The sequence below is a fragment of the Podarcis vaucheri genome (genome assembly GCF_965113315.1).
Source record: "Podarcis vaucheri genome assembly, chromosome: 1".
Taxonomy (NCBI): Eukaryota; Metazoa; Chordata; class Lepidosauria; order Squamata; family Lacertidae; genus Podarcis; species Podarcis vaucheri.
In genome coordinates, this window is record NC_138759.1 from 87,991,767 (window position 1) to 89,134,121 (window position 1,142,355).

At 45.1% G+C, this 1,142,355-nt stretch overlaps 38 protein-coding genes, 6 long non-coding RNA genes and 3 pseudogenes across 114 annotated transcripts in view; 19 read left to right on the forward strand and 28 right to left on the reverse strand.

Moving 5' to 3' along the window:
• Positions 1-1,752: 1,752 nt before the first annotated feature.
• PRKAG3 (protein kinase AMP-activated non-catalytic subunit gamma 3) lies at positions 1,753-25,121 on the forward strand. 8 transcript variants are annotated; one of them, XM_082201697.1, is made up of 13 exons: positions 1,753-1,827; positions 5,982-6,021; positions 7,025-7,677; positions 9,508-9,589; positions 9,902-9,960; positions 10,198-10,243; positions 11,576-11,630; positions 12,025-12,151; positions 12,737-12,902; positions 13,571-13,608; positions 14,211-14,357; positions 15,545-15,638; positions 24,318-25,121. In XM_082201697.1, exons 1-13 carry the CDS (start codon positions 1,768-1,770, stop codon positions 24,338-24,340), a joined length of 1,590 nt encoding a protein of 529 aa, XP_082057823.1. In that variant the 5' UTR covers positions 1,753-1,767; the 3' UTR covers positions 24,341-25,121. The 8 variants fall into 8 exon arrangements, 6 of the variants coding, with proteins under 6 accessions (XP_082057823.1, XP_082057820.1, XP_082057821.1 ...); XR_014214177.1 differs by lacking the exon at positions 1,753-1,827 and adding an exon at positions 2,449-2,571 and having other exon boundaries at positions 15,545-15,726; positions 24,318-24,445; XM_082201694.1 differs by lacking the exon at positions 1,753-1,827 and adding an exon at positions 2,449-2,571.
• Positions 25,122-25,163: 42 nt separating this feature from the next.
• Positions 25,164-43,798, reverse strand: LOC309520132 (rac GTPase-activating protein 1-like). 9 transcript variants are annotated; one of them, XM_082201593.1, is made up of 17 exons: positions 43,444-43,798; positions 42,079-42,164; positions 40,458-40,660; positions 39,001-39,137; positions 37,577-37,649; positions 34,915-34,956; positions 34,491-34,571; positions 34,022-34,139; positions 32,940-33,115; positions 32,100-32,255; positions 31,744-31,839; positions 30,710-30,911; positions 30,505-30,610; positions 29,618-29,750; positions 28,664-28,775; positions 28,407-28,521; positions 25,164-27,765 (listed from the first exon to the last, which is right to left on the reverse strand). In XM_082201593.1, the coding sequence occupies exons 1-17, from the start codon at positions 43,542-43,544 to the stop codon at positions 27,711-27,713; spliced, it is 1,992 nt and encodes a 663-aa protein (XP_082057719.1). In that variant the 5' UTR covers positions 43,545-43,798; the 3' UTR covers positions 25,164-27,710. The 9 variants fall into 9 exon arrangements, with proteins under 9 accessions (XP_082057719.1, XP_082057718.1, XP_082057726.1 ...); XM_082201592.1 differs by having other exon boundaries at positions 37,577-37,652; XM_082201600.1 differs by having other exon boundaries at positions 37,577-37,652; positions 42,079-42,161; positions 43,418-43,520.
• Positions 43,799-44,862: 1,064 nt separating this feature from the next.
• Positions 44,863-56,727, reverse strand: CYP27A1 (cytochrome P450 family 27 subfamily A member 1). The gene is made up of 9 exons (XM_082236150.1): positions 56,471-56,727; positions 51,131-51,321; positions 49,429-49,628; positions 47,772-47,969; positions 47,305-47,465; positions 46,734-46,900; positions 46,470-46,551; positions 45,920-46,123; positions 44,863-45,719 (listed from the first exon to the last, which is right to left on the reverse strand). The coding sequence occupies exons 1-9, from the start codon at positions 56,705-56,707 to the stop codon at positions 45,594-45,596; spliced, it is 1,566 nt and encodes a 521-aa protein (XP_082092276.1). The 5' UTR covers positions 56,708-56,727; the 3' UTR covers positions 44,863-45,593.
• Positions 56,728-74,349: 17,622 nt separating this feature from the next.
• WNT6 (Wnt family member 6) lies at positions 74,350-119,745 on the forward strand (the record flags this gene model as incomplete). 4 transcript variants are annotated; one of them, XM_082201797.1, is made up of 4 exons in its annotated part: positions 74,350-75,166; positions 111,857-112,077; positions 116,074-116,375; positions 118,753-119,745. In XM_082201797.1, the coding sequence occupies 3 exons, from the start codon at positions 111,879-111,881 to the stop codon at positions 119,212-119,214; spliced, it is 963 nt and encodes a 320-aa protein (XP_082057923.1). In that variant the 3' UTR covers positions 119,215-119,745. The 4 variants fall into 4 exon arrangements, with proteins under 4 accessions (XP_082057923.1, XP_082057922.1, XP_082057921.1 ...); XM_082201796.1 differs by having other exon boundaries at positions 111,862-112,077; XM_082201795.1 differs by lacking the exon at positions 74,350-75,166 and adding an exon at positions 77,949-78,499.
• LOC309520389 lies at positions 104,023-115,286 on the reverse strand. The gene is made up of 3 exons (XR_014214248.1): positions 115,088-115,286; positions 112,921-113,023; positions 104,023-106,004 (listed from the first exon to the last, which is right to left on the reverse strand). It is a non-coding gene; the product is annotated as an uncharacterized lncRNA (long non-coding RNA).
• A 16,320-nt stretch (positions 119,746-136,065) lies between the features above and the next one.
• Positions 136,066-184,680, forward strand: WNT10A (Wnt family member 10A). Its single transcript, XM_082201869.1, has 4 exons — positions 136,066-137,172; positions 156,364-156,626; positions 170,426-170,802; positions 183,341-184,680. Exons 1-4 carry the CDS (start codon positions 137,111-137,113, stop codon positions 183,806-183,808), a joined length of 1,170 nt encoding a protein of 389 aa, XP_082057995.1. The 5' UTR covers positions 136,066-137,110; the 3' UTR covers positions 183,809-184,680.
• On the reverse strand, positions 170,823-193,570 carry LOC309520399. Of its 2 annotated transcripts, none has more exons than XR_014214250.1 (3): positions 193,469-193,570; positions 173,692-173,747; positions 170,823-170,900 (listed from the first exon to the last, which is right to left on the reverse strand). It is a non-coding gene; the product is annotated as an uncharacterized lncRNA (long non-coding RNA). The 2 variants fall into 2 exon arrangements; XR_014214251.1 differs by lacking the exon at positions 193,469-193,570 and adding an exon at positions 176,941-177,274.
• A 449-nt stretch (positions 193,571-194,019) lies between these two features.
• Positions 194,020-236,513, forward strand: CDK5R2 (cyclin dependent kinase 5 regulatory subunit 2). Of its 6 annotated transcripts, XM_082201885.1 has the most exons (5): positions 216,100-216,229; positions 220,457-220,531; positions 222,825-222,997; positions 230,645-230,795; positions 233,965-236,513. In XM_082201885.1, exon 5 carries the CDS (start codon positions 234,332-234,334, stop codon positions 235,268-235,270), a length of 939 nt encoding a protein of 312 aa, XP_082058011.1. In that variant the 5' UTR covers positions 216,100-216,229; positions 220,457-220,531; positions 222,825-222,997; positions 230,645-230,795; positions 233,965-234,331; the 3' UTR covers positions 235,271-236,513. The 6 variants fall into 6 exon arrangements, with proteins under 6 accessions (XP_082058012.1, XP_082058013.1, XP_082058008.1 ...); XM_082201886.1 differs by lacking the exons at positions 216,100-216,229; positions 220,457-220,531 and adding an exon at positions 194,020-194,545; XM_082201884.1 differs by lacking the exon at positions 220,457-220,531 and having other exon boundaries at positions 216,140-216,229.
• Positions 213,760-215,993, reverse strand: LOC309520217 (A-kinase anchor protein 4 pseudogene; annotated as a pseudogene). The gene has a single exon. The product of its transcript is annotated as an A-kinase anchor protein 4 pseudogene (transcript).
• A 9,811-nt stretch (positions 236,514-246,324) lies between the features above and the next one.
• LOC309520372 lies at positions 246,325-276,848 on the forward strand. Of its 3 annotated transcripts, XR_014214240.1 has the most exons (4): positions 246,358-246,393; positions 272,823-272,909; positions 274,866-274,957; positions 276,643-276,848. It is a non-coding gene; the product is annotated as an uncharacterized lncRNA (long non-coding RNA). The 3 variants fall into 3 exon arrangements; XR_014214239.1 differs by lacking the exon at positions 272,823-272,909 and having other exon boundaries at positions 246,325-246,393; XR_014214241.1 differs by lacking the exons at positions 246,358-246,393; positions 272,823-272,909 and adding an exon at positions 266,600-266,626.
• Positions 267,335-280,086, reverse strand: FEV (FEV transcription factor, ETS family member). Its single transcript, XM_082202014.1, has 3 exons — positions 278,911-280,086; positions 278,299-278,373; positions 267,335-269,990 (listed from the first exon to the last, which is right to left on the reverse strand). Exons 1-3 carry the CDS (start codon positions 278,957-278,959, stop codon positions 269,488-269,490), a joined length of 627 nt encoding a protein of 208 aa, XP_082058140.1. The 5' UTR covers positions 278,960-280,086; the 3' UTR covers positions 267,335-269,487.
• An 18,581-nt stretch (positions 280,087-298,667) lies between these two features.
• On the reverse strand, positions 298,668-312,695 carry CRYBA2 (crystallin beta A2). 5 transcript variants are annotated; one of them, XM_082231440.1, is made up of 7 exons: positions 312,614-312,695; positions 310,117-310,227; positions 307,057-307,251; positions 303,749-303,920; positions 303,291-303,432; positions 299,336-299,478; positions 298,668-298,942 (listed from the first exon to the last, which is right to left on the reverse strand). In XM_082231440.1, the coding sequence occupies exons 4-7, from the start codon at positions 303,904-303,906 to the stop codon at positions 298,795-298,797; spliced, it is 591 nt and encodes a 196-aa protein (XP_082087566.1). In that variant the 5' UTR covers positions 303,907-303,920; positions 307,057-307,251; positions 310,117-310,227; positions 312,614-312,695; the 3' UTR covers positions 298,668-298,794. The 5 variants fall into 5 exon arrangements, with proteins under 5 accessions (XP_082087566.1, XP_082087570.1, XP_082087569.1 ...); XM_082231444.1 differs by lacking the exons at positions 307,057-307,251; positions 310,117-310,227; positions 312,614-312,695 and adding an exon at positions 305,807-305,850; XM_082231443.1 differs by lacking the exons at positions 307,057-307,251; positions 310,117-310,227; positions 312,614-312,695 and adding an exon at positions 305,807-305,820 and having other exon boundaries at positions 303,749-303,917.
• A 14,383-nt stretch (positions 312,696-327,078) lies between these two features.
• On the forward strand, positions 327,079-342,824 carry LOC309520379. 3 transcript variants are annotated; one of them, XR_014214242.1, is made up of 7 exons: positions 327,079-327,480; positions 331,181-331,295; positions 332,629-332,772; positions 334,913-334,967; positions 336,105-336,171; positions 339,622-339,684; positions 342,686-342,824. It is a non-coding gene; the product is annotated as an uncharacterized lncRNA (long non-coding RNA). The 3 variants fall into 3 exon arrangements; XR_014214243.1 differs by lacking the exon at positions 342,686-342,824 and adding an exon at positions 341,129-341,614; XR_014214244.1 differs by lacking the exons at positions 327,079-327,480; positions 331,181-331,295 and adding an exon at positions 331,342-331,423.
• On the reverse strand, positions 336,607-381,021 carry CFAP65 (cilia and flagella associated protein 65). Of its 4 annotated transcripts, none has more exons than XM_082201500.1 (33): positions 381,003-381,021; positions 379,944-380,026; positions 379,341-379,522; positions 378,309-378,411; positions 376,799-376,965; positions 376,006-376,202; positions 375,112-375,257; positions 371,945-372,167; positions 371,117-371,382; positions 369,317-369,517; positions 368,714-369,076; positions 367,901-368,038; positions 366,251-366,496; positions 363,978-364,202; positions 363,519-363,677; positions 360,008-360,173; positions 359,782-359,910; positions 358,570-358,786; positions 358,204-358,332; positions 357,249-357,425; positions 356,722-356,788; positions 355,252-355,362; positions 352,895-353,086; positions 351,338-351,496; positions 349,488-349,631; positions 349,180-349,296; positions 348,114-348,251; positions 344,581-344,643; positions 342,745-342,959; positions 341,621-341,779; positions 339,972-340,262; positions 338,761-338,898; positions 336,607-337,738 (listed from the first exon to the last, which is right to left on the reverse strand). In XM_082201500.1, exons 2-33 carry the CDS (start codon positions 380,016-380,018, stop codon positions 337,612-337,614), a joined length of 5,430 nt encoding a protein of 1,809 aa, XP_082057626.1. In that variant the 5' UTR covers positions 380,019-380,026; positions 381,003-381,021; the 3' UTR covers positions 336,607-337,611. The 4 variants fall into 4 exon arrangements, with proteins under 4 accessions (XP_082057626.1, XP_082057624.1, XP_082057625.1 ...); XM_082201498.1 differs by lacking the exon at positions 381,003-381,021 and adding an exon at positions 380,675-380,980; XM_082201499.1 differs by lacking the exon at positions 381,003-381,021 and adding an exon at positions 380,675-380,980 and having other exon boundaries at positions 379,944-380,119.
• Positions 381,022-385,495: 4,474 nt separating this feature from the next.
• Positions 385,496-403,950, reverse strand: LOC309520308 (uncharacterized protein). Its single transcript, XM_082201978.1, has 3 exons — positions 403,354-403,950; positions 389,991-390,151; positions 385,496-389,222 (listed from the first exon to the last, which is right to left on the reverse strand). The coding sequence occupies exons 1-3, from the start codon at positions 403,790-403,792 to the stop codon at positions 388,908-388,910; spliced, it is 915 nt and encodes a 304-aa protein (XP_082058104.1). The 5' UTR covers positions 403,793-403,950; the 3' UTR covers positions 385,496-388,907.
• Positions 403,951-423,464: 19,514 nt separating this feature from the next.
• On the reverse strand, positions 423,465-425,129 carry TEX12 (testis expressed 12). Its single transcript, XM_082202018.1, has 4 exons — positions 425,064-425,129; positions 424,744-424,855; positions 424,599-424,650; positions 423,465-424,062 (listed from the first exon to the last, which is right to left on the reverse strand). The coding sequence occupies exons 1-4, from the start codon at positions 425,121-425,123 to the stop codon at positions 423,897-423,899; spliced, it is 390 nt and encodes a 129-aa protein (XP_082058144.1). The 5' UTR covers positions 425,124-425,129; the 3' UTR covers positions 423,465-423,896.
• Positions 425,130-425,941: 812 nt separating this feature from the next.
• Positions 425,942-545,773, forward strand: LOC309520384. 3 transcript variants are annotated; one of them, XR_014214245.1, is made up of 3 exons: positions 425,942-426,202; positions 427,350-427,769; positions 544,585-545,773. It is a non-coding gene; the product is annotated as an uncharacterized lncRNA (long non-coding RNA). The 3 variants fall into 3 exon arrangements; XR_014214246.1 differs by lacking the exon at positions 544,585-545,773 and adding an exon at positions 528,663-529,223; XR_014214247.1 differs by lacking the exon at positions 544,585-545,773 and adding an exon at positions 505,749-506,520.
• Positions 433,488-460,638, reverse strand: IHH (Indian hedgehog signaling molecule). Of its 2 annotated transcripts, none has more exons than XM_082201848.1 (3): positions 459,429-460,638; positions 445,538-445,799; positions 433,488-437,356 (listed from the first exon to the last, which is right to left on the reverse strand). In XM_082201848.1, exons 1-3 carry the CDS (start codon positions 459,732-459,734, stop codon positions 436,707-436,709), a joined length of 1,218 nt encoding a protein of 405 aa, XP_082057974.1. In that variant the 5' UTR covers positions 459,735-460,638; the 3' UTR covers positions 433,488-436,706. The 2 variants fall into 2 exon arrangements, with proteins under 2 accessions (XP_082057974.1, XP_082057975.1); XM_082201849.1 differs by lacking the exon at positions 459,429-460,638 and adding an exon at positions 447,087-447,855.
• Positions 469,934-591,423, reverse strand: NHEJ1 (non-homologous end joining factor 1). 3 transcript variants are annotated; one of them, XM_082201941.1, is made up of 9 exons: positions 591,012-591,423; positions 588,917-589,013; positions 588,246-588,435; positions 586,908-587,117; positions 584,134-584,272; positions 581,341-581,399; positions 476,351-476,468; positions 473,163-473,287; positions 469,934-471,222 (listed from the first exon to the last, which is right to left on the reverse strand). In XM_082201941.1, the coding sequence occupies exons 3-9, from the start codon at positions 588,432-588,434 to the stop codon at positions 471,142-471,144; spliced, it is 921 nt and encodes a 306-aa protein (XP_082058067.1). In that variant the 5' UTR covers position 588,435; positions 588,917-589,013; positions 591,012-591,423; the 3' UTR covers positions 469,934-471,141. The 3 variants fall into 3 exon arrangements, with proteins under 3 accessions (XP_082058067.1, XP_082058068.1, XP_082058069.1); XM_082201942.1 differs by lacking the exon at positions 591,012-591,423 and adding an exon at positions 590,359-590,767; XM_082201943.1 differs by lacking the exon at positions 588,917-589,013.
• Positions 591,424-592,871: 1,448 nt separating this feature from the next.
• Positions 592,872-605,733, reverse strand: SLC23A3 (solute carrier family 23 member 3). Of its 2 annotated transcripts, XM_082201653.1 has the most exons (13): positions 604,846-605,733; positions 604,002-604,474; positions 603,345-603,508; positions 603,034-603,128; positions 601,991-602,064; positions 600,908-601,089; positions 599,702-599,825; positions 599,331-599,478; positions 598,989-599,242; positions 597,567-597,672; positions 596,409-596,582; positions 595,586-595,681; positions 592,872-594,704 (listed from the first exon to the last, which is right to left on the reverse strand). In XM_082201653.1, the coding sequence occupies exons 2-13, from the start codon at positions 604,098-604,100 to the stop codon at positions 594,379-594,381; spliced, it is 1,842 nt and encodes a 613-aa protein (XP_082057779.1). In that variant the 5' UTR covers positions 604,101-604,474; positions 604,846-605,733; the 3' UTR covers positions 592,872-594,378. The 2 variants fall into 2 exon arrangements, with proteins under 2 accessions (XP_082057779.1, XP_082057780.1); XM_082201654.1 differs by lacking the exons at positions 603,345-603,508; positions 604,846-605,733 and having other exon boundaries at positions 604,002-604,076.
• Positions 605,734-605,772: 39 nt separating this feature from the next.
• Positions 605,773-617,008, reverse strand: CNPPD1 (cyclin Pas1/PHO80 domain containing 1). Its single transcript, XM_082201836.1, has 8 exons — positions 616,767-617,008; positions 614,125-614,227; positions 611,930-612,011; positions 610,939-611,059; positions 609,966-610,094; positions 609,194-609,255; positions 608,131-608,248; positions 605,773-607,292 (listed from the first exon to the last, which is right to left on the reverse strand). The coding sequence occupies exons 1-8, from the start codon at positions 616,833-616,835 to the stop codon at positions 606,687-606,689; spliced, it is 1,290 nt and encodes a 429-aa protein (XP_082057962.1). The 5' UTR covers positions 616,836-617,008; the 3' UTR covers positions 605,773-606,686.
• Positions 617,009-619,688: 2,680 nt separating this feature from the next.
• RETREG2 (reticulophagy regulator family member 2) lies at positions 619,689-640,565 on the forward strand. The gene is made up of 9 exons (XM_082201678.1): positions 619,689-620,083; positions 625,281-625,387; positions 629,348-629,378; positions 630,264-630,399; positions 631,719-631,803; positions 632,067-632,204; positions 632,727-632,821; positions 633,898-634,033; positions 637,541-640,565. Exons 1-9 carry the CDS (start codon positions 619,830-619,832, stop codon positions 638,218-638,220), a joined length of 1,662 nt encoding a protein of 553 aa, XP_082057804.1. The 5' UTR covers positions 619,689-619,829; the 3' UTR covers positions 638,221-640,565.
• A 1,695-nt stretch (positions 640,566-642,260) lies between these two features.
• STK36 (serine/threonine kinase 36) lies at positions 642,261-661,962 on the reverse strand. 2 transcript variants are annotated; one of them, XM_082201539.1, is made up of 27 exons: positions 661,759-661,962; positions 660,838-660,952; positions 660,466-660,606; positions 659,845-659,922; positions 658,725-658,855; positions 658,389-658,638; positions 657,458-657,551; positions 657,174-657,343; positions 656,882-657,078; positions 655,868-655,982; positions 655,617-655,760; positions 654,934-655,113; positions 654,019-654,116; positions 653,572-653,677; positions 652,925-653,066; positions 652,132-652,259; positions 651,548-651,652; positions 651,279-651,374; positions 650,715-650,809; positions 649,885-649,948; positions 649,308-649,418; positions 649,096-649,170; positions 647,696-647,867; positions 647,305-647,452; positions 645,734-645,893; positions 644,502-645,245; positions 642,261-643,137 (listed from the first exon to the last, which is right to left on the reverse strand). In XM_082201539.1, exons 2-27 carry the CDS (start codon positions 660,919-660,921, stop codon positions 642,991-642,993), a joined length of 3,975 nt encoding a protein of 1,324 aa, XP_082057665.1. In that variant the 5' UTR covers positions 660,922-660,952; positions 661,759-661,962; the 3' UTR covers positions 642,261-642,990. The 2 variants fall into 2 exon arrangements, with proteins under 2 accessions (XP_082057665.1, XP_082057664.1); XM_082201538.1 differs by having other exon boundaries at positions 661,705-661,962.
• Positions 661,963-662,059: 97 nt separating this feature from the next.
• On the forward strand, positions 662,060-670,439 carry RNF25 (ring finger protein 25). 2 transcript variants are annotated; one of them, XM_082201770.1, is made up of 10 exons: positions 662,060-662,168; positions 663,601-663,675; positions 664,100-664,202; positions 664,296-664,363; positions 665,126-665,195; positions 665,297-665,368; positions 665,785-665,925; positions 666,839-666,928; positions 667,616-667,750; positions 668,089-670,439. In XM_082201770.1, exons 1-10 carry the CDS (start codon positions 662,119-662,121, stop codon positions 668,827-668,829), a joined length of 1,545 nt encoding a protein of 514 aa, XP_082057896.1. In that variant the 5' UTR covers positions 662,060-662,118; the 3' UTR covers positions 668,830-670,439. The 2 variants fall into 2 exon arrangements, with proteins under 2 accessions (XP_082057896.1, XP_082057897.1); XM_082201771.1 differs by lacking the exon at positions 662,060-662,168 and adding an exon at positions 662,598-662,726.
• Positions 670,440-675,630: 5,191 nt separating this feature from the next.
• Positions 675,631-678,847, forward strand: LOC309532265 (olfactomedin-4-like; annotated as a pseudogene). Its single transcript, XR_014224544.1, has 2 exons — positions 675,631-676,446; positions 677,620-678,847. The product of XR_014224544.1 is annotated as an olfactomedin-4-like (transcript).
• Positions 678,848-679,027: 180 nt separating this feature from the next.
• On the reverse strand, positions 679,028-688,039 carry BCS1L (BCS1 homolog, ubiquinol-cytochrome c reductase complex chaperone). 2 transcript variants are annotated; one of them, XM_082222445.1, is made up of 8 exons: positions 687,951-688,039; positions 685,384-685,760; positions 685,097-685,236; positions 684,282-684,476; positions 683,115-683,178; positions 682,739-682,908; positions 681,393-681,510; positions 679,028-679,460 (listed from the first exon to the last, which is right to left on the reverse strand). In XM_082222445.1, the coding sequence occupies exons 2-8, from the start codon at positions 685,701-685,703 to the stop codon at positions 679,208-679,210; spliced, it is 1,260 nt and encodes a 419-aa protein (XP_082078571.1). In that variant the 5' UTR covers positions 685,704-685,760; positions 687,951-688,039; the 3' UTR covers positions 679,028-679,207. The 2 variants fall into 2 exon arrangements, with proteins under 2 accessions (XP_082078571.1, XP_082078570.1); XM_082222444.1 differs by lacking the exon at positions 687,951-688,039 and having other exon boundaries at positions 685,384-686,100.
• Positions 688,040-688,226: 187 nt separating this feature from the next.
• ZNF142 (zinc finger protein 142) lies at positions 688,227-703,277 on the forward strand. 7 transcript variants are annotated; one of them, XM_082222353.1, is made up of 10 exons: positions 688,227-688,436; positions 689,113-689,200; positions 690,911-691,221; positions 692,721-693,434; positions 693,989-694,243; positions 694,795-695,607; positions 697,182-697,359; positions 697,483-700,714; positions 701,467-701,572; positions 702,538-703,277. In XM_082222353.1, exons 3-10 carry the CDS (start codon positions 690,960-690,962, stop codon positions 703,023-703,025), a joined length of 6,048 nt encoding a protein of 2,015 aa, XP_082078479.1. In that variant the 5' UTR covers positions 688,227-688,436; positions 689,113-689,200; positions 690,911-690,959; the 3' UTR covers positions 703,026-703,277. The 7 variants fall into 7 exon arrangements, with proteins under 7 accessions (XP_082078479.1, XP_082078478.1, XP_082078484.1 ...); XM_082222352.1 differs by having other exon boundaries at positions 689,113-689,196; XM_082222357.1 differs by lacking the exon at positions 688,227-688,436 and adding an exon at positions 688,470-688,527.
• A 1,729-nt stretch (positions 703,278-705,006) lies between these two features.
• Positions 705,007-739,543, reverse strand: PLCD4 (phospholipase C delta 4). The gene is made up of 16 exons (XM_082222430.1): positions 739,364-739,543; positions 726,056-726,114; positions 724,704-724,862; positions 722,071-722,301; positions 721,013-721,140; positions 719,944-720,175; positions 719,379-719,580; positions 717,278-717,422; positions 716,691-716,843; positions 715,961-716,128; positions 714,887-715,043; positions 714,266-714,382; positions 712,731-712,909; positions 711,792-711,927; positions 710,450-710,599; positions 705,007-708,832 (listed from the first exon to the last, which is right to left on the reverse strand). The coding sequence occupies exons 2-16, from the start codon at positions 726,078-726,080 to the stop codon at positions 708,729-708,731; spliced, it is 2,286 nt and encodes a 761-aa protein (XP_082078556.1). The 5' UTR covers positions 726,081-726,114; positions 739,364-739,543; the 3' UTR covers positions 705,007-708,728.
• Positions 739,544-746,535: 6,992 nt separating this feature from the next.
• On the reverse strand, positions 746,536-757,180 carry CNOT9 (CCR4-NOT transcription complex subunit 9). 6 transcript variants are annotated; one of them, XM_082237815.1, is made up of 8 exons: positions 757,007-757,180; positions 753,070-753,249; positions 752,560-752,675; positions 752,018-752,127; positions 750,457-750,566; positions 749,598-749,696; positions 749,006-749,097; positions 746,536-748,189 (listed from the first exon to the last, which is right to left on the reverse strand). In XM_082237815.1, exons 1-8 carry the CDS (start codon positions 757,028-757,030, stop codon positions 748,021-748,023), a joined length of 900 nt encoding a protein of 299 aa, XP_082093941.1. In that variant the 5' UTR covers positions 757,031-757,180; the 3' UTR covers positions 746,536-748,020. The 6 variants fall into 6 exon arrangements, with proteins under 6 accessions (XP_082093941.1, XP_082093940.1, XP_082093942.1 ...); XM_082237814.1 differs by having other exon boundaries at positions 746,536-748,195; XM_082237816.1 differs by lacking the exon at positions 757,007-757,180 and adding an exon at positions 756,734-756,854 and having other exon boundaries at positions 746,536-748,195.
• A 195-nt stretch (positions 757,181-757,375) lies between these two features.
• On the forward strand, positions 757,376-790,591 carry USP37 (ubiquitin specific peptidase 37). 3 transcript variants are annotated; one of them, XM_082237792.1, is made up of 24 exons: positions 757,376-757,736; positions 761,022-761,231; positions 762,522-762,690; positions 762,857-762,954; positions 764,263-764,444; positions 764,716-764,787; positions 766,898-766,995; positions 768,007-768,091; positions 770,010-770,171; positions 771,530-771,661; positions 772,219-772,342; positions 773,780-773,985; positions 774,755-774,872; positions 776,443-776,522; positions 776,985-777,149; positions 777,660-777,725; positions 778,784-778,928; positions 779,704-779,959; positions 781,374-781,540; positions 782,523-782,586; positions 783,922-784,037; positions 785,264-785,333; positions 785,778-785,916; positions 786,696-790,591. In XM_082237792.1, exons 2-24 carry the CDS (start codon positions 761,076-761,078, stop codon positions 786,781-786,783), a joined length of 2,958 nt encoding a protein of 985 aa, XP_082093918.1. In that variant the 5' UTR covers positions 757,376-757,736; positions 761,022-761,075; the 3' UTR covers positions 786,784-790,591. The 3 variants fall into 3 exon arrangements, with proteins under 3 accessions (XP_082093918.1, XP_082093920.1, XP_082093919.1); XM_082237794.1 differs by having other exon boundaries at positions 782,526-782,586; XM_082237793.1 differs by having other exon boundaries at positions 761,059-761,231.
• A 1,604-nt stretch (positions 790,592-792,195) lies between these two features.
• Positions 792,196-822,872, reverse strand: VIL1 (villin 1). 2 transcript variants are annotated; one of them, XM_082237795.1, is made up of 21 exons: positions 822,780-822,872; positions 816,464-816,613; positions 812,455-812,560; positions 811,146-811,220; positions 808,861-809,057; positions 806,315-806,423; positions 805,484-805,594; positions 804,587-804,789; positions 803,612-803,690; positions 803,158-803,256; positions 801,728-801,881; positions 800,279-800,379; positions 798,991-799,128; positions 798,491-798,649; positions 797,148-797,327; positions 796,824-796,969; positions 795,629-795,773; positions 794,593-794,781; positions 794,084-794,152; positions 793,115-793,252; positions 792,196-792,379 (listed from the first exon to the last, which is right to left on the reverse strand). In XM_082237795.1, exons 2-21 carry the CDS (start codon positions 816,595-816,597, stop codon positions 792,266-792,268), a joined length of 2,646 nt encoding a protein of 881 aa, XP_082093921.1. In that variant the 5' UTR covers positions 816,598-816,613; positions 822,780-822,872; the 3' UTR covers positions 792,196-792,265. The 2 variants fall into 2 exon arrangements, with proteins under 2 accessions (XP_082093921.1, XP_082093922.1); XM_082237796.1 differs by lacking the exon at positions 822,780-822,872 and having other exon boundaries at positions 812,455-812,565; positions 816,464-816,561.
• Positions 822,873-826,757: 3,885 nt separating this feature from the next.
• On the reverse strand, positions 826,758-854,109 carry CTDSP1 (CTD small phosphatase 1). The gene is made up of 7 exons (XM_082202403.1): positions 853,907-854,109; positions 839,052-839,200; positions 836,685-836,786; positions 835,479-835,535; positions 833,936-834,028; positions 833,145-833,330; positions 826,758-832,257 (listed from the first exon to the last, which is right to left on the reverse strand). The coding sequence occupies exons 1-7, from the start codon at positions 853,971-853,973 to the stop codon at positions 832,129-832,131; spliced, it is 783 nt and encodes a 260-aa protein (XP_082058529.1). The 5' UTR covers positions 853,974-854,109; the 3' UTR covers positions 826,758-832,128.
• A 10,602-nt stretch (positions 854,110-864,711) lies between these two features.
• On the reverse strand, positions 864,712-884,401 carry SLC11A1 (solute carrier family 11 member 1). The gene is made up of 15 exons (XM_082238465.1): positions 884,254-884,401; positions 881,945-882,066; positions 879,277-879,399; positions 878,730-878,849; positions 878,071-878,177; positions 876,791-876,861; positions 876,515-876,582; positions 875,023-875,178; positions 872,932-873,090; positions 871,538-871,636; positions 870,888-871,007; positions 868,477-868,626; positions 867,738-867,811; positions 865,875-866,028; positions 864,712-865,151 (listed from the first exon to the last, which is right to left on the reverse strand). The coding sequence occupies exons 1-15, from the start codon at positions 884,339-884,341 to the stop codon at positions 865,092-865,094; spliced, it is 1,671 nt and encodes a 556-aa protein (XP_082094591.1). The 5' UTR covers positions 884,342-884,401; the 3' UTR covers positions 864,712-865,091.
• A 13,559-nt stretch (positions 884,402-897,960) lies between these two features.
• Positions 897,961-908,595, reverse strand: CATIP (ciliogenesis associated TTC17 interacting protein). Of its 2 annotated transcripts, none has more exons than XM_082229144.1 (10): positions 908,449-908,595; positions 906,596-906,772; positions 905,148-905,348; positions 903,319-903,374; positions 902,489-902,575; positions 900,616-900,786; positions 900,200-900,324; positions 899,531-899,607; positions 898,390-898,478; positions 897,961-898,210 (listed from the first exon to the last, which is right to left on the reverse strand). In XM_082229144.1, exons 2-10 carry the CDS (start codon positions 906,690-906,692, stop codon positions 897,998-898,000), a joined length of 1,116 nt encoding a protein of 371 aa, XP_082085270.1. In that variant the 5' UTR covers positions 906,693-906,772; positions 908,449-908,595; the 3' UTR covers positions 897,961-897,997. The 2 variants fall into 2 exon arrangements, with proteins under 2 accessions (XP_082085270.1, XP_082085271.1); XM_082229145.1 differs by lacking the exon at positions 908,449-908,595 and adding an exon at positions 908,242-908,442.
• A 3,008-nt stretch (positions 908,596-911,603) lies between these two features.
• Positions 911,604-919,765, reverse strand: LOC309535801. The gene is made up of 3 exons (XR_014221404.1): positions 919,311-919,765; positions 914,205-914,300; positions 911,604-911,644 (listed from the first exon to the last, which is right to left on the reverse strand). It is a non-coding gene; the product is annotated as an uncharacterized lncRNA (long non-coding RNA).
• On the forward strand, positions 914,457-948,912 carry LOC309535786 (putative hydrolase PNKD). 4 transcript variants are annotated; one of them, XM_082229168.1, is made up of 10 exons: positions 914,457-914,475; positions 915,095-915,187; positions 935,012-935,127; positions 936,512-936,624; positions 940,507-940,565; positions 940,877-940,969; positions 942,061-942,224; positions 942,709-942,795; positions 942,993-943,108; positions 944,980-948,912. In XM_082229168.1, exons 2-10 carry the CDS (start codon positions 915,147-915,149, stop codon positions 945,151-945,153), a joined length of 963 nt encoding a protein of 320 aa, XP_082085294.1. In that variant the 5' UTR covers positions 914,457-914,475; positions 915,095-915,146; the 3' UTR covers positions 945,154-948,912. The 4 variants fall into 4 exon arrangements, with proteins under 4 accessions (XP_082085294.1, XP_082085292.1, XP_082085295.1 ...); XM_082229166.1 differs by lacking the exon at positions 914,457-914,475 and having other exon boundaries at positions 914,965-915,187; XM_082229169.1 differs by lacking the exons at positions 914,457-914,475; positions 915,095-915,187 and adding an exon at positions 915,552-915,607.
• A 9,981-nt stretch (positions 948,913-958,893) lies between these two features.
• LOC309541137 (protein lifeguard 3-like) lies at positions 958,894-994,034 on the forward strand. Its single transcript, XM_082238599.1, has 12 exons — positions 958,894-959,037; positions 983,524-983,764; positions 985,044-985,138; positions 986,015-986,079; positions 987,105-987,158; positions 988,494-988,544; positions 988,918-988,957; positions 990,529-990,566; positions 991,270-991,357; positions 992,123-992,218; positions 992,755-992,808; positions 993,416-994,034. The coding sequence occupies exons 2-12, from the start codon at positions 983,545-983,547 to the stop codon at positions 993,560-993,562; spliced, it is 948 nt and encodes a 315-aa protein (XP_082094725.1). The 5' UTR covers positions 958,894-959,037; positions 983,524-983,544; the 3' UTR covers positions 993,563-994,034.
• A 1,840-nt stretch (positions 994,035-995,874) lies between these two features.
• On the forward strand, positions 995,875-1,009,764 carry LOC309541205 (protein lifeguard 3-like). The gene is made up of 12 exons (XM_082238748.1): positions 995,875-996,031; positions 1,000,285-1,000,364; positions 1,000,824-1,000,918; positions 1,001,134-1,001,198; positions 1,001,829-1,001,882; positions 1,002,409-1,002,459; positions 1,003,214-1,003,253; positions 1,003,983-1,004,020; positions 1,005,212-1,005,299; positions 1,006,448-1,006,543; positions 1,007,024-1,007,077; positions 1,008,945-1,009,764. The coding sequence occupies exons 2-12, from the start codon at positions 1,000,313-1,000,315 to the stop codon at positions 1,009,086-1,009,088; spliced, it is 777 nt and encodes a 258-aa protein (XP_082094874.1). The 5' UTR covers positions 995,875-996,031; positions 1,000,285-1,000,312; the 3' UTR covers positions 1,009,089-1,009,764.
• A 966-nt stretch (positions 1,009,765-1,010,730) lies between these two features.
• Positions 1,010,731-1,013,585, reverse strand: LOC309541227 (uncharacterized protein). Its single transcript, XM_082238819.1, has 3 exons — positions 1,013,437-1,013,585; positions 1,011,723-1,011,924; positions 1,010,731-1,011,494 (listed from the first exon to the last, which is right to left on the reverse strand). Exons 1-3 carry the CDS (start codon positions 1,013,465-1,013,467, stop codon positions 1,011,311-1,011,313), a joined length of 417 nt encoding a protein of 138 aa, XP_082094945.1. The 5' UTR covers positions 1,013,468-1,013,585; the 3' UTR covers positions 1,010,731-1,011,310.
• Positions 1,013,586-1,013,781: 196 nt separating this feature from the next.
• On the forward strand, positions 1,013,782-1,026,611 carry AAMP (angio associated migratory cell protein). The gene is made up of 11 exons (XM_082238538.1): positions 1,013,782-1,013,962; positions 1,015,579-1,015,704; positions 1,016,413-1,016,532; positions 1,017,415-1,017,554; positions 1,018,364-1,018,508; positions 1,019,433-1,019,516; positions 1,020,504-1,020,619; positions 1,022,758-1,022,852; positions 1,024,030-1,024,120; positions 1,025,031-1,025,185; positions 1,025,793-1,026,611. The coding sequence occupies exons 1-11, from the start codon at positions 1,013,833-1,013,835 to the stop codon at positions 1,025,866-1,025,868; spliced, it is 1,278 nt and encodes a 425-aa protein (XP_082094664.1). The 5' UTR covers positions 1,013,782-1,013,832; the 3' UTR covers positions 1,025,869-1,026,611.
• An 8,462-nt stretch (positions 1,026,612-1,035,073) lies between these two features.
• GPBAR1 (G protein-coupled bile acid receptor 1) lies at positions 1,035,074-1,043,113 on the reverse strand. Its single transcript, XM_082238590.1, has 2 exons — positions 1,042,909-1,043,113; positions 1,035,074-1,036,304 (listed from the first exon to the last, which is right to left on the reverse strand). The coding sequence occupies exon 2, from the start codon at positions 1,036,295-1,036,297 to the stop codon at positions 1,035,263-1,035,265; it is 1,035 nt and encodes a 344-aa protein (XP_082094716.1). The 5' UTR covers positions 1,036,298-1,036,304; positions 1,042,909-1,043,113; the 3' UTR covers positions 1,035,074-1,035,262.
• Positions 1,043,114-1,045,645: 2,532 nt separating this feature from the next.
• On the reverse strand, positions 1,045,646-1,056,991 carry LOC309541074 (keratin, type II cytoskeletal 8-like). 2 transcript variants are annotated; one of them, XM_082238484.1, is made up of 9 exons: positions 1,056,543-1,056,991; positions 1,051,810-1,052,018; positions 1,051,527-1,051,587; positions 1,050,136-1,050,231; positions 1,049,740-1,049,904; positions 1,049,461-1,049,586; positions 1,047,766-1,047,986; positions 1,046,967-1,047,016; positions 1,045,646-1,045,911 (listed from the first exon to the last, which is right to left on the reverse strand). In XM_082238484.1, exons 1-9 carry the CDS (start codon positions 1,056,834-1,056,836, stop codon positions 1,045,904-1,045,906), a joined length of 1,230 nt encoding a protein of 409 aa, XP_082094610.1. In that variant the 5' UTR covers positions 1,056,837-1,056,991; the 3' UTR covers positions 1,045,646-1,045,903. The 2 variants fall into 2 exon arrangements, with proteins under 2 accessions (XP_082094610.1, XP_082094609.1); XM_082238483.1 differs by having other exon boundaries at positions 1,045,646-1,045,882; positions 1,056,543-1,056,988.
• A 243-nt stretch (positions 1,056,992-1,057,234) lies between these two features.
• Positions 1,057,235-1,067,102, forward strand: LOC309541117 (keratin, type I cytoskeletal 18-A-like). Its single transcript, XM_082238551.1, has 8 exons — positions 1,057,235-1,057,824; positions 1,059,759-1,059,841; positions 1,061,113-1,061,269; positions 1,062,686-1,062,850; positions 1,063,618-1,063,743; positions 1,065,046-1,065,266; positions 1,066,334-1,066,362; positions 1,066,928-1,067,102. Exons 1-8 carry the CDS (start codon positions 1,057,441-1,057,443, stop codon positions 1,067,023-1,067,025), a joined length of 1,263 nt encoding a protein of 420 aa, XP_082094677.1. The 5' UTR covers positions 1,057,235-1,057,440; the 3' UTR covers positions 1,067,026-1,067,102.
• Positions 1,067,103-1,067,884: 782 nt separating this feature from the next.
• ARPC2 (actin related protein 2/3 complex subunit 2) lies at positions 1,067,885-1,094,972 on the reverse strand. The gene is made up of 10 exons (XM_082238670.1): positions 1,094,739-1,094,972; positions 1,084,175-1,084,209; positions 1,083,128-1,083,240; positions 1,078,934-1,078,979; positions 1,077,865-1,078,051; positions 1,076,789-1,076,882; positions 1,074,481-1,074,607; positions 1,071,903-1,072,003; positions 1,071,602-1,071,702; positions 1,067,885-1,068,344 (listed from the first exon to the last, which is right to left on the reverse strand). The coding sequence occupies exons 1-10, from the start codon at positions 1,094,810-1,094,812 to the stop codon at positions 1,068,320-1,068,322; spliced, it is 903 nt and encodes a 300-aa protein (XP_082094796.1). The 5' UTR covers positions 1,094,813-1,094,972; the 3' UTR covers positions 1,067,885-1,068,319.
• A 137-nt stretch (positions 1,094,973-1,095,109) lies between these two features.
• Positions 1,095,110-1,116,380, forward strand: LOC309541100 (C-X-C chemokine receptor type 1-like). Of its 3 annotated transcripts, none has more exons than XM_082238509.1 (3): positions 1,095,110-1,095,390; positions 1,103,212-1,103,316; positions 1,115,009-1,116,380. In XM_082238509.1, exon 3 carries the CDS (start codon positions 1,115,030-1,115,032, stop codon positions 1,116,119-1,116,121), a length of 1,092 nt encoding a protein of 363 aa, XP_082094635.1. In that variant the 5' UTR covers positions 1,095,110-1,095,390; positions 1,103,212-1,103,316; positions 1,115,009-1,115,029; the 3' UTR covers positions 1,116,122-1,116,380. The 3 variants fall into 3 exon arrangements, with proteins under 3 accessions (XP_082094635.1, XP_082094633.1, XP_082094634.1); XM_082238507.1 differs by lacking the exon at positions 1,095,110-1,095,390 and adding an exon at positions 1,097,676-1,098,463 and having other exon boundaries at positions 1,103,265-1,103,316; XM_082238508.1 differs by lacking the exon at positions 1,095,110-1,095,390 and adding an exon at positions 1,097,676-1,098,463 and having other exon boundaries at positions 1,103,270-1,103,316.
• A 4,444-nt stretch (positions 1,116,381-1,120,824) lies between these two features.
• Positions 1,120,825-1,127,778, forward strand: LOC309528683 (C-X-C chemokine receptor type 1 pseudogene; annotated as a pseudogene). Its single transcript, XR_014224555.1, has 2 exons — positions 1,120,825-1,120,890; positions 1,125,379-1,127,778. The product of XR_014224555.1 is annotated as a C-X-C chemokine receptor type 1 pseudogene (transcript).
• A 4,951-nt stretch (positions 1,127,779-1,132,729) lies between these two features.
• Positions 1,132,730-1,142,355, reverse strand: part of RUFY4 (RUN and FYVE domain containing 4) — a 24,882-nt gene continuing 15,256 nt past the window's right edge. For all 3 annotated transcript variants that reach the window (XM_082238198.1, XM_082238199.1, XM_082238200.1), the window contains exons 7-12: positions 1,141,922-1,141,985; positions 1,139,299-1,141,305; positions 1,138,268-1,138,374; positions 1,137,643-1,137,789; positions 1,137,029-1,137,154; positions 1,132,730-1,133,765 (exon numbers count right to left, since the gene is read on the reverse strand). In XM_082238198.1, the coding sequence (XP_082094324.1) occupies positions 1,133,663-1,133,765; positions 1,137,029-1,137,154; positions 1,137,643-1,137,789; positions 1,138,268-1,138,374; positions 1,139,299-1,141,305; positions 1,141,922-1,141,985 (2,554 nt within the window). In that variant the 3' untranslated portion in view covers positions 1,132,730-1,133,662. The remainder of the gene's footprint in view (positions 1,133,766-1,137,028; positions 1,137,155-1,137,642; positions 1,137,790-1,138,267; positions 1,138,375-1,139,298; positions 1,141,306-1,141,921; positions 1,141,986-1,142,355) is intronic.

Consider the following 1,142,355-nt stretch of genomic DNA (forward strand, 5'->3'; position numbering starts at 1 on the left):
ATGTATATTATCCGGCTTTTCTTCCTTGAATCCAAAGGGGCAAACTGCAAACAAAAGTAGGCAAAATGATTGGGAACAACAAGAACTGCCAAATTCAAAACAAAACACCAGTAGTTTTTTTAAAAAATAATATTTATTAGTTTTCTAACAAATTAAACACAACACTACAAAACACCAAAAAAGAAAAAACATACAATGCAATACAAAAAAGAAACAAACAAAACAAAACAAAAACCATTTAAAACACAATCCAATTACAACATCTTATCTTTCTTTCCTTTATTTCCTCGACCTCCTCACACCTCCCTTTTTGTATTCCACTTCTGTTAATTGTTTCAGCAATTCCTTTCCATCTTCCTCTGTTTTCTATCCTATAATTGTATTAACACATTCTAACCATATTTTTCCCTTTAAAGCTCTATTAATCTATTTATACTTAATTCCTTGTAGCATTTCTACTAAAGCCATATAACTTCATTCCAACATTTTTCTAACATTCATTAATTTTACAGTATTTCTGTAAATAGTCTTTAAACTTTTTCCAGTCTTCTTCCACCGACTCTTCCCCCTGGTCTCGGATTCTGCCAGTCATTTCCGCCAATTCCATGTAGTCCATCAACTTCATCTGCCATTCTTCCCTGGCGGGTAAATCTTGTGTCTTCCAGTATTTCGCGATGAGTATTCTTGCTGCTGTTGTTGCATACATAAAAAAAGTTCTATCCTTCTTTATCACCAATTGGCCGACTATGCCCAGGAGAAAGGCCTCTGGTTTCTTAAGGAATGTATATTTAAATACCTTTTTCATTTCATTATATATCATCTCCCAGAATGTCTTAATCCTTGGGCACGTCCACCAAAGGTGAAAGAATGTACCTTCAGTCTCATTACATTTCCAACATTTATTATCGGGCAAATGATAGATTTTTTCAAGCTTAACTGGTGTCATGTACCACCTGTAAATCATTTTCATTAAATTTTCTCTTAGGGCATTACATGCCGTAAATTTCATACCTGTGGTCCATAACCGTTCCCAGTCAGCCATCATTATGTTATGTCCAACATCTTGTGCCCATTTAATCATAGCTGATTTCACCGTTTCATCCTGAGTGTTCCATTTCAACAGCAAGTTATACATTCTTGACAAATTCTTGGTTTTTGGATCTAACAATTCTGTTTCCAATTTTGATTTTTCCACCTGGAAACCAACTTTTTTGTCCAATTTGTATGCCTCCATTATTTGATAATAATGGAGCCAATCTCGCACTTTGTTTTTCAATTTTTCAAAGCTCTGCAATTTTATTCTCTCTCCATCTTGTTCCAGAATTTCCCAATATTTCGGCCATTTGGCCTCTATATTGAGTTTTTTCTGTGCCTTCGCTTCCATTGGTGACAACCATCTTGGGGTTTTCCCCCCTAACAAATCCTTATATCTTATCCAAACATTAAACAATGCTTTTCTAACAATATGATTTTTAAATGCTTTATGTACTTTTACCTTATCGTACCACAAATATGCATGCCAACCAAATACATTGTTAAAACCTTCTAAATCCAACACTTCAGTATTTTCAAAACACCAGTAGTTTTACAGAGGGTTGGGAAATCCTGGAAAGCCACTGTCAAATACTGAGCTACATGAACCAATGGTCTGACTTGGTGTAAGGCAGCTTCCTATGTTCTTATCAGAGTGCAGGAGGGGAAACCTGGGCCGTGAGTTTGAGCCCCACGTTGGGCAAAAGATTCCTGCATTGCAGGGGGTTGGGCTGGATGACCCTCGAGCGCCCTTCCAACTCTACGATTCAAGTCAGAAATTGTTCTCCCACTCAAGTAAGTTTAAATTGTTTTAAAGGGGGACTAGATAAATTCATGGAGGATAGATATGTGTATTGTACTAATGCTTCTGAAAGCCAATTGCTAGGGGCCACACAGGAGGAAAGTGCTATTGGCACTCCTCTAGTGCTTGTACCTTTCCTAGAGAGGCTTGAGGCTGGCTACTGTAAACAGGAACAACACAGGATGCTTGACTAGATGGACTCTTGGCCTAATCCAGCCAGGCTCTAGTTATTCTATCTATCTTCTATCTATCTATCTTCATGCTGCTCTATAAACTAATAAGCTGTTTCATGCTGCCTTTATTGGGCAACCAAGCTGTATGCTAGTCCACATACAAGTTGTAAGGACTTTTAATTGCGGAGATTGTGTATGGTCCATTTTAGTGCTTCCAATCCCTGCAGCTAATCCTAGGGAAGGTCAATTTGCAGCCCATGGGTCACATCTGGCTTCTAGCCAAACAGTCTTATCTCTACTGGTCTTGCTAAATTTTAATCAAGGTATGATAAACATTGCGCGCACAGAAAAAATGTGTTTTAAATGAATGCGATGATGTCACATTTCACTGTTCTCTCCCTTCCTTTCCCAGGCTTCCTATGTTATGTCTTGCTTTACGTGCTGTGGGGGTAGCCAATGTGGTGCCTTCCAAATGTTCTGGACTTACAAACCCCATCATTCCTGACTACTGGCACTATTTACTGGTGGCTGTCCCTTGCAGCAGATAATGCTGACCTTATTATGGTAGAGCCTGACAGCTTGTGAAGTGGTAGGATGGTGCAGTCAAGATACACACACTCATCCCAGACCTGCAGTATAGGAAACAGAGTTACTCCCAATAATTCAAAATGGACAATACTGATCAATGAAACTCAGCCTGTGCTGTTGCCAGTGTGCAGGTATCAGATCTGTATATATATATTACATTATTGGCTTCCTGTGTTTATCTGAGGACAGCTCTGAGCAAAAGAATACCCCATTTTATTTAGGAAGCTTCCTCACTCACTGACAATTAATTACAGCATCCATCTAGTATTGGCGGAACTATAATCTGCAGTCCTGTGCTTTTAACAACTGAAAGGCAATAATGGAACAAGTCAACACATGGTCTAGAATTATCTTGTAATGGAGTTATTTTGTAACTCTAGACTAGCATTTTCTACGATTCCAACTGAAGTTGTAATTGTGTGCACACTTTCACATTTTCTCCTGCCATTTCAGGTAACATACCTATCAAACACTACTGAATCACAGGCTGCTTTGCTCCACAGAGATTCATGAGGGTTGCAAAGCAACTACAGTACACTGCTTCAGATAAACGAGTTGGCTAGGTGAACATCCAGGAACAAGTGGCCTATTTTAAAAGTGTTATCATGGCCCAAACCCTTTTGGAAATACACGAGCTCCTTTTCGCCAGATGCTTTTGTAAAGGCAAACTTTACTAGCATTTTTAAAAAGAACACTAGAAATATTATGTTGCTGCTGGAACATAGGAAGGGGATGAGTTTGTGGGTAAAAGGATATGAGGGACTGGTGGGGAAAAGGCTGGAGGATTCATCCATTAAAATTACAATTTTTATCTTATATCCTGGATACCACAATAGGGGTTTTTTTGGTTTTTTTAATGCAACAGATGGAAGTTGCATTGCTTTCCAATCAGCACTCCTTGCGGGTGGGAGTGACTTCACCAGTTGAATGTCTGCCTACCTCTCAGCTTTTAAAGGCACAGAGGCCTTCTGAAAGAAAGAAGCCCGCTGCAAGCGGGAACAGTCTTTGCCGTGAGGAGCCAGATTATAGTGTCCCCATTGCACCAGGGACTGTACCTCTAGAACAGCTCCTCTTGGCCTCGGCCGATCACCCCATTGCTTCTTCCTCCCAGGAGGGGCTGCCCCCCCCATAGCCTCCACCATCTCCTCTCCTCGCCCCACCTCCCACCCCGCGAGACCGTGTCCCACCGCGCACAGGCTTCTGTGCCCCGACTTCCTCCCTTCGCACATTCCGCGATTTATTTACAGCCGGAGCCGAGTCGCGCTCTCTCCCCCCACCCCCCGCCCTCCAGGGCAAACAGGAGGCTTCGCCCGAAGCTTCCCGAGCGAGAGGCCGCGGAGCCCGCTTTCCTCGCCGCATCCCTCGCCCCAGCACCCCTCGGCATGCCCTGCTCCTCCTCCACCGTCTCGGGAGGCGGCCGCGCGCTGCCCTGAGTCCCCCGGGAGGCGGCGGGAAGGCCCTTCTTCGCCCAGCGCGGCAGGCGGTGGCCCCTCCTGGCGCCGCGCGCACCCGGCTGTTGCTGCCAGGCCCGCCGCCTTCCTGACACGGACTGGCTCCCCGGCCAGGCGCCCGAAAATAGCAGCTGCCTCGGCATGGAGCGGGCGGCGGCGGCGGCGGCACTGGCCTCGGAGCAGGTAAGCCCGGCGGAGAGACCTCCCCGAGGAAAGGGCTTCGCGGCGGGTGCCTTTCTGCTGGCCAGGCCGGCCCGGGGAGCACGGACGGAGGGCACTTCCTGGCGCAACAACGCCGCCACCACTTCCTGCTTTCGGTTGCCGGGGGAGTGGGGCTAGCGGGGCTTACCTGAGCCCCGGAACCTGCTCCCCAAGCTCATTGGACACCCTGGAGTGTCAAGAACGGAGCTTTCGAGCACGTGCAGAGCGCTGCCTGCCCCTCTGCGTTTTCTCTCCCACACCTTCGGGTGCGATTCCTAGGCGTGCTTGGCCCGTAACAATTTCGCCTTTAGAAATTGAACTCGGTGCTCCGACTCGTCTGCTGCCGATTTAAATAAATCTTATGCATTAATGCGATCCGCGCAAGTGTTCGGGTGAACAAAAACAAAAGCTCTGAAGACAAAGGGAGAAAAGCACGCGCGTTTTGTTTTTAGAGAATGCAAGCACGTGTCGTCATAACTGGCTCCCTCTATATCAGAAAACATGCATTTCGTGTGGCGTTGCTATTTGTTTAAAAATCTGCTGAACTGAGGGCACCTTTTTAATCAACGCATTTAATTGATCAATCGATCAAGCAAATAATGCAGCCATAAACGAGGTGAGAGAAAGTTGGCAGCTGAATCCCATTCCTATATGGCTCTTTTGCTGTCTTGCAAGTGCCTTTTTTAATATTATTAAAACTTTCCTCCAAAACCAGGTCTTTGGTCCTTAATTTATCTGCGGCCTTTTAGAAGTGGGTGGAATGTTCTTAATGTATTTCTCTTCCCCCTTGGTTTTAATGTATCTGTGTGGGGTTTATTGTCTAGTTTGTTTATTTAGCTGTAAGTTGCTTTGGGTTGCCCTGGGCAAGATAAAGCAACTGGCACATTAAATTAAATAAATAAATAAATAAATTACTGGTTATATTTGTCAGCTGGCATGTTTCTGCTTTCTGTCAGTTGCGGTAGGAAAATTGTGGGCAACCAAATCTCTGCCTGGAGTTTGTTCCATGTCTCAGCATGTGTCTGTGTCTGATTGCACTCTGCTCTTGCGCATGTTTCCTCTTGTGTCTGAGTACGCATGCATTGTAGTTGAGTATGTTGTCTGTCATGCACAGTCTCTGACCGGGTGCAGCCTGAATCAGCTTTATTGGATCATCTGTGTCTACCCCTTCCACATTAACAATAGACCCTTTACTGCAGTGTCCTTACAGATGCTAGCTTTGGGTACTAACTGGAGAAGCCATAGGTATGATTGTTGGGGATTGTTAGAGCTAGAGGTCTCCTCTCCCACCATGTCACTGTTTCTTAATTCCCTTGTGGTATTAGCTGGTTAAGCCATCCTCTTTCCCATGATGTAAAAAGAAGGACATACCCAAGATTTAAACATCTGCTTTCCCACAACAAGCTTATCATTCCCTGCAAGCAACTCTGTCTGCAACTTGAAAAGCTGTAGCAATAGGAAGGAAATAAACAGCAGCCATGTGTGGATGAAGGAAATGGCCCCTGCCTGCAGAAAATATGTGAAGCACTAAGTTTTTTGATCCCTCCAGCATTCGGTTTGAACTAGATTTGTAGCACTTTGGGGATTGAGGGCCTAGGGTGGAGTCTGAGGTTCCCCGTCCACTGCAGAATTGTAGCTCTCGCTCTTCAGATCCTAAAAGCTGAACTATTTTCACATTGAATGTGGACCACAGAGGCCACTTTTTAACTCTCTCCGTTTTTCCTTAACTCCCAGGCAGCACCACTGAGCAATGGCCTCCAGCCTCAGGAAGCAGGTGGGTAGTGCACTGGTTTTGCCTGCCAGTGGTGGAGTGACCGCTTTCAAGTACAGACTTCACTGCCTGCCAGCCAGACTGACTCATGACATGTGTGGCAGGGAACAGTTTGGGGTGTTAATTGCCTGCTTTGAGTGTCTTCTAAACTTGCTAATCCATAACAGCATGGTTGTGTGTACTAACTTTGGGACATTATACATCACTTTTTGAGCCATGCTGCCAGCCATCCGAACCACTGCCTCCCTTATCATTCTGGTCTTGGAAAATCTCAGTTGTACCCAGATTTCACTTTTTGCTTTCCTGTTTGAGAATGGCTCCAGTTCTGCTAGTACCTGTGAAACCCATCCTAATGTCATCTTACAAAATTGAATTATGTGAGGCCTGATTTCAAAATCTGGGCTTATACTTAGATTCCTTGGATAAGCCCAGCATTGTCCATCCTCCATTTTCTATCTGTCAGATGGGAATAATGGTGACTTACCTCACAGGGTTGTTGTGAGGGCACGCAATAAAGATAATGAAGCTATTCAACTGCCACAGAAATGTGTGAATAAATACAGTATACAACCCCCTCCTGACCGGTTATGCTTTTTCAGAGCAAGTAGTTAGCCCCTTTTACACTTTCCCCTCTACTGTAAAATTTGCAGAAGAGAGTTTGGGCTCTGACTGAAATCAACGAATGCTTTCACCTTAGGCTGAAGTGTGTGGGTTGCTGCCTGTCAAGGGATGTAAACAATCAACTAACTGGATGTGCTCTGTGGGGCAGGGTGGGGCAGGGTTGGTCAGTGACTGCAGCAGCTTTGGGCTGGTTCTCTGTGCAAGTCACGGGTTGTTCAGCTCAGCATGCGTGTTCCTGCAGTTTATGTGAAAACATACCATTTCTTTAGGCTTAGTGAGAAGGAGGGAAGGTTGTGTCAGTCAAAAGGGCCAAGATTACTTAAATGTTTCACCTACCAAGAAGTTTTTGGTGTCTGGATTTGCAATGCCTCCCCTTACCCACTAGGCCCCAACCTGTCTCTGGATGTTAAGGAATCAGCATTGGAAGCCAAGGTTGTAGGGCAAGAAGCCAAGGACCTGGCTGCAGATGGCAAAGGTACAGAGTTGAGCATGATGAATGTGATGTCAGATGGCAGGACCATGGACGGGGATCCCAGAGCTGTTGGGCTGGATGCCAAGACTGCAAATCGGGATGGCAAAGTAACAGCTGGGGATGCCGTTGCTACAGAATCGGATATTAAGGCTGCAGATTCAGAGGCCAGAGAACTGGATACAGCTGGCAACTACGGTGGACCACAGGCCACAGTGACAGATAGGAGACAAACAGGTCCAGGGGGCAAGGAGGACGTGATGCCAAGAGGCAGGTGCAAGAGCTGGAACGCCAGTGCCCCCACCCTGAATGTTAAAGATGCCGGTCAGCAAAGCAAAGGCACAATTGTGGATGGCAAAGCAACATCAGAAGTCACCAAGCCAGAAGAGAGCAACAAAGATGATGACGGTGACATCATTTCTCTCGACTGTGAAATTCTTGGGTTTGGTCCTGATACTGATTTGCTGGGACCAGATGCTGAGACTTACATGCATTTCATGCGGCGCCACCACTGTTATGATGCCATTCCCACCAGCTCCAAACTGGTAGTGTTTGACACAACCTTGCAGGTAAGGGGGGAAGTGGGAGCTGTTGTGGGTCAAGGAAGGGGATAGAAAACTGGTCATTTTAATAATGGGATAATGGAAGCTCACTTCTTTACTAATCGGGGTGGGGAACCTGTGGCAATCCAGATACTGTTGGGACTGATATGAGTTGGAGTCCCGATCCCTGTTACAAATCCTGAAACATTCAGCAAAGACAGGACAGTAGCCCAATAGACTCAAGTCAACAGCTCTGCTCCCTCTCAATGTTCCTAGTAAAATTGTTATCAGCACTCAAGAAAAGCTAGTTCTCAAAATAGAATACAGGTGGAATGGTGCAGATGGGAGTGTGCAAAAGGCTTGAATGTGAGTGGCACAGATAACTGAGTGTTGGGAATAATTGGAAGCAGCATAGTTCCAACCTGATGGTATCCCTTTTCTTTCCTTATGTAAGTGAATGCTTGCTTTTCACTTCTATGGGGAAAGTAAACAATTATACTTGAGGAACGCTTCTGGTTTTTTTCAAATTTACAATGTTTCTGAACTGTTCATCATACGATTCCAGATTGGTATACAGAAGGATGAATAACTCTGTTCACACAAGAAAAAACATAAAGGGGCAGAATTCATTTAACTAGTCCTGTTAGTGGAAGCCAACATGAGGACTTATACTAGTGCAACATGTCCTCCCACATGTTATCTGAAATTGGCTCAGGGGAAGCTGAAAAGCTGATGGACCAGTTGCCATAGAGTCACATTGAATTCCTCCCAAGGAGTAGGGAAGGCAGAATAAAATATCTTGCATGCCAGCGCAGACAGGAGTAACTTCAAACAGCGCTGGCACCCCTGACATTGTGACCTCCCCTGACAGGGATTCTACACTGAAGTTTGTGGGGGGTTTCCCTACCCTTTTAGTACATGTCTGCTCTCCCCCCCCCCCATATAACTACACTCAGCAGTTTTAAACTTCCTAATCTGTCAGGTACTTGACTTTCTGCTATGGCAGGCAGTTTGTGTGTGGTGGGGAGCTGTGGAAATTAATAGAGCACAAAGCTATCAATGGTTACTAGCTGCAATGACTGTGTTCTCCCTCCATTTTAGGAGGCAGTAGGCCTCTGAATACCAGCTATTTTGGAATACAAGTGGAGAGAGTGCTGTTGGTCTTGAATATGCATCTGAATGGCTACTGTGAGAACAGGATTCTGGACTAGGGGGGCCTTTGGACTCTTCTTACGACACTGGCAGAGCTGGATATAGGAACTCAAATCTGCTTGCAAGGATTATTTAAACAAATAGATGCTCACTTTCAGGATGAAGCAATTCTACCTGTTTCATCAGGTTATTCCTGCTGCTGCAAGTTTACCTTTCCTCATATTTGTTGTAGTTCATCACATTCCTAGAGCTGTGATTTAGGAGGAGGTAGAATCGTGGGAAGAGAGCAAACTAGGAAGAAAGTCCAAGCCGCATCATTTGGTAAAAAATAGGCCTAAGGTTGTTGCCCCCTAAAATTGAACCACAATGTTTAATAATATCTAGTCTAGCAGAAGAATATAATTGCTACATAGATTGGAGTCCAAGGGGGTGCAGTGTGGGCGATTACTTCTGGATTTTCCCCAGCCCATCCTTCTTGGCTGGATGCAGCTGTTTCCTCACCCTGTAGATCTGGCCTGACCAATGTGGTGCCTTCCAGATGTTGTACTACAATTCCCATCAGCCTCAGACTAATAGTAAGGATGATGGGGGCTGAAGCCCAACAGGACCTGAAGGGCACCACACTGCTACTCCTAACTGCAGATAGGAATATTGAATAGCAACTGCCAGTCTGGCCCACCTATTCTTTTTTCCTCCTGTCCCCAGATAAAGAAGGCCTTCTTAGCCATGGTGGCCAATGGGGTGCGAGCAGCCCCTCTCTGGGACAACAAGCAGCAGTGTTTTGTGGGTAAGTGATGCTGCGTTCAGGAGGGCAACACAGGACAGCAGGTTTTGGGCAATAGGAAGTGTGAACTGGGATTTCATAGGACTACTGCTGGCCATTCAACTGTACCAGGGATGGTCAAGAAGGCAAGGTTGGGTGTGTGCAGGAATTCTGCAGGTGCCTCTTATTAAGGAAAGGCTCAACCATCTGCTGTCCTGAGAACTGGGGCCTGCACAAGGTAGCCCTTCATGCCTGTTGCTTCAGCTCCTCCAGACCTACACCTGTGTGTATCCACTCTCTTCCTTTTCCTCTTTCCCCCCCTCTCTCTTACTGCAGGTATGTTGACTATCACTGACTTCATTAACATCCTACATCGCTACTACCGATCACCTCTGGTGAGTTTTCCAGGACTGCTCAATTGCCTTTGCAAGATCTGGAGCAAACCAGCTTCCAGCATTTCCCTCCCAATATGTACAAGGATGGAGGGGATGGACAGGGGCAGAAGGGTGACAGCAAAGCAAGAGGACCTGTGACTTCAAAGTACACGTGTGGGCTGCTTGGAACTCTCACTATCTTATCCTTTTGTGGGTGACATCACCCTGCTCACGAGTATCATTTTGTGCTGTTTTTAGGTTCAGATATATGAGATCGAGGAACACAAAATTGAAACGTGGAGAGGTGAGGAGGGCACCACTAGGGGGAGTAGCGTATGCATGGATGCTATTGAACATCTTTAAAATTGATTGTCAGTAGTGGAAGGTGAATTGCACTCTGTGTGTGTTCACGTGTTTACGTCTGTCTCCCTGCTTCTAGCCTTGATTTAAACAGTTCCTCTCTTAACTTGGTATCCCTTCCTACTTGATAGTCTTGCCTCTAGACAAGGCGCGGCCAGCATTTAGTTCAACAACATCTAAAGGACAACAGCTCCCATAATTCCCTCCCATTGGCCATGCTGGCTAGGGCTGATGGGTGTTGGGGTCCATTGGCCACCCCAGCCCCTAGGCAAAGGGTTTAGGTTACAGTACTCTAGGGATCAGAAACCAGTGACTTCTGGTTTTGATGGACTCCATCAGTCCTTGCCAGGATGACCAATAACAATCTGGAGGGTCACAGGTTCACCCTCCTTGCACTACAGGCTATTTTGCTGCATTCTGATGAAATTCCATGTACTGTAGCCCATTGCTGTGAGCTCATTGGATCCTGTCCCATTTCTGTCCCTGATGTTTCTACTTACTCTCTCCCTTTGAGCTTGATGCACAAAACCACCCAGAAGAGGGATAGCTAATGTGGTACCTTCCAGATGTTGATCCAACTCTTTTCATCCTTAGCCAGCATGGCCCAATGGTCAAGGATGATGGCAAGTGAAATCCAACATGTGGAGAGCACCATGTGGGCTGCCCCTGACTCACAGGGAAGGTGCAAGGCTTAGGGAGGATCCTCCATCTACTCACTGCTTGCATGTTCAGTGGTGGAGCACATGCTCTGCTTGCAAATGATCTGAGATTCAATCCCTGGCATCTCCTGTTTGGGTAGGGAAATGCCCCCTAGCTAAAACCCTGGAGGGTGGCTGCCAATCAGGACGCAGGCAGTGCTAGGCTAAATGGACCATTGGTCTGATTCAGTACAACAGCTATAGTACCCTTTCTCTCTTCATAGTGGGGAAACCCATCCAGATGGGCAGGGTATAAATAATAAAAAGTATTATACATTGAATCACTGTCCCAATTTTTTAGATGCTTTCAATGCACATAACATGGGAAGAAAGTTGATGTTATGGTAAATCATCTTCAACTTGGCAGCAATTAACCATATGGTATAGTGACCTCAAGCTGTTATATGCCAAAATCTAAGAAACTCATCATTCTTCTAAATAGATTGGAAACCCAACTGACTTCTTTTGCCAGATTCCCCCCCCCCCGAAGTAGCTTCATCCTTAACGTGTAGTAGTTCTCCCATCTTACCTAGGGCAACGGTTCCATATACTATTCAGGTGCTTTCCTTTCTCCCCAGAGGTGTATTTGCAAGGTTTCTTCAAACCCTTGGTGTGCATCTCCCCAAATGATAGGTAAGTCATTTCTGATGCTTGCTTACTCCTCTCACAGATCCCTCCTCTTTGGCAGGAAAGGTGGGAAATAATTTTAATGAATACATAATAATAGTGTGGCTAGCTTTGATGGAAAGAGTCTTGTACTCTTAACAACTGCATGGCAGTTGGTATAAAAGAGTGAAGTTTTACTCATCAGTTCCTTGCCAGAAAACATTTCACTTGTTGATTTCTGCCTGTCGAACAGCTGAATGCACCGAGCCTTTGACCATAATAGGGGTGGGGGAACCCTCACTGTCTCACAACGCCTACTCCATTTAGAGCAGAGTGGAAGTGGTAAATGGGTACAGTCCCTGGGTACAGGGAGCCAATCTCCAGGCATGTCATGTTGCCCTTTTGTTTCTCCCTTTCCTAGCCTATTTGATGCTGTTTATTCCTTGATTAAGCACAAGATCCATCGGCTGCCTGTGATCGAGCCCATCTCAGGGAACGTCCTACACATTCTGACCCACAAACGTATCCTCAAGTTCCTGCATATCTTCGTGAGTGTCTGGTGATCCCAAATTCCTCTTGGCATAGATGATGGCAAGGCAGATTATTTTTGGTCTCAGTGGGGCCTATGTTGGCCCCGTGCCCGATGCTCTCTTTTATCATTTATTTATTGGTACAGAGCCAACAGGGTACGTGGTGCCTTGCAGAGCTGCATAGGGAAAAACAGACTGGCCATTTCCCTCAAGATGCTCACGATCTAAAATAGACAATTGAGAAAACAGTAGAAGTTGGGAGAGAAGGGCGAAAGATGAACATGAGCTAATGCAGCTAGGTGTATTTACAGCTTGATTACAGCTGGAATGGAGGAGTAAGAGGTTAGGCTCCACTAGGGATGTAAAAAGGTATCATTTTCTTTTTTTTGCCCCATATTCATTGTCTGCAGCTCTATTTCTATTCTGCTGCAGTTCAGCTTCTGCAAAAAAATGTTATCCAGTTCACTGTTCACTGTGGCCAAATTCAATAATGCAATTAATTACATTATTGTGTAAATACACATCATTCATTTCCATTGTGGGGCAGGGGGAGCATCACCAATAATGCACTGAAAAAAATAACCTCCTCTTCTCTCACTACAGGGAGCCATGCTTCCAAAGCCACGATTCCTGCAGAAAACCATCCTGGAACTGGGCATCGGCACTTTCCGTGACGTTGCCATGGTCCTGGAGTCAGCCCCTGTCTACACAGCCTTGGAGATTTTTGTGGACCGCAGGGTCTCAGCATTGCCTGTTGTTAATGAAAAAGGTACTTGCTGCGGGGAGCTCCTCTGCTTTGCTCACTGCTATGTTTGCCGTTTCAGCCGAGCCTTACCTCTCTCTCATATGTTATCAGCTTTCTAATTCATCCTCTACTTTTTTCTTGGGCCCTGAAACCACAAACCCTATGTGACATTTATCAAACAATCCGAGCCATCGCGTGATGTAGCTTTTGCCAAGCTGCACCGTTTTGGGGTTCCATATTTGAATCCCACCCACCCTGCTTGAGCCAATGAACCATAGTGCTATATGTAACATCTCAGAGATAGTGTTAAATCACCATCACCCAGATTTTGTCACTTTTGTAAATTCCACCCGCTGTCATAAAATCAGGAACCCTCTTTTTATGTATTAACTCATAAACTTCAAGATGTGATAAAAGCCTGGAAAAGTGCTGTTCACATATATGACAATATGAATGAATAATGCTCTGTGTCTAGCTCTATTCAAGACTTTATTGTGAGTAGATTTTTTCTTTTATCGGGTATTTCTTAATTATTTTTCTGATTAATACATATGGAATACTTGCTTAGTTGGAACGTATTTAATATATCAATAGTTTTTAAAAATGGATGATAGTTACATTATGAGGTGGGTGAATGGGAAGGTTTTCTTTACTGAGTCCCTTATAATGCTTCCCTCACTTTCTCTTTACAGGGAGGGTAGTTGGCCTCTACTCTCGCTTTGATGTGATTGTAAGTACAGCACAATCATATTTTTGCAGGTGTGAAGTTGGTTGGCGGGAGAATGGATTTTTTTAATAGCCAAAGCTAAGAAAATGGAATGTTTCCCTGTCTTGTCTCTAGGGGATGCAGTACCTGTTTAAAATTTTAAGATGGGAAGATCACTTGGTAGTGTGTGTGTGTGTGTGTGTGTGTGTGTGTGTGTGTGTGTGGTTTGGTATCCCTCGCAAATGTTTCCTGAACTCCATCTATCTAAAGGGATTGAGGTGGTGATACTAATTTTCACCACTATTTTTCAGCTCTAGACAGAGAAGTCAGCAACAGTTTCCCTCTTAAACATAGGGTGAAAAGCAAAGGAGAACATTGTCTCCAATGCTGTGATTCTAAATTGATGGCGGATTAGGGTCCATTTATCAAAGGGGCTGTCACAATGTGCATTAAACCAGTGTGTAGCAACTGAGCCTTGTTTCAGCAAGAGTTATCTGGATATTAAAGCCAGAGTTCTCCCACCTTTGCAAAGTGGGATTGGGGTGGCTTTATTCTCTGCTAATGCCAAGCCCCTGCCTGGATGATCTGTCATGGTGGCTTCAAACCATTTCCTTGTCTCTGCTTAGCACTTGGCTGCCCAGAAGTCCTACAACAACCTGGATATTACTGTGGGGGAAGCACTGAAGCAGCGCTCAGTCTGCCTGGAAGGGGTGCTCACCTGCCATCCTTACGAAACGATGGAAGACATTATTGATCGCATCGCCAAGGAGCAGGTATGCCAGAGTGGAGCAGGAAGAATGTGCAGCTTTAGGTAACAGTTACTCTGTGGCAAGACCTTGACCTCTCCAGGTCCATAAAATCTGACTTCAGGAGTTAAATGTTCAGCCTGAACCTCTTCTTTCTCTACTTTCTGCTTACTCAAGTCATGCCCAGTGACACTTTCTAATCCAGTCAGCCTCTAATCCTGTCGCCTGATTGACTTTGATCTATTGACATAGGTGTTCCAGTAGTAACCATCTCTGGCTTGTTCTTCCCCATGACACTCATGGAAAAGACAAGTCCACACTAGTGGCTTACAGGCCCTAGGAAAAGGATGGGAAATATTGTGGAATACTGTATTCCAACCGTTTAAGCAAAAAACAAAAACACCCAAAATAATTCTCATGAGACATCTCCAGGGTAGAAGCTATTCCCAATGAATCACTTAAAAAGGGGGTCCACCGGGAAAGCAGAGAGCCCGCATAGAAGAGGTAGATTGCTCAGGTGGGTGGTCCCCAAGGTAAGTGAAACCATCTTCAGATGCTGATGAGAACTGGACACCTAAAGGCTGCTTCACATGTTTGCTGCCATACAGCAGGAAGCCATGGCAAGTCCTGGCTCCCTGCTGCACATACAGGCCTCATGCATATGGCAGGAAACATCTATCTGTTGTGTGTAATGATTTACTGAACCAATGGGGAACCTGTGGCCCTTCACAAAGCGTTGGGACCCCTATTCCCATCAGCCCCAGCCAGCATGGTCAATGGCCAGGGATGAAGGGAAATGTAGTTCAGCAAAAACACCTAGAGAGTCACAGATTCCCCATTCTAGAAGCAAACAGATGTTTTCATATGCAAACACACATACCTTAAAAAATTATAATGTGGGAAGCAGACCTAGACTTATTTTCTGTACAGCACAGTTGCTCCTCTGCAACTAAAGACTAATAGGCGGTGCAACAGCACTCAGCTTTAACTTTCCTGCCTGTCACTCTTAATTGTAACTTTTCCCAGAATGCCCTGTCCCTCGGCTATCGTGCTGTAGTAGGATGGTGATGATGTTAATAATAATAGCATTATGCCACCAAAGGGTTTGCCTCAGGTGGGAGGGGTAACTCTTGCCCTGTGGGTGTCAAGCACTCATCTCGGCTCATCCCGTTACTCTTCTTTTCATGATGGTGTGTGGCTCACTCATCTGGCAGGTCCATCGTCTGGTTCTGGTGGATGAGAAGAAAACCCCGCGGGGGATTGTGTCCCTCTCTGACATTCTCCAAGCCCTGGTTCTCACGCCTGCAGGTATCGATGCCCTAAACTCTTAAGCCGCCTGACGCTCCATCCTTCCTCCATTTGTACCCTCCATTTCCTCCGCTTCTCTCCAGCTCAGGTAGGCCCCATGCCTTGGCCTCTCTAGCCTCTGCCCTGCTGCTCGTTTTTGCCTTGCTGCTGGGTCTCTCTTGTCCGTCCGGCCAAGCCAGGTCTGTATTTCTGTCTGTCTAGAACCAAACACCCAGCCTGGATGGGAGGCCAATGCTATGGATTGTAAACACAGCATAGCTTTGTAGGAGGAACCTCTTCATGAGGGTGGCAATACAAGAATGGGCCTTTTCTGCAGTGACTCCCTGAGAAGGCTCACCTGGCACCTTCATTGCATATATCCAGGCACCAGGTGAAAATGTTTCTGTTTAACCAGGCCTTTTGCTGATTAACATTCTGTCCTTTTTAATGTGTTTGTGGGAGGGGGGTTATGGGTTTGTTTTTATTATGTATTTTCCATTTGTTTTTATGTTGTGAACTGCCCTGTGATCTTCAAATGAAGGGTGGTATACAAATTTAATACGTTATTAATTATTATTATTATTAGGGGGGCTGCTCAGACACACACAGGCAGGGTTCCAGCTTCTGGCAAGAGAGAGGCCTCCTGATACATCAAAGCTGCGCTTAAACCTTTAAAATCAGCAGCTTCTCATTCCACCTCTAATCCATTCGGATTTTCTCCTTACTCTTTTTCACATCCCTTGGTGCTGGCACGGCACACCAATTGTTGGAAGTATTTTGTTGCATGGGAAGAGCTGGTTAAAGAACTGGGCGGCATCAGAGGAATCCTCTGCATCCAGAAAACTAAGCAGCTGTGTAGTGGGAAAGCTGGTGTATGTCTCACATATATGTAAATTTCTTTTGGCAAGAGTGTTAGTAGATGTGCTGCATGTTAGATTCATTTCCAATTGCAATGATAAAACCCTGCTTTTCCACAGCATTTCCCTAACACAGATTTTATAACAGGGAAATGGTGTTTTTTCAGTAACAACCAGTTCACTGGGTAACATGAGCTGGGGGTTATGTTACTTCCCATGCCCTATAGTCACCCCAGCTGATTTCTTTACCTGTTGTGGTTGCTAAAGGCACAGAGGCAGTTACAGCTTGGGGGCAGGTAGAGTGTCAGGTCAGCTGGCAAGCCTAGCCTTTAAAGGTTGAAGTGGAAAAAGATGATGTTCAGTAGATAAAGCACACACAGCCACAGTTCCCCACCCCCAAATTCCCCCCTTTATCTGAAAGCTCACCTGTATTTTTCATAATCTCTCATTTCTTCTCCCCATCTCCTTTCACATTTAACTTGTATCCTGCTTTCCCCTGTGAGAAACAGCCTGCTTCTTTAATCCCTTCTCTTTGTTCCCTTTACGTTCACTTCTTCTCTTACTTCCATTCTTTTTATTCCCAGTTAATTTTATTTAAATTAATATTTAATCTCTCCAATTTAAAGGGCTCAGCAATCTCCCTTGCAACAAGGCTACCCTTACCATTGTGGGGAGTGGGGACAGTATAGTAGTTTACTATTGCTGGGTCCAGCTTCTGCTACTTTTATTACATTATCTACAAGTTTTGGGGGGTGTCGTCAGCTTTCTCTCACTCATCCACCTGCATAGGAGCATTTCAGTGATGGATGAGCACAGCAGCTAGAAAAAGGAGCTAAGGAACCTTCTCCTCCCATCTTGATCTAAGCTATAGAGGGTGGGTGGGTAGGGTAGATCAGTCTCTTGCCTTCCCTCACTGGTGCACAACCTAGACTACCCATTAGTTGTTATAGCAACCTGTCAGGGAACTGACATCGGAGGAAAGGGAAGTGGTAGGGCTCCCAGAGACTGGGAGAGAGTCAACAGCCAAAGCAGGGACCAGCAGGGGGAGCGCGGGGTCTCTGGAGGAGGATCTCAGTAATGCTGAGAGAGACGCAGCAGCCCAGGCAGGAAGCAGAAGGGGAGAGAAAGGGGTGAGAGACACTTCGAGCGAAAATAGCGGGGAGGTGTCAGAAGCAACTGCAGGGAGACCTATGCTTCGCCGGAAGCTGTCACGTCGTGAGTCCAGGAGACGCGTTTCCGTTAAGGAACTTCTTTGCTGGAAGCGCTTCCGCAGACAGCCACTGTCGGACTCTACAAGTGACTAGAGCAGACATGTCTGAGGAGCTCTGTCACACACAGAGGTTTGTGGGGTCGCACAAACTCTGAAGGGGCACTATTTTAAGCACAAGCAGCTAATCATCCCCTGACAGCAGTCCGACAGTCTCTGTACGCTGCCTGTGCAGGAGAAGGCATCATGAGCGACCCAGCAGGAGCCGGAGCCGCAGGGGGTGGAGCTGGTCCAAGCTTGGAAGACAGATACCGAGCATTGGAGGTCCAACTTGCGCTGCAGACGGCGAGGCTCGAGGAGAGGAGGGCTCAAGATGCAGACAAGAAGGGGAGAACCACTCAGTTCCCCAGAAAGGTACCAGGATTAGTGCAGAAGTTTGGGGGGGACCCCAAGGATTACCATGCCTTTAGGACTGAAATGCAATATGCCCTGAATGTGCAGTTTGATGAGTTCCCTGATGAGGAATCCCGAGTTGCTTTCGTAATTGGGCATCTTGAGAAGGGGGCGCGAGATTGGGTTCGACCCCTGATGGCAACGCACAACGATATCCTGAAGGACACTATGAAATTCTTTCGTGCAATGGATATCATGTTCTCCAGCGATATTGAGGAGGGGGTAGTGCGCAGACAGCTAATGGCTTGCAAGCAGGGAAGCAGATCTGTCCGTGAGTACTGGACTGAATTTACCATGCTGATTCACAGATTGGGGTGGGATTTATCGGCAGCACCCATTCAGATGCTATTTGAAGAAGGTCTTTCTTCAGCTGTGAAAGACGAGCTGGCCAGGAGCCCCAGGGCGGTGTCTATGGATCAGCTGACCAAATCTGCGCTGACCATTGGAGCGCGCCAGGAGGCAAGAGCCTTGGAGAGGCGGGAAGGGAGAGGGGAACGTTGGAAGGAGTTACGCATTCCAGACATTCCTGAGCCAGCTTTCCCGCCGGCAGAGCCGATGGAAATCGGAACAGCCCGCGCGCGCGCAGTTTCAAAGCCCAGTGAGGGGGCGAAGAAGGAGGGAAAGGGACCCCGGAAATGCTATCTCTGCCAACAGCCAGGCCACTTTGCCAGAGTCTGCCCCCAGAGGAAGGAATGGCAAGGGATGGTGGGAACTGTTGAGGGGGAAGAGCAGGGAGAAACGGAGCAGGTAAAAGCCAACGCCTGGTTGCCAGCAGGGCACTGCAGCCAGGCCAAAGAGCAGTGAAAGTGCCCCTTCCCCAAGTGCCAGTGCCAGAAGCTCCTCGACCTGCTCTAGTGATTGAAGTGTCGCTAGAGTTGCAAAATGGACACCCCCTAAAAATAAAGGCGCTGTTGGACTCAGGCAGCTCCTGCAATTTCATGAGCAAGGAGTTTGCTGCTGAACACCAGATACAGACTATCCCCTTAAGCAACCCCCTGCAGGTGACCACGATCGATGGCAGAGAACTGTTGGGAGGAGGCGTCAGCTTGCAGACCATCCCAATGATAATGAGGGTGGCAAGGCACACAGAACTGATAGCGTTTAATGTGGCCACCTTGGGAGGCGCTCCCATTATTTTGGGAATGAGCTGGCTAGCCCTACATGATCCGCTGGTGGGCTGGCATCAAAGAGTGGTTTCCTTCGGTTCCGCACATTGCTTAGAACACTGCAGGGGGGAAAAGGGGTCAGCAGGGGCCCAAGCCACCCTAGCAGGGACGGAAGTGATGGAGAAGGGGAAGGTGCCATCACAGTATGCTGATCTCAGTGACGTGTTCAGCGAGAAGGAGGCTGACCAACTACCCCCGCATAGGCCCTTTGATTGCCAGATCAATTTACTCCCTGGAGCACAGCTTCCTGTAGGCAGGTTGTATGCCATGTCAGACAGGGAGATGCAGGAGTTGCGAGCGTTCATTGACAAGAACCTGAAGAGAGGCTTCATCCGAGAGTCCAAGGCAGCGGGGGGTAGCCCAGTGTTTTTTGTGGATAAAAAGAACACGGACAAGCCGAGACTGGTATGTGACTTTCGGGCCCTAAATGCAGTGACAGAGCCGGTGGCTTTTCCTATGCCCAGGATTGATGATATTTTGACCAGGGTGCGAAAAGGAAAGATTTTTACAAAGCTGGACCTAAGGGGGGCGTACAACCTGATACGTATAAGGAAAGGGGATGAATGGAAGACCACCATGTTCACCCCTTTGGGGGCATTTGAATATCTCGTTATGCCTTTTGGATTACAAGCAGGCTCCGCGTGTTTTCAAGCCTTTATGAACCATGTACTGGGGCCTTTGCTCTACAAGAATTGCGTGGCCTTCTTAGATGACGTGTTGGTGTATTCGGAGAATGAGGAGCAACATGTGAGAGACGTCAGAGAAGTGTTGAGCAGGCTGCAAGCCAACAGACTGTGGGTGAAACTGGAGAAGTGTCAGTTTCATACCAAGGAGGTGGAATTCCTGGGGTACCGCTTGTCAGACAAGGGGTTGGCCATGGACCCCGGCAAGGTTCAAGCGGTGCTGGAATGGAAAACCCCCAAGACTAAGAAGGATGTGCAGAGGTTCCTAGGGTTTGGAAACTTTTATCGTAAGTTCATCCGAAACTTCGCTCACCTGACGGCGCCCATCACGGACTGTCTCAGCAGCAAAAAGAAGTTTGTTTGGACGGGGGAGGCGGAGCGAGCGTTTGAGGAACTGAAAAAGGCCTTCGCCTCTGACGAACAACTTCTACATGTGGATTTACAAAAAAAGCTGAGGGTCGAAACAGACGCTTCTGACAGAGCCATAGGGGCGGTGCTTCTTCTGCAGCCGGGGAAGGAGGGGTCCGAGTGGCGACCGTGTGCCTTCTTTTCGCGAAAGCTGAACAAATCTGAGAGAAACTACACGGTGTACGACCGGGAACTTCTTGCGATTTATGAGGCCTTCCGGAGATGGAGGCACCTACTAATTGGTGCACAACAGAAGGTGCAAGTGCGCACGGACCATAAGAATCTAGAGTATTGGAGAACTGCGCGAGTGCTCAACCAACGGCAGTTGAGATGGGCCCAGGAGTTCTCCAAATTTAACTTTGAGATTTGTTACGTACCAGGCCAGGAGAACGTTAGGGCGGACGCTCTCTCACGCAAACCTGAATATTTGGAGGGAGAGGGTGCACCCGAAGAGACCCATGTCATTCCCGAGGATCGCTGGGTGTGTGGGGCGGCATTGGTGGGGCTAAGGGAACTGATAGAGGGAACGGTGCAGGATGAATATGCCCAGGACAAACTCAGGGGTCTCAGGAGGGAGGGAGACAAACCCGGGGGTTTTGAGGAGAGAAACGGGGCGTTGTACTACAAGGGAGCGTTATACGTACCTGAAGGAGAATTGAGGGAAAAGGTACTCAAGCAACTGCACGATAGCCCCACAGCAGGGCATTTTGGGCAACACAAAACCATGTGGCTGGTTACCAGGGAATTCTGGTGGCCCAAGGTCAGGGAAGATGTGCGGGAGTATGTGAGAGGGTGTGACCGATGTCAACGAGCCAAGGGGGAGAGGCGGGCACCGGCAGGTTTATTAGAACCACTACCCACGCCGGAAAGACCATGGGAGGCAGTGGCAATAGATTTTATGACTGATCTGCCCAGGTCCAAAGGGAAGACAGCCATTATGGTTGTGGTAGACCTGTTAACCAAGATGGCCCACTTTATAGCCTGCTCACATGCGGTCACAGCAGAAGAAACCGCTAAATTGTTTGTGGAAAATGTGTTTAGATTGCATGGTGCCCCCTTGAGGGTGGTTTCGGACCGAGGGAAACAATTTACTTCCAGGTTCTGGAGGAAGCTCATGAGCTTATTGCATGTAGAGGTGAATTTTTCCACTGCCCGCCATCCAGAAACCAACGGGCAGGCGGAAAGAGCTAATGGTGTCCTCCAGCAATATTTGAGGTGTTATGTGAATGACAGAGAGAATGATTGGGTGGAGAAGCTGGCGTTGGCAGAATTTGCCTATAACAATGCGGAGAACGTGTCCACGGGAATGAGCCCTTTTTTGGCCAATCACGGGTGTCATCCCCGAGCCTTCCCAGGGGGGGAGGGGGAGAACTGGAGCGTTCCAGCCGCAGAACAGTTCGTTGAAGAAATGGAAGCGATCCATCGCCAGCTCCAACTTAATTTAAACAGGGCGAAGGAGGAATATAAGAGGCAGGCAGACAAAACCAGAAGGGAAGGAGAAAGCATTAGGGTGGGGGACCAGGTGTGGTTGTCCACCCAAGGGTTACCATTTAAAGGAGGTTGTAAGAAGTTAAGACCCAAAAGGCTGGGCCCATTTGAAGTCACGCAACAGGTCAACCCAGTGGCTTTCAGACTCCGGTTACCTAACCACATGAAGTTACACCCAGTGTTCCACAGATCATTGCTGTCACCGTATATAGGGGACAGAGAGGGGAGGGTCAATAGGGGACCAGCTATGGAGGAAAAAGAACACAGCTACCATGTAGCGGAGATTCTCGATTCCAGGTGGAGGGGAGAGCAAGTAGAGTATTTGGTAATGTGGGAAGGGGAGCCGGAGTCGGAAAACACCTGGGTCAGGGCAGAGGATGTAGATGACGAGGTTTTGATTGAAACTTTTCATCAGAGATTCCCTCGGAAACCCCAGCCAGTGGCGAGGTTCCGGAGGGAATACTTCGCCACCACCGACGAAGAAGAAGAGTTGGAGGGGTTCGCTGATTCCGAGGTGGAGGAGGATTCAGCGAGTCGGAACGAAGACCGATGGAGGGAAATGTTCGAGACGTCGGAAGATGAAGAGGATTCTTTTAGGGGTTTCAGCTCCTCACCGCCCAGAGGAGAGAGTAGGGGCGGGGGAGAGGGGGGCCCTGGAGGGGAGGTGGATGTCAGGGAACTGACATCGGAGGAAAGGGAAGTGGTAGGGCTCCCAGAGACTGGGAGAGAGTCAACAGCCAAAGCAGGGACCAGCAGGGGGAGCGCGGGGTCTCTGGAGGAGGATCTCAGTAATGCTGAGAGAGACGCAGCAGCCCAGGCAGGAAGCAGAAGGGGAGAGAAAGGGGTGAGAGACACTTCGAGCGAAAATAGCGGGGAGGTGTCAGAAGCAACTGCAGGGAGACCTATGCTTCGCCGGAAGCTGTCACGTCGTGAGTCCAGGAGACGCGTTTCCGTTAAGGAACTTCTTTGCTGGAAGCGCTTCCGCAGACAGCCACTGTCGGACTCTACAAGTGACTAGAGCAGACATGTCTGAGGAGCTCTGTCACACACAGAGGTTTGTGGGGTCGCACAAACTCTGAAGGGGCACTATTTTAAGCACAAGCAGCTAATCATCCCCTGACAGCAACCACATTATTATTTCCTCTTGCGTTTACCACTCAGTTCCCCCAAAAAGCACACAATTCCGGCTGATGTGGCTCCCAGGAGAGGCTCTGGCCGCAGGTACACAAGCTGCCACCACCTATGGCTTTTTGTTGCCTTGTTCCACTGGGCTTGAGTCTGATTGATCTCCCTTGTTCTTGCCTGATGCCATGGGCTCCCTGGTTCACTGTGTTGCCACCTTCCCGCAACTAGCTGTGTGTACGGCTGCATCTGTGCTCCTACATGTTTGTACGCAAGCTGGGGCGGATTTGTCTGTGGTCTGTGTAGGGTAGCATCTCTTTGGTCAGCGCCTGGAGCCAGCATGCCACAGAGGGGGTGGCTTACCTGTGCAGTCCTCATGATGTTGTTGGACTCCCCAAGTCAGATCAGCCCTCAGCCAGCATGGGGAACAGTATGGGATGATGGGAAGTGTAGTAGGACATCTAGGAGGGCCACACATTTCCTGGGCCTGATATAAGGAAATGCAAGTTGCCTCAAGTATAATTCACTGCAGAATAAATCAGAGCTGCTTAGCCAAAATCCTAAGCCATTTTTTTGCTGCAGAACCCCCCGCTCCCAGTACAATGCTTGAAAGGCAGCTAAGAAACTGCAAATAAGTTCGATCTGTACCTAACCTCTGGCTGAGTTACTTTTAGGATTGCCACTCAACCAACTGGTTTTGAGTCCTGATTATCTAGTTTATGATAGAGCACAAGAAATTTAATAAGCTTGGGCATGTGACACCAGTGGCTAAAACACTAAAGCTCAGAGCAGCTTCCCTCGGGTTCTCAGGCAGTCTTCCCCTGTATATGGCTTTCAGGCCCAAACTTGCTCAGCTTGAGCAATGCAACTGCTTTTAAGCAGAACACCCCTCTCTGATAATTGCAACCACGGGACTACCTAAGAACCATAAGGGCTGGGCTGGAGAAGAGAGACCACCAGCTAACCTGACAAAAAGCAGCATGAAAAGAGGAGGTGCATTTCAGGCACCAACTAGCCTCTGATCATCAAAAGCCTCTAACTGTAAGCAAGAGGTTTTGAACTTTTAGAAACTTTACTGATCACCCCATTTGGGAAGATTTCTTTTTAGTGAGGAGGCCTCTGCATCCAATGAGGCTTCTGCACGTTCTCTAGGCCAGGAGTTTGTTATAGGAGGCACAGCCTGGCCTGTGTCTATGACTGCAGTGATTCTTCCCAGCAGGCCAGCTTGGGAGACAGGACTTATCCTCTGGGATATGTAGCATAGGGCAGGATCCTTCTCCCACTATGGTATTAACTTTCTTCATTCCTTTCTACAGGCATCGACCGGTATTCAATCTGATGCCATTAGAGGCCACACTTGCTGCCCAGCACTTTGGGTTACCTCCAGGGCATCTATGACACATGAGGGTAAGGTGGGGCTTTCCAGCCCATGAAAGAGAGAGAGATTTCTTCCTAACAGGCAACATTGGTGCTTTGGCTGCGCGTTCATCCTCCCTCCTCCCTTCCATGATGCAGAAAGAGGTGAGAGAAGCGATAAGAAAGGAGGATCTGAACTGCAGAACTGTAAATAGATTTTTCAACCGCTGAAATCTGCTAGAGTGTTATAGAAGCAGCCATGCTACAGATGGAGAGACAGCTGGCCCTGGTTGAACACTTGCACCTGTTGCTTGTCTCCTTTTTCTACCCCCTGCTGACTGTAGGACATGTTATCATGCACAAAAATCCATCCTGTTTCAAGGCCTCTAGCAGATGCTTTTGACTGAACTGAGGTGACTGCTACTGCTCCAGACATACGGACACTCAAGAAGGCCCATGACACTCACAAGAGGAAGGTAGACTACGATCGCAGTGGTTTGGCTCCATGACTTCAACAGGGATTAAGGATTTCCGCATTAGACCCTGCTGCTTTGGAGAAAAGGCAGCTTGTTTCCAACACAGGACTAAACACTTAGCAGGCTATTGCATTATTTTTATTGTTGTGATTTTTCATTGTACCTGAACCAGCAACAAGGTGTGAGGCTGACGTGACCTAAGCTGAGGAAAAACAATTTAATAGGGAATGGGGAGCTCTGAAATTCATGGAAATGCTTTCAAATGTATTTTATACAATTACAGAACACTATGGGTTAATAATAATAATAATAATAATAATAATAATAATAATAATAATAATTAACACTATGGGTTCACTTTCTGTCAACTTTAGAAAAAACCTAGCTCAGTCCACCATTTTCCTATAGTGGGCAACAAGCAACTTGCAATCTTTCCTCTTCAGCCTACAGTAAAAACCAAGGCTTTTGACTACAGTGGTACCTCTGGTTACGTACTTAATTCGTTCCAAAGGTCCATTCTTAACCTGAAACTGTTCTTAACCTGAAGCACCACTTTAGCTAATGGGGCCTCCTGCTGCTGCCACGCCGCCGGAGCCCGATTTCTGTTCTCATCCTGAAGCAAAGTTCTTAACCCAAGGTACTATTTCTGGGTTAGTGGAGTCTGTAACCTGAAGCGTCTGTAACCCGAGGTGCCACTGTATTGAGTTCCCCTAACAGCAACAGAAGGATTTGCTAGGAGGTAGGTAGCATTTTCCCAGCAGGCTTAGTGGGGAGGGTCTCACTACAGGAAAGCATGCAGTTTCTCTTGTTGTTGTGTTCATCTTCTTTGAAATAAACTTTCATATCAAGACACAGACTATATGCAAACAAGCATGACTACCTTTGTTTGTATGTATGCATAAGGTACTTGGATATTCCAGGGAAGTGTAAAGTTCCTGGGGATAGTTACACCTTTTCTTTCAACACCCATCTCGTATCCCACTCTGAGACAGGTAGAGCTATTTTATCCACTGGAGGCCACATGTTCAGTGGCCACTTGGTGATGCTATTACATTTCACAGGAGGAGCAATGCATCTCCAGGATAGTGGGCAGCCAATAGGGGGCTCTGCAGATGTTTTGGATTGAAACTGTCATCAGCTCCACCCAGCATGGCCGGTGATTGTAATTGTGGTCCAAAACATTTGAAGGGCACCAGATTTGCTGCTTGCTGCTCCAGGAAGAGAAAAAGAAACTAGCAAGGACACATTTAAAGGTAGGAGAAAGGAAGAGGGTGGACTTATTTGAATGATAAATAGCAAGACTGTCACATGCTGATATTATAGTTTTTATTATGATAGATTGATAACAGAGTGTCTTTATTATTAGGCTATTAGGATCTTCTTGTTCAAGTCTTTTCAAATATATTTATGAAAGAAAAATCAACAATGGAATTTTAATGGGGACCCGGAAATTCAAAACACCCTTTGAGAACATCCTCATCCACACCAAATTCCCTGCTGTTGACCATGCCTTTAAGGCCCTCAGCACTGGAGGGACCTCACTGAGCATTTAGAACCACAGTTCCCAGCCATTGGAGTAAGGTTGACTCACACATTGGAAAAGAAGTTCATGCCACAGCTCCTTCCACTCAGCATACTGGGATTCAGTTAGGAGTTCACAAAGGAAATAATTTGTTAAGAGCCATTGAATCTTTCAGGTGGCAAGAACCCAAAATTCCCTCAGCAAAATACATAAGTTTAGAGCACTGCTGAAACGAGCAGAGAAAGAGAAGGGATTGGGCAGGAGTGAGTCTCAAGAGAGAGAAGGGAAGCGATAGACTGTGTGAGAGACAAAACTGAAACAAAACCAAGTCATTGCTCTGGACAGTCTTTCATCTCCCATCCTTCTTTGATACTATTTACTCCAGAAGGATACGTGGACATTTTAGCATCAGGAGACTCTTACAACGTTTTCATAACTGATTGATACAGGTTAATGCAAAAGTACAGAGCTAAGAAGTCTTGCTTCCTTAAGTTCAGCATCAAGTAAGTTCCATCGGTGATTAAGGCACACCCGTTAACAGTAAATGGCCTCACTCAGGGCTGACATGTGGCCAAGCTGGGTCAGAGGTACTACTTCTAGGATGATTCTGGGCAGAAGGGATTGATTGGGTGGTGCGCCAGCACAGCTGACACCCCCACAAACCCCAAATGGAGTAGGCACAGGAGTTACAGAAACTGTGAAGGGGGGGGGGGAATAGTAATACCAACCTCATGTGCCAGTAAATACCACCACTTCCTGTTTAGCCATTCCAGTTTTTGAGGAAGCTGCCCTCTGTAAACATGTAAGTGCTCTAACGAGGGCCAGGGACAGCATCAAGAGCAAAAATCAGTGATTGAGGTGATGAGGATTCTAGTGCTCGAGAAACCTCCCACTGTGCCATGTTTGGTTTTTGATCAGAATGATACCACTAATGAACTGCTCCAGGAAATGACTTTCCCCATCCACCACATGACAACAACTCTGCCATTCAAGTATAACCAGTAATGGACATGGGGGGAAAGGCACAAAAGGTATGCACACAAGGTAAGCTGAACCCAGTTTTCACTGCCCCGGAGTCCATCATAACAGAGGGAGCAGATGGCTCAAGAACATGCCTGGAGTTTTCAGCAAACCAGAAGTCCACAAAGCAAGACCCAACAGTATGAAAGGGGAGGGGCAAGATCTCCTCGGTTCCTGATCATGGAGGTTGGAGAAACGATTGTCAGCCACCATTAAGAGATAAGGCACATAGCATCTCCCTATGAAATGTGAGGACACAGGCCTGGAATCTGGAGGTGGCAAGGAAGAGGGTTGCTGGGAGGAAGCCAACGCAACGCTGGTGCATCAGAGTTGCTTCATGATACTGGAAGTGGGAAGAATTTGCCCGTCTTCTTGGTGCGGGAGGCATTCCTGGCAGAAGACAAAACAGGAGAGGGAGACCCCAGAGTGGACATCTATGGCAGCCCCCTTGGCAGTAGCCCCTCTGGCCAGGTGAAAGGAAGGTCAGAGAACCTCCACAACATGTAGGAGCCTCCACACCTCAGGGGCATGGGCACATGGGCAGCTGTGGCAACAAGAGTTTGATAACCCTTCCCAAACAAACCCAGTCCTTATCCAAGGATGGTAAGCAGCACTCAATAGCAGCAGGGCTGGGGAATCTTCTTCAGCCAGAAGAAAGCCTTCCCTCACAGGCAACCTTCCTGGTGTGGCAAACTAGTGGTGAGCAGGGCCGGAAGCAAAAGTGGTCAGAGCAGCCGGTGTGACTTATCATTGACTATCTTTGGACTATGTTCCAGCCATACGAAAACCAGAGGTTCTCTCTCACACACCCAAACAGACACTCGCTACTTCTCCATCCCGGCAAGCAAGAGCACCATCATAGTTTAACAGCACATTCCAGTTAGGCAAAAGCAGGGAGTGGAGCAGGATCTGTGAGGGGAAAGTCCTGGGAGACCCGACAAGGAGGCCTTGATGGCTGCATTCAGCTCACAGGTCCGCCTCCCCTGCAACCCCACAAAATGCACCCCAGGCAGCTGTGCCAGCTCACTTACGAGGGTGGGAAGGTGGTCCCAATGCAGTCCCATAGCTTATTAGGGAGACAGCCACCTCCTGGGCTCATCTGGATGGTGCTGATTTCAGGGGGAGTCGGAGGAAAGAAGACCTGGTCTGTGGGTGGAAGGTTAGAGGGAAGTATTAGGTCCAGCTCCCCACCACCACCACCAACCTGTCCTTCGGAGGATCACCAAAACTGAGTAAGGATGGGGCTCCTATATTTCTTCCTCCCCAAGCCACCCACACTTCAGTTCACCTTGCTCATTCATGACGCTGGGCTTTTGCACCAAAGGCACCAGGTTTTCCTGCTCTTCTCCCACAAAATGTCTCCAGAATGAAAGAGGCAGTGCTAAGAGATTGTCAACCACCTGCGGGGGAATGGAATCATGTTAGCTTTATCCGGCGCCTAATCGTGGAAATTCTTCCCTATCTGCCCCACCCGGCCTTCATTAGCTGGTTCTTGCTTATGTTCCACAGAGGTGTCTATCTGCCCATTGTTTTCACATGGATTCAGTTGTCATCATAAATTTATTGACAATGTGGTAGAGATGAGAGCTTGCAAAAACGCAAGCTTGGAGGAACAGTGAAAGCTGACACTCTCACAAGCCAATATTTGAAACAAAGCATTCAGAATAATTCTCTGAACTCTACTACTTGAGATGCAAGAGCATTGATTAAGCAGCAGTCAACGTTGCTCCATTTGTTACCTTGACTTTTGAATTTCTCACTGCAGCTTTTATGCTCTTATGAAATTTTATGGAGTAAGAAAGCCATGGCATATAGCAAGGGCTCACTTGCCGAATTTTGCAGTGGGCTAAAATTAGTGTTTCTGGGAATCTCAGCTCCCCCCCCCCCACCTTTTAATATAAAAAAGCAAGTTTCTAGCCCGTAAGACAAAAATATAATATTAACAATCTGTTTAAAATGCTTGGCAAAGTCTCAGAAGTAAGCAGGATTTCCCACAGTCAGGACTTTGTCACAATTAGTAGAAGCATTCCTCTTCCAAGCTCAGGGTACCTCCCCACATTCCACTGAGTTCACAAGAGCTACCCTGGTGCAACAAAAATAATCAATCCTCAGTTCCACACTGCATCAGGATTTTGCTTGATGTACAGTCTGAGCATTGTGCAGTCTTTCCTGCAGTCCCACAGAGGGTCAGAAAAAAATTAAATACTGCACACAAGTAACAAATACAGGTTGCATCTGTTACCAGGCATTGACGTGGTGTGTCTTCCATGATGATGCGTGGGGAAGGGCTAGGATTACTGTGCCCAACTAGAGTTGGTCCAAAGATACGTGCTAGGTTGTGCCGGTCCATTCGACACTCAGGGCTCTGCATGACCCTAAGGACAGAGAAATGGATCCATGGAGTCAAAGGCCAAAGCAGAATCCTTCTAACCCAAAGGTACAAAGCCCAGCTATATCCATAACATGGATGGTGGGCATCACAACAGGGTCAGAAACCATGGTTCATGCAGGCCACACAATGGGTGAAGCAACCAAGCCCACAAGACAAGACAAATTGCAGGGGACAGAATTAGACAAAACCCCTCATTAGCAGAAAATGTATTCCTGACACCCCTTGATGCAACAGATATCCATTATTATGTTTGTTTCTTTTAAGTGAGAAGTGCATTATCTGATGTAGCAAGTAAGTGTCCCAAAACAGGTTTCTGAACAGTTACTGTGGATCCAATCAATGAACAGAAAAGAGTGCTGCTCAAATCTATTGTGCAAGACAGGAAAATACCCATAGTAGCAAGTGGTGCAGCCAGCACTTTCAACAAGGATTGATGATGGAACAGTTGTCAGATACTTATCTGCTTGCCCTTGTACAGAGTAAGAAAATTAAGAAAAGGAAGACCTTTATGGAATGAAATGCAAAGGCCTCTGCCTTTACAAATGGGGAAGCAAATTCACAACACTCCTAACATGCAGAAACAGTATTATGTTGTTTCAAAGGAAAATACATGGCTTGAACATGCAGTGTCACCTTTGGCCAAGGCAGAAATCTCCACCAAGTTGAGGGAAAGTTTTGCACATTTTAGAATTCCAGGTATCCCCCTTCAAGCCTAAAATCTGCCCTCACCAGCTTACCTATGGAGATGCAGCACCAGAAAAGCCAGAGTGTCCCTATTGGCCAGAGGCAACTTCATCACAACATGGCAGAGTGCAGTCTGGCGAGCAGCTTCATCTGGAATTTCTGGGTGGGAAGAAAATAGTGCTATGAGGTTGGGGGGGGTGGTTCATTACTACCACTCCAGAAAAGGCACTTTCCACCTACTGCCTTGTCCAAACTCACCTGAAGCACGCAGGAAGGCAGGGTGCAGGGCAAAGGTCACTAGAGGTTCCTTCAGGCTCCTCAGAAAGTCCTTGAGAACCCCACAGATCACATTGACATCAGCCACCTGGTCCAGTGAGGGAAGCGCTCCTCGGGCACAAAGCAGCTTGCGCTTCCATTCTCGAATGAGGTGCTCTGAACCTGGCACTCTGTATAGCCCAGCCTGCAGATCACGAGGAGCAAAAGACAAGAGGAACAGATGCACACACAAAAGCTTGTAACGGCCACTAAGGTTCAGTCCCAGGCGGCACTTCAGGCCTGGAATCATTACCACTAGTCAGAAGCATCTGCCGGCACCATTTTGTGGCCTTGCCTCTTTCTGCTTTTTAAAGATGTCACGGCCATTTTGTGTAATGCTGCACCCTCATGGATACTTTAGGACTTGAAATGTGAAAGACAGGGCCTTGGATTGGGCCTGTAAGTATATAATTAACTCCTGTGGCTGGATAAAAACAGGCACTGGGTATGCAAACCCATCTCCCACCACCAGTAAGGAGGGTAGCCAAAGCAAAGAGTTCCGGGCCTAGGGAGAGGGTCAGAGCAGGCAACACCAGCACAGGATATCCAATGAGAAAGCTCAGAGCATGCAGAATGCAAAGAACGAGGGGACAGATAAGGAGAACAGCAGCAGCAGCAGAGATCAGAAGTAAGATTATGAAGAGCCTAAAGAGGCTGAGAGGAATTTGGGGGAGAAAAAGTAGCCAGTGAACAGAAATAGACAAATATTAAAAATGCATTAGAAAACCAAACAACCAGCCAAGATGAAAAAGGAAAAGAAGATCAGAAGTCAGGAGAAGCAAGTGAACTAAATGCAACACCTGTATCCCAACAGCTAGCATAGGGGAAGTAGGGCAAAAAGAAAAATATCACAGAAGTTGTGCAGTGACAGAATTAGATGTGGAAATCCAGGTTAATGGCAGTTAAGAGTAAACCATCAGCAGCTCAACCAGCCTTTCAGAGCCCCACTGCTGGGCCCCCCCCATAAATGCACTTACCTCCTTCAGGCCACGCCTTTCCACTTGATTCACACACTGGATGACTAGTGGGGGCACCAGAGGTGGGGTGGAGGGTGCAAAATCTGCCAGAATGCCCTGAGAAGACATGGGGAACCTTAGAAGAGGCAACTGGTAATCGGGGGGTATACTGTCTGACAGTGGAGGAAGAACACAGGCATTGTGGCTAGTAGCCATTGATCATGGCTAGTAGCCATCAATGTGGATTAGGGGGAAACAGCTCAGCCATACCTGCCGCACATGTCACCCCAGCCACCCGAATTGCTCTTGCCCCCGGCAAAGCCGGCAGCACTGAAATAAAAGCCCCACGAGCCCCCATCCCAGGGAAGCGTCCTCACCTCTCTCGCTCTGGGGGAGGCAGTCGGCCTGCACACAGAGGGGCTGCGTTCTTTGCACTCAGGATGCACTACAAGCTGGCAGGGCCGACATTTCAGGGCCATCTTCCCAAAGCGCAGGCGGGATTTGCAAACCGCACACGACTCCAGGCTGATCATCTTGTAGCCAGGGAAGAGAGAAGAGCATTAGATGAGCACAGCAGAGATCAAGAGGAAAAAGACCACAGGCTTCCCATAGCTTGCTCCTTTGTACAATATCCCTCTAGCTTGAATTTGTCCAATGGAGCTCTTGGATTTATTTATTGCATTTATACACTGCCTTTCTGCCAAAGCGGTTGACAGTTTTAAAACATCAAATAAATGATACAAAAGGTATAGTTGGCCCAGGGGTAGGTGGGGAGGGGAGAGTCCAATTGGCACAGGCTCTGGTGCTGCCCCTGCCTGCCCCCACCCCAATCTCTTCTTCATGGAGCTTTTTTTGTAGGTATATTCCACACCATATTACTGGCATGATCCTTAGTTCCTTAGTGGTGGGTTTGTACTGGAGCACCCACAGATTGTTCCACTTTATCAGCTATCTTGAGATGCTTTCAAAATGTTACTGCATGATTGCCACCAGGGCGAGCACTCTTGGGCAAGACAGAAGCAGAACTCTTGTAGTATGCAGTGTTGCAAGATTTTAACAGGAAGTTATGAGACTTGCACAAAATTGGAAACAAATGAAGACAGTTGGCTTAGGAGAACCCAGTCAACCTATCATTAAGAGCACTTGAAAGCATCCCAGCCGATAAGCACTCCAGCTGAGGGCGTTGCTGAGAGGCAGCCCTGTTCTTCTTTTCTCACCGTTTTGGAAGTAAAGTGGTGCTCTTGGAGGGGTGATGTTCCCTGTGTGCGAGAAGGAGAAAAGGGGTCCTGAACACCCCTCAAGTCAGTCCTAATCTTCGTGCCAATGGTGTCACTCTCAGCCTGGCTATTACTTCTGCCTGACCCCTCACTGCTGCCCCAGAAGGAAGTGGCGTCTGTGGAGAGAAGACCACACATCAGAGACACATTTAAAGGCATGGACACTTTCATCCAGCGTTCAAGCGGGCACCTCCCAGAAGTCATTGTTGGATCTTAGCACTGGTCTGCCTACTTCCATATGCAGGTTCCCATTTGGAGTATGACGCCCTGGGGGTGCAGAAGCCCACAATCAAGAACTCAGTGTGACTGCTCTGTGTGGACGGAGTTGGCCAGGAACTTGGGCTAAGGTGGGGCAGACAACTTGCTCAATCCCCTCCAGTGGTCCTGGGCTTGGGAGCATGGTGGCGGTCAACTGTCCAGAGGACAGACAGGTGGGAGAATGGACTCAAAAGTTTGCAAACCAGACCCCATCTTTAAAGGAGGGGGAGACAAGCCAAATATCTCCCTGCTCCTCATAAAGCCATTCTTGCTATTCTAGCTCCTATGAATCCAAACCTACACATCTGAGATCACGATTAAACCATTTGGACACACTCAGGGTCTGACTGCCAGTCTCTTGCACATAACATGGCTTGTGGTTTTGTAGTTCTACCCCTCCTCCTCCTCCTCCTCTAAACCAGCACCGCCTCCAAATCTGTTTGGACTGCACACCCTTTCTTCAAAGGAAAGGCATAAGTACCCTGAGCATGTATTGAGTAGATTCCCCATCCCCACTTACAACTAAGGAAAATGGGATGGCGATGCGGAGCCCAGGCAGAACAGGATCTTTTGTCCTTCACTGTCCCCAACTCCCTTTACAGCATTCTGGGAACAGCCTATTTTCCATTTTGGAAACGGAAAAGCTTATTGCAGCATATTCTCTAGTTCTACTGCTAAACCTTCTGTCAACACTCATTACCTAACCATGTCTGCCCACCTTCAGAACAGGCCAGGCCACACCCAAAAAAGGAGGGAAGAGGCACCTGAGCGTGTGGACAGGCAACGGCTCTGCTGGGATCGGCGACGGGGCACCACAGCAATAGGAGGCAAAACGTGGGCAGTGGCTCCGGATCTCAGAGTCGCCACAGACATCTTATTGGCCTGGTAAGATTGGAAGGGAGGGGCAGAGAATGATGAATGGCAGTCTTGATCAAACCCCTTTAAATGAAGGATGCAGGATTATTCTCTCTCACACACACATCCACACATTCAAAGGAATCTTAACCCTAAGAGCTTGCAGAACATAAGGGAAACCCCGTTTTACTTGAAGCTTCATTGCCCTGTTTGATCATGCCACGTATAACACATACCCTGCTGTGCAATCTACCACATTGCAATATCTTTTTATCAGAGCCATTTATTATCAGAGCTGATTTTGCAATGGTGTCAAAGGTTGCAGGCTGGGTCTTCCCTCGCACAGAGATACGCACAAGGGCATCGCCAGGTACTTACACTCTGAGGCGGAGGTGCCACAGATGTTTGTGCAGATTTGGTTGTTGCCACTGGCTGAATCAGGGGCACGAGGGAGGAGCACTGGAGGAGAGAAACAGGTGTGAGAGCAACAGGAAGACAGATCCACGTAATTCCGGGTGAGGGAAGCTCAGCACAAATTGCTTGCCATTTTCCACCCTACAGACTATCAACAAGACAGAGCAAAGTAAATGGTGGGATACAGACAAAGACGTTTTCAAATATTTGAATGTGTAATTAGAATCGCATATGGGTAAGGAAGATTTATCTCCTCCTGTCCAGTTGTGGTCTCTGATGAAACAGATGTTTGAGGCAGGCACACAGAACTAATATAGAATGGGTGCTTCAGTTCTGGAATATGTGGCAGCTGAAGGACAGGATGCTTCCCAGCCCCACCTTCACTTACCCCTTTGTCTCTGCCTTTGAGGGATTTTATCACTTCCAAATCCTAGAAGAAAACAGAAAAGGAAAGCCTGAGAAAGGATGTAGACATATTTGTAGCTCATGGGCTACTTAAAATGAAGGCCCACCCTGAGCTTGAGCACATCTTGCTACTTCTTCCCATCTCAAGGTTTGAACTGTGTGTATACATACATACATACATACATACATACATACATATGCATCATTTTAAAAGCTTCTGCAGATAGCCACCTGTATCAGATTTATCTACATCCCAGAAGCCTCTTCAGCATTCACAGTATGCACACGTTTCAATGGCTATAAGAATCTGTCTACTTGCATTCATCAACAACACACATGTATCTTACTAAGGTTCCATATTCTTGTTTTCTGCAAGAAGCTACCCTAAACCCTGGCATTCTGGCTATAGTCAAGTAGAATGCTGGTGTGCTTTTAGTTTGTTGCTGGTTTTATTTTATTTTTAAAAAAGTTGTAATTGTTTTTACTTTATTCTTTATGTAAAGTATTTTGAGTGTTGTTTTTTTACCATCAAGTAGTATACAAATTTTATTAAATAAATAAAATAAGTAGAGAGTTGCCTGCAATCTGCATTAGGAGGTGTGCCTGCCTCCATCATAATTAACTTTCCAGAGGAATTTGTAAACATCCCTGTTTATCCAGGCATTTGGGGGATGAGGAATAGTTCCTGGCAACCCCACGACCATTGGATGGAAGAATGTTTTGAACTGTAATTGCTTTTAGAATGTTTTGAACTGAAGTTGTGTTCATATGTTTTTAACCGTTTTAGAATGTTTTTGCCTAATTTTAAAGTTGTGTATCTGTTTGTTGACCTGGGGAGGAAGAGCGAGGTATTAATGCAATAATAAATACGCAAATAAATTACAACTAAATTACATCTGTCATGGTATGTGGTCTCCAAACAATCTGTGCTCTCATTAGAACAAGGTGCCCATTTCTCACCCCAAAACAGCAAATAAATGTTTGAACCTATGAAGGGTGTTGACAACTTGCTTTACACAAGTACGCACCAGTTAGGTCAAAGGCTGGTTTAGTCCTGCTCCTCCTCACATAGTTTAGTCTTTTTAAAAACGGCAAAGCTATTTTGCTTTCCCTTGTTGTTGCTAGAATAGTTGCAAGACTACTCTGGAAATCTGGGGAGAAGGGGGAGGGTATGATGGTGCTGCAATCCACACACTTCGCAATAGGCGCTCACCACAGCTGGCTTTCCCTAGTTCAAACCAAATTCTACTAAAATGTTGCATAACTGGTTCTCTCCCCGTAGAACAGAAATTTTTACTGTTTTGGGCATACAAGTGCCACAAGGGTGCTTTCAAACTGTTGCTCTTAATATGTCACATGCATCTTCTCCCTTTGGTGACCAAGCATAATTCCCCCTGAAAGAGTACCGTGTATAACATGCTCCCGTGTATAAGACACCCCCTATTTTGGGGGACTCAAAATTAAGAAAATGGGGGGAGATTGCCAAGAGTTGTTAAGCTCTTTTTTTCAGGGAACTGCTGAGAATTGCACATACACTAACAATCTCATGCATTGCCGGGGCTACCCAATTGCCACTGCGGCAGCCAATTGCCAAAAAAACTCGCCACAACCACCAATCAGCCGCCCTATTGTCACTGAGAAACTCCGACTCGTGGCAGCAGCCAATCGCACGTACCCCCTCAGCACTACCCATGTATAAGATGAGCCAAGATTTTTAACATGATTTTTTAAGTAAAAACACCCCTTGTCTAATACACGGAAAAATATGGTACAGTGGTACCCCGCAAGACGAACGCCTCGCAAGACAGAAAACCCGCTAGACGAAAGGGTTTTCCGTTTTGGAGGTGCTTCGCAAAACGAATTTCCCTATGGGCTTGCTTCGCAAGACGAAAGCCCATAGGGAAATCTCCGGGACAGCGGGGAAGCGCAGCGCGTCTTCCCCACTGTCCTCGGACCTCCTCCCGCCTCCAGCCTTTGGAGCATCCTTCCGAAGGCTGGCGGCGGGAGGAGGTCTTTCTGCCCCACCGCCAGCCTTTGGAAGGCTGTCCTGAAGACTTGCGGTGGGAGGAGGGTTTTCCTTCCCACCGCCAACATTCAGAATGCTGTTCTGAATGCTGGCGGTGGGGAGGAAAAACCCTCCTCCCACCGCAAGCCCCGGGAACAGAGGAGAAGCGCTGCGCCCCTTCCCCTCTGTTCCCGTACCTGTCCTGAAGGCTTGCGGTGGGGAGAAAAGCCCTTCTCCGCACCGCCAGCCGGGCAAGCGGTTTCCATAGGAACGCATTAATTGATTTTCAATGCATTCCTATGGGAAACCGTGCTTCGCAAGACGAAAAACTCGCAAGAAGAAAAAACTTGCGGAACGAATTAATTTCGTCTTGCGAGGCACCACTGTACTTTGTTTCAAACCAACCCCTTTCCACGTATATTGCCTCTGTTCATATTGATGTGTATCTCTGAAAACATACACCAACATGCAGGGCCTGTTGCAGTAGTACGTGTGGCACCATCAATTTCAAGTGTGAAGTCTTGGCTTCTGCTCTTGTAGAGCGCAGAGATCTCAGACAACGTAACCACAAGAGTCTGACTGTGCCCTGGAGCTTTCAGTTCTGACCTGGCAAGCCTGGGAGGAAGGGATGCTTACTTACCACTTCGTCATCCGAGTGATCAAAGCTGATGTCAGATATGATTGAGGTGCCAAGTCCTTCCACTGCAGACGGCCTACTGAGAAGAGTAACACAGGGGCTGTATCACAAATAACAGCCTCATATCATGCCTGTCTCTCCCACTCTTGCTGTATAACTCAGTTCTTCTAATCCAGTATCTTCTCCAAACACCCATCATTAAAAAAAATATTTAAATGTGGGGATACCATTGTGGGAAAGCTACATTTTCTTTTCATTCAGTCCCTTTCTTTGCAAGGACCCCATGATGAAGGTGAGACAGGGGTGGCCAAAGAAACATTACTGCTATTTAATCAAGTTTATTGTTCATTGCTATTTAATCAAGTTTATTGTAAGTTTATCATTATAGCCCAAAGCCATGACAAGTTGTAATTACACTTGCTGTGTTGTTCTGGCATTGTGGGTTTGCATATGAACTAGTCGCCTATCATGATTGTTATTTTCGGTATGCATGTCAAGGGGCCCCTTCAGACTTGTAGAATTGGCACTTGGTGTTTTTTATAATACAGTGGTACCTCGGGTTACATACGCTTCAGGTTACACACTCCGCTAACCCAGACATAGTACCTCAGGTTAAGAACTTTGCTTCAGGATGAGGACAGAAATCGTGCTCCGGCGGCGCAGCGGCAGCAGGAGGCCCCATTAGCTAAAGTGGTGCTTCAGGTTAAGAACAGTTTCAGGTTAAGTACGGACCTCTGGAATGAATTAAGTACGTAACCCGAGGTACCACTGTACTTCTCAATCATAGGAGCCAACTCCTAGGGGCCAAAGGGTCTTTGCACCCCCAATAAAATAGCTCATGGGCATTGCCATGCAAATAGTGTGTATGCACTGTGTCATGTGATGAATCATGCAGGGTGGGGCCTACTTGGGCCCCCCAATATTTTATTCAAGTTGGCACCCCTGTTCTCAATGTGGATATTCACACCAGTATTTAATTTGAAAGCCTTTTGCCCCAAATCGCATGTGTATGTGTGTGTGTGTGTGTGTGTGTGTGTGAGAGAGAGAGAGAGAGAGAGAGAGAGAGAAAGAGTGAGAAGATGGAATGATTGTGCTTATGGTAACAACTAACTGCACATCTGAATCACCAGAAACTTTCTGCAAATAGTAATAATTTGACTCTACCCATTATTGGAACCAGTAAAGCTAAACAGCAGGAATTAGTCAACTAAGCTGAGAGATAAAACTGATCTGCTGTGTATTTGGGCTGTATGATGCATATACAACTGTTTGATTGAATTTCATTTATTGTATGCTTTGTGGAATGTGTGAAAGCAGAGATTTACATATGTCCATTTTTAAAAACAAAAATATCCAGACAGGGATTGATTTGCTTGCCTGAGAGAAGCTGCAATATCATCTGTCTTAAGTACTCCCTTGCCACTCACCACTTGCCAGGCAGCAGGGTGCTGTGGCTGAAACGTGGCCTTTCTAAAGCCGCCAGGGCTGAGCGCTGGTCCTCATTGAAAGGACTGATTTGTGAATCAGCCATCAGGTAGTCATAGATAAGCTGCAGCTTGCGCTCCTGAGAGGGATGAAAAGGGGTGAGGGGTGAGTAGAACAATGGAGACCCTGTTGGAATGAAGAATGTAGCAGTCTTCAAGTGCAGCCGCTTTGCAGCTGTAACCATGTTCAGACTGGTACATCCCTCCTTAGGGTGGGGAGCACCTAGTTCTCCCAAGCCAACCTAATGCAAGTGAACTGTTTTTGCCTGGGATGCATGTCCAGGACTGCAATTGACTATGCACTAAATACATCCAAGTTCTGTGCTCCCAAAGTCCAAAATTCTGCAGTCTTAATTTCAAGAGAACAGTGAATTTCCACTAGCTTGCTGCATAGCTCAGTGTCTAAGCTACTGAGTCACATCAGCTCCTGGCAGCTTTTATGAGACCTGAAACAGCACAGCTGTAGTTGTTATGGTGCAGCAGTCTCTTGTCCATCTATCGTGCCACACACTAGCTTCTATTCAGGTTGTGCTTAAAACTTCCTTCTTGCTCCAGCCATATCTCTTTAGTTCCCAAGTTCTGTGGCAGCACCTCCCCACTCCAGGTTTAGATATTATTCTTCCCAGCATGCATCACTCTGACACAACACAAACCATTCACCTACTAGGGTTTATTGCCCTAAGAACATAAGAAGACGGGCATCATTATTTGGCTGGAATCTTATTTGCTCTTGTTTTCTGCTGTTGTTTTTCTGCATATGAATTTTACTTTTGACTGTTACCCACCCTGGAAGTGCTTTTTGGCAATGAAGAGTGGGATACAGGTGCTTCAAGTTAAATAGTCTTGTTGATCAGATCAAAGGTCCTGTATCCTGTTTCTCAGAGGGTGCCTCTGGAAAGCCTAGGCCTCTGGATGGGATAGCCCTCTCTTGCTATTGTTCCCCCACCAACTGGTATTCAGAAGCCTGCTACCTCAGATCCTGGAAGAAGTACAGAGCAACCATGACAGGCAGCAATTGATAGCCTTATACATGATGAATTTATCTTTAAAAGCCATATAAACTGGTGGCTGTCGCTACACCTTAATTAGGAGCTTGTGAAGAACTACATAGGGAAGTGCTATAGCTCAGCGGTAAAGCATCTGCTTTGTATGCAGATAGGTCCAATCCTTGGCATCTCCAGGTAGGACTGTCATTGCCTCCTGGCCCCTGGAAAGTTGACACTTCCAGTCAATGTAGACAAATACCAAGCTAGATGGACCAAAACCCTGAACTCAGTACAAGGCAGCTTCCTTATGGTCTGTCCTGAATCAGATTCATTTAATGGCCTCAGATTCTAACATGAGAAGGGGAGAAAAACTCCCCCCCCATCTACTTTTCTCCACCATGCCCCTCCAAGAACCTGCTTTTCCAGCTCAGCTTCTGCCCGATGCCTTTTCTTCATCTCCACCTCCACTTGGTTGCGGGCGTGTTTCAACTTCACTTCCAGGACCGAACATTCGTACTCCGACTGGCGCAGCTTCTCCCTTGTTCCCTGCAAGTCGCAATCCAGGCGGCAGCATCGCTGGCGCATCCCCTCGAGACATTTGGCAATCTGGAGGCAGTCTAGAGAGCGCAGAAACAAGCATTGTGACGTCCACAAAGGTTCTCCATGAGGCAACAGCAATGAAAAGAGAACTGTGTGGAGTGGACTCTTTCTAAGTAAATGAGTCTATTTTTATTTTTTTCAAAAAAAAATACTTTCCCAAATTTATAAAAAGAAATAACATTACAAAACACAGGACAAAAGAAAACACATTACAATAAAAATGAAACACATAAAAACAATTATTTCTTCCAAGATCCAATTTACCTTACATTGTTAGCTGACTTCCTTGAATCCCCCCAACTGAATTTCATTGTATCACCTTGTAACAGTTCTCCAAAGTCATATTTCTATTTAACTCCTTCCATTTACTATCCTCTTCTCTTTTATTTTATTAGTATTCTAATCCTTAATGTTTTACAACACATTCTTATAATAAATAAATAAATAAATAAATAAAGTATACCCAGCCACTCTGGGCGGCTTCCAAAAAAATATTAAAATACTATAATACATCAAACATCAAAATACATCAGCAAAGGGCCACATTCCCTCATAGGTACCCTTCTGAGGGCTGCATGTTAGTGGTGGGCAAGGTCAGAGGCATAAGAAGATAGAGGAACAGGTGTGGTCACCAGCCTTTGTACGGGAGAAGTCAGAGGCAAATAAGGGACATGGTCAGAGTTCAAGGGCATATGCCAGGCAGGCAAAAGCACTTGAATGTGGTGATAGTTAGTTCAGCCCAGGAATAGTCTTGAGGGCAAGACAGAGGGACCTGGAGGGCTGCATTTTGCCTCTGGGCCTGAGATTGTCCACCCCCTCTAGCAGGATATAAAGAAAGACAACCCTGGAACCTGTTTCCATGCACGGCTAAGTGCCAGGATGGACACACAAACTATTTTTGTAACACAAAACCGACAACACCAAGAAATGCTCACAAACACAAAACAAAGCCAGGCCACAAATCAAAGGAAGTGGGAGCTGTTGTCATGGCAATGTGAGCCCAAGAATGAGCAGCAGGGGGGTGCTTTTATTCAGTTCAGTAACAACATAATTACAAGCAATCTAAATATATCAGCAAGCTTAGTACTGTAATGCCATTAACATCCAAATAATGAACAGCTACATACTTGTCAGCCAAGCCCAGTCTCTCTGCAGTGACTGGGCAGAACAACAAAAGGGTGTTCTGTTAACACTTACTTCTTAACTGGGCAATGGGTGAGAATGCAGTTTGAAAGTTTTCTGCACTTCAGATAAAATTTGTATTTTACAATGGAACATCATATCCAAAATCACTGAAGATTCATGGAAGCGGGGGGGGGGGTGTCAGGCTGCAGCCCCCAAGGCACTGTGTGCATTGCTTAATGCACATCAAGCACCATTAGCAATATGTTCAGATTTGTCAAAGGCAAAGGAAGGAGAACCTTGGCCAACCCACCTAGTTCGATGCTGCTGTTGAACTCTATGAGGCTCAAGAGCTGGTCCATGTGGCGCATCAGCTGCGGGTACAGGCGATTCATCCTGCTAAAGATACAAGGGTCGAGAGGGAAGCAAAGGCACTCTGGGATTCAAAGACCAGTTAAGGGAGTGGAGAACAGGCAACGCTCAAGTACGTGTAGGCCCCAGCCCCGTAGGGGCCCAACACCTTTAGTGTATGCGAAACACTAACAAAGAAATAGCTTCTCCTGAGCATGTACAGAGAGAGTCTTTGCTATGTCACTTCCACCCAGTGGCGTAGCGTGGGGGGTGCAGGGGGGGGCCGACCGCACCGGGCGCAACATCTGGGGGTTAGGGTTAGGGGGCACAAATCCACGGGTTAGGGGGCGCAAATGCATGGGTTAGGGGCACAAATTACTTGCCTTGCCCCGGGTGCTGACAACCCACGCTACGCCACTGCTTCCACCCAACCCCTGCACTTTTAGAGCAGCTTCCAGAAATGAGGCCCGATATGCCTTGAAGAGGAGGCCTAGGAACCACTTTACATTTTCTTTTTCTAAGAAAACATCCTCAGCAAAGGCGCGGGGGCGGGGCGGGGAAGGAGGACGTCTTATATCCCACTTACATGTTACTAGGGTATAGAGACTCCAGTCAGGCGAATATGGAAACGCGTTGACTGCTCACCGAACAAATTAAGAGCATCAATGAATCAGCACCTGAGGTAACAAGCCATATTACTGCAGCCACCCACACAAAGCATCCTCCGCCATCTAAGAACCGCTGGGTGAGCCGCGGCGTGTTTTAAGCAACCCGCCTACTTAGAAAGCGCCACCCATCGCCGGGATTAAAGCCGGGAGCCAATTCGGCCTCTTTTTAAGGAGGGACGGGGATCTCGGCAACAAACCCCCCTCGCTCTCAGTCGAGGGAAAGCCTTTCTTTTCTGCTCAGCTACCAGCGGCCCCTCCAAAGTTGTTGCGCCTTCTCAGCCCCCTCTGGCTGCGGGTGGCTAGGCCTCGTCCTTAGCAAAGATGTGGGTACCCTGGCTCTTTAACAGGTGAGGGGGTTCCCCCCCCCGCCCAGACCTGATTGGCAAAGCATCCCAATCCCATCGCTCCAAAGGCAGTCGCGTAGGAGAGTTTCTCCAGGTGGAGATTTCTGTGCCATTTTAAGCAGAGGGAGCGCGTCTCCAGGGGGCTGAAAGAGCACGTGCGGAACCCCATCTCCTCCGGTACCTCCCCCCCCCCGGCTTGGAGCAGTTGGGCCACGAAGCTTCCGCGACCTTCCTGAAGTCGGGGGAGGCTCCATTCCGGAGCAGGTGGGCGCCACCTTTTCGCCTATACCTTTAAGCCCAAGATGCTCGCATTACCAACGGCGTTCCTCCTCGCGAGGGGCCGCTGTCCATCCATCTGCACTTTCGGCATCTGCTCCCTGCAGGCAATACCCGTCCGCCCCCAACCACGTGCACATTCCCCGGCCACTCAAGACATCACGCCGTGCTTCTGAGGAAGGGGCCTGCAGCCCCTGAAACTTTGGCTTTACTTATTTTAAGGTGGTGCTAGTCTCCTTGATTTCATTTTCCCATCTCCAGCGTACCTGGGCATTTTGTTCAGGGGTGTGATTGGGTCAGGGGTCCTGGAATCACTACCCACTCCGATTCTGCAGGGGGGGGCTGCCACTTTCTGGGATTTCTGGTTTGTTGGACTTCCTTCGATGTTCAGAGGCGCAGCACCTTCAGCACATCCTTCCCTGTCCTTCCTTTAGCATTCCTATCCAGCGATAACTGGGTCCCTCTGGTACTCTCTCCATTCCACTAGGCTTCCATCATGCCCACTATAGCTATGCTTGCCTTTAAACCCCAGCACTCCAGTTTGCCCATCTTGGCTCTTGACTATTCTAGCAAGGTAAGTCGCTGCCTCTTAACCTAACCTCACATGGTTGTGGGGATTAAATAAGGATGGGGAGAAGTAGGTACATCATATATTGAGCTCCTTGGAGAAAAAAGGTACGAGATGATTATGGTGGTGATGATGATGATGATGATGATGACGACAAGGACAACGACGATATAAACATGGTTTCTCTCTCCCAAAGGTCTCAGCCACCTGCACTTTCATGACCTAGTTCTATTCCACCCCTATTTGGGCAATACCAAACAGTTTCACTCCCATCCTTTAAGGATGATTTATTCTGGACCGGATGCCGCTCAGCGCCTGCCAGCTCTCCTCCAGCCACCTTTTCAGCTGAAGAGCTATCCTAATAAGGGTAGGCCAAGTCCAAAGGAGGAAAGTGCTGTGAGTGGCAAACACTGGGTTGGGGGAGCAGGGTGCTTCATCCAGACTAGCAGTGCTCAGCTAGCAATGCCACACTCTCGAAAGCAGAAAGTGAGAGGCCTGGCAGCCATCTGGGTCTGAGAACATTGTCATGGGTGCAGCTGCCTGCCCCCCTAAATCAATAGAAATACTTAAATGAGGTTCTGCCCCCCTAACATGAAGCCTGCCCGCCCCCAACATGAATCCTGGCTATGCCCATGAACATTGTGTACAGGGTTTAAACCCAGATCCCACTACCAATAATAGGGGCCATTCCAGGATTATGTGAAATACTTAACTATTACATTTTGATATGGTAGGAATTCGTTTGAAAATTAAGTGGGATTAAGTTTAAAAAACAAATAAGAAATATATTGTGGCACATGGGTGGAAAACCTTTTTCAGACCAAAGACTGCTGAGTGCGTGCACAAACACACCAGGAACGATAACTCCATCAAAAAAAGAAGATTGCATGTTGTAGGGTAGAAGCAAGGATTTTAATAGCCACCACCAAGCTGTGACAATTTCATTCTTAAACACCTGAGTATTGGGAACGCAGGGAAGAGAAAAGTTGATGCAATCAGTCAGCCAGTTCTGAGGGACACTGGCTAACAGTAACTACTCCTACCCCACCCTCCACTCCTCAGATCCACCACAAGAATCAATCAGGCACAGAATGCGGTGCAAAGCTTTGCAAGGATTCACAGGAGAAGATTGCAGAGCAATCTGATACCAGTAAATTGTATCAGAGGTGATTTGGGTACAGGGAGATCCACCAGATGATCAGCCAAGGCACAAACAAGGTTGATGTTAAGTGCTTAGTCTTCACAGTCTATCCAGACGAAGTTTCAGGAGTGGTGATCAAGGTTTGCTTAAAGCATGGGCAACCCAGTGTTTTGGTTTGTGGGCTACATTCAGAGTTGGCCAACCCTTTGTGGGCCACGTTCTAGCAGCCATCAGAGCCAAAATGGCCACCAAACACAGACTCACTCCACATGTATACAAACTCAGTACACAGCACACACTCTCACTCTCACTCGCATACACACAGAAGAGAAACGAGACCTCCGGGGCTTGGTGGAGAGCTTTGAACCTCTCCTCTTCAGCCCAGCATTGCAACGGGGAGGAAGGTGGGGCAGATGGACCACTGCATATAGTCTTGGAGGGCTTGATCCAGTCCGTGGGCTTGTGACCCCCCCCACTGCCTTAAAGCTTTGTCCGTCTGTCAAGAAGCTCCAGGTCAATGGGTCTGTCAGGAACAAGCACAATCCGAGAGAGGGGCTTCACCTCTGTACACCGTGGACCTGGTCTGATTAAGAATATCCGGATAAGCTGGAAAGAGAAAAGCTTGACTTATTTGGGGGCAAAGCTTCATTCCCACCCACCAAACACAAGTAATCAAATATGCCTACAGCTGTGATGACCTCTTGGGCCACAGCATTGCCCTGTTTCTGGTTTGTTTATTATACTGTATTCATTTTCTGCCCTTCTTCCCAAAGGACACCCCCTCTGCCCCCACAGAAGTAACTCACCCTGGCAAGAGCCAAATGCATCTCGAGCTCAGCGATGCGGCGCCCCAGACAGGCACGCACCCCATAGCCAAAGGGGATGGAGCTGAAGGGGTGGGGAGGCAAGTCCCTCTGATCTCGCAGCCAGCGACGTGGCAGGAAGCGCTCTGGTTCCGGGAAGCTGGACTCATCATGCGAGAGAGCGTAATGGGCCAAAACAAAGAGGGTCTGGAGGGGCCAGTGGGAAGCACAGAGAGTTAGCAAATGACAAAGACTTTGCTCTCCGACAGTCGATTCCCCATAGCAACATAAGGGCTGGTGGCAAAGTAATATTCTTGCCATGCAGTTTACCATTTCCCATCAGGGCAGCTTAACCAATGCTAACCCATTCTGACATATGTACATACAGCCTTCACCTAGTTCAAGCCTTGCATTCCCCCACTGTTGTTTTTCCCTATCATGAACTGCCTATATGTCAAGATTCAGTGACAGCCCCATCCCTTTTATTCCATATCCACTTCTGGCCACTAACAAATGCCTCAAGTTGCAACATCAGGAATACATTACTACTCACATCCCTTGGAAATTTGTATCCTCCAACAACAACATCGTCTTCTGCGATGATTCGGGCATTGGCGGGGACCACAGGGTAAAGCCTATAAGGACATTAGTGGAGGGAGGGCTGTCACTGTGCATCAGAACAAAGGAAGGCTCTTCAGAAGCTACAGAAGCATAAATGGGAAATGGGTGGAACCACTCTGGGCAAGATGAAGCCCCGGGAGCCACAAAGTCCAGGCCTGTGATCTTGCTCCTTGGAACAATGAGAAAGGCCCCTTACCTAAGAGTCTCCTTGATCACTGCCTTAAGCAGTGGCATCCTGGCGAGGTCCTTGGCCTCAGGGATCTGATCTTCGGGTACCACACTGATCAACTCCTGGTATAAGGCTTCCTGGACCTCCATGTCTCTGGCCAGGTGATACATGGCCCATGAAAGGGTATTTGATGTCTGAAAGGGCAAAGCAAAGTGGTGAAGATGCTACATCCAGGCAGCAAAGGCAGGAGAAAATCTTGGAATGATATATGTGACCATCCCAAAGAATCAGACAGTGACTAGCCTGTGGCAGTCAAATCTCTTCCAAAAGCTTATCATGAAGGAACACAGCAGTTTGCTATATTTTTACATTTCCCATAATTTTTTTTAAAAAAATGTGTATTGAGGGATGCAGGGCAAGGAGACATCATGGCCCTCCACCCCCACCCAAGAGCCACCTAACACCAACTGCTCTGTGGGTTGGCTCCTGATGGTTTGTTTTATTTATGTAGTGTGATATTGCTTGTAAGCTGCATTTTTTGTCATTACATTTTGGGGTGGGCACTCAAGTAAGGAAGGCTAAGAAGTCAATGTCCTACCGTGTCTACGCCAGCCAGGAGTAGCTCAGCTATGCTGCCATATATCTCTTCATGGCTAATCCGCCCACTGGACAGTAGGTAAGTTAGGTAGCCTGAGACAACCTCACCCTTCTCCAGAGACTTCTCAACCTCCAGCATCTTCTGATCAATCAGCTTTTTCCCTGGAGTAATTAAATAGCATCGGTTACCATGGGAACACATGTCTGGCCTGATCATTCCTGCATCCTCCACACAGGCTCGGTATCTACCACTCACCTTTGGCCTACTGTTACCATGGGGACACAATTATGGGACTGTTCATGACAGCATTTACCACGTGGGCCGGATATCTACCACTCACCTTTGACTTCTTGGCCTACTGGCACAGGCACTTGAGGAAGCTTAGATTACGAATCTTCCCACTCTCAAGAGAGAAAGTGAGGGATGATTGACCGGTAATTCCAGAGTTGTCCCCACTCTTGACATACCAAAGGCAAAGATTGTGTCCCAGCCCTGCAGATAGCGGTTCCAGAAAGGCAGCACATCCCGGGTCCACTTGGGCAGGATAGTAGCAAAGATGGAGTTCTTCAGCATGTACCCAATTGCATGGATAAAGTTCTGTGTTTCAGCAGGGATCTGCTTTTCCAAACAGCCAATGCGGGTCTCAAATAGGATGTAGGAGATGCCTGGAAGCAGAAAGCACAGGTGGGAAGACTTGAGGAAACGGCCCTGATATCCCATCACATTAGAAAGAATATCTCCAAAGGGTTTGCTTGTACTTGGAACAATATATTAATTGTGGACTGTCAGACCGAAAGTATTGGAATGAGCTTGGCTGCTGGGAGAGGAGGGTATATGATGGCTGCCATGTTTAGCTGGGCAATTATTTTTTTTGCCTATCTCTCCAGGGATGGCAGTGTCTATCCAGCTACAAGATGTGTACTTTTAAAAGACTGGACTTTTCAGGATAAGCTGTTACACATTAACACCAAGAACATGGATCCCCATTGTGGCAGACACAGAAACTTCTAACTATCCCTTCCTTTGCCATTTTTCATCTGACTATACTCCCCACAGAGTTGGTCTGCTTTCTGGAGTGGGGAACTTGTGGCTCTCCAGATGTTGCTGAACTACAACTCCCATCATTCCTGATCGTTGGCCATGCTGGCTGGGGCTGATAGGAGTTGGAGTCCAACACCTTCTGAAGGGCCATAGATTTCCCCAGTGCTAGATCAAACAAGGTATACACTTCCTGATTATTATTTTTTAAAGAAAAACATTTTGAATTGTTCAGAATTTTAGGAAAAAGTTGTTCTCTCCTGATTACCCCCTTACTCTTAAATGCAGAGGGGGAAAGTATTGCTTTAAAAGAGAGAGAGAATGTTTCTATGAAAAAATAACATCTGGGGTAATTAAACAGAAAATGGAAAACCTTCTTAAGCTGAATCCTGTAATCAGTTGCTGGTGCTTAGCTCCACTCAAGTCAACTAGTCAATGAATAATAACAACAACAACAATAATTTTATTATTTATACCCTATCTGGCTGGTTTCCCCAGCCACTCTGGGCGGCTTACAGCACATAAACAATTGTAAAACATTAGACTTTAAAAATTTCTCACTATAGGGTTGCCTTCCAATGTCTTCTAAAAGTCAGATCGTTGTTTAGCCACTACCTAGAAGGCGCTCTGCCTGGTTCCCTGTAACCTCACTTCTTGCAGTGAGGGAACTACTGGAAGGCCCTCGGAGCTGGACCTCAGTGTCCAGGCTGAACGATGGGGTGAAGATGCTCCTTCGGGTATACTGAATGGAGGCTTTTTAGGGCTTTAAAGGTCAGCACCAACACTTTGAATTGTGCTCGGAAACGTACTGGGAGCCAATGTAGGTCTTTCAGGACCGGTGTTATATGGTCTTGGCGGCCACTCCCAGTCACTTGTCTAGCTGCCGCAATGAAATGAAACAATGCATGTAATGTCAGGTTCAGTGGGGCCCATAATCAAAAGATTTCCTTCACATGCATGGGGTCACACCTAGACCTACCTGACACCTGAACAGCTCCTCTTCCACCTACCCATTAGCTGTACGATGAGAATAACAGAATAATCACTGAAAGGAAATAGTTTACAGCATCATAACTGTCCACACACCTTCCAAGGCAAAGCGGTACAATACACTGGCCATATCTTGCACCACCATCCCTGAGGGACTCTTTTTTCTCTCATTCTCCAGAAACACCATCAGGTCTGACACCACCTCATTGATAGCACCCGCATACAAAACAGCCTCTGTAGGTTTGAGCATCCTCTTGTTCAGCACCTGCCGCAGGCGGTGCCACCGCTCTCCATCCCTGAGGAGAGAGACAGTTGGATCCATGTAAGAAAGAAGAAGAAGAAGAGTTTGGATTTGATATCCCGCTTTATCACTACCCTAAGGAGTCTCAAAGCGGCTAACAATCTCCCACAACCCACAACAAATATCCCTTGGAATATTTCTCAGTTTGCCAGTATTGGCTCATGGTTTTGCTCTGGAATCACTCCTCATTGACAGGAAACTTCTGACCCTCCAAATGTTGTGGGGCTCCCATCAGCTCCAGTCAGTATAGTCAATGGCTAGGGATAATGGGAGTTGCAGTCCAACCCTCTCTGAAGGGCTACAGGTTCCCCATCCTGCCACAGGGCATGTTTAGGCAGCCCTGACTGCAGGGAATAGGAGGGTTTTGGAAACCCTTTCATCACTTAAGAAATCCTTTAGCCTACAATGGGTAGCCTGTTCGTTTGGCTGACAGAGAGAGGCAGAGAACAGCAGACAGCTGCAAAGTCTTTTAAAAAACCCAACTTCAAACAATTTTATATACTGTATGGGTTCTGTAAATTTGCAATGAAAGTCAACTGTGGAAGGTCTTGATTGGTTGGTACCCATCAAGCCACTAATACTTTCCTTTTCCAATCTCAGTAGTTGTTTTGCAACATAAGACAAATGTTTGTTTGGCTTTATTTATTAAAATATGAAAGGGGCAGAAGCAAAGAACCCCATGCAAGTGCAAACTACAAGATGCTGCGGTGTGGAGAGTTCCTGTTCAGGGTTGCAGCAAGCCAGCCATGCCTTTTTCTAGGATAATCCTTTCCATTCCCCCTCCTACTGCAGTTTTCTTTCCCCAACAGTCAGTTGGCTTTCCATGTCCACTCTGCGTGCTCATTCTCACTGAGCTCTTTTGGGGTGCTCCCCTAAAGAATCTTCATTATACTTTGGCAAACCTTGTGATTTCCCCTAAGTCTGCTGGCACCTCCTCCTCCTATTTGTGTGGTACCATCTTGGCTGCAAAGGGGTTGGCATTTGGAGAATTGACTTTGCTATTAATACGGATGCTTCCAAAGGAAGGCATTTTCTTGCAATATCATATCTGATTTTCCTTTGTGCACAACTGACGCATGAGTCTTCACACATTCCCTGCTTCTCATTCATGATATTCATTGCTATGCCACACCTTGCCATCCACACCAATGCGAGGAGCTGGAGATAAGGTATCTGGAATGTGCTTTTCTGTTCCATTCCAGATGTAAGTGTGCCCTGAAAGCACTGTGCCTTTCCCATAATTGCCAGAAGAAATTATACAAAGTATCCAAGCATGCAAATTCATTGAATCAAATTGCAGAATTTAGCTGCTTTTTTCCACTCTTTAAAAAAATTAAAAGTCTACATTATACACAGCCTTGGAAATATCAAACCATCATAGAAAGATAAAATGCATGCTATGCAAAGACTATGCCTCCCCTTGCTTTTGTAAATACTGCCCTTGATATGCCCACACAGTAGCTACAGGATATGGGATGGAACGCTTCACACACTCACTCAGTGAAGGGGCCATAGGGCAAGTGCCGTACGTCCCGGTGCTCCTTCCAGAGGGCCATGTCACTTCGGATGGGATACTTCCCTTCCTGACGCAACAGCTGCTCGAGGACTTCAGGACTGCCAATATTAATGTTAACATAAGGGCCAAACCAAGATTGCCAAATGGGGCCATACTTCTTCCTGGAAATGACCTGGAAGAGACACACACAGTCAGTGGGATTAGCCCTGGCACCAGCCCATTCTGAATAATCATAAATGTTTGCATGACTGCCCTTATTGCTGAGGGCAATAATTAAGTCCACATGCTGGTTAGGAAAATGCCATATACACCTAGAAGCATCACACCACTTCATTCTCAGCAAGGACATGCTGCCATTTTTATTTGTTTTGCTTAGTTTAGAGCTTGCATTCCTCAGTTCAGCTCTGGGTCCCTTCCTCCTTCAGTTCCTTCCTCCTGCAGTGCCCAGCTGTGATAACACTTCCCATAGTTCCATCTCGCCCCTGGATTTTGGATACAGTGGTACCTCGCAAGACGAATGCCTCGCAAGACGAAAAACGCGCAAGACGAAAGAGTTTTCCATTTTTTTAGTCGTTCCACAAGATGAATTTCCCTATGGGCTTGCTTCGCAACACAAAACGTCTTGCGAGTTCTTGTGAGTTTGTTTCTTTTTTCTTAAAGCCGCTAAGCCGTTAATAGCCGCTAAGCCGCTAATAGCCGTGCTTCGCAAAACGAAGAGACTCGCGGAACGGATTAATTTCGTCTTGCAAGGCACCACTGTACTATGATTATATAACAGATAGATTACACTAAAAGATGCAGGAATGAAATTTAGAATTGGAACCCCATGGAGGGAAGGAAGGAGGTCTCAAGGTTTGAAATAACCTTTTTCTAAATGTGTGAAAATGTTATGTTTATAGTTATTTATTTATTTATTTATTTATTTGTTTATGTAAAAAAACTAAGTGTTTCAATCCCTTCTTTATTTGGCATTTCTGCAAGTTGCCAGCTCTGCAGCCTTCTAACTACCCTATTTTCTAGCTTGCTTTATATCCAATATTTTCACTCCAGCTCCCAACCTTTTAGTCAGGACAAGAGGAGATATTTGGGGCTGGATTCAACTAAATATCTGCGCTAGTGGGATCCAGCATTTACATCCCACCTCTTTCTCCAAGGAGCTCAGGGGAGTCTACATGGTTCTCCACATTTAATCCCCATAACACCCTTGTGAGGTAAGTTAGGCTGAGAGGCAGTGACTGGCTTAAGGTGAGCTTCATGGTTGAGAGGGGATTTGAACTCTTGTCTCCCAGGTCCTAGTCTGACAATCAAACCACAGTACCACACTGGCTCACTGTGGGAGCATGGAGTTCTATTTATTTTTGGAAGCAGCTGTAAACTGGGCCCCGGGCAAAGGTTGGTTAGGAAATACAGCACCACCACTCTGGCTTTGATGCTTTGCTTCTGCCATCTCATATCTACAGTAAATACCAGGTGATGGTGTTGAACTCCTTACACAATAGTTTCTTTCAACCAGTGTAATCAATAAATCTTTATTGACTCTTTCATCTTGTTCTCCTCAGGCTATTATAGGGCATTCTTCCTAGATAAGAGATGGCCCCTTTTAGAGTGGGCTAAAACTAATACAGTGGTACCTCGGTTTAAGGACAGCCCTGTTTACGAACTATTCGGTTCACAAAACAAGAAGTAGTGTCCCAGTTTGCAAACTTTACCTCGGTCTAAGAACGGAATCTGACCGGTGGAAGGGCACCAGCGGTGGGAGGCCTCATTAGGGAAAATGCGCCTCGGTTTAAGAATGGTTTCGGTTTAAGAACGGATTTCTGGAACTGATTAAGTTCATAAACCGAGGTACCACTGTACCTGCTCCTGATTACACTATTTTTTTGGGGTGGCCCCTTCTCTAACAATCAATGCGATGTAGGGACAGCATGCTGTAGTGGCTAGAGTGACAAACGGCTGGCAAGACCTAGGTTCAAATCTCCACTCGTCCATAAATGTGGCTGGGTGAACTAATGGAGCAATCCTAACCAGGCTCTGAAGAATGATGGGCTAGACACTCACTGCAGCAGCAGTAACAGCAGCAGAAAAGAAGGGGGACCAGGCAAATAGGGTCCAGATCAGTTCCTCCACTAGCCAGCACTGGCTGTGAGCACAGCTTTATGTTCAGCGGACACCAAGCTGACACAGCTCCCCCCCCCCCAAGCTCCTTTAGCATCTCATCCATTTGGAGGTTTGTGCTGGCAGAAAGACACAAGCATTTCCCTACCTGGCTGCCTCCACTCAGTCCCATCTCCCAAAAGGCTGGCATAAATGGAGTTTGTACTGAACCTTAAATCTCAGTCTAACCTACTTTACAGCATTGTTTTCAGGATATAACAGCAATTACCGTAATTTTCGCTCTATAACACGCACCAGACCATAACACGCACGTAGTTTTTAGAGGAGGAAAACAAGAAAAAAAATTCTAAACAAAATAGTGGATATATGATTTTTGTGGTTCATGCTGTGGCCACAGACATGTGATCTGACAGTGAGTTTGGAGTAGTCCAATGCAAAAATCCTGAGGATCCATGTGGATCCATGCTTTGTAACCACGGAGGAGGGAAGGAAGGGGAACCACGGATCCTCTGCTCACGACTGCAGCAGATCCCCCCCGCCACCCGCAGGCATTCGCTCCATAACACGCACAGACATTTCCCCTTACTTCCTAGGAGGAAAAAAGTGAGTGTTATGGTGCAAAAAATACGGTATGTTTGCTGCTCTGAGCTACTTGTAGGGCAGGCATGATATACTAAATACAGGCTTTCCCATTGCAAGATGTTTACCTCAAAGCAGAGAACCTAATAGGAACCTCTAAGGATAGAGTCTGGTACTTTTTCCACAGTCTTATGTTCTGTTTCTTGGGGATGTGAGGGGGTGATGAGTCCTGGAGACTGGTTTTTACATAGATAGATAAACTCTAAGGAGAACATAATAATTTTTCCTCTCTCTTTGTCCCTCCCTCCCTCCCTCCCTCCCTCCCTCCCTCCCTCCCTCTCTCTCTCTCTGTCTCTCCTTAATTGAGGCTGCAGTCCTATGCATACAGGAATAAGGCCCACTGAACTCAGGGGAACTTCCTTCCAAAGCAAAGTCCATGCACAGAATTGGTTCGGTAGTCAACTCTTGGTTACAGGACCTCACACCAAACACACATCAATGGTTAGAAATAACCACCATTTGAGTTCTCTGGCCCTAGTTTTCACCTCAGAACAATTCACAAGCAGTGACACATAAGAAGCTATGTTCTCGCTGTACCAATTTCTCATGTTAGGGAACTGGCAACTTTCCCAAGAAGAAACAGTTTGTAAAAAAGAAAACGAAAAAAAAAACCTTTGTTCCTTGCATCACAGCAGTTCTAGTGTTAGCTGAGTTCACAGAGCCTTCAGGAAAACCAAACGTTTGCAAAACTTGTAAACATGCCTATAGGCCTCTTACTAATGGCCACATGTTAGAGTTTTCTTGATTATTTTATAAACCTTGAAAACAGCCACTGAGAACTGACTCTTGCTATCTAGTTTTGTCATATCTGCCAGCTGATTTGCTCCCTATCCCCTTGTGATCTCTTGGCACCTTTCGTTATTGTATTTGTACAGGGCTGTTACCTGCCCTAGGACTTTGTGGTGAGGAAATCTAATAAATCTGCTGCTGCTGGGTTATGAAACTCTTACTCCACCCTCCCTACTACTATAGTTTGTATGGAATCAAGCCTGTTAAACTGCTGAGCTAAAGTAGTCATCCTGACTGTGACTGGGATCAACATCTGGAGGACCACAGGCTAGGTATCTGAAAGTGAGGGAGACTATTTCCCCTTCTCTAAACTTTCTGTCTTGGTATACTTTGGACTGAGCTACTGTTTTGCTGAACCCTTGAACCCCAAATGTCACTGGAATGTGGCCAATATTAATTCCCAAGAATGGGTTCAATCACAGCCCTTGAGTAGCCAACACTTTTCCCCCTGCAGTGGAAGCCCTGCCTTTAGGTCCTCCTTTATTATTTGAAGCCATGTAGTAGATCAAACTCCTTCCATGCCTAGCTATCTGATCACCTTTCCAGTTCTTGGATTATTGGTGTTAATTCCTCTAACATCCTTTCAGAACAGGGATTCAGAAGTTGTTGGGACTCCTGCTCCCATCAGCCCTAGCCAGCGTGGCCAATGGCCAGGGATGGTGGAAGTTGTAGTTCAACAACATCTGGGGCCATAGGTTCTCCATTCATTTTAAAGCATAGGCACCAGAATGAGACAACAGCTCAGTTATAGATCACAGTGCCTGTGACCTTATGAAGCAACATGCAGATCATGACCCCACACACAGCTATTTTGCACATGCCTCCAAGGATCACTTTGGTTTTACTTGCTAGTACGGGCTCATAGTCCATTCAGTCCTCTGAACCTTAAAAGTCTTCCTTGTCTTCCAGTCAGCTGTTGTTATCTGAAGCATCAATGGGGGTTATGACGCATTACTTGTGTTAGCAGTGAAGGATCAGACATACAGGTTCAAAAAGGCTGGGAGGCAGGACCATAACGCAGGCACAACTTTTTATCTCAGAGAAGCCCATCAGATTAATGGCAGATAGGGAAAGACACTTAGGCTGAAGTCCTAGCTCCTCTCACTTGGGAGTAAGGACAATTTCGCTCACTGGGGATTCTGTGTAATAATAATAATAATAATAATTTATTATTACGGTCAAAGACCAGTTCACTTCTGAGTAGACATATCAGAGTGCGCATTCAGGCCACATGTTGTGCTGCCAGCAATGCTTTAAAAAGCAATTAAAAACTCTGTAGTGAATGCTCTTCCAGAGTCTCCTCTTCAGCTGTACACTACTTCACTAACTTCCAGATGTGGTATATCAGCTTTCTTGTTCTTGGAGGGCCCAGGCTTCTGTCCCAAAGTGGCTGTGAGTCCCCTAACCATCCTAAATGCCCAGGGCAGGGACACTGTTAGGGCGCATCTCTGGACCCCCTAAGCACCAGGTGTTTTATGACGAGCACAGGACCACCTGCCAATCTTCTCCTTGAAAACAACACATAGATAGCTTCCCTTATAGGGCAACTGGGCAACAGTGCTGGCAGGACGTCAGCCTTAAGTCTCAACTTCCCAGAGGAATAGATTCATATAAATTCTACCTGGCAACGTCCCTGGCTCCGGATTGGCTCAGCTGGCATGAATATACCTGGGAGCCTTTGCGACGCCAGGTGAGATCACCAGGTGAGATCCCTTGGGATATGCTCCCTCTTGCCCGTCCCCACTGCCCGGGGTGCCCCACCGTCGACCATCTCCCACCTGCAGGCGGTGCGTGTGGAGCAAATAGCCCCTCACGAAGAGCCAGTAGATGGATCCCAGGATCCCCGGCCCGGGCAACTCTTCCGGCCGCTTCAGCCGCTCCTCATGCCGGGAGACCGAAGCTGCCTCCGCGGCGCTGGATGCGCTTCTGCAAGCTAGATCGGGGCACAGAGACCCTGGCTGAGACCCCAGGCAGCGCCGCAGCAGCCTCCCGGAGAAGCCTCCCAACTTCGCCATGGCTCCTGCGGACTGAAAGTCAGGCGGGAGAGGAGAGGGAGAGGGAGGGAGAGGAGGAGGGGCCAGCTGGGCGGGACTGACCTAAAGAAGGCGAAGAAGAAGAGGAGGAGGAGGAGCCGGGAGCTGCTTGCGTATTTCAGGAAAAGCTTTTGGGGGAAAGGTAACTGCATACTCTCTTTTCAAAATTTAAAAACCTTCGTACCCAATTGAGCCCTTCTGCGCTGGAGACGATAAGCGATTGTGCTTTGCAGCAGATGGTTACGGAACAAAGCAGAAGCGAAGTAACCACTTCACATCCTGAGCGGTGCCCAGGATTTGGTGTCGAGTTGCTTGCTTGGGAGCAGTGCTTATCGCGAGGGGGGTGGGCGCCGCCGCCTCCAGGCGTCCTTTTTATTGCACGCCGCCAATGATCTTTTGCATGCACAAAACTGGAGTGAAGGTTATTATTGAATTTATTTATATCCCGTATTTTTTCCTGACAGGGACTCAAGGCGGCTCACAGCTAAACACTTGGGGCGGAGCAATGGTTTAAAAACAAACATAAATAGAATATGCCGTGTTCGGCCTTTATTTTTTATCCTGCTACTCTGCAGACTTAATAATAAGCAACGGGAATTAAGTTCCCTTATCAGATATTTTGGCTCAAGGACATCCTTAGAGGGCCAACCTTTGTTCTGAGGTGTCCCTTGAACTTGAGCAACTTGCCCAGCCTATAATAATAAAAGTTTCCACCTTTGTTCCAGGAGGGCGCCTGTAATTTAAACGTACGCACAACAGGCAGAAATACAACAGATGGAGTATCTCCATCATCACATCTCTCACTGCAGATTGTCATCCTCCCACCTCCACTCCCAATCATGCGTCTGTTAAATATGTTAACAAATGTGACTGTTGGGAACCCTTGTAAGTGAACCTGTTCCCCACTTATCAACACAACTCCTAGAGAGGAGGGGAATCTTTTGCTAGAGATATACCAGGTACTTGCCCAGAAATAATGTGCCTGAATGATGTGTGTATGTAACCCGAGAACATAGATCTAAACCAAACTAAAGCAACACTTTCTTTTATTGCAAGTGCTCTGTTCAACTTAATGGAACAGTCTCTACTGGGTACCTAGACCTGTGGCCCTCCAGCTGTTGCTGGGCTGTAGCTATATCATCATCCCTGACCACTGGCCATACTGGGAGTCCAAAAATATCTGGTGAGCTGCAGGTTAGCTACCCCTGCCAAAAAGGACTCTAAACACGCTCACCCCACTTCTCCAAGTAGGTGCAGGGGTGCAGCCAGGATAGTTTTGCGTTCTCTTTGGAAGGAGGCCTATTGTAAGACTTTCTTTTATTTGCAAACATGCAGGCTGAGCATAGAATCAATGAGTTGGGGTGTACATGCAATTTCTTCCTTCTTCTGATTTCATCATAGCTTATTTGTATACCATTTCCCCATGGAAAGCAGCATTCTGCTCACATGATCAGAAAAGTTTACGAAATAAAACATATTATTCCATGGCAGTTCACTATAAGTTACACGTTGTAAGAAGACTGATGTACAAATAACAGACTGATCAACATAGCTCATATGTGTATACACTAAGATTAAACCATCTCCTAATAATCCACAATAGGACACAACAAAAGAAGCAGAAGAACATCATTCAAGCAGCAGTACAAAAAACATACCTTGAGTCCAGCAACCACCTCTGAACAAGGCCCCACCCTGATGATCTCTAGCAGAAACAACCTTTGTAGCTGGTTAGCTGGTGCTCCCCTAGGCTTGATGTAAATGAGCCAAGCAGAGAAGCAGGGACCACACTTTGTATTACTCTAAGTTTATTTCATGTTTGTTTGTTTGTTTGTTTGTTTCACTTTACTCAATTTACTGATGAAGTTGAGCCTGAAACAAGTCCAGGCACTGCAGACCTCTCTATGTGTGGGAGACAGTTAATAAAGGTTGCTAAAGATGTGCAAGTCTGTCAATCAGTGGGAAAGTCTGCCAAGTTTCTTTCCAGTTACAGATAGGTAGCCGTGTTGGTCTGCCATAGTCAAAATAAAAAAATTCCTTCCTGTAGCACCTTAAAGACCAACTAAGTTAGTTCTTGGTATGAGCTTTCGTGTGCATGCACACTTCTTCAGATCTTGTTCTGAAGAAGTGTGCATGCACACGAAAGCTCATACCAAGAACTAACTTAGTTGGTCTTTAAGGTGCTACAGGAAGGAATTTTTTTAAGTTTCTTTCCTTCATTCAAAGGTGCTACACCTCCAACAACTGCACAACAGGCAAAGCACAGTATTGCCTGTTTGTACATCTCCATGCTGAGGTCAGCCATACCTACTGTTTTGTGCTTTTGTCTTTTATGCTGGTCCTCCATATAACACTCCATGTACAGTATTTTATGCATCACAGCCCTTTGCTTAGCGATTGGCTGGTGCCCCTTGTTGTCAAACATGGTGATGGTTCTATTGGCAGGAGTGGCATCATCACAGCAGATTAATTGCTGTAGATCATAGAATCATAGAATCATAGAATCATAGAGTTGGAAGAGACCACAAGGGCCATCGAGTCCAACCCCCTGCCAAGCAGGAAACACCATCAGAGCACTCCTGACATATGGTTGTCAAGCCTCTGCTTAAAGACCTCCAAAGTAGGAGACTCCACCACACTCCTTGGCAGCAAATTCCACTGTCGAACAGCTCTTACTGTCAGGAAGTTCTTCCTAATGTTTAGGTGGAATCTTCTTTCTTGTAGTTTGGATCCATTGCTCCGTGTCCGCTTCTCCGGAGCAGCAGAAAACAACCTTTCTCCCTCCTCTATGTGACATCCTTTTATATATTTGAACATGGCTATCATATCACCCCTTAACCTCCTCTTCTCCAGGCTAAACATGCCCAGCTCCCTTAGCCGTTCCTCATAAGGCATCGTTTCCAGGCCTTTGACCATTTTGGTTGCCCTCCTCTGGACACGTTCCAGTTTGTCAGTGTCCTTCTTGAATTGTGGTGCCCAGAACTGGACACAGTACTCCAGGTGTGGTCTGACCAGAGCAGAATACAGTGGCACTATTACTTCCCTTGATCTAGATGCTATACTCCTATTGATGCAGCCCAGAATTGCATTGGCTTTTTTAGCTGCCGCGTCACACTGTTGGCTCATGTCAAGTTTGTGGTCAACCAAGACTCCTAGATCCTTTTCACATGTACTGCTCTCAAGCCAGGTGTCACCCATCTTGTATTTGTGCCTCTCATTTGTTTTGCCCAAGTGCAATACTTTACATTTCTCCCTGTTAAAATTCATCTTGTTTATTTTTGCCCAGTTCTCTAATCTGTCAAGGTCGTTTTGAAGTGTGATCCTGTCCTCTGGGGTGTTAGCCACCCCTCCCAGTTTGGTGTCATCTGCAAATTTGATCAGGATGCCCTTGAGTCCATCATCCAAGTCGTTGATAAAGATGTTGAATAAGACCGGGCCCAAGACAGAACCCTGTGGCACCCCACTAGTCACTCTTTTCCAGGATGAAGAGGAACCATTGATGAGCACCCTTTGGGTTCGGTCAGTCAGCCAGTTACAAATCCACTGAGTGGTAGCATAGTCAAGACCGCATTTTACCAGCTTCTTTACAAGAATATCATGGGGCACCTTGTCAAATGCCTTGCTGAAATCAAGGTAGGCTACATCCACTGCGTTCCCTTCATCTACCAGGCTTGTAATTCTGTCAAAAAACGAGATCAGGTTAGTCTGACATGACTTATTTTTCAGAAATCCATGCTGACTATTGGTGATCACAGCATTCCTTTCTAGGTGCTCACAGACTGTTTGCTTAATGATCTGCTCCAGAATTTTCCCTGCTATTGATGTCAGACTGACTGGGCGGTAATTATTTGGGTCCTCTCTTTTCCCCTTTTTGAAAATAGGAACAACATTTGCCCTCCTCCAGTCTGCCGGGACTTCGCCTGTTCTCCAGGAATTCTCAAAGATGACTGCCAGTGGTTCTGAGATCACATCTGCCAGTTCTTTTAACACTCTTGGATGCAGTTCATCTGGCCCTGGAGACTTGAATACATCTAATCTAGCCAAATATTCTTGTACTATCTCCTTAGTTATTCTGGGCTGTGTTTCCTTTGCTGAATCATTTGCTTCAAATTCTTCAGGTCGGGCATTGTCTTCTTTATCGGAGAAGACTGAGGCAAAGAAGGCATTGAGGAGTTCAGCCCTTTCTGTGTCCCCTGTTTGCATTTCACCATCTTCTCCTCTGAGTGACCCCACTGTTTCTTTGTTCTTCCTTTTGCTACGAACATACCCATAAAAGCCTTTTTTGTTGCTTTTAACCTCTCTAGCAAGCCTGAGTTCATTCTGTGCTTTAGCTTTTCTGACTTTGTGTCTACACGTGCTGGCTATTTGTTTGAATTCCTCTTTGGTGGTTTCCCCCCTTTTCCATTTTTTGTACACATCCTTTTTTAATCTTAATTCAGTTAAAAGTTCTTTAGATAGCCACCCTGGTTTCTTTAGGCACCTTCCATGTTTTCGTCTCATTGGTATTGCCTGACGTTGTGCTTTTACTATCTCCGTCTTAACAAACTCCCAGCCATCATGAACTCCCTTTCCTTTTAGTATTGCTGTCCATGGGATCTCACCCAGCACTTCCCTAAGTTTTATGAAGTCGGCTTTCTTAAAGTCAAGAAATTGAGTCCTAGTATGCTTGGCTGCTACTGTCCGCTGTATAGTAAACTTCAGAAGAGCATGATCACTCGCGCCTAATGATCCTTCCACATCTACCCCACTAACCAGGTCATCAACATTGGTTAGGACCAGGTCTAAAATGGCTGTTCCTCTTGTTGCTTCTCCCACTTTCTGGACAATGAAGTTGTCTGCAAGGCCAGTGAGGAATCTGTTTGACCTTATGCTCTTGGCTGAGTTTGACGTCCAACAAATATCCGGGTAATTGAAGTCCCCCATTACTACTATCTCCCTTCCTTTTGCATGCTTGGCCATCTGTTCCAGGAAGGCATCATCTATGTCCTCCGTTTGGCTTGGGGATCTATAGTAAACTCCCACAATGAGGTCTCTGTTATTCTTCTCTCCCTTAATTTTGACCCAAATGCTCTCACTTTGGCTTTGAGGTTCTAAATCTTGGATCTCTTCACAGGTATACACACCCCTGACATATAACGCCACTCCTCCTCCTTTCTTGTCTGGTCTGTTTCTCTGAAATAGATTGTATCCCTCCATTATTACATTCCAATCGTGGGACTTATCCCACCAGGTTTCAGTGATGCCTATTATGTCATATTTAGTTTGCTGTACCAAGAGCTCAAGCTCATCTTGTTTATTTCCCATGCTTTGCGCATTAGTGTACAGACATTGAAGTCCATTAATCATTCCCCCGTGTCTCTTATTTAAGGATTTTTTCCTCCCTCCACTAGGTCCGCGTGCTGTTTGCTCCATTTGGTCTATGACATTTGGATGATCATCTTCATTAATTGATAGACTCCTACCTTCAGGAGCACTGTCTCCCTCCCCCACATTAGTCAGTTTAAAGCCCTCCTGATGAGGTTTCTGAGATTTTTGGCAAAAACATTTCTCCCAACCGTTGTGAGGTGCAGCCCATCACTTGCCAGAAGTCCATCTTCAAGAAACTGCAGTCCGTGATCTAAGAATCCAAACCGTTCCTGTTTACACCATTTGCGAAGCCAGCTGTTCACTTCCACTATTTTCCCCTCTCTCCCTGGGCCACGTCGTTCAACTGGGAGGACAGACGAGATGACAATTTGTGCATTTAGTTGCTTCAATTTCCTGCCGAGAGCCTCGTAGTCTCTTTTGATCTTCTGGAGGCTATTGCTTGCAGTGTCATTGGTTCCCACATGAACCAAGAGGAAGGGGTATTCGTCAGTGGGTTTTATGATTCCTTGCAGTCGTTCAGTTACATCTTGGATCTTAGCCCCGGGGAGACAGCACACTTCCCGAGACATCTTGTCAGGCCCACAGATCACTGCTTCTGTTCCCCTCAGTAGGGAATCCCCTATCACCACTACACGCCTCCTCTTGGGTTTGGTCGGGGTTCTTCCGTGAGCTGTCCGTTCCAAGGTCGGACAGTGATATATAAATATTTTTTATAAATATAGTGATATATAAATATTTTTTATAAATAAATAAATAAGAGAACCCTGGTTTCCAGAGACCCACCTTCATCCCAAACATGCATTTCAGGATCAACTTTTCCTTTTTAAATTTTACATATATGTGGGGTGGTAGTGCTGCTGCATTCAAGAAGCTGTCCAGCGGTGGATCCCTAATCCACCAGCTGAAGGGCCCCAGAGTAGGGCTAGCAACAATTTCTCTTTCTTAAGTATCAGAGGCCAGCATCTGTAGTACTGGAAACAGTATGCCTCTGAATACCAGCTGCCTCTGAGAACCACAAGTGGGAAGTGATCCAGCAGGGTTCTTATGTTATGAACAGCCACCAGAGGGAGGTGGAGAACCACACATTTTATACTGTTGCACACAACACACACACACACACACACACACACACACACACACAGAAACACAAACACCTCTCACTGCTTAATTGTCAACTCCTGGTTTCCTTTCAGGTTCTCTTTGTGAAACAGAGTACTGCCTTTCAGAGAGAGAGAGCAAATGAACTAACACCCCATGACTATGGGAGCCTGCAGCGGCTATTCATTGCACTTGTGGCTGTTCAGCAGCACATACTGGTGATTTCCTGCCATAAATATGTCAGATGACTGTCCTCAAGCTTCCCTCTGTCTCCATGTTGCTTGGGTGGGCATGATGACAAACCGGTGCTTTGAATTCCATCATCAGCTATGGTTTGGTGGTTGCTGCTGTGTGGGTTGCTGCTGCTTGTTTTTGTCTCATTCCTCGTTGATGCTGAGGTTCAAAAGAAGGAAAGGGTTAAAACCTTGCAGAGCACACCCCCAGTTTGCAAGACATACAGGCCGAGGTCAATATCCGTGAGAGTGCAGCCCAGTCCTTCTCATCAGGAAGATCCTGGCAGTGACAAGGCCCAGTCCCCAAAGAGTTGCGTGTCTCCCTTTCAAGTGGGCTGGGCTGATTAGGGCTTGAAGTGCCTACAAGACAGTATCAAAGAGAAGCGTTTTCCAAGAAGCCTCGGGACAGTGCGCCTAATAATCACAGACCAAGTGGACCTGGCCCTTGACCCCGTGCTCTGCAGCCAAATCCCAGTCGAGATCTGTCCTATCCGGTGGAGAGTTGCAAAGGGGGGCCTCCCCAGCTGTAAGAAAGCACACACACCGTGCATCCTACAGACTTTCTAGCTCATTCTTTAAAAAACCCTCTTGGGTGGGGGTGGGGAGTGAATTTGCAGAGCCAAGGAGGCAGCAGCGTCCCTGCCCCTGTTGCATATGGCTGCTTGCTTCAGCCCTAAGCAAACCTGATTTTTATCTCTGTCTCCAGTCGGAGTTGGCCGCCTTCCCTTGCTAGATGCCTCCTACGCAGGCGAGGCTCATAACTGTAAAACACAGTCAGGGACAAGGAAGCTGGGGTGGTTGGTTTGCAAAGCCTTGCTGATGCCTGAAGGAATTGCAGGGCTCCCACAAAGCATCCCATTGAGGCTGAGGGAGAAGGTGGCTGGAGCTACCCTCTGCTGACCTATCCTGAAGGGTGGAGAGAGAGAGAGAGAGAGCAACAGGGACTCAGCTGCATCTCCTGACCTGTTGCTGTGCTCTGCCCACTGGACCACACTGCTGCCACTTGACTCTGTAGATTTTGCCAATGTTTCAAGTTGTTTGAGGAAGGAAGACCGTAGGAGAAGACCTGGAGATCCTCGGAACCTCAAAACATTCCCGTGTGAAATGCAGAAATGTATTCTCATGAACCTAACCTATGTCTGGAAATGTATGCAAGCAAAACTTGGGGAAAACATGTCCAGCTCAAAGACTGGTGCGATTTGTGTGTAGTTTTGTGAGACTATTCCCCAAGCCTGTTGTGCACACCATCATTTTCATGATATGCCTACAGAAATGCTCATCCACGGTTAATCTAGCAGTGTGGGCCTTTCTGATTATTTAAGAAATTAACCTGTTATCTGAGTAATGCACTACTCAGCTATAGATCTTTCCCTATGCCAGAGTTTTCTCAAACATTGTGAGACCATGCTTCCTTTGGAACTTATTAGATTTTCTGTAACCACCACCACTGGTGCCCTGCTTTCACTGAGTATACTTGGTTGCTTCTTCCATTGCCTTAACTTATATTTTTCCCCATCTCTGCTGGTTCCTACACTCTGCCTCTCTTTTCCTGCTTCATTCGCTTAATCAACTCCTGCACACACACTCTCACACACAACAGTTGCCACATTCCATCTTGCCTGAGGCTGGCAAGTGGGCTGCCCAGATTTAAGGAATCAGAAACCTCATGCCACCCTTTCAACAATCCTAGTTGGGTCTGTGCCCTATGCTTTGGTAGGACCTAAGCTGTGATTGGTTGCTCTCTCCTTACTGTAAGGATAAGTACGGTAACCTTTTCTACCCCCCTCTCTCTACCATCTCCTTTTCTCTGGCTGCATGCACACTATACACTGAAAACACATTAGTCTTCCCAAAGAATCCTGAGAACTGTAGTCTCAGAAAGGTGGTAGGAAGTATAGCTCTGTGAGGGGTAAGCAACAGCTCCCAGAATTCTTGGGGGGAGGCCATGTGCTTTAAATGTCTGGTGTGTACACAGCCTCTCCTTCGCTCTCTGCCTGCCACTTTCTTTCCTTCACTTTGGCACCTCTTTTTTCTCCCCCCCCCTACCCACCATTTGGGTGGAGAAGGAAAAGATCACTTTTGCCAGGTCTGACTTGATCCATGCAGGCAGCGTTTGAGATTCGGCTGAGGGGCAGATGAAGCCCCTGAGCACTTCTGTGGCTCCCAGCAAATGGCATTCAGAGGCATACTGCCTCCAACAGTGGGTAGTAACCATTTTGTAATCCGTAAAGGAATTTAAATCCTATCAGTGAACTGGTTAGAACCCTGATTAAGCATGGTAAATTTTCAGTTGGTTGAGAACCTTATGCAAGATTCCTCTAACCCACAAGCCCCCTATCAAGCACAAGGAGCTGGGGTTGTTGCAAGGAAGGTGTGTATGCTAGGGTTGCCATAAGTCTGGCACTCTGTCCTGGATCTTAGACAAGTCAATCAAAAAATCAGGTAAAAAAGGAGCTCTAAGAAAAGCTCAACAACTTTCGGAATGCCTTGGCTTTTCCTTTTTGAAATGTGGCAACCCTAGCCTATGCTACAGGCCTCTTGTCTGATGCAAGAGCCCCTCAAGTACACGCCACCAGGAGCCTACAGTCATCTGTGGACAGGCTTTGGCTCAGCAGCCAGCCAGCCAGCCCCCCTCCCCTGCTGGCAGCTCATCTGCCTGTCTGGGCCGGCAGGACATGAAAGGGCCTCCTGCTTCGATAAGCTCCCAGCTGCAGAGGCCCGGAGGTGGCTGCGTCCAGAGACTGCGCAGCCCACAGCGCTGCAGTCAGCAGACCAGCAACCCCTGAAAAGGGAGATTGTGGGGAGCCTGACAGTCCGGAAAGGTTGCGCCATTTCACCCTGGGCTTGAGAACTGTGCCTCCGCCTGAGTCTGGTTCAGACTGCCCCTTGAAGCAGAGCAGGGAGCTGGTTTGAATGGGTGCCTCCAGTGTGGAAATGCTATGGACCCACAGGACAGGTGGCTATTTTAAGCAGGTTCAGAGTGGCCCATCGATGACCAATGACCCTGCCCTTTAAAACAGGTTAGGAACTGAGAACAAGGGGAGCAACTCCTTCCCCCATGCCAGCTTGGGCTTAGTTTCTCTGTAATCTTGCAAAAAGGGACCTTCTCTCAGCCCAAGGGCCACATACCCTTCTGGGTGGTCTTCCAGGAGCCACGTTAGTGGACAGAGCAACAAATGCGAAAGTTATCTTTACATAGTAGAGTACTAGTTTCTATGCACACTCACACTCACGCTCCCTCCCTCCCTCTCCCCCATCTAGACAAGCCAGATGCATCATGAGCGTTCAAGGCCACATTCCAGCCAGGTAACAACACTCAAGAAGGGTGCAAAGCAGTGCTGGTAATGGGTGTGGCTTGGAGAAAGGGGTGTGGCCTAGGGGGGGTCCCAAGGGCCAGACATGGATGCCTGGGGGAGGCACATTTGGCCCCTGTTACTAAGATTCCCCTTCCTGGCAGTAATCAAGTAACATCTGATAACTGTTTTTGACAGTTTTTAATGAATAGCAGTATATAAGTATTTTTTAAAAATAAATAACAATAATCATAGGAAAATAACATATGTTGAACTGCAGAATCTCAGCAGTGACAGATCTATGCGGGGCAATGTGAATGATGATCCAGCAGGATATACCGTATTTACTCAAGTCTAATGTGCCATCAAATCTAACGCACACTTCACATTTTCAGAACCTTGAAACCAAAGAAAGTATTTCTTGGCGAATGTAAATGTGCCATTGAGTCTAATGTGCACCTTAATTTTCGTAATTTGGCCAAAAAAGGTGAGCATTAGATTTGAGAAAATATGGTATTATCTGGCCTTGCAGTGCAAATATTCCACCATCGCAAATATTCCACCATCACAGAAATGCCCCATTTTACTCATCTAGATATTACGCGACAGCCCTTTACAACATGTCACAGTATCTGTGTGTCATTCAGCTTTTACCAGCTGCTAAAACTGTGACACTATCATAGCGGCTAAGAGTCATGAATCAGGAGGCCCCTTGAATAAAATCTTGTCTCTGCCGGGAACTCATTTAGTAGCCACAGGCAAACGGCTCTCTCTTAAGCCTCAGCCTTGCTTAATCTGCAAAATGGGGATAATAATGCTGCCCAATTTTACAGGTTTCCTTTAAGGATTATAATAAGATTATGTACGCGGAGTGCTTTGAACACTCCAAAATGCACTGTACTCTTAGTATTATTGGTATTATTAATGCCTGCTGGCTCATTCTGATCTTAGTCCCATGGGGCACAAAGACGCAAGAAGAAATTGCTCCTTCGCCACAGGAATGGTGCTTTAAGTAATGATGAGAGTACAAGTCCATTATTAGGGAGAAAAAGATAAATGGAGGAATTTGTGCCAGTTATAACACTGTGTAGGCTACACTTTCATTCATGCTAAGACTTGAGCGTGAATCTATTCTGAGCATCAGGGCCAACCCAATATATTTTGATGCACAAGGGGGGGGGGTCCAAATGGTGCTCCCAGTTGTAATTAAGAAACAAAATAAGTGAATTGCTTATTTGTTGCCCTTTTATGATGGCAAAATTCTGCTATCTGAAGCAGTTATTTTGCCCTCCTTTCATGAGATCAACTGACAGCTTGCAGTGACTTACCAGCTCCTGTCACTCAAGGTGGGTGGCAATTGGGTATGGAATGGAAGTGTAATTGCTCCTTCAACCTCAGTGCTGTAGTTAGGAACATACAAAGCTGCCTTATACTAAGTCTGACCCATTGTCCCATCTAGTGCAGTATAGCCTACGCCAGCCTTCTTCAACCCTGGGTCTCCATCTGATCATCTCCAGATCCCTGATCACTGAGTAAGCTGGTTGGGGATGATGGGAGCTGCAGTCCAACAACATCTGGAGATCCAAAGGTTGAATAACCCTGTCCTTCATTCCATCTTATCTTCCAAGCAGAGTGCAAAGATGTTGGTCGTCTTGTGCCTTTCAAAATCAAGGCAGAGAATTATGGTTGTGACCATACTCAGCACATATACAAGGCTTCTCGCCTTTCTTGATGTATTCTGATTTGGTGATGGGAAATCTGTGCTGAGCTACAGCTCCCATCATCTCTGCTCGCTGGGGCCAATGGAACTTTGAGCCCAGCAACATCTGGAAGTTCCCCCTATATAAAATAGGCCCACAGCAGCAGAGGATCTGTGCAAAAAATTGCCTCATCTGAAAACCTTCCAGGGCTCTACTGGCATCACCCTGCAGAAGGGCTTTGGAGGAGGCAGTATATGTGTGTGCTACTGTTTTGCGACCTTGCTTTCCCAGTAGAAAAAGCAAAGATGGAGAACCCATGGCTCTGTAGATGTTCCTGAACTCCAGTTCCCATCAGCTCAAGCTAGCATGACCAATGTTTATGTATCATGGGATTTGTAATCCAACAACAACTGGAGGGTCAAAAAGACCTCTTGGAAGAGGAAAAACTGAAGAAACTCTCTTACAGCAGGGACAAGGAACCTGTGGGTTCACAGATGGTGCTGGACTAGAACTCCCTGCATTCCTGCCCGCTGAAAATGCTGCTTGGGACTGATGGGAGCTGCAGTCCTACACATCTGGAGGGCTACAGACTCTTCGTTTTTTGTCTTACTGCCTTTCCCCATCCAATAACATTCAGCCAACGCTGACCACTGTGGACAGGGTGCAAATAGGAATTACAACACTTGAGGGATTCACCGATTCTGCCAATATGGCGAGTCTAGTATTGATGGAGTTAAAAGAGAGACCTGGGCTGAAGTGTGAACACAGCCTCTTACTGCCAATTGACTTTTAATTAATCCCTAGCTATTCGGTTGCAGGGAAAGGGTAGAATGGCGAGCCAGCGCTGCACACACATGCCCTAAAAACTCGGGAGTTAGGCAGGGCGATGGGAGTCCAGGCCTCGAACCAGCCAATCCCTCGCCCTGCTGGACGTGTGCGGCTGGAGTGGGCGACTCCTGGCAAACCCCGCCGACCCCGGCGGGCCCACCAGCGGCCTCCGCGCGGAGCCGCCACCTTCTCTGCCGGGCCTTTTGTTATTCCAATCAGATCATCCCCTCCGCCCGCCGCGAGGTCGCGACCCCGTGCTGATGACATCACAGCGTGCTGCTATGGAGACGGCCGGGGATGTCACAAACATGCCTCGATGACCTCACGGCGGGACGCCGGGCCCACCGGCCTTCCATCAGCGCCGGCCTGGGCGATGGGAAAGTATGCGGCCGCGGAGCGGGCGGCTGTTTGACTTGGAGACAGGCGAGCGTTCCCCGCAGCGTGGCCGGCCCTTCCCGCCCCTCCCTGGGTCGGCGGAGCGGCCGGGGAGGAGGGCGGTCCTCTGTCAACAGCGGAGCCTCGGCGAAGAAGCCAAGAGCTTCTCGGCCTCCAGGCGGGGGCCGAGGCGCAGCCGCGAAGACCGGCGCCTCGCGGGGAGAGAGGCGGCGCTGCAACGAGGGAGCGCGCCGGAGGGGCGGCAGGTGGCACAGCCCTCCGGACTACGCCGCCGCCGCCGCCCCTCAAGCTGATCTTGCAAGCTGGCAGGCTGGCTGCTAGGGGTCGCTGTGCTCCAGCAAGCGGAGCCAGGCGAAGGTTCCAGGCAGGGAGGCCTTCCCCGGCTGTCTATTATTTAAGAAAGAAATTGGGGCGAGGGGGTTATCCCCAGTCTAGGCATGAGGAACAACGGGATCGACTTTTTTTAAAAAAAGTTGCCCACATTGATCCAGTGGATTGCACTGAAAAGCAACCGGGATTAGGCAGCTCAAATTGACAGAATAGGCGCAGCTTGCAAACTTAACATATAGAATAAGAGAACATACATTTAGAGAAGATTGGAAAACGTTTATTGAATATATGGGAAATAACTGTACAGCTGAAAACGCTGGCAGCATTAAGATAAATTCAACAGTGTAAATAAGTTTTGATGGATGTAATAATGGAATACTGAATGGTATAGTTTTTGTAAAATATGCAGGGATTTATGATATCCAAAATGAACAATGGAAAGAGAAGAAGGGAAGTCGTTGATATCTCAAGGATGCAACAATGAGTACTTCAAATTGTAAAACAGAAAATTTAATTAAAATTATATTTATAAAAAGAAAAGCAACCGGGATTCAAATGACTCACCAGGAGTTGTAATCGGATGTAAAACATGGGAGTAGAGTACAGTTCTTGTTGTTGCTCATCATCCCTGCTTAATTTCTAAAAGAAGTCAGGGGTCAAGGTTGTCTGGAAATAGCAACTGGAGAGCAGTCTAAAGGGTTAAAATTGCAGTAAGCTATACTGGAGGGAGTGGATATGCTCAGTTCATAAAAGTGTGTGAGAGAGGAGACATGTAAATATTTCAAAGTTGCTTTGGTCAGGACAAGGGAGAGTTCGCTTCTCTCAAAAAGGAATTGTCTACATATTATGAACACCTGTTAGCAAAGATGGATTTAGAAGGCCTCTTATTTAGATACTCTTCACACTTTTAGTAAATGCACATATGTGAGGGATCATGTAGAATCAAAACGATGCTTCATACCTTTAGGGAGAAAGGACAGGAGAAAGAAAGGTGATTGGACTTTAGTGCAGCTTTAATCCTATGTTGTGACTTAGGCAAGCACGTGCACCAAAAACATTTCACATACTGGAACATTTGTCTCTGATGTCATAATGCCATCCCCATCACAAAGAAGGGAGCGTGCACAGGTACAGAAGGTTCTATGGCAGCAGGGAGGGATATGTTTGATTGACATCTGATGTAGAGCTTGGGGGGGGAGTTAAAGTTGGAGTACATCACCATAATTATACCATCACATGAATGCCTGGATCGCCATTGGCGATTGGGCCACATCCGGCCCCCAGGCCTTAGTTTGCCTACCCACGTGGTAGACCAAAAAACCCATACAGAATTTGCCCCCATAAAACATGCTGGGTTTGAGCTTAAAGATGAAGGTAAAGGGACCCCTGGCCATTAGGTCCAGTCGCGGACGACTCTGGGGTTGCAGCGCTCATCTCGCTTTATTGGCCGAGGGAGCCAGCATACAGCTTCCGGGTCATGTGGCCAGCATGACTAAGCCGCTTCTGGTGAACCAGAGCAGCGCACGGAAAAACCGTTTACCTTCCCGCCAGAATGGTACCTATTTATCTACTTGCACTTTGATGTGCTTTCAAACTGCTAGGTTGGCAGGAGCAGGGACCGAGCAACTGGAGCTCACCCCGTCGTGAGGATTCAAACCACCGACCTTCTGATCGGCAAGCCCTAGGCTCTGTGGTTTAACCCACAGCTTTAAAAGCAGATTAGATAAATCCATGGAGAATCCCTCTATCAGTGGCCATTACTCATGATAAGTTAATAGAAACTCCACGTTCAGAGACAGTGTATAACTGAATACCAGTTGTGAGGAACAAGCAATGGAGAATATGCTGCCTTCCCTGAAATGCCATTGTGGGAAAGAGGATGCTGGACTTGATGGACACAGTGTGGTGCAGTTAGCCTCTTTTTTTGTCCCTTTAAAGCAGAGGTGGGGAACCTGTGGCTCTCGAGTCCAGATGTTGGATTCAATCTCCTATCAGCCCCAGCTAGCATTGCCAGTGGTCAGAGATGATAGAAGTAGCAGTTCAATAAAATCAGGACCAAAGATTATTCATAGCTTCTTTACAGGCAACCATTCCTGATTCCAACCAATATCAAGGGGATTTTGCTGTCATCCATTTCCTGCACTAAGCCAGGATTTTCCCCCAAGGCTGTTTCAGAAATAAAAAAAAAACTTTATTCTGATGGCAGAGTTGAAATACCTGCAGGGCAGTGGTTTGTTCCTAGCAAGAAGTGCTGTGCTGGAGCCTGCCTGGAACCCCTGCTTCCTAATCTCAGGAGTGTGTGTCTTTGTAGAGAGAATGATAGTCTTCCGATATTCTGTTGACACTCATGAATTTATTGTGACTTATGTTACAAACAATCGGGTTGAGAAACCCAGGTTTCTGTCTCAAATTGAGTCTGGCTTGTACTGTTTTGGATTCAGCTCCCATCACCCTCAGGCCAATTGTTAGGGATGATGGGAATGAAGTCCAGCAGTACCTGGATGATCACAGGTTCCTCATGCTAGCACATGCAGAAGAAAATGTATTTTGGGAGGCAGTCTACCTTTTTGCACTTTTGTGTCCGTCTTATTTCTTGGTGTCCGAAACAGAGACAACCCAAGACCTTTTACTGCCTCAGGTGCTGTAGCAAACACCCCTATCCATGTCAAGGTGCATAAAGTACCCCAGGTCAGCCAAGTTGTTTTGGTACCTTAGAAAATCCCAGAAGCATTTTTCTGAGGAATTAAAAATTCAGTAATAACAATACATAAAATGACAAACAAATCTGTGGTTCTTTCATGACACTCAAAAAAAGCTGGCTAGCCTGGCTGAGGCAACCACCTCTGTTTGTCTAATGGTGGAGCTGCCCCTCCCAATGTAATTAGAAGGCCCCCCCCCCATCTTATTCATTGCAATGTATGATTGTTTGAGCTCATGGTGCTACCAGGAAAGTCATATGTGATCCCACTTTCAATAATGTTTGCACCTTCAAAAGGTTTGGAGTGGCCACACCACCATTTCCCATCAGTGTGTATCCACTAACCTCCTTCTGAAATTTCCCAGCTTTTTATACCACAAATGTCGGGGCCGGGGATTGTTCTGCTTCTCTTGCACTACACAGCTTCTCCAGACAGCATTAATGAGGCAGCACTGGGGAAGCATCGTGGAACAGGAATAAATCCACCGACTATGGCACATTGGTACCGCTCGCAATAAAACACCAATCTGGCCGGGGTCCATAGCCTGTTAAAATGTCTGAGCCGCGCTGCACTGCCTAGGCCACGCCTTCCGCCCTACAAGCCCCGCCCCGTAGCCGGGGAGGTGACAAGTCGATCTGGAGTTGAAAGTTCTGGTATTCCAAGAGAGTTTGTTTTCCTGGGCTAAGCCTTGTTGAGTCCCCGGCTCACATCCAGCTCTTCTTGGATGGCCTTGGGCAAGTCACCAGCTCTCAGAGAGTTCTCTCTTATGTGCAAAAAATTGAACACGTGTGTGTTGAGGGGGGCTGAGGAGGACGAGAATCCTAGAATTGTAGAGTTGGAAGGGACCCCAAGGGACATCTAGTCCAACCCCCTACAATGCAAGAATCTTTTGCCCAACGTGGAGCTCAACCCATGGACCTGAGATTAAGAGATTGATCGAGTTGCCAATTTAAATAAAGCATGGGGGGGGGAGTAAGCCCCGCCCCGCACAATGGATCATATACGCACACTATTTGAATGGCAATGCCCATCAACTTGTGGTGGGGCAGCCCCCTCAAATATTTTATTGGGGGAGGGCGAAGACTCCTCGACTCCTAGGAGTTGGCTCCTATGCCACTGATTGAACTATCCAGCTATGCCTCCGACCACATCATCATGCAATAATAGCGCTCGAATCCTTCCAACCCAACAATAAAAAGAATGATAATGAATGGCATTTCTGACCGCGGGTGGTGGCTCTCGAGGCGATGCTGGTGGGATCCGGACACTCCGCACCGAGGGGTGGGTGTCAGTAGCGCTCTCGCTCTGTGTGCGTGTGTGTGTATGTGTCCCGGGCTGCAAGGCAAAGGGCTCTTGCACGGGCCCGCCAGCCGGCCTGTCTGCCTTCGCCCCCGCCCCGCGGTCCTCCCACCCCAACGCAGCCGCGATGATGAATGGAGATTTGCCGTCGGACGCACCTGCTGCTGCGTCAAACAGAGTTTCGCTTTCTTCCCGCTTTGAACTCCCCGGGACAAGGGGCATCAAAGGGATTTTTGGGCGGTTAGGAAATCAGATAAAGGGGCTTCACCTGCCCCGCTGGCCCCTTGGCTAAAACGGGAGGGGGGCGTGGCGCAGGCAGCAGCGCGGGAGGAGGGCGCGGGGAAGAGTTCTTGTCGGGGTTGGGCCTAGGCGGCTCGAAGCGCCTGCTCTCCTTCCTTGCCCTTTCTGAGGCCTGCCCTCATAGACAAATCCAGCCTTCCTGCCCCCGTTGTACTAACACCAAGGAGTCCAGGCTCGCTCCGCCCCGTCCACAGGATCGTTTATCATCGGGGGTTCGTTTTGAGGGGTCCCCCGTCCTCCCCCCGTTTGTAGCAATGGGGCACCGATGCCCATGAGGGCTTCTGTGGCTTAAGAAAGAGGCGCGAAAAGGAAAGGGGAAGAAGGAAGAAGGGAAAGAATGATAGCCAAAGTGTGTCTTCTTGCCTCCTCCCAATTTGATCTGGTTTTTGTTTTAATGCAGCCAGGTTTGGGGACCTGGAGGAGGAATGCTGCTGAGGAAATAATATCCAGCGTGGAAGAAATTCTGAAAGTGTTTATTTATAGAAAGAGCTGGAGCTCTTTAAAAAGAAAAGGGAAAACAAAAGCAAAGCAATCATCCTTCAATCATAAAATTTTGTCACCAAGAAGGGTTTCATTTCATATGACTCATGCATAGTTTCCCTCTCCCTTGCTTTTTATGCCAAGGCGGGAAAACTTCAAAGGAAACAAATGTAGATGAGTTGATTGACAAATACCCGTACATTGCAAACTGGGGCTTGAGCCTGAGAGACAGGAGTTCAGTTTGCCAGCTCCTCCATCAAGGAAGATGAATGTCTGGAGGCTCCCTTTATATCCCTCTGTAAAATGGGCACAGTGATGATCTGTGTTGCAGGCAGTGCTTGTGAACAGTGATCTCCAATCATCTTGAGATCTTGCTGCAAAGTCCTGCAGTCTGAGTTCTGCATGTTTACTCAGAGAGGTAAGTGCCACTGTTCAGTAAGATTTGTTCACATGTAAAAGTATAGGACCACAGCCTCACAATGCAATCCTATGCATTTACTCAGAAGTAAGTCCCTCAGTGTTCACACTCTGAGATAAGCATGCAGAGGATGTCAGTCTACTCTTCACAGTTGTGTGGCTGCATACATTTAAAGCTCACAACTTCCCCCACAGAATCCTGGAAACTCTATAGTTTACCCCCTCACAGAACTACAACTCCCAGCACACTGTACAAACTACAATTCCCATGATTCTTTGGGGGAAGTTACATGCAGGAGTAAATTTCCTATTTAGTATCATGCACCCAGCAACAGGAATTTATCTACTTCTCTTTATGCTTTTTGTTTGTAAAGAACTTCTGTTGTAGGCAGCACTGCCTCCTCAAGATACTGTACTCTTGTGAGCTGCAGAAGGTCTTTTGATATGTTTTGAATAATAAAAATGCTTTCAGAAACAGAGTACTCCAAATCCTAACACTGTTCTTGGGAAAGAAAAAGTATTTTTATTATTGTTCTAAGTGTTCAAAGCACATTGGAATTTGTTTTTGTGGATTTGGTTTTTTATGTGAACATTTTCATCTTATGATAGGGGTTGGCATGGGGATTGTTAGATATTGTAACATGATTGTGATGTTGGTTTTGCTAGTTGTCTTGAGTTTCTTTTGAAAATTGGGTAGCATATAAGTTTTTTAACAACAGGAATAAGTAAAACACTTCATGCAACACGGTTCAACAATTTTTAGAGTAGTGGACAGGCTGGGCAGGTATTATCACCCACATAGTACAGATCAAAGGGTGAAGCTGGCCCATGCCTACCAAGTGAGCAAGAGGCCTAGAAGAGCTATGGGGGCGGGAGGTAATTTGGCTCATAGCTGGTGCTCTTGACTGCTGTGGTACACTAGCTCACCTGCACTTCCTTATAACACAAAGCACAAGAGATTCTGGGAGGATCTACAGCAGGGGCACCAAGTTTTTTGGGCCAGTGGATACATCTGGAATTTTGAAAAAGTGCATGGGGACCAGTCACAACATGGCTGCCTCGGGGTTGTGGCATAACACAAATTGGCTGCCATGTGGTGTTTGTAGCAGAGGCCAAGCTAGTTTAAACAGAGACTGAGCAGAGAGAGCATAAGTCTCTCACGCATGGATATTTACTGAGACCTTTCACAGGTGCAATAAGAGGCCATGACAGGCACATTGACACACGTGGGCAACTTCTGATGTCCATGCACACCTGTGGTCATGGACTGGGTGGATGCAGAGGAATGATGGAAGGAACCAGCTGGAGAACCACCTAGGGAAAAAGGCTCAGAGCCTGGGGATTGGTGGTGGGATGACGATGAGTGGTTAGAGTGAGAAGACTGGGAAGAAGAGGTGTCGGAAGCTGAAGGGGTAACAGGGCTTAGTGAGCTGGGAGAGTCTGTGGCAGAGGGAAGTCCAGAATTAGAGGCAGAAGCTGAAGTGGGAGGAGGGAGACCAAGGGGCAGAGATGAGTCAGGCTGGTGAAGAGTCATGGGTGTCGCTCCCTCCTGCTGCAACCAACTCCCCTCTCTCTCACACACACCCTGTCTCCCAAAACCAGAAGAAGGCTGAAACAGTTGGAGCAGTGACCAGCTGCATGCAGGTGCCGTTTCCAATTGCTTGGGAAAAGCCCTAGAGAGGAGGGGACTTTCAGTCTCAGCAACTGATTCATGGGGCAAGACCTACCGGGTATGAGCTGCTGTGCTCATTAGGCCTGACACTCAGCCAAGTCTGTGAAGATCGTGTTTTTGCTAATAAAGAGTTAACTCCAACTTTGAACGGTGTGATTTACTGCCAATTCGCTCTGTGACACCTGCATAGTCTGGGCATTTCTTTTTGGTATCAGGTCTAGATATGGTCTAGCCTGTTAGAAATGTTAGACTGCCGGGCTGAGAGCAACATCTCCATGCGTTTAAAGATACAGAGGCCAGCCTGGCTGACCATGACAGATGCTATACAGAGATGGTGAAGTGCAGCTTTGGCAGCCTGGGGAAGAAAGGTAGAATAGGCCTGACTGGGCAAGGTTGTGTCAAACTTGGATCCCAGCATGCTGAATATGTCAAACTGATTGCAGGCTTTTGTGGGTTGCAAAACCTGTGAGTAGGGATTGTGCCACTTCTTTTAGGTTCTGTGCGGAGCAAACTCTGTTGTTAAACAATCCTGATATTACATAGAAGAAAATACTGCTTTCACAGGGTGGAGATGTCAAGACTATCTCCAAAGCTCGTTTTAGCCCCCGAACAGTTCTTTGTCTCTCTCATGTGTATGTATTTATTGAAGGGTGTGTGTTGATGAGTATGTGATGGGCATTCTGCACATGCTCAGAGGCTCATGCTAGTACTTGAGTGAAATGTCTGGGTTGAATCCAGAGCTTAAGCTGAATGAGTGGAATATAAAGTGAAACAGTGTTGTTGTTGTTGTTGTTGTTGTTGTTGATAGAATACATATGACAAAGAAGAATAAAAACCGAGCCCTTGCTTCCAAAATGAGAGGAAAGGAAGCCTTTGGGGGCCTAACTAGAGAGAGCAGCTGGGCGCTTGCCCCCCCCCCCCGCCACTGGCACTACAATGGCCTAGGGTTTTATTTTTAGCATTCAGACGAAAGCAACCCCAGAAGGAGCCCCGACGGGGTACATTCAGCCGCTTTGCTAGCAGAACCCCAGGAGGCAGCTTTAAAACCCTGACCGGAATCTGGGATCTCGGTGAGGGCACTGCGGCGAGCAGTTTGTGCCAGGCTAAGTAAATGGCCTTAGCAGGACTGGTGGGTAAGCGAACCCTGCCTTTTCTCAGGGTCGGCTCCTTTGGAGCGCTTCCCTTCCGCCTCCCCCTGCCTCCCCGGCCCGGTCCCTCTGTCCGGGCTGCCGGAGGGAGATGGCAATCGGTGCGCTCGGAATGCGCCGCTTGGCACTCACTCAGCCCCCTCCCCCTCCGCCCTCTCCCTCTCTCTGTCTTTCGCCGTCCCCTCCCCGCGCTCCGCTTTGCCTGTCAGGGGGAAGCAGCCTCGTCCGTCTGTCCCTCCCTCCCAGCCTGGCTCTCCTCCTCCGCCCGGGACGGGGCTGAGGAGCAGCCGCTCGCCGGAGCCCGCTCGCCCTGTGCGCTCTCGCTCCGGGTCTCGCTGCGCCTCCGAGGGCGCACGGTGCGCCGCGCTGGAGAAGGGACCGGCGCTGGAACTGCCGGCCGCCTTCCAGCTCCGCGTTGCTGCCTGCCCCCACCCAGGATGCTGCCCCCGTCCCGGACCCAGCTGGGGCTTTTCTTCATCCTGCTCTGCCCGGCCAACATCATCGGGCTGTGGTGGTGAGTAGCTGAGTCGCAGCGCCCCGAGGGCGAGTCCCGGGGAGGAAGGGGCTCTCCAAAGGGGAAGGAGAAGAACGAGGAGAAGATGGAACATGGGCCAAGGGGAGGGCTGTTTGCTCTGCGCGCTGCACTCGCGCAGGGAGAGAGCCCCAGAGGAGTGCCGTCGGGGCAGCAGTCAGCCCCACGAACCGTTTTCTAGACTGGAGAGGCTCGGAGGGCTGCGGGGGCAGTTCTGGGGAGCTGGGATGTCCGAAGAGGAGAGGTGTTTACGAATCCCGTGGGGAACGCGATCTTTGGCCAGAACTGGCTCAAATTTGGGCTGCTTATAGAGAGGTCATGTTGGATGTGAGAATCCGCGACGGGGCAGGCAGTATCTTAGCTCCATAGATGCACAGGGTCTTAAGGAGCAGAATCCACCACCACTCCTCAAGTTCCACAGGATCCCATGGAATCAGTAGTACTCTGGGCTTCAGAAACTTTATAGTGTGAGGAGGACAGAGAGACCCCCCTCAAGAACCCAATTGAATTGCAGTTATATGCACTCTGAATTGCAGTCATATGTATTCCCAGAGACCCCAAAGAACCCATAGACCCTCAGAGAGCGCCTCCCCTCCCAAAAGATTTCTCTGCCTTAGCTTGAGATCTTAGAACATTGACGGATCTCCACAGAGCTGTCTCGTTCCCACCCACCTCTTCACTTTTCCGAATCTCTCTCCCTTCGAGTCCCACCGAAAAGCCCTCCAGCTTGAGGACGCCCCTTCTTTCTGCAGCCCGACCCGCCTCTGCTCTCCCCGCCCCGTCCAAGTCCCCAGGGATCTTCAGGTAAACGCGAGTCGCTCCTGTTGGGATGGGGCAGCAGACGCCCGGCGAGCGCTGAGTTGTCCTCGGGCTACATTCCTCGAGAAGGCAAGCAGGGAAGGAGCGCGGCGGGGTGGGTGCCTGGCTGGATGTCGAAGGCGAGGAGACCGACCCCTTGTCGAAAAGCCTCCGGATCCTTATGGAGAGGCGGGCGGGGGGCACCTTGCCCTGCCCTCCCCCACCAGTAAGTCAACTTTAATTAAAAAGACAGGGAGCAAGGAAAACGCAAGGTGACTCGGAGAACGCCCACCCCCGGTTCTGCCCCCCCTTGTTGTGTGGGGCCTTCATCAAAGTGTGCGGGGGAGGTAAGCCAGGGAGACAGAGGGAAGGGGGAAGCGAAGGGGGGTTCATTACACGAACGAGCCCGGAGCTGGGACCCAGCCTCGGAAAAGCCCAGGTATCTGTCGAAACATGACCTATTTAAATCTATTAAGAATTTCACCCAACCTGTCCTGATCCCTTTTTAAGTGCTTTCCAGGCTCGCTTCCTTCCATGCAATCCGGGACATAATTCATTAGCTAAGGTGATTCATCTCGACGTTGTCACACTTGCCTGACCTCCAAAATCAAGCCCTGAAAGGATAACCCTTTCCCTGCCTCCCTCTCACACCTCTTTTCCTGAGGGAACTTGTTTCCTTCCTTCACTGCCTGGTTGTCTCAGCCAGCTCCTTCCTGGAGCCTTCAGAAGTTGGAGGAGGTTTGACCCATGAGATATGGACCCTTAACAAGTTTGGAAGGCTTTTAGAGTAAAAGGGTGGGATATGCTTGGCATGCAGAAGTTCCCAGGTTCAGTCCCAACAATTGCTCCATCATAAGCATCTCCTCCAGAGGAACCCAGGGCCATTTATCTAGCTGAAAGTCCAAGCCAGTTGTCACCTTTTACTGAGCTTTTACTGGTGTGAATGATAGGGGAACTGGGTCTCTTTAATCACAAGAGGGAAGGGTGCTTTTGCACTCAGGTCCTGCTTGCAGATTTCCCACACAGGCATCTGGTTGGCCACTGTGAGACCAGGATGCTGGATTGGACATGCCATTGGCCTGATCTAGCATAGCTCTTCTTGTGTACAGGGGCTACAACTACCGTCTCCTGACCTCTCCAGGCATGTGTCTTTGCTGGTCCTGAAGAAGTAGACTTGCCACACATAGGGTTGGTTCTCCTATATGGGGTAAGGGTGGTAGCTCTATGCTGGAGCTTCTGCTTTGCCTGTAGACTGCCCCAGGTTCAATCTCAAACATCTCCAAGTAGGGGAGGGCATCTCCCATCTGAAATCTTGAGAGCTACTGTCAGTCCATGTAGACAACACTGAGCTAAATGGACCAACAGTATGATTTGGTATAAGGTAGCATCCTATGTTCCTGTTAATGTATGCATGTATCCAAAGCTTAGAGGCTGGTCACCGAAAATGTGAAATGACCATTGAAAAGCACTGGGTTTGAGGTGATACCAAACCATATGAAAGTTCTGCTCATCAGCAGTTAATTTTGGACGACCTATTCACGTGTGCAAATCACTTGATGTTGCAGCCATCGACAGATGACCATGTGTGTGGTGACCCAGTCAATGGTGGCACCTTTTTTGCTGTGTATGCGTGTGAGTTCTCACCAAAAAAAAAAAAAAAAGGAGCTTCAGCAGATATGCACAGACTTATACTAATTGCATTCCACTGAAAAATATCTAGGCAAGTATGGTGAACCTAAAATGAGCAAAAAGGTCCTTGCACGTACGTTCATATACATAAAATCAGACTTTTGTGCAGTCATAGTCAAAGAGAAGTCAAAGCAGAGGGACAACATAACCCTCTCAATCAGAGAGTTTTCCTGGTCTTCAGACCTTGGCAGCCAGCATGAAAGCAGAAATACCAAGTGATCCTTCACCCATAGGACCTAGGGTCAAAGTCCTCATTCACTGATTTGATCCCCAGTTCTGCCAGTTCATGCCCCAGTTTTTCTCTTCCAGATGTGCACCTTGCTTGAGTTTGCTGCAGCAAAAGAGCTTGGTTTTAAAATTACAGCAACAGATGGCTTTTCTGCATAGAGAATCAACAGTTTGGTGTCCCCTTTAGGTGGGAGATGCACCTTTCCCTTAGCACTGGGACTACTGAGCAAGGGTAGGGTTTATTTGCTTGCCCTTTGAATCCCTGGTTCCCCCATAGTGAGTGCTTCACTCCCTCTCTCTGTTTGCTTCTGCCTTTCTTCATCCCAGGCTAAGTTTAGGAGCAAACTCCTTTATTTAGGGTGCTTGCCTTTGCATCCTTTACTGGTCTTCAACTGGTGGGTTGGAACTCAAAATCAGATCATGGCCTGATCTAAGGTGGGTCACAACAGCCGCAGTTCTACAAACAAAAAAATAAGTAAATGAGTCCCCAAATGCATGTTTGAGTTAAGGGTGGGTACTAGGTCTGAAAAGATTAAAGATTATCCTTTAGAGCAGTGGGGCCTCACAACTCCAATCACCACTGACCATTAGCTATGGTTGTTGGGGATGATGGGTTTTTTAGTCCAACAACTCCTAGAGACCAAAGGTGGAAGACTATTGTTCTAGCGTCTAAGGGCTTCTTCTTCCTGCAGTGTTGATCTTGCAAGGAAGCCATTCACATCCACACAGTAGCTGCTCCAGACAGTGGGCTGGAGTGTGCCCACTCAACACCTCCTAGGGCTGGCTCAATATGTTTGGGCACCTGCATTAGAAAAGACAAATGACACCATCCTTCCCCTTTAAATAACATGGGGAACAATCCACAGGAGACCTTATCCTGTTCAAGCCCCATTGAAATGAATAGGAGCTGCACCAAAGTGCATCTTGTGCAGCTCTTAGTCATTTCAGTTGGGCCTACACAGGAATCCTAGTGGATAGTGCCTCCTTATCAAGGCTAGTGTAAGGAGCTGGCATTGTTGGACACCTACTGAGCCAATACACTAAGAAAGGACTGACTTTCACAGGACTGGTACAATACATTATACTGCCTGAGATGGGTGGACAGACCTTGCTGCCATCTCCTTCCATCACATCCTCCTCCTCCAGCAGCAACCCTGGAAAGCTCAATGCTGCTTTCCAAGGAATGGGCCTTTCTTCAGAGTGAGGCACTGTGGGAGAGCTTGCCCCAGAGAGTGAAGGCATCGCTGCCACGCTGGTGTGACAGTAGCAAGTATCATTTAAAGCCACTTGAAGAGTGCTTGCCACTGTCATGTCAAGGCAGCATTAGGACAGGTGTTCTCCAGAAGGAGCTCTGAGGACTAGAGTGGGAAGGGAGCAAGGGACATGGGCACAAAGGGCCTCTTGCCAAGACCCTCTAAAATAACAACAACTGGAGCTGGTCTGCCATATTTCTTTGTCTCCCACATGAGCTCCTCTTAAGGACACTCCAAATCAACTACTACTGCTTTGCCTCATAGCTCAGCCAATTCCCAAGACGTGCCACCAGACACCCCCAGCAGCATCCTAGGACAGCATGGGAAACAAGCAAGCAACATGGTAGAAGGCCCGGTCTTCTTGCCTGGTGCCTGCTGCTAGTACACACCAAAGAGCTTGCCCTGCCTCTTTGAGCTGTCTCTGCACAGTGGCCATCTCGTGAGAAGGCCTTTGTTGCACTCGGGGGAGGCCTGGACCGTTGTTTTCTTGACTTAGGCAGGATCACAACACCAAAGGTTTGAGAACCCCTGCTGTGGAGATTTGTGAATTGATATTAAATTTAATACACACCAGGAGGATCACACTGGGATTTCTCTTTTGGCACCAGTAGCATCAGGAGGAGTTGCAGCAGGAAAGGAGCTGGGAGTATTGCATGAATACTCAGTGCATGTCAAAACTAGGCACAATTGCTAACTGCCTGGAGCTACTCTTTCTCCCACTGAGTGACAAGCGTGGCGTTCTGCTGCAGACCATTTCTAGACATTTTTGTTCCATCCTTGCCATGTCCCCCCTTTCCTCTCTCATACCAAAATGTTTGCTATTTTAACACATACATTTACACTCCTAAGTGGTTTCTTTTGCTCATTTCCCCCCAGAATTCTGACAGTGATGGAGCTAGGCCTGGGGTTGTAGTTGTTGTTGTTGGTTGCAGGAACATTTTGGCAGCTGAGGACAGGGGAGAGTGGAATGGACAGCTACAAGCAAGGATGCAAAAGACCCAGAGCTGGAACTTGACCAGGATGCTCAGGATTAAAGCAGTTGGGATCTTGGATGGCAAAAGAGAGCTGGAGACTCATCTGGAAGGAGAAACTGTGACTGTCTTGTGTGTATTGGCAGAGATCGAGCTGGAAGCTTAAGGGGATAATGCAGAGGAGGGCAGAGGTTCAGCATGGGTTGGCTTCTACTTGGCTTTTGTTTAAAATTAATTTTAAAAAATAACCCAGCTGCAAAACAGTGAAGAAAACAAGCCTGGATGCAAAAACACATTGCACAAAGAGTCTGTCCAGGCTATGCTTGTCGACTTCAGTTCTTGATCAGGAAAGCTAAATCGATCCAAGAGAACAGATTGGTCTTAGCACTTTAGCTTTGGCTTATTGGTGTTGGTGTGCTCCTGTTGCAAGGAAGAGGGGAGCAGCAGTTAGTGCTGGGAGTGTACTGACAGCGCTGTGTCTGTGTGTGTTCTGCTGCTGCACAATGCAAACAAAGGCAGCTGCATGCTGAATTCAGTTCAGCACCCCAAGACCCCCCAAGATGTGTGAAAGAAACACCAGCTTTCTAGTTAAGAATGTGATGAAAGGTTTTTAACAGGGGTAACGTGTAGGTAACATGGGGTGAACGCTCAAAAGAATTGGTCCAGAGATGAGGTCCAGTGTTCGCCCATCTAGAACAGGTGTGTTGAACCTTTGGTCAGTTAGATGTTGCTAAACAACCATTCCCATCATCCCTGGCTGTTGGCAGTGATTGTTAGGGCTGATGGGAGTTGTAGTTCAGCAGCAGCAGAAGAAGAGTTTGGATTTGATATCCTGCCTTTCACTCCCTTTAAGGAGTCTCAAAGCGGCTAACATTCTCCTTTCCCTTCCTCCCCCACAACAAACACTCTGTGAGGTGAGTGGAGCTGAGAGACTTCACAGAAGTGTGACTGGCCCAAGGTCACCCAGCAGCTGCATGTGGAGGAGCGGAGACGCGAACCCGGTTCCCCAGATTACGAGACTACCGCTCTTAACCACTACACCACACTGGCTCAGCACTGGCTCAGCAACATCTGAAGGGCCAAATGTCCCTTACACCCTTACTAAATATTTGCCCTTGCTATGATTAGTGGAAGAAATTGCTCTAAAGAATCAAATACCTGAGTAGGGGACGGGCCATAGCTCAGTGGCAGAGCATCTGCTTTGCTTGCAGAGTGTTGCAGGTTCAGTAAGTGCCATCTCCAAGTAGGACGGGAAGAGATCCCTGTCTGAAACCCTGCTGCCAGTGAGCATAGACTAACTCAGTATGAGGCAGCTTCCTCTGTTGTTTAATTTGCATATTTTATCCAGGCCTCAGAACTAAGCTTTTCTTAGTGAATAATTAAAGTTACATTGCAACACAGGTTTATTATTATTATTATTATTATTATTAGTGCTATTTTTCTAGAAAAATAGGTGCCGAAACTCACCATGAACACCTCCCTTGTTCACATAGATTGGCAAAAAGCCCTAATTATTATTATTAACAGCCTAAATGGCTCACAACCTTGGTGTTATGCTATGCAAGCTTATCACTTTGGTGAAGTAAAGCATACTGTGATGCCTGCAACAGATAGAGTACCTGTGGCTGTGTAGCAGAGAGCAGGTGAGCTGTAGAGTGGGTCCCCACGCTTAGTGAGAAGTATGTGTGGGCAGCAGTCACTCACTGGGACCTATGGAAACTTGCCCTCTTGAGGAACTGCTTAAACTAGGGATGGAGAAGCTGTGGTCCTCCAAATGTTCTTGGAACTCCAGCTCCCATCAACTGCAGGTAGCATGGCCAATAGTCAAGGATGATGGGAGTTGTGGTTCCAGCAACATCTGGCGGGGACACAGATTTCCTATCCCTAGTTCACACTGTAAGGTACTCCTGGGACCACAACCCCAGAGATTGTTTCTGCCTCTGATTTATTTCCATTTTCCAGAGGTGACTCAGATGCAGAACTGCGTAAAACAAAAACTGCAGTCCCTGGCAAGACCATAGGCACTTAATCAGAAATAACCCAATACGTTTCTGTATCTGCAGCAGAAAATCCAAATAACATACTCTCTCCTAATTAAAAAAAATATCCAGAAAAATAATAATTCAGTGGTAGCCATTTTGGGCTTTGCACTGACACCTACCTCCTAATGTGGATATGACTACTTCCCCCATAGGGCTGGGCCTGTCAATGTAGCTTCTGGTAAAAGTGGCCCTGTGGGGTATGTAACCATGTAAAATAATGCTGTTTGTTTATAGATTAAATTTGCACCCCACCAGTTTGACATGAAAAAGCACTAATGATGAAATGAGGGAAATATACAGCAAATAATAATAATAATAATAATAATAATAATAATAATAATAATAATGGTTGTACTCCTTAAAAAAAACAAGCCAAACTAGCAGTACTGTAGCTGTTATCATACTATGAAGTCAAAGCAGCCATAACATCTCTCAACAAAAAGAAACAGTAAGAGAGCTGGATACATTTTAAAAATTAAAATATGCTCGCTGAAATAAAATGGTCTTCACTTGTTTCCTGAAGATCACAGGTGAGCAGCTCTGCTAAGCTTCTCCAAGGAGGGACTTCCACAGTAGTGGTGCAAGTGTCAAAATGGACTGCATCTTGTGCCAGGCAACCTAACTTTGAACAGTCCTAGCATTCAAATCAGAATCTTACCTGATAACCTTAATACACTAAGCTGAACACTCCACTGTCAGAAGCAGCAACACTTCCGAATACCAGTTGCTGGAAACTGCAAGAAGGGAGAGTGTTGATGTGCTCAGGGCTTCCTTGTGGGCTCCCCACCTGCATCTGGTTGGCCACTGTGAGATGAGCCATTGGTCTGATCCAGAAGACTCTGGATTCTTAACATACTGAACTAGACCGTTAGTCCATCTAGTTCAGCTGACTCTCTGGTGTGCTGTCCTTTGGGTTGTGGGGTGTGAGACACAAAACAAATGTATTAGGGATATATTTAATTTAGCTCTATCAGATTTTAGTGGAGAAAAGTGTATGAATCTTCACACTCTCCGCCAGACTCTCTGCTGGTGTAAAGAAATGGAAAGGTGCTCAGTTCCTCAGGATCTGGCTTTTCCTGGAGTAATCTAATCACTCGTAAAAAGCTTGGCCACGGTTCCTGTGGACTCTGGGCACAATATATGATTGATCTCATCCAGTGGTTTTGACATTATCATGCTCCTTGGGGGACAAGAAAACCCTAATTGCGTCATCTCAGATCTGACAAGATGTACTTATTCCCACCACAGACAACTTGGCAAAGGAAACCGACCCCTTGATCTGAGTAATAATGGATCGTATAGCTGCAGAGATTAACGCCTTGGACAGTCAGCACTGGGGCTTGTGGGAATGCAGACTGAGATTTAATAGCCGCAGGATTGTCCCAGGAGGCTGCTCTCTGGATCCCGAAAGGGGCCCACAGTCTCTGAAGTCCTTCTTCTTTACAGGGACATGATTTGAATAGAGAAAGGAAGCATCTATACAGAATTTAGCAGTAGCCAGCAGGGGGCAGCAAAAGAGGCAATGGGTGGCAAAGAGTATCATTCCAGGTTCTGAAGCAGGCCAGCTGTGTAGGATGTGTTAAGCCACGCCTTCTTCTGTTATGTCCCTCCCCTTGAAGCCTCATTGGACAGTGCTGGGTCTTCTTTGGGAACAGAAGGACTCTCACATAACTGCTTGTCTAAAGGGATTTTGTTTACTGAGGAGAACATTATTACCTCCCTTTCTTAAAAATGGTAGTTTCGAGTATGTAGCAATGAGCAATAGGTTTATGCTGCAGGAGGGGAGATGGATTTAGTCTAACTGTAGGCGTAGGAGCAGTGGAAGCTTCCTTATACAAGGCCTAGTATTGCCTACCTGGGGTAAAGGTGGTAGCTCCTGCAAACTGGAGATGCTTAGAATTGAACCTAGGATATTCTACATACATATGGTCCTTCCCAATCCTAAGTAGGTAAACTCCAGAACCTGTTCTCCTTGCAAGTAAACACAGCCACTGATTGCAATTACAATTAAGTCCCATATATAATGTTTATATCAAGCAAAAGCTTAAGCATTTCAAAGACCCTTTAGACAACAGCAACCCATTTTACAGGTGGGAATACTGACACAGAGATTACTTGTTCAAGTCAGCCATTGATTCTGTAGCAGAGTACCTGAGTCTGTAGCACAACCAACTTGAAAAGCTATCTTGGGACAGCCATCTTGGGAGAGAGAATTTACTCTCTCTCTCACCACCTACACCCACAAAATGCAAGGCAGAAGAAAGGGAACTGTCAGGAAATTCACAATTGCTGGCTGAGGATGATCCAGACTGCTCAATCACCGTTAAGAACAACCCTGTTAGATCAAACGAAATACCTGTTTACTCCAGCAGACATGAGGCCCAAAACCTCCCATTGTTGTCCCCAATGACTGGAATTGGAGAGAGTACCATTGTAAACAGCCACTTATAGAGATTCTCATTTTAGGCATTCTTGCTTGTGCCCAAAATGCCACTTAATGTAGCATATTTTTTTTTAAAAAACAGTTCAGAATTGCTCCCCCCCCCAATAAAACAGGTAAACATAAAGGACCCCTGGATGATTAAGTCCTGTCAAAGGCACCTATAGGGTGTGACACTCATTTCCCTTCAGGCCAAGGGATCCAGCGTTTGTCCACAGACAGCTTTCCAGGTCCTGTGGCCAGCATGACTAAACCGCTTCTGGTGCAACGGAACACCCTGCTGGAAGCCAGAGCACATGGAAACGCCTTTTACCTTCCTGCTGCAGCGGTACATACTTATCTACTTGCACTGGTGTGCTTTCCAACTGCTAGGTTGGCAGAAGCTGGGACAGCGGGAGCTCACCCCTTTGCGCCTGTTAGATCAGGCCAATGGCCCACCAAGTCTAGTGCCCTGCTTTCATAGTGGCCAGCCAGATGCCTTTGAGAAGTCTGCAAGCTGGACATGAATGCAGCTGCACTCTGCCCACCTGTGATTCCCAGCAACTGGCATTCAGGAGCATTACTGCCTCTGACTGTGAAGACAGAGCAGGGCCATTGTGGCTGGCAGCTAGTTATAGCCTTGTCTATCTTTTAGCCATCCCAGTCAGTGGCCATCACTGTGTTCTGCAGAAGTGAGTCCCATAATTTAACGCCGCTGCCACATATGGGTAGTATTATACTCACTGATGCGTATGCTGAGAACACATCTATATTATAATGTTCAGTGGTAGGGGCGAGGAAACCTGCAGCCCTCCAGATGTTGCTGGACTACAACTCCAATCATCCCTGACTATTGGCCATGCTGGCTGGGGCTGATGGGAGTTGTAGTCCAACCATCTGGAGGGCCACAGCTTGCACAGCCTTGCTCTATGGATTTTGGTGGTAGTGTATCCTTACTGCATCAATATAGCAGTCAGTATTATTATCTCCAGGTTGTAGATGGGTAGATTTACAGAGAGAGATCTACCTAAGGATGTCAAGGGAAGACACAGGAAAGGCAAATTTCAAACCAGAGATTCACAACTCATGGGCAGATGCAACACAAGAAGCAAATTTATCTGGTCTGTGGCAGATAAAGGCATGGCACACATTTTGCCCACTGCTTCCATGGAAAGAAAAGAAAATTGTGTTCAGTTTTTGTGTGTGAGACAGCTATTTGAAGCTGCGTTTTAATGTTACACCTATTTGAGGGCTTCATATGCAATGCCTCGGCCATGCCCAGATATGTGTTGCATGCTCCATAGCTGTGAGGCCCTTATTGCTAGATGTGCTGAGTCAATTGTAAAGCCCGACCTACCACCCAGGAAGGGCTCAGGCTATGTGTGTCAAAATATACTTCTGGCCTCCAGAACACTGTCTGGAGTGTAGCATGGCCCTTGAGAATAGAGAAGCTGGCCATCCCTGGCATAGTGCAACAGTCTGCAATGTCAGCAAAATAAGGCCCCGTGATCCCCTAGCAGGAACTACAGTGGTACCTTGGGTTACATATGCTTCAGGTTACATACGCTTCAGGTTACAGACTCTGCTAACCCAGAAATAGTGCTTCAGGTTAAGAACTTTGCTTCAGGATGAGAACAGAAATTGTGCTCCGGCAGCGTGGCGGCAGCAGGAGGCCCCATTAGCTAAAGTGGTGCTTCAAGTTAAGAACAGTTTCAGGTTAAGTACAGACCTTCGGAACAAATTAAGTACTTAACCCGAGGTACCACTATATAGTAAACTGTCAGGAAAAAGATGAGCACTTTTCTCATCCCACCAGAGCTGGCCCTGCCATTAGGCAAAGCAAGCTGGCTGCATCAGGCAGTAATGTCAGGCAGTGGGGAGCAGTGGCAAAATGTTGGAGCAGTGTAGGTCTGGAAGCCTGCCCTGTGTCCTCTAAAGCAGCCTGCTGCCCCGGGAGGATGCTGCCCCATCTCCAAGTGTTGAAATAAAACTCTTGCCAATTTGTGTTTCTGGAGTGGGGTGGTGGTACAATCTTGTCCTTTGCTTTAGGCAGTGATACGTCTTGACCCAGTTCTGGATCCTATCTGGTGTGTGACTCTATTAGCTTAAGAAACTGAGGGATCATCCCTACTGTTTAGGGTGGACAGTGGGCTTCCTGCACACCCATTAATTTTCCATTGCTGTGGGCACATGTCGTCCTGATTATCCCCTCACCCATTGCCTCTCTACATGAGCTCCTTGTTGTTGGAACCTGGTGTGTGGATGAAGCAGTTAAGAAGGAACTTTCTAATGTTCTTAACAATTATGAAGGTGCAAATGAGCAAAACCACCCCTGAGGCTTCTTTCCAAAACAATTCTGGATTCTTCTTAAAAAGAAAAACCTCTCTGTATTTATTTCAGGACTTGTAAACTATTCCTACTGCCACCCTGTCCTTGTACAAGGATTGCTTCTCTGTTAGCTTCAGGAAGACAAAAATTTTACAAGCCTTTGCATAAAAAGAAGATAAAATCAGACCTCCTAGAACAAGCTAAAATATAAAGTCTTTTGTCAACCCAACTTTACACTAAATACTTAAACAGAATCTTGGAGTTGCTAGCTCACTTTGTGGCATTTCAGGACCGTGTTTCCAAAGGCCTAAACTTGCTGAGACAGAAGATGAGAGAAAGAGTGTGCAGGCCACATGATTAGGCAGAGTGAGGCAGCCGCCTTGAGTTGTAGAAACACTATACTTTTAATACATATTTCTGCCACATCCTTTGCTTCAAATAAGAAGAAGAAGAAGAAGAAGAGTTTGGATTTGATATCCCGCCTTTCACTCCCCTTCAGGAGTCTCAAAGCGGCTAACATTCTCCTTTCCCTTCCTCCCCCACAACAAACACTCTGTGAGGTGAGTGGGGCTGAGAGACTTCACAGAAGTGTGACTAGCCCAAGGTCACCCAGCAGCTGCATGTGGAGGAGCGGAGACGCGAACCCGGTTTCCCAGATTACGTGACTACCGCTCTTAACCACTACACCACACTGGCTCTCACTGTAGTTTAATCTCCCCAGAGTGACAATTCCCAGCAACCCTTAAGAAGCTACAGTGCCTGGGATTCTTTGAGGGAAAGAATGTGACTTAAAGGTATAGCATGGACATAGCTTCTGATGCTGGGGTGTGGGGACAGTGACTGCACTTCCCCCTGTGCATTATTCTCTGTTGGAAAACAAAGCTGGGTGAGCTGTGCAACAAGTGATTTCCTGAGGCAGCCTCCTGCCCTCAGGTGTGGTTTAAGATGCCATCCCATTGTCAGTGCTGAAGTAAGTTCAGTGGACATGGTGCCATCTTGTGCTTCACCACAAGTAGCAAAATGTCTTGGGACTGCGCATGCACAGACAGAGGTGTGTATTTGTGTGAGAGCTTATCTTTGTGATGGGCTTTGGAGCAGGGATTTCAAGGTAAAAGGGAGAGCTGGGCTATTTGAATCACAGCATATGAGCATATCACTGGCTTGCATATCTATGTATCTATTGCACCTACCCAGTTGACCTACTGATTATTGATCAGCAACAAATGTGGAGCCACATGGATACCTATTACACAGGTGGAGAAGGCAGGATGGGGTATGACGGAGGGTAGTTTGGCTTGTTGCATCATGGTAATGTAATAAGATAAAGCAGATGACAGCACCAGATTCGGGAGTGGGAATCATGGAGGCATGACCATCTCTTCTAAAGGCTACCCTCGTCTCCCACAGACAGAGAGCCTAGCTTCATACCTTAGGGGGAAACCCAGAGATGCTAATGTGGCAATCCTGTCTTCACTTACAGGAATACCACTGAACTCTGTGAGGCTTACTTCTTGGTATGCCTCATGTTGCTCCTTGACCTTAGATTCTCATCTTACTCAAATATATTTCTGTGGGACATTTTGTTAAGAAAGGGACCTGGCAGAACTTGCAGTCAAACATTTTGTCATGGAGAAGGAGCCATTTCAGACATTGATGCTAGAACAAGTATCAATTGCTACTTTACAAAGTTTAAGGTCTCAGAATTCTCAGAAATGCCCCAAGGTTCTCCCTTAAATTTAAGATGGTGGAGCTGTAAGGAATGCCATCAAATGAATTTGTACCAAGATGCTGAAAACTCAGAGCTCATCTTAGACTAATACATCTCTGTGTATGATCTGCCCCCCAACTTTAGATGCTGGACCGTGGGATTGAGGTTTTATCAGTGTAGCATTTGGGCTGGTTAATTACTCAGTTGCAAAGGCAGAGATGAGTCAAGCACATGAGTGACGTCCAGGAAATTCTTTAACCCAAAGCAGTGGAGTCAAGACTCTCTGCCCTGGGGGTGCTGGAGTCCAGTTGTGTGGTTATAATAATTCCTTTAGCCCCAAATCCCTTTGTCACTTTGCCTGTTCCACCTATGGGCTTTGCTGTGGAGCCATAGACTGCCCACTTCTAAGAGAATCACAAATGCTTTTGTGGCTCTGTGTGTATTTATTTACCATCTTTCCACTGCAAAGCTGTGGGAGGAGGAAAACCTGTGGCTAAGGCCGGGATGCTGGTGAAAGATCTGGGTTTGGTTCCCAGATCTGTCAGCGACTCTCTGGGGGATCTTGAGTAACATGCTTCCTGTTTGTCTGCATTTGTCTGGCCATCTTTCTCATAATAAATGCCCATCTTTCTTTCTGTTACACACAAATCGTGAAAATGCTTATACATGTGTTGCAAACACTGTTTTTCATAAGGAGCATTCACATATATTTGTGACCAAGATTTTAATTTATAATATTTTAGGCAGAAATAACCACTCCTGGCAGGTGCATGTACTGGGTCAAACACACTGCCAATTCAAAAAGAAGTGGGACTGCCTTGGAGACTCACCTGTACCAGTAGGACCAATGTCAAATAGATCCTTAGTTTTGCAGAGAGAGGATTGCTAACAGAATAACCTGAGTCTGATACACTCCTTGTATTAATGGCCCCTCTGGGGTGATGCTGGTACCCCCCACAACAGGTTTGCCTGTATCTACCGTCTGTAATCTTGTATATTGATCTTCCCATAGAAGTATTAGAAGTTCTTTCACCAATTGGCACATCAGAACAATGGTTCTTTATGCTTCACATATTTATCTTTTATACTGGATATATGGCCCCTTCACAGTGTGGGTGTGTACACACACCCATTCATTCTGCATCTAGTGCACTCCCACTAATGGTCTGGGAAGCAGTGTATAGATGATGTTAGCCACAATCCATATATATCCTGTTGCTTCTTATAAAATACCGCATTTTGATGCATTCCATCCCACCACACAACCAGCTTTCATCCAAAACAAGCAAAAGAATGACTTATCTCTCTGTCTTTGAAGATAAATATGTGAAGTGCAGTGACGATTGAGTGACCTGCACAGTTTGCTACCAGGGTTGCAAAAAATGTCTACCAGCCAGTCTCCTCTGGCAGCTGCCTTAGCTTCTACGTCGGGTGCAGAGGAAGGATGGAGGACTGTCACTTCTGCAACAGCCCATTCACTCACCTGCATGGAATTCCATGCACTCAGCTGCATGCGATTCATCATTGCCTATGGCTACCAGGCAAGGGCTTAAATACAAGGGAAGGGCTGTGGTTCAGTGGCAGGGCTCCTGTTTTGCATGCAGGAAGTCCCATGCTCAATCCCTGACAGCTCCAGGTGATTCTAGGAAAGCCTCCCTTTCTGAAACCCTGGAGAGCTGCTGCCAGTCAGTGTAGACAATACTGATCTAGACAGAGCAATGGTGTGACTCACTAAGGCAGACATCAGCCAGGGCATGATGATGCTGAACAGGAAAGGATTCCCCACTGGGGACAGAGGAGTTTCTTGGTCAATAATGTTCAGGAAGTGTCTCAATGGGTATGATACTGTGCAAGTGTCAGGTGGGTGGCTGCTCTTTTCTTGTTTTATGGCAAGCTTTGGTGCTTCTCATTTAACAGCTTTCCTTTTCACTGCCTCTCCATGACAGGAAAAGGTTATGCTGTTGAACTTCTGCCTGTATCTCACAAATTTTGGGTGTGTGAGCTTAAGACATAAAGGTGGAGTATAAACTGTAACAACTCCATTTTTATTTTAGATGTTGGATATCATCAGCATTCATTCATTATGTTTATCAAGTATTGTGGGTGAAGTGTTAAAATTGAGCAACCTGCCTCTTAGGAATCTTTTTATGATATTAATTTTTCAAGAAAGTAATCTTTATGCAAAAATATTGTCATTTCATATTCAGCAAGTGTCTATCCAGTAGTGTTGGCTACTGAAGCCCAATATGTCATTTTCTTTGTTTCTGTGATTTGCAAGCCAAGTTTTTGCGTGCTTTAGTCAGATGTTAGAGAGCTCAGGGCTCCTGCATCTTTAATAGTCCTGTGGAAGACAGGACAACGGTTGCTTTTATTAAAGGTGCACGAGTCCTGTCCTCCTTTGCACCTGGCCAACCCAGCATACTCCCATTATTAATTTTAATGACTCAGAATGAAGTTGGAATGGACCACATCACACAAATGCAAACACACTCTTGCCTCCCATCTGTGCTTGAAACTCACAAAGCAAAGCAAACACAAAAACAGAGGCTTTGGCACCTTAATTGTGTTTGCTGCAGCAGACCTAACCCTCTGGGAAGTGTATCAAATGACTTAAACAAATTGTGACATTGTAATGGCTATTTTAGGCACCTCTAATAACAGTTGCACTATAAATGTTACCACTAATGGCAAAGTATTCATCCCCAAGTTACATATTAATGACTGAGAACTATGCAATTATTCAAAGTCAGTCAGAGTTCATTGAGATTGAAAGATAAGATCAGATCTGCCTGAGTTCAGTTCATGGTTCTGACATTTTTTGTTACTTCAAGACTAGCTTGAATAGCCTTACCATTGGATGCCAAGGACTAGCTTGGGTTTGAATAGTGTTTACAGGATCAGGACTAGCACCAGGAAAGTAAGCCTTGGCAGGATCCAGTCTGGAGAAGGAGCAAGGCTGGACCATATCCAGGAAAGGCAGGATAGACAGGCAAACTATTTGTGATAGGCAGCAGTCACACTGATAGAGAAATCCCTCCCAAGGGAGATTCATCAGGTCCAATCTGTTGACAGTTTTAGGCAACTAGTAAAAATTCTTTCTAATAAGCCTTTCATGATGTTGGAACTTCTTGCATTTTTATTTATTTATTGCTCGGAGATTTTTTGTTTTGTAACTGTTTGGCCATTTTATTTTATTATGACCAATGAGTTGCACTATTGTGGAAATCAGTCAAAACCATTGGCCAGTAGAGTTGGCATCATTTCCCCTCATATGAATTGTCTCTGCCTTTAACAGCTGCATAATCAGCAGAAATTCAACATGCACCTTTCTTTTTGGTGCCACTGGGAATGCAGTGATGCAAGAAATTCCTTGTTGAATGCAGCTGTTAGATAGGCTCTGGAGCCTGTTGTTGTTGAATAAATTTATATACCCTTCATCTGAAGATCCCAGGGCCTATGTGTGCACAGCAATCTTAATAGTTCTCTAAGGTGTCAAAAGTGCTGAGGACCAACCCACAGTAGATAGTATTGAATGCTAGTATAGAGAAAAGTCATGAAAGCTAGCTAGCTAGCTAGCTAGCTAGCTAAAGAAATACATACATACATACATACATACATACATACCAAAGGATGTTAATAATATCATGTTCATTCCTAGCTTTCTGCAGCCTGAGGTCTAGGGACACCATATGTTTATGTACCTTGACCATCTCAGAGCTTGCCTGAGGTCAAGTCATATAGGATGACTTCCTGTGTGGGCGTTCCTTTCTGTGTGGGAAAACCACAGGTATACTATCAGGAGTGTGTGATAGCTCATGTGTGAAACACCTCACAGCAAAATAAATATCACTAGTGAAAAGTGCTATTTTTCTAGGGGGGGAAGTGCTGGAACACACCATGAACATCTCCCTTGTTCTCTTAGAATGGCATTGTAGCCACCCAAGATGTGCCAGAACTGAGTTGCAGTGAGTTCCAGCTAAAAAAAAAGCCCTGCTAGTGAGGATGAGAAAGATATGAGCATCTCCCAGAGCATGGGCATAGCCAAGTGGTATGGCGGAAAGCAGGGAGAGCAATAATAGACAGAGACAGACCCAATGATAGGCTGAACCAACTCATTCTGGTTTTGTCCCCATTCTCTCTGCTGTATTTTACAAGGAAGGGATGCGGGTGGCGCTGTGGTCTAAACCACTGAGCCTCTTAGGCTTGCCGATCGGAAGGTTGGTGGTTCGAATCCCCGTTGCTCTGTCCCAGCTCCTGCCAACCTAGCAGTTCAAAAGCATGCCAATGCAAGTAAATAAATAGGTACTGCTGTGGCGGGAAGGTAAACAGCGTTTCCATGCGCTCTGGTTTCCGTCACGGTGTTCCGTTGCACCAGAAGTGGTTTAGTCATGCTTGCCACATGACCCGGAAAGCTGTCTGTGGACAAACGCGGGCTCCTTTGGCCTGAAAGCAAGATGAGTGCCGCAACCCCATAGTCGCCTTTGACTGGACTTAACTGTCCAGGGGTCCCATACCCTTACTTTTTACTTATTTTACAAGGGCAACACTGAGACTTGGGAGGAGGAGGGTGACAGGCAGTGCCACTCCCTGGACTGATTTTAAGAAAGCGCCCACCAATCTGCAGGAGGGCAGATTGAGGTTAGTGAGGCGGTGCCTCATTTGCCCTCAGGGACTAGCTCCCAGTGTACCCATTTGGCAATGGCTAATAGCTATAAGCAGCCCGAGCCTCCAAGTTTCTGGGGCAGCATTGCTCTCAATACCAGCTGCTTGGCAGCAACAACAGGAAAGGGCTTTTGCCTTCCTGTCCTGCTTGTGTGCAGAGGCAGAATTAGGGAAGTAAAACCAGTTTGATTGCACTGGGCACAGAGCCTTGGGGGCACCTCTGGGGTGCCACAATTATGATGTAGAATGGAAGGTGAGAGGCAGCCCCCCCCAATATTGGTGTCGCACAGGGAGCCACTGAAATTTGAGACCTCGAGGCCTACCACTGTTGTGTGCTCCTTTTATGTTCTTATAAGATGGGGTGGCTAAGCTTTTTTGGCCTGAGGGTGGCATTCACCCTTGGCCAACCCTCTTGATGCTGAATGCCAGTGGTGTGTGGGCACAGTCATCCACATTCTCGCATGCACACACACCCTGCTAAGATCAGTGGCACTGGAAAGGGTAAGAAAATTTGCTTGGGGGCGGGTGGGCAAATCAGGCCCCCAATTTGGAGGTTAGCCACCCCTGTTTCAAGGAATGTCAGATTGCTGCCAAGATTCTCAGCCTCCTCTTCTATGACTTGACAAAAGACATGGGCATATAAGTTCTTGCAATGGTTCAGTTTTCATTGCTGGAATTACTTGCAGCTGTCTCAAAGTGTAAGCAATAACATGAGCAGAGACCCTTAATTAAGAGCTATTGATATTTCTATCTTTCATTGATTTGTCCCATCTTGTGTTTGTTATTCTATTAGTCATCAGTGTCATGTCCACAAGCTAGAGAGTTCCACAATTCAGATACACACTGCAGGAAATAAAAATTAAATGTGGGACATCAGGGAGCTTCCCCATCCCAATTGTATAATTTATGTGGAAGTGGGTAATTCAGTGATTTCTCTTTCTGTTTCTCAAGAGAGAAAGAGCCCCGTCACACAACACGTCAAAAATACCCTTTGGTTGCTTCTTTTCCAAGTTAAAGGGCAGTTGTTTTTACTTCAGAGGTTGCACACCAAAAAGTTTTGTGTGTTTTCACTGCCCAACTCACAATTGCATTTGGTTTCCCCCCCTTCCTTAATTGTATGCAGTGTAAAGTGTACACACACACACTTTATTAAGGTAGCACTCAAGGGAACAAATACCACAGTGAAGTTTGCAACATGTAACCTTAGCTCTGCCTCTTTGATGGTGTTCCCAGTTCTTAATTACATAATCCCATCCAATGAAAATATATCACACTCTCAGAACATGCAAGCATGAAGCCCTCCTGGTGATTTGTCAGTGCCCAGGAATCCCTCATCTTTCTGGGGTGGAACTATTATTTCTTCCTAGTGCCAAGCAGGGATCTCTGGGCATAATGTTTATAATAATAACAGCACATTGTGAAAAAAACAAAACTCAAAAGCTGCATGCATTTTTTAGTATGTCATGTTTTTCTTCCTCTACCCATTGCCCCCCCCTTTTAGTCTCCCTGTAGTTTTTTTTGCATTTTGCACAGAAACCCATTTGCATGCAAAGCCTGGACCACTCAGCTCTTGAGAGGAATGTTTGGTGAAGTGAGGCACCAAAGTGAGGCAGCAGATTCTTTTCTCAGTTCCTGCACACTGACAGCTGAGTAATTCACCCTACTAGGCCAGCTTCAGGTTTATACTGAGGTGGGAGAGGAGCTGCTACTGCTGGGTTGATATCCTGGGTGAAAGCAAGCAAGCATCCTGCCAGGGACCTTTTCCACGGACTGCAGAGTAGTCTGACACAGCCTAGGAGAGAACTCCCCAGCTACAGGGGCCCGGATACTGGGGATTTCATTCACATATGTTGTTTTTTAAATGTAGATTTTTGGATCTGCAGAAGGATGGGCAGGCTTGCTTGGAAGTTTATCCTGCTGAGTTCACTGGTATTAACTTCTGTGTAATTGTGAATAGGATTGTAGTTCTAGAGAAGGCAGTGATGACTGTTCCCCATTGGAACAGGTAAGGTGCAAGGCATGGAGGCCAACAGTAGGTGGAGTCAGAGCCAATGATTGGTGGAGACAGAAGCAATGACAAGCATAGCTTTTTCTACTGACCTGCATCTGACTCTAGCCCTGACACAGAGCCAACTACATAATTCCTGTTCTGTCCCCATCCTCCTCCATTCCAGGTTCTACTAAGGCAACCCTGAGACTTAGGAGGAGGAAACTGACAGGCAGTGCCCCCACACCCCTGGACCGTTTGTAAGAAAGAAGTCAGGCTGGTGGGGTGGCTGAGAACAGGCACATGTTGGTGGGGCCATGCCTTTGTAGAAATTTATTTTGACACTAGGAGAGGATATACTGTTATATCTTTCTTTGCTCACATTAGTGATATCAGCAGAGTACCATTCTTTGCAGCTTAAACTTGGAAGCTAAGACAAGGTTGATTTAACCTTCTAGAAACAATAATCCAGGATGCTTTAAAGCAGATTGGATATTCCTGGCATCACCCTTTTCCTCTTAAAGACAACAATCACATGGTTTGTGAAGAAATAAAAGCAGTATTTACTTATACAATCTAGGCCGTGAAGCAACAATTACAGTGGCAAAATGAAGGCAGGTTTATAACTATTATCTAAGTTACAAAAGGGGACGCGGGTGGTGCTGTGGGTTAAACCACAGAGCCTAGGACTTGCTGATCAGAAGGTCAGCGGTTCGAATCTCTGCGACAGGTTCAGTCACAGACGACTCTGGGGTTGCGGCGCTCATCTCGCTTTATTGGCTGAGGGAGCCAGCGTACAGCTTCCGGGTCATGTGGCCAGCATGACTAAGCCACTTCTGGCGATCCTGAGCAGCGCACGGAAATGCTGTTTACCTTTCTGCCAGAATGGTACCTATTTATCTACTTGCACTTTGACGTGCTTTCGAACTGCTAGGTTGGCAGGAGCAGGGACAGAGCAACGGGAGCTCACCCCGTTGCGGGGATTCGAACCCCTGACCTTCTGATTGGCAAGCCCTAGGCTCTGTGGTTTAACCCACAGCACCACCCGCGTCCCTTAATGATGTGATAGATTCCCTCAAAATGCTCCTTTGAAAACCAACCCTGAAACAGCATGTATTTTATCAGAGAAGTAACTGAGAGTGTTGCTACCTACTTTAAAAGACTTGGGGCAAAAGCCCAAAGAATTTTTCACATAATATGCATAGATGTAAATTCAGTTTGACTCAGAAGGGGGGAAATCCTGTGGCTGTTATTGTCAAGGGGTGTCAACAATACCTATTTATTTTTGGACACAGTGCACTGTATGTGGATTGAGACGTCTACTGCACTCACGATCTGTTGTTAAGAACTGCTGCCTATGTACATATTAAAATGATAATTCTTGTCCAACATCTAACATAACTTCTCTCTTCCTCCTCCCCCCCCACTCCACACGTGACATGTCTCCTTCTTCCCCACCCCATTCAGCTATTGCATGTGCCTCTGGGCAAAATAGGATGGTGAGTGTCTGGGGCTCACCAGCACTGTGTTTTACAGCATACCCAGCCTCCCTTTAAGCAAAGAGATTTTTTAAAATCAAGTTTTTAAAAGAATGAGAAGGTGTTGAAGGTCTGGCAAAAAAAGACCGGTAGCTCAGACGTCCGCCCCCCCCCCACGCCTTAACAACACCTGTGGAAATAATGTAAAGACACCATACATTTAAAGAGCAGCTCCAATAATTATAGGAACTTTAGTGTACCCATCAAAAAGCTGCAATACCCAGCACCTCTAACAAACTAGTTCCCAGGAATCTTTGGCTGTGTGTGTGGCTTAAATATATTGTGTGTATGCAGCCCAAGCCAGCACTGTCTCATGAAAGTCATGTAACATCATCCGGTTCACTCAGAAACAAGTCCCGCTGTGTTCAATAAAACTTAATTCACCCCTAAGTGTGTTTTTGGATTACAGTTTTACAGCACAATCCTAACCATATAAATTCATGGCCTATTTAATTGAGTTGAGTTTATTCCCAGGCAAATAATCCTGGGTAGTAATCATGGGGGACTTCAACTTCCCCGATATCTGTTGGAACTCAGACTCCACCAAGAGTGTAAGGTCTGACAAATTCCTCCATTGCATCACTGACAATTTCATTCCCCAGAAGGTGGAAGAACCAACAAGGGGATCATCTATCTTTGACCTGGTCCTCACCAACAGGGAGGAACTGATTGATGAAGTGGAAGTGCTTGGAAACTTGGAAGGAAATGATCATGTTCTCCTGGGTTTCAGGATACAGAGGCAAGGGAAAACTGATTATAATCGGACACACACTCTGGACTTCAAGAAGGCCAATTTCTAAAAGCTGAAGAAGCTACTGGGTGTGATTCCATGGTCAGAAATACTCAATGAGAAGGGAGTCCAAGAAGGATGGGAGTTTCTCCTTTTAGAAAGCCCAAATGCAGACAATACCAACAAAAAAGAAAAGTGGGAGGCATCTCAGGAGACCGGTGTGGCTGCATAAGGAGCTTACAGATGAGCTGAGAGTTAAGAAGGGCATGTATAAGAAATGGAAGAAAGGGGAAATTACAAAGGAGGCATATACATGAGTAGCCAACAGTTGCAGATGGAAAGTCAGGCTGGCTAAAGCTCAGAATGAGCTCAGGCTTGCAAGAAAGGTTAAAAATAATAAAGAATGTTTATTTGGCTATGTCTGAAGTAAGAGGAAGTGCAAGGAAGTGTTGGGTCCTCTGTGTGGGGAACAGAGAGAAATGCTATTGGGTGACAGAGAAAAGGTGGAACTACTCAACACCTACTTTGCCTCTGTCTTCACTCAAAAGTAAAGTGATGTCCAACCTGGTGATAACAGAATAAATGATGTAAGGAGGGAGCTGCAGCCCAATATATGAAAAGAGGTAGTAAGGGAACACCTAGCTACTTTGAATGAATTCAAATCTCCAGGGCCTGATGAACTGCAACCAAGGGTACTAAAGGAGCTTGTGGGTGTAATTTCAGAGCCTTTGTCTATTATTTTTGAGAATTATTGGAGAACAGGTGAGGTCTCTGCAGACTAGAGGCAGGCAAATGTTTTCCTCTTCTTCAAAAAGGGAAAAAAGGAAGATCAGGCAACTACCAACCTGTGAGCTTGACATTGATACCAGGGAAGGTCCTAGAACAGATAATTCAACAGTCGATCTGTGAGCATTTAGAAAAGGATGCTGTGATTACTAAGACCCAGCATGAGTTTCTCAAAAATAAGTCATGCCAGACCAATCTGATTTCTTTTTTTGATGGAATTACAAACTTGGTGGATCAGGGAAATGCTTGGAACATAGTGTATTTTGATTTCAGTAAGGCTTTTGACAAAGTCCCCCATGATATTCTCACGAGGAAGCTGGTAAAATGTGGGTTGAAAGAGATAACTCTTAGGTGGATTTGTAGCTGGGTTGACTGACCAAACCCAAAGAGTACTCATTAATGGTTCTTTGTCATCCTGGAAAAAAAGTGACAAATGGGGTTCCTGGGCTCATTGTTGTTCAACATCTTTATAAATGGCTTGATTGAAGGAATTGAGGGGATATTCATCAAATTTGCAGATGACTCCAAACTGGGAGGGGTAGTTAATTCCGCTTCTAGTCACCCACCAGGACTAGATGGACTTTTGGTCTTATCCTATTTATTTACAGCATTAAACTTATCTATTCTGCCCTTCCTCCAGAAAGAGTCCAGGGTCAGTAATAAACGATAGCTGAAAACAGTTTAAAAACAACCTTCTAAAAAGATTTAACCGCACTGGTGTCCTTATTATCCCCACAAGGTAGTTGCGGGAATTAGAGAGAGCGGCAGGCCCACAACCACCCAGTCGGGTTGGGAGCTGAGCAAGGATTCGAACTCCAGTTTCCCTGATCCAAGGACTGAAACCCTCCCCAGGAACGCTCACCACTGCGCAGCAATGGCTTACCGAGCAATTTCCGGGACTAAGTGCCAGTGACCCCTGGCTCAAACGGAGCCCTTGTTTACAAAGCATCACAGGAGTCCCTTATTACAGACGCCGCGGCATTAAAAACAACACAATCAACACCTTTCATTTCAGATGCAGAGTTTGACTTTTCTGCGGGGCGCCCCGTCGGTGAGCATGCAGATGCGCGCGTGCGTGTTTTCTATACTTGTGCCCTGAAAAGTCTCCGGAGGGGGGAACCTTCGATGGGGGGGGGGCTTAGGTCCGCCACCCTGATCCGCACCAGCCCCCCCCCCCGCCGCTTGCTCGCCTCCCCAGCACCTCGGCCCCAGAGAGGCCCCACTCCGCTCTCGGGGGCCGCTTTCTGGGCGCAGGCGGGGCCGAGGGCGCGGTAATTGCAGACCCAGGCGAGGTTTGCGCCGGGGACAAGCTCAGGCAGGGCCCCGCGGGAGCTGTCGGCTTCCCCCACCAAAGCAGTAGCAGTTTGGCAGCATTTTTCTACCCTCGCCGCCTTCCCGGGGGTGGGGGACGGACGAGAGCTGACAGCTTCCTGTTGTCTTCTATTTTTCCACCCCCGCGCCATAGGTTAATAAAAAAAAAGAGAGCTGCGGTGGGGCGCCCGCATTTTTCTCTCTGCCCGTGCCCTCGGTGCGCCGTGCGTCCTGGTCAGCGCTCAACGAGCGCAGCCGAGCTGGGCCGGGAGGCGGGCCTTTGGCGCTCTCCAAGGAGGACCACCGGGGGTGGGAGGGAGAGGAGGGCCGCTGGCTGGGCGCTTCCCCGTCGGATCTCGCCGGGGTGAACCACAGTTCAGCGTTTGATCCTCCGCCCCGGGGCTTGATCGTTATGTTTAAAAGGAGGACAAATTGTCCCTGCTTAATGATACCCTTGCCCAGGCCAAAACTCCGGTGTGGCGCGCAGCGGAGCGACCCCCCATCCCACCCCACCTCGCGCCACTCCACCCCCGACGCAGTAAAATCTCAGCTGGAGATCGCCCGGGCTCTTTACGCCCAGGTCCAGAACCTGCTTTCTATGGCAGCAGCGGCCAGCTGGGAAATATGGGGTGGATCTGGTGATGAAAGACTCTGGCCTCGAGGGACTGGGACCCTGCTCAGACTCTCGGCTTAGTCATAAAGTTCAGTGGGTGACCTTGAGCCAGCTGCAGCCCCTCAGTCTATCTCACCTGGCAGGGTTGTTGTGATGATAAAATGCAGGGGTGGTAGAACAACCCATGCCTGGACTGGGGATCCTTTTCAAGATGGAAGGATGCACTCCACACTGGTCAACTTTTTATTCAAGGGAGGGCACATGTGGGTGGTGGGTGAGGCCACAGGTGAAAGTGGATGGAGCAACCAACGTGAACTTTATTTAGCAGACCAAGAAAAGGCAGGATGTAATAAATTAAAGCTGCTTTGAGCAGCCACCAAGCAATTTTCCTCCGCAACTGAATATAACTGCGACCAGGTAGGTCCCTCCATATCTGATGGGCTCATTGAGGTCCTTTGTCAAGTACCCTTTTCTGGGCACCCCTACCTTCAAAAGTTAGGCAGATGGCTGCAGGGGAAAGGGCCATCTCTGCAGTGATGCCCTGATTATGGAAGCACCCTCTCAGACTTGTATGCCTGGTTCAGCCTTTGTTACCTTTCAGACACCAGGCCATCCTTTCCCACCAAGCTTATTACAACAGCTTGGGCTGTTTTAGAGTTTGTTGTCTTTTTATATGCTTTTAAGGGGTGCTTTCTGGCTAGTTCTCCTGGAGCTTGTTGTATATTGTTTTGGATTCTAGTTGTGAGCTGCCTTGAAGATTAGAAATATTGGGAAGGAGGGATATATATGCTTGTGTGTATCCATGAAGGAGAGACTTTCAGGCATACATAAACCCCAGCACCTCATGCTGCAACTCGCAGTATGTGTGTGTTGCTGGAGGAATAGAGGGAGTTTTGATAATCCCCCCATGTCACCTCAGCCCTCCTAGTTGTTACCATAGTTGCTCTCATGATTCTAGAGCCTATGCAATTCCCTTTAGCTTGACTTGCATTACAGTGGTACCTCGGGTTAAGTACTTAATTCGTTCCAGAGGTCTGTTCATAACCTGAAACTATACTTAACCTGAAGCACCACTTTAGCTAATGAGGCCTCCTTCTGCTGCTGCACCGCCGGAGCACGATTTCTGTTCTCATCCTCAAGCAAAGTTCTTAACCTGAGCTACTATTTCTGGGTTAGCGAAGTCTGTAACCTGAAGCGTAGGTAACCCGAGGTACCACTGTACTTGATCCTAAAGGTAAGAGATAACCTAGCGAATTGATAATATAAAACTTGTTTTCGCTTTCACACACACATTGCACACACATCAGAGGTCTGGCCTTACATGTTTTATACTTTTTGTACTGGCGAACAACACTCGACCCCCAAAATGGACACAAACTGAATATCACAAAAGGTAGATTTATTATCCCTACAGACTTAAGTTTTCTTTTGTACATGACAATCAGAATGAGTTAGTATAAGCCGCTTTTAGCCCTAATTCTATTTCTGTGGTGACTGAGTATTATCTGTTCAGATACTGTGGTATTTTCCCATGCAGTTCCATTGTGATATATGTATCTCTGTTTCCTTTGCTTTGACTTACATCTGTATGGTGCCCCTTGTTACCACAGCAGCATAGGAGCTGCTTGTTTGTGGTATCGCCCCACACTTTTGCCTTAATATTTAAAGGCCTAGTGTCTTCTGCAAAAGGCCAGCTGCATAGGTTCTTCCCACCCTATTGTCACTTGGCTAAGAACAGAGGGAGCAATGGACCCCCATACTGCTGTGCCTGTAAAAGTTACAGTAGCAGCATGGACTTAACCCCCCAAAACTGCTCCCATGATGCAGCTGTAACATGCCTAGCTCTACAATTCTATGATCAGGGGTGCCAGCTTGAATAAAATATGGGGGGGGGGGAGAGGTAATATCCGCCCTGCACAATCAATCGCAAGATGCGGCACAGTATCTGAATGGCAATGCCCATCACCTTGGGGGGTAGCCCCCTCAAATATTTTATTGTGGTTGAAGGAACCTCAGTCCCTAGGAATTGACTCCTATATGTCTATGATTCTATATAAGGGGCACCTGTAGCCCACATTTTAAAAAATGGCTGTTTTCTCCTCTGTTTTACTGAGTGCAGACCAATGAGATGTATTTGAAAAGAGCCCTGCTGTCCCTATACATTTGACTAAGATCTCAAAGGATTGCATTTCTAGCCCTTGTGGCTGGAGAGAAACATTTTGAGAATGGTCGGGTAGCTTTGTCCAATGCTGCCTTAAATGTATAGACTGGACAATGCATTCAGTGCACAAGAAGTGGAGCTTCAATGTCCTGAGCAGGTGACTGCCTCTCTCCATGGTGCTTATTCAGCTTCAACCCTTCTCCATCTTTCAGTGCCCATTGACTACTCTTATTCATGGCTGCATGTGACTGCTGCTCCAAAATCTGTAAAAATGCAATAGTTTATAATCAATTAATGATGTGCATTAGTTATCGTGAGACTAGCATTTGGGTTTCTTTGGTACCTTATCAAGCTCCTCATCCCCTCTTTTCTTTGCACAGAAGTTACACATCCTGTACTTGTGACGTTGTGTCAGCTATGGCATATATCTAGCAAATATCTAGTTTGTCTCATGGTTCAACAAAGCGCCAGCTCAAGGGCCTGCTGTCAGTTTGCCCCTAGTTTTGTTGCAATCTGAAAAATATAGTCTCAACAGAGCTGTATGGTGTGATTCTTCAGAATGTGTAGATTGGCTCATACTTAGCCAGAGCCCGCAAAATTACAAAACTGATTTATGGAGGCATTTTTAACATGTACCAATAAATGGCAAATGGACTGTTTACTCTTCTTGATCTGTTGAACTCAGGACACATCATGATGTTTCCCATGGCAAGGAAAACGTATAATGCATCATCTCTATGGCTATAGCTGTGTGTGTGAACAACACTTTGGGGACATTGTCAAAACCAGATGATGCAGATTACCCACTCTAATCTGAATGTGGGATTACATAATGCTGAGCACACATTCCAAATGGGAAACAGCTCAGAGTTGACTTTGCACAGCTCTGCAACCCAACGTACATACTCCTGAATAAAGAGGAAAGTACAACTTGGAAGCTGTCAGTGATTCTGTGGAAATGGCCAAAGAGTAGAGATGGTGATGAGGTAGAAATGCAGGGGGTGGCAAAGCAGACAGGATGTGTGGTAGAGCTGGGGGACGCCCAGGTTGGCATGCAGTATTTGCACCAGAAGGCTCTTCCTGGTTTCTGCTTCTTTGCTGTGCTTATGAGAACAGTGCCCATTTGCAGTCCTTCCATTTCCTTAGCCTTACTAAAGTACAGTGGTACATCAGGTTAAGTCCGTGGTCCGTTCTTAACCTGAAACTGTTCTTAACCTGAAGCACCACTTTAGCTAATGGGGCCTCCTGCTGCCGCTGGATCATGATTTCTGTTCTCATCCTGAAGCAAAGTTCTTAACCTGAGGTACTATTTCTGGGTTAGCGGAGTCTGTAACCTGAAGCGTATGTAACCCGAAGTACCACTGTATGATGACCCTTCTGCATTTCCAATCAGCACTCACTGGTACTCAGGATTCCACTAAGTGCAAGATAGGTCTTATATATGTCTGGTATATGGTATGAGGTTAGGCCTCTGGATACCTGCTGCTAAGGAGCAAGATCAAGGCAGGGCTGTTGCTGTTTTGGGTTTCACAGAGGGTTTCACAGAGGCATCAGGTTGGCCGCTGTGGGAAACAGAACACTGAATTAGATGGACCTTTGGTCTGATCCAGCAAGGCTCTCCCTTTGTTATGAAGAGGTTGCATGTTTTTGTACCACACCCCATTCTAGAGCTATTGCCAGTGTGATGCAGAGCAGAAGCAGCTCATGACGGGATCATAATGGATGACTATGAAGACAGGACAAATAGAAAGTGCAGCGCTGCCTGTGTGGTCTCATTCACAAGCACAGTCATTGCCTTCAAAGTTCATGGGTGGTGCACATGGATTCCTTAAACCCTGTGCTTTATAACTTCCTCTCTGGACATGTACCCAGGTCACTGAGTTGGGTTGAACCATTGCTGGAAATCCCCTGGCTGCCTCAGCTTCTCTAGTGACTCATTTTCTTCATTTTGATTCCTCCAGAACTTGCTGAGAATGGCAGAAGATGAGCCAGGCAGTAAGGAGCCTTTTTGTGCCCTCTTATCCAAGAAGATAGGCAGAGATCCAAGTGGGGAAATCCCCTGTAAGATCTGTTAGCTCCACTATTTGGGACTCTGAACAGGCTGACAGCCTTCTGAATTTTAAGTGTTGCGGTGCTGAGGTTTCCCCTGAAATAAGCTGCTATTTTATATACCACCATCAGGTATCACACACTGTTAAGCCGCCTGCCACTAGACAAAAAATGAAACACTGGGCACAGCAGATTAATGTTATTATTTGCCTTCGTGGTATCAATCCATGCCTTCCTAGCCCATAGCCCTATCTTAGATACCCAAAATGCATTGCATTGCATGTTGCAGACTGAAAAAGTTGAACGTGTCTTTGATGGGTAGTAAATGTGAAGGAGGAAAATGTTCAGGAGTTGATGCACAAGGAAGCATGTGGGCTACACCAAGTGCCTGAGCACAGGGAGCCTCACCAAACCCCCTCTCTGGCCTTTGAAATTTAGCAGAAACATGGCATATTTTCAAGTTCTTCTTCATGACCATGAAAGCAGAAAAATTGTTCTTTTTAGAAATGAACATTGAGATTACAGTATCTGGATGTTCCATGTGACTGCATCTGACATGAAACAGGTTTGTAAGTTTCTCCCAGGAGAATTGAAGCCCCTTGGATTCTAGGGTGAGGAGATTCCTGGGACTAGCCTCCCCAAAAAGTTGACAACAGACACATTCTTAAGTGTGATGAGTAAAACCCCTGCACTGAGAATCATCTGGTAAACCAAGGAGGAAAGCTGGCATAAACCCAGAGCTTGTTTACTGGCCTTTATAATTTTTCAAGGCCAGTCAGCTGTTTCCTCGCAAGAAAGATGTTTCCCCTGTTTCTCTGGATTGTGCTGTTCCCTACCCCAGAACAAGCAACATTTCTAGAATTCATTAAGTTGTATCCAACTTAAGTAATACACAGGGTGGACCTATTGAGAACAGTTATTATTTATGCATAAATTAAGTCAATTGATTTCAATTGGTCTGCTCTTGGGTATGACTTGGTAAAATACAACCTACTGTGTTTTATGGACTTGTTTAGCACTATGGACCATTCTGCATAGAATAAAGTGATAGTGAGATGACCTGTTCTTAGACTATACCATGTCAGACCATGTAGATAAGAGTATTTATTTTTAATTTTAAAAACCCACTCTGTCTATAGAAAACAAGCATGGCTGAAGAAGAGATTTAGTGTAACCCTTTCCTTAAGGTTACTACATTCAGGGAATTAAAAGAAAATATGGGGAAGTATTCAAAGATATATATGACCCACCCACCCCTCTTACTTGTAGTCTGAAGTACAGCCCAGAATTCTACAACCCCAGGTCTCCCATTCTATTCTGTGTAGAATAGTTCCCAGTGTGTAGAACAGCTTCCCAGTGACAAGTGAAGATCACGCTGCCCTTGCCTAAGGGGGAAAACAAGTCTCAAGTTATGTCAGAGTAATTCACTAAAAGTCCACCTAAAAGTCAACTGGTGGTGATTTTTTTTTTGGGGGGGGATGGGGAGTCATGTGAAACAGCTGTCAGATTGAGAAAGTGGCAGCTAGGAAAATATATAGCAACAACAACACCTTTATTGTCATTGTACAACTTGTGTAAAATGAAATTAAACAAGCCTCCCCCCCAAAAAAAACACTCGATCTCTTTTCGAACAACACACCACCTCGCAAGTCAATTTCACTGTTATTTTCCGTTCAACAGCCTAACAGTCCACGGATAGAAGCTATTTTTTAGCCTATTGGCACGGCTGGTTAAATATACTTATATATCTCCTGCCTGAGGGTAGAAGATTAAAGAGGTGATAGCTAGGGTGTGAGTCATCCCTGAGAATTTTTTTTGCTCTCCTAAGGCAACGATCCCTTGCAATGTCATCTAGCGGACTCAAGGGACAGCCCATGATATCATGTGCTGTATTCACCACCCTCTGTAGAGACTTTCTGTCCGTGGCTGTCAGGCCAGCATACCACACTGTGATGCAATATGAAAGGACACTTTCTATTGTGGACCAGTAAAAGGAGTTAATCAATTGTTGTTTAACATTATTCTTTCGCAAGACCCTGAGGAAATGGAGTCTCTGTTGGGCCTTTCTGACCACCTGAGTTATGTTGATTTTCCAAGTGAGGTCCTCACTAAGGTAAACTCCCAGGAATTTAAAGGAGGAGACACTCTCCACACAGCCCCCCTCGATATACACTGGGGCAGGTTCCCCTCTCTTCCTCCGGAAGTCCAACACCATCTCCTTTGTCTTACTAATATTTAGGTGCAAGTTATTCTCTAAGCACCATGTAGATACTTTTTGAACCTCCCCCCTGTACGCTGTTTCATCTCCGCCTGCAATTAGGCCCATTATGGTAGTATCACCTGCAAACTTAATAATTACTGTGAATGGATCAGATTATATGCAGTCATATGGGTACAATGAGTACAGGTAGGGACTTAGCACACATCCCTGTGGGGTGCCAGTGCTAAGCTTCAGGGAGGTAGATGTAACAGTACCAATCCTCACCGTTTGTGTGGACGCCGGTTCTGTATATACCAGAAGTAATTTCATTGGCTAAGCACAATGCAGAGTTGGAGAGTCCTTTGGTGTAAGCCAGCATAGCAATTCCTATGTATTTAAGATGAGGACAAACCACAGGCAATGAGTGCTTTTGCCCTGTTAGTGAGTATTCCCCAATGAGTGCTTTTTGCCCTGTTAGTGAGTATTCCCAGGGCATCTGGTTTGCTATTGTTACAGACAGCAAATGTGCTTTTTAGTCTGACCTAGCACAGCAGATGTTTTTGTTGTAGTAGTTAGGTATTTTATAACTTTTGTAATCCATTCTTCACCTAAAGGGCCCAGAGCAGAGAATACATATTAAAACAATACAAATATATATATAATTCAAAGTACAGTAAAGTCGCCAAGTAGGAGCAGAAACAATATGCACTTAGGATGCTCCTCAGAGAATGAGGTTTACGCTTATTCCTGGGACTTTAGCTAGGATTTACATCAGTAATCCATATTCCTTGAAAATACATACTGTCAAACTTTGAATACAATAAAGTGTTTTTTTAATTACTTATAAGAGCATTTGTATTGTAAAATACTCAACCCCAATGCTTTTTAAAGTTGGCTTTGCATCCTTTTAGAAGACTGAATTCTATTCTGCCTCCTTTTTCTCATTAGATCAGTGTAAGTTATTTGAGTGTTACCTACTCTAAAACCTCAAGGCATTACTATGAACAAAATAGGAAATAAAGCCCATAAATATGATGGACTTAAAAAGGAACATCAATAACCCAACCCAAAGCTATGTAGGGGGAGCCTCCCTGTCCAAAACAACAACCCCAATAAAGAACAATTGTCAGCTGGAAGATGTGGACTCAAAACCCCTAATAACTGTGCCACTATTAAAACTAATAAAATTGCAACAAATTTACTAAAAATCAGAGGGGAAATTAAAAAAAGTCTTCTTGTTTCTAGACTGGTTTTGCATAGACATCTGGGTTCAGTGGATAATTTTATCATTTTGGGGCTTTCCCAGATGGTTGCTATTTGCAGGTGAGATTCAATCACCTGCTGGCAAATTAAGGTTGCACAATTAAAGCTGATTGGAAGGTCTTACGCAACAAACCTGCTTCCGCAAAAGACAGACTTTTTGAGAGAAGGAAAGTGATAGAAAAATGCACTGGGACATGGGCGTAGCCAAGGGGTGTAGCCCGTCCCCCCAAATCCTCAAAAAGTATTGAAAAGCATTGAAAATACTCAATTAACTGAGGTTCTGCTCCCCCCACCCAGCAGAAGCCTGACCCCGAAACAAAAGCCAATTTCCCAACAAAAAGCTCAGCTGGCTACGCCCATGCACTGGGAGGTGTGGAATAACACTTGCCTTGATGCTACATTGTCTAGCTTCCCTGCATAAGATCAGAATGAATGCTCATTTAATAGCCAACATCATCTAAACTCCCTGCAAACAAATCAGGATTAATGCTCAATGAAAATGTCCCCTGGAAAACACCCAATATCTTTGATGCCTATCCTAGGCCTAACCATTTCTATGTAGCTAGAGTGTTTTTCCTTTTCTTTTCCCTCCAACCTCTCCAGGGCAGTGGGCAGCCCATTGGTCATGGATCCCAACAGCATCTGCCGGAAGACCAAGCGGCTGGCTGGGAAGCAGGCTGAGCTGTGCCAGACGGAGCCTGAGATCATGCAGGAGGTGGCCAAGGGGGCCAGGCTGGGCGTGCGGGAGTGCCAGTACCAATTCCGCTTTCGTCGCTGGAACTGCACCAGCCACAGCAAATATTTCGGCAAGATCCTACAGCAGGGTGAGCTGTTGTTTGGGGATGCAATTTCTCCCTTTGGGATTTTCCCAGAGAGTAGAAGGCAGGTCTAGCTCTACCACTGGGCAAAGCGATGCAGAATCAGCAGAAATGCTTTTCTGTCTGGCCACATCCAAACCTTCCATCTAAGGCAATATCCTACTAAGCAGTCATGGCTTCCCCAAAAGAATCCTGGGAAGTGCAGTTTATTAAAAGTGCTGACCACACAAAGCTGCGGTTCCCAGAGCCCTTAACAAACTGCAGTTCTCATAATTCTCTATGATAATTAAAGTGGAATAGGAGACCTGGTGTGTGTGTGACCTTTTGTCTATGCCTGAATGCTGAAGTGTATCCATGAAGAGAAGCATCCCCCCCTCCCCCGCTGTGATATGCTGAAAAGTGCTGAGGCCTCCAGACAGCAACCATATTTTTCAGTCAGCCTGCAAAAACTTCACACATCACCAGCTCCAACTTTGTGTGTACACAGAAAATATGTCAAGGTTGTGAAGTAGTCTGCATTCTGTTGCCACATGCATTTCATAATTTGCATGAAACGTACATGTCTCTGCAGCTGTTGCATGTGATGATACACACAAGGGTTTCAAATCATTTCCAGCACTGAAGTGCTTTCCATGTTGGAAAATATTGGGAAGAAACCTTTATATGCTACAAGCCCTACAACTATTTTCATTTATATCATTTATAAGGGAAGATGGGTTATCCATTTTTCTGAAGGGCTGCAACATGGTTGATTAATTGATTGAAACCTTTTTGATCAATTAAAAATGTTCCTCCAGGCAGCAGATATTTAAAAACAAATTGTAATTATTTTAATTGCTAGGTACTTACAAAAACCACAGTAGCAGGCTCTTCTCAGAAGCAGCTCCCCATTTCTCATCCAAAGGAAGAAATGGCTCTTTTAAGATGCCTGTTGTGACATGTGCATAGATCACTGAAAGGCAAAGGAAATATGCATTTTATGTATAGCTACCGATTTATTCATATGCAAATGCACACAAATTTAAGTGATTGATTTACTAAGATTTCTTTAATCTGGGGACAGTTCTCAAAATGAAACTGGGTGCTGCCTTTCATTGCTTTGCGCATGAAATCAAGGCCAATCATGGAAAAAACAACACTTTCCCTTTCGAAATATTTTCTGCACTGTGGCTGGAAGCAATAGCCAGTGTGGTACGGGAATTAGATGTTGGACTGGGACCTTTCTGGGAGCAGAAGGATCTGATACATTTTCCTAGGTGGGGGGGGTTGCTTTGTGTCTCCCCCTCCTCTCGCTCCCACAGAAGGCACAGGACAACACCGCATTAGAGTATGTGAGGCAAGGGAATTGCTGGGTCCTCAGGGCGGCACAGGTTATTGCTACAGGCCGAAGGTTTACTGCTATGACATGTCTCACTGTCCTTGTAATGAAGCAATTATGGGTGCTCCCAGACAATACAGCAGCTTTTAATAAAGCCCAAGAATGTATCCGTGTCTGGGAGTGATTTACTGCCCCCCCATTCCGCCCCCCCTCCCATTAGACTGTGCTCCTACATGTCCTTATAGCTTCCTCCAGGCTTCCCAGCAACCTGACAGAATAGGGGCCTGGGCAATAAATAACACACGCCCCAGGAAGCCCCCTTGCCACAATACTGGATGGTGTCTTTTTTCCAACCCTGCCCCAAATGTAAGAGGACAGGCAGGTCAAAAGGACAGGGCAGGATCCTGGTGCACTGCCCTAGGGCCAGCAACAGGCACACTATGGGCACGACTAATGTTGTCAGGCTCATAAAAAGGGTTCGTAAAAATAAGAGCCACCTTTTTGAGGAAAATTTCATGTGACGTTTTGAACACCAACTTGGGAGGTCATTGTTATAAATTTCTATCTACTGGAATACAAAACAAGTGGCTCTACACATCCCACTCCCAATACCTGCAAAAGTTTCAGGGTGGACATACTGCTCATATCCCATAACTTCCTACTGAAATCCTATAACTTTAAACCACAAAGTTACTCATGCTGTTGTTTTTCTTGATTTTGTTGTGCCCTTTCAGATGGCAATAATACAGTAATACTGGGGAAGCATTGCAATGCAACTAACAAAGCAGAATGGTACAGGGATGGCCCAATATAAACCCACCACCAATGCACTATTATTGTATTAATAACATGTTGCAAAACGCATCCCCCCCAAAACCCCACCACCCTCACCAGTCTATAGGGGCTTGTACACAGTGGCTAACATTTCTATTGAGAGCACATGCAGACGATGACAATATTTCCCTTAGATATTTGATCTTCAGAGCCCTTTCCAGCCAGAGCAGAAGCCCATCAGGCTTCTAACCTAACTTCCAAAGTACGAAAGTAAAGGAATGGAAGGCTCTTTCCCTTGTCGGTCATTTCACTCCCTAATTAGCGAGCTGCGGCATTGTGTTTCCACCCGCGCTTCTCCCTTGGACATTTATATGTCTTAAGGCGACGAGTCCCTTAGACTAAGCAAGTGAACCTTGGTGGCGGCGGAGCATGGATAGAAACGGGATCGGGGGTGGTGTTGCTTGTGCAACGCAGGAAGGTATGCGCGAAGATGCTGCGGGCAAAATGCATGGGAGCTTGTTGCTGCCGAGCCGGGTAGCCGGCCGGCCACGTAAAGGAATGCCCTCCTGCAACGCAGAGAGAGGAAGCCCACCCGTTTTCATCCCGTCCTCCCTCCGTGTCCTTCGCTCCTGGTATCTCAGCCCGGCGGGCGGCTCCGGGTTTGTAACAAGCCGGGCGACTACTGGCAAAGTGAGAGGAGGAGGGCGGGCGGGCGGACGGGAGAGACTGAGCCCCCGGCGGGTGCGGCGCCTGGTGCCGGAGCAAGCAAAAGGAGAATCCCCCTTTGGCTGTGGCAGGTCCCGGCATGGCGAGGGATGCCTGGAACTCGTGTCCCGCGGCGGAGGGGCGACTGGCGCCCCGCTGTCAATAAGAATCCTGGTTATTGGGGTGGAGGAGGAGGAGGAGAGCGGGGGGCATTCCAACCTGGCCTTGCCCTCCTGGTTGCCGGGCTCGGGCAGCAAAGCAATTCCTTATTGGAGTAGATTGATTTTTCCACCCGCCGCGTTTTCCGACGGGCTGCTGAGCAAGAAGAGCTCAACCGGGGCCGTGCAATTCTCGCCCGTAGCTGCCGCGCATTTTTCGCTGAGATTTGCGCGGGATAATCTCCCGCTGGACTGTGCCGGGTGAGGCAACTATGACCGCCTCCCGCTCTGCCGCCCTTTGCATGGCACCCCAAGCTGCTGCCTCACTCGGGTTAAAAGCAAACGAACAAAAACAGCCCGTGGTCGCCACTCGAGCAGCAGCCTCTTGTCCAGTCAGCCAGCCCTCGTGTCACTTCGGCGGGGAAAGCTGCAGTACTTCCTTCCTGTATAGTCCAGTCCCACGCAGCCGTAGGCAGACATTTAAAGCACATCGCTCCAAAGAATCCTGGGGACTGTAGTTTACCTTTTACGGAGCTACAGTTCCTAAAACCCTTAATAAATTACAATTTCCAGTATTTTTTGGGGGGTGGGGAAGTGCGTTCACTAGTTTTAAAATGTCACCAGCGGGCCTACTGATTACATAAGGCTGCAACGTTAGACTTATACAGATAGCTGGAGTTTGAAATTAATATTGGAGGCCGAGATAGGCCTCTTTGGGTGATAGCTGACTGGAGGCAGGGCCAAGAGGTTCTTAAGCCTGGCAACTTAGTTCTACTAAGGAGCAGAGTTTACTTCCTCTCACCCTACTTTTAAAATGTGTTTAACAACGGGGAGGCAGAAACTGAACAGGTGCACCCACCCCCCTGGAACTGCAGTGGGGGGAATCTTCACTGGTTGGATTTCTGCTTGTTACGGTTTTTTAAAAGGCCGTGCTTTTTGCCAGACTTACCCCTGGCAGGCCCATGAACTAGTGGCTTGTTTGTTTGTTTAAACCTGACTCCATTTCTTTCTTCTTCCCCTGCTCTGTCCTCTCACTCTCTTACACAGATATCCGGGAGACAGCCTTTGTCTATGCCATCACAGCGGCCGGCGTGAGCCATGCCGTCACCCAGGCCTGCAGCATGGGCGAGTTGCTGCCATGCGGTTGTGAGGCGACTCGGAGCCGGTCCCCTCCTCTGCCCCCCGCCATCACAGGGTCAGAGGGCTCTGCTTGGGAGTGGGGCGGCTGCGGGGATGACGTTGACTTTGGCTATGAGAAATCCCGCCAGTTCATGGACGCTAAGCGCAAGCGTGGCAAGAGCGACATTCGAACTCTCATTGACCTGCACAACAACGAAGCAGGGCGCCTGGTAAGGGCAGCCTCCCCTCACTACTTGGGTATCTGGAATCCTCTCTCCACAGGCAACCCTGCCTTCTTCCTTGGTGGGTGGAGAGAACTGTGACTGCCCCATTACTTGCCAGAACGTGGCCTGCTTAGGCTTAACTTGGCTGCCCGTCACATCCTCACTTCCACTCCAGTGACGCAGCCTTGCCTTGTGTCCAGACCTATTTCTATGGTCAAGGTCATCACCCCAACTGCTCTCACACAGCTTGAGCCCTCATCCGGTTCTAGGGCTAAGGATTGCTGTCATGCATGTGCATTTGGCCATGCTCTGTTCCATGCAGTAATGGGGCAGAGTATCCTGTGGCTACAGCAGCATGCTGTAGTCCCTTTTGCTTGCAGACACTGTCACTACTGCTGCCATGTTATCTGCTAATACTGTACAAGCACATCTATATGTGCACATAGGGGCTTTAGGACCAACAAGTAGAGAAAATCAGTGTAGGTTTTTCTGTTGGGCATATTTTCTTGGGGTAATCTGTTGGTGAGTGAGGGGAAAGCCAGCAGTGGCCCAGAGCCAAAAGTGGAAGGGTCCACCTCTTTTCTCCCCATTCTTTCTGACACCCCTCCCCCCCTCTCTCTCTCACACACCCTCAATTTCCTCTTCCTCTCTTCCTCTGCCCCCCTTCCCCACTGCCCTGCAGGCTGCCAGAAATTGGGTAGATTGCTCATTCCAGAGGGCTGAATTCAGCGCTTGCAGAGGGATTAAAAAAATTGGCCAAAGGCCACATAAAATTAGATCAAGGCCTGGAGCCGGTGGCAATATAGGGCACAAGTGCCACTGCCAGGTATTTGGCCATCCCTGCCTCACTGGGCCTCATTTCCATGGTACAGCAAGCCAGAGTTCCTGCCCCAACACTATGCCAAATATTAATTCATTGAAATATGTGTAGAACAATTTGGACACTTTTTACTATTGGGAGTTGGAGGAACACTTCCCTGCCAGAGAATCTGTACACAGCTATACCATAAAATCCCACACATCAGAGTAACAACTGGTTAACAAAAGTATTTATACCCACCTCAAATTCATATCTAAAAATCATCCTTTAGCTGATCAGGCCTGCTTTAAGCTGTTGTCCCTTAACTTTAGTTGGCCATCATTTTTAACGGTGCAAAAATGCTACTAGAGTTGGATGAAGTGTTTATTCCCAACTCTCCATCCCAAGCATGCACTCTCTCTCTTACCCACCCACATCAAACTCTTTGTATTTTCCCTCCCTTTCTGCAAGCTTGCTTCTAACTTCATGATTCAACCCTGTATGCCCTATAACCAAAGCATGTTCCCTTGATAGGCTAGACACCTCTTTCAACCTGCCTTCATTGCCTGCCACCTGATTTTCCCTCTGTAATCTTTAGGTATCCTCTTCCTCCTCCTGCCTCTGCCTGTCTTTTCCATCCCCTCAATCAGTCCTGGGGCTCATCCTGGATTACCACCAAAAACATACTGGTTGGCAGAACAAGAAGATTTCATGATCCCCATCAGAACCATCAATTTATCAATGGATAATAATACAAAAGGCCAGAGGGGACAGTTAGACAGTTTATGAACAGGTATGCAAAGCAGACAGATCTATGCACTTACATGCATAGAGAGCTCATGTGATGTAGTACTGAAATGTGGGAGGTGCATGAGCCTGGATCAAATCCAGTAGCAACAAGCTCTGTAGGGGTAGATTTACGCAACTGGCAATTTCAACTCACCACCCTCAATATGAGGATAATAACACTGGCCTACACTGCAGGGTTGTCTTAGAATTCTTGATATAGCATATGTAAAGTGTTCCAAACGTTCCAGGACTGTATCACATAAATGCTAAATATTACTGTTGTATTACATGCTCTCACATGTAGAAGAGGGTAACCCAGTCAGAGTCTTTTGGTCCATATTCAGAATATGGGAAGGAGGTGGGGACAGGGAACCTAGTTCTCCTGAGATATTATCTCCTTCATAATCTGGCTTCTAAAGCATGGTGCTGTTGACATCACCTCCCTCCTCTTTTGTGAATGTAAGGCACTGATAGGCAATGTCATTCTCAGGGTCTGAGGGCCAGAACACCGTAATCTGACTGTGGATGACATGCATTTTCATTTTCTCTTTTAGGCTCAAAATGAGCTATCTTCCACCCCACCTTCTCTTGTAGTTGAAAGCAGCCTTTGCAAACCTAGTGCCCTCCAGTTGTCTTGGGCTACAGCTCCCATCAGCCCCAGGCAGCATAGGCTGATGGGAGTTGTAGTTCAGCTCTGTGGTGAGCTGATGTTGATTTTGCCACTTTCACCATTGCAGTGTGTTCTTGGAGGTATGAATTGTTTTCTCCAATGGCTGTTTCTTTTCCTCTTTCCAGGCAGTGAAGAACCACATGCGGACAGAGTGCAAGTGTCATGGACTTTCGGGTTCCTGTGCATTACGCACCTGCTGGAAGAAGATGCCCCCTTTCCGGGAGGTGGGAGACCGCCTCCTTGAACGCTTTAATGGGGCCTTTAAAGTGATGGGTGGCAACGATGGCAAGACACTCATCCCTGTGGGACGGAATATCAAGCCCCCGGACCGGCAGGACCTCATCTACTCTGCCGACTCACCTGACTTCTGCGTGGCTAACCGCAAGACGGGTTCGCTGGGCACGCGTGGACGAGTGTGCAACAGTACCGCCATGGACATGAGTGGCTGCGATCTGCTATGTTGTGGGCGCGGCCACCACGACGAAACACTTCTCTTGGAAGAGAACTGCCTTTGCCGCTTCCATTGGTGCTGTGTGGTGCAGTGCCGGAAGTGCACGGTACGCAAGGAGCACAGCTTATGCATTTGAGTGGGTACAGAAAGGACACGGCAGGGATGGCCCAGAGCATGAGGGCAAGGATGATGCCCAACTTGCCACAGAATCCAAAGACAGGGAGCATAATCAAGCCTGCTATGGGTTTGAGGGAACATGGATCATTCTGGACTGCCTTGGATCCCCAGAGCATGGAAATGGATTGTTTCTGAAACTTTGGTTCCCTGCAGTTTCCAACACTTGTTGGTTATAACCTCCTCTGTGGCAGGCCCTGCGCCGCCATTACTCATTGACTGGACATACACTCCTGAAGATGGGAGACTGGTGTCACCTGACATTCTCCCATCTTCATCCTCAGCATCTTGGTCCTATGTGGGTCTCTGACTATAGGCCATGCACAGTTTCCCTGGAGGGAAGTGTCGTGCCTCATTTATTAATGGATCTTTCCTGTGTTTGAGAGAACAGCAGAGGTTTCCTTGAGCTTGACTGCTCACTCCTGTGGCTTCCTTGCCCCCCTTCAGCTGGGGCTGCTGTTTCTCTCTGCATTAATAAAGCTATTTAAACTAACAGTGTCTTAATCCATTGTTGCAAAAGGAAGTGTTCACAAGCGCACTTAATAAGGATGAGTAATTTAACTAGAAGTTTAAACTATTTTCTTGTTCATCCCATAGGCATCTGGTTGCTCCACTGTAAGAATAGGATGTTGTGCTGGTTGGGCCTTTGGTCTGAACTAGCAACAGGGTTTTATTATGTTCTTATCTAATCAGAGCATTTAGAGTGGTATGAAGGTGACTTTGCCTAACATTAATGCATTGCTGTTAAGTGACCTTGGGAGCTTTTCCAAGAGTGTTGAGAGATTATGTCTCTTGCAGGTCAAGAGCTCCTGTGGAGTTAGAGATGCTGGGGTTGAATGGTGATGTATTTGATGTCGAGACTGCTCAGTTAGGATTTGGACTGATTTGGTATGAAAGGCATGTCCTATATGTTTTGTAGCTTTGCAACATTGTTCCTTATTTACACTGTCAAAGTCACTTGTGGAAAACCTCTAGCACTTCACTTGTGCAGACGAACAAGTGAGGCTCCCAGCAGGTAAGTGACATGTGCAGGTAGGTCACACACATTCATCAAGGAGTCTTCATACACAAGAATTCATCAGCCTTTTTTAGGTGTGTCAATTTGGGGGAGGTCTAATAATAATAATAATAATAATAATAATAATAATAATAATTATTATTATTATTATTTCATCAATTCTCTCTCTTTTCCCCCTCCTAAGCTGCCTCATTAGAATAAATTAATGCCAGAACCCTCATTCTCTTTCATGCATGGAGACACGAAACACAGAATTCTTCCCTAATTAACTTACATGATGGCAGTTTGAAGAACCTTTTTCCCACCAGAGGGCGCCAAGGGCTTAATGTAGCATTGCATGTTGCTGAGAAAGCAGCATTCTGTTAGACAGCATTGCTATTGTGAACTTCCAGGTGTGTGTGTCCTAGCAGAGTGGGTCAACATAGTCCAAGAGGGTGCATGGTCTGTTTGCTTTCTCCTGATGCAGCTCCTACTCCCATCTTAAGGATGAAGCCTCTTTGGACTGATTAGCTGTGCATCAGATTTATGCTGATGGGTCTACCAGGTGCAAAGATTCTACTAATGAGGAAAGGTGTAGAATCAACCAAAAACTGGAAGCAATAGTATTTGGCCTGGTTTTGATGAGATCAGAAGTGGGATTTGGGGGAGTATTAAGGACCTGTCAGCATGAGGAATTGTTTCTTGTTAAACTTCCCTTGCAGTTTTGTAATCACTGCCTTTGAGTCGTCTTTCTATGCCTTTTTCTTGATTGCGATCTCCTCTGATGTTGCACTGACCCTAGTAGTCATGCAGATTAATCATGCACCTGCATCTGTTACTGGCTTACACACTATGATCTCATGAGAGGTGTGACAGCCTTGGCCTTGGGAACCTTAGTGCTGGAGGGGAGCAGAGATAAAACTTGGAAGACCTAAGATTCTGAGCGCCAGCATCTATACAATTTATGTCAGTGGAACACAGGCTTCCAAGCAGCATTTTATCAGTGCATATTGATTGCTCAGCAGCCTCAGATGAAAAAAGATATACCAAATCTATATTTATGCCAATTAAAACTGAAAAAAGTTCCCCCACCAAAGAAAGAAGCCTAGTATTGTATGGCTTCTGGTCAGGTGGGAAGCTGTGGACATGCAATCACACATGAGGCCATACATGCTGCTTGTTTGCATATAGGCAAACATGCATGCGGGCACATACACACAGACCTCTACTTGCCCTCTGTTGGTTCATTGCTTCCCCCTGTGCTGCAGCTGAGATGTGTAGAGCGGGTAGCTCAGTGTACCATGACGGGGATAGGAACATCTGATTCTTCCAAAGTGAAGCCATGTGTCAGCCTCACCACAACACAGGCAGATAATGAGAGGTTTCTCCCAGCATGGTGGGAGCAGCAAAAGGGGTTCCTCTGGGCTTTCTTGCCCCAGGCGTTACTAGAGGGTTCATTGCAGGTCACAATGGAACTTCCCTGCTATCATCATCATCATCTGGCTTGAATTGTGGTTTTCAAACTGCTCCCTGACACTGGGCAGGAAGGTGCACACAGAAGCAGCAGTCAGCTGGGTTTAGGGTGGGGTTTTCTTTTTGTAGGATCTTCCCCCCACCTAGAAGTATTCAGTCTGACCTTTTCCAGTTGCTGGGAATTGCAAGGGAGGAGCATGTTTTTGCACTCAGGCCCTGCTTGTAGGCAACTGGTTGGCCATGGTGAGAAATGGATGGTGAATTAGATGGCCCTTTGGCTTTATCCAGCAGGGCTTTTTTTGTTTTGTTTTGTTATTACCGCTCTAAGTCTCTCCCAGACTCTCATGCCTGTAGTTCCAAGAGCAAGGGTCTCCTTGCTGTGCTGTGTGTATAGCTGAATTTCCCTTTTCCTACAATGGGTTTCAGTTATCACATATGACCTTACTTACAAATATGATAAAAACCATATAAGATGCAAGTAACGCAGCAACAGACTCAAATACAATGCTGTCTTGCCTTGCCATTCAGACACAAATTCTGCCTTCATCTATCACTCCACCAACCACGTTGCCCCCTTAAATGGGTCTTTTCAGCTTCCTGTATCATAGGACCAGACCTGCTTGTAGCTTGCCTCAGTTTCCTGCCCCCCATTCCACCCCCTCCCCTCCCCAGCTTCAGTTCAGTTCCTGGTGCTATTTAATTTCAAGTCTCTCCTCCCACATGACTTCCCTCCAAGAATCCTGGGAAATGTAGTTTCTTAGAGGTGCTGGGAGTTGTAGCTTTGTGAGGTGCAAACCACAGTTCCCAGGACCCTTTGCGGGGAAGTAATATACTTTAAATCAGTGTTTCCCAAACGTTTTTGGGCAACGGCACACCTGTTTACCAGAAAAAAATCTCGCGGCACACCACCATTAAAGCCCCGCCCCGTGACGTCAGCGCGCAGCGTCACGCCGGGAGGGACGCACAAAAGTGAACGTTTTTTCCCTTCCCCTTGCCGGGGTGGGAGGAGGCAGCAGAGCGAGGGACTGAGGGACGGCGGCAGCTGAGGCGGCGGCGGCTGTTGTGGTGGTGGCGGCGATAGCGGGCGGAGGAGGAGCCGTCGCCGGGAGTTGCTGCTGCTGCTGTTGCTGCTGCTGCCCGGACATGCCGGCCTCCTCCTCCTCCGCTGTCTCGCGCTCCTCCCTTTTGCGCGCGCTGCCCCGCCGCTCGGCACCACCACCGCGGAGCCGCCCCCGGCTCGACGCGGATCCTCGCCGCCGCCGCCTCTCGCCGCCCGACTCGCCCGCCTCCCTCCCACGGCACACCAGCCGGTGTCTCACGGCACACTAGTGTGCCGCGGAACACCGGTTGGGAAACACTGCTTTAAATGTATGGTGTGTACTGCAAAATCCCCACCTGAAATTAAAGTCCCGCAGCTTCTTTGTTGCAGAGTTCTTAGGGTTTTTAGGCACATCACCAATTTCAGAAGACGGGGAAATGTAATTATTGCAGATTGTTTCTCAATACGTTCTACTGAGAGTAGACCCATTGAAAATAATGTGCATAAGTTCATTATGTCAGGGTCTACTCTGAGTATGGCTAATGTTGGATACAAACCAGCATTCAGAAGACAGAGAAATACAGAATTACATCAAACATGACCCTGTACGGTTGCGGCTTCGTGTTTTGTCCCGCCTTAAGTTCAAGTTTATATGATTTTTTAACCATAGGTCATTACAAACCTAATTGCACAGTATAAAACTGTATTAAAACAATATAAATGGTGAAAATACTGAAATAGTAAACCAAATAATCAAATTAGGATAATGACAAGTGTCACCATGACGGATCCCAGTGTTAATTTTAGTTTCTGCACTGCCACAGCAAATAAAGAAACTGGGCGGGTGACAGACGTGTTTCTTTTGATCTCTCAGTAAAGGACAATTTTTGTTCAGCTCATTCCCAAGGCTATAAACTGGGACACCGGAACAAAAAATTTGGTGTTCTGGAATGTACGAATGAAACACCTCCATGAAAAATATCCTCCACACAAACATTGGTTAACTGAAAGCTTGCCGTAACATCCCTCCAATGTCTGAAAATCTTGGAGCCATAATAAAGGCTATAATAATAAAGAAAGAGCAGTGCTGGATTTAGGGTGGTGCAGGCAGTTCCCCTGCACAGGGCACAAAGCTGAGGGGGGGCAAAATGGATAAGATCAATAATTGAGAAGATCCATTTGGGAGCGTCAAATTTTTGCCTCACACAGGGCACCATATTATGAAATATTACCAAAGGCCGTCGCTGAAGAAAGGTATCACAATATTGGATCCTTTTGTATATGGAAAAATAATAATGATTCATCTTCATGCCCTGATGAATGCTGTAATTGTTAATTCTTCTTTTTAACCAAAATTTAGTATGCCTTTCCTCTGTTTCTACTTAAGGAAGTAAATCTAGGCCATCCTGCTGATCTAAGCTTACACACTGCTGCACTCAGTTCACATTAACTTTTTTTCCTAGCTAGAAAGAATGTGGGTTCTTCATAAGGCAGGGCTTAAGCCAATGTAGAATGAGGGTTTCATTAGCAGATCTTAAAGCCTATTACTGTTCGCAGTTGAGCTACTGGAATGCCTTGAGGCAGAGCAAGGTATGAGCGCCAAAAATTTTTTTGAAGGCTTTCAAGGGAACTAATGCTTTCACGTCCCCACACCTAGAGTTGACAGAGCTATGGCATCATCTTTCTTATGAATATATTCAGTGCCTGAATTACTAAGTTTCCACCTGTTCCACAGGTAAAGTTCCACATTGCTTAAGAAGTTTTGAAAGTTTTAAATTTAACCATGTGCTGGGGTAGCCAGGAGCATTTTCCAGGGAAAGTATATCCAGAAATGTAAAGGTTTTGACCTGTTCAATTACATGCCCATCCATAGTCTGTCTGTACCTGGGGCAGGGGTTGTGGTTGTATTTTACGAAACACTACAACTTTTGCTTTGGAATAAATTATTAGTAATTCCTTGCAGAAACTTTGAACATCTCTCATTAGCCTTCTCAAGTTTATCTATGTATGTGAAACCAAAACCATATTGTCAACATGCATTAAAATAATCAACTATGTTCTAAAATGGAGACTAGGAAATATTTCACCTCCTTCCTGTTCACTTATTATTACATAAACCCTAAACAAAAATGAGAACTGGCTAACAGTCTTGGTATACATCTCTTTCAGTAGGTATTTTATCAGAATTGAATTTCCTTCTATTTCTACTGAAATAGCCAAACTGGAACAGGTTGCCAGGAACAACCACAGTGAGTGACAACAGAAGAATCACCAACAGCTTAAGTGCTTCCTCTCTCCCCACCTGTAGAACATTGAAAAAGTACCACCAGAATCAGCAACGTCAGCTGTACTAAACATGGAAACAGCATAATGCATGTGAGTAACTTGTGAGCAATACATGTTCATGAGAGAGAGCAATATTGCTCCAAGCAACATCACAGCCAGACACTCAACACCGTAAGGCCACAAGTGAGCGAAATAGTGAGGCCAGGTTCATGCCTTCATTCAGCAACATACGAAGACAGAACCACATGTCCCTACAATGATCATATTTAGTTAGGCAGTGATGCAGAATGGGAGGCACATCCAACATTGTAGTGCCACAAAAAGCTGCCAAGTTACTTAGGCACACCAGTCCTCTGTGAATTAGCTACTTTAAGGGAAGAGATTGTAATGGAGTCTGGGGGTGGAGAGAAAGACCTGCTGCTCGAGTGACTGTGAAATCATCTCTTTGGCTCTAGTAAAACAGCAGCAGGAAGGGGATACCTTCACTTGGAACCAATTATGTCATTAAGGTTTGGAGACAGATCAAAGCACTTCCCTTCATATTTGACTGGAAATTGATGTGTGTATTTAGGATCCCCACAAGCACCTGCACTTCTCAAAGCAGCTGTTGTGGTCTCCCACTGGCAGGGGAAGTTGTGGGCCTAACCAGGTAGTGTGGTCCTCAGGTGGGAGTTGGTACTAAGCAGGGAGGTGACTGACACTGAAGACTGCGGAGAGACTTTAAGTGGTTTCTACAACAAGTATGGGTGATGGAGAAGGAGGAGAGAATGCCAAAAAGCAAATTTAGTTTGAAGAATCACAATTTTGTTTTAGTGGAAATTCCCTGAAATGTGATTTTTTTTAAAGGCTATTAATAGAAGAATAAATATACTCTGTTTATTAATTTTGTTCAAGGTCAAACCAGTTTTTAATTAATAACGTATGGTCCTTGTGAATAAACTAGCAATTAAAAACCCCCCTCTGCTTCAGGTGTTCAGTTTGGGGGTATCAAAATGCTTGTCTGCATAGGCATGTGTCTGTGTGTACCAAAAATGTGACCAACACATGTTCTGCAACCCCCTCAGCTCCAAACAACAACAACACACATTTCACTTCGAAAGGTGTCTTTCATCCAGAGATTTTCTACTGGAAACGATAGGCCCCCAGTGTGCCACACATAATCTGAGGAAGAAACTCAGATGAATGTCCGAGTTACCTGTTGCGGCTTATGTAGCTACAAACACATTATGGCTCAAATAATATTCAAATGGTGTCTCATAAAGTTCAATCTCTGAAGTGAAACAATTCTGGGCCTAGCCAGGGCAGGGGCATTGCATTCCATTTCACTGCCTGAGGTATGACAGGAACGTGACACGCCACTGCAGCCTCCCTGACCCGGGTTGCGAAGGGACAGCGAGTTCTGGCAAGATCTCGTGAAATCTCTCCAAAATCTCTTGAGATCTCATGTGAGATCTCACAAAGTCTTAAAAATCTCTCGTAAGATTTCAGAAGCCAGTGCTGCTGTCAGCAGAGGCAGCAGGGCGGGCAAGGTTATCCAAAGCAACTGCCTCACCCTGCCTCACAGATTAGACAGCCCTGCTCCATTGGGAGAACTGTCCTTGTTCCTACTCTCTGCTTCCTCTTGACCAAATTCCTGATCCACAAGAGGACCTGGGCTCTTTTTCCTTTCTCAGGACTCTCTGGAGGAGGGGGAATGCGTTTTAAATGTATGGTGAGTCTGCAGCCACCACCTCCTATCTCCTCCCACCTACCTCCAGCCTGAATTCCTGTCACAGTGAAAGAAGCTTCCTACAGGCCAGACTGAGAGGGATTGAAGAGGGTGAGGCCTAATTTTCAGCTTTCATTGCTCCCAAGGAGACAAAGACTAGTACTTTATCTGGGACATGGCAGATTGGCACTTAAAGGGGTGTTGTTCTCAATGGAATGAACTCAAGACTTTCCTCTTAATTCCACTGTTGATTGTTTATCCTGCCCAACCCCATCTCTATGGAAGGAGATCAGATTAGAAAGTCTCTGGTGAGTCTGGAAGAAAATCCAGCACTTTCTGTGATTCAGCTGCCAGTGCTGTTGAGTAAGGCCCCTTTATTGCTAAGGTTTTATCAGGGATCTCGAGACCCTTGAAAGGCATTAAGGGCCTAATATGCAAATCTCTGTTGCCCTAAACCTTTGCCTTGTAACTAGTAGGCTGATATTGAAAGGTGACTTCTCCTGGGTCACCTTGATCACCACTTCACTGAAACTGTGTATATAAATCGAAGATGGGGAACTTGTGGCCATCCAGTTATTACTGGACTCCCAGCTTCCATCAGCATAGCCAGTATAGGCCCATGGGATTATGGGAGTTGTAGTCCAGAACACCTGGAGGGCAACCAGTTTCCTATTGCTGATATAAATGTTGCTTTACCTTCTGATGGAAAGGCCAAGCCTCCTCAAAACTGTCAACAATAAGGAGTTTAAAATCTTTCATTAGTCTCTGGCGTTTAGTTGATGAATTACATTTTAGGGCAATTATATATTGCAAAAGAGCTGTGGCTTAGTGGTTCAGTCCCTGGCATCTCCAGGTTGGGCTGGGAAAGATTCTTGTCTGAAACCCTGGAGAGCTTCTGCCAGTCAGCCATAAAATAATAATAATAATAATAATAATAATAATAATAATAATAATAATAATAATAATAATAATAATAATTTTCAGATTGAATGTTATGCAGTGGGCTTCCTGAGGTATGCTGGTTTGGAGCAACAGGTGGAAGAGATGAAGTAATGCTTCTATGTTTGCTGCCTCCTGGGCTCCTTTGTAGAGCCTGCTTTTGTTGGCTTACAACAAGAGAACTAAAAAGGGGGTTGAGATTCTGCTAGTTAAACCAAGTAGGCACTGCAGATGCTTTTCATCTAGCATAGTCATTGGGCCTTGTCATATTAGAAATAGAAGGATGTCAAAGTTTTACCAGAGGGGCTGGATATTTGAAGATATTTTAGTCTTTATTAGGTATAGCAAGAGCGAGCTTGAAATTTAGGGGGAGGGCTGTGGCTCAGTGGTACAGAATCTGCTTTGCTCCAAAGTCATGCTTGCTTAAGACGAGATGTCTTAAGCGAGATGTTTTGTGTATGCAAGGGCTTTGCTGTCAGCATGAGAGGCTTCCGTCAACATAGTGATGTTTCTTGGTGTCTGTATAGTATGTTCTGTTTCCACAGATTGATAGAATCATGTATCCGGAAGAGTTCCTATGGGTCATACCCAGCAAATTCCTTAAATTTAAATGACACCCAGCAGCCAATCACCCATTTTCTCTTGAAAACCTCCAGATAGAGATTCTATAATTTCCTTGGAGACAAATATTCAGTGGTTATTTCTCTGAGGGTCCCACGTAGAGAGATTAAGCTGCTTCCTGAAGGAAGCCAATCCATCAACACAGGGTTGACGGATTGTTTTAAAAATCCACTAGGCAGAATTGCAGGCTTGTGGTTATTCTCTAAAACGAGGGCATCCTTGGCAGATTAGCATCTGCCTGCATAAGGGTCAAACGTAGAGTTATAAGGTTATAGCCCAGTCATAGCCCCAAGTAATAACAGTTCCCATCTCGACTACAGAAAAACATGGATCTTTGCCTAGGTGGAAAAATGCAGAGCCAGCTACTGTCATGGTGCACCACATTTAAACACCCAGCACAGGCCATTTATACAAAGGCTGTGATTATAGAGAGGAAAGGGATTATTTGAACACCTGTAAATAGCAGAGGAAAACCCCACTGCCGTTCCGGATGATTCTAGATAAACCCCACAATCCCATATCCACTGTGGTCCAAAGCGCTTAAGGATCCTCCATTCCAGAGAACTCCCCAACCTTGTGGAATTTATCATGCTTGGGTCATGAGATTCCCAATGAAGAAAAATCCCACCCAGAAAATAAAAGCCTCTTAGCCTAACTAGGGTTGCTAGAAATTTCCCAGACATACACGGAATACTGTATCTGGAAGCAGTGTCCTGGCAGAAATTGGCTAAATTTTGCTGATCTTCCTAAAAAATGGCCAAATTATTTGTGATTTTGCAAAAAAGGTAAAGAACTTTTCTGTCCAGATGTTCACTTTTTGAAATACAGTATGGCAACCCTAAGCCTAACCTACCTCATAGGGGCATTATGGGTATTCTGTGAAGAGCTACATAGCCACCTTGAGTTCCTTGGAGGAAAAGGTGGGCTATAAATGAAATAAACAAATGCTCTGATTCGGACCAAGGCAACTTCCTACATTTGTCATAATAAATAACAAGATGAAAAAAAGTTTTTTAAATAATTTGTTATTAATTTTTAATAATTCCAGTTATTATTCAATCAATTCCTACATTTGATTCTTCCTGATGTTTTCATAACAGGATGCCCAGAGCCTCAACACATTCTTCATCAGAGTTAGAGGTATAAAAGGAACTGAGCAAAGCAGAGCACTGGCTTCCTACTTGAAGCGCCAACCTTTTGTAACGCAGCCCAATCTTTGCCTTTTTCTTTCACCCTTTCTTATGCAAGAGCCTCACAGTTGCTGGCTCGTGTTCAGGTTGTGGTTAAAAGAAACTCAGTGCTGCTGCCTCGCCAGGTTTCTCTCCTTTTGTAGTTAAGTACCTGATTTGTCTTTGCAAAAGTTTATCTTAATGTGCTAATCCTTAAAAAGTTTTATCGAAATCATTCCGAGTTTCAACTGAATCCTCCCAATGTTCTCACTGCTGCATAGCTCTATAACAATTTCCAGAGGGGGTAGCCGGGTTGCTGTGTAGTCCAACAGAAACAACAAAGAGTCTTGTGGCACCTTAAAAACAAACACATTCCTTATGGTAAAAAAGCATTTTGTGGACTACAGTTAGCACTGACTTAATTTCTGAAACTATGTTAGGTAATTTGATGGAAAGCGTCAAACGTACTAGAGCCAGGTAGGCAGATATTTGCAGAATGCTCACGAGTCAGTGAACTGTACAAGCTAGCAGTTTCAGCTGAGGACTGCACTGCCAGGCCCTTTGGCAAGACCAGGGCTGGCCCTACCATTAGGCAAAATGAGATGAATGCCTTAGGTGGCAGATGATGGGGGTAGTAGGGGAAGCACATTGGCTGTTTCTCTCTCCCCTCCCCCCGGCACTCTTTTGGAAGACAGAATTACATTTGTTGTACAGCCTATCCTGTCCACCCCGGAACCAGCCTGCTGCCTCAGGATGCTATTCCATCATCAGAGTGGAAGGCAAATTCAATTTTCACTCTAGCAGGGGCGTTCCCAGAAGTTGGTGAAGTTGGTCCAAGAGGGTGCAAAAATTGTGAAGAAAGACAGAGAGAGACAGTGATTGTCAGGGGCACAAGGATATGGGGCAGGGATACAGCTCCTTGCCAAGGGTACAAGAGAGCCTAGGTACACCTCTGCACTCCGGTCAGCTTCTGTACCTGGAATAGGCAGGAGGCACCATCTTGTCTTTCGTCTCAGATAGAAAAATGTCTTGGGCTGGCCCTGATCAAGACATTTTCCCATCTGGGATATGAACAGATCTGATGTATCTTTCACACTCTAGATTACTGGCATAGTGTGTGTGAAACATTTTGGACGCTCTAAATTTCTATATTAATGCATTAAGCTTTCCCTATTATTATCATGTTATTATTTACAGAATTCATAGCAGAATTCACATTAACAATTTCCCAAGTCTGCCTTTTGCTCCATCTATGTGTGCATCCATTGAGCAGCAGAGCCATCTAGTCACAGCGGGAGTAAGACGGGGATGGGGGGATATATGTTCACTGGATGCACATCTGTCCAACACCCAAACCTTTATGTGGATTCGGCCCATGAGGTCTCAAAGTGAGCAATGCCAGTGCCAAAACCCTTGAATTCTCAGGTGAAACCACAAGTATCAAAAGCTGTTTATTATGAAACAGAAGACTACAGAGGTGCATGCTAGCATTCAGAAAAATAAACAGAAAAATATGTATTCACTTTTACCATGGTTGGTAGTTACGGGTTGTTGTTGTTTTTTTTAAAAAAATGTCATTATTTATTTGAACTTTAACTGATCGATCCACCAGGCAAATGATTTATTCCAGTTTTAAACCCCTGCCCTTCCTTCAAGGAACTCAGGGTGGCAGCGTGTGGTTCACACCCCACACCCCTGCCACACTTTATCCTCACAACTACAAGCCTGTAAAGTAGATTAGACTAAGAGATAACTCCAGTGCAGGAGTGAAAACTTGGGCAATGTAAACATGTAAGGGGAAATACTGGCAGAAGCTGCTGTTGAGCTGCCCCCCCCCCCCGGACAGCAGTGTCACTGCCCCTTACCTGGATGGTGGGGGGAGGTGCAGGGTAGGTGGGGCGCTGTGGTTGGGGCTGCACAAGAAGTCAATCCTCACTGTGTCCTGCCCCAAGTGGCAGCCACCTGCTGTTGGGGAGGTGGCTTTGCAGCCCCTTCATGGCAGCTTATTCTGTGTACTTGGCCTGGCTCTCTCTAATATTTTATTGGGGGAGGGGCAAAGGTACCTCGACCCCTAGGAGTTGGCTCCTATGCTTCCTCAGTCACCATTACCAAGTTGGAAGGCAAATGAAATGATGGTGAGGGGAGTGAAGCCAGCACCCTTGCCTCTGCTGCTCCTCTTCACATGGTCACATTCACCCTACTTGTAAAGTCCACATCTGCAGATGTGGTTTGCAGCTGATTTCTCCATAGGCATTAAGTGGCAGCTTCTCTTTTCTCTCAATTGGCAGCTTGAGGGCTCACAGACTTTGGCCCAATATATAGCAAGACAAGGCAATCTCTGGCAGGGGTGGGGAATCTCAGAGCTCTCCATCTGGCCCTTGGAACTCTCTCCAGGCCATACTCTCAGTGCCCCCTCCCCGTATTTTTACCCAGCTGGAATGTGTCCTTGGAGATGTGGGGGGAAGAAGTGTTCTGCTCTCCATTCCCTCCTGTTCTAAAAATAATATATATATATATAAAAATAAGGATGACATGCGATTAAGCAGTTGTTAAATGTCCCCCCCTACCTTTTTGTGCCACGTCTCTCCATCTCTGTAAAGCTCTCCCCAGGACAGTATGTGTGGCTCTGACACCTTTTCAGCTCCAGGCTAAGGACTTTTGAATGCACCCAAGTATTTGAATGTTCATAGTTGTTCCTTGCTTGCTTTTTAGATGTTTTTAGCTGCTTGCTGTTTTGTGGTGATTGCTTCTGATAATTTCATGGTGGGAAATATTTACTTGGGGGATGTTCAGTGTGGTCACTTTTCATGTGCGTCTTTAATATTTACTTGTTTGCTATGCAATTCACCTTGAGACCTTTGGATGTAAGATGAATCGTGAATAAAGTAATAATAATAAGAAATTGGGTAAATAATGCTTTCCAGTTTGCTTGGCTGGAGAATAGAGAGGGTGTGTGTGTGAGAGGGTGTAGAAAAGTACAGTAGTCCACTGTACAAAGGTAAACTTTACATTTGTTGCCCCGCCTACTTTTGCCTCTTGCCCCACCCATCTCTGCCATGTGGTTGCCCAGAAGGTTGCCCAGAAGAGAATGTGGCCCTCAAGCTGAAATAGGCTCCCTATCCCTGGACTAAAGGGAAGTTTAAAGCTAACACTATCTATCTGCATTCTGATTAATGACTGCAAACTTCAACAAGCCTTTCAGGCCAACAATCTCATTTCTTAATGCTTAAGAATGGCAGCAGACATGCAGATATTTCTCAAACCCTCAACAGGGATTTGAAGCACATTAAAGGTGCTTGAGTGTCATAAATGTAGGTACAAATAATGCTAATAAGAATACATTTTGTAAACAAACCCATCCATTCCCCCCCAGGCTATTTCATTACCATGATGGGAACTGATAATTTTTAAAGGTTTCAGAAAGCTCTGGTTATCCTACAGCTCCTACCGAATAGTCAAGGCCTCATAAGGAACACCATCTAGAGCCCAGACTCCTATATGAGGCAGGAGCAGCCATTGACCAGCAAGCCCGTCCTCCACTCTGTCCATCTACCCAGAACAGACAAGTCCTAGCTATCTAATGATTAAAGAGCAGGGCTGTGTAACTGAACGACATATGGGGCAATTTGTCTATTAATTAAAATATTCCTAAACTGCCCTATATCTGTTGATATTAGAGCAGGATACAGCAATAAGGTAACTAATGAACCCATAGGCGCCGACTCCATGGGGCTTGAGGGGGCCCGAGCCCCCTCAAAAATTCGTTTGGGGGGGCTCAGCCCCCCCAATAATCTCAGGCGGCGGTGGGCGCGTCCGCGGCTTTTATAGGGCGCCCGGCGCGCACCAGCTCGATAACGGGCACCGGCGCGGCGGGGGGCGCCGGACCGGGGGAGGGGGGCGGCCGGCCTGTCTCCTTGGCAACCCCATTGAGCAGCGCCGGCTCCCCCGGGAGGGCCATCCCCCCGCGCCGATCGCCAACACCGCCGACGCTGTGGCTGCCCGAGCCTGAGCCCGAGCCGAAGCCCGAGCCTGAGCCGAAGCCCGAACCCGAGCCCGTCAGTCAGGAAGGAGAAATGGGGAGGGAGACGAGGGAGGAAAATTGCGCGCAGGGTGAAGAAAGGAGAAGGGCGAACGAGACGAGCTTCCAACCCAAAAAAGGGCTGGAAGACTGGGAGGATGAAGGATCGGGAAAGAAAGCGACGCCTTCCCCGCCCGCGACGTCGCCCGCTTGTCATTGGCAGCGCAGCGGGCGCCCAGAGGGGCTGGGCACCGGCGCAGGGCCCCTCCACAGCCGCGGAGGACAGCTGCGCGGCTAGCAAGGTGCGCCGCGTAGAGCGCGGCCCTTGTGTGGCCCGGTGGCCAGGCAAGCTCGGGCGGGGACCCCCATGCGAATCTAAGACGGGAGAAGAGGGCAGAGCAAAGGGGGTCCCTTCCCCAACCTCCGGCTCTGAGACTTCCCTGCGCCCCAGAAAAGCGAAAGGATTTTCTCTTCTTCTTTTTTTATAAATATTTTATTAAGTTTTCAAATACAAAGTTAGAAACATACACTGAAGAAAAAAGTAAAAGAACAAGAAAAAGAAAAAAAAGAAAAAGAAGAAAAGAAAACCAACCATTCAACACATTTTTTATATAACTAACTGGACTTCCTCGCATCTCCCTTACCCTGCATTCTTTATAATAAAGATATCAGCAAATTATTACCTTGTTTCGTACCTTATTTTGTACTTTTCAAATACTATACCTCTAAATTTAACATACTTTTCATCAGTTACTTATATCTTAAGTTAAACATAGTATTACCTTAGATTTTGACCTTTTCTTACTTAAAATATAATTTCCTGTTTCCCAAATCTAATTGCTGAAGCTATAGTTTCCGAATCGTGTAAATTTTTAACATTCATACAACTTATATTGTTTTTGTAAATAGTCCTTAAATTTTTTCCAGTCCTCTTCCGTTGTTTCTTCTCCCAAATCTCGGATTCTGCCAGTCATTTCAGCCAGTTCCATGTAGTCCATCAATTGCGTCTGCCACTCTTCCAGTGTGGGCAAATCTTGTGTCTTTCAATATTTTGCGATAAGTATTCTTGCTGCTGTAGTTGCATACATAAAGAAAGTTCTATCCTTCTTTAACACTTTCTGGCCAACAATGCCCAAGAGGAAGGCCTCTGGTTTCTTGGGAAAGGTATACTTAAATACCTTTTTTAACTCATTATAGATCATTTCCCAGAAGGCCTTCACTTTTGGAAAAGTCCACCAGAGGTGAAAGAATGTCCCTTCAGCCTCCTTACATTTCCAACATTTATTATCAGACAGGTGATATATTTTTGCAAGCTTGACTGGGGTCATGTACCACCTATAAATCATTTTCATAATATTTTCCTTCAAGGCATTACATGCCGTGAATTTCATTCCGGTGGTCCATAACCTTTCCCAGTCCTCAAACATGATGTTATACCCAATATCCTGAGCCCATTTTATCATGGCTGATTTGACTGTCTCATCCTGAGTGATTTTCTCTTCAACCTGCCCTCCATCCTCTTGCAGAAAACTCTTTGCCTGCCCTGCCCATATCTCGTTTTTGCTTTTTAATTCCACACACGCACCCTTCGGACTTCGTGGCAATCGGGCACGCGGGTGCGTTTCCTAAGAGAGTGAGGACCCCCGCCTCCTCCCCACCTGCTCCCTCGCCAGCCAGCCAGCCGCGCGCCCTAGCCGGAGAGCCCCGGCCGTCCCCGTCGCGCAATCGGCTGGATCTCCCTTCAGCAGGCCGTGCTCACAACTCGGCCCAGGGACCCCCAGCAGCGGATCTCCGGCTCAGCTGAAGAATCCGGCAACAAGCCCCCTCCTCCCCAATCGCTCCGCCGAAATACGCTCCAAAACCCCCCAGATAGGCCGCCGGCCGCCAAGTCTAGTGGCGCCCTGAGCGAGGGTCTCTCCCCAACACCGCCACCTCGAACTGCGTTCTCCCGGCTACCCGAGCGAACCAGCGGCAGGACCCCGGTATGGGCCCCCCCAATATTTTTTATAAGTCGGCGCCCCTGAATGAACCCTGTACCTGTATGTGTGAATATGGAAAAGCTAAGGCTGTATATACATGTGTACCTAGAAGGATCCATGGACCCCGTTTGCAAGATTCTTTGTTTACACGGGGACGCATAGGAACAGGTTGTACGTAACTGGCCAGATGATGGTGATGTGTATGCGAGCCTTGAGCTATCGGATTGCAGAGCTGTGCGTGCATTTGTGTGGTCATTTGCAACCGTGTCAGTAGGTGCTGCAGTTGTGTTTCGGCCACACACAGTGATGCAGCTGCATGCCCGGGCTGGAAAGTCCGGTGGATAGTTAGCAAAAAATATACATGGAGTGAGTCTGCAGCTTATAAATAATCTATGCAAATAGTGTTTGTGACTCCTGGGTGTTGCGCCTGTTTTGCGCGAACGTGTAGTGCGCCCATTTCTCCTGATACGCACCCTGCTGTGTGCATGGCGATGCGCGCCTGTGCGCGTGTTCTCAGCGTTGGGCTGTGCACGTGTGGGCGTGCATGCAGCGTTGGAGCCGTTACTTCTGCAAAGGAGGTGGGCGCGCAAGTGTGGCCGGGGTTGCACGGGATGGCTGTGCGCGTCTCTGCAGATGCGTGCGTGTGTGTGCGAGGGTGCATGTCTCAGGGTGTGCGGTTGGCACACGCTTCCCAGCCCGTCCTTTTCCCGCCTGCCCGCCCGAGGGCTCCTGCACGGGCGTGTCGGGACTCGGGCTTGGGGCGCTGGCTCGGCGGTTGCTCGCTGCGCGTGGAGAGCTCTTTGCTGCTTTCCCGTCCCGTCCAGGCCGAGAAGAATCCGCCTCCGCCGTGGTCGCCGGTCGCGGCGCGCTACCTCGTGCGCCCTCCGCCCCGCGGCTCGGTCGCCAGCTGCCCCGGCAGGAGCAGCCGCGATGAGTGGAGGGGCGGGCTGCGGGGGCCGCACGTGCCTGCCGGGCCCGGCCTGACCCCACCCTTGCCCCCTCCCTTCCCCTCGGAGAAAGATTACCCTGCCCTGATAGAGCCGCTGCAGCCCCTGCTTGCAACTTCAGCAAGACGGGTGGGGGGTTCAAAAGTTGCAAAGGAAAGAGGGTGTGTACATAAGACAGGGAGGCAGAGAGAGAGAGAGAGAGAGATCTTTGCCAGCCTCCTTCTTTTTCTTCCCAGCGCTCTCGGATGGGGGGTGGAGGAGGAGGAGGACCTGCCCGCATGGAGCTCCGAGGACAACCGTGGAGCCCGTTGCTACCTTCACCGACGACGACTAACCCTCGACGCCTCTTCGAAAACCAGCTGCCCTGCTGAAGGAACGAGAAGGGTGGGGAAGAGAGAGAGAGAGAGAGAGAGGGCAGGCCCGAGGTGCTCGCTGCAGTTTGGGCTTGCAAATCTTTGCAACGAGCTGTCGAAAAAACAAAAACACCTCCCTCTCCAATCCAAGGCGATCAATGAGGTCCTAAAAGAGCAGGGGAAAGTGACAGGAGTAGAGAGAAAGAGCGCAAATCGACAGCAGCAGCAGCAGCAAGCAGCGAAGAGACAACCTACCCCCATCCCCACCCTACTAGCCCTTAAACAAGAAGAACCAGCTGGTAGACAGACGAAAACTTCCAGCAGCCAGGATGGGACAAACTCTGCTTCTTTGGCTCTGCCCCCTGCTTCTCCTCAGTCTCTGGGGCCAAAGGTAAGACCGTCTCCTTTTGGTTTTCTCGGGCTTCCCCGCTTTCCAAACCCTCTCCACTCGTTGGCGAGGCCTTTACCACGCAGCCCGCAATTGACAGCCTTCCCCCGCTCCAATGCCCCCAGCATACGCACCATGCTAAGAGGAGATTAATTACATATCCCCTCCTAATGCAGCCCCTCGAAACCCCCAAGGGCTTGGAGGAGATGTCACTTGGGAGCCGTTTCTATAATTACAACTCTCCCAGGAATGCAGTGTCGAAGCAGATTTGTCTCTTTTACGAGTGGTTCTAGTCATCAGGATTATTTCACGCCTCCTCTCTCCCCCACCCCCCAGCACCTTATAATCCGGGCTGTCATCTCCCTCTACAGACATATTCTCTCACCCCATCCGTAATGGTGAAATTCTTGCCAATGGGCATTTGCTTTGACATGAAAACATTTTGGGGGAGAGCCTCCATTCCTCTGTCACTTTTTGAGTTCTGGGTTAGGGGTCTGTGCCTCTTCTCCTGGAAGTGGTGCTAGAGAAACTGAGGGATCGGGCTCCTGGATGTCTGCTCTCATTTACCAGTCACAATTCCCGCTTTGGAGCCGGGAATTTAAGAGTCCCAATGCCATGCATAGAGCAAAATCCATTGGTTTTATCCTCTGGGTAGGATTGACACTATCTACGACTAGAACAAAACACCAGTTTGCTTGAGGCAATGGGTAGCTCTTTTCAGTCTCGCTGAATTCATTCATTTGAGACTCTCAGAAATTTGGCAATCTTTTCTCTGAGAGGGCCTTACTCATTTTCCAGCACAGGATCCTTCTGGTGTGCAGGAGCAGGTGAAAATCTCATTGTTTCTCAAAAGTCAGTTGTACTACACTTAGCTAAGCTTTAATAAAGAGTGTTGCATAGGATATAAACCCAGTAATCTGTCCTGCTCTGTGTTATCATAGGTTGTGTTCTATTACGATGGTAAGTCTATTAGGGACCTCACTTTTTTCTCTTCTTTCTTGATTGGGTAACCTGTTAGGGTGCATTGGATCCTTCTGTAGTCCCAAGATTTCAGCTGAATGGCTTTTGGTTTCATTGCAGCTACCCAATTTAGCATGGGGGAGTGCTGCAGAACCAACCAACCCCCCCCCCCAATTATCTGACTGGAGTTTAAGCACATGGTTTGAGTTCTAAGTTTGGGCGTGAGAAATTTTGTTCAAATCCCCGGCTTAGTCATGAAGATCGCTGGGTGGCTTTGAGTTTCTATCCCATCTCGCTGTCCCTTTTACCTTCTGTATAGGTTTATATTGATGATCAACTGGGATTGCCCGTGTTGAGATTTTTGGGAATGGGAAAATGCGTATGTGGGACTAGAAAGTGAATAAATAATTACCCACAAGGAGCAGCATTAGTACTGAAAATGTGTTAACCCAAAATAGGTTTAACAGTGAAGTTGTCAGCAGAAAATGAACATCCATTCATAGAAGAAGAGGAAACTTGGAGGATATAATCACCTATACCTATAGCAATGGGAAGGAAGCAGTGTTCAAAGCATGTGAGATGGGTGATCATTACCTTTCCAGTTTAGGGAGAGAATTTGGGGTCTAGTGGAGAAACTGGATTCCTGTGTTCACTTCTGAAGTCCTGGCTGTTGTATCATTCTGTGGGATTAGCAGCCACATTGTTCCTTTTTGTGAATCATTTAAACAGGAGAAAAAATGTTTACGTACTTTGTGTTTTTCAAAGACCCCGTGGGGTTGGAAGCATTTTCTCATATATACACATGCCTATATAAAAGGGTGGGGGGAGGTGATGATTTCATTAATTAATCAATCAATCAATCAGCATCATGTTTGGAAAAGGCTTGGGGATGCTTGGATGAAAGGCATGCGCCAAGGCATGCAGAAGGCTGCTCTCATTAGGGAGAAATGCCGTGCTGTTCTGAGCTGCCTTGTTATGAAAGACACACAATGTCTTAATCGTTTTCTTCGAAGGGCAGGTCCCTTCCTTGAGGGCTAGAGCCTGATCTGTGCCAAAGAGCAGAAACGCCTCCCCTCTGAGTTTGGGGCCTGGTTGTTTTGGGGCTCAGAGTGAGCCTTGCATTTGGCACAGACTCTGACACCAGCTCTTCCTGGGAGCCCTTGGGTCAGTCCCTTCCCTCTTGGTAAATAATATGCAAGGTAACTGTCTCTCTCAGGCTCCTGTACATGGGTGCAAGGAAGGAGTCATCTCTTGGAATGGGTTTTGGGGGAAGTGAGCGCTTCCTAACACCCTGAGCCACACATCCCTCTGCACATGAGCGATCTTGCAAATTCTGCTGTCAGCTGAGAGTCAGGCAGTGGATACTAGATTTCTGGTTGTGATGTCAGATTTCAAAAGGAAATACTACTCCTTATCAAGAGTTTGTGGTTAGAAGGGCCACAGACACAAAGTAGAAACAGAGCATGTTTTAACACTGCAGCGGACTGGCCTCATAACTATCAGACTGTCATACCCAGTTAAAGCTGGTGGGGACATCTAGGATACAGTCACTTCCCTCCTGGCAGTGTGAATTGGTAAGAATAAGTGCATTGCTCATTTTTGTTTAGCCTTAGTCCTGCTCTCTCTTAGATGTCAGATTACCATGCTACATTTGGGTGGGGAGGCACATAGGAGGTACAACCAGTGAAATAAGGGAATAATGAATGGATTATAGTAGCCTTTTCCAGTCTTGTGTTTGGGACCACAACTCCCATAATTCCATGTTGGCGGGGGCTTATGGATCCAATAATGACAGGAGGACAAACTTACTTTTCCTATGCGCTTTCCGGGCACTGCCTGCTCTTTAAATCTCTGTGTCCAAGCACATTTTTTTTGCTCTTGAGCTTTCCCCATGGAAACCTGCTCTTTACAGCTGAATTGGAGCAAATGGCAGTCCACGGAAAACACAAATTGACGTTTGTTGTGCATTGGTTTTAAGGAGCGGGTTTTTGCAGGGAAAGAAGAGCTCTTGGATATGGATCGCTAAAGTTTGGGCCTGTGCCTGGAAAGCATAGGGCAAAAGGTAAGTGTGGATAAGCCCCAGGTTGAAGGGAGGCCTGCTCTGAGAGCACATCCAGTCTGGGTGCTTGAAAATAGTCAAATGCACCTGATTCAGATTAAAATGTGGATACTTTTTAAAAATTGTTACTTGCTGTCATTTGCCTTGGGAGCAGGGTGAATTGTCCAGTCTTTGCCCGCTTTTCCTTTTTCCTGATAGGGTTTTTCTGCTGTGCCAGCAGAGGCGGTGAAAAGCAGAAATGCCTCAGAACTTTTGCTTGCGATGTCAGCGCTGTGCTGGGAATTCACCTGCTGCATTTCTGCCTTTTGCCACACAGGTGTTGAAGGTAGAAAATAATTTGGCATCTCTGCCAGCCGTTACAGTCTGCAGCCCAGAGGCAATGATCAAGGCTTGGGAGCCTACATGTTGCTAGAGCTTGTGAGGGAGGTGGTGGTGGGGAAGACCTTCTCCTAAACACCTCGAGGCTCTAGTCTACTGTCTTGGATGAGTACAGGTGGTCAAATCACATGTTCTCAAACAAACTTCTGATTTTGTTTTGTGGTGATGCTGGAACATTTCCCATTTATTTTGAATTGTGGGGAAGCTACGACACCTGTTTGAACTTTAGGTCACCTCAAGAAGTGGAAGACTCAGGCTTGTCTGTGCATAATTGGCCTGGAAAAGAGGAGACTGAGAAGAGATAGGATAGCCATCTTCCAGTTCTTCTTGTTTTAGCTGAGATGCCTGCATTGATGGGGGTTGGACTAGATGACCCTAGGGACCCCTTCCAACTCCCCGATTCTATGATTCTGTACCTTTAAAGCACATTGGAAACACATTTTCCACCCTTTAGGATTTTGGGCACTGTAGTTTATCTCTCCAGTAATCCTTAAGAAACTACAGTGCCCAAATTTCCTTGTGGGAGGAAATGTCATTTGAATGTACTTGAAGCACGTAATGTGCACTCAGCCTCCTGTTTCTTAAGGTTACCTCAGTTCAAACAGGTATTACGGCTCCCTCTTTCCTTCCCCCATTTCGGGATAAATGGGAAATGTTCCTCATTTCATCATTGTGTGCTACTATCTGCCTCCTGATTGAATCTCCCCCCATCACAAAACATTTGTGTTGAGAGTCTGGGGAAAGGTTAATAATTATATATACTTCCTTCCCCCTCCCGTCTCCATTTTGCTTTGTTTTGTTTGTAATAGTTATTTTTGGGTTGGTTTTTTTCTCTCCACCCCCTACTGCCACCCCTCCAAAAAATATAATTTATTACCGTTGGAACTTGTATTAATTAAAGCAGTAGCAACCACAGCCTGTGACCTGCGGGCCTTTCACTGTGAAATCGTGTTTCAACTCATTTAGTGCTATAGAGTGAGAGGGTGGGGGGAGCACAGGTCAATCAGATTCAAAGAGCAGACATGGTAAACTGCCCTTCTCAACACTTCCATCTTTCCTCTCCCCAAACTCTGTGGGTCTTTTTGCAGGGATCCACCCCACCCCCCATAAAAGTCCTTGTGCTTTTTGGGCCAGACAAGAACATGTGCACGTGGTGTGTATGTGTTGTAATGTCTATTTGGGGAGGGAGAATGAAGAAAGGGGGATTAAGGAAGTCTTGCTTCTGCGGGGGTGGGGATGATCTCCGCAGGGGCGTAAGAGCGATGTCAGTGTATATGTCGGTTATTTGGATGGCAGGATGTGAGGGGGAGGAAAGGACACCGGTTTGGGTGAGACTTGGATAGCACAAGAAACTTGCCTGCCAAATGGGATAAGTGAAAAAGCCTATAGTCAGTTCCTAAGACTGACAGACACTTGCTTCTCAACACTAAAACAGTGGAAGGATGCTTAAGGCTAGGGTAAGTGGGGAATGATAGTGGCAGTGGCGGATCTTGGGGTCTCAAAGTTCAGCAGCACCCCATGTGATACTAAAATTCAGCACCCCTCAACCTCTTGCCCTTCATTCTAAATCATAGTTAAGATGCCCCCTGGGGCCCGGAGGCTCTGTCCCCAGTGCGATTGAACCAGTCATGCTCCCCTCTATCTGACAGTGGGTTGGGCTCTCAGAATCCAACCCAACCATCCCTTGGCCATCATGAGCCACCCCAAGTGAGTGGAATAGGTTCTGTTCAATGAAGTGCTTGACACTCTCCACCAGGATGTAGCTGCAAAGGGAGAGAGAAGGCCTGTTGCATTGAATTTGCCAATGTCCCAGGTGAAGGTCTGGAAAAATGCATTTCAGATCTATTATAAGAAACACTTAGAGGAGAACTGAGGCACAGTGGCATGTAAGGCAAACCACTGGGTGGGGGCGGGGGGTGGCGAGAGAGAGAGAATTGGTTATGTACATGCAAGGATGAATGTCTACAGAGTGTGTTTCTGCTTAGTATCTGCTTATGCAATTGTATGGATAGAACAGACAATGTGATGGACTTGTTGTCAACATCCCTCTGTCTTGAGAGACAATGGATTGTGTCTCCAGGGGGGTGAAGCCAGGGGGCAAGCAGCAGTGAAGTGACCTTCCTGGGCCACAAGCCTAGGCAGTGTGTAGGGAGGTCCTGGGCTGCCCAGACAACAAGACCCGCTCACTGCTGTGGCCCAAACGAAAGCAGAGCAGTATGTTTGGCACCAGCTTAGCTGCAGGAGTTGCCGGTAAGGAGGCATACTGTATGTATATGTGTGTGTATTTTATGTGGGTGAGGGGTGTGTGTGTGTGTGCACGCAAGCAAGCAAGCAAGCAAGCAAGCAAGCAAGCAAGCAGTGTTGGACTGTGGTGTGGGTGTATGGTGAGTGAGGAGCTTGAGTTCACGATTCTAACAGGTCTTCGCAAATGCACCTACTTTCTGATCTTGTGTTTGCTCTTACAGTGTTCTGCGGTTCCCACATTACAGATGTGTTAAAGGGCCAGAGGGTCCAGTGATGCCCAAGAGCCAGTGTGGTGTAGTGGTTAGAGTGTCTTACTAGGATATGAGAGACCAGGGTTCAGATCCCTACTTGTCCATGAAGCTCACTGGGTGACCTTGGGCCAGTCACTGCTGCTCAGCCTTCACAGGGTTGTTGTGGGGATTAAATGAGAAAGGGAAGAACCTTGTACAACAACTAGAGCTCCATGGAAAAAAGGTGGGATATAAATGCATGAAATAAGTAATATACAGAGACTTGAACTTGGGACCCATGGACCGAAGTATAAATTTCTGTCCACTAGACCAAATGGATGAGCTTTTTATTACTTTGGGGTGAGGAAATATGGAGTGGAACATTCCCTGAGTAATATTCTCTGTGGGATGCTACATGCAGCCAGGAGTAGGAGCTGGAAGAGGCATAAACTGCCCCAATATATTTACAAAACTAGTGACTGTTCTTAAGCGTGGTCAGATGTAAATAAGGTCCATGGATTTCAGGGATCTTTCATAGAATCTTAGAATTCTAGAGTTAGAAGGGACCACAAGGATCATCTGGTCTAACCCCCTCCAATGCAGGAATCTTTGCATAGATACATATAAGATTGTAGTCATAGTGTGGATTGGTTTCCATGGGACAACTAGTAATCATCCCAGGTTTTTCACAGTTCCCATGGCAGGAGGGTAAGCCTACATGGATGAAGTACAGATTCCAACCTGTGTTAATGATTGTCTCAGTACAGAAGCAGAGATGTTAGCTTTTCCCAATTAGTTAAACAAGGGTGTGATCCTGTGTACATGGCGTCTGATGCCTGGTAATCAGATTTCAACACTATCTGGATGTGTTGGGGTGACATATTGCAGATTTGCTACTGCATTTCCTTTTTATAAGACAGGAGGGTGGAGCTTATTTCGTGTGTGGTCCCGGGTAAAGTATGAAGTCAACCATTTGCCTTTTCTTGGCAGCTTAGCCTCAGGTCTCCTTAAGTCACAGTACACTGGTTTGATATATGTTGATTCTTGACTGTTGCAATAAATGAGACCTGACTATGTCTAAAGAAAAACGTCATCGGGCTGCTGTTAAAAATCTTGAGCAGGTCAAAAGGTATCTGCTTTTCTATTTGGTGCCTCCTGTTCTGTGAGAGCGACACACCTATGATACCTGGTAGACCAACACCATGGGGGATTCTTCACCTGCATATCCTTAACAGTGCTTACAAATCAAGGAAGAGGTGGGGAAGGGTTGAAAGAATGTTAAGTTGTTTAGCACCACCGTAGGTGTTGGAGTCATATAAAAAAAGAGCAATCCTGTACTTCAGCTTTTCTGGCTGCTAAGACATAGGATTTGGCAGAACTCCTGCCGTGTTGACAAAACAGGAGATATATTGACAGAGTATTGCAAATCTGCTCTGCCAGTGAGACTGTGCTGGTGGAAGTACTGAAACGGAGTTGTGGGCAGGATGGGATTGGCACAGGAGAGGAGCAAGCTTGCACTGTTTCCTCAAGACCATGATCACACCCCTATTGATGGTGGAACTTTACATCCCACAGACCTGGAGTAAGAAATCTCCCTCCTATTAACTAATGGGAGGGGTTTTTGGTTTCTGTTTTTTAAGCTGCCCGGATACTCATGGCCACCCCATCATGTTGTCACAGTGGAGCATAAGATATGGATATATGCCACAGCCAGTACAGGCACCTCATCTTGGGACTTCAGACACCAACTTCCAGCACATGGGTGTAGCCAGGTGGGGTGCAGCTGTCTCTCTAAATCAAGTAAATAAATACAAATACTGAACTAACTGACCAATTACATCAGAGATAATTTGATACCCCCCCACCTAACATAATGCCCGCCCCCCTAAAATAAAGCCTGGCTACGCCCGTGACCCAGCAGTGACTTCTGCACCTGGGTAGGCCGGGAGACAGCAGTCCACACAGGTAAACACAGGGAAAGGGGATCAGGTTCTTTAACAGATAACTACTGCAACTGCCTCTCATAGATCTGAGCTCTATTGGTGTTCCTCCCCAACAGTGAGGGGTGATGTTTCCCCCATACAGGGAAGATGCCCACCCCCATATGCGGATAAGCCCACTGTTGGCAAAGGCTATACACTCTACGCAACCAATGCCACTGCTGTTTCCAGGGATGCTGAGAGCATGACAGCTTTTCTTATGCTGTTCCACAATTTTCTGCGTTTGTGTGTTTCCCTGGCCTCGGCAAGCCTAGGACGGAGGATATTCTGCTCTCAAAGTAGCAGCAGCATATCTCCCGCTCCCGTGTACCTGGTGCATACAATTGCTCTGTAAGCATCTTCACAGGAGGAAAGCATGGATTCATTAAAGGTAAAGGTACCCCTGCCTGTACGGGCCAGTCTTGTCAGACTCTAGGGTTGTGCGCTCATCTCACTCTAGAGGCCGGGAGCCGGCACCGTCCGCAGACACTTCCGGTCACGTGGCCAGCGTGACATCGCTGCTCTGGCGAGCCTGCACCAGAGCAACACACGGAAACGCCGTTTACCTTCCCGCTATAAAGCGGTACCTATTTATCTACCTGCACTTTAAGGGTGCTTTCGAACTGCTAGGTGGGCAGGAGCTGGGACCGAAAGACGGGAGCTCACCCCGCCGCGGGGATTCGAACCACCGACCATACGATTGGCAAGTCCTAGGCACTGTGGTTTTACCCACAGCGCCACCCACGTCCCGGAAATAAAGGAATGGCAGCTGGTTGGAAGTGGGGTACTCTCCATCATGCAGAGAACACACCTGTGCAGTGAATGGGAAACTAAGGTGGTGTACACATTATTGGCATAAAACTCAGCTAGGCCATTCCTTTTCCTCAGTTCATAATGAAGCTGGCATGATGGGAAGATGCATCTAAAGGCAACATTTTCATAAGAAACAAAAGGATAGATAAAGGATAGATGGTGGATTGTAACTAATGTCATTTGTGTACTGCTTCCCAAATCAGCAGAATAATCCAGAATAAACAGAAGTGTGGTCTACAGCTCAAAGGCTTATCCACACTTGCCTTTCCTCTGCTCTTTCCAGGCACATTAAAGCTCCATGTTCAAGCTCCTCTTCCCTCCCCGCCCCCCAAGGTTTTCCCACAGAAACCCACTCTTTAGAGCTCAGTTGAAGCAATCGTCAATCCACGGAAAACCTGAATTGACAATTGCTCCAGTCCAGCTTTCAAGAGTGGGTTTTCATGTGGGAAGCTTGGGAATGGGGGAACACACACTTGGATAGTATGGCGTGTTAAAGCACAGACCTGTGCCTGGAAAGAGCAGGGCAAAAGGTAAGTGTGGATAAACATGAGTTGTGACTTGCAAAGGTTTCCATAGCTAAACCTGAGAATGTTATGGTTACTGACAAGGCTGAGAATTATTTTAGATGGTGACTCTGCCAGGTTTGAGGGGCTGCTGGGCAAGATGCCCTTAGGGGGCAGGATGTCCCACTGATGATGCTTTGTTAGCCCCTCCCACCATTATCACAACCCCCCACCCCTACCCCGCCGCCATCCCTGTCTGTCTTGTCTGACTCTTCTTTCCCTTCTGCCTTGGTCACTCATTCTACAAGTGTTGGTGGCAGAAAGGCTGATACTAACTAGCCCATTTACTAAAGCAGGCATGGGTAATCACTGGCCTCTAGGCCAAATGGGACCACCAGAGGTCCTAATTTGGCCTGCAAGGGGCGTTTTTATCCATACAGTCACTCAGCAGACCCAGACCTGCTTAGCTTCAGCAAGGTGGTGGGTTCATGTATCTTCTGACCATACCCTGGGACAAAGCAAGTGGAGGGCTCTGCTCTCTCTCCTTCTACTTGCCATCGCTTGGATGCTCAGAGAAGGCAGGTGAGCAGGCTGCCCCAATGAGAGGAGGAGGACTAGGAGGTTCTAGAGAGTGGACAAGTATATGGGCTTCAGCAGATGTCCATTGAAACCTACTACTCCTGACACCAGCCCTGAGTTGAGTTCAGATGGGCCCAGGTGACTTTTGTATGCAGAGAGCTGCCAGGTAAGCACTAAGGTGTTATGGTGATGGGAGAAACCTGAGCTGCCAATTGTCTGACTGCCAATAGAGTTTTCTGAAGGCGTGGGGAACCTTTTGAGGTCAGGTATTGGTACAGCTGCCAGATTCAGCAGAACAGGTGTGGGGAACCTTTGGCCCTCAGACTACATCTCCCATCATCCTTGGCCATTGACCTTGCTGGCTGGGGCTGCTGGGAGTTGTAGTTCAGCAACATCTGGAGGTCCACAGGTTCCCGATACCTGGAGTTTAAGGAAGAGTCACGTTGTGCAGAGAGAAGATATACAGCATGATGTACAAAGAGCCCCACAAGGTGGAAACCTCCCTCTTACACAACTATTAAATGCACAGCAGCCCAGTCCTCTGCAGAAGCTGGTAGCTTTGTCCTCAGCACCAAGAGAATGGTGGCAGGGTGTGGAAAAATGCTCCACAGGAATCTGGGATCGTCACTCATCCTTACGCAACACATGCTCACCATCTTGCTATGCTTTTGCTGCTACACGGTTAGAAAAGTGACACAGAATCTCCCAGGCAGCTGCCACCTGCATTATGCAGATTGTGGGTGGCTGGGAATTTTGATCATATGTATGAGCTTGTGCTAGCCTTGTCTCGGCTGAACAGAAATGGTGTAGTCCTGCTCTAAAACAGATGATTTGTAGACAAATATGAGTGATGGCCATGATCTGAGCAAGAGGAAATTCTCCGGCTGGGAGAACAGGCCAGTTTCTATTGCCGATGTGAAACCCATGACCCAGCTGGTGTAGAGAACTCAGTACCTCACTCCTCCACCTTTGATCAAGCACTGTCATTAGTGAGTTATAAGCACCTTTTGCATCTCCCCTCAAATTGAGTCATTAGAGGCTCGAGTCGGGAGTCCCTGTTTTTTAAAACCGCCAAAGGGAGCACTTTGCCGTGTAATTAAAGCCTTCTTGTCTATTAACCTGCGTCTCTCTCGCTCCCTCTGTTCACCTGGACTGGTAACTCGCTAGGCTGCTCACAGATCGAGGTGGTTGTGGGAGGGCTGGGAATATTGAGACACAGGAGCATGGGCTGGTTCTCTCCCCCTTTGACAAATCGTAAACAAGGATCTGAATCAAACTGCAAAGCTGATTGCTGTGTTGACAAGAAAAAAGCAAAGAGTTATTTATAGGAAACAATATCCTGGCACTGTGTATGTCACAGTAAATGTACAGTACAGTTCTTAACTTATAAAGTCCTGGACAACTTAGGACCAGGTGATCTGAAAAAATGCCTTTCCCCATACTGAGCTGCCCATTTACCGAGATCTTGGGAGGGTCCCCTGTTAGTTATGCTGCAGCCTACAGAAGCTCATCTCTCAGCAACTTGGAGGAGGGCCTTCTCCATGGTGGCCCCCAGTCTGTGAAATGAACTCCCCACCAAGATATGGCAGGCACCTGCTGTGGTGAGCTTCTGCCAGCTGTTAAAAACCTATCTGTGTACTTAAGTTTTCTCTCATCTCTATAAACAGTTGAACAGTTCATGGCTACTGTATTCAATATGTGTTATTTTTATAGGATTGTTTCTATTGCATACGGAATGGTTTTTTGAATTATTGATTTATTATATTTGTTTGTCACTTTTCTCACAGAGGGACCCAAAGCAACTTACATAAAAACCAGATAAGGACATCCAATGGGATGGGGGATCTAAAAACACAACTAAATGAATTTGCATGGAATTATTTTATTGTACACCATCTTGATGTTATTTTAATGGAAGGCAATATAGAAATATTTTAAAGAAATAAATGCAGTCCAAAATACAGAGATCATGGACAATTATGAGGGAACACCTTCCAGTTCATAGAATCACAGAATTGGAAGGGACCACGAGGGTCATCTAGTCCAGCCCCCTTCAATGCAGGAATCTTTTGCCCAGTAGACTTCCGGTTCGGCGCCAGCGCTAATGGCTGCTCTCTCTCCGAGCTCCGGAGAGAGGACGGCTCTGCGAGTTCGGGTCTGACCCGCTTCGGCAAGCGGGGGACCCCTAAAATCACAGGAACGGATCCTGTGAACACGGAGATTCGGTGGGCACCCGAAGCGCCCCCTCTTTACCGCAGAAAGAGCCTTTTTAAAGGCTCCGGAACGACAACGGGGGAGCGCGGTGCTGAGAGTCGCTACCCAGCCCGCAGAGTGAAGCCGCGTCGCCATTAGTGGAGAGCGCCGATTCCCTTCCTGAATAATCTGGACAAAAAAGACCCGTGAGTAAGACTGAACCTCTATTCGAATTAAAACTACCTGAAATTAGGCTGAAAACGGGAAAGGCAAAAATTAAGGAAGTCTGCCTTCCCCCGACTGCATGATAATCAAAGCAACGAAAGTTACTAAGCTGCATCCGCAAGGGAAAATCGTTTTTAAATGCTTGAACCCGACATTTGGACTTTGACTATCCCCTCCAGCTTGCAGGGCAGAGGGGAGGAAAAAGTGACTTTATAAGCTGCATGACTAATTTAAAGGAAAAGGAAACTTTCTGCAGCCTCCAACCTGGTACGAACTGCTCATAAAACAAAGGAACACTGAACTGACTTCAGATTCCTGTGAAAGTAACAAAGTGGAAGCTTTATTGTTCATTTGTTACAAAGTTTTGGGACTTTGTGGATACATTATATCAGGGAAGGCTGGGACTCTATTTACTGGGAAAGTGTTGCATTATACTTATAGAAGCCTCCTGATAAATTTGCTTTTTAACACTCTTTATTTCGGTTTGCGGACATTCTGATTTGCTCCCTCTAGAGGGTAAACTAAAAGTTGCTACGCTTTGGGACAGTGGAATTTTCTTAGGAGAAGGCTCTTGTGGGAAACGACCTTGGGATATGAGTGGCCCAGCAGACGAGATAAGCACGAGAGCCAAGACAAGGCAATATCAACAACAGCTGCAGCAACACAAGAAAAGAGGCTCGATCTCAGGAATAACTTCTACAGTGACAACAGGACAAGAAAGAGGTACAGCAGTCTCCATGGATGCAGTATCGCAAGCCCTTCTTAAGATAAATCAATCCCTGGAGAATTTAACAAAGCAAACGGCAGAGAACACTAAGAAATTGACAGAGAACTCACAGAAATTGACAGACTTGACAGCAAGACTTGATTTGAATACAGAATCTATAAATAAGCTTACGCAAGAGAACTCTGCCACACGTCAAATTGCGGAGGAAGCCAGAACTATTGCTGGAGAGACTCAGGAAAAATTAGAACCGACTGCCAGGAAGGTCTATGACCACGATGCAACTCTGGCACTGTGGGAACTACAAAGAAAAGAAAGGAATCTGAAATTACGATCAATTCCAGAGGACGAAGGAGACAATCTTACGGACTTTTTAACGAAGGAGTTTGCTGATGCTTGGGAAAACTTAGAGGAAGACGAAATCAAAATCACAACGGCATTCAGACTGGGCAGAAGACAGAATAGAAAGGTACCGAGAGACTGCTTGATCACCTTGAGATCGAAGGAGGAAAGAGACAAAATATTAAGACTGCATTTTGAAAAGGCCTTACAAATTGGGAATTCACCGATACAGATCTTTAAAGATATCCCTAAACATATTCTGGACTTGAGAGCTTCTTATAAGGACCTGGTTTACCTGCTCAAGAAGAACAACATTCGTTTTAGGTGGGAATTTCCACAGGGACTGTCCTTTGACTATAGGGGGAAGAAGGTGAAAATAAAGACGACACAGGATAAAGACAGCTTCCTGCATAAAAATCAAGAAGATCTACAGAAAGGAACTGTAGACCCAATTGCTGAGCAAAGGAGTGTAATAGATATCTTGAACCTCTCATTTGGACAGAACCTTCCACCACCAACAGAGGAGGAAGAACAATTGGGAGCAGTTGGAGGAATACCAGAAAAATAACAAGATGGCCCTGCAATTCCTTAGCTGGAATTGTAATGGGATGAACATGCCTTTGAAGAGACGACAAGTATTCCACATTTTGTACAGAGAACAACTGGACGTGATTTGTTTACAGGAAACTCACATAACCAGAGCCCACAGGAGACTGCTTATGAATAAAAAATTGGGACAAGAATTTATCTCGTCGGACAAAGTGAAAAAAAGAGGAGTTGTGATTTATGTAAAAGAGAAGTGGGCCCCAAAAATGATTTTTAAAGATGAAGAAGGAAGATATTTAGCGGTGGAGATTCAAGCACAAGGAGAAAAATTTTTGATAATTGGGATTTATGCACCAAATGAAGGTAAAGCAGAATTCTTCAAAAAACTTCATGAAACCCTGATGGACTATTTGGAATATAACATGATAATCATGGGAGATATGAATGGTGTAGTTTCTACAAACATGGACAAGACACAAAGATTGATACTCACTAAAGAAGGGAGACTCCCGAAGACTTTTTTCGAAATGACTGAAAATATGGACTTAATAGACATTTGGAGAATAAGGAACCCTCTTGAAAGAGAGGGAACCTTTTTCTCCCAAGCAAAGATGACCTGGACCAGAATCGACCAAATTTGGATTACTAGTGGAATGGCTCCGAAGATTAAGAAGGTAGAAATCTGCCCAAAAACGTGCTCCGACCATAACGCCGTGAAGATGGAAATGAAACTTACAACAACTGGTCAGTTTAGATGGAGAATGAATGACACCCTGTTTCGAGATAGAGAGTTCCACTTGAAGGCCCAAAAAACCTTAAAGGACTATTTTGAAATCAATCTAAGGGGCGATGTGGAAAGAAGAGTGATCTGGGACGCAAGTAAAGCTGTGATGCGAGGGTTTTTGATTCAACAAAACTCAATAAAGAAGAGAAAGCAGAAGGAGAAAAGAGAAAATTTTTTGGAAAAGATAAAAGAAGGAGAGAAAAAATTAAGGTCAAAACCAAAGTCCCAGGAGATTTTGAGGGAGATTAAATTGTATCAAACACAATATATGGAATTGATGAACCAAGAGATAGAGTGGAAAATAAAGCAAATGAGACAAAAGACATTTGAGTCGGCAGACAAATGTGGCAAACTCTTGGCATGGCAACTCAAGAAAAGACAGAAATTAAATACAGTTTCAAGTTTGGAAGTGGATGGAAGGACCATATCTAAACCAAATGAGATAAGAAACTGTTTTGTGAGCTATTTCAAAAAACTTTATTCCCAAGGATTACAAAATGAAGAAGACATAGATAAATTCCTTAATAAACATGGTTTACAAAAAATCTCTCCTCAAAGTAAGGTGGATCTAAACCAGAGAATATCAGAACAAGAGATAGAGGGTGCCATTCAGGACATGCAATTGGGCAAATCTCCAGGGCCAGATGGACTGACTTCCAGATATTACAAATCGTTAAAAGAATGGTTGATACAACCGTTAAAGGATGTCTGTAATGAGATCTTAGAGGGAAAAAAGGCACCTGAATCGTGGAAAGAAGCATATATTTCACTCATACCAAAGACAGAGACTGAAAAGACTCAATTGAAGAACTACCGCCCAATCTCGTTACTCAATGTGGATTATAAAATTTTTGCAGACATTTTAGCAAAAAGATTCAAAAGAGTATTGATGGAAAAGATTCATAGAGACCAAGCAGGCTTTCTCCCAAAGAGACACCTCTCAGACAATGTTAGGAATATAATAGACATTTTGGAAAAGTTAGAGGTGAACATAAATACTAAAGCAGTTTTGATATTTGTGGATGCGGAGAAAGCCTTTGACAACATTTCTTGGAGTTTTATGAAAAAGAACCTTCATGGGATGGGGGTAGGACAAGGTTTTGAGAATGGTATGGGTGCAATATATTCCGAACAAAAAGCTAAGTTGATTGTAAACAATGTAATAACTGAGGAACTTAAGATAGAAAAAGGAACACGACAGGGGTGCCCAATTTCCCCATTGCTTTTTATTTCGGTCCTGGAGGTGTTGCTGAACATGATTAGAGAGGACCAGCAAGTTAAAGGTGTACAGGTCGGAGCAAAACATTATAAGTTAAGGGCTTTCGCAGATGACTTAGTTCTGACTTTACAAGAGCCATACGCTAGCACGAAAAAGGTGTTGGAGATAATTCAACAATTTGGCCAGGTAGCTGGATTTAAATTGAATAAACAAAAAACTAAAGTCTTAGGGAAAAACCTGACAGATATGGAGAAGAATAAGTTTCAAGAAGAGACGGGTTTGATGGTGGTTAAGAAGGTGAAATACCTAGGGGTTAATTTAACATCTAAAAATTTGAATTTATATAAGGACAATTATGAAAAATGTTGGTTAGAAATTAAAAAAGACTTAGAAATATGGTCAAATTTGAGATTATCAATGTTAGGCCGAATTGCAGTAATTAAGATGAATGTATTGCCTAGAATGTTATTTTTGTTTCAAACTTTGCAGATTATTGACAAGATGGACTGTTTCAAGAGGTGGCAGAAAGATATTGCGAAATTTGTCTGGCAGGGCAAAAAGCCCAGAATAAAATATAAAATATTAACAGATGCAAGAGAAAGAGGGGGATTTGCCCTGCCGGACTTAAAATTGTACTATGAGGCAGCAGCATTCTGCTGGCTGAAAGAGTGGATGCTCCTCGAGAATACAGATATCTTGGACTTAGAAGGTTTCAATAACGCATTCGGTTGGCATGCATATTTATGGTATGACAAAATCAAAGTGCATAGTGCCTTTAAAAATCACATTGTAAGGAAAGCGTTGTTCAATGTTTGGATGAGATATAAAGACCTGTTGGAAAACAAAACCCCTAGATGGTTGTCACCCTTAGAGGCGAAGGCCCATAAGAAAGTTAATATGGAGGTCGGATGGCCAAAGTATTGTGAGATTTTAGAACAGGATGGAGAGAAACTGAAATTAAAGAGCCATGAAAAACTAAAACCCAAAGTACAAGATTGGCTCCACTATTATCAAATAACGGAGGTTTTTAAACAAGACAGGAAAATTGGCTTCCAGGTGGAAAAATCAAAACTCGAGACAGAACTGCTAGAACCCAATACTAAGAATTTGTCAAAAATGTATAACTTGCTGTTGAAATGGAACACACAAGATGAAATAGTTAAATCAGCTATGATTAAGTGGGCACAGGACATTGGTCATAATATTATGTCTGCTGACTGGGAAAGGTTGTGGAACACCGGAATTAAATTTACGGCATGTAGTGCCTTAAAGGAAAATGTGATGAAAATGGTATACAGGTGGTACATGACCCCAGTTAAGCTAGCAAAAATTTACCATTTGCCTGACAATAAATGCTGGAAATGTAAGGAAACTGAAGGTACTTTTTATCATCTTTGGTGGACATGCCCGAAGATTAAGGTCTTCTGGGAGATGATATATAATGAAATGAAAAAGGTATTTAAATATACCTTTCTTAAGAAACCAGAGGCCTTTCTCTTGGGCATTGTCGGCCAATTGGTGCAAAAAAAGGATAGAACTTTCTTTATGTATGCAACAACAGCAGCAAGAATACTGATCGCAAAGTATTGGAAGACACAAGATCTACCCACCGTGGAAGAATGGCAGATGAAAGTGATTGACTATATGACATTGGCGGAAATGACGAGCAGAATTCGAGACCAGGGAAAGGAGACTGCGGAAGAAGATTGGAAGAAATTCAAGATTTATCTTAAGGACTACTATAAACTTGATGAAGTTTAGAATGTCGAGACTCTATAGAGAGAAAGGGTTGCAGTAATATAAGATTAGAATTAGAAAGGACTATGACGAATTAGAGTTGGAAAAAACATTTATAAGTTGCTATAAAATTTGGACATGAGGATGCAGAAAGGGGAGGTATGGGGAAGTCCGAGGAAAGAAGTTTATGAAATGACATTATGAAATTATACTTGTTTGTTTGTTTGTTTTCTTTTTTGTGTTTGTCTGTTATAAAAACTTTTGTAAAACTAATAAAAAATATTATAAAAAAAAAGGAATCTTTTGCCCAGTATGGGGTGCAAAGCCACAGTGCTGAGATTAAAAGCCTCATGCTTTACTGACTGAGCTATCTGAAACATCTGTAGCTATTAAACATCCAAGTCACCAAATTGGAAGAACATAAATGAAAGTTCTGCCTGATACAGACATCTAATAAGATTCCCTTCTGTGCAATATGGAAATGCCCCTGAGACACTCACCTGGTGCCAAATTTGCTTTCAGTCTGCTCCCAGGCACAAACATTTTTATTTGTCTCGACTTTTAATAAGAAATAGTAGCTTGTTGTATAATATTTATAACTCTTTTGTTTAATATTTATGCTGCCTTTTTTTTACTCATCACATATTGTGTGAATATGACAAATTATGGGCAAATTAAGCCTGAAAATTCTGATGTAGACCTTAGCATTTGGACAATAACCTAATGGATAATTGCCAACAACATTCAACACAAGTGGTTTGGGAATCTGGTCTTTAGATAAATTCAGCTTTCTTGCTTTCTTTTTTAAAAAAGAGGTAAATACATAGTTATCTAGCCTTCATGATAACAAAACTTCAAAACTGGGGGGCTGTGCAAGGCTTCCAGTGGTGATGGTGGACTTGTTCAATTTGCTTATGGAAGTTAAGAAGTAAAGACTTTAAATTATGTGTTTTAACTCTCTTTGTAGCCCTTTCTATATTAACCCAGGGTACTTGTCTGTAATTCAGCATAGTGCTAAGTGGGGTATGCTTCCGGAGAATGAGGTCTACTCACATAATGGCACTTTCCCACCATTTGCTAATTTAGGGCATTGGGAGTGGGGTGAGGGGGGGGTCCCCATTGCAGGAACAGGCCTCATTACACACATGCAACAACTTAGATGAATCGTGCCCTTTGTCTCAAAAAGGTAGAAACTTATATGGATTACTTTCTTCCGTTCATTTTGTAAGGATTCCTTTCTAAAAACTCAGGGTAAAAGAATATTCATAAGGGGCAAGGAAGAGTCTGTTTATAGAATGCAAATACAAAACAAGGTAGTTCAGTAGGGTATTTTCCATAAAGAATGCACTATACACTGGAAACTTCATAACCAACATGGAAGCAGTTTGGCTAGTGAAATACAAATTGAACATACTTATGTAGCTTCAACCTGGGATGTTCTAGCTCTAAGAACAATCACGATTTGGAAGCAGCTTTCAAGGGAGATTGCAAAGTTTGCCTTGCTAAAAGGTTTCCTTTTTTCCTCTGCAGTTTGCAGTATCAGCTCCAGAGATAGTTGCAGCAGTGGGTGTTGCCCATCCTGGATGTTGACATTCGCTTTCTAAGAAAAAATGTTAGCTTTTAAGGTCACTTTGGTGTACGTGGTGATGGCACCACTGACTTGTCTGTTTTCTTCCCAGCTCCTTATCCAATGAGATTCTGGGCCTGAAGTTGCCATTGGAACCTGTGCTTAATGCGAACACGGTGTGCCTGACCTTGCCTGGTCTGACACGGCGACAACTGGAGGTGTGCGTGCGGAATCCGGACGTGACGGCTTCTGCCATTCAAGGCATCCAGATCGCCATCCACGAGTGCCAACACCAGTTCCGCGATCAGCGCTGGAATTGCTCGAGCCTGGAGACCAAGAACAAGATCCCCTATGAAAGCATCATCTTCAGCAGAGGTTAGAGTTCTCTTCCTGCCATTGGCTCTGTGAAAGCAGGCAAAAATGATCACATCCTTGTGGGCGCTTGGCTGGCTAAAAATCTGAGAGCAATGAAAGAAATGATGGAATGGGGATTTGTTGAATCTGGTACCATGTTCCTGGGTTTTAAGGCAAGCTCATGAATACCTGTGATACAGAGGTTTCCACATGTGCTTTATTGTGAAATGGAAATCTGATAGTTTGATCACATTGAAAAAGAATCTTAGATTTGGACAGAGGTGGGCTGACATCTGTTTGTTTGTTTGACTACAATTTAGTGGCTGGATTTACAATTCAGGGGTGTGTTCTTGGGAACTGTCTGTTTACATTAAACTGAATTGGTCTTGTGGATGTTCTTCTGTTTCTGAACCTGCCTTGCTGGATTTCATCAAGGTTCAGCATTCTTTGCAAGAATCCCAGCTGCTAGAAGGCACTTGAATAAACCAAAATCCTGTTATCCCACAGCAAGCTTCAATGTGCTTGTGACAGTTTTGAGGAGCAGTGGCCCTGCCTAACTCTAGCTGATCGGTAGAGCTAGATGGAGGGGGATGAGATGCATCATAGAAGCCTAGAGGTGTTCAGCACTATCACTCTTTCTTTAGCCTCAAGACATACCAAACCCATTCTTAGCTACAAAGCAATATGAAAGCTTTGTTCAGAATATTGCTTAGCAGAGGACAAAGGTAAGAAGACCTTAGGAATTTCAGATTGTTATCAAATGGAAAGCCCTAAGGAAATATTTTGCTACTAACCGAATGAAACAATTTCCACACACAGGCTTTCACAAGTGGGTGGAACTCACTGCTGCATAATATTATGCATAGTATGAGAATTCAAGATTAAAAGGAGTGCAGAAGGACTATTTGCTTTGCATGGACACTGTTGACACTAATCACCCAAAGGAGGGAGACTTTGTTTGCTGTGTGCTCGCCGTGTCTTGATTCAAAATGGTGCTTGGCATCCAAACATTGGCATAAACCCCACCTCAGGAAGCCTCATCCCGAGTTTGGCAACGTTGTCTTGAGATGCGACCAAAACTATGTCACATGGAAGTCATGTTTAGGTCCACCATTTGATTCAAAATGGCAACCAGCATCCAAACATCAACAGTGAGCTCTAACTCCACCTCTGAAACACTTGTTCCAACTTGTTTGGTGGCAATATCTCAAGAGGTGTCCAATGCATAGAAAACAAACAGACAAACCACTTTCCAAAATATATAGTACAGGGATGTCCAACCAGTAGATCGCTAGCTACCAGTAGATCCCCAGAGGATCCTGGCAGATCGTAGGATACTGGGATTAGATCACAGTCTCTTGGGAGTTGGACATGCCTGATATAGTAGATTGGTTCTGAACTGTCATGGCTTCCCCCAAGGAATCCTGGCAATGTTACATTTCTGCAGGTTCTGATACTTGTCTCTTAGGGGTCCCTATCCCTGAATACCCCCCCCCCAATTCCCCGCTTTCTCTCAAGAGAAAGAACGACTGTCAGCTGAAGACTGTAACCCTATACACATTTATCTGGGCTCAAGGCCTGTTGGGCTTACTTCATAGTAAATTTGCTATAGGCTTGTGCTGTAAATTCTCTAATCCATTGTGACTGTGCAGGCCCTGCCCCAGTCTGTTGTAAAAGCTAGGCAGCATCCTCTATTCTGCTTTACCCTCCGTTGTCCAGTACCATTGTCCTCCAGAAAGCTTATGAAGCCATTCCTCCTAATGATCAGGACCATACAAAGCTACTAAGTTTTTGCCCTTTCCTGTTGCTTTTGCCTGAATCGTGGAACAAGAATTTGACTCCTCAATCGAAATAGAGCCTGTTTGAGGGGAATTCCATAACGTTCCCTGGACCTTGACAAGGATGTGCGTGTGCAGAGTGATGGCAAGGGGCAGATACACGAGTCCCTTGTCACCTGCATTAATGCTGCTTGTAAGGGTGAGGGTGAATTGTGTCTCGCTGCGTCTCACCTGGGAATTTCTGTTGCTTACGAGGATGGTTCTTGGTAACCTAAAGTGACAGATCCCTTGAATCTTTCATGCCTCTTCCCACATCCGCTGCCATCAGCCCAGCCATGCGTGCTCCTCACTTTAAATAATTTGTAGATCACTCCATTCCTCCCCATACCAGTCCCTGATCTTTTACGCCTCATCATCTCTTCCAACCAAGTGAGAGAGAAAAAGAGAGGGAGGGAGAGAGAAAGCCCCATCAGTCTCTCAAGGCTGAAGAACTGGCTGCAGAAAGCTTGTCTCCTTCCAACCCTGGCTCAGCTAGGTGGATTGAACTGAATGGATGCTCAAGTTCTGGTAACAAGACCCTCTAAAGACTTGGTAGAAGGTAGATGTGAAGCAGTTTTGTAGTGTGGGAACAAAGATGCTTGATATAAATGCTTGTGTCTTGCCAGATCCAATAGAATAAGGGTGCATCTTGATTATTATTTCTCCCTGGTAAACTGTTGCAGAAAAATCACAATAGAAGCTGATACACTGCATACTGCACATCATGGAAATATAGATTTTTTTTGCCATTCTTAATGCATTGCTTCCTGGATCCCCCAACTTCTATTTATGCCAAGCATTTCCTTAATTCAACCTGTCATTATGCATACTACTTCTGGACAGAAGTCTCTCTCTCTCTCTTTCTCCTTCCTTCCTTCCTTCCTTCCTTCCTTCCTCCCTTCCTTCGATAACCCCCAAAGGGGGTGGGGGTGCTCAATGAAGCATCTGCAGGGCTGGTCCACCCATGAGGCAAGGTGAAGCGACTGCCTCAGGTGGCAGAATCCACTGAGGCAGCAGATCCCAATGTTAGTCTTTCTTTCCCCCTTTGTTCCTGATGTAGATCCTCCCCTACCTCTTTTTCCCTGTTGGGAAGGGAAACACCATTTTGGGGTCTGCCTCAGGTGCCAAAATGTATTGGGCCAACCCTGAGCCTCTAAGTATGATCTGTGGAGGAGAAATGGTGGACAGAGCAAGGGTTAAGCATTCCCTCTTCCTACCATTTCTCCATTCTAAATTCCACTTCCCTTAGCCTGCCTTCTTTTTCTTTCTTTCTTCTTTTAAATGGTACACATTTGCATGTAGCATATAGCTAACCTTTTACATTCCAATGTTTGGGGGGCAAGGAATAAAGTATAGTTGCATTCTGACCTCAGATGCTATTGTCAGCAAGAGGACCATGTGGTCCCAATGAAATGCGGCCAGATTCTTCCAGCCTGGAGAGTCACAGCTTGGAAAGTTTTGGCAGCTCTAGGGTCTGTAATGTTAAGAAAGGTCCCCTCCAGACAGCAGCAGTGCACTCATATTGGGGAAGCATTTCAAAACAACTAATAAAGCCAAATGGTGTGTGAACAAACCAGTATGAATCTACCAACGAAGTTAAGGTTGAAGAATCATTGCTTTGACACTGGTGATCTTTGCTTCTTTCAGTACACTGACATTAGTTTACCTGTCTTCCCAAGTGATGTGTACAATTTTTGGGAGATACTGTTGATGGAATACTTCAAGGAGTTGGAGATGGTATTTATAAGTGGTCCATGTTTTGCAAGTGTACAGTAAAGTTGGTGTTACAATGGCTTTCTAAACAAGCATTTTGGTTTCCCTGTGAATGTCCTGATCCTCAAACACTCTGCACTTCAATTGGAGAACAACCTTTACCAAAGGTGTCATGGACTTTGAAGAAACACGAACGCAGGGTGAAAAGGAGAAACGAGCTAAGAGGAAGGCACTTTTGGCAAACCCACACCGTGATCAACTCTCACATGAAACCTATGTCCCCACGGTGGAAGGACGTGTGGATCCAGAATTGGCCTCCACAGTCATGGACTCACTGTTAAGACTGTTTTCATGAAAGACAATCTTACTCAGCTACGAGTGATCTCCAAAGAGAAAGAAAGAGATGAATCTACCACTAATGTACTGTTATTGTGCCAATGGTATGTTGCAGAAAACCACCAGTCTAGAGGGTCCCTCAAGTTCTACGTCTTTTGGTGCACATCACTTGGCATGTTCTGTAGCATGATGTTGAAGATCATTAGCTGGACATGAGTTTGACACAAGCTTAGTCGGGATAGTGAAAGAATGGATTCCCTCGTATGTGGGAGGAGAGGACAGGAAGATCAGTCAAAATATTCTGCTCTCTTTCTCCCTATCTACTTTAGATTTGTCAGTTATTCAACTGTATAATGTTTGTTTTTAGGAAGCCCATGAAGAGATGAATAATCCTCCTATTGCTTTCTTCCTTTTCCCCAGCCTGGGGGAGCTTATGATTAATTCTCCTCCTCTTAACATTTCTACCTTTTCTCATAAGAAACTAACAATTTCCAGCTCCCAGCTATACTTCTATCTGATTAAGGTACTTAAAACATTACTGCTATTAAATCCTGTCCAGAGAATCTGTTTAATAGTTCCTTGATTCCTTGGGCTCTTGCCAGTGCCAGTTTAAATGTTACATTACTCTCTACAGAACAGGATCCCAGCCAACCAAGGCCTTCTCTGCAACATCCTAAATCTTCCCAAAGTGCCCACCAGCTGCCTGCAAATGGGATTAGGGTCCCTCAAAATTCTCTGAAAATCAGGACATGGTGGCTGTTACCACACGACTTAGGAGCAGTGGCTATCTTTCTAAGCCCAGTGTAGCTGTGGAAGCTGGTGATAAAGCCAGTGCACTGACAATCACAATGCTTTCTGGGAGGCACAAGGATAGGACAGGGTAGAATGGAAGAGTTTGTGACATGCAATGTGTGCTTATGAGACCTTTCCTGTGTGGTATGGAAGCAAGTGTAAAAGGATGCGCAAGTGAGTCACACTTACTCACAAATGTATCTTCACACAAGACAATGGAACCATAGAATATGCACAACCCACTTGTATATATCTTGTTAGCACCTCATTTTCACATGCAAACCCACCTTTGTGTCAGGAGGGGGGTGTCATTTGTCTGTGTCCATCTTTGTTAAAACTGTCAGGTCAAAAAGAGAGCCATTAGGCTGAGCTGAGGGGCTCCCAAAATATGTTTCAGCACAGGGCTTGTCCTTGATTCTCATTGTTAGGCTATTCCCCCCCCCCGAGCTCTTTTGCAGTCTTATAATGCTAAAACTTCTGCCTAGCCATGGATCCAGAATTCACTGGTTCTCAGCCTCAATGCCTTATCTGTAAAATGGGTTGATTATGACCTACATATATCTCAAGTTTGTTATGATGCAAAAGAAATTGACCATTGGCAGTGTTTAAGCATATACAGTGGTACCTCAGGTTACAGATGCTTCAGGTTACAGACACTTCGGTTACAGACTCCACTAACCTATAAATAGTACCTCGGGTTAAGAACTTTGCTTCAGGATGAGAACAGAAATCGTGTGGTGGCGGCGCAGCTGCAGCGGGAGACCCCATTAACTAAAGTGGTACCTCAGGTTAAGAACAGACCTCCAGAACGAATTAAGTTCTTAACCCAAGGTACCACTGTATAGTTAACAGTGGGTGGGATTCACCTAAGCATAATGGGACTCTCCCCTCCCCCTGCATGCCCCCAATGCCCCTGAAATTGGCTTGGAGAAAGGGCATGCTGAGGGAGGAGAGGGGAACGCTTTTGCAGATGGAAAAATTGGAAGAGCGACATTGAATTCCACCTAGGAAGTCCTGCAAAGAGGAGGCTGTCTCTTACCTCCCTAGCACAGCCCTCTGCAGCTAGAGCGATCAAGGTCTCAGGGGCTGCTTTGGAAGATGGAGGGAGGCAAGTTAAGATCCGCAGCAGAGAGCTCAAGGTCTGGCGTGTTGCCAGTCCCTGGCGGGTTCACCTGCAGTTTAATTAGGGAACGAGGGAGATGGGGCAGAGGAGAGGGAAAGGGAGGCATGTTTCAACTGGCTGGCTGCATAGCCTTTGGAGGAGTTGGGAAGGGGGAAGCAGTAGGCAGCAGCACTTGGGACATGGCAGACTCTCCCTGCACCCTGGGCAGGAAATCATCCAAGTTTTGACATTGCCGGAGGAACCATGGAACTAACTGAGGAGCCCTCTGTTACTAGGGCACACTGCAGTCAGTTCAGATGCTGTGTATACCAAGAGGAACTCCATTGGAGAGACGTTTTAGCAATTAGTTGTAGAGGAACAGAAAATCAGATTTACCTTTGTGTGCTCAAAACTTTATCATATAGCAACATCTCATTATTTTGCAGGATTTATGCAGCTATGGGTGTGTAGTTTTTCCTCTGCATTTTTGTAGCTCTGTGGGAACTTCCAGCAGTATTATATTCTCTTGTAATTGTCGTACATTGTGTCAACAAGATGTTCACAGTATGAATTTCCTTACCTACATATTTAGCAGACAAAAGACACTTGCAAAAACAGCCTCTCCTAGCAGGCTGTTCATGTTGGTGACGCTCCTTTACAGCCCATTCCAAAGTGAGGATCTGTTGGAAACGGGATGGTGGCAGATGGCCTGCTGTATTCTATGAAAGAGACATGTGCAGTGTGGTCTAAATTCTGCTGTGCTGGCAGATGACAGTGCTATGCCTATGCAGTTATGCCATTTTGCACTTGCAATACAAAATGCAGGTGTAAGGAGCAAACATTGGGCCAAATAGGCATGAGAAGATATGTGAAGCTAAGCCCTGGTTCTGAGCTCCCTCAAAAGTTGGTTCCACCATGTTGTAATGACACTTATGCTCTATATGCCCACCCTGTGAAAATGTACTGGAGGATAGGATTGTGATTCATTTGGGAGCAAATCATGCACAGGAGTATACATGTAAAGGAATTCAACTTGTATATTAAGCTGCATGGCATGTATGTGATGTTGTAGCATGGGGCTACATCAGTCTGCCCCCATGTCTAGAAGGTTGCAGTTACCCAAGTGAGAACTTGGTGGAGATTTTCCACAGGCATTTGGTTGAGCACTGGGAGTACAGGATGCTTGACTAGATGCGCCATTGGCCTGATCCAGCAGGTGCTTCTTGTGTTCTTAAGGGGAGCACTTTTGCACAAACAGCCAAGGCAACGACAAATATGAAAAGAGCAAATGATGACACTTGTCCTCCCTCAGAACGTTACAGGTCCTCCTGCTGCAGAGATGAACTGTGACACCCTGGCTGCATTTGGGGCTGCAGGAACAGAGCAAGGTAAGCAAGACAAGACCTTGGTCAGGAAAGTGGCACCTATGCTTCAGAGTATGACTCCTGAATATCCTATATACCCCTCTCCCTTGAGCAGCCCAAGAAGTCCTGAACACTCAAAAGCACCCAGGAGCACAAAGTCTCCCTTTGCAATGTGGCTTAAAGTGTACTGGCTTAACAGCCTGCTCTTGCTCTGAAAGGTTGTGGCTGTGTCTCCCACACAGGGCAATAATGCACTCTGCAGGCCAGGGAGTTTTTGCAGACCACAACCCTCTTCTCTCTGTAGATCAGTTCCTGCAATGTCCTGAGAAAGGCTATAGGGAACACACCCACATTTAGTGAACACTGACCCCTCCACTCCACCCAAACACTAATGACACTTTTTTTTTTTGTAGGAGCCGACTTGGGGATACACGAAGCAGAACAAACTTTAGCCAGAGACAGAGCTCCACGGCAGCTTCCTGCACAGGATAGATGACTATTGTCTCAGGGATTGCATTATATTTCCCGAGAGGTGACATCGGGGGAACTGCTGATAGGAGAGTGGGGAGTGGGACTGGATGGCTGGCAACTTTAATGTGCCAGCTGCCCATGGACACCCAGTCACAGGAATTGCTTCTTGGCAGCTGTTGCTCCTTCTTAGATACTATCTCCACCTCTGTGGAGATGGTCCTTCTACACTCCCAGAGGCAAAGATGTTTCTGCAACCAATGCCCAGCATGCTGTGTAGACCACAAGCAAGGCCTATATCAGCAGTGACCTGCGGGGAAGTGGCTGTTCCAATGTGGGGTTTCCACCTTTTTTTCACCCCCGGACTTCCTGTCTCTTGGAAGTGGGCTGCAGACAGGATTGTAGCAGGTGCCAGACGTACCCAGTGTGGAGGTTTAGTGGTGGGGGAAGCTGCCCTCTGCTGCTGGGCTGCCTGCCAGCCATCTAGTCCTCAAGAGGCATGGAGGTCATGCGCAAATAAAAAAAACTGTGCTTATGAGATGTTGTCAGAACTCCCTCCGCAGTTGATGCTGCTCAATAAAAGCGATGACTGTTTCAACTGCCTGTCTCTGTTTCCTGTTGGTCAGCTGATAGGTAAGCTGCACTTCTCAGCAATTCTGTATTTCAGACATCTTCAGGATTGGACATGCAGCAGGGGGAGACAGTATGTCCTGTGCTGCAGCTCCACCTGAACATTTTGTCTCCTCTTCCCATCTAAACTTATTGTTGCCAACAGGTTGCCCAAAGATGGACTTTAGTGGCTTGTAGTCACTACGTTTCCATTTTGGAAGTATGAGGGACAAACTCACCCGCTTCTGTTTCCCATTGTTTTACTCTTTCCCACTGAATTTACAGCCTGTTCAAGGTACTGTCTCTTTACCATGCGTTGCCGCTGATGTGTTCATTCTTCCCTGTCTCTTTGTCCCCTGTTCCATTCCCTTCCAAAATGCTTGTTTCTTTCACACTGAAACCAACAGAAATGCTTTGTGTACATCATATGTGCAACCTTTAGGACCACTGTGGGACTTGATCTCTCGTTGTAGAGGACCTGTTCATGCAGGCTTCTTGCCCACTGAGCTATGATGTAGGGTAGCTGTTGTGAAAGGAATAACACTCCTTCCTTTTAATTCTGGCCTTGACTATTGTCCTGTCCAAAAGTGTTGTTTTTAGGGTTGTTTGCTGACTATAGCTAGAACTGTAGCCCTGAAACTAATCACACCCTCTCCTGGTGGTCACCTCAAAACTACTGTGATCTGATCACAATTCTCCCAGTTTATAATTTTGTTCGTGAGATAACTTTTATAGGGTTTGTTTAGTAACAAATAATCATTGCAATAATCATTGCGTATCAATGTTCAGTAGTAATAATAGCAGAATGTGTCACACGTAAAACACCAACAATCCTGTATGCATTGCAATAAGTATTCCCGAAGAAGCTAATAAAGATCACTACCCTTCAGTTAACTTCCTCAGTTTCGACATAGGTGGTTTTCACCTTGCCTTTGCTGAGAGAATGCAAAACCTCCCCCCTTCCACATTTACTTTGATATTCCCTTTTGTTTTTTGTTCAAACCACTCCATGGCCTCTTTGATCATCGTTTGTGCAATACTGTCTGTGGCAGCCTTTGAACAACATGCTGAGCACCTATCATCCCACAACTACAGCACTTGCTCTCTGCGTTTCCTTTCCTTGGATGGGATGAAAATCCTGATTTAATAGTTAAATAAATAACAATGTTGTGTTTGGGCTTCTGGGACTGAGAGGTCCTAGCCTACTGTTGATAGTAAATATTTATTTCCTCCTCCCAGAGCTCTTGGGAAAGACTTGCATATGGTTCAGAGAAAGTTTCCCATCCAGGCAGCTTACAGGACCAGACCTGCATAGCTTCAGTAGAGAACTGTGTCACATGCCTAGTTCAGATAATTCAATCAAAAGGAAAGGAAAATAATTCACAGCTTAAGGATGGTGGAATAGGCAGGACAGTGAATGCTGAAATTAGAAAGTTTGGACATAAACTGAAGCCCAGAAATTTAGGAAGCTGTAGCTGGGAACAGAGATAGAGAAACCCGAGAGAGGGAAGGAGGGAGCATGATGGTGGGAGCTAATTAATTGAGTGGTTTGGATGCAGTATGAGGGCTGCTTCCAGACAGGTTTTTCTTGTATATTTATTCTGCTATGTTCCATCAATACCAGTGAGCATTTCATAGCTGCCATAATGGGGGAAAGGAAGGTCAAATTTGCTGAGTGGCCACTTAGAAAACAAGTTGTAAGCCATGATTTAAAATAAAACCATTTTATTGAATGCTAGCAGTTTATTCATTTAAGCATGATTGCTCTTTGCTTTTTGTGAAATGTCAAAAAAAATAAATGTTTGTTATGGATTGTTTTGAAGTTTCTAAGAAAGAACGCAGGTTGATAAAATGGTGGTGACCAGAAAGGGTTCTTGCCCTCTGTTTTCTAAATTAGAGTTCTAGTGCTATAGCACTCTTTCATTGGCCACTGGGTTGTTTCTTCTTTGGTGTCCTGTTCAGGTCATGAAGACGAGTCCATGGGGGCGGGGGGGGGGAGGTTGCAAAGCAGCACCAAGGAGAGCTCCTAGTGAGCAACATGTTCCAACAGTGTCTGAGACAGTAATGAATCCTTTCATGCCTTGGCAGTTGGGGAACCCCATGCTGGGTTCCACCTCAGCCTTGAAAAGTGGGTCGCCTTAAAGGGTCAGCTCTTGGCCTAGAGGCTTGCATTTTGCTGCCCCTATGGGAGGTCATGCCAGACTTGCTGCCTGTGTTTCCCCACAAACTCTGTGTATAGTATGAGGCCCCTGGGAGGTAAGTATGCCGGTCCTAGGCAGAGATGCAGGCTCTGGTCCAAGCTTAGGAGTTCCCAGTTAAGGGATCTCTGTCTTCTTGGTTCCAGAATCTCTGGAATCTTAAGCTAGGATATCCCTGGTTCAGTGGTGGTGCTTGGTCCCAGCGCTGCCTTGGTAACACTATTGGTTCCTCAGCCTTTGAGGCTGTCATGATACCACACTAGCAATCACAGTTTCCCACCTGGGAGAAAAGCTGGGAGCAGAGGCTGCAGACAGAAAAATCCCCTTTGACGCATTAAACCTGGGGCCCTTAATGTAGTGTCTGTGGGTGCCACAGTACCCTCAGACACCTCTCTTGGAACCTGCCACAGCTTTCTGCTCTTCTTGTTTTTTAATTGAGTGGTTTTTTAATATTTACTTTGGGAGATTTGGTGAGAGGGTGCATGGTTGCTGTTTGTTGGCTAGGTGTTGCCTGTTTTGGTGGGGTATAGGTGTTTTGTCTGTGGGTTTTTGGTGGGTTGTGTGTGTTTCTAAGCATTGCCAGTTTCTGTTCTGTGAAGTGGGTATTTTGTGTTGCCCATTTTGATTTCTTAGATTTACAAATGCATCTCCAACTTCCCAAAATGTTGGGGAGCCTGCATTAAACAAACAGGTGTCATTGGGGCCTATGGAATCCTCTTGGCTGGTTCCACTGGGTCTTGCTAAAAAACTGGGGTGTTTATAGGATTGCTACCTCTCCTGGCAGATGAGTTGTCATTGCTCACTTGCATATATGAATAGAGCTAAATGTGTGCAAATTAAAATTCCAAGGCTTCTCATTAATGCCTGTCTAAGCCAAAACAACATACCGCATAGTTAGGAAACTGGTTAGCCTGATTTACTAGGCCAGATAGCAATCAGCTTATTGGCTGCTTCTATTGTCCTAAATAAAAGCCACCAACTCCTCATAAACAGACTTAATCACAAATCTTATCTGTCTGATGTGTACTTGCATACTTCATAAAACACACATACTTAATCCTTCGTGCATAGGATATTTTGTCACGGGGTGTGTGTGTGTTCATGTGTGTTACTGCTTGTAATATGAAACCGTCCCTGGCAGCAGACTTTTGAACAGAGTTTGTCTTCTCTCATTGATAAACTCAGTTCTGGAAATTCCCCTCTGCACAGTGAAACAATGCTGGGCTATGGGGATTGCAGCCTGCAGCTTGTGCTGTGGGAGCTTGCGTGACTCCAGCGCATCTCAGAGAGTATAAACAAAGCCAAAGCCAGAAACGTGCTCTAATTATAGCTGGCAAGCTTTGCAATGGTGAGAGACTCTATGGTGCCTAAGAGTTCCCATCCTCACCTCCCCATTCAAATTGCTCGTAACTGGAGGGTTTGAATGGATCTCCAAGGTCAGCTAGTACAACTCCTGGCCCCAAAGTTTGGCCTCTGGCAGCAGCCTGAGATCCTAGCAATAGTATGACACCAAAGCACAGGAGACTAAAGGACAACTACCTTAACACTGCACCCCTGTGCACTCTTTTAGCTTAGGAGTGAGGTCCATTGTGTACAGGGGAAATAATTTCTAATAAGTAAGGTAATAAGTAAGCATAGGCCTAGTCTGCCTGTTTATTTAATATATATTCTACCTTTTCCCCAAGTTGTTATAAAATATGAAGTGGTCAAAAACAATAGTTAAAAATACAACAAAACACATTTAGAACCAGCTTTAAAATATGGATTGCCCAGATAGCAGTCCAGTGGTCAACGTACTCTGCACCTAGTTTTCATAGGTTGGTTTAAACAGGAAGCTCTTTGCCTTGTCCATTGCCGCAGTGGGCCTTAGTAGGATCTTCTCACCCTGGCATGGTGGTCTCTAGGGCTTTCCAGACTCAAAGCCCAGAATGTTGGGTGGAATTCCATTCTGGAAAATGTAAGGCAGCAACTACCATGGCTGCCAAAGAGGTCTTAGCTGCAAGGTCTTGCCTTTTGCCCCCTTGAATCCTGGCAGAGGAGAGGAAAGCAGTAACTGCTCCTGTCTATCTGGGTCAGGTGGTCAGTGAAGGACCTCTTGTAGCAGAGGGAAGAGGATTGTGTTGTGGAGACTGAGGCTCAGTACACCCCAGAGCATTAACGCCCATGGGGTAGTCATAACTCAGGACTATTGACCAGTAACCTCAGCATAGTAGGAATTGTGCATCGTTCAGCAGAGACTGAAGCGGGTGACAAGAGCAAGAAATTGCTACAGATTTGGACAGTGAAAGTGTGGAGATCTGACTCACCTGTACCCCCATGTTCAGATAAGCGTGTCAGGAGGAATAAGGCAAGATCCTGTTTTCCTTGTATCTCCTTCTCCCATGCTGCCTAGTACAGACTCTGTCTATAAAGTCACCAGTCTGGTCCCTGGCAGAACAAATTTTAATAGCTCACTTGATCACACAAGTGAAGTGGGCTTGGGGGTTGGGGGAATAAATTTATTCCAGCTTGCAAACTCATTCTTCCTTAATCATCTGGAGGTGAACTCTACTCACCTATTTCACAAGTGTGGCCTAATGTGATGTGAAGCAAGAGTTGTGGTACGGGAGCCAAAGAACACTCCTCTCCCAATGTGCACATATAGAGGTCTAAGAGCTAATCACCCATGGAGGCGACAGGGACTGTTTGACAAGATAGCATTCACAGGCCTTAGGCCATCAGACAAGGGGATGAACAATCAGGCAGTGCTTAAGCTTTGAAGCTGAGCAGCTGTCTGAAATAAAAGGACACCAGTCCCTTATCTGTCGTCCTGAGGGGCTGGGATCAGAACTGCCGCCTCATCTTTATCAATGAACATAGTTTGTTGTTTTCCTATGGGCCAAAAGACAGTGTGATATGGAAGATCTATGATCAGGTCTCCAAATGCCTTTTTCTTGGTTAAAAGCAGCTGCTGGGGAGGGGGGCTGGATAAAGGGTAGGGCTGTGGCGCTGAAGAGGGGCTGGTTAACCCTTCACCTATCTCCAAAATCTCTTGCCTGAAACCTCTGTTACTTGAGGGGATAGGATTGCCAAAGGTGTAAAGTGCTGTGATTTTTGCTGTGACTTGAAAAGGCCATGCCTGTTGGAATGCCTGCTATGTGTGTCTGACAGCAGGGGGCCACAACAAGGACTGGGGAATCTATCACATTCCAGGTGTTGTTAGACTCCAACTCCCATCAACCCCAGCCAGTGTGGGATGAAGGGAGATGTAGCCAAGCAAAATCTGAAGGGCCATCCCTTTCAGGTTTCGCCATCCCTGGAATAAGCTCATGGGCAAGCCATTAAGCCTACACACAACTGTACTGTGCAAGTGCAATGGAGGATCTCATGTGGGTGGTGAGCATTGCAATGGCGACTAAGTGAAATGTGCTCTTTCTTGCAGGTTTCCGGGAAAGTGCTTTTGCCTATGCCATTGCAGCCGCAGGGGTGGTACATGCTGTCTCCAATGCATGCTCCCTAGGCAAGCTGCAGGCATGTGGCTGTGACCAGAAGCGCCGTGGAGATGAGGAAGCTTTCCGCCTCAAGCTGCACCGTCTCCAGCTGGAGGCCATGAACCGAGGCAAGGGGATGATGCATGGAGTGCACTTGGAACACATGCCAGCTGAGGCCCCAGGCCTGCAAGACTCCTGGGAGTGGGGGGGCTGCAGCCCTGATGTGGACTATGGGGAAAAATTTTCCAAGGACTTCTTAGATTCCCGGGAGACCTACCGAGACATCCACTCTCGCATGAGACTGCACAACAACCGTGTTGGCCGGCAGGTGAGCTGAAAGCGCAGCGATGGGTTGGGTGGGGAGTTGGAGTCAAGGCTTGGAAAAAGGTTTCCGGGAGGGAGTCAATAACCCAGACAGTTCCTGATCTATAGAAATAAAAGAGGCTGATCATTCCAGCTCAGACCCTCATCTACCTGGTTGGTTCAAGATGGTTTGTGCAGGGCTGGCGTAACTGAGAAATGCTGTCTGCATTTAATGTGATGGCAACTTCTAATTCAATCAGATGCAGACTTGAGTCAGGGCTTATCCACACTTACCTTTTGCCCTGCTCTTTCCAGGCACAAGCCTGTGCTTAAAAGCTCTGTGTCTGAGCATTTGTTTCCTTTTTCTTTTTTTGCCCTGGAGCTTTCCCCTCACCCATAGTTTAGCATTCAATCGGAACAAACATCAGTTTGAGTTTTGGGCATATTGCTGTTTGCTCTGATTGAGCTTTAAAGAGCAGGTTTTCATGGGGAAAGCTCCAGAAGGGTGGGGAGAAAGGGCGCTTGGACATGAAGATTTAAAGCGTGAACCATGCCTGGAAAGAGCGGAGGAAAGGTAAGTGTGGATAAGCCCTCCCATAGTGTACTGTGCTTGCATTCTGCCAGGGCTTGATCCCTGCCTGGAGCAATCTGAGAACCAAGAGCATCAATTGTGGTTTGTTTACCAGCAGAAATGATAGCATGGTAGGGCCATCCTCATCTCTGTTTCCCTGATGCATAGCTTCTCATACTTGCATTTTAGATGAAGCAGAAGTGTGGAACGTGCAAGAAAATTATGGTAATTCAAGAGATTTATTGTTCTGTTTAACTACTTAATCCATAAGAAAAGGCCCCGTTGCTCTGCATACTCAAGTCTGATTCCAAGCTCACTGGAAAGCAAATAGAACACCCATGATTAGAAGCAGTTTACTTCTAGTCACTGAATGCTTAGAGCAAACAGGGCATGGACTGTATTCATCTATTTGTTGACTATTTATCCCACCATGACTAGAATGACTATTATGTTATCCTTTGCTTATGAGACTGACATGGCATTTGGCTGGACACGATGTGCATGAGAATGCTAAAAGAGATGGACCATCTGTTTTCTTACACTGCTCGGTGGATTTCTGCTTTCCATAAGAAGTGAGCATAGATCTGGCTGCAGAATTGCAGCAGCAACCTGCCCAACATAGGGATGGTTTTCATACCTTGATACCCTCATAAGTGGCACAAGGGAGCAAATGCTTAAAGTAAATAGAGAAGACCATGTTTTCACTTTTGCCAGAAAAGCTTGATTCAGTCAAGCACATCATTCTGCTGATTTAGGTTTGAATGCTAAAATACTGAACAGTTGGAGTGGGTGGCCACCCATGATCTGAGCTAGGTTCAAGCCTCTTTATTCCCCCACAACTAATAGTTCTACAGGAAAATCCAGTGAGAGTTACTATTACTAATTCATTACCTGCAACTAGAAAGTGGTTTTATAATAACAAAAGATGGATGAAGAAGTTAATTGCTAAGGGAAGAAAATGGCAATGAACATTTTCAGTGGAAGTAAGCCTAGCAAAAATTGTGCAGTCATCTCTAAGTTGTACAGCTGGGGAGGGCCAACCTTTTTCTATTGATGGACACATTTGAGGGTCACATTCCCGTGGGAGTAATCTGTCAGACAACAGTAGAGTCAGAAGTGGGTGCAGTTACTCCCTTTCTGTCTTTTTGCCACCCACTCCTCCCCCCCCCTTGTCCTTTTCCACCTGTTTTCCCCATTTGCCACTCACACGAAGTTGGGCCAAGAGTTGCAGATTCCTCACCAGCATTGTATAGGTACACCTATCTGATCTGATGCACCCATTTCTAATAACATGCAAACAGAAAAAAGAGGGATGTCTGCATGGACTTGCCCACTCCCTTGAAGAGAATGGGGAAGCCCCTTAGAGGCAGGGTGCTTCCAGGTGATAGGTTTATTGAGCATTCATTCTGATTTGTTTTCAGGGAGGTTAGATGACATTGCATCAAAGCAAGTGTTATCCCACACTTTCTTTGATGCAGTGTCACCTCACCTCCCACACTTTCCAGTGCATTATCCCATCACTTCCCTTATTTCCAAAAGTCTTATCTTTTGGCAGGTGGGTTTGTTAGTTGACTTTCCAATCAACTATAATTGCACAACCTGAATTTGATGGTATATGAATCCTACCTGAATCTCACCTGAAAATGGCAACAGTCTGGAAGTGTTAGGCAAGCATTTGGATGGATTAATTTATGCAGCAAGATGATTGATCGGAGGAGCTATTAAGGCAGGCATGTCCAAAGTCCATTTCAGGGGCCTAATCCGACCCCTGTGGCAGTTTATTTCCTGGGGTAAAATCCTAAAAAAAGTCAACAACCTTGGTCGGCCCTTTGGTCGGCCCTCACGGCCCTTCACTTCATCAAATCTGGCCCTCTTTGAAAAAAGTTTGGACACCACTGTACTTAAGGCTACTATCATTTGTCTATCATAGACAAAGTTCTTCAGCAAAAATAGCTTTTGGCTGCACTTGATACCTGTGAACAGAGCTGTGTGTAATCTGTGACCACTCTGTGCAAGTGTAGAAGTAAGCATTGGAGACACCTTAATTTCATTTTAACTTCAGTTGTTTAGGTCAAAATTCAAAACCAGTACTTTGAATTGTTCCTGGAAAGCAGCAGGAAGCCAGTGCAGGTGTTCAAGCACTAGTATAATGTGTTCCATATTTTAGAGAGAACAATTACTTAACAATGCATTTTTTTGTAATTTAAGAGAAATAGTGTTCTAATTATAGCTTAGTGCACCAGACATCCTCAAGGGTAGTATATGCAAGTAAAAACTGAGCAGTGCTTAACATTGCAAATTAAATAATATAGATGCATGACTGCAGACAAAAAAGCTTGTTACCTTAAAATGACTTCTGCCAGCACATCCACTTCCTCTATTACCTCTCAGTCTGCATCCTAAAAAGAAATGTTCCTAAAAATTGCATTGTTGAACTCAGAAGACAATCTGCAGTAATTTAGGATTGTTGTGCATCATAACAGCCTTCAGCCTTTTGCTCATCAGTTTATTTTATGATATATGTTTAAAGTACCAATTACGTGAAGTGGCCACAATGTATGTATGGTAAATTGAACTCTATTTTGGATTCACCATCCCTAACTATAAAGTCAGCCGCAGTGAACATCAGTACTTGAGATACATCACATTAGGATAGAAGGAAGCCCATGAACTGTGTCATGTTACTTATAAGGAATCTCAAAATAAGGTATACAAGAGAGATGTCCAGTCGTATAGGGCCAACTTCTATTTATATGAGTTCATCAATTACAAGTACTGAAGGCTGGCACATCCAGATCCTGAAAGGGCTCCAGTGCCTTACAAGAATTTTCTAGAAGAGGTCATGGGTGGCTTTTCTGCCTCTGCATGACTTTGATGTGAAAAGCCATACATGGTGAAGCTTGGCCTTCTGTGTAAATTGTAAAAGGTGCAGGAGTCCTCTCACACAACCAGCAGGTATGCAGTGAGCTGGGGAGTTGGTCCAATAGGACTGTTTTAAGAATCCATTGGAAAAGCAAGTGACTGTCCCACTGATATATACCACTGAGAACTAACTCACGTATGTGTTAAGCAAGACCACTTCATGCCAGCACTGCCAAGGGCTGCTGCAACAAACAGCAGTACAAGCCTTTGAGAGGCAGAGACATGAGAGGACATCAGAGGAAGCAGGGAAGGAAGGAAAGAGGGACAGAGGCAGGCACCCCAACCATCATTCAAGGCACCCCAAGGTGCCACAACACACTGGTTGAAAATCACTGGCCTGAAATGTTTTCCTTTCTCTCTATCATTCCTTTGAGATGGAAAGGTAAAATCTGCAGTTCAAATGCCCTTGCTGTGTTGATATAGGAGAAATCTAATCCAGGTTAATGACTGCTAATACAGGTTAAGCCTTCCTCATGTAAACAAGCCTGCCCTAACTCTGACCTTTTGGCTCCTTGACAAGGGGGAAGGAACCCTGCACTCTGTGCCTAATCCATCAGAGTCAGACCACTCTGCCACTGCTTTGTATCTGTGCATTTAGGAGAACCATTGTTCCACCAAGGTTGGTACAAGAATCAGTGCTTTTGAAATCCAGGGAAATCGAGGTTATGTATGGGATACTTGGATGGAACAATATGCCCAGGCTGATAATGGAATCTCCTTTTAAAAAATATATATAAATCAAAAATCTGTGGGGGGATACGTGATGTATAATATATTATGACGTATAAGATATTATGCTTCAGTGAGGAAAGGAGCTGGATCCCCAAGAGTCAATAAATCTGACTGCTAATGGCAGCCAGAAATTTAATTCTAGTGACCAGCGTTCCGCCAAAGGGTTACCCATTTTTCAAAACACTGGAAGCAAAACAAGGAGGCAGAAAGTGTCTCTATAAAAAAGATGTTAGAGTGAGTCCCATGTTAGGATCTAGTATCAGTGTTAGGAGCTGGTGTTGGGTTTTCTTAATATTGATGTGGTCAGTGGTGCTACACAGGTGTGTGTGTTTGTAATTATAACCTGCATGGCAGAACATCTGTGAGCTTTTCACAGTTTAGCACACCTGAGGTATCTTAACAATTTAACTTAATTAGCAGGGGGGAGTTTACCTACTGCACCGAATGCAGCGATGTGATAGGGTAATTGTTTACTTGAAAACTGTATTTAAGTTGATCAAGTGGTGTAGTGTGTACTGTTATAGAATACTGTTGAGTACTGGTGAGGAGTGGTGTTGAGAAGAGGTGTTTTGCAGCTGTTTGATTATTATTTAAAAATAAAGTAAGCAAAGATATTGTGGGCAAGTTTTTATTCCATTGCCCCAGTAACTGCGTAAACTTGGTTGGCAAAGAAGGTACAACAGCTGGGAAGGAGGGATTGCTACAGTGTTAGAAACTGAGATATGAAAGCTAGAAGCTAAATGGCACCTTAAACCTAGGTTATGGGCACAACAACAGAATGTCTAGGCGCCCTTTTTTATAACAAGAATAACAAAGCTGAAAATGAATGAACTGCAACTAAAATACTATGTTCATTTTTCACATGGTCTAGTCCTTCCCCTGCCCACCCCCCTAATATTCTTAAGAGGGTCTCTTCTCCAGTCTTCACACAATAGCTGGAAGTGGGGAGGCAGAAAAAGGTCTTCCTTTCCTTCCACTCTGCAGTTTTAATCTGAAATCTTAGGCACAGTACTGCGCCCAGAGCTCAGAAACTGCTTACCCTAATGAAATTCTCTGTTGCAAAATGTGCCTAGAACAATGGGAGTTTGAACACTGGCTACAAATGCACCTTGCCCATTGATCTTCGCTTTGTGAAGCTCTTTTGACCAGTGGCAATTAAAAAGAATGCACTTATTTTACTCCTGTGGAGCAGAAAGGCTCACCTTGTTGCTAGAACCAGTGTTTGACTGCTATATCCAGCCAAAATGTGTGGCTTTCTTTCATCTCTTAGGACTAACCTGAAACTGCTTTGAAGCAGGAGAATGATGGTGTGTGTGTTTGTGTGTACATGATATCAATGTGTTTGATAGGCGTGCAATGAAAAGACTATCAGGAGACAGCAGAGTAAGATCCAGGCAGCACAGGAGCCACAAAAGGCCCTGTCAAAGAGGCATATATCCAAGAATGGTGGTTGGGCCTGGCAATGACACATGGCAGCTGCACAGTTTGCATTACATTGACACCCAGGTACCCCAGCTGGGTTACGGGACTGCGCTGCCCACAGTGTCCCAATGTAGTATTTCTACAGTGTATTGAAATGGTGTATCAGACTTAGCCAGTGGGCACTGATCACAGCACTTTGCTGCCTACCTTATGCTATCATTGGGTTACCCTCACTGGAGTTTACTGGCATAGGACGTGCTCCACAAGAGAGCATTCTTCAGAAAAGACCTTTCAAACCTGTAACCTGGCCCTCAAGGTGATAGAAAGGGCTTGTTCTTATGTGGGTTTTAGAGGGGAGACCTGGGAGGGAGGAATGGGACATATCTCAGTTGCAAGTTAATTTAATAAAGTGGCAATTCTACTTAATATGAACAAACTAGGCATATTTTGAGGAGCCCTAATAGGATTTTTTAGAACTGGCCCATGATGGTGGGATACTTGTCCCCAATTTCTTACCATGTTAAGCATCTTTTTCTTTAAAAAAGCATTTTGATTCCCTCTGCCCTTCTCCCTCTTGAGACCAGTTTTCCACCGGATGCTTTCTTTGTGACCTAAAGGGTAGAATAATGGAAGTGAAGAAACTAAACCTTGGCTCCTACCAGCACTATTCAAGGAGACCCACATTCTGGCTTCTCCTACGAAGCCTTTCCTGGAACGTGCTGGTGGGTGTTCCACCCACTTGCAGAAACTGTCCCTTGCTGACATAATTGCATTAGATCGTTTGCCAGAGAAAAGACTCTTCGTGGTTTGTTTCTTTAAAAAGAAAAAAAGAAAAAACCCCACTACAGCTGCAATCCTATATATACACTTACTTGGAAGTAAGTTTCATTGAACTTGGTGGGATTTTCATCCAAGTAAACATGCAATAGGATTGTACTGTGCAGCTGTTCTTTGAGATTAGGTGTCCTTTGAACAGTTGTACTTTCAAGCTCAGCGTAATGGGCTGGAGAGTGAGTGGAGGTGGGGGAGAGGAAGACATGCCCCTGTCAGGTTGCTGTGAATGACCTTTTGTTATCCCCTCTGCATGGTATAGACAGAGCTCTGATTTAGGAAAGATGGCTCTGGAGGGCTTCTCTGAGGGGGAGCAACATTGTCCTCCCACAGGTTCCTTCGGGAAGCCCCTGCCTTGGGCAGGATGGGAACTTTGTTCCCCAGCACCCTTCCCCAGTAGGGGAAGCACACAGGAAATGGTTTCCAAACCACTAGGTGGGTTGCAAGGGGGATAATGGCTCCAGCCTATTAGTGCTCTGTAATTTGGTGCTAATTTCCTTTATTACAGTGTTCCTGCATAGCAGGGGGTGGTGCTTGCTGCTTTCGGCATGTGTGGGGTGTGTGTGGCTGATCTTGCCATCAAATCTGTGCAAGCAGCGGGGCTAGCACTTGGTGGGGAGATGGCATTGGCTAGCTCTGCAGGCTGATATCGTGTGCCTGCCCTGGCCCCTTTTGTCTCCCTAAGAGGCATGGAGGAGTTTGCTTGGCAAGGCAGTCCGTGCTGCAGCTGTGCTTGGTTAAGGGATGGATCTGTGGCAACTGGCATTGCTGTGGCATTAGGAAAACTCTGAGCTACCAAGGTGAGAGCTGCACCCATGAAGGACCTAACTTGCTTTGCTGGATCAGACCAGAAGTCCCATCTGGTCCAGTCCTCTTGTCACCAGCCAGGTCACCCTGGCAAGCTTCTAAAAAGGCTCTAGCCTCTCCCTATTCCTTGCTTCCAGCACCCATTAATCAGGGTTATACTGCCCTAGAATATGGAGCATCTTATTTTTTAAAGCACTTCTGTCTCAGGTTGCTAGAAGTGAAGGTGACCTGCTGCACAGACCCACACCTACCCCCTTCAGGCTTAAAGCCATGTGCTATTATGTCGTGCTGCACTCAATGCTGTTTCTGGATATTTGAACCAGTCCACAGTAAGCAAGAAATAAACCAGGCAAATGCCTGGCTATCTGGCCAAAGAGTAGGAGACAATGGGTGTGGGCTCTGTGCTAAACTTGTGTGAACAGAAGTCAAGATAGCGCAATCCAATATGCTGAAAGTTGTGTCCAATGGAAACAGGACTTTTGGTACACAATTATATACAGTGGTACCTCTGGTTAAGAACTTAATTCATTCCGGAGGTCTGTTCTTAACCTGAAGCACCACTTTAGCTAATGGGGCCTCCTGCTGCCTCTGCACCACCAGAGCATGATTTCTGTTCTCATCCTGAAGCAAAGTTCTTAACCTGAGGTACTATTTCTGGGTTAGTGGACTCTGTAACCTGAAGTGTCTGTAACCTGAAGCGTTTGTAATAACTCAAGGTACTACTGTGCAGAATAAACAAAGTCCCATTTTCTCCCTCTACACATGCACTTGCCTGACAATTACTATAGCATGCATGCAGGAGCAGGTGGCATGCATGGAGCCCGTCTGCACACTTAGTGACTTGCCATAAAAAGTGTACTATGGGTTGCCAGGAGCCTGATAACACTTGTTTTTGCCCCTACCTGGGACTTCAGGAGCAAGATGATTGTCAAAACACCTGGTAGGTGTACCTCACTGGTACACTGAGTTTGGCTTGGTGGGTAGCAAACTGTTTCATTCACACACACACACACACACACACACACACACGACATTGGCAGTTTTCCTGATAATGTTCTTAATTCGCTTATGGTAGAATCTACTATGTATTGGAATACCTCCCAGGTGCGCTGATATTAATAGTTTCCTGCTTGCAAACAGAGCAGAAAAGACTGCCGTAAGTCCAAGCCAGTAGCAAGAACAGTATATAAAGAGCTTTACAGCATTTGTTCTATTTTTCCCAGCGAGGTATATCATGCTGAGAAATGGTGTGTTGCCAATTGCCCCTCAAATAGGTTAAATAGATAGGCACAGACTTGCAGCTGGGCTTCCCAAGGCCCCCTTCTTGTCCACTCTTGCCTGTTGTTCCAAGAACAGACACAAGATAGAACAGTTATTGTTGTTTCCTGACGTTGTGCTTTGAATAGCCATTTGAGGCAGACAGAAATTCATAAGGTGGAGCTGTGTTCTTGCATGCCATCAAGCAGCAGTGAAAGGCAAAGAATCTATGTGGGTCCATTTGTAGGATCTGCCCCAGAGACTATAGATATGGTGTAGGGTGGCCAGATTCCAAAGAGGGCAGGGCTTTTGCCCCTTTAATAGTGGTGTCTGGGCTAAGTGGCATCAATTTACTCTGTCAGTCCCAGCTCTCTCCTGCCTTCGCCCACCCATTAGGAAGACGGGATTTCCCAGGCTGGAGGCAGTCACCTCTTCCCTGGTTGGAACATGCCTGCCTGACGGTCGGGGAGGTACAAGCATACTCCACCACTGCTCCAGGCCTCAGTACACATAACAGGCAGGGGGCCATAATCCTGTACCCTCCAGATCTTAGAGGGAGGGAGCAGCATGTGATGGGCGAGCTGCATTCAAGCAGCAAGTAGGCTTCTCTGCCTAGCAACCTACCCAAACTTGGATAAAGAACATTCCCTCTCTCCACAGCACCTCCCACCACCTTTGTGCTTGGGCTTTTCCTTGGGTAGAAGCAACCTCACACAAGGGCACTTCCGCCCAGGAAGCCAGCAAAAGGACATCCTTCACGAGTCTTTTCACCCACGCATCTTGAGCCAGGATGAATCCAGCGTTAAGCTATCCCAGGCTGAGGCTTGTTCCACTTATTTAAAATGATCTTATGCAGGGAATCACACCTTGGGTGCTTCTTTCCAAGCTGCCCATCTTTATTCCTAGAGGAACTCATGAGTGTTAGCTTAGCCCCCTGCCCTTTACACCAAAGCCACTGCTGACCCTCCCTCCCAGTTGCTTTCTTTTCAGGCATTCTCCTCCCAATATACTTGGACCAGTGATGGGGTACCTCTGACCTGCCACATGTTGCTGAACTACAACTCCCGTCAGCCCAGCATGTGTGATCCATAGCCAAGGGTGATGGGAGTTGTAGTTCGGCAGCAGCTGGAGGGCCAAAGGTACCCCACACCTGACCTAGGCCTTCCAAGCATACATGCAAGGTCAAACAGAGAGTTAACTTAACCTTCAGGGCCTCATTACATGCCAATCAAGTGGAAGCTTCTGTTGTACAATATATCTAATTCTCTATTAGCCCCAAGGTCTTCTGCATCCCAGTGCCAAACCAGTTATCTTAGCTGGATCCAAACATAATATGAGATAGATGCTACGGCCGGACCCTCTAGCTCAGGGGCAGGGAATCTCTGGCCCTTCAGATGTTACTGAACTCCTGACAGCCCCAGTCACCATGGCCAATGGTCAAGGATGATGGATGTTGCAATTCAGCAGCAGCTGGAGAACCAGTTTCCTCCATCCCTTCTCTATTTGGTGATTCCACTCCCACCCCCATCCCCGGTGAATCTCAGCTTCGGGACGTTTTTTTCTAGTACCGAGAACACATTTGAACATTCAGTATAGGTACCAGGCAGGTGGGCAAAAGCATGCTCCCTCAGGATTCTGGAGATGGTTGGCCTTACAATGAGTAGGCGGCTCTTCCCTGTACTGGAGAGAGATCCTTTATGCTGGTTATCCTGATGAGTTTGCAGCAGTCTGTCTTTCTCCCTGTTTTAGCTTTAAACCTCTTGTGAGTATATTCAGATATTTCAATGTTCTCCTCTTCTGTATCAATCCTTTCTTCTTTCTCTCTGCATTGCTGCTTAGACCCTTCTATCTACAGTTTCCAGCCCTTTAATCAGTCCTAAACTTGCACTCTCTGTTCCCTGCATGGATCCCATTTCTCGCCCTTCCACCTGGCAAACAACTCATTTTCTCTGTTTTTACTCTGAAGAGTCTTGATTGACCCTGCTCCTTCCCCTTTTTCTTTTTCTTTCCTCCCTAATGTGTCTCGTTTTGATCTTCAGATGATAAACTTGGGCAGGGCCCACTTTAATAACAATAATCATTTCAGTCCAGAGTCCCAGATGGAGCTTCAGATCAAGTAAAACTCAGAATAAACACAGTTGCAATAGTTAGAGCTTGGGAAACCAAATCAGAATGTTGAAAGTTACATTTCTTCTCGCAGAACCAGAAATTTGGAATCCAAAACAAAACTCAAATGTCTCTTCTGTGGCCTTTGTCTATGCAGTTGCTCAATACTTGGAAGTAGTATACACACACACACCTTTCCATTTGAGAGGGAGGGGTGATTACACATTGTGCTGTGCATATTTGCAGCTTCAATTTTTTAAAATTGCATTTTAGCTTTAGTTTTTTCTTGCAGAAATCAGGAAAGGCAGCTTTTACATTTCTTGCCTTTATTGTTACAGAAAGGAACCTTAGTGCCCTGTGTACTTCGCAGCAAGACTCCAAAATAAAGTGTGTTGGGGAGGGGGAGATAAGTACCTTTTTAAAAAGCCAGCTTTTTTTTCTTTCTTTTTAAATGAAAAGGTCCTGTGATATGAATGTTGTCTAAATCTGAGTTACTGATGCATAATTTTAGAGCATCAGCTTCATCTTTCATTCTCACTCTGCAAACAGCCCTACCCTCTTGCAGCCGTGTAATCCCTGACCGCACGTCGCTGCATGTAACCAGGTACAACAGCTGCACCCATACAGGGTTGAACAAACTATCCTCATCCCACCTCTTAATGAACACCATAGCAACTGGGAACAGTTTGGATCTATTTATATGGAATCCTGGGAAGGGCAAATGCCTCTCACACCTACATCCCACATGCGGAAGGACCTCTCCTCCCTCCGTTATAGGCGACAATGATTAATCACATTATTGAAATTCAGATGTACCAGGCTGAGTTCAAGCTGTTAGAGCCCTTAACAACTTGGGACTAATTTTCCTAAGCCTTTCCCTCTATGTGCCTACTGGATCACTTTGATCTGTGTTACTTGCACTTTTTACAAGTGCCGTAGAATGTTAATTCTGCACTTAGGTGTGGCGGCTGTGTCAGTGTGACTCTGGAACTCTCTGCCTGCTAAAGTTGAACCAGTGCAAACATTAATTCGGGTTTTCCACAAATTGATGTTTGCTCCAATTGGGCTTTAAAGAGCAGGTTTTCACAAGGAAAGTTCCAGAAGGGACAGGGGAAAGGGCACTTGGACATGGAGCTTTAAATCACAGTGTGCCTGGAAAGAGCAAAGGAAGGGGAAGTGCGGATGAACGCTTTGATACCTGTCTGGGAAAAAAAATGTTTTGGCAAGCCCATCCAGACACATGATTTAGGGCTAATCCATACTTCCTCTTGTTCTGCTGTTTTCCCCTAGGGAAAACCACTCTTTAGTGCTCAGTTGGAGCAAATGGAAATTTGGGTTTCCCCCAGATTGCCATTTGTTCCATTCTATTGCTAAAGAGCGGGTTTTTCCTTGGAAAGGAGTGGATCAAGTGGAAAACTGATGGGATCTGTGCTTTCTTAGGGACGGCACAAGCGGAAGTGTGGACGAGCCTGCAGTTACATTTGTGTTAAACAGTTATTGATACTAACACTGTTTGTAATGATGCTTTTGTTTATATTTGTTTTTAGTATGCGTGTTAGCCATGTTTTATATACAATTTTAGTCCTGTTCTTTCAACCTGGAAAGTTGGGCTGCTGCTGTATTCAAGATTTGTGCTATCCAGCTTTGTGAAAGTAGCAGTTTGAGCTCTGGTGGCTCTCCTTGGCCCAGCAAGATGAAGCAAGCTATTGGAGAACCCTTTGTGTGGCCACTTGTTTCAACTGGGCAAAACTGCATAGAGAGCCCTTTGTCCCAGCAGCATACACTGGTTCCAAGGGATGGCAAAGCCAAGCTGCCCATTGGGAACAAGGTGTGCTAGAGGGGAATACAAAACTGCAGTGCAAGGCAAAGCTTTAGCTGAATTCTGCTAACCACTGTCTGCTTGTGCCCCTGGCAGGTGGTGATGGAGAACATGCGGAGGAAATGCAAGTGCCACGGCACCTCGGGGAGCTGCCAACTGAAGACGTGCTGGCAGGTGACCCCTGAGTTCCGCCTGGTGGGCTCCCTGCTCAAGGAGCGCTTCTATGGGGCCATGCTGATCCGGCCCCACAACAGGAACACAGGGCAGATGGAGCTGAGCCACGCCCGCCAGAGGCGCCGGGCCGGCATCAGCGACCTGATCTACTTTGAGAAGTCACCTGACTTCTGCGAGCGGGAGCCGGCACTGGACTCCATGGGGACGCAAGGGCGCTTATGCAACAAGACCAGCCCAGGCATGGACAGCTGCGAGAGCCTGTGCTGCGGGCGGGGACACAACATCCTGCGGCAGACACGCAGCGAGCGATGCAACTGCAAGTTCCATTGGTGTTGCTTCGTGGCCTGCGAGGAGTGCCGGCTCACAGAGTGGGTCAGCGTCTGCAAATGAAGACCGTGGCCCCTGCTGGACGCTCCAGAGACTCTGCGGTTTCTACTGGGCACAGTGGAGCCCTGCAAAAAGCAGGAGGCACGGCTTGGGCAGCCTGGCACGTTTGTGTTTCACATCATCTCCCTGGCACTTCCTCTCCTCCTTTCTGACTTGTGCATGAGCACTCAAGGGGTTCGGTTGTACATGGGCGTTAGTCGCGAGCCTGGCACCTCTGAAGCACAAAGAGCTGCACGCCAGTGGGCTTAGCTGGAATCCCTGACATTAACTCCAGCTGCTTCTGGCCACCGGCATCTCCAGCTGTGGTTCGAAGGCCCAGGAGACACCTACGTAGGTTTCTTCTGCAGAACCTCACTCAGTCCTCCCCCCGTGATGTATCTTACAAATCCCGCACTGGGATCATTCAGGTGGCAGGCAGCCCTTACAGAACAAAATACCTGTTTTTTCTTTTTTAAAATCCTGGGTTGAAATCATAGAATTGTAGAGTTGGAAAGGGACCGCAAGGGTCATCTAGTCTAACACCCTGAAATGCAGGAATCTTTCACCCAACATGGGGCTCAAAACCACGACACTGAGATTAAGAGCTTTGTGCTCTACCGACTGAGCTATACCAGCTGCCACATTTCACGTTGGACCAATTCAAGACCTGTTTTGGTTGCCGTTAGTATCTTTGTTATTCAGGAGAGAGAAAGAGAGAGAAATTAAAAATGCTGAGTTTGTTTAAAATAAATGTTTCTAGCAAGAGATTGAAGGGTGGGGGCACAGAGACCTCTGACTCCAGTGTCCCATACAGGCACTGTAGGCATGTAGTATGATGGTAACTGTGGTTGGTAAATTATTTTATTATTGTGAGAATAAAAGTGAATCAGAGATGGTGTGTGTCTGAGGGTGTAATGATGGAGACATGAGATTTGTTGTTGGGTGAAGCCTAGGGATGTCTACTTGCTTTGCATGGCATCTCACAATAACTCACATGCGAGTGCTTTGGTTTATGCCAAATCTGCAAAATGGAACTGCGGGGAAAAGAGCACATGGGGGCCCCCTGGAAAGAAACATGCCAGTCTCTCCACCCAAAGCTCAGCAGTTGAGCTCCATGACACTCATCCTGATGGGTGATCCATCAGGCAGCCTTCACACTGGGAATGTTGTATTTATGGTCTCAACATGCATGGGCTGCTGAGATTATTTGTGTGGGGCGTTTGCCACGGTACTTGCAAATTCTGAGGACTGCTGCTGCAGCCAGAAAATGTTTGCTGGATCAAGGCTGCAGTGGTGTCTCTAATCCTGTCCAAAAATCTGCTGTACTTAGGAAAGGGGAACAGGGGTGGCACTGGGGAGGACCTCAACATTTCCTAATTTGGAAAAGCACAAAAGGAGCAGAATGATCATTAAGTAAGGGAAAGGCTTCCCACACGCCAATAGGGCAGTAGCAAGGCCCTGGAAAGAGTCCCAAGTTACATTGTTCCATGACAGAAATGACTTGAGACTGGGTGCTCTTGCTTGCTGGCTACGAATGCCCAACGACCCTTTTAGGTGGGCAGCCTGGGGTCCCAACGTATGAGCAGAATGTGCAAAGAATTCAGGGCCTGTGCTTGTGTGGTGGTGATTCTGGTGAGAAGCAAGCTGTTGCATCCTAAACAGCCCTTGTTGCCCGCTTTGCCCTGCATGGGCTGGGTAACGATGAGTCACCCTATTGGTATCTGGTGCTGTCTGATAAATCCCCACCCTGCCTATAATGTTGGCCCTGAGGCTCTGCAAAAGGAACACCAGACGGGAAGGGAAGGGAAGAGTGGGCAGGGTGCACCAGTCTAGCCAGGGGCACGGTGCACAGGCCTCGCCAGGGAGGAGCTCCCTGCAACCTTGTTTCATAAGGCTCCAAAGCGCTACAGGTTGGTTGGTGGTGGGTGGTATCTTGGTTTCACATTCTGGAGCTGTCAGCTTTTATTTATTTATTTAATTTGCACTCAGCCAAAGGTTGTGGGAGGAACCTCAGCACCTGGAAGGCCTTTCTATCTATGGAGGGGGCACACGAGATTCTCTAGGGCCTCTAGATGGATGAATTGGGGAGGGGAGAAAAGTCTACCACAATGCTCACTACAATATTGGCACCTCTGGAAGCTTACCTTGCCAACCCCTCCTTCTGTAAGCTCTCAGTGTGCTCAAGGTGTGCTCAAGCTGCAAGGGGAACTCGGGAGCAGAGTGCCTGTTAAATTTTGTTTGTTTTACTTATCAGATTTTCCACCGAAACGGTAAATCCTAATCTAATAGCAAGAAAATATGGGGTGGCACTTTGATGAGGCTGCCGTCATGTTGATGTGGATGCTGCACAGAGGCCACAATAAAGTGTTGTGTGGAAGTATCCAGAGCTGCTGTCAAGAAAAAAGATGTCAGCCTCAGGAATAGTTTTGCCTTCATCTGGGTCTTATTGCTGTTCTGTCCAGAAGAAACATATGTGCATGTACATGTACACACAGAGACATCTGCATAGGCTGGCCGTCTTTGTTTTCCATGCCTCTACAAAGTCTTAAGTAGTGTAGCTCATCCTTTAGCCCTGTGAGCTTGCTTGTCTTGGCCTGGTGCCTCAAGTTCCTTCAACTCTCTGCTTATGGGTCTGCATAGTGGTGGTGGCTGGTCTCCGTGAACATTGGTAAGGAGGAAGGCCAACCATAGGTGGAGCCAGAGCCAATGACGGGCAGAGCCAAGTTATTCTAGTCTCTCTGGTTGAGTTCCACATAGGAAAGACTAAGGAAGAGGAAGTTGGCAGGCAGTGCCACCCCCTGGACGGGGTGGAAGTTAGAAGGCAGGCAGGTGGGAGCTGGCTGATGGCAGACTGAGGCTGGTAGGGCAGTGCCTCATTCATCCTCATGGGCCGGCCTCCACTGGGTATGGATTAATCTGTTCTGCTAATCTGTTCCATATGAGTGCAGAGAATTCCCTTTTCAGTCTTGAAACAACTGTTGATGGAGGACTCTTGCTGACTATACTGACCACTGGTGCTGTGTCACAGTTAAGTTGTGAGTTTGATATGAAAGCTTACATCTGATCTGCTAGAGAGAGTCCAGAATATTCTGTTCAGGAGCAACTTTAGAAACATTTTGTGTCCTGTGCAGATTATGAAGATGACTTCCCCCACCACTTGCTACTGCCTCTAGTTCTCCTGGGTCCTCCTCACACTTCTGGCTAGATCCTGTGCCATTGCTGGCATTCTAATTCCTCTCTCTTCTTTTCTCCCTTACATGCACTCTAACTCAATCTTTTCTCCCTTGGCCCTGCCAAATGGCTACCCCTACTAGTCTCTCAATGTGCCTTTTAAACTGATCCTTGGCCCCTGGGTCTCAATGTGTGGTTGCTGCTCCCACACCTGATCCATGAGATGTAAGTCTCATCAGTTCCCGGCACTGCTGAGACTGCATCCTGATAGCACGAGCCCATTCGTGTTTCCTTCTCATTTGTATCTGCATCAGAGGCAAAATCTGTCTGATCCTCTCAGTCCTGAAGCAGACCTTCCAAGTGTCCCTATTTTCCAGAGAAAGTCTGGGATTTACAGAAACCGTCACGGTTTCTGATTTGACCCTGGAATGTCCCACGTTTCCTTAGGAGGTCCCTATTTTCATCGGAGAAATGTTGGAGAGTATGCTGAAGCAAACATGCGGTTTGCCTTCTTCAGAAGGGCTGATCTAGCCCAGTTGGCTGGAGCTGCCTCATGGTAAGGTCTAAGCCAGTGTTTCCCAACCGGTGTTCCGCGGCACACTAGTGTGCCGTGAGACACCGGCTGGTGTGCCGTGGGAGGGAGGCGGGCGAGAGGCGGCGGCGGCGAGGATCCGCGTCGAGCCGGGGGCGGCTCCGCGGTGGTGGTGCCGAGCGGCGGGGCAGCGCGCGCAAAAGGGAGGAGCGCGAGACAGCGGAGGAGGAGGAGGCCGGCATGTCCGGGCAGCAGCAGCAACAGCAGCAGCAGCAACTCCCGGCGACGGCTCCTCCTCCGCCCGCTATCGCCGCCACCACCACAACAGCCGCCGCCGCCTCAGCTGCCGCCGTCCCTCAGTCCCTCGCTCTGCTGCCTCCTCCCACCCCGGCAAGGGGAAGGGAAAAAACGTTCACTTTTGTGCGTCCCTCCCGGCGTGACGCTGCGCGCTGACGTCACGGGGCGGGGCTTTAATGGTGGTGTGCCGCGAGATTTTTTTCCGGTAAACAGGTGTGCCGTTGCCCAAAAACGTTTGGGAAACACTGGTCTAAGCTCAGTGCCCTCACACACTTCATCCTGCCTGCCCCAGTCCTTAAATGTTCTGGCCTCTTCCTAAACCCATGTGGGATCCCTCTGTTCCCATCAGCATTCTCCACAACCACTTTGCAGGCTGGGGAAAGGAGGAGTGAGTGAGTGAGTGAGTATGTGTGTGTGTGTGTGTGTGTGTGCGCGTGCATGCTGCTGGGGAAAGCAGGGGGGAGAATTATCTTCACACATCAATCACACCTCAGCCCTTTGAACTCAGCATCCGTTGGCAAGCTCAAAGCAAGGGGGTTTGGCTGGGAGCCTGTGATCTCGCTTGGCCACCGCTGATGATAATGCACGTTCCCAAACAGCCCTGCCCCTAGCTCAAGCTACTAATCCCGCAGCTCTCACCCCCTGCAACAGCTGCACAGTGCTCACCTGTCCAGCAAGGAACATACACCAGAGGGTGCTTGATATAGCTTGTAAGGAAGGACAGCAGCAGGCATTCTACTAATCCCTCCCGCCAACACATGCACAGACATACATCACGAGAAGAGCCTTGCTGGATCAGACCAAAGGCTCATCTGATGAAACATCAGAACCCCAACTTAAATCAAAATACAGGTAAATGCCGCAAAATGGATCAAATCTCCCATCTGATCTCACCATATTCCACAAAACACTGGGTGAACTGCCTGCCTTTTTTTTTCTTTTGAACAATTTAATTTTAAAGACTGGAACATGACACATATCTTACATAAGGGCCAGTAAACTAAGTTCTTGCATCTTAGCTTGTCATACAAGCTCTCTAGCTGGTAGAGGTAGAGCCAGTGACAGGCAGAGCCACCCGCTGTAACTGTGACAGCGGGCAGGTGGGAGCTGGCTGTGGGTAGACTGCAATGGCCCTTTTGCCCCAGTGGACCAATCTCCATGCAGTCTTTGATGTGTCTGAGGCTGTTAGTCAGAAAAGTCATCAGTAAGATTGCTGGGCTGTAAACAGGAGAGGTTTAACAGTACAGCGGGGAGGCCTGTGCCTTCTCCTTTCTCTTCCTCCTCTGTGTGCCAAAGCCAGCAGCATTCTAGTTTTGTCAGTGGGAAGAAGGTGAGGGACAGAACCCAGGAAGGTAAAAGTGGCACCTCCAGGATGCAATCTGGCAACCTTACAGCAAAACCATTAACAAAGCTTCTTTCTGATCACGTTTAAAAAGAGCTCTGCATTCCAATGAAGCCATTTCCCATTTGATGCTGTTTACCAATAAGCCCAGGTTTGAACAAACACCCACCTAGGGAAGCGAGTGGCCACATGCCGTGGGAGCAGAACAGACAGCAAGCAAAATCCAAACGTCTCTGCTTCTTTGGGAAGGGCACATGAGAGGTTTTAGCACAGTGTTAGGCTACGTTACATTAAGCACACTGGAGTAACTGCATGACATAGAAGGGTCTTGCATGCGATGCTGTGGTCTCCCTGACATCACCTTTGCTAGGATGTGGCAGGAGGCACAACTTAGTTGGACTGGTAACAGTGGGGAGACACCAGGCATGCATCTGGTTGCATCTGACAGCACCAAACTGGTGGCACACACACATGCACACGAGTTAACGCTATCTTTGTTACAGTGGGTGAAAGGAAATCTCTTGCATATGGGCAGACCAAGTTCTAGTTGATAATGCAAGAGCCCGGGGTGAATTTTGATGGGTGCAGGTCTGGTGCTGCAGTCTAGTGCTGCAGCAGTGGGACAAGCCACACTTTGCTGAAACTCCTTTCTACTACAGGATCCACAAAGGAGAATGGCCTTTTTGTGGAATCTTTCAGCCTAGATAAACACTTCAACCTCTTGCTGAAAGGGAATGCTTTGTGGCAAGAGAACTGTTGCCCAGCAGGAAGAGAGAAAAGTACTCTGTACATGCTCACATGTTCAGATGCACTTTTGTTAACTATGCATTCATGCGTTCAAGACCTTGTCCCTGCTACTGAAAATGGGTTCTAGTGTTGAGCCCTGGTAGAAATTCAGTCCTTACTTACTTACTTACTTACTTGCATTACATGTATATCTCACCTTTCCTCCAAGGAGCTCATGCTGGTTTTCATGATTAATTTCCTCCCTTCTCTTTTAAGCTCGCAACAACCCTACATGGTTGGTTAGGTTGAGAGATGATGACTGACCCAGTGTGTGTCATGGCTGCCTGTGGATTTGAATATGGATGTCCCTAGAGCTAGTATGGCATTCTAACTCGGGTTGCCACATGTGCCCACAGAGGCACCACATGTGCCCTCCTTTCCTGGTGCCCACAGGCTCCTCTCCCCTTGCTGGAATTAGACATCAGAGAAGCATTCTGATGTAGCCAATAGAATAGATTGCAATGTGTATGTGGTGCCCACAATAATTTTTCCAATTTGCAAATGTGCCCACAGGCCCCAAAAGGCTGGTGATCCCTGCTCTAACCACTATACCCAGGCTTTGCCAAGCCCTGGGTCCAGGGATGTAAGAAGGTGGGCAGTTTGTGTTCCAACTTGTATTTCTTACAATCAATGATGCAGTTTAGTTTCTGCCAAATACAAAGTCTGCAAATTTAATGTAAGTTATATAACTTACCTATTTATGTAATTTATGTAATTCATTTCAATATAAACGAAGCATCAAAACAGTGTAAAAATGTCATTCATTACACATCATATGTGGACCTAAAAACAACAGTGATGTGAAGAAAGATCAATCAGATTCACTTTAGTGACTTCCATTTCTGAGCACAGACAAACACACTAACTGCAGCAATTTCCACTTCATTTTCCATTTTTGTTGGACTTCTTTGACAGCCCGACCTTGTCAGAAAAAAGATGGCAAACCTATTCCATAAACACCAGGTTAAGACCAACCTGAGAAGAACAGAGAGCTGGTGGCGAGGCTGTCCCGCACTGGAGCCAGCGTGGTGTAGTGGTTAAGAGCGGTGGTCTTGCAATCTGGGGAACCGGGTTCGCGTCTTCGCTCCTCCACATGCAGCTGCTGGGTGACCTTGGGCTAGTCACACTTCTCTGAAGTCTCTCAGCCTCACTCACCTCACAGAGTGTTTGTTGTGGGGGAGGAAGGGAAAGGAGAATGTTAGCCGCTTTGAGATTCCTTAGGGTAGTGATATCAAATCCAAACTACTACTACTACTACTACTACTACTACCCTTCTTCTTCTTCTTCTTCTTCTTCTTCTTCTTCTTCTTCTTCTTCTTCTTCTTCTTCTTCTTCTTCTCTGCTTAAAGACCCAAAAAACTAGACAATGGGTGAGCCTGTTAACCATCTGAAATGTCATTATATATGGGCTCTTGCCTGTCACAAGCCTCACTGGGGAATCTTGGCACATTAACTGATGCATGCACGTTCTTGTGGACTTCCAAGTTGCAAAGCAGAAGTTACAGGCTAATAATCTTATGAGGGGGTGTCTGGGTGCTACAGAAATTGCAAGTATAATCAATTTGTCCGTTCTTTTCCCCAGACATTTTTATGAGTTTTAAAACTTAGCCCAAACTCTGGTTGGCCTAATTTTTCTGAACTCCAAATTCCTTTCAGTTTCTGGAAAGTTCTAGCACTGATCAGCAAATATTTTTATATCACACTGGGATTTTCCCTTGCTGGAGATCACTGCATCTCCTGGAGGAAGGTAGTGAGCAATTGTAAGAGCTCTCCCTCCCTCCCTCACTCTGAGTAAGGCTTTTGGTATTTATTCCCTGCTCAGAACACCCATCAGAGGAGAGGTATTCCCCCAGGGGCACTGGCGATGCACAGGGAACGCCCAGCTGCAGACATATTCCATTCTTGTTGAAAAGGAATCTGAAACAAGGTGGGGGAGCAATCACAGCAGCACCCCAACCAACTCTGCTCCTGGTGTCGGAGGTGACAGGCAAAGCTAGCGCTAAGGAAGAAGGTCCCCCAGTTCTTTCAGAAGGCCAGTGACACCCTTTCTCTTCTATTGCTCAGGTGAAGAAAAAAATGTTTCCAAAAGAAGGGCTATAAATCAGTAGCTCAAAGAAAGACCTTCCATTATTGTTTCACAAGGCCCAATATATTTTGCTGTCTGAGTTATAGCAGCAAATAGCACCACAGCCCCAAGTCAAGGTGCATAGTAGCTCTGGGATAATTGTGTTATTTTGGCACTTAAGGCAGAAAATCCCAGAAACGTCTCTCCCTGGCAATAGAAGTACAATACTGTAACAATAAATGAAAACCTAGGAATGCACTGCTCTTTCAATGACATTCAAAATCATGAGGCTGCCTTGCTCTGCCTAATGTTTAAGAGCTGACCCTGCACAAAGTTTTGATGTTCTGGGTCCTTGGATTGCCCAGCCCCAACTTCTGGTTCCCCACTTCTACTTCCTAATATCTTCATTCAAAGTATATAACTATTATCCAGCCTCACCTTCTATTTCTTACCCTGCTAACCTGATCTCAGTCTTTGACTCCACTTTCCCTTTTGAAGACCCGAAAGCTGCAAAGTGCAAGGTAAAGTTGGCGTGCCTGTCATACCAAAAGTGGACAGGGTAGAGGGAAAGTGGGTGGGAAGGGTCTTTCTCTCACATAATTCATGGAATGGCTTTGTACTTGGAGAACAGCTGGGCGTGAATAAAAATCCATGCCTGTGATTCTCCCCAGAGCCCCCTAAAATCCCACCCTATATGGGGATTTTTAAAATTGCTCGGCATGGAGAGTAGACCAGCTGTGCTTTGTATCATAGCAAGGTCCTTAATTTAGCTGTTTACGGCATACTCAGCATAATGATTAAATCTGCTCTTGGTAACAAAGGAGGTTCTAACATGGCTGGAGAGCTACTCTGGAAAACAAAAAATATAAAGGGGACAGTGAGAAATCTTGGAAGAAGAAGCTGAAAGTGAGAGGAACATCCCAAACAGAATTCCACATCTTTGCAGGGTGCACATTTTACTCATAATTTTCATCACATTACCCTAGGGTTTTTTTTAATGCAAAGGTGTCCAAATGATGATTTGCGATTTATGATTGCAAGTGAAATCGATTTAGTTCTGTTTATTTATTGCATTTATATTCCAACTTTTCCTCCAGAGAGCTCAGGGTGGTTGTGTACATGGTTCCTTCCTCCTCATTTTCTCCTCACAACAAGCCTGTGAGGGTAGGTTAGACTGAGAGACAGTTCCTGGCCCAAGGTGGAAATGCCTTTTCCTTTAGGTTGTTCTTATAACTTTCTCCTGAGAGTCATTCATATGGCAAATGAATGCTTTAACCGCACTTAACCTCCAAAATCAGATACCCCCCACCTCACCCCCCTCTCTTTTACAGTGGAAAGCAGTCTTCAACATGCTTATTGCTACTAATAATTTTGCTTAAATCTGGTTATTTTTGAACAAGGCACTATTACTCATTTTTAATTACAAAAATCTGATTTCAATTAAAATTAGACTTAAAATAAAAATGCATTTGTCTCTACTCGGCTCCTTACCCAGCTCCTTGCCTGTATAACCTAGGAGTAATGATTTCTGAAGAAGGAATCATGAGATTGCCTGTGCTGAGCAGGAGATATCTATATGGGTGGATTCATGCCCAGTGCCATGAACTCCCTCAGCTGTGCAATCAGGCTGAAGTTCTGGTGCTGCAAAGCAGCTCCCGCAGCTGGTTTGAATCAGGCCTTGCCTATCCAAGTTCGGCCTAGAAGTCTTTGGGCCTGACTGGGCAGCAAAGCCACTGTGTCTGTAGTTGCCATGGAAACTAGGGCAGAGGAGGGGCAGCAGTGTGTGTCAAAAGCTGCCTGCTCTGGCTGATCAGCTTGGAGGAGATCAATGGGCTGGGTGGGGCCTCACCCTCTAATCCACCCTCTCATGTGGGTGCCTGCAGCTGCCTGCGGTCGGCCTCATCCCCAGCTCTTGGGTGCTGGGGCTTTCCAGCTGCAGCTTAATTACAGCCCAAGGGATGGAGAGTATGCAGAGGCAAGGTGGGGTGTTTGGTCGGGGTGGTCCACAGTGGCTGGGTTTGGGGCTTCTTGGCTCTCGTGGCCCAGAGATCCTTACAGTTTTGCCTGCCTGCCTGGAACAAGGTGGGATGCCGCCCAGGCCCATCCATGCAGCCTAAGAGGTGCCAAGATATTGGCGCTCACTGAACAAGAGCCAAAGAGCCAGCTTGGGAAGAATCAAGGCAAAACTCCTAGGCCGGACTAGAAGTTTGTATGAACTCTGCAGATGATGAACACCATCTCCCAGAATCATGCAAGGGGGATCATTGGCAGGCAAGTTAACAAGGAAAGCATTCGCTGATGGAGTGCTTGAGCTGAGGGCCAGACTGTTGTTGGTGTCCGTCTTTGGAGAAAATAGAGGAGTACGCCTTTGGCAGTGAAGTCAATCTGTTGGAAGCCTGCTGTGGCTGTACAGACCAAGATAGGAGAGACAAATACCTCACAGCTCCTGGTTGGGAAGAAAGGCAGCATAGACATCAAATGAATAATATCAGTAACAATAATAATGGCATGTGGAAGTCTGCGGGCCACATGGGACATACGCCTGCATGGCACAGATGGATGGAGCAGGTAAGACCAGTTGAACCAATGAGACCTACACAAAAGTAAATGTATATGCATCTTTATCTTGAAAGGCCCACTAAACTGGGCTATGCATGTCTTTATTATTTATTTATTTATTTATTGAACTTTTATACCACCCTTCATCCAAAGATCTCAGGGGAGTTCACAGCATAAAAATACACCATAAAACCACAAAGTACATAATAATAGCAAAAACAAAGCAAACCAATAACCCCTTCCCCAAAACATATTTAAAAGGTTAATCTAACAGGGTCTAGAGACAGATGATTCCATCTCTGATGGCATTATTTTCATAGGCTTTGCATAAGATTATAGTAAGCTGCTTTTTACCAGAGTTTTTGGTGTACCTATCCAGCTCAGTCTTTTCTATACTGGTGGGCAGCAGCACTACAGGATATCAGATAAGAGTCTTGCCCACCTTTAGCAAGAGATGTCAGGGAATAAACCTGGGACCTTCCCAGGCCCAGACCAAACATTCTGCTGCCTGAGGTGGAGCAGCAAGTTGCACACCTCCTCCCAAATCAAAGTGCATAGTACCCAAGCCTGATCATACATCTTTTTCACATCTGAGATAACAAATTCTACAAATGACTGGGAGTAAAAATGAAACAAAAATACTTTGGGTGTATGGGGTAAACCAGCAATCTGCTGCCCTTTCATGACACCTAACATCAGTAAGCTAGTGGTCTGCTATCACGACATTTACATGTGGATCCAAAATCGCAGCTGCAGCGTAGGGCTGCAATGTCAGGTCAGTTATTACTTAATAAGACAAATCAGCTTTAAACATTTACCCACAGACTTTCAAAACGTAGTTGAACAGCAGATCTAAATTCTTTTTAAATGACTTATAAAAACAAAGACTTAAAACAAAAATCGAGGTGGCAAGCTTCATCTTGAAAAAGACAAATTCCAAATTCTATATGAGAGAGAAGGCTTATCAACACTTCCTCTTGTCCCGCTGCTTTCCCCCAAGGAATACTGCTCTTTAGCGCTCACTTGGAGCAAACAGCAATTTGGATGAAAGGCAGTATAGAAATTTAATAAACAACAACAACAGTATTCCAATGTACAGGATGAGATAACTTTTCCACCTGCACAGAGCAACTTTCCTCCTCTCCTCAAGGGAGAAAGTGTGGTGCTTTGCATTGCATGCTGGGTTTGGATTCAAAACTCACCTGAGCTGCAGACTTAGTGGATGGGGGTTGCGGGGGGGGGGAGTTGGATGAGGCTTCAATTACCCTTTTGTAAAGCGGGCCTAGTAATTGCCTCCTTCTCCTTGTATGATAGGGATAATAATATAGTACTTCAAAGTGTGTGCAAATGCCAAGTACATGATTAATAGGAATAATAAAGTGCAAACAGGGCAGTTTGCTCTGAGCATGTGAGTGTTTGTGCTGCCCCCCAAACAACAGGCTCTTCCAGGTAGCCTTGGACCAAGCCTTGCATTGGGCTTGGAAGAGCCCAGCCCATTTCAGTTCCCCTGTACTGCAGGGCTGGCAGAAAACAGGTTGGAACCGGCCAGGGAGGAATCCTCTTTGATGGTGGATGTCCTGCTGCTCTGAGCTTCTGAGAGCTCAGCCCAATTCTGTGCTGGGTGAGGGGATGGGGGGCCCAGTGGGCCAGGCTCTGAAAACACACAGAAAGCTGGAAAAGATGGACCCTGTGACTTCCTTCTCGTTGAAGCATTCAGCATCTTGGATGCTTCTTGCCTTTTCCAGGATATGTCTCTCCTGCTTTGCTCCTGCCCAACTGAAATAGTATTTGTAATTCCTCATTCTGAAACCTGACTGGAGGTCAATGCAAGTTGAGATGTCTTGAGGATGTTATGAGCCATAGGCTGGGAGAGGCAACCTTGATTCCTGGCAAGTTCTATTTTTACTTGTGGACTGCCAGTATAACATAGTGGATGAGAGTGTAGGCCTTGAGCTGGACAATCGATGGTTCAACTATTGTCTCAGCCAGAGACTCACTAGGTCACCTTGTTGTTTAGTCCAGTGTTTCCCAACCTTTTTTGGGCAACGGCACACCTGTTTAATGAAAAAAATCTCGCGGCACACCACCATTACAGCCCCGTGACGTCAGCACGCAGCGTCACGCCGGGAGGGACGCACGAAAGTGAAAGTTTTTTCCCTCCCCCTTGCCGGGGAACCTCCAAGCTTTGGGGGTGGGAGGAGGCAGCAGAGCGAGGGACTGAGGGACGGCGGCAACTGAGGCGGCGGCTGTTGTGGTGGTGGCGGCGATAGCGGGTGGAGGAGGGGGCAGCGGCGGGGCTTGAGGAGCCGTCGCCGGGAGTTGCTGCTGTTGTTGCTGCTGCTGCTGCCCGGACATGCCGGCCTCCTCCTCCTCCGCTGTCTCGCGCTCCTCCCTTTTGCACGCGCTGCCCTGCCGCTCGGCACCACCACCGCGGAGCCGCCCCCGGCTTGACGCGGATCCTCGCCGCCGCCGCCTCTCACCGCCCGACTCGCCCGCCTCCCTCCCACGGCACACCAGCCAACGTCTCATGGCACAGTAGTGTGCCGCGGAACACGGGTTGGGAAACACTGGTTTAGTCGTTTAGTTGTGTCCGACTCTTCATGACCCCATGGACCAGAGCATGCCAGGCACTCCTGTCTTCCACTGTCTCCCGCAGTTTGGTCAAACTCATGTTGGTAGCTTCGAGAACACTATCCAACCATCTCGTCCTCTGTCACCTTAAGCAAGCCATTCTTTTCTTGGCCCTCATCTGCTGAATGGAACACTAATACTAACACTAAGCCTTTCAAGGTTGTTGACCTTTCAGGATTGTTGACTAGGCCCCTCCAACTCTATGATTCTCACTGCTTAAGCCAGGTGTGGGGAACCTGTGACCCACCAGATGTTGAGCACCATTGGCCATAGTGGCTCGGGCTGATGGGAGATGGAGCACCACACGTTCTCCACCCCTGACGTAACTGAAAACTACTGCATCAAGACCATGCTGCACTGTAGCAACCTGAAAGCTACTTCCACTGTTGGAGACAGTATGCTTCTGATTGCCAATTACTGGAACCCACAGGAGGGAAGAGTGCTGTTGTGCTCGAATCCTGCTTGTGTGCTTCCTGCAGGCATCTAACTGGCACTGTAAGAACAAGATGATGGACTAAATGGGCCACTGCCTTATCCTGCTGGATCTTCTTATGTTCTTAGCTTGGGGTTTATGGCCCCAGTCAGAATTTTTCTTTTTCTTTTTAAAGGACCAGCTCAATTCATTGGGTGATAAGAATATTGACTTATTTTATTCAATTACTAAAACGTGAGAGCATTTCCATACTGGTTGTTAGTGCCATTCAGTGCTGATTTGAGGTGCCTATAAAGCAGATCCGACCTGCCCTGGTTGTGTTTTATGTATGTATTTATTTGTATTTATAGCCAGCCAGTCCCAGGGCAGGTTAACAACAACTGTATATCAGGAGATGTAAAACATCTGACCTGCATCTGAAAGGCGTTGTCTGTGGTATGGGCACATTCTTAATGCATTGAACATTTTACTGGGTTGAATATTTCTCCACGACAAAATAGGTGTTTAACCTTTAAAAAGGGGAGGGGGAGAGAATAAAGCAATTTATTGTTGGTACAATAAAAATCCAGCCCCTAACATTATTTACTGTTGTTGTTGTTATCATCAGCATCTTCATCAGTATCATTATTAATTAATTAACTAACCCCCTTTTACATTCATCGCAAGGTGATTTATATGTCCACAGTGAGGAACACCAGATTGCTCCAAAAACAAATAAGTGCTGTATTGAGTAGATTTGGTGTGCTGAAGTTGTCAGTGGTCTCTCTGTGCGAGTCTCTGCCTAGGCATGATTTGGATGCATGATTTGGGTTGACTATGGCAGGACAGATAAACCCAATTAGAAACCCAGTTACTGAGAAGGGATCAGGACTTGAAAAACTGGTTTTCTGATGCAGAGAAGAGTAACAGAGCTCAGAGACTCAACAGGCTTTGGATGCTGTCAACATATTATCTGACCTTGATTCTGTGTCTTGAATTCCAGCTTGATCAGAGGACATAGAAAAGGGTAACCTAAATGCCACCACCACCACTTCCATCTGCATATCAAGTTGCTGTTAAACAAAATTGGAACAGGTTGTTTTCATCCTTGCTTTGGTCAACTGGTAACATTATGAGCAACAGCTGGAAAGCTCCCCATTGTTATTTACTGGGGTGAGTGTCCCCTTGTGGTCCCTTCCAACTCTAGAAGTTCTATGATTCTATAATTTGTTTGCAGCAAGGTTAGACAATGTTGCATCAAGCAAATGTTATCCCACACTTTCCAGTGTGTTTCCCCATTGCTTTCCTTACTGCAAAAAGTCCAGTCTTTGTGGGAGGTGGGTTTGTTTCACAAGACCTCCAGAACGGACCACTGGGCCTTCTAGCCTGGCACTGCCTCCTTTACTGGCAGCGCGACTCTCCAGGGGTCCAGACAGGAGTCTCTTCCAGCCCTATGTGGAGATGACAGGGACTGAACCTGAAACCACTGAGCTGCAGTCATTGGGTTGTGTAGGCAGGATTGAGAAGAAGTGTACCATGGTTACCCTATTCTGTAGCTCGCTCGTAGCAGAACCCCTGCCAGTAGAGGCTGGTGTGGCTCGACCACTGATCTGCCCCAGGTTGGTTGGCTCTTACCTTGCTTTGGGAGCTGAGGTGAGCTGCGGTTTGATGATCCAGCACATTCCCAGCTGCCGCTTGGGCGAGGCCAGATGCCCAAGAACGATGCCATGTCTAGCCAGGCTGCAAACAACCAAACTCCGGCAGGCCATAACTCTGTAATTACTGCAACATAGACAGTGGGGCTGGGGTGAGGGGGAGAACAATTCAAACCTGCATATATAAACACTGCTGTGCTATCTTCTCCCTGGCATCACCCTCGGGCTCAAAGAAAGCTCTAATTTTAGGGCTTAAGAGTGGGGGTGGTTGTTATTGAAAGGGCTGTGGCCAAACAGAGCTTTCATCTCGGCTGGCTGAGGAAGAGCACACGGGGTTTCAGGATGGGTGACTGGCTGCTGGGAGCCCTTCCCTCAGATGCAAGGACAGCTCCGGATCTGGGGGTGACGAAGCCTTGTCCTTTGAAGCCTGCATTTCCCTGGCACTCCACCCCGTACCATCCTATCATTGCACTGCTGATCAGACATTTCCATTGGGTGGGGGTGGGGGTGGGGTTACACAAGAGAATCTGACCCAACTGCTAACTCTGGAAAAGGACCTCAAAGGTCTCAGCAACAGAAAATCATGGCTTCCTGGAAACTCCAAGTGGTTGTTAGATTATCTTCCCTGGCAGGATTCTGACCCCTAACAGATGCTCATTGGTGTCCTACGAAAAGCTTCTGTAGGAGATGGTTCCAGAGCTTCCTGGGCTAAGGAGATGAGTTTGCCGGAGGACCCCTTCTTGCTTCAGCTTCAACCAATTCCTTCTTCTCCCTGTTTTTGGTTGACCTTTGGAAATATTTAATCTCCCTCTTCTTTTGCACAGCTTCATAGAATCATAGAATTGTAGAGTGGAAAGGTACCCAAAGGGCCTTGAAGCAAACCACCTGCAATGCAGGAATCACAGCTTGAAACCTGGTATTTTGTGGTTTCCTTGAAACTTTGTGTCCATCAAGTCTTGCTTTCTCTGTTGATCTTTTCTAAAAATGTTGGGTGTGAGGCAGATACTTGAGTTTGGGGTTGTTGTTTTTTTGTATCGCTGTATGAAATGTCTATCAACAAGGCAGATACTGGGTACATGGAGGGAAGAGAAACAGGCTTAGATGTGGCAATTGGATCTAAACAAATCTGCTCTAATATTTGTGGGTTCTTGATGTCTGCTTGCTAATCCCCCTGAAATTCTTTACAAATTGGGAACCCTGTGGGTGTGGTTGTTAATAATTGTGAGCCATATCCGTGGACTGTTGTAACATAGTCTTCCCTGATTTCCAATGCTTTGTGTAACATCTGCTAGGGACCTTTCTCAACAGCAAGGCATAAGAACATAAGAAGAACCAACCAGATACCTCTGGAAAGTCCTCAGTCTGGACCTGAGCACAGCAGCACACTTCCCACTTGTGCTTTCCAGCAACTAGTGTTTCAGATTCATACTGGTTATGATACGGGATACACAGACATCATGACTAATAGCCATCGAGTGCCATATCCTCCATGAATATTTCTAATTCCCTTTTAAGATGCTGACTGTTACCGTGTCTTGATAAAGTGAATTCCATAGGTTTATGTGCTGAATCTCTCACCATCCAGATTCATTGGATGGCTTCAGGTTCAAGTATTATGAGGGCAAAAAATGTCTCTGTCCACTTTGCCTATATTGTGCATAATTTCATAACCTCAACCAAGGGCGGGAAACTTTTTTCAGCCCAAATGCCACATTCTATCATGGTCAGCCTTCTGGGGGACCACTTACCTGGGGTTGGTTAAGCCAGAGGCAAAAGAAAAAAAGAAGAAGAAAAAAATGGACGACACAACATATGTGACTCTTGCCTTTATACATTCAATCAGCAGGGTACATTCAGTCCATGCAAAATCCAGAGGTTTATACACACACATTTTTCCATTCAAGCAAGCAAGAGGCGTTATTGCAATTGAAGGACGTATTCCAGTCAGGCAAAAGAGGAGGAGGTGGAGCAGGGCCAGGAAGTGGCATGGGAAGACTCTCAAGGGCCAGTTAGAAAGGGCTGGAGGGCCACTTTGGCTCCTGGACCTGGGCTTCCTGTTCCTTGATCCTTCCTCCCTTGCCTGCCTATTTCCTAAATTTAAAAGCCCCAATTTTGGAGGATTTCCTCACAGAGGAATCACTTCAGTCCCTGATCATTTTGGTTGTTCCTTTCTGGTGGATCTTGACCAAAATTCATATCTTAGATACTTTTATATAGCACCTTTTCCTCCAAGGATCTCAAAAGGGTGTACATGATATTACCCCCCCCCCATTTATTCCTAACCACAACCCTGTCAGGTAGACAGTGACTGGCCCAAGGTCACCCAGTGAGGTTCATGGCTAAGTAGGGATTTGAACTCTGATCTCCCGGGTCCTAGTCTAACACTCCAACCACTACACCACACTGACTCCCCACTGTGCTAGTTTCAGAGTTCTCTGTAGCTCTTCATCAGGCTAGATGGTAAAACTGAGCAACAGGAGCACAGGCAGGAGAAATAAAGAAGAAATAATGGCTGGTGCTGAAGCCAGGAAAGTCTGTCTCTGGTCACAGTCTTAAGCTGAACGCAGGAGAAGGCAGCAAGCATTCAAGTGAACCTCTGCGAAGGAATGGAACAGCAACCCCAAGTGTACTTAAATGGAAGCTGGTCCCACTGAAAATAATGGTGCTTACTTCCAAGTAGGTAAGCAGAATTAGGCTCATGCCATTGGAAGCAGGAGACTTTTCAGCGCAGTATCCACATGGATGGGAGACTAGCAATGGTGCCATTATGTCAAAAAGTCTTCAGCAAAACTCAATAGCCTGGTGTTTTCACAAATGAAGGGATGAGGTCATAGAAGGCCAACTCTCCATTTGGAAAAGTGGGGAGAAGTTCTTCCCTTATCTCATTCTTGCGCTTCCTCCCAACCCCCTGTGCTGGTCAAACTTTTCTCCCAGGTGCTGTTTTGCACCCTCCATCAGGCCTGTGGCATCTTGTATGTTTTTTCTCATGTGCATAGCAATTATTCTTTTCTTTTTTCGACTCAGCTAGTAATTAAACAATTTTTTTTAAAAAAAAAACAGTATGGGCATTCAAGTGTAATGAATTGGCCCTAGCAACCACTAGAGGGAGACATTGGGCAAAGATCTGGACTACAAGCAAGATGCATAGCTTTATTTTGTGTTTTCCAGGCATGCCAAGCAGCAAGCTTTAGGGACATAGGTCAACCTCTTTCTTCATCTCACTTAGTATTGACTGCTGCTCTGACTAGCAGTGATTCTACAGGGTTTCAGAAGTTTCACATCACTATCTACCTCATTCTTTTTAATCTGAGGACCTTCTGCATGACCTCTGCCACTAAACTATGGTCCTTTCCCAAGTTCCTCCATACACTCCAAATATTCATAAAAGAGAAGATAACAGGTACACTTAGTAATAGGAGAAAGCACATATTTTCATTAAATATATTGCCAAAGAAGATGGGTCCTAAAGCATTAGTAAGGTCCTGTTCTAAAAGAAAAGTACTGTGTTCAGAGTTCTCAGTCTGTGCACTAATACTCTGCAGAGCTAAAAAGTACCTACAGAAGTTGCATCTGGATATACCTAGACTGCAAGCCTGTTGTTATAGGATTGGGATTGAGCTGGATGCCCCCTCAGGGTTCCTGCCAGCCCAGCAATATTATAGCTACAAAATCTGAGTCTACACAAGGGGTGGGTGGGTGGGTGGGTGAGAGAGAGGGGCGGGGGAAAGTGCACCACACAGAGGCCTGACATGTTCTCTGTGCAAAATCCAAAGCCATGCTGTTGGAACCTGTCCCCTTAGAAACCTAATGGGGGAGCAGAACCTGTTGATGTGTTAATGCCATGGACCCTTCCATCTTATGCTCAGTCTGTATATATGTGTAAATAAATCTTATAAATCACACAGGCGCCACAAGTCTCCAGGGACCATCATTTCATTCCAGTCTCCAGAGGCCATTCAAACCCAGGGGGTGTCCTGCTGCTGCTGAGACCCTTGAAACCTCTCACTTTGTAGGTTTTGTACCACTTTAACAACCATGGCTCCCTCCCCCCAATAATTTTGGGGATGCAATTTGATTCAGTGCTGATAATTTTCTCTCCCTGAACTCTGTCCCATAGCTCCCCAGACCTGCATTTCTAAAGGTTCTCTGGCAAAAGCCCAGTGAATGACTATTAGATCAGTCTGAGGCGGTTGTGTAAATATGTCCTAACATTCTGCCCAAACCAAAGTCTTATAGTGCTTTTAGAAGACGCCCAGGTCTGGGCAAACCTCAGGAGCCAAGGAATTCTAAAACTGGGCAGAAACCACCAAGAATGTCACTCTGTGTGTCCTTGTTTGCCTAATATGTTACACAAATGCTGTCCTTAACTGCTTTAAGATAGGAGTGGGCAACCATTTTTCTGCTAAAGGTCTCATTCACATGCATGATGAGAGCTGATATTTCTGAGGGATCTGATCAACACTGTTCCACACCAATCATCCATTCAGCCCACGCACAAAAGGGATGCCATTTTGAGATCTTTCAGAAGTGTGGGTTGTGGATCAAAAGAGCTCTGTTCTCTGCCCAAGTGCGGAGGGGATTTCCTTTAAAAGAATGGATCTGGCCAGATCTGTGCTTTCAAAGTGCTTAGCTCTGCCTGCCTGGGTGGAGATGTCTTTTAGTTTGTATGTATGTATGTGCGTACATACGTACGTACGTGTGTAATGCAATGTATGTATTTTCTTACATTTATATCCCACCTTTCTTCCATGATGAAACCTAAGGCTGTGTACCTGTTGGTTCCAAGCACTGACCACACCACACCCAAACCCTGCTTAGATTCAGCAAGGTGGCAGCCTCCTATAAGTGCATCCGGCTTGATATTTTGAAAGCACACATCTTACTCTCAGCTTTGCAGCCCAATGGCCACATTATGTATTTCACACTTTTTAAATAAGAAAAGGGGGGCACTTAAACTGGGTACTTTTATACTGAAGGGGAAAAGCAGCTGTGTGACCCCAGTCTGGAATCTGCTTCCAGTGTGACTTATGACCAAATTTTTGCTCTGATGACTAGTTACCTTGTTTGCAACCAGCAATGTGCATTTGATTATAGCAAGCAAGAAATGAGTACAGAGTCACAATCTAGATCAGGAACATGTTCTGAATAGGGACTAAATGGCTTCTTCACCTCCACCACCAACGCCTCCTCCTTCTCCTCCTCTAAATAAGTGACCAGCTTAAGCTTGCTTTTTGAAATAACCAAACTTGTAATTTGGCTGTAAAAATATTTTAGAATTTCGTCAGCTATGCCTAGAAGACAACAGGAGGTCGGACAGTGCAGATGCTGAAAGAATGGTGTAATGTGCTTCTAGCAATCAGGCCCTCCTCAAAGGTGGGCTGCTGGATCCTATCTCAGCAAGTGTTTCTCAGCAGTCCCCCAGGGCATCCCCACACAGAGTGTATTGCAGTCGACTAGCTTCAAGGTTATGAACTGCATTATGATGGGCTCCAGAGACCAAATTTGAAAGCAAAGACTGTAGCCTTCTCTTAAAGCATTTCCATCAGTCCAAAGGGTGGAGAACCTGTAGTCCTCTGGAAGTTGTAGAGATACAGCTTCCACCATCTCTCACTATTGGCTGTGCTGGCTGGCTGAGGATTGGAGGGGAGCTGGGACGATTTCCCCATTCCTGTATCAGACCAATTCCCCGTAACTCTGAAATGGATCGTGACAATTTTTCAAGAGTTCTCCTCTGGCAAATAGATTTGAGTCTGGATTCCATTTGTGTGTATGTTTTGGGGATGAGTGTTGTGGGGTAGAGAGAGGGCGGGTAGAGACGGCAAGATTGAGCAGAAAGAAACAGCCTTGGCCTGTAGATTCCCTTGTAATCAAAAGCAGGTGACTCTGCCAAGGGAGAAATGCCCTTTTTTCTCCTGCCATTTTGTGGCTGCCTAAGTACAGGCTTCGTCACTTGCACAGCCCGGCTTGAGTTGGGTGCTTTTGCCAGCACCGCGTGTGCCTTGCACAGCTGGTTTAAACAGCAGCAGCTGTGTGAAGCGGTGACATGTGGCACCCTCCCCGACATGACCCCAAACCACACTCCCACACACTGGGGAGAGAAGGAGAGGGAGGCAGGCACAGAACGAGGAGGGGTGTACAGGAGCATTTCCCCAGCAGACCAAGGCAGCTCTCCCTGGGGGAGGGAGGGATCCACAAACAGAACAAAACAAAAAAACCCTGATGAGGCTAAAAAGGGGGGGGGGATAAAGGGGTTGTTGGATGCCTCTTCTTGATCTAACCGATGTGGCCTCATTGTCCCCAGATCCTCTCCCACAAGTTTGGAAGGATTTCAGTGTTTGTGAGCCTTGCTGTGTGACTGGGTCACACTTTGTTTGCTGATTTCCATCCTGTCCAAGTTGCCTCTTAGTCTGTGCATTCACAGAGATTATACTACCTCTGACCATTTATTGAGCATTCATCTTGATCTGTTTGTGAGGGGAGGTTATATGACATCGAGAATCGTCCTGGTTGAGTGTTTCTACATTTCCCTTTTTGTTTCCGTGTTGACAAGCCCCCTGTCCATCATTCGTTCATGTCGCACTTTCTTAACCACAAAAGGCCTGTTTCTTTTAAAAAGTAGATTTGTTGCACTAAGGGGGCAAAGCTAAATTCCCTGCTACGTGCTTGAATCACCACCAAACATTGACAGTCTGGAGGCACTGAAAGGTAGGTCTGTTACCTATCACTTACAGAACAAAGGGCACACCCTCCCCTTGCTTCTGGTATCTTGGGGTACATAGAGGAAAAGGTAGGAAACAGAGAAGTTGGGGCAGGAGAGTTCTAGGGAAAGCTTTTTAAAGAAAGATATAGGCAGAGTATGAATTTAAGAGCAGCCAGGAAATCTTGACATGATTGTAGGAGCGGGCAAATTCTCCCAGAACCCAGAAGGATTCCCTGAGGCGTTGGGTGGTGATGGAACCAGAGGACCCCTTATCTTGTCCCTAGCCTTTAAAAGAACAACAAAACAGTCTTCCTCTGTGGCAGGCAATGATTAACTACATATTTGCATATATTGAGATGTAGTGACCACTGCTGGTGAGAAATTGCTGCTATTTCTCCTGTACCCTTCAGTATTTTTCCATACCAAAACCATTTTTGTTTGTTGGTCTTTAGTTGTACAACGCTGGTGGTGCTGTTAACTCTTGTTGGCAGTCTGTACATGATCCAGGCACTGACTCTAGAAGTGGTTTCTGTATATGATGCATTGGGTGGGGGACCTTTCTTAGCTTGAGGGCCACATTCGCTGGTGGGCAACAGTCTGGGGGCCACATGCTGGAGGGTTGGCATGGCCAGAGGCAAAAATGGGCAGAGCAATGGTTCTTACCTTTGTACAGGAGATGACATTCTGGCCAGGCAAAAGTCGGAGGTTTCTATACATCTCTCTCCCAGGCCTCCACATGCATCTCTCTATTATTAATATTGTTGTTGTTGTTGCTGCTGTTGTTGTTATGTTGCTTACTACCAAAACTTCTCTCAGTGACTTACTTGAAAAAAATAAAAGCATAGAATACCAAATTAAAATGCACAAAAATATTTGAAAAACATTACTAATAATATAAAAAGGGCACATCCCACAGCACCCAACTATTACCTATCCATTCTCTATTCAGGCAAGCCAGACGCATTGTCACAGTTCAAGGAAAGCTTCAGCCAGAAGGGAGCAGAGTAGCAGCAGTGAAGGATGTGTGATCACTGAATGGCCCTTAGCTAGCTGACCAGCTAGCCATGGAGCTGCCTATATACCCAAAGTAGTGGGGCTGCGATCCAATCTATGATCTTGAACGGTCATCTGCAAAGCTTCCTTCCTGTCCACATCTAACATGGATGTAACTAAGATGGGGAAGTGGGGTAGGAAATCCAAAAGGCAGCTAGCAAGTCTGTGCAGAAGAACTCTAAAAAGACCAGTCCCAGGCTTCCATGCGCACATCTGGCCAACAGGTGCTGGGAGCAGGCTGGAGTGTGAGTGCCCTCTGGTGGACTGAGCATGTAAGTACAGAGACGTATACACTGACCGACGGGACTACATTTGGGGCTTTGATAAAACACAACACCAGTGCAGATGGGATGCTGCTCCATGGGAAGGTGGGAATCACCTCCCTGCATACAGAGAGCAAGCATGTCAGGAGGCCTAGATGTCACAAGAGTTTTCTATGTGTAGGGTTTGGGGGCTTTATGAGGCAGAGGGATGGAGCATCCCAACATGCTGATCTTGAGACGGGACTACATTTGGGGCTTTGATAAAACACAACACCAGTGCAGATGGGATGCTGCTCCATGGGAAGGTGGGAATCACCTCCCTGCATACAGAGAGCAAGCATGTCAGGAGGCCTAGATGTCACAAGAGTTTTCTATGTGTAGGGTTTGGGGGCTTTATGAGGCAGAGGGATGGAGCATCCCAACATGCTGATCTTGAGATGGTATGAGCCATGCTGGATTATACCAGAGGCCTCCTGTTTCTCAGAGTGGCCACCCTGATGCCCATAGGAAGCTCACAAGCAGGACCAGCACACAATAGCTCTCTCCCTACTTGTGTTTCTCAGAAATGCTGCCTCTGATCATGTAGGCAGTTATACAGCCATCACTGCTAGCAGCCACCCATAGCCTTATCTCCCATGAATTTGTACACTCCCATGTTCAAGCCATCTAGGTTGGTGGATATCACCACATTCTTGCAGCACAGTCCAGGGAAGCTGTACAACTTACAGCAGTTCTGCTAAATGCAAAAACCGAGCAACGGACTCCAGCCTTCCCTGGCTCTCAGCAGGAAACTTGTATAACTACACTGCCTGCCTCCCGATTCATTTCCACTTGTCCTCAGGACAATGTCACCACAAGCCCCTTTGTGATGGCAGCCATAAAAGCAGAGTTCCATCCCTGCTGTTCAAACAATGCTCATTTCTATTATTTAAAGTCTGTCTCATCCACAATATCCAAGGCAGTTTCCAAGAACAGAATAGATCCAGTCTTTTAGGAAGCTATCATTTAAAAAACTGAAGTTAAAAAATAAAATAAAAAAGATATTCCAGCAGGATTTGGGGTTCCTGCTGGGTCTGCCTATGTGAACTTGGATATTTTGAGCTTGTAAATGAGACATTTGCATTCTGATAGTTATCCTGAGCTGTGTACAGCCTAGGATGATTCTGGGACACTTAGAACTGGGTCATGCCACTTACTTACTTTTGCCTCAAGGAATGTTAAATTGACTGGTTTTAGTTGCCTTTCCTTACATTGTACAATATGAGTCAACACAAAAAACACACCCAGTGTAAAGGTAGCATCCTAAATTTCTGGAGCTCATCCTCTCTCATTTTGGAGAGATGAGGTGATGGTGGTTTGTGGGTAACAGAGAAAGTGGGTTTTCCCCAGCCACTTTGATCTAATGGAAAAAACTATTTCTTTCTTACCTGATTTGGCCACAAACCTGAAGCCTGAGATACAGGGATGGAAAAAGACACAAGGATCATCTAGTCCAACCTCTGTATTTGTATGTAACAGTGATATAATGAGAGCAGTGTGGCACCATATAGCCACAGCATGGCTCACAAATATGTGTCACATTTGCTGACCAAAGGGCTGTCAAGGAGAAGCTAGAGACCCCAAAAGTCAAGAAGGAAATTTCTTCCGGCTATGATGAACTACTGACATTGTTTTGCTGGGGCCTGGACTTGCTATTGCTCTGGAACCTTACAGCATGCCTCCCTTTTGCTTGTGGCTCACAGTGAGGAATCTGTTGAGGCAGATAGTCCTATCTTCAGGCACAGAGGAGGGACTCCTTTGGTTCCAACCCCACAATTCCATGAGCAGAAGGATTATTTGTGGAGCAGGCTGGGAGATCAGGAGCTAGAATGAGACCAGAAAGGTCATGCCCGATAGTGACATTGTTTTGGACGGAAGTCATTGTCCATATTAACTTGGTAATGGGGAAACCCCTAAAATCCTCAGATGCTCACACCATACTGAGTTATATTCCAACACTGTGGGCCTTGACAGAGGGGTTACGTAATTGGATTTTGTGTGCCCTGTTGGTGGCCAAAAGCTGGAAGGAGTGTACGTCTCCCCTGATTGCTCTGTGGTTGGGAGACAGAGCCACTCTTGCACCATATGAAAAAGCTATCTTCAGCTAGCATCACTAAGAGAATAAACACTCAGACATCTGGGATGTGTACTTGTTTGCATGAAGTACATGCCCAGCAGGCTCTGTTGGGACCTATCCCATCTCAACCAAACCAAATCAAACCCCCTTTCCCTTTTTAATTTTGTTCTGATTGTATTTATTTAACTGTATGGCACTGCACTAAAGGGTAAAGGTAAAGGTACTCCTGCCCGTCAGGGCCAGTCGTGACCGACTCTAGGGTTGCGCGCTCATCTCGCTCAAGAGGCCGGGAGCCGGCGCTGTCCGAAGACACTTCCGGGTCACATGGCCAGTGTGACAAAGCTGCATCTAGCAAGCCAGCACCAGCGCCGCACACGGAAACGCCGTTACCTTCCCGCTAGAAAGCGGTCCCTATTTATCTCCTTGCACTTAGGGGTGCTTTCGAACTGCTAGGTGGGCAGGAGCTGGGACCGAACGACGGGAGCTTACCCCGCCATGGGGATTCGAACCGCTGACCTTTCGATCAGCAAGTCCTAGGCTCTGTGGTTTAACCCACAGCCCCACCCGTGTCCCATGGCACTGCACTACAAATTGCTATTATCTGGTGCTGGTGTTCCACATTGGCAAAAATGTGGGGTACAATAAAATAATGTTATTGGATACCTGGCATGGGGATGGTCTAATCCACAAAAGGCAGGGGGAAGAGGTACATTAATTAAACCAAATTTCTAGAGGGGCATAGAGGCTTCTCTCTGTGTGTTTTTTCAAACAGAGCAGGAGTGGCCCACAGGCCCCTGTCTGACCCTTGGAACTCTCCCCAAGCCAAGCCCCCATCTGCCCAGACCACACCCCTCACCAGCTCTGCTTTGCACCCCAAGTATTTTTACCTGTCTGGAATACGTCCTTGAACTCTGATAATGCCTCTTGCTTGCCTAGATGGCAGATACAGAGGTGTGTGTAGATACTAACCTACCATACACAGCATTCTCCTGATCCACCCAACTTGTGTCAACAAAAGAAAGATGACCTAACTTGTTTTTGAGAAACCCATGCTGGTTCTTTGTAATCACAGCATCCTTTTCTATGTGCCCACAGACTGGCTGCTTAATTATCTGTTCTACAACCGTTCCTGGTATCAGTGTCAAGCTGACCGGTCTGCAGTTGCCCAGGTCTTCCTGACTCCCCACCCCACCCCGCTTTGAAGATGGCAACAATGTTTGCCCACCTCCAGTCTGCAGAGGCCTCACCTGTTCTCCAATCATTCTTAAATATTATAGACAGAGGCTCTGACATTATGATGATAGCTCAAACGTTCAGGTATCTTATTTTTTATACAGTATTTTGAACCCTACTATTCAGAGTTCATGACCTACACCAATCTGGTACTCACTGCTGATTACAGTATAGCAGATCAGAAACAAGGAAGAGACTGGCGTGGGCAAAATCCATAGTGCCTGCTCAGACTGCAGCACACGCACGGCGGTATCCCTTCAAAACTGCCACGCAGGCATAAGCCCTACTTAGGTCCTTACATTTTGGTGTATTTGTGACCTTCCATGCACTTGTGTGCATGGGTTAAGCTGTATGTGTGCATGCATGTATACACTCAAGATGTGCAGCTTGGTGTGATGATCCCTAGTTTTTGTGCAAACACACTCTGCAGAGGCACCTCCCTGGCCTCTTTTGGAAACAGAATACCAGGCTAACTGGGTTGTGGACAGCCAGGAGTGTCCTGTGTCCTTCTGCGTGCTGGCAAGCTAGGTGTTTGTATATCTGTAGGGCTCATGCACCTGCATGCACCTCTTTGTGTTTTGCTGTGTGCATTTACATGTCTGGGTTTTTGTTTTGTTTTGTTTTCGGCGTGTCACTCATGTCTCCAGGCCCAGCTCACTCCGCAGGAATCTCTAGCCGCCGGGCCCTGTTCTAGATGAATACACTTGAAAGCATTTTTTCTCTCTTAGCTACTAAATTTCCCTTTGAGAAGAAAGGAGTTGGCTCACTTCATCTTCATTAGTGTCGGGGAGCATTGGGGGGGGCTGCTTTTGCTACAGTGCCACCCCTTCCAGCCTCTCACTTAGTCCCTCCCTCCTGCCCTGAGTCACTGGCCCTTTGGATATGGGCTTCCAGCCAGGAGGAGGCTGCTTCCTTCCCTGCACTGACCAGTCTCTCATCCAGGTTCATTGCTCTTAGTTCACCCTTTCATACTCATTGTAATTATTGTTATTATTATTATTATTAGTAGTAGTAGTAGTACACCACCCTTCAGCCGAAGATCTCAGGGCTATTCACAACAGAAAAATACAAAATGAGAATACAAAACATAATAAAAACAAAAACTCCATTCCACAAACAATTTAAAAATCCAGAGAATGTTAATCAGCTGAATGCCTGGTTGAAATGTTTCCGCCTGGTGCCTAAAGATATATAATGAAGGCACCAAGCTGTTTTGATACTTTGCTGTAGAACTTCCAAAAGTTTATTTGTTGGTAACTTTGGAAGTGTTACCATTGACTTTGTTACACCTCAATGCTTATAGTTTGTCATACATTTTGTGGATGCAGATGCCATGGTTCATGAGATAGGTGCTCTAGGAAGATAGTCAGTTGCTGTTTAGGAAAACGGTTTCCGCACACTGACTTATGCCAACCTGTTTTGTTTACATATATTTTCCCCCCATTCCAAATTGTGCTGTGTCATATAAGTGGAAATTGACATAAGTGATGACTTTTCTTCTGACCACTACAGGGACTGTATAAATATGTGTATTCATCAACGCAGAATCCTCAATTGAGATTGAAACATTAAAATCTTCTCCAGCCCCCCAAAGCAAGAGGATGACACAAAAAGGAAGTCTCTGTCAAATCTCCAGTGCTCCCCAGAAGTCTTGGAGAACAGGATACATCACGTGCTGATGCAGTGAATTCTGGGAGTTTGTTTCCTAATTAAATTAGGGGAAAATAAATCACTAGTGCTTTGAAAGACAAAATATTAAGAGAATCAATCAGCCCAGTTAGTCCCTTCTGTTTGTCTACAAAGGAATCCTTGGAACTCTTTAATGAGTAGGAGGCAGTGTTTATGATGTATATGAGTAGCACAGGGAATGTGATACACTGATTTATAGATGGTGTGTGCATCTCAGGGCCAAAATAAGTGCAGTGTGAGGATACAGGTGCCTGCATTGCATTTGCATTTCCCCCCACTGTGAAACTAAATGTGAAGCAGATATGGGAGGGGCAGTTTAGATCTGGGAAAGGGCAGGAGCATTAAACTCCCCAGCACTGCTGCTCCAAACAAAATCAGAGCCCACCCCATAAAATTAGAGCCCCTTCCCCCATTTACTTTAGGCGACAGCTTTAAAGTTCAAAAGAAAAAACTTAAAGAGATAGGAGTATTTCCCATTTCCCTGTAGTTCCCTCCCCCCCGCACAGAGCTACAATTCCATGCACCCGTAACAAACTACAGTCCCCAGGATTCTTGGGGGTGTGTGTGTCATGGGCTTTAAATGTGCATTGAATGTGTTTCACATGTACAGTGTGGATCTGCCCTTGACTTTCAAGTGATCGCTTTAGGCTTTGACACTGAATGACATTTGATTATAATTCACACACATCCATGTACTTGGCACTTTCTTAGGTCTTTGTGCACCAGAATTCTTGCTGCAATGAGCTCATTGGCATTCTAGGGGGCACACTTTTTTATGCCAGTGGCTGCTATGCTCTTCACACGTGAAACTCTGTAGGAGCTGCTTCTGCAGGGGCTCCTACATCTACTCCCCCCCCCCCGCAGCTGTGGTGTGTGTGTCCCGGCACAGATCTCAGACATGTCTGTGGTTCATCAAAATTCCAGCCACAAAGGAGAGACCATGAAGGAAAGAGCATCATCTGGCTAAATGGATGTTAGTGTTAGAAGTGAGGGAGGGCAGAAGGGGCCCTAACTGATCTCCCATATGTTCAGAGCTCCTCTCATGCAAACTTTACCAACCCTGGTGCCCTCTGTTTTGAACCACAACTTCCATTAGCCCCAGCCAGCAACTATTGGGAGTTGTAGTCCAAAACATCTGGAAGGCACCAAGTTTTGCAAGGGCTGCTGCCATGTTTAAGGGTAGCATTTCAAACTCTAATGCAAAACAAAACATTGACCTGATTGGGTTTCTGGTAGATTTAATCCAAATGCGCTTTTGATAAGCTGAGAAGGGCTAGCTGAAAACAGGGGCCTTCCTAAGATGTGCAGGATCGAGAAGAGGATGGTGGTGTACTTTCTAACCCTGTCCCACCTACCAGAAGAAGTCCTGTTAGTCACTATTGTTTCTTTGGGTAACACCTGGTAACTAGCTGTTACCGGTCTACTTTTGTTAAGCTTGGGTGAGGGAATTAATAACAGGGCCTCTCTCCTCTTCTGACTTTTTAATGTTTGCTTTTAATCGATGATCTTGCCCAGCTACCGTTTTATCAACCAGTTTGAATTCATGCCACTGCTGCTTGCAGTGGGGCTGTGATGATGGTATCTAATTAGCTAATACCAGAGCAAATGCCTTTAGTTATGAAAAGAGAGATCATCTTCATCACAGATTCCATCAGTTGGTCGATAAATGTGCTTGAATCCATCTTGCTCCATATTGTCATATGCATTTGATGTTTCTATGTTGGTTCTGGTTTGGGAAGCTCCGTCCCCACCAAGGCCTCTGCTCCTATCCCCTGTTTTTGTCCCCGCAGTTCTCATCTAGATTTAAGCCAGCCTCGTCCAAAATCTTCTGGACCATGGACATTAGGAGGTGTCCTTTATCTTTCAGGCTGTCCGAATGGCAGGGGTCTGCTTTTCTGTCGCATGACCTGTGTGAGAATTTTGGGCCACAGCTCCCCTCCGCCCTATCATAGTCACGGGGAATGTAGCCATATGAGGAGGTGTTGCATTCACGAGGTCTACAGTCTTTGTTCTTTTCCAGCAGGTGCTGCTGTATCTGCTGCAATGCTGTTACCAGAAGCTCTCTGGCATACAGATCCAGGGATTGCTTGTCCGGCACCTTGCTTCCTGCTGGGAAATGTTTCCTTGGGCATGGGCCACCTGCTCTTTCCTTTCCATAGTCACAAGACTCCCTTTTCATGGACGCAAACTGCATGCCCTGACTGCAATGGCCCCGGGCCCCCCCTGCTTTATAGGTTGCAAAGGTGAAGTTTTGAGCTCTGTACTGCTTATCATCTCCCAAGATGAGTTTAAACAAGCGCTTCACCATGACTTCCAAAACCTCCGCGGTCTTCTGGGTTCCAGCCTTGTAAAGGTTCCTCTTCAGTCCACAAACAAAATCAGAGTCTGTCATGAGTGCCCCTGTGATGTTGTGCAGGTTTTTCATGGAGGAGTCTATTAAGTCTGATACGATTTCCTTGGTGTGCTTCATAAGTACCTCTTTCAAAACGGCACATGCTGGCGGAGGGTGCCTACCTTTCTGGACTCTCATGGTCTTCAGGAAAGACAGCATCATGTCTGAAGCAACCTGATTTGCATACACCATCATCCCTTTGCTTATGGAAGTCATGTCGTCTGCTTTCCTTTCTTTGTCCATATACATGGCTTCATGTTGCTTGAAGTCATTGTGGTTTGCCATGTCACCTGAAAATGGGTCGTCCCTCTTGGTTTCTGGAGGTGTCTTGCATCGTTCCATATTCTCAGCGATATTCACCTTGTTCCTGTTGCTGTGGGGGCTAATGATATGGCGGGTGCATTTCCCTGAGCTTTCCCATTTCTCCTTGATCTCCTTGCGTGTCATTTCAACAACTAAGTTGCAGAGCTTATTGGCGTAATAGGCAATGTCATCTGAGTTCCCTCCCTCACTACCGGCACTGGAAGAAGTGTTGTTGTTGTTCCTGGATGCCAAGTCAAGTACCTTAGTATTGCGAGGCTTTCTTAAGGATGTCAGCGCATGCTGGAATCCAACTGCATATTTCTGGAGGTCATTGTTGAGCCAGCTGACAACATTGTCATCATCAATGGATCCTTGCTTGAAAAGGCAAACTGCTCCCTCAGTATTAAAGCAGCTGTTTTGCTCATTGTCCTTGATTATGATGACCTCCCTCTCTTCCATATTCGCCAAGTCCAGCTCATTGTCAGGGTCAGAGATGTTCTTGGATCGACCAGTAGCTCCATCTCTCTCCTTTGAGTTCAGGTTGGCGACGTCGACAAAGCAAATCACTTTACGTTCCTGGTCTTTATGTGTAGCAGGGCTGTAGAGGTTTATCTTGCACACACCAGCCTGGCTGCTGAGCCAGTCTACTTCCTGTGCCATCTTTGTTAGTTACAAGTAGAAATGGATCAAGAGCTGTGCAGTGTTCTTCTTCCAGCTGAGCAGCTTGGATGACCCGGCCAGACTTGGGATGTTGGCTCCTCTTAATCTTCCATGCTCTTCCTACCTCCAGGTGGTCTTCTCACTTATGTGGACACATAACAGCAGTGGTGACTTCACAAAGCATCAATGTTTTCCCACCAACCAGCAAAGAGTTGCCAAATGCTTTAGCAAGGGTGTGTCTTTCCACCACTACTGTAACCAGGGCTGTAGAGAGTCTTTCTTTTCAGATGAGCTGCTTTGGTGACCCTGCTAGACTCAAGATGTTACCTCTCTTACCTTTCCATGCTCTTCTGCCAGCAAGGGACATTTTCACTTGTGTGGACATGTAGCAACAATGACATCACAAAGCATCCAACCCACCCACCAACTAACTAACCAACCAACCAACCAACCAACCAGGGAGGTTCCTTTGTTTTAGCTTTGTAATTTTCTTAAACTATCATCTAGATGAGGATTAAGGCAATCCCTTTGAGCAGTCATTTTGATGACCAAGAGAATAAGTGAAAGCATGTGGATCTCTGAGCAGGTAAGAAAGAGACCCACTAGGAGGCAGACCCAGTTTGTGTGTTTCATTCTGTTTGAACTTCTGATGGATCCACATTTCAGGTTAACCTGGTACTTGCTAATGCTATTTTTCAGAAAGTATGTTTGCCTCTTTCTTTTTGTGGGGAGGTTTCCTACATCTGGAATTCAAATGGAACACTTACATTGGCTAGACAGTTCATTCCACTTTCTGTCCTGCATTAATAGCCCTCAGGGGTGACACAATCCAGACTGAAATGTGTTCGTAGAATCAGCTAGGAAAACTTTCACATCCAGGTCTGATGTAAACTTATCTAGAAGTAAGCAGCACTTCATTAAGGACAGCACTGAACTAAAGTTACTCATCACTTTTTGCAATCATTTTTGGCATTGCTGGAAAATGCTTTCTTTTTTGACACTATGCAAAAATGTTTGCTTTTTGGTTAAAATTGCTATCATTTTCCAATACTGATGCCAGCATATACAGCCGAATCCAATTGGTTGCTTTTACTCCCATGATTTTATTTACTGGTGTCGAAGAACATCATAATGTCAGATGTAATACTAAATAAGCATTTACATATATAGTGCTTTGATAAGTGTTCAAAGTGCTGGGATTACATTTTCTTTTAATCTTTACAACCTATCCCTGTAAGGTAGTAGTATTATTTCTGTGTTGCAGAGGGGGGCAGAGGCTGAAGGGGAAATTCTTGCTCAAGGCCACCAAATGAGCTCCATGGCAGAAGTGAGAGACAGACCAGTGTAGTGTTCTGATGCTGTTCTGCTCATTACATGATCTCTGATTGGTTTGGATCACCCACAGGAAAATTTTTGTTCCAGCAAAATTGTTAGCTTCAGTTGCCAGAAGCAATCACACCAATGTGATATGTCTGGCAGCCATCCCATGGTAAGCCAAATGACACTACCTCCACCCCCGGATTGAGCCCATTTGCATTATATTTTGTCTCATCATTCTCCCAGCCCCTTTTGGGCAGCCCCTTCCCTAGTGCATTGGGAATGGAGCAATTAGATTGTCACTGTATTCCAAGGATGTTGCATTTGCTCATGGATGATTTCTGCTGGGTTTGCTGCTCTCCACTCTTGAACAGACACAGATTTCACCCCTCCCATATCCAAGAATCTGCTGATGTTCTCTGCTGATTCTCCAGAGAGGAGGGGGCGGTTTTCTTGTTGGAGTGAATCCGGTGCGCACAACTCTAAGCTGCGGTCCACAGCACTTTGACCTGTTCCTGTGCAGAAGGTGGTCTCTGGAAGTGCTACCCCAGCTCGCCTGGCCCAGTCGGGGCTGAAGTGGATGAGTCCAGTTCGTGGCACTGGGCAGGCCAACTGTGAACTAGATTGGGCAAAAAGCTTAGTCCACATCCCAGGTTATCTGTGCAAGTGGTCGCTTTCATGCCATATGCTGGCATGCTCTAATCTTTCAAGCATGGGCTTTAACAAAAAGGAACCAGCCAGCTTCCAAAAGGAGAAGGGAATAAAGAAGCCAGAGAAGAACAAGCCTGCCTCCTGGTGGCAGATTCTGGGGTGGTACCCAGCAGCAACATTAAAATGAGCTCTGAGGCTCCATCAGCTTTCACCAAACTGGTCCCTCCAGATGTTTCGGACTACGATGGCCATATGTCACAGCCAAGCACTAGGCTGGCAAAGGCTGTTCCACTGTTCTTCACTCCAGGGACTGAATTTCCTATTCCTCTGGGATTAGATTCTCCTTTGTTTTGACCGGCTGATGAGATTTTATTAAAATACTCTCTGGCCTTTGGCAATATCCAGGTAAGCATTACTGGCTTACAGCACCATCTCGTACCTGTCTCAGAAGCTCAGTGGGGCTTAACTCCCAGATACACAGGTTAGGCTTGCATCCTTAAAATGTAGCATAGAAGAGGAATGCTGCCATTCCTCAGGAGAATTGGAAGGGATGCTGTGGGACCAAAGTTCAAGTCCCTACTTGGCCATGAAGCTCACTGGGGGCCCTTGGGTCAGACACAGCCTCTGAGCTTAACAAACTCGTGGGGTTATTTTGAGGATAAAATGGAGAGGGGGAGAATGATACATATCATATTAAGCTCCTTGGAAGACAGGCGGGATATAAATATAATAGGTAGATAAATGGGCATAGCCAGGATTTATGTTGTGGGGGGAGGGCAGAACTGAGCTGTCTGCAATATGATTGGTCAGTTAACTGAAAAATACTTAACTATTTTTATTTATTTACTTGATTGGGGGAGCAGCTGCCTTCCTGCCCCCTGGCTACGCCCATGGGTAGATAGTTGGGTAGATAGATAGGTAGGTAGATTTGAGATAGGTAAGTGGAGAGAGATTTAAGGAGCTTCTTTCCCTGCCTCCTGCCCACCAATATTATGTGTGTATGGCCCAGCTGTCTCTCTGCATATGCTTCAGGGTGCTCTGGTATATATTTGATATGCAATGTTGTAGCACTGCAAACAGATTCTGGGTATCTGTTTAAATTCTCAGGCTGGGATGGGTGGTGGTGCAAAATTGCTGCTGCCTTGGCTCTTTGTGTCAGGCCAGTGGGTCTGGTCTCGGGGCGGGTGTCACATTCCTCTGGCAGCCACAGACAGAAACTGGGGTGGGGGAGGTGACTTAGTCCGGCTCCCCCTCTGTGTGACAGAGCAACATTCTGTCTGGTCCCAGCCCCCACTTAAGCTGCAGGTGTGTGGGTGACGGGCGGGCAGCTCTCCCACTGATAGGCAAGGAGGCTTTGATGCCAGGGGCTGGGGGAGGAGGCAGCCCATGGACCCGAGTTCCTTTCCCATGGGCCTACGGCAGCTTTCCACATGCACCCTCCATCTCTTCCCATGACATAGTTTGCATTTCTCTCTCTATCTTATCTTGCTCTCGTTCTCCCTCCCTCCCTCTCTCTGTTCACTCCTCTGTTCCCAGCTGCGCCCCGGTTGTTTTATGGTTCTCAGCCCTGGGCCTCCACTAGTTCTCCACCTGTGCCCCCACCAACCATCTCGCTGAAGGAGGAGATGGCAGGTCTCCTTGATAACAGACAGGCAAAACAAAGACCTTCTGTGCCATGATGAGTAAGGGAAGAGCAAGGGGGGTGCGGTGAATGTCTTGTATACAAAGAGACCTGATCAGTAGATTTGAGAGTGTGCATATGATGTGGGATTACTAAAATATTGTACCTGTCATTTCTGGAGCTGACATACACTGGGCTGGCTGGAACGCTTGGTGTGTGTGTGTGTGTGTGTGTGTGTGTGTGTGTGTGTGTGTTGAGGGGCCTGCTTTGTACACACAGGTTAAAGTGTTCCTCAGCATTAACTACTTCATGGTGATAGTGAATCATCAGTTGTCTTCTCTGCTCCTGTTGTTGCACTGTGCTGCTCTGCTCTTCCTCTAAGACAGCTAGAAATGGCTGCTGTTGGAAGTGCAACACCGGACTCAGGATAACTCACAGCCCGATATTACCATCCAAACAAAGGTATTTCCTGGCCAAATCCCAGAACTTTCTTCCCAGCAATCAGTTCCATTCAGTGAAAAGTAGTACTGAACTAGAACTAACTGGCCTTTGAAGGCAGTTCCAAAACGGAGGCGATAAAACTCTCTCCACCCACTCCCCTTCCTCCTTCTCCACAGTGTTTAATATTCCTTGCAATGACAGATTCCTCTTTTTATTCCCCTCCATGTTCTGGCCAATAATCTCTGAACAAGTGGCAATTATTTCCTGCCCAGCTGTCTGAAGGTAGCAGCCTTGCTGTCGATGCCAGCAGTAAAATGCCCTCTAAACCAGAAGTGGAGAAGCTCTGGGTCTCCAGGAGGTATTGGAGTACAACTCCCACTATCCCTGACTATTGGCTGTGCTGGCTAGGGCTGATGGGAGTTGAAGTCCAACAACATATCGAGCACACTATTTCCCATACCTGCTGTGGACTCTAACTGGGAAATGCTGACACCAGCAGCTCCTGTAGCATATTAGAAGGGGCTGGTTCTGTCTAGCCCTTTCCAAGGACTCTTGATTCTCCCTGGTGCATGTATGTAGAAAAACCGGGGAAGAGGCTGGGGTCGAAAATCAACACTCACCCAAAGACTTCCCAGCTGGACCCAAGCACAGCCATGGATCCCCAAAACACCCCTCCCCCATTTATGCCCTGTAGCCATTTTCTCCCAGAGCTCTTTAATGATTCCCTGTCCCACAATATGAACAGCAAGTCAGACTTTCACAGAGCCCTTTCCCCATCATTAGGCACCTCAGCTGATTATTCCTGTGAATGAGTCAAGAAGGGGGGAAATGGGTGTAAACACCTGAAGGGCCTAAAAGGTACCGTAGGTGCTGCCTAAGCTGGTCTTTCTGTTTTTGTTCACACATGCAGTTACTGTTATTTTTTCCTGCCTTGCTCCGTTGGATCCAAGAACACCCCAGGGCCCATAATTTTATCACTGCTATGCCGTGTGCTGGCATAGATTGGATGTTCCCTGATCTCAGAAGGAGCAGCAGAATTGGGGCAATTCATGGTCCCCTTCATATAACAAGCACAAGGAAAACTTGGTAGCTTTTCTCCATTCTAGAAGGGAAGAGATACATGGACAACCAGAGACGAGCATACAATAACAGAACATACAAAAAGCGTTGTGGATTGGTTGTAGATTTAGTATCCCCCTCTGGTGGCAAGAATCAGAACTGTGGAGCTTGGCTTGGCTCTTATCCAAAAACTTCCGTTTCCCAAATTAGATACACACACACACACCTACTTTTTCACTTTTAGAGTGCAAAAATAACAGCCATTCACCTTCATAAGATGCCAGTTCCTATGTCTGTGGGTGAGTCTTGGTGAGTTAGTTCTTCATGGACAGGTAATTCTGTTGCAGCTCTGCAAGATCAGCTGAACCTGATGCAGAGATGCAGCAAAGCTATTCAGTTCCAAAGCTGAGGTGACCGGAAGGAGGTGAGTCCAAAGAGAGGGGGGGGGGGAGAGTGGGAGCGTTTCATGGTTCAATGTATGTATTACTAACTAGATACCAGGAGTTCTTCCATGGCATGCTAATGTGTCTTGGTGCAGTCCTTGGGAATTAGTCCTCTAAATGGATGGATGGAAAGATTGCTGGTCATGGGCATGTTCATGGGAGCAGAAGATAGGCAGACACATGCTCACCCCGCTTCCCTTGGCAGTGAAAAATTCATGGTTATTACTTATGTATTACATTTTAACCCTACCCTTCCTCTGAGCAGTTCAGGAGACCATACATGGCTCCCCACCCCTATTTGGTCCTCACAACATCCCTGCGAGGTAGGTTAATATGTGAATGGCTGAAGGCCCATGGCTGAGTGAGGATTTGAACCCAGTCCTAGTCTGACATTCTAACCACTACATGGCACACATGTGAGTGCTTCTGGATTTAGTTTCCTTTGGTTGAGAGGGCACTGGAGACTTAAGGAGCTTTGTAATGTTTGCTTCATTTGTAGAGTATACATACATAGAGGAAGACAAGCTCCCAAGTCTCATGCAGAGAAGTAACAAAGCCTGATGTTCTACCCTTGTCTCTCTTCACACCCTCCCTCTGTCTCCTTTTTGTCCTTTAAACTCTGCCAATGGTTTTACTTCTCAGCTCGGTACATATTGTCGCAGGCCCCATCCCTGTAGGGTGAAAGATGCCCATTCAGGAAACATGCATCCACAGTAACTAAAGAATACTAACATACTTTTGCCAAAAAGGCTTGGCTTTTAGCCGGATGCCATTTTAAGCAAACCCCATCCACTTTAACTAGGTCTTCACAAATATACCCATATATCCATGCTACAGCAAGTGTTTAGGTTTATTTTAATACATTAACATTAAGATATTTCTATGGTTATTACAAATTTTAAAAAATTGAATACAGTGGTACCTCAGGTTAAGTACTTAATTCGTTCTGGAGGTCCGTACTTAACCTGAAACTGTTCTTAACCTGAAGCACCACTTTAGCTAATGGGGCCTCCTGCTGCTGCCAGGCCTCCAGAACTTCTGTTCTCATCCTGAAGCAAAGTTCTTAACCTGAGGTACTATTTCTGGGTTAGCGGAGTCTGTAACCTGAAGCGTATGTAACCTGAGGTACCACTGTAATATTAACTAGTACTATTTAATGATTAAGTTTGGTTGGCTTCCATGTCTATTCAAGAATTCTGTATATCCCTGAATATTCTGTATATCTTCTTCATCATCATACTCATACCCCACCCATCTGGCTGGATTGCAGGGGGTTGGACTAGATGACCCTTGGGGTCCCTTTCAACACTATGAGTCTGTAATACCTTCAGCAGGGGTAGACAACATGGTGTCCTTCAGACATTGTGAACTACAACTCCCATTAGCCCCAGCCAGCATAGCCAATGAGACATGTAGTCCAAAGCATCTCTGGAGGACACTGCATTTGCTATCCCTGATCTTCCAGGTAGTCAACGTTTCCACATTACGGTGCCATTTGTTTGCCCTGCAGAAGAACAGAGTAGTTGCTGAGGGATCTGACTACTTATCGAGTTCTTTTAAATTGCCCCCAAGAGATGCAGAAAAGGTTGCTATGAGATAAACTACCTAGGCAATAACTACAGAAGGCTGCTTCTGTGTTAGCTTTTCAGTGTGAATAATGGTGAGGATGCAGCGCCACCTGTTGAACATATTGGATTTTACAAGTACTGGTATATACCGGTAGTTAGCCTGAAGACGAGGGAGCCCAGATGAATCAGGAGCTTTGCAAACACACTCAGCGTGACAGGAGTAGACAAATAGCCCAGGAACCTATGACTGCAAGGTGAGACCTTACTACTACCATTAGGCAGAACTGAGGCAGGTGCTGAGGGGCAGGGAGCAGTTGGGGGGGGGGGTTCATGGACAGAGCTGTATGTATGTGCCATGCAAACTACTCCTCAAGCAAGCTGGCTGTCCTCATGTGAAGAAGAAGAAGAAGAGTTTGGATTTGATATCCCGCCTTTCACTCCCTTTAAGGAGTCTCAAAGCGGCTAACATTCTCCCTTCCCTTCCTCCCCCACAACAAACACTCTGTGAGGTGAGTGGGGCTGAGAGACTTCAGAGAAGTGTGACTGGCCCAAGGTCACCCAGCAGCTGCATGTGGAGGAGCAGAGACGCGAACCCGGTTCCCCAGATTAGGAGTCTACCGCTCTTAACCACTACACCACACTGGCTCTAGAGTGCAGCAGAGGGCGCCACTCTATTGGGGAAGGGCCTTAGCTCTGTGGTAGAGAATGCAGAAAGACTCAGGCTCAGTCCCTGGCACTTCCTCAAGAGTAATCCTCACTGCCACATACCGACAGTTGGCAGACTTAGAGGCTATGACAGGTAAAACCACAGACAAAACTATTTTGGATTAACTAATCCAGAGTGAAAACTGCCCTGCTTCATTTTTCACCATGCTTACCTCTAATTAGAATTTCCTTCCTGGGAAATGTAATAAGCGAATAGAAAGAGAACCTATCCAATTGACGCTGACACAAAACCCCACACATACACTATGTAAAAGAATATCAGTTTCACCACAAGCCCCCTCCTCTCCCTCACTCTCTTCTTCCCCGACCTTCTACTGTACACAACACTAAGTTATCATATCAAATGTAACTGATCTGTAGAAAAGATTTTACAACCTGAAAAAACGAGAGAATGCATGTACTTTCGTAAACCAAGAAAGTATTTCAATAGAAATTATAAAAAAAGAATTTCCTTCCTAGGCAGCTTTAATCAGAAATAAGCCCTGATGGGTTAGGTGTGCAAGGTGAGGCTGATGGGTTAGGTGTGCAAATCTCCTACCAATTTCAGTGCTCTGTGCCACAGACCATACTGTTCCAGAGGATCTCCAAATCCTCCGGAAATGCTTTTAGGGAGTACAGTGGGGATGCATTAAGTAAGAGGGGTTCACAAAGATCAGGTGCCCTGCCTTGTGCTAAAGAGAAACACTTCCAAAGGGCCACCATTCTATTCCATTAGGTGACCTTGGGCCAGTCACTGCCTCTCAGCCTAACCTGCTTTACACGGTTGTTGTGGTGATAAAATGAGGAGCAGGGATAACCCTGAGCTCCTTGAGGAAAAGGTGGGCTATAACACCACCCAAAACAGACAGGTCATCCATGCCTAATCCAAAATTATACAGTGCGCAACAACTTTGATAGTGCTTGCTATAGTAACAGAAGACACATGAAAATGTTCTAGAGTAAAATTAATAACTCACTCTTAATCGCATGATGTAACTAGATCTTTATCACACAAAGCAATTAAGAGTGAGATAAAAAAGGGAAAGCAAAATGGGTAAGATTACTTATCAGATATGCATTTATCTTAATGGTTTGTCAATCAGAAAACATACATTTGTTGGTTAAGGATATGGAGTCGAAGCACATCAGTCAGAAAACTAAATAGCTAATTAAAAGCAGGAAAGAAAACATGGACCCTACGATATCTTCACCTTAAGTATTAGCTGAAGATAAAGCAATGGGTAGTGGGTGAGGTCTTTAGTTCCTTAGTCAGTCATACAATCTTGTCAAACAGATTGATGATTAATTTGTGTAGTCCACATGACAGTACCCTCAAAAAACACAAATTTTAATGCTTTCCCCTGTAAATTTGGGCTTACTCAGTACAGGGATAATTCAATAAACGGGGGGAAATCAAGCTTCAAACCACTCCACCAGGGGTAGCAGACAGTTTATTTCTGTGCTTTTGTGTGGGTGGATCAGTTGTTGCTCTTCTATTCCCCTTACATGACCAATACTTCCTCAATGCTTTCATTTCTTTTTTGGCAGAGCTCATGTAACTATTTTTGGTGTGCTCTTGAGTGAAGGTCCCCCTCCCCCGTTTGATCGCTCAGATTTGAAAAAAAATAGAAAACTGCAAGCAATTTTACAATGGCCTTTTCCACACTTTTTGTATGGGATTTGTTTATTTAAAATGTGTGCAAGCAGCTAGCTGCATGCATGCCCTGTTGGCACTTAACTGGCATAACAGAACCAACATAACAGAAGGCTGGGGCAAACACAAAAGGGAACTCCTACTGTTATGAACGGGAAAGACCAAAGTTGTGCCTCATATATAAATTCAAGTACGTGCAGGTTTGGATTACTCCGGTTGAATTCTAATTGAGAAAGCAAGGATTAACAACTAAATAATGCTCAAATATGGATAAGCCCTGATGGAAACACAGGAACTAATGCTGGTACATTTAGCATAATTGGTGCTTTGAGTAGGCAAGGAGAAAACTGGGAGTGCAGGATAATAAGCAGAGCAGCGTCAGATACTGTGAAGAGTAATAGTCTGGGAGTTGATGTCTTTAGGTGTGCTGACACCATCATTCTTTCTCCATCCATAGAGCAGTACTGTGACATAAGAGAAGCCCTACTGAATCACGCCAGTGGTCCATCTTCTCCAGTACTCTGTGTTCACAGTGCCTATGAAAAGCTCGCAAGAAAACTTGTGTGCAACAGCACTCTCCTCACTTGTGATGCCCAGCCACTGGCATTCAGGGGCATACTGCCTACAAGAGTGAAAGCTGGTAGCCATCGATAGCACAGGTAGTGTGGTAAGGCACTTAAATTTTGCAAGGGGGCTAACATGCTGCAGGTGTTTTAACAGTCAGGGATGATAGGAATTGAAGGATATTACGGTAATAATTTCATGGGGAAAGTGCCTAAAGCCATAAAGCCTCATGGACACTAGAGGGCTCCAAAGAGAAAGTAGCAGTTACCGGTAGTTCAAGCCACTGAAATATTGACAGGGAAGAAAATTAAGCTTTGAAAGTGGACAAATGCTTGAATACAGGAAATGAGGTGTGTTTGGGGGGAGTTTTGAAACCCTCAAGCCTCACATCCTGAGTTCCCCCAGTCTTAACCAAATCAGCATCCCACAAGCTTCTAAGAGCAATACCTATGAAGGCTACAATAAGGTTTGTAATTTTGGAGAGTATATGGATGGATGAAGCAGATTTCCTCTTTCCCCATGCCCCCTCAAAGAGGACTATGCAGTCATTTGGCAAACTCACTTGCTTCAATCAATCAATCAATCAATCAAACAAATTTACCTGTTAAAAATAAGCTTTCCGAGACATATTGCCTCTGTCAATCTAGATAGAATATAATCATTGTGACTAGTAACTATGCAACTTGACATAGGGGTGGCAGGAGTTAAGCTGATCTTTATCTCATGGACCACTTTGCTCCTGTGGGTGTCTGCAAGTGGCCTCACATGTGAGGCCGAAGCAAGGGATGTGCAAGTGAGCCACACTCCCCGTTTCACCCTTCTGGCGCCTGGTGCAAAGGGATAACTTTCACATTTACATATGTACACATGGAGGGAGATATATATCCACAACAAGAGCACATGGATTCTCCCTTCACAAAGTCTCCCTTTGCATGAGACACTGAAAGCAGAGAAAGAAGGTGCATTATTCATTCCAACAGCCTCTGGCTTCCATGTGAGGTGCAAAGAGACTCAGACTTTTTGGTCCTGACAATGTGGAAGGTATTCCCTTAGCTGGAGAAACAAACACCCTTGAAAGCTAATTGTTGGTCACTAGGCAAAGGCTGGCGTGCTCTGGTCCATGGGGTCACGAAGAGTCGGACACGACTAAACGACTAAACAACAACAACAAGGCAAAGGCTGGGAGACACGGCCTCTGTGCCAACACACTGTCCCCTCCTGTGCATACTGTATGTTGGCGCTGCAGGCAAGAATTCAATCATCCTTCTCTTGCATCTGAAAGTCTTGCTCCTCCGCTTCATGCTGGTTGCCACCCAGAGGTACAGCTTGGTTGCCTTCCCATTCCCCATGCTCCCTTTTCTTCGAGCTGCCCTTCATAACATACACATCAGTGGCTTCTAGGGCTGAGCACACCAGGGGAAGCACAGAAATAGCTTATCTCTAGGGCTCTGCAGTGCATTTTGCAGATGCTTCTCTCGCTCTGTCTCTGATACACATGCACGTACACACGCGCGCACACACACACACCTCTACAATTCCAAGCAGGAACACTGAGGAGGAAAAAAGCTCCAGGGCAGGCTTTTGTGAAGCCCCTGGCTTCACTTGGCTTGATCCTCCATACCCACAGGCCTTCCTCACTGGTCCACCCCTCACTGCCCTGTCTTTCTTGTGTAAATTGCAAGCCATGGGGTGACACCAACACTTCTGTGTTTTGTAGCACAGCATACAGCACTCAGCTAAAGCTTCAGAAATGCTAAGCAGCAGCGGTAGTGGAGTGCTTATCCAAACCATATCCACTGGCAGAATTCTTCAAATGTCAACTATGAGCTTTATCCTGGTTTACCACTCCCCCATCTGCCATAGAAGAGCATAAAAGATGGAAGTAAAATCTCCAAAGCAGGGAAGTTGTAAGTAAGCTAAGCACAGAAACTAGGCTAGTGACCAGAAGTGAGTCGCCAGTAGCACACGCTGTAAAATCTGGAGAGGATGAGGTGCAACAGTCCTGAAGTGGAAGAATGGACTGTTTCTCTTCAGACTGCAGGAGAGAGAATGTCTGTCTGTCTATCTCTCTGTCTCTCTGTCTGTCTGCAATCTCTGTCTGTAGAATGGGCTGGGCTCATTCTTTGTGCTCTACCACTGACTAAAACAAGGATGGGGAACCTGTGTTGGTGGGTTCCAGGGATTGTACCAAGTGTAGCAGCACTCTGCGAACATTCCATCAGCAAAAGGTTTTCTGTTTGCAATGGAATGTTCTCACCTCCTTCCCCCACCACCCAAATATGCTCTGGGGGTTTCCCCAGCCCTTTGCAGCAGATTTGGGTAGGGTGTGGGGCATTCACAGGGAGAAGAGAGGGAGGCACTGACAGAACACATTAGTTGACTAACCACCCTGTTATAGGAATTTTAAGGTCTTATATATAAAAAATAAATGTTCATAACTGTACAAGGCAAACACATACATAAATATATAAACCACATGTCTGGATACAGTACAGCAAAACAGTCTAAAGCCATTTTGACTCAGTCACCTCAAATATTTCTCTGCAAGGAGGAAGGAAATGGAAAAGCCTCCCCACTGTCTCTTTGTTCACAAATCCTGTCTTAAGGGTGTGTCTGTGTATGAATAGGGTGAGCCTGTGACCTGGATTCAGGACCTGGATTCAGGAATTATGTAGTCATCATCACAAAATATTGGTCAAATGGTATCCTGGCAGACAGGAGAAAAACAACACACTCAGATTTCTGCTGTAGACCACCCCTTCTGTGATGTATGTATGATGTATTGGGGGGGGGGTCTTGAGCTACAGGGGAGGCAATTTCAATTTTTTTTATTTTTAAAAAGTTTTTTTATTTATACAACAAGAAAAACAAACAAACAAAAAACACAAATACCGAATTACACACAAATTACAAAAATAACCATAGACACTTAATATTCTTGGCAAACAATAAAACATCTATTGGTCTTAACACTAAAGACCCAACCTCCCGTCTATTCCATACTTCAAATTCATATTACTTATTGCCAATACACTTTTTTTCATAATTAAACTTATTCTCATTAAATCTGATTTCTTATATCTACCTTGTAACTATTACTGAAGTTCCTCGAATGCTGCAACAGAATTTAAACTACTATATTTATTTTTCATATATTTTTTAAAAACCTCCCATTTAGAAACAAATTCCTGTTTTATTTTTCATTTTTCCTGATAAACCATCTAATTCAGTATATTCTGTCAGCTTTTGGATCCAATCTTGAATAGAGGGGATTTCATTACTCTTCCATTTTGCTGCGATCAAAACTCTTGCTGCCGCCGTCGCATATAAAAAGATACCCTTCCTCTTTTGTGGAATATCCAAATCTGTTATTCCCAGGAGGTAGGCCTCTGGTTTTTTATTGAAAGAGATCTTTAGCATTTTTTGCAGTTCTGCATGTATACTCTCCCAGAATACCTGTATTTTCCTACATATCCACCACATATGGAAGAATATGTCTCAAGAGGTGCAATTTTTCATGTCACAAAGTAGCAGCAGCATGACTGTCTGAGAAAAAAAGCAGCACCTGTTGAATGCAGCTTTTAAAGGCACAAGAGGCCCTGCCAAGAAATGATAGTGCAATCTTATCCCTGATAAAGTGAAGTGTAAATCAAGAAAGCAAACACCATAATAAATCTAGTAAGTCTTTAGGGAGCTGCACTTTTGTGTGTCTGCTGTGTGCCAGGGGCTGACATAAACTCAGTTAGAACAAAAAAACCCAAACATTTGGTTTGATGAAGCCCGCTCAAAAAACACGAATAGTCTTTAACTTGTGTGGTTTAGAAACCTAACTGGTGATCGTTTCCTTGATTCAAATTGTTGTGCATGATCTTGTATTTGGAATGCAATTAGAAGTCTTTTCTCATTTACTTAGCAGTAAATCCTGCTGATTTCAATGGAGCTTCAAAGTAAGTAGAAACAGAATTACAGTGTGATGGAAAACACCTGTGAAAGCATGAAAAACACTAGAACAGGAGAAATTGTGTCTGGATTAATTGGGGAGGGAGAGAGTTGTCAGCATGCTTATACATGAATTATTCTGGTGCTTCTGGAGAAGGGAGAAAAGAACTCCCAGTCCCAGTAGTGGCAGTGAGCTGGATAAGTTTCCTGAAGCAAGAGCCTCTAGGCATAGGCCTTGTTAAAAGAGCAGATCTAGATGTCAGGGTGAAGGTCTGCCTGTCTTCTCCCTAATTTGTAGGAATCTCATGTGTTTGTGTAGTAAACTACCATGTGAATAAAATTTGAAATAGTACAGTTCAGACAAAGGCTTACCACCACTGCTCTTTGTGAGAAGTGGGATGAAGGTGGGGTGATGGAATGGCTCTACAATGTGAAGTGTTGTCTGAGGCACTTGACTGTGAATTGAGTAATATCTGTAGCAAATGCGCTTTTCCTTTTCTTGTGTCAGGGGGCCTTCTCTGGGTCACTCAGTGAGGCCACAACCCCTCCTCATCCAAGGCTCTCCTACAAATTCCTTTCCTCTTTTTGTTGCTAACTTTATCATAAGATCTGAGCTGTTCCATCTTGTTTTTCTCAGCCAACAAAACATGCTAACATATTCTTTTAACCAGTTTAAACCGGTTCAAGACTTAGTACATTTAGTATTCACCTAAAGTGCTTTACTTCAGTACCGTCTCTGGTTTATGAAGAATGAGTTAGAATATTTGTATACTCTCCTATACCCCAGTAATTCACTTATTCTAATGTTGATCCCAAGGATACATGGTGTAAAGTAGGTACAATTATATTATTTATTATCAAGCTGGTGTAGGAGTGTGCTCTTTTTTAAACTCTCACAGCACTTTTAATCAGATGGGTTTCATTTATCTGGTTAAGAGTTTTGAGAAGCTCAACGGTGCCTATGCACTCACACCAACCTATGTAGGTCCAATGAAGAGTAAAATAACATATCCTTTGCATTTCATTTTTCCCATGATAGGTCCTTTTGTACAGTATTGCATAGGTGCCATGATCTCGGGAGTCTCCCTGAATCTGAAGGTGATAAGACAGACCACCGTGAAACATCTCAGCCTGTGAAATGGGAATGATTACCATCTACTTCCTTCTTACCATGTTCTCCAGCAAAAGAGGTAAAGAAACTGCTGTACTCATGTATACAGCATAGATGGATAGAGTGATAATTCTGTTACTTGGATTGATGAATCCCAGACTTGTATGTTTTTTCTCAGAAATTGGTTGTTGAGCAAATATTAACAAATATCCTTGGGGTATGCAGTGGAACAGACATCAAAGGTACAATATGAGTGTGAACACTATAGACCTTAGCCTCAGTTAAAGCCACTGAGAAGGTAAAGCATAGGATAAACACACAAGGCAGGCCAAAACATGTTGTAAGGTCATCAGCAAACACCCTTTTGCTGTTGTGCAAAGGCCTGGCGCTGTGCAAGTATCTACCACAGTCATTACAGCTGCTTCGCTGCAGGGTGAGCAAGACACATCCGAGTGTGTTCCTGCCACAGCCATTGCTGGGCAATCTTGACTGGAGATCAGCATGGGACTTTGAGCTTGTTGGCCTTGCCGGACCTCCCAGCAGCTTTTGGTACTCTTGACCCCTAAATCTTTGTGCAATCTTTTGGTGGATTGGAAAGTTCAGGGATTGATTTCCACTGCAGTTCTACTCCTTCCTATCTGGATTTGGATGTAGCCCTCCAGGCTTTTCTGTCTGGCCCCCAGGACTTTTCACAAGCCACACCCATTCCCCAGGCTACACAGATCAACAGCCCTCCCCTGTGACCTTCTCAAGCATTTTTGCCTGGCTGAAATGCATCTTTGAACTGCGATAGCACCTCTGGCTTATCTGGTGTGTGTGTGGTGGTGGTGGTTATTATTATTATTATTATTATTATTATTAGTAGTAGTAGTAGTAGTAGTAGTATACTGTCCTATATCTGTAGGTCTCAGGGCGGTTACAACATAAAACCACAATTTTATATGTGTGTACAGTGGTACCTTGGTTTTCAAATGCCTTGGTACTCAAACAACATGGAACCCAAACACTGCAAATCTGGAAGTAAGTGTTCCGGTTTGCGAACATTTTTCGGAAGCCAAACATGCTCCATTTTGAGTGTTACACTTCCAATTTGAGTGCCACACTTCCATTTTGAGTGTTATGCTTCCGATTTGAGTGCCACACTTCTGTTTTGAGTGTTACACCGAGGTCTGTCTGTTTTTGCTATTTACTTTGTGTGTTTGTTTTTGCAGCTTTTTTGTGTGACTGTGTGGAACCCAGTTCAGCTACGGATTGATTGATTGTGTGACTGCAGTACATTATTTATTGCTTTCATTTTATGGATCAATGGTCTTGTTAGACAGTAAAATTCATGTTAAATTGCTGTTTTAGGGGTTGTTTTTAAAAGTCTGGAACGGATTAATCCATTTTGGATTACTCTCTATGGGATAGCGCACCTTGGTTTTGGAATGCTTTGGTTTTGGAACAGACTTCCGGAATGGATTAAGTTTGAGAACCAAGGTACCGCTGTATGAGGAAACTTCTGCCTTTTACACCTGTTGCTCCTCCCACTTTTGTTCTGGCCATGCCCACCACTGAAATGCTGACCTTTGAAGGTTGTCCATTAGCTAATGTGACCCTTGGACTGAAAAAGGATATCTCACCCCTGATTTAAAGAGTGGCATCTGCTTAACCCCCTTGGATTTTTATTATAAAGAGTCCTGCAAGGGTCTATATGATTGACATGCATAGATAGTCCAACATTTGGGAAGTGCCATCAATGGCATACAGCTTTTCTTTCTCAGCCAATTCAGATGCAACATTGGTTCTTCTGAATTCCTGTTGAGAGGCAGACTTGGGGTTCATTGAAATTGAACCCGCACACCATTGCTGTGGTTGGGCAGCTTTGGCGACCTTGGGGAGGTCAGAATATTGCCTCTGGACACGATAACATTCCTCTTGTGTTAGATTTCACAGTTTTGCTGTCTTCCTGAACCCAGCCCTGCTCTTTGAGGCTGCCAATATTCATGCATTGTCTACTGTATAGTGTTCTGTGTGGGCCTCACCTTGGAGACAGTTTGGAAGCTTCAGTAAGTGCAGACTGCAGGTGCCAGTCAGATAATGATAGGGATGGAATCAATCATGATAGAGGCTGGGTGGAAAGTTTGTATGATACCCATTTTGGCTAATCTGTACTGACTTCTGGTCTCAGTGCAAGGTACTAGGCCTTGTATTCTTTAGGACAGGTGTGGAGAACCCTGGTCATTGGGTATGCTTACTGGGGCTGATAGGAGCTGTATTTAAGCAACACATGGAGGGCCAAAGATTCCCCATACCTGTTTTAGGAAATGTCTTCTAAGCCAGGGTAGTCAACCATTGTCTCATGAAGGCCTTATTATTATTTATTTAATTTAAATTACTATTCTGCCCTTCATCTGAAGGTCGCAGGGTGGTTCACAACATAAAAATGCAAAATGAGAACACAAAATACATAATAAAAACAAGAACAAACATTTTCACCTGGCACCTAAAGGTATGTAATGAAGGCACCAGGCAAGGCTCCCTGGGGAGAGCATTCCACAAGCGGGGAGCCACTGCAGGAAAGGCCCATTACTGGACCTCTCATGGGTAATCTCCAGGGGTAATCTGTTAGGGGCCGCATGCTGACTGTGGGCCAAGCTGAAGCCAATCATGGGTGTGTGGGTGACATCACACCTTCTCTTTTTGCCTCCCACTCTGTCTTCCTTGCTGCCCAGCTGGCTGCTGGCCAAGGGGCAACTTGCTGTTGCCAGAGGCCTGAACTGATCACTTGCATAAAGCTTTTGAAATCGGGGACACATGGGGGCCCTCTGGCCGCAAGTTGCCAACCTCAGACCTAAGAGATACAAAGCATCAACTCGAAGCAGTTAGTGGAGGAGTGAGGAAAAGAGACAGACTAATAGTTCTTCTCCTAATAGGGAGACACCAGGATTTATATCCGCCTGTAAAACACACTCCTGGCAGTAAACCTACTTGCTGATCAAACTTGCATAGGAACAAGTAGGTGTTCAGGGACAAGGTACTCTGCACATGCTCAGCTGGCTCAGATTAAGCTCTGGCCCGGGAGGAACTGTGGGGGAAACAAGCTCTCTCTTTTGTTGTTGTTGTTTGGAAGCCCCCCCTTCCCAATATTATTTCTCTTGAATATTGGGATCCGGGAAGTGCAGCTGTTCTTACCATCATCACAAGGATCTCTCTCTCTCTCTCTCTCTCTCTCTCTCTCTCTCTCTCTCTCTCTCTCTCATCCTCAGCGGGAAAGGAAGGCACCTGGGGGTCGATGCCTCGCGGCGATTGGCTAAGGGGCGGGGGAGCCGCGGCACGGGATTGGCTGCTCGGGGAGAGGCCGGGCGGGGCGCGGCGGGGCTAGTGCGGCAGCCAGTGCGGAGAGGGGAGCTGCTGAGCACCGGTTGACCCGAGTCCTCGTCCGTCCTGGCGCGCTTCACTGCGGCTCCTCGAGGTTTCTCCGCAAGCTCCGACTCAGGGCGCCGGCGCAACTGCTGCGTCCCGCCCCAGCCCATGGCCGGTGCGCCGGGCGCGCCTGGGCAGCAGCTGTAAGCGCTCGGGCGGCGGAGCAAAGGCGCCAAGCAGCCGCTCACAGCAGCAGCAGCAGCAGCCAAGATGGGGACGGTGCTGTCGCTGTCGCCCAGCGCGCCGGGGAAGGGCGGCGGCGTCCTGGCCGAGAAGGCGGCCCCGGGCCGGGCGCATGGCAAGGGCGAGAGCCGCCTGAAGAGGCCGGGCGTGCTGATCTCGGCGCTCACCTGGAAGCGCCTGGTGGCCGCCTCGGCCAAGAAGAAGAAGAACGCCAAGAAGGTGACGCCCAAGCCGGGCTCCGCGGGCGCGCCCGACCCCTTGGTGCAGCAGCGCAACCGCGAGAACGCGCGCAAGTCCCAGCCCGACGGCACCAAGCAGGGGCCCTTGGCCGTGCCGGTGCCCACCGTGCCCGCCTCCGCCCAGGAGGGCGGCAAGCAGCCACCGCCACCACCACCCCCGCCGCTGCCCGGCAACCGCGCCGCCGCCCCCGGCTCCCCGCGGCGGGTGATCGTGCAGGCTTCGACGGGCGAGCTGCTCCGCTGCCTGGGGGACTTCGTGTGCCGCCGCTGCTACCGCCTCAAGGAGCTGAGTCCCGGCGAGGTCATCGGCTGGTTCCGCAGCGTGGACCGCTCGCTGCTGCTGCAGGGCTGGCAGGACCAGGGCTTCATCACGCCGGCCAACCTGGTCTTCGTGTACCTGCTGTGCCGCGAGGCGCTGCAGGGCGACCAGGTGGGCAGCCAGGCCGAGCTGCAGGCCTCCTTTCTCACCTGCCTCTACCTGGCCTACTCCTACATGGGCAACGAGATCTCCTACCCGCTCAAGCCCTTTCTGGTGGAGGGCGACAAGGAGCGCTTTTGGGACCGCTGCCTCGCGATCATCCAGGGCCTGAGCGCCAAGATGCTGCAGATCAACGCCGACCCGCACTTCTTCACGCAGGTCTTCCAGGACCTCAAGAACGAGAGCGAGGGTGCGCCGACAAAGGACTCCGGCTCCAACAAACACTGGACTATAAGCCTGGACCGCTAGGAGAGGCCCGACCACCCCCCCACCCGACCCCCGCCATCTCCTCCCTCCACCTTTCCGGACGCACTGCTCCTCGTTCTCTCTCTCTTCTCCCCTCCCAAGCTCTTCTCAGCCAGGATTTCACAGGGGCAGGAAAACTCTGGGGAGTTTTGGGATTGGGGAGTTGCTAGGGACATATCCTTTCCCCACCCCATCGTACAGGGTGGAGTGCTGCTCTCCACGAGCCAGTCAGGCTTTTGGGGGGTGGGTGGGTGGGTGAGGACTTGCTGGAGTCCAGTCTTTTCACCCTCCATCTTGTGGGCCACACCCAAAATTACATCAGCCCCTTCCCACAACTGCAGCACCTGAATATTGGGGGATGGGGATGGTGTCTGACCCATGATGTACTGTTGCCTTCTGGCCAGGAGCAGAACTTGCCCCTTCTCTATTACCTTGTCCCAGCCGGGTGCACTTCAGGGTCTGTGGGTGCATCCCGGGAGGGAGGGGCTGTTCTTCCCCTCCTCCTCCTCCTTCCAAATGGGGAGAATTCCTAGACTAATGGGTCAACCTTAGGCATTACGTATTGACAAAGTTCTGCCTTTTGCAGGAAAAAGTAGCTGCTGTGACCTCACCTGTGGAAGCCCCACCAGTGTATCCATGGTTTTGGATCTCTTTGCTGCTACTGTGAATCACAGTACAGCCCAGAGCATTCCGTCTTGTATTTTACTTTTACTTTTCCAGTGAAGCAATTCCTGCATGTTTTTTGCCCTTTCCTGCTGTTTGATGGCTCTGCCATAGTGGTTGTTCTACAAAGTAGATGATGGTTATATACTACTGCTGTCCACCTCTGCAAAGTCAAATGCCTTTCATCATTTCTTTCCCTCCTTCATCGCAGTGGTGGGGATGGGGATGGGGGAGAGTGAGGTGTGTGTATCTGCTTCCAACACTGAAAGGAAGTGCTGGGGAAGCTGTGCTGCTATCCTTCAATGGCCCTTATTTGACCCATTCTCTCCCTGCCTCCTCCTTTCCCCCACCTAGTTCCCTCCCATCTGAAGCAGAGGCTAGGAGCTGTCCAGGGTGCTAGCCTCTTAGACCGACATACATTTGCACATTCTCGAAGCTGAAAACAAGCTGTCTCATGGTGTTTGAATGTAACAGAACAATGTTTGACTTACAGGATGTCTGTGCCAATGTTGCTCAAATGTACAATAACATATTGTTTTATATTGTATATTTAAAAGAGATAAAAATAATGAGTCGAAGCGGAGCTTTGGAATCCTTTGATCATTCAGAACCGCAGATGTATGGGAAGAGGAATGCAGAATGCATTGGGACTGGCAAAGAAGGGAGGAGGGAAGAAAAGGATGGCAATTTGTGTTGGGGGGGTTACGGTCAGCATCAATGGTGCATTAGCCCTTGGCTGATGATTTCCTAAATGGCTGTGTTGGCAGGAGATCCCAGACTTGCTAATGGGAATTGATATCGAACTGCAGTTCATCTTATTCCGGAGCCCTTTTAGATGAGGACACACGCTGTTTTCTTGAGATCTGGCCGGGCAAATATTAGTCAAGAACTAATTTTAAAATGAAACATGCATAGTCTCCAATTAAAATGTCTGCAAATGTACAGAAAGACAAAGAAGGAAATTGCTTGCCATTAGTCTTGTTTGCTTAAGTATGCAGAATTTAAAAATAAATAATCTATGGCTGATATCTTCTAAACAGACAAGATCAGAGTAGGAATTGATTGGATGCCTAACATTCTTTTGAGAGAGAGAGAGAGAGAGAGAGAGAGAGCTCTTAAAAGCAATCCTGAATGTCCCCTGCTGACCAAACAAGACAGCCTGGCTGTCATGTATCAAAGTGCAGCTAACAAAAAAAGCTGCATATATTAAGAGCACATTGTTGGCTTATTGTGTGCTTCTTCCAGACAGGAAGTCTGTTTTCAGACTGACAGTCCTAATGCTCAGTCCTCTGAAGAATGCTGATGGGCCACAACCTATGCTGTGCTTTGCAATCCCTTAATTACATTAGGATAGGAGACGTGTATTGTCTTGGATGCAGTCTTGTTCCTTCCATCTCCTCACCACCACTATTTAGTATTTTTAAAAACCATTTTCTTCCCTGCTTGCATTTATACAGCCATGATGATGCTGTTTGTAGCTTCTCCATCTTAATACAGATTGTATTTTTAATTTCATAATGGATTTTTTAAATTGAGCTGTCCAAGGTACTGAATTCTGTGGGCTATTTCTGTTGCCTCAATCTGCCCCTCACCCACCCTGGATTGTTTTTGGGTTTTTTAAAGACTTGGGTTGAGGGTGTTTAAAAGAACTAACAATGCCACTTCAGTTATTAAGACACCCTTGCAGTTGTCCAAAACATGTTGATAAACAGAAACTTGGAGAGGGAATTTTTTTGTTAGAAGGTAGTTTGGTCATGTGACTAAATAAAACTGGAGATTCTTATTGCAATGATCAAGTCAGTGGCAGCTTTAAGTAGTAACTGCCATACAGCTCCCTTGTGTAATTTGGCCTGTGCCTTAACCTTACTAGTGAAATGGGCTAGGAATTGAGATAATGATTTTGAATTTGAAATAGAACAGATTAAATTGATTTTTATTCCAGAATTCCAACATGCAACTAGTTAAGCTGAGCCAATCAATTTTCTATGATATTGGACTGTGTGTGTGATGAATTCACAATGGAGGGCTGCAGTATTACCACCTTCTCTGACAGGAGAGCTATGACTAGTCCATGTTAAAGCTTCATTCCTTTATTTTATTTTGTTGTGTCGAGTCAACTAGACCTTCATAACTATGGAACATTAATTCAGATTTAGAAGGTGGTTTTCTACTGAGTGATACAATATCTGACATCTGAGTTTTGCTTTTCTGGCACAGAATAATTCAAACATTTATTGGATATATTATGGCAGTCATGTGCCAAAAGCATTTTTTGACTGTCTGCAGCAGCTGTGGGGAACTTTTTGCCCACCATGTGTTGCTGAACCACAACTCCCATCAACCTTGGCCATTGACATTATTGCATTCACATTGTGAAATGGTGGTGGCTTTTTTTTTGTTACTTTTTATTTATTCATCTTATTTTATTTTTTATTTTCCCTTTTTTGTTAAATGGGCAAATAAAAAATTAATTAAAAAAACTGGCTGATGGGAGTTGTAGTTCATCTGGAGTGTCAAAGGTTTCCGACCACACCTGGTCTACTGTATGAGAGAGGTAACCAATCTGGTGCCTTCCAACTTTTGTAGAATCTCAGCCTGAGCCAGCATAATCAAGGATGGTTTTCGTGATTATGCAGAATTAACACTTACTATGATAATAATGCACTTCATAATTGACTCCAATTTTCTGTATGTTAGAATTGGCTCTGTCAGGCTGGGTTTCAAACACTACAGATTGAATTGTAAGGTATGCCTGCTTCATTATTCCTTCTTTTTTAAAAAAACTGTTAAGATAAAGGAGCCAGGTCCAGCATAATGCTGAGAGGGCCAGAGTTCAGACCTTGTGCATTAGCAAATTGACTCCACCACTAACTGCACCTATAGCTTCCACAATTTTACAGGCCTTTATGCTACTCATACATGGTTTTCTATTATTCTGACTATGAGAGCTAGCATGTACTAGTGCAGCCTTCCCCAGCCTGGTGCCCTCCAGATGTTTTTGACAATAACTCCTTTCAGCATCAGCTGCGCAGGCAGGGGCTGATGAGAGTTGTAGTCAAAAACATCTGGAGGGCACCAGGCTGGGGAAGGCTCCATTAGTACTGCTGACGGCTGGCTTCATGAGTTGATCTAGAATTTCAGTGGAGACTTAAGTTTTGTCTGAAGCACACCTATGTTTCTATAATTTGAATATTATGTCTTGACAATTTAAAAACATTGCTTCTGAGAGCATGGAGAAAAGTGATTTAATAGCCTTCCATCTGCTTACATTATCTCTTGACCTTTTGACAAGTGTGATGGGAGGGGGGATTCCCCTTCAGCCTCAAATGCCCCAGACAGCTTTAAATCAGTGAAGAAGCACATAAAAGCTTATAGCTGAGGACAACCAACTAAATATTAGTTGATTATCCATCTTAATTGGTTTAAATTTGGATACATTTGCAAATAAGAACAGCAGTTCTGAAAGAGGGCAGCCTGGTTTTGTGTTTTATTATTTGTTTTCATAGACAATTGCCTCCTGTGTACGCAAAAACAGGGGGTCCTTATCAAACGGCATCTGGTGTCTTTTGCTTTGCTGTTGTTGTTGTCTAAAGTATGCATCCTGATAGGGACACTCCTTAAGTCAACAGACTTTCTGTAGACAGATAGGCATCTAACAGTTTAAGGCTGCAGGCTGCAATCCTGTACTTTGAAGCTAGGTGCTACATATGTAGGCATACATAAGACTCCACTCAGATCATGTGTTTGGTTTAATTGCTGTCCAATGTGGGGTGGGGTAGATGGGCAAGTATTTCTATCCCCCCCCCAGCCAACCAACCAACCAAATGGCAGGTGCCATTTTTAAAAAATAGATTTTTTTAATAGTGTAGCTGGAGAAAATTTAAAATTTCATCACATTCTTAAAATAGCAAGGACTATTTGGGGCACCCTCAATACTGACATGTCACTCATGATACTGAGATAACTATACACATTCTTACTCATGATCTCTGATTCTAATTTTGTAAGCAAATGTCTTCTTCTTTCAGAAAAGTCAGTGCTTACAGTTCATGATGTTTATAATTATCTTTCCCATGAAAGCTGTGTTCTGAGAACTGAATCCACCTCTGAAACTTTATATGTTGCTCCATGTATATTATCTGCTTGCTATAGCTCATTGTGCATGTATGTCAGGGAAGACTTCAGTTGAAGAGATCCACACAAACCAACGTTTGCTTCCATCTTGGGCAGACCCTGTCCCGCTGGATGGGATCTCTTAGAATAGTGTGTGGACTACTCATAGGCTCTGCCCCCAAAGCACATACAACTCAGCACTATGCAAAGTTTTGTAATGTTCATTCTATTTCCCTCCAATATATATGCTTGCTTTCCAGTGGCTGGTGTCTATAACAGTAAATACCACAACAGGGAAGAAAATGAGAGCCACAATTCATATAGTACTTATGGCCCAGAGACTGCCCCTCCAGGAGGGCTTCGCCATGCTAGACTCCCAAGTATTACTGCTTACATCAGTAGGGTGGAGAGAAGGTCTGAGAGACCTTTTTTCAATCATTTATATTAGTTGCTATCTAGAATGGCAAAACTCTTGGGGATGGGCAGAAGTCTTTGCACCCTAAGTAATAGGGTTATTACTATGGATATGTGAAAGACCTTTTACCAAGTCAGGCCTCTGGTCCACTATTGTTTATTCTGACTTGCATAGGGTCTCCAGCAACATAGTACCCAGATGTGTGGCCTGCATTGTAGTTTATGAGAAAAATTGTGGGTAGGCAGCAAGCAGATGGCTTAGGGCAGGCATCCCCAACCTTTGGCTCTCCAAATGTTTTGGACTACAATTCCCATCATCCCTGACCATTGGTTCTGTTAGCTAGGAATCATGGGAGTTGTAGGCCAAAACATCTGGAGGACTGCAGGTTGGGGATGCCTGGTTTAGGGCAAGCTTTTCCAGACTTGGGTATTCAGCTGTTTTTGGACTACAATTCCCATCATTCCTGACCACTGGTCTTCCTTGCTAGGGATGATGGGAGTTGTAGTCCAACAACAGCTGGAGACCCAAGTTTGGAAAACCCCAGTTTAGGGACTAGAAAACTTACTTTAGAGTGAGGAGCAACCTGTGATGCTGCCTGAAAATGTTTGCTGTGAACCAGAAAATAGTGGGTCACTGATGTTCCACAATGCAGGACAAGGAGGACTTTTGGCACGGTCAATAGCAGTGTGGGAGAAATTGTGTGATGTGAACTTGTGTAATTCATAGTACAGTGGTACCTCGGGTTACATACGCTTCAGGTTAGATAAGATAAGAATCTTTATTTGCGTCAGCCATCGGCCATAGCAATAAAACAACAATACAACACACAGAGAATAAAACTAAAAAGTCAATTATATAAAATACATTTTAGGAGACGACAAAATAATAGTAGCAAAACATAACGATAATAATAGTAAAATCCTAGGAGAGGAATCTGGGCGACGACGCTAATGTCACTCAGGTAGCAGCTCTCAATCTCATTGCTCTCTTGACAAATTTGGCAACCTTCTCTGTTGTCGAGCCGTTCTGGTCGGCCAGGAGTGAGAACAGCTTGGCTTCGCAAGAGTGGCCCGGGATGGCAGACAGGAGCGGCGCGATGGTCTCGTCCCTGAGATCTTTATATAGGGAGCAAGACAAGAGGACGTGTGACACAGTCTCCACGCAGCCAGCTCCACAGGGGCAGAGCCGGTTCTCGAATGAAGTTTCTTGATATCTACCCTCAAGAATAGCCGAGGGTAACATATTTAATCTGGCCAGTGTGAAGGCCCGTCTGAGTTTTGGAATGGTTAAGGTGGACAAATAAGGTGCCCGAAAATCAAAGTGGGAGGGGGGCAGATAAGCGTACCAAGCACTAAATTTCTTAATATAGGCCAGATTATTTTGCTGCTCAATATCCTTCATGCGCTGATCAATAATAGTTTTTGCCTTGGGGAGACCCATTTTCAGGAGATGCTGTGCTTGGAGGCCACATATAAGTAGTTTTTGATACATTACTTTGGACCACCGACTTCTATGTGCATCTCGTGCTACTAGACGTAGTAGTCCAGATGGGTTTAAATTTAAGCGAAGCCAATAGTTAAATGTGCTTAGCCAGGTTCGGGTTTTGACGGAGAGGAGGCCAGTCTCCAGCCGTAGGGCTGCATTTGGTGCGCATGGTGGAACGGCTAGAATCTGTCTTAAGAATTTAGACTGGACCGTTTCAAGTGTGCGGCAATGATTTCCCGTCCAGATTTCGGCCCCGTAGAGTAATTGCGCCAAGGGTTTTGCTTGAAAGACCTCCAGAGCTGCTGGGATATGTCTGCCCCCTTTCGTAAAGTAAAAGCGAGACAGTATTTTGGCGCTTTGAGATGCTTTTTCCCTAGCATATTTATGATGGGCCTCCCAGGCCCCTGTTGACTGGAAAACCACTCCTAGGTATTTGAAAATTTTACAGGTTACATACGCTTCAGGTTACAGACTCCGCCAACCTAGAAGTATTACCTCGGGTTAAGAACTTTGCTTCAGGATGAGAACAGAAATTGTGCTCTGGCAGCGCGGCGGCAGCAGGAGGCCCCATTACCTAAAGTGGTGCTTCCGGTTAAGAACAATTTCAGGTTAAGAGCAGACCTCCAGAATGAATTAAGTACTTAACCCGAGGTACCACTGTATCATTCAACTCTGATGAAATTCCACCATCCCTTTGGAGCCTTTCAGAGCCAAGCGAATCAAGGTGGGGTCCATTGTTTTGGAGTATTGTTTTGTTTTTAAGCATTCATGGCAGAGAGGCAAGAAAATATCTGAAACTACCGTAGTTAGACTTCCCTGTGCATCAGATAAATTGAATAGGAAAAGAAACTCAGGAACTGAAGGAATAGGCTGGGAATGGGGCGCAGGGAGGGAGGTTTGTTGTCCTGAGCTGTTGACTGCATTGGGTAGTGGCAGCCGAGCTTTGGCTGAAGCATCTTGGACCTGGACCAGTTCTACCTTGAGCATTGCACTTCCTGCTGCTGCCCAGCTATTACTTCATAGCCCATGAATGCGTAAATAAGCAAATGCTCAGACGCCGATGCATCCACTGCTGACCCTGGACTTTTAAGGCATGGAGAATCTTAAATAGTGGAATTCGGGAAACTGCAGGAAAACATTTCTTGCTTTTTATAGTATAATGCAGAATTGGAGGGCACCACAAGGATCATCTAGTCCAACTCCCTGCAATGCAGGGATTATTTATCCAATTTACCTGCTCTAGGTTGAAGGAGGATTCTACTGCTTACAGCAGGCTGGGAAAGAATAATAGAATTGCAGAAAGGGTGGTGAAAGAATTGGGCAGGAGTCACAGCAGCTGCCTCAGATATTTATGAAAGGTATCGGCGCTATCTCCGAATAAGGGCCTGGCAACTTGGTCTCTGCTGCAGTCAAGAATATGGCATGATAAGGTCTACTTTATCTAAGAAGCCTAGTCCATGGGGCTGATTTTCATATATATATATTTAAAAAAGGGAATTTGCTGAGTATTTCTCATGCACCTGACTATCCAACTTACACCTGAATAGTGATTGAAAGAGGAATTCTTTACTCACCTTTTGCTGGGGTGGGGGGCACACCTCTGCTCCACTGGCAGAATAGCAGCTGTATCCAGTGTGCGCTCTGCCCAGGAGGAGAGATTGGGAAGGCATGCACATGGGAAATGGAAAAATGGTGTAATGGCAGCAGAGACCCCTGCTGCATCTCAGGAAATATTGGCCATGCCCACCAACCAGGCCCCGCTTTCTATACCCTCTTCTGTTGTCCTGGATTTTACTGGCCAATATATCAGGGTGGGGGTAGCAGTTTGAAAGCACACCAAAGTGCAAGTAGATAAATAGGTACTGCTCTGCCGGGAATGTAAACGTCGTTTCCGTGAGCTGCTCTGGTTCGCCAGAAGCGGCTTAGTCATGCTGGCCACATGACCTGGAAGCTGTACGCCGGATCCTTCGGCCAATAAAGCGAGATGAGTGCCGCAACCCCAGAGTTGGTCACGACTGGACCTAATGGTCAGGGGTCCATTTACCTTTACCTTTATCAGGGTGGGGGTGGCCCAGCATGAGGAACTGACTGTCAGGGCCCACAGGCTCTGGAGGGCCAACAAAGACATGTATTACATTGCCATATGCCCAGGAAGCAAAACATGGCAGCAGCCACAGGTACCAAGGGAATAATTCTAGGGCACTGTCCACAAAACCAGTGGCAAACTGCTTGCAATGACCTTCCTGAAAGAAGATGCACCAGGGCAGGGGAAGAAAAGCCAACTGGACATCCATTGCCACAGCTGCAGGAAGTGGTGTGTGTACGGACAGGATGAAGATACTTCATGAGGCTCCTGGAGAACATTCACAGTAGCAGGAGCTAGGAGGTCCCACACAGTGCCACACTCACTCTGGCTGCCCTGGGCTTGGTGAGGCTCACTGAACAATACTGCCAGAAAACATGTATGGTTGTGGAAGTTGCATTTCTAGTATCTCCTTATTGTGGCATGCGTGAGAGAGGTGTGTGGTCCACATGATCCTCTACAACATGACCCTGAGTTGGAGGTTGGCCATCATGTCTACAGTGTTGGCCAGGATGCTCCTGGGATCATTCTGGTTGCTGAAGAGAGGACAGCACCACACCAAGGCCAAGATCCTGATGGTCTGCAGTGACTGTCATCCCACCCACCCCAAATGCTTCTGGCCCCATGACACAGCATTATTGGACTGGCCTTAGAGTAAGGATGTAGCAGGTGGGAGCAGCTGGATGTTAGCTTGCTGCGCCAAGGTCATTGGGTGGGTTGGGGAGCCCATGGCATGCCAACCAGGTATGTGCATGCCTGGGGGTGAGCAGCAGAGGATGGAGATCCAGCCACTATGGTTCTGGGCATGCCAGGACAGTTGAGGACAGGGGTTGCCCCAGAGATGTGCCCATAATGTCAGGTGAGCCTAAGAGAATGTAGAGAGCCTAGGAGGCTGTAGAGAAAATGGCAGCCTAGACATACCTGCTGCCCGATGATGTTTGGGACATTGACATGTTCCTTGGACCAGTGAGGCTTTCACCAAATCCTATAGCCCCCTAACTGGTGGACTTTCAGTATAGGATTGTGGCCTAAGAGCCTTCTTGTTTGTCGTCAGCTGCATCACCAACCTTTTTCTAAATATCCGTCTCTAAACTAGTGCTTTTCTACCAACAAGCAGGATTCAGGGTCCAAGGACAAACCTCTGTGTTATACCTCCACACCTCCAGGCTTACTAAGCCCCTTTCAGATAGAGCAGTATGCAGATGGATATACAGAGATTAGCTATTAAAGGAGAACAAGAAGAGGGATGATTTTTTAGTTCAAGGATGCCAGCTATTGAGTACTTTTAGGAGTCTTGCTCTTAATCAATAAATTAGTATGGGTTACCAATATGTAGTCTCAGGATGTTTAATAAAGACAACAATTTATCTTTATCAACAAACGCCAAAAATAATATAATATTTTGGAAATTGTGTTAAGCTCTTTGTCTAAATCAATGTGAGTCCAGGACTCTGTTTCAGCCAAAACTCAGTTCCAGAACCTCTCAGGTGGGCGCCATTGCCATTCTAAGAGAACGGGGGCGGTGTTCATAGTGAGTTCCGGAACCTCTTTTTCTAGAAAAATAGCATTGTGTAAGTCCATAGATTGATGTCGGTAATCTATCAGCTACTGCAACGGCACCAGGATCCATATAGTATGGTTTGATTTAGATACCAACTGTTATGTGTAGTTACCATTGACCCATCTGCTTCCCAGAGTTTTCTAGTTGTACCAGTGGGGATTTCCCCCAAAGCAAATGTTTGCTTTAGGGAAAGGGTTTTTCTTCAAGACCACAGCAGGAGAAGAACGGGTTAAATCCCCCCTCTCCATCTGCTCAGGTGTCATCAACTATTACTCAGCCCTCAGGGAGTCCTGCTTCATGCTGGACCTTGAAGAAAGGTAGTTGTAGGGAAAACTTGGGGGTATAGATGTGGATAGAAAATAACAGTTTTGATTTAAAATCCATTTTTCCAACCTGTGCTTTATTTTTTGGACTGCCTAATCAGTTAATATGTTTGGGCCAGAGGGCTAATTTAGGTTGTGGGGGGTGGGGGGAGGATATATTTTCTAGTTATTAGATGCAACACCTAAAGATACTAGTCATATTGTGGAATCCCCTACCATTGGGGAGGAGGGGATATATTCACTGGTAGATTGTTTGAGGTACTATGTTTGGTTTCTAGAAAAAAAAGATATGCTGAGAGTTAAATCTGTCTGGAATCACCAACCATATGTGGGGTCTCTCTGTAACTGTTGATTGGGAAATGCACTCTGCACCTGCTCAGGGAAATTTTAATCTAGTTTTGCCATCTGTTCCTCGGTTGAACCATGGCACTGAAAACCCATGCTGAGCCCCAGTCATTCCCGGCCACAAATTAAGCCCTCTTTGTAAGTATTTTTAGCTCAGTGCAGGAGAAGAGTGTAGATCTCTAGTAGTTTATTGCAGCTCTTGGTTTCCAGCCTGGTATGGGGGTTGGGTTTGGTTCTAATGAAAACAATGCTCAGATTCCCTGCTCCCCTTCCTTTTGTTTATGCTTTTTGCAAAGTAAGCAACTGTAGCAATTTCATTCTCACAATCCTTTCATAAATAAATTAAAAAGAAGCGGATATCAAAACATCCAATTACAGAAAAAACCCACTGAGTCATTTGAGATAACATCCAGATCTGTCAGTGTAAAAGATGGGGCAATACTTGGATTCCAAGCACAGTCAGTTTGGCTTCCTAAGTCCATACTGTTCAAGGTCAGGGTAATTATTTGCAAAGTACAAGCCAATGAAATTTCTTTCTTTCTTTCTTTCTTTCTTTCTTTCTTTCTTTCTTTCTTTCTTTCTTTCTTGTCTGACAGTCAGTCTGTCATTGTGCTTTCCTGAAGCTATGCATAAAGCAAGTAAAAGAACAAAAACATAACAAACATAAAAAGATAGGTGTGTGTATGTCTGTAGTTTCTGTGCAACTTCCATCTCAGCCCAAGGCAGATGCAAAAATTATGCTGAAACAGGCAAGTCTTCTCTGGCTGGTGGACAGAGAGGGAAGCACAGTGGTGCCTCGCAAGACGAAATTAATTCGTTCTGCGAGTTTTGTCGTCTTGCGATTTTTTTCGTCTTGCGAAGCACGGTGTCGGGAAAGTTTTGGAAAAGCTTCAAAAATCACCATGGTCTTTAAAAACCTCAAAAAAGGCTACCACACCGCGTTCTATGAGTTGTTCCTCGAAGTCAAGTCGCAATTGTATTAGCGGTGTTAAGAAAAAGGAAACAAACTTGCAAGACGTTTCCGTCTTGCGAAGCAAGCCCATAGGGAAAATCATCTTGTGAAGCAACTCAAAAAACCAAAAACCCTTTCGTCTACCGAGTTTTTTGTCTTGCGAGGCATTCGTCTTGCGAGGTACCACTGTAACCAGATGGTTCTACCTAGGAAGGAAGTTCCACAATGTTGGCTGAACCACTGCTGAGAAGTCCCTGAATCCCTCCCCTCATTTATTGACTTGATCTGATGAAAGGACATGATCTCCATCCAACCTCAGTGGACAGGGAGGGCTGCATGCAGAGAATATGGTCTTCTTGGCACACAGGGCTCAGTCATTTATGTTGGGAATAGGGAGCCTGGTCCCCTCCAGATACTGCTGACCTACAACTCCTATCATCTCTGACTATTGACCATGTTTGCTGGGGGCTGGTGGGAGCTGGAGTCCAAACAACCACAGGTTCACCACACGACATCTGCTTTAGGGCTCTAAAAGATGGTTTGCTGAAGAGGGTAGAGATTCTCTGTTAGAGATCTCCAGACATAACTACTTTCCCCAGGGAAGTGGGAATAACCAGCAGACAAACAGCACAACCCTAGACACATTTGCTGAGAAAGCAGCTCCATTGGATTCAGTTGGGCTTCATGACAAAGTTAATAATAATATATGGAGAAACATCTTAGTTCATATTATGCAGTCATTTATGCACAGCTCAGATTTCTGTCTGTATTCACAACTACTCAGCAGTGAAACATTCCTGAGCTTTATACCATGTGCATGATGTATAAATTGCATTGTTAGAGACCACTTGACATCTATCATGCTGAGACAAGAGAAATTAAGTCTGCACCTCCACAGGCACATACCTCCACATGTGGTGGGAATGCCCCAAAATCCAACCCTTCTGGACAGCAGTCCTACAAGAGACATGCAAAATAACTAAACAGGTATTAGAATTCACCCCAGAACTGGCCCTACTGAACATTTTCCAAGATAATAATGCCCATTCACATTATAAAGAGCTTATTACCCACCTACTCTCAGCAGCCAGAAGCCTCATAGCCAGACACTGGAGAGACCTGCCAGAAGTGAATATGGACCACTGGCACTGAATCACATGGGAAACAGCCTTACTAGAAAAGCTAACCAACAGTCTGAAACTGACAATGGGGACAAATAGAAGAGGATGCCTTCACCCCAGTATGGCTCCCCTTTATTACACACACAGCCCAACAAGAGAACAACAAGAACCCACCAACAACATACAGATCAATACGGCTCAACATACAAATCAATACGGCTTACTTGACACAACAATCCCTCCCCTCCTCACAAATGCAAACAAATCTCACTGCAGCCAACTACAGTGGTACCTCAGGTTACATACACTTCAGGTTACATACACTTCAGGTTACATACACTTCAGCTTACAGACTCCACTAACCCAGAAATCGTACCTCGAGTTAAGAACTTTGCTTCAGGATGAGAACAGAAATCATGCTCCGGCGGCAGCAGGAGGTCCCATTAAGCTAAAGTGGTGCTTCAGGTTAAGAACAGTTTCAGGTTAAGAACAGACCTCCAGAACGAATTAAGTACTTAACCCGAGGTACCACTGTACAGACAACCAACCACACCCTGCCCCCAATCCCTCTCACTACTAAGGAAATGTAATAAGCAAATAGAAAAAGAACCTACCTAGTTGACACTGACACAAAACCCACACATATACTAGGGGTTGAATCCTGACAAGACAGAAGTACTGTTCTTGGAGGACAGGGGGCGGGCTGGTGTGGGGGACTCCCTGATCCTGAATGGGGTAACTGTGCTCCTGAAGGACCAGGTGCGCAGCCTGGGAGTCATTTTGGACTCACAGCTGTCCATGGAGGTGCAGGTCAATTCTGTATCCAGGGCAGCTGTCTACCAGCTCCACCTGGTACTCAGGCTGAGGCCCCCCTTCCCGCAGACTGTCTCGCCAGAGTGGTGCATGCTCTAGTTATCTCCCACTTGGATTACTGCAACGCACTCTACGTGGGGCTACCTTTGAAGGTGACCTGGAAACTACAACTAATCCAGAATGCGGCAGCTAGACTGGTGACTGGGGGCGGCCACTGAGACCACATAACACTGGTCTTGAAAGACCTACATTGGCTCCCAGTACATTTCCGAGCACAATTCAAAGTGTTGGTGTTGACCAACACCCCCACTGCACCCGTCTTCCTGATGCCATAATCAATCCGGTAGTCTTTAAGAGGCCACAAGAAAATATTTCACTCTCTCTCTGCCTTCCACCTTAATAACCCTAAGTAGGATATTCTTTTCCTCACGTGCCACTGACAGTAAGCAAGAGGTCAAGCCTAGGACAAATTGGTGCTTAGTGTGTGTGGAAGCCTCCACATTTACATGAGACAGCAGCAACAGGAGCCCAATCAATCAGCAAGTGAGCCATCCAGGCAGAACAGGCTCAGGATGTTTACAAATGAATGAGCAGTAGGTTTGAATGCTTTGCTGCACAGTGATCATTTCCTCTCCTGTTAATGAAGTTTCCCCCACCCCTGCCCCTGAAAATGGAAGGCTCAAGGCTCTTTGTCAAGACCTGCACTCTCCCCAGCTGTTCAGGCCATGGCTTTGCATTAGTGGTTAATCTGGCATTAGTGTCGTGTGTTTATGTGTTTAGCTGGTTCTAGGCAATGCTCAGAGAAATAAGTGAATGGAGACTGCCTTTTTCGGGGGCGGGGAGGGTAACAATGGTTCCTAGCAGAGGATTTCCCACTGCAGTGACTGCGTAGTAGAATGATGCGGCAGGCTGAAGTCTGGTGCCATCTATTACGTTTCAAATCCACCAATTTTGGTATGAAAAAGCTTCAGGTGTGAGGGCAATTTGTTCCGTTGCTGCCCAACCTTAGCAAATGAAGGTCTCATTCCCAGTGCAGTCAGGTGGTGAACACCCTGTATATAGAAAGCCAAAGTGTCAGGGTGAAGAGTTCTACACTAGCCTTCACTATGCTTATTTTCTATGTGCAGGGACTATGTCATTTTCTCACACGCTACAAAGAGCTTTCAGTCATATGAGCTTCTGGGCTTATCCACACTTCCTTTTGTCCCACTGCTCCCAACTGCTCTGTAGTGCTCAATCACAGCAAATGGCAATGGCAGCTTTCCCCGGATTGCCATTTGTTCTGATTTATCGCTAATGAGTGGGTTCTTCCTTGGAAAGAAGCAGGGCAAGGAGAAAAAAATGCTTGTACCCATGTTTCTAGGCATGGCACAAGCAGAAGTGTTGACCAGCCTTCTGTCTGCATTCTGAAGTGGTACAGCAAAAACAGCAAATCCCTTACATCTTCACCTGCAATTTGTAGGAACCAGTTCTCTAATAGGGATGAAGCCAAATGCAAAAAAGGAGAAATACACACTGTAAGGAAGATGGAGATGCTGCCAGTTTTGACAACAGATATCATACTTTTGATAATGCAGATTGCCATTCTTTAAAGACTCTGAACCATTTATTCTGAATCATAAATGCACACAAAATACTTATATTCATATATCTATACCCACAGACATGGAATTATAAGGCTGCCAATCATCCACCCAGTGCCCCAAGGCAGGATCAGACAGATTCATATCATTACTATGGTCTGATGAATTTACATGGTAAGCTTTGTTGGGCTTCTGCTGCTGATAAGGATCAAGGCAGATCCAATGCAGGAGATCTGATGGATGCCCACCCCCCAGCTTTTAAACTCTAAAGTAGATCTTGGGGTAGGTTTTTAATCAGAGCCCTGGTTGCGGGAAGGAATGTTTAACCCCTTCCCCTGCACTATTTCCGCATTGAAGTTGTGCGCGTGCACACACACACACACACACACACACACACCGCCTCACTAAAGGAAAGGGAGTGCCTATCTTTTTTTAACCAGTGGAGCTAATAGCAGCTGAGTGGAATGATTTCAATCAAAAGGATGCTTAAAACACCTCCTCCCCCTGCATTGCTGTTCCAGTCAAAACTGGTTCCCATACTTTGCAAATGCTGCATGTACTTTACATTTTAAAGAAACCAACAGCAACATTTATTCAAAAGTTACAATACAGTTACAGTGCAATAAATTTTCAATCAATGTATCCCCTTCACAGACAACTCTGGTGCTTTACATTTTAAAATAAAAATAATGATTGGGAGTTCCATGATTGGATCTTCTGCATCACATCTGTTTTGGCTGTAAGTGTAATGACTGAACAGTCCCCACACCCTTGAATTGTGTGGGAATTTGAAATGTCAGGAAGTCACCCGAATATTTGCATACTTATGCCTAAGCATTTACACTACATTTGTAGTGATTGGTGATTTTTTAAATAAATAAAGCAGTCTTCTTTTTCTTCTGCATTAGTAGCAGGACTTCCTACATTCCCCCAGATTTCATTTACTGGCAGTGTGCAGCAGCTATAAACAACACCCGGAAACAGACAAATCATCAGTTCTCCCCCCACCCCACAAGCTGTTCAATGTGAAGCAAACCTCCCTTACTTCAGATCCTGGTGCAGCATAAAGATACACTTGATGTTAAGAGCAAAAGACCCCAATGGTGGACCTCAACAGGACGGTTCAAGGGGGCAGAGGATGGAAATTCTCCCCTACCAGGCACTCTTCATCCTGAATAAGGATCATGGTTTTTGTGCCATGGAAAATGTGGTTTGGTGACTCATTTTTAAGGAGGGTGAGATTCAGAACCAAGCCAGGGCTAAAGTGCCAGGAACTTTTCATCTGTCCACTGAGTTTGTTTCCATGCAAACCAAGATAAAGGCAAAGAGCTCCTTTCACCATCAGCTTCCTTTCCCCATCAGCAGTATGAGTAGAATTTTCCACTTATTATGCACCCAGAGGCTTGAGCCCATTTACCTATGGTAGAAACAACAAAGACGTATAAATCTGAAAGAGGCTCTTTTGCTGTTACAACTGAGTGAGTGCAGGCTTAAAGAATGTGGCCCAGAAGAGGATTAAGTAGATGGACACATTATGCTAGACTCCAGAGGAAGGATCTTTGGGATCAGAGGCAATGCTGGGGGACATTTAAGAAGCCTTGCGGGCTGGATTTGGCCTCCATGCCTTGTGTAGAAGCTTCTCCTAAATAGGCCAATGGCCCCCTTTGTGCCAGCAGTTTATTCTGACCCCATGTTCTGCTGCTGATACATAAGAAATGGGGTTGGGCTCTTTGTAAACTGACCCCAGTCTGCACATACAATCACATTTAGAGGTCCCTTGACCCTGGTAGGAGTGAGGCATAGCTATGTTAGTCTTTTGCAGCAAAGCCGTCGAAGAAACGAAGACTAACACATTTGTTATGGCATAAGCTTTCATGGACCACAATTAGCCTAAGTATTTGTGTTGGATGCGGGGATTGTAAAATGTTAGGTCAGTGGAAAATGAAATGCAGTCAAATACAAACAGTGACAACTGCATCCTTAACAGTGATACTTGATAAAACAGGTTTTGATTACACAGACATTCTGGCATTAGTAAGCCAAATAATTGGTAAGCCAAATAATGTGTTTAAAAATCCTTTGTCTCGTTTCAGAATACAAGAGCATCATTCACCCAGTACATCTAGTGTATGCTCTTTCATTCTTCGTGGCTTTCCTCCCTCAACCCCTAAAATTACAGGGCTCATGGATGAAATGATACAGTTTGCTTCTCTGCCTTTGTGCAGAGAATCAATATGAGCTTTAGCCAAACCTCATGGAAATGCTTCACTTAGCTTTGAAGGAGGCCCTCTGGAGGGGAACTTCAAACTGACAGGAGAAAGTAAAGAGTGTCAAGTCAGAGGGGAATAACAGAGAAGGGGCCTCAGAATCCATCGATCTTTCATATTTTTCACAGTCTAATCCTTTGCACAGCTAATATCATCAGTTTTGATTGTGTCAGATAGTTATTCTTTCCCCTCCTCCCTTTCTAGGGTGTGAATAAAGCAGGAACTAGTTTTTTCTCCTTATGCAGAATGGCCTCAATTTATCTTGCTCCAGGTTATCCTTCTCCAGTGATTAATCACTCTCATTGTCCAGGGGTCTATGTTTCACCAAAAATGAGATGTGCTTGTTATGTTAGATCATACAAACCTGTTTTAAATGATGATGAAGCCTGCAGATTATGTAAAGGTTACAATGTTCAGGTTACAATGCAAGTTGTATATCTTTTTAAAAAACAAACAAATTCCAAATCCTCCTTAGAAAGGCTCAAGCATTATAACTCCTTGTTAGATAATAGCATGAAGTACAAGAGCAATCAAGAAGCAACTGGAGACAGCTTTTTCTCCTCTGCCCCAGTCATTCTGATTAAGTCGGCATCATCACTTATCAAACCAGTTGGCTGAGCTTGCCACCAGATGTGACAGGCAGGTGTGCCCAACAGACAAACCATCTAACAAACAGATGTGGGGATTGGGCATGCATGTGTCGGATTCCATCCCATTCTTCCTCCCCTGTCCCTAATATCAAATCATTTATTCTGCATTTTCATCTGCTAGGGAGAAATAAATGGGAGGGGGGAATCCCTCCTCCTCCTCCAGTCTGCAGCAGCTAATTGTAGTGGGGCGGGAACCTCATTAGGGATTCCTTTCTAAAAATTGTGAATAAGGCATGCTCCACATGGCCCAGGGAGTGCCTGCTTCCTGATTGGTTAGATTTTGCTGCAGTCTATTCCGAGCTGTCGTTTAGTGACTGAAACGTGCACCACACTTGGAGGCTGGGCTGGGTCAAAGACTAATGGATAACAGAACAGCGCCTCTGCTGCAGTTGTGGCACCCTTTCTGAGGAAGGTGTGTGCATATATGTGTGCGAGAGAGACAGAGAACGAGAGTGAGCCCTCATTGAATAACTAAAACCTTGAACAGATCTGTGCACGGCTGCACTCTGCATTCAGGCAGAGACCAAGAAACAGGATTTTCTAACTAAAGCATTCCTGGTAGCCATAGTAACATCCCCATGGTATCATTTCCAGGCATCACTCTTTAATTGGGTATCTCCTTGTCCCCAGTCACTGGAATGTCTGGGTATCTCCTGGGTGCTTATAATGCAAACAGGCTGTGTGCTTCAGCTCTTTCACACACCCCAAGGAGCCAGGGGCTGGGCTAGACAGCAGGATGCTGGAAGCTGCTCTGGGTTTGTGGACAACATGGAGCAGAGCTCCGTATCCATGTCTGAGTCCTTAGACAACAGTGACTCTTCTGCATCTTAAAGACTAGCACATGGCATAAGCTTGGGTTGGCATACATAACAGGTGGGGAGAGGGCAGCTGTTATTTCTAGAGCACACACATAGTAACAAAATATAAAACATGGAATCTGCCTTCTGGTTCAGAATTTAAGACACCACTAACACAAAATAAAATGGTGTAATTTAGGCTGGTGGTCTAAGTACAGGTAATTCTGTACTTAGAATTATCTAAGTACAGGGTTTTTTTCTGGTGTAAAGCTATTATCTAAGTGCAAAGGGTTTTTTCTGGTGTAAAGCTTTCATTTGCAAGGAGACGGGCAGAGTAGGGACAAAGGAAGGGCCATAGTTCAGTGGTAAACCATCTGGTTTGCATGCAGAATATCACAGATTCAATTCCTGGCAACTCCAAGTAGGGATGGGAAAGACCCTGGAAAGCCACTGCCAGTGAGCATAAACAATACTGAACTAGATGGACCAACAGTATGATTCCTATGTTCCAGCCCTGGCTACATGGCAGAATAGCTTCAAAGCCTCCAAACTCTGCTTCTCTGTTGTGTGAATTCAGTTCTCCACTGCTACAAGTTCTCCAGCTTACAAGATTTACTGCACTCAGCTATCAGCATCCTCAGCTCCAAGAGGATGTGCTCTCCAAGACACCAATTGAGAGTGCCACTCACCCTAACCTCCTTCATGCCAGCCTCATGCCACCGAAAGGCTGGGTTTCCAAGAGCTGTAAAACAAACCAGCCCCTGTCCATGGTGCTGACGTCCTGGCTGACCCATATCACTTAATCCCAGGACACTCTTAGGTCACCGAGTGGTTTATTAAGCAAAGCGTTTTCTTTCCTGGGCAGACACACAGGAGAGCTGGTGTGTAATGGCTATTTATTACATACCAGGGCACTTTTTATCTCACTTTTCTGTTTGAAAATACTCAGAGTTCCTAACAGGGGAATAACAGCACACATTACATCAAACACTACCAAAATAGACTAAAGATTGCTTAAAGCTCAAACACCACAGTGCAAAACACCCACACAAACAGAATAAAATTCAGCAAGCATCCTTAGTACTCTCTTTTTAAAATGTAAATCAGATCAGTCAACTCACAGCCTGTTGAAAATGATATGTTATTTATGCCCTCTGCTTGGGCAGAGATGGGACCAAGCAGACATCCCCGTGGAGTGTGTTTCATAACCCTGTCAAAACAACAGAGAAGATCCTGATTGATCTAGGCCCATGGGCTGGACTGGATTGGATCAATCTGTCACTCAGTCCAATCTTATCCGAGAAAGTGTAGAGAATCCCAGGCAGAATAAAAGAGTTCTGCCTTTAAACTGTTGTCCTGAAAGAACCTGTTGTCATGACTCAACGCTGAGCTGCAGCCAGGGCTCTGACTCAGCTGTATTGGGAAGACCAGCAGAACAAGGTGTTGAATCCAGACCTGGGCCCTGATGCCAGGAACCCTGTGAGCCAGATGCCTCCAGACTGAATCCCTTTTAAGTCAGATTCTCTTCAATCACTACCTCCCTTTATATCAGTGGCCTCATGCTCCCTAGCGACCTCTCACAAGTGCAGGCAAGGAACAAGGTGATTGAGGTTCTAGGCGGAATGGGGCAGAGCCTGGGGGAGTAATTCAAGAAGGTTAAAATCAGGGGTCAGCAACCTTTTCCAGCCATGGGCCTGTCCACTGTCCCTCAGACCATTTGGTGGGCCGGACTATATTTTTTTTGGGGGGGGGAATGAACAAATTCCTATGCCACACAAATAACCCAGAGATGCATTTTAAATAAAAAGACACATTCTACTTATATAAAAACACGCTGATTCCCGGACTGTTCGTGAGCCGGATTGAGAAGGTAATTGGACCACATCTGGCCCCCGGGCCTTAGGTTGCCTACCCATAGTTAAAAGGTTGCAATTGCATTCCAGACTGGGGCACATGCAGACTGTTGCTTCCCCTTCCCCAGTGGATTCTCATTACATGTTGGCAAATTTAGGATGTGCAATTGAAGCTGTCTTGGAGGTCTTATGCAACATGCCTGCTCTCCCTCTAATCCCCTCCCCCCACATTGTGCAATAAGGAAAGTGATGGGGAAATGCGCTAGAAAGTGTGAGATACCATTTGCTTGGTGCTACAACATTTCATTTCAACAAATACTTGGCATCATCTAATCTCCCTGCAAACAAATCAGGATGAATGCTCAATAAATGAGTTGTCTGGAAGCGACCAAATTGTCTGGTTGGGGGTATCCAAGGACCTGCAACTCCAGTCTGACCAAATCACCCTCATGCATCCATCATGACCCAGAGGCAGTCAGGACGACAGAAAGAGCAAGAAGGTGCAGGTCTTCAGAGCTGTACTCTACTAGCATGCAGTGCTAGCTTGTGTGCAAGAGAGCAAATGTTTCTAAAAGTCCAGGTCTTCTTTAGTATGCATCCCTCCCACCTTTTCTAGTTGATAGTGGACCGTTTTGATTGCTTTTGCAGCAACCTCAGCAGGTGATTCTTAATGGTGCCTTGTCTCTTCTATCAAGGAAGGGCATAATCAAATTGCACAGATGGCAAAAATCTTAGCGCCACTGAAGTGAAGAAGAGCCTTTTATTGATTTTAGCAAGGTGGAGGGGGGCTCCTCCAGCAACCCCTTTCCTTCCCCCCCTCTCTCTCTCCAGTTCAGTGTGATCACATCTCCTTACAAGATGTATATCTTTTCACCTGCTGTTTGACTGGCTTCTCATATTAGTAGGCAGAGATTTTAATCTGGGTTTCTCATAGATAAACCCAACACTCCAGCCACTTCATCATTCTGGCTCTCCACTGATGGTCTTTAACCTCTAACATTTTAAGAAACAGGGTGGGAAAGACCTGTCTGGATTATTGCCTATGTGGTTATAGTGTTTACACATTTCCCACTGATGTGGGGTGATGATAATAACAAGGGGAAGCACCTCACAGATCTCTTTCTCTTTAGGAAGGACCATTGCTCAGTGGTGCTCTGGCTTTGCATCCCAGCTTCAATCCCCAGCATCTCCAGGTAGGGCAGGGGGGGAAACCTGCTATCTGAAACCATGGGAGAACCATGACCAGTCAATGTAGTCAATACTGAGCTAGGTGGACCAATAGTCTGACTAGGTATAAGACATTCTCTCTCTCTCTGCCCCTCCCCCCACCTTGGAAGAGGGTTTTTTTTGCACAAATGCAAAAGGTCTCGTGTGATTTAGCTAGGATAATTCTTAGTATTTGGTCTCCATCCATAATATTTAATTTTTTTCTAGCGTTTCTAGCCCACCTTTCCTCCAAAGAGCTAAAAGAGGTGTACATGTTCCCCTCTCCCCATTTTATCCTCACAATAACCCTGTCAGGCTGAAAGATGGTGACTGGCCTGAGGTCACCCCACATGATGACCGAGAGGGTATTTGAATCATTTGAACCATGGTCTCTCAGAACATACCTTTTTTTTATTCTCAGCATTGCTGAGGCAGCTTACATTACAACTGGAGGATGAAGACCCCTGAAGGAGATGCGCACTGATGCCAGCATGTGCTAAGTGGCCAGCATGCCCTCAAAGCATGTTTCACTCCCCAACCCAGCTATGCTGCCTATCCTGAACATGGTGACTTCCCCTTTAAGCGGCAACTTCAAAAGCATCCGCTGCTCTGTGCTTATGTCCTAATCAGCTTATTGGCTTGGATCAAGTGTGGATGATTGTGTGTGTATTGTGGGGGGAGTGGAGGTGAGGGATTCCAAGAGAAAGGGCAGCTAGTAGTGATGTCAGCAAACACAGAGCATTAGAGTCAGGATGGGGTTTTCTCAAAGGAAGGAGAGAGAGTGACTATGGTGTTGTTGTTCTGAACATAACTCTCTCTGTGTAGCACACTGTGATCTGGACTGTGTGGTCTAATAAAGCTAGGCACTCTCCATTCAAACATGGTTAATGGGGGAATGATTTATTAACTTGCACAACTTGTACAATTCGCGGCGTTTTCCTTTTCCTAGAGCAGAACATGGATTATTATTATTTTTTAAATGATGTTGGTTTCAAATGTTTTGTAAGTGCATTTTCCTTTCATGTAGAAAAGACAGCCTTCCATTAATATTACTAAGTCAACAAAAAATGAGAGCCAAACACTTCACTCCTAAATATATAGGAGTAATTCTATGTATTTTTTGGCTTATATGCTTGCTCCTTATTTTATTTTTTCTGTAAGCATTAGCCTTACTATATATTTTGTGCACTGCCTTGTACAAAATAATTTAATAATTTAATAATTTAAATTAATAACATACAGAAAAACAAGAGGTGTGGAAAAGCCTGCTTCACAAGTACCTCAAAGATATCTGCTGCATCAAATAATGCTCAGAGCTCTAGCTTCAGCAAGTTTAAATGAGCATTCCCAATTGAAGCAACACCTGTCAATGAGGCAGAATGGTGAGCGTTAGCAGAGGCAACTGGAACACAAAGTGGGGAAGGAGGAGAGGGAAATGGAAGCTGTGTCCTGAAAGGAGCCCTTGAGATGAAAACAGCCACCATGCAAAAAGTACTGTGCAAGTATGGTCAGTTAGCAGGGGCCTGGCCTTTCAGCACAGATGATTAGAAAGAGCAGAGAACTAGGTGATGGTTGGCAGGCAGGACAAGTGGGTAATGAACAGAAGCTGGGAGCAGCTGAGACTGCCAGTGCCAGCTTGGATAGAGGCAATCACATGGAAGCTGGCTTGCACCTTTAATCTACTGGCTGGCCTTTTCAGAGAGTACAGCTCCCCTGCAGAGAGGAGGCTACCTTAGGAAGCTAGGAAATGGTCTGATTCTGGTTATTCACTTATTTATGCCAAGCAAGGTTATCAATCTCTATGGAAACTTTTGGAACAGCCTGAGCAAGCTCTGGTAATATTAACAAGGAGCTACAGCAGCTTAATGATTGGAGATGCCCCTCCAAAAGTTTTAGACTACAACTTCTAATGGGGGCCGTAGTCCAAAATAGCTGGAGGGCTCCAGGTTGGCAAAGGCTGTTCTGAAGACTTTGGTGCTGGCAATAAAATATGCTCAAAGCATCCTTTTTCCACGCAGCTGTAGAGCAGCAGCTGAAGAAGCATATTTCAAATTAGTGTGCCCCCTTCCCCGTGATGCATTTCAGATGATGAGCTAATGGTCTGATGTCCCTGTCTACCAGGTGACAGGAGGCATTTATCCTAAAGACACCAAATGGCTTTGGCCCCATTAGTCCAATTGCCCTCTGTCAATGGATAATTGGAAAGAAATGCAGAGTGTATCACCCCCAGATATAGGAAGCAACCTGGGCACAGCAGGTGTGCATTGCTGGAGCTTCTGAGAAGCAGGCAGCGCATCACTAGGGTGATGTACAGCAAGTGTCAAGGGCAAGAGCAGCAGGCAAGCTTCAAGCACATCGTGGGCTGGGTGAGAAGGGAAGGCGGTTTGTTGAAAGGGATGCCACGTACCAGGCAAAAATCATTGTAAGTCAGGAAGGGGGTGAGCTCCTCTCTGGGGGTTTGTGCTAGTTTGCTTTCCAGTGACTAAAAGACAAAAGGTGCAATCTAGAGGAAGTCAGTTGTGCCTAAGCACTGATTCATATGTGAAATTATCCCTCGCCCCCCACATGTCATATTTCACAGAAGTGGCTTGTGCCTTTTGTCAATGTAATGTACAAGGAGAGAATGCACACAGTCTAGCTGCAGCAGCACTCCCCCACCAACCTCAGTCTGCCTTCAGTCCATGGGCGTAGGCAAGGGGGGCAGGGAGGGGCAGATGTCCCCCAATAAATAAAAATCAATATAAATACATTTGAAGGTGACTCGGAAACTACAACTAATCCAGAATGCGGCAGCTAGACTGGTCACTGGGGGCGGCCGCCGGGACCATATAACACCGGTCTTGAAAGACCTACATTGGCTCCCAGTACGTTTCCGAGCACAATTCAAAGTGTTGGTGCTGACCTTTAAAGCCCTAAACGGCCTCGGTCCAGTATACCGGAAGGAGCGTCTCCACCCCCATCATTCTGCCCGGACGCTGAGGTCCAGTGCCGAGGGCCTTCTGGCGGTTCCCTCATTGCGAGAAGCAAAGCTACAGGGAACCAGGCAGAGGGCCTTCTCGGTGGTGGCGCCCGCCCTGTGGAACGCCCTTCCAGCAGATGTCAAAGCGATAAACAACTACCTGACATTCAGAAGACATCTTAAGGCAGCCCTGCTCAGGGAAGTTTTTAACGTGTGATATTTTACTGTATTTTTGGTTTTTATGGAAACCGCCCAGAGTGGCTGGGGAGGCCCAGCCAGATGGGCGGGGTATAAATAATAATAATAATAATAATAATAATAATAATAATAATAATAATAATAATATATTATTATTATTATTATTATTATTATTATTATTGTTATTATTAATACATAGCTAACTGAGGTTATGACCCCCCCTAAAACAAATGGCCTGCCCACCCCCCACAAAAATCTTGGCTACACCCAGGCTTTTGTCAGTCCCAACCTGCCTGCCTTCTTACTTGCAACAATCTCTGGGGTTGAGGCTGCCTGTCAGCTTCCTCCTCCTAGTCTCAGTGTTGCCTTTGTACAACTCAGTAGGGAGTATTGCTCTTCCCATCAGTTGTCCCCAGAACCATGCTGCCTCTGTATCTGGAGGTTCTGTTTTGTTTCCAGTGTTTAATGGCCATTGGTGCAAAGTGATGGCAGCATGGTTTAATGCTAGGAACGTGGCAGGTGGGGGAAAATGGGTCTGAAAATGCTTTGGATTCCTAGAATCCTTACTGGATTCAAATAGGCAGATGGGATTTTTTTTCCTGGAACAGAGTTCATATAAGAACCCTGCTAGATCAGGCCAAAGGGTTAATCTAGTCCAGGGGTGGCCAACTCCCAAGAGACTGTGATCTATTCACAGAGTTAAAAACTGGCAGTGATCTACCCCCTTTTGGGGGTTTCAGGTCAAAGCTGTTGAGCTTTTTTTAGAGAGGAGGAAAGGAAAGCCCACTTTTTTTAGGGGAGGCAAAGTTTTTAAGCTTCTTTGGGGGGAGCCAGTGATCTACCACTAATGTCCAGTGATCTAGTGGTAGATCACAATCTACCTGTTGCACGTGCCTGATCTAGTCCAACATCCCCTTCTCATGTTGGCCAGCCAGATGCATAGGGGAAAGAAGGCTGAGTCCAGCTGGACTCTTCCTACTTGTGATTCCCTGCAACTGGTATTCCTCTGACACTGGAAGTAGAACTTAGGCATTGCAGCTAGTTGCTAGGTTTCTTCTAAAGTTAAGAGTATGATAACGAAACAAGGATCTTGTTCCTGCCAGATAGTCTTCTTCCCTAATAATAAGAGTGAAGTGTGTGTTTGTATAGGAGGGGGATGTTTTACATTTTGAAGAGGAAGGAATGGTGCTTAACAGATAACCTGCTCCCCAGTTGCTAAGCAACATAGCTCGCCTCTTACCTGCAAGAAATGTACTCAGGGAAAGCAGAATGAATACATGGTGTTCCTCTTCAGCTGGGAGGTGCTGACTTTATCTTGCTGGGGGCTGGATTTCAGCAGTGATACAGACAAAGCAGCCCCCCCCCCCCGTGGTTTCCAGCAACTAGTATTCAGAAGCATGGAGGCAGAGCATACACATCATAGTTAGGAGTCGCTGATAGCCTTCTCCTCCATGAATTTAGCTTACTGGTTTGGCAAGCTAGATTTCATTGGGCAAACTAGATCTTGAGGTGCAGGGATGGGGGAGACATTTTTGATGGACTGGGACAAATCACACGCCTGATTCCTTTCAACAGGATGCTTCACAACCTGCCTGCACAGCCTTCCTCTGCTTTTTGGGCTCAGTTCCCAGAGGAGAGGGACAAATCCAAGAGCCACCAGTCTGTCTTGAATAAAGAGTCTGCCAGGGCAGCCAAGTGGCATATTGATTTTGCAGAACCAGCAAAGGAAACCTGACTGAGCTAGCCACTGCTACACCTGTTACCAGGTAACTGCTGGCTAGACAGACAGTAATGAATGGAAACTGACAACGCTAGCTGTTTTGTGAAGTCATGGCCCCAGGTGTTACTCAAATGGTCTCCATGGTACCCATCAGGCCTTGGGCAGGATTACTTGTAAATCAGCAATTTGGAAAGTGACTGCAATTAGAGGGACAATGTGTCTCTGCTCTCCCCACTCCTGCCCAATCTGCCTTTGCCTCCCCTGAAGCATAATCCCTAGCTCTCAGAGGTTCTTGGCTCAAAGCCACATAGAGTTGAAGCATCTGGCAATAGCCATTTAACAAAGGCACACAAGGAGAATTGACGTCAGCACTGGGAAATCCAGGGAGGGGCTCTGTGCCAGGATCCGGGCAATGAAAGTGTGTGAGTGAGTGTGTGTGTGTGTGTGTGTGTGTGTGTGTAGGGTGTGTTGCACAGTGACAGCTGCTGTGGGTGGGGCCATGAAGAGCACAACATTTCAAAAGGCAAGGCCACTTAGGAAAGCGGCCACATTTATTCTCTCTCTCATTTATTTGCCAATCATGAGAAGTATTTTCTAAGAATAGCTTTTTAGGGAACATGGAAGTTTGACACACAATGTAATATCTGCCTGAAATTATTCTGAATTAGTTCTTTGGTCAGCTTAAGTTTTTTTACTGGGTGATGAAGTAGTCTCTGCTGAGGTCAGCAACAGTGGATTACAGCTGTGTACACACTATCCCTTTAAAACACCTTTGGAGGGCATTCTTTCCCGCAAAGAATTCTGGGCACTGTAGTTCTGTTGAGGGCTGCTGGGAATTGTAATTCTGTGAGGGATAAACTACAGTTCCCAGAATCGTTTGACAGAAAGTGTGTGTTTTGAATGTGCTTTAAAGATATCTTGTGTATGGAGCGTATGGAGAGGTCCATAGGTTTAATGAGTTGGTTGATGGACCACCATCCTCCCAGGTGATTCATGGCACAATGGGTCAATGCGCCTAGCTGTTAACCAGAAGGTTGGTGGTTCAAGCCCACCCAGGGACAGTTGTGACCATGATTCCTGCATTGCTGGGGCTTGAACTATATGACCCGTGGGGTCCCTTCCAACTCTAGAATTCTGTGACTCTATGTTGCTGAAAAAAGGAAGAAAGCTGAAGCCAGGTGTGGAGACGTAAATAGAGGTGTGGGTATAGGAAGAGATGGGCAGTCAGCCCCTGCAGAAATATAACAGGATCTCCATGAGAATGATGAGATTCAAAAGTGGGGCAGTATAAGTGAGGCGACTCTTTAGATATGTGGAGAGAAAAGGAAATTGTGCTATGGGGAGGAAGCCAGCATGTTTAAGAGCACTCCTGTAACTTCATGGGACCCTGTGCGGACAAGTAATATAATAAAACACATCAGAAGTCCCATTGTTTGCCTATATTGCACATTCCATAGCAATACTCTTTCTGTTATCTGTGATGCTGGGGGTAGTGGGACACCTTATGGTAAGATCTTGTATTACATTCCAGCTCAGAGGACAGTGCAACATTTTTCAGTCCAAAAATTATTCTCCACTTATTGCAAAAATGAAAGTTTACATTGTTGGATTAAACAAACAAACAAACATTATTTCTTCCTGACATATTACAACCCACCCCCAAATTTATCAGAATGTTATCTTTCATAGATAACTGCCACAGATAACATTATAATTCCCCAAAAAATGAAAATGTGAAGCATAAAGTGGTGGAAGTTAGGAAAACTGAGACTAGATTTGCCACTTGCTGGAAATTCTAAAAGTTTTGCAAGACTGAAACTTGATTTTACTTCATTGCCTTTTGACTATAAAGCATTTCAGGTATCCAGTTGCAGAGGTGTGGAACCTTTCTCAGCTAGAGGGATGCATTCCTTTCTGGGCAACTTGGGTTATACGTGTCATCTGCTTGGGGGCGGAAGGAGGAGCAATTAATGTAAATTTTACCTTTGCATAATAGACTTGTTCCTGCACACACCCCTCTCTTTTCTCCATCCATCCAAGCAAGCAAGCAAGCAAGCAAGCAAGCAAGTAAGGCAGAAACACACACAGAGGGTGCAAACCAAGGCTGGTGAAGGGTGTGGGCTGGAGAGAAAGTGTGGTGGAGGAGCTGAGGCCTGGGCAGAGTCCCAGATAGAGAGTTCTGTAGGTCGCATTTGGCCCGCAGGACTAAGATTCCTGTCCCAATGTGACTCTTAGTACTTGCAAAGCATGAGAAATTCCCCCTCCAAAACCTTGCACTGGCTACAAATAATGAGATGTTTCATTGGTAACATCAGAACAGCATTGTCACATGTATTTTGCTCTTTCTCCAAGGAGCCCTGTCAACATGTTCATTGTGAATTGATCCCAATTAGTTTGCACTGCAGGGAGAGTAGATGATGTTGGCTACTTAACATGCGTTCATCCTGATTTGTTTGTGGGAGAGATTAGATGATGTTCATATCAAAGCAAGTGTTATTCCACACGTTCAAGTGCCTTTTCCCCATCACTTTTCTTACTGCAAAAAGTCCAGTCTTTTTGGCAAGAGGGTGTGTTGTGCAACACCCCTCAATTCAAGGGTGTACCTACCTAAGGGTAGGTCAGGTTGGCCCTCGCCAAAGTGACATGTCCAGTGGTTGCAAAATTGGGACTCTCCACTCTGGCCTGAAGTGGCTAGGAGCCCACCTGCCTGTCCACAGACTCCTTGGGCTCCTCCTCCACTGCTCAGGGCAGCCAGGTGAGGCATACTGTCTTCTCTGTGTGACTTGGCGGAGGAATCCTGTCATTGGCATGGGCCAATGGGATGGGGGGGCGGACACACCAATACATCTCCTTGACAAGGGCGCAAGGGAGCCTATGTACATCTCTGCCCCAATCAACTGTAATGACGTAACCTTAATTTTTCAGTATGTAACAGAATAGTGATGCTCAGAAGTGCCCTTGTTTTATTCATTTATCATGTTTGGAGCGGGTCACTCCCACTCTGATTGGATCTTTTATACTTGTTTTCATTTTTGCCCTAAGAAGTACTGTGATCCACCTCTTTTTCGCTTTGCCGGAACTTCTCCCACTTCTGTCTGCATCCATGTATCTGCCAAGAGAGGATAGCACTTCATCTGATTAAATGCCACAGGACTCATGTTTATTTTTACTTCAAGGGTGCCTGCAAACTGTCACTGTGTTGTGGGATGGATTCAAGCACAATTTGGGTTTGCACACCTAAAGCGGATTAAGTTGCCCTGTTGTCCTAGTGCAATAAATCTACTTAAAGACAAACAAGCCTTTTGTGGTTAGGAAAGTGTGGGGTGATCAGGATGAATGCTCAATAAACAGGTTGTCTGGAGGAGTCCCAGTAGACTAAAATAGCTGCTACCTGGAAGTGGTTCACAGTTTAACAGTATTCTCAAATATGCAATGGGGTGGCTTATCTGTGTTTCACCACTGCCCCCTGCTGGACATAACCAGAGCACTTTCTTTCACAGAAATAGCAAGCAATTTTGAGCCAAACTAGGTGTTTCCTGATAAACACAGGCAGCAAAGCCTAAACAAAAAGGATTTAAGGAAAAAGAGGCAGAAAAGCAGTTTTTAGGAGGTAGAGTTAAGAAGCGGAGAAAGTAGCACAGCTTCCATCTCCTGCACTATATCTTACCGCAGCTGAGACGTGTGAGAATTTATAAGTGGTATGGATTGCAAGCTAATTCCCCCACCTCAGACCTCTGTGTTCTCTCCTGAAGGCTTCCAGGAGGCTGCAGATAACTGCCTGAGCAGGCCAGTATCTCCCTCCCCTCCCTGTGTCACACTCACACAAACAAACTCTGCAGGGCAGGCATGGGGAACCTTCTGCAGCCCATGGTCCTCATTCCCTTCTGCACAAGCTTCCAGAGGCCACGTGCCTGGTGGGAGGGAGACAGAGACTCTGTCAGTAGCACTATTATGGACCAGGTTGTGTTTGGTTAGGGGAAGCACTTTCAAAAGGTGGTGGTGGAGGAGGAGTTTGGATTTGTAATCCCGCCTTTCGCTCCCCTTAAAGAGTCTCAAAGTGGCTAACATTCTCCTTTCCCTTCCTCCCCCACAACAAACACTCTGTGAGGTGAGTGGGGCTGAGAGACTTCAGAGAAGTGTGACTAGCCCAAGGTCACCCAGCAGCTGCATGTGGAGGAGCAGGGAAGCGAACCCGGTTCACCAGATTATGAGTCCACCACTCTTAACCACTACACCACACCGGTGAAAGCAGGTGTGTGCTTCTAAGGCCATAATAGGGGCCGGACATTGTCAGGTGCCTGCCAAAGTCTACACCCCTGCAGAGGGGACTCATTGTTGATTCCTAGAGTCTCCTCCTTTTTGCTGTCACTGCCTGTTTGTCTACCATCTCTAAGTATGCAGGAAGTGCCTGGAGAGAAAAGATGGGGCATCCTCCTCTGCTCAACTTGCGCTTTCCCTCTGGGTGATGAGCTGTAGGCCCATAGGGAGAGAATGAACAAATGACCATTGGCAATGTGAGCGAGAGAGAGGAGAATTGAGAAAGGTGGTGTATTGTGAGCATTCACACACACACCCCAAATCTGAGGTTGGTACTTATTGGCCCCAGCCAGCGTGGCAAATAGCCAGGGATGGTGGGAGAAGTTGTATTCCTACAACATCTGGAGGGCTGCAGGTTCCCTACCCCTGCTCTAGGCTTCTGGGTGTACATAGCTCCCCCTGGATGAATGAAATAGGTTGCATTTCTATTGTGCATTTCTCCTGGGATTTTCAAAGAGGGTTTACATTTCCCCTACCTTATATAGGCAAAGCCTTGCGGTTGGAACAAGATCCCATCAAGTTGCCTCTTGTGCAGGGCACTATGCGTTCTTTTCTGCCCCTGTGCTTCATTTTCGGTGGAATTGTCTTGTGTCTTCTTCTCATTTTTTAAAATCAAGAACCCCCAGAAAGGAACCAGAACAAGTGCTATTAAAGTACACTTTTCCTTTTCCCCCTCTTTTTGCATTTTACCATGAATATATTTAAGAGTAGGTCTTTGAACATTGTCACACACACAAATACAGAAACCTGAAATGATGTCCATCAACCTGAGAATGGGACAAAAGGGGATGAAATCATGAAAGCAAAGGAAGGGGCAGAAGCAGTCTGTTTTCCAGGACAATTGCTATTTTCTTGACTTTAGCTACCATCTCAGTTTTTCCAGCAGGTTTTCTGGTGTCCGTTATATCCCTCTTGTACACTGCTTAGAAATTATGCAATTAAATGGTATATAACTTATTGTAATAAAAGAATCTCTGTATGCCATTTGAAGTGCATTTCCATGCTGAACAGGAGTCATCAATATGACTTTTAGGGTTCAGAGGTCAAAATGCCAATGACACATGAGGCACATGTCACTATTTGAGCCTCTGGTGGATTTCTCTTCCACGTGGAAAACAGAGGAAAGGCATTTGTAAATGCAAATGAACATTCTGACCAATGTAGCTTTGACTTTTTAAAGCACAAACCTCTTTAAGTTTCATGTGTGCCCTGTTGATAATGGTAACCATTTAGTGTCTCTCTTGGGTAGTTTGGGTGCAAGATTGTGTGAGACGACACAGCTGTACTGATAAATTTGTTTATTAAATTTGTATACCACTCTGAGATCTGCAGGTATAGGGTGGTATACAAATGTGATAAATAAAAATATGTGTTTGGCCACAGCTTCCACCCCCAAACTCTAGAGTGTGTTCAAAGCAACAGATCCTGATGTTATACATGGTACTTCCCTATTTTAACTGCTGGTTCTAAGTGTGTTTTAAGTATTGTTTTTAACTAGTTTATATTACTTGTATTATATAATGATGTTCTTAGATGTTGGAAGCCACCTTGAATCCCAACTTGGGAGAAAGGTGGGATATGAATACATTTAATAATGATGATGGTGATAATGATAGTTACTTAGAGTGGGCAAAGAATGGATTTCATTGAATATTTCATTTCCATTATATTGCCTCACTATTTTTTAAAAATGAAACTTTATACAATGACAAATTTTACCACACTTGTATTTTGGTGCTGCCTACATGGAAGCAGCAACTCTTATGTGTGTTCAGCATTAAAGGATTTGGTTTGGGGGCAAAGAGGAAGCCCAGCTGGACTGAGAATTAGGCTGGGGCTCATAGAGGGGTGTTTGATGCCTAGACTAGTTTGTGAGATCAGAGACCTCAGGCTCAGGCAGATACATTTAAATTCTTGGAGCTTGGGGAACACCATGCCACATCTTTTCATATATTTGTGTCCTCCTGCTTTAATATTAATTCCTGTGGGTTAAGGAAGTATCTGCAGAACTGCATTTTGAATAGGGCTGAACCAAAACTTGGTTTTGTCAGCACTTCAGGCAATAGCAAAAGAATAAGAAAAGAAAAGAAATCCCTCCCCCTTTAAGCACTCCTTGTGAAAATGTCCATTCACCCATTTCAATTGCCCTCAGTTGGCATCATCAGCCAGCTAAATCTGATGGCAACTATGTAATGTATTCCTGTTCAGTACAGGATTCCTGATAGGATGAGATTCCTGTCCATGTATCTAATCCAGGAAAGATGAAGACACTGAAGCTAAGGGAGTGGACTTCGTGTCCAGCAGGATTTTAAAAGGAGGAGGAGCATTTCCCCACCTCACAAGGATGCCTAACTTTGACCTGAAAGTCTATCTCACCTCCACCATCAACCTCTCAGGATGTGTGACTGTATGTGTGTGGCTAGGCTGAGCCCTTGCTGGTCCTGTCCATGACCAGACTTCAAAACATACAAGAGCGTTCTGAAGCCATTTCAATATAGTGGGAGAGGGGTTTGAAAAAAAGAAAGAGAGAAATTGGGGGCATTGCTGAAATGTTCTCTACAAAATGAAGGGCCCTGTATTCAATGGGGAGGGAGCTCACCCCCCACAAAATGCCCCCTAGATCATCCAATGCCTTTGCTGAGATCCAGCCCATCTTAAGATGTCGTCTCAATACAGTGTCCCTCCCTGCTGCACACAGTTGCCTCCTTGGTCAAAATGGGAAGTGTCTTAGGATGAAATCTGAGGGCCGTCCCTTCTCTCCCCATCCCTTCCCCTTGCCCTGCAGTGGTGAGAGGCCTAGTGGTAGTGGCTGTTCATGTTGTTGATATGGGAGGTTGCCATGGCACTGAAGGGCGCTGAAGGCTGCAAGCCGTGGCTGGGGTACAGAGTGGGGGTAGAGCCTGGCCAATAGGAGAAGCTGGTTGGAGTCACCCCCGAGGCCATGATGTTGAGTTTGGAAATGCCAGAGAAGGGCAGGGGTGCCTGGAATTTGTAGAGGGTGTGGTCGGGTGTTGCTGGCTGGCAGACTTGGGCCAGGCCCTGGAAGTCAAACTTGTAGGCGTAGCGTTTGCCGTGGACCTTGGTCATGATGTTCTTGTCATAGTAGTAGCGCAGGGCCCGGCTCAGCTTGTCATAGTTCATGTTGGGCTTGCTCTTGCGCTCCCCCCAGCGCCGGGCCACCTCGTCGGGATCCAGGAGTTTGAACTCTCCATTGGTGCCCTCCCAAGCGATGCAGTTGAGATTGGCACGATCAGAAAGCAGCTCCAGCAGAAATTGCCACAACTGGATCTGCCCACTGCCTGAAAAGCCAAAAGAGGGGCAGTGAGAAAGGCCCATCTTGAAGGGGCAGACCAGTCACCCTCACATGAACATAGGAAGCTGCCTTTATGCTGACCCACACATTCTTGTAGCCCAGGATTGCTGCTACAGGAGTTGTTAGAATAAAGCTTCCATGATCTTTGACTCTTGGCCATGGGCAGGTGGACTGGGGCTGACAGGAACTGGAGTCCAGCCGCATCAGGAGGGCATTATGTTTGGCTTGCCCAGGCCAATTCTGAGGGCCAGACTAAATGTTATGCTAAACACAAATGCTGAAGACACCAACTAGCCACTAGATCCATCTCTACCTGGACAGTCTAAATAAGTAAACAGTGATAATGTTCTTTCTTAGCTGCCCTACACTAGAACGATCAGGGCAGATTACAGCATATTAAAACAGTCAAAACTAAACAACACCCCCAATAAAGCTCAACATCAATAATCCTTCCAGTTAAAAGACACCAACATCAAAACTTCCAATTTCAAAGGCCACGGTAAAGAGATGTGTCTTCAGTGGTCAATGGAAGCTGTAGAGAAGTGGTGTCAGATGCATTTCTTGGGGCCATCACCAAAAAGGCTCTGTCATGAGCTCAGCCCACTCACAACTACTGAGAGCAACAAAACCACCAGAAGGCCCTCCTTCTTTTATCTTAATTCCAGGGTTGCTGTACAGGGAAGGTGTTGTTTCAGATATTTGGGGCCCAAGTCTAACATAACACTTTCCCAAAAGATTTCTATCCCCAATGGCCTGGAAAGCAACTTCCAGATTAAAACACAAGTAAAGGCAACAACAAAAGGAAATACAAGCAACAAAAGGGTTGGGGAACCTTCAGAACAGGGTTAGGGGGAGGCATGAAGGGAGGGGGGAGAGAATAGGGGAAGGGAGGGCAAACCTCGTTCTGCTCCTGCACACCCAACTTAATGCTATGTTGGGTCCACCCACTGACTGCTGTGTTCCTTTTGCTGTAAATCCTTGCCATCCTTCCTTATCATTTGGACATTTAAAGGTAAACAAAAGGTACATCAGACTCCTGGCTGAGCCAAAATATGAAGTGTCAACTCTTTTCCTATTTCCCCCCTACCCATAATTACTAACCAATAAGTTTCTATGACGTAAGGCTCCCACTAGAAGAGCTCAAAATATAATGTTGCATGCCACCCCAATCTCAAAGAGGTGCAAGATTTCAGGGGTTCCAGGAACTTACCCAGGGTCCCATTTCATTGGAATGGGGGACAGTGGAGCCTGTGGTGTCCTTATTTACACATACTGTATATAGAACCAGAGCTCAAGATAAAGAGACGTACAGCATTAACACTCCAAGTGGTCTTGCTTCTTTCACAGACACAGTCTTGGAATCAATCATGCCTCTCACTCCCTGGCTTCTGCCTGCAGCCTGCTTCTAGCCCAGCTCTCTCACACAGCTATGGATATTGTCCTCCCCAGCAGCCAGGTGAAAGAGAAGGCTCACCCATTTACCCTCTGGCACAGAACAGCTTTCTTTGTCAGACTAAGGACCATACTTAGGTGATAACTACGGCCCTTGCCTGGCTACTGGTAATTCAGCAATAGAATCCTCTATTAGATTTTAACCCTTGCTGGATCCAGGAATTCGAAGGGACTTAGGCATCATATAACCTAACCCCCCAACTCACAACAATATTTTAATCCCTTTCTCATAACCACTGTCCCACCCTCAAAGATATAATAATACTCTTATTCCTCTGTGTCTGTTAAGAAAGCCAAATAGTTCACACTGTTGACTGCTTTGAACTCTTCAGAGCTAAATCCTTTGCATTTTCCCAGTCACTCCAAAACCTTCCTCATTAAAAAAAATAATGTATCCATATTCTTTTTCTTCTCTATATACCTTTACTAGGAAGTGAATCCATTCTATATGAGATGCAGTGCTTTTAGGTGGGTGTATGTTGCAGAATCATTACCTCTATGTGTGCAGGTTTTCACAGCATCCGCATGACATCATTGGCATAAAAACACCAGTTCGTATTTCCTCCTATTTAATCTGGATTGGAAAATCTGATATTTAAAAAAGCCCACCTCCCCCCCCATTTACCGTATCTGAATGAGCTGTTTGCAATATTAAGCCCCTATCCAGAAGCACCCTAGAATTTAATACCCCAAGTAAGTTTGCAGTGAAGATCACAGCCTTACACTCATTTGACTGTTGTGACCAATTACCGTAGATACAAACAAAGCGCTATAGAGTATTATGGTTTACACAGCTTGGCACACCTATTGTGTTGCTTCCTGCTAAATATTTTTGCTTTGTTTTTTAAGCAAAAATTGTATAAAAAATATACAACTGATGCATTTATTTACTACAGGTAAACCTGAGAAGTTGCTTTGTCTGAACTAATTTGAAGGAATGGAGGTCAGAAAATGAAAAACAAAACCAGTGCTCTCTGTGTTTCTAGATAGTCAGACAGGTTACATTACAATATTCATAGTGAACACAACATATTTCATATAACTAATTAAATAAATAAAATATCTGAACCAACCTTCTGTATGTGTACAATTATGGAATCTCACACTACTAATGATATAATTTTTAACTTTACTTCTTCCAAGACAAGAAGAGCTGATTCACACAGCCATATGTGTCAGCATAAACATTGACAAGTGACTGGTTTGAGTGCTATTATAAAGTGACATAAAATACTGTTCAGCATTTGACCAGTACTAGCAGTTTCACACATGCATGTCCTCTATTGATGTTGCTGTCCTGAACAAATGGTTCTGAAATAACTTATGATCCTAATCATTGGAAATTAACTTTCCTTTTTTATTGTAGTGTAGAGAGGCCTCCTCTACACTTGCAACAGAATGAGGTGGTAGACTGGGTGATGGTAGAATAGATGGTACACATTTCAGATGCCAGGTAGGGAAATCACATTTCTTAATCTTTCCCTGTGTAAACCCCCGCCCCCAAGAAACCCACCACTCTTTTGCAAGTAGAAAACTAGAACAGCAGAGAGGTGGCTGGGCTAAAACCTTTCTCCCTGAGCTGCTAGCTTTCTACTTTCAAAGAGCTTTTTTTTCCTTAGGGGAATGTTTTAAAAAGTGACTTTCCTCATCTACCCACAAAAACTTTATTCTGCTGCATGTGTAGGCCAGGCTACAGATAAAAGATGAAACATTTCCAGAGGGGTAACCCTGTTAATATGTGGCAGTAAAATCGACAAAGGGTCTTATAGCCTCTGGAAGACTAAGTGTGATATTCAAGGTTAGTGATACTCAGAGCAGACTAAGTGAGATCAAGGGGTGACTGGAGTTCACTGATTTCATTGTGGCTGCTGGAGTATCACTAAGGCTGGCTATCACCCTAACGCAAGCACAAGCATTCATTGACTACAGCCCACTTCATCAGATGCTGAGTGGATTTTAGCCCAAGAAAATATATGGCATAATAAAACCTGCTAATCTTTAAGGTGCCACGAGGAAAAGTGCTGACAGTTTTAACCTGATCAAGTATTTCGTACTTGCTGCTGGGGAAGCCAGTCGCCCAATATAAAATATAACTTAAGCAACAAATATTTGGCGGGGGGGGGGGGCACAGCTGAATCAGAGGGGATAGGGAACCGGTCCTCCAGATGCTGTTGCATTCCATCAGCCCCAGCCAGCAAGGCCAATGGTCAGAGAAAAGGAGAAGTGTAGTCCATGCAAAATCTGGAAGGCTATAGCACATTTGAAGTCAGAGAAATGAAACCCGGAAGAGGAAAGAGCTTTGGTCCAAGCGCTAACCCTCCTCTTCACAATTCTGAGTTCCAGGTGCGGAAAAGTGTGATCCATTCATTTTGGGCTTTTAGGAGAGGGCGACCACGTACCAGCCTCTATAATGTTGTAAGGGTGCACGCGCTTATAAAGGGAATCGAGCGTTTAAAAACCAAGACAATCGCAGTTGATTTCCAACACGTGTCCGTTTTCTAATGTGCTCTCTTAACTTAAAGTGGGTATGCTTGCTAATACACACTGTTACATATACGCAAGTGCTTGTGTATAACCCCGTGCGCCCTAGATATAAACCCAAGGAGCATGGTTGTTTAGCACTTCTAAGGCAGAGTACTTCGTACCCATCGCTGTGGGACTACTGCCTCACCTTAACACTGCAATCGTCTACCACACGCCTGCTCGAATTTCTGCTCCTCAGAAATAAGCGTCGTTGACTGGTCAATGAAGTTTACGTTCGGGTAAATGTGCGTAGGATTCCCCCTAAAACCTCGCCTGCTCCCCGCCCCCACCGCTGTTGAGATCAACCGGACTTCAGATATCAACTCCTCAAATCGTGATTGTGCCCAAAGCTATTTAGAAATTACGCACGCTGTCAACTGGTGGCAGACTGACTTTGCAAATAGACCGAAGGGCGGAATCCATTGATCAGGCAATAGCAAACGAAACTACCTTGTGGAGGGAAAATATGTCCCCAAGACCCCAAAACTTTATTCCCATCTTATTTCTCGAAAAAGCGCTCTCTCTCGCTCTCTCTTAGAAAGGAGAAACCCTATCCGCTGTGCTTCGTTGATCTGCAACCTCGAGATTCAATAAATGGGCAGCATTTATTTTCAGCGGCGAAAATAACACTGTTTATCTAAGAGATTGCCTTAAACGCCCTTGGGGAGGTCAAACTGGTGGCCTACATCTTTCGCCTAGGTTTTTAATTCTTCTTTCTGGTTTTCTTCTGCTTTAAACTGGTGGGTTTTAAATCTTGCAGTGCTTGTAATTACTGTCTTGGCGGCAGAAAGGCGATTCATACATACGTTTGATGTTGATGTACGTTTGATGTTGATAATGATGTTGATGTACAGTATCACGCTTTGTTTTTGGAGTTTTTTTTCAGGCTCCCCTCTGCGGTAACCGATTTTGTAGGCTTCAGTCCTCTACCCACTGACGTGGAAGAAAGCCACTGAGTTCCGTGGGATTTACTCCAAGGTGAGTTAATATAGGAATGCAGCCTTACTTTTGGGTAAGGATGCATAAATTGCAGGTGGAGTCGGCTCTAAAGGAAGCCTCACTCCACATTTGTCAGCAGATGAATCTGTTTACATCGGGTTTTGCCCCCGCCCTTCTGCATTATAGCATTTTTTGTGTTTTATTGGTGCTTTTAAGTTTAAGTGATATCGTAATGTTATTTAATACAGTATATTTTATCCAATATACATACACTGCCCTGGTGAGGAAAAAAATCCAGATACTGTACTGGGATAATAATATTGATCTACCTTGCAAGGCAGTTTTATGGATTGCACCAACACAAGATAAGGCGCCTGAAGTATTTTGTAAGCTCTACAGTGCTGTATGCATACGAATTATTGGTTCCGCTAAGGTTATTCATATATTAGGCACCATTGGCCGAATTTAGAAATATTTATTTACTCTCTCTTACCGGAGTCGGTTCTTGGCCGGTTCAAGAGGAACTATTTATTTTGCATTCTCGATGTATTGAGATCTGTCCAGCGATGCACCGCAACACGAGACAGGCGTGTTGTGGATTTTGACATTTGTTGAATCCCCCAGCCCCCGAAACTGAATTCCTCTCCTCTCCCCCTTCAGAGTTGTATTTGGGATAGGAGGTGTACATAAAAATTGGTGAATGCACACCGACGAGTTACTTCGTCTAAGTAAAATAAAATCAGATTTCTTTTAAATAATAATAATAATCTTGGCTTTATGGCGTTCGTTCATCATTTCGCCCTTTTGCCAAACCCGCTAGCCCGTGTGGCATCGTAGTTAGAGCGCTGGGACCTGTGAGGCCAGGATTCAAGTCCCTACTCCGCCAGCGGTTCTCCTTGGGCCAGTCGCTTCCTCGCTCAGCCTCGCTTACCTCTCAGGGTTGTTGTAAGAATAAGATGAGACAAGGGGAGAGCTATGTAGGACACTTTAAGCTCCATGGAAGAAAACTGGGGTAGAATAATTGTGATGGTGATGATAGATAGATAGATAGATAGGTAAGTAAGTTGGTACTTCTGCGCCTCTTTTCCCTCAAACCTGCGATTTTGAGAAGCTATAGATTATTTCTGCTACTGTTGCGAAACAATTCCGTAGGAAATGGGGTGTGAAAAATGCTCTAACCAACTGCGCCTAAATTGCTCTAAGCAGTCAGTCCGCGCCATCCAGGGACCATCGGCGCTCCCACCTGGGAATTATGAACGCGACACCCCCGCTCCTCTAAGCCCGTATTTGTGTAGCAGCTATTGGCATTAACAGGTTAAGAAAGAAGTTGGTTTCCTCGACAGTAGTCCAGATTGAGAGTGACATCTCGTTAAACTCAGGGGATTTACTACTTCCTAGAAAACCTGCCTGAGAGATCCCGCTGAAACGAATGCCAAAGGCTGATCCCCAACTGCGCCAGAGGCGCACATCAGTGGGAACCGGTTGAGCCAAGAGGGACGTGGGTTAGTGGCAGCTGAATCGGGGCTGATGTTAGACTGGGGTGCTAGAGAGTCTCCCCGCGTTTGTTTGTTTTGTAATTAAGTGGCCCAAACCCCGAAACGCAGTTAAACAGTTACTGTACGTGTGTTTTGAGTCAGCGGTATTTCAGCGTATTTAATACTTTCAGAAAGAACGGGATCCAAGTTCTGGGGCTTAACTGGGCTGCTTGTTTCCTTATCTCCAAGGTGAGAGAAAGTGTCCAACGGAGGGACTGAGAATTTTCGAGGTGGTGCAAGAGACGGGCGTTGGGAATGCAAATAGTTCTCTGCAGCGCCATTTGGACAGAACGCTTCCTCGGGGAGAAGTCTTAGGAGTGCGGCTGTGACTTTGTTTTCACCTTCTTATAAGAATAAAAATGAATCGGCAGCCAGCCATGATATTGCAGAACTCAGAGCTGCTTTTCGGCTAAGTTCTCTGCTCCAGAAAACAGCCTCACCTTATTTCAAGACGTCTCCCGCAGCTCCTCGCCGAAAATGCCCTCGATTCTTTCCCTCCCTACGACTTTGGGCAGGGACCCAGGTTGCCCGGCCGATCAGAGCCTGGTTTCTGGGGAAGCCTCCGAAAGAAGGGAAAGGGCGCTTGGTGGCGGCAGGGTTGGGGATGTTTGGTGCCGGTTCTTGGAGGGCAGAAAGGAGATTTAATAGGACCCCTCTTTGCCCAGATGGGATTGCCACTAAAATTGCAGTACTGTGTATGAAAAGAAGTAGTTTTCAAGCTACACAGAGTTTGGGGGGGGGGGGCTTGCCTCGCTCCACGCTCCTAAAGCTTGAAAGTGTTTTCTCTTTAAAAAAAATCACTGAAACCCGTGAATTTGAACAACGCAGTAGTCAATCTTGCCTGAAGCAGAGCCCGGTGCAATACCAAAGCTTACTACTCTGCCAGCAGCCTTAAGGAAGGGTGTCATTTTTCCTTTCCGTGGCAACCTGCTGGTCAAGATCCCCTGAAGTCCAAGGCAGGGTCCAGCTCTCCGCGCAGTTTGATCCCAGCTAACCCCGATTTCGGGAGGCGCAGGGTGTTGAAGGACGTCTCCGCCGCCTTAAGCATTTGAGGAGCAGGTTCCCTTGACAGCGATGGAAAACTAAAGCAGAGGTTTTGGAGCGGCTGTAGCTGCTCCCGCTTGACAGAAGGTGCTGAGTTCAATTCCTGACATCTCCACGTAGGTCTGAGGAAGACCCTCTGGCTAAAACCCCGGAGAGCCGCTGCCACCCACGGCAGGCGATACTGAGCCAGACAGACCAAGGATCGGATTTCACAGAAGGAAGTCGATATTAATTCCTCCTTTCTCTCTCTTTTTATTAAAAAAAGCCACAGAACTCATATGATTCCCACACTTCCTCCATTATTTGGGGCTTTGCGCCTCCAAGTGCTTTAGAGGTACAAAACCAGCGCACACCCTAACCCTACTAACTGCATTATTACTGAAAGGATAAATATATCAGGAAGGATCAAATCCTGCCCCGGGCGTGCTTCTTGTTTTGCACCCGCAGCTGATTCGGGTACCGCGTTGCTTTTGAAGTGGTTTTGCAATGACCACACATATACACCATCGTTTATTTCTAAGGTTTTGGGGGCCCACCCAACTTTAAGGTTTGCTAGAGATTTCGAACCCCTGAAGGGGAGACTTCGTTGCATTGGATGATGCGCATTCTCTGCTTAGCCTCAGGTGCAGAAGAAGATGATGCCAGACGAACCCCACATTGGACATTTAGCAAATTTGCCCTTCGAAAATAACCTACAAATTGATCGCCCTTTGGCAACAGACTGCCTTGAAAGGCGCCCCAGTAGCCCCACACACCCCTTTTTCGGTACTTTCCGGGAAGGCGGGGAAGCGAGGGTCTTACCTTTTTGGACTCCCGGCCCCAGTGATCCCCACGCCTGGCTTTTGCCTTCTTTGAACAAAGTTTCCCCAACTGGGTCTGCAAATAAGATCAGCCAGAAGAGAGACAGAGAGAAAGAAAGAGAGGTGGGGAAAATGAGCGCGAACCCCAACCGATCCCGGTCCCCACCCAAGAATCTCCCCGTAATTGGGACTTGATGGAGGGGGCGGGCGCGTTGGACAAGCTCCCTCTCTCTCTCCAGAGCGAGCCTGGTTGTATTTCAAAGTCCCCCTGCCGCCCGCCTCTGCCACTCTGCCTCGCCCCCCCACCCATGCCAAGCCGCTATGAAGCCAGGAAACGCGTCCAGGAAAAAGGAAATCCGACTTCCGATGGGAGCCGTCGGGACAGCTTTAAAGAGGGACGGCGAGAGAGACGGCTCTGCGCGCCTGCTGAAGAGCGCCAAGGAGCGATCTTCATGGAGGGGGAGAAATGGCAGTTAGGGGAAAGGAGCAGGAGAAGAAACGGGAGGCAGAGGTGGGAGCCTCGGGTCTGGGCTGGGAGGAAAGGGACCGATCCACCACGTGGAAAGCTGCGGCGGCGGCGCCAGGCAGCCCTCGCCTTTGGTCCCTGCCCTACCTGGCAGGTACATGTTGAGCAGCAGGGTCCGGGCCGCGCCGCGTCTCATGGCAGCTCTGCGCCCACCCCGCGCCCGCGGGGGGTATTATTGCCTTCGCCTGGGGAAGATGATGGTTGTTATTATGTATTACGGTCCCCACCCGTCGAGGCAGGGCGCGGATGGGGAGAGCGGCGGCGAGGGTGGGGGCAGTCTCCAAGCAACCTGCGAGGGGCGCAGGGCCTGGGCGCCTGCAATTTCCTCTGCGCTTTAATTAAAGGCGCGGCGCGGGCGCTTATCGCCCCATCGGACTTTAATAAAGTTCCCCCCGTTAAAGATCGCCGTTTCTATGGAGAGAGGCAGCCGCGGCCCTCGCATTTTCCGCCTCCTTAACTCTTTGCAAACACACAGCGCCTGGCCTGGCCCTAGCTCGGCGGCGCTTCTGCTCCAGTGCCTCTGAGCCAACAAGGAAACGAGCCCCGACGGAGGCCTTAATGGGCCTTTAACCTGAAAGTGATTCTGTGCCCCCCCCGCCCCCCACCCACAAGCGGAGCCGTGGCGAAGGTGCCGCATCCTCCTTTGGGGGGCGAAGAGACCGGAGGGACCGGATTCCTTCCACCATCCGCTCCTCGCCACGGAGCCTCGCAGAATCGGCCAAAAGGCTTCTGTCGTTTCCCACCGCGGCTCGCAAGATGCGTTCCAGAAGCTGAGAGGGAGCACAGCAAGGCAACGATCTTCCCTGATATTTGTCCTCAGTACCAGATGCTCAGAGGTCGAGCATCTCTGAATGAAGAGGTTCCATTTCGCTAGCATCGGATAATCTGTTAATCGACTCGCCCACTCTTCTGCAATCTGGTGCCCGCCAGACATAGGAGCCAACTCTTAGGGGCCAAAGTCCCTTCGGCCCCAATAAAATATTTGAGGGGGTCAGGCCTTCCGAAGGTTCGTGAGCATTGCCGTTCAAATGGTGTGCATGCACTGCATCATGTGATCAGCTATGTGGGGTGAGGTTTACCTGCAACCCCCCCCCCCAATATTTTATTCAGATTGGCTGCCACCCCTGCCACCAAAGGTCTTGGGCTGCCTGCAGTGTTGATTGGGGCTCATGGGAGTTGTGGCCTGACAACATACCTCATCTAAGATTTAGATGGTACATTCACTACTTGCCACTGTTAACCCCCCCCCCTGAAATAAACTAATTGTATTTGCATGTGGCGCTGTGGGCTAAAGCCTCAGCGCCTAGGGCTTGCCGATCGAAAGGTCGGCGGTTCGAATCCCCGCGGCGGGGTGCGCTCCCGCTGCTCGGTCCCAGCGCCTGCCCACCTAGCAGTTCGAAAGCACCCCCGGGTGCAAGTAGATAAATAGGGACCGCTTACCAGCGGGAAGGTAAACGGCGTTCCGTGTGCGGCTCTGGCTCGCCAGAGCAGCGTTGTCACGCTGGCCACGTGACCCGGAAGTGTCTCCGGACAGCGCTGGCCCCCGGCCAATAGATGTGAGATGGGCGCACAAACCCCAGAGTCTGTCAAGACTGGCCCGTTCTGGCAGGGGTACCTTTACCTTACCTTTTATTTGCATGTATAGTCCAATCCCTCTCAATAACTCTGGTGGAGGAAAGCGATTCCACCTGTCCCAGTATCTATACAGTAGTGAATCAAAATTGTATATATGTTGGCAACTTAAAACAACACTAGTAGTAGGTAGATGTATTTCCAAAGGGGTAGCCATGTTGGATAGTTGCATCTTGAAGACCAACACATGATAGCTTTCAAGGGGGCACTCTTGGATGTTTCAGTAATATTAATTATATGGTGGGTTTCTTAATCTCAGTAAATTAAAACAGTATTACTGTATAAACCTCTCATAACAGTGCATTATAGTAGTATTTCCTTCCCCACCTCTCGCATCACTCAGTCACAATGAGTTCCACATGTCAGCCTACTTGAAGGAGGTTTAGCAGGAAAACGGTGGGGTGGGATTATGTGAGCCAGGTTAGGGCAGGGCTCTCTTTTCCTTTCTGGGGGCTTCTTCGTTCTGAGTACAATTCAGAGTGTTGGTGCTGAACTTTAAAGCCCGAAACAGCCCTGGCCCTGTATACCTGAAGGAGTGTCTCCACCCCCATTGTTCAGTCCAGACACTGAGGTACAGCACGGAGGGCCTTCTGGCAGTTCTCTCATTGAGAGAGAAGAGGTTACAGGGAACCAGGCAAGGGGGCTTCTCAGTAGTTACGCCTGCCATGTGGAGCATCCACCCAGGAGATGTGATTTTTAAAAGATGTCTGAAGTTTTGTGTGTGTGATGTTGTACTGTGTTTTTATTCTTATTATTTATTTATTTTTGTAGGGAGCCACCCAGAGTTGCTGGGGCAACCCAGTCAGATGGGTGGCATAAAAAATTGATGATGATAATGGAAGGAGCTCTTTGGAAATAGGGCCCTCCTAGGCAAACACAGGGGCGCCGACTTATAAAAAATATTGGGGGGGCCCATACCGGGGTCCTGCCGCTGGTTCGCTCGGGTAGCCGGGAGAACGCAGTTCAAGGTGGCGGTGTTGGGGAGAGACCCTCGCTCAGGGCGCCACGAGACTTGGCGGCCAAAGGCCTATCTGGGGGGTTTTGGAGCATATTTCGGCGGAGCGATTGGGGAGGAGAGGGCTTGTTGCCGGATTCTTCAGCTGGGCCGGAGATCCGCTGCTGGGGGGTTCCTGGGCCAAGTTGTGAGCACGGCCTGCTGAAGGGAGATCCAGCCGATTGCACGACGGGGACGGCCGGGGCTCTCCGGCTAGGGCGCGCGGCTGGCTGGCTGACTGGCTGGCGAGGGAGCAGGTGGGGAGGAGGCGGGGGTCCTCACTCTCTTAGGAAACGCACCCGCACGCCCGATTGCCACGAAGTCCGAAGGGTGCGTGTGTGGAATTAAAAAGCAAAAACGAGATACGGGCAGGGCAGGCAAAGAGTTTTCCGCAAGAGGATGGAGGGCAGGTTGAAGAGAAAATCACTCAGGATGAGACAGTCAAATCAGCCATGATAAAATGGGCTCAGGATATTGGGTATAACATCATGTTTGAGGACTGGGAAACGTTATGGACCACCGGAATGAAATTCACGGCATGTAATGCCTTGAAGGAAAATATTATGAAAATGATTTATAGGTGGTACATGACCCCAGTCAAGCTTGCAAAGATATATCACCTGTCTGATAATAAATGTTGGAAATGTAAGGAGGCTGAAGGGACATTCTTTCACCTCTGGTGGACTTGTCCAAAAATGAAGGCCTTCTGGGAAATGATCTATAATGAGTTAAAAAAGGTATTTAAGTATACCTTTCCCAAGAAACCAGAGGCCTTCCTCTTGGGCATTGTTGGCCAGAAAGTGTTAAAGAAGGATAGAACTTTCTTTATGTATGCAACTACAGCAGCAAGAATACTTATCGCAAAATATTGGAAGACACAAGATTTGCCCACACTGGAGGATTGGCAGACGCAATTGATGAACTACATGGAACTGGCCGAGATGACTGCAAGGATCCGAGACTTGGGAGAAGAGGCAATGGAGGAGGACTGGAAAAAATTTAAAGACTATTTGCAAAAGTATTATAAGTTGTATGAAACATAAGATGCCGTATGATTTGGAACGTTAGCCCCAGTAATGAAATTTAATTATCTATGAAATTGATAACATTCATGAAAGAATCAAAGTTTAAATGGGTAAAAATGACATTATGTTATATCTTTAGAGTAAATGGAGAATAAGAGATTTAAACTTAAATTGCAACTGAAAATATAAAGAAACATACGAAATAAGGGTATAATTTGCTGATAACTTTATTATCAAGAATGCATTATGTGGGAGATGTGGGGAAGTCCAATGGAAATTTGAAATAAGTTGTTGAAATGGTGGTGATTTTCTGTTCTTTATTCTTTTTTTTTCTTCTATTCTGCTTTTCCTTTTGTTCTTTCTGTAATTTGGAAAAAATGCAATAAAAATTATTATAAAAAAAAACAAAATCTGCTGTCTTGGATAGACTTCTCACTTGGCTCCATAGCTGTGGCAGTAACTGACACCACCATCATGTTTGCCCATAGGCGCCGACTCCATCGGGCCTGAGGGGGCCCGAGCCCCCTCAAAAATTCGTTTGGGGGGGCTCAGCCCCCCCAATAATCTCGGGCGGCGGTGGGCGCGTCCGCGGCTTTTATAGGGCGCCCGGCGCGCACCAGCTCGATAACGGGCACCGGCGCAGTGGGGGGCGCCGGGCCGGGGGAGGGGGGCGGCCGGCCTGTCTCCTTGGCAACCCCATTGAGCAGCGCCGGCTCCCCCGGGAGGGCCATCCCCCCGCACCGCCGATCGCCAACACCGCCGATGCTGTGGCTGCCCGAGCCCGAGCCAAAGCCCGAGCCAAAGCCCGAGCCCGAGCCGAAGCCCAAGGAAGGAAGGAAGGAAGGAAGGAAGGAAGAGGGAGACGAGGGAGGAAAATTGCACGTAGGGTGAAGAAAGGAGAAGGGCGAACGAGACGAGCTTCCAACCCAAAAAAGGGCTGGAAGACTGGGAGGATGAAGGATCGGGAAAGAAAGCGACGCCTTCCCCGCCCGCGACGTCGCCCGCTTGTCATTGGCAGCGCAGCGGGCGCCCAGAGGGGCTGGGCACCGGCGCAGGGCCGCTCCACAGCCACGGAGGACAGCTGCACGGCTAGCAAGGTGCGCCGCGTAGAGCACGGCTCTTGTGTGGCCCGGTGGCCAGGCAAGCTCGGGCGGGGACCCCCATGCGAATCTAAGACGGGAGAAGAGGGCAGAGCAAAGGGGGTCCCTTCCCCAACCTCCGGCTCTGAGACTTCCCTGCGCCCCAGAAAAGCGAAAGGATTTTCTCTTCTTCTTTTTTTATAAATATTTTATTAAGTTTTCAAATACAAAGTTAGAAACATACACTGAAGAAAAAAGTAAAAGAACAAGAAAAAGAAAAAAAGAAAAAGAAGAAAAGAAAACCAACCATTCAACACATTTTTTATATAACTAACTGGACTTCCTCGCATCTCCCTTACCCTGCATTCTTTATAATAAAGATATCAGCAAATTATTACCTTGTTTCGTACCTTATTTTGTACTTTTCAAATACTATACCTCTAAATTTAACATACTTTTCATCAGTTACTTATATCTTAAATTAAACATAGTATTACCTTAGATTTTGACCTTTTCTTACTTAAAATATAATTTCCTGTTTCCCAAATCTAATTGCTGAAGCTATAGTTTCCGAATCGTGTAAATTTTTAACATTCATACAACTTATATTGTTTTTGTAAATAGTCCTTAAATTTTTCCCAGTCCTCTTCCGTTGTTTCTTCTCCCAAATCTCGGATTCTGCCAGTCATTTCAGCCAGTTCCATGTAGTCCATCAATTGCGTCTGCCACTCTTCCAGTGTGGGCAAATCTTGTGTCTTCCAATATTTTGCGATAAGTATTCTTGCTGCTGTAGTTGCATACATAAAGAAAGTTCTATCCTTCTTTAACACTTTCTGGCCAACAATGCCCAAGAGGAAGGCCTCTGGTTTCTTGGGAAAGGTATACTTAAATACCTTTTTTAACTCATTATAGATCATTTCCCAGAAGGCCTTCATTTTTGGACAAGTCCACCAGAGGTGAAAGAATGTCCCTTCAGCCTCCTTACAGCCTCCAAGACAGCAGATTTTGGGTGATGGTGATGAAACAGTGTTGCTCTTGGCAGTGGAGGCTAGGGCAAAAGGGGCAACACCCCACCAACTTCCATCTTCCCTCAGCCAGCCTCCACCTGCCTGCCTTCTTACTTACAACCAGCCCAAGGGAAAGGGGTGATGGCTGTCAGCTTTTCCTCCCTCTTTAGTCTCAGTTTTGCCTTTGTAGAACTTGGCAGGAAGAAGGACAGTGAGAAAATGGTCCCACCTACTGTTTTCCTCCCTGTCTTCTGCCCCGCAAGTACCAATGAGCACCAGTTGCCACTGGCTTCTGGAGAGGGGCTGTCAAGGCTCTATCCCAACCTGCTGCCCTCCAGATGCTGTTGGACTCCAGGCCCAGGAGCCCCAGCCAGTACAGCCAATGGTCAGGGATGGTGAGAGCAGTAGTCCACCAGCATTGGGAGGGCACCAGGTTGGGAAGGCTTTTCTACAGAAATGTGGTTCGAAGAGTGGTTGACGAATGCAGGCTGGAGTTGGCAAGTTAGCAAGTTTGATATGCTCTCTGCCAAAATGCCAAAGAGCCTCTATCCTGTCCCCTGTTAGAATACAGAACCACGGTCTACCTTTAATGGTGGGGCGGTGGCAAAATACTTATGAATCAATAATCATCACATCATGCACATGCACAAAAGTTGGGCATTGCCTCCTTAGGTCCTGTCATTCCCCCCAGGTTCTGTAATACTGTACCTTGCCTGGGCAAGCAGACAGCACAGAGACATCTAGTGGCTAAATAAGGGGAAATGCATGCATTTCACTGTCAAGGCATCAGAAGGCAGCAGGAAAACAACACGTGGTCTACACTCTTGTACAGAGAGCTGAAAGAAGATGGGGTGGGCAGGTGAGAGATCTGGAAAGAACAATGCCTATCTGCTTCTTTCCCTTTCCCTTTCGAGTTCTTACTTTTAATCTCAGAAAAATAATAGCAACAGGCCCCCTTGCTATGAAAATTGCCCTTGTTGTTGTGCACACAGGATCTCCCTCCCCATATTCCATCACTACAAGTTAAATCTCACCGAAGTAGGAATCAGTTTGCAGGCCAACCCAAAGGTTCTCATTAGCCTGCAACAAAATGTAACTAGAGGTTTAAAGGACAGCTGTCATGAACTGGGACACACTGGGGCAAGCTGGGGAAGGGGAAGTTGGTGTAGGAAGTGCTTACAGGGTGAAGGAGGTTGACAAGGGCATAGGGGTCAGTGCACAGGATCCAGAGCAGCAGGACCCACCACCAGAGTCAGAGGGGCCCCTGGCTCCACAAACCTGGTGGGCTCTGAGGCATAGAGAGCAGCGAGTGGGGTGCTGCAGGAGGCTGAGGCAGGCAAGATTCCACAGCCCAGTTCACTAGCTGGTCAGGTGGGGCTTGATAGCTCTGGGAGGAGGTGTGTGATTCCTCAGCTGGAGTAGGTTTGAAAAAGATGAGGGTCACATGCCTCGTCAAGCCCAGATGCTACAATCAGCATACAAAGGGCAGCAGAGTTCTAGGGCTGTGTCTGTTCATGTTGATGGATCTCAGCTTCTCTGCTTAGGTTTGGACTTTGGACATGTGGATTGACACTGGACTGGGGACTACTCTCTTGCTGCTAGGTAGGTCAGGGGTTCAAGACAACAACTGTATAACTGCTAGCATGCTCATAGCCCAGGCTAAGTTAAGATGGATGCTTGATTTAATATGGTGTTTGGTGCAATATAACATCAGTGCTGGTGGGCCACTAATCTGTAATCTCATGACATTCCTGCGTATGGACAACGGGTCAGTGATGGCTAGTCTTCTCTGGTGTCTTAATGCAGCCTATGCAATGGAGGGGGTCACAGCACCACTGTTGGCCATTGGCTTAGGGTTCCTCCGCACAATCTGTTTGTTGAGCATTCATCCTGATTTGCTTACACCGTTTTCATGGAGGTTACACTATGTTCAGTCTTTACTGAACATTCATTTTGATTCATTTATAGATATGTTTCATGATAGTGGGCATTCATCCCAATTTGCTTGCAGGGTGCTCATGCATCTTACTGTTGTTCATCCCACACTTTTCAGTGCATTTTTCAGCCACTTTCCTAACTCCATAAAGTTGATCTGCTGTCCTAGGGTGGCAGAGGGTTCAAATCCTTCCTGAAAAATAGGAACAGTCTGGAGGCATGCTTAGAATTGCTTGCTGCCACAGAAGATCTAAGTAGCTTTGGGCCAGTTGCTGTTATGGGGGACTGGAAGGACTTTAATCACTTGAATTCCAAGGCCCATTAGCTGGTTTTGGCAAATTAACACCAAATGTTCAAACTAACAATGCGATGTTCAAACGACACCTTGTCATGGCAGCTTAGCTGAACAGTTTGTGTGGGAACAGGCTGCTGTGTGCTGTTTATGTGGTGAGACAAGAGATTTGTTATTGCAGGCTCCCTTGCAATGTTTTAATACGTCAAGGTCAAAAATTTCCTTTTCCCTTCCCATATATGGGCATAATGGACATCCTTCCTTTGCTAGGAACCTTTCGTCAGAGATCGCCCCCGGAACAGACACGGCAAGCTATGTTAATGGTTCTGTGTGGTTTACAAGAGACATCCTTTCAGATATTGAGATGGGGCCTGCTGATATAAAGTATCAGAACCTCTTTAAGAAACTGTTGTCAGATTCAGGAATCTCATATGCTAATGCCCTCTGTTAATGGTTTTTTGTACATGCAAGCGGACTGGGAGGTGGCATGCCTCTGAACATGTGCAAAGTGTCCTCTATTCACCTCTCTCTGTGTGTAGAAAAAGATTAGGCTGGGTTTCCTGCACAGAGGATGTCCCACAGGCAGACAAGCTCTTCTGCTTGTGGACCCTCATGGAAACATACTCATTTGGAAATGTCTGGGGTTCAGGGCTCAAATATCCTTGGATAACCAATGATGTAGTATTCCAAGGTTTCCATTTCATCTGTTATTGCTGTTACTATGTGTTAAGAGGCACTTCGCCTCTTCCCCATGCAGTCCCAACACTCCTTTTTAAACATTGGGATGGGATGCTTCAGAATGGGAAGTTAAGTGGATCCTCTCCTGGAAGGTTGTCCACAAGAGAATGTGGCCCTTGGGCTGAAAATGTTTCCCTATCCCAGGTATACAGAAACCATTTGTTCAGGTCATTCCAAATCATCTATTTGGGAAGCCAGACAAGCCACTCACACCCTGTCATCCCTGAGCGAACATGGGGAACCTATGCACCTCTCCCCCCCGGATGTTGCTGGACTGCAGCTCCCATCATTCCTGACAATTGGTCTTCTGGGTGTGGCTGACGGGAGTTGGAGTTTCACCCATCTCTGCCCTGTGATCCATTGGTCCATCGTGTTCCACAGCCGTGCCATCTTTATGTACTGCTCCATGTTCTGGCTCAAGTGTATCTTCTCCAGCTTGCTACGTTTGATCTTTCACAAATGGAGGGCTCTCCTTTCATGCCCCAGACTTGCTTTAGCTGCCTGAGTCCTATTAATCAGCCGCAGGCAACTGAAAACAAGCCCAGCGCAGGTAGGATATGTGGTGTAGATTAAAGATGGTGGAACTGGGTTCTTGATCCCCCAAAGCTTCCCACACAGTCTCTGGGGACATAAGAAGCAAAGCAGCATTTGAGGAGGCAAAGGAGATGTGAGATAGTGACAACAGCCTCCCTCCCTTTCATGGTGGCGAATACAATGGTCTGGCTTGTAGAGCTGGTGTTGCACCATATTATTATTATTATTATTTATGAGGCCCCAGTTACCCAATCAGGAGGATCTACGTTACCCTGTTGAATCCACTTCTGAGACAGGTGGCTCAGGAGCATGAATGGGGAACTTGTGGCCTTCCAGGAATTGCTGGACTCCAACCTGCACTGGCCCATCAGGGAAGATGGGAGTTGCAGTTTAGCAACAGGTAGAGAGAAACAACTTCCCCATCCCTTTTCTGGGGAGAAATGTCAAACGGGCTAGAAGGGTCATTTGCCACAGTGAGAGAGGGCAGAAAGTAAATTAGGATCTACCAATAGCTTTCTGGGTAGTTTGCATGAAACAGATCACCAAGAATTTCTGATTCTCAGTAGTTTAACTATAGCAATGACCAGTGCTTTTTTCCCCTTAAAAAAATGTTTATGGGTACTCTCATTTTGACTCAAGAAAACCACCATTTTATAGTTCAAATCAGGAAAAATAAATACAGCAAATGGACAAAAGTATAAAAATTCACAAAATGTTTAGGTGTATGTGTACCCCTATGCACCCCGAGAAAAAAGCACTGGCAATGACTTTCTACCAAGCTGGGTTGCTGAAACAAAGGTTGGTGGGGTGGGAGTGAGTGGGAAACCAGGAATGGATTGTTGAATGAAAGGACCGTGAGCTCCATTCCTGGGCTGAGACATGCACTCAGAGGTGCCATATCCCTTAATTCCAAGCGTATGTCCAGCACAGCCCCCAGTTAAGCCATTCTTTTGCACTTTGCTTCAGTTGGTGGACTTTGAGGTTCCAGGAAAAAACAACGTGGATCCTGCAAACTTGAAATCTACTTGCCACTGCTGTGGCGCAGCTATTCCAGAGCATCTAACCCCTGTTCAATGGTGTGAAGGAGAAACACAACTTGGGGCTATTAACTGTTTGCATTTGGGCACCTAGGTTGAGTAAGAAACAGGGGAAGGAGGAGAGCTACCACTCCAGTCTAAAATCAAATCTATACTAAGGTGAACTAAACCTTTTCACCAGCCACCCCCACCCTGAATTCTACAACATGAATAATCAAATTTGCATATATTTGCACATTTGCATATTCATATTCTGCTGGTTAGAGAGCCTCTCTACCAGTGCAAATCCTGTTCAGTGCTCCACAAGGCTTCTAATATTTTTCCAGGTATCTCCCACACAATTTGTAGCCTTAAGGGCTAGAAAAAGAAATAAAAAGAAATTGGTGCCTGCATGATGAAAGCATGAAATTGCAGACTATACAAACAGCCTTGAAACATGTACAGTAACAATAAGCAGGGAACATGTGAGTAGTACATTTCTCTCAACTATAGATGACCATGGTCAGTCCCAACATTTCTGGGATCAGGAAAAGGGGATCCCTCTCTTCAGATGATGTGGCTTCCAGGCAAACTTGCATTCTGAAACCTCAATTTTTAAAGCAAATCACCTCTATGCAGGTGGATCAAATGGCATATTATTTCCCTTTTTTATCCTTGCCAAAATCCCCAAAGGGTAAGCTATACAGAGACAAACCCAACACAGTGAATCTCATAGCTGATCAAGAGCTGGAACCACACTCCTCCAAACACACTGGCACCAGCCTGGCTGTCTTCTTAAAAGGTAAAGGTAAAGGACCCCTGACAATTAAATCCAGTCGCAAATGACTCTGGGGTTGCGGCGCTCATCTTGCTTTACTGGCCGAGGGAGCCGACGTTTGTCCGCAGACAGTTTTTCTGGGTCATCAGTGTTAAGTCCTAACCTCAACTGGATTGTGAATTTGGACAGAGGACAGGCTGAAAGGCTTTGGATCAGGGAAGGCAAATAAACAGAGCAGGTTCCAGGGACAGGGCAGGGGGAGATAGGAGAGTGATTTTTAGACTGTCCAAGTGTAGTGAAAGGAAATTATAAATGGTACAAGCTCACCCAAGTGTATTTTGTGTGCACCCTTTAAACCATCATCTCTGCCACCCTGATTCTGCACTCAGTCACAAATCTGTGATGGATTGAAATCCCCACTTATACTTGCATATGGAAAAGAAATCTGTCTGCTCCAATGATGAGTACAGCCTAGTTATGAGGTTCTAGCCATAGGCTGACCTGTCTATTCTCACCAGCACAAAACAGCAATCTTGTACCCAGCGACCCTGAATAGGTTCAAGTTTCCCATCCCTTAAAAAAAAAAACATAAACACAAAACTTCTAACTCCTGCATGAGGCTCTGGAGCAGATGCCCACTGCATAATCCTCCCCCAGCTTTGTTTCGACTTACCTGTGGGCCTGCTCAGGGAAGAAGCTGACGTGGCCCTGGCAAGGAAAGCCTCAGGTATGCTACCTGCTTGCAAAAGGGAGGGAGGGTGGACAGCTGAGCTCAGGTGGGGTGGGACGTTCTGTGTGTGAAGGAATGTTTGTGCATAGGGAGAGGCCTGCAGCAGGCACTTCCTTATTGGAGGCAGGGCAGAGGGAAAGTGCTAAGGAGCAGCCCACATGCGCCCTGTGATTGAAAGGGCATGTTGAGTAATGCAAACGGATCTGGCTGCCACCTGTTTTCTTGGCAAGGCTTCTCTGCTTTACTTTTAGCAGCTGCACGACAAATAGACATTGCAGTACAGTGTCAGAAACCCGCTGAATTTCTGCCTGTATGCAGTTGTTCACAGCATAGGAGTTCTATCAGAAAATAGGTGATTACCCCATAATATGTGATTGCAATTCAGAAATCGGAAGAACCAAAACATGAATGGATTGAGGCCTTCTAATTATTTATTTACAATGATGGAGCAGGGAAGCAAACAAATATGCAGGCCATTTCAATGAAGTACATGCTTAACTCTTTGTTAGCCAAGGGGACTTTGAAGTACTTAAACTTCATTGGACTGTACTGTGTGGCATTCATTAGATTTATTAGATATTTTTGTTTTATGTTATGTTTTAAGTTATTCTTATTTTTACTATGTATTTTGTGGTTTTTATGTTGTAATTTAATGTTGTGACCTGCCCTGAGATCTGCAGGTAGAAGGTGATATACAAAATTTAATAAATAATAATAAAAGTAATTTCCAGTGCTAAATTTTGCTATGCTCCTCTATCTCAAGAGGAATATGTAACTCCATATATATAGGGACTCCAGGAGAGGGTCAGCTCTTAACTGTGGAGAATGAGCCTAGGCTCCTTGAGGCTGGAGGGTATTTCTTCAAAGCCAAAGTATGAGACAGAGTACAGACCCAAGTTCACATTTATAGGGCAGCTGCAGGACTATAGGCCTGGAGGAAGGAACCTCAGGCCCAGGGGCTGAATGTGGCCCTCCAGGCATCACTATGTGGCCCTTGGGGCTCTCACTAGGCCACACTGCTTCCCAGGTAATGCCACTCATTGGCCCTGCTCCACACCCTCTCCTTTTGTTTAGCCAGAATATGTCATTGAATTGCGATAATGCCTCTCGTTTCCTGAAAAGAAGTGTGTGCTCACAGGTGCAAACTGCTTGTATAGCTTACTGTATAAAGGAAAGACGCACATCTGTTGCTCTGGCCATTTTTGCAACTGCCCTGCACTCACCACTGGCATGAAGCCCCTCAAAAGTTCCCCGAGAGCCTGTAGCCCTCAAGCTGAAGGAAATTCCCCATCCTTTCCTTCAAGACCCTTTCTTGAGGGGTTTTTTTTTTCTGCACTGCACAGTAGTCCAGCTTTTCCAAACCTGTTTGCATGGTACACGAGGACAAGCTAAATATTGTCCACATTCACATCTTACATTTGAAGTGCTACAGTACCACTTTAAACAGGCATGGTGACTTCCATGGGCTCAACAACTTTGATTTCTCAAAAGCTCAACAGCTTTGCCAGCCCCCACCCCCAACAAAAATCCTGGCTATGCCCATGATGGGTTCCCACAAATTTCCTCTTCTCCCTGGGAAGAGGGGATTGGTTATTGAACCACCCTGGGAACTGTAGCTCTGTGAGGACAATAGGAGCTCCTAGAAATATTTGAGGAAGCCATGACTATTTAAAGTGATGGTATTGCACTTTTAAATGTGTAGTATGCATGTGGCTGTTGTCAGAGAGGTGCAGTATGCTCTGAGCAGCTGGAAGCTCAAGTCATGCTTGGAAATGTTATTACAGGTACGCCATTTCAGAGCAGCAGGTGAGGGGATTCATCAGGGTATTTTGAGCACATTAAAGGTTAAATAGCATATATGCTGTGTATTTTCAGAGCATATCCAGTACTGTATATATTATATATAATCTCCTTCAAACTATAGGAATGTTATTAACATTGGATGAACAGGCATCCCCCCCTTTTATTTTTGAAGCAAGGGGGTTTGTGCCTTTCTGATGCATATGCTATGTGGATCAGTAAGTCATAGAATCATAGAATCATAGAGTTGGAATAGACCACAAGGACCATCGAGTCCAACCCCCTGCCAAGCAGGAAACACCATCAGAGCACTCCTGTCATATGGTTGTCAAGCCTCTGCTTAAAGACCTCCAAAGAAGGAGACTCCACCACACTCCTTGGCAGCAAATTCCACTGTCGAACAGCTCTTACTGTCAGGAAGTTCTTCCTAATGTTTAGGTGGAATCTTCTTTCTTGTAGTTTGGATCCATTGCTCCGTGTCTGCTTCTCTGGAGCAGCAGAAAACAACCTTTCTCCCTCCTCTATATGACATCCTTTTATATATTTGAACATGGCTATCATATCACCCCTTAACCTCCTCTTCTCCAGGCTAAACATGCCCAGCCCCCTTAGCCGTTCCTCATAAGGCATCGTTTCCAGGCCTTTGACCATTTTGGTTGCCGTCCTCTGGACACGTTCCAGTTTGTCAGTGTCCTTCTTGAACTGTGGTGCCCAGAACTGGACACAGTACTCCAGGTGAGGTCTGACCAGAGCAGAATACAGTGGCACTATTACTTCCCTTGATCTAGATGCTATACTCCTTTTGATGCAGCCCAGAATTGCATTGGCTTTTTTAGCTACCGCGTCACACTGTTGGCTCATGTCAAGTTTGTGGTCAACCAAGACTCCTAGATCCTTTTCACATGTACTGCTCTCAAGCCAGGTGTCACCCATCTTGTATTTGTGCCTCTCATTTTTTTTTGCCCAAGTGCAATACTTTACATTTCTCCCTGTTAAAGTTCATCTTGTTTGTTTTGGCCCAGTTCTCTAATCTGTCAAGGTCGTTTTGAAGTTGTGATCCTGTCCTCTGGGGTGTTAGCCACCCCTCCCAGTTTGGTGTCATCTGCAGATTTGATCAGGATGCCCTTGAGTCCATCATCCAAGTAGAACTAGTGATCTCACCACAGGTAATAGGTCTCCCAGGAATAATCCTTGAGTCCAAAATACTGTTCGTGGAAAGGTTGCCACCCCCTGGTTTTGGTTCCTTGTTACCACCTCAGAAGAGTTAATGAATCAATCATGCCCAGTTAATTGCATGATTACCTAGTGAAAAGTGCATTCACATGAAAACTATTGCTCTTGGACGTCCTGCACCCAAGGTACCACCTGTGTATTGTCAGCGAGGGCAGATGACTAGAATCCAGAGAAATGTGGGAGCTGGAGATTAATTCTGCAAGACAAGCACATGACTCCGACCCTTTTCTGAGGCAGGAGATGGGACACCTCCCCCACCCCAAATCAATCGATGCAGAGGAGGGGCTTGGTGGGGATTGGTCCCCATCCTCTCCTCCGGTGACCCGGTGTAATGGATCGAAACAGAGGGGGGGGGAATATTTATTTGTAACCGGCATGCAATGGCTTGCAGCCGAGTGTCGGAAGGGAAGCCCGGCTGCTAGTGTTTCCCCCACTTTACTTCTGGGTGGGTTTGCTCGCTGCAAACGGAAGGCGCCCAGTGCCGGATTCCTGGGCGGATGTGGCTGACTCCGAGAGGTGGAGCCTGGCAGTGTTTTGCTGGAGGGAGGAGCCCCAAGCAAGCAAAGTCAATTCAGTTCAAAGCAGCTCTGTTGGCAAGGGTTGTTTATGTAAGGCTTGCCAAGGTTCACGATAAGGGATGTTTGGAGAGGGAAAAGGAGCCATGCACCTACAATCAGACATGATCTTTTCACCAGAGGCCACACCTGAGTTTCTTTTCATTCAGTGTTGCAAAAATGGCACAGATTTTGTGGCACCTTGCAAGCTAACAAATCTATTGTATGGCATGAACTGTCCTAGAGTTTGCAGAGGCTCATTACATTCCTGAGAACAAATGTCTTGCCAACATGTGCTTGCCAAGAGTAGTGACTACTAATTCCAGAGCTGCCCAATTCAAGACCAACAAATCCATACACAAGTATAGCTAATAATCTTCTTTGTCCTGGAACAAATGAAAAAATGAAAAAGAGAATCCCTCTGAATGCATTTTGCATTTTATCAAGTAACTCCAATAACCTTAAAACACTGGGATTAGGGATAAGAGACTCCACGTCAGGAGGAAAAAATTACCAACCTCTAGACACTGTGCATTTTACAATTCCCACCCAGAGCTTGCTTTCTCTTTGACAGGCTTTGACAGTATGCTGAACTGTGACCTGCAGTGACCAGTAGCAGCCCAGTTTGCTAGCACTGACAGCAGGCCATCTATTGATTCCAAAAGCAAATCTGAATATTAGGTGATACATTGGATAAGAAAAGTCAATAGGAGTCAAATGGGTAGCTTTAGCCTAGAAGGTGGAGGGAATGTTCATTCAGAGAATAGGATCAGCTGGTATTTCGTGTTTCTCTTTCATTTTCTAGGGCACTTCCAGACCATCACTATTTCTGGCTGGGATGCAATCATATACAGTGGTACCTCGGGTTAAGAACTTAATTCGTTCCGGAGGTCCGTTCTTAACCTGAAACTGTTCTTAACCTGAAGCACCACTTTAGCTAATGGGGCCTCCTGCTGCTGCTGCATGATTTCTGTTCTAATCTTGAAGCAAAATTCTTAACCCTAGGAAATATTTCTGGGTTAGTGGAGTCTATAACCTGAAGCGTATGTAACCTGAAGCATATGTAACCCGAGGTACCACTGTACCAGCAAATTTCAGTGGCACAGTTAGAGTTGCACCACGAACCCACTTCCCCCCAAAATCAGACCTCTTCCCAATAAGGAGAATTACAGGAAAGGGTGGGATAATACTTGCTTTATGCTCCCTGAAAACAAATCAGGATGAATGTTCAAAAAACAAATTGTCTTGAAGCAAACCTAGTTTCAGTTCCCAGTTAAGGTTGCCCACTTTAGCCAGCCTGTGTAGCTGTGCCTTTAGCAATAGCTTACTGTATAGAATTGGCAAGTGAAGTGAATGACCTTCTGATTTCTACACACCAATCTGCTAGTAAAGCAGACCACTGGGGGGGCTGTATTAGTGGCTTTTTTGGAGTTGACAAGTCTACTTCAGGTTTGTGAGAATCTTGCCCACTTTACAGATGGTAGGTTAGCTATGAAGCAGATATAGTGTTCTATGAGAGGACCTGTGTTGGTTTAAACTGGTTGCTCACTTTTCACTTTTGAGTTCAAGTTATGTGATATGTCAGTGTTGCTGTTTTGATTCAACTCTTGAGTCTTCTATCTGCACTCTTTGTTGCATAACTTGTCATGAGTCATGTAACCTAGGAAATAACATCCAGAGGACAGGACTAGAACTAATGGATGGAAGGTACAGGGAAGCAGTTTTGAGCTAAACCTCAGGAGAAACTTCCTAATGGTAAAAGCCATTTAACAGTGGAGCAGACTTACCTAAAGAGGTGGTGGGCTTTCCTTCGCTGGATACATTTAAGCCAGGTATGGGGATGATTTGGCCCACTGGACATTGCTACAGCTCCCATCAGCCTCAGCAAGCATGGCCAATGGCCAGGGATTATGGGAGATGTAGTTCAGCAAATATCTGGAGAGCTAAAGGTTCCTGACACCTAATCATATCTGTCAATGTTTCCCTTTTTTTAAGGGAAATTCCCTTATTCTGAATAGGATTCCTCGCAGGAAAAGGGGAAAGTTGACAGCTATGCACCTAATTAAAGCAAAGGCTGTCAAGAATGTTCCAGTTGCATCCTGTGTTGTAGACAGGGATGGGCTAGATGACTTGCAAGGTCTTTTCCACATTTATTGTTTTATGAATAGATTCTGTTCATGTTTGGATCAAACCTTTGGCTCCTATCTCTCTGTAATTGGGCTGTACAGGGGACACAGAAAGGGCTGAACTCCTCAATGCCTTCTTTGCCTCAGTCTTCTCCGATAAAGAAAACAATGCCCGACCTGAAGAATTTGGAGCAAATGATTCAGCAGAGGAAACACAGCCCAGAATAACTAAGGAGATAGTACAAGAATACTTGGCTAGTTTAGATGTATTCAAGTCTCCAGGGCCAGATGAACTGCATCCAAGAGTATTAAAAGAACTGGCAGATGTGATCTCAGAACCACTGGCAGTCATCTTTGAGAATTCCTGGAGAACAGGCGAAGTCCCGACAGACTGGAGGAGGGCAAATGTTGTCCCTATTTTCAAAAAGGGGAAAAGAGAGGACCCAAATAATTATTGCCCAGTCAGTCTGACATCAATACCAGGGAAGATTCTGGAGCAGATCATTAAGCAAACAGTCTGTGAGCACCTAGAAAGGAATGCTGTGATCACCAATAGTCAGCATGGATTTCTGAAAAATAAGTCATGTCAGACTAACCTGATCTCGTTTTTTGAGAGAATTACAAGCTTGGTAGATGAAGGGAACGCAGTGGATGTAGCTTACCTTGATTTCAGCAAGGCATTTGACAAGGTGCCCCATGATATTCTTGTAAAGAAGCTGGTAAAATGCGGTCTTGACTATGCTACCACTCAGTGGATTTGTAACTGACTGACTGACCGAACCCAAAGGGTGCTCATCAATGGTTCCTCTTCATCCTGGAGAAGAGTGACTAGTGGGGTGCCACAGGGTTCTGTCTTGGGCCCGGTCTTATTCAACATCTTTATCAACGACTTGGATGATGGACTCAAGGGCATCCTGATCAAATTTGCAGATGACACCAAACTGGGAGGGGTGGCTAACATCCCAGAGGACAGGATCACACTTCAAAATGACCTTGACAGATTAGAGAACTGGGCCAAAACAAACAAGATGAACTTTAACAGGGAGAAATGTAAAGTATTGCACTTGGGCAAAAAATAATGAGAGGCACAAATACAAGATGGGTGACACCTGGCTTGAGAGCAGTACATGTGAAAAGGATCTAGGAGTCTTGGTTGACCACAAACTTGACATGAGCCAACAGTGTGACGCGGCAGCTAAAAAAGCCAATGCAATTCTGGGCTGCATCAATAGGAGTATAGCATCTAGATCAAGGGAAGTAATAGTGCCACTGTATTCTGCTCTGGTCAGACCTCACCTGGAGTACTGTGTCCTGTTCTGGGCACCACAGTTCAAGAAGGACACTGACAAACTGGAACGTGTCCAGAGGACGGCAACCAAAATGGTCAAAGGCCTGGAAACGATGCCTTATGAGGAACGGCTAAGGGAGCTGGGCATGTTTAGCTTGGAGAAGAGGAGGTTAAGGGGTGATATGATAGCCATGTTCAAATATATAAAAGGATGTCACATAGAGGAGGGAGAAAGGTTGTTTTCTGCTGCTCCAGAGAAGCGGACACGGAGCAATGGATCCAAACTACAAGAAAGAAGATTCCACCTAAACATTAGGAAGAACTTCCTGACAGTAAGAGCTGTTTGACAGTGGAATTTGCTGCCAAGGAGTGTGGTGGAGTCTCCTTCTTTGGAGGTCTTTAAGCAGAGGCTGGACAACCATATGTCAGGAGTGCTCTGATGGTGTTTCCTGCTTGGCAGGGGGTTGGACTCGATGGCCCTTGTGGTCTATTCCAACTCTATGATTCTATGTACCAAAACCTGTATTCTGAGTAGCTGAGGGGGCAACCTCAGATTTCTCCATTTCCATTGTGAGGGGTGAGTGAGCTATGTCTCCACAGTCACAAGGGGAAGAAAGGAAAAGAGTCATTGTGCCTTTGTATAAGGATCCCCAACTAAGGTTGCCAACTTTTCAGCTGGTCTCAGGAACTGTGCCATTAACGGTGGCTTGATATGCGGAGGCATTAGCAGATAAGGTTTATCTTCATGCTGTGAAAAGCTTCCCTGCCAGATTTCTGAATGTGAAGATGCGGTTTAAAAACACAAGCACAGACCAGACCACTTTTTCTGATTGGTTGGCAATCCTACTGTGGGTCAGTTTTAGTTTCCTTCTGGTGTAAAAAAAAAAAAAATGTTTGTCTGTGCCTTGTTGAGGCTTTAGGGATGGACCTGCAGTGTGTTGTGTGTGTCAGAGACAGTGAATTCTGCTTAGCTTTCTCGGTTTGTATGCCAGCAGGTAAACCAACCAGCCTGCTGGGTATAAATTAATTAATTAATTCAATAATAATAATAATAACAGATGCACAAAAAGAAAGATGGGTTTGGTAAATGCCTTTATTGGCTACCAGGTGCAGGTCTACTGCTTGGCTGGCCCTTGGGCGCACAGGCAGGTGTGGGGGGTGCTGGTGGAGTGCAGGAGGGCTGATGCTGCTGCTGCTGCTAAGACACAGCTCAGTGCTGGACACGACGGATGGACTGGATCTGGTTGGTGTGGGCCTGGGTGCTGTATTCGCTGTACTTTTTGTATTCACCATTCTGTCTGTCCCGTTCCAAGACATATTGGTAGCCCCGGTACCCTGGGTATTGATATGCCACCCATCTAGGGGATAAAGCAGAACATTGGCAATACAGGCACTTCCAGCCCCAAAAGCATATCCTACACCGACGAAGGGATAGTTCAGCCCCCCTCCCGCTGCTTTTTAACCCATATCCTTTGGGGGGGGTCCACTCCTCCTCCAGCAGCTGTTACTGATCAACCAGTCTCAAAAGGGCAGGACGCAATTGGGGAAGGAGACCAGGAGCCTGGGATAGTTTCTCTTTAAAAAGGGAGGCAGCTATGGCAATCCCAGGATTGCTCATGGTTCATCCAGCTAGCTGTGCTTATTGGTGTTTTTGGCAAAGTAAGAATGAGGTTATGGGAAGATTCCCTTCACAGAACCTGCGGGGTGGGTGGCCCTTCCAACTTCGCTCCAACTCAGAAGGCATCACTTACGCTCCAGAATTGACCTTGATAGAAGCCACCTCCTTGTTGCCCCAGCCCATGGCCTGCAGGGATGGATAGTCATCGCTGAGCTCAAACTTACGTCCTTGGAAGTTCTCTGCCTCATACAGGGTAACTTTGCTGTCACTGTGGTTCTGCAGGATAGGTTAAAGTGGAGGATGATTTGGTGTGGGACTGTCACAGGCAAAGACTATTAATACCCAACAGATAAACCACAAGTTCACCATGAGTTGCCTAACAGATGAGCAAACACACCATGGCTTATTTCTCCTACATTTGGGGTTTTTTCCAGCTGCCCTAGCCTCATGTCTTTTGGTGAATGTCTGCAGTGAGGTGGTGAAACACACCATGTTTATGGAAGGGTGCTGGAGTCACAGATAACACCAAGCCATAGTTAAAACAAACCATAGGCGCCGACTCCATGGGGCTTGAGGGGGCCCGAGCCCCCTCAAAAATTCGTTTGGGGGGGCTCTGCCCCCCCAATAATCTCTGGCGCCCCTCCAGCAGAGCGCCATTGCCGCCGCTCCCCCAGCCCAAAATGCACAGGGTTGGGCTGCATGCCTCCTGCCCTCCCTCCCGAGCAAAAGCTCCACCCAATTTCCTTCGGAGCTGATTAATAGGCGCAGCACGCTCTCCCCTATTCGCTCACGAGGAGGCGGCGCCACTTCATTTGCATATTCATGAGCTTATTTATTATTCATGAGCTCCCCCCCAATATTTTTTATAAGTCCGCGTCCCTGAAACAAACCAAGTGTTGTAAGGCAATAATAAACCACAGTTTCATATGGTGATTTGTTGGCAGTAAACAAGACATAGGTACTGCTGGGCAGGGTTCACACATAATGCTAAACCATAATTTAATAAACCATGACTTATTGTTGTGTGCGAACCAGGCCAGTTATGACAGAGGAAAGGAAGAAAGGCAAGATCCTTGAATCTAAAAGAACACCATTTGCTATTCCTACATTTTTATCCACCTTCCCTTTCAGCTCTCCTTTTCTTCACTTTCTTCCCTTTATTCCCCTGTGGCTAAGCCACTGTCCTATTGGCAGGTTGGATTGCAATGATCAGATTGCAGTGGATGGTAGAACTCCTCAGGCACTGCTCTGAAGGGCCCTTTTCCTGCACAATCAGCACCTGCCAAAATTCCCTGATCTGTATTATGGACGTGCTCCCTTCTTCCCTACCCTCTCTAATGCCAGTCCCTTCAACCATGTGAGGTCTCACCATCCTCTGGATGATGCCATAATGTTTATATTTGCTTCCCCTTATGACTGGACATCTGTGTGGCCCACCTCCCTTCAAAAACCTTTTGAAAATCCCCCCCCCCTTTTCTTATAAGGCTTTTGGCGCAACCCTTCTTAGTCCCCATCCCCTACAAAGCCTAAATGAACTGTAGACATATACTGTAAACTTCTCAGGAGCTGGAATCTGTATTTTGCTTGACACACTGTAAAACTCTGTGCACAGTGGTGATACTGCATGTGCACACATAGAGAGCACATGCAAAGGAGTTTTATCATCCATTGCCTCTGGTTTCCCTAGATCAGAAGTCGGGACCCTGTGATCCTCCAGACATTGTTGAACTCAAACTCCTATAATTCCCAGCCTGCATAGCCAGTGGTCAGGGATGATGGGAGTTAAGAGACCAGTAACACCCAGAGGACCTCACTTGGGCATCCTTGGGCACTGTGTGTGCTGCTGCCAAGCAGCTGTTGGTGAATGACTGTCAAGCATCTTTATGGGTCTGTCTGTTAACATAGTCCCCAGCAAGCAGAAAAGAAAGGCTTGGGATTCTATCCGTTATGCAAAGAAAACCCTCCCGGCTTTCCAAGTGGTCAGGATGCATAGTCTCTTGCTATCCTGCTGTGGACTCAAGGGGTTAAAACTGAAACTGGGCACAGCTGCATCCCCCTCCCCCCTCCCCATCACCCATTCCTGCAGGCTGCACTCCGCCAAGTGATCCTGCCAGCCAGAAACGAGATGATATCTCACACCCCTTTATTAAAGCGCGGACATAATCTGACTGGTTGTTATTAAAGCCCAGAGATGAGGACGTGCAGAGATTTTAAACCCTGGTTAGGAACAGAAGCAACCGCTCTTCAAGATGGAGTGATATGCCATACTGGCTGTAGCCTGTTTGGAGCTGGTACTATACATTTGTCCCAGAAAGCCTGGCTGACACTTGCAAAAAACAAAAACAAAAAAACCCTTTCCTTTTCAATGCCAACCTTTCACACCCTTGACCAGCTTTCTGACGTTAATGCTAAAAAAAAAAGCACCCCTCCCAACTTATTCATTTGTCTATGGGAGCTTTTTAATATATGCCACTCCACATTCATTTATTTAGTTTGCTTCTGCCATTGAGGCAGCTCCTTTGCCCCAAACCCATGTGCCAAACTGAGCTATATGGACTAAGATGGCGAAAACCAAACTGGGAGCCACTGTAAAAGATGCAAGCGCCCTCTCGACATCTGGACCTAGCAAACCCTTCCTGCCTCAGCACTGTACAGTGAATGAACACCTGGTTTCCCCCATGGGCTTGCCTTAGTTCAGTCCACTCTGCTTAGGGACTGGGACACTTTTAGACAAAAAAGGAGTCCAAAGCATGTGGTTCATTTTGGAGTTATTTACCGCCTTGGCTTGCAGGGTGTGTATTGTTTGTCAAACAGCATGGGCCTCTTATTGATCTAGTCAAGGGACTCAGCCTTCTGACCCAGAGATGCTGCCATAAAAGCCCCAATTCACAGCAGAGGGAGATCTAAATTCTTCATTCTCCTCAATCTCACTCATTTTAGTGAAAGCAAGGGGAAGGACTTGGAGGAAATTGTTCTACAGCAGTGATTTTTTCCCCTCTAAATTTGAAGGTGGCAACCCTAATATGAGCCTTTCATTGGTTCAGATTAGGGTTGTGGGACCCCAGACCCTGATGAAGCTTTGAACAGAAGGGAAATATTGTCTCATCACTGCAGGACTAAGATGGTGAAAACCAAACTGGGAGCCACTGTAAAAGATGCAAGAGCCCTCTTGACATCTGGACCTAGCAATCCTGTCTGAGATAAAAACTATTTCTTCCCCATAGCCACCCTCATTTGTGAAAGGTCATGAAGATAAGCAAGATTGCAACCTTGTTTGGCCCTGTCCTCCAGAGTACATTGTTAACTGTTTATATGTGTCCCTTCTCTCCTTGGTTATTGAGTCACCATCTGGAGAATGGGCTTTTACCTTTAAGGCTCCCCAATGATGCAGGAGATGAGATCTCCGCAGCTTCTCCAAACCCCTTTCCCCCTTGTTCCTTCTGAATGCAGTCCTTGCCCTCATTCAACACTGAGCATAATTTTACATTTCCCCTGAGCCCCTGAAAATAAAAAGGTGGAAAACAGGAAGAGTGTCATGGTTTTAGTTGACTGACAGGAGCTATACAGAAATCCGCAACAAAAGAGTTCTGATGAAGAGCTCTGTATAACTCAAAAGCTTGCTTGCTACTGGATTAACAGCACTTCATTTGTCTCATAAAAACAATCACTTTCACCTGTTGTGCATCTGTGGGATATCAGCTTGTCAGACAGCCTGTTAATTTCATTTCAGCTTTGTTAATGTCACTCCCCCTGGCAATTTCACTGAAACCACCTTTGTCCTTGAAGACTCTTCTGTCATGCTTCCACTTAATTTATTACAGGCAGCAAATGAAATCGGTATGTTCTGGAAGTAGCTTTGGTTAGAAGAGTCCTTTTCAAAGAGATGGTGCTTGATCAATGAAATATGGTATTGTTGTTGTTGTTGTTTTCCACCACCATTTGGGGATCCCTTTGCCCCACCAGATAGTTTTGTGTTTCCTTTTACCCTGTGCTCTCTGGAACAAGACCAGGAGGCACCCTTCTCCATTGGGGATTGGGTCCCTTTCAGGTGTTTTTTTAGAGCCAAGAGAGTATATTATTGCACTCACAGCACACTTGATAGTCCGGAAGGAGAGCAGGTGCTCGGTCCTGTAGCCACTGTTCCCACTCCAGGCCTCCCACCGAGGGTAGTCTCCTTTCTCCAAGATGAACTGCTGTCCTTGGTATTCAGGGTACTCAAACCCCACCCAGCTGTAAAGATGAGAAGAGAGAGGGCGCAAATGATGGTAGCTTCAAATTTAAAACTCACAATAAAATTTAAAAATCAAAATCAAATATTGCTCAAACCACCCAATAACTGCCTGTGAAACATTATGGGATGAAAGACTGGCAGAAGCCCCCTATGGAGCTCGCTCTCTCTCTCTCTCTCTCTCTCTCTCTCTCTCTCTCTCTCTCTCTCCCTCCCTCCTTCTACCCATCAGCCATATATATCTGTGGATTCTCCAAGCATGCTGCTCTTTTCAAGCCAGCTTTGCAAATATTGCTCTATGGACACTCAAGCACTTACGGGCCACTTTCCACCTTGATGGAGCGGATCTTGCGGAAGCCACGTTCCATGATGCTGGGACACTCCATCAGAAACTCACAGCGCTTCCCCTGGAAGTTTTCTTCCTCCCAGACGGTTATCTTGAATTGACCCAGGGTCTCCATGTGCTGGCTGGTCATGGGCAGCTCTTCTGCTATAGAAATGCAATGTTTGTGGGTTTTTAATGCTTGTTTCTGGTGGTGATGGCAGCAGGGTGGGGTCAGCCTGTCCCCCTGCACTACCCACAGAAAATCCAAAGTTCACCCTGTTAGCAGCTATCATGGAGTAGCATCAGCAAGCACCATGCCATACAGTTAAGAGAATGGGTCATGGAGAAGAGACAGACGGTAGCATCTGAAATGCTAGAAAAAGTAACCAGACTCTGAGGAGGATTATCTGGCTAAGTGATGAATTGTACAGGCCAAGAGAGTCCATGATGCTCCTTTTCATCTATTCCTCCTCAATTTGTCATCTCATTTTACTAGCACCTATCCCTGGCTAGTTTGTACAATGGAGCACCCCCCTGTCCTTGCTGACCAGCGGCTGGATTCATGCAGATGGTGGAGTGAGTCAGTGGAAAACGGGTGCCTACACACCCAGCTCTACCATTAGACAGGGCGATGCAGCTCACCCCAGGGAGCAGGTTTGAAGGTCCTATTAAAGGGACCTTATTTCATTTTCTATTATACAGGGTGAGTCCTTTAAAAGAGGCCCCGTGGATACAGAGTACACATGTTCCACGGGGCTTCTTTTAAAAGACTCACTCTGTACTTTCTGACTTGGGAGCCAAATATATTGGGTCTTTTCGTTTTTCTTAAATGGAGCAAAATCTCATACCTTCCTTTAACCTAGAGTTCAGTCAACATCTGCAAGCTCTGGTAGGACTGTCAGTCCCCGTGATCCAGCTGTATTCCTGTCTAAGTTTATGAGGTATGTTGTCTGGAGTTGAAGGGAAATCCAGAATCCAAGTGACAGGCCCCCTCCCCTCAAGGGAAGAAAAGTTTTTGGAAAGCTTCCTTTACATTTTTATTACACACAGCCTGGTGCCAGAATTGTGCCACTAGATTTCTGCTGACCCCTTCCATCTTACGTTATAGTGCACACTTACATATACACACACACCCTTCAGTGCTGTGTTTGACTTTCCTGCCAATGCATTCTAATTGTTACTTTTAAAAGAACAAAAGAAAAAAGGATAGCCCTGTTGCAGTTGTGGGTCATACAGAATTCTAGAGGTAGATGGGTCTGAAATGCCATTCAACATAGCCCTCTATCTAAAGGCAGGACCAGTCATTCAACAACGCCACCCATCAACTAATGCCATCCAGACCACAGCTTGCTGCCAGCAAAGAGCAGGTGCATCAGGAAAGGTGCCAATAGAACAAACATCTCCAAGTAACTCATGAAAGCAAACGAAACCAGTACAGAACCATACCCTGGAGGAATGTGCTGAATCTCTCCTGCCCAATTCATCCCCTTTGTCGGTTGACCCAGAAATTATGAGTTGAAGTCCTTGCAGAGAAATATTTCCCCAGTGATTCTCCAAGGGAAGGGAAGTATATAGGGAAGGGGGAGACACTCAATTCCATTCACATTTAAATTCACATTTTCCAAAGCAGTTATCCTTCCATTTTGTACTTATCCCAATTTTGCAATGCAATTCTCAAAGCAAACAGTGTTTACAAAAATGCATGTATTTGGGGAAAGTGTGCATAGAAACGAATATGTTATGGGAAAATAACATAAAAATGCATTATATTAGGGGGAATTGCTAGCAAAAATGTGTACATTAATTAAAACTGCATCCAAAAGTATGTTTATTAGGAGAAATACGTGCTAAAATGCAAATGAATTTTTATGAGAATTTAGGGAAATAAAGCACAAAATTGCTCCAGAAATATGAGGAATCAAATTTAAGACTGGAGAAACCGAGAGAACCAAAACTGATAGGTCCTTCCATCCCTACCAGGATACCACACATAAGGACACAGGGGGTGGGCCACTGGGGCTGTTTGGGGAGGGCAGGGGGCTGGTACTTACTTGGCAGGCAGTGCACGGAGGCAAGAGTGGTGGTGCTGGGCTGGGGGACCCCAGCAGCATTATATAGCCTGGCTTGGCCAAGTGTCCAATGACTGAGCACCAATAGGTTGTGCTGAGTCAGCAGTGGCAGCTGTGGGAGGTGAAGCAGCCCAGCCCCAGCCCGGGCTGTCCATTCCTCTTACCCATCATGGCGAGATGCCTCTCCTCTCTCCTGAGGCTAACAATGGGAAGCACTGGGCATGTTTGCTTAGCAGTGGAGGGACACAAAAGACAAAGGCCCTGACGTGCCACTTTTCTTTCACCCTCCAAACAATGCCTCTGCTCAGCCAGAGGATTAAGAACACGGCCCTTTCCCAGGACATTGCACAGGAAAGGCTGGCAGCCATTCCGCAGGACAGAGAAGCTACCCCTGGCGCCATCAGGGATGGCACTCTAGAGAAATGCCTCCCTCTGCCCCAAGTGCCTCATACTTTCCTGTCCCTGGCATCGTGCCCCTCAGTGTGAAACCTTACTGAGCCTATACATCTGGGGTGATTCAAAAGCCTTCAAGTTAGCTCCAGGCTTTGTGACTCAGATTCCCCCCCCCCTCGACTGTAGTTTCCTTCTCAGAGCTACAATGGGCAGCACCCTGAACAAACTACAGTTCCCAGGTTCCTTGGGGGGGGGGGTCATGTGCCTTAAATGTGTGTTGGATATACTGTAAATGTATGGTGTGGGCCTGCCACACCAAGGCGGTAAGAATGCACATTTCTGCTTTGGCGCCCTTTACATTTTATCCTTTGATTGCTATACCACAGGGGTGGGGAACCTGCGGTCTTCCAGGTGTTGGTGGATTACAGTTCACATCCTCCCTGACCATTGGGTATGCCGGCTGCGGGTGATGGGAGCTGCAGTCCAACAGCTGGTGGGTTACAGGTCCTCCCAGCCCCTGTTGTACCTAGATGGGGAAACAGGTGTAGGGAATGTCTACTCCAAAAAAGTAGATAATAAGCAAGAATCCACATCTAAAGTAACCTGGAGGCATATATCAACAACTAATAGGTAAATGCCACAAAAGCATGTTATTTCCCTTTAAGAATTCTGGGAATTGTAGTGTACAGTTACAATTTTCAATCACCCTTAGCAAGAATCCGTTCCCAGAATTCTTCGAGGAAAAGAAGGTGCTTTAAAAGTATAGTATACACGGAGCCATAATGTGTGCACAGCCTTGTGGGGTTGCGTTCCAGCCACAGTGATGGTACAGTACTTACCTTGCACAACAATAAAGGGCTGTCCATTTGTATTTCAGAGTAACCTCTGTGGGAGCCACACCTGCTTCAGTGGCCTCCCAGCCCATTCTGTTCTTGCAGAAATCCTTCCACAAAAATCCAGCACTCTCTTGTGGTTGTTGAGAATCCCACCCTGGCCCACAAGGGGGTGCAGAAGGGCAGGGATCGTTCAGGGAACTGCAAAAGAGAAAGACAATGGATAACGACTCACTAACTGAAATGAATCAAAACTATTTCCCACTTGCTTTCCCCTCCTGATGTTCTATACCAGGCTTCCTCAACCTCAGCCCTCCAGATGTTTTGAGACTACAATTCCCATCATCCCTGACCACTGCTCCTGCTAGCTAGGGATCATGGGAGTTGTAGGCCAAAAGCATCTGTAGGGCCGAGGTTGAGGAAGCCTGTTCTATACATTACAGTTCTGTATTGGTAGGTTTAGATCAGGGGTCAGCAAACTTTTTCTGCAGGGGGCCAGTCCACTGTCCCTCAGACCTTGTGGGGGGCCGGACTATATATATATATATATTTTGGGGGGATGAACAAATTCCGCGGGCCAGATTTAGAAGGTGATAGGGCAGGATCTGGCCCCCAGGCCTTAGTTTGCCTACCCATGGTTTAGATGTATTATTGATCTGTTTTTCACCCTTCCAACTCCCCTCTCCTTCTCTCAGGTCTTCTGAAGATTGTGACTCTGTGGGCAGCGACCTATTGTTCTATATTTGTACAGAGCATTGTGCATATTAGGTGCTTTCATAAATGACTAGTTATGATGTGTGTGTAGTTTGATGGGGTCATAGAGAAGCTGTGATCTTGGGCTCACAGTTATCACGCTAGCCAGTATTTTCCCCCTTCGGTTACATTTTGGCTTTTAACTGGGTCATTAACTGATTCCTCTTAAATAATCTTACATATTAAATTAGGCACTTCACATTTATAAAGATGAGTGGGGTGCATATGTAAAACAAATACATGGCAAACCTCAGTGAAGTTGCTTCTCTGAGGATGCTGAAGGCAACTTAGTACCTCTTAGATGTGTAAGGTGACCCATGTGACTTCAGCATTTCTGAGATCCAGGCCTATGAGTCAGATGAGGCAACTGCCTCAACTGGAAGGATCCATATGGACTGCAAATCTGACCTCCAAGGAATGCTTCAATCACCAGTATGGCAACAGTGCCAGCGGCAGCTGCAACATGCTCCTTGGAGGCCAGATGTGCAACCTCCTTGGCAGCCCCTCCCCCATGCTGCCCACAGATCTCTCTTGACTGGTCTCCATTATGATCAGTGTTAATCTTTATTTCCTCCTTTTTCCTGATGTAGATCTTCACTCCCCTCTTTTTTGTGGCAGGGTTTGTGTGCCATTATGCGTTCGTCTCCTCCAAAATATGGGTTGGACTAGATGACCCTTGGGACCTTTTCCAAATCTACAGTTCTATGGCTCTATGTATCTTGTGTTTTTATCTTGTATTTTTATGCTGTGAACCATCCTGACATCTTCAGATGAAGGGCAGTATTCCGATTATACACGTGTTTGCATACTTGTGTATAATCGGAACACTCATTGAAAGCCTGTAAACACCTCATTCCAACCCTGCCCCATTCTGCCTTCTTTTGTGACATTTTTGTGATGTTTTCAGGTTGCTTCCAGGTTTGGCACAATGAATGCGTTTGCAGTCGCACACATATGAGATGAGCCTAAAACGGTCGCTGGCTATATACAAATTTAATAAATAAATAGTTACAAGTGTCAGATTGAATTCATGCATTCTGATGTGATGTGTTTTGTGGCCCCACCATTTTTATACTTGCATAGTCATTCTATAATTTACTTTGACCCCTAAGTTGTTTATGGATCATCAATGTGTTAGGAATGGCTTGGGTGAGTTGAACCTCCCCCACGCTAGGAAGATGAAGGATTAGATGAGAAGACCACAACTGCCCCCACAAGGAAAGTGGGGGTGAGTCTCAACAATTGTGCTGTTTAACTTTGCATCGGGGGAAAGAGAAGGCAGCAATATGCCCCCCAGCATCCAGGTGATTCAGCTCCTTAATGCCTTGGAAGAATTGCATCTCATGCCCTTCTGCCAGCTGTTCTAGCCTCAACAACTGGTGCTGTCTCTAGGGGTTCCTAACTAATCTGCTAGCCATACTACAAGCAAGAGAAGGAGAAGGGGGGGTATTTTGTTTTCTGTGTTGAAGTTGCTGCCTCCTATTGTTAGCTCAAGGCCTTCTCCTGCTGCTTCATAAGTTAATTTGATCTGTCAGGTCCATTCTATGCGGCACTAAAACAGATCATGTCTTTCGTTGTACCCAGCAGGTATGGTCAGTAAATATCCCTTCCCTGCAAGGTTTTCAGGATAATTTGGACCTCAATATTGATTGGCTGGTCTACTTGCAAGTGGTTTCCCTATTACTTCCCTCCATGTCCTTTACTGGCTTGGGATGCCCAAATGCCACAGGAAGCAATGGTTTAATTACTCCCAATGGCCCCACCCCACTCCAATGACCAGCCTTGAAACTTCCAAAGGAAAAGTGTCTCTATTCTGTAGAGTTCAGTTGTCATTTCCTGAGTCCTTGGCACCCAGGCCAAGGCCAAGTAGCTTGCCATGTAAGGATAAGAAAAAATGCACCTCCCGAAACAAGTTATTCTATGCTTCTGTTGAAAGAACAATGTTGCATCCAGTTACCCTACTGGTATTGGTGGAAATAATGTCTGTGGTTTGTATCTAGAAGGCTTGGCTGATCTAGTTGGTGAATTAAATGTGAGCAATCATTTCAGTTAATACATCTCTAGAGTACCTACAAAGAACTTGGCATCATTATCTTTGATTCGTTTGTTATAACAGACCAGAGTATAATTAGTTTGTTGAGCTATGGTAAATCGCTGAGTAACCAAACCTTCTATTTGACTTCATTAAAAGTGACCGAACCAATGAAATCACTTACTTTCACATCATGGGACCAACCCCCAAACCAGCCACACAATTACATCCACAAATTAGGTAAATGTTGAATAAGGAACCAAGGCAATAATAAATCCTACCACTTGTTAAGTGTATGATTGAGTAAATAGTGTCAAGCCGAGTCTGCTGGTTCTTCTGCAGATTTCCAAAGCGTGGGGCATCACATTCACCTTCCCTTATTTTCAGCCCCTCTAGGTGGAATAATAGGAAGGCAGGTGAGCAATTGCATAGATTTAACAGACTGCAGCAGATCCCTCAGTGTGGATTCCTGGTCCCCACATGTGTGTGACTGTCCAGTACTAGGGAGACAGTTTTGCTGCAGCCACATTTCCCCCCTCCCTCCCTGGAGCAGATGGAAGCAGCACCAACCCCTGTTTATCTTGCCACCCGTTGCCTGGTGCACTGTTTGCTCCAAGGACCATTTCCTGCTGCAGGCACAGATACAGCTGGGTTTATTTACCAGGTCTGGCTGATTAGATCAGGAATAGCTCCCACTGCCTCTCTTCTCCCTCTTCCCCCAACTCACACTCTCTCCCTGCTTCTGCCATCTGATTTCACTAACAAATCATCCTGCTGCCTTAGGAAGGAAATGCAAATAGGGCAGGCAGCCTGTCATTTACCCCAATACAGCCAGGTGATAAGGTGGCAGGAAAAGCATCTCCTTCAGTAAGAGCTAGGAGATGTCCGGGCCACTGAATCCATTCCAAATACAAGGAAATCTTATTTAAACCAGAGTACACCACCTGTTATTTATCATTTTGGGTACTGTGGACCAACAGGCAGTACTGGCAGCATTCTGGACAGGGCACTCTGTTTTTTCTGACACTCCTTCACTCCAGCACTTCTTGAACCTTAAGCTTAGGAATGACCAGTTGCCTTTTCTCATGCTCTCACTTGCAAGTTTCTGATCGCTCATTGCCTCATCATCCTCATTGCCTGATCTGAAAATCCCAAGAGGGCAGCGAGCTCCGGGACCTCTTTTGGAGAGTCCCCATCTTCAGTCTGTTACCTCTATAGTGCCCCTTTGGACCTCACTACTCCCTTTAGATTTCCAGATCTAGGCAGGTCTTTGCATCTTTAGGAGTTTTTTCATCATATTGCAGCTATTAAAGGGACATAAGCCACACCATACAAAGGTGGCAGCCTTACCTCTCGTTTCCAAAATACCTCTGCCTATCCACACCTTTCCTGCTGTCATCTCACAGGCTTTCCCATCCTGAACCCCTTAATGTTAGATGTTCTTCCAAGATGCGAACCATATAACCCTTCAGGTCATAACACTAACTTTGGCTGTATAAAGGTGGCGAGGAAATCCAATGTGAAAAATGAATAAATAAAAGGGCACTATCACAGCAACATATGGACATATGTGCAACACCAGTATTTGGAAGGGACATGATGTTAAGGGAGGGACATTTGGATGTGCCAGCCCACAGGGCCAGATTTCTTGGGAAGAACTTGCTTCTCAGCTTTCTGGTCGGCTTCAGTCTGCTTCACACCCAGTTCTCTTTGTACCCAGCCAAACTGATACCCTCTTCCCTCCCTGGAGTGAAGATACTGTTTAGCTGATTGGTTTGTTCCTTGAGTTGATGGAATGTTCATGACTAGCATCATCTGGTCAGGTTACCTTGGATCAAGTTCAATTCTTGCAGTCTGAGAATGCAGACAAGCTGCTTGAAGGAGATTGACTAAGTGTCCTTTTGACCGTTGCCCATCATGGCTTACAAAAGGCAGATGAAAGGGTGTTGCTGGGTGAGCCCACATGGGTGAGTAGCATGAGGGAGAAGGTGCCACTGGTCCTTAAGGAGGCAATGGTCCATCCCCTTCCCAAGAGGGATTCCCTGGATACAGAGGTACTGAACAACTATTGTCCAGTTCCCAATAACCTCTTATTGGACAAGTTGCTTGATAGTGCATGAAAACTGCCTTAGTCACTCTGTTCAGTCATTTGCTGCAAGAAATTTTACTTCCAAATTTTGTAGGTGCGTTACAGTATAAAGAATAAAAATATGTATGTAGTGCTTTTCTAGAAAGCCGAAAGCACACATACAGTACATCATTAATGATGCCCCTGTAAGGTAGGCCAATATGATTAGCCACATATTACCGTATTTTTTGCACCATAACACTCACTTTTTTCCTCCTAGAAAGTAAGGGGAAATGTCTGTGCGTGTTATGGAGGGAATGCCTGCGGGTGGGGGGGGGATCTGCTGCAGTCGTGAGCAGAGGATCCATGGTTCCCCTTCCTTCCCTCCTCCGTGGTAACAAAGCATGGATCCACATGGATCCTCAGGATTTTTGCATTGGGCTACTCCAAACTCATTGTCAGATCACATGTCTGTGGCCACAGCATGAACCACAAAAATCATTCACCCACTGTTTCGTTTAGAATATTTTTTTTCTTGTTTTCCTCCTCTAAAAATTACGTGCGTGTTATGGTCTGGTGCGTGTTATAGAGCGAAAAATACGGTATATAGCTTGAGGAGGATAGTAGTTCACCGAAGGCACCCACTGAGTTCTTGACTGAGCTGAGCTGTTTGCTCTGAGGGGCATCCAGATCAAAGCACATGCTCTTACCCACTCCTCAGATGTCTTTAGGAGAAGGATCTTTTGAGATGAGGCTCTGAAGGGACTTCTGAAAGGAAGAGCATCAGCTTAATGTTTCTCTGTATTTGGACACTGGGGACACACACACACACACACACACACACACACACACACACACACCCTTGCCCTTGGTACACAGTGTGAAAGGAAACAGACCTGCTGATATCCTGAGCACAGCTTCTCCCGCCTTCACCCTGAACATCAAGTTACCTGTCTGGCCTCTGATTGCTATGGGGACTAATCCACCTGAAAGGCCACAAAAGACCAGCCAGCTGTTACCACACAGATGATGATGTCTCAATGCCTGGCTCCTGGGGCTGAACAAGGGTCTCTAATTGATGCCACTTCCATAGCGGAAGCCTCCTAGCTCCATAGAACTGTATAGCATAGATAGACCCTAAACATATTAACCCACAGAAGTGACACTCTATGAATTGCTTTGTTTAAATAAATAAAAAGTGTGCCACCTCTCTCAAACTTGAGGCAGTTAACAACAGTGATAAAAAGTGAGATGGGATTTCACAGCTAAAACAAAAACAAGGACTTGTGGGGAGGGGGAATTAGAATGCCTATATCTAAAAATTACCCCAAAAATATGTGCATGGTATCTCCCCCCCCCCCGCATGTCAAGAGAGAGGGAGGGACACAACTGGATTTCTTCCTGTAAACTTGACCAGTATGTTGGAGCAACCACTGTGAAGGTCCGGCTTCCTTCCTCAGTATCGAAACTGCACAGCAGGGCCCAAAAAGAGGGACTTTAACTGGCAGCGGTACAGGTAGCTTGAGAGATTCCCCAGATTGGTAAAACTTTTTATGTTGATGTCAGCAACATTGCCCCAGGGAATGTGCAGATGCTTAGTGTGGTCAGAGCCAAATTTGAGCAGGCTTCTTCCTTTTCTATTTCCCTTTCTGACACCCCCTTGTCTCTCTTCCTTTCTTTCTCTTCCCCCTTTTTCAGCCCTCTCAGTGATCTGTCCAGGGAGAGACAGATTGCTCTTGCTAGAGGTCTGATCACTTGCAGAGCTTTTCCCCACTTCCTCCTTCAGCTTATCCCCCTCCTCCCCCATCTCCACTCTCCCTGCAGGCAACAGCTATGTGTGGCTTCAGGGTCCAGGTTCCACACCCTGTCCTAAAATACTGGTGGATCTAGAGGGTGCAGGCTGGAATTTGTGTGTTGTTTGGATGTGGACATCGGAGGTGGCATTTGGCTATAGATTTGCTAAATGTGTGTGTTAACGCATGTACAAAGGGTAGCCAGATGTAAAGATGGGTAAGACTCCTGTACCTTGAAATTGCTGTATATAAGAGGGGATGCTCACAGGTACAGATTGTCACTTAGGAATGAAAATACAACACTTTCAAAAAAAGCAGCCCCAACTGTTGAAAGAATCAGGGTCCTGGGTCTCCTTTACATGTGGTAACTCTAGACATAGGACAGGATGCAAGCATTTTCATGAGCATATGTGCATGTGTTAGGATACTCAGATGTAATAAAGGAACAGGCTTCTATATTTCTTCATAATTTTGTATAATAATAATTTCTATCCTGCCTGTTCTAGTGCTTAAAGTAGCTTGCCACAATAAGCACAATATAACATTACTATTAAAACAATCTCATGTAAAAAGAAAGGCTGTAGAACAGAATCATTTAAGGTCATCGTCAGCAGCAGCAGCAGATCATGTCAACAGTACTTTCAACTGAAAGTCTTAACAAAGTGGTTTTGTATTTTATCCTTAAGGCAAGGAGGGAGTCAAACAGGGAAATTTAGCTAGTGCAGTTGTTCCCCTCACTCATGCAGCACTGAGAAAACAACCATAGACTGAAATGTCTTCCGCGCAACTATTAAAAATGCTGGGGGCCTTGGATAACGTTTCTGCCAAAGCCTTAGGGTTACCAGCTTTCTGAACCTTTAACAACAGTATGATCTGCAGATCGCATGGACTGCAAGAAGATCAAACCTATCCATTCCGGAGGAAATCAGCCCCGAGTGCTCACTGGAAGGACAGATCCTGAAGCTGAGGCTCCAATACTTTGGCCACCTCATGAGAAGAGAAGACTCCCTGGAATAGACCATGATGTTGGGAAAGATTGAGGGCACAAGGAGAAGGGGACGGCAGAAGATGAGATGGTTGTATTCAGTAAAGGATGGTTTTCAAAGGGGGCTTGGGTTGGGAAAATGTGGTGTTGGTGTTGTGAAATTGATGGAAACGATATAATAATAAACACCCTAATTTGTGTTGGTAGCAGAATATCTACAGCTTAGGGAGTGGACGATTTCCACTTTCAGTGGTCAGCCCTGCTGGTGGGAAGAATCAGGGGCAACAGACTATTTAGCAGAGAAGATAGGGAAATTTCTCATCACACGGGGACCTAAACCTCTAGTGCTACCTGGCCCAGTTGCTAGGTAGCACACTTCCAGGGGAGGGGCTGTTTCCCCAATGGTGATCATGGTAACACATGGAACCTTGAAAGAGCAGCAGTTTTTGTTGTTTTCCTCTATGGTTACCACAGAACCTTCAAAGATTAGCAGTAGGGAACAACCACTAATCAACAACCATTAGTAGCAGCAGTAATTAATAAGGGCTGAGGTGTGGGCATTTCCCACTCTCATCCCTCCAGAGCTTTCACACTCACCATTGCCTTAAAAAAAATCTTATCATGCTTCCTGGCAGCTGCCTTGGAGATTGTTGTGAGGAAGAAAGGTGGTATAGACAGGCTGTGATACCATCACCTCTCTCTCAAATATACAAACCTATAAACTATGGCAAATATAATCTCCCCATATATTTTTCTATTATGATGCATTCATCTTTCCTTGGCTCAGCAGTCGGGGTCACTGGGTGTGGCAGAGAAGGAAGGATGTTGGTCTGACATGATCATCAATGATCAGCAATTCCTTCTCTGCCCTTCTGGATCCTCTTTCAAGCCCAGTAGCCTCTGTCTCCATAGTGGTTCTTCCACTGAACCACTGGCCTCGACTGTTCCCATTGTACCTCTTTTCCTAGCCTGCTGGACTCCTTGACCCTCATTCTGGCCAATGGCCTCTGACACGCTACCCAAAGAGAAGCTTTTCCTAGCCTCTTGGCTTTCTATAGCATTGCTTTTCTAGGCCCACTGGCCTGATTCACTGCCTCTGTTTCTGGTCCTTTGTTCTCTTTGCCTGCCATGGGGGCAGGACTCTCTTCCTAGCCCACTGTCCTCAACTGTCTGCAGCAGGATCCTCTTCCTGGCTTGCTGGCCTCCTTGATTATCCTCTTAGTGTCTTCCTTCTGGACCCTGGCTTCCTCTATTGTCCTCAAACCACCTCTTTTCTTCCTTGACCGTCCCCTCTTCTGCCCGCAAGACAGTGTCTTTCGCTGGCCCAGTGGCCTTTTGACTCCTTCCCAGAGGCACCCTCTTTCTAACTTCTTTTTCAATCCTGCACTAGTATCTGTGATTTATGTCAGTCTCGCAGATCTGTCTCAGTCCAGTAAGTCCCATCCAATTCCCCAGCAATACGGAATAAATTTGTGACTTCACTCCTTGGCACTTACAACTTACTGTTTTAACCATTACTTTGTACCATATATGCGATCTGCAAGTTTGAAGTTTAATTATAGGGTCATTCAAGAGAAGCTGCAGTTGTAGGGTTTGCAACCATGCTAATTCTAGACTATTTATAATCTTTTGGCTTTTTCCATATATATTGAGTACAAACTCTGAGTTTATCTACATTATAGACATAAGCTCACTTAATAGCCATTTGGTCTTCTAAACAATATATCTGTCATTTTCAATTAAGCCTAGGAGTGGAGTAACAAGGAAACTATTGAATAGGATTGAGGTTCTCATAGGGTTGCCAATAACTGGCCAGAAAGGGGGGGGGGGGAATCCATCAGCAACTGCTTGGACTTCGAATTGACTTCAACTTTCCAGAGCATGGAGATAGCTGATTCTGCAGATTATACTGTTGTTAAAGGCTCAGAAAGCTGGTAACCCTAAGGCTTTGGCAGAAACGTTATCCAAGGCTTTGTGTTCTTAATAACTTTGTCTGGCACAAATCAACAGGTAAACACTTTCCAGCAAGGAATCATGAAAGCAGAAAATGTTTTGCTTGCAGTTTCTGCTTCTCCAGCAGCTCTTAAGGGTGCACAGTGCTTCTGCCACTAAAATATATAAAATGGCAATCCTAAAGTGTGGAAAATAGACATGGCTTCAGGGAGAGAATCTGAGGGATATTCTGCAGTGCTGAACAATCACCATTGATAGCATCAGCAATAAAACTTGCCTCTGATAGCTCATGAATGAAACCCTAGCGGGTGGATCTGTCCCTCCTGTACTTGGTGACGATTGTGGTACAGTGAGAACAGAACATCCTATTGCCTGAGGGTGCCCAAACAGACAGCTGGGTGGGAACAACAACCCTGCCTGATAGAGGGGCTGAATATTTCATCCTCATTCAGCCACCTTGTGAGCTCATGCTGACAGGTGAGATTTAAACCAGCAACATTTCAGCTTGTAATGTTCTTAGCTCCTATGCCACATGGTTCAATGGGAGCTTTCCCCTCTCCCTCCATGCAAATTGCAGACTTGCACACTTCAGATCAGGATCCAAGCATGGAGCAAAGGATTAAAGTTCCCCTCACTTGCACTGAAAACTGGCCTGGCCTTCTGCATTGCCTATTGGTGTAAAAATAAAAACAACAACCTAAGCTAAAGGGCATAGCTCTAACGTTATGCTCTAGTTTAGCCCCTACAGTTGCTATGTGAATGTACCTTTTGGTTTCAAGCTTATAAAATTCCTAAACAACTGGCCCAGGGTTATAACTGATTTTTAAGCCTTGTAGCCCAATCCTATGCATGCTTACCTAGATAGTTTGGTGCCCTTTAACGTTTCATTAAAATTGGCTGCCAATTGGTTGACAACTTGCAGAGGCCAAACTAAAATAAGATGTTGGAGATCTGTGTCTGAATCACTCATCATTTAATATTTTTTTAAGCAGCTGCTGGGCCTGGGCCACTTCCAGTAGAGACCACAGCACTAACGAAGCAGGGTGTTAACCCATTCAGCTAATGTAAAATGCCACCAGGTGATTTTCTGGTATTTTCCTTCAGCAGAAAGGCAGCCCTTATTTAGGTTGAGGATGGAAGGGTAAATATTATTATCTAAATCCATGGTTCCCAACATGGGGCACACACCCCAAAGGGGGACAATTTGATTTTTAAGGGGGGCAATTTGAGAATGAGTTATTAACAGTTAATAGCCCTTTAGGCTTCCTCCATGTGAATAAGAGTTCACTTTTTGAATAATAAGAATTATGTGTCACAGGGGAGGGGGGGCGGTGTCAGGATTTTAGAGATGCTTAGGTGGACATGGCCCAAAAAGGTTGGGAACCTAGATCCTTAGTCTCTCTCCTGCCACCCAACTCCTCACAAATACATTAATATGAGACCAGTTGTCAAAGGTGGATTAAGTGGACTACTCAACAAACAACATATTTAGTTTGGTTGACCCCCGACATGATGCATTCCTGCAGCCTCTCCTTGTCTCCCAAACTATTGTCTCATCTCTTGTAGGTTGGAGCCTAGGAGTCCTGGCTGCAGTCCTTGGCTAGCTGGGGTTAAGGTGACCTGCTGGGAATTGAAAAGATATCAATCACTAAAGCTTCTTGCCCTGGAGTCTTATGAGCACACATATCACACCATGCAGTTAACAGGAAAGAAATTCTATAGCAGCCAAAACCTTCTCTAGGGTTTCCACAGCCCAGCCCTGCACTATAAACTCCAACTGTCTCTCTTCAGCTGCTTCCAGACACCATGGACTCATAACTGACTGTTTGATTGCTGGCATCTGTCTGTCTTGGGAGACAATGGTGGAATGAGCTTTTGGGGTGTTGGAAGGTTGTGGCGCCTGCTGCTGCTGTTGTAGAGACTGATATGGGAGAATGCCATGTGCATAACCGGGGAGGGGCTGAGGGGTAGCTGCCCCCCACTCCCAAATCAAGTAAATAAATAAAAACACTTAACTGACCAACTGAGTCTCAGATAACTTGGTTCTGCCCCCTCCCAACATAAAGCCTGCCCTAAAATAAATCCTGGCTATGCCCATGGAGAGTGCCTCTGACTTGCAGACATAAAATGAAACATGTTTGATTTTTCTGTGTCACATAGACCCCCCACAGTATCAGTCTTACCATGTCCAAATCAGCCTTGCTCTACAGGTGCAGAAGAGATGACTGCCCAGAGAGGTACTGGAGTGGGTGGGACCGCTAGAGGGAATTTCATCACCCCTGCATGGCAAGCTGCATCTGCTAAACAATGTGTGTGTGTGTGTGTCAAGAAGACCTGTTAAACACACAAGCCTTTTCTTAATTTGTATCTTGCTGCCCTATGAAGGACTACCTGCAGCCATATTTGCATCCCTGCTTTCTGTTTGCTCAGGGATGCATCCACAAAACATGCTGCAGTTAACTCCTAGCTACCACATCCTGCTGCCTTATCCTGACAAGCGGGATCTTACCACTACCCTCCCATTCCCTGTCTGAGCAGGCTTTTTACCCTGACCCAAGATACAGATCAAAAGTCTGAAAACTTGGGTGCACTGCTGCAGAGTCCAGCCCATGCCAGCACTTCCTGTACCTTGAAGAGACGTACTGAATTTGACTAGGTGGGCTTATTTTTAAGGGCTGGGAAGGGCCGGCACTAGAGTCCCAGCTGTTGTGCAAGGATGACATGTTGGCACCACACCTGACTTCAATTCTATTATATCCAGGTTAAAAAACAAAACCTTTCCTCACGAGGAACTGTGGCAACTAAAACAAGGGACAGCATAAAGTGCATAAATAAAAGAGCAACATATTTCTTTGGGACTTTGGCAGCCCTACCTACCTCTCTCCATGTCCAATATTCCTTATGACTTGGTTGTGACCTTCCTTCTTCTAGGCTAAATGTCACTTCATGTCAAGTCTTTTTGCTCTGTCTTTTATGCTGCAATGAAACCAATGAACAAAGTGAGAGCAAAGATAGCCTCTCTCTCGCTCTCTCTTAAAAGACACTGCAAATCTGGAATTCTGTTCGATGAAATGTAATGGAGCTGCAGTGCTCTGAAATAACAGTCACAGATTGTGTAATGTTAATTAATGTATATACCCTGCTTTTCCATAAAACTCTATGACATTCTAGAATAAAAGGCAGCCTTTCATGAAGGCCTTTCTTATCAACCTCTGTGTTTGTGCATATAATAAATGCACACTGGTTCCCATTGGTTTATGCGTAATGTGAAATGTAGTTGTGCTAGTCACAACCACATTTTAGAGGTGTCACAGCTATTTTAGGTATGTTGTTGATAATCTGTGACAGGTGACATCACACACACACACACACACACACACACACACACACACACACACACACAAATACCTTTTGAAAAACTATTTGATAGTTTAAAAGATTATTTGGAGGCTATGCACTTCTCTAGTTTATGAATCTAGCTGTATTCTTTCTTTCTTAAGGAACTCCCTCCCTCGGGTCACTTCTGCATCATTTTTTGGAACTTTCACTTTAGAGACAGGGTTGCCAACTTGGAAAAAAGTAGTTCCTGTTTTTGTGCTTTTAATGGAAACATTGGTAGGTGACAGTGGTGTGAAATCATCACCTGATTTCAAGCTGTTTAACTAAATATTATGCATTTCCCTTGGAGCATGAAATTAACCAGTTTTATTTAAGGGAGAAACAGCAGCATAACAGGATCTCACTCTTATCTATCACACTTTCATTATTAAAAAGTCACTGGTGGGCAGGGGAATATCATGAAACAGTTAAAAAATAAATACTTTCAGAATGCTTTCAGGGATGAAATGCAAGGAAAAATCCTCAAGAATGATATTTGGATTCTTGGAATTATAGGCAGAAAAATTAATAAAGTTAACAGGATGGACTTTGGTTGAGATTTGTGAAATGACTTCAGTGCATAAGAAAACAAAAGGCAATGTGGGAATAATAAGAATGCCAGTGAGTGCAGCTTGCATCTGAATATAGTTGTGTTTAAATAAAATCTATGTAAATGAAGTGTGGTGTAGTTTTCAGGGTGTCCTGGTTTTTACTTTTTGAAACATGGCAACCCTAAAATAAATTAAAGCTTGAAGCATTTCCAATTTGCTAGGAGGGAGGCCTCCTAGAATGCATCTGACAGATTGAGGAGAAAAGAGGAACTGATCTGAAGGGAGCAGCCCTGATCTGTGCATATGGTTGCCACCATGTTAGGAACCAAAATTATATGCCCTTTGCAGTTACAGCGTAATAGAAATTTAACAAGTACAGCTGTCATCATAATTTCATTTCCATGCAAAAAATAAATAAATGAAAAAGGCTTGCCTATTGGGCCCCTACCTGCCAAATAGCAATTAAAAGCACAGTCCTCCTTCCATAAAAAACAGATGGCATCCCATTTGTGAAGAAGCAGATTTGTGTTCTCTTAAGCAGTTAAAACCATACATGGTTCAAGTGTGAGAGAGAGCTTAAATGTGTTGGTCTGTCTACAAGGTGGCCACTTATATATCACCAAAAAAGAGGACACAGATTTGCATAGCTAGGAAAAATATTGCCATAAATAAATAAACTTGTCAAGACAGTTTTAAACTGGTGGGGTTAAACAGATAGCAGTGCTGTTTGAGATTACGGTCCTTACCAGGGAGTAAGCCCCATTGAACTCAGTGGGACTACCTTCTAAGGAGACACTCTTTGTATGATGCCTAGGGGACCTGGCTTTCAAATATCAGTTTGTTTCAACAAATGGAGACTGGCTCAAAACACTTAGGTTCTTGGAGCAACCTTTCAGATGAGTGTTTTTAACACACACACACACACACACACACACACACACACACACGGGCTGTTTATCATTTTGTTCAGACTGTATTGGGGGCTTTGCTATTAGCATATTTGAAGTGACCAACAGCTTTTTATTTCTTTTTGCTTCTTTTTCTGAATAGTATTGTAACTGCTATTTTCTAATACCCACCTGTTGAGCTCTGACTCACTGCCATTTCTGGGGAAGGAGAAAATGTTTTGTTTGAATGGGGTGAATGAACTTCCTGAGAAGGTTTAATTATACAGATGGTGATTTTCATCTAACCCATGAGTTTGAAAGGGGGGTGTCTCATTTAAGTGGTACCCATTAACATGTAAATGTTGATACATATGTAAGTGGTGTTTTTGCTGTCTTAACTGCAGAACTGTTACCATGGTGTTCATGCTGTACTTTGTGGTAATTTTCCTCTTAATGAAGGAGAAGTCTTTCTGCCTCGTAATACTAGAAATCAAAATCAGGGCCATTTTATCTAAGGTGAATGCTGGAAAATGCTTATTTATTTATTTATTTATTTATTTATTTATTTATTAATATTTTCTTGATGTACAGAAGTATGTGTGATGTCTCTCGTATTTTTTCCATGTAACATTTTCACAAGTCAGTTTCATTTGTTGAGACATTAGGGGGAAAAGGGGTGGAGGGGGGGAAGATGGGTGGGGGTGGGGTCGGGTGGTGATGTTTCTATTTTGCTTAATGTTTGTAGGGTTTGGTGTCAGCGTTGCTCGTGCAGGTTCTCTGCTGTTCACTTGTGTTCTTTTGGTGGTGAGAGAGGTTGGGGTTGGCCTAGGATGTGGTTGTTTGTTTGTGATTGGCTGTGGTGATCTTTGTTTTCGTGTGTGAGTGGGGTGGGTGGGTGTTTTGGATCAGGTTAGCCATATTGATTTGTATGCGGTTGGTGGATTACTGTCATTGTCTTGTTGGGCTGTGTATGTGATAAAGTGGAGCTTCTACTGATAAAGGAGTCTTCTTCTGTTTGCCCCCATTTTAGTTTATTGGTTAATTTTTCTAGTAGGGCTGTTTCCCATACAATTTGGTACCACTGGTCCATGCTTACTCCTGACAGGTCTCTCCAGTGTCTGGTTATGGTGTTTCTGGATGCTGAAAGTAGGTGGGTTATGAGTTCTTTGCGGTGTAAGTGGGCATTGTTGCCTTGGAAGAGGTTTAAGTAGGGCCAATTCTGGGGTGATGTCTAATACTTGCTTAGTTATTTTACATATTTCTCGTATGGCTGTTGTCCAGAATAGTTGGATTTTGGGGCACTCCCACCACATGGAGGTATGTGCCTGTGGAGGTGCACCCTCTAATGCTGGAAAATTCTGAACAAAGGAAAGTACTTCTTCACACAGCATGTTGTAAAACAATAGATTCCGCTGCCTCGGGATGTAGTAGTGATGGCCACAAACTTGAATGGCTTTAAAGAGAGTATTGGACAAATTCATGGAGGATGGCTATATTTCTACATCCATTTGTTGTGGCAGTATGTCTCTGAATCAGTGTTAGAAATTAGTCAGGCACGAGGTACATTTTGCAACAAGTACAGGTCCAATTGCAACCACATGGAGATCTCTGGATGCCAGATTGGCAGTTGGGGGGAGAAAAAATGTCACTTAGAGAAGGATCTGCAATATTTTCCTTGAAGCTTGAATTTGTTTTATTCTGGATTGTTTGGTTTGATGTTGTAATGTGTTGTAAACCACGATTTGTTTTTTTAAAATATAAAGCAGTGTAGAAATGAAATGAATAATAATAATAAACCCCACTACAAAAAATCCACAAAACACATGCCTAGACATTCCATTGTGGTGACCACAACCTATATTTAAGGTGCCGTTTGGCAATTAGATTATATATCTGATTTTCTAACACTCTCTGAATACTTATTGCTGGGAATTACCGTATATGGGAAGGTGCTGTTGTGTTCAGGTCTTGCTTGTGGATTTCTATAGGCCACTGTGATAACATGATGCTGGGCTAGATAGACCTTTGGCCTGATCCAGCAGGACCTTTGGCCTGGCCTTCTTATGTTCTTGACAACATGTCATTTTAATATGTAGATTAAATAGAAGTACAGAGTAAAGGTCTATGAATGCTCTCGAGTAAGGTTCCAAACTCATTGTGAGGTATAATGTCTGTACTATTAATTGGTATAAGGCACCCAACCATGTTGCCTTCCAGATGTTTTGGACTATGATTATGGCCATGCTGGCTGGGACTGATAGGAGTTGTGTTCCAAAACAACTGGAGGGCAACAGATTGAGGAAGGCTGCAGCAAGATCCTGAGTCATCTGCAACTTCTGTGCTTTCCAACCTGTTCTTCCTCTTACACCCCTTCCTTGCTGGTTTTGAGTTTAATTTATGGTTCCTGCTGGCCACAGAATAGTAGACAGGAAAGTGGATAGGTGAAGGGATTTGTGAAAGAACAGAGAAGGCTGTGTGGTTGCTGTATCTTCTCTTGGTGTAATGAGGCAAAGTTTTAAGCACTATCTCCAGTCGAGAATGCTGGCAACCCTACTATACAGTGTGGATACCATAGGGCAAATATCCTGTGGGCCTGCATTGTGACCAGTGAACCAAATCCGATAGCCAGTAAATATGATTTTATAAGGAGTTCTGCCAGTTGGATCATACATATTAAATCTCCTAAGTACAAACACACTCACCAGAAAGAAACTACTTGGCCAGCTTCTGTGTCTGTAACAGCAGCTTGATAGGGAGAAATCAGCAAATGAGGCTTTTCACGGCATTGAGGGAAAATAGTATAACTGACCAACATCTGCACGTCAAGTTATCTTAAAAGCACAGTTACTGGGGCTGGTGGAAAAATTTTCTTACCAGGCACAGGAAACTTTCCCCATTATTTGATGCTGGGAAAAGCATCACTTTGCTGAATTTCTGTTTGTTACCTAGCGGTTCAAAAGCAGAAAAGCCCTGCCAGGTAAAGATTGGCAATCTTCTTTTGAAGAAGTTCTGTCAAAGCTGAGTAATTCACATGGTTGTGATTGCTAAAATATTCATGTGTGTTCTATAGTCAAAAATTGCTTATTGGTGCATTTGAAACTGATAGTTATCTTGTTTACGTGTTTGAAAAAAAGGGCTTTGGGGGAAAGCAAACCTTTTGTAAATGCAAATTTGTCCACATGAAGATGTCTTAATATATACCAAAAATTGGTTGATTTCTAAAGTATGATTTTTGCTGCAGGGTACCTATTGTTTAGAGTTGAATTATGTCTGAAACTAAAACAAAATATCCAAGATGGAAATTAGGGTCAATGAACCATTGTTATCTACTTTTGGTTGGTGAAAAGTTAAAATGTTAATGCAGCTAAACAAATACAGTACAGTACTTGCTTATTCATTTAAATAGCTGGGATTCAAGGAGAGCATCTGGAAAGTGCACAATTCACGGGCAGCTATGATTGTTCATAGTAAGGTCCCTTAATTCAACAGATTTATGGTACAATCTATGTCATGTATACTCAGATATAAGACACATTAAATTCAATGGGACTTGGTCCTTGTCCTAGGTTAGTGTGCATAGGATTGCAGATTTGGTTAGTCAAGTTCAAAATGTGATTCCTAAAACTCATTTGGAGTCCTTACTGGAGTCACTCTCCCTCATTTTTTACCATAGCAGTAGCAGCACTTTTCTTACATAGACCACATAAGAATTGTTGCCCTCTTTGGTTATCTTTTCTCATCCTTGGTGATAAGCAAATTTATTGCTGCACCCTGGCTATTCCCAAAATAGCTGGCTCACAGGTAATTTTTATTCAAAACTGAAGCTAGGCTGTGTTGGCTCTCCCTTCCCGGATGCAAATCTCCTCTCCAGTTTCTGCTTGAGGTAGCAAGGACTGATGTGAAAGATAAAGTTACTGGGGACTAAGAAGAACACTCCCTAGCCCACCCTGAAATCCTTTCTCTCTCTTTCTCTCTTGTAACTTCCGAACTTTCAGGTAAATATGGAGGAGATGCATCCGTGCTCCTGTATCTAGGGTTTCCAGAGGAACTGTTGCTGGAGATTCCCCAACTGGAAGGCAGAAGTAAATTTGATTCTGTATCCATACATAAGGACTGGTGACTGCTCTTTGAACCTCACACAAGCACCCTCTTTCAGTAGCCCCCCGGAATCTGTTTTGGTGAAAGGAGGAAAACTCATATGTGTTCATCTTCATTCCACTCTGTTTCCTCTCCCCATTACTGTATGGAAAGCAATTCTTTTTTTTACTACAACAAGGCTAAAGATCACAGTATCTGGGTGATGATAATTTTTTCTATATATATGACAAAGCAGCTAAAATAGCCAGCCAAGAAGATCCAACCCAAAGTGCTCATAATCGAGGACAGGAGTATGTGGATGAACTAGCATTGGGAATGATGGGCACAGTGGAAATAACCTTAAAAGCCAAATTAAAATCCTAGTTTTGCCACAGAATCCCTTTGGGATTGGAGGGCAAGCTGTTTAGTTTCCGCATCAGTTTCTTTCTGCAAAATGAGCCTAATGGGACTTGCAATTAGTGGGAGGTCAAAGGCAATAAAAGAAGGTAACAAGAGTGGCAAAATTCAGTTGGTCGATAAAGTAGTTAGAGGACAAAATGGGCAGCAATGTTACTGATGTCCTTTGTAAATTGCATTGTCTTTCTGAACATATGATTCCTCCAAGTGCTGGCAGCCTTCAATAAAACCTTTTCCCAAGCATAGCTGCTGTGTAATGCAAGACAAAGATGGCTGACAACTCACTTCAAAATATCCCATTATAGCCATGCTCAGAAAAAGGCTTGTGGTGGCCAAGCCAAGCCTTTTATGAAGTTGCCTAGGCTGTCTATGGCTGTTTTCCTGGACAGGCTGTATTGCCAAGCGTAGCTTACTTGATGCAGAGGCTGGGTGTTGAAGCAATAGGAGGGCACAGGTGTACAAGGCTCTAAGGATGCACATGATGCCCCGTGAGCACACAGCGCATGCTACATGCATGTCATCCATTTCCACTGCGCAGGCATGCCATGTGTTTGCAGATAGGCTGGACCTGCCTAACGCGAGCCGAACGAACAAAACATTTACGTCAGGTCTTGTGCGTGGGGCTCGACGCGAGGCAAGCACAGCAATCGCCTGGGGACAGGCTACTGGAGATGTGTGAAGGAGCCCATTCCTGCCATGTCATTCTGCCACAAAATATGCCCCAGCCGCCACATGGGATTCCAGTCAGAGCATCACCTGGAAGGGAACTCCGAGGTATCTGTGGAAGAAAAAGAGGCTCTAAGAGGGAAAGGAAAAGGAAAAGGAAAAGGAAAAGGAAAAGGAAAAGGAAAAGGAAAGGAAAGGAAAGGAAAGGAAAGGGAAAGGGATGGTGGAAGGGAATGTTAAAATAAAAGAAAAATAGGGGCAGGAGTAAAAAATACTTAACAATAAACGAATAAAAGAAAAGGAGAGGCAGGGGTCATGTCTGGCAGAACTAAACCCTCGGATTTAGTGGGGGATAGGTTTTCTTTGCCTTTAATAAATAGCCAACCGTTTTACAACAGTACAATGTAGGACCAAATGCTGTCTGGAGAAGGGAAATTCCAGATTCCGTTTCTTCTGACTCATGAATCACACTGGGTAGCCACGTTGCTGTAAGCAATTAAAAATAATGACAGAGGGGAGAATTTTGCCAAGCTTAACTTTTCTTCCCACCCTGATGGGAGAAGCTGCATGTGCTTAAATTCTCTCTTGTTGGCAAAACTATCGAAGGCAGAGAAGTGCAGTGCTGACTCAGGCACCCCAGCAGGTTCCCTTTTCTCTCCCACCCCCTTCCCCAAGTACCAGGGATGGTCCTGGGGCACAGCAGAAGCCCCTGTGCATTTGGGGTGTTGAGCCCCCTATAACAAACCCCCACTGGGGCAGCCTCCAGCCGCCAGTCTCTTCTTCCCAGCGCCCATCCCCCCCCCCACGGCATTGCTGAGCAATAGCTTGGGAACATCTCACCTGGCTCCAGTGACACGTTGGCAGCTCCAGGTGAGGGACTCACCTTCCCAGCCGAGCAAGTGGAAAATGAGGGTGATGCTGGCCCTGCGGTGGCTTTTATAGGCCTGATAAAAATAGCTCTGGCTTGGCAGGCAGCAAGGGGGGCCAGGGCGTGGGGGGCTGCATGGAGGAGCCCGAGGGCTGGGTTGTCACCAGGAGAGTGCCGTCTCCCCTGCACACCTGTCATGGGCTCTGCATTTGCTCAGGGCAAATATTGACACAGCAGGGCAGGAAGGCAAGCCAGGCATGCGGGGTGGGGGGAGAGGGGGGCATCAGGAGCCCCCCAGATTAGCACCAGAGCCCTTGCTAATGGGGTTGATTAGAGCCAGCAGCCCGGGCAACTCGCTGCACAAAGAGCAGAGAGGGGGAGGGAAGGAAGGCAATGCTCATTAAACCTTCCCTGGAACAACACCAGCTGTCGCTTTCCGCCCACCTGCCTCTCTCACTTCGCTGCCCCAGGGCGGGCAGCGGGGGGAGGGGGAGGGAGGGAGCGCAGTCCCGGGCAGGTGTATGGCACTGCTGGGAACACAGGAGGAGAAGGGAGGAAGGAGGGGATGGGCATGGCCGAGGGAGGGACGTGTAAAACGTCCACATCCTGGTTCAGGTGCAAGGGGATTGGCAGGTGCCAAGGAGAATCGGGCTTGAATGTGCAGGTTTGGGAGGGAGAACAGGAGAGGAGGCTGTGCGGAGTTCCCTTTGTCACACCGCTGGCACTGGAAGGCAAACCAGAGGGAAGCTAGGTTGCCCATTTGTGCCAGGCAGAGGCCAGCAAATTCAAATCAGGCCTAAGTGGGAAGAGTACCTTGAGTGCACTATTGAGGAGTGAGAGGCTGGAGAAAGTCACAAACTGAATGTAACTCAGCGTGGTGTTTATACACGCACACACATGCGTACGTTACGCACAGTTTGGAGACGGCCGAGCAAAAGAACTGCACACAATGTACTGGAGCTTGGGAGGTGACTGTATGCTTGGGCTTCTGCTGGAGAACAGGATTCAGTCTTTCTATTAATCGTTTGCCTAGTCCCTTTAATTATATTAAAGTGCTTTTTACAGTTTTCATTTTGCTATGGTATATTCCTCCCATTTTACATATTGGGCACCAAGGTGAGAGGTGTACTTCCTGAAGGTCTACCCAGTGATTTCATGCTGAGTGGACTTGAACCTGTACTACACATCTACAGTCATTCCGCTTGGACAAAAGTCTTCTCTCCTTGGGATCCCTCTCCCCTTGGTCTTTTGTAAACAACATCAGCATTGGCAGAGCCACCGCTGAAGTCAGTGGGACAGAGTTCTCTCTATGGAAACCAAAAAGGCCATGAGAATGAGATTTCTGTTAGGTATCTGAGCCAGGGACTTGGAAGAGAGTGTTGAGTTCTAGTAGTTAAGGCAGCTTTATGTGACTGAAAGGAAACATTAAAGCTACTGTGTGCATTGCCTGTTCTGGGAATGCATTTCTGGTTCCATGTTGCAGGGATTAAACTATACTCCCAAACTGAGTTAATGGATGTCATCTAACGAAACAGTATTTTAGCTTTAAAAAAAAAACACCCCCTAAAACAGGGGTCAGCAAGGTTTATCTTGCCTGAGCTGGATTGGTCCCATGGAGATCCCTCTGTGGGCTGGATTGTGTGCCTGTGAATGAGCGTGCACCCCCACAATTTTCGGCATATGCGCCTGCAAGATGCGTTTTTCAGTGTCTGCGCCGATGCGATTTTCGGTGCCGTGGAAGCGAAGTGCTGCGCCGGTTTAGCTCAGCACATGAGCAGCCAGCTCAGTTCAGGGGCAGCTCATGGGCTGTTCAAATGATCTCTACAGGACGCTTCCGGCCCATGGGCCTTAGGTTGCTGACCCCTGCCCTAAAACAGTGTTGGTAATTAAGGCCCTAGGACTCTAAGGCAGCCTGCAGTCAATGTTGCTAGGGGCTCTGCATCCCAAGAACCCACATTGAATGGAGTCTCTCCAGGCAAAACTAGAATTTATCCAAAGCACAGAACGGCTGCCCAAAACAGCTGCCACATCTGGAGTTCCTTTCCCCTGTAATATTTAGTAATGATACCATCATACTGTGCATTCACACACACCTTGATCCACATCGTGGGGCAATGGACATGGGACCTCTGGCCTTAAGAGGCATTCCTGTGTTTTGCATAATGCCTAGTTCTCCCCTTGTATGCTATGCCAGCAATGAAATTGTAAGGTTGGAGTGGACTTGTACATCATTTAGAGTAGGCTGTCAGAAATGAAACTGAAATTTCCATGTGCCAGCAGTCCCATAAAACAGAAGGGCGCAGCCTTTGTTGTAGACTTTATGATCACTATAGCAGAGTGTAGGTGCATCTGATGTCCATGAAAAGCTTATGTCATAATTTGTTATTCTTTCAGATGCCACAAGATTCTTGGTTGTTATTGTAGTGTATGTGTGACAGCCAGAAGTGTCTGTAGGCTGTAAGTATAAGAAGGAAAGTAGAAGAAGGAAAGCAATTGGGGGGGTGTGTGTGAAAAAGATCAGTAGGAATTCAAAGAGGTTAATTTTTCACTGAATTTTGCCCTTTTTCCAAGATGACTTGACACTGTGTGGTTTTTCTTACTTAGATAACACTTACAGGGTGGACAATGCTTTACAATGTTACTTTGATTTCAAGACGAATGTGTGATATTACTCTTTCTCCCATTTTGCAGCTGGAAATCTTAAGGACAAAGAGATTAGTGACATACCTAACACCATACAATGTGTTTTTCCCTACATATTTCAGAGACATTCTCACTCAATTTTCTTGTTTTAAGTGGCATGTTAGTTTCACTTTTGAGGGGACTCAATTTGTGCTTGCAATATAATGTGTGCAGTAACACCAGCAGTACTGGTGGGACCAGTATCAGTAGAAATCCAGGTGGGTGTTTCTTTTCTACATAATTATACAAAACATAAATTGAGCCATAAATTCAATATAAGACATCTGCATAAAACTGTATGTCACGGTCTCTTATAAATCCCTTATTTTCAAATGATAGACAGAAAGGTGATCATTTACTTCAGAGCTTTCTAAGCATTCCATGTTGGTGACACACTTTTTAGACATGCATCATTTTGTGACACAGTAACTCAGTTTTACTTGCAAACCGGAGGTTAAACTACCTTATAAGAGCGTGGGGGGCATTTGCATGACACTACTGCACACTGCAGCTGACACACTAACGTGTTGCGCCACAGTTTGGAAAGCTCTGGTTTATTTTGTTACAGTAGAACTACTGGGGCAGAAGGCAGTGAGCCCAAACAGTAGGTGGAACAAGAGACAATGGTAAGCAGAGCCAACTAATTCTTGTTTTGTCCCCTTCTTTCTCCCTGCTGAGTTCTTCAAGGACAACACGGGTAGTCAGTGTCACCCTCTGGAATGGTTCTAAGTAAAAAGATAGGCAGGTGGGCTAACAGAAGACAGGGCCTTGTTTTCCTTAAGGGACCAGCCAGCGGCCACTGCATTGCATTTTGTTGGAAGTGTCATAAACAACACAGGACATTCTAATGGCCTTAAAAGCATTTTCCTTTCCCTAACAATTTATCTGGTTTTGTTTTTTTTATATACCAGGGGACGTACCATGTTCTCAAAACATTTATTAAAGCAACCCAGGCATTCTCCAGTATGATGTTCCATCTTGTCTTACTGATGTTCTTCCCCATTCCCCCCCCACTTATAGCAAGGATGCCATAGAATGACACCCTGTCCTAGCCAACAAAACTGGACCCTTATGCACCAGTTACCTGAAGGAAAGCATCATCATCATCAGCCTGCAAAGAACAGCCTGCCAACAGGTGATCCATCCACTGCTTTTGTTCTTTCTCTTTTTCAGGACAACAATGGAGAGATACAGCAGGTGTTAAATGTTTAACAGGTCTGAGGATCACACCTGGCCCAAAGACCCCCCCAAAAAGGCTGTCAGGTGGAAAATGCACAACTCTTGTATCCCCTGCTTGTATCTGGTGATACTGGAAAGAGCTGCTCCTGGTGAAATTTGCCTCTCAAATACGTCTTTGTGCCTGAGTTGTCATCTTAGATAGAAATGTGCAGTAGCTGTACAGTACATGCAGAATGATATCCAAGATGGCAGTGTCCTCATAAGACATCATTGATTTTTAGCATTCTAACCTCGGACAAAGATTTGGCAAGACATTTTGTGGTAAAATGAAATAGGCGTGTGTTGTCCATCTAATGTCAAAATTCACCAGGTGGTCTTGTCCCATTCATTGTTAATATTTATTTCAATTCATAGTCTTGCTTTTATTTTTAAGGTGTTTTTTTTTAAAAAAATGAAGATAATTCTTTTATATATAACACATATGTATTGATGTGGATATCATTTTAAAACATGTCACTTGCATCAAGAATGACAGTGGGATAGCACCAGTTATAATTCAGATCAGAATCCACACACAGTATAATTCAGGAAGCAGGACATTAATCAGTGACCCTAACTGGTTAAATGATGCTACTATGTGTTAGAAAATAGAGGGTCCCTGGCTGGGCAGCAACTTGACCAAGAAGGATCTGGGCTTCATGCATGTTCAGTCACTGAGTGTGGAATTATCTTCTTAAAGGACCAACATTCTTCATGATGCTCTCTGCCAGTTAACTTTGTGTATCTGTTCAAATGGGTCCTGTAGCAAGAACTATAGCCCTGCTGATTATAAATGTTTGTTCCTTTAAACCAGTGATGGTCAAACAGCTGTTTTGGGACTACAATTCCCATCATCCCAGACCACTGCTCCTGTTAGCTAGGGATGATGGGAGTTGTAGTCCCCAAACAGCTGGAGTGCCAAGTTTGGCCATCACTGCTTTAAACAAAAGGGGGGGTTCCAGTGTAGAGGGGAAAAGATGGGTTTTGAATCTGGGGAACCAGCAGGGCACGAGGGAATAGGGATAGTCATTTTCCACTGAAACCAGGAATGAGGATCTAACCCTTTAAAATTCATTACAATTGCTTGGGGGGTTGATTGTGATAAGTGATGTCATAGGCACATGTGCCCATGACGATTACACAAGAACACACTTCAATTAATAAAAGAAAATTGCTTATAGAGTGAGGGTAGGAGATTTGCCAGCAACAAGAATACTGTGTACTGGTAAAACCGGTTTTCCCTGTTGCAGAGCCTCAGTGTGAAGGAAGGACAACTGTGTTCCACAATCAAAACGCTCCAGGGTGGGGTGATTTGCCAAAAAAACCTGGATGTCTGTACACACCCCTTTAACAAGAGGACCAACGATGGACAAAAGGCTACTCTTTGAGAAACAGTATGTATGGGGAGGGGGGGGGAAAGGATATTCAATTGTGCAAAGGGTCTGGGCTTCTGGTGGGCATAACCACTGATGGAAAACCAAACAGGAATGTGCACTATGTGAAAGCAACAGTTAAAATGAACTAAATGTTACTGTACATTTTAGGAAGTGTATGAAAACAGTGGAAGATTGTTGGCTAAACACCTCACCTCATATGTTAGATACATTCAAAGTTGTTGCATGAAGTTATGAAAGATGCTCCATATATGTTGGTTAATCTTTTTCTTTCTCAACACGCTCCCACATTTTGCTACAAAAGCGGCAACATTTTTTTTGCAAGCTGGAATCCAGATTGCACAGTATAAACTGGAGACTGAAATTATGCAGGTCACAATCCAGCCCTGCATCTGAGATAGATGCAAAATCCATCTTCTTTTGGAGCTATGAAGAGATTTCACACCCTTTTATATAGCAATTCACAGGATATTTGACCATAATCTTCCAAAATTTCTTTACATTGTTAGTCTTTTAATAGTAGAAGAGATTAGAAAACAAAAGCAAATAGGGGTTTGTCTTTGTATCAGTGCATGTTCCTGTCATTGTTCCCCATTACATAAATTTTGTACAAGACAAAGCAGAATGGAACTAACAATTAGACTCTGTGAATCCTAAAACATTAAATTTTTATCATGGTGTTTTATCTCTTCTACATAATACATATTTAAAACCTCATGCTCATAATCTTGATTCTTTAACCATATATCCAGAATCAATTTATCAGGAGATAGTTTGTGTACTGATAAACCTTTACACATTTAGGCTATGATCCTATACACACTTACCTGAGAGCAAGTTCCATTGAACTCAGAGGGACTTACTTCTGAGTAGACATGCACTGGATTGCTCTGTTTACAGGCCTGTGGTAATAATAATAATTTATACCCCACCCATCTGGCTGAGTTTCCCCAGCCACTCTGGACGGCTCCCAATCAAGTGTTAAAAACAGTACAGCATTAAATATTAAAAACTTCCCTAAACAGGGCTGCCTTCAGATGTCTTTTAAAGATAGGATAACTGCTTATTTCCTTCACATCTGAAGGGTGTTCCACAGGGTGGGCGCCACTACCGAGAAGGCCCTCTGTCTGGTTCCCTGTAACCTCACTTCTTGCAATGAGGGAACCGCCAGAAGGACCTCAGCGCTGGATGTCAGTGTCTGGGCTGAGCGTTGGGGGTGGAGATGCTCCTTCAGGTATACAGGACCAAGGTTGTTTAGGGCTTTAAAGGTCAGCACCAACACTTTGAATTGTGCTCGGAAATGTATGAAACATGGTTCATACAAATAAGCAAGTTGTTTCCCCTCTCAGTACATTTGAACAGAAGTATTTTTATAATTCTGTGTTTTTGTATCTCTAGTCACAATTATTTCAACAATGAAGAGCCACTAATGCTCTTTAGAATAGAGAATAAAAAATGAATGAAGCTTGGGTGTCTAGGGGATACTAAAGGGCAAATGAGAACTAAAAGCAGTGTTGCAGTGGGTGGGGAGATAATAGACAAACTAAGAAAGGTGTGTTTTCCCGGAGGCGGGGGGAGGAGTGAATAAGGTAGGATAGTTAAGGCTGGGAGTCGGATTGCCTACAGTGATTGCATCATGGCTTGTGGGGTTGCCAGCTGACCAAATACAAACATATTCAACCTGGCCTGCTCTTGTGCTTTTTAACTGTTGCTTGATGTGTGATGTGTAGAAGCAGCTTGTCAAGGTAGAAAGGCAATCATTTTCACAACCAACATCTGTTCAAACTTATGTTAAAGGCACAGGAGCAAAGGTTGGTGTCTAGCTAATACCCTTTCCCCCCAGATTGGGCGAGGGTTTTTTTCTCCCCGAGAAACTATCTCATGGCAAACAGCAATTCCAGTAGCAATTCCAGGAAGCTAGATTGCTGGCAAGGCACCAGATCCTGGCTGCATAAAGCACTTATTTGTTTCTTATTCAGCATTATGCTGTTACAATAGAACAGCACTTTGTGGTTCAAACTTGAGTTGGTTTATTTTTGTGATCCTGCAAGGGAGCAGGCAAGACAGTCACAGGGCTAAGCTTGACTGCCAACTAGATGTTAATTACATGGCTACAATTAATGTACACTTTTCTTTTCAGTTATGTACATCAGCCAGGTAGAAGCTTGACCATGGGACCATGTGGGGAGAGAGGGGTGAGTTTAACTCTTCAGCTTCCTTGCTGCTGACCCAGGCTTAAAAACAAGAGAGAGAGAGAGAGAGAGAGAGAGAGAGAGATGTTTCTACACTTGAAATGCAAATAGCAGCTTCAGAAAGGCATTTTTGGGACCAGGAATGTGGCAGGAAGGCAAAGTGTTAAACTGCTCTCCACATCTCACAGGATCCTCAGACTGTGACTGCTATTTACATAAGGAGGGGAAAGTGCACAGTAATTGCATTCACACAATTATTGTCATGTTCATTTGGCCCTGAAGCTCCGCAGCTTGGAGGCTCTATGCTCAGCTTCCTTTCTAGGGCCTAGCATGGTGCTGCTTGCCATCACATAATGAAGCTATGGCATAGCTTGGCTCTAGGGCTCTCTCTTGGGTTTAGTCTCCCTCTCAATGCAGCTAGCTAAAACAGCTCACAGAAAAGAGAAGCAATGTGCAGGCTAAAGAACAGAGCAGAAGTGCTTTACTAATAACAGCGACGCCTCAAGCAGCCAGCCTCCCCCAATAATTTAATCACATCAGACCATATTCCAACTCACGTGTATGCAACCCATGGCTGCTCTCCATGCAGTGCACCAACCCCTGCCCACCTTTCCCACCAAGCTTCAGCCATTACCCAGGGAAGATACTGCTGTTCCCAGGCTGCTAAGCAGCATGGACACGGCTGCTTTGGCTGCATCCTCTCTAAGTGTTTCCAATCCAGCCACGATAGATAGCTGCCCCTGTGCTTTCTTTCTCTTGAGATTCTTCCTAGGCTGTCTCCATTTGACACCTAAATACTACCAAGTAGCTAATAGAGCTGTTGCCCTGGTTTGCAGATAGGTAATGATACCCAGGAAAAAAGAGCAGCCCTATATATGCCAAATTAAAGCCAATTCAGTCTTTCTGAAATAAATTAGCTGCAGTACAAATACTTTGTTTTTAAAAGGCTTATGGGCTCAGGTGTTAAGTCCCCCTTCTAAGGTGGCATGAGAAGTCTGTGATGGCGAGAGTTGTTGAAGATATTGCCGAAGTAGCTACTTGAGTACTGACAGTGTGGAGGGAACAAAAGTGTTTATTGTTGAACTAAACTGCTGTTTGAATAAAGCCACTGTTTTCAGTACTCTTCTCATGCTGTTTTAGTCGCAGGAGCCTCTGCTCCAGAAACAGAAGCACAATATTTGGTTGCATGGAATTTGTCATCCTGAAGGTATGTCTGTACATCATGCCCTGTCACGTTTCATTTAATTTTTTTGCTTTCACCAACCTTGGAGAAACCTTTGCATGTGCCCTGTTCATGCCCATATCTTCCTCCTAAAATTGCATGTTTGGAAATTGGGGGGGGGGGTTGCTTTTCTCAATAAATTCTGAATTTAGACCACCTCACATACCCCAATGATTGGGGCCAGGTGTCCTTGAGAGGAGATGGTGAAATAAATTAAAATATTTGCTAAAAATGAACAAAGCAGCTCTGGCAAATGGATGGGTTAGGCACAATGGCAATTCAGCAATGTCAAAAAAAAAGGGAGGGGGATGTTGATCAAGGATGATAGTCATGACATTAACCTAAAGAGATAAGGCAAGACTACTGTCCACAGAAAAGTTTATAATTCTATAATGAGGTAAAGCTTTTGCACACAAGACATTGCAGTGAATGGTGTACCCGTTGGTTTATTGTCAGTCTGCTGGCTGGTTGCTGCTTAACAGAGAACACTGGATCATGCTACCTCTCACACTTCAAATTCTTTGTTCCAGTTTTCATAGATGCTTATGTGTGTTGAGGTTATGCTAACAATTTTGTCTTACAGTTAGAATACATTTTGGATAGATACCTCTGCAAATTCAAAAACAGGACACTCAAAAGAGATCTTTGAAAGATGCAAATCAAGCTGCTAGGAGAGTATATTTGGTGATGTTTAGAAACTGCAACACGCTGCTGTTACAGAGCTCAGGGGCCCAAGCCCGACAATGTATAGCATTCTGAAAATGTTTGTGTGGTGATCTAGCCTTAAAAAAAAAAAAAACCTTCAAGGTTTGCAGACCTCTAGCTCCTGGAAACTAAAAAGGAATGACAGAATGAAGAGTCTCTCCATAAACAGCCTGTTTTTAAACAGCTGCATGCTGAGGCTCAGGCCACCCCAGTTGGCTTCCCGTCAAGTTTGTATTATTTTAATTTTGGTTCCTAGTGTTCAGAAAGGCTTTGTGGCTTGCATATCTGGTTGCCAGATTTCATTATTCAGGAATCGTAGCAGCAAGGAAAAGTGCACCCTGTGCTGTCCTCTGCGGAGGCTGGAGCGCTGACAAACTAGACTGCACTGCCCCTTGGTGGAGGGAAAGTTGAACACTTACAATACAAGAGGCTTGCCAAGATGAAAACAAAGTCATCTTAATTTGAAAAAATAATCTCTCACACGCATGGCACAAGTGGAACCACTTCTGCTTTGGTGCAAACCAGAGTTGTATTTTGAAGGCTGCATGATAAAGATCCCGTGCTGTTATTGAATAGGGTAGGGTCACATAGGTTTCTTTGCAAGTCACTTCTCCTTTGACCCGCCTCCAAGAAAGCAGCTTTCCAGTGGCACCATGGCTCCTACAGGGACTAGCCAGATGCAAATACCGGACTTGTGTGATACCAGAGTTCTTCAAGCCCCTAGGGGGGCAAGATGACGTGCCGCTGCCCTTCAGAGTCCTTGTTCTCTCTGGAGGCACAGGTCAGTGGTGCTGTGGTGGGGTGGAGCAGAGACGGTTTGTGCATTGGAGCAATGGGACTGATAGTTCTGAAATAAAAAGCTCCATTTCAGTTTTTACAGCTTCATAATACTAAAGAAAGTATTCTAAAGCCCCAGGTCCAGTTTCTGACTCTAGCATGTTCTTTGCTAGAGACCTTGGGAAGATACCACCTAACAGGATCCCAATGGCACACTTCTCATACCATATTGCTTGATTTCCTTGTGTAGCAGCAGGTACCATGAGAACCTTCTATTCTGACGGATGCACCCCTCTCCAGGCTTAACTTAACCTTAGTGGATTCCTTACTGCTTTTACCTCTTACTATTCTCCTCCGGCCAGCGGCGGAGTGTATGCTGGCAGTGCCAGGGAAGCTGCTGCGCACTCTCCTCCTGCCCTCTGCCACCGGGTCATGTCTGCTACTGCAGCCAGATGTAAAGCGCCTCACAACCAAGGAGGGTGGGTGGCAGCATTGCCACCAACACTTCTGCTTTCTACTGCCGGGTCAGAAGTAACCCACCAGCAGAGCTGCTGCCGCTGGGCACAAGGAGTGCCACGGCCAAGGAGGGTGAGTGGCAGTGCTACTGCTCACTCACTTCCTCTCCTCCCCTGGACAAGCACCACAGCCAAGGAAGGAGCCTACTGTGGGGTCGTCTGTTTGCGTAGACCCCTCTCAAAATTGCACCTGAGGCCACAGCACTCACCACACTACACCTCTTCCTCCCCCAAGCCTTCTTTCCCTTTATTCACCATCTCCTTTAACTTCAACCATATACCCATTTTCCTCATCTTTTGTGCTTCCATTCCGTGGCCATTGAGCAGGCCAATCACACCACAAGGTGAGACAATCAAAAAAGGAAACCAATAGCATACAAAAGAAAAGAGGGACGAACATTCCAACCACAAGGACATAAATGACCCTCTGCTCCTAAGCTTTCATAGTTACTAAATAGGCATCAACCAAGTTCTTCTATCCTTTTGTACTAGGCTCATACAAAAATGAATAATTAATTTATTAATAATAATAATAACAATAATAATAATTATTATTATTCCATAACCCGTTACTCACTTTTGGGAGAAAACAGTAGGGAGTGCAATGATTCTGGGTCGTGCTGTCAGCACTACCTCCCCACGACTGGCCTCCACCAGGACGTTTCTGATGGTGTTTTCCAGCACCATCTCAGTCAGATTTGAAAACGCTGGCAACCTTTAGAGAAAAGAGCATTTCAGTTCTCCCTGTCCAGGGAAGTTGGCGTTTCCAAGCATGCTTACAGAATGGTACTACAGAATAGTGCCCACCGTACTCGCTACCTTTTTAATAGCATAGCTGACAAGTTGGCAAAGTTCTAACAAACCAAAGGCACACTGGCCTGAATGAAAAAAGCTAAACCAGTTTTATTGAAAGGGTGTGTTCACAGACAGGACAAATGAATAGATGAATCCATATATAGAACTGAATGTCTATGATGGGACTCAGAAAGTACCAGCACACACACACCAGGCTAGTAAATGTAAGAGAGGTTCTAGGCTGAAGCTTAGGCACAGATTCATTGCTTCTCTCTAATACACTGGAATCCTTCTCAACTTCAGAGTAGTAGGATCATCACTGTGATGGATTGTATTTACTTTTTCTCTTAGATGTCCATAGAAGTCAGGGGTTGCTCACTTCTATGGGCAAAAGAAAAGCAACAGCCCTGTCAGGGAAGGGAGTAAATTTTGTCCCTAGCTCAAGTATGTGCCAGACTGCAGTCTCATTTCTTTCTCCCATAGAAATGTATTTGTCCCTTTGCTTTCTAAAGGGAGTATACTGTAGTGGAGGGAAGAAACCATCCCTCCATCTCAGATACTGATGGGCTCAACATCAGGGATGAGGCCAAGTTTTGCACTACTTCAATGTCTCCAGTTATAGCTGCTTTATTTTCTCCCACAGACATGAATGGCTGCTTTTGGCTTTTGTTGAGGAAGAGAAATGCATCCCATGATATAGCAACAGGTACTTTGATAGTGCAGAATATAACCTAAAGTGTGTTGCTTTGCAATATTTTGAAATTTGGAATATTGTGGCAAGAGTTAGCATTTTAAGGACACAGGTGAGCCCCAGGGACATGGAATGAGTGACATTCTTTTAAATGTTTTTTTAAGTTGGGACACTAGCTCAAAAACGTTGTTGAATCCTGCCCATTGTTCTGTGCATCTTTCGCATTACGTTAAGTATTGTCTGGTGAGTATAGCTATTTTGCTGAGAACCCCTACTTAGATATCCCCCTCAATTTGGCTCACCTGATAATGGTTTCTTTCTGCTCCCGGAATTGTTCCTTCCGAATAATGACACTTAGACTCTCTTGAGCGTCTAAAGTTTCTGTAGGAGATCTCTCTTGTACTCCTCCAGCATCTTCATCTTCTGCTCTACACTTAGGGCTAAACTCTGGGGAAGTTGGTGTTGTAGAGGTACCACCTGGACTGTGCTTTTGTTTGGCTGACTCCTCACTCCAGAACTGGCAGAAGTAGGGTGTGGGCTCTGCTAGGCTTCTGATCACTGCTTCCTGGAACTGGCTTTCCTCCAGCAGCCCCCTAGAATGTCAGGAGAGAATTCACTTTGGAGTGAAAGACAGAGCTGGCTGCCTTTGTCACACTGTTGCCCTCTGCCCCCAAACCCTGGGAATATGAAAAGCCAGCATACACTTGAGACTATCCAGGTATACATCCGAAGGGATACGTGTAAGAAAAAGGTATTGGAAGTCTTCCTGAATATAGGTTCCCCCACATCACACTAAATTAGTAAAATTGGCTGCAGTGAGATGTCATGGTGAATTTATCAGCAAGAAAGCAGAACAAAAGATGCAAAAGCTCAAAAGACTGCCACTCCACATATGAACTGACCCCGACCCTGTGATCATCATTTGAGCCCTTCTTCATGTGCCTCCTTCATAAGAGGTCTGGAGGGTGGCAACACAAGAATGGGCCTTTTTTGTGGTGGCTCCCCATTTGTGGAATGCTCTCCTTAGTGAGGCTTGCCTGGTCCCTTCACCTTTTGGCACCAGGCAAAAACATTTCTCTTCAACATTTCTCTTTGATGTATTATAGTATTTTAATATTCTTTTGGAAGCCACCCAGAGTGGCTGGGGAGGCCCAGCCAGATGGGCGGGGTATAAATAATACATTATTATTATTATTATTATTATTATTATTATTATTATTATTATTCAACCAGGCGCTTGGCTCATTAACACTTGATGGCTTTTTTAATGTGTTTGTGGGAGGGAGGTTATTGGTTTGTCTTTGTTTTATGTATTTTGTATTTTTCCTGAGATCCACCCTGAGATCTTTGGGTGAAGGGCAGTATACAAATTAAATAATAATAATAATCACCCTATGTCCACAATTGATTAAATCTTCCCTTTCCTGCAGGAATTTGAATTTACCTTCATGTTACTTAGTCACTACAGTGAAGTGGACATGGACCAGGACGACCTGACTTTCAAATCTCCATTCAGTCATGAGGTTCACTCCATTGCCTTGGATAATGCCAAGTCTCAGCCTAATTCATGCAAGAGCATAGGAATCTGCCTCATCCAGAACCCATGTGGCTCATTATTGACTACATTGACTTGCAACAGCTCTCCAGAGTTGCAGACAGGAGTCTTTCCCCAGCTCTTCCGGGAGAAGCCATGAATTGAACTTGGGAGCTTTTGCATGCCAAGCATGTACCCTGCCACACCCATTCCCTATGGCCTTTCCCCACCTCATAGGATTACTGTGAGGACACAGTGTGATAACGCCTGTACACTATTGCTGACCACCTTGGAGGAAGAGAAGGCAAATGTGACAAATGCAAACGCCTAGCCCTGCAATTCTATGCATCTGAGCAGACTGTTATGAAAGCATATTCTGCCTTTGAGCAGCAGGATTCTGGTTGAGGGGCCACCCACTTGATCACTGTAGACAGCATGTCTGTCACTAGCTGTGCCTCCTGTTCCGTGCAGCTTGCTAACGCCGTCAAACTTGGAGATCCACTCTTGCTCCTGCTCCTGCTCCTGCTTCTGCTCCTGCTCAGCGTATTCCTTCTGATTGTTGTCTTCTTAAGTTGGCTGGAAAGAGGACAACAAGGAGAATTAAAGTGCCTTGTCCAATGATACGAAAATGCCATGAACCACAGGGTCTCTAGAAAGAAGCCAATAAGATTTTTGTCCTGTGGCTCAGTTTGTTAAATTTCCCCACAATCCACAGCAGTGGATTGGAAGGAATCAGATTCACACACTGCTTTTCTCAATTCCAACATACAAATGTTAAGAAAAACAACATGTAAAGCAGCTTTCGTAAGAGTGAGATTTACGAAAGATTCACAATTTCCTTATGCATTGGGTTGTGTTCAACTAAGTCCTACCTAGAGTACATGGTGTAGACCAGTTGAAATTAATATGCTGGTCATGTTGTAAAGCAAGCTTCCCCTGAACTGAACTTGTGATTTTATTATTTTAACTTTTTAATTGTTATTTTTAAAATTATTTGTGTTATTGTATATTTTAATAAAGGAAGTTTTAGTGTCCTCTCTTTTAACTATGGATTGATATTATAGTTGTAAACCACTTAGAAGCCATCATGACATATCAGTATTACAGTACAGTGGTACCTCGGGTTAAGAACTTAATTCGTTCCGGAGGGCCGTTCTTAACCTGAAACTGTTCTTAACCTGAAGCACCACGTTAGCTAATGGGGCCTCCTGCTGCTGCCGCACGATTTCTGTTCTCATCCTGAAGCAAAGTTCTTAAGCCGAGGTACTATTTCTGGGTTAGCGGAGTCTGTAACCTGAAGCGTATGTAACCTGAAGCATATGTAACCCGAAGTACCACTGTATATAAATTAATAATAATAATGTCCATTAACTTCACCAGGTCTACTCTGAGTAAGACCAGCACTGAATACCACCCATTGCTTTTTGAAGAAACCATTTTGGATGCCTGTAACAAACAGCATCTCATTTATTTGTCTTGTAGGAGAATATACAGAGAACCAACATCTCCCCTGGGGACCTGAGGACAGGGCAAGGCCTTACCGGAAAAGGAAGTGCTGGGTCAGGTCATTAGGGAAGTTGACCAGGTAGTCATCAGTTGAGTGTGACCTAGCTGTAACCCCCAAGTGCATGAGGAAGGGCTTGGGGGGCTCCGGCTTCACCCACAACCTGCTGGCATCTTTGTTCCTTGTGAGCTTCCTCTGGCTGCGGCTGGCAGGAGGGTTGGGCACATGGATGTTCCTAATGGGTGGAAGAGTCTGTTGGGGTAGATTTTAAAAGGCACTCTTTAATGAGTGGGTTGGAGCCCTCCAAAGCCAACCACCACTATGTATTTTGTGTTCTCATTTTGTATTTGTATGTTGTAAACCACCCTGTCTTTTTGGATGAAGGGCAATATACAGATTAAATAACAACCACCACCACCAGAACAAATCTGCTTAAAAGAGAGGTTGGGGTTTCTCTCTGTTTTATATACACAGTTCCAATTTTTAGCCTTCATCTTGGTTCTCCCATGAATTAGGCTGTGTATAGGCCTCTCTCTCAAACACAAATGTGTGGAGAAAAAAATGGACTATATATAAAAAAATACAGTAATTACTCAGAACCTTCACCGCACCACTCTTAAGGGCTCAGTACTGGACTTAGAAGTACCCTCAAGCTAAGAACCTGCTCCTTCAGCAAAATTGTAATTCCCGTCCAAGCACCACTTAACACACACACACACACACACACACACACACACACACACACATTCTGATTTTTTTCCTGTGCTGCTATATCACAAAATATCAAGGTAGTATATTCTGCTCAAACATAAAACATCATTTAAATATGAAAATAAAAATTCAAGAATACAGATAATCAGTAAGGCTAATCAAAATTAAACGGCTCCAAAGGTCTGTTGGCCCAAGTAGTCTTCAAGAGGCCTCTGAAAGTCAAAAGCAAGGATGCTTGCAAAATCACTGCTGAAACAGTGTTCCACAGCATGGGACAGGCAACTTCTCTGGACAGAAGAACCACCCCAACACCCTTATCCAGCCCATTACCAAAGTCAGGCACTGGTTTACCATGCAGAGAAACAGAAGTATGTGTCCTCAGCATATTGATGACAACACACTCCAAAACACCAGATGACCCTTCTCGGTAGTTGCTGTGTCCAGGAAGCCTGCTTGCCACATTGTGGTTAGACTATATGACTATTCCTTTCTTAAGGAAAACTGATTCTGTAGGCTGGAAGCTGAAGCTGTTTTTGCATAGCACTGATTGGCTGGTAGTGGTAACTTTTGATCCCATACCTTCCCAGAGCAGTTTTGCAAATTAAACCACCACCTCCCCACACACAAACAATACATTTTTTAAAAAAATGTGAAGAGATTTTGGATCACATCAACATTTAAGTAGTAGTTCAGTAAACATTTTTAAAAGGCAGGCAGCTCACCTAAACCACTGGGGAGCAGGGAGTAATGGGACACAACTACAAAATCAGTATTTAAAATGGACTATGCAGTGTAGTGGAAAGGCAGACAGAAATCTGACACATACATCAAAGTGGTGGGGACTAGCTCTTGTTTTTAGATAATCCATATGCCCCCAAAATGAATTTTTCCTGATCATCATACTGGATTGCTACCCACCCTGCAGCAAAGCATTTTCAAATAATACAGAAAAGCTGTACAGTCAAAACAGACCCAACAAATGCTTTGATAGCAACACACAATTCTGTGTGTGTGGGCACTTCCATTCTGTCACCAAAATGCCAAATTCTTAATCAAGCATCCTAGCTCTGAAATAAGAGTCCCGTTGGTTCACTGCCCTATCAGTCACCCTCAGAAATCTCAACATATTCCACTTCAGAGAAGGTAACAGTCAACTTATTACCTTGTATTTCCGGATCACTGGATGTGTGGCAGAAAGCTTTGCTGGCGCCAAGTTTGAAGCCCCCTAAACAAAGGGAAGAAAATCATAGTAAACAACCATGATGCTGTTACACAATGACATAAAGTAAGGTACTCAATGGTGCAAAGTAAAGTATATGCAAATGTTTGGAGGAGGAGGAGCTTGGATTTGATATCCCGCCTTTCACTCCCTTTAAGGAGTCTCAAAGCGGCTAACATTCTCCTTTCCCTTCCTCCCCCACAACAAACACTCTGTGAGGTGAGTGGGGCTGAGAGACTTCAAAGAAGTGTGACTGGCCCAAGGTCACCCAGCAGCTGCATGTGGAGGAGCGGGGAAGCGAACCCGGTTCCCCAGATTACAAGACTACCGCTCTTAACCATTACACCACACTGGCTCTCCAGTTTATAACAAAGCCCTGGCAATTTTGTTTGTTACTGTAAAAGAGCCAAAGGAAGGTGCAGTTTTGAGCAGAGGGGAGCAACAGTCAATGGAGCAGGGGCTTAACCCTTTCTGTACCAGCCATTTTCCCCCTCAAACTGCTTTGCCCCATGTGAGGTTCTAGATGGATAATCTGGAACAACATAGGGGGAAATTCTTCCTTCCTTCCTTCCTTCCTTCCTTCCTTCCTTCCTTCCCTCCCTAATGCAATAATAGCCTGCAATTTGCAAACAGAATGAAAATACATAGTTAAAAACATAGCAATCACAACAATGTGTGTAAGAGATTTCGAGGAAATTGCCTACAGAGAAAAGGTTCAAAACTCTTTTCTCCCTTGCTCCTCTTCTGCTCACAACAACAGCCTCCTGAGATTCCTCTGCATTTTTGAAAAGGCATATAGCTGTGCTTCATAACATGCCTTTTCCCTGACAAGTACACTAGTCAGGGAGCTGTAATTGGCTGCAGCTGCCTGCTGAGTGTATCCTAACCAAAAATCCAAGTTTGCCTTCACGTAACTTGTGAAATGGCCTTGAATTTGTGTGCTGAATGGCAGAAATTTAGTAAACTTCTGTGAAAATCTGCCAACTCGTGACACGGTTTGCATAAAACTGCAGAACAGTTATGAAACTGGTCCCCCCCCCACTTTTTCTGTTCCCTTAATGTGCTCCATCTAAAAGGCTCTTCCAGAATGTCAGTATTTTGTGGGAGGGAATCAAGTGCATAGCATAGCAGAAGGTTAGGTTTGTGCCATTAAAGTGGATGAAAGCAACACATCCACTTAACAAACCCCTAACAGGAGCACATATACCGTATTTTTCGCCCTATAGGACACACCGTCCCATAGGACGCACCTAGTTTTTTGGGGGGGAAATAAAGGAAAAAAAATTATCCCCCCCCAGCCGCGGGGGAAGCCCGAGCTTTTAAAAACGCACCTACTGTAGTTTTTAGAGGAGAAAAGGATATCTGCCCGAAGCGCAGGGCGCTCTGCTTCAGCAGTAGAGACACTACAGATAGGGGTCTTGGCGGCAGCTCACCTTCGCACCCCCTCAAGAACCCCCAATTTGTCCTGTGCCTCCTAAATGGCTGCCCTGAGCTGATCCCTAAAAAACCCACCCCACTCGTACTCACCCCAAAGCCAAGGCTTTGTATTACCCCTCCCCTCAAAACCCAATTCAAAACACCCTACATGTAACCCCCCCAAACCGTGCCTCTGATCTCTCATTTCCCCCCCCAAACCCCCTTGCCCAAAAAAAGAGGGTTCAGACCCCCCTCCTCATCTGGAGGCAGCACCTTCCTTCCTCCACAACCCCTATATTTAGATCCCTAAACTTACCTAACTCACCCCTCCCGCAAGATAAAAAAATGCCCCTTTCCAGGAGGAGGAGGAGCAAGAGGTGCTCCCCACCCCGAAAGAGCCCCCTCCCCTAATCAAGCCCCCTCCCGCCCTGTCCTCCCTCCCTCCCCTCGGGGATAATCTCATCCCTCCTTCGCCTCCTTCCCCCATGCAGCTCTAGGGGGGGGGAGTCCGAGGGGGGGGGGAGGAGGAAAAAGGGGGGGAGTCCGAGGGGGGGGAGGAGGAAAAAGGGGGGGGAGAAGAAGAAGAAACCGAGGGGGGGAGAAGGGGAGGCAGCCCCTGCGGAGGAGGCCGGTCTCCGCGCTGCGCCACAGCAGCAACAACAGAACCAGCCGCCTTCCCGCTCGCCTTCCCTCCTTGCCTGTCAGCGCCAGTCCCAGGCGCCGCCTCCTTCCCCTTCTCTGCCTTCCCTCCCCTCAGCGCCCCACTGGCTTCGCCTGCCCCCGCTGCCTTCCCCTCTGTCCCGCCGCGCGCGGGACAGCAGCCACCTCAGCCTCCTACTTCTCCCGTCCTCCTTGTGGCAGCGTCGGCGTCTTCCCCTCAGGCAACAACATGGAGGCAGGAAGGACAGCGGGCGCCGGGCGGGGGGGGACGGTTTGAACTGCGCGCGCGCGCCCACCCCGTTTCTCCCTGCCTGCCTGAGCGCTGAACAACGGGGTTTGGAATGCAGGCAACTCTCCGCTAGGCGTGGGAGCCCAACGCCGGGCTCCCGTGCCTTGCAGAGAGCTGCGCGAAGTCTGGGCGCGCTGAACTCAGCGCGCCCAGCCTTCGGCATGCAGGCAACTCTCCGCAAGCCGCGGGAGCCGGCACAGGCTCCCACAGCTTGCAGATAGCTTCCTGAAGCCTCGCTCTCCAGGCTTCAGCAAAAGCCTGCATTCGCCCCATAGGACGCACACACATTTCCCCTTCATTTTTGGAGGGGAAAAAGTGCGTCCTATGGGGCGAAAAATACGGTAAACACCCTGCAAGCAAATAAGGATGAATGCTCAACAAACAGGTGGTCTGGAGGGGCCCTAAACATCCTGGCTTTATTTTCAACATGCAAATTAGCATATGTAGATAGATGAGGACAGGTGCCAATGCAGGAATCCTGACAAGTGTTGTCATCAGAAGAGGAAATTTGCAGAGCATTGTATCTGACATGAATGCAAAGAAGATGAGTTTTTATGAGTGTGAAGCAGGCAGATCTAATGCAGGGGGAAATTCGCCTGGAATTTCTCCTGTGCAAGTTTCACTGAAATGAACAGTCGTTAATTAGGTTTGTGCGGGAGAACTTCCTAGAGGCTTGTGTCCTGGGTTAATTAATTTGAGGAGGATGCCACTTGGATTTTCCACTTCAAGTGCTGCAATGTCTTGGGCTTGTCCCACAGAAAGCAGCTCAGTTGCTAATAGGTTCTTAATATCACTTTTGTCTCCCCCCGATTTACATTTGGAAACTATATGTGGGAAAGCAACCAGAAGATGGCTGAAAGTACATATTTGTAAAGTCTGAATACTCAAATAGCTTTCTCAATTGTGGGACTCAAGTCTCATTTGTGCCTGATCAGTCGACCACTACAAAGATGCATATCTTCACTTAAGTCACTTTTTGCCCTACATGTGCTTGCAAAACACCAATAGAATCATGAGATGCAGGTGTCACTTTGAACAGAAAACCCATCCAAAGCAGCTGTACTGTTCTTTTTTCAGTGCTAAAATCTCCCTCTCTGGAAGGCCAGCTTACCACTGGAAACTGTTTTAGGTTCTTCTGCGTATCCAGGTCTTTCTCTGTGATGGTGAACTCCACAGCCTGGCGTGCCTTCTCAGCTTCCCATTCTTGCAGCTCTTTCTCATACTGATCGAGTGGGTGCTGGGTAAAAATCTACAGGGAACAAACCTATGATTAACTCAGCATTCTGCAAGTTTGCACTCCTGCTACTTCAAGTACGCTGAGATGATGAAAAACTTGCTCTGCCTATAGACATATGTCTTGTAAGTATGAATTTCCAACAAAACTCTGACTTTATTTTCTGACCTTATACACCAAATGTGTGGAAACAATAACTTGTCCAACCAATCAAAGCAAAGGGTTAACCGGGATCTCAAAAACCTCCCACCAACATCTCAGTAAGATTTAGAATTAACACACAATCAAAGAGGGAACAAGGTGGTTGCAGAGCAGCAACTACAAGTGTTTGGACCAAAGACGAACCTCAACTGCAGCACTCTGAGAAATTATGAGGGGGGAAATTGAGCCATGCCTGTTCAATGGTATCCTTATTTGTTGTGTGTATTTGTCACCTCATACCATAAGTTTCTTGGTGATATGCAACAGTGGTACTATAGGAGTAGGTAATGTAATTGGAGTTGAATATATTTCAGTATACGCGGGTGGCGCTGTGGGTTAAACCACAGAGCCTAGGACTTGCTGATCAGAAGGTCGGTGGTTCGAATCTCGGTGACGGGATGAGCTCCCGTTGCTCATTTCCTGCTCCGGCCAACCTAGCAGTTCGAAAGCACGTCAAAGTGCAAGTAGATAAATAGGTACCGCTCCGGCGGAAAGGTAAACGGCGTTTCTGTGCGCTGCTCTGGTTCGCCAGAAGCGACTTAGTCATGCTGGCCACATGACCCGGAAGCTGTACGCCGGCTCCCTCAGCCAATAAAGCGAGATGAGCGCTGCAACCCCAGAGTCGGTCACGACTGTACCTAATGGTCAGGGGTCCCTTTACCTTATATTTCAGTAATCTAGCAACATCCTTGGGTTTTGGTGTTCAAAGAAGTGATGATCTAAAGTACACACTAATCCTCACCTCACATATCAAATCTATGTTGTAGAAGCATGGAATTTCACCAGCATAGAGCGTGAGAACCAATGAGACGCTCTCCCCAGCCTGCACAACTCCAGTCTCTGGAATAATGTCCATTACCTTGAAACAAAGAAAGTGGTTGTCAGAAGCATTAGCAGTGCATAATGGATCCCCACCAGAATGTTTTCAGGCCTATGGCTTCTAACCATTAGGAAAGGAAGGTATGTGGCTTTCAGTACTCCAGCATCACAGTGGGAGAGGCCACAACACTGCCAAAGGGGACCAAGAGCAATCAGACAGATGAAGCTCACCACCATGGAATTGGAAGTCCCAGTGTGCCAAGAAAAAACAATGGCCTCATTCTCGGAGGCATTGTTGAGAAAAAAGAGTCGGCTGCATTTACTGTAGACTGGGATGTTGCCAAAACAAATCCGGGGATGAGATAAGTACACCGTCTGCAAAGAGAATAAACAGAGGGTGATCCCCTATTCTAACAAGATGGGATCTCTTGTCTCCCCCTTCCCCACCCACCCCTCCCCATGAAAGGAAGCTAGCACAGTGCTACCAGTGACAGACATTTAAGCAGCACTATATGCATGAAACATGTCTAAAAAAATACAGATTAATGGTAGCAGCCTGTTTCACAAAACTCTCAGCTACAGATGTGATCCAATTACAACAATGCTTTCGTAGTAGGAGGCATCCGTATGGGAGGATTGTGAAAAGACTCCTAGTGTAGCTGAAGCAAAGGGTTAACCAGGATCTCAAAAACCTCCCACCAACATCTCAGTAAGATTTAGAATTCTTAGTTAACACACAAATATAGGTCAAAACCCCAGTACTTCAAGGGGACAAACTTCTGTGCTCATCCAGTTCTCCCCGCTCTCTACCCAAAGGGGAAGGAGAAAAGCATGGTTGTAGCAACACATGCCACCTCTGCCCCACTTCCTGCTTTGGCCAAAAAGAGATGGCTCTACTCATCCATCACTACCCCTGCATCCATGATGAATATATTTTCAGAGAAAGCTTAAGCCTCACTGGAGAAAGAGCATGTGAGCCTTCAAATAATGTTTCAGGTGTCACATGCAGAACCTCCCTACTGTTGAATATATAATGGATCATACTATATAGCCACATTAGACTGACTTCGCCTGTTTCAACGTTGGTAAAAGGCTCTACATGGTAAGGCCTCTGCACCAGAGTTATAAAATTTATAAGCAGCAATTGTGGAGATTGGTTGGGCAGCATGCTATATCGCTGCATCAGCGCTGCACCCTGCTGCAGCTGCTGGCTCTGGCATTTGAACTCTATCATGCAATCCCAATCAACCCCTGTGGCTTCCATTTACAAATGTTGCAGCAGTGGCGTGAATCTTTCAATAATACTGAATTGTTTGGTTTGGTTTTTGCAGTAATCACACCACACTTGCAAAATCTGAAGCTGGCCATAGAATTCTACCAAAGGAGCATCATGTGTCATCCCAAAGATGACTGAACAAGCAGCATTCAATTCTCAAATAGCAATGATTCATTTGCAAGTTACTTTCTAGCAGTGGTCAACAATCAGGGTTTTGCAAAGCCTATCGCTACTCATCCTTACTTGTGGGCATATCATAGTTGATCAAGGAGGCTAACATTTTAAAACAAAGCAAATCAAACAGAACCAGAAAATTAATAAGAAATCGCAAACAAAATAGGCCACAGAAGTGGAAATAAAATAGCATTACTGAGGCTCTTGTAATCTGAATGCATGTTGGCAAGACAACAGCACAGGGCAAATTGAACAGATGGTTTATCCAGTAAAAAACTGCTGGTTCATATCACAACATAAAGAAGTTCTTCAAAACATGCAAACCCAGAAACATCTGCAGTATGATAGGAGACTACTATTGCATGCCTGGTTCTTGAAGAAAAAACAACACTGATTTTGTGGTTCGTGGACCACAAGTTGCATAGGCCTGGTTTAAATTAACCAATTGCACAAAGATAGCCATTGCTGTTTGGGTGAGAGGAGGATCACACAACACATTATTCAAGAGGAAACAGGACTACACAGAGAAATATAGCTCTTGTGGTGCCAAGGTCTCATACAATTTGAAATATCTGTTCTACGCCCTCCAACGTTCTTCCATGCTAGAAGCACACCATCCTTTGATACTTACCAGGCCAGGCACTGGTAATTTGGCAGAACCTGGTGCCGTCGCAGCACAAACCACTTTGTCGAATTGTGCTGATTCACCCATAACGTGTGGATCGAAGCCTATGCCTTGGAAGGTAATCAGAGCAGAGTCCCCTTCAAGGATATGGATAGGTACCTCTACCTAGGCAGAAAAACGAAACACAAAGCTGTGACTGGAAGGGCTCTGGTTTTACTCTGGTGTTCAATAAGAGTCAAAAACAGCTTTGTTGGAGTACAGCAGCTATCTTGCGAGTTAAAGCAGGGAAAGGATGTTCATGTCAGAGCCCAAGGAGGTTAAGCAAAGCAAGGAGAGACAGAAGCAAAATAGGCCTGTTACCTTTTGCTGGGAAATGTTCCAATCAGATTTCAGTCGGTAGTTCAAATCTAAAAACAGAGCTCATAAGGCTCACAATCTCTGTCCTAGGAAGACAAGTGTGCTTTTTACATGCTCAATGATACTCTTTTCTATTATTTTACACATGCCAAAGATGACTGCTGAAACAGATTCTGGATTGAATTCTGCAAATTAAGCCCTGGTTGTGCATGGTTCAGAGCCATTTTAATCAATTTTAGTGTTTTTGATAAGCCACTGTGCACACAAACCAAGAGTTTCTCCCCACTTTTAGGGCTTTCCTGCACCATTGTGGCCTTGGGCAATGACTGCCCAGTTGTTTCTCATTTGTTAATCTCCATGTATCTTTCTGCAAGGCTGTGTTTCTTTGCAGCTATGTTTTTCCAGCTGTCACGATAAAGTCTTTTGTAACTAATGAAAATATGAGAATAATTTTCACAGATAGTATGCTTGTTACTGCTGTAATTGTATAGAACGTGGTTGTGTGGATTTTACGTCCACTCACTAGATTTTGCCTGAGGCATAACCAGTGGTGTATAGCCCAGCTCTTCCTTCCCATACTCCCCAATTTGTACATTTTAAAAAGGGTTTGTTGTATAATTCTCCAGTGGCAATTAAGGATATCAGAAACAGAAACAGGAGCAGAAATTGCCACAATTCCCATGTTCGCCCAAGGTAAGGAATGAAAGTCAAGGAGGTGGATACAAATGGCCCGGCGAGTGTTGGTTCCTCCGACACCAGGAGGGGGCGCTGGTGTGTGAGCACCTGCTTCATGCCCCCTCCACCCACACCCAGGGCCATGGCCATGGCCATGGCCCTTCTGGCAGCCCTGATTAAAAGTGTGTTGGGAAGCATATCCTGCAAAGGCTAAAATGCACCTTGAGCTTGTTTTGGCTGACTGTGCATAAAAAGCTCTCAGATAAAAAGGTGTTGGTCACATATCAAGTTTGCATTCTTAGGAATTCACACTGTAATGCAGCTTTGGGGCAGCAATGGGGGCTGAAAGTTGGAAGGACCAAGAGGCAGCTGCCCCAGCAGGAGTTATGCCGCAATGAACAATATGGGAATGTATTAGAACTCTTGTGAATAAGGGCAGTCAAAGTAGAAAGTTCTAATCAGCTAGGTAGGAAAGCTATGAGACACAAATTCCCAAAGGAAAGTGCTTGTTCTTAAAGGTGCCAGCCTCACCGAATACATTTTGGCTTCCAATGGTGAAAAGATCCATTCCGTGTGTGCTGTCAAGCCTGGACCAATCTCTCCTCTTGGATTCAGGCAGACAAACACCGCATGCTGGTAATTCTCTTCCTGTACTTTCATCAGAGCATCCACTTGGATTTCATACATTGCAGTTGTGGCACCTCCATTGTACAGTTCATAGATCTGCAAGAAGAGAGGGGAAAGACTGGTCAGCACTGGGTTTCAAGATGCTCACATGGTCTGGTGTGGCTTCTTCTGGGTCTTCTACTATGTAGTCCCTATTAGAGGAAACCTAAGCCTGGCAGCTACAATCTTAAATGTTATTCCTTAGCAGAATTCCAAAGTTCTATATCAATCTGTGACAGCTAACCAGCCAGCAGTATTTTCTCAGAATGCTTGGAACAGTTCAGGAAACAATAGGAGAGAAGGATTCTCTTTGAGGTATTTTATTTACATCATTCTCTGCTAAGTAGCAAATGAAATGGACTAGATGAAATCAGGATGAAGAAGGTTCTCCCACAATATGTATGCAAGAGACTGGATCAATCAATGTGTGATAAATGAACATGTAGCACCACTTTTTCCTTATGTGGACTGTTGAGTGCAGTCTAACTGCTGGGCACAAAGGAAAATTAAATGCAGGCACAGAGGGGGATTTATAGAGAAGTATCAACAGGGGGAAAGTGGGGTCCTGAACCCTTGTGTTAAGTGATTCTCCCATGCAAATGCTCCTCCAGCAGTTCTCCACCCCCTGTCAGACATTCCAGTCACTGGGCTCATCCACACTTCCACTTCCAGAAAGCATGGGCCATAGTGGTTTTCAGCTTGTCTTGTGCCTGTCAGACCCGGAGGGTCTGAGCAGTTTTCTGTTTGCCCCGCCACTGTCTGTGGGAAACCCCCTTCCTTAGCGCTGAATTGGAGCAAACATCAATACACAGAAAACCCGATTGACGTTTGCTCTGATTCAGTGCTAAATAGCAGGTTTAACAGGAGAAAGCAGTGGGACAAGCGGAACTCTGGATGAACCTTCTGAATGAATTAAAATGGCATGGAGAGCTGCTGAAAAGGACAACTGGTGACCAGTCCTCCCCTGCAAATGTCCTTATGCCTGCATTGGCATTAAAAAAGCACTAGAAAACCCATGCTCACTCTATAGTTTGTAACATCACTCTCGCCCAAAGCATGACATTTCTTCTGCCACCTATCACCCTGTTACTTCTTTTTTTTCTTTTACTTTTTAATTTGTTTGCACATTTTTCATTTACAGTCAGTTATAATTATTCCAGTTACATACATCATCTCCTAACTCTTCTCATCTGGACTTCCCAACCTATCTTTCCTTGACATCCTAACCCAGTCTCTTTGGTTTGCTGCAACTGCTAAAGCTTTCCAATCCTTCCCCCTCCTTTCACTCTTTGTTGTGTTTTCTGGTGTTCATATATTTAACCCTACTTGTAAATTTATAATTATACTGCTTCTTTTTAAATACTCCTAGTTGTTTCCACTCGCTTCGTACTGTTTTTCTCTTTGTATTTCTTATTTGGCCATCATCATGGCGAATTCTACATATTCTATTAGTTTAAGCAACCACTGGTCTTTGTTCAGGATTTTCCTCTTCTTCCACATTTTAGCATATAGTAACCTTGCTGCTGCTGTTGTGTAAAGGAAGAGGTTTTTTACTTGATCTGGAATTTCTTGTCCTATTTTAGCTAGCAAGAATGCTTCTGGCTTCTTGGGAAAGGAACGTTTAAGCATCTTCTTCAGTTCTTAGTAAATCATTCCCCAGAATTTTGTTTTGCAAATTCGCATTACCACCACGTGTGGATTAACGATCCCTCCTTGTCTAAACATTTCCAACATAAGTTGGAGCCTCTTTTATACATTTTAACCAGTTTGCTGGGCGTTAAATGCCATCTGAAGATCATTTTATGGGTGTTTTCCCTAATTGTGTAACAGGCTGAGAAATTTATTGTGTTTTTCCATAATGTTTTCCATGCTGATAATTCTATACTAGGTAAAGGTAAAGGACCTCTGGATGGTTAAGTCCAGTCAATGGGGTGCAGCGCTCATCTTGCTTTCAGGCTGAGGGAGCCAGCATTTGTCTGCAGACAGCTTTCCAGGTCATGTGGCCAACATGACTGAACCACTTCTGGCACAACGGAACACAGTGACGGAGGCCAGAGCGCACAGAAACACCGTTTATCTTTAATTCTATACTGTTCCTTCTCTTGGGAGGTACCTGCCCATACAGATCTGGACCTTTGAGTGTTCTTTTCTGCTCATTGCTTTACAACATTCTTTTGGGAGGGTAGTGGGGTGGTGGGGGGGAAAGACTTTTGATGCCTCACCTGTTTAGGAGGGTCATAGGTGCCAATAGCAATAGGCGTGAACATATGCTTGGTTGAAGTGAAGTGAATGTATCGGTGCTCCATTTGCAGGGTCACACCAATAAAGTTCAGCTGCAGATGCAAAATAATTGTAGGGATGGGGGGAGGAATAGACTTAGTTTGTACCATGCAGATCACAAACACACGGATTACAAAAGCAGAAGACACCTTGCGCTTGCTTCACTCAGAGGGGCCATGCAGAGGAAAGTGTAACAGTATGAATGAAGGGTCTTTCACTCTTACCCTTCGAAGATAGTTGAAGCAGTATGACTACAGGGAATAGCTTGGCAGCATTGTCAGGAATTCTCCTCTTTAACTCTCCCACTGAAGAGGTTTAGGGAACATGCGGTTAAAGAGTTTCTGGCCACCTGGCTGACTAGGATGTGTGCCCCCCAGCCGGGACCCCTGCACTCAGCTGCCCCTCTGGGCAGCCATCAAGACCTGTGCCAAATGGGCAGAGCCAAGAGAGCCCATCCAAGGGCTTTGCACAAAGGCACAGTTAAGCCTTGTGTTTTCACAGCCTGCTCAACAGGCTGGATTTTCAGCTGACAATGGTCCCTGAAGTGGGGCAGCGGGGAAAAGAAAAATAAAGGGTGATGGGAACACAATACTCTCACAGGAAATCTTGGGCACCTAGTGGAGGTTCAGTGGGCCATGAGAAAGGTGCCCACTGGAGCACAAGGTGACTTTGACTCTAACTGACAAGTCGAAGGGGAGAGAGGGAAAAACCAGGGAAGGCAGGCAAAGTTCAGAATTTGAGGACAACCAAATGCAGGAAACACGAGTGGCATAAGGGAAGATGGCATGAAGTAATAAAAGGACTGTGGCTCATGTTTCTGCTTGGGAGGAATGATGTCTCCCACAGCCCTCCACAAAGTTATCTAGTCAGGATGTGAGCCAAAAGTGAGGTCTCTGCGTGAAGGAGGAGGATTCAGAGAGCTGGAAATGAGAGGATGCTTCCTAGAAAAGTGCTTGCTGGAGGGAAAAGTCTGCCATCCATGTGGCCTTACTGTGCAGGGAGTATAATAGTAGAAATAAAATATGGCTATGCATGAAGAGCTATAGTTCTAGGACAGAATACCTGAGGCCTGCGGGGACAGGACAGGATACAAATTTAATTAACAATAACCAGTGCTTTTTTGGGGGGGGTACTCAAGAGTATGCACTACTGGCATCACTCTTCATTTGTTGTTAAAAAGTGTGGCACTTGCTATAACAACTTCATGGTGAGTATTTTTCTAGAAAAAAGCACTAATAATAATAGTAATACCAAAAGGCATACTTTGTCCCTCCATTCAAGAGAAGGCAGCTTCAGGAAAACAATGTCTCCTATTGCTATACCATTAAAGGAGCCTGACTGGCTCTAGGAAAGGGTTTTGGAAATCCTCACCAGTGAGGACAGTTTCTGAACCTCTCAGCCCAGTATCGTACCAGAATTTCTCGGCCATGGGATATCTTCAGCAGGACTGGAAGCCGATCAGTGCCAATGAAATCGTGTCTGGCGGGGGAAAACAAAAAACCAATATCAGAAACACACGTAGATGAAATCGTTCCAGACTTTTAAGCAGGAGAATCCTGCCTCAAACAGCTGATTAGCGACAATACATTTACCTGCTGAACTGTTGCATAAAGAGCCAGAAGGACAGATATGTCTGGACAGATACGTTCACCTAGAAATGCCTTGTTTTCTACAAACTCAGGGCACTGAAAAATTGGGCTTTGGAGGAAATAGAATCCATGCAGCTGTTGGCTTTTTCATGGTGCAAGGCTATGTTAATGAGGGTGACTTTTTCTGCCTGGGTGTCACACTTCAGACAACCTTGATAATGCCCAAGGACAGAAGATGGCATACTCAAGGGGCCCTTGTGCTGGTGGACGCTAATTAGGAGTTGACCTTGGCGTTTGGGTTTGGGATCAATTTCCACATGGGGAAGGAAGGAACCACAGCATGTAGGTACCTGTAGGATAAGTGTATAGCTTGCTCTTGCCCTGGAAGAAGCTTTCCTGCCTTGGGGGAAATGGCAAAAAGCTGGTTATCCTGGATCCGCATCTGATGCAGCTCGCTGGGGTCAAACTCTGTGCTTTCTGCCCAGTATTCCATTTCAATCCTCTGGTCAGAAGGAAACAGAAAGGCCCTGGGAAGCAGGCAGAACAAAGCAAAAGGTATCACTTAATAATGGAAACCAAAAAGAATCAAGATATGAAAACCAAGATAGCAGCCTGCCTTATGGTCACATTGACAAAGCTCCCCAACCCTGAGCTGGGCAATATGCATAAAATTTAAATAAATAAATAAACTGCTGCACCAGGAAAAGCTGGTGATGGGCCCCCTAGTCTAACTTCTTGCTTGGGAAAGTAACTGAGAGCTAGAGTATCCTCAGCACTTGTCTGTCAAGCCTCCTAGGTATTACAGGGGGTTGGACTAGATGTCCCTTGGGGGTCCCTTCCAACTCTGCAGTTCTATGATGCTATGAATATCTCTAGCAATAGGGAGCCCATCTGCACCCTAGGCCATTGGTTCCATTGCTGAACTGCTCTTATTGTTAAGTTGCTTCTCCTAACAGACACAATCAGTCCCTGTCTTTACTGTGCATGTATTTAGTTCATGGAATCAGAGTTTGAAGGGACCCCAAGGGACTCCAAGGGTCATCTACTCCAACCCCCTGCAATGTGCCATAGAGGGGGCGGGCCAAGGAGCCCTTTGGGACATAAAGACCTGCAACCTGGCCACTAGCAGTCCTTCCAACAGAGGTTTTGTGTATCTGCATGTTAAAGAAGCCATGTCTGCACTGTGAGTCCTATGTAAGTTCCTGCTAGGGTGGGTGGCTGTTCTAGATGCCTGCCATCAGAATTCTACATGGCTGTCCTAACTATTCCCTCCTTCGTTAGGGCCAGGAAGTGTGAATTACTCACCAGCTCACGGGTATCCCCCCGTTGTTTTGTAGCATCAGCACAACTACTGAGGGCACTCTTCTGACAGGAGCTGCACCGAAGTTGAAATCCAGCATGACAGGAGTGTAAACTGGAGGGATTAGCCGTGTGCTTCAAATGAAAGAAATCGGATGTGAGAAAAATCCATGAGGAGGTGTTCCATGGTGGGGCTGGAAATACCAAATCTGGCTCACACTCACACCATATTTCCTAGCACTTGTTTGCCAGAATAGAAAAGGGAAGGAAGCTGCTGTTTCAGACTGTGAGGAAATCAGGAGTACTGTATCCCTGTGTATAAAAGAGAAGAGCTAGGGGTTCAGGATCTGGCAGAAGATGAACTATTCTTACCTATGCCTGGTAGGCACTCCGAAGGTGAGCTCCTGTGGTGTTGGATCTAGCTCCAGATACTGGTTCAGAGCTTCCAAGGAGAAAAGCCGCCAGAGAAACAGCTTACTGATGCCACTGGCACTTCCTGTTCCACAGGCATCCGTGATGCAGATGGATGGATAGACACCTGTTGCTGTCACCTGGCAAAGCGGCTGCTTCTCCCCAAGAGGATTCGCGGCTTGCATGGGGAGACAAAACAGACTTGCAGACTAGGCATCATAAAAGTAAAACTTTTATTATTACCGGTATTTTAAATGTCTCCCTTTCCCCACATTTGCGGACGGCAAATCTCCCTCAAGGCTGTGCTACTTCTTGCAGACTCTCTGCATTTTTCTACCGCATGGATAATAACAAAATGCTGTTCCTAGAAAGGGGGCCACAGCTCAGTGCTAGAGGATACGTTATGAGAGCAGATGCTCTTAGGGCCAATCCCCAGTATCTCCAAATAGGAAAGACCCCTATCTGAAACCTAGAAGCTACAGCATCAGATGGACTAGTGGTATGATTTCTTTCCCCAGATAATGCTGAATTGAACTTTGTTTTGCAAGTGTCACCAGCACCTCCTGGCTATCATTACTGACAATGAAGTCAAGGGAGGGCAGATGTCAAGCTTGTGGGATCTACTTTTTGGGGAAGGGGTGACAAACCCCTGAGGCTCCTGCACCATAATTTCTCCACTCCCTGTTACAGTTTGGGAGCCTACAAACCAGTTTGCATTTTGGGTGAACAACAGAAGGACTATTCCCTTCAGTCTATTACTGCACAAGGAAGTCTTGGGCATTACTGTCAGTGAAGTGGATTTATATGAGCTTTCCACAAATGACTAAAGATGGTTGGGGTCCACACTTTCTTCGATTGTGAGAGAAAGCCCTCAGGTTTAACAAAGGAGACCCTGAACTCCAATGCCAGATATTCATTTGAGGGCAGAATAGGGGAAGATAGAAGCAAATAAGATAAAAGGGGGAGCTCTTTTTCTGCCTCACAATCCCACAATTTAGGCTAAACCTTCTATTACCACGTCACTCATTCCTCAGCCACACAGGTTTTCTATAGGTTTGGTGTGTAGTCAAACAGATGGAGCCTTTTCATCTGGTGTGGAACCTCTCCCTGCTGAGCCCACCCCATTAATAATATCTTTGGTGTGAGGCTGCTTTCATACTTTCCATTTCTCACCTTTGGGAGTGGAAATGGCATAATAGATTGTCCAGATGTAGTGCAATTGGCGGGTCGGCCTAATAATCCCGCGTACAAAGATCTTTCCCCGAGCAGGAATTGTCCCTTTGTAGTGGTCAAGTTCTATTGCTGTGAGGAGGAAAGACAAAAAACAAAATTGTGAGTATGGATGGAGAGAGACTTTAGGCAGCTGAAAGCACAAGAAATCTGTCTTTCCATTAAATACCTAAGGAGTCACTGGCAACTTCTTCAGGGTCACATGGTCCAGTGATCAACTGCTCCACACTAAGGACGTATTTTAAGCAGCAGGCTCCGTTGTTAAAGAAGGCAAATTCACATGACTGTGTGCTGCCAACCAGGATGTTGCCGACAGCTACCTGCTCTTTTTGTCCCTGCAGAGCAAGCACAACACAGGAAGTTTATTAAGAGACACTGACAATGAGTATTCCATGCAAATAAATTCTGAAATTTAATACACTGAGGGAAAAGAATAGCATCAGAGGGGTAGGCCAAGGGTCTCATTAGGATCGCTATTCAATCCATCACTGCCAGCAGCAGTGAGCAAGTTTTCCCTGGTGGAACCCACCAGAACACAGTTCCGGGAACTTTTTTTGTCAAATCTGCTCACCTTCTCTGGTGGGTGCAGCTATCTCCCCAAGCAAAACCATCTTCTCCCAGCCTCTTGCATGGCCTGGGGGCAAATCCACACGCCAGAGCAAGCACAAAGCAAGGGCTAGGGCACTGCTGCTGAGCATGGCCAAAGGGTGGAGCGAGTGCATTCCAGAGGAGCCGCTCGGTGCTCTGCTGTTCTGGATATACCTCACAGTGTTGCTTGGCGAGGGGAGGAAACACAAGCAGTCTTCCATTTTCCCACCAGAGAGCGCAGCAGCAAGCTGCAGAAGAGCAGCCATGAAGAGCAGTGGGGCAATGTCACTCATGGAAGGGGCGAGCGTGTGGCAGGAAATGCTGCTCTGCCAGCAAAGGTCAACCATGGGCTGGGTGACGGCAAAAACAGTGGGCACTCTTAGGAATAAGAACCTCCATCCTGCTTTGCAAAGCCATTCCCAAAACCTGTTGGCCTGCTCGTTGGTGCCAAGTGAAGATGCCAGCATTGGAAAAGAGCAGTGTGCCTCTGAGCAAGTGCAGAGTGTTCACCCTCTGACCCCCCTCCTTGCAACTGAGCAGTACTTTTATTCTAGAAAAAAATGCACTGGCCAGCAGGTAGAGGCTTCATAGCACTACCAACTGGAAGGGATATGTCCAGGCTTCCATAAATGCCAGGTGTCATCTGGGTATGCTTAAACTATCAGCTCTGTGATTGGACTTCCACCCTCTTCCAACATGGTCTTGCAGGGGCGCCAACTTATAAAAAATATTGGGGGGGCCCATACCGGGGTCCTGCCGCTGGTTCGCTTGGGTAGCCGGGAGAACGCAGTTCGAGGTGGCGGTGTTGGGGAGAGACCCTCGCTCAGGGCGCCACTAGACTTGGCGGCCGGCAGCCTATCTGGGGGGTTTTGGAGCGTATTTCGGCGGAGCGATTGGGGAGGAGGGGGCTTGTTGCCGGATTCTTCAGCTGGGCCGGAGATCCGCTGCTGGGGGGTCCCTGGGCCGAGTTGTGAGCACGGCCTGCTGAAGGGAGATCCAGCCGATTGCGCGACGGGGACGGCCGGGGCTCTCCGGCTAGGGCGCGCGGCTGGCTGGCGAGGGAGCAGGTGGGGAGGAGGCGGGGGTCCTCACTCTTAGGAAACGCACCCGCGCGCCCGATTGCCACGAAGTCCGAAGGGTGCGTGTGTGGAATTAAAAAGCAAAAACGAGATACGGGCAGGGTAGGCAAAGAGTTTTCCGCAAGAGGATGGAGGGCAGGTTGAAGAGAAAATCACTCAGGATGAGACAGTCAAATCAGCCATGATAAAATGGTCTCAGGATATTGGGTATAACATCATGTTTGAGGACTGGGAAAGGTTATGGACCACCGGAATGAAATTCACGGCATGTAATGCCTTGAAGGAAAATATTATGAAAATGATTTATAGGTGGTACATGACCCCAGTCAAGCTTGCAAAAATATATCACCTGTCTGATAATAAATGTTGGAAATGTAAGGAGGCTGAAGGGACATTCTTTCACCTCTGGTGGACTTGTCCAAAAGTGAAGGCCTTCTGGGAAATGATCTATAATGAGTTAAAAAAGGTATTTAAGTATACCTTTCCCAAGAAACCAGAGGCCTTCCTCTTGGGCATTGTTGGCCAGAAAGTGTTAAAGAAGGATAGAACTTTCTTTATGTATGCAACTACAGCAGCAAGAATACTTATCGCAAAATATTGGAAGACACAAGATTTGCCCACACTGGAAGAGTGGCAGACGCAATTGATGGACTACATGGAACTGGCTGAAATGACTGGCAGAATCCGAGATTTGGGAGAAGAAACAACGGAAGAGGACTGGGAAAAATTTAAGGACTATTTACAAAAACAATAAGTTGTATGAATGTTAAAAATTTACACGATTCGGAAACTATAGCTTCAGCAATTAGATTTGGGAAACAGGAAATTATATTTTAAGTAAGAAAAGGTCAAAATCTAAGGTAATACTATGTTTAATTTAAGATATAAGTAACTGATGAAAAGTATGTTAAATTTAGAGGTATAGTATTTGAAAAGTACAAAATAAGGTACGAAACAAGGTAATAATTTGCTGCTATCTTTATTATAAAGAATGCAGGGTAAGGGAGATGCGAGGAAGTCCAGTTAGTTATATAAAAAATGTGTTGAATGGTTGGTTTTCTTTTCTTCTTTTTCTTTTTTTCTTTTTCTTGTTCTTTTACTTTTTTCTTCAGTGTATGTTTCTAACTTTGTATTTGAAAACTTAATAAAATATTTATAAAAAAAGAAGAAGAGAAAATCCTTTCGCTTTTCTGGGGCTCAGGGAAGTCTCAGAGCCGGAGGTTGGGGAAGGGACCCCCTTTGCTCTGCCCTCTTCTCCCGTCTTAGATTTGCATGGGGGTCCCCGCCCAAGCTTGCCTGGCCACCGGGCCACACAAGGGCCGCGCTCTACGCGGCACACCTTGCTAGCCGCGCAGCTGTCCTCCGCGGCTGCGGAGCGGCCCTGCGCCGGTGCCCAGCCCCTCTGGGCGCCCGCTGCGCTGCCAATGACAAGCGGGCGACGTCGCGGGCGGGGAAGGCGTCGCTTTCTTTCCCGATCCTGCATCCTCCCAGTCTTCCAGCCCTTTTTTGGGTTGGAAGCTCGTCTCGTTCGCCCTTCTCCTTTCTTCACCCTGCGCGCAATTTTCCTCCCTCGTCTCCCTCCCCATTTCTCCTTCCTTCCTGACTGACTGACTGACGGGCTTGGGCTCGGGCTCCGGGTCGGGCTCGGGCTCCGGGTCGGGCTCAGGCTCGGGCTCAGGCTCGGGCAGCCACAGCGTCGGCGGTGTTGGCGACCGGCGGCGCGGGGGGATGGCCCTCCCGGGGGAGCCGGCGCTGCTCAATGGGGTTGCCAAGGAGACAGGCCGGCCGCCCTCCTCCCCCGGCGCCCCCCGCCGCGCCGGTGCCCGTTATCGAGCTGGTGCGCGCCGGGCGCCCTATAAAAGCCGCGGACGCGCCCACCGCCGCCCGAGATTATTGGGGGGGCTGAGCCCCCCCCAAACGAATTTTTGAGGGGGCTCGGGCCCCCTCAAGCCCCATGGAGTCGGCGCCTATGTGGTCTTGATTACTTCTCCTGCCCCGTATGCTGTCACTTACTGTTAAAGTGCCCTGTGATCCTTCGCCGATAACCCGCAGGATATAGCGGGCAGTCTTTGGGGTATTGTCTTCCAGAATTTCTTGCTCTCTCCACACTACCACCCAACTCCGCAGAAGGTATTTGATCTGCTCACTGGGAGTGAAGGTCCATGTCTGAGCCTGAAATTGCATACAAGAGAGAAGGCTGAGCGGGGATTCACGGCACTCTGCCTTCCTGGGATGCAGCATCTGGGTGAGCCAGTTGCTAGGGATACAGGAGAACCACAGGGAGAACTCAACTTCCTCTCCTCCCCACTTCTACACCCAGAAGCATGCAGGGGTGAGTCCATATATCTAACAAAACATTTGTCTTTGGCACTGGTTTCGCATTCAGTGGTATCTTTGGCTTGGGCTCAAGGAGGACTGTGCTATATTTCAATGTAATTGCTTCAGATTGCTTAGTGACCAAGGTCTACTCACCAAAGCTTCATTGGGCAATATAGTTCCTTCAGCAGGCTGTACAGATAAAAGGTTTTTGTCTGACTGCTGGATTTTCCACCTGAAGAGCATGGGTAACCGGGTGCAGTTCTTGATAGTGAAGGTGCGTGAGGAGGAGCTGCCCACATATGTGGGTTTGAAGTACAGGCAGCCATCACCTTCTAATAGCAAGACCAGGGGCTCAGCGCTGCTCTGAAGGTGGAGCTCCTGAGGAAGCAAACATCAGCAAGAATCTTCAGCCAATGTTGAAAGCCACAGCACTTTCACAGGAAAGTTGAGCTAGGTTCTAGGCTGGCATGGACAGGCCAGGGAAAACTGAGACAATACACAGAAGGAGGCACAAGGGCAACGCTGCCAAAATAATTTTTTCCATTTGTGAAATTCTAGAAGTGCCATTAAACAACGGTTTTCAAGTGCAAGGTAAACCATTATACTGAACCAGGAACTGCATGAAGGTGTGTGCATGGGATGGTGTATAAACATCGTCTATAGCATCTAGATTGAGCAAGAATAGCCTGGCAGATGTGAGATGCAGCCCTCCAAATCTCCTCTTCACCCAGGAGAGAAACAAAGCAAGCTGCCACTGTGGTTTAATTCTCTATCTTCATGTAGGTCTCCAGCCGGACAATTTTTTGGCAGGCTAGAAACTTTTGGAAGCTTATTTAAAGAAGGCTGATATAAACCAAAACGTGTGCATGTGCTGGAAGGCCTTTCCTCGTGAACCAATTTTCCCAATCATTAAAGGCGACGTAAGAAGCACAGGAACATAGGAAGCTGCCTTATACCGAGTCCAACCATTGGTTCATCTAGTTCAGGACCATTCGCACAGACTGGTAGCAGCTCTCCAGGACTTTAGACAAAGAATCCTTCCCAGGAAGATATCAGGGATTGAACTTGCATGCAAAACATGTGCTCTACCTCTGAGCAACAGTCCCTCCTCAATTCATGACAGTTGTTATTCATATATTACAGAGGATCTAGGAACCTCCTCTAACGGAACACTTCTTTTATGTTTTCATAATAGTTAAACCAGTTATCTTGTACATTGGCTGTGATCACCATATAGAATGCAGTCCCTTAAATGTCACCAGAGCTACCAGTGAAGTGATGGCTGGCCACCTACCTCCAACCCATCAGTAGGTTATTTTGCCTTTTGAAGTGTTCTTTGCTAGGAGAGGCTCAGCTTCCCCAAATAGCTGAGATCTAAGTAGTCAAACAAAATATTTAATCTAGTCACTGGAATACCACTGCATCACCTTTTTATGTCCATGATAGTTAAGAGAATACACTGAAGACATTTGCAAGGTGTTTGGGCAGAAGGAGAAGGAAGTAAACAACTCCCACCTACTCACCCGAGGACTTTTGTACCAAAATCAGCTGAGCACATGGACCTACAATAGCAAGGAGCTAAATAACAAGAAACAGCTTTCCTTTCCTCATGGTTTATCTAGTTTATGCTGCACTGCATCAGAAAACAGTTTTATTTGATGGATTCTATACATTATTGGGGAGTTTTAAATCTTGCCTGACCTAAACTGATAATTTTGATTTTAAGTATTACAAGTTGTCTTGGGACCTATTTTGCAGCTGATAAACAGAATGAAAAACAAAAATAAGGCGTACTTCAACCTCATTCAGCCCATGTGGAAGATGACCAAAAACCATACTACTTTTAAAAAATAGGGTAGATGTGGTTTCCAGTGCATCAAATAATTCTTTGTATTTATTACCCGCCCTTCAACCTAAGGTCCCAAGGAGGCTCACAATAATTTAAAATACAACATTAAAAACCATTTAAAACAAATTATAGTCACACAAATAGTGTGGCTCCTCAAAAGAATTACCTCAAGTATTGACGTGTCAAACTAAAGAAAAGAGATTAAAAAATGGTACTGCTGTGGACTGAGAGGGTAGCCATTTTTTTAAAAAAAGCTAAACAAATGTTCTCACATTGAACTATTACACCAGGGGTGTGCTTAGCCTCCAAATCATTAGAATATTAAGATAAAGAAATTAGGAGTCACAGAATTGTAGAATTGAAAGGGACTACCAGAATCCTATTGCAGTCCAATGCAGGAATATTTTGCCAAGTGTGAGGCTTGAACCCACAACCCTGAGTTTAAGAGCCTCATGCTTTACCAACTGAGCTATTCCAGGGTGTTACAGACAGGGTGAAGGGGTATGTCCCTCTTCACCGTATAATGATAAAATGGGGCAGAGAATGAAAGGAAGAGTCTACCTCTTCCTGCCCCTACCTGGGTGAAGGAGGGCCAGAAATTAAACTGCATGGACAAGATGTGCTGCTGTATAGATGTTTCCACTGGGCAAGTTGAGAGGAGAATGATCTGGTGAGCTCCAGGTGCAATATACCCACAGTTGGGCTTCACTAGGATGGAAGGACACTTCTCCCGGCTTAGGCTGAAGCTTATGGCAGTGCTACCCACATTGGAGAGCAGCATGCTGCGATACGTGGTGATGTTTGGGCTCACCGGAGGGAAGACCTAGAAGACAGGAAGAGGTTTTGGTTGGAGGAATAACTCATCTGCATTATTCTCTTCTTAGCATCTCTGCCTTGAATAGCCAGTTGGGAAAGGCTGCACTTCTTCAAAAGACAAAGAAAACAACGAGGGCCACAAAAAATGCATAAAATCTGATGCACTTTCCAAGATCACGTCCATGAGTTTAACGTTCCTACCCCTTTTATTGACTGGTGTAGAAGAACAAAATTAAAATCCCATGCATGCACAGCTACCCAATGATTACAATCCTGGAGTCTTTTGCAAGCTACACCTGTGTAAAAATTAACCTCATTTTGGAAGGGAGGGGGTGATTCAGAGGCGACGTACAGATGCACATGCAAAGGGAAGTGTGCACACATGATTCTATTGTGGAGTTACCTCAGCTTCCTGCCATACTCTCACAGGACACAAACTTGGGGTTTCTGTCTTGCTTTCCAAGCACCTTGCCTATTTATCTGATCAAACATTTGTTCAGCACTGTTTTTAAGGGGGGGGGGAGTTTTAAAATAGTTTTATGCTTTAAAGCCTGCTCTGGGTGTGTGGGGGCAAGGGGGAAGATTTAATGATTGACATAAAGGCTGGCCGATCAGCACTGTGCACAGCCTTTTCAAGTGCAAATTGGAAGTATGGGTTTCCCCTGAGCTTAAATGGACCAAAGCACAAGTGTGCGTCCACAGCAAGCTCACCACTCAAATGTTGCAAGTCTGTACACACCCAAATAGAATTAAAGGAGGTATGGTTTAGTTCAAAAACCCAGGCTTGAACAAGTGCCTCCTGTTGTAAAGAATAGGAAAAATGGCCTCCTTTGTTATTGTTCCCATTTTACTCCAGAAATAAAGGGAGGGCCTGCAAATATGCTTTTACTATACTTTAAAACTGGCAGGTATTTCCCCTTGGAGGTGGACCCCTTGTTGACCTCTGCTGTCACTGACTGGGTTGAGGCACCAGCCAAGATATGCTAACCCAGAAACTCTGCTAAGGAGAAAATAATAATTTTCCCCAAAATAGAAGAAGAAAAAAGGGAAGAGATCAAGAAAGCCACTCCAATTTCTACTTTATCAGGAAAGTACGCAATGCAAGGCTCTGGCTAGGTCTGTAAGTACACCAAAGCAGAAAGAATGCTGGAGTGACTGAATGAGCCCTCAATGCCTAGATCAGCAAGTGCTCATCTCTGTGGCCACTGAGTGTCCTCGTCATGACTTTCCAAAATTTGTTCCTTTCTGGAAAACGGAAAGAATAGAAACCAACATCTCATTATTGCAGGGAAACAAAAGAAAGATTGTAAAACACATTGCAGACACACAAAACTAACAATGAATCCTTTCTACTTTGCAGGCAGTAGATGAGAAACACCCCACCCCAGAAGGCGAAGACTATCCCTCTCACCTTGTGACAGTCCAAGTCGTACTTTGGGATAAAGTGCTGCCGCCCAGGTTGAAAAGTGTGTCCGCGCAAGGAGATGGCTAAGTCCCAGGATGGGCACATGGTGATGGGCTCCTCAATGTTGTTGAAGTTCCGCAGCACCTGCCAGCAACAAACAAAATATTATTAATTTTAAGATTTGTTAGTCGCTTTAACCTGCCAAAGACAAGCCAAAGTGACTTACAACCAAACTAGGGTATGCTGGGATCTCTCTGATGAGCAGCACGATACAGCAGGGCTTCATCTGTGCTCTACCTTAATGCCCTGCCATGGGGTTCCAAGCCAGAATTTTGTATCAGAAAGAGAACAAAACTGCCCTTCAGCAGGAATCCCATCACTAATCATCATTTCTGTTTTTAAATCTGTTCCCTCTTGTCTTCTCAGCGGATGTGGCAATTTAACGTTTTGCTAGAGAGCGCTTTTGCCAAAAGGTTCTGTACTAGCCAGCCAACCAGCCCACATTGTGATGACTGAACCATCTTTTTTTTTCTTGCTGTCCTCATGACCAGGGGAAATTCTGAACCCAGGACAATGGGACCATACATTTAAGCAAATGCACTTTAAGCACATGGCTTCGCCCCAAAAATCCTGGAAACAGTAATTTGTTGGGGGTGCTGGGTATTCTAGCTCTGTGAGGATGGAACGACAGTTTCTTAGGAGGAAGTCATAGGCTTTAAAAGTGCATTGATTGTGCTTTAAATATATGGTGTGGATCTGCCGAGGCTCGAATTTCTGTGCCATAAATGTCAATGCTTTGGACACCAAATTTCTACTCACCTTATAGAAGGCAAAACCCTCCAGTTCAGCTGCATACATGGAATTGAGCAAAGAAGGCTTGAAGGTGACATGGAAAGCCATAGTCTTCAGAGGTGGGATGTCGCAAATTTCTGGGAGCACTTGAAAAGGACTATGTGGCTTGTTTGTCCATATAACCGTGATTTTTCCCTTTGTGTGATTGGTCACGCAGAAAGGGAGTGGTTGTACCTCTTGAAGCTTTGCACAACAGCCAAAATCATACTCCTTGATGCTAAGGCTAACGTGGGGAGGAAACACCGTGAGGTCACTGCTTACACCGTCATGGAAATATTCAACCATGGGCTCAAGGGCAGGGTACTCTTCAGGAGGTTTATCCTCCAGCATCTAAAAAGGGAGGAAAGGAGAGGTGTATGCCTAAACCATAGACTAACATCTTACTGAAGACAACATTCAGCCCCCAGGCCTGAGCTTCCCATCTCTGCTATACTCAACAGAGTGCACTCTGGTACTTGAATAAGCACTCAAAGTCTAGCAACTGTGATCACATGCATACTCAGTATGGGCAGCAAGACATCATTGATTCTGCGGAATCTACCTCCAGGGGTGCAAAACTGAGTACTGTACCTCCGGTGGGAGTGTGAGAGCTCCGGTTTCATCCACCAACAGTTTGCCCTCCTTCAACATAGTGCCCAGGATGTCCGGTGGGAAAAAGGTCAGTCCTCTGGCCATGTGTGTCTTGTACCTGGTAATGTCGCTCAATCTCAGAATGTTTGGGCTCATTGTTTCCGAGTGGCAGGTCCCAATCAAATCTATGAATAATGGATCCTGAAACAGCAGAGACACAATAACTGAACAGTCCACTTCATCTGCATTCTTTTCAGGAATATAATTTTGCAACTTTCACCCATTAATATGTTGTCCCAGGGACCCTTTAAACATTATCCCTCCCTGTCCCTCCAGGGGCACTTTTCCATAAGCAGCTCCCCCACCAACTATGGGAGCCTTTAAATGCCAGATGTGAAAGGGCCAATCATGTGGGATCTGATCACAGAATAAGCTTCTTCTTCGGTTTCTGGACATTGATTCCATGAGAAAGATTGACCATGTGGGTGGTCATTTAAACATTTACTCCAACTGTATACGAACTGCTCACAGAAAAATAGCTCCGGTGTGGTTAGGGTGACATTTAAAAGGATCCTCAGTCAAATTTTCCTGTTATCGTCTCCTGCTTTTGCGAGCTGGACTTTGTTAAAATGAGAAAGATTACACACTGGCAGAGGCAGTGTACTATATGCATTTGCTTTAGTATTAGTTTCCCAACCTTTCTACAAGGAATTGCAGTGAACAAACCAGTAAATGAGGCTGGGAGATAATGACTTGTCTGTGTCCATCCAACTGGCTCAGAAGCTAAGCTGGGGTGTGAATCTGTGTTTCCCATGTCCACACTCAGCACTCCAGCAGCTATTCTGTACTGGTTGTACGTATCCACAAAGCTTTCATTTAGGGGGTAGGATGCTCTGTTCCTGTGCATCCAACCTCCATAGCAAACACAACCAAGTTGCTTCCCCTATCACAGCTGATAAAGGTAGGTAAAGGTACCCCTGCCCGTACGGGCCAGTCTTGACAGACTCTAGGGTTGTGCGCCCATCTCACTCAAAAGGCCGGGGGCCAGCGCTGTCCGGAGACACTTCCGGGTCACGTGGCCAGCGTGACATCGCTGCTCTGGCGAGCCAGAGCCGCACACGGAAACGCCGTTTACCTTCCCGCTAGTAAGCGGTCCCTATTTATCTACTTGCACCCGAGGGTGCTTTCGAACTGCTAGGTTGGCAGGCGCTGGGACCGAACAACGGGAGCGCACCCCACCGCGGGGATTCGAACCGCCGACCTTTCGATCGGCAAGCCCTAGGCGCTGAGGCTTTTACCCACAGCGCCACCCGCGTCCCTATCACAGCTGATAGACCACTGCAAAATCAGCAGTGTTGTGTATTCTGGGCAGTTGCCTTCTGTTCTGAGAGCAGGGCATCCCAAGGGAAAGCTACAGAATGCTTCTAAGCTTGCTTCATGCATTCTTGCTTTTATGCTACCACTTTGAACTGGAAATGCAGGAAATTGCCTTGGGAAGATGCTCTATCCTTCCCTGCATTCCAAAGTCAGCCTGAAAGCCACATTACAGGGGTATGGAGGTTAGGGCTTGAATAAAATGCTGTGCTTCTAGGTATGTTTAAGAAAAGCTATCAAAGATGTGGAAAATAAGGCATTGGCCTGAGCATTTCCATTTAAGGATATTTGCCTGATAAAGCACAATAACCAGGCAAAAGAGAGGGTCCTGTTCTCTCCATGAAATGGCATTCAACCACCCCTGCTTGTCTGGGGCACATAACCAACAGGCCTGTTTCAATGGAAGATGTATCCTAGCCCTCTTACCTGATGATGAACAAGGCAAACCACTCGTCGGTAGAAAATTATTGGGTAGGTGGGTTGGAAGGTGACCTTCAGTGTGGTAGTGGACATCCCATCCAAGACCCCAACAGGACGGTCAAAGGAAAAGACACTTTGCTTGCAGTCAATGTTAAACTGATAGTAGGCTGGAACATCAGAGTTATTGGTCATCTCTAAGGGCTGAACTAAGTACTCTCCAAGGTTAATGCAGCTAAAGTAGACAACGGGGTGCTGAAAGGAAACCTCAGGACCTGGAATGATAAACAAGGCCAATTTTCACACCATTGCTGCTATTGAGAAAGGAGGCTGCTTTTAGTTTTTGTATACCAATAGTTCCTAATTCCCTCCCCTCCAGGGTTGGTTGTTATTATTGTTGCTATAAAAGCGGTTGATCCTCATCACCTATCTTCATTCAGCAGTGCTCCCAAATATAGAGACAGTCTCACTCACACAGCGGCAAGAAGACATGCACAGAGCCCCACTCCCTCCACCCAGATGGGGTCAGCCTCTTTCTGCTAGGAGGGCAGGGTTCCTTTTGCTAAAATCTCAAGAACAAGCAGGAATAGGGGTCCAACCCAAACAACCTCTGGTTGCAACTTAACTATAATATACAACAACTCACAACTCTTCAAATGCAAATGCTATTGCAAAGTAGCACCAGCACAACTTTGAAATCTTTGGACAAAATGTTTTGTACATGCTCAATATCCAGCAAGGTACCATAACCCAAATCTGCTGGAATCAGGAGCAAAACACTGGTATATGTGCTTTGATGAAGCACGGAGATGCAAAAGGGCTCTCACTGCCTTGTACCTTTGCATGAACCTGTCACCTTCAGCACAGAATGGGTGATGCTCCCAGCAGGCAGAACAGTGAAGTAGTCCACACTCTTTACACCCACGGTGTGTGGGCTGAACCTCACAGGGATGACTGACTTCCCACGAGCTGGAGCAATGTTTTGGGTGGTGTCACAAGAAAAAACACGATCACGAAGCACTACTTCCTTTGCTCTCTCAATCCTGAATGGGGCACTGACCTGCCGAGAAACAGAAAGTGTTATCCTTCCACTCACTGAGGAGAGAAAAGCCTACAGCTTAGGCCAATCCTCTAAACTGGCAGTTTTTTATTCTGATGGAAACTTTGGTACATTCCCACACAAAACACTCATAATCCCCTTTGAGTAATTGGTGATGCATCTGGAGACCAGCAGTCTTAGCTTCTGAGACACTGTATTGCATGAATATAGGAGTTAAAAAGAAGAAGCCACCGCTTTTTTGGTCCTGTGCCTATAATGCCAGGGAAACTGCAGACAGAGACCAAAGACTTCAGCAGAATGGAAACTCACTAGCATCTGCCTGCCCTCTCTTTCAGGAGAGATCCATTCTACAACCAAGTGTCTCCATTAAATCCTATGTCCAGGCTCCTGCCATTCTTGGCAGCTGAACTCTCTGCACAGACTATAAATTCCCCTCAAAATTCCCAAGCAAAGGTTGCCACCTACTGTGTACATCTAGAGAAAACTTCCACATTGTGCAGATGCTTTCAGAGTGTTGATGGAAGTGTGGTATTCAAAGAATAATAACTTAAAATAATTTATTATGGCAAATGTAAAGTATGCAGTCAATGTTTATAGTTGCTGTTTACAATTAAGTCGACACAATTTTGAGAATGACAAAAAGTCTTGTCATGATTCATATGGCAGGGGAAAAGACGCAGGATAAAATTTCAACTATTGACTGATAAGAAAGAGGAGGATTCTTGGTGCCAAATTTAAAGCTTTATTATGAAGCATCTTGCTTGTGTTGGATAAAAGATTGGATATTATTGGAAAACACGGACCTGCTGGATCTAGAAGGGTATAATAATAGATATGGATGGCACTCCTACTTATGGTATAACAAGGTGAAAATACATAGAGGATTTGTAAATCATATAATTAGGGGTGCTTTATATGTTCGGGCAAGTAGCAGGATTTACGTTAAATAAGAGCAAAACCAAAGTGTTGGGGGGGAATTTAAATAATGAGGAGAAAAAAATCCTTCAGGAAAAGACAGGCCTTGTTTTTGTGAAGAAAGTGAAATATTTGGGTGTGAATTTATCGGTAAAAATTTTGAATTTATACAAAGATAATTATGAAAAATTATGGAATGAAATTAAGAGAGATCTTGAGGTTTGGTCAAATCTAAAATTGTCATTAATGGGCCAAATATTGGTGGTTAAGATGAATGTATTGCCAAAGATGTTTTTATTCCAAGCTTTACCAATCATTGATAATCTAAGATGTTTTAAAGACTGGCAGAAAACACTGTCTAAATTCATCTGGCAGGGGGGGAAAAACCAGAATTAAATATAAAATATTAACAGATACAAAAGAGAGAAGGGGATTCTCCCTGCCAGATTTGAAGATATATTTTGAAGCTGCGGCTTTCTGCTGGATCAAGGAATGGATTCAACTAGACAATGTTGATGTGTTAGATTTGGAAGGATTTGACAATGTACTTGGTTGGCATGCATATTTATGGTATGATAAAATATCGGCTCATAAAGGTTTTAAAAATCATGTAATTAGAAAATCTTTATATAATGTTTGGATAAGATATAAAGATCTCTTAGAAAGGAAAACATCCAGGTGGCTTTCACCAATGAAAGCAAAGGCACAGAAAAAGCTGAATATGGAGAGTAAATGGTTGAAATATGATGATTTCTTGTTGGAAGATAATGAAGGATTTAAATTGAGACCATTTGATCAAATTAAAGATTGGATGGATGGTTACAATATTATCAGATTAATGAATTGTACAAGCTTGATAAGGAAATTGGTTTTGCGATAGAAAAATCCAAATTGGAAATGGAATTGTTAGACACTAATGTTAAAAATCTCTCTAAAATGTATAATTTATTGTTGGAATGGCATACAAAGGATGAACAAGTTAAATCTGTGATGATTGACTGGGCAAGAGACGTTGGACACAATATAATGTTGGAAGATTGGAAAAGGCTGTGGAAGAAAGGGGTTAGGTTTACTGCATGTACTGTATTAAAAGAAAATATTACGAAAATGATGTATAGATGGTACTTAACCCCGGTGAAATTAGCAAAGATCTATCATACAAATGATAATCTATGTTGGAAATGCAAAGAAAAAGAAGGTACTTTTTATCATATGTGGTGGACGTGCCCTAAGGTAAAATACTTCTGGGAAAAGATTTATGATGAGTTGATTTTTTTTTTGAAAAATACATTTATTAAGAAACCAGAAGCCTTTCTTCCTGGAATAATAGGACTGGAAATGCCCCCAAAAGATGTTAGATTGTTTTCATATGCCGCTACAGCAGCAAGACTTATTAGCCAAAAACTGGAAATCGCAAGAAATTCCAACAATAGAAGATTGGCAGATGAAGATGTTGGATTTTTTAGAGCTGGCTGACCTGACTGGAAGAATCCGCAACCAGAAAGGAGACACAAGAGGATTGGAAGAAATTTAAAGAATATTTAGCTAAATATTGCAATAGAAGATAATTAGATAATACTTGGAAGTAACAAATAGGTTTAGGGGTAGAATAAGAATATGTGGTAGTAAATATTAATGATTTGAATAATAATAAAGGAGAAGAGCTTAGTTAATGAAAGGAGTTAATATTAGAAATATGAAATTGGAGAACTTATACAGGTGATATAATGAAATTTAGATAGAGGGGATTTGAGGAAGTCAGTTACCAATGTTAAGAGATTTAGGTATCTGAAGTAATAAATTTCTTTTGTGTTTAGTTTATTGTCTTTGTTGTGAGTTTTGTCATGTTTTTTATTTTTTCTGTGTGGAAAATCTGGAAAATCAATTTTAAAAAAATTGGGGGGGGGGGAATAAAAATATAGGCATGTTGTAGGCACTGACAAAGCAGAATATGGACATGTCCTCTTGGGCACACATCTAGGTCATGAGAATATATCTGTTTGAAAACTCATGGATCATCTTATCGTACCACAGACACATTGAAGACATCCACATATTTTTCTACAGTGCTGCCAGCAGCAACAGCACCAAAGCAGAGCACATCCCGGAAGTTTCTAAGCTTGGCATCTTCACACGAATCTCCTGGCACATTCACCAGCAGGTGGGGATATTTAGCTGCAGAAAATAAAGATTACTTTTAAAAGTCAAAGGTGGAGGCCTTCCTACACTGAAAACATATTGGTTTGGGCATTTGCATAACTGTGTCAAATATCTAAACTGAAGCAAAATCATCCAGTGACCAGTAATCTGCCTTTTGAACAGTTCTCAGGCCATGAACTTTATATTCAGGACAGAAACCCTCTAAATTATGGATCTTCAAGAACAAAACACATGGAAATGAGACACATCAAACTTCCTATAAACATGAAATGAAGCAGCATTTATCCTTGTGCCTTTGGAAGAGCATGGAGATTAAAATGGCTGCTCCATGGGGCCTTTTGGAGCCTGGAATATCTATACTATATTTCATAACAATTGTACTCTTCCTTGAATGGATAGCTTAGGTATCTAAAAATGTAGCAAATACTATGATGATTTCTAGCAGGCATTAGGTATAATTTTAGGCAGCTGCACATAAAATAAGAATATGTGGCAAAATCAGATAAATTGCAAGTGGGGAAAGTGAGTGAGAGAACAGGTGAAAAATGAGGTTCAGATTAGAGATGTTCTCAGCAAAGAGGAACATCTGAGAGCTAAGACCCTTTGCAAAACAGCACATGGGACCCTCTATTACAGGACTCCTTTAGCTCATGGGGTTTCAGTGTTGCAGGTAATCCCATAGGCAAGAACACAGATACCCATAAAACCTAATGTTATGGCCTACATTGTGTGCCCTTTTGCTTTAGAGCTGAAAAGTCCTCACCAACAGCTTTCAGCTGGATGGCCTTTTGCTCCGGAGTATCTCCAAAACTGCATATTGCTGATATGTTGTGCACTTGAGCCATCTCAGGTTGAAATATCACTTTCATTGTGCACTCTTCACCTGGATCCAACATGCCACGAGAAGGAAGAATGCAGAAAGAAGGTGGCACCTCCCAACTAAAGCATGTCAGTAGTTCTCTAGAAGAAACACACACTGTAAACCGGGGATGGGGAACCCCAAATGTGGCCCTCAAGGCCTCTCTGCCTGGCCCTCAGGACTCTCCCCAGGCAATACGACCTCCAGCGCTGCACCTCTCACGGGCCCCACATTGCACCCTCCTTGAATGTTTTTGCCTGACTCGAGTACATTCATGAACTACAACAGTGATTCTTGCCTGCCTAGGTGGAGGATAGAGAAGGACATTTGGGGGTGAAGAAACTAGCCTGCTGTACAAAGATAAAATTTCTATTTATTGCTCTGCCTACCACCAGCATGTGGCCCTCAGGAGGTAATGTGGCCCTCAGGCTGAACAAGCTTCCCCACCCCTGCTGTAAACCAAAGGCTTTAGAGCAAAATAGCTTTTCTTGACATCTCATTTGACAGTGTCTTTCCACAATATCCCAAACAGATGCCCTTTGGAAAACTTAGGGTCACTCTGTGTCTTAGCAGTATTATATGGAAAGACATGATAGCAATCTCCAATGGCAATCATAGCAGGAATGGGTCAGCTGTATGGATCCCATCCTAATCCAGTGAGTAAACAGCTTTCAAGGCTACAGACAACCGCACTTACCCATCATTGTACATGGTAAAGGAGGCCTCTGTAGAGTCATAGACAGCACATGAAGGAAGCTGGATACTCTCTTGGAAAAGCAAATCAAGGTGCGGTAGCTTGGCTACCAGAGCAACAGAAAACTCTCCTTCTGTCTTTTCAAAAAGAACGCTGTCTTCATACTCTTTCTGCATACGAAGTGGAGAGAGAAGATGCTCATCTGGCTGAACTCCACGCCAAGTGCAAAGAACAGGCAGGCAACTTCTACATACACAGAGCAGGAATTACACATTCATGCATTCCAAGAGATAATAAAAGGACTGACTGAGCATGAGCAGCTGTGCTATGCTGTGATTAGGTCCATTTAGTTCAATTATTTCTGTCCCACATTTCACTTATTTTTTTCTGAACAGCTTACGTGACAATATGTGATGCAAAAAGCATATGCATACAGCAGCATTAAAAACCAGCAGAAAAAATAAAACCAATACAAACAGCAGACTCTGTCATAAAATACCACACAGATTTAAAATAGATTCAAATACCATCTACAAATGGTAGACAGAGGGCCTATCAGACTTCCCAGAGAAGGGAATCTACAGCTGTGGTGTAACCTCCACAAAAAGAAGTCCTGTTCCTTGTACCCTCCAATCAGATCTCAGCTAATGATGGGCTCTAGAGCCAATATTAAGACTCAGGCAGGATTACCGGTACATAAGATGCAGACTATCCTTACGATAATCTGCTCCTGGGCCAAATTGAGCCCGAAAACAAAAAAAATTCCCCCATAGGCAGTGGCAGAGGAACCCTCTCTGGCGCCCAGGGTGGGACCCCGAGGGGCAGGGCAGGATGCTCAGTGGCACATGTGCAACGTCCGTACAGACTGCGCATGCACAGCAGCCCATGCAGAGACCCGTATGGACGGCCCGCGCAAGCTGCAGCCCGTATGGACACCGTGCACGAGCTGCGCCCATACTGACTCCACACGTGCCCTCGGCCACTTTACAGCTGGGGGGAGGCAGCAGGCCATCTTGTCACACACACCCCATATGGCACCCAGGATGGCTCCCCCCACACATACTTTGTATGCCCCTGCCCATAGCTCATTAACTGCAATATTTTGCCACTTTGCTGAAAAGAATATTGTGAAGTTGGTGCAAATGAAAGGTGAACATAACAGTTTTGTAAATGTCAAGGGCATATGGTATTGCACTATTACCAACAGATCAGTATTTTCACTGTGTTCAAATTCTGCCCTGCTTCCCCCAGATTTGAATGCCTTTCTGTTACTGGAGCGGGAACGGCAGATCAAATCAGAATTCATACATTTGTGACACCAAACAATTAACAAGTTTGGGCTGCAACAGGAGGTGCACAGGGCGGTACATTGTCTCAATCTTCACATAGGCTCGTAAGTTCAACTGTCATCAACTTTCCTTGCCGGCCATGTTAGAAGAGGACACAGAGAGAACGCTGCTCTGATAGATGGGTGCTTTTGGAAGAGAGGTAGGATATCCCTGAAGTGCTTTACCTTTTCCAAAGGGCAGAAGATGATGGGCAAAGTTATGGACATCCCAGGACTCAGAATAATTGGCTGTGGGAAAACAGTATTGAAGAAACGAGTTGTAGGAGGCCTGGAAACAAGTCAGAACAAAGTGACCATGGAAAGTGGAGATGGAGGTGATACAAAACAGAACAAAAAGCATGACTATGACTATTTAAGAACATTTTGTATGCTCTTTTGTATGAAACATTGTGAAAAAGTCAAAACAAATTTTGCACTGTCAGATTTAAAGATACTTAATATGCAGGGGAAAATACTTCAAAGAGAATAGTAATAAAAATGTTAAAATTCATCACCAAATAAAGACTTACCTATTTGCCCTGGAATTTTTAGTGCTGCATTGTAATAACTGTAGTAGGCAGCCAGTGCTGTGGTTTCAGCAGTTTTTATTATTAAGGTAATTTTATTATTTATGGTTGTTTTTATGGAATTTAATGGAATCTATCTTATATCCCAGTCTCAGCTGGGGAGGGCAGGATACAAATAAATTATTATTATTATTATTATTATTATTATTATTATTATTATTATTATTATTTCCTGCCCTGGGAGCCACTGAAATGAAGGGTGGGTTATAAGCATTTTAAATACATACATACATAAATACTAAAATTATGGTAAAAACCAGAATTGTTGAAAAAGTACACAATACACCCATCAAATAATGTGAAAAACCTGACAAACCATGCAATCTGTTAGAAGTTGCCAGTAGATAAAATATATTATGGTGGCAACCCTATGCATATTTACTTGGGTGAAGTCCCACTGAAATCACTGGGACCTACTTCTAAATAATCATGTCTAGAATCAGGATGCAGTTGAGTAGGGTTTGCAGTGACCATTCAACATGTACACATTTGTGCAATGTGAAATATCAGCAAAGTTTTACTCAACAGAATAGGGTTGAGTGGTGAGTAGTAAATGACTACTACTGCAGTAGAAAGGAAATGCAAGGCAGAGAAATGGCAGCTCCTTTCGCCTTCTACATGGCTTACACACCTGAACTTCAACTTCTGGGGTTTCAAACACACATTTCTCAAAATGAGATGTTTTGTGAATTCTTTTCCTAGACACCATCCTTGCCAGGTGAGACTATCAGGTACTTCAATACCCCAGAAAATATTCTTGGTTTTTCTTGCAGTGAAGAATGAAGGCTTCTTCCGCACAGACACCACCAGCTTCTAAAGAAACAAAGAAAAACAAGTTGCCATGCTGCTCATTACTTCATCAGAAAGTATCCACTTGAGCCCAAAAATTTAACAGGAGAAACTATGCCAGATGAGCGCCGCAAACCCAGTGTCATCCGCAACTGGACTCAACGGTCAGGGGTCCCTTTACCTTACACTGGAACAGATAAGAAAACATTGTTTTGAAAATCCTACCCAGCTGCATAGAAAGTTGAGGTAATTTTAATCTGTTTTAGTATTTTAACTTTTGTATGCTTAAGAGTAAGGTTGTGAATGTTTCTTGGTTTGTTTTATCTTTTTTGTAAACTGCTTTGATGTGTTTTACAATCAGAGTATAAATTTTATTAAATAAATGAATAAAATGTCAGTGGAAATTACTCACTATTTAAAACTATATAGCACAAAGATTACTCACCTGCTTGGTACCACCACCACCGAGTCTCTGAAGGGGGTCTGAGTTGGCTGTGTATCTGTTCATATGAGTCAGCATCTTTGCACCTGAGAGAGCCAAAGAACATCTCAGTTGTTCAGAAAATCGTAGAACAGCAAAGCTGCTGGTGACAGGAGAAGGCTGTTCTCTAGGGTGAGAATCTGGCAATAATGGAATTATGGGACCGATTACTCTGTTCCACATAAATTGAAAACAAAACATTTAAAATAAGTAATCTCATGTTTCTGTTTGCATGGGTGTTGCCAGGTACTTTAAAAACTCATTCATATGCAAATTGGTGCCCTAAGTATTTTTTTTGTGTGTGCAAATTACATCACTGAGCAAATAAAGATGCTGGTTGAGCTGGGGTCTCCCTGGCACTGTGCTTTGAAACATGACCAGCATAACGCTTTTTGTTTTTTTCCATGGGTACTCAGTGGTATGCAGTACCGGCACCTCTTTTTTGTTGTTAAAAAGTGTGGCACTTACTGTAACAGCTTCGTGGTAAGTAACGGCAGGGCTCTCTTTCTAGAAAAATAGGTGCCCAAGAGCATGTGATTTTTCACATTTTTTAAAAAAAGGGAGTGAAGGACAGAGATCTGGAGCGCACCGTCGGTGCCACTAAGTGGAAGGAATATCCTGCTTTCGGTGAGCCCTGCTAAGAGGGCGGCGGGAGTGTGGAGGTCGAGCATCCTGGAGCGGGTCCCGGGTCCTACCTAATCTTCACCTTCCCACAGCTCAGGAGAGGGAAATCCTAGAACAGGCGAAGAAGGCGCGAGAGGAAGATCAGAGCAGGCGAAGAACGCGAAACCGGCGTTGCTACAGCAACGAGACGCGGAAATGGCCTCGCCGAGTAAGTAAGTACGGCCGCCGTGGAGGGACATTCCTATTACAAAAGGGCGTTTGAGGGCCGTCCCGGGAAAACGAGACCAAGGTGTGCGCGTCGTGAATGGGGCAAGCCGGGAAGCCGCAGGTCCAGGAGGCTTAGTTAAAAAATAAGAAGGAAGGAAGGAGATCAGACCCCACCCGCTCCGCTCCCCGTACCTCATAACGAAGCTAGCCTGTAGAGAGAGCCCTCGAGCAAGAAGTGGCATTTCTCCTCCCCCCCCCAAAAGTGGCTTCTTGTCCAAACCGCCGCCAACTTCAAGAGGGTTCTGTTCCGTGTAACCCCAGCATTTATTAATTTTTGCCAGCTGCGGCTCATTGAACTAGATGCAGCTGCTCCTTAGCCTGATCCCGCTCAGGTGCTTGAAGAAGCGGGTGGGTGTGTCGCGGGCGGAGCGGGGAGATCTAATGATCTTCTAAAATGCTGTGGTCCTCCAGATGTTTTCACTCCCAACGCCCACCAGCCCCAGCTCGTATGACTTAATGGCCAGAGAGAGACCATGGGAGTTGAAGTCCAGCAACATGTGAGGGGGCAAAACTGGGGTAGATTAATGGTTTCTTCTTCGTTTGGTGTAAGATTTTGCATAGAGGTTTTGCATGGATGAAGGAATAGATACAAATAAATCATAATGGGTTTAAATAGCAGTGTGACAGTGCATTTTTTTTTAAAAAATCCTTCAAACTGAGAGCAATAGTTTGATGTGGAACATATTTCCATAACCAGCCCTTTTTTCATATGATATTTAACCCCTAGATCTCGCTCCCAATGTTTGGTAGATTTTAGGTGATAAAGTGCATAATCAAACCATACAACTTACTCAATACCTTGTGTGTCTGATGCATAGTCATGAGGTTTTCAAATTCCATTTTTTCTCATACATGGCCATATTTTATTACAAAACTATTGACTGTATTTATTATATGTAAATATTGGAAGATACAGTGGTACCTCAGATTAAGTACTTAATTCGTTCCGGAGGTCCGTTCTTAACCTGAAACTGTTCTTAACCTGAAGCACCACTTTAGCTAATGGGGCCTCCTGCTGCCGCCGCGCCACCGGAGCACGATTTCTGTTTTCATCCTGAAGCAAAGTTCTTAACCTGAAGCACTATTTCTGGGTTAGCGGAGTCTGTAACCTGAAGCGTATGTAACCTGAAGCGTATGAAACCCGAGGTGCCACTGTATACTGGAAGTGCACACTGTGTGCAAGAGACAGTTTTGTGGGACACAGGGAATGCAAAGATGGGATGGGGAAGAGGGTTTATATACCAGTTTGATCTCTGGGTTGTAGTCAGCCGGGTCCTGCTCAGAATAAACCCACTGAAATTAATCAATCTGAGCTGGTCATGTCCATTAATTTTAATAAGTCTACTCTGAGTAGGACTAACATTAGATACAACCTTTTGGCTAATTAGATTCCCCCTCCTAAAAAATGTGGCAGCTGTGATCTTAGTCATTCATTGATCAATTCTAGATGTTTGCTGCAAAGCTGGGTTATAAAAAATATTATCAGCTTTTGTTCACCTGACAAAAACTACATTGGGACAAAAGTCCTTTTTTAAATTTTATTTTTCAGTTTAACAACAATAATCATACATTAAAAAGATAGATACATACATATTTATTTTGACTCCCCTTCCCCCCTTCCCTGGTTTCTTATAAAAGAATTTTTAAAACTGCATCTCCCCCTTAACACCTTTAACTTTGTGACTCTCTGGATTTCTTTTAAATTAACCTTTTAACTGCTTTGTTTTTAAATTAATCCTGCTAATGTGTTTAATTGTTCCTCAGTCTATATTAAAAGTTCTTTTTTGCCATTTCTGCATAGTCCACTAACTTTGCCTGCCATTCTTCCTTAGTTGGGACAGTATCTTCTTTCCATTCCTGCACAGTAGATAAAATTGTTTATGTATGCAATTTTTTTCTCGTCTTTCGGTATCTATCAGTGGGACAAAAGTTCAATAGGCTTAAAAGCAAATAGCTGCCCACCCCATTCAAGATGTCCTTATGCCATTTGAAAGCAATAGATGGACTGTTCAATATCCTTGGTGTAATCCTTGATGCCTCCCTTTCCATGAAGGTGCAGGTTACAGCTACAGCTAAGGCGACATTTTTCCATCTTTGCCGCATTAAGCAGCTGGTCCCTTACCTTTCCTGCCCCGATCTGGCCACAGTGATCCATGCAATGGTCACCTCCAGGCTTGACTACTGTAATTCGCTCTATGCGGGGCTGCTCTTGAAACTGTCCCACAAACTCCAGCGGGTGCAGAATGCTGCAGCGAGGCTCCTCATGGGGTCCCTGCCATGGGAGCATATTCACCCAGTGCTTTACCAATTGCACTGGCTCCCGGTGGAGCATAGGGTCAGGTTCAAGGTGCTGGTATTGACCTTTAAAGCCCTTTGTGGCTTAGGGCCCTCGTATTTACGGGACCACCTCTCCTGGCATGCCCCACAGAGGACCTTAAGGTCCATGAATAACCATAATTTAGAGGTTACGGGCCCTAAGGAAGTCAGACTATCCTCCACCAGGGCCTTTTCAGTGATGGCTCTGACCTGGTGGAATGCTCTGTCGCATGAGACTAGGGCCCTTCAGGATTTAACCTCCTTCCATCAGGCCTGTAAGACAGAGCTATTCCACCTGGCCTTTAATTTGAATTCAGCCTGATTTTTTATTTCCCTTCTCTTCCCTCCCCCTCCCTTTTTATGAAGATTACCTGCTCTGAGTCCACACAGCTAATTCTCCCCTGGCATCCTCGCTGGCCCAAGTGGGACTAATTCAGCCAGCCAGCCCTGGTGACTATCTAATGCTTATTAGATGGATTTCCCCCAAATTGATTTTTGAATTTTGAATTTTATTGTTATTCGTGTTTTTATACTGTAGTTTATGCTGCTTTTACAATTAAGTGTTTGAAATTTGTTGTTAGCTGCCCTGAGCCCGGTTTTCTGAACCGGGAAGGGCGGAGTATAAATAAAAAATTATTTTTATTATAGTATCCAGCATCTTCTCTCCCAAAGGTAGTCTTGGGAACAGTATTATGGTAGAACATATCCCAGATCTGTTCCTGAAAAGAGGTTTTGTTCTGATGGCAAATGCACAGGCAACAGTGTCCAGATTCCCAAGTTCCCCATCCTGGAGAGAGATCCATGGGATCTAGAAACATCCTTGCCAGTGCCCTTGGTGTTGTAAAACTGCATTGGTTCTGAGATACGGGGAGAAGGGTAAAAATGTGTCTTTAATGGGGTATGTCTGTTTACATTCTGAGTCATGCAGCTAAATGACCATAAATCAACCCTTTCCCCTCTCTCTTCAATACCACCTCTCCCCCCAAACTGGACAGGTGCCCAGATGCAGCAGAAACAATCTCATAAATAAGAGCCACTAAATAACATGCTTTGTGCAGCGGCAGGGAGCCACAAACAAACTCTGCATGAGCTGAATGCCACCATCCATCACTTTAATGGGTGTACTCTGGAAATTAAACCTGTCATGGCCCATCAGGGGGAATGTTTCAGCATGTGACATCCTGATAACACACCATTCTTCCATCTTTTTCTCTGCCTCGTGCCACCTTCTCCATGTGCTTCCACTTAACCTGTGACCTTTGCTACTTTGAAGCTCTGGTGTCAGATTATGAGGTCAGTTCTGAGGATGTGATAGGGCTTGGCTCTTCTATCAGAATTCATGGGTGCTCATGTGCCTGAGAGAGCCATTATTTGCTACCTGGCTGTTTTAAGCACAGTTCTAGAGACACAGGGTTTGCAGAAGAGGACAAGTGGAATCTCAGTTATGCCAGTTGGGGGAACACAAAGCTTACCTGAATGCAGGATGCTGAAGGAACATGTTCCTTATTATTTCTATCTTGAATATCCATGCCTAGATGACAGGGGCAAGGCATTGGGTGAAATTGGAAGAATCTCATCTGCATGAAAAGTGGTGGCGGTGGCATCCTGAAAGTAAGAGGATCGCTTCAGGGAAGTCAGTAATTTGAACCTAACATAAAACTGCCCCTCATTAATAGATTTACATTAGCAGCAGTTCTTCTCAATAAATTGCAGGGGAATGCAGCAAAAAAATTCTGTTGGCATCCCTGCATATAACCACCCTGCAAACAGATCAGTATGAAGGCTTGATAAAGACCAGACATAGTCTACCTTCCACGCAAGCTTTTTCGGAAGAAAGCAAATCCAGATGAAAGCTCAATAAACGGATCATCCAGAATAGCCCTTTGGTGTAAAACAGGCTTCCTCAACCTCGGCCCTCCAGATATTTTTGGCCTGCAACTCCCATGATCCCTAGCTAGCAGAACCAGTGGTCAGGGATGATGGGAACTGTAGTCTCAAAACATCTGGAGGGCCGAGGTTGTGGAAGCCTGGTGTAAAACGATCAGGGCTGCATTTCTTCACTTCAGCCGCTGTGTGTCACTGTTGCTCTGTGCCTCTTACCTGTTTGTAAGGAGCTGTACTAACTAGTTCATTTTATGGCACTACCTTTGAGGCAGGCCTTCCTAGGAAGCTGAAGGCAATAGTTAGGGAAGTTCTTCCCCTCTCCTAAGATGTAGTACAGTATATCCCAGATTCTGATGTCATTACACTACTCACTTACCAAACCAGTGTCATTAGCTGCTGCTGTTGGCAAATGTAATGTTCAACAACATAGTGTGAGGACACAATGCAAGTTGTGCTACATATTACTGAAGGAGAGACGTGGCTTTTAACTGAGATAAAACCCCTCATCTTAGAAGCAGTAGCAATTTGTATTCCATACTGTGGTGTACTCTATACCACAGGAAGGCAGAGTCTTCTTGTGCTCTAATCCTGCTTGTTGTTTTCCCACAGGCATCTGGGTGGCCGCTATGAGAACAGGATGCGGGACTAGATGAGCCATTGGCCTGATCTAGCAGGCTCCTTTTGTGTTCTTATTTTGAATGCTTCAGTGCTAGGTCTCCAGCTTATTGAGATCACTTTAACTCTTTGGAAATCTCCTCACTCAAGCTCCATAAGCTGCAATTTTGCAGTGTTTCTGAAAGGAGGCAGCAATAGCCTCCTTCCGTATGAAATGTACACCTCCAGATTCCTCCAGCCATAGTGGTCTATGCTCAAGACCTCAGGGCCAAACTGTGATATTAATTGTGTGGCATTCAGCAGCTATTTCCTTTGGGAGGGAAGGCTCCCATTGGCACAGGAGAAAATGGTTTAATTCTCCCTTCCGATTTCTTGCAGTTCTGATGCTGGTCTGATCTCCTTTGCCTGATATCTATATTGGGGGGGGGTGCAAAAAATGTTGATTGCATTCCTGCGGGTTGTGTACTTTGGCCCTTAAGATGTGCCTTGCTGTATTGGCTGGAGGCCCGCCTTGTCCACCAATCTTTTCAAGAATCCCAGCCCCATTAGCAGCGGAGACACCAACCTCTGCCCCACCAACCTCAGGCTTCAACTCAAGCTGCACTGAGTTTCCAGCAGGATACCAGCCAATGCAAGTGAGGCTTCAAGTATTGATGATGACTTTAAGGCCCACTTGGACTAGCTACACATTGGAGCGCCTGATGTTCTGAAGCACAGTCAAACCCAGCAGAGCCTGAAGTCACCACTGATCAGCTGATTGATGCCGGCTTTAAACCCTGCTTTCAGCTGGGATCAGGTCCACTTGAATACTCCAACTTGGAGCTCAGAAACTCTGTGAATACAGAACTCTGGAAATCTGGGAATAGAGATTGCATGAAGCCTAGGCTAGATGGGTAATTGAACAGTTGACTCCTGGTGATACATGTTGCCAAGTGTGTAGCAGGATGCTTGTGAAGAAGGAAGTCTTTATTTGTGGAACAGGTGAAGTACCAGCTGATGAATGTTTGTGGTTGGATGACTAATGAACATTGAGGTTTCTGAGGTTTGTGGCTCAACAGCATGAAACAGGTAACAATTACATCTCTTACTGAACCATCTTTTGTTATTCTGAAGGCTTCTAGACCACACACAGTCCCTCGTCAGAAAAGGAGGTACAGAGCAAAAATAATATTTGACTTGCATGTGATATCAGGATGGATGTGTGTACAAACACACACACACACTTAATTTTGATTTGCCCAAGGTAAAACAGTTTCAAGTCTCCCCACTGGCTCTTCTTGAGGGACGGTGTCTTTTATTTTTGCACTTATATTTTAAGTATCATTGTGAGGAACTAATAAACATTAAATGTGGAGAAAATATGACTGAATTATGAATATTGCTATGGGGGGAAAGAATGAAACATTGTTTGCCCACAGCTGTTCCTTCCTCTATGTCAGATTTCTACATGCAACCACTGAGTTCCTCACCTTTTGTGTGAGGGCATGGGGCCTTGGAGTGTAAACATACTTTGCCCTGTCCATATAGTATTACATGTGTCCTCTTACTTTGTAGAGCAGGAGTACCCAACATAGTGCCTTTGAGATATTATAAGACCACAACTTTGTGGGATATAATGCACTGAGAGCAGTCAAGTACAACATTCCTTGTTTTCCTAGAGTGGACATGCAAGGGAATATTTGGTCCAGCCTGTCAAAACTTCCTGTTCCTCCTGGCCTGAAGGACATTCCTTGCATGTGACTGGGGGTGAGCGTGAGCTTTCCAGACCTGGTAAAAGGACAAGGCATGCTGCCTCGCTGCCCCCCCCTCTTTTCCATCTTCCTTTTGTCCTGCAAACTTCCCAGACTGCTCACTGCAGTCATTGGGTCAACCCACATGTGGGGTAAACCTCTTTGTATATGCTTGTAACTTTAAGCCTTAAGCCTGCCTTCAGGGATCACACTGTGCTCTGCCTGATCGTGAGTAAAATTTCTTTTTATTATGAATAAGACTGTGGTGTCTTTATTCTTTTAGGAGGGATTCAAGGGGTCTTACCAGGAAAACAATAGAATACATTGCAATGTGGGCAATCCAGATTGAATTGCATATTGTCTTAAGAAACTCGTACAAATTTGCAACTAGTTTTCTGCTGTGTAAAGGTGAATGCACTCTGCTAAGTAAAGGAACTTGCTAGTGCAAGTTAGGAAGGATATTAATAATCAATATATCTTCTCCTGCCACCCTGAACATTCCCAGAACTTCCATCATTCTTGATGACTGGCCCTGCTGCTTAGGACCACTTGGAGCTGTAGACCAAGAGCATCTGGAGAGTATCGTGTTGGCTACTCCTGGCATAAGCAATACAATAGCTGAGTGAAAGCACAGCAATACCTGTAGTGTTGCTATTGATAACTCATTCCCTGGAAGACCACACACATGGAAAGTCAGCATATTAAGTAACCTAATCTGCTTCCTACTTGCAGCCTGATCTTATGCATGCTTATCATCCTGGCATCATCATATGAGCACCATAATGTACAGTTTGTAACCCCCTAAAGGCCATAAAAGGGGCTTATAATTCCTACTACCTGGGTTACTATTGCAATCCATCTTCTATGCAGTATCTCTAACCTCAGCATGTTGCAAATGGCTCCTAAGTACCTCCCCCAAACTATCCATTTCAACTATTTGTGAATGTGTCAGGTTCTGGACCAGTTTTTCATTACCTCCAACTACATGTGTTATTTTTTTTCTTATTTCTCCAATGAGAGGGATTCTACCCAGGAGCTTGGGATTTCCTCTTTTCCTCACCAGCCAACATTGTGGAGACAATATCTAGAGCCCTCTCTCTTCCTCATTAGCGAGGGTTGAAGCAATTAAATTGCAGGGTGGAAAGGTTCTGTCATGAAGGGTTTTGTCAGAATACATGGATGGGGAGAAAAATGCCTTGAAACCACAGCAAAGCAATTCGCAGCTTGCTAGTATGCTGAAGTAAATGCCTTTATACCATCGTGAGGAGAATCCCAAGGCGTGTGCTTCCCCTCCCTGCTCCAAATACACTAATAGAACAATTACAAGATAAATATATTCCAAACACACATAAGTTAAGTGGCACAGTTTCACCAGGGCACCAGCCCAGGCAGAGTCTTTTTAGTCTATGAGCAAAAGGAGGGCACCAATCCTTTTTCAGTGATCTAGAGTTGGTTGCTGGATGCCCCCCCCCTTGTTGGGCTTATGGTCCACTCATAGCAACAAGTTCATCTCCCTGTGAGTAGGGCTTCGAACCTCCTCTTCCTCCTCTGAGCATGAGGAATCTGGGCTGTAGCTGAAGGTGTCAGCACTGTGGCGCAGGAACTGTGTGCCAGCACTGTGGCTGCTGCATTCATCGCCACCGCTCTCCTCTTCCTCCTCCTCCTGCCCTCGCCCCTCTCCAGACAGCAGTTTCTCAGAGGCCTTGCTCACGCCCCTCTGTTTCTCAGCCTCAGCTTGTGACACCTGCTCTTTGGCCTTCCGGCTGCGTTTCCACTTCATCCTGCGGTTCTGAAACCAGATTTTCACCTGTGTGAGATGGACAGACAGACAGTGACAGGTACTCTGTTGGGAGATTTCTTCCAACACTCTGGCATTTCCATCCTTCTGTCCTAACCTTAAGACCTCAAATCAGCCTTTTTCTCAACCTGCTTGCCCTCCAGATGTTTTGGACTGCAACTTCCATCAGCTCCAGCCAGCATGGTCAGGGAGGATGGGGTTGCAGCCCAAAAACACCTGGAGAGCATCAAGGGGATGATGGCTGCTCTAGATATTCCCATTGTCTGTGTCACTGTGCCTTCTACTGTTCTCCATACGTGGAACCATACCTTAGTTTCACCTGAACCAGATTTACTCCCATACCATAACCTATGACTGATCCCCTCCTCTTTTTTTGATAACAAGCTACCTATTTTTACTGCACTGCACAGGAGCTACTTCCTTTATGTACATTTGTGTAGCCCATCAACGTTCGCCACATGATTTCCTGCAGTTTTCATCTGGAAATTTGTAAAGCTACAGGCCTTGCCATTCCAGTGTTTATGCACTAAGTAGTACAAAATGTGTGTGATATACACCTAAATATATCAATAAACCTAGTGTGCTCACAGTTTACATTGTTTATAGAGCCCAGAGGTTTGGTCTATCTATTGCATGATATACCAAAGAAGTCCTTTTGTAGCTTTCATTTCTGTGTGGTAATTGGTGCAAAGATCTGTATGGGAAAGTACTGGGGGAGGAGGAGAGTTCCCTTGACTGTTGCGAAGGCCATGCACCCTCTCCCCCTCTGTGATGTACCTGCGTTTCAGTCAGCATCAGAGACGTGGCCACCTCAAAGCGCTTGGGCCTTGATAAGTACTTGTTGATCTTGAACTGGTTCTCAAGTTCAAGGAGTTGCTGGCTGGTAAATGCTGTTCGGGGTCGGCGGCACTTGCCCATCAGGCCAGACTGTGGGGCAACTGGAAGGGAAAGAAAGAGTCAGGAAGAATAACTTTGACCTAGAAGGATGTTACAGGGGGCAGCTGCATAGTAAGTGCAATTTGTTTTAAACTGGTTTAATATTATATTTTTAAATTGCTGGATGGGTAATAAATCAGATTGTTATTATGGAAGAAGGAGGAAGAGGGAAGAGGAGGAAAAGGAGGTGGAGGTCTGGGCTGTATCCTTAGCTAGAGAAAGAAGGGAACACAATACACTTTTTTTAAAAAAATCATTGCCAACAGAAACAAACTAAGCAGCATGTTTATGGAGCCGATTTAAAAAATCCCCTACTTATGGACTATTGTATGGACAAGAGATAAATTCCTACTCAGCCCCAAAGCAGCCAGTGGACTGGGCGGGGACCAAAAATGAAGAGTGAGGGCAGAAAGTCTTATATAGTCCCTCAGCTCCAACAAAGCGAACTGGACTCCTTGGCAAGTTTTGAATAAACATTCACAGTTTTTTTACTGATAATAATCAGCTAAACAGTTTGAGGATCTATACAACTTTGTAACATGCAAAAAACAACATTATTGGAGAAACCACAGACTGGAACTGAGGGAAGTCGGGGGGTGGGGTGGGGGTGGGTTCTGTGGGAGGGGGAGGGGAAATGGTGGGGGGGGGGAATAAGGATATGTTTTTAGATATGTCTTGTTATAACTTTGAATAAAAAATAAATTTAAAAATAAGTCCCTCAGCTCCATTCTTCACACCAGCCTCAGGGTGCAACTGCACACCAAGCATCAGAGCATCACACTCCTTCCCTTGCCCAATGGCAGACAATGCTCTCCTCACTGGGGTGTGGGGGGGAGCTTTGCTTAAAGGTGCTTATGGGAGCACCTTTCTTCTGCAGAACAAGACACTTCTTTCTGCCCAAAGATGTGATGTTCTGGTCAGAGTGTCGATCGTCTTGATAACCTTCATGTTACTAATCCAATTTGGCTACTTTATGTCATAGCAAAGCCAGTTCAGAGTGAGAACAGAAACCATTGCCCTCACTCTAGGCAAAAACTTTCATCCCTGTTCAAAGACAGTCCTCCAAAAATCACCGAAAGACTGGTGATTTTTTGCAGGGAATAGAAGTCTCTGAAAATAAAATAAATAGATCTTATTTTGACTCGTTCCTAGATACCACACCTCTAATTAATTCCACTGGAAACATACATAGATCCAATAAGGAAATAACACCTGTGGTAGTATTCCCTAACCAGCAGTGGCATTTGGTGCTGTATATGAGGCCCAGCAGACGCTGTGAGGAGACATAAGCTAGACGCATGGAGCCCACTGCTTTCCCTTCAAGTAATGATTTTATTGCCTCACTGATATTAACCTGCTTGATATGTTATCAGTGCTCATTTTAACAATCACAATCAATTCCGTTGGTGAAATTAAACCTCCTTTATTAGCCTAAGGTGTATTTAATTACCTCCAGCTGTCCTAAGGTGGTGATAAAGGCCTTAGAGCGCCTATCTCACTAATGAACCTTTATCAGAGCAGCCTGCTGAATAGAGGAAAGGAGGGGGGGACTGAACAAAAGAAGCTTTGAGGGAGAACGTTTGCCCCACACAGGCAGAACAGGAAGGGTGCTGCTGATGCCCCTAATTATCATCAACTTTATGGGCTTCCACCGGGATTAGCTTTTACTGCCCTTCACTAAATAGAGAACAGACTTTCAGTGGGGGAACTGGGCGACGACAGACAGGTACAGAATGCCAGGAAAACATTGTGGGAATTCTATACAAACATGCAAGTTGCTTTGATCGCAGCACACATTGGAAACGAAAGAGGTGGGTTCCTAGAGGGAAACTCTCACACCCCTAAAAAGGCTCCCCATCGTGCAGGAAAAGACAATGCGCTGCCCTCCCATGGACTACAAATCCCATCATCCTTGACCATTGGTGATGCTGGCTGGGGATGATGGAATTTGTAGTCCAAAACATTTGGAGGGCCACCACATTGGCTATCCCTGTCACAGCCTCATAGGAAGCTGCCTGATACTGCATGGGAGCAGTGGTCCATCAAGATAAGTCCACACTAACTGGCAATGGCTTGCCAGAGTTTCAAACAGGGTATATTCTCAGTCCTACCTGGAGATACTGGGAATTGAACCTGGAATCTTCTGCATGCAAAGCAGTTTCTCTACTGCTGAGCTATAGCCCTCCCCATACTCTGTAACATATCTCCAAGCCCCAGTTGTAAATGAGGTGGTGCTTAATTTGCAGAAGCTGAGTTAAATAAATGTCTCCATGTAAAATAAGCTAACCTGCCTGATCATAACCATGAATGTATGTATGCATGGCAGTATCCAGCAAGGCATTTTATTTAGCATCTGCCTTTGGATTGCATTGTACTTTTGAATCTTTGTCCCTAAGGATCTGTGTCATGGGGCTCCTTGCTGCTCCTGTATATGCCAAGAAGATGCTGAAATTAAGTTATGGGAACATGGGTAAGATTGCCTCCTGATTGAATTCCTGCAGCAAACTCCTAGGTCAGTGTTTCCCAAACGTTTTTGGGCAACGGCACACCTGTTTACTGAAAAAAAATCTCGCGGCACACCACCATTAAAGCCCCGCCCCGTGACGTCAGCGCGCAGCGTCACGCCGGGAGGGACGCACAAAAGTGAAAGTTTTTTCCCTCGGCAGCTCCTCTCAGCTGCGCTCAATCCGCCTCGGAGCGCAGGAGCGATGCCTCTCTCTGGCTCTCCCTCCGCGCAGGCTGAGGGAGGGAGGGAGGTGCGCGTGTGACCCGTCTCTGCTGGGAGACCAAACCCAGCGAGGCAGAGTCGCGCGGAGGCGCCCAGGCAGCGCTGCCGGCTGCGAGGAGGAGCGCCAGGCAGCAGCAGGAGGCGCGGCCTCTCCTCGCCGCCGCCGCCCCGCCTCTCGCCGCCCGACTCGCCCGCCTCCCTCCAGGTATCTCGCGGCACACCAGCCGATGTCTCATGGCACACTCGTGTGCCGCGGAACACCGGTTGGGAAACACTGTCCTAGGTGGTTAGCAGGAGCTGTCTGGAAATTCCAAGGCATTTCAATATTAAAATAAAGTATTTCAACAGAGTACAACATTTCAGTTTTCAGATCGAACAATCAACAAACTTTAGATATTGTAGATAATTTAAGGATGACGACCCTAATCTGGCTAAAGTTAGTCATGATTAACAGCCAGCCCTATTTATGATCTTGCAAAAACCATTTATTTCAGTGGGCTTAGATGCACCTCACCCTAGGAGTCGAGTTGTAGGTCCATTGAAACCCATTACTTGCAGTATAACTCACATCTTAATTAACTTGGACTCAAGCGTTTGTACATTATGTACAAATTTAAGCTGAAACAAAATGCGGGAAAACATGTTCACATTTGAAGATGCCTATTTGAATGTCACCGTGCAAAGGGAAGGTGGGATCACAAGTCAGAGTGAGAACCTACAAGGGCAACTGTTGTCTGGAAAAAAAAATATGCCAACAATCTAGATGTACAGATGCAAATGAGGGCAGGGGGTGTCTTCCATGGATGCAGATAAATGGAGATGATTTCCAGGAAGAGGAGTAGGAGTGTGTGTGTAAGTGGGTGGCAGCAGTGGGAAGTCATGTTTCACCAGGATGTCATGTTTTATTTCCTCTTGTTCATATTTTGAGCATTCGTATGAAATTAAATACACTTCCTAGGTGTTCTGCAGACTGGAGAACTGTCCAGCTTTCTTTCTCTTTATTCATTTTTCATGTTGGAGAGCAGCACAGAAACATTAAGGCAATGTGAACAGACCCTTGCAAGGCAGTTCGAAAGCAGCACTATCAAGCATAAGGAAAAAACAAAAACAAATGTGCCTCAAATAATGATAAAGTGGAAATGAATATTCATGAATATTCTAAATTCACTGGAATGTCCCTTTTCACTCGTCAGTTTTCTCATATCTGTGACTTAAGCTGTGATCCTGAATACACTTACTAGAGAATAAGTATTACTGAACTCAGTAAGAGGCACTTCAAAATGAACTTTCAGATTATTTTTAAATTTTATTTTTTGATACCATGGGGTTGGGGTGATATTTAGATTTTCAGCCTTAGATGGGGGGGGGGAGAGAGAGAGAGGTTAACAAAAACGCTACAGCAAGACTCACATCTTTTCACATGGAGCCAGGATGTCAAAGATGCCTCAGTGTTCTGTTCAAACAAATGTGAATTACTACTAAGATCAAAATATTCTCCTGCTTTTCCCCTTTTTTATTTGCCACTGCCCATTAACTCAGGGGCTGGAAATATAGCAAATCAGCACCTTATGCTTAAAGCAAACCGTTAATACAAAGACTACAGTATCTATTGGCCCTTTGTCTGTGGAAGGAAAGAGAAACCCCTCCATATTAAAAACAACAACACACCTGCTTGCAATATGCTATTTTTATTGGAGTTCTTCGTTATTAAAATATTAAACTCCACCCCACCACACATCTTCACTTTTAATCATCATCTCGCTCATTATAATTTTTATAATGAATGATTTTAGAATGTTGTTTATGTTGTACCTTTGTACTGTTTTATTGTTGTTAGCCGCCCTGAGCCCGGCTTCGGCTGGGGAGGGCGGGATATAAATAAAATTTATTATTATTATTATTATTATTATTATTATTATTATTATTATTATTATTATTATCTAGGCATCTTTGTTTCTCTTTTATTCTTCAGGTGTACAAACCAAACGTATTTTAAACACAGCAAGAACGAGCATAAACAAAGGCTTTAAAGGGGGACAACTGATATTAGTAACGTGCTAAAAATTCTCGTGGAAAGTTGTAATTTTATGTTGTGAACCTCCCTGAGACCTACGCATGTAGGCAGGTATGCAAATTTAAACAAACAACAGCATGTTCAAAGTGTACGTTTTCCCGAAGTACCTCGGCTTGTCGGCTGTCTACAAGTTTTACAGTAGCCGCGCAGGGCAGGACACACCTTGGCATAATAATGACTGAATGGCCTGACTGGGTGTGCCAACAGGATGCCAAATATGCCACCTGGACGCGCGATCTTCTGGAGGCTGCCCTGTCCCTGTGGAGAAGAGGAGCTCGGGCTGCCTGCGATGCCATCGCTGTTTCATGGTTTTGCGCATTTGCTGTTTCGTTTTTATTTTCCCGGTATGTTTTATCGATGAAAGGCTCACCTTCAGAGGACTGGAAGAGAGCATCCCCCAGTTATCAAATGGGTGACCTAGAGAGGATAATCCGGGGAGGCATGTGGCGTTAACATATCAGAGTCGAAGAGCCCAGCAGCAGATATGTTGCGGAGAAATGGTACTGGGCAATGAAACACTCATATTCCCTGAATTGGATTATCTTGGAAGATCAGAACAGGGGCGAGGACTTGATGACAGAACAACCCACAACATTCGGCACAGTGCAGCCAAACCGAATGAGACAGTCAGGCACGGGCTTCGCTTTACCAAGTTGTAATTCATAGGAGCCAATCGGGCTTCACTGCTGCTCTCTCCACGGAACGTATCCGAGTTGGGGATGGCGCGTGCCTTAGATGCGGATCTAGGTCTTGTTTGCTTTGAAACTGGAAATTTGGGGTGCATATTTTCAGGAGAGGCCTATGGATACATGTATGCTCACAGTTTCCCCTGCTGCTAGCTGCCTAAGAGGTTGAGCAAAACAATACAGAAATAAGTAAGTAAGTAAGTAAGTAAATACGTATAACTACCGGTATATCAATCCAATACGAAAACTGTGTGTGTAGAGAGATAGAGAGAGAAATAGAGGTGTTAGAAACGCAACATGGGATTGCGCTATGGATTTGCACACGGTTCATAGTCCTTGCATATCTTCTCCTTTGGGCACTTCAGAGACAACAACAGTGTGTTGATATGCTCACAGTTTACGGACGTCGTGTCGTCGTCATCCCCACCCCCATCTCCTTGCCAGTCAAACACTTCTGAAAACCGCGTGTGATTCGCTCCCGATCCTTCCGCGCTGGGAAACCACCAAAGCACAGCGGAGCGCCTTGAGGACAAACCTCCTGCGCTTCCTCCTTTCCTGTTTGTGCGGGTGAGGAGGGAGGGAGCCACGCTTCAAGAATCTGCCCAAGGGGGACCTTGACGAGGTCACTTTCTTAGCCAAGAAAGCCTCCTCTCCTGACGAGCAACGCGATCCATCCAATGCACATTTACTGGAGAGTAAGTCCCATTGATTCAACCGAACCAGGGCCCACTTCCAAGAGAGAGAAATGCGCTTCGAATGTGCTTTAAAGGTCTCGCGTGCACGCAGCCACAGGCTGGCAAGTCCAGGTTGCACAGCTGACGTTGATTTGGCGCTCTTGAGACAAACCTGCTTCGCCTCCTTTCGTCCGCCCCCAAATCGGATTTCAGGGGATATGGAGGGGGTAGGGAATTGCACTGGAAAGCCTTGGATAACAATTCCCTGAGGCTAGGTCCAGGCAAACAAATCCGAATGACAAGGTCGCCCGGAAGAACATTCAGCAACACAAGCGACCCAGAGCCGCTTTAAAACCGCACCGGCTGCGGCGTTTATAATGAAATAATTAATACGCAGGTTTTGGCCGGGGCGGCGGCGGCAGGAATCCATCAGCTAACTGATTTGCTAGCCTCCCAAGGACGATTGTTGACAAGGATGCCCGTAGCTACGCAGATGACGCAGTTTAGGATGGGAATAAACTTCCCTATTTAAAATCACAATTAATGCACATATTAAATCAAGGGAGCGATTGATGGGTGCATTCAACCTTAATGTACGGAAGCCCTAATGCACAGCCTCTTCAAAACCACCCACATTTTCTTTCTGTTCTCTTTTTTCCCTTCGTGTTGGAGGAAGAGACACCGTTTGGGTTAGAGCCAGCACAGCGGCGAAGACAGAGCTAATCCTAACTGGGGGGGAAAGGGGGAACCGGCGCACACGTGGATCTGCAGCTGAAAGGCACGTAGCTCAGTTACGCTGCTGGATATTGCTTTTTTGTATTTGTTGTTAATTTAAGTACAATAAAAATGAGACGATTTTTTAAAAAATGGCGCACATCTGCTGGAGCTGCGGTATGATGACCCGACACGGATGAAGAAAAGGTCTAGAAAGAAAGAAAGAGGCATATTGAGTTCAGAGGGACTTTAAATGTCCTTGGAGTGTTCAGAGTTTGACTAAATACCAGGAAGAACTTTCTGACAGTAAGAGTTGTTTGACAGTGAAACGGTCTCCCTTAGAAGGTTGTGTATTGGGGCAGGGTGATGCCTGTTCACCAATCTTCTCCCCGATATCGTACAGCTCTTGAGACAGGCAGATCACAGATTAAGTGTGGGACTTACTTCTGAGCAAACGTGTACAGGGTGGCCTTCCTAAGCGCCTTTATCCAGAAGCGGCAAATATCATGGAGTTCACGAGAACCTTAGCGATGCCTGTGTAGTGATGCCTTTACTGCTCACACTGATGGCGTTTTCACACACGCGCACCTTGCTCCCTAAGTGCAGCTTTAAAATAGTGGCTTGCGTGTATGAATGAATATGCCCCCCCCCCAAGTGCAGAATAAATGGAGTCTCCTTTCCGCGGGTAATACCCAACTGTAGTTCTAAATAACTAACCTAACGTCCGTTGATTTCGCTAGATGTACTCCGAATATGAATTAGTAGGCATCATATCATATCATATCATAGGCATTCAAAGGGCAGAGAGTCGGAATGTCTTCCTGTTGGTTTCCAGGTGATGAGGAGCATCTCCCAATTCCATAGCTACATCATTGGGGGCAGTAAGAACCGGGCCAAGACTGAGGCTTTGACCATCCTCTCTGAGGCAGAAGATAACCCGCGCGGATGCCGCGGTCCGCTTAGTCCCCCGACTTTTAGTTGATCGAGCGACCATCCCGGAAAGTTGTGGTTGTCCATTACATCAGTGTTCCCCAACCTTGGGCCTTCAGCTGTTTTTGGACTACAACTCCCATCATCCCTCGCTAGCAAGACCAGTGGTCAAGGATGATGGGAATTGTAATCCAAAAACAGCTGGAGGCCCAAGGTTGGGGAACACTGCATTACATGACCGAGTTGTCAAATGGCCCAGTCACACGTGCATGGCAATCGCATCGCTAGATCTCCCTGTCAAAGCTCTTTCTTAGCTTTCCCTTGTTGAGTTATCTCTGCGCTTGCGAACTAGACTCGCAAGCGCGGAGATATGCGCAAGGATGACCAGAGATGGAGGCTACAGGTTGGCAAGGCGGCTCTAGAGTCGAAGATTGCCTAACTGCGCCATTGCCAGATCTCGGCGGTTCGTTCGCCCCTGAAGGCTCTTTGTAGTTGGCTGGTTGGCTACCTAACCAGTCTTCCCTCGGGGTCTTCCTCCTTTAATGCAATAAGCCGCAGACACTCGTCTCGCGTCGTTGACCGGCGAACAAGGCGTGAAACGAGGCTTGTCCTTGCGCGCTGGAGCAGAAAGAAGGACAATTGCTCCGGGAACAATTTCCTCTGATCGGAAGGGGCAGCTGCGGAACTACGCTGTCACCTCTTCCTCTTCCTCTTCCTCCAGGTCTCCAGCTCTGGGACCCTCCAACACCACCACCCCTCACGTTCCCGCTTGAAAAGAGTGGGAACAGATCGGCCGATGAACCCTGGCCATTAGCTTTGGTTAGCTTTGGTTATCTTGCATGGCCAGATAGTCCAAAAGGGCATGCGCGAGATCCGGGACGCTACCCAAATGTCCAGGCAGATAAAAGTAATCCCCGAAAAAGGGCAAGAAGCCGTTCACCTTTTCATCCCCCCAAAGGGCCCATTCACATGTGCACGGCAGGTACTTCGCTCGCTGTCACAGCTGAACGTGTGAACTGTCTCAAGCGGAAACCACTGAGTTTGAGGCGACGCCAGTCAATGCTCCTGCTGGTTGCCACGTAGACACCCGTGCTGCCAACCGAGTGATGAACCTGGTTTTGTAAACTCAGGACCATCTCTGTGATTTAAATCGTTGCAAATAAGAGCTGGTAGAACGAAGGAGGGCAATCGCAAGCGCCACGCTGCTAACCTGGGGATCCAGAGACCATGAAGGCAGGACAGTCACCACCACCACATCCCCGTCCCGATCAGCTCCCACAGTCCAGGCGACCAAGGGCTATTGACCTCTGAGAGATTAAAGATTTGAGCTGCAGGTTTAGTGGCCAGGTTCTCTTATACCGAGTTAGAAGTAAGTCCCACTGTGTTTCAGTGGAGCTTAATCTCAGAGGAGCGCGCACAGGATTTCAGCCTGACGGGACGAGCCTCAACCTCCCTCCCTGGAAGTAATCCTCGTTGAACTCGAGGAGAAATACATTTTACGTAAGCCCACATAGGACTGCACAGTTAATGTGCTTTCTATCTGCTATCCGTGGCAAGGGACATAGCGAACTACAAACACAAAGAGTTAGAACTGAGAGCAGAACCACAGCACCACCGGCTCCCTCTCGGCATAAGGCTACCCCTCTCGGCATCCCAGCTCCATTGGGGGGCCCAGGTGGCATGCGCTCATCCCTTGCAGCCATAAACCCTGTCATCTGACAACTGACTGCAACCTTTCCTTCTTGTCCTGCTACAAGAATCTGGAGTATTCATGTGTGTGTTTTAAATGACACCATAAAAATACTCCAGAAAATAATAATTGAAAATGTAAAGGAATGAGATTGGGGGGTGGGGAAGAGGGAGAAACAGGAAATCAAAGTGGTTTATTGAGATACTGGATCAATTGATCTCCAATTTTAAGGAATAGAAGACTGATAGTTAGGAAGCATTATAAAATAGCCTAGGTTTTTAAAGAGAAGCCAGTGGTCAGATTGAAGCTGGATAGCTTTGCAATTGGCATCTTAAAAATCTCCGATAAGGAATACGGAATGTCTCTTTCACACTCTTTCACACCAACTATTTAGGTGGGGCGGGGATAGCCATCACCACCCATCTCGCACACTTGTAAGCTGCATTCCGAGAAAAAGAGCCTAGAAGATGAAGAAGTAGCGCAAAATAACACACACGCAAAAGCTGCCGCTGTCTTTCTTCGCTTGTCTGCGTCGCCTGCTTCCATCTGACAAGACAGAGGCATTCTTTTTTTCTCCGCCGTTGGTAACAAATTAACTGCACTAGCCCTCCGCCAGCTCCAGCCTAAGTACCCGGAGACCTTGGGCGGATTAAAGTTCAAAACCTTTTACAACTTCCCCTGCCCGGGGTCGAGTGATTGATGTGGGAAAACTTGCCGGCAGGACAGCAGGGCTCCAGAGGAGGCTTGGCTCAGCTCAGCTCTGCCCCCACCCCACCCCGTCACTATGCCTTAGAGCCAAGTTTGGGTGCAATAAAATATCACAAACGCAGTTGCCTAATGCCTCTGAACAGGTGAATCCTGCCGAGGGGAAGCCTGGAGTCTTGTCCTAGTCGATTCCAGGCTCCTTCACAGCTCTCCTCTCTGTCTCCTAGGCAAAAAGGCGCTCACGTATGAAGCACTCCCAAAGTCATAGACTGTCTGCATTCGAAGCGGTGTCTGAAGCGATTTAAGCAAAGCACATTCCATCCAGGAATAAATACCAAAAGCGGGGTGTTCGACTTCCAGTTGCCTAACTGTAGTCTTTAGGATCAAAATATTACAATGGGCGAGTAAGCTCTATTGAATTCAGTGGGGCTTGCCACTGCCTAGACACGTCTAGGACTGCACCGCAAAATGCGCTGAGGACCAGAGAAGGCCCCTACGGAAGGCAAAGAACATTCCGTCCTCTCCAACCAACCACTTTAAGACAGCTGGCTATTTTCATTCAGGAGGAGTCAGACCTAGTTATCACAACAATAGAGGCGGGTGGTAAATCTTCCTCTGGGCACTACCACATTAGACAGAGCGAGGGCTCACATAATTAAACACTGTCCCAGAACGACACACACACACACGTACTTGGGGGGGGGGGGCAGGCTCAGTAACGTCGCCGGAAATATATGCCTAGTTCTCTCAAGCAGCAGATAGGATGGTTATGCCCAAACTTGACTCTGGACTGTACCACTTCCAACTACCCATTCCGACAGGTACGACTGCATGCTTCTCAGGACAAGCCGTTCCCTTCCCATATCAAACTTGATGTAAGGAAAAAAAGATTTTTAGCCTCGCCTTCTCCTTCAAATTCTTATTTTTCTATTTGTAGAAGTGTCAGAAACAAATGACTCTCCGTGAGCGCGCGAGAGAGTTCAAGGCGTTGTTGCTAATGAGGTGGTTTGCTTTGTTTTTAAGGTTTTTAATAGTATTTTAAAGTAATGTCAACAACTACTCTAGGTACACCTCAGTTCCCCTCCCAATTTATTATTTAATTTTATTTGTAAGATTGCTTACCCTGTCTTCACCATGAGGTTCCAGGTTAATCTTTAACAGCCTCTGAAAACTGCCATTAACCCGCCCATTCTAAAATCTGACACAATGCTCCTTTTTGAGAGACCAGAATTCCGGCCTTAGGCTGCAATCTTATACACATTCCCCGGGGAAGAAGCCTCGTTGAATTTAATGGGGTTTACTTTCGAGTAGGGATGTGCAGGAGGAGTGCACCGTTATTCCCTTTTTTCTTGACAGCAATTCCCTTTTTTCCCACTTCTCTCCAAAGCAAGATTCCTGGAACCACAGTTTAAATCACTTTCATGTTTTAGGCACTTCTGCTTAACTGGGATGTAGAAGTCGTGGGACAATATTGTAGAAAAAAGCTAAGCATTAAAGCTGCGAAGGCTTACTTGGGAATCAGCCTCACTGAATGCAGTGTGGTTTGGTTTTGAACAACAGGAACACATAAGATCAGGGTGAACGTCATGTTGATGGGGGCTTTGGGGGTCACCTAGTCTAATGCCAGCTCAAAACAGGAACCTAGAGTTAGAGCACCTCCAACAGATGGCGGAAGCGCCCAGCTCGAAGACTTCACGAAGGAAAAGCCCCAGTTTTCCCCTCTCCAGTGGCGTAGCGTGGGGGGGTGCAGGGGGGGCCGGCCACACCGGGCGCAACATCTGGGGGTTAGGGTTAGGGGGCGCAAATCCACGGGTTAGGGGGCGCAAATTACTTGCCTTGCCCCGGGTGCTGACAACCCACGCTACGCCACTGCCCCTCTCCATGACAATTGGCTCCAATGTCGAATTGCTCTTACCTTTAAAAGGTGTCTCCAAATGTATTTTTTTAATAACCATTTTTTAAAGCTAGGAAGAGCTAACATGTGTCATTTAGATTAGGTTGCGATGAAGGAGGATGTTAAACGTTTCAAAATATCTGTTAGAACTTTTTATTGGGGGGGAGGACACAGACACCAGTCTTTTCACTAGGTAAAATTGGTCGGGGGAAAATACATCCCAAAAGTTGATATAAATATTCCGTTCTTATCAGGACGTTATTGGGAGAGCACTATGGGTTCAAATAACAAATCCAGGGTACAAGTACTCTAGGCGTGCACGCCACAGGTGCGATGAATAATTTTGCTAAACTACATGAGAAACCAGCTTACATTATTTTTTTTTTCTAAGCTAGCCTAAACTATAAACAGAATCCACGACTGTGGGCAATTCATGCCTCAAATGGTAGAGGCTGAAGCTCGATTTTGATAAGGAGCGCGTGAGGGCAGGTGGGGATGCTGTGATGGACTTAATCCATTTGTCGAGTCCTGTAGGATCAGATCAAAGTCCCGCCGTTCAGCACCCTAAGTGTCCACAGCACTTCACCAGACGCTTCTGGGAAGGAAATCGCCTTCCAGAAAGTGTCATTCAGAAGCACGCAGCCATCGTGACTAGGAGCCGAGGACGGACTCGTATCCTTTTAACCACCTGGTAAGCCAGCGGCGAGAACCACATCTTGTGACAGTGAATACTGTCCACAGCCACAATGACAGTGATTGCCATTGCACACCCTGCAATCTTTACCTACAGTTTTTGTTTTGATGGATGTGTGTGTCGTTTTTAGCCTCTTTCGCTTTTAAATAACGTCTTCGCAAGATGCCTTGACCTTTTCCGCGCGCTCCTACTACCTGCCCAACCGAGAAGCAGAAACTGACCCCTCCAGAAGTAGAAATGGATCAAGAGGAAACGCTCAGTTAAGGAAGATCGCGCTATATACCGGAATGTGTTTCTTTTCCCGGGCGTAGCTTATTGGGCTCCACCAGTGGCCCTGGAGAGACTTTCGCCATGCGCCCTGGGCGCACGGTGTCCTCCCGGCTACCGGAGGCTCCGGAGCTGGGGTCTTACTCACCGTGGAAGTCGGGAAAGCGGGGGGCCATGATCCCCGCGCGAATCCAGTGCTCCAGCGGGACGGCCCCGGCGACGGCGGACGCCTTGAAGTGCTCCGGACCCGGCTGAGGCAGGTGGGGGAAGGCGGCGCTGTAAGCGAAAGCAGGGTGCTGACCGGCCAGAGCCGAGATCGGGTAGAGAGGGGGCGGGTACATGGCGGGCAGGCCGCCCAGTCCCGGAGGGGGAAAGTTCAACAAGCCGGGCTTGGGGATGAAGGCGGCAGGAGGCAACGGGGCCACCATGGAGGGCGCGCACGGCGAGGGCGTCTCGTTCCTCGCGCAGGAGCCCGGGCTCCCCGTCGAGCTTTCGGGGGAAGCGCTCTGCGCGGGTCGCAGGGGCTCCTCAGCCAGGAGGGCGTCTATGCGGAAGCTTTGAGATTTCTCCATGGCCTTCTGCATCATGGCCCCCGCTCCCCAGGAGCCTTTGGGGAAAGCGGCGAGCCCCTTCGGCACGCCGTCGCAAGGGCGAAATCTCCTCCTCTCAGCGGCCAGGCAGACTCCAGGCTCCTTCTCGCTCGGGGTCGGAGGCTTGGAAAGGCTTCCGCTCCTGCACGCGCACCTGCTCGCCCCCTCTTCTGGAGCCACTTCTTCTCCTCGGTCGCTCCTCCTTTCCCTCCCGCCTCCGATCTCGCCTGACACGCGAGGCAATTGTTTGAAATCTCCTCCCCACCTGTCTATTGGCTCCCGGCCCTTTTGTCCCTACCGCTGCGGATCAGGAGCTGCTGCCCAAGTCATGAATAACACACTTTGGAAGGCAGTTCTGGAGTAGCCTGAATAAAAGGGTAGGCTTCTTCAGAAGAGGGAGCGCTCACACCCAGTGCATTTACTGCAGAACCCTTCTGGCATGTCCAAAGTCCGTTTCGGGGGCCTAATCCGGCCCGCCAGTCTGTTTAATCCGGCCTCTGTGGCAGTTTATTTCCTGGAGTAAAATCCTTTAAAAATCCCCTCAACTTCAACCCTATAAAAAGCCCAACAACTTCAGTTGGCCCTTTGATCGGTCCTCACGGCCCTTCACTTCATCAAATCTGGCCCTCTTTGAAAAAAGTTTGGACCCCACTGCAAGGCTTACAGAAATCGTGGTGGCTGCTTCCAGAGAATACAGTCTTGAGAACCATCGCGGCCCCTTTCATAGGGTAACATGGAGATCACGCTGCTTTGTCAGCTGTTCACCTGGGAAATAGGGGGCAACCCTCCTCCACTGGTTGGCAATACATGCTGAGGACTAGTAACTTGTGGGCTTATAATTGCAAACCTACAGTAGCCCCCCTAATTCTTTGACATGTGGCCACAGTATTATACTCTAGAACTGTTGTCCTGGTTGCTAGAACTAAACCGAGGGGCGCCCTTGTACCCCTGGGGAGGTCTGTACTAAAGCAAATGTTCCTTTATAAGAGAAAGACACACTAATCTCAGTCTCACGGGACCCTAATTCTGCGCATAAACCAGCCCTGTTCCTTCTGATGAAGAGCTCTGTTTGCCCCCCCCAAAAAAAACCCCTACCAATTTAAACTGGTTCCACAACCACAGAGCAAAGCTTTTTACGTATTTTGCTTAATTTGGTGGCAGATTAGGAACACGCAGATAACAAACTTGTGTTCTCCATTGCCTCTAGAAAACGCTCAGTGACACCCCCAAGATGAAGCAGCCGGCTCCCCAATGGTCTTGACTCTCTGCGGATGCGAAAACCGGAGGAAGCAGGAAGGAGGCAGGTGCTTTGGGGGGAGGCACAACCCACTAGCCCAGTTCTGAAGTCCCAGCAGGGGGAAAAAATGGATCCTTTTCCCCACTTCTGGGAGAAGAGATGTCAACTCAAATGCATTTCATACTATAAAACTAAAATGTGTCTTCTATTTGCCAAGATGATTGATAGATAGCTATTCCGTGCCCAGAGTCCTTCGGGTGCCTGATATTAAATAAAACTATTTATTTATGTGCTGTATTACTCCGTTAGACTTGTACCCTTCCTAGAGCTCAGAGCGGAAAGAAGCATTCTTCACAGCACATGCATTTTATATTGAAATGTTAAATTTACAACACATGACGCCCACAGAACCCCAATCACATAATAATGATTCAATATTAAGAAATAAATTTGTCCATGATGCCCAATGAGATTCCATTGGAATATTAATTATATAATCACCCCTAATTTCATATTGCCCCCCATATAGTTGCCACTGAAGCAGCAATGTCCTGTTCTCATTGGACACAATGGTACTTACTTCCGAGTAAGCAAGATCTTAATACAATAAATCGGTGGTGAATACCAGTGCATTGCTTTATTTCATAACTATTATTATTGATTCAATCTGTTTGCAGTTTTAACAAGGGCAGGGGTTACTTTCTTTCTAATTTTTCAGTTTCGCACAATCGCATTCTATCCTGCTTGCCGAAAGGACTTCTATCATTTGTCTGACATTTATAGATAGCATCAAAGACTATATAAAATCAAGATTTTAATCGCGGTTGCCAGCTAATCACACCAACTAGTAATCAATTAGCAATCATTAGTCCCGGGACTCTGCGCCCAGTTTGGGGTAATAATATAGTAAATACATTGAGATCATCGTTATATTAGGTCGTGAACAGTCATTTTTGTCTTCTTCAAGGCCTATACTTGCCTTTTCCCCACCTGAAATCCTGGAGCCAGTTGCGGGATGACCTATAGGTGTCCTCACCTGTTTTGTATATCAGACTTTGCAGGAAGCCCCGAACAATTCAGCTTTCTTTTGATATCCTTTACCTTCCCTTTCTAAGTTTCTATTCCTTATGCGAAGGATGCGTGGAATCTTTTGGAAGAGCAATGAAGGACAGTTGAACACACTCCATTTCATGTAATATTCCTTTTAAGCTCCTATTTATTGGGAGTTAAAGATTAAATATGGTGCTGCTATTCAAAAGTGGAAGTTTTAATTTTATATCAATGTGTTTCATGTTTCACTCATATTGCTTCTTATTTTAACCTTATTGGCATATTCATATCTGTTGACGGTAATGTCTGAACAGTTTAATACTTAGCATAATTTATTATCAATGTTCTATGTACTGGATGGTTTTAGATGCGTAGGATATTTTATTTATCCTTCCTCTTCTTACTTGTGTAAGAATGCAAATACCTATTTCAGCAGAGTAATTTCGCTATCTGTGTGCAACTTATCTTTAGAAGCTTTTAGAGACAAGATGAGGGAGGGACTGAAATGAGATCAGCAACCCTCAGTGCATCAGGCTAGCACTTGCGGGAAAGTCAATGCATGTTTGTTCCTAACAAAAAAACGTTTAGGAGACTTGGAAGTTCCTCTCACAATCTAATCTTTCCCATTGCAGACACATCAGCCTCCAGTGCAAAGCTGAATTTCATTAAAAAACTTCCAACATAAACTGTACACATGGCTGAAAAACCCAATTGCCACCTGCATGTTAAAGTTTTGTGGGTGCACCTAAATGCTTTGCATATTCTCCCTAAAACCATAATGTGTGATGTGACACTTAATGGATTGTCAATCGCTTTAGACCAACTGTATTTAGGCTTTAGATAAAAGTGGTGGATACACCTATGAATGAATTCACAATTTCTTTAGAGATGGTGGTGGTCCATCCTATGAGCAAGGAAGTCTCACTGGTTCCATGCTGTTACTTCCCAGTATGTCACTTTCTGTGAAGCTCAGAATTGAAACTAGCAGGAAGATGCTTGTAGGAAGGGAGCAAGGAGTCATTTGGTAGAATTCAACCTACATGGTGGTGCAAAATATTTTCTATGGCCCCTCACAGTGGGAAAAATCCAAGCTGGCTTTAAACCAACATTTCCCTCCCTGTCTCCTGCCACTGGCCAAGGCCATAAACATTTGGGGAAACAAGCTCTTCATAACAACAGGAATCAGACAAACAATTAATTTTGTCCTTATCTCTCCTGGGGGTAATTTAGCATTTCATATACACATTTTTTTCCTTCAAGGGAGAGAAGTGGTTGGATCAAAGGTTAATGATCCCCAGCGTCAATCTAAAGTCAACAGTTTGCTCTGCATGAAGGATCTCTTTAAACAGCAAAGGAAGGCCTTGCTGATTACGTCTCAGTGGGAAAACTGGAGAGAATGGAAAATAATGTGGAAAGCGACCAGCAGCGGAGGCTGGTCCATTAGAGTGAATGGGGGAATACTCCATCTGCCTCCAGCCAGCCCCTTCCTCAACAGATCAAGCCAGAGCTTTGAGTAAGGAGTTAGGAGTTATGTGAGCCAGAAGTGGGAGGCAAAAGAAGCCAGAAGAAAAATAGCAGGCAGAGCATGATGGTTGATGTCTATTTAAATCCCGGGCTGTATTTATGGGAGAAGCAAGACCCTTTTGGGGTGATTATGCTGTGAAACCCCTCCATCTTGGGTTAAGGTTGTATATATGCACAAATAAATGATAAAGACAGTCTCTGCCGGGTCTCATTTCCAAAAGGAAACACAAACCCTGGGTAAGTGATCCTGGAAACCCTGGAATCTTGGAGCACTCAGAGATGGCAGTTTCATACAACCAGAGTTTTTTCCAGCTGGAACTCAGTTCTGGCCCCTCTCAGGTGGGTGCTGTCACCATTATAAGAGAACAAGGGAGGCATACATGGTGAGTTCCGGCACCTCTTTTTCTAGAAAAATAGCACTGCGTACAACACTATTAATTGGGAGGGCAGTTTGGAAGCTGGAAGATCCCTAAGGGAATCATTCATAGAGCAACTTATTCCAGCGGCCACCTGATTTCATAGCCAACATTTCTCTGCTTGACAATTAACTTTAACATGCTGTCTTTAAGAGTCCAGGGCAATGGGCAGGGGTGAGTGGCAGGCACAGTCCTAAAAGGCAGAAGTTAAAGCTGGACAAGTTCATACTGTAAGGCTCCAAGCAACGATTAGGCAAACCTCCCAGAGAAAAAGGGTATGTCTACTCCTCCCATCATTCCTACTCTGCAATGCCAAACAGGGAACTCTGACAGGGTAGCCAACGTGGCGTCCTCCACTTGTTATTGGACTCTGATTCTCAATGGCTACAGCCATCATGGCCACTGGTCAGGAATGATGAGAGATGTAGTCCAGCAATATTTGGATGGCACCACATTAGCTATCTCTGCAGGACATTCTTTGGTCATACACATGACTATAAATCCACTGGAGATGGGTTGATCTGCATTTCCTGAGGATTAAATCTACCGCCAATGTCTAATTGGCCAGCTGCTAGGATAAGCCATAGCACGGGTCTTCCTATTTAATGTAATCAGTAGATCTGCGGCCAGGAAACCCCCCAGCTGGGACCAGGTGCCCTGGAAATCCCACAATCTCCTCTTGAGGTCTAGATCCTGCAGTGGAAGAGCTGGGCCTAAGACTAGGGCAAGGGGTCTAGGCAAGGCTCAAGACAGAATAGAAGTGCTGGCTGGAAGGGGCGGGCACCAGTCAGTGATAGATGCCAGCAGCACTGATGAGTTCAGAGTCTGCAGGTCATCAATCAGACCCAAATCAGATTAAGGTGTCCAGGCTCTGATTAGCTTCATTTCCCATTGAAGGAAGGTGCGAGTCCATTGCCATCCGTCACAACTAGGCTGACAGCTCACTTGGCCAGCAGCAAGGATGCATGGGTGATTAAAGTCAGCAAAAGAGCAAGTGTGGTAGCATTTCTGCCTGCACACCCAACTAAAAGGCAAGGAGAATTGGAAGAGGTTTCACCTGAATGTGAAGGCCCTGGTAATATGGAATAATTGCCAATTTGGGAAGGTTCAAAAAGAGAAGGGTGGGTGGGGAATGATCAAGGTAAAAGTGAGTTTCCAGCTAGATATCAAAGGTTAAATAGGACACCAAAATCAGACGGAGACAAGAGGTTCCTTCTTTTGTTCTCCCGTTGCTCAAGGCCATTAACAACAAAATATCCAGTAAATCTGTGAAAACAAAACTTTAAAGCCACTATAAGAGAAAACAGTTTGAGAGTAATCAGATAAAAATGTTTACTGCTTGGTCAAAGGGCACCAAATTTTATACACAAAAAGAAAGACTTTTTCCTAACCTCACCTACCTCACTGAACGGGAGAAAGAAATGCAAGAAACAACAAAAATTAAAAATGATGGGTGAAAAGGCATTTTGGATAGGAAATACTGTCCTGTCTCTTACACACCTAGCACCTTTTAATATGCCACCTAGCATCTTGTGATGATCTCTCTCTTGAAGCTAAGTACCTTTTAATGCCCTTGACCCCCGGGGCCATTAAAAAGGACTACCTTTTGCTATGTACTTGAGTAAGTTTTCTCAAAAGGAAAAGTGTGGTTTTGAGCCAGGTCCTTGTGCTTGAATGGAAAACTGCATTTAGTGCAGAATACCTGCAGCACAACTGCTGACAGAAGTGAGACCTTGTCAGCATATAATACCTGTGCTCAGATGTCTGCACTGGTTGCCAATTCGCTACTACTAGGCCAGGTATATTAATATATAAGCCCTTAACAACTTGGGACCAGTTTACCTGTGAGATCACCTTACCCATATATGCCCACTCAAACATTTTAATCTGTAAAAGTGGCACTGATACAGGTACCGCATAATAGCTATTCTGCATACGCAAGAAAACAATCTTTTAATGTGGTGGCACCTATACTTTGAAATTCCCTGGTTATTGACATCAGGCAGGCGCATTCACTGTACTGTTTTTGGTGTCTGCTGAAAACATTTTTGTTTAGACAAGGCTACCTAGCTATGTAGAATGTTGATGTGTGTTTCCATCTGTTTTTAGTTTATCACTGATTTTAATTTTTCTTGAAATGTTTTAAATTTCAAGATTTTATTGTAATATTCTTTTTGTAAATCACTTCGAGGTTTTTTATTAAAAAAACAAACAGTGTATAAATATTACGAAATTTAAAATAAATAATTGGGGGGGGGGCTGATGCCGTTTACCCCTACTCTCTATCTTTACTATGGACATGACCCCACACCCTTCTTCAGAGAAGCTTTTCATTAGCACACTTTTCCATTTGGCCTAGCAGTTCATTAAAGTCAGAGGGGTTTGTTTGAGGAGTAGCTTCATTAAATAAACAGTATCTTTGAAGAGTGGGCTGGTTGGGAGGAAACCTGCCTTGTTTACTTTCCCCATTAAGTCTGTGTGCTGGGAAGGGTAGTTCTTCTCCCTGCTTTGTCAAAATGGTTTGTGCTCCTCAACCACAGGCCTCCTTCCTCCTATTCCATCCTGTCCTTTAGCTCCCCCATATCTTCACATCCAAGTGTCTCATATGGATTCCCTTCCAGTCTTCCACTGCTTGTTCCAGATAGAAGATCACAGTAGCAGAACTTTGGGTGGGGGGCAGAACAGCCAAGTATGTAAGCTCTTTTTCTTTTCTTTCAACACAGCATCTCTCATGGCCCTCCACAATGAGCTGTGGGCAGGAATTTGAGTCCATTGAAAACATTTTGCTTACCTGAGATAAGGTGCATAGTATCCATCAAGTTATTTTGGCATATAAGACAGAAAATCCCCAAAATGCTTCTACCCTTTCCTGGTAGCAAAAATACAATAATACGTTAAATAACTGGCAACTTGCTGTCCTTTCATGGCACCCAAAACCAGCTGCCTGAGACAGCTGCCACACTCTGCTATATTGTAAGGTCAGCCCTGCAAATAGGGAATTGGGAATTTCAGCATGTGTGACTTACTCTTACATAGAAAGTTTCCTTTTCCTAAACTGTTCATGCAGCCCTGCTTCAAATAAGGACATCAGAAAAGGCGATATACGAAGAACAACCTGCACCCATATGGGCCTGCCTGAGCTTTAGGATCTGCATCAGAGGTCCTGTTCATTGATTTGCTATTAAGAGCTATTCGATGGACGCATACCAGGGACTGTAGGAAAATCTGCAGTCAAAGTGACAATCATGTTTGCTAAATAAGCATATGAAAGGGTTAAGGCTCGCAGAGTTCCTGCATTCCTAGACTGGTCGGTGTGACATCATATCTTCTACTTCCTGTGGCAGGAAATAGGACAAAGGATCTTAATCTTTTCTCCTTGCCTCAGTCTCTCTCTTCTTTCATGCCAGCAATGTGAACACTCCATTTTGGAAACTAATTTTGTATTTTGTAACTAAGAAGCATTTTCACCTGCATACTGCAGGTATACTTAATATATTTGCTGCCTGCATTGAAATGTAAGTAAACATTTTTTGTTTTTATATCTGGTACATTCTAAAATGTCTGGAATATTCTTAGCAACAGGGACAGAGAGGGGAAAACTTAGCAGACCACAAGTAAACTGGAATAAGAGGTGTAATTGTCTAATCTACGGCGGCTACTCTACGGCAGCTAGTGCTCCAGGACAGCAGGCTGGGGCCCAGAGGAAGGCCGCGCGACAGAGGAGACCACAGAAGAGAAGATATTACTTCTTTATATATATTTTTAAATAATTTTTTAAAATAACTTTTTTTTCTCTTTTCAAAAAAAGAAGTGACCCGGGATTGTTTTTAAAAAAATCTGGTAACCTTATTCTGCCATCACGTGCTGTTCAGCATCTCTTAGCTACAATTTAATAAAATAAGAAAAGGGAAGATTTGGCCATCAAACCAATCATATCCAGCAGCCTTTTCTCACGGCACCCAAGCAGGTGTCTGTGGGAAACTCACAAGCAGACCACAAGTAAACTGGAATAAGAAGTGTAATTGTCTAATCCATAGCTTCCAGTAAGCTGCAAAAGCACATGTGTTTTTATTCTGCTAAAAGGGTTTCACAGCCTGTTTACTCTCATATTTCTCCCACACATGGGAAAGGAGGTTTAAATTTAAATTTTCAGATTTAACCCTCAATTCATCCCCATCAGGGACAAGGCTTTTTCAGTGGTGGTTCTGAACCTCTGAAATATATGTGATTTCATTGCTGTTGGTCTTCAAGCAGCCCTTTAAAACATTTCTTCTCTCCCTGCTTTTAAAAACAAAAACTGATAACTTTCAGTAAGTTGTAATACAGTGGTAACTTGGGTTAAGAACTTAATTCGTTCTGGAGGTCCATTCTTAACCTGAAACTGTTCTTAACCTGAGGTATCGCTTTAGCTAATGGGGCCTCCCGCTGCCGCCTGATTTCTGTTCTCATCCTGAAGCAAAGTTCTTAACCTGAGGTACTATTTCTGGGTTAGCGGAGTCTGTAACCTGAAGCGTCTGTAACCCAAGGTACCACGGTACAAGCTTTGCATGAATCTATAACATTCCATGTGAAATAAAGATGCAGGAGAAAAATATATAAAATTCCATTTACAGAAGATGAAAGGAAATAGAAGACAAGTAATAAGCATTTGTGATTCTTTGTGGTTGCACATTATTTTGCACTTGATTATTCCACTCCAAACAATGACCATTTTTCAATAGAGTTTTTGCTTCCTTGCTGACATTTTTGATTTCTCTGTTTTTGATTATGTCTGTCAACTTTAGCATATCTCATGTCCTGTTCAACCATTCTCTTAATGATGAGGAATCTTTCTCTTTCCACTTTTTGCAAATTGGCATTCTGGCAGCTGTAAGTAAATAAATAAGCATTTCTATTTTCTCCCCGTTTCTTTAATTTTTTTATGTTACCAAACAAAATGACTAATAGGTCCTGAGTTAAATTATAACCTGCCATTTCCCCAATATTCGCCAACAAAACTTCTTAATAAATGTACATTCTTATCCTCCTCACTCTATCGCCAACATTTGTCATCTGCTCCAGGACACATAGATACATATCAAAATACTGTAGATAGATATCAAGACATTTCAATTCCTTGATGCATTTGGTTCATTTTTTTAAAACAAGAAAATAACTTCAAAAAGTTTTTGAAAACTGAGTTTAAGATACAAACATTAGATGACGATAATATCTGTAACAGTACATTAATGAGAGAATTGAGATGGTACTATGATGAGGCATCAAGGCTTCTGACTAGAAACAAAAGTCCAATTAAGGAAGGTCTTTCAAATGTTGTATTAACCAAGATCAGATCTTCATGGGTTCATGGTGGATTATGGTTATTTTATGAAGTGGAAGTATATTCAATAAAGCAATACCATACTCCCGGAATGTGTCTGATTCTGTTCCTTTTCACCTGGCCACATCCTGATACCAAATTTCTATTACATTTGTGTGTGAAGTTTTCCATTTTTAAAAGCAACTGTTAATCCTGAAGTTATTGCTACAGTTGTTGTGTGTTTTAAATTATTGCAAACTACCTTGTGAGAGTAGTGTGCCCTGAAAGGATTAGAAATCTTTTAAATATAGTAACTAACTACAGCCTCCTATGGAAATGGAGGTTATCATCATCACATTGCAGCACAGCCAAGAAAAGAGAGCAGAGATGAAGCCCAGAAGGATGGATGGATGTACATAGAGACATAGTCAAGGCTTCTCCTACACAAAGCTTATTCCCACCACCAGTCCAGCTGATAGCACACTCTCCCCTTCTTCATTCCATCTTAATGCTCTTTTCATTGAGCAGACACTCCAGCATGGGCAAGAGGAGTTGGATAAATCAGCCCCCTTTCCCACGACCTTGAGCTCTAATTAATGTCAGCTCATTAAAAAGATAATGGGCATTTATTACTGTTTCTCTGGCTTCTGATTAACCTACTTCTCCCTCCAACACTGCCAAAGGGAGGTGGGTAGCTGCTTCCTCTCAACCAGGTTAACCCTGAAGCAGGTGAGATTGACACCCATTTAGAAGCAGTGGGGAGTCTGGCAACAAAAAAGCAAGGGGGTGGAGGGAGCCTGGCTAGTGAAGTTGCACCCCACCCTGTGCATGCTAGGAATAAATTGCACCGAAGATAACTATCTCTTTTTGACAAAGGAATTCATTGTGAGCAAAACTTCACCTGCTGAATATTTGATTGTTTATTCCATAGGTTGACAACATAGTGTCTGTGGGCACATCCACACCTACAGAGGACTTCCCTGCCAACCCAGAATCTACCCTCTGCTGAAATTAGTCTTTAGACAGTCCTATTGCACTCAACAAAAAGTATTTCATTCCTAACTGTGAGGCCCATGTAGAGCTTGTCTGAAGCCCAGGGCAGGAGTCTAATTAGAATAAAATTATAAACTTAAACAAAAAAGTAGCCAGTCTTTGGAGGGTGCTACCATCCAATTTAGCCCTCTGAGGCCAGGAGCAAGCATACCCAGCTCCCACCACCCCTGCCACACAGGCCTGCTAATTGGGGTGGCATGTGTGTTAAACTTACCCCTGCATCTCTGCGCCCCCACAGAAAACACTCCTCACTACTATTAGGGCTGAGAGAAGCCTTATACTGGTGCCAACAGAAGGCTTTTTTTCACACAGCCCAATTGCAAGGGAGGAGGGGCGGTTTTTGGAAATCAACTGGTGAAGGTAAGATTTAATCCCATCCTTGCCCACAGTATTTATTATTTTTTTTATATTTTTCAAGTCTAATTGTTGGAGGGGGGCATCTTCTTGGAGATTGCCGCTGGATAGGGAAATGGAACTCTTGCCTCCCCATACATATATTCTCTTCTTGCCCTCATTATGCTTGGAGAGGAAAACAAAAACATTTTTTCAAGCCTAATTGCTGTCACAGTTACCTGTTTGTGGTGTGTGCCTGGTGCAGTGTATATATGCTTGTGTGGTTGCAATATGTTTGTGGCATGTGTACAGTTTGTGAGAATTTTTCACTTCAGCCACCAAATAATTTGATGCTCCTGGCATACTCTGCACTTTGCCATTTGCTGCTCTGCCTCAGGTAGCAAAATGGCTTGAGCTCTATAAAAGGTAAAGGTAAAGGGACCCCTGACCATTAGGTCCAGTTGTGACTGACTCTGGGGTTGCGGTGCTTATCTCGCTTTATTGGCCTAGGGAGCTTCTGGGTCATGTGGCCAGCATGACTAAACCGCTTCTGGCGAACCAGAGCAGCGCACGGAAACACCTTTACCTTCCCAGACAGAGGCAAATCAGGAGCCAAAAGCCCTGAGACTGACACCATCTCTCTTTTTTTACGAATTTATTTTCTGTAGCTTTAACAACAGCTGGATGTGGCTGCTAGACATGATGGCTGCGTTCTTCATCCACTGCTGGAAGACAGTGTGCTTCTGAATACCAGTTGCTGGCAAGTGCCAGGCTTCCCACATGCATCTGGTGGAGGGCTGTGAGAACAGGATGTGGGACTAGATGGGCCTTTGACCCCATCCAGCACGGCTCTTCCGATGTTCTTATCATGATAATCTCCATTAAATGAAAAGCTGCGGCTTTTGATTTCTGCATACCAAGTCTGGAAGGGAGCTTATTTGTGTTTCTGGCCAGTTGGCAACCCTCACTTGTGGTCCAGGCAAGAGCAAGAAGTCCCTTCTGTTCCTTACCCTGATGAAGCGAGACCCTCAAACGACCTTCCCTTCCAATCCAGGTGCCATCGTGTGGGTGTGAACGCCATAAATAAAGCGCCGACTCGCTTCTCCCCCGGCAGCCTTTAAGGCTAATGAGCCCCATTATATCAATCACTCCGCTTAGCGCGGCTCTATTAGCCGGAGCGGTGGCGGATCAATCAGGCTGAGGACTTCACCTCCTCACGCTGACACCTCGGAGGCGAGGGCCACGCCGGGCGCTGCTCGCTTATTGACTCCTTGCCTAGGGAATAGATTAAACAAATTAAATTTCTGGGGCGTTTCGGATCGCCGCCGGAGGGGGCTGCCTGCCTGCGGGGGAAAGGAGCGAGGCGCACCACTGGGGCGCACCATTCTCGCCACGTTTCGTTCTCTAGCACTTCTCCCGGCTGCGTGACAAGCAGAAATTCAACAGGTGAAGCCCCATCTTGGCACGGAGGGGTGGGTGTTAACTATTGGCCTTCAGCACTGGAATGATCGTGTGTGCGCCTTGGTTATGTCAGGTCACCTAAATGAGACAGGGATAGGCTAATCTGAAAACGGGGAAACTCAGGATAGCGTTACATATTGATGGGTGCATAGATGTGGAGGGGAAGCTGAAGTTCAGCTCCCCGACATAAAACTTGGGAGTCGATATGACTGGAAGGGCATCCCAAGCCCTCGGAGTGAAGGCCTCTGTATGCTATTAGGAAGCTGCATGATTGCTTCTGCCTTGTTCTGTTCATGGACCATCGGGCTCATTTCCCGAAGAAGCGTCAATGGGCAGAAGATAGAGCTGTGCTTGAGGATGGACGTGGTCTGGGTAAACATAACTCTGGATTAAAATCGAGACGCGGAATTTCCTCTAATGATCCTTCAGTACTTTTCCGTGCCGGACAGTTCTTTGCTTCTTAAAAGGCAATGGAACCGGTTAATCTAGCCCAGAAGCCTGGAAAGAGGTGGAGTTCACCGTCTGCGCTCTGGATAGTTTGTCTAACTGTACAGTATAGAGAAGCCAGAGCGGACAATAAACGCAGCATGTACTCCACACAAGTTGAAGAAAAGACTTGGGGTTGGTCACTACCAACCTCAGTTGTTGTTTTTAAAGAAATCTATAAATGCCATTGGAATAACACTAATCTAATTTGCTAGGCTGTTGCAAAAATGAAAGGGAAGGGTTTTAAGGCACAGAGATGTGAGCTGCAATCCCACTCTGCAACGAGGGTTTGCTGGGTGGCCTTTGGCCAAGCTGCAACTTCTCTGTCAAGTTGATGTGAAGTGGGAGGGTCCTGCAAATGCCACTCTGTGTTCCTTGGAAGGAGAGCAGTTCAGAAGTATTGTTGATTCATAACAATGGGTGCAACAAGGAAGTGAGAGCAGGAGGCCTCTGTACAAAGCAATTCTGTGTGAGGAATGCGAAGGAAGGTCCGGCTAGTCCTTGGAAACCCAACAGAAAGTTGTGAGGTTAAATATGAGGGACTATGAATCCTAGATACAGGGTGGAAGAGGTTGGTGTTTCAATGTAAATTGTTTTTAAAATTGTATTTTTATATTGTTGTAACCAGCGCCGACACCTTATGGTAGAAAGTGGATAAGAAATAGATAGGTAGGTAGATAGGTCATCTGGAGCAGCAAAATGCTTAAAACTGTCTCAAGGGAAGAATCTTTTGTGGTCTTCATAGTTTTCTGGCCACCTCTGTTATTCCTGTCCTTTTTCCTAACCCTTTCACCACCAGTATGATTTCCTAATCCATGCCTTCCTCTATTTATTGTGTTCTTCTTCCCCAGTCTTTAACAACATATTCATAGCTGTTCAGTGTGTTTGTTAGGGTTTTATTCTTTGGGGGGGAGGGGTTAATTCAATACGCCCAAATGTCTGTCTTTCTGCACCCACATATTTCTTTTATTTCACAGCACAGAACAGATGTATTTAGTTCATTCACTTTCCCTGCCAATGCCCCCACTCTATGCTAAGTCCTCATTCTTAGCATTTGCCAAAGGAAAACACAGGAGATTTTAATACACTCATGCATTGCCATTACCTCCCGTCTGCAAATGTCAACGCATTCCTGTTCAGTCCTTCAATTGCCTGTTTATTTAAAGGAATGGTCCCACCTTTTCCCAGTGGAATAGTGACTCCCGCGAGGTTAGTGAGGAATTAGAAATAATTTAATTTCCGTCTCTTGACAGGTGCTTTGAGCAGAAAAGCCTCTTGTCAGGAAGCAAATCCATCTTGCTGTGGACTTACATCAAATTTCATTCACTAATTAGAAAGTCTTGCTCCCCCTCACCTCCCCAAGCCCATACAGCCCTGCCTGCCGCCTGCCCCTTCTCCTTGCTCACAGCAAACCCGGCACCATTATGAAAATAAATTGTTCCATTAGCCGCATTGTTGCTGCAGTTGGGTCCCTGATGCCGTGAGTTATTAGCTGGGGAGGGTGGGCATTTGATTAAGACAAATGATTTATTAAGGGAAAGGGCACTGATTAGATTTGACTGCCCCCCCCCGCTCCACTGTGTAGGCTGTCAGCCAATTCCAATTGTGTTTCTCTCTCTCTCTCTCTGTCACACACACACACACACACACACACTCCCCAAGGAGTCATCCACTCGAAGGTCACCAGGAGATGGCTGTTGTCGGCACCGCAAGCACATTCATTGCATATCATACATTGGAAGAAAGAACTACTTGTTGATTCAGCCAGGTAGGCTTCAAATCAGGAACCGCGGGCCTCTGAATGTATTTATTAAACACAGATTTGCTACTTCAGTAGGGATGGTGATTTTGGCCCACACAGGGCCAAACGAACACCAGGCTACTGATTCCCTTGATTTTGTTGCAACCAGAGGAAAATGCTATGCTTATCTCCAGCTCACAGGTGAGCAACTTGCAACCCTAGGGCTGCATGTAACTTTTAGACTAATTTCATGGACTGGCAAGGGGTTAACCAAAAAAGAGAGGGGGGAGGGTGGCAGAGAGATAGGAGCAGCAAGCTAGTGGCAGAAAGAGAGAGTAAAGGGGGGCTTTGTCTCTAGCCCCACCTACTTTGGGATCCAGCCCTGCCCACTGCTAGTACGCAGCCCCGAGAACAAAAAATATATTACTGTTGCACTGAGATCCTGCCTATAGTCCTCTCATAGGGATCTAGCTGGCCACTGGACTAGGTGGACCATTGGCCTGATCCATCAAGGATCTTCTCATGTTATTGAGGTTGCCTACCCAGTCCCCACCTTGCTCTAGATCAGGGGTAGTCAATCTTTTTTATAACTACCACCCACTAATGCTCCTTTCTTGATGGTAAAATTTCCTTACTGCTCGATGGAAGGAGGATTCAACTTGTGCCATAGAACCCTCTACCGCCCACATAGAATCCTGAAACACCCACTAGTGGGTGGTCGGGACCAGGTTGACAACCCCTGTAGTAACAAGCTTACAACTAAGCAGTAGCAGTAAGATGTGATTATAGAGATAGAACTTTCCCCACAAGGGACTGTCATACTAGCTGTGCCCCACCTGGGCTAGAGTAAAGGAGATTTGGGGTTAGAAGTAGTTTCCCCAAGAAATCATGACTTTCTGCCTCTTGAGCCAAACTCAAAAGAGCTGGTCTCTGAAGGTCTGCAAGGCCCATACTGTAGGCCCTTAGAAGATAAAAACTTTGTGTTGTTCCAAGGAGGAAATAGGGGGCTTATTTATTTGAGAGAGGTTTAATGTGGACAGTATCCTGTTTATAAGGGACTGTCCATGGTACTGAATATTTAAGAAAAAGAAAGGTCTCTGCTGTGACCAGACTTGGATAAGCAATAGATAAAGCTGAAAGTGGTAACTAGTTCTCAATTCCTAATTCAAAATAGAACTGTATTAGCAACCTGAATAAGGTACTGAACTTCATATGTGCCTGTCCCTCAAAATAAGCTTTGGGTCGCCTCATATCATACATCTCATTGATCAGAAGAATATCCCCTTCAGAACGCACAAGTAATAGCGCTGATCAAAAGTGCTATAACCAGCTAGGAAACAACTTTAGCCTTGTAATACATGGATGGGGGAACTTCTGCAGATGTTGGTCTGTAGGTGTTGTTGGACTCCAGGTCCCACCCGCCCCAGCCAGCATAGCCAAAGGTCCTAGACAATAGTATTGTAGTCCAGCAACATCTGGAAGGCTACAGGTGACACATTCATATTGTGAGACATCAGAATTCAGAATCCAAAATACAGGGTTTCTTGGAAGGAGTGACATAGGAAGCCCATTACGTTTAGCAACAAACTCCAAGCCAAGTATTGATCTTTCTTTGTTTTGGCTTTAAGCTATTTGAATTTAGTGCTTTCTCTTCTATTTTTCATTTAACCTAATTGAAAGCTCAGAATTGTGGATGGCTCTATCAAAATGCCATCTTTGCTCAGGGTTGGGGAACCTCTGGTTCTTCTGATGTTGCTGGAGTCTCCTAACCTCTGACCATAAGCCATGCTGACTGGAGCTGATTGGATCGGAATCCTGCAGCATCCAGAGTGCCACAGGATCCTCACCCATGCACTATATTACACTGATCATGTTCATTAATCCTATACTGGAGTAATTTCAAAATGAAGCTGAACCCAGTCGTGTTCCCTTCCTTTCTCAGCTCCTCTACTAAATCCAGTAGCACCCGATTTAGGATGGTGTTGGTGGATCTTTTTTATAGGGTGCCAAGGGGCACAAATAATAATAATAATATCTAGATTTTAATATGGGTGAGAGGGCACACAAATTTTTGCCCTTGCTCAGGGTGCCATATTACCAAAGCCCACCACCGTACCCAGCAAAGCATTGCTTGCTTGTAGCTGATACAGAAGTCTCACTGTTCCTGCCCCCAGCTCTCTTTCCAAATCCTGGTAGACCCCACACAAACATCAATATCAATTAGACTGATTGAATCATTAGTGTGTGACAGGAAGCAATAGTGGCAGCAGATCCCTCTCCCAGCAACCTCAAATCCATTTCATGGAGCTCAGAGTGAGCCAGTCTGAGTGGATTCAAAGCTGGCAAAACCCTTTTCTCTCTTCTGCCCTCCCTCAAGCACTGCATACTGCCACACTGAAACAGCCAAGTTCAGCCAGAATTTAGGAGAAGCTCTGTCCCTTGCCTATTCTTTCTCAGAGAATTGTGAGGAAATGATGATATCAGAATAGGTTATATTATCACAGGGAGCAGGTTGCTTTGTCAGGCACTCTGGACAGAACAATGGAAAAGGAGGCTAAAAGGGGCAGTCATTGACATTCAAGTAATAGCTCTTATCTTTTTGATCATAATGAAGAACCCCAAGAACCCCAGTAGTGGCTGGTGCCATTGGAAGTGGTAGGGCAGAAGGTAAAGAGTCCAACAGTTGATGGATCCAGCACTAATGATTTGCATTCTAGTTTTGTCCCCATTCTTTTTGCTGAGTTCTATAAGGGCAAGATTGGCATGAAGAAGAAAGCTGGCAAGTAGTGCCATCCGGTGGCCTATAAGAAGGCAGGCCGGTGGGGGCTAGCTTCAGACAGTGGTCAGTGCCCCATTCTTCCTACTGGGCCTAAGTGGTTGGCATTAACACAGGGACAAATTCAAATGACCCCCCCAAAAAACCCCACCCCAAATGAAATTTAATGCATGATGACCATTACGAACCAAGTCAACAGAATATAAAGATTTTTTTAAATGTATAATAAAGAAACCATCTCAGTCCAGTATACAGGTCAAACTTCTGCAAGGGCTACTTTATGTGTTTTAATTAGCTGATGAGGGCTGTAGCTTTAAACAATAAAATGCCGGGGATGCTTAGACATGCCAGATCAAAAGATAAAAATGGAAAGACAAAAAAGGAGGGTAGGGATGCGCATAAGCTGAATCATAGAGAAAATATTTCTAATAGATATGGGAAGGACTTATTGAGAGTGTTTGTGCACACATATACACAATATTGACTTCAGGAGTCTTCACAAGCATCTGGGCATCTTTGAAAGATTGCATATACACTCAAGTTTTTGGGAACCCTCATCCTCTTAATCAGGCGATCAGTGAACTGAGATGAGTCACAGACGAAAGGTGGAGCTATCCAGCACCTATCCAGCACCGTGTCATATGACTGGTTGGACCATAAGCAACATTCAGGGATGATGGGAATTGTGGTTTAGCAACTTCTGGAGGGCCACAGGTTCATCAACCACGGTCTAAAGAGTAGTGATGGGGCCACTCTCTTAAATGTCTAAAACTACCTAACTGCATCATGAAGGATCCAGAATAGAGTGTTTTCAATAGTCATAGCTTGGTTGTAGAAAGTCTGTCCCTGAAGACCCATCAAAGGTCAATGCTGTGGAACTTCTCAGGATCAGTGCAGACCCTTTTGATCAAGTATAAGCCAAATGTCTGTCCCACTGAATTAATATTTAATTGTTAGTACATGTTAGATGTGGACCTTTCCAATTCATGTCCAAGATTTGCTGTTCTGTGGCCCTACTTGGAGGTGCACAAGTTCCTTGATTCAATACTGTCTTTGACCTGTGCTGGGAGGGAAGCAGGTACACTGACTGGCATCAGCTTTTCAATATCTCAGACATGGGATATTCCCAGCCCAATCTGAAGATGCATGGGATTTGCACCTGGGACCCTTTTCAGGCACAGCAGATACTCTAACCACTGAGCTGCAACCCTTCCCCTAAATGAAAGATCAACAGGAATATGTGTAAACACTGCACAAGGAAATCAGGATGAATGTTCATTCTCATATAACTGCCTGTCAATGAATTCAAACGAATGCTCAACAGATACCATAGAGTCTAACCTCTGCACAAGCTTGGGCAAGTAAATTGAGATGAGTGCTGAATAAACAGGTCTTATCTGGAGGAGCCCCCATTAGTTTGTGTTCCTGCTGCTACTGCTCCTGGGCCTGAGTTCCCAGCGCTGCCCCTCTCCACATCAACACCTCTCTAAGGAAAAAAGGAAATGGTTCTCTTGTTTCCTCTTGACTTTGCATGACTAACTCAGCATGCAGTGATGACTTTGGGGGTTACAATGAAGGGTCAAGCCATACTTGATCAAACAGCAGGGCTGACATGACAGCAGGACAGAAGGGAAGACACCTCCTTGTTAACAACCCAGAGCTAATGAACCTTTTCCTCATTGCCTAAATGGGCATAAATAAATATACATACTCTGCGGGGGGGGGGGCAGGGGGAACACTGGTTTTGAAAAAAAGGAGTCCCAAAAGAGCATCATGCCCCAATGAAGGGAGTGGTGACTATCCCAGATGGGACCAGAAGGTCCTGCCCCCACAGCTGCCCATTCTTACCCATGCCATTGACATGGAAATGAGGACAAATTGATGGGAGACATTTCCATTGTAATGGATCTGTGGCAGGCAGGCCCACCCAGCCAGCCATCCACTGCCAGAATTATCCATCCTCCTCCTGCTGCCTGGAGGAAATGCTTGCAATGGATCACAGCACCAGGCCCTGGCTAATAAGATTAAACAGGCCATAAATAGCCCTTAATAGAGTGGAACAGCTCCCACATTCCCCTCCTTGTCCTGAGGCTTGCTTTACCTTTTTCAGAAAAAAAATTATGAAAGTGGCAGGATATCTGAACATAGCCTATAGTTCAGATATTATTAATTAATTAACCGGTCCTTCACCATAAGACCCCAGGGTGGATTACAGCAAAAAAAAATAATACAACAAAACAAATAAAATAATCCCATGTTTTCAGTCTGACTGGATTTCTCCTGCAACTTAAGATTTGTTGTTCATTGAATATTTATTTAATAAGCATGTGAGTTCACAAATTTTAAACATTAAAAACAGGGTTGCTCATAATAAGTCCTCAGAGGAAAATATCCACAGTGCCAATGCCACATACATTTGAATTTACAGAATTCATTGTGAGGAGCAATGCAGTTGCAGAAAGATATGAGTAAGTGATGTGTAGTAAGGGCTGGAGGTCATGAATAGAGGTCACAAAGAACAGACAGGTAGACATGCATGGCAGAGATTCTATCCTCATGACAGATATATTTTTTACAGGCAGTGTAATCATAACTTGCATGAAGACAGTATACAATACAAGTATGTGCATCAAGCATCCAGCCAGATAAAAGGGTATTTCAATTATACATTAGTGTTCAGCAGATATAGAACTCTAAACATGCAGCCAGTGCCTTTGAATAAAGATCATTTGCTAGATAATACATTTTCATTTTGTAGAGGGCCTGTCATTGCGGCAAACCTGTGCTTTAGATTCTCCCATTTCAATCTCAAGTGATATTCTATAGAACCAGCTTCTTTCAGAATTCCTCCAAGCTCCTCTACATATGAGGCATCCATTGCTGCTCTCTCACTTTATTTACCAAAAATAAAAATCTGTAGTTAATATAAAGCTACAAATTAACATTAATTTTTACTGATGTCTGCTGGTACCTACTCATTCTGCAAACATTTCTGCAATAATAATGTAAACATGCAACTGGAGCTATATATATGTGTGTGTGTGTCTCATTTTTTAGGTATAATTTTGTATTTAAAATATTCCTAACTCACAGAATACATAATTGTAGACCCTATATAAAAGACAGTTACTTGTAATGTCAATATGTAAGGAGATCAGAACAAAATAATTATTTTAATTTCAAAGTAATTATACTGTATTATGAAGTGTCACTAACAGAGGATAGGTCTACGCATAAAGTGAAGAGCAAATGTCAAACACTGAAGTTGTTCCAGATAAGGAGCAATAGTTTGTTGGTTTAATGTTTTAATTAATAAAAAATTCACAAATACCACTTTGAAATTATCAACAATTTAGCTGAATATTTGTTACACTAGCTGGATAAATACTATACAAAATAAATTAATAAAATAGTATACTGTACTTGCCTTAAAATATGAACATATTTTGATAATAGAATATTTATTTCTTTGGTTGTATCTGTTAATATAAATATTTGTTTTAGTAAAAAGTAGATGTAAAGGTTAATTAACTGATATTTATTACAAGTTGATATAATTTTATATACGTCACCATTCAAAACTTTTTCTAGGGCTTCAGTTTTGAGAACTGCCTGGGAGCTTTCAGAAAGAGACAAATCCATTTTCTCAAAAGAAGACCTTTGTGGATTTTCTGAAGATTCATTCTGTCAACAGAAAACAAACAATGGAAAGCTGGAATAATCTTTCAGCCCTGCAGAACTGTGCACATACTTTTTTTCACACCACACTTACCACATAATATGTGACTGTATGTGTCACAGAAAGGCATTTTTGCAAAAGAAAAAGAACCAAAACAGAAACTGCAATCATTTTACATTTAAAAAATAAAAATGGCTATTTAAAACTGCTCACCTTTTCTTCATTTTTACGTTTTTTTCTATTTTCATCAGACTTTACTAGGTTACTTGTCATTGTTACCTGATAAAAAATGTAATGTCATATTTGATAAACAATATTTTTTTCCTGTGAAGGTATTGCAATATGTAACTACAAAATAATATCACAGTGCTGTCCTTACTCTAAGAAAACTAGACAGGGACAAATAACTTGCATAGTGACCAGTCCCAAGGTCTGTATTCAGGCAACAATTTTTTTTTTTTTTTTTACATGAATGGCACAGTTAACAGTTGTACAATTGTTTCCTAGAACCTATCACCCATTACTCACTGGAAACATTACAGTTTGAAACATGGAATAGATCAAAAGCAAGGAAAAACAAGAACTGCTGTTTAGGAAAAGAGTGAAACGGTATTTATTTGGAAATTAGGTTGGGCAGCTCTACTTAAACATATTGGCCCATCAATACTGAGAGGTTGAGCAGATCTAATCGGTTTATTTCATTGTGATGACCACCGTATGTTTCATATTTTCATTTGAATGTGCAGTCAAAGGAGTACAGGAGAGCTTTCCAAACTGTGTTGCGACACGTGTGTCGATTGCAGCGTGTAATTTTGTAATGTGAAAGCTCCCCGTGCTCCTCCCAGGGCTGGAAAAGGGTTACTTTAAGCTCTGGTTTGCTAGTAAAGCTAATCATGGGGGGAAAATGAATCCCTCATCGACATGGACAAACGCGCGCTCTTCTTATTATTAAATGTAAACATCCTCCAATGGACACCCTTTAACTTTTATCATCTTTATATGCGTGCGTGTGTTTCCACACGCTCCCTCCGCCCCTCGTGTGAATGCACCCTATGGGAGTTTCCCCGCATTTTCGCCCCCTCATCACCTCACACCCCCCTTAAAGGTGGTGGTGGAGAAAGAGGGAAGAAGACCTCTCTGCGGATCCCCGCTTCCGAGCATGCGTATTCCCTGCAGCGTGGGGAATAGGCGGAGCGAGGGGGGCACGCGCCGCAGGGCTCAGCTACCCCTCCCTCCTCAAAATTTTTCTGGTGACCGTTAACGATCGGCTCGTGCTCGGGGAGTTTTGGCGGGAAGCGCGTGTCGTGTTTGCTCTCCTCAGCTCGGGAGAGAGGAGTCGAAGCAGAATAACGGTACAAATTGTACTTAAAAGAGTTTATTTTGTAGGCAGCAAGCACATTTGAGGCAGGCTTCCTGTATAGGAACTATGAAAAAAGTTGTGAACCCCTCCCTCAGAGCCAACTCAGGTCTCCTTTTATCCTGGAAGTTTATATATAATTACCTTGTTCACAAAAGCTTATTTAAAGTCTTACTCATACTCAAAGTCAGCCCATTAAAGTGAATGGAGATGACTAACTTTTCCAATTCTGTGAAGAATTTAGTGGGATGCAACCCAAAAACAAGTAGCCACGTTGACTCATTTGAGAAAGGAGAAGGCACAACAATAAAGTAATACTGAGGACCAACTTTTATCAGGACAGCTTATGGGTTATTTACCCTTCAGCGACTTTTGAAACCAATATGAAACTCCCAGTTTGTTTAGCTGTCATTTAAAAAGCACAGAAGCAACATGCTGTCCGTTCAGTTTGTTGGACCACATTAAACACCTATTTTCTCATAATTGCCACATACACAAAATTGCACACTGCTCCATATTCTTAATCGAGGATCACTCCTTGCAGATTCTGTTTTCAGAATTACAAGAACAAATTAGAATCAACTCATTCAAAGCAGGCTACTGTAGTTATTTTTGTTTACCACATTTAAATCCTAGCTTTGCTCTCTCTTCCAAAGATAATCTCCCCCTCCCCAGTTTATCCTCACAATAACCCTTTGAGGTGGGCTAAACTGAGATACAGTGACTGGCCCAAAATCACTCAGTGAGTATCATGACTGAGTGCAAATTTGAACCCTTGGCCTCCCAGGTCCTAGTCTAACAAACTGCTACACCCTGCAACAACCCATTTGTGCTTACAAGTTTATTGTCAGAGCTGTAAGAAGAACATGTGTTAATGGTGTAGAATTCACCATGTTTATGTATGCTTATTGTGTGGGGAATCTTATCTGTGTTACTAGATTTTGCTAACTGGGAATTCATGTGCCTGTTATACCAGATTAATCCACACACAGATTGAAAGTGTGTTTGTGGCATGTTACTCAGCTTCTAAATCTTTCCAGAAACAAATGAAAATTGCAGAAGACAGAAGTACTGTATAAGAGACCACTACAGCAGTATTTCTTAGTTTTAAATGTTGCATAATAATTACTTTTTCCTACCAGCAGGTGGCTTCTTCACTGAAACTTCTGTGTACTGACACCTCAATTGTTGAGGGATACCCTTGAGGTGACTGCAGCTCCATTTCCGGAAAATGAGTTAAGATAGATGCAAGACAGTGCAGAAACCTGTGAGTGGAGAAATAAATCATGCATTAAACAATCGGAAAAGGTTTCTGACACAGAGCTAGGATTGCCAGCTTCTGAAGTGAAACATTTGGAGTCAATGCTCAATCCCAGGCATTTCCATCCACAACCTCTTTTCAATGTCAGAATGCAGCTCATGGGCAAGTAAAAAGCGTTATTGAGCAGGGTCAGAGTGCACAGACTTTCTTGGTCAAGGAATGTGACTACCAAGCAAGCATCAGCTCCATCACCACCCTTGAGAAATAAGTTACTTGTGAAAAAATGAGACACGGCTACTGAGTGAGTATTTTAAGGAATTTGGTTCTCAAGTTTAGGAATAATGAGAAAAGATTAAGGATGGAGGCATATGCTACAATCCTAAATCATGTTTATGTAGCTCTTCCATCTTGTGCAGTCATTAGATTATTAAATGTTTAAATTTATTTCCCCTCTTTCATGAAAGTTCAGCAAAATAGGAAGGAACATAAGACACCTCATTACGTGAGTCATCAGACCACTGAGCTATCTAGCTCAGGACTGTCTGTGGGTGGTGGACTTCATGCTAGCAGGATCACCTTTCTTTTTGGAGACACACCAACTACATTTAGAATTATAGAATTTGGAGGCCAGGGATTTGATATGAGTGGCAGAAATGAACTGACATGACAGTCATTCTATACACAAACCCATGTCTGGTTACCTCCTCCACTTTCAGTTTTCTTTTCAGTAGTAATATTTTTTGTTGTTGTCGTTTTGGGTTTTTTTTTTTGGGGGGGGTCATTTTGTTGTTACTGTTATTCAACAATTGGAAGTCAGAAATCCTTCCCTATCTATGATCTCTTCTGCCCATCCTGGTCTACTGCAATGCCTAACAGCAGCTCTCCAATGTTTCATTGGAGATACAATAATCTTTCCCAACCTTGCCTGGAAATGCCAGTGAGTAATATAGTATATCCCCAAGTGCTATTCTGCTCCAATACCACCAGGCTCCTGTGAATTCCTTCCCAGGTGCATTGTGTCAGTATTGGTCAGTGAGTTGTAAAGAATGAGCTTTTGGATCCAGGTACCAGAATTGTATCATAAGGCACTTGAAGAACAACCCTGACCTAAATGTTACATTCCATTTTATATGTTGGATCAGGATTTTCTGGCAACAAACCACTACTGCTTCATTACAGAATATGTAAACAAAATCATTCTAGGTTGGGACATTCTTGTATTCTCTGATACTCTGGACCAAGTATTTCACATTAGTTTCAAAACATTTTACTTCTGGGCAGATGGGACATGCTTCTGATGTGAGTTTACTGGTGTCTGCTGTGGCCAGCCATGTGAAGAGAGAACACATCTCTTCTTCAAACTCAGTAGCATTCTGCACACCTGAGGGCAATGTTGGCTTGAAGGGACAAATACAATTTCCATGGAAGTATCTTCTGATATGCAGCACCCCCTGCTGACCCTTTGGGGAATGTTCAAGAGTAAGGAAATTAATTAAAGCGCTGCAACTGAAAATGCAGAAAGTTGGAGGGGACACAATTCTTTCTGTCCTATATATGGAATGTAGGGAAATTGCTCATTTACATATCCAGTCAGCACAATCATGGCATTCTTTTCACCTCCTCTAAAGATGCTGAATCTTTTCCTCCAATGCTTTCCTATCAGAGTGTTCCCTTTCTGTCACTATTGCACAACCTTCACAGTTCCGCTTCCTGCTGTTACCTTTGTTTAATCATTTGTTCAATGTTTCTTCAAGACCTTTAGTGAGATGTATTTGCAGTTTTAAAGCATTTGGATTTATACCCCATTCTGTCAACAGTCGGGCAGTCGGCACTAGTCATGGTCTTGGGAGGCTAGCAATGAGTGTAGTGTAGCGTAGCGTAGTGTACAGGTTAAGAAAATGAACCAAAATTTGGGAAAGGTGAAGTTCAAATCTTTATTCCGCCAGAGGCCCCTGCCCCCATATGTAGCATGAAGGGTGGAATAATATATACATAACTTATAGTACTGTTTTCATTATTACTAAGGTAGTAATAAATACTGATCATTGTTAGGATTATAGGATGCTATCTTATACCAAGTCAGACCATTGGTCCATCTAGCTCAATATTGTCTACATTGGCTGGCAGTCGGTCTCCAGAGTTTTAGACAGCAATATTTTTCTAAGTCCTACCACGAGATGCTGGAGATTGAAGTCTCAGGTGATAAATTTGTTAGTCTTTAAGAAACCAGGAGACTTTTAGTTGTTCTTACTGAATGTGTTAAATGTTTGATTAAACTACCACTGTTTAATATGGACACAAAAAATGTATCCTACGAATGATTTACAGTGGTACCTCGCAAGACGAATGCCTCGCAAGACAAAAAACGCGCAAGACGAAAGAGTTTTCCGTTTTTTGAGTCTTTCCGCAAGACGAATTTCCCTATGGGCTTGCTTCGCAAGAAGAAACGTCTTGCGAGTTCTTGCGAGTTTGTTTCCTTTTTCTTAAAGCCGCTAAGCCGTTAATAGCCGCTAAGCCGTTAATAGCCGCTAAGCCGCTAATAGCCGTGCTTCGCAAGACAAAAAAACCGCAAGACGAAAAAACCGCAAGACGAAGAGACTCGCGGAACGGATTAATTTCGTCTTGTGAGGCACCACTGTAATCTCTAGTTTAAGCATTTCCTTTCATAACCACTAGGTGGTGAGCTTGTGCTTCCAAGAGTTAATTACCTGGTTGTGGCAGTCCCCATATAACAGTCACTGAGAAAAGCAAAACTGCCTTGGAGGCACGTGCATTAGTTAGTGGTGAACCTCAGGCAGGGCCATCTTGCGCATGAGACAAGGTAAGGAAGTTGTCTCAGGCTGCAGATTTGGCCTCCGAGGAGTGTACCTCATCTTTGCCACCTCCCCCAGGCCCACCTATTGCCTCTTCATCTGGGCTCTCCTGCAACTGCCCTCTGCCTGCTCCAGGGAGTACTGCAGAGGAGGCGGAGGCGGGGGGGGGGGCAGTGGAAGGGGAAGCAGCAGCAGGTGTGGGGAGGCATTTTCTGTTTTGCTTGAAGTGAGAAACATCCTAGGCTGACCCTGGCCTTGGGACAAGTTTTGTCTGAAAGACTGCTTTCAGTACAAACATGTTTGACCACTTAGGTCAGTAGTGGGGAACCTCAGACCCAGTGATTCAATTTGACTCTCTAGGCCAGGGGTCAGCAAACTTTTTCAGCAGGGGGCCGGTCCACTGCCCTCAGACCTTGTGGGGGGCCGGTCTATATATTTTTTTTTTTGGGGGGGGATGAACAAATTCCTATGCCCCACAAATAACCCAGAGATGCATTTTAAATAAAAGGGCACATTCTACTTATGTAAAAACACACTGATTCCTGGACCATCCGTGGGCTGAATTGAGAAGGCAATTGGGCCGGATCCGACCCCCAGGCCTTAGTTTGCCTACCCATGCTCTAGGCTCTATCTGGCCCACAGACTCTCCCCAGGCTGTATTCCCAATTCAATGCACACACCTCACTGGTTCTTCTTCACACCTTTTTCCTGACTTGAATGTCTCCCACAACTTCGATAATGCCTCTTGCTTGTCTAGATGGAAGAGAGATATGTGTGTATATACAAACTAGCCTACTGTACAAGGATAACATATTAATTCTTTTGTCCATTTTTGCTTCTGATCATACCTAGTTTGTCTGTCCATTGGCATGTGCCCCCTGCCAAAAGATTGCCCAGAATAAAATACAGTTTTCCATCTGAAAGTGTGCTCCTGATTCAGTAAAGGTTCTTTACTCTTAATGGTGGCATCATGCTCTACAGATCACTGGAGTGGGCATTTTCCATGTTTGCCATCAGTTGTTTTACATTTGTCCAGACATTTCCTGACCTCCAAGATCGAATTTTTCACTTCTGTATTTCTGCCACTACATTTTACTATGTTTTTATGATGTGTTTAACACTTTTGTAGCTTGTTATGTTTTATTATGTATTGTGAACCCTTAGGTTTTTAATACTAAAGGGTCTAGAAATTTTCTAAATAAATAAATAATATACTAATCATCCTAAACTTAGGTTGACTCAGTTGCTGGATTGGAGACTGTCTATTGCTGTATATATGAGGCATTTAACTTGGTTGGATTTATTGTGGCATAAGCTTTTTCGGGAACAGAGCCCACTGCAGGATGCTCTCCTAGTTTGTAGGTATCAAACTATGAGGACATAGAGAAAAGTTTTGTTTCCTGTCTCCCAAATGAGGAAAAACTGCCAAGCAATGTATGATATATCAGTGGTGTGTAGTGTACGAATGAAGATCAGATCTGACCATATTAGGTGTGATATACTCCATATAGGTGGCCCCTGATGATAAATTGGCATAGCAAGTTGAATAGTGTAAATTAAATGGTCCTAAAGAGGGACAATTGCTTTCTCAGGTAGGCAAGCTGCCCCCAGACTTGGTGTGAAATTTGCTGGCAAGTTATAATTCAGCAGCTGTAGGCTGGAGTTTCTCTTTGAAGGAGAAGAACAAATTGTTGAAGAATGATACATAATGTCTCCCAATTTACATCACAATAATATTGTGATCCTTCACACACCTTCCAAATAAGATAAGGACTGCAGTCTAAAATAGTTTAAAATCATAGATTCATATTTTAAGAACTATCCAAAAGCCACAGCAGAGCAAGACCTTTATTAGTAGCAACTGAAATTTCATAAAGTATGGTTTGTATGGTTTTGTGTACTATTGTAAACCAATTTGATACTTTCCTATGAAATAGCAGTAGTATATAAATATTTTTATAAGTAAATAAAATAAAAGTATGTAATCTTCTCCAGTGCTTTTCTTCAGGCTGGGTGTCAAGCAAACATACAAAAAGGTTAGGAAAGAGGTAGCTGGGCATGATGGAGAAGGCCCAAAGGCTGCAGCCTGTAAACATCTTGAGATGGAGTACAGGACATGTCATGCAGACTTAATTTGCTTCGCTCACACCAATTTGCTTCAACAGCAACTGGGACAAAAAAACCCCCACAACAGTGAATAACAAATAATGCATTATTATCATCAGGATAAACACTATTTTTAAATGTCTTGTCCCTTAAGGTGCTTCAAGCTTGTGTTTCTGCTGTAATAATAGACATAAAAACTCAGTCTAGAATCTGGCTGAATACTTTTATTTACTGTAGCACTTAAATGAAGTTAGTTCAGGATGCTGCAGGGATTGCCCATCTTAGATGCTTGTTGGTGCAGTGAGAAAATTTTAGACACTATATTCAATGATCTTACAGCTACTTCCCTTTATATGGTGATACGTGTATCTTCACGTTCTTCAAAATATGGGTAAATGTGCTGCATTTGGGGCCCGTCTGGCTGATTCTGAGGCCCTCGACTTCTTTCCCAAAAACTTGTCTGATGGCAACAGTGCTTTTAAGCTCCTCCCCTCATAACCGAGCCATGGAAACCCTCTTTCATGCCTACATGGAATACTCCATTGGGGTCTGTTCAATCTTGATTAGCTCTGCTCCAGAAATGGCTGAATTTTATAGTCTATTTAGAATTTTTGTGTTTGCAAGTGCACATGCACAAAGTGCTGCACCAGTCCCATTTGATGTGTGCGGCAGAGATCCCAGGCATCCTAGAAGCAATGGATGGGGTACAGCTGTTAGCATCCTAGTTTTTTTTAAGAGAGGTGTCACCAATGTGGCATGAGTGCCCACATAGGCTTCTCTGGTTCCCACAGGTTCCCCTCCCTCTATTGAAATTAGGCTTGAAAGAAGCATTCTAGTGTCGCCTGTAGGGTGTTGCAGGGTGTGCTGGCTTTCGGAGGTGGTGACAGTTTCTCTGGTTTGCAAACATACTCACAAAAAGGTTGGCAACCTCTGTGTTAAGAAATAACATACTTTTCCTTCAGAACACTCGAATTCTCCTGATCATTCCATAATGTCTGTTAAAGTAGAGATTGTATGCTGGGAGCCAGACCTATGTATATCTGTGTTTGTGTGTGTGTGTGTGGTCTTTTGACTCAGAGAGAAAAGACACAGACACCAAGTGTGGGTCAAGAGATTTATTAGACTTCTTGCCTGTTTAGGAAATCTACATCCAGTGAAGAGACAAAAAGCTTTGCAATTCCCAATGGTCCCATTAAAGTATCACTTCTGAAATAATTCTTAAATACTTTTATCCTTAGAAAAAAATGTCCCATCCCACCCCATTTGGTGTCATTCAGCAAAAGGGTTTCCTCACCAGGGAAATCTTTTTGAGCACCCTGCAAATGCAAGCAAATAAATAAATGTCATGGGGTAGGAGATGATACCTTCCCAGATGCTACCACCCCAGTCACAATATTGGGACTGTGGGGGCCTTCTGAGCTACGCTGCTAGCAAGGGACATGCTTATTCCTTGTTGTCTTGATGACTTAACTGGTACCAGACAAGGAAGAAGTAAGAGCGTGGGGAAGGAGCAGATTTTGGATCTGACTAGTGCACAAAGTGCTACGGGATTTCTTTAAGGAGATGAATGAAATTAGGGCATCTGGAACCCATCTAAGGGCTGCTTCACATGTGACTATTTTCAGAATGGATATTACTTGCTTGCCGGAAAAGATTGTATACAACAGCTTTACAACTAAATTTTCAAAAATTAATAGCCTGAGAAAAATATAACCAATTTGCCCACAAAAAAAATCTATTAGTCATCTTTGGCACATGGATGGTCCCGGGGAGAAGGGGGCGGGGGAGAGAATAAATGAACTCTTTACATTAGAAGACTTAACTGCCAAATCACCTGAAAGTTGTTATTACACACAATTGCACAAGCAGCTATTTGTAAGCCTTGTGTACACTGCCACCTGGGGTGAGCATGAGGATCTACTGTTCTGCATGTACACACAGCACAAAGCCACATTTTACAACACATGTGCACATGCGGAAAACTAGTGTGAGTGCTCATCAGACACTGTTGTGTGCATGATATGTATTTTTCCTACACAAAATTTATTTCCTTGGAACAAAATTCTGACACATGAAGAGGCTCCAAGAATGGACCTGTGCATCTCCTTGGCAAATGCATCTTCCCAAACCCATGTTTACCAAGGGAATCTGATTGTTGTGTGCATGCATGTGTACAAGGATGAATCAGTAGATGGGACTGTTTAACACTCCCCCTACCTACAGTGCTCTCCCAGGTAATCTCTGTCGTCATCATCCCCCCTCCCCCAAAAAATCTGGGTTTCTTTCCTTTCTTGAAATGTGGCTGAGCTTTTTTTAAAAAAAGGCCAGGGAAGGGATTGCATCAGAGAATTGGTTGGTTGGGAAATTGTTACACAACGCCCCACCAAAAAACAAACAATCAAACTGATTCTCTCCCGCAAATGTTACGCCCACGATGCTGCATAAGTGTGGTCTCATAGGAACAAGTAGTTCCACCATCCTGAGATACCATGTTATTTCTGAGAATATCCAGGACAGAACAGCTAAAATTGAGCATGTAGTAAACAGTGCATTTCTTCCCTCACATAAGCACAGGCATCAGAACCTCTGCCGGGTTGACTGACCTGACTGAGTGCTGTGATAATGGAGGAAGATTATCTACTCAGTAATTACAACCCAATAATATATATCCTTCTCCAGTACTTTCAGGAAGCAAAGGATGGTTTTACAAAAGGAATCCATCTCTCCTGCCCCTCCATTTCTCCTCCCCGTGTCCCAGTTTGCTCTAACAGAAACTAAGTATTCCAAGTCCTGCTCTCCAGCAGGACAGTCAATATGTCCTACATTGCAGAGGACAACCTTCTGTTTGGAGGGGTGGCAAAGGACAGTTCTTTATTTCAAGGGCTGCCTACTGTGAATCTGGATTAAAAAGAAAGAATCCTAAGAAAGGAGAGCAGTAGGGGAGTGGGGAGGCTTGAAGTTGCCCATCTACAGTTATCACCTGGAAACAGCACACAACACTCACTAGGTCACTGTCTTCCCTGCTATGAAGAGATGTGTGTTTCTATTTAAATAACAAGTCATTATTTCTAAATTTGCAACTACATATAAATTAGTATATGCAAATCAATGGTTTTGATGATGCATTCCCTCGGGGGTGGGGGGATTGTGTAAATGTCCAACCTACCCTTTAGGTGATTTCCTTTCAAGATTACTTAACATGGGGTAACATCCTTAGTTAAACTGTTTTAGCCTCCTTTTGATGAGCATTCCATACTTAAAGCACATTGATAAGGCACATTTCTCTCCCCTATACAAACCCCTGTTCTTTCAGTGCATGGTTATTGGTAGTAGCAGATGGCATGGTGGGGTGGCGGTGTTCACCTGACCTCCCATCAGTCGGATCTACTGGTTACTGTGAGGTAGAGGGGTGAAGTGACAACACTGATGCAAATGCACTGGGAGAAACACAAATTTGTCTGGCTCAACCTCACCACTGCCTTGCCCCTGAGCTACCTCCTGGGAAGTAGCCACAATGCAACCAACTGGAGGTCAGGTGCAAGCTGCCAGTGTCCACTACTGATTATAGGTGGAGTGATTCTTTACTGAATCTGAGAATGAAATGAGGCATTATAAGTATTTCAGGCTTAAATTCACCTGATCCAGAGAAGACGGTGTGATTTTATAAACAACCTTCACTTTCTACTGTCTCTTCCCTCATCATAACTGGTGCCCACCTCTCCATTTCAGGGCTGGTGCACTACCTCTTGTCCCACTCACTGCTCACAAGCCCAGTTGACTGGCAGCTGGAAAGAGCGACGGAAGAGTCCCATACGTCTTCCTTACAGCTACTTTGCCTGCCACAGTGCTAGGAGGAGCACCACATGGATGTCTGCCGAGAGAAAGTGTCCTGCAGGCCCCCCATACTCAGCCCTCCTAGATACCTTCTTGTAGCAGCCCACCCCCTCCTACTTCCCCAGTCTGCATATTGAGATGCAGGATTTCCTTCCCCTCATTCATTCACCCCAGGCTTCCAGGCCTCCACTCACTACCCGCATCCACCTGGTTAACTCCCCCTCTATCAGAGGCTCCTGAACTAAAATAGCAGCATACAACCCTGTCATTGGGCATCCCCTTCTGTAACCTGCCAAAAAGGGGGCAACTCAGAGATAGAGGTCAAAACCTCTCTTTGGCCCTTATGCCTGGGAAAGGGTATAGGGAGCCAGTGGCCTCACCTTTCCCCCACATTCAGGATTCTGGCTACCATGCAGTCCCTCCCTATAACCACAGGAGGTGACACCTGGTTTCTCCCTCTTTAAGGGGCACCTAATGACGTCGTCTCATCTCTCAAACTGTGCTGTGGCCAATGGGTGGAAGCTGTTCGAAGCCAGGAGCATTCGGCCTAGGCGATAGAGAAGTGCAGGGTACCAATGAACGCCTTCTGGTTGAGTCTGCTCACCCCCTGCCAGGCTGCGAAAGAGTCGAAGGGGCCAAAAAGCCAGCTGGGCCAGGTGCTGCTCCTGCACCAAAGCAAAACAAGATGCTACCACTCCATCCACCACCACCGTCCCATGGCGAGTGAGGGGGGCATAGGCCCCAATATCCATCTGCACTGAGGCTGCTGCTACCCTGGCTGGTCTTAGCTCACTCCCATCTGTCACCAGCACATATTGGCCTGGGTGTACCAGGCTGGCAAAAATAGCCTTCATGGGTGCAGTGGCATTCTCCCCCACAAAAAGGAGGTGTGCTGCAGTGAGGGCAAGGCGGCGGGGTGGATCCCGCGTCTCAATGACGTGGAAAGCAGTCCGTGCCGATGATGCCTTGTCCAGAAATGCCAGGAATTCACTGTATATGGGACGGCCTTGCTCATCCATGGCTTGGACCCGCTGCCCAGGCCTCAGTGCCCACACTGGAATCTTGGTCCCGCTTTCTAGAGTTGCCAGTGCCTGGGCTGGGAAACAGCCTCCTGTCTTTGCCGCTGCTGAATGCTCTAGACAAAGAGAGGGAGAGGGAGAAACAAATAGAGAGACCAACCCAGTTACTAGAGGGAGGGAGATTTGATTAAGGTGCAAAGAAGTAAACATAAATGAAATTTGGTAAGATTTAGATGGGCTATGGGTGGTTGTGATGAGGGTAAGTTTTGTTATGGAGGCCTTTCAACTGGAATCAAGTGGCCTCTGTTTTGTAGGTTGGTGGAGAGTACAGTTCATATAGACTACTGATTAATTCATCTAGCAGGGGAGTTGGGAAACTTTGCAGTCCAAGGACCACATTCCTTTCTAAGAAACCCTTGGGTGGGGCACATGCCAGTGGTGAGTGGGGCCAAAGACAATGAATGGAAATTTCACCTTTATACAGGTTAGCTTCTACACATACCCCTTCCCACCCTCCATCCAGGGCAGAAGTTTAATTGGACTTCAATGACACATTTCAGCCATTCAGGAACACTCAAGGAGGAGTGCAAAGCAGGGGCAGTAGGGGCAGGATTGAGAAAGGGGTGTGCTGAGGAGAGTTTCTACTACCAGATAGAGAGGATGGAGGGCCTGATATATGATGTCACATGCACAACAGCACATTAATCATTCATCTGAAATAGCCTTTCCCATCTGATTGCCCTCCAGAGGTTTTGGACTGCAACACCCATCAGCACCAGCCAGCATGGCCAATGGTCAGGGATGATAGAAGTTGTAGTCAATCAACATCTGGAGAGCTACAGGTTGGGAAAGGCTGATCTTGATTAACCAACACCTAGGATCCAATGGTCTTATTGAGTATATCTACACAACTAATTTACACCAGCTAAATAAAAAACATTGGTTAACGGTCATGTCTTCCTCAAATATGCTGGGAATTGTGTGGTAAGGGTGCTAGCAGGCAACCCCTATTTCTGTTTCCTCCTTCCAATCATAGTTTGAATGAATAAATGAATAATGCACACTCTCAAACATCAACAACAAATATTCTACCACTGATCTTTTACACTGTATAACAAAGATAGCAAAGACTATCTTTGTTATACCTGGGAGGAAGTGATCATGTTCTCCTGGGTTGGAAGATACAGAGGCAAGGGAAAACCGAGTGTAGTCAGACACACACTCTGGACTTTAAGAAGGCCAATTTTGAAAAGCTGAAGGAGCTACTGGGTGTGATCATGTGGTCAGAAATATTTGGTGAGAAGGGAGTCCAAGAAGGATGGAAGTTTTAAAAAGGAGAAATACTGGAGGCCCAAATGCAGACAATACAAACAAGAATGAAAAGTAGGAGGCATCTAAGGAAATCAGTGTGGCTGCATAAGTAGCTTACAGATGAACTGAGAGTTAAGAAGGGAATGTATAAGAAATGGAAGAAAGGGGAAATCACAAAGGAGTATACATAAGTAGCCAACAGTTGCAGATGGAAAGTCAGGCTGCCTAAAGCTCAGAATGAGCTCAGGCTTGCAAGAGAGGTTAAAAATACTAAAAGGTTTATTTGGCTATGTCCAAAGTAAGAGGAATAACAAGCAAGTGTTGGATCCTCTGTGTGGGGAACACAGAGAAATGCTATTGGGTGACAGAGAAAAGGTGGAACTACTCAACACCTACTTTGCCTCTGTCTTTACTCAAAAGGAAAGTGATGCCCAACCTGGTGATAACAGAATAAATGATGTAAGGAGGGCGCTGCAGCCCAATATATGAAAAGAGGTAGTAAGGGAATACCTAGCTACTTTAAATGAATTAAAATTTCCAGGGCCTGATGAACTGCAACCAAGGGTACTAAAGGAGCTTGTGGATGTAATTTCAGAGCCTTTGTCTATTATCTTTGAGATTTCTTGAAGAACAGGTGAGGTCCCTACAGACTGGAGGCCGGCAAATATTATCCCCATCTTCAAAAAGTGGGGAAAGGAATAGCCAGGCAACTACTGACCAGTGAGCTTGACATCGATACCAGGGAAGGTCCTAGAACAGATAATTCAACAGTCGATCTGAGAGCATTTAGAAAAGGATGCTGTGATTACTAAGACCCAGCATTGTTTTCTCAAAAATAAGTCATGCCAGACCAATCTGATTTCTTTTTTTGATATAATTACAAACTTGGTGGATCAGGGAAATGCTATGGACGTAGTGTATTTTGATTTCATTAAGGCTTTTGACAATGTCCCCCAAGATATTCTTGCGAGGAAACTGGTAAAATGTGGGTTGAAAGAGATAACTCTTAGGTGGATTTGTAGCTGGTTGACTGACCAAACTCAAAGAGTACTCATTAATAGTTCCTTGTCATCCCGGAAAAACGTGACAAGTGGGGTGCCACAGGGTTCTGTCCCGGGCCCATTGTTGTTCAACATCTTTATAAACGACTTGATTGAACGAATTGAGGGGATGCTCATCATTTGCATATGACACCAATCTCAGAGGGGTAGCTAATGGCGCAGAAAACAGAATCAGAATTAAAAATGACCAGAACAGATTGGAGAACTGGGTGCAAGCTAACAAAATGAATTTCAATAGGGACAAATGTATGGTTCTGCACTTAGGCAGGAAGAACCAGATGCACAAATATAGGATGGGGGTCATCTGGCTTACTAGCAGTACATGTGAAAAGCATCTATGGGTCTTGGTGGACCACAAGCTTAACATGAGTCAACAGTATGATGCATCAGCAAAAAAGCTAATACTATTCTAGGCTGTATCAACAGAAGTATAGTGTCCAGATCAAGGGAAGTAATAGTACCACCCTATTCTGCTTTACCTCCCTGCTCACTGTGTTTGAAGCAATAATTTGCTCTCCACATACAAATGCAGACACTCAAAACTGGCTTGCACTGACTGTAAGTCCAAGTGCACACACTTGGAAACTGTGTCCAATTCTGGGCACCACAATTTAAGAAGGATGTTGACAAGCTGGAAGATGTGCAGAGAAGGGCAACCAAGATGATCAAGGGTCTGGAAACTAAGCCTTATGAGGAGCGCTTGAAGGAGTTGGGTATGTTTAGCCTGGAAAAGAGGAGACTGAAAGGAGATATGATAGCCATCTTCAAAGGGCTGTCACATGGAAAAGAGAGCATGCTTGTTTTCTCCTGCTCTGGAGGGTAGGACTCGAACCAATAGCTTCAAGTTGCAAGAAAGGCGATTCTGACTAAACATTCGGAAGCAGTGGAACAGACTACCAAAAGAGGTGGTGGGACTCTTCTTCCATGGAGGTTTTTAAACAGAGGTTGGATGGTCATCTGCCATGGATGCTTTAGCTGCTGCATTTCAGGGGTTTGGACTTGATGACCCTTGGGGTCCCTTCCAGCTCTTAAGATTCTGTGATTCTATGATTCTCTAACTGCTTTATAGGTTTGGCAAATACAGTTTTACTGCCCTTCAGTAAATCTGCCTCAGTCTACTTGTAGTGCTTCTTTGGTTAAGATCTGTATTTACGATTTGGCTTCTGCTTGGAAGTAGAAAAGGTGGGAAATTAATGACATGTAAAGGAAGAATCCATTCTTTAGCCATCAGCGTTCAGTGAAAGGGTAGGAAAAGCCACCCTCTAAAAATGGGTGGGCTCAACAGCCAATTAAGAGCATCAGAATAGATCTGCTCAGCAAGTAGCCTGAGAAACAAGGACCACAATAAGAAGAAATACAGTGGTGCCTCGCAAGACAAAATTAATCCGTTCCGCGAGTCTCTTCGTCTTGCGGTTTTTTCGTCTTGCGAAGCACGGCTATTAGCGGCTTAGCAGCTATTAACGGCTTAGCGGCTATTAACAGCTTAGCGGCTTTAAGAAAAAGGAAACAAACTCGCAAGACGTTTCGTCTTGCGAAGCAAGCCCATAGGGAAATTCGTCTTGCGGAAAGACTCAAAAAACGGAAAACTCTTTCGTCTTGCGCGTTTTTCGTCTTGCGAGGTATTCGTTTTGTGAGGTACCACTGTACTTACTTTTCAAGAAGGGAGCTATGGCTTCTGAAGCTTACATAACCCAGCAAACAATCAGAAAGCTGGTAAAGCGCACATAGTTTCTAAATAGTACTGATTTAAATTTCTTTAAAACTTAACAATAGCCCTGCTGGATGAGGCCAAGGGCCCATCTAATTCAGTATCCTGCTCTCACAGTATCCCATGGAAAACAAATAATAATAATAATAAATAATACGGCCTCAGTCCTGTATACCTGAAGGAGCATCTCCACCCTCATCGTTCAGTCTGGACACTGAGATCCAGCGCTGAGGGCCTTCTGGCGGTTCCCTCATTGCGAGAAGTGAGGTTACAGTGAACCAGACAGAGGGCCTTCTCGGTAGTGGCGCCTGCCCTGTGGAACACCCTCCCTTCAGATGTGAATGAAATAAGCAGCTATCTTATCTTTAAAAGACATCTGAAGGCAGCCCTATTTAGGGAAGTTTTTAATATTTAATGCTGTATTGTTTTTAACACACGATTGGAAGCTGCCCAGAGTGGCTGGGGAAACTCAGCCAGATGGGCAGGGTATAAATTTATTATTATTATTATTATTATTATTATTATTATTATTATTATTATTACTATTATTATTACCTGCTAGCAGGAACTCCATACAACAGTGCGATGATGGCAATGTAAAGCATATTGTATCATGTGTGATTTATGCAGCATTGACTTCCCTCTAGCTAGTTCTTCAGATCCCTAAGATAAAAGGAGAGCCTCCCCAAGGTAGCAGAGAATATGTCCCGCTCTCTCTAGGCACTTTTCATGTCCAACTCCCTTGCACTTAACAAAAACAGTACTCTTTTCCTCCAATTCTCAGTTGGTTGTTTTTCAGTAATGATTCTAAACAGTTCTTTTTTCAGGGAGCACTCAAGGGTATGCAGTATCAGTAGCCCCCATCCACCCCTGTTAAAAGTGTAGCGCTTACTGTAACAACTTCATGGTGAGCACTGGAATCTTTTTCCCCCCTTAAAAAAAGCACTGATTCTAAAATGAACAAACAGCCATCCACAGCCTTGCAGAAGAGGGCCAAGAGGGCAGTGCCTTTCTTTCTCCTATTCACTTCACCGTTTGTAAGAATGGGGGTCCCTGTCTACAGGGAGCAGCCATCACAGCCCCAAGCTCACCTTTGGATCTGGCATGCAACTGACTTGTGAGATAATCTCAGTGTTGTGCAACATCTGCTGCTACTGTTGGTCAGATTTAGCCACATGCAAACAGATGTTGGTATGTAAAGAACAATGGAGCTGGTACTGCAGAGCAACTCAGAGAGTGAGCTGCTATAGGCATGTTCTCCCTTTCGTTCTTTCTCTCTCTTAGTCCCATGTGTGCAATAAGTAAATAATAAAAATGGTCTGCCGTACTCATATAATTCATTTGAAACCAATTGCAATGTCTATATGAAATGCTAAAAATTGTCACCATGTGGAAAGAAGACACTTAAAAATGGAGAATTTAGCAGATGCCATGCCATAGTCATGCATCTGCATATCTCCGTTGTTCAGTCTTGCCTCACAGATGATATAGTCATGGCCAAGTGACCAAGGGTGCCCTTTTGAGCATACCATATGTCAATTGAAACAGTAAAAATCAATACACAGTGTATCTTCATTGTTTGGGAAGGGTCACAGCGCAGTGAAAGAGCACATGCTTAGGTCCCAGGTTCAATCTCCAGCATTTCCAGGTAGAACTGGGAAATACTCCTGTCTGAAACCCTAAAGAACTGCTGCCAGTTAGTTCAGATAATACTCAGTGGTCTGACATTGAAAAAGGCAGCTTCCTCTGTTCTTATGACCTGCTTGCTACATGGATGATACAGTCAAGAAGGTGCTCCTGGTACCATGAGCAAGACTGTGCCATCTCTGTGCCAAGTCCAAACAATGAAGATACATAGAGGTGCAATGAAAGAATCCCCTTCCAGAGTCTGATAAGTGCTTTACAGGAGACATTTTTGTGAATGTTCAGTTAATTGGCATTCATCCATGGAACAGAAATCAAACGAACATTTGAGCCAGTGTAGGATGTATGTTCATTTTAAAAAATATCATTTTAAGCCTTCTAGGTAAAAATACACCGAGCCTGTTCTAAAAGAGGGTTTTGTGTGTTTTTTTGCTATGGGATCAGGTTCAGTGGCTATGGCCAAGCTAGTGTGCAACCTGGAGGGATTGTAGTGGTAGTTGTTGTTAGTTTGGTTTCAGCCCAACTCTCTAGGAAAAGGGCAAGTTCAAATATAAAAAGTTAGTATAGCTCATTTTTTAAAAAGGAGATAAGACTTACAGAAGCCAAGTGGATGAAGAGATTGGGGGAGGGCAGAGGACAGACAGACCAGGCCACACAAATGGTACAAAAATAAAGGCCATTTATTAAGGTACTTATGGCAGGCCAGCTGCCCTGAATACACACCATTTCCAGACACTTAAAAGTCCTCCATCAAACCAGTGTTTGCTTCTCTCACACTTCATCTTACACAGGCCAGGACATTCCTTCTGTACTGAGTATGTTCCACTGCATCAGGAGTGACCAACCCAAAGCCCTCCAGATGCAGCTGAACTACAACTCCCATCAACGCTCATTATTGGTCTTGCTGGCTGGGGCTGATGAGTGCTGGAGTCCAAATACCTGGCAGGCCACAGGTTAGCCATCCTGGCACTATACATTTGCCCTACCCACCATCCATCAGCCTGAAATACTGAAGCAATGCCTCCCTTCCAGAATAGCCTGTACTCAAGTGCTTGTCTCCACCTGTAATAAAACTTGCACCCAGGATAAACTTTTCAGTGTTGGCTCACATTCATCCTTTTTGCCTCACCCAGTCTCCATCAAAGCTGTTGCCAACCCCCCAGCAACCAGTGCTTTCCCTGCAAGATTGTGCTGCTCCTCTAGTCATTTACTACCAAGAGAGTTTCCCAGTCTTTGGCACTTTGTACGGTTGCAACATCCTTTTGGAAGCATGGGCACCCAGAAGCAGACACAGCATCCCAGGAATGTGGCAGCATCTAAAGACAAATGAAAAGTGTTTTCCTACTCCTGCTAGTGGAGCTCAGAGGAAATGGACAGTCTGTAGAGCTCCACAGTCAAGGTGCCCAGCTTGGAGGTAGCAGGCCACAGTACCCAGTGCAACCATTTGAAGATTTATGCATAATTTTTTATATCCACCACACTTAGACCTAACTTGCAGCTTTGTAGATATCAAGGCTTTGGGGACCCAAAGTCCAAAGGGACAAAAAGTGCTTGTTTCTTAGCCACTTGGCTGGCACAGTTACTTCCTGGAGAGTATAAAGTGGCACAGTCCATATTGGTGCCAGAGGGGAGAAGGTTGTGCTCCACTCTGGCTGAGCCAGTCTCTTTCTCCAGCGCTGATCTCTCCTGGTGTGCTGCAGTCAGGTAGGTGGAGACTCGGCTGTTGGGTCAGGCAGTATAAGCTCAAGGCAGGGCAAAGGCACTTCCTTCCCATCAACCAGAGACCCTGTGGGTCTGGAAAGGGCCGGAACACCAGCAGCTCATGCTAATGGTCAAAGGATAGGAACAAGATGCCACAGTCAAAGTGTGGTACTCTGGCCAACAGGGGGAGAACCTCAGCACCTAATCCCAACAAACAACTCAGGCCCCTACTGTCCTTAATATACCTAGGGCTGGACCAAACCCGTTGCTGCCCACCGCATGTAGAAATCTACTTTTTTTTTCTGGATGAGAGGATGTGCAGCTCAGATGAAAAATATTAGCCAGGTGTTCAATTGGGAGAGTATTTGCAGGGAAATATTTCCTGTGGCTTTAACAACCAGATCTTAGAGCAGGTGTGCTTGGTCCTAGCCCAGTGAGGGAGACACTCGGGGGAACTAAGCCAAACCAAGATTAGCTAACATTAACATAAGGTATTTAATTGCATGCAGGGATGGGAGAATATCTGTGGTTCACCAGCTATTAATGGACTACAACTCCCATTATCCCTGATCATTGGCCATGCTGGTTGTGGCTGGAGGGAGTTTGAGTTCAACAATACTGGTAGGTCCACAGGTTCCCCAGTTCTGATGAACAGTAAGAATGGAGTACAGCGTTGCTACTGTTATCCCACGGTGACCCATACAAGCAAAAATGTGCTCTTCAACCTTATAATTTACCCACTCCACCTTTCATTACCCCAAACCTTTCTTCAATTGTGCCTATCTCCCTTATTCATGATTCACAGATACTTTCCCACTACCTCCCCCATTCCTGCCAATCTCCCTCAATCCCATCTCAAAACTGGTCCTTACCAGATTTGACAGAGCAGTGAATGTGAGCCTTAGATTCATAGTAGACCCAGTCGAAGCCAGCCTCAACAGCTAAACGTGCCAGCATCCCATACTTGTTGCGGTCACGGTCAGAGGTGGTGATGTCAACAGCACGGCCTTCATAGTGCAGTGATTCCTCTGAGTGGTGCCCATCTTCATCCCAGCCCTCCGTCACACGCAGCTTTACCCCTGGCCACTGGTTCATTACCGAGATGGCCAGAGAGTTTAGGCGATCCTTGCAGCGCTATGGGAAGTGGGTGAAAAGTGACAGAATAGAAATAGATTAGCATCATGCACCTACACACAGAGGAGAGCATTACTTGGAAGTACAAAACTTGGATTAGATTGGGGTGGCCATGTGTTGTTCTTGACAAAGGACAATCCTTTCCTTGAAAGGGTGGCAGAGAGCAGTAATAGTAATACTGTATTAACAGTAATAGCAGTACTAGTAGTAAATAATAATAATAATAATAATAATAATACTTTTATTATCTATACGCCGCCCATCTGGCTGGGTTTCCCCAGCCACTCTGGGTGGCTTACAAAATATATAAAACATCAAACATTAAAAACTTCCCGATACAGGGCTGCCTTCAGATGTCTTCTAAACGTTATGTAGTTCTTAATCTCCTGAACATCTGAAGGAAGGGCATTCCACAGGGAGGGCACCACTACTGATAAGGCCTTCTGCCTGGTTCCCTGTAATTTCACTTCTTGCAGTGAGGGAACGACCAGAAGACCCTTGGAGGAGGACCTTAGTGTCTGGGCTGGATGATGGGGGTGGAGACGCTCCTTTAGGTATACTGAAATCTGTTTTTGTTTTGTTTTGTTTTGTTTTGTTTTGTTTTGTTTTGCAATGTGTAAATGTGTAGCCTAGATTAAATTCCCCACCATATCAAGCATTGCTTAGCCACAGTCCAGAACATTTGCCATCTGGGCAACAAAGAGCCACACCTGGGTCAACACACATGCAGCGAAATGATGTGATAACATCCTGACATGGTAGCAATTCAGTCCACTGCTAGATGCTAAAGTCACTTTGCTTTTCAAAATATATTCTACATTCTTGTTAAACCCCTCTCTAATTTTAATAATAATAATAATAATTTTATATACAACCCTTTATCAAAAGATCCTAGGGTGCTGTACAACATTAAGAACACATTTTATAGAGCATAACAATAAAAACCTAATAAAAAGCACAATAATAGACAGCATAATAATAAAATAATCATAATAACAGCCACTCCCCCAGCTTTAACAGACCACAGATTATTTAATGGACAAAGGCCATACAATGATGGTGCCAGGCAAGCCTCTCTGGGGAGAGCATTCCACAGATTGGGGGCCACCACAGAAAAAAGACTCATTCTTGTGTTGCCACCCTCTGAACCTCTCAGGGAGTGAGGACATAGAGGAGAGGCTGTCCTTAGGTATTGCGGTCCTGAGCTGTGTAAGGCTTTATAGATCAAAATCAGCACTTTGATTGGGTTCAGAAGCTAATTGGGGATAATAATAAAAACCACCTTACATCAAGGGCACTGGCTCCTGGGGGCCAAGGCACTGTGGGCCCCACAATCTCTTTCTTAGGGGTCCAGACCCCTTCAATGTTCAGAGGGCCCCATGTGTGATGTCCTGACGTAGCATGACATTGTGTGTGTGTCATCAGGACATAAAGACATCATGTCATAAAGATGTGACGTAAAGACGTTGTGTTGGGCCCCTTCAATCCTCCAGAGAAGGTGGTACCTCTCCCTTACATAGAGACATAATGGTCCCTCTAGATTGTCAGGATTTTGCAGGAGGGATTCAAGCACATACTGGGACTTTAAGTGTGTGCAGTTAATGTGGATTAAAAGTCTCCAGTGCACAACAAATCCTCCTTAAAAAAAGACTTTCTGCAGTTGGAAAATGATTGGAGAATGCATTGAAAAGTGTGGGATAAACTAATGACTAACAAGAAGATGTGTAAACACTCCAAAGTAGATCAGGATGGGTACAAGATGGGAGATGATTGCCATTTAACTGCCCTGTAAACAAATCAAAATGAAAGCTCATTAAAGACTGGTCATACTGTAGTCTAATCTCTGTGTAAAGCAAGTCAGGGTGAAAGTTCAAGAAACAGGTAATCTGGAGGGGCCCAGTTTCTCAGCTCAGCCCTTGTTCCTGCACAAGTAACATGGGTTCACCCACACCACTTTTTAAAATGCATAAGAGAACGTTTGGCAAAGTTAGAGAGATGTTGTATGCATGTGCACAGAGTTGCAGGATTTGTAGATAAACCTCTATTATTTTTGTAGCATCCCCAGAAGTTTTTTCTAGGTATCAGGAACCTAGAAGTTTTTTCTAGGTATCAGGAACTCATTATTAATATATAGATATACACACCACATGGGCGTGTCATGCTCTTTTGCTTCTGTCCATACCGAACAATATTAAATTCATTGCTTTACTGTCCTATTTTCCCTCCATGCCCTATTCCTGAACCTCACTGATTTGGCTTACAAGTAAATGAGTCACGAAATATGTCACTTGTGACTAAAGTCCTGCACAGACCTAAACGCTTACATTAACCCTGGAATACCTGCACAGGCCATTCTGAGAGCAGCCAAACTGAGTTTCTTGCAGGATGCCAATTGATTGGTAATGACCCAGGTGATCACATGTACATTGGTGCTGTCAGGGCAGGACTTTGAGGCAGAGGTCCAGTGCCCCTTTCATCAGAACAAGCAGAAGTCCCCCCCATCCTGAATACAGCAGTGCTGGTTTCCCACAACTGAAATAAAATGAAGTAAAACACATTTCTATCTAAAGAGGGTGTGTGCGTGTGCTAGGTTCAGAGTCAGAATGTCCTAAAACACCACTTCACTCATGCTGCAATATTCACACATACAGTGGTATCTTGAATTACATACGCTTCAGGTTACAGACTCCACTAACCCAGAAATATTACCTTGGGTTAAGAACTTTGCTTCAGGATGAGAACAGAAATCATGCAGCACAGCAGCAGGAGGAGGAGGCCCCATTAGCTAAAGTGGTGCTTCAGGTTAAGAACAGTTTCAGGTTAAGAACAGACCTCCAGAACGAATTAAGTTCTTAACCCGAGGTACCACTGTATTTCATGAAATCCTGGGACATCACAACAGAGAAGCAGCCCACATTGGAATGTGTGGTTTTGTGTGTGGAAAAAGAGGGGAGAATCATCCCAAACTGCAAAAAGACAGCAAAGCCCTTCCATGTGTGACCTTGGAATGTGGCCAACTATCTGCAAGGATGAAAGGCCTGACCCTCCCACTCCTTAGGTCACGTTTCACTCAGCCTTGAGAAGAGGGCAAAGAGCAATGCAGCAGCAGCACAAGGGTGAGGCAAAAAAACCGCCCCTGCATTCAGAGGAAAGGTCATATATGGCCAGGGCTGGCCTTTGTCCCTAGTAAAACAGGGCAGGCACAAAGGGCTATCCCAGTTTCTACAACCACACACACCACTGTTTGTTCTGGACCTCAAGAGATAAGGTGCTACAGAAGGCAACAAACAGTGTTTTATATATGAGAGAGATTTATTTATTTCCTTAAAACACCATAGGAAAGGTGAGGGTTACATAGTTTGGGGTTACATAGTTGGGTTCCCATCCCCATCTCTGGCTCACTTTTCCTTCTAACAACAGTTAACAAACCACTCCAAATCACCCTAACTTTGCATACTGTAGAAACAAACAAGCTGATGAGTCCCTTGGGTGAATCTGGCTACATCAGGTTTTGTGAGATTATTATTATTTATTTTATTTTATTCAATTTCTTACCCACCCTTCACCATATGGTTCCTGGGTGGAGTACAGCAATGCTTTTTTAAAAAAATAAAGTACAATATTAAAACCAGTTTAAAACAAATGTTAAATTGCAGACCAAGAATAAGGACTAGCTCTAGACATGTCAGGGCCCCAGAACACCATGTTAAAATGCTAACTCCTGAGTTAGTGAATCCAAATACATGGGCTGTTCCTCTCATCAAAATAACTCCTCTTAATACAGCCTTCAGACAAGACTTTGTTTGTTATTCCTCACAGTCAGCTGCACAGGGAATAGCCATTGTACCCATCACCTTCACCTCACATTCATACTCTTCCAGGCTATATCATTTACCCAGAGCAATGGGAGAATTACATAGGGAATCACAAGGTACATATTCTTCTGCAATGGGAATAAATTCAGAACTGATTCACATATATGCTAATTCCAGCTGCAGCCAGAAGGTGTCAGCATAGAGCTGCAACAAGAAAGCCAATTGGCACAAGGCAGGTGCTTTAATTCATTGACCACAAGGCAAGTTCTAAAGAAACACCTCTGATGCCCAGATATAGGAACAGATACTCTCAGAAAGAATCCCCAACATTAGGTGCTGAGGCTGCTGTACCATGGTGCAATTTGAGCTACAATGAAGGATTTGGAGAAAGCAGCAGAAGAGGAAAGGATCAAACTATAGTAGCTATGTAAGCCTCAGTGCCCAATCAATTATCCCAAGGCTAACAGCATGGGGGCTACATGTTGAGCAGTAAAAAAGTGGGATTTTGTTAACAAGGTGCTAGATATTTGGTGAAGCACATAACACGTCTGCCCTTCCCACCATCCAAGGGGATAATCATAAATTGTAAATATAAATACAGGGCACATTTTCAGACTGCTGCTATTTTCTGGTGGGATTCAACCACATATTGACAAATTCAGGCAGCACAATTATACCTGATTGGCAGCTCTTGTGTAACAAGCCCATTTTCTCCAAAGACTGCACTTTTTGCAATAAGGGAAGTTACAGAAATGCACTGGAGGGTGTGAGATAACACTTGCTTTGATGCAACATCATTCAGCCTCATTAATGTTGTCTAATTTCTCTGCAAACAAATCAGGCTGAATGCTCAGTAAACAGCACATGGAGCGGTACCTGCTCACATATGAAAGGGATGAGGTTCTCCTCCTTTCTTGCCTCAGTTACTGAGTCCAATTCATCAGTAAAAGGACAAAATTCAGCAAGCCCTGCTTCCAACACTATACCCACATATATTCAGCCACAAATATTCTCCAGGGTTCCCTCTCCACACCCTTAGAATGGAAGCCACATTCCAGGGCATGCAGTCAGTGATGCTATGAAGAAGTTGTCCATGGTGAAAGGTGGGGATAGGAACTATATTTACTAATCATTTGGCAATACCAGCACTGTCCATTTGCTCCTTGTCCAGAAAATGTAACCTACAGGAGTGGCTAACCTGTGGCCTTGCAAACATTGTTGGATTCTAACATCTATTAGCTCCAGCCAACAATCCCAGTGGTCAGGGGTAATGGGGTTCACAGTCCAGCTGCTGCAGGTTAGCCTTCTCCGATTTATATTATAGTGGACAGATCTACAGTACACTTTAGAGAAGGGCTGGTAAGTGTTAGTGTGGTATAGAGCCTAGAAAACAAGGAATACCTGGGGTTCAAATCCCCATTCAGTAATGAAACTCACTGGATGACTAGTCATTATCTCTCAGTCTAACCTACTTCTCAGGGTTATTGTGAGGATAACAGGGATGAGGGAGAGAACTACATATACCACTTTGAGATCCTTGGAGGAAGAGTTGGGTTTTAAAAATTAGCAAATAAGCCTTAATGGCAAGGTAAAGAAATGGCACGTGGCAAGCAAGGGCAGGAACTACATTGTTTCTGTTTTATACAGCACTGTACACATTGCTTGTGCTAAATAAAGGTTAAATACAACCCACAGTATTAATTAGGCAGAGCTGGAAGTTTCTGCAGCTCAACTTCTTGGAGAGGACCAGGGCTCTGCTAACAGGCCTTGGATAGACAGGGGGAATTTACCCAGCCTGCGTATTTCTGTGCTGCTCAGAAAAGTATCCACTGTTGTACAAATTGATACCAGCTCCACTAAGTTGCTGGCAACTTTTGGTCTGGAAAGCAAAGAATGGCACTTATTCCTGCAGGAGCACTGAGCAGTGAATAGGCATCATGGGGACCATGAAAGCCACCTCCAGGAGGGACAGTTGCTTGAGGTGCTTGGAAAATCAATTGTCTTGGTAGAGTCAGAGAACGATGGCTGGAGCTGAGCACTAGACCCTAGAACTAGTACTCTTTCCCCTATCAGTTTGAGAGGGGGAAAGACCACCAGCAGCTCACAAACGAATACCAGCAGCCTGTTCATAAGCATTCATGATGCTTTGTGCTAATGATGGTATTGGGGCTGTTGTCCCACTTTATATAATGTATGCACTTGCAAAGGTTTTGGGGTGGACGTACTACTTTGTTTCCAGCCAATCTATATCCTGTAACCTTTTGATGGAATTCTATAACTTTCTATACCATTGGTGTTCTGGGTTTGGTGGCTTCTTCTTCTTTTTCTGCCTGCTTTTCTTGTGCTACTGTGCAACAGTACCCCGCCCAGATGGCAATAATGCAATCATATTGAGGGAGCATCACAGAACATCTAATAAAGCAGAATGATGTGTGAACAGTTCAGTATATATCCACCACTAATGCAATATTATTGCATCAATCACATGTTGCAGAATACACCCACAAACCTCCCTACCTCCGCCCATGCATGCATGCACGCACACTCCAATCTGGAGGAGCCCAGAGGATGTTGGTCTGGCCTAACTTAAGCTCCCTGCAAATCATGGTGAGGGAGGTTTGGTTCAGAGAGCAAGGAGAAGGAAGCTGGGGCTGGGGGGCGGTGATGGGTGGAGAAGAGGTGAGGCAACTATTCCTGGGCCTTATCTCCACCTCTGAGCTCAGGCACCAGAAGCAAACAGAGACTGACATTCTTGAGAAAGATGGAGTGATAAGGACATGTGGGCGGGATCCTGTTGCCCAGGGATATGCAGACCCTTGGACTTGATGAAACTCAAGTCAAGAGCAATAAGAAACCAGCAATGGGGGTGGGGATGGAGAGGAAAGGAGGGGCTGAACAAGAGCACCCCTCATGCTCAGGTGATACATTTTGAACCTCGCATCATGCCTCAGAAGCTATGCCTTCAGCATGCCTGCCTGCTCTGGAGAGAAGGTGAGGATGCTGGCAAAAGTCCAAGTATTATCAGGTTAGCTTGTTGCTGTAAACATACACAAACATCATTGGATTTCAGGTTCCCTCATCCCTAACCACTGACCATGCTGCCTGGGACTGATGGGAGATGGAATCCATCTTCTGACGGGCCAAAGGTGGTTCTTCCCTGAACTATAACATGCTAAGTGATACTTCTAGCAGAGTCTCTTGAATGCGGAGCCCTTGTTGAAAGCCACATAGATCCCAAGCCCTGTTAATAGAGGCAATGCATGATTTTATGTTATGATTGTTCAGCCAGATAATCCATCCCTATGCCTAATCAAGCTGCCATGTGCAACACCAGTGAACCTCTTTGGTTTGCCTACTCTGTCACACTCTCTGTATTTTAACCAGTGACAGCCCCCACCCCCATGCCCCTAGGGTGGGTGAGAGCACTGACCCAGCAGACCTCCAGCTGCATCCCAGAGGCTTTAGGAGACTCACCTGCACCATAACCCTGACTGGTGGCAGGCAGGGTGGCAGACCAGGAGGGGGAAATAGCTCTTTATCTGCATTCCTAGAGCCCACAGGCATTTCTCCGGTGATACCGAAAGAGTCCTACATAACTTCCGGCTCCACAGTACCCATCCCCCAACTATCACCATCCCAGGTTCCTGCTCCAATGGGCAAGACTTGTGGAATTTACAAGAGGGAATAGTCCCCTGTGTAAGCATCTCAGTCATGCTTGTGTCAACATCTTCACAATGCTCAGCACTCACCTTGCTCAAATATCCTTCTAGCAACCCTGGCCAGCAGGGGAAACTGAGGCATGGGGGAGGGGGAAAATAAGCCCCATTCAGCATCTTGGTGTCAGAACTGAAACCTACAGGTTCTTGTAACTATGTCATTTAGGGAGGTGTTAGGAGCACCCCCTCCCCCAGTCTTTCAGATCACAGGGCTCTGTACAGAGCAGTAGCCACATCTCATTGGGTCTATACTCCAAGAGGCAGTTCTAAAACATTTAGTCAGTCAGATCTTTCTGACATCCCCTGTCACTCCAGAGGTCGAATCTACTACAACCACTCTGTTGTACTTCTTCCCCTACCCCACCACAAAAAAGAATAGCTGGCCAAAAGTAGCTAGACCCTAGCAATTCACCTCACAGGCCTCCCTCCCAACCTTTCTTCCCACTAAGCACTGGTTATCTCAGACTATTGTCAAAACCAAGGCTTTAATCAAGGCCCTCCAAATGTGGCCCTCCAAATGTTGCTGGTCTAAACAACATCTGCAGGGGGCATAGGTTCCCCATCCCTGCTTTAAATGTTAGGAGTTTGTTTGTTTTTCATTTACCACATCTGTAATGCAAAACTTCCACTTGGCTAAAATGGACATCCATACATGCACACAAACAAACAAACAAACAAACAAACAAACAAACAAACACTACAGGGCTTTTTTTAAGGGTCCAATGTGAAAACGCTCCCAGAGCTGGTGACAGAAGGCAGATTGTTTTCCCCAGTCCTTCCTATTCTAGATTTAGTATATAACCCTATTTGGGGCCACCATCTCCTCAAAACAGGCTAAATGGAGAATCCGGATGGTTTTTAAAACAAAGATTAGACTCTGAATAGTTTGCTTTTTATGAATTAGCTTTGATGTTACAGTATGCTTAGAAGGTGGCCTAGTGAACTCTGGGCTGCCTATAGGCAGTCAGATTCTTTGCTTCCAACTTAATAAGCAGGATCACCTTGCTATAACAATCCCCCAAGACAGATTCTATCCCAGTTATGTTAACTGGAAAGCTAGGGCATCCCTTTCAAAACGTCCCAAACATAAGGATCAGCCTACTAATTTCCCCCACAACTACTTCCCCCAGGTCAATTCCCCGCAGACGTTAGCCAGAGGTAAAGCAGTGGGTAGGCAATGAGGTAAAGCTAAACACCTCCCTCCTGCCTACTAATTCTCCCCTGCAAAACCTCCTTCCCCTTCACATGGTAAACATAGGATTGGAAAAACCATGCTTCCTGTGCAATAATGTCATTCCAATCTCCATCTGAGTTAGCATACTCAGGATCCTGCTCCACATTGTGTTATGTGATTCTTGGGTAAGCACATTATAACAAACTTTTTTACCCTAGGACTTATAAGTGAAGCGGAGGCTCTTGGGAAGGGAAGGGTGTGATGTTTCTGAACAGGTATCACTTGCGTATTAATTCTACTGGCACTTTCAAGGAAGGTAATCCCACTGAAGTTACTGAAACTTATTTCCAAGTAAACACATTTCAGATTGGACTCCAAAGACTAAAATGGATCTCCATATTTTTTATTTTTAAATAATGTTAATTAATAAATTCTTAGTTTTCAAAAATACGTGCATTGTGTCTTTTTTCAAATTGTGTTTTCTATGAATCAGTTTAATTTGCTGTGAGACATTAGTGTTGCATGCAGTATTAGGTTGGGAAGAAAAGAGGTAGAAAGAGGGGAAGGGTGGGCATGGTGCATGGGGTGGGGTGGGGATGCTTCTATTCTTCTATGTAGTGTATGTGTGGGATTTTGTGTCAGCATCACTTGTGTGGGTTCTCTTTCTATTCACTTGTAATATTTCTTTAGTAGTGAGAGAGGTTGGGGGTAGCCTAGGGTGTGGTTAGTTGTCTTTGGTTGGCTGTAGTGAAATTTGTTTGTGTGTGTGAGGGGGTGGATTTTTGGGTCAGGTTAGCCATATTGATTTGTATGCTGTCAGTGGATTCTTGTTGTTGTCTTGTTCGACTATGTATGTGATAAAGGGGAACCATACTCTTCTATTCCATGCATCTTCTTCTATTTGTCCCCATGTCAGTAATGGATCCCCATATTTAGCTTAGAAAGGGATTTTCCCTTCCCATAGTCAGAGACTGGCTGGGGACTAAAAGAGTCTGGTTTCAGCTTTTGCTGAAGCTGCATGTGACATGCTGAGCCTGCTAGGCATGTTTTACAGGGCTCTAGCTCAGTGGTGGAGTATCTGCTTTGCATTCAGAAGGTCCCAGATTAAATCCCCAGAATCTCCAAGTAGGAGTGAGCCTCTCCCATTTGGAAATCTGGAGAGCCACTGCCAGCTGGTGTGAACAATACTGAGCTAGATGCACCAATGGTCTGATTTGATGTAAGGCAGCTTCCTATGTATGCTTATCCCTAGTCCCATAGGCTTTTCTGGCATGGCATACTTGAATCCCTCCTGCTCTATGGCTATAACAGCATAGGAGCCAACTCCTAGGGGCTGTAGGGGCTTCAGCTGCCACAATAAAATATTTGAGGGGTCTGAGCCAGCACAAAGTTTATAAGCATTCCCATTCAAATGGTGTGTGTTCAGTGTGTCATGTGGCTGATTATGTGGGGGGCGCTTATCTGGGCCCCACAATATTTTATTCAAGTTGGTACCCCTGTGTCACAGTAATTGCCAATGTGATGCCCTGCAGATTTTTCAGACTATGACTCCCATCATGTTATGCTGGCTGGGTTTGAGGAGAGTTGCAGTCCAAAATATCTGGAGGGTAGCAGGCTGACGAAGACTGCTCTTCCATGTCATCTGATATTGAACTGCATTTTTTTTATATTGTAGGGTTTAACTGAGTGTCAATAGCATCTGAAGAGCATAATAAATAACCCACTACCCTCTAGCCAGGGATTCTGTTTTCTGACATGACCAAACCAGCACAATATTCCTAGGTGGTTCATAAGCAGAGCATGTCCTCAGAGCTTTCACTATCCCTTGTTAATCTCCATCATTTGATATGCAAAGTCGGCAGCAGCCTCTGAAAATTAATGTTAAAACTTTTGACTGTTGGAGCTAACAGCTGCCAACCAACACCTTTGATGCTTTCATCTAAGCCAGGAGTGGACAGAAGGCTGATCATGATTAACCAGTGCAATGGCACAGGTAATTGGACTTAACAGCCTAACAGCCCATCCACTCATTAGATGGTAATGTGCATTGTTTCACTTGCTTCAGAATGTGATAAATCAACCCCAACATATTTGGAGCCACCCTGCTTATTCTCCCAAGTGGGGCCCCAGACTTCTGCCCCCAAGTCCTGCCCCTGTTGACACTGATGCACCAGTTTCTGGTGATCCACCCAGCACATGCTGGCTGCAAGGATTCTTACAAAGGATGTTGGACAAGATGGACTTTGGTCAAAGCCAGCAAGGCATTTCTTACGTTTGTTTGTTTACATATTTAAATATTTATATCCTGCCCTTCACACCACAAGTTATGTTAAGGGAGCCTGACCACAGTATGCAACTTAGATCACATTTGTAGAATACAAGAATTATGTTCTTTCTTTAAGTAGACCACTCAACACTGATCTTTTTTTTTTAAAGTTTGGGACATGGTGGCGTCTGCCTGCTGCAGAGTAGATCGAATTAGGTCACAATTAAAGATACATTGATTGTTCTTTTTATTTATTTAAATAATTTAATTTAAATAAATAATTAAATAAAATAATCCAACTTCTGGGATTGATTGTACCCACAAAGCACTTATCCGTGCCTAACCACTTGCTCAAGTGCCAGTATTGGGTACTGCTTCTCTGCCTATCACACTTTGGGTGCAATCCTATGCATACTTACATGGGAGCAAGCTGTACTGAACTTAGTGGGATGTAGTTATGGCAAGATGAGCGATGCAACCCCAGAGTCATCTGCGTGCGACTGGACCTAACGGACAGGGGTCCCTTTACCTTTACCTTTCCACACTAAAGCTGCAGCCCTTAACACACTTTCTAGGATGTAAATCCCATTGAACACAGTGGAATTTAGTTTTGGGCAAAGCAACATAGAATTGAACTGTGGGGCTACAATCATCAGTCTACTTGAATAGGTGCCAGGTCCCCTTTGTGGAGAATGAGCCAAAACAGAACTCTTGGTAAACCCAGTCTTTTCATAGTAACATTAGGGGAGAAACCATAGTAAAGGGGCATTGGAGAGAAGCCAAAATAGTTTCCAAGAGGGAATGTGCTAGTTGAATTAGATGCTAGGGAAATGGTTTCTGCAGTGATGGGGAGGACAAACAGCAGGTCAGGGGGCATATATGCCCACCCTTGCTGCCTTGTAAGGCCAAATATGTGCAACCACTGGAGGTAGGTATCAAAGTATTGCCCCCCAGACAGGTTGTTTTTGCTAACAGGCATGCCTTGCTATCACAACCTACTCTCTATGCAAACAAGCTATAATTGGACAGTGGCTATAGAGCTGGACCTAGGTCAGAAATCGGGATCCAGTGGCTCTCCAGATGTTGTTGGACTCCAACATACAGCAGTCCCAGTCTGCATGACCAATGGCTAGGGATAATGGGAATTATGGTCCCCCAACCATACATGAACAGATCCCTGTATGAAATCCTCTCAGCCGCAAAGCTCCACTGGGTAACCTTGCTTGCACTGTACTTTTCAGCCTAGACTATCTCACAGAATTGTTCAGTCTATAATAAGAATATGAAATATGTTGCAAATCTGTGCTGTAGTGATCACCTCTATGGAAAAGGGTGTGGGGAAGAATAAAGTTCATAATAATAATGATTCTTAATGCACTTCAACTATCATTTTCCTCCACATTACAATATGTGTTTCCATATTTCAATTTATGCTGGTGCCTGATGAGACATCTCATTTCTTGAAAGAAATTGAGAGCAGGGATGAGAGAGGGAGGGAGAGAAATGAAAGGATTTAATGCTGTCTGTGAAACTAAGCAGGCAGGCAATCAATCCCCAAACACCTCAATTTCTCCCCATCACCATCCTACCAACCCTTCAAAGTCCTGGGCGCCTCTGCCGGATTGGGACCATGCGCACATAGAACTTCATTTGTGGCAATCCTTTGTGTATCCTCTCCAAGGGAAATGCAAAGGGTAATGACACAAGAACAGGCCTTCACAGTGGTGGCTCCTTGATTGTGGAATGTTTTCCCCAGGGAGCCTGAGGGAGGCAAACCTGACATCTTGACTAACTGTTTGGGGCACCAGGTAAAAATCATGTTTATTCACCCAGGCCTTGGGAGTTTAATTTCCTGAACATGTTTGTAAGTGGGGTGGGGTGGACTTGGATTTGCTCATCTATGCATGTTATTTTATGTTTTTATTCTTGTTTTATATGTATTTTGTTTTTTAAAGTTGCTTTGAGTTCATCCCCCCCAAAAAACCGCAACCAATATATATAATCAATAATAACAAGAAGTTGTCGTGGAACGCATCCGCCCTCACAACACCTAAAGAAGGGTGATTTCTCCCGTGCTACTGCTACCGATGCCAAGCTGATAAAAGGATCTGGCATTGATTATGCATCATCGCCCCTAAACTTTCATCAGGGTTTCCACCGGCAATGAGAGTCTAATAACTTTCCAGGTCTGGATAGGGGAGCAGGAAAGTGATCGGAACCCGGAGCTGACTTGCAAAAAGCCATTCCAAAGGTCCCGGTAATCTCTCCATGCTTCCACGGTCATGGAGCCCTTAGCTACGCTTTGCTTTCCTCGAAAGCTGGCGAAACCCACAGGACTGGATATGGAGGTGGCAGCAAACAGGTGGCCAGAGCCCACACGGAGTGAGCAGGTGCCCCGGAGAAGGGAAGGCGAGCGGCGGAGGATTCCTTCCCTTTTTCCGAAGGGCTCGCCGGCCACTTGGCACAGAGCAGCTCAGTGGAGCGCGGAGCGCGGCGCGGTGTTTAGCTTAGCCACGACAGGGGGCACGTGGGTTCGGGTTCTAGCGTGCCGCTCAGGTAGACTCGAGTGGAGAAGGCAGGCAGCGAAAGCGAACGAAGGCGAGAGACAGGGCGCAGCGCAGCGCCGCGGCTGGAGCAGGGGCTGGGGTTGGTGCCTACCTGGGTCATGAGGCGATCGGCGCCCGTGTTCTCCTCGTCCTTGAAAATGATGTCCGGGTTGTAGTTGGGCGTGAGCTCCTTGAAGCGCTCGGAGTTGCGGGCGATCTTGCCTTCGTACCTGCCGCTGGCGCCCAGCGTCTTCTCGGGCACATTGGGGCTGAACTGCTTGTAGGCGAGCGGGATGAGCTTCCTGGGCGGGCGGCGGCGGCTGCCTACCACTCGGCCCGGCCCGCAGCCGCGCACCGGCGGCGCTAGCAAGAGCAGAGCGCAGCCGCTCAGCAGGAGCAGGAGCCGCGCCGCCTTCATGGCTCCGACGACGACCAGCGGGCGCTCAGCAGCAGGAGGAACTGCAGCGGCGGCGGTGGCGGCGGCGGCGGCAGCAGCCGGGTAGCCCCGGGCAGCGAGCAGCGGCAGCGTCCATGCGGCGAGCGGGGCAGGTGCGCTGATGGGCCGCTCTGAGCCGGCCCGCTCCGGCCGCCGCCAATAAATAGCGCGGGCCCCGTTTGTTTTGGCTGCCGCGGTTAAATCGCCGCCGCGCTCTAGCGGTCAGCGCCGCCGCCGGAGCTGCTGCTCTCGCTGCCGCTGCCTCTGCTCGCGGCGCACGAGTGAGCGACAGAGAGGGGAAATTGAAGAGATCCGGGATCGGGGACCGCCAGGACCGCACCCAGCCCGTGGCCGGCCCTCCCTCTCCCTCTTTCCTTCGCCTCCTCCCCGCGGAACCTGCCTGCCTGCCACTACCAGGGCCCGCCGACGGGGGGGGGGACAGGAGCCCGACCCACCCCCGCGCCTCGCTCACCTGCTGTCATCGGGGGAGGCATGCGCCACGGCAAAGAGGGCCGCCCCTTCTCCCCCTCCCGCCTGGCGCCCAGTCCCAACTCCACGTGCGCCACGAAGAGGGGCCAAAAGGCTGCGGGGCGAGGCACACGCTTACTTGCGAGTAAAGCCCACTTCTGTTAGTGTCAGTTCGGTCGCCGGACAAAAGCCCCCACCAAGTGCAGGATCGGTCTGCAAATGCCATTCTCCACCCCGCCACAGTCCCAGGCTGCCACAATTGGCGCCAGTTCTGGCTGGGGGAGTTAAAACGGGTGCCCAACCCGCTCTCATATCCCTGGCTGGGATTACAAAAAAATTAAGAGGACAGAGAGTTGGGGGCGGGTGCCCTCAGCTCCTCGAAGCTGCTTCCCCTGCTGATCCCTTAATGCCCCCCCCCAATTTACCCCCATCTCCACCGCCCCGTGTTGTGTTTGCCTTGGGGTGTCCCCGCCTGGCTCGCGTGCCCGGCTCCCTGGGTTCCGACGGGGAGGGGGGGGAGTTAAGCTGGTTGAAGTTTAACCACCACCTCCTGGGGCCCTATTGTTCGGCAGGAGGCCCGATATTTCCACAGCGACTCGTAGGATCTGATTAACCGGCTGAGACAACAATGCCGCCTGGGCCGGGCTTCCCCTTGCAGCTGCCAGCGGGCAAAGTCAACACAACGCCCGGGAGCGCAGCCTGGAGACATAGGAGCCAACTCCTAGGGGTCGACGGGCGGGGCTTACCTGCCCCCCATATTTAATTCAAGTTGACACCTCTGTCTGGAGAGGAGCGAGGGCTTTCTTATTCAGTCCCGGGGCCGTGTACCTAGCTTCAGAGCACATGCAAAGTGATAGGGAAGAAGGGAGGAAGAGAGCGTGAACCCGAGCATGTGAAAAGTTCTTTTCGGATTCTCTCTCATAATCGAGAAGTCAGAGGCAGACTTGTGCTTCAGGGCTTGGGGAGAAGAGAGTTCTCAAAACATACTGAAGAGCTTCGGCTTGATCGATTTTCTTTTATATAATAAATGGACTTCCCGGAGATCTGCCCTCCTCTGGACTCTGTTGCTCCTCACCTTTAATTCATCCATCCAGCCATGGGCGTAGCCAGGATTTTTTTTTGGGGGGGCAGGACTTTGTTAACGGGGGGAGCAGGACCGACGTGATTGGTCAGTTAATTAAGTATTTCTATTGTTTTACTTGATCTGGGGCTGCTGCTGCCCCCCTGAACCCCCTTGGCTACGCCCATGCATCCAGTTCTCTGCCACTTCTCTGCACAACCCAGTTTTCCCTTTCCTTACCAACCTGAGATTGCACTGGTCAGGGGTCATTCCAGTTGTAGTCCAACTGGATCTGGAGGGTGCCCGTCTTAACTACCAATGCAAAAGAGTGTATCTGAAGGACCCCTCAGACCTACCTTGATGGGAACCCGAATGGGCTACCCATAACCTCTAGTAACGCCCGCTCCCTCCTTTCACAATCACAAAACATCTGCCGATTATCCATCTGCCACCTACTTACTGCTTTCTGTCCTACCCACCACTGATGCATTTAGGTCCATTTTAGTCTCTGGACCAATAGATTTCGCTTTTTCAACCCATAGTAAGACATCCCTTCCTGGTCCTTTCGCTGAGTGGGGTCCTGGATTTGCTCTGATGGCACCACCTCGACCTACACCCACGTGGGTTACATTCTATCACCAGGCTCCCTATATGAGAGAGAGAGAGAGAGAGAGAGAGAGAGAGAGAGAGAGAGAGAGAGAGAACCAGCTACAGCCATACTGAGCTGTACGGGAAGCTTTTCCTGGGGATGCCTTTTCCTGGGCTGGGCCTTCTTACCAGTGTTTGCAACCCATCCGGTGACCCTAAACCAAGATCTGATCCAATATTACCCTAGAAGGGTGCAGGAAGAGGTCGCTTTTTGAATATGGCAACCTATTACTGCAAATATAAGCATATCATAGCTATTGGTGCCTGCACAGCCATTCTGCAGCCAATGTGGAATTTGCTCTAAAAAAAGAAAATTGCAGGGTGAGCTTATGACTCGCCTTAGGTCACTCACTGAATCAATGGCAGAAGCGCAGTGGTGGTGGAGAGATTTGAATCCAAATCCTCAGAGCCAGCTCCAACTATCTAGGCACCAGGAACACACTGGCTTCCTGGGTTTGGTTGAACACATACACACGTGCACGTCCATGCTGGGGCTATGAAATAATCATGTCTCCTGCAAGTTCAGTGGAGACTGGATGGGATGCAGCATGGAGGGCAGTACTGAGGTTGCAACTCTATCCACTCACTGGATACTCTCCATGGGGCATTTGTTGCGAAGAGGACATCAGCAGCCAGCTTGCCCCCGCCCCCCTTGTTGGGCTGCTGTGGCAGACAGCTAAGGTAGGGTGGAAGCAAGAACAAGGCAAAAGGATGGAAAGGAAGGAGCCACAGAAAGGCATATGGGGCAGTCAGTGGTTCTGGCTATTAGGACGGGCAAGAGATGTGTGGACTTAGGGGGGGGGGCTTCAAAACTGGCACGATTCATCTCTAGGGGAGGGCAGCTGCTTTGCATGCAGAAGGTTCCAGATTCCAGACATTAATACGTATCTTTAGATAAGGTTGGCAATATCCCCTGTCTGAAATCACGGAGAGCTGCTGGCAGTCAGTGGGGACAGTAAGGAGCTAAGGTGGACCAAGTGGATGGTCTGATTCTGTATAAACCAACTCCCTAACTTCCTGTCCCTTGAGCCGGCACCCAGAGGCCAGCAGTCCCGTTAACCTGTCAGGGGAGGATCGGCAGAGGAAGTAGTAACAACCACTTGATTTTAGTATTGAGCACCTTCAAGCACGGGCTGGTACAAACTTTCAGGGCAACAGAGCGCCAACCATGAGGAAACAGGTCCTGGCTCTTCGTTCGCTGTTCCCATGAGGTCAGGCATAATCCTTGCGATTACCCCGTCTAGGTTGTAGTCCCTTCCCTAGACTGTATCAACTCTATCAAAGCGTGAGGTGGGTAGTGGGAGTGAAGAATAGCAGATAGGCTGAAAACTACCCTGCGTCCTAGCCAATTCTGCCAATCCAACTTTCCCTTTCTCTCCCCCCGCCTCGCAAGAGGGGGGTCAGTTTGTCTCTACACTGTAGGGGGAATCGACAAAGAGCCTACACAGCCAAGAGTTCCCGCCCTGAAATGCTTCCTCTTTACTCCCAAACGGCCGCTGATCAACTTCTTCGGGCTTAACACAGCACGGCCCACAGGGTTACCATGCCTGGGAACCAATCTCCCCACTGTGGAAGGACGTGTGGGTCCAGAATTGGCCTCCACAGTCACTTACGGACTCATTGTTAAAACCGTGTTTATGGAAGACAATCTTACTCGGCTACGAGTGATCGCCAAAAAAAGGTGTGCTTCCCAAGTAGTTTGAGAGTTGGGTTCTTCAGCCTCTGCCTTGGATGCAGGGGGCCTCTCTAGTTCTGACGTGAGGGAGTGGGTGGTGGCGTTGACTGACTCGAAAAGAGACGTGGAGGGTGTAGCAGTACTGAATGGATCCCTCCCTCCTCAGGCTGGTACACGAAAAGGGCAGCCGGAAAAATCCCCATAATCACAACTGGCATTGCAGTCCAGGGGGCACTATTTCCTTATTTTTTAAAACCGAGGCGCACTTCTGTGACAGGAGAGGGGGAATTTTCCTTGCATTACTGACCATCCAGATTGAATTTTTGCAAAGCGAGGCTGCCTACTTGGACGCTGTCCGGGTCCCACGTGCGCGTTGGGTTCAGCACAAGTTCTCGGTATAGTCGCTGCAAATCTAATGCGCGGGAGATTATCTGCTCCAGGTTTATGAGTTTCCATTGGCTTCCACTGAATAGCTCTGCCCACAGATAAAAGCAGCAGGTATCCAGAGGTAAAACAGAATTGCTGCTATCTCGTGGTATCTCCAGGTAAAGTTGGAGGGCGTGCTATTTTCTTTTTCTTTTTAATAGACGCTGAGTGCCAATACTTATTAATACCTGTTTACAGTGTGTAAAACTAATATTACTAAAAATGTGTCAGATAAAACTATCACTGTAAAACGAACCATTCTATGCAGATTTGCACCAATCAGCTCATACCAGATTATATGAGGGAGATATGCTATGCTGGGCAATTAAGATCCATACCAGAAAATTTAGCTCAGTGCACCCTCCCCTTTCTCCTGGGCTTCTGAGACATCATTACACACCATACATAGTCCTATTGTCAGTCTTAAGGGACAGAAATGCATTAGAAAATAAAGTTTAGACTCCTGAAACTGCTGCAGATCACAAGTGGAGAGAGCTCTGTTGCACTCAAGTCCTGCTTGTGCACTTCCCATAGGCATTTGGCTGGTCATTATGAGAGCAGAATGTTGGACTAGATGGGCCTTTGGCCTGATTATGATGGGGCTCTTATGTTCTTATGTGTGGTGTTCACTTTGAATACACACAGCTCAAGTAAATAACAAGGTATATGCCCTGCACTAGGTGGAAGACTGGGGGCTAGAACTTAAGAGGAAGAAGTGGAGAGAGAAGAGTTAAGGCTGATGGGAGTTTGGGACATCAACCTAAGAAGGGGCGTGGATGGTATGAAGTACATTAGCATACTCTTCTCTACCCTCTTCTCAGGGCCTTCACGCTCAGGTTACTGTCTCACTAGAAGACTGTAGCATTATAAAATTTTATAATACAAGCAGGAGCTAATGGAGATCACTCACAAAAATATATAGGCAGTTTTGCAGACTCCCTACAAGTTAGTTAAACACTGGAAGGCAACTCTTGCATCTGTAAACTAAGAGAACAAGTGTAGATTAGGAAAGCGTATGTGTAACTTTGCTGCAGTTTAACTAATTTTACCCTCCCCTACTGCTTCCCTTATCTTTCATTAATGTTTTCCTTGGTTCACCGTAATAGCGTAAGTGGCCATGAAGAGCTGTATAGTTATTGGGTGGGACACTGAAGGAAGTTTTTAAATATGGGGTACTATTTCTATGGAGACAGAAATCTATTTTTGTATTCTTGAATGAATCTTTGTATTCAGGTACCGATGCGGACCAGAGGTAGGGATTTTTCTCAGCCTGAGGGCTGAATTTCCCTTCTGGGCATCTTTCTGGGGGCCATATGCTAGTGGTGGACAGAGATAGAAGCAAAAGTGGGCAGAGCAACGAATGTAAACTTTGCCTTTGTACAGCAGGCTAGTTTCTGCATGCACTCACACACCCCTCTCTATCCTCCATCCAGGGAAATCAATGACACATTCCAGCCAGGCAGTAACATTCAGGGGGTGAAGCAGGATGAGTGAGGGTCCTGGGGAGAGTTCAGTGGGCCATACTAAGAGGGCTGGAGGGTCTCTATTTGACACCCCCTAAACCCGAGGTTCCCCACCCATGCTGTGGAGACTAGAAGGCAAGGATGGAGACTGAAGTTGGTTCCTGGGTTTGCAGTTCCTCATTTAAGAGAGGTGCTTCTACTACCTGAAGAAATCGGGGCAGGGGAGATTTCTTCCATAAAGTAAATCATACACCAGGAGTTTTCCCCCTGCAAGGTGCCCTAGTATTGCATTAAACCAAAAGCTTCACCTTTGTGCCAATAATGTCCCTCCATGCAATTTGTCACTCATAAACATATGAACTAATAAACATAAGAAAAAGCAGGATTTACATTTGGAAATAAACCCTGGACCATCCCAAGCTATGCCAACTGTTTCTGATTTGAGTGTGGACTTATTTTAGGGGACAAATATTGCAGTAGGGGGTCCTATAGTTCCTTTACTTACGGGTACATTTCCACCAGCTGGTTCAAAACACATTGACTATACTATGGCCAGCACATAATTCAGGTATTTAAAAACTTGCACTGGCTGCCCATACACTACACTACCAGGCTAGGTTAAAGGTTATTGTATTAATTTACAAGGCCCTTAACAACTTAGGTCCAGGATACCTCAAGGACTACTGAATCCCTTATATCCCTGCCCAGTCACAGAGGTATTTGGGGGAATCACTGTTAATGGTCTCCATGGTTCAGCTGCACAACTCCTACCCACCAGAAGCAGTGCATTCAGTGTTGTGCCCCCAATTTTATGGAACTCCCAGTTGAGATCAAGCACCTCTTTTATCCCAGCATATTTTCTGTATTGTATTTATTGTACACGGGACACGGGTGGTGCTGTGATCTAAACCACAGAGCCTTGGGCTTGCTGATCAGAAGGTCGGCAGTTCAAATCCCTGTGACAGGGTGAGCTCCCATTGTTCGGTCCCTGCTCCTGCCAACCTAGCAGTTCGAAAGCACGTCAAAGTGCAAGTAGATAAAAAATAGGTACTGCTCTAGCGGGAAGGTAAATGGTGTTTCTGTGCGCTGCTCTGGTTCGCCAGGAGCGGCTTAGTCATGCTGGCCACATGACCCGGAAGCTGTCTGCAGAAAAACGCCAGCTCCCTCGGCCAGTAAAGTGAGATAAGCGCCGCAACCCCAGAGTCGTCTGTGACTGGACCTAACAGTTAGGGGCCCTTTACCTTTACCTTTTTATTTATTGTACACCACTTAGAGACAATTGTAGTTAAGTTGTAAAATAATTGTTTCAAGAAGTAAAAATAAACAAGTGGCAATAAAAAAATATATATAAGATACACACTAGAAAACACCTTGTACAAACATGCAATTTTGGCAGAACACAGTGCTTTGGACCCTAAGGCTACTATTCTATATACACATTCTACAGGGCTTTCATTTGAGTAGTAAAAACAACTATTTAAAAATAATTAAAGTAAATGATAAGCTGAAAAAACTGATTAAAACATGTGTCTACATATCTGGATAGGCTTGCCTAAACAAAAATATTTTTAGCAGGCACCAAAGAGAGTACAGTGAAGGCACCTGCCTGATGCCAACAGGGTGGGAGTGTGGGTGCTGCCACAGTAAAATATCTATTTCTTACACTGTGAGATGAGTATCATGTGACACCTGTAACAGTGCCAGTTCTGCAGATTGGTCAAGTGCCGTATATGGATAAGGTGATGTTTTACCATCAAGTGGCTTCCACTGCTAATAGTAAAACCAGTTAATACAATATTTTAACATGAAACTAGAGTGACTGGCACAGACACAGTAGTTGAGTATTACTTTGTGGCATGGTAGTGGCTGTCATTAAACTCTTGTCAAACAAATTAATAATGTCATAGTCTTGTCAGCATACTCTGTGTCATTTCTCTGCTACTTAGCCTGATGAGCAAGAATGCTCCTTCTTAACGATACACCAAGCCCTAATTGCAATGGCTGCTTTTGGACCCTTCCCAGTGTCACTTGCCGCCTGATTTCCCAGCAGGAAATGTCTAATGCAAAGGTGAAAGTAGCTCAGCCAGGAGTAGTCTCTGAACAGGAACACCACTACTTCAATTTTTTTAATTTTTTATTACAAAAAACTCTTTCACTTCTCCTTATGCTGATGATGTCTCTTTAATGACAAATGCAGATGCTTGTCTGGGCTGCACCACTTGGGCAGGGCCGTGTGGTGGTCAGGGACTGTGTTCTGCAGACAGAGCTCACACCCATTCTGCCTGTTGCCTGTAGCGTGTTTGCTTGGAATGACAGCCTCTAGGACATCCTCAGACAGGAGCCAGATGATTGTTTTAAAGAGAGTTGAAAGTGGTTTGAAAGAGGCTTTGCTTCTTGTGGTGTACAAACATGTCCCTTTTGTCATGTTGTTGCTTATGTTCAAACAGGTTGTGCAGGTTTTTTCAAAAATGAAAAGCCTGCCAAACTTATTGGATCAAAGATAACAGTGGAATGAGTATACATACCCAAGCAGTGTTCACTCTTTCAAGCTGCCCCCGACTTCTTGGGGAGGGGGGAAAAGATGTTTGTTTGCCTCCTCAGTTTGTATCAGGAGATGTGCAGTTTTGTCCCTTACTGTCTCAGTACAAATCTTTGCACACTTCCCCTACAGGCATGTTTCCTTTGCCTGAAATTGTAGGCTTAGGGCTTGGGTTTTTGTTTGTTATGTTTGGAGTTTTATGTGCTGTGTGTTACCCATGTGGATGAAGACAGGAAGTTGGTACTTTTGTAGTACAAGAAGTTACAGAATTGTTATCAAGAAAGCGCAGGACAAGCATCAATTGCAACTAATCTAGTTTAATCACCCTGGAACATTCACAGGTACATTATTGAAAGTGCAATCATGTACAACTTCACCATTAACACATTGGGGGCAAATCATGATGAATGTGCAGTAAAAAAGACATCTGGAGGGGCTCTATGTTTCAACAATTTCCCCCCTCCCCCCAATATATATTCAGATGTAATAAACACAATCATATTAATTACTTTAAAAAGACAGATATGTCAACAATAGAAATGGAGGGGTATGAAGTTTGAGTATAAAATTAGTGTTAGATAAACTAGGGAGCTAAGACTGACTGCAAGTACATTGTACACTGACAGGCAGTGGCTGACTATCCAGGGTTCCAGACAGGTACATTTCCCAAATCTATCTGGAGGTACCAGGGATTGAACACGGGATCTTTTGCATGCAAAGCATGTGCCCTCCCAGACCACTAAATTATATATTATGTAATCACTCATTCTATATGTTTCAAAATATGAATTTAAGACTCCAGATTTCAAGATTTCATAAACTCCAAATTTCATTTTAAAAACATTCAGTAATGTAAAACTGTACTGTTCTGGTTAATCAATTTAAGACTCTACAATCAGTTCACTGAAACCTTTTTGTCCCTCTGTTTCTGCAGTGGGAACCATAGCACAATGTGAGTGGACAAACCCCAATATGTTAGGATGAATCTTTAGATAATTCTAGAACTCTGCATCTACTATTTCTTCATTTTTCATATCAGTATCTTGTTAACAGGCAGCAGAGTTGAAGTATTCTGGCTTCACTGGGGAGGAAAAGGAAGAGACTTTTTAGCTTAATTCCCTCTAAGGTCAGAGGAGTTAATTTCATTGTGAATGGTTCTGTGGCTATTGGGTGTGGCCCAGCAGGACAGCATGAGCACTACTTGACTGACAGCCAAAATGGGCAGGACAGCATTTGGGGGAAGGTAATTCTTTAGCATCACTTGCTATGGCAGAAGCCTCTTCCCCTTCGGGCCTCTAGGATGTGGTTTTCCAGCTTGCTTGCAATGATAGCCTGTAATTCCTTTGGCCAAGAGCAATCTGTTTTTATTTGCCTTTTGATCCTGGAAGCAGGTATGAGGGGGTAGTATGTTAGAAGCCTGCTTTGCAGCTACAGTAAACTGCTTCCTTTCACAACTAGGACTTCACGGGCATCAAATGACACAACATTTGCTATAAAAATCTGGAGGTTTGGTATAGTGAAGTTCTGCAGGTTGAAGGATAGAAGAAGGGCATAAGAATGGAGTAAAAGTCAGTGCAAGAAGAGAACTGTACTCCAGTGAAGACAGGACTATGTAGTAATGAACTGTATGAGTAAGAAGGGTTTACAGCACAGTCCTGTACAACTCATGACCGCACAAGCCAAACAGAGCCCAGAAGCCTAATGCTATCATTGCCAGGTGCTATACAACCCCACTGTTCTTGTGGTCTCAAATAGCAAAAGCAATAGATGTACTGAGATCTCAGTGAGCCCTTATACTCGTATGGGGCAGAAAGGTGATTTTTAAAAATACTGCCCTGTGATCCTCAGATGAAAGATGTCATTCAGCTTGGCAAGTCCAAAGTTGTGTAGATCTATGCTTACAAACATGATGATATTAAACAAAAAGTCCAAGAGAACCCCATATGTGCTCCGAGTTCTGGGTGCTGCAGTTCTAAACTTCTTGTTAGACATTGTATATGGCAAGTTTTGGAATATTGATAGGCAGCAAAAGATTTAAATTATTATTATTATTATTATTATTATTATGGAAGGTGTCATTTTTCTACCTCAGGCACCAGCATCCCTTGGACTGCCTCTGTGCAAAAATAAAGGTAGAAGGTTATGTCCTATCTCTAGCTATAAGGGCAGGAAAAGTCTGATCAGTCAAAGGACTAAGGTTTCACAGACTGAACATTAGATATTTAGGGAAGAGAATATTCTGTGCCTTCAAAAAGCAAATGTTTGCATCAAGGAAAGTGGAGCCCAGGCTAAAATTATGTTTGTGTGAATTTGTTTGAATCAGTATAATGTACCTTCATTTCATCAAAATTTAATCCTCTGCAGTATATTTTGTGAAAAATAGAGTAGAACTAAACAAAGGATGAGAGGAAGCAAGTGCTGAGTGGAAGAGAAGGAAGACACAGATTAAGAGACATAGATTCTGTGCAGAGACAGAAGAAAGACCATGCAAATCACACAGACCAACACAACCCCAACCCATGCCCTGCTTTGGGTTTTGCACCTTTGTTAGACGATGTCCACATCCTTCTTAAACATTTATCTACCACCAAGAAGGCTGTAAGCTTTTAGAAAAAAGAAGATGTGGTTCAGCTGATCGATGCTGGCAATGCTGCATTGTATAGTGCATGTGTAAAAGACACTGCATCAGTAAGCCCAACTTTTTTATCCAAGGTCTTCATTACACACACATTAACAAAGTGGGGTATAGATTTTATGGACAGAACAGGTGTAGTAGGAGCCCAGATAACTATCAATCTTGGATTCCTATCACTGTCCACTTTCTTTTCCCTGCTTTTTACTTTGAATGCATCATCTCCAAGTTTCAAGGCTAGTATCTGTACTCCAGAAAATAAGAAAAAAATAAGCAGAGGTAGGGTAATAGACAGCTGTAGTGTGGAAGGGGATACTGCCCACTATGGTGCCCAACATGGCAAGAAAGAGGGGAGAGGGAAGGAACAGAGTGGCATAGCTGTATTCTGGAGGAGAAAAGTCCATCTCTCTTCCAGTTGTTCCAGGAAGAGGTTCAATACAACAACAGCATTTCTGTCTCTGTGGAAGAGTCATTTGCATCAGCCAAATAGCCCTTTTGCCTTCTTCCTTTTGCTCTTGGCAATGGGCAAATGAACCTTCTGGGTCTGGGAGGAAGGTACCTGGAAAGAAGAGGCAATAGTTAGAACCAATCAGTTAACAAATCAATTCATCAGTAGGAACAAACAAAAACAATTACAGCCACACCACAGGATCTCTCTGGTATATTCACTTCGAGCATTTGGCTATCCAGACACAGAGCTTACAGTTGTTGCATGGGTTGTGAACAGTAGCAAGTAGCTGGCAGTAGCACATGGTAATGTTGGTTGGTCATGGGATAAATGTGTCTTTTGTATATCTAACTTATGAAGGTTACATCTGTGGGGCAAAAAGAAGCTGGAGGAGTCCACAGGACATCCACGAGTTTCACAATCTCACAGTGAACAAGGGAAGTCCCTACTCCAGACACCAGCTAGTCCTCTTGATGCAGGGCACTCAGTAAGGGGATGGTGAAGCATGGTTTGGATTGACCAAGACCCCCTTGCCTATGCCATTTCCCCTTTGTTTATATGAAAACTACATTCCTAAGGACTCTCTAGTTACTCTTTTTCATGCAGTAAATCAAATCTTGATTTTGCTTTGCACTGACATTTTAGTACTATTGTTTTTACACATGGCCAAACTTATATATTCACTTATTTATACAACACGTGCAATTTTTACTCATTTGTAACAGGGATAGACACCTTTCCATTAGGAAGCTCCGCTGTGATGGAACATCATATTTTTCTAGCACTCAAAATGCAATATATAATCACTGGGGAAATGTAATTCTCTCTCCCAGTCACTGCAATCTGGAATGCTGTCTGGAATGCAGTTGTATGAATGTCACATATACTTATTGCCTAGTGCCTATAACAACACTACTGGCAAACGACTTAACTCCTCACACACACAAATGCCATCCTCATTTTATGAGCTTTCAAAAATTTGTATGCGCTGGCAGGGTCAGTACATGATCTTCTCTTCCCATATGACTTTGCTGCTTCACATATCACTGGAGCACTGCAGGATAGAATAATATGAAAGTGGCAACCATATTGCTTCAGCAAACTAGGCCTTAGGTCTGCTTTCAATTCCTGTTTTCTCCCCTTCTCATTAGTTTCTCCTTATTCCGTAAAACCCATCTACCCTTTTAAGTCTTTCTTCTACCAACAGCATGTTACTCCACTTGCCTGGAAGAGCCTCCTCCTTCTAATCTATTAAGCTACCTCCCAACACTTTTCCTATTTCATTTGTCCTCCAGCATAACATTGTTTGCACTGCCATCCTTGGTCACATCCTCGATGGGTGACTGCACAGCTCCTGTGGCTCCCAGTATGAATCCCTATGAAACTGCTGCCAGAAGGATGAAGGCAGATGTACATTTTAAAATGTCTAAGTGAAGGGACCATAGCTTAGTTGTAGAGCACATACTCTGCATGCAAATGATCCCCAGATATAAACCCTGGCATCAGGTAGCAGTAATGGGGAAAACCTTTGGCCAAGAACCCTGGAGAATCATTGCCAGTCAGAGTAGAGAGCACTGTCCTTGGTGGACCATTGGGATGAGTCAGAAAAAGGCACCACTTTTCCCATGCCTTCTGCTGCTAGGGAGCTCTCCTCCTCTCCTATTTACATTACAAATATACCTTGACAAGCCTTTTGCCACGCACCCCCAACCCACAGCTGGTATTCAGTAAGCGGTGAGCAACAGCACCTCACACTCTCTTGTGTTTCTTGCCAAACTGTAGACATTCACCTGCCCCTTTCTATCCCAAGATTGCAGGACATACATGGGCTGGCAACCTATGGTTTGCTTACTCCGCCACACCTCTGTGGAGCTGGCAGACCACTATATAACATAACAGAGCTGCAAAATCTAGTAGATGCATCAGCATCTCTGGGAAAGTTCCTGTGTCTCTCCATCCACATTCACGGCATGGTTACCCCGAATCATATCCTCATACATCTATCCCTTCCCTGGCCCATTCCCACATGTACGCTGAGGGGCTCCTCTCACCACTGTGTCTTGTGTACACTGTGCAGCTGCTGACTGCGATTCAGTCTTCTTCTCCTCAGTTGGCAAATCTGCAGCCTTCTGGGCAAGGTCCTGGAAGCTGGCATGTTCAGGACTCTCACAGTCTCCTGATAGTGTCAAATAAAAACAACATACATGGGAGAGAGGAATTCAGTAGGCCAATGTACATAAGAAAGAGCAGGGGCAAGGGATAGAAATCAAATAAATATATTTTTGTAAATTGACATCTCCTATCTACCTAGGTACCTACCTATATAGAAATATAAATCCTTCCCCCTAAGATCACAGAGCTGTAGAGTAACAACAGTAGTGTCCTGGGAAAGGATAATTTTAGTTTAACAAGAGGCCATCTCTTCTGGCTTCATGTGATTCTGGGGGGTAGCAGCAGCAACTAACCCACAAGTCTATCCTCCCTCCAACATCTAAGGAAGATAATTCACATCCTCACTCTATACCACTTACATAAGTTTAAAACTTGTAAATGGAAACAGCTGGAAGGAGTTGGGCCATACTGAAATGTGCAGGGGAACACTAACAGTAGGGAAGGCAAATATGACCACATTTTATTTAGTTATCCAAATGTATAGCGTTGCTCATTAAATTTCATAGTATTTTACAAAATTAAAAGCTTCAACAATAAAAGAATAAAAAGTTAGCAAGAGTACATACAGTAGCAGTCATAGAAGAAATCAGTCCTTGATCACTTTTTGAAACATAATTTTTATTGGCTTCCATAAAGGACAGAAGGGGAAAATATGTGTGTCTCTTTTTTGGAATAATTCCAAAGAATTAGGACTGCCACTGAAAAGGCACTGATCCTTGTAAAGACCTCAACTGCCAGGAGAGAGAGCACAGGGAAGGAGACTTTCCCTAAGATAATCAGGACCCGAGCATTTGAGGGCTTTAAAGGGTTAAAAAGCAGCACTTTGAACAGGGGCTTGAATCAAATAGGCAGGTAGCTCACACATGGACATAGCCAGGATTTATGTTAGCAGGAACAGGATTTATGTTGGGGTGGGGGGGGGGCAGAACTGAGCTATCTGCAATGTGATAGGTCAGTTAGTTAAGTATTTTTATTATTTACTTGATTTAAGCGGGAGGCAGCTTCACAAACATACACCCCGCCCCCTAGCTACTCCCATGAGCACAGAAGCCTCAAAACAGGTGATATAGGACCATACTGATAGGCACCAATCAACAGGCAAGTAGCTGCATTATGTACTAGCTGAAGCTTCTGAATAGACTTTGAAGGCAGCATCATATGGAGTGGATTATGGCAATCCAACCTTGGAATAACTAAAGCAGGGATGGGGAACCCCATGTCTAACGCCAGATGCAGCTCTCCAGGCTTCTCTCCAGACCACACTCCCTCCCCAGGCTATAACCCTTGCTGGCCTTCCTTCAGATCATCAAGTCTTTTTGCCTGGCCTTAATGTCTCTTTGTACACTGATTGACTCTTCCTTGCCTACATGGAGTATAGAGAAGGGTGTGCAAGTGTGTATAAATTAGGGGTCTTTACCATGGTGTCTGTGAAGGTTTCCAATGGTGTGCCTGGGCAGGTGCAACAGACTCTGAGCTTTCACTTTTTCTTTTTTTTAAAGTAAGTCTCTAGCTCTTCTAGAAAGGAGGTTATGGGGCAGAATGTGCAAATTCCTTTTTAAAAAAGTAGTTTTTATGAAGGAGATTTTGTTTTAGAAAGCAAACGGATAAACAGGGAAAGGTACCTCTATTGTCTCCACGTTCAATTCATAGTCTTTTTCACAGTTCATTTATGTTTGGTGAGAGACCCTTTTGTCATAGACATATTGCAGTTTGGGGGAAAGGAGTGGGGGGGGGAGAGAGTTGGGAGGTATTGTTCTTTTATTCTATTGCCTATTACTGTATTAGTTTAGGTGGGTTGTGTCAGCATCACATGGGTAGGTCCTTTGTTTATGTATTTATTTATTATTGATAATGCGAGAGGTTAGGGCAGGCTTCCTAAACCCCAGCACTCCAAATGTTTTCAGCCTACAACTCGCATAATTCCTTGCTAGCAGGACCGATGGTCAGGGATGATGGGAATTGTAGTCTCAAAACATCTGGAGGGCCAAGGCTGAGGAAGCCTGGGTTAGGGGTTCCCAAGCTTGGTTGATTTCATTCAGCTGAATGCAGTGTGGCTTGTTTTTTGGGGGGAGGGCTAGGTTGTTGGGGCAGGCAAGCCATATTGATTTTTATGCTGTTGTGGGGGGATAGGTCATTGTCCCGTTGTGCTGTGTTTGTGATAAAGGGGAACCACACCGGGACATAGCTGTCAACTTTTCCCTTTTCTTGCAAGGAATCCTATTCGGAATAAGGGAATTTCCCTTTAAAAAAGGGAAATGTTGACAGCTATGCACCGAGGTGAAGGTGTCCTCCTTTGCTTGTCCCTGTGTTAGTTTGAGTTTGTTGGTTAACTTCTCTAGTAGCGTGGTTTCCCACAAATTTCGGTACCCATGGTCTATGTTCACTCCCGATAGGTTCTTCCAGTGTTTAGTTATGATATTGTGTAAGCATCAGGTTGTTGGGGGTGGTTGGCTCTCTAATTTTGTGTTATGTCATGTCCTCCAACAGCAGTTATTTTGTGACTGGCTCTCCCAGTATTTCTTCAAAATTCAAAATGTGCTCACAAGTCCAAAAAGGTTGGCAGCCCCTGGTATAGATTCTAGCCTATTGTACAAAGATACATGCCAGTGGTGGGCAGGAGCCAAAGGCAAAAGTGAACAGACAATACATGTGAACGTGGCCCTTGAAAGACTGCCCAGAAAGGAATGTGATTTTGGGGCTGAAAAAGGTTCCTCATCCCTGTACTAAAGCATGAACGATAATGGCCAGAGTGGCCAGTGCTTAAGACAGATGAGCAGGAATTGCAAGGAGAAATAGCAAGACTGTACAAGAGAATAATACACATAAAAATGGCACATCAAGAGGTTGTTTCACTCTCTTGTGGGTAGACTAGCTTTCTTTCTTTTTTTGAGCTAGAAGCAGCCCATCTGGAGATGCATCAGGAAAATTGCATGGCTATTTTGTGGCAGTTCAAAAACATCAAAGTTAAGATTATTCCTGTTTTGGCCATTGCCAGATGTATTCCTATCTTCACAAGAGTAGTGTTGCAGTAGACACATCTTTCCCATTGCATGATTCATTTACTCACCTTCCCAGTGCCGTTTGCAAGCTGCCCTAGCCTGCTTTTGGGACACTGACACATAGAGCTCTTTCAGGTTAGAAGTGAATTGGTGCCCATCTCCCAGGCAGCAAGCCTGGGGCAAAATCTGTGAAGCAAAAGGGAAGCATGTCAAGCTAGCTATGAAGCATGTCAGAGGTGGGAATACAAGAAACTAGACTACGCAACACAAGACAGCCTCATTTCAACTACAGTGGTACCTTGGTACTCAAATGACTTGGCTTCTGAACAAATCGGCTCCCGAACGCCGCAAACCAGGAAGTAAATGTTCTGGTTTGCGAATGTTTTTTGGAAGCCGAACGTCCGACACGGCTTCCTCTTGAGTGCAGGAAGCTCCTTCATCCAATCAGAAGCTGTGCCTTGGTTTTTGAATGTTTTTGGGCAGAGCTTTTTTCACAAAAATTGTTTAGGGGTACTCTCATTTTCCTACTGATATTGAAATACTGCCCCTCAATGAGGCCAAACTTAGATTCACAAAATGTTTAGGGGTATGCGTACCCCTGCATCCCCCCAGAAAAAAGCACTGGTTTCGGGAGTCAAACCAACTCCCGAAATGGATTAAGTTTGAGAACCAAGGTACCACTGTGCAGCTCACCAGATAGGCACTTAGAAGGATGCTGATTCTGTACTACAGTGTTACCAATAATGCGTGTGATAGGAAAGGCATCTCAGTAGTTGTACTACATACTAAACAGCCATAATTGGGGAGAGATAATATTTTAGTGATAGAGCACATGCTTTGCATACAGATGGTCCAGGTTCAATCCTCGGTACCTCCAGTTAAATGGGTGATGTAGCAGGTGAGGGCAGGGATCTCTGCCTGATATTCAGGAGAGCAGGCAATACTGGGCTAGATGGACAAAAACACTGACCTGATATAAGGAGCCTCATAGATTAATTCTTGCAATGGCTCTCACTGCAAAAACAATCAGTGCTTTGAGTATCACTTCCTGGGGAAATTCTCACTATACATGAAAGGATTTCCAATTTTCAATCTGGAAGCTAGAATAAAATGGGAAAGATGCCCAGTTTCACTAGATCCAAAAGGGGGTAGCTACAGTGTTTGGAGGAGGAGATCCCAGCTGCTGCTGCTACCTACACCAGGCATGTGCAAAGTCCATTTCGGGGGCCTAATCCAGCCCGCTGATCAATTTAATCCAGCCCCCGTGGGAGTATATGTCCTGGGGTAAAATCCTTTTTAAAAAAGCCCAGCAACTTCAAGGTAAACTTCAATCCTAAAAAAGCTGAACAACTTTGGGGTGAAATTGTAAAAAGCTCAACAACTTTGGCCAGCCCTCACACATGTTCACTTTGAAAAAAGTTTGGGCACCCAGATACACACACTGATGAGGAAGAGCTGTGAAACAGTCCCCCCCCTCTTTTATGACAAAATGGTGAGGAGAGCTATCATCACAGGGTGAGGGGCACAAGGCCTACACCCACCCCTGAACACAGTGAGCCCAGCCTGCTGCCTGCATTTCAAAGGCTTCCAGAGATAACTTCTCTGTGCACTGTGCCTGCTCCACACCCAAACAGTCGGGAGAACAAAGTGTAACAGATAACAGGGCAGTTCCTCTCCAGGCACTCACCCACTGAGCTGCTCAAGGCCAGAGTCCAAAGGCAGTGCCTGTCACCCACTCCTCCCACTCCAGGCCATAGGAGTGGCACAAGGCTCCCAGCTAATAGTAGAGGGGACAGCAGGCTGGCAGAAAGGGGTGGGGAGTGAGAGAGGAATGTCACACAGGTCTTGATACAACTCCCAAACCACCCTAAACTCTTTCAGGACCATTTTAGCATCAAGTAGGGCTCCAGCTTCCCTCTGGCAACTGGTCATTTGCATATATTAGATTAAACATGTTAAACTGCCTTATACTGGGCTGCACCATTGCTCCAGTATAGTCTAGTGTTGTCTGCTCTGACTAGCAACCACTCTTCAAGGCTTCATGCAGTGGTCTTCCCCACCTCTGCAAGATGAGATATTAGGAACTGAACCCAGAACCTTCCTGTAAAGCAGCTGATCTGTCACTGAGCTACAAGGATATTCCGCTACATGTGGTGGGGTGAGGGAAGCTTATTCTTCAGATGTGGAGATCTTCCTATTCTATCCAAATGCCAACATCCTAGAAAATATTAATGTGAGGTCCAAGAAACTAAAGGAGGCTGGGATCACTAATTTGGGAGATATCCTACTGAGTGGCAGAAGTCATGTAAAATAATCTGGGAATAATCTGACGTCATCAATTTCTGTTGTGTACAGAAGTCTGAATGGAAGCCTCAGCTTCACGATGCAGAGTAGTGGGACTCTGCCTATCAACTTCCTTCCCTACAACATGAGGTTTGTGACATGAAGCTGGGTCCATATGAATCACTCTCACTGTAATGGAAGCGTGTGTTTCTCCTTCACCAAAATGAGCAGACATTTGCCTGCTACAAGTTCAGGCGAAAGGCTCTGCCATTGCATTGTGACTAGAGCAGTGTTTCCCAACCGGTGTTCCGCGGCACACTACTGTGCCGTGAGACGTTGGCTGGTGTGCCGTGGGAGGGAGGCGGGCGAGTCGGGCGGTGAGAGGCGGCGGCGGCGAGGATCCGCGTCGAGCCGGGGGCGGCTCCGCGGTGGTGGTGCCGAGCGGTGGGGCAGCGCGTGCAAAAGGGAGGAGCGCGAGACAGCGGAGGAGGAGGAGGCCGGCATGTCCGGGCAGCAGCAGCAACAACAGCAGCAGCAACTCCCGGCGACGGCTCCTCAAGCCCCGCCGCCGCCCCCTCCTCCGCCCGCTATCGCCGCCACCACCACAACAGCCGCCGCCGCCTCAGTTGCTGCCATCCCTCAGTCCCTCGCTCTGCTGCCTCCTCCCACCCCCAAAGCTTGGAGGTTCCCCGGCCAGGGGGAGGGAAAAAACTTTCACTTTCGTGCGTCCCTCCCGGCGTGACGCTGCGCGCTGACGTCACGGGGCTGTAATGGTGGTGTGCCGCGAGATTTTTTTCATTAAACAGGTGTGCCGTTGCCCCAAAAAGGTTGGGAAACACTGGACTAGAGCACATTCTGCAAATGATATAAATAATGCACCTGCTCTTCGATCTATCACTTTGGGTTCAATGGAAGTAAATGGTTCCACATCAACAGAAGAGGCAACTACACAGTTGGGAGATGACCACACACACCAAATTAAGCTGTCATGATGGCAAAAGTACTGTTAAAGAAAGCAAGGAGGTTGGGATGCAGAGGATATAATCACCAAGGGTAGGCAGTTAAGGAGTATTGGAAATGAACCTATAGGCTATGACAGGGAATAACAGGATGAAAAGGCTTATTCTTGCAGTTGCTAATGAAAGGCCCTTCCAGTGTAACCAAAGCCTTCACAGAAAATGCTTTTATTTGTATGTGCTTATGTTACTTGGTTCTTCTGAGGAATCCAGACACTTTCCTTCAAAGTGCTTCTGCTGCAGGAAAATCACATATTCCCAGTACTGAAAGGATAATATTATGCCACACAGCAAATGCAACCACTCGTCTCCCCTAATCATACACACATTTGGATTGCAAATGCTGCAGGATTGTGGGCACCTACTGACTATGGCCCATAACATGATTGGAGATGAGTGACAACCCTTTGCCATGCCGATGTTATCATATTTTTTGTTTCTCCTTACCACTTGGAAGTTTTGAGTACTCATTTGCTGTTCCATGAAGCCCTTTAACAACTGTGCCTGCAGCACAGCCTCTCACCATTTTATTACACTTTATGATTTTGTTTCTCTTTTCTTTGGAGGCTATGCAAAGGAGGACACAAATATCTCATTTTACCAATACGAGCATAATGAAAAGCTGCTCCTTTGAAATAAAGCTGCCCCACCCCACACATTATGTTGTACATTATGGCACTGAGTTGACAAGCATCCAGAATAATATGTGCAACCACTGGAAAGGCCCACAGAGTCTTTGGCAAATGCTGCATTCACCTTTTACAGCCATGAAGGCTAGAAGGAGGTGCTTTTTCAAATGAAACCTAGTGTTATGACCTATTCATAGTGACAGTGTGATTATATCCACCCAGTATAATTCAGTACCTCAGCAATTTTAGGGAGCGTTCACTCTGTTCACTGATACAATATGGTCCAGAATACCATATTCAAAACAGAAACAGAACAGAACTACTGTGTGTTTTCCTGCATGTCTCTAAAAGGAGAAGGCAAACACATTGGCCAGAGGTATACCACTAAGGAAAATGAAAGGAAGGGATTGCCAGGGACTTGAGCAATTGTTAATGGTCATTGCATCTACAAACTGTGCTTTTCTCTATAGCACATGGTTTGGCTTGCCTGCTTGAGCCATCTTGTTCAATCTGTTCCTCTGTAGATGCTTTTTCCTGCAGTACCCCTGCTCTTTTCCTGAGGAACAGTTGACTTGTTTGCAGGGAGGGAGTAGTGGGTGGATTTGCTTTTGAGAGGAGCCTAGGTTTAGATAAACCTTTGTCCCCTTCATACCCCACAAGAGGGACCGCAAACAAAAGGTTTTGCTTATAACCATTGAGATCAGCATTTTCATCAAGTCCAGCCTGTGGTGAGTTGTAAAACTGGCAGGTGAATGAACCCCAAAGGTAGGGCAAGAATAGCCAACAGGCAGCTGGAGGTGCCAGATCAAAGGCAAAGACATAGTCATAACTCAAGGAAAAGTAAACAGCAGGGGACTGGCACAGAACAAAAACAGTGTACCCAGGGCAGGCACCGTGGCGGGTCATTGCCACCCTTCCTTGCTTTCTCCATCCATTCACTCCCCTCTACAATGGTAATACTGGCAGAAATCAAGGTGGTAGTAAATCCCAGGGCATGGTGACCCCCACTGCTTTCTCTAAGCCACTGCCAGAAATTGTGCTCTGTGTATCTCAAAGCCTATGGTCTCTCACTAAGACAAGCACTGATTCTTTGCACAAAGCTAAGGCTCAAGTGCCCCATGTTACTCTGGACTGTAAGCCCCATGATGGCAGAGGACATTATGGCAATGACTGCAGAGGATGAGCAAAATCTCTGCACTTGTCATTCTAGAAAGGGATTCTCCACATATTCATAGGAGAGCCATTAGACCCATTTTGGCATGTAAGTGGTGGTGTTGTTGTTTAGTCGTTTAGTCGTGTCCGACTCTTCGTGACCCCATGGACCAGAGCACGCCAGGCACTTCTGTCCTTCACTGCCTCCCGCAGTTTGATCAAACTCATGCTGGTAGCTTCAAGAACACCATCCAACCATCTCATCCTCTGTCGTCCCCTTCTCCTTGTGCCCTCGATCTTTCCCAACATCAGGGTCTTTTCCAGGGAGTCTTCTCTTCTCATGAGGTGGCCAAAGTATTGGAGCCTCAGCTTCAAGATCTGTCCTTCCAGTGAGCACTCAGGGCTGATTTCCTTAAGAATGGATACGTTTGATCTTCTTGCAGTCCATGGGACTCTCAAGAGTCTCCTCCAGCACCATAATTCAAAAGCATCAATTCTTCGGCGATCAGCCTTCTTTATGGTCCAGCTCTCACTTCCATACATCACTGCTGGGAAAACCATAGCTTTTACTATTCGGACCTTTGTTGGCAAGGTGATTCTCTACTTTTTAAGATGCTGTCTAGGTTTGTCATTGCTTTTCTGCCAAGAAGCAGGTGTCTTTTAATTTCATGACTGCTGTCACCATCTGCAGTGATCATGGAGCCCAAGAAAGTAAAATCTCTTACTGCCTCCATTTCTTCCCCTTCTATTTGCCAGGAGGTGATGGGACCAGTGGCCATGATCTTCGTTTTTTTTATGTTGAGCTTCAGACCATATTTTGCGCTCTCCTCTTTCACCCTCAATAAAAGGTTCTTTAATTCCTCCTCACTTTCTGCCATCAAGGTTGTGTCATCTGCATATCTGAGGTTGTTGATATTTCTTCCGGCAATCTTAATTCCGGCTTCGGATTCATCCAGCCCAGCCTTTTGCATGATGAATTCTGCATATAAGTTAAATAAGCAGGGAGACAATATACAGCCTTGTCGTACTCCTTTCCCAATTTTGAACCAATCAGTTGTTCCATATCCAGTTCTAACTGTAGCTTCTTGTCCCACATAGAGATTTCTCAGGAGACAGATGAGGTGATCAGGCACTCCCATTTCTTTAAGAACTTGCCATAGTTTGCTGTGGTCGACACAGTCAAGGGCTTTTGCATAGTCAATGAAGCAGAAGTAGATGTCTTTCTGGAACTCTCTAGCTTTCTCCATAATCCAGCGCATGTTTGCAATTTGGTCTCTGGTTCCTCTGCCTCTTCGAAATCCAGCTTGCACTTCTGGGAGTTCTCGGTCCACATACTGCTTGAGCCTTCCTTGTAGAATTTTAAGCATAACCTTGCTAGCGTGTGAAAAGAGTGCAATTGTGCGGTAGTTGGAGCATTCTTTGGCACTGCCCTTCTTTGGGATTGGGATGTAGACTGATCTCCAATCGTCTGGCCACTGCTGAGTTTTCCAAACTTGCTGGCATATTGAGTGTAGCACCTTAACAGCATCATCTTTTAAAATTTTAAATAGTTCAGCTGGAATACCATCACTTCCACTGGCCTTGTTATTTGCAGTGCTTTCTAAGGCCCATTTGATTTCACTCTCCAGGATGTCTGGCTTAAGGTCAGCAACCACACTACCTGGGGTGTACTAGACATCCATATCTTTCTGGTATAATTCCTCTGTGTATTCTTGCCACCTCTTCTTGATGTCTTCTGCTTCTGTTAGGTCCTTACCACTTTTGTCCTTTATTATGGTAATCTTTGTACAAAATGTTCCTTTCATATTTCCGATTTTCTTGAACAGATCTCTGGTTCTTCCCATTCTGTTGTTTTCCTCTATTTCTTTGCATTGCTCGTTTAAGAAGGCCTTCTTGTCTCTCCTTGCTATTCTTTGGAAATCTGCATTCAATTTCCTGTATCTTTCACTATCTCCCTCGCATTTTGCTTGCCTTCTCTCCCCCGCTATTTGTAAGGCCTCGTTGGACAGCCACTTTGCTTTCTGGCATTTCTTTTTCATTGGGATGGTTTTAGTTGCTGCCTCCTGTATAATGTTGCGAGCCTCCACCCATAGTTCTTCAGGCACTCTGTCCACCAAATCTAAATCCTTAAACCTGTTCCTCACTTCCACTGTGTATTCATAAGGGATTTGGTTTAGATTGTATCTTACCGGCCCAGTGGTTTTTTCTACTTTCTTCAGTTTAAGCTTGAATTTTGCTATAAGAAGCTGATGATCTGAGCCACAGTCAGCTCCAGGTCTTGTTTTTGCTGACTGTATAGAGCTTCTCCATCTTTGGCTGCAGAGAATATAATCAATCTGATTTCGATGCTGCCCATCTGGTGATGTCCATGTGTAGAGTCATCTCTTGTGTTGTTGAAAAAGCGTGTTTGTGATGACCAGCTTGTTCTCTTGACAGAACTCTATTAGCCTTTGCCCTGCTTCGTTTTGATCTCCAAGGCCAAACTTGCCAGTTGTTCCTTTTATCTCTTGATTCCCTACTTTAGTATTCCAATCCCCTATAATGAGAAGAACATCCTTCTTTGGTGTCACTTCTATAAGGTCTTGTAAGTCTTCATAGAATTGGTCAATTTCAGTTTCTTCAGCACCAGTAGTTGGTGCATAAACCTGGATTACTGTGATGTTAAAAGGTCTGCCTTGGATTCGTATCGAGATCATTCTATCATTTTTGAGATTGCATCCCAGTACAGCTTTCGTCACTCTTTTGTTGACTATGAGGGCCACTCCATTTCTTTTACGGTTTTCTTGCCCACAGTAGTAGATATGATAGTCATCCGAACTGAATTCGCCCATTCCCGTCCATTTTAGTTCACTGATGCCCAGGATGTCAATATTTATTCTTGCCATCTCATTTTTGACCACATCCAACTTACCCAGGTTCATGGTTCTTACATTCCAGGTTCCTATGCAATATTTTTCTTTACAGCATTGGACTTTCCTTTCGCTTCCATGCATATCTGCAACTGAGCGTCCCTTCGGCTTTGGCCCAGCCGCTTCATCAGCTCTGGATCTACTTGTACTTGTCCTCCGCTCTTCCCCAGTAGCATGTTGGACACCTTCCGACCTGAGGGGCTTATCTTCCAGCATCATAACTTTTATATGCCTGTTGTCTTTGTCCATGGAGTTTTCTTGGCAGGGATACTGGAGTGGTTTGCCGGTTCCTCCTCCAGGTGGATCACGTTTGGTCAAAACTCTCCACTATGACCTGTTCATCTTGGGTGCCCTGCTCGGCATAGTTCATAGCTTCTCTGAGTTATTCAAGCCCCTTCGCCACGGCAAGGCAGTGATCCATGAAGGGGATGTAAGTGGTATATAAATAAATAACAGGAACATAGGAAACTTATACAGTGCTGCACCATTATCCCATTTAGCTCAGTATTGTCTACACTGAGTGGCAGTGCGTCTTCAGAGCTTCAGACAGGGGTCTTTCCTGGACTTATGTGGAGATGCTGGGGACGGAACCTGGAACCTTCTGTATGCAAAGCATGTGTTCTACCACTGAGCTGTAGCCCTGTCCATGAGATCAGAAGGTATATATTCCACTGTGATGCCCTTGGGGCTATTAAGGCAGCAACGATGTGTTGGGGTTATTAGCATGTCTCTGTAGAGCAGAAACTTGCCTAAGTAACACAAAATAAGGTCATCTTGCCTAAGGAAGCTCTGGTGCCATCTGGTGTTGACAATGCTCCAGATTTGTTTTTTAAAAGAAGTGTCTCAAGGCTCAATCCTCATTAGGTAACAGACCACTATGAACCAAGCATGGCAGAGGCTGAACAACACACCAAAATCTCAGAAACTGGTGTTCCCTCTGTTAAAACTGCCCATCCAGTGGATTCATAGCACCTGTGCACTCACTGTTTCCATAGGAAGCCCATCCTTATAGTGCATTTTAACCCATTTGGAGGGAAAGGGAGAGCAGGAGAGCACAAAATACCTTCTTTCCTCTTTGTAATGTAACGGAACACAACATAACATCTGCTTTTGCTGTCCAGTATCTGAGCCATGTTCAGATGGCTAGCCACTCTTTGCACCCAAGTGGCATCTACACAGTTTGGGTAATCACCCCAGTGGGGGTTACATCAAGCTGCTAGATGTGTTAATCATCACACATCATTCTAGTCTTGCATTTAGTTTAATTCCTGCAATAGCCCAGGATAGCAGCAGACTGTTGGTGGCAGCTGGTTAACTGTAAAACATCTCAATCTCAATTTGCTGCAATCCTAATTGTATCTACCCAGAAGACAAGTACTTTTGAATTCAGTGGGACTTACTCCCAGGTAAGTGGGAATAGGAATGCAGCCTCAGTTCTTAAAGCAAGTTGGATTCTCGTAGCAAAGGACCAAATATGTAAAACCAGGTTAAAATGTGTCCAGTACAGCATATTCAAATGTCACGAATTCCTAAGCAAAACTTTTGGAGTAAAGTTATTATATAAAATAGTCAAGCGAGTAATCAAACAAGCTAACTCTCAAACCAACCACCTGTCTCCTTGATCCTTGCCCATCCTGGCTTATAAAAGCTAGCCGGGAAGGGCTGGGCGATGGGCTCTGCGGGGTGGTGAATGCTTCCCTCTGTGAGGGAACATTCCCAGATCCGCTGAAAGAGGCGGTCATTAAACCGCTTCTTAAAAAAACATCTTTAGACCCGGCCAGTATGGCCAACTATCGCCCAGTCTCAGATCTTCCATTCTTGGGCAAGGTGATTGAGCGTGTGGTTGCTGAACAACTCCAGGCACGCCTGGAGGATGCGGACCATTTGGATCCCTTCCAATCAGGGTTCAGGCCTCATCATGGGACTGAAACTGCCTTGGTCGCACTGGTTGATGATCTCCGGCGAGCTAGGGACAAAGGTGAGAGTTGTTTCCTAGTTCTGCTGGATCTCTCAGCGGCCTTTGATACAATCGACCATAACATCCTTCTGGACCGTCTAGAGGGGTTGGGAACTGGGGGCACTGTTATACAGTGGTTTCGCTCCTTTCTCCTGGGCCGTGTTCAGAAAGTGGTGGTGGGGGATGAGTGTTCAGACCCTTGGGCCCTCACTTGTGGGGTGCCTCAGGGTTCCGTCCTCTCCCCCATGCTTTTTAACATCTATATGAAGCCGCTGGGAGAGATCATCAGGGGGTTTGGACTGGGTGTCCATCAATATGCAGATGATACCCAGCTCTACCTTTCTTTCAAATCAGAACCAGTGAAGGCGGTGAAGGTCCTGTGTGAGTGCCTGGAGGCGGTTGGAGGATGGATGGCGGCTAATGGATTGAAGTTGAATCCTGACAAGACAGAAGTACTGTTTTTGGGGGACAGGGGGCGGGCTGGTGTGGAGGACTCCGTGGTCCTGAATAGGGTAACTGTGCCCCTGAAGGACCAGGTGCGTAGCCTGGGAGTCATTTTGGACTCACAGCTGTCCATGGAGGCGCAGGTCAATTCTGTATCCAGGGCAGCTGTCTACCAACTCCACCTGGTACGCAGGCTGAGACCCTACCTGCCCGCTGACTGTCTGGCCAGAGTGGTGCATGCTCTAGTCATCTCCCGCTTGGACTACTGCAATGCGCTCTACGTGGGGCTACCTTTGAAGGTGACTCGGAAACTACAGCTAATCCAGAATGCGGCAGCTAGACTGGTGACTGGGGGCGGCCGCCGAGACCACATAACACCGGTCTTGAAAGACCTACATTGGCTCCCAGTACGTTTCCGAGCACAATTCAAAGTGCTGGTGTTGACCTTTAAAGCCCTAAACGGCTTCGGCCCAGTATACCTGAAGGAGCGTCTCCACCCCCATCGTTCTGTCTGGACACTGAGGTCCAGCGCCTAGGGCCTTCTGGCGGTTCCCTCATTGCGAGAAGCGAAGCTACAGGGAACCAGGCAGAGGGCCTTTTCGGTGGTGGCGCCCGCCCTGTGGAATGCCCTCCCATCGGATGTCAAGGTGATGGACAACTACCTGACATTCAGAAGACATCTTAAGGCGGCCCTATTCAGGGAAGCTTTTAATGTATGATATTTTAGTGTTTTTTGGTTAATGTGGAAGCCGCCCAGAGTGGCTGGGGAAACCCAGCCAGATGGGCGGGGTACAAATAATAAATAATAATAATAATAATTATTATTATTATTATTATTATTATTATTATTATTATTATTATTATTATTATTATTATAAACAGAACCATTCCAAGACACAAATACTAATTGGCTAACAAGGCACATTATACTTCCTCACATGATGTCATCATGTCTTCCTCCTCAAGGCAAAACAAGGAGACATTTTTCAAGGCTGTCAGAATTCAAAACTGAATGTGTTGTTCAGATTTTCAGAAATCTGCATTGTTTACAAATGAACAACATAGGTCCACAGCCCCATTCAACTCAGGATTTCCACAGCAATCATTGTCTAAAAAAGAGGTTATAACTACTCCACAATGCCATGATTTATGAAACCTTAGGCCACCTACAAATGTCACCTAGTTTATTACTAATAGGTTACTTAAACAGTCCAGAAACTGCCCCAAGCAGCCTAAACTGTCGCCTCAGTATTCTGCTCATTCTCCCCCTCCCCCCCAACAGATAATTTATTATGGACTCCATGTGCCTGAATCCAATGCACCAGCTCCTTCACAAGATAACCAAAGCTTTCTAAGACACTGCAGTAAAAAATGTCCCAAAGATAGCAAAATCGCTACCAAGCAATGTCCAGAAGGGAGTCACTGGGGAAGATGCCAAAAAGTGCACATGCCATTCCCTTGCCTGGGAGCTGTTGCTGAGGTGGGCGGGTGGTTTGGATTGTCCCTGTACAAAATCAGCAAAAAAAGTTGTGTCTCAGCCGAGCATGACGGATGCAGAGTGCTCGCCAGCATGAGTTAAATGGGGGTATGCTGCTGCCTGTGTTATGACTACCTGACAAGGCCAAGTATGTATCAGATGCCAGCAGCTCAAGGCTAAGGTTGGGAGGAGGACTAGAGGATTTACACAGTAGGCCATCTAGGAACTCAGTGATCTGCAGGGCACTGGGGCAGAGATTCTGAGCCTTCAACTCCTAGGCCAAGAGGGCAGAACTAAGGTTTGCCAGGGAACAGGGGAGCCACAGCACAATCCATTCTGCAGCTGTGAGATAGGCAACACTTTATGAAGGACATGCCAGAATTCCTTTCTGTGGGACAAAGGTGTAGAATAGTCATGAGACACCCCCCCCTCCCCACCCTGGGGGATGGACAGGCTGATGTTAGATCTCATGAGGGGTTGGGTGGAAGGCTGATCTGTAGCAACATTCCTCAACCTGGTGCCCTCCAGATGTTAGGGACTATACCTCCCATTGTCCATTACTAGTGTCCACGCTGGCTGGGCTGATGGGTCCCATAGGCCAAAACATCTTGAAGGCGTCTCCTCTATTATTTGTCCCTAGCATCCGGTATTCCAAGGCATCATTTAATAAGAGCTTCTATGGGGAAGACATGGTGTGGCAGATAGAAGGATTTTTAGGAAGCCAATGAATGAGTGGTAGAATTATTTTAGCTAGGAAGCATCCCCACTTTTTTTTTTTAATGGTACAAATTTAGAAGGCAGGCACTCAGGCCTGGTTACCTGTAAAGTCTGTAAGTCCAGACAGCTTCTATCTAAGCCAGGGGTCAGGCAAACATCTCCATACTTTATTCCAGGTATAGCATGAGTTTCAAAGACTTGAGACAATTGATAGTCAAGCAAATAACGAAACAAGGTTGGGACCAAACAGCAATGAGAGCAAAAACAGCATAGTTGTCTGGGTCTCCAGCACCACAGAATCAAGGGCCTGTGGATTATCAGAAAGCACATTACCTATAGGCCATATGTGCAGCAAACTTCCATTTCCTTCTGAAGTCAGCAACTTAATTAATGCATGCAGATAGGGTAGCAAAGGCCACCAGACAATATACATTTGCTCTGCAGGAAATGATCTAGGAGGGACCACATCCTACCTTGCAGGGATTATTTATGATGGTGAATTAAAGCCATTTATCTGGCCAGGAAGGAATATTTAGAGGTACAGCAAAGACATTAATGTGTTGAACAGAAGCGATGATCAAAGAAAGGTAATCATATCTACATTTGCATCTTAGCTGACACAGTGTTGCCCTGTTAGGGGCAGATAAGTCAGAAGAAGAAAAAATACTTTTTGGAGACAGCAAATATGGATGTCTTTTTGGATTCAGGGGAGCAACATACTGCCCTCCAAATAATGTTGGACTGAAATTTCCATCAGCACTGACCATTGAATATGCTGCCTGGGACTGATAGGAGACCAACATCACCTGGAGGGCAGTACATTGGGTACTCCTGGATTAGAGCAGTACTTTTCCAACTGCGTTTCAGGAAGCCTTGGGTTCCTCGCAAGTTCTATAGAGATTATTCAATGAGAAAACCAGCAAAGAAAGAAAGCTTGACCACCATTAGCAATACTCTCCATTCAATGTACAGGAGTGAGCGGGGATAAGGGCCTGGTCTGACCCAAGCTAAATTCATCGAGGGGAATTGCAAAGGTGATTAGAGTTGGCCTGTGTCCCACAGGAAGTGAATGTACAGCCTTGAACATGCCCCCAGCATCTAAGGGTTCACTGGAAGACAAGTTGGTGTGGAAGAAATCCCCTCAACAGATAGAAAACTGGATTAGAGAAATATGAGAGAAAATGCAGAGCAGCCTTATCTGTAATAAATTCACAACATAACTGTTAATTTAGGCTTGTCTTAAGCTGCATCTGCCTGGGTATAATTTAATGGAACTTACTTTGCATAGGATTGTGCTGCACATTCTACTAAAGCTTAGCCTCAAAAAGTGTTTTGGTTGACTTTGGGAAATTAATCAAGCACACCTAAAGAGAAAGGATTTAGATGTGCTGGGAGACTAGGGTTCTGAGCAACATGGTATACTAGCACGGTATACCAGCACAGACATGTCAGAGGAACAGACAGGAGAAACTGGTAGCCTGAGTTTGGCAAACAGATGACCACTTGCTTACCTCAGATAAATAACAGAAACTCTCATATCTAACCTCCTTGCAATACTTATGGATGGAGTTTCTTATTGTGCCTATATAGCTGTTTTCTGACTCCCTTGAACACAACAGGCACTGATACTTTACACAGCCTGCAGCACCAGAAGGTGACTAGGCTGTGATGACCACTGCCTGGTAAGTCCTAAGGCAAAAGCCCATTCCTAACCCTTTCCCCTCCATGATTTGTGTTCTTTTCTCCCCTCCTCTATATGTTCAAATAGGAAACAAGCTGCTAGCAGCACTGTGCAGTGGTTTCAGAGTGCTGTGTATATATTTGGGGGTGGGAAGGGGGAGTATATTGGCTAAGGTTGCAGTGCCCAATGACCAAGTCCCTATGTGAGCGCAGTCTCTAAATCGGTCATTCCCCAGGAGCAGTCTGGACCCTTTCATTATCACACCAGAGCTTGCCAAGTGGTTACAAACATTTTCCCTGGCAAAGCCCATATTCCAATTTTTTAATATATTTTTAACTGATTGGGGCTGGCTTTGAAATTATAGCCTGGGCTGTGGCGGTGCGACTGTCAGATCTGCCCACATTCCCGTGGGCAACCTCAGCACATGTTCCATCGAGGGAGGGCATGCTTAATAAATCACCCTGTGGCCACGGGAGCATAGGGGTTTGGGCTGAGAGGGGGGGAGGGGTGTGGGGAGGAAGGAAGAAAGGGAAACAAGGCATAAGGCATTGAGCACTGGTTCGTGGCAGAGCAGTGTGGAACCCAGGACCCAAGACTGGTGTCACTCATGACAAACCATAGGGTGTGAACTGGAGGTATCCTCAACTTTGGCATGACAGAAGAGACTCAATATAAAGCTTCTTCTCAACCACTATGTGACAATAAGGCACTCTGGGACCATTGAAGAGGGCTACTGCTCCCTGGAGTGTTTTGCCTTAACTTAATCCTACTGAAACACAGATTTATTCAATTTTTGCCACTTAAGCCACTGTATTGTAAAGTAGATTGGGCATGAATTTGCCAGCCATGCTAGAAGGGGATGGCACAGCTGAACTTGAGTCCATGTATCCTAAGAAGGCAAAGTACTGGGCTCCTGCTCTCTGCATGCAGCTATCAGACTACATGTTGCACACACCCCTGTAAGACAACTCATCGAGAGCTGGGAGTGTTTGGGAAAAGCTGCTGACTGCAGGACTTTCAGTTAACAAAGCAGCGCAGAGCCCCGACTCTAGATTTCCCTCTGCCTTTGGTGCAGAGGATAAACATAAGCTAACTGACACATTCAGGAGAGGCCTACATGCACAGCTAGAGTCAAAAAGCCTTATAGGTCTGGCCTCCATAAAGGAAGGAAATGGATGTTTCTAAAGAGAGAGAGATTAAGTAAAACTTTGAGAAGCAGGGTTTAAAGAGCTAGAAGTGATCCAGGCTTGAGGTAACAAACAGGAATAGGAAAGAAGCTCTGATTTCATCCTGGCCCAGTGCCCCATATGCATATGGGTCAGAAGGGGGCAGCAAAAGCAAACGAGGGGTGGTAGAAGTGTTGGCTGAGCTGCTAGGCATCTAAACGTGTCCATGAGAGCCAGGGACTGATTTGTTCAGAAGGCCAATGTACAGGCAACTCTCAGCTTCCAGGTCATCCCAGGGACCCCTTTAGGCAGGAAAGCTCTAGGAGGGTCAAGCAATGGCTGAGGGGGACTAAGGGGTCGTAGGCAGGGCGGCCAGTGGGGCAAACAGGAAGAAGCCAGCAGGGCGGAAGTGGGGAGCGTGACAGGCCAGCGTGGCCGAGCGCTGCACACAATGTTTTCCTTTCCCCCCTGTAGCCCCGACGCTTAGAGAGTAAATGTCAGGCACATAAAGGCCGGCACTGTGGAACGGGGAATGCAGGGCCGCTGTCCCTGTGTAACTGCCGCATAACACATAATCAAGGCAGTCTTTCCCCGCTGAGGCACCCACCTAACAACTGACAGTCTATGCTCGCTCTGAGACCACAGCAGCCCGGCCTGCTGCTCAATAACCTTTTCTTTCCCCGTTTGCTGCTGTTTTCCTGGCTTGGGTTACAGGCCTTTTCTCACAGCTCTCCATTTTGAGGTGTGCATGTGGGGGTGGGGGAGAGAAACATTGTGAAAGCCCTATGTGGAATCATCTCCACTCACAGACCCCTCCCCTCCCCTTTGTGCAATTTTGGACAGTCTACAGGAGAGGTGGAAATATTTCTGCCCCAGAAATAAGGCCAAAGGAAATGGGACAGAGTTGCAGGGAAATGTACCAAGGGGAAGGGGATAGCCCTCTAGGTCAGACACTGGCCCAGAGTTTAGAGGAAATGAGTTAAGTTTGCTGCTCTGCCACAGAGACCCTGTGTCACCTTAGATGTGACACTTAACAGCAAGGCTTTTGAAAAGAAATACTCCAGTTTTGACTAAACAGTGCCAAGAAGAGAATAATAATCATACCAAAGCTCTTCAATAAAGAATGGCAAGTGTTACCATAAAGCAGGAGTCGGGAACCTTTAGTCCTCCAGATGTTGCTGCACAACAACTACAAAAGCAGGACCTGAACACAATAACACTCTCCCCTCTCTTCTTAGCAACTGGTATTCAGAGGCATACTGCCTCCAACCGTGGAGACAGATCATAGTCATTGTAGTTAGTAGCCACTGATAGCCGTATCTTCCATGTATTTGTCTAATGGTTGGTGGCCATCACTATGGGAGCTAATTCCACATTATGACTATATGTTATGTGAATGAGTATCTCCTCTTATCTGTTCTGATTGTTCCAACATTCAGCTTTGTTGGATAGTCTTGAGTTTTAGTATGAGGAACAAGGCAGAAAAAAAACCCTTCTCTATTCATTTCTCCACATAATGCATTATCTTATACACCTCCACATCCCTACCCCCTCGTCTCATTTCTACACTAAAAAGCCCCAAATGTTGTAACCTTTCCTCATAGCAAAGTTGCTTTAGCCCCTTGTTCGTTTTAAGTGCCCTTTTCTGAATCCTTTCTAGCTCTACAATATCCTTTTTGAGGTGAGGCAACCAGAACTGAACACAATATTTCAAATGTGGTCTTACCAGATTTGTATAACAACATTATGATACTGGCAGTTTTATTTTCAACTGCTTTCCTAACGATCCCTAACATGGAATTCATCTTTTGTGCTTTGTACTTAAAAACCACTATGAGCACAATGTTTTTGTGGAAAATGTAGTATATAAATAAACTGACTTGGGATGTGTGTGAGAGAGATTGTCATTAGTGCCCCTTTCACCCTTGAGCTGAAATGCCTCACATTCATCTTAACTCTTTCCTGTGCAATGCAATACTAGCTTTGGACAATACTTCCTTGTTGCCTTTTAAGACCATGAAAGATGCCAGGGGTCTGACATCCATAAAGATGCATAGTTTTAATAGTTATTTGGTTCTGAAAGTTGTGCAAATTGGCAGAGCAGACTGACATGGTCATCTGAGCAATTGTTCTGTTGCTATTTGCAAGTCAGGTCAGAAGCACTTCTGGGTTCAGGTCTGCTATGTGGAGTGTGGGATTGCCATTAGTGTGCATTCCATCCTTGAGTTGGAGGCCAGGAGTTGCCAATGGGTGCACATGTGTCCACTGTGCCCTGGTGCCCACAGCAGCCCCTATTGGCTGAAGTTCAGAACTCCAAAATCAGAATAAAACTATGTCAATTTGCATGGTTTTAGCTAATTTTCCTACTTGGTTTATTGATTTTAGACATTTCAAAGCTGTATTTCTGGACCATATGCACCCAAGGTGGCGAGCAGCAATAGAGCAATGAAACTCAATAAAACAAAACGGCATTAACAACATTTTCAAAATTAAGAAAGATAAACCCATCAAAATGCATTAAAACATGCCAGTATAAAACCATTCCAAAGGCACAGCAGTAAAATAAAAATGTCAAAAAAAGAAAAGCAACAAAAAGTTGCTTTTAAAAGAAAGACCTTTAAAAGAAAGACCTTTAAAAGTCTTTAAACAATATAAACTCTGTTTTAAATCAGCTGTAGTGGCTGCCAGTTTGTTTCCAGGCCCAATTCAAGGTGTTTAAAGACCTAAATGACTTACGCCCCAATGGTAGAATCCAATGTAGAAATTCACCACAAGGATTTCTGCTTGCTCAATGGAGTGTTATGCCCCTTACCTTATCCCGTGCACCCCTAAATCTGTCCTAGGGGTCCCCCCAATCCTCTGAAGCAGATTTGGTGAGGGTGTAAGGGGAGGGGAGGGGGAAAGTCCCATTGTGCAAACAGAAATCCCAGCACTGACAGGATATGGTAGCCAAATGCTGCCTTAAATATCTGAAAAACCGTATTCTGCCCTATAGAACCTCTCAGATGTTTTTATCAGCAGAGGAGGCCCTCTTTGTAGTTCCACTGCCCTCAGAAGTTTTTTTTGGGGGGTGGCCCATCAGAGGGCAGTCTCTGCGTCAGCCCTAAAGTTGTGAAATTCCCTTCCCATAGAGGTGTGGCATCTCAATTATACAACTTCCATCATATGCTGAAGACACACTTTTTTTTACTGTGGGCTTTGACACCCAAGATAAAGATTGTTAGGACTCACCCTATTCTTGTGACTGTAATTTGTTTTCAAGTGTTTTAATATTAGATTTTTAAGCTACTATAACCTATCCTAGGACCTTATGGTGAAGCGTGGGTAAGAAATCAAAATACTACTACTACTACTACTACTACTACTACTACTACTACTACTAAAACTAAATACAGTGGTGCCTCGCAAGACGAAATTAATCCGTTCCGCGAGTCTCTTCGTCTAGCGGTTTTTTCGTCTTGTGAAGCAACCCGATTAGCGGTTTAGCGGCTATTAAAGGCTTAGCAGCTATTAAAGGCTTAGCGGCTATTAAAGGATTAGCGGATTAGCGGCTAAAAGGCTATTAGCGGCTTAGCGGCTTAGAAAAAGGGGGGAGCGGGAAAAAATCGGAACACTTGCAAGCCCATAGGGAAAATCGTCTTGCGAAGCAGCTCAAAAATGGAAAACCCTTTCGTCTAGCGGGTTTTCCGTCTTGCGAGGCATTCGTTTTGCGGGGCACCACTGTAATAATAAATAATTATACTAACATCACCACTATACCTGAAGGGGCCAACCCTATTTCCTGTAGGAAGAGTTCTATAAGGTAGGTGCCACTGCTGAAAAGGCCCTGTTATGGTGACCTCCAGTTAAAAGTATGACGGAGAGGAGTGAGTGGAGGCTTAAGAGAGTATTGGATAAAAGTGCACAGCACAAACCCTGTTCTGATTATCTCTCTCATAAAGAAAGTGGAGTTTTAATTACAAGTTAAACAGGGGAGTTTGGGTTTCCTTTTACAACAAGGGAGGAAAAAGGCAGAATTGCATTATAACCATGCCAAAAACAAACAAACACCTGAGGTCCAAAACTGTAGGAAGCTGCAGAACCTTTAACGTACAGCTTTCTGGGCAGGCCAGTATGTACCAGTCAATGGCCTATGGGAGGCTAGGGTTGTGTCAGTTAGGGCATAGGAGAGAAAATTCCAAGCTTTCACACAATTAAAGATCCAAGCAGCTTTGCAGGAAGTGCTGTGACCAAAGTGACTGCCCAGAGCCAGTTAAATCTGCACAACTCAACATGTGCCATTTTGTCACTGCAAGATCTGCTCCATATTCTGAAAACATATGTATAGCTTACCTTCAGGTAACTCAGTGTAGGATTTTTGCTATGCGATATGATATGCCATGCTACACTTTCTGGATTCTCCATGTGCATCCCTGTCATCCTCAAACATTATTAACTGCTCAAGAATCCAGCTCAGCTAAGTGGTCATTATTAAAAACTGGCCCTCTCTGATCTGATGTTAGAAAAAATTCAGCCTGCCTTTGGAATGGGCCATGTAGAAGAGGATGCTGGACTAACTGGTTTGGGGGAAGATGGATGGTGCAGTTTCCAAGAAAAGAGAAAGCAACACTCATTAGCAAAGTCTGGAAATTTGGGCATAAAAATATGAAGATTTTGGACTAGGTATTCACACATCTAGGATGGAAACTTCAGGGGGAGTTTTCACCATGACAGGAAGACCACAACCCATCTCAAGTTGGCATATTGGGCAACCTTTATGCTTTTACCCTAGGAAGTAGGCTAGAGGTTTGCATTTATATTTATTTTGTTTTGTAGCGTTGCATATCCTATTTATCCCTTACAACTACCTTCCCTATCCTCCCTATACAGGAGGATAGGTGAGTGGTAGAGCATCTGCTCTGCATGCAGAAGTTCCCTGGTTCAATCTCTTGCTTTTACAGGTAGGACTTAAGAGAGACTCCTGTCTGAAACCCTTAAGAGCTGCTGTCAGACAATGAAGACAATACTGAGCAAGATAAATAACTGACCTGATTTGCTATAAGGCAGCTTCTTAAGTTTCATCTTCAGCTGGCTCTTGTTCCTAAAGAGTAAATCAAAGTACTATGACATCAGAGTGAAATGCTGAAGTGAACTAGTAAACTTGTTGGGGTTCTAACTCTTCAGAGCTAACAATCCTTCTGATTCTTCTTTTACATTCTTCTTTTACACTCTTAAGGGCTCTTGGCTCAGGGAAAGCACTACCAGAGCCCCCTTCTCCTGACCAAGAGGAACATTGTAGTATTTCAGAGCATTTCTACACATGAGAAAGCAAATGGAGTCACAGATCATTAGCAAAGTGTGCACTTTGCATGCAGAAGGTCCCAGGTTCCATTCATGGCATTTCAAGCTAACGAGATCTCATTGCAAAGCTACCACTAGCAACAGTATGAACCATATGAGCCAATGGTCTGAGTGACTATAAGGCAGCATCATATGTTCAAGTGGAAACTCGCTTGTGCCAGTTGGCTCCTGGTGGGGCTGGCCAGATCCTTAAGCACAGGAGAGGCACAAAACACATCTAGTGACAAATTGACAGCGGAGAGGAGGGGTGTTGTTTTGCTCTTCACCCCTAATCTAGAAGAAGCCTTGTAAAGAAAGAGCCATTCATGCACAGTGCTATGCCATACAGTGCCTGTGAAAAGCCACTAGCAATGGAGGGGATTGCACATGCACAGTGGGGAGGACAGAGAGTGGGTTATTCCATGCTGCACAAGGAGAGAAAGCAAAAGGTAAATAAGTGGCTGGCGAGGGGGCAGTGGAAAGAAAACACATTGCAGAGCAGCCGGTGGAATCCGTCCCACCCGAGCCAGGAGAGAAACCTTTGATCCTGCTGCCCACCCTGAGTCACTCTGCAAACCACATAGCGTCAATAGCATCCAAAGGCAGCTCCCAGCAAGCAGTGAGAAGTGAGAACCATAGCATTACTCTCTATCACCAGGGACAGCACAGGAAAGAGGGTACCAGCATCTCTAAGTATAGCGAGTTCTCATGAAACACACTGATGTTTGCCAGAGACTCTATGGATTTATTGATCACTGCTCCACATCCTGTTTGCAGTAGGCAATGTCCAAGTTCTGATATCAGCTACAGTGCCAAGCTGTACCAACCTTCACTGGACATGGCTTCAGTCTCACTTGGGTTTTCTTGCTCTTTCTCTGGTAGTTGTGTGACCCAAGTATATTATTCAATACACTTTAGACTATTTATAAATGATCCAAGGGTTACCAAAACGTAAGAGTTTAGATGATTAGTATGGAATCTGCAAGACAGGAAGAACCTACACATAAAGAGGGAAGATCCTAGAAGGGACGTTCTCTGTCCATTTCAGTTGTGGATCCACACACAGGTTGAAATGCCACACAAAGCTAATGACATCTTTGTTTTAGATGTCATTTTGTCTTATAAGTGTTCAATAAGGAGGCTGCAGCTTTCCTTTCAAAGCACCAAAATACACCCATATTTCTTTGACTTAATTTTCATGTCATGAATGTGACATTGTGGTCACTCTTTTTCTGCATTCAAATGAGCCTTATGCGTCTCAGATTGCAGCTCTCATTTGTAGTCATAGGCTATATTTGGTGATTGTATTTTATACATCTGATTGAGGTGAAAGGTATTCTACAGAAGTTCTTTAATTTCCCAGACCCAGAAGTGACCACAAACCCTAATATTCAATGGAGAACTATGGGTGGAATTCAATGTCTCGCGCTTCCAATCGTTCTGTCTGCACAAGCGTTGCAGCTTGCCATCTGGGACAATTCCCCTTCTTCTCCCCTTGTGCGCTGTTCTGGGGGTTCTCCTGAGTGACCCAAGCCAATTTTTTTTGGGGGGGGATGGGGGCGGGTGGAGAGAAGACCTGTTCCACAAGTGGTAGTCCCTATACTGGGTTAGGTGAATCCCATCCCTATTTAAAAAAATAAAAAGTTGAACTTACTTTAAAAAAATATATTGGGAGTGTAATTTTCAATAGGCAATGTCTGAAACAGCACAGAAACTTAACACAGAGGCCTGGGCTGATGCATGGCTTTCAGCATTGCTAATGCTGCATGTGCGGCCAGTTGTATGCAGGCACACTGCACCTCAGATGCTGCTCCTGAAGCAGCTTTTCATTCAGCCATTGTTTTTCTTCTTTCTGGGAAAGCCAGGAGGCAAATTTAGACACAGTAAGGAGAAGACTTTGCAGTGACAACCGAATATCACTCCTAGTGCTTGCATCTTCCTTCCAGGATCAAAGCAGCAACAGAGACAACCTCCCTGCTCCTTCCTCTTCCTCTATCCCTCATCAACAACAGGAGGCATAGGGAGGCAGGCTGAGAAGAAGAAACTACAACAGCAGAAATGTACACCAAGGCATCAGCTAGACTGCATCAGAAAGGAAGCTGAGGCTTCACTTTAAAAATAAAGGGCCAGATTCAACTAAGTTGTTATGCTAGCAGAAGCCAGTGCAAAGAGTTGTGCTAGCACAATGGGACTATTCGCCTCCTCTTCATTCCTGCACCCTCTCCAAATTTTCTCAGAAGTGTCAGAAGAATCCCTGGAACAACACATGGGAGGAAGAGAGAAGAGATCCTTCTGTCTGGCAAGCAGAAATGCTTGCACTGCTAAAACAATCACCTTGAATTCCACCCTTAAAAAAAAAAAGTAAAGAAAGTGGCAATAGTGCTGCTGTTGCGCCTTAGGACAAAAACCATCCCAGTTGTGAACTGAACCCTTTCAACTGAAGACCAGTGTTCAACTACGGTGGGAGAGTTGTGGCAACCTACGATACTGACCACCAATGTTTCTATATAGTGCTACAATTTTCCATTCTTCTCAAGTCCAGGTACCTTTCTTATTTCCTGCAATACAAAGGCTGGTAAGGCACAACCCATTACTTTTGTTCACTGGTTTAAGCAAAGATGGGCTGAAGACCACAGCATGGCATCAACCCCTTCTGTAAACAAGGAGCATAATAGTAGCATTGTGTCATCTTGCAACTTCTTGAAGATGTGGAATGCTGGCAAGAGACTGGATTGGCGAGACAGGAGCCTAAGAGGCAGAGAGCAATCAAAGGCCATGGGGATGGGCTAAGCAACAGCCAGTACACCTCCTATCAGGATTAGGCAAGACAACACAGATGGAGAATGCAGACGCTTCCAATGGAATCAACACAGATTATGGGCTTAGGGAGGGAATTTGGGTGCGTTTGAGAATGAAGTGGGCACAGCTGATTACCAACCATGTAGGCCGGTTTGAAGGATTTGTGGTTTTTGGGTAAACTCAGAGCATCCATTTCCCCTTTATCAGTGACTTGGCCCGAAACATCACAGGAAGTAGAAAGCATGCGGGAACACTGTCCCATCCTGACCTAAAACTTCAGCAGGAAATAGTGGATACACCAATAAGTCTACCACTGAGTCAAGTGTCTCAGCCACAACAAAAACAGGAGGGAGAGAAGGGATTAACCATAGAAACATATATCTGCCTGCAACTTCCTTGTTCCCACATACATCGTCCAAGGCACCTTCCGTTCTCCAAGAACATGAACACCCAGGACTCTGGCACACCAGACATTAGTCTACATTTGAGTTTCTAAGTGAATACCTGTCCTAGCATCTGGAAGGAAGGCACAGCCTAAACATTTCTCTAAAGAGACACATATCCAGCCAGTGCAGGATTGGCTGCCCTTGGAGTACCCTCTGCTCTCAGCTATCAGAATGTGAGAAGACAGTACAACCTGACCAACTGGCTTCCAATCTTCAGAAAAGGAAAACTACCCAAAGCACCTTGCAGCTAATGTTTGGGAGAGGGTTGCTGTCCAGTTACCTGGATGTCTGCATTGAGAATGGAATGGAATCTGCACAGGCATTTGGCTCCTAGATTGCTGGAGAGGGGACCTCATCCAGGCAGTACTTGGCCATCTGCCTGGTCCCTTGCATTGAATGTTAGTTCAGTGCTTTTGGTACAGAGGAGAAAGGTAGGCCTACGAGTGCACAGCTGTCTCATTCATAGCCCACAGAGCCAATGGTCTTTGGCCCAGTTCCCTCCCTCTCCCCATTTATTCAGGCTCTGGGACACCTGCCCCCACATCTCCTCTAGCCTGGATTCTCTCAGGCAGAATGGCCCTTTCTGTTGCGTAGGTTGCAGTGGGATTCTCCTCTGGCCAAAACACACATAACACAGGACGAGAAAGGTGATGTAAAAATTCTGAATGGCCCGTGAGTTGGGCAGGTCCTAGGGATGCCAACAAAAGCTTGCAAGCAGCCACATGAAAAAGGAGGCTTCTCTCCCTGCTCAAGACCCGGCCAAACATTTGGCACAAGTGCAAATACCTTAGATTGTTTCCTAAGGGGATCTCCCCAACAACAAGGGTTCCACCCTAAAGGAACACTCCTTACCCTGCATCCTAACAAAGGTTTCTCCTGTTTCCCTTGCACAGCTCTCCCCTCTACACAAAGTTCAGGACTATACTGCTAGAAGATAGTATAGTGCTCTGAAACTAATGCCCAGAGGCACTGCCCAGAATCAGAAGGGACTGTTATAAAGCAGGAGTAGCCAAGGTGGTACCATCAAATGATGTTAGACTCCTATCTCCTCTCAGGTCCAGCCAACATGATCAGTGATGATGGGAGCTGCAGCATCAGGAGGGCACCAGGTTGTCTACCCTTTTTAAAATACATTTCTGCTGACCCCACCAAGCCTACCCTTGCAATCATGGTAAAGCCAACTTACAAATATGCCACTGGGAAAGTGCAAATCTGGAATTTACACAGAATGCACTTTGGATGCTGACAGTGCTATCCAAGTACAGAATCTACAGATGTAATGGAAAAGGGAAGGTGTAAACTGGTTAAACTGCAATCTCTACACAGTGAAGTATTCTTCCAGGAAGCACTCTATTCCAGGGAATAGCCTCTTGAACTTTGAAAACAATTTGCTCCCAAATGAATAGGAACTTCCCATCAACAAAGATGGCATATGATACTAGGAAGTGCTAAGTCAGCACTTAGGGGAGGGAGGGATCTCCTAGCAAAGTTCAGGCTACACCATAGGGAGTAATGGTGAAGAGTCCATTGGTGGACAAGCAGTGTCAGGTGTGATTCAGGCACCATTATGTTCTGGGTAGGCCTAAGACGGAAGAATGGGGCCTACTAATTTTAGTTCCACCATACCCATACTGTCCTCAGAATCCTGGCTTCGCATGTTGTGACTAATGATTCAGATGCCCAACCCCAAAGATGGTGGTATGATGGGTTCAAGATTACTTCACTCCTAAGACCTTGTTTCCTGCCCCCAAATAAGATAGATAGCTATGTGAAGCTAAAAACTGTAATTGTTGTAGTCTTGACAGAGGCATGCTTCAAACTTCATACACCTTCCTGAGCAGCCAAAAAGGGCCTGACTAGCCTGGTCTCCATCAAATACAAGAAACCTGAGGCCAAAGAAAAGGCTGTTGGCTCCCCCTGGTGGGAGCCACCACACTGTGAAGGAATCACCCTGATCAAGATACCTCCATCAAGCTTCCATGGGTAGTTTCCTCCAGTCACACGCAGCACAGAAGCTAAGACAGTGTCAAAAATCACCCTGTTGGGAACTTCGAAAGGGGCTCATATGTGAGAGTAGGGGAGGGATATCAGACTTGGAAAGGATGGCTATAAGTGCTCTTATGAGGTGGTGCTTCTGAGATGGGAGCAACTATCTGAATCCCAGGATTCTGGAGTCAATTAAAAAAGGAGCGTAATCACAGTAGAGATGAAATTGCTTGCATCCCTCACTGCCTCTGCCAGCTTTGATACAGACATCCCATGGAAGGATGTGGGTACAGCAGGCAAGCAAAGGGTTATTGTAGCTACCAAAATGACTGAATGGGCCATGGAGACAGGGTGGGTGGCATGTGGAAACCGTTACCTGCCTGGCGATAAATAGAGGATTCAGTCTCTGAGCTTGTCAGTCAGGGGCACCTTTCACCGCCTGAGCTAAAAATTCCTTTTAAAAAGGAAAAGAAACAAAACAAACTGAAAACACAAAAACAAAAAACAGAAGGTGAAAAATTCCTTGACATTTGGAGCCTAAAAATATCCGTGGCCTGGCTGGCTGGCTGGCAGGCAGGCAGGGAGGCGACAGCACTCTGAGTTTGTCAAGCAAAGGCTTTCACACCCTCTGCGTGCTGCAGCTGGAATGCCAAATATATAGTCAAGCCCCTACCCATCAAAGCAGTCTGCTCGTAGTCGGTCTCGGGCATGAGGCACTGTGGGTTTGGCCCACAGAGACGTTGAGAACATTTCATAGGGATGCTAAAGGAAAAGAAACACACACACATACACACACACATGATTAACGATGGCCTCTAAGGTCATGTGGTGGGAGGGTTATGGGCTGGGCATAAGATACTTGCCCCTCCGTGAGGGATCCCAGCCCACTCAGAGCACTCATTCTTATCACCTTGTGTCGTGCACTAGGGTGGGGATGTTTGGGCTGGCAGGGGGCCAACATGGCCCTGCATTCCAGTCAAGGCTAAATGTCTCAGCCAACAAAGCCGGCAGTGCTGGGTCTAGAGAAACAGCGAGGAAGTGACACTTTAGGAAAAGCCTGGCAGAGGAAGAGGGAGGGCAAGCTCTAAGGCTAAGTTGTACTTGGAAGAGTAAGTACTGTTACACTGTCACACACAATGCCTCAGAGCACATAATGTCAGGCTTGACATGGTGGAGAGAACAACAATGACATTGTTTTACGGTGGCCACAGAGTGCACTAACATGGCACAGGACAGCCTGCTGATCAGGCCTGTATGGGGTCAGTTATGAAATTAAAAGACACACAGCTGATATAGCACACTGCACACATTATTCAGCAAGACTTCCCAATGACAGCGCAGCGCATGGCAAACAGCTCAATAATTCAGAGGACATCATAATCTGCAACTCAGGTAGCCTCAACAATCTCAATAGTCTCTTATTTGTCTCCAAAACAATCCTCTTGTCTTGCAAAGTCAAAGCAACTGAGAATCCCCAAGAAATTCTTTCTGGTCCTGTTCCCTCTCTGCTTATTATCTCACTATTCTAAACAGACTAGGAACATTTCCAGGAGATTGGGGGAAATGTGGATAACACTGGCTCTCCATTCTAGAAAGAGACATGAACCGAGGGCCTGAATCTAATAGCCTTTGCCTAGATTCTCAGACAATGTCAATAGCCCATCTCTCTATTACTCTAAGAGCACTTTTCACCACATTTATTATGGGTGGAGCCTCCAATGGCTAATGCCCAAGTCCAGTTACTTCTCATAGGACTGCTGAATTAACCTTAAGCGCTAGAGAATTAATGTCACTAGGTAGGGTCTGTTTTCTGCAGATTTACTCTTGCTCTTAGGAGGATTACCCTCACCTCTCACACTGGGTAGGCCTCTCTGTCTGCAGTGGCAATTTCACTTGAATTCCAAGGGCGGTTTTCCCTTTCGCTTCCTGCCAGACAGTGATCCAGTCCCTGAAGAGGTATTAGTGGCAGCCACTAAATCGTGGTCCTAATCCCAAGCTGACAGCACCCAGGGCTACAGGATGGGGAGGGCCACGATAGATCAGTGCACCAAGCAAACAGAACGCCATGCCACTGAGAAATTGCACATTACACGCCTGTCCCTACCAATAGGATGATGCTGTCAGGTTATGGGCAGCAATAATCTCTGGCACCGGGCAGGGATGCCCTGGTCCTGAGTTCATTGTCAGGTGAGGGGACAGAGAGAGCTCAGGTTTCAAGGGATACTCAGACACCTGCTACTAATAAAACACTCACTGTCATGGGATCACCCTTACAGGCTCTAGGCAAAGGAACCTTCCACAGGGCACAGAGGGGCAAAAAGAGTATGTTGGTGATTTTAAAGAGCTTCCAGATGATCCCTGGGTTTTATATATATGGCACAGTTTCCTGACGGAAACAGCATGGCGCCACCACCATCATTCTGGTTCCAGTCTCTAGAGAGATAGAAATAAGAGATAGAAGATAGAAATAATAATAGAAATAACCATAGCACTGAGCAGGAGCAGCCACATAAGTAGCATTCCTTAAAGGGGTCGTCATTTCTGTAGGACTTGTGAAGAACTAGAATCATAGAATCATAGAGTTGGAAGAGACCACAAGGGCCATCGAGTACAGCCCCCTGTCAAGCAGGAAACTATGTGTTTCACAAACTTTATGTCATTCACATCAACACCAAACCTGTTGAGACAAGTCATTATCATGTTTAATTTGCAAAAGGTGACAATTTACCCATGGCCTGCAACAGAGCTGGCACTCAAGACCCCCAAGGTCAAATCCAGAAGTGACCCATATATAGTTTTGCTATGGGGTTCACATAATACAGACCCCTGAATGAACATGAAGCCAAATCCTATCATCATCATCAGGGCTACCTTCACATGTAACATCCTGAGGGGTAGTCTGTTGTAGCAAAAACAATAAAAAGAGTCCTAAAGCACCTTAAAGATGAACATGGACTAGAGGCTACTTCGTGAGAGGCAGAAAATATTGTCCTCACCTGGACACCTTCAGGTACACATAGAGGGACCATGGTGCAAAAGGAGCTCTTTCCTACAAAGAACTACCTTAATGCATGTATTTCATTTCACAGTAATACATCTCTGAGAGAAAGCCACAAGTGGCTGTGGGAATCTTGCCATCCCTTAACTTAGCTCAGCTTCATCAGTAGAAGGTGACCCCTGGACCCATACTGGCTCCAACTAGACACTATGGAAAACTGTTTGGTATTTCTCTCTGCATTCCATTCTCAGGCTCAGTGGAGACTGCTTAGTAATCAAGGTGGCAGAACACTGAACACCTTGCTTATAACCCATCCCTGCCGCTAATGCACACCCCACCAGCTAGTCCTTCAAGGGAATCCCCCCCCCCCGGAATAAATCCAACAACACTGCATTAGCACAGGAAATTCCCTTGTGCACCACTAAAGCCCAGTTTTGCCACTCCAATAGCACTATTAATTCTTTTATTTATTGTTGTTTATTGGTAGGCATAATGCCAACACAGCAAAGGTGAAGGATCTGTGCTCCAAAAGAACAACAGAGACATAAAAATGCACTTGTGTGTAGTTATAGCCTGTTTGCACTACCAACAATCCTCCTGCTGCTTCTAACACCAAAGGGAGATGGAACGATGACCACACCTCCAGTGCTGAACATAGGACAACCACCACTGGCTTAACTTAGATTACACTTTAAAATATGATACAATATCTTTATTTCAAAAACCCCTAAAAACTCTGAAACCCCATTTTAAAATACAATATACTAAAAAGCTAAGTAATATCTGAATAATGTTTCCAATGCATGAAATCAGCTCTACTGAAGTACCAAGAGGATAAAAGAGCTGCTCTTAGAGCTCAATCCATTCTCCTGTATTTCTTATTTGTCTCCATTCAGTACAACAAACGGAAAAGGTTAGTTCTATGTAAGAGAATATGCTTCCCAGAACTATTTCTTCTGTGGCTACTTTACACCACATCAGTTGGCCATCTAGCATAATATTCTAGTATTCTCTGCATTCATGGAACACAAGGCTATCAAGGGTGACTAGCCACAATGGCTATGTTCTACCTTCACTGTCAGAGGCAGTGTACCTCTGAATGCAGTTGCTGGGAGTCACAAGTAGGGGGAATGCTGTTGCACTCAGTCTCACCAAAGGCATTTATCTGGTTGGCCACTGTGAGAACATGCTGGATTAAATGGGCCATTGGCCTGATTCAGCAGGCTCTTCTCATGTTCTTATTGTTCTTAGACTGGAAAGAAGCTATCCAGGGCACTAGGCATAAAAGGTAAAGGACCCCTGACCATTAGGTCCAGTCGTGACCGACTCTGGGGTTGCGGCGCTCATCTCGCTTTATTGGCCAAGGGAGCCGGCGCACAGCTTCTGGGTCATGTGGCCAGCATGAATAAGCCGCTTCTAGCGAACCAGAGCAGCGCACAGAAACACCGTTTACCTTCCCGCTGGAGTGGTACCTATTTATTTACTTGAACTTTGAGGTGCTTTTGAACTGCTAGGTTGGCAGGAGCAGGGACCGAGCAACAGGAGCTCACCCTGTTGCGGGGATTCAAACCACCAACCTTCCGATGGGCAAGTCCTAGACTCTGTGGTTTAACCCACAGCGCCACCCGCGTCCCGGTACTAGGCAAAGGCTTTTCCTATTACCTACTCCATATTAACTGGAGGTTTCAGGGATTGAACTTGGGACCTTTTTCTATGCAAAGCATTTGCTCTACCACTGAATAATGGTCCCTCTTCACCTATCAATCTAGGGACAAAAGGGTGTTGAGGGAATGGTAAGCATGACAACAGCACTTGCCACAGCTAGGTTGGGCCACTTTGGGAGGTAAGAGTCAGTGCCTCGCCTGAGTCATTCACAGAGCTGATCTCCAGGGAATCTAATTGATGAGTGGAGCACCAAAAGGTGTGACATGCAGACTTTATTGAACTAAGGACTAGACGGGGGCGGGCAGAGAGAAAATATAGCACAACTGAAGCATTACCTTTGTGAGTCAACATGAAGAAAGGGTACTGAAATATGTGCATATGCAGCCAATTCATATATTGCCTTCTCAAACCCCTACATGAATACATACATAAGTAGGGAGGAATGAAAGAAATCTCTTCCAGAGTAACAGTGCTTTGAAAGATTAACAAAGCACACATTACTACAACACAGATTTTTGAAATCCGCATGGCTGTGATCACACCCTTGGACATTGAAACTGTTCTTCCTTTTCATTCTGATGCCTTCTCATCTTCTTTCATTAGTAAATCCTCTCCTTGTTGGGTGCTTCAGTGACAAGCGTGGGCCCAAACAGGTGACTCCATAGCCAGTGGAGTACTCATTTGCAGCAAGCAGCCTATGAAAATCTCCCCCATCCCCATGATCCTCCATGTTTGGAGATGGAAAGGACACCATGCTTTATTATTTTGATGCGTTGTTCCTGGACAACATTTGAAGATTGAGATTTTCAAAACCTGACAAGGCCTCCTTACCATAACAAACCCTGCACCCACCTCACAAGGTTGTGCCGAGAATTAAAAAAAACAAAAAAAACGGAGGGGGGGTAATGATGTTGTTCTGAGCTTCTTGAGGGAAGGGTAAGTTTATTACTTTTTAAACTTACCCTGTATACAGCAATTTATTCCAGTTTATTCTATACGCTGTGTACCTAAACAGAAAATAACACTAGAACTAATAATTTCCATAACGTCTAAGAAACATTCTGTGGCTATGGATACAGGCAATATCCAAAGATGTCAGCCCACTTGTGCAATGGAAATCTGCTTGCACAACAGGACTTTCGGCTTCTCTTCTCCTGCTCCATTCCCCAACGTACCCACCAAAACTACTCTAGAGGAACTCTCCGAAGCAAGATTTAGGGGCACCCAGTGGCTGCAAGAGGGACACAAGAAAACAGAATCTCCACTACCTAAGCAAATGCCCACTTGCACTATGTTGGATCTCACCCAGAGGCATGAGAGCTCATTTTCATGTGCATAAATGCTGACACTTATGCAACAGGATTCTTAATCCTTTTTTTGTAGTAACAGTAGCAAACCCTGCTTCTCTGTGCCATGTCACAAACAGCTTTGGAAATTACCTCAGCTTTCCAAAGCAGCTTGTCACACAGCAAGTTGCAAATGGCTATTACCAAGTCAAAAGTCCCACTTGACCATGTAGCATTAGTTGTGCAGGCAATCCTTGTTTTGCGCTGGGGTTCTGTTCCACCCAGACCCTTTTCACAATGTCTTTATAACTTTTGGGGCTACTTCCAGGTTCAATGCCATGCATATGTGTGTGACTGCGTGTCATTCTGACATGCCTAAGTCAGGAGTTATTTGTACAGTTATTTGGATTACATCCTATATCCATGTCAGGGAACTGACATCAGAGGAAAGGGAGGTGGTAGGGCTCCCAAAGACTGGGAGAGAGTCAGCAGCTAAAGCAGGGACAAGGAGGGGGAGCGAGGGGTCTCTGGAGGAGGATCTCAGTAATGCTGAGAGAGACGCAGCAGCCCAGGCAGGAAACAGCAGGGGAGAGAAAGGGGTGAGAGACACTTCCAGCGAAAATAGCGGGGAGGTGTCAGAAGCAACTGCAGGGAGACCCATGCTTCGCCGGAAGCTGCCACGTCGTGAGTCCAGGAGACGCGTTTCCGTTAAGGAACTTCTTTGCTGGAAGCGCTTCCGCAGGCAGCCACTGTCAGACCCTACTAGTGACTAGAGCAGACATGTCTGAGGAGCTCTATCACACACAGAGGTTTGTGGGGCCGCACAAACTCTGAAGGGGCACTATTTTAAGCACAAGCAGCTAATCATCCCCTGACAGCAGTCTGACAGTCTCTGTACGCTGCCTGTGCAGGAGAAAGCATCATGAGCGACCCAGCCGGAGACGGAGCCGGAGGAGCAGGGGGTGGAGCTGGTCCAAGCTTGGAAGAAAGATACCGAGCGTTGGAGGTCCAACTTGCGCTGCAGACGGCGAGGCTCGAGGAGAGAAGGGCTCAGGATGCTGACAAAAAGGGGAGAACCACTCAGTTCCCCAGAAAGGTACCAGGATTGGTGCAGAAGTTTGGGGGGGACCCCAAGGATTACCATGCCTTTAGGACTGAGATGCAATATGCCCTGAATGTGCAGTTTGATGAGTTCCCTGATGAGGAATCGCGAGTTGCTTTCGTAATTGGGCATCTTGAGAAGGGGGCGCGGGACTGGGTTCGACCCCTGATGGCAACGCACAACGATATCCTAAAGGACACTATGAAATTCTTTCGTGCAATGGATATCATGTTTTCCAGCGATATTGAGGAAGGGGTGGTGCGCAGACAGCTAATGGCTTGCAAGCAGGGAAGCAGATCTGTCCGTGAGTACTGGACTGAATTTACCATGCTGATTCACAGATTGGGGTGGGATTTATCGGCAGCACCAATTCAGATGCTATTTGAAGAAGGTCTTTCTTCAGCTGTGAAGGACGAGCTGGCCAGGAGCCCCAGGGCGGTGTCTATGGATCAGCTGACCAAATCTGCGCTGACCATTGGAGCGCGCCAGGAGGCAAGAGCCTTGGAGAGGCGGGAAGGGAGAGGGGAACGTTGGAAGGAGTTACGCATTCCAGACATTCCTGAGCCAGCTTTCCCGCCGGCAGAGCCGATGGAAATCGGAACAGCCCGCGCGCGCGCAGTTTCAAAGCCCAGTGAGGGGGCGAAGAAGGAGGGAAAGGGAGCCCGGAAATGCTATCTCTGCCAACAGCCAGGCCACTTTGCCAGAGTCTGCCCCCAGAGGAAGGAATGGCAAGGGATGGTGGGAGCAGTTGAGGGGGAAGAGCAGGGAGAAACGGAGCAGGTAAAAGCCAACGCCTGGTTGCCAAAGTCAGGGCACTGCAGCCAGGCCAAAGAGCAGTGAAAGTGCCCGTGCCAGAAGCTCCTCGACCTGCTCTAGTGATTGAAGTGTCGCTAGAGCTGCAAAATGGACACCCCCTAAAAATAAAGGCGCTGTTGGACTCAGGCAGCTCCTGCAATTTTATGAGCAAGGAGTTTGCTGCTGAACATCAGATACAGACTATCCCTTTAAGCAACCCCCTGCAGGTGACCACGATCGATGGCAGGGAACTGTTGGGAGGAGGAGTCAGCTTGCAGACCGTCCCAATGATAATGAGGGTGGCAAGGCACACAGAACTGATAGCGTTTAATGTGGCCACCTTGGGAGGCGCTCCCATTATTTTGGGAATGAGCTGGCTAGCCTTACATGATCCGCTGGTGGGCTGGCATCAAAGAGTGGTTTCCTTCGGTTCAGCACATTGCTTAGAACACTGCAGGGGGGAAAAGGGGTCAGCAGGGGCCCAAGCCACCCTAGCAGGGACTGAAGTAATGGAGAAGGGGAAGGTGCCACCACAGTATGCTGATCTCAGCGACGTGTTCAGCGAGAAGGAAGCTGACCAACTACCCCCGCATAGGCCCTTTGATTGCCAGATCAATTTACTCCCTGGAGCACAGCTTCCTGTAGGCAAGTTGTATGCCATGTCAGACAGGGAAATGCAGGAGTTGCGAGCGTTCATTGACAAGAACCTGAAGAGAGGCTTCATCAGAGAGTCCAAGGCAGCGGGGGGTAGCCCAGTGTTTTTTGTGGATAAAAAAAACACGGACAAGCCGAGGCTGGTATGTGACTTTCGGCGCCTAAATGCAGTGACAGAGCCGGCGGCTTTTCCTATGCCCAGGATTGATGATATTTTGACCAGGGTGCGAAAAGGAAAGATTTTTACAAAGCTGGACCTAAGGGGGGCGTACAACCTGATACGTATAAGGAAAGGGGATGAATGGAAGACCACCATGTTCACCCCTTTGGGGGCATTTGAATACCTCGTTATGCCTTTTGGATTACAAACAGGCTCCGCGTGTTTTCAAGCCTTCATGAACCACGTACTGGGGCCTTTGCTCTACAAGAATTGCGTGGCCTTCTTAGATGACGTGTTGGTGTATTCGGAGAATGAGGAGCAACATGTGAGAGACGTCAGAGAAGTGTTGAGCAGGCTGCAAGCCAACAGACTGTGGGTGAAACTGGAGAAGTGTCAGTTTCATACCAAGGAGGTGGAATTCCTGGGGTACCGCTTGTCAGACAAGGGGTTGGCCATGGACCCCGGCAAGGTTCAAGCGGTGCTGGAATGGAAAACACCCAAGACCAAGAAGGATGTGCAGAGGTTCCTAGGGTTTGGAAACTTTTATCGTAAGTTCATCCGAAACTTCGCCCACCTGACGGCGCCCATCACGGACTGTCTCAGCAGTAAAAAGAAGTTTGTTTGGACGGGGGAGGCGGAGCGAGCGTTTGAGGAACTGAAAAGGGCCTTCGCCTCGGATGAACAACTTCTACATGTGGATTTACAAAAAAAGCTGAGGGTCGAAACAGACGCTTCTGACAGAGCCATAGGGGCGGTGCTTCTTCTGCAGCCAGGGAAGGAGGGGTCAGAGTGGCGACCGTGTGCCTTCTTTTCGCGAAAGCTGAACAAATCTGAGAGGAACTACACGGTGTACGACCGGGAACTTCTTGCGATTCATGAGGCCTTCCGGAGATGGAGGCACCTGCTAATTGGTGCACAACAGAAGGTGCAAGTGTGCACGGACCATAAGAATCTAGAGTATTGGAGAACTGCGCGAGTGCTCAACCAACGGCAGTTGAGATGGGCCCAGGAGTTCTCCAAATTTAACTTTGAGATTTGTTACGTACCAGGCCCGGAGAACGTTAGGGCGGACGCTCTCTCACGCAAACCTGAATATTTGGAGGGAGAGGGTGCACCCGAAGAGACCCATGTCATTCCCGAGGACCGCTGGGTGTGTGGGGCGGCATTGGTGGGGCAAAGGGAACTGGTAGAGGGAACGGTGCAGGATGAATACGCCCAGGACAAACTCAGGGGTCTCAGGAGGGAGGGAGACAAACCCGGGGGTTTTGAGGAGAGAGATGGGGCGTTGTACTACAAGGGAGCGTTATACATACCTGAAGGGGAATTGAGGGAAAAGGTACTCAAGCAACTGCACGATAGCCCCACAGCAGGGCATTTTGGGCAACACAAAACCATGTGGCTGGTTACCAGGGAGTTCTGGTGGCCCAAGGTCAGGGAAGATGTGCGGGAATATGTGAGAGGGTGTGACCGATGCCAACGAGCCAAGGGGGAGAGGCGGGCACCGGCAGGTTTATTAGAACCACTACCCACGCCGGAAAGGCCATGGGAGGCAGTGGCAATAGATTTCATGACTGATCTGCCCAGGTCCAAAGGGAAAACAGCCATCATGGTTGTGGTAGACCTGTTAACCAAGATGGCCCACTTTATAGCCTGCTCACATGCGGTCACAGCGGAAGAAACCGCTAAATTGTTTGTGGAAAATGTGTTTAGGCTGCATGGCGTCCCCTTGAGGGTGGTTTCTGACCGAGGGAAACAATTTACTTCCAGGTTCTGGAGGAAGCTCATGAGCTTATTGCATGTAGAGGTGAATTTTTCTACTGCCCGTCATCCAGAAACCAACGGGCAGGCGGAAAGAGCTAATGGTGTCCTCCAGCAATATTTGAGGTGTTATGTGAATGACAGAGAGAATGATTGGGTGGAGAAGCTGGCGTTGGCAGAATTTGCCTACAACAATGCAGAGAACGTGTCCACGGGGATGAGCCCTTTTTTGGCTAATCACGGGTGTCATCCCCGAGCCTTCCCAGGGGGGGAAGGGGAGAACTGGAGCGTTCCAGCCGCAGAACAGTTCGTTGAAGAAATGGAAGCGATCCATCGCCAGCTCCAACTTAATTTAAACAGGGCGAAGGAGGAATATAAGAGGCAGGCAGACAAAACCAGAAGGGAAGGGGAAAGCATTAGGGTGGGGGACCAGGTGTGGCTGTCCACCCAAGGGTTACCATTTAAAGGAGGTTGTAAGAAGTTAAGACCCAAAAGACTGGGCCCATTTGAAGTCACGCAACAGGTCAACCCAGTGGCTTTCAGACTCCGGTTACCGAACCACATGAAGTTGCACCCAGTGTTCCACAGGTCGTTGCTGTCACCGTATATAGGGGACAGAGAGGGGAGGGTCAATAGGGGACCAGCTATGGAGGAAAAAGAACACAGCTACCATGTAGCGGAGATTCTCGATTCCAGGTGGAAGGGAGAGCAAGTAGAGTATTTGGTAATGTGGGAAGGGGAGCCGGAGTCGGAAAACACCTGGGTCAGGGCAGAGGATGTAGATGACGAGGTTTTGATTGAAACTTTTCATCAGAGATTCCCTCGTAAACCCCAGCCAGTGGCGAGGTTCCGGAGGGAATACTTCGCCACCACCGACGAAGAAGAAGAGTTGGAGGGGTTCTCTGATTCCGAGGTGGAGGAGGATTCAGCGAGTCGGAACGAAGACCGATGGAGGGAAATGTTCGAGACGTCTGAAGATGAAGAGGATTCTTTTCGGGGTTTCAGCTCCTCACCGCCCAGAGGAGAGAGTAGGGGCGGGGGAGAAGGGGGCCCTGGAGGGGAGGTGGATGTCAGGGAACTGACATCAGAGGAAAGGGAGGTGGTAGGGCTCCCAAAGACTGGGAGAGAGTCAGCAGCTAAAGCAGGGACAAGGAGGGGGAGCGAGGGGTCTCTGGAGGAGGATCTCAGTAATGCTGAGAGAGACGCAGCAGCCCAGGCAGGAAACAGCAGGGGAGAGAAAGGGGTGAGAGACACTTCCAGCGAAAATAGCGGGGAGGTGTCAGAAGCAACTGCAGGGAGACCCATGCTTCGCCGGAAGCTGCCACGTCGTGAGTCCAGGAGACGCGTTTCCGTTAAGGAACTTCTTTGCTGGAAGCGCTTCCGCAGGCAGCCACTGTCAGACCCTACTAGTGACTAGAGCAGACATGTCTGAGGAGCTCTATCACACACAGAGGTTTGTGGGGCCGCACAAACTCTGAAGGGGCACTATTTTAAGCACAAGCAGCTAATCATCCCCTGACAATCCAGGATCTGGATAAATCTGTGTATCTCTCCAGAGGTCACTGGAAAAAAAGGAATGAGTAATTTGGCATCTGATTATTATGGCGATTATGTATACCTCTCTGCAGAATTTTTATTTTTCATAGAAAGCTTAGGTGGCTCAAAAGGGTAAATACATGTTTTATATCAGTTTCCAGTGACAGCCATGTTAAGTCTTTTGAAGAAAAGGCAACATAAAGTCTTGTGGTATCTTAAAGACTAAAAACTTTTGTAACTTTTAAAATTTTATAGATTATAAGTGTACTTCAGGAAAAGATCCTGTAGGACAATGGTTCCCAATTAGCTAATCTCTGAGGATCCCCTATTTTCCAAAAGCCAAGCCACGGACCCCCTACTTTTGAAAATTTTGATAACTCTATGGTAGCTACCTCTGCAAAGCAATTTTTTGAACAAAATATGGGGTAGCCTCTAAAAAGCAAATGATTTTAGGTATACTAAAATAATAGACTAGGGCCAAGTGACATCGGGTTTTCAACACTGTGATATATCAGCAGCTAAACATCACGATATTCCGATATATCATAATTTCTGAAAAATAAGTCATGTCAGACTAACCTGATCTCGTTTTTTGACAGAATTACAAGCCTGGTAGATGAAGGGAACGCAGTGGATGTAGCCTACCTTGATTTCAGCAAGGCATTTGACAAGATGCCCCATGATATTCTTGTAAAGAAGCTGGTAAAATGCGGTCTTGACTATGCTACCACTCAGTGGATTTGTAACTGGCTGACTGACCGAACCCAAAGGGTGCTCATCAATGGTTCCTCTTCATCCTGGAGAAGAGTGACTAGTGGGGTGCCACAGGGTTCTGTCTTGGGCCCGGTCTTATTCAACATCTTTATCAACGACTTGGATGATGGACTCAAGGGCATCCTGATCAAATTTGCAGATGACACCAAACTGGGAGGGGTGGCTAACACCCCAGAGGACAGGATCACACTTCAAAACGACCTTGACAGATTAGAGAACTGGGCAAAAACAAACAAGATGAATTTTAACAGGGAGAAATGTAAAGTATTGCACTTGGGCAAAAAAAATGAGAGGCACAAATACAAGATGGGTGACACCTGGCTTGAGAGCAGTACATGTGAAAAGGATCTAGGAGTCTTGGTTGACCACAAACTTGACATGAGCCAACAGTGTGACGCGGCAGCTAAAAAAGCCAATGCAATTCTGGGCTGCATCAATAGGAGTATAGCATCTAGATCAAGAGAAGTAATAGTGCCACTGTATTCTGCTCTGGTCAGACCACACCTGGAGTACTGTGTCCAGTTCTGGGCACCACAATTCAAGAGGGACACTGACAAACTGGAACGTGTCCAGAGGAGGGCAACCAAAATGGTCAAAGGCCTGGAAACGATGCCTTATGAGGAACGGCTAAGGGAGCTGGGCATGTTTAGCCTGCAGAAGAGGAGGTTAAGGGGTGATATGATAGCCATGTTCAAATATATAAAAGGATGTCACATAGAGGAGGGAGAAAGGTTGTTTTCTGCTGCTCCAGAGAAGCGGACACGGAGCAATGGATCCAAACTACAAGAAAGAAGATTCCACCTAAACATTAGGAAGAACTTCCTGACAGTAAGAGCTGTTCGACAGTGGAATTTGCTGCCAAGGAGTGTGGTGGAGTCTCCTTCTTTAGAGGTCTTTAAGCAGAGGCTTGACAACCATATGTCAGGAGTGCTCTGATGGTGTTTCCTGCTTGGCAGGGGGTTGGACTCGATGGCCCTTGTGGTCTCTTCCAACTCTATGATTCTATGATTCTATGATTCTATGGAGATCAGGCATGGGGATCAACTGTGGAGATGGGGTGGGTGAGGGTAGGAGAGGAAGCGGAGTAACCTCCACCACATGGTTTGAGTGGGAGGGGACCGGGATGGGGGGGCGCATCAAGGCGCCATTAGCAGGGCAGCCAGTGAAGATGCACGTGCACTGTGGCTGCTGCTGCTTTCCTGCTGACTAAGAAAAGGTGCTCCACCTCAGTGCCTGGGGAAGGTAGTGCCACGGTGCCTTGAAATGAGGGCAGTCAGCTGCCCTATTCTCCATCAGCGTGAGGGAAAGGCAGCACCAATGGAGGGTTGCATCTCCTTCTGGGCAACCTTCCATAAGTACATGCCAGTGGTGGAAGAATGGATATGACTCTTAGCTTTGCAGAGCAGGGCAGCTATATTTGCAGGTAGCAAAGATGGGGGTGGGGGAGAGAGATCTGAGTTTTGCAGCTTTTACCAGTTTCAATTAAGTGAAAAAGTTCCTTCACTCAGCCTGCTTCTGCTATTTGCAGAGGTGGCACATATATCTCTCAACAAGATCTTCAATTGAATGTCCAGACTTGCAAATGGATCCTGATTTGAGTTTCCTTTTTACCCACAGAAGGCAACAACCACTCTGTGCATTGTGTGTGTGTGTGTGTGTGTGTGTGTGTGTGTGTGTGTAAATGGTGTGTACGTGTGCTAGCCACGGCCACTTTGAGCATATACCTCCTCCTCCAGCCATGTTTTGTCAAGGGAGTTTGACCCTTGAGAGGAAAAATATACCCAACCCTGACTTACAGCATCAAATGCAGATATTTAAGCTGGGTGAATAAGTGACTAGCAGTAAGTAGCATTGCCAGTAAGGACTTAGGGGTTATGGTGGATTATCAACTAGACATGAGTCAACAATGAAATGCAGTGATTCCAAAAGCAACACTGCATCCAAGACTTCAAGAGCAATAGTATCACTCTTCTAATCACAGGAACTGCAAGCACTGCATTCAGTTCTGGGAACCAGAATTCAAGAAGGATGTTGACAAACTAAAAGGGATTTGCAGTGCAAAAGGAGGAGTCATACGAGCAAGCAGTGAATAAATTAGATACATCAAGCACATGAAAAAGAAAAAAATATGTTGAAGGGATAGAGAACAGAGAACACATCGACAATTTTTCAAATATTTTAAATGACTTTGAAAATAAAGAGAACTCTTAATGCCCAGCCATGCCCATGGGTACATTTTCAGAGAGGTACAATCAAGATAATCATAAAGGGTGGACAAAATCCAATTATAACAGCATATCAGCAGTGAAGAAGACTACCTAGAGAAGCTGTGGAATCCTCTTCCTTAGTCTCCCCCCTCAAAAGTCCTGGACAGGCCTATGCCTTATGACAGTGGCTGCCAAACTTTCTGGGTCCTGGGGAGCATGTGGGCCCGGATTCAACTAACCCAATGTGTTAGTGGAAGTCAGTGTAAGGGCTCCTTCCTCTCATCCCCTCCCTGATGCCCGCATGCCTCCCCCAAATCTACTCTGGTTGATCAGGAGACTCCTCAGAATAGCACTGGTTGGTTGGCAGATGGGGCTCATTCTGTCTGGCAAGCAGAAGAAATGTTTGCACTGATGAAACTGATGAACTGATTTTGGGAAGGTGCCATGGGGTATGTCCTATCACAAAATGGTTGCTGCATAAAAAGAAAAGAAGCAGGAACATAAAATAATAATGTTCTGCTTTTGCACTGATCTCTCCTCTCCGCAAACTACTTGGGAGCAATCCCTGATGTGGGCCAGGGAGAAGGAAAAGGTAATGGTAATAATGATATGTCTTTTGCCCCTCCCCAAATAATACAACTTTGGAACAAAGTTTCCCATTTACTGACAGAAGCAGCTGCCTGTTCTACCTGCCAGCAGGTGGCAAAACAAACAAAGCAGTGACAGGAGGATTCCTGTGTTTCTTCTTGCACATTTTAAAAAAGTTTCCCAAGCAGCTATCTGCTGACTGTTCCACATCCCTGGCAGGCAACAAAACGAGTGGCAGGCAATGCTCACACTTCTTCAAACCTCTACAAACATGTTTTTAAAAGTCTCTCTGGTAGTTGCCTACTGCCTGCTTTATGTGGCCGGCAGTAAGAAAACAGAACAGAGTAACAAACAAATGGATCCAATAACTAGAAAATAAGACAGAAGCAGGAAAATTGCACAGGAAGGTGGGAACAGTAGCGTTAGGACACCAGGTATTTGTACTGCCTGGTGTCCAAACAACTCACTTATCACTCACAGCTCTGACTTTACTCATTGGCTAAAAACACTGGCAGGCAGGAGCAGCCAGGTTGGTTCATTTCACAGAAATTGCTTAGAAGGTTACCTGTACAGCTTACTTCATTTTTTAAAAAAGGAAGGTTAGAGACTTGACTTTTTTTTAAATGAAAGTTCAGATCCTGAGTCCCCTACCAGGGGGTGCTAATAAAGGCCTTCACAGGCAACATAGCTCCCACAGGTACCAAGTTTGCAGCCTCTGCCATACAAAGTGTACTTTATTTATTATAGTATCCCACTCCCTCAGGAATGAACATTGGCTTACATGGTCCATGAGATGCCTTTAGATCCTCTAATTCTATGAAGATTGTACATCACTACCTAAAGGACAAGTAGTGAAAACAACTACATATGCCCTCGAAAGCCAAACCCAGGGGGTGGGGGGAGTTTCCATTCCACTTCACAGAAAGGGTTAGGTGCAGACACCTTTGGTTTGCTCAGCCCAATAGATTCGACTGCCATTTATTGCCAGAAGCACTGGAGGCAGTCATCCAAGGCAAGGCCCAGCAAGGAATTGCTGGCAGAGTCCGCACCTAGAGGTTGACTTCAAGTACAATGTAAACATATGGACAAAATGTGTACATATAACAAATCCAGGCAAACTTCCTTCCAGGAACTTCACTGCAGCTGCCACACAACAGGCTAGCAGTCATGACTTGAGCTAGGAGAACGTTGACAGGATTGGGAACTCAGGATCAAGTACATCAGATTATGGAATTGGCCTGGTTCACACATAATGTAAACCATGGCTTATTAAACCATGTCTTATAAAACCATAGCTTAGTGTTTTGTGAATCCAAACCAGCAGTCTAACTACATGTCTTAACTACATGTCATTCATCAGCCATGGTCTGCAACTGCTTTACAAATCTTATTGTTAACAATTGCTTAGTGTTATGTAAGAACCCAGACTGCTGCAAAGCTACCTAGTTTTGTGTTAAGAGCATCTTCCTGGCTTGTATCTCCTTTAAAGGAGGAAAGAGGGAGAGCTCAATAAACCAAGGCTTAAAGGATGTGTGCCAGATGCCTTAGATTTAACTTCGGTTTACTAACTGTGATTAAATTAACATTAAACTTGGTTTAGTATTATGTGCAAACTAAGCTACTGGCATCTGACAAGATTAGGATGCGGAGGTAGTCCAACAGAAAGTAGTCTAAGATTGGCAAGGAAACAGAGACTAAACTTGGATCTTAGAACCAGATACAAGAACAGACAAGACAGGGCCCAAACTCAGGGTCCAGGAGCAGAATACAATGTCAGGCAACCCAAGATGGGGGAAAGTAGTCAGCACAGCAGACACAGAAGTTTTTTCTAGATACTGCAATTCTAACAAAACTCTAAGCTTCAAGCCTGCAAAGCACAGATGTGGCAGGTCACAGAGCCTTAAAACATAAGAACAACCCTGCTGGATCACACCAAAGCCCCATCTAGTTCAGGATCCTATTTGTATAGTGGTCAACTTGATGCCTATGGGCAGCCTGCAAGCAGGACATGACAACAGCACTCTTCTCACTTGTGCTCCCTTGTGCCAAAGCTTGAGTATCAGCAAATCAAAGTGTTGCAACAGACACAGCTACTTGGAAGAAATTTGCTATCTCCCAGAAAGCCTCTTTCCTTACACCATCCCACAAATAAGAGGACTTGGATAGTTGAAAGACCCACACCTGCTCCCACACAAGCCTGCCCAGCCTTTAAAATCATCTTCAGAGGACATGCTTAGATGATACCCACCTTCTGAAGTGGGGCGAGTGTTAATGAAGCACAAAGCCTTTGATGTTAGTTTTTTGAAGGTAAAGGTAAAGGTACCCCTGACTGTTAGGTCCAGTCGCGGACAACTGGGGGGTTGTGCACTCATCTCGCTCTATAGGCCGAGGGAGCCGGTGTTTGTCCGCAGACAGCTTCCAGGTCATGTGGCCAGCATGACCAAGCTGCTTCTGGTGAACCAGAGCAGTGCACGGAAATGCCGTTTACTTTCCTGCCGGAGCGGTACCTATTTATCTACTTGCACTTGGCATGCTTTTGAACTGCTAGGTGGGCAGGAGCTGGGACGGAACAACGAACTGTCGACCTTCCGATCAGCAAGCTCTAGACTCTGTAGTTTAGACCATAGCGCCACCTGCACCCCTTTTTTGTTTTTTAGGAAGAGCTTAAAACATATTGGCGGATTTCTGCTTCTTCTAATATGAGTTCCTGTTGCTGCTTATTTTATCTGCATTTGCTGTCTATTGCTTTATTGATTATAGTTTTTGCGGCTGACTGTGGTTTTTATTACTTAGATGAAGATGTGGGATTGAAATTTGATAAATACTTACGTGCATCTTAAGTGTTAAATATTCCTAATACTTGGAATATATGAAGATTGGCACAGTCTTACAGAGATGAATTAGCCAAAGCTTGTTATAACATGAATCCTGACTAAATAGGGTTCAGCCATGCAACCTTTAGAAATGCGGAAAAACCTTTAGTCACTTGGCCACATTGCCTCACTGCTGAATCACCAATCAGCTGTGAATGCAACACTTATTTACCACTGCCATTCCCCCAATCCACACCCCTTCCCCACAACTACCCACAAGGCACAGCAACACTTGACTCCTCTGCTTGTGCTGAGGACTTTGAAAGAGAACTATAGGCAGTCTTATTGTTATTTTATCTATTCAATTTGCATACCGCCCTTCATCTGTAGATCTCAGGACGGTTCATAACATAATTCGCAACAATATTCACATATTGATGTCCATAGGTAGACTATACAAAATTGTGCTGCAAATCCACTTTCTTAATCTTAACTCCACAGCGAGACACGTAGCAGTTATTATTATCTGCACAAACATATTTGGACTCCGGCTTGTAAAAGAGTCTGTATTTTGGGGGACTGATCTCTTAAGCACCTTACTAGTGTACTGGAGACGAGCTGCTCAACAGAGGCAGCAATTTTCCCAAGTCTGATGCACCTTGAAAGGTTGTGGTTTGGGGATAAGCACTTCTGTAGCCCCTAGAGAACAGATGCAAGGTTGTTAACTGTCCAGAGGAACTAGCTTTCAGCTTGGTGCAGTTAGGGTCTGAGAGCTGGTTTACAGTTGTGTGTGGGAGAAGTGGGGCAAAGAAGGGCCTGGGGTTCCAAAAGGTTCACACCAGTTGAACTTGTAGCTATTATACTAAGCATTTCACCCGTACACCTCATTGCATCTAAGAATACTTCATTCCCATCAAGAGCATGGCAGAACATTACACAATTACAGTTTATTTGTGGTCTCAAATTAAGTAAAGCTTTCTCAGTTTTTCTAGCAGCTTTAGCAAAATTCATGCTGGGTGTGTGTGTACCACAGGAGGATACAGCCTCATGCTACTGTGTGCCAGTGAAATGCCGACAGCTCAGAGAAAGCATCCAATTCTCTCCATCCCTAAGAATGGCTAAGAACAGAACCATTTTCCCTTCCAGCCACACCCCACTCCATCCCCCCTTCCCCCAAGGGAAGCAGCTGTACAAATGGTTGATGTGGAAGGAACATGCCAACCACTTGAAAGGAGAATGGTATGAAAGCATGGCCACTCCTCTGCCTCTCAAGATGGGAGCTCTATAAATAGAGATCCTGGTGCCCACCCTGGGTTTTCCCTCAACCATTGTGGCACAGCCTTCTGCCAAATAATCTCCCCCACCCCTTGGCAGTTTATCCCACCATAGACAGCTGCTGCTGGACAAGCCTAGGATACTAAAAGGGAGTGACATGAACCAACAGCTGGTTCAGAACAACTTTGAGATTTTTAGGGAGAATCTAAAGAGGTTAAATGCCTACCTGTATGTACACCTGATATTTCATCCAAAGTGTTCTCATAATCCATCAAACTGATTTGTGCAGAAGTGTAATTGAAGAAGGCAGGAAAGTATTGCTTCCCTGTGTCCCACCCAACATGGATCCATATCCATCTACCCTCATGCAGCTCATGGGTTCCTCCTGACTCAGTTCAACTACAAAATGCTTCTGGGTCAGATCTGGGTCTTTGCCTTGGGAACATCCAGACTCCGGTCTTCTCTGTGTGATTCCTTGGGCACTAATTAGGTATCTGTGCATGCTGCTATTTCACTCTGCTTGTTTCCTATATCTGGCCACCAGCTCTCCTGTTTGCTGCTTCCTTCTCCCATTGTTCTAGCCCCCTTCAGCAACACTCCTCAATTTAGATTTTTGCCTCTACAATGACCTCTTGGGCTGTCTTGATATGAAACTTTTTCCAAGGCTCTGCTTCAAATCCCTGGGACATTTCTCCAACCCAACCCTGGTAGAAGTCACACCTCTTTCTCTTCCCATGCCCAACTACCTACACCATAGCACTATCACTATCACAAACACATCAGACACCAACACATCAAAACCCTGTTCCTCCTTTCACACTCACACATTAAATGAACACATGGGGCGGATTATGCTTGATGGTCCTGCCCACAACTTCATTGTGTGGCCATAAGGTGAGAACTCGACTAATATGTGCACAGTGGGTATAGCCTTGAGCCAACCTGGAAAGGAGTAAGTGATATATGGCTCAGGGCGAAACAAACTTCCACCACATAAGTAGCAAACTCAGGCTCATGGGAATAGGGGTGAGAAGCTCCTGAAACATGCAGAAGTGAACAAAACAAAATAGCAAATATAAACCAACATATTTTGGGGTATCCTTTTTGTGGTGGAGCAGCTCAGCCTTGAGTGAAGGAGAAGTAATTTTTAACAGAACCAGACCAGAACTAGCAAATTTTCACTTTGTGCACCAGTGATGTAGATGAGGGGAAATGGAAGGGAAATGTAACTATGACTTTTTGTCAGAGCAGGAATAATGACATCATCTCATAGAGCACTATGGTAATTGGCAAATCTTCCTTGCTCTGACAAGGGATAAGACTTTCAAGTTTGCTTGTGACAGATTATCATGGAGAAAGTCAGAGAATAAGGAAAATAACAAAGCAAGGGCTAGGTACTTCTTTCCTTTAATTTGATGGAGTTCCTACTTTATGCCAGCAGTTGAAGTGGCAACACCCCTTTGCAAGATTGGTCACATTTATAATAAAAAGCTAAAGGTTGCATTTCTGCTAGCTGAAGATCTGTTGTATTAAAGCTCTTTAAAAATAATAATAATCTGAACTATACAGTCACAAATAAGCACCAATTAGTTCCATGAAGGTTACTCCCGGGATGCATAGGATTGCTGGTATCCTGATCCTAATAAAACAAGTATTATGTTATATACTGCTTCTCCCTCCCCTCCCCTCCCCTTCTCTCTCTCTCTCTCTCTCTGGAACAACACAGCTGCCTGTGTTTTAGGACTCCCCTACGGGTGGGAGGTGTCTATACACTCTACTTGGGAACATACCGTATTTTTCGTCCTATAGGGTGCACCGGCCCATAGGACGCACCTCGTTTTTTGGGGGGGGGGAATGAATAAAAAAAATTATCCCCCCCCCCGCTGTGGCTGCCGCCCCAAGCCTTACGCACACCTGCCCGAAGCATGGGGCACCCTCCGGAGGGCTCCCCGTGCTTCGGGCGACACGCTGCCGCCCCAAGCCTCGCGCGCCCGGTAGGACCTCCTGCCGGGCACGCAAGGCTTGCGGACACTCGCCCGAAGCACGAGGAGCCCTCTGGAGGGCTCCCCGTGCTTTGGGCGACAGGCTGCCGCCACAAGCCTCACGCGCTCGGCGGGACCTCCTGCCGGGCGTGCAAGGCTTGCGGACACTCACCGGGGCTGCAGGCTGCTGCCTGCAAGCCTTGTGAGCCCGCGGGAACTCCCGGCGGGCTTGCAAGGCTTGCGGATAGCTTCCTGAAGCCTGGAGAGCGAGAGGAAAGCTTGCATTCACCCCATAGGACGCACACACATTTCCCCTTCATTTTTGGAGGGGAAAAAGTGCGTCCTATGGGGCGAAAAATACGGTACTATGGAGACTGATGTGTACCTACATTTATGAATGTACCACTACATCACTGATGTGAGCAAAACAGAGACATGGCAGAAATAAGAGGTTAGTCCCCACATTCTACAGATTCCCAGAGGGGAGCCTTCCTTAAAGAGACTAGAGGATCGAATGAGAACAGTATGCACAAGCCACAGCTCACGATGTCCAAATTAAGTTAATTGCATGTGAATATGAAAATTAATTGTGGAATTGGGTTATTACTGGTTGCCACTGTAGATTTTTGATCGAAAAGGTTACTGTCCTCTAGTCTTGAAAGGAGTAATTTGTTTCTTTGCCTCAAGTGGAGACTGAAAGCTGCTGAAGACATCTGGGTCTGTTTTACTGAAGTTATTTCTTGCCATGTAAAAGCTTTTGGCATGGCATACCTTGTTCACTCATACCATCTTCCTGAACTACCGTTAAATATGAATGATCTTAGCCAAATGTAATAGGGGTATGGACGTATTTTTGCTTATGGAACATCCAGCTTCTATGCATGGGGTTTGGACTAAACTCCTTACCATTTCGACAGTTCTATAATCTCAGGTATCCAAAATAGGACGTCCAGTACCCTCTCAGCTATAAGAAAATGTGGTCCATCAACACAGACAGTAATGGTTTAAGATATATGTGTCCACATACACATAAATACATACACCGATAGTTATAGCTGAGACAAAATAGCCCAGATGATTCATGTGTGACAATGCAGGGCTCCCCTGCGAGGCTCTCTACCCAAATGATGCAGTGGGAGGTGGACACCCTCAATATGTACAGGAGTAGAGGGTGGGGGTCGGGAATGACAATGATCAAGAATTTCCTGGGCTGGCTCTTGCTCCAACCCAGCCACCCCATCCAACGTCATAAGCAGCCGGAGGTGCTGTCTCCTCAGCACCCACAAATCCTCATGACTGGCCCCAAGCGGCCTAAGACCTTTTCCTCTGCATGACCACAAAGGGAGAAAGTTTCCAAATTAAAACACTAAATCTGGCACCAAAGTGCCCATGGCAGGAACCATTTAAACTGGCCATTAAAGTTTATACGTTAGACGGGCACCGAGAGCAAACCATCAACAGCAGGAAAACAGAGCCGCTCCTCTGGGAATGGCTAACCACTGCTTTTCCCTGGAGCAGCCACAAGCCGGCTGTCATGAGATGAGTTCACTGGCCATCAAGAAGCCTCTGTTTACTCACCCAAGCTGCCCACCCCCTGCATGCTGTCATTGACCAAAGCAGCTTCACTGGGGCTGGCAGTCTAGCACTTGGCACGGAGAGAAAAACAAGCAACAAAGAATACTAGAGTTGAACACAAACCCACAAACCACAGCACCCACAGGTCAACCTCAGAGCACTGGAGGAGGGGGAGAAATGCAACGAGTAGCCTCAAGCGGAGGACACAGCCTCCCCCACACTTGCATTTCTTATATTCCGTCTTTCTACCTGCCTCATTCTCTCTCTTGCCTTATCTTTCCATGAAAAATGAATGAAGCAACACAGAGATATCATAGGTTACTGGGAGGTGTCAAGATTACGTCTGCATTCCCACACAATATACAGTATGTTAGAGAAACACACACACGAAGTGAGTGACCTTCAGGCAAAGCAGACAAGGGCGGCAGAGCTCATGAAGGACAGGATAAATGAGAAATAAGAACTCAGTTTATTGGGGGGGGGGGAGAAAGTGATGTCAGTTTTTGGGAAATTCTGAATTTACTTATTTGCAAATTAAGCAAATTCAAATAAAGGAATTTGCATCAGGAAATTTTCTCATGCCCTAGAACAAAGATGAGCAACCAGATGTTGCTGGACTACAACTCCCATAGTTCCTGACAATTGCCCCTGCTGGCTGGAGTTGATGGGAGCTGGAGTCCAACAACAGCCAGAGGACCATAGGTTCCCCAGTTTTACTTGTATTTAGTCAGGCAACGACAAAAGACTCCTGGACGGTTAAGTCCAGTCAAAGGTGACTATGGGGTGTGGCGCTCATCTTGCTTCAGCCTGAGAGAGCTGGTGTTTGTCCACAGACAGCTTTCTGGATCATGTGGCCAGCATGACTAAATGCTACTGGTGCATGGATGACTGTGACGAGTGCCAGAGTGCACAGAAACACCATTTACCTTTCTGCCACAGCAGTACCTATTTATTTACTTGCACTGGTATGTTTTCAAACGGCTAGGTTGACAGAAGCTGCAGAAGCTGGGACAGAGCAACTGGAGCTGCTCACCCCACTGGGCGGATTTGAACTGCCAACCTTCTGATCAGCAAGCCCAAGAAGCTCAGTGATTTAGACCACAGCACCACCCATGTCCATTTTACCTATTTTACCTTTTGTATTCAGTAAGCTAAGCTAAACACTTTGAAACTGCCAAGCTTACCTAATAATGTAATTGTGATTGGCACCCATTCACTGTTACAAAACTAGTCTGTAGATGCAAAGTTGATTCTCAGCAATGGGAAGCTTCCAGCCAGTTAACAGCAGCAGGCAGGTGTTAACGGAGAACTGCAAAATAACCAAAGGAACTAGACAAGGCTGCCCACTGTCACCTTTATTGTTTATATTAGTTTTAGAAGTTTTGGCGCAAAGAATAAAATGTAACTTTGTTGACCATAAAAATGAATGTATTACCAAGGATGGTATTTTTGTTTCAAACAGTAGTGGTGATCGGCAAGACAGATTGTTTCAATAAATAGCAAAAATATATTATTAAATATATCTGGCAAGCAAGAGGCATTATCACAGTTGAAGGACACATTTCAGCCAGACAAAAGTATTTGATGGGGGCAGGGAGCAGGATCAGTGAAGAGGGCAAGGTCTGGGCAGAGGCAGATCTCACCGTAACTATGATGTAGAATAGAAGGTGAGAAGGGGGAAGTGACGGATTTTGGCATCGCACAGCGCACCACTGAAATTTGAGGCCCCTAGGTTCACCCCTGGTCTAGGAGGCCACATATGTTCCCTGGACACAAGGTTCCCTGCCTCTACTCTACACAAATGAATAAATGGACAAAATCTGATATCAGAAAGGCAACAGTCTTCAGCAACAACAAAACTCGTTTAAAAGAAGGCACCTTTTGTTGAACTACAGTTCATTAACAAACCTGTCCCTGCTCATTTACTGCTGCTGTAAATGGTCACTGTCCTTATCTTTTATGTATCTGTGCTTTGCACAGAAGTGTCACAGATCTGCATTTACCAACTTCTTCGCTCTGCTATTTACAGCTGTTGTTTTCTCTGTAGCCATGCATCCATGCCAGCCAAGAAGAACAATTTACGCTTCTCCATGTTCCTAATGAAGTGGGCTCTAGTTCACAAGCACTTCTGCTGCATTAACTCTGTTAGTCTTTAAGGTGCCACAAGACACTTTGTTGTTTTTCCCTGTGGAATGTGGATACGATAGTGGCTTCTGCTGCTCAACTGGTTGCCAAGACCAACCTTCAAGCCAATACCCTGCAATTCCACCCTATATAGTTGGTGAATGATGACAGGGCAACACTGGAAATAGCAAGGAGAACAATCCCCAAGCAGAACCTTCCTCATTGCCCCAACCATTTTCTCCCCAACCTGCTATGAAGGGTTTGGTGTGAAGAGTGAGAACGGAGCCTTCAACCTCACAGAAACTCCTCACAAAATAACTTTTACAATATGGACATGGGACAGCAGAGAAAAGACTTTCCTACTCTTCCATTAGAGCTTATTGTTCATCTGCTAGCTAGAAAGCCAAGCAACCAACAGCAATCAGTAACTAAATGGGACAATTTCCTGGGAAGGGTTTGCTCCATATGGTGTGTGCAGCATGACATCAGGCAATAAATACTACCTGCAAAATTTCACTACTATACTGTATATACTTTCAGTGAATTCGCTCCCTGATGCACAAGACAAGTAATTCAGAGCCTGTGTTAACAAAGGCCACTAACCTCCTAACAAAAACAAATGAAAACAATCCTATCCTACAGCTTACTAGTATTTCTATGTCACATCTAGCTTCTACATCAAAATTAACATGCTCAGCTTTGTTGCAAGCAAAATATTGTTACGGGCCACCTGAATCTCTGCTGAGCAGTGTGCGAGATTCCAGGGGTCTTAGCACTTAACAAGAGTTTGTCTTTCTTTCAGAAAATTAGGCACAGCGGAGGCTACAGTATCTTTATGATATATGGTTTATTTATACATATATACAACCTGAAGCTTTCAATGGAGGAGCTCACAGCAGAAGCACCCCAAAACATGCCAGCTTATTCCATAGTAGCAGCACCAGCATCCTCTACCTTGCAGGGCACATCCCAGCTCAACTGTTCCTCTTTGCTTCCTGGTTACATCACTTCCAACCCCCCTTCCCTAAACTAAGCCCCATTAGCTACAGAGGGAGGGAGGACTTCATTCATTTGCATTCTAACACCTTTTCCCTTTGATCCTCACAGGCTGTCATCTCACAAAGAAGTGTGCCTGACTTCATAAGCACTTGTCGATTTGGCAGGATTACATGACCAATACACAACCCAGGAAGTGTGCCTACTTAACTAGCTTTTACATGCACTAATAACAGGTTTATCAGTGGGTCTACCACCTCTTAGTAATGTACTATCTCTTAGTACCTCTAATATACACTTGGGTCTGGCTATTTCTTGGTTCTAACATGCCAGTTCTAATTAAATTCCAACATTTATTAAACCCAAGCATTTAGCACCCACAGATCTATAAGATTTTAACACCAGAGAGTAAGCATTACACCAGAGACTGCCAAAAATGACTGTCAAATAAGGAAGACCACTACATAAGGCGATCTTCATGAGAAAAGGGGGCTTTCTTCAGTTTCTGCACTTTCCCCAAAAGCGCATTTACTTATAAGCAAGCATCCCAAATTGGTGACTAAGGCAGATTAGACAGTTTCCCTAAGAAACTACCGTATTTTTTGCCCTATAGGACACACTTTTCCCCCTCCAAAAATGAAGGGGAAATCTGGGTGCGTCCTATGGGGCGAATGCAGGCTTTCGCTGAAGCTTGGAGAGCGAGAGGGGTCGGTGTGCACCGACCCCTCTCGCTCTCCAGGCTTCAGGAACACACCCGCAGCCTAGTTCCCGGAGCACCGGGTGCGCTGAAAGCAGAGCGCCCAGCGCTTCGGGAACACATCCACAGCCTAGGCAGTCCTGCGGGAGTTCCCGCAGGGCTCCCTACACTGTGGATAGCAGCCTGCTGCCGACGCGAGGAGCGCCCTGAAGCAGAGCGCCCCTCGCGCCGGGCAGACATCCGCAGCATGTTGGAGCCCTGCCGGAGTTCCTCGCAGGGCTCCACACGCTGCGGATAGCAGCCTGCTGCCCAGCGTGAGGGGCGCCCTGAAGCAGAGTGCCCCGCCCGCCGGGCAGGCATCTGCAGCGTGTTGGAGCCCTGCGGGAACTCCCACAGGGCTACCCAGGCTGCGGATGTGTTCCCGAAGCGCCGGGCGCTCTGCTCCCCGCAGGGCTCCCCACGCTGCGGATAGCAGCCTGCCGCCCGGCGCGCCCCACATGCCGGACAGACATCGGCCAGCCCCACAAGCTCGGGGGACAGCAAGGAGGCGCAGCGCCGCCATCCCACTGTTCCTCGACCTGGTTCGGTTTCCCCGACCTGGTTTTGGGGGGAAATAAAGGGAATTTTTTCCCCCTTTATTTCCCCCCCCCCAAAAAAAAACCACTATGGGACGAAAAATACGGTATTTGAAAGAATGTCACTGCAATGCAGTGCAAGCACAGTAAATGTACTTGGGGGGGGTGTTTGGATGCCCATGCACCTTCCTAGCCATTGGTTGAGCTCCTGTGGTATTACAGAATATTCAGCAACATTCCAAGTGCTAAGGCAGAGCTTTCCAAACTTTTCATGTTGGTGACACACTTTTTAGACATGCATCATTTCATGACACAGTAATTCAGTTTTACATCTTTTGGAGACACAGTAATTCAGTTTTACTAGCAAACCAGGGATTAAACTAACCGCTTTCCAGTCCTGGAAGGAGTGGGGGGAGTGTTTGCGCGACACACCTACACACTGCAGGTGTGTCACGACACATCGTCTGGAAAGCTCTGTGCTAAGGGGTAAACATATCAGCACAAAGGGCTAGAGAACAAAAGTAGTAGTGTGTTGGTGGGAAGAGGTGAAGAAAGCAAGGGAGCAGCACTTTCTCAGTAGTGATCAACTGTTAAGCTGAATGTGTCAATGAATAGTAAGTGGTCTCTGTGCAAATGGGGAAGATGCATTTTATTGATTTTCACTTTATTACTTTCTATGCCAGTTTTCATTATGAATACTTCCAGGGTTTACAATAATTGTTAATTGGCAATGGACAAGTAAAACACATGCCTGCAAATGTTCACTTTTTAAAGTTCTTTATTGAATTAATAGTATAACATTAAAACAAAATGCATCACACTTGACCCCATGATACACCTATGCCCACACCATTAAGAGTCTGCATCAAAAACTTTGGGCACACACTAGAGTGCGTAAGAAACTAAAACAAGAGAGCAGCTCAGCAAACAGCTGCTTGTTAAGTTAAAATTAAACTCTGCACAAATATTGACCTATGGAGGGGAAACAAACTGGTTGCAATATATTTTCAAGCTTTATAAATGGGGATGACCATATCTGCCTTATGTGCCTCGTCAGTTGGTTGTGCAAAGGCTGAAGTGCCACCAGCACATGGTGAGAGTGTGAGGGACTGTGAGGTGCAGGAGGACAGCAGCAGCCTACTCAGTTGCAGGTCAGTGTATCCTTCCTTTTGGCAATGAGAAGGTGCAGAACCTCCAACTTTTGTTAGATGCTGCAGAAGGGCTGAGCCAGCAAGAAAAATTACTCTGTGTTCTGTGGAAGACTCAGTGACATCACAGCCCTAGGGTTGTTTCATCATATTCGTCACCCCACACATCAGATGTGGGGAACCTTTTTTAAACTCAAGGACCACATGGGGACTGCATACCAGAAGTGGGAGTGGCAAAAGTGGGTGTGGCCACACACACCACTCTTCATCCTCCATGCAGGCAAGAGGAGTGCATAGGTGTGGACAGAGAGGCCAGGGAGGGGATACATTTGGCTCCTGGGCAGAAGGTTCACCACCCCTCCCACACCTGAAGCAGATCAGGAAAATATTTTCCTATAGATCAGTGGTTCCCAGAATGCACCCAAGGGGTCTGTGACACCATTCCTTTCCTCCCCCTAACCAACCAGAAGTCGCGCCTTGGTTGTCAAACATTTCGGAAGCCAAATGGTCTTCTGGAATGGATTACAGTACATTCGACAACCAAGGTTTGACTGTATTGGCCAAAACTGGTTTTGAATTCACAGCGTGATAACAATTTTGACCCAGCAATACACAGCACTATATTGCTCCTCACGCAAGGGAAAGCAGGGCAGCTGATTTCAAGGCACCACTGATATCGCATGATGATCTCAGCAGATAATGCTGTTGATCTGAGCTGCCTACCTTTACGCTGAGGGAGACCAGGGCAGCCAATAACACTGCAGCCTCCCCTCAGGCTGAGGGAAAACAGCCAATTGCAAGGTGCTGCCTTTCCCTCACACTGACAGAGAACAGGGCAGCTGACTGTCTTCACTTCAAGGTACCGTGGCACTACCTTCCGCTGGCACTGAGGCAGACCACCTTTTCTTAGGCAGCAGGAAAGCAGCCTCCGCCACAGTGGATGTGCATCTTCGCTGGTGTGCCACTGCGGGCTGCTCCGCTGATGGTGGCTTGATGCACCCCCCATCCCCATCCCCACCCACTCAAACCATGCGGTGGAGGTTACTCTACTCTGCTTCCTCTCCTCCCCCCCACCCATCCAGTGTGGTGTAGTGGTTAAGAGCGGTAGTCACGTAATCTGGGAAACCGGGTTCGCGTCTCCGCTCCTCCACATGCAGCTGCTGGGTGACCTTGGGCCAGTCACACTTCTGTGAAGTCTCTCAGCCCCACTCACCTCACAGAGTGTTTGTTGTGGGGGAGGAAGGGAAAGGAGAATGTTAGCCGCTTTGAGACTCCTGAAGGGGAGTGAAAGGCGGGATATCAAATCCAAACCCCCTCTCCGTGGCTGCTCCTTCCCTCCTCCCCATGCCTGATCTTCAATTTCAGACATCATGATATATCTGAATATCACCATGTTTAGCTGCTGATATATCACAATGTTGAAAACCAGATATCGTTCAGCCCTCATCTGTTTTTTAGTATACGTAAAATCCTTTGCTTTTTAGGGGCTACCCCACATTTTGTTCAAAAAAATGCTTTGCAGAGGTAATCACCATAGCGTTATTAAAATTTTCAAAAGCAGGGGGTCAGTGGTTTGGCTTTGAAAAATAGGGGGTCCTAATTGGGAACCATTGCCATAGATGACAAAATTATCTCAACACCTTATGAGTAGCTCTCTGCAAATGTACCATTTTGCCCCAAGAGTGGTTCTAGCCTGATCACAGAGCTCTATTGTAGTTTATCAATATATCATAACTGCAATACTGAACAAATAAGCCTCGTTTTGTAAGTTACTGTGGAAAAAAAGCTTTTGAGCTAAGTATGACAGGATATATAAAAATGCATTTTTAAAAAATGTAAATTGCCTTCCGCATATCTGCCCAGTCACAGCAGAACTTCAGAAACAAAGGACGCTCTGGGTTGAATAAAGTTTAATAAGCAAACCACGCTCAGCTTTTGAATAACATTGAACATGTACGAAAATCACTACCACCCGTTTTTATATTGCATCCTTCCAGCTCTAATTTGAACTTTAGACACTGACAGAGAGAGACAGTTCTAGGGTTACTGCCCCCCTAACTGACTGAAGAAAGTGAGGCATTCACAGTTTCTTCTTCTGATTCCTGCCCCCTAGTGCAGAGGCATCTCATGGGCATCAGAATAAGCTGGATCCAACCTCCCCAAAGCACCTGGGGTCTGAGGTTTGATTCACACAATCACTTAGGACACATTTTCATTTTGCGCCAATTCTCTTGGGGGAGGGGTCAGGCTATTATTTGTTTATTACATTTATAGGTGTAGTGGTGGTGTTGTGGCTAGAGCCTCAGCTTTGAACTGGGGAGGCCTGGGTTCAAATTCCTACCCTTCCATGAAGTTCATGAGGTTACCTTGGGCAAATTTCTATCTCTGTTTGATCCACCTCACAGGTTTGTTGCAAGGATAAAGGGGAGGAGGGGAAATAACCACATTTGTTGCCTTACGCTCCTTAGAGGTAAGGCAAGACCTAAATTCAGTCTATCAGTCAATCAATAACCCTGCTTTTTCCAAAGGAACCCACAGAGATGTACGCAGTTCTCCACCAAGACACATACATTTTATTTTCATAAAGACCCTGTGAAGTAGGTTAGCCTGAGAAAGAGAAAGAATACGACTGACCCAAAGTCACCCAATAAGCTTCATTGCTGAGTGGGGCTTTAAACATGAAACTTCCCAATCATAGTCAGACACTCTGACCACTATGCTGCATGTTGTTGTTTAGTCATTTAGTTGTGTCCGACTCTTCATGACCCCATGGACCAGAGCACGCCAGGCACTTCTGTCTTCCACTGCCTCCCGCAGTTTGGTCAAACTCATGTTGATAGCTTCGAGAACACTGTCTAACCATCTCGTCCTCTGTCGTCCCCTTCTCCTTATGCCCTTAATCTTTCCCATCATCAGGGTCTTTTCCAGGGAGTCTTCTCTTCTCATGAGGTGGCCAAAGTATTGGAGCCTCAGCTTTCAGATTTGTCCTTCCAGTGAGCACTCAGGGCTGATTTCCTTAAGAAGGAACCCCTGACCATTAGGTCCAGTCGTGGCTGACTCTGGGGTTGCGGCGCTCATCTCGCTTTATTGGCTGAGGGAGCCAGTGTACAGCTTCCGGGTCATGTGGCCAGCATGACGAAGCCGCTTCTGGTGAACCAGAGCAGCGCACGGAAACGCCGTTTACCTTCCCGCCAGAGCGGTACCTATTTATCTACTTGCACTTTGACGTGCTTTCGAACTGCTAGGTTGGCAGGAGCAGGGACCGAGCAACAGAAGCTCACTCCGTCATGGGGATTCGAACCGCCGATCTTCTGATCGGCAAGTCCTAGGTTCTGTGGTTTAACCCACAGCGCCACCCACGTCCCATAGTAAGAAGGGATAGGCTATGCTAAAAGCACACTCAACGAAGGGCTCATTTTTTTATTATTAAAAAAAGTCATCACAGCTTTCAGAAGAGGCGCCAAACATGTGAGCTGGTCCAAAATTTCATCTTTCTTGGCAGACAAGACTGAGTTCTGACAGAAAATGCACATCTCAGAGTGATATTGGGGGGCTATGGAGGCAGGAGGATGATGCTGGGGGTGAAAGATTCACAAAGGACAAGCGGGACTGTGTATTGCAGGGGGCTGCACAGCCAGGAAGAAGGAGGATAAAAAGCTCACATAGCTTTGGGACAGGAGGGAGTTGTATGCTATTTTCTGGATGAGAAGATTGGAGAAGAGGGCTGCATTTCACATATTGATTCTAAAGACCCAGCCAAAATGTAGGGCTACAGATCTCTAGTTCTACTTAACTCCCTAACTGACAGCTTTCTTCTTTAGGTATTTGCTTTATGCCTGGCTATTTTATTTCTAATTGTAGCTACCCACTTCCCCTCTGAACCAGGATGGGATTTTGACCAAAGCAACCATCTTTTGCAATTGTGGCTTTCTGGTTGTCTAGTAAACCCTCCCAATTATTGTTCACATTTCCCTAGTGAAAATCTGCCTTTCCAGCGCATTTGGCTGGTGATGTTTCCAAACCCATCTCCAGGAAATCTGCCCTTTCAAAGCCCCAAATAGTTGCTAGCTGGCTTGAAACCAGCATCAGGTAATGACTGGAAGCTACATGCTACAACCAAGTCACTGTTACTTGCTAAGACAAGGCAAGAAATGGAGCTAACATAAATGGGTTGTCAGCCTTCATATGTACAGCTTGCTGTTATCCATCTATCAGAGGATGCTTTGCACCACCTATATGTTGATCCCCATGAAAACATAAAATGGATAGGACTTGGCAAGGATATTTCTTGAAAAAGAAATGTGAAGAATTCCATAGATTAGACCAGTTAGAACTGGACTACAGAACATCTCAATTAAATTGCTGCCTCCAAGAAGCAGAGACCTGAAATGTGAGTAGGTAGCAATCTGTTCTTTACTCTTTCAAAACATTTAACTCTGTTTTGGATTTTTAAGATGGGGCAATTTGGAGAGACTTAATCTTTTTCCAGTGTTTCTTTGGGTTTCTCCATGTGCTCTCCCAACTCGTAAAAAAGCAAACCCCAAAACCTCAGTTCCTGATTCCATAAAATACAATAAATAGGCATACAATATATTTTGGCCGATGTAAAACTTGTGGAGAAAGACCGGAGAGGCAAAATGGAAGGCTCTAATCCAACTAGCACTAGTCATGATTAAGGCCCAGTGAAAGCAATGCAACTCAACTGGGAGAAACTCAATATGGTAAGAGACAGAGTATCGGACTAGGAGTGTGGAGATCTAGGTTTATATCCCCACTTGGCCATGAAGTGTGGAGTGTGGAGATCTAGGTTTATATCCCCACTTGGCCATGAAGCATACTGGGTAACTTTGAGCTAGTCATATATTCTGCCTCACAAGGTTGTTATAGGGACTGAAGGGATCAGAGGAAAGAACCTTGCAAACAATCCTAAGATCCTTGGAGGAAGAGAGATAAAAATGTGATAAATGAGCAACATAAAATGAGTCACAACTTGTTCCATTGCTTTCAATGGAATTTCACTGAAGCTCAATTCAAGTCATATCCTTAAGTTATGCTAGTGAAGTTATAGAAATTTTAAATGGTGTACGTGCTAATGAAAGTCCCCAATCCAGTTAATGTTTGTCACAACAAAGGTCCACTGATAATGGACAGTTTAGGTAGTCTAGAAAGAAAGATATCGAGATTAATCCAGTTTCTAGGTTCTCTTACGGTTTCTCTCGTCAGCACAAAGTTAAACTAACAAAATGGTCATTACAAGCAAAAACAATTCTATTGGAGATAATGGAAAGCTCCAGATACTACCCTCCCCAGCTCCATTTCCACCCTAGCCACACTGGGAAACAAGATTCAACTAACTCAGTAGCCAATCATGGTGCAGGACCCAGAGTATATAGTTTATCAGATTCTTCACAGATATATTCTGCCTACTCATGACATAAGCATACCGTACAAAGAACCACAACTCTACTGGGCACCCCTACACAAGAAAGCAAAGGGACACAGGTAGCTTATCTGAAACTGATACAGTATTATTTTAGTGGTCATCTCTGCAGTGTCACATGTGGATTCTGCACCTGCAGAGAGCTCACCCTAGGAACATTTTTATGGAACATTTTTATGATCTCTGCGTAGTTCCACATAAGGCTGACTGTTCAGCTATGCAGGGCCAGTTCAAGACATTTTGGCACCCAAGATGAACCACAAAATGCCGCTCCCCTCTTCACTAGGGAAGAAGGGGTGAATGATCTACGACAAGAACAAGGAAGGAATAAAGATCTACATCAGGATCTGCTGCCCCTGTGGATCCTGCCGCCTGAGGCAGACGCTTAATCTTGCCTCATGGGTGGGCCAGCCTTGCAGCTCTGTACCCAGTGGAGGGTGCAGGGAAACTCAGGAAAGTAGTTTATGAAAAGCACCTCTACTAAACGTTACATCTGCTCTGGCATGTACATGCTTACTGAGCATAGTGCTTCACAGAGGTGAAGTGCTTCACGAAAGTGGAAGGTGTGAACCATATAGCAGCTTTACCCAAGTCAGTTATGAAAATACCCCAGCAACTTAATTTATTCCCAGTGCACTCCATTATTATTAATCCTGGTGAGATATACCTTGCTACTGACTGAGATAGGGTGGGAAACAATAACAAGGCCTGCAGACAAAACATTAACCAGGGGGAGGAGAACCTGGAGGGAGCTAGGTCAGGGGCCAGCAAACTTTTTCAGCAGGGGGCCGGTCCACTGTCCCTCAGACCTTGTGGGGGGCCGAACTAGATTTTGGGAAAAAAATAAAAATGAACGAATTCCTATGCCCTACAAATAACCCATAGCATTTTAAATAAAAGGACACATTCTACTCATGTAAAAACATGCTGATTCCCAGACCGTCCACGGGCCGGATTTAGAAGGCGATTGGGCCAGATCCGGCCCCCAGGCCTTAGTTTGCCTACCCATGGGCTAGGTAAACTGAAAGGCCCTTGGGGCCTGACAAAGGCAGACTGTTGTCAATGTGAGACCAAGAAGCATCGCTTGGAACTTAAAAGATTTGTGGCAAGGGCGCATAAGCACAATTTTGTGTATGTCAGTTTCCATGTATAGATGAAAATCTAGACTTTAAATGTCACAGAAGGCATGCCAACTAATTTTCCATCCAAATCACCCCAGATAAGTTATTCTACTAATTTGCACCCCACCACATATTATCCCAAGTCATTTCTTCTTCCCCAGTTTCCCAACAGATCCGACGCTAAATCAATTCAGTTCCCTCTATTCACTATCCTCAAATTCATTTATTTCCCAAAATTCATTACCCAGCCAGAAATACCCAGGCACTAAGGAAAATATTCAGTCCCACCCCTGGCAATGCCAGTGGTAAAGTCACTAGTCCATATGCTAATCAATCTTATAAGCTATAGCCAATAAACTATAGCACTGGCGGATAAGGGATTTGCCAGCTCTTTTTTCTTGATAGTCTATAGTGTCCTCAGCCCTGAAGAATTTACAATTGAGGTGGGCCAAGAGGTTAGAAGTTAGAAGAGAAAGCAGAAGGGGAGAAGAAATCAAAGGAGATAAGTAAAAATAATGGGAGAAATGGCAATATATCTGAGGTGCACCATAGCTGATTTCTAATGGGCAAATGATTGTGTGTGCTTTACCTGCTGGATTTCCAACCTTTAGGCTTGCCAGAGATCTCAAAACCCCCAGCTAGGCATGCTTCTGCACATTTAGCAAACATACAACATAAAAATCAACAGAGGGGATTGTATGGCATGGGGAGTACACTAGATGACCTTCAAGGCCCTTCTAACTTTTATCATTCTGTGTGGATAGTACTGGTTGCTTGTTGGATTCTTGCAATGTGGAACAGTAGATCCAACTGCATGATAGCTTCAGTTCCACAGATTTCACGTCTATTCAAGCAAACAGACAAATCTGGGAGCTAGGTCCACTCCTCTCCCACTGACAGCCATCTGGCTCCAAGGTAGTGGTGAAGCTGGAACTCACCACAGCACAGAACTCCATGCCATATCAATATTGCCTAAATAATGTGTCTGTTGAGGGTGTAGTCCTTAGCGGCTGTAATTTTCTGGCATTTTGGAGCTGAGTGAACCTTAATATAACATATTACAGTGGTGCCTCGCAAGACGAAAATAATCCGTTCTGTGATTCTCTTCATCTAGCGGTTTTCTCGTCTTGCGAAGCAAGCCCATTGACGGATTAGCGGATTAGCGCTATTAGCGGCTTTTAGCGGCTTATCTGCTGATCGGATCAGCTGATAAGCGGCTTAGCGGCTTAGAAAAAGGGGGGGGAACCAGCAGGAACGCGCAAGACATTGTCGTCTTGCGAAGCAAGCCCATAGGAAATTCGTTTTGCGAAGCACCTCCAAAACGGAAAACTCTTTCGTCTAGTGAGTTTTCCGTCTTGCGAGGCATTCGTCTTGCAGGGCACCACTGTAAATGGAAAGGATTTTTTGTAAATTGAATTTATTACTATAAGGAATTCAAGGTGGCATAGGTGATAGTCTTCCTCTCCATTTTATTATCATAACAACCCCATGAGGTAGGTTAGACCAGTGTTTCCCAACCTTTTTCTGGCCATGGCCCCCTTCCAACCTTCCTTCCTTCCTGTGGCCTCCCATAGGCATAGCCAAGGGGGGCAGAGGGGAAGCTGCCCCCCTATAAATACAAATCAATACAAATCTGAGGTTCTGCCCCCCCAACAAAAATCCTGGATATGCCCATGCCTCCCATCCTACCAGTAGAAAGGTAGGTATTTAAATGTTTTGTTTGTAAATAGAACATGTTTTATTTATAATTTTTATAATTTATACAAAATACAATTACATGAAGCAGAAAAACAGAATCGTGGAGTTGGAAGGGACCCCCAAGTGCCATCTTTCTAGTGCAACCCCCTGCAATGTAGGGAACTCAGCTAAAGCATCAATGACAGATGGCAATCCAACCTCTGCTTAGAAATCTCCAAGAAGGAGAGTCCAGAACCTCCCAAGGGAGATCCATCTTCCATGTATTATAAAAAGTAAACAGCACTTATTTGACCCCAGTGATTTGACATAGAGGGGGAAACCTACAGACACAGTTCAAAAGGCGCACAGGGAATTTTCAAAAGCAAGTGGTCCTCACTGACCTGCTGCAAAAAGATCTTGTCATCTGGAGGAGCCCGGGCTGCCTAGATAAAGCACCATAGCCCCCCACACCCTTACCTGGTAGAAAGGCCCACTGAACTCAGTGCAGCTTTCTTCTGAGTAGACACTTAGTTATTTACTAGATGCAAGTCAGCAGCACCAGACAACCCTGCTCAGCTAGGTGCTAGGGTAGATTTCACCCCATGTCTTACAGAGCCAGGCTAACACTGCCGACATGCCCTATGCCCCGTGGCAACATCCGAAGGCCCTGATCCACTAGTCGCTGGGGTGAACTGCACCCTGCGCCTTGCAGAGTTAGGCCCACTGGGCCCAGCATTGGCAGCAGCAACAAGCAGCTCCTGTTTACCCAGCCCTACCCATTGCCACTCCACCACTGTACTTACCTGACCTGGTTCCGGATTACTGGTCAAAACAGGAGCCTTAACAATTGCCTTCTCCCACCAGAAACAAACCAGGACTGCTCCAAGAAAACACATGTGGCAAAAAGGAGTGCTAGTCCCTGGTGGACCACTCCCTTACCCACTTGTGATTAGCCAAGCAGATAGCCAGCCAATCAGGATTTTAAAAGTGTGCATGTGTTTCCCCCCCCCCCTTCACTTTTCACTTCTGTGGCCCCCTAGCCTCGTGCTGTGGTCCCCCATTTATGCATTTTTCACCTATGGCCCCATTAGAATATTCTGGGGGCCCCAGGGGCCATATGGCCCCTGGCTGAGAAACATTGGGTTAGACTAAGAGACATTAAGTGGCCATGTCACCCAGCAAATTTCATGGCCGAATGAGGATTTGAACTGTGATCCTAGTCCAGCACTCTAACCACTACACCACACTGACTCTTTATCAGACACACCCTGCTACAAAGACAATTTCCTCTTTAATATAATTTAGCTGCGTAACTCTCTCACACACACATATATATAAAATTACTGCCCATTATCTTTCAATGCCTTAACCCAGGAGTAGCCAATGGTGTGCCCTCCAGATGCTGTTGGATTCCAAGTCCTATCAGCCCCAGCCAGCGTGGTCAATAATTGGAGGTTATCACCACTGGCTACCCCTGCCCTAACCATAAACCTATTTAGCCAGGAGCAAGCCCTACTGATTTCAATAGAAATAGTTTCCTAATGAGTATATGAATGACAAGCACATGAATCTCTTTTGCAAACAGAGTGGCCATTAAACCATGACCGAGTGAGACAAAAAAAAGAGAGACAGCAGTAGGTGTAAAAGGACAGCAGAAGAAGCCCACCTCTTGTAGTACTCTAGTCTTCCCCAAGACCAAGCTCTGTTTATGCCTCTGGAGAAAGTTCCTATCCATAGGGAGTAAATGTGCTCCCCCACCTCATTACCAAAGCTCCTGTACACCACCACTCCTCTAATCCAGCGGGTAGGTCCTGACCTCTATTAGTAATATGGCCTACAAAAAGGTGTGTACATGTATGTGTGCATATGTAACACATGCACAAAAGGCATGTGCATGTATGTGTAACCAGGAGGAGTTCCTCCCATTAAGCATGCCCCAGGCCTTGTGCCATTCAAGAGCCAGTGGGGGTGGCAGTGCAGGAAGATACAGCCTGCATGAAGCGAGGAGATGCTTTGCTATCCCAGGCCTCGGAAATCCTGAATAGAGTCTTATTCAGGCTGAAGCAAAACTCTGTGAAACACACAAGAATCCTTTGAGTAATGGGCGTGCGGGAAAGAGGCTTCTATAATTACCAGCAACTGTTTGAGACGCATGCTGCCCAGAGACATGTACTGTGCAAAACCACTTGAAAAGGGGCCTCGTAGGAAAGGCAAAGCCTGGGGATTTTTTTTCTCAAGGAGTCCATCATGTAAGGATCCCGGCCGTTCCAAAATAATTCTGCCATATTAAAAAAACCCTCCAAAACCTCAACTTAATCGCTTTGTCCCGCTGGGACTGGTGAGCCTTGTGAAGGGGAGAAGGGAAACAAAATCGGCTTCCAATTAGAGACTAATCCCAAAGTAAAGCCCGGGAGCTATTACAGAGCCAAAAGGCAGGCATACTGTACAAGCAGCGCAGGCAGGGGAAAAGGAAAAGAGAGAGTCAGGTCTATTTGCATTAGGCATAGCCTTAGCCACTCTGCTCATGGAGGTTGAGAACAGGGCCTACTCCAGCTCCCTGCGCCTCTGCCCCCCCCCCGAATTGGACCTGGTACCAAATAGCTGTTTACAGTCAAGGCAGCCAGCAGGTCCAGAGACTCCAGACTAACTCAATGGAGAAACTTCCAGGGATCTCAAATCAAGACTGGAAGTGAGCGAAAGCTTTACAAAAGTAGTACAGTTAGAAGCACAACCTCTTCAGTCCTCAAAATCTGTTTTGAGGACTGCTGTGGGTTCAGAAACTGTTTTGTGTACTGCTGTGGGTTCAGAATGGCAGCATGGGAGACACATGACTGGAGGGTGCAAGAAGGAGCCCCAAACCACTTTGTGAGAGTGTGCACCGAGAGAGCAGACAATGTTAACTTTGGACGTTGGAGAGAAGCCTGCAACAAGGTACTTATAGCAGCTTAGGATTCCTTGTCACTTTTGGCAACTGAAGAATCCAGTGAAGAATCAATAAAGGAGAAGCTTTCCCCCCCCCCCATCCCCTCTCTGTGTGAAAACCAGAAAATAGAGCAACATCCTTCCACAGTAACACATCAAGCCTGAAGCAATTACCAGCCTGATGTTAGGTTTAGAGGGCAGAAAGGTCACAGCAGATAGTAGAGGGAGAGCACGTTCAGATCCCTGTCACCCATGAACCTCACTGAATATTCTTGGCTCCATTATAACAGACCTCACAAGTTTATTGTGAAAATTAGAAGTAACCATGTACGTATATCACCCTGAACTTCTAGGAGAATGGGCAGGATAAAAATGTAACAATGAGGTAACAAAAGGCAACGATCTGAACAGAGGAGCATGTTGTGAAGTGGGTAGGAATCCACCTCTCCAAAGTGACCAAAGGAGTTCCTAAACTGACACAACACAATACAACCACAGCAGTGAAACTAGGTTTTATGAGGAGAAAAGTCCCCAGGCTAATCATCCTTCTGGCTCAGGAGTTCCTGCTTTAGTGTGACAGGCCCAACCACAAACGATCAAGTCACCACACCTTTTAGTCACTCCTGTCTGTGCGGAGCTGTGTTCTACTATCAAACAGGAAAACAAAGCCAGAGCAGTAAAGGAGAAGACAGGGTTAGAGTCAGAGGGGAGTTACCCTTTCTACTGCACAAACCCTATGCTCCTTCTAGTGTGGTGTAGTGGTTAAGAGCGGTAGTCTCGTAATCTGGGGAACCGGGTCCGTGTCTCCGCTCCTCCACATGCAGCTGCTGGGTGACCTTGGGCTAGTCACACTTCTCTGAAGTCTCTCAGCCCCACTCACCTCACAGAGTGTTTGTTGTGGGGGAGGAAGGGAAAGGAGAATGTTAGCCGCTTTGAGACTCCTTAAAGGGAGTGAAAGGCGGGATATCAAATCCAAACCCTTCTCTTCTTCTTCTTCTAATGATTTGTGCATTCTTGGTGTGTGTGGATGCCCTTTCAGCAAAATATCATGGAAGTTTTATGGTACCCCATCCATGCTCAAATGCATGTCACAGTCCCTTTTTTTGAAGTCTTGCCTTTCAAGGATGTGCCTCCAAGTCTACTTGCCAGCAATTCAATCTGTAAATGCTTCCTATCACCAGCAGGAGGCTTCACCTCCCAGGCACAGTAAATGGGAGTTGAGGTTAAACCTGAAAGCAATCGTTTTTGCTGCTCTTGGTTTGCTCTCTCTGCATCAAGGGGCCAGCCCAAAGCCTTAGAATCATGGGGCACAGCCTTGAGGGGCAAGATCAGATTTGGAAGAGAGACAATCAACAAGGCAGGGAGAACGGAAAGTAGGGAGAAAAGGCTGTCTGAGGTTGCACAGTCTTTTCCGCTCTCTCGCAGCTCATGGTCTGGGGCCCGTCCAATGCAAAGCCAGCATCTCACCGTGGGTAACCACCAATGCCAGCACCCAAATGATTTATCCCCCTCTCTGTCCGGGGGCTGCTTTATGAGCTGTGCAGCCATGCAGTTCTATAAAGGATAGGCTTGTGTTGCTTGGTCTCCTGACCCCCATGTGGCCATACACCTCCCCCTCTTCTCTCACAGCACCCTACGCTATAATGGAAACCCCTTAGCCCACAAAAGAACAGTAAACAGCGCAGGGAATAGCACGTGGTGGGACATGACAGGCTGAGGCATGCTCACCTTGAGAGCCGCAGGCAAATCCAGGCATTGGGGGCTTGACCCAGGCGAATAGCTTGGATGGAGGGTGGGTAGCCATAGAAGAAATGGGTGGTAATTCCTGAGCAAGCAAGGGCCCCAAACCTGGTAAGAAGAGGAAGCTGAGGTGGTCGTGAGACTGGAAATTGGAGAGGGAGCCATAGTCAGATAAGGTTCACTGAGAGCAATCCAAATACTGAAGTTTTGTGGTAAGGCACAGCTGGACTCCTATCTTTCCTCACAACAAAGCAGAGTTTGGGGTCCTGCAAGAGACAATGCTGTGCCTGGTCTGCACTGTGAATTCAAGAAGGCCTTACCTCCCATCCTGACATTCCTCCAGCCAAGAAAGAAAGCCACCCTCACTTTCTCAGTTCTTTGTTCAGGGCCCCTGTGTTTCCCTTCCTAAAGCACATTGCATTCAGAAATGGCTGGTTTTTTCTACACTAAGCAAAATATGTGTCAGTGCAGCCTCCTGCTGGCTGCTCATCACAGGTTGCAGAATTCGACCATCTCTTCTACCATCCATATTCCCTAGACATCTCTTGCTCACACTATCAATATACACCTGGCCTGTTTATAATAAGCTAGAGGGAGGAGGGCATGACAGAAGAAAGCACCTTAAAGATCACATAAGAAGTCAAATTCCGTACCAAGGAAAATCCTTGGAGGGAAACCTGTAAAGAGGCCATTCTTCTATATTATTTACACAGCGACAAGGGTGATCAACTCTAAACCATTCTTTGGACAAAATAAAGAGCTGCAAGAAATCTTGAAGGAAACTAACAATAGGTTGGAGCCAAGACCCTGGAAGAAAAAAGAGACAGTGGAGGAACCATAGCTTTGCACACAGACCATCCCAGTTTCATTCCATGGCATTGCAGCATGAGGCTAAGAGCAGATGAAGGGAATGACCCCTGCCCGAGATCCTGGCAAAGTATCGCCAGTACTGGGCTAGATGGGTAAATAGTTTAACTTAGTATAAGGTAACTGCCTATGTTCATAAGGCATTGCCCCAAAATTGTATTGATATTGTCAAGTTAAATTTATTACCCATCCTTCACTAGCAGATCCCAGGATGGGTTACTACAATCTCAAATTCAATATTGAAAACAGGTAAAACGAATCACAATCACAGGAATAGGGTGGGTCTCAAAACACATATCTCAGTTGTCAAAAGCCAGGGCAAATAGGTGTGTCTTCAGGATATGATGAAGTGCCAGATGCACCACTGTGGGGAGGAAATTCCATAACCTAGCAACTGCTACTAAAGGTGCCCTCTCAGGCCACCACAACCCAAGCTTCAGAGGGCAATGGAGCCATCAAAAGGGTCCCCTCTGTTGACAATAACACCCAAGAGAGTCTGTAAACAAGAGACAGTATCTCAGAAATTGGGGGTCTAAGTCATCTAAGGCTTTAAACACTAACAAGAGCATCTTCAACTGGGCCTGGAAACAGACTGGTAACCAATGCAGATAAAGCTGGTTTTTTTAAAACAAACTAAATCTCCAAGAAGTTTGAAACCTGTCACACTCCCATCACTCTGTTTTTGACTGGCATCAGACAGGCAGGAGACAATATATGTGGGTGCCTGCACTAGAGATGGTCCAGCAGAAACCTCTGGGCACTGGCATACAAGTGGCAAATATTCCATCAGGACAGAGGAAAACAAAAGCATCTCACGACTGCAAAGCCCTAGATCCTAGCTCATATGGGCCACGTGGCAGCAAGACAGCTCCCCTGAGGCCTGGCCTAGCCAGCCAGTGTGTCGTCCCCAAGCGCGTTCTGACACTGATAGAGAGGGGGAGAGAAGAGAGCCTTGTTCTTGGGCCAAGACTGAGCCGATTCAGGCACCATCTCCCCCGGGCTTTCTTGGGAGAAACGTGTCTCTGTAACAGCTGTGTCTGTAAAATGTATGGAAATGCCAATAAAACCTGTATCAAAAAGTATATGGATATGGATGGATATATATATATATATATATATAACTATGAAATTAAGAGTACACAGGGAATTCAGCAAGGCTGCTTCCCTCGGAGCCGTAAACACCCCAAACAAGAGGCCAAGCAAAGTCACTGCGTCCAGTAGCTAAAAGGAGCAGCTCAGACAGCCAGGCGCTCCCAGGGATTGGGAGGAGGCAGGGGGGGTAGGCATATATTCAGTAGGTTGATGGGAGAAGTCTGTGGGTTGGATATGGCTGAAGTATAGAAGCAGACAGGCAAAGGGGAATTGAAGGTGATATCCTCTGCCTACCTTGTCACCACTTTGCTCCAAGAGGATTCCTATAATCATTTTGCACTCACCTCTTGCCCCAGCATTACTAAGGCAAACAATAAAACAGAGGGAGGGAACATTTTTCAGCCCAGGGGCCACATTCCCTTCTGGGCAATGTGGTGGGCAGGGCCACAGACAAAAGTAGGCAGAGTATGAAATATTAATTTTAACTTTGCATAGCTGATTTACACACACACACACACACACACACACACACGGCTCGCTCTCTATCCTCTACCCAGGCAAGCAAGGAGCATGATCAGAGTTCAAGGACACGTTCCAGCCAGGCAAAAAAATTAAGGGAGACTACAAAGCAGGGCTGGTTAGGGGTGGTGCTTTGGAGGAGGGTCTGTGGCCTGAAGAGTCTCAAGAACCAGATAAAGAAGACTGAGGTTCCCCCATTCCTGCTATAAAAGTTCTGAGAAGCATGGTTATGAGGGAAAACCCACAGATGCAATATGGTATCGCTTGCCCAAGGAGAATATAAAGCTGCAGTTGTTAAAGTTGCCCAGTTGTAAGGAGAAAAAGACAAAGCCTATAGCCTCAGGGCCAAAACAAAATATCAAAGTGTAAGGATGGGAGTAGTATGTAGCTGTAAAATAGGAGCAAGCCAACTTAACTCTCTTTACAACAGCAGATACCAGAAATGTTTACAAGCGACTTGGGGTCTGGGCTAGATGGACTGCAAACTTCTCCCAGCAGGACAGCAAAAGAGTGAGTGACTGAGGTGATTGTGGTTAATCACTATGGCAGTTATGAAGTTTGGGGTGAGCCAAAGGAAATTGGGGTAGCTGATTTAACAAAAAGATTAACTCTTCCCTAAGTAACATCTTTATCAACATCTTTATCAACATCTTTATCAACGACTTGGATGATGGACTCAAGGGCATCCTGATAAAATTTGCAGATGACACCAAACTGGGAGGGGTGGCTAACACCCCAGAGGACAGGATCACACTTCAAAACGACCTTGACAGATTAGAGAACTGGGCAAAAATAAACAAGATGAATTTTAACAGGGAGAAATGTAAAGTATTGCACTTGGGCAAAAAAAATGAGAGGCACAAATACAAGATGGGTGACACCTGGCTTGAGAGCAGTACATGTGAAAAGGATCTAGGAGTCTTGGTTGACCACAAACTTGACATGAGCCAACAGTGTGACGCGGCAGCTAAAAAAGCCAATGCAATTCTGGGCTGCATCAATAGGAGTATAGCATCTAGATCAAGGGAAGTAATAGTGCCACTGTATTATGCTCTGGTCAGACCACACCTGGAGTACTGTGTCCAGTTCTGGGCACCACAATTCAAGAAGGACACTGACAAACTGGAACGTGTCCAGAGGAGGGCAACCAAAATGGTCAAGGGCCTGGAAACGATGCCTTATGAGGAACGGCTAAGGGAGCTGGGCATGTTTAGCCTGGAGAAGAGGAGGTTAAGGGGTGATATGATAGCCATGTTCAAATATATAAAAGGATGTCACATAGAGGAGGGAGAAAGGTTGTTTTCTGCTGCTCCGGAGAAGCGGACACGGAGCAATGGATCCAAACTACAAGAAAGAAGATTCCACCTAAACATTAGGAAGAACTTCCTGACAGTAAGAGCTGTTTGACAGTGGAATTTGCTGCCAAGGAGTGTGGTGGAGTCTCCTACTTTGGAGGTCTTTAAGCAGAGGCTTGACAACCATATGTCAGGAGTGCTCTGGTGGTGTTTCCTGCTTGGCAGGGGGTTGGACTCGATGGCCCTTGTGGTCTCTTCCAACTCTATGATTCTATGATTCTATGATTCTATAAGTATGGTCAAGCCAGGTGTGTTTGTGTATTATCAAGGAAATGCTGCAAGCATAAACTTTTGCAATCAGTGTAACGTGAGTGACTGTATGAACTCCACTCATATTGATTGGCAGTTCTTAGAGTCAGTGGGACAGCCATCTACCTGCCATGGGCTTTTTGTTTGCAGAATACTCTTCCACAACACCATTAAAGCACAAGGCAACAACATACAGTACTCTGTGCACTCACTCTCATCTACATAGAGCTAATGGACAGAGCAGCATTATTGCCCAGCTTTAGTTTCTCTCTTGGCTCCAGAGGAAATGACAGTATCAACCTACTTCTTGGACAAAACTAACAGTTCATATTGGTATTGAGAAATCAGCTCCCCTGATCAAATCTAGCTGGATCCTTGTCTCTCTTATTACAGGGAAGCCAAGATCCATACTGTCCAAAGATTGTCAGAGAGTTGACACTTGAGTTCCCTATTTCATAGAAACTCACAACAGAACTTCATTTTACCCACCATCCTATCTCCCAATAGAGTCATGCCCTCTCAGCAACCTCCTGTGGGAATCCCCAGTCCTGGAGGGAGAGGACATCATTGCTACAAGTAGCTCTACTCTTTGGGAGAGGCCAAGGGATTCTGTCTAGATCAATTCTTTGCAGGGGGATCACATTCACCCCGAGCAAAGAGGCCTCTCCTATTACAGCTAAATTCTCTCTTTTTTTAAAAAAAAAATGATATTTATTAAGAGTTTTAGAATAACAGAAAAAACAGAGAAGAAAAAGAAAGAGAAAAAACAAAAGAGAAACAATCCACAATCAAACAATACAAATTGATAAAAATCAAAATCAAAAAATAAAAACAAAGCACATAATGCAACACAATCAAAAGGCAAAAATAAGCCACAAAAATTTAAAAACAAATCCAATATTCTCAAATCCTTATCTGTCATTACCTTCTTTCTTTGACCTCCTCACTCCTCCCTTTTTTTGTATCCTAATTGTTAATAGTCACAGCAAATCCTTTCCATTTTTCATAATATTCTGTCATTACATTACCTTAATCTATTTTAACCTTATCTTACTATAAAAGACCCTAAAACTTAAATCTTATTTATACCAATTTCTCATAGCCATAAGATGTTCTTACATAATACTTTTAACATTTTTGCTAAAGTCAAATAATTTCATTCCAACATTTTTCTAACATCATCAATTTTATAGGGCAATCCTAATAATTTTTTCCCCTTTTCTTCCAATCTTCATCCAGCGTCTCTTCCTCCTGGTCCCAGGTTTTGTCAGTCCTTTCTATCTCATCAATCTAGCGCATTAACCTGGTAATCTTATGTCCGAGGCCCTTAAGTCTCTTCCATGTCCCTTCCGCGGCTCTTCTTCATATTTATACCTGTATTTTACTTTGTCTCCTGCTCCTTTCACTCATGGGAACTCCAACTTGACAGTGTTTTTGACCCTTCTCGACAGATCAATCCCTTTTCCATGCTCCACACTAAACTCCATGTGGTATTTAAAAACATGTTTCAAAGTCCCTCCAGAATTAAGAGCCCCCACAACCCCAAACATTTCACGGCCCATTGCCAGACTTGAAAAGTCCAAACATCTCTGCATAGGGGGGTCTATCCAACCCCCCATTTCCAAACCAAACCAAACTTTATCTTTCCAAATCTGGCCTTTTCCAAGTTCATTTGTCAGCTCCAAGTACTCATGTTTCTGCTGGGCCGCAGCTCCCGCCATCTCTGGCGCCCGAGGTTCAACAACATCCTCTTCCCTCATCTGATCTGTCAGAGCACACTCCTGATTTGATTCCTGGGTGGGCTCTATATAGTTATCCACTACCTGTCCAAAATTTCCGATCGCAGCAGTCATCAAGTCCGTCTTCTCATGTAGCTGTTCCAGTAGGGCACTTGTTTTGCAGAAAGCACTCATCAGAGCTTCTGAATACATTGTTCTACAAGGTCAGAAGTCTATTCCCATGATCGTAATCTGTTGCAGCTGTAGAGTTCCCCGATTCAGATTTAATACCAGTTTCACAGGCTCCCTCTAGGGGAAGAACATCTATTTGTTCTTTTCTTTTAGAGGCAGATCTAACAACAAAGTTTCCCTTTTCAGATATTTTGTCAATATTTGTTCCTTTAAAATGCAGAGGAGAACAATGGAATCACTATGTTTCTCTTCTTTTAACTATCTGTCAAAGACGTTTGTCTCTGGTCAATGAGCTTCCCAAAGAACGTCAGTCCTGACACCCGCTCCCAGGATCAAGACGGTGGAAAATTACTTTGTTTTACACTCTTTCTGCAGGTTTAAACAGTCTGGGGGAAAAAATCCCCCCTCTTTTCCTGCTTCCGAAGGGGGTTCAACAATTTTAAATGATGAAAGTTAATCCTTTATAAGCGATTTTCTGAACTCTAGTTTACCATATCGTTGCTTTAATCTATCTACAAGAAACGGAAGGCTGACTTCCTGTTTAGACCTTCCCGTTTCAGTGCCAAATTGAGATAAATTTCTTAGTCCAATTTTCCTTTCTACTTGCAGATCATTATTCAAAGTCCAATTGTCCGAAATCAAAGTACTCACGGGTAATTGTTTTAAAAGCCAAATTGTCCCAGGAAAAAGGCAGCGCTCTCCGGCAACGGCTGTGCGGCTTCGCTCCACGGAAGAAGCAGTTGACTCTCAGCACCGCGCCACTTTGCTCTCTTCGCTCCGGAGCCCATAAATGGGTTCCTTTACGGGTTGGGGGGGGCGCTAAAGGTGCCCGCCGAGTCCCATGGTCACAGGCTTCATCCGCCTGTGATTTGTGAAAGGGTCCCCGCTTCGCCGTAGCGGGAAAGACCCGTTTTCCGTGGAGCTGGTCCCTCCGGATCAGAGGGAGTCCGCCATTGCCGATGGTGCCACCCCGGAAGTCTCCTATTACAGCTAAATTCTCAGCAGTAAAAAGGATTCTCACAGTGAAACTTTCAAGATGATTCAGTAAGATCTGAAGAGACAGCTCAGAACAAGCCTTAAACCTCAGAACTCAACAGGAAGGCTTCTGTCCCACCAGAAAACCTAGTCATGGAAGATTAAGTTTTGTGGTAATAGTAGGGGCCATGGAGAAGCAGCCAGAACTATTTCCAAATTGCTATTTCAGAGCTAGGGGTCATTTTCTTCCTAAACACCTGCTGTTCACAGATTCAGCATTAGAAAAAGATCTGTTCCTCTTTCAGTATCTCAATGTTTTGTGTCCTCCATGCTGTCCTTACTAATACCCAGAGAACGCCACTCCGCTGAGTGTTGAGTTCGAGTAGTACTGTTGACTTCTGCATACTGGCAAGGGGTGATGGAGGAGATTTCTAGGAAGGAAAGCTGCAGGGTAAACTATTTGGGGCTGTGAATGAAAGGTGAGAAGAGGGAGTTAAGAGACAGAATGCAGAAGTTCTATCCCATTCATCTTCAAAGCTTATCCTTGAAGTAAGAGCTGAGGTTCCTACTAAGGGGGAAAGCTTTTCACAAAATCTACTCTCACAGGGCAGCAAAGGGATCTGCATTTTCACTCACTCCTGTGTAACAATTCCTGCTCCTGCCTTGGTCCCACTCTGACAGAGTCACTTTGTGGGCTGGTATGTGCCTCACAGGTGAGAAGGGTGAGCGCACACACCCACACACACTTGTGTACGCGCTCATAGATATATGAAGGCTTATGAATATGGATGAGACTCTGTGGATTCATGTATATGGATGAGATGCTGTAGGCAGCAGAAACATCAACAAGACTAGTAAGAAGTCCTAATATTACTCTTGGCGAGGGAGCATATCAATATCCACTCCAGGGAAACTGAGAAAGCTCCATAACACAGCCAGGGTTAACAGGGAAGTCCCAACAACCCCTCCTCCCCTCTTTCCCTTCCTACCCACCCCCCACAGCACCATAAAGAACTGACCCAAAGCCTGAACAAGGCCACTACACTAATTACCTCTCCATGAGGTGGCACCAAAATGATCAGTGTCTATTGCACAGATGGGATTATTTGCATCAGACCTAAAGATGTGTCTGGAAGTCATGCCAGACTATGCCAGCTGCACAGCTGTCTTGCAGGTGAGAACAGCCCCAGTGGGATCGATAAGGGATAGAGCAAATAGTATCGCTCATACTCAATGGTGGGAGCAATAGTGTAGCTTACTTGGGGAGAAGAAAGCACAGCTCATCAGCTACATCTGCTTGGGAGTTAAACAGCTGGACCAAGGATGAGGAATGCCCTCCTAATGTTGCTGGGCTACAATGCCCACAATCCCTGACTATTGGCCATACTGGCTGAAGCTGATAAGAGACAAACAACATCTGGAGGGCTACAGGTTCCCCATGCTTCCATTAAATCAAGAATGCCTAAAAAGTATCCAATAATGTTTTTTACTCTAAATCTCATATTCAGCAACACAGTCTTTCAAGCCAAACAACATAAAACTGATAGCACATTTGCAAAGCTAAGCAGAGTCCAGTACTGTTTCAAATTGGATGGATGATTGTGTGTTAAGATGCCTGCATTGCTGGGGGCTGGACTAGATGACCCTCAGGATCCCTTCCAACTCTACAATTCTAACATTTAAAGCATTTGAAAGGTTGGAGGAACCTCTTGCACATTTATTTTGCAGTCAAGGCCTAAATCATCCTGATTTCTGCTACAGGACCAGAAACAGCAGAATCTGAGTCACTATCAGCCTGGTGGTTAACTTTTTGTTCTTTGCAGATAAAAGCATGAGATCAGGGTAGTCCCACAGTCAACCAGGTGCTGATGCAGAAAAAAGAACAGTGCGGGACAAATGCAAGGATATACAGGATATTTAGAGAAATTGTGTGTGTGTGAAATGATAATCGAGCTCCATGTGAAAGAACATAGCAAGGAGAGAATGCAAATGGAATATTTAAGATAAACTAAATGAGAACAGTGTAGTTGGTTTGGGATTCTAAGGTTGCTCTTGCAAGAGTACTATAGAAGAGTACTGTGGACACCAAACTTACAGAGACACCCCCCGACCCCGCAACACTTGATCATACTTTCCCCAAATGCCCTGAAGCTCCCATTTCCAACACTCTACTATCACCATCCCCCTGTAGATTTCCTCTGTCAATCATCAGGGCACAGGGTCACACCCAGGAACATGAACCCCAGACAAGGCTCAGGAATCACACTTAAGCCACACACAATTACTACACTATATGCAGCACTAATAAAAAGGCTTGAAGTTTGCCTAGTGCCACACAGTAAAAGTATTTATAGAATTCCAGGCGTGAATGGGCTGCTCAGAGTCACACTCCTCCTCGGCGTCAGTATCTCCAGGAATTATTTGGCCTTTTCACATTGTTGCTTTCACCGAGAGATTGCACTCGACCTACAGGCACCCGGGCAAACAGGCCAGCAGTGTTCCAGCCTTCAGACACTTACAGGGGGAAGGGTAGCCCAGCACGGGTTAATGAAGCTAGTTAATGTTCAATGTTTTTAGAAGGAATAATAGGGTATATGGAGCTGCAAGTCAGGAATGAAGCATAATCAAGAGAGTCAGGATTTAAAGATAGTGGTAGAAATGGGGTAGGAGACAAAAAATAAGGAAATATGAGAAATACTAAAAAAGGGGGTGCTTCATACAATAAGGATATTGTGGGCAATAGAACTTTGAGCAATATAATAAGTGATAGATCTATTAGTTACATTGATGTCAACAATGAGGCTGGAAACTACAAGGTACCTGCAGGTCAGCATTAGAACATATTTGTGATCCAAACACAGATTATCACCCTTCAAAATGCAGTAGAGCCCTCATGGCTTGCAAAATAAGTGCATGGCTTGCAAAGTAACAAGTTGACTCCCTATGGAAAGTGCTTCTGCATAGAAAACAAAGCACAACCCCTGTGCAGACCACATAAAATAATAGAAATGTAGAGTTGGAAGGTACCTCTGAGGGTGATCTAGTCCAACCCCAAGCAATGCTGGAATCTCAACTAAAGCATCCATGATAGGTGGCCATCTAACCTCTGCTTAAAAACCTCCAATGATGGAGAGTCCACCACCATCTGAGGGAGTCCATTCCACCATTGAACAGCTTTCCTGGCAGAAAGTTCTTCCTGATGTTTAGTTGGAATCTCCATTCTTGTAACTTAAAGTCACTGGTTCAGGTCCTACCCTCCAGAGCAGGAGAAAACAAGCTTGCTCCATCTTCCATATGACAGCCCTTTAGATATCTGCAGATGGCTGTATTATCTCCTCTCAGCCTCCTCTTATTCCTCAACAGTTCCCCATAAAGCTTGGTTTCCAGACCCTTGGTAATCTTGGTCGCCCTCCACTACACACGTTCCAGCTTGTCAATATCCTTCTCATATCATGGTGCCCAGAAATGAGCATAGTACTCCAAGTGGGGTCTGACCAAGGCAGAATAGAGTGGGACTATTACTTCTCTTGATCGAACACTTTACTCCTCTTGATGCAGCCTAGAATAGCATTAGCCTTTTTTTGCTGCTGTATCACACTGTTGTTTCCACTGCAGAATCCAAACTGATGTGACCAGAAAACACCATCGCTTACAACAAAATCTAAACCATGCTGAAAGGAGGGCCATAGACAATCTCAGGAACAACCTGGACATTATAATTAAAGAGGCAGACAAGGGTAGAGCTGTTGTCATCATGAACAAAACTGATTACATCCAGGAGGCTCACAGACAACTCTCCAATACCACCTTTTGCAAAGAAAAGAAAGCAAAAAAACCCAAAAAAACAAACCAACCAACAACAACAACAATTGGACTCAGACCCCACACAGGAATACAAAAAAGAACTGAACAAGAAATCCAGGATGCCCCATCATCTCAGGTATCGGCACTATCACAGTGTGTGTTTCTGGATATATGGACTCTGTTCTGAAACCGTATGCCATCAGTGCTCCTAGCTACATATGTGACACCACAGACTTTCTGAGGAAAATACAATCTTTGAACAATCTACCTAACAATACTATACTAGCCACTATGGATGTGGAATCCCTGTACACCAACATCCCACACAACGATGGATTACAAGCTATAAGGAACACCATTTCAGATAAAATCACAGTGGACTTTGCTATCAAACTCTGCTATTTTGTCCTCACCTACAACCACTTCAAATTTGGAGGTGACCTGTTCCTCCAGAACAGTGGCACAGCAATGGGCACCCACATGGCCCCACAGTATGCCAACATCTTCATGGCAGATTTGGAACAATGCTTCCTAAACTCCTACCCATTCAAACCTCTCTTGTACCTGCAATACACTGACAATATTTTTATTATCTGGACACATGGTCAGCAGACCCTGGACACCTTCCACCAGACATTCAGTGACTTTATTTATTTATTTCAACTGTATCAGACCAACATGGCTGCCTACCTGACTGTTGACTCATGTTAAGCTTGTGGTCCGCTAAGACCCCTAGAGCCTTTTCACATATACTACTGGCAAGCCAGGTGTTCCCCATATTACATTTGTGCAGCTGGTTCTATCTGCCTAAGTGTAGAACCTGACATTTGTCCCTATTGAAATTCACTTTGTTAGTTTCGGCCCAGTTCTCCAATCTGTTAAGGTAATCTTGAATCCCGATTCTGTATTTTGTAGCATTAGCATCCCCTCAATTCCTTCATCCAAGCCATTTAAAAAGACGCTGAACAACAATGGGCTCAGGACAGAACCCTGTAGCACCTCACTTGTCACTTTTTTCCAGTATGATGAGGAACTATTAGTGAGAACTCTGGGTTTGATCAGTCAACCAGCTACAAATCCCCCCAACAATGATCTTGTCCACCCTGTATTTTATCGGCTTCCCCACAAGAATATCATAGGCAACTTTGTCAAAAGCTTTACTGAAATCAAGATGCACTAACTGAAATCAAGAATCAGATGTGCTAATTTGCCACACAAATACGTCTTAATGACTGCAGTGTATATTCACTGGGAAGCTATAGTATATACACAGTACATCATGAATCGAAAACATGACATGATGTTATCTATTTGTCGGTTGCATGTTATTTCTTAAATGCTTTCTATTAAAGAGAAGGAATCAGATAAAACAACCTTCAGGCTATTCCTTTCCTGCTTGTTTGCTCTATTCATTCTCTAAGGTAAACCAACATAAGTATTTTCCATCCTAGAAACCAAATGTTGTTTCAGATCCCATTTTAAGGCATCATTTATAGCAATCAATGTAGGAAATTCTAGGGCTTCTAGGGCTAGAACATAACTACTTTCTACAACTCAGTCACGGTTTACATAGCAGACAAGTTTTGCCCCAGCATGAAGGGAAGGTGTGCATCACAAAACACTCATGAATGTGCACTGCAGATCTGTGACTGATGTGTCTTCCAAGTACATAGGTGCTGCAAGTTTGGAGATGAACATCTTCCATTCTCACACTATGGCACTGCTATCTATGCATATGCAGTTTGAATTGGCTCCAAGAGCATGCTCATACACAAGCCTCCTAGTCCCTCCATTTGGTACTTTGATGCAGTCAGAAGCGTAGAAAGCAGCTTCCAAAACCAGCAAATGCAATAATGCACAGGTTTGTTTACATCCATTCCCTATAACCTTAGCTATCTCTTGCTATTTCCCCAGTCTAACACATGAACTGGCTATATAGTCCATGTGCAGGCTTTGTATGGATGTCATGCTACCTGTGAAATTTATTATTTATTACATTTATAACCAGCCTTTGGAAGAAGGAGCTCTGGGCAGCATACACTGCCTCTTCCCACACAGAGACACGTTATCACCACAAACTCCCTGTGAGATAGCTCAGGCTGAAAGATAGTGACTAGCCTAAGATCACCCAGCAAATTTTATGGGTGAGTCAGGATTTGAACCTAGGCCTCTCCATTCCTGGTTTGACACTCTAACCGCTATACCAAAGAGATCCCGAGGGCTTAGCTGGAATCTTCCAGTCACATAATGCGGATAAACACTGAAATGCCTGTTTATATCTGTGATTCATGGAAGCATAGAATATTCCCCGAAAGGAAAGCATTTTAGAGAAAAACCTGTACAGTATAGAAGGGTAAAAACAAACAAACAAACAAAAACCTTTATAGGGTTGTAGGGTACAAGAAAGTAAAAAAAAGTTTTGCACAGGGCCTTTTGCTCTGGATCCCTCCCAAAGGCAGGTTTAAGGCAGAAGGACCTCCCATTCTTTTCCTCCAAATTCAGAGATGTGCTCTGTCTTTCAGCTGCACATGTTTAAAAGAGAGCAAGCACACATGGTCCTTGGAATATCCACAAATTCCTTGCTGCCTTCCAATCCCCCTCCAGCCCAAAATGGGGAAAGGCCGTTTGAAAGGCTCCCTGCACTATTACAGGGCAAAGGATAAACAGATGGAATAAATATAGAATTGCTTTATTACAAGGACGGCCCACGCTGGTGGCTGGCTCATTCCAGGGCACATCCCTCTTGTGCCACACCAGGCCAGACCTCAATAAAGGCCAGATTGGAGATGCCTTGTGCTCATTTACCACTCCAGCACGCATCCCCACTCTCCTTCATGTGCATGTGTGGGAAGGAGGCTTAAACTAATAGCAACAACGCACCAAGCATGATATTTCAACAGGGAGTAGCTAAAAATACTTTTTGTTTTCAGTTCCTAAAACTAGAGATTTTGAGGGGGAGGGGAAAGTCATAAAACAAATTACAGATCTAGAGCAGTGTGGGGGTGGGGAGGGGAGACCCAAGAGAAGGGAAAGAAAAACACCCACAATGAGTAAGAAGTGATGATGAGCAAATAAATAGACAGACGCAAGCTTCCTTTACACTGGCACACGTGCAGATTGTGGTAAAGAGGACATACTGGCCGTCTTTTCCTTTTCCTGGGCGTGCCATAGGGTTGGGGTAATCCTTTCTGTGCTATTCTTTTCTGACAGTTCTTGGACGAATTTTTTTAAGTCTTAAAAATAATTTGATCAGAACACCAAAATCCATGGTAAGGATCCAGAGTGTGCATCAAATTCCCTAGGCCATTATGTTGTAGATAACTATTTGTAGGAGATCCTAAAATAGGCAAGTTCCTCACAGAAATCTTAGTGGCAGGGACAAGGCATGAGTGAGCTTGGTCCAACTATAGCTAAAAAGCGAGAGACTAGACTGGCAGGGTTGCGCACACATGCTCTGGCTCTCATTTGCCTTGATCCCCAGGTGGGAGGTCATCAAGAAGACCCTCCTCTCTCAGAGACCCTGGAGAGCCATGGCCAGCCAAAAGAAAGAGGGCAAGATTAGACAGACTAACCGTCTGGCTTCGTATAAGGCAGCTTCAAAGATTCATAAAAAGGTAGAGTTGGAAAGGCCCACAAGGGTCACCTAGTCCAACCCCCTGCAATGCAGGAATCTTTTTGCCCAACTTGAGGTTCAAACCCATGGGCCTGAGCTGGAGAGTCTCAGGCTCTGGAAACATCTATTCTGTACAGAAATCATATTGTGCAAGGTGTGCATAAAATCCTCAAATACCGTATTGGCCTGAATAGAAGCCTCACTTTCCCCCCAAATTCCGACCGTGAAAAGTCCGGCTTATATTCACAACCTTACAGTATGCAGCCAGGAGCATGGGGCAAACAGTGCCAGGAGCACGGCAAAGCAGCGCCTGCCCTGCGCGTAGTCCCCTGTCCTCACCCCTAAGACCAGGAAGAGAGAGAGCACGGAAGGGGAAAGGCCACCAGCAACGCAGCACGGCTCTCCCTCCCCCCCCCCAGCATGCAGCTAGGAGCAGCAAGGAAGGGAGCAGTTTATATTCAGGTATTTATTTATTTATTAAAGGTGCGGCTTATATTAGGGTGCAGTTTATATTTGGGGCAATATGGTAATTTAAATTTTCTTTTCCCAACAGAAAGAGTAAGAACTTTGCGCATTTGGAAGGACTTTTCTGTGTAAAGACAGAGGTTTAGAAATATATTTTTTACATATTAAAAGCTGAGATTATAAGAACAAAGAACTAACTGCAGATTTCACCCTATGAAAACAGGGGAGGAGGAAAAAATTGGTCTTGCTCCCCAGCCTCGGAAATGGGGGTACTAATAATGTCACCCAAATTAAGCTTATCTGAGAATACAGTGCTAAATTTGGGCATCCACCCAGGCAGGACTTCCGCCATCAAACCAGCATTGGAATTTTAATGTTGAGGCCTCTGTTCATGTGCAGCAAGGGTTGGCAGTAGAGCCCAGAAAGAGCAAGAAGTTCTAGAATCCAGCAGGAAGTTTCAGCAAGTTCTGAATATCGAAATTCATCAAAATCTTTGCAGAGCAAACCTGAAGGGCCCTGTCCATCTTGAACTGAGTTTTTTAAAAATTTATTTCTTTTACTTACTACACACTGTATTCTCTCTTTTTTTCATTGCCTATGTAAAAGCACACATTCCTACTGGTGGCAGGACTGTGTGAAATTTGTGAGGGTGCTCCAGAAGGGAGCCACTTGATACCACAGTTTTTATCTTTAATAAGGCAAAGTTCCCATTACTCAAGGCTTGTGAATATTGGCTTGAAAGTGTGAGCAATATCTACTCTACAGTCCACAAGCCACAGCTTGTATTTTTAGATATTCCCTGCTGAAAAGTGGGAAGCTGAGCAGGGGTAAAACTTCAGTGTTCTAACTACAGAATGAGGAAAAATGCTTTGGAGATGCAGAATAAATTATGTATAATAAATATATGTACAATTTATTAATTTGTGTAATTTATGCAGGGTGCATAATGCAGCTTTTCTTTGTACATTTTTTATATTAAAAAAACCCCACACAGCTTTCACATACTACATTCGAGCTATAAAGCTAGACAATCTCCTCCTCATATCCCTCATTCAACAAGATCTGTGGCTGAGTCAGATCAACAGCCCACAGCCCACAGCCCAAATATGCTTTCTCCAGTCAATGGAGACTGCATCATTAGCAACCTATCAATGGATGATTTAACAGGGCAAGAGACATCATATTTTACTGCCTTGTATATATGATTTTATTGTTGTGTTTTGAATGTTAACTCTGTACACTGATTTGAGATTTTATAAAAAGTGGTATAAAAATATTTGTAATAAATAAATGAACTGTGCCATTATGACTGACTTTCAGACGTCTTTGTGACATTCCAAGTGTGAAATTAGAACATCATTCTTAGTATGGCCACCCACAATTTTATAAAATCCTTTCAGAGATTGCAAGTGTAAAATAGCCATTTGATGATGTTTGATGCATGATGGGAAATCTACCCTTCCATGGTAGCCTGTCCACAGAATTACATCACCACAGGGCTGAGGAAAGCGAAGATAGAGAAGGTTCAGGGACACCCCTCCTTAATGCCATCCCTGCATGCGTAACGCACACACCATGCTATGCTATGCTATGCACTGAAAGGAAGGTGAATCTGTGCACAAGGGCAAGTGTGCGGAAGCTGTTCACATCCCCTAGCCCGAGGCTGCCGGGTGAGGAGAAGGGCAGCGCCAGGGTCGCCAGGTTATCGGATGATAACAAGGCAGCACAACCAAAGCACGCGACTTCCAGCAATGCAAGGCTGCTTCCTTTGTTTTGGGAAAACAAGCCCAAGAATGAGACCTTTCCTGGAATGTCGTTGCCCAGCCTAAAAGTGTCCCCCAATTGCACCAGTGCAAGCACAAGTCATTCCCCTCTGAACCCTTTCCCCCCTCCTTGTCTTTTTTTTTCAAAGGAGGCTCATAGAGACTGGCCATGGGGAAGGTGGAAAGCATAAAAGCTATTTTTCTTTCTGAATTCAGAAGTCGCAAGTGCTGCTGAAACAAGTTTGGTCTGGCATCCTGCTGGACAGAAAGAAAGACAAAAATCACCGGCTAGCAAGGGTTCCCACTCATGAAGGTTTGCAAATACTACACAAGACCAGATTAAAAGCTCCACAGAGACATGATAAATCAGAACATGGGTCCAAAACACAGGTCTGAGTAGAAGACCATTTAATAAAGATAATACACGGGATCACAGCACATATTTAAGAAAACGAAGAAAAAGAGGTAAATGCCCTTTTTTTAGGGTGCATTAACAGAATACAGTGGTACTTCCAGTTATGAACTTAATCTGTTCCGGAGGTCTGTTTGTAACCCGAAACCGCTCGTAACATGAGGTGCGCTTTTGCTAATGGCGCCTCCCGCTGCTGCTGCACTGCTGGCATGCGACTTCCACTCGTATCCCGGGACAAAGTTCGCAACAAGGGGCATCTACTTCTGGGTTAGCGGAGCTTGTAACCCATCGTTCCCAAAGAGGACAGTACATAACACGAGGTTCCACTGTATTTGCATGCATGCATGCAAAGACAGAACTGCTTAACTCAGAAATGGCTTCCATGTCCAGCTTGGGTCACAGATGTACTGTAGTGGGAACTGTGATGTCTTTGTGAACTCAGGAAGCTGCCTTAGGGTCTCTCCAGGCTGGCAGTATGTCCACCCAGAACTATTGCAGGTGCAAACATTACTAAGAACAGCATCATGTATAATCAACCCGATACCATCATGAACACAAATAAATGTGACCATACAATTAAAAGGACATCTGGAAGGGCCCTTATCATTATTTAACTCATTATTGTCTACACTGATTAGCAGTAGCTGTCCAAGGTTTTAGTTTTCCCCCTGCCCTTTATGGAAATGTCAGGGATTAAACCTAGGGCTTTCAGCATGCATTGAAAAGTTCCTATCATGCAAGACAAACATGGGAACATTGTTAGAACACAACTGGTGAGTGGCAGTGGTGCTGCCCTGCTGTGATCTGTTGCATTTGACCAAGTTATCTCTTGGTTAAAATTAAAGCAGAAGTGCTTTCCTAGCACCTCTGCAGAAAATTCATTATCTCTCGACCACGTTGTGCCAGTGCTAGTAGGACCATGGGTTTATTCTCCAAGTGAATTAATCAGAAACTAGCTTTCACAGAGATGGATTATCAACCAGCAGAAAAAACAGAACTAAAGGTGTCTGCTGATATATCACTTGCCTCATTCTCTTAGAATGGTAGGGGTCTTCACCTGAAAGCCATACATTTAAGCTCACTTGCATTCATGGTGGAGCAGTGGCCACAGAACAGCTGTAGGACCAGCCTGCAAAATTAAGGAAGTTGTGTAGTAAAGATAGCACCCCAAGTGCTTACTTTAGTTTCAGCTGATTTTCCAGCTACCAAACTGAAATTAATGGAGCTAATTTAATTGCAATGGAACTGCTCTGAGTAGAGCAAAAATTGGATACAAGTCATAGAATCATAGAGTTGGAAGAGACCACAAGGGCCATCAAGTCCAACCCCCTGCCAAGCAGGAAACACCATTAGAGCACTCCTGACATATGGTTGTCAAGCCTCTGCTTAAAGACCTCCAAAGTAGGAGACTCCACCACACTCCTTGGCAGCAAATTCCACTGTCAAACAGCTCTTACTGTCAGGAAGTTCTTCCTAATGTTTAGGCGGAATCTTCTTTCTTGTAGTTTGGATCCATTGCTCCGTGTCCGCTTCTCTGGAGCAGCAGAAAACAACCTTTCTCCCTCCTCTATGTGACATCCTTTTATATATTTGAACATGGCTATCATATCACCCCTTAACCTCCTCTTCTCCAGGCTAAACATGTGCAGCTCCCTTAGCCGTTCCTCTTAAGGCATCGTTTCCAGGCCTTTGACCATTTTGGTTGCCCTCCTCTAGACACGTTCTAGAAGTGCCATGGTCAGATCACTTCCTGGTGCAACTGGACTTCTCTGCGACCCATCCCCTCTGCAGGGAGGTGGGACCAATTCGGATGGTCCGCCCCCGCCACTTAATGGATCCAAATGGTTTCCAGAGAGTGGTAGGGGATGCTTTATCCCATGTTGATGGCCTTTCAGCTGATTCCCTGGTGGCCCGCTGGAATGTGGAGTTAACCAGGGCTATTGACTGTTTGGCTCCGAAGCGCCCTCTCCGATTGCATGGAGCCCGGACAGCCCCGTGGTTTTCCACGGATCTGAGGGCAATGAAACAATCGTTGAGACGGCTAGAGCGCCGGTGGCGGATAACTCATTCCGAATCTGACCGGACACAGGTTAGAGCTCAACGTCGAGCCTACCAAGTGGCGATAGCGACGGCGAAGAAGAATTTCTTCACCGCCTCTATTGCATCTGCAGAAAACAGCAGCAGGAGACTTTTTCAGGTGGTTCACAATTTAGCGGAACCACCTGCAACATCGGGGCCCAGTACGGGCCACATGTTCTCCTGCAATGATTTCGCAAAGTTCTTTGCAGATAAAATCGCTCAGATTCGGGAAGAAGTAGACTCCACCGTGGGAGCAGGGCCGGGGCGGGAGAGTGCAAGAGTTCTGTCTAGTCAAGTTGAGTGGGATCAATTCCAATCTGTTACCTCCGAGGATGTGGACAGGCTGCTTGGACGAGTGAAACCAACCACCTGTCTCCTGGATCCTTGCCCATCCTGGCTTATAAAAGCTAGCCGGGAAGGACTGGGCGATGGGCTTCGTGGGGTGGTGAATGCTTCCCTCCGTGAGGGAGCCTTCCCAGACCCGCTGAAAGAGGCGGTTATTAAACCGCTTCTTAAAAAACCATCTTTAGATGCGGCCACGATGGCCAATTATCGCCCAGTCTCAAATCTTCCATTCTTGGGCAAGGTGATTGAGCGAGCGGTTGCCGAACAACTCCAGGCACGCCTGGAAGAAGCGGACCATTTGGATCCCTTCCAGTCGGGATTCAGGCCTCATCATGGGACTGAAACTGCCTTGGTCGCACTGGTTGATGATCTCCGGCGGGCTAGGGACAAAGGTGAGAGCTGTTTCCTAGTTCTGCTGGATCTCTCAGCGGCGTTCGATACCATCGACCATAGCATCCTTCTGGACCGTCTTGGGGGGCTGGGAGCTGGGGGCACTGTTATACAGTGGTTCCGCTCCTTCCTCCTAGGCCGTGTTCAGAAAGTGGTGGTGGGGGATGAGTGTTCAGACCCCTGGGCTCTCACTTGTGGGGTGCCTCAGGGTTCTGTCCTCTCCCCCATGCTTTTCAACATCTACATGCGGCCGCTGGGAGAGATCATCAGGAGGTTTGGGCTGGGTGTTCATCAGTATGCGGATGATACCCAGCTCTACCTCTCTTTTAAATCAGAACCAGTGAAGGCGGTGAAGGTCCTGTGTGAGTGTCTGGAGGCGGTTGGAGGATGGATGGCGGCTAACAGATTGAGGTTGAATCCTGACAAGACAGAAGTACTGTTTTTGGGGGACAGGAGGCGGGCAGGTGTGGAGGATTCCCTGGACCTGAATGGGGTAACTGTGCCCCTGAAGGACCAGGTGCGCAGCCTGGGAGTCATTTTGGACTCACAGCTGTCCATGGAGGCACAGGTCAAATCTGTGTCCAGGGCAGCTGTTTACCAGCTCCATCTGGTACGTAGGCTGAGACCCTATCTGCCTGCGGACTGTCTCGCCAGAGTGGTGCATGCTCTGGTTATCTCCCGCTTGGACTACTGCAATGCACTCTACGTGGGGCTACCTTTGAAGGTGACTCGGAAACTACAACTAATCCAGAATGCGGCAGCTAGACTGGTGACTGGGAGCGGCCGCCGAGACCATATAACTCCGGTCTTGAAAGACCTGCATTGGCTCCCAGTACGTTTCCGAGCACAATTCAAAGTGTTGGTGCTGACCTTTAAAGCCCTAAACGGCCTCGGTCCAGTATACCTGAAGGAGCGTCTCCACCCCCATCAGTCTGCCCGGACGCTGAGGTCCAGCGCCGAGGGCCTTCTGGCGGTTCCCTCACTGCGAGAAGCAAAGCTACAGGGAACCAGGCAGAGGGCCTTCTCGGTAGTGGCGCCCGCCCTGTGGAACACCCTTCCAGCAGATGTCAAGGCGATAAACAACTACCTGACATTCAGGAGACATCTTAAGGCAGCCCTGTTCAGGGAAGTTTTTAACGTGTGATATTTTATTGTATTTTTGGTTTTTATGGAAGCCGCCCAGAGTGGCTGGGGAGGCCCAGCCAGATGGGCGGGGTATAAATAATAAATTATTATTATTATTATTATTATTTGTCAGTGTCCTTCTTGAACTGTGGTGCCCAGAACTGGACACAGTACTCCAGGTGAGGTCTGACCAGAGCAGAATACAGTGGCACTATTACTTCCCTTGATCTAGATGCTATACTCCTATTGATGCAGCCCAGAATTGCATTGGCTTTTTTAGCTGCCGCATCACACTGTTGGCTCATGTCATAATATATATATTTCAGATAGATAAAAAATAAGATAGGGTTTCTAGTACTTTTATGTTTCAAGTATATATTATTTAAGAGAGAAAGCATAACCTGGTTTCAAAATAAATCTAAGTTCTATTTTTAAAAGTATGTTGAAGTATCTGAGCAGAATTCAATGTAAAGCTAAGGAGATTAATCTGTGAGCACAAGCATTTCCACTTGCCTGATGGAATGATCTCCCCTCTCCTCCACCTGTGCACTGCTCTGGGGTTCTTCCAACCACCCCAGAGCCACTTTGAACAGGGCACAGAGGGAAGAGAGGGGTGAAAGCCACATTGCACTAGTGAAAGTCCTTGCATGGGCTTTTGCTAACAGAAACCATTAGTGAATCTGTCCCTATACATCAAATCTGTTAAACTGAACCCATGCTCCTCTTTCAAGATAAATGGCAAAAATATTTGTAATGTTTGACCTCAAAGGTCAAATAATAGATAAAATATTAAATGCATTTTGCAAGGTTCATACTGGGTCCAAGAAGTGGTGTGTAAGCACAGGTGGCAAGATCCAGGCGACACAATTCGGATTCCCATGAGGTTCATCTGCTAACCCCTTTATAGGATTCTTTACTTTTATTTTATGCTCTCTGAGTTTTGCAGAGTGTTCATTTCTCAAATTATGAATGATTATATAACTATCAAAACAAATGGGATAGATATTTACTTGCATGGAGAAACACAGATCTGCCCCATTAACTTTTCAGAAGTTCTGGACATGATGCGTTGGATACAAGGAACTGAGAGAAAGGAAGGTAGGGTTAAGCCATTAAACACTGCTCAGCAAATGCTGCTGTAAAAAGTGTGTACAAGTGTTCACAGAGTGCTGCACCAAATTCGATAGCTGTTTTTGTGGTTCACCAAGTCCATGCACATATAGAAATAACATATCAGAATCTTCCCCTTGTATCCTGCCACAGCTCTAGTGCTGGGATAGGGAAACAGGGGCCTTCCAGATGTTGTTGGATTACAACTGCAATTACCCCTACCCATTGGCCATGCTGCAGGTGGAGTTCAACAACACCTGGAAGGCTACTAATGGTGCTCTAGTGAGAAATTGTTCTAATTGGAAGGCACCTTCCGCATGTATCTTTGGATTCCCCCCTTTCAGTCTAGTCCTATGTGTGCTTATTTTATTTATTGAAACAGTTATATCCTGCCTTTATGCCCCACTCCCCAAAGTGTTTATCCACGAGTCAGTTCTACTATGTTCAGTGAGGCTTACTCTTGGGTATGTGTGTATAGGACTAAGAAACCTATTAAGTTCACAACTAGCTGCTTGTCTCTGAGGGTAGCACAAAAGGTGTGTCAGCTGCACGATCAAAGATTTTGAAATATGCCCCTAGTAGTACAGTATAAAGGCTCTATTTAATGCAAGCAAATGTGTTTTAATTATAGTAGCAACCAAAGAGTGTGCTCATTTATTCAGGAAACACGTGAAATACAAAATGAAGAAACTTGATTTAAATAACTGATTTAACTCAGGTTTTTGGGTAGTGATTTAAATCCATCAATGCTGCTGCCAGTTCTTATGGATTCCAGATTCCTTGTTTCAAGGATATGGGCTTGCAGGCCAAAGTAGACTGGGAGTGCTTTGAACTCTCATCCAGTGCTGTGACCCACCATCCCTCAAAGTAACAACACTAACCCACTGCCTCAAAATGTATGCTCCCCCAGCCCCGCCCCAGGGAGATCCCTGCACTGCCCTTGGGTTCTGCCCAAACTTTCACTAAAGCTGCAGTCTTGGTGGAGGCACACAGCAGATCACTGCCCTTGGGCAATTCTTGCACCATTTGGGGAGAGGAGGCAACGTAATAAGAAAAATAAAATGCATAAGGGAAGCAGTAATTACTGCGTGGCCGACAAGAGGCTGCTTCCTCAGGGCCGTCATTATGTGGCTAAATTTAACGCCCCACTTGGAGGGGGGAGTGAAGCACCCGCCCGCCGGCTCCTGCTACCTTCCCCCGGTGCCTGCTGAATGGCAGCCAAGAAAGCCATAAAGCAGGTCAGCAGGGTTTTTAATAGTCTATTTACCAAGATGCTGTTTTTACTGCCGAGGTTTTGCTCTTTTTATCTCTCCATTTTTACTCCTTTGCTCTTGAACAGACTAGGCTGTATTTTCTGGTTTGGTCTCTCTCTTTCTCTCTCAATCTCTATTTTCAGGACTCTAAATTTATATGGTATGTCCCTTTTTTGGTAAATATTTGCCATGGCTATGCCAAAGCCCATCCAGTTGAAAAGGCCCCTCGGCCCACAAAACATCAGCCTGGGAAAGACACGAATCTCATTAGCACCAGCCATGAAAAGGGGCCATAGACACAGAGCATCTCATAGACCCTCTGAACTCTCCACATGTGGATATATATTTAGCCATGTGTGCTGTACAGTCACAGAATGGGACAGTCTGGGCACATGCACACTGGTAGAATAATGGGCATTTCATCTGGCCAAAGGGGCTGAGGGGAGGGCCTCTGAGGGATGGGGTCTGTGGCTAGTGCTTCTCCAATATCCTCCTGTCTGGGGTTGGGATTTGGAAGAGCTCACTCCCCAGTGGGCCCATCCTTGTCCCAGAAAGCACAGAGGAGCCTCAGAAATTCTGGCTTAGTCAGGTCTGAATCTCCACATCTCCCATCTCACCCAATCCCAGGGGCAGCCCAAAAGACCACATCATGGTCCTGTGATGGAGGCTAGCTGTCAGGGATTACAGTATGAACCATAGATAGGAGATCAGATGGAGAACTCACATATGCCACTAAGTCTGGAGAGGTGGGGTTGGGTGTAACATGTGGGTCTGGTCTTGGATGGCTTGAAGTCCCCAAAGTATCACTGAGCAGCTAGCAAGTTGGTTATCCCTTAAGTCTAGCCATTGCAATAGCAAACACAGATTTGAAAACATTAAGAAAAATAAACAAATAAAGCCCACACTGTTTTTAAAATAGGCACATTGAGGATTTTTAAGGCAAGCCAATTTCCTGATTTTATAGCAACTATTTAACAATGATATCAAAATATCAATTCAGATCAGAAAGTAATTATGATAAGAACATTGACTGAGGCTTGGCATTTATAACATCAACATACTGACCTTCATGTTACAATGCTGAAAAACCAAAACGATTAGACTATAGATCATTTGTGGAACTAGCTAACCTGCTATAGCTCCCTAATAAATCACAGTTGCCTGACAAAACCCAGCAGTTCTGAGTTTCCTATCAGGTGTACTACTACCTTTGCTTTTGAGGTCCAGGATGGATATCAGGTTGTCTTGAGATGACTGTAGGTTCCTCTAGGTCCTCATTTATCCTGAGATACCCCCCAGTGTTCCTCAGAAGACGTCTCCCCAGGGTCTGGGTCAGTAACCTCTTATTGCTACCTGGAAATGCCAAGTTCTAACTTGGACATCAACCTGCTTCTTTGTTACCACTAATGAGATACCACCACAAGTATGTATTCAACACCCAATCCTGGCAACAGGTGTGATTATGTATAGCACTGGAAGATGAAACTTACAATTCATGACTGTAAAGATACTTCTGCAATGCGATTGGCTAAGCATTCCCTGTGTCCTCCTAGAGCAACATACCAAAGAGCCATAAAAGCACCACAGCTCCCATATACAGCCTGCCCTGATCTCCCGGCTGTCCACACAATCAATATTGTCAGATACTGGTTTGTGAACAGGACATAAGTGAAGTAAGATTTTGGTGCAAGGAATCTCATATCACCTCAGACCTCTGCTTCTCTTGAGCTGCTTCTAACACCTCTCATTGTGTGTAGCTGCATCAGCTGGGAGCCTGGGAAGCTTCCTGTGCAGGCATGTCCTAGAGCTAATAATCAGTTCAGAGGCCTGATCTGGACCTCCATGATCCCACAGATTTTGGCAGAAGTGGTAGCAAAAAGGAGACCAATTTAGACACAGCACTGGGGAAGACAGATCCCAGCACCCTGATGAGGATGCAAATTGCTCCCTCCCTAGTTACCTGATCAACCATTTGATGAGCAACTTCATTCCTCAGTTGATCTGCACTGGTAGGGTGTGGGTGGGTGTGCTGCCCGTTAGAACGTGAGTGTGTTCAGAATGGCCACACCCACTAGTGGCAAGTGGCCCAGTTAGCCATGGGCAAGTGTGAAACTCTAGCTAAAATAAAAAAGTTAGCCACCTCTGCCATGCAGGAGAGAGAAACCTTTTAGCTTGATGCCTCTCCCAACTTTAAGTGCCCTCTTGTACTTTCTCTTCTCCCATCTCCTAAACAGCCAAATAATATTCATAATTGCAAATATGAAATATATGAAAATAGGCTTTATATTGCCTCATTGTTTTCAAATGACAGGGGGCAGGGTTTGTCAAATGCTCAGATCGGATCCTCAGAAATGTGCTGGTCACCTTACTGTGAAGCCAGGAGAATTGGGAATGGCCAAATTTTTCTCTCCCTCTCTCACAATGCTAGAACTTGGGCGTCATCCAAGGAAGCATAATAGTAGGAGATTCAGGACAAACAAAAGGAAGTACTTCTTCACACAAGGTATATTTGTAACGGAAGGTGTGGTGATAGCCACTAACGTAAAGGTAAAGGTACCCCTGACCGTTAGGTCCAGTCACAGATGACTCTGGGATTGCGGCGCTCATCTCACTTTATTGGCTGAGGGAGTCGGCATACAGCTTCCGCATCATGTGGCCAGCATGACTAAGCCGCTTCTGGCAAACCAGAGCAGCACATGGAAACGCCATTTACTTTCCTGCCGGAGCAGTACCTATTTATCTACTTGCACTGAGTGCTTTCGAACTGCTAGGTTGGCAGGAGCAGGAACCGAGCAACAGGAGCTCACCCCGTCACGGGGATTTGAACCATCAACCTTCTGACTGCCAAGTCCTAGGCTCTGTGGTTTAACCCACAGCACCACCTGCGTCCCTAACTTCGATGGCTTTAAAAATTAGATTGGGCAAATTCATAGAGGACAAGGTTATCAATAGCTACTAGCTATGATGGTGAAATATTAGCTCCAGTGTGCCTCTGAATATCATTGGTTAAGAAACATTACACTCATGTCCTGCTTGTGGGCTTCTGAGAGGCCTCTGGTTGGCCACTAGGAGAAACATAGTGCTAGACAAGATAGCTCTTTGGTTTGATCTGGTATGGCTCTTTTTATGTTCTTAATATGTCACTAAGCAATCTATAAGAAACTGTGGGCTACCAAGTCATACAAGAGGCTTCTGTTGATTCTCTTAAGACCAGGCAGCTTGTCTGAAGGGTACAAGTAATGCCCTACAACACCCTTCCTGTCCAAAAGCAAAGTCAGGTGAGTCAGTATCCTTGGGCAAGCAACGAAAGGAGACATGTTCTCATCCCCCAGAGGAGTTCCAAGGGAGTGGAAGGCCAATTTGTCTCCAGTGGTAGCTTGGTCAGCCACAACACCCTTTGATATGGAGGTGTTAGGCTAACTACAGCACCCACCTCTTGACCATATTTACATCTACACATCACAGCAGTAAAAGTATATAAACACTACAGATGTACATGCATGCAGGTCTGTCTCCCTCTAAATAAATATTGGCAAGCTGTAAAAATAATAATGCATTGTACACATGTGTACACTGCCAGACTAATATTCCTTGTCTGGGTGGCTTCAACATATATATTCCAGGGATGGGGTAGGGGAGTCACACAACCGCACAGGCAAGACCATCAGTGGACCAGCTCACACGCATTTGGAAAAATAGAGGTACAAATAGAGGAACCCACAAATGGCCCAGTCTCCTGCTATTGAGGACATCTATGGAGGACAGCACACTACAGATAGGCCTAATTCACTGACAACTTGACAGTACCTCTTTAATATGGAGAGCATCTTCTTTGCAGTGTTTCTTTCAACCCACAGAGGTACATATAAAGTCTCAGGAGGTAGATACAAATGAACACAGATGGGGAAATGGAACGACAAAAAGCAGGGTAGAACAACATGGAGGGGTCCTTGTTTCAAACACTAGCAAGAAGTCCAGCTTCCTGTTATGCCTTGATTCAGACCTTGTCCTATTTCATGGAAGAGCTATGAAAATCAAACACGAGCACAGAACTCACTTATGACAGCAAATGTGGACAAATAACTTTTTCCAAACAGTGCAATTAACTTCAACAGATATGCCTGCCACCAATTGATAAAATTAAACCAATATTATATTTGTTTTGCTGCAAAACTATTTCTAAAGACCTGTATCCATTTCCCCCTAGGGCAGGCAATAGACAATGAACCTGAAATTATTGAAGTCATATTTGCTAGATCTTTACACTTTGGCAATTTGGTCCTTTCCAGCCAAGTTCACGCAGACACATCCCTGCACAGTCCCACTAGCCTTCAACCAACCTTCTGCTTCAAAATGTGCTCACTGGTTTTCCTGCTGCAGGAATCCAAAGCTGTACCATTACATTAAGATAAAGAACACAAGCAGCATCATTACAAACACAGAGAAGGTGGCAGCAAGTAGCTATTACTGGCAAAAAGATCAGTGCAAAGTGGTATTAAATGTTGTATGGCTCTGATTTGTCACATGCCATGGATACCTCTTTACAAATTAATCCACCCCAGGCAGAACTTGGCACATTCTGCCCCTCCCACCAGATCCAAATTCTATACATAATTTAGACATCTGGGTTTTTACCTAGACATTTTGGTAAGATTGCAAAAAGGTGAGGAAAGTTATAATCAATGACAAGGAAAGCAAAGGCAGAGAGCTAATAGAAGGGTGCTCTAGCTATCTCTCTCTCTCTCCCTTTTGACAGCTGCTGGAAGTCATACTCAAGGACCCCTTTGATTTCTGAGCCTTACAGAAAACACTGGCTGCTCATTTTCATACTACCCCCTGAAGCATAGCCCGTATGTCACACTGCAGAGAACACAAATAAGATCTGTCCCTGGATGCTTACACACAAGAGATCAGGATCTTCTTGTTCCTCTTGCCTGCATTTTCTTTTTCTGAACTGGAATAAGATTGTCAGTTTATTCTAATCCCAGAAAGGCCAGCTATTGCTTATTGGAGTGGGGGAATATGTACAGGCCTGCAATCTAATCCACTATGCTTTTTTCCTTTATCTAACAACAAGAAAGTCAACACACTTTCATGCTCTGGTATTGAGAGGTAAGGAGGAAGATTTAAGAGTTCATCAGCTGTCCTTGCATCAGAGAGAATGTTTGTGCCTTAAGAGTAGGAGGACTGGATTCTATTCATGGTATGCCTTGGAAAGAAAGGAACAAGGCCTTTCCTGACCAGCACTAGCAGCTGGGGCATGGCCAGAAGCCCTCAAATATTAAATGACGTAAGTGCTGAACACATGGGGAATAGCCACTGCCCCAGCTCCAGAATTGGCCAGCCCGCACATCCTCCACCCTGCAAGGAACACAAGCAGAGTACCCCATTCAGATGCTCACTATGGTGATTCACTCCACATTTCAAGAATGGATCCCATAGAAAGGAACCCAGGTTTGGCAGAAGTACACCCCAGGACAGCAGCCAACAGTGGCCTTGCTGCTCCTGCCACTGGGGTTTGTTCTCAAGCTTGTGGTCTGGCCTCTATTTCAGGGGCTGCTGTGCCCAGTCTGGTTTCAGCAGCATGCAGCCCAGCTGACTCACAAGCCAGGGTAAACGGTCTGTGGTTCCTGCTCCATGCCAACTCCCTCCTCACCTGATTATGCCTAAATCAATAAATAAATACAGCGGCTCACCCTCTGAAAGACGCCTGGATGGCAAACAAATGGGGTAGGAGAGCCATAAGTATATGCCAAGTGGGAGCATGAATACATACACAACCCCGTACATAACTAGCTTGGGCAACTCTATACTGAGTCACTGATGCAGGTAATAATTACCCTTCCACAATATTGACAATATTATGCATTGACAGAACCTTTCTGTTCCATTTCATGAGCTCACCTGCACCTTTCCATGTCAGTCTACCTTTCACCAAGGTTGTTTTTCTAGTTGCGCTATATATAGGACCAGCTGTAGGATCTTTTCATTTGTGGAAAAAGTGTAAGCAGGGCTACGTGTGCTTTGTGCTTTTTTTAAAACAAGAAAAAAGAAAAGATGGCTTCTGCAGCCTAATAGTGCAAATTAAAATATGCTAGCTGTGTGGGACAATGACATAGGCAAGACACTGAAATCCTACTCCCTGGCCACTGGAAACCCTTAATTGCTTAATGCTCCGCTTCTGAGATTTCACCAGGTGTTGACCACACACTTCCAGGCTGGGTTGAAGTTCAGTGCCAGAGCACTTGTTGTGAAAGCAGAAAGTCCGTTTCAATCCCTAATATCTCAAGGGGGGACTGGGAATGATTCCTGTCAGAATCCCTGGAAATTCATTCCCAGTAGATAAAACTGAGCTAGATGGACCAATTGGTACAAGGCAGCTTCCCAAGGTCTGACATGCAACAGTTTAACTACAATTTAACACACACAAGCATTTTGCTCCTTCCCTTGCGCCTGACTATGCTGTGCAGGGGAGAAACAAGGCAGATTCCAGCTTCTCAAAGTGCAAACATGAGCTCGTGGTGTCTTTCTCCTCAAACAAGCCATAAGCAGAAGCCAATGTGTATTCAATGGCTTACTGCTCACGGTTTACACATCACGACAAGCGAACTCATAGAACATGGGAAGCTGCCTTGCATTGTCAGACCACTGGGTCTAGCTCAGTATTGCCTGCAAAGATAGGCAGCATCTCTCCAGGGTTTCAGATAGGGAGCCCCTCTCAGCCTTACCTGGAGATGCTGAGAGTTGAACCAGGGATCTTCTGCTTGCAAAGTGGATGCTCTACCTTTGCCCAACTCCAACCTGTTTCCTCCCCCTTGCATATTAAACCATACAGTTTAATGTTGCATGCAAAATGGGCTGGTCTTCCTGTGTTCCCACAGCCATAGGATCTAGAAACTTCAAAAAACAAACCAACGAACCATGATGATCAGATTAGTATCAAAGATTTTGTACTTGTATGGGATCGCAGAACACACACAGTCCTAAATGTTAGAGCCAATTTAAAAGTGTAGAAGTAGCATGTGGTACTATGCATTTTAGACTATACTTCTGAATATACTACTATTATACTACTCTAACACCTCTTTTCCTATATTGAGCTGCAGATCCTTCCTTACATCGTTTATTCTTTTATCATCAGATCGGGCATTGCTTTCCTTTTGGTGCTGAGGTTTTTCTCAAAAGGCAAAGTAGGGGTTGAGCAGTTCTGCCTTCTCTCTGTCACCCAATACTGTATAATTTTTTCATCTTCTCCACGCAGAAGACTAACTATTTGCTTATTATTCTTATTTTGAACACAGCCAATGATTTTTTAAAAAATTATTTTTAACCTCTCTTGCAAGTTTGAGCTCATTCTGAGCTTAAGAAAACTTGACCTTATCCCTGCCAACTGTTGGCTACTCAAGTATATTCTTCCTTCATAGTTTTCTGTTTCTTACATTTCTTACATATACTCTTCTTAAATCTCATCTCACCCGCAAGCCCCTTATGCAGCCACACTAGTTTCTTTAGGTGCCTCCCACTTTTCTTTCTTGCTGGAATTGTCTGCATTTGTATCTTCAATAATAGTTCACCTTTAAGAAACTCCCATCCATCTTGGACTCTTCTCTTTGAGTATTTGTTGGGCCTTATACTCTTGGCAGAATTTGAGTTCCAACAGATACTGGGGTAGTTGAAGTCTCTTACCACTACTATATTTCTTCTTTTTTGAATATTTGGTAATCTGCTGTAGGAAGGCATCATCCAAATCTTCAGTCTAGCTTGGAGGTCTATAGCTTACAACCTCAGTGTCACTGTTGTTTCCCTCTCCTACAATTTTTGCCCATATCCTCTCAATCTGTATTCCATTTTCTGTATTCCATTTTCCAAATGGATGTCTTCACAAGTGTATACATCCTTTACATATAATGCTGCTACTCCTCCCCTCTTGTCTCCTCTATTCCTTTTGAATAGGTCGTTCACCTCAATTTCTACATTCCAGTCATGATTCTCATCCTACCAAGTTTCAGTAATGCCTATTAGCTCATGTTTGCCATCCTGTACTGAGAGCTCATATTTATCTTGCTTGTTTCTCTGTTAGTATAGAGAAAACTACAGTCTACGATCTGAATAATTTGTATCTTTCCCTCCTGTTAGGAGTTCAAAGCAGCATACAAGGGTTTTTCTCCATTTTTTATTCTCACAAGGTCTCTGTGAGGAAGGTTAGTAGGATGAGAGACAGAATTTGGCCCAAAGTCACTCAGGAAGCTTTAGAGTTAAGTACCACTATTTTTGAAAGTTGCTTTCAGTTGCTTTTAAAAGTAACTAATAAGTTCAATAAATAATAATAGTTCACAAAGAAGGATGCATCGAAATATTTATTGAATTCTCAGCTTGTGGATAATTTCCTAGCAAGGATAATTTCCTAGCAAAGGTTGCTAATAACTCTTTTTTTAAGAAAAAGGGGAGGGTAGGTATAATCATAATTTTTAAAAGCTTCTCCCTCCCCCCCCCTTTATCCCAAACTCACAGCCAAGTGATACAGGAGATGGCCAAGAGAAATTCTACAAGACATTTGCTTGCCAACTGTTGCAGGTGGTGCCCCTCAGCCATGGAAATTGCCATGTTTTCCCAGCAAACCCAGCTCCCATGCTTCTCTAGGCTGCAAACCACAGCCACCTTTTGCTAATGAAAACCATTCCCCAGAAGGAAGGAGGTGACAGGAACAGTAGCTTCCTCTCCCTCCCTCTGCAAATGGAGCTGGCAAACGGAGTGAAGGTCACTGCCACGGCCGTCTGTAATGCAGGAGGATCACTGCTGCCTGCCAAACAATAGCTGCTTCTCTCAAGGAGAATATTTTTAGCACCAATAAAAATGACAGTGTGGTGAGCTGGGCAACAAGCAGGCAGGTGCTAGGTGAGGCCAGGCTGAGCATTTCAGCGACCTGGGAAATCCAGGGAAGCAGGGCTTTTCCCAGAACTGTCCTACCCAGAGTTTTCTACTTATGTGCCGTCTAAGCCAGTATGAGACAGCCCCAAACTAAAAAGGAAGAACCCTCACCCTGCTGTCCCAAGTCTACTTCCCAGCACAAAATAATTTAGGACATTCTCAGAGGAATCCCATATTGATCCTTCTAGTTCAGTATTATCTAACACACCAGGGTTTCTGACAACAGCCTTTCCTAGCCCTACCTGAAGATACCAGGGATTGAAACAGGGGCCTTCAGCATCCAAAACATACAGGTCTATATTACTTATTATTGTTATCACCACCAACATTTCTAGGTTAGAATACTGCAACACGCTATATGTAAGGCCGCCTCTAAAATTCAGCTGGTGCAGAATTTAGTGGCCAGGTTGCTCACTTGGACAAGACAATTTGAGCATATTACACCAATCCTAACCTGACTACACTGGCTGCCAATTAGTTTCTGGGCCCAATTCAAAGTGTTGGTTTTGATCTATATAGTTCTAAATGGTGCAGGACTGCAATACTTCAAGGACTGCCTCTCCCAATATGAACCAAACCAAACCCTGCGACCATCATCTGAGGCCCTTCATGAGAGGTCTGGAGGGTGGTAACACGAGAGCAGGCCTTTTCTGCAGTGGCTCCTCATTTGTGGAAAACTCTCCCCATGGAGGCTCACCTGATGCCTTCATTACATATCTTTAGCTGCCAGGCAAAAACATTTCTCTTCAACCACGCATTCTGCTGATTAACATTCTATGGCTTTTAAAATGTGTTTGTGGGAGGGGGTTATCAGTTTGTTTTTGTTTTATTCTGTATTATGTATTCTCATTTTGTATTTTTCTGTTGTGAACCACCCTCGGATCTTCAGCTGAAGGGCGGTATACAAATGTAATAAATCATCATCATCTATCCACTATATAGTATAAAACCAACATATAAGTGTCATGGATTCCCCCAAATAACTGTAATTTGCAAAGGTGTTGAGGATGTTAGAAATCCTTAGTCTCTCTCACAAAATTATAGTTCACAGAGTCCTCTGGGAATGATCATTCAATCATTTTAACAGCACAGTTGTAAATGTGTGTATTCAGAAGGAAGTCCTATTGAAATCAATGGAGCTTATTTCCAAGCAAGTGGTGTTAAGATTGCAACTGAAGTCTAAGAATTAAAAGTCATACGTACATATATATGTATATGCCACTAACATTCCTTCCACACTCTTTCTAGCCCCTACAACAAGCATGGCAGTGCCAAAGTGACTTCCCAGATCAGTTCTCCCAATTCCTCCCTCCACAATCCCCAGGAGACTTTCAAGACACTGACGTGCACCCCTTGTCTAGCCCTCTTAACCCTAATCCAGGGGAGGGAACCCCCTCCTCCTCCCTCCGTCGTGCTAACAGCAGCTTTGACCCAGTGCTTACTGACGTCAGTGGGAGGGTGCTCTTCTGCAGATGTCCACACTCCCTGCTCTATCACTCACTTAGCCTGCCCAGCTACAGCAGTGACGGACACACTGGGGAGCCGCCTGTTTGTTTATCTTCCTCTTCAGCATTGCTTATTTTGATGGCACATCCTTCTGGTCCAGCCCAGGTTGACCCATGAGCCCTCCACATCCTGTTTGCTGGAGCTAACTGCGCAGAGACGGACAAAGGTGCAGCACAAAAGTCAGGACCATGGTACACAAAAATATTCTGGGGAAATATTCTTGGGGACAGGCTATATTTGAATCAACAGCTACTTGCAAATGAGCAGCTAAGACAAATGTGGTTCCAGACCAAGGTCCAGGCTTGCTGTGCAGCTTGAGGAATTATAGGTACAATAGCTCTTTGCTGCCCAGACTTGTGTCTACCGATAAGCAGGCTGCAGCACAAAACGCCAAGAAAAAAAGCCTCCTACAGAGCAGCATAAGAAAAGTAGAATAGGGAACAGCAGCTGCCCTCACCTGGCATGAAAACCCTTAAGGACTGCACAGAAGTTACACAGGTAGAGGTCTTCAGACAGTATTCATGCACTGAATAAAGATTAGCATGCACTGATGAGTATTGCCTAACCTTCCTCCATCAACACATTCTCCAATAGCCCAACAACTCATCTAAGTCTCAAAAGGAACTCCTAAAACCCTGTCTGCAAATAGCCTCAAGACATATTATTAGAATCTCTGTCAAAATAAAAAAATAAAGCCACCTAGAATAGCCTCCTTTTTCTCTTCAGGACTCTTACTAGGGCCAGGAAAGAACAGGTGCTCCCTCTTTCTTTTTCATTACCTTTCATAAAAAGGAAAACACATTCATTCTTATCCATCCCTCTTCTGAAGGGAAACTGCCCTTCCAGTCTCTTGACATCTTTCATTCTATGCTCAGCACCCTCTTCAACTTGTCTTCAATTTCTCAATGCACCAGGCCCTCACCAGCTGGTCTCACCTACCAAATTGGGCAGTGAACCACCAATCCTTGTTTTCTCAGCTCAGTTTTCCTCTCATACACTATGGGTGTGATTGTGCAATGGGGTTTCCACTTCTCTACAACTGAGTCCCTCCCTCAATAAAAGGGGGAAAAGATGGTCCAGAGGGATCAGAAGAACCCCTGCAACAGCATGTGGGGGGAGGAGAGGGAGAAATTGCTCTTTTTGGCAAGCCAAAATGTTTCCCTGATGGAATGATAGCCTTAATGTGACACTAAATTCCTCCCTTGGTATAGTAGCCCTTTATAAGCTACTAAGTTTTATACAGGGCAGACACATTGAAATTAATGGACCTAACTTAGTCATATTCATTAATTTCAGTGGGTCTACTCCAAGGAAAACTTAGCTGAAAACCACCCCACTTCTACTTTTGGAAGTGTCCCAGACAATTGTGTCACAAACTTAAGTCGATAATTTAAAGAGGTCTGCAACTTCATCCTCTGAATTTGAACAAAGGAAACTGCTTTATACTAAAAAAAAAAGCAGGCCATTGGTTCATTTAGCTCAGCATTGTTTACAACACTGACTGGAAATGGCTCTCCAGAGTCTCAGGCAGGGAGAGATCTTCCCCAGCCCTACTTGGGAGATTCCAGTGATGGAACCTGGGACCTTTTGCATGGAAAGCATGCATTCTACCACTGAAATATTGGAAGTAGGCTACCCTGATGTCCACTAACTAGCATTATACATTCACAGGAGTATAGCTGTCAGCTACACCCTAGACAGGCCTGCACAATGTATGACCCACCAAACCAAATGCTGTCCAGAAGGAAGACAGGAAAACCATAAGCTACAAAGGTCCTGGTAGGATGCCATACATGGCTGGTGGCCTACTTTTAGTCTGGTGGGTGACTAGTTGCACAGGCCTGATTTAAAGGAAGTGGCAATGTTATCATAGAATTATGAAGTTGTATGGGATCTTAGAGATAATCCAATCCAGCCTTCTGCTCAGTGTTGGATTTTTACAGCATCTGACAGATGGCAGTCCAGTTTGTGTCTTAAATATCTCCAGGGAAGGAAAGCCCATTATCTCCAGAGGCAATCTGGATTTTTTTCCTAATATTTAGCCAAAATCTGCTTCCCTGCAATATCCACCCACTGGTTCTAGTGCTGCACTCTGGAATCCTGTCCCTATTATCATAAAACAATTACTACTTAAGCATCCATCTCTTTCAAGTGCATGCCAACAGACCTTACTCTATAACCCTCCACTCCTCAGCCTGCAGGGAATAAGAAACTTTCAGTCACGGCACGTGGCATTGGAAAGAGAGCATGAAATCACTGCAGCCGGTAAGAGTAGGAGCGTGGGAAAATTCCACAAGCCACTTCCTATGACATGAATTACAAGCTTGTACATTGTTAAGAGCGGTGAAACTCTGGGGGCTCTGATACATAATCAGCAAGCTCCTATACTGAAACCCTGACAGACAGGTGTGCATATTGCTTAGGCATAACCTCTCCTTGAGCTCAAACCAGCAGCCATGTTCTGGAACAGATAAGTAAAAAAGGGCTGCTAAGGGACCTACTCCAAACAGAACAAGCTCATAAACACTAACATCAGAACCCTGGTGGTTGGGTATCAGCAGATAATGATACACACAAAATGTAGACAATCCACAATGGGCCAAGATGGCCTAAGAGCGAGAGCCAACCACTTCAGACACCACTAAATGCATAGCACTCTATAAATGTTGACATTAGCATAGGACTTCATTTGCTGCTTATTTTAACTAGTAGATGGAAGAGGCAGAAAACCAACCAACATGGAGATAAGATGGCAAGGGGGAGGGGAGTAGTTACTGCCCAGAAGAAAAATGGCAAAATGGGAAGAATGGGGTTGGAAAGGGGTACACTCCATAAAAGCAATAAAGAATGTTCAGGATTCTCAACTCTGACTGCTGGAAAACAGTCTTAACACCTGCTTTATCAAGAACAGCAGAAAAGCTAATAAGGGTTAATGAGATTTGCTTGCATAGGGGAAATGGGAAACTTCAGTGCTAGCACTGGTGGGAAGGGCGTAAAAAAAATTACTTGGCAGATGTACAGATGCCATCACTTTGTCCAAATTTATAGTACAAACTAAGTGCCACAGTTTGCCCCCAGAGATTATTGGGAATGGTAACTGGTGAGGTTACAGGGATTTCCAATAGAGATCCCTAGCTTCCTCTCATAAAATTACAGTCCCTGGGATTCCCTGAGACACAGTAGTCTAATAAATCAGTTTTACATTTGCAGGAGAGATATGCCCTAAATAAATTCTCACTTAGATGCCATATTAATCCAAGCTCTGTGACACAATCACACATTATGCTAACTGCGCCTTAATCTATCACAACACAACAATGGCTCATTTACTCTGGCACTTCACAACATGACTGTACAACAGATTGGAAAGACAACATTACACAAACCTATGCTAAACTAATCATACCTGCCTACAGTTAACCAAAACCAAAGCACACCTACATGGCACAGTCATGCTCATGCATGTATAGCTGCAGTTCATGTTGCCTATTAGTATAACTTTTCAGGGAGAAGAAGAACCAACCAGAGGAACGGGGAGGAGGAAACCAGTGAAGAATTGGAGAATCAAGATATCCCACTGGCAGACCACCACAACCAGAAGCTCTGAATACATGTCACTACTGCCCACAATACTACCATTTACCAAATTAATTAGGAGAAGCAATTTCTCCTATACAATAACTTAATGAAAACATGAAGATTCTTGTACCTTAGTCTCAAATGTCTGTAGGAAAGATTCTTCATTGAAAGGTTCTGTCTTTAAACGTTCTGCAAGAGAAGTACCAACAATAGAAGAGTGAGCGGTGCTCCAATCTGGCCAGGTATACAAGCTCTCTTTATTCTTCAGATGCTACATTACCTTGGAAATAGCTATATATCACTTATTGAAAGATAACTCAAGCAACCTTATCCCATTCCCACCTGAGAACACACAAAGATTAATCAACACCCTTTTCCTGTGTCAAGTCCACAGCTAGGCACTGAGTAGTTCAACTGGTATATACCTTGGGACAACTGCATCTAACTATGTCAACATGATGTAATATGTATGGCCTGATGCATCGTGTTAAACCCAAGAGACTGAAGTTCAAACCCCAGTTCAAACAAAGGCTCCACAAGGGAGTCTGGAAAACTTTCTCTCAGCCCACTCCTCTGCTAATAGGGACAACCTACCTCACAGGGTTGGTGTGAAGAAAAATGAAAAGGGTGAATAAGAGGACCATGCTACATAGGTAATGACTAGTAAACCTCCAAGAAGAGAGCGCTTTACACCTCGCTCCCAGGAAGGGGCCTGAGGTCAGTGGTCTATCTAGGGTAACTGAGGACAAATGTAACACATCTGTGTTACATCCTATTTCCTAGCTCTGAGAACACAGAGCTCTCCCCTGTGGGAACAGAACATATCTCCGGTCCTCTGTGCCTCAGGAAATCCCTGGCCCAACTCAGCCTGTCATTTTAGACTAATATAGAAGTGGGGTATGACAAGTCACATGTATGGAGTTCAGTCTTTGTAAAAGATCCAACTGTGCAAAATACCACCTCTAGCTAAATAAATGCAAGAAAGCACAGCTGCGTGCATGTGTGCATGCACATATGTAGGAACCATGTCAAACCCCTTGTTCTTTGAGCCAATGGTGTAAGATCTAGCACTACCTGATAATTAAAAAAGGAAATTGGAATCTAAGACCAACTTTCCCTGTCCAAAATGAGGTTCAAGCAGATACCCAGAGATGGCAACTTGGCCAGGAAGGTGTAACCCTGGTAATGTATGACCCGCAGAGAGCCTTATCCTTGTCCTAGGTTTCCAAGGTAACTTGCCATTTCTTCTCCCTTATAGCACTGGATGGTCTGATTGAAGCAGTGGTTTTTGATGGACTAAAATGTCTGCTGTTAGCTGTGCTGCCAAAACTTTCAGATGCTGTTACTGGTGGCTGTTTTGTATATTTTTTATGATTTGTGTGTGGCTTTGTGTAAATGTGTTTTATTATAATGTATTTTTCCTATGCTTGGTATTCTACTCATTTGTCTGTAATGCAAGGATTACCGCTAGAGCAATGGGACATCCCCCTTCCCCTCCTGTTTTCCCCAGATCTGCTACAGAGGGTTGGGAACCCCAAGAACAGATTTTGAGGCACACAGGGGGAAGGGAGGGAAGTTCTATTGTGCAAGCAGAAATTCTTGCCCAGACAGAACTACTTCTTAGCACTGTTGAATAAAACCCCATGCTCTTATATATGTTGTACATCACTTGAATACCTTTTTGTGTAATGCGTTCAATTAATAAGAATAAGAATAATTGTGAAGGCCCATTTCACAAGTGGCAGATATCTGCAAGCTGTATAAACAATCAGTGAGAACAGTGGTTGGCATCTGCTCAAAGAGACTGTGCAAAGAACAAGCCATGCCAAATAAGAAGTTCCGATCCACTTCCCCCAGCAATTACCAAGTGGGGTGGGGAAAAGGGGACACTTAAGATGATATGACAATCAATCACACTACATGGTTGTACAGAGGAAGAGCAGGGCAACACAAGGTCTCCTCTGCTGTCCCAGAGTACATACTAAACCTTGAACACACATCACTGGCACAACCCAATCCCTGTCTGGCTAATCTGAATCTTTCCATTCTCTGGGGTTTAACAGCCAGCAGTGGAATCCTTCCCTACCCCCAAAAGTATCTGAAACAGAACACCTGTAGGCTTATCTGCAACTTTGCAGGGGGTAAGAAGAACCAAGCCTTATGAGGAATGGTTGAAGGAGCTGTGTATGTTTATCTTGTAAAATAGGAGACTGAGAAGAGATATGATAGCTATCTTCAAATATCTTAAGGACTGCTACATAGAAGATGGAGCAAGATTGCTTTCTCCTGCTCTGGAGGGTAGGACATGAACCAATGGCTTCAAGTTACAAGAAAGGATATTCCAACTAAACATCAAGAACTGATGGTAAGAGCTGTTTGATGGTGGAACAGTCTCCCTTGGGAGGTTGTAGACTTTCCTTCATTGGAGGTTTTTTAAGCAAAGGTTGGATGCTTTAGTTGAGATTCCTGCATTATAGGGGGTTGGACTAGATGACCCTTTGTGGTCCCTTCCGATCTTTGATTCTATGATTCCAAGAGCAGGGGAGCCCCCATTTGCTCCAAATGCTTGCAGAGCTTCTACAGAGCAGAAAGAACAGCCTGACTCCACTCAAGCTCCTTTACAAGCTGGCACTGGCTCCAGCCTCCTGGGTTGCAGCCAGATGCTCAAAGGAAAGGAAAGAGCCCTTTGGCTAGCCCCCAAGCATTTCAGCTACTGGTCAGTGTCCAGCTCTTTCCACCTTCAGGGCACTGACCCCAAAGCTTCTGGTTAATAGTCTGGAGCAGCTGTGTGTGAAATCCAGGTCAGGATGGCTAATGGCCAAAGACTGCATGCTCGGTGCCAGCCATGAGGAAGGAAGGAAGGAAGGAAGAAAGCTTGTGTCCCAAAGTGGAGCAGAGTGCAGGCAGCACCCTCCCTCCTTACCTCGACTGAGAGTAGCCCCACTCTCCCGGTAGTCTTCGATCTCGGCATCCTTTCGGATTAACAAGGATGCCAGCTCCTGCACTTGACTCTGCAACACCAAGCTCATCGCCATCAGGGGCTGCACAAGGTGGTGGAACACCTGTCATAGGGCACAGAAAAGAAGGGCAAGGGTCAACAAGCAGCAATGAGAGTAAAGGGCCTGGTGCCAGCCATGGTCATTTAAACCAAGCACAGGGATGACAAAAGTGCCAATGAAGCCACACACTATCTTCCGCTCCATCCCCTTCAGAGAGGGACACTATAAGAACCAGCAAATGTATATTTGCAAATGAGAAGGAAAAGCTCTGCCATGTGCCATAAACTCTATTTGGGACACTGCCATGATCAATAATGGTCCTCAGACTACAGTAGCAGAGTTTTTTGTTGTTTGCCACAAGAGGGCTCTGCAACAAGGTTTTTAACCTGATCATTTAAAAATAAAAGCTCATGCTGGACTTTGAGTGAGAAACGTGCAATTCAGACCTAGAGCACATCCAGACTTGCCTGTGCCCTGTCACTTTCCCCCTGAGTGAATCTGATGTTTACTGCTGAATCAGAGCAAACGTCTTTCAAGTTTTCTCTGGATGATGTTTACTCTGATTTACTGCAAAAGAATGGATTTTCCGGGAGAAAGCAGTAGGACAAGGGCAAAACTGTTTGGATCCATGACTAGAAAGCTTGGGACAAGCAGAAAACTATCTGAACCCATGCTTTCTAGGCATGGGGCAAGCTCAAGTCTGTATGAGCCCCTAGTCTCTGCTGTTCCAGCACCTCCCAGAAAGCTGCATGAGAAAAAGCAAGGTGCATGGAACATATATTTCACACTGTAGCTGAAAAGAGAGATGTTAAAATCAAGGTGCAGAATAAATATTTACCCTCAAAGCATTATGGCATCAAGGTCTGAAATACTCTATGGATTCTTGAGCTGTACTTGCCATCATGGAATATGGACTTTGAAACAATATGCTTGCTCCCTAAAAAGTCCTAATTAGCTCTGTTTTAATCGGAATAAAAGAAAATCCGCCCACCTTGGGAAACAAGAACAACCTCAACTGTCAGCCAAAATACTGGTTCCATACACCATCTGAGACACAAAGTAAGTGGTGAAAAAGCTAAAATTAGATGTGGAAGAGCTATGGCATGCAGCTGGGCAGCCCTGGATCACTCAGTTCTTAACTGATTCTAACATTTAGGGACCAATGCCTGCCAGACAGGGAAGAAAGAAGAGATATGCCACATAGGGGAACTCAATCAACCTGCCCAGGCAGCTTTCCCCAGGCCGAGCTGTTACATTTCACAGCATAAAAGTGCAAAAAACAAATACTTGAGTTAGTAACCCAGTAGCATAACTCAGTAGAATATCTAAAAGTGCAAGGTCCATCAAACACTTGACAGCTGACAAGAGATGCAGAATGATGCATAAGCAATAGATAAAATAGCTATTAACTCCCAAGTGCTAGTGCTCTTCTGAAATAGGACCAGCCTAGAAAGCTACATTATCTCAAAAAGGTGTTTAGGTTCTATACAGCTGTCTGTTATTTTACTTTTTAAAAAAGTATGTCTCTCATGCTCTCTGAGATGCAAGTAATAACAAATCTCAAGTGAAATAACACAACTAAATTCTGTATCTCTAAGCCAGTCAGAAGAGAATGTTACCTGGGTATGCAGTGCCCCCTGGTGCACACATGGCAAAACTGTAACCAGTCAGCTAAAAACTATATGAGAGCAGAGCATTTAGGCATTTATCTGAGCAAAGTTGGTCCTAAGATGACATCTGCTTCCACATCCTAAGTAGTATTATGTAAACAGACAGACAAAACATACAGAGCAGGAAGGCAGCACTCTGCAACTGAGCAGAGGATGGCATAGGATGAGATGCCATCCAGAAACACTAAAGCAAACATTAAAAAATCAGAATGCAATTTTCTAGTTTCCAGGCAGCCTAAAAAACAGTAGTCTAATATTTTCAAACCTGGGGCCCACTTTCAGCCAAATATTCATTATGGACTCATTTGTTAATGTTTTACCATTTAAATGCTTGGTGGTAGTTCACCAGCATAACACCTTAAGTGAGGCATGGGTAGTCAACATGGTGTCCTCCAGATATTTACTGGCCTACAATTCCCATCATCTCTGGCCATTGGCCATGCTGACCTGGGCTGATGGGAGTTGAGCCCAACAACATCTGGAGGGCACTACATTGGCTACCCCTGCATTAAGGTGTTCAAGAAATTGGCTCCAATTCTCACATTGTATTAGGTCTCACACTCTACTACAAGGATCTGCTTTTTGGCAGGTGATGGCTGATGCAAGTACAGTGATACCTCAGGTTAAGAACTTAATTCGTTCTGGAGGTCCATTCTTAACCTGAAACTGTTCTTAACCTTAATCTGTAACCTGAAGTGTCTGTAACCCGAGGTACCACTGTACACAATCCTACACTTTAATAACAAGCAGATCCAGAGCATTTGCCAATTAACTGATAAGCAGGGCTGAAACCAAAACCATGACTATGAAGGGGAAGCTATATCCTCAGAACATCTCAGCTAATAGCTAAGAATTATTCCATTAATCCATTTGCTGGTCTGTGCCTAGAATCCTCTTAGATCTAGGCAAACATATCTGAGTTTCTTATCGTCACTCAAATATCTTTATCCCTTCCCTGGAAGATCCAGAAACCAAGAACTACTCCACTGAAGCCCTGACCTTCCTTCTCAATCCAAGAGCCAACTCACCATCTTAACAGGTGCTGCTGAACAACGGAAATCCCAGTAGAAGGGTAGCCCTGAGAGCTCACTCTTCACATGAAGAGTCAGTGTGCTGGAGCTGAGCTGGCAGGAGAAGATGGTGGAACTGCTCTTTTCTCCTTCCAGAAGGGGACATATCAGACTGTGCAGGCGGCTCAGGAAGGAGGATACATGAGCTGTCAAACGCTTATTTAGCTCCTGGATGAGATTTCAAAAAATACAATGAGACTGTATTATTCAATAAAGTTATATTTTTTAAAAAAAGAGATGGGGGCAAAATTACTAATGCCCACAGAAGAGTCCTCCAGGTTTTCAGACAGGTAATATTCCCATCTCTACAGGGAGCCATTGGGGATTGAACCTGGCAGCTTCTGCATACTTTGCCACTGAGCTGCAGCACTTTCCCTTGTTGCAAGGATATTGTATCTTCTAAGCATTCAATGTACAATAACCTGTACCTGAGAAAACTCTACTCTACTCATTGGCAACTTGGAATATGGAAGTATGAGTGCTAACAGACACCTACTGGATATGGGTTGTGGTGAAGTCATTAAGAGTATTGAACTAGAATCCAGAAGATTAAGGTTCAAATTAACACTCAGTCATAAAGCACATTGGATAACCTTGGGCCAGTCACTCTCTTTCAGCCCAACCTACATAATAGGCTTGTTTTGTAGATAAAATGGGAATAGAAAGAACCATAAACATCACTTTGAGCTCCTTGGAGATAAGGTGGAATATAAATGCAATGTTAGATGAAAAATAAAATTTCTGAGAAGTGATGATTCCACACAAAATCCCCAGTCACACTCTGGGCTCATCTGCACTTCCTTTTGTCCCATGATTTTACCTACAATATTAGTCCTGTGATTTCCAGTCATGGGTCCAAGAGGTTCTTTTTTTGTCTTGCCACTTTCCCCAGGAATGAAAGTTAACTCACATAAAATCCAATTGATGTTTGTTCCAATTCAGAAGTAAACAGCAGGTTCTCCCACGGAAAGCGGTGGGACAAATAAAAAGAACCTCTCAGGCCCACGACTAGAAATCACGAGACAAAAAGAAGTGTGGATGAGCCCTCTATGCCACTTTGAGATTCTTTTTAGTTTTAGTGAAGGCTTCTACTGATTTGGAGGCTGTGCCTACTGATAGGATAGCAGTCGCAGTGTAAGAATGCAGAACATTTACAAAACAGGGCTAGTGACAAACAAGAATGTATTGTCTGTGCAGAATTGCCTTGTTAAGGTTTCTTTTAAGCCTGAGCTGATAGAATAGCTGCTGAGGTGGATATACCATGTGCACATTTCACAACCCTAATTCTTTACTTACCTTTGATCTCTGTTGTATCACCTCAGTATCTACCTTTTCGTACCACATACTGCTGAGGTCAGAAAGGAGCAAGGCATAGCCAGCATCTCCAAACCAAACCTTAATCATCAGTTTTGTGGACTCATCAAAGCAGACTGAAGTCCAGGGCTGCAGGAGGAGTCTGTTTTCTGGGTCCTCAGTGCTCTCCATCCTATAACAATAATGAAATACACTTTTATACACTTAATCACATTATTTCTTATTTCTACATCGTAAACAAATTGAAGCCCTTCTGTGATGCCTAATCCTCATTTTTTAAGAAAGAAAAAAATGAGGGACATCTGAGTCATGGAACTCCCACATAAGATCAAGTTTGGCCCTTCATCAGCTGGCATATGTAACATTCCTAGTGTGGCAGAGGAACCTCAATCATAAGAACAGACTGCTAGATCAGGCCAAAGCCATCTAGTCCAGCATCCTGTCCTCATAGTGGCCAACCAGATGCATGGGAACCTCCAAGCAAAGCCTGAACACAACAGCATTCCCCAACCTGTGGTTTCAAAATACGAGTATTCAGAGGCATACTGCTTCCAACAGTGCAGCACTGGCAGGAGAACGTGCTGGATAGCTGGAAAAAGAGCATGTGAACCAGGAGTGATTTGCTATGAAAAGAATTCCATGTGTGTACCCACCTACACCACAGCAGCCAAATGTGGAAGAGTTTCTTTTCCTCTCTCTCTCTTTCTTCTCAGGTGGATTGTAAGCTACTTCTCCCTTCTTATAATGCCACTGGGAAAGCAGAAAAGGCATTTTGTTTATCTGTTGTTGACATTTTGCACAAAAGATTAACAAGAGGAGATAACAGAATAGAAGAACCAACATTTTCTTTAACTAACTTAGGCAAATGGGGCAGTGATGCGCCTGGGTCCTCTACTGCCCAAGGTGAGGAGGGGTACTAGGTGAAGAATGTGGCAGCCTTTCTGCTTACAGTTACTCTCCTGAGATGAGGGGGATTAAAGTGTTGCTGGATGGTGTTGGAAAAGCTGAGGATGGGGAAAAGGAAGTACTTTTTCACACAGTTCATAGATGAATTATAGAATTTGCTACCACAAGATGTAGTGATAGTCACCAGTTGTTTTAAAGGGGATCAGACAAATTTGTGGAGGATAAGACTATCCATTGCTAGCAACCATTATGGTTATATACTACTTCCACAGTCACAGGCAGTATGCCTCTGAATACTGGTTGCTGGGAATCACAAGTGGAAGGAATGCTGTTGCACTCAAATCCTGTTTGCAGGCTTCCCATACTGTTTCAGTGGCTTTCTGTTCTTCTTTCTTGTTCATATAGGTGATGGAATTATACCAGACTGGCATACATCTATCCAGTTTTGACCTTTAACCTGCTTCAGTTTGTAAGCCAGGTTTTCGACAAAGTTCCATTTACCAAACTTTTCCAAGCCAATTGTACATCATGGCTCCCTTCAGGCTTCACAAACACCCGGCCACTGTTTAAAAAGCTGCCATCAACAAATGTCCTTTAAGTTCTTGACTTTTTGGTCTAATTATATCCAATATATATATTCAGTAAGGCAAGCTTTGGGGCGATATCTATGGTCTGTCTTGTCATTCCCTCTATTTCCTTAAAAACTATAAACCAATATTCTTTTGCCAGCAGGGCTTTTCTTACGTGGGAGAAAACAGAGGGAGAGTGAAGTCAGTGCTTTGCTGCCCTTTCGCTCCCCTCTTCCTGCATCTAGTTCTTCAGGAGTGACTCATCAATTAGCCCCAAATAATTGTATAAGGTTGTAGTTATGATGACTGTACTTGTCTTGAGAGGGCAGAGGGGTGCCTCAAAACCACTTTCTTACTTCTGCATAGATCTGAAGAGGCTCAAGCTGCAAGCATCCTGTTATTAAACATTTTAAAGCATAAAAGAAAAAAAGGAGAGTGTTTGTTGATTTACTAATGGGCTTGTTGCTTAATACCCTATGAATACAAAAGAGAAGGCATTGTCCCATTTGGTATCCTCCTTCCAGAGCCTCAAAATTCTGGGGTCTTCCTCGGATTTTTCCGCGGGTAAGGATTCCAACCTGAATCAGGGGAGCAATAATTGAATCCGGGCTACGAAGTACCTTAACATACTGTGACTGGAAGCTGTGGAGGCGAGAAATGTTCTGAGGAAAGCCCAGCGCTACACCTTGGAACCAACCCTGACTAAATCCCACTGAACTGAAAAATCGGGGTCGGTTCTCCCGCAAAGGCAAAATAGGGGCGAGAAAAATAACAGCGGCAGCTGGCGCGTAAATGGATAACGGAGGGAGAGAGAGAGAGAGAGAGAGAGCGCGAGCGAGCTACTGGCAGGACCGTCATACAATGAAAAGGCGGGACCCAAAGGCATTTAGCAACAACAACAGCCCTGCTGCTCCGACTCCACTCCCACAACCAGTTTTGCTCGGCCCGGTAAAGAAAGGGCCGCTTTTGGCGCTTCGAAATTCTAAGCTCCTTTACAAGCCCAACCCTCGTCCCACATAGCTATAAACACATAAACACGACATAGCCTCGCAGACCAGAACAGCACATGTAAACTACAGTTCCCAGCGTGCCACTCTCGTCTCTAAAGGCATGCCGGATGATGTAGTCATGGAGGTGCTTGCCTGCTGCCCGCCGGAATTAGGCCAAGACGGGAATTCCCGTCTTTCATCCCTCAAGTAACCTGGCAGCTGTGGAAAACAGGCTGAAGAAAAACCTTATTATATTTTCTGTCTCCATTTAGTTCCCGCCTTACCGTGACCTTCGGCTCCCACAGCAAGGAAACTGAGGCCGCGCCGAGGAAGGGGGAGGAGATTCAGACGGCGCCGGAAACACTCCTGTGGCTGCTGTTCCTCAGAAGCCGTTTCCCACCTATGTAATTTACGTTAAATCCGTCGGCGACCGTTGAAAGCGGGGAAGTTTCCCTCGTGTGGGTGCGCGCGCGACATCCGCTCCTGAAGTATCGCAGTAAAAACAGCGAAGCTTCAAAAGCCAAATATCCGTGGCAATATAAAACGCAGTGCTGTTTATCATGTGAATATAAATAACACAATTGACAGATTATTATTATATTTGCCACTTTCAGTGAACATGGCGTTTCAAAAGAGTGTCCAAACGAAAACGAAAAGCCTCAGGGTGCTTACAATCTGACCTTGCGATCCTAACAGTGTCTAACTATTTATTCTATCTTAATTGTGTCTGTCTATTTATTTATTTCGTAAAAATCACAACGCTTGATTGTAAAAAAATACAAAAGAAAAAAACAAAATAGTTTACATATTGACTCAGTCCTATTGAATTCAGTAGGGCTTGCAGGTAAAAGTGAGGCTAGAACTGCAGCCTACATTGCTGTTTGAGGGGTGTGAAACCTATGAGCAACTGAAGCCTGGCTATCCCTGTCTGGTAGGGTAAAATATCAGCTTAAGTTAGTAAAAGGCGAGTTGAGGCTTAGAGTCCACTTCCTCCTCTTGTGACAACCATGAGTTTGGTCCTTGAGGGAGAACCGCTCCCTCAAGAACAGGTTGAACACTGCTCCCCATCAATAGATTGCTTTTCAATAAGATGGTCCCAAAATGACATACAGCAAAACAAAAACAACAGTCAACTACGTTATCTGAAAATCAACAATAAGACTAACAGGTGATTCTTAAAACACCTAGCAAAATTTAAGTTTTCACTGCCCTTCTAAATGATGTTGCTGATGTGGTTGCTTTACATAGTAGGAGATTGGTATTTCATATGATGCCTCTGTTAGGGTTGCCATGTGTCCTCTTTTTGCAGGATACATCCTCTTTTTCCAGGGTAAAATTTGAGACAAATTGCATTTATTTGATTTGAACGGCTATCATAGCATCCTCTCTTTTGCTCTTCAAAATATGCCCACCCTGTTATATTCTATGGTGTTGCATATATCTTAGGGTCAACCCTTTACTCCAGTTATGCTACCTGAGTGGCCTTTGGAAGCAGTTTAAATGCCACTCTCTGCTAGTGGAGCAGGAGCTATGTCAACAGATTGATGGTTATGTCCAGTGCTGTTTTTCTAGAAAAAGAGGTGTTGGAACTCACCATGAACCTTGTTCTCTTGTAATGGCAATGGTGCCCACCTGAGAGGTACCGGAACTGGGTTCTGGTGAATTCCAGCTGACTAAAAGCCCTGGTTATGTCAGTGGAGCATAGGGCTGCCAATACATCCGGAATTTCCCAGACATTGCCGGGATTCATCCTTCTAAGATGGCGTCCAGGCAGAATTTTCGAAAAGTGCTTGAAATGTCTGGGGGAACCCAGGCGTATGGCAGTCCATATCGGAAGCTGTTATTTTTTTCAGCAATTTTCTATAAATACCTAAAAAAACACCATTTTGGGTGGAGATTTTGCAAAAAATGCTCAACTTTTGTGTCTGTGACACAGAAAGCCTGTTGTGTAGTACTGCTCTGCCCTCTAATTCTTTGCTTGCATTTATTAACTTCAGGTGGCATAGTATTCAAGCCTTTGATGTTTCGGCTAAAGGTGTTTTCTTACCAAGCCAGTGTTTTATCTGCCTTTGCTACCTTACCACAGATCAAGGAAGCCTGGTGGTAGACCACATGATTTTCTGGTTTGGGAAAATAGGTTATCTTCTGAGCACCATTCCCCATTCCCAGTTATAGAATGTGCTGCTAAAATTAACTTTGTGAACAGGAAAGGAGTGCAATTTTTTTTATTCATATCCAATTGAGACTGAAAAAAGGGCAAAGTGGGGTAGGATCCCTCTCTAAGGATTTCATTATGCTGACAATTTCCTCAGAAATCCAACTACTCAATTAATGTGGGGCAGCTGTTAGAGTTCAGCTTCATCTTTACCAAACCTGGGTATATGTGTGATTAAACCACATGTCACAAAATGCCAATGAGCTGCCAGTTACCTCATTCAAGGGAAACAAAACCCAACTATACACGGTGGCCCTCACTGCCCAGAGAACTGGGGTGCACGTAATATTTTCTAAAGGTGTGACTAGTGAGAATCTTTACATGCATACTTCCTCAGGTTGCTTATGTATAGCAGAGGGCCGACCCAGCCATTGAGGGGGAGGAGGAGTGCTGAGGCTGCCATCTTAGGCAGCAGAAGCTCCCAAGGCAGTGCCCCGCTTGCCCCACTGTCTCCACCCCCAGCCATTGGCATAGCCGAGGGAGGGCAGGGGGCAGCTGCCCGCCCAATCAAGTAAGACAATAACTGGCCAATCATGTTAGTTCTGCCCCCCTTAAAAAGTCCTGCCTCCCTCAACAAAAATCCTGGCTAAGCTCATGCCGTCAGCGGAGAAGCAGCACCAGCACTGGGGCCAATTTCTAGCAATATCTCAACGATTTTTCAAACTGCGCATGATGTTGCAGAGCTGCTTCTGCGACGGTGGCAGAGGTGACAGGACAGGTGGCAGGGTGGGGCTGTACTTCCTGTTTCACATTAAGTGGCAAAACAGATCATGCCACCCCTGGCAGTGCATCTCTATGCTTCTGGAAGAGGGAGACACCAAAGGTCTTATCTCCTTGTCACAGAAAGCGGGTCATGGTCAGCTAAAGAATGGTAGCCTCCTTGAGGGATTCACGACAGCTCCCTCCCTCCCTCCTATGAAAGGAGGAGAGTCCCACTTTATTAAACTAAGAAATATACAGTACCCAACAGGAAACTGTAGCCCTGGGTTATAAAGTGTGTTAAGCAAGTTATTCACTTGGAATTGAGTTGGTGATACATTTAAAAACAAAAGGGCAGAAGTACAGAAAATATGTTCATCCTCTACTCTAGCTTCCCTGGGGCATGCTACAGTAATGCAGGCCTAGTTCTTGCATGATGCTATGGGATAGTTTCATTCCCACACGCAGTGACATTAAATGGGAAGTCTTAATGCAAGTTGTCACAAAGGTATAGAAAAGAAATCCCAAAGGTGATGCTGCAGAAACCATTTTAGACTTGTAGAAGCATGCATGGTCTCCAGATTTGTTTCCATATTTGTCTGAAACCAGACTCCTCTGATGGATTTTCAAGTACCTGTCCTTGAATAATGTTTCTGTTTAGAGATCAGCATAGAGAGGTCATCTCATTAGCTGTTGGTCTGCCATATTTATGATTCTCCAAATTCCTTTGTGGAATGTTAGGCTCTTGGCACTGTCTCCAGCTCCAGTTCTGACTCCAGCACCACTGTTTCTGGTTTCAGCAGCAGATCTGTGGTTTGCTCTTCTGAATGCCGCAATTCTTCCAGGGGGTAAGTGTTCACAATCTCCACTTTGTTGTCCCCCAAGGGACAGAGGAAACAGAAAGGAAAGCCCTTACGCCATGAAGGTGTTGGATGCTTTTGTAGGACTAGAGGCAGCTGATTTCTTTGTGCAGAGCCGTTTCTGCATTGCTGCAGGGAATTCTCTCTGGCCTCTGGGTTGCTTGCTGATGAGTAGTTGAGCAGCCCACGCTCTTGCAGGGTGCCTTGATAATAACAATGACAGGACAACTTAGAAGAACTATGTATTGTGGAATATGGATTGCAGCCATTTAGTATCTCTGTCCAACCACCATAATTCTTTATTCATTATGTACATACCACCTCTCAGCCCCCAAAAGGGTCTCCCCAACACAGTCTGCAAAATTATGTAATTTATTTAAAGTAGATTGTTTTAAACTATCAAACCAGACAGCAGTAAAACAAGGCAATAATACCAAAATGTGAGCAGGAAGGAATTAAAATATATCAAAGGTCTAATGGAACAAATGCGGCATATTTCCCAATCTAACCATTCTTATTCATGGCTATTATTTTTCTCCCATTTGTAAATTTAATGAAAAATGAAAGGAATAAAAACATAAAAGAAAATAAATAAACAATCAATCTAAACTCTAGTGGGTGAGAGTTCCATAGTTGGGGGCATCACAATCAAGAAGGCCTTGTTCCTCTCTTTAGATAAGCATACTTTATCTGGTGAGGGAATGAAACAACGTAATGCCCCCATATATCACTAGGATGTTGTAAGAAAACAATTTTGAGACTGAAATGTTTTAGGTTGGTATGTTCCTGTGCCAAAATGCTTACAGTCACCGCAGTAACAACTGCTACTACAAATCAGGCCATGTTTAAAGAATCCCCACCATTACGGCTGCCATCCCTTAAGGTTTCCCAGGTCTAAGTGGTATCTATGGTCAGCATGTCAGCAAACATGGGCACTACCAATTCTTATCTGCAGTGATTATTCTATAATAATACCATACAACTAATTAAAAGACCCACTGCAGACACTCATCTGGAGTTGAGCACTGAGAGAGGGATAACAGTAAAAGTATCAAAACGAAGTAACTGGTGACTTCCTCCTTACCGGAAACTGTGTTCTCTAAGAAAAATGATAGGGATCCAGTTATAAAGGCAGGAACCATCAACAGAGAAAGGAGGAAGAGGTCTACAGGGACACAACCTGCAGAGAGAGCATCACAGTTATCTTAGAAATGCCATAATGTGATACCTTGCATTCAACATCCCTAAGTCGATCCAACAGAACCTCAGATAGTTATTCATTGTAACTAGAATAAGGCTTCCACCCAAATGCTGAAAGTGTGGGATAACCATCATGCTTAAGTCTAATTAATGCACGAAGAGATTAAATAGAATAAGATGTCCTGCCAGGCTTAGCTCACCTTGCGAGGAAATGAGTAATCGAGCATATTGTTCACCCCCAGTCTACTAGAGAAGCTCAACATGAGAGGAGGAAAATAGGGACACTTGGAGAGTCTTACATAGTCCTTCCTCTTTATGATTCTAAGTACTTCCTACATATCATGAAAATAAAAATATTTGGCTTAAAATGAAATAATGTGCAGTGTAACATTGATGTACAACTAATAAGATTATTATTATTATTATTATCATTTCATTAATCAGTTTTAGATAATCAATAAATAGGGGATGCAAAGAACCAAAAGGGCACACTCCACAAAGTGCAAAAATGTCCAGATAGCTTTGGAAATTTAAATGTTTGTGAAAACTTTTAAAATGCCCCCCCACCCCGATCTAGCTGCTTTTTGCAAGACAGGGACACAACTTGAGGGTCCTGTTATGGTTCTGAATTTCCTGCAGAAGGCAGTCTCAAGCTTTTCTTCTCACCACAGCTCTGATCATGCCAGCCCCTGCCCCCCTCTTGGCACCTGTAGCTGTGGCCAGGGACCCTGGTGCCGTGAAGAGCCATTTCGGAACCAGCAGACCCATGAACATAGTGAAGCCCACAATGAAGATATTCCTGCCCGAGTCAATGTTTGTGTACTGGAAGTAAGAGACACCGGTGCCCACAGCCATGCTGTATGTCACACACAGCACTCCTCCTGAGGATAACAAGGGAGAAAGAAGCATTACAAAGTAGCTGAACTGACTTTGGAAAAGGGAAAGGGCAAAGAATGGAGAGGGACTTAAATATGAGTAACCATAAGAATAGAGCAGGAGCCTTGAATTTGCCCATAAATAGCATCACCTGGTATCTCCCCTACTCTGGTAAGATGCAGGGTTTTTTAATTGAAATTATAGCTATTATTTCTAAATTTGTACACACACACACACATCATCATCAACAACATCATCATCATCATCATCATCTTATGAAAATTGTTGTCCTTTTTGGCAATGCATAACTGGTAACCTAGCCAGGAAGTGCACTCTGGGCGGCTTCCAAAAGAATATTAAAATACTGTGATACATCAAACATTAAAAGCTTCCCTAAACAGGGCTGCCTTCAGATGTCTTCTAAAAGTCTGGTAGTTGTTGTTCTCTTTGACATCTGGTGGGAGGGCGTTCCACAGGGAGGGCGCCACTACCGAGAAGGCCCTCTGCCTGGTTCCCTGTAACTTGGCTTCTCGCAGTGAGGGAACCGCCAGAAGGCCCTCAGCACTGGACCTCAGTGTACGGGCAGAACAATGGGGGTGGAGATGCTCCTTCAGGTATACTGGGCCGAGGCACCAACACTTTGAATTGTGCTCTGAAACGTACTGGGAGCCAATGTAGGTCTTTCAAGGCTGGCTCTAGGTTATAGAATTTGTTGGCTGGCAATGGCACCCTTTAGGATTGTAAAATATCATTTACAAGGATAACCTTAACTGAGAACTTAAACTCATTTAAAACTACGTCACCATGGAAAGAGCATAGGACCCTCATTTATGTCTAGGGTAGCCAATGCCTTACATAGCAGTGGAAGATAATGGTTGTTCCAATTTACATTATAAAGTAGGCAGCAGTGAGAGAAGCCCCAAACGGGGAGGGGGTGGGCTGGCTAGGTGGCACAGAGATATAAGGAAAGGAAAGGAAGTGTTTATTACCATGAATTGCCAGAGGGATGGTGGTAAGAATTCCCATGAGCCGAGGAGACAGTCCCAACAGTACACATGCCAACGCACTGATCCACACTGCACGGCATGAGGGAGCCTGAATGTAGGAAACAGGGCATAAGACTGGAACCTTTAAAACCCATGACCTCAGGTCTCTCCAGGCATGGAACCCCACAGAGCATTCTGCATTCTACAGGATGACTAGTGGGCAGGGTGGGGGACTGTAGTGGATGGAAGAAAACAGGAGGAAAACCTATAGATGAGAAAAGACTATTCTTCATACTGCAGTCTCTGTGGGAAGACATTCACATGGTAACATTTCCCCCTCCTATTATCTCACAGCCTGTCCTGGGTCCTCTAAGATGCTGTCCTATCCCCAGGGTTGAAGTAAGAGTCAATCGTCCACCCAGTTGGCTTCTGTATTTGCAGTGGAGGCTGGTCCATTAGGACACTTGGGGCACTGCCCCACCAAACTCAATCTGCCCTTAGCCAACCCTCATCCGCCTCCTTTCTTACAACCAGCCTAGGGGGTGGCACCATCTGCCCCCTCCCCCTCCCTAGTCTGTGCCTCTTGCAGAACTCAACAGGGAGCAAGATGGAGACAAAACAATAATTACCGTATTTTTCTGTCTATAAGACGCCCCATGTATAAGACGACGCCTATTTTTTGACCCCAGAATTAAGAAATAAGTATTTTAAACATTCTGTCTATAAGACGACCCCCCCCCCCCCAATTTTAAACTTAAAAAGTTGGGGGGGGTATAGTCTTATACACGGGAAAATATGGTAGTTGTCACTTCCTATCATTGGTTCAGGTTCCACTTACTGTAGGTCTCCCTGTCTTACTTCACCACGCATTCTGTAGGGCAGAGCTTTCCAAACTTTTCATGTTGGTGACACACTTTTTAGATATGCATCATTTTGTGACACAGTAATTCAGTTTTTCTAGGAAACCAGTGGGCAGCCCACTCCCTTTCCAGCCCCGGGAGGAGCGCAGGAAGCGTTTGCACAACACACGTACACACAGCAGCCAATACTAATGTGTTGCGACACACAGTTTGGAAATCTCTGCTGTAGTGTGTGGTACAAATGAAATTTCTCCAGATAATTAATATTGCACGTGTATAACGTTGTTCAAGGTTTTATATGTTAACAACAAGGCTTGAACAACAAGACCTTTAGAAGGACTGCTGCCACTACCAGCCAGAGAAAACAATACTGGGGTAGAAGGACCAATTGCCTCTGACTCAGCATCAGGCAGCTTCAGATGTTAATGGGGGAAGGCAAGACTTAAGGCAATCTCTGAAATGGGAGCTCATGTACCAGTTGGTGGAGGAGAGTGATCCATGGGACATCTCAGTGCCTACTCTGAACCTGCATAAAGGAATCCATGATCTCGACCCATGCTCTTACCTGGGTCAGTCTGCTGGCACAAGCATTGGGCATGCTGGATGCAGTTCCAGATACACTGCCCAGCACAGCTGCCAGGAGGGTGCCAAGGCCCTCAGTACAGAGCCCTCTGTTGCACAAATGCTGTGGTGGGGGTGGATCCCATAAGGACTTGCTGCACAGCAGATAGCAGCCCACAGAATTTACGCTTGCGGTAACACCCATAGCAGCACCAATGCCAATGGCACGGGTACTAAGTACTGGCCAGCCCTGTGCACCTGCAGGACAAAGAGATAGAAAAGACGAGAAGTGAAGTCCAGCCATTAAGCCAATGAAAGGGCAAATTATTCTTAAGGCATTTATTACCTGGGTAAGGCAGCTTGAGCCATGGGGACTGCAGGGTGCTATTGGTGAGGGCTAAGTGGTGTATGGAAGGATGCAACACATCCCAAGAGGTTGGAACAGGTCTCAGCATCCCACAGACAAGCCAGATCCCAGAGAAGGGCAGCAGAATCTATAGGAATGCAAGACTGAAAGTGAGAATTTGCCTACTTGCCCCTCTTGCTGTACCTGGATCTATCTGCATAATGCCAAAGGACACAGGATTAAGCTGTGCCATATTTCTCAGCTCAGGGCTTTGGAAATATTGGAGATTTGGGGAGTGGGAGATAAAAGGGGAAGAGGAAAGTGGAAAAGGGAGCCAAGTTTGGCTGTACCGTTAGTTTATTAATTCATACCGAAAAAAAGTGCAGGGCTGGGCTGCCCGATTTTATAGTGAGCCCTCTTGCTTGGCTCCACTGGCAAATGGGCAGTCGGCAGGAAGCCAGGTGCTGGGATAGCAAAACGCACAGCAACACAAGCCTAAAAAGAGATCATGAGTGATATTCAGCAAAGCACTGCCCTAGGAATATAGGTTGCTTGGTCCTAACACAGAGAATATGTAAATCCCAAGAGCTGCCATGAGAACAGCTCGGCTCCAAGAGGTTTCTCAGTTGAGTAGCTACTCCTTTCCCCAATACTACCCAAGGTTCTATTTCCATTCCCTAATGCAGGCATCCCCAAACTCGGCCCTCCAGCTGTTGTGGGACTACAACTCCCATCATCCCTAGCTAACAGGGACTATGACCGGGGAGCCCAGGGTTAGAATCCCTATTCAGCCATGAAGGTCACTGGGTGACCTTGGACCAGCCACCATCTTTTAGCCTAACCTACCTCACAGGGCTTTTGTGAGGAGAAAATAACCACGTACACCACCTTGAGTAGCTTGGAGAAAAAGGTGGTATATAAATGTAATAAATAAATAAAATAAATATTGTTGGGGAAACTCTGGGAATAAACAGTGTTTTCTGGGATTCTCATCCCAGCACTAATGTTAGAGCAGAAACAAATATTAAACAAATTACTCCAGAATCTCAAACATTCTACACGGATCGAGTCACATCCGCACCAGACATTTAAAGCACATTGCTTCCCCCAGGGACTCCTGGGAACTGTAGTTTGTTAAAGGTGTTGGGAGCAGTAGATCTGTGCAGGGTAAAATGCACTTCACAGGATTCTTATGGTGCTTTATGGAATGGATGTGACCTTATCCCATAAGGAGGACCTCAAGTTTTGAAACCCTATACTTTTTATCATTGGGGAATGGCTCCTGAATGGGTTGGGGAGTGAAAGGAGAAGATAGGAAAGCCACCTTTCCCCCACCCCCTTCATAGAATCATAGAATCATAGAATTAGGTTTTGTGGGATTTAAGACTTTTGGCTTAGATTTGAATTTGAATCTGGCAGTTTTAGTGTGAGAAAGTTGGTGACTGTCTGAATTTCAATTCCAGCCCAATATGCCTCATTCATTCCCTTCACAACCTCCTTTTGAGAGGGCATGAAGCACAGTTACTGGAGCTGGCTGGTCTTTTGAAGAGAGCTAGCAGTCAGCAATCTGAACTTACAGCAGGGCGACTCCCCAGTTTTCAGAGCAGAGAAGAGCAGCAGGTCTGTATGCTGAAAGTCCAATGACAGAAAGGCTTGGGGCCAGAACCATGGGTCCGCAGCGATGGGTAATCCACCCACAGGCACCTGACATCCCCAATGCCACCTGCACCAGAGCAGAAATCAGCACTGCACCTGAAACCTGGAAGGGGAAAAGCAGGCAGAACAGGGTCAAGTTACAAAACAGGGATGTGGAATTTTAGGACTGGGGGCCAGATGTGGGCCTCCAAGCATCTGTATCTAATGCTCGGGACTCTTGCCACACCACACCCTCTACCACTCCCCAGGTGACACCCCTCATTGGCCCTGCTTCGCCCTTTTTCTGGTGTGTTCTTGTCGAGCTGAAAAGTGGTTAGAGTGATCGACTAGGCCCAGCGCCAGGGTTCGAATTCCCACTCAGTCATTAAGCTTACTGGGTGACCTTGGGCCAATCACAGTCTAACCTACCTCACAGGGGATAAAAGGGGGAGGAAAAAAAATGTACACTCCCTTAAGGTCCTTGGAGGAAAGTGGACGGGTGGGTGTTAAACAAATTCTCGCAATACCTCTTGCTTGCCTTGATGGACAAGAGAGGGTTGTGTGAGAATGTGTAGAAACCAGCTGCCTTACAAAGGTAAAATTTGCATTTGTTCCTCTATCCACTTTTGCCTCTGGCTTCACTGACCACTAGCATGTGACCACCCCACCCATAAGGGCATGTGTCCCCCAGGTTGAAACAGGTCCCCCAGCCCTGTTACTATAGGCCTCCATTACATGCTTCCTCGGGGATATTTTTTTTCATGCAGGCAAGGTGGTGTGAGAGGCACAGGCAGAGCTGGTGGGATTGGGAAACACCCCAAAGCAATTGAGAGCAGAGTCCAGCAGCAATATGGTGAATTACTTTCCATCCTTCATGGTGGCAACAGAACATGCCATGTGCTGCCATGACTTTGGCACACCCACCAAGCTGGTATCTTATGTCGAAAGGGACCCAAAGGGACCTGGTGTCTAACCCCACCACTGATGCCAGCCTCTCCGTATTGGGTTTAACCAAAGCTGCCAACCTCATGGAGTAACTGGTCCCAGTTTCTTGAGTTTTCACAATCTGGCCCAGCACATATGTCGGGGGCCTCAGTGCCTGAAAGGGAAGCAGGGACAGATAAATGAGTTGGGAATGCAGTGAAATGAAGAACACAATGAGGAGAAGAGGAAGATCCCAGAATTCAAGTTAGTGTTAAGCAGATTTCAGATTTTTAAAAACTAATCTGCAGAAGTCATTGCTTCTGAATGGAATGCTGATGTGAGGGATAAGCAAGGATTCTCGAGGAATATGTAGTGGAGGAAAACAAGGATAAAGGGCTGAAACCAGTCCCTGGCGTCAAACACTGACAATTGCATCCCTTTGACTACCTACTGTATACAAGGGGATGAGACTGAAAGGTGTTTTTCCCATTTAGAAAGACAGACAACTGAGGGAGAACATGGCAAAGAATTGTAAAAGACCTGGAGAGGATGTGTAGAGAAATTTCTTTCACACAATATTGGTCACCAACAGACAAAAGGAAGTACTTCATGTAATATATGAGGTTCATGGCTAAATGATGTGGTGGTGGCCACACTGACATGGGGAGAGGCTTCTAAATCTGTGGAAGCATGGACTTGTCAATGATCGCTAGCCATGACAGTGAAATTAAATCTCTAAAATCTGAGGCAGTAAACCTTTAATTGTCAAAAGCTAGTGGCAAAAAAGCAGCAGAGGACAGCTTGTGAGCTTTTCAAGAAGCATATGATCAACTACTGTAGGGCAGAAGGCTGGACTTGACAGCAATTGTTCTGATCCAGAAAGGCAAATTACACACCTAAGTCTGCCCAGTCGAACAAGAGATGGTTGTGCTTATTTTTGGAACATAGGATTCAGGACTAAGACGTGAGTATTCACTGCGCAACAAAACAGCAGCCACCCATGGCTGGTTACCATTCTTGCTGGATCCAAAACTCAAAAGAGATGGCATTTGGAGACCTTGCCATCCTTGCCCTGCGATTGCAGTGTCCTGTGCTGGTGGCTGAGTATTTGGAAGAGGACTGGGTGCTTTTGCCTATAACTCACTATTTCCATTTGACTGGAGAATGGGAGCCACATGTTGGGTCTGTATCATGGCTGGGATAAGGAACTCAAAAGATGGAGCCTGAACCAGCGGCAACCTGCAGGGAAAACAAAGGGGAGATCCTGCCAAAAGGAATGGACAAAGCCTAAGGGAAGGAGCTGCTAACTAGAAGTTGTGTAGAACTAGACATTTTCCATAATACTAGTCCCTGCTTAGACTTCTAGTAATAGAAGGCCACACCCAACTCCCCAACCAAGAAGGCAGCAAGGCTGTGGGATTCCAATGGGTCAAGGGTTGCCTAGAGCCAGCTTACCTGGTTCCCAATCCACACTGAAAGGCTGTGGCTATGCCACAGGCAAAAAGGTTGCATGCTAGAAGTTCATTCCAACATGGAGTACCATTCAGCATCTTGGCGGGGAGGGTGGCGATGAAGAAAAAGTGAAAGATGCAGAGAAAGGATACCTGGACCAGGAGATGCTAGGAAGGAACAACAAGTTGGTCTGAGCCATAGTCTTGTGAGCACCTTCACCCTTCCCTAGAAGATGGCACAACACACTTAAGCCCGATAGTGTGTCTCAGTCACTCCCCAAGCTTCAGATGCTGGCTCTGCTGCCTCTCATACATTGCTACTTTCTTTAATGAGACCCACATCAAAGTACAGTCGCTAACACCAATTTCTGCCTCATCGGCAGTTCCAAACTTTTACCTAGTATCTGCAGGTCAGGATTTAATGAAAAACATCCCAAACCCTGGAATCACATTCCTGCATATATTGCATCAGAGATGACCACTGGTTCATCACTGCTCTTTTTTTCACAAGATGCTCCTCACTTTTTGCGATTCTCCAGAGTTGCAATGTTTGTCTGCATTGCAGCAAACACAACACAGAGCCTTGTGACACCCTTTTCGCGGAATATGTTTCCTCTTGGGTGTTGTGCTACACCCGCCCACTCCAAGCAACCCTACTCACCTGCAAGGCCAACAAGCAGATCAGGGGCCAGGGAGGAAATTTTGGCCCTTTACGAGCATGGGGAAGGATGCTTTTAGAAGCCCTGTTGACTTTGTTCATGATGTCTGTCTTTTTCCTTTGTGCTGGAAAGTGACCTAGCAACTGAGTATATCTCCAGTTCCTCCCCTTCTTTTATTTACACCCTTCACTGGCCATATGCATCTGAACTTCCACCTTTGGCCCTTCCAGGCCACAGTTGCTCAGCCTGTTAGCTATTAACTTGGCTTGCCCAGTAACTCACCACTAGTGCTGAGAGGTAAAAGGCATGACTGAGCAGGGGTTAAACTACAGCAAGCTGGTTTTATGTGGACCACGCCTGACCTATTGGACAGTATCAGCAAGGGATAGTGCTGTGGTTGGCCATCTATAACCAAGGGGCAGTGTGCATATACATGGGACATGCCTAGGCACTTGCTTATTTGCATAAAAGGGACCTATTAAAAGGTAAAGGTACCCCTGCCAGTCGTGTCCGACTCTAGGGTTGTACGCTTATCTCACTTAAGAGGCCGGGAGCCAGCGCTGTCCGGAGACACTTCCGGGTCACGTGGCCAGCGTGACGAAGCTGCTCTGGTGAGCCAGCACCAGCGCAGCACACGGAAACGCCGTTTACCTTCCCGCTATAAAGCAGTACCTATTTATCTACTTGCACTTTAGGGGTGCTTTCGAACTGCTAGGTGGGCAGGAGCTGGGACTGAAAGACGGGAGCTCACCCCGCCACGGGGATTCGAACCGCCGACCATACGATCGGCAAGTCCTAGGCACTGAGATTTTACCCACAGAGCCACCCGCGCCAAAAAAAGGGGACCTATTACATGTTATTATTTCTCACAGAGACCATACTTAAAACAATTAAGAGAAAGAACTATCTGGGTGGGAAAGAGCTTAGACTAGTCAGTTTAAAGCTGGCCTGGGGACATTCTTGAGGCATCATGTGAAGGCACTGATTACCACCACCTTGCAGGTATGTTTTGTCAGCATTTCAACTTGTTTACTTAATAAAATCCTAAAAGAAAAACAAAAGATTACTTTGCTGAAACCAAGTATGTCTGGTCAGTGTATGGATGAATGACCATCTGGGAACTGCAAGTACACTCTACTGGGTTCCACAACAGATGAAAGTTAGAATATAAATTTAAAGGAATTGTATGGCCTTTTTAGCACAATTACTCTTCTCTCAATGCTGGTGGCAAGAATCGGTGCCCCATTCCTCTTACAGTTCAAAAGCCATTTTGGACAGCTGCAAATGCCAGGACTGCTACTATGTGTGTTTGTGTATACACACACAAGCTACGGAGCCCCCTGCCCGAGTGTACCTCATAATACACAGCACATGCATTTCTTGCTCACACTTTACATTTTTAGATGGACAATGGGAGCATTTTAGGCATACACCTAACACTGTAATGTTTGAAGTGGCTCCAACACTCCCACTCCAAGAAGGCTTCAGTTCTCTTTGTATTATTGTTACATTTTAATATTGGGGGTTTTTTTCAAAGAGCTCAGAGTGACATACAAGGTTCTCCCCATGCACCTCTATCATTTTATCCTGAGAATAATCGTGAGGTGGGTTAGGCTGAGGGATTAGGTCACAGCTACCCACCCAGCTCCTATTTGCAGTCCTGGCTCAACCGCAAGAGCACTTCATCTCTTTCCCCAAACATTTCATACACCGTAAAACTGGCACCGTAAAACTTGGCTTGGGGTTTAGTACAAAAAAGAAAAGGCAAGACAGTTGCACATCAACAGCTATATTTATTAGAAGAGATCCCATCTACAAGAAAGAGTGAAAAAACTACAGCAAAAATGTGCTGGTAGGAACAGGGCGTAAGAAGTGGTCGCCATCCCTCCACCCGCTCCCAGCCCAAGAAATGGAGGGGGCAGTCAAGCACTCACAAGCAGAGATCCCAAAACACCGACCTGACCTGATGGATCATGAGCCTCCCCCTGCAAATCGGTGCCCTTTTCTTCTCAGACTTATGGCTAAGAAAACTCCAGGCTAGACCTGCATGGCTCTTAGAAAGCGAAGGACACTGTCTTCATAAAGGAAAGCAAGGCAGGCAGGCAGGCACAGGCCAAAGTAATGTTAATTGTGTGGCAATCACTTGGTGGCCTGAATGTGTAGAATTGCTGGTATTTTTCACCATGATAGGGAGTCACCACAGATGATTACTTCCAAGTGCCCCTGGCAAATTCCCACACAATAAGAGCCAAGCTAGAGGGCCATTCATGGTGCCCTATACTAGCTCTCCCAAGGTGCGTGAATTCACCCCAAGTTTTACTCAATATAGCCAGACAAAAATCGAGTCAGGCCTTTCAGGCAGGTAAATGGCTCAGCTGTAGCAGAAGACTGGCTCCAACAGGCCCAGGCCTCGCTGATTCAGTCCTTCATCCTACCCAGCCTTACACAGCTAAGATGGGATGCATCATTCCAGAAGACTCATTGTGGCCCCTAGGCAAAGTGACCATTTTGGAGGGTCCTGCAGTCAGAAAGGGAAGTTGACATCCAGTGGGGCACAGACTGATAGGTACCTCCTTCCCCACTCTTTCCTGCCTTGTGCCCTACACTTTCCAGACACCCAAAGCATTTCCCATCAAGGTGCCCCCACCCCAGCCCCAAGCCCAAACTACATCCCCTCCCCTGCAGCCCTAGCTAGGGAACATGAAAGCCTTGATCCTCCCAAGCTCCAAGGCAGCCTGTGAGGGGCACTGCTTCAATGCCAGAGGTTCAGGCCAGTCTTTGCAGTTAGAGGACACAGGAAGAGGCCAACCCCAGCATGAGCAGCTGGTGCAGTGGGCAGAAAGTCCAAAGGGGGGCAACTGTGGAGCAGGGTGGGTGCAAACTGTGAGGTTGGCTGCCACGCAGGTGGTGGACTGACTGCAGTGTGGACAACGCAAGGGACTGGTGAGGGCTGGTGGCGGATAAGGTAACACATTAAGGACGCTGCCCCACAGGTAGAGTGCTGTAGCCATTACACCATTGCTTCCTGGCTGCTGCTGCCGCTGTTGCTGCTTCTCTCCTTGAATGGTTCTGTTCTCTGCTCCTGTGCACGGAGAGCTGTTAGGTAGCACTAAGCCATGATCCAGATGCTGGGCTGAAGAGGGGAGAGGCAGGTATGCAGCTAGAGCATCCCTGGTGCTGGCAAACTCAGTAGGACTGGCCCTTTTCACATGTATAGTGTGATGAACCACTGCAGTAGAAGCAAGGACAGCAGCAACACCTGTCAGGTACATCACACCTAGAATGCAAGCCAGCTGTGAAAAGAGATGACAAATGTCAGTATGCAGCATGCCTTCTGCCCCACCTGGAAGAATCCACCTGAGATCACGTATAGATGAACTCAAGGAGATTCCTGTGAGAGCCATTCAAAGGCCCACCCAGCCCAGTATCCCACTTTCCCACAGCAGCAACCAGATATACACTGGTAAGAACACTGCCCTGAACACTGCCCTTTTCAAAGGCAGAGGTTTGGTTTACCTAGCACATGTGTGGATAGGAGGGTACAAGTTAGCAGAAGAATGCTTTCATCCAGATTCCATCATTGGGTGAGACCAAATTGGCTGAGCCTTTTTAAAATAAAATAATAGTGGCACCCTGGGTTGTGGAATCTCAACCCTGGGAGGACTGGCACACCTGTTTGCTTTTTCTATTCAATGAATACGTTAAAAACTTTGATTCACTGATGTGTTAGGCTGGATGAATAAATGCTGCTAGCTCTGTTGCTTATCTTTGGGATTTTTATATCTGCTGTTTTTAGCCATGCTATGGTTGGTTTAGCTGCTTTGTATGTCTCCGGCAGATTTTTTGTTCGACTGAGCTACTTAAAGGGCCTATATTGAAAAGCAGCCTAGAAAAGGGTAAATTTGTTATTTATTAATTATCAGCCAACAGTATAACACTGCAGAGGCATATCCGGTCCTATCTAGTAAGTCTCTGTCTGTCCTCTCTCTCACATACACATGCACAAACCCCATGCCTTGGCATCGAGAGTCTATTCATTTCCAGCATCACTGCACCCACATAGGATAGCTGCTCTCTGTTCCCCAACCCCCATCCCATTCAGTAAGCTGGGCCTAGCTTGCCCTGCCTTACCTTTGCCACCTGCTGGTAGAAATGCCCCAGTGCCTGCTGCCACAGTGTTTGCTCCATTAAGACACACAGGTCAGTGTAAGTGAACCAGCCACGCCAGATGCCCTGCCTCTCAGCCACACTGCAGGAAAGGAAATAAGGAAATAAAGTTCATGTCTCAAGACCTTATACAGTGGTGCCCCGCAAGACGAATGCAAGACGGAAAACTTGCTAGACGAAAGAGTTTTCCATTTTGGAGGTGCTTCGCAAAACGAATCTCCTATGGGCTTGCTTCGCAAGACGACAATTTCTTGCGAGTTCCTGCTTTTTTTTCCCCTCCCCCCTTTTTCTAAGCCGCTAAGCCGCTTATCAGCTGATCCGATCAGCAGATAAGCCGCTAAAAGCAGCTAAAAGCCGCTAATAGCGCTAAGCCGCTTATCAGCTGATCCGATCAGCAGATAAGCCGCTAAAAGCCACTAAAAGCGCTAAGCCGCTTATCAGCTGATCCGATCAGCAGATAAGCCGCTAAAAGCCTCTAAAAGCCGCTAATAGCGCTAATCCGCTAATCCTTCAATGGGCTTGCTTCGCAAGACAAAAAAAACCGCTAGACGAAGAGAATCACAGAACGGATTCTTTTCGTCTTGCGAGGCACCACTGTATCCTGGCAGCATTCTGCACCATGAACAGGAAGCGTTTAAGAACTCACACAGATGCCCATTACTGCTATTCCCTATGCTGCAAAGCCACATAAAGAAGACAGCAAGCAGGATGATATGTTGGATAGCACTGCAGCAGGGGTAGCTAAATGTGTTGCATTCCAGAAGCTGCTCAATTCCAAGCTACCATGAGCCCCTGCCAGTGATCAGGGATTATGGGACCATTCCTGCCCTGGGGAACATTGTTAACATTAATGAAGCCAATCCAGGTATTTGAGAGGCATGTGGAAAGGTACTCTGAGGCCATGTTCAGCCTATTCCTAATGGACAGCAGCAACTGCATATACCCAGAAAGAACAGAGAACCCAAAAGACTCCTTCTATGCCAGCTGCAGAAGGACAATGCCATCCTGAAAAAGCAAAAGTACTTACCATCCCTCCAGCCAGCTGAGCATTTCAAAAAGCTCCTTGGGATCTGTATAGAGGCTCCAATCCTATAGAAAGTAACAGGAATTCTTAAACCAGGGAGCTAGAATTCTCTTCCTATGCACTCACTTTCAAGGTAACAAATCTTACTTGAATGATGCATGGAATACGCAGTTACCCTATTGGGAAGGCAGATCCCTCTACAAGAAGATTAGGAGTGGGAAGGGTCAGAGAAGCCATTATCACCACGCTATCCATATCTAATAGAAGAAGCTTCCCAAGCTTCCCAAGAGAAGTTGTTGGGGTAAGTTCACCCCTATGAATATTTTTTCACTCAGGCCCCCTGCCCCAGTTTGGCAACATTTCTACAACAGTGACAATACTCAATGCTCACCCCAGTCAAGTGACAGAAATATTCAGGCACCAGGTTAAAACCAGAATTTTCTACACAAATTGTTTTAGTGGATGGTTTTGATCTGGTGTAACTGCATTTTTAAATAGTACTGTACTGATTGTTTCATCACTGCTCTCTCTTATTGATTGTACTAGTAAATTTAGAGATTTTTTGGACATTTTAAAGAGTTTTATGAATTAATTGTTTAATGAATTTATTGTTGTGAACCATACTGTAGGCTGCGAAGAAAAGCAGTATATTAATTATAACCAACATGCTCTCACACCCTTCTGAACACAGTGACTGGTCTACATTCTGCTGAACTTCAGCTGAAAATTCCCCAGCAGCCCTCCCTTCCTGACATGGTAGATGTAGCAGACTTACAATGGCACTGAGGAAATTCATCTCCAGTGTGTTCATGGTCTGTACGTCTACTTTGCCTGCGGCACCCCATTCATCATTGAAGACCTCCTCCTCTTCTCCTTCATCATATAAGTATTTGCTGGCAACCATCTGAAAGCAACAGGAGAGACGCTAAGAGAGTGGCACAAGGTGAAGTTTCAATGGAGGTGGGACAGATACCCCTGCTTTCCTACTGGAATCAGTTGCCCCATTTAAGGATGGAGGAAAACCCCACCCTCAACTTACCAAGATTCCCAGGTAATAAGGAGAGAGGGATCTGTACAGACCATAGCCAGTGTGAAGAGTTCAACACCCTCAGTTTTTAACAGGTTAGACAGACAAGGAGCCAGCCATTCAAAAAAGGCAAATATCTGGTTTGGTGGGAGGGGGCCTATGGCAGGAAAACCTCTGACTTGTAATCAAAAAGAAAAAGACAGAAGTCAAGTTACGGAGGATCAGGGAAGTTACATTGAAGTTTATGGCCCAGGGGAAAGAGAAGACAACAGTTTCCATTTACACAGGACCAGCTTATTCAAAGCACTTTGTATAAAATTCCTCATGGATCCTTATAAACCATTCAGATCATGATAATATCAAATGGGAACCAGCACCTCAGAGATTAGCAGCTTGCTTAAAAGCCACCCAATAAGTTCAGGGCCATGGCAAAAAATTCAAATAGTATTTCATGAGCAGCATTCTTAGCAACTACATCACAGCGCCTTCAAGATGGGGATCCACAGGCTCCTGTAGTTGAATTGTAAGGAACGGCAGACAGGCAAATGTTCTGAAGTGCTGGAGGTTCAAAATGGATATGGCAGCTGCATTGCCAGGAAAGATAGGAACCCTTTTCCCAGCATTAACAGTGTATGCTCCTTGTGGCAGAGATCTTTGGGCCAAACAATCTCTTACTACTTAACCATTGCTTTCCCTGCTCTAAACCAACCCAGGCACCCACCATAGAGATCAAGAAGAGGTCAGAGGAGGAGATCTGCTGTAGATATTCAGGATTGCGATGCCGAAGCCTCTCAATGTAAACCAGGGCCAACATCAGGGAGCAGGGGGAGATGCAAGCCTCCCTAGGATGAAAGGTTAAAAGAGACAACCGCTCAAGCACTCCATCATAAGTTCATCTGTAAAGCAGATCACCTATACCCCAGAAACCTTTGGAGCTTGAAAATCTCACCTTAAAGAAATCAGGACTCTGCCCATTCTTGGGGCCACTCTAATTGTACAAACAAACCATGCTTAAACATCCATGTGTCATATGTACTGCAAGTTAGATACTGCACAATCCCAACATCTTTATATGCAGTCAAACTCCATACAGATTCACAAAAGATGAAACACAGCGAAGGAGGCTTGGAAGTATTAATGAGAATGGATCAACTAAGTGCCATCAAGGTGCTGCAGGCATAGAAAATTCATGTTTGCCTTTGCAAGGGCTTTGCAAGGACACAGATCCTCTCTGCAACCAGGGAAAAACCTCTTAGGCTTATATCCACCCCCGCTCATTTTTCTATGAGCTCCCACTGAAGAGGCCACAGGCTGCTTTCTAATTGTCCTCAGTTAGAATTCAATTTCTTTCGTGAAGAAATTAGTACTTCATCAAAAACTTCTCCGCAACCACTCTAGGCAACAGCCTCAAACTTCTTCCCACCTATTGCTGTTCCCATAAAGGGAGGGCGTTTCCTAACATAAGGCTTCCCTCCACCCCTCCCAACTGTTTTTTTAATAGAAAAGCTGATTTTGTACAAAGTTATTATTATGTTTATATAACTTTATATTTCAATAATGCATATGCTGCCTTTTATGAGAATGATCCTCAAAGCAGCAGGGATCAAATTGCACAAATTTAAACATTGTTTAAAAAACACCCCCCAGTCCACAGAACAGGAAACAACTCTGTATGGGCAACAAAGAAACAGAAAATCATTTCTGAGCCGTACCGGGAGACATGTGATACATATTTTTTCTGGAGCCTGCGAATCGGGCTGGGAGCAGCCTTCTGGAGCAATTCAACAGCAATATCTAGGAAGGAGAAAACAGCAGGGTTCAACTCAGTGCACAGAACCCCTTGTCCCCAAGTCATTGTCACACTCTATAGTTTAGCACCATCTCTTTTTCAGCAGACAATACCTGCTTCCCTTTGTAGCCAACCTGGCAAAGAAAGGTGCTTGCAAATGGAAAACATTGGGGGGGGGGAATTGGAGTCTTACGGGGAGGGGTTCAATTTCATCTCCAAAGATGCAACATCCATTTGGAAAAATTTTTAAAGCAAGGTTATGTCAACAAGAATATGACAGCTGGATAGAAAGACTAGACACCTTGCCCTGGTTTCTCCCAGATCTGAACACACCTATCTGGAACTGTATAAGTATACAGTTGTCTTATTTGTCCTTGATGTTATTTGTCCCTGATAGCATTGTTTATGGCCCATGTGTCTTTTCTTGCAACTTGACAAGATCAACCATATATGCATTCATTCCAGCAATTCAAGGCCAACTTTAGACTTCCGCCTCTGAAATACTTGTCTCTTAGCAACCACAAGGAATCTACTGAGTCAGTCACTCAGAAGTTCCTGCTGTATATTAGTATCCATTATTCCCATCCTACCCATACATACACAAACAAATAATAAAATTGCAAGCCACAGTTGCAAGATAGCTTGAGGGCGGGGGGAAAACCTCTGGTAGAAGAAGAGTTTGGATGAAGAGTTTGGATTTGATATCCCGCCTTTCACTTCTTTTAAGGAGTCTCAAAGCGGCTAACGTTCTCCTTTCCCTTCCTCCCCCACAACAAACACTCTGTGAGGTGAGTGGGGCTGAGAGACTTCAAAGAAGTGTGACTGGCCCAAGATCACTCAGCAGCTGCATGTGAAGGAGACACGAACCCGGTTCCCCAGATTACGAGACTACCGCTCTTAACCACTACACCACACTGGCACTCTAGTATGGTAGCTCATAAAGGTAAAGGTAAAGGTACCCCTGCCCGAACGGGCCAGTCTTGACAGACTGTGGGGTTTGTGCGCCCATCTCACATCTATTGGCCGGGGGCCAGCGCTGTCCGGGGACACTTCCGGGTCACGTGGCCAGCGTGACATCGCTGCTCTGGCGAGCCAGAGCCGCACACGGAACGCCGTTTACCTTCCCGCTGGTAAGCGGTACCTATTTATCTACTTGCCCCCGGGGGTGCTTTCGAACTGCTAGGTGGGCAGGCGCTGGGACCGAGCAGCGGGAGCGCACCCCGCCGCGGGGATTCGAACCGCCGACCTTTCGATCGGCAAGCCCTAGGCGTTGAGGCTTTAGCCCACAGCGCCACCCGCGTCCCCTATGGTAGCTCATACTAGAGATTAAAATGGGAAGAAATCATTCTTCCCATAAAATGGGAAGAAATCATACCACTCTGGATATCTTACTAGAAGAACAGAGTATAAGTGAACGTTCATCAAATGGAGGATGGGATATTTTAAAAAGTACAAGAGGCCTGCAGCAATTATAGAGGTGTTTAGGAACCAGAGGCCTATGGCAACCTGTTTTCTTCAATTGTTGCTGGACTACAAGTTTCACTATCCCTGATCATTGTCCATGCTGGCCACCACTCCCCGCGATTCAGGGCACCTTTAAATAAAGGGCTTGTTCCTAGCTATGAAGTATTCACACATATTTGTTCTGTCTCACACAGCAGTTCTCTGGCACATGACTCAACATTCCACCACTTCAATGATCTGGAGTGTTTAATTGGACAACAATGCAGACAAATGAACAAAGCAGGAAATGAAGTAATTAACCATATTAGAGCCAAGCAGAATTATGGCAGAAGAACACATTATAGCAACCAAACTTGGTGGTGGGAAAGTGAGCAGTGCTGTTCCAGATTATGTGAAAGAGAAAAAGAGGGAAGCAAGGGGAGAAGAGAGATCTCAGCTCCGAAAAACTTCTACCACAATCAATCAAAATGCCAAAAAGCGCAGATAGGAAAACTATACAGTCAAATTCTTAAGTATTTCCCCCAGCTTGTATCCAATTCAATTGAATGTCGTTTGTACCGAGGATGGTAAGGAGGTGGTGGTGTGGAGTAGAAAGTAAGGGAGATTTTCACCCTTATCCCCTCCCTTTAAGACCCCTTTGAAAGCCAAACTCACCGGCAACTGGGCTTGAGAGGTTATCAAGGGCACTTTCTTTATCCCAGCCATAGTAAAGTCGCTTGCGTACCCGATCACTCAGCTGCTGGTGCCTGGGAAGAAACTGAGAGAAAACTGGCAAATGAGAGTGTGGTGCTGTGAACCTTCACCTTTCTCCCCGACCCAAGTGACACACAACACCTCAGTCTCATAATTCAATGCATAAGGGTATAATTAGCATCTGTAGGAGAAAACACTGTAATTATAAATATCTACCAACAAGCTTCCATTTTAGGCAGGGCAACCTAGCCATACACGCTAACCACTGAGCTACAGCAAAAAGGCATACCGTAAGAACCAGTTTAAAATCTCCAGGAAAGGAGATTCCAAAAACCCCATCCTATTTATTCTACCAGATGCCCCCCTCTCTTTATATTCCTACAAATCTGCACTGTTACCCCCAGATTGCTTTATCCTCAACAACTATGCTCAACAGTTACCCTTCAATACAGTATTTGTTTATTTATTCAAGTTATAGGCTAGCCAAACTCATTCCAAAAACAGAAGAAAAAGACCCTTACCAAAGTTAAATGTCCAACCTTCATACCACCCTATCCTGCTTAAATAGCAAGAAGCTGAAAACCCCAGTTTTCCCAGTTAAAATTGCCTAGCCCCCTCAATCTTCCCTTATATTTTGTTTTAAATAAAAGCACTTCTGAAATTATTTGAATGCTTTTCCTTAAAGTTGTGGCCAAACTGTATAGTACCGAGTGACATTTACATCTTTATGTCAAAAAGAACACACACTTTACGGAGTCAGAAACTCAGCAATATGGTTGGGACTTACTGGGGAAGCACCAGCTGTACCTTTGTTAAAAGGGCCACACTAAAGTGGCATGGTCCACATGCTCAGAAGAATTACAGGCCTGCTTAATGTGGAAAGGGATTTTTTTAAATTATTATTAAAAAGGAGGCTTGGAAACACACCTCAGGGTGGACAATACAAGTTTGGATGCTCTGGAGAGAAGTATCCCCAGACTCTGAGGCCGTAGATCATGTACATGGGAGAAAACAACAAGAAGGAAGAAGACAGCAAAGGTTTTTCTGGACTACCACACATCCTCTTTTATTCCTGCAACAGTCTGCTCCCTCCAGACTTCTATGCTCCCAGGTCTGTGCTTGAATAGCATCTCTCAGCTCTGGAAATTTTTGTTCTTACCCGTTATTGTGGAAGATTTGCATCAACCAATACCAATTGTTATGTGCAGTGCTTCTTTTCTAAATAAAAGTTTAGGGGTACTTTCTTTTTGACTCAAGAAAACCACAACTTTATAGTTCAAATCAGGGGAAATAAATACAGTAAATGGAAACCCACCCCCCCCGGAAAAAAGTACTGGTTATGTGGAAGCAGAGCACAGTAAGGGGAAAAGAGAATCCCATTAAGGTTGCAGGACTGAATGAGTGCCTGCTCTTTTCCTTTCCTTCTCCCCTTTTATCAGTGTTCCCCAGCCAAATGTAAGTTTGGTGATAAAACCTATCAACTTGCTTTCCTTTATATTTTATGTCCGCAACCAATCAAAAGGCCCACGTATTGCCTGAAAACACCAAACCCTATGCAGCCACACACAAAAGTACTATTTCTAACATTCTTCAGCAGTTCTTTTTTGTGCTGTTGTCTCATGCCTTTTCTTTATAGCCCTCCTTAATGACATTCTTCCTTTTGTCTCCTGGTTCTGTTTTCAGGATTTCCAAACACACTTTTATTACCCCTTGATTTCTCATTCATCCCCAAACCTGCAACTCCAGAGTAAATAGAGGGAGGAAACCACAGGCCCTGAAGTGCCTTTTACAGAACTTGGGTGCTGCAAAAACCTTAAGTTTTGAAGTACAGTAACAATCAGAATGGATTTTCCTTCACCCTTTTAACCAAGTTAAGCAAGTCTGCATCTAACACTGCCAGGGAAGCCCGGCCCAAGCATACTTTGAAGAAAGATTAGATAAAGTTGAGCAAATAAAGAATTAGCATGTTGCCATTTACAATATCAGTATGGCCCCTTTGGCATACAGTACCAATATGCACCCTTCTAGGTGATCAGTCTGGACAGATTCTATAGTTCCCATACTTCTGTCATTAGCAAACATAGATTGCACCACTAAGTAGCAAGGGATGGGGAATCTGTGGCCCTCCAGCTGCTGTTGGGACTACAACTACCACAATTTCTGAATATTAGCATACTGGCTGAAGCTGATGGGAGTTGCAGTCCCAACAACATCTGGAGGTAAACAATGTGCTGAAAGCCAGGAAAAGACGGACTGCTTAAGATTGCCTACGCATATGCCATATCTACACTGAAGTAATAAATCCCAAGTTCCCACCGAGCCTGGGAGTAAACTGGGATGACAGCCCGCGCTTACAGAGGTGCAGCAAAGCCCAATTATGGTGCCTTGAAGCTCAAGGCAAGGAAGGGAAGGAATTGCCACAGAATGGCACCCGGTGGGCGTGGCCACCCAAAGAGCAAAATACAGAAGTCCTTCGCACCCGCCGAAAGAGAATGACAGACACCTCGCTGGCGGGAGGGGAGGGGGGTTCCAATCAGCTGGCGAAGGCCGGCGTGTGCGGGGAGGGGGGGGGAGTGCCGTTCAGTCTGGTGACAGCAGCTCACCGTGAACTCCTGGAAGCCGCTCAGGGAGAAAGCGCCCTCCTCGTCCAACAGGAGCCCGTTCAGATCCATCCCGCCGCGCGTGAAAAGGGGCGTCAAGCGAGGTCGATCTCCTTGCTGCTGCCCCCGTTGATAGGTAGGCAGGTGCCCGGGTGGGAACTGCCCAGAGAGCAAGACGCCTCCTCCGCGGATAGCACTGCAAAAGGAAGAAGAAAGGGCTCCGCGCAGCCTTCCTCTTCCTGGGGCGGGAGAGGAGAGAAGAGAGGGAGGGAAGGAGGCGGGCTTTTCTGCGGCCTCCGCTTCTAATAAGCCGAGCGCGAGGGAGGGCGAAAGGGTTGCTTTTAGGATGAGTCACCGCGCGTGTGGCGCCTTCATCATCCCTCCGTCCGGTCCTGCCAACTCAGGTCGCAAGCAGCCGAGATGGACGTCTCTGGCGGCGAAGGAAGCGGGACTTGGCTTTTTTCTTTGCAGGGTTGGGATCCGCCTGCTGCAACCCAGCAACCCCTCAAACAGAACCGGAGAGATGGAAGTTTGACGGAAAATAGAAGTACTGGTTGCGCATAGGTATATATGCGACACTCGATTTCTCATCGTTGATATACTGGCCGCGAATAAGTGAACTGACTCCGTTTCAAAGCTTTGCGTCAGTCACATTGGTAATCAAGGGATGAACACATCTATACGAATTAGTCCTTTGATCGAGCGTGTCAAGAGGATAGATCCTGGCACATCACGATGTTATTTTTTCCTACACCTGTAATAGAGTATTTCTTGTTTTTTAGGCAAGCAAGCCTATCCAGACATGTAACTTTATTTTGGACATTTATGTTAAAACTGCTGTTTTTATCTGTATTGTGCTAGATGTTATGTCTGTTTTCTTTTAAAGATTGCTTTTATCAGTACTTTTATATTTTATATTGTTTTATGTAATCTGCTTAGAGGTTTTTGTTGAAAAAGCAGGATATAAATCTTGTTAAATTGGACCCCATATGTACCAATTTGATTATTTGTGCTACAAATAACCATAAATCGAAATGGTGGGAGGAATGGAAGATAACCCTTTTGTCCATTGTGATCATTCTGACAGTGCATAGAACATACTGTGGCATGTTTGTGTTCCGCCATCCTCATGGTTACCAAGTACTTCCTTTCAGTGGAAGTCAATGATATTTTGTACTGAGGCATTGCAATAGATATAGAGATGTCTCACTTTCTCTTTACATCCATCAGACAACAACATATTATGCTAAAAATGATTCTGGCCTTGTATAGGTAAACTAATATCTACTACCACCAAGCCATTGGGTGTCTGAAATGCCATAAACTCCGATATGACCAGAGCCACATGTGTACATTACTTTTCTGAAGGCAGTTAATAGCACACTGCACAAACAGAAGTGGTGAGAGAGGGATCCCAGGATTCGCTCTTGGTTCCACTTCCCAAAGCACAAGGTTGAAGTTGGTTACTGTTCCCAATTTCTTATTTCTAGTCCCTACAAAAATTCAAAACAGCAGCATGAACAGCCTCAATAAAGAACTGAAGTTTATACAATGCCTCTATAATACAAGTAACCACAGCCTGGCAGGCAACCTGGCAATGAAAATATTACACCCGTAACGATCACACCAGCAGTAGAGGAATTCGGATTTTATTTTTCCAAGAGAGTCTGTTTCTCATTTCTTCAACTGCTCTGTTAGGCTGTGTTCACAAAACAGTCCTTCAGTTTATTAGATGTACTTCAAGTCACCAGCATTCTTTGTGCTCATTCACATAAAGGAGTAATTAAAAATGACTATTACTCATACTTAAATCTAAGCATAACCAAGAGGTCTCCTGATTAGGCATTTGGTTTGTGATGTTGAATGTTGTCTGTTAACTCTGTTCTATCCTGTTTCCCCTTTGTTTAAACCAATTCATGAACCAAGAACTTACACATTCACTACTAATAATGAACCATATGTTGTAGATATTACTCTACATTTATTATGCTATTTTTGTGATATACAAGTGACATGAGAAAACTTGGTATACTTATTTGTATAACATTCTTGTTTATAAAACACAGTAAAAAGTTATTCAAAAAAGAAAATAAAAAATGAGTAATTTAACACGTAAGCTTTTTAGTTCTCCAGAAATTGTTCATCAGACTAGATGGTAAACAAAGCAGGGGAAAGCGGGGGGGGGGGGGGGGAGTTAGGTAAAGCCACGAATGCATCATTCCATCTTAAGCCTTTTGCAAGATACCTTGTGGCTTTGCTACCAGTCTACATTTTCTCCCACCCACCCTGCTGTTTACCATTTTGCCTGATGAAGACTTCTGGAGAACTCAAAAGCTTGCATGCCATTTTGTGACATTTTTGTTGCCCTAATTAATATGTTGTGCTAATATAGGTTCTGGAATACTGCAGTATTGTGAGGCATGCATTTTATTTTATTTTTAGTGAGAAATGTTTCGTCTTAGCTCCACCTCTACGCTGAAAGCTGTCAGAAGCCACTGTCACTGCCATATTCCCCACCTGCAATATAAGGACAATGGATTGTGTTACTATTGACAGAGCAATTCTTAAAACGTTTTAAACCCTTCTTTAAACACACACACATACATTTTTTCCAAACGAAATAACCTGAATTAAAAAAGAATACGACCCGTCCCTTCTTTATTGGTTTTTATTTTCTTTTTAGAAGGGAGCGGCGGGCATACTCCGCAGCCCACTCGTAGCTATAATTTCTCCATGGTTTTCCAATATACGGCCTTTTCCTTTTCGCCCTGGAAGCGGAAGGTTGAAACAGCCTCAAAAGAAACCCCAGGATTTCTATTTCTGCAGGAAGCCGAATAGTAGCCGCTCTCAACTTTTCCTATCTCTATTCTTGAATAGTAGGGACTGAGCGGCTTGCGCATGCGTGTCGCATGAAAACATCCCGCTTCACTCTCCGAGGCCGATGCACGTGATCGCTGAGTCGCTCGGCCTCGGCGTCTGTATGGCTGTTGCGGCTGCTTCCGGCCGCGGCTGTCAGGAGGACTCCTCGCTCCTCCCCCGCCCCCTTCCTGATCGGTGGCTGAAGAGATGGCGAGCGGCGGCGGCGGCAGCTCGGATGTCCCGGCGGCAGAGGCAGGGGAGCCGGTGCCGGTGCCCGGTGGCTGCGCGGCCGGAGGCGAGGAGGAAGAGGAGGAGGAGCAGGAGGTCTTGGCTCTGGCCGTCCACCTGAGGCGGCGCCTGAGGGGCTGGGAGGCGACGGTGGCCGCCGTGCAGCGGCTACTGGTCTGGGAGAGGCCGCCGCAGAGCCTGGCCGGGGCCGCCGCGCTCGGAGCTGCTCTGTGGTGAGAGGAGGCGGAGGCCACTACGGGGGGGGGCGCAGGATGGGGCCCCGGGAGGTAGCGCGCGCGCGGGGGGGGGGTGTTGTTCACGTGCGTGGCAGCGGCGGCGGTTAGGAACCGCGCGAAGGGGGCTGAAAGTAGAGCCGGCAGGTAGATGAGGTCGTGGATGCGCCTGACGTGGTTTCAGCTGGGCGACCGGTTCTCTCTTGGCGAGAGGAAGCAGGCCAGGCTGCAAGAGAGCCCCGGGCCTAGGGTCACCTATCCTGCTGCAAATTTAATACCACATAAGAGCTGTTCTCCTACGCGTGCTTACTTGGGAGTAGACCCCGATTGAAATCCGTTGGACTTACCTCAGAGTAAATGTGGATAAGCTTGTGCTCCTCATAATATTCCAGTTGTCTGCAGGGAAGCTTTCGAAGGGAAAGGAATTGCCAGTCTGGTGTGAAGTGGGCCTGTGTGGCAGCTTTAGGGTAGCGTTTTCTGATGTGGGTCAAGGGTAGGATTGCTCAGGAATAGCCATTCTGTTTCATTCTGAGTATCTGCCATGCATTATTCTGGAATAAGTTGATAGCCCCATGCGATTATGTTTTACCTATTAATGTAAACCTTCCCTTCTCTAAAGATCTCAGGTTTTCATATACAGTGGTATCTCGGGTTAAGTACTTAATTTGTTCTGGAGGTCCGTTCTTAACCTGAAACTCTTCTTAACCTGAAGCACCATTTTAGCTAATGGGGCCTCCTGCTGTCGCTGCGCCGCTGGAGCACGATTTCTGTTCTCATCCTGAAGCAAAATTCTTAACCCGAGGTACTATTTCTGGGTTAGCGGAGTCTGTAACCTGAAGCGTATGTAACCCGAGGTGCCACTGTATAGGGTTTCTCTGGCTATTCTCATAGCAACCCTGTAGGGTTGGTTGAGCTTAGTAATAATCAGTTGCCCAAGTCAGTAAGCTGGAGTTTGGACCAAGGTCTCCCCAAATCAATCAAAACACACATACAATTTGTGCAAAGATTTTGGTTGGGACATTTGGAAATAGGTCTCTTGAGGTTAGGGAATTGTGGGGAAAGGTACTGGGGAGGCTAGTATGAGGAATTGAGGAAAGTGGAATAGGTAAGAAATTTGCAGTTGTGGAAGGGAATCTAGGGCTGTGAAGTTGAGTGGTAGTTGCAAGGGAGAGATCTGGTAAAATGTAGTTATGCAATGGTGATGGAAAGGCCTTGCAACAGGTAAAACTACACAGTGCATGTGTAAAAGATCAAAGTTGATATGAGCAATAAAGCATTTGAGAATGGAGGATATTTGGTTGTGAATTCCCTCCATGGCCAAGGATTATCCTATTTTAAAGGAGGCACAGGTGTGCAGGGACATCCCCCACAAGTTGGAGTCATTCTGAAAAGAGCAGCACTTCTCCCAGAAGTAAGAGCAATGTGAAGGAACACTGAGATGAATTGCTAATTGATAGTGGGTGGAATGTGCATTATGATTGTATGACTGTCTGGATCACTACTGCAGCCCCAAAGTACTTCAGATGCGCCTTTAAATGTCATCTGACTTTTGGATTCTTGGCCCTATCTTCTGAAAGTTAAAAAAGAATTGCTAGATACCTTTAAAACCACGAGATCTCTGGACACCATACTTTTGCCCAATTTTGGTATCACTCTCTAGCAATCTAGAAGCTTCTGTTTGGAAACAACAACAAATCATAAAAGCAATGTAAATCCTTCTTTTGTGGTTCTTCATTAGTATGAGAAAAGTGGCAATTCTAAATATTCTTTCCTGTGCACTATGAAGGGAGGCAGATTACTTTAAAATAATGGACCCTGAAAGCTTAGTCAAAGAAACTCATAACATCTTTGCTTCTTCATGTAGATCTGCAAAAATTGTGAGATGACATGAGTGATTTAAAAGATAGGAAAGCATGGGAAACTTTCATTTGCTCCTACTTGGCACTAACATTACATTTTGGAGCAGTTTTCAATATCCTTTATAAACAAATCCAGAATGGTGCCTCAAGTTATAATTACCGTTGGGAGTGGAAGGATGTTGGGTCCAGACGTCTAGTGAAAAAATGATTGCACCCTCCTGTAGCAAACTTTTGCTTATCTAATTGTTAAAATTCATCCCAGATGTCTGGGGGTAAAAAAGTAAGTTCAACACCCTTCCCCCTGGATTACTTGCTTATTTCAGCAATAAGAATCTACTTTACAGGGAGTCAGTACTGGGCTCAGCAGGTCAATGGTCTACTACTTTCACTGGCAGAGAAACTCTAGAGTCGCAAGTCAAAAACTTTCCCAGCCCTAGTCCCTGAGACTCTTAACTGACGATAGCAGGGACTTAACATTGGACTTTCTACATGCCACACATGTACTCTGCCTATGAGCTATAGAGAAGAGTATAGAACAACCTGCATGCATGAGTCAGTAGTGGGGTTCCCTCCTTGAAATTGTCTGTCTGAGACTACTGCTGGTCTTGTATGGACGAAATTCTGTTGCCCCTGACCACAGTGCAGTCATGGATTGATTAAGTCCCTGGTGGACCCAAGAAGGCTTTGCTTTGAGGCATATTTTGTGGTTTCTTCTACACTTGATCTAACAAGGATTGCAGTCACAAGCTTAGGATGTGGGACTTAACATTGGTTGGGTTTAGCGTCATGTAGACTTCCCTCTTCACTCTCAAAGTATAAACAGACCTCTCCCTGACGCACGGGTGGTGCCAAGTGCGCCTCCAGGACTTGGCTTGTGATAAACACGGACTGCTACTAGCAGCTGCAGATAATTGGAGACTCGCCCAGGAGTGTTTCTACTTAGAATTTGTGCACTCACTGTGTACAACCCACATGGTTCATACTATCCCCAGCTTGGGCCTGGTAGCTTAGTAGTAACCCCTGGCAATGTGCCAGGCTGGGAGTAAGCCCTACAAGCTGTGCTGTTGTTAAGCCTGCAGTGGATGAGAACTGTAGTGCTAGCACATTCCTTGTTTTCTGCCTATCCTGCCTCTGCGCACACAGCAACATTGAACAAGCCCGTGTGGTGGAATCCAGCATACAGCTGGGGGTGGGGGGAAACATCCTGTTTACTCTTGCAGACAATGAGCTGACTGTCAGCAGAGCAGATTCACAGGCTGGAGTCAAGTAGGGGTTGGTAGTACACTTCCAAAGACTGCAGTTTGTGGAGATGTTAATTTAAACTAGAAATATTTTTTGTTATAATATTTAATAATAATTTAAGAGAAGGGAGAAAGATCCTGCCAGAAAATATTTTCTCATTAAAAGAAGAAAAATTCTCAAACAGTAATACATACAGGGCTAGAAAGAGAAGAAAACATAACATAAAATAAGCCAGCAGCATATTTTTTAGGTACCCACCTTGCTCAGGCTATAGGGACGCGGGTGGCGCTGTGGGTAAAACCTCAGCGCCTAGGACTTGCCGATTGCATGGTCGGCAGTTCGAATCCCCGCGGCGGGGTGCGCTCCCGTTGCTCGGTCCCAGCACCTGCCAACCTAGCGGTTCGAAAGCACCCCTAAGTGCAAGTAGATAAATAGGGACCGCTTACTAGCGGGAAGGTAAACGGCGTTTCCGTGTGCTGCGCTGGCTCGCCAGATGCAGCTTGTCACGCTGGCCACGTGACCCGGAAGTGTCTCCGGACAGCGCTGGCCCCCGGCCTCTTAAGCGAGATGGGCGCGCAACCCCAGAGTCGGACACGACTGGCCCATACGGGCAGGGGTACCTTTACCTTTACATGCTCGGGCTAATATATTTCAAATTACTAGGTGCCACCAACATCATTTTTCTAGTTGACTGGATGCCTGTAATTTTTAAACCTTTAATTACACAGAGTACAGGTCTCTAAACTGTACACTCATGGTCCGATGCATAGAAATTCTGTGCCTATAATAGATTTCAGTTGGAAGCTGTATACAACACTTTCAAGGATGTGAACTTCTGCCAGTGATAGCTCAAATAGGTAGAAAATAAAAAGGAACAGGGGTGCGCATCCCATTCCCACAATAAGCTTTGGGTGAACAGAAGAGTATATTTTGTCAGAGTTTGGTGGTTCCTAAGTTCCATCTTATTTTTTTACACATTTTGGTTGTCGTTGGCATAGTTTCACACCACACAGTTTCTTGTGTCCAAGCACTGTGTTGCTAGACCAAATGCAATTTGGGTATAACCATTGTGGTGGTCCAAAGCAAGTTTGGGTTGCACAAACCCAATTCCACATTCCACATTTGTTGGCTATTAATTATTTGTTATATTAGAATAATATAATTTCTAAAATTGGCTATCATTGGACTACCTAAAAATTTATAATCTGACATAAATGTTATGGATGTCATTCTTCATGAGATAGGAGCTGCAGCAGAGTGACAGACAGTCATTTTGGAAAATAGCTTCTGCAGACATGTGCACATGATGTTTACTGATGTTTCCTCTTTCTGAACTATCTTCTATGTCATCCAAGTGGAAATTGCTTTCAGTAATGACTTTCCTTCTGAAATTTATTACAGTGGTACCTCGGGTTACATACACTTCAGGTTACATACGCTACAGGTTACAGACTCCACTAATCCAGAAATATTACCTTGGGTTAAGAACTTTGCTTCAGGATGAGAATAGAAATTGTGGAGCGGCGATGCAGCAGCAGCAGGAGGCCCCATTAGCTAAAGTGGTGCTTCAGGTTAAGAACAGTTTCAGGTTAAGAACAGACTTCCAGAACGAATTAAGTTCTTAACCCGAGGTACCACTGTATAGGACACTGGTCTATAGTGTTGGACTTGGACCTTGAAAACTTTGAAATGTACTCTAGCATTTGGCACAATATGGCCTAGATCAGACATAGGCAAACTCGGCCCTGCAGATGTTTTGAGACTGGAATTCCCATAATTCCTGACCACTGGTCTTGTTACCTAGGGATGATGGGAGTTGTAGTCCCAAAACATCTGGAGGGCCGAGTTTGCCTGTGCCCGGCCTAGATTAAGGGCCACTGACGAGTGCCAAGGCACCTGCAAAGGCTTTAACTGATGCCCCAGATACTGAGCTTTCATAAGTAAGTAAGTAAGTAAGTAAGTAAGTAAGTCTGTAGCCCTCCTAGAAAGGAAGTTATGGGGTAAAATGTGCAGGTGCTTTCTCAGCAATTTCTGTGAAATGAGTGAGTGTGAGATGGCCTCTTTTAACTTTTGTCTTTATCCCTGTAACTTTCCAGGCTGTTTTCCTCCACTTCGTTGCGTCCTCTATTCCTCCTCAGCATGGGCTTTATTGGTGTTCTCCTGTTGGAGAGATGGAAGCCTCAATTCCTGTTGGATTTCTCAGGTAAGTGAAGTAGTGAAGGTTGTACAAGTAAAGGAAGTGGTGTACTTCTGGAGCAGGGATAATCTTGGTTGATTCTTGCATTCTTCCAAGTTCAGTTCATTGCTTCCTGTCCTGCTGTGATTTCCTGCTGACCAAGCCTTGAACTAACACTTCCCCCCTTTTTTGCTATACTATACTGAATAAAAAGTAGCAAGTAATTGGCGTTCTTTGGACTAAAGGCACTTGGTTAATATTTGCTGGCGTTTTTTGTTTTTTTTCATCTCTTTGCTTCTGCTCATGTTGAGAATGCACATTAGAGCACCTTTCTGTTTGTTGAGGGCAGTCATGTGAGAAATGCTGTTTGGCTGAAAGATTAAATGTAGCAATTTGTTTTGTACAGTTAGAGCTTAAGGAGTGTGGATGTAACTGCCTGCAAGTCTTGACAAATTTTGGATTAAATAAGTGGTATCATGAGTGCCTGAGTCAGAACCAGGCAACTATGTGGTGTTGGCCTACAATGTCTAATGTCTTTCCTTCACTGTCCTCAAGAAATATACCCTTGGTGAGCTCAGCATGTGGAGCACCAGTGGCTAGCCTTTTGTTCGCCCAAGGTCTGTATTTGTTCTTGACCAACCTTCCAGGGGTCCCATGAGAGCAGCGAGTGTAACCAGAAGTGAGTCACCCCACTCTCTCTTTTGCACACAGAGAAACAGCTTCCCTTCTCAATTGGAAGGGCAGATTACCAAAGGGGGCAGTGGTTTAAATCTCTCCACTCATTGAATGATTGCTCGGGGGTGTGTGCAAATTGTATCCCCATCTTCATCTCAGTGCTGTATCTACTTTGATTTCTTCTTCTTGCCACTGCCAAATTGGTGTAGTTTTTGTAAGCCATAAAAATTTGCTTGGGGGCGGGATCAGGTCCCCACAATGTGGGGTTAGCCACACTTATGGTAGAGGCTGTGTCTTTCCACATGGTGGAATCTCTAATTAACTCTTTTTGGGACACTTTTTAGGACACATATGAGCAACAACTTGCAGAGTCTGGTTTTCATTAATCAGTATATATGATATTTCACAATGTCTTCAATCCTCCAAGAGAGAAGCTGATCACAAGATGTTAGAGGGAGTCTATTGTCTGGATTTAATATTGAATTCACTTAATCAGCCCTGTTGTGCCCAGACATCAAACCCTAAACAAAATACTGGCAGGGAGTGGTTTAGAAAAACAGAGACCTAGGTGCCCTGTTCAAGCAGGACTTGTAAAAACATTGCAGCCCAGAAAATTGGATCACACACTCTTCTTGTGCAGTAAGGTGTATCATGTCAGTTTCACTTTGTGATTTTTGGAAGGTTTCCCATGTCACAGAATGATGCAAAGCACCAGTAATATCACTCTTAGTAACGGATTTCTGCTTTAATCTTCCTGTGCTGGAGGAATTTCCTGTAGAGTAGCAGGATCAGCATCATTTTATTTTTATGTTAAATATTACTTGAGTTAAGTTAAGGCTGTTTTGTTCCAGATAACTGCTGGCAAAGAGTAGAGTTGCTGTGGGGTTACATAAGACAAAATAGTAGGCCAGCCATAGTGAGCTGAGGGTTATTTTCTTCCTACTTTTCTTAAACGACCTGGTGAGCAGAACTACTATCCAACTTGGTTTATGTAAGATCAACTGACAAGCCACCTATCCAAGAAGCATCTAATGTTGACCCTCATAACTGACACAGTCATCCTGATTAGATCCCAGGCAGATTCTGTTGTTATCCTTATGAATCGTATTGGAGCTGTATCATTAAATAGGAATGCAGCTTCCTCCCTGTTTGAAGGGCCAAGAAGAGCAGTTCTGAACATGGTGAACATTTTTCATATGCAGAATACAGCCAAATTTATAGAGAGACTGTACTGAGAAATTCACTGTGGATTCAAGGTTAATAACTTGCTGTTGCAGTGGACTGAGATTTCTGTGTGATCTTTCGGGCCCATAAGACTGCTACACAAGGGGAAGCAATTGTTAAGTGAGCAGCACAATGCCCCTGCCAGAGCTAACAAAGTCAAAGGCTGCATTAGCTTCTTGTTGGTGCATTAGGAGGTACAAAACGGCATGGTGTAAACAGTTGCGTTCCTGCTGCCCCAGTACATGATGCCTGGATTCAGCACTCTGGCAAGCAACAGTACTGAAATAACAGGCAAGCACAGTAGCCCATGTATTTGGAGCTGCCGTAAACAAACATTACAGCCAGGCTTCTGTGTTAACAATAGTAGCTTTTCACACTCCTGAAATGGGCCCAAGATTTTTCATGTGGGCAGTGGCTGCTGCAATGCCTGAGTACCCACCAGAATCTCTGCTGCCCGAGGAAGATGGTGATTGGCTCCCTCTGTTAGGGCTGATTGCCTGGAATCTGGGTCACAGACTTAACAAGATTGCTTTCTGCCGCTCCACTGCTCTATTCACCAGCCTGTCAGCTCTGTGTATGTGGCCCAGGGGAAAGCCCTGAGCTAGCCCCAAGCACTGTAGCTTGTACAGACTGTGTGCAGCTGACTGCACATTATAACAGCATAGCACGTCAGCTACACTAGATAGTCATATCTGATGAGCTTTGAATTCTAGCTTCAAATCTCTAATGCAAAAGAGCTTATTCACACATCTTCTCTACAACTAGGCTCAAACAAAGGTCACATTTTAAGGAGCTCCCTGGGTGGCTTTGTAAAGCCAGGGTTTCTTTTTCCCCTCACATAATATATTTTATTGAAATTTGTAAGAAAATACAAAGATTGATGTCAGGTATCTTTTTATCAAGACTAAAAAACTATCCTAAATAAAAACACAAATCAGAAAGAAAAGGGGAAAAACAAGATGAAGAAAAAAGAAGAAAAGGGGGGGGTGAGAAAATGAGAACTTCTGATTCTTCATCTGTTAGCTATATGTAGAAAATTATTCAACACATCCACTCCAAGATAAACACCCAACAAATCTGCTTTCAAGAAACCAAAGCCAAGGTTTCTTCATACTGTGTCCCAAGGCAATCCAACTTCTACATCAAGAAAATTCCAATCCTGTGCCCAAACTCCGTTATTTGAGTAAATGTGTGGTTTATGTAGCACAGGCTTCCTCAACCTCAGCCCTCCAGATGTTTTGAGACTACGATTCCCATAATCCCTGACCACTGGTCCTGCTAGCTAGGGATCAAGGGAGTTGTAGGCCAAAAACATCTGGAGGGCCGAGGCTGAGGAAGCCTGATGTAGCATATACCTTCTCAGTTTTGATTACATCTGAATCAGTTCAGGAAGTTTGTTCAAAGTGCTGACCTCTTTGATGAGTGTAGGGTGTACAGCAGAGGAAAAGCCAAATGCATGTATAGAAGTGTGATTTGAGGTGACATTGGAATGAGGACACAGATACTTTTGCACCCTGGAACTTTATGTGATCCCTGTCTCTTTCCAAAGTGTATTTAAACACAAGAATAAGAGAAACGCTTGTGGAAATAATACAAGAAGCTACCTGAGATTCTCACATATCAAATTTGGTACCAACAACCCTGCCCAGAGCACTCTCCCCACCTGTTTTTTGAGTTTGCTCAGACTTTGGTGATTGCTTACTGGCAAAATATGTTACTATTCAAACCTGTTGGCCAGAGCTATGAGAAAGTTCCTCAGCAGAGGTGGGCTGGGCTCAGTTTCAGAACTCCCCCTTCCCCAGTTGCAATTTTGTCAGTTGGAGTATGTCTTGGGACATCAAACAATGCAGATCTTCTGTAGTTGTGTGTGCGCAGCTACATAGAACATGATAGCTCTGTTGGTTAGAGCATGGTGCTGATAATACCAAGGTTGCAGGTTTGTGTTATCAGCGCCCTGCTCTAACGAAGTGAGCTATCATGCTCTAAGTGCTGAAGGCCAGGCTGCTGAAGGAAGTAACCTCTAGCATTTAAACTGTCACACTTCACTTACTGCTTAGCTGAATTATATATTTCTTCTTTCTCCTGCAGTGCAGCCATTGGAGGAACCTAGAGGAGACAGGTAGGTTTGCTCTGTATTGTCTTCATAGTGGAGATGGTTCTTGCCACCCTTCTGCCTTGCCTGCTCTCTTTTACTCAGTATTTTGACCTGTGTCATGACCTGAAAAGTGCTTCCCCAAATGGGTTTGTAGGGCTCCTTACTCATTTCCCTTCCTTAATGGGGTCAGGTTTGGTTCTCTTTTCGGTTTCTAGAAATTGGAAGAGTCGGATGGATGCCTTCTTCTCAGGATTTAATGGCATTTCAAGGCCAAGAGGAGGCGCTCAATTGTAGTCGTCACCTACTGGATGGATGTCTGTCCGGAAAATGCCACCTGAGGCTTAGGAGACATGGGGTTCCAAGAAAGGAATGTAGGAAGGAATTAACAGTTGTGCTGTGGCAGTCTTTTCATCAGCACAAGTTTTTCAGTTTCTCAGACAGAACAATTCCCCATCTCCCCCTGCCCCTGTTCTGGAAGGGTCTCCCAGTCTTCCCCTTGCTGATTTCCCTGTGGGGAGGGAGTCCTATTCCACAGGCAGAGGTTCTTGTGCAAGTCCCTGTTAGCAGGACTAGTTAGTTGAATCCTGCCCCTTTTGGGTGGGCTTCACCTAACCAGCCCCATTGGTGAAAGCCCTGCTCAGGAACTTTGCTTGTGGCTTTCCCTCCTCTCTTTCCCCCACCCCACAAATTGGCTCTGGGGGAGTTGGAGGAACCAATGAGGGGAGAGGCAAGCTGAATTACTTACACATATGGAACAATTGAAAGAGGTCAACATTTGGCCATAACTTTGTTCCACAACAACTTTGATAGCTTTCTGTTAATACTGCCTGCAGGAAGTGATTCTCTGTTGCTTGTGGCAAGCGTACCTGGAAGGTCTAAAGTGCTGATACATTGTTTCCATCCCTGTAGTGACAGTGAGATGGCAAGAGCGCAGCCTCACTTGTTAAGTGTCCCAGAGCTCTGTCGTTTCCTGGCAGAGAGCTGGATTACCTTCAGATTGTACCTTCAGGAGCTGCTGCAATACAAGAGGCAAAACCCTGCTAAGGTAAGCTGGGAGTCATCAGGCCCTCTCAGGGAAAATCCTAGAACATGGCTACTTTCCCCCATGCTGCCTTTGGGCCGTGACTTGTTAACACATACATACATACATACATACATATTCACATACATTTATTCAAATACAAATACATATCCACAGTTGCTCCTAGCACTTAGGGCTTCTTCACACTGGATTATTTTTTCTACATGGATATTGCTTCAGTTTAAGAAAGGATGTGCATACACAACAACATGTGGTGTAAACGTTGTATTCCAAACAGCAATTTTAAGGGAATCTAGTATTTTTCACAATATATGTGGAAACAAAAAATGGGAATAGGGTTTTAACCAAGTATGCCAGTACAGACAAGGTACAGTGTGTTCCAGAAACTATCCTGAGAAAAACAGCTGAGGGCAGACATACGCTTAGCCCGCACATACGTATTGATGTTGCTTTGTAGATGTCACTTCTTTGTTTCTTTTTCCTCCGCTGTCACCCAGTTCTGTTTAGTAATCCAAAATGCATAATGTGATATATTTGTGTTGTAACTCTGTTCTTGACATTTGTCTTTCATCGCAGAGGTGCATTTCCATGTGATGGCCTCATTCCTGCATTGAAATGTGAGATTGTTGCTTGCAGCAGTTGCTCCATATAAGCAGTAAATGAGCAGTTCTGGCCCTGAGCAGAATTCAGATTTTCTTGCTGTAGTGTCTGGGATTTATGAGCATAGATGGCAAGCAGCTCTCTCTATTGATTAATTAATGGCCTGTCCTTGGAGGAGAAAGCATTACCTTATATTATATAGTCCCGATCAGTTAAAGGGAAGGCAGGTAGAGAGGGGAGTAATGTATGGGTCTTATTTTATCTCAGGATGAGGGAAGTCCTGAAATCTGTTCCAGTATCTTTTGCCAGTGGCAAATTTCTTCCATTTCCATTGACAGCCTAATAGTGAATCAAACACATACTCCTTTCAGAGTGTTGGGATCGGCATAGAAAAAGTCAGGCTTTTTCCTCTTGTAGTCAGCTATTTCAGACATGCAGCTTGCTGTTGCAGGTACTTCTGGATCCCCACCCGGCTCTGTTATAACACTACCTGGCAACAGCACCCGGGAGCAAAAGAGTAGCCAATCATTCTGGCATGGCAGATACACAAAGCATTCAAAATGGCTGTGTGGGTGAATACAAGCAGTTATTAATTAGAACAAGGCTCTCTGGGATTGGGGGCATCTCTTGAGCCATTGCAAAGGTGGCTTATTGGCTGTCCTGGGAATGCTTCCACTGTGCTAAACCTTTCTTCTCTATCTCCTTTTGCCTTGTACTTCCAGTTTTGTGCCAGAGTCTGCTCAGGATGCTTGATCTTAGCGATAGTAGGACACTATGTTCCTGGAATCATGATTTCCTACATTGTCTGTGAGTATAACTGGGCTGTTTTATCCCTTAAAACTAGACATGTGACTTAGCTAAGCATATGCCCAGGAATTTTCTTTATCCAGCTCATTTAAAAGAAATTAAATGCACATAATAGTTCCGACACCTTGTGGGGAACAGGGACACAGATTGAATTTAATGAGGCGCAGCTGGTGGATGGCTGGACACTGAGTATCCTTTGGGAAATTGACTGCTTCTTTGTCTCTGAGAATATATGCTTCTAACACTTTCTGGACTGTCTCCAGTGCTCAGTATCTTGCTGTGGCCACTGGTGGTATACCATGAACTTATCCAGAGGATGTACACACGCTTGGAGCCCATTCTGATGAAACTGGACTACAGCATGAAGGTGGATACCTTGCATCTTAAACACGAAAAGAAAAGTAAGACAACAGCTCCACAGTACCTGAAATGCATAGCTTTTGATGATAGGATGCAGGATGTTAGTCCCAGCAAGTAAAAATTAGAAACTGGGCTGGCTAGCTAGGAGCATTCAGTCCAGTGGGGTGAGGTCCAAAATCACTGGAGATGGCTGGATTTTAATGTGCATTAGTGTCCAGTACAGTGGTACCTCGGGTTACAGACGCTTCAGGTTACAGACTCTGCTAACCCAGAAATAGTACCTCGGGTTAAGAACTTCGCTTCAGGATGAGAACAGAAATTGTGCAGTGGCGGCGCTGCGGCAGCGGGAGGCCCCATTAGCTAAAGTGGTACCGCAGGTTAAGAACAATTTCAGGTTAAGAACAGACCTCCAGAACGAATTAAGTTCTTAACCCGAGGTACCACCGTACTGTGAGGAAGCACAGTCTGTATGAAGCTTCTGATGAAATATTCTCCTGGTCCTCTTCTTATAGGACTAGTTCCACTGATGTCCCATTAAGCATTTTGTATGTGTTTTCTAATAGAGCGTCAAGGAAAGAGTGAGCCCGAAACTGGCAATGAGCCGATGGCAGAGACTGAAAGTGAGAGTGAGGCGGAGCTGTCTGGGTATTCTCCAGTGGTAAGAGATACATGTTGGTGTTGAGCTTCATTCCCAAGAATTCATTTCTTTCAAGTGATGTGAGTTTGCCTGCAGGGTTGGAAGGTCTGAGATCTTGTACTTGTTCCCTTCATAAAGGCTACTGTATTCATTCTGACTTAGGAACTTGCAGGTTTTGGAGGGCCTTCTTCCCCCACCCTCACTCCTTTGGGCCTTGCCTTATCTTCTCAACACTATTATCACCAACTGCTCTTTTTTTGTCATTGTTACCACCTATGTGCTTGCTGGGCAAAGAGCCAGTGAACAAGCAGGTATTGGCATCTGTTGCCCCTCCTTCTCACTTTCCCAGTGGTCTTGGCCAGAGCAAAAGGCAGGTGAACAAGGAGAATGCAATGATGAAGAGGCAGAGAAGGTCCAGTGGTGGCTCGTCAGTGGTCCCACTCCTGAAGTGTGGCCCCTTAGCAGATCCATCCTGACCCTTGATGCCTGCCCTGGAAACTTGGCATGATACTTCAGATTCAGGGGGACAGAGAGGAGTAGTCAGGTTGGCATTGTAGGGGGCATCTCTCTCCAAATGCTCCCTCCAACGTCTGACTCTCCAACCTTTCTTTTCAGAGCCAAAATCACTCTATCTCTCAGGGTTTAGGCGGAAGAGTTAGTCTTGGAGGATAGTTCTTCCTCATTATTGCCATCACTAATTAGATATATAACCAACCTGGTATGTTGGATCTGGGTTCAAATTCCTGTTTGGTCAGAGTGGGTCAAGTGGGTTAAATGTTTAAGACACATAAGCATGTCCAATTTTAAATCCAGAAAATAAGATGGCAGAATCCCAAGTCACTGATTCCTCTACAGTTAATCTTACAACTAATTTTTGTAATTGGAATATCCATCTTTTTGATAATCCATGCATTGTTTCCATTCAGTAAAAGGTTAATATTTTTAGTGCATCCCTCTTTGAAATCCAAGTTAATATTGGCTCAGACTCTGATGGCCGAGATTCTAGGCTAACAGGTGGGACCTAGTGGCTCCACTGTAAGGTGGAGATTTTTAGTCACAAGAACAAAAAAATGTCCTCATGCTCCTCCTTTTTGCAGGTGGATGTGAAAAAGACAGCTCTGGCGTTGTCAATTACAGACTCTGAGCTCTCTGATGAGGAGGCCTCTATCCTGGAGAGTGGAGGCTTCTCCGTCTCCAGAGCTACCACACCACAGCTGACCGACGTGTCTGAAGGTGCCATTTTCTTACTCCCCAAACCCAAATGCTGCATATTATTTGGGGCCACTGTGTAGTAGAGTACAAGTTGTGTTCCCTTCTAGAGTGTTCAGAGATGAAAACTAGGATATGAAGGGTAGTTGTAGGGCTTAGAATTCATGAGAATGATGAACTTTGGGCTGAAAAGGACCAAAATCAAATCTGATTTCCAGATTTTGAGTGGCCCCTGAATACAGCTGTCTTTACCAGGAAACATGGATGTACTTGTTTACTATATTTTTACATGTTACCATGCAGAGTCCAGTGTCTTTATTATTTCTTGATTGATGATAGACATCCTGCACTGTTCCGTAACTTGCAGGCCATTGGGAGAATGCGAGTAGCTCCCTTACTATGGGGGTTACTGGTGCAACAGCCCAAGTTCTTCTGCAGCATTGTTAAGTCTTCAGGGATTAGCTGTCCACTCTAGGCTCTCCTTGCCTGAGCTTTGATCCCCCTATACTCTTCTCCCCCACCTAAGATGAACAGCTGACATTACCAAGGCAACATATTTCACTGAGGATTGCAGTCCTTGAGGCTGTAAACCAAAAAGACCCACTTCTTCAACCAATTTCATTGTCACCCTAGCCTTACCTTACATCAGGAGTGGTCAACCTTTTTAGACCAAGGGCAGCATTTCCTCTCTCCCAGTGATTGGTGGACTGAGCAGAAAATGTAAATTTTGCCTCTGTATAGTAGGCTACTTTCTAAGCACACTTGCACACCCATTTCTCTCCTCCATCCAGGCCAGCAAGAGGCAGTATCAGAATTCAGTGACACATCCCAGCCAGGCAAAAACACTCGAGGAAGGGTACAAACCAGGGCTGGTGGGAGGTGTGGCTTTGGTGGAGAAGGGTGTGGTAGGAAGTGTAGCCTTACCAAATCCTGAGGGCCAGATGGAGAGGCCTAGAAGGCTGCATCTGGCCCTGAACCTGAGCTTCCTTTCCCCTGAGCATAACTTTTATTCATTTGCAAGCCTCCTACCCCCAAACCACACACAACAGTGTAAATTGAAAACCATAAAGGATGGTATTTTAATCCAAAAACTAGAACACTTGTACTATATAGATGTTGTAGTAGCTAGTGGTAATGTGGTATCATTACTGCTAAATCTCTGTGTATGTGAAAATCCAAAGTATTGGGTCTTGTTCTATAATAGCTCATTTACACACTTAGAAGTAGCAGTTGCAGCCAATTCCACTGCAGTAGCATGCAGAGCTTTTCCTGAGGCTTTACCAATGAGGAAGAACCTGGTGGAGTAACTTCAGGGAGCCCCAGCCTGCAATGCTAAGTATGATTGTTGTTGTTTGTATAGTGCCATAGAGTGCTTTGAAGCACATCAGCTTTGTTATCATGTTATCCTAGCTACCTTGTATGATAGGTCAGGGTTGTTGCCATGGTGCATGTTGGCACCAATGACGTGGGGAAATGTCATGTAACCCTGGAAACACAATTTAGGTAGCTAAGTTGGAGGTTGAGAGCCAGGACCTTCACGGTAGATTTATTTTAAATGCTACCTTTTCCATGCACAAGGTCAGCTAGACAGGCAGGGTTGAGCAGTTCAGTGTATGGATGAGTTGGTGGAGAGGTTTGGATTTGTTAAGCACTGAGAAGTGTTCTGGGACAAGCCAGGGACAGGCTCCATTTCAGCCGGGATGGAACCAGACTATATATGCTTAAAGTCTAAAAAGTGGCAAAGCAGCTATTCAGGTGTGTGCTGGGAGAAAGCCACTTGAAGCTGAGGATCATCTTGTTTGGGGCAAACCATCCAGGGGAATCCAGGAAATTTCAGGGTGGTTAGTTTAATGTCTCTTCTGGGAAAACTGGTAGCAAGCATAATTAAAGATTGGAATACCAAGCATATAGAAGGACAAGCTTTGCTGAGGCAGAATCAGTGTGGCTTCTGCAAGGGTAAGTCCTGTGTTTGAGAATGTCAGCAAGCACATAGAGAGAGAGAAAGAAGTGATCCAGTTGACATAGTGTACTTAAACTTTCAAAAAGCCATTGACTATGGAGTCCCTTGCCCAAGACACCTGATTAAGTTTAGCAGCTGTGAAATAAGAGGACATGCTGTTATAGATCAGGACTGGTTAAGAAACAGCAGAGAGTAGAAATTAAGGAAGGGTTTTCCCAATGCAGTGGTGTCCAAACTTTTTTCAAAGAGGGCAGGATTTGATGTAGTGAAGGGCCATGAGGGCCGATCAAAGGGCCAACCAAAGTTTTTAAGCTTTTTTCAGGATTAAAGTTGTGGAGGTTTTTTTTAGGATTTTACCCCAGGAAATAAACAGCCACAGGGGCCGGATTAAACCTACCAGCAGGGCCGAATGAGGCCCCCAAAATGGACTTTGGACATGCCTGCAATAGAGGGATGTAGGAAGTGGGGTCCACCAAGGTTTGGTGTTGGTACTGGTGCTTTTTAAACTTGTTCATAAATGATCTAGAGTTGGGAGTGAACAATAAGGTAGCCAAGTTTGCTGCTGATACTAAATTTTTAGGGGTGGTTAAAACAGAAAGGAATTGCGATGGGCTTCAAAAGGAGAAGTAGACATTAAAATGGGAAATGCAATTAAATGTAAGCAATGTAAGATTATGCATGGCGTAGAGAAAGAGAGGTGTTTCTCATAATACAAAAATCTGAGGACATGTAATGAAGCTGCATGTTGGAAAATTCAGAACAAACAAGAGGAGGTTCACATAGCACATACCGTAGTTTAAACTATGGAATTAGTTCCAACAAGACGTAGTAATGGCCATCAATGTGGATGGATTTAAAAGACAAATTTCTGGATGATAAAGCTGTCAATGGCTGCTGGCCACAATGGCTTTGTTCACCGTCCACTAGTGTGTCTGAATTCCAGTTGCTGGGAGTTCCAAGCGGGAAGAGTGCTGTTTCACTCATGTCCTGCTTGTGGATTTCTCATAGGCATATGAGAACAGGATGCAGGACTAGATGGGGCTTAGGTCTGATTCAGCAAGGCTGTTCTTATGTTTTTATTTCCCCCATATTGTAGTGCAGGGGGCAGGAGTGAGAATGAGATAGTGGTGGTATATCTAAAGCACCTAATGAGTACATGGCAAAAGTGAGATTCAAACCAAGGAATTCACACTCTTCATAGCCACTATGATACACAGCTTTCATACATCAGCATTAACGTGCATGATACTGCATACATTTACCAGCTCAGATTTGTTCTGGTGAGATGATTGAACAAGAAAGAAAAGCAGTAGCAAGATCATAGTGGGGTTGGTGACTTTTAATCAGGGAGTACAGTTATAGAACAGCAGAAACTGACCTGTTAATGAAAGAATAGGAAAGAACATTTCTGTTCAAGGATAAGATGATAAGGAGGCACACAAAGGCAAGTACCGTAAGTGTATTCAGAAAACAGACTGGCAGCTGAGCTTGGAATGGCAATTGATGATTGAGAACAGGGAATTCTGGGGTGTTTGGGGAGGCCATGTTCATATTCCCAATATGCTTTTCAGATCTGGACCAGCAGAGCCTTCCCAGTGAGCCAGAAGAGTCCTTCTCCAAGGACTTGGCAGAGTTTCCTTCTGTGGAAGAGTTTCATTCCAGAGACTTGGGACCACCCAGTGAGGATGACAACTTTGCAGTGCCTGCCCACACTGCCCACCAACTGGACTCTGCTGAGAAAGACGGCGTGGCGGCAGCAGCCATGAGTTCAGACACATCCATCCTGTGCCTGGCCTCACCCCTGCACTTTGTAAATACGCACTTCAACGGGAACGGGCAGGCAGTGGCAGGAGGAGCCCTGGAGCCCCAACCTGTCACTGCCCAAGGCCTGGGGCTGCACATCGATTCACTGAGCCAAGAGATTGTCACCACCGCTATCAGTACAGTAGTGCAGAACACCCTGTCAGCCCTGCTCCGCTCCTCTGAGGACAACGAGGGGCCTTCTCTCTCTGAGTTCCTGCCCACTGAGCCCGAGGAGAGACTGAGCTTCCAGGCCCAGCTGTCTGAGAGTGCGGAGGTGGGGGCAGCCTCTCTGCCTGGGGAGGAGGAGGAGGAGGAAGCTGATGATTTTGAGCTGCTTGATCAGAGGGAGCTGGAGCAGATGGATGCAGAACTTGGCCTTTCTGGAGAGACAGAGGCTCAAGCGACACCGGCTCTCCCTCCTGAAGAAGAATCCTTGCCCAGCTCCTAGGTCCCACTGCTCCCCTGTATTTCTGCAGCTGCAAGGGAAGGACAAGTGAACACACAGCAGAGTTTGGTCTGTGCTGACTGGGGACGGCAAAACATCCACATTCACAGTGTTATGTCTGGAATAGTGAGTCCTCTTCCTAGTGTTGGCCTTCCAAGCAGGGTGTTGCGTCTTGCCCATGCTTCCTAGTGGTGATGCAATCTTTTTTGGTCTGCTGCTGCAATTTGTCTGTCTTTGTCTATTCATTTTGTTTTTTTGCACGCCGCATCCTCAGCTAGATATCCCCGCTGCTCGCACCCACTGTTCATGCCCCCCCAGTAGGAAGGAAAGCAGTTTTCTTGGATGGAGGGGGGTGCCAGAGGGTCTACATTGTAAATATTTTTATGAAAACATTGGTTTGTTTAGTTGGGAAGAGGGAGAAGGGATTGGTGGTATGGAGAAAACGGGTTGAGGTGGGTTTCTTCCCTTGAGTTAGAAATTTCGGGGTGGAGGGGAAGTAGGGCTTCAAAGGAGACATCGTGTGGAGTATATTTGCTGTCAGGACAAGATGAGGGGGCACAATTGAGCTTTGCTGCCCACCTTGTACAAGAATAGCAGCTGCTTTTGCACTTCCGAGCACTAGCCCTTTCCCTTAACTTTCACCCTACAACCCAATTTCCTTTATTCAGTTGTGTGAATATGACACCTGATTTGGGCTCCAGGAAGTGGGTAGTCTGGTCCTGTAGATTCTCAACTCCAAGGCCAGGCTGTCTGTAGGCTCTTTAATTTACTTGGGAAAACACAAAGCAATTTGCAGTGACTTGAAAGCTTCCTCTTCCACTGCTGCACTTTAAAAGCAAAATCCCCTTATATCTACTTCTTGTCACCTTTCTCTAAGGCCTGGCTGAGCCAGCTCTGCCCTATGATGTACCCTGGCCAGAGCACAATCTTCTGCTGCCCTCAGCCTTGCCTTAGGGAAAAGAGCAGAGCAGCTTGAAAAGGAATGATGTGTGTAGGACATTGGGAAGAACATTCTCCAACTCCAAGCTCTCTAGGCTTATCTCCACTCTACTCCCACTCTCAAATCACTTTTGAAACCTCAGGGGTTTCACTCTTTATAGTCTTTTGCTAATTGGAGTAGTGTGCCCATTTATGTTCTCAGGAGAAAGGAGGGACTAAATGGGAGTGGAGGATTGTTTGGGTTTTTTCCTCCAAAGGTGGTTACCGCCCCTGATACCTATTGCTGCTTGCACAGGTTTGCAGAATATTAATTCTAGGATCTGATGGCTGAGTCTTTCAAATATTGATTTTAAGTTGCAATAATAAAGTGGGTTTTTAATTAAATGGAAACAGAGATGCCCCCGATTGGGAGTGTATCTTTGTTAAGAGGCAGCAGTCTGTCTTCAGTAATAGCGTTCTCGACTGAGTGGATACTGTTTGCTCCCAGTAATGGATCTCATTTTTTGCCTCTTTTCCAATGATTGCTGGAGAAGCTGAGTGGGTTGGGGAGTGTCATGAATTGGCCATTTTCTTGTTGTTGAAAATTTTCAAGCTGGGCACTTCCAGGCGATTCCTGACGCTTTCACATTCTCACAAGTGACTGCAGCTTTGCAGATGCAGGCCCTAAAGCTGTGATAGCTTGCCCTGCAGGCCTCAGCATTTTAAACTGCACTTCTGAGAGTTTATGATCAAGGTGAAGGTGCTGCCTCTCAGCAAGAGGGGCCACCAATCAATTCCAAGCACATTTGCAAGACCCCAGTTCTTGCCTTTTGCACCCTTCAAGTTTCATCGCTTGCTGAGTCAGTCACTGGCCCACTCTTTGTATCGAGGATGGCTGCCTGTCTCAGGTTCCTTCAGTCATGGGGCAATGATTTTCTTTAAATGCAAAATGATCTTGTTCTCCAGAGTTGGTTTCCTTTCTGACCTGTGTTGCCTGCCCCATCCCATCCCAGCCCCAGTCAAATGTTGAGGGGAGGATGCCTGTTAATACAGCTTCCTCCTAATGTCTGCACTTTGGAAATGGGCAGCCACGTAGCACTGAGTGTGGAGCTTGCTCGCCTTTGTGTTGTGTCCTGAGCACAAATTTTGCTACCCCTACCACCAGCCAGAAGCCCTAGCTTTCCCATTCTGGTGCAGGAGGCATGTTATATGTTTGTGTTTTTCTCTGAAGCTCTAAGCTGTCTTCCTCTCCTTTGGTGGCAACAGCGCCATAATGCTCCATGATAGGGGCCTTTTGAGGAAGGGCTGGGAGGCTGCTGATGTCACCCAGGAAAGGCAGAGGGCTTTGAACTGTGTAGCGGTGTTTATTCTATGGCTAAATATTTAAAAAAACTGTAGTCTTTTTAATAAAAAAGGTTCAAAGATGTGAATTTTGGGTTAAAAGTTCTAACTCTTCATCTTATCCAATCACCCAGAAACCCCACCTTTCTCAATTTGAGAAACCCTCCTTTCACAATTTCCCAGGTATCCCTAATGCACTGGGATCTGGCAGCCATTTTAAGCCTATGTCCAGATGGTTATTACCCTAGTTATGGTCTTTCCTGATAGTATTCAGTATTCCATTGCACATGCATTGCAGCTCCACCAAGACGCAAATTCGGGAAGTTATGTCCAGTGTTCAGTAACTGCTGTAGGTGAGCACCTGGCACAACCTTGAACTGAAGGCAAGATGGCAGTAATGCTACACAAGCCATCATATCCTTTAGTATCTTCTCAGTTCCAGTTCTCACAACCACCCAAAGTTGTAGTAAGCATGTGTCTTGTACTATGTCAGGATCTAGGTGGGAATACACACAATTGCATACTGTACCATACAGTTTTGTTTGTTGTTGAAAACTAGTGCATTTGGAGTGAAGAATAGAACTTTGCTCTTCATGCTAATGGACACGACAGCTTGAGGTGGTTTCTTAATGCTGCTGTTCCCCTTTATTGCCTCTCATTTAACAGCTACCCTAAGGTAACTGAGAAGTCTGTAAAGCCTATTAACAGCAGGTGTCATTTGAGGTTGGATAGCTGAGTAAATTAAAGGAATAGAGATACAGCTATAACTCTCCTAACTCATCTAACCTAAGTTCTTCCATGCAATGTGGAAACCGTTGTCAGTTCAGCTTCCTTTTCTGCTAGATTCTCAAAGCAAGATGATTAATCCAGTTTAGCTGCTTTTGATTCTATGGGCTCTACACCTAGTGTTCCCAGAGTTCAGCCCCATGCACAGCAAAGATTGACTTTCCAAACAAATGGTGCTAAGCTTGCAAAATTAGTTTACTACAGGTGCATTGAGTTCTTCAGCATATATGGTTTTCAGCCCATGGACTGCATTCCCTTCAGGCAGGCTTCCAAGGACCACATGCTAGTGCTGGTAATTGTAAATTTTAACTTTGAACTGTAGGTTCTTTCTATCCTACATCCAGGCAAGCAAAGGGCATTATCACAATGCTAGGACACATTTCAGCCCGGCAAAAACACTCAAGCGGGGCTGCTAAGAAGAGTCCTAAGGATTAGATAGTGAGGCTTGGTGGATTGCATTTCGGGCCCGAGCCTGAGTTTTCTTATCTCAGACACACTGCGTGATACAGTAGCTCTCACAAAAGCCTGCTTTTATTTGAGTGTAAGATTATGGCTCACATATCCACATTTATGCAGAAGTAAGCCCTACAATGTTCAGCATAGCTTGTTTACAGCTGAATGTGTTTAGAATTGCAACCTTACTTTTTTCATTTGTACATTCCCCCACTAATTCCCAACACAAATATGGAAGATAATTTTTCATGTTCAATTTTGTAACAAATGTTTCAAGTTAGGTAGATTATGTGGCAAAATGTTCATATATTTTCTGCATCTAAGTGTGTTTTTGGCATAGGGTGTAATTCAGTGTAGCACTTAGTGGTGTAGGTATGCATGAAATGAGGTCCTCAATCCTCTAGCACAAATTTTAGGGGAAGAGGGAGTCCTGTTGCATGAATGGATGTCATTCTGCACCCACAACTTATTTTTTAAGACCTCTGGGTGGGATTCAACTCTCTTCCACCAATTGCCTCTGGGCTACATCCATATGGAGGAACATGTGAGAAAACAAACCAGGTTTTATTACAAAAGCACACTATTAAATATAAAAAAACAAGAGACCAACTGGGTCAGGGTCCTAGTCAAAGAAATACTGAAACAAATAATGCATGCAATCCATTACAGTTGATCAGAGGCTCCAGGGGGGATACTATAACTCCTATCAAAAACTGAAAATGCTTCCTGCCTTCTGACCCACAACTTAGCCTGCAAAAGTCAAAGCAAAAGATGTACTACTTTATTCTGGCCAGCGATGCCACTGTTCTCTTTCTACTTTTAAGTAGCGATGCTTGGTGGCTTGTGGCTGTCCATTCTTCTTCTTCAAGGGGAAAGGAAGAAATTCTCAGAAAAAAAAGAAAAAACAACTTCATGAAAGATCAGTATCCCAAGGCACTTAATGTAGAGTGCACTGAGCTAAGGTTTTTGCTACACATGAGCTACACGTCTTGTTTAGGTAGGAGAACATAGCAGCTTGGCTTTTTCCGTGGATGGTTCATAGCAAGAAAATGGTGAATGGATCTGAACAGCGGACTGTGGCACCTCTGTTCAGATGATGTAAAACAGAGTTCTACTTCCAACTACTTCCAACTTCAGCTAGAAAGACTAGCACGCTCTTGACATTTTGGCATATCGAAGGCCACTCCAAGACAGTAGCTGCAATCATATTTCAGCTCCATGGTTCTCAAAACCTGGTGTTTGGAAGGAAGAGCACATTGGAACCCTCTTGAATTCTCAGGCACTGTGTGCAGGCTGCAGGAGGTGGATCAATTTCTTACAATGCCTTGATGATGAGGGCCGTGGGCTGCTGTAGGCACTAGTCTGAGGTTTGTTACATGAAAGTGCTTCCAACTTTTCACTTGCTCCGAGTGACACCAGCACCTGGAAAGGAGATTGGGACAGATATATGTTGTGCCCTGGCATAGCCTATTGTGCTAAGCTATGTAGGGCATTAGCACAATTACTTAGAGAGGGCTTGTGTTTTTAATCCTGCCTCCAACATCACTTCCGCATTATCAGGACACTGTGTTGGGATTTCCATCTACTGCAAGTAATGCACAGCTGATTGAGGAATATGTTACGTTGGGGATGGGACTGAAAACGAGGCCCCTTTTTGAGTAATTATGGTAACTCCCTCAATGTGAATAACACAGCAATAGGATTCTATAGAGAGCCTCATAACTCCAGTGTATCTTCAACGTCTGGTACCGAGAAAGATGTCATTCTGACAGAGCTGTTCAATAGTGGAACGAACAGACTCCCATGAAAGGTGTTGGACTCTCCTTCCTTGGAAGTTGTTAAACGGAGGTTGGATGGCCACTTGTCACATACAATCTAGTTGAGATTCCTGCATTGTAGGGGGTTGGGCTAGATGACCCTTCCAACTTTATAATTCTATGATTCTTGGGGAACACAGTCATGTTTTCATAGAAAGGGGACTAGCAACTTAGGGTTGTATTCAGTGTACTGTCGGTGCAAGGCCTTTTGGCTGTGCAAAGTAACTCCCCTTCCTCCCTGCATACCCTCTAAGTCTGTTACGGGGCTTCCACAGCCATACAAAGCAAATTTGGGGAAGGTTTGAGGTGCACAAGAATCAAGGAGAGTTCCATTGCACAAATGCCAATCCTGGCACTAACAGAGCAAGTGCATTGGATACCACCCTTACACATAAAAAGTGATGATTGTAACTAGGTAAAGGAAGAATGAGATCTACTGGTGGGTGACCTAATATAAGCTCAGAGACACTTTGAACCAACAGAAAGTTATCATGGAAAAAACATCTATTCCTTGAGAATCCAGTGGTGGGATAGTTTGGAGCTCACTTATGTGCAACTGTTTTTGAAAGAATGGAACAGGTTGAGTTATATTGATAACAGCTTATTAAGATGGCAAAGCAAGTCAGGTATCACACACTGACTGTTTGTAAAGTGCTTCTCTCATAGAAAGGAAGGGTCAAGAGAATATGGCAGCTAATAGCAGCAATGAACTCTCAAGCCTGCCCCACCCCCCGCCAACAAGAACCTACCAATGTCTCTTTTTTTTTTTGCCCCAATGTACAAACCTCAATTCTTGACCAGCAAGCAAAGCTTCATTATCCTCAACAACCATGGCAGGTAACCTTGCAATAAGGCTTCCGTTATGCATTGTCAGGAATTAACTGAAGCACAATAAATCTGACTGCTGGTTTATTAGGGCCTGCCCTCAGCTGGCCGAGTCTTTTCCCTCCACAGTTGCTGAACTAATACCTGGTGGATCCTGGGCTGCTGGCCAATAGATCGAAGAGCAATGAGTGCTGCCTCTTGCACAGCTGGTTGCGAATCATGGCAGGCCACATCCAATAGACGACCGGGTACCCTGCTCTGGATCAGCAAATCCTCCAGTTCCACCGACTGGCGGCCCAAGTTGCCCAGTGCTGAAGCTGCATTACAGCGGGTCTTGGCTTGAGGATCACTCAGGAGCTGAACAACCCAGGGGACTGCTTTGCTGAGGGCTGGAGTAAGAGGACCAGCCTGGTAGGCTGCATTGCCAACAGCAAAGCTGGCTGAGCGCCGCACATGTTCATCCTCATCCGAAAGGCATTCCAGCAGATGTTCCAGCAGCCCAATCTGGTCCTGCAGAACCTGAGGAAACCCCTGTCTGTGGCGCAGCAGGTTCCCCAAAAGGCTACAAGTTTTGGCACGAACCGGGCATTCTTGGTGGCACAGCAGGTGGCTCAGTGGTTGGGAAGCAGAGTCTGAACCACATAGGAGTCTCTGTAGGAAAGGCAGGTGAGCTGGACTGGCCCGGGCTATGTGGGTGAGCAGAGAGAGCAAGTCTGCAGTAAGGGCTACTTGGTCTGATAGCAAAATGGCAGACAAGAAGGCAACAGCATGCTTTGAGGCAGCCACCCCCACCACCTGCTCAATGACTCCCTCGTCACTCAGCACCAAGTGGCACAGGAGACTCAATGGCAACTCTGTCTCTGAGAAGGGAAGGTGGTGAATGCAGGCCTACAAAGAAAGCAAAAGCAGAATAGTGTCTCAAAGTGTGCATACCAGTATGAAGTTGGCACCAACAAAGTTGTGTTTGTGCAAAAACTTTTGCTTATGCAATGGAACTTCCTTTCTTCACCCTAGCCACAAAATCTATTTGTAGTCTTTCCACAAACTGGACAACTTTGTTGGACATAACTCTGAACCTTTATCATTCTAAAAATGTTTCCCATAAAGGGTAAAAATTCCCTTATGTCTTTATGAGGCTGGCATTTCCATCCCTTTCCCAGCCTACAACCAGCTTCAAAAAAGGCATTTGGTGCCTCATTTTATGAAAAGCAGTTTTTTGAGTGCATCCACATAAGCACAACCACCATGAATCAGGATGAAAGGCATTGCTTTGTGTGGAGCAGGACAACTGGTCTGGCTAAGGCAGAGTCTGCATCCTTGGGGAAAGTGGCTTCACTTTTCTAGTGCTTAGACGACCAACATGAGAAAAGCTTTACCTGGAGTAACCGTGCAGGGATTTCAGAGTCCCTTAGACCTGTTGTGATAAGCTCTAAAGTTTCAGGGTCCATGTCCAGAGCAAAGGGGAAACAGAACAGCTGGCAAATTTGGAGCACAACAGCTGACACCAGCTCTGGGTCACCATCCTCTTGCATCTGCCTGGAAGAGGGAGCAAAGCTGTCATAGTGAAGTATTAACTTCCAGCTGAAAGTATATTTGGGCTGCAATAGTAAGCTCCAGATGCTTGACTGAAACAGCCTAGTGAAACAATATCTATTAGTAACCATGCCACAATAGCAGTAAGGGGAGATTTGTTGCTCAATATGCATATTTTGCATGCAAAATGTCCCAGGTTCAATCCCCATATGGGGCCGAAAAAGAAGACTCCGGTCTGAAACCCTGGAGAGCCTCTTATCAAGTGTAGACAATAAATAAAAATGAGGTAGACTAATAGTCTAACTTGGTATAAGGCAACATTCTATATTCCATCTGCCCTGCCCTGGCCTTCAGTCATTACATGCTGCTTTTAAGGGATGTCTTGAACAAAAAGTTAATTGCTCTGAGCCAAATCACTGTTTTTCATAAAAGAAGCAAATATGCTCTTTTATAGATATGTTGCACCAAGCAGGACACGGGTAGCGCTGTGGTCTAAACCACTGAGCCTAGGGCTTGCTGATCAGAAGGTTGGCGGTTCGAATCCCGCAATGAGGTGAGCTCCCATTGCTCAGTCCCAGCTCCTACCAACCTAGCAGTTCGAAAACACATCAAAGTGCAAGTAGATAAATAGGTACCACTCCAGCGGGAAAGTAAACGGCGTTTCTGTGCGCTGCTCTGGTTTCACCAGAAGCGGCTTAGTCATGCTGGCCACATGACCCAGAAAAACTGTCTGTGGACAAACATCGGCTCCCTTGGCCACTATAGCGAGGTGAGTGGCGCAACCCCAGAGTCGTTCGCGACTGAACTTAACTGTCAGGGGTCCTTTAACTTTTTTGTGTTATACCAAAGCAGAAATAGGCTTAATGTGCACACCTTATTTTGACTGTAATTTTTTGAATTAGGAATCAAATACATTGGCGAAGTTTGGAAAAGGGCAAGGAATAAGGTGTACATAGGGATGCTATAATAAGAAGCTGAAACTGAGGATAGTTTGGGAGATATGCAGAGCACAACTAGTGCCTCTTTCTAACCTAATTAATCCAGTGGCCTGTTCAATAAAAACCTTTACGGACAAGTATAATCCTAAAAACTTCATCTTTAATATAAAAACAAAGGTTGTTAGAAAGCCAGATTCAGCTGCATGTATCTGGAACATTCCTGAGATTGAACATAGGGACACAGAAGGTTGCATATCATCCACTTCTGCGTCTTGGGGCAGCTTTCTTGCTGAAAATGGGAGTTGGTAAGAAGGGGAGGAGCTAGACCAAAATCAGGTTTGGGGGAGACTGTATTGCTGTGCTGTGTTTGGGCAAATGACAAGTATGTTTCTATGCAGCAGCCCCCTGCCCTCGTCCCACTCTAGCAGCATTTAGTTTACTTCCTTCTATAGCTCAGCCCCGGATTTATCACTCACGTTTGTGCCAAGTAAGTCAGGAAGTCAGGTTCAAGCAGCTTGCTCAGGGTTGCCATCATGACCCCATTGGGCTGGCCCAGCTGGAGAAGGCACTGGTGAGGCTCTCGTGTGAAGATGAAGAGGGCTAAGCTGAGGAAGAGCAAGGTTCCTACAGCAGGGAAAGCACGAATGAGTACCCCTTAGCCACCTATTCAATGTCTCCTTGCCTTTCCCATTCGGAGAAGTGACTGCCAGAACCAGGCCTGGCATCATGGAAAGACTGTGAGCATCCTTATATACAGCCTCACCAAGACGAACCTCCTCAGCTCTGTCTTCTGACACGTAAATAGCAAGAGGAGACGCCCAAGAGGCAATTTGGGGTGGTTCTTACTAAAGGAAAGCCACTTTGTACCTTGTGGTGAGATGAGGTTCCAGTATGGCTCTGGTGCCTGCTGGCCAGCTCTCGGGGTGTCTCCTTCCATCACTGGCTCCTGAGAAGTCAAGTGGAGCACCATGGCAAAGCGATGCCACACGATGCCCCAGAGTTCGGAGGTAGCAAACTCCCGCACTACTGCTGCATCTCCCTGACAGAAGAGGAACAAGCCCCAGAGCAGTGAGATGGGAGCCTAAACACCCTATTCTGCATTGCAGCTCAGGGATTTGGCTCATCGGAGACACCTTAATTCCATGGATGCTCCCTCTGTAGCCTGACAGACCTAAACCCTTTCTGACTGGACCTCTCTTCCCACCTGTATCTAAAAAGCAGTAAGCTGGGTGTCCACTAAGATGAATTGCTGCACAAAACTCAGCTGATATGCCCAGAAAGGGCAGGGACTTAACTGCCCTCCCCATTTTGCTACGGAATTTAAGGTCTTCATCACCACAAACTGCAACATATATTTTCAAAGATGGAACAGAGTCAAGCCTGCAGAATCCTAAGACTCTGCTTTTGTTTTATTACATTTAAGCTATCACAATATATTTTACTTGGGTGGAAGCAAACTTCTAGCCCATAAGAGGAAAAAACAATGTGGTAATATGCAGGTGGCTATAGGTGAGAATTTGGCTGGAGTTTCTTCACACACACAAATATGCATACACAGCAAATTGTAGATAAGAATAGTGCAATGTCCCCAACGGTAATTTTTTTAACTTTCAAATTCTATAGAAAGAACTGAGCCACCTAGCCAGAAAACATGCTTGGAAATTATCATATCTGTATAACTATGTTAGCAATCTGGGTTGTTTAGGTCCAATTCTAGACTGTGCTGTCTTTCTCTATCTCAGTGTTGCCCAACCTCGTGCCCTCCAGATGTTTGGAACTCTGCCTCCCATCACCCCCAGTTAAGTGTAGATTAGAAAATGGTTGGGGTGGTGGCAATTGCGGCCCAAAACATTGAGGATGCCAGGTTGGGGAAGGCCCAAAGTGGCCCTTCCAGTTGTGGATAGGGCAACCTCCAAGGAAATCCATGAACAGACAGGACAGCACCTGGATGAGAGCCAGTTCCCTACTGCCAAGAGCTGAGGGGCTACACATGGCCTTGGCAGAATTAAGCAAGCCATTTCTTACCCTACCCCATTCTGCTTCACCTAACAGTAAATACTTTCCCTAATACCTCCTGGATCATTTGTGTGCATCCTCTTGAGCAGCCTTTGCCAACTAGGTCCCCCAGATGTTAGGCCACAACTGTCTGTTGGACCACATGCTGGCTGGGGCTGATGGGAGCTACAATCTAGCAACATCTGGAGGTCACCAGGTTGGCCAATGCTAGAGAATGCAAGGAAGCTGCTTGGTGGGGTATGAAGTCATACCTGGCTTAATAGCTGCAGTATCAAGAGCAGGAGCCCATCATAGAAGCCAGCTCCCATGGGAGGTGGCAGGCATAGCTGAAAGACACCAAGAGAAAGGACTAGACCTGAGACAGTGACCTCAAAGTCAGCCACTATATGGCATGACAAGCATGACACAGCCAGTGGCCTATGTGTCCTGATTTGCCCCTGTCTGTCTGGAGCTGGTTTCTTACCTCTGCAGGTTCTGTGAATACAGTAGCTATAATGGCCATGGCTTCCTCTTGCCTGATCATCACAGCAGCGCCATTTTGAATGAAGCATGTCAGCAGCAATCCTGCAGCACTCTGCATAAGACAGAGAGACCCCTCTGTGTGCAGGAATGGCCAGAATGCCTTCTTTACTTGCACTGGATGCAAATCTAGTTATTAGACTCCCCGCAGGAATGGCAATGCTGCTTTCTCCTTCATAGTCTACAGAAGTCCAATCCCGATACCTCTAGTATGACAGGGTAACAGGCAGACCATTTCTTTGCAGTCCAGAAGTACACATTTGTGGGAACAGTGGGATACCTCTTTTTCACAGCTTGTGAAGCTCTGTCTACAATACCTCCAACTGTGTGAGGGAAGATAACTGTTTGGTCCTTTCCTTGACCTTAGTGAGAATCCATCACTCGCCATCGGGTGCAGTGTGGAAGAGTTTCTCGTGAGTACAAACCTACAGCTGGGGCTACTGACAATCAGATGACACATATGGGATAAAAGAATCTATATAGACAGTTCTAAACTCTACTCCGGAGTAGAGATTACTCACTAGAACAGAGGTAGCTGTTGCATGGTTGAAAAGAGCCACGGCTTCCTTCAGCACTATTTCAGACCTAAACCACAATCAAAGAAATAGCAGCATTAGAAGGATGAAGCAACAAATGCCAAGGCCCTCATCTTTAAAGCTAGCAATACTTGCCAGACACTTAAGTGTGTGCCTGAAAAAGGAACGGCAGCCAAAAACTAAGGCTGGGGCTGCACTGTGGCTCAAAAAATGTGGTTATGTCATGTAACAGATTCAGTGGAATCCTAAAAACCAGTAATTTCATTTTCTAAACATCAAGAAAACTTCTTGGCAGCATTGTTGCTCACTGTTGGGTAGTTTCTGCTTCAGACTAAGAAACCATCAGTTCAACACAGCTTACAGTCACCAGAAGGCTAGTCCTTAACACAGGTGCCAGCTCTCTCCTTATGTATACTCTGTGTAAATAGCTGGGAGGCTATTGCTACTGGGCCCCACTCTGGGCAAGCTGCTCCTGAGTTTAGGGCAGCTACAGCAAACATTAAAAGAGAGAAGTGGGAGGGATGTATCTGCTTACAGAGCACAGTGAAGCACCACTGCACATCTTCCTGCAAAACATCTCTTGGACTGGCACGTTTTGCGATGGGGCATATCCCTCAAAACCAGGGTTGTGTTGGACATTTCTGGAGAACTGCAGATCAGTTTCCCTTTTTTGTCAAGTGCCTCCCCATTTTAGCACTGACTCTCCTTACTTCTTGCCAATCCACACCACTCAAGTTAAGTCTCTGAGAGCCTTTTCCCTTGTTCCCAAGCAGTCAAGGCAAGAATATGAATGGTGCCAAAGCAACAACACTTACTGAGGTGGGAGGATCTGTAGCTGGAGGAGCAGGAGGGAGAAGAGTCTCAGTGAGGCTTCAGCTGCCTGTACTTGTGCCACTTCAGTCAGTGGGACCTTTCAAAGAGACAAGGCTCAGTCCTGAAACACTGGCCCCACAAACCATCACCTTTCCATCCCATATCCATTCCTAAGAGAAGCTATCCAATGTTCGTCTCACAATTTTTTGCTCTAAAACCATGGTTATCTCAGTGCCCCTCCCCTGCCCATGCCAATCATGTTGGAACACCTCTCCTGTTTCCACACCATCCTTTCCCTGATACAGTTTTCAGTTCCTTGCTCATTAACTCTCAAACCCCAGCATATCCAGTTAAAAAAGGATCAGGGAGTAGGTTGACGAGAAAGACCCCCTGATTGAGACCAGGGAAAGACACTTCCAGTCAGAGTGGACAATATCAGATGGGAAAATAGTTTGACCTGGTAAGAGGCAGCTTCCTTTCTCCCCCACCCCACCTTCTTAGAGCTGAGACTTTGTATGTGCTCATGATGGGGCAGTTCTCTTTGCAGTTTCAGAATAAAAAAATACCTTGCCTTGCAGGGCACAAATCAGGGAACTCAGCCTTTCTGGAGTTGCTAAGCGGTGGCACAGAGTCAGACTGACATGGCAACAGGCATACAGGACCTGGGTGATGGAAATGCAAAGCAAGGTCAGACCACCGAGGCATCATCACTTTCTTCCCAAGTGAGGAGGGAAAAGGGAATGCATTAAGGCATGTTGCTTCCAAGGATAAGATGCCCTGGGCACCAATTCCCCGACTCCCAGAGAAGCAAAAGGAACATGGGGAGACGCGTTACCTTCATCCCATTGAGCGAAGAGGCAGAGCGCTCAATTCCTGAGAGAAGACTTGGCAGCAGGTCATTATCTTTCTCAATGAGCTTCTCGGCTACTTGCTGAGAGATCTGCAATGGAAATCCCTTAGCCTTCAGTGCTAACACCATTATCAGTTTCCACCACTTGAGGGAGCTATATAGCCAACCTCTCAGAAACATAAAGGTAAAGGTAAAGGTACTCCTGCCCGTTCGGGCCAGTCTTGACAGACTCTAGGGTTGTGCGCTCATCTCACTCTATAGGCCAGGAGCCAGCGCTGTCCGCAGACACTTCCAGGTCACGTGGCCAGCGTGACAAGCTGCATCTGGCGAGCCAGCGCAGCACACGGAACGCCGTTTACCTTCCTGCTGGTAAGCGGTCCCTATTTATCTACTTGCACCCGGAGGTGCTTTCGAACTGCTAGGTTGGCAGGCGCTGGGACCGAAAGACGGGAGCGCACCCCGCCACGGGGATTCGAACCGCCGACCATGAGATCGGCAAGCCCTAGGTGCTGAGATTTTACCCACAGCGCCACCCGCGTCAGAAACATAAATGCCAATAAAACTCCCACCTGCTTTTTGGCCTTATAACATGTGCTGTGCCCTCCTGGGATGCCGCAGGATGCAGCTAGGGCTGCAGTAGAGGCAACTGCCAAGTGTTCACTCCACTCTTGCGCTGCCTTTGCTTCTTTGGGGAACACTGTTGGGGGTTGGGGAGCAAACAGAATACACCAAACAAGGTTAAATACACCAACTGGAAGTGGAACAGAAATGCCACTTACAGTGATATTATCTATTATTGTCTACTTTTATTTGTCACTTTTTTGCTCAAAGTGGACCCAAAGCAACTTACAAGAATAATACAAATATTAAAACTAAAACAGAATAAAAACCTAAAAATGCATCCTCCATATAAAAGGGAGGTCTACTACATCCATCCTACCTTTAAATCATCAAACTAAGAGTGAAAAGCCTGGGTAAAAGAAACATTTTTGCCTTGTGCATAAAAATAGAGATGACACTAGGATTGCCTCTCTGGGCAGAGCACTCCATAATTAGGCAGCCACCACTGAAAAGGCCTGTTCTCATAGAATTGTAGAGTTGGAAGGGACCCCAAGGTTCATCTAGTCCAACCCCCTGCAATACAGGAATCTCAACTAAAGCATCCATGACAGATGACCATCCAACCTCTGCTTAAAAACCTCCAAGGAAGGAGAGTCCACAACCTCCCAAGAGAGACCACTCCACTGTTGAACAGCTCCTACTGTCGGAAAGTTCTTTCAGATGTTTAGTCTGGAATCAGGAGGCATTTTGCATTATCCCCAAATGCAGTCAGATGGGCACATTCGCCACAGCATTTGTTACCTTCCTGAGCTGGCTGCTTACAGCTAGCCCCATGGCAGAGCACATCCAGAAGGCGGTGATGCTCCTCAAACAAGCTGGTGTAAAAGGGAATGGAGATGGATGGGCAGGCACAATCCATGCTCTCACACAAGTGGGCGAAGCACTGTAAGGATAAGAGACAAAGGATGCTGTTGCAGTGAGGATAGTATAGGTCTGGGAGTTGTGGGGAGCCTAGAGCAAGAGTGGGGAGACTTTTTCAACCTGAGGCCCGCATTCCCTTCTGGGCAACCTTCCAGAAGCTATATGCTATGCTGTACGTAGCCAAAGACAAAAGAGGGCACAGAAATGAATGTACTACAAATATGTTATATATTTTGGGATGTAGGAACAATAGCTGCTCCTCATCTTTGAAAAAGTCAAACTCTGGGTTGGAACCCATTTCTGTCCCAAGCCTTAAAACACACAGGTTCCAGGGGTAGGCAGGGAGAAGTGAACATTAAATTGAGAAGAAAACTGAATTAAATTTAATATAGTTTCCCTTAAATTAAATTTAATGAAATTAAATTGAGCATTGAACATTAAAAGGATGCTGATGGGAGAGGGAGAGAGACTGAGACAAGATGGAGATGAGTAGACCAGGAGATAGGAGGCTTCAAAGGGACCCTTACCATCAGGCTTTGTTCTCGCAGCCTGCTCTCTTGGTCTGCGGGCTGAACCAGCAGTGCAGGTAACAGGGCAAGGAAGTGACTGGCAGAACTGTGGAATGCCTGCAAACTAGAGAAGTATCTGTGTTTATAGGTTTGACATAGAAGCTTAGTCTTGAAACATGGCAGTGAGCTCAACACAGGCACTCAGATTCCCTCTTTTTTTGGCCAGTACTGTATAATTGTGTAATGCTCAGAACCTGTATGATGACAGGTAACTAGGGACATTATATGCCATTTCCAGTTCTCAGACTAAATACTGGCACAAGGCATCAGTGTGTGGAATGAAACTGCTTCTTTTTGGTATTTACTGTATTCATGCACACTGTGCTTTAATTTTGCCTACTCCCATACTGCTGACAACATAGCATAATTCACCTTCATATTTCATCTGCCATGAAAGTGTCTTACCTTTGCTTCTTTCCACTCTGCTGTCGGTTGAAATCACTGGCAAAGTAGGCTGACAGGACAGTGATTAAGTCTATCAGTAGGGTGATGTACCAGGGCTGCTGTGGGATAGAGAGAGAGGTATGTGTTCTTGGGGCTGGATTCCACCTGGTTGGGTGCCCCATAGAAAGAACCAGTAATCAAGAACTACGGGAATCATCTGCCAAGGTAAGAAGAATGGGAGGAGGAGGAAACTAACAGAGTTCTGAGTAAAGTGGGTTGAATTCTGTGCCAAATTTAACCTTTGTACAGATTCACAGAATCTGTAGAAGAAAGACTGTTTTCCATTACAGTGTAAACTCCATGCAGCACAAAATTTGGGATCAAAGAATGAGGCTTTTAAATAATCTCACCAATAAATGTTTTTAGTTCCCAGTTATCCAGATACATGCTAAACATGCTGGTATCAGCTGTGGTAAGGTCAGACACCCTGGAGGTTTCAAGCAATCAGGTGATAAAGTTACTCAGCCAAGCCCTCGGTTCTTAGCCCCTTGTCCGCCATTCATACCTCCTCTTCTTCCTAGCTGCTTATGATTCTTGTCAAAATATCCCAGATTCTGCAGAACAATCTAACAGTGCTTTTAACCTTGTGCAAGTTAAATACTTTTACATAATGAACCTTCTTTTTTTAAAAAAAATCCAAATACTATATGCTTAGTTTGGATTATAGTCCAATAAGAAAAAGGTCCAAATAACAGCCTGCTATACACCTAGATGCTTTAACTCTTCAAAATGCAAGTACCCGACATGGTGTCCTCCAGATAATGTGGTCATCATCCCGGACCATTGGCCATGCTGGGAGGGAGGGAGTTGTAGTCCAAAGCATCTGGAGGGCACCACGTTGGCTACCCCCAGTTTTGGCGAATGCCTCTTCTCTACCTGCTTGATGTTGATACTCTCCAGGATACTTCCCGCTAGCTCCACAAGGAAGTGCGATAATCCTGTGTCACTGCAGAAGTTGTACAACAGCTCCGTGTCACAGCGGGTACCTAACAAGTTGCCAATAACATGGAGGGCAGGGCGAAGATGGGAAGCTCCCTCCAGCATTCCCTCCAGCACCTGTATAAGGAAAAGGGGTAAATGTACATAGGACATACAACTCTTCCCCATACAGACCTTCCCCACACCAATGCCTAAAGTGCTCTAGAAACACCATACAAACTACTGATTCCACAGTCACTCTGTCTTCAACAGCATCACAGCACACTCTTGCCATCCCAAAATTCATCCATGAGATGTTGCTCCCAACTAAAGAGTTAATGACATGCCCAGCTTCCTTTCTAGGATCCACACATTTTTATAAGACCTCTAGACCCTGTCAAGTCTTAAGAGTCTCCATCTTTCCAAGCTGTCCCTAGTCCCTAGTACGTGGCTCATCATGTACTAGCTGAAAGGCCAAAACTACCAAAGGAATTCAACAAGTTTCCACCAGTTTCTTTCCTCTTCTCTCTGTAGGAAATCTCGCTTAGCTTCTGAAGGACATACCCAGCATACAGCAAACATAACGTGTGTGTGTGTGTGTGTGTGTGTGTGTGTTTTTTTAGCCCTTCCCTACAACTCACCTGCCGACCAGAATCATTGAGTCGGGCATGGATGCGCTGCACAAAACCAGGGTCTCCCAGAAGGCTCAGTGGGGCACTCAGCTGCACATGGGCAGGATCTGTGGCATCTATCAAGTACTGCCACTCCTCATCGCTATCCAACTCCTAAGAGGCAAGAGTGAGTCAGTGAGGACCACCACCACCACCAGAAAGCCAAGAAAGTACTTCCTTGCAACTATGCAAATGACTGTGGTACCTGGCCATGCGCTCACCTCAGTCTCCAGATCCACAGTGTCAATGCTGCGTCTGCCACGTGCTTCTGCTCTGCCACTTTCTGGCCTCAGCTCTGGGAATTCCCGTTCGTAATCCTGTGTGATCCGATTCTCTCTGTCCATGAAGAAGAGGGATGAGAGGCTGAAGGCAGGCTACACAGCAATGAAATGTTCTCACCCCAGCTTTGGTTTTCTCTTGTAAAGGACCCCTGGATGGTTAAGTCCAGACAAATGGAGTGCAGCACTCATCTCACTTTCAGGCCGAGAGAGCCAGTGTTTGTCCATAGACAGCTTTCCAGGTCATGTGGCCAGCATGACTACCGTATTTTTTGCTCTATAAGACTCACTTTTTCCCTCCTAAAAAGTAAGGTGAAACGTGTGTGCGTCTTATGGAGCGAATGCAGGCTGTGCAGCTATCACAGAAGCCAGAACAGCAAGAGGGATTGCTGCTTTCACTGCGCAGCGATCCCTCTTGCTGTTCTGGCTTCTGAGATTCAGAATATTTTTTTCTTGTTTTCCTCCTCCAAAAACTAGGTGCGTCTTGTGGTCTGGTGCGTCTTATAGAGCGAAAAATACGGTAAATCGCTTCTGGTGCAACGGGACACCATTAAGAGTGCCAGAGAGCACAGAAATGCCATTTACCTTCCCACCGCAGCAATACCTATTTATCTACTCACAATGGTATGCTTTCAAACTGCTAGGTTGGCAGAAGCTGGGACATATATATGTCAGCTAATTCAGTTGTTTCCAGTGTTGTCTTGGTCATTTGGTATTACTTAGAGCAACAGTATCTCTATCTGAAAATCCTGCAGGCTGGAACTTACGTTTCTATGTATAACTTTGTCCAGAGCTGTTTTGCTGAGCCTATGACTTCTACAGCAGTAAAAGATTTGGACCTTACTCTGATTCTGTGTGGTGTCTGGTACTGCCAGCTTTAGATCCACACTTCCCTTGCACGTGTATCATATACCACATTCCCAACAAAATAAATGCATTTCAACTCCTTCTTCTCACCGAGGTGTGGGGGAAGATTCCTTTTGCTCCCACTCCATTCCCTTTCCTCCAAGGCTAGGGTGCCTCTCTTCTCCAGTGCCAGGAGCTGCCCGATTCACTTCTCTGGGATCTGTCTGAGCAAGGCAGGCTTTGCGTGTGTGGCTCTGGACCCCCTTGGGGGTTTCTTCCTTAAACGAAGCCCTGGATTTCCCCATCTCCTGTAAGAAGTCAAGCAACACAGGAAGATTGTAATGGACTGGACCCCACCATACTGTAAGTCTCCTTGCCAGCAATGGTACTACCTGCCTCTCACCTTTCTCCGAGCCTCCTGGGCCATCTTCTGCCGCGCTTTCCTCAAGATCTTTGACTGGCCACTGTGAGGGGCCAGCGAGTGTGTCTGCTGCTCTTTCAGGGCCTGCAGTTCAGGAGGCAGTTTGCTGGTGAAAGGGTTGGTAATGCCTTGATCCGCTGTGTCATCAATTACTGCAAAAGAGAAGGTCGGTGACTGGGCTTGCTTGAATTGGGCTCTGTAAGGAAAGGCAGATGCAGGAGCCAGATGGGAGGAAATTGCAAGTAAGCATGGCAGCTGGTACTCACCAGTGACCCGCCCTGCAATGAAGGGGTGATAGAGTAGTTCTGGCCAGGACAGGCGCTGCCGAGGGTCTTTCATCAACAGGCCTTGCAAGAAGCTCTACACAGTAATGAGAGATGGTCACTTGCACGTCCTCACACTACTTATAGTCTATAACCCCAGCTGCTAATTTTACAAGGAAAACCTTGGAGCCAATGAAATTCCTTGGTCGCTGTGGGAAGAGTCTATTCAATCCATGCATACAAAAAGCACATTTTCCAGAATGTTCCCATTTTTTTCATTTTTAAGTTTCTAGCTCTGAAGATTACTGAAAAAGGTCTTGCAAACATGGCTGCATATTCTGCCTTAAGAAAGAAACCTGGTGGCCCCAATACCACCAAAACATGTTTGCACACAGAACTACATTCTTTGGCACAGATGTAGCAATGTGGTGTCCTTCAGACATGTTGGACAACATTTCCGTAACCACTGGCCATGCTGGCTGTGGCTGATGCAGTCAAAATTATTGGGGGGCATCCCTGCCTTAGCAAGTACACTCATCCCAGTCTAATCCCCACAGGCAGTGGGGTAGGATAAGGATTGGAGAATGCATTTAAAAACTGTATTTCTACCTTTCAGACATACACACCAACAGTGTGAAAGAGGCCAAGTGGCATGAGTGAACAAAATCTAAGGTGTTCAAGCTTCCAAGGAGAGAACAAACTCAAACCACAGATACATACAGTGTAATGCCAGAGATACAGATAGCTGAGTTTGAGTCATGGGAAACCCGAATGTATAAGCTTCTAGAGCAAAATATATCTCTTATGGCCCTTAGCAGGGCAATCTACCTTACAGGGCTCTTGTGTGTTGATCAAATGAGACTAAAGAAGCAATGCATCTAAACCTGCCCTGAGATCATTGGATGGAGTGTGGACGGCATTTAAGTACAGTTACCTTGAAGTTGGGGCTCATGTTTTTTGGCCACTTGATGGGGTCCTTGATGATCAAGCTCACCAACTGGAAGATGCTGTTGGTGTAGAAGGGTGGTGTCCCCACACACAGCTCATACAGAATGCATCCCACTGACCAGAGGTCAGCTGTGTGGTCATAGGGTTTCTCTTCCACTAGCTCAGGCGCCATATACAGTGGAGTGCCTTTTATAGATGTCAGCACCATGGTGTGAATACTCATTGCACGGGCAAACCTTCCCAGGAAAGAAAGAAGACAACTGAGACCTTTCAGTAATGAGACCAGAGATTGGTTGGGGAGATCAGTTCTTAACGTACCTACCCAAAGTCACAGAGCTTGATCACTCCTCCTTTCCCAAGAAGGATGTTTTGGGGTTTCATGTCACGGTGCAAGATTCGGTGGGAATGCAGATAATAGAGCGCCGAAACCAACTGAGAGGCAATATCTTGCACCTGAAAGAAAATGACAAACCTGATACTTTGCAAAGCCCATTTAATCCTGTAGGGATGCTCCACATCTCCAGCATAAAACTTCCATTCCTTTTTGTTATCTTTGCCGATGCCCCTCAAATGTGAATCACAAGTCCTTCCCCAACACACAGAAATCTACTTGTATTATCCTAAGACAATTAGATCTATTTTTATCCTTGAGGGCAGCAGAGAGCAAGCATTTCCACTCTTCTATGTACCCTTCAGGTATTTGAAGACTGCAATCATGTCCATCTGCTGCTAGACTTCTTTTCTCCAGATTCAACACTAGTTCAAAACACATATGTTCACTCAGGCATCACTTGAAGTGTGACTCCAGATATTCTTATTTATTTAGGATAAGGGCTGTAACTCAGTGGTAGAGCTTTGCATACAGAAGGTCCCAGGTTCAATCCTCAGCATCTCTAGATAGGGCTGGCAATGTCCCTTGTCTAAAACACTGGAGAGTCACTGCCAGTCAAAGCAGACATAACTGAGCTAGATGGACTAATGGTTTGACTCAAGGCAGCTTCCTATCTTCTTATTACTAATCATGGTGAATTTTATACTGAGTTTGAAATGTTTTATGGTTTATTGTGTTTTTATATTGTACCATACACCACTTTTGATATTCCAGTTTGAGCAATATATAAACTGGTTAAAAAAATTAATAAAGACATACAGTACCAACTTCCTTAAACCTTTCCTTGATTTAATCTGTTCTAATATCATCCCTGGTATCAAATTCAGAGGAATGGGTCTCTAGTTTCTCAGATCATCTTTTTAAAGATTGGGACTGTCTTGTAAGCACCTCAGTCACTATTCCAGGAGATGTAACAGGTTCATGTCGAAGTACACAGCTGGAGGGTTTATGGCCTAGCAGAGACTGACACCTACCCAGACTCCAGCTACTCTCCCATTCCTGGAGTCATTCATCACACTGAATCCCCACTTACTCTTCTGGTCATAGTTACCTGCTCCTCAGGCAAGTTCCCATCATCCTCAAGGATCTGAAAAAGCTCCCCTTCAGCATAATCTGTCACTACTACAACCTAAAGGAGATAAACAAGACCAGAATGCCAATGAGAACATTTTCAAAGGTGGGACACTTGTGGGTAGGGAATGACAGTATGACTAAGCTCTCTGTACTGTTTGAAGCCAACAGGAAACCACCATCAAAAGAAGAGTGTGCAGCAGCTACCAACACATTTTTATTTGATGAAGGTCCCTATAGAAAGCTCCAAACTCTAAGTGTGTTGGGAATTCTTTGGATAATGTCATTCTGCTGATAGGTCTTGGCAGGCTAATTACCTGATGCAGCCTCATGAACCAATAGGCTTGATGTGGCAATCCACACTTCTACAGACAAGATGTGTAATTTAGATAGCTGTTACCAAAATGGCTAAATTTTAGTTCACTCCTCCTAGGTACTCATTGGGACATCTGGAGAACACCATATAACCTAAACTTCATCAAACAAAATGTAGCCGTTTTCAGGCCTTTCTGCTTCTTGGGGGACTTTCCACAGAGCCAGGAAGACACCATTTTCTTCTTCACCTCCCACACTTAAAAAGGACTCCCAGCAAGTCCTTTACCTCTTTATCAGTCTCAAAACTGTCAAGCATCTGGACAATGTTGGGATGATGAAGCCCCCTCATGATCTCAATCTCTCGCTGCAAATTCTTCAGCTCTTTCTGTGAGCGACCCACTTTAGGGATAAACTTCAAGGCCACCACCTGCCAAAAAATTATTATTATTTTAAAAGGCTGGAAATGTGTCATACACTACTTTCCCCTCTGTCTGTCCCTGAAAAACTCATTGTGAAACAATGACCACTGCAGGCTCAGGAGCAGACTTCTTATATAGCAATCTTTGGAAACAAATCTCCCTAAATTAACTCTCTTGCCTGTTGATGAGGTCCATCCCCGTTCCCTTGTGCACTCTGCCCTGTTCCCTTGTGCTCTTACCTGTGCACTGTATTTGCGACGCCCCTTGTACACTCTTCCAAAAGAGCCTTCGCCAATCATCTCCAAGACATGATACTTCTCCATGATGGGAATGTGGGGAGGGGTGGGTATTAATCTGAAGGGGCAGAGACAAGAGATTAAGCTAAACACGAACAGTAAATGAAAAATGTAAGCACAATGGCAAAGCATGTCAATTCACAATACCATTTTGCAAAGTTATTATTATTATTTATTATATTTGTATACCTCCCTTCATCTGAAGATCCCAAGGCTGTTCACAACAGAAAAATGCAAAATAAGCATACAAATCATGCATGTGTGGTCAAAACCAAGAATCAAAAAGAAAAAAGGGAGCGAAGCAGTCAGAAAAGGTTGGGGAAAGGGAAATAGACTCTGGCAAAGCCAGTATGACATGCATATCAGGCAAACAGCTCCAAAGAGGGGTCCCAGATCTCAGAATAGTTGTACTTTTTGCATCTCCAGGCAAAATGCATGAGATGCATGACAATAAAGCTCTCCAACCAAGGAGCTATTGGAGGAGATATCAAGTCCTTGCAATGCTGTAAAACCATTCGCTTAGCCACCAATAAAGCATGCAAGTTCCAGGACATTAGAATATAACAGAGCCATCCATGACCATCCAAATATTTCAGGGACAGTCTCATAACAAAATTAATTTGAGCAAGCACCTTCACCGAAAAAGAAGCCAATGCAAGGCATGTTTTTAATGCTTCCCAAGAAAAAAGTTAAGGCACCCCTGGTCCAAAGTGCCCATCAGGAGTCCATCAACACACACAATCTTTTTAGCCATCTTCTTGCCTGCACAACTCTCCGAATCCCTTTTGCTATACTGTATAAAGTCCTCACCCGGCCACGGCGTCTTGAGGAGCCTCCTAAGGCGACGATCCTACGCCCACTTACTTAGGAGTAAGCTCCGCAAAAGTGAAATGGGGCAGAGAAATGCACACAAGGTCGGGCTGTGCGCTGCAGCCCGACACCGGCTCCTTCGCCTCAGCCTCCTCCTTCCAGGTCAATCCAGAGGAAGGACAGAAGCACCCACGTCCCACCCGCCCCGTCTGACAAAGCCTTTGCAGCGCTGAGCCCCGGCGGGGGCCGTTGGAACCCGACGGCTCGAGAGTAGGGCGGGGCGGGGCGGACGGAGGCTGGTTATCAGCGCAGGCCCCGCGCAACGGCGTCTCCCGGCTGTTGCCTAGCAACCCTCAGCGCCGGAAGAGAAGCCGGCAAGCATTCCAAAGCGGTTGAGTTTCCGGGCCTGTCAAGATGGCGGCGACCGGCGACAGCGAGGAGCAGGAGGAGTTGGCTGCGGATTGGTAAGGGAGCGGTTCGGCCTTGTGTGTCCTCCTTTCTCTCTCAGCGGAAGGCAGATGGGCAAATGCCTGGCGTACCCCCCCCTTTCCTCCTCTGTTTTCTGTAGCCCAGGCCATCTCTTCACGAAGGAATTTTTTTGTTTCTTCGTTCGTCTTGTTCTTATGTAATGTTCGACATATACGATGTGGTTCGTCATCTTCCTGGGTCTCGTCACAACCCCCCGCTATTTCTGAGGGTAGTGGGCTGAGAGAGAAAGGCAGCGCCCAGTAGCCGAACAAGCAGCGATATGAATCTTATATCCAAGCCAAGTGCAAAATCCACTCCCTGGGCCAATCCTGTTCCTCCTCGCCCTTTGGTCTTCTAGCAGGGGTTTTTTTTTTTTTTTTTACAAACTCCTTATGAAAAACTGTAGATAGAGAAATAAATGCCTTCTCTTTACCGCACAGTTACCTGGCTAGAAGCATATGCCAACTGAGATCTCTTCTCAGTCAGCTGCTGTTATGCCACTGGTTCCTTATGGATATTATGAAAAAATACTCCATGCAACAATCTCACTCTCGGTTAGTATTACAACTGTGTTTCTGCCCTTTGCAGTATGGAGCTGTGTTGTTTTTCAGCCACAGAATCAAAACAGAAAGAAAGTGACAGCCTTTCTCAAGCATGGTAAACTACCCACTGTTGTGGGAATTGTGTGTAAGGTAAAATTCTGAGAAGTAGCCAGAGAGAAATGTTTTTGTGGTTTTCATTATCACTGGCAGCAGCAAAGGTCTGCTGGTTTAGACTTTGTGCCCCTTCACAAGTGCCTATCCTCTTAAGTGTTTTAGTGGCATTTTTAAAATTCAGGTTATTATGTTGGATTGCCACAAGATGTCAGGATTTACAAATGGGTTACATGACCCCCAAAACTTAAATTAATGTAGGCGTCTAATGTGATGTATGTGTTATTTGTTCTTCTTGAACACTGATTTGCCTGCCATGGTGATACTCTAAAGCAGTTTTGCCCTGGTGGGCTAGATCTTTATCTCTCCCACCCCAATGGGCCAATTTTGAGAAGTGTAGGACCACCTACCTGTCAATCATTTGGTGACATATTTATATCAGGTGATTGACAGATGGACTGTTCCAACCTACTGTCATTGTTGGCCCTGGGGGAGAATTGAACTCCCTATGCATTAGCTCATGCAAGAGTTGTGTGTGTGTGTGTCTATGTGTTTCTATCCTGCTCTGTACATACTGGGAGGTGCCAGTGCAGTTCCAGCAGGAAGAGGCTGGTGTGCTTGATCTGAGCTGAATTGAACTTCCTGAGCATCAGCTAATGCATAGGAGTTCAATCCTGATTTCTATCTGCCCCACACATAACATCATACATGATGGACTGAAGAAACCTGAGGAAATTAGCCTTATGTATCATTTTATTTTATTTTTCTTACTCAGGGCTCTGCCTTCAGAAGTGGAAGTCTTGGAGTCCATCTACTTGGATGAGCTACATGTGTCTAAAGGAAATGGAAGGTAATTGCAACATTGTCAGATCCTTTGCTGGTTCTTTGTTTTATGGTATGGATCACTCCTGTGATCTTGCATATGTCATTGTGGAACTTGATTCCTGGTTTAGAAGACTGTACCCTGTTTTTGAATTAGACTACAGTGTCCTGCACAAACTCGGAATGAATTGCAACCCCTGATTCATGTTTGTTAATTTCCCCAAATATTAGTCACTTCTTTTTTCCCCTCCTTGTATTTTATACTACCATTCTGAAATAGTTATCTTTGTAAGAATATGGGGTGGGAAGAATGAAAGGTCTGCATTATGCCTGCTTCAATCTCCTTTCAGCCTGAGAAAGGAAGGAATAACAACCCACCTGCATTATCTCTCCTGTTCCATCTTCCTTTCATTTGACACCAGACTCTCACTTGAGCCTCTCTTCAACCCTAGGTCTGTGCCGTGGGAAATATCTATCACCCTTCATCCAGCAACTGCAGAGGACCAGGAGTCTCAGTATGTCTGCTTAACCTTGGTGCTATCCGTGCCTCTTCAGGTAAAGCCTTGTATGTCCTGAGTGACTATTTTGCTATGTAGCACTTTAGCATGGCTGTACTACTCATTTTGACTTGGCTTTGTTTCTTATTAGTATCCAAATGAAGTGCCAAAGATAGCCATCCAGAATCCTCGAGGGCTGTCAGATGAGCAAATCCAAAAGTAAGTGTATTATGCAAACTCTTTCCAGTTCAGTGCAAGAAGTAAGGTTTTCTTTGTTTCAGTCTGTCACACTTTTAATGGAAAGTGTGGGGAGGTGGGAGCTTCTTTATATTGTGTTCCACCTGCCCAGTGATCTTATGTGGAATATGTATTATGCAGCTGTTCTCTTAATTTAGAGCTGTGCTGTGAAGGCTGTTGCTATGTTACTAACACTGGGAGCATGGGGAATGAGGTTACAAACAAGACGAAGTTCTAATCATGTATGCAACATGTTTGGGTACATATAAATTAATTATGGTGTTTGTGTGTAAAATTGGCATTGGGGGAATACATGTTAAAGGAGATCTTTCCCTTAAAAGTTATTGATAGGTGGACAAAATTAAGAGATGAGAGGCAATGTATCTTGGTACATTACTGTATCAGAAATGCAGCATCTTCATCCAAAACAAAGTCCCAACTTCTGTTGCTCTTTACACATGGCTTACTAGAACCTGCTTTCCCTTCCATGCTTTCCCTTCCCCTAGAAGGGCTTCAAGCTGCTTTTTCAATTTCAGTCTGGTACCACTTCCTTCTAATTTGTACTGAAGTAGCTACTATGTCAGATGAGATACTGGGTGAGAGGCTGGAGCCCATCCTGTATTGCTGTTGAGATTGCTATTGCAAGTGGCTGATTTAGCCACTCCAGTTCTTGCCATCTCTCTTCCCTGGACATCCAGTCTAGCCTTTCTCCTTACCCTGCCCCCTTTTTTGCCTCCATTTTAGGATTTCCCAGACACTACAATGTACTGCTGAGGCCCAGCTGGGTACAGCTATGTTATATGAGCTAATAGAGGTAAGAGAACAGAAAGGGGAGGCAGACTGTCCAGACCTATGGCTTGGGCTGTTGCGCCTTTATTGTGTGAAATGACAAACTGACCCTCTCTGTCTTCACAGAAGGGAAAGGAAATCCTTACAGACAACAACATCCCTCATGGGCAGTGTGTGATTTGCCTGTATGGCTTTCAGGTAAGGGCATGCTGGATTGGCATCTTGTTTTCATTTGTGGCAAGCCATAGGGAATAAAAGCACTAATATAAGGAGGTGGAAGAATGAGGTGAAGCTGGGACTCACTCAGAAAGGAAGGAAGAGGGAATGGGAACTTGTTGGGATGTCTCTAGATCCCTTCCTTAGTGCTGTGTTGCATTATGTTCTGCAAAAGTGTGTGCATGTCTCCCCACAGTGGGAAGGGGAGTAACAGTGGGAATGGGGTGCAAAAAGCCCCTGTTAATGTGATTGTTTGAATCTGAGCCAGCATCCACATATATATTACATATATATGTAATTGAAATTGGATTGAATGGGAATTATTATTTCAATGTATGCTGAAAACGCACAGTGTAGCTGATTTGTTTTAATAGGAATCTGTGCCTTCCCCTGTGCAGGAAAATGAAGCTTTCACTAAGACACCATGCTACCACTACTTTCACTCACGTTGCCTTGCCAGTTATACAGAGCATATGGAGGAAGAGATCCGTGCAGAGAGGAAAGAAAGAGTACAGCCTTTGGCACCTCTGCCCAAAGAGGTAATAGCTCCTTGCATGCACCCCACAGCTGCTTCTAGAACTTCACCAACTTTTTCCTCCAGGAATGGCTTCTGAATCTGGATCAACATTTCCAGTTCATTTTGGTTATTAGTTATGGCGTTGAGAGCTGTGGACAGGATTTTCCCAGATAAATGTTGAAATGGTTTTCCATGGTTCAGTGCTGTGCATACTTTCGCATTTGCAAGTTATTTTGTCTACAGAGGACAAAATGTTAAGTCATGTGTAAAGTCTGGGAATCTAGTTAAAGACCAGAGGAGATGGTCAACATATCTTCCTTTGCTTCAAATACTAAAGAACTGGGGTTCTGTAGATAAAAACAATCTTCGCAGCTGCAATGCAAGTGACCAAAAAGTAAACTCACATTATATCTCATTGAACACCTGTGTTGGTGTGTTTCTTGGTGGAAAAGATTGTGAATGGACTTCAACATACACAAAAAAGCTTTGCCAAGAAACAAAAGTTATCTTCCTCCACTCCCAAACAATAGAACAGTTCTGAGGGCAGGGTTGCTAGTGGTGAATCTTCACTCTGAGATAATTTTTGCACTAGCTTTGATGCAAGTTGTGATTGCATTAGGAAGGCCCAGTAGCATCCTATAAAAGAGAACACTTTACTGATGGATGTTTATAGAATGAAGTTAACTAAGTTCCCAGGAGGCTTGGATGATGAGCTCAGAATCCAGGCTGCCCCGTGATCCTTGTAGTCAGAACTGCACAGCACTCTTCTGCCAATAACACTGTTGTTGAGTGCTAGAGCTCCCCAGGATGAGTAGCAGTTTAACAGGAAAATATTACTCTCTTAAGACACACTGGCGGAGTATGAGAACAGTAGCTGTGTATCCCATGACTAGACTAACCAAGGCCGAATTTTGTTGTTATTACCTTGTGTACAGGAATTTGAAGTGCAGTGCCCTGTGTGCAGGGAGCCTCTGGTTTATGATCTTGCAACATTGCAAGCAGCACCACCTCCACAGCAGCCAATGGTAAGGAAACTTTCAAAACAGACCTTTCACATGGACTTGCTGCTCTTTAAAAGATGCACCAGGCAGGCAGCCTCTTGCTTCACTAATCTCTCTCACTTATTAGACCTGTTGGGCAACCCCATTTCTCCAAATGAGCTCTGTTAAGTGTTATTTCCAAATAATCATATACCTGGTGCTTTGTACGTCTGCAGGTGGCTATGAGTTCTAACATTCTTGCCAATTTTTCCTTCTACACCAGGGAGAGGAAATTATTTTCAGCCAGGGAGCTGTCTTCCTTTCTATTCAACCTTCCAGGGGCCACATAGGAATTTTATTGTTTGTATAGCAGGCTAGTTTCACACCCCTTCTTCATTTAGGCAAAAAGTATTAACAGAGTGAAACAACAGATATAATCAACCCGTGTCATTGCTTCCCCGTTACACAATAGGTAGTACATTTAGTTGTGTTTAGAAATACCAGCTTAGGTTCTAACTAAGAATCCTCTGGGAGGAGCATGCTGTGACTGGAGTTTTACTAATGAGATGCTCTTGCCTGTGTAAGGAGGTGGGAGACTGCATTTCCCCCCCAGTCTTTCTTTCTCTCTGCCTGCCCCCCAGCAGCCCCTTTGCCCATCAGAACTGGAGGGTTGAGAGACCCAGAAGGCTCTGTTTGGGCCAGTCATCCAATTACATGCCTCTCTTTCCTCAGGAGGTGTACCAACCTGACACACAGACACTGCAGCACAGAGAACAACTGCGCCTGATCTATCAGAAGCAGCAGGAGAAAGGAGGCATCATTGACCCTGAAGCAGAAAGAAATCGCTACTTCATCAGCCTGCAAAAGGTTAGTGCAGGCAGCAGGAGTACAAAGAGGATAATGGTCATAGGGAAAGAATGAAACAATGGAGGTAGCAATTTTTACTTGCTGAGACATCCTTTCTTGTAGCACAAGAGAGAGTTTGATATTTGCATCCTAGGCAATTCTTTTAAAGTGCTGATGACTTGTTGCTGGCAATTTTGCAAGTTACTATAGGGAAAGATTTAAGCAGCAAAGCCTGGGGAAGACAGATGGGGTGACATCAATATATTAATTCCTGTGGGATCTTTGCCACTCAGACTGAGAATCAAGCCTGCTGAGTTTATGCATTTTCTGCCCTTCATTTTGGTTTCTATCCTTTTTAGCCCCCAGATACCACTGAACATGAACAAGTAGCCATCTCAGAAAATGTTCTGGATACTGACAAGGAACTGAGGCCATCAGTCAGCTCAGAACATACCCAAGGAACTGCAGAGGCTGCTGTTCCAGTGAGGAATGAACCTGAAAAACCAGAGAGACCTTCTGTCCCTTTGCATTTCCATAGCAAGAGAGAGAGGACTCGAGATGAGAAACCATCTATACAAGGCCCTGGCTGGCAGCTGCGCTACAAGTCACTGGAGACACCAGCAGAAACTCATTGTCTTCTCACTGTTGAGGGGAAATCCAGAACCTTCAGTAGAAGACCCAACTGGAGAAAGGAGAGGGGACAGCGAAGCTGTGGGAGGTACAATCAAGACTTCTCAAAATCTTGCAGCAGAGACCAAGTGTCTTCACTGGTGGAGAAAAAAGAGCTGCGCACCAGAGGAATCTCGCCAACCAAAGAGGGAATGTATTTGAGAGAGGAGAAAAATGTTGTGGGGAAATGGACGCAGGAGCAGAAAAGTCAAGCCCATGACAGTGAGGAAGTAAACTTGGAGGTTAGCCATAATGAGCTCAGGGGGTCGGCCAAGTGGCAGGGTCGCCGTGGGATGCAGGATTGTAGGCAGTGGGAAAAGACCAAGGGTAGAGAACATGGATCTTATATTAAAGTGCCAAGAGGCCGAGGACGCACCACATTGAACTCAAGGAGAGAGCTGCAGAGCCAAGAGACTGAGGATGGCTCCTAGCAGGCAGGAGTTGAGACTTGAGGGGCTTTTTCTAGGGGTGAACACAGGTGATTTTGTTGTGCTGTCAACCATTGGCCTGGATTGTAAGGAAAGGCAGATCTGTCTTGAAATTCTCCTCTCGGCCATGGGCGGTTTATGTCTTGAAGTAGGGGTATATTGTCCTCAGAGATCAGAATTACTGTCTGTGGACTGTAGTAAATAACTGAATAATAAATGGTAGCCAAATGCTATTGCCCATGGGCAAACTGTAGGCTCTTACAGTGAATCAGCGCTGTGTAGAGGACTGTTTGAGGCTGAATCCCTGAACTAAAAGCCAAGCTTGAAAACTATTAAGTAACCCTGTTCTAAAATAGGTGCTAAAAATAGAAGGACTATAAGGGAGTACAGGTCTCCTTGTTTACTGTCCAGAACTATGGAGAGGACTTGCCATTAATAGTGTCACTATTTTTAGACATGCCTTATTGATGGTATTGGCATATGTGAAAAGAGTGGACTTGAATCAACATTGACTTGGCGGCTGTTGACCACAGAGGGTTCTTTAAGCCCCCCAACTGTGGCCAGACTGAATGTTGGAGTCTCCCACTGCCTCATTGTAATTGGCTAATGTTCAGTAGTGATTGACCTTGAACTGCAAACATCAAACATGCCTATTCTAAAGGGCCTTTAAATTATAAGAAGTCCAACTCCTTACTCACCCAGTAGTTGGATTTGGAGCTAGTATTGGCAACAAAGGCTTCAGCTCCAGGTACACCAAGGCTCTTGTCTTTGCCTGTTTTCACAAATGTGATATCCTGCAATGGTTTACTAACTGTAATCCTGTCCAGAGTTCACGTGACTTATGTTTTGGGTCTTATCATCTTTGATTCGAGCCAAATTTGGTTTTGTTGGGGTGAGAAGTCTCTCATGCTCAACTGGCTTTCCCCTCCCAACCTTATGGCTTTGTGTATGTGCATTCACCCACACACCATTCAAGAACAGCTCTACTCTCCATTTGGGAGGGTAATACCAATGTACCTACCTATTTTTAGGCTACACAGTCCCTGTCATCTCCCTCAGCAAAATGCAGCCTTGTCTTCATGGGTATTTCTGCTCAGAGGAGGAGTCTGTAGCAATATGGAGTACATGTGGCCACTATGCAAACATTTTGAACAGACTTTCCTCCACTTGTATTTCTATTTTGTCACATATTTATGGCCTTCCTCCCCCCACAACAAATTTTACCCTAGGCTGTGTGAAAGTTCCCAAGCTGCTTAAATTCCTTATATGTCTGCAAGATGTCCCCCCACCCCTCCCCAAGTGAAGCTTTGCCAGACTTCATAATTTTTCTTTTCTGCTTAGCCACAGTAACATTGTAGATGTGTGACAACTTTACAGAGCACAGTGGCCAAAATGACCTTATAATAGAAGTGTGACTGATTTTAAACCAGTTCATGCTAGAGGCTAAAGGATGTCATTACTTATTTGCATGCGTGCACATATACCAGTTTGAGCAGTTCTGCCTATTAAAAGGATTGATGTGAGATTGATTTACCTCCCTGCACTGTGGTGAGGTGGAATTTGTGGTGATGTGATGCAAAACAGGAGTATTAAAAGCAATTTGAGTAAACCAATCTATGATTCTCTTTCGTGGATAAAGAACATAGCTGCTGCTGTGCTGCGTGTGATGAGACCATTCAACATTAGAAACCATCTAAAAAGAGGCAGGGAGGTAATAACCTATGACCCAAGTAGTTTAGCTAAAATGAGGAACCTTTTGATTATAAATGAAAAACAATTGGGTTCTAATCTGGACATCTTTCTGTTGGATTCACATTTTCTTTTTCTTTTCTTTTTTTTGTAAACTATTCTTCTAAGGAGAAAGGCTGCTTCATTTTGCACCACTTGAAACTTCAGCACAATAATGAATGGTAGCCTACATAGAATATAAAACATGGGTAACACAGTATCTAGATCCTGATTGGCTTTTCTGGACAGGGTTATAATACCGACATAGGTCCAGGTCCAGGAATACCTAAAAGCTATACATCTTAGGGACTTGGGTCATAAAAACTGACCCAAAGGGGCTAATTGGTGAGCAAAGTGCATATAGCTCCTGTAGTGTGCATTAGGTTAAAAAAGAAAGAGAAGGTAAGAGCTGGATGACAAGCTGCTTTATTAGAGTACACAAACTATTCATTTGAGCTTGGATGGATTATTTCAGATTACCTGTTAAACTGAGCAGTCTTCCTGATTTGCTTGAACCAAACATATGCAGATATACAATGTCTGACTCTGCCCTATTGAGCAGCCATCTTGATCTGAAGGGAGGTTATACAATGATAAACACTCATCCTGATGTGTGGAGGTTATATATATTTCCATCTATATATATTTCCATCTTTTATACCACACTTTTTCATGCATATCCCAAATTGCAAAAAGTCTGGTTTTTAAAAGTGGATTTTGTTGCAGCAAAGCACTTATTCTACTTAATTGTATAGACTTATTTTTCTGATATGCAACTGAATCCCTTCAAAATGTGTAATGGGAGGGTGCAATGTGAGAGGTATGGTAGAAGAGAGAGATGAACGTGCTCAAAACTGGAACAGGAGCCAAGCATTAGACAAGTAGGAAGGGATGAGGCTGGGAAATAAAGGGACAAGAGGAGCAATGGAGTGAGGGTACCATGTTGTGGGACTGAAGGTGAACAAAATACTGTTTGCCCCATTTGCTCTCTAGGACTGCTGAGATCCTTAAAAAATAGCCATCACTATTAACAAGTGTTTGATTATAGGGCATACACAGCGTACTCATGGAGGAAACAGCTCCTTTTTTTCCCCATTCTGACATCCTTGGTGAATGGCTGTGCCTTCTTTGAGTAGGTCTCAAGGCTTCTGGATCTGTGCTGTTGATCACATCCTCTGCTTGACACACCTGGGTGTTGCTATAAATAGAAGTGGAACCACCCGCCTCAATGGCACTGACAGTACGTCCTAACCCAGCCTTCATGGAGAACCTCATTGTAACCATTAATTCAGATCAAACAGACTTGGGCATTGTTAGAGATCTGGCAGTTATGTTCACAGTATACATAGCTTACTGCAAGGGTCCTTCTCTATTTAATATTAATGTTGCACCCACACCCACACATATTTGTTGTTTGTTGTTGTTTAGTCGTCTCTGACTCTTCATGACCCCATGGACCAGAGCACGCCAGGCACTCCTGTCTTCCACTGCCTCCCGCAGTTTGGTCAGCTCATGCTGGTAGCTTCGAGAATACCGTCCAACCATCTCGTCCTCTGTCGTCCCCTTCTCCTTGTGCCCTCACTCTTTCCCAACATCAGAGGCTTTTCCAGGGAGGCTTTTCTTCTCATGAGGTGGCCAAAGTATTGGAGCCTCAGCTTCCGGATCTGTCCTTCCAGTGAGCACTCAAGGCTGATTTCCTTCAGAATGGATAGGTTTGATCTTCTTGCAGTCCATGGGACTCTCAAGAGTCTCCTCCAGCACCATAATTCAAAAGCATCAGTTCTTCAACGATCAGCCTTCTTTATAGTCCAGCTCTGACTTCCATCCATCACTACTGGGAAAACCATAGCTTTAACTATACGGACCTTTGTTGGTAAGGTGATGTCTCTGCTTTTTAAGATGCTGTCTAGGTTTGTCATCACTTTTCTCCCAAGAAGCAGGCGTCTTTTAATGATCATCTGCAGTGATCATGGAGCCCAAGAAAGTAAAACCTCTCACTGCCTCCATTTCTTCCCCTTCTATTTGCCAGGAGGAGATGGGACCAGTGGCCATGATCTTAGTTTCTTAATGTGTGTGTGTGTTTAATTTTTATTTGATTTTACGATACAAAATTATAAAAAAGATTTAAATATATAACCATATACAGAGATTCTTCCAAATCTCAGGACTTCCCTCCACCCCTTCCCTGGAGTCCCATTTTAAACATTTAAAACTGCGTCTTCTGCCATACTCTATTATATCAACCTATATTTTCCATAGTAATTGTTACACTACAAGTGTAATCAAAATCCCGCCCTTAATGCTGCATATATACTTGGGAGTGGGACTTCTCAGAAAACATGCAGGGGGTTATGCTGCATGTGTGGCTGTTAATACAGCAAGAGCAAAGGGGCTCTTTTATTCCTATAAATATATCTCTTAACAGTCTGCAGTCACTTGGGAATCTGGTCAAGTGCTAAGGTGTGTACCTTACCATACGGTGCCTACATACGACTGCTTTTCCATGTGATTACAGGCACCATATGGTCAGCCTTAAAGTAGCCACCATGTAGTTCCTGGTACTCTGAATCCATTCAAGAGAAAGATCTTTGTTGTTAAGGCTCCTCCCGATGTCCTTTTTATTCCATGTTCATGATGATTTCTGCTCATGATGCTATCGAAGTGATCATGTGTAACTTTTCATACCACAAATGTGTTTGGGGCTGGGGCCGAGAAAGGCCACTTTTATTGCACTGTAGCTCCTGCAGACAGCAATAATAAGGTAGCATTGGGAAGCATCACAGAACAACTGATAAGCAGAATAAATAATTCACCACTAATGTGCTATTATTGTGGCATGAACATATTGAACACATTGCTGAATACAACTACAATAAAACACCAGTCTGGAGGAGGGACCTTTGACAAAAGCATCATCATTTGAAAAAAGACATACTTTCCAATTTATATTGCATATCATGCATGCAATATTATTGAATTAAATAAGTCACAACCAGATAAATGCATAAAATCTTTTCTTGTATATCTAGCATCAAGACAGAAATCTAATCCAAGTTTCTTATCCCTGTTTAAAAATAGGATAATGACTGGCATTTGAGCTTCATTTTTTTCCAGTTTAAGGAGGCAGGAGAGATTTAGCGTGGGGTGCCCAGCTATAGCACACACACCCATCTCAGCTTTAGTCATTTATTTGATCAATTGCACACAGAGGAGGTATTCATTTGCAAGCAAGATCAAAGAGACATATGCAAGCAAGATGACAGATCATAACCTTTTTTCCCATTCCTGAGGCCATTCAAATCTGGATCATACTATTCATCCTCCCATCAACTTCCCTGCTATAAAGTATGCACAACCCACAGTGCAAACATCACATACTCCAGTGAGGATGAAGACAATTCTGCAACAGCTGCTCTGTGTGGCTTCATTTGTAAGTATCTACTGTAGCTTCTGGCTGACCTGGGGTGGCAACACCTTGCTACATTGTAGAGCAGTGTTTCCCAACCGGTGTTCCGCGGCACACTAGTGTGCCGCGAGATGTTGCCTGGTGTGCTGCGAGATGTTGCCTGGAGGGAGGCGGGCGAGTCCAAAAAAGGTTGGGAAACACACGCCAGCCGGGGTCTGCCTCCGCGTTGCATCAGCTTCCTCGCTCTCGGTGCTCTGCTTGCCAGCCTGGTGGCCTCTGCCCCGCCCCGAGACTGGAAGGGAGGGGCGGGGCTTCCACTGCGGCTGCGTCTCTGGCTCTTTCGACTCATTCCTCCTCCGAGTGGGCTTGAAAGAGCAGCCGATGGATGAATCGGCCGGCGACCCTGAAGCCTTGTGCAAAGTAGAGGAGGCGGAGAAGTGACGGCAGGGAGCTTAGGCGCCGCATCTGGCTCATTGCGGGAAGTCAAGATGGCGGCGGGTAAGTGTGGGAAGCAGCTTTTTCCCTCCGCCGCCCCCCTCTCACCGGGAATAAAGGGGGCCCCGCTGGGGGGTGACGTTGTAGAACGCAGAGTTCTTATTTTGGGAAGGTTTGAGGGGTCGGACTAAGCGGGTTGGGGGCTGGTCTGGGCTTCCGCTCCCTCCCCTCCCCACGGAGTGTACCTGCGGTGCAAGGAGGCGCTCTGAGCCACTGCTCTGGGAAAGGAAGGAGGGCGAGGCGGCCTGGCCAAGTGCAGGGGAGACCCGTAGTGGGGAGCAGGGGGAGGAGGAGGCACCGAGGAATGGAGGCGGGGGAGACTCCCTCGCTTTGCAGAAACTGCAAAAAACGAGGCAGGAATTGGGTTTGTTTTTGTAGCTCAGGACGTGCTCGTTTCTAGTGTGCCTAAGGCGGCCGCCCCAATTCTCCCCTAGCCCGTCTTTCCAGGTGCTGCCCCCCCCTCCACAAAGGGCCATAGAACTGTAGAGTTGGCAGGGGTCCCAAGGGTCATCTGGTCTTAAGTTTCTCTTTCAAAAAGGAAACGTGGGTTAAAGCGGCGACGCCGCCCCCCACTCACTTTCCTGCTCTGGCTTCCCTAACAGTTTTCCGAGATGCGTCACTGGATCCAGCCCCCTTTTCCACAGGTGACACGGGGCTGGAGGGAGGGAAAGAGGGCTTTACGTCGTGCATAAAGGCAGCCTCCTAGAAGCGCTCTGGGCCGGCGCCGTTTCGCCGAAGGCGCTGGAGGACCCCCACCCTCAGCTCCTTCAGAAAGGACTGGAGCAGAATAGCCCTTTCTCTTCTTCCCTAACCCTTGTCGTTGGAGGAGTCCCTCAGTCCCTCGCTTTGCTGCCTCCTCCCCCCCCACCCCCAAAGCCTGGAGGTTCCCCGGCAAGGGGGAGGGAAAAAAATTGAAACTTACACTTTCGTGCGTCCCTCCCGGCGTGACGCTGCGCGCTGACGTCACGGGGCTGTAATGGTGGTGTGCCTCGAGATTTTTTTCATCAAACAAGTGTGCCTTTGCCCAAAAAAGGTTGGGAAACACTGCCTTAGGCAACATCCACACCATACATTTGAAGCACATGGCTTCCCCCAGAGAATCCTAGGAAATGTGTTTTGTGAAAGGTACTGGGAACTTTAGCTCTGGGAGGTGTAAACTACAGTTCTCAGGACACTAACTGCCCAATTTCTGGTTGGGCCTCTGGTTGATCTCAGTGATGGGCTGAGATATAAGGGCTCAGGCAGGCCTTAAGATATCCTGGACCCAAGTTGTTCAGGGTTTTGAATTGTTGTGAAAACTGCAGGTTCTTTTCACACATAGCACATCTTTATTGTATGATGCTTAGCTGGGGGGTAGGATTTGAGAAATAAAGGCATGCCCCCTTAGCACCTTTGAGATATTTCCCAGCCATTCAGAAGCCTTGGAGAAGATCCAGCTATTAAGAACAATCAGTCAGTGTCTCTGGGTCATAGAATTATAGAGTTGGAAGGGACCGCAAAAGTCATTTAGTCCAACTTCCTGCAATGCAGGATCTTTTTGCCCAATGTGGGGCTTGAACTCATGCCCCAGAGATTAAGAGTCTCATGCTCAATCCATACAATAACAAGAGAGGTAATTGTTTACATCATCTCTCTCTCTCTCTCTCTCTCTCTCTCTCTCTCTCTCTGTGTGTGTGTGTGTGTTTGTGCATGCTTTAGCCTCTCTCATTCAATCACTCATGAAGCTGTCAAACACATCTACTACCACAACACACAGGGAGACGCTGCAGTAGAAAATTGCTTGGGGCTGTTCAGTTAAACATGTGCTAATATGTTTCAGGTCTCCAATGTCTCCAGTATTGTGTGGGAACTAGAAATGTTTGACGAGAACAATGTGTTGTTGACACATAGGGAAATAGCCACTCTCAAGAAACAACTGGCCGATTGCGAAGACTCTGTTACAAATCCCAATTCTGGCCTCTCTCCCTCTGGAAACTGGACTCCAGAGTTTGGTGAGTCCTACCGTGTGATTGTGGGCTGGAACTTCTCCTTACATTGGTTTGTCTATAAGCTACATTATCATCATCATCATTATCATCACCATTATCACTGTCACCAGTATTAATATTTATTTGTTGCTTTTTTCACAAAAGTGACTGAAAGCAGCTTGCGCTGTAAAAACCACCATTAAAAACAAATCTAAGAAAAAGAATAACATCACGGCATAAAATGCTCATTGTATATAAAAGAGCAGATCCAAGTCAATCTGCCCCACTAAAAATGTGAGTGGAAGAAGACACCACAAACATAGTTAAGTACTCTCCCAAATGAAGGGCCAAAAGCCTAGGAGAATTAAAAAAATGTTTTTGCCTGGGACCTAAAAGCAGATAACGAAACCTGGGGAAAGCGCTCTACAAACGGGGAGCCACCACTGAGAAGGCTTGCTTTATTCCGGACACCCCACAAACTTAACCCAGCTTCTTCTCATAACTGGCACATCCTCAGCGAGCTATTTGAGGAACTACCTGACCCAGGAAAATTTTATGGTCATTTAAACCTTGAACTCTTTCACTAGATCAATTCTCAGCCTGTACCGGTAGAGATCAGGGTAAAAGGAATTTCCTAATAATTACTGGATTACCTCCCACTTAATAGTTATTTATATTATAAAGAGGCCTGCAGAGCCCTTCTGGTGCCACAGGGTCCCCCCGCCATTTGACATTAGACTTGAAAGAAACATTCTGTTGCACTTACTAATAGAATGTAGCATGTGCTTAGTGCTCACAGCAGTTCTCAGGTTTGCAAATGATCCCAAAAGGGATGATGACCACCTGCTTTAGTGAGAATTTTGGAAGGCAAACATGTAATGAACAGCTGATCAATGACAGTACAGAGGAGGAATTGGGAAGCATTATGCAGAGAAAACACAGCGGGGCAGAGGAGTCTGGGTTGGGGGCCTGACCTGTTTTCTAAACACAGTGGGATAAAACTTGGCAAAGCTTTTGAAACCAGCAGAATGCCTAACATGGTCACAGAAAACAAAGATGATTTAGTTACTTATCTTGTAAAATTTATGCACCTCTTGATTATAAAAAAACAACAACCCTCAGAGCAGTTTGAAGGCAGAGAAAAACTTGTCAAGAGGCGCCACAAACAAAAGTAATTCCCTTTCTATTCCCTGGCAGGTAACTGCGACAACAAGGTGTTGATAAACGTTAGCAAGCCACTTATAGTGAAACTCAACTGGCGAGGTTTAAGCTACAAATTCGGAGCTTGTGGAAAGGACTTTGCTGTTGGAAACAAGAATGCTGACGCATACTGGGTTGCCCCGCTCAACACAGACGAGCGTTTGTTGGAAACCTACCGCATCTACAACTCCTATTCCGACCTGCTGCTCTACAAAAGCCAAATAGAGAAAAGCCTTTCTCAATTTGTTGGGTTCACCTGGAACTACATCAACTGTGGGCAGGGAAGCGGAACTATTTTGTACAACGGCAGCTTCTATTACAACTGCTACAACTCCAGGAACCTGTGCAAGCTGGATGTGGCAACCAGTAAGGTCCACCGCAAGACCGTCGAAGACGCCGTGTTCAACAACTGGTACTCTTATAGCTGAATCTATTGGCAGGACTTTGATTTCTCCGGGGATGAGAATGGACTGTGGCTCATTTACTCCATGGAAAAAAGCAAGGGGAAAATATCAATTGGGCAGCTGGATCCCAATACTCTGACAATAGTCAAGTTATAGCAAACCTCACTGTACAAGCCTAAGGCAACCAGCACCTTCATGATCTGTGGGGTGATGTATGCCTTGATGCAGGTGAGTGAACACAATGAGAAGATCTTTTACAAATATGACACTAACACAGCCACAGAAAGCTCTATGGACATCATCCTGGAAAACCTCACAGGCACACCGCAAAGCATAATGTACAACCCCAATGACCACAAGCTATACATGTACAATGATGGCTACCTGGTCAGTTATGATGTGATATTCCGACGCGTACCCCTGTTCCAAAAGAGGAGCGTGGTCAGTGTGAAGAGCCAGATACTTTTGCAATGGTCAGTAAAAACCACTTCAGCTCACAAGACTTTGCCATAGCCTGAAAGAGAAAAAAGGCCAGGCACGCACAACATTTACCTATTGGCAAATACATATTTTAAATGGTAAAAGTCTTGATTGTAAGGCCAGCAGACAGATTCTATCTTTAAAGGGTATAATTAAACAAGCCCTTTTCTTCACAGTGGACTCAAGTGTCTACCTGTGTGAAGAGAACATGTCACAGGGTTGGCTGCTCTCACCATTGAACCTCCACTGCCTTTCCCTCGCACCAAATGATTCTGGCAGTAACAGGATTAGGGCTTTGGTGTGGAATCTGCTATAGATCATGCCACTGAGTAACTAGGAGTTCATAAACAGCAGACATATACCCTGAAATCACCTTGCGTGTGTTGTGTTTGTGTGTGTCTGTCCCCTCCGCCTAGTTATGACACCTTTTGGGCCTCTCCTCAGGTGTTAACATTTGCCATCTGGAGGACATAAGTTCCACAACACCTGAGCTTCACATTTATTCATTTTCAAGAGTTGCATTGTAGGAGTTATGTTGGGTTGCTCTTTATTTTCTTTACAAAAAGGTGGCCTCACTGAGGTGGACATGTGGATGGCATCATCCTCATGATTATCTCATCCCGCCTAAACAAATCCATGCAAGCAAACAACCCTTTTCCTGGGGAAGCCATATGCAAAGCGGTCTCGGGGTTTGTTCAACGTCAGGATATAAGAGCTTGCACGTTCTTGAGGGCTGCGTCCGGATCCGCCTTGTATAGCATGAAGTGGCCTTGAACTTGCGCGGCACTGATCTGATCAGAGGCAGACATGGCCTGTTTGGCAAACTCCTCGGCCGCAGCTGCTGGCTGGTCTGGGTAGAACCTCTGGAACATGCGCCCGAGCTGCCACTCTGAGCAGTATCCCACGTACTGCTTCAGGTCCACCCGGCCAGGGCGAACTAGGGCTGGATCGAGCCTGCAGGGAAAGAGAAGAAGACAAATGAGACTCAGCAAATGCTCAGGTGGGAAATCTGGTTCTCTATGCTCCTCTCACTTGGGGTATCATCTCCTTGTTCTCTCTCCAACCCCAAGAAGATACAGGGCTAGGGGAATCTGCTCTCCCCTTTATTTTTTTGAGCTACTCTCTAAAAGGCTATAAAGTAACAGTGCCTTGTAATTTAACTACACCCACGTCTTGCTGCACTCACCCATCATGCTCCTCTTTCTCCATACCTGCCAAGTTACCCATCCCCTCCTACAATCTCAGAGGAGTCTGCATGGAACCAGGAACAGTAAACAAGGACAGAACCAGATCTTCAGCTTCTGTGTTAAATGCTGCAAACCAGCATGACCAAAGGAGCCAGAAGTCCATATGTATATATACCCCAGACCACTCCCTAGCAAGCATGACCCCAGCGTTACCCAAAGCCTTACCCAGCCAGTTTTAACTGGCTGACCCTGTCTGCTGAGCATTTGCTCTTCTACCCTGCACATGACTCCTTCAGCACCAGGCTTACATGGCTGGCAGAGTCCTGTGCTTGTGGGAGAGGATGTGTCACAGGTCTTGGAGACTACAAGAGCCCCAAGATAAGATTCTCTTCCGTCTTCTTCTATAGTATAATCTTCTGGAACAGGAAGTGTGTCTTCATTCCTGCTGCCTTCCTCCTTTTTATACTTAAAATAGTTACCAGCTGGTCCCCAGAAAGGCAGACTTTGCCTCATAAAGACAGCACTTCCAAGGGGTGGGACACAAACTGCCCTCCTCTGTTACTCACTGCAATCTCCTTCTTGACTGAGTTACAAGGAAGCTCATGGAGTTGCCTTGTGTGAGCTAGGGATGGACGGATCAGTTTATTTGGGGTCCATGTCCAAAGTGTTACAGGTGTTAAGTCTGCTCTGTTGCTTTTCCACTTTAAGATCTGTAAATTTTTTATTTAAAAAATCCATACAAAAATTCGTATTTAAAAATGCATTTTATTATAAATGCATATTTAAATAGTATTTATCACAGGGTATGCATCTCTAAATGCATTTCCTCCTAGAAAAATAAAAATAAAAATCTTAATGCATTTTGGGAACCAAGGACTGTATTGCAAAATTTGGAGGAGCTGAAGGATAATTGTGAATTCGTTTGGGAGATACAAATTTGGCTAGCTTGCTTGAAAATGCAGACAAAACAAAACTCTCCTCCACCCCTAGCTTGTCTTCACCTCAAAAACACCAATGGAGACATCTTAGGCACTGTGTTACTTGAGGAATCCTTGGTCCCACCAAGGGAAGTGAACCCTTTGGATCGAACTGGCCTACCACCAAAGGGACTCCATTTGCAGGCTTCCTCCCAGCCACTGAGCGGTGAAGTAGGCTGATTTGCTGGAATACTGGTCCTGTGTGTGTGTGTGTGTGTGTGTGTGTAGCTGTTTCCCTGGCAAAACAACAGTCCTGCTCCTGTCTGCGTTTGGGCTACCGAGGGATTCAAAAACCTGTCTCAGGGGATACCTAGCTTCTCCTCGTGGCATGCTTTGGCACCGAATGTGAGAGGGTTGAGTGGAATGGGTTGGGCGAGGTTATCATGGTGTTAGTGTCCTCACCACATGCCGGCTGGTGGTTTCAATGCGTCACCAGTGTGGGACTTCATGTTGTGAGGGGAAGGTGATGAAGGAATTTCTCTATGGGACTGTCAGTTGTTGCTACATTGTTTCCTCCCCCTCCCCCTTTCCCCTTCCTACTTCTGTTACAACAGTTTTGATTTAGCTGCTGGAGGAACGTAGAATCCTAAACCACTGTAGACTCCAGCCTATCAGCCACTACCTTCCTTGGGTGCCATTAAATGATCCTTCCCAAGCAAACTGTTATCTTCTGCAGCTAACAACCTCTCTATCTGCCCCATTTTCTGTGCAACGCTTCTGACCTGTCCACATGATTGGTGGTCATGAATACAATCCTTGCTTCGGAGGAAGCCACACCATCCAACGCGTTGAGAAGGCCACTGAAAGTCAGGCGTCCCATGCCTTGGTATGCGCTGGGGTCTGGAGGGAAACACAGCGGCACAGAGACAACTCAGAGGGAGACACTATAGGTACAGTTGTGACCAAGGGCTGCCCAAATTCTGTCTTGGTTTATAGCCTTCCAGGGGAAGGGCAACAATCCCACTGTTGTGGTCTTATGTCACAGTAGTACCAGCTTTATGTTCCCTGCCTGATGTGCAGTGGCTTGCGAAATGTTCCTGACACACTGCTGTCCAAATAGATACATGAAGGGATCAGAGAAAATCGTGCCACCTGGTGGCAAAATGCAAGTCGATAGAAAGCAGGACAATAAACAGTCAGGATCCTATGTCCAAAGAAGGCTGGCAAAAAGAAGTGCCTCTAGGATCTCTGCTGGCGAATCTCTTCCACAGTGCAAAAGCTGTAAACTTGTCCCCAAGCGCCTGTCTTGTTTCAAGTCTCTCTTTGTATATGGATAACTGAATTGGAATAGGTGTCACATTAAAGCCTGCAGATAATTATTTATCATTATATTTATTCAATCTATTGGTAGCTCGCTACGTAAAAAGTATTGAAGTAACTCACAAAGTTTTAAAGACATAAAGCAAAAACAAAAACAAAAAAACCACTCAATAAGAAGAAAAGAGAGCAATACGTTGCATTTAAAAAGAAACTGTACCAAAATCCAGAGAACAGACACAGTAAAGAAGCAGGGGGGAAAACTTGGCAGCAAAGCCATCCAGCAAATCATCACCACCATCTGTCAAATACCTGAGTTAAGTTTTTACCTGGTGCCAAAAGAATTTTAATGATAGCCCCAAGAGGACCCCACTGTGAAGAGCATTCCACAAGTGGGGAGCCCTGACTGGAACACCCTCTTCCTTGTCACCACACTCCAGACCTCCCTCAGAGTGGACACCAGTAGAGGATCAAAAAATGAAGGGTCTGGGTAGGTTTGTAAGGGAAGACATTTTCCAAAAGACATTGGTGTCCTGAGTCATTGACCCCTGTTTGTCAGTACCAGGTCACCAACCCGAATCCCATTGCAAAGTGCAGCTTGGAGGAAGGAGCTACTATTCAGCTCTCATTCCCCCCACTCTGAATGAACAATTAGCTTGGGAAAGTTGCTGCAGTGCAGCACTTAATCAGGATGCCTCCACAGAGTTACAACACAGGGGTGATGAACGCTTGGTCCCAGCTCAGTCAGAGGCAGCAGAAAAGGGCAGCCTGGAACAAAAGAGTGGGGAGGCGCCATCTGCCTGTCACTCACTTTCGGCAGCAAGATCCCGGCTGACGAAAGCAGCATCCACGTCCTCCAGGAGGATGATGCTCTGTTGAGGAGCTACGCTCAGGAGGTGGTTAAGACGATCATCAGAGAGGCTGCGGTCGCTCAGGCTCAGGAGACAGATGCTGTACTCAAGTTCTCCAGCAAGGGCTGTGCTGTGATAGACAGAGAACAATGTTTCCGCTGAAGAAAACAATGACAACACCTTGTGCAAAGCTAAGCAGGGTAAGCTGTAGGGGAGTGATTCCTGACCAGGAGCTACACAAGTGCCCAGGGAGGTACCCTCAGAGACTGTATCCATGGGCAAATCCTTTGAGAAAAGGGGGTTTTTTGGAAGGAAAGCTGAGGACATGGTACTCACATGAAACTGCTCTTTCCACAACCTGGGGGCCCGTACAGCAGGTATCCTCTCCGATAGGGGATTCCTACAGACAAAGAGGCTAGTCAAAAGGCAGAAAACGCAGCCTATTCCAACTTCTTTTGAAATCTGAGCTACCATCTCACACCCGAGAATAAGAATGAGCTGATCGATGATGCCTTGAGCTCACCCCATAGTGGCCAATTCCAGTTGCTGAGAAAGAAATATATTGCACAGGGCCCTGACAGAGTACCCAATATCCTGCCACCCTAAAGGTTTAGCACTACTTTAACCCACTTGGCAAAGAGTTGATACAAAGTATTGTGGCAAATGCCAGAAACTTAGTAAACATTTGGTTTATCAGTACTTGGCTGTGCAGAGACGAGCCAGGACAGTCTCTCTCGTAGGAAAGTAAGGGATAGTTCCTAATTCTCAAGGCCTGGGACTATGCAGGGGCTGTTGTAGAGACAGCAATGAGGTTAGAAGAAGCTTCCCACTACACTCATGTCAGAGATGAGTTGCGAGTGCTAGTGGAGATAAGAGTCCGGGAATCCAGCCATATTTACAAGATTTATTGCTTCTTTCGTGCTATGTACAATCAGCTTTGAAAGTCCGTTCCGGTCATGGCAAGTCAGTTGCCTCGACTAAAGTTGCTTTCGGTTTTCCCCAGCATAACCACCTCCTAAGCCCAACCCCCCCTCCTTCCTCTCTTACGAGAGTGGCTTGGCCCTGGAAGTGCCTTCCCCCTCTCAGATTCATTGCCTCCTGACAGCCTGTCGTCTCCTTCCTCGTCCGAGGAAGAACAGCTACTAATTAATGGAGGTTTGTCTCAATACGTTTCCATTCTCTCCCCCTTCTCTGCCTCCCATTCCCTGACAACTCATAAGAAGAGAGAGGTCCCGCTGCCCTCATAAGAACAGAGAGACATCAGCACAGTTGGGAGTCCAAAGCAGGAAGAAGGCGCAGGCAGGTTGGAAATGACAGGGATGCAGAAGGCAGCAGAGATGCCTTTGGGCACAATAGCAGAGGACATTGAGAATGATAATCTGGGCTAAATAATGGGATATGCTGGCTCTGTAAGTGGCATCCCACCTGCCTTAATTTAGCTCATAAAGGAAAAGCTCAGGTTGTGAGGGTATCTGAATGTCGCTCCCTGAAAAGTAAACTCACCTCGATCAATGTACCACTTGGGGTTACCAGTGAACTCTTGCACATCCCGCACAATTCTCTCGGACACTCCTTTCTCAAGCACTACAGAGGTGAGCGGACGCCGACGTCGTGGGAAACCAAATGGCCGCCATTCAGCTCCCATGGCTGTGTACATGACCGTCTTTCCTTCTTGCTGCCTCAGAGCCAATTCTTTGGCTGCAGAGAAAGGAACAAAGCTGAGGAAAGGGAGCTAACTGCACATCTGGATACAGGTGGGAAGGAGGAAGAGGGAAATCGCCTGTCTGCTAAATATAACAAAGGAAGGATGCAAGGAAGCATCACCAAAGAGAATGTGTCAGTTTGGAGGGTAGCCCCAGCTCTAAGTAGGGGTACTTAAGGAACTGGAGTTCTGTGAATTCTGATGCAGAGTGATATAATTTGTACCTCCTGGAATCAGGTGCAGAACAGAACATAACTAGCCATCAGACTTTGGCCTTCTCTAAATTTTGAAATACAGTTTTCAGTTCAAAAAATGCCCAACGGCCTGAAAAATGCATAATTTGGAATAAAATACATTTAGAAGTGCATACAATGAGCTACAATTGTAGCTACTTCATAAAAATATATTTAGGTATGTATTTAAACATGATTTTTTCATATTTATTTTTTTAAATTGTAGATTAATGCAGAAACAGGATGGAATGGACTTACTAAAGAACACATGTAAAACAAACCTGGGTCCAGAAATAGACTGATCTATTCATCCCTAGCGCCAACATCATCATTAAATGTATTACCCATCCTTGCCAGCCTACAACCAAGGAGAGCTATTGTACCTTCCTGCAGGATGTTGAAGAAAACTTCTCGGTTGCTACCGATTGCTGTGAAGGTGACAGATTCCCAAGGGGTGCCCGTATGCAGGTCAATCATTTGTTTCTCCCGGTTCCGTTCAATACGGATCCACTTCCTTTTATACCTGGAAGCAGAGCAGGGAACATGTGAACAGGAACTGGTGGTGGGGAGACAACTGGACGAGCAAGCATGCAATATTCATGACCACCACTTCCTTATTAGCCCTGCAATACTTCTGTCCATCCCAAAGACATTCCATGGCCTCACTTACCAAATGAAATGGTTCCCAGGGCTGGGGATAAAGTCAAACTTGGTACTGATACGGCCACTCTCATGCTGCAGGTATGAGGTCTCCACGCTCAGGTGCTGGGTGTGCTTTGCATGGTGAGAGATCCAGCTCAGCAGCCAGTGGTAACTCTTGTCCTTGCTTGGCACCTCTAGGGTGATCATACAATGCCGCCTGAAAGCCACCAAGCCAAGCTGTGCCCCTTTACGGGCCAGGGCCAAGGCTGTACCTACACCCACCAGGCCAAAGCCTGCTCCGAAGTATGGATTGTCCTTCAGGGCCGAGACAAAGTCAGAAAAGGGCATTGTTGTGGGTGGGGAAATAACTCCAGTGCTAAAGAGCCATTCCCAGCAGCATTTCTTCTAAACACCATAACAACACATGGAGAGGAAGAGAAAAAAAACAACAAATTAATTATGAAGTTATGGGTGGCAAGTATATTGGTTACCAGAAGACAAGCTTTATTGACAAATTCTCTTTAACCCAGGTGTGGGGAACTTTGACCCTCCAGATGTTGCTGATCTACAACACCTTCCCTGGCCATTGGCTATGCTTGCTGGGGCTGATGGGAGTTGGAGTTCAGCAACATCTGGAGAGCCAAAGTCTCACCACACCTGCTTTAGCCTCTTTCATGCTACCTTATTTTAGCAAAATAAATACCCTGGCAGATCCCTCCCCACTGGAAAACCAGAATACAAGTAATTATGCATACATACTCACAAATTCAGCTTCCTTCTCTATAGTAGTTTGAAAGATTGCAAAGCAAGGCTGCCACCATTTTGGCTTGTGTAAAGAAAACTGGATATTCCCTAGCTTGCTTTTGTTGGTGTAATCTGGAAAAATTGGTGAAATTGCACTCCGTGCTTGGGCCGTGTCTTCAGCAGCCCATTCCCCATTCTGTTAAGTTAGCACACCGGCTTCACTGGGTGGCTTAAAATAGTCGAAGGCTAAATGCCTGGAGCGTCTCTCATTCATCTTCTCTTTCTCTAATGTGTGTATGTGCAAAGATGGGTATAAAGCCAAGGCTGCAGCAGCATTGGCAGGAGTATGAGGTATTCACTGAGAAGAGGCTTTGCTCAGTGCAAGGTACCAGCAGAGAAGCTGAAGGTTACATGCTGTGTGGTTCCGTATAGCATGCTGAGCTTGTTAGGATTCTTGCTCTGTGCTTGCAGTCATGGGATTGTTTTATGTTACATGATGGTGTATGTTTTCATTCCACATTGTGGGAAGTGGTGGAGACAGAGCTAGCGTGGTAAAGTTTTACTTCTAATTAGTCAAACCTCGGTTGTCGAACATAATCCATTCTGGAAGACCGTTCAACTTCCGAAACGTTCGATAACCGAGGTGTGGCTTCTGATTGGTTGCAAGAGCTTCTTGCACTTGAGCAGAAGCCGTGTCAGATGTTTGGGTTCCGAAAAACGTTCAAAAACCAGAGCATTTAATTTCAGGTTTTCAGCATTTGGAAGGTGAAACGTATCATAACGGAAGTGTTTGGGAACTGAGATTTGACTGTGTAGTAGAATAGTTCATGATGTACCAGCATCTCTTAAAAGTTTATGTAGCTAGGGTGTTTATACTTATCTTAAACACAATAAACACTTTATACTTTGAATTGAACTGAATGGGGAAGAAGTCTTCTTAACCAGGAATTCTATCTGCTTTCTCCACATCATGCATAATTTTATATAACATGGTCCCCTTTACCTGTTCTTTTCCTGAACTAACGTTCCCCCCCACCATTGTAGTTCTTTATCATAGGGAAGTTGCTCTATTTGGACTGCCCTTTTCTAGCTCAAATGCTTAGGCATGCCCAATGAAGTTTTTGATTTCTTGGGCAGACCCCCTCCCCATGCTACCACAATCAAATTTTGAAAGGTCACTCAAAAGTAGCTTGTTGTGTGACCCAGAAAGCTAGCTATCGGTATTTGAGAAACATAGCTCAGAAACTAGTTACTGCGCCAAATACATGTGCACCAAATAGTAGATCAACCATGTTTTGCAGCTCATAATCACTTTGAATTTCTTCTGTTTGTGAGTTAGCATTTTGTCTGCTCTGTGGAGCTTGATGTTTATTTCCAATAGCATTTGTGGAAAGTAGAAACTGAAATGATGCTCTCTGAACAATTTCATTACTTGTGTGTGTGTCTTTTTGGAAAGTCAGCCACAGCCCAAATGTTGTTTGCTGGTCTGGAAACATTTGCCTACCACGACTAGAGATAGGAAGATTTATAATACTTTTCTCCACACTTTTAAAAGGGGTGCGATGCTGAGGAGGAAACCTCTCTATGGGGTTAAGTCCCATTGAGTCCAATGGAACTGACTCCCGGCTGAAATGATGCAGGGTCTCAGGCTCAATTTCCTGTCTCGAAAGGAGAATCGTCTGAACCCGCCACCCTTTTCTCTTGCAGCACTTAATCGCCCCCATAGCATCAAGAGGGTCCTCTCCTGCGTGCCCCCTTCCACACGCCCGGCATAAAGGAACAACACCCGCAGACATGGACTATGGAACACGCTCTCCACGCATTAAAGTTCGCCTCCCCAATAGACCTCACCTCCAGATAGCGCCTCTCTTGCCTTGCTTTTCTCTATGGTTCTTTTGACCGGAAACAATTCTTTTCTCTACTCTATCGTCCCCTTAGATATAGAGATATGAAAATGTATAAAGTTATAAATGTATATTGGCATAAATATCTTTTGATGATGATTCTCTACAAATGCATAATGGCAGTCGTTTTGACATCTTCGGGGTGAATCCTCTGTATATCTTGCAGTAGGAACGAGAATTCGATCCTAAATCAGAAGTAACGATAAGGGTAGTGTGCAACTCTTATCTTTTTCTATCTCTACGATAACCTCCAGCTTCAAAAGGCGGAAGTTGAACCGAAGTCAGCATTTCCTGTGCTTATATGTGACAGCAGAGCGGACGCGTTTTCCGGCACTCTATGGTCCCTGAGGGAGCGTTACGTGTCTGTATTTTTTCCTTCGCGGTTGCGCCATCCCAACCATTTGCCTGCCTGCCTGGGTTCTGGACTTGCGAGGTGAAGATTAACCCCTTTAAAGCGGTTACGGCAATCCCTGGAAGTCGCTCTGGAAAGCTTCCCTTTATGGTGCCGCCTCTGGTCCTGGAACGTCAGTCAGCAGTTACCATAGAGTTGCGGGGTGGGAGCGGGCTCTGGGCGGCACAAAGGGGGGAGGGGGGACGCTCTTCCTTCGGTGGGGGGGTGAGTGAAAGGAAGAGCTTTTGTTTTGTTTTAATTGGGGAGGGGCTGTGGGGCTCCTCGTTGGCCTAGGAAGGCGGTGGGCAAGCAAGCCAAAGAGGGAAAGGGAAGGAGGTGCCCAGTGGTGAGTTGACTTGGGTGGGCCCTCCAAGACTCTCACGGCATAGCTGTCAACTTTTCCCTTTTCTTGCAAGGAATCCTATTCGGAATAAGGGAACTTCCCTTAAAAAAAGGGAAACGTTGGCAACTATGTCTCACGGGGTGCAAGGAAGGCAAAAGGTGCTCCCAGAGACTCATTGGCCCCCTAATGCTGTTGTATGTGTGCTTTGTAATGGGGTTGGGGCGGGCAGGTCATGGCCTGAAAAGGAAGGGGCCCCCACAGGGCTAAGCTGAGCCCTGGAGTTGGTTACTGGCCATTCTGCCTCAGGCATCCTCGTTCATCCTTTCCCTTAAAATATCCGTGATTTTTCTCTCTTTCTCTTCCCTTGCACTTCAGAGAGCAGTAAAGATGGCCCAAGCCTGGCACTGGGAGCCTGAACGGCTGCAGAAGAAGCCCACCAGGAGAAGGAGAGGAAACCGGGTGTGTAAGTTCAGCCTCATTGTCTTAAAGCCCACTTCACCACCCAGTCAGGTGGCCAGATTCCTGCAGGGCTGCTTTACCCCAACTAGTTGGGATCACTTGCCAACTGCTATCCAAAAACATGCAGGAGAGGGGATATGGTAAGATGTGTATAAAACAATGCATGGTGTAGAGAAGGCAAACAGAACCATGCTTTTCCCCTTCCCTCCTAATACTGGAACCTGGGGTCATCTAATGGAGCTGAAGGATAGGAGATTCAGGATATACAGAAGGAAGGACTTCTTTATACAGTGTGTAATTAAGGTATGGAACTCACCGCCACAATATGTAGTGGTAGCCAATAACTCGTGTTACTTTAAGAAGGGAGCTTGACAAATTCACAGACAATAAGGCTATTAGTGGCTTCTAGGTGTGATGGCTGTATTTTGCCTCTAGGTTCAGGGATATCATGTTTCTAAAGGGGGAACAATAGTGGGCGAAAGTTTGGCAGAAGCTGACAGAACTTTTAATTCTAAATGGGCAGTGCCCTTCATTTTTTCTGGAAGTTTTGCTAATCGTAGAAATAACTATATCATCAAGCATACATGGCACTTGCATATCTAGCACGCTGTTACTTATGTTAATTTGGTCTGGAATCTTTCCTCTAAACAGTCTTGGGCATGATTATCTACAGATGCATGCCAAAATGATTAGGTAACATATTTGTGAGTTTTACTGTGTGCCAGTAGGCAGTTCTGTGTGCTGTTCTTACAGGAAGCAAATTCAAACCCCCAAAATGTATGTCCCAGTGAGTGTCTAATCCTGGAAATTAGCTTTTCATCCAGTTACAACTGCCCATCTCTGAGCCAGGTTTATCTGGAATAAATGCGGTGGAGTTCAGCTCTATGTGAAACTATTACCAAAGTGTTTAGACTCCAAGTTTTGAAGAAAGAATTCTGGAGCGAGTGTTCCTATTGATTAAAGTACTGGGCCCTACACAGGAAAAATTAACATACCTTTACCAGCTAGAGTGAAAAAGAACAGCTTGGATTTATATGTATAATCTTGTACAGGAAGAAGTCTGCAGGATTGTAGTGTTGGGCTCTGCTGTGTTGCTAAAGCAGAACATTCTGCATATTGGTTCTGGGATGTAAAATGTTTTGCAGTAATGGAGATGCTTTTAACTGAGCTAATAGAAGACAGTAGACTGTGCTGGCCCGTGGAAGTAGACTGGCAAAACCTCTTCAGGCTGTGAGGGTGGGCTGCAAATAACCCAATAAATTGCTGTCTTACCTAATGGTAGAGCAAGCCCCATTATGTTTTGACAGCCTAGATGCAGCGATAAAGACTATTAAAGTGTTTTCAGCTCTAAATTCTTCAGCAGTTTGCCTTAAGCCCTCCATACGGTTGGGTTTTAGTCTATTCCAGAGTTGATTGTAAAAACCACTGACATAGCTGCATAAACTTTCATCTTTCCTCTGTGCTTCTCTTCTCCAGGAAAGTAAATCTGTGAATATCCTGAATTTTCCCATCCTGAACCAAATACTGTCCTGTTGAGCTTTCTACTTAAGCAGACATAGTTGCCAACTCTAATAGCTGCCTAATACTAACAAAGCTAACAGTTACTATTGGGCATTACAAAACCACCCCATACTCATTTATTTGAAAAACTTAATCCTTGGTTGCTTCTCTTCAGGACAGCAATGGTACCATTTTCTTGCTATGTTTTTAACAGGAGCTGTACCCCACTTTATGTCATGGTGCAAGGCTACACTGAGGAGTGAATGACAATGAGCACAGGAGCAGTTACAACGGAACCTGTGGGAGGAGACAAGATGAACGCACTATGCCAGGAGCTCTTGCTACCCGGCTCAACAGATGCAGGAAATGAGAACAGCCATGGCATCTCCAGTGAGAACTTAGTGGTGGGACAAAGCTTGCTTTTAACAGAGGCTTCTGTGGTAGGAACAGAAACTGCTGGTGTTGAAATATTTGTAGAAGCCGTGACTAGCAGCATGTCCCTCAGCAATCCTGGCAGCACTACAGGTATGTTGTGCCCTGATAGGTCTTCGTAACCATGTAAGAATGAACCACTTTGTCACTGTCATCTTTTACTGTGAGTGGTTTCTGTCATGTAGCATTTGTATTGTAAAGGAGCAGCAGAAAGAAGCCTTAGGATCTTAGGTCTGGTACAAAAGGCCAAGAGACCTGTGAAAGAGTAGCCTGGCTTTTCTGCACCTGATGCTGTATTCTGTATTTTAACAGCACAAGTGCTGAGGAGCATGAGGGGTATAGGAGATGGGAGAGTGCAGTGCGGTGCCTTGGAGCACGTCAAGAGCATAGGATTTGCAGGGTACCATATTTACAGCAAAGTAGGGTGGGACGTTTAATGAAGGAGAAGACACCACTTACAGGGATGTTTAGGTGGTGGCATGTGGGAAGGGGGCTTAGGTGTTGAGGAGTTGGAAGCTTACAAGGGGGTGATTGGCATAGTAATAATAATAATAATAATAATAATAATAATAATAATAATAATAATAATAATTTATTATTTATATCCCGCCCATCTGGCTGAGTTTCCTCAGCCACTCTGGGCGGCTCCCAATCAAGTGTTAAAAACCGTACAGCATTAAATATTAAAAACTTCCTGTAATGTATATGGGTTGCTCGTGTGTAAGTTGCCGCCTCTCCAGGCTTTGTTGCCTTGCTAAACCTTTCAGTCTGGGCAGCCCTTCACTTCGTGTCTGCCTCAGTCGCTAGCAGAATCCGTCAGTGGACGTTTCTTAAATCTTTTCCAACATAAAAGTTGTTTGACACCCAGTCTCCTCCTACTCTCTCTGTGCGGAAGTCTTCTGCGCAGGGTGGGCGTGGGTAGCGGAGGACCCGTGCTCTCCCCGCTGGTGTCCGGTGAAGAGTCCTGGAGCCCTCTCGCCGATTCCCCCATCAGCCCCTCTATATCCCTGGTGTTGCGCTGATTTGCTTCCCCATCTGCGGAGCTGCCTCTCTCCCTGCTGGGCCCTTCTCCAGCATCATTTGAGAGCCTTCCCTCCGCCTCTAGCTCCGATGTCAGTTCCCTGACACTTCCCTAAACAGGGCTGCCTTCAGATGTCTTTTAAAGATCCTTCAGATGTCTTTTGATCTTTTAAAGGAATTTAAGAGGCAAGATTCATATACGTGGTACACACTGAGACAGGGACACGTTTGAAAATTAAGCACTTGTCCTACCATTCAAATCAAAACTGGTGATCTTTTCCTGTGAAAATGTTTGGGTGTGGTTCTAAACACCTGATTCATGGAGAGTCGTCCCCCCCCCCCCCGCTCCAACCCATTTGAATTGAATCCTGTGTTCTGATAACAGTTCTTATAGATGACTCTCCACCTATATGCTGATGGCTGTGACAGAGCTTTGGAGAATCCTTGCTTGTAAGCTGACACAATTTTTAGTAATTTTTGCCTTGGATGAGATTTGAACTGAAGCATGAGGTAGGTGTGTGTGGATTTTTTTCTACCTTATTCTCAGCTGTTTTTTAAATATCTCCTCACAGAGGTCTTGGTCAAAGTTGTGGAGCTCTATTTCTGCGAACGGTGTGGGCAGAGCTTCTCTGACCCCGGCCTGCTTTCCCAGCATCAGTGCATTGAGCTTACCAGAGGACAACTTGCAAGCATCCCTCAACTCCAAGAGCTACCACTGGGCCTTACAAGCCAGAGCCTGGCTGTCTCTGGAGAGCAGTCGGCAGTCCATGAGGCACAAGCGCAGGGCTTGCTGGATAGAAGCAGGCAGGACCCTGAATTCTGTACCGATCCCCTCTTGTGCCCTGTTTGCCAGGTGGAGTTTGCCTTGCCCACTGAGCTGAAGGAGCATTTCAGGGACCACCAAAAACCTACGGGTCCCCAAGTCTGCTTTGAGGAAGGCTGTCATTTCAACTCGGAGGATCGCAAGCAACTCCGGGGGCACCTGCGGCACGTCCACCAGGTGTGCCCAGTCACCTGCACCTACCGTGGCTGCTCGCTCTTGTTCCGAAGCCGAGAGGACATGGACCTTCACCGCAGAAGCCACTTCCCGTTTCACTGTAGGCTCTGTGACTTCATCAGCGGCAACACCAAGCAGTTTGGGCAGCACCGACACAGCCATCTGCAGGAGGCCACACAGCAGGATGTGGAGGCAGCGCTGGAGACAGGAGCAGTCGCTGAGAGCACTGAGCACAGCTTCACTGCCATAGTGGGGAAGCGGCTCGCCCATCATCTGCTTCTAACATCAGGTACTTGGGGCTGAGGAAGAGACTAGGGTGGGCAGAAGGGGGGGTTCTTTGTAGTGATGCCAGCCACCTACTTCTTAAAACCCCCACTGGATCCTAGGGGTCTCTTAACTCACTTTTGTGACAACTTCCACTTCACTTAGAGACAATGCCATAGGCGGAGGTAAAGGGGTGAAGCTCCATTAGTCAGCCGGCTTTGTGGAATGATATTATTTGTGGATGTGGAAAATTATAGCATGAAAAGATGGTGGTAGATTCTGAATGGTGAACCATAGCTGGGAAAAGGATTTGAAATGGTGGGAAAGTTGGGGAAGTGCAGTAGCCGAGAGCAGCTCTCCCTTTGAAAATGCCCAAAGTTTAATCCTCCTCTCTGTCAAACCATGAAGGTCTTATTTCCACTTTTTGTGTGTCTTTTAACCCTCTTTTCTAGTTCCTGTTCTACTTCCCTTTGCCTGGTTCTCAATATGCATTTATTTGCATGTTATCATTTGCTCACCTCAAGCCTTTTCTCTATAAAAAAATGGAGTCCCTGGTTTATATTTCATTTTCTTTCCAAGGAAGGGAAGAACCACTGAGCAAGGCTGAGAATTGCTTGGAAGTTCAGAGTGGTTGGGATGTGACTGAAATGGAGCCTGGCCTGGGGGCACATGTTGGTAGCAGTCATGTGCCTCCTGAGGACTCAGGACCCAAGGAAGACACAGGGGATGAATTTCAGGAGGAGGAGGAGGAGGAGGAGGAGGAGGTGGTGGTGGAGAAGGAGAGCTTTGAGAAGAAAGCATCTTCTAAAAGAACAAAGGCTCAGCTGATCAAAGGTAGAGACTTGCATTCATTTGCGAGCAGTACAGTTTCTGGCATTTCTTAGAAAAGCTTTGACAGACAGCAAATGCACAGGCATATTACAGCATGCCCTATATTTGAAGAGGGTCTCCCTGCCTGAACTGGTTGTTTTCTTTCCCGAGTTCAGAGGCAAACTACTTCACACATTAGTTCCCACTTCTGCTTGGAAATCTATTTGTGATGCTTTCTTTTCTTTGGAGTGGGGTGGAGCATTGAATGCAATGGCTATTCTCCAGTGGGTGCTAACTGATTCCCAATTATCCCTAAATCTCCTGAGCTACTAGAAGCTCTTAAGCATAGGGTGGGGTTTTTAGATAAATTTTATATCTGTATAAAAAAACCCTCTACTGTTATAGGCCATTGCAGTAATTTTTTATTGTAGGGTAGAGAGAACATGGGAAGAGATTGCAGTTTGGAGCAACGGTTATTGCTAGAGATGAGAGGCAGGCAAAATAGACTTCTGGAGCATGACCAAAGGCCCTTTTATTCATTCCTCTGCACTTAAGACATGCTCCTCTCATTGCAGAAGGTGCGGTTGAGGACTCCAAATACCTGTTCAAGACCCACATGTGTCCCGAGTGCAAGCGTTGCTTCAAGAAGCGGACTCACCTGGTGGAACACCTTCACCTCCACTTCCCTGACCCCAGGCTGCAGTGCCCAAACTGCCAGAAGTTCTTCACCAGCAAGAGCAAGCTGAAGATCCACATGATGCGTGAGAATGGGGAGAAGGCCCACCGCTGCCCACTCTGCCACTACAGCTCTGTAGAGAAGAATGCCCTCAACAGGCACATGGCCAGCATGCACGAGGACATCTCCAACTTCTACTCGGACGTCTACTCCTGTCCTGTGTGCAAGGAGACGTTCAAGCTCAGCCATGCCCTCAAGGAGCACCTGAAGACCCACAAGGCAGAGCCCAAGCAGCTGAGCTGCTTCCAGGCCGACTGCAGCTACAGCACCGAGGACCGCAAGGACTTCCTGCGGCACGTCAGGGAGGCACACTACATCAAAGCAGTAGAGTGCAAGTACTATGCCTGCTCCCTTCTCTTCCCCACCGCGGAGGTCATGGAAGCGCATCGCAAGACGCACTACGCCTTCCACTGCCAGCAGTGCGACTTCATCTGCTCCAACAAGCACGTCTTCCGCAAGCATAAGAAGCAAGGCCACCCGGGGAGCGAGCAGCTCCAGTGCAGCTTCTGCCCCTTTGCCACATTCAACTCTGTGGAATTCCACGACCACGTGGGCAAGATGCATGCCAGTGAGAAGATCCACAAGTGCACCGAGTGCAACTTTGCCACGGCGCACAAGAGGGTCCTCATCCGCCACATGCTGCTCCACACAGGCAAGTTTGCTTCCCTGCATGGGGACTCCTAGGGAAGCTCTGGAACGTGTCTGCTTGTTTGCTTGTCCCCTTTGTCTCCTGTTGTCTCATAGTGCTCTGAACGGCAGGTCTGTAGTCCTAATTTTCCTACCTGCTCCTACTTCTTTAGTTCGACCCTTTTCCACTATGAGGTCAGTTGCCTTATTTGTATACTGCAGGACTAGGGAGACCTAGGTTAATATTCCTACTCTCGGAAGCTTTCACTGGGTTTTTCTTGGGTCAGTCACATATTCTCAGACTTAACTTGCCTCACAGGGTTTTTGTCGGGAGAGGTGGGAGCTGAGGTGGGAACTACAGGTGCCACCTCGTGCTCCTTAGAGGAAAGGTGTGAAATAATGAAATTCATACCTTCTAAACTTGAAAGGAAGCTCCTTCCAGACCTCTACTTTGATCATTGTGATGAAGGGAGACTTTAGATATAGATTGAGCACCCACAGGTTAGACTTGTTTTTCTTGTACAAAATCCTGGCCTTCTGGGGCCCCCTTCATGCAGGTTCTGCCCCCACACCTCTTGTTGAAAGACCTAGATTCTGTACTGGAAAGGGATTGAGATTCTTTAGTAAAATTTAGGCAGATTTGCCAGATTTCCGAACTTTAGTTTGCCAACAGAATTTCAGTTCTGGTTGTAGAGTTCAACAGTCTTCAGTATAAAGTTAGATTCCCTGACTAGACTTTTGGGGTTTGCAATTTTTGGCAGCCCATTCCCCATTTTAGTTGCAATTTCCCATCAGCCTTTCCTTTTCCCAGCTAGCAGCCTTGGATACAGCTAGGTGAAGGTGCTTAGGGCACTGTCGCATTTACCTGCCCACCCCAACCTCCCAGCAAGCCCCTCCAGAGCAGGAAGGTCTGGCAAGCAAAGGGCAGGAATGTGGAGAAGGACTTTCTAGTTTGTGGCCCTGCATGGCAAAGGCACTCGTCATGGTGATGCAGCGGCCAAGCAGCCCTAGCCTTTCTCCCCTCTTTGGAGTGAGAAAGAAGCAGGGATTGCTGCTTAGCTGATGGGATCATTGCCACTCACCTCTACACTTGCACTGTGGGAAGGCATGCTTGTTGCTTGTTAACGCTAACTTGAGGGCAGTGCCACACATGGTTGAAACTTGGGCGGCATCCATACACAGTGACAGTATAGCAATACAGTGGTACCTCGGGTTACATACGCTTCAGGTTACATACGCTTCAGGTTACAGACTCCACTAACCCAGAAATACTACCTCGGGTTAAGAACTTTGCTTCAGGATGAGAACAGAAATTGTGCTCCGGCAGCACAGCGGCAGCGGGAGGCCCCATTAGCTAAAGTGGTGCTTCAGGTTAAGAACAGTTTCAGGTTAAGAATGGACCTCTGGAACGAATTAAGTACTTAACCCGAGGTACCACTGTATGCTGTGGGAAGGAAGTGCTACTGTTTATTTTGCGGGGGGTTTTTTGTGGGGCGGGGCAAAGTAGGGCCTCGTTTTAAATTGAAAATCTGCTGCCCTCAAGGGGCACTGCGGGCAGGACTGTCAATCCACAGCTTCCAGTTTGCTCTGTGACTTTAGGAGAGAAGCCTCACAAATGCCAGCTGTGTGACTTCACTTGCCGAGACGTGAGCTACCTTTCCAAGCATATGCTGACCCACTCTGACGACAAGAACTACATGTGCACTGAGTGTGGCTATGTGACAAAGTGGAAGCACTACCTGAACGTTCACATGCGGAAGCACACGGGAGATCTGAGGTACTGAGAGACCCCCTTCCCATTCCCCTGGCGTGTGTCCTGTATCAGGAAGTAATCTGTATGCAGAGCTGAGGCCTTTCTCCTTCCACGGCCTTGACCCACTCTTGTTTTGTGTGCAACCAGGTATCAGTGTAACCAGTGTTCCTACCGCTGCCACCGGGCCGACCAGCTGAGCAGCCACAAGCTGCGCCACCAGGGCAAGTCCTTGATCTGCGAGGTGTGTGGCTTTGCTTGCAAGCGCAAGTATGAGCTACAGAAGCACATGCAGGCGAAACACTCCCAGAACTACCAGTCTCCCGTCTTCCAGTGTCAGTACTGCAGCTACCAGACCAAATACAAGCAAGCCCTGCTCAACCACGAGAACTGCAAGCACACCAAGCAGAGGGAGTTCCGTTGCGCCCTGTGCCCTTACCGCACCTTCAGCAATACCAGCCTTTTCTTCCACAAGCGCAAGGTCCACGGCTATGTGCCCGGTGACAAGGGCTGGCAGGAGAACTATGCCAGCAAGGAGTTGGAGGTCACCTCGACGGAGGTGCTGCTCAGTTACAACCTGGCCATGACCCTCCATGCGGAGCCCAGTCCCTCCCTCCCCAGGAGGCATGACAAAACCAAGGCCCTTGTTTCAGAGGTCCAGGAGGAGGATGGCCCCCAGGAGACTTTCATCATGTCTCTCTTTGGGAGTGAAGGCAATGCTGAGACCGGGAGAGAGGAAGTGGTGGGAGAGCAAGACCATAGTAAGACAGATGCAGCCCCTTCAGAGGAACTCTCAACCAAAGCCTTTCCGAAGGGCTCAGAGGAATCAGGCAGTATTGGGAAGCCCCTTCCGACTTGCACACTGCATCTGGAGACCCTGTGCAGCTCTGACCCAGAGCAGCTGGTTGAGGAGATGCCCGCAGCAATGCCAGACAGTGGGACGGCCCAGAATTGTAAGGAGGTGGAATCGGCCTATGAAGCATTAGGCTCCAAGGACTCCCTCCTCCTGGAGGACAGCGAATCTGCTCTCGACGACATCCCTGACTTTGAGGAGGAGGCAGAGGTCCATGAGGATAGAGAGATGGAGCTGGAGAAAGGTGCTGGGTCAAGGACTGTTGAAGAGAACAAAAAAGATGCTCAGCAGGATCTGGGGGACAGTAAGGGTGATGGGCGGGACTCTGAACTTCAGCAGGCACCACCCAGCCCTGAGCAGGGTTTGGGGTGCAAAGAACCCAGTATACAGGAAGCTTGGCCAAAGGGGTCAAAGCAAGATTCTCTTCGACCTGTTACTGGCCACGAGACTCTCCTTGCCCCAGAAGATATGCTTCCTCCCTCTGAAGAAGGCTCCGATTCAGAATCTGTGCTGAAAGCTCTAAGGCGGCAGGACAAGGAGCAAGCGGAAACCCTTGTCCTGGAAGGCAGGGTGCAGATGTTGGTGGTTCAGTCCGAGAGCCGCGTCTTCAAGTGCGAGAAATGCTCTTACATCACCAGGAAGGAGAAGTCAATGCTGGTGCACTGCAAAGCTGGCTGTCAGGGTAGGAAATGCCCCTTGGTGTGCCAGGAGTGTGGGGCCATTTTCAAGCAGCAGAGAGGCCTGAATACCCACCTCCTTAAGAAATGTCCGGCCCTCGTGAAGAAGACTGGCGGGAAAGCAGCCTGCTTAGACCAGCCTGCTGCAGTACAGCCCAATGACAAGAGCCTGGAAATAGCGGAGGCTAAGAAGAATGGGACAGGAGCCCCGGACGAGGAGGTGAGCAAGCTTCAAAAGGCTTCCTGGGATGCAGAACTGAGGCCTGTGGATGCTGAGTCTACAGCCGCTGTCCTTCCCAACACACAGTCCTTGGCCATCAGTTTGCAAGAGAAGCCATCTCAGGATGTCCCTGAAACCATGGTAGAAGAACAGTTGCCAGAAGCTACCGCTGACACAGCTAGCAATCCCTTGGAGAAATACTATGTGGAGCAGAGCAAGTTCCACTGCAAAGCCTGCTCTTTTGCCTGTTCACGGGTGTCCACCATCCGCTCCCACGTAGAGGACGGCTGCCGTGGCTCAGAGCAGTTCTGCTGCCCGTTGTGCTCTAAGCCGTTCCGTTCCAAGAGGGCCGTTAAGATCCACCAGTTGGAGGGGCACGTTGAAGCTCATCCCACCCAGCTGCTGGAAAGGACCAAGCGCACGGCGGACTCAGAGGGTGGAGATCAGCAAGCAAATGGACAAATCATCTGTAAAGATATGGGTCGGGCCAATGAGCCAGTGGGAGCAAGCTGTCCCCGCCCTGTGGCCACACACAAGAAGCGGCACTTCTCCTGCCCCTCCTGCCCCTTCACGTGCCACCAGGAGCGTGCCCTGAAGACCCACAAGAAGCGGGGCTGCCTGAAGCTGGGCGAGTTCCGCTGCACGCTGTGCCCTTTCACTTCCAAGGCTGCGGCAGCGCTCCGACTGCACCGCAAACTCCACCGCAAGTACTACAGCAGTCGGCCGCAGCTGGCCTGCCGCCAGTGCGACTTCACCTGCAAGCAGGTGCGCTGCCTGCGCCAGCACGTGCGCATCAAGCACGAGGGGGAGAAGCCCCACAAGTGCCCTTACTGTGAGTTCAGCACCACCCGGCGCTACCGGCTGGATGCCCACCAGTCCTTGCACACGGGCGTGGGCCGCATCGCCTGCCCCACCTGTGGCCAGACTTTCGGCACCAACTCCAAGCTGCGTATCCACCGCCTGCGGGTCCACGAGAAGAAGCCCACCCACTTCTGCCCGCTCTGCGACTACAGCGGCTACATCCAGAACGACATCACCCGCCACGTCAACAGCTGCCACCAGGGGGAGCTGAACTTTGCCTGCGCCCACTGCCAAGCCCGCTTCAGCTCTGAGACGGCCCTCAAGCAGCATGCCCTGCGCCAGCACGAGGAGAAGGTCTCCTACGCCTGCCCTCGCTGCGCCTTCGTCTGCCACAGCGAGGCCACCCTCAAGTGCCACGTCCAGAAGCAGCACCCGCACCTGGAGTGCGCCACCTGCAAGGCCACGCTGGCCACCCGCGAGGAGCTGGAGGAGCACAAGAAGCTGCACTTCAGCCACCGCTGCGACATCTGCAGCTACGCGGCCAAGGAGCGGCAGCAGCTGGTGAGCCACTACTTGGAGGCCCATGAGCCCCCTGCGGCCAGCGAGAGGTTGCTCAGGTGCTCCTTCTGCGACTTCAGTTGCTGCCACCAGCTGGTCCTGGACCACCACGTGAAGGGCCACGGTGGCACCCGCATCTACAAGTGCTCCGACTGCGAGTACGCCACCAAGAACAAGCAGAAGATCACGTGGCACATCCGCATCCACACCGGGGAGAAGCCTTACAAGTGCCACCTGTGCCAGTACGCCTGCGCTGATCCTTCACGCCTCAAGGTGAGAGCCATCCATGCTCGGGATGATGGTTAATAATGATTGCCTTGCCTGATTTGTCCACTCCCTGCCCAATATGTACCTATCTGTTTTCCCTTTTGGAGGGACTTAACTTTAGCTCCATTTGTTCTGGTTTTAACTTCCTGTTATAAGATTTAATTGCCACCAGTGGAGGCAAAACCTATCCAGTAATTGTCTAATACGATGACATTTCAGTGACAGACCATATGAAACATCTGTTGCTATCTGGGGGTTTTTCAGCCCAGCTAGACTGGCTGCTTCCAGTCTGTGATTCTGATCTCTTCCTCCTCTCTTGAAATCTTACAACTCTCTCTTATGCTTCAGCCAGTCTTGCCCCTCTCCTGCATGCATTTTGAAAGGTGGAAATGAAAAACAAAAACAAAAAACAAAACTAAGGAGTGCCTCAGATGCGGTGGGTTAAGTCTGGCCTTTGTTACTGTGACTTTTCAGTGCCTTACTGTCCGTAGTATTCCCTCTCTGTCCTCGTGCAAGAGGTTGCCTGCTAGGACCACTGGTCCACTGGGTGAATTATTTTTTTCTTTATACAATTTATCTCCTGCCCTTCCTCCCAAAGGAGCCCAGGGTACCTGTTGATACATTTGCTTCACTGTTTAGTCTTCCTTGTTTCCTGGGTTCATAATAATGTTCCAGTCAAGTAACTGGATTAAACCACTTGTGAGGTTGGTGTCCCACATGTGTGACCCCCCCCCATTTGTCTCCCTCTCTCTGCCCAGTATCACATGCGCATACACAAGGAGGAGAGGAAGTACCTTTGCCCGGAATGCGGCTACAAGTGCAAGTGGGTGAATCAACTGAAGTACCACATGACAAAGCATACAGGCAAGTGCTTGACTGGAATATGGAGATCTGGGCACTCAGGAGCTAGAAAGGGCAGCCTCTGTTCCTCTTGGGGGGATAAAGCCTTGCAGGGCCATGTGTTTTGTTCACATGATGTGAAGAACAGAACCTCTTGTAGCCTTCCAAAAGCTGTATGCAGAGGCAAACAGTTGGCATGGTCCAGATTTGATAGAGATTTCTTTCATCACAATTGGACTTAAGGGAGTAGGCACGGTGATCTGTAGATTCTTGAAGAAATGTGGCAGCGGTCTGTTCTGTTAAGAACTAAACAGATTATTGTTCCTTGTGAGATGGTGCTGGTCCACCAATGCATCTATTTTGGGTGGGGACATCAGAGTAAAGAACTGACTGTAGCTTTTGGAAGTGTTGGTACACATCAATTTTTTAAATACGTATCTCAACGCAGGCATTCCTTACATGCTAACAAGTTTAGCCCATACCAGTTTCATGCCTGTCCCTGGGAGCGATTGTTGGACCCTTGCAGGCTGAATGGCACTCTTGCTTTCATTGTTCCATCTCCAATCCTACTGGTTAATAATGCACTGAATGCCACACTGATGAAACTTGGGCCGTGCTTAGAGTATACCCATTGAAATCAACAGGCTTAAGTTAGCCATGACCATTGATTTAATAGGTCTGCTCTGAGTCTGATACAACCGCTTATTTCCATTTGAGAGCGTTTCTGCCTGGTAGCATTTGGGCTGCTGAAGGAGTTTTCATTAGAATTTGGGGTATTTTTGTAGCCATAGTTCCAAGGCCAACATATGAGGCTGCAGTAACGGGTGGAGATTTGGGGACACTCCTTTCGCCAGGGCATGCACCATCCTGCAGAACATGGATGAGCGGCAATGTTGAGCACTGTTGAGGACACGTGGGCTGTGGCTTGGTTTTGATGGTCTGGCATCTCCCACCTGCTTCCAGTGTGTTGCTCTGTGCTTTCTACACAGGGATCAAGCCATATCAGTGTGACGAGTGCGAGTACTGCACCAACCGTGCCGATGCCCTGCGCATCCACAAGGAGACGCGCCACCGCGAGGCCCGCTCTTTCATCTGCGAGCAGTGCGGGAAGGCCTTTAAGACTCGCTTCCTCCTCAAGACACACCTGAAGAAGCACAGCGAGGAAAAGCCGTACGTCTGCAACGTCTGCTACCGGGGTTTCCGGTGGGCAGCCGGCTTGCGGCATCACTATCTCACGCACACCAACGAGCACCCTTTCTTCTGCCGCTACTGCAGCTACAAAGCCAAGCAGAAGTTCCAAGTGATCAAGCATCTGCAGAGGCACCACCCTGAGCAGGGCGGGACGGAGGGGGATCTCAGCAAAGGGGTGGGCAAGGACCCTAGTACACTTCCTGTCCACCTGCATGATGCTCAGCTGGAGATTCCCCCCTCCAAGCACCCAGAGGTGATTGAGGCCCAGGTGTCACCGCATGGCTAAGTCAAACCTGGGGGGAAATGGACTTTGCACATTGAGACGACACTTTGCTGTGGTTTCCATGAACTGGAAGTGGGTGGAAGCCCTCAGCCTGGAAGCACCCGATGTGCCCGTCCAAGCTGTTTCAAGCCCGCTAGGGCAAACACTGGCCTCTCTAGGTCAGGCGTACGCCATTGTGTATGCTTTATAGTCATATCTGTACATGGGATGTAAAATATGTGACTGTATAAAAGGGATCTCCAGCTTTCTTTGCAATTTTGATGGTGTTGAATTCTTTGCTTTGTCCAATAGGGCAGTCAAGGTGAAGGTTGAGTGCTGGGAGAAGCAATACTTGATAGAAGTTGGGAGGGAGGATTGAGCCTGGCTTCTGAAGAAGGGTCTTGGGATGAGAATAGTTGCTCATAAGGTCCCATGTTTTCTAATAAGTCTGCACTATTGGGAAATGGTCTTCCCTGCTGAAAGTTGGATTCAAGAACCTCAGGACAGAACTTTGTGATGCACAAAGTATATTTTTGTGCTACCAGCCTTCTGCCTGATGCATTTAAAAATGAAGTTACTCCTTTCATATCCATCTGGACTTAACCATCCAGGAGTTCTTTACCTTTACCATTTTTTACCCCAAACATTTGTGTTACTGTGGAATGATGTTCATTTTAATCAGACAGTGCTAATTTGCAAGAGCTGCTTTCTGCTTGCAGGAATTTCAGAATTAGCATGGAAGGTCTTGTATATACTTCTTGCCAGTGGCTGTAGTGGGAAAGGCTTGGCATTTTCTTCCTTCCTTCTAGGGAGTGCAGGGACACATGTCAATCTTACTTGGAAGTAATCAGTTTGTTCCAGCTTGCAAATGATGAGAGCATTTGATAAAGCCTCTTTATGACAGGCCAGGAGCACTTAGCAGGTTGCTGTCTTGGAAACCCTTATGACAAAGTGAGTTTATAGCTGCACTTAATTGATTTTTGACATCGTGGTACTGTGCCGCAAGACTTTCTGGGCAGCTTTACTAAACTTCAGGTTCACGTACTTTCCACCCCTGCAGTACTTTCTATGAAGATTGCTCATGATGTGTGTGTTCACTTTTGCTTAAAGGCAAGTTAGGTGCTGAGGCTGCAGAACACTGAGAGTTGTGAAAATTTTGAGCAATAAGGTCATGGCATACTTGTCCACTTTTTAAATTTCATGTGCGTTTACTAACTCTAGTGTACACTGTGATATGCACAGATCAGACACTCGCCCATCCTTTATTTCCCCATAAATGATGTGTTTGAGACCAGGAATATTCATTCTGGGCAACAGAACTGGCACCAGGACCTGGAGCCATCCTTTGCCTCCTAGTTTGAGCTGCTACTCCAAGAGCTGTGTTTTGAGTGTGAGTGTGTGATGCACAAAAAGAGAGTCTCCCTCTTGTTCTTTTAAATGCATATGGTTGCTGTGAATGAAAGATGCCCGCTGCTTTGGAAACTCAGCTAAGCCCAGTCTTCCTCATTTTATGGTAAACTCCAGGGGTTTGTGTTTCTTCTTTTTCTGTAGCCCACAACATTTATGAAAGGCTTTGCAGCTTTGATTATGTCAGATTATGCCATGGAATGGATGTGTTCTAACAGAAAATTGAGTAGGTACTGCCATTTCCTAAGAATTGCAAATTTAAGGTTGATTTCTACTGCTGTGGTAGTCTTAAACATTGCTTTTTTGTTCCTGCATGCTCATGTTTTGTTTGTGGATTTCTCATTTCTCATGGGAAATGGGATGCTGGACAACATAGGACTTCTTTGCTTCTTTTCTATAGCTCTTCATTTTCCCTGTGTTTTAATCTTTATTCCCAACCTTCAGTTAGCCAAAATCTAAATTGTGCAATGAAACGAAGCCATGAAAATGTGCATAAATTACCCCATGGCAGAATTGTATGTCTCCTCAGCTCCCCGCTTTACAGTGTTTGAAACTCCCAGCATTCTAGGCACACCTTGCAACAGGGAATTTCAGACCATTTTTAACTTGTCTTTTTATTATTTTGATAAAACCAATTTGCATATGTAGGGTCTCGGCCCTTTACAAAGGAGGCAGTATTTGGGAAGTAAATGACATTCCATGCATTGCTATAGACATTTTTAGACATATATTGCATCTGTAAACATACCTGAGTTAAACAAAGATGTACAAGTAGGAGGGTTGTGGCTAGAGAACAAGACAAGCTGACTGGATGCATAGGCATGCTGTAAACAGGCAAGCTAGCTTGCAGGTAACTGTGTCACATCTGTCACAGCCAAAGTGCTGTTTCCACATGAATTAGGTTTTTGCTCTGTGAGACTCTAGCCCAAGGGCAGCCAACCAGGCACTTTCCAGATATAGTTGAACAACATCTCCCATCATCAGCAGCAGATAGCATGTTCAGTGGCCAGGTATGCTAGGAGTTGGAGTCCAGCATTGAGGGCATCATGCTGACTATCCCTGATCTGGGACTGGCAAAGTGCAACTGGCCTCCAGTGGGGTGCATACAGGGTGTACTTCAAATGATGAGGGACTACAACTCCCATCATCCCTTGTCAACCTGGCTAATGGTAAAGGATAATGGGAGTTGTAGTTCAGCAGCCACCACATTGGCTGCCTCACTGCTCTAGCCCATTTAGACTTAAGATGGAGGCAGCTTTTATAGTATCAAATTCCTCTTCTCTTGGCTATCTTAGAGTTGCGGTGAGTTATCCTGTCTTTTGATTTTTCAACCAGCAGGCCTCTGTAGTTCTATCTGCTATTTCTGCTTCCCAGCAAAAATCATTCCACACAAAAGGGTTGCCTCTCAGAGGCAGAAGCCTGTGGCTGCTATGTGGAAGTTGTACACGCACTATTTTGTGTGACTGGATAATTTAACAACTGAGCACAAAAGCACTGGAGTATACCTACTGCGAGACCAGACTAAATGGTAAGGAGCTGAGCCATGGCTATAGGGGCAAGCAACCTTGTTGTTTTGCCTTGGTAATGGACAGGATGAGAGCAAACAAACTGAAGCTTAATCCACCTAAGACTGAAGTACTGCTAGTGGGTGATTCCCTACACCGGATGGATGGGAGGTTCTTGATGGGGATGCACTCCCTCTGAAGGAGCAAATACATAGCTTGGGGGTACTTCAGGGTCCTTTGCTGTCGCTTGAGGCTCAGGTGGCCTGAGCAACCCAGAATGCCTTCCATCAGCTTGGGCTGATGGCCCTACCCCTATGCCCCTATCTGGGCAGGGATAGCCTAACTTCTGTCATCTATGCTCTGATAACCTATAGGTTAGTTTATTGCAACGCATTATATGTAGGGCTGCCTCTGAAGATGGTTCGGAAACTTTAGCTGGTGCAGAATTTGGCAGCCAAGTTGCTCACTGGGGCAAAACAGGTTGAGCATATTACTTCAATCCTGGCCTGAGTGCACTGGCTGCCAATTAGTTTCCAGGCCCAATTCTAAGTGCTGGTTTTGACCTATAAAGCCCTAATCGGCTGAAGACTGCAATACCTCAAGGACTGCCCCTCCCCACACGAACCTACCCAAACAATGTGATCATAATCTGAGGCCTTTCTTTGTGTGCCTCCACAAGAGGCTAATAGGGTGTCAACATAAGAACAGGCCTTTTCTGTGGTGGCTCCCTGTTTGTGAAATGCTCTCCCCAGGGAAGGCCACCTGGAACTTAGGTGCCAGGTGAAAACATTTCTCTTCAACCAGGCATTCAAGTGATTAGCATTCTGTAGCCTTTTAAATGTACGGTGTTTGTGGGAGGGGAATTAATGGTTTGCTTTTGTTTACGTTTTATTATGCAGTTTGTATTCTCATTTTGTATTTTTCTATTGTGAACTGCCCTGGGATTTTTGGATGAAGGGCGGGAAACAAAACTAATTAATAATAACAGTAATAAGAATTGTGCCACTGGGTACATTTTTTGAGGAAGTGCTGCGGGTACCAGTCACAAAATGGCTGCTGTAGGAATGTGGCATAACAGAAAATGACTACCACATGACTAAGAGAACAGACAAGGAGGACCACAAATGGTACAGATAGCCCAGCCCCCCCCCCAATCATTAGGGGGAGGAGGACACCAAAAGCATGTACAATCCGGTATCTAATGAAATAGGGTTGAACAAGAAGCTCAAACAGTCTCTTGCACATTATGGATTTTTGAGATGTTTGCTGAGACCTTTTTTGAGCACCATAGGAACTAGTTGATGCACTGTCACCTGTGGGTTCTGTGTTGGTGACCATTGTTCCTATCACATTTTTGTGGAGCTAGCATCTTAATTGCATCAGAAGAAAGGCATTATGTTTATGGAGGCTTTGAGAATACCAAGGCATTCCTGCCGTGGAAGAATTCTTACTGAGGAGTCAGTTGTATGCATATTGTTAGTACTGATGCAGAAAAAGACAAGCTCATCTATAAGAATCTTATCACTTCCTACTTGGAGTTGATTTAGAGGATGATTCGAGTCTAGCCAACATCTTTCTATATAAAGGCAGAATTAGACTGTCAGAGCTCCTTGGCCAACACATACTTGACAGGAAGCCAATGGTTATTGAGCTGAGAAAAGGAGTTGTTGGCATTCCTTCTATCTTTATGGCAGTCTTCAAGGAATCAGTGGGATAAGTCCTTTCTACTCTTTCCCTGAGGGCTGATAATTATAGGCACACACTGTACATTATTTGATGGCTTCTACCTAGCTGTGCAAACTGTCTCCATTGGAAAGTATTGTTAGCGGCTCTGTGGAAGGCTTTCCATGTGCGATGTCAGTTTCCCAGATGCATCTTGTCAAATGTTTGCTAAGCGATAAACATCCATATATACAAGCACCCTATTAGCTGCTAACTGGGTGGTGGTAACGGGAGGGCTACAGCTAGGAGACGAGGAAGGGAAAATCTTGCAGTATATCAGTACCATTCAGATTGGGCAAGGGGAATAAATAGAGCAGGGTTTCCCCTTTCTCATGCAATCTGCAAGGAAAAAGAGCAGGTGGTCCAACAGCTTAGCTTCTTCCTGTCTCTTTTGCTCAGTTAGAAAGAGGAGATGCCACAAGAGTCAACACCGGAATCCTTTCTCGCTTCTCTCAGTTATTGCCAAATCTTGTCAGGAGCATCCAGGAAAAGCTTGATCAGCCACCTTCTGATGCTACTTTAAAGGTGGCCAGCAGACTGGACCTACTTCTGGGCCCAGATCAGGAGAGTTGCCCTTGAAGACAGGTGGAAAAACAAAGCCCTTTGGAAAGACTTGATGGTTGGCTGACGTTATTGAAAGAAATTCACTCTTCCTTTTGAATATCGTTAAGTCTGCTTTGGGGTAGGTCCCATTTGTGGCTGCAGTAGCCTATCCTGCCCTTTTTGCACAACGGAGGTAGATTTTAAAACTGAACCATACAAGTGGACAGATATAGTGGGAGGGTCTGGGAACTGTGCAAATCACAATAGTTTAAATTCTTTCTTTAAAAAAATAGCAGCAAAATGATACAAAACTGTTGGGTTGGGTTTTTGTTTTGAAAAAAAAATAATAATATATATATATATATAGTAGTGCAAAGTAACTTTTCAGTCCAGTGCTGTGTAGGAACAAGAGAGGCAGGCAGATGGAGTGGGGTATGGCATCCATTCTTAAGACAACTCTTGTCACCTTCCCTCCCCCTCCCCCTCCCCCCACATTCTCCAACCTAAATGGGGCAGAGAGGGAAGAGCTGTATTTGGAGACACAGTTGCTTTAGTCACTCTCTGTTGACAACTCCCTGATTTGGATATGGACAAATAGGGAGGCTGGTGGGATCCCCGTCCCATCCTTGGAAAGAAGGTGGATGTGGCGGTATCCTGCATGGGAGACAAAAAAAAAAAGAAGAAGCCACGCACAGTGTTTGAAGCTGCCTTGTGTTGAGTTAGGCCAAGGGTAACCAACCATGTTGTTGGGCTCCAGCTGCCATCAGCCTCAGCCAGCACGGCCAATGGCCAGCAATTGTGGGAGCTGTACTTCAACAACACCTGGAGAGTCCCATGCTTGCTATCCCTGAGTTAAACCACTGGTCCATCCAGCCCAACTCTGCCTGCTATAACCAGCAGAGCCCTGGTGGGATCCTAAAAACACACACAAACCAGGGCATGCATAGCCTGTGCTCTCCTGCTGACCTCTAGATAATGCTACAGGCAGAGATATGGGTGTAGCCAAGGGGGGATTGGGGGGCAGCCACTGCCCCCCCAATCCACAAAAAATATTGAAAAGCATTGAAAGTACATTGATTGAGGTTCCTGGCCACACCCATGGGCAGAGAGCACATTTGTCTCTATAGTCAGCTTTTCTTGGCTGTCTCTTGAATTTCCTCTGAATGGTTACAAATTGTGGGTTTCTCCCATTCCTTTGAGTAGATTTATATATATATATATTCTGCTTGTCCTGCAGCAGATGCATTTATTCGGTTGATCACAGCTACAGCCTGTAGAAGTGTGTATTCTAGCACCAATACAGGGCCCAGGATTTCTCTTCTCCACTAGATGGAGGCAACATGAGCTCCCTCCCTCCCCCTACAAAAAATAAAAATTAATGTATGTACATGGGATGGAAATGCAAAACTCTGCAGTGTGATCTAGGAGCAGCTACAAGTATGGTAATAACTAATACTAAGGAAGCAAACCCATTGATTCTGAGGATGGAATCATACATATTCCTGCCCCCCCGGCCATCCTGCAAAGTGAGTTGTACTTCTCATGGGGGAGAGTTAATTTGTGTGTTGTGATAAACGTCAGGCCTGCTTTGGGATTAAAAGTAAAAAATAAATAAAATAGAATTCAGGGAGCAGCTGTATAGGTTTAAAAGGGCAGCATCTTTAACTGCATCTCAATCAAACTGATTGATTGAATCCAAGCTTACAATGCACTCCTGATTCCACTTACCTGGGTAAGCCTCACTGAACTCAGTGGGATTTACCGGTACTTCTGAGAAGACATGGTTAGAAGGGCCCTGGTAGCCATTAAGGGCTCCTCCACACTTCCACTTGTCTTGTGCCTGGAAAATAGGTCCAAGTGGCTATTCCTTTGCCCCACTGCTTTCCCCTGGAAAACATGCTCTTTACTGCTGAATTGGAACAAATGGCAACTCAACGAAAACCTGATTGCTGTTTGGCTCCATTTACCAGTAAACCACAGGTTTCTCCAGGGGAAAGTGGCAGGGCAAACGGAGGTGTGGATGAGCACAGAGTCTGGATCTAATCCTATGTACTTTTGTGCTGTGCTGTAATCATAATATCCATGTGCTGATTTACTGAGTTGTTACAGTCTCTGTTGAAGGGGGTAACTTAGTCTGCCTTCCTTATGTACGCAAATAACTGTCTCTGGCTAACCTTGACTGACCTGCCAGGGATGCATTCGTCTCTTGATCTTGGTAGCAAACTGGCACAAGATAATCACACCCCACAGGGCTAAGAGGGAGATGCTCACCTGCTTTGACACTAGTAAGAGGTAGAGTGTACTGTCCCACAAAGTCATTCCGAGATGCCTTGTCATAATCCTCCACCACAAAGCGCAGAAGTGCCAGCTCTGGTACCCAAACCTGGAACTGAAAGGCCTCATTCCACTGTGGGTTAAAACCTATCCAGGGATATTAAAGTGAAAAGAGGGTGTTGTCACAGCACATAATCTCTATGTGTCCCCCAGCCTCTCTCCATCTTCACCTCCATAAAATCTCACACAACTTCCCTCTGCATTGCTGCTTCTGAGATTCCTAAACTGCTCTGGTCAGTTTATTGTCTAACCTCAAAAACACCTGCCCTCTTTGCATCACTTTTCTACCACTCTGAATGGTCCAACTGGGCTTTTAGCATTTTCAATGCCCCAGGAAAAAAGAGAGAAGATGCCTTTAAGTGGGAAACCAATGTCCCCACTGTGGAAGGACGTGTGGATCCAGAATTGGTCTCCACAGTCACTTACGGACTCATTGTTAAAACTATGTTTATGGAAGACAATCTTACTCAGCTACGAGTGGTTGCCAAAGAAGAAGGAAGAAGATATGCATATACTATTGTGGGACCTTGGTGGAGAATTTACCTTTTTTGCAAAGTTCAACTTCCTTTTCAAAATGACTATGCAAGTTTCTACCCTGCCTGGGTGTGAAGGAAAATAGGAAAATGTAATGGAGAATGGACACATGTTAGTCATGAGGTGAAGCTTCACTTATGTCAATGGGGCAAATCGGCTCATTTTGTTTTATTTTAATGTATTTATGGGCTGCTCTTTAGGTAAGACATTTCAAACTGGCTAAAATAATAAATACAATACATAAGAACAGCATAAGAACATCATCACATACCAATCCACTGTTTTCAAAGAGGCTTAGTCATACAACTCACATTTGCTGGATTGTGCCCAGTGTGGTAGGCCACAGACATGGAAACCCAAGGCTTCCAAAGGTGGCTCATATGCCCTACACAAGAGTTATTTGCTTCTTTGGGGCTCCAAGTCCCCCTAATAAATCCTTCCCCTGTTACCTGTTTCCACCTCTGCTGCTTCCTTGTACTTTACCACCCCAGTTCTTACCAAAAACAAAAACATCACAATTTAAAACCATGCCTGACATGCCTAGTATTTTAAGGACATTCATTCCTATGGAAGAATTTGGTTTTGTAAAATGTAGAATCTGAGTTCCCTTGGCACAGATAACACCAGGATATTCATTCATCCTTAAGTAAATAAGAATGAGGAGCATCCATGTTGACACATGCATGAGGTCCACATAAAACCCCATCTCAGCAGTTCTTTACAATGACCAAGAGAATTGCCTCACCGTTATCATCAATATATTTGGTCTCCTGCTTGGCACTATCAGCAGGGATCCCATGAATCTCCACTCGCACTAGTGGATCGATGATGGAGCCTTCTTTGCTGTTGGGCATCTTGGGGAGTTGCTGCCCACTAATGATCTGGAAGAGAAGGTTATGGTGAGCATAGAAGAGCAGTCAAGTCCATATGTGCAAACAGCAATGTGTCAGCAACTGCACCCTGCAACTCACGCAGCTCAAAACAGTGACAAAGGAAGTTGGTCACTTTGGCATATAAGCCCAAAGACACAAAGGACTTGGAACAACACTCTGCCTGCTTGATACAGTGGTACTGTACCTTGGTTTTTGAATGTAATCTGCTCCAGAAGACCGTTCGAGTTCTGAAACGTTCAAAAACCGAAAACTCAAAACGGAAGCCTCAAAATGGAAAACTCCATTGGGAAAACTCAAAACGGAAGCTGTGTGGCATGTTCGACTTCCAAAAAGTGCTCAAAAACCGAAGCATTTACTTCCGGGTTTACGACGTTTGAAAACCAAAATGTTCATCAAGGAGACGTTCGAAAACCGAGGTACCACTTTATCCCAAACTCAGCTTTCCCAACAGAAGTTGATCTTTGACTCAACCAGGTATAGGGAAACTTTGGCCCTCCAGACATGGCTGACCTACAACTCTCATCAGCCCCAGAAGCATGGCCAGTGGCCATGTTAGTTCAGCAACATGAGAGTCAAATATTCCCCACATCTGCAAGTAGGATAGTAGCACTGAGTAGCTATTAAAAGATAGCAGGGTAGATAAAGCCTCTCTCTAGGTCGGACAGAAATTTTCCAAGATGGGGGCCACATTCTCTCATGGACATCTGGAAGCTTCTTATTCCAATAAGCTTTTCTCTAAAATCCTAAAAGCCCTGTTAGGTTAAGGTATGGGCAACAAACTCACACAGTACCTTAATGGCTATGTTCAGGGGGCTACCATTCTCCCTGCTTTGGGGGTTCTCAGGACTGAAGGCTGTCTCTGGGTCTTTCATGAAGCTCGGCTTTAACACGTAGCCACAGCGGCCATTTTTACTGAAGAGCCCATCGCACAAGTCCATCTCTGTACCAGCCGTTTGAAAATTCAAGGCCACTGGGAGGAGGAGGAGACAGGAATCTTTCAGACCAGCAGCAATTGGAGGCAAACAAGAGAGCAGTCTTCTAGCTCTTTCTAGCTTCTTCCATACAAGGCATCTTAGAAATTCAAATTAAAGCCCAAACTGCACACTGTGGAGAGAGGGCCATCAACCCACATCTCCCTAATAATGGGGGAGAAAACATGACATATCATTGTCTTAGTGTTTCCCTCCCTACACCCACTTTCACTGGCTGCAGCTTGTCCCATTTCTGGATCTCTATCTTTCCTCAGTTCCTGCCTTTCGAATCTGCATTTGCAAGCTTGAAGAAAGCTGAGGAAACCAACATTCAGAAGAGTTGGGGGGAAAACCCTTCCCCCATATAAGAACAGCCATGCTCTAAAGCCCAGTTTTGACTGCTAAAGCTTGGCAATAGCAGAATAAATAACTATTATTTATAAAGCACCACTTTGAACACTCTGAAGCACACTGTATATTTATTTTACATCTTGCCTTTCTGAACCCAGTGTGGCATACATATGGCTCCCAAACAGTCACCCCCAGACCTGCAATGTCGTAACCTTATGTGCCTTCAGATGCTGGGATCAGGTTTACTTACTTACTTACAATATCCAAGGGTGGAACAGCTTGGTACTTCAGCAAAGTTTGCTGAGACACAAATGCAGGAGGGGATTTCCAGGAGAGGATCAGTGTAGTAGGAGTAGTTAACCCTTCCCTAGATTGCCATCTTGCCAAAAATACTCCTTGGCATATGACAACTTGTCCCCCTCCCAGAAAGTAGGATTCTGAGGCTAGGCAAATGAAGGGGAGGCAGCATTTGTGGGAATAAGTGAATAAATATAGCCCTGTTGGCTCAAACCAAAGGCCTGTTTAGTCAGCCTCCTGTTTCCCACAATGGTCAATCAGATGTGCAAGTGTGTGCTCTCTGTCTCTCTGTCTCTCTGTGTCTGTGTCTGAGTCTCCCTCTCGTTCCCCAGTGACTGCTAGTCAGAGGAAAGCTGCTGCTGATTCTCAGGTAGCAGTCAGACATTATGACTCATAGCCATCAGTAGCCTTATCCCCCAGCAGTTTGTCTAATCTCCCTTTTAAAAGCCATCTAAAGCCCCATCTGCACTTAAAGCAGTATCGCGCCACTTTAGTCCTGGCTTCCTCCACACACACACACACAATCCTGCACTCTGTTCAAGGTGCCAAGAGATGCTAGGAGACTCTATTCCGCTCACAATCCCCAAAGTTCCGGGGGAAGAGGGTCTGATGGCTAGACCACTCTGGGAGCTGCAGCTCTGAAAAAAACAACACAAGGGTGACTTCCTCACCCACCCACCCCTTAAATCCTTCTGGGGCTGGCATACCCAGCTGGCACCCCACATTCCACATTGCCTGGGGGTTGTAATTGGAGGAGTCCGTCCGCAGACCGCTGGGGAAGATGCGTGTCAGCTGCCAGGCATTATGGCGGATGAAGTCATTTCCTGCAGGAGGTAGTTAGCACACCAAAAGTTTAGAAATCTGGTATTTGGGGAACCCCCTCTCCAGTTATTAGTGCTTGGAGAATGTGACCCTCTGCAACTAAGTGATGTGTGTGTCAGAGAAACAGTTTGCATCCAGTTTACCTAAAATGTAGACAGAGAACATGGAATTTCTAGCTGGTTAGTTGAAATTAGGGTGCGCACCCCACCCCAATGCGTGTGTAGGTCTTCACAAACTGCTTTCTGGGAATTTGATGCAGAATTAGAGTGGCTTTGCTGCCTGCTTACAAGAGGTTGTTTGCTTCCACTATGCTGTGCCGGTATGTTCTCTGACCCAAAGGAAACTGAATCAGGGAGGGCTGCCTCTGACTTTCTGACTGCTTGGCAATATGGGGCAAAACATTAACATCTTAGTGTATGTTGGGGAGGAGTCAGAGGAGTCACGGGCCCGCCAATGCACATTCCTAATGTCTTGCCTGCTGGCTGCCTCCATCCCCGGTTTCTCACCAGCCTCTCGGATGAGCTTGCGGGCCTTGGATTCAGCAAAGGAGGACATCTCGTAAGACTTGTAGTGGCTGCGGGAGTGCTGGAAGCTGTGAAAGGGCACACTCTTGCAGTAGACAATGCAGTCAGAAAGCTCCTGGGAGAGGGACTGTTTGGCCTTCTGCAAAGAACGTGAGACCAACTTGTAAATGATGACCATGTGTACTGCAGACACGGGTGTAAGGTTGAGTCCCACACCTGCTAAAAATAGAATCAAAATATCAGGCTTTGTGGGGGGAAGGCTCCTTTTGCCTTTAACTGGTGGAGGCAGGTAGAGTTTTGGCCCTGGGAACTTTACCTGTCTTTTGTTAGGAGGAGTCATAACTCAGCAGGGAGCCTATGCGCTTTGCATCCCTGGCATTTCCAATTTTTAAAAAGACTAATTTAAAACCCTGCCTGGGAGCTTGGAGAGAGCTGCTAGTCAGAGAACCCAACGGACCAGTGGTTTGACTCACATACAAAGGCAGCTTCACATATTCCTGCGATAGGAGAAGAGCCCCCTTTCGCTCCTGAGAAAGAGCCACCAACTCCAAATGATTCAAAGGCTGTAGTGCAGTGTAAGAAAGTTTGCTTTCTCTCCAGATCAGGGTTTCCGGGTTTCCCAGTAGAATCAATGTAGCTCACATTCTATCAAAAACTAACCTGTATGTGTGTATTGTCGTCAGTCACTCCTGCTTTTGCGGGCAGGTACCTCCCACCTGTCGGTATCTGGCAGGTGAGGTTCAAGTGCATATCGCTCTACCACACTAGTGCAACCATTTTTTAAAGCAAACAAACCCCGGACTTTTAGCAGTTGGGGAAATGATGGGGAAATGCATTGAAATTGAGGGATGAGCAAACGATTAATGGGAAGACGTATCAACACTTGGCTGGCAAATTGTTGCATAACCTCCCCACAAACACATTATAATGAATGCTCATAAAGACTGGACGTACCTGAACTGCTATGTGAACTTTGTGCCGGCAACTCCAGGATGGATCCTCAAAACATAGCTGCCACTACCTCTAAAGAGCCAACTAACCAGGGTTTCCATGTACCTTCTCTTTCTTCTTGTCTTCATTGCGCAGGACTTCTTCCTCTGCCTCTGGTCCCTCTTCCTCCTCTTCCTCCTCTTCCCGCTCAGGCGGCTCATCCAGATGCCCATTCAAATAATCCTCCAGGTGTCCAATCTTCTTCCCTTTCAGGATGATCTTGCCCTTCAGTTCCTGCATGAGGACACAGGGTGGGTCATATCAGGGCAGACATGATGGTGCTTTGAGTTCAGGCGATGGGGAAGGGCTTCTAGCCAACACCAGCTCAGCCAGGCTGTCCTGTAAAACTCTGCCTTGCTCCACAAGTATGACAGCCTCTTAAATATGCTCACAGCAAACATCCTGCTCAATTAAAGGTCCCCCGATGTCCTTTTACTCAATCTTTCACCATGATTTTAACAAAGTGTCCCCAATACTTCTCCCTCCAATACCTCTGTTCCTCCAGTGCTCCTTTCTGCCTTTAATTCTCTTCTTGAAGTTCCCTTTAGTGGTTCTGACAAAAAATGGTTTAATTCCCACAATAGCTCCTTTGGAACCCCCTCCAGTCCCTTCATCTGCCTTAACCTTCACCCCTCACCTCTGGCTCCTCCCCTTCCTATGGCCACCATTTCAATACATCAGACTAATACGTAAAAGAATTTGGGTCACCTGAGAGTTAAAATAACAGTCCTAGGATTGCAGTCAAGCTCTGTACGACCAGGTTAAGGAAAGACAATTGACAACACCATGTCCCCACCTCTGGTGAAGGCAACTGCACTGGGACACGTCCATCAATGGTGGTGGTGAGGAGCTGATCTCCCAGAATCCCCTTCAGCTGCTGGGCCATGATGTCCTGCTGCTCTATGCTGCAGTGGTTCTCAAGAGACAGGATAATGGGGTATTTAGAAGCCTGGGAGAATGGAGACATAAGAAGTTAGAGGCAGTAATAGCCCTAAAGTGTGGGAGGTTGAAGGTGGAGTTTGATGACATAATGAGGGGAATAGAACTGTTTGAGGGATAGCGAGCCACCCTTAGGATTCCTGGAGACCAGACAAGTAGGATAGAAAGAAATGAAGCCACTGCTGGGATGTGGCAAAACTATGGAACCACAACCATTTGAAACAACAAGAAGGAAAGATGGTGTGCCCTATTTAAATCTAAAAAGGGGAGGGGTTTGGGGACAACTGGAACTAAAATTAGGCTCTCACAACTTTGATGTGCCGTCTGGAGGTTGGGGGAATTTAATCAAAAGCGACACCTTGAATTTGGCTGGATAACAAATTAGCAGCCTTCACAATTCCACCCTGCTGACCCCATCCCTTGTGGCAGAAAAGTCCAACCTACCCGGAAGGCATATTTATCGAGGGTTGTCACAACTTCCCGGAAGGGGATCTTAGAGGTAAAGGTATGGCCATGGTAGACAATGGGCTCCCCATTAGATCCGTCCCAACAGTCCACCTCTAGGCACCGGCAGCCCCGCTTCAGAGCCCTGCAGAGGAAAAGAAGGCAATTCATGAGCCCTTCTTAGCCTCTTGGTCTGTGAGTAGCACCCTTTGCTGCTAGCTTGAAACATGGGGGTGGGAGAATCACTTTTTACAATGCCAAATCCTTTGAGGTAAAAAGGCTCTCAGGTCATACTTTGCCTGTGCTTGCCTGAAACCAGCATTGGTTGCACCAGGCATCTCTCCACTTTGGGGGCATTCAAGCTCAGTGCTTGAATATTAAACTGGAGGGGATGAAGACCAAGGTAATATAAAAGGAGAGGTCTGAGTGGGTCCCTGATTTACAGGGCGAAAGCCCAGCTTCCTTCCAACTTCATCACTGAAAAGGTACACACAGCAGCAAATCAAAGAATATCAAATGCTGGGTCACCTACTAGTTTTCCCTTGTCACCAGGGTTCAGCTGGGGTAAATTTTTTTTTAAGTGCTGCATGAATTTTCATGCATTTTATCCATTTATTAATCACCTTATTATTTCAAAATGGGCACTTCTGAAACTACAAAACTCCTCCAGGGATTGAAGGGTCTTGGCAACATTACAGGAATGGGTGGGGAAGCCAGTCAGCACTGGACACAGCTATATTCTACTTGAAACTTGCGGAACCATTTTTCAGGGGAAATAATAAGTAGCATTTCCAGCTCAGCCCCTCCACTCTGTACACATTACATCCGTCTTCTCTCCAAAGGCAGGAAGTAAACATTGTGGATAACATGAAAATGTGGGTACCTTTTTGTGAGCCCATAATTCACACTTTTCAAAAAATACACAAATTGAAACATAGTGCTTCTTTGACATTCACATTTCTCTGAATTTTGCAGTGCAGTTATCCAACCATGTAATGTGTACAATAGTATAAAGTAAGCATAAAAACGCATATGTTCATGAAAATAGCACACCAAGATGCATTATAGTAAGGAAAGTTGCTTTGCAAAAACCTAGATTAGGCAAAATTGCATACAAAATGTATATTGGAAGAAATCATCACTAAAATCCTGGTAGATTTTCATGAAGACACTTAAAAAACATACAAATGCAAACTGATGTGGAAATATGATGTGGAACTGAACTTAAAAAAGAGGAATTGGGAGAAATTGACAGATTCCTCCATCCTTAGATTTGCTGAACCAGAAAGTGAAGGAGAAAGTGGGAAGAGTAAAGCAGCTGTGGGAACATCTGGCCCTCCAGATGTTGCTGGACTACAACTCTCACCACCCCTGGACATTGGCTATACTTGCTGCGACTGATGGGAGTTATAGATCAGCAACATCTGGAGAGCCAAAAATTCTGCACACTTTGAGTAAAGCCAAGTGTGGCTGTTCTGCCCTCACAAGGGTCAGTTGTTTAGTGATAGCAAACCTGTGTATTGGTATTAGGTAGAAGGAATGACAATGCTGCCCCTTTAAGAAAAGATAGTGCCTTTTAATGGATTTTGACTTCTTGTAACCCTACCCTAGAAGGCCTGTGGTTTCCAACACAGAAGCAATGGTTCTGGCAACTGGGCTCCAGGCCTGGTTCTGGAAGGCCCAGAATTCAATCCATACCACCAGTGGCTGACATCTCTGGCATTCTGGTGCCTTTGTCATGTCATTACTTTACTGCGGAGGAACTGCACTCTCAGGCGCAATAAGTGAGGAAAGTTTTTTTGGGGGAAGAGGTTGTAATGTTGAGGGAATCCAATCTATGGGAATCCAATCATCAGTGTGTGAAGCAATTCCAGTCAATGTTTTATAAAAAGCTGAGGAGATCTGGGGACTAGGCCTTGAGATGCAGATTTCTGGTAGGCTTTTCTCTTGCTTAACATGTATTTGAATTTGCTCTATAGCAAGTGGTTTGGTCACCAAGCTTTGTGTAAAGAGCACATCTTACAAAGGTCATAATGGTGAAAGGTATCTTGTGAGTGGCTTTGTTATGGAAGTGAGTCAACTGCCTTTCGATTGTGATTACCTGATATATCCCTCGACGCTGCTTTGTCCTCTCAGCTGGTCCTCCATCAGGTATGTGTTGTGGGAGGAGGAGATAAAGTAATGGCAGAGGGGCTGAGACATATCCTGGAAGACCGTCCTGTGCTCAGGGTTGAAGATGGAGCCATCGGGGGAGCAGAGGTACATGAGGAACCCATCAATGCTCAGGATGTGGCGAGCCTTGGCTGTGGGAAGAGAGAGCCAGTTGGAGAGAGAACAATACTGAGGAGGAATTAGCCTCTGAAAAAAACAAAAGACACTGAACTGGACAAAGCCCATGAAAGAGGAGCCTTTGGAGTGCTGGGGGAAAGCATCAGTTTCTATGGCAATTGGCGTCATGAAACTGATACAGGTGGTGATAAGTGCTTTGTGGAGATCTAGTGGGACAAGAGAGACACACAGATACCCTCTCCCCCTCAATGCCTGGGAGCTCCTATTCTGAGAGAGGATTTGGCACTATTCGAGGGCCAACCTGTGCTAACTGGGGGCACTTGTCCAGGTTGTGGGCCCGCCAGCTCTCCCCCCTCCTCCACCCCCACCCCGCCAACCTGTCTCAGACGGCTCATATCTGTCAATCATCTCCATGGCGAGCTCATCAGTGCCAGCCCCCTCCATCTGCTCCTGTTGCAAGAAGTCCACAAACTCCAACAGTGTCAGCTTTTTGCCATCCTCGGAGTACTCCTGGAACAACTCGAGCACCTCGTCCCGCTGAGTCAGTGCTTTGTAGAAGAGCACAAACTCCTCCCCCTCCAGTGTACCTGTCTCTGATTTGTCGGCCATCTGCAAGGAATGGAAGGGTCTCTGACCAAGGGGGTCCTTTGCGCAGAAAGGAGAACATTGTGATAAAAGCAATGGGGCGAGGCAGAGCCAGCCAGTGTGAGGCCATCTAGATGGCTTGGACTACAACTCCAACCTGTCAGCTTGGCCAGTGGTTGAAGGATGGTGATGGGAGTTTGTAGTCTGCAACATCTGGAGGGTACCACATTGGCTACACAGGACATACAGGATCAGAGGTTTACTCATTAAGACACTGCTGCTGCTACTACTACAGCACTAAATGTGCCCTAGCTGATGCACAGTACATCATAGCCATGTGGTCCTTGCCCAAGGAGCTTTAAACTACCATAAAATGACTATATGGAGGCAGGAGTAGTAAAGGGTCGGGGATTAAATAAAGAGTGTGGGTAGGATGGGGGGCAGCTTCTGGATCTGGGATGATCCACCACTGCTCTTGCCAGTTTCTATTGTCAGCCCCCATTGGGGTCAACAACATAATAGAGAGACTTGGGGATGCCATGAGATGTCTCTGCACGTGACCTGCAGTGATTTCTGTACTATATCACTGAGTTTGACTAGACAACAGACAACATACAGAGATGGGCAAGGAGCCACAGCCAGGTGGATGATGCTTTGACGGAGAGATATAATGACACTGGACAACAGAATAGCCAGGTTTGGGGGCACAGCGTGTGAGCAAAGAAAAACAGAAGTGAATATATGTGCACCATGGTGTATCATGTGTGGAAATGAGGTGCTGTAGTATTTTGAAGAGCAAGCTCAGGGATTTCCCTATGCAACCCAGTACCGTAACTTCCCCACCACAGCACCCAAATTTACTTGGAAGAGCCGGAAGGCATGGTCTTCATTCATAGCCACGTTCATCATCCTGAGCAAGTGCTGCACCTCCTTGAAATTCATACGTCCATCCTTGTCCTTATCAGCTTTCATGAACCAGTCACAGATCCATGTGCAGCCCAAGACATGGGTCAAGGAAAACAGTCTCATAGTGGCCGGGCAAAGCTAAGTCTTCAAAACTAGCCATAGCATAAAAGTGTACTCTAGTGTTGTCTAGCCAAGATGCTTCAAGAAACAGCCCTAGAATTTGGCAACTATTAACAATTGCATCTTGTTGAAATGCACCAACACGGGTTTAATTTTCATAAGACTAAGCCCTTCATTCAAAATGTTACCTACCGTATTTATTGGCCAGTTCATTTATGTATTATTCTCCATTTAAAATCACAGAGTAGTTCACAGCAGAAATCAATAAAATACAACAACTGGCACCACCTTTCCCCGCCCATACATTCTATTCGGAATCTGTTATCTGCAGTTTTGCATGACTTCAAGTAGTGCTTATAAAAAGAGGAAGAGCCAGAACCAAAGCAGACTGGAACAATGGGCAGTTCAGGCAAGACATGGCTGGGTAGTAGTGAAGAAAGGTTGGTTCATTGCAGGGGGAGGGACACGGTGTGACTGCAGAAGTAATGAATTGATAGGGAAGAACCACAGAAGAGATAGTGGAGACAGCTGAAGCTGTGAAGGAAAGGAGAGAAAGAGATCTAAGTGTCAGCAATTGAACACAGGAAATTACCTTATCTCAGGTCAGACCTACTGGCCCTCTAGTTCAGGATCATTTACGTGGGCTGACAGCAACTGTCCAGGATTTAAGGTAGGAGTATTTGCTAGCGCTACCTAGAGACACCAGAAATTGAACGCAGTATTTCTGTGTGCAAAGCTTGTGCTCTGCTACCAAGCTACAGTTGATATCAACCTCATATTTGATATGAATCCTGGGTAGTATCTCCAGCATTGGAGAACAAATACAAAGTTGAGCTCTTGAGGTTAGCTTTTACAGGCATGGAAATGGACAGTGAATAATTCAACATAAGGATATTGATCCATCTTCTCCTTCTGGTCCATGTTAGTGACAATCTCCACAAGGCGCCGCAGGCCTTGGATCCAGCACTGAGCTTCCTCCGCTGAGCTGGCAATTAGGTCTAGATTGTTACGGCGCCCGTGGAAGACGACCGTGAAGCAGCATTCGGCTGGGAACTCCTCCGCTAGACTTTGCAGGACCTCCGACTGGTGTCCCTCACGCACAGTCTCCACATCACTCACTGAGACTTGGGAGAGAGGGATAACCGCCAAGAAACATCAGCCTTCATGCAAAGATTAGAGCTTAAGGTACAAAATTAGACCCTTGCTTCTTAGGTTGGGCCCCACACGAAGCAGCATCAGCATCCTTACCTAGCATTTATCTATTCACATATTCAGCTTATTTAATCTGTCTGTCTATTCACCCAACTCTTTACTAGAGGTTCTATCCAAAGCAGCACTACGTGAAGATGCCATCAGCCCAAGGATTTCAGCTTGTGCAGTGGAACCCTCTCCACTTCTTCTCCCCCTGTGCATGCTCCTTAATACGTTCTAGGGGTTTTCCCCAACCCTCTGGAACTGATTTTGTGGGGTGCAGGACCCACATTGGGGGAGCAATGGGGTGTGTCCTGTTGCACAAGTGGAAATCCTAGCACTGATGAGATACGGTAATGGGCTTAACTGTCCAGGGGTCCTCTACCTTTACCTTTACCTTTACCTTAGTTGAACAAACCCGTAAGAGCATAGAAATCTGCCTTATACTGAGTCAGATCATTGATCCATTTAGGCCTGTATTGCCTATATTGGCTCGCCAGGATTTCAGACGGGGTCTTTTCTCAGTCCAATTTAGAGATGCTGGGGATTGACCCTAGGATTTTCTGTGTCAAAGGCAGATTTTTTCTGTCACTGAACTACAAGCCCTTCCTATCCTGTCTGTCCCAAGCTACTGTGCTGTCACAGAGTTTTGACCTCCGCAGATCACAGGGGAAGAGATGAAAAAGCATTTTATTGGATCAATTAATGTTGGGAAATAATGTACATCCAGCATAAACTGATGGCGGAAGACATCTCAAAGGCAGTTGTGGGCAAGATAGTTTCACCCAGTGGACCATTAGCCTGGAAAAGTTCCAGCAGCAGGGTGAGCGTTCACAGAATCTCTAAGAGAAAATTAAACATCTCTGTGGATGACAGAACGAAAACATCCAGTACTAGAACAGATTATGCAATAGACAGAGGGAAGATGCACAACTTCCAGCACTCAAGATGAATCCAAATATAGTATATTCTCTTCCAGCCAAACATATTTTAGTGACCAAGGTGGAAAATATAAATTGCACCACATGCATAAAAACTTCAATTAAATTAGCTGGCAATTTGATGTTCAATACCTGCTGCCTGAGGTCATCACCTCACTTATGTTTGTGACAGGATCAGTCCCGCTTCAAGTGTCACCATATATGAAAGTCAGGCTCAGTACACCATGCCCAGTGCTCTTTTAGTTTTTAGACAGGCACATCTAAAATGCCTCTTGCAAGACATTCAGAACATAACATGCACAGATGCAGATGCACACAAACATTTCCCTTTGTAGTCCACATTGTGATGATCTGTTGCTGGATATCGGATGATGACAGGGACTTGCAAGTAAGTATTGGCAGCAGCTGGATGGAGAAGAAGTGTGTGCGCTTTTGTGTGTGTAGTTGAGGTAACCGTAAACTAACTGGTAGTTGTTGCAACAATGAGCTCACGTGTGTTTACATCCACTTGCTTTGATGTATACTAAGTGGCTTGCGTCGATGCTATGCTTATCTGTGAACCTTGGGACGCTGGGCTCTAGCCCCTGAGAGGGGAGAAGTCTTGGATAGCTGCCACCCATGGCCTCACTGGCCAGATGTGATGGGAGCTTCTGAGTAAACTGGTGTATGCTGTTTTGTACATAAAGGATGTCTACATGTTTGCTTGGGTGTGGACAAGCCATTGCCTTGCTGCAGTGTCCATCCTACATCTGTAAAGGCTGGGAGACCTGGCAGGCTGATTTGCTGTAAGTCTACACCTTCTTTTAATAAAGCACTAGAACTGATAACTCTGGCGTTTTTTGACATCCTTCTTTGGTATCCTTGCAACCAACCACTCCCACAAGCTTTTCTTTCAGCTGGTGGATCAGGACAAGCAGTTCTTGCCAAGAGATTGAAGGTGGGCCTGAAGGTCAGATCCATTTGTATTGTTCCCAGAACATCCTGTTGGCACCCCGTGACATCAAGAGTCAGAGTTTTAACACCCCAGTCTGAAATTCAATCTAAATTTGCATTTAAATTAGCATTTATGTTATGGGCCTGTGCCCTGAATCTCTTAAATACCTGTTCCCCGGTGGAAGTCTGCTGCAGCCCAGCACTTTTTAAAAATCAAGCTAAGTAGTCCTTTGGCTTGGAATTGTGTGATTTTTGCATTCTGATCTCTTCCAATGACTGGTGTTGCCAGACTGTCATTAAACAGTTTCATGTGGGGGCTTCTGCAATCTGGACATGCTCCAACCCTTATGAAAGGATCCCCACATTGTGCTATATGCTTGCCTGAAAGTGCAAACTCAAAGACAAGGTGACATGGAAACCAGCCTTGCTAACCACCATTCAGAGCAGGGAGTGGAACTCACAGGCAGACTTGGCTTTGCCAGACATCTTGGATTTGTACCAGACAGTCATGCAGTCATCTTGCAGCATGAAGTACCGGGGTTTCTTCCAGTTCTTGGACTTCACCTTGCGCATCATTGTCCCCTGTTGCATCTGCTCCAGGTTCTCATCCAGCTGAAGGCCTGAGCAGGAGATTGAGGGGACTGCATTTCATATCAGAAAGCGAGTGAGGGCCACCGCCCACCCAGGATGGGGAACACAAGGAATATTTGTTTGTGTTTAAGCATACAGATAAGGAACAGAAACTGATCCTATTGAGATGGGATGTCAAATTCAAGATAGAAAGACCCAGCTTCTGGAGGAAACATTATGCTCTGAATGAAACAGCCATTCCATATGATCCTTCTAAGCAGCCTACCCCAACCTGGTTCTCTTTGGTTGTTGTTGGACTACAACTCCCATCATCCCTGTCCATTGGAGATGGAGTCCAACAAGATCTGGAAGGCACCAGGTTGGGAAAGGCTGCTGTAGGGCAAACATATTGATTCTACATTCAGATCTCCTTTTGCCTCCAGCAACAGTAGTCACATCCTGCCAGGTCCCCTATATTTCTCCCTTGGACTTAGAGGGTGTGTGGGATGTATTATTACTAGAGCAGTCAAGTACAACATTTTCCTTTTGTCTAGAATGGACACACAGAGGGATGTGGCTCCAGACAGGGAGGACTTCCTGTCAAACCTGCTATGGAGCTTCCTCCCCCTGTGTGTGGCCAGGTAGATGGGCGTGAGTGACCCTAGCTGACCAGATAAAAGGGCTGGTCATGCAACCATCTCACTATTACCCTCTTACTCTTGCTGGCTCTTAGCCAGCACATGGCTCAACCCACATAGGATGGAGCCTACAAGCAGAAAGTCTAAGATGTAGCTCAGACTTCTTTTCACTGTAACCACAGGATACAGCCTGCCTTCACATTACTACTGTGAACTGAATGTGAGTAAAACTTTATTCTTACTTTTGCGTTATTATTATCTTAAGAGGGAGATAAAGGGGAAACTTACCAGGAACAATCCAGACTGGATTGCTTAATTAAAGGATTCTAACGAATCATCAACTTGCTTCTGATAAGTCGCAAAAGGAATGTTGCTCTGCTGTTGACTCACTAGCATGAGTGAGGAGGGATAATATCAAAACAATATATTCTCTCCTACCTTACTTAACATTCCCACAGGGAGAGGATGAGCAAGTGAACAAGCACCACTGATGGCTGCAAGGGCTGTCACTCGGGAAAGATCTGCGGATGGCATTTTGGCAAAGGCCACCCAAAACCTGGAGGTAGCAATCTAGAGGTTCCCTGGAGACTCAAGAGAATACTCACGGACACTGTAGAGAACTGAAGTCATGGTCCTTCTTCCCGTGGGTTGGCACAACAATCACCTAGAACACAGGAGAGTCAATTGGTTTCAGAATTGCCATATCCCGTAATTTGACCTAGCATTTTCTGAAGACTCAGTATCTGATTTATTTTCTGATGTTTTGCATAAGCAATTCTAGTCCCACAATCATACAGAAGTGCCTTTTTATCTTTAATCGCCTTATCAGTCCTTTGATAGAAGTCATAAAAATATCTTAAGGTCAAGAAATTATATCTGGTAAAAAAAGGGGGGGTTTATTTGTTGCTGCTGCTGGGATTTATTTCCACAACCTCTTAGCATTACCATTAGCAGTGATAAAAATATATATTCTCTCTTCATAGCACTTCAGGAAAATATCAGAATAAGCACCCTCATTTTGATGCAGTTTTCTCTCAGACATGGAGCCGCTGCGTACTTATCTGTGTGGTTCCACATATGTTTTCATACTTGCAATGATGTATCTTTTAGAAAATTTTCATTAAATTTCATGGTACATCCTGGTTAATCCGTCTTAATGCTCAATGCAATACAAAAAAATCTGGGATAATGATTTCTTAGGTTTGTCCACTAAGACTTGTTCTAACTGGGTCAGTGATCAAAGGTTTCTTTACTTTGCTAACCTATTAATACAAAAAGTGCCTGGTTTCAAAATACTGGGAGAGGGAGAGAGAGAGACAGGCCAAAGCACCACCAGTGACCAGTCAGATGCCTATATTGGAAGCCCACAAGCAGGAACTTCCCCTCCACCCACCAAGTTTTTATTAGGACTGCAGCACACAAAGAGAGAAGGCTTAACCTTTTCCCCCACAGCTACAATTTTAATTAAAATAGTCCCCAACCACAGCAATTAGCTTTTTTGGGGGGGAGGGAGGAATTTGCTTCAGCGGCGACTTCTGTCTGGATCTCAGCTGGGAAACAAAACCAGCTCTCTTTCAACGCAGAAAACCTTCCCAACCCTATCAGATACAGAGATTTTTACTGGCCACTGGCCACTAGATGAATGGCCTGCTTTAACATCTGTCATTTTAAAAATGGGCAGCACATTTACCTATTTAACCCCCTTCAAACTCCAAAGCAATTTAGAGAAGGAGAAGGCTATTCTTTTTACAAAGGCTTTCTTTTTTGCAAATTCCAAACAGGTGGCTATGCTAGTCTGAGTGCAGCAAAATAAGAGTCTTGTGGCAGCTTAAAGACTAACACATTTATAATGGCATAAGCTCTTGTGGACCACAGTCTACTTCCATCACATGCATCCATGAAAGCTCATGCCATAACTCTTCCTTCCTTCCTTCCTTCCTTCCTTCCTTCCTTCTTTCTTTCTTTCTTTCTTTCTTTCTTTCTTTCTTTCTTTCTTTCTTTCTTTCTTTCTTTCTTTCTTTCTTTCTTTCTTTCCTCTGTCTCTGTCTCTGTCTCAAAAAATGCACTTCTCAGTCCCCCAAGCGACAGAATGTTCCAGGACAGTCTTTCATGGGGTCTGTTTCCATGTGAGGAGTGAATAACTGGCAAACATGCAAGGAATACTAATTCCCAGAACAGCACCAGTCCACCAAAGCAACAGGATCTGCCCAAAATTACTCCATAAGAGCTAGTGGCAAAATCATTTTTCTCTTGCTAAATACAAAGCTGAAAAATTGTTTTTTTTCAGGCCCTACAGAGCAAAACATAACCCAAATCCCTGTAGCTGGAAGTAGTCACCAGCCATCAAGGGCCATTGAAGTAAGTTCTTTCCACCATCAAACACTACAACAGCCTAGAGTGGAAAAAACCACCAGTTATGCATATGTAAAGAGTTCATTTGAGAAGCTGAAAGGTACTTCAAACAAAGGATAGTGTCTAGAGAGGGCACACATTTGAACAATCTTAACAGTTGCCTGGTATGTAGGGAAGGAGATGATCCAAGGAATACATGAAAGCAAATTTTCCATCAAAACAGTGATCTGGGAAAACCTAATGCTTTACCCTGGAGTTGGGGGTGGAAAGAAAATAAAATTCTTCAGCTGCTGAATACATAACAGAGAGCAATGGGGAAGGATCTCAATCATGGCAGAAAGCTCTGGTTATTTGCTTTTCCTATATAATTTGGCAAAGTGCATGTCCAATCATTCCAATAATGTACCACTTCATTAAATTAGTCTGAGGAACAGGCTTCCTGCAGTATCTTTCATTAAGGTAATCAAAGAACTGCAGCATCAAAAATACTAGCTGTGTTAGTTTGGTAGAGCACAAACAGCAAAGTGTTTTGTGGCTCCTTCAAGGCCAACACATTTACTAGCTTTTGTGCACCAGAGTCTGCTTTTGTCAGAAGCCTGAAGGGTAATCCTGAGACGTAAGACCACCCTGTGACCTCTGGAACTGGCCTGAGACCTCTAGGTATAGGGCGGTATATCAATTCAATAAATAATCATCATCATCGTCATCCTGAATTAGCAAGCGTACTCTGGGACAAAGAGATGTACAGGAGTGAGTTCAGACAGAAGTGAAATGCAAAAAGAACAGGCAGTAATGTTTACCTGAAAGCAAGATAGTTACAGGGTCCAATTAACAAGGCAGTACTGGTAGTAAGACTAATGTTTTGTCATTGATAAGCTAATGAACCCATGTAGTGTGATGTCAAAACAAAATCAAGCCTACAATCTGGATTCAAGCCGCACATGGCTTGAATTAATTGCCTGATAAATTGTAATTCAGCAGTTTCCTGGCAGAATTTCGTTTTGAAGTCCATATTCAGACTTCATCCCAGCTTGATGCCGCTTTTGCTTATTATTGGCATTTCAGGAAAGGATGAGAAGTGGGCAGGGGACTGCGTCTCTGGAAATAAATTTGACCCTTGGTGGTGACCCCTCTTTAAATGCTGAACCTTTCTCCTCCTAATGTACCTAGGAGGGGTTTTTTTTGTATCCTCTCAAAAATGGACTCTTAGGCAAACAAGGTGCACTGGGGTATCAAAATTATGGATGTGCATTTAATGGAATGAAGCAGCTGACTTCTGGGAAGAGGTAAAAGTCTGTAGAACATGCAGTCCTTTCCCCTGCATGATGGCGAAAGGCAAGTGAAATGCTTTGCCATGAGAAATCATCATCTCCATGCATAAGCTCATTCTTTCCCATTGCAAAGCCAATCTGTCTTCCCCACGGAGATGGCTATCCAGAGAGAAAGGACAGAAAAGGATATGAACCTTGAGCAAGCCCCTGAACATGCGATCTTTGTGCAATGTGACAGCTGTGAGCTGACGCTGACCTTGAAACAGCTCAAGCAACAAATTATAGACCATGTCAGGAATTGCAAGTAGCACCCTAGGAGCACACTGGCCGACAAAAGTAGGTTAAATTAATGTTAGTTTCTCTTATTTTCCTTGCCTTGTCCAAGGTACTACATGGAGATGGCGGAAATGACTGGCAGAATACGAGACCAGGGAGAAGAGCTTGTGGAAGAAGATTGGAGGAAATTTAAAAATTATTTACAGAAGCATTGTAAAATTTTTGAATGCTGATGACGTTGAAATGAACTGAAGGGGTTCTAGCAACAAGGTAAAATGTAAGATCGGATTGATAATAGATAAGTTAAATTGGATATGAATTTGCTGAACCAATTTTTAAAAGGGATACAAAAAAGGGAGGCGTGAGGAAGTCAGGAAAATAAGTTAACTAAAGATGAGAAATCAAAAAAAAAAAAGAGGGAGTTTTGTTTTCTTTTATATGTGTTTTTTCTTTTTCTTTTTTGTGTTTAATGTCTGTATTTTTGTATTTTGTAATTTTGTATTTTTCTGTTTTTGTATTTTTCTGAACTTTTCTATTGATAAAGCTTAATAAAATATTATAAAAAACAAGGTGCTTTGTAATCATTACTCTTAATAATTTACATAACACTTTTCATGTACAAAAGTGTGCCACAGTATTTTAAATTTATTGGTTCTCTCCTCCCCCAGTAATTTGAACCTGATAATAATGATAATGATAGTAAGAGGTATTATCTGAAAGAGCATCCCACCTATTGACTGGGACCAGTGCTTTAAAAAATAAAAAAAATAAAATTAAATAGCCTATCCATGAGAGCTAGTGGGGTATAGTGGTTACAGTCTCAGATTTAGGTGGCGGAAACCTGAGTTGAAATCAGTGCTCAGCCATAAAGCTTACCGGGTGACCTTGGGCCAATCTGTCTCTCAGCCTAGCCTAAGCTCACAAGGTTGTCGTGAGAATAAATGTGGTTTGGGGTGAGGGGAGAGAGAGCAGTGTATACTGCCTCTTAGCTCTTGGAAGGAAGGAAATAATGTTTAAAATCTGATACGTAGAACCCATTTCCACACACTCCTTTTTAAAAATCACATCTCTTTGATAGGGAAAAGGTTTCCCACCATGTGCTAAGCCAGGGTAGCCAATGTGATACCTCTCCAGGTGTTATCGAACCACAACTCCCACTATCTCTATTCTTCGGCCAGACTGGCTGAGGCTTATGGAAATTGTAGTCCCCAACACCTAGAGAGCACCACACCTAGCAGCATCAATGTCTGCAGAGCACTGCCACTGTTCTAAGCCTTCCATTGGTAACACATAACAGACAGGATGATACTTTTAAGGAACCAGGATATCTGTGCCACTATTCAGCTTTTCTTACAAATCTGGCTAGATGTAGCCTCATGCAGAAGACTCATACAGTAGATTGTTCACCCTCTCTCTCTCTTTTGGAAAGCAAATAAAATAAAACTTAAGAACAGGCACACAAAGGGGAACAGGTCCAGATGGAAGGGAGTTCTGTTGCAAATGACATCACAGACAATGTCACAGGGATGTCCATAACACTCACATAACAACATTCCACGCAGCAATAGCATCAGACAAGCTATCAGGGTTTGAGGGGGATAACCATGTACACACTGCATTGAACTCCTTGGAGAAGAGGTATAAATGTAATAACAAATGCACTGCATTTTCTCAGGCACAAAGCAGCACACTTCAGATGCTCAGGAATACAATGTAACACCACAACACAAACACTACCTTTAAGGCAGATATGTAGATTGTGTGCTAGATTTGGGAAGCACATATCTTAAACTGCATAAAAATGATTGTGCAGAAGATCCTGAGGAATAAGTATTTCTTCCAAAGCCACTGCATAACTCTGTGTCTGTGGATTCCAGGATTCAGCACTCTGCATAAAAGTGCGAAGGAGCCCCACTTTTGCTATATTCATTCTTCCATTGTGACCTCTGGAAATTGTCACACTATGGTGTTGTTTTCCTCCAGAAGAAATCGCCTTGCTTTAAAAACCTATTGGGCTGAATGCAGTATACCTTATCTGGAAATAATGGCTCATGTGCAGCAAAGGTTAAAGGTAAAGGGATCCCTGACCAGTCACAGATGACTCTGGGGTTGCGGCTCTCATCTCACTTTATTGGCCGAGGGAGCCTTTGCACAGCTTCCGGGTCATGTGGCCAGCATGACTAAGCCGCTTCTGGCGAACCAGAGCAGTGCACAGAAACACTGTTTACCTTCCCGCCGGAGCGGTACCTATTTATCTACTTACACATTGACGTGCTTTCGAACTGCTAGGTTGGCAGGAGCAGGGACCAAGCAATGAGAGTTCACTCCGTTGCGGGGATTCGAACCGCCGACCTTCTGATCAGCAAGCCCCAGGCTCTGTGGTTTAGACCACAGCACCACCACTAAATCTTGTTGGAGTCAATGAAATAAGTTAATCCTAGCTCTGTACCTGGAATACTGAGATGTCTACAGGTATATGCATAGTCAGTTATCAGTGTTCACCATCCATCAAGGATAGAAACCTCCACCCAAATTATGCATCGGAAAATGCCTTTGTACCCTACTATCCATGGCATGCAAACTTCCATTCAGCAAAAGCTCAAAATACCTTCCTCTCTCCCCCTCCCTCTGTCCCAAGAAATGCTCTTCCTTAGATGATCAAACCTGTAAGAGTTTTCTCCTCTAAGCTGTCAGTGTCTAGATTCAGATTGCTCCATGCTATTTATGTCTATAAACAATCCTCCTCTCTTTATAATAAACCACATATTCTTCAAATCCAACATCAGGTTTATTCCTAACTCACCCTTGTATAAGTTGTCCCATGACATGCTGTGACTCAAACTAGCTAAAAACCCAAACATGTGTTCCTGCTGCGCACATGTAATCACAGACATGTGTGGACAAGGACATGCAGTAACAATCCAGGTTTATACCACAGTTTATTTCACACTGTCATCAGTAATGGATATTCCTAGGATCTGGACCTCAGTTGCCTGTGATATGGAAGTGATTGATGAAAATGGAATTCTATTACAGCCCAGAGCTGATAAACATTTCATCTGCAGTACTCAGAATAATAGCCATTAGAGGATTCCAAAACCGTAATGCTCCTGGCAAGACTATGTATATGCTGAGCTTCTTGGATAGTAGCCATTTGATAACCGTATGTTCTTTACATTCATCTGGTCTGGGGGGGTTTAACCTTGCAGTCACCAATGGTCTTTGCCATTACTGTAAATGTCATTACAACAACTGTTAAGGAGCTTCTAAGGACAAATGTTTTAGTTGCTTAAACCCTGCATCTTATCATCACGTACCACACCATTTGTAAAGGAACAAGGTTGCTAGAGATGGAAGAATATTCAGGAAAATCCTAGGGGCTTTTTAAAAATCACAGGGATCTGTTGTCCCTCTTAAAAACAAAAAAACTGATCCAGCAAGTGAGAGAGTGCTTCCTTCCACCACCAAATGTTTCTCAGGCTTACACTTGTATTTGTTTAATTGTGAAATGAATGTGTTAAATCCATGAAAAGCACATTCATTTAAGCTACATTTCATTATCACATTGTTTTTTAAGTGGATACATTTGCAACTCTCTGACACCACAATCCTGTAAGACGTTTCGGTGGTTCAGAAGCTCCTCAGTTCTGTGGGATTTAAGCATAACGGCACTCTCGATCCACAACAGATCTGTAGAATATTGCTGTGTGTTTTCATCTGTTTTCAGATTTTTACTGCTTTCTATTTTTATTTTGTTTTAAATAGTTTTATGCTTTTAATTTATTGTTTTATTTGCTTTGTAAACTGCTTTGAGGTTTGTTTGTTTGTTTTTACAATAAAGCAGTGTATATATTTTATGAAATGAATGAATTAACTCTCTCTGAATATCAGACATATATAAAAATGTATGGTTATTAAGATCCACCACCAGACCCACTGCTACTGTGTTTACTGGAGTAATAGGGCTCCCGTGCCTTTAACAGTTGCTTGGATAAATGGATTTTACTATCATTTCACAGTGCTGCATGAGCAAGGAGGACTGCACTTGCCAAAAATTCCTTCTAAAATGCAACGTGTGAAGGTACAGGAGCCCTGTGCTCCTTTTGCATCTCATCAGCCTAGCGGCATTCCACATCCAATCCAGGCAAAGCAGTCCGTCTTGCCTAGGCAACCTGGAGGGAATCGGACTAGAAAGTTGACTCAGCTTTTTCATGCATTAGCAGCAAGCTCACCAATTACACGTCCAAGCCTGGTTCTTGGAAGTTCTGATGCTCTTAGTTTTGCACCGTTCAGTCCCTTTTCAAACCCCTGAGCTCTCTCTCCAGCTCTTCTCAATCTAATCACCTCCCTTGTGCAGTTTATTGATGCATCATTCATGTTACTAAGCATGTGGTTATGTTGCCTAAGGCTTCTCTGTGCCATTTGCATGTGGGTTTTCCCCAAGTACGTTCTCTTGCACATTGACACTTGCTATTAGGAATGGGCTGCTTTGCTGTGAGACAGAAGCTGACACACACACAGTAGCTGGCCTTAGGGCATAGTGCTGTGAAAAGGATCCAAAATAGCTAGTGGGGGATGAAAACCTTTGTGAAGATGGAAGAAGTCTAAAGAGATTAACGCTGAAAAGATGGTGAATCCCAGCCTTTGCCCTGAGGCCAACATAGTGTGATTTCTGAACAAGACAGCTTTATTAGTGTAAGGTTTCAGTTTTTTTACCCTGGTCAGGGATCTGGCATGTGTATATTTTTGTCAGTGTAGACAATACTGAGTTAGATGAAACAATGGTCTGATTCAGTGTAAGGCGCTAAGGAGGCTTCCTAGTGTGGTGCCCCATTGCTGGTGTTGAACTGAGATTCAAATGCCACTCTCATCAGCTTCTGTACGTGAAAAAGGAGGTGCTACAGTGGTACCTCGGGTTAAGAACTTTATTTGTTCTGGATGTCTGTTCTTAACCTGAAACTGTTCTTAACCTGAGGTACCACTTTAGCTAATGGGGCCTCCCGCTGCCGCCGGAGCCCGATTTCTGTTCTCATCCTGAAGCAAAGTTCTTAACCTGAGGTACTATTTCTGGGTTAGCGGAGTCTGTAACCTGAAGCGTATGTAACCCGAGGTACCACTGCACCTTGTTCTTGCCTCAGGCAGCAAAATGCCTTGGGTTGGATCAGCTTGCCAGGTATGCTCCCTGTTATCTGGTACCTGTTCCTGGTACAACAGTGAGACTATTTTGTCTCTAACTTTACATTTGGGGAGATGTTGGAGATACTTTTTAGATGTTGTTAGTTTGTACCCATAGGCACTAGAGTGATCTTGCCTCCCTCTCCCTGTTCTCTGCAAATAAAATGGGAAGCAGGGGAGCCCATCTCTAGTGAAGGTTGGTGGGGGGGGGACCTTTGGCTCTCCAATTGTTGCTGATCTAGGACTCCCATCCGCCATAGCAAGAATGGCTAATGGCCAGGGATGGTGGGAAATGTATTTCAGAAGCAATTGGAGGGCCAAATGTTCTCCACACCAGTTCTCGTGCATGTACATGGGCATAAACAGGAAAATGCTTCCATTTCCTCTCTCCCCCAATAACCAAAGCTCAAAAATGTTTCTGAATATGTCTAAGTATTATTACAGTGGCCATTTTGCAGCGATTACAGTGTAATCAACGCAACCATTGTAAGAGCAAACTATTAAACATTCCTAAGGGGATGATCAGTATATTAACATGCTCTGCTTCAGAATTTATTGCAGGACAAAAATAGCAGCTATTGTGGAATAAACAAATACAAGATTTAACAGCTAGCAAAAGAGTCTGCAGCAGTACATAATGACTGGAGTGCAGGGAATTGTTAGGCTGATACGGTCATATAAGTAGCTGTAATCAGTGCTTTTTTTCAGCCGGAACTTGCTGGCACCTCTCAGGTGGATGCTATTGCTGTTATAAGAGTACAAGGGACATGTTAATGGTGAGTTCCAGTACCTGTTTTTCTAGAAAAATAGCATGGGGTGTAATAAATGTGCAAGTATCTAGAACTGGAATGAGTAACCTGTGGCCCTGAGGATGTTGTTGGAGTATACTGATTTTGTTTGTGACACTGATCCCAGCCGGTGTACGAGCCACACCTGCAAAGGAAGAATTAGGAGCTCACTTTAAACTCCCCAACTGTTCCTTTGTAGCCACATCCTTATGACAACATCACACATGACATCAGGTATGGAGCAGGTGGTTGTGGTTTGGGGAAAACAGCCTTGTGGACCAAATTGGGACTAGTGCTGGGCCAACTTAGAATCATAGGCTAGAGATTCCCTACTATTGGACTATAAGGTTCATCATCTTCAACAGGTTATCATTCTCTTGTTTAAAACATAAGGAAACCCACGCTGGACCTGATTCAAGCTTCACCTAGGTCACATTCACACCATACATATGAAGTACTATGATACCACTTTAAACAGTCACGGCTTCCCCCAAAGAACCTTGGGAGCTGTAGTTTATTAAGGATGCTGAGAGCAGTTAGGAGACATTTATTCCACTCACAGAGCAACAATTCCCAGAGTTCTCTGGTAAGAAGGATTGACTGTTAGAAACAGAATCCAGTGACCCTTTACTGTTCTGAAATTGCACAGTAACTTTGGACCTCATAGCTGAAGGGCTCTTTTAGATGTCAAATGTGGTGATCCACGTCAAAATGTGGCAAGCCATTTTGACATTTCCCCAGAGTGGTTTGAGAGGGCAGTAAGGTGTACTGCAGTGAAATAGTAGAATTATCTGTACATGCCAGGCAAGAGAGGGGTGGGAAGGAAGGAAGGAAGGAAGGAAGGAAGGAAGGAAGGAAGGAAGGAATTATCTATTTTTTTTGATGAAAGAGACAACAAAATTATTAAATACAGAGTCCCAAAACAAATTGAGCTGCCTTGCAGGATTTGCTTTGGGACACCAAGTTTGCCTTGTCTCAGATGTGCCTTGCTTCAGGCTTTCCCAGAAGCTGAAAGCAACTTATCCTGGATTGAACTCCAGGGCTTATATTTAATTCCTCTGAGGTCTGGCACAGTAATGCAATCTCCTGTCTCAATCCTGCAGGAGCGAGCAACACACCTCCTCCCCTTTGCATACACAAGAAAGGAAGGGGGACTCATCATTTGATTTCACATGCTGGGCTGCATGGATTGTGAAAGCAGGAGGCCCAGGGTGCCTAGACACACAGGCATATTAACAGCACGTACTACTGCCTCAGTATAATGCAAAAAAGCAGGCTGTGCTTCTTGATCTTTTTATGGAGAGAGAACAGCTTCTCCCAGGGCTGGGTCAAGACATTCCACTGCCTGAGGCAAAGGGTGAGATGGCAGCCTCTTCCACAGTGGCGTAGCGTGCGGGGTGCAGGGGGGGGCCGGCCGCACCGGGCGCAACATCTGGGAGTTAGGGTTAGGGGGCGCAAATCCACGGGTTAGGGGGCACGAATTACTTGCCTTGCCCCGGGTGCTGACAACCCACGCTACGCCACTGCTCTTCCATTCAATTGACAGAAGCTGACCAGACTGGGAGTTGAATCTCATGTCAGCACTGGTGATGGGCCATCCTCCACTGCATCTAAGGGCATCAGGCTTGCCTAAAGGGTGCACAGATAGACCAGTCCTCCAGCACCTCACTGCACACCAGCATTTGCCATATGAAATGGCAGCCTCACTCTACCTAATGGTAGCGCCGGCCCCAACATCTCCTATCTTCTGCCTTTTTGCTGTTTAGCTTAACATCCTATCTGATGAAGACTTGTGACGAACCCCGAGGCCTGCTAGTTATTTTGTTAACAGCTTCCAAAAGCAGAGTCTGTCAGGATTGTATATTTTCAAGGGATCCTTCTGAGGATTAATAGTTTGATGCAGCAAAAGCAACAGTCTTGTAGCATCTGAAAGACTAATGCATTTATTCTGACAGAAGCACTTGTGGACTAGATATAACACATTTGCTTAAGTCACAATAAACTGACTAGCTTTTCAGGTACAGCAAGATTGTTGCTGTTGTTTTTTGTGATGTTTTAGTTGGTTTCAAGTGACGCTAGCAGGAAGCAAAGATGGACATTGGGTGAATGCATAGTAATATTGTCATTTAAAAGCAACAACCAACATTTCAATATTTTGTGTATGCCAATAGGAGTATAAATGAAGAACACGTGTCACCTGGAGGCTCTTTGCAAGAGGGGATCTAGGGGCTTGCCTAATAGAACAGCCTCACAATAACCTCATGCCCAGTTTTGCAAGATCTCCAAGTAGTGATGAAATTGTTCCCTTGCCTTAACAGCTGTAGCTGTGCCTGATCCACAGTGGAACTCCAGTACACCCAAAACAAGAACTTTTAGTACCAGAGACAGAAAGAGATGGAAAAGTGCTCAGGGGCGTTTTGGTGTTCCTTACAACTTTATTCTGCTGTCACTCTGACCATAAACCTCTGTTTCTAAACAGATGCCAGAAAAATCTGCTTTTGGATCAGGGTTCAGATCCTACCTCTTGACAACTCATTGGCATGTCATTACACAATCATAGTCCTGTGTCCTTAAAATGGGGGGGGGGGCAATTACTCTATCTCTCAGAGTTGCTGCTAGGATGCAAACTTACTAGGAAGTAGATCCTACTTAAATCAATGAGGCTTTCTTCTGAATAAGCATAGAAAAAGTCATCTTGAAATCTGAAAGACTGTAAAGCACTTTGTACATTCAAAGAAAGCAAAAGTACCCTTGGCTTCAGTGGTCTCCACACCCCGCCCCTCTTTCCCAAAGTATTTTCTTGCCTCTTTTTAAAGCTTTTTCAAGCTCCATCTTCTTATCCCCTCACATTTTTCTTCTTGAGGAAAATCTAGCCATTCTCATTTCATTTCTCACAGCTCCCATCCCTCAGACTTATTATATTTCCCCATCCTAATTCCTTCCTGCTTTTATTTATTATTCACAGATATGACAAAAGCCAGGAGGAAGATTTACTGACCCTTAAGTGGCAGCCAGCAGAACAAACTGCAGCATTTAAAAAATATCAGCTTTTCTTTATAAAACTCTCAGGGATTTAATCTCTCCCCTGAAACACTTGCCCTTTCCAAGGCAGCTTTCCAGGGATGGGGACTCAGGCTCATTTCTGAATTTAGTGGAACGCCATACAAATGCATGCATGAACCCCCAGAATCAAAAATGCACATCGGAACAAAAGCAGAGTTGAGGCGGCAAATGCCTTCTCAAAGGCTTTGCTACCGTATGCGTCTTGTGGCTGTCAAGTGCCGTGATCAGCAATTAATTTAATTTGCTCTGTCCCCTTGCGGCTTGCTTCAGTGCTTCACCCTGTTTCATGTCCTGGTACCCAGATGTTTGGGATTTTCTTATAATAAACAACCCACCACTGCCTGATGCAAAATAGCTTCGGCTTTGTTATGTTCAGTTTTGCCTTCAACAGTCAAGAATCCAAGAAAGAAAGAAAGTTAATTCTAACTACTACGTTTGAGCACAGATGATCGACATCCTGCCTCACATCAAACACTGAACATCACCCACACATGCTCCAAGTAAACATGCACACATTTCTCATCTCCATGCAAGCCCTCGGTGAGCTTTAGAGCTCACATCCAGAGTGACACCTATTCACATGCGTGCTCGTGAGCTCACATCTGATCAATAACTCACTCCACTCAAGGCTTTCATGTATCAGAACCCATTTTCTGGACTATCTGTGCCTCAGCCTCAGCCAGGGAATGGGAGAAAACAGCCATACCTCTGAACCCACACAGAGTGCCTTTTCCTTGCCACCAAGTAACCACAACAAAATCCTGTGCATCCTGAGTTAGGCTTGAAGCTGTCCATGGTAGATGGTGTCATTTCTGTGCACACCAGAGTAACATTGTCTCTCATTTTAAAAATATAGCACACACTCGTGGCTTGTCTCTGAGTGCTTGTTCCTCCTTCCCTTGCTGCCTCTCTGTTTCCAGTGAGCACTGCAGCAAAATGTCCCAATTTCCCCTAGTTGCACCAAGTCCTTGCAATACAGCTCTCTTACCAGTAGACAGAAGATCCCTGGGTTGGAACAAGGGCCCTGTTTCAAAGTGTCTCCAGGTCTTGGAGTGGCATGGCGGCGGCGGCGGAGGCAGATGCTGCTCCGGGTTCCCCGACTACTCTGCCTTACCACCTCATGCTGTTGGCACACAGGACTGCTACTGACGCAGCAGCTGAGCTTGCACGAAGGAAAAGGAAAAATGATCTCACAGCAGTCCAGCCCTGCCCAGTGCTTTGCCTCTTCACTTAAAGGCACAGAGCTAGAGGCTTACTTGTCACCCCGCCACCTGGCAAAGCTGATCAGCCTTGGCTCAGAGTTGGAGGAGACAAAAATAGCCGCTCTGACAGTTACAGCATTGGGATGAATACATATAACTATGCATAAATATCCATACCTATGTATAAATATCTATACATATGGATGCATCTAATCAGGCAGGTGTTCAGTCCAGTTTGGGGCACCTCCAGAGTGCCACTGTTTTATGGGAGAGATTCATATGCATCCTGGGAAATTTAAGTGCACATAGTTAAAGCAGGTTAATGTATTGTGCCGCACTAGCATGACTTAACACTGACTTTTTCCTGAGGTTAGGAATGTGACCAGGGAAAGGCATTGAAAAGGGTGGGATGAATGAATGACTAGCTGGAAGACGTATAAACATGCGGCAAGCAAATTAGGATGGATGCTCATTGTTATATAGCCTCCCAGCAAACAAATCAGAACAAACACTCAGTAAAGACCAAATGTAATCTAACCTCCATGCAAGCTTTGTGCAAGTGAATCAGGATGGAGGCTGAACAAGCAGGTCATCTGGTGGAGTTCTTAGTTCTTGTGAAGCATTCCTTTTTTCTATATATATACATTTTTATTCGGTTTTTTAACATATCATTTCCAACAGTCATATAACATAACTTTTAATCTTATACAATATTTTAGACTTCCATCAGACCTCTGATGATTTTTTGTTCTTTATCACTTTTTCTGCATTTCTTAATTTCCCTATTACTCTTAATTGTCATTAACTAATAATTCTCCTCATAGTCTTCGCTGCAATATTTCGAATAATCCTCCTTACAAAACTTATTGCAGTCCTACTAGTGTAATCTGTTCAGTACAATTACTTTCCAAATAGTTTGTATATTTACTCCAGTCTTCTAAGAATCTCTGATCCCGCAGGTTTCGAATCCTTCAAGTTCTGCATAGTCCATCAATTTCATCCTCCATTCTTCTTTTGTTGGTAATTCTTCTTGCTTCCATTTTTGTGCCAATAATATTCTTGCTGCCATCATTGCATATAAAAACAACTTACAATCCTGTCTGTTAATCTCATCACCTACAATGCCAAGTAAAAATACTTCTGGTTTCTTAACAAATGTATATTTCAACATCTTTTTCATCTTGTGAAGCATTCCTGCCCATATTACCCTATTCTTGTTAGCTCTGCCACCACTTTAGAATTACCGAGGGGCAGTGAATTAGCAAATCCAGAGGGCATTTAAGAATACATGGACTACGCTATTTAGTTCTGCCCTGAGCGATAAGTCATTTTAGAGTTGCATATATTAAGATGCATAGATATTTGTAAATGCATTAAATGACCAATAAGCCACCAGTCTTTCCTACTGAAGATTTCTAGACTGTCAAATTATTGGGAATGTTCATTGAGGAAGCCTGCACCAAAGGCCTCCAATGTGAAGATTAATGCTCACCTCCAGTGCTTTCCTTCATGAATAACAGAGCCTTGAGTATCCCTGCTCACATGTTGAATTTCAGTATTGTTATATACCACCCCAGCCTCTCAGTGGTGTTAGATTCCAGGGGTCCAGGCATTTACCCAGGGTCTGTGTTTCCTTTCGAAAAGAGGCACAGGAGAGACTTGGTATCTTTATGATATATGGTTTATTTATACATATATACAATCTGAGCACAGATGGAGGGAGTGCAGAGTATTTACATCCCAAGAGGGTCCTGTTCCTTCCATTGCTGCAGCTTCAGACTCTCTCTGTAGCATCAAGCAAACTGCTTGACCACTGTCCATGCTGGCTGGGGAAGATGGGAATTGGAGTCATCTGTTGGGGAGTGTAGGGAGAGGGAGGAGAGAAGGACAATGGTTCCCCCACCCCAGAAGCATAAATCCTTAGGCTGATTAAGTGTTTGCTTAGTGCTACATTGCATTCCACCCCCAAAATATTGGTGACCTACTGCAAGTAACCCAACCATCTACCACTCTCCCTTTTGCCTGCCTCATATAGAAGGTAAGATGACAAATTACTTGCCCAAGCCTGACTCAGCTTTCTGCAGTGTTGCCCAAGTCCAACACACACACACACACACACACATATGAGAAGAGAGAACACATGCCACCACACTCATCAGTGGTAGTTGCAGTGGATTTCTAAATCCCTGCCCTACCCACCGGCAAAATATAGGTAGGCCTTGTTGTACCATAGGACAAGTTCCAAGACCACATTAGGGTGATACCTTTATTAGGGCAACCAAATGAGTTTTTCTATTATCTGTAAACAGAAAAAACCCAGCTGTTTTGTAAATTTGTCTGCATCCTTAGGCAAACCACACAGGTTCCTTGCTATGTAGAAAACAGCAATAAAGAGAAACTTGCTTTACTGAATAGCTGGAGGGTTCTGAGCTGTTTGGTATCCTAAACTGGAGGAATAGGGTTTTGAACCACCTGAAGATGGGGCTAGGCTCTCTGAGGCAACATATTGTTTCCAAAGAATGAGAGGCAAACATTGTTATGCTTCTTTTCCCCAGTAGACCAGGTGTGGGAAGCCTTGGGCCCCTCAGCTGTTGCTGAACTACAACTGCCATCAGTCTGGGCAAGTACGGCAAACAGCCAAAGATGATGGGAGATTGGGAGGCGTTGCTGCTCAGGGAAAGGAGAGGAAAGGCAACCCCATCTTGTGATATATTTATTGCATTGTAGTAATTGGTCACTTTTTTCCTTCAAAAAATGAAAGTGACTTTCCCCCCACTGCGTTTCTCTTTTAAAGTGAGCCTCACATAACAGCTGCTCTCTGGAGGATTGTATCCAACTTCTACAGCCACAGGATGCATTTTCAGATATAATGTGTCAGATATAATGATGCAGCTCAAATGTCTCTGAGGGACCTCTGAGCTAATAATCATACGCTCAGCCCTCATATCCATAATCACCTTTATTCAGCTTGTGACAGTAGTGACACCTTTGTGGTAAGTTTGCTTTAAGTGGTCTATTACTTGTTATAAAGTTGTAACATCTCACTATAAAAACATTTATGGGAAGCGCATGCCTCAGGTATGTGAGATCTAAAAGATCTCTTGCAATCTGAAAACTGAGTACTGTACCATTTAATATAATTCTTAAATAAATATTAGTTAGTGGAAACATGCTTATTCTTATTGTTTTTGTGAAAACCTCTTAAGAGTTTTATTATTTTGAGCAGTATAATTTTTTGAAAACTAAGTATTAATACCCAATTTATTAGTACTAATTTTAATGAGGGTGTGTGTGTGTGCTTTGCAATGTATAAATGATTGTATCACAGAGAAGGATCTGACCCAAGCAGAATAACTTTACTGGGCCATTGCTAGTACAGTGGGGCTTCCCCACCTCTCCTCCCCACCGTTGCTACTCAGATTATTATTTAGGACCATGAGGAAAGACGTCTCTTTCAGGATTTGAATTGTGGCTTTGATTTAAAGATTTGCCAGCATGGGATGTAAGCATTTATTGCTCAAGACTGTACAAGCCCATTAAGAGTGTGTGTGAATCCTCATTTTCCAAGATATTTGTTTGCTGCAAAGCTCATGCATGTAGTTTTAATATGCATGTTGAAAGTTGACTTGAGTACAATCCAGTATATACTGTAATCTGGTATTGGAAACATGGGGAAATGCCTATTGTCTTTCTCTGCAACACAACCCTCTGTATAAAGGTGTCCCAGTTTTATCTATGCCATCTGAAGTCTGCATGTTATAAAGGTGTCCCAGTTTTATCTATGCCATCTGAAGTCTGCGTGTCTGCCTTTGATAAGGAGATAGCCTTGTGCTGTGAGTCAGGGCAGTCTTAGGGCTTTAGAAGGCATTTTTTTGCAGCAGCCAAGAATTAAGGGTCCATTTTTGTGAGTATGGAACAATTGCCTCAAATCAAACATCAGTGTCTTTTTTATTGTTCAGTTGCAGTTCAAGAGATAGGTGACAGACAGCTACAATGATTCCGAATAGCTTGAGACATTATACACAACACACTGCTCTGGTCTGAAATCTGAGTGTCCTGATGACTGCTTTGTTACTTGTGGTACTTTGAAAAGCTAGCTGGGAACAGAAACTCACAAGGAGCTTTCCAGGGAGTTTCATGAGCCTCATGACAAAGCTCACTACAGATACGCAATTCCCAAGGGGCATGGGAACACCCTCTGCTGCCCATGGCAGCTGCTTTTAGACCAATCGGAAAGCTACTTGATCAAATACCATCCATTAATTATAAAGGGCGAGTCTGTAACTCAAGAGGGGTAAAGCTTAGTGCCAGGGAACAGGAGGGGAAGGTAACACAGCCAACCTGGTTACTTGCACACTTAGGATCTTCTCTTTCCCTAATCTCTGACATGGAGCTTAATCGGAGTCAGGACTCACCTCTAGAATCAGTTTTCTACCTAAGAGTTTTTTAAAGAGAAATAATTGGACTGCCTCTGAGCATGAAGATTATTCCCATATTAGAAAAGGTGGATTCCAGCTAAGAGATGAGATGTGCTTTGAGCATATTTTAGAAATTAAGCACTGATCACATCCACTGTAGCTTTGGAAGCATGACCTATTCAAGAAGGCAACTAGGAAGGCACTGTAACTAGGAAGTTTTGTATATGTATATGTAATATATGACCTTATCACCAAGATGTGGCCTTTCCCCCAAAGTTCCATAAAGTGGTACCTCAGGTTAAGTACTTAATTCGTTCCGGAGGTCCGTTCTTAATCTGAAACTGTTCTTAACCTGAAGCACCACTTTAGCTAATGGGGCCTCCTGCTGCCGCCGCGCTGCTGGAGCATGATTTCTGTTCTCATCCTGAAGCAAAGTTCTTAACCAGAAGCACTATTTCTGGGTTAGCGGAGTCTGTAAGCTGAAGCATATGTAACCTGAAGCGTATGTAACCCGATGTACCACTGTACTTGCTTTTGGATGCTAGTGGGCAAATTTTAGGACTTGCAATACTGTTGCTCAGTTCAGGATGTAGTGTCACTTGGGTAATGCATTCAGAAAATTGTACTACTATTTTTGGGAGTGAAAGGAAAAGCAAAATAAAGGTCATTAAGAGCTTTCTACATTCATGTGCTATTAATGCATTAAGTAACAAATACACAGTGGTTGCTGCAACAAATCATCCATGTATCTATTAAAAAATAACAAAGTAAATACTGGGCCGAAGCCAACATTGTGTGAGCAGAAGGCTGTTTGGCTTGTACATGGGCAGTGTTGGATACAATCCATTGAAAATTAATTAGCAAATGTTATGAGAAATCTTTGCAGTCAGCTGTGATAAACAAGCACATGTTGTGAACACATGTATGCACCCAGTTTATGTCATACGGTTAAGGTGACAATCCAGAACCTTAACATCAATGGACATTTTGCCAGTGGCTAGAGTGGGATGTGACTGTACCTTTACTTTGGAAACATACTTCATTCCAGCCTGCTGTCCCCTTAAGCACTGGAATCCCAACTCTCGTAGTGCCTTACGTTATGAGAAGGATTAAGCTTTCGGCAGCACCCACTGCTGTTGTATTAACTGAACATTTCATTGCTATTCTTGGTAACAAAAACGACAAGATTCTTAGGTCTTGGCCAGGTGCCTGCAGAAGCGATCCAGTGGCAAGACAGAACCCAGAACAGATGATCCATGAAATGCCATTCTGATTGGAACAAATTCAGCTTGCTGGCCAGGATACAGTCTACAAGCCTATGGGTATTGTATTCCATAATTCTGCAAGGCAAGGGCATAATGTGGTGGTACAGTGTTGGACCCAGGAGACCAGGGTTCAAATCCCCACCCAGCCATGCTGCTTGCTGGCTGACCTGGGCCAATCACAGTCTCTCAGCCTAACCTACCTCCCAGGGTTGTTGTGAGGATACAATGGAGATGGGGGAGGAAAATGTATGCTAACCTCAAGCTTCTTGGAGGAAAGGTGGGATATAAATGCAATAATCATAAAATTATTTTTTTATTATGCTGAATCCTATTTATTTTAGCATATTGAAGATTCAGGTAACATTTTTATATAGATCACCACCAATCTTCTTTGACTTGCCTAGTCATAAATTAACATACCAAAAAGGCCATATTGTAAGAGATGTATTTAAGAGTACGCTTGTTGTTTCTCTTACACCCTTCCTAATCTATATATCTTGCTCTGAACGTTAAGGATGCTCAGAACAGATCACATGGGAAGCCAGAAGTAGCTCTCAAGCAGACATTATTACACTGGCCAATATCTGCTCAACTTTAACAATGGCACTTCATACCTTCCCAGCTATTCACTTTTATCTCTTTCTCAGATCACACTGGTCCATCTTCTGCAAACCAGAACATTCAAATTATTTAAAGATCTTGCTAAAAGTATGCCATACTCCCTTTATGTCTGTGATGCAGTGAAGAATATTTTATTGTACTCTTTTTGTCACCTGCTTAAAACATTTTGTTAAGGCAACGCTATCCAGACATCTAGTTGTTTTGATCTCTTTTACTGTTCATTTTAATTATTTTAAAATGTTTTCAATGGTTTTAAATTTATCGATAATTTTAATATTTCTTGAAAACCGCTTAGGGGTTTTATTGCACTCAAACGGTATATATATTTTGTTTAAAAAGTGACACTATGCTCTTGAACCATGGTTCTCAAAATAAAGCAGAGTTGCCAAGCAGAAGCATGTGACTCCACCTTGGTTTACCAATATAGGCTATATGTGCCACACACACACACGTTGTGAACTGCTACCCAGCATAGTGACACTCACTCCAACCCAACAGCTAAGGGCTCTCTGGGCAAAAAGCACAGCTCTCTCAACTGGAGGGAAATGCTATATTGCCCAGTGATAAAAGGCTTTGAGAGGACATTTTTGGTAATGTCTACAACGCTCCCTGCCATTCTTCCAAACAATTATTTTAAGTCAAAGAGGATCCAGATTCATTTGGCTTATTTTTTATTCAAGTTACAAAACAGAAAGCAGTTGGTAAAGTCCACTCAAGGCAGGGATGGATAAAACAAGGCTGTTATAAAACGGAGCCGCTGTAAGAGCAAAAGCAGTCCATGGAGAGGGAAGAGTTAAGACACCCTTGGCATGGCATGGCCAGCCATCAACAAAGAAAAGAGAGGAAACGGAAGATAGGTTCCTACCCAAAACAGCAGCAGGTGCTGAGGCCAAGGGATCTGGCAAGGGACCAGAAGCCACCTGCTCCCGGCCTTGTTGTGCAACTGACAAACAGCTTGGATGATTTCCCCTTCCCTCCCCTTCTTTTCGTTTGCTTCTCTCATTTAGAGGGCAGGGGAGAAGATGTCTCTGCTGACTGCTTAATAGCTCCTCATCCATCGCAGACGCCAACAAACAGGAGCAGGTTCAAGGTGATAAATTGGATGCACTTAGCCTGGTAGCAAGGGAAGGATAAGATAAAGAGCATGAGAGCCCTTGCGTTTTGCAGCCATTATGCTTTCCAGCACTAGCCAGCAAGGCTGAAATACCTGCAGCCTTTACCGACTGCCTGAAATAGCTCTCGGTCCCTGTCTGTTTTGTTCACACTTAGAGTTAACCCTACCCTAACCAGAGGCATGGGCTGCTACAAAGTGGAAGGCCACATGGCTTGCCGGCCATGGCATCCATGCAACAACTTTCTCCTCTGGCACAGTTTGAATGCTGAAGGAATGTTTTGGTGGCATTCTGGATCTTACTGACTAGGTGGTGGAGGATCATCCATAGAGCATTTGACACTGGTTCAAATATAGTCACAGAGGCAGGGACTGTTCTAATGTGTGGCCAAAGGAATGGAGTCCAGGAAGTCTCTGCCTTCTGACATACCAGGAAAAATCCTTTAAGAACCTGTGGATATACTATGTTATTACCCCTCTCCCAATCCCCCCGAGATTGGGCTTCAGCCCCAAAGGCTGAACTTTTTTTTTAAAAGGATCAGTGGGGCTCCTCTTATGAAAGCGCAATTCCCAGCTGGGAAAAGGGAAACAGGCCTCCTCTGCTTAGAGCTAGATTCAGCTCAAAAGGTACGCCTAAGAGGGTCAAATGATCAGACCAACCTTTATTGAACTTACATGTAAACACTGAATAACAAAGAAACTGAGGAATACTTCCCAAGCCTGCCGCACTGAACCAGAAAGGGAGATACGCCATTGGTAGCAGCACTGCCCAGCTTGGTACTCAACTGATCATCGCAACAAAGCCCACACCCTAAAAGAGGGCTTCACTGTCCCAACTGTGTTTGCTGGTGTCATAATCCTCAGAGGCATGGTGAACGTTGCTATAGAAAGGGCCTGCAGTCCAGGTAGCTACTGACAGTCCAAGGAGCTGCCCAACCATGCCTGACGGGATCTGGAAGAGGTCATTGGTTCCTGGCTCTCTGTAAACCTGAGCTGTTTCCTCCTGGGTTCTGCCACCTCCTTGGCTGTCACTGCGGAGGAAGGGGGATGCCCCTGGGGTCGGTGACTTGGCCTTCCTGCAGATTCTTGACCAGCTGTGCCAGCCAACGCTTGGTGGTAGTATCGTCTTTCAGAACCTGGGCAAAGGTGGTGTCTTTCAGCTGGTCAGGAAGGCACTGCCTGAGGGCTTCCCGTGCCCTACATCAGGAGACAAGAAAGAGGGGGGCCAACAAATAAACTCACATGGACAAGAGGGGAGCAAGCCCCCCTCTTGAATACTTAAGGCTACAATTGCTGTATCAGAAGCACTTTGTATCAGAAGCATCTACACATACCTGCAGGGTACAACCATATTCTTTATACCAGGGGTGGCTAAACTGTGGCGCCACAGACATTTGCTGGAGTACAACTCACAGCATCCCTGACCACTGGCTATGCTAACTGACACTGATGGAGGTTGGAGTCCAATGACATTTGGAGGCCACAGGATAGTCACTTCAACTCCATACGCTATCCTGCATCTTCTCCACCCTGACCAATGGAGTCAGAATGTGACTTATGAAGGAAGATTAATGACTTGCCTAATGTTAGGCATCCAGAGCAGTTAAGCACATGATGACTGCTGGCTGGCTGGCTTAATAAACACAGACATTTTTGCAGTTAAGAGATTGAAGAGGAAAAGATTATACTCTCATAATTACTGTCAATACATGTTCCTGAACAGTGAGAAGACTCTGGTGCTAAAACAAGTTTGCTTAAATAAGTATAATCTTACATGATCTTGCTTCAGTCTTCAGAATCTTGATGAGGCGGTCAGAAAAAACTACTTGGACTTTAAGCTCCTGGCATTTATTGTAAGAATTGCCAGGTTATGTTGATTTGCTCTGGAGATACAGAAGGAGCTGGATCCCCATCCTGGCACTGCAAAGTGCAACTGTCCCTGGTTCTGCAGCACAACACCAACCTGCACCCCACCCCTATCAGGAGATCCCAAGAAACTTCTAAGGTGTCTACCTTGGATTATCAGAAAGGCGGAGGTAACAACGGACCACATGTTTCAGCAGCCTGGCAGAAGGCTCCTTGGAAAGCTGCAGGACCATTTTACCCTGGTTTAAAAACAGAGAATTTAGAACAAGGACATTTGCTGGTTAAGTATGTATAACAGCATTTGTTCACATTTATCCCTTGTTACCTTTTGCTACTCCTCATCCCCACCCTAGTTTAATTTAGATTGTAAAGTATAAGCTCCTAAAAAGCAAGGCAAATGTCTGGAAAGCTAATTCTGTCTCTAATATGTCTCACCCCATGAAACACTGTCAAGCATTAGCAGTGACTTGCTCCTCAGGTGTTGGAGAACCAATCTCCTCAAAAATGGGAGTGCTTTCACACAGCCATAACACCATGAATTGTGTTGCTATGTAATGCTCTAGCATATTTCTTCCTTGAGATTAGAAGTATGAAGAGGTGGCCCTGTTGTTATGATTAGACGTGACTACTACAAAGATCCAAATTACATTCACTACACTTTCCACCAAACAGCATTTAGCTCCTCTAAATGCAGGAGCAATGCTGAGTTACCAAGCCCTTTACAATCAAAGCCACATACCAATATCATTGCAACGTGAGAAAATCGTTCGTAAGTCTGACAGATATAAGCCAACCCCGTATCATCCAATAAGATCTTTTGTAGAATAAAAGTAGCAACCTGAAAGACAGAAAAGAATAGGGTTGAACAAACGCTTGAATTGCAGACTGTGCAGGATTAGGGTGGGATGTCGTATTACCAAAAACTCAGGAGAAGACCTATGAGAAGAGATTTTGCCCACTATGAAACCAAATGAAAACCTCATATAGCACTGACAAGAGGAGAAGCAGGTAATGAAATTATCTATCTTGGTGCTAGAAACTAAAATTTTATTGATCCTGTTGACCAGAGGAAGAAACCTGCTTAAGTTTTGCAGACAAATGGTGACAGGTTGGTGGCTAGATAAAATTAATAACCTAATGAAGAGTGACAGATGCATAAAGGTGTGACTAGGAATAAACTGACTTGTGAGTGTGACATAAAAGATGCTAAGGATCTTGAGAAGCACACAGGCACCACCTGCAGGCTTCTCAAATAACTGATACTGGGACGGCACTTACACAATAATAGATCCTTTTCATACAGTTGCTGGAAAAAGTACAGCAGAGTTGCAGCAAGAAATGAGTACAAAAGCACCTTGGGTGAGAAACTGCACAAAAAGAGAATAAATGTCCTATCCAGCTTTCCTCTCATAATAGTGTTTTGAAAGAGGCAGCCAATCATGACAATTTGAAGTGGGTACATCTGCAATCACTCCTCAGAGAAACAGCCAGCTAACCTCAGATGGAGAAGTCTGCTGCATGCAGGAACATGATGCATTGGAAAGTAAAGAGAAAACAGTCAAGAAACTAGAACCACTTCATTACACTAAAAGCAATACCGTTTTGGAAAGTTCGCTGCCAGACTCCATGATGCGTAAGCACAAAGGGATAATTTCCGTTGTCAGTAAGAAGTTGATTACTTCTTGCTCATCTGTCTTCACCAGGGCCCCTTTGAAATATAAGCAAAAAAACCCAAACTGCTTCATATAATTTTGCAAAGGCCTAACAGAAACATGCATATAGGAAACAACCAGGGCTAACAGAAAATCAGTGCAGTCTGGAGAAGAAGTGGGAAATTACTGGATAAGCACATGGTTGAGCTCCCAAGAACCCAGGAGCAAATACTAAGGATTATTATTTTATTGAAGCAGCAGCCTTTTAACCTTTCCTCCACCAATCACAAATTCCTCCTTTAGCCAATGAAATATCTAAAGCCTTTTATACTCTTACCTATAGAACAGCAATTCCATCTGTCATGCTTGCCAAGGCAAGTACAGCACTACCTTGTGACAAGTATGACAAGCAGCCAGTCATGCTTTCCATTGTGAAGCTGCAGCGGCGGGCAGAGATTGCTCTGACAGTTGTGCTGTGATCTCTGCCTTCTCTCCAGCTCCAAGGTTCAGAGGAAAGGTGAGAGTTGTTGGACAGTGGCATGGCTGAATGTTACTGCTGCAAGATGCTCTGTGCATCTTACAATTGTGGTATCCAACTGGCTGCTCTTCTTACTGATGCTTCACTCACAAAAGACAGATGGGGGGGGGCACTGTTCTGCAATGGTGCTAGGATGCTTTTAAGCAGTGGTACTCAAGCCAGACTACTCTCCTTGCACCGTGTGTGTGGTTTACCAGGGTAGGATGGGTGTGAGGGAGGTTGGCAACTACAAGTTTTGGATTGTCCAGCAAAGTTAATCATGAAGACCAGTGAACATAATACATTCAACTTTTTTAACTCATTGGGTTCAATCACCCAAAGAGATGCTGCTATGATCTTAATAGAGCTGCTAGCCCTGTCAGCTGGCTAGGAGCCCGTGTAGCTGCTTCTGCATTGGCTGGCTATGTGGCTTCTCAATGCCAATAAAAAGGCAGCTTGTTGCATGCTGCACCAAATAAAGCTTCCTGAAAAATTTCTGATGAGGTTACAATACACAGTTGCAAGTACTAACCATTACATCTATGAGCACACTGAAGTTGTGTGCAGTATTTGATTGGATAGATAGGATGTGCATCAGTAATGATCCCTTCAGTGTTCTAGGATCCCCAGCCCTGCTATTTCCATCTTTCCTTAAGGTAATTTGGGAGAATGAGACTGGAAATTTGTCATTCATCCGAGGATCACAGGGTGATTTACAATATAAAAACACAAATATACATAACTTTGAATTGGGCCCAGGACTGGTGTACTTCCCAGAATCCCAGATGTTAACAACAGTAAAGAGGAACAACATGGAAATTATTTCTAGAAATGAGAGTCTGCTACATGATTCTCTATTTCTCTGGAATGTTAGAATTCCCTCTTTTACAATGCATGGCTAAGTCTCAGAAGAGTTCAAATCAGATCAAAACCCTTTTCTGACCTACAAACTGATGAGGACCTACCATTCCCAGGATCACAGTCACTTACCAATTACTCCAAGACTTGTGAGTCGTAGGTACTCGAAGGGTCGAGTCTTGCTGACAGTGTGCAAGAAGGGATACAAGAAGAGAGGGATGTGAGCAGCAAGGAAGGCTGATCTAGACAAAGGAAGAAAAAAGCATTTAGAATGTGTCTTTTGGATATTTGCTTACACAGAGTTACTTTGTGAAGGCTAGGGAACTGAATTAGGACCTCACCTTTAGAAAGAGAAGAAATATGAGGAAATATGCCTGTAAAACTAGTTTTCTTACTGACAAACTGACCAGTAAGACAGGCAGCTTGACTGTTTTATTCACTGAGTTGGCTCAAGTCACTAATGCACTCTAAAAACAGTGTAAAAACTAGCAAGTTACAGATACCATGTGCTTCTAATGTATGGTGTGGATGTGACTGAGAATATAGTTCTGTTGACATACAGAGCCCTGCAGATAAAGAGGCTTGGCGGCAGCATATTTTCTCTAGTCTGGGCATATACCACACTAACCAAAAGTTATTTTTTCCAGAGATCCAATACACTCGAGTATATTAACCTTGTTTCTGGATGCGATGCAACACACTGCAGAAGTGCCAGAGCATTGCAGACTCTGTTGGACTGATGAGCTGTCAAAGTTGGTGGATTTATAGATGGATAGATATTTACAATTTCCTATGAAAGAAAGAAAACAGGAAATATTTGTGTGAAAATTTTCCCACACATTTAAGCACGCCAATATTCAGAGTCAAAATCCTCCCACTAATTACTTGTGATTGATTGATTAATGTCTGTTTGATAGAATTTCTGCCCCTACACTAAGAGCACAGAGCTAGCTACAAAAGCTGTAACATATCAGACAGGAACTAAAATACATATGCCCCAATAAGATGTCCTTACTTGGGTGGCTCAAGTTCTTCATTGCCATCTTCTATTGTTCCAAACTTTTATTAGGCCAAGAGACAGAATTTCAAAACCCTCAGTATCTCAAGACTTTCAGAAAGACATCTAGCAGATTGCTTGCAAGAGTCTAGCAAGCTATTTCAGTTAAAAGTAACATGCTACCCACCTGTAAGAGAGCTGCAATTGTACCAAAAGAGTGCCACAACATTGGTGCGAGATCAGGGACAGACTCTCGCTTTTTACTCAGCTCCAACAGTGCATTCTCACGAGTCTCTGGGCTGGAAAGCTCATTGATCCACTGATAAATCTTCTCTCGATCAACCTGAGCCAGTGCCGTTGGCACAGGCTTTAAAGGAAGACAAAGGGTTCAAGTCAAGGCCTTTGGTCCCAAGTCAAATCAGTCTAAACTGTAATACAACCTTGTACAAAACTTGAAGGGTGATCAGGAGTGATTAGTAGACACTTCCAGGTAAACATAGTTGAGATTAAGTCCCACATATTTTAGTGGGACTTGCTTCTAGCCAAGGCACAGTAACAGCACAGGGGAAGGAATATGTCACAGCAGGGGGGGGGGAGTTGCCAGATGATAGTTCCATTGGTTTGTGTGTACTCACTGCAGCTGTGCAATCATTTTACCATACTGCAGCAGCTGAATTATTAAAATCATCACTGTTAAATATAATAATAAATAAGTAAACGAAGTCGTTTGGGCACCAAACAAAAATAATATAGCACTTTAAAAATGACTATCAACAAAACTGGTTAATACAGCACAAAAGGCTACAAATCCATGACAACAAAAACAAAGCAGAGAATCAATACCAATTCAACTTCAGCAACTATCATAAAGCAGTGGAGCATAAAAGCCTTCCATGCTCAAGATCTTGAGATATAGTCCCTCTCTCATAGCCACCACTCTTTATCTCGGTCTGCTCCAGATTAATTAATCCAAAACACTTCTGTGTATGGCTCTGCCTCTGCCCATTGCTGCTGCTACTTCTCACTCCCTCAATACCTGACAGAAAAAAGGTTGCCCACTCCTGCTTCAGGGGGGTGCAAAGTGATGATTAAAGTTAATAAATGAAATTGTCCTCTACTACTGCATCCAATAAGGAGTAGTAGTCCAAAGCATTGCACACTTTTTCATCAGCTGTGCAAAAAATCCCTTGTTCAAAACTCTAGGGCTGCTCCACAGCAAATGAATCCTCAGTGCTTTGTGTCTGCTTTGTTAACACATTCCTTCTATTATGGGACTCTGCTTTCTTTTGGGACTTTATTAAAGGCCCAACATCTCTTACCCAGAAAACTATTAGTGAAATAATTGTGTTTAAAATGGCTCATAGCGTCACCATGTTGAACAGTTGGCTCCAGTCACAGAACAATAGATTCAGGGAGAAATACAGGAGTGGAAAGTTGCAGGAAAGAAAGGCTGATAACACCCCATGATCCAACTGTGGCAGTTCAACACGAAGATCAGAGCCTGAAAATATGCTTTATCCGAGCAGCAGCACAAGAGACGAGCTTATCTTTCCATTACTTACAGAAATTCAGGCAACCACAGTAATAAAAAATTGAATATAAGCGACCTTTTTCAGGATAATTGCTACAGTATTGCTTTTGTAAGCTAGACATTTCTAGTCACTTACTATTTCACTTGCCTTAAAGCATATGAAGGTACTTTGCAAAGGAAATTATTTTTATAGCCCTTCAAGAGGCCTCATTTCATAATTACCTTCATGGTAAATGGAAAGATCTTTAAAATCATTTTTCCAGTGACAGATGCTGTAGTGGTGTGCCTACCCTATCCACAGTTCCAGAACTTCAGCATGAATATGATAAAAATAAATGCACTAATTAGACTAAAGTCTGCTATTAAGACTGTCAAGACCTGAAAAAGTCAAGTGTTCACCATCTGAAGTAGCAGATCCACTTAAAACTACAGTAAGTATAATACAAGTAAGAAAATGCCTAAATATTATGTCAGACAGAAGTACTGCTTGTTAGTGGAGCTAGCACAAATTCTGTTTCACCTGAGTGAACTGTCAAAGACCAGAACTAGGTGAGACAGAGCTGCCACAAAAATCAGCAAACCTGTGTGAAGTTCTCTCTACCCTCCTACATAACATGATCAGCGATATGTATTGCAATATTATTCTATCCAAAGTTAGTCACACTCAGGACAGACACATTAAGGTTAGTGGGCATGGCTAACTTAGGCTCATAATTTTCAGTGGGTCTACTGAGTAGAACGTAGCTGGATACAATTCATTACATGTTTATTATTTTATTAATTTTATTTATTTAATTTCTATACCGTATTTCAATTTCTGTACAATATAGAAAAGATAAGGAGGGTTTTAAGATGAAACTGCAGTTTTTAGAAGCAATTCCATGTTCTTCGTTATGTACAGTTTCACCCAAAGTTTATATAGTGTTTACTATATATGTTGAAAGCTGCCCAGACTGGCTGGGACAACCCAGTCAGATGGGCAGGGCACAACTAATTAAATTGGTATTATTATTATTATTACTACTACTACTACTACTGGTGATTTTTACTGGGCAAAACCCATAAATACGTACTGAGCCAGAAGAGACAAACTACCTAAGTCAGCCTAGCAAAATAAATCAAGATATTTACATATCTCTACTTAGCAAGCAGCCTTAGAGTATTAAACTCAAAGCATACAAGCAAGTGCTCAAACTAAATCATTCTGGATTCATTCCCCTACTGGTGTCTAGAAAGGAAACGTTGCACGGCATGTCCTGTGAAGATGCTGCAAAGGGGTACCTAGTTCTCTAATATGGGGTTTTAAAAAAACTTATTGATAATTGCAATACTTACAAACACAAACCAGAACACTAAACAAACTTACTATACATAGATACATACAGCTCTCAACATAGATTACAAAAAAGAAAACAAACATACAAACTAAACATAGACATAAATCTTGACTTCCCTCCACCTATGTTGCTTCCTTTGTTTCTTTTCTTCTTTTCGATGTTATCAGTATTATTTTTGACTATCTCATCTTATACCCATTTCTTCTTAATTTTTTACTCTGTAAGTTTCATCCATTGCATATTGATATATTAATACCAGAACAATGTTTTCCTTCACACAAGTCCACTCCTCTATCAGTTTTTGGTTTGGGGATTGGCCTCTTACCACTGCTCTAAGTCTTGCTGAGTCTATATATTCACAAAATCTTATTTGAGGGAGTTTTTCTCCCTTTCAATTTTTTGCTATAATCATTCTGGTTGCAGCAGTTGCATATAAGAAAACCTTTTTCCTGGTGGCAGGAATGTCAGTCAATATAATTCCCAAGAGGTATGCCACTAACCAAGTTATTTTACTTCCCGTTATCATCACCACTTGCCTCATTACAAGCAACGCACATGAGCCATGCCACTGTTAAATCAAAACATGAATGAATGTCCCACGTGGAATTTTTGCATTTTAAGGCTGCAATCGTAAACACAGAGAGAAAAATCGAATTCAGCTCAGTGTGGGAGTTACTTTCACGCTAGCGCGGTTATAAATGGACTTCCCAGACAACAGATTAAAGAGAAGTAAATCTGTTTTGTGGCGGCACATTACTGCAGACGTGAAACTCTAGAAGAGAGAAGCAAGCCTTGTTGAGAGGCGCTTGAATGAGAGTGGTCGGGGTGCGCCTGTCAGGATACGTGTCTGTCTATATGCATCTGCATCCAGCCTCTCGAGCCACTTTTTTATCCAGCAGCATTGAGCCATGGGCAATTAGGAACCCGCATAGATTAGCATATGGAAAACGCACACAAGTGACGCCTGGCTCATGCACAAGCACCTGAAGGGAGAAGCCTGCGGAGAAAGCTCCTTTTGCCTCCCCTTAGAGGACAGCAAAGGCCGCCGCCTCGCGCAGGAGGAAAGGCCGTTAGGAGATGCCCGTTCCTAAGGAGGGCAATTTGGCGGGAAAATAGAGCCCCGCCGTTCTGTGCCCCCCTCCCCATATCTCTCCGACCAATGAGGAGAGAGAGAGGGAGAGAGAAGGGGGAGGGTGCCTCTCACGCTTCTCAGCCAAGGCCCTCGTCGCCCTGCGTGGAAACGGCAAGCGACTTACCGCGGCCGTTGCCAAACTGTGCATGGTCGGAACTTCTGCGCGAAGTAGAGCTCAGGAGGCCTCTTCTACTTCAGCCGCCGCCATCATGGATCGAAGCAGAGGTTGCCGCCTCTTCCTCCTCCTCCTCCTCCTGGCTCTGCCGCCGCCGCTGCTGCTGCTACCGCCGCGACCTCTGACCTCTCTCTGGGCCTCAGCGGTAGGCCCAAGGAGACTGGCCGGGCGCATGCGCCATGCTATCTTTAAGCGAACTAAAAAAAAAACACGCACGAGTTTGCGCGTGCGCAGAAGTTACGAGCGTCGTCGTCACTTCTCGAGTAAAAGTTGCTTCTTTCGCTAAGGCTTGTCGACGGCGGAGAAAGCCAGCCAGCCGTCGCCGTGATGACGTAGGGATTCCCCCCTCGTCGCTCCTGTTCCTCCCCCCTCCTCCCGTCGCGCAGTTTTTTTTTTTTCTTTTTGCGTGCTGCGTGCTTGCGTCAGGCGGACCGTGGCGCGGCTGATCTGGTTCCCGCCATCTGCCCTTTCCACTAAGCTAAGAGGAGGCCGGGCCGCGGTGGGTCGAGCCAGGCCGGCGCCGGGGCTAAAGTGGAGAATAACCCCGAAGTAGGAAGGAAGGAAGGAAGCGGCAGCAGCGGCGGCAGCAGCAGCAGCAGGGAGACAACGTCCAGGCCGGGACTGGTCTGTGAGGAAGCGGGAGGTGGAAGGGAAAGCCACCACCCGCCCGCCATCGCCGGTGAGTGCGCCCGGGCAGTGGCGGTGAGTCTTGGGGCTTCCTCGGAGCGGCTGACTGCGGGCGAGGGCACGAGGGAGCCCCATTGGTACTCGCGGAGCAGGGAAGGGTCGGGGGCGGCTGTGCGTGGGCGGCGGCCGGTCGGCCGTGGAGGCGGAGGTGGGGTCTCCGTAGCTGCTGAGGGGGGGGGGTCGTTGCGCCTCAGCGTCTCTCTCTCTCTCCCTCTCTCCCCCGCGCCCTTGACCTTAGCCTGGCCCCTTTCGCTTCCTCAGGCCCAGCCGGCTGGCCGCTCTCCGACTACGGTGCGGCTGCTCCAAAGCTGACCCTCGGCCCTCCTCCCTCTGTTGCCTTCCCCCCGCTGGTTTAGCTGCCTCTCCCAGGCGTACCCAAGGCCCCAAGACGTAGCGGCCGGTCGGGTAGCCAGCTAGCCAGATTACTAGCTTTGCCCCAGGCAGCACGTAGAGATAGGACGAGAGCTTCTCGTGAGGAATTTCTGCCTGCCGGGCTGTTCGCAAACACGACAAAGGTTAAAAACAACGCAGCGTCGGCAACTAGCGCCGTCCTCTTCTTCGGTTGCTTTCCCGCTCCTGCTCTGTTCCTCCTGGGATTGTTCACGTCTCCCTTCTGAATTGTAGACTTGGCTGGTTTTAACTTTGTCCCGCTGATCAGAAATTTACTTGCAAGGGTCCAGCAGCCACTTTCCAAGTCAGTGTACCAGATGCTGTACAGTATTCAGGTGACTGGGTTCCTGCTTGCTTTTCAGTGAAAGCATTCACAAATGCAACAAAGTTTGGTTAGGAAATGATAGTAGGGGCACAGATCTCCATTAGGGCTCCACCATGTCTTTCACCACCGTTTCTTTGTTTGCCTTGAACTCTTTGCTGAGGTGATATATGTGTTGAAAATCCACCAAACATTCTTTACTGTTGCCCTTGCACGTACACTGTTTGCCCTAAACAGTTGTTGTAGATTATGATCTGTATGGAACAAGTGGTTCCTATTTTGTGGAAATAGGCCGGGCTGAAAACTTCAATGTCTCTTGTACCAGTTAAAATAATGGATTGTAATGCTGTTATATTTAGAACATTAAGGCTCCTGATTGTCTTTTTGAATGCTGTGGAGTGTAGGCACTTTTTGTGGATAGTTCTAGTGCATTTAAGGATTTACACTCCATTTTTTTCGGTATGTGCTCACTTATTGTGCAATTTTGTACATGCCTGCTCTGAAGTACCATAAGTCCCACTGAATTCAGTGATGCTTACTCCTAAGTAAGGATTGCAGCTTTAATTTTTCATTTTTATTTGTTAAATACACATATCAGGTTTTATGGTTCCAGAAGGCTCTCAAAGTAACTTGCAGAATTTACAATTAAATAAAATGCTAAAGAAACAGCTGTTTATAGTACATGCTGATATACTCAAATTATAATAATGAACCAGACAAGTAAGAAGACAGGACTTGGTACATGTTCCCTTAACATATTTTCACTGAACTTTATGTAGTTGGGTTTCAAGTTGGGTGACTAAACATCTGGAAGTTGTCTCCCCCCCGAAATTGGGGATACACCCCTAACTTTTAGGGAACTGTCATCATTGAATTTTAAAACATTAATGGTATTTATAGGGCAGTCACATTTGTGCAACAAGGAATCAGTTCAGTTTTTGCAGCTTGAGAGCATGCAGTGGTTTTAACCACCATGGCGTGTGGCTAACAAGAGCTAGTAGGGAGTGGTGAATGCATCATTGCATCAGGAGAAATTTCCCACTGCCTTGAAGGATGCAATGTTATGAGCCGTGTAAAAGCCCTCTCTGGACTCCTTGTCAGTCACAAACCTTTTTGGGCAAGATGCCTGAGAGGGGGGTGGCCGCTCAGCTGCAAATGCTCATGAAAGAGACTGGTTATCTTGATCACTTTTAGTCTTGTTTCAGACCTGTTTGGGACTAAAATTGCTTTGGTCACCCTGATAGATTACCTCTCGAAGTGAGGCAGAGTAGTGTGACCTTGCTGAGTCTGCTGGATTTCTCAGTGGCTTTGGTTTAGTGGAGGATATGATTTTGCACTGGTTGTACTTCAACTTATGGGACAGTACTAGAGAGGTGCAGTGTTAGAAACTAAGATATGAAAGCCAGGAGCTAAATGGCACCTTAAACCTAGGTTATGGGCGCAACAACAGTATGTCAGGCGAGCTTTTTTAAAAACAAGAAAACAAAGCTGAAAATGAATGAACTGCAGCTAAAATATTATGTTCATTTTTCACATGGTCTTGTCCTTCCCCTGCCCACCCACTAATTATTAGCGTGTCTCTTCTCCAGTCTTCAGAGAGTAGCTGGAAGTGGGGAGGCAGAAAAAGTTCCTCCTTTCCTTCCACTCTGTAGTTTTAATCTGAAATCTTAGGCACAGTGCTGTTTCCTGTTGCAAAATGCGCCTAGAACAATGGGAGTTTCGAACACTGGAGGGGTGGTATTGCAATACGTTGCTCATCCGCATGGAAGTTAATCCATGGAGTTCTTCAGGAAATTGAGTGCCACCAATATGTGGATGACTTTGAGCTTTACTTACATTAGTCAGTTGGGGTTGCAAGTTCTGGACCCATTGCCTGTAATGGACTGGGTGAGGGCAAACTGAATTGAAGTTGAATCCTGCTAAGACATGAGATGCTGTGGCTTGTTGGTTCCAGGAATTAGGGGAATTACCTCTTGATGGGGTTTATACTGCCCTTGAAGGAGCAGGTGCATTGACTGGGCGTACCCTGGATATAAATCTCTCACTGGAGGCACAGGTATCTTCAATGGCACAGAGTGCCTTTGTTCAGCTGCAGTTGATGCAGCAAATACAACCAAAGGAGAGCTTGGCCACAGTGATTACGGTAGCAGTGTGACCTGCTGTACATGGAAACTTGAAGAGTTCCCAAGTTTCCCTAGAAAGATGTTGGTCTGTATGCCTGTTGCATCAACTTCAGCAGTGGCTAAAATGTGGATGGTGCTAATAAATTGACAAGTGTTATCAAGTTTAATTCCATACTCTATTGTGTCTTTTTTTGTGTGATACCTGTTCTCAATTACCTACTTCGATTTTTTAAAAAAAGACTTAAGTAACGTAGAGCAGATTTAATAATCTCTGGGAGACCAATACTCATATTTCAAAAAGTCCATGCACACTGAGTACATACCCTGAAAGATGAGATAACAATCTGTAAAAATAATATAACTCTTTGATTTAAAACAGTTGCTTAGTTTTGAAGATGGTTATTGAGAAGCTGCTAATTTCGTTCCTTTCTTTCTAAAACAGGATTTGTGTTTAAAAGCAAACTTCATTATTTTCATAGACTAGTTGTATGAAAACATGGCTCCACTGAAATTACGTGGGACTATTCGCTTGCGCAGCATACAGACTGGGACTACAAAATGGAAAGAAGGGACATTCGAAATAGTTGATAAGGATAGCAAAGTGACTCTGGCGGTTCACTACAATGCTGGAGGAATGCCAAAGATTTTTCAGGTACCTCAGAATCTCAAAGGCCTTTTGTTTTGAAGTTGTGCAGGAGCTGCATGCCTCTGAACAACTGTCCTTTTAAAGTCCATTTAGCTGTCACTTGAACTTTCCTTAGAGACTTATTCTTTTTTCTTCTTTCTAGAACACTGATCCTACTGTATTACACTGTGAATTATTGAGGTGTACTGTTCAATGTACAGTGGTACCTCGGGTTACATACGCTTCAGGTTACATATGCTTCATGTTACAGACTCCGCTAACCCAGAAATAGTACCTCGGGTTAAGAACTTTGCTTCAGGATGAGAACAGAAATCGTGCTCCGGCGGCGCGGCAGCAGCAGGAGGCCCCATTAGCTAAAGTAGTGCTTCAGGTTAAGAACAGTTTCAGGTTAAGAACGGACCTCCAGAACGAATTAAGTACTTAACCCGAGGTACCACTGTACTCGTAGAGCAAGGATGATTTTAAAAAACAACAACTAAACCTTGTGAGAAAATAATACCTAGATGTTTCATTATTTAGTTATTTAGAATATTTTAATCCTGTTTTGTGGCTCCTAGAGGCCCTCAAGCTGGCTTACAAAAGATTTTCAATGAGATAAAATATTTTAGGTATTAGGATACTACTGGCACTGGTAGTAAATAAAAGTTTATTTGTTGTCTGTTTCATTTTCTGCTGGTTATAATATTGAAAATTCTTAATGTAGATTCATTGTTAGATTATTTCTCTGTATACACTCTTCCCATAATTAGCTGTGAGTCATAGTGGCATTTTAGATTCATGGGGATTTTGTATCCAAGGCTACAGTCTTATCACACTAATCTGGGAGTAAGCCCCAATGGCCACAGTAGCTCCTGCATAAGATTTCACTTCATGTCTAGCTGGCTGCTGGTGCACAACTCATCTCTTTTCTTCTATTTACAACGTTTATATGTAGTCTAGTCTGGAAAGATAACCAGCATTGCTGCTATTGCTTTTGGGGGGAAGAAATTCTAGAGACTAAAACAAATTTATTATGGTTTAAAAGTCCTTCATAAATGGAAACTAAAATTTTCTTTAGTAAGTGTTTTTTGTTATATTCACTATCCTTAATGTGTACATATAAGTGTTTCAAAATTGAAAAGATAGGAGCTGAGGGAATTGTTTTTAAAAGTGTTCTGAGTAGGAATTGTTTACTGGTGTGGGATAGCATATGAACATACATAGTCTTTGTCAGTGTGAAGCATATTTAAATGTGTCTTTCTTAGTATGGAAATATGTATCTTTTAAACTATCCATATGATACTTACTGTTTTACAGCTAAACCATAATATAAAAAATGTGACTGTGCGACCAAGTAGAGGGAAACTGTGTTCCTTGATTATATCATTAAACGATAATAGTTACCTGACAGTGGATAAAATATCACCTAAGGATGCAGAGGAAATGAAGCAGTTTCTGGAAGCTGTTCAAAATGGAGTTCATACAGGTTAGTGTTAATTGTAGATTTAGAGTGTGGGGAAATGACTTCACTACTTGTTTAGGCTAAAATCAACTTTTATAAACAAAGTCTACTGTTAGTGAAAAAATAAAATGCTAGTAAAACTTCTTGTATATACATTTAAAAATCATAAAATGGTGTATTTTTGTTGTAGCTGTGAAATCATCCCAAGGGTCTGGCAGTTTTGGTGTTCTGGGCAGTAGAACCACACAGAAGGATTCTAATAGGCAATTCCCATATATTGAAAACCAGGTATTTTAATCTGTTTCCTTCTTTACTTATGCTCCTTTTTCTTTATCTGCTGTATACAATAAATACTATCTGTCCACATATTTAGTAGTGATAAATGGGGAAAAATTGAATTTGTGTATTTAATAATCTTTAATATCTCCTGATAAATTTCATTCCAAATAAAACAGCCTGTGGTCATTCCCACCAGATATGGAAAAAGTCCCTTTATTCCCACGGGTTGATGATTTCACTGATCTCAAAGGTTAAAACTATCTTATACAGAATACAGTAACTTTGCTTCCCGTCCTTCTGCCCCAAATTGTTGCACCTAAGAGAGATTAGGCAGAACCTTCTTGGTGTCTGTCGGGAAGAACAAAAGACTTTATTATTTCATTCATCTATTCAGGGAAGACATTTCTAAGTTCACCTTCAGTAGGTGGGTCTGTCAGCCTTGGCTACCAGTTTCAACTTCTTCCAATCCCAGAAGGTCTCTTGTCCTGCTCAGTGTGGGGAGCAGCCATATTGGTGGCCTCTGACACATATGCTTTCCTTTTCCTGAAGTTTCAGATCAATTTAGAATGTCACATGGGACACATTTGGGGCAATTGTTTCTAAATTTTGTCTTCGAACTAGAAGGAGACAGCCCCCCTGCCCACCAAGAGTGGAGATAGGAAGTTTAGTGTAGCCCTTCGTCTGGAGACTGATGGGTGGAGTCACTCGCAGGATGCTTTTCCATCTCCAAGGAGAAGGAACACTCATGATAAGTTCAAGGTTCCGTTTCAGGCCACTGTTCTTAAAGAATATATATTGCTTCTGACTCTGTAGCACTTGTAGTCTAGTCCGCCAAATAAAGGAATAGTAGTAAGAGGCTGATTGAGACTAAATCTGAATACCACACCTGTATCTTAACTTTATTTGGACGGTAAGGAGGTGCCTCCTAAGATCTTGTTCTTCAAACTGTTCTACTATTCTTTTTGCTTTTCATTTAAAATATGCAACCCGGCCAAAGAGGATTTCTGGTGTGAGGTGGTTACATACAGCCAGGCATCTAGTTAGCCTACACAGGTAGTCTAGCAGGTTGGGATCCTATGCGTGAATCAGTGACTGCAGTGAAGTCTGCTATCATGGCAAATTGAAATATGGCTACTGCAGTAAAATTATGGCAGCTGCTTATAAGTTCTGTATGAAAGTGCCAGTTACTACAGATGTAATCCATATGCAGTGTTTGCTGGGTTGCCAGGTGGCCTGCTGATTGCATATGTGCCACTGACTCTCTAAAATGGGTCCATGATTTGAAATACAGTATGCTTCTGTTTCTGATTCTCATAGACTCCTTCAAAAAAAGGGATTGTAGAAAATAAAGATGAAACTCAACTTCGTAAGGTGCTGGGCAACCCAGGAAGGGCATCCATTAAGAATTCTTCAGTAACTGGAACGCCTGGCTACCGAGTTACCATTTCTAGTCCTTCTGCTGCTTCAACACCTCACAGAACAGGGCTGTTGGAAAACCGGTATGAAAATAAACTTTTAAGGCACTGCAGCCTTTGATATGCATTCATTAAAACATGAATAGCTTTGAACATAGTATTAGTAAACTGCTTTTCCATGTCTTTATTAACACTCTTTGGAAAATGTACTAAAAGCTTTAACTCTAAACTAGCTGGAAGGCAGTTAACCATTTTTGCATTTTATGATAAGGTTTATGGAGGTTGCATGAGAATGTGAGTTGGGCTCACATTGTTTCCCTGTTGACTAAAGGATTTCTCCCCCTTAATAAAACAGTGAAAGAAGGAAAAGGACACCACCTACCTCCGAGATGAATGAAGATTACCCAAAAGAGAATGATTCATCAACGTATGTTGTTATGGTTCTTACTTTTTATTCCCCTCCCCCCACATTAATTCTGTTGAAAAAAGCTCCTTAATCTCTCTTCACTCTTATTTCATAATGCCTCGCAAACATGAAGCACTTGAAAATTGTAATGATTCAGAAATATGGAATGTTGTATGTTTTTAATTTGGTATGCCAGTTAAAAATGTTCTTCATAGTTGCCCTTCATGGTGATTACTGAATGAGTGATTTGAATCTAATGGTCTTTTATAATTTTACTATTAAAATGTAAGTCTAGATTATTATTTTTTTAGCATCAATGAGTGTAGTTATGGTATTTTTAACAATTTGTATTGCTGTGGTTGCCAGTGGAATCAGTGGCATCCTTGAGGACTTCCCCTGAGACCCACAAAGTCTTTGTACCTTCTCCTCACTCCTGCAAACTATATAGAGCTTAAAATGGAAGTTAGAAGAGCAACACCCTTTCCTTTTAATTTAAGCTCTCTGGTTTTTCAAAGTTATGAATAGGCACCTAAGCAGCTGATCAGAAAGAAGAGTGACTGAGTAGGATAAAGGGAGTGTTCTGTGAGAATATGAGTTGGAGAGAGCACAGATGGGGAAGAGCGCTGTTGCAGTCAGGACCTGCTTGTGGACTTCTTAGAAGCATTTTGTTGGCCACTGTGAGACCAGAATGCTGGACCAGATGGATCATCGTTCTCATCCAGCAACACTTCCTATGCTTTTAAGTTCTAGATGGGAAGAAGAAAGTGGGATCCTATATGAGTCAGGAGGGAGAGCATGCCAAAGAGAAAAAGAATGGACGTTAGAAGTAATGTGCACGCACACACAAGTTGGATCTACAGAAATGATTCTCTTGAAATTGTTTTATGATTTTTCAGGAGCCCCCCAAACCACAGGTATCTGTGTCCATTCACTAAAACATAAAAATCATGTTGCAGATACAGTGGTTCCTCGCAAGACGAAAATAATTCGTTCCGCGAGTCTTTTCGTCTTGCGATGTTTTTCGTCTTGCGAAGCACGGTCCGTCGCAACTGCGCCTCTTCAAGCGGCTTTAAGAAAAAAGTGCAAGACGTTTTCGTCTTGCGAAGCAAGCCCATAGGGAAATTCGTCTAGCGAAGCAGCGCAAAACCGAAAAACCCTTTCGTCTAGCGAGTTTCTCGTCTTGCGAGGCATTCGTCTTGCGGGGCACCACTGTATGTTGCAAAAACATGGATCAGAGGCACAGATCCTTATAAATCCTTATAATTTTTACAATGTATCTCCTCAAAATTACAGTCATATCATAGGTCACCTTAGTGTCCAGAGGTGTGTTTCATTTTTCGTTATCATATCCTATACACAAATCATAAATGCCTATGCATTGGGTCATTATTTTTGTGGTGCTAGCAGTTTCTGGATCTCTGACTTTAGTTTTAGTTTTTAATTATTGTGTGCTCTCCCATTGTAAACTGCAATTTGATGCTTTTTTTTGGTAAAACCATGCAAATTCAAGAGGATCCGTTTTAGTTCCAGTAGGTCTGACATTTACTCAGACCCTACGGAAAAGCAGAAGTTTGTGTGTACACACCGTCTGTCTGAGGGAGTGGTGGGGAGACAAGTGAGCAGACAGGCTGGTGTACCCAGCACCGTCTCAAAATTCCATATGGGCCCCCAAAATTTGACAGCCCCCGAATAGTATACAGTGGTACCTCCGGTTATGAATTTACCGTATTTTTTGCCCCATAAGACGCACCTAGTTTTTAGAGGAGGAAAACAAGAAAAAAAATATTCTGAACAAAACAGTGGGTGTATGCTTTTTGTGGTTCATGCTGTGGCCACAGACATGATATGTGATTTGACGGTGAGTTTGGGGTGACCCAATGCAAAAATCCTGAGGATCCATGTAGATCCGTGCTTTGTAACCACGTTTTTGCACCATTGTGGCCCCACGAAACAATGGATGTGTGGATTTTTGGTGCAGGCTGTAGCCATGGACATGCTATGTGATCTGATGGTGAATTTGGGGTGAGATTTTAGGGAACTTGTAATGGTGGTTAATAAATGTAAACCAAGGGAAGTGGTGTACAATATTGTTTTACATAACTTATTTAAAGTTATATGGGTTTATCTGCAGCAATAACAAAGCCATGACTGATCCAGCACGGAAATTCTTATATAGCAGCAGGGAAAAACAGATGAGCTTGAAACAGACTGAGGAGAATAGGACATCAGGTAAAAAAATGATACTGTTTTTGACCATCTTGTACAATGGCTAACTAGTTAAAACTAAACACATTTTGTTTTTATTTAGAAAACTGAGCTTCTAAAAGTCTCTGTATAATGAAATTATCTTTGTTCTCACTTGAGGAACATTAGAAGGTCAAAAATTAAAATGTAAACCATATGCTTGAGGATAGCTGAAAGCAAGGAAGTCCAAATGAGAGTTTTATCTTGATAATTGTTTAAACGGGGGATTAGGAGGAGGAGAGAGTGCTACGATTGCATATTACAGAAATGATTCTGCAATTTTTTTCTGACTTTCCTTTATTATTCCACCATGGTGATCAATAAATTAATTCTCCCTGGAGATAGTAACTAAATTAGGCATTCCGTACTTACATTGAAATTTAGGAGATAGCATTTTAAATTTATTTTGATAAACAATGCACTGTGTATTTTCAGTAAAAAGTAATGCTAAAGTTGACTGTTCCAGGAGTAATTATAATATCACTCAGTAGATGTTTGCTGGAAACTATGTTGGGGAAAGACATGCTTCTTTCTTCTTCTGGCTTTAAATCTGAAGTTTCCAGATTAGCAAAGCAACCCTAATAGTCTACATTGTGCCTCCACATATAATATAAAAGCACATATGTCCTGTCTTGGAGGGTTTTAAAATACTTTGTGTGTAATATAGTTACACAAACACCCACTTATATTGCATAAAACTAAGCTTTCTGGAGGTTAAGTGAAGCCATGACGTAGCTTATAAATCTCATTGCTGTAGCCAAGGCATAAGAGATGTGATAAGGGCAAAAGATTCGCAAGGTTCATATGATATGAAATATCTGTATTTTGCCTAGCAGATATATCCATTGCAGTATTTTATAGCAGGGATGAAGCCTTTGGCAGAAACTAATCACAGTTTAATTGTTGCATCTCCTTTGAAATGTTGACTGTTGGACAGTTGTATAGTTTACTTTCTAAGACAGTTCTTACAGAAATTGATTTCTTTTTCCTTTTAAGGAGTTTTGCCTTTACATTCCTCTTCATTTTATGGAAGCAGATCATCTTCAAAGGATTATTCAGCTGGGAGTTCTAATTTGGACAGGTAAGTACAGCATTCCTTAGCTATTTTCTTTCAAATTCTTGGTCATTGGAGTGCTCCATTCATCAAATGGTGTAGTTCGTTCATGAAAACATCTTATGTTACTCTTAGCACCATTTCAAACGTTTTCTGCACAGGAGTAAACAAATCATAAAATGCTGGGTGCTGTGCTAATTGAATACATCTAGGTGATATAAGAGCTCATACCCTGTCCTGTATAAATGGGTAAATACACACATGCAGATCAGCCTGATACTAGTCAGCAAGACATTTTGGCAGACCTTTGTACCCAAGCAAAAAAAACTATGGCTCTTGGGTTGTTGCATCTTCCTCATCTACTAGCTGCAGCCAGGGAAGCTCCTTTTCTACAGTGACAGAAAACCTCATGGTTGTTTAGTATGTACAAGACTAGAGTACCTAATGGTGCATATGGCTTATGGCTCCCATCTAATGCCTTGTCCAAAAGGTAGTAATCAGCCACTACAGTCAAGGAAAACCTTTATGTTAAACTTTCTTGGGTAGAGTAATACTAATTATAGTCTACAGAAATGTGCACAAAGGGAAACTTGGAATGGGTGGCCATAATTTATAAACTCCATGTTGCTGTAGCTAGGAGGAGATTAGAGCAGGGGTGGTAACCTGTGGCCTGCCAAAGGTGCAGCAATAAAACGGTTAGTACATTTGCAAAGCTAAGCAAGGTCCAGTATAGTTTCAGATTGGATGTGGGGGGAGCGTGTTGAGATTCCTGCATTGTAGGGGATTTGACTAGATGACCCTTGGGGTGCCTTCCGGCTCTACAATTCTATGATTCTATGACTACAACTCCCTTCAGCCTCATCCAGTATGACCAGTAATCACATCCATGGGTTAAAGAGATAGAAAGCAGGTATTATTTTTGCTAAGACTGGTCTAGCCTGCTTCATCTCGTATCTGCTACAACTATGTATTATGCTTCAAACTCCCATGCCTGTGGGGTATTCAGCATGCTAGCCAAATTTTATTTCTGCTCATCTTCTGCTGGAGTATGTTTAGCACTGTGAGCAGCAATGGAAGTGTACATATTTTAAGTGTTTGGGGAACAGATGGCATTTATTTACAGTGGTACCTCGGGTTACATACGTTTCAGGTTACATACGCTTCAGGTTACAGACTCTGCTAACCCAGAAATATTACCTCGGGTTAAGAACTTTGCTTCAGGATGAGAACAGAAATCATGCTCTGGCGACGCAGTAGCAGCAGGAGGTCCCATTAGCTAAAGTGGTGCTTCAGGTTAAGAACGGACCTCCGGAATGAATTAAGTACTTAACCCGAGGCACCACTGTATTTTTTTTGGGGGGGGTATTGGTTTTTGTTTTTGTTTCATTATGTATTTTGTATTCTTCTGTTATGAACCACCCAGGGATCTTTGGATGAAAGGCGGTATACAAATATAACAACAACAACAACAATTTTATTTCACAATGCTTTATTTCAAAAGTGTGATTTTCAAGTGTAAAGTATTTTTAAGGAGAACTTGTTATACATCCTTAAAAACCGTGCAAGTTGAAAAATGAATTTAGAATTCTTTTTACTTCTACTTCCAGCAAGTTTATCTACAACAGGGAGCTGGAAATGTGTTGCTCTTTAGTGGGGTCTGTGACTAATACTCAGAGGAGTCTTTGTAGGCTGTATAAATGTGATTCGTAATCACATATGGCCCTTCTGTGGATGCAAAGCATCCTGCATGTGTGAGAGGAAGAGGAGGAATGAATAAACATTTTGGGAGGCTGTCCACCTTGTGATAACTTCCTAGTGATGCATCCCCATTCGAAGCATCCTCAATGCTCATGGAATATGACTGCTGCTATATCACTGGTGGCAGTAGCCGGCATTGTTATTCTTGAGATGGATTTGATGGCTATTTATCCATCTCGCCTTGTAGGACTAACCTGTTGAATCAGACTCCTTCTGCGAAAAGAAGCTTGGGGTTTCTCTCTCAGCCAGCCCCTCTCTCTGTTAAAAAAATGAGACCTAACCAGGATTACATGGGATGGAACAAGCCAAGAGTCCCCCTTTCCACTCACCCACAGCAGCAACTGCAAGGGTAAGTTTTTAGATTTTCAGTATCTGTGTGTGGGCACACTGTGTGCTCAGTTTAGGTATTGGTTACATAGAAATAAATCCAACTTGTCAGCTTTTTCTAAAACTAGATATCCTTCCAGCACCATATCTCCATGTCTTCATTTTTAAAAACTTATTCTTCGTGTTTGTGCTGTGTGTTTAACATTAAGTTAGAGTCCCTTTGAGCAGGGGCTGCCACTTATGTTCATGCAAACTCAGTATTTAACAATTTAATAGCTTTGTAGATTGTTAAGACAGTGAGCAAGGGCGGACCAGAGTTACCATATTATTCTGTGTATAAGACTAGATTTTTTCCCTTTAAAATAATGTCAAAAATTAGGGGGTGTCTTATACACGGATACATCTCTCCCCATTTTCTTAAATCAGAGTCCGCCAAAATAGGGGGCATCTTCTACATGGGGGCATTTTATAGACAGAAAAATACGGAACTTACATTCTTACAACATGCCCTGTTTTACAAGTAGGGTTTTGAATGTATTTCCATCATCCTAAATCTTTTCCTCTTCTATTTCCTTTTTTACCTCTGCAAATTAAACATGTGAAGTAATGATTCCTTGTATTGAGGATTGCCCATCAGGTTTCTAGAAAAAATCTGTGATAATAAGGAATCTCAGTGTGTGGCAGATCTGTTAGTTTCCCCCTCTTCTGCATTCCTTGCATGGTTCGTTTCAAGAGCCTTTTTGTAAAAAAGAATTTTTTTTTTGTTATGTTTGAAGAAAATTAATAAATCTTCAGATGGATTTGTCACAAGCATCTTCTGGGTAGTTTGGATGATAGTTTATAAGATTAGGCTTATAGACCTTACAAGTACAGGTCTACTACTTAAGAAGCCTAAATGGAATCTGGGATCTAATTGGTTCTTATCTATAAACATCATACAAAGGTTTGTTTAGAAATCTTTCCACACTCTGAGGTGTATTGTTATGATTGTTTTTTATTGCATACTCCAAGCAGACAGACTCCTACTCCTAATCAGTGTGTGTATGCATGTGTGTGCACACTGTAGTCCATGAGTAGGCAAACTAAGGCCCGGGGGCCGGATCTGGCCCAATCGCCTTCTAAATCCAGCCCGCGTATGGTCCGGGAATCAGCGTGTTTTTACATGAGTAGAATGTGTCCTTTTATTTAAAATGCATCTCTGGGTTTTTTGTGGGGCATAGGAATTCGTTCATTTATTTTTTCTCCAAAATATAGTCCGGCCCCCCACAAGGTCTGAGGGACCCTGCTGGAAAAGTTTGCTGACCTTCTGTAGTCAGTGTAAAATATCTGTGTTGGAAATGTTCCAACGTAACAACTTTGTCACGTTGTGCTTCTTCACAGGTTTACCAACTTGGGGAATACCTGTTACATGAATGCTATTTTACAATCTCTATTTTCAATTCAATCTTTTGCTAATGATCTTTTGAAACAAAATATCCCATGGAAAAAAGTTCCAAACAATGCACTTATCAGGTAAGCACCAGCTTTGTGAGTTAAGTAAACATTTTTTCCTAGTACAGCTTCAAAAGAAGCATTCAGATTTGGCATGCTATTTGTAACTCTTCTTGCATATATTTTTGATAAAGTCCTATATTTTCTAAGGTTGCTGCTTTTATTACTGCAGTTCCTCATTTATTGAGCCTCTGCTCTTTCCTCTTTCTTTGCTATGGTAATGAATAGATGTATTGTATTGTATTGTATTGAAAAAGGTTTTGCAAGCACAATAAATGGATGCTTAGAAAAACAGTAAGTCATAAGTTTCCTGGTTATGTGAAGAGGGGCATATCAAAGTTTGAATAATACATTCCTATAAAAAGGGTATTGGGCCAGTCATTTTTTTACTGCTGATACAAGATCCTACTAATAAGCATAACATATTTTATGTGAGTTGATTTTAAAATACATGCAATATAATGGAAGGGAGTGCGAACAAATTTCTAAGGGTATGTTAACTTTGCTGATATTTTTAGCATTAAACAATGCCTAACTTGCTTTTTGACATTTAAATGTCACTGCATTAATTTGTCCAGGCGCTTTACCCATCTACTTGCTAAAAAAGATGTTTGTAGCCCTGAAGTAAAGAAAGACCTACTTAAGAAGGTGAAAAATGCAATTTCAGCTACTGCAGAGAGATTCTCTGGTTACATGCAAAATGTAAGTATTTCGCTTTCTAGCAGCTGAAGTATTTTAAGGAGTGATGTGACCAACTATGGAAATATTGATGCAAAAAGAGCTGCATAACAGTTCGTAGTTTTTCTAGGCAGGTCAGGAAACTTGCAGAGTTAGTGGCATGTAACAGACTATTGACAAGCAGTGGCAGATGCTACAAGGACAGGAGGCCTCGTGGATAGATTTTTCAGTGATCACTTCCTGAATCTTACTTGGTTGTTATGCTTATATATTTTGCTGTTTGCAAAAGAAAAGTACAGTGGAAGCATGTTTTTCAAAAACTTGCTTCTTTCCCTGAATTTTGATGATACAACATTTAAAAAGAAAAGAAAATGAAAAAAAGGAAAAGAAAAGAAAAGAAAAGAGAGAGATGGAATGTCCATTCTCTTTTCATTACTATTGCTGAGTTCTCTTCTCTTTCTCCCTCCCCCAAGCCCTTTGAAAGTTGTCAAATTGCATGTTGATAGGTTAAAAGTTTGTATTTGACCAAAATATCAATATACAATAAAAAACACTGTAGAATCTAATAATATAATAATGTGGTGCAGAAAATATATCAAAGGCCTGAATACATCTCAGCTTCAAAAGGTGTTCATCCTCCTCCTCTGGTTTTTCTTAACAGGAGCTGGTGACTTGATTTAGGCACTACAGTGGTACCTCAGGTTAAGAACTTAATTTGTTCTGGAGGTCCGTTCTTAACCTGAAACTGTTCTTAACCTGAAGTACCACTTTAGCTAATGGGGCCTCCCGCTGGCACGCAATTTCTGTTCTCATCCTGAAGCAAAGTTCTTAACCTGAGGTACTGTTTCTGGGTTAGCAGAGTCTGTAACCTGAAGCTTCTATAACCCGAGGTACCACTGTATAAATGTTACCAGACTTTTTACTTTTTGGATTTGTGTTTTTCAGTAGTTTATGGGTTTGCTTTTTAAAAATTGTACAATTTCCCACTGAAAAATACCGTTTAAGCATGAGATGCATTTGGTCCCTTTTCTGTATACACATAATGTGTGTTTTGGTTCAGTAAAATGTTTGGTTTATTATTATATTTTGCATTCTTTTTTTCCTTTAGCCTCTCTCTTAATTTGCTTTTGTTTGGTTATAGCTAGATCTTTTTTCTGTTTTGTTGTTTTTCACCTTAAATAAAGTCGTGGTTACATATTGGGGGAAAATGAAAACTACAAGTACGCAGAGCTAGTTAGGAGAATTTTAGGTTTTATTAAAACTATGTTTTAAAACTTAGTTATTTGGGATATTTGTAATTCAAATTGAGTTGAGTGTGTGGATTCTGGTATGAATGTATTGTTTTGGGACCTCACCCTCTTTAAGAAATTGAGGTAAATTTGGTTTATATATAAGATACATTTAAATGTATGAATGGGTCTTGAAAGTCACTATTCTAAGGAAATGTATACATGGTTTTAGGATGCTCATGAATTCTTAAGTCAGTGCTTGGATCAGCTGAAGGAGGATGTGGAGAAGCTGAACAAAACTTGGAAAACTGAGCCAATTTCTGGTGAAGACAGCTCTCTAGGACGTATATCTGATGACTTGTCAGCCACCAGAGTGTACACATGCCCAGTAATTGCAAACTTAGAATTTGAAGTTCAACATTCTATCATATGTAAAATGTAAGTATTTTAACAGTCCCCCCCCCTTGTTTCATTGTTCTACGCTTCTGTCTCCTCCCTTCTTTCCTTTTCCTCTGCTCCCCCAAAATCTGCTCCAGAGGTCAGGGTGGGTGGGAAGAGGAATTCCATCACATCCATTGGGGTGGTGCTGGATCTCATGCCTAGAGAGCTATACCTACCATCTATGCTGCTGTCATGTAATACCCATTACTACTAGGCATTCCCTTTGTAATTCTAGCTCTTTTGCCCCAAATGATAAATACTTTTCTACTTTTCTCCCACCCTTCTTTTGTAATGTTAATGTTAGAAACAACTACTTCATTTTAATAAGTGCTATTGTTGTCAAAGAAGTTGCAGTTTGGACCTCTTTTTGATATCCTATTCTATTTTTTAATGTTTATTTTGGTTTTTATAATATTAAATAAAGTAACTGCAAAATACAGCAATATAGAATTCCTATCAATATAAATTACATGTTTCATTGGCTCAATTACATAGCCTCTTCTATCTTTGGTAGCTAATTCAGTGAGAACATTTCTCTTACCTCTTCCACTAAATATATGCCAAAATATGTATTTATTTATTTATTCTACTTGGTTTTTTACAGACTGGTATTACATCTTTTTTGTAATGCTTATTCTTAAGATATCTGAGTATGACTCATATACTCAGAAATTTGGATATATTTATGAGTTACTAATACAACTTGTAATGAATAGGGAATATGTGGGTAGACTAAAATACACGAGGACATTTCTTTTCCATGCAGGTGTGGTGAAACAGTCACCAAACGGGAGCAGTTTAATGACCTTTCAATTGACTTTCCAAGAAGAAAAAAACTTCATCCATCTCGATCTATCCAAGATTCCTTGGACCTCTTTTTTAGGGTATGCAATATACAAGGCTTTTTAATATCATTCAGCATCTCTTTTATTAACAGTCCCCCCCCCCCATTTCACCTTCGAAGTGTCTGAATACTTCTTGCTATCCATTCTTTTCTTCATGCAAAGCTAAGGATGAATGCGTAGATTTGCATGGGTTCCCCCATCAGCTCTAAGTGAAGACTTATGTCCTTTGTAGGAATCACTGTTTGGTCAGGTGCTGTGCTGGCACTAGTTGAACAAGACTCCAAATATTACAGAAGCCCAAGCTTCTGCAGCAATACTCTGTTCTATATGTTATGATTTATTTAAATATTTGTAGGCCACAGTTTTCATAAAAGTACAACATGGTAGTATATACCACATACAAAGTTGCAATAAGATCAGTAAAAACATTAATAAAAACTGCTAGGGTGAAAGAATTTTGCATTTTGAAGGCCTGTCTGAATAGCACTGTTTTCAGGAAACACCTAAAAGTAGGCTGGGATGATTCCTGACAAGTCTTTACTAGCAAGGAAATCCATAGGGCCTGCCACATTAAAATCTTGGTTCCTAGTAAAGGCCAACTGAATCACAGGGGCATGGGGGGCCACCAGAAGTGCCCCATCAGAGGATCTCAGTGATCCAGGTAGAGCACGAGGAACTGGATGGTTTTTAAGTTACTTTGAATCTAAGTAATTTAGGCCTTTGTGAATTATGCACGGAGATGGGGAGTGGAATGAGAGAGAGAGAGAGAGTCAATGAAAATTGGTATATAAATCTACCTTTGACACTGGGTGGCCAAGTACAGGAGAATTTGCCCTTGGTTAGGAATATTAGAATCGTCTGTCCAGTTTTTGTGTTTGAATCTCAGATAAGCGACACTTCTCCAAGTATATTGTAGTACTTACTTTGGGCAATAGCGCAGAGAACACATATTGAGAAGAAATAACTTGATTTTACACCACTCAGCTTTGACCCCACACATGGCAAAGCTACCTTTCCAACACTAAGCTTATTTGTCCCACTATTATTCTAATTATTTATTGAATTTATATACCTCCCTATACCCGGGGGTCTCAGGGTGGTTCACAGAATAGCTAGTTGGAACGTACAAGGCAACTTATGTAACCATTTAGAGACCAGTAGCAAAATTCGAACCAACAATATCTAACATATGCTGATCAGACCTCAGCAGTATCCAATCACATTAATGAAACCTATGCTGCACATTTACCTGGGAGTAAACCCCTTTCAAAGCAGAACAGCTGCTGAATGAAGATGCATGGGTTTGTACTGATTGATAGAATGAAACACTTCTTTCAGTGCTGCCATACTGTTGGGTTTAGTCATATATCTGAGCTGATTATAGTTCCCATAAAGCTGGAGTCCATAGGGTAGCCTCTGCGCTAGACAGACACCAGCCTCCCGCAGAGCACTATAATCGATGTGAGCCATACAATTTATTTGCCAATTGCATTCTGAAATAGAAAGTGGGTCTCTGCACTTCTGAGATAGAAAGTTACGTGTTCCTAAAATAAAGTTTGATAGATTACAATCCTTGTATTGTATTCATTGTTTGTATTATGTCTCTCAGGCAGAGGAGATAGAATATTCTTGCGAGAAATGCAATGGAAAATCTGCTCTTGTTACACACAAATTCAGTCGGTTGCCCAGGTAGGTATATGGGCTTGGTACAAAACTGTATGAAAATACTAGTAACTTTCAGGATATATAGATGAACAAAATGAATGATGTGTAAAAGTTTAATGTTGGTTTAAAAGTGGCTGCCTTCCTCAACTGTAAATGTAGAACAAAATAATGTTAGCCCTGAAAATAGGAGTTCAGTAGATGGCCTTGAGGATGCTTTATAGCATCGCTGTTTGACAGAAGGGACTTGCAGCTGCAGAATTTTCATTCTAACAAAAATTGTGGCATACTTTGATGCTAGATGAAAAACTATACATTCTCATGACCTTTCCCACCCACACAGTTTTACTATGTATTGATAGCAAGCTGGGGAAAGAGCACCAGGTCTCTGTGTTGCGGGAGAAGTATTCTGTCTGGGAATGAACAACTCCTTTGTATCTTTGTTAAAAAGACATTTATGAAGTTTCCAACTGTTTTTGTGTCTTGAAGGGTCTTGATTCTTCACCTGAAACGGTACAGCTTCAATGTGGCACACTCCCTCAATCACAAAGTTGGACAGCAAGTGGTTATACCAAGATTTTTAACCCTGCAGTCACACTGTACAGAAAGCACAAGGTCCCCACTTAATCTGGGGTGGAGTGCACAGTCAGCAATGTAAGCTATTCCTTTTATTCCTCCTTTACCTACAAGCCTACAAACATCTTTGAAATACTTCGTGATAGATACTTTTCTTTAGGAAAAGGTCGTGATCATTTCCTTTTTATATTGCGTTTAACCAACTTGATCTTAGAGGTTTGACTCAGTTGTCCTGTTCTGCAGGTCGTTCTCGCTGGTCTATGACTTCCAGGGCATAACAAGGAACTTGAATAAAGTTAATTGAGGGTGCTAGTGGGGGATTGCTCAAGAATGAGGATAACTATAAAGTGTAGATTTGGAAAAATTAGTTAGACAGGAACAGGCTTCAGCAGTGCCCATTGCAAAAAGTGTAAAGGGATAAGGTATTTTAACATATATTTTGTAGCATTGTATTGTTAATCCAATGCAAAGGTCTCTTGTCACATTTCTTTAAAGATATAGACTAGAGTTTGGGGTCACCATCAAAATGGTCATGCATAGTAGGCTTTCAAATGTCATGCTGTAAACATCTGCTTTTGTTTTAATTAGCTCTCGACCACTGAAAGTATCCCAAATGGTGAATTCCTGTTCCGCCAGCATTTTCACGCCCTGTCGGTAAGTAACAGGTTTACATGGCTATGGAACCTGCAGTGAATAAGTATACAAAAACAACCCTGATTCCCCTTACTTTTTTATTGTACATCCTTGCTTTTATAATCAGATTAATTCAGTGTGGGGATTAGCAAGCAGGCTGAAGCATGTTGGACATTTGGTAGCTGTATTTTCTCCACTTGGTTAAATTGTAGATAAAAGTAACATTTTACTGCTGTAGCTGTTTCAAGCTAAGACCCTGTCTGAAACAATCCCAGTCTGACAAATTGTTTCTCCTCTCTGTGGGAATGAGCCATGTTCCTGTGTGAGCCATGTTCCCTCCCAAATGCACCTGGCTTCAGCAAAACATTTTGGTTTCTTAATGCACAGCTTTCCAAGCCGACTGACCCAGCTCACTTCATATTCATAATGACAAGTGAAAAGGATGTGTCATGTATTTTATATGGATTACACTGAAATAGTAAATTTTAGCATGAAGCATTCTATGAGCAGATCCACACCGTACACTTAAAGCATATTTACAGCGCATGGCTTCCCCCAACAATCCTGGGAACTGTAGTTTATTAAGGGTGCTTGGACTTTTAGCTCTGTTTGTGAGGGAGGAATTACAGTGGATTCTTTGGGGAAGGTCATGTGCTTTACACGTATGATGTGGATTTGCCCTTTGTATATTATATCTGAACCAGTTAAAAATTGCTGAGCTGGTTACCAAACCATTTTTTAAAAAAGTTATTGAGTGACCACCATCAACCATCAGTGACTTGGAAAATGCCATTGAACCAGACGGAAGTTTGTAATCTTGGTGCTCAAGAGCTGCAGGAATACTAATCCTTACCTTGTGCAGAACATTCTAACTGTGGATTAAGAAATTTTTAATATCTTATTGTTAAGAGTCAATGTTAACTGAACTATAGAATTGCAGTAGGTTGATGGATTTATTTGAATTTGTGTATTAAAATTGTATAGCTGTTATGTGAAACCTCCTTTTTTAACCTGATGTTATTTGTCCCTGGCAGACTTTTTCAAAGGTAAGGAATAAAGGTTCTGTGTTTACTTTTCAGAAAGTACTCGTTCAAGTTTAAATGTCCTAATCTAAGCACCCTGGATTCAGACAGTGAAGATGAACCGCTGAAACGTCCCGTTGCAAACAGCCAAAAACAATGTGATTTCCAAAGCAGGGAACAGCAACGAGAAGAACTAGAGAAAGTAAGGAGAGGGTTATGGGCAGGAGAAGCAAACATGCTCTGTTACCTGTCTTCCCCAATCTAGTGCTGTTCATATACTTTGGGCCACAACTTCCATCAGCCCCAGCCAGTATAGTCTAGTTGGGGGAGCTAGAAGTTGGAATACAAAACAACTAGAGGACATCAGGTTGAGGAAAGCTGCTTCATTGCCCATATGCAAAGCTGATGATTGAGAGGACAGGAATAGGGAAAAGTGCGCTCTTGCTCCTCCTGTCTTATCTGCCTGTCTCTGTGTGGGTGTGCACAACTGTGAAAAGCTATGGCCGGTGCCAGCCCAGTTGGGAGCAAGTGGCACTAAAGCCTGAAGAGGAATGAGCAATCCAGGTCCATAAAACATGGTTCACATTGCCAGACATCTCATTGCTGGTACCTTCTGGCTCTTTTACACATTCTTTTCATCTTGAGCTGCTTTGTGTGGAGAGATTTTCAAACATTTGAAGTGACTCATGGACTGGTGTAAATACTAGATTAGTTCCAAATAGCCATAAGTTGGTGTGGACATGCACTGAAAAGATACACTGCAGTGTATGCAGCAATGCATCAGGTGGTAACAAATGGAGAAGCCCTTCTCAGGGCATAACTGTGCCTCTTGAGTCCTGAAAACCCGACACTTGTAGATCTGGTGATCAGAGACAGCTTTGGCCCTCAAGAAAATGTCGCACTAGTTTTGTGAGTGGTTAGCTCAGCCTCTGTGGTAGCCATACATACCCAAACCATTGTGCCTTTATCACCTGCAGGGTTCAAAGAAAATCAAAACAGAGAGTGATAAGGCTTCAGAGCCAACAAATGCTGGCTTTGATGGAATGAGTGAAGAGGAACTTCTAGCAGCAGTCCTGGAAATCAGTAAGAGGGAAACATCACTGTCTCTGAGCCATGATGAAGACAAGCCCACAAATAGTCCAGACACTGGCTTTGGAGATGATGAGCTGCAGGAATTGCCAGATCATATGGAACCTATGGATGTGGAGAAGCCTAAAGCCCTTGCAGAGCCAGGTAAAAGTAACATTTCAAACAGTTTTTCAAAAGTAATATATCATTTTCTACATTTCAAAGACATTTTACAAACTTTAAAATATCCAATGACTTCCCTTCTTCTCCTTCCATGGTTCATATTATATATAATACTTTCCTGCATATTTTACTATAACCATTCAAATCAATTTTCCACTTTTACATTGATCAAATATTGTTTGTTGAATTTATCTTCATGCTGCCAGCGTTTTCAGCTGTGTACAATTATTTTCCATATATTCAATAAACATTTCCCACTCTTCTTTAAATAAAATCCTTTATTATTTTATTCACATAATATACATTCTTTATAGCAAACAACTCCAAAATACGCAGACAACCTTTGTAAAACTTTTTTTAACTGCTCATCCATGTTTTTGACCAACCTTTTGGTTTTGTCTGAATTTATTTTAAAACCTGCCACTTCTCCAAACCTTTTAATTTCTTCCAGCAGTTTGGGAATGCTCTCCAATGGTTGTTTCAATGTTAACACCACATCATCAGCAAATGCCCTTAATTTATAGACTCTACATCCCACTTCAATATCTTTCATTCTGAAGCAAAATTTCTAACATCAAGAAAAATAACAACAGAGATAGGGGACAACTTTCTCTGGTTCTTTTCCTTACTTGACATTTGTCTGAGAGAATATTATTTACTAATACGATGAGAGTTACCTGTAGCTCCATAAATCTATTCTCTTGGTTTTCCCAACACTCTGGAGCAAATTTGGGGAGGGCACAGGGAGAGGAAGTAGAATGTTTTTTTTATGCAAACACAAATCCTTGCACTAACACAACCATTTTGGATACTGTCCTATGTTGATCCTTTCACATGTAAAAATATGGCTACCCATTTTAAGTTCCACTTTTATTATAAAAATAAGCATAGGTTACTTAACTGTGATGGCTTATAATTGGAAATGGAAAAGAAGACACAAAAAAGACAACCCATGTGGAGAATCATGCAAAAATTGCCTTCTATTTCTCTTCATTCTTAGAAACTTAATGTAAAAATAAAAAATGGGAATACCAAATTAAATCAGAAGTCCAGAAAGGCAAAGTTTAGGGCGAGCTTGGTTTCTCATGCTGCATACTTCAGGCACATAAGTGCAAATAATCTTTGCTCAGTGTGATTTTTTTTAAAGGTGTGCAATAAAATACTTAATACTACTCATTTTTAAAGGCTTGATCAAGTGGGGAAATGTTCTTCACTTCAGAAAACACCCCCCCCCCGCTTGATAGAATTCATCCTGAAATACCAGTAGATGTCACTCTGCTCCTGAGACTTGGGTAGAATGAAAAGGACTTAGCTGGTGACCACCAAGAAAAGTTCCCCCTGCAACTGCTGCTAAAAACAAAATTAAAGCATCAACGTGGTATTTTTGTTTCCATAGGTTTTGCCAACTTCCCTGAGATAACTAAAGATTTTGATGAGAATAAGGAAAATAAAACTCCGGAAGGCACTCAAGGGGAGGTTGATTGGCTGCAACAGTATGACATGGAGCGAGAAAGAGAGGAACAGGAGCTACAGCAGGCTTTGGCTCAGAGCCTCCAAGAACAAGTAAGAGCCAATGCTCTTTCACAAGCACTTGGAAATCAAAGCAGCCAACCAGAGATTCCTTCTCTGGTGATAGGAAATCACAGGGCACAGTTAGTGTCTCCTTTAAGAAGACGTATAAGAGGGGTTATTTTAGCCTGCTCCATAACATGGTACAAGATACCTTTGTTTACTAATCTTTGGCGGGGAGTGGGGAGCATTGAAGAGCTTTTGTAAAGTTGGATTTGAAAGCTTTCACGAATACTTTCAAACTGATGAGCTGAATAGGCATAGTAGTGTTTAGGGAAGTTTTTAATGTTTGATGCATTACTGTATTTTAATATTTTGTTGGAAGCCGCCCATAGTGGCTGGGGAAGCACAGCCAGATGGGTGGGGTATAAATAATAAACTATTATTATTATAGTCATTGGGAATTATTGTGAATTATGAGGGGAAATACTCTAAAAATAAAAGGGTTTGTCTTATAACTGCCCTGATTGAAGTAAGTGAGAGGGCTTTTGGGGAATACAGAGCCACCTACCAATGAAATCTGTTTTTTGTTAAGCAGCAAGCATTGATACTCTTAGAATTCTTCTTAAATGCAGCAGATTTTTCCATTCTTCATTAATGGCTTGTGTCCTCATTTAGCTTTAGGCAGAGAGTAGCATACGTTTTGCTACATTGCGGGAAATTCTGTTCAGAACTATTGTGCTTTGCAAGCAGTTCACATTCATTTCAAGACTTTTCAAAAGAAAAGCTGTAGAGAGCTTGTTGTGGCACTTGGGGACTTGCTGTGTTGCATACCAAACTTGAGCAACTTGAACAACCTTTTAATTAAGGCTGGCCCTGTGGAACATTTGGGCTCTGGCTGGTCTCAAACGTGCCTGCACAGGGAATTAGGTTTGTTGTAGAAACTAGAGTTGCATAGTTCTCAGTGGCAGTAACAGAGAACCTATAAAAAGAACAGGAAGTGTCTCAGTGAACTAAGTTTGGTTCTCTACCCCAGCAGGAGGCGCGGGAACAAAAAGAAGATGATGACCTTAAACGAGCCACTGAATTGAGTCTGCAAGGTGAGATGTACAGGAGAAAATAGGGATGAGTTTTCATATCATTCCACAATTGCTCACAGTACTTGAAAGGAAGCTGGTATTTTGTTCTTTGCCTCATTTGTATTACTTTGTGCTCTAGTCCTTCCAGTTTAGGTTCAATATAAAAGCACATTCAGCTGGTAAACTCTGAAACACAACATGCAGATCAGTGGAATTGTTTTATTATTCTTTCTTTTTTTCTTCCCTTGAAATTCCTCATTTTCTGTCAGAGAATCCTCATTAAGTTCATATTCCAGTTTCATTTTCTGCAAATTTTTGGCAGCAACTCTGCTTAAAAGCCTTTGTAAAAAGTAAATGGTTTAAGCTCTCCCCCAAGTGAGTTTTCTTTGCCTTCCAATGAATACAACGGGGGGAAATGTGTTTGTTTGGTAGACAGTTACAGGACATAAAGGAATTGACTCATATCATTGCAGCATGAAAGCACAGATAGTTAAGAGATGCAAAGTACTGGTTTTCTACTGAAGGCTTTTGCTACTAGAGAGAGGTAGATACAATGCTGGTAGTATTTGTGGGCGTAGCAGAATGCTCTATAGGCAATCATAGCTTGTTTTCTGTGGTTCCTTCTCCCTTTCAGTTTGTTCTGCTGACCAACTGTACTGTGCCTTGTATGTAGGCTGATCTGTGATCCACCAATCCTGACCTGTCTTACCGAGTCAGTGGTAAAAATGTGAATGTCAAATTTCCAAATCTGTAAAACTTAACAACATGGAGTTTAATCCTGGTTTAGGTGATCTACAGCAAAAGCTATGACAAGTGGCATAACTTTCATATGCAAGTAATTAACTCAAAGCAGAACTTTTTTATTTAGCAGTAAGCAGAGTTGGCTTCAGAGTGTTATTATTGCGATGATGGTGGTGGTGGTGATAGTTCTGTGAAAACTAAAGCAGAAATGTTACAGAACCTCAAAGCTTAAAATTTCCCGCTACTTAGAAAAAGTTGCATGTATTTTGCTCAGTCCAGCAACTATTAAATTTCTATATTTTGATCACTTCTTGCCATGAGCGAAGAGGCAAGATGCTAACACACTAGTTGCATTCCACCTTTTAACTGGAGCAGCAACATTTGAGAGCAGTACCTCAATGAAGCCTTAAAAGGATGTTTCCTTGCATAAAATTGAAAATACAGAAACTATTTGCTGTGTGTATATAGAATATTTACTTGATGCCCATTATTACAGTGCTTTATTTAGCAAAGGAGAGGGAACTATTTTGGATAAATGGTGTGCTGGTATATTGTCAGTTTTGTGATATGCTTATGATCAAGGGTCTTACACAGTATCATTTTCATGGTGTTTAGAGTTTAACAGCTCTCTTCTGGACAGCCTTGGCTCTGATGAGGACTCTGGGAATGAGGATGTTCTGGACATGGAATACTCAGAAGCAGAAGCTGAGGAATTGAAAAGAAATGCTGAGGTGATGGTCTGGGCTATTGGGACTAGCTCCCATTTTATTACTATACGTGGAGTAAAAGCATATATAAATGCTTACGGGGAGCTTTTCTGTTTTGATGGTTCAGCTTGTTTGATATGATATCCTTAGCTATCTTTGAGACTGTTTGTAAAGTTCTCTCAGTGGGTGGTGTTTGAGACTTGGGTTTAAATGCCTGCCTCATCATTTGGATGAGTTACTCTTCCTCTTGGAGATGAGGGTGGAGAAATAGTGATTTCCCTTTAGGGAGAAGGATGGAGTGGGGGAAATGCACATCTTGATTTGTTGGCTAAGCAGGGGTGGGGGACTTGTGGCCTTGTATAGATTGTTGAACTCCAGTTCCTATCAGCTCTAGCCAGCATGACCAGTGGTCAGAAACTAAGGGGGCTGTAGTGTAGCAATGTCTGGAGGACCACAGGCTCTGCATCCCTGGGTTAATTAAGCTGGTATTTCATGCAGCACAGTAATTACATTATTGGTAAGATAAGTTTCTTAATTGTGAAGTAATCATACTGTTTAGTATTATGTTGAAGTTTTGTTTTGTTTGTTTGCTGTATAAATTGAAAAGATTATTTTTATACTCAAAGGAAAAGGTTTTACAAGCCCTTCAACCTGCATTCCTAAAACCCAATTTTTAACATAGTGAAGTGTGACGGTAACTAGCCTTCCCTTTTAGAGAATGCAGGCAAACAATTATTTTTCCACTGTTCCTTCATACATCTTGAATATGGTTGTAGAGATGTTTGAGACAGTCTTCTTCCTCACAATTTTCTGGCTATTGTGCCTGTTGTATTCTGTTGATGTTTCAGAATAGTTTCTTTGTGCTGTCTCTCTCCCTGCTGGTTTACACATGCCCTCTAGGAAATCTTCCTGTTAGTGCATTGTAGGCTGTGACCTAGGTAACACCCAGTAAGGTCAGAGTTTCCGTACTGAGCCTTTTGGAGCTCTGCATTGGCACATTGACGGCATTCCAGTTTCTGGGGTTTTAACAATGATGAGAGCTAGTTTAAAAATGAGAGGAAGTTAAGGCTGTATGTTCTCTGCTCCTGAGTTACCCGTAAGCTTTGACCTGAGCAAATTAGCAATATCTCAAAAGGTTTACTCCAGTGTTTGGCGCCATAAAGATTTTATGGTAGCTAAACCATAATCTACCTACCTTTCTCAGTCTGGTAGAAGAGCAAACTTAAACTAATAATTGACTTTTTCCTCAGACAGGAGAGCTGCCCAACTCCTATCGACTCATTAGTGTTGTCAGCCATATTGGAGACACTTCCTCCTCAGGTAAGGCAAACATCACTTCCTTGATAGCTCTGCTCTCTACAGGAAAAGTGTGTCTCTTGTGTTTTTTCAGCAACCAAAACCACAAAGGAAAAAGAAGAAGATTGTTAATATTTCATTTTGTGTGCTTGGGGGAAAAAAATCAGTTTTCCCAGAACCAACAGGGTTGTTGCCTAAATTCAGCAATTGAGTTAAGCTCACTGAAGCCCATAGAAATAATTATCCAAGAGAAACCAGCTATTTTAAGTGGAATTCATCTTGCTAATTTAAATCAATCATTTTCAAAATAGCAAAATGCAGTTTGTACTAGGGAGTGTTATTGTCTTTCAGTTTATTAATTAATAAACAAATTGGCTTGAAAATACTTCTGACCCTTAATGTAGTCTGGAAGCTACAGTCTATGGTGTTCTAATATTTTCTTTCTCTTTCTCCCCCATCATATTGAAGGTCACTATATTAGTGATGTGTATGACATTCGCAAGCAAGTATGGTTCACATACAATGACTTGGAGGTATCCAGAACTCAAGAAGCCTCTGTGCAGAGTGACAGAGACCGGAGTGGCTACATCTTCTTTTATATGCACAAGTAAATGCACTTTATGTGTCCTCCCCAAATGGTCCAATCCTTTTTTATTTGCATTTGCATTCTCTAAAATGGGCTCATGTGTTTCTAATTCCTGTTTTCCTAGTTGCTAGTTATAGTATGGCCCTGAATAGCTTATAAGAATTATTGGAACCTGTTTTATAGCCCCTTGACTGGGAAGGTGCAAAATAGCGAGGCTGTAACTCTGGAACCTGAGCAGATTCTCTTGCATGCATTTTGCCTGTCTTTTTCACCCTCTACATCAGGGGTGGGGAATCTCCAGTCGACAGGCCAATCTTGACCTGCCAGGAGGCCCAGTTTTTTCCTTGAGGCTATCCCCACTTATCAGCCAACTGATATCACTGTGTGATGGCAGCTGATGGATTGGGTGGAACAGGGTTCAATCCTACTGGATACTGCTTCACCAGCACATTCCCTGTAGTCCCCTGCAGAGAATATGATTGAACCCTACACTCAGCAGCTGGCGAGCAGAGAGTTCAGTCCTGCTAGGTGCTGCTTTGCTTGCAGGTTTCTTGTGGGAAAAGCAGACCTAACCCTGGCTGGCCAGCTTTGACTAGTAAATGGGACCTCTCACCTATCACTCATCTAATGTCATCATGAAGTCAGCTGGTTGACAGGTGAGTGGCCCCACCTGTGGGGTACAGGAAGATAAACATCTGGCTCACTAGGCCCAGAAGGTTTCCTACCCCTGCTCTACAGCTTTGCTTCCCCATTAAAAGCTTTCCTTCTTCTTTGACATGAACCTCTTTTGTGTTTCCCAGGGAGATATTTGATGAGTTGCTAGAAACGGAAAAGAATATGCAGCTGCCTTGCACGGAGGTGGGGAAGCCAGTTCGGCAGCCCATTTGAAGCACGTCGCTTTAACTGAGCACAAGTGATTTCTGACCTTTTGCCTGACATGCAAGAGCCACAAACCCCCGAGAACTCAGGGCGTAGTTGAGACAACCCCATGGAATAGGAGGAATGGACCACTTCACGCCTTCCTTTTGAATTTCAACCATGCAGCTAAGCTTCTTTTACCTGGAGTTTCCTTCTTATTCTTTTGTTTTAAATAGTCAAGGAATAATTGTGCCAGCAGCCATGGCGTTAATCATGCCAGAGGATTGAATGGCTCCTTCAAAAACTCATAAAAGGATGGTGTGAGAAGCGACTGCAAGTTCGCCCATTTACCTCTCACAGGGAAACCGAGAAGATGCTACATATTGGGTGGTTTTCTATGCCTTCCCTACACGAGAGCAAAATAAGCAATAGTCTCGAATCTGGTAAATATTGTGTACATAACGTGAATTGCAAAGTGCTGAAGGCTGACTCAGCTAAATGGAGTACCCTGGCATTGCTGAAACTGGGACACCCATGGTCTTTAATAAAGGATCACACAGATCCAGGAAACAAACTGTCGGTGCTTTGGAACCCATGGATTACATCTTCACATAGTTCACTTTCGTCCTTGTTTTTAAAATTAAAATATATACTATATAAATATATATATATAATTTTTAAAGTTTTTATTCTTTTTTGACTGTGTTCTTTTCTAAGTACTGCCATTTGCAGAAAGGTTTTATTTCTCTGTGAGCATTTGTGTGTATAATCTGTATTAGTCTGTGTATATATATCTACATATATATTAGCTGTGTTTCACTGAAGACTGTCCCGGTTTGGCAATGAGAGAGGCAGCTAACTGGAAGTACAAGTCCTGGCTTTTGGCAGGCCTTTTTTTACCAGTGCCCAGCTAGTGCTAATCAGTAAATGAAGCACGAACGAGAGTTCTGTTTTCCCTGTGTTTGTGTTGGCTTTCAGCCCTGAAAAACTGCACGTGCTTGAAAGTGTGTGTGTGTGTGTGTGTGTGTGTGTGTGTGTGTGTGAGATATCTTTCCCAGCTTTACTCTGTTGGGCAAGAGTTGTATGCCAACAGATGAAATATTAAAATGTACCTGGATTTATTCTAGTTGTGTGGTAAGTGCAGTTAAATCAGTTGAAAAAATCAGAGAACTCTCAAAAGTGGTTATTTGATGTTTTCGAGACATTTCAGGGTGTAGATGTTAGGGTTTGGTTATTTAATAGTATTTAGATAACACGAAATTCATTTTGTAGCTTGTTTGACAAAAAGAACAAGAAAAATACTATCTAGAATTAATTTGTTTCAGTTCCTCATTTTAATACTGGAAATTTATTCCAGTTTTTTCACTTTTGCTTTTGTGGCAATAAAATTGCTAATTATTGAGGTGCCTCTTGGTTTGCCCCTAACTCAGACTTTTCTTTTGAAAAGGTTAACAGGTGTTGAGAGGGGTTGTCATCACCCCTTCTTGGCAATTGTTTTTAATTACAATTAGAACTTCCTAAGAAATATAATCCTTTGACTGGAAGACACAAACCATGGGCATTAGTAGGCAACAGGTATTACCTGTTGTGGAAGGATTTCCCTACAGGGCTTATAGAATTACAGGCTGTGTTAGGCAACTCTGAATGACATTTGCTGTGTCAAGGGTAGTAGTAGGGTGATAACTTTATTATTTGCTTGGCTAATCTGCCAAACCAAACAAAAGTTCTCCCAAGTCATACTGCCAAAAGCATAGTGTTTAAATTTATTCTATCATTGTGATTTTGCACTGTTGACGGTCAGAGTTATTTGAATGCGCTTTTTAGTAAGGAATAAGGGGTTTTTCTTTAGGTGCAAAAGAGGAACCTCAAAACGAAATACTGTTCTGGAGTAAGGCTGTACATCTCTTACTGATTCTGAGGTAGTGCTGTCCATCTCTCTCCCCCCACTACCACCACCTCTCCCTCGAAACTCCCAGATAAATGCATTAAGTAGTTGTCATGACACCTACAGGTTCATATTGATAGCATGGTCAAGATAAATTAACTCCCATATTTACAGTCAAAATATTATAGGTAGGTGTCATAATAAGACAGTATAGAGCATCCAGGTTCAGGTTCAGAGTCATCCGAATTGTCAGGAATGTGGACTCATTAGAGCAATCATATGTTTTTGCTTCATCTAGTATTGAGAATGCAACTTAGCCAGAAGTGATTGTAAGCCAGTGATTATGTCAAGCTATGGCAACTTTCTAAATAGTTTTTTGCCCCTTAAGGTGAAATGTGCTGGCAAGGAAGGTACTATCTAGCGCTCCCTCTATATATGTAAATTTACATTTACATCCTTGTTGGCATTTGCAGTCCATTAAAATCTGTAGAATGTGTTGTGCGAGGGAGATTTTAAACTCAATCAGTTTTTATTGTCTACTGTTTTAACATGAAGTGCTGAAACTGTGCAAGAGTTTACGTTTGTACAGTTTTCTCGGCCATTCAGGATTACATTTAGAACCAAATTTTAAGTATGTGGTTTATAGCATTTTGTACTATAGGTCATCTTGAGAAATACAGAAACTTTGGGGACCTAAACAGCAGTGACTTCCTGCTGCTGTCTAGAATCTTGTTGCCTGCTAAAGGGAAGGTTTGTTTTTAGAGCGGTGTGATATGTAACTTTCTGAGACATTATTCTTGGGTTCAAAAGAAGGAAGCAACTAAACATGAGTTCATCCAATAGAATTTATAGTTTGGTTCATGCCTGCATATTTTAAACCTCACTTTTCTACATTTGCCCTATTTTTGCTGTATTTTTCTGCTATATTTACTTTTGATAAAGAAAAATAGCCATATATGTGTTTGCACTAAGTAACTAAACTCTCCATAACCTCCACCCCTCCCCAACAAATCCTGTATATAGCTGGATTAATAAAATAGCTCAGGTTGTTTGCTAAAGAAAACTTTAGAAATCACCATGCACCTATTTTTTAATGAAGATTTTTCCTTATATAAAAAAAGCTTGTTCTTTCTAGCCATGGGCTAGAAATTGAAAACCTAAGCATGCAAATATAGGGCATTAGGCATCAGTGTTTCACTTAAAGTTAAATCTGTCCATCAGTTTTGCCCTCACTACTGGAAGATGAATGCTCAGTGTTTTATAAATGGAGTCTGTGGAAATAACCTTGAAGATACAGAGGATTCCAGTGATTTCTCTATCCTGGGCTCCCTGCCCCCTTCCACCATGGGGGAGTCAACAGCATAAGGTGTACTACATGTTTCAGGCATGCAGGGTCTTTCAAGTACTAAATGGGTTAACAAAACCTGCTTGCCCTGCAGCTAATTAAAGCTGGATTAATTATAATTAAATAGTATTTCATTGGAAATCCATGGAATTTTTCAGATCCCTGTGATGGGAGTTTGGGGTAAGATGCGGAGCTGAGTTTCTGTACAAGAATTGGTGTTCTTTTTGAACCAGTGTAACATGGGGAGTGAACCGTCTCGGAATGAAAATGAAGTGGGTGGGTTGTTGCCCCTATGCTACTTCCCAGTGTTAACCTACTTCTTTGCTCCCCTGCTTCTTTAATAAGTTATTCTCTAAAAACTTAGGGGGAGTGAGTGAGTTGGGGCGAGAGTTCTTGTCATGTGTGTTTGAGGCAGTTGTCTTGGGGATTTTTTTTTAATGTTGGGAGTCACTTTGTGTCCCTTGACACTTAATGTGGAGCAGCACTTTTCTGTGTTTTAGCAGACTTGTTTCTATGTATTCTTTACTAAATTCTGCCTTCTTTTCTTCCTCTTTAAATGATGTGTAGATTGATTTCAGAGAAATTAAACACTCTTCATTAATGCTGAATCTCGTTTCTTTCTTTTTTTAAAAAAAAAAAGATTCAGGTGTCTTACAGCTTTGTTTAGCACAGAGTTACATTCTTCCCCTCCCTCTGCAGTGCATTGCACACCCTCAGAATATGCTTGAGAGGGTTGGGTGGTTCTCAGATTTCACTGCTGTTTATTGTTGTTGTAGTTGATACTCTAAATTTATGGCCGCCTATTTTTATGATTCTTCAAAACGTATTCCATTCCTTGGGGTTTGTATCCAACACAGCTGGTTTGTTAGTACAGCAGGCTTCCGCTTGCGTAATGGACTTTTCCCCTCCTCTCCCCTCTAGCCCCCCCGCGGACCCTCAAAATCTGCTCCAGAGGGTTGGAGGACTCTCAGAGCAGATTTTGAGAGCATATGGGGAGAGGAGAGGAAGGAGAAGTCCTGCTTGCATAAAAGCTTTTGATACAGTCCCTAGTGTGCTTGGCTTAGTTTCATTTGAAGCGTAAATCTATTAGAGAAGATACGTTTCGAAAAGCCATTTTGATCCATAGAGGAAAGAAATATGCATTAGAAAGCTGAGTTTCTCAGAAAGTCACCAGGCCATCAAATGTGCAGTTGTTCTTGCATTTCCCTTCAGAGAAATGAAGCACTACTTCTGCCAGTATGGAATAGGTATAAACCATTCTCTGAACAAAGTCTAGCTCCTTGAGACACAACAGCAACTGCCTGGGGAAAATCCATCCTAGTTCTGCTTTTGTCCTGTAAGGTAAGGTATGGTAAGTCGCTTCTCAAGTGGGGACAGGTCCTCATTTTGAAGACCTATGTATCTGCATTATAAAATGCATATGGTAAGCCCTATGGAATACTTTTCATTAAGGAAACTTCAGCTTGATCTTCTACTCATTGCTTAAAGCCTGATAAATGGAAGTAACTGCAGTTGCTAGTCCTGTTGTCAGCATTTTCATGTGTGATTATTGAATAATGGGAATTTGCAGTCATGAATTTTCTACAAAATTTATTTGAATTGCCTATGATTAGCCCTAGCCCACTAAATGTGATCAAAAACCACACTTCTGTGTGCAGGTGAATTGGAATTCACTCTGCACTTCTGGGTTCAGAGAAAAACAATGGAAAGTGGTGTGTATGTAAAGAAACAATTTAAAATTGTGTGGAAATGTAGTTTCACAGGGGCAGGGTAGGGGGACTCCTCCCTATAGTATAATACTGGGGTTGGTAAAACAAAACTGCAGAAATTTGTCAACACTGAGCATACATAATGTAGATCTTAGTGATGTCATTGCAGATATATTGGGGAAAACAATGTGGAAGTGCCAAATTTTATTCAGAAATTCAGAGAAGGCAAGATCAAGGGGGAAATGGGGTGATCAGCTACAAGACAGCCTGGTGTTGGTGACTCACTAGAATAAATCACTACCTTGTTTCTTAGGTGGAGAAAGATGATACTCAAGTGGGCAGACACAAGTTTAAAGGCTCCCTTTTCCTGCCTGGGCTGCCCTGTGTTTCTGGTAACTCAGAATTTGACCACCTGTAGGGTTAATGAATAAAATCCCCTTTGTTGCTGCATATAATCCAGTGGCAGAAAATGCTTGATTGTTCATTCTGGGACACTCCAAACAAACTTGGAATTATTTTTATTTTAAGTAAAAATATCCACTTTGAGGCAATGACAGCAGAAAGTTTACATTTTTAGAAAAGTCCTTTTTCCTTCTTGAGAGTCTGTTGCTTCCATTGAGGAAGGGCAGCAAAGTTTTGTCGGGACATTCCAAAGACAGCAAGAAAATCTTCATCTGATATGTAGTCCTATGGGATGGGGGGAAAGGGCAAGGATGAGAGAGAGCGCAAGTCCAATCATAAAGGTAACACACTGTAGTGAAAACACTACATCCAGATTTCCTGAGTATTTGGGGGCACAGCTTGATAACACTCAGACAAGATGGCATGCTCAGAAGTCGTCTAAGGAAACTGGAGATTGTTCTGTATTTTCCTCAAGTTGTTGCCACTTTATGCTGGTTCAGAATGAATGAACAGTGGGAGCTTTTCAGCTAACTTTTTACACCAGTGCACAAATTAGCACTGGCACAAATTTTCTTCCTCCTCCTTCTCCCACACAATCTCCAAATCAGCTCTGGAGGATCGGGGGAACCACCAGAACAGATTAGGGGGGAAACACATGGGGAAAAGAGGGAGGGAATGTTCCATCTCTCACTCACAAATCCTTGTGCTGATGGTCTCCCAGCCTTAACACTATCTTGAATACAACCTAATATTAATTGGGGCAGATGGGGATGGCTTTGGAAAGGAACTGTGCATATCAAATGCTTCAGCACATTAGCAAGCTTTTATTCCTACACCCATTAGATGTTTGTAGCCCTGATTTAGCATACGCTAGCCTATTCTGTATCTGGATTTGGTGATGTGAGATTAAGCTGTGCCAAGATCTGCATACACCACCACTTTGAGCTCTTTGGAGGAAAGGCAGGATATAAATGCAATAAATAAACAGGAGAAATGTGAATGCAGCCCTGGGATTCTCACCTCCTTCCTGCTGGGGTTTACATCGCTGGGTAGTTCCTCTGCAGACACATTCATCAATTTCTCCAGAGGGTAGGTTGACATTGAGATACTACCCAAGGTTGTGTTGGCAGTGAAAACTGTTTTTGCATCAAGTATTTCCTGAAAGAGAAATTGGAAGGGGGAATACCCAAAGCTCAAATGTGTCTTGTATCTATTTAAACAAGAGTTGAGGCAAGGCTTTTTTTCAGCCTCAGCAGAATTCAGTTCCGGCACCCCTCAGGTGGGCGCCATTGCCATTATGGGAGAACAAGGGAGGTGTTCGTGGTGAGTTCCAACACCTCTTTTTATAGAAAAATAGCACTGAGTTGAGGGAAGGTAAATTGGCATTGTAAACTGAACTGTTTTAGATCAATAAATGCATTTATTGATCTAAAATGCAGTATTGTGTGTTCTGGTACACTTTGTAAGAAAGGAGTTTAAAAATTCTAGCGCCATCCAGAGGAATAATGGTAGAGTTGGAAGGGACATGTTGGTCTGTTGCAGCAGAAATAGTCTAGTACACAATCACTTGTGCCATAATGCTCTTGTCTTTAAGGTGCCGCAAGAAGGTCAGTCACTACAACATCAGAGGAACAGTGAGGGAGGTGGAGAGGGCAATGTTCTTTACAAGCAGTTAACCTCATCCTTAAAGAGGAATGCAACTCCGTTGCTCCTCAGCTGTTACCATACTTACTATCCCTCTAAAGGGAAGTTTTTCTGGAGTAAGTATTGCAGCCTTTTATACTGAAATAACTTTAAAAGAAGGCCTTACATCCCCCAATCAGATAGTACAGGCATGAAAAGCTACACAGCAGTTACTGCTATAAAATGAACTTGAGTCCTATTGTTCCTGGTTTCCTATGAATTAAATGGCAACTGTGCCACCTGCACTTGTATATGATCAAACACGTGTTCTCCCTGCTTTCTATCCCACTCTTCAGTAATACTTACAGAAGTGATCTGGCCAAGGTTGTCCTCATCTACAAGTTCAGCTTTTAACTCTTCATAGGATTTCTTCTCCTGCATGAAGATAGACCACAAAAACCCTGGGAGTTACCAGACTACCCACACACATGAACATTTTGATTTGACTGAAGGCTAGAGAGTTAAAATAGGATTCCTTAAAGAGAAGTCTGCTGAATCTTAAGCCTGGTAACCTATGTGCTCATCATCATTTGAGGATACAGACAGTCTGGATGTACCTAGCTACACTTCAGCATGTTGAAAGTTCATGAAAGCTAATTCTGATGAAAATCTGTAGGTGGGGTGGGTAACATGCTTCCAGCTCCCATCGTCTCCAGTCCACCTGGCCAAAGGTCAAGGATGATGGGAAAGTAATGTTTTCTACACATTTCAAACATGTCTTTGAATTCACATGGGATTAACCTTTGTTGCACGACGTGGTGTTCTCAGCTGCCTTTTGTTAGACCTGAAAGAATAAGGGCCACTAGGTCACTTACTGTCCCTTTGAGGGGGTCCCATGCTAGGAACCAGCCAGTGAATGTCGGAGGCTCAAAGCCTTGCTTCACAATCACAATGGGAGTGTCAAGGTCACGTCCACCCGGGTGAGTTCGCAGGTACTCCTGCACCGTTACGGCTGCTGCCTCCTTCTCAGCCTCATTTGCATCTTTGCCGATCCAGAAGTAAACCTGGCCGGAGAAAAAGCTCTTATGAATGGAAGCGGACATGCAGCTCATGTGCTGGGAGCTGGATCAAAAGGGAGAAAGGTTCAGGGAATTCTGCCCTTGCGTTTGTGTTTGCCTGTGTATATCTCTCAACTGTAGACTTAAAGCTTCTGTGGCAGACCATAACCCCCTAAACCTTAGGGAACCCTAGCTAACAGTTTCTAGAGGGGTAGTGGTCATATTCATTTCTTACCCCCAAAACAACAAAATTGTGGCACTTTAAAGGCTAACCAGTTGGTTAAGACAAGGTTTCGTGGACTATACAGTGGTGCCCCGCAAGACGAATGCCTCGCTAGACGAAAGGGTTTTCCGTTTTTCGATGCACTTCGCAAGACGAATTTCCCTATGGGCTTGCTTCGCAAGACGAAAACATCTTGCTATTTTTTTCGCTCCCCCCCCTTTTTCTAAGCCGCTAAGCCGCTAATAGCCTTTTAGCCGCTAAGCCTTTAATAGCCGCTAAACCGCTAATAGCGCTAATCCGCTAAGCCGCTAATAGGGTTGTTTCACAAGACGAAAAAACCACTAGACGAAGAGACTCGCGGAACGGATTATTTTCGTCTTGCGAGGCACCACTGTAGTTCACATCATCAGCTGCATGGAGTGTTAATATTGCACAGTAATTATATCAGATGAGAAGTGTGTGTGCACGAACAAAGCTGTAAAGAAATTCCAGCGTGCAATATTAGCCATGAAAGTAAAATTCAATAGCATTATTACGGGGGGGGGGGGGGACATTCATTGCCAATGTGCTTCATTGAGCAGCAAATGCTTCCTCTCCCTATTCATTCTTCACCCCCCACCTCAGACCCACCTGGTCCCAGGCATCCAGTAGGAACACATCATCTTCTTCCAAGTCATCTTGAGTAAAATTTGTGATCTCCATGGCAAGGAAGCGCCCCGTCTTATTGGAGCACTGAAAGAGCCGAGGTGTGATGGCAATTGTTTCCTCCTGTAATCTGCACAAAAAGAGGGAGAGAGACAGGCCAGGTGGCAGGTCAGCTCCCTATTTCCACACAAGCACATGGAGAAAAAGCCATATATCCAGCTTTTCTACCAGGCCACATCAGATGCAGCCGTTCTCAACCTGTGGGTCCCCAGATGTTGTTGGACTACAACTCCCATCATCCTTGAGCTCTGGCCGTGGGGTGATGGGAGTTGTAGTTCAACATCATCTGGGAACCCACAGGTTGAGAAAGGCTGGATTGGAGCAATCTAGAGTAGAGAAGCAGCCAGAAAGGGTGTGCGAGGGCTTCATTTCCCTCTGAAACTCCTTGCCACTTGCCTCTAAAATAACCACCCTCTGCAAGTGGATTTGGAGGGAGGGAAACTGACACTTGAGGTTTTCTCACACATGCCTTAAAAAGCCACCAGAGTCTTCCGATTTTGAGTGGAGATGGAGGCTGTGGCTTCTTCCATCCAATTCAGACTTTGGCATTAGGAGAGTAAGGATTGGCGTGTAAGAGTGCATTGCCTAGGCAGGACCGGCCCTGCCATTAGCCAGTGTGAAGTAGCCGTTTCAGGCAATGGAGGCTGGGAGAGATGGCAACCACACTAAGAAAATTTAACTATAAAACCCCCAAATTTGGAATCATGTTCCAAACCTGTACCAAAGGTTTGCACGTCTTTTACAGCAAAATCCCAGCATTTTGCAGCACGCCATAAACTGAGCAATTGATACATCAAACACAGGCTTCATGCTTTATATTAACTATGAACCACAAATCGGTGCCAAACTGGTGGAGTTCTAGCCCCCCTGAGTGGAAGCCTCAGTAGCAGCTATGCTGCCTTGTTGGTGGCCTGGGCTGGTTGGCTTCCTTGCCTCACAGTATTCTGCAACCAGCATGCCTGGAAAGGGCCCCTTGCCCAAGTGATCAGCTGTAAGGTAGTCAGTGGAGGCCATGCATTCTGGTAGCCATGGTGTGCACACATCTGTTGCTCTGATGATGTGATGCAGGCAGCTAGCACTGCCCTTGCAGAGCAGCACTTGCCCAGGTGCCAGATATTACCTTTTGTTGTTGGCATACTGGGACTTCCCGCCTAGTGCAATCCAGAACTCCGCAGGCTCCTGTCCTTCTGCGATCACTGCTTTCTCGGTCTTGGAGATCAGGTCAGCCACACTCCTGGCCATCTCCCTCTCATCCCCACTGCAACCCTGCAGGAAGGAAAACCAGACTGTGGTGTGGGGGTTGGGGGTTGGGTCAGCCTTTCAATTAACTAAATTCCACTCCCTCTTCCAAAGCTGAGGATGTTTGTTCAGGATCACACTTGCTAGTGCCCTCAGCCTCCAAATCATCCACCAGCTGTGCACTTCTCCCGGAAAGGATGCCTACCTTCCCATACCAGAGGTAGCAGCAACTCTGAGTCTTGAGGATAAAGACATCGTTGGAATTGAGGGAGGAGGCCTGGGGAGGCACCTCAAAGGCCTTGGTGTTGAACTCGTTGGTCCCATGCACCTGGAAAAGGCGGATGGTGGGCACTGGAGCTGTGCTGCCAGCTCGGGAGGTACCACCCTAGGTGTAAGGAGGAAGGGGGAAAAGAATTTAGACAGCTATAAGAGTCCAGGCATCACTCCAGGCTTCTAGGGCTTGGATACTACAAGAGCAAGAGAAATTATGCAAAATTCATGCACACTTTCTGAATGGGTGCTGTGTTGAGGAATTCCACAGCCTCTCAGCCATGCTTCTATAGAGCATGAGCATCACTGCACTCCAAAGCCCAGTGCACTGGTTATATCATCCCAAATAAAGGTCATAGAACTGCATGAAAGCAAGATCTATTCGTTAAGCCTCAACCCTCCCCCAGAGACATAAACTATTTTGTACAAGCTTTGTCCCATCCATTATTTCACCTTCCACTGCAGAACTATAGGAACTGGTCCCAAAAGGCCCCTTTCCTGACACAGATGAGGTCAGGTCACTCTGTGACTGACGCATTCTAGGTTCCCCTTTGCCTTGATAGCTTCCCATTCCGCAGTAGCCTTTTCTGCCACTGGAACTTAAACCCGCTGCTCCTTGTCCTGTTCAGGGCATGGAACGAATGGGATATTTTCCCCTCCCCTTTCTGAAATCTGACAGGAGGGTCACATCCGCTCAATATACAAAGCGCCGCCACCAAAGGAAAAGGGATGAGGAAGCGGTAGAGTGCTCCACCACAAGCAGCTTACAAAGTGGCAACAAGAATACAGCCTGTCATAAAACTCCCTTGAAGTGGTGTAACTCCAGATTAGGAAGCTTTGAGACCAAAAGGCATGTGAAGTGGGAAAGATGGGTTTTGATTTCCCAGTGGGCTTTTAATATTATTATTTAAAGCCCCTCTGGGATCTCAGATTTCGATTGGAGAAGTGCTGCTGGTAGAGCAAATGTTCACTTCTCTGTGATTTTCCTAGTCTAAATTGCTCCCCAATCCCCAAAACTATGATTATCTCCACTGGGGGAGGGGAAACAAGGAAACCTGTATTGTGCCTGTTACCCCCCCCCAAAAAAAAATACCTACTTGGATGCGAAACCTAAATCCTCCTTAGAACTATTGTTCTGATCAAAATTAGAGCCACCACTGGATACTCTAATGTTCTCTTTGGATTTCCTGTTTCGTATCTGTTTTGCTCCCCATTGTACAGCTGGGAAATGGAAAGGGAGGCAATTTTAACCACCGAGTCTGTCCCTCTTGTGCTCACCGAATACACCACCATGCGTCCCTTGAAGATGGCCATAAGATGAGCAGGCTCCTTGCCCATGGTCACTCGCACCTGCACAGGTTCACCATTATACTGTTGGTCCAGAATGACAGCCTGGTAAGCAGAGGCAGTGATCTCATCGGGGCTGGCGTGGCGACCCTGGAAAGCAGCAACAGAGTAGGCTGACTTAAAAGGCTGGGGTACAGTTCCAACTGTCTCTCAGCTACAATTCAATGGAGAAAGGACTTCAAAACTCATGACAGTGTTGTGAGCAATGGAACACAGCATCTTACAACAGAATCCAGTGGCATCTTTAGGGTCCTGAGAACTTCAGACTCCTTTGGAAAGGCAAATTCCTAGTACTTGTTGTTGTTGTTCTGAACATGCAAATGGTTTCTACTGCTCCTTGGTGACATGTAGAAGGTCTTCTCTCTCCATCTCCTTGGCCTATACTCTGCTTCCTTTGCCGTAATCCCTCCTGCCCACCTCCACCTGCTCACCTGCCAAATGTAGATCATGTAGTGCATTTTACTGGAGACTAGATACTTGTAGAGGATAAGGTAGCAGTCGCCGCTGTAGAAATGACCAAGCCAGCGACCCTCCACTGGTACCAGTTCCAAGTCCTCAATTCGCCAGACCTGTCAAGGCAAGTGGAACATGAGCAACAGGGTAGTAGTAGACATTCAAGGGGTAGGCAGGGGTTGGTGGGTGGAGGTTTCCTCAGTATAGCCAGGAATATAGTGCTTGGCAAAGTTAGCTCAGTTAGCAGTTAGGTCCATCATAACTGGACACTGCAGATTCTGAGATTTCCTTGGAGAAAACAGGAGGGCAAATGGAAGTGTGAGCAAGCCCCTAGAGTAGTGGTGTATATCTGAATTTCTCAACTCTGTACATTTGGGGTGATGGTGGAAGGAAATGTGGCACTGGATACAGAATTCAGCCTTCTAAGGAACTCGATTCACATTTAAAACACCACCAAAGCATCACTTTTCAAGTCCTTATGGCTATGGTGATATGCTTCAACTTTACTGTGTGATGCCTTGTGAAGTCCCAGAGAAAGAGGTAGTGATGAAGAAGATGGTCCTCAGTTCCCTTAGGTTCCTGCTGATGTTGTCCTTACAGGGTCTGTGGTGAGCCCAGGGCAAAGACCTTCCCGAGCCTACAAACCTAAGGAGCACCAAAGCATACCCCACAGCCCTACTAAAGTTATAATTGAATGGTATTGAATTTATATCCCACCCTTCCTCTCAAAGGTGTCCAGGGCCTTATGTTATGTGGCATTCATGCTGCTGTTCCCCAACTAGCCAAGTCACTGGCACTGGATATAATTTCGCAGCTTGTCCTCCTTTCAGAAAGGCAAATTTGGACAGCTGTAACCAAAGAGATTTTCAGTCCTTTTGTTGCCACAGGTTCAAAAGTGTGGCTAGTTTGGGGCTGGTCCTGCCAGATTTATTGCAGTTGCTCACCTTTAACTCCAGCTCTACTTTCATAATGCTAGCATGGCAATTCATTTTGCATTTTTGCAGAGCTGAGGCCAAGAGGAAGCCTTTGAGATAGACCTCTCTTGTGCTCTTGTGTCTCACAACAGGTTATCCCACTAAACTCAAAGCCAAAAGGGGGTGGGGACTTGGGTGGGCCTGGTTCTTACCCAGGGCTTTTCCCCCCCAGCCGAAACTCTCCTGAGCTCAGTTCTGGCACCTCTCAGGTGGGCACCATTGCCATTACAAGAGAACAAGCATGTGGTGATTTCTGGCACCTCTTTTTCTAGAAAAATGGCACTGTCCTCACCTCTACTTCTCCAGAGCCGTCATCCACCATCTTGTGCAGGGCAGCCATCTCCGGCTTGGCATGGAGAGTGGTGGCATCAAACTTCACTTGCTCTACTTTGGCTGTTGGGCAGCCAGGGAAGAAAGTAGGTAGGTTTGGTCTTAACCAGCACATCTGCATCTGAGGGACCGTGTGGCCTCAAGGATGGGCAATTACAAGCTAAAGAATAAACTTTGATGGGATGGATGGAAACTGCATGTGTTACTCCTACAGGAAGGAGGCACCACCATGTATGGTTTCCACAGCAGAAAGCAGAGGATAGCAACCCACATGCTTATAAAACCCAACATTTGGGATTCTGCTGAGAACTGCCCTGGGTTTGTCAGATGCAGGGCAGTATGCAAATTTTAACAACAGCAGCAACAACGACGTTTCATTCTAAAGGTGTGTTTGTTCATATACAACACAGACCCTCAGCAGCTCTTGTCAAGGATGCTGCCAATATTAAGGAGAGGGTTCACAATAAATGCTTCCTTCAACCCACATTCAAGGCCACAATTACCCAGTGTGGTGCTCTCCCATCATTCCTAACTATTACCGGCCATTCATTGTGCACCTTGTGGATGGCAGGAACTGGAACCCCACAGCTAGAGGGCACCATGTTGGTTACCACTGCACTAGACCTCCATAGTGGGGGTTTTGTGTGTGTGTAAACAAGAATGAGTCTGGCAGAACTTTAGCTCCAGAATTCCCAGAACGGTTTCACAACCAATTCCTCTTCCCAAACGACTCTGGGAACTGCACCTCTGTGAGGGGAAGAGGGGTCGAATAAAAACAACTCTAAGCAGCCTTAATGAACTACAGTTCCCAGGATCCTCGGTGAAAAGCCATGACTCTCAAAGTGTATAATAGTGTTTTTAAGGTATTGTGCAGATATGGCCCATATTAACTATGTACAGTGGTACCTCAGGTTAAGAACTTAATTCATTCCAGAGGTCCATTCTTAACCTGAAACGGTTCTTAACCCGAGGCGTGCTTTCGCTAATGGGGCCTCCTGCTGCTGCTGCGCCACTGGTGTGTGATTTCCATTCTTATCCTGGGGCAAAGTTCTTAACCTGGAGCAACCACTTCCTGGTTAGTAGAGTTTGTAACCTGAAATGTCTGCAACCTGAAGCGTCTGTAACCTGAGGTACCACTGTACTTAAGTACATATTTAACTGTGGATTTTCAATTTTCTTTGCAAATTGAAACTGTGGGTTTTCTAATTTCTTTGCAAATTGATACAGAAACAGGAGAGAATGCATTGAGGAATGAACACAGAAACTGAAACAGAACAGACTGATCTGTCTTTTCACAAAAGAGACAGGCCAAAACAACATTCTTTCCCACCTCTTCTTGTGGGGCCCATACCTGTCAGAAGCAGCCTCTAAACCATCAGCTCCACTAAGTTGATCAGGCTTCAGCACTTACCTATTTTCCCAACAGTGTTGGTCTTGCCAAAGCCAGTGCTTTGATGGGGGAGAGTCCATTTCTGAAAGAGCTGCCTAAAGACAGCAGATTCAGAACCGTCATTTTCAGTCTCCACGCTGGTGCTGGGTGGGTAGTTCTTTGCCTTCATGTAACCCTGAGATGACAAGGAGAAGACCAGAACAGAGCAACTTTCACAACAAGGTGAGGAAGGACTCCACAGAGACTTCATTAAACAGAGCATATTTGGAAGTATCCTAGACTATCACCCTCAACAGGCCCAGTGTTATCTCTTTAACACCTGGGGCCTGCAACAAAAAATGATAAGTGTATTCCTCGCCTACTATAACAGCAGTGCTCATGTACATGGTGCCAGCCAGCCAGCCAGCAATGCCCCCGGTAGAACGCTCCATCCCATCCCTCTGCCACCAGTTTTCTTTTTCAACTAACACTCAGCATTCTGTGGTTACTGAGCATGCTTGGTCCTCATTGGTCAGGATGTGGTTTTTTTGTGGGGGGAGTGCTGCCTCTTACATTTTGTTGTTTTTTAAAGCTCTATTTTGTTGTATGGTAGCTTCCTCTTGTTTCTCATTAGTCCTGTTGGCCCTCACCACCTGCTTTGGCTATTAGAGGGGCTAAAGATGGCTTTGGGTTCATCCAGGCTTTATGCTCTTACATTAACTTAGGCTAAAAAGGAAACAATGTAGAACACAAACTAGCTTGAGCTCCAGTCTTTTGCACCCCTGATTTCTAGTGTAGCAGATGCAATGCGAGACAGAATTGCTGCATTTTTAAATACTGTATATTCTTCAAACTGGAAAATGGAAGGTCTAAAAAAAAAGAAGCATGAGTTTGCTTGTTTTTTTTGTTTTTGTTTTTTTGTTTGCAAATGGTGTCCTGTTGAATAATATCCACCAAGAATTTACCGTAATTTATATGATTTATTGGGGCATTTGTCTGCATTGGTACAGTCATTTTTTTCTGTTGACGGAACATTAAACAAAGGACTGGTGGAAGAATTCCTTCCCAGAATTTGCTATCCATGATTTTGCTTTGCTTCATTATAAGGACTGTGATTAAATTTTTTTTTTTAAGCCTGTAAAGTTTTTTCTGTTTTATATACTTGTTTCCCTGATACCCTCCTTAAGCCTATGAAATGGATGAGGCTAAAAGGAAGACAGGCAAGTAGGCAGAAGGTAATATCCAAGCCCTGGTCCAAAATCCAGACAGAGAATCTAAATGAGCTGGTAGCATTCATGTTAGTCAAGATCTGGAATCATGGAGCCAAAAATGGTTTTGATCCCTTGAAATGGCAGGAGAGAGAGTGGAGGCACTTTGTTCCAGTATCTCCAAGAAGTTATGGAACATTGCTAAAGGTCCTTGCCCAGATATGAAACTGTATGGGCTCAGCTTTGCCTTATCCTCTCACTTACCAGGGCCCGTGTCATCGCTTGCCGCTTCTCCTCCTTGCTTGAATTCCTACCCTTCCACACAAAGATCTTCACACCACCTTGGTCCAAGATGAAGCAGTCCTGAAAGGAGACAAAACAAGATCCAGTTGTTTCATTACAAAGAAGCTGTTTAGGCCAGTATAGCCTTCTTCCATTACCAGGCTCTCTCTTACAGCATAGGTGGGTAGCCAGTAATCCTCTAGATGTTGATGGACTCCAGCTCTCATCAACCTCAGCCACCATGGTCAGTGGTCAGGGATGATGGGCATTGTAGTCCAGCAACATCTGGAAGGCCACAGTCTCACTAGGCAGAACGGCTACAACTGTGTTAGATGACATTGGAATAATGTCTCCTCTGGTCTTCCCTTCTCTCCAACCCCCAACCTACGCTTTAAGCTTGTCATGGTGCAACCAATCCCCCAGGGATGAGTCTTACCTCATTCTTGAGAAGGTCCTGGGTGAGGGGCTGGATGGCAACTTCTTGGATAAGAAGGTTCCCTTCTATCTCAGAGACTCTGGGAGAGGAACAAGAGGGTAGTCATGGGACCAGCTCTCCAAAGTGATGTTGCTAGTCTACACTCTGGGATGAAGATTATGCAAAACTATAATGGTCTTAAAAGCTAAAAATCAGGACTGGGCCTATTCAATATATAAAACCTTGCAGAATTCAGTTTTCTAGAGAACCTCACAGCCAGTTCAGTTAACATAAAAGTGGGGTGGAAAATAATGATAAATTACTCCTGCTTCTTTTTTTCTGTATTTCTCCTATGATATCTGAAGCAGAACGTCTGCATCTCACCTGCAGTGACATCACTGAACCCCAAATTGCCTTGGCGCATTCACACGCTAATTTTAAAAAGGGGAGGAAGAGCCAGGAAACTAGGAGGATATTTTCTTACCTTCATGGTTACAAGGAAATATTTGAAAATGGGGGCAGTGTTGGCCAAAACAGCCCAAAAGCCAAGGTGCCCAACTGTAGGGTCTCCTTCCCTTTTGAGATTTATCTCTAGTTTATTTTCTTTCCTTCATAGTTCCAGGCTCCTGCCCTATTCCTGATCTCCCATTGTCCCTCCTCATACATCCCTTCTGGATGCCTTTTGCTGTCGCAGTTCTTTCCAAATCACTTTGAATCCACAAGAAAAAACCCAAACATGGCAAACAGAATTGTACTCATTAAGGAAGGTTACACAGGTGCTCTCAGGAGCAGTATTGATCCCATGAACAGAATAAATGGAACATTTGCTTTCTTGACCAGTGTGTGTACTTCCATCAGAGGCTTTCTCTCCCACATTCCCCTGTTCCTGTATCCATCAAAGAGATGTTTGCTCCTCTCTCCCGCAGCAATGCATCTTTCCACACAACCTCTTTGCCTCACCATAGTCCCCACTGCCACACACCCAATGTCACTCACTGGTAGAGCTTGAGAGAAGATTTCAGCTTCTGGTCCACTACGGCATCTGGGATGGCAGGCTGAATGTTCCTCTTCTCCCCCAGCACATACTCCATGATCTTCATGAGAATAGGAGATGCAGCTTCGTCCTCCCCATCCACCACACCTACCTGCGCTCGACCCCCACGCTCCCGGTCACGAATGTCCTTGGCTAGGGTCATCCCCTGCAGGAAATACAACCACAAGCCAAGGTCAGGGGGTGGCAGGAGGAAGCCTGAATGGCATTAGAAGAATGAGAAAACCCACAAATAAGAGCATGGTGGGTGTGAACAAGAAACCCCATGCAGGATCAGGCCTAAGGCTTATCTAGTCCAGCATTCTAGTCTCACTTCAGCTATCACCCAATTCATTTATTTCCCTTTTTGTCTTAGCCAACTCAGACACAGAACCTAACACCTTGAAGCACCTTGTAGTCATGAATTATTCCTACCACCCTTCCTAGGAAGGGGAGATATACTAAAAAGAATGATGCTCAACAGCCATTTTAATACGCTGGATTTATTAATGGCTGCTGAACTACATGGAACTATGAGCTGATCATCACACAGTGAATCCATCAATGTAATATAATCCCAAGGCTATTAGGAAGGCCATTCAGTGTCTTTAGCATGTCCCACCACTCGGTTGTTATATGATAAGTTGGTGGCTTCACTTGATCCTGATTCTCCCGTTTCCTCCCAATCCATATATTTTTTTTGGTCAGCAAAACAACCCTCCTTTTCTTACAATAGAAATGTTACATTTGGATTTCAAATGTCAGATGTCCCACCCAAGAAAGGACAGGCACCAAAACCCTCCTTTGCACAACTCCCGTCTCTCCTGCTTCCCCACTTCCACCACCCATGGCAGACTTTGCACCTTCAGTCGCTCCAGGCGGTTGCTCTCTGGACCGTTCCATTGGATGATGAGCTTCCCCAGGTCTAGCAGAAACACATCGCCCAAGTTGAAACTGCTCCAACTCAGCTCCACCTTTGCAAGAGGGGAAAAAAACAGCTGGTGGGAAAACCTATGTGAGTTTACTGAAAGACAGTCATACCTGGATTCTATCAGTCTGGGGACCTCACACAAGATGATCCCTGTTGGATCAGGCCAAAAACCACATCTAGATCTCATTATGGCCAACCAGATGCCCGTGGAAAATCTGGGAGCAGTGCAAGATATATGCACAAGCTAAGGAAGCTACAGATCAGGGCCTCAGATTGCAAAGGACCTCTAAATAATAAAAAAATATACATATTTATTTCATAGATTGTTGGCTTGCTGTTTGTTGGTTTGTAAATATAAAAGTTATTTCCATTTCCACTGTGCTTTCTATTAAAAGAATACCTATAGTAATACAGGTGCAGAAACAGGATGGGCCGCCCCTGCCAGCAGCACACCGCCTCCAACAGTGGAAGTAGAAACATAGCCACTGTGGCTTCAGTAGCCACTGATGACCTCCACAAGCACATCATTAAAAGTGCATCTACTGTACTACTCCAACAAGAGGTCAAAAGCACTGCAAAATGTTTGATTTTTGTAAGATCTGAGTGTGCCTTCATGGGCTGCAACACTGTGATGAACCTTGTCTTCATGATCACCCACAAGTGTTCAAAGACCCCAGTGTCTAGATCTGACAGTTTTACCAGGCGCTAAGCTACCAGCCCTGGCCAGCCCTTTCCCAACATTGCCAGCCCATCTTTGACCCACCTCTCCTGCCATCACATTCTTCTTGCCCTTGACGTGCAGCAGGCGTCGTACATTGTACGTGTTGGTCTCCACGTGCTTCATGCCAGAAGCCACTCCACCCTTCTTATAGCTGCAGAGGAGAGGCAGGGTCAGGGTCTGGACTGTGGAGGAGAGCACCAACATTCCCAAACAGCTAAGTCATCAGCTGCAGACACACTATGCATCTAAGGCACATATAAAGCACACAACATCCCCCAAGGAATCCTGGGAAGTGTAGATCATTATGGGTGCTGGGCATTGCAGCTCTGTGAGGGTTAAATTACAGCTCCCAGGATTCTTAGGGGGAAGCCACGTGATTTAATATAGAGTGTGTATGCAGACCTCCCATAGAAGAAAGGGTTGACTTCTACCCAGTATGCCTCATAGAAGCATGGGGCAGAAAGGGGCGGGGGAAGACCTTCTGCCTTCCACAGCCACTCTGCTTTAGTTTTTCCAGAGCCTCTGATGTTAAGAACATTACGTTAGCTACAACACACATTTCAGGCCCTTAAATGGACAGACCTCTGTGGGGTGGAGGGCAACCTTCTGCTGAGCATTACATTCCCCCAAGTGTAATCTGTTGGGGGCTGCATATCAGCAGTGGGCATAGCTGAAGCCAAATGTGGGTTGGGACACCCCCACACACATTTAACTCCTCTTTGCTACTTGCATGAAACTAGGACTGAGGACCTCATGAAATTGGACCACAGGCTTACAAGTTTCCTACCGCTCCTATAAGGTGTCAACTTTAGACATTTTTTGTCCCCAAAGCAAAAACCAAAATGATGCCCTTTGCTTTGGAACCCATTTTTAAATTTTATTATATGTAGTCCTGGTTCAAACATAAGATGACGAGCCCCACATATCTTCAGGGTCCCATTCCTCTCCCCCACCTGCCCTGGCTCTCCTTCATATGCAAGGGGGGAAAGATTGAAAGCTTCAATTGCTGGTTTTGAACAAACCTCAGTTTATGTCTGCAGTTGGGACATATGGTTTATTTGCACTGTGGTTAGTTCAAACAAACCTAGATCAGAAACTACAGTTACATCCTCATTTGAGCTCCCTAGCAGTTAGAATAAACAACAGTTTTCCAAGTTTAGAATAACATGAAACTATGGCTTATTCAAAACCAAAAAAGGAAGCTTTCATTAACCTCTTACATACAAGGAGCAGAGGGCAACATACAAGGCCAAGTCTCACTGTGGTTCTTTTTTAATGCTAAACAAGGAGCGGCAAATCTCTTTCAGCTGAAGTCTGAAGTTGGTCACCCCTCCAGTGACATGTGCCAGTGAGAAGTGTGGTCAAAGCACACTTGCCACACGTACACACAGAGAGACCCACCATGCAAGCAGGGACATACACTCACATGCCCGGCAGAGGGGAAGAGACACACATACGGTATATTCAGGAAGGCAGGCAGGCAAATTTACTCAGCAGATGGAGGTCACACACGCAGGCAATCACGCCCACACTTTCAAGTAGACAGTCACATACAATTCACAGAGGAAGAACAGGCAGGATTGCTAAACCATGGTTAGTGTCATGTCCTCTGAACCTGGCCACACAGAGAAGAAAGGTAGTGCAATGGAACCCTCTCTGGAATCTGCCACTTTGAAACAACCATAGGCGCCGACTCCATGGGGCTTGAGGGGGCTTGAGCCCCCTCAAAAAAATTTTGGGGGGGGCTCAGCCCCCCCAATAATCTCGGGCGCCCTTCCAGCAGAGCGCCGCCGCCGTCCCCCGCCTCCTCCCCACCTGCTCCCTCGCCAGCCAGCCAGCCAGCTGCGCGCCCTAGCCGGAGAGCCCCGGCCGTCCCCCGCGAGATTAGGGAATCCCCGGGGGCGGGGGCTCCTGCCTCTAGCCCCAGGTTTCCCGCATATCAGCTGTTCCGGAGCTGATTAATAGGCAGCAGCACGCTCTCCCCTATTCGCTCACGAGGGGGCGGCGCCACTTTATTTGCATATTCATGAGCTTATTTGCATATTCATGAGCTTATTTGCATTTCACGAGCTTTCCCGGGCCCCCCCCAATATTTTTTATAAGTCCGCGTCCCTGGAAACAACTACTTTGTAGTAAGGACAGCACTGTTTCTGTCCCTGACTGTTTTTGCTTTTGACCATTTATCTCCAGTTCCTCCCAGCTGCCCCTTTTCCTCCAGCTGCTCACTTTAGGGAAATAGATTGCTTTGTGCTAGGCTGCCTGCAGGGATTCGTCAAAATCTGCTGGGCTTCATTCCCCAGCACTATCACTGAACTGGCTCTAAGCCCTGTCCCCTCGGCCCACATGGCCCCACCCAGATATCCAGATTTTTTATTTATTTCAAGAGTTGTCAAGTACCTATAGGAAACACTGGAAGGGCTGGTGTGTTTCTAAACACACAGTGGACATGTACCGGAGGAGCCATTGCCAATTGAGACTACCTAGCATGTGTCTCAGGCACAACACATAAAAATGTAAAGTGGCTCAAAGAATAAGAAGCTGTCATTGCCTGGATCAGCCACCAGAAGGCAATAAGGAGCATTACATACATTAGCCCCTGTTTGAAGTAGCTCCGGAAGGCGTCACTTTCGTAGCCCTGGACCTCACGATGCTGTACGGCTACTCCTCCCAGGTAGTCATCCATCTGGGTAGTGTAGATGGCAGCTGAGCCCTGCTCATCCTGAGATGATGAACTGCCCAGCCAGAAGTGGACGTCGTAGGTGAAGTTGTTCCCAGTCTTATGCGTCTAGTTGGAAAATTGAAGCTGGTTAGCAGGCCCACCAAAATTGCAGAGACCTCTCTGTCCTATGGCGCTCAGTCAATGCCACAATGCTGGGCATTTTGATTCACACACTCAGCTCTCCAAGTCCACCTACTAGAAAGGAGCATTGACTCAGATCTCTACTCTCAAACACAAAAGAGTTTCCGCATGCATGGGCGGATCAGTATCACTATCCTATCCCCGGATCTGTGCTGAAAGTAAAAGCAATGGGGAAAGCAGCTAATTCTAAAACAAAAGCAAAAACATTAAGAAAAGTCACGCTGTGACATTTCAAGGCCAGAAAGCAAGCAGACATCTTTGAGGATGGAGCTGTTCTGTTCTCTTAGAAACCTTGCAATGTTTATCCTCCTTCTATAACATATATCACACAGTTATGAAACTATACGTGTTTGTATGTCTTTTTATATGTTTGTTTGTCTTTAAAAACTTTGTAAAACCAATAAAAATTTTTATAAAAAAATATAACATATATCACACAGAGGAGCAGGGTTCTTGCAAGGAGTTCTGCTTTGATCTACCCACTCAGGTCATTCATCTACCCATGCCTTATCCTCATATCCAAACCGTATGCCATTATCCAGTTATCCAGAATACGTGCAGTACGACGATACAGGTGTTCACAAACAGGCAGGGCATGAGAACAGAGAAGGGTTGGGAATGGGAGGGTAGGATGTGAAATACTGTATTATTTATTGTTTTATATTGACCCTACCTTTTGACCAAAACCAGCTTTCAAGGCAGCTTCCAATACGCAGAAATGCAAGAACAGCAATTAAAAAAACATGAAATTAAGTGACTGTGTTAAAGCAGCTAATATAAAAACAGCTCTGAAATGAAGCAAGCTTTAAAATAGATCAGCAACAAAATAAAAAATACTTAGGATTTTATGTATCACTTGAGAATGAAGTGTACTTTATCTTGTTATCCCTAAACTGAGAAGGAGTGACGCTTAAGCCCACCTTATTATAAGATCATGGCAGAATGGAACTGGCAATGTTTTCATTCAGAGCTCCATGTCTTTTCTTACCTACCATGCGACATCAGCTCTCAAAAGGTATTTAAACCACCTGACTCTCCAACTAGGGTAATAACTGGTCCTGTTTATTAAATCAATAAAGTGGGTAATTGTTTAAAACCCCAAACTTGCCTTGCTTATGCTAATAGGTGATATTTGAGAGGTAAGCAAAGCCATTGCAACAGATGCTGAACAAATGAATACAGCAAACCCAGACATTTTTGGATGCACAAAGTGGCGTGAATCACTGGCAACTGAATATGACTTTAACGCTGGTCATGGGACAGTGTTAGGGGAATGGCCATAGGGATAAAGCACCTGCTTTGCCTGCAAAAAGTCACAGGTTCAATCCCTGCCATCTTCAAGCAGGGATGGGAAAGATCCCTTGTTTGAAACCCTGGAGAGCCACTGCCAGTCAACATCAACAATATTTAGCTAGATGGACCATTGGTCTGACTCAATATAAAGCGGCTTCCTGCGCCCTCTAACGCACCTAAGGCAGCAGACTACTGGTAGTTTAGAGGAGGCCGGGAAAGGAATCATTGCTATCCTCTTACAGAAGAGAATGGTTAGTGAGTGGCAGAGGGGGTTGCTGCTGCTGTTCCCCAGCATCTGCTGCCTGAGATGGTCACTTTGCCCAATGGTAGGGCCAGCCCTGGTCTGAAGGCACATAATGCGGTCCTAATGCTGAAGACAGCCCATCTCTGGAAGCCGCTCCTGACTTCAAAAATTACGTATTAATGTTGTTGCTGCTGTTGTTAAAATCTAAGTAATAGCAACTTAGTGCGGCCTTTAGGGTGGTAGCCTACTGTATACGTAAGTTTGACAGGACTGGAGTCCATTTACTCCTAGCCACATAGAGCCTTCCCTTGAAGTATCCTTCTTTGGCCTCATCATGCTCCATGGTGCACCTCCCATACTTTACATGAGGCAAGTTCCCGCTTTTTTCTTGGGCTGAGCCTTGTCCTTTTCTCCAGCTGTTTTGTCCCATCAAGCGTAGTGACACAAAGGCCTCCACCATTCTTAATTCCTCTTACCGAGAGAATGATATAAGCATCTCCTTCGTAGAAGTTCCCATATGTTTTTGGTGGAATAGGCACCATCTCCATATTCTGGAAGGGAAGGGGGGTGGGGTGGAATTAGCTGGAATTATATACAGTACTAAAGATCATCACACACCCTTGTGTTGTGTAAAGAACATTCTTCCTGCCTTTATCTTCATTTTTAAACATTTGTCCTGCCTTCCTTCCTTCAATAGCCTATTTTTTACCAAGTCCCATCACTTTACTTTTTTTTAGTTTTGCCAAATCCCATCACCTCAGTCTTCTGAGGACAGGCCATAGCTCAGGGTAGAACCACAGATGAAGAGAAACAATAATTATCAGGATCAAAGAACAGGAGGGGAAGGGGGGGATTAACCCTATCCTCCCCTGTTGCAGTCTTGATGAAAATCCATCATCCAAAACTGCTATTTGCATTGGGAGGAAATCCCCCCAATTATGGCCAGCTGTGACACCTTCTTGTGCCCCAGCTCAGCTGGTGGAGGCTTCCCAGTGCTTACAGCAGCTTCTGGATCAGGGAGTATTTGGGTTTGGGACCATGGCTGTAAGTGAAAGGATTAACCCCCTCTCCCCTTGTGTGATCCTAATGCTGACCAGCCTCTCCCATAGCTGCTACTTCGTGCACATCAATTGCATTTATATAATTAATATCAATCTAGTTTGGCCCTCAGAATAGGAGATTCAATACAAGGACTCTGCAACACTGAGCTGGGAGTCTAGAGCAGGGCTAGGAAACCTTTTGCAGCCTGAGGGCCACAGCTGTTGCCAGTTGTGGGGAGGGCCAGAGACAAAAACTGGGTGGAGCAACAAATTTGTTTTTTCCTTTGCTAGTTTCTACACATTCACACAGACACACACCCCGCCTTTCCTCCCCACCATGACAGGGACTGAAGGCTCCATATAGAACCACATATCCATACACCCCTTTGTATCCTCCACACAGGCAAGGAAGCAGCATTATTCGAGTTCAAGAACACATTCCAGCCAGGCAAAAACACTCAGGATGCAGAGCAGAACCAGTGAGTAGTGTGGCCCATGGAGAGTTCTGAGGCCAGGTAGAGAAGCCATGGGGGCTACATTTGGCCCCCCAGGCCTGACATCCCCCCCCCCCACTCCTGATCTAGAGTGAATTGTGTTTCAGCTTCCCCTCTTTCTCCTTTAAAAGGCAGGAGATCCCAGGAGAAGATGGAATCATGGGAAGAGAAGAAACACATACCGAGACATGCCTCCAAATGCTGGTCTCTTTCTCACCTTTATACTACCACATACTTAAACAAACACTCACCTCAATTCTCCATATCTGGAGTCCGGGTGTGGTTTTGTTCAGAGTCCTGGTCACTTTGGCACTAAGCTCTGCTGACATGGTGATGGTCAATGTTTTGTGGGGGGATCTGCCCTTAGGAATGGGAAAGTTCATTAGCAATGTAGCCAGGTTACAACCAACCAGTGTTTAAATATTGCAGAAGAATGGTCTATGCTCGGACCCCAAACTTCACATCGCTACTCCCCACCTCCACATTAATGTTGTTAAGAAAACCAGACTATTACTCCTTGCATTCATTCAGATTGCATTCCTAAAAGTTTGCTAAAGGGGAAGTATTAAGATGGTTCACACTGCTGTGCTTTAGGACTTTGCTCAACCTGAGCTGCTAGAGAACTCCTAGATCTAATTTCTCCTCGCAATAATTTAGAGCGGAACTAACCAGTTGGTAGCTAGCTTAAAGGAAACTAGACATTTTAACTACCATGCAGATGAACTGAGATCTTGTGATGTCTGTGTCAAAAGCCCAAGGGCTTTGCTTAAGTCAAACTAATTCAGCTCTTGCCAAAAGACTTGTTATTACAACGTTATTATTACCAAAAACATTGTTTGGGTTCACTCAAATGAAAGGTAAAGATTTTTACAGCTGGTGGGAAATCAGCCTTAAACCTGTGTCTCCTGAATGAGTAATTATGTATGTACACACATGCTTTCAACATTGCCAAGGATGTCACAGCTGATTTCCTTTAAGTTTATTTCCTATTTCCAGAAGACAGAGTGAGAGAACAAGTGAGTAGGTGTAGGAACAGAAACATTGGAAGTTACTGAGTAAGATATTTGGTCCATCTAGCTCAGTATTGTCAACACTGACCAGAAGCAGCTCTCTGAGCGACATGGAGATGGTGGGAACTGAGCCGAAGAGTATGTGAGAGAACGGTTGAGGGAGAGAGGGCATGAGCCCCAGCCCCCTTCATCCCCACAGTGAGTAGGATGGAGCCATGTGTCCTACTTTACACAGTAAAGAGTTATCATCTGAGGACAGGCCAGTCCAAGCCCAGTTTAAAGAGAAATAATCTCCAGAAGGGACAGCAGAATTGGACCTTGAAGTTGCCCATCCAAAGTGAGCACCTGGATGACAGACATACTAAGCAGGCACACACAGGTCACCTGATCAAAGTCTTCTCCAATATGGTGAGATGTACTTTATTTCAATTTAAATTGTAGTAATGGTTTCTAAATTTGAATCTATGCACATGAATTAACCTATGCAAATCTTAGGGAAACTGGTGCCCTGGGAAAACAATTTGCTGCGATTCAAACCTAAACCTGCCTCTCATAACAAAATACATGCCCAGCTCTCCAGCTCCTCTTCACTTGAGCTCCAGGTATTTTCCTAGTCAGCTAAGTTTGGCTTTTAAGGGGTGAAAAAGGCAGCAGTCACTTTCCACAGACCAGCTCAGGATATTAGGGAGTGCAGTGCAGTCTAGCTCAGGCACGTAAATCATAAAGTCCATAGAGGTGATGCACACCTGTAATTTCTCTGCCTGGTGCTAAAATCTGAATGCTTATCGGCAATTTATAGCAGGCCTGTACGCATGCAGGCAGAAATGCAGAAAAGCCATTGGACATATCATTGGTCACAGAAGTCAGCTTCTGAAAGAATCTTAAGATTTGCTTAAGGGGAAAGCAGCTTTCAAAACCTTAAGATTGCAGAGCTATGCTTGGAACTATGTTGGAAAAAATGCTATGAAGATTAGAAGTTAGAAAATCGACTGAATTAGATTTTTAAGGGTCATTGCGGAAGAGGACTTCTGTGTGGGTTCCTTGCTCCTCTTCATGATTAGCAAAAGCAAAATAAATTATGTAAAACAAAACAAAACCCAACATTTTGCATAATTCAGCTTTCATCAGAATTTGGGATATCTTGGTTCAAACCCTTTTTATTTTTTTAAGTGCTATGCATGCAGACAGCTCTGGATTTGAGAACTTGAGAAGGCTTGGAAAAGGGATTTCCATTTATCCCTTCACTCTACATCACTGCCACAGATTTCACTTCCAGGCAATGGGTTTTAAGATGAATATGTTAAATTGGGCAATGAACATGAAACGTGATTTCAGGTTTGCAGGAAGGGGCCATAGCTCAATGGCAGCACACATGGCTTGCGAACCAAATGCCTGGCAGTCTCCGGTTGGAGTCTCAAAGAGCAGAGCTTAGAAAGACTTGCCTAAGACCAGGAATCCTTATGCTCTCTACAGTAGATGATGATGAGCTGCAGCTCCCATCAGCACCAGTCAGCATGGCCAGTGACCAAAGGTGATGGGAGGTGCAACATCTGAAGGACCACAAGTTTCCAATCCTGGCACAGCAAATACAGGCCTAGATGGGCCAATGGTTTGATCAGGTATAAGGCAGATTTGTGTTTTTATCAATTAATTGATTGCATTTTTTATCCCTGTTCCATTAAAAGGAGCTGAGAGGGATATGTAATAAAAGTTTAAAAACAACAGAATCCAGTCAAAATAATTGAAATACTAACACAAGTACCTCAACATTTAAAAAACTATAGCACAATCACAAAACCAGCATTAGGATCATAGAACTGTAGAATTGGAAGGGACCCCAAGGGTCATCTAGTCCAACCCCCTGCAATGCAGGAATCCATAGCAGTCCCTGGGTGGGCTTGAACCACCAACCTTCTGGTTAACAGCCAGACACAATTAGCATGCCTTCATTCTGCTAAGGCTTAAGTAAACAGATGCATCTTTAACTGATGCTTAAATGTTAAACAAGGAGGAGAACCACAGCTCTAAGGGGAGGAGAGTGCCATAGTCAGGGTGCCACAGTGAAGAAGGCTCTGCCATGTGTCTTTAAGATAGGCAGGGGAAAGCATATCAGAGATTAATCCTAGCAAGGCACATGAGTGAGAGCTTCTCTTGCCTATCTTAAAGACTAGATCCGCTGATATAGAGGCACTCCTGTGGGTACTTGGGCCTTGAGCCATTTAAAGCTTCGCAAGCTAATACAAAGCCTTGAATTGGGCCCAGTAGCTCACAGGCAGCCATTGGTGCCTTTCTAGGATCAATGTCTTATGTTCCCGTTTTGCTGCTCAACAACTGGGCACTCTCATGCAGTTCTTCACATTTCTTCAGCAATTTGCTCTGGATCCACAATGCCCCCTGGTTCCTATTAACACTTTTAAAAACTGAACTGATCAGAATCACACTTTCTGAAATAATATGAGACTGAAACACCGCCACCCTTCAAAATCCACACTTTCCCAAATTTTGTAATGCAGTTCTCCAGCGTTTACCCAAATGTGTGCTAGGGGGAAATGAGCATAAAAATGAATATATTAGTGGAAATAAGATACAAGAAGGCATTACGTTAGGGGAAATTAGTTGCAAAAACAATGTGCACATTGGTGAAAACTGCATGTAAAAATGTGTTTCTTAGGAGAAATTCGCACAAAAATGCTGAATAATTTTTATGAGGATTTTTTTAAAGCACAAATTGCTGCAGAAATGTGAAGAACCAAATTTAATTTCCCCTAAAATGTTCCCACTCCCCCCCCCCAGTCTTCACAACTCTAACCTCATGCAGTGTGTCCATAGAAAAATGAGTTCAGTCCAAGCAGGAGGCATAAGCATCATTTTTGCCTCAGGAGAAACCTTGAAATTGGGGTCCTGGACCCTAGCTTCACTATAAAGGCTCAGAACCTCTTCTCGCCCCTCAGAAACCTGAAATCATTTTACAAGAAAAGCCACCCAGACTAAGCAGGGGTGGGGTGGGGAGGAGGCTGCTTGCTATCTTCTCCTAGGATAGCCTTCTTCAAGCTGGTGCTCTCCTCGTCTTTTAGACTACAGCTGCCATCCGCTTTCGCCTGCACATTCTGCTACCCCCAAAGATCTAGAAGGCATCAGCCTGGAGAAGGCTGCTCTGGGCAAGACAATGCTGACATGAAGCTGAGGGCTAGAGCAAGGACAGATGGGAGTCCAAAGCAGGCCCTGGATCTCCCCGGAACCACCTCCTTACCTTTGCTGCGGTGTCTGTTTGGTGGGCACACAGCACCTTGGAGACGGACTGTGCCTGAACAGAGCAAGCAGCGGGGTGACCTTTGGACCCTCCTTCCCTCGGCACGGAATGCCATCGCCACCTGCCTTCGCCATATAAGGGCAATTGTGTCTAAGAACGGAAGAATGGCAGAGTGAGCCCAAGGTCCTTTGACACACGAGCATTGGCCCACGAGCCTCATCTCACTCCCCATGTGTGCGCACACCTGAGCGGAAATTGCTGAAATGTCCAGGTGCATGGCAGTCCATGTCGGTTTAGTACATTTCAGCGAAGTTCATTTAAAAAGCTCACTTTCACTTTTTGAAATATAGCAACCCTAGCCCAACCTCCTACAATGCCGGAATCTCAACGAAAGCATCCATGACCACCTAACCTCTGCTTAAAACCCTCCAAGGAAAGAGAGTCGACAAATAGAAACATTGGAAGAAAGAACTGGGCAAACCTTTGCAGTTTTGATTCTTAAAAATGACAGCAAGTTTTGGCAACAAATTAGGATGCAGGTGGAAATATATCACAATCAATGCACCAGGCTTGTAGATGTGGGGGACGGGGGTAGGGGAATAGTGGGAAAGTATTATTAACAGTGAGCCAGCAATCCGTTGACTTTTTGAAATGCACCCTTCTTCTAAACACATTCTATCTTTTACCCCCAACATCAGTCAGCACCAACTGTCCATTCTGCAGGGAGCATAGGGTGATCCTTGCACACAGTCATAAAAAACCCTGTAGGGTATGGCATGCTCATCTTAAATTTTCAAATTTAATTGTCCTTCAGCCAGTTAATGTTGCACATTAAGATGCACTTATAATTCATATACATTCTGAAGAGTCATAATTAAATTTATTTTCATAATCATGTTTCATCTCCAATCAGAAGGCATGTGATTGGATAGTCTGTGTGGATGAGTTCTCTTATAAAACTTAGGGAACTTCCAGACCACCTGTCTGGTGAACATTCATCCTTGCGTGGGAGATTGTGTGACATGGCTAACTCCTCCTGACCCTGGTGAACTGGGAACACACACAAAACATGGAATGGGCTCCCCAGCTTTGTACACATTACACAGCAGCCCATCTGGAAGTGCCCTTCTACTCGTGGCAGAAGCAATATCTTCCTTTACAGCCACACCTAGCTCCGAAAGTCTCCCTCAGTCATCCTACGGCTCTAACCATGCGATTAACAGCTGTCAGTGACCCCGTGAAGGGCCAAAGGCCTTCTCTTACTCTGGCAGTGATCTTTTTATGGCTCTGGGGAAACGCTCGATTTATCTTATCTCTGCTGTTGAGCTAGCAGAAATAAATCTCTCTCCAATACAACTCCTGCTGTCAACCGCTCATTCCTATCTACCTAATTGACAATGTACTAGAAGGGAAGGAGTTTTAACAATTTTCAATCCACAGTTCAAGCCACAATCAAGGCAGCTTACAACATGGAAAAGAAAGGTTAACTACAACATAACAAAAGGAAAAGAAGGGACCCCTGACCATTAGGTCCAGTCGCAAATGACTCTGGGGTTGTGGCGCTCATCTCGCTTTGTTGGCTGAGGGAGCCGGTGTACAGCTTCTGGGTCATGTGGCCAGTATGACTAAGCTGCTTCTGGTGAACCAGAGCAGCGCACAGAAACACCGTTTACCTTCCTGCTGGAGTGGTACCTATTTATCTACTTGCACTTTGACGTGCTTTCAAACTGCTAGGATGGCAGGAGCAGGGACCGAGCAACGGGAGCTCACCCCATCGCGGGGATTCGAACCGCCAACCTTCTGATAGGCAAGCCCTAGGCTCTATGGTTTTACCCACAGAGCCACCCACATCCCATAACAAAAGTAGTCATAAATAAATCTCAAGATCTAAAATAAAGATACAAAAAAACCAACAACACCCAAGAGCAACAATAACAATAACCCACCATAAAAAAAACCAAACACCACCCCAGCCCAAGACTCTGTATTTGCTTATAAGGAAATGCCAAGCGATAAGCGATTGATTGGTGGAAACGATCAGGACTCTCATAAGCAATGCTCAGAACAGCATTGTAACTTAAAATAATTTCATCCTCCTCCGGCCCAAACCAGCCCTGAAAGGGAAATCTACAATTAGGCTCTCCCATGGCTACTGTTTTGCTAACTGGCAACCCCACTGAGTGGTTCTGAAGATCAAGGACAAGGGTGTGGTGCCCGTTATCCTGTTGCTCCAGGACAGGGCATGTAACTCTTTCCTCGGTGTAAATTTCCCCACCTCCCCCACCTCCCAAGCTGCTATGAGTGGGAGGGGCATGGGAAAGAGAGGAGCAGATGAGATTCTTGCATCTGCAGTGCTAATAGGTAGAGGGTGGGAGGAGGAAACAGCCCCTCCCAGAGCACAAAGTCCCAGTCTTCAAAGCAACCACTGAAAATAAATCACCAACACCACCGGACAGCAGAGTCACATGCAGAAAAGCACACTCTGGTAACCAGCAGCCTTGATTACCACAATGTGTTATATATGGGGATGCCTTTGAATATGTTTTAAGGAATGTCAGTTAGTTTAAATAAAGCAGCCATGCTGTTAAAAGGTTCCTGTCCTAAGGAACAAATCCTGCTCATTTGGAAGTTGCTTCACTGGCTGCTTATTTGTTTCCATTGAGCTTGTCAACTGCAGATTTCAACCCATATCTTACTCCATGGTCAGCCCCACATTCTACCCCTGGCACCGCTCCAGCTCATTGAACTATTGCATCAGCCTAACACAGATGAAAACATCATATAGGCATCATTTGTAAGAACACGATTCCATGCAGGGCAAAGAGGAAAAATCTTGTAGGACAGGTGACTGAATAGGCTTGCCATACCTCTGGGAAATCCTGGACGCGTCCTCTTTTGGGGGGGCCAACATACCCATCTGGGGGGATTTTTACATTTTAAAAAGGAATGTCTGGAATTTTTGCTCTTTTGTTTTTTTTGGGGGGAGGGTGGCGGCTTGGGCGCAGGCGCTCGGGCATGGGCTGTCTGATTTTTTTGCTCTTCAAGATATGGCAATCCTATGACTGAAACATTTGGCCCTCTAGATGGTGCTGAAGTACAACTCCCATCATCCTTGGCCATTGGCCCTGCTTGCTGGGGCTGATGGGAGTTGTAGTTCAACAACATCTGGATGGCTGAAGGTTTGCCACATCTGGTTACTGACAAGGTTACTGACAGGAAGGCCAGGATCTAGGATACTCGTGGGTAAGGGGAAGATACTGGAGTGGTCTTATTTAGGAGAATACCAGTGGTTTCAGATGAACAGAAGAAAGTCTGTTCCCTATTACCTAGCTGATCCTCAGCAGCTTATTCAAATATTAACAAGCAATTTCCTACTTTTATTACTTTTATCGCTTGAGGGAAAACAAACAGTATATGGAGAAGAGAAACCATTTATGATGTCGACTCTGCCCCTGGCCTGTGGACTATCATCTTTTGCAGTGCCTTGGAGGGATAAAGGAATTAGAGCATGTGTAGTAATCTTAGGGTGCTCGCTTCGGCAGCACATATACTAAAATTGGAACGATACAGAGAAGATTAGCATGGCCCCTGCGCAAGGATGACACGCAAATTCGTGAAGCGTTCCATATTTTTGGGACGCGGGTGGCGCTGTGGGCTAAAGCCTCAGCGCCTAGGGCCTGCCGATCGAAAGGTCGGCGGTTCGAATCCCCGCGGCGGGGTGCGCTCCCGCTGCTCGGTCCCAGCGCCTGCCCACCTAGCAGTTCGAAAGCACCCCTGGGTGCAAGTAGATAAATAGGTACCGCTTACCAGCGGGAAGGTAAACGGCGTTCCGTGTGCGGCTCTGGCTCGCCAGAGCAGCGTTGTCACGCTGGCCACGTGACCCGGAAGTGTCTGCGGACAGCGCTGGCCCCCGGCCAATAGATGTGAGATGGGCGCACAAACCCCAGAGTCTGTCAAGACTGGCCCGTTCGGGCAGGGGTACCTTTACCTTTACCTTTAGTAATCTTAGGACACCCACATCTTGAACTAAGATTTTTGGCTTATTAAAGGGACACTGTGTACACGAGGGACTACTGATACTCACATTGGGGTCTTAAAAGTGTTGACTGTTTCTGAAGACTCAAGAGGCACGGTTGCTGCCACTACCCTCTGACACTACCTCAGCCAAATATTCCCACAACTCAGTCCGGCTGTTAGGGACAATATATCTCTGTACTCCAAAACTTCTCCAGCTGTGCTTCTGGCTGCTTGGACAGTTTAGCCAGTTTAGATATTTATTCAAGGCACCCTCTCAGACTAACTCAGCTACCAGCTCCCTTCCTTCATCTTCTCTAGGCGTGTGTTGATAAAACACAGAGTATTAATATACAGGCCTCAATTGCTGCCTGGAGCTAATGGGAATTGGAGTGCAAGACCCTCCGAAGGGTCACAGGTTTCCCACCTCTGCTTCAAGGCCCCAATTAACCCAACTATATTTCTTAAGCAATTACTGTTACTACAACTCCTACTAGCAGTATTTTTCTAATAATTATGCAATAGCTCAGGAGTATGAATCGTCAAACATCAGATAGTGTCTTGGTTCCATAGGGATGCAGTCTCTATCCTTGAAGACAACCCTATCAACCAACAACCTGGCAATTGCATCTACAGCTATGAATTGGCCTTTGTTAAACACAGTGCAGAACACTACATTACAATGATCAATTGTGAATGGTGGGGGGAATATTTTTTGCCATTTAAACATTACTGCGTTAGTTTAATCCTTTTGCATTATGGTAAATGAATGCATCTTCTAGTTTCCTCATTCTGCTCATGCTTCTTAGACCTTTAGAATATATTCCTGCCTTGGATGTGTGGGTGGGTGGGTGGGTGGGTGGGTGGGTGTGTGTGTTCCAGATAATGACTGTTGGGTCAAGCCCCCTCATTTAAGAAAATGGGTGATGGAGAAATCCCAGGGTGAAATGCTTTGCTGCATTTCCATTAATTTGACGGGTGCACATCCCTCAATCCATTGCAGAAACTGCTGGAGCACAACTCTCAAATGGCATGCTGATGCTTCAGTGGCTACATTGAAGATATGGCATACCGGGGGTGCTAACTAGAATAACATATTGTGGGGGCCTAGGTAAGCCCCACCCTGCATAATCAATCACATGACATGGTGCACACACACCATTTGAATGACAATGCCCATCACCTTTGTGGGGGCCCAGCCCCCTAAAATATTTTATTGCAGGGACCAAAGCCCCCACAGCTCCTAGGAATTGGCTGCTATGTGGCATACAATGGAGCCGCTTCTACTTGAGTTGTTTCTGCAGTCAGGCCTGCCTGTCTCCTCTTTGCCCTGGCAGTCTGGACCCCTGTTTGGTCACCCACTCCTGTGATGATGGGCTTCACTTGTGCCTAACTCAGCTTTTCAACCCGTGTCTCCCACATAAGAATCTTTTAAATACCTGCAACATCTCAACAAAAATGCATGTCCTCCAATGACCCCTATTTCCTGCTTGTTAAAACATAGTTCCTATTTGGGTGCTTTTCAAAATGCTGTCTGAATGAACTGCTTCTCCACCATCCCATCCCATAACTGTCTATTCAGATAAGTAATGGTGCTGATTATTTTTCTGAGTTGCCACTATTCTGTAATTAGCGCAACCAGAATAAATTTCTTTCTTTTTCTTTTCTTTCTTGCATAGCAAACACCAGTTTAAACCTCTCAAGGATGAAAAAGTGAGGCATACATTAAAAATAAAAAGTAAAACTTATTATCCATGTACTAAGATGTCCACTTTCAGAAGTCAATACAAGGTGAGTTGTCGGCTGTCAATATGATTTAATATTGCATAGTGAGCAAAGAGCCTCTAGCAATGTATGGTGGAAGGGCTGTAGTTTAGTGATAGAGCCTCTGATTTGTATGCAGAAAGTTCCAGATTCAATTCCCAGCATCCCCAGAAAAGGCTGGTAATGCCCCCTGTCTGAAACCCTGGAGAGCTGCTGCCAATCACCATCTCTTCAAAAGGCAGAAAAGTTTTCCAATGATTGCCATCTGACCAACCCATTGGTTGCCAACTCACAAGTAAACAAAAAACAGCCTGGCCTGCTCTTGTGATGTTAACAACAGCTTGATATGAAGAAATCAGAAGGTGAAGCTTTTCACAGCAAAGAGATAAACATCACCACTGACTGTCTGGATCCTAAGCTGTTTTCCAGAGAGACAGCTACAGTGGCCAGCGAATAAGTTGGCAATCCTACCTGCCCCACCTTCTGACATTCCAGCTCATGACCCCTTCGGTGCAAAGACAACAGCCTCAGAGCTTACCTGATGCAGGACCAGATGCCAAATATTTTTAATACCCCCAATTATTAATTCGGTTCTGTAGTTTGTTGCTGGTTGTTGTTGCTATGCCCTAGTCTGTGTGGGAGAAGCAGAACGGTCTGGGTGAGGGAGGGTGGCAAAGCCAGCAGCCTAGGCATGGATTATTCCTGCTCCAGTAGACAGCCAGTTAACACCCCCCTTTGTGGCCCCCAATGAGCTGGATTCCAGCAAACACTATTTAAAAGGCGGTATGGGGAAGACAGAAGCTCATGCAGTTGGGGGGGGGGGAGAGAGAACAGAGAAAACAAAGGCCAAGTCAAGCCTAACTAGGAGGAACAGAGCCAGACAGAGACTGAGGAACAAACAAACAAGATGAAGAAAATTGGCCTTTTTGCAGCCTCTGGGTGGAACTAATGGGTTAGATCCAAAGCACAATAGAAAAGATGAACTGAATGTGCAGGGATAAAACTTCAAGGCTGAACCATCCCTCTTCACTTGACTGGCCCTATCATTAGGCAGAGGGAGGCATCTGCTTTAGGCAGCTGCTTTGTGGTGTCATAAAAGGGCTACAGATTTTTTTATTTTTGCTTTAGGTGCAAAAGTAACTTCTGTACTGGCCTTGGGTACTATGGCCCTTGATTAGGGGCAGGGGCAGCAAAATGCCTTGAAGTGGCTGAAGCTGATTCCTGGTTCTGTATTCTGAGCATGGATTCTTCAGAGGCATGGTGGATTAAACCATTGCACCCAGACTCCCAAACAGGTGCAAAGAGGGACAATCAAGCTTGTAGGATTGTTGGGTCCAGACCAGGGGTCTGCAACCCGCGGCTCCGGAGCCGCATGTGGCTCTTTTACACCTTTGCTGCGGCTCCGGGGCGGATACTAGCGAGGGGAGGAGGCGCATTGTGCACCCCGACACTCCCCACTGTGGCGGGCGCTGTACTGGCTGTGATGTCGCATGGGGGCGGTGCGTGCGTTAGTCATGCACCGTCCCGACGTCACCTTCCCGCCCGCTACATTGTAAGGGGCATGTACGCTGGTCACTGCATTGAAAGGGGGCATGTACGCTGGTCACTGTTTTGAAGGGGAGTGAAGAACACACACACACAAAAAGGTAACTTGTTAATTTAACATTTATTTCTATGAGGAGGAGTAAATCTGAGGGGTCAAACAAAGAAATAATAAAAAAGTGACAAAAAAGTTATTTTTATAATGACGAGTTTTGCGGCTCCCAGGTTTTTTTTCTTCGGAAACGGGTCCAAGTGGCTCTTTTTGTCTTAAAGGTTGCAGACCCCTGGTCCAGACCCTCAGGCAGCTTCTGTAAATTAGAAAGTTACTTAGCAAGGGAAACCATGCATCACTTCTCTCATCATCATGATGGACATAAACTCTCTCACAGAGAAGCAGCAACAACAACTTAGCAGTAAGCTGATGCGGGTGGCGCTGTGGTCTAAACCACTGAGCCTCTTGGGCTTGCTGATCAGAAGGTCGGTTGTTCAAATATCTGCGACAGGGTGAGCTCCTATTGCTCGGTCCCTGCTCCTGCCAACCTAGTAGTTTGAAAGCACGCCCCAAAAGTGCAAGCAGATAAATAGGTAGGTACTACTCCAGCAGGACAGTAAACGGCGTTTCCGTGCGCTGCTCTGGTTTCGGTGTTCCGTTGTGCTGGCCACATGACCCAGAAAAACTGTCTGCGGACAAACACCGGCTCCCTCAGCCTGTAAAACAAGATGAGCACCGCAACCCCAGAGTAGTCTGTCAGAGGTCCTTTAACTTTACCCTTTACCTGTTGTTGTTTTTGTTTTTTTACTAACTTTATTTATTAGTTAAATTTCTATCCCAGTCTTTCTCCCTGGTGTGGTTGTCAGGGACTGACTGGACACTGAGGGCTGGTGGCTGGATAGTGGTGAGCGGGCATTGGGAGAAGGGGGGGGGGGTTGGAGACAGACTTTGAAGCAGGGATCAGTGAACTGGGGGAGCCTGTAACAGCCAGGAGATGAGAGTCAAGCAGCAGAAGCTGCTGCAGGACTGAATAGTGAGGAACAGGGGCAGGAGGAGGAAGAGATAAGTCAGACTGGTGTGGAGTCAAGGGTTTCCCCACCTCTCCTGCTCCCCTGTCTCCCAGGACCAGAAGAGGATTGAAGATGGAGGAGCAGAAACAGGTTACACGCAGGTGTAGTCTTCGCCTGCTTGCCCGCAGCTTTGGGTGGCAGATATACATAAGCAGAAGGTTGGGGGTGGGGTGGGGGGCTCCCTGTTGCTGCAACTGCCTCATCGGGTACACATCTAGGACTGATGGACATGCCTTTTCTTGCCCACCCACTTTCTGCAACAAATGTTGCAAGACCTTTCATATCAGCACCCCCAAACCACTTAAGACACAGTCAAGGTGGAACCATGCCACCTTTTGCAATGGTATGGGAAATGTTGCTTCCCCATTGGCTGTGTTCTGCCTCCACTGTCAGTGGCATTATGCCTCTGAATCCTAGTTGCTGAGAATGGCAGGTGGGCAGAGTGCTGCTGCGCTCAGGTCTAGCTTGCAGGCTTCCCACAGGCATCTGGCTAGTCCACAGGGTGCTGGACCAGACAGACCATTGGCCTGATCCAGCCAGATAAGTTCTTAAGGCTCCAGCTTCCTTCACCCATGACTATTGGTCATGCTGGTTGGGGCAGCTGCGAGTTGAGAGTCCAAAAATGCATGGAGGGGTACATATTCCTCATCTATTTTTCTGAGACACAGAAACCAACTAGGACATTTGGAGGCTGTGCACATATATGGGGGATGTAGAAGGAGCAGGGAACCCTCTTCTGTAATGGAGTAAAACTATTATCATTTTCTGGGAGGGGCATGTGTGTCTGTGTGCAAAATGGCCTGGCCCATGTCAGTGGTTGTTTTCTTCTTTTGTAATCCAGTCCCATCCAGCACCCTTACCGCTTTGTTGCATAATTGGGTTACTTCTGTCGGCCAGTTGAGTCCTTCTGAAGGTCACCCCAAAGTCCAGTTCAAATTGAAAGCATATGCTCCACCACTGCTCTACAGTCCCTCTCCACCTCTAAATATATCAGGAAAATGGTTAAATATCCTGCCTGTAATGAGTTCCAGATCCAGATTATCAGATAACTTGTCACTCACTTTGTCAATGGTTTTAAGTTGTTACCTCCAGAACTTTCTACACACGTCAATTTGGATTTGGTTTGTTCAGTTCCAAAGTTGGGAAGCTCTGCCTCCACCACCAGATGTTGGTGGCTTCAGTTCTTATCATTCCTGACCATTGGCCAATTACGCAGATGCGAAATGGGGTCTGGCAACACGTGGAGGGCCACAGGTTCTCCATCAATATGTCATTCATTTTATTTGATTTCTCACTGTCTGGCAACTTTTTCATTCTTGTTGCTCTTCTGTGCATATTTTCCAATTATAATGAGAGATTTTTAAAAGATGAGGTGACTTTGCACAACATTGCAAATGCAGCCACACTACAGGCTTATATAAAGATACTGACGATCCTGCCTTTTTCATTTTCAACCCCTTTTCTAAAAATTCCTAACGTATAATTTGCCATTTTTTGCTGCTGAGCACTCAAGATGAATTCCAGACATATTCCAAATATGACCCAAAGATCTTTCTCATCCTGCCACAGCCAATTTAGACCCTGTCTGTGTGTTCTTAGTTTCTCAGAGGGCTTCCAGTATTCAAATGTGGAGGGAATAGTTGGCCAACGAATGTTCAAGTGTGAGGAAACAAACCTTCATAACTGGCTTTATACTTTCAAACTGCTCAGAAGCCCTTTTGACAAGTAAGCGACATATAAATTAGACAGTAACCATAACAACCCTAAATCATAATCCTGTTTTAAGGACTATTGCACTAATAAAATGAAATTCCCTTACCTGTATTGCATTTCTTCTTATCACCCATGATCAGCAAAGAAACAACAGCTTATGCTTTAGGTTACACAGAAAAAAAACAAGAAGCTGTTCTCATGAGTTTGTAATTTTTTTTCTTTAAAGATTATTTTACAGTTTGAATCACACAAAAAGGCACTTTTGATCTGGAATTGTGATTTTCTTACACTCTCTCTTCCATTTGTTAAAAAAGATCAGCTTGTAGTCAACAGAAGATACACAGCATGAGTCTAAACAGGTGTGAGTGGAGAGGATCTCCATCTCCTCCTCCAAAGGCAATCGCTCGTGGGGGGGAGGAGCTAGGCAGGGATGGGGAAACCTGTTGGACTCCAATTACCATCAGCCTCAGCCAATAGCCAGGAATGATGGGAGTTGTAGTCTAGCAACATCTGAGGGGCCACATTCTACCCCTTGCCAACCTGCATTAATGACCTTCCAGAGGGCAGCAAGGCATAGCTTCAAGAAGATGCTTGTGGCGTGAGAATCTGAAGGGACAACTTTCTCTGTCACCCCAGAAAACTCAAGAGGGCAAAACGAGCCATAGTTGCAGTGATATGGCTAGCTGAAAACTTGTGGCTCTTTGTAGTTTCCAGGTCGGCACTGAAAAGGTTATCAGCTTTTACTTTTCCCAATAAAGCATGGAGTTTCCCTAATACTGCGTTAAACTTGCCTGCTGTCACTGAATCTCTGCCCTGGGCATGAGGAACCTGTGACTCTCTCTTGCTGGACTCCAACTCCCATTGGCCCCAGCCAGTACTGCCGATGGTCAGGAATGATGGGAGTCGGAGTCCAGAAATGCCTGGAGGGCTTCAGGTTCCCCAGTACTCTTCTACTCTCTCTCCTTTGCTGCGAAGAAAATAAATGAGAGGAGAGAGGGGTGCAATTTAATGGAAAAAAGGAGAATAGCTTCACTCTTGAGCAAAAGCCATTCCCCTGTAAGGATGGGCTTGCTAGCTACTACCTCCGCAAGTATCATTTTTGGTGTAAATAGCTAGCATCCAGTGAGAAGGGGGTAGAGGTGGATGGACAGAAACAGAGAATGTGTCTGTAGCGAAACAGGGAAAAGGAGATGTGAACAGGTTTGGATCTTCCATAATCTGATGCAGGTGGAAAAACAAATTAAAGGTGGAATAAGTGTCTTATCCTAACTACTGGCAAACTAAGCTTAATGAATGCTGAGCTTATTGATGTGTTAAAAATGAGGAAGGGGAAATCGGCAGGCGTTTGGAGAAGGGGGAGCATACTCTCTGACAGAGGTGTCCACTCATGGGCAAAGATCACTCGCACCTTTTACACCAAGAATAATGGCAACCAACCACACAAAAACAATCGCCATCTCCCAGGAACGTTGTTAAAAATACAGCTATAAAAATCCTCAGATGGTTTCCCTCCCCCCCCATCCCACTTCATTGTTTTTTATTTTCCATTTTTCCTAAAATATATACACATTATACATATTTATATAATCTAAAAATGTGCCCAGTTAAAATTCTTCTTTCCACATTCTGTAAAAAAATTAAAATATGTTTTTTTTTCCTGCGGGGGTGCACAGGGCAACTCCCCACACAGAGGGCTTGTCTGGATGAAAGTCAGACTAGGAGGATTTTGTCTGTTGGGCATTGCAGATCATGAGTGACTCACGGCCTCGAGCAAAAGAGCACCTCAACACTGCCAGACTAGAACAACTGCTGAATGTTCTGTGCAGAAGGATGAAGAGTTTCTGCCATACCACACTGCAAGAGACTGGAGAGGCCAGTGGAATTTGATGCAATTCGGATGGTACAAACTTGGCCAAATGTAGCTACTCCAATGGGAGAGCACTGGGTAGAGCAGACTGGTCTTTGTGGCAACTTCAACTCAGAGGCAAAAAGAAAGAGACTTGCAGAGCAACTCCATGGAAGTTTAATCAGAGGCAAGGCCCACTGTATTAAATGGAACATGTCTCTCAAGAAAGGGTGCACTCGGTTACAGCTGCAATTCCCCACAGCCCCAAGAGTGGTTTGCACACAAAGAGACTGTTGCTGTAAAAACAACAAAGTGTTAGCACCTAAGGTACCACCAAATTCTTTGTTGTTAATTTCACTTGAGTTTGGTACAGATTAGATTAAAAGATATTATGCCTAGGAATCTTCTCTATTTTGTTTTGTGCCACTTTGGCATGATTTTACCCTTGCATTTAAATAAAAAAGTCATTTGAAAGTTAACTATTTAAATACATATTTAAATGTGCATTTTCTCTCAAAATACCTATTTATACATTTAAAATGCTGAGAGAACTGTGCTGCACATTCAAAGAAGGGCTGTGGGGAGCTGTTTTGATCCATCCGTGAGCCTAGGAGGTGCAAATCAGAGCTTTTCATGTAAGAACCTGCAACCTTCCTCAGGCATCCCAAGGAACGACGATGGATAATGGATATCCTGCATTCTACTGGCATAAACGCTACAAATATGCAAGCAACAAAAAGGAAAGAAAAAGGAGGGATTTTTTTTTGTTTAAGAACATTTTCTTTCTAGGGAACGCTTGGGATTTCAATGGAGAGCGGAGGTGTATGTGTGTGTTGTGGTAGTTTTTACTGTTCCACTGAAAAAAAAGTTTATACACAAGAAACTTTTTCTGATAAGATATTTCCCTCCTGCCTGCTCTCATTGCTTGGTTTTAAATTTGGCAATACTAAACATTACACATTCCAGAGGGATAAATCCAGCAGCAGTTCAGGTGTGGGGAAGCTTTGGCCTTCCAGCTGCTGCAAGCATGGCCAGTGGCCAGGGATGCTGGGGGTTGTAGTTCAGCAACATCTAGAGGGGCAAAGTCTCCCCACACCTGCAGTAGCTGCCAGAAGCAGGAACGGCCCTCCAATTGTTGCTGGACTGCAACTCCCATCTACCTTGACCATTGGCCAGGGCTGGTGGGAATTGAAGTCCAACAGCATTTGGAAGGGCAGAGGTTCCCAGCTGCTGTGTTAATGAATGCCACCCCATGCTCAAAGGTTTCTAAGCATCCAGTATCCCCCATAATGTCCAATCTGGCAGTGATGAGGTACTTCCACTATGTTACAACAGCAATTTAGTAAGATTTTAATAGAAGGTCATAGTTTGATGCAAAGGACTGCTTGCTTGCACCCTGGCAGTGAGGTTCAGCATGGCGCTTTGCTCTGACTCAACGGGCTACTCCAGGAGCTGCTACTGAGAGCCAAATCCTGCCCCATTCCTGAAACATTCCATCCTGAATGGGCTGAGGCTCTGAAGAGCCCTGGCATCATGTCCTTTCTTAACAAAACAGCCAAGAACAATAGTAAAAAAAAAAGGCACAAGGTTTTCTTGTATCCAAAAAACATTTTAAGGCAAATTCAGAGTGGCACTGGAAAGAAACCAAGGCAAATCCATTATCTTGCAGAACAGATTGGCAGAGGACCAAGGCAATTCTACTCTGACTTAAAGATTCTCTTTCCTTTTAAAAAACAGGCTTTCAAAGCTGCTGGGCAAAGTGGGGGGAAATATGGTTCAAAGGGAAGGAACGGCCAGCTTGATTTTGGCCAAAACCACCTTTGGGAACTTGAAGTGGCTGGACTGTCGGCAAAGCATTGGAAACAGAGGCGCCAGCCGCCAGCACAACCTAGCATTGTGCGTCCATCCACTCTTGTCTCTTTAGGATACCAACAGGTCCATCACTTCCAAAAGGCACAATTTCCCCCACATGCCTCAAAAGTCCAGGAGGAGAATTCCAACCACAGCCCAAAGGCAAGAGTTGCACCTCAATGCCTTGTCAGGTTTGAAGGCACTACAGCATAAGAGGAAAACAAATAAACCCACAGCGGCAGAGAAAGAGATTGACTCCTTTCCCTGTATGGCCTATGCATATGTGATTTATGGTCACAGGAAGGGCTGAGTTGAAGGAGCTGAAGAATAGGCCTTGGAAAAGCCAGAGGCTGAAGGAAGAAAAGCTCAGGGCTGGCGTAGAATATAGAAAAGCATGAAGGAGGACAACTGGAGTGAGTCATACATGGGTACTGCAGGTCAGTGTCACCAACCCACACTCTTAAGCCTCAGAGTCTTTGAAGAATTTATTCTGGGTCAAACCTGATTGTTCAAGGTGGCGGCCTTCCTCCCTAGCACAGATCAACCAGCAGCGCTTACTTTCCTCTCAGCCATCTTCACAAACCCATCTCTCATCTCTGACCCCCTTCTCTACTAGCGATTGATATTGTGAACCATCTTTCTCTTGCTCCAAGAAATCACAGCTTCAGGCATTCTCTCCAGATAGAATGAAGGATGGGGTTAAGGCAGGCGATCTGGGGCTGGTATAACCACTGGATTGGTCACTCCCTCCCCTCTCAAGGCACCTGTCACAGGGCCCTGTTGACAAAACTGACAGAGCTAATTTTATCTTGCGTCTCAGCAGAGAAAAGCTTCTCTCCTCCCCAAACACACCAATTTCTTCCCTCTCGCTCCTCAAGTATCTCTTTTCCCCCTCTGTTGGGTTGCTACCAGTTCCAAAAAGTTAAGTAAAACTTGGGATTTTCCTCTCCAAATCAGGATTTTCTCCACCAAGGGGAGGGAGAAACAACTCCAATCCAGTATGCACCCCAAAGGAGAAAACTTATTCAACAATGGCAAATAAGCTGCATCCAGTTTAGGACCCCTCAAACGTTCAGCCGAAACCCACCAGCTTTGCCTGTCTTTCTGAAGCAGAAATGTCCTCTCTCTTTGACAAGATGCAACAGAGTCCCTCTAAATGTTCAATCCACTTTGTATTTCCCCACATCTTTCCAGCCCGCGCTTTATCCTGAGTCCTGCCTGTTCTCTTTCGTCTCCCCATCCCAACTTCTCTCAGATACTTCCCACCTGGGGTCTCTCCCTGCCTCCAGTCAAGTCAGTGGCCGCCACCACCACAAACAGAGCTGGGACACTTATCAGCCCAGAAACCTAGGCCTCAACACCTAATAAAGAAACAGGAGGAGAAGATGCAAACAGTGGCGAGATGCAGTGGGTACCTGGGACCGGTTCTTGTGTAGCACCCCCGACCTGGTGGCAGGGGAATGGGGTAGGGTTCTGGTTTCCCCCCCTTGATTAGAGGAGAAAGGACCACAGGTTTGGTCCCACTTGGTATGAGAGGGGCAGGGAAAACTGGGCTGAGGTCCTAGTCTCCTCAGCCCATTATTCAAGGGGGCAAACCGTTAAAAACACAGCGTCGAAAGGGGTTTCCTCTCTCTGGAGATGAAGGTCACACTCGGACACTGAGAGAGAGGGGTCCTGTCCTGCTGCACCACGGAAACAAGCGCTCTCTGATGACGCCCCCTGCAGGGTTTCTTGTGCTCTGCACTGTGCGTTGAGGCTGCCAGGGGCTAGGCTGAGGGAAGGAGCAGGCTGTCCTGCTCAATGAAAGGGAAGCAGCTGAGACGGGCAAACGCCCCTCCTCTCCTCTCCCCTGCCCAAAGCTCCCCTGCGGTCACTAGCTGCTAGTCCGGTGCTGCTTTAGCACTGTATAGACGTCGTCCACTTTGCTGAGTCTCTCAAAGAACGGCAGCAGGTCCAGGAGCTCCGTGTCAGCCATGTTGTCAAACCATGAAGCCACAGGCACCTGCCACGGTGGGAGAAGGGAAGCGGTTAGGAGGCAAGTACGTAATGCATACAACAATGATAATGAGTTGTAGGCAGGCGTGCTTTGAGCCCAGAACAGTGCTCCGGCTGCCACAGTGTGCAAACAGTGGGAACAGTGGGGCCAAGACCAGGAGGCAGAGCCCCACTCTCCCCATCACGGTGCATTGTGGGAATGGAAGAATGCCAGCCTAGTGCAAGAGCAGCCCAGACACACAGAGTCTCCCTCAGCCTTTTGTTGAGGCAGCTCTGCATAAACTGTGTTTGCCCAAGTGTAAGGGGAATTTTGTAGTGCTGCTTTTGCCAACCTGGCCCCCTCCAGCTCTTTCTGGAGCAATTTTAAAACATCCCTGTTTACCCCAGGCATTTGATGTCTGAAATATGCTGCTTCCGGCAACCGCTGGCTGAGAGTGTGTGGTTGTTCTTAGCTATTTTTAAAATTCTTTTCAGTGAAGTTATTACAGGTGTGTTTGCTACCCTGGGCTCCTGTGGGAGGAAGGGTGGGATATAAATTGAATAAATACGGTGATCCTAGTAATCCAACTCCCATTGGCCGCAGCCAATGAGAGTTGTAGTCCAAAAGAGCTGGACGGAAGCAGCTTGGTGAAGAGGAAAAGGGAGAGCGCTGCAGCGAAGTGCGAGAGGTCATCCCAAAGAATGGGCATGTGACCATCGCACTGAGGTCCCCCCTTGCTCTGTTCTCCACCTGTATATTTTAAGCTTTGCTCTAGCATACAGCTCTGTGCAGCAGGGTGGAGAAAGTGAGCCTGTACAGCTTTTTTTTTGTTTGTTTTCTGCCTACACAACCCCCTCCTTCCGCTCCGCATTCTCAGCAAAAGCCAGGAAGCTGATGGCTACCTGGCCACTTACAGCATTATCTGGGTGGAAGACATAAGAAGCAGGCGAATTGTCCACTATGATGATCCGCGTCAGGTCACGGCCCAGGCGGCTGAGGTCCTTGACGTAGTTTCCACGGTGGAAGACGCACGACTCGCGGAAGAGGCGGGCACGGAAGGCTCCCCACTTATCCAGCAGGTCAGCCACGGGGTCTGCATACTGGGGTTGGGAGGAGAAGGAGAGTCAGTTTGACCACACTCAGGTGTGTGCGTGCCTATTGCAAGGGATGGGACAGGATGGAACTGCTCCACTTGCATCCACGGAAGCCCACATCATCTTCCTCTGATGATTAGATTTCCATTTCTCCCATCCCAGCAGGTAAGTGTGCGTATTCCCTGGGTTCTCGGCCAGTTTCCCTTGCCCAGGTAGAAGAACGGGGGCTAGGTTAGAGGAAAAGAATCACTGCAAACCCTTTCCTCGGAGTGCTCATGTTTTACATTCAAGCTCCTCCAAATGCTTTATTGCAATGCACTCACTTTAAAAAGTTGTCCTCTCCTGACGACTTAATCCAGCTCTAATCCTGGATAGGAGGCTAACCCTCTCTACTCCAGTTTACAGTAGGGATGAAGGGCTCTGTATTTCTGTTCGACAATCCACTGCAGAAGAAAAATCAGTGCTTGCCTGCCCAATGCAGCTTGCTTTTTCTTCCCAGTGCCTCAAGTTTCCCCAATGAGCCCACTATCTGAGTGTGGTAGGAGCAGGGGAAGAGTCTGAAGTCAACAATCACCCTTTCCAGTGTGGAGGTGGGAGGAGGAGAATCTCACCTTTGCCAGACTAGCAGTGAAGAGCACACACTCGAAGAGCTCACCCATCCGTCGTAGAAACTCATCCACATGCGGTCGCTTCAGGACATACACCTGGGGAGGGGAAGGGAGAGTATGGAGGTGGGGACGCAGGGCACAGATCCGCTCACTAGCTAGCTGAAGCATGGGGAGTCCCCATCCAGTCTTCCTGGCTAGTGAATACCATGGGTACCATGTTGTTCTTCTCTTCAGCAGGTTTAGATTAAGCATCAACCCCAAGAGTGGAAGAAGAGACTGGCTAGTGGAACAAGTTGCCCAAGGAGCACACAGAGATTTAGGAAGGTGCCTCTCATACCATTGAGCCCAGTGCTCCATACTCTGACTGGCAGTGGCTTGGGGAGTGGGTTGTTTGTCACATTATCCTTTCAGACTGGAAATGATGGGGAGTGAACCCATCATGCACTCTTCCACTCTTGGGGTTGATGCTCAACCTAAACCTGCTGAAGAGAAGATCAACATGGTACCCGTGGTATTTGCTAGCCAGGAAGACTGGGTGGGGACTCCCCATGCTTCAGGTGCTCTGTCCCCTAAGCTATGACTCAACCGCAGCATGCGGCTGTTCAGGTACAGACGCCTGAGTCCAAAACACATATGTCTGGCTGCAAGTGCGACAAAAAACAGCCAGTCTCCAAAGCTTCAGTGGGTAGAATTTGGAAAAGGAGGATACAACACAGATTTAATATTAGTTTTTAGTATTTGAGGACAGGTTGGCAACTGATGCGAACTATCAAGATGGCTTGTGAACATCAGAAAGGAATACAGGTTGGAGAAACTTCTGTGAAGGATAGTTTATCCAGGCCTACATGAAAGATTGGCTCTAGAGGTCCTTGTTAGCCTTTGGAATCCAACTCTAGGATCTCACACATCCCAAGACAAGATACTCTATGACTTTTCATCTAGTATCCTGATTCCACCCAGTATCCTGGGGCTGGCTCCCATGCATGGGCAACTTGGTACATCAGAACAAGAGGCTCCTTTACTTCCTACATTTCAACATGCAGCACTCCATGGTTAGATGTCCCCTCTGAGACACAACGTGTGTGATATAAAATGGTATGGCTGGTCTAGATCACCCAGGAACCATTCAAAGCACCTGAAAAGTGTCTTCAGTGGTTAAGTTCCTCTTCAAAGGCTGATGGTACGGAGCTGTAGTATCCATCCTGGCTGGTGCTGCTGGCTGCCTCCAAGGCCAAGTAATCGAGAACAGGCTGACTGCAGTATTCACAGCCTATCCTGGATTACTTGAACCTGGCCACCGCCTTTCTAAGTAGGGATGGCAAACATGAACGAAAGGGGTGCAAAAGCTCAGCCCCATCCTCCACCACAACTGACCCCCAAGCGGTTTCCTTCCTTTTCCTGAGCGCTGCATACCAGCGACTACCTCATAGTCACCTATGACAATTTAACATCAGCTATGAAATGCAGCAACCCCCTTTTGAGAATAGCACTGCCAATACCAGAACCCCTCTTTTTACCCATTAGGCTCTCCCGGCAGCATCCATACCTGGTGCATGACCCCGTCAATCTCCACTGGGATGATGAAATCTGCATTGTTCACCGGCTGGGAAGGGACAGAGAGTTGGGAAGTTAAACCTCCTCTGCTGGCTTCCTCTGCTCTTCACATCTTCCCCACTACCAGGGTTGATTCTCATAGCCGTACTCTCCCATCATATAAGATTAGGTTTCTGCAACAAGGCCATCTCTAGACTTTGGTGCTTCCTGCAAGTGAGCCATTTTGCTCCCTCACACTGTACTTCCTCTCCGCCTGCCACCGTCTCTCAGGGCAACTGGCACTAGCACACATCTTTGGCAGCAGGAACTGAAGATGGCTCCTCTCTTACAGAGTGGTAAATGGAGCCTTCTCCTGGCCTGCAGAGCTAATGGTCAGCAGTGGTGGGAGTCTGGCAGCATCTGGAGGGACAGGTTCTGCACCACTGCCTTACCCACTGCTCCAGAAGAGCTGGTGGCAGCTGGTTAACCAGCAGCTGAAAGGCAGCACAAGGTCCATACGGTGTAGCGAGGGCTGTTTCTGGGCAAAGCACAACCAGGGCTCTTGGGTTTGCCAGGAAAGGAATCCAGAGGCCTTTACTTCCAGGATTTATATGCTACCCAATAACAAAAGGTGGCTTACAACAAAGAGAAACTATTACATTTTTTAAAATGTTGTCATGGTAGGAGAATAGGTAATGGCAAAAAAAAAAAAAAATCCCTCCAGATTTTGCAAACCTGCACGGCAGATTCCATTACCTGGGAAATATCAAATTGTGCAGCCTGGTTATATCATGAAACTAAAGACAGCTAGGTAGAAATGCACTTAAAATGTGGTGCAACTCAGGATGAGCAAACTGAGAAATGGAGCTACACATTCTGTAGGTGCTTCACCTAGCTCTGGTCCAGAAGGATGAAAATATTGGATTAGGGAAGAGAAAGGTGGGAGTGACACCTCTGGATTTTATTCCCAAACTTGGGAAGCGGAGGAAGGGGGGCGCGTGCGCTAGTCATTAAAGGGACGGAGGCAGGAGTTAAAAGTGTCTTGGATTCTGCACTAAGGAGAGGATAATCATGTGAACCTCCTTGATTTCCAAATAGTGGGGATGTGGATTATAAATTCTCTTAAAATTTATAAATAAAGCTGTCTGGATGGAGAGTCAACAAAGGCTAGAGCAGGCAGTGGGGTGTTTGTGTGCAAAACAGTTGAGAAAGGACTAACCTTAAAGGAGCTATGTACCAATGTCTCATCCAGGTCAATGACCACACAGATTTTGCTGGAATCTTGAGGCTTGGTTTCTGGCAGGAGGTATTTGACAGTAGCCTGCAGAAGCACATACACACACAGGAGAAAATATTGTGAGGAGGAGTGTAGGGCACAGAGTCATGCTGTAAGGGAAGCTGGCATCTAGCAGGGCAGTGGAGATGGTGGGCTCAGAACCTGTGCTGACTCCCAAGTCTTCAAATCAGTATTTAGGGATGCTGTGGCTGGTATAAAGACCTCGGGCACAGTTCTCCTGGAAAGCAATGATGAAGTCCAAGGTAGCACCAAGATAAAGGGACTGGGGACTGGAGCATCTTTTTTAAAAAAATCTCTAATCCATTCCCCATCTTGTGAACCTGCAGTTACAAATTCTACTTTGAGGAGGAGGAGGAACTGCGTTGGGGTGACATTGGGGTGGGAGTAGGATCTGCTCTGAAACAAAGCACAGACATTTGCAATTACACAACTGGGCACCAGAGGGCACTAGTGACAAGGATCAAGATGCTCGTCTAGTATACAATCCACTGGACTTTTGACTACCTGTTTGAAAGGAGTTGGTAGCTCAGCAGCGCTGGGCTAACAAAGCCCCCAGTGCTCTTCCTAACTTGGTTGGCAACCTAAGCCAAGCAGCCTGCCATGTGTTTAGGCCCCCGGCTTCATGAAAAGAGGAAATCTAACCCAGCAACAAACCTGGAAAGAACAAACAAGAAGAGGGCTTAAATAGTACTTAACCAAGGGGGTACTTAACCATTAGAGGTTTTTAAACAGAGGTTGGATGGCCATATGCTAGGGATTCTTTAGCGGTGATTCCTGCATTGCAGGAGGTTAGACTAGATGACCCTTGGAGCTCCTTCCAAATACCATGATTCTATAAATGCAAAAGCTCCATGTTGTACCAATAGTTAAGAATCCTTAAAACATCAGAGCACTACAAAGATTAAAAACAGACAAAAGCTAGTCGTGGATTTGCCTAAGAGAGCCACCAAATGTTGCTTGTTTCACATGCAGAAAATTGTGTTTATTCCTTTGGGGGTGGTTCATCGGTTATTTGTCTGTTTTCCTACTCCATATTTATAAAATGTCTGCACAGTGTTTGTGTAACTGGAGAGCTCTGCATTTCTTAATCATTAGCCCTACACACACACACACACACACACACACACACACACACACTTTTCTTGCTTCTCCTTTTTTTTAATTCAAGGCAGCTGCATCTGGGGCTCTCATCCATTTCCTTCTCCCCCCATCCTGTCACCTGCCCCCCTCTCCCTTACCTGTCATGTGGCACATTGGAGGTCCTGCTGAGCTCAGCAAGGGAGTGCAGAGGGCATGTGACAGGGCCAGCAGGGGGGTGGAAATGGGGGAGAGGAGCTCAGCCGGCCTCAGCTCCTACAGCAAAGGAAAATGTAAAGGTCTATTGCCCCGATGCCTGGGGTACCAAGGTGGAAACCTTGCCTCTGTAGAATGCAAGTGCCCTCGCTGCAAGGACGAGAGGCCAGTTAATGTGTGGAAAAGGGTAACTAATGCATATTAAATGATCTGTAATGTGCACTCCAAGTCTCTTGTGAGGTGCGCAGGGGCTTCATCTTGCCACATGACCAAGCCCATTAAGATTTCTAAGCACTCTCCTAGCTGCAGCCTGGCCTGAATGGTTTTGACACTGAAAATATTTGCATCCATTCAAAAGGCTTGGGAATTTTGCCCAAAATGAAATTTAAAAAAGCATCACAACTATGAATGGATGGGGAGAAGCAGAGCCTGGGAGTTGGAGGGGAAAGGGAGGCAATGTTCCTTTTTGTAAAATCTTGGAACTCCTGTAATCAACCAAGTTTGCTGCCCTAAGGGAGGGGTGATCAGAAGGCAGATGAGGGTTGAATGGTAGATCTTTGGGTCATCTGCAGAGGATTGACAAGGGTTCTTACTCCCCAAATGTTTATCAGCGAGAACAGCAAAATGGCAACATCTAAATTAGGCTGCTAAAACGAAGGAAGCTAACCAGAAACTAACTTTTGGGTGAAAGGGCTATGAGGTCCGTTCACTTCTGGTGCTGAAAACTAATTCCTAGGCTCAAAGGCCCCCTGCTTTTTAATTCCAAAGCTGTCTTTTGCACCCAGCTTTGGTTGGTAGATCTTGGGGTTGTGGTTAAACACACACACACACACACACACACACACACACACACACACACCCCTCCCCCAAAGTAGATCCAGCAAAAGTCTAAAATGTCAATTCGCCCAAGAAACCAGCCCTGGCCTGCCCCACTAGATACTTAACCCTTCCCTTGGTCATTTCAAGCAAGTGATCTGCCAGCCAGCTGCAGCCTACCTTGGGCACCGATCCATTTTCCTCCACCAGGAGTGGGGCGTTGTTGTTGACAGGGATAGGCTCCGAGTTGTCATGGCAAAGGCAGCAGAAGAGGGACTGGAAGATGCTGCGGTTCCTGGGCTTCTTGGAAGGTGATGGGTTCTGAGCACCTGCACGAGAAGGAGGGGAGGGGGATGAAGGGGGGGGAACAGAGATAAGTATAAATAAGAAGGGAGTGCTGTCTTGTCAAACCCTCGTCTTTATTCTCCCCGCTCCCAGGCCTGGCTGCTTCAGAGGTATTTTTCCACAGCCCTGTTCATAAGACTCAATCTTGCAGGTGAGACATGGTACAGATTGGGTCACTGTTGAATATACTCTGCACTTTGTCCATCTTATCCCTTTGGCTCTTTGCAGAAGTGCCCTAAACACAGTTGGAAAACTCCTGCAAGTGTCTTAAAATCTCAACAGGGGGCGCTAACAACAAGAGCTTCCTGGCCCAAGGGATATTTGCTTTCCCTCCCCTTTGTGGGTCGTAGTTTTAAGGTGCACACCAAATAAACACTTTGCACGTGCACAGGGCAGGTGTGTTTTCAACCGTGTGTATGAGAAGGACACATCTGCCATGGAACCAGTACTGGCTGTGGCTTCCTGCACATGGCCAAGAACGTACACTTGCCATTCTGAGAGAGAAAAGAATAAACCATGGGAAGTAGAATCAGCCACAGGTCCTTGGAAGACATCCAAATCAACCCATCACCAAAAGCAGGCCACAGTTCTGTCAGCTAGAGAGGTCCATGCATCTGGCCGATTAGAGAGGAAGATGGAAGGCGGGAGGTGCCAAATATAGCCAGGCCAACTGCTCTGACACAGATGGGGAGCTTGCAGCCCTCCAGATGTGACTCCAAAACTCCCATCAGCCCTGAACCAGAATGGTCAATGGATGAAAGCAGCTGAGGAAAAGGTGAATTTCATGCTAGGGAGCACTAGGAAAGGAAAACAAAAGTGCCAGTATCATAATGCCATGGTAGAAATCCAACCGCACTTGGAATACTGCATCCAGTTCAGGTTGTGTCACCTCCAAACGGAGTGCAGAGAATTTGAAAAGGTTCAAAAAAGGGCAGCTGAAATGATCGAGGGCATGGAGCATGAGGAAAGGTTGAAGCATTTGGAGACTTTTGGGTTAGAGAAAAGGTGACAACAGAGAACTACAAAATTATGTACGGTGTGGAGAAAGCAGACCAAGAAGAGTTTTGTGCACTCTCTCTCGTCATCCGACACCTCATAGACATCCAGTGAAGATGAACTATGGAAGATTCAGGACACATAAAATAAAGCACTGCTTCACAGAGAGAACAGTTAAACTATGGAACTCACTCCTCAGGAAGCAGCGATAGCCGCCAACTTAGATGGATTTGAAAGAGGATTAGGCAAATTTGTGGAGAAGGCTCTTGATGGCTACTAGCCACGATGGCTATGCTCTGCCTCCACAACCAGAGGCAAGCATGCTGCATGCTGGAAACCACAAGAGGGGAGAGGCTCTTGCGCCCGGTTTCTGCTTGAGGGCTTCTTCCCCCAGGCATCTGGCTGGCCACTGTGAGAACAGGATGCTGGACCAGAGGGACTCCCGGGTGGGATATTGATACCATCTAGGTAAGGGAGGAGGGTTTGCGGGTGGGATGGGCAGTGAAGGAACAAACCAACTAAAAAGGCTCAAACCCTACCTGGTAAAAGACCTGCCAGGATTCAAATATTTGCTATTATTTCCAAGGTTTTGGCATTTTCAATGGAACAGATGTACTGCAGGGGCCCCTTCCTTTTGCCTATCAGAACAACAACAACAAAACACACAAACCACTCCATCTTCTCTTCCTACTTCTCACACAAACATCCTCTTCTGGGTCTAGGCAGATGGGAAATATGGTCTCGCTTTTCCTGCCACCTGCCAGTCTCTCTCCAGTCACACACATGCTCCAGGTACCTGGAGTACTTGAGGAGTTTTTAATCACATGCCATTGCCAAGGTTTTGGATTAAATTCACTTTCACATCTAATCCCTTTGCTTGTGAGCAGCTCCCACTCCATAATCCGGGCCCCAGATAATGAGATTCTCCTCTTGGAACGGCCTGGATCTTGAGGCACCAAAGCTGTGGGAGCGAGCGGCCAAGGAAGCCAGCCAGGCAAGGGGGCGGGGAGTTGGCAGGCCCTCCTGCAATCCCCATCTCTGCAGGCGCTGCCTTTTCAGCTCCCTGCTGTTCCAGGTCCCCAATTCTGCCAGTCCCAACCAACAGAGCTCTTGCTATTCCGGAAACATCCAAGATGCAACGGAAGAGCCATAGCTCACTGGCAGGGCACCTGCCTTGAGTGTAGAAGGTCCTGGGCTCAATTATTGTCACCTTCGGTTTTATAATGAAAAGAGGCAGCAGCAGGTGATGGGAAAGGGTCCCCTTGGCTTGAGATCCTGGAGGACTGTGGGCTGCTAGTCCCAATAGCTATGTTCTGCCTTTAGTGTCAAGAGGCAGTATTGCCCTCCGAATTCCAGTTGCTGGGAATCACAAGCAGGGAGAGATGTCCTGCTTGTGGGCTTTCCATAGGCACCTGGTTGGCCACTGTGGGAAGAGGATGCTGGATTAGATGGGCTGTTGGCCTGATTCAGGAGGGCTCTTCTTATGGTCATCAGTGGGGAAGAAATCTGAGCTGGATGGACAAGGGCAGAACTGGCATCTGAACCAGCTATTTAGCCAGCTATATGGAAGCCGCAATGAAGGCTCATGCAACCCTGCGTCAAGGTGGGTTCCTCTGCCTTTACTTTGAACGACTGCCTCAACACCATGTGAAAAACAAAAACAGGTATTCTCCAAAAATTAGTCAGTAGCCATGAGGGAGAGGTTGAAGAGGGTGCAAGCGGGCGAAGTGTAGGCAAAGAGGGGGACAACCTTTCAAATCCTGCAAGATCAGAGAACCAAGAACCTGCACAAGACATGGCTTCAGATATCTAGAGTTGCCGTCGGCCCTACGTTGCTGCATGTAAGATGATGTGCGGAGCTCTTTTAGCGAGTAAGGTCATAAATTGATGTGCACAAACAAAAAATGGAGGGAAGGACTAGCCAGAGGTAACACACGTCTTGCAGTTTTATCTCTTGCTGGTTGCGCTCACATACATTATCTTTCATGTGTGAAGGAGGAAAAGGGTATTGCTTCTCTGCATCTCAGAGCTCTCACTGAGGGGATGCAGCTGGGGTGCAGAGATGTACCACTTCAGGCTGTAGGTAGAGGCTTACATGACTAAGCGTTCCTCTCTTTGTGTGTGTGTGTGTGTGTGTGTGTGTGTGTGTGTGGAAATATATGTCCAGAAAGACAACTAAATGTCAAGGTGAAGAGTTCCAGCCTACACTTCTCTCAGACAAGCTAGCTTTCCAGGCACAATGATTGATTGATTGATTGATTTGCTTTCAAGTTACAGTGGTACCTCAGGTTACATACGCTTCAGGTTACAGACTCCGCTAACCCAGAAATAGTGCTTCAAGTTAAGAACTTTGCTTCCGGATGAGAACAGAAATCGTGCTCCGGCGGCACAGCAGCGGCAGGAGGCCCCATTAGCTAAAGTGGTACTTCAGGTTAAGAACAGTTTCAGGTTAAGTATGGATCTCCGGAACGAATTAAGTACTTAACTTGAGGTACCACTGTATATTAGCTCCCATGTGCACGCTAATGGAGCACAGTTCAGTTGCAGGTTTACCACCACAGTGAGGGCCAAAACGGATGTAAAAGCAGCAGGGGCACAAACTCCAGGGGGTTGAGCTCTTTTGGCCTCTCCAATAATTTTTTTTTTGGGGGGGGCTAGAATCCCCCCAATGTTCCCAAATGTCAGGAGACAGAGGAGGCCGAGTGCGGTGCCAAGCGTAGCTTCAAGGTCTGGCTGCCAAGTGTGAGAGAGGAGGAGCTGCCGGCTACTGCATTCAGCTCCGCCCTCTGGTTGACCGTTACGTGCATGGTGTCGTGCGCGTGATCTGGGCCCCTCAATCTTTGGCACAGGTTGGCACCCCTGAAAAGCAGCAAACCTGTGTGCAGAGTAGCGGCCTGCCACCTAAATCCCATAAAGCAGTGGGGGCACATATGCATGAGGTTTGGCTTTAGGTTCAGTTGCAGCAAGTGTCTTTAACTGGGGGGGGGGGAGTACAGAAATACAGAAAGAACAGCAGTAGGGGAAGAACAGCATCAGGCTACCCTAGTGACTTATGCATTAATGCCCACTTGTAGTTTGCAGGTTATGCAAATGGTGTTTCAGCACAAGCAGCGAGATGTCAGAAGGCAGAATGGCAATATTGGACATGTTGATCCAGAGGTGACACATTGTTCCTATGCCAGCGTATTTGCAATCTCGAGAACTGTTTGTCTTGTATACTTAATCACCATCCCTGCATTTGGCATATTTTATTAGGTACACCATGTTCTTTGGTTGGCAGATATACATTGTAAATATGCAGCAAGGGGGAGGGCTATCCCTCTTCCTGTTTGGTCCTCATTTTCGCAACAACACGGTTGTTGTTCTTTTTACTGTCAAGGGCAACCGGAAGGAAACAGCACAACCTTTTTAGCCCCTGCTGTTGGGGAATTTTTGTTAAAAGCACATTTCTGTATTTAAACCAGAAGGCCGAGTAAAGCAGTTTCAGCTAACCACCTATGCAGCCTTTTAAAAAAGAAAGGAAAAAGAGAGACCTGGGACGCGTAACATGAATACAAAACACCACCTGAATATTTGCTGGGGCTTCAAAGCCTGAATACTGAGCAGCTGCTGAAGCATAAATGCAAGGCAATGTGTCAGTCACTGGCCAGACACTTGTGAAACAGTCACACACACCCCGCAAAAAGAAAAGCACAGCTCCACCGCCTCCCCACGGCCTGCCATCCTGGTTGAGAAACAACATCCCAACTCAGAATCTGCTGTAACATCTGATCCTTACCAAAAAAATAAAAATAAAAAATCATCAGGGAGAAATCACTTCTGATTTTCCAATGCAAACCAGAATACTGCTATTGTAAGAGGATGGTGTGGATGCTATACATTGAGTTTCCCTAGGCAGGATAACAAAATGATGCATAGGAAGCTGCTTCATACAGAGTGAGATCACTGGTCCATCTAGAGTAGCATTGTCTACACTGATTGACACTGGGACCTTCTGAATGCAAGCCTGGTGCTCCACTCCTGAGCTACAGCCCCTTTCCTCTCTTCGTTTTGTTTTTGTTGTTCCACATCTGGCTCATGGCCACTCTTTTCAGCAGATGTCACAAATTTGTTTCTGGGGGGGAAGAAATCAAAAGAAAAGGTGGCACCGCCACAGAGAACTATGTCAAATTATGCAGATCTAAAGCAATATCCCATTAAGAGCAGAACGCAAAGCAGGTGACCATAATGATTCCTTAGAAGACAAAAGCCTGTGCACTCGAAAGAAAACAAAATCTTTATCATTTACACTTCAGACATAAAAGCAGGCAAGCCCAGTTTCTGGCCCAACAAGCTGTGTTTTATCATTGAATTTATTTATTTATAATTGTACGTTCAATTGTTGTAACGTACCACCTTATGCTGAAGGGCAGGGTAAGAAATCTTATAAATAAATCAATAAGCAAATGGATCCAGCTTACTAGGCCTCTGACCACTCCACTGCAGCAACCATTCCGTCAAGGAACCCTGAGAATTCATGCTCCACAGTCAGAATTCTTAGCAGGGTAGAGAAGCAGTGTGTGTGTGTGTGTGTGTGTGTGTGAGAGAGAGAGAGAGAGAGAGAGAGAGAGAGAGAGAGAAAGAAAGAAAGAAAGAAAGAAAGAAAGAAAGAAAGAAAGAAAGTGCCAGTGTTATTTAATGGATGTATAGAGAGTCTCTCTCCTTTGCTACTTATTAAATTGGGAAAATAAAAGAGTCTCACTCTCTCAATATTCTGGGTGACAGTCAAGTCCTTGGACGTGCTGGTGAACAAAATCTTGAGTTTGTCATTTGTGACATTTGGGAAACCAAAAGGCTGAATTACTGAGGGATGAGATTAAAGAGTGCTGAAAGACTCACAGGAATGTGGAGTTTGTTGATGCCTCACAAGATTCCTGCTGCTCTGCTTATGTCTAATAATAGTGGTACTAAATATTTTAATAGCATACTTCAAGTTTTCAAAGGGTTTCAAACAAACCCTCTAAGTAATTCTCACAACAGCCCTGTAAGGCAGGGCAATATTATCATTCCCACCTTCAGTATGAGTCAGATGGAATAGCAGTTTGCCTTTAGCCACCTCAAATGTTAAAAAATTATTGTCTGAAATCCTGGACACCCACTGCCTGTCAGTGTAGACAATGCTGAGCTATGAATGTGAGAATGAGTCTCGTATTCAGTTCTCATCTCACAGTGCTGGGCGCACAAACAAAAAACTGTGCAGGGTATCCTGCTGACCACTGTGTGCCAATGAGCAGAGCCACTCCCAACAGTCCACCATGTACCCAGGTGGTCTGCAAATTTTCCCTAAGCAACAAAGACTCCATTTATATACGATGCAATTCGTGTGAGTGGAGTGGCATGTCATAAGCCGAGACCCAGTGTGGTGTACCGGTTAGAATACTGGACTAGGACCTGGGAGACCAGGGTTCTAATTGACCTTGGGCCAATCCCTAGCTCTCAGACTATCTGACGTCACAGGCTTGTTGTGAGGGTGAAATGGGGAGTAGGAAAACCATGTGTGTCACCTCAAGCTTGGAGAAAAAGTGGAATATCTTCTTTTTTTAAAAAAGAAATGAAGGATGAAAATAATTTCTAAAAGCAACTCCTTGTGTGGCAGACCTCTAAGTTTTTAACCCATGCAATCTGTGTGGAGGCTTACAAAAGGTTTATCGCATGGAGCACTGTCCATTTGGTTGCTTTGCAGATACCCACATGGACCATTGCACCTATTAACTGTTCATTACTATCAATAAAATTGATAGTAATCTTGGGTGTTATCCAGTTCAATTCCTTGGCCTTAGGCAATCGCCCCTACAATTATACTGTGCCTGAAAGGCACTGATCCAGATTCTTAATAAAAATCCCCATAGAAGGAGGTGCATATATCATTTTCCCTGGAATGCAATAATCAGAGAGTGGCTAGATGTAAACAAGTCTGGAAGATCATTTAATCCTTTGCCAGCCCAGTTCCTTCCAGATGTTTTGGACTACAATTCCCATCACCCCCAGCCAGCCCTGGAATGAGGTTGGCAAAGGCAGCTTAAGATAGAGAGAAGCAACTGCCTTTTGACCACTTTTCTGCCTCACATAAGCATGCATGACCCTTGAAAAGGTCCCTTCAAGGACACACGTCCTTCCCCCAGCCCATCACTTGACCTGGTTGGCTTGAGAAAGGAGGAGGAGACCAAATTACCATGATCAAGGGGATAGGAGTTACCCTACGAGAGTCCAAGTCCAGGACAAAGCCCTGGCCATCCCAATCAGAGATACAAAGCATCTGAAGATTTGGAAGGCATGACAGTGGTGGCAGGTAGGGGTAGTATATTGTGGGGAAAGGGAAATATTTGCCATACTAATGAACTGAATTATGAAATACAAAATGTACTACTTTGAGAATGTGAGAAGCACTTACTACTATTTAGTAAACAGCACATAAAATTGTGCTTCTGCTATTTGCTATATTTTGAAGAAGAGACAGAGAGACACAGCCACACACACACACACACACACACAGAGAGAGAGAGAGAGAGAGAGAGAGAGAGAGAGAGAGAGAAAACACATTCCTTCACTTTAATGGAAACAGAAACCTTCAATGCTCTGGTAAACAAAAGTGAAAGTTATACTTTGGGCTTAGAAATACAGCAGCCTTGCCCAACCAAGTACAGTACTTTTCTGACACTGTGTAGGACTTCAGCCTTGGCCAACACAACCAATGGTGAGTGACTGTGTGAGCTGTAGTCTGGTAATATCCATAGGTTCATAAGTAATGATAATGATAATAATATTATTGTACCCCAGCCACTTTGGACAGGATATCAAAGAACGCACCAAAATATCAAACATTAAAAGCTTCCTGAAACAGAGCTGCCTTCAGATGTCTGCAAAAAGTCATGTAATTGTTTATCTCTGACATCTGATGGGAGGGTTTGCCACAGGGTACACAGAACTACCGAGAAGGCCCTCTGCCTGATTCCCTGTATCTTCACCAGAAGGGCCTCGGAGCTGGACCTCAGGTTCTTCAACTCGGACCTAAACAGACCTAGAAGAATGCTGAACTCTCTGTCTTAGCCAGCCCTCCTCAACCTGATGCCCTCTAGATCAGGGGTCAGCAACCTTTTTCAGCAGGGGGCCGGTCCACTGTCCCTCAGACCACGTGGTGGGCCGGTTATATTTTGAAAAAATAATAATGAACTAATTCCTATGCCCCACAAATAACCCAGAGATGCATTTTAAATAAAAGGACACATTCTACTCATGTAAAAACATGCTGATTCCCGGACCGTCCGTGGGCCGGATTGAGAAGGCGATTGGGCTGCATCTGGCCCATAGGTCTTAGGTTGCCTATACCTGCTCTAGGTGTTTTGACATACCACCCCCATCAGCCTTGGGCTCAACATGGACATGCTGATTGGGACTGATGGGGCCATAGTCCCAAACATCTGCCATGTACCGAGCTGGGAAATGCCCATACATAGTATGCCAACCGCTGCATTATCACGTATCTCCCAACAACATTTCTATTTTTTCCATATTGGACTTTGGGGCTGGAAAAATGGCACACTCTCAGTGAAATCTGCCACTGTGCAGATAATCATCTTCTGCAGGTTGGGCTGAGACAGGGAGGTTAATTCAATCAGTTAAGGGTTCCAACATCAACTTGCCTAGGACATTAGTACTTAGCGGGAGGGTTGTTGTTGTTATTTGTTGAATTTATGTACAACCCTATACTCGCGGGTCTCAGGGCTGCTCACAGGTTATTATTATCCTTACACACTTTGCGTGGAATGAAGCTGCAGACTGAGGTGGTGGGACTCTGGGGTGCTTGCTTCAGAATGTAGATGAGGAGCTTGTAGCTTAATGCCCTTTCACATTTAAAATGGCATGAGATAAACTAGCATATCATGGTGGAAGGTTAAGAGCAGCTTCCTCCACCCCATCTGATAATTTATTAAAATAATATTTAACATAGCGCTTTCAACGTACGTCACATGCTCTGCTCAGTTGTAACCCTTTCAGCACCCCTGCAAGGTTAATTCAGTATTATGCTATTCACTGTTGCAGGTAGGGAGAGACCCTGAGGGGCTGAGAGGCCTTTCCCAAAGGCCCTCTAGTGACTTTGTGGCAGAGGCCAGACTCAAACTGGGGACTTCCTGACTTGCTGCTCAGCCTGCAGTGCAACAGCACAGGAGAGCTAGATTTGTGTGGTGTGGGAAGAGAGGCTACAGAAGCTCACCCAGAGGCTTGAAAGTTGGCTGAGACACAGGAAGAGAATGACTTATGGAGCCTACAGAAAAGCAGGTAAAAGAGCTGTACTGAATGATTAATCACCTTTTAGAGAAGGTGGGAGACAGAACTGGGCATTAAACAACTTTCTGGTCAAGCAAGAGGAAACAGAACAGGAATTGAGTGGGAGTTACAAACATGGGCACTTCCCCATTAAAATTCATAAAGTACTTTTTAAAACACACATACACAGAGAGAGAGAGAGAACGAGAGACAGACAAACACTAGGGGAGGAAGAGGGGTGCGGGGGGAGCGCACCGCCCCCGGCAGCGCAATCCTAGTGGGGTGCCATCGCTGCTGTCCCCCCTGCCCGTGCTGGGCGCCACACCCCCAGGACGCCCCCAGCCCCGCCCCCGCCTGCTCTCCACCCCCTGTGCCAGAGCATGAAGCTCCGCCACTGGACACCCCCCGCTTTGGAACAGGCTCCTTAAGGGGCAACCCACAAAAAGAGTCTCTTTGGTCAGCTACTGTTCCACTCACAAAACGCAGCCAGCTCCGCTTGGATGACAGTGTGGCCTCTTGGGCGTCTCCTCTGATCTCATTACTACAGACTTCGTGTGGCACTTTTGGAAACCAGAATCGCATTGGCAGGTCCAGATTCAAGAACAAGGGGACTGTATGTGGGCAATAAGAGAAGTCTGCTATATTCTGTGTTCATATGACATTTAGATTTACAGCCAATCCTCTAAAATAGGGCAAAGCTTTTAAATAAAGAACGTTTGGGCTATCTGGAAGTGAATTAACACACATACCATCTGCCACCAGCAGTGTCTGCACTGGAAGCAGAACCATCCTTTGAGCCCTTTACTGAAGATCCTGTGTCTAGACATGACTCTGCAGGACACTGCTTCATACAGGACCAGTACTGCACACTTTAACTGGGAACAGCTCTCCAGGGCCTCTGGAACCACCTGCTCTCCGCTACTCTTTTAACTGGAGAAGCTGGTAAAATGTGGGCTGGATGAGGTAACTGTTAGGTGGATTTGTAGCTGGTTGACTGCCCGAACCCAAATACTGCTCACGAATGGTTCCTCGTCATCCTGGAAAAAGTGACAAGTGGGGTGCCGCAGGGTTTTGTCCTGAGCCGGTTGTTGTTCAACATCTTTATAAATGACTTGGATGAAGGAATTGAGGGGATGCTCATCAAATTTGCAGACGACACCAAACTGGGGTTAGCTAATGTTGCAAAAGACAGAATCATGATTCAGTATGATCTTAACAGATGGGAGAACTAGGCCAAAACTAATAAAAATGAATTTCAGTAAGAACAAATGTAAGCTTCTACACTTGGGCAGGAAAAACCAGCTGCACAAATATAAGATGGGGGACACTTTGCTTGCCAGTACTACATGTGAAAAGGTGGTCTTAGTAGACCACAAGCTTAACAGGAGTCAACGTTGTGATGCAGCAGCAAAGAAAGCTAATGCAATTTCAGGCTGCATCAACAGATGTATAGCATCCAGATCAAGGGAAGTAATAGTACCACTTCATTCTGCCTTGATCAAACCACACCTGGAATACTGTGTCCAATTCTGGGCACCACGTTTAGGAAGCATATATTGACAAGCTGGAACATGTGCAGAGGAGGGTGACCAAGATGATCAAGGGTCTGGAAAGCAAGCCTTATGAGGAACAGTTGAGGGAACTGGGTATGTTTAGCCTGGATAAGAAGAAACTGAGAGGATATATGACAGCAATCTTCAAATATCTAAAAGTCTTTCACTTGGAAGATGGAGCAAACTTGTTTTCTCCTGCTCTGGAGGATAGAACCCGAACCAATGGCTTCAAGTTTCAAGAAAGGAGATTCGAACTAAACATCAGGAAGAACTTTCTGACAGTAAGAAATGTTTGACAGTGCAATGGACTCCCTCAGAAAGTGGTGGACTCTCCTTCACTGGAGGCTTTTAAGCAGAGGCTGAGTGGCCGTTTGTCAAGGATGCTTTAGCTGAGATTCAGAACTGGACTAGATGACCCTCGGTGTCCCAACCTTACAATTCTATGGTTCTCTGATTCTATGCCAGGAATTGAATCTAGGAAGTTGCTCTATACTGAGTTAGACCATTGGCCCATCTAACTCAGCATTGTCTACACTGACTGGCAGTGGCTCTCCCAGCCTTGTGGGGATTCCCAGCCCTACGTGGAGATGCTGGGGATTCAACCTGCAACCTTTTGTATGCAAAGCAGATGCTCTATCACTGAGCTACAGCCTCTTCCTTCTCTTTGTTTTGTTCCACATCAGGTTCATGGGCAATCTTTTAGGGAAGAAGAACAGCTCAAGGGCAGAAGGCATGTTTTGCATCAGAGAGAGTTCAGATTCAACCCTTGACCTCTCAAAAAAAGGCTGGAGAAAATCTCTTTCTGAAATTCTGGGACTGTTGCTAGACAGTGTAGACCTAGGGTAGCCAAAATGATGCCCTCCATATGTTTTTGGACTACAACTCCCATCAGCCCTGACCAATGGTCATGCAGGCTGGTGTGATGAATGTTTAAGGATCCACCAATATTCAGAGGGGACCACGTTGACCACCCCTGTAAACACACCATTGAGCCAAATGGACCAGTGGTTTAACTCAGTATACGGCAGCTACAGTGCTAGGACTCAGTACCTCACAGATTGTAGTGTGGCCCAAGCTAAACACAACTGGCAGCCACATATAGTGGCAAGATAAAGCCCTCATTTTGGTTGCCTGCTCAGAACAGTTAACACGAGAAGAGCCTAGGTGCATCAGTCCAAAAGCCCATCTCATCTTCTCCCAGTGGCCAACCAGAAACCTATAGGAAGCCTGCAAACAAGACCTGAGCACCACAGCAGTCTCCCAACCTGCAATTACCATAAACTATCCCACAAATACATGTCTTCCAGGGTGCATTTTTCTGTTCCATCCCTGTTGTGCATAAACCGCCAGCTTTAGGCTTTACCTTCTTGCTTCAGACAGAGAGTTTGCAAAATATCACCAATGAAAAGGAAGGCTGATAGCACCCCAGAACCCTGTCACACAGGCCTGCTCATGCCCAACCTCTCACCCATCAAACCATACACACAACACCAGCCATTTATCATCCCCTACCAAGTACATGCCAATCAGAAGGTCGGCGGTTCGAATCCCCGTGACAGGGTGAGCTCCCATTGCTCGGTCCCTGTTCCTGCCAACCTAGCAGTTTGAAAGCACATCAAAGTGCAAGTAGATAAATAGGTACCGCTCCGGTGGGAAGGTAAACGGTGTTTCCATGCGCTGCTCTGGTTTGCCAGAAGCGGCTTTGTCATGCTGGCCACATGTGTATACCAGCTCCCTCGGCCAATAAAGCGAGATGAGCACCACAACCCCAGAGTGGGCCACGACTGAACCTAATGATCAAGGGTCCCTTAACCTTTACCAAGTACATAATCACACCCCCCCACTCATTTTGGGAGCTGCAGGCAAACAGCATAAACAAGACGTTTACTGAGCCACTAGTGGGGCTTTAATATGTGATTGTTTGGGTCAAAAGTTGGCTGAGGGAGTTACAAGTTCCTGCAGACCCTTTTCTGCACCACCACTACCCGCTGTCAGATATCTTAGTAGCCCAAGAGAAATTCCTGTGCCTCCCCCATTCAGAACAAATGTTGTCTTGCACCAAGGTCAGCTCACTGGCCCACCTCTCAGCACTCTCTACTAAATGGCATTGGCTCTACCCAACTCACCCCACCTGCCTGCAGCCAGAAGGCGTTTTTGCTGTTGTGTTTTTAAAGATGGCCGAAAGCAGATGGGTCCAAGTGGGCACATGAGCATGGGGGAGCAGCATCCCCTTTCTCACCCGCCACCAACACATCTGACCCAAGAAATGCCCCAATTTCTTAGTGAAAAGGCCTCAGGATTTCTTAACCTTGCCAGCCAGCTTCCTTTCCGACAGAGCCAAGATCACCAGGAAGCAGTGGGAGAAAAGCTAAAAGCAACTAGCAAAACACCACACCACACTCACACCATCTTGGGCTATTCCACTCCCCCCACCTTCCACCAGCAATGTTTACAACTCACCCAGCACCGAGAGAGGGTGCTAGGAATGGCATCTTTCCTCAGCCCTATCAGAGCAACTCCTTCATAGTCGCCTATCTAGTGAGCCCACGTGTGCCTCACCTAGAATGGAAAAAGGGAGGTGTAAGCTAACACCCAGGGTCAAGAAAGTGCTGCTCTTGCTGGTAAGTCAGGCAAAATCTCTGGATCTCCAGGAAGTTAGAGAGAGCCACCCTGAGTCTCAATCCTGAAATAATGTTGAATTGGGAACAGCTCCCTATCTAACATCTCTGGCGCCATCAAACAAGACTCCTCCTACAGACGTGTGTTTACTAACACCTGGCACAAATCTGGGTGCAGCCCGCCCCACACCTGCTCAAAGGGGGCTTTCCCCTGCTCAAAATCTCCCATAGCAGCAAACAGCTGAACCAAAAAAACCTCACCGGTGAAAAACGCACTTTCGCTTTAAAATCCTCTAAAGCAACAACTGCCCCATAACACGCAAAGGGAAAGATGGAGGGAGATGCATCCAGGATATAGGGTGTGGGGTTTTTTTTGTTGTTTGTAAAAAATCAATAAGAGGATACCTTATACGCCTCCCTAATGAAGCCTGTTGCCGAAGCCCAGCTTCCTCTTCGCTCAATAATGCCACACACAGTGAGGAAATCGGGGTGGGGGGAAGGAAAGCTATAGGATCCAGAATATAAAAGGGAAGGGAAGTAGGACCCCGCCAAAAAAACACAACCAGTTTTTCTCCTCACCCCACAAAGCCCTTAAGGAAATAAAAACTCGAAGTAGCTACTGCGCCAATCCAGCATTTCAGGGCACCCTCCAACCCCACGGGGCGAGGCGGTGATTTCGAGAGCCAATACACACAGACAACACATACACGTGTGCAACGCGCCGCGCTCGCTACCTCGGTGCCTCCGTGTCCAGGGCGCAGAGGTGGACTGGACGCAACAAATCGGACAGGTTTCCTGCCTCTTGGGCCGACCACGCACCAGGGCGTTGCACTGTGGATCGATATATCCGCGCAAGAGAATGGGGAGACCGGGGGGGGGGGGGCGCAGCCGGAGGCAGCGCGCGTCGCCAGAAAAGCGGCTTGGCCACTCTTCTTTTCCTGCCACCGGAACCTGAGGCCGGCGTGGATTGATTTGCTCGTCCGAGAAGGGCGCGCAGGCTCCCTCAACACCCCGCTACACCCGCTTATAGACGCGCGCAAGGCGATCCTAAGCTCCCTTGTCACCGATCTGTCAAGCTGAAGAGGTGGCGCGTTATGGGAACAAGTGGCCCCCAGCCCCGTTTCTTGGCGATCTGGAGGTGGGCACCGAGAAGATGCCCTCCCGGCCCCGTCTTTGACCTCTGCCCCTCGGGGAGGGCAGTTCGCGCGGGTCTCTTTACCTTTCTCCTGCAGAGGCGTGTTCACCTCTTCCTTGCTAACCTGGGTGATAATGGACCCGCTGTCCATTAGACCAGAAGGGCAGGGCGCTCTCTCTCTTCCTCTCTCTTCCCTCCTTCCAATTGTGTCTCCGCCGCTTTGAGGAATTTTCCAGGAGTTAACAGATTGTTGTTGAGGTGGTGGGGTATTTTTTTTTGGTGGCGGGGAGCTTTTTTAAAAAAGAAAAGGAAATGAAAACGGAAGGGGAAAATAAAAGGGTGGGGGAGGGGCGGGGGGAGATGGGGAAAGGGGAAAAACAAAACAAAAAAGGGGGGGAAAGAAAAAGGCAGCGGCGGAGGAAACTTTGTTACAACATGGAGTTCCCTCTTCACGATTTTCTGATACAAACATGGAGCCCAGGCGCGGTTTCAAGCTACCCCTTAAAAGGGCAATGGCTGCGGGCCGCCCGGGATAGCCGGCGGCGGCGGCCTCCGGAGCGACCCCTCTTGGCCACCATCCATGGGGAGGGGAGGGATTTTGTCCCCCTCCGGTCCTGGGGAGGTGGGAGGGATCCGTTTGATCCGAGTTTGAGATCGACCCGGATCGGACCACAAAGCCGCTTTCATCCTGGTGTTTCGTCTGTTTCCGTTTTGCAAGGCGACGCTCGCGGGCCCCGCCACCGGGATTAGTCGTCGTAGTAAAAACCGCTGATTTCTCCAAGGATCTTTCCCTGCCCTCGTCGCTGTGACGCCGCCACCTCTGCGCCTCTGTAAAGAGACCCGCCGCCTTCCTCCTGAGAGGGGGTCGTTTTAATAAGAGAGACACTGGATGGATACCATCGATCCAGTTGCAAGCACAAACACCTTGCCCCGTATAGAGCAGGGTTACTCTGGACCAGATGCACCAGAGAGAGATGCAATTGTGAAGTGATGCAGCCATTTCCTCTTTGCTCACTCCTGCTCAGATAATATGAGACCCATGCAGGACCCTGCGTATCTAGGGCGGCGTGGGGGGGGGGGAGAGGCATAAAGCTGGGCTCCAGAAGAATAGTCATGTCAGTCTGTGGGAGCCCTGATATTTGGGTGTGACCCTCTACCAGGCAATGCTTTCAGATTATCAAATTGGAATTCCTGGAACCAGAGACAAAGCCTCAAAATCCTCCCTGAGGAGGGAAGCTTGAAACCAATCACCAGGAACCTGAAGTGTACAGTCCAGGACAAACTTTACTTGAGTCTGACCCTTAAAAGCTCAAAGAGGTTTGTCAAAGCAGGAGCTTTCATAACAGATGCTTACATCACGTGATACCTGAAATAAGTACCGTATTTTTTGCACCATAACACTCACTTTTTTCCTCCTAAAAAGTAAGGGGAAATGTCTGTGCGTGTTATGGAGGGAATGCCTATGGGTGGCATGCCTACAGATTTTCCTGCTCTAAAAACTACAGGCGTGTTATGGTCCGGTGCGTGTTATAGAGCGAAAAATACGGTATCTAGATATTGTTACTGGTCACCCCAATGTCGGAGCAGTGTGAGATCCCAGGGTCTGGGCACTCACCTAGGGGCCGTGTTTCCTTGGGAAATCAGGTGCAGATAGAGACCACGATGTTTTTATGACATGTGCTTTATTTATACATACAGTATATACAACCTGAGCCTACGATGGAGGGGCTCAAAGCATTGACACCCCAAGAGGTTCTTGCTTCTCCCTATAGCCACAGCAGCCTTGGATTCAAATAGAAATCAAGCATGCTCCAGAACATGGCTCTGACCCTCTCTCCAGCTTGCTGACTTTAACAGAGTGACACTTTTTCTCACATTGCAGCAAAAACTCTTAAAATTCTACTGCATAGGCTTTTGTCTTTCTAACTATTTTTGGGTTGAGGGAGGGGTCCCTCTGTTGCCCTCTGGGGCACAGAGCCACTCCCTTTGTCCCCTAAAGAGCCATTTTAGCAGGCTATGACCAGGCTGACCTGGCAATCCAACATTTGAATCTGTGCTGGATCCAGGAATTAGAAGAGGAACAAGGCATTCAGCCTAACCCCTTCCTCTGAACATGATTTCCTGAACATGGGAAGCCAGCCTGGCTTCTTTTTTAGCATGCAAAATCCAGTACCTGGCACCCAGGAATTAGAAAGAGAGTGTCCAGGCACCCCACAATACACATAATAGAGGGTAGATAGAATTGTGTATTGCACAGTGTATAAAACCCAGGAGATCCTTCTGTGTCCTCATATGTGTGCTTGTTTCTGGGGTTGAGAGAACTGTTCTGCTGCTGTGGTGAAGTGTAGGTGGTTTCAGAGTGGTCTTGCAACCAGCCTTCCCTCCAGGCTGTGTAGGCTGGACTGTTTCAGAATTCCATCCTTGGCAGCAAAATTAAAAGCATAGGAATTACGCTGTAAAACCTTGTTTTGAGCAAGTCCAGCTATGAAGTAAGCTGGCGTCCCCCTTCTTCCTTCACTTAACAGAGAACCAGGCAACAACTTGTAAATTTGAAAACAAGATTTACTTACTTTGTTCTCATGCACTGGTTCACAGCAATGGCACCAATAAAAACGATGGAGGCAAAATACTTATATTTACAGTATAACCAGCTTCAGGCATGTGCCTAAAGCTGGAGGAAGTGAAGGCATGTCTGCATCCCACAGTGGTCAAAGTAAGAGAGAGAAGAACAAGAAATGCTATACGCTCCTTCCTCTCCAGGAAAGCAGCAGAAGTGACACCACACAGAGCCCCCTTCTATGGTCTGAGTATCTGCCCATTAGCAATACAGCTCTGTGGACTTGGCCCCTTCTCATGCTGACTAGCAAGAATATGTATTTGTTAGGTTTGGCTGCTGATCTCCCACACATACAGTACAGTGGTACCTCGGGTTACATACGCTTCAGGTTACATATGCTTCAGGTTACAGACTCCGCTAACCCAGAAAAAGTACCAGTCTATTAAATTGCCTCGCTTTATCTTAAGACTAAGACCAAGGCAAGCTTCAACATCAAGCCAGATTCCCCTCCCGCAAAAAGAATTCCGTTTCGTTTGCCATCTTGTAGCCTGATGAAGGGCTCTGTAGGACTCTGAAGCTTGCTCACTATTTTGTGACATTGTGTTTGTCTGAATAAAGGTATGGCCCTACTATGGATTTGGGTTTTTCTTCTTTTTCTTATCTCCTTTTTGCACTGGCGCCCACGCGAGGACACACCAGAAACGCTTTTGCCGAGTTCGACCTCGCTGCCGACCGGCCCCTAGCGCAACAGAGCCATTGCCCTTTTAAGGAAGAAGAAATTCTTCGCATAAACAAGCTTTTGGGCCTGGAAGCTGGGTGCCCCGTCCTCGCAAGATTCCGGAGCGATGGGGAAGGCAGCGGTGCGGGGGTCGCTGGGTGCTGGGAGCGCGGGAAACTTTATCTTCCCCGAGAGAGCCGGCGGCGTAAGAGGAGCAAATCCGGGGCGCCTTTGGAAGTTGATCGGGAAGGGGAGGGAACCGGAGGGGGGGCGCAGGGGAAGACTTGAAACGGGCAAGGGAGCGTCGGGCAAGAGCGAACCCCGGTCATGGGCGAAGCGGCTCTTTTGGGTGGGGAGGAGCAACGGCCCAGGCCGGGAAAGTGGGACGCCCCTGGGCGCAAGAGTGCGTTTCTCAGCCAGACGGTCCCTACGAAACCCGAAAGGCCTTTCCTCCGCGCCCAGCTGGCGCCAGTCCCGCGCGCCTCCGCTCCATTTTCTCTTGGGAAGGCGCCAGGCGCGGGTCTCGCTCAAGTTTCCCCGCTCGAAAGAAAGAAGAAGGCAGGTTTTCCCCCGACGTGATCGAGGGTGGAAAAGCAAGAATCCCTTTGCGCCCTTTGGAAGCCTTGATGTCCCGGAGTTAGCAAAAAGCAGGAACAGGAGGGAAGGGTTTTACAACCACAGGAATGACGTCTTTTGAAAAAAGGGAAAGTGGGTGGGGGGAGGAGGGAGAGCGAGAGACCTCGCAATCTTATCAAAGTTCCCTATTATGCCTTAATGGCGCCCTCTACCGGCGAGTCCAGGTACAGCAAGGTCCCTTGCGGGGCCCGCGCTTCTTTTTGCCTGGAGTTTACTTGGTCGTATCCCATCCTGCTTGTCTCCACGTAGAGGCTTTTGTTGTTTTTTTTCCACCGTAAGGGACCGGTTAAAAGTTCCTTTCCTGATTCTGGAGCGCAGAAGTGCTAGCTTCCCGGGTTAGCTGTCGCTGCCCCGCTAGAGGGTGATACGTTTTTAATTTTTCCTTTTCGAGATCCCCTTTTCCCCGAATCTCAGAGGCACTTGGAAGGAATCCATGCGTGGGCGAGCGGGGACTAGCCTGTGTTTACAACCCATCCGACCCGACGCGATCCAATAAGCTTCTGTGGCTGTGCGCAGCGCTAGCCCGGAAAGTCTGGGTTCCTCACTTCGGCTATGATCAAAGAAGGCCTCCAGCAGCCGGTCCCTGAATATCAGGATAAAAAAAATTCCTTCCAGTAGCACCTTAAAGACCAACTAAGTTATCAGGGTTACGCTGCACATGGCCGCTCCTGCTCCGGTTGTGACCCAAGGCAGAGGAACACGCCCCTGGGTGGGGCATAATTGGGCTGTTGCGGATGTCCCCAAGGGCTTTGCCGCTTTAATTGCGCCCACGCTTAATTCTAGCGCTGCTCTTCCCAAACCGCTTGCATGATTGCCTCTTATAGCGAGCACATCCCACGCGCGTCTTAAGGAGCAGTTTTCTTCTAAACGGTTCAGCGGGCTATTGTAGGAACGCTGCTTTATACTGAGTCAGCCCATCATCCATGAAGCTGATATTGCCTGCACTGACTGGCAGTGGCTCTCCGGGGTCCGGAAACCCACCCAGACGGGCGGGGTATTGATAATAATGATAATTCTCAGACAGGAAACTTTCCCACCCCGACCTGGAGATGCTGGGAGTCGCATTTTACATGCAAAGCAGATGGTCTAGCTACAGCAGAAATTGGCAGGATAAATGGGAACCAAGCTGGTATTTAAAGAAAAATCGGTGCCCCCTCCCCCCCCTTCAGAAAGCATTCTTATTTGTTGTTGTTATTCTGTATCATCTAAAATCTAAAAGGGGGGAAATCAGGCTCCAAACTGCTCCACTCAGGTTGCAGACTATTTGGTGGCTTGGGGTGGGTGGATCAATGGTCAGTTTCTACTCCTTCCCTTTCCATGTCCACTACTTCCTTCGTGCTTTCATTTCTTTCCTGGCTGTGCTTGTAACTTTTCAGTGCACTCCTGAAGGATTTACTGCCCGTTCTTTTGATTCCTCAGATTTGCACAAAACCAGAAAACCGCACAAGCTAGTTTACAATTGCCTGACTGTGTGCTTTTGCACACTTCTTGTATGAGATTTAAACAAAAATAACAACATGTGCATGCAGCTACCTGCATGTATCCCATGCTAGTTCTTGATTGGCATAATGGAATAAACAAATTAGGAGGCAGAGACAAACACCAAAGGGGACTCCTACTGGTATGAATAGGAAATATCAAGTTGCTCTTCATATACGAATTCAAATATGGACAGCTGTGGACTACTTAGGTCTAATTGGAATATGGAGGGGGAGTGGATTAATGCTCAAATGTGGACAAGCGTTAAGTGTAATTAACTTAGTCTGGATACAACACACCCTCTTTTATGTTTCAGTTATTGAAGGGCATTGATTTAACACAGTATAATAAAACACAGTTTTAAGAATTCTCTGTCACATTTAACTGTAGCTGCTGAACACTGGTTCTACTGTACTCCGGCTACAATCTGCTACCCAGTACTATTCATGAAGACACCTTTTGATTGAAGACAATTGCTGGCTATCTTTCCCTCTTTGGAGCTCCAGCAGACAGCAAAACTGTGGTTTACAGGACCTCAGGACGCAGCCTGCAAGTGATACTTTGTGCGATTAGATTCCATTTTGTTTCTATCACTCCCGTTGTTTGTGAGGTCAGCTGGGTTGTCCTGCACAACTTCCTGATTCTTCCCAATGCTAACAATGCCTCTCTGCTTCTCACAATCAGCCGATTTTATCCACCCCCTTATTTCACTGCTACTAATGAAAACGTTGAATAGATTGCTCATGAGCTCTTAGCATATTCTAGACTTTTTTTGCTTGCCTTATCCAGCTTTTGCTGCTTCTTAGTTCTTACAATACCTATATTGACACCTGTCTCTGTTCTGTTTAAGTTGTCGTAATTTTACTGTGTTGGGTCTGAATACTTTTGAAACGGTGCAAACACATGAAACAATCTGCACATTTTTCCTACGCCTGGAAAAATCATTTTATACATTCAATAGAACCAAGTGGTAAAGCTTTTCCTGAACTTTAGCATCATTTTAGGCTATAAGTGTGTCATATATTTAAATGATTTTCCATGTGAAACCACTCCCAATAATAATAATAATAATAATAATAATAATAATAATAATAATGGCCAAACTTATCCTTTAAAAAGATATTTCCTGGCAGGTAGTTATGTCACTTTCCCAGCTTCAGCTTAATTTCCCTGATGACCATCTGCAATGTGGGGCTGGTGATACTTGACTTTACAAGGCTGCTGTAAGGGTTTGCTGAGACAATGTACAAAAATGATTTCAAATATTTGAAATGCTGGTGCCAAACATATTGCTCTGCTCTACTTTGGACCACATCAGTGAGACCGAGAGCAGGGTCTTGTCGTCTGGACAGCCCAGGACCTCCACACACACCGCCCAGGCTTGCGCCCTAGAGAGGTCACTTTGGCACACTCCATTATCTCCCCAGACAGACAGATACCAACAACACTATAAGTGCTGCTGCTGCTATTAGTAGTAGTGGTAGTCATAGTATTAGGAAAACTGGTTGACACAACTGCACACAGCCTTTCCATGCTCTTTGGACTGCTTTAGGTGTTCAGTCTCTGACTCTCTCTATGTCCTGGGATTGACTTTTGGGTTTCCTTTTGGTTCAGAGAGGATTGGGATATATCCCTTAACTGTGTTTCTTTACATGGCTACATTTACCACTGGGAGTGAGGAGTAGCAACTGTAATTTGGTGCCCGTTCAGCTAAGGAGGGTAGACAGCAGGTTTAGTACTCAGAGTGGAAAGCTTAGCCCTTAGAGACATTCTGAGACACAAACTAATTGGGACGGGATCATCTCTGGAGGCGGCTAATTCACTTAGACCTGTGCTGGAGTAGCTATGGTGAGGGCCAAGAGGGATTCACAAGTTGCTTACCTGGAGGACACTTAAGAATGAGCATTGTTCTTGCCAGAAAAGGCTAGGAAAGTGTCCAGAGAGGGGGGGTGTATGTGGTCTCAGGGCCAATAGACAGGAAGGGAATACTGTGAAAGCAATTAGCAGGCACATTCCCCCCCCTACTGTAAATAGGAGTAGGCTGAGCACCTCTGGGAGCAGAGCTTCACTTTCCCTCCAAAGATGCTAGTTGGCGATTCTCTGGAAATGCAACGTATAGGTATTGGTGGGTAGAGCAATCCAAATTTGGGAGCGAATGACGTGATGGACAGCTTGACACTTCAGAGGTGGCTCACATTGGCATGGGCATGAAGTGTGTGTGTGTATGGGGGGCGTTGGTTCTCATTCCCAACTTGTTTCCAGTGTGGGGGATAATTTACACTGCTAGCTTTCAGGTACAGTTGATGGGCCCAATCCTGGGGCCTAGCTGGGGAGCTTTGGAGACAGTGGATCCTAAGCCAACTCCGTCCCACCCAGCCCATTTCAGACCCTACAGCTGGTGAAAAGAAGTATAGGTGGTAAATTCATTCCTGCAAAGCTGTTTATGGGCGTATTACTGGTGGAGCCTGTTTCCTCCAGCTGAGGGGCCACTTCTGCCCTACCCTAACTTCCTGCAGGCAGTGGCTATGGGGATTAGGACTGCTCTGTAAAGTGCCGATCATATTATTGTTGATTGACAATGCAAGCCTTGTAAGCCGGATGCTGAATTTGGGCATGGCAAGCCTTATCAGGTTCAACTCTCTACTCAGTTAATTACGTTTTGATTTCCTTAAGGTAGGCTCCCTGTACAGTGGTACCTTGGTTCTCAAACGCCTTGGTACTGAAACAACTTGGAACCCAAACACTGCAAACTTGGAAGTAAGTGTTCTGGTTTGTGAACTTTTTTCAGAAGCCAAACCTGCTCCGTTTTGAGTGTTACGCTTCTGATTTGAGTGCCACTCTTCCGTTTTGAATGCCACACTTCTGTTTTGAGTGATACGCCGAGGTCTGTCTTTTTTTGCTATTTATTCTGTGGTGTTGTTGTTTTTTTGCGGCTTTTTCGTTTTGTTTTTGTGACTGTGTGGAACCCAGTTCAGCTACTGATTGATTGATTGTGTGACTGCAGTACATTGTTTATTGCTTTTATTTTATGGATCAGTGGTGTTGTTAGATAGTAAAATTCATGTAAAATTGCTGTTTTAGGGGTTGCTTTTAAAAGTCTGGAACAGATTAATCCATTTTGCATTATTTTCTATGGGAAAGCACACCTTGGTTTTGGAACGCTTTGGTTTTGGACCGGACTTCCGGAACAGATTAAATTTGAGAACCAAGGTACCGCTGTACTTACTTAACCTAGAATCATAGAATCATAGAGTTGGAAGAGACCACAAGGGCCATCAAGTCCAACCCCCTGCCAAGCAGGAAACACCATCAGAGCACTCCTGACATATGGTTGTCAAGCCTTTGCTTAAAGACCTCCAAGGAAGGAGACTCCACCACACTCCTTGGCAGCAAATTCCACTGTCGAACAGCTCTTACTGTCAGGAAGTTCTTCCTAATGTTTAGGTGGAATCTTCTTTCTTGTAGTTTGGATCCATTGCTCCGTGTCCGCTTCTCTGGAGCAGCAGAAAACAACCTTTCTCCCTCCTCTATGTGACATCCTTTTGTAAAGGATGTTGTAAAGATGAAGGGAAGTAAATACAAGGCACTTAGTATACTGGAACTTTCTGTAGAATTTATAACCAATCTTTAATTTGACTTTAATTAAAGGGTGCTCCCTCTGAATGTTTCATTTATGCAATTGTTTTCAGCAGACCCATTAGCACAGAATACACAATCCAATCTCTTTTGGTATGAGCAAAGCATTTTATTGTCTTTTCCTCCAAACAGCCAACTATTTATTTATCTTCTTCACTTTAAGAAGAAACTCACCCCCCGCCCTAAGTAGCTATAAAATCCTTCTTACACTGAAATGGTCATATTTATTTCCATTACTTCACCCATCAGTTAAAGAGTGAGGCAGTTAACAGAACTGAAGACAAGATGTAATCAGTTCACCAGCCCAGAGATAAAACCAGAAGTGCAGGGAAACATGAATATGCTTAGGCCCTTTAAATCAGCCTTCCCCCAACCTTCTGGTGAATGGCAGTTGTCTTCAGCAGGTATCAAAGGGACAGCTATCCACCTAGACCCCTCCCCCAAATTTAATTGGCTCTTATGCTTCTGTCAGTCAAAATCAGCAGGTGAAAGTTATTTGCAGTAGGAGATAAAATCTACCACCTACTAATATCGGCACATAAAGCTGCTGTTAGAGGCACAAGAGCAGAGTCAAGTATAAAAGCAGGCAATCCTAAATGGTGACAACTTTAGGTGCTGGCATTCTGCTCTCTCACAAATGTGCAAAGGGACCTTGAACAGCCGTACAGATAATTTCAACAAGTGTAGTTTTTCGTATCCTAGGACGATGACAACTTGTACTTTGCCAGATTTTCCTCTTCCGTGCAATTATTAAAGGCACACGAGCTCCACCAGCCTTTCAACCTAGTAATTCTGCTTTTCAGGCCATGAAACGTTCAGCTTTTGCCCCAAATGACAACTTTTTGTCTCTAATTCCCCATTTCCTCTCTTCTGTAATACTACGGGCAACCTACCTGTGTCCTGCTGCCATTGCATGATGCAAAAATAATGCAGAGTCTTGTGGCGCCTTTAACAAACACCATTTGTTAGAGGTGCCACAAAGACGTGCTTTTGCTTGCTATGGCAGACTTAACGCGGCAGCCCACGAAGGGCAAGAGACCTCAAAAAACTCTGCAAGGAGGGTTGCAGCTGCATCAGCTGCTCCTTCAAATAAAGTTGAAGAGGCCACTGTGCAGGAGCAGCCGGCAAGTAGGGGCAGTGCCCAACTTCCTGGCAGTCTCCTTGCTGGGACACTTTCAGAGGAGGAACACTACTGAACGGCAGTTGCCAGAAACTGCAGGGGGGGGGGAGAATGCTGTTGCACTCAGGTGTGGGCTTTCCCTGGGTATCTGGCTGGCCACAGAGAGAGCAGGATGCTGGATCAGATGGGCTACTGGCCGGATCCCGCTGGGCTCTTCTCATGTTCTTATGGCAATGCAGGAGTGGGGCAGTGAGGTTGGGGCAGGGTGCGCACACCAACCGGGCACGATGCCACCACCACCTTGCAGCTGGTGCTTACTGTCTCAGTAAGAAGAAGAAGAAGAAGAAGAAGAAGAAGAAGAAGAAGAAGAAGAAGAAGAGTTTGGATTTGATATCCCGCCTTTCACTCCCTTTCAGGAGTCTCCAAGCGGCTAACAACCTCCTTTCCCTTCCTCCCCCACAACAAACACTCTGTGAGGTGAGTGGGGCTGAGAGACTTCAAAGAAGTGTGACTAGCCCAAGGTCACCCAGCAGCTGCATGTGGAGGAGCGGAGACGCGAACCCGGTTCCCCAGATTACGTGACTACCGCTCTTAACCACTACACCACACTGGCTCTAAGCAGTAAGCAGCAGTGATGCCCCTGTTGGAGGTCAGTGCCACAGCACCTCCCTGCTCCCATCACTATATGTAGCTTGGAGTAGGGGGTAGCGTAGGGAGCCAACAGAAGAGTTTATTTGTTGGACTGTCTTCCCAAGAGAGTTTATTCCAGCTAAAATACAAACAGCCATCTTGTCCTGAATCTGGGCATTGGCCTGTCAAGTCCAGGCCCACCTACATGGGGGCGCTGACCACAGCTCTTTCGCAGAGTCTGAAGATTCCTTGCAGGATACCGGAGATGAACCCCGGAACCTTCTGCACGCAAAGCAGTTGCTCCACCGTGGATTGCTAGCTACCAGTGCTTAAGTTCATCTCTTGTTGGTGGACACCAGTGTCCTGGAGCCTCTGCCTTTCAGCAGATCCAGAGGGGCAGCTGCTTCCAGTCCAGGAAGGAGGAGGATGATGATTTAGCAGCCTCTGGCGTGTGTGAGAGAGGGATGGCTTATCACTGCAGCCCATAACCGAATCAAGTGTGGGGCCCACGGGCCAGGAAACGAGCTCCATGCGAGATGAGACATGTCCAAATCTAGAATGGAGAAAGAGCAAGACGAGGATCTAGCATCAAACTTGGGGTCTTCACAACCATACCAAAGAGCCTTCAGGTTTTCCTCCTACCTGCAATAACCGATCTGCCTCAACCAGACCCCCCATGTTTTTTCATGACTCTGTTAAGTCATCTAGCAGTGGTTCCTCACTGTCCTTTGGGAGACACTCACTTCAGGGGCTGCCCCTTCACTATCCAGGGGCTAATGGTCTGTGCACCTCCATCAGGATGCTATGGCAGCTCTATGCTTTATAAATACCTTCCCAACCCTCATGTGGCTACACCATTGATGGTTATGGAAATAGCATTTTCTATAATATTCAGTGGATCGTCAGGGCTTGCAAAGCACCATGGGCAGGCAAAAATGGGTCACACGGTGTCACTATGATGTCAATTGACAGGCAGCCCCACCCACCCCATCCGTGGGGTGGGGGAGATAAGGATCTAGCCCAGACCTAGTTCTGCAGGTGTTCCTCATAACAAGCTTGCAATATAATCCTAGGGCTAGGATATGGGAAATGATGAATATCCTCTTTGGGGATTTTTCTTCAATTGTTTTCAGTTTCTTCCCCTTTAAAGCTAAGAATGAGGAGCAACCTTATCAGATCAATGATCTACTAGTCCTTGTATCATCAACCATAATTTGGGAGGGGCCTCCAGCCCAGCCCTACAGATCGTTCCCCGTTTTATCTATGATCTTCATACCAGGTAGCAGACGAAGGCCACGTATGCAGCTAGCGCCAATGATATGGCGATGTAGTATGCCAGATGATTCAGGCCCATTATAGCTGTCACCACAAAATACAGGTTGATTGCACAGATCAGTCCAGTGATGAGGATCATAATGATCTTGCTAATGCTAAGAAGACCAGAGAGGGAGAGGGAGTTAAAAAAGAAGAAGAATATTCAAGATCATGACTATAAAGATGGAACAATCCTGGTAGTAATATAATAATAATAATAATAATTTATTATTTATACCCCGCCCATCTGGCTGGGCCTCCCCAGCCACTCTGGGCGGCTTCCATAAAAACCAAAAATACAGTAAAATATCACACGTTAAAAACTTCCCTGAACAGGGCTGCCTTCAGATGTCTTCTGAATGTCAGGTAGTTGTTTATCGCTTTGACATCTGCTGGAAGGGCGTTCCACAGGGCGGGCGCCACTACCGAGAAGGCCCTCTGCCTGGTTCCCTGTAGCTTTGCTTCTCGCAATGAGGGAACCGCCAGAAGGCCCTCGGCGCTGGACCTCAGCGTCCGGGCAGAACGATGGGGGTGGAGACGCTCCTTCAGGTATACTGGACCGAGGCCGTTTAGGGCTTTAAAGGTCAGCACCAACACTTTGAATTGTGCTCGGAAACGTACTGGGAGCCAATGTAGGTCTTTCAAGACCGGTGTTATATGGTCTCGGCGGCCGCCCCCAGTCACCAGTCTAGCTGCCGCATTCTGGATTAGTTGTAGTTTCCGAGTCACCTTCAAAGGTAGCCCCACGTAGAGTGCATTGCAGTAGTCCAAGCGGGAGATAACCAGAGCATGCACCACTCTGGCGAGACAGTCCGCAGATAGGGTCTCAGCCTACGTGCCAGATGGAGCTGGTAAACAGCTGCCCTGGACACAGATTTGACCTGTGCCTCCATGGACAGCTGTGAGTCCAAAATGACTCCCAGGCTGCGCACCTGGTCCTTCAGGGGCACAGTTACCCCATTCAGGACCAGGGAATCCTCCACACTTGCCCGCCTCCTGTCCCCCAAAAACAGTACTTCTGTCTTGTCAGGATTCAACCTCAATCTGTTAGCCGCCATCCATCCTCCAACCGCCATCCATATCTGTTCTGGTATTTTCCCCTTGTTCCCTCATCCGCCATAGTCAATTCACAGATTTTTACATCCACATCTGCCCCAATCATTGTCTGGGGGCAGAAGGTCCTGTTTAAAGAACTAAACGAATATGAGGAGCGTTGCAGTCCTCCCTCTGCTTGTGTAGGTTTTTATATTATGTATGTATGTATGTATGTATGTATGTATGTATGTATGTACAAACCACATTTCTCATATGGAAAGTTACGGGAGTTCATCGGAAAGTTACAGAGTAGGCCCTGAGTGAAGCAGCAGCCCTGAGTGAAGCAGCAGCAGTATGACTGTGCCAAAACATTTGCAGGCACAAATAAGACTGAAAGCCGGATTGTGGGACCACCCCGATAGCATAATGAGCACAAATCATCATCTATGCACAATGAAAAGGACACCTGGGAGGGTCCTGATGCCACTTTCCGGTACGTTTGCTCCTCACTTTCCTTACTGCAAAAACTATCTTTTGGGGGAAGCAGGTTTGTTGTGCAAGACCTTCTGGGCAATTATAACTGTCTGACCTGTGTTTGCCAGTATGACATTGAATCCCAACCAACATTAGTCTGGAAGTGCCCTGGGTGGCAGATGCAGCAAAATCAAGGCATGGAGTGCATTGCATGTACCAAGAACGTTCCAAATCAAACATTGGCAATGGGAGCATACACATCCTTCCTTAGGGAAATAACTCCTCACAAAACGAGCTTCTCTGTGGAGCAACTTACATCCCATTGACGAAGTCCTGCATGAGAGGCTGCATGCTGGTGAAGGTGAGAACAGGTATGACAGCAAAAGGTAGCTGGAAACGGAAGGAGAAACAGGGGTGAGTGTGGAGGCATATTTTCAAAATGAATACTGCTGTCTGTTCTTTCTTCACCACTTATTTTGTCACCACTTATTTTCACTTGAGGACCACAAAAATGTTTGCTGCCTGTTTGGTCATTCCTACTCCTTTCCAACCCATGCCGGTCCTATATTCATTTTATTCCATTAATATCCCAGCTTCTCCAAGGTGGCGTATGTGGTTCTCTCCCTCCTCATTTAATCCCCACAACGACTTTGTGATGTAGGTTAGGCTGAGAGGCAAATCACCCAGTGAGTTTCATGGCTGAGTGGGGATTCGAACTCTGGCCTCCCAGGTCCTGGTCCAACATTCCAACCACCATACCATACTAGCCCAGCCCTTGGAACCTGAAGGTATCTTGCCTTTTCCTGTGACACTTCTACATGCACAGGAGCTACTCAACAGGCCAGTATGAAATAATAGATTTCTAGAATGACAGAGATGGAGGGGGTTTCACAGGGCAGATTCCTGAGGCCCCTGCCTCACTGCCTAATGGCAGTTTTGGTCCTAGTAAGGAAGAGAGGTATGGGCAATTGACATGGGGCTCCTCAGCCGGTCATGTCTCCTGCAACCCACTGCTTACAGAGCGCTGCAGTGTGTGTGTGTTTCGGACATCTCACCAGGATGCTCTGCAGCACATTGAGAACGTCATTCAGGCTCGTCAAATCTTCTATCCTCCTGAAAGCAGCAACGAAGACCGTGGGAAGGATAGCGAAGGCACGAGTGAAGACCACCCGGGCAAAGCGAGACCAGCGAAGCTTCAAGAAGCCCTAAGAGGGGAGGGGGGAAAGCAGCTCCTGGGTTTGCAGAAGTCAACACACAATCACCCATTGAAACACATGCTATTCATCAAAGATCCTCTCCCCTCTGCTTGACACATTGGTCTTGAAAAAGGCTGCCACCTGGTGGCCAATATAAGTCACTAGAAAAAGGTGAAGAACTGAGGAAAACGGCTCCAGGCACTACATGCCTCTCTACTGGGGAAGATGACCTCCCTTTGAACAAACGTACCCCCTGAACAGTAACTGTAAAACTTGACATTACTAGTATACTGAATCATCCACACTCTGAAAGCATGGGCTAATATTTTTTAAGCAGGTGGCCCTCACTGCTATCTTTCTGAACTTCTAAGTTGAGGGAAGAAATGCATTTCCTCACTTCTGTCTGGTGCCCATAGTGCAACTACACATTTGTGCTGGACCAGAGCAGTTAAGTAGGAGAAATTAACCATCACATGATAGATGAAGATGATGGTGGATGCAATGGGCAAGCCTCCATGTAAAAGAAGCAGCATGCCTCTAAATACCACTTCCTGGGGAACAAAGAGACTGTTGGCATCGTGCCTTGCTTTTGGTGAGCTTCCTGGAGGCATCTGGTTGGCTATTGTGGATGCAGAAGTCTGGACTAGTTGGACCTTAGGGGTGCTTCCAGTCCAGGCATTTAGTGTGGAATTTTCATGCTTTGTCCACTCATCCACACAACACTGTGATCCAATCATTAGCATGCATTTTCCCTGTAGTTTTCCCATCTTTTCTCAGATCACAGAAAGACACTTTGTAAAAAAGAGAGTAGCACAGTGTCTACAAGTGCCTTTAACATGACTCTTGCTTATTATTATTATTTTTTAAAGGACAGGATTTTAAAATAGGCCATGATCTATCATTAACCATCATGCTGCAATGCTGCTGATTATTTTTTTTAAAGGAACATTCTGTTTAAATAAATTGTTTTATGGTTGTGTATCACTATAACTTTTTTCATTTAAAAATTATGGCATCTTGGCAAAAATTAGGAGACAGGTATTAAAAATTAAGGAGGATCATCCAGTGGCAATCACTGGATCTTTGTAAATGTGTGCTGAGCTTCAGATTCAAGTTCTGACCCCCTGAGAGGAAGTATGTCACACCCACCGGTGTGTACACAAAGAAAAAAATGAAATACTCCTGGAAGTCAACTGCACTTCTGCTTGTGGTTTAGAATGTGTAACTATACCTGGCTAGCTCTAGGATCCACCTGCCTCAAAACAGCCTCAGCCATCGGATCCAGGAAGCCTCTTCCTATGGGTAGACTTGCAGGTGGAGCAGCTTCCCGCTAGATGTCAGCACTACAACTGTAGAGTGCATGACCCACAACCTATTTACCACATGAGTGTGGGTTGTTTCACAATACAAATGCAGCTATGCCTTCAGCCGGCTGTGGCTTGACTTAGAGGCTACAGTTTTGCAATAAGGTCCTGCCCTGCCTTGCAAAAGAGGCACATTTTCTTAACCATCATACAGAAAGCCTTTTGGAAACATAGCGTTTCTGGCCTTTCGTGAATAGTGGGACAGCAAAAAACGGATCAGTTACGGCTCAAAACTTTGCTGCTCAAGCAGAGGGTCTTGATATTGCACGATAATGGCTCCCATGACAAGGCACACAGATGCAGGCAAAATGTACTGACAGGATGTGGTCAGTCGTGGTGAGGAAAAGTTACTCTGTACGTTCACAGAGAAGTCTTGTCTTTATCATTGCTTGTTACCTTCTTGGACTAAGCAGTGGCACTGCAGCCTAATACTCATGTTGCTCTAAGCCCAGCAAGCAAGATCCTCAACTAAGCCCCCACATGCCAAATTTGACAGTTGAGCAAGGTTGCCCACCTGTCAATCAACTGGTGCCGCTATGACATCAGGTGATGACCATCAGGACTTCAGGTGCTTTTCAGTGCTGCCAATCAGCTGAGACTTTAAGCCACCCCACCCCACCCCAAACCAGGGAAGCAGCACTCACACTGCTTCCTGGAGCCCTGCATCCAAGTGAGCCAAATGTTGGCTGCAGGATTGCATCACATCATCATCCTAATAACAACACAAATAATACTAACAATAACTATTGCTTTTCCTTTTTCAGCACATGCCACAATAATATCGACAACCGCTTTTTTCCATTTGAGCAGCACGTAGCAGAGCCACACCTTTGAACTTGCCTGCAAGGTTCTATCAAAATCAGGATTAACCAGCCCCACAGAAGACAGCCCCACATAGTTTCTCACCTCCATCACAAACTGCCCGGCGTATGTCCCCGTCATGGTTGAACTTTGGCCTGCAGCAAGGATCCCAATGGCCCAAATGTAGAGAGCAATGGAGCCAAAGTAGCATCCCAGGATGAGTCCCTGGGCAGGAAAAGACACAGATAAATGGGATGCAGATAGTTAAGCCAGGGTGACCAGGTGTCCTACATTACAGAGTACAGTTCTTTATTTGGAAGACAGTTCATTTTGTTTTGGGAAGGTGTTCTCTGTCTGAAGGGCTGCCCAGTCCAAGTCTAGGTTAAAGTGCAGTAAAGAACCCTGAGATGGGAGAGCAGCAAAGGGGGCCTAGAAGCAGCCCATCCATACTGAGCAGCTGGACAGCAGACTGGGCACAGGTTACCTGGCCAGTCTTCCCCACTGCAGTGATATGTGTCATATTTCCATCTAAATTATAGTAATTATTTTTGCATTGGGAACTCCATATATTACATAGCACATGCAAATCATTGATTTGCCTTTTTGTTTTGGGATGGTGGTAAGTGGCTACCCTAAGCGAAGCACCAATACTCTTAAAAGCTAGACACCATCTTTTTCCTATATTTATGTGCAAGCTTATCTTTTTTTAACTTCTTTCAAGCTGGGGAAATGACATCATTCCACCAAAAACTTACCCCCTGGAAGATGTCCACGGAGACAGTTTCATTGTTGTCAGGAAAGTTTGGGAAGAGGCTGCCATTGGCGAAAATGCTGGCATTGGCACAGATTTCATGCTGTCATACATGGGTGGAATAAAATGAAGATAATTTTTTAAAGGACATCCATTGGGGCCTCAGAAAGGTCACATCCTTTGCACTAGAAGGTCAGGGCAAAATATTTCCACGCGCTGATGGCCCATAGAGACAAGTCTACAAGGAAGAATGCCTCAGAGCACAGCCACCAGGAATGGCTGCATATACACCATAAGTTTAAAGCACATCTCTCCCCTGAAAGACCAATAATGGGAAGTGTAGTTTGTTACGTGTACTGTTAATTTTAACTCTGCGGGGTAAATGACAGTTCCCAGGATTCTTTGGGAGGAATGTGCTTTAAATATATGGTGTATATGCAGCCAAATATGCCTTAAACAGCTAAACACTTGGGTCCTGCCCCTCTTTATTCAAAGCTATTCCCCTCTTTCTTGAATGAATGCACTGCCCCAGAGCAGATGACAACTCAGAGACACAAACCGGGAGGTTTCTTAACTCTGGAAGAATAATCCCAGCTGGTTCATAGCAGGAGTTTCCAAATCAAAAGTCCACAAGGGGAAAACACTAGGCCTATGCTGCATGTAATACAAAGTGTATATCCCTTAAAATAAAGGCACACATCATTTTTAGTGACAGTATTCATTTTGCACCGCGGTACTCATAGGCACTCACGAATGAGACTAGTTGGGCCACAAGGCCACTGCCTCAATTAGGAGAAGAGTGGCAGTCCAAATGGGGCATTCCTGCCCTTTTACAGACCTCATCTGTTTCCTCCAAATGGAGAAAGCAAGCCCCTTTGGTTGCCCTAAGAAGTTTCCAATGGGAAACTGATTAGTGCAGTTGCTTCCTAGCATTGACAGGGACTCCCACGTGCAAAGGAACAATCCAAAACTCCACTTAAGTTCCCAATTGTTCCTTTGCAGCTCAGTCTGTACCTGCCCCACACCTGACATTAGGCAGCTGTGGTTTTTGTGGAATAGCCTCTCAGGCCAAATTGGGACCTGTGCTAAGCCTTGTTCAGTCTGCAGCTCAGAGGTTTCCCACTGCTGCCCTAATTTATCACCATAGTGGTATCACTGCTAAGAAAGTGAGCTCCACCCTTGGAAGTTTGATGGAATGAGCAAAGAGGAAGAAGTTGGCCAATCCCTGACTGGCTAAAGAGAAACATCACTCTTCCTTTCCAACCACACTCCGTCCACTCATGGGTAACGTAGTGAAATAAGAACTCTGAAGTGATAGAGGAGGAACTATGGGACCTGAAGTCCCAACCACTCTCAAGTGAGCAGGGCCTGGGGGCAACGCAACGCTATGTCACTCACCACATCATGGTTCTGTTTACGAAAGAAGGCCTCTCCAAATACAGACATAACGAAGAGGTTTATGAGGAAGGAAACGAAGAGAGCAATGGTTGACTCAACCAGAAAGTACATGTTGGCCTCCTTCACTGCCTTTTTGTCAGCGCGGTCAACGTCTCGGGTCTGTGGGGAAAGCAGACAGTGTCTCATAGCTCTATCACATGAGTACTCCTTAACCCCCCACTCCCAAAGGTACTGGAGCCAGGGAACATTGTGGCTGGGGCTGTTCTTGTGGCTGCATGGATGGTTTTTCCTAAATTCCTATCATATAACCTCAGGCTGTGAGCTCACCTTAATAAGAGAAATAAGGAGAACCCTCCCTTCAGATGGCATTTGTTTTTCCCTTTCCATTATTATGGTCTGGCTCAAAATTCCCTCTTTGGGCAACATTCAAGACCTCCCTTCAGCGGAGGCAATGTGCTTTCGAAACAACTGTTTGCTTGTTCTGGTTAAAAATATTGCCTGTTATTTATTCCAACACAGAAGAAATGGAATAAACCATCCCTAAAGTATTATTTAAAAAAACCAAACCAAAACCTAGTTAAGGTACTACATGTTCCAAGGAAAACACAGGATTCCAATCTCATGCTTAGAAACATAGCCAGCTGCCTTCGTCAGACCATTGATCCCTCTGGCTCAGTACTGTCCACACTGACTGGCAGCAGCTCTACAGGATTTCTGGCAGGAGCTTTTCTCAACCTTATCTGGGAAGATAAGGCCCTTCCATAGTTAATAGGAGGGGCATTTGCAGGGGAGGATCAGCAGGTCTGTACAGAATTCTTTCCCTTCCCTCCCTTTCTTTCTAATGCAAGATGTTGATACAGTTCAGACTCTTCTCTCCTGTGCTTCCATGGCTGGGATAGATTACAGTGGTACCTCGGGTTAAGTACTTAATTCGTTCCGGAGGTCCGTACTTAACCTGAAACTGTTCTTAACCTGAAGCACCACTTTAGCTAATGGGGCCTCCTGCTGCCGCCATGCCGCCGGAGCATGATTTCTGTTCTCATCCTGAAGCAAAGTTCTTAACCTGAAGCACTATTTCTGGGTTAGCAGAGTCTGTAACCTGAAGCATCTATAACCTGAAGCGTATGTAACCTGAGGTACCACTGTAGTAGCTTTGGCCAGTGGGACGCAAATGTCCTTGCTGTTTTATTTGTTTGTGCTGCACTGCTTCAGCCAGGATCCACTTCTAAACCTCTGCCACCATGTTAGAAATAGTGTTTGCAACTACTTATAACGGTGTCTTTTATGAAACAAGTAAATGGACTTCCTCATGCTCCATGTCTATGTGCTGTTTGCTGAGTCAGATCCTCTCAATCTGTGCTTTTGCTCTGTGCTGTGGAGTTACACTTTCTGTCAGCTACCCCACTCTCTTACCTAGTTCCACATACGTTAAGGGGGGGGGGGTTTAATCTTTTCTCCACCAACTGATTCTTCCTTGCAAATGTTCCTTTACAGATAGTAATATTTAGCCTTTCCCCCCAGCAAAAGCACCAAATTAAAAGTAAAATTAGATGAAGGGACAGCCTTAACAGCAGCAACAACCGCAACAGCAACATTGTTATTTATACCCCGCCCATCTGGCTGGGTCACCCCAGCTACTCTGTGTACCTTTCAACACACATAAAAACATAATCAAACATCAAACACCAAAAACACCAATACAGAGCTGCTTTCAGGTGCCTTCTAAAACTTATATAGTTCTTTATCTCCTTGGCATCTGCTTGGAGGTCATTCCACAGAGAGGGTGCCATTGGCAAGAAGGCCCTCTGCCTGGTTCCCTGTAACTTCACTTCTTGCAGTGAGGGAACCACCAGAAGGCCCTTCAAGGGAAGAATGGGTGACCAAGGGAAGGACTGGCCACTTTCCCTTCTCATTTGTCAATTCTTCCCTGCAAGGTCTCCCTTCTTCTGCATTTGTAATCATTGTTGTGAGTTTGGGAGTACATGTTTGTTGAGACTGAGCACATGCCTCCCCCATGAATGAATGGGAAGACAGGTCTGAAGACAGCCAAGAAACCTTCTTATCCAAGACTAGGAGTTTCCTACGACTGACCTTCACGAGGGAAGAGTGCAAGTAGATGTTATGGGGCATGATGATGGCTCCAACCAGTCCCACGGCCTGTAGAAGTTCGTTGTGTCCACAGCCCTTGCAAATGGGGAGAAACATCCCCTTCATCACCTTTCCCTGGTCAGGACGCACTACCACATACTGCAGAAGGGAAAAGGAAGGAAGGGTCAGGCCGCGCGCTCTGAAGGCAGTCTGCAAAGCTAAAACAGCAAGGTTGATGAGGAGTGGGGCAAATCTGTCACTTTCAGTTTTTCTCTGTTTCCCAGCCTTGTTTATTTCACCACATTTCTGCACCAATTTGCAATTATTATTTTTAAAGTTAATCATGAAGATTTATCAGCGTTTTAGTGTACACTTCTCCTAATTTTTATTTGTAATTCTGCACAATATACTTAATTTTGCAAGCAATTTCACCCAGTATATTTTTGTAGCTCATTTTCACTAACATATGCATTCTGTATGCACATTTTCACCCATTGTTATAAGTAATTGTTTTGTTGCAGAATGGTACCGCAAAATTCAGAGAAGTGCGAATTTCCTGGGATCAGTGTACTGTATTTCAGATTGTGTATTATTTCGGGAAGTGTGAAAATCTCACCCTCTCATCCCTATTTGCATTGGGTTAGGTTTCCTTTTACACTCCAGCCTGTAATTCTTGCATGTTTAAAATGGGAGTCACTCAAGGAACAGGAGGGGGCAGAGCCATGTAAAGGTTCCTGGGAAAATCCCTTTTGAATGCGGAGCAAAGTCCAGGTAAACATGCCCAGTTTTAACTTAGCTCCACTGTTTGAATGCTATGATATCGGAGTACACACAAAAATCTTTTCCAACACTTGTAGTTTGAGTGTACTATTAACTTAGGTATTCATTGCTACTCATTGTTGGTGTGTTCATTACCCTGGATTGATTTAAAAACAACAACTATTAAACAAATCCAGAGCTTCTTTCCAGCTGGAACTCTAAGGTGGACGCCATTGTGTTCATTTGCATTCTGGTAACTCTTTTTCTAGAAAAATAGCACTCGACAAATCTGTAGAGTCTAACTATGTAAATGTTTGTGTAGCCATGACAGGTAATTGGAACCTCTGCATTCAGAGACAACACTAGAGTACCTCAGAATACCAAATACTGTGGACAAATAATATTGGCTGCAGTGTGTGGGTGTGTTGCTGCCTTCATATTGTTCTTATGAGCTTCCTGGAGGAATCCAGTTTTTCAAAACCACCAATTAGATCAGCCTTGAGATGTTCTGGACTACAACTCCCATCAGCCCTAGCCAATATAGCCTTGGTAGCTGGGACTGATGGGAACTGCAGTTCAAAATATCTTGAGGGCAGCAGTTTGGGGAGGGTTAGATGGACCACTGAGGTGACCTGACAGTGCTCTTCTCAGATATAAAGGGTCAGGCCCTGGCCAGAATGGAGGAGAGTGGATGAAGGCATTGTTTGCAGTGGAGCCTGGGGATTTGTGGGCTTACCTCGTAGCCAAATGTCAGTGCCATGATTGTGATGAGGAGACCAAAAAAGGCTTCCAGCTTTCTGAGACCTGGGAAGGAACAGAAGAGGCCAAAGCAAGCTCATTAGGGAAGGTGTTGGGATTCAAACCTGCTTCAGAAAATATTAAATTTTAGCTTGAGTGCTCTTTGTTATGCAACAAGCACATTTCCTCAAGAAATCCCCTCCTAACCTTTGAAACACTTCACTAGCTGACTGAGTCACACATTCAACTATTTCCCCCTGTACAGGATACATACCATATTTATCTAAGAAGAGGAAAAAGAAAGTGTCCACAATGGTGATCAAGACTCCACCCCACAAAGGGATACTGCAAAGGAAAACCAGAAGTTACCAACCTGATAGAGGGAGAGAGGACACTACGCCCTCTCCCCCCTGAACACAGTTAGCTTCTTAGGGCACAATGACTACTCAACATCTTGCTGCCACAAGCAATATCTCTGTCTGAAGGGAAGAGGAGACCTGTGCTTTTTTTGGGGCGGAGGGCGGGGCAGACTATGGGTTACCAATTCATTTCTTCTCTGATGGGCCTCTTCTACTTGTTAGTAGTTCTACAATGGGCAGAAATCTAATAGATGTACATCTGTTAAAAGGTTCTGCTTTGCGAGAAAAGAGATGGCAACCTTACCAAGGTATCCCAAGAGCGGAGAAAAGCTTCTAGGCTTCCTGTAGTAAATTCTTACATTTAAGAGATTATAGGAGGCTGTGGAACCAGATTGCTGATCCACCTAGCTCTGTATTGTCTACACAAGCCTTTGACTTGCTGCTCTCCCTGGTGTTTTGAACTACATCTCCCATCATTCCTGAGCTTTAGTCATGTCATCTGGGGTTGATGGGATTTGTAGTCCAAAACATCTGTAGGGTACCATGTTGGGAAAGGCTGGTCTGCACTGACTGCCACTGGCTCTCTGAAACAAGCCTTGGTGATGCCAGTGGTCAAACCCGGGACTTTTCATATGTAGAGCATGAACTGTTTCACTGAGTTGTTTTCTTTCCCCCAAGGATTATCCCTTATTCAGGGTCACTATAGCTTTACAGCAGGGTTTCTCAAACGTGGGTCTCCAGCTGTTTTTGGACTACAACTCCCATCATCCCTAACTAGCAAGACCAGTGGTCAGAGGTGATGGGAAATGTAGTCCAAAAACAGCTGGAGACCCAAGTTTGGGAAACCTTGCTTTATAGGATCCCTTGTTTCTATAATTTTCCTTTAGCGACTCAGAGAGACATCTAATAATCAGTTAGAGGAAGCAGGCATCTGCAGTATTAGTACCTTATCCCAACCAGTTTATGAGGGAGGTTGTTCACTATTAACTGGGGAAAGATTATACCTGATGTAAAAAGAATAAGAGAAAAGTCAAAACTGCTGTCATTGTGTTGTATTTCAATATCTGCCAGCATCATCTAGTCTGAGGAATCTAATTGCTTAACCCAGTGCAATATGGTTGTGGTGCAAAAATGGTCAGCAACATCTTGGAGACCTGCCCACTCACACATGGCCGCAGAAGAATGGGGAACTTACCGTCCAGCTGACAGAAGGTTGAAGGCAATGGCTGTGCCTATCACTTCCTGCATGTCAGAGCCAATGATGGCAATTTCTATCATGATCCAGAGCAGCACACGAGGAACCTGCACCAAACAGAATGGGAGTCTGTCAGATAGATACAATATGGACAGGAGCTGGTACCCCAAAACTGCTCTATGGCGAGGTTTAAGCAGAAGCTCCCTATGCCTCTAACAATGATCACAACTCCAGAAGCTTCACATGTGGCATGTACACCACTCGATATCGTACCACTTGTTCAACCCTTTTCAGTGCAGAAATGGGCATCTTTAAAATCAGACAGCCCTCAATCAGAGCATGCCTTCAGATGGAGGTAAAGCTGATTCCACGTTCAGATTGAGAAATGACTGGGCTGCTTGGTTCAATTCACAAAGCCCTCCCTCCCTTGCTAGCTAATTCATACTGGATATTTCATTCATTCATTCATTCATTCATTCATTCATTCATTCTTGACTTTGAGGTAATCAGAGAAATGGAGGAGATTTAGTTATGCCTTTAACCACAGTGGCATGGCAGACCAGAGTCCCTTCCACCAACTCACAGGAAAGGGGGATGCCGTAGCCAGTGTTTAGTACCCAATCATGCAGTTCACAGCCTGATTCTCCATTCATACTCACCTTGGGATAGTAGAAATGGCATATCTCTCCCAAATCTTTGCCTGTAACGACCCCAAGCCGGATGGCCAGTCTTTGGCAGAGCAAGCCCAGGATTGTGGACCAGAGCAGAACCCAGAGCAGCTGTGCAGGGAGCAAGGGCACATGGCGTCACTAGGTATTTGGGGGCTTCTGCAGCAATACAGCAAGAGCACAAGCCCAACCTCAAAGCTTTTGCTTAGCCTCAGGCTCATAATTCAGTGGTGGATAATACTCAGATGCTAGTTGGCCACGCAGCATGGGGTGGATGGAATAGTGCCAACTCTACTAACCCCTGCTGAACCAAGAAGAGGACCATTGCAGATTGCAGAAGTGCAGGTCCTATCCCACCCCCACTCTTGGCTGAGTGATGATGTTCCTAAAATGGGGTGGGAAAAGGCTGCAAACACTGAGTACTTAGAATTGCCCCAGCAGAACCCCAAGAAGACAAGGAGATGGGTGTGTGAAGTCCATGGGCCTTATAGTGTCCAGGCACACCCTACAACAAATGCCTGTTCTCTCCTGTGCTCACCTGAAAGCCGGCAACAGCTCCACACTGCAGATCTGATTCAATGTTTCCTGGGTCCAGGAAGGCAATGCTCATGAGGAAGCCAGGCCCGGTGAATGCCCAGAGCTTCCTAAAACTGAAACCATACTGGGAAGAAAAAGGTGTAGCACAGTCAATGAAAAGGGACTGGAGAGAAGAGAGAGAGATTGGAGGTCATCTTAGCTCTACTACACTGATTCACACTTAGCTCTTCATTCTGTATCAGATCTTTATTTAGGGGCAGCTGCTCTGAATGCTGCTATTTTTCACACAATTTAGGAGAGCAAGTACCATAGACACCATTGCTTTCAACCAGCCAGCCAGAGCAGGGCAGGGCCACTGGTAGGGGGGCACAAGGGGCACACATGGACCATGCTCTGAGTCAACATGAGCCCCGACCTCTGAGGTTGCTTTTTTAAAAAAAAGTAAATTAATCAGACATTTATAAAAAAAAGTTAGAAAGCAAAACCTGGAGGTAAGATAAACAAATAATAATATATTCTATGGTGCAAATATATAAAACCCACACAATTCTTTCTGAAAGTAACATTTTGGAATAAGCTGTACTCAGCATTTCTGTTTAGTTTTTGTAAATATGGAAGCTCTGTTCTTCTCAAACAACCTGTTAAATGAGGCTGAATTAAGGTTGGGGAATTGAGGCTGCAATCTTGTAGCCTCTTTCCGAGGAGTAAACCCCATTGAGAAGTAAACTTAATGGGACTTACTTTTGAGTGAAGATGCAAAGGATTGCATGGTAATGATTGCAATCATATGCAGAATTGGGTGCCATAGTTCATCTGTGATGATTGCACAATTGAGCTGTAAGGTTGCAATGCCACACACATTCCTGCTGAACAATCACTCTTAGGGGAGCTGGCTGATAACGTCACAGAAATTCTGTCTTGCTTAACCCTTGTATGTCACAGAAAACACATGATTGCATTGGAACTAAACACTTGTTGCAAAACCACTTCCTCAGTGTGAGAAAGGAACTGAAATGTCCTACTGTTCACCCCAGATAATGACTCCTCTTTCTATTCCTTCAGCAATTCATTCAGTTCCAGTAGCCCTCTATCCTCTTCCCCCACCATGGCAGGAGAGTAGCCTTACAGCAGGGGAATAGCCATTTACCATGCTTTTTAAAAAATCATCATGGAAGATGCATGCTCCAGCACTGGAGTGGAAGAGTATACCGACATCAGATGATGGGCAAAGCAAACTTCCACTATACTATATCCACATTATGCCAGGATTGGAGATACCTTGCCAGCTGAATGCCCACTGTATCCAATGTGTGCTCAGCCCAGAAGGAGGAAACCACATCAGAGAAAATACAAAATGGCAGGAAAGCAATAGAGATGCTCACAGGATCCCTTGAAACTCTGCTGGTGCTGTCTGCATGGAACAGGCCAATGAACTCACAGGGACACCCACACTCCACATGAACACACTAGACCAGATGTTTTCAACCATTTTGAGTCCATGGCTCCTTTGACCAGCTACATTTTTCCTGCGGCACCCCTGTGGGGGTCAGGTGCCCAGTTATGTCACCCCTTGCCTGCGGAGCTGACAGGCTCTCACACTTTTTCAAACACCCTCCCTTCTGGAGTGTTCCCTCAGCCTCCACTTCTCTTCTTGGGAGTCCTCTGGGAAGTCGCCGCCACCACCCCGGTCTCTGAGCTGCCCCCCCCCCCAGCCCCAAAGAGAGGGGTGTCTTCTCACACTGCCCCACAGGGGCCTGGGACTTGTGTGTCCATTCCCAACAGCAAGGGCTGGTGGACTGGCTGGCTGGGCTCCCTTGCCTGCCTGCCTGCCTGCCTGCTTGCCTGCCTGCTTACTCTGAGGCTGCCCCAGCTCCTGGCAACTAGTGCCCCCTGACCAGCCCCAGAGGCACTATTTGCCTGCAGAGCTTGTAGCCAAGGCTGCTGCAACAAACAGCTGCACAAGCCTTTGGGAGGCAGAGATGCAAGAGGGCATCAGAGGAAGGGAGGGAATGAAAGAGGGACAGAGGTCAGTGTTGCCTGCTGCAACCCTAACCATCATTCAAGGCACCCCAGGGTGCCACAGCACACTGGTTGAAAACCATTGCACTAGACCATTTTACACGGCATTGATATTTATTAAAAGGATCCATCTATCGCTCTCATTTCCCCATATCAGGCCAACAGTCCAACCCCAAGAGAACGAGCCATGTGTTAACCATCTGACCAATGATTTACTCCACTCGTCAGGATGGATGAATCTCTCAATTTCAGCTTCCCTTAGCTCCTGATTTTTCCAGTCTTAAATTCAGCTGTCCACATTTCCCCAGAAATTTCCAGTGGGGGGAAGGCGCTGTTTTTTAAAATCTTCATGAAAATTCACCAGCACTTTAATGCGAATTTCACCTAATAAACACACATTTTGCATGCAGTTTTGACTAATACACACATTTCTGCAAGCCATTTCCCCCATAGAATGCATTTGTGTATGTTATTTTCACTAATATATGCATTCTGTATATACTTCCACCTAATATATGGATGTTTGTACACGTTGGCTGGAGAAATTAGAAGTGTGAATTTAAAAGGGGTGACTGTGCTTCGGTTTGCATGAAAATTGGGACATTTCTCATTAAAATACAAAGTCAAATTCCCTCTCCAACTCCACTTACTCCAGCAACATCTGGAATGGCAATCTTTTCATCCAAGTAGGTTTGATCTCCAGCCTCCTGCTGATTATTCGGTACCAGTGAATTAGTGGCGCCATATCTTGGTTTCCTTCTGATTTCACCGTCTGTGAAGAGCCCAAAGAAAAGAGAGGGAGCTTGTAGCAGGCATTAAAAGAAGGAGAGAACCTTAAAGAGAGACTGCTTAATGCTGTATCATTTCAGCCAAGCTTCAGACTGCTTAGTGGCTGAAATGATACAGCATTATTATGATAATCAGTGAAAATAATACTTAGCATTTTGCAACACATTTGAAGTGCCTTGAGTAGTCCTCAAAAAAACTTTGCAAGGAAGGCAAGTATTCTTCTTCTCACACTGCAAATGATGGGAGTGAGATGGGAGCCCTATATTGTCCATGATGCTGCTGAAACCGCTCCGCACTCACCGTTACATCTAACAGCACTTACCTGATGACGTAATATCATTACACTGCAAATTTCACTGACTCTGCCAGCAGCCACAGCCAATGATTTGAAAGGGGTGGTGGTGGTGGAGCCACTCGCAATAAGGTAACCATTAGAAGAGCCCTGGTGGATCAGACTCAAAGGACAATCCAATCCAGCAAGCTGCTTCACACAGGATCAAACCAGATTCCTCTGGGAAGCCCACAAGTAGGATGCGAGACAATATCCCTCTCTGGCTGTTGTTCCCAGTGACTGGCATTCAGATGCATGCCGATTCTGATCTTGGAGGTAATCTAGGAAGCTGCCATATGCTGAGTCGGACTTCTGACCCATCTAATTCAGTATTATCCACACTGATTGCCAGTGTCTCTCCAGGCAGTAGATATTCCCAGTCCTACCTGGAGGTGCCAGGGATTGAACCTGGGATGTTCTGCATGCAAGGCAGATGCTCTACTACTGAGCTATGGTCCTTCTCAAGGGTCGTAGGAACATGCAAGCCCACTCACCACGACAAGGTGATGATCGGTGTACTGGATAAAGCAAAGATCACCAGTGTTGAAGCAATGATTCTTCAACATCAACTTCATTGGACTGGTCATGTTGTGTGGATGCCTGATGATCGTCTTCTAAAGCAACTACTCTATTCCGAACTTAAAAATGGAAAGCATAATGCTGGTGGTCAACAAAAGAGGTTTAAAGACTGTCTCAAGGCAAATCTTTAAAAATGTAGTATAAACACCGACAACTGGGAAGCACTGACCTGCGAGTGCTCCAGTTGGAGAACAGCCTTTACCAAAGGTGTCATGGACTTTGAAGATACTCGAACTCAGAACGCAAGGGAGAAATGTGCTAAGAGGAAGGCACACCTGGCAAATCCACACTGTGATCAACTCCCACCTGGGAACCAATATCCCCACTGTGGAAGGACGTGTGGATCCAGAATTGGCCTCTATAGTTACTTATGGACTCATTGTTAAAACCATGTTTATGGAAGACAATCTTACTCGGCTACGAGTGATCGCCAAAGAAGAAAAGAAGAAGAAGAAGAAGAAAAAGAAGAAGAAGAAGAAGAAGAAGAAGAAGAAGAAGAAGAAGAAGAAGGGTCCTTTCTCACTCATATAATGCCATCATGACTATATCCTCTTTGTCTAATTCCATCACAAGGCAGTACTGTCCCATCATAATATTATAACTCTTACCTACTCCTGAGATAACAGTGGTTTTGCCCCAAGGATATCTGACAAAGGTGAAAATTGAACAAGGGGATTCTGTCTAACGGTACAATTCCAGTCCAAATTCAATGGCGCTTACTCCCAGGTATGTTGAGGTTCAGATTACAACCCAAACCACTACACTGTACCAATGAGTCGCCACCATTGGGACTCAAGCGCACAGCCCCGTTTGGCTCAGTGACTTGGCTTGCAGTCTTCTCATCCATGTTCTCAAGGGACAGGCCCATACAAGTGAACCATGCTCTTGGAGGAAAAAGCGACGCTACAGCGACTCTGTAGGAGCTGCTACCTGCATGAATGCCTGCAGTGCCTGTCGCAGCTATTATACACCCAACAGCCTATCTCTTGGAGCTGTGCATTAAAAGAAACTTGAGACAGAAGCTCTCTGTCATTCTGGGACCACTGCTTTTATGAAGTTGTGTTTACGGATGCCAGTTCTGCTGAGAAGAGAGACATGCAGAATTGCATTAAACAGAAACAGGAAATAATTCATAACTCACAGGTTCAGAGAAGCATACAATAGATTTGCAGGTGACGCTGTAACAATGCTGATGTTTCTAAAGTCAGTTCTACGCTAGAAAATACTTTGGCAAATGTCAATATCCTGCCACAATCTTACCCATGCCGTCTATCTGTCCTGCATGTGCTTTCCAAGCTGAGCTCCTGCGCAGCCCAGATGAGATGCTCCGCTTGCTGCTCAGATGCATATAAGCCAAAGTTCTGTTTTCTGATGAGACTGAACAATCTGGAGAAACCAGTCTAGTGAGTCCTCACTCCCTTTTTCACTGCTCCATGAGGCGAAATCTCATTTGCATATTCAGCTAGGTCATACCAGCAGGTCTTGCTGCCAGATCTAAGATGGAAAAAAACGCCCCTACCCTGACACAGGGCTTGCACTTATCCTGACACTTAGGCTTAAAATCATCATTGGAGGCCAATCTTTGTGTGCCTTCTCCAGAAGAGGTGGGCCTTTTCTGCAATGGCTCCCTATTTGTGGAATGCTCTTCCCAGGGAGGCTTATCTGGCAACATCATTATATATTTTTAGGCAGCAGGCAAAAACTTTCCTCTGTAACCAGTCCTTTGACCTTTAACTATCTGTGGCCTTTTAGAAGTGGGTGAGATGCTTTTGACTGTATTTCTCTTTCCTCTTGGTTTTAATGGATCCATGTGAGATTTGTTGTCTCTTTGTTGGCTGTGCTTTGGGTTGCCCTGGGCAAGACTGGCAAATTTAATGAATAAATGAATGAACAACAACAACAACAACAACAACAAAAACTATTTTAAAATGAGTAGATTTCCAGTCATTCTTGCACCATTCCAGGAAACTCCTTAAAATTGCTGTCAAAATAAAGCAGCTGTCTGTATTCCTATAAATCTGCAACCTTCTGCATTCAAAGCAGATGCTCTACCATTGAGCTATGGCTTTGCTAATTTCTTCAGGACAAAAAACAAAATGTATGGGCAAATGTTAAATGAGGGAATTTGAATGTTGCTTTTGCAGGTGTTGGTAGATTATGTATCATGGCAAAACAAACAAATCCCTGCGTGCATTTACTTATATATGGACTATGACGATGCCTGGAAATCTAAATTCCTCTCAGCATCAAAGGCTGAATGCACAGCATACATTTAAAGCACATTGCTTCTCCCTAAGAATCCTGGATACTGTAGCTTACCCATAACAGAGCTACTTTTCACAGCACCCTCAACAAACTACAGTTCCCAGGATTCTTTGGGGAAGTCATGTGCTTTGAATGGGTTTTGAATGTATGGCGTGTATCAGAGGCTCCAACTTCCAAGGAAGAATGGGGGGGGGGGCTGAGGTCACATGGTGTGTGGTGTTGCACATGTGATGTTGGGATGTCCGAGGAGCTGGAGGCAGAGCTGAACGCAGAGGCAGTGTGGTTTCAATGACTGGCAGCTCCTTCTCTTCCTCCTCAGAGGCCAGGGGCTGCTTCCCGTCCACGGCAGAAAGAGGAGGAGAAGGAACTGGCCACTGAAGCCATGCCACATTCAGCTCTGTGCTTGGCCTCCTCCGTCCCTTTTGAACATTGCGGGGGCAACCCCATCCCCAAAATTATTGGGAGGCCCCAAAGGTCTTGTCCCCTAGAAGATGGCATCCCTGGTATGTACGCAGACTCAAAACTGCAGGAGGTACTAAACTTTTTCAAACTGTCCCTTTACTTTTACAATAAAAATAAAAGACTAATCGTCTGCTGCCCTTCCATGATGCCCCTCTTCCTCAGCTGACTGAGGCAGCTGCCTCACTCTGCCTAATGATAGGGCTGGTGCTGAATATTTGGTACATGGCATTCAGATACAAAAAAGCGTTAAGTGCAGAAAAATGGAGGGGCCACAGTCTTCCCCATTACTAACTAAACTATAGTAATTATTTCTAAATTTGCACTTATACAAATACCTTATTCATTTTTATTTATTTCGCAAAATTATTTTATTTCTTGATTGTAAAAAACCCAAACAAACCTCAAAGAGGTTTACAAAAAGAATAAAAGAGAGAAATTATCATTAAAATAAAAGCCCAGTTAGAAACGACTATTTAAAACTTCCAAAAATAATTAAAATCCACAATAAGCTAAAAAGCAGATTAAAACACACATCAGCATTCTATGTGTCTGGCTAGGATTTGCCTAAGCAAATTTTTAGCATGTGCCAGAGAGAGAACTGTGAAGGTGCCAGCCTGATATCAAAGGCAGGGAGTTCCCCAATTACAAACTGAAAGTCTTAAGCAAATTTGTTCTCCCCCCACCATTCCTTTCTTGCTGAGGAATTTCCTGTCTTTTGTGTGATTCATCAGCATTTATTTAATTATAAACCACCCTTGATATAACCATACATTTTAGGGTGGTATCAACTTCAGTTTATAGGCTCTCATTCAGACAGTGGTGCAGTAGCACCTTAGCTGAAGTTCAGTAATAGCTCTCCAAAAACCATTACAGTTGTACCTCGGGTTAAGAACTTAATTCGTTCTGGAGGTCTGTTCTTAACCTGAAATGGTTCTTAACCTGAGGTACCACTTTAGCTAATGGGGCCTCCCACTGCCGCTGCACCGCTGCTGCTGCACAATTTCTGTTCTCATCCTGAAGCAAAGTTCTTAAGCTGAGGTACTATTGCTGGGTTAGAGGAGTCTTTAACCTGAAGCATCTGTAACCTGAAGCATCTGTAACCTGAGGTACCACTGTATATAGTTTCCTCCTATCCTGCTTCTTGCATGATTTACCAACCCATTTTCCTCTCTTATGGTACTAACCAGATAGTTTGCCCAGGCAGAGACAATTCAGCATCCTTTGAACGAAAGACCAACTTAGACTTGATGTTACATCTTTAGCCCAAGCTATGCATGCTGACATTCTCTTTTTCCACACAACTATTAAAGGTGCAAGAGTCCTCTCTCCTCTTTTTCAACTGGCTACCCTTAGCACTCAACGTCTGCCCTCCACCAGTTCTGGATTCATAAATAATCCAGAATAAACATAGACATCAATCATGCCCTTACATGTGGATCACAACTCCACAGAGGGTGTCACAGACTTCAGATGAACCAGCTCAAAGCCTGCCATGAAGGATTAGGTTGCCGACACAAAGCAATGTGGTTAACATGTAGAAAAAGGCAAGATTTCCCCACACTGTCAAGTTCCTGGAATGTTTACACAATGCTATAGCAATCTCTGCTATTTACTGTGCTGTATATAACAGTAATTGTATTCATTTACAGTTGTCACAGTTGTTTTTAGCAGAGCCCCTGTGATAGGCAGACACTAAAAGATACATATATTTCCTTGGCTGGAGATGCAGCGATGAGGAAAGTTGTGCTTCTTTTCCATTAAGCAGCCAGTTGGAGGCACAGAAAAAAAACAAAGTTGCAGGACTGCAGCACCAACAGTACTTAGCCATCTCATGGACAAACAATGTAAGCTACCATGGTAAGGAATATTTATATTTTCATATGTCCTTTTTGTTAAAGTCACATGGATTTGAAAAAAGGGGCAGTAAATCAGATGAGGACAGGCAGTGTCAAAAAAGATCCATGCTTAAAAAAAAAATGTTATCATCACAACAGAGGGAAGAAGTAGAATGAAACATACCTGGTTCCTGTGATCCCATTGAGAATTTCTTTCTTTCTTTCTTTCTTTCTTTCTTTCTTTCTTTCTTTCTTTCTTTCTTTCTTCAGAACTGATGCAAAATTGGGTATCTACAGATCATGAGCACCAAATTAAAGCAGTCCACATGTCTAAAGAACACAGAGTGATCAGAGGAGGGCAATTCTTGAGAGTGAGCTCGGTTTAGTCAGTACGGGATTTTCATAAGGAAGCAAAAGAAGGAAGTCCTCCCCTGACCGTAAAAAGTAATAATGGCAATACAAATCTCTGCCCCTTTCTCCTATCTACCCATGTACAACCCTGGGTATCTTTGCCTATCCAAGGAAGAAGGTATGTTAGATACACTGCTGGTTTTAGTACCACAAAGAAACCTTTCTGAAAAATGTAGTGGACGTGGGAAGGGAAGGTTGGCACACAATGTCAGAGTCTAGGACTTATCCACACTTACTTTTTGCTCCACTCTTTCCAGGCAGAGTTCCACATTTTAACACTTTGTATCAGCAAAAGCGTGGTTTCTTACATGTTTGTGTATCGGGCTGCTTTTAAAAGGACCAGCTGAAAATGTGGTCATCCTAAAGCAAGTGCATCCTATAATCGTGGATAATCTGATAAATTTGAGAAACTAAGTAACCTGAAGATGTTTCATTAATTTTTAGAGCCAGTTTGTACTACCCTTGATTAAATCTGAAAGTATGCAAACACCCACACTCCTCTTTCTCTTTCTCTTTCTCTTTCTTTTTCTTTCTCTCTCTCTCTCTTTCTGCCACACACACACACACACCACTTTTGCAACTGGGATTCTAATAGCTGCATGACATCATCAAGAGCTCCATCAAGTGCAGCTTTCATAGTTATCCAGCTAAATATACTATTAGATCACAGCATTTATCCTCAGTTTATGCTGGCTCTCTTGTTTCCCATCGAAGTTTTAACAACCTTCTGCCATTGGAACAAGGGAGGGAGGCAGGGGGATACAGAGAGCCTCCCTGAGGAACAGCTCCTTGTCCAGCAGTGGGGAAAGCCACACCTCCAGTCGAGCAGAGGGGGAAGGGGACAGCCAAGCGAGGGGAGGGCTTGAAGATGCTACGGAGAGCCCAAGCGCCTCACCTAGCCCGGCTGGCCAGGAGGCAGACACGCCGTTTCTGTCACCCAGCTTGCGCAGAGGGGTGAAACGTAAGGAGGGGAGGCGGAAATTTGGGGTGTCTAAGTTCTTATGTTGGGGGAGAAACCAGAAGGGGCCACTCCCGGAATCTGCAAGTGGCTAAGACGGACATGAATTTTATGGTTCTGCACTGTAAATAGTTTGCACCAATAAAACCTGTTAAAGAGTGTCAGAGTGCTGCCTGGTTACTCACGAGCAACCACCACCAGCACCTGACACAACCCTATTTGAATTGCTCCTCCATACACCCCACAGTCCAATACAAACAAGAGCTGTGAGCTTTATAACCTGACCTGGTTGTGGTATATGGAATAGCTTCAAGGACACCTTGCCATAAATATTTAGCAACTTGCAGAGTCCCCCTGGAAACCTGCATTTCCTGCTAACACAAAGCAGCCCACCCAGCCCACCTCCTGAGCTGTGCTAGCATGTCTGAAACCACTCAGTCACACAACACAGAACCAAGCATCACCTTCTGTTGCCTGCTCTACACTCCAATGGCAAGAAACTGAGGCCAGCATTGTAAAACCAAAGATGTGCCAATGATCCTGTTTTTTAGTTAGTGTATTTGGAAGATTATACATTTGGTAGTTTGTCACACATACATATTGTTGCAGGCCACCCCAACCTCTGAGTGCTGCCAGATTCCAGGGTCTGGTTTTCTTGAAATGAGGGACAGTGGAGACTGTGGTATCTTTATGATATATGGTTTATTTACACAGATATAAAATCTGAGCCCACGATGGGGGGCTCACAGCATTAACACCCCTAGAGGGTCTTGCTTCTCTCATAGCCATAGCCTTGGATTCTATCAGAAATCAAGCAAGACTCTCTGGCTTCTGTCTGCTTCTAGCCCAGCTCACGCACTTTCAACTCTGGCTATTGTTGTTTGCACTACCAGCCAAAGGAGCAGAGGTGGATTTAGGGCAGCATGACCTAGCTCATTTGGTTAGAACATGGTGCTCCTAATGCCAAGGTTTCAGGTTTGATCCCTATATGGGACAGCAGCCTATTTCTGTGTTGCAGGGGGTTGAGAAATGTCAAAAAACAGAGAATGTCTAAGATGGGGATAACGACCCTGTGGCCTTCCAGAGGTCACTGAACGTCAGCTACCACCACCCCTGCCCTTTAGTCACACTGGCTGGGGGCTGATGGGAATTGTAGTTCTACAACATCAGCAAGGTCACAGTGCTTTCCCACACTAGCGTAGGAAGTGAGATCTCCTGCCCACCCCCTGTGGCCTATGCTCCAGTGTTGAAACAGTGAACAGCTTCTGCATTCTGAAACAAAATTCTTATTCAGGTTCTTGTCATCCTTATTTAGCTACTTTACTTCCCACTGTGCAATGAATAAACTCCAAGATTCTGCACAATCTTTTGAGGAAGTGGGGGGAGGGGAGACTCTTGGTTTCATTCATCCCTTTGTGCTACTTGCTTTACCATCATTTTTCTCTAGGTTTGAACTATGCCTTGTAACTGTCATCAACTGGCCGAATGCACAGGAATAGTGGAAGGCACTAACTGAGGAACCCCCAAGGGAAGAAGGCTCAGAGCGGTGGTGGGACGACGATGAAGGAGAAGAGGGAGAAGACTGGGAGGAGAAGGCGTTGGAAGCTGAAGAGGCAACAGGATTTAGTGAGAAGGGTGAGTCTGGGGCAGAGAGAAATACAAAGTCAGAAATGGAAGCAGGAGAGGAGGAAGGCCAAGAGGCAGAGATGAGTCAGGCTGGTTAAGAAGCCAGGGTGTCTCTCCCTCCTGCTGCAAAAAGCTCCCCATCCCCCAAGCCTCCCAAAACCAGGAGAGGCATAAAGTGGGAGGAACAAAGGCAGGCATGCTGGTGTAGTCTCAGATTGCTCTGATTGGGAAAATCCCTGGAAAGGAGGGGATTTAGGCAGATGTGGGAAGGCTGTGGGAGATTTTTGTCTCTGCCACTGCCTTATAGGGGCAAGATCTACAGAAAAAGTGTTGTGTGCTCATCTATCATTAGTCCTAGCATTCCTGTGCAAAATCTGTTTTTATAATAAAGATTTAACTTCACCTGCTCCATTGAGCTGTCCTGAACCTTCCAACTTTCAGCTTCATGTCCATGAGTTATAGCTTTATGAGACAGGGAGAAAAAAAATCTTTATCCTCTTTCCCAGTGACTCACAAATTGTGTTAACTTTTATCATGTCACCTCTTACTTGTCTATTCTCTAAATTAAAAAGCCCCAAATGCTGCAACTTCTCCTCGCATGGGAGTTGTGCCATCTGCTGGAAAATTTTGGCTGCCTGCGTTTGCCTTTCACATTTTTGCAAACCAGTCTTGCAGAGGGGGCCCCTCTTGTTGTGGTCCTCTTTCCCAAAGAGGCGTGACGGTAACACAATGACACAAATGGAAATGCACATGAAAATGGAACATAAATGTTCAGTAATGTAACCGGCCTTAGTGAATGAAGTTATCCTATTCTTTTGATCTTTGTATGATCATTGCTTGCATTTTGCATTCTATGAGTTTTGTAAACCACTCGGAAAGTTTGGTTGGAAGGTAAATCTGACAACATAGAATAGTGCTTTGTTTGCAAAAGAGGAATTATTTTGTTACATGGAAGATGGAGCAAGCTTTTCTTCTGCTCCAGAGGCTACAACCCAAACCAATGGCTTCAAGTTACAAGAAAGGAGATTCCAACTGAACAAGAGGAAGAACTTTCTGACAGTAAGAGCTGTTCAACAGAGTGGAATGCAGTCTCTCAGAAGGCAGTGGACTTTTCTTTCTTGAAAGTTTCTAAGCAGAGGCTGGATGGCCATCTGTCATGTGCAATTAGTTGAGATTACAGTGGTACCTCGGGTTAAGTACTTAATTCGTTCCGGAGGTCCGTACTTAACCTGAAACTGTTCTTAACCTGAAGCACCAATTTAGCTAATGGGGCCTCCCGCTTGCGTGCAATTTCTGTTCTCATCCTGAAGCAAAGTTCTTAACCCAAGGTAATATTTCTGGGTTAGCAGAGTCTGTAACCTGAAGCGTATATAACCTGAAGCATATGTAACCCGAGGTACCACTGTACTGGATTGCAGGGGATTGGACTAGATGACCCTCAGGTTCCCTACCAATTCTACAATTCTACGATTCCAGGCTCCTGCTCCTGTAACTTTCCAAGCAGTTTGATTTGTGGACATTTGGAGCTGTTGGCATTTACCTCTGCACAATGAAAAGTTTTACCTGATTTATTTTTGCCCATAAAGCTGTTCACAGAAAAGACAGAGAGTTCACCAAGGAGGTGCTTTCCTCCCTGGCCAGCTGATAACGTTTGTAGGTAGAATAAGTCATGTGATTTCCAAGCTGAAGAACTGAGGGATTTTATGGTGTTTGTGTGGTGGAGGAATTATCCAGATTTCGCCACACTTTGAGACACACAACTCCATTAGTCATCCATGAACAAACCTCATATTCCTGGCACTCAACGTGTGCTCACTTCAATAGGAACAGTCGCTTCTTTGTTTGAAAGCAAACTTTCCCTGCCATGCCGCTACTCTCCATTAAGGCACCAGGCCAAATTGAAAGCAAGCAGCCCCCATAATTAAATCATTATCTCTGTACTTGTGTTTTTCCTGTTTGTGGAGAGAGAGAGAGATCCCTGTATGCAGATATAAGTGGGGGAACATTTACCTATTGAATTTCTGCTTGTCTCACAGGTGTTAAAAGGCCCAGGCACTACCTTAAAATGCTAGGAATGATTGAGAGGATGGTTAAAGAAGGGAGGATGAAATAGACATTGGGCTAGGAAAATGGTGGGTTGAGGAGCTGGAGGAAAAGAGGTTGAGTGGAGAATGTGAGATGTGCCCCAAAGGTTGCATAGTTCCCAGTGACAGTGGGACTGAAAGGCTGTGTGCAATAGGCTGGGAAGAAGTGGATTAGCAAGGGATCTTTTGAAGTCTGTGGACTATGGGCAGAAAGCCAAAAGAAATTATTACCAACTGTAGGTCCTAAAATAGGGTTGCCATATTTCAAGCAGTGAAAATCCAGACAGAAAAGTTGTTGAGCTTTAAAATTGCAATAAAAATTGCAGTTTTTGAGCTATAGTCACTTGTACATTGGAAGTCGAACAGTATCCGTTCCAGAAGTTTGTTTGACTTCCAAAACATTTGAAAACTCCGGCATGGCTTCTGATTGGCTGCAGGAAGCTCCTGCAGCCAATCAGAAGCCGCGGAAGCCCCGACGGACATTTGGCTCCCAAAAATCATTCGAAAACCGGAACACTCACTTCACGATCCAAGGTATGACTGTATTTTTATGGGAAATTGACAAAAATGGCACTGCCAACATGAGCTGCCATACTGCCATATGTCCGGATTTTCCCAGATATTTTGCTGATTTCCGCCTAGACACTGCTGCCGACTGCAGTATTCCAGATATGTCCAGGAAATTCCGGACGTATGACAAAAGGGAGTCCTAAACTTTTAGGCATAGGAGACTTCTGCCGATGGTGAAAAAGCTCAAAAAGGTTCAGAAAAGGCTGATTAAGAAACTGATTAAGAAGCAGGAGTAACTCTGGGGAGGCTATAAAGTTTTGGGATTCTTAGTTCCGAAAAAGTTGAGCAAGGGGCAGACACCTTAGAGGTTTATAAAAATGATGCATAGTATGGTGAGAAGGTGGATGAAGAGTAGTTTTTCTCCTTCGCTCATAAAGCTAGAATGAAAAGTTATCCAATAAAGTTGAATGATGGGAGATTAAGACCAGACAAAACTGAGCATTTCTTCATACAGTGCACTTCTACTCAGTGTGACAATGGCTATAAATTTATATGGCTTCAAAAGGAGATCAGGCTAACCATGACTATTAGTAATTATGGCTGTATACTACCTCTAGTATCAGAGGCAGCATGCCTCAAAATACCAGTCGCTGAGGAACACCACTGGACTGGGAGAGGGACCCGCCCCCTCATGTCCTCTCTGTGAGCTTCTGAGAGGCATCTGGTTGGCTCTCTGGGAAGCAGGATGCTGTACAAGATCCAAGAAGGCTCTTCTGAAGACAATGAATTCCTTACAGAGGGGCAGTGAGGACCATGACATAAAGTGAATGTCAAGTTCCTTGGGGAAGAGACCAGCCTTTTTTTGGTTCTCTGTAAAGCACCATGTACATTGATGGGTGTGATGATAGTGGGTTTTGGTAACAGCTGCTTGCTGTTCATATAATGACTTCAGTGCTGCATTTTTATTGTGCAAAAGATTGTCTTGTGTTACTGATTGCTTCAATTTTTGCAAGCTACTTTGGATGCATGCTACAGAAAAGTGGGGATAAATAATAAATATAATTTTTAAAGTATTCTTATGATTTTTTTAAATTCACTGTTTGGACAGTTCTTTGGCTGCAGGCAGGCTACCAACTATGTACAGCTACACTAAGCTTCAGCATATGGCTGTATGTAAATGCACATATACTTTTAAAGCTCATATAAACGCAAACATTGATAGGGTTTGACAGGCCCTAGGCAGTCACTGACCCCTTTTCTTTGTTCTCATATTACACAAGGCCTTCACTGATGCAAACCTAAAGATCACATGGCAATAACCTCTATTGAAATGAATTCCTTTTTGTTGAGTAACTATAATTGAAGTTTGGGGGTGTTAATTTTCTTAAACCACAGGTATCCATTCCATCTGTACAAGAGTGTTATCTTTGATTCCAGAGAGCCCTGTTTCCTCCTTTGAAGAAACATAAATGGTTGCAAATTGTCTTTATCACATTGAGCTTATTTGTGAAGGACGTTGAACACTGGCCTCACATGATGCTGAGTCATCATCTCAGTCACATCCCCAGTTCTCAGAACCTGTCCGCCTCCTGTTTAAGGGGACAAGCTACACTCCAAGCTCACTGTGGAAAACAGATGGCAAGCATGCCATCCTTGTACCCGCCATCTTACTATTGACTGGTTTTGATGAAGGCGGGCAGCTAAGTACTCCTCAGCAGGTTGGATTTGGCCCCTGGACCATTCCTGGCCTAGGAGTACAAATATAGGTGAGCAAAAGAGCTATGTTTCGTTTTGCTGTGAACATTGGTTCTTCTCATATCTCCCAACTGATTTCCTTTATTCTTCAAAGGGATCTTTCTTGGTTTATTATTGCTCCCTTCACAGCAGGTGTGGGGAACCTGTGGCCCTCCAGACGTCACTGAACGACAGCTCCCATCAGCCCCAGCAAGCAGGGCCAATTGCCAGGGACAATGGGAGTTGTGGTCCAGCAACATCTGGAGGACCAATGGTTCCCCATGCCCACTAAAAGAGGTTACTACAATGGTGTGGGAGGTATGTTTCCATACTTTCATCCCACAACATTGGTGTAATGTTTAAAGGCCCAGCACAACAAGGGCATGTGCAGTTCTTTCCCACAGAATTGTTGCCCATCTGGGACCAGAGTGGCCACTGAGTTGAATCATTCAAAACGCTGAATGATTATCAAGCTTGAGGGACTGACTGTATGAAGGCCGTTATTCTTACTAATATGCTGCTTTCTTTCGCAGCTGGAAAGGTTCTGGTTTCTCAATAGGCAAGAGAGAGGGAGGAAGGAGGCTAGTAAGTTCAAAAGCAGCTGGTTTGCCCCCTGGAGTACAGATGTCAAGGCCTGGGGGGAAAGGGGGGAAAGGGGGGAAAGGCAAAAAAACCACCCCTGCCTCATAACTCTCATCCAGGGTGACTCAGTCAGAGCCCTGACACTGGAGCAAGATGAAATGGGTATCTGCCCTGTAATTTTGAGGAGCAGAGAGGAGTTGCCCAACACAAAGGGGATCAGAGGGACTCATAGCAATGTTTTCAGGAAAGCTTTTCATTTTCCTGTTTTGTTTTTTAAACAGCATGGTGGCCAGTGCTGAAATGGCACCCCTGCTTCAAAAATGCAAAACCAAAGGAAAATGTGAGAAATGAGTTACAACACACTGTAAGAATCCCTGTTAGCTATGGGTTACTGCACTTATGGAATTGAATATCCCCATTAGTAGTATCATCATTTATCTATGGATGGCTGAGGGCTATCCCTGTACACTGCTTTTCCTATGCAGACATACCGTATTTTTCGTCCTATAAGGCGCACCGGCCCATAGGACGCACCTCATTTTTTGGGGGGGAAAAATGAATTTTAAAAAATTATTTCCCCCCCCCCAGCCCTGGCTGCCGCCCCAAGCCTTGCGCTCACCTGCCCGAAGCAGGGGAAGCCCTCCGGAGGGCTTCCCCTGCTTCGGGCGAGCGTCAGCAAGCCTCGCACGCCCGGCAGGAGGTCCCACCGGGTGCGCGAGGCTTGGGGCGGCAGCCTGTCGCCCGAAGCAGGGGGAGCCAAGCCTCGCGCACCCGGTGGGACCTCCTGCCGGGAGCGCAAGGCTTGCTGACACTCGCCCGAAGCAGGGGAAGGCCTCCGGAGGGCTCCCCGTGCTTCGGGCGACAGGCTGCCGCCCCAAGCCTCGCGCACCCGGTGGGACCTCCTGCCGGGAGCACGAGGCTTGCTGACACTCGCCCGAAGCAGGGGAAGGCCTCCGGAGGGCTCCCCGTGCTTCGGGCGACAGGCTGCCGCCCCAAGCCTCGCGCACCCGGTGGGACCTCCTGCCGGGCGCGCGAGGCTTGCAGGCATTCGCCCCATAAGACGCACCCCGATTTCCCCTTCATTTTTGGAGGTGGAAAAGTGCGTCTTATGGGGCGAAAAATACGGTAATATTTTTGTACAGAAAACATTTTCAGTCAGTGAGCAAACAAACAAACAAACAAACAAACAAACAAATATCCCTTTATGGAACAATTACCAAGGGGGATGAGATACTGTGCTAAAAGAACTGTGTTAAGAATATGCTGTACTTTCATAGTTTGATAATAGGCACAATATTTCTTTTTTAAAAACCCCACATTTCCTGTGTTCTCTTTCCCAAGAAAAAATGGCCCATGTAAACATCGCCCGTCTCCTAAGTAAGTACAAAAAAAAATTTGCCAGATCTATCTACATGAAGAGAACATAACTGGTGCTCTGTAAAATGTTGAACTTTCAGGAGGGGTATTGCGAGAGAATAGCTGAGGACAATTTCAATTTTAAATGTTTTAAGGTTTTGGTGCATGTTTAAATGTTGTAACTTCTAATATTGATTTAGACAAAACAACAAAATTGTGTTTGATGGGGATCTTGCTATTTACATGTTTCAAATGTAAAGGCTGGGTCCCTACAGATGTAACTGGAAAAAAGGACCTGCCTGAGTGAGAATGACTGGCTCTTAATGTTGGCAGATATACTAGAAACAGAGCTGACGCCACCTTTTCCATCTCCTTCCATTATTCGGAAAGGATGTCTACTTCTTGAATTTTTTTTAGAACACTTGCAGATTTATCTGAATTAACGTTTGTTTGATACCTTATTCAAGGTTTGATTCAAATATAACAATGCGCAGGCATGAGCCATCGGTTTGTACAGTCACACCTACCTTTCTCACCTCCTCCCCCTCCTGAGGGAGGAGAGGAGATGCTAAGTTTCTAGCTGCAATAAACAGTAGCTTCCCACTTTTGACCATAGTTTTCAGTTACATCTGAATCAAGCCAGTGCATCTTCTTCCACAGCCATTAGCTGTTCCTCCACACAGAAGTCTACATATTTGGACGCACCTTTTAAACTCATTGTTTTCAATAATAGGGGGAAAAACTTTATTTGGTCTCATTTTTTGTAAATTTACTATCAATTGATTCAATTATTTATTGGCTGAGCTTTCGTCTCTAAAACCAAAAATTTAAATTCAGAGAAGTCTGTTATAAAGTTTAACTCCTGCCTTCTTCTTTTTTCTTTTTTAAGGATACATTTGATCCAAAATGTCACATTCTGGAGGTTTTCCACCACTTCCCACTTTGCAGAGTCGCCAGCTCTGTGCTGGGTGTGGAAATGCTAGCGGTTTCAGTTCCTACTCCCTGCAGCACTCCTAACACCCTTTGGGAAGCAGTGTACCTCAGGACTGAGCCTCTGCCCTGGACACAGCAGTAGTCATCATGCACCCCTCTGGGCAGGGCACGCCCCCAGCAACTTCCAAAAACAGTTTCCGCAAACCCCAGCGTCATTCTCTGGGTCTTTATTCTTCTGCTGGAATAGTTTAGACGTGGTTGCGAAAGGGGCTTGGCTTGTCGGATGACCGAAACGACCTGCAGGGCGGGCGCTCCGCTGAAAAGGGGGCAAAGAACTCCGCAGCAAAGGTGACCACGTCATCAGGCTTGCGAAGGAGCAGCAGCTGTAAGAAATCTGCCAACAGTGCACGGAGCTCTGGGTGGCGACGCACATAGGTGGCATGGCTTGCTTGCAGCTCCTCCTGAAGGGAGGAAACCAAACCCCCGTTAGAGGAGGGTCTCTCAGGTTGTTGCTCTATCCAGTTTGGTGCCAAGTACTTCAGGTAGAACTATATATATTTGGAGGCCCACTAATTGACCCTTGGCAAGAGCTGGCACATTTTAAGGGCGTAGGCAAGACTCTAGCTGCCACACAACTCACCTTTCTGTCTAAGAACTGGGAATACAGCTGCACATCCTCTTCCCAATCCAGCGGGATTTTCTCGAAGACTGGACGAGGGTCTGGTTCATCTGGGAAGAGGTGGAAATTGAAGCAGAGTTAGAAACATGGGAATTAGAGATTGATGTCCATCACATACTAGAAATCCATGGCTCTTAAAAATAAATAGTGCAATTAAATTTCAATCCATGCCCAAATGAAAGAGAATGCATTTCTGCATTTTGCCCAAGTTAGTTGATTCACTCCCAGATGCTGTCCCCAGTAGAGGCCAGCACAGATTCTGGGCCTCTCCAGACTGGTGTTTTGTTGTGGGTGTATCCTGCAACACGTTCTTGACACAATAATAGTGTGTTAATGGTGGATTTAGTCTACTTTAGTTTGCTTTGAGATACTTCCCCAATTAAGGGACGCGAGTGGCGCTGTGGGTTCAACCACAGAGCCTAGGACTTGTTGATCAGGAGGTTGGCGGTTCGAATCCCCGCAACGGGGTGAGCTCCCATTGTTCGGTCCTAGCTCCTGCCAGCCTAGCAGTTCGAAAGCACGTCAAAGTGCAAGTAAATAAATAGGTACCACTCTAGCGGGAAGGTAAACAGCGTTTCTGTGTGCTGCTCTGGTTCACCAGAAGCAGCTTAGTCATGCTGGCCACATGACCCAGAAGCTGTCTGCGGACAAACACTGGCTCCCTCGTCCTATAGAGCGAGATGAGCGTGCAACCCCAGAGTCGGTCACAACTGGACCTAATGGTCAGGGGTCCCTTTATCTTTACTTACTTCCCCAATTGCAATCATATTTTTGCTTTCCAAAGGGGCAATAGCACAACAGAACTGAAACAAAAATTAACTAGAACATTTGTAGTATAAAAAAGGTTAGAAACTTCAGCAGGAGGTTATGGGAGATACACTGCATGGAAATGAAGCAGCGTGACCACCCCAAAAACTTTTGCAGGCACTAACAGTATGGAAAGCTGATGTGACCACCTCAATTGCAAATGATCACAAATGTCCAATGAAGAAAGGATGTCTGGAGGGGGTTCAACTACCAAATGCCCCAATTGCCTCTGGTGACCATTCCCAACCGCTGACGGGGTGGAGGGAGGGAAATTTCACAGACTCCTGCCTTTTACCTGTGTCGATCAGAATGGGCATCTGAAGGATCACCATGGTGGCCGGGGATCCAACCTGGACACGGCGAGATAAATGCCTGGGTGGAGGAGGCAAGAAGGAAAACTAGCCAGCTGGACCCTCCCATATTTTCCTGGGAACTGTAAGAGATAGGCAGGAGCCCTGCAGGACTGTAGCTGCATGCGACTCTGGTGCCTTCATGATGTGTTGTGAATGGATCATCATGAGGCATGCCAGGCCTAGGAATGGGAAGTTCTCCTGCCATTACCAATGTGTTTCTTTTAGTTAATCAACTGACAAATGTATCTTGGTGGATACCGAAGATGCAAACATCTTCTGTATCCTCTTCTCCTCCCCACATTTTGCACGTCATTTTGCATACGGAATGCAACTGATTTGTTTCATTTATGGTTCTTAGGGTGGAATAAGGGAGGGAGAGATGGGGAATTTAGTACACACAACCTGTGTGTTGTACTCAATGTATTTGTAATAATAATAATAATAGGGTTTTTTAAAGCACTGGCATTCAAAGGAAACCAGGCTGCGCTAGGAAACCTACAGTAAGAATGCTGTCAATAAGACTGTCAGAAGCTATTCTAGGTCAGAGGGAGGGAGCCATGTTGCCTGCAAGGAAGGGCTGGGCACAAGCGATTGCACTGGAGCCTGCTTACCCATCCGACAGGAAGTAGAACTGCCAGCACAGGGGGACCTCGTCCATGGAGTGCACAACTCTCTCAATGACAAACACCTCCACCTCCTCTTTGCCCACTTTCTGCTTCTGGATGCCCAGGGAACTCTGGGAAGCGAAGTGAAGAACGAGAAAGGTGAGTTAAAACGGTGCTGCTGGTGAGGCAGCAAAGCCTTGTTCTCTCCTGCCAGCATATAGTTAACTTTAGACAGTCAGCTGGCCTACATGTTTTGGTCAAATCTTCACGTGGAAATCTTTGCCAATCTACCAAGGGCTGGGCCTACGTAGCTGGATAGGTCAGCACAATATATGCTGTAACACTGGTCTACGGCCCTTCCTGACACAAACTTCCTCATGCATTGCCAACACCTGCAGGGGGCCCCACTAAGACACACTCACATAGGTGCAGGGGCAGATGTGCTGGTCAATGCCAAATGCGAGGAAAATGGCATCCTGTGGTACGGCTTGCCTCCTGGCCATCACCCGCATCACCAGGAAGTTGGCAGACTCTGAGACTAGACCATGAAGCTGTGCACGTTTGTAAGAAAATGTGTCAACGTGGATCTCTTCCTGTGAGAGAGAATAGAGGAAAGACATTTTCACCAAATCCAAGACAACAACAGGTCATTCTGGGGAAATCATTTTGGGACTTATAGATGCCACTCCTTAGTGCTTCAAGACAGGCTTAGCCATTCGTGGGACAAGAATGGGAAACCGTGATCTTGCTGCCCTTTGTCATCTGACTGTTATGAGGGCTTGTGCAGCATAGTGGTGAAGACTATGAGTTGGGAAGTCCTCAGTTCAAATCAGATCCCAGCTGCAAATTCACTAGGTGGCATTTGGTACTAAGCATGACTCCTTTGGCCTCAGACCAGCTCATATCTGCAACATGAGGACAATGCTGTTCTTCTTAGTGGGCTGGTGTAAGTACTGTGAGAATGAAGGTGGAGGGTTTGGAAATGTGCAATAGAAATGTTCCGGGACATGATCTGAAGGCACATGCTCAGGAGATCTGGGTCTGTTTGGTGTCTGGAGATCACCTGCCTTGAATTCCATCATGGAAGAAAGAAGGGGTATGTCAGGGAACTGACATCGGAGCAGAGGGGAGAGGCGGTGCTTCCCGATTCTGCAGAAGAAGGAACGAGTAAGGGTAGAGAGAGAACGTCATCTGGGGAAGAATGTCCAGGTGACACCAGGAAGAAGGGAGAGGGAGAAAGCATTTCGGAGGATAGGCTCCGAGACTCTGGCACTGAAGGCAGTGAAGAGAGTGGAGGGGCACCACTGGGCACGTCCACTCTGCGCAGAAGGGTTACGCGCAGAGAGCTGAGGCGAAGGTTGTCCGTCAAGGAGCTTTTATGCTGGAGGAAATTTAGGAGACGCCCACTCACGGATTCGTCAAGCGACTGAGCAGCAGCAGCACCCAGGCTGCTCAGTCAGGGAAAGACACAACCAACCCCTAAGCAGTTTGGAACAGCTAGAGGTTTACACACAAGCAACCCCAATTCCCGTGACAGGGTATAAAGGTAATACATAAATATAGTATGCCATATTGCTGTTTGTCTATTTAGAATACTTAACAGGGTGCAAATTGCTTTACAAGCCTTGCAACAAGGCTGGACTCCAAGGTAGTTAGACTACAAAATAGTGGAAAGTAACAGTCTCATAGTCTGTTAATCCCTGATGACAACCAGTGAAACAAGTTATTATAGATAACATTCAAGGACAGTAGCTAGGAATGCTTGAGGGATACAGTATTTGTGAAACTAAGTATGAACTAACCAGAGTCAGACCTTCCAGTGCTGTGAATAATCCGCACCACAGGGACATTGTGTTATTTCTGTTCCTGAACCAAGATTTGAATGTAATCTTTATTTCAGGATCTTTTGTAAACTGCTTATAAAGTGGGAAATAAATATTCTAAATGAATAAGTAATGTGTGAGTCAGAACTCACTTCTTGATTGTTCCCATGTAGTTCTCATTCAACAACAGCCACAATCAAAATGCATTTTAAAACACGTTATTTCAAGAGAAAATGCAGTTAGAAACTTGTATTTTGAGGGAGGGGGGATGTTTAAAAATAAGTATTACGTAAAATAAAATTTTGGTTGTGTGGATTTAATAGGGATATCACACTGGAATGAACTTACAGGTGAACAGACATGAAAGTTACATGGATTTGAATTACTAGTGTGATTATTTCCCTTAACCTAGAGAGGGAGGGAGTTGGGCTTGACTTTCCAAATCCTTTAAGAAGGATCAGAATTTACTCACATCTCTTTCCACCACAGTTTTGGTCACAAAAAGCTGGTCTTGGCGTCTCACCACATGGGTCCTGGTTTCCACTGGGTGCTCTCTGAACTGTAGAAAAGAGTTAAGTACCACAAGATGATACATCCATGCCAGACAGATGAACTTAAAATTTTTTTTTTTTACTCAGGAGTACTTATGTCTAAGCCCTTTGTCCCTCTAGTGCAGAGGTGGGGAATCTCTGGCCCAAGGCCTAATTATGGGTCCCAGTTTGGCCTGCAAGACCAGTTCCCAAAAGCAAATCAGGATGAAGGCTTATTCTGATTTAAAGTGTTGCTTTAAATCCCAGTCCCCACAGGGGGAAGGTGGACTGACAACTGCATTTCCAACAGCCTGTTTTTGAATGGGCTGGATATTCCACTGATTTCAAAGCGACCTAAAGGTAAGGTTACCAGATTTTTTTCAATGAAGCCGGGGACACTTTTCAACTTTCTACTAAATAGACGGATTTTGTCAGGGAACAGATTTGTAAATCCGGGGTCTGTCCCTGGGAAATGGGGACGTCGGGTAACCTTAACCTAAGGCCAACTATCCTAGTAAGTTTACCCAGGAGAGCAGAAAATGGAGATCATGAAGGAAACCTGCAAAAGGGGGGCGGGACTGAAAAGATTTCCCCTACCCCCATGCTTCAATGTGAAGAGGAGAAATCTTGTCAGGAATACAGATGTTTAGAACAAACTTAGTTGGTCTCTAAGGTGCTACTGGAGAATTTCCTTATTTATTCATTTCAGGTGTTTAGATGTTATCTTGCATCCAGGTAGCCATGGTGAAGGGGACACAAACAAGATATTTACCCTCACACTTTCCTTTGTGTGCTGCTCCACAGTTTCCAATTTCTTTGTTACATATCCTGATAAAGAAATAGATAAAGGTTTAAAAAATAAACGTTAAAGGTTATGCCACCTAAACACTCCCTGTAAGCCCAGGTCGCCTCTTTATTACCCTTGGAAATACTCCAGTTTTTACCAAGAGTTCCTGAAGCTGCCTACCTACTCTCGGAATTTTCCTGAAGTTGTGTCTGATAGCTGCTAGAAACCACTGTGACGGCTGCCAAACTTACTGTGACTGGGTTGATTCCACACTAGCTGTTTTCTCTGGAATGGATATCATTCGTTCACTCTGTTTTTATGCAGGATCCAGATGATTTCTCTTCCAAAATGTTGCATTCCGGTGTTTTCTGTGCTGTCAGCCCAACCTAATTTGTGTCATTTCTTTGTTTGCTTAAGATGCAATTGTAACACTACTCTGTCCAATGCCATGAAATGGCAAAGCACTACTGACCCATCTCGGGGAAGAGTGGTCTGTTTTTGGCTTTTCTTCATTCTCTGCCTAGTTGCTTTTCCAGCGAGACAAGCAGCTCAACTGAGGTGTTTGAAGGAGAGCAGAAGGTTCTAAGCATCAGCCTTGTACTAACTCTCAGATCCAGGCAAAACATATTTACACAAGAAAAGCAGAATGACTAGTATTGTGCATGAACTACTTAAATCTCATTCGTTTCACTGGGTTTTAGGCAGCCTACCAAAACACATGATTGCTTGGGGGAGTGGGTGTGAATGCACAAATAATACTCCATGGCTTTTAGTCAACATATACCAGCTGCATTAAGAAGATAAAATAAAAATTAAACGCATATTGTTAGCGACAAGGGAATAGCTGGGAGAAGGAACAGCAGTGTGGTGTAGTGGTTAGAGTGCCTGGGAAACTGGGGTTCTGATCCCCATTTAGCTGTGAAGCATGCAGAGTGACCTCGGGCCAGCCACTGTCTCTGAGCCTAACGTACCTCACACGGTTGCTGTGATGATAAAATGGGAAGAGGGAAGACCATGTATGCCACCTTGAGCTCCTTCAAGGGAAGGTGGGAAAGAAATGTACTAAATAAGTACATCACAAAATTAGGAGGTCTTTGCTGATTGAAGGCTGCAATTCTGAACAAGTTTCATAGCCCATGAATCCCATTAAATGAAGTGGGAATAATTTTAAACATAGTAGAGTCTTGCTTATAGTACGGTTGCCATATTTCAAAAAGTGAAAATCCGGACAGAAAAGTTGTTTAGCTTTTCGGCAAAATCTCAAAAGAATAAATAAAAATGAAGTTTTGGAGCTGTTTTTAAGGAAAATCACACAAAACGACACTGCTGACATGGGTTGCCATATGCCCAGATTTTCCTGGACGCTTCAGCAGATTCCGCCATGACACTGCTTCCGACAGCCAATCGCCGGTTATGTCCGGGAAATTCCGGACGTATGACAACCTTAGCTTATAGGAACAGGAATTGTAGGGCCTTATTGGGGATACAGCAGAATATTAAGTGCTATGTCCACACTGTGTGGCTGGAACCTTGCTCAACTTTTTCTTTCCTTGGGTCTAAAACAGTTATCAGACTAAGGAAGTGTAGCACTAGGAACCAAAAAATGCCTATATTCACTTGCTACAAATACTCTATGGTTAAATCTCTTCTTCTCATGCTATAGCTCCATCTCTGCATCCATAGTTTCAAGGTCCCATATCACCAGTTGTATAATCTGAGGCCTGAAGGCTGTTATTTGGACACAGGAGTAGTCCGACTCTCTCCCTTCTCCATAACACCACCCTCCTCCTGCCAAATTATCACAGTGAAGTTACCTGTAATGGATGTTGTGCAAGGGATGCCATCAATGGTCCCCTTGCTGCTGGCACGGACCAGGTACAGGTCTTCTTCGTCCCAGTCGTCTGGTGAATAGCTGGTCTCCTCCACTGAGATGGTGAATGTCCCTGTAGTCTCTCCGCTCTCTGAGATGGCAACCAGTGATTCCCCAAAAATGCAGTACTTTATCTCTTTCAGTTCTGTAAGATGAGAGAGTAGAACATTATCATTTGGGGGAAACAGAGAGAGAAAAGCCTGTTTCCACACAGAATGGGAAAATATTCCCCAAGAACAGAAACCAGTTGTTGGTGGTGGATGCAGAGTATTTTGGCGACAAGGGTAGATCCAACCCTAAAACCCATGAGCAGAGACCTAATATCAAACCATGTTCTATATGGAAGTGTTTAACTGAAAAGCTGAAGGAATGAGTCCACTAAGTTTGGAGTCATCTGGGTCACATTGACCTCCTTTCTCCCTGGCTTCTTCCCAAGGCCTGCCAGTTGCTTGCCTGTGATTTGCCTGGTGTTTTGTCCATGATTCATTACAGCATTTAAAAGGATGGTCAGTCAGGGAAAGGCGTGGGGAAAATGGGCTGCATTCCAGTTTAATAAACAATAGATCCTCTCCTGCCACCCTGAACATTCCCATATTGTCTGAGGCTGAGGACACATTCCAGTGAGGGAAAAGCTCTCAAAGAGGGTGCAGTCCAGGGCTGGTGAGACATGTGGCCTGGAGAGGGGGGAAAGGGCTCTGGGAAAAGTCCTGAGGGTCAGACAGAGAAGCCTGCATTTGGCCCTGAAGTTTCCCCATCCCAGCCCTGGGACATACCATCTTGCAAATCAATCTGGCAAAGCCTTGTACCAGGTATAAAAGGTGGCTCACAAAATTGGCTGTTGAAGATAGGAAACTTGGTTTTGCGTTAGGAATTAGCATCAAACCTGTTGATACAATCATGCCCATGCTGACCAATAGTGTTCCTTAATGGTTTGGAACTGAGGAAACTAGACATGACATTACACTGAGAATATTCCTATTCCATTTCATTTTTTAATAATAGCAGGTGCAGGGGGACCCTCCCATTTTCATTGAGACTGCAGCATGCAGGCAAGGGATCTTTTACTCCCCCCTATTGAAATCCCAATGAAAATGCCCCCAGTGTGGAGTGGGGAAATTCATTAGAAAGCAGCTGGGTGGCAGGATGAGGTGGCAGGTTTAAACTTCCTCTATGTCTGCTGCAATACCAATACCCCCGCCCCTCAGTGCCTGCTATGAAGAAAAAGAAAAAAGGTTTTCCCAGTGGTGCTTTTAGTGTCAGACTACTTTGGCCCTAAGACTCCTATATCTTCAAAGGTTGATAGTGAAAAAGCTCCTGGCTGTCAGCACCCCTCCCTTACATGGGGGAGAACAGGGTAGAAGAGCCTCCTCCCTCCTCAAAAGGGGCACCCACCAATGAGCGAGAGGAATTCCACTGCCCCTTTGTTGGCAGCTGGGACTTTCGGTATTGGCACCTCCTTCGCCACCTCGTCTGAGGTCTTCTTTTGCATTGTGGAGAAATGAGGACTTAAAGCCTTGGAACAGGTGGGTGTAGAAGAGGACACTTCCCAGAGATCCGCTGTGAGGAAATCTGGAAGAAGAAGGGGGGGGGAGGATATGGATGATGAAAGCAGACTGGATGCAAACCCTGCCTGCAATACATTAGCTGGAGTGGACATAGCTCTAGCCACATACGGTGTGAGATAAGGGGAATAGTCCCAGCCTGCCATACTGTTTGAATTTATTTTGACAATATATACAAGGGGGAGTCACAGTGAAGAATTCAGCATGAAACCAACACCAGAAAGAACTGAGCTAACGTGTCCAAGACATGGGGATCTGCCATTTGCCCATTCAGGTGCTGTGAGCCCACCACCCCACAGGACATCGCTGACCAAAAGACCACTCGTGACGACACTGTATGGTTTGAATTTAGGCCACAATGTTATTGATTACAGCTGTAAGGAGTTTGGTGAAGGCACTGGGTTGTAACCGACCTCAACCAACCTGTCTGCTGGATTATCAACCAAGGGGTCGAACCAATGTTGAGGAGACCCTATGGCTTGCATCAAATCGGTGCTACTCCACAAGGAGTACTATGGCCCTAGCCCCTTGCATGGGCATCCAGACCAAAGCACCTCCCCATGGACCGCCTTAACAGGATTGCCATATTCCCTCGGAGGCAATGCACATTTCCCATTATTCCCACCAACCTCCCAGGCTATAAACACTACAAACTTTTTGAAAATGAAAACTAGGAATCAGGACCAGCTAATGGGCCCTGCATGTCTAAAAGTCAGATATCCAGGCAAAGCGATGGCTCTTGTTGTGCTGTGCTTCGTGCCATCTCCTTGGTGGGTGCTAAGATGGATCTCTATGGTCAAGCTTTTTGCAGGCTCTTCCCAGAGAATAGTAGGAAGGATGAGGGCCGCCTTCCCTCTTCCCATGGAACTCTGAGAAAGGTAGTCCTTCAAAGGGTCTGTAACAGAGAATTCTCACCAAGCTACAATTTTCAGGATTCTTTAGGGGAAGCCTGTTCTGCACAAGTAAGGAATCAGTCTTGCAATGGGGCAGTCCCTATGCTGCAACTCCCTGCACACTGGTATTTGGCAGACACCTTTGCTGTATTGTTTGTAGCGCCTTCTAAAATGTTTTTGCTTAGGCAAGCCTAAGCCAGATAGGTAGGGTCAGCATTTTAATTGGTAATTCCCTTTTATATTTCATAACATATATTTTTAACCGGTGATTTTATAAATACTTTTTAATGGATCAACTCATTTTTAACTTCTGAGGATTTTAATGTCTATCTTATGTTTTATGCAAACCATCTACAGTACAGGTTTTGATGATTAAGTGGTAGACAAAATTTAAAATTTAAAAATAAATAAATGGCACTTAAATTGAGATAAGGTATGTGCTTTCTCTGTCTTTTTCTCATTAAAACTGCCTCCTTTTATTTTATTGGATGGCTCCCAGCCCGGCAATCAATTAATCAATAAAGCATTTGAATAAATTTGGGAGAATATTGGCTGCAAAGACCCCCTATTTCCTTCCACTCACTTGTCCTCCGTCCTTCTGTACAGCATCCTGATGTAGCAACAAAGCCCCTCCACCCTCATCAATGAATGCCTCAAATGCTAACCCCAGTTGCATCCATCCCAGTTATTTCCTCCCCACCCATGCAGCTTCCCAGGATGGGGATAAATTTAGAGAAATGAGTGGAAGTCAGCTTCATGTTAGACCTGAAGCCTCCCACTGTAGACTCACTGCGTTTTTTTCCTGTCCTTCCACAGTGAGGTTGCAATGTATTCACTGGTTTCCGCAGCAACAGCCTTCCTCCCCGCCTCTTAAAGTGACAGAATGAGTTGGTAGCATTGAGAGAAGCTTTTCACAGGATTCTAGCATGCACGGAATTGTAACAGGGAAGAACACAAAGGGAGAGGAGGGCATGAGCTGGGAATTAGGAACAGGTGATCAGAATATAAAAGGTATAGTCGTGGAGTTCTGTTTTCAATGGTCTGCGCAACCAAACAAGGCACATCCTTTGCACAATATTCTCATACTTCCTGATCCAATGACAGTATAATGACTGCATGTAATGACTGAGGTGGAATAATAGCTTGGCAACAGGAAAGACCTTGCTGAAAATTGATTCCAAATGTTGCTTCAGAAAAGCAAAATTAAATTAGTTTTACACACCCACACCCACACACCCACACCCCAGACTGTGGGTTACGGATAGCCTTGCTGCTGTTCTCCATTTATTGCTGGCTAAGTACCTCTGCATTGGGGTCACACAATTAGTGAATTCAAAGCCACCAAAGGAATACCTTAACAAGGAAGCTCACAAAATACCGTGGGCCTGTTCTGTTACTGTAGTAGAAAAATGGTGCAATGGTGCAAATGGTACCCCTGGCATGCATGTAGTCACATTCCATAAAGCCATCACAGTAGCAAAGGACTCAACATCTGATGGCGTTTGTGTCTTAGTTGAATCAAACAAAATCTTATGGCTACAAAATCTTATGGGGGAAATATCACATTTTCCTAAGTGCAAAACATGGCACTTTTGAGGACTTAGGACATTCAGAGTCCCAGCCACAGATGTTACACAAGAATATATCATACAGAGAAGTTCTAAGTAGAAGAGTAACTCATCACTGTGACTAATGAAAGAGTTCTATGAATAAACTGGCTCTTCTTTGGGAGTAGGACACTTCAGTGATGAACTTTTAACAGCATCATGTCCGTCTCTCTGTCATCTTAAACATTTTTTTTCAATGGTTAACAAATCTGGCTTTTCTTGCAACATTATTCAATGCTAACCCAGTATTTTAGGGGAGCGGGTGGCCCTGTGATCTAAATCACTGGGCCCCTTGGGCTTGCTGATGCGAAGGTGGTTCAAATCCATACAACGGGGTGAGCTCCTGTTGCTCTGTTCCAGCTTCTGCAAACCTAGCAGTTCGAAAGCATGCTAGTGCAAGTAGATAAATAGATACAGCTACGGTGGGAAGGTAAATGGCGTTTCTCTGCACTCTGGCACTCGTCATGGTGTCTTGTTGATTTAGTCATGCTGGCCACATGACCTGGAAAGCTGTCTGTGGACAAATGCCAGCTCCCTTGGCCTGAGAAATGAGCGCCGCAACCCCATAGTCGCATTTTACTGGACAACAGTCCAGAGGTCCTTTACCTTTACCGTTTACCTAATCCAGTATTGTAAACTTTTTCAGAATTTCAGTTCATCCTTATGAATGGAAAGTTATTAGGGCCAATGCAAGAGAACTAGTATCCTATTTTAAAAAATGGTACAGCTGGAGGATACTTCTAGCATTACACAGATAGTTAATATATATAAACAGCTGGTTGTTATACATACTGTTTGTTAAGTTAGTTTAGATGCAGTTGGTGGGAGAAAGTTGTCCTGAAACATCAGACGCTGCATCCCCACATGGACATTTCTACATCCATCTTTATATATTCAGTCTCCTTTTTTCCATACCTGTACTTTCCTTTCCTTTCTGTCTCTCCATCTTTTATTCTTTATGTTGTGTCCACTATGTCCCAAAGCAAAAATCTACCGGTAACTACAGTCAGTTCAACCATGTCCTCTCTGCCTTCAGGCAAGATTGGATTATTACCAACACTGCAAGTTAAGCACATGCCTGGAGGCACCTTGGTTAAATGAGGGAGGAAGAAGCCCTAAGCTTTCAGTAAAATGATAGCTCTTTTGTTGATTTAGGGTATTCAGCTACATTTTATTCAGAGCAGACCCACTGAAATGAATGGACCTATTTATTAAGTGCCTATTTATTAACTGTCAACGTTTCCCTTTTTTAAAGGGAAATTCCCTTATTCCAAATAGGATTTCCCTTTAAAAAAGGGGAAAGTTGACAGCTATGAATGGGTCTACTCTGCTCAACACCACTCAGTAAGGGCAATCCTAGATACATCTACCCAGAAGTAACTTGCAAGAGACAGGGCAAAAGACTGCATTCCTCAACCCCTCCCCCAGCTTCAAACAGATGCACATGACAGATTCCCATACTGAAGTTGCATGCAGGCCCTACATTTCAAGCACAAAGAATTTTGCAAACTGTAGTTTACCCCGGACAGAACTACATCTTTAGCAAACTACTGCTCCCAGGGCTCTTTGGGGGGAACTTGTGTGCTTTAAATGTATGGCGTGTCATTAATTCACTCCATCCTCCTGAAAACAGAAATATGAGATTGCCGGGGCTCAGCTGGCACTGTCAAGATTATGAGCAGCTGTCAGGATGAATGTGGGTCATTGCAGAGATGGAGTTGGCCTGGAGTATGCGTATGCAATGGTGAGGGGAGAGAAGGAACTGAGTGATGAAACGTTTAAGGAAGCAAATGTTAAATCTATCTGTTTTGTCCCTCACTCATTTACAGAGATGCAGAAAGGCACCACGCTAGTTAAGGCACTGCACTGCTCTAAATATATTGTGCACAGCTTTAAAGGCAGTGTTCTAGGTGTCAGCAATGCCAAACCCTACTAGAGATCCTTAATTGTCTGATGTCTTGTGCGGCTGTCACTAAACTCTAAAACCATCTTCATGATATTGGTGTTGCCATAGAAACAGACAGGCTTCCCAAGGGGGGAGGGGAGCACAGAGTAGATTATAAGGGCGACAACAAAATAGAACGAAAGCAAATGAAGCTGAAAAATGGGATGTGAGCCGCAGATGAAGGTGATCTTGATGAAGCATCTTTTGAGAATAAGCATAAAAGCTTGCAAGTATTTATTGGGCAAACCATTCATTAAGCCTGACTACTCCCTCCTGCTCTGTGCATATTTATTTCGACCTTGTGCATCTTCCCTGAGATATCAGCGAACACCAGCATACGGGCGAGTCCCGCCTTTGCAGAGAGCTCTGAGCAAATGATGTCAGGATACATCATTCGTAGAAGCAAATTCTGCTCACAGTTGGCACTGGAGATTCTGCATCACAAAAAACAAATCCAACAGCATAAGTTGCATTAAAAATGAATAAAAATGGTGTGTACGCAGTTTGTTCATTCGTGGAGACAGAAACAAACTTTATTGCCACTGTACTGCTGCACCATCTGGTGGCTCAGGCTAGTACAACAGTCAAGGAATGAGATGGATATTTCTTAATATGCCTGGAAGAATTTCTGTAATTCTGGTTCTTTTGATTTGCCATTTTCCTCAATAAGCAAACAAAGAAGTGCTTTTAGATGTGCCTGAGAGTCAATCCTACAATCAGGCAAGGTGAGATGTCCCCGTTCTGTGCTTATATTGTCTCCTTCCTCTGCCCAGCCTACTTTGTAAGAATCTGAAAGGATCTGTCTTCTATGAAAGCCTTTCCAAACCTGGCCCTCTCCACCTGATTAGGACTACACTCATCAGCTCCAGCCAGCATGACCTATTGACTGTGCAGAGTGGGGCTGATGAGAATTGCAGAAGAAACAGGTGGAGGGCACCCAGTTAGGAAGGCTGGGGTCAGTCTCTAAGCCAGTGAGCTGTGAGCCAGCAGCATGGAGATTGAGATAAATGCAAAACAGGTGAGAGATCAGCAAAGGAAGGGGGAGGGGGAGGTAGAAACAACTGGGTATCATTAGCATAGATATTATTGGTAGTACTGAAAGACTAAGTAAGAGGAACTAATGGATAAAGATAAATAATGAAAAGGAAAAAAGATAATCCAGTGATCTCCAGGATGATGAAATAATATGAAAAATAGTATTGGATAGATAAGCATGTCACAATCATATGAATATCAAGTTCAAGATAATTGTAGCAAACCATTCAATTCTTGGCATGCTCATGGCATTTAGTGATCCTTTATATATATATATAAATAAGCTTGAATTTATACACAAACAATTCTTTAGAGGCTGAGTTCGCCTCTATGGTTATACCCAAGTGAATGAATGCGCATACAGCACCTTAAAAATAAAATAAAAAGATACCGGTAAAAAACCACAATCACCCAAGGTTACTCTTCTCTCCAGAGCAATGCTCTGCCATTTGGTGAGTTTGTTTTTGTTTTGTTTTTTTTTAAAGTCTACTAACTGAGCTGTCCCTGTCCATAAATTGATTAATTATTGCTATGCATCAAGTACATTAAGGGCTTCCATCAGAAAGTAAATATATGCTTCAACACTTGGATAGGCGGAAGTAAGTATGGCTTCCCTTGGTTATGGAAGTTGTCCTCATGGGTGTAGCCAGGATTTATGTTGGGGGGCAGGGCAGGACACCCACCTGTCATCATCCTCTGTCTGGCTCTGTCTAGCAGATTAAGGATTACCGGTAGATGTCTCAACAACAGTTATTTTAAATTAATTTCTTTTGACTCCAAATGCTCTGAAAAATATGTCAAAATTTTTCTACAATTTCTATTTTAGTTAAGTATTTTTTATTTACTTGATTTAGGGGGGCAGCTGCCCCCCCCGGCTATGTCCATGGTCATCCTTACAGTAGACATGTGGCTGTAGACTGCATACATTGTTTTAAATGTGCATTTTATATTTGGCTTCCTTTAGTAATGTTGTCATTTGAAATGCTTACAATAACTTTGTTGTTGTTGACTTTGCTGCTTTAAGTGTGCATTCTGTGGTTGACCTCCTTTGCAATTCTTTATTTTAAAATCTTTAAGATAATATTTTTGTTTCCTGTTAATTATGTTGCTTTGAATGTATACTTTATATTTGACTTTCTTCTGTAATGTTTTCCTCAGGATTGTTTTGTTTGATGCTTTAGCGTAGGTTGAAAACCACTTTGAGATTTTTTTCTTAAAAATATAAAGCTGTATGGAAATGAAAATAATAATAATAATAACAATAATGTATGCAACAGTCTTGGGAAGTAAAGGACTTCAAAAACCTAGCTATTTTACTTTAGCGTAAATACCGTTCAGAGGGCATTACTGTTCTGCAAACGTGCACCGTGGCTCAGAATTAGTGCAATGTTTAAACTCACAGGTGTTTGCAAAAACAGCAACAAACCTCTTTTTAAAAATGAAGTGGTGCAGCAGAAAGCAGTGTCCTAACAAGTGCAATCCTGTTTACTCAGAAGTAAGGTTTGTTCTATTCAATGGGCTTAACTCTCAGGTAAGTATGCATAGACTTGCAGCCTAAGTTATCAATGCATCATATTTACTGGGTAAACTCTGTTTTACATGCTCAAAAATGAGAAGGAAATTTGATGCTATTGACTCTAATCAGTAGGTGCCACAGTGCACACACTGCCTTTCGAAACTAAAACAAACACACTTGTGTGGAGTCAGGGAACTGTAGGAAAATATTACATTGCTCTTTGTGCACCAGGGAAATGCGACTGACTTCTTTACAGGGGAGGAAAGCCCCAACATTAAAGAGGCTGGGGCAGTCGGTTCAACTTGTCTTTTCAAATATAATCAGCTGTTTTTATAAGCCTTGTCTGATTTGGCTGCACTTTTCATTGTTTTATGATACAGCTGTTCTGTGTTCTTAATTGCGGGTATATTGCAGTTATCTTGGGGAAGAAGGGATTCTCCAACCTGACGTCCTCCAGTTATTGTTTGACCACAGCTTCCATCTTTCTTGGCCATTAAGCCACGCTGGCAGTGATTGGTGGGAGCAGTGGCCCAATACATCTGGAGAAAACAACAGGTTGAAAGCAGGTCAAGGCTGCACATTTATGATGTAATAGGGCAGGATTATAAAGAGACACAGGGAGAGAAAAAAGTTTACTTAATCCAGTTTCGCTGTTGTGGAAATGAACCAGATTTGTCATCATATTTTTGCGTTTTTATACTGTGATTCTTGAAGGTTGGTATATAAATTTAATAAAATTATTGTTAATACTAATACCAATGCTTTTTTCGGGGGGAAATGCAGGGGTACACATACTCCTAAACATACTGTGAATCTCTGTACTTTTGTCCATTTTCTGTCTTTATTCTTCTTGATTTGAACTAAAAAATGGTGATTTTCTAATACTATTATCTCAACACATTTACAAAGACACACACGCACACGCACACACACACACACACACCATAATGCAATTAATGGTTCTTGTTTTTGTATCTGTTTAGAAACCAATGAAAAAATGTTTTGTTTTGAAATCCCGATGCCTTGGGCCTCTTTATTTACCAGTGCCCTACGCGTCCCGCTAGGGTACCACCGCTGGCATTTACGGACAGATTCCTCAGGGGGCACTGCATCCAAAGCCGCGCAGGAAGCGGCTCCGGCTCCGGGCCAGACGGCGCTCCGAGGGGGCGGGCCCGGCTGCGTGCTTGGCGCTGGAGGTGGGAGGGCTGTTTTAAAGGCAGGGGCGGGGGGCGGGTCCGATGCTTGCCGCGCTCCCTCCGCAGAGCATGGCTTGGCTGGGCTGGCTGCTGCGGATCCGAGCGCTGCTTGCAACCTTCGCCGCTTCTTCTTGCAGGGCCCTGAGCGGCGCTTTCCATCGGTGCGTGGCCAGGCAGCGCTTTCCCCGAATGCCCATGGCTCTGGCGGGTCCCCTCCTGTTCCGTATCGGGTGAGTTTGGAGACCCGGAGAGGACTCTGCGGCTGGATCCTTCTGATCCGAGGACGAGGAGATCATTTCTCTGATCCGACGGGTGCTGCAAATGGGGAAGTCTTGCCGAGGTTACTAGGGGGAGGCCTGGTGTTTTTTTAAGGGGTCCTAACGGTTGTATTGTAGCAGAAGGAGATGTCTAGACCAAAGGTTGCATGCGGGGGGGGCATCGGGTTGGGGGGATCTGTTTGTCTGCTTAGATCTTGCTTTATAATGGAGTGGGAAGAGGATCTGTTAAGATGGGGCGGGGGGAAAGAGCGGGTATGTGCGCGCGCGCGCCGCGCGCTCCTAGATATAACGATGAATTTTGCAAGTGGAATGTCAATGTGATTTGGTGGCGATGTTAACGGGCAGCGAGAGTTATGCGGTTTTTAAGATAAGGCAGGTTGCTTTTGGTACGAAGGGAAGCCGGGCTGTACGGATCCGGAGCGGCGTCTGTCGGTTTGGGGGACTAGATAGAACAGTCGTGGACCAAAGTGCCATTAGCCCAGGTATAAGAGTGTAGTGTGTCAAGGAATTTCCTGCGCGATTCTGCGGGAGGTTAATGAAGAGAAGCTTTGAAGCACTAGAGTTAAAAGTCCCGTCGAGAGGCGGCGCGTATTTGCATTGGCTGTAGGAGAAGCGTGGATCGGTGCCTGCCTCTCTGGAACCCGGTAAATTAATTGGTTTTGGAAGAGAGAGATTTCAGTTGCATGCATTTCATCAGAGGAATATCTACGGAGCCTTAATATGCATGCATGCACGTGTGCACTAAGAAATCGCCCTGCAGAAATATATACTGTATTGAAATTGGCGAGAGTGTGCGGAAGGTAGATTTGAGATCTACTGGTAGATCTCTGTGATTTGCAGTAGATTGACTATAGCAGCAACAACAAAAATGTTTTTCCCACCCAAATTGGACTGCTGAAGTGAAGAAAGCTAGCCAGGGGTGGACTTTGTGTGTGAAAGGACTGTGAACAGAGTTCACTTCTGGAACAGAAAACAAATGCTTTGGCTGAGAATGTTCTCTGAGGGGCCTTTTTAATTCTAATGGGGCAGATCCAAATGTGCACATGCAATGCACATTTAAATAGCATGACTTCCCTCAAGGAATTCTGGGAACTTTAGTTGATGGGGCAACTATAGTTTCCAATATTCTTTGGGGGAAATAATGTGCTGCAAATGTGCACTGTATGTACTTTAAACATGTACTGTAGATCTCCCTAAGGTATATCTTTTGCACCTGGGTTTAGCAGGTAAATCTTGGAGCACTATTTAAAAAGCAGAGCCTTACTTAGTGACGCCAGGGGTTGAACTTTGCTTCAGGATGAGAACAGAAATCGTGCTCCGGCGGCGCGGCAGCAGCAGGAGGCCCCATTAGCTAAAGTGGTGCTTCAGGTTAAGAACAGTTTCAGGTTAAGAACGGACCTCCGGAACAAATTAAGTACTTAACTTGAGGTACCACTGTAAACAATGATCTGACTTTTAGAAGACATCTGAAGTCAGCTCTGTTTAGGGATGTTTTTAATGGTTGATGTTTTATCACTTTGTTATTATTATGAATAATATTCTGTTGGGAGCTGCCCAGAGTGACTGGGGTATAAATAATAAATTATTATTATTATTATTATTATTATTATTATTATTATTATTTTATTATTATTATTATGGATTCTTGCTAATATGAGCTGACATCCCCTCCTTTCTGCTACATTGGCAATAAACTTTTTTTTTAATGGAACAATAAGTAGTTTGGATAACTGGTTTTCAGGGATTACATCTAAGATTACTTTGGGGGTGGACAGAAGCAGTTGCATCTATGCATGTTGGGGATTGGGGAATAGCCGTAGCTCAGTGGTAGAGCATCTGCTTTTCATTCAGAAGCTCTTAGGTTCAATCCCTGGTAGCTCCAGGTAGGTCTGGGGTTGTCCCCCCATCTAAAACCCAGGAGAGCTGCTGGCAGTCGTCGTAAACAAAATTGAGCTAGATGGGTCAGTGGTCCAACTTGGAATGGCACCTTCCTCGATTCCCAAAGAATGTCTGAGTTCTGCGAAGTTCTGATCACTTACCTTTAGCTTGCTACAGAGCACTTAATGGACCGTGAAGTTTTTCTTTTGTTCTGCATCCTAGTAGATAAAAATGAACAGAGCCTTCCACTGCCACAGCTGCATTTTGCCTGCTTTTCTTGGGAATGGTCAGCTGTTTGCAACATCTGACATGTGTGTGATATCCAGAAAGCTCCCTGCTGTTCACAAGAGAATGACAGTGGCTGTAGCTTTCTGGGCCCATACAATGCTTGACATGAATGCATATCCCACACCTTCTGGAGATTCCCATTCATTCGCTATTGGAAATGCTCTGCCTGTGTTTGTGTGTGTGTGTGTGTGTGTGTATGTGTATTCATTCTTTACAAATCTTTCCATGCTGCCAAATATGGAGTTATAGAATGGGCCAGAAACTGCAGTCTGTAGGAAGAGAAAGGGTGAGGAAGAGAAAGTACCCTTTCTCTTTCTCCTTAACCAGAAAGGTAGGAAGAGAGAGCCCATAGGCAGAAGGAAAGACTCTTTAGGTTGCTTGAGGAAAAGAACCATGTGCTTTTAGAAACAGAAAGAAGAAAAGGCTTGCAACATCCACCATGTGGGAGATGACTGTAACACAGGAAAAAGAGGCTTTCCCTTTTCCTATATCTAATAGGAGGTCTTCCAAGTCCTACACTGCTTAGATATGCTGGTTGAGTCCCCATCTCTTCACAATTTTTAAATGTACACCAGGGGTGGAGAACCTGGTTCCTTCTGATTGTTGTTGGACTCCCAGCTCCCAGCATGGTGATGGTCAAGGGATGACAGATGTTGTTGTCCAGCAATATGTGGAGGCCACAGGTTCTTCAGCCCTGATGTACTCGGTGCTAAAAGGTTCTTGCACTGTGAGCAGTGGCGTAGCAAGGTCAGGTGGTACCCAGTGCAGAAAATTTCTTGTCACCCCCCCCCCTTGAAATTATTAAAAGAAGGAAAAATAAGATACTTGAGGATCGTGGCAAGCAAGCAGCAGAGTATTATAGCCACGCAGATTTCTTTGAAGAGATCTGACATATTTCTTAACTGCATCAAAGGCTGTTGGCCCATCCATCTCAATGGTGTCTACAGCTAGCAGCTGCTACCCGGTGTTTCAGATGGAGGTGCTTCCACGCCCTACTTGGTAGAGTCTGGGATTGGTGTCAGGGGCTGTTTGCATGCAGTGCATGTGCTCTGCCACTGAACAACAGCCCTTCCCCTTAGATACTTCCTCATCCATATCCAAATTTGGCACCCTCTCAAAGGAGATGATTTTACTAAAAGTGTTTGAGGGGTTGGTGATGTGTGACTCGGTAGTAACGGAACAGAGGTCAGCCCTGGAACATGTAAGGAAAAGGCGTTGTGAATATGAGAATGCCATCTGCTGAATGGGGATGGCAGAATGCTTCTGGAAAGAAGATTTAATTCCAGGCAAGGACTTTCTCGCTTCTGGCTTCCTACCTCCTCCTGTACTGATTCAAGTAAATGTGAAGTACCTTTTGTGAACCAGAAAAAAGATGCTATCATTAAGGGACACTTGAATTGTGCTGTGGTGACATATGCATGTCTCACAGAACTGATGCACCTAACTCTTTGTTGTTGCATCAAAACTCTGAAGCTAGCTGCTAAAATGTTATTGTGAAGGCTCTGTTAAAATCTTGGACCTGCAATCAAAATATCTCATACGAACATAGGAAACTGCCTTACACAGAGTCGGACCAGAAGTGCATATTGCTCAGTATTGCCTGCACAGACTTGCAGCAGCTCTCCAGGGTTTCAGACAGGAAGTCTATCCCAGCCCTTCTTAGAAAAGCCAGGGAATGTATGTGCAAAGTAGATGTTCTACCATTGAGCTGTGGCTCTTCCCTTTTCACAATAAGGTACCATTTTTTGTGCAAGTAGCAGGTACTTCAGAAAATAAATAATTCCACAGGCATCTAGAAATGTAATGCTCTGCCCGGGTGATCAGTTATCAGAAGTATAAGTGAGATCTGCAACAAAATGTTGCGGTATGGGGTGGTGGTGTTTAGGTTTCCATTCACTTTACTCCTCACCTGCAAATTTGTACTTATGCAAATCTTGAGGTTCCTCCAAGCTGGCTGATGCCTTTCTCTATTTTGTGTGTTGTGTGGGTGGCTTTGGCTGCCTAAGCAATTATACCCTCAGTTTTCACATCATAATAGTAGGAATGATGCATATATCACTTTTCCTTTGACCACTTCATGGTATCTTAGTAATCTTTATGATGCTATAAGGCAGGACAATGTTATTAATACTTGTACTACAAGTATTAAGGGGAGCTTAAGACTGTGATGGGCTTATCTTGGCATTCTTCCAACAAAAACTTACATTTTGGGGGTGAGGGGATCACTGGAGCTAGAGTAAGTGGTAATGTGTATGCAACCTTGATTTTATTTAAAAATCAAAACCCAATCTGTTGCATTCCAGAGACAAAGCATAAATAAACCCCTTGGAAGAAGGTTTGCTCCCAGGCAGTATAGGATTGTAGTAAAAAACAGGAGGTCACATGATTATGACTATTTAATTAGATTTAACTCAAAAGTTTGCATTAAAGTTAGCTAGACTTGCATCTTCCTTGATGTAATTGTGCACAACCCTGCTAATGAATTTCTCAAATGCAATGCTTTCATTTTCAGCCAATTCTCAAATGCCTGGCAGTTCTAGTTCTTCATTTCATACACTAATTAGTTTATTCACATGATCAGGCAGAAGGCATGACCTTTCAGAACATAGCATTCTATTCAGCGATGACAAAGAGTGCTGAACTATATGGTGCTTGTGTTGGGAAATTGCCAGATAAGAAGTCCTACTTGGTTCATTCCGGGAAGCACAGCACTAAGACAGAATCAGAATGTCCCCCCCCCCACCCCAACTGGAAAAAAGACACTGCTGCATCTGACAGGTGGATTTGGGAATTTCCTGCTGCTGTAAAGAGATGCCAACTGGAAAGCCTTGGCCTTGCACATTAATGCAATGAATTATATGGAGTGGCAGGACAGGTTGTGCCTGCCTGCTCTTAAAGGAGGGTGTGTGCACATGTGGCCCTAGGGACATTCACACAGGCCTACAACCTGACTTCTTCAGTAGTGGGGATCAGTGTAATAAAGCCTGGTCTTGAGCCACTATAATAGATGCCTGCTCATTTCTGAACCTGCCCAGCAGCTGAGATCATCACCAGTGAACCTACTTGGGATGCCCCTTACTTTAGAGAGAACCAGTGGTGTAGTGGTCCAGGAGGGTTGCATAGGTCCAAAGACCTATTACTGTTTCTGCAGCAGAGTCCCTGCCTCCATCACCCTATCAGCATGATAGGAGAGAAGATATTGGAGCACGCCAAATCATTTCCCAAGCATAGGCACAGAAAATAGTAGATCTAGCTGATCATGGAGACTTGCACGCCATTGCTTGTTACGGTGCTTGTTTATTACGATTGTACAATGAGAAGATCATTGTATAATCTTTCAGGGTTGTGACTGTCATAAAGGGACCCTGTGGTTCTGTCACTAAACTACTAGAGGAAAGACTTTTGTCACTGTCCCCTTACTTGTAGAACTTCCTCCAAGAGATCATCTCCTTGCCATCTTTGTTTAAGAACCAGGTGAGGCCTATCTTGTTTACTGGGGCTTTTGCTGAATTAAATTGTTCTTGTTGAACTTTTACTTCTGGTTTTTCTTTTGGGCTAGGGTTGGTCAGCCAACTGCTGAGTCACTGCTCCTTTTATTGGTCTCTTTGCCTTCTGGCATGCTTTTGGAATTCACCTCTTGCTTGATTTATTTCTTTTTGATTATGCTGGTGTCGTTAGGAGGCTTTATTAAGCTGCCTTGGATGCCAGCTTAGGGCAGTAAAAGTGGTATACAATTCCTCTCCACCCCAGTAAATCAATCATTCAACAGGTGACTATTTACACAAGCATGTTCTTGATTGCGGCCAAATAATGAGCTGTCATTTGATTGGTGACTCAAGCCTACTTAATTTAATTATAAATATGCTGCATGATGGGAAAGCATAGAAGTACTCTAGACACCAGGTATTATCTGAGCAGGCTTGGGATGAAGATGTTGTTATACACTTCACAACAGTGAGAAGTCCTAGGAATGACACCCCGGAGGAAAAAAGTTTTCCCAAGCAGTTTTATCAAGAAGCATTGGGTTAAGCGTTCCTCAAAAAGCCTTAGGAACCATTTTTTATTTGTATGGTTGCTTTTCCTCATTTTCCTCTTTAGCAAAGTTTCCCCAATCATGTTTATGCCACAGAAGAAAATAGACAGGTATTTGCATGTTTTCTGCTGTGGAGCAGATTGCAACTTATGGGGGATGAGGGTGGCTGGGGAATTTAGACTGGAGAAAATCAGTGTTCTGGGATGGAGTGTTAAATCCCACTTAGAATCATAGAATAGAATCATAGAATCATAGAGTTGGAAGAGACCACAAGGGCCATCGAGTCCAACCCCCTGCCAAGCAGGAAACACCATCAGAGCACTCCTGACATATGGTTGTCAAGCCTCTGCTTAAAGACCTCCAAGGAAGGAGACTCCACCACACTCCTTGGCAGCAAATTCCACTGTCGAACAGCTCTTACTGTCAGGAAGTTCTTCCTAATGTTTAGGTGGAATCTTCTTTCTTGTGGTTTGGATCCATTGCTCCGTGTCCACTTCTCTGGAGCAGCAAAAAACAACCTTTCTCCCTCCTCTATGTGACATCCTTTTATATATTTGAACATGGCTATCATATCACCCCTTAACCTCCTCTTCTCCAGGCTAAACATGCCCAGCTCCCTTAGCTGTTCCTCATAAGGCAATCCAATTTGGGTAGGGTAGCCAGATTTGAGAGGACGGTTCCTATCCCTTTGTGTGTAGTAGAGGAAATGTAAGCACGTTGTAGCTTCTACACCTGCTGAAATTTCCCTCTTCTATAGAACTCTTAAAAGTGCAGAAGTCCTGTCCTCTCTTTTCTCCCCTTACTCTGGCCATTCAAAATATTTGCAGCCCTCTGGGTGCTTTTAGGTTACAATTAAAACAGCCAGGGATCCAACTGCAGATGGTTTGTGTCCTTGTTTCAGTCCTGACAAAGCCCTGAAAATCAGTCTTTCCTTGTAGTTGATAACATTCTGGATTTTGCAACTTTGCTCCATGGCATAGTTTTTTTTAATCTGAACCACCAATGCTTTGCTTTGCAAATACTGTATCTTGTTGTCTGCAGCTATTATACTAGGGGGCCCAACTACTTGTTGCAAATGCTTCTGATGAAGCACCCTGACTGAGCACTTTAATATGAAGCAGCCTTAGGAAATCATAGTTTTAAGAAGTGGTGTGACAGTACAGTACCCTAAGGTGCTTTTCTTCTGTGGGATTCCAGATGTGAATTTATTTACAAGGCTAAATCACATGGCTAAAACAAGGAGGCAGGTGTTAGGCACCTTACAATATATTCATACACTCCTGGATGCACAATTTGCAGCCCAGTCTGAAATCTGTTTACCAAAAGTAAGACTGACTGGGTTCCTTCCAGCTTTCTTTATAGAACGTATACTTAGGATGTCACTTTTACTTCTGCAGTTTTTGTTTTATTTTAATGTGAACTTTTCACTTTTAATTGGTGCAGCGGAAAGTCTAAAAATCTATAGATGAAGCAAACATAGAAAAAGCCTGGGGTAAGTTTTCTCGGGGGTTTCCAGACTGTCACAATTTTTGGTTGAGATTCAGTCAACATACCAGCTAATTAGGATTGTGCAATTACAGTTGATAGGAAGGTCTTGCACAACAAATCGGCTTCCCCAAAAGATCTAACTTCCTGCAATAAAGCATGTGGCGAGAAAATTCCCTGGAAAGCGTGGGATAGCACTGACTTTGACACACCACCATATAACCTTCCCACAAACAAATCATGAGGGACGCTCACTATAATAGCCAACATTGCATAAAACCTCCCTGCATAAAAACAGGGTGACTGTTCAGTGAACACTTCATTCAGAAGCACCCCAAGTTGCACGAAAGGCACCGTTTCTATAAAACATTGCTGCAGGAAGGAAAGGCATCCAGTCTGCATGTTTTGCTTGTGCCTCCATGACCTGAAAAACTGAATTGTCTGAACAAGCCTCCTCAGCAGGCCATTGTGTATCTCCCCTGCCTTTACCCTCCCTGGCCTCCTAGTTCTCTCTTCCACTCTTCCCCTTCTCCCTTTCCATGATTAAAGCCTGAAATATTATTAGTAGTGTGGACTCTTGAGTCTTTGAAGTTAGGCACAGTGAGTGCCTTGGGCTGATGTAAATAACTCTGAATCCAAAACTTGAGCCTCTGTGACATTTAAGTCCTTGGAAATAGGGCTTAGCTCTGGGGTGTATGGTGTAAGGATAGCTTTTGAGCATGTATACAGTGCTTTCCTCCCCGCCTCACAACCATAGCTACTATGGTATAGTAGTGGACAGAATGGTCAACTGAAGCTTCATACAGATTACCATTTACTCTGGCTCCAGTGTGCTTCCACTGCTGTTGTTTGAGGCCAGGTACACATTATGTTAGCCATAGCCACAAGCCTTAAGTATCCTGTAGTTTCTGCTCCTGTCTGATGCACTGTGGTGTGTTTTAAGCCGCTAATGTGTACTTAGCCTTAGATCACAGGGCGAGGGGCAGGGTCAAAAAGCTGATTTTGGGCTCTCCATATCTCAGGATGCTGTGCTCACACAGGGTTGTTTGAAGGATGGCTAACCTTTGCCTCTTCCTGATGTTGTTGGACTACAACTCAGACTTTCCAAACCACTGGCACGCTGGCTGGGGCTGATGAGAGCTGGCGTCCGAAACATGTGGAGGAAACAGCTTGCCTGTTTTCAACTTAATAAAAGGGCTAGGGGGAAGACTATATGTACTGCCGTATTTAGTGTTGCAACCACCACCTCCTCAACTTGTCCTTGGAGGAAGCGCAGGATTAAAAGGGGGGGGGGAGGGCAGGGAGAATTAAATGTTGCCTTGTAACTCAGTTGACAGGGTAGATTGCAAGAAGAAGAAGATGAAGAAGAAAAAGGAGAAGAAGAAGAAGAAACACATTGAAATACAGTAAAGCAGATCCTTAATAACACATAAAAGCAGTATAAAAACGATGTCAAACATTAAACAAATTAGACCTGGAGCACATAAAAGGGTCTTGGGGGGGGTGTACTTTTAATGTGCCTCAAAGTGTGTACACTTAAGAGCTCCTTCCTTCAGTAATATAGAACCAACACTTGAACCGCTTGCAGCATCACCTACTCTGGAATTTACGCACTGATGAGACCTTGGACTGCTAGCCGTCTTTCTCTAAAAAGAAACAAAACTCCAAAACATTAGAAAGCATATTTCGGTGTGTCTTGTTGCCAAGGTACCCAGCTTGTGTTGTTGGTTGTCTGCCAGGCTGCTGGAATTTCATCTAATGCTTTTAAATGCTTAATGTGGAGGGACTTTGCTCCTTCTGACTCGTCTTTCTCTAAAGTCAATAAGGTGTTGGGGGGGGGGAGAGAATGAGCCTTTTGATCTTAATCTTCTCTGTGTTTGGACTTTTGGAGGTGCAGTGCTAAGACCTCAGGCAGTGAGGGGGAAATAGAGTGGAACAAAACATTCTCCCTAGTGTGCTAGAAACATTTCCAGGGGCCAATTTTGATTTGTGCTCTGTGCAGGACAGTCGGGCTGAAGAAAGATAAGCCCAAGCTTGTCATCAGTGCAGTTTCCAGGCCGGATGGTTTGAAGCTGCAGTGTTGGCTGATCACGATGCTGACTGTGTCGCTGTCGCCTGCTTAATTGCTGTCAAATGCCATTGCACTGCAGTGAACAGGCTCCTTGAGGGTGGCTATTGCTGCATTATTCTTTATTATTATTGAATCGAGGGGGAAGGGAGATTACAGTTCTTATGCTATGTTATACAAAAATATACGCTAATCAAACAAAAATACTAAATAATAACAAAAGAGATATTACACCCAAGTGACTTCCCTCCCCCACTACTCTACATTCTTTATTCTTTAACATCTTATTGACATTGCGTCTTATAGATCTTATCCCTGATATTCCTAGTATATTAATTTTATTTATTTCTACTTTGCATACTTAGTCTATGCATATCAACATGTTATCCTTAGAGCAGTGTTTTTTCATATAATCCTCAAAACATTGCCATTCCGACTTTAGTTTCTGATTTGTCTGATGTCTTATGGCTGCTGTTAACTTCGCCATTCACATAATTTACATATCCAGTCTTCCTTTGTGGGGATACTATCTCCTTTCCAATTTTTTCCAAGTAATAGTCTGGCTGCAGCTGTGGCATATAAAAATAGTATTTTTTTATCCTGTGGGATATCCTTTCCTACAATACCCAATAAGTACGCCTCTGGCTTCTTTTCTATAGAGTGTTTTAAACATCTTTTTTAACTCTTCATGAATACATCCCCAGAATATTTTGACTTTTTCACAGCTCTACCATACATGAATCATAGACCCCTCCATGTTATTACATTTCCAACATAAATTGGATTTTAACTTATATATCTTGGCGAGTTTGGAAGGTGTCATGTACCACCTATAAAACATTTTCATTAGTTTTTCTTTAATGGTATAACAGGCGGTAACCTAATATCCGACCTCAAGAGCCTTTCCCACTGATCTGTCTGTATTGTATGGCCAGTGTCTTGGGCACATTTGACTATTACTTCTTTTATTTCTTCTTTTAGGTCCTATCCCAATATCAAATCATAAGTTCTGGATAATACTTTCTTATTGTTTATTAATAATACTTTTTGTAGTTAAGATTCTTCTTTCCCAAAACTTTTTTTTTATCCGAGTTAAAAGCATTATTCTTGCCATGCTGTTTCGTGTGTTTAAGCAGCTCTTGAGTTTAACAGTGGAGAGACTGTTTTTCCTCAGTGCAGGTGGGGGCTTTTTAATTCTACAAAGGGCTTTGCTTTGGTTTTTCTCCCACCCACCTGCTTAAGCTGCCTTCCCATCTGCATGTACTCCGTACTATTAAACATAGCAGCTTCTGTCACTTTGGGGAAATGTACGTCTTAGAAATGCAACCTTTGCTTTGAGAGTCAGGGGTTCAAGTTTCAGATATTGGGTGAAGAGGGAGACATCTGTAACAGTGGAGCAAGATTCTCAGCACTCTTGGATGTAGTGACGATCAAATTAAATGGCAAGATAGTATTTTTTGAGGCCATACGTTTTTATACTTCGTGATAGCCATAGCAATGTTTTAACATGGATCCAATAGCAAATCTCCCACTGTTTCATTTTAAACGCAGGGTGTTATGTCTTTCACATGCTTATAATAGCTTAGATTTAATAGTTTATAATGGCGGTCACCTTGTGATGCAGCCAGTGAGTTGGTTATAAATATAGATGTTCCTGAGAAATAATTGCAGAGGGCAGTGCCCACCCCACCCTAAATGGCTCCATTGGTGTAAAGTACTAATTCAAAATTAGAGGCCAGGTGGTGATGGTGACAGACATTGCATTTTCAGTCCTCCCTCCCAGGCTGTAGGGCTCAAAGCACTATGATGTTTGGGCTCCCCACAATTTGGTGCTGGGTTTTTAATTACTTTCTTGCCTCTGTAGAGGGCCTAATGCCTTTAACACTTGAGGCTAGGAACCAGTCTATTGTTAATGCTGTGTAAGCGCAAAAAAAAAGGTATTCATTTTAAAAATGGATTGTGAGAAAGTGCAGTTCCATTGAAATGGGCGGGTCATAAGCACACTTACTTTTCATTTTATGTATTTTAAAAATAGATTCATACCCCACCTTTCCGGACAAAAATAAACTCTCAAGGAGGGCTTACAAGAATTCTGGTGCATCTAACGGCTGCTCATGCATCCAGTTTTATCACGCTGCCCACATCATGTTGTCACCATCATCAAAATGCCAGCCTATACTTTTTTAAATCCCCATTTCCTCTTTTTGCAGAAAACTCTTATAGTGAACATGACCTGCTGGACATCTGAGGCCACTGCTGGAAACACGCTAAGGCATTTTTGTGGGTGGGCAGATCTGTGGTGGTGATTTAGTGGGTGGTTTCTATCACCACATGGGACGCGGGTGGCGCTGTGGGTAAAAGCTTCAGCGCCTAGGGCTTGCCGATCGAAAGGTCGGCAGTTCGAATCCCCGCGGCGGGGTGCGCTCCCGCTGCTCGGTCCCAGCGCCTGCCAACCTAGCAGTTCGAAAGCACCCCCGGGTGCAAGTAGATAAATAGGTACCGCTTACCAGCGGGAAGGTAAACGGCGTTCCGTGTGCTGCGCTGGCTCGCCAGATGCAGCTTTGTCACGCTGGCCACGTGACCCGGAAGTGTCTCCGGACAGCGCTGGCCCCCGGCCTATAGATGTGAGATGGGCGCACAAACCCCAGAGTCTGTCAAGACTGGCCCGTTCGGGCAGGGGTACCTTTACCTTTACCTTTCTATCACCACACTCAAAACTTTTGTTTGCTCCTCACCTGAACAAAACCTTGCAATTCTGTATCTGATAGCCTTAAAGATACGAGTGCGTCTTTTCTCACCCATTGGTGCATGCTAAAGCACCCAGTTCAGAAGAACTATACTGCAACCTTGTATGACCAATATGAGGAGAGTTTGTGCATACTTAATTTTGGTTCATTGGTGTCAGTTGACTGCCTGTTGTTTTAGCACTGGCCTGATTTTCACACACAAACAAATTGCACAGTGGTAAAGATTAGGTGTGGAAAATTTTGCTTTGGGTTTTGAGAAGGAGAAAATTCTGCGGAAATCAGTATCACAAGTCCCACTAGAAGCTGCTGCAGCAGTTGGCACAAACTTCCGTAGATTGTTAAATGCTGGTTTCAGCTTGCCCCCTAAAGCCAATTATTTACTCTTGCCTCTTTCCTTTTGGTGAAGAGGTTTCTGTTCTGGCAAATGGTACACATTTCAATGATCTTGGCCTAAGAATTATTACTATTATTTAATCTCTTTTTAGCCTCTGTTTTGTTTGCAGTATGCAAAGAATGTGTTGGCATTATCCCTTGATTGCAGTGTAGCATAAGTGCGCAGTTTACATTCCTCCCATCGGACATAGCTTAGGATATGGTGTTTAAATCCACCCTTCTGGCTGTCATCAGACATATGAAGAAAGACACACTGACATGGTAATCCCAGAGTGAACTGTGCATTCTTATATATTTACCATGGCTTGATGTATGTTCTGCCCTGCCCACTTGCATTAATCTGGCCTTCATTTCCACCTTCGGTTTCTGCTCAAGCCTGGGGGGGGGGTTGGAGGTGGGTGGCAGCCCTTCACAGCAGGGACACAGTTCTCACTTTATAATCCTACATCTAGTTAGCCATCTGTTTCATTAGCATCATGCGTAAGTTCCTCCCTCCCAGCCTGTTCTGCCACGTCTGTTTTCTGTGCTACAGAAAGGGACTTGGTTAGGAACATAAGTGGAGCTCTGCTGCATCAGACCAAGGGTCCATCTAGCCTCTTGTTTCCAACAGAGGTCAGCCAAGGGCTTCTAACAAGCCCTTAAGCAGGGCATGAGGGCAATAAGGAGCTCTCTCCATCTTCGTTGCTCCCTAACAGCTGATAGCCAGTGATATTCTGTCTCTGAAATGGAGGTCTTCTTTAGCTATCATTTGACAAATCTTTTAAACCCACCTAATCCAGGGCCCATCACTTATGCCATAAGACAGTAAATTATAATAATCCTGCTAAAAACAGTAAAGGTAAAGGATCCCTGACAGTTAAGTCCAGTCACAGATGACTCTGGGGTTGTGGTGCTCATCTCGCTTTACAGGCCGAGGGAGCTGGCGTTTGTCCACTCTGCAGACAGTTTTTCCAGGTCATGTGGCCAGCATGACTAAGCCGCTTCTGGCTCAACGAACACCGAAACCAGAGCAGTGCACGGAAACGCTGTTTACCTTCTCACCAGAGTGGTACTTATTTATTTACTTTCAATTTTTGGCATGCTTTTGAACTGCTAGGTTGGCAGGAGCAGGGACCGAGCAATGGGAGCTCACCCCATCGCTGGGATTCGAACCGCCAACCTTCTGATCGGCAAGCCCAAGAGGCTCAGTGGTTTAGACCACAGCGCCACCCTTTCTTCCAAGGGAGCATACATAGGATTCCTAGGAGGTCTCCCCTCTATGCACACACCAGACCCACAACACCTTGTTGTTCTAACCGCTGCCTACAGACCCTTCAATGAATAACTTCCTTCTTCCACCATGTTGACATCCATCTGTCTCAAGAGACAATGGCATGTGCCTCTTGGGGTGACATCAAACCACTGGAGAATCACAGTGCCTTAAATTTATCCCAACAATAGCAGCAAGTAAAAATAATGCAGTAATGCATAGTAATCATATTGTATCAATAGTGGTGTTTAGATCAGCACGGATATGAGTGATTTATTTGGGTATAACAGATGTGGGTTGCTAAGTGATCAATACAGTTGTCATTGTGATCTTCATGAAGGAAGCCCCTGCCCCGCCTCCCGCCTATCACTCAAAGCAGTTCTGCTGCCTTTGCAGACTCAGTGGTGGAAGAAACATGTCTTTTTCTCTCCTTCCATCTCTGTGGAAGGGTAGGCTGTGATAATGAGTTCTAGACCCTGCTCAGTGTCACGGGAATGTTATTTGCTTCCAGAAAAAAAGCAGTTTGCAGATAATATAGAAATGAGCACTAAACCTGCACTATGATCCATTATTGTTCTGGAAGTGACTTTTACGGCATGTGAAAGCTCAAATACAACGTAGAAATCAACAGTTAGGGAAACGTCAGGAATAAACTGCATTAAACTGCAGCCTTACGTTTTCTTTGGATAAGGAATACTGGAGACCTATGCTGCCCTCTCATCAGTGTTTGTGTTATTTACAATGGCATAAGCAGAGCACACGGGCTCTCCTACAATGCAGGAGGTCTTCTCAGAGTGAGAGAGACGCTTCACTTTCAGTCGACTTGCAACTCTCCCTGTCCTTCTCTAAATTTAAAATACTATCAAGCTTTCTTTCTCGCACACAATCTGCCAAGCACTTGGCTTGGATCCAGTCCCTCCAGATGTGCTTCATATGTAGGGAACCATCCACAGCCACTAAAGCAAGGCTAGGGAACCTGTAGCCATCCAGATGTGGTTGGACTCCCTGACCACTGAGCATGCTGGCTGTGGCGACTGATAGGAATCTAACAGCACCCGGAGGGCCATCAGTTCCCATCCCCTGCATTAAGGTAATGATAACATTGGTGTTCACTATTTGACAAAACAACCAGGCCTGTAGTCAAGCGAAAAATATGGTGATTCAAAGGAATTGAGCCTGGGCAAGTTCATAAAAGCAGCTTGTTTTCAGAAAGGTTGTCTTGGTCTCCAGTCTAGGTCCAGGCAGCTTGTAGCTCTTCCTAGAGAAGAGGGCAAGTTGACAGGTTATTGACAGGTTACCAAAACAAAAAGACTATGTGGGTGGAAGATAAGTGGGGGTGGTGGATATATGCCAAGATTGCACTGGCTTTCTATTGAGCTTGCTTAGTGTCCTCCTCTTTGGTGGGACATAATACTTCCTGTGAATCAGCCACTGTTGACGTTAAAGAAAAAAGAATCCACTAAGATGAGGAAACCCCATGGAATGATGGGGCTGCAGCAGTTTTAACCCTGTCTCTCCTCTCCCCAAATATAAAAGGCTTGTGAGTAAATTCATATCAATTTGATTTGCCAGAAAGGTGGAACCAGCATAGTTTGTTATATAAAGCTATTCTGACAACTGAATTGAAATCAAATACTGAGCAGATGTTTTTAATGCTGAAGTGTTCTTTTACCGATCCTTCATTTGCAGTGTCCCATCTTCAGTAGTGTAGCACAGTGGCTGAATTGTGAAGCCTCTGCCCCAGATTTGCTAGGTGGTTTTAGGCAAGCCGCTATTTCTTAGCCTTGGTCTGCCTTATCTGTGGAATGGGGATAATACACTGATCAATCACCCTCATTCACACATTGTGCCAAGCCAGTATTTCATGCTAGTGCATGTTTTTGGATTTTTCCTACTTTTGTCCCCCCACCCCACCCCCTGGTGTGACTGGGAGAAAGGAAGCCACAGTTAAGCGTGATCTCGCTTAACCTGGTATTTTCCAGGTGATTTGGAGCTCAACTCCTATCCCCCCTGACCAGGATTGGAGTTGTAATCAAGAACAGCTGAAGAGTGCTAGGTTGATGCCACCAGTAATGTTACGAATGCTAAACTAGATAGACCAATGTAGTGACACATCATAAAGTAGCCTTCTATGTTCCTGTGACTTTGCCCTAAGGAGCTGTGTTTTTGCAATTTGCAATTGTCTAACCTTTGCTGATTTGTTAGGGTTCTGCTTTGGCAAAATTAGTTTGAATATGTGGATCAGGGATGGGGAATGATCCTGAACCCAGGATTTTTCTTTCCACGTGTGCTGGTCCAAATTTGACAGGTGATGCTGTGTGTTGAAGCTTCAACACTGGGCTTAAAGTTGCAGTATGGGGCTGCTTGAAATTCCTTCTGCAAATAGCCCCCTACTGCTCTTTCAACACTGCTTGGAAAAATGCTTTCAGACAGGTATGATAGGTGGGCATGGTTTGCCCAGAATTGCCTTGCATAGCAAATGGGGAGGCATGGTGGGCCGTGTTTGACCTGCAGGCTCGAGGTTTCATATCCCTAATCTACAGCTTCTGCTCTAGATGTGCACCGAAGGCATGCAATAACTTCTATTATTTCAGTTGGAACTAGCTCATCCTAAATAATAGCTGACAGTTCATGGAGCGTTGGTGGCTCTCAGATTTTGATTTGCTGGAGGAAGTTACTGTGGACACAGCTTGAAGATGGGTCTTTCTTCCAGGAAATGGCTCTGGGGGAGAGAAGCTGGCTGGATTTCAAAGTGTTCTGAAGATAATACTCTGTAAGGCCCTGCTTTTCTAAGATAAAGCAACTGGACAACGTGTAGCTCTGTGTAACACACTGTACAGTTCTGACAGAACAGTCTCTGCTGGTGCAATTGGCTGACATGCTGGAGAGAACATTGGCTCTGCAATGCAAAGTGCTTGGTTTTTCTGTCTAGGCAGTAGAGGATGTTGGTTAATGCAGAGGCAGATCCCAGCTGTAGGGCCTGAAATTTTATTCAGAGAGTCTGCTGGATGAACCTGTGTTCATCTCTACCAGGTAAGGTAAAGGTAAAGGACCCCTGGACAGTTAAGTCCAGTCAAAGGCAACTATGGGGTGCGGTGCTCATCTCGCTTCAGGCCGAGGGAGCCAGCATCTGTCCACAGACAGCTTTCTGGGTCATGTGGCCAGCATGGCTAAACCGCTACTGGTGCACGGAGGACCATGACAAGTGCCAGAGTGCACTGAAACGCCGTTTACCTTTCCGCCGCAGCAGCACCTATTTATTTACTTGCACTGGTATGCTTTTGAACTGCTAGGTTGGCAGAAGCTGGGACAGAGCAACGGGAGCTCACCCCAAATCTGCGGATTCGAACTGCCGACCTTCCGATCGGCAAGTCCCACTCGCATAGCTTTACCTCACAGTGCTTCTCTGATCTTTCTTCTCTCCCCCCAACTCTGCCCACTCACTGCGATCATGAACTGTAGCTGCCTCTTGCTGTCTCTACAACAGCACATCAGAGAAAATGCTGGCATGTTTCTCTGGAAGCTGATGTGTTGAGGAGAGAACCGCTGGGAGTTAGAAGTCACTTCTGGGTAAATTCCTGAGAATCTGAGATACTCAGGGAAAATGCAGCGTTGAAGAGCAATTAATGGTTTCACTTCAGCCGTGTTGTGTATACGCCAAAGGGAAACACGGCACTGCTGGGACTCTTTAATCAAAGGAACAGATGTCAAGAATGGATTTGTGAAGAAAATATCACCTCTCTTCCGATGACTCTGTGAGCCCCCTGCTCAGCCTAAATAAGCCTGCAGGCTTGAGCATGGACTATACATTTCTATACAGTGGTATCTCGGGTTACAGACGCTTCAGGTTACAGATTCTGCTAACCCAGAAATAGTACCTCGGGTTAAGAACTTTGCTTCAGGATTAGAACAGAAATCGTGCTCCGGCAGCGTGGTGGCAGCGGGAGGCCCCATTAGCTGAAGTGGTACCTCAGGTTAAGAACAGTTTCAGGTTAAGAACGGACCTCCAGAACGAATTAAGTTCTTAACCCGAGGCACCACTGTAACCTGTTGGGAGTGAAAGTAGAACTGGGACCCCTTTCTTGGCAGTACTTTTCTCAGGTCACTTTGACACATTCTAGCACATTCTTTGAAACATTACAACAGTTTATATCATTCCACGTCCATTGTTATGCTACTTGCATGTGATGGTATTGCGTTGTCTTGTAATCTTACAAGGTTTCCATCATCTAAGATACCAAGGTCTCATGTGATGTGTGACTAGGCATCAGCAAGAACTTCCAAGCAGCTTGCACAAAATAGCAAGCTTGATCCTTTCTGCTGCTGCTTCTTTTTCCTCCTCATTTTGGACCATGGCGGTTTCTGAAGTTGATGGTTCTGGAGGCATAGCAGAGTCCAGAGCAACAGTGATACCCACTGACTCCTTCAGATTGCTTAATGTGTGTGTGGCCCACAAATCATCTTGAGACGACTGGGCTTCTGAAATTCATGTGTAATACTTGCAATAGTATTACTCAGACTTTTGGCTGAAAAGTCTAAAGGGTTTATGAGAGCATCCAGTCTTTTGTGTTTTTTTTTTAATTATAAGCTTTAAGCCCTCATGGCTATGGAGCAAAGCTTGGAAATATGTGGGGAGTGTCTACAGGTTCAGAAATAATTAGAGCTTTTGCATGGCCTTCAAAATGGTGGGTGTGAAGTGCATTATAGAAAAATATACCAAACGTAACAAATAAAAAAATGTCAGGAAAGAAAAGTATGTAGCAGGTAGCTTGGCATAACAAGAGTTTTCTTACACTGTTCTGTAGTGCACTTGTTTTGTCCTGTATATTAACCAAAGCAGCTGGTTTTTTTGGTCCCTTTTCAATTCCATGTAACTGCCTATTTACTTTCGTAGCTCAGCAGATTTTACTAGTGCTTGACAGTACTCTACCCTGCCTGTGATAAGAGACACAACATTCCACAGTAGAGCAACAGAGAATCCATAGCAGACTTTGAAGATCCTACAATTGTAGTTTAGACTGTCCTGAGAGTTATGCCATTTCAGTTACCTCAGTTTTGTAGAGGCCAGCTCACATAGTAGGAAGGAAAGGGCACTTTGCTCATGCTCAGATGCACTCTTCCATATTACCAAACCTGCTCTGAATGTAAAAGTTTTGTGCTGAAAGCAACTTTGCAGGGCTGAGCACTGGCTGAAATGAAGCCCTGTTCTCCTGGCATTCACACTTGAGAGTGGTAGGGGAGAACATTAACGAGTTAACCACTTGGTTAGGTGACAGTTTGTGAAAAAGTGCAAAGCAAAATACTGCTATCATAATTTTATTTAAATATTATTTGAAAAGAAATAATAATGCAGGAGGGTGAGAGAGACCTGGCATATTCCAAGTACAAGCCATTAATCTGAAGCAGCATCGCCAGCATGGCTGGGTGGATCTGTGCTGTGATAGATTCCCAGGGTTTTAATCCCTGTAGCCTGCAGCTGTCTATAGAAATTTACTTGGCTTTGCTATAGAAGCTAGACAGGAACAGCTATTAGCTCTCTACATGGTTAAGCATACTCTTGATGGAAGGAATGATGTCAATGATGTTTATGAACATGTTCAGGCTCAGCTCACTGTTGGTCTTTCCTTTCCCTCAGGTATAATCTCTATGCCCACACTCGGCTGGGCTACCTGTTCTACAAGCGTCAGGTGAAGAAAGCGCGGGAGCGTTACCCGCAGGGGCACTCTGTTCCTCAGCCTGTGGTGTTCAGTGGTGAGTGCCCAGTCTTTTTGCCAATGCATTTCCGATTAGCCTGTGTGCTTTGCTGCTTCGAGGTGCATTGCTTGAGTATTTCTTTTGATTAAATTTCCAGGTGATTAATGGTCAGAGGCAACACCTGCAGAGTGGTGTGTGCAGAGTGCAAAATCTTGACTCCTTTATGGAATCCAGCTGCTTGAGATGCTTCCCCCATGAACCCCTCCTGAAAATCCAGACATTTGAGGCCCGAAATTAATTACACACCACACCTGAAATTGGAAGAACTGGGGCTTTCGGTTTCGAGTTTAGGTTTTCTTTTTTAACACGTGCAAGACTCTAAAAACTGTTCCTTGTGCCTAAGCTCTTGCAAGGGGCAAAAGCAAGTTTGATTTCTGAAGTAAGATGAACATGCAGCAGCAAGCTAGTGTCTGGGGTTTTATTTTTTTATTATTTCACTTTCTCTTTTTCTCTCCCCCGCCCCACTTCTGCTATTTCAGAGGGGGAAATACCTCAATTGCTTAAATAAACTTGTTTGTTAACTGCCACCACTCCTGCTCCAGAGTACCCAAAATGCTTTGAACAGTTTTGCTTAACTCTTGTTTTGTGTTTGTACTTGCATTTATATTATGCAGAGGTTTATTTACCAGCATAAGAAACAAGCAAGTGTTTGGGGCCATTTTTATTCTCTGTTTGCACACCCAACCCTTTAAAAAGGAAAACCCCCAACAAACCGCCCTAACAGACTCTCCACAATCCTCCTACACAGTGATCACCCACATGAAGTTCAAGCCTTGTTCTCACACGGTTACTTTGTCCTATGTTTGGTCTGTACTATTCAGACGGCAGTGGGGAGGGGTGTTGCTAAATGCTCCTCCATTCAGAATAATTTCCTCCATGTAGGAAACTAGTATGTCAAAGAAAAGCCTGAGGTGCTGGTTTTCTGTGTGGAGGGAACACCTTTGTATGGAGGAGCATTCACTCCTATGAACCCCTTCCAGCAGTCTGAAGTGGTATTATTTAGTGCTTCTTTGTCCTTTTAAAAGTATATTTTATTCATTTATTAAGTTTATATCCCACCCTTCCTCCCAAAGGAGCTCAGGGTGTGTATATATATATATATATATAAGCTGCCTGTCTGCTGCACCACTGAAGGCACTTCATGTCATTTTGCTATAATATTGCAATTTTATTAATACTTTAGCATCTATTGATAATAGATAATTTTGTCTGTATTGTGTGACATTAGATGATATTATATGTCTTTAAAAAAAATAAGGTGATTTTACAAGAGATAGTATTAAGAAAATAAATGCTAACATAAAAATTGCAGTATTTGCTAAGGTCTGTTGTGTTGACTTTCCTGCTTTCCTTTGCTCTATGTCTGCCTCTGTCATCCTAGGAGTGAAGATTCTTCCCATCCCTGTCCTATCCAATAACTACAGCTATCTTGTTATTGATACTGGCTCAAACTGTGCTGCAGCTGTAGACCCCTCTGACCCACTGGCGGTACAGGTGAGAGAGACAAAATGTGACACCTATCGCCCCTCCTCTCTCCCTGTGGAGCAAGACTAGCATGTCCTTTCTTATTTGATTCTTCAGATTTAAAGGGGGAGGGCTGTACCTCAGTGGTAGAGCAACTGTCTTGCACACAGAAGGTCCTGGCAGATATCCCTATATCTGGGATATCTGGACTTGGTCCAGGAAGGCATCTTATAAACATTTATATTATTGAAGGCATCTGCATGTTTGGTCATCATCTGGTTCAGCCACTGCACTTGCAGAAGAGGCTTTAGTATCCCAAATACATGGGTGGCTCTTTTTATGCATAGGAACGACATTTCCAACAGAGCAGGTGGAGCAGCTACGCTGTAGATTTTTTGCTAATATGGCAGCAATTTTGCTTTCCGCAGGGAACTCTAGTATAGGTGGATGGGAGGGGGTAGAAATCTAGAGAGTTCCTGGTGTCATCAGCAGGTTATAATTCCTGGGATTCTTTGCAAGTTAAACCAAGAGCTAGCGTAGCACAGTGGCTAACTGGATGTGCTGCAAGTCAGGAAGTATGGCATCATAGAATTGGACAGTTGGAAGGGACTCAAAGGGTCATATCTGGTCCAACCCCCTTGCAATGCAGGAATCATTTGCTACAGAGAGCAAATCTCTCAGCACCCATTCCCAGTATGGGAATGTGGCAGAGAGGCCCATGGCCCACCTGACTTCTCAAAGATAAAGCAGGTAGGGAGGCATTGTGTGTGTTAATCCTCAAATGCCACTACCTCCCATTTCCCCTCCTTGTTCCCATACTGGGAGGTGCCTGGAGCTGTGGAGGATTAATATGAGAGGAGAGGATTCCTCGTAGTAAGCCCCTTGATATGGCCAGACAAGTCCTCCATCTGTCCTTTCCACTCCCCTCTCTTTACAAGCTTAGAGCTGGAGGGAATTGCATGCTAGGTAATGCAAGTAATCCAGTTCCTACAGCTAGACAAAAAAGGTAAGCAACTTCAAGGTTAAAATATAAAAGGAACAGATTTTATTTAAAGCAGAAGAAAAGGGAGCAGAAGAAAAAGGAAGCTGCATTAAAAGAAAGAAACCGCATTCACTAAATCAGTTGTAAACTAAGCCAGGTTTAGCCTTTTACTAAATGCTAGGGGTTGCTGCCCCTGCTCATGTTCGTCTCCAACCCACAGCCTCCTTCCCAACCCTCCCCCTTCAGATGCCACTCTTTCAAAGCTCCCTCAACCCCTCGTAGTTCACCCCAGTCCCAAGATCTTGCTGTCACTCACAGAGGGGAATAAATATGTTGAGGGACGAGTTCTGGGCAAACTGGGGGGCAGCAATAGAAAGCCTGTTAAGGTCTGCTTGGCCACCCACCCAGCTGCCTTCCTGCTCGCTCAGCTGGGCCTCCCGCTCATTCAGACCCCAAACTTCCCTCACGTGGTTGCTCATGCATCACCCATTCCCTGGCTGAGACCTCATCTGTGTTGGGGGGTGGCTGGGGGAACTGCCAGTAGAGTGCCCCCATGCTGCAGGGGCAAGTGCTGTTAAAGCAGAGACTGAAAACTGATAATGCAATTTGTACTGTTGCCTTGGCATGTGGAGCCCTGTTTACATTGAGTTGGGGCCAGCCGCCCTGCCCAGAGATGCACATGTTTGACTTCCTTCAGTGGTATTAGTTGCTGCTTTCAGATAATTTTAAATCTGTGATTGACCCCTCCCCAGAGCCTGCTTCTCACTGCCTCTTGCCTGAGGCTTTGGTTCCTGCCACCCTGCTTTCCTGACCATCTGCAATTGGCTACGTAGGAGCTGGCCACGGCCAAGGTCATTCCAAGTTTAGAGCGGCAGCCTCACATGATGCGCACCATCCCTCCTGCTTGGGGCTTGTTTCGTGTTTTCCCTTCAAAGGCTCCCGTCCGGCTGGCTCTTCCTGTTATACTTGAGAAGCGGCTGTGCGGCTTTGTTCAGATGCAGCCGGCGGAGACATGCCGGGTGGCCGGATGAGACAGCCAGACCAGTGACCCGGAGAGGAAAAGCTGGGGATCCAGATTCGGAACTGGAGGGTGAGGGGCTGCTGGAAGCAATTCCTCCCTCCTTGACCCAGTTCAGGGGTTTGTCTAGGTGCTGTTCTGATAGAGAGTGATGCCGTGTGAATTGCAGTTGAAGTAACAGCTTAATGCTGAAGCAAAAGCAACAAAATATGCCCGTACCTGCAAGGAAATTCCACAAAGACAAACCGGAAGGAATCCTAGCCAAGGAGCAGCATTGCCTGTACGCACTCTGGGAGGCGAGTGTAATGCACAAACTTAGTGCTCTGTTGCTCCAGTTCCAGTTACCTCTTTATAGCTGAACAGAGTGGATAGAAGACAGATGGCCTGGGAATATGTAACTCTGATGGGGGAAGGTGGCACTGCCAAGTAGCTGAAGGCTTGGGCATTAAACCTTACACTGGCCCTTTAATGTATTGTACATTGCCCAGAGGAGGAGACATTGAGTGACCAACAAATTTAGATGATGCACGGGATCCTTTGGGGGAAATGGGTCTGTCAAGAATAGTGACACAGTGGATGGAAGTGCCCTTGCTGCCTTGGGACCAAGAGACAGTCAATTATGCACCTGGGCAGAATGGAGTGACTCCCAGTTTAAATGCAATTTAAATTGCAAATACTACTAAACTCTCATTGGTAAGCCCTGTCCTTACCCCCTAATTCATATGTGGTAACAGGAGTCTGCATGATTAGAGGGCCAAGCCAAGAGCCATGATAAGTTTTGCAGTCTCTCTTCTATCCCCACCCTCCGGATTAATGCAGGCTTGGAGGTTTCAGTTTTTGTGATAAAACACATGTGCCTGCACCACCAACCCGCTTTCTTGCGTAGAAATGCAGGTGGGGATTTTGATCACAAAAACAGCGCAGCATCCCTTTTGCCCAGTGCCCCTGCCAAGAGATCAATTGCAGATCCCTCAGTGCAGCTTGGCCTGGATGCTTTCTTGTATGCTGGCATGAGACTTATTGTTAATCAGTTTGTGTTGTCACTTCATGTGTTGCTTCTCTCTCTCTCTCTCTCTCTCTCTCTCTCTCTCTCTCTCTCTGTGTGTGTGTGTGTGAGAGAGAGAGAGAGAGAGAGAATGAATGTTCAGGCCACGGGGAGACGTGTGGTTTAATAATTGTTTTCCACATATGCCCCAAAGTGATGTACAAAATGTAATAAAAACATTTACAAAACAGTTAAAAAACTAACTGAAGATCAGTTTATTTATATTGTTTATTAACAATATAATAGGACAGTAATCCCCTTTCTGTGCTAGTCACAGCAGCTGCTATGGAGAAATTATATTACAGCTTTATATTGAAGTATACCCTGTGGATGTGAGCTTAATTTTTAATGCAAATGATTTTCGAAGTCTGTTTTGATGCCATGTGGATGTCTGCATACAATACTTAATTCCTGTACATACATTAGTTCTGGAAGACAGCACTTTATGCATATAATTGTTTTTTAAAAACATTTACATGCGTAGTTTTTTTAAAAAAGAATCAGTTTAGAAATTTCATTGTTGATATTTCGAAGCCTCTTTGCTCTTCACATTTGCTTGTGATGCTATTGTGCGTTTGTCGCTTTCCAGACTGCTCTCTCCTGCCCTGTTGAGTCACATATCTTATCGGAATGGCCTTCTGCTAGACTTATCTAAGCCCAGAAATAGGGATCAGCTGCCTTGCCTTTCTCAGTCCCTCTGGCTGTGCTGTGTGACTCTGGTTCCTGCCTTTGCCATTCAGAACCTGTTTCTCTTATACAGAGCAGGAGGATGTTCCTCTGTTTCAGGCTAGCTTTCTTTCCTGCCTTTTCTTGGGATGCAGGACATGAGCCTCTCCTATAAACCTTTTTCTCTCTCTCTCTCTTCAGTCGGTCATCGAGAAAGAAGGGGTGACGCTGGAGGCCATCCTGTGCACTCACAAGCATTGGTAAGGGGGCTCCCTCCTTCCCTTACCCTCGATGGGCCCTAGAAGGCCTCAAAATACAGGTGTGCTGAGCAAATGCTCTGCATCATGCCATCCATGCAGACATTTGCGGAGGGGGGCAGGGAAAGAATATAAAATTTGGGACTCTTCATTCTCTGTGACCCTGCCAGGAGGGAATTGCCCCCATCATGCCTTGTTTGGGAACACATCTCTGGTTCTGGGCACTGAAATCCGGTAGGTGAAATGAGGACTGGTAGGTAGATGAGCTTTTTTTTTACACTGTGGCTTTATAACAAGCGTGTTTTCTCTCATAGGGATCACAGTGGAGGCAATGCAGCGCTGAGGCGGCGGCACAGCTCTTGCCGAGTCTATGGCAGCAGCTATGACGACATCCCAGAATTGACAGAGTAAGTGACCTTTTTATTTCTCCTCCCCTGTGGATAAGTGTTGGATAAAATGTTCCCCTGCTGAGCCTGGAATGTAAAGGCAAATCCTCCCATTAGCTGGGGATCTGTCTGGAGGCTGTAAAGAATAATCCGAAGTTTTCTAATATCTGCTAAAAAGGTTCCTGGGGAGCAGCAGGCATCTGCAGAATTTGCTAGTGTTCCTGACTCCTCCTCCTCCTCCTATAAAGCAGGGATGGGCAATCTGTGGCCCCTCAGCCCAGTTTCATGAAGGCTGGAAGGTCCCAGATAGAGAGTGAGGGGGAGTGGAAATACGGGTGGGATCACTAAATGGATGGAGCAATGGAAGCCGATCAGAAGGTTGGCGGTTCGAATCCCCACAACGGGGTGAGCTCCCATTGCTCAGTCCTTGCTCCTGCCCACCTAGCAGTTCGAAAGCACGTCAAAGTGCAAGTAGATAAATAGGTACCGCTCCACTGGGAAGGTAAATGGCGTTTCCATGCGCTGCTCTGGCTTTGCCAGAAGTGGCTTAGTCATGCTGGCCACATGACCTGGAAGCTGTACGCCGGCTCCCTCAGCCAGTAAAGTGAGATGAGCGCCACAACTCCAGAGTCGTCAGGGGTCTCTTTACCTTTACCTTTAAACAGCCCATTGGGCAGAGGGGAGAAAAAAGAGAGAGAGAAAGAGAGGAAAAAAGGTGTGGCATCTGATAGATTATCGTGGCCCTTGACAGGGCAAACGTCCCTGCCACCCTCGCTCTATGGCAAGTTGCTATGACATTTTCGATAGGAAGCATTTGGCCAGTCAAGAACTGGGGTCCAAGTCTCCTCTGTGCAGAGGCATACCTAGGCTCTTTTGCACCATTGGTAAGGAGCTATATCGGCGCCCCCTCCAACGCTTGTGGCCCAGCCGCCCAGAGCAGTGGAGGAGCATGCAGACAGGCGGGCAGCCTCCTAGCCACGGAGGTATGATTTCTGCGCCCTTGGTGGGGGCCAACATCTAGGTTGGCCTATGGACCATGCTAAGGTCTTCCAGGCTGGCAATATGGTTTTCCTTCCTTCCTCATGATCACAAACCCAACTGTTGCATTCCAGTCCCCTCTCAGATAAAGAGACCATTGTGATAGGACGTCTGAACTTCAAGGCCCTCTTCACGCCGGGACACACTGTGGGGCATATGGTGTACGTGCTGGATGGCAAACCTTTCGAAGGGCCAGCCTCTCTCTTCTCGGGAGACCTCCTTTTCCTCTCCGGCTGTGGTAAGTCCGTGGGGAAGGGGGATATAGGACAGCCATTGCTTCCTGGAACATATGGAAGCTTCCCCTAGGCACTAGAAGGCAGCAGCTGCACTTGTGCTCCCAGTGCTTAATTTGTGTGGAGACATCTACAACAAGCTCCAAGATAGTTGGTGGGAAGAGGAGAGAGGGGATTTGGTCCTCGTTTCTGGGAGGTGTGCAGTGTCTGTGAGAGAGGAGACACTCAAGGGGGAAAAAAGGTGTCAGAGGAAGGGTTGTAGCTCAGCAGTAGAACATCTGCTTTGCTTGCAAATGTCCCAAGTTCAATCCTTGTCTGAAATCATGGAAAGCTGCCATCAGTCAGTGGAGACAATGTTGAGCTAGACAGATCAGTGGTCTGTTTTGGTATAAAGCAACTCTCCCTATGTTTCTGTCCGGCTGTGAGGAAGAACTTTATTTTTGTGCTTCTTCCCTGTAGAAATTAACTCCTTGTTCCTTAACCGTCCAGGTCGGATATTTGAAGGGACGCCAGAAACAATGCTGGCATCGCTGGACACGGCAGCTGATCTTGCTGAAGACACACTGCTTTGGCCAGGTAGGAGCTGGAAGAGCTGCACGGGCAGAAACAATGCCCATCTCCTTCTACGCTGGTCCTGAAGTAGGGCAATGGCTGGTTGGGAATTAGAGGAGGTGAAGGCACTAGAGGGTCACTGGGAGTGAAACTCAGCAGGATGAATCTCCCTGCATCAGCGCAGCCCCTGTTGACTGCCTGCTCCTTTTCTTTTTTAATAGGGCACGAGTATGCTGCAGAGTGCTTAATGTTTGCACGCCTTCTGGAGCTGGAGAATCCCGTCCTGGAGCAGAAGCTACAGTGGGTGAATCAACAGCGGGTTGAGAAGAGAAGCACGGTGAGAGGGGTGGGTGCATGCATGCATGCATGAGCTGGTTCTTTCAGATCAGCTGTGGTCCCTGTAGAATCAAGAGAGAATTGGAGAAATGTGGCCGGGGTGCGGGGTGGAATTGATGGATCTTGGAGTGTTCTTATAGATAAGAGACTCAACCTGCTGGTGCTGTGTGTGTGTGTGTGTGTGTGTGTTTCTTTGTTTCCCTCCATTCCCCTTCAGTTCCTGTGCATCGGGCACATGCCCACTTCTCCAAGGCCCTCTTTGTCCAGCCGCCTCCATCCACTGCAGATGCCATGGCATTCATCCAAGAGCAGCTTCCTGGCTCTCTTGCGCAGCTGGGTAACACCTGTCCAGGGAGTTTCCTGCCTCTGTCTTCTTAACTGCAGGCATCTGGTTTCTGATTTTGGTTCCTCCCTTCTGGACGTCTGGAGTGGGGTGGTTGTCTGGTGCAGAACCGGCCTGGGGAATGTGGCAGGTGGTACTTTCTTAGCTGGGATCTGCTTATCTGGGAGGTTGTGGGTCTCTTAGCAAATTCTTGCATGCTGTGGTCTCTTTGCCTCAGTTGCTTGCTATTCGCTTTGCCTTCCTTTCTGTAAGATATAAATAGGTTGCTTTTCAGGTATCACCAATGCATTAGACCTGGGGGAATTAACCACACCCAACCAAGTGTGCAAGTACACAGGCAAGCATGTGGGTGGAAACTCCATCCACAGTTTTGCTGGGCCCCACTGTCCCCTGCCCCCCCCCCACCTCAGTCTCTCTTTCATTGTGATGTTCCTGTGCCTGTAATTGCTGCCCATTTTCATCATCGTTGCTTACCTAACTTTTAAATTCCTTCTGGGTTCATTTCTGTTGCAGAGCTTGGCCTAGTTTCACCAGCCTTTGTATAGTATCTCTCTCTGCAGTTATCTGAACCTCACCTTCATCTACTTGTCTACTCCTTCCATTGTTCCACTTACCCAGATTGTGAGAACAGGCCTTTTCGGTGGTGGCGCCCCATTTTTTGAATGCTCTTCCCAGGGAGGCTAACCTGGTGCCACCATTGCATATCTTTGGCCGCCAGGCAAAAACATTCCTTTTTGACCAGGCCTTTGGCTTTTAACTATCTATGGCCTTTTAGAGTGGACGGAATGTTCCGTGGTTTTAAGGTACGTCTGTTCTTTTGGTAAGTCATTTTGAGTTGCCATGACAAAAAAAGGTGACTAATAAATTTAATAAATGATAATAATAAATGTGGGCCATCTGTGCAGAGAGCAGTGGTGGCCTTTGCAGTGCCATAACCTAACACCGAATTAAATTACATTTTTGAGTAGCAATACTGGTATAGTGGAACCTCTGTTTTCGGGCGTAATCTGTTCCAGAAGACCGTTCGACTTTCAAAACATTCGAAAACCGAGGATCAATGGGCGGTTGGCAAAATCCATTGGAAAAATGGAAAAACATGCAGTGCAAGCCATTCTACTTCCAGGTTTCCGGGTTTTCGGCGTTCAGTTCCGAATGCTTTGTCAATGGAGACGTTTGAGAACCGAGGCTCCATTGCAATAGTTTGGTTGGGATCTATGCAAAACATCACCAAGGCCAAAGCTGGCATGGCCCGATGGGGAGCTTTATGTTGTCTGTACTGCTTTCACATTCTGCAAAAAGCAACTCACAGGCCAAGATCAAAAGCGTTTAAGGTCAAATTCGAAAGAGCAAAAAGGGTCAGGTATAAAGTTGAGGTGGTCCAATTTGCCCAACATGCCAAAGTCCTGGCCTCCCCTCCCCTTCATTCAAAGGAAAGCAGCAAACGCGAAAGCAGCTAGGAGGAGTTACTGCTTTGTGCTGCCCATTGTCCATGCTCACAGTGTGTGCCTGTCTCGTTCTCTCCCCTAAAGTGCCCTTCTACCATCGGTGAGGAGAAGCAGTACAATCCCTTCCTGCGGACGCACTGCCCGGAGGTGCAAGAAGCCGTGGGGATGAAGCGCCAAAGGGACGAGGACTGGGACAGCTTCCGGGCCCGGGTGCTGAAGGAAGTGCGGCTGCGGAAGGACGTCTTCAAAGCAAACTAGCAATCTCGGGTGGTGTCAGGCTGGAGCCACATGCAGGGTGTACCCACAGGCAGGGGCCAGGCAGGGCCTCTCTGCAAGGAGGAGCCTGATCACATAACGGGCTCTACTATGCTGATGAGGAGGGATCTACTTGAATGCCGATCTCTCACACAGTGCAAAGTGAAATGGCAAAAAAACGGAGGGGTTCAGGCTCGTTTCTTGAGCTCCCCGTCCACCAGAAGGTTTTGCTGGTGCTGCTGTTTATCCATGAGGCATGGCGAGTGGGACTTGCAGCCTTTCACCTGCAAAGGTGTTTGGTGGTGGATCCAGGTGTGCTTGGGTGGCTCCCTATCCCCTGCTGTTTTCAAAACACCTGCTGTGGGGGGTGGGAGGGGAAAGTGATGGAGCAGTAGAAGGCAGCGCCTGGGATGATGAGATGCTGAAACGTGCATCTTTATTTTCAGAATGTGTGTATTTGTTTTTGAGTGTGCCAGCCTATTTCTAGCTCAGGGGGGTCTCTTAGGTCATCTTGTAAGCACAATCCTGTCACTTTGTCCCCTCATCTGGAGAGGCAGGTGTACACATGTGAAACGGTCTTCCATCTCTTATCGAGCACATCAGGAGGAACTTTTGCCTCCCCAGTATTCCTACTCCCCAAAAACAAAATCTTGGGCAGCTGAGCACTTTTTAAAAATCATCTACATCCAAGGAGAGAAGGTGTCCTGCCATTTGGCCTCTTCAACTTGTTCCTTCTCTTCTGACTCCTGTTAATATAAAAATGTTTTAAACTTTCTCTCCAGTTGAGCCAGGTGGGCATATAAGCTCTTGCAGCCGGGCCAAGCTTGGATTTGTGCTCCATGTACTTGCAAGGCAGATTTCCAGGATTGTGGTGCACCTAGTGTTTCTCCAAGCTGCCTCTCAAAGCACAAGCTGTTACCAGGAATGCATAGAGTTCAGGCCAACAATGGCTGTGCTTCCCACGGGAGCAGGAGAACAAAGCCAGGGAGGCATGCCACCACCTCCTACCTCTGAGAGTATGTTGCCAGTCCCCCATGGCATACATGGCTTTTTTCCACCGCCACCACATGCAAGATGTTCTCAAGGGAGATTGTACATTAATGACTGTGAGGGTGTTTTTAACTGAAGCTCAGCACTGTGGCCATATGGTTGGTATTTATCTGTATATAGTTGAGTTTGGCTCCTGCTAGATGAGTTTCTACTGTCTGTGAGTTTTATAGCGCAGGGTTGTTCAAATGAGAGGCACAAAAGAGTGTAATCTCTTTTTTTTAATTCATTGGCGATGAAATAAAATAGCACGATAGATTATTTTGGAATCCTTTTTTTGGTCCACTTCACATTTTAATGTATTCTCTATTGTGGACACTACATATGTTTGCAAAGACATGAAACAGTGGGTGGGTGTGTTTTTAAAAGTGACTGCTGTGAAATTTTAAGAGAACTGCTGTTTCACTTTGCACCTTCAGTTCTTCTGTCAAATGCTGAGGCTTTGTGGTGCCAGTAAAACAAAGCTGAGAATGGAGGCTTACAATGCTGCACACGCAGTGTGCTTAACCTCAGGTAGGTGAAAAATGTGTTTCTTTTGCAGAGCCTCTCAAAGATCAGTAATAACTTTGAAAAAAATATTCTTTGCACTGCGAAGTGAACACCTACACAGTCTTAACTCTGCAGGAAGGAGGATAAAGTGTGAGTAGCTGATGACTGGGTCACTGAGCCATCACATTTAGGCTGCAATCCTTAACAAAGTGACAAGGGAGTAAGGCCTATTGAACACAGAGGGACTTCCATCTGAGGAAACATGCCAAGGATTGCTCTGTATTGAAACATGAAAGCAAAGTATTGGCAGGAGAAGGCATTACCTGCAGGAAACCAGGTGTAGCAACAGATCTTGGAAGAATGGTGTCTTGGGAGCCTCATTTGAATGAAAATTGGTTCTCAAGACCTACCCAAGTTGTTCTATTACAGCAGATGGGTAATCTTTTTCAGCCCAAGGGCCACATTCCCTTAAGGTGCAACCTTCTGGGGGCCACCTTCCTTTTATGGGTGGGAGCAGAGGCAAAGTATGTAGAGCATTAGATCTTACTCTTTCGCCTTTTGTACAGTAGGCTGCATTCTAGCCACGCACAACCAGAATTCTCTACATTCGCTCTCCTCCCCCACCTGCTTCATCCTGGCAAGAAAGAAGCAACACCACCATTTAAAAACACATTCCAGCCAGGGGGAGAAATGCGAAGGAATGGAGGAGGTTGCTGATCAGGGCCAGCAAGGGGTATGGCCTTTGGAAGGTGGGTGGCCTGCAAAGAGCCTTGAGGAATAGATGGAGAGGCTGGAAGGGCTGCATTTGGCCCCCAGGCCTAAGGTTCCCAACTCTATCCAAGTCCCTAGCAGAGGGGCTGGGACAACCAGAACACAGGATAGCTCTGCCTTCTCTCTGTGTAGGCTAATGTCCCTGTATTCAGTGGAGAAGAATGTACAGGCCAGTCGGAAATAAGTCATACTGAGTTCAATGGGGCCTACTCCCAAGTTAGCGTGTGTAGGACTACAATGAAAGGAAAAGCTGATGATGGGCGGTGCAAAACCTTGGCTTCGCCAGGGTCTTTTACTTGGAGAAAAGAAATTTTATGCTCCTGGATTACACTTCATTCCTCTAAGCTTGCTGCTGTAACAAGGGCAGGTGCATAAGCTAGTTCACCCTCACTCTTTGCACGACAAGAGGCAGCATGAGGCCTATGAGTTTTGCTTAGTAATCCGCTCTGGGGTGGGGAAAGTGGCTTTGATCACACAACCTTCTTGTCACACCCAGGAGCTGCTGTTATCTTGCCTTCCTAGAGGAAGCCCATGTAAGGGAACTGATAATTCTAATACCAAACTCTCTGGAGATGCACTGAGATATGAAGCCGAGGACAGGGTCTGGCTTGCCCAGGGGCGTGTAGCTGTCAGCTCGGTCAGGGATGCTGCTGGGCAACAAGGTGGTTGATGGAGCAGCAGCATCCCTAATGTTCTGTCTGGCTGAACTCCCAAGTGCAGACTTTCCAAGCCTATCCCAATATTAAGAGTTTTTCTGGTAAAGGGGATGTTGGTACTGTGGACATAGGAACACGCAGGCGCTCTACCCCCATGCAATGTACCTTTGTGCTGTGCCAAGTGCCCATTTGGGCACAGCTGAGGTAGGTCGTGCCTCCTAACTCATCCAGCCAAGTCTCAGCAAGTCTTTAATGAGCTTTCCTTCTGATTTGTTTATTGTGGAGGGCAGGTCATATGGCAATGAGCATTTGTCCTGAATTCATCCCAATTTCCTTGCAGCGTGTTTACATTTCTTTCCCTTTATTTATTTGTTCATCAGTGCATTTCCTGTCACTTTCCAACTGGCAAAAAGTCTGGTGTCCTTTGTCTTTTTCAAAAAGTGGACTTGTTGCACTAGGACGACGATTGATTTAACCACTTTAAATGCTAAATAAAGCCTAATGTTTTGGTATGCAGCTGAACTATTCCCTCAAAATGCTGACAGTCTGGTGGCTCTGAATGTGATAATCAAAGGCAGGTGTGGGGAACCCTTTGCCCCCCAGATGTTGCCGAATTAAAACTCCCACCATTGGCCATGCTTTCTGGGGCTGATGGGAGTTGTAGTTTAGCAACATCTGGAGGGCCAAAGGTTCCCTACACCTGATATAAGGGATAGGGCCCAAGATTTATGTAGCACACACTGTGATATTTGTTTGGATTTGAATCTCCCAATAAATTTTGGGCTTTTCTTGCGTTTTACATTGGTTTTTGCTTGGTTTCTTGAAAGAAATATCATCTAACAAGCCTTTAAAATGCTGCTTTGGAGCGGGGAGAGGAATTGATACAATCAAGCTTGTAGGAATTGGTAGGCAGCCCTATGGGTTTACTTGCCAATGCCCCTATTTACCCTGCGTTATCTTGAGAAGTGCGCAGTGTCCCCCCTCATTGCACAACCTCCCCCAAAAGTCCTAATTCATTCTCCATTCTCCACAATGCAGGATATAGAATACGTTCTGAAAAGTTATGTCAGTTTTATCCCAGAGAGTCTCTTTCTTCCTCTCCCTTTTAAAAACATGTTTCCGAGACATGGGCATTGCAGCAGTGTATCCAGCCTTCCAAAAGTAATCCACAAAACACCGGGGACATTTCAGTACACAAGATAGGGTAGATTTGTTAAAAGATCAAGGATGGCGAAGAAATGCTCTGCTGCTGAAGATCCAAAAATAAAACTGCACCAAAAGGCATAGGTGTGTGTGTGTGTGTGTGTGTGTTGGATGTCACTGTTTCCATGCACACCAGCTGATAAGAGTCTTACAGCATGTGTAGCACATCTTTGATGCAAGCAGCATTCTGAATTGCAATGAAAACGTTAGCATTACACAAAACAGCATAAAGGGGTGGGGAGCTTTGAGTGTCTTTTTCTGTTCTTAACAACAGAAGTTCAAACTTCAGAAAATGTGTCAGTCTCCCATGGCAGCTGATTTAAGAACTGCATTAATTTGAGAAAAAGCCATTTGGATACTTTATGACAGGACAAATTTAACGTGTGTGAATCAATGTGAGATGGTCTTGCCCTTCCATAAGGCAGGGGCAAAATGGCATTCTTCAATGGGCTGCTGTCTGTGAAAAGCTCTCACAGCAGGGAGAAGACTGAGCAACACTCCCACACATATGCTAGATTTTTTTTTTGCAACACGGTGAAGCGTTCAGATATGTCCCCTTCCCTTTCTGCAAAATGACTTGGTACAGTCCAAGAGATATTTAAAATGCTACTTCTGAGTAACACTTACACCATAAAAGGTATTGTCTAAAAGTCCTGTGTTGCTACACTCTGACTGAGTTTCCTAGTTCGGAGGCTTCTCGGTCTTTTGTCTTGATTACAGGAACTTACAAAACTGGCTGCTTTATACTGGGTTAGACCATTGGTCCATTAGTATTGTCTGCAGGGACTGGCATCAGTACTCCAAAATTTCAGGCATGGGTCTTCCCAGCCCTATCTGGAGATGCCAGGGATCAAGAAGAGACCATCTTGGTCAGACCAAATACCTGACTAGTCCAGGGTCCTGCTCTCACAGTGGCCAACCAGATGTGTATGAGAACCCCAAAAGCAATCCTGAACACACCCCAACACTCTCACTTGTGATTCCTAGCCACTGGATTTCAGAGGCATAGTGCCTTGACTCTGGAGACATAACTGCCATGACCTTGAGATTTTCTGTATGCAAATCCAGTGTCCTACATCTGAAGAAGAAGAAGAAGAAGAGTTTGGATTTGATATCCCACCTTTCACTCCCCTTCAGGAGTCTCAAAGCGGCTAACATTCTCCTTTCCCTTCCTCCCCCACAACAAACACTCTGTGAGGTGAGTGGGGCTGAGAGACTTCAGAAGTGTGACTGGCCCAAGGTCACCCAGCAGCTGCATGTGGAGGAGCGGAGACGCGAACCCGGTTTCCCAGATTACGTGACTACCGCTCTTAACCACTACACCACACTGGCTCTGCAGACAGCCTTTCCTGATCCTTGCTTCTGTATTTCCCACCTACATTGATCCCTCCCATCTTTCCTCCAGGGCGGGAGAGGACATGAAACTTATTATATTCTTGGTTCCTGCTGGGGAGAGATCAATGAACTCTCTCGAGGCAAGAAGCCTCTCTCTAGAGGCCAAAACAGTTGCCAAGTTTCCTCATTTTCTCTCCCAGATGCTTCCCTCTTATATAAGCTGCTGACAACTGAGCTAAGAAGCCCTTCTCCGTAGGAATTTTGCAAAATGGTGTCTTTATGGATGCAGCAACCACTGTTGACCTGGATTTCACTGTACAGTGGTACCTCGGGTTACAGACGCTTCAGGTTACAGACTCTGCTAACCCAGAAATAGTACTTCGGGTTAAGAACTTTGCTTCAGGACGAGAACAGAAATCGTGTTCTGGCAGCGTGGTGGCAGCAGGAGGCCCCATTAGCTAAAGTGGTGCTTCAGGTTAAGAACAGTTTCAGGTTAAGAACGGACCTCCGGAACGAATTAAGTACTTAACCTGAGGTACCACTGTATGTAGGCCAGAGGTGGCAAACCTCTGCTAAACTACAACTCCCATCAGCCTTAAGCATTGCCTGTGCTGGGGCTGATGGGTAGTATAGCTCCAGCAACAACTAGAGGGGGTCACAGGTTTCCGATCCCTGGCACAAGCAAAGATTTATGAAAATGTACCGATTTTCAGGAAACTGCTCTGTTAGGTAAGTGAGTATCAGCTCTTTGATTCAGACTGATCTTCACAGCGACCCTTCAGAGTAGGCATGGCAGTTTTCTAGCAGAACTATAAGAGAGAAAGGGATGTGGGTGGCGCTGTGGGTTAAACCACAGAGCCTAGGTCTTGCTGATCAGAAGGTCGGTGGTTTGAATCCCTGCGACAGGGTGAGCTCCAGTTGCTTGGTCCCTGCTCCTGCCAACCTAGGAGTTCAAAAGCACCTCAAAGTGCAAGTAGATAAATAGGTACCACTCTGGCGGGAAGGTAAATTGCGTTTCCGTGCACTGCTCTGGTTTGCCAGAAGTGGCTTAGTCATGCTGGCCACATGACCCGGAAGCTGTACGCCGGCTCCCTCGGCCAATAAAGCAAGATGAGCGCTGCAACCCCAGAGTCGGTCACGACTGGACCTAGTAGTCAGGGGTCCCTGTACCTTTACCTTTATATGAGAGAGAGAGGGAAAGAGAAGGAAAACAGAAATGTTTTGCCAACAGGGAGATACCGTGCTTTGCCTGAAGAATTTCCTTCCAGTCATTCCACGGTCTGGGGGGCGGAGGGCTTTGTTAGAATAATGGCTTGTAACCATAAAGGCAGCTCACTACCCATTTCCATTTTATATAAAAGAAACTCAGGCTCAAAATTTGCTACTTGGCTCTTCCATTCTGTGGAAAGTTGATAAGGGCTTTCATTCAGCTACAATAGTTTATTTCCTCAGTTCTCCCATCGCCACCCAGGCACCAGAAACACAAACAAATGTATGAGAGGGAGAATTCTAGAAAGTGCAGCTTCTCCCCTCGCAAGGTACAGGAGAAGCTAACTCAGGTGGGTTCCTGGTTTCCAAGCATCTCTCAAAGGTTATATAGCAGCTCTTTTGCAGTCTGATCCTGACAATCGTGGGAGGGCCAAAACCTGGGTCCCTTTGTGGTGGGTGCTCCATCTCAGGGAGCAGCGAACTTTGATTTATCATATACCTGGTAGTACATTTCTCAAAGAGATCAGATTGCTTGAAAGGAACTTGAAATTGTACCAAAATCCTCCTTACAAGATGTTGATGGGGAGAGAATGCCACCGCGTGGAGGTTTAGTGCCTCTGCAGTCTTGGAAATGCATCAGATGGAATGAGTCAGCACCAGCCTTGGGGAAGGAGAGGAGCTGGGATGTACATTTTCTTGGGCAAGAGCTTGATACTCCTTTCAAAACTTTGAAGGCTGAGGGTTAGGCTCTCCTCCCTCTAATTCTGTTTTTTTTTTTTAATAATTTTTATTAACTGGCCAATCACATCAAATTAAATCATATCACATAAATTCCGAATTACAAAGTCAAATTTTTAATTTTGTTGGGGGGACCCATATTTCAAGATCCGAAGGGGAATTCTGATCATCTTCTTGCTGCTGCGTTAATGTCCCAATCAGTCCAAATCAGTTCAGAGTTCATAATTCTATCCCATCTTATCTTGCTGTTTCCACATCACATCTTGTCCAGATATTTTCTCTTTTTTCTTTATGATCTCTTCTGATAGTCTCCTTAAGCCGATAAACACCAATAGTAATAATAGTCCTGTGTGAATTTTCCATTCTTCCAATCCTCAAATCGAGATGGTTTCCATATATCATCTCCTTCATAGATAACATCGCTCTATCCATCATAGTCTCGTAAAACTATCGCTTGAGTCCCACTGAGGAGTTTAACCACAATATATAAACAACTCTATTTCTCTCTTTCTCCTCCCAGACTCAAGACCTCCGCCAGAACTTCCCAATATGGCGAAGGCATTTTTAACTGTGTCATTTCAAAGCTCTTACACTTTCCATGCTCTTCTTAAAACGTGCTTTGGTTCGAAAGTTTATCTCCACACAGCCTTAAATCCACAGCTTTAAGTCCTTAACACGATGTTTCTGACTCGTGAGGGGAGGGGATTCTTGTTTAATCACATAAGAAAAGTAGGGAGAGTCCCCCCCCCCTCAGTCATTTGCCGTACCTTGTCTTGGCGTATCTTCTCATGTTTTATTCTTCTCTTGTTTTACCAGAGATCTCTTCTGTTAGCAGTCTTTACTCCTCCTTCTCTCTTGAAATATGTGCATTCCTTTCATCCAAATTGTTTCCTTTGAAGTTCTGCATCTAGTGGCGCGAATCAGGGACGGCGTCGAGGAGTGCCGAAATCCCACAGGAGGGCTTTGTGCCTAGTGCCCCCACCCCCACAAATTCGGGGGTGGTATAGGGCACAGCAGGCAAGGGCCGTCCCCCCACAATCCGGGGGGGGGGGTTTAAGGAGGCTAATTACCCCATCATAGCCTCCAAATTACCTCGTGTGGGTCGGAGAGATGTTATTGTCAGCCATCTTCCGATGTGCCCCCTAGTGGCCCCCCTTCTCCCCCTAATTCTGGCTATTTTAAAATCTCAGTGAGTCAGGTGGCAAGGAAGCTACTAGAATTTGAGGTTTCCCTACATGTCCTAAGGCAGCTCGCCCCTCCCCAAGTTACCTTCAGCCAAAAACAACAACAACAAATAAATAAAAATGTCACAACCTATGATGGATCTGATAATGTTGGCATTCATTTGAACTGCATTCCTAAATGTACAGCAATGGGGCAGTATGGCTTGTTTATCAGTTTCCAACCTCTCTGGCTTGCCATTGATCTCTTGTAAAGCACAGCTTTTATATTATAGGGCTATATAAGAACATCATGCTCTTCTGTTTTAGTGGCTTGGCAGCCCATGACAAACGATTAATGGAAAACAATCCCAGCTTAAAATGGAAGTTGGATCATACATGTCCAGCTGTGGACAGTGTGTGCCACAAAGGGGAGGCGGGTGGGGGGAGATTCCATTTTAAATTTGGCAGGGGGGAAAGAGGGACTGATCTCCTGCAGCTGTCTCCAAGAAGTAGCCTTCAGGAGCTGCAAAGATGTCCTTTTGCTGTTTTTGCAAGGGGGTGGGTGAGTGGGAATTGTATGTGTTGACACTAACATGGTCAGCCTGCCAGCCGGCCCTTGCTCTACCTTTTGTTTGTAAATTAAATCTATATGATTAGAATCACAATTTTGTCTCCAGCATTCTTTTCCTGCAAAGAAACTCACGCTAAGGTGCTTTATTGACGTTACCAGCAGCTTGCAGATGTCATATTATAGAAGCATAGAATTATAGAGTTGGAAGGGACCCCAAGGTTCATCTAGTCCAACCCCCTGCAATACAGGAATCTCTACTACAGTGTTTCCCAACCGGTGTTCCGCGGCACACTACTGTGCCGTGAGACATTGGCTGGTGTGCCGTGGGAGGGAGGCGGGCGAGTTGGGCGGTGAGAGGAGGCGGCGGCGAGGATCCGCGTCAAGCCAGGGGCGGCTCCGCGGTGGTGGTGCCGAGCGGCGGGGCAGCGCGTGCAAAAGGGAGGAGCGCGAGACAGCGGAGGAGGAGGAGGCCGGCATGTCCGGGCAGCAGCAACAACAGCAGCAGCAGCAACTCCCGGCGACGGCTCCTCAAGCCCCGCCGCCGCCCCCTCCTCCGCCCGCTATCGCCGCCACCACCACAACAGCCGCCGCCGCCTCAGTTGCCGCCGTCCCTCAGTCCCTCGCTCTGCTGCCTCCTCCCACCCCCAAAGCTTGGAGGTTCCCCGGCAAGGGGGAGGGAAAAAACTTTCACTTTCGTGCGTCCCTCCCGGCGTGACGCTGCGCGCTGACGTCACGGGGCGGGGCTTTAATGGTGGTGTGCCGCGAGATTTTTTTTTCAGTAAACAGGTGTGCCGTTGCCCAAAAAAGTTTGGGAAACACTGCTCTACTAAAGCATCAGTGACTGAAGACCATCCAGCCTCTGCTTTAAAAACCTCCAAAGAAGGAGACTCCACCACTTTCTGAGGGAATCCATTCCACTGTTGAACAACTCTTGCCACCATAAAGTTCTTGCTGATGTTTAGTTGGAATCTCATTTCTTGTAACTTGAAGCCACTGGTTGCAAGTCCTACCTTCTTCCATCTTCCATATGACAGCCCTTTAGATATTTAAAGGTGGCTATCATATCACCTCTTTAGCAGACTATTCAGCTATCTCTCAACTGTTCATCATAAGGCTTGGTCATCTTGGTCACCCTCCTCTGCAGATCTTCCAGCTTGTCAATATCCTCCTTAAATCACAGCACCCAGTACTCCAGGTGTGGTCTGACCAAGGCAGAATAGAGTGGTACTAATACTCCCCTTGATCAGGACACTATCCTTCTGTTCCTGCAGCCTAGAATAGCATTAGTTCTTTTTGCTGCTGCATCACACTGTTGACTCACATTAAGCTTGTGGTCTACTAAGACCCCTAGATCCTTTTCATATATATTACTGGCAAGACAGGTAGTATCAATTTTACTTAGGGATAAACTACCAGAAGGATCCCGTACAGGCATTTTTTTAACAGGAGGGGAAAAGTCAAAGCAGCTGTGGAGACCCTGAATCAGATTTGGGCCATGACTTGTATGGCAAGTGCATGTATGCCCTGTTGGACAAATAGCAGTGGTGGTGTGAGCAAGGGAGGAGGAGGATTTCAGCTGGGGAAATGGCAGTGTCCGTGTTTATAGCAGCCTTCATCAACCTGGTGCCCTCCATAAATTTTGGACTACAACTCCCACATGCTGGCTGGGGCTGATGTGAGTTGTACTCCAAAATTTCTGGAGGCACCAGGTTGGTGGAGGATTAACTTCCTCTTTGGCAACTCCATAGCCCTGCTCTGTTTCAGGTTTCCCTGCAGCCACTTTAAGAAAAGAAAAAACAACAACTTCAAGAAAGCCAGTGGAAGGACTTATCATAATAGGGGCTTTGGCTATGATTAGTGGAGTGGTTTTAGAAGGAGTTTAGGTATGACTCAATTGCTCGCTCTTGTGATACCTTTCTGGCAACTGTTAAAAGACATCGTTTAGGAAAGTTTCCATGAAGAAACTTGCAATTGAACTGAATAGAAGCCAGAATAAAGGCAAAGTGTGAGACACTAGACCCTTGATGGGTAAAAACATCAATAGTTGACTCTCAGCATTAGTGTTCCTAAACATGTTTCTGGACAGAAATCTAGATCTTAATTACAAAGAGCTGTTGAGTCATTTACTTTTGGCTGCACTAGCAGCTGTTGAACTGGAAGACACGTAAATGTTGACCAGTGGTACCAAAATGCCTTTGATGTGATCTTTTGGAGAAATTAACACACAAACTAAGGGTAGGCAGGGGCCAGAAGACAAAGGACTCATTCAATAAAAAATGGAAAGCATTGACTGATTACACAAGTATAAAGGTTATTGCCTGTCCTCCAGCCTTGCTATAGGCTACACTATGGATCTTTTGAAGTTACTTTCTCTTTTCATTTTGAAACCCTGTAAAGGAGAAAAAGAATAAAGATTATCAGTATGTATAATAATCGAGCTATCTTAAGCCTCATGTTAGTATTCACCTTTTGCATTTATTTATTTACTGCTTCAATTTGTATTTTCAAAAATGTTCAGTCAAGAAATGTAAAATAATTACCGTAGTTGACTTTTACCAAGTCTAAAACTCTTTTGGGAAGGAGCTTAAAGGCTAAAAGAATTGCAAATGAAAGAGGCTCAGGCTAAATCCAATGCAATGAGTATACACCAAAGGAACCCAATAGCTTGCCCTCCTGACGCTGGACTACAGTTCCCATCTTTAGCTGGCAATGACCAGCAGTCAAGGATGTTGGGAGTTGTAGTATAACATAAGAAGGGCAACCTATTCCCTATTCCTGGTTTACATGGCAGCATGCTTATCTGTGATTAAGTTCCACTGAAGTCAATAGCTTTACTGCAGAGTAGACTTGCATAGGATTGCATTGCACAAGCAGTTCAAGTGCTGAGTGCTCAGAAGCTACTCAAATGAATAACTACTGTTCAGCTTAGGAACAAAATAGTGGGGTAAGGTGGGTGGGCATTAAAAACACTTATAATGGCCAGTAGGATCATTCAGATGAGCTTCTGTGCCCCAAATGTCTGCATGGACCAATTTTTCTACCAAATTAATGGTTATCATTATTTTTATTATATATTTATTTATACCTCACCTTTTCCTCTGGCAGGACTCAAGATGGCTTAAAGATAAAAACAAGAATCGCTAAAAACATTCAAAAAATCAATAATTAAAAATGATTAAACATTTAAAGTATTAAAACTACATACATATAAACAATCTATATAAAACTTACAAATAATTATGATAAAAACAGTGTGGCGTCAGCCATTTCATTAAAAGCAGACAGTTCCCAAAAGCCTGTTGGAACAACAAAGTCTTCCCCTGCTGGCAGAAGGACAGCAAGGAGGGAGCCAGTCTGGCTTCTCCATGGAGGGGATTCCAGAACCTGGGAGCTGCAACTGAGAAGGCCCTTTCCTGCATCCCCACGGCGTCTGTGAGATCCCCCAAGAGGAGCTCTTTAACACCTTGGCAGATCTTGAACAGCACGCGAATGTTTGTATACAATGTGTTGAATGTTTAATTCCAAAAACCAAAACCATCCATTTTAGTATTGGATGGAGATTGCCTGGGACTCTTGAACCACCCCTTGTCAGGCCAACCCTGCTGTGCAGAACTTGAAAGAGCCCATTCCTGGCTGGAAGGTAGTCTACTTCACTAAGGGAAGCGTTTGTACAATTCATTTCTTCTGCCCAGTTTTGCTTTAGCCCCCCACTCAATGCTGTGTGGCCCTTGGAAGGTTGCCTAGTGGGGAATGTGGCCCTCAGCCTGAAAAAAGACCCCCCCCCAGATATAAACAAGTTTCTCACACACCCTTCAAAACTTCACCCCTAGACCAGATGTTTTCAGCCTATTTGGGTCCCTGTCTCCCTTGACCAACTACATTCTTTCTGTGGCACCCTTGTGGGGCTCAGGAGCCCAGTTATGTCACCCCTTGCCTGCAGAGCTGGCAGCTCCTTACCCCTTTTCAAACACCCTCCTCTCAGGAGTGATCCCTCAGTCTCCCCTCTTCTCCTCTCTCCTTGGGAATCTTCTGGTCTCTGAGCTGCCCCTCTCCTCCCCACGCCGCCCCACCTCAAAGAGAGGTGCCTCCTCACATTGCCCACAGGGCCCTGGGAAGCACCCCCTGGCCAACCCTAGAGGCACCATTGAGTTTATATCCAGGGCTGCTGCAACAAACAGCTGTGCAATCCTTTGGGAGGCAGCGATGCTAGAGGCCATAAGAGGAGGCCATTGCAAGGGAGGGAAGGGAAGAGGGACAGAGGCCAGTGTTGCTTGCAGCCGCAGCACCCCTGTGACCATCATTCAAGGCACCCCAGGGTGCCACGGCACAGTGGTTGAAAACTACTGCCCTAGACCAAATAGATCTCGCTGGGCTAAAGCCGTGATACGTTGCAGATTCTGCGCGCTTTCGCGTCAAAGAAAGCTCATTCCAAACAACAAATGGGCGCAACTTTCCGGCGGCAGGACCCGATCGAGCCACTTGGAGGCACCCTGAGCTCCTCGGTCGCAGCTGCTCGCAACATATTCCTTTTGGACGGGAGGGGCTGGGTTTCTCCCGGGCGCCGCCTCCCTCCGTTCCCCCGCGCGCCCCGCCCTCGCCTCCCAAGGGCTGGGACGAGAGAAGTGTTGTTAAGTTCTGTGTCAGAGTCGCGGCTGCTGCGAGAGAAGAAAACTTAAGTCTGTGGGGACCGAGCGCCAGCACCAAGGTAAAGAATGGAGGGCCTGGGCTTTCGGGAAGGGGTTGCTCGTGAGGAAGCCCGATGCGTTGCGGGGTTGTGGCTTTTTTATTATTATCCTCGGGCGCCCTAGCAGGTGCGGATGGGGACCCAGAAGAGATGCGTTCTCTCCCTCCCTCCCGGGCAAGTTTTTCTGTGCGCCCTTGGTGCGTTCGCGCCTTCTGAAGTTCTGTTGAAAAACGCACACTCGGGTTTTTATTCCTTCTCCCGAGGTTATTGACTCCTTGGGCGGAGTTTGCTCTGTTTTGATCCTGACGGTAGCCAGCGCTGCTTCGCTCCGGGAAGCAGCCGAGCACGGGGCTCCGGTGCCTGGCGCTGGCCTGTACCCGCCATTGGATCGCCTTGCCTGGTTGGCACCTGGTGCTGAACGGCCAAAAGGCACGTCCTGGCGCTGCTTGTGAAATCGTTGCCAGAGTGTAAACGAAGCAGAGCCGGGCGGTTTCGTTTTTGCTGCGCAAGGGGGGCTGGTAACTCTCTGCCTATGCCCGGAGGAGCTCATTACCGCACATATTCCGAGACGTAGCCAGGGCGCGGAAAGATTCTGTGGCTAAGCCTTGGCACATATTATACCTAAGTGGCTCTCCCAGGGAGCCTGCTCTCGGTATGGCAATTTCGTCCCGCTTTTCAGGGACTGGTTTCGGTAAAATATCTGGGTGGAGAGATTGGCGTAGTTGGTCGGCCTCGACTCCCCACCCGAAGCAGAGGCAGAAGCTCAGTCTTCCCTTGTTATTTCCAGTCACCTGACTACATTTATTCCTTGGCTGGAATATTAGATCATGGAAGTTTTCAGTTTGGTTTTTACTTTTTATTTAGAATATGGGTTTAGTTTTAGTGTTTATGATGGGTGGGGTCACACCAGTCATCTGTCTGTTTCATGTTTCCACTCCTAAGATATTCAGCAAAGAGGCCCTCCCACCATCTAAGAATGGGTAGGCATTGTGCCAAAGCAAGCCCTGGTAAGTGGGGTTAGGATTGTAGCCTAAGACTCCTTTCCAGGAGAGGGGAGTTGGCTTTTAAGTGGGGGAGGACTTTGGGGGGGCACAGCGGGAGGGAGGGAGGAAGAGACCTGCTCTTTCTGCAGTGGGTCCACAAAATCCCCTCCCTCTAGTGAAACTTTGCCTAAGTGCCAAGCCCACAGGGACAAGAGATGAGGAGTTAGCAAAAGATGCAGCTTCTAAAGAAGAAGAGGAAGCCAGACAGAACTTTGAGAAAGAGTCACGCTCATAGAAACACTGTGATGTAATGGGGTGGGGCAAGGGCCAGGTGACCTTTTTTGACATTTGCTCCGCTGACAATGTCCCTTGGTTTTTCCACTTGTCTGCTGAAATGACAAGGCTATTTTACTCCCTTGCCTGACCAACCTGTTCCCAGCCTTGCTGATTCCTTTCTGTCCTAGTCTCCCCTTGCTGTTGTTCCTCCCCATCTCCCTAGATCTGTCAAATGCAGTCATTTTACAGTAAAATATTTAACCTTCTCTTCCATTTCAGTAGAGATTACCATTCCCATCCCTGGGATTCCCCAACCTAGTTGTGTTGCTAGGACTAAAAACTCTGAATTCTTCAATGCATGGCCTGGATTTCGTTGGCTTTTTACACACACACACGTCTCAAACAAACAAACTAGACATGGTTGCTAAGTTTGGTCATGTTGTTGTCACATTAATCCTTGAAAAGAAATGTATTACTATTAATAATCCTATAAATTTCTGTTTGGACTGTCACTCACAAATAATCTGTTGGTTTTTTTTAAGTCAACAGATTTATTACCCAGAACAAACATGTATACTGTATAACCAAAACCTCAATTAAAATTCATTTTTGTATCCATCACACACTGGACTTTTTCTTAAGTTATGGCCCACTGTTGTTCTATGGGCCACTTTAACTGTCAAGCACACCTCAGATTGGAATCTGTACCTTGAAACTCCCTGCCTCTTCATTGTATTATCTTAGATGCCTACTGAAAATGTTTTTGAAAATGGCCTTGATTGAGCATTTATTCTTACTTGTTTATGAAGTGGTTATACAACAATGAGCATTTATCTTGCATTCATCTTGGCTGGCTTGTGGGGTGTTTGAATGTCTTCCCATTAGTCCTTCATTCGTTTTACAGCCTTTAATGTATTTCCCTGTCACTTTTCAAAATTCAAAAATGTTGATTTTTTTTTTATATGTCGATTTGTTGCGCTAGAGCAGAGAGGGCTTTTATCCACTTTAATTAGGGAAACCTAAATCTACAGTATGCATTGAATCCCTCCTACATATTAGTGACAGTCTGGAGTCATGAATCTTAATAGTGAGCATGTGTAACCAAAACAGGGCTAGGGAGTAGCAAGAGGCAGATGGATGCTTGGCCCAACTGCACTGGCTGCCAATTAGCTTCTGGACCCAATTCAAAGTACTTAAATGGCTCAGGCCCACAATACCTGAAGGACTGCCCCTCCCCATATAAACCACCCCAGTTTCTGTGTTCTTCATCTGAGGCCCTTCTTCATATGCCTCCTCCACATGAGGTCTGGAGGGTGGCAACACGAGAACGGGCCTTTTCATCCTTGGATACTTCAATTCTTTCTTTCTCACATATACATTTGTTTCTCGTAACAAATCAGTTGCAGTGAACACATGAGATTCCAAGGATATCTGGGGGCTGAGAATTCCCTTGAGCTACATAGAATGTTGCCATATTTCAGGGCAGGCAGTTGGGCCCATTTAGCCCAGTGCTGTCTTTCATGATGATTGGCAGCTGATCTCCAGCGACTCTGGGACTTTCTGCATACAAAGCAAACGCTCTGGCTTCTTGAAGCTGTAGCCCCGCCCTTTCCTCAGACATTTTTAAAAACAGAGTTATAGAATCTCTTCAGCCCCAGGGTAGGGAGGTTGATCACCAGTCCTTCCCAAGCAGCTGTGCTTAGTAAGGAACCTGGGCAACGTGTCCTGCCTTACCAACCTGAAGTTTTTTAGCCACTCTGCATCTTCTTGGGCATTCATTTCCCTAAGGGGATTCTCCTATTCATCCCTCTTTTGAACTTTCAAATAAGGACCTGGGAAATAGTAACTACCGTATTTTTTGCCCTATAGGACGCACCGGCCCATAGGACTCACCTCGTTTTTTTGGGGGGGGAAATGAATTTAAAAAATTTATTTTTCCCCCCAGCCGCGGGGCTGGGGCGGGGGAAGCCCAAGCTTCCCCTGACCCCAGCCCCCAGAACAGGCTGCCACCCGCAAGCCTTGCGAGCCCGCGGGAACTCCCCCCGGGCGCGCAAGGCTTGCGGACACCTGCGCGAAGCACGGGGCGTCCTCTGGAGGGCGCCCCGTGCTCCGGGCTGCAGGCTGCTGCCCGCAAGCCTTGCGAGCCCGCGGGAACTCCCGCCAGGCTTGCAAGGCTTTCGGATAGCTTCCTGAAGCCTGGAGAGCGAGAGGGGTCGGTGCGCACCGACGCCTTTCGCTCTCCAGGCTTCAGCGAAAGCCTGCATTCATCCCATAGGATGCACACACTCTTCCCCTTCATTTTTGGAGGGGAAAAAGTGCGTCCTATAGGGCGAAAAATACAGTATTTTCTCTTGGCTTCTTTGAGAAAAGAGCGTCCCCTAGCTTTGAAGACTTACTGAAAAGCTCCTGTTTGCAAAGGTCTACATAAGTAGTATGGCTCAGGTATGCACATGTTTAGAGATGGGAAGGCCTGGAAAAAAACCTCTCCCCCCCCCATTTTTTCTGGGTTTTCCCCCAGGCCTTCTCATGCAGCCTCTTCTCTAAAAGGCTGGTGAGCTGAAGAAAGAAGGCTCAAGCTTAGGCTGCGATCCGGTTGCCACCTACCTGGGCGTAAACCCCATTGAATACATTAAGGCTTACTTCTAAGGAGATATGTATTGGCTTGCTGTGTTAGCAACTGGATTGGCCCAAGGCCATTGTGGGAATCAAAAACATGTGGTAGAAAAAATATTAAAACATGATGTGTTTTTTTACAAACGCAAGCCAAATCTAACCAGCCACCATATTTGGTTTGAAACAAGTTGGGTGGTGGTAGAGGACAGGGAGACCAGGGGATCAGCTGAAGCTCCTCAAATTGTGTACAGGACTAGAGGCAATTCTGTGGCACAGGTTTGTTGCAATGTTCCTGCTCAGTTTCTTCCCAGGCATTTGTTCCTCTTTTCCCAACTTACATCTTCTGGAGCAGAAGGGAGCAAAGCGAGTGAGAAAGCATGACTTGACTTTTCCATTCCAATTGATTCCAACTTGGCTGGGAGTTTGGGATTCCTTTTCCTCAATTGACCTCTTTGTTTCCCGAAGTCAGATGGGCAGGCGGGGGCTATACATAACAATTTGTGCTGAGATGTGAAATGGCTAACGCTCTTTCCTACTCCCAGGTCTGGGAAGGGCAACTGGATTTAAAAAACCTTTCTGTGTAAACGTCCACACACCCTGAATGTATGCATAAACACAGCCTGCGCACACACTGCACCTTCTCAGCTGATCTGTGTCTAATTAGTTACATATTACTACATTTCTATATCATCTTACCCCCCAAAGAGCTCATTGCAGGAATATGTGCTTTTCTCCTCTGCATTCACTCCTTGAAGCAGCCTGGTGTGATAGGTTAGGCTGAGTGGTAATAACTGGCCCCAGTTCACCCACTGAACGATGGATGGCTGAGCGGGGAGTCTGACAATCTAACCACTACACAACTCTTGTTACCTCTTCACTCATCAAATCAGGAAGGAGCAATTTGCATCCCCATCAGGGCACTGGGCTAAGCAGAGAGGTCTCTGCCCCATCCCAGTGCTGGGTCTACCTTTATTCTTTTTCCTGCCTCTCCCAGGTGGGGGGTCTAGTAAGGATGTGGGTGAGAGAGAGAAAAATGTACTTGCGGGACTGGGCAGAGAGTTACCGTATTGGCCTGAATATAAGCCTCGCTTTCCCCCCAAATCCCGACTGAAAAGTTAAAGTGCAGCGTATATTTGCAACCATACGGTATGCATATATTTGGATATTTTTTTCTCTCCCCCCCCCTTCCAGTTTTAAAGGTGCAGCTCATATTCGGGTGCGGCTTATATTTGGGCCAATACGGTACCCACCCATGACCCAGAGATTCCGCATGCGCTCTGTGATGTGGGTTTTTGAAAACAGGTTTTGAAATTCTTTGCAGAAATAGCTTATAGGGGTATTGGAAGGCCTGCTTATATGGTTCTGAGCAAAGTGTCACATAATGTAAAATAAAAGGTCTACTCCAGTGCTGAGATTTATAAAGAAAAACTGTCAATTATTTTTTGTTGTTGTTGCCAAGATGAAGCTTGAAAATATTGGTGGATTGCATCTGAAGATGACCCTCCCAGTTAAATATTATTGTATACCTATACGTGGGGGAAGACGTTTACTAAAACAGCAATTAAAATTTAAAAAACATTTTGCATTCAGAACATCGAGTATAAAAGCGGTGCTATCTTGTGTTGTCTGCCTTATGGTCAACACGCGCAACATGGCTTTTAATCAGTCCTTGTGATGACTGCCTCTATAAGGGAAGCTGCTGGTTTGCATCAGCTCCCTGCAGACATCTGCTGACTTTCTCCACAGCTTCCAGAAGCCGGAAGCTCTCCTTGGCAACTGTATCAGGTACTCCAGTCGTGAGACAGAAATGTTTCCTTGTCGTGAAGCTGCACCTGTTGAATTTCTTCCAGTTTTGCTGCTGTAAAAGGCTTAGAAGCCTTTGCCGGGAAAGAAGTAGGAAATAATCAAAGCACTTGGCAGGAGCAAACAAACCTCTTTCCCTGACACAACTATCCCCAGCTCTTTCTCTCAATTAGAGCTGTACTTCTGGGGCCTTGTTGGCAGAGGCTTTGAGTCTGAGCTGATTGAGCACTTCTCTGTGCTTTGCTAGTTTCACATTCTCCTAAGCCATCTCTACTATTTTATTTTATTTTTTTTTTATAAAATTTTTATTGGATTTTCACATTTTATATAGACAAAGACAAAAACACAAAAAACATAAAAACAAACAAACAAAAAAAATAAAACAACAAACATATATAGTTTCCAAAAAAAAAAAAAAAACTTATTTTCTAACCCTGGTCATTGACTTCCCCCCACCCCCTCCCTTGCATCCCTATTCCCAAATTTGTATCAGCAAATTGGCATTTCCTTATCCATCTTAATATTAGTCCTTTATATATATATATTAAAAAAAAGCAAAATTAAATTTATTCTAAGTTGGACCTCAGTTCCCTTCCAACGATTTCCCATTTTGTCTTAAATGATAATCTTGTTAGCTAAATCCCATGGTCTTAAGTGTTGTTGAAACTAGATTCTTCCCTCCCTCCTTTCCCCGGTTTGTGTCCCTTCCGAAAATATGTCCAAAATAGCAATTATTAGCCCGGATTCCTTACGTCCGAGGCTCTCAAATCTCTTTCAGTCCCTCTCCGCCGGCCTAGTTGGCAATCCTTTATGTCGGTCTTCACGTCTCGAAAGAGTTCTTTCACAGTCAGTCCAAAATCTCTTCCCATATTTGCAAGCAACTGCTGAGGAATTTCCACAAGGCATGAATTTTGAACATAATCAAAGTCAGAGTCTATGTGGGGGCCCCAATTATATTTCTTTATTTTAAATTCCTTGATTTCATAGATTCCCAGGGCCTCCACTTTCATCTTCTGGATCTTTCGTAGATTTGTAGTAGGTTCAGTCCAATAGTCTCCTTGTTTATATTCCACAGATGTCAGCTTCTGGACAATATTTTCCCATTTCAGTTCTTCTCTTTCTTGTTTTGTCTTCTCCTCTTCTTTGGTTATCATTTCCGGCTCAGCTGTGGATTCTTTCTCAGCCAGGTTCTCATTACATTGAACAGAACTACTTGTTTCAGGATTCAAGGTCATCAATTGTTCACTCATAGCCGTAGTCTGCTCTTGTAAGATTCCAACCAAATAAAACATCCTTTCGATTTCTCCCAGTATCTTTCCCTCCACAGCCATTGTAATTCCACAGAGTTCCCTCTAGAGGGAATCTGGTTACTTAGTATTCTTTTCCCCAACAGTCCTCTGTCTTGTTATTGTTTCTTTATTTCCAACAATTTTAGATCAATTGTAACTCTTTTTAATCCAGAGGTAACTTAGGTAGCAATTTTCCACTATTAACAGTCCGTTTGACAGCTTTGACAGCTGTCAAACTCTGCACTTCTTAAACCAGCTCCAAAGCAGGACGCTCCCGGGCCCGGGAGGGGGGGTTGTTTACAACAGAACATAAAACATCCAACACTCCTCTCTCCTGCTCAAAATTTCCAAATCTTGGAAGTTACTGTCTTTTTTAAAAACTCACCCTTTACAGGGTAGGCACTCCAGCTTAGTTCTTTTTTCGTTGCTCTAGATCGTCTGCAAGGTAGGGGGTGCGGACTTCCTTTTAGCACATCCCCCGATCGTCTCAAATTCAGTGGATAAATTTCTTAAAAACCAAGTCCAAATTACTCACGGGTTGTTTTTTTTCAGCCGAATTTCAAGGAAGGAAGTCAGCGCTCTCCGGTCATGGCTCGCGGCTTCGCTCAGCAGAGGTAGCGATGGACTCTCAGTGCCGCGCCACCCCCCGTATCCCCTCCGCAGCCTTTAAAAAGGCTCTTCGCGAATCAGGGGGGGCGTTTAAGGCACCCGCCGAGTCTTCAGTCCGCAGGCATTCCGCGCCTGCGGTTTTAAGGGTCCCCGTGTCGCCGGCACGGCAAAGACCCATCCCCTGCTGAGCCGATTCCCTCCGGAGCTCGGAGGGAATCCGCCATTCCCAGATCGCGTCAACCCCGGAAGTCGCCATCTCTACTATTTTAAAGAGGTAGCTGCATTAGGGAAAACCAGTTCGTCGTGCAGAGGTCTGGCCCTTTAGTTTAAGGATTCAATCCAAGAGCAATATTCTAACAACACAAGAGAGGTGTGCCGCCACCCCCCCCGGCCCTGACACTGCAATAACAACAATTATTTTAAAAGAAAATGGAACATTGGACCTTCTTTTTTGACCCCAGATGGTCTGGATATGACATCCACAAGCTGAGAAAGTCAGTACGATAAGTGACAAAGCAAATTTACAGAGTGCTGTTTGTATGTGTGTTGAAGCTACAAAAGGAGCGGGGTTGGATCTGAGCATCCAGACCAGAGGCATTGGGGATCAAATTTAGGCATCAGAACTTTCTTTTTAAAGGAAATGAACACTGTGAGTAGCAATCAACATGTTCTGTAAATCTTGATGCCACACTTATCTGTAGGACTTTTTCTAGTTTCTGTCTTGCTCCTTGATCTTGATGAGGAGCGAGTTATTTTTTTTACTGGTTTTGCTAAAACCACGAACAATTCCTGCATTATTATACTGGAACATTATGTACATGTGCACTTCAAGTTTCCTAAAGTATCCAGCACATCAGCATACAACAGCATACAAAAGTGCTTAGGTTTTTTCATATTTACAAAATTATATTGTAGAAATGTAGTCCTGTATTGCATGGGGCATGACTTTTACATGTATGATATATGTTTGTTCCTGCTTATAATTTTGCATATGATTAGCCAGGCTTTCTTTTTCTTTAACTGGCAATGCATGAATGACTTGCACTTGATGGAAAGAATGGTTCATTGTGGACAAATTCCATGCATACATCAATTTAAAAAGGATTGCTCCTCCATCCCCAACTATGAGTGCTCATCTTATTTATTTCATGAAATGCATCACCCAGAAAAAGCTTCTTTCACTTGCAGAACAGTTCAGTTTCTGGTCCTGAAGCCTCTTGCTAAAAATAGACTGATGGAACCGTGAGGCCTTTCCTGCCCTGCCCTATTCATAATAGGAGGTGTCATGTTTTCCCTGCCCCAGCTTTAGCTCTGAACGGGATTTTTGTAAAGTTTGCTTGAGCCTGGAAGCAGAGCAAAAACTTTGCATCAGGATTCAAAATGTCCGGAGCCCCCCAGCTAAATGCAATATTATATTTGTACCTAGGAAAGGAAAGAGAATAGAGAGAGAAAAGAACACTGGGGAGTGACTTGAGGAGAGTTTTATGAGAAAACATGAAAGGGAGATGGAACCATATAACATATTGACTCAAGCTTAGTGTACGTGTAACACTGGAGAATTGTGGTTAGATTTCCTGTAGTTTTAATGAGGTCCTTCAAATTTTAATGAACCAATAAAAATTTTATTGAACCAATGTGGGGCCAGGTGGAGGAGGTATTTACTCCCCTCCCTCCTCTCTTGAAGCTCCAATTTTGGAGGCCCCCCCCCCACAAAGGCACCAAAGCAAAACCCAGAAATATCAGGAGATCTGATTGCAGAACTCCTGTGTAATATGCAATCTGTCTCTAAATGGCTGGCTGGGACTTATGGGAGCTGTAGTCCAAAATGAATGGAGGACACCAGGTTGAGAAAGTCTTCTATAATGGGAAGGATAGTAAGACACATGGACTAATAGCTGCAGTGGCCGTTTGCAGTAACATGAGGGTACAGTCCTAAAGCAGACTTGCCTGGGAATAAGCCCCGGCACTGTGGGAGTTCTGGGGTGTAATCAATCAAGTTTTACACAAGAGTAGACCCATTGAAATTCATGAACCCAATTTAGTCATGTTCCTGAATTTCAGTGGGTCTATTCTGAGTAAAACTTAGCTGGGTGCAGCCCAGTATTGTTAATGTTTTTGAAAACATAGCCAACAGAAAGTTTGTATAAGGCATCCGCTGGGTTCCAAGTATAAAGAAAAGCATAGCTGTCAACTTTTCCCTTTTCTTGCGAGGAATCCTATTTGGAATAAGGGAATTTCCCTTAAAAAAAAAGGGAAAAGTTGACAGCTATGAAGAAAAGTATTAAGGAATAAGGGCAGAAAACAAAAGCAGGCGTTTCCCATAGATCTTTTTTCTTTTGCAGAAGTCAGAAGTTTTGCTTTTAGCTTTGGTGTCTCATGACCTAGAAAGAATTGCAGCTTGTGTTAAGGCCGATAGGATCACAGTGGACGCTGTCCAAAAAAACTTTCGTCACTTTCATAATTATTCAGTTTCTGGGATCTAGAGTCTCTTGCTAAAAACAGACTGGTGCGAGGCCTCTGCTGCTGTTCACTGCACTATTCATAGTATGAAATGCCATGTATTCCAAGCTCTTAGACAGGCAGCTGCTTTATACAGACTGATGCCACTGGGTCCATGTAGCTCAGTATTGTCTACACGGACTACAGCAGCTCTGCTGGGTTTCAGACAGGGAATCTCACTCAGCTCTGCCTGGAGATACTGGGGGTTGAATCTGGGACCTTCTGAATGCAAAGCAGATGCTCTACCCTTGAGCTACAGCCCTGAAAGGCTTTGGCATTGTGCAATAAAAAAGCAGTTTGTTTTTAAGGTGCCACAAGGCTTGATTTTGCTGCAACAGGTACCTGTTCCTCTAGAAACCTAGAAAAAAAATCAGAAGCTTTCCCCCCCTCTCTCTGGGACCATTCCATTTTAGGTTCCTCCCCTCCTGACTCCTTTTCCAAGGGAAGAAGTAGGACCACACCTAATTCCTAAATCACATGTGACTGTGACTCAGCAGATAATTAGTGAGTCCCTGAACAGGCTTTTTTTTTCTTGAGTAGATGGTACTGCTATGCTGTACTTTCAGTTCCTGGTGTGCTGGTTGTGTGGGAAGAACTGTTGTACAAAGCTACATGTTGGCACTTCAGCCTTCACTCAAGGAGACTGATTAAGGCTACAATCCTAACCCCATTGACCTAGGAGAAAGCCCCACTGAATGTAGTAGGGCTTACTTCTGAGTAGATGCAATTAGGCATGTGCTATAAATGCCTTAAAGAACCACAGACTGTGTAAATGAGTCCCGTTAAAGGCAGAAAACACCAAGGATGTATGCCGAGCAAGCCATCGCTGGTGGTTAGAGCAGGGTTGCTGCAACAAGAATGCAAGAGTGACATGTTTTTAGCTCTGGCACTTTGCTAACTTACTTCCTCCCTGTATTTGGCTTCTGATTCCATGGTTTCTGAAAAGCAAATGCAGTTGCTGGTGACAATGTGGGGCAGAGAGAAGGAAGCAGCTTTGTCTCTCTCTCTCCGTCTCTCCCCGCTATACACAGATGTGGGAAGTTTTCTCTCTCTCGCCCCAACAACAAGCTCCTTCGGCTTGTACTGCCTGCAGCGGAGTGATATGGAAGAAGCCATGCTTTGTTTTCAGGGAAACAATTGCTATCTTGAGAGGTTGAACAAGGGGAGTTTGTAGTGGACAAACATAGAAAGTACAGCCGTATCTTAGAATGGGGTGATGGCAGTGGTGAGTCAGAGGGGCAAGGGAGTGAGAACTACCAGGCAGAAGACAGCTAGCTCTGTTGCATGCCTGTTGGCTTTCTGGATGCGTAGTGTTCTGCCTCTCTGTGACATGGGTGCCTCTGTGACATAAAGCAATGGTGTGAAAAGCCTCCTGGCATGTGAGAGAAGTCTGCTACGTGCTGCCTCTCGACATCAGCCCCTCCTCTGTCTTTGGGAGGGCCATAGCTGGAGTAGATTTCTTCCACGTGACATGGGGCTCCCCAAGGAGTTGCTCTGCAGTGGCTCTTATTGCAGAAAGCTAACATGGGAAGGTGGACATGGACTGTTTACTACACACCAAAACCAACTTCTGTTCATTTCAACCTAAATCAGTCCATTCTGTATGGACACATTATCTGAGTTTTAGCTAGCTGGCTGTAGTGTGAGCTGAGAGTTCAATTTATTGAACTGACTTGGTGTAGAGAAAAGCAACAAACATGTACCTCCCCTTACTTCCTGCAGCCAGTTTTTTAATTGATTGTACTTCTCTTTCAAAGTACAGACACATTTTTCATAATATTGCGCCACCTGGAGCTAAAAAGGTGTCAGCAAGAGGCCTTGCTTTCCTCTGGAGTACCAGTGGTGAGCCATTTCCATTAGGCCATGCCGATTGTTATTTTGTTCAGTTTAGCATTTCTTGACAGATAAGACTTTGTAGTGCTCTTATTTTTTTGTCCCCTGCTAGGATCACATCTACTCGGATGGTCCGCCCCTGCCACTTAATGGATCCAAATGGTTTCCAGAGAGTGGTAGGGGATGCTTTATCCCATGTTGATGGCCTTTCAGCTGATTCCCTGGTGGCCCGCTGGAATGTGGAGTAAACCAGGGCTATTGACTGTCTGGCTCTGAAGCGCCCTCTCCAATTGCATGGAGCCCGGACAGCCCCGTGGTTTTCTTTGGAGCTGAGGGCAAGGAAACAATTGCTGAGACAGCTAGAGTGTCAGCGGCAGAAAACTCATTCTGAATCAGACCGGACACGGGTTAGAGCTCAACATCGAGCCTACCAAGTGGCGATAGCGATGGCGAAGAAGACTTTCTTCACCGCCTCTATTGCATCTGCAGAAAATAGTAGCAGGAGACTCTTTCAGGTGGTTTGCAATCTAACGGAACCACCTTTACCACCGGGGTCTTGTAAAGACCCCAAGATCTCCTGCAATGATTTTGCAAAGTTTTTTGCAGATAAAGTCGCTCACATTCACATATTCAGAAGGAGGTAGGCACCACCGTGGGAGTAGGGCCAGGGTGGGAAAGTGCTAGAGCCCTGTCTGGTCAAGTTGCATGGAATCAATTTCAATCCATTACCCCTGAGGATGTGGACAGGCTGCTTGGATGTGTGAAACCAACTACCTGTCTCCTTGATCCTTGCCCATCCTGGCTAATAAAAGCAAGTCGGGAAGGGCTGGGCGATGGGCTCTGCGGGGTGGTGAATGCTTCTCTCTGTGAAGGAGCATTCCCAGATCCGCTGAAAGAGGTGGTCATTAAACTGCTTCTTAAAAAAAACGTCTTTAGACCCGGCCAGTATGGTCAACTATCGCCCAGTCTCAAATCTTCCATTCTTAGGCAAGGTGATTGAGCAGGTGGTTGCTGAACAACTCCAGGTACACCTGGAGGATGCTGACCATTTGGATCCTTTCCAATCGGCTTCAGGCATCATCATGGGACTGAAACGGCCTTGGTCACGCTGGTTGATGATCTCCAGCGGGCTAGGGACAAAGGTGAGAGCTGTTTCCTAGTTCTGCTGGATCTCTCAGTGGCCTTTGATACAATCAACCATACCATCCCTTCTGGACTGTCTAGAGGAGCTGGGAGCTGGGGGCACTGTCATACAGTGGTTCCTCTCCTTCCTCCTGGGCCATGTTCAGAAAGTGGTGGTGGGGGATGAGTGTTCAGACCCCTCGGCTCTCACTTGTGGGGTGCCTCAGGGTTCTGTCCTCTCCCCCATGCTTTTAAACATCTACATGAAGCCGCTGGGAGAGATCATCAGGGGGTTTGGGCTGGGTGTTCATCAATATGCAGATGATACCCAGCTCTACCTCTCTTTCAAATCAGAACCAGTGAAGGTGGTGAAGGTCCTGTGTGAGTGCCTGGAGGCAGTTGGAGGATGGATGGCTGCTAATGGATTGAGGTTGAATCCTGACAAGACAGAAGTACTGTTCTTGGGGGACAGGGGGCGGGCTGGTGTGGAGGACTCCCTGATCCTGAATGGGGTAACTGTGCCCCTGAAGGACCAGGTGCGCAGCCTGGGAGTCATTTTGGACTCATAGCTGTCCATGGAGGCGCAGGTCAAATCTGTATCCAGGGCAGCTGTCTACCAGCTCCACATGGTACGCAGGCTGGGACCCTACCTGCCCGCAGACGGTCTCGCCAGAGTGGTGCATGCTCTAGTTATCTCCCGCTTGGACTACTGCAATGCACTCTATGTGGGGCTACCTTTGAAGGTGACCCGGAAACTACAACTAATCCAGAATGTGGCAGCTAGACTGGTGACTGGGGGCGGCTGCCGAGACCACATTACACTGGTCTTGAAAGACCTACATTGGCTCCCAGTACGTTTCCGAGCACAATTCAAAGGTGCTGACCTTTAAAGCCCTAAACGGCCTCGGTCCTGTATACCTGAAGGAGCGTCTCCACCCCCATTGTTCAGCCCAGACACTGAGATCCAGTGCCGAGGGCCTTCTGGCAGTTCCCTCATTGTGAGAAGTGAGGTTACAGGGAACCAGGCATGGGGCTTTCTCGGTAGTGGCGCCTGCCCTGTGGAACGCTCTCCCATCAGATGTCAAAGAGATAAACAACTACCTGACATTCAGAAGACATCTGGAGCACTGTTCAGGGAAGTTTTTAATGTGTGACATTTTAGAGTATTTTTGGTCTTTGTTGTAAGCCGCCCATAGTGGCTGGAGAAACCCAGCCAGATGGGTGGGGTACAAATAATAAAATAATATTATTATTATTATTATTATTATTATTATTATTATTATTATTATTACTCATTTCAGTCTTTATTCAAATCTGAAATGCAACTGATATGTTCACATTTGCCCCAATAACCACCTGTCTCATGAGATTTCTAGGCAGGTCTGGAAATAAGTATTTAACAACAACAACAAAAGCTCTGCTCTGGGAGAGAGCAGCAGAAGAGATCCCAGCTGTGGTCTTTTGGCTTTCTGGAGTGTGGGTCGAGGGGAAGCAAACCTAATTCTGGTGCAACACATGCCACTAACAGCTTCCTTTCTAGTGCTTTGCTGCCTGAGGAATGTGATAATGGCTACCATAAATGAAATGTCAATGCATGAGCTGATCAGCATTTTTTGCTGCTGTGTGTAAGATGCCTAAGAGCTGGTTGTGAGTAAGAAAGTGTGTCAGCTCCTCTGAAACACCAGCTCCTGACGTGGTGAAAATGCTCCACCAAGATACCTTCAATTATGTTTAATATAACACTTGTCTGGGTAAACTAGGAATAGTCAAAACAGATTCTGAAGCTGCAGGGATGTGGGCTGGGCTGGTGTATTCTTGATCTATGTGTTGAAATCATATACTCTTTTAATGTTGTTGAAGCCAGAAACGCTCTACTACACTCCCCCCTTTTCCTCCTAAGGAGAGACTTTCGTCCTTCATTGAAGAAGTTTGTGGTGTGCTCATTATGAAAGAGAGTTCCCCTGGCTGAGTTGCAGCCTGTAACATTATGCTGTTATCGGGCAGGGTGCTGAACGCACCCAGATAAGCAAGGCAAATGGAGGGAGCTCACAGAACTCACATGGACCCAGTCAGACTAGACTTCCTTCTGGTTTTGCATCTGAAGCAGTGAACTTAGTCATTGGCCTTTTCCAGTGCTTTAGATGAGTCTTTAGATTCTTCATTATTATTGGAGCCAACCACAACTCCCCACCCGTGAGGCTACGTGGTTAAATAACTTCCTTAGTCATTCACCGTAGGGCAATGATGGATATGGTTACCTGAAATAATGCCTTCTGCCATATGGACCTAACTACATTGTAAGATCCTATGCCAAAGCCCTGGCTTAAAGTGCTTCTGCCAAATGAAGTGTGGTGGGAAAAACCAGTTGGCCCTGGGAATTGACTGGGGAGAGAATCATTTTAGCACTGGCACCCTGCTCAGGGACTGGTTTTCCTACAGAGTTTCTTCCACTGTCATAATGGCCTTTTGGGTACCAGGAGGTGAAGATGTTCCTGTTCACTCCAAGCTTCTAAATACCCTGTGTTTTATGCTCTTAGTTTTAAATTGAGCATTAAATTGTATTTTTAAATTGTGTCACTTTTGTTAATTGTGCTGTTCCTGCTCTCCCAGGCCACTTTGTGAGCCATCCATAGAACTCCTTACAATGGGGCGGCTTCATAAATGCAGAAAACACAACTTAACAGATAAATGTAGACAAGGTGGCGACTGGCGGTTTATTCTGCTGCTGCAGCAGTTGCTGTTTAATCTAGATGAAGCCCTTGGACACAGAGGCTTTTCAAGCACAGAGCTCCCTGGCTTTCCTTGGTACTGCCTTACTTCATACTGTAGCTGCTGCCTCCAGAGCATTCTCTTTGAGCCGAGTGTGTTGGGAGGTGGAGTTCTGCGGCACTCCCTTTGCCTCAATTAGTCTCATGCTTGAGGCCTGACTCAGAGGGACAGGCTGTCAGGTTGGAGAGCCAAGAATAGAACAAACTCTGCAGGAAGAGACATCTGTATTGCATGTGGCACCAGTGTACACAAGGAGCTGCAACCTGCTTAATAGCTGCACCGCCTGTTTTCTTTGCTAATTGTTGTACAGTGGTACCTCTGGTTAAGAACTTAATTCGTTCCGGAGGTCCGTTCTTAACCTGAAACTGTTCTTAACCTGAGGAACCACTTTAGCTAATGGGGCCTCCCGCTGCCGTGCGATTTCTGTTCTCATCCTGAGGTAAAGTTCTTAACCAGAGGTACTACTTCCGGATTAGCGGAGTCTGTAACCTGAAGCGTTTGTAACCCGAAGCGTTTGTAACCTGAGGCACCACTGTACTGTCTACCAAGTTTGTACCTCAACACGGAGCATGTGCTTAAGATGCGCCTATTTGGGTGGTTGAATATTGGACTTCCTGCTCTTCTTCCATATTAAAGCAACATTTATTTTTTACTAAAATATATTGGAACTTTGTGAAACCACAGCTTTTTAGTGTTAGATTTGTATGACACATTGGGGTGGGGATGTAATTCTTCTGCCAGGATTTTGGCATCCAAGGCAGCTAGCATTAAAAAATATAGATCTGTAAAAATACGAACCAGTCAAGAGAAAGAGAGACTTAACTAAAGAATCATGGCAAGAAAAATAGACAAACTATGTAGAACTGGCAAAACTGACATATAAGCTACGGGATGAGGATAACTGTGACTTTAAGGATGAATGGGAACCCTTTACAAAGTGTCTGAAGACGCAACAATGTGAGCTGGATTCCTTGGCAGGTTTTGAATAAACATTCACAAACTTTTAATTGATAATAATCAGCTAAATAGTTTGAGGATCTATACAACTTTGTAACATGCAGAAAACAGCAGTCTCAGAGAAACCAAAGACTGGAACTGAGGGAAGTCAGGGGGTGGGTGTGGGTGGGTTATATGTGGGAGGGTGGGGGGAGGGAGGAAAAATGGGGGTAAACAAGGATGATATGCTTTTGGATAATATTTCTTGTTTTAATTTTGAATAAAAAACTTTATAAAAAAGAGAGAAAGAGAGGCTTGAACCATCCCAAACGTACATATATCTGCCAGGGTGGTGGTAGCGACAGCAGGGGGAATATAAAATCTGTAGAGTAGTGGTATTGCAACGTAAGTAGGTCTCCCATCTAGCAAAGCATTTCCAAAATGATTTCAGGAGGTGAGTTAGGCCAGTAGAAATGGTTGTTTCAAATCCTTTGATCATTGTCTGTTGGTTCTAGAAATCTGCTCTGTAAATCGCTCTTTAAACGTAATGTAAACAAATTTTCAAGGATAGGAAGGGGAGGTGCATAAGACATCATTCTACTCTTGGCACTTTGCCAAGTACAACGAAGAATGATGACTGGAATGTGACCTTGGTGACAAATGATCATTAGAGAAAATTACCTGAGTGTGTTAAAAGTATTTGTATCTGCTTTAATCTTGACTAGTTCCTGTATGGTAGCTCCACAGTATTTTGGTACTTGGAAAGAGAGGTCTTGCTAGTTTTGTGTTTATTGTTTAGTTGTTACAAAAAAAACCCCAACAACTCTGGCAGTTTCTTTTTAATGCATGCTATATTTCTAAGTACTGTACTGGAATAGGAACCACTATTTCCTCCATTCCTTTGGCTTTGCTCTTGCTCCCTGGCCTGCCTAGGGGGCCTTGATAATTGTTCTCACAAATACCCCCTTCTGGATTTCAACAATATCTGCGCACATGCACACACACATGCCCCGCTCCAGGCAGGTAGGGATGTTCCAGTCACCCATTACCTGTTTAACTGGTCATTTCTGCAACATCTTCACCTTCTGGCAGTTCTTTGGGCATCTGATCCAGTGTAGTCTATGACCTTTGGAGTTGAACTATTTGCTTTACTGTCAGATAAAAGAATTTGCTTGTTATTGAGGAGAGGAGGGGGGGTGCAAAAAAAGAAAAATGAGGTTGGACCAAGTGGCAAGTTCTATTCACTTAAGGCCCATCAGTTTCAACAGAAACTTAAGTAAAGGTGAGTGCATCCCATTGATTTAAATGTTGTCTAATTTCAGTTTAGTATGGAGGATCTAAACCTTTATATCCCTTGACTTCTGCTGGAGTCTTGCTTTTGACTCGAGTCCTTGCAGCTGTCTAGAATTGTAAATTTATAGAGGTGGGCTTTTTCCATCCAAGGGCCACAGTTCCTCATAGGAAATCTTTGGGAAACCACATACCTGTGGTGGGCGTAGCCAGAGGCAAAAGTGGGCAAACAACAGAATTGACACTTGCTTTTGTACCATAGGCTGCATTCCAGCCACACAAAAGTGCACATGTTTTCCCAGTGATCCATCCAAACAGGAGATGCAGTATTCTCAAAGTTCATGGACGCATTCCAGCCAAGCAAAAGCCATGAAGAAGGTTGCAGTGCAGGGCTGGTGAGGGCTGTGGCTTGAGGAGAGGCCCAATAAAGGAATTTGGCCTGAGGGTCCCCACCCATGCTCTCCAAACACTGGAAGGTGCATTCTCTGCTCATGTGACTGGGCGTCTCCCCTCAACTGTATTCTTTAAGCCCAATTAGGATTGCTAGGTGTCCTTTGCTCTGTTTTCAAAGGATCAATCCTTACTTTGTGAAGCCAGTTTAGGAAAGCATTATGGGATAGGAAATTGTGACATTAGAGAATAAGGGATAGTCCTTTAAAATAAACTTCCCGCAGGAGATAACGGGCATGCCTTTGGCCTGCGTCAACACTATAGATTGCAAATGTGTATAGCAATGAGCTCCCGTTGCTCGGTCCCTGCTTCTGCCAACCTAGCAGTTTGAAAGCATGTCAAAGTGCAAGTAGATAAATAGGTACCGCTCCAGCGGGAAGGTAAACGGCATTTCCGTGCGCTGTTCTGGTTCGCCAGAAGCGGCTTAGTCACAAGTCAGAAATGCCATTTAAATGACTTAAGCTGAGGATTTAAGACTGTGTGGAGATAATTTTCTAACCAAAGCATGTTTTAAGGAGACTGTGGAAAGCATAAGAGCTTTGGAATGACGCAGCAAAAAATAGCGTCGCCATTTTGGCAAGTTCTGTCGAAAGACTTATGTCTGGGAGGAGGAATAGGTCTGTTTTCATATTGTGGGTGAGCCTCCTCAGAGGGACTAAAGAAGGCGATGGATTTGCGAGACTAATGATGGAAAGAGTGCTTTTATTTATGAAAGTGATGATATATGGAAACCATCTTGACATGATGATTGGACGAACGGAAAAATTCACACGGGATTATAACTGGTGTTTACCTGCTTAAGGAGATTATCAGAAGAGATCATAAAGAAAAAAAGAAAAATATACGAACAAGACGAGATGTGGGAACAGCAAGATAGGACTGGATAGAATTATGAACATTATTTGGACAGATTTGTGGATATTAACGCAGCAGCAAGAAGATTGGAATCCCCTTCGGAACTTGAAATATGGGTCCCCCCAACAAAAAATATAAAATTTCGGCTTTGTAATTCGGAATTTATGTGATTTGATTTGATTGGTTGGTTAATAAAAATTATTTTTTTTTAAAAAAAGAAGCGGCTTAGTCATGCTGGTCACATGACCTGGAAGCTGTATGCCAGCTCCCTCGGCCAATAAAGCGAGATGAGCGCCGCAACCCCAGAGTCGTCCGCGATTGGACTTAATGGTCAGGGGTACCTTTACCTTTTTATAGCAACGATGGGGAAACTGTGTCCACTCTCTCCAGATATTGTTGGAGCTCTTGACTCCCATCAGCCCCAGCCAAATATGGCAAGTGGTAATCCAACACCCTCTGGAGGGCTACAGGTTCCCCACTCCTGGTTTGCCACTGAATTTTTCTCTCAGTTTGTTAATTCCTTTGACTTGTACTATTGTTAAGCCATTGCAGAAACTGGCATTTGTACTTTTCATTATCCCTCACTCCTCGACCCTGTTAGGGTTTGATCAGATGATATCAATGAAAAGATAGTTTATAGTCACAGTACCTTTTTCATTATGATTTAGGAGATCTCCCTTGGTCTCATTCTAGCCAGACAGGAAATGAATGGGGCATCTTTTCTGTGAGTGTCCCCCCCCCCATGTACATGGAGAGCAGATAACATGTGTTGAAGATGAAAGCAATGCTTCGAGATAGGAAAGGGTCATGTTTACATAAGCGTCAGTAGTCTGGCAGATGTAACTTCCGTGGCCTATCAGTTCCCGTTTCCTTTCACTATATGAATTGTCATAGCAGCTGTTAGAGGTGCCAGCATCCCACCTCTTATGTATATACACAAGGCAGGATAAACAATAAAGTGCAAATTAGTCTTTGGTGGACGGGAAGGCCAAGGTCTCAACAACCTCACTTTGGAAGAACCCAATTATATCTGTCAGGCAAAAAGCTTTTCCTAACAAATCTGTCTTTCTGGACCCGACCACATTCTCTCTCACTTTCCCTCCAACTAAAAAGCCATCGAAAATGAGCAAGAATGCTGCCCTTTGCACCAGTTAACTAATCATTAAACTGCTTATCGTGACCCCTCCTTCCATTTCTTTTCAGTACTCAGAACTGACTAGGGAATAATAGCACTGCCCTGCAAACGTCAATTCTGCAAAACAAGCAGACCCTTCCTTTTTCTCTGTGTTCAGGTTTTCCCTGTTTATTCGGCGAGTGCCCCCTTATACATCCGGAAAGGATTTGTTTGTCCTTCCTCTGAACTGCTTCTCACAATGTTGTGTCGTCTTGCAAAATTACTTTCTTTCACTTCTCCCTCTTCCCCCCATAGGCCCATGGAAGGAAAAATAATTTTTGGAAAAGGGGGGGGGGGTGTATGGAAAATATTGCATCTGCTGTGGCATGGATGGCTGCCATGTTCTCTTCTCCCTCCCCAGGGGGCTTCCATATGTTTGCCCACCTGTGACTGGTCAAAATTATTCTGTTCACACAGGCTCTCCTCTCCGCAAGGAGTCTCCTCAGGAGAAAGTTGCCCTCTTTCCCTTGCGTAGAAGCTGTGGGTGAGTGGGAACAAGCTAGAAAGGAGTGTCAATGTTTTGCAACTGAGGGAGCGTACCATCTTGGCAGCCTTTGGCCTCAGAGTCGGCACTTTTGTTTAAGCAGCCGCCGTTGAGGTACAGTTTGTTCCTAATGTGGCCTAGGAGTAGCAACATCTGTTTTTTTATATTCATTGGGACATAGGAAGGAAATTGCCATCTAGCTCAATACTGTCTACACTGACTGGCAGAGGCTCTTCAGGGTTTCAGGCAGGGGTCTCTCCCAGCCCTACCTGGAGAGGATTGAAACCTGGGACCTTCTGCATGCCAAACACATGCTCTGCCATTAAGGCTGAATTTGTGACATACACATTCATTAATCCCTGAGTTTGTAGCCTTAGCATATCCAGTCATTGCCTAGCACCATAGCAAGATTGTGGATGATACAATTTTTCAAAAAAGGACTTGTTTTCCTGATTGGAATTTTTCTAGCTTTGTGAATAAGTCTGCAGAAGTAACTGCTCTGCTTGCCTTGCCTGCCCCACACATCTGTAGCATATCAACACCCTGAATGGGGACTGGGATGGGGAGGCAATCAAATTTCTTCCAGCTTTCCCAAAAGCTTCCTTCATTGATTGCCTGGCGTGATTCTAACATGCCACACAGGCTGCATGCACACCATACATTTAAAGCAAAACAGAATCCCGGGAGCTGTAGTTTGCTCCTCAAAGAGCTACAATTCCCAGCACCTTGGATAAAGTACCGTTCCCAGGATCCTTAGAAGGAAGCCACATAGTTTAAACGTATGGTGTGTACATACGACTGGGCAACTGGGTATACAACTCTGGCATTGTCCTGTTGTAAACACAAGCACAACCATAGCACATGGTGGGGCATCTTAGGCCCCGAGGCAAAATGTGGCCTCCTAGGCCTCTCTGCCTGGCCTTTGGGACTCTCGCCAGGCCATGCCCTTCACTGGCCATGTTTCACATTCTCCTCAATTGGTTTTGCCCAGTTGAAATGTGTCCTTGAACTCGGCCTGAGTGGAGGATAAGCGTGTGCAGAAATCTTGCCTACTCTACAAAGGTGAAATGTTACATTCATTGCTTTGCCTGCTTATGCCTCTGGCCCCACCACCTACTGACATGCGGACCCTGGAAGATTGCCCAAAACCAATGCTTAAAAAGGTTCTTCACTCCAGCGATAGCATCTGTTCCTTTTACATGCAAGAAGGGCTGACAAGCCATGGAATAAGCAGGCGCTGGGGCTGGGGAGGGGTTTGCTAATGAGCATCTTTCTGTTGTGGCCATCCATGTACGGTAGTAAGTGAAAACACTGGGCTCGTTTGTGCTTGTTTTCCCTTAGAAGGGAGGGATATATAAATATATTAAATAAATAAATAAATAAAAAGCTGTGCATTCAAGTGCCCAACTGTGGGCAGGGCACTCTTGAGAAATGGTTCTGGAATTGCTAACTGGCATCAGCACAAAAGGGCTGGTTTGCTGTCCACCCTGAAGAATGTTAAAAGGAATCTCAGGCCAGTAGTGAAAATGATTGTCAATTTCTTCCTGTGTCTCAAACCTGAGTTATCCTGAGGCTGTACTTCTCTCCCTTGGTCTCCCTCCCTCTCTTTCTTCTGACCAGCATCATGCACAAAGTCCTTGTGTGCATAATCATTTGACAGGAATTATAACACCGGTAATATTAACTGCTGCGTAATCTGCTGCTTTTTGGTCCAGGGTAGGCTTCTGATTTTCTTCTTGCCCTGGCACCACACGCATTCGAAAGGGCCATCCTATCTCCTGGGAGGTCATACATATATGAGCAACAGGTAAAATAGATCAGCTCCTTTAGGGAGTCACTGGAGAAATCTGAAATGAGAATTGATGGGCTTCTTTTAAAAGATATGCTGCTGACATGCCAAGGCATTGCTGTACATATACTGTACACCACTTGCTGTTCTACAGTGAAATGTAATGGATCAGAAGTTGTGGAGCAAAGAAACTCCCTCTTTACTGCTCCATATACCTTTAAATACGTTGCCAGTACCAGGCCAGAGGTGCATATAGGCAATGACTGTTTTATGCGCATTCAAAGCATGCACAACCATGCACGTGCACATCACCACAACCCAGAAGTGGCTGGAAAAGGAAGCGTCACGGGAGCATGGCGAGCTTATATATGCTCTGCCTACAAGTGTGGGGGTCAGGGATGCAACCCATGCGCAAAACAGCTATTGCCTATACTGTATTTACACAAATGCAATGCACTCCTTTTTGGGCTGAAGTATGTCGCAAAAATTAGGATATGCATTAGATTTGATGCTGCATTTACATTTGCCAGAAAAAAACTGCTTTTGGTTTCAAGGTTTTTGAAAATTGAAGTGTGTGTTAGATTCGATGGCACATTAGATTCACATAATACAGTATTTTAAATTGTGGACACAATTTTAAATGACTGAATGTGCCGTACAGTTTTAGGCTGCAGGCACTGATTCAATGAGAATATACTATGCCATCTTGCCTGTTGCCCTTATTAAGCTTTTCAAATTTATTTAAGTCGAATTATATATGTTTTCCACTGTGTAACTATGGTCTGAGGGAGGTTTGAGGGCAATATATCAGTGGAAGAGTTCGTACTTTGCATGCTGAAGCCCATCTCCCCGAGGTAGGACTGGGAAAGACAGCTGTATGAACCCCAGGAGAGCAACCACTCATCAGCATATAGACAGCAGTGAATTAGATAGGCTAATAGTCTGATCTGGAATAAGGCAGCAGCACCCTATCAGGCAAGAGGAGGTGGTGAAGAAAAAGCTGTGTCTGTGTGGTGCCAATTCTCAAAGTCTTCATTTCATAACAATCATGAGCTATAATGTGGAAGGAAGGGGTTTCTCAGAAATAGCTGGATTCGCCTTTTGAGATGCAAGACGGATCATAAGATGCACGCAGGACTCTTGGGACGAGAAAAAAAGGGACATTACTCGGGTTTTTTGAGAAGTTACTAGTCACTTAGTTCTCTCTCAAGTCCTATATGGAATTCACACGTTCCTTTAAAAGCAGAGGACAAAAAATAAAGAGCAAAGTTGGTGGAGGTTATCAATGAAACTGCCTAAAAATTAAACAGTTAATAAGTGCCAAAGCATTGCGCTTGAAGGATACATGCCCTCCAACCCTTGCTTAGCCAACTTCAGGTAGTAATATGTTCTTCCTTTAGTTTTAGGATTCTGCTACTACAGCCTTCATCCCCCTGATGCCCTCCAGGAGTTTCGAAGCACAGTTTGCATCAGCAGTAGCACTGATGTGAGTTGTATTCCAGAGGGCACCAGGTTGGTGAAGCCTGCTCTGCTGGACCGCTCTATTCAGCATGACATTTGCTGCCTTGTGACTTCCTTTTGGCTCCCCCCACTGGCCATTTTTGGTTCTGATGCACCATCGAGACACGAGGTGATGCATATATATAAAGGGTGATCTGCATGGTTTTTTGTTCAGTACGGTGGAATTTATTTTGCAGGTGCGCTATTAGGGTTTTACCTCTTTTGTTTTTCAGTGCTGGGAGCCTCGCTGAGACATGTCACGCCCCTCTGCTCCTCCGCCAGGCTACGATGATCGGAACCCCCTCTATCCTCCACCAGTGGGGGGATATCCTGCGGGGTACCCAGGAGGCTACCCACAGCCCCAGCCACAGCCCCCACCATACGGTGGTGGGTACGCACAGCCTGGAGGCTACTCGCAACCAGGGGGTTATCCACAGCCGGTTCCTATTATGCCTACGGTCCCAATGGGCTTTGGTATGCATTTTGATATGTTTTCCTCCTATGATGGGGAAGGGGGAATACATTCATGAGTGGGTGGGGGATTGGCCAGCTGAAAAACAAATGGAAAAGGGAGTAGCAAAATGCCACAACTAGATGGCTACAAAAGCAGGAAGTATTAAATATTCCTCTTCTTTCTGCTCCTCCTCCTCCTCTTTCTCCTTTTTAAAATGTCCTAACTTTTCTAGGCACTGCCCTGCCCGCAGACTCACAATCTAATGGAGATAACACAAAAGGAAAGAAGAATGGGGAGGGAAGAATAAAGCAAGCACGAAAGCAGCTGCTCCTTTCTGCAGCTTATGAAAAGGGGCCAGATTGGGCTTTGCCATTATGGTCTTCTTGAGAGGCAGGGAGTCCAGCCTCCCAGTGACCCCTTGATCTTCTAGCTGATGTGGTTGGGGCTGGAGTCTGCTTCTATCCAGCATTGTAGTCCCAGGGCAACTGGCAGGGGACAGAATTGTATGTGTGTGCGTGTGCATGCATGCATGTGCTGGAGTTGTAGTCCAGCAATATCCGGAGGGACACAAATTCCCTACCTCTGATATATTTGCCTGATTTAATTGCCATATTATACTTTCAAACAACCTGGTTAAAAGGGTGGGTTTCCTTCATGCTTACATTATACTTATATGGATGAGTGGGCAAAGTGAATATTCTCATTTGCTCTAGTGAGTATGAATATGGAACTTTGGAGTGCTAATCAAATCTAGGTTATGTTAATAGGAAGTTAAAGGGTGTGTGTGTATCATGGAGGAGGCATTAAAAAGAAAGGCTTATGCTATAATAGGCCACTCCTTTTGATCTGCAGCTAAAATTGCCTTTTGAGGCAAATACACTTCTAGCCACGTAAAGTGGTCTGAGAAGAATATGTACTTAATGCACAGCTTCAGGAGATTTTGCAATCAAGTGGCTTGGTTTCAGTAGCAGCTCCCTGGCAGTAAATACCCAGGTGCTGAGATCTAAGTAACCTGAATGATCGGTGCAGAGGAAAGGCATATGGGAGATGGTGATTTTAGGGGAAGATAATGAGTAGCTAGAGAGGGTGAATTTAGAGCTCAGAGGGCACTGAGAGACTTTCAGCCTTTCAAAGAGTTGACTGTATGGGAGGCAAGTCTTTGCACACCCACCCCAGAAGGTTCTGAAAATACTATAACCAACCCAGGCCAGGAAATTGTTCCTGGTTCTTCTCTTCTCTAGTTAGAGCAGGTGAAGTTAATGTAGAATAAATACCACCATTTTGTCTTCCTTTTGACAGGAGATGTCTATGGTGGCGGCGCTGCTGGAGAGGATGGGACTTTCACTACAGCAGACTGGGATGACAAGAAAGTCAGACACGTTTTCATCCGCAAGGTAATAACTTGAGGAACTACCACTGCATGGTCCCCCATTGCAGCCTCTGCTTTAATGGATACTTCTCTTGGAAGAAGCTAGTCTGTTGCCTTGTGTCAGAGGGAGAGAATCTGCAGAGAGCAACCCTTGGTATCTTTGCAAAGGAGTCTGTTCACTCTGCTAGGAGGAGTGTTGCCCCGTTCTGCAGAAATGAATGAATTGTGGTTACAAGGCGACAACTAGGCATTTAGACTCGATAGGGGCAGGGCCTCCTTTTAGAGAACTGAAAGTTTTGCTAACAGTGTTAATAAAACAAATCATGCTGCTTTTTCAGCTAGCATTTTGAAGCACCCCCTTCTGCTATCCCTGGGTGACTGTGTAACTTTTCAGAAATGCAAAACTGTAAGGAAGGACAGCTGAGCACAGCATCCAAACACCTAGGTGAGAAGCAGTTCAGAAATACATTGTTTCTTGCTTTCCCAAATGGTATGTGGTAGGTAGCAAACTCAGTTTATATCCCCCAGGGCAAGTGTAGGGAACCTGGGGCTCTCCAGATGTTGCTAAACTACAACCCCTATCATCCCTGACCATTGGCCATACATGTTGGGGCTGATGGGAGTTTTAGTTGAGTAACATCGGAAGGCCCAAAGGGTACCCACCTGTGCTTTAGGGCAAGAGTCTAGAAAAAACTCCTAGCTCGCAAACAGATAGGTGAACTACAGGTGGCTGCAGCATAATCTGTTGGAAGCATCTGGCCTTCTCTGTAATCAGGGGTTCTTTAGAAGATTTACTGCAGTTCAAAAGACAGTGAAATGAGCACTATTCATTTCCAGTCTCTAGGTTGGCATTGCTGTGCATTTACACAGCTTCATGTATACCACATGTCTTCATTTCCAGGTCTACACCATCATTTCTCTGCAGCTGCTGATAACTGTGGGCATCATTGCAGTCTTCACCTTTGTGTAAGTTTTTGCTCCAGCTGTCACAGACCAGTAGTGCTTTTCCCTACTGAGAAATGTCCGCAAAATAATGGTGCTCAGCAAAGCAATGTATTTTTTTATTTCCCCTTTGTTCATGTTGAAGCCCAGGACATTTATTTTCAGCTTCCACCAGTAGTATTAACCATGCTGACACCAGAATAGTTAATAGTATTGTTGGAATAATACTGGTTCTATAATTTACTTCTTATTCAATTCCAACCCAGTCTATGGTGATAAGGAAAGAGAACAAACAGTTTAGGGGTATCTTTGGTAGAAAAATAAAAGAGCCATAATTCTCCCTCCAGCAGTTAGTTGTAGCACTATACTAAATGCTTGGAATTATTATTTACTCGAGTTAGAACCACCAGGGAAATAGAAACACCTTTTTACAACCACAGGAAAAAATGGTTCTGACTTTATTCTAGATACTTACTAGAACAGTGGTTCCCAAACTCCCACTTGAAAATTGCTGAGGGTCTTGTCAGGCCACTTAATGATTTCCCCCCTGCTTGTTGTAGCAATTGCAATGCGCTGTGCTAGATGCTGTATGTTTTTAAGTGTGTTTCTATTGCTTATTTTGTTCCTTATATTGTATAACAATTTGCACTCCATAGAATTAGGACTGTAGTACAATGAAATACAATATAAGAAATAAAAGAAGCAATAGAAATACAATTAAAACTAAATATGAATCGTGTCATTAATGTGGAAATACCACAGTCTACCTGAATAAAGCTTGCAGACCACCAGTGACCCTCAGACTACAGTCTGGGAGACCTCTATCCTAGGCCTTGCACTGCAATTGGAGCATGTCCTTAACAGTTGTCTTCTGTTCATGGTCTATTCCTTATGAGGATGACACGGGGGAAATATTAATACGTAGCAGTGAGGATAGAGACTGGAGTATGAAGGGATCATACGGATTTCTTGCAGAAGCAGCATCCTGCTTCCCGTGATAATTAATGTGAGAGAAAATATTTATATTACATAATTTTCACCCTCCACAGTGAACCCGTATCCAGTTTTGTAAGGAGAAATGTTGCTGTTTACTACGTATCTTAGTAAGTATTGGCTTCTCTCCAATATGCTTATAGGGCTGTGCTGTCTGTCTGCTCAGTTAAAAACATAAGAAGAGCCTGCTAGATCAGGCCAATAGCCCATGCAGCCCAGCCTCCTGTTCTCACAGTGGCCAGCCAGAAGCCCATGGGAAACCTGCACAAGAGCATCCCTGTGGTTTTCCAATGGAAGCAGAATGCAGCCACCAGGGCTAGTAGCCTTCAATAGCCTTCATGGAGTTGTTCTGAGCTCTGTGGCACAACTTGGGCTAAATCAGTATTTTCTGTTATCGTGGATCTGGGTGACTATAGATACACCCTTCTTTGGGGATGGGAAAGCCTCTTGTCCAGGGTTCTCCAGAAAGCTGGCAACTCTGCTTGTGGAAGCAGGGATGGAACTTCAGGTTAAATCACCTCATTGCCCGGCCAGGCATTGCAGGCACACAGCTTGCTACCACAGGGTTAAGGGCACACCACTGCATGTTTACAGGCATCACCCAAAGGCCAAGTGTGTATCTGTTGTCACCCTTTGGCATGATTGGTGGGGCAGAAGGTCCATGATCATTAGAAGTCAGCAATGATATCCTGCCTTGGTGCTGATGCTCCTATGTGGTTGCATTTCCCCCTCCATTTCTCATTACTGCTGTTTTGAGTAGTACAGAACTTTGCCATGGAACATGGTGCATAGGAGGAGCATTTGCCTGGAAGTCAGTCGCTTCCAACTCTGTGGGACTTACCCATGTTTACTTGGAAATCAGATTGGGCAGCAAATAGCCTATATCCTGTGAGAAGTGGAACGAGCCTGGAGATAGCTGGGCATCTGTCCCAGGATGTTAAACTTATCACCCTCCTGATGTTGCTGGGCTCCATCTCCCATAAGCCCCAACCACCATGATTGATTGCCAAGGATGATGGGAGTTGTAGTTCAGCAAGATCCAGGGGGTCATAGGTTCCCTGTCCCTGGTCTATCCCACCAACTTCCATGTGCAAGAGAGTAGAGCTCGTAGTAGAAGCAGTGGTGAACAAGCCTAGCTCTGCTAAGATGTGATGTACAGAGAGAAAACCACAGAGACTAAACTCCCCCTGAGGCGTCGGAAGTGGTGCTCAGGAGTGGCACCAGGGCCCTGAGTTCTCCTAAGTCAGCAAATGTCACGTATCAAGGTCCCACACCACAACAATTGAAGCCAAATTAACCACTAAACAGGGTTTAGTGGTTAATATTCAACTCTTGTGCATCTGAAATCCCAGCCTTTTTGTGTCTTTAGGGAGGGATGCAAAGTTCTTGATAGATGCAAGGTCCTCCTATGACTCAAACATCTCACTCTTGTTTCCTTCCCTCAGTGCTGTGTTCTTCGTCACTTACCTGGTGCTGGCATGCTGTGAGGGCCCACGGTGAGTGTTACATTGGATATTCTTGGTGACTGTGGGATGTATAGGTAGGTGAGTGGCTGAATGTGAGGCGGGGTTTTGAAATGAGTAGCAGCTGGGCAACATGGGAAAACTAGGCTGTGCAACAATTTCCCAAACACCGTTTTCTCTCATTACTTGTGGGTGGTTTGGAGCCAGCGATGCAGTGTCTGGAGGGGTGTGCATCCACTTTGAATGAAGCCTGAACCCAGAGGCTGCTTTGGAGTCTAGAGTAGGATTGCAACTCACTTGGCCTCTTTGCTTCTGGTGAAAAATGCCTACAGCTGGGAGGATGTGCTGCAACACTTGGCCCTAGTGACACTGCTTACATATCTCCTTTCTTTTCAATCTCTTCCAGGAGACGCTTCCCATGGAATCTTATCCTTCTGACCATCTTTGTAAGTAGGCAAGTTGTTCATGGGGCTTGGGCAATGGAATTTTCCGTGAATTCCCTCAGTGGTGGTGGTGCATTTTTTTTTTTTTAATTTTAAACATTTTTATTCCACTCTTCTTCCTCACTGCTCAGAGTCATTTACATGGGTCTAGCCCCATGGCACCCTCTCTGTAGCCTTATATGCTAATAAATAAATAAAAATTAAAAAATTGTCCAGTAGCACCTTAGAGACCAACTAAGTTTGTTCTGGGTATAAGCTTTCGTGTGCATATGCACATGAAATCTTATACCCAGAACAAACTTAGTTGGTCTCTAAGGTGCTACTGGACAATTTTTTAATTTTTATTATTTATTTCGTCTGTGTCAGACCAACATGGCTACCTACCTGAATCCTTACATGCATTTTAGACTGAGGGATTGTTTTGAGTCAAGGTCTTACTCACTGAGCTTCAAGGCTATGTTTGGATTTGAGCACAGATCCTAGTGTGATGCCAGTGTACACAGTCCTGGGATGGACTATATGGCGTAGATACGATGGGTTTTTGATGGAAACTTTTAAAAAAATAAAAATTCCAGAAAAACCAGAGCGCTGAGGGATACTAAATTATCTATGCCTAGTCTTGCTTTATACTCCAGTCAACACCTGAAACTATTTGTATGTAGCTTAACCTGAGCAAAAGGTTAATCAGCTATTTTGCATGTACACCCAGTCTAGATCTGAAGGCTATGTCTAATTATGTACACAAGACTCTTCTGGGGATATCACACCATATTAAATTTTGGAGACTCTTTGTTGCAGCAACTCCAGGCAGTTCAGTCAAAGTTTTATATTTCTCTTGAGGCCCCACTTTGTGAATGTAACAGGTGTCCTCAGGGACTATGTAGTCATGGATTGGCAAAAATGTTATTGTTAAGGGATTAATAATAAAACAATATATTTATATCCCACTCTTCCACCAAAATCAGTACAAATAAAACAACCAGTTTCTAAAGAACTTAGTACAACCAAACACTTAAAAATAAAGGTCAGACAAACTCAAAATAGCAGCAGAGATAAAAGATGTTGCACCTTAAAACTGGCAGCAATCAAATTGTCTAAATACAAGTGCCTTCCATTACTAGTGAAAAAGACACAACGAGGAGGCCTGACAAACAGCTTAGGACCAGGTTACATTAGAGCAGATGTGGCTAACATGCCCCTCCCAGATGTTGCTGGGCTACAGCTCCTCAGTCCAGACCCTTGGCTATTCTGGTTGGGGCTGGCTGGAGTTGGAGTCAAGAAACATCTGGAGGGCCACAGGTTAGCCACACCTGCTCTAAGGCACCCTGGTCTTAAGATGTGTAGGGCTTTGGAGCTACAGTTCCCTCCTTGTCTTACTAGCTTGTGCTATTTCCCAGGACTGTGCTTACTTGATGAGAGCATCTGCAAGAAGAAAGTATGAGAAACAAAAGTTTCACCTGGTTTTCAGACTTGACAAATCCTAATCTGAAGCTATTGCAGAACTGAAGCTCTTTGAGGTTATGGTGATATGCCAGGAAGGCAATGTTCACTTTTACCTTCTATTTTTCTTCTAGACACTGGCCATGGGATTCATGACGGGCACCATTGCTAGGTAAGATAATCATCATCATCATTATCATCGTTAGCTTGCTCTCTAGCAATTAAACTTGAGCTTCTGGTTAGAGGTTACTTTCACAAAGATGACATCCATTCTCACATCTCACAGCTGTGATTTAAATCAGGTACAGGATTCTGAGGACCCTGACGATGCTACACAAACTTCTTGTTCTATCACCTCAAGGAAGCCACTTTGGCCCAAGTATAGTTCTGCTGCTTGTATCACCTGCTGCTGTGTAACTATTTCCAATACCTGAGCCTTATTGGTGTGTCCAGCCTACACCGAAATCATTCATTTAAGTCTCACTCCACACTGAGCATTGCCCATCTAGAAAGGAAGGTTTGTAGGTTCCCTGCCTTGAGGTGTTTGCGGCAGGGAGGTATGATTGCAGTCCTAAGGGTTGAGACTGGTATATATTGGAAAGAAAGCTGTAAGCAGACTTGCTTCTAAATAAATGCATTTAAAACTGAAATGCTAAGTCAAAACAATGTTCTGTCTCTTAATGACTAAACGGTATTAATTCTGCTCTATTGAGACATGTTCAACTTTGCATTTCCTTGCTATTCAGTATGTAACTTGTCCTGAGTTTAGATCTAAATTGTGCACTTAGGATTCAGTGGCAAAAGAGTTATCATAAAGTAAAAAACAAACCCCCCAGACCCTTAGGTAAAAATAATTATTTAACTCTCTATTTCAGCATGTACTCTACAAAGGCTGTTATAATTTGCATGATAATCACAGCTATTGTGGCCATAATTGTCACCATCTTCTGCTTCCAGACAAAGGTGAGGCTTGCTTCTTCCTTGAAGGTAACATTGGTGTGGTCCAGTGTGGATAAAAATAAATGATTTTTAAAAAAAATAAATTGGATTTTTTAAAATTTTAAATTGGATTTTTAAAATAAAATGCTTTTGCAGGAAAAATCTTTCTAAAGATAGTTTTCTATTTAAGTTAATTATAGTCCAAAGGTTATTCATCAGGATTTGTTTTAAGTTTTTTGTGTGTGCTGAAACTCAGTCTAAGTTTTTTTTTAAAAGTTTAACCACATCAGTTAACAAACATGGATATATATGCTATAATGTTATTGTTTTAGTTAAATAAATTGTTTAAATTGTTATTAAGGAAATGATTATTTTTCTCCTTCCAATAAAGTACAGCAGAAAAGTTGTCCATATATAAACAGTTAACTTATTAAACCTCACAATAATTTTATAATTATCTGTCAATGTATTTCTAATAGTATTACCAAATCAGTAATTTTTGATATAACTATAAAAACTTCTCTGAAAATTTATTATTCCAAAAATGAAACCTTCATTTGGTTGTAAATATTAAGATTATGCCAGCGAGAATGAGTCTTTCTGTGAAAATATGATTTAAATCAAGTCTTACTGACTAGTGATTTAAATCAAATCCACCCTGGTGTGTGTGTCTTCTGTATCATGGAGTTGGTAGAGCAAAGAGGTCTCCTGCAAATTGTGGTATTGTGTAGAGCGGGCTATTTGCTATCTGCATCTTTCCTCCAAAATGTGTCTTGCTGTTGTTGGCAGGTGGATTTCACATCCTGTACCGGCTTGTTCTGTGTGTTGGGCATTGTCGTCATGGTGACTGGGATTATCACAGCCATTGTTCTGGCCTTCAAATACGTAAGTAGCTGACACTGAAAGCTTGTCCTGGGAAGGGATTGGTGATGTAAATGGTAAAATTGTTGCCCTCCAGGTGTGGCTTGAGTTCAACTCCCATCCTCTCTGACCATTGGCCATGCTGTCTGGGGGCTGTGATGGGAATCCAGCAACATCTGGCGGGCACAGGTTCCCTACCCTGCTTTACAGCTACAAGCAATTGGTCACGTGTGTGTGATTTGCATTTGACCACTGCATGCTCCCATCAGTTACCAGCTAATATTGGTACATCACTGCAACTAACCAAGTGTCTGGCTCAGTGATGTGGGGGTTCTGGATAATCAGTGTCCTGCCAACCTTCTTTTTTGAAATGTTCAGTTCACACTCTCCAGTTCCTCCAAATGGGTCCTGACTCTGTACTGATGCTCACATTTCACTCCCAGTCGCTGCTCCTATTTGTGCTCCGTGGACAGGCCTAGAGATGCTGTCAGTGAAGTTTTAATTCAATCAAAACACTCCGCTTGCAGGCCAACGACTCATTTGGTTCTCTTTCCTTGCAGGTCTATTGGCTCCACATGCTGTATGCAGGCATTGGTGCCATTGCCTTCACCCTGGTTAGTAGATATATATAATTTTGTATATATAATTGCTGGTCATTTAGGTTTCTTGCCTGCTCTACATCAATAGGATTCATGGCAGTCAATACTGGTGGGAGAACATAACCTTGCCTGTAGCTTGTGCTATCCCCTGGGGGAGCTGGGGTAGACAGCAACTTACTTGATAGCTTTAAAGGCTTATGGCTGTAAGAACAGAGAGCAAGAAAGAGCCCAGTGCACAGCTTCAATGGGGGCTGTGTGGTGGCTCTCCCTCCCAAACAATATTTAATGTCTTTCTGGTTCATTCTGGTTTGCTGTCATCATAGTGTGATGGGCAGTACTATGGCTGCTACATTTGTGGCTCACCCTCTGCAGCAGTGAAGACTTGGCCTCACCACCTAGATATAATTTTAGTTATCTTGGGTGACTGGGTAGGTTGCTAATTGCAAGTGTCTCAGAGCAGAGGTGTAATAATTAGGACAATGGGTGTGGTTGCAGTATGACAAAGGCAGTATGCGTGTACCAAAATAATGCATGGATTGTGGTAGCTAACTCGGGGAATGAAGAAAATTTTGGTAATTTCTTCAAACTTGTGACTAACTGCTTTCCTCATGGCTTTTGACAGTTTCTTGCCTATGATACCCAGTTGCTGCTGGGCAACAGAAAACACGCCATGAGCCCTGAGGAATATGTCTACGGTGCCCTCAAGATCTACACAGACATAGTCTACATCTTCACCTTCCTCTTGCAGATTGTGGGCAGCAGAGATTAGGAAGCTGAGGCCGTGCCTCTGTGCTAGAACTTTGGCAACCCTCCCTAGAAGTTCAGGGGACCCCTGACTTCGACTTTCTTAATATAATGTTCTGCTGCGTTGCTCTCGCCTCCTCCTAGAATGTATAGACGCTACTAAGGGATTCACATAGTGGACAGAGCTAAAGATAAGATATGATACATTGTATACGCTGTAGATATTGACTCTAATTTGTAAAATGTCGTTTATTTCTCCATTTCCACATGTGGAATCCCCTTTTTGTATCTGATGCCCTGGATACAGGAATCTGTATCACTGCTTTGGAGTGATGTATCCTAGCCCTCTCAACTTATCTCTTATTTGTATTTTTTGTTTGGTTGTTTGTTTTTGGTCAGCTTACTTATCTAAAATGTAGATGGCCCTTCCAGCTAGAAAATCCAAAGATCCAGGGCTCAACTATACAACTGCAAATAAAATTTATATTTTTGAATAAGATCTCCCAGATTGATGTGATGGGGGCAGTGTTATGCTGGTTGAATTTATTATTGTTATTATTATTGTTACAATGTTTATTAACTTTCATTATAAAAAAATGCAAATGTAATAATTACATTCATCAACATGAAATACAAAACAAACATAAGGGAACTAGAAGAGCTTGTGTAGTAAAGTTAGACCACAGCTTGCAGCTGTAATCTCAGAGCCTCTATCTGTATAATCTTTGAGCATTCTTGAAGAACTGCAGATTGGAGACAGGCAAATGTTGTCCCTGTCAAGGAGGAGATCAATTTCCTGAGTCCTCCCTCTAAGCTTCTAATAACTCACACGTAGGCACTGAATGGGTTATCAGGCTTTATTGCCATCTTCTCTGGCGCTGGCGACAGACATCAAATGGCAGTCTAGTCAACGGTGGGGAAAGGATAGTGTTGACAATAGTTGGGTGCTGCTTCAGACAGTAGTTATGTGCACAGTAAATCATACAGCATACACACCCTGTTCTAAAGATTTAAAGGAACCCTATCTATCCCAAAAGCTACTGTAAGCATGACGATTTGCCACAGACTCGTGCTTAAAAAAAAAGTGAGAAAGGGAGGGAAAGGGTGTACCTGTTCTGAAGCAATTGGAACCCAAGTCAGATATTGATAGGGCTGTCCCTTTTGTTACTTATGGTCTCCCCAGATTGGCATGCAATGTTATACTGCAATGGGTGCAACCACTACAGCTTTTCCTGGACTGGGAAATCTTGACCACAGTAGTGCACTCACTGGTGACTTCAAAACTGGATTACTGCAATACACTCTATGTGGGGCTTACCTTGTACTTCCCTTGGAAACTGCAGTTAATGCAGAATATTGCAGCTTTGTTGCTGGCAGGAGTGAGACTCTGAGCATGTAAAACCTTTAGGCAAGAGATATACACTGGTTGCCCATTTGCTTAGCAGGTTGACTCCTCCTTCCGTCTCAGAAGATCTGGGAAACATGGTGTGGTTTCTGAACTAATCTTTTCTGTTATTGTGGGTTTCCTGTTTCCTTTGTGTTTGCATTCTGTTTTTCTCTTCAACTTTGAGGTGCACTTGCAGTCTCAATAAGGCACAAAGGTCTGATCACTCTGACACCACAAAGTCTCATGTATTATACTTCCAGACGACTACAAGCCTACGCACTGTAAGCTGATGTTTGCTGCTTCCCCAATACATTTTTTAATGTCTCTGTAACACTCCCCCAACCATAGAAATACAAATGAAAGAACAGGGGCATGCAGGGTTGGCCCTATCATTAGGCAAAGTGAAGCAACCACTTCAGGTGGCAGGTGCCGGGAGGCAGCCGCCACCACCACCCTTAAGTGTCCCTCTTAACCCTACAGTGATCTTTGGGCTTTCACAACCCTAACGTCCTGCTTCAACCCCATTTAGTGAGTCTATTTGCATGGATTACAACACCAGACTCCATTTATGACTTACCTTAATTGACTTGTCCCTGATGTGCTCAAAAACCAGACGTGTGTCTATCTGCAAGTGTTATGCATTTATGCAGTTTGGAGGAATATTAACCTTGCAATTGCCCAAAGTGTTTATCAGAAGCAGCGTGTTGGTTCAAACAGTAGTGGCTAGTACATGATTCAAGGACAAGGACTGAATCCAGGAGGAAATCTGCTGATGTGGGGCCTTCCAAGACTTCTAGTGCTACTTTTTAGGTGAGCAGGGAATTTCCTCTGACCTCGGTGCTAACATTTCCTCCCTGAGCTCTCGACACAAGGGGAGCTTGCAATAGCTCCAGCTCTCCTCTTGGGGGCACTCCCGCTCCATCCCATAGCCCGTTTCATGCAATAGGGAGGGGACCAAACCTTCCCCCTCCCATCACTTCCTCGTCATTTCTGGTAACTTTTCTCCCATCATTTTCGGGATTTACTTCGAAGAGCCGTAGGTCATTTTTCGGTCTAAAACTTTGGCAACGGGAGACGAGGGTGCCGGAGCTAGGCACACGGGTTAAGGTAAGGATGCTGGGAAATTTGGGGCAAGGGATTGGGTACCCGTGCTCGGTCACATGGCGTAGGGGGTCGCTTCGGTTTGGACGGGCATCGCTCTAGCCAGCGAAAAAGTCTCAGTCTCCAAAGTTCAGGTCTAATTTTAACTCCCACGCTAAGAATCAGGGGCGAGGGTGGAGTCTAATTTGATCTTGAGGGGATCAATAACTTCCAGCACATTTTTGCCTGGAAATAAACCGACTGGCACAAGGACCACCGGCGCCTTGTGTTCGGTTGTGACTTTTCCGACGGGACCTACTAAGGGATAAACGCTACTCTCAAAGCCACATCATCGCACGTGCGAGCAGACCCTCTCGGGTCCAGACAGGCCCAGGACACTTCCAGCTTCAGAGATCCTTAGCCCATAATAACGACAATGCAAAAATATCAAAATAAGGCTCTTAAAAAAAGAGTGAGACGTCATTTGATTAAAAAAAAAACCGGAAGCTTTCCTTTTCTGTGCAAATGCACTAATTATTGAGGTGGAAATGTAGCTTTTGTGCCTTGCAACAGTTGATACTAAGCATGGTGAGCCTGTTCGAATGCTCTTGTTCCATAATGGAGCAGTAATGGTTCTTTACCTGCTCCAACACATTCATGTAAGCCGCTGATTCAGGCAAACTGGCAAAAGTATGCCATGAAATAGTGCTATTAAGAAATAATATTAAGAAATGCCCCAGAGAGTCGTATGTTTGGGTATGTCTTGAAGCCATTTCCTTTGAATTGCAGTGTTTCAAAGTTTATGGAAGATAATTGTTTGAGGAAGATGGCCTTGTCAGTGAGATATTTTGAGGTTTCTTTGATGTAAAGTGCTGCTTGCTGTGAATTGCTGCAGAAAGCAGATCTCCATTACTCAAAATGATCAAGTGGGTGGAGGAACTCTCCCGTATGGATGAAACCATTGCGACTTTGGGGGCTTTTTAGTTTGGAAAAACTGAGTTAGAAGGGACAAGATAGAGTTGTATGAGATTATACATGATGTGGGGAAAGTGGATTGAAAGAAGTTTGTCTCCCCCTCTCCTGATACTGGAACCGGGCTGCAAAACTGAATGCTGGAAGTTTCGAGACAGGTAAAAGAAGGTACGTTCTTCATACAGCATGTAGTCAAAACTATGGGATTCAATCCTACAAGAGGAAGTGATGGCCACCAACCTGGATGGCTTTAAAAGAGGATTAGACAAAGTCATGGAGGGATAAGTATATCAGTGGCAGCTAGATAACACTAGGTAAGTATGCCTCTGAATACCTGTTGCTGGAAATCACCTGTTGTTCCACACACGTGGTTGACCGCCATGAGAACAGGATACAGAACTAGATAGGCACCTGTGTTTCCATGACTTTGATGGGTGTAAAATGCAGTGTCAATTTAAAGCATGTATGTTATTCACATATCGTATTCTTGCAGATACATTTGTACGTTGTATTAATTGTTCTTAGAAACATTGATAGTCTTAAAAACAGTGTTGGGGGACCATTGGGCTTCCCAATATTGCTGAAGGACAACTCCCATCAGCCCCAGTAAGCATGGCCAATGGCCAGGGATGATGGGAGTTATTGTTTAGCAACATCTGAAGGGCTAAAGGTTCCCAACACATTCTCTAAAAGATCTGGAATGTGAATATATAATAAATAGAACTGTCAGGCCCATATCCCCTCTGCCATAGAACCATACGCTGTCAATTTGGCAGATTGACAGAGGCTATTAGGGATCAGCCCAAACAAAAATTTCAAAAAGAATGAGAAAAATATAAAGGATACCTTAAAAAGGAGTGCCCTCAAATTAATACTTGGACTTGTTTCAATTAACTTCTGCAAAATAAATTATGGCCTTTAAATTAAAAAACAGAAAGAAAAAAGTGGTAATAACGAAATAAGGAGACAGTTTACAAAAAATGAAAAGAGAACCATGTTGAGGATGAAGGAAGTTAATTGGAAGAAAAGAAGAACTGAAACATGGTATATATATTGTTAATTTTTTGTTCAAGCTGTCCATCAACCTGTCCAGTAAAGGTAGTGAGGAAATGGGGGGCGGGGAAAAGAACCAAATGCTGTTCCATTTAGCCAGTGTGCTGCTCAGATGTTGGGGGGTGGTAGTGTATTAAGATTACAATAATATAAGTATGTATTCTGAGAATACTTGCATTCAGAAGTGACAGACCCCTAAAGAAAAAAGGGGGCGATGACTAACCAATAGCAGACAGTCCTTCCTCCACTTAACCACAGAGTTTGTTTTGCTCAGGGTTGCGCTTCCTGTGAGAACTCACAGTGTGAGGATTTTTTTAATATATGGAACTGCTTTTAAATGAGCAGGTGATAGTGGTGGCCAGGATTGCTTTTCCCCTCAGTTTAGGTGGCTATATCCACCATATGCCCTTCCTTCAATAGGTCTCATTGAGCAGCAACATTGAGTCATGCCTTAGTGACAGCCAGATCACACTCTTCATGAGGCTATTTTTGAAGAGTTCAGAATCTGGCTGCTGGGAGATGGAGATGGGTTGCAGAGGGTCAGTCCTGAAACAAGTACGGTTAGTTTCAGGGTCCAATTCAGAATGCTCCCTGCACCCCTTTTCATTGTAATGTTCCATTTATTAAAAATATACGCCTCTTTGAAGAAACACTGCAAATCAGGCAGCTAGTGTCGTGATGGATACTTTCTTTTTTTTTAATAAAAGTTTATTGAAGTTTCAGAAATTATATAAAGAAAACAAACAAGACACAGACAAAAAACAAGTATAATTTCGATCCCTTATTTTCTTATACCTTACTTCGCTGACCTCCTCCTACCTCCCCTTTCTGTATTCCAATTTCAAATTATTTATTCAGCAAATCCTTTCCCTTAATTTCATTTAGTTTTTAACCTTTCTTTTCTTTTAACTTAAACATTACTGCTATAAACCACTTAGTTTTTAAACCGTCATCATTCTAACATTCATTAATTTTACAGTATTTCTCAGCCCTTCCTTCAATTTGTTTTTGATAACCTTATCGTCGAACTTATACATCAGTTCTTATTCTTAAAACATTTTTTCTAAGATCGACCAAGATTCCTTTCCACAAATTTCCCAATTTATATAACAATAACAAACGAAGTAAAAAACGAAATAAATTGTAATTATGAACCCTTTGGATTCCCAAACTCCACCCCCCCCTTTCCCGGTTTCAGCCCCCAACAATGTCCATCAGTCTTAATCTACTATCAGCCTGGAGATCTCACCGTGATGAATACTTTCAGCTATGTCAGGTGTGGGGAACTTTTGGCTCTCCAGATATTGCTGAACCACAACTCCCATCAGCCCCAGCAAGCATGGTCAATAGCCAGGGATGATGGGCATTGTCGTTCAGCAACATCATCTAGAGGGATAAAGGTTCTCCACGCCCAAGCTATGTCATGGAGTGCAGACACCTTTCCTCCATGGGCATAGAAGACAAGGCAACAGGCTATGGGGAAAGAACAGGAGTTTGAACCTACAGATAGGCTACCTCAGAGACCATTTCTTTTATGCATAGGCCAGTTCTTAAGAACGTGCTTTGCAGCTCCAGCTGAGCAGAAGTAGGTGGCAGCCCCTTGTCCAAATTCCTACCACCAGGAACTCATTCATTATAGAAACTCCCTCATCTTTGTTCTTTATGGTCCTGCCTTTGCAGCCTCCTGAAGGCCAGCCTCTCTGGAAATAAGCAGTCGCTCTGGCAGTGTTAGAAACTCAAATGGCTCTTTAAACCAGGGCTACACTTGCCAAAACAGAATGCCTAGTTGTCATTTGGGTCCCAGACGGCTTGGAAGATGTATTTTTCAATATGACATTTTGGTTTCCGAAATTCAAATATAATGGATAGAATTCTACAGAATGTGATGCTCGTGGGTGAAAACAGTCAAGATCCAAGGATCCCTTAGGCATGCAGCTCCAGATGGTGGAGACATCAGACACCATCCTGGCACCTGGGCATCTTCACTTGGTTGCAAGTGGCTGATAGCCAGGAGCAAAATTCCCCTGGTACCTGGTGAATTTTGAACGCTGCACTCTGGATCCAACACCTTTTTCCCTTACGGTTTATGCTTGGCACATCTTGCTGGTCTCCTTTGGCCTGTTATGTACAGAACCAGTGGTTCAGAGAAGGGGTGCTGCCTCAGGGATGGGCATGTTGTATTTTGCACCCTGTATTTTATGTTTGTTTTCACTCTCCAAGTGATAATGAGGATTTACCTCCTTGGTTTTTTCCAGGTGCTGTGCTAAGCCTCCCTGAGACATCATGGCAGAGCAGAGTCCACCTCCCTATGATGGCAAGAAAGCTGGAGCTGCAGGTGCGAGAGCATACTTCGACTCACTTGGTTAAAAGCAGAGATTCTGCAAGAAAGGTGGCAGAAGGTTGAGGGGCGAGAATATTGCGAATTGCTGGGGACAGGAGAATCTCCACAAACAGGGAGGAAAGTTGAGAGCTGGTATGAGGAGAGGCGCCAGGTACTAGGCAAGCCAAGAACCAAAATAGATGGGATGTTAAATGCATAGGTAATATATTTCTTAAACTACAAACCGTAGCCACTGGTGGGGGCTACCAACAACTATTGGGATTGCAGTGGGTATTGATGGATAATATAGTGCCATGTTAAAGGTCCTGTTGAACCACTGTTTGAATTCTACTTCATGCTAAGTGTGGAAAAACAATGCTTCAGCAGCGTCTATGGGCCCTAGGGTGGAATCTGTACCATCCAGATCTTGTGGCTTTGAAATTTACACTAACAAATGTTGCTGTTTGTCATCAGATACAACAGATTTGGAGTGTCTCGTAGAGGAAGATGGGGGTTTTCATATTGATTATTGGGTTGACAAGAATGTCCGGCAAACTTTCATTCGCAAGGTAAGTCTGAAGGCACTTTGGGGAAGAGGGAGAGGGAGAGGGCATATATGATAGGGTCAAGGTGCTCTAGTACATAGTTCAGCAACAGTCACCATTCGTGAATTTGTGAATCTGATCTTGCTGCTGGGCTATCTTGGCATCTGTAGATTGCAACATGCTTGTTTGCATTTATATATGTATGCAGATGCTCACATCTTGTTTGTCTTCATGGCCAGGTCTACAGCATCATCACCCTTCAGCTGTTGGTGACTGTGGGCATCGTTGCACTCTTCACTTTTTCGTAAGTTTTCTGGTGCTCTGCTAGAACTCTGGAGGGGTTCTGGAACGCTAAAGGTAGGGGTTATCAGAATCAACCAGTTGTCCCCCCCCCATTCTGACGTCTGGTTAGTTCTGTTCCCATTTAGCTCCATTTGGAAATTCAGATTCTAGATTGTAGCAGATGGAATTCTGTACCTGTGCCATTTCCCTAAAATCAGGAAAAAAAGTATTTTATGTTGATTTGGTGTTTTTTAATTTATTTTTTAATCTGTCCTGCAATTTTAAAGTGGTGAAATTGTTCAAATATCTGCCTCTCTGTCATTTGGGCTTGTTTTGTAGAACTTATTTCTAGATGGGAAAGGATACTTTATTTTGTGACCTTGGCTTTTCTCAAAATCTTTAATAAAGAGATATTTGAATGGGTTCTCCCCCCCTTTTCTTTTTGCCCATTAAAAAAAAAACATGCAAAATTATGCCATGAAAGAATTGCACCAGTGCATCGTTTCTCCATTGTTATAATTTTGGCAAAATGCTCTTCCAAAATCCAGCTGGACTCTGCCTGCCATGTTCTGATCCAGAAACTATTCTGGCAGTACAGAACTGCAAGAATCAGGGCAGGTATCTCATCTTGTGCTCTCTTCCTTCTCCACAGACACCCTGTGAGCCATTATGTGCAAAGGAATATTGCCCTGTACTATGTATCTTAGTAAGTATCACTCCCTTTACAGAAGCAGAGCCAAATTCCGCTCTTGACCTGTTGCCAAGACAGATTGCTCTACTGGCCAGCCAAGCTGCTTCATGTCAGATTCTCTCACCCTGTCTCTCCTGTAACTTCCATCACTACCATTTCATAACAGCACAATGGCTGTGTTGTGCAGGGGGCCTCTGGGGAATAAGTTGCACGTGGTATCCTTCCCTAGAGGAAACCTGCCTTCTTCATCCATAGTTTCCTGATGAAACATTGACATCTGATTTTACTGGTAATTTTAATGCACTTTTTATATTTTATGTAAAATGCTGTTGATGTTTAGAAAGTATATAAATTCTATTAAATTAAATAACAAACATGCATAGTCAATTGATGGGAGGGATATTATTTTTGTATGGAGGCTATCTCCCTTCATGGTTCAAGAAGGGCTTGAGGGACCTCCTACATTTGGAAAGCTGTTTATTTATTAGAGTTGCCAGCTAGTTTTAAATAAGTCATCTCTCTCTCTCTCTTTCATCCCTAGTGCTGTATTCTTGATCTGCTACCTTGTGCTGGCCTTGTGGAGAAGCATCCAGTACGTATCTGTTGATGAGATTTGTGATCACACAAAAAACAGAGTTTCAACATTTGCTGGGACTCATAGGGAGGGGACAATGACAGAAGATGGACTTGTCAAAGGAGTTGGCATTTTGACAATGGCTTTGGATATAAATTGCCTTGGCCAGCTCTCTGGGTACAGTGGCTTCACTTATGTCCATAGGGCCAGTTCAGAGAGAGAACTACAGGCTGACTCAGTTCCCTGTCAGTTGTGCTGTGGGGTACTACAGGGAACTTGTATTTTCCCCAAGTTAACATCTCCATAAAGCCGCTGGGAGCAGCCATTAGGACAGGGGTCAGTAAACTTTTTCAGCAGGGGGCCGGTCCACTGTCCCTCAGACCTTGTGGGGGGCCGGACTACATTTTTTTGGGGGGGGGGAATGAACGAATTCCTATGCCCCACAAATAATCCAGAGATGCATTTTAAATAAAAGCCCACATTCTACTCATGTAAAAATACCAGGCAGGCCCCACAAATAACCCAGAGATGCATTTTAAATAAAAGCACATATTCTACTCATGTAAAAACACGCTGATTCCCAGACTGTCCGCAGGCCAGATTTAGAAGGTGATTGGGCTGGATCCAGCCCCCGGGCCTTAGTTTGCCTACCCATGCATTAGGAGATTTGAAGTGCAGTGTCATCAGTATGTTGAATTCTCTCAGAAGGCTCCTTTTCTTGAGGTGAGACCGCCTGCACGTACTCTCTGACTCTCTTGCTGGTGTCTTTCAGGAGGCGCTTCCCATGGAACATAATCCTCATGACTATCTTTGTAAGTACAGTTTTTTGTGTGGTTTGCATTGGAATGACGCAAAATCTCTATTGGGGGGAGATGGTGGAAGAAGGGTCTAAGATGAAGTGTAGGGCAATGCATTTGACTCGCCACAAATTTTCAAGCAAAATAAATTGTCCAAATTGGTTTAGTATGTAAAAAATAAATACTTGCAATTCTATCCCCTTTTCATAAATTCAGAACACCTTTGTATATCAAATATTGGGATCAACTAACTAGCCTTGCTAGTGGAAGTGGGCTTTCCCCCTTTTCTTCTCCCCATACCCCCAAAATTGACTTTGTGTGTGTGTGTGTGAGAGAGAGAGAGAGAGAAGACACAGAAAAGTATGTAGGGAAAAGTGGGGTGGGGGGTGGGTTGTTCCATCTGGTGAGGTGAAAAGCTTGTGCTGACTGGATGATTGCCTTAGTGCAAGAAAAAGGGCCAGCACAGAGTAGCAGATAAAGTATTTCTGATATGTAAATAATGGAAGAAGCCGAAACTATTTGTCCTGATGTGTAACTAGGGGGTCCCAGGATGCTGTAGGACAGAATGGGGGAACCTGTGACCCTCCAGATGTTGTTGGACTCCAACTCCCATATGTCCCAGCCATGATAGTCAGTGGCCACAGATTACGGAATCTGTTAGATCTGGAAGGCCACATGTTCACCATCTCTAGTGTAGATGGTGCTCTGTTAATTTTTTTGTTTTTGTTTTCTGATTTTCCCTAGACCATGTCCACGGCATTCATGACTGGCACAATCGCAAGGTACTGTGCAAAGTGGTAAATGGAAGTGATACAGTAGAGGCCTACACAGTGGGAAGCTGTTTCTGAGCTAGATTTAGAAAATGTCTCCAAATAGGTCATATCCCCAGACACTACTGCACATCCCTTTTCACCCCTCTGCATGGAACTCATTTCTATGGTTGTGGCTGCAAAAAATAAAAAAATAATAAAAATTGCATAGCAAAAGTGTGGAAATAATTTAACATCCTGACAGAATGTGAAAAGTTCAGCAGGTGGAAAGTACAGGAGGTAGTAGAGAGGGAAACAATATCCAATAATGCAAAATTAAGTCTGCGGTCCTAAACAAACCTAGAATTATGGGTGCTTGGAGCTGAACTGACCAAAGGTCATCTACTCCAACTTCCTGCTGATGCAGGCAGTCTGCTGCCACAGTTTCCCTGGGAGATGGCTGTCCAGCCTCTCCTTAAAAAAAACCCAACAACCCCCCCTTACTAGATTCTTTAATTGCTACTGGGGAAATTCCACTGAACATAGTGGAGCTTATTTCTGAGTAACCATCCCTAGGATTGCACTGTGAGAGAAGCAAACAATCAAGCAGATTCTTGATAAAATAAATGGTGTTCCTTCTTGGTGAAAATATATGAGCATGTATACTGTCACGTTTTTGATAATGCAGTTTTGGAAGTGGCGTTGTTTTTGGCTATTAGAGGATATATTCAACGCTGCAGCTCTGCTGGCACAATGGACTTTGTTGTGTGCCACAGAGCTGCTTCCTCTCCTGTCCCCTCCAGCCCCCTGCATGCCCTCAAAATCAGCTCTGGAGCATTGGGGGATCCTGTGGAGCACATTTTGTAGGTGCACAGGGTGAGGAGAGGAAGCAGAAGGGTCTTGGCTCAATGATAGAGCACCTGTTCACTCCCAGCTTCAATTCTTAGGGCTGAGAGAAACCTGCCTGAAACCTTTGAGAGCTGCTGCCAGTCAGTGTAGGCATAACTGAGCTGGATGAACTGAAAGTTGACTTGGCATAATGCAGCTTCCTATTTTCCTATGTTTACACCAGCAAAATCATGTGGCTGGAGCATAGGATACAACCCCTCAAGTTTGAAAAGTACATTGTGCCTAATTTTATTGTTGTTGTCGCTCCTACATTATAATAAAATTATTTTAACAACAAAAATGTATGATTGTTATTTTTTACCTTTTTGTTACCAGCGTGTATGAGACCAAGACTGTAGTCATTGCCATGATCATCACAGCAGTTGTAACCATCACTGTCACTGTTTTCTCCTTTCAGACAAAGGTGAGAAAGCCCGTTTTCCCAGTACAGTTAGCAGGCTTAGGAAGGGTGATTGCCCTGTGGTGGAAATGGTGACTTAGCTAAACATGTTTGGATCCCACCCTTACAATACAAGGCCCTTGTCATAAACAAGAAATTCCTTGTCATGGTGTTATGTACCTGTCATTACAATATGCAGCCCTCCATTTCATGAGTTAGGCTAGACAGCCACCCTTCTCTTTTGTATGCTCCCATGAGCTGATCTTTCGGGGGGGGGAGGGGGGGAGGACACCATAGATATAATAATGCAGGCTAATGGCTGCAATTGTGACTACCCCTCCATTTAAAAATGGTATATGCAGGTAGAAAACTGGTTCCAGCCTGGCGAGCTCTAAACTAGAGGCCTTCCTTTTCCTCACACACTGGATTTCCATGCATAGGAACATGGAAACGCTCAATACAAAGTACTTTTCTCCCAGGGTGCTTATGTGGTTCTTGCTTTTTGCCGTAAACTTTCACATCAGCTGTATATTGTGGACCCTCTTTGTGTGTAGTTTCAGAACTACACAGGCAATATTTTATCTCATTAAAATAAATTGATTTTAAAAACCTGGTTACATGGTTGGGTGGGGGCAGAAAGGGATGGAGGAGAGAGTGTTGTTGTTCTCGGTTCCTTCTTTTGGGCTTCCCATAGGCATCTGGTTGGCCACTGTGAGAAGAGGATGCTGGACTTCTTATGTTCTTAAGTCCCCCCCCCCGGCACCTGAGAGCAATGTGTATGTAACACACCATGTGTATGTAACACACTAAAATCAGAAAAGAATTACTTTCTCTTGCTTTCCTGTCCGTTGTGCTGGGGGAAAAAAAAAAGCCCCCACAGTTCCTCTGTATACTGATTTTAGAGAAACTCCATCATACCTAGTGGGGCTTCTGAACAGACCTGCAGAGGATTGGGAATTCTAATCTGAGGTAGCCATGGCGAAAGTGGAAAGTGGAGTTTTTATTTCAGGTTAGCTAATCCAGGACACTGTTGTCTTTGGCTCTGCCCACCTCTTGCCCTCAGTACAAAAAATGGTTGCCCACCCCTGACGCAGGACTTCATAACTGAATACGTTTGGCCAGTAATATTTCCAGAGGTAATAAGGTATTTTTGTCACTTCCTCCGTTGACAGGTGGATCTCACAACCTGTCGTGGTTTCTTCTGTATCATGGCCATTGTCTTCATGGTGACTGGCATTGCCACTGCCATTGTCCTGAGCTGCAAATACGTAAGTGGCTGGGGAACTTGCTAGCCTATGGGATCAGCAGTACCACAAAGCTTCCAGTGGCAAAGCAATCCCAGCTGGTGTGTGTGTGTGTGTGTGTGTGTGTGTGTGTGTTCAGTAGGGGCTGCTGCATTGTTTCAGGAGGCTTTGAGCAATGGCTGCCCTTTCCCAACCTCTCGCTTTCCTTAAAGAGTTCATTCCCTTCCTTTGGACCAAGGCCTGTTTAGAAGTTCAGCTTTATTCCCTTGGCCTGCTGCAGTAAGCATCCCTTCAGTACACAATATGTTCTCCATGGGAATATTTTTGTTTTTAAAATGTACATCTATTTCTGTTAAGTCACCTTAGATCATTTTGAGAAACAGCGACTCATAAACATAAATAAATAAATACATATCGGCAGGTCTCTCGCTAGGTGACTACTTAACCTTTTTCATGCAGAGATGTAGAAATTCATTAGTTGACACTCTTTTTCTCTTCTTGCAGATGTACTGGCTCGACTTACTTTTTGCAGCCATTTCTGCTGTAGTCTTCACCCTGGTTAGTAGAGATTTACTGTTGATTGCATGAATAGAGGTACCCCTTTTCCTGAGACAATATACGTGCAGCATTTTGAATATTCTGGGTGTGCTGTGTTAATTCTGATAGGCAACAACTCAAGAGTTTCCTGTTTCGCCACCACCTCTTTGAGGCGGAGACCCTGCAAGAATCTTCTGGCTGTCCCAGGCTAGCAGCATAACAGGCAAATGAAGCTAGAGGGGCACAAAAACAAGGAAAGGCTTTGGAGAGTGGATTTTGTCTAGCATCTTTAGATTTCTAGCAAAATTTATTTATTGCTTACGTTTCTACCTTGCTCCTCAGCCAAAAGACAAGTACGGCTGACAGTACTACTGTATGCAATGTAGCTTCATAGCAAATAGATGTGGGCTAAACCCAATGGCAGCTGCGTTGAGGAGGTTGGTATCAATTTTGTGGGAAGATGCTGGAACATTAAGATCCTTGGCTTTGTAGCTTTCACTATGTCTGCAGACACCAATGAAACAGGAATGCTTAACTGCAGCTGCAAATTACTTTGAATTGGTTTGGGCCTGTCAGTATTTTCATCCCTCCCATTGCAAAGATCACCAGATCATGTTTGTTTTACTTTCTGTCTCAGAGAAAGGAGGGGGCGGAAACCACTCTTCCAGACTTCCGTCCCCAGCACTGTACTGGTTTTTCTTTGATCTGTCTAAAGACTAGGTGGCAGTATGAGAGAGCTGACTCTCTCGTGCATGTCCGTTATGTTCTTTTGTTTTGTTTAACCAGTAGTAACAAAGTTAGGTATGCAACAAAACCTCCACTGTTTCGCTTCCATTACTCTGCTGCATTTGAGGTGCTCACAATAGCAGATGTGAGTCCACTGCACCAGGATCTGTTTCGGAGGAATGCTGTGCTCTGCTGTTCCTGCGATCAGAGGGTTGGTGAAGGTGCTCCCAACCCCCAGCCCATGCAGCTGCTGAAGATATGGGCTTTAAAGGGTGTATGGACAGGACCTTGCTGCATTGCAATAGGCTTAAGAAAAGTTTACAAATCATAGAATCATAGAATCATAGAGTTGGAAGAGACCACAAGGGCCATCGAGTCCAACCCCCTGCCAAGCAGGAAACACCATCAGAGCACTCCTGACATATGGTTGTCAAGCCTCTGCTTAAAGACCTCCAAAGTAGGAGACTCCACCACACTCCTTGGCAGCAAATTCCACTGTCGAACAGCTCTTACTGTCAGGAAGTTCTTCCGAATGTTTAGGTGGAATCTTCTTTCTTGTAGTTTGGATCCATTGCTCCGTGTCCGCTTCTCTGGAGCAGCAGAAAACAACCTTTCTCCCTCCTCTATGTGACATCCTTTTATATATTTGAACATAGCTATCATATCACCCCTTAACCTCCTCTTCTCCAGGCTAAACATGCCCAGCTCCCTTAGCCGTTCCTCATAAGGCATCGTTTCCAGGCCTTTGACCATTTTGGTTGCCCTCCTCTGGACACGTTCCAGTTTGTCAGTGTCCTTCTTGAATTGTGGGAAACTCTGGACCAAACTAAATGCAGCATTTTTCATTTAGTTTGGTCCCACATAGCTGCCCCCCACACTTTAATCAATAGCTGGTGTGGGGAGGGGGAAATCAGAGGGACCATGGCAGCCCCAGCCCAATACATTTTGGCGCCTGAGGAAAACCACAAAATGGTTCCCTAGCCAGGGAAGAAGCAGTGAGTGGAGATTTACATCAGGAACAGGGAGGGAGCAGGAAATTAAATCAACCTTACCCAATGGTTGAGGTGGGAATCAAAGGCTGTTGATGGGGAAAGAAGGAAGCTTTAAAGATAGACCGTTCATTGAATGATGTGGCTAAATGCTGCTTTGTGATTCCTTACAGTTCCTTGCTTACGATACTCAGCTGCTGCTGGGGAACAGGGAATACGCCATCAGTCCTGAGGATTACATTTATGGAGCCATCCAGATCTACGTAGATGTCATCTACATCTTCCTCTCCTTCATACGGCTTGTGGGCAGGAATTAGGGACTGTGGGACCTGTACTTAGGGCCAGGACTTTGTCTCAGCATTTGGGCGAAAAGGTTCTTCACCTTTTCCCTCTTCACCAGCACACGAGTCTGCTGTTTGCAAAGATCCTATACTGATGGTACACAAAGTTCATGCATAACCACTCCGCCACTAAGGCATTTTTGTGTGGCCATTAAAATTTTGCATGAAATTTGACTGCATGAAAATGCTCAATTGCAGAGAGTTAGTTGCGCTTAGGTCCTGTTGAAATCCATGAGATGTGTTATAGTCACAATTGATTTAAACCCCGCTGGTTTCAGTGTCATGGGCACAAATTGATTTCCTGGATTGGAGCTGTAATTTTTACATTTTTCTGCAACATATGCAGGCAAGAAATATAGACCTTGCAGTGAAGTTCCGCTCTCTTAGCCGTAACTGCAAATATATATATTTAAAATAAGCCAACTCTCCATTCTTTAGACATATTAGAGAGTACGGCAACTGTCTTAATATAGCACTGTTTGACGTAGTAGGCCAGTGATGGTGAACCTTTTAGAAACAGAGTGCCCAAACTGCAACCCAAAACCCACTTATTTATCACAAAGTGCCAACACGGCAATTTAACCAGTGTATGCAATTTTTCCGTGTGTTTCTTCTTTATGACTGCTGTTGTAATAAATAATCTTTCATAAAAGTTATTGCATTTTATATATATATATGTCTCTGAACACGGCCCTCAGTAAGTGAAAGAGATGGATTCTTTTTCAAGAATAAGACCACATAGTCCCTTTTATTTCTCATAGAACAAATGCCTCCCCTGTAGAGAGCAAGAATGATTAAGGATGAACTCTGCAGGATTGTTAGCCCCCTATCTTACTTGACCCACCTTCAAATTGGCATGAGATACAAAAAATACAAACGCCTCTTTTTTAAAAATGAAATGCACCCAACTATTAATTATGAGAATTAAAACACATGCTCTAAAACCCATGTATGGGGTGGGGGGAAGAACACTGAAAAATTATACTTTTAATCTATGTAATTTAATAATACCATAAATGCAGTATCTGGACAATTAATGGTTTGTGGTACTGACTAGAAACAGCTGTTCCTTTTACTTCATCTCGCAGCTTGCTGGTGTTGCTACGCAATCCTAGTCATTAGGGAAGTTATTGAAATCTGTGAGTGGTGTTTGTGCCAACTGTTACATTACAGTGGAACTAACACCCACTTTTATAGGTGTGCAGGACGGCAGAAGGCACTGTGTGTGGAAGAGACATGGGAACAATATATTTGACTATCAAAAATGTTTACAAACAGCAATTGCTCACTGTAGCAATCTATAATATTACACAATTTAATACGCTAGAAAGGACCCTGTAATGATACCGCCAGTGTTTAGGAAATCAAATATTGTGCTATTCACACACAAGCATTGGGTTTAACATGTCTAATTCTGTTAGACTCATAGAATCATAGAGTTGGAAGGGACCTCAAGGGTCATTTAGTCCAACCCCCTGCAATGCAGGAATCTGAGCTAAAGAATCCATGGCAGATTGTTGGATTATAGCCAGTCAGTTCATCACATGCTCAAAACTATACAAGAAAATAAACCTGCTTGGGTTCTCCATAAGCATCTGCAATGAATCAGACTTCACACTTTCAATTTCAAGGATTTAATGGGTCATTTTTATGCCAATCTGGCAAGGTGTGGATGGTGAGACCTGGTCTCCCCTCTGGCCAATTTTTTTTGTAAAAAAAGTGATGAGAACACAGTTTTAATCCTAAATATGCTGCTGATCTAGAAAGTACAAGAAGATGGGCTTAATGGGTCCTCGCTGCCAAACATTCCTTACATAACTATTGTCCCTGCGCTTACCCCCCTAAATATTACTCAGACCCAAAAGAAGATAATCTTTTAACCCAAGATACCTACAACATGATGTCAAGCCAGACTGCAGTCCTGTTTTCCTAGGACTCATCTAATGTTGGTGATGGTAGGAAATTTATCGATAACCTCTGCATAACCCCACACAAAGGCATCATGAGAAATCAGCTGACTATATTTCATTCAGCGCTGTATGGTGCCTCATGCAGATTCAGAGAATGCACCGGGATAACTGCTGGTGGCAGAAGCCAATACCTGCAAGGCACTCCAATATACCAAAGTACTCTGGTACAGAGATAGAGCATCTTAAAAATGGCAACGACTGAGAGTTCTAGCCACTTTCATCCCAGGGCTAGGACTTCGTTTGAGCAAGTCCCTCTGTTTCTCGCAATGCTGTTCGGTATCGCTCTCTTTCATACTCTCCCTCATTGGATGCCCTCATCTTCTGGCGGACTTTCAGCTGCTTCAGACGGTTCTTGTCCACTTCTCGCTTAGTGAGGAGGAAAAGGATGATGCCAGAAGGGAAACCAATGGCCCTGGAGAGAGGCAAAGAATACATAAGCCACAACTTGTTCCCAGGAAGATTTTCCTTGGGGCTGTTCAGTCTCACACCACAGCCTGATATCCTTCCACTCCCATACTCAGCCCATATATTCAAGGGTTCCTTGGCGTTTGCATCAAACTGAGTTGCCTGGCATTGTAGGCTGCAAGATTAACAGCTAACCTGGGGAGATCATAAAACAAACTGATGAAATGATGCTCACCAAGCAATGCCAACTGCCTTCATGGGGTTCTTGCCCTTCCTCCCTGTGGGAATATATTCCACATGTTCATAGGTCTTTCCACCAGACTGTGGTTTTGTCTGTAATTCTTCCAAAGCCCTGCAGCTCCTGTGGAAGGATCGGGTAGGAGTTCCGAAAGGCACACCTAAGCCTACAGCTCGGTTCACAGTGGCAGAAAAGAGGCCTGCAAAGGAGACACACTATAGTGAAATTGTACTTTTAAACATTTCATCTAGATTTATCCACCAATGCTATGTCCTAAACTCACTGAGTAACGTTGACCCTTTTAGTTTATGTACATGAAAATGTGCCTAGTGGTCTGATCCTATGCATGTGTGCTCCTAGGTGGGCCTCAGCAAAGTTCCCAAGCAAGAATGCACTGCAGACTAAGCTGTCTTAAGAGGTCATTCATAGTGTGTTTGTGAGCATATTGCAAAGTGTCTTTTAATGTGCCTGATCCTTGGGACAATTCTGGTATAACGAATCCTGGCAGGAGACTAAAATGCCAGTCAGATGCCGAAAATTAACAGGGCTTCTGGTGCTTTGAACAAATTCCATGGAAGGATACTTTGGCAGGCATGGCTGTCCTCTTCTTCACAGAGCTGCTGAAGTGCAAAGGAGCTCTATTAAAATAAAAACAAGGCTCTGGGGATTGGAGGTGTCTGTGCCCTCACCTACCTGGCCGTGATTTACAAAGTGCTCCTCCATGGGCTGTTGTTGCAGCATGGCACAACAAACAGAGCATTTTTAAACCTGCTTTTTTTGCATGCATCTGGTAGATAAAAAAACAACCTTGTATTTAAAAATCGATCGATCAATCAATCAATCATTGGTCATTTTGCCCACTTTGAAACTTTCCTGAAAAGTTGTTTTTGGTGGAAAGCTTGTTAGGCTATCCCACAGACAATTTTCTTAAGGTGTGTGTGGATGGCTAAATAAATTCCTGCATGCATGCATGCCTACCGTGGACCTCCGGTTTCCAAAACTCATGGAGGACAGGGAAATACTAATTGAGAGGAGGGTCAACCACATAAAGTGTGAATATATTCCACCAAGAGCCACCCACTATTGTGGACAGGAAAAAAGGCATAAAATTGAAAGTGCTAGTGTGTGGATAACACACACAAAAAATCATCCCCGTTATGTATCAGTGCCCTAGTGTGTGTACAGCCAAAGTATACTTTCCCCATTACTCCTTTGCTTCCGTTTATCTCGTTTATCTCACCTAACGGTGGGAAACAACACATAATTTTATTTACAAATGTTCATTGTTTTAGCCCCCATATTTTAGAACGGAATCCTCCAGCCTGGGAAGCTTTACTTTCTGACTCTCCTGTGCCGGGCGGGGGCTTCGCTGCCCTGCATTGTTTTGCTTGCCAGTTGATAGGCGGAATTTATGCAGCGGGTTTCGTCTGTCACTCGCCGCTGTTTTTTGGGGGGAGTTGGACCAAAAAGTGACATTTCAACCAAATACTGCGGTGTAGAGCCTTGGGCCCTGGCTGGGAATCTCAGCACAGCCACAGAGCTCTGGCGACACCTCTTCCTCTCCTAACCAGCCCCAGCAGCAGCAGCAGCTGCTCCTCCTCCTCCGCCTAATTCACCAGCCGACCCTCTCGCTGTTTCCTCCCCGATGCCGGAGCCCGCTTCCTCCCCACCCAGGTCGCATTGCACGGGCAGCCGCGCCTCCCCTCCCTACCCTGCATTCGAACCCTGCAAGCGGCCGCCATCTCGGGGAAAAGTTCTCTCCCGCTTCCTCCCGTTGTGCGCCAGGTACTGGCAAGGTCGAGGAGAAGGAAGCGAACCCGGCACTACAACTCCCATGACTCCCTTTCGCGACGGCGAGAGGTCACATGGGCAACGAAGGCGCTCCTTCGGGGAGGAGGATAAGGCGGCCCTCTGGCTCGGAACGCGGAGCTGGCGAATGAGGGAGTCCGCGCTGATGACCTCCCCTCCGATTCGCTAGCCCGTTCCGATTCGCTTCGCTGATTGGTGGCGGAGACGTTGACCCCGCCCTCCTCGACGGGAGGGAGAGAGGGAGGAGAAGAATTCGGCGTAGGCGCGTGCGGGTTGCTGGTAGGCTGAAGTCGTCAGCATGGCGGAACCCGCAGACGGGGCAGGTTTGGAGGCGGCCTCGGAGGGGCTCTTGCTGATGGCAGCCGGCGATGAGGAGGGGGCCGCGGAGGAGATCGTGGAGGTGGTGGACCTTGAGGCGCCTGGACCCGGTAAAGAGGCGAGGGACTGGGCGGCTGGGACGGGGACTTGGGATCGAGGTCCTTTTCCAGGGACTTTTGCAACGGAAAACGTGACCACCCTGAAAAGTAGTAAGAGGGCTAACCGGTTAGGTGTCATCACCCCCATCCTCATTATCGCCACTCAGTCTGTCAGATTTATTTGTTAGGAGACTTTGGTCATCACTAAACTACAGCCTAGCTGAGCGAAACATTTTAACATAAATGACCCCCTAGCACGTTGGACCTCGTTTTGTGCAATAAATCATTGGTTCATCCGTTGGGTGCCTAGAGCAACCCTAGAAACCTTATATGTCATATACTATATTTACGCCTGTCAAGTAGTAAATAGCGCGCTTTCTCCCTAATGTTAAAAAAAAGAGGAAACTGGCCCTTGAATCTTTTTCACAACCCATCCCTGGGGAATTATACAGGAAACAGTATAACACACTGTGAACAATCTTTTGGTCACAGATGCACATACATTTACCGATATTCTGGTGTTCACCAACATCTTTGTTATTTATACACCCAGAGACAGGATGGATTTAGAGCTGGCCGCTTGGAGGTGCTCTAGCTCAAGAATATTACAAAGACAGGTCCCTACCCCAAGAGGCTTACAATCTAGAATGGGCACAGTGAAACAACAGGGAAAGGGGGAAATGGAGTCATGGGAAATATATGTGATTATTTCAATTGCATGCTATTTGGCTTTGGGAACAATTCTGTGTGTAAGAAGCTGCCATAAAGTAAGCTGATGTAAATTAAGCCAGTGTAAAGTTACACTAGGTCCAAACATCATGGGGCATTGGGGGGGCTGCTTTCTGCCTAAGCTTGGTAGAGAGAAAACAAGCATTTCAAGTAGTCTTTTATGCTGGGTTGCTAGGTCACATGATTGAGCTGAATGGGCTTAGGGTGCAGTCCAAATTCTGCCGCCTCATCACACCTTTTGAGGGACTTATATTGGCCTTAGCTCTTGTGACTGAGCCAGAATGAGCAAGGTACACTGGCTTATCTTTGGCTGAGCTAGGGTTGGCTCTAAGGTGACCCACTGCTTCCTATGTTGCTCATCCTGGTGGATTTTGCCATAGGATTGCTGCCTTGGTTTTAAAAAAGGTATAGGTACAAAGTAGATGATGGAGTATCAGTCACAGGGGAAATGGGAGAAGGGGAGCTGTTTGGAGGCAATGAATAACAGAACAGAGGAGAGAGAGGGAGGATGGGGTCCATAATTATCAAAACCGATGTCTCATGTAGGTATTATGCATTACAATCTATAATTTGACATAGGAATATAATTGAGGGGCTCAGGTTCTAGAGACAGCAGCATTTCAGACCACATGGAGTGGAAGGGGCTCAGGAGATTAGGGTTGGCGATTTCTACAACTTGTCTGAATCCTTTGCGACTATGACTTACTGGCATTTAGCTGTGGACTGATGTTGGCAGTTTACCACACAAGGTTCATTCTTCTCCTCTAAACGGGATGGTGAGCGCACACAGAGATGCCGCAGTTTAGCACACCTGCTTTTACTTCTTATGCTGGGTTGGTGGGGGGAACCTTCATGCTGACTGGCTTTGTCAAATAGCATTGCTTTGTTTGCTTCTGCAGATGATCTGGCTGATGAAATGGAAGATGTGGATTTAGATGAAGAGGAGGCTGCTTGGGAGGATGTTGAGGCAGAGGAAGGCATGGAGGCCCAAGATGACAGTGAGGTCACGTTCTCCAAACACACGGGTAAGCTGGTAGAGGAATGAGAGTAGGCATCTCATTCATTATCTAGTGCCCCAGGTTTGGGCCTACCTATTCTGTGCCTATTTTGTGGCCCGGCAAGACTACTTTATTATTATTTGCAAAAGAAACCTGGTTGATAAAGGATTTAACTAGCTCTTTGTCAGTGGCTAGCAAGGTATGCCATTGGTGGGTTGCTGATGCAAGGTCACACTAGCCGGTGAGCCTGCTTTCTACTTTAAGTCCCAGCCCTGCTAATTTAAAGCCAGGGGTGGTGATGTGAATCATCTCTGCTGGTATTTTCTAAGATGGTGCTCTTCCATGTTTTTCTTTTACCTTAAAAGGGCCAGGTGCCCTTGAGCAAGGAATGGAGGGGAAGCCCCTGTGCATTCTCTATAGTGCTGCGCTGTTGTGGCTACAGGATGGTGCTGTTTCAGCTGAGAGTGTGCTTCACTTTCACTCTTCTTTCCTTAATGTTTTGCTGGGAGAGAGCAACACAGTTATGCCCCAGTCAAGGATGGGGAAATTGTGTCCCTCCAGATATTGTTGGATTCCCAGCTCCCAGCCAGCATGGTCAATGATGACATTTGGAGGGTGGCAGGTTTTGCATCTCTGATCCTTTCGGTTCCTCTTGTTTGGATGCCCACACTGTGAGTGTGTGAGGGAGGTATGTCTGGCTTCTGTCGCTAACATTGTTCTGTTTGTTCTCCCTAGCATCTGTTTTCTGCGTCAGTCTTGACCCCAAGACCAACACGCTGGCAGTGACAGGCGGTGAAGATGACAAGGCTTTTGTATGGCGCCTCAGTGATGGTGAGCTCCTCTTTGAGTGCTCAGGTGAGGCTCTTCTGAGTAATACCTTGCAACTCTAATGCCAATATTTGAATTGCTTTGTGTTGCTGGGGTCAGCATCAAACAGTTTTAACAACAAATACTTCCCTCTATCTTGGATAGCCCTGGGGATAAAGTAATCCATATCTAAAAATCTATATATAGGAAATTCTTCAGCTGGTGATTTGGATAGGAAGCTGTAGTAATGGAAAACTTCTATATTTTTGAGTTGACTGAATATCTCCCCCTTTTACTTCTGGCATTGAAAGGACTGCCTGCAGATTGCCATATGTGGATAACTCCACATTAAGGGTATACTCTATAATGGCCCAGCTCTACTGAAGAAATAATAATTCCAACAGGGCTGGGGCAGCTGTGGGATTTGAATGTTGTTGGACTACAACACTCATCATTGTTGACCATTAGCAATGGTGGCTGGGGTTCACGGGAGTTAGAGCCTGAAAGAGCCATATATATCCTGCCTGCACCACAATGATTTTCAGGACTGTTCATTGTGTTGAGGCAGGATGTGTGTGATATTATTGAGCTCCCTGGAGGAACAGCAGGACTTCCACTGTTGCAAACACAAAGTATATGGTGCTTTACAGTGTCCAGAGCACTCTTTCTGCATTATCTTTCACAACAACAGACCTGTAAGGTAGATTATTATTATCACCCTGACGTTGCAGGGAATGGGTTGAGGCTGTGAGAGAACGATGTAGAGAAAGATGGTGGCTTTCCTGCAAGGCCATGAAGTGCGTTCATGGCAAAGGAGAGATATCAGGCACTTCCTGGTATGCTATCTTGCTTATCTTGGAGGACTCTCCATTGAACTTAATGGGATTGATTTCAGAATATGCATGTTCTTGTTCTTTTAATTATCACCAGGACACAAAGATTCCGTCACTTGTGCTGGTTTCAGCCATGATTCCACATTCGTGGCCACGGGTGACATGAGTGGACTGATAAAAGTTTGGCGGGTGGATGCCAAAGAGGAGATCTGGTCTTTCGAAGCGGGTGACTTGGAGGTGAGAAATGGGGCCTAAAGTTTCACCATGAGAAGATTTCCCAGGGGAAAGCATGACCACTGTCTTGATTCTAGGGAGAAAACTGTGACATGATTCAGATAAATTATTTCCTCTGACAGAAATGCATTGCTTTATAGGCCTGACATTTGGAATAGTCCATTTGGAACAGTTTCTAATTTTGTTGGGTGCAAAAATGTAATATGGAACAAACTGATGCTTTCTGTGCAAGCTACAGTGTTACGATTGCTACAACAAGGCTGTCAGTTTCACTCATTCCGTGTTCTTTGCCACTCTGCCGTAGTCATACAAAGGCTCACAAAACCACATGGCAACGTCATAGCGTGCCAATTGTACAACCTATATGTTAGGTTGCAGTCGTAAGCAAGGCGTACTGGTGAGATGGTGTGCTGTGGTGGCTAAAGAGTGGGAGCTAGGAGGCTGGAAGTCTCCAGCTGAAATCTCGCCTCGGCTGCAGATTTGCTAGGTAATGTTAGGCAAGCTCCCATCTCAGCCTTGGCCCCTTCTCCATCTCCCCTGTTGGCATTGTATGGGGACCTCTCTTAAAGTCTGGTTGCACGGAATACTGAGAAGAGCATATGGGAAGCTATTTTCACCATCTCAAGTGTTATATGAATGCTATACATTAAATGTTTGGGGTACATATTTAAAAGTTGGCTGTTGGATAACTTTTGCACAGTGAGAAAGAATTTGTTGGTCATGTGCAAAGCAGCAGGCTCCTTTCTGGTATTGCTTAGTTCCCTGCTTTCTCCTAGTTTCGCTTAGCTTTCTCTTTCTCTTCTTGACCCCAGTGGATGGAGTGGCACCCTCAGTCCCATGTCCTTCTGGCTGGCACTGCTGATGGCAACTCCTGGATGTGGAAGATACCTAGTGGAGAGTGCAAGACCTTCCAGGGCCCATCCTGTCCAGCTACGTGTGGCCATGTCCTTCCTGATGGTGAGGAGCAGGGCTTGCGATGTGGGGATGAGCTTGTAGAATTGTTATAGGCGTGGCACTGTCCAATGGCAGAATATGTCGGCTTGGTTCACCCATGATGCTAAAGCATGGTTTGTTTGTTTGTTTGTTATATTTATACCCCACCTTTCCTCCAAGGAGCTCAAGGTGGTCTACACAGTTCTCCCCTTCTTCATTTAATCCACACAACCCTGGGAGGTAGATTAGGCTAAGAGACAGTGACTGGCCCAGTGTCACCCAGTGAGCTTCATGGCTCAGTAGGGGATGTAAACTCTGGTCTCTTGGGTCCTAGTCCAACACTCTAATCCCTGCACCACACTGGCTTATTGGTTGGTTGAATCTTTGAACCCAGCCAACAGAGCAACCATGGTTTGTGTTTTGGCAACTTATGACTCCTGGCCGTTTTAACTATGATTTTGTGTTACGCCTGAACCCAGCAGCATTGCTTAATCAGTTTTTCGGCCACTCCATCCCAGATACTGGCCAAGTTATAGAGGCAGAAGGCAAGGCTAGATGGAAAACAAGCCAAGCTTTGGAGGAACAAGCTATGGCTTGTTTGCTGGATTATAAGGCAACTCCTGGGTTTTTTTTGAGAGTGGGGGTGGAATGGTTAAAACAAACCATAGCTTAGTGTCATGTGTGACTGTAGCTGCTGTGAAATTTGCCTCTTCCAAGCACATCCTCTGTTCCTTTATGCACAGAGGCAGCCTTCCTAGTGACCTCCGTAAATTTTGAACCTTGACCAGCATGGCCTATGGCCAGCAAGGAAAGAAGCTGTAGTCTAAAACATTTGGAGGGGAAGGCTGTAATAGCAAGGGATCGTGTTACAGTTGGGGTTGACTCTTGGGCTTCCTTGGGATCTCCCTGAATATGACAGAGTGACTAACACAAAGACGCATAATGCAGGGAGGAGAGCTGTGGTCGGTTACGAAGATGGGACCGTGCGCATCTGGGATCTGAAGCAGGGCAGCTCGCTGCACGTCCTCAAAGGTACCAAAGGTTCTGCTTGGTTGCCTGTTTCCATTTATTTGCTGTCAGGAAGCTGGAGCAAGGGGAGGTGTTGCTCAGAAACCTCTTTCAGAGTACTAGCTTTGCACGGGAACTGTAAAGGCAGGAAAGAACCCGAGGAGGGGGAGGAATATGGATGGCTTTCAAGAAACATGGAATCCCAAGGCCTAAACAAAAACAATAAAGCCCTGCTTTCACTGTGCAGCCTCTGCAGGATTTCCTCTCTTTGGAGATTGGCATCCCCTTCTTGGGGGATGTAATGATGGTCACCATCTTAGTTGCTTTTAAACGGGAATAAGACGAATACATGGAGGATGAGGCTCTTAGTCACGATTGCCACATTGCCAGTTACTGGGGAATAGTATTAGGAGAGGCCGTTTTGTTGTCTTTGTGAGCTTAACCAGGACAAAGGTCATGGGGGGGGGGGCGTTCCTGTGATTATGCCTGCTTTTTCCTACCTCCTTGTGGGCTTCCCAGAGGCATCTGGTTGGTCACTGTGGAAACGGGATGTTGGAGGCCTTTGGTCTGATCCAGCAGGAATCCACTTGCCTTTCTATGAGAATCAGTTAAACTACAACAAAGACTGAGATGGATTGCTTTGAAAAGTATCAGCAGCCCTTCGTCAGTCACTGGGTTGGGGCAGAGGAGAGAGGTGTGTTGGTCAACCTTGTGAAATTGCATCACCCAAGGGCCACTGAGCCACTTCTGCTCGCAGATAACAGGGTGTTATTATGAGTCAAGGCAAAGGCCACAAGCCTCTCTAATGGTTTTCATGTTCTTATATGAAGTCATAGTCTTTTTGTTATTTTTCTCTTGTGGCTGTAATGTGCTTCAGAATTGGCAAATCCAAAAATAAAAATGGTGAGCCAAGACACAAGCAACTATTTAGGGCAATGAAGGAGGTGGAAGGTCTTAGGACACACCTAGGCACCCTTTGATGTGTGATCTTTGCTCTCTCGCCATTTCTAGGTCAGGACGGGCACCAGGGCCCGTTGACGTGCGTGGCCAGCAATAAGGATGGCAGCCTAGTCCTGACAGGCTCTGTTGACTGCCATGCCAAGCTAGTGAGCTCTGCAACAGGCAAGGTGGGTGCCTTCTTCCCCTCCATGCTGGAATGAATATACATGGGAACTTCCTTAGCCCACAGGGTGTGAGAGTGGGAAACTGTGTTTGTTGCAGCACAATCTTGTATGGCCCATTTGGATAGAAGTTGCATTTTTATTCCACCCTTCTTCCAAGGAGCTCAGGAGTTCTGTCCTCTTCCTTCTTTCACCGTCACAACAACCCTGGGAAGTAGGTTGGGTGGAAAGTGACCTGGGTCTCCCTGCTCCTAGTCCAGATTTTACACCAGGGTGGATAAAAATCAATGATTTTTAAAAATTTAAATTGGATGTTTTTGATTTTAATCAATTTTTAAAATTTAAATTGGATTTTAAAAATAACATGCTTTTGGAGGAAAACATCTTTCTAAAGATAGTTTTCTATTTAAGTTACATTATAGTCCAAAGGCCATCAGCAAATAAGTATTTGTTTTAAGTTTTTCATGTGTGTTGAAACTCAAAGTTGTTTTTTTAAAGTTTAACCACATCAGTTAACAAACATGGATACATATACTATAATGTTATTGTTTAGTTAAATCAATTGTTTAAATTGTTGTTAAGGAAATGATCATTTTTTTCCTTCCAATAAAGTACAGCAGAAAAGTTGTCCATATATAAACAGTTAACTTATTAAACCTCACAATAATTTCATAATTATCTGTCTATGTCAGGCATAGGCAAACTCCGGCCCTCCAGATGTTTGGGACTACAATTCCCATCATCCCTAGCTAACAGGACCAGTGGTCAGGGATGAGCCTGGTCTATGTATTTCTGATAGTATAACCAAATCAGTAATTTTTGATATAACTGTAAAAACTACTCTGAAAATTTATTATCCCAAAAATGAAACCTTCATCTCATTGTAAATGTTAAGATTATACCAGCAGGAATGCCTTTCTGTAAAAAGAAGAAGATTTAAACCAAGTCTTACTGACTAGTGATTTAAATCGTGATTTAAATTGATTTGATTTAAATCAAATCCAGCCTCTTAACTTTTCTGGTATCAGAGAGTTAAACTACTGTACGCAGTAACCCCTGCAAACAGGGAGCTTTCTTCTACCATGCCTTGTGCATCCGGCTCTCTTTCATGTCTTGTGTTATCTGTGCATACATCTATGGGGCAGTTGTAGCTCTTGTAGGGGATGGTCAGGGTTTTGCAATGTCACTCTGCCACCGCTGCCACCACACGGAGAGGGGAGCCAGGCTCTGGTGAGTGAGATGGGCCTGTGACTTCCTCTGAAGCCAAGCTAAAATTGAAGGGAGTGAGGTCCAGGATTTGTTGCCACTCTATCTGCTCTGCATCTCCAGCTTGGAGCAGGAAGAAAGAGGTGGATACACATCACCTTGCCTCCACACCTAACAGGCATCCCAAGCTCAGAATGCCTTTACCCTCTCTTCTTCGCCTCTGAAGGTTGGCGGGGCATTTTCACTTTTCCCTCACCAGCTCTAAGCAGAGGTGTTGGGTTCTTTCTCCATTTCAGGAACATTGTGTGATGTTGGGGACATTGGAACAACAACAACCACCACTACCACACAAAAACAGCAGCAGCAACAACAAATCTTTTTTATTTATTATTCTGGTTGGCCAGTGAGGATGCTGTGGTGATGGCTGGTTTTCCAGGTGTCTCCTGTGGTGTTCTGAGCTAAGTTTGTAGGCTCTTTAGTTTTTGTTGGATCTTGCCCATGAGTAGTGTATATCAGGGATGTCCAACAGGTCGATTGGGATTGATTGGTCGATCCCCGGGAGGTTGCAGTCGATCATTGTCAATTGTGGGCTCATTTGCCTTTGCCTAAGAGCACCTGGCCTCACCCCCTCTCCCCTGCTTGGATTTTCCTGATGTCTGTAACAGAAGACAAAGTTTTTGCTGTGAGGCGAAATGCGTTCACAGTGCTGTTTTGTTTTGCTTCCCCTTAAAAGTCCCCCCCCCCAAATGGAACCCCAACAAAATGGGTATAAAATGGGGTATTTCCCACCTCTTTAAAAAGGTCAACAACTTTTACCTCAACCCCAAGAAGGGGGGGGGGGTAGATCACTGTCAGATTTTAATTCTGAAAGTAGATTGCAGTCCCTTGGGAGTTGGCATCCCTTCATTATCTTATCATTGGCTGTTTCTTTCCTGCAGGTTGTGTCTGTTTTCAAGGAGGAGGCCATTGTCCCCAAGTCTTCTGCTGAGGAGGCTGAATCCAACTCAGTTGAATCTCTGGGCTTCTGCAATGTGTGAGTGTTGCCTTCTGGGTTGTGGGAACTGCCCGGAACTGATTGTTGAAATAAGTGAAACGTTTCCATCAGGAATGAGGAACTTGCAACCCTGCTAGATTTTTGTTCCCACAAGTCCCAGCCGGTGGTCAGGAGTGAGAAGTGTTGTAGTCCAACAATGTCTTGAGGACCACAAGTTCCCCATCCCTGGTTTGCATGAACAGAATGGAAGGGGACAACTGCCTGCAACATAATGTAGAGCAGCCTTTGCTAACTCAGTGCCCTACAGATGTTATGGCCTATTATAATCAGTCCAACCACTATGATAGTGCTTGTAGAGGCTTATGGGAGTTGCAGTTCAAAGTCCCTGGAGGGCATCAGGTTGGCAAAGTCTGATCTATCATAAGATCAATATGGGCTAGAGACCACTGCATCATGACATCTTAATGGTTTATTTTACATGACATTTTCTTCACCCACCCTTTGAATACATGCACATCCTTTGGGACTGCTTACAACAATTAAACAGCAATATCACGAAACTGCTATACTGTATCAAGTAAAATTACGTTGGGAAAGAGGCAGACTATTTCGAAAACAAACTTCAGATGGAAGCATCTTCCCAAGAGGGCAAAGGCCTGCCCAGGGTAGTTGGGATGGTTGAGTCTTTGCAAGCCTACTGGCTTCTGAGATTTCACCAGGCATTGCCCACATGCTTTCAAGGCTATCCTCTGCCAGAAGGACTGAAAAAAATAAAGGAGATTTGTTTTAAAAAATTAAACGGGGTTCAGAGGGAGGCTGCTCAGGATCAGTTTCTACCCTCATGCACTACAATTACAGGATACACACAATTCTTGAGAATATTTGTGAGCATTTCTGCCAAAGTCATGTGCTGTTGCATGGAACCCATTTCAGGGGAAAGCTATCACCAAATTCGGAGAAGACTCTGCCTTCACAGGCAGCTCCTGCATTGCTCCTTTTCTGAAGGAACAAGAGCCAGCCTGGTGACTCCTGAATGACTGCCCTTCCTGCAAGGAGGCTTGGATTCCGCTGGGAGGAGATCACACACTGTTTTTTTGTTGGATGGGCTTATTTATTTATTAAAGTGCATTGCCTACTTTTCCACAAAAAGTTGCACCCAGAAGCCTCCCATTTTTTTAAAAAAAGCTCCTCTTTCTCTGGCTTTGTTGTCATGCAGGATGCCGCTGGCTGCTGTTGGCTACTTGGACGGGACCTTGGCCATTTATGATGTCGCCACACAGACCCTGAGACACAACTGCCAGCATGAGGTAGTGGAGAAGACCCTTCTGGGAATTGCTGGGGGCTTTGGGAAGAGCTGCTGTTGGCAGGAGGAAGCAGTTCGATCCAGGAGGAATGCAGCAATAGCCAAGTGCAGCTGTTCACAGAAGTCCTGGGTCCTGGCCTCTGCCTTGCAGCCCTGCTGCTGACAGGAGCTTCAGACAGGTCCCTAGTGCCTCGTGTAGAAGTGGCCCTGCACATGTTGTTGGGACCGCAACTCCCATCATCCCCAGGCAACATCACCAGTGGTCGGGGATGATGGGTGTTGGAGTCCAACAACATCTTGAGGGCCACAGGCTCCCTTTCTTTGCTGCAGCAGGAAACTTTCCTGAGCTAAATCCCCTACATGCAAACAGCACCCAAAAACCCTATTATGGGTGAACACATAATGGAGGGAAGGTTCATATTTTCTAAGCTCTCCTTTAATTCATTCTCTTCTCCTGAGTGAGTGGTCTTCTTTCCTGGGAAGCTTACTCTGCTGAGACTGGTTGATTGCAACATGCGTTGAGTTTGTAGTCCAGGCTTGGCGTCCAACCACCTCTGATTTAGGTAGTCAGTAGAGTTTGTTTCATTCAACATTTCAGGGTGGGAAGACCTTAGGTGGGCGAGGGACCTTTCTTCTTCTTCTTCTTCTTCTTCTTCTTCTTCTTCTTCTTCTTCTTCTTAATATACCTATACCTGGAGGTCTCAGGGTGGTTCACAGAACAAAATCAAAATACAAAACCACCAAATACATAATCGAAATAAAAACTACAACCCAATAACACCCCCCCAAAAAAGAAAACCCCACATTTTAAAAGGGCATAGGATGTCAATCAAATCAACAAAAGGCCTGGTTAAAAATGCTAAGCGGGTGGGAATGCTGGTGACTAATAGGACCCTTTCCTTCTGTATTTTCAGTCGGGGATTGTACAGCTCCTGTGGGAAGAGAGTTCCCCTGTGGTCTACACCTGCACCCTGGGTGGGGCCGTGTGCCTCTGGGATGCTCGCTCAGGCAAGCTGATCAGCGAGTACCGGGGCCACTCAGCGGAAATCCTGGACTTTGCTTTGAACAAGTGAGTTCCTGGAGCAAGAACCCGGGGGGAGGTGCTGGGTGGAGGGGTACAGAGGGAAGCACAGAAAGCAAGCATTGGAAGGCAAGGCTATACGGAACAGTATACATTAAGCTATGGCTTGTTTTTGTGTGGGTGTGAGTAGGGTTCCTGGGGAAGGAAATATATCCTGTCTTCTTAAGGCTCTTTTCGTCCCAGCTCCCTTCAGAGTTGTCCTTTTCATTTGGAGGGAGGGCTCCACCTGTGGTTCTTGCAGAGAGCTGTGCATGTACACTAAAATGGAAATATGTGGTTTGGCACAGAGAAGAATGGGCTTGGAAAAAGGGTTCATCCCTAGGTAACCTTGGGCACGTTGGCTTTCCCTGCCTTCCTTTGTTATATGTAAAATGGGACTTGCTGATATCTGCCCCACCTGAGAGTTGTGAAGGCAAGTGAAATAGTGATTCTGGTTGGTTTTTGTTTGCTTGCTGGGGATTAAGCCTCGCTGAGGTGAACAGGACTTGCTCCTGAGTAAAACCAGGGTAGGCTTGGGCCGTCGAAACTTGCACTGATATTGATTAGTAATCGTTGGGGTAAACCTTTTTCTCTTCTTGTCGCCTCTTTCTTGCAGAGACGCTTCCATTGTGGTTACCACTTCTGGCGACCACCAGGCCAAGGTCTTCTGTGTGCAGCGCCCTGACCGCTAACAGGGCTCCTCTCGAGCAGTGATTGGCACTGTGAAGAAGCAGCCCCATGTGGATGCAAGTGGCCACACCAGTGGGACTGTGGTGGGGTGGGCAGGGTGGTTATCGTCCCGCCTAAGAGGGCATCTAATGTTTTTGGGAAGGGAAAGCTTTGCCACCCTATCCCCCGACTGTCCGAGGGCTAATTTTTTTGGAGTTTTGGATGAGAAGCTTTTAATTATTCCCCCTGCCTAGTACTCTGAAGAGCTACAAAGGTGTGCAAACACACTGTGTCTGGTCTGGGGGATAGTGCATCTGCATGACTGTGGTGGCAGAGGTGTGCCATGCCTTTTTCTGCATTTTTTCTGGTATGGCTCCCCCTTGTATAACTTGCAAAGGAGTGTGCAAAAACCCTGGTAATCAAAGGTATTGGCTTCCATCCGCTTCTGCATAAGCTGGGACAGGTGGATGGCTTCGCAACCTCTGAAATGACAAGGAAGTATGTCCTCCCACCTCCCCTGTTTGAAACCTTTGCCCTTGGTTTGGGTGAGCAAATTGTGTGGCTTGGCAGGGAGGGATCGGGTTTAGCCAGAGTTCTGATGCTCACACATTGTCTTGGATACATCATCTTATGGTTGGTTGAATAGAACAGCCTGGGAGTTGGGCAGTGGATCTCTCCAGCAACAAATACACAATTTGTTCGAACGATCCCTCTGGCCGCTTCTATATCAGATGACATCGTGATGCAATAAAAAAGAACAAATGAAGTAAGAAAGGCTATCATTTTCGCAAGGACTTTGTTTGGGGACCTATTTGTCCATGGTCAAACAGTGAGTCGGTTGACTGTTGTCTACTCCCAAACCAATGGTCATTAAATAAAAAAAAATATGTGTGCTTATGTTCCTGAAAAACTGGAAAGAGGGAATGAATGAACACATGGAAGCATCCCTTGTTCCTCCACCAGCCAGTTCCCTGGTCTCAGCAAAGAGAGCTGAGTTGGGGGTTCTGCTGGGAAGTGCTCAGTGGTTCCTTGGCTTACTCTGTAACCTCTACTGCATAACAGATCTGACCCCAGTATCAGCCAGATGCGTTCAAATAGAGCACAACTGTTCTAGACATCTTACTCTTTGAGGTATCGTACGCTGTGGTGACCTTGGTAGGAATTGGGGGCTCCCTCTCTCCCAGGGCTAGCACAGTGTCAGAAGAGGGGGAGGGGGGGAAGAAGAATGCTCCATCGCATGCTGCGTTTTTGCCAGCTGGTCGTTGAAAGTGCTGCCCTGCGCTGAGGGAGGCGGGAACAGAAAATGTTTGTGAGAGGGGATGCGGTGTCTCTTATGAGAAATGGTAGCAGGAGGAAGTTCATGGGGTGCAGTTTTCGCTTCCTATGCTAACACTACCTGTCCCACAGCTCAAGGGGCTTTTTTGAAGTCAGTCTTCGCCAATCATGAGCCTTTGGAAGATTGTCACTAGCGTGTTCTCCGCTTCCCAGAGTTGCTGCTCATTTTGTGTGTGTATTGTCATTTTGTGTGTGTATTGAACATTGTCTTGTTCAGAGGACCTGCTGGAGGGTCCTGTGTAGAAGGTGAATATAGAAAGCTATCTTATACTGCAGCAGACTGTAGATTGATCCAGCTCTGTATTGTCTCTGTAGCTACTGACTAAATAAAGTGCGACTGGAGCTGGAAAGACATGCTAGTATTTAAAACAAAATGTCAAGTATGTATTTAGGATATCCTGGGACAGATGGATTAGCCTGTCCCACCAGTAGGAGGCAATTGGTTTCTAATTTGTGTGCTGTGGAGGTGTCCCTTGTGTTTAGAAGTGGACTGAGAAATAGGTGTGAAATCCTCTTGCGCCCTTTGCACTTGTGAAACTGCTTTTGATCCATCAGGCACATCTGATAAGTTAAGAAAAGGAGATGTGGTTTTTGGTTGTTTCTCACTGCAGTCCCAAAGGCCCCCCTGTTACAGTGGTGGTGGTGGGGACCCTCCAAAATGGTTTGTGGGGGAAGAGGGGGAAAATGGATTCTCCTTTACTTCAGTGGATGTCTTCACCGAATTAAAAGCTAATCTGTGAGCAGAATGGTGGCATGGTTGGATTTCAAAGCATGTGATCTCCATGGGAACTGTCGTTTGTTAAGGGTGCTGGATATGGTAGCTCTGTGAGGAGGAAACTCTAATTACCAGGATTGTTTGGGGAAAGTTGTATACTTCAGATGTCCGTTAATATGCTTTAAAATGTGTAGTGTGGATCTGCCCTGTGTATGTGTGTACAGGTGGTGATGGGAATTCAACAGTCAACTATTGAAAAAAGTATAGAAAATGACTTTTTGTAATTGGGTTGCATCACCTGCCGTGGTTCTTTTTATTTTTTTATGCATGCACGTTTTAGCACTTCTTCTTAGAACAGTCGTGAAGAGGGCAAAGCCTGTTGCATAGGCAACCACCCAACAATACTTCTTTTCTTTCCATGCAAATATGTTTTGTGTGTATAGCAATGCCTTTAGTCATGATTGGTTTGTCTGGCAAATTTTGAAATTTGCTTGTTCACAAAGCAAGGTTCATTTTGTTTACCAAATCCTCAGAAACTTTTGTTCCACCAGCAGTCGGGCTAGCATCATTTGCTTTTGTGTAATGTCTACGTTTCCATGGAGCAACGTCGTGCACTAGGACTAAACATGAACAGCCACACCATTGCTCTGTACGTTTTCTTAAAATTTCAAGCTGGCTTCAGCAACGTACCCATCCACGCAGTGACTACCGTTCTGCACCTCCTGGTCTGAGGAATGCAGACCATGAGCTCTCGATATTCTTGACTTAAATCAGCCTTGTCAACAAGCCCACAAAAGTTGTAGAAATGTTTATTAGCCAGCTGGGGCTGTCAGAAAAGAGGCCCCTGTTCCCATTGCAGCTGGTCCAGTGCATGGCAGAGGGGGGTGGGCTTCCCTCTGCTGGCACCCTACTTGGTTTCTAAGGTGATCTGAGGAAGGAAGATGTTCTCTGTCCTCCCCACCCCCCTCCAGTAGTAGGGATTGTTGAATTTTTCAACTTTCAAATTCCAAAAGTGAGGAATTTGCTAAAAAGTTGCAACGTAACTTGGGAATTCCAAAGATATTTTGGTTAAATTAATATAATTTAGTTTTGCTTAATACGTAAAATGTGTAAAATTGCATAGAAATCATTAGAAATGATTGCCAAGTACTTGTAAGTTTTATATAAATATTATTGTTGTTATTAATTAGCATTACCTGACATTTTCAAAAGGTAAAATTAAAATTCTTTGCTTTTCTGAGAGCAGTTTATGTTCTTTTTAATCAAATGTAGATTTACCAAGCTAAATGTTGTCCAATAAAAAATAATAATAGCAGATTTGAATTCCTCACGCCCCAAAATGTATTTTCAAGACCTCTGAAGTGATAACCCCTTTTCACCACTTTTTCTTGAGCAAGACAGCTCGGCTCAGAATAGATCTATTTTGTAAACTGAACCAACATGTTCCCGGTTCTCTGGTTATCCTTAATAAGCCTTAATGGGTCTCTTGTTGTGGATGAGAATGTGTTGCTCTCATGGCAGAAGAGACATGGGAAAAGACCACATGTGCAACAGCAAGATTAAAATACCAGGAAGATGTAACAGATCTAGAGCATGTGACCCTCCAGATGTCATAGAGGCGGCGACCATTTTGTGTGTGTCCAATTGATGTGCGACTGACACGTCTGTTGCTTTTGGCACCAGAAGGGGGTGGAATGGACTTTCATGTTACCACTGATGTGTGCATTGACCCAGAACACAACTCCAGTGCAAATAGGGACTTGCCTGTACTACAGTTCTCATCGTTCCTGCCTGGTGCTGATGGCAGCTTGAGCACAACAGCTTCTGTAGAGCCACAGGTTAGCCACTCCTTCTCTGAGCATCTTTCTGTCACCAGGGGTCCACCACTGAGAGTATGCCTATTACTGTATGGAAGAAATACTTACATAGAAGTATATTTTGTGCCTAATGAAGAATGGAACATCCAGTTCTGTTACTTTTTACTGATGATACTGAGTATATCAGTCTTTCCAATATGATGGCCTCCAGTTGGGAGCTATTGGGTTCCCAGTTAAATTGTTGGGCTCCCACCCAACTCCTATCAGCTCCAGCCAGTAGTCAAGAAAGATGGGAGTTGTAGTTCAACATCTGCAGGACTACATGTTAGGCTCCTCTGGAATATGTAATGCCTGAGTCTGTCTTAAAATAAACTGCTTGGTTTTGTTTCCCAGTATGTGAATATCATGCAGCAATATTTGTTTCTGGGAATGTAAGCCACAGATTTTCTTCCTAGATATTGTAAACAGCGATTCTCATGGGAAAATGTTGGCCTTTATCTAGCAGTCCAGAACTGAGATGAACTTAGATAGTTACAAAATGATGTTGGAGGGCCAGTGCAACCTTATCTAGTTCATACACCAATCCCTCAGTGTCCAGATGATGGTGTGGGCTCTGAGAGATGCAAGCAAAATGATCGAACCAGAGGCTTATTTCTAAGCAGACATGGTTAAGATTGCACTGTTGTTCAGACATGCTAGCAAGACCACATCAAAGTTAGTAAAATGGTTGAATCCAGAGGATTCCTGAACTAGCAGGCTGCCTTTCTATAATGAAATGAGTCAAAAGTGAATGAAGACTCCTCCTACCTCAGCTTTCAGTGGCAGCAATGTGGAAAGACCAGAGTGCACACAAAGTGTGTGCTAGAAAGAGGGGTTTCTGTTCCACGGAACCACAAGTTCAGAGAAATACATTAAATTACCAGAGGTCTCAGAAAAGAGCATTTCATGGAACCTAGCAAATATCATTCGTTGGTTAAGTTATTAGCAACAACTCTTACAAGTGGTTGTCAAGTTCAGCGGTCAACGCTGTGCCCCGAAATCACTGGAGAGAGAGAGAGAGAGTGCACCTGTCAAATATAACATGGGTAAGGTAAAGTGACAAGATGGGGCAACCACCATCTGGGGACTCAAAGGGGGGATTATTTTGCTTTTAGTGGACCCTCTGGCTAGTGATCATAGGAAGTTCTTTCATACTAGATCAGACTGTTTGTCCTTCGGGATTAGCATTGCTTGCTCCAATAGGCAGCAACTCCATGGCTCTACTAGGCAGGGGTTGAAGCTGGGCTTTCTGAATAAGAAGCATGTGCTGTACCACTGAGTGGTGGCCTCTCCTCTCCTCTTTCCTAGGCATGGGAAAACGTAGCTATTTGCTTCGGTGTGACCTGCTTTGGATGCTCTCTGCTGAAATGGTTGTATTTTGAAGCTTGGCTTGCTTAGCTTGTGCATGGTATAGTGTGCTATGGCCGCTGCGGAAGGGTTCTGACAGTTTCCCCACTTTTTCATCATTAAGTTGTTCCAAGATTCCTACCCAGTTTAATATTAAGGAAACGGGAAGTACCATAAGGCAGGATCTCTGAATGGCGGCAATTAATACTGATAAAGTTCAGTTTTGCCTCCCTTTCCAAGCTTCCTGAATCTTGGGGGTAGCACTGCAGTTTAAAGTGGGGCTGAGAAACCTGTGACCATTCACATGTTGTTAGACTCAAAACTCCCATCAGCCACAGCCATCATGGCCAATGGCCAGGGACGAAAGGAGCTGGAGTCTAGCAACATCTGGAGGAGGCTGCAGGCTCCCCATCCCTGATTTAAAGTACAGGGGAGGTAAGAGACTTTTTTCCTGTTGCAAATGAGAGATCAGAGTATTATAGAGTGAGGACTGTGGGGGCGGCAGCAGAGATGAGTGGCAGGCTTCTGCTGTGCTGCCCTTTCTCTGATCTCTTCCAGGAAGTGCTGTTGCTGCTGCTAGCACAGCTTCAGATATTATAATAAACACAGGGTAGGGGCTGTTCTTTTTCAAGCATTCCGGACCTCCCTACATCCTCAGATCACAGTCAACAGGGAAGAGAAGCATCCAGCTGACCGGCTCTTCTGACTGCTCACACTTGAAACTTAGCAGAACTTTTTTGGTATTAAGTCAACGAAAAGCAGAGCTCTGACCTGGGCTGGGTAGAGCAGGGAGGAATTCCTCGCGCTGCCATTTACCCTATGAGAAAACAGCAAGAGTTCCTGGAAGCGTCCGGGCTGCTGTGTCAAATTGCGGAGAAGGCAGTGCTTGCAAGCCTTCTGCCCGTACTGACTTTTCTCATTTAATACAGATGACAGTTGCTCCTGGCATTCTGCAGGGAGCCGCAGTTTATCACAGCGTGATCAGGCAAAGCTGTTGCAACTTCAATTTACACATATCTGCAGTCGCTGTAGCTTGCGTTACATCTGCTTGACCGGCTGCCCTTTTCGTGTTGCAGCCGCCAGTCCCTTCTGATTGAAATCCCAGGCTGATGGATGAGCTGCTGTGTTTCAGTGGCACAACCGTGTCCTTGGAGTGTTTCAGGAAGCTGTGAGAGATTAACTTGAACATTTTGCATCGCAGGGTGTGACTGCTGCCCCTTTCCTGGGGACAGTGTGCTTCCTAATGGAATATTTACGAGCTCTCATCCATCACATTGCGGAGAGCAGGGGATGATCATGAGCCATCAAACCCCATCTGTGAGGGTGGAATGGCTAGCTAATCCTCTTTCGAGCAAACACAGTGGCAGATGCTGCTATCGATACAGCCCACTTGGCGGTCAGCAAACATTGGTAGGGGGAACTCCCTGGGATGTGGTGAGAGAAGAGGCACCACCGGACTCTATTTGTTCTGTCAACGTGGGCAAAACACCCAGGTTGTTGCCCAAGTAGGATAGTATCATGGTGGGTGATCTAATTATATATACAGATTTACCAGGTTTCACTGGTATGCCAACTACAACTGTTCCTGGATAGGGATGGGTTGGCCACAGTGATCTGTGCACTGACAGCCTCAAGAATGGATTACTGTAATGTACTCTATTTGGGGCAGCTCCTAGAGCTGGTTTGGAAACTGCAACTGGTGCAGAATGCAGCCCCTCCAAGCGTCCCTGAAGTTTCCCGGCCCAGTATACCTGAAGGAGCGTCTCCACCCCCATCGTTCAGCCCAGACACTGAGGTCCAGCTCCAAGGGCCTTCTGCTGGTTTCCTCACTGTGAGAAGTGAAGTTACAGGGAACCAGGCAGAGGGCCTTTCGGTGGTGGCACATGCCCTATGGAACATCCTCCCATCAGATGTCAAGGAAATAAACAACTGTCTGACTTTTAGAAGACATCTGAAGGCAGCCTTGTTTAGGGAAGTTTTTAATGTTTGAAGTTTTCTTCTGTTTTTAATCTGTTGGGAGCCGCTCAGAGTAACTAAGGAAACCCAGCCAATGGATGGGGTATGAATAATAAATTATTATCATCATCATCCCTATTTTCCAAGGACAGTCCTGGATTTACAGAAACCATCCTGGTTTCTGATTTGATCCTGGAATGTCCCACATTTCCTAAGGACATCCCTATTTTCATTGGATAGATGTGGGAGGATATGAGAATACCGTGGTCAGGTTACTGACTGCAGCTTCTTGCTGCATGCATGTAACACCCTCTTGAAGTAACCACACTGGCTGCCATTCTGGTCCCAAGTCAATTTTCCTCTGTTGACATATAAAGCTACAACCAACTAAGAGCTGGTAACCTGGGAAAAAATGCTTCTTTTAAATAAACCTGCCCATTCAATTAGATCTTCAAAGGAAGACTTCCTGGCTGGGCCATTACGTGCATTAATCCACCTTGTGATAATCCAGCATACTGCCTTGGCTGTGGTGGTGCCTGCTTTGTGGAAAAGCCTCCTCTCTGAAATATGGCAAGCACCTACAGTATTGTGATTTTGCCATCTGTTAAAAACGCATCTATTCGACCAGGCATTTTGTCAATTGTAGCTATTTCTCTGCCTACTGTATTTGTATACTGCATCTTATTTTGATGTAATTTTATCAAAAGGTTTTATATTAATACTGTACACTGCCTTGGAATTTTGTTTTAAATGAAGTGCATTATAAAAATATTTTAAAATAAATAGCATAAATGCAGTTTAATCAGCCATCTTTCATGTGGTAACCCATATTCAAAAACATATAAAGTAAATTATGGCAAGTCAGTAGAAAAATCCCAAAGGTATAACCCAGTGGTTCCCAGCCTTTATGACTATGAGGACCCCCATTCAACCTCAAAAAATACCCCCCCACGTGCTAATTGCTGTAATTTTAGGCTGTGTTAATTGAGAAAACACAATAACAAAAAACTATTTTGAACTCAGTAAGGCTTTGCAATGAAGTGTTAAAAAACCTTAATTTTCATTAATTGCATCATCATCATCATCATCATCATCATCATCATCATTAAAGCATCCTACTGAAGAACTGAATATAGTTCTCCAGGTGTGGTGCAGTTTGAAAGCTAGTGCTTATACTGTCTTCATAATGTGGGTACCTGTGAGACAGAAATATTTGCTTCATTATTCTCCAAGTGGTACAACAGACCCACCTCTTTCTCCTCTGCCAATGGGCAGGATGGGGTGGGGAGCAGCTATATCACAAGGGGTACAGACCAAATACAGATACTGTAAGGAAACTACAAACACTCTTGAGGGAACAAGGCAATCTATCTGATATTAGGGTGGCAGATTTGATGAATGACCAACCAACACAAAAACGATTATTATTCATGGGAAATTCCCAGTCCAGTCAGAGAATCCAAACAGGGATAGAAAAGTAACTTTCTCATACTATTTGGTACCATTGGTTCATGCTTACTCCTGACAGGTCTCTCCAGTGTCTGGCTATGATGCTTCTGGCTGCTGAAAGTAAGTGGGTTATGAATTCTTTGTGGTGTAAGTGGGCTTTGTTGTCTTGGAAGATGTTTAGTAAGGCCAATTCTGGGGTGGTTTCTAATACTTGCTTGGTTATTTTACTTATTTCTCGTATGGTTGTCCCACCCACCCCACTCACACATGAAAACAAAGACCACCACAGCCAACCAAAAATGAATAACCACACCCTAGGCCAACCCCAACCTCTCTCACCACCAAAGGAACACAAATGAACAGCAAAGAACCTGCACAAGCAACGCTGACGCCAAACCCTACATATAGTAAGCATATAGTAAATAAAATAGAAACATTGCTACCCCATCTCACCCTCACCCATCTCACCCCCTCCACCTCTTTCCCCCTTTTCTTCCTAATGTCTCAACAAATGAAACTGATTTGTAAAAATGTTACATGGAAAAAAATACGAGAGAGAGACATTGAACACACTTTTGTAAATCAAGAAAATCTTTAATAAAAAAGAAAAAAGGAACTTTCTTTCCTCTAGGCAACAGGAGCACAGGGTGACTTATTGATTATGACCAGGGCCCATTTCCAAGATCTGTCTAGATATACAATCTTACTCAGAGTGTGGTTTTGCTTGCTTCTAGTGACAATTTGCTACCTCCGAAGGTATCAGCCTGGTGCCCCATTGAGGTCTGCCTCTGCAGGGCAATGATGACCATGTGGCAAGTGGGCCTTTGCTTTGGCTTTCCTTTCCTTGCGCCCCTGTCTTTGACAACAGCCCCCACAGCATTTGGTGGCCATGTCTGTCCAAAATTGTGTGTACTGTCTGTTGCCAAGGCTGAGGATGACAGGCAGTGCAGCTGCGCTGCTGGTGCCTATGCAGGTGACAATAGGAATAATGAGAGGGTGGATTTTTTGATCTATAGACAGCAGTGAGATATTCAGGCAAACAATATAGGGCACCCAGCAGGCCACGAAGATGAAGGAGACACTAGCGATCTTCTTAACATTCCTCAGTTCCAGTTGCTGCTCCAGCTCTGAAGGGGGCTGGCCTTGGTTCACTGAATGAAGGAGTCTTGTGATGTCCTTAAGCTGCCTTCGGGATGTGCACAGCACCTGGATGCACATGAAGCCCATGGCAAGGATGGATGGAATGAGGAAGCCATAGGTCTCTAGATAGAGGTAAGGAATAGGGAAGACCAGACCAAAGGAACAGTTGGCATGGGGCCGCCACTGGTTCCAAGCCAGTGGGAGGCATGCAAAGATCAAAGGAGCTGTCCAGGCTACGAATATGTAAAGACCAGGCCAGCGATACACCCAGGACCGGTGGTAATGCAGTGAGTGGATGATGAACACATACTTAACATAGTGCACCACCAGCAGGTTGGCTAAGAAAGCAAGGAAGATGAAGTTAGGTGCCACATAGTTGAAGAAGCAGAGGTGGTAGTTTAAATCCTTCGTCGAGGACAGCTCAGGAATATTGGGAAGGAATAAGCCGGCCAGAAGATCAGCAAAGAGTAGGCTCAGGAAGAACCAGTTGGTGGTGTTGCGGAGTCTACGGTTGAAGAGGATCCCAAGGATGAGGAAGATGTTGGCCAAAACAATGAAGGCTGACAGGGGCCTTGAGAGCCAGATGATGATATTTTGTGTCATAGTTTCTGTGTCTCTAGTGAGGACTCCCCTATCCTCTGCACCTTCCAACATTGACTTCCTAATGGAAATGAGAAGACACCCCATGTTATTATTCAGCAAAGCCAGAAGGTTAGCTTGGCAAACTACATTTCACTTCCAAACCACTGTGGCCTGATGATCATCTTCCAAAGCAGCTACTCTAGTCTGAACTTAAAAATGGTAAGTGTAATCCTGGTGGTCAACAAAAGACGTTCAAAGACTCTCTCAAGGCAAATCTTAAAAAATGTAGTATGAACAGTGAAAACTGGGAAACACTGGCTTGCGAGCACTCCAGTTGAAGAACAGCCTTTACCAAAGGTGTCATGGACTTTGAAGAAGCACAAACTCAAGATGAAAGGGAGAAACGTGCTAAAAGGAAAGCACGCTTGGCAAACCCTCACTGTGATCAACTCCTGCCCGAAAACCTATGTCCCCGCTGTGGAAGTACATGTGGATCCAGAATTGGCCTCCACAGTCACTTATGGACTTACTTTTAAAACAGTGTATATGAAAGACAATCTTACTCGGCTACGAGTGATCGCCAAAGAAGAAGAAATATTTCACTGACATGATTGTATTTAGTTATTAAAAAATCAATCCCACATTGAGGAGTTCTTCCAAATAAATAAAACAAAGCAATAATACAGCATAAAAATTAGCAACACCACATCTTGTTTAAGTGTGTCTTATACAGCACAATTATACTAAATCTATTTTTAAAAAACCAAAAATAAACTTAGTTGCTACTGTGTCAATAGGGCAAAAATTCTGATATTATTGTTGTATTATTTATTGGCTTTATTTGCCACTTCCCCCCAAAAAACGTAACTCGGAGCGACTTACCAGAAAAAATAGCACATACATTAAAGCCAACATAGAACTAAAACACAGTGAAAACTAAAAGCACGTTCATATTTTAAAAAGGCAGGACTAAAACACCCCATACATTGAATTCATCAAAAAAAAGTTTATGGCAAGGGTGCGGAATAGCTAGCTGGGCTGGCCACTAAATATTTAACATTGGGCAGAAACCTTGAATTTGGCCATGATTGTGCCCCTGCAGGTCATGGTGAAACTCAGAAAGCCAGTGCTCTTAATTCTCCCTTCCTCAGGACAGGTAATTATTAACATCCCACCCCCTTCCTATGCCTACCTTCCTTATAGTTCTCTAGACTTGCTACCTCTGAACTGGGATTAGTTACCCCTAGATATAAATAAGACTAGCACTTGATAGTTCTTGCTCATTCTCCCTAATAAGCAAGACAAGACTGGTCTTTTTTTTTTTTTAAGTAATCATGTCTGTTGCAATAGCATTTGTCTTGTCTGATAATTTCCAGTAAAGATCCCTAAAAGTGATATTACTGTCAAGGGTGCAGATCTATAGACACGTAAGCAGATCTGGTAACAGAATTAAAACCGGATACTTCATTTTTTTAAGAAAAAAAAAGTGAAGTATTTTAAACCACTTGGAACAGGCAACCAAGGAAGGGTAAGTTTGTCCAAAATTCCCATTCTCAGAATGCATGTCAAATGTTAGCAGTCTTTATAAAGAGCCCCAAAGTGTTTTGCAGTTAGGCTTCAGTTACAAAATGAGTAAGAGAGAGACTTCATTCACTGAGACCCACAGCCCTGAAATCTCTTGTGAACTCCATGGTCCTTTTGACCACCTTTCAAACCTAAACGCCCAGAGACATTTTATTTGGCTCATGACATATCCTTTTGGGAAATGCTCACAGACTGTCCAGCCATAAGATCATGGAATCTTGAAAGTTAAGCTGTTGTCTTAGGAGAGGAAATCATTTCCCAACACTGAGCAGTGCAGGTGGCAGGGATGGCTCAAGATAGTTCGTTGCCTATGGCAGTGCAGTAACCTTCCACCTCAGATCATGGGGCATAGTACCCATGGCTGGTCAAGTTATTTTGACACCTGAGGCAGATAAATCCCACAAACACTCCTCCTTGACAGGAAAAATGCAACAATCATAAATTCAATAATTAACAACTTGATACCCTTTCATGACACACAAAATCTTCTACCTGAGGCATTTGTATTCTGCCTAATGGTAGGGCCCTGGAAGCCACAGATTAGGTGCTAAGGAGCAACTGGGGTCACATCTGCATCATACATTTAAAGCACTATTATACCACTTTAACAGTCATGGCTTCGCCCAAAGAATCCTGGGAATATTAGTTTGCAAAGGATGCTGAGAGTTGTTATGAGACTCCCTATTTGACTCACAGAGCTACAATTTGCAGAGAGGTTTTTCAATGAATCCCTCTTTCCAGGGATTTGTGGGGAGGTGGGTTATTTTACTCACATGTGGTGGAGCTATAAAAAAAGTTCCTCGATTAAAAATTTCTAATGTATTGATTGGCTACCTCTTGGTAGCAGTGAAGACCGATAGCTGGATATTGGAAGGACCTGAAAGGGCTTACCATGAAACAGTGGTATACGAAAGCATAGACTAGAGTTTTGGTTGAGAAATTGACTCATTGTTTATGAACAGCTAGAGACCGGAAGGAAAAAGGACTGTTTTGCAACAGAGTGGCAGAGTTTCATGACCTTTGCAAATAAGGAAGAGACCGGCTGGCCTGTGGCATCAGTATTCTGGAATATCTGGCTTGTACAATTTTTAAATTCGGTAATGTCTTGGTGCTTATATTGCTTAGCTTGTGGGATGAACAATACTTACCTTGGCATTTGTTGTGTGCTGTTGCCTGACGAAGAATTTGGATTTTTGTTGTAAGCCGAATACAGTGGAAGCTAGGGTTGCGGACGTAATCCGTGACAGAGGCACGTCCACAACCCGCAGCATTCGTAACCTGCAGTATTGCGTCTGTGCATGTGCATGACACAATTTGGCGCTTCTGTGCATGCGCAAAGTGTGATTGGCAAAACCTGGAAGTAACCCTTTCTGGTACTTCTGGGTTTCCCGCGGTCCGTAACCTGAAAACGCATAACCCGAAGCGTCTGTAACCCAAGGTACTACTGTAATAATAATAATAGGGTTTTTAATGTATGGGGTGGATGTAGCCTAGGAAAAACAGTTGAGGAGGAAGACCATCATGAAGTTGTTTGGCAAAGCTTTTGAGGGCCGGGATAAATACGTGTGGCATTACCTCATGTTGCAGCTACTCTGCAGTCAAGAGCCACTAAAAGAACCAGTGGTGTTATTTTAAGACACTCATAAAGAAGAGGCAACAGGCTTTTTAGAGGGAGACTCCTACCATCTGGCTGCGTTTAAGAGAGTCAATTAAGCTATTCGAGTGACATAATTGCCAGAGGAAATCATCCCTGCTGAGGCCCTGCCATCTTTCTCGAAAGGCTGAAAACAAAGTAGAATAAAATGAGGAAAGAATCATTTGACAGGGTGGTTTTAAGGGGCTTTAAGAGCGACCAGCTTAAGAAGCAAAGGAAAGCCTACCCATGCAATGATAGCCGGCACAAAGGGTTAATCTGGTATGTTGTTAAAGTTGCATTTGCCAAATGACTATCAGCTCAATAACATTTCCCTTCCTCCCAATTGAAATTAGATTCATTTTTGCACCCCAAAAGATTTACTTCCACTGTGGCCTGGTTCACATGCAACATTAAGCCAAACCATGGTTTAGTGGTCATGGAGATGAGATTGTGGTGTTTTGTCTCTCCCCAGTTGTTTTGATACTGAGCCATGGTTTGGCTTAGTGTGTCATCCAAACCCTGGCTCATGGTTTGTTCACATCTCAGCACAGTGCAGGAGCAAAACCTCAGGGGAGGAGCAAAACATTATCATTGCTCATTCACACTAAACCATTATTTGGCATAGAGTTATGTCTAGATGAGGACTGTGTGTGAGAGTGAACCAGAGGTGCTGTGGGGAAAATTCAACCCACACACATGCTTTTCTTGCATGTGCGTGGGTTGAATTTTGCCTCATCCGTTAGATTTTGTGAAGAGAATTTCCATACTGCTTAATCCTCAAAACATCTAAATGGTTTACATAAAATATAAGATATATGATAAAATTGGCAATAAAATAAGACGTTAAAAAAATTTCAACACAATACTAGTATTTTTAAAATAAATACACTTTAAAATAAAATTACATACTACATTAAAATACAGGTCAGATTTACATGTCTAGGTAGGTTTGCTTAAACAAAAACTCTTAGCTGGTGCCGAAAACAGTACACTGGTACCTCGGATTACAAACACTTTGGGTTACAGACTCCACTAACCCGGAAGTAGTACCTCGGGTTAAGAACTTTGCCTCAGGATGGGAACAGAAATTGCATGTTGGTGGTGTGGCAGCAGGAGGCCCCATTAGCTAAAGAGGTACCCCAGGTTAAGAATGGTTTCAGGTTAAGAACGGACCTCTGGAACGAATTAAGTTCGTAACCAGAGGTACCACTCTACAGCAAGGGCATCTGCCTAATATCAATAGGCAGGGAGTGTCCCTGTCCCCCCCCCCCCCGCTTCTGATACTGAAGCATGGGTCTATATGTATCTATAACTGAGAATATATATTACTGAGAACATATGCAAAGTGTCTTTTCTTCGAATAATGACAGGGCTTTAGCAGTGGAAATGGGAAAGGCGAGGTACTTGCTGGGAAAGGGGGGCATCCTGATTGCACTGTCTATTTAAATGATAAAAATAATTATTAAGCCTTAGGCCTCTATGGGAGCCGTTGTTCTGCTTGAATAGAGGCAAGATTCAGAGCAGTGAATCATCTAGAGAAGCAATAAGCAGCCTCTTCTGTTGGTGGGCATTTTGGAGCTCATAGGGGCATTTCATTTCCTGCAATATATCAACAGTAATTTGTGTCTGTTGTTGAGCTTCACACATGGCCTGTGAATTACCATGTGAAAGATTTCCTGCCTGGTATTTTGCTGGGCATGATTCAGCATAAATCATTTTGTGAATGGGATCAACATGCTAATCTGCCAGTAGATGTGCTCACGTACAATAAGTATTAATAATAATTAGTACAGTGCCCAAGCCTTATTCATATGTCAGTCAGCAGCTGCATGCAATGGACAAGAGTATTCTAAAGCAGTCAGGGGAAGAGGCGTGAGAGAAAGAAGGATGAGAGGAAAGGATTTAGAAATAAGTTCAATATTAACTTATTAAAAATGGAAATGGTGAAGATTAATGATGGGATGCATGCTGAGCTGAGAGAGAAGGCAGGCAACATTTTTATTTTTATACAGATACGATTGCAAGGGCTGGCCCCAGAAGCAGTACCGATTAACCTGCAAACAAGTCACTAACAGGGATGACCCTAGTGAAAAAACAAAAATGAACTGTAGCACAGAGATGGGGAGCCTGTTGCCTTCCAGACGCTGAACACGTCCAATGGTCAGGAATGATGGGAGTTGTAGGAGAGAGCGGGAGACAGCAAACAGTGAGCAATGTGTGGATCTTATTGGAACAGCCTGATTCTCCAGTCTCATTTAAGGGCAGCATTCTTCATGTAATAATGATCCATTTTTTTAAAAAAAACAACAACAACCCACCAAGCAAATTTTGCTTGCGAAATATTTTAAGGAACTCTGGATTTATTTATTTTTGCTTTCAGTTTCAATGGGACTTATCCTCAGCCAAGTGTCCCTGTCACCAGTCTTAAGGACACTGCTCTGCTCACTCCCAGTTCTCGGTTTCTGTCAGTGTTCTATAGCCATGGAGTCATAGTGTGACTGCATAGTGAGCCTCTGTGGAATATGAGTGCTACTCCCAAAATCAAGACCTTTGGTAACCCTTAGAATCCTTTATTGCTAATGGGGAAACAATGTCGTCTGTGCTCCATTATGATTGAGTCGCTCCTGGGTAAGGAGGATAAATTTCATTCATTAGCATTTAAAAGCAAACCTGCCCAATGCTGGATTAAACCCTGTGGCCCCTAGGCAGTTGAAATCTTGCGGGCCCCCACTCTAGTGGGATAACATTGAACCAAGAAAGCATGGTTGTAATTTTCTTTCAAGAACAAATCAATATTATTTTGATCTGTTGTCGCAGGACTCCTAAAAGGCATGGGGCCCATAGGCTGGTGCCTACTCTTCCTATCTGGTAATCTGGCACTGAAGCTGCCTAATTCAAGTTTTCAAAAAAGAAAAAAAGAAAGAAAAGTGCATGAACTGAGACACAGACACCCTTCAAAATTCACACCTGTCTGAAATTTGCAGCGCCGCTTTCCAGCCACTTTATATATAACAATGCATTTACTGTACCAGGGTAAATACATATAAATGCATCTATCAGTGAAAATCGCATTTTAAAATGCATTATATTAGGCAAAATTTCTTTGCGAAGCATGTATAGTATACAAAACTGCATATTAGGAAAAAGTTGCACTAAAATCCTGGTGAATTTTCATGAAGACTTTTAAAAACTAACAGACAGACAACTTGCCAACTGATGTGGTAATGTGGAGAACTGAATTTAAGACTGGAAAAATGAGAAACCAAAATAGACATAGCCATCCTTTCCCCTGGGTAGGTTTACTGTGAGTTCCTCTCCATGAACTTGTGACCTTGTGCGAATGGATTCAGCTGAGTAATGCAGCCCAGTGACTGGCAAGTGGCCTGGTTTCCTTCCTTCCCTCCCTCCTTCCCACCCTCCTAATCAAGGTGAAATATCGAGGGCCAGACAGGCACAAACTAACCTGGAGGTTTATCAGCCTTCCCTGGGCACAGCTCCTGTTGACACCAGTTCCCAATGCACACCCAACCATGTGGTGATGAGAGCGAGGACTTGTCAGGTGCTTCTTGGATACCTCGCTCTGCTCGAGGGCTGGCCCATCTTCAGCTGCTATCAGATAGTAGCGTATCTTGGACCATCTTTGACCGAAAAGGGAACTGAGAAAGCAGGCGTGGATTGGGGGAGAAGAGGAGCTGGAAACCACAGTGAAAGGCTGTTTCCCTCCTCCAGATTGTATAGTCACACCCCTTGTTAGCTGCTAGCAAATTGCAGGCCTGTAGAGGGTCTGATTGCTTAGAGGCTCATCTGCCTCCTAGTGGTTCTGAGCTAGCCTATGGTGCAAAGATAGCCCTGGAGGCTTGCGGTAAATTAGGGACACAGTCAGCAAAAAGCTGAAGTCCTGCAGATTCTCCTAAAGTGCTTTGACTTTCACACAGGAGGGCAACCAAACAGGACTTATCTAAGCCAGGGGCTCAGCCCAAAAGTGTCCTATTTTTCTTAATGCAAAAACTCCGCTCCGGAGCACATGGATTGGGCTTGCAGGACAGCCTTGCAATGGTTATGCTCACATGGAATCATAGAATTGTAGAGTTGGAAGGGACTGTGAGGGTCATCTAGTACAACTCCCTGCAACGCATGCTGCTGAAACACGGAACTATACAGAATACATAGAACGGAATCAGGTCGCTCCAGCTGGCAGGCAGGGGAGCTGGCTTCTTGCTAGTGTCAAACCCCAGAACCCAGTTCTTTCGTATCACACATTTGCTCCTGCTCACAGTCCACTTTTAAGGGGATGCAGATCATTTTATTGCTACAGATTCCTGGCTAACAGATTGTATTATGGCACATGCTTTCATGGGCTAGAGTCCTACAGCATCTAGAGGGCCGTGAGTTCCCCGTTCTTGCTGTAGCAGGAAACCTTCCTGAACTGAAGCTCAGAGACAGGCTTTAGAAGAAGAGCTTCACTGGATGTTGCCAAAGTCCCACCTGGTCCAGCATCCTACTCTCACAGCCATCAACCAAATGCCTACAGGAAGCCCACAAGCAGGACCTGAGTGTTCCTAGGTTCTCCTGCTCTGTAGCTCGGTGGTGGAACATCTGTTTAGCATGCAGAAGGTCACAGGTACAACCCCCAGCATCTCCAGATAGGGCTGGGAATGTACCCTGTCTGAAATCCTGAAGCTGCTGCCAGGGCAGTATAGACAATATTGAGCTGGATGAACCAGTGGTCTGACTTTGTGCAAGGCAGCTGTTTTTGTTCCTATCCCTCTTGGAGCACGATTTACAAGATTCAAACCCTTCTCAGTGTGGAGCCAGTGTGGTGTAGTGGTTAAGAGCGGTAGTCTCGTAATCTGGGGAACCGGGTTCGTGTCTCCGCTCCTCCACATGCAGCTGCTGGGTGACCTTGGGCCAGTCACACTTCTTGAAGTCTCTCAGCCCCACTCACCTCACAGAGTGTTTGTTGTGGGGGAGGAAGGGAAAGGAGATTGTTGGCCGCTTTGAGACTCCTGAAGGGGAGTGAAAGGCGGGATATCAAATCCAAACTCTTCTTCTTCTTCTTCTTCTTCTTCTCAGTAGGATCCCTTAAGGGTCATGCTCCATCCCATCCCCATTACCCCCCCCCCTTGTGGATGGTTGCACAAGTTTCGGTACAAAGAGCTCTGAACTGCATTCCTGCTTTTCTTTCTGTAGCTTCAGTGTTGTGCCGGATTCTCTTCAGAACACGAAAGTGGCAGAGCCTCTGCTCAGAAAAGAAGAGAAGGCCATTCCAAGCATTTTATCCATTGCACATCAGGCTACCTCCTCCCACCCCAAATGCATCTGAACTTTCAAACTGTAGGCTACCATGATGCTTCTCCCCTAGGAACATCATCCCTCTTCTCTAAAAGACATAAGTTATGCCCCACTCTTGTCTCCAAAAGTACCAGCTTGCCTTTTAAGGGCAAACAATGACAATTGTTTCTTCAACAAAACCCAAAGGGTTGGGCCAGTCCTCTCTAGCATAACAAGGGAGTGAAGGAATGAGTAGCAAAGCCAGATGCTCAGGATTGGCCAGGATAAGACAGGAATTCAGTCTTGTTCAGCATCCAAGAAAAAGCCATCATCCTGGATGCAAAATGTCCAGTATCCACTGTTGTACACTTTATCTAGGGAGATCAGAACCTCCTGCTTCTCCGCAAGCAAAAAATAAACCTATATGACGCATGGGCAAAAATGGAAGATTAGGGACCAAATGCCTGGAGCTGCTGTCAGGACTCATGCAAAAAACTTGGTGCAGCTGAGGATAATATTGATGGAATTGAACCAGGGATGGGGGAAACTTTGGTTCTCCAGATGTTTGCGACACTACAACTCCTAGCATCCTTGAATGCTGGTCATGCTGCTGGGCTGATGAGAGTTGTTGTTCGTCAACCTCTGGGGCAGGCCTCCTCAACCTCAGCCCTCCAGATGTTTTCAGACTACAGTTCCATCATCCCTGACCATTGGTCCTGCTAGCTAGGAATCATGGGAGTTGTAGGCCAAAAACATCTGGAGGGCCGAGGGTGAGGAAGCCTGCTCTGGAGGGCTGCAGGTCCCCCATCCCTGTGTCAAAGGGATGCATCACCCACACCAGTTTACCAGCAGTGGGTTCTGGCCTGCCTATGATGGCTTAGAGAGGAAATAGACCCACTGTGTGGACAAGTAAAGAAAACAAGGATCTGTAGAAGGCTTTAAAACACTCATTTATTTTTAAGCACTGGGGCCTGATTGCCCCTTTGGCTTGTTCTGCTTCGGCTACTTTTCTGAAAAGTGACTGGCCTCAGAGAGGATCTTCCCATCCTTGGTCTCGATGGTTTTGATGAGCAAGGGCCTCTTCAGGGAGTTGTTGTTGGTCAAGGAAGTCCCCCCAGGTGCCATGTTGTGGGCAGGCAGTGCCATCCCCTGTGTCAGGAGCCCAGCTGCATAAGCAATGGATGGATTTAGAAATCTGGGTCAAGAGATCAAAGAAGGATGGCTTTAAGCAAGAGACTCCTGATTTGACCCCCCCCAAGTGATTTGAGAAAGAGGAGGCAGCTAGAAACGCCATTCAAGCAAGTTAGCAGCAGGTCCAGGAGCCAGAAGGCCAACTGGCCATTTGCACTAAGCGAGTGATTTACATGAATTTGCGCGCGCGCGCGCGCGCGCACACACACACACACACACACACACACACAGAGAGAGACCCAGACCCAGATATAGAACCAGAAACAGGAACAATATATTTTGCACTAATGGAGACTGAGCAAGGATACCATTCTGAGGAACCCAAAGGGTCTTGAGCAGAGGTGAAATTATAAGGAGGACGCAGAACCCTGCAGATGATAGGAGGCACCCAATATATTACATGAAATTCTGGCTTCTTGTGGGGCATCATTCAGTATTAAGGTCAAGAGGCAGGCCAAACAAGCATAAGAAAAACTGAGGTGTTCTGGAGCCTTCTGTGGTGTGTGCGTGGACAAAAATCTCTTGATTACATTTAAAATATGTTTCTACTGTTTTCTGTTCACCTAACACATGTAAAAGTTTAAATACTGAGACCTCAAGATAACAACTAACTAAGTTGGGTCCACATCATGGCAGACACACTGGGTGGAACGTCTTCCCTGTCAAATGCCAAATACCATGACACATAATCAACTATCAAGAACTGTAATCAGTATCAGACTGCCAGATACCAAATGTTAAAATCGAATGTCTTCCAGTATCCAACGGAGATATCAAATATTCAACAAATATTTGAAAAATGCAGTGATGAGTGATGACAATAGCAAAAAATTTGTTGTTGTTGTTGTTTAGTCATTTAGGAAACCTAGAAAAGCTCAAAGGGAACCCGTTTGGCAAGGATGGGGCTGCTGCGTTACCAGAAGAATCCAGAGGATGGCAGGAGAGATTGATGGAGTTACCAGCCGCCTCCATTTTATGAGCACCCATTTTTACCACAGGCTTGGGACTATTCTAGGGAACTTCATGCACAGCTTCAGTCAGAGTAGGAAATACACTTACCTAGTTTGTCTATAGCACTGAACTGCTGACTTGGAGCCTGGCCACCCATCCTGAGAGAAGGGGGAAAAACATGTGATGGAACAATGGTGTTTCAGTATTTCAAGTGCCCCCACCCCACATTTATTTTTTTACCTCCCAACCCCCTGCTGATTTTGGCAATGGCAAATGCACACACACACACACACACACACACACACACACACACACACGCAGAGAGAGAAAACTGGGATGAGTGGAGCAAAGCACCTGATAGGGTTAAATATAGCACACTTCCTGGTAATCAGTTTGTGCATCTGATGAAAGGAGGGGGGCTGATGCTAATGCACCCCCTCAACTGATCTGCACAGATCATCTGAGGAACATGGATGCCTGTGTGTGTGTGTATGTGTGCGCACGCGCATGATAGACACAGACCGACAGACAGAGTGGTGTGGCCACACACCCATTAGTGCAAACAACCTCCAAAACCATGATTGTGGCCCATGGTGTGTAGGCAATACTGAGTTAGATAGACTGTCAGTCTGACTCTGTAGAAGCAGCTTCCCATGTGACAGCATAGTGATGTCACGCAGAACAGCCAATCCTAGATGTCCAGGTGCAGAGCGACTGATTGACCAACCTCCCACCTGCCCCATCCATGCATGGCGAGTTCCACCAAAGTTAGGGCTGCATCCAACTAAATCCTACTCAGAGCAGACCCACTGAAATGAATGGATCCAAGGGACTCATGTCTATCAGCTTCAATGAGTCTTCTCTCCACAGGACTAACACTGCTTACCGCCCACAGGACCTTGCTTACCGGTTCTCTTCTCCTTCCAGCAGTTTCTGATAGGTGGCAATTTCTATGTCAAGGGCCAGCTTGACATTCATCAGCTCTTGGTATTCTCGCACCTTGCCAGCCATATCGTGCTTGGCCCGCCTCAGAGCCTCCTCCAGCTCTTGGATGGCACCCTTGGCACTCTGCACAGCCTGCTCCCCTTGCTCTTCAGCCTGCGCCACGGCACTCTCCAGATTGGCTCGCTGGGCAGGAGGAGAGAGGAGCTGTGAGACGGCTCCAACACCGTGGTGGGAAGCCACAGGGAAAGCCCACAGTAGGAAACTGGAGGCAAGGCCTGTCTCTTATTGTAGCGTGATGGGGAAGATCCTGTTTTGGGGCTGCATGGTTGCTCCAATTTGGCTGCGGCTGCTTGTCCTATTTTCCCCAGCTGCCAATTTGAATAGCAAAGGAAGAGCTGAGAAAACTTGGGCAAAAACGAGCCCTTCCACTGTTCCTCAGTTTGGGGATACAAGGCATTTCCAAATGACCTGTTTACCGAGCGTCCGTTCTGATTTGTTTGCAAGGAGGTTAGATGATGTTGCCAAAGCAGGTGTTACCCTTCCAGTGCGTTTCCCCGTCACTTGTCTTTATTGCAGAAACTCTGATCTTTTGGAGAAGCAGGTTTGTTGCACAAGACCTCCTAATCTGTTGAAAACTGCACAACATGAATTGACCAGCAAGTGAATGAATCTCACCTGAACAGAGAGACAGTCGAAGTGTCCACAGTTCTTTCAATTTGCTCTAACAATTTGCTCTAACAAATTGCTAAGGTCATGCCCAGAATGTTGCTATTTTGTGGGTGGGAGTCTACCCCATAATGGAAAATTCAGGTTGTGCAATTAGAGTGGATTTGGTACCTTGTGCAGGAAACCCATTAAAATGGGACTTTTTGCACTGAGAAGTGTGTGTGTGGGGGGGGGGGATTGCTTGATGTGGTGCCCTGCAAACAAATCATAATAAATACAGTGGTACCTCGGGTTACAACACTTCGGGTTACAGGCTCAACCAACCTGGAAGTAGTACCTCGGGTTAAGAACTTTACCTCAGGATGAGAATAGAAATTGTGCGTTGGCAGCGCCACGGCAGCAGCAGGCCCCTTTACTAAAGTGGTACCCCAGGTTAAGAACGATTTCAGGTTAAGAATGGACCTCTGGAACAAATTAAGTTCCACAAATTAAGTTCCAGAGGTACCACTGTACTCAATGAACAGCCCATGTCACCTAACCTCCCCACAAACTTTATGCAAACCAATGAGGATGAATGCTCAATTAGCAGGTCATCTGGAAGTGGCCTAAGTTACCCTTCAAAAAGAATCAGTGTTTGGGCTGTAGACCTTTGGAAGCAGCTGAAGGCCTTCTGGGCCACACATTTCATTTAGCAGTGTATGTGGAATGAGGACATGAAGTGGATCCATGAAGCATGCCCCCCTCAAGACCAAATTACCCATTTCTCATCCCCTTCCAGCTGTTCCACTTCTTTATGAAGATTGAGACTACCTGCAGACCTAAGGTATAACTTATCTGTGAAATGCAATCATATAATGGTTGAATGGCTCAGGAATGAGAGGTAGAGTGTGTAAGGAGATGTGAGTGCAGTCTAATTTCCCCTGTTAGTGTAAACTCTCAGCTTTCACCAATAGTTTAAATAAGACTCGTTTTCTGCCCAGAGACAGCTCACCTGGTTCTTCAGGGCCTCAATTTCCCCATTAAGACGCTGGGCATAGCGTGTCAGCTCAGCAATCTGCCCTCTGGCTCTCTTCAGATCCTCAAGGTTCTTCTGGGTCTGTCTTGCTATGTCATCACACTGGAAGGTAAAGAGAAGAACCAGGAGGTTTTAGTCAACAGCTTCATCCAGGTACCAGCCAATTCTCTTTAAAATGTTATGTTCAACCATATGCATATATGTTCTGCATGCCTGCATGCACACACTTCCACGTGATGGAAATGTGCTACTTGCCTTGTTCTTGTACCACTGTTCAGTCTCATCACGGCTTTTGGCAGCCATGGCCTGGTACTGCTCCTTCACCTCATCAATTATATGCTTCATCTCCAACTCCCGGTTATTGTCCATCTCCACAGTCACCATTGCATTTTGGATCTGAGGTTGCAACTCCCGGGTCTCCTGGGTGTGATGAGCAGAGAGAGAGAGAGAAATAATGACATTGTTGATGAGGTTGGGATGACAGGTCATCTCAGATGGAGAACATAATGATGGAGCAAAGCCCAAGCCCTTCTCATCTCCTTTGAGTACTCCTTGTGAGCCATCAATCCAGATGATGGGATAATAATCCCACCCTCTTCCCACTCACCCCTACCAAACACACCCACTGCTCTTCTCCCATGTGTCACCCACCTCTTCAAAGAGCTGGTTGAGGTATTTCATTTCATTGGAGGTGCTCTCTAGCTTCGACTCAACAACCACTTTCTGCACATAGATGTCATCTAGGTCCTGTCACAGGAGAGAAGTAGTCAGCAGATCCCATGCCTTGGTCAGAACAGGATTCACCTGTCAAGAGCCCGGCAGCGGGATTGGGTTGGCAGCTCTGACAGAGGAAGAAGAAACAGAGCAGAGGGGTGAATTGTGGGAAGCTGGCTTGGAGGAGAAGGGATCTCTTCAATCACTTTGGAAGGGGGAGCAGGGATGCCAGATCTCCCCTCTGACATTCCTGCAAAGCAGAGAGCCTTTGTAGAATCTGGAGAGGCCTTTGAACTGCCAAGATGCAGGGGAAGGTGGACCAGGAGATGGCAGTGATTGAACAGCAGTCTTTTATTTATTAATTATATTTATTACATTTTATATACAGTGGTACCTCTGGCTACGTACTTAATTCGTTCCGGAGGTCCGTTCTTAACCTGAAACTGTTCTTAACCTGAAGCACCACTTTAGCTAATGGGGCCTCCTGCTGCTGCTGCGCCACCGCCACCCGATTTCTGTTCTCATCCTGAAGCGAAGTTCTTAACCCGAGGTATTATTTACGGGTTAGCGGAGTCTGTAACCTGAAGCGTATGTAACCCGAGGTACCACTGTACCACCTTTATCTTCCAAGGTGGCTCCTGAGCCCTGTGTCTGCTGTTGAGCCGGTACCATTGCTTGTGAGTAAGGTATCTCCTCATGAGTAACAAATCCCTGACATCCCTTCACCGCCACCAGCTGTGCTTAGGGCGTGCTCTAGGAGGCCAGAGTACATAAATTCTCCCTCTTGAGCCTTTTGGTAATTGGAAACAGCACAAGTCTCTGGCTCCTGGTTCCAGTTCCCCTGCCTTGCTATGTTATATCTTAGCTGAACAGTGACCTTGGACCTGGCCTCTGGATCATGGTTTGAACCTAGACTGATTTCCTGTTCTTCGCTTTGGTTTGTTTGGACTACCCTTGGCTGGTGAGTGTTTTGCTAAGAGGTTTATACAGTGGTACCTCAGGTTAAGTACTTAATTCGTTCCAGTGATCTGTACTTAACCTGAAGCACCACTTCAGCTAATGGGGCCTCCTGCTGCTGCTGCGCCGCTGGAGGACGATTTCTGTTCTCATCCTGAAGCAAAGTTCTTAACCTGAGGTACTATTTCTGGGTTAGCGGAGTCTGTAACCTGAAGTGTATGTAACCCGAGGTACCACTGTATATCTTGGGATTTGGACCCCTTGAGGGCACCCACTGGCTATCCTGGGTGTAGAGAATAGGGAGAACTGCCTTGGAACCCTATGCCCTACAAGTTCTATGTGTAGATGTTTTTTTCACTTCCGAGACCCACCTTCTTGGTAAGCACAAATTCATTTTCAAGTTGGTTACGCCGGTTGATTTCATCTTCATACCTACAAAGAGAGGGAGAGGAGATGCTGTTTGATCTTGGCAAACAGGGAATTTAGACTGAACATCTATGCCCCGTTTTCCAACCCCCTTGCCCTCCAGGCTTTCTTTCCTTTCTCCACAGCACCTGTAGCTCCTCTTCCGAGTATCTGCTAGCCACTTCCTGCCTTGCTAGGCATGTAAGATCTCAATTTAAAATGCATCTCATTTGCACCTCGCAAACCCACCTGCTTTTAAGTTCATCCAGATAGGCCTGCATGTGGTCCAGCTCATTCTGCAGCTTCACCTTGTCCTGTTTCAGTGCATCAATTTGCTGCTTGAGAGGCTGGCTGTGGGCCGTCATGATGCGCCCCACATTGGATTTGTACTGGTCTTTGCCCTTCAGAAGCCTCAGCTGTGTCTCCAGCACTTTGTTCTGTTGCTCTAACTTTCGCACCTGGGGGTGGGTGGATAAATAAATAAATAAATAATAAAATGAAATGGGCACTGGGGCAGGGAGCCTGAGCAGCCTTGTTCAGGGTCCAGAATCCCACCACACCTTTCAGTGGTTACTCAGGCAATGCTTCTGTCTGGCCATTTGTGACTGGTTTCTAAAACCCCCCACTATGTGCTTTGTGTTTGATTCATTCTGATGAGATGACCATTCAGAAATACAGTGCATTTCAATAAAATAATAATAATAATAATAATAATAATAATAATGATTAATAAATAAAATTTATTATTTATACCCCACCCATCTGGCCAGGTTTCCCCAGGCACTCTGGGCAGCTTCCAACAAAATATTAAAAATACAATAAAACATCAGACATTAAAAACTTTCCTAAACAGGACTGCTTTCAGATGTCTTCTAAAAGCCAGATAGTTGTTTATTTCCTTGACACCTGATGAGAGGGCATTCCACAGGGCAGGCAATTCAGAAGGAAATCTAATGACTATTTACTTTCATTCATTGCATCACATCCTGCCTGAAATCCTTGCTTTTTTTTTTTGGAATCCACTGAAACAAACTAACTCACATGCAAATCGTTTACAGGACTGAGAAATGGTAGATTTTCTGTGTGATGCCCCAACCCTCCATTGCCTTCATTTCTACAATTCCTTTAGAGCAAAGCAGGACAGAAAGAATGTGTTGCCACACTAGTCAGTCTCATTTTAGTGTTGGGCTGTGTACATGGCCACACCATTGCTTTTCCTCCATTTGGATCAAAGCAGGTTTGGGGCAGGGGAGGCATCAAAACACAGTATTTACTAAGGAACAACAGGATAAATGGACATGGGTGGTGCTGTGGGCTAAACCACAGAGCCTAGGGCTTGCTGATCAGAAGGTCGGCGGTTTGAATCCCCGCAATGGGGTGAGCTCCCGTTGCTTGGTCCCTGCTCCTGCCAACCTAGCAGTTCGAAAGCACCTCAAAGTGCAAGTAGATAAATAGGTACTGCTCCGGTGGGAAGGTAAACAGCATTTCCGTGCACTGCTCTGGTTCGCCAGAAGCAGCTTAGTCATGCTGGCCACATGACCTGGAAGCTGTACGCCGGCTCCCTCGGCCAATAAAGCGAGATGAGCGCCGCAACCCCAGAGTCGGTCACGACTGGACCTAATGGTCAGGGGTCCCTTTACCTTTAACAGGATAGATATGGATTGTGGCTCATGTTGTGTGTATACCTCTTCACAAAACAGTGGTGAGAGCACCCCAAATGGAGACTAAACAGGAGTGGCTTAGGCAGCCATACTTAGGTTTGCTGTTACTTCTCTCTTCTGCATGGGTGACATAAGCAACAGCACTCATGCCTGAATATAGGAATTAGAGAAAGACCAATGCCTTCAGTCTTCTAATTCAAAATGTTTCAGTACTATGTGATACTGCATAAACCAGAGGTAGTCAACCTTTTTATACCTACCGCCCAATATTGCATCCTTCTTGATGGTAAAATTTCCTTACTGCCCACCAGTGCTCGATGGAAGGAGGATTCAGCTTGTGCCATAGAACCCCCTACCACCCCCTAGAATCCTGAAATGCCCACTTGTGGGCAGTAGAGACAAGGTTGACAACCCCTGGCATAAACAGTTGAGAAGAGATTTCTAGTTTCTGCCCCCAACTCCTCAGATTTGGGATTGCTGGGAAATGTGCCCTCCCCTTTCGGGGAAAGATTTAGAGACATGGAGTAGGGGCAAAATCACCGTGCACCCACTCCTCGAAATCAGGATTCTGTATCAGAAGGAGGAGTGTGAAGTAAGCTAGCTCTACGAATTGAAACGGTGGTGGTACTTTAGTGAAACATTTCAGGAAAACCAAGAACTAGCATTTGACACATCTGTCCACCAGGGGGCGCAAATCCTCTTTGTTTCATTGTTATGACGCATGTACATTAGAAGTAGGAATGGAGCCTTCATTTAACTGTCTTGCAACACATATAGTTTTAGTAAAATAAGCAATCCATTGAGCCATAGTTGAGGACTCCAAACACCTATCCAAAGAGCTCACTTTTTCAGGTATCATGCTTAGGGATATTTCAGAAGCAGCTTTCGGAGGTTGCTTTGTGCCTTCGAAATGTCTGCATTGATTTGCACGGTGGGTTTGGTGTGAATCCATGTCATGCAATGATCCCTCACATATTTTGGACTGCTGAATGCAACAAATGGCTACTGTCTCTCAGCACAAGCGAACATGTAGGATGTTCACTGGCTAAGGAGAATACAGACAGGCATCCTGCATCTTTAATAGCTGGGAAGGTTGGCAAGAATAGCTTGCTATGTAGGAGAGATAAATTTTGTCTCCTACACAATGCAGCATTTGCATCTTTGGCTGCTCTGTAGGAATTTTGATACATATACAGCATCCCTCACAGGTGTGGCTATCCTCCGAATAACAGCTGTGTACACACCACACATCTAAAGCACATGACGTCCCCCAAACAATGTACTGTAGTTTACTTCTCACAGAGCTACAATTACCAGCACCCTTGGAAAACTACAGTTCCCAGTAGTATTGGGAGGAAGCTGGGTGCTTTCAATGTATGGTGTATATGCAGCTACCTAAAACAAATTTGTGAAATGTTTCTGTGGACAGCGTGCCTGTTAGAAACTGGAAGTTTCTGGACTGCAAAATTCATTAACGTTATTTAAGCAGTGTGTCCTAGAGCTGGTTTGTAGTTTCAAAATAAATAGTTTTTAAAGACAGTATTTTATTAGATTGAAAAGAAACCCCTCCCCCAGCACACACACATGCACACGCAGACTAACGTACAACTGAGGCCGAAATTCTGTATCTGAAAATGAGCCCCATTGAATTAATGGCGACTTCTGTATAGACACTTATTGAATTGCACTAAAGTACAGAACATTTTTGTGGAGGGGGGGAATCCATATTAGATTAAAATAATCAATTTATAGTGAGTGTGTATATGAAAGAAATACTTTTGCACAATTTCCTGTAGCTCACACCTTGAGAAGCTTTAGTAAATTGACTATCAGTTTTGAGATCCATATTCCTTTTAGAACCTGCACATCCACATTCTACAATTCACAATTACATCAGATCTTGTTTTACTTCCTGGTCCCAGAATAAAGAGCTTGATCTTTTATTTTAAGCAAACAACTTAAGTTTCACCTACTCCTCAGTTTACAGTAAGATTGAACAACATGGATGATTAAGATGAACACACACACACACACACACACACACACACACACACACACACCACCTTAGTTTGGGGAAATTGGGATGTTGGAAAACCCTTTGTTAGTAATATGAGCATCATATTTGTCTGGTGGTGTGATATGTAGCACAGTTTTCCCAAACACCCTTTCAGTATATATTTATTGAAGGATGAAAAATTCTTCCTCCACCCCCTTTGTCCATCTTTATTGCGACAGTCATGTGAACATGTGTTAGTTCAATGTTCTAGACTTGGGTATACATCTAACTCCATTCCCTATATATAAACAGAGTGTATGTAATACTTTCCATGAAAGTCCAATTCCTGGAATCGCCAATTTATAATCTTGGAAAGAGGCCTTGAAAAGTCTGCTAGTCAAATAATGCAGTATTTGACTCACAGCCAAAGTAGATCATACTCTGGAGATCTCTGATCATATCTCCCATCTCTTTAAAGCTTTTAAAAGCGAGCTGTGTGGAGAACCCACGTCACACTGGGATCACAGTTCAGGGAGACCTGAGTTTTAACAGCTTACCCTGAAACATCTGCAGTGCAATCTTGTACAAATCTACTCAGAAATAACACTGTTCCCAATGGAGCTTATTTTCAGGTACAAGACTGCAGCCTCAGCCAATATAAAGCCTTATCTTTCCAAAGCTATTACTTGCCCCATTAAGGAAAACAGATACTCTTATCAAGCATCTCCTTTGCATCCTCTGACTTGCACCATCTCTAGTGGTTTCTAGGAGGAAGCACCTATGGAAATCAATTTATCAAGTTTTGTGTTGTTGGTTTTTAAAGGTTTTTCTCCTCTTTGGAGCTGTGCTTTTTGTTGCGCTGTGAATAAATAAATGCACTGGGGATGAGCGTGAAATACCCTTTTTGTGTGTGTTCCAAACTTTACCTAGTGGAGGTAATTGCAAGTAATTGCCAGCGTTGGGTTAACTTCTATTGAAACTGCCTGGCAGAGGCTTGGGCTCTGCGTAGTGATAACAACAAGGATAGATGTTAACAACAGGGTCCCATAACTTCAACACCTGAATACAAGTAGACACGAACTTGGAACTTCCATAAATGCTTCCGTCTCCGTATTCTCCACTCTGATTGGAGCAGCATTGCCTGCGCAAAGGGGCAATCTCTCTGAGTGGTAGTAAATTAAGTTTGACTCAGCCCATCCGTTTCAATGGGTCTACACTAGCTTGGGCATGTTCATTTCAATAGGCACCACCAACACCCCTTTCCCCCCTCTCGTACCCCCCACCCCAGAGCAACGTCCCGCCCCACGCGCGCATCCTGGTTGCACCTTGTCGATGAAGGAGGCGAATTGATTGTTCAGCCCTTTGATCTGCTCCTTCTCCTCCGTCCGGATCTGGTGCAGTTTAGGGTCGATCTCCAAAGTGGGCAGCGAGGAGAGAAGGAAAGCGGGCGAGGCGGACAGGGGAGAGCCGGGGAAGGCGCTGGACGTGGATCCTAGTCGGAAGAGCCCCGGCTGGAAGCTCCCCGGGCTGGCCCGGTACAAAGAGCCCCGGTTGGAGAGGGAGCCGTGGGAGCGGCTGCTAAAGCTCAGGCTCCCCGGGCGAGGGTAACTGGTGCTCATGGTGCGCGGGCTGCAGCGCTGGCTCTCCGAGGAGAAGGGCAAGAGGAATACAGGTGTTCAGTACCTGGGCCGAGCTTAATAGCAGGGGAGATGCAGAAGGCCCCGCCCCTTGCACACCTGGGCACTTTATTGGCATATCAGCGCCCCCTCCCCCTTTCCAGGGCTTCACGTAACGTGGAGCGTGATGGCATATTTGCACATCAATTTGCGCTTCACGCATCCGCGCTATCGAGTTGCACCCTGATTAGCATAGCCGCGCCCCTATCGCCTCGCTCGGCCAATCGCACGACACCGCTAAGGCCAGCTCAGTCTACGAGTGCGTTCCACTTGTTTGCATAGCTCCGCCCCTTTGGTCCTTCTTATTTGAGATTATTACGGCGGTCCAAGACGAGCGCCTGAAAGGCTGCCCAAAGTTTGTGCCAAAGGCCCCCCCCCCAAAAAAAAATCCTTCGTGCAAACAAAGGAGGCTTATGCAAACGGATTCTCTTCTACCAATGTGGCAGCTAGGCTCTCTCCCATTGGCTGGCCGCTACCTGGGCATGCAAATGAGCATCCTGGAGGATATAACGGGCCGGTGCGGGCGCCCAGCGCGCCAGGTGGCGCGATGTCGTTCTATTCTCGTCCGCGCAGCGGCTCCCTGTCCGCGGCCTCGGGGCGCTTCTATCCGGCTTCTTCCGCGGGCTCCGTGCGCGGCAGCTCCAGCGGTTCGGACTCCTGGTTCTCGTTGTCCCGGCTGCACGCGGCGCTCCCGGCGGCGCGGGCCAGCGCGGATGTGGCTCCCGCCTGGCTGGGCCCGGGCCGGCAGCAGGAGGCGCTGCAGGGCTTGAACGAGCGCCTGGCCGGCTACCTGCAGCGGGTGCGCGGGCTGGAGGTGGCCAACCGAGCCCTCGAGGAGGAGATCGCCGCCATCCGAGCGCGCAAGGCCGGCGCCATCGGCCAGAAAGACTGGGAAGCCTGCGAAAGGCCCCTGGCCGAGCTGCGCAAGCAGGTGAGGGGCGCGGCTGAAAGGGACGGGGTGAAACACCTGGCAGGTGGGAAAGGGATGCGAGCGGAGGGGACGCAAAACGCTGGTGGGCTTGGCGAGAGAGGATACTAGAGCACCTTTCAGATGATTCTCCATCTCCAGGTACGGATGGTTATCTGCAGATTATTCCAGCACTTCATGGGACCCCAACACAGCTACGCCCACCAAGGCCACGGTTCGTTCCACGCACGTTTTCTTCCCCACTATGTTCATTGGAACTCGCTGGAAAGCGTGCATTGCTAGCGTTTTGCTGCCCGAGTGTTTGTACTGCTGGTAAATCGAGGCGATTCAGGCAAATGAGCAAGAGGACAAGTGCAAACGATAAAGGCATGGGTAGAAAGGTCAGAAACTGGGCGAGTAGAGTCAGTGGCCAAGGGGACACATTGACCTAATACAGGTTGAAGGCCAAGAGAGAATGGTGGAAAGCAGAACTGGAGGAGAACTGGGGCAAAGGAGCCAGACTCAGCCCTAAACCTATTTGCAATATGGATATATTATTTTCCTATCTTCCAGTGTTTTAAAAGTGCCACAGAGCACTTTTAATGTACATGGTATTGCCATAATCCATATAAACACCAATGAAAAGCATATGGAATTGCTAAATACTAAATTGGAGGAGATGCACTTTGGATTCTAGAATAAAGTGTTGTGAGCGCGTGTGTGCAGTCTAAATGTTTTCCCAGCTTTTCCAGAAAGCAACCAAGCACCCTCTCCACACCCATATAACTTTTTGATCCTGTTTTCTCTTGACAGTTTAGCAACAGTCTGGATAAAAATACAAACTTATTCCCTCACTCGCTTTCTGTAAGAATTGTATGGAAATAAAACCCCTTCTTGATAGACTTTCTTTTCTTCCTTGTACGGGATGCTTGCATGTCCAAACAAAGGAGGATCCAGACACTCCCAAAATGTGGGGATGTAATAACTTCCTTGGAAAAAATACCTAATCCTCCCCTATCTAACACCTGCCTTCCCCCGCAAAAAAGAAAGCACAGCTGTAATGTATTCGTTTCATAGTGAGGCATACAACTCCAATTGTTTCCCTGTTGTAAGCTCATATTTGAAAAGCTGAGTGTAGCTGGAAATCCAAGCCCTTGGTTTGGTAGGTGTAGCTTTCTTTTCAGGCTAATATCCTTGGATTACCTGTTTGACCACCTAGTGGAATCTACATTTCTGCCCAACTGGTTTTCAGCATGTTCTTGTAACACCAGGGTTGAAAGGTGCTGAGATGTGTAGCATCTAACCAGGTAGATTCATTCATAGGAAATTTCCCAGAGCTGGCTCAAAGAGTGGCTCAAAATGAGGGGTAGTTTGTGTGTTGAGTTATTATGTTCTTATCCCACTGTTCAGACATTGACTCCCAAAGTGGTTCACATCAGTTTAAAAGAAAAAGGAGGCAGGGCTCTCCTGAAACACAATGTTTGACAGGGAATCACATGGAACATGATCCAACTAGGATACACCCAGCCTGTAGAAAAACAACAACAACACATCTTATTGATGTAGTGGTATATGACAGAACAGGAACACTGAATTGAAGATTCAGTCATTCAGATTTTCATTCCAACAAGTTACACATCAACACAATGGAGTCTCATAAATGGCCTACTCTGAATAGCACAAAGCAAACATTGCAGCCATCAGAACCTAGATTTTATTTTGTATAACCAAATGCAGTGGTTCAAAGAACATGTCTGCCATGCACATGAAAACAAATATGTTCATTTGCTTTGCAAACACATTTGATTATCCAGACTGCAACCCTCTAGGTGCAGCTGATTTTCAACAGGAGCCGAGAATATGGGATTGATGCAAACCTATTTGAACACGGTGGGATTTTTGCATAGGATTGTGTTGTACATGCATTACTGATATACAACTGCTCCTTCCCATGTCAGGTGGAAGACCTCAATTTGGACAATGTTAAGCTGCTTCTGCAAATCGATAATGCCAGGTTGGCAGCTGATGACTTCAAGCATAAGTAAGTTGTTTTGTTTACAAACCTTTACAAAAACTGTACCATAAAAGCAGGCCTGTGGAAAGAGTGTATAATTCTACACCAGACACCTAAATGTGAGGAGAAATCACAATGAAGTCTCTTGGGGTGTTTGCGTGTTGAATTCCATATGCCAAAGAAGATTCAAAAATAAAAACTGGGATCCCTTGAAAATGTTGCTTTCTCACAGGTTCAAAGTGAAACCTTCTCACTTTCTAATCAATTAATTTAACACTCTTCAGTGTTAACTGGCTATCACACTTTTAACGTATGTTTACTTTTTGTGGAGGAATTTTACTAGCGCAGTTCTTGAGGTTCTACATTGAAATTAATATTTGACACACAACTGCAAATTTGTTAATGTTTCTAGTCCGTATGATTGGCATTGCCTGTAAAAGATACCTGGGTCATGAGGATAGAATCTCTGTTCTATACATGGCTAATTGTCTGTTCCTTGGGACCTCTATTTATGACCTCCAACCCTGACATCCTTCCTGCACCTTATTTACTCATCTCTTTCTTCAGCTATGCTGCACCTCACGATAAATTCTGTAAATTCGATTATATGTGGCTTGGAGCCACCATGTCCCAGGTTCACTCCCTGGCATCTCCAGGGAGGGGCTAGGAATGTCTTCTGCTTAAAACACCAGGAAGTTGTTGACAGTCAGTGTCGCTAAATGGACGAGTGGTCTGACTCAATAGGAGGGGAGTGGTGTTTGTTGGATTCTTGTTCCTTGTCAGTTTTATATTGATTGATTGGTGTTTTTATTCTTTGTAGTTGGCTTTTATCACATGAACTACTTTGAGATTTCATAGCTGAATGATGGGATAGAAATTTAACATTTGCTTTAAAACATACACATATAAGCCATATGACTATGTGAACCTGTGAGCCTTCTTTATATATATATAAAAGGAAAGTGGCAGTCAAGAAAGGTTTGAAAAGCTGCTGCTAAATTTTTGAGAGAGACATGCATCTCACCCTACACTCAGACCAGAGCCAGATGAGACAACAGAGTACCAGCTATATCCCAGTGGCCATGAAAATAGATTAAAATATTAAAATACTAATATCAATATTTAAATTATGTTAACCCTCACCCCCAAATGTGGAAGTGGTCTGGGAAAATACCTGAGCATGATTTACACCCAGGTCTAAAAGGTTAAGTGAAAGTCTGTTCCGTTACTTGCACTTGGTTTCAGCCTTGCAACTTGTTTGTTCATTTGTTTCTTGTTTCCTCCTTCCCTTCTTCCAGACTGGATGCAGAGCAGGCTATGTGTGACAGCGTGCAAAAGGACACACATGGGTTGCGCAAAATGATTGATGACACCAACTATTCCCGCTTGAAGTTGGAAGGGGAACTGGAGTCCCTCAGAGAGGAGCTGGCTCACTTGCGCAAAAGCCACCATGAGGTAACAGTATGGTGAGGGCTGCGTCTGAACCCACCTGTGTGTCCATCCCCACGTATTCAACACACAGCTCTGAGAGGATTGGAATATTTCCCATGTAGTCAGTATGTGTGTCCATAGTAAATACATGCTTGCCCTTATCCTAATAATAATAATAATAATAGCCAATAACGACATTCACACACACACCAGAGGAATAAAGAAAGCTTACATGGAATGAAAGATGCTGCTTCAGGCTACAACTATGCAGGCAACAAGCCCTACGGATCATACACACCTTAATTATGAGAGTAAAATAAAGGCCCTACTTAAACATGGAGAGTGAGTACACCCGATCTGGTCATAAGTGGAGCACAAGTCAGGGATAGATAACTGTACCTTCCGTCAGAGTTAAGATCTCCCCTTCAGGATCCTATGTCAACAAGCCAATAGTATCTCTCCCCCAAGCCGTGATTAAGCAAAGCACAAGGGTGATCCTTGAGATTGTAGAGCAAAAAGGAGGGCCTGTTGTGTGACCTACCTAACCACTGAAAATCTGGGGTTCAAATACTATTTTGAGCCAACCGAGTGAGTGAATAATCTGACACCTTAAACCCTTTGAAGCATTGTTTATTTCCTGCAAGTTTGTGTCCTGAGATAAGTTTGAAACTGTGTGGTCACAACATTGGTTGGGGATAACCAACAAGTTACCTATACATTTCCTTAATAATTTACTTTTGAAAGGAGACTTTGTTGCCCATGTGAAATCCAGTTCCTTCTTATGGGAGGGTGATGATTAAACTTTTCTGGAAACTAGAGATCAGTATGCTGATCTTTACAGTAAAACTGTCTGCTACCCCTATTAGGTCATGTCTAAGGTAGGAGCTGGTACCAGAGTTGTGCATAGTTTGTTGAGGGGTATATTTTATATTAAAGCTATGACAGCTGCACTGATGCCATGATCTGCAGTAATAAACCATGTAAAAAGTCCAGACTAGCATCCATTGTTACAACAGATACAGCTGAGAAATATCTCACACTGCATACACAATGTTGTTATTATTAATAGTAGTAGTATTATTGGTATTATTATTATTATTATTAGTAGTAGTAGTATACCACCCTTTATCCATCAATTTCAGGGCTTTTCACAACATAAAATTCCAATATAAAAAGCATGTAATACATAAGAATAATAAGAATATTAAGTAAGGTCTCTAGATCCCTTGGAAGCATGTCCTGAGAAAAATATGTGGGGACACCTGGCAGTGTGGTACTTACAATTTAAACTCTTAAAATAGAAGGGAGATGAGACAGTAGTAAACAATAGGAAAGTATACATATACTTCAGGCTTCTCTGTGGAGACAAATGCTTCCCCCTGAAGGCCATATTGACCTCTGCCCCCTAACAGGCTTTCTCCCTTTCTGCATGGTCTGCAGGAAGTAGAGGCTCTCAATGCTCTGATCGCCAAATCTGACATAACGGTGCAGGTGGATAATCCACAGAAACATGACCTGAGCGAGACCATCGCTGAGATCCGCAACCAGTATGAGAAAATGGCTGAGCAGAGCCGTTCTGAGGCTGAGGACTTGTACAAAACCAAGGTGAGGAGGGAGCTAGGGAAGGGGAAGAGCAGGGATGGGACAGAAAATTGGTTGAGTTCACATTTAAAGGCAAATCTACCTAATTCACTTTTTTTCACAAAACAATATGCAAACTTGAAACCCAGCCACTGTTCAGAATTCACACTTCTCTGAATTTTGCAATGCCATTCTTCAGCCAAGCAGGAATGCAAATACAGTGGAACCTTGGTTTTTGAGCGTCTCGGAAGCCGAACAATTCAGAACCCGAACGCCGAAAACCTGGAAGCGAATGCTTGTTTTCGAATGTGCCTCGGAAGTTGAATGGCTTCCGAGGTGCATTTCTCCATTTTCGCAATGGAATTTGCTGATCGCCCATTGAACCTCGGTTGTCAAACGTTTCAGAAGTTGAACGGTCTTCCGGAATGGAATATGTTCAACAACCAAGGTTCCACTGTACTAAGGTAAAGTATGCATTCAATGGCAGGTAGCAGTGGGAAGAACGTACCAAAAATCATTGCATTTGGGGAGGCTGCTGTGCAAAAATGAGTATATTAGGCGAACTTGCCTACAAACTTGTGTATTAGGAGAAACTCACTAAAATGCTGACGAATTTTTTCGCAGGGACCTTTAAAAAACAATAATCACAAAATGACATGGAAATGTGGAGAACTGATGATTGGAAAATCGAAAAACTGTGGGAAACCAACAAGATTGCTTCATCCCTAGGAGGGAGCATGGCTCTCTGCCCCACTCTAACTTCCCTTTGCCATTACTGTTCGCCCTTACAGTTTGACTCCATGTCTCAAGAAGCAGATGTGCATGCCCAGGCACTGGAAGAAGCCAAAAGCGAGTTGACAGAGCTTCGTCGGCAACTCCAGGGAATAGAGATTGAACGCCAGACTCTGCAGAAAACGGTAAGAAGAGGGGTGCCCTCTTTCCTTCCCAATTCCCAGTACAGGTCATAAGAGGCTCTCCTGAGCAGTGAATAACTTCTTCCTGCAAACTATAAGCATGCAACAGGCAGTGAAGAAGTACCACTGTACTTATTTTATAGCAGGAGTGTTGTCTCCTGTTGTGCTCTTTGTCAATCATCTGCGTATGAAAATTATTCATTTATTATTACAGTTCTATCCCACCTTCCTTGCAAAGAGCTCAGGCTGGCATCCATGGCTCTCCCCACCTCCCCATTTTATTCTCACAACCACCCTGTGGGGCAGGTTAGGTTGAGCGTTGGGAACTGGCCGAAGGCCACCCAGGGTCTTAATTCATCACTTGTAACCAATGCACCCCAGTGACTCTAGATACAGTTTTTCCTCAGAGATGAAATCCATCAAATAAGAGGTCTGTTACATCAGAATGCACAGCTAAGGGTTGAACTTAGAATTAAAGGAACTGACCCCCAAAGCAAAATACCTTTATTATGACCAATCAACTTGGAGTGAAGAGTGAAGTGAGAAAGATTGCTTTGACCAATGCCTTATCAAGCACCCAGAGCTGGCTTGAGATCTATTGCTGCTAATATCTATTAGCCGGCTAGCTAAGGGGTGCTGGACCAGTGATGCACTGCACACAGTTCTGTCCTCCATATCCATTTTCTGGGTCAGCCACTGCACCCTATTCATGTTGAGTCAGCCCAGGCTGGGCTCCAGGAGTGACAGATGCTACTGTAAGAAAGGACACCCCTTGCTCCAGCTGTGGGTGAATGAAGGATGCAGCTTTTCTTACTTCCGCTCCACAAGCAGCGCCAGCTCTACCTCCCCAAGCTGCATAAATATTACAGACTGGGCCTATTAAATGTCATTTGTTTTGGCATGGATGCCTATTTTAATATGATTTAAACTTTAAAGGTGTGGCAATGGCTGAAAGCTGCACAAGCACAGGGTGGAATTCCCAGAGACTTAAATTCACCCCAGAGACTTTTGTTCGCCCCATGGAACATATTGACTCCTCCACCTGAATAGTTGATTTCTTCCTCTATCAATAAAGCAACCTAGCTCTGCTCAGCTTCAGAAGCTGTTTTTGTGTGTGTTTTTTTCAACACACATGAGGGTACGACTGTTGAAAGAACAAATCTAAAACTCATTAAACTAAGAGAGCTGCTCTTACAGAATTTGTGGAGTCCTGGCCAATATTCACTCATTTTTGCCTAATTCTGTATAAAAGTTAGGGTATCAAATTTTGTTCACTGCATAAGCCCAAACCATTTTGTGATGCAGATAGATACGCTGGAGAACACCTTGAAAAACACAGGCGAGCACTATCAAAATGAAATGACCAATCTCAACCATATCATCACCAAGCTGCAAGATGAGCTGGCAGCCTGCCGCGCTGACTTGGAGAGGCAGGCCCGAGACTATGAGGCCCTGCTAGACCTCAAGACCAAGCTAGAGAACGAGATTGAACACTACCGTAGCTTGATCGAGGGGGCAACAGACAGGTAACGAAGGGTTATGCCCCTGACTTCCTTCCTTGTACTTCTTGGTCATATGCCTGTTGAATGTCCCTGGAGTTCTTCCATCAGGCTCACTTTCCCTTCCCCAACCTACATTTGACAGGAAGCTGCAGCCATTCCTGGCTCTCTGGCTGATTTTTCCTGTATGATCCATGCTACCAAGTTTGATTCACAGTATGACACTGGTAGGGGGGCATGTTTTCAGAAATCTACATCTGCTAGTTTGCCAGCCACTCCATCCAGTCAAAATTCTGTGTGATGTATCTATCCATAGGACGTAATTTTTCTAGCGCTGCATGTATCTAAAAATACTTAACTTGCTTCCTAATAAAAATATACCGGGAGCTACCTTCACATTGGGCATAGCATCAAGTTACAAGGTTAATAATTCTATCCTCCTTTATAATCATTTGTGCTTTGCTGTTCTTCCTTAGGTCAGGGTAGTAAAAGTTTAAGTAAATCTACATTCTAATTAGGTCTGAACCATCACAACCTTCAGTTATATAGCTAGAGCTGCAACCAGTACATGACTGACTTAGCTGTCTCTGAGCTGACTGCCTTGTGGGACAGAGGGGCCAACTCAGTTTCTGCTTTTTCATGAATGGGGGAGACCATTAGCTAAGACAAGTGGTTTTCAGGTATAGAATGGGAAGGCACTTGCATCTTTCAGAACAGCATAAAGGGGAAAACCCACAGGTGCTGTTTCTCTTATCATTGTAGCCATGTGATGTGACAAGGCGTCTTACTAGTGAAACTTTCTCTCTAAAACCATTACTAAAGATGCAGGAACCCTCATGGTATCTGATGCTGGCAGCCTCATTTTTGTCAGGCTACGAGTGGTAGAAAGGTTGCTAACAATCATTTAAGTCCCTTGAGTAACCCCACTGACATTGGAGGAAACAAGGCAGCAGATGGGAAATATGGCTGTAGCAGCTAATGCAATGCTTTCGGTGGCACAGGTGTGTAAGCAAATCTGTAGCAGGAAGCCATCACAGTAAGCAAATTGTCCTAGGATGAAGCAAACAAATGGCTGCCATGTTTTGTATTTTCAGAGGGGAGTTGCAGAACTCAGGCAAAGCAGGTAAGTTCTCCTCTATGATGTAGCAGTAGACATTACTTAGCACAGTGCTGCTTGCTTCTGCATGTCTGTGTCTGCCTGAAACCTGCTTGTTGCTCTCCCGGCCTCACAATTCAAACACTCTCCCAGGCTTTGTTTGCTTTTCTACCAACAGGACTCTTTTGGCTGTGGCTTGGTGTGAAGAACGCTAAACTGAGTAAATTGTTCAACATGCACAGGGGCTCCAAGCCCAGTGCTGTATCAAGCCAGTTGGCTGTACCCAAGTATCTTCAGGAAGTCAGTTTTATGCATCAGAGGATGTAATGCACACATACAAAGCTTGAACTCATATTTACCAGTGTATACCCTAGGAACCAGCCCTGTTTCTCATTGACAAGCAGCAGTTGCAGTCTCAATTGAAAAGCTGCACAGGTGTCCTCAAGGTGGAGGTTGCATTTAGCAGCGTCAAAAGGCAGTCTTCAGGCTTTTTTCTTTTTTAAAAAAGAAAGTTTTTGATCTCTGATCTAGTCTCCCGAGTCCATCCTAGGCTTCGCACTCTAACCAGTTACTCTTTATTCCTCTTTTGCAGACACCAGGAGACAGACCATTAAGAAGGTGGTGGTCACTACACAAGAAATTGTGGATGGGCGAGTGGTGACTCAGAGATCTGAGGAAGTGATTCAGTAGGCTTGTCCAGTGTGGTGTTTGCTAATCCCTGTATCAAGTTCCTTTTACTGCTGAATAAAAGAAACAATGTTTAGCAACTCTGGACATCCTGTCATGACATTTGCTTGCACAGCTTACTGTGATTAGTCAAAATCTATATTAAAATACAACCTGGAATACAGAGGTTGGACCCTGCATAAACCACATTAGCATTAGAGTGAACAAGTGCTGTTGTCCCTCATCTACTAGGCTAGAGCTCCATATGGCAGCAATGGAGAACAGGCAAGTGCACATTTACTGATTCCTGAAAAGCAGAAGGGATTTTATACTTCTTTTCAGAGGACTGTTGCTTCCCCACCACATCAGAAGTACCAGCAGTGAGGGTCTATGCCATCAGAACTGTCAAACACTATGGTAGACTTTGCTGATTTTAACTACTTAAACCTTGGCAACACAGGCTTGCTACATGACCTACTAGAGTCCTCAAATCACATTTCACACACATCACCTCTCATGAGAATACAGCCCTAGCGGTGTATCAGCAGGGTTCTCCATTAGGAGTATTGACAGACCTGTATTTGCTAAAAGAATGGGGAGTGAAATCAGCAGACTTGACCCTTCCCATTCCCAGAAATTATCCTGATCCTAGGAAGAGGAGAAATTAAAATTCAAAAGAAAACATTGCTGCTCTTAATCTGCCAGGGTCATTTCCCCCTTCCTTTCAAACTATAAAAAATTCTTTTCAAGTGAGTCTGTCACACATTAGCCAGAAGCTGCTGAAAAGTCTGGGCATCTTATAGCCTTTCCCATATGCCTTTTCTGAATTTGTACAAGAATGAATTAATAATGCACATCTAAAAATGAATACTCACAAACCATGTTTGGTAAGATAGAAAGATCTCCTTTATTAATGAACCCCAACAATATTTCTTCAGATACAGGAGTTGTGAACTCAAAATACTCAGAAGAAAAACAAGTTAATATTGCATTATTCTCATAAGAAATACTGCAACTCATTACCGGTAAACATATTGCAAAGCAAAACAGCTTGAAAAAGGGGAGGGGGAAAAAGAAAGAAAGAAAGAAAAGTTGATCAAAATGGAATTAAGGTTTGTTTTTCTGTTTGAACTATTAAGTCCTTGCAAGCACAGCTCGATTCCGCAGATCAATTCCCAAACTTGTGTAGAAAACATAACCCGATTGGATTTATTTCCTTAAGAGCCCAGAGAGGTGCAATGTTAAAAAGCTACGATTATCAGGTAGCAAGTGCTCCAGCCTTCTGCCACAGTTGTCTGACTTCACCTCGCCTCAGGCGTTAACGGGATGAAAAGGTCTTCCCCCTGGCAGAAAATCAGAGGGCAAAGATCAGGTTGACTCCAGTACATTGTCACTACATCATTACACTCCTTCCTGACTTCATAGCATAGATACCTACTACTTTTCCCATACAAGTGACCCAGGTGTCTCATTGCTCCTTGTCCTGCACCACTAATGACAACAATTCTAATCCCAAGCTTCAGAATGAAGAATGCAAGACTGATTTTGTGGATGAATTCACCACAACTGAGTTTTTCCTGCTTGCAGATTCCTGGGTATACCACATTATCCAGAAAAAAATCAAGCGCTTGCTAAACTCTATAAACTCACAGATCAAGGGAAAGGGGGCTACAAAGAATGCACTGAAAGGATCTCCTCCTACTACACAGAATTGGTCTTGGATTCAGAAGCTGATACCACACATGCTGTTTCATTGTTTGTCTGTTTAACATCCACCAAAGCAGCAACTGGGAAACTATCAGGTTCTTGCTTCTGCGCAGACACACAATAATCATACACCCTTAGCACACAACCAACTATACCTCTAAACACACACAAAGACTGTCTTCTCTCTCCTTTCAAGCGCCTCACTCAGTGGGCCGCATTAGGGATGAACATTGGGGCCTTTTCACTCCTCAGCTGACCTATGCAGAGCAACAGAGCTGCCGGGGTGGGGAGCTAGATTGGGAAACCTGGAGGTCTGGACTAGGGTCAAGGCCCAGAGGATCCCTATCCCTGCTGCAGAGTATGGAGTGAACGCAGAATAAGTCAAAGGGCAGTCCTGGAAATCAGGAATTACACTCCATGCCCTACCCGCAGCTGTTTAAGTTGAATATTTAAATTTGTTGATTTGTGAAGAAAGCCTCTCAGGACTTTTGTCAGATGCTAACAGGGCTACGGAAGTGAAATAGCCAGGTGAGTGGAAAGAAGAAACAGTCCCAAAGAAAGAAGATTGACAACAAAAATTGCTGGAGTATGAAGAAATGGTGAAACTTACCAGAAGATTAAGAAATCAAGAAGAGAGACAATTTAATAAAGACTATTTGAAAAATTATTGTAAACAGCTTAAATCATTAGCAGGATTGACACAACAACGTGCAGTGAAAATAAACTAAATAGAATATAACGGATGAAGAGTAAAATAGATCTGAACTGGAAATGCAGTGGCAATAGATATAAAATATGTAACCGTGGGGTGGTGGTGGTTGATATTAATATTCTGTGCTTTAAATTGGATGTGTAAATTTATTGCTGTCATAATATTTATAAAGTGAGAAATATATATTTAAATGAAATAGCCAGGTGCTATATCATGCAGTAAGATAGATGAAGCACAGAAAGTAAAGAAAGGAGATGTTGAACAGCTGAAAGCACCGTTTTGTTCCTAAGGGGTCACAACCTCCCATCAGCACAGAAAGCAGCTATCCCTGCTCCTTTAAAGATAAATAATTTTTCATACAAAAGCCAAGAGCTTTGCAACACAAAACCGGAGCTACTAAGAAGGAAATCAGAGATGTTATGTGCTCTGATTCCGGGTACGGCATGAGTCATCCTTTAACATTCTTAATCACAGCTGTGCATTATTCTAGCCTTTGGGGTTGACCGCAGGAGCCTGTTTGGTTTAATCCCCCCCCCAGGCCTAAATTCAAGCTTATTATCTTAATTTTACCAGCTCTGCTCAACCCCCACACTATGGTGCCTCAGCACAGAAAGAAAATCAGACTGAAAACTGGCTGTAAGATTAGCAATTTGCCCCAGGTCAGAGAAGAAACATCCTGCAAGGTTCGCAGCATCCTGCTATATGGGCCATTCCAGTCTTTCAATCAATCTTCTCACAAACTTGCTTGCCTCCCTTGTCTCACAAGCTGAAAAAAGTGCTGAGCTAACCTGTCAGCTTCTTCACTAGTCCTATCCATAATCTCCTATTTCATCCACAACTACACCGCTGGCCCCCCTTGGATGTCGTTGCTTGGTAAAAGGAATCACCAATAAAAGACTTGGCAAAGAGGGTCTTAGAAAAGTAGAATATAAGCACCAACAAGGAATGAATTTGTAATCTGATCCCTGAAGTGCCAGGGGCATCCACATCAATTCATACTTTCTCCCCTCCAAATAGATCAGGTATGCTATGCTAGAAGGGCTCTTATGAGTGTGACCAGTATCTTGCTTGCTTATCTCACCCCACCCTGTCAATAAAATAGCAGTATACAGTGGATTAGTTTCCATTCTCTTGTCCAGGGAAAAGAAAGCACCCCACTCATTAAATACCAGTGATATTCTGACTTGCCCTATGCAGCTCTTTAGTCCTGTAGAGTACAAAACTCATCTCAGGTTTATACTAGAGAAGTACGGTAACTGCCCTGAACTGAAAGCCCTTCAAAGTGCTGAAAGTTAAAAAATAAAAATCACTGCCTCCATAGAATCAGCACTGCAAAGCTGAATTGCTGATTTCAGCTCCTCATGTTAACCACACAGTTCTTCATGCCTGGTTACAGCAAACCAAGGAGAGAGAATATTAAGAACAAAAACAAATTACAGATGCAGCTTCTAACCTACACTTCTATTTTTGAGCCCAAGGATGCAGTAGCTAACCTTCCGACAGAACCAATCAGTGGCAGCTGGGATCTATCTCTTGCTAATGTACTTGCCAAAGTGGTTGCATTCCAAGCAAGTAATGATCATGAGTTTGCTTCTAACATTCCTCATCCTTCTCATTCAACATTAGCCACTGGTTCCCCTTAGCAACCTGGCCACTTTTTTCTCCACTACAAAGACCCGAGTTTTGAAACTAGTTTTTTTAGTTCACCTCCATCCCATTCCTGTCCGCTGCATGGCGTGAATTAGGGCAATGCCTTGCCTTTCGCGTGGAACTGCCCACAAGAATTTGCAGAAAACCTTATCAGATAATATGGCTGGATTAATTCATCTTTATTGTCAGGCCTCAACTTTTGAGACATTGATTACATTTGATCACATCTTTACTTAATAGGCCAAAGTATGATGAGCTTCTTGCACTTCCGCACAGCCCCTTTGCAGGATGGGTGAAAAAAAAGTTCAAGAAGCCGCAGTTAAAGACTTGCTATTACTCAAAGCAGGAAACTATAGTGACTTATAAACAAGCCAGGATATTACACCAAGTCCTATCAAATCTATCTGTGCATTGCCATTATTTAAACAGCAATACAAGGTAGCCCTTTGTTCCTCCTCAGGTGTGAGCTATAGCAACAATAAAACAAGAGAGAAACAAGCAGAAGGAAGAAACTGTTCCTCTGATACTCACGTGATTGTTTTCATTTCCTTCTTTTCTGCATCTGGCCGGGCACGATTCAGCACTTTGAGGAAATCTGATGTTTTTGCTCTCATGCGCGTGTGAATGTAAGCCTGCACATAGGTCAAAATACAAAAGGCAGCTAAGCAGATCTGTCTTAGTACTTTGAATTTCAAATTTCATCTAAGCACTCTAAAGGATCTACATGCCAGAATGGAGCAGATGAAAGTCAGGAATCATTTTAGGCACACGAAAGAGAAGTTTTGCATAGCTCTTCAGAAAAAAAGATTCTATAATAACACTCTTCTTGTACCTTGGAGCATTTGATGTGATAGTGCAGGTAGTCCCGGAATGTGTGAATCAAATTGATGGTGTTGTCCCTGGCAGCAGCACTGGTGTGGCGGGGGAACAGCACTGCAAAGGAGAAGGCAACAGAAAATAGTTACTCTCTACCAAGCACCAACAAAGCTATGAGGGAACTCACTAGTCCCGGGCCAGAGATACATTCAAAAGGCCAACAGCATGTAATAATAATAATAATTTATTTATACCCCGCCCTCCCCAGCCAAGGCTGGGCTCAGAGCAGCTTACAAGCAATAATAAAAACAAGTTGAATGATTACAACTTAAAAACAAAATTAAAATACAGCATTAAAATATTGAAACATTAAAATATTAAAATGTAGCCTCATCGCAGGAGGAGAAGGAAAGGAAAAAAGAAAGAAAGAGAGGGAGGGAGGGAAACAAATTGGCTCCAAGCCAAAGGCCAGGCGGAACAACTCTGTCTTACAGGCCCTGCGGAAAGAAATCAGATCCTGCAGGGCCCTGGTCTCATGAGGCAGAGCGTTTCACCAAGCCGGAGCCAGAGTTGAAAAGGCCCTGGCTCTGGTTGAAGCCAATCTAACTTCCTTATGGCCCAGGACCACTAGGGTGTTGCTATTTATGGACCTTGAGGCTCTCCGTGGGGCATACCGGGAGAGGCGGTCCCGTAGGTATGAGGACTGTAGGTACATTCACAGTTATGAATGTGCAGCATTTGCACGGAAGGGCTATAATGAAGTCCTTATCCATGCTGCACACCAGGATTAAGCTTGTCTTAATGGGATGCCTTTAGGGCATTGTCTTTGGAATCAATGTCTCCCCACAACTCCAACTCAGGAACTCAACCTAGTATTTGATCAGGCTTAGCTATGCCACTCAGTCCCACAAAATGCTGGCATCAGTGACAAACTTGCTCATCTGAATCTTTCCTAATGGTCCTTCCCTGAGCGCTTCTTGTACAGCTTTTCAGTGATCACCACTTTATTCCTCCCAGGCAGCTAGATAAACCAAACAATGAGCTTTGCACCCTCACAGGCTCTGTACTGTATGAATAATTAAGAGGCATTATGCAGCCTTTCACTATTTAGGGACAAAATATAGTTTTCACTGATCCAGAGCCAGAAAATGGTATTCACAAGGAACTATTTGCAGGTATGATATTTAGTACTTATTTTATCTGTATCCAAATGTGTTGAAATGCCTCTCAATTAACAGACTCTACAGTTGCCTTCTCTATTTCTAAGATTCATCACAAACAATTATTGGCAGTGTCTCCTCCTTAACACGATTTGCTAAAGTAAGAGAGCACCTGGGAGAAGGCAACTGCCAAGACTGAGTTTCTCTTCCCCTTTGTCATAGAGAATAAATGTTCAGGAGATGACAAGATACATTAATATCCCATAGCAAAGTCCTGCCAGTGACAAGTTTCTTAGACATCCAGCGGCTTTTGTGGGAAAAGTTTCCATTAACTGTTCCAAGGATGAAGACCACTGTCTTGTTGACAGTAGTGCAAAATATGAGAAGAGTCTGTTGGTTCAGGCCAATGGCCATCTGGTCCAACATCATGTTCTCACAGTGGCGAAACAGAGGCCTGGGGAAGCCTGCAAGCAGGACAAGAGCACAGCAGTACTCTACCCACCTGCAATTCCCAACAACTGGTATTTAGAAGCATTACTGCCTCCAACCATGGTGCGCCAGATGTTATAAGCCAAAAGTGACAAGGAGCAGTCAAGTGGGCAGACCTTGTCTAACTGAAATTCAACCGTGGAGACTGGGAGCGCGCGTGCTACTTTCCAGTGATTCTGTTTATAAAACTTGGTGCTAGGAAACTAACTATTCCTCACCCAGTAAAATAGGACTAGATGGAGCTCTGGATATGCCAACTGCGCTACAGAATTAGGGATACCCAAGCTATTTCTTTGGCACGCCCCAAATCAAGCATGCTAGAGACTTCATGTCACCACCACAGCTCTAAATGAAAAGCCATTTCCAATGCTCCGCTGGCTTCTGAGCTATGCAAGCAAGGCTTTTACACTGTACAAGCTGCACTGGTTGTTAATCAGCCACTGGCTAAGTTCAAGGTGCTAGTACTGGTGTATAAGGCCCTATACAATTTGGGACCGGGATACCTATAAAATTGTCTCACCATTCATATACCCTACAGAGCACTGCACTATGTATGAGAGGGTGTCTGGCAGATATAATCTTATCAGTAGATCCATTCCATGTGACTGGCGTCAGCCCTTTATAACTCCCTCCCGTTGCACATCAGACAGGCACCATCTTATTGTACTTGCAGCACCTATTGAAGACCTTTCTCTTTCAATGAGCCAAATAGAGATTTTTATCCCAACTAGTTATCTGTACTAGATTTGAAATTATTTTTATATATGAAATTGTTTTATGGGTGCCTTTATTGTGAAATTGCTTTGAGGTGCATCTTAGGAAGATATGCATAAGTGAAATAACTCTTAAAAGAGATACTAAGCACTTAGCAAACTAAGCAGGATTGCAATGGGAAAATAGTTTCCAACTTGGCTGGTTACCTAGATGAGAGCAGCACCCACTTACCGAAGGTAATGTATCCAATATTATCTCCTACAGCTGCATCTGTATCTTTTAGCTCCAAAGGGGGCTCCCTGTGGCTGAAGAGCACTTGGGGGGCTGTGTGGCTGGCACGACGACCCTCCTTAAACTCCTAGGACAAGACAGGATGAGAGAGAATGTTAATATGAATCAGATACTAAAAACAGCAGGCATCCCCTTTCTGAGCCTAGGTTAATTGTTCTTTATTCTGGGGAATGCAGATGCCCAGAACCAAATATTTATTAAGTCCCTCTCCCCAACTGGTATAATTTCTGAGCTTCTATCATATCTCAGCCTAGAATCAAAACTGCTTGGTAAGGTCAACAACTATCCTTCAAAATAGTATATGTGTGCTTTCATCACACTGGTATTAAGATTAATTTTAGTGTCAGAACCCCGAGGCACTTTAGGTTAGAAGCCTTAACATCCTTTGCTAGCAGCTTCATCAAGAATACAAAGACACAGGCAGGAGAATGGCAGTGCACTTGAAGCATGATCTAAGACTAGGTCATGAGAAAGTAGCTGAGAGCTATCACCACAAAGGGTTACTCCTTCTCTTGACCAAGGTGCTTTACAACTGTATTATTCACTGCCAAGATCCAGTCATTTTATCAGCACACATAATTGCTTCAAGAAATGCTTGACTAAAGACAGGGTATTTGGAGCAGCTGAATCTGACTCCTCACAGCTAACATAAATGAAATATTAACAGTACACACTAGCTTATCTGGGATGAATAAACTGGATATCAACTAGGAAGGGAAGCACACACATTTGCACTGCTTCAAATGCTTGAAAAACATCTTGTTGCACCTGAATCTGGGTCCATTAAGTTTCAAGATATGCTACTGATACTTTGATACTATGTAGTCAAAAGCGGCACAGTGCTGAATGTATCCACAATTAAGCTATGTTTTAAATCAAATGATGACAGTGTGACATACAAATCATCTCAATGAAAACTCCCATTACTTTGAGAAATAGGCCTTTTAACTTATGCTTCAGAGAGCATAGTATATGTAGAATTAAGATTTCTAATTTTAAAGCTCATTTTCTTGGCATTTCTTGCATTAACTATGATTACTTTTGTTTGATTCTTTACTTTCATTTTTAAGCCGCTACACTTAGTTTTAAATGCAATTTGTAGTCTACATTTTCTTGACATAATTTGTATGATGTTGTTCCTCTTTTTCTTTGCTGATTTCCTCTTCTACTTCAAAATTCTCACACTAAGAAAACAGCTCCATGCTCTTGCTCCTATATATGGACTTTTCTCCTCTGCTTTCACCATGCTCTATTCTACTGTATCCTCTTTGAGCTACTGACACCAATATTTCAAGTCAGTGCTTAATTTCTAGAAGAGCGATACTGAGGGTTGGGTCTTTTAGAACCACTCCTTCATTTGGAATACCTTCCTCCTATTTAGTAGTGTGTAGGGAACCTGGTAAAGAAGGACACTGCACCTGTGTAGGAGCAATTTCATCTATTTTTACTTCCTATATTCTAAAATAGAAACCAACGATACTGAGGAAACAAATGCTGGGCCTGAGCCACAAACTCTTACAAAATGGAAGGCTTTTTTATTTTGTCAATTATGTCTAATGTTCCTCTAAGCCCTGCCAGGGCCCCCTTTTACACTGAACACACTCAATTCCTTTTTCTATTACCAAGTGGCACCTCAGGACTCGCTTCTTTGGCTTTCCTTGTGTCCTTCCTATATCCCCCTTTTTGCACCTAGACTTTAGTATACTGTATGCTTGTGCAGTAGGACCATTTTAGCTTTTAATCATCATAGAATGCCTAGAGCAGGCATAGGCAAACTCGGCCCTCCAGATGTTTTGGGACTACAACTCCCATCATCCCTAGCTAACAGGACTAGTGGTCAGGGATGATGGGAAGTGTAGTCTCAAAACATCTGGAGGGCCGAGTTTGCCTATGCCTGGCCTAGAGCATTTAGGTGATTCATCATAGACTAGAAAGAGGTGGGTTCTGGAATTAGATTAGGTGATACAATGTCACAGGTGGTAAGGTGATTGCAACAACATCATTCCATACCCCCAACTCTACATTTCTTTATACTGCAAACCTGTGGGCAGGATTCTTTGCACAACCCCAACTGAGTTTAGGAGCCTAGCATAATATCCTTACAAGCAGGTTCCTAAAGGCACCACCAATGTCAATCAATCTTACCAGGGTAAGGAACTCGCTTCAAAGTTAGCAGCACAATGGCACTCCTGGCATAAATGTGCAAGTCATACGCCACTAGAACTTGACAGAACTTGAACTGGCATACCTGCATAAACACCTTTCCAATCACTACGTCGTCATCATCTTTAAATACCGTGCTGAAAACCACTGTGACACGGTCCTTCTTTGATTCAACATACCTAGGAAGGAAGTGAAAAGAAGGAGACTTCTTAGGCGTTCCAGATCTTCAATGTGAAAAACCCACAGGGATTTTTTTAAAAACACCCTACAAGGGTGAACCACTTACACTATTCAGCAGTTCATATTATTCAGCTATCAGGAGCTCCTTGTGGAGCTTATTTAAAAAACAGCGACCAAAGTACAGTGCCGCCTTCTCCCTGCTTTCTCCTGCCACCTACCCAAATGCAGGGAACAAAGAAGACCTTTAAGGCATGAAATGCACAACATCTTTCCCTGTACCAAAGGGACTGTGCATGTGACACAACCACAAGGTGGAGGGCGTTTTAAGTTGCCTCCCACAGCAGAGATCTCCGCATGGTAAGTCACTGGCCAGGCTGCCAATAGTGACTGCCCCTGCCCCACATGTCAGCACAGAATGCTGGCCCAGAACATTTTGCTGCCTTAAATGCAGCCAAAATGATGCCCCTCCCCACAGGCCACTACTTTCTTGCTGTACCATGCAGAAAGCAATTATCACCATAATCTATCCTCTCAACACCCCGCTCCCCTTTATGGTAATGGCTGAAGGTCCCTTTATCCTATTGCATTACCAGCTCAGCCTTAACAGCACAGAGAACAGTGAACTGCATAGAACTGGGGTGGGGGGAACACAACCAAGTAGGCAAGCGCTCAATTCAGCAATGTCTTTTATCTCTGAGGAATATGGCACATCCTTTTGTCTGACCCCTCCAATGTATATGGGGTACTTGTATATATTTACTTGAGCTGTGAATTTGCAAATTAAGAGCTTCAGCCCAACTGAGGGTCAGCAGCTACACCTCAGAACACGCGGTCATGTTTTGCTACTGACCACTCTAAAGGAGCTTTTGGTTGACAAAGAGCAATGCGCAACTGAATACAGAATCCTTTGAACATCTCTAAACCTCAGAGTTTGGCAACCAATTTCAAAATGCGGGAGACGGAAGGCCAGCTATTTCTTACATAGTTTCGTCATCTCGGTAATGGATGACTGCTCTCCTCTCTCCATCCTTTCCTTCCTCCTGGAACTTGAAATATTTCTCAAAGACTGAGGCAAAGCAGTTGCGCTTCAGCATGCCGGCTTGGTGCACAATGGAGTCTTTGGCAGCAGGAAGGTTCTCCAGGTCATACAGCAAAGAGACATTGTAACCTGGAACAGGCAAATGACATTGTGATCACAACTTTCCCCTCCTGGTCAGACTTGAATGGATCACTTTCTGGAGAAAGCAATGTACTGCTGAATCATACATTCAATAATTATTTCAACCCAACTTGCCGAGGGAAGGACACTCAAAATACAGTGGTGCCTCGCAAGACGAAATTAATCCGTTCCGCGAGTCTCTTCGTCTTGCGGTTTTTTCGTCTTGCGAAGCATGGCTATTAACAGCTTAGCGGCTATTAACGGCTTAGCGGCTTTAAGAAAAAGGAAACGAACTCGCAAGATGTTTCGTCTTGCGAAGCAAGCCCATAGGGAAATTCGTCTTGCGGAATGACTCAAAAAACGGAAAACTCTTTCGTCTTGCGCGTTTTTCGTCTTGCGAGGTACCACTGTAAGTGTTTGATACGTTTAATTTAATGTGTCTCCCCCCACCCCACTCCCACCAAAGGAAAACATTTCTCTGCCTTCTTTCAGAGTTGGGAAAGTAGATCCAACCCCTGTGTTTTGTAACAAATGAGTGGGAAGCAGTACTGTCACAGGTAACCATGGTTTTCCACTGCTTCTGAATGCCTGTCAGTCTTTTTACACAGGACAAAGAATCCCTAACTAGAGGAGCGGGGGCTTGCTTGGGGGTGGATCCAGAATCATAGCTTGCGCTGCTAAGAAATAAAGCTCTGATGTTCTCAGCCTTCCATGTGGAACACTGAAGGGAGAAGGCGGTGCTTTTTAAAAATAGCACTGTGACAAGGAGATCACAACGGATAGCTGGCTTGAAAAGGTGGAAAGCAATTCCTTTTCTGAAAAGCAGGGAGTAATTATACTGGAGCAGCAAACTGAACAAGTTATCAGGGCACATATTATGCAGAGGCTTACCAGACTCTGGGGTTACCAAGTAGTTTCCATACACTCTCTTCAACAACTAGGAAATAGACAGAGAAAAGTGTTGTGAGCTTTGACGTGTCTTCCTATGTGCTCTCTTCAGCACCTCCCTGTCTTTCACTCACCCTATGCTTTTTAAAGCCCTAACCCTTGTTCCAGTCACTCTTGATGTTCCAAGCAGTTATCCAGAAGCCCTAAACCACCTCACGCTCTAACAGGCAAAAGTCTTATACAACAAAGGAAAATATACTGACGTCCAACAGCATAGCTCACCAGCATCAAGCCTTCTCAGCTGGGATACTTATTTCAGTACTACTCAGTTCAGGGTAGAACAGATGAACCCAGTGTGCTTGAAATAGTAACTTGATTTTTAGAAATACTTCTTTAAAAGTAGCTGACTAATGCAGAAAGGCATAGGGGGAAGCAGGTTATTGAGCACTTAATACAAGTGGATCTGCAATGAATCATTGCAATACTACCTGAATGGTTTCTGCAACAATAACTGCCCTGTTCCAAACAACAAACTCCAAGGAGCAGATTAATGTAAAATGGCCTCTTAAAACTATTCACTATTTAGTATTTCTCACCTTCTAAGTTCTGGGAACATTAAAGTAAATTCTTTTTTCTTCGTTGACAGATTCTAGATTTAATGTTATTCTATGTTAATCCCAAAGAATTCTATGGTGTTCCAGCCACATATTCAGAGGCCAATTATGTTTTTCCTGTTGAGCTATAAATTTCATACATATAATAAGCTTGCTGCTGGTGAAATGATGCTTTAATCTGGGAAGAAAGAGTAAAGCCACAAGAGATCTTGCCAGAGTTTATGGATTCAATCCATGTCTGGAGTCATATAGTAAAAGAGAGGTTGGAGTGCTCAAGACAACTGAATCACATATACAAGCTTCCAGAAAGTCATAAAAGAAGGTAGCACTTTGATTACAGGCCAGATTTTGGTAGAACATATACTATATGCAGAGGAGCTTTGACATCTTGTCTTGTCCCAAATCCAATTACTGACAGTGATTTGTTGCCAGCCAAGTATAGAGAAGAGCATTTTTTTCCAACCACATGTCATCACACACACAAGTAGTACCTATATGCATGTATTGCACACTGAGTGGAATTTCTATATTTTCAAAACACACACCTCTTGCCTTTGAGGAGCAGCTTTACAACCCAGTTACTTCAAGTGTGACAGCAGCTGTGTACTTAAGTGATCTGGCAAAAAGACACACTTGAAACTGCACTGAGAAGATCCAGATAGCTTATAAACTAACAGGGTTGGGAACAGAATTGCACAAGGACCCCCAGCACAGTTTGCGAAGGTGGGGCTTAGTGCAAGAGCTTTAGAGGAATGCTTCCATCACAGTGATACTCACAGAAAGTTCAAATCTGCAGCACAAATTGGACCCCCCCCCCATTCACACATACACGACCTCATGAGGAAATATTTCCCATTCTACTAGCAGTGTGAAATGAGGTTTCACAGGCAAGTTTTTTTGAAAGCCATAAAGCTAATTCTGTTATTAGCTGCTTACCAAAGAAATGGGCAAGCTCTTGGCATACAAAGTGTGTCATACCAGCCACCTTTAGAGCTCATGCTTTCCCCAATACCTGGTGGTCCTGGTTGACTCAGCTACAAAACTTACATTTCCCCCCCTGAAACAAGGGTGAGTAGTTTGAAAAAAGCAATAGGTATCTCTAGAGGGAGAAAGTGAACTGGGCTTTGAGTGAACTGGGCAGCACACTGTTTATTTGAATCAGTTCCTTAACTCATTCCATCTGTCCTCAGAAAGACTGAACTAGATACCACACATTCAAACAAATACGGTAAAACCTAAGACTCTTACTGGGTTGAGAGTTTTCCATGGAAAGTAGCAAGACAACAGGTGCTACAAAACTGAATTTGAACACTTTTTAATAATTTGCCTGCCTCCTCTGCCCCTTTAGAGGTACTATGCCAACATGCTCCATCAAAGATTTACACAGTCCATTGTTAAAAACCTGTGGCAATCCTTTAGTAAACTGTTCATTGCCAAGACTGTTTTCCTCCTGTATAAGGCTAGCCTTATACATCATGTGTTCTGGGCAGACCTTCACTTCCTTTCATCCCCACAGCAGCATTTCCCTTTCCTCCATTCCTCTGCTCCTAGTTGCATCCTGCCTTAGAAAGTAATTCTGCTGGGCCAGAGAAATGGATGGGTCAAGCTTCGCAGATGCAATAAAGACACAGTACATTTTTCCAGGTCAATTCAACCAAATGCTCTCAATAAAACCAGACTGGGGCAACTTCCTTGTGCTCTTGACAACTGTTAAGTGGCAGCAGCAGGAGGGAGACAAAAGAAAGATGCAAAGTTGCTCTGGAGGCAGTGCAGAAGCAATATCCCAGTGCCCCGGGATATCAGCATTGGAGTTCAGGCCAAAGCTGCTCCACACTCCTATTCATTTGATGCAGCTGGGGTTTCTCTCTACCTTTTATTTTTCACACTCAGAAAGTCAGAGACTGAACAAGACATGACATGCAAGTGTGCATTAAAAAACAACAACTGATAGCCACTTTGTTTATGCAAAAACAGCATTGAACAGCCACTGAATGGACACAGACCACTTCCTTTTTATTTTCTGCTCCAAATCAAGCCCTCTTTAAGAAGCACCTTAGGCACCCTGAATGGTTCCAGACACACTTGCAAGGCTAAGCACGTATATGTACACAAATATACATGAATAGGAGAAGAGATTTGGAAGAACAAACAGGCAGGGGAAGAGTTAAATCACCACCCTTGACTCACACACTTTTCTGCTCAGAAACAAATCCTCCCAAAACTGCTTTTCCATGAACAAAGAAGCCATCAGGGCTTTAAAAACATGCAGTTTCCAGGCTTTCATTTTTAATTTTTTTTAGCCCATGGCTCTTCTCAGATGCCAATGTACATGATTCAAGCAATTTTATGAACCATTTCCTTAGTTTTCTACATATGCCCCATACCAATTGTAGCATCTGCTCTTGCTAATGCAGAATGAACCCCCGTTCCGTTATGCAACATCTGAAAACCATTTCAGGAACTGAGTCACACTTTCTGCTGAGAGATGCAACCACAAGGCACAGAGAGGACTGTTATTTCTACCATAAATGGCAGCAAGAGACCTGCTGCTCAACATGAACCAAATTTGCCACTTCACACATAAGGGACTTAAGTAGAGAGAGCCCTTGCAGCTTGTAGATAGATTCAATTATTTATTTTTATTCACAAAATGTATATACCACTTGATTGTAAGAACCCTCAAAGTGGGTTTAAAAGAATTCAGGCAGATCTAGAAAGATCCTGCTTTGAAAGCGTTGCTACAGTAGAACCAGCACTTGCAGCTTCCACAGTGATTCTCCCTTACAAACTCTCCAGGTATCAATGGTACAGTGCAAACCTTTTAATGACACTGCCCTAGTCAGCAGTAGGGAGACTGGAGTTAACTCTACTATCTCTACAAGTATTGGCATCATGTGTTTCTCCATTCCACAGATATCAGTTTAAGTTTAAAATGGATTTAAGTCAGACACAGCTAAGCTAAGGAGACGTTCACCAACAAAGGATGAAATACCTGGATGCCAATCATCAAATGAGATTTATAATGAGCAAAATGCCAAATTTTAAACTACATGGATGTCTTTTCATATGGACAGTAGTTTATAATGAAGTCCTACTAGCCACAAAAACACCATTATTATAACACAGTGAAGTCAGCATTCAACATCGCCTACTAGTCAATCTCCCAAAGTTTGACAGAAAAGGAAACATTTTAATTAATGATGTGGGGCTGAGACTAAGTACTCCTCCCTTGGAAGAGAGTTCCTCAGCCACTTGTGATCACTGAGAATGTGCTGCCTCAAGTAGGAATTTTTATCACTATAAGTGGGGTGAGAGTTTTGAAAATCTTAGCAGGTCAGGAAGAGAAAATGTAGGACCAGGAAGTGTTCTAAGACACACCAAACTCCAACAATTTTGGCCTAGGCAAGTCAGCATTTTGAATTGTGCCCATAACAATAGTGTTCAGTAGTTCCACCATGAACAGTTAATTGGCAATGCCTATTTATAGTAATTCAATTAAAGAAAATCAAATGCTTCTAAAGAGTTAATTAAGGAAGGTATAGAGGCCATCAATAGAATGTAAGGATAAAGACTACATTCTCACCTCATCAGCACCATGTTCCTGGAGCTCCTTGTAGAACTTTAGAGAAATACTGACCATAACCTTTGTTTTATCACCATTAGGGTTAGAAATATGGTAAAGAACTCCATCGAAGTCTAGGAAAGAAGCGTTTGAAAGATGAGTGCTTGAGTATTTTGGAACCTAGTTGCCCAGCAAGGAAGGATGTTTTCTAAAATAATGTACACCACAGCATAAAGGTTTTGAATTACTAGTAAAAAAGACTTTTACATGAACAGGAAAAGCAGCCTGACAAAGCAGAATACATCACATTATGACTGTATTGTGATTAGATTATCTCAGATGACACCTGGGCCTAAAGGTTTCTATTAGAATCAAGCTGCATTTTCAAAACCACACTCAGGTGCCCAGCCAAGTTAACAGTGGACATTTATAACTGGTTACTCCTGTGAGTCACTACCCTTAGGCAGAACCTCTTAGGTAGAACCTCTTAATATTCAGTGCAAACCTGTATCCACATTCTTCCCCACTGGTAAAGCAACAGTTATCAGTGGTTCTGGGCCAATAGGTGCCCAGGCCATATCACTATCTGAGTTGAGTGATGATGGCCATTTTATCAAGAATGAAAAAGATTAAGAACCCAGGGATTGCAAACTTGAGATAAACTCTTTTCACAGGAGTACCAGATGTTGTGAAATATTAATGGAATGATATTCTTAGTTTACAAATCTCACCCTTAAAAGCACACTCAGTCTAGATTGAGAAGGCTATGAAAGCCACCTGATGGATCTATCACCATCATAATCCTCATTAGTTATTAGATGTATATACCACCCTTCATCAAAAGGTCTTAGGGTAGTTCACTAGATAACTTACCAACTCCAACAGGATGAACACAGAACAGCTCCTCATTAGATTACCAAGAAAAGAGATTTATTTATGCACGCACAGTCCCATCAGCAGAAGGGGCACAGGGCTCACTGATGAGGACAAACTCTGCAACACAATGTGGGGATTTGTGTTTTTACTCCCGATTCTTTATCCCAAGAAGTTTAATACATTGGCACTTACCTGCAAATGTTACTTCTACAGCCTCAGGCTTGTTTCTGCAAAAAAAACCACACACAGAGAAAAAGCAATCAAAATAAGCTGAAGCCCTTGCAAGAGTTCACAGGATCTGGGGTACACTTAATCACAAAGGGCTGAATGCCAGCTTTTGATCCATGTACTTTCTGGCATATCTGCAGCCATTATCTATATTTGCAGCACATTAGCCTTGCCATTGGCATACAGAGATTCCCAATAGCCTCTGATACCCAAGTGACCAGGATAACCGTGACCCATACATTCTTAAATTAAACAGCCCTACAAACCTCGCTCTACCCTTTGCGTGCTTAACAATAGATATATTTCTGTTACTTTGTGAGGCTACAGAACAGGCACAAGCAACTGTAAAAGGGTCCTAATGGAAAGTGAACTTGATTTGTACCATATTCCATACTGGATTAAACTACCTGGCTCCATTAGCAGAAGTAATAACAACAATTTTATTATTTATACCCCGCCCATCTGGCTGGGTTTCCTCAGCCACTCACGCAAAGACTCCTGTTAGCACAATGGAGCTTAGCCCCCCACCCCGATATCCGCTCTGGAGGATCAGGAGAGCCCCCAGAACAATGTGGGGGAAGGGGAAACCTTTGCATCAGCACTTCTGTTTGCAATGACAGAACAAGCTCCTTCATAAGAGCACTGGCTGATCCAGTGGTATCACTGATGAAACTAAGAATTCCTCTCATTATTGCAACTCATTTCTGAGTGACTGACCTTGACTTCAGGATGCAATAAATCTGTTCACCACATCTGTTGTTGGGCCTGAGCTTTAACAAGTTCCAAGCAAACTAGCTGGATTGTAGTTTTTATGTAAAAGTATGACCAAGCTTGTGGTCAAGGAAGCCTCTTCCATGTTGACTTTTCTCGCCAGTGGAGGGACTATTGAAACTAGGTTTTGTCCATATTGTGTTAAGTTCTGTCTAGTGCTCATTTAGAACCATAGACAACCAGCAGGAAATTGCTGTAGCAAAAGACAAACATGGTTTCTGAACTACATATTTTGTTTTGGTATTGTGGTATGTATGAGTGAAAATGGTACCCAGAATTTTAACTTCAAGCATCTTCCTTCTCACTAGCTTAAGTCAAAAATAGCCGTGAAATTTCTTAAGCTATGTCTATATATGGCACTACATTATAAACTATCAATACCAAACCCTTTCTGTTTTGACAACCTCCTCTTCATCCATGCTAACAGAATCATGTACGGTTTCAATGCATTTAAGAAGCTCAAGACAGTTCTTAGAATTCTATAATGAGACTTTAGAAAGCTCAAGACCAGCCTTTGCCCACCAGATGTTGTAGAATATATCTTCCACCATCCCTGATCATTGGCCAGTTGTAGTCTAAAACATCTGGAAGGCACCAGGTTGGGAAGACTGCTCTAGACAGTTATCACAGTGGAAATACGGTGCACAAACTAAGGGGAATAAATGGAAGTATGGCTTCCTATATATGAAATTATTTCCAGTTACCTACAGACTACTGTTAAATTTTGCTTACCATCTGGACTATAGGTCTACTACACCAGGAATTAGATCCCCATTTTAGCCTTCAATCTTGAGTGGGGAGCCATTTCCACATGCTCTCAAATTAATCTATGTTCATTGGTTATCAACACAGACCAGAAGATAAATTCCATTTTCAAGCACTAGTCATTACCACGCAGCTAAGTGTGACTGGCAGTCTGGGATTGAGGTAGCAAGAGCATTTTATTAGCTAGAAGCAGAAGGCAGCAAAAGAGGCAGGCTCCCCACCCACACATTTGCTAGTTCTCAAGCAGGAATAAAAAGCAACCATCGTTTCTTATGCACTCACCAAATTCATTTCCACTGCAGAGCTTATGTGAACATAAAATGCACCCATGCAGATGGTTAAAACAGCAAAACTGGTCACCTCCAAGCATTCCAGAACTCTTTTCTGAATACAGTTACGGTAAGTCACATTTTGTGAGCACAAACATGAAGGCAAATTAGTTTACCCAAAGATACATAGTGCCCACACAATTTTAAACTTCTCGGATGGCAAACTGTGAGAATCCAACCACCATTCTCAATCCACCAGCTCAGTTTTCACTCTAAAGTATATGATTGCTGTATACTATATAACAGAAGGGTGGCTCAAAAATGGGATTTGCCACTCATACCATTTTCTGGCTCTCATTTCAAGTACTTCCTTAGTGAGAATGAATGAAAATGGGGCTTATCCTCTTGACTCTTACATTCACCTCTGACTACATCTCTTCCTTTGCAGCTTCTCAATAATAAAAGAGAAAGACACTCAAGGAGAGCAAGGAGGGAACAAATTCAGCCTGATGGCCATCAGTTACCAACTTTCTAACTGGCAGTTGATTGCTAAGTCCAAATCCCTGTGTCCAGCCCAAACTGGCTACCGTGACTTAGAGAAATAACTAATATGTCAGTGCTTCTTAAACATTCTTCACTCAGCCACAACATGCTTCAATTTCAGTGCGGATATTTAAGATATTTTCCACTTATTTTGCTAGATGTTTAAAATTCCAGTCAAAGCCATTTTGGCATTTCCTTTTTAGGGCTTTTTGCTAGCCTATGAAAATATATGTCATTCTTGAAGCACACAACATACAAAGGGAATCTATGTTATCCTGCTAGCAATATACACCTACTCATGTGCATGTACACACAGCGTCTACCAAGAGAAGGTGATGTTGGTACCCTGAAAGATGTTGGCAACTTAAACACAGCTGCATATAATGGCTTCTTTCTCACCAAAGAATACACTTTGGCTAGGAGCAGCTGGAGCTATAATGTACTTCCTTGCTACCAAAAAGTTGTTCCTGTGGCATCTGAGATTTCATCAGCCATTGCCCACATATTCAAATTCATCCTTGTAGTCAGAATGGTTAAATCCAGAGTACTGTTCTCTGCACTCGAAATACAATTAAATACTTGTGTGGTGCAACTGCAAAGCAGAAACAGTTATAGAAGACCAATAAACTTTTTATGTAAAATAACATTCTGAGTAACTGATTTTATCTTTAATGAACTATTGTCCAGATGAAACCTTCAAAAATCAGTGATGTCACTTATTTCTCACCACTGAGTGCAGTGAATATTTTGTTCCTGTTTATATGTTGCATAGTCAGTAAGGCTGCAATCCAAACTACCAATCCATCACATTTGGGGGGGGGGGTGTTGGATGGGCCAAGATCTTGCTTTGGGGTGGGATATAAGCATAACATATAAATAAGCTCTGCCAGCCTCCAATTGCAGAGTGATGCTAGTGTGTGTGAACAAAAGTTTAAAGCTTCAAGGCAAGGGACTGATAACATTAACCCATCATATGGAGCCATCCTTCAGCATGTTCTACCAGCACCACAAATACAAGTTCCACATTGTTCAATTGGGCATAAAGTAAGGGTAAAGGGACCCCTGACCATTAGGTCCAGTCACGAACGACTCTGGGGTTGCGGCGCTCATGACTAAGCTTCTGGCGAACCAGAGCAGCGCACAGAAACACTGTTTACCTTCCCACCGGAGCAGTACCTAATTATCTACTTGCACTCTGACGTGCTTTCTACGTGTAGCTTTACTTCACTGGTGATGTATGAATCCATTTGCTCCTCCTGATGGCTCCCTTCCCAATCAAAATGACTTATTAGTAGTCAGACTTATCTCCAAACTTTCCAACAAAGCACTGCTTTCTGCAATTCTGATTAAAGTGAGTCTCTCTCTCTCTTTTTCTTTGTGAGCTTCCTACAGTGCAAGCCACCTGAAACATGAGGACACAGGGAGCTTTTCTTTTAGCTGCATCTGCACTAAAGAGCAAACAAAAAAGGCTCACAAACCAAAAATACCATCCAGCAGTCAGTTCCCTTCCTGTAACAGACTCTAAATGCAAGACAGGCCTGTTTTTGACAGACTCATCTGAACTTGGGAGGCTAAAAAAAACCAGTAGTGGTTTCAGCCAGAGGCATCTGTCTGTTTTCCCCATTAACATTAATGGACACTGAGTTCAGGCCATTCAAATCCTCTCTGAATCTGATTCCAAGGACATCTACCCTAATGCAAAAGATGATGAGAAATGCTTTTGGCTGGCCTAATTTCGTCCTGCACTCCTCTGTCTCCCTCCACCTAATGATAGCTGTTTGCCATTCTTAAATTAAGTTGCTGTACTTTCGAACTCCTGATCAGACTTTTGTCCCCAAAGCTACTGGTAAGAGAGAATGGCAGCTAGAATGGATCTAAGCCAGCACATGCTTAAAACCAACGTCAAATCCCCATCTGACAGCATTTCCCCTATTTTCACTCGGACACAAGCCAAATGCCTCAGACTAACAGTAAATTAATGAAATGAGAAAAGAGATAATTATGTACAGTATCTTGTGCAGAACTTGCTTCTCATCCCCTACATTAGACAGAAGTGGGGGCCAAGGCACACAGGAAGGCATACAGGGGAAAGGCAGCCTAATTAGGAGCTCATTCGGTTCACAATTAATGTCTGGTCTGAGTAATAAAGGAAATTGAGGATTTCAGGCCAATTTAATCTCCCATTTCTGTAGGACAAACAAAAAGCCAATTAAAAGCTTACACCCTGCACAGGGGATCAGTTCATATTCCACCAAGTCTATACAGCTTTGGGGAAGTGCAGGACAGGATGTACTAATAAATATAGATTATGGTAGAATCTGGTAAGAGCACTGTGCCAAAAATAAACATTAGAACAGGAAATTGCAACATTTAAGATAACTAGTTAAAGTGTCCCAGTCCCATGTTGAAGCATTCACAGGCACAAACTTTAAATCCCTCATATGCTTAAGGGATATGAGGGTATGTGGAACTGTCAGGCTCATATGCTGCACAATTACTTGGAAGTCCCAATGAAAGCAGTGGAATTTCCTTTCAAGTACAAATCTTTGCATTCAGAATGAGTTAAAGCTTATGCAGATCTGCATCATCAGATACAAGGAAAGCACCAAATGGTATGTCAGCCTGGCATGGTGCTAGGCCAGCTGCCCAAAGCACTGTGTTTTACAGTGGAAGGACAGTAGACAAATTCTCTTAAACAGATACAGTCAACTCACAACTTACATGCATTTAACTTGTGTGATCCCAGTTTTACATACTTGGTGCTGGCAAACTGATATCACACAAATTAAAATGCATGCAAGGCACATGCAATTCAACACATCTCTGGCTTGCTTATTGGGCTCTGAGAAGCTCTTGAACAGGCTTCCTCAACCTCAGCCCTCCAGATGTTTTTGGCCTACAACTCCCATGGTCCCTAGCTAGCAGGACCAGTGGTCAGGAATGATGGGAATTGTAGTCTCAAAAAATATCTGGAGGGCCAAGGTTGAGGAAGCCTGCTCTTGAGAGATCTCGCACAGCCCTGTGACTTCTTGTGAAAGCTTTGAGAACCTGTGCAAGAGCCCCTCCCCGCCAGCCTGGCAAGCAAGGTGGAAAGTTTAAAGGTGGGGATGCTTGTGTGGGGCCAGTTTTGGGGTTGCTTTGACTGTATAGATTTTGACTTTACATGCAATCGCCAGAATGTAACCCTCACATCACCATCATTCCCCAGCCACTCTGGACAGCTTACAGCATATATATAAACATAATAAAACATCAAGCATTAAAAACTTCCCGATATAGGGCTGCCTTCAGATGTCTTCTAAAAGTTGTGTAGTTCTTTATCTGTTTGACATCTGAAGGGAGGGCATTCCACAGGGAGGGCACCACTCCCAAGAAGGCCCTCTGGTTCCCTGTAACTTCACTTCTCTCAGTGAGGGAACCAGCAGAAGTCTCTCAGAGATGGACCTTAGTGTCTGGGCTGGAGATGCTCCTTCAGCTCCTTCGCCTGGACAGAGGCGATTTAGGGCTTTAAAGATCAGCACTTTGAATTGTCAGAATTCAACCTCAATCTGTTATCCACCATCCATCCTCCAGCTACTCACACAAGTTGCAATATGACTTTAGTTTTTTTGAAGTCCAGCCCTTCCATCACTTTACCTTCCATTTTCAGATAGTCTGTCTCTGTACAATGGTTCTACCCTGTGTCTGTTTATTCTTTATGGAGTAATCTCAGTATTTCACATAAGAGACATAAGAGAAGCAGGATAAAATTAAACAGTACATGTAACTTCAGTATCACCTGACTTGAAGAAGATACCAAGGGCTGCTGAAAATACTGAATTATCCAACGCACATAAAATGAATGAGAAGGAAGTAATGTGCAACCCTACTGCTGAAGCACTCCTATTTCTGGCTTTCTGCTGTGTTGAGAGACTCCATTACAGCCAAAGAGAGGGAGCCGCTAGATAGTATTAAGAAACTAAAGCTTGAAAAATCTACGTAAAGATATATTAGAAAGATTTTCTATGACAGTCTTGCAGATTAATCAATTATGTCTGTCTACTGTAGTAACCTCTGATCAGCTGCTGCCGGGTGGAGTTGAAGAACTCACTACTTCTTGATGCAAAATTTTGTTCCAAGTTGGCTACAGTCACTGAAAATCTAGACCCAAATAAAGAATCATTCTGCATGGCTTACCAAACCATCTAAAGCAGAACATTTGAAAAAGTATGTTGAAACAGTTTCCAGATTGCCAGGAAACATCAAGAGCTACAAATGTAAAATTAATGTTATTTAATTCCATGTGTAACTTTGTGTCCATCATAATCTGGGAATGCCTGACAAATGTCATATATAGAAACACTAAAAACCAAAGCCGGAGCCAGAGCAGTTAAAACAGGCTACTAAGTGTGACTTAGCACAGCATAAGCTGTGTGGGCATAATGTTCACAAATCAACAGTGATAGCTGGGAATGCATAGCATTCTGGGCTGTTCCCAAGAAATATGCGTGCTTTTTAAAAATAAAAAATAAAAAACCACAGATAACTTGACGTTCCAGAACACCCGTGGGCAAAGCCGAGCAAGCGTTTTCACAAATATGCAGACAATGAAAGAAAAGCTGGTGCCAAAGCCAGGCCCTTCCTAGAAATATATTCTGCTTTATTCCATAGAATACTACATACACTGATGAATCCCTGCTCTCATTTTACTGATCTGACTGCATTACCTTAATTTATCCAAAATTATCCCAAACAGCATTTTCTGTTCCATCAAATAAAGTGAAGTAGCAATGGGACCAGCTCTAACAAAAACAGCAATATTCAAACTAAAACACAAATGATAGAACTGTGAGACAAGAACAGTGCACCCCAATGCAAGCATGGTAGCGCATCCATTAGCTATCACCACTTCCAAGGCATTTAAGCACCCATTACTTCTCCATTTACACTTATCATTCTGCAACTGAGGGATGTGTCTGAAACATTCAAGGAGATAGAAACCAGTACCATATACTGGATTCAGACTAAACACACATTGATTAAGGGCCTGTTTTCAAAGGAGTAGTGCTCTAAACTGTGGGGCTTAGGACTATTTCTCAGATGTATAAATGCAGGAAGAAAAGTTCTCTATACACCCATTCCGTAAATGAAGAATGACTCAGCTTGAAACAAACAATTTAGTACTCATTTCAGATCTCTGTCTTGGTTTTGAGCTTGTCGGGACATGGAAGCCTTCAGTTTAAAAAATGCAGAACCTACAACTTCCTCTCTGCTAATATACCTAAAATACTAATCATACTGACGTTCTAGAGAAGCCATTTTGTTATATTTCCTGACACATAAAGAATTCAACAGGAGATTAGTGCAAGGGCCACATAGGCTGCAATCCTAACATAATGCTGCAGCAGCGGAGTTTGAAGGAATGCTCCAGTCAGTGCTGCATCCTAGTTCCAGTGTCCACACAAGTAGGGGTTTTTTTTGGGGGGGGGGTAAGTCGTAGGACAAAATATCCTAGGCTGCTGCAGTGTAAAGGCCCAGATCATGCCTGTTGCATCGTAGCAGCAGGATCTACACAGGATCCAACAGATCCTGTGCCAGTCTACCCCTAAACTCAGCCTCGGGGATGCCACTAGCAATAGCTCCTGCCTGTCATCCTGCCTGAAAAGCTGGGTGAAGGGGCATCTCTGCTCCATCCAAACTCCCTCCAGATTGGGGGACTGGATTTCTTTCTCCCATGTTCGTGTTCATGTGTGTGTGTGAAAAATACAGCACAAGTTTGCAAATGTGAATGCTACTAGGTATGGTGCAGTGAATAAATTTATGCAAAGGTCTGGAGATACCTGAAATAAAATCGCTACTCAGCCATGAAGCACTGGGTACCCCAGGCCAGTTGGCCTAACCTACCTCACATAGTTAATAAGAAATAGAGGAGCTCGCCTGAGCTACTTGGGAGTTAAGACAGGATAAAAAGATACTTAAGTGCACTTACCAAAGAATTGTAACTGTACACTAAACAGGAAGCTGCAGCAACCTTGTGCCAAACCAAGGCTTGCTTCTGCATAATTCATGTATGAAGAGGGCCTAAGTAGCACATCCTGCCCAAAGAGTTGGGACACAAGTGCTGCAATCATAGAATCGTAGAGTTGGAAGGGACCATGAGGTTCAGTCCAACCCCCTAAAATGCAGGTCTCTTTTGCTCAACACAGGGCTCAAACCCACAACCATGGGTTTAAGAGTCTCATTCTCTACCACCTGGGCTATCTGCATGTTAATTCATACATGTGCATGAATGCAGTTTCAATGCTAAGATTCTTCATATTTAGAAATGGGAAGCATTCCACAATAAGATACTCTGTGCACAGGATGTTGTATTATGTGAGGGTGATGAATTTATGAACATCCAGAATCAGCAAGTATGGCTAGTGTTATTGCGTGCAAGCATAAAACTGGTTAGTGATGTCTATTGCTTCCCAGGAGCCTTCACACAGTCCTCACATTGTAGTGTGCAAACAACGACTGCTGAAATTAAGAGGTTGAACCTGGCCAAATACTACACATTCAACTACATGTATTACATTAGTGAAATGACATAAACACTCTTAAAACCTCTGACAGGAAATGCTCCTCAATATACTGTTTATAGCCTTGAGTAAGCAGGCAGATCTGTGATTAAATTTCTATCTTTTTTCTCCAGGAATAGCCCTCCTAAAGTTTTCCTCAAAGAGTGTGTGATGCTTCTGTCAGGCACTGCTACTACCAGAAGCCAGCATACCATGAGCCAAAGTACTACCTTTTTGAACAAAACAAGCACTACAAATTGTATAAAGCTACATTGCATTTAGATTTATGCTAGACACTGACATGCAATGTACCTGCTATCTCCAATTTTCTGGGATCCTTACAAAGAATGCTAAAGTAGGTGGGCGTGAGAGGCAGTTTTGTTATTAAGGATCACATAACACAAATTAGTTATACCCTGACAGTTATCTTGGAACTAAATCATAAGCAGGAAACATTTGTTTCCAGTATTAAGTACTTTAAATGAAGTCCTGTAGCAATATAGGAATGCAGAATGGTGCCTTATACCAAGTAAAACTGTTGGTTCATCTAGCTCAGTACTGTTTGCACTAACTGGCAGTAAGTGTACAGGATTTCAGGCGCGAGTCTTTGGTAGCCCTTCCTGTAGATACTGGGGACTCAACTAGGGGCCTTCTGCATGAAAAAAACAGATGCTCTACCACTGAGGAATGGCTCTATGAAACAATCCACCTAAGGGATAGGCAAAAGCTGAATGTACCCACACCCTCCAACAACAGGGATAGGTTTGCCAACACTGTGCCCACGGCACATACACAGCAGAAAACTATTTTCAAACAATTCTGCATACTCCTAGTTTGAAAAACTCTCAAAAATGGATTTCACAATCTCCTTTTAACTTTGCTTAAACCATTGCGGAACACTTGGCTTCTCAGTTGCTTTACAACCGTTTCGCACATACCTGAAACGTACACTGTATGTGCAAACCCCGAGACACACCCTAAGTTAAAACAAGGCTGAGCAAGTGAGATCCCAGAGAAAAGGGCACTTCCTGGTGAGAATGGGGAAGCGGCAGCGTGTGGTGTGATCAGCCTATACCGCCTGCTCTGCAGCAAACCTGCATTCAAAGGCCGCCACCGACTGAACCCACCCAGCCACCCAACCCTTTGGAGTGTCCCCCCCCCCTTTAGGAACAAGCCTCCTTTCCGCCGCCTAACGTTATGCGATGCCGATACAGCGACGGAGAGCTACAAGGCATTTTGACAGACTGGGAGGAGCGGGAGGGGAGGGAAAATCGATACGAAACGGTTCAGTTTCGTGAGTCAGTTTTATTTCTGGGTGGAAAGAAGGGAGCTCAGCGAGGAAGTTGGAAGTCCTCCTCCCGCACCTAGTCGCACAGGGTGGGGAAGCACAACTCCATCCCGGCGGACAGTCAAATAAAGTGGGGGGGGGCGAGTGTGTGTAAAGGGCTGGGTGCTTGTGGAAGTAGGCCCAGAATCCCCGCCCTGCCTTTAAGGAGCCTTGCCGCCCCCCTCCTGCTCCGGCAGCCCGTGTGGTGGGGGGGGGGCGGTTGTCGGGGAGCCCCGCTTTGCCGCCCCCCCATCCCCTCCGCCGCCGCCGCCGCCTCGCCTGCCACTCCCTCTCCCCTCTCCCTTCTCTCTCACCCGGCGGCCGCGCCCTCGAACTTGAGCGCGAGCGTCTCCTCAATGATGCGGTTGTTGACCTCCAGCAGGATCATGGCGACGGCTGCGGGCGGGACGAGGTGAGGAGGGGTACGGAAGCCGGGCGGGGAAGGAGGAGGCGGGGGGGGGAGAGGGGAAGGGAAAGAAAAAAAACCACCTAGCTGAGAAGCGCGCCGCACCGGGGACCCGCCCGACTCCAGCCGCTTCCGCCACAGGGGCCCCACCCACCTTCGCCGAGCCGGCACCGTGCGTCACTTCCGGGCGTGGGAAGGGCCGGGCTGTGAACGGGGGGGGGGGGCGAGGAAGACGAACAGGAGGAAGGAAAGGGCGCATGCGCCCTTTCAAGTGACCCCCGCCGGAGCCTCGCTCTGGAAGCTACGTAGTGGCTGCTTAGTGTGGTCCTCCCCTTCGTGCTATTCATGTCTCCGGTGGGCTGCGCGCGCGTGCTGCTTGGTGTCGGGCCTGCTGATGATGATTGACGGTTGCCGTCCCGGAGGCCCCCCCCCTCGCCCCGCTGTAGCTTCGCGCGTGCCGCCAGATGGTCCTTTCTCGCCGACCGCGTGCGTGACCTCGGAAAGCGTGTGCCGCCGCCTCCTGCTGACAGTTCTGCTGCGTCCAGCCACGCGTCTGCTGGGTAGCTCAGGCATCCAGAGGGGTGTCTTGGTTAAAGTGTCAATACTCTTGGCAGACCCCATTCGAATCCCCATTCAGCCCTGGAGCGCCCTGGATGAGCTTAGGCCAGTCATTGCCTAACCTGCCTCACGGGGTTCTTCTTGTTGAGATAGCCATGTGATTTTTTTATTTGTTAAATTTATATCGCGTGCTGCCTCCTAAAATATCCCAGTGCTACAGATGCATCCGTGATAAAACACGGCAATTAGGACAAGATAAACACGTGTTGAAAATATTTTTTAAAGGATCCAAATTGCAATGAGGTTTATTGCAAAAGTTAAAAATCCAGATGCAAAAAAGTCCCCTCCCGCAGGCCTGGGCAGGCTGGTTGTCCTCTTATATACCTGCTGTGATTGACAAGGCACCTGACTCTCACCTGAATCTCATAGCTCTCCTGCAGCTGCCTCTGATCAGTTATTTAACTCTTGGAAGAAATAATTACCATCACACATCATGTGCATGGAAGTTGCCAAACCAATTAACCAACCAGAAGGATTACTGTTACTAGCACCAGTTTTCCTATAACTTGATGTTATTTTGGGAGGCAGCACACGATAGTTTTGATGAACTGCAAAAGCATTTTTAGTTTGCTTTCTGTTGCCACCCTGGAACTTTTCTTTATTAGTGCCAGTTCATTTTGTACGATTCCTTTCAAATGAAGGAAAACAACTTTTCTGCTTGTATATCTTGATAATATAATTTTGGTTACTGAGGACAAACAAGATTGTACAAAAACAAGATTGGGTGCAGGCCTGGCCAGGACATAGGCATCCTGACTGTGATGAAGGTGACCTCTGTGCTTGCTTGCTTGCTTGCTTAACAGCTGTTGGGAGCTTCAAGGTCCCTGCTCTCCCTTCTTATGGTCTTTGTACTGGACCTGGAGACTCCAATAGAGAGCATTCCATGTCAAGAAGGAGAGCAAGTGGGCAGTCTATCAAACGACAGGGCAGGAGTTACATGGAGCAGGGCCTTTTCACTGGTGGTGCCCATTGTATGCCTCACTCTTCCCAGACCTGGTCTCTTTTGGTCTGTATTTTGGAGCTTTATAAATTAGGAAGATTTGGAAGAACTGGTTGACAAGTCTTATCAGTTGCTGACGTATGAGCGGATTTTATTTGCTGCTATTCTGTGCTTCTGGTGCACCAGTGTTTACACCAGTGTAATTGAGTTGGCCAGGATGCCAGAAGGGATACAATTTATGAGCTTTCTCTATTATCTCCACAGCAGGGGGTGTTCAGTCCACAGTGCAAAGGCTGAGCTGAAGCATTCCCAGCTGGTTACCTGCTTTCAGCAATAGGGGGCGCTGTTTGGTAGTACCCAATTGGTTAGCTGTCAGATTCTAGAGCTCCTTATTGGTGGTTCTTGGGTAATTCAAAAAATACAGAGTCCATTCATAAAACACAAAGTTCATTCATAAAGTAGTAACATAAATCTCGATTGCTACATATTGGGTGTATATTTCAGCGGTTGAACGTACAAGTTTATGGCCATGCTGTAGTGTAGTGCTTATGCGACTGTGAATAAAAGGTGGCTGGGCTCGATATCTCAGGGTTTGGGGGCAGGAAGAGGTGACAAAACTGATTTCCAATAAGTGCCCCCCCCTTATTTCCATAACAAGTCCTTGAGTCTGTACAGTGGTGCCTCGCAAGACGAAAAGAATCTGTTCTGTGATTCTCTTCGTCTAGCGGTTTTTTCATCTTGCGAAGCAAGCCCATTGACGGATTAGCGGATTAGCGGCTTATCTGCTGATCGGATCAGCTGATAAGCGGTTTAGCGGCTTAGAAAAGGGGGGGAGGGAAAAAAACCAGCAGGAACTCGCAAGACATTGTCGTCTTGTGAAGCAAGCCCATAGGAAATTCGTTTTGCGAAGCACCTCCAAAACGGAAAACTCTTTCGTCTAGCGTGTTTTCCGTCTTGCGAGGCATTCGTCTTGCGGGGCACCACTGTACTCTGAATGGTGACACCCGGGACCTAGAAGGTGCAGGGCTTGTCAGTCCAACCCCTGCACAGTATCAACAGGGCTGACCTTAAGGCAATTGGGCCAAATTGGGCTCCACGGGCTTCTCTTAAGGGGGCCCCTGCACCAGGGCAATCCGGATGGATTTTATTTATAAGATTTTGCAGACTTTGGCTGTGAACTGGGGCCCTACAAAAAATAAATTTAAAAAATCAAGTTGCGTCCCACCGCTTCAAATTGGACTGCACTGGCTAGCCCTGAGTCTAATAGTTGCTCTCCTCTCCGGAGAGGAGAGACTGCCCGCTGAGGAGTGGGAGGGCTGGCGAGGCCCCCTAGATTTAGAGGCCCTAGGCTTCAGCCTACTTAGCCTATACATAAATCTGGCACTGCCCCCCATATACTTCCATTTTCCCCATTGTGCAACATGATAACTATGTAGATAAGCCCAGTAACATTCACTCTTGCGTGCTGTCAACAACTGTACTGCTCAGCTCTGCTATTTCCACAGAGGGGGAGGCATTGCTGGAAAGCAGTGGTGCCAAACAGAATTAAATTGCCACCTGATTTTCCCAGTCCTGCACCTTTGACAGCAGCCTAGCAGACAGAAATTCAGAGCGTTTTCCATATTGAATCTCTGCCTGTCATATAGTTCTTAAAGACACGGGAGCATAGCTAGAGGGGGAAAATTGAACCCTAATTTTAAAAAAGTTTACTGTCTTTTTGTATTTGATTTTTATTTGCAAATTTTGGGTGTAGGAATAATTACTTTTTCTGTTAACTGCCCTAAATGCAGATCTTTGTTGTGTTTGGGGTTTGTTTCTCCTTATACATTTTAATTCAGAATACATTGTAGTGTTTAACTTTATTTTTTAAGATAGACTGAAAATGCTTTAATAGGTTTTGGGGTAAAGTAAAATTGTACAGAAATGATCTAAAAAAGAGAGAAAAGAATCCTATGCATGAGGGTCACCAACCTTGTGTTTGTGGGCACCGAGATGACCTCAGGAATCATCGAGGAAGATATTTGTGGGCACTATAGTGCCAATGAGTGCTGGGTTGCTAATCTCCATACCTGCATGTGAGTCTTGCTACTCACTACCAACTTTAAAATGTAATACAGCTCTTGTGCAGGATGTTGGGAGGGTTGTTAAAGTAAAACTATTGCACTCCAAACTCATCTATTATACAAGGGGCTGAAGTCTTTAACCTCCTAGCTGCATTTAAGCACACGTTTAATAAATGCTCGCCTTACTTAGATACCATTGAACATTTGGATGGCATTTACGGAGCTTTATGTGTAAGAACATAAGAAGAGTCTGCTACTGGATCTTTCTGTGGGAAACCTGCAAGCAAAACCTGAACCCAAGAGCTCTCTCCACTCCTGCGGTTCTCATTCAGAAGCATTACTTCCTCCAACTATATGGAGGCAGAGCATAGCCATCATTGCTGGTAGCCACTGGTAGCTTTATCCTCTGCGAATATGTCTAATCGTCTTTTAAATCTGTAAATTAAAATGGATGTAGTGATGGTTATTGTATTGTTAATGTGAGCTGACAGGTGTTTTCCCCCCTTGTTTTTTAGCTAGTTCCCTTCCTCCCCTTCTCCCCATTCCTCATGAATTTGCAGTAAAATTAAAATAATTAAAAAATGAAAAGAATAATAAAGTACTCACTTGTTTTACTATGCATTTTGGGTGTATTTCTCTACCCATCAGAAATCAGAGTTCACAAGGAAGAGTAAATCTGGGCCCCGTCCCTCCAGCAAACACACACTCCCTAGTAAGCAAATAGGTGGAGCCCCTTTTCCCTCACGTAGTAATGGCTGTCCACAATAAGAACACTGTTCTACCTTTTCTTTTTATTACACAACTTGCAATAAATAACTCTTCTTGGCAATTGACAATGAAAACCCACAGTTATTTACAATGAGGATTGGGTGGGGTGGAGTAGGTTGGATTTTAAATTTTACTTCTTGTGTCAACAAGCCCTGGCAAAGCCAAACATCCCCTCCACATCCATAGCTGTTTCGAAATAACCTCTGCCCAGAGGCCTGCTTCATGGAGCATTTTTCATCTATGCATAGGACTACAGACCTAACAGAGCCACACTAAGTGACATTGAAAGGCAAGGGTGGCTAAGCTTCAGGTTGCATCCGGCCTGTAAAGCTACGGGAAGTAGCCTGTCACCCCCTGGGTGTTATTGCCTGATCTCAGTGCTGTGGTATTCAGGGCTGAGATGGGGAGGTAAGGTGCTCTATTTGCTTTTTTGAGAGTGTTCTCTAAACAGTGGGCAGAGTGTGCTTTATCAACCAATCACTGCTTGGATGTTCGGCACTGAGATGGGGGGATAAAACCTCTCTGCTTGTGAAGAATAAAAGGTGGTGTTTCAACCACCAGCACAGCTACTGGAATGGGGAGGGGTGGAAATGTTACCATATCCTCTGTCCAGATACTTCTGTGAATAATAATAAAAAAACCATTTGAGAGAACTAACTTTCCGCCAGAGTGTGTGTGAGAGAGAGGTGCACCGACTGGCATGTGCACTTAGATGTGTGGCTGCACATGTGATTTGTGTGCTATATATGCAGGATGTTGAGTGTAGTAAGTCTGTATTTGTGTGTATGTGTGTTGTATGTGTGTGCAAGCACGCGCGCGCACACACACCTATGTGTAAAGTTACATTCATACCAATCACAGGGTTCCAGCGGCTGATAATCAATGGGCCAGAAAAAGTTTGCCAACCATGCTTTAAAAGGAACGTTTTCTTTAAGATGTCTAACGCAAGGACTGTGTGTAATTTTGCAAGGACTTGTGGTTGTCCTTGTCTCTCTACTGTGTGCTATTCTCTGGTCACACCAATTAATCTAATGGCAACTTGCTATTTAGAACTACAAATATTTACAATGAGGAGGATTGGGTGGAGCAGAACAGAGGAGTGAGTGGAGATTTGTATGTAAAACAAACATGACAGTTCTCAACACATACTATGTACATGTTTTAAACTGTACATAGTACATAGTACATAGTGTGTGAAACAGTCCAGTCATTTTATTTATCATTTTTTTCAACAAAGTTCCCAACTTGTACTTGAGCAGAAAACAAGCCTCAAAGTCTGTTTCCTTCACCTGCCTAAGTGGAAGAAGGGGTGGTGTCTTAGTTATAGCCCAGCCTAGGGTGAGGTTTTCACACTTAATTTCTGCCTCTTTGTGGCAGAGAAGGACCAAGGAAGCAAAGGTAATGACAACAGTACCATAACCTCAGTGTGCACATGATGCTTCCTTTGCTCCTCACACAAACAACTGAAAATAGTGGTGGAAATGGTTAAAAAAGCTTGAAGAGGCCCTTAGATGGGCTATAACTGAAACATGGCCACCCTCTGAATTTCAAAATTATCCATATTTTGCTATGCAGTTATCTAGCCAAGTAAACTGACTAACATGTACAAAAATGCATATATTATGGGAAAGTATGCATAATAATGCAAATATTAGTGAAGATAGCATACAAAAATGCATTAGATTGTGGGAAATTCTGCAAAGATGTGTCTATTAGCAGTACATCCAGATGCACACTATGATGCTGATGAATTTTCATCAGGTCTTTTAAAAAAACAAAAACATTACAAACTGATGTGGAAATTTGGCAAACCAAAGATTGGAAAAACGAGGAAATGGAAAGAAACTGAAACTGACAGGTTCACAAATCTCTACCCCCACCTGCAAGTCTTCCCTTCTAAAGCAAAATTGTTTGTCAGCTTTGCTTCCTTAACAAATAGTGGGAAAGCAGTGGTTTCTTGCTGTTTCCTTCCCATTTCATCTGACAGTTCAAGAAGCACTCAATTTTGATGGTGGGCTATGTTCCTAAACACACCAGGGAGTATGCCCCATTGAATACACTAGGGCTTACTTCTCAGTCAATATGCATAGAGTTGTGCCATTAACTTTCAAAAACATCTAGATCAGCCCACCTCTTTGGCCAAATGTGTGATGAGAATGGGTGTGGAAGTATTCTTTAAAAAAGAACCTTTCAGATTCAAAAGCCTTAATGAATTTAGCATATGTTACCGGATCTTTGCTTCCTGGTCATTATTGTATTGGAACACGTTCCACAGAAGCTGGAGCCAAAAGCCATCAACAGCTTCATCGTATCAAACCCTTGTGGTTAAGAGTTTCCTCCTCTATCATGTAAACATTCAGCTTCCAGAGCAGGTAGTTTTTAAAACTATAGTTTTAGCAATTTGCTGACTGATTTGGTAATCTGGGAGTGGGTGGGATTGGTCTCCATGGGAAAATTCAGATAGATGGGTAGTCACCATGAAAGACTCCTAGCCGGAAAATTTGCAGAACATATGAGGGCAAAAAACATCATCTTTCCCAGTAGCAGCTTCCGCCTTTGTGGTTCTTTTAACTGGTATAATCCTTAAACAAATTGATGGCTCCACCCTACTTATAGTGGGGGGGACGGGACATGCTGTGATCTTTCCACTTTAGTGCACGATACAAGTCAAGGGCAAGGCTTGGCCGAAAACCCATTTCATAGCACTTCTCAAGGGTCTTCTCAAAAAGTTACTTGTAATCCATATCTCCTACAATGTTGAATAAAGGTATTCCACACTGACAAAAAATAATTCTGTCTTTGATTTTGTTCTCTAGATCTAACAAAGGATGCTAACTTTGGCATCAAAACATAACCCCAAATTCTATCATACCACTCTGTGCATATAACAGCATATAACATTATTGTTGCTGCCAATCAGTAGGAAGCCAACTCCACATGATCTTTCTTCACAGAACCTTCCAAATAAGCAAGCTTTATGGCTGAGTAGGGATTTGAACCTTGCTCTCTGAGGTCTGCGTCGTACCATTCTAACCATTACACCACACTGACCCTCATTTCTGGCATGTGGCTTGGTAGCTTCTGTTTATTTCATGTATTTTTGCAGGGGTAATATACCATCTAAGGGACATGGGTGGCGCTGTGGGTTAAACCACAGAGCCTAGGCTTGCCGATCAGGTCAGTGGTTCCAGCAGGAAGGTAAACGGCGTTTCCGTGCGTTGCTCTAGTTCGCCAGAAGCGGCTTAGTCATGCTGGCCACATGACCCGGAAGCTGTACGCCGGCTCCCTTGGCCAATAAAGCGAGATGAGCGCCGCAACCCCAGAGTTGTCCGCGACTGGACCCAATGGTCAGGGGTCCCTTTACCTTTACCTAATATACCATCTAGGTATGATTTGGTAACAATCCTCTCTTATACCCATATTTAGAGAAATCTTATGTGCAATTGACCAAAGCTTTCCCTAAACATCCATTGGAATGTCTTTTCCAATATTCTGGGTGCATTTTACATTTTTATTGTACACTAGAACAAATGTGAAAATATTCAGACTATGGCAGAGGGGGAGCTGATGCTGCAGTTCTATGCACACATACTTATTTCCTTGGGAGTAAGTCTTATTTAAATCAATAGGACTTCCTTAAGAAGAGCCCTGCTGTATCGGACCAAAAAATCACCCAGGACCCTACTTTCCAACAATAGTCAGCAAGGTGCTCCTGCAAAGGACATATGGAGGCAACATGGGAGATGTACTGTTGCCTTCATCCCTGCTTGATTGTGGTCTTTCCAGAGGCATTTGGTGGACCACTTCCCAGCATCCACAGTCTTTGTCCCTTGCACAAGTGTAGCCAACATGATGCCCTTCAGATGTTGTATATTACATCTCCCATCATCCCTGATTATTAGCCATAATAGCTGGGGCCATGGCCTATTTCCCCCTCCTGTCACCTACAATACCTGATGAGTGAGAACCTTCTGTCCATTTTCTCTGTTTAGCCTGCCTTCTGTGTGAGGGTGAAAGAGGATCTGTTTTACTTTTGTTTTTTGAGTGCAGGGCAGAGGACAGGGGAAGAGCTCTTCACACAAGTTTCTGTGACCGAGGTAAGAAGGCAAAACCCCTTTTCTTGCTTGCTTTTGTTGTAAAACCAGGGTGCAGGAAGCAGAAAATAATACTTTTCCCAATTCTGGAGGCATGTGCTGAAATTGCAACCTATATAGTTCTCCTTTGATTTGATTTTGGGGTTGTAAATTTAAAAATGCTCTCTGTGTGCTTGTTCTTTGATTTAAATATGAAGCTGCAGAGAGAAAATGCCCTCTCACAGGTTTTTTGGGGGTGGGTGGGTTTTGCATTTTAGTTTCAAGCTGTATATTTAAAAATGCTATAATGAAACTAAAATTCATGCCCACTTGAACCTTGGAAACTTGTCCAGAATGGATGATGGCTCTTGGACTAAACGAGATTTCCCCACCTCTGCTATGCATGCTGCATTGAATTCAGCTACGTCCTACTCAGAGTAAACCATTGAACTTAATGAACCTAAGTTAATCATTTGAATGGGACTAACACTGAGCACCACCTGCTTATATCAAAATACATGTGTGTTAATAATGATAACGGGGGATGGGGTAATTTTGTGAGGGTTCTGTTGAAATGAGAGGGTGGATACTTAGAGAGAGTGAAAGGCTTTTATTTTTATTTTTATTTTTTAAAAAAACAATTGCTTGTGGGACTGGTGGCTTTGGCTGAAACTTGAATGGCAGGTGCCTGGACAGAGAAGAGCTAAAAAAATATTATTGGGGTGGGAAGAGCAATTCTTGAAGTTTGTTGAAATGGAGGGATAGTGGCTGCTCTCCTGTAGACACATCCTAGAATATGTTAATAATGAGGGTGGTAATCACTGATAAATATGTCTTTGCCTATGAAGAGGGTGATATTATAGGATTGGGAGTCAGGTGCCCATGGTTTTAAATTTGTAAGATTGGAGTCTGTCTGCTGAAGTGGTCAAACCAGCCTTTCAGGTGGGGGATGTGCTTAAAATGTTTGGTGTGCGCACGTTCATAACCTTACTGTCAATGTGGCAGTTTATTTTTCTTCTTACTAAATTCTCTTCAAATGCAACACTTGTTTATAAATTGCAGGTTTCCCAAACAGTGTTACTGGTAAGCTTTTGGTCTAGAAATTAAATTCAGTAATAACCCAGAAGGAGCGGAACTAGATCAAACCAGAATTCCTTGACAGTTTGTTAAGATAATGATGATAGGCTTGGCAAACCAATTAAGATTATACAGTGTTAGAGCAGTGCAAATAAAAAAAGAAATAAATTTAATTTAATCTAAAGTTTCAAAACATCACAACAGAGACTGTTTAATTTTCGTTCAACATTGACATAGGACTCTGATCTGAGTTAATGAATACATGATCTTGATGGGTTGCTTTTCCTCATACCATGAGGTCAACAGCATAAGAGCAGTAGAAGGAAGTAATCAATGAATCTCCTTTAGATTTTCAGGGTGTTTTTTCATGGGACAAGTCCACACTGCAATACTATACATATTTACTTGGAAATAACACCCACTTTGTTACATGGGTCTTACTCCCAGGAAAGTGCACATGGGATTGCCATCAATAGCCAAATTGTTTCTGACATGCTTGTTCAAATACTTTCAAAGCCAGTAGAAATTATCCAAATTGTGTGCCTCTATCCTCCCAGTTCGGGGGGGAAAAATCCTCTCCAATGTCATCAACTATATTTTATTTATTGCTTTCTTCCGAGCTATATCCATCTTCTTTTCTCTGTGGTATTCTGAATAAATGTGTCTGCTGAGCCAATGGCACCAGATTCCTAAGTAGATGTTTTTATTCAGTAACCTCTCACTGAATCAGTCCAGAAACTATTCCACCACCACTTTGCCCCCAAAATTGATAACTCTTTCGGTTACCTTTGGCAGGATTCCCTGCACATTGCACAGTATTATATGGATTCAAAGGGCTACTTTATTTAGCAATAGGTTTTGCATGGTAGCAGGGAATGGAATTGTTATATGAGTGTCAGGTTCTTTTCAGATCCATTGTTTGGTTATCGCATAACATTACTTGTTATGCTTCCAACATCAGGATTTAAGATGCTGAAGTTTCAACTTTTAAAAAATGCTCGAGCATTTTGAGAATTGTTAAACTTAGATTCTATCCATATATTACAGATACGTAGCCTTGTCCATGTGTCTGTTTTGGCTCTCCTTGAATCAGTCTGAAGACAATTCCACTCCTGCCCCAAAGCAAACTCTTGTCACTTGTGGCAGAGTTTTCTGCATGCAGCACAATATAATCTGGATTTCAAGGGCTACTTCGTTTAGCAACAGGTTTTGAATGGGAGCACAAAATGGAATTGTTAGATGAGTGCCAGGTTCCTTTTAGCTCAACTGTTTGGTTCTTGTGTAACATTGACTGATATGCAGGATTTAAGGTGCAGCATTTTTAACTTTTTAAAATGCTCAAGCATTTTGAGAATGGTTAAACTTAGGTTGGGCCCATATATAACAGATATGTATCCCACTGATCTTAATGAACTTGTTCATGTGTCTGTTTTGGTTTCATACTCTACACAGGCCCAGAGCAAGACCTCAATAATGGCAAATACAGTTCTGATTCCTGATCTGGATTTTCTGGACTATTATCTAGATGCTAATTACAGTGACTACTACGGTACCCTTGACCCTAACAGTATAGCAGCAGCAGCACCTTGCAGAATTAATGTTACACCAGATGTTTTCAAGTACCTAATGGCATTCATCTACGGTCTCTCATGCCTTCTGAGCCTGGTGGGGAACTCCCTGGTGGTTCTGGTGATTGCCTACAACAAAGGAAACCGTTCTGCCACAGATGTGTATCTTCTGAATCTCGCCATTGCTGATCTCCTCTTTGCACTCACCTTGCCATTCTGGGCTGTAGATAGAGCGCATGAATGGATCTTTGGCACTCCCATGTGCAAAATCCTGTCACTCCTGAAGGAAGTCAACTTCTACAGCGGCATCCTCCTGCTGGCCTGTATCAGCATGGATCGCTACCTGGCAATAGTTCATGCTACTCGGGCAGTCACTCAGAAGAGGAGCTGGGTCAGATTTGTCTGCGTTGGCATCTGGCTGCTCTCCTTCCTCCTCTCCCTTCCTGTAATTATCTTCCATGAGGCTTTCTTGCCAACCGAGGAGATGAAATGGGTTTGTCATGAAAATATTGGATGGAATCAAATATCTGGCATTAGGGTGAAACTGAGAATCCTGCCACAAACGTTTGGCTTCATTCTTCCCTTGATCATCATGCTCTTCTGCTATGGTGTGACGGTACACAGACTCTACCAGACTAATAACAGTCAAAGAAAGAAGGCCATGAAAGTCATCTTGGCTGTGGTGCTGGTCTTCCTGGTCTGTTAATGAGGTCTGGAGCTATTGGTGAAACCTGTGACCTTCGCAACAGCATTGATGCAGCCCTTTCGGGTACTGAAATTCTGGGATTTGCTCATAGCTGCATAAACCCCATCATATATGCCTCCATAGGGCAGAAGTTCCGGAACAACTTCCTCAAGATCCTGGTCACAAGAGGCATCATCAGCAAAGAAGCCTTGACTCAATTTAGAAAGGGTTCCTCCTTCTCATCTACCTCTCTGTAATAGGCTGGGGGGAAGAAAAAATGGGATGGAATCAAACATCTGAAATGAGGGTGAAACAGAATCCTGCCACAAATGTTTGGCTTCATTCTTCCTTTGGTCATCATGCTCTTCTGTGCCATGCATATTATATATAGTTTCTTATAAACAATCCAAACCATCTCTTGTTCTGCTAAAGCCATTCTGTCCAAAATAGAACCCTGTGATAAAATTTTGACTGGATGTAGCTATCATTTCTATATGAGCTTAACTAAAAATAAAATACACAGAGCAAGGAAACTTAATCCCCTCTCTACCTTTAATTCCTTATTTTGTAAAACTGCCTTTTGTATATTTTAAATTGAATGTGGCCATCATAGAAATATGATTTTGCTGTAATCTTGATTGCAGAGCTATGATCAAGTCAGCAACTGACCCCTTAGCAACTGCTTTAAATGCATCCCATTGCACAAACAAACCTGTTCCTTCATAAGGATTGTTCATTACTGAAAATGTGGTTCATGAATGACCTAACTTGAAACATTTGAAGCCAACTACATTTCAAGTCACCCAACTTTTTATGGGGAGAAGCTTCTGTTATAGGTCAGGAAATACAGCGTCTGTAGTATGTAGGAAGCTTCCTTTTTGACCTGCTGAACTCCATCTGCGTATCTTCCCTTGCCCAGGGGGTGAGGGTAGTGTGCTATTTAGTGGTGGATAAGATCAGCCTTTCCCATCTCAGTGATTTGCATTTTATGAGACATTGTTATATGAGCCGAGAGTCTTTATGATCCCTGTTAAAACAATTATGTGGTTCTACCTGTCAGCAGGACTTCAGTTACCAATGTATCTAAAACGCGAGAGACACCCCCAAAGCTAACAGGAGGGGCCAGAAGGACAATATTTGCTCTCTCTGTGTGAAAACATTCACAGAAAAACAAATCAAGCTTTATGAAAGCAGAAATAGGCTTTTGGGAACAACTCCTGAGAACATTATTTGCAAGTCAAGCATGGCCAAGGTGGGCAGGCCCCAAATGAAGGAGCAAGGCCTTTTCTGCCTTGGAAATCAACTCAGGGAATGATGGTAGTACAGTCTTCAAGGGTCACCAGGCAGAAAGGTGATGGAGAAGCTAGGCTCTACACCTGACTTCTTAGCATTTAGGGCAACACCACTCATAGGACACAGTGCAGAGCTGGAGCTGGAGCAGAAGTCATGATCAGGCAGAAGCCATGTTTCTGAAGCAGTCTTTCCCAAGCAGGTGCTTTCCAGATGTTTTTGACTACAGCTCCCATCAGCCCCTGCCAGTTGGCTGATGGGATTTGTAGTCCAAAACATCTGGAGGGCACTAGGTTGAAAAAGGCTGCTGTAAAGGGCGTGACTGTGAAACAGAATTCGCAGAGGATATGTGCATTTTTGGCCAGGAGCCACAATTGCAACAGAAATCACATAAGCTGGCAGGCCAGCCTGACAGTGAGGTGTGAAAAGATCAAGTATAATCTTTGTAGCAAAAACAACACAAGAGTCTTGTGGCACCAAAGGCTAACATATTTATTATGGCATCAGCTTTTGTTTACCAGTGGTCATACCCACAAATATATGCACACACAGAGTATTAGGTTTTTTTAAGTTAAAAAATGGTAAACAATGTGGTCAAATGGTTATCAAATACCCCCCAAAAAAGCTCAATCCATGACCTTTCTATTTATGTAAAACTTAAATATATATATTCTATATATATTCTAAAATATATAGAGACTGAAATACCCAGGTGTCAGAGGAGGTTATTTATGTACACAACAACTGTGGCCCATGTTTTGTTAGCCCAAAAATGGAAAGTGAGCGAGGTTCCAACTAAAGAGGATTGGCAACTTAAGTTGACAGAATATGCACAACTTGCAGATTTAACATATAGAATAAGAGAGCAAGAAGAATATGTGTTTAAAGATGTGTGGAAAATGTTTGTCGAGTATATGGAAAATATTGAATATATTGAGTATATGGAAAATATCGAAAATATTGAGTATATGAAAAATATGGAATATATTGAGTATATGGAAAATAACTGTTTACAGCTGAAAACACTGGCAGCATTAAGATAAATTCAACGGGGTAAATAATTCTTGATGGATGTAATAGTGGAAAACCGATTGGAATGGTTATTGTAAAATATGCAGGGGTATAAGATATGCAAAATTAACTATGGAAAGAGAAGACGGGAAGTCATTGGATATTTTAAAGTTTGTAAAATGTTTATTTGAAATTGTAAAACAGAAAATTTAATAAAAATTATAAAAAAATAAAAGTCCCTTTTTTTGTTTGATGAGCATCACCTAATCCCAACATCCCTGCACAAGCGAAAAATTGCCAGAAATCATTCACATTTGAAGTAGCTTCCCTAAAACATCCAAACTTTCTGCTTCATAGACAAGCAATAGTTCCCTCTGCTGGGGAGTTGTAAGGAGAGCATCAAGGGACACATATTATGGTATTTCCTGCATGCCAGTCAGGCAGCTAGGATGGCAAAATATTATTTGGTGAAATCTTTAAATTGCTTTCCATCTTCCTGTCAGTGATTACAGCTCTGATGTTGTTTCATAGCCCTTTATGCGGAGAACGATTTGTGGGCAGAAATTGTGTGTACTGATGGATGCTGTGTTGGTTCAGCAAAGGAAACTAAAAGAACTTTCAGACTATTTGGAGATGAGTTTCAGTCACATACTTCAAAATTCAGGATGGACTAATATACTTGATTGGGAGGTCTTGAGCAAAAAACCTTCTGCCCTAAATATCAATTTTTTGCAATTAAGGAAAGTAATGGGGAGATGCCCTGGAACATGTGGGAAACCACTGGTGTTGACACGTCATCTAACTTCCCTGCAAACACATCATCTAAATTCCCCACAAACAAATCAAGAAACAAATCAAGAAGAAAAGAAAGCAACAAGCAGGTAATCTGTGAGTGCCTTCACTCAGGCTTGTCACTCACATGTCATCTCACAGAAATAATTACTCTTGTCTTCTGGCACAGAATACAGCAATAACTACAGTGGTACCTCGGGTTAAGTACTTAATTCGTTCCGGAGGTCTGTTCTTAACCTGAAACTGTTCTTAACCTGAAGCACCACTTTAGCTAATGGGGCCTCCCACTGCCGCCGCGCCACCCAAGCACGATTTCTGTTCTCATCCTGAAGCAAAGTTCTTAACCTGAAGTACTATTTCTGGGTTAGCGGAGTATGTAACCTGAAGCGTATGTAACCTGAAGCGTATGTAACCTGAAGCATATGTAACCTGAGGTACCACTGTATATACTTAGAACAACTCCAGTTCAAAATTGGTAAATCATTGAATCTCACAAATCTCCTTCTACTGTATATGCATTCAGTGATAAAAATGGGGGGGGGGTCATTTGAATCATACGTCATCATTTTCAAAGAGAGGGAGGTTCAATTTACCCTACACCCTTCAGTTATCATGTCCTCCAGTTGCAGCCCCTGAACTCTATCATAAACAACAACAATGTCCTTAAAATTATGCTTTTCCCTCTCCTGCAGATCTGAAACAGGACATGCTTTTTATGGTTATGGAAGTCCATCACAGTATTTCCAAAGATTGCATTAGAATTTTTCAGTGCATGCAGACAGATTTTCTAAGCACTGTCTACAGGAGCAGATGAGTTTCTGCACTATATCAGACTGAACAGCTTGATCTCTGATCTGCAAGGACGGAGCTGTGAACTAGTAACCAAGTTCAGCATCATGTTGGGGTAATCAAAGTGAAGGAATTGAGCGAGTCACCTACTAGTATACTTCTCACAGCTGGAGCTGTTTCCTGTTATAGTCCTCCACAGCCTATTCCTCACCCAGCTTCTTAAGTAATAGAAAGGAGGACTTGGTGTGCTTTCTGGAGGGAAGTTTTGCAAAGGCCAGTTCCTCCTAGAAAACACGAACTTTAAGCATCACATTTTTTGTGCTCTCAAGACAATTCTCTAAAGCAGGCAGGTAAGTGGATGACTCTGCCTAACTCTGCATAGGATTGAGGTTGAGGATAAGAATGATGATAAGGACAATATATTAATATATTGGGAACAATGCATTGATAGGCAAGAGTTGGTATTCCAGAGTTCTAAAGTTCTACATAAATGTCTAACAGGCTAGAAAATAAAAGTTAAGCAGCGGTAGAATTTTGATGGTGTGATCCTCACTGTTCATCATAATGACTGTATCTGTCTTGTATTGCGATGCCAGTTGGCAAACTTAAATCTTACTTAATATTATTTTGAACAGCATATTAAATTATACCATTCTAAAACCCATTTTACATGTGATATCACAGCACTGATCATAGTTTATCTTCCAACTGACCATACAATATTTCCAATTTTAAATAATAATAGGAAACAAAATACACACAGAGATGTCTAATACTATGTGATACTGGATTTGAATATTAATGTTGTGTTGTAATTGTTGTAGCCCACCCTGGGACTTTACTGTGAAGGGAAGGCAATAATAATAATAATAATAATAATAATAATAATAATAATAATATAATATAATATAGTAATGGATAATTTTGAATACAAAGTGATGCACTTGATACTGAACATCAGACGTCTCTGATGTGGGGTAGATTGAGATCACAGATCTGATACTGATACAGAATGACTTCTGAGAGGGGAAGGCTGCTTAGAGAAGGATCCTGCAACTGGTGATGTTATATAGATAGAATTATCAGCAGCAATTGCAACAATTATTTACTACAGCTGTTGCTCATACAGCACTCTCAATACCTTGCTTTTCGTAAGTCAGAAAGACAGCAGCTGCACCTCTGCATGAGTGTCCTTATGAATTTTCTAGTGATTATATTACAGAGATAGGCATTGCAACGTTCCACACAATTAACTCTTTGCAACATTCAAACTCAGTGATGCACACTGAACTCTCATGTGGGGCCTGGCTATGTAGCAATTGTGCTGGATTCCACTGGACTAGCTAGCAGAGCGAAAGAGAGTTTATAATGTCAGTCCAAAGAAGCATCTAATCACAACAGGAAGCTATTTCAGTGGAAGCTCCCGAGCCAAACAATTTCTGTTTCCTACCAAGATGTCCAAATTTATATTGAACTCAAAACCACAACTTAATTTATAAATCATACAAAAAATAAGAATATTGGGGCAGAGGCGTAGGAAGGGTGGGTGGGGGGTGAACTGCCCTGGGTGTCATCGCTGAGGGGGAAGCTTGGGAGTTGCGGGCGGGAGGCGCGCCCAGGGTGACATTTGGTGCGCCGCCTGCCTGCGACTCCTAAGCCTACCCCGAGTCATTGATGGGGGGGGGGGAGGTGACAATTTTTTTCCGCACCGGGTACCACCTTATCTTGCTATGCCTCTGTATTGGGGAATGTCACTATAGGTTGACTTTTCTTTGCACATAAATGAGACAGCCTGGATTTTGATAATCTATTGAAAGAAGTAATCTCTCCAGTGTTGGCTGTTTCCCAGCATTAAATCAGAGAACAGAGGTCAGTGCAGGAAAATATTTATGCATGAAGCAGCCCATAGTTTTCAGCTACACTGGGTATTAATGCAGACCTCAGGAATGAGACTTGCATGGCAGACCTGCTAAAGCAAACATGCTGTGCATCTTGGGAAAGAGGTGTGCTCACACTTCCTATTGCAAGAACAGCAAAAGCAACCAAGTTATTGGCACAGATTTCCCCACATTGCCATAAAGATGAAACTTCACACATGTAGTTTTGCTACACAGACATATCCTCTCCATTGGAAGAGAGCAAAATAGCACGTGTGTATGTTTCGCAGTGGTTATGACAGGGGTTTCGAAGTTACCACATAAAAATAAACACTTGATCTGTTTTCACATATGATGGTATGCAGTATATACCAGATGTAGCCAATGTGGTGCTCTGTAGATAATGCTGGATTACAACACCCATCATCTCTGACCATTGGCCATGCTGGCTGGGGCTGATGAGAAATGGAGTCAAAGGTCAAAGCCCAAAGAAGAGCATTATGTTGGCTTGCCCTGGTGTACACAGATATCAATTTCCCCACCACCGGTAGGTTCATATTGCAAAGGGAATGTGTGGTAAGTGAGGTGGTCCTCACAGTAGAAAGATGGTTGTTATCAGTGGCGTAGCGTGGGGGGTGCAGGGGGGGCCGGCCGCACCGGGTGCAACATCTGGGGGTTAGGGTTACGGGGCGCAAATCCACGGGCTAGGGGGCGCAAACCCACGGGTTAGGGGGCGCAAATTACTTGCCTTGCCCCGGGTGCTGACAACCCATGCTACGCCACTGGTTGTTATTTCTGGGTAGGATTCAATTACATACTGGCAAATTCAAGTTGCACATTATGATTCATTGGGAGGTCTTGCACAAAAACCAACTTCTCAAAAAGATCTGATTTCTGTGATAAGGAACGTGACGAGAAAAAAATCCTAGAAAGGGTTGAAGCAACGTCATCTCACTTTGCTGCAAATGAATTGGGAATGAATGGCCCAGCATTCAAACTGCATAGCTGGGATCTCTCTAGACTCTAGCTACCATATCTATGTTGCCATAAAGTTCCACTTCTGTATGGAAGGAAGCCTGGTTAGTTGCATCAAATCAATGCAATTTTTTTGGAAAAGGCAGCCAAGTATATATTCTCATACCTAAGAGAATATATTAGAATATATCTTGGCACCTCAGGCTGGGGCCAAATGTCTCTCTGGACATTGACACTTCCCCCAGGCCACACCCTTTCCCAGTCCACACTACTTATCCCCAAGCTGCACCCTCAGCAGTTTTCCTTTGTGCCTTTCCTTAAATGCCTTTCCCAGAAAACTCCGTGCCATTTCCTCTTCACCCCATTTTCCACCCCATCCCACAAAATAGTCCCCAGCAGAGATTTAAAGTCACAAAATATGCAACAAAGTGAAGGGTGGATATATATAGGCTGTTAGACCTTTAAAGTATGCTCTTCCAAGTGAGTTCCAACATGTCCTCTTAAAAAAATATTTCCAAATTCTCCCTCTTTCTCCAGCATAGGAAAAGACCAAACATTTGGTAGGTTAAAAAATGATTTACGTACTAACAAACTCTCCAAACGTCAGATTCATGTGCTTTTTCATACACCAAACAGAAAAGTTGCACAGGCAGTAAGACGTAGCTTAGTTACAAAGTGATAAAACTTCCTAAATCCTTACCAAGAGGTTGGTGCAAGCCATGAGGCTGAGCTGCAAACCTCCTTACATGCTTAGTTCACAGGTAGACTAAGGCTAACAAAGACTTGATTGCCCATTTCCTCCCAAGGTAAGGGGAAGTGGCATAGCTAAGTCTGACTGGACAATTCATCATCAATCTTTATTACGGTCCAGAGACCCAACAAATCATTACAAAACAATACACAATTCATACAGACTGGACAATTAACCCCTTCATGAATTAATCTGACTTACGTATTTGGGGTATATGAGGCTGGTTATCCTATGTCTCCTTAACATGAGAACTGTGGGAATTCAATATTAACAATGGACTACCTCGCAGGCATGCTGTAAGCCTCCTGACATAAGAATCAGAGACGCAAGATGTATATTTTTGATTTTAATAATGTTTCAGTGTTTCACTTTTAGTTACGTTTAACCTCTTAGATAGAATGAATGAAGGGAAAGGTTTGATTTCTGTGTGAGGTTCCTGTGGGCCTGCATTCTACAACCTTATGCTCTCTAAGCCATAAACAAGAAACCCTGTCAAAGTGGCACAAATGGCCCTCTAGGATGTTATTCTAAGTTTATCATGAGTTAGCCCCAGAGTGTAAAACCAGCTATCCTCGAAGTTTCCTGGGAGAAAGGAGAAGTAAGGGAAGTGAGATAAAGGAAGGAATGTCAATAGCCCGATGAAGGCCTGGTTTCCAGGGCAATGGTGAAAGAAATGCGACATTTTAGACCAATGGCTTGAGCACATTTAGACCACTCCAAGGTGATTGTGGGGGTTAAGATACCAATATGGAGCCATGTGTGTTTTGCTTCTGGTGAGCTGTAACTTTTTGATGCATTTTGAAAATGACAATGGTAAATCTGATCCATGTATAACAGATACATAACCTCTTGATCTTAATGAACTTGTTTGTGTGTCTGTTTTGGCTTAAACTCTATGCAGGTCCACAACAAGACCTCAAGGATGGCAAATACATTTGTGCTTTCTGATTTGGATCTTTCGGACCTAGATTTAGACGCTAATTACAGTGACTACTATGGCACTTTCAACCCTAACAGTGTAGGAGCAAAAGCACCGTGTGGAATCGATGTTATGCCACCTGTGTTCAAATACCTAGTGGCATTCATCTATGGCCTGACATGCCTTCTGAGCCTGGTGGGGAACTCTGTGGTGGTTCTGGTGATTGCCTATAGCAAAGGAAACCGTTCTGCCACAGATGTTTATCTTCTGAACCTTGCCATAGCTGATCTCCTCTTTGCACTCACCTTGCCGTTCTGGGCTGTAGATAGAGTGCATGAATGGATCTTTGGCACTCCCATGTGCAAAATCCTGTCACTCCTGAAGGAAGTCAACTTCTACAGCGGCATCCTCCTACTGGCCTGTATCAGCATGGATCGCTACCTGGCAATAGTTCATGCTACTCGGGCAGTCACTCAGAAGAGGAGCTGGGTCAGATTTGTCTGCGTTGGCATCTGGCTGCTCTCCTTCCTCCTCTCCCTTCCTGTAATTATCTTCCATGAGGCTTTCGTGCCAACTGAGAAGATGAAATGGGTTTGTTATGAAAATATTGGATGGAATCAAACATCTGAGATTAGGGTGAAACTGAGAATCCTGCCACAAACGTTTGGCTTCATTCTTCCCTTGATCATCATGCTCTTCTGCTATGGTGTGACGGTACACAGACTCTACCAGACCAAGAACAGTCAAAAAAAGAAGGCCATGAAAGTCATCTTGGCTGTGGTGCTGGTCTTCCTGGTCTGTTGGCTGCCCTACAATATTTCTCTGCTTGCTGATACCTTGATGAGGATGGCAGCTATTGCTGAAAGCTGCAGCCGCCACCGCAGCATTGATGCAGCCCTTTCGGGTACTGAAATCCTGGGATTTGCTCACAGCTGCATAAACCCCATCATATATGCCTTCATAGGACAGAAGTTCCGGAACAACTTCCTCAAGATCCTGGTCACAAGAGGCATCATCAGCAAAGATGCCTTGACTCGATTTAGAAAGGGTTCCTCCTTCTCATCCACCTCTGGCATCACCTCTACAACTCTATAATAGACTGGGGGGAAGAAAAAAAGGGAGAAACAGACCACTCAAGACAGAGTATGTCCAGCCACTGTTACAATGAAGGTCTTTGTAGACTTCAAGAATCAGGTCCAATAAGATGATACCACTGAAATGCTAAAAAAACCCAACCACTATTTTTGCCAATATTAGTGGAGATTCAGCAGTGCCAATATAGAGTTCCTTATAAACAATGTCCAAACAATCTCCTGTTCTCTGTCTAAAGTAGAATGTTGTGACAAAACTTTGAGTGGATGTAGCCATCATTTTTATATGTAGTTAAGTAAAAATGTGATATATAGAGAGTAGGCAAACTACATTCCCTTTCTACTTTTAATTCATTATTTTATAGATCTGTCTTTAGTATACTTTAAATTGAATATATTTATACATCTTGATAGAAATATGTTTCTGCTGTAAACTGCAGTGCTATGCTTAAAGTCAGTCACGGACCCTCTAGCAAATGCTTTAAACGCATCCTTTGGCACAAACAGTCCTGTTTCTACACTCACATTAATTAGAAAACAGATGTTTATGTTTTTTAACACTTTATGGTAACCCTTAATCTTGTAACAAAAAATAATTTGAATTTGTTTGAATAATTTGAATAATTTGTTTTTTTCTTTCTGTGCAACTCTTCTTCATACTATGCTAAAATTAAATATTGATTTCTGTTCTAATTTTTAAACACCTCTGAAAACATTTGTATGCTGCCAAGCTTTTGCTGGCAATATAGAAAACATCCTTCTGCAATACTTAGTTGACCTGTGATTTTATTTTTTTCATATGGTTGTTATCACATGGTTTTATGTATGATAGTTGTAAACTGCCCTTTTTCTGAACAGAGGTTTATACATATATTTTTTATATGTAAATAAATAAATAAAAATCTGAGATAACTATGCTTCCACTTCTTCCAGATTGATATACTGTACTGTATATGTCAGAAAGGTAGCCCTGCACTGCAAGCAATGTAGTATGTTGTTGTTATGTTTTCTTATGAACTCTTAAATGTCTTTTCTTTGTTGTTGTTTTCTGAACAAGCAATAATATCTTGTGGCATCCGAAAGAATAAAAAATTGCATAATGGCATAAGCGTAGGGGTGTGTATGTAGATATGGGGGGGGGGAGTCAGAAGGAAATTAAATGCATACAGTACGGAACAGCAATTGCATCATTGGCAGTGACTTTTCACAAGAGCAGTCCCCAAGAAGCATAGGCTGTATTAGGAGGTGAGAAAAAGAATGACCCCCTCATTTCAGCTGGACGTAGGAATACTAAAGTTTCTATTTTAATTTCCAACTAGTGACGTATTTGCACATTTGTTAGACTTCATGTGTTCTATTTGAATGACTTGCTCTCAGTGTCTGTAGTTGATGCTTAATGTGTCATGCTTAATGACATCACTATGACCTGTCTCTGTGTGTCAGCGGTTGGACTGAGGAGGAATGGTGGGGGCTGCCCCCTTTCTTCTGAACCTTCCCAGGAACAGGAGGACAGTATAGATTTAGAAGAGTGGTTTGCAGAAGGTCATAGTTCAGAGGCTGCAGACGGGAGAAGCTGGGAAATATTGGGAGAGGAACAGCAGGAAGAAGAAATACCAAGGGAGAGACAGCTGACAGACTCAGCGTCTTTGGAGAGCATTCCTGACCTCCCCCCAACCTAGGACCAGGCAAGCATTGAGGATAGTGGAACAGAAACTCAGAGGCAGAAAGCTCAGATTAGCCAACGCAAGAGTGGTGTAAAATAGAAGAGACAGAGGGGGTTGGACTTTACTCGGAGCAATGCCATTATCTTAGGGAGACCACATTTTTTTGTGTCTCTCTGTGAATTATGGAATAAATTACTTGGTAAGAACTCCTCTTGTTTACTGCTTCTTGGCTGCCACCATGGGAGGGTTCAGATTCTCTAAAGCCTGACACTGTGGCATCACTGGGGCCCTTAGGTCTCAGATCTGGGCCCTGAAACCCCAGGGTCTGGGATGCTCCTGACCTGGCAAATCCATGTGTAAATACCTTACAAGGAAATGAGGACGAATGCAAGATGAATGCTCGTTGTTGCATAACCACCCAACAAGCAAGTCAGAATGAATGCTCAACAAAGACCCTTCTCAGACATCTCTTTTTATTGTGCATTCATGATGATTTGATGGTATCGAGATGGTTATATGCAAGCCCGCTTTCAGCACCATTGACACTGGCAAAGGTTTTGGGCAGCTATACAGCTTTGTTTCCTTTAAATTTATTTATATTGAAACTTTTCAGCATGGAACACAATAAAAATACAAAGCCCTCTATCAGAAGTACAATGGTACCTCGGGTTAAGAACTTAATTCGTTCTGGAGGTCCATTCTTAACCTGAAACTGTTCTTAATCTGAGGCACCACTTTAGCTAATGGAGACTCCTGCTGCCACTGAGCCGCCATCGTGCGATTTCTGTTCTCATCTTGAAGCAAAGTTCTTAACCCGAGGTACTATTTCTGGGTTAGCTGAGTCTGTTACCTGAAGCATCTGTAACCTGAAGCATTTGTAATCCAAGGTACCACTGTAGATCTTGTCTCACATAAAAGGGGGTGGACCCTCCCAGCTCTCACCTGGAAGCAGTGGCGGAGCTTCATGCTCCAGCATCGGGGGGGCGGAGAGCAGGTAGGGGCAGGCCTGGCGCAAGTCCCAGGGGTGTAGCATGCTGCCCGCAGGGGCGTGATGTGTATCCTGGGGGCGTGGCATGCCGCCTGCAGAGGCATGGCACCCAGCGCGGCCGGGGGAGCAGCTGCAATGGCACCCCACCAGGATCGCGCTGCTGGGTGCGGTGCGCTCCCCCCGCACTCCTCTTCCTCTGCCAGTGCCTGGGTGCTTCCCTTTTCCCAACCTCGCACCCTGGGAGACCCTTCCCTGTCTCTCACGCAGGGTTTTTCACCTTCCACCCATCACCTTCTTGTGTGTGCCCTCATTAACCCATAGTAGAGGACCTCAAAAAATAAAACAAAAGCAAAAGTAAAGTGGATAAAAGAAGAGAAAGAGAAAACACAAGAAGGAAAGCTCATGAAAAATAAAAGGAAAGAGAGCAACGAGAAGGAAATAAATTGGACTTCTGATTCTTCGTCTGTCAATTATGTATGCTGTATAAACATTATTCAAAATATTCAGTGTTCAGAATAGTATCCAGCTGTATTCCAAGGTAATACCACTCTGCTCATCAATCTGCTAGGCAGTATTTTTCCAATATTCAACCCCAGGTATCTCATTCATTTCCCTTTCCACACAAAATGTCCAAAAGGGGCTCCTCAATTGTTATTATTGCTAAAAGTCAAGAATAGTCTTCCTCCAGTCCAGTATAATGACTTTATCTCCAAGAAATTCCAACATCCATTATTAGAATAATAATCCCTAATTAATACAGAGTAATAATCCATGGTTATATAAAGCTTTATTTCCAACGGATGCAGGTGCCATAGCTTTCTGCCTGTAACTTTTTGTAGCAGAATTCTGCAGTTCTTTTGTTTCACTTTTGTTGCACTATGCAGGCACGTCCAACAGGTAGATTGTGATCTACCGGTAGATCACCGGACGTCTGTGGTAGATCACTGGTTGATCACTGGCTCCCCCCAAAGAAGCTCAACAACTTTGGCTCCCCTAAAAAAAGCTCAAGATTTTTTACCTGAACCCCCAAAAAGGGGGTCGATCACTGGCAGTTTTTAACTCTGTGAGTAGATCGCAGTGTCTTGGAAGTTGGCCACCCCTTCATATAGCATAAGAGTGCCCCTCCAGATGGCAATAATGCAGTAGCTCTGGGGAAGTGTCACAGAACAACGAATAAAGTGGTATGATGTGTGGACAGTCTGGTATAAAACCATTACTATTGCACTGTTAATTGTGTCACTGACAGGCTGAAGAATATGCCTATGAGAAAACACCAGTTAGGGTGTGTGGGTGTGTGCGGGTGTGTGCGTGTATAATCTAACCTCTGTGTAAGCTTTGTGCAAGCAAGTCTGAATAAGTGAATAGCTCATTGGCATGAGGCCTAAGTCACTTTAATTTTTTTTTTACATTTAGAGAGTGAGGTTGAGAGATAAAGGCAGTGGTGGAACGCAAGTCTCCAAGCTTTACATCAGTCTGCATTTCTCCTGCACAGCCCTGGTTCTCAGATGTGGACCTCACAAATCCTGTTGTGTAACACCAAGAATTTGCACTACACGGTTGCAGTAGGATTTTGTGGAAGGCACTTAGCCATAATTTGATGGGAAGTTGGTAAACGTGATTTATGTAGGGTTTACCTCTTATCCTTTTCTTCTCCCAAAAAATTCCCATAAGGCAGTGGAGCTTTAGGAATAGTGTTTTCCTTCTCCTAGATGAGCTACCTATCCAGGTTGACAAGCCCTATCTGCCCCTCACTTCCCTCCACAGCATGTGCAGAAACTGCCTTCTTCACCAATGGACCCACTATTGGTCTCATTTGCTCAGAGCCTGTCTTCGCATACAGGGGAAGTTTGCAGGTGGTAATGCACTGCGAACTAGTATCTTGTTGGGGTAATCAAAGTGAAGGAATTGAGCGAGTCACCTACTAGTATACTTCTCACAGTTGGAGCTGTTTCCTGTTATAGTCATCCACAGACCATTCCTCACCCCGCCTCTTAGGTAATGTAACGAAGGGTTTGATGTGTTCTGTGGAGGGAAGTTTTGCAAAGGCCAGTTCCTCCTAGAAAACCCGAACTTTCAGCACCATATGCTGGTGTCCTCAAGACGATTCCCTAAAGCAGGCAGGTAAGTGGATGACTCTGTTTAACTTTGCATAGGACTGAGGACATGAGAATGATGATAAGGACAATACATTAATATATTGGGAGCAATGCATTGATAGGCAAAACTTGGTATTCCAGGGTGCTAAAGTTCTACATAAATGTCTAACAAGCTAGATGATAAAAGTGAAGTTGCTGTAGCATTTTGATGGTGAGATCCTCACTGTTCATCATGATGATTGTATCTGTCTTGTATTGCGATGTCAGTCGGCAGACTCAAATCTTACTAAATATTATTTGGAACAGCATATTAAATTATACCAGTCTAAAACCCATTTTACATGTGATATTACAGCACTGATCATAGTTTTCTTGCAATTGAGCATACAGTATTTCCAATTTTAAAGAATAATTGGAAACAAAATACACACAGAGATGTCTGATACTGTGTGTTTAAATATTAATGTTGTGTTATAATTGTTGTAGCCCATCCTGGGACTTCGGGATGAAAGGCAGGGAAAATAATAATAAGAATAATAATGCAGTAGTAGTAGTAGTAGTAGTAGTAGTAGTAGTAATAATAATAGATAATTTTGAATACAAAGTGATGCACCTGATACTGAATTGCAGCTGTCTCTGATGTGGGGTGGGGACGTGGGTGGCGCTGTGGGTTAAACCAAAGAGCCAAGGACTTGTTGATCAGAAGGTTGGCGGTTCGAATCTCCGTGACAGGGTAAGCTCCTGTTGCTCGGTCCCAGCTCCTGCCAGCCTAGCAGTTCGAAATCACATCAAAGTGCAAGTAGATAAATAGGTACCGCTCCGGCAGGAAGGTAAACGACGTTTCCGTGCGCTGCTCTGGTTCGTCAGAAATGGCTGAGTCATACTGGCCACATGACCCGGAAGCTGTACGCCGGCTCCCTCGGCCAATAAAGCGAGATGAGCACCACAACCCCAGAGTCGGTCATGACTGGACTTAATGGTCAGGGGTCCCTTTACCTTACCTGATCTGGGGTAGATGATTATAAGCAGCTCACATATTTGGAACTAATACAGAATGACTTCTGAGGTGGAACAGCTATCTAGAGAAGGATTCTGCAAGTGATGATGAGCTATAGACAGCATCATCATTATCAACAATTGCAACAACTATTTACTACAGCTGTTGTTGCTACCCCTCATAAGCCAAAAAGACAGGTTTCTGGCCTCATAGAGCTTACAGCATAAATTTTGACTGGGGAAAACAGAGAAAGGTGAAGGGAAAAAGATGCTGCTCTTATATTCTTAAAGGAAGCAGCTAATAGTACACTCATCACACTCACACTCACACACCCTGAAAGTGAAGCTGCCTCCACAGGAGAGACCTGTTTATACAGGAAATCACTGTCAGGTATTCAACAGCAGCTACACCTCTGCATGAGTCTCCTCATGCATTTTCTAGGACTTCATGATTACACAGACTGGCATTGCAATGTACCACGCATTTCCCCCCGACTCTTTGCAGCATGCATCAGGGATACAGACCAAACTGTCATGTAGTGCCTGGCTAAGTAGTAATTATGGGGTATTCCATTGGACCAGCGAGCAAAAGGGAGTTTACAGTGTCAGCCCAAAGAAGCATTTAATCGCAACAGGAGGCTCAGTGGCAGCTTCTGAGCCAAATCATTTTTGTTCACTCCCATGTTACAGCAGCATTTTAGAAACAGAATGTCCAAATCTACATTGAACTCATCACCAGACTAATTTTACAAATCATATGACGGATAAGAATATCAGGAAATGTCACTATAGGTTGATTTTTTTTGCACATAAATGAGTCAATCTGGATTTTGAATATATACTGAAAGGAGTCATCTCTCCAGTGTTGGTTGTTTCCTAGCCTTAAAGCAGAGAACAAAGGTCCATGTAGGAAAAACTTTATGCATTGGGTATTAATGCAGACCTCAGGAATGAGACTTGCATGGCAGACCTGCTAAAGCAAACATGCTGTGCATCTTGAGAAAGAGGTGTGCTCACACTTCCTATTGCAAGAACAGCAAAAGCAACCAAGTTATTGGCACAGATTTCCCCACATTGCCGTAAAGGTGAAACTTCACACATGTAGTTTTGCTACACAGACATATCCTCTCCATAGGAAGAGAGCAAAATAGCACGTGTGTATGTTTTGCAGTGGTTATGACAGATGTTTTGAAGTTATCACATAAAAATAAACACTTGATCTGTTTTCACATATGATGGTATGCAGTATATACCAGATGTAGCCAATGTGGTGCTCTGACTATTGGGAAATGAGGAATGGAGCAAATGGGAGATGAAGTCCAAGATAAAAGAAGAGCACCATGCTGCCTACCTCTGGTGTACACAGATATCAAATTCTTCACCACATGTAGTTTAGCCTCATAAAAGGAAAACATTGTGCATTAGTTGCTCCAGTGCTCTTTTTCTAGAAAAAAATGGTCTGGAACTCACCATGAGTGCCTCCCTTCTTCTCTTATAATGGTGCCCACCTTAAAGGTGCTGGAACTGAGTTCTGGTGAGTTCTAGCTGAAAAAAAGCCCTGGTTGGTCCTCAGAATAGACAATAAACCCCTCCAGACAGGTGCTATTTTAGGGAGAGACTCAATCACGTACAGTGGTACCTCGGGTTACAGATGCTTCAGGTTACAGATGCTTCAGGTAACAGACTCCACTAACCCAGAAATAGTGGCTCGGGTTAAGAACTTTGCTTCAGGATGAGAAGAGAAATCATGCGGCGGCAGCAGGAGGCCCCATTAGCTAAAGTGGTACCTCAGGTTAAGAACAGTTTCAGGTTAAGAATGGACCTCCAGAACGAATTAAGTTCTTAACCCGAGTTACTACTGTACTGGCAAATTCATGTTGCACAATTTTTGACTTTTTGTTACAGTATAAGGAAAATGACAGGGGAAAGCACCATAAAGCTTTGGAGCAATGAAGCTTTGAATGCTCAGTAAACAGGTCATAGAATCATAGAATCTTAGAGTTGGAAGAGACCACAAGGGCCATCGAGTCCAACCCCCTGCCAAGCAGGAAACACCATCAGAGCACTCCTGACATATGGTTGTCAAGCCTCTGCTTAAAGACCTTCCAGGTCATCTGGAAGCACCCAATATTTTCCAAATAATCCCCCTATTGCAGAAATTCCCATACGTTATTTTATTTTTTTGGCTGCTTTAGTACCTGTGTGAGCCCTTGTTGTGTGCAGGAATCACAGATATCCATGATCGATTACACATTTTAAAAAAATAAGCACAATAAACACTAACAGAAATGAAAGGAAGGGGTGTAAATAAAACTAGAAAAAACTTAAAAGAGTTTTGAAAAGGAGGCACAACCCTCTTGGGAACAAGTTAAAGGTAAAGGGACACCTGACCATTAGGTCCAGCCATGGCCGACTCTGGGGTTGTGGCGCTCATCTCCCTTTATTGGCAGAGGGAGCCGGCGTATGGCTTCTGGGTCATGTGGCCAGCATGACTAAGCCACTTCTGGCAAAGCCAGAGCAGCGCACGGAAACGCTGTTTACCTTCCCACCAGAACGGTACCTATTTATCTACTTGCACTTTGATGTGCTTTTGAACTGCTAGGTGGGCAGGAGCAGGGACCGAGCAACGGGAGCTCACCCTGTCACAGGGATTTGAACCACCAACCTTCTGATCGGCAAGTCCTAGGCTCTGTGGTTTAACCCACAGCGCCACCCGCGTCCCTTCTTGGGAACAAAATATGCTTTTAATAATTAAATTATTTCCCTGTTGCTGCAATCTATGGCCTCTGTGGAATGATGGAAAACCCAGTCTTTGTTTTCATTAGGAAAAGTAGGAGAAATGGCCACACATTCAACCTGCATAGTTGGAATCTGTCTGGAATTGACCTATCATATCTATGTTGTCAGAAAGCTCTTGTGTGGAAAGAAGCCTGGTTGGTTTTATCAAATCAATGCAATTTTTGTGTGTGTGTGTGTGTGGAAAAGCCAGCCACTTATATGTTTTCACACACCAGTGATGGGGAACCTCCTCCTGCAAGAGTCAGCTGGTTCCCCCAAGAGCTCAGGACCAAAAATGGAGCACCCTGATTTTGAACAGTGAGATATTGGAGGGTATGGATAGAAAAAAAGTAGATCTTTTTCCTCAGTGATCTCTCCCTGAATCAGCCTCCTGATTCCACTCCTGTCCCAAAGCAAACTCTTGTCACTTGTGGCAGAGTTTTCTGCACGCAGTATAATCTGGATTCCAAAGGCTACTCTGTTTAGCAACAGGTTTTGAATGTTAGCACGAAATGGAAATGTTAGATGAGTGCCAGGTTCCTTTTAGCTCTACTGTTTGGTTCTTGTGTAACATTGACTGATATGCAGGATTTAAGATGCAGCAGTTTTAACTTTCTTAAAATGCTCAAGCATTTTGAGAATGGTTAAACTTAGGTTGGGCCCATATATAACAAATATGTATCCCACTGATCTTAATGAACTCGTTCATATGTCTGTTTTGGTTTCATCCTCTACACAGGCCCAGAGCAAGACCTCAATAATGGCAAATTCAGTTCTGATTTCTGATCTGGATTTTCTGGACTATTATCTAGATGGTAATTACAGTGATGTCTACGGCACCTTTGACCCTAACAGTATAGCAGCAGCAGCCTCACCTTGCAGAATTAATGTTACGCCAGATGTTTTAAAGTACCTAGTGGCATTCATCTATGGTCTCACATGCCTTCTGAGCCTGGTGGGAAACTCCCTGGTGGTTCTGGTGATTGCCTACAACAAAGGAAACCGTTCTGCCACAGATGTGTATCTTCTGAACCTCGCCATTGCTGATCTCCTCTTTGCACTTAGTTTGCCATTCTGGGCTGTAGAAAGAGTGCATGAATGGATCTTTGGTACTCCTGTATGCAAAATCCTGTCACTCCTGAAGGAAGTCAACTTCTACAGCGGCATCCTCCTGCTGGCCTGTATCAGCGTGGATCGCTACCTGGCAATAGTTTATGCTACTCGGGCAGTCACTCAGAAGAGAAGCTGGGTCAAATTTGTCTGCGTTGGCATCTGGCTGTTCTCCTTCCTCTTCTCCCTTCCTGGGATTATCTTCCGTGTGGCTTACCTACCACATGATTTATACAAGTGTGTTTGCTATGAAAATATTGAAGGGAATCAGACATCTGAGATTAGGGTGAAACTGAGAATCCTGCCACAAACGTTTGGCTTCTTTCTTCCCTTGATCATCATGCTCTTCTGCTATGGTGTGACAGTACACAGACTCTACCAGACTAATAACAGTCAAAGAAAGAAGGCCATGAAAGTCATCTTGGCTGTGGTGCTGGTCTTCCTGGTCTGTTGGCTGCCCTACAATATCTCTCTGCTTCTTGATACGTTAATGAGGTCTGGAGCTATTGGTGAAACCTGTGACCTTCGCAACAGCATTGATGCAGCCCTTTCGGGTACTGAAATCCTGGGATTTGCTCACAGCTGCATAAACCCCATCATATATGCCTTCATAGGGCAGAAGTTCCGGAACAACTTCCTCAAGATCCTGGTCACAAGAGGCATCATCAGCAAAGAAGCCTTGACTCGGTTTAGAAGGGGTTCCTCCTTCTCATCCACCTCTGGCATCACATCTACAACTCTGTAATAGCCATGCTTGTAAGGAGGCTTCAAGAGTCAGACTCACTAAAGTGATACCACTGAGATGCTTTAAAAAAACACCTGTATACCTTTGGGTATAGGGCGGTGTAGCAATAATAAAATAAATAAAATAAAAATAATCTGCCAGTATTGGCTTAGATTCAGCAACGATTATTGATGACACAAAACATCCCCACATGCTTGTCAGAAAAGCAAATATTTCTATTTTCCTCCCAGAAAGTTTTTGTGATTCAAATAATCTGAACATTGCACATCAGGTATTGTTCACCCAGAAACATGTATAATGTTCTCAAATGGAATTCTGTGCATTAAAACCAAGATGGCTACTAATTTATGTCCAGTGCAGATAATATACAGTTCTTTGATAAATGATAGCCAGACAATATCCTGTTCTTCCATAGCCAATCTGTCTAAAGTAGAATCCTGTGACAAAATTCTGGGTGGATTTATATGCTTAACAAAAAATAAGATATATGGAGAGAAAACAAACTTAATTCTAACTCTATCTCGAATTCATTTTTAATTATTCTTTTATAGATCTTTTGTTTACTTTAAAATGAATTTGTTAATACATCTTGATAGAAATATGATTTTGCTGTAAATTTGCCTGTGGAGCTATGATTAAGTCAAAGCAATGGTGGTAATAAGGAATAATGCACACAATGGCCTTTAGGGAAAAGGCCCGTCTCCATAACTTTCACCTGAGGTCACATGTTTCCCTAATAGTTAGGGTATGTTCCCATTACTGCTTAATCCAAATCCAGTGTTTCCACTGCTAGTTTTTGAAGCTGCATTCACACGTTACTTACAATTAATATTAATCCTGTAGTTTCTTGACATACTGCTGTTTGCTGCAGTTCTCTCAAAACATTTGCTGTGTTTTAAGCTGCTAATGCGAACATACAATGAATTAAGGAACAGGATGCATTGATCTGATTGCCATAATTCACTTGTGTCTAGGTAGGTAGGTTCATTGTGCACATCTAGAGCCAGTGTCAGGGACTGGGCAGAGGAGGAGGAGTGGTGGAGACTCCCTCCCCATCCTGACCCTTCCAGGGAGGAGGAAGACTGTATAGATTCACAACAGTGGTTTGCGGGAGGTCACAGCTCAGAGGCAGATGAGGAGGAAAAGTTGAGAAATAATGGGAGAGGAGGAGCAGGCAGAGCTGGAGCAGCAGCTGGCTGACACGTTGTCACTAGAAAGCATTCCAGACCCACCATCTCCCAGAACCTGGCGAGCCTTAAAAGTAGGAGAGCAAAGAACTCAAAGACAGAGGGCACCCATAGAGGAGATGATGACGACGAATGGAGATTCACTCCATTGGACAATGTCATTATCCAAGAGGCTGGATTCTGTAGCCTCTCTCTGTAAAGTTTGAAATAAAAAAGGACTGCAAGAAACCTTTCCTTGTGTTTATAGTTTCCTGGGCAACCAGCCGAGAGCTGCTGACTGCACCCTGACAGCCAGAAATGGAGAACTGATGACCTAGTGTGAGCTTCAAACAGTCTACATGGCTGTTGATGCAGGATATCTCAGGGATAAAGTATCAGCCCTCTGCCTCTGCCTATACTGCCAGTGTTGTAGCTAGCTGTATGCAATAAGAAGGTCTGGCTGATGTTATGTAGATATGTATTCCAACAAATTCTAAACAGATGGCATGTTACTTTCCCTTATTATATAAGATGTTGGCCCAATAAAGAATCCTGGTTTAACTATTCCATTTCTCTTATATTTTCTACATGTACAGCACCTGATCAAGTTGTTATTAAAACACTAACAACAAAGACTTTTACAAGATTATACTCTGATACCTTAAGTTGCATGTCTTATAGGTCACTCATTTAGAAGTGCCTGCTGTGGAAGAATACTTGATACCTATGCCCATTTTTTGGCATAGGTTTGGTTGTCTCTCAAGATTTCATCACTAAATTGAGTACAAGGGTTCCTGAGGTAGGGGCAGCAGACTTCATCACCATTTGAATACTGAGGTGACTTCACCTATTGTTTCATGTGATGGATCCAAACTTGCAGATTACACTATCCATTTAAAAATCACAATATTTTTTGTTTCTAAAAAATCCCAAGTAGCATCAGGCACTTCCCAATAGGTGTGTGTTTTTTTTTGTGTGTGTTTATGTGTGTACGTCTGTGCATGTGTATGTGTGTTTGTGTGTATACACAAAAATACATCAACTGAAGCTTCCAGGCGCATGAACATCCAATGGATAATATGCATTTGTGCATGTAACATATGACAATCTGTGTATGGGTTTCCCACTATTTTGTCCATGGAATTGCTTTCCATACAAGTAAGCAGTCCTGAATCATTTATAGCACAACCCAATACATCCTACTCAGAAGAAAGCCCCATTGAACTTAGTGGGACTTATCACCATGATGGAACAGTGTAGAAGGAGTATTTAGGAAACCTCATGTGCTTCTATAGGAAAGTGCTTGCTATGGAGTCTTCACAAGCTGTGCACACTGAGGTTAAATGTTAACATATTTCTCCGTACTGCATTAGAAAGAAGAAAGCTTGATGAGCAGATTAGATGTCTTTTAACTTTAGAAGTCAGTCAGTCTTTGGATGGAGATATTTTAGATGTGGGGAATGTTTCTACAGACCTTTCCAGAAACAGATTTTTTTTTTTGTTTAGTCAATGTTCAGATGGACATGATGTCCAATGACTGTATTTTGCAACAAATTATGTTGCTATATTGACTGGAATCTTTTGATGCAACAGAGACCACAAATTTCCTTTCATGCACAAGTGTACAGCTGTTCTAGAATCCAATAAAATAATGAACTACAGTGGTGCCCCGCAAGACAAATGCCTCGCAAGACGAAAAACTCGCTAGACGAAAGGGTTTTTCGGTTTTGTGTTGCTTCGCTAGACGAATTTCCCTATGGGCTTGCTTAGCAAGACGAAAACGTCTTGCGCTTTTTTCTTAAAGCCGCTTGAAGAGGCGCAGTTGCGACGGACCGTGCTTCGCAAGACGAAAAACATCGCAAGAAGAAAAGACTCGCGGAACGAATTATTTTTGTCTAGCGAGGCACCACTGTAGTGCATATTCAATGTAATCAATGTGTATATTCAGTAGGATCATGTCTGCATTTTCAGTGCTGGACTTATAAGCAAAGCAGGAGCTGCCCAGTCTCTAAAATTAGGGACAAATTAGAGGCTTTGGACAAAACACAATATTTTTCTGACCCATTTACAGCTTGTTTGTGATGATTTTTTGAGTCGTTCTTTGCCTGTCCTCAAATTCCAGATGATACTATCTTAAGCATTATAGAGTCCATTGGGTTTAGAGAATTGTGTTCCCTAGCTACTTTGAACAAAACTAGATGTTTTCTTGACCAATTTATGACCTTTTTGTGATGATGGTATTCTAGCTAGTAGTGGCTGTTCTCTGCCCCAGAGACAGTTGCAATCCAAGGTTGTAAAGGGATTTCCCACCTTTGTACTCAAGACTGGTACTTATGAGATTGCTGGCAGATGTCATTTCCGGGATGCCAGAGCAGCTGTTACCCAACTGGTTTTTGAGAAAAGCCCCCACATCCTCCTCACCTACTGTAAACAGCTGACATCATCCTCACCCATCACTGCTGAGAGATGCATCCTGGGAGGGTGATGCTACATTTCAGATCTCCTCAACAGGCACATTTGGGAGGGCTTCTGAGCTTCACCATTCAACTCTGCTGGTAGAGACACTTTTCATGGCCAAGGAGCCATGGTGCCCACCCAAGCGAAAGAAAGGACAGGGCTCCCAGACCTTTCATAGCTATATAAAAGAGGGAATTTTAGCAGATGTTGCTTTCATGAAGAGAGTTGGCTGCTGAAAATCTTTCTTCTACACAGCTATTAAAAGTGCAGGGGTTCCAACCTCAGTTGCATCCAACCAGTGTTCGAAATTCCCATTGTTCCAGGCGTGTTTTGTGACAGGGAATTTCATAAACACGAGCAGTCTCTGAGCTCCGGACTGCAAGTACTGCGTCTAAGATTTCAGATTAAAACTGCCACTTCTGGCCCTGAAGGTGTGGGAGGAGAAATTCCTCCCCACTCAACTTCCAAGAGATCACTGCAGCGTCAGGCAAGCTGATAGGTTCCGCCTCTCAGCCGGCCTTACACGAAGGCAGCGTTTCACTCTCGGTGGCCTCAAAAAATGAACACAAGTTTTCAGCTGCAGTTCATTCATTTCCAGCTTTGTATTCTTGTTATAAAAAGGGCGCCTAGACATTCTGTTGTTGCACCCATAACCTAGGCTTAAGGTGTCATTTAGCTCCTAGCTTTCGTATCTCTGTTTCTAATACTGCATCTGATCACCCTTGTAGAGGCATCCTGCTTTTTCTCTCACCCAGGACAGGACACCTCTTCTGAGATGGTGCCTGCTGTCTGTGCATCATTTAAGCAAATAAATCATGCTTTGTCTCATTCTTCAGAGCTATTATTTTAATCATTTGCAAATGCCTGTAGTTTTAATCACTTCGGCAGTTAAGCAAACAAGGCTGCAACCCTATCCACACATTCTAAGTCAGCGTAGACACGGTCCCTGCCTTTATATTTATTTAATCACCTGACTGGCCTAATATGTTTACAGGTACAGACTATGCTTCCTTCACAGGCTCTGCATTTCCTCTGCAGCTGCCACTGGGAAACCTCTTGCTTAAGAGATTTCATTGAAGCAGCCTTTTGCAAGAACAGCAGGAAGCCTGCAGAGGGGAACAAATGGTTGGCTAAGAGGCATCTCCCTTGTCCACTGTTGCACCCTCTTGCCTCACAATTGCAGACAAGAGAGAAAGAGCAGGATGGAGGATGTGCTGAATGCACATTTTCTTATTCATCAGCTCTCTAGGGCCAAGTGCTTTTAGGCAATCTGTTTCAGCTAAGATTGCCATATCTTTCTTTCCCCCAGCTCCTCCCATGCCTTTTGATCGTGCTGGTCTTTATGCCATGGAAAGCTTTGCAGATCCAGCTGCTGTTAAAAGCACAGAGGAAGAAAGGTGGTTCTCCATCCTGGTTTGAACTATGTGAAAGGCAGTATAGAAATATTGCAGAATATAAATAAACTGGGGTAGCTGCTCCATTTTATGGGAAGAATACAACCTTAGACTGGCACTATTTTAAAAAAATAGGGCAGGGAAAAGCTTACAGGGGTTGCCAACCTTTTCAGGACAATGGGTCCATTTTGAAATCTGAGAAAGTGTCATGGACATAGTTCTTATTTCTCATAAGGCAAGGCTAATCAGGCTCCTTCTGCACAATGCATTTAAAGCAGAATCAGCCACCGCTTCCCCCAAAGAATCTTGGGAATTTGTGATGTCACTAGACCCTGCCCTGTGAGTTTTAGAGTTTGGGTGCTGCTGACTTGACAACTTTAGGGAAGGATCACTTGGGCAAAGTGGGATGGTAACCAAGTCATGTAAACGGCCCGTTTCAAGTGGTCAGCAGGAGAAAGATTTGTGCGCCTCCACTCCAGTTTATTGGGTTGATCAAATTGAAGCCCTGGTTAGGCATGTGACTCTTGCAGCTTCTTTCTTCTTTAAGAGTGAACAATAAAACTTGACATTCACATAGGTAAAGGACCCCTGACATTTAAGTCCAGTCGTGAACAACTCTGGGGTTGTGGTGCTCATCTCGCTTTACAGGCTGAGGGAGCCGGTGTTTGTCTGCTTCCGCAGACAGTTTTTCCGGGTCATGTGGCCTGCATGACTAAGCCGCTTCTGGCGGAGCCACAGCAGCGCATAGAAACGCTGTTTACCTTCCCACTGGAGCGGTACCTATTTATCTACTTGCACTGCATGCTTTCAAACTGCTAGGTTGGCAGGAGCTGGGATTGAACAACAGGAGCTCACCCCGTTGCAGGGATTCGAACTGCCGACCTTCCGATCGGCAAGCCCAAGCGGCACAGTGGTTTAAACCACAGCGCCACCCACGTCCCTCCTGACATTCACACAGAGAATATAATAGTGCATTTCAAATGCCACAGGTAGCTTGATCCACCAGCTTCTTCCCCCAGCCACCTTGTTTGCTAAAGTAAGGCATGGGGAGAGAGAAAGACTACATTTTAATGTCACCGTTTCTGCAGCAGCTGACACATATTGACACTTTTGTTGTTGATATGGATTCCTTTGCTAATATAGAGAAACAAAACACTACAAAATATATTTTATTGCACAAAAAAGGAAGGGAAAGAACTAGCACAAAACCCACCCAAATGATTTTCTTTGAAATTTAATTTCTGAATGCTCCACCCCATAAATAATCATTTCTTCCACAGCAATTACATGATTCAATTATGGATTCCAGTTTCCAATAGTGATCTTCAGAGTAAGAATAAAGTACAGTGAACTGGGGACATGACACCTGCCATCCATGGTGGTGATGGGGACTCCTCCCCTCCCATAATTCTTCCTGATCTTCCCAGCTGCCTTAGGAGTTCCCACCACCTGCAGTAGGAAACAGTACAGTAGGAAGCAAAATGCTTCCCTGGACTAGCTTGGGAATTCGGCGTAGCCACAGCATTATCCCACAAAATTTCTCCTCCTGTGATGCTGCTGAGAGAGAACAGGGCAACTGCTCATGAAGTCGCTCACTTTCAGATCCCATGTTTGCCAGCTTCCATATGCTCAACTTTAACGATGGACTCAAGTTCATTGGGACAATGCCCTTACCCATGCTTCATATACTTCCTGTCCCCAGCACCTCCAACCAACCACAGCAACTGTTTGTTGGGTCAACACATGGTATCCCGCAAAGGAGAAGTTTGGGAAATATTCAGCTGCAGGGGCTGAAGGCAAATGGCTGAATCTGAGTGCCTGGCTGCATGCCTCACAGAAACGCCAGATAAAAACAGACTTCTAACTAATAGTGTTGGATCTGGAAAGAATGAGAGATGCTCCTACACCACTGGAACCCGCTGAATATTTAGAGTCATCCCTGATACAAATTTAATTTCTAAGCCGTTTATCATGACAATGTCCCTGACTGCCACCATATGCTCCTCTTCATTTGGAGGAGCCTGCAACCAATGCCCAAACAGAAGTCACATCCATTCCCACATGACACTCAGGGAGGGAGCCATTTTCTGGACTTGCAGTGTCTGTACCACTGGGTGGAATGGGCTGCCTTGCTGAGCCCTCTGAGTCTGGTCAGGTGCCTTGGCCATTTCTCTTCTGGTAGCAGGGACGGCAGCAGCGCTCCTTGTGCCCGCTGCTCACCGAGCAGGCATGACACACCATGCTCCGGCACAACCTGAGAAAGCGAAGGAGAGAGGGCGCACAGGAAGCCACTTTGTTAATGTTTATTAACGACATGTATGCTTATGCTTTATATAATGCTTCTTAAAAATATGTATCATATCTCTCCAATTCTGTTCTGTCCTTTTATTTTTGAAATTAAGTAAGTAGTGTTTTTAACCCAGTTGGACTGAAAATGTAAGTCGTGAGCTTTAAAGAGCAAAATTTGATAAGAAATAGTTCTAGTCCTAGTGACAGCAGGGCAACCCGAATGGAACAGTTACCTTTCTGTATGTGCCTGCATGAGAGAGAGTTCCCTTACAGTGGGCTAAGAAGCAAACAAGATTTGCTGTGCGTGTGAACTGTGATGCAAACAATCTGCATTCTGCTACTTTTAAAATGCAGAAGCTGTGGGCCTATGCAAATGGAGGACATTCCCATGCAAGTGGAGAGAACAATTTCAAGACAAGTTAAATCTGGATCTTGACAGAGAAGAAGGCTGTTTTCACAAGTCAGTTGGCTTTATGGATTCTATGGGAAAGAACTTTTGTTCGCCAGGCTATGTGACTATAAAAACAGATCCCTCTTAATGCCAATTTGGAGAAGCACCAATTCACAAAGTGGATTGCAAATTTGGAAAAGAATTGCACAACAGAGATTTCAAAAGGTGAGATGTAGGGGCAAAGGAAGGCTAACTGGCACTCGGTGCAGGGCGGGGGGGGTGGCAAGCCGCCTGGCGGTACATGCACCATATGTACAGCACATGCACATGTGCCATATGTACGGTGCATGCGTGGCGCCACTACGTGCTGCGCATGCACCGGCAGGCGATTTGCCGACAGTGGTGCTTGAGTGCCGTATGGACGGCGGTGGGATCCTCTGCTTGTGGCTGTAGCTCTGAGAGTGCTGGAGCTGCAAAGCCGCGGGTAGCCGATGGGCTAGCAGGTAGGTTTGCCTTGTGCGCCACTTTGCAGCTCCCCCCTTTCCCCGGCTCACTGTAGGCTTGGGAGTCACGGGGGGTGGGGCAGAATGTCACACCCGTCAAGATGGCACCTGGAGCACGCTGCAACCGCTGTACCTACCTTGCGTCACCTCTGGCAAGATGTGACTATGGCACTTCTTTCTCCCGCCTTACTTCTTTTTCCTAATTTTATCAGGCTCCTTTGCCAGGACACTCTTTTCTGTATGTACTTCCTCACTCCTTGGTGTGTGTGTGTGTGTGTGTGTGTGTGTGTGTATTAGGGTTAGTGTGCTAGGTTGAGTAATTCCTTCACTTTAATCTCTATTTCTCCTTTTCAGTGTTTTTTTTCCACAAGGGTGAGAACATCCAAAGCTGTGTAACATTTTGTTAGGCAACAAAGTTTTGGACTTTCATTTTTGGTCTGGTTCTTTGTCCATATATTCCCTTGCAAAGGAAGACCTCAGGTTTTGGTCTGGTTGTTTATCTTTATATCATTGTATTCCTTTTTCCGAAGAAAGCATCCTATGCTGTGCATTTCAGGCCTGATCAATTTTGGCAAGCAGAGCAAAGCTGTTATTTAAAGTTCACTATCCAGTTTTATCCCCAAACTGGAACAACCTGACATAAAGGGCAGGGCTAAAAATCCAGACCTGCTCTGAATAGTCATGATAATGCACTACACGCATTATGGCTAGGGGTCTCAAAAGCTGAAAGTGGCCTGGTCCTCTTGGATCATTGACAGGACCTGTCTATAGATGCCTCTAGACACAATAAGATGGCAGGTGGCTGGCATGTCACCAGCACTGAACTTGCAGAGCATCTAGATGTCCTGTAAACAAAGAGTTTATACAAGTTTTTAAAGGCAAGGGCAGGAGATTTAAAAAGTAGAGAGATGATAGATCTGATTGGGGATGTGTCCCATCAAGTTAGGCCCTGCCACTCCATCACCCCTCTTCTACTGCTAGGGAGCTGGAGACCCTTCATTAGTAAACAGCAGCTGCAGAAAGGAGAAGTTGTGATCCAAAACAAGACATTGTGGTTTTTAGAAACAAGTGAGCATGGGAAGAACTGACGAGAAATGGGAAACATCACGTGAGACACAGCCTGGGCACCTGAAATTGTTGACAGCTAGCTTTCTCACACTATGGGATGATGGTACAAGGAAAAAGATACAAAAAGAGGCTTTTGAGATGGAGAGGATATGAGAGTGTGGCTTTAGGGTATTGCCACTTAATTTATGATGTGCTTGTTCACTTGTTTCAGGTGAAAAGTCCGAGTTGATCAGAAACTGAATATGAGCTGTGGTGCAGCTGCCTAAAAAACTAATGCAAATTGAGGCTGTAGTAACAGAAGCATGGTGCCTAAATCTCAAAAAATGATCAGCCCTTTTTTGCATCTGAGTGCCCTTCAACGATATGCTTAATGTATCTAATATTACCAACGGTCCAGAGGTCCCTGCATGCAAAAGGACACACTGGGATGTTCCGTCACTTGATGGTGTCACATTCTCACCTAGACCAAAGAGACCCATCTGTACCCATCTGTAGGGGTATTCTTCACTGGGGAGGGCCATTCTCTGGTTCACCCCCCTTTTCCCACATGCTGTGGGATCTAGTAGGGCAGAAAAACAGAACAGGGGGAGGAAAAAGCATAATTCCTGGCTAAAGTTCTGTTTATCCTTGACACACTTGCAGTGCTGGATTTACATATAAGCTAAACAAGCTATAGCTTAAGGCCCCACTCTCTTGGGGCTCCCAAAATTTTTTAAAGAAAAAAAAACTATTTCCAGAATATAAGATAAAAAAACAAATAAAACCTACACACAGCAACAGTGGTAAATAAATGGTCCATAAATTACCATGTAGTATATATTCAACACAAAAAACAGTGACAATTTGTTGTTGACAAAGGACAGCTGGACATATAAAGGGCCCCATTACCTTCAGTAGCTTAGGGCCTCATCAAACCTAAATCCGGCCCTGCACACTTGGTCCTCCTCACAGAACGCAAGTTATTTCTTTTATGCAGTGGCTCCCCATTTGTAGAATGTTCTCCCTGAGAAGGCTCGCCTGGCGCCTTCATTACATTGAACCAGGCAAAAACACACTTCTTCTCCCAGGCCTTTGGCTAATTAAACAGCCTATGTCATTTTAAATGTATTTGTGGGAGAGGGGCTATTGGTTTGTTCTTGTTCTTATCATGTATTTTGTGTTTTCATTTTGTATTTTTATGTTATGAACTGCCCTGTGATCTTCAGATGATGGGCAGCATATAAATTTAATTAATAATAACAACAACAATAATAGCACAGATGTTACCTGCACTGGTATCGGCGCGACATGAGCCTGAAATCCTTTTTGCATTGAACACACACCCCTGGGTTCTGAGGAGCTGGAGTTGTGGAGGCAATGCCTTCTGTCTTTTGCCACAGGGCATCTTTTTCCCTGAAGAAGAAAAGGGAGGACAGAGAAATTTACCTTTTCTAGCTCTATAGGCAGCTAATGACCGCCACCAGCCCATGACAAAAGATGGAGCCTTTTAAGAATTATAGATCATCTCTTGTAGCCCATTGTCAATTCAAGAAATGCACTCAATGTGTTTTACAAGCTGACCCTCTGCAGTTTGAAGTGAGTACCAATGCAGCTCACTCCCAGGAACCTATACATAAGATTGCAGTTGTATTGATCTTAATAAAATGAATACTACGCTTTGTATTGCTATTCTGTGGTACTTGGATGTGTGTTGCTCTTTATCACTGAGCTGCAGCTGAGGATTCCAGCTGGGAAGATGAGACTCTGGCTGGTCTCTAGCTTATCTAGTGTGTTTTGATCTTTGTGGGGTCCCCTCCCCCCAGTCTGCATTTCCAAAGCCAGCAGCATGAAGGGAGTGCGGCTCCCTTCTCCTCTGCTCCTCATGGACTCAGTTTACTCACCGTAGTAACTCCAGCAGTTTTCCTTTCATGTTGCAAATGGTCTCCCCCTGTTCTGACAGCTCCCCTTTGTACCTCTTCTCCTTCTCTTCCGATTCCTGTCGGCTTTTCTCCAGCAAAAGCAGCAACTGTTCTTTTTCCTGCTGAGACCTAAGCAGGAGGAAAGGAAACTACTGAATACATACACACTGTGAACATCTGTTGTTTCAAACCACTTTAATTGCAATGGCCTGTTTCAAAGAATCCTGGAGTTTGATAATATATGATTTCTTCAGCATTTCCTTAACACAGGACCAGGAGCACACGAAGGGCACTCACAATTCTTTCTTTGCAGCTGAATCACCTGACATTTTATGACATCAGGTGATTGACAGGTGACTGGCCAGATCTAGTTCCCTATCCCTGCTTTATAGAAGCACAGGAAACTGACTTACACCAAGTCAAACCAATGGTCCATCTATCTCAGTGCAGTGACCGGTAGCAGTTCTGCAGGGTTTGAGGCAGGGGTCTTCCCAGTCCTACCAGAGATGGGATATGAACTCTTCTCCATGCAAAGCACCTCCTCCCTCCCTGAGCTACAGTCCTTTCCTTAAACCTACCATCCAATGAAATAGGCTCATGCTCTCACCGGCTCAGCTGCTCCATCAGCTGCATCATTGTTTGTTCCTTGGCAGCAAACATTTGCTTTGCTTGCTGCACATCAGCCTTCATTTTCTTCAGATGGTCAGTTAGACACTGAGGGGAATCAGATAAGGGGGGGGGGAGCACAATAGAAAATCAGTGGGTCCCAGTTAGAGAGATCACACAGACCCAGGAGCTTGCAACTGTGGGGGTATTGCCAAGGCTTCAAATTTGACAGCTGCATTTTCAAGGCTGTAGCAGCACCTGCAAAATGAAGTTGCTGGGGGCAGCACTCCTTCAGAAAATGCCATTGGTAATGGACTGCTAAACTCCAGAACTTACTTAGCTGCTTTTTTTTTGCCCAGCACTCTAAATGAGCCTATATTTTTGCTCACAATACTTTCTGGCCTGGAGCTTCACCAGCACACCAGGACTTTGCATAGAAGAAATGGTTTTACTTTTTTTCTGATACACACACTGTTTGTTCCTGTCTCCAATGTTCCCCCCCTTGAAATAATGCTACAGAAAAACGTTGCTTTTAAGTTAACGGTTTGATTTTATTTTTGAAAAAATAAATCAGAATTAGGGGATTGGTTTTTAGAGACCAAATGTTTAGTTTCAATTTCCAGATTTGAGTATTGAAATTCAAGTTTTGTCACATAAATTTGAGGATTGCCTAAAATCTGAGTCCTAGATGAAACTCTAGATTCACCCCAAATTTAAAAGTTCAGCACATGACATATAAAACTCAAACTTCATAGTTATTTTGACTTGCCATACATGTGGGCTAGTCAACATGGTGCCCACCATATGTGGCTGGACTCCAACTTCCAGCATCTCTGGCCATTGGCTACACTGGCTGGGGCTGATGGGAGTTGGAGTCCAACAACTTCTGGAGGCCACCACATTGAGACTTTCTCTCACTGGAGAAGAGGGATGCCAGTTGCAGGCAGTGCCTCCATATGGTCAGGATCAGTAGCACACCATTTCTCAACTATCATGTATCTTCACATTGTACATGGAACATGAGTCCCTTACCTTCCCATGGGCTTCTGCACTAGGCTTAGCACCGGCCCCTTTCTTGACAGGACTTGCCGCATCTTGCAGCCCATCGACCTGAAGAAACTCTGTGTTCATTGGCCATGGCCCTGCTCCTCCATGGCTGTTTTCCTCAGCGATGCCCCTCTTCCTGACCAGGTCCCTGCCTTTTTCATCTCTGGCCCCACAGGCCGAGTCCAGCACAGTGACAGAAGGAGGCCATGTCCTCTGTAGAGCACCTTCCTCCCTGGGCCATTCCCAGCCCTGCTCCAAGTCTTCACTCAGTTGCTCCGCAATGTTTGTGGCCCACATCTTCTCCTGCTCCAGTTGCTCCACTTGATTTCTCAGCTGTAGGCACTCTCCCCTGAGGGCTGAGGCCACTACTTCATTTGTCTCCTGCAAGGATGTCTGTTGTGCTTTGCTGGTGGCCTTGAGCTCCTCCAGCTTGTTCCGAAGCTGTGTAGCCTCCTGCGCCCGTCTGTCCAGAGCAGAAGCCATGCTCTCAGCTTGCATTACCAAGGCCTCTCTTTCTTTGAGGGCTTGCTGCAAGGTGGCCCGCAGCTGCTGCCTCTCCTCTTGCAGTGTGGCCACCTCCTTTTCAAAAGTTCCCAGCTGGTTCCCTAATTCCTGCAAAGTCCTTTCATGCCTGGCCTGCTCCTCAACAGCTTGAGCTTCCAGCTGAGACTTCTTGCTGGCCGCTTCCTCTAAATGAGCCTCCAGCGTAGTGTTTTTCCCCAGGGCGTCCTGTAGCTGGGCCAACTGGCTATTCAACTCTCTTTGCAAACCCTGAGCTGCTTCTTCCTTGACCCTTAGGGCCTTCTCCTGCTCCTCCAGAGATGTCCGGAGAGTGGCAACATGCTCCTGACATGCCGACAGCTCCTTCTGAAGGTCCTGAACCTCTAGTTTTGAAAACACCAGACTTTTCTCCTGGGACACCAGAGTTTCCATAAGAGTCTCCTTCTCCCTCTCTAGTACCTGTATCTCAGCAAGGCTCCTCTCCAGTTTCCCCTTTAGAGGACCCCATTCCAACATGGCTGGATGTTCTTCCCTTTCTGCTGGCCTGCAGCTCATGCCTTCTGGCTGCTCCTCATTCATTCCCAGCTGGCCACCTTGGCTTTTCCAAGCTACCGCTTGGGCTTCCCACTTCTCCAAGCTCTCTTCGCATGCCTTCAGCTTCTCCTGTAGGCCCTGACACCGAGAGACCAGCTGCTGGCGCCTTAACTCTTGGGCCTCAATGTCTGCCAAGTGCTTCCTCCTCTCTGCCTCCTGAGAACTCAGCCTTTGCTCTGCCTCCTCTAGAGACCTCTCGGCGGCATCTCTCTTGGACCAGGCCTCCTGGCATTTGCTAGTCAGGTTGGCAACCTTGTCCTCTGCCTCCCTGAGGGCCTTGATGGTTTTGGCCAACTCCTGCTGCTGTTTTTCCTGCTCATCCATCTTCTCCTTGTGTTGCTGCTCATGTTTTGCCCGCTCCTCTTTCAGAAGCTGGTTTTCCTCCAAAAGGGCTAGTCTCAGAGATGCATTCTCCTCTTGTTGCTGGGCCAATTTTTGCCGCAAAGCAGCAAGCTCCCACATCAGTGTTTTGAAGTCCTGCTTCCACTTGGTGTCACCTTCAGTAGGTGGCCTCTCCATCTTTCCACACAGGCAGTGATCTGCCTGATGAAGCAGAGAACACCGTTCCTCGATGGAAGAGATGCTTCCTGGCTGCTCTTTGCTCAGCTTCTCCACTTGGGCCTGCAGCTCACCATTTCCCTTTTGCACCTCCTTGCCAGCAGCTGGATCTGCTTCCATAAAATGACTCAGCTTCAAGAGAGCACCCATCTGCAGCAGACTGTTCTTCCTGCTTCTCCAGATCCCAACCCATTTCTCCATTGAGTTTTCCAGCCCAGCAGTGAGTCGATCATCAGCAGTTGGCTCAACAGCATGTTGGTCACTAGTGGTTCTTGGCGAGCTCTCATGAACTTTGGTGGCCCCTTGGTGGTTCCCGCAGTCTCTGTTTGAGTTCCCAGCCTATGGTCAACAAACACATAAATTGTTTGGTACAGAGTGATGGGATCAGGCTGGATCCTAGGAAATTAGAGTATTATCAATGGGTGCTAGATTCAAAAGTTGGTTCACAGCCAGGAATAAAGGCCTCTAAACGACTGTGAATTAAAAAAGTGAACAAGAGGCTGAACAACAATCTAAGGTTTGCAAAGTTAGGAGCCCCCTCCCTTTTTAATGCGAGGTAAGATAAAGAGAGACACAGCATTTGTAAAGTAATGAGGACAGGTCTTGAAGTGCCCCCAGAGTGTTTAATACAAATGTACCCTTTCCTCTCTTAGTGTGAGCTCCACAAAACTGGCTCTGCACATCTGAGGTGAGGAAAAGCCAGCTGTGGAGAGTGTTGATTGGCTACAGCCCATGCCACCACCAAGACATGTTTCCCTAATCCAGGAATGGGGAACGAGTGACCACCACAGCCCTCCTGTGTTTGGGCTGGGAAGGGGTTGCAGGTTCTAGATCCATTTTCATGACAGGGAAAGGAAAAGCTCTCAAGGTACACCAGTGATCCAAAATCATTGCTGGGGTCTTAGGGCAGGAAGTATTTTGCAACGGGATAGGCAAGGAAGTGGGGAATATGTACCTCAGAGGATGCTTCCTTCTGCTGGGAGTGCATAGCAGCTGGGTTGGAACATCGTGGCAAAACCCTGGAAGAGATCAAAGCAGCGGATTTGCAAGGATGCTGATGATATCAGTATTAGTGTCTAGAGATACACTTAGCCTGTACTAGAAAGTGGGCTTTTGGCAGCTCCAGCTCTCTGGGATCAATTACTAACCAAAATCAGACAGGTGTCTCCCATGATGATATTTAGGTGCATAAATGAAGACATTTTTGTTTAGGAAGGCTTTCCCAGAGGTGTAGCCCAGTCATTTATGGAAGGCCAATATTATGAAATTGTTTTGTTATTTTTAGCATTTGTATGGATGTTTTCACTGTTTTAGTTTGCTGAACTGATTCTATTAGTGCAGACCTTGCATCTCAGTACTTTTTTCTGTTTCTACGAGGTTTACCACTTC

Coding starts and splice junctions, on each gene's coding strand:
- RETREG2 (XM_082201678.1), top strand. CDS start 619,830: ATGGCGAGCGGCGGCGGCGGCAGCTCGGATGTCCCGGCGGCAGAGGCA. Junction 631,804..632,066: donor CATGATTTCCTACATTGTCT/GTGAGTATAACT, acceptor GACTGTCTCCAG/TGCTCAGTATCTTGCTGTGG. Junction 634,034..637,540: donor GCTGACCGACGTGTCTGAAG/GTGCCATTTTCT, acceptor TATGCTTTTCAG/ATCTGGACCAGCAGAGCCTT.
- CFAP65 (XM_082201497.1), bottom strand. CDS start 380,180: ATGTTTTGTTTTCAATTTATGTGGAACAGAGTAATCGGTCCCATAATT. Junction 371,383..371,944: donor GGTGACAGGTTCATGCAAAG/GTACAAGGCAGT, acceptor TTATCATTCCAG/GTCCTGAGGTTTCCTTTCAG. Junction 364,203..366,250: donor TCTGGCCCTCCTTCACCCAG/GTAGGGGCAGGA, acceptor TTGCTTCCTCAG/GAGCTCCACCTTCAGAGCAG.
- CNPPD1 (XM_082201836.1), bottom strand. CDS start 616,835: ATGGATCTGAACGGGCTCCTGTTGGACGAGGAGGGCGCTTTCTCCCTG. Junction 612,012..614,124: donor CCTCTCAAGCCCAGTTGCCG/GTGAGTTTGGCT, acceptor TCTCCTTCCTAG/ATATTGCTGTTGAATTGCTC. Junction 607,293..608,130: donor TCTACCAGCAGGTGGCAAAG/GTAAGGCAGGGC, acceptor CTCTTTTCACAG/CTGGCTTGCATTCTAGGTGT.
- LOC309541117 (XM_082238551.1), top strand. CDS start 1,057,441: ATGTCGTTCTATTCTCGTCCGCGCAGCGGCTCCCTGTCCGCGGCCTCG. Junction 1,057,825..1,059,758: donor TGGCCGAGCTGCGCAAGCAG/GTGAGGGGCGCG, acceptor TTCCCATGTCAG/GTGGAAGACCTCAATTTGGA. Junction 1,061,270..1,062,685: donor TGCGCAAAAGCCACCATGAG/GTAACAGTATGG, acceptor CATGGTCTGCAG/GAAGTAGAGGCTCTCAATGC.
- BCS1L (XM_082222445.1), bottom strand. CDS start 685,703: ATGCCCTTTTCTGACTTTGTCTCGGCCCTGAAGGACAATCCATACTTC. Junction 685,237..685,383: donor CCTGGGAACCATTTCATTTG/GTAAGTGAGGCC, acceptor CTCTGCTTCCAG/GTATAAAAGGAAGTGGATCC. Junction 684,477..685,096: donor CTTCAACATCCTGCAGGAAG/GTACAATAGCTC, acceptor CTTTCTCTGCAG/CCAAAGAATTGGCTCTGAGG.
- SLC23A3 (XM_082201653.1), bottom strand. CDS start 604,100: ATGAACAAAGTCAACAGGGCTTCTAAAAGCATCCTTCCCCATGCTCGT. Junction 603,509..604,001: donor TCTGCTTGTTGGCCTTGCAG/GTGAGTAGGGTT, acceptor GTTCCTTCCTAG/CATCTCCTGGTCCAGGTATC. Junction 603,129..603,344: donor CAGTGTGGATTGGGAACCAG/GTAAGCTGGCTC, acceptor TTTTCCCTGCAG/GTTGCCGCTGGTTCAGGCTC.
- CTDSP1 (XM_082202403.1), bottom strand. CDS start 853,973: ATGGACAGCGGGTCCATTATCACCCAGGTTAGCAAGGAAGAGGTGAAC. Junction 836,787..839,051: donor AAAATGGATCGGTGCCCAAG/GTAGGCTGCAGC, acceptor GTGCTTCTGCAG/GCTACTGTCAAATACCTCCT. Junction 833,331..833,935: donor TCACTGCTAGTCTGGCAAAG/GTGAGATTCTCC, acceptor TCCCAACCCCAG/TATGCAGACCCCGTGGCTGA.
- CDK5R2 (XM_082201886.1), top strand. CDS start 234,332: ATGGGGACGGTGCTGTCGCTGTCGCCCAGCGCGCCGGGGAAGGGCGGC.
- WNT10A (XM_082201869.1), top strand. CDS start 137,111: ATGGGACAAACTCTGCTTCTTTGGCTCTGCCCCCTGCTTCTCCTCAGT. Junction 137,173..156,363: donor CTCAGTCTCTGGGGCCAAAG/GTAAGACCGTCT, acceptor TTTTCTTCCCAG/CTCCTTATCCAATGAGATTC. Junction 170,803..183,340: donor ACAACCGTGTTGGCCGGCAG/GTGAGCTGAAAG, acceptor TGCCCCTGGCAG/GTGGTGATGGAGAACATGCG.
- LOC309541205 (XM_082238748.1), top strand. CDS start 1,000,313: ATGGCAGAGCAGAGTCCACCTCCCTATGATGGCAAGAAAGCTGGAGCT. Junction 1,001,199..1,001,828: donor GTTGCACTCTTCACTTTTTC/GTAAGTTTTCTG, acceptor CCTTCTCCACAG/ACACCCTGTGAGCCATTATG. Junction 1,005,300..1,006,447: donor TTTTCTCCTTTCAGACAAAG/GTGAGAAAGCCC, acceptor CTCCGTTGACAG/GTGGATCTCACAACCTGTCG.
- LOC309541100 (XM_082238507.1), top strand. CDS start 1,098,345: ATGAGGGTCACCAACCTTGTGTTTGTGGGCACCGAGATGACCTCAGGA. Junction 1,098,464..1,103,264: donor GCTAATCTCCATACCTGCAT/GTGAGTCTTGCT, acceptor TTGTTTTTTGAG/TGCAGGGCAGAGGACAGGGG. Junction 1,103,317..1,115,008: donor CACAAGTTTCTGTGACCGAG/GTAAGAAGGCAA, acceptor AACTCTATGCAG/GTCCACAACAAGACCTCAAG.
- CRYBA2 (XM_082231440.1), bottom strand. CDS start 303,906: ATGACCAGCCAGCACATGGAGACCCTGGGTCAATTCAAGATAACCGTC. Junction 299,479..303,290: donor TCCGGACTATCAAGTGTGCT/GTGAGTGCAATA, acceptor CCTATCCTGCAG/AACCACAGTGACAGCAAAGT. Junction 298,943..299,335: donor ATCAAGGTCAATTCTGGAGC/GTAAGTGATGCC, acceptor TTTATCCCCTAG/ATGGGTGGCATATCAATACC.
- CYP27A1 (XM_082236150.1), bottom strand. CDS start 56,707: ATGGCGAAGTTGGGAGGCTTCTCCGGGAGGCTGCTGCGGCGCTGCCTG. Junction 47,970..49,428: donor GTACCGCTTTGCCTTGGAAG/GTGTGTGGACAG, acceptor TTCTGCTTCCAG/GCATCTCCTACATCCTATTT. Junction 46,124..46,469: donor GATACAAATTTCCAAGGGAT/GTGAGTAGTAAT, acceptor TGGCCCCTCCAG/ACCCTCTTTGTTTTGGCCCA.
- GPBAR1 (XM_082238590.1), bottom strand. CDS start 1,036,297: ATGTTGGAAGGTGCAGAGGATAGGGGAGTCCTCACTAGAGACACAGAA.
- IHH (XM_082201848.1), bottom strand. CDS start 459,734: ATGAAGGCGGCGCGGCTCCTGCTCCTGCTGAGCGGCTGCGCTCTGCTC. Junction 445,800..459,428: donor CCGATCGCCTCATGACCCAG/GTAGGCACCAAC, acceptor CACTTCCCATAG/CGCTGCAAGGATCGCCTAAA. Junction 437,357..445,537: donor TCACTGCTCTGTCAAATCTG/GTAAGGACCAGT, acceptor CTCTTTGTCTAG/AGCATTCAGCAGCGGCAAAG.
- ARPC2 (XM_082238670.1), bottom strand. CDS start 1,094,812: ATGATCCTGCTGGAGGTCAACAACCGCATCATTGAGGAGACGCTCGCG. Junction 1,078,052..1,078,933: donor CTTGGTAACCCCAGAGTCTG/GTAAGCCTCTGC, acceptor TGCCTGTTCCAG/GTTACAATGTCTCTTTGCTG. Junction 1,076,883..1,077,864: donor TACCGAGATGACGAAACTAT/GTAAGAAATAGC, acceptor CTTCCTTCCTAG/GTATGTTGAATCAAAGAAGG.
- PRKAG3 (XM_082201694.1), top strand. CDS start 2,464: ATGTGGTGCCTTCCAAATGTTCTGGACTTACAAACCCCATCATTCCTG. Junction 2,572..5,981: donor ATAATGCTGACCTTATTATG/GTAGAGCCTGAC, acceptor CTTAACTCCCAG/GCAGCACCACTGAGCAATGG. Junction 11,631..12,024: donor TGCATCTCCCCAAATGATAG/GTAAGTCATTTC, acceptor TCCCTTTCCTAG/CCTATTTGATGCTGTTTATT.
- ZNF142 (XM_082222353.1), top strand. CDS start 690,960: ATGACAATGAGCACAGGAGCAGTTACAACGGAACCTGTGGGAGGAGAC. Junction 691,222..692,720: donor CAATCCTGGCAGCACTACAG/GTATGTTGTGCC, acceptor ATCTCCTCACAG/AGGTCTTGGTCAAAGTTGTG. Junction 697,360..697,482: donor AAGCACACGGGAGATCTGAG/GTACTGAGAGAC, acceptor GTGTGCAACCAG/GTATCAGTGTAACCAGTGTT.
- RNF25 (XM_082201770.1), top strand. CDS start 662,119: ATGGCGGCGACCGGCGACAGCGAGGAGCAGGAGGAGTTGGCTGCGGAT. Junction 664,364..665,125: donor TCAGATGAGCAAATCCAAAA/GTAAGTGTATTA, acceptor CCTCCATTTTAG/GATTTCCCAGACACTACAAT. Junction 665,926..666,838: donor TGGCACCTCTGCCCAAAGAG/GTAATAGCTCCT, acceptor CCTTGTGTACAG/GAATTTGAAGTGCAGTGCCC.
- CNOT9 (XM_082237812.1), bottom strand. CDS start 756,504: ATGTGCCGCCACAAAACAGATTTACTTCTCTTTAATCTGTTGTCTGGG. Junction 750,567..752,017: donor CACAAGTCTTGGAGTAATTG/GTAAGTGACTGT, acceptor TATATTTCAAAG/GGGCCCTGGTGAAGACAGAT. Junction 748,196..749,005: donor CGCCTTTCTGATAATCCAAG/GTAGACACCTTA, acceptor TCTTGTCTCCTG/ATGTAGGGCACGGGAAGCCC.
- LOC309520132 (XM_082201592.1), bottom strand. CDS start 43,544: ATGTGCACGTGGTTGGGGGCGGACGGGTATTGCCTGCAGGGAGCAGAT. Junction 34,957..37,576: donor ATCACTCGGATGACGAAGTG/GTAAGTAAGCAT, acceptor GTTTTCTTCTAG/GATTTGGAAGTGATAAAATC. Junction 29,751..30,504: donor CTGGTGCTGCATCTCCATAG/GTAAGCTGGTGA, acceptor CTCTGTCCTTAG/GGTCATGCAGAGCCCTGAGT.
- FEV (XM_082202014.1), bottom strand. CDS start 278,959: ATGAGACGCGGCGCGGCCCGGACCCTGCTGCTCAACATGTACCTGCCA. Junction 278,374..278,910: donor GCTCAACATGTACCTGCCAG/GTAGGGCAGGGA, acceptor TCTTATTTGCAG/ACCCAGTTGGGGAAACTTTG. Junction 269,991..278,298: donor GGGGCCGGGAGTCCAAAAAG/GTAAGACCCTCG, acceptor TTGGCTTTTCAG/GCAGTGGGCAGATCCAGTTG.
- AAMP (XM_082238538.1), top strand. CDS start 1,013,833: ATGGCGGAACCCGCAGACGGGGCAGGTTTGGAGGCGGCCTCGGAGGGG. Junction 1,022,853..1,024,029: donor TCTCTGGGCTTCTGCAATGT/GTGAGTGTTGCC, acceptor GTTGTCATGCAG/GATGCCGCTGGCTGCTGTTG. Junction 1,024,121..1,025,030: donor GACACAACTGCCAGCATGAG/GTAGTGGAGAAG, acceptor CTGTATTTTCAG/TCGGGGATTGTACAGCTCCT.
- VIL1 (XM_082237795.1), bottom strand. CDS start 816,597: ATGGCGAAGGCAGGTGGCGATGGCATTCCGTGCCGAGGGAAGGAGGGT. Junction 803,257..803,611: donor AGGACCTTCTCAAGAATGAG/GTAAGACTCATC, acceptor GTCTCCTTTCAG/GACTGCTTCATCTTGGACCA. Junction 797,328..798,490: donor GACGCATGGTGGTGTATTCG/GTGAGCACAAGA, acceptor CCTTACACCTAG/GGTGGTACCTCCCGAGCTGG.
- CATIP (XM_082229144.1), bottom strand. CDS start 906,692: ATGCAAAAGAAGACCTCAGACGAGGTGGCGAAGGAGGTGCCAATACCG. Junction 903,375..905,147: donor TTGCACAACATCCATTACAG/GTAACTTCACTG, acceptor TTTCTTTATCAG/GATATGTAACAAAGAAATTG. Junction 898,479..899,530: donor GCCCATTCTGATCGACACAG/GTAAAAGGCAGG, acceptor ACCTCTTCCCAG/ATGAACCAGACCCTCGTCCA.
- TEX12 (XM_082202018.1), bottom strand. CDS start 425,123: ATGACAAGTAACCTAGTAAAGTCTGATGAAAATAGAAAAAAACGTAAA. Junction 424,651..424,743: donor CCTAGAAAAAGTTTTGAATG/GTGACGTATATA, acceptor TTATATTAACAG/ATACAACCAAAGAAATAAAT. Junction 424,063..424,598: donor AAATATGTTCATATTTTAAG/GCAAGTACAGTA, acceptor TGGTAAATAAAG/TGAGAGAGCAGCAATGGATG.
- USP37 (XM_082237792.1), top strand. CDS start 761,076: ATGGCTCCACTGAAATTACGTGGGACTATTCGCTTGCGCAGCATACAG. Junction 772,343..773,779: donor TCTCTGGTTACATGCAAAAT/GTAAGTATTTCG, acceptor ACATGGTTTTAG/GATGCTCATGAATTCTTAAG. Junction 774,873..776,442: donor CCTTGGACCTCTTTTTTAGG/GTATGCAATATA, acceptor TATGTCTCTCAG/GCAGAGGAGATAGAATATTC.
- SLC11A1 (XM_082238465.1), bottom strand. CDS start 884,341: ATGCATCTGAGCAGCAAGCGGAGCATCTCATCTGGGCTGCGCAGGAGC. Junction 876,583..876,790: donor CCTCTTCTTAGATAAATATG/GTATGTATCCTG, acceptor GTTCCTTCCCAG/GTCTCAGAAAGCTGGAAGCC. Junction 866,029..867,737: donor CAGGACTTCGTCAATGGGAT/GTAAGTTGCTCC, acceptor TGGTCTTCTTAG/CATTAGCAAGATCATTATGA.
- NHEJ1 (XM_082201943.1), bottom strand. CDS start 588,434: ATGGAGAGCACTGAGGACCCAGAAAACAGACTCCTCCTGCAGCCCTGG. Junction 584,273..586,907: donor CAGCAGCACCTGTTAAGATG/GTGAGTTGGCTC, acceptor GCCCTATGACAG/GTGTTCCACCACCTTGTGCA. Junction 581,400..584,133: donor TGGGGCTACTCTCAGTCGAG/GTAAGGAGGGAG, acceptor CTTCTCTTGCAG/AACGTTTAAAGACAGAACCT.
- LOC309535786 (XM_082229166.1), top strand. CDS start 915,000: ATGCTTGCCGCGCTCCCTCCGCAGAGCATGGCTTGGCTGGGCTGGCTG. Junction 935,128..936,511: donor TCAGCCTGTGGTGTTCAGTG/GTGAGTGCCCAG, acceptor CTGTCATCCTAG/GAGTGAAGATTCTTCCCATC. Junction 936,625..940,506: donor CTGACCCACTGGCGGTACAG/GTGAGAGAGACA, acceptor CTCTCTCTTCAG/TCGGTCATCGAGAAAGAAGG.
- LOC309520308 (XM_082201978.1), bottom strand. CDS start 403,792: ATGATGCAGAAGGCCATGGAGAAATCTCAAAGCTTCCGCATAGACGCC. Junction 390,152..403,353: donor CCGCTTTCCCGACTTCCACG/GTGAGTAAGACC, acceptor TTTCCCTTCCAG/TTGCCCCACAGTCTGGCCTG. Junction 389,223..389,990: donor TGATGCTGACTGAAACGCAG/GTACATCACAGA, acceptor CATCTCACACAG/GTGAAAATCTGGTTTCAGAA.
- LOC309541074 (XM_082238483.1), bottom strand. CDS start 1,056,836: ATGAGCACCAGTTACCCTCGCCCGGGGAGCCTGAGCTTTAGCAGCCGC. Junction 1,049,905..1,050,135: donor TCAACCAGCTCTTTGAAGAG/GTGGGTGACACA, acceptor CATCACACCCAG/GAGACCCGGGAGTTGCAACC. Junction 1,047,017..1,047,765: donor CTGGAAGGAGAAGAGAACCG/GTAAGCAAGGTC, acceptor CCCTTCTCTCAG/GATGGGTGGCCAGGCTCCAA.
- LOC309541227 (XM_082238819.1), bottom strand. CDS start 1,013,467: ATGGCGGCCGCTTGCAGGGTTCGAATGCAGG. Junction 1,011,925..1,013,436: donor TTGCAGGGTTCGAATGCAGG/GTAGGGAGGGGA, acceptor TCTCCTTTGCAG/GCCTCTTTTCTGCCACTGTG. Junction 1,011,495..1,011,722: donor AAGGCAGTTGGCATTGCTTG/GTGAGCATCATT, acceptor GCCTCTCTCCAG/GGCCATTGGTTTCCCTTCTG.
- STK36 (XM_082201539.1), bottom strand. CDS start 660,921: ATGGAGAAGTATCATGTCTTGGAGATGATTGGCGAAGGCTCTTTTGGA. Junction 654,117..654,933: donor AGAGTATCAACATCAAGCAG/GTAGAGAAGAGG, acceptor TCTATCCCACAG/CAGCCCTGGTACATCACCCT. Junction 652,260..652,924: donor TAAGCAGCCAGCTCAGGAAG/GTAACAAATGCT, acceptor AACCCCCAACAG/TGTTCCCCAAAGAAGCAAAG.
- LOC309541137 (XM_082238599.1), top strand. CDS start 983,545: ATGTCACGCCCCTCTGCTCCTCCGCCAGGCTACGATGATCGGAACCCC. Junction 983,765..985,043: donor TACGGTCCCAATGGGCTTTG/GTATGCATTTTG, acceptor TCCTTTTGACAG/GAGATGTCTATGGTGGCGGC. Junction 988,958..990,528: donor TTATCCTTCTGACCATCTTT/GTAAGTAGGCAA, acceptor TTTTTCTTCTAG/ACACTGGCCATGGGATTCAT.
- PLCD4 (XM_082222430.1), bottom strand. CDS start 726,080: ATGACTTCAGTTCTCTACAGTGTCC. Junction 720,176..721,012: donor ATGCCTTCCGGCTCTTCCAA/GTAAATTTGGGT, acceptor CATTCCTTGCAG/ATGGCCGACAAATCAGAGAC. Junction 710,600..711,791: donor CAAATATATTGATGATAACG/GTGAGGCAATTC, acceptor ATCCCTGGATAG/GTTTTAACCCACAGTGGAAT.